General features: G+C 41.5%; 2 protein-coding genes across 5 annotated transcripts; both read left to right on the top strand.

Annotated features, from left to right (window-relative positions):
- The first annotated feature begins 33008 nt into the window (after window positions 1-33008).
- Window positions 33009-569218, top strand: pik3r3b (phosphoinositide-3-kinase, regulatory subunit 3b (gamma)). Of its 2 annotated transcripts, XM_048538883.2 has the most exons (16): window positions 33009-33321; window positions 33782-34435; window positions 194902-194994; window positions 200674-200751; window positions 325998-326129; window positions 347751-347952; window positions 351933-352018; window positions 544616-544727; window positions 545245-545343; window positions 553119-553299; window positions 554267-554392; window positions 556005-556147; window positions 557740-557916; window positions 558234-558308; window positions 560425-560595; window positions 562776-569218. In XM_048538883.2, exons 2-16 carry the CDS (start codon window positions 34111-34113, stop codon window positions 562972-562974), a joined length of 2199 nt encoding a protein of 732 aa, XP_048394840.1. In that variant the 5' UTR covers window positions 33009-33321; window positions 33782-34110; the 3' UTR covers window positions 562975-569218. The 2 variants fall into 2 exon arrangements, with proteins under 2 accessions (XP_048394840.1, XP_048394841.1); XM_048538884.2 differs by lacking the exons at window positions 33009-33321; window positions 33782-34435; window positions 194902-194994; ... (2 more) ...; window positions 347751-347952; window positions 351933-352018 and adding an exon at window positions 529878-530527.
- A 241500-nt stretch (window positions 569219-810718) lies between these two features.
- LOC132209920 (uncharacterized) lies at window positions 810719-824309 on the top strand. Of its 3 annotated transcripts, XM_059648255.1 has the most exons (3): window positions 810719-811725; window positions 820135-820214; window positions 824027-824309. In XM_059648255.1, the coding sequence occupies exons 1-3, from the start codon at window positions 810915-810917 to the stop codon at window positions 824033-824035; spliced, it is 900 nt and encodes a 299-aa protein (XP_059504238.1). In that variant the 5' UTR covers window positions 810719-810914; the 3' UTR covers window positions 824036-824309. The 3 variants fall into 3 exon arrangements, with proteins under 3 accessions (XP_059504238.1, XP_059504239.1, XP_059504241.1); XM_059648256.1 differs by lacking the exon at window positions 820135-820214 and having other exon boundaries at window positions 810719-811737; XM_059648258.1 differs by lacking the exon at window positions 820135-820214.
- The last annotated feature ends 306428 nt before the right edge of the window (window positions 824310-1130737 follow it).

Genomic DNA, 1130737 nt, shown 5'->3' on the forward strand with positions numbered 1-1130737 from the left:
GTGCAATTGCACTCAAGAGACTTGTGAAATTCTGCAGGATTAGAACTGAGGTGTAGATGGGGAGGAAAAGCACAAATTAATATGTTTTCTGTTAAGGCGTCCCAAAACCTTGCACATTGCAGAATATTTTCCACATACCTCTGCCTATATCTCGTGTTTTTGATGCTGACATACTGATGCTTACACATGCTTCTTAAAAGCTTGCTGTGTAACACATTTGTTGCCACCTCACATTGAGCTTAACACCTAATGAAAGATGTAAATACCAGGGTAAACGTGTTATTTCTTGATTACTGAAAAGTGTCTGTTCAGTGAGGACCTGATGCTGAAAATATATTGACATTTATTTTGCTCATTAAATTTTCCACATAACATTGAGTCCAAACATTAACAGTGTGCATTTTTTCATGAAGCATCAGTTCCCTTGACAGAGTTCAATGATTTATATGGCCATTAAATAAAATACCAAAACAAAGCCAAAATCCAGCTTTACAGAGCAAGGCCCATGCGAATACTTGGTTGTGCAGCCAATCTTTTGAAGAATTTTATCCTCAGTGGACTTATCATAGTACTTTTATTTGGAACTGACTGGAGCGTTGGCTCAAGTTCACATTATAAAGATAGAGATAATGTGGTTATCCCTGATAAGGACCACCTTTTCACAGCCCATATGAACATAAGGACTTTTTCAGGATGAATTTAGCCTTTACGCCTAATATGTGGATCTTCTTGCTCCAAAAAGGCACTTAGCTGCCTCTTGAATTCATCCATTCAAAATTCTCCCCAAATTCTTTCTCGTGTCAATTGAGTCAAAGTTATGATTTATCTCCCTCTTGCTCATGCTGATTTAGTTTGCAGTTTGTTTAAATATCTTTGAAACATAACTAAACCTTGCATCGGGCTTAGCTTGTAGATCAGCTATGTTTCAGAGCAAATTCAAAACTTCAAAAATATATTCTTCCAAGAGAGTTAGGCATGAAATTCTGAGGAAGACACCAATTCATATTGTAATAAAAGAAGGTGTTGGAAATCTGAAATAAAAACAGACAGGGCAGGAAAGCAATAGCAGATCTGGCAGCATCCATGGAGAAAGATATAGAGTTAACAATTTTAGACCAATATGACTCTTCTTGAGAGCAGAAAATTTATATTGTGACTAGAATGTAGAACAATGCCTAGCAGGATTCATGGAAGTGTGATCAAAATGAATGCCAAGCCAAGAAAGGATTAATAAAGGGGGTCACCAAAAGCTTGGTCAGATAAAAGTTTTTAAGGACTTTCTCAAGAGGATGCTGGAGGGGCTGAGAGAATTAGAGATAAAATTCTACAGAGTGAGCTATGATCCATGGGAGTGACACAGGAGACTGTTGTTAGAGGAACGGAGAGTATGGAAGATGTGGAGCTTATATAACTGGAATTACAGATGGGAAGCGGTAAGATAAAAGAGTAATTAAAATCCAAAGTTGAGAATTTTAAAGTTGATTCACTGAGAAAATAGTAGCAAATGAAGGTTAATGAGATGATGGGTATAAGCAGGATTTAGTACGGATGTTGGCGACAGTATGGAAAAACATTCCTGTTTTTGTATTTATGTAAATATACCTTCATAATACAGCCAGTGGTCAGACCGAATGCTAGGAAACCAAAACGTCAATGTGCATTAAGGCAGTGAACACAGTAAAACAGTGAAATAAAGCATTCCACACAAACTGGAGCTATAAGCTATGCAAGCGACAGGTCCAGAAATAACTATTGAGATATACGAGTCACGCCTTATCCAAAGGAACAAAACTCTTTGTTAAAACAAAACTGAATTGTTAAGAGGTGGGTGGGCGTGGGGGGGTGGGGGGGGGGGGAGCAGTGCAGGGGGAGTGGCGTAAGATGATAGTGCCACCTGGCTTGTCTGGATTATGATGCACATTAATGGGAGATCATTATACACAGCAGTTACAATAGAGGAACAAACCATTTACTAGTCTCTGCTGGTGCCTGTCCTGAGCAAATAGTACTAATCATAGTTATCTCGATCCCTTTCGCTACATTCACTTGGCTCACCTCATTTTGAATATCTGCCTCATTAACGAATCTGGTTTCAATTCTCTCAAAACTCACTGTGCAAAGACCCCTTTCTAATTCTGTTTTAAATCTCTTAGAGTTAATTTTGTATCTACGGCCTTTCATCTCTCACCGTCAACTACTAGAAAATCCTCTTTCCACCAACCCTGCATGCTTCATTCAGAATTGTAACAGCTTGTATTGGATCCTCTCTGTACAAATCTGGCTGTATTTTCACTCCTCCTTGTGAAAGTGCTTTATCTTTAAAAGGTATTTAAAACCCTTACTCCAAGTCTTGGTCATGAATTCTTAAGAACCCAGATGGAATATTTGCCTTTTTTGTGTCTGTACTGTACTTTTTTTTCGTAAATTAACCTGGTTTGTGGTCGAACAGGCAGACTGATCAAACCCATAACAATGGCATTAATAATACCATGCTGTATCCAAGCAGTTAATCTGGTATGCCTCATTGCTCAGCCCTTCCAGCCCACGTAGCATCCTAGAAAATCTCCTCTGCAATCTCTAGTGCAATCACATTCTTTCAGTAATGTGGTGACCAGAACTACATGGTGTACTCCAGTTGTGGCCTTGTGTTTTCTACAGTTTCGGCATAACCTCCTTGCTGTTGTATTCTATGCTTTTAGCTAATGAAGGCAAGTCTCCCATCTGCCTTCTTAATGACTTTACCTTCCACATACAGAGGTAATTGCAAGGCAAGGTCCCACTGATTTTCAGTACTTTCCAGGGTCCTACCATTCATAGTACAATCCCATGGCTTGTTAGCCCTCTGCATGAATGTTCCTTTACATTTTTTCCAGGTTGAATTCTATTTGTCACTGCTCTGCCAAGCTGACCAGGCCATTGCTATTCTCCTGCCGTTTATGTCAATCATAGGAATAGCAGTAGGCCATTCAACCCATCGAGCTGCCCAGCATTCAGTATAATCATGGCTGGTCAAAAGTGCCTTTAAGTCACCCATCCCCATAACCTTGTGCAGTATTGGAAATCAGAAATCTATCAATCTCTACCTTTTGAACAGACTCATAAACAGAGCTTTCGCAACCCTCTGAGCAAAAATAACTCATCTTAATTGGCACCCCACTTATTTTTAAATTGTGCCTCGTGGTTCTAGATTCTGCAACTAGGGGAAACATCATACCCTAATGTACAAAAGCAAAGTTTCTGGTCTGGCAACATCTGTGGAGAAGAAAATAGGGTTAACGTTTTGGGACCGGTGACCCTTCCTCAGAACTTCCCAAAACGTTACCTCTGTTTTCTCCTCCGCAGATGCTGCCAGATCTGCTGAGCTTTTAGAGCAACTTTGTTTTTGTTCCTGATTTATAGCATCCGCAGTTCTTTTGGTTTTTATATCTTTATGTACCCTATCTATCCCTTTTCAGCAATTTGTAAGTTTCACTGAGATCACCTCTCATTCTCTGAAGTGTGAGAGAATACAGATCCAATTTGACTAATTTTTCTTCATAGGGCAGTCCCAGTACCCTGGGAAGGAATTTGCAGAATCTTAATATCTTTCCAAAGATAGAGGCCAAAACTGCAATCATGCGTCGTGAGCAGCAGCGGAGGTAAGATGAGCCCGGAAGACTGCAGCGAAGGTAAGGCAGCTTTTTAAAATTACTTACCGGTAGTGGGCAGCGGTGTTTTCTCTTTCACAGAAGGAGCGGGAGCAGCGGAGGAAGTGACGAGGATCAGAGGGGCAGCCGGGAAGGAAAGCAGTGACCATATATATCAGCAAGGCGGCTAAACCCGAGACTGTACAACCGTAGTGTCTCACACCCGCCCTCCTCCTCTAACCTAGTTAATAAGGGAAGGCTCATTCTAAACTTTCTCTATTGAATATAAGTTTGTTATTAATTTTATAGCAACTTGAACTAAGCTTTCTACTTTAGTGGGTGTTCAGATAAGTGGGGTATGGATGCTAGGGCAGTTGCTTGCTCCTCCTGCAGAATGTGGCAGGTGGGAGACATGGCACACCTCTTCGCTGGCTACATCTGCGGGAAGTGCACCCAACTCCAGCTCCTTGAAAACTGTGTTAGGGAAATGGAGCTGGAGCTGGATGAACTACGGATCATTCGGGAGGCAGAGGGGGTAATTGAGAGGAGTTACCGGGAGTTGGTCACTCCTAAGGCTCAGGACAAGGATAGATGGGTTACAGTTAGAGGGAGGAAAGGGGACAGACAGACAGTGCAGAGATCCCCTGTGGGCATTCCCCTCAGCAATAAGTATACCGTTTTGGATACTGCTGGGGGGGATGACCTACCAGAGGAAAGCCATAGTAGTCAGTTCTCTGGCACTGAGCCTGGCACTGTGGCAAAGAAGGGAAGGGGGCAGAATAGAAATGTACTCGTGGTAGGGGACTCGACAGGAAATCGACAGGAGATTTTGTGGTCAGGATCGGGATTCCCGGAAGGTATGTTGCCTCCCTGGTGCCAGGGTCCGGGACGTCTCCGATCGGGTGTATAAGGTTCTAAAAGGGGAGGGCGAACAGCCAGAAATTGTGTTACATATTGGCACTAATGATATAGCCAGAAAAAGGATTGAGGATATAAAAAGTGATTTCAGGGAGTTACGATGGAAGCTGCAAAGCAGGACGAACAGAGTGGTGTTCTCTAGTTTACTACCGGTGCCACGAGATAGCGAGGCGAGGAATAGGGAGCGGGCACAGCTTAACACGTGGCTGCGCAGCTGGTGTAGGAGGGAGGGCTTCAGATATGTAGACAATTGGGATGCCTTCTGGGGAAGGTGGGACCTGTACAAGAAGGACGGGTTGCATCTGAACTGGAAGGGGACCAATGTCCTGGGTGGAAGGTTTGCTCGAGTAGTTTGAGAGGGTTTAAACTAGTATGGCAGGGGGGTGGGAACCTGAGCTGTATACCGGAGGTGAGAGTTGATGCAGGTGAGGCAATAGCAAGAGGTAGACCAGCTAGTGGGAAGGATTTTCCTGGGAAGGAACCAAGGGATCAGTTAAAGTGTGTTTGCTTTAACGCAAGGAGTATCAGGAATAAAAGTGATGAACTTAGAGCATGGATCAGTACCTGGTGCTATGATGTTGTGGCCATAACAGAGACATGGGTTTCTCAGGGGCAGGAATGGTTGCTGGATGTTCCAGGGTTTAGAGCATTGAAAAAGAATAGGGAGGGGGGAAAAAGAGGAGGGGGTGTAGCACTACTAATCAGAGAGGGTATCACAGCTACAGAGGCTTCCATTGTCGAGGAAGATCTGCCTACTGAGTCAGTATGGGTGGAAATTAGGAACAGCAAGGGAGTAGTCACCTCGTTAGGGGTTTACTACAGGACCCCCCAATAGCAGCAGGGAGATTGAAGAAAGCATAGGGCGGCAGATTTTGGAAAAGTGTGCACGCAGTAGGGTTGTTGTAATGGGTGACTTTAACTTTCCTAATATTGATTGGAACCTCCTTCGAGCAGAAGATTTGAATGGAGCTGTTTTTGTAAGGTGTGTTCAGGAGGGTTTCCTAACTCAGTACGTTGACAGGCCGACAAGGGGAGAGGCCATTCTAGACTTGGTGCTCAGAAACGAGCCGGGGCAGGTATCAGATCTTGTGGTGGGAAAGCATTTTGGTGATAGTGACCATAACTGCCTCACATTCTACATAGCTATGGAGAAGGAGAGGATTAGGCAAAATGGGAGGATATTTAATTGGGGAAGAGGAAACTATGATGCGATTAGACATGAGTTAGGAAGCATGGACTGGGAGCAATTGTTCCATGGTAAAGGCACTATAGACATGTGGAGACTGTTTAAGGAACAGTTGTTGTGGGTGATGAATAAATATGTCCCTCTGAGACAGGCAAGAACGGGTAAGATAAAGGAACCTTGGATGACGAGAGCGGTGGAGCTTCTCGTCAAAAGGAAGAAGGTAGCTTACATAAGGTGGAGGAAGCTAGGGTCAAGCTCAGCTCTAGAGGATTACAGGCAGGCAAGGAAGGAGCTCAAAAATGGTCTGAGGAGAGCCAGGAGGGGGCACGAGAAAGGCTTCGCAGAACGGATTAGGAAGAACACAAAGGCATTTTACACTTATGTGTGGAATAAGAGAATGGTCAAAGAAAGAGTAGGGCCGATCAGGGATAGCATAGGGAACTTGTGTGTGGAGTCTGAGGAGGTAGGGGAAGCCCTAAATGAGTTTTTTGCTTCTGTCTTTATGAAAGAAACAAACTTTGTAGTGAATGAAACCTTTGTTGAGCAGGTGTGCATGCTGGAATGGATAGAGATAGAGGAAGCTGATGTGCTGAAAATCTTGTCAAACATTAAGATTGACAAGTCACCAGGCCCGGACCAGATTTGTCCTCGGCTGCTTTGGGAAACGAGAAATGCAATTGCTTTGCCACTTGCGAAGATCTTTGCATCCTCGCTCTCCACTGGAGTCGTACCTGAGGACTGGAGAGAGGCAAATGTAATTCCTCTCTTCAAGAAAGGAAATAGGGAAATCCCCAGCAATTACAGACCAGTAAGTCTCACGTCTGTCGTCTGCAAGGTGTTAGAAAGGATTCTGAGGGATAGGATTTATGACCATCTGGAAGAGCATGGCTTGATTAAATGCAGTCAACACGGCTTTGTGAGGGGCAGGTCATGCCTCACAAACCTTATCGAGTTCTTTGACGATGTGACTAGAAAAGTTGATGAGGGTCGAGCTGTGGATGTGGTGTATATGGACTTCAGCAAGGCATTTGATAAGGTTCCCCATGGTAGGCTCATTCAGAAGGTCAGGAGGAATGGGATACAGGGGAACTTAGCTGTCTGGATACAGAATTGGCTGGCCAACAGAAGACAGCGAGTGGTAGTAGAAGGAAAATATTCTGCCTGGAAGTCAGTGGTGAGTGGTGTTCCACAGGGCTCTGTCCTTGGGCCTCTACTGTTTGTAATTTTTATTAATGACTTGGATGAGGGGATTGAAGGATGGGTCAGCAAGTTTGCAGATGACATGAAAGTTGGAGGTGTCGTTGACAGTATAGAGGACTGTTGTAGGCTGCTGCGGGACATTGACAGGATGCAGAGATGGGCTGAGAGGTGGTAGATGGAGTTCAACCTAGATAAATGCGAGGTGATGCATTTTGGAAGGTCGAATTTGAAAGCTGAGTACAGGATTAAGGATAGGATCCTTGACAGTGTGGGGGAACAGAGGGATCTTGGTGTGCAGATACATAGATCCCTTAAAATGGCCACCCAAATGGACAGGGTTGTTAAGAAAGCATATTGTTTTGGCTTTCATTAGCAGGGGGATTGAGTTTAAGAGTCGTGAGATCTTGTTGCAGCTCTACAAAACTTTGGTTAGACCGCACTTGGAATACTGTGTCCAGTTCTGGTCACCCTATTATAGGAAAGATGTGGATGCTTTGGAGAGGGTTCAGAGGAGGTTTATCAGGATGCTGCCTGGACTGGAGGGCTTATCTTATGAAGAGAGGTTGACTGAGCTCGGACTCTTTTCATTGGAGAAAAGGAGGAGGAGAAGGGACCTAATTGAGGTATACAAGATAATGAGAGGCATAGATAGAGTTGATAGCCAGAGACTATTTCCCAGGGCAGAAAAGGCTAACACGAGGGGTCATAGTTTTAAGCTGGTTGGAGGAAAGTATAGAGGGGATGTCAGCGGTGGGTTCTTTACACAGAGAGTTGTGAGAGCATGGAATGTGTTGCCAGCAGCAGTTGTAGAAGCAAGGTCATTGGGGACATTTAAGAGACTGCTGGACATGCATATGGTCACAGAAATTTGAGGGTGCATACATGAGGGTCAATGGTTGGCACAACATCGTAGGCTGAAGGGCCTGTTCTGTGCTGTACTGTTCTATGTTCTATGTTGTATGTTCTATGTTCTATGTTCTACTCCAGACGCGGTCTAACCAAGCTCGTACACAATTGAAGCAAAACTTCACTGCTCCTGAACTCAAATCTTCTTGCTGTTATCCCCTGCATCTGTAGTCTTCAGTGACTTATTGACAAGATGATCTAGATCCCTTTTATATGCCAACAATTTCCAACTCTTAACCATTTGACCACACATTTTCCACAGTATATTTCAATATTTATGTTCACGACGTTTGTCCAAATCCTGCTGAAGTTGCTTTATATCTTCCTCACAACAGACATTCCTATTTATTTTTGTATTATCTGCAAATTTGAAGTTTATATTTGATCCTAACTCCAAATCATTGATATATTATCATGAAGAGCTGGCCCCAAGCCCCGAACCTTTGGTATCTCACTAGCCACAGCCTGCCAATGCAAGACTGACTCATTTATTCTTGCTGTCTGTTTTTTCTGCCTATTAGCTAATCCTTAATCTATACTACTAAATTATTTCCGATACCATGTGCTTTAATCTTTCTAAGCAGCCTCCTGTGGGAAACTTTAGAAAGAGCTTTCTGAAAATTTAAGTATGCTTCATCCAGTTTTCAATTCTGTTAGTAACATCTTCAAAAAAAGTCCAAAAAGCTCATCAAACATCATTTCCCATTCATAAATCCATGCTGACTTTGCCCAAACAGATCATTATCAAACGGATACTGGCAGCATCTGTGAAGAAAAAAAATCAGAATTAATGTTTTGGGTCTAGTGTCCCTTCCTCTATTTATCACATTCTTTATAATAGGTTTTCACATTTGCCCTACTACTGATGGCGGGCTAGCCGATCTGTACTTCCCTGTTTACTCTCTCACTCCCTTCATTTGCTACCTTCCAATTTGCAGGAATTATCCGAAAATTAATAGAGCTTTGGAACATAGTCACCATTGTGTCAAGTATCTCTATGGCTCCCTCTTTCAGTACTCTGGGATGTGGAATATCAGGTATTGGAGATTTAGCAACTTTTCAGCTCCTTACTAAGGCTAGTTTCCCTCAACTCCTCATTTGTCCTAGTCACTTAGATATCTAGTTCTGCCAACATCACTTTCTCTTAATAAATCCATGCAGATTGTCTCTGATTAATGCATGGTATTCCAAGTACAGATACATTTTGTTCCTCAGAATTCTTTCTCTTAACTTTCTCACTATTGAGCTGAGATGAACTGGCCTGTAATAGTGTGGCCCATCCCTTCCACTGTTTATAATAATAGGACACTGTTAGCTGTCTTCCAGTCCTCTGGCACCTCATCTGTAGACACAGAATTTGAAAATTACTGCCCTGGCCCCAGTATCTCTTCACTTGCCTCCCTCAATGGCCAGGGATACAGCTCATCCTGGCCTGTGAAGCTGTGTATCTTCAAAGCTGTTAAACCTGTTAGCACCTCCACTCTTCCAGCTCTCCTCAGTCCTCCCGTCACTATCTGTGTCATACTTTTGCATTTTGAAGACCAACTCAAAATATTCATTGAGAACTCTGTCCATGTTTTCTGAGTCCACACACAAATTATCTCTATGCTTCCTAATGGGCCCTACACTTTCCCTAGATCAAGGGTCAAGACTACTCTGGAGTTAGTGATGCTCCCTGACCAGACCTACATTTTCCTGTGTAGGATACAGGGAGGTAGACACCTGCCTCAGCAGCCCAAACTAGGGAGAAGGACTTGGACAGATATCACACACCCTACCTGATGCATGTGGTCCAAAATGAGATTTGGAGAAGGAACCCACAATTGGATCAAATTCTGTGCAGAAATATCAGCAGTGCAGTTTCAAAAGATTTCCGATGAAATCTGGATTCAGTTTTGTCCATCCAGTTCATGTGTTGTACGGAACAATTTGTTGAGTCCATCAGGATGTTTGCAGGGCATAAGAAGGTAATGATCCTGGGTAGCAGTGACAATCCATTCGAAGCTACATGGATGATGTCACTGTTTTCTGCTTAAATCTGCCGTCAGTGCGGAGACTGATGAGCATCTGTGGTAAGTTTAAATGAACCTGGGGAGCTAAAGCAAATCAAGACAAAAGCAAGGCTATGTTTCTTAGGAAATGATTCATTGTGTACTTCACTGTCTAATTAACTAAAAGTCCTGGGGATATGGTACAGATAGTCTTGGGCATGTACTAAAAACTGGAGGAGAGAACAGTGATGGTAAAGACCAATGTGGAGGTTGTGGGAAGCATGGCACTCCCACTCCATTGTGTGTAAGAACCTGATATGATGCCCCCTGAATGTTGCTCCACATGGCACAAGTCTAACCCAGTCCTCATTCCTACAACATGGTGAACAACCAAACCACTTTCCTCCTTTATCTGGAGGTTGAAATGGGCAGCATAGACAGGGATATAATGTGGAAAATTCAAAGGGAGGAAATCATATTCAATTTTCCTTATCCTAAGAGTCAAATTTGTGTGCTAGAAGCCCTACGGGAGAAGGAGATGGCAGATTATGTCTGATTATTTCCGGACCAGGCTATCAAAGTATTACGTCAGAATAACTCATTTCTAGAACTTAGAAACAAACACTAGATAAAGATAATAAAATGTGAGGCTGGATGAACACAGCAGGCCCAGCAGCATCCTCAGCACTAGATAAAGATAGGCAGGTCATGAGAAAGTCCCTTCCTATCAGAATTTCTACACACATGAAGTCCCACCCTCTCTTAACACCTCCCTTAAAGTAGCTGTGGTGAGGAAGAGAGTGTTATTTACCTCCTTGTGAAATGTAACTTTGCAAAGATGGCCCGGCCAGGGATTTTTATACAACTTCACCCTTTACAGCTCTGTGATGCAGGATTCTGTGCTCTAAGATGCTTTTTCCATGTATGCACAACAAGACAAACATCAACTGCACTTGGAGGACCATCAACTCAGTGAAAGAATCTTTCTGGTTTGCCCAAAACCTGTTGGTATTCCAGTGCAGAGCTGGTTTTGACTAAGTCGTGTGCACTGTCATATTCCAAGGTCCTGGGCTATGTGCTGACGGGTGTGCTAAAATCCGGAGCAGCCACTGAGAAGCACAGTGACAAAAAGCCAAAACCTTTCATCTATTAGTACACCAATAGCAGGCAGAACCCTGCAGGGTGTGTGCGTAACAAGGAACTTGAACACCAAGAATGTTGGGATTGTATTGAGGCAACCCTTAAGGATGGAAAATGCTGCTTCGAGACAAATTTAATTTTAATTTATTTTAATTCGTTCATGGGATGTGGGTGCCGCTGGCTGTGCCAACATTTATTGCCAATCCTTAATTGTCCAATAGGGCAGTTGAAATTCAACCATATTGCTGTGGGTCTGGAGTCACATGTAGACCAGACCAGGTAAAGATGGCAATTTACGTCCCTCAAGGACGTGAGTGAACCAGGTGGAATTTTCCGACAATCGAAAATGGATTCATAGTCATCATTAGACACTTAATTCCAGAATTTTTTTGTAATTGAATTCAAATTCCACCATCTGCTATGGTGGGATTTGAACCTGGGTCCCCAGAACATTACTTGGGTCTCTGGATTAACAATCCAGTGATAATAACACTAGTTCACCTCCCCTTTTAATGAGCTTCTTAAAACTTTTAGGTTGAAATATTTTGTAATGTACTTTCACAAATGTTATGAATAAGGTACACTTTTGGAGAAATGACAGCCAAATGCTTTAGTCAATTCCTGTTAGTACAAAGCATATCCATCAAAAAACCCTCAGCTGAGCCTCCTTTTAGCAAAGCACAAAAGTGCTTTTTTTTTGCGGATCTTTACCAGGCTAAAGTTTCAGAGGAACTTTGACAAGGCTTGGCTCCCAGGCGTGCAACATGGAGGCCATGTGGATACATCATGGCACTCAGGAACCAAATTCCCAGCTTTGCATAAATTGCCTGTGGATTACTCAGAAGAGTTGAAGGATAAGGGAGGAAATCCTAACAAAACATCTAAAGTAGAGCCCAAAGGTGGACTGATGTCCAAATATATCATCTTTGTGGTAGCATCTACAACCAAGCCACAGCCAAACATTTTGCATTCAGCAGGAGGATCAATCAAGCCTATTGGTCAGCCAGCACTTACCTCAATCCAGGCTGCCCCTGACCCATAAGATGCTGGCTCATCTCAGTCCATCTGCATTAATAGCTGCTTGGAGTTTAGAGTCCCTGCTCAACAAATGGATGGAACCCCTTGCACCAGGCAAGTAAGCAGAACGGTAAAAATGACACTGACATTTTGAGCTGGAATGCCATTAGCATTTGGAAAGGGTTGATGGATACCTTGCAGCTGATATATTAATTTGTGCAAGAGAGCAGTAATTAACATGGAATTTGACAGACTGAACATCGACATAACTTTGAGACTGAAAGGACTGCAGATGCTGGAACCTAGGGTAAATAAATGTGGAGCTGGAAAAGCACAGCTGGTCAGGCTGCATCCAAAGAGCAGGAAAGTCATTATTTCGGCCAACCCCTTTGTCCAGTCCTGATGAGGGATTTTGACCCAAAACATTGACTTTCCCATTCCTCGGATACTGTCTGACTGGTTGTGCTTTTCCAGCTCCACATTCATCAAAGTCACTTCCCTGCAAGAGACAAAGTTCAGTGAGAATGGGTTACCAGAAGAAAAACGTTATATGTTCATCTGGCTGGGAAAGAATTCAAAGGGAGCTTGTGAGCATGGCGTAGGCTTCGCTGTAAGGAACTCACTATTCTCATTGTCTCCTCCATTTGTCTCTCAACTCAAACAGGAACAGTAAACCTTATGGGAAATATCTGTGATTCAATACTGTGACTCACTATGGTGGTGAATGACCAGTTCTTTGAGGAGCTTGATGCTGCTATCGGCAGAATTTCTAAATCAGAACATTGTTAACTATTTGGGGATTTCAATGCAAGATCGGGCATGAATCATGACCCTCCTACCTCAGATTTCATGACCTAGGAAAGATAAATGAGATGAACAGAGACTACTTGAACTTTGCATGACTAATACTTGGCCTGTCTAGTGATTAGAAGTAGAAGATGCAGCACCAGAGAGTACCTAAGGAGGGAGATACTGTTCTCAGATGATAAGAAGGTTTAGTGTATGATGGCAAAAATTACATGTGGTCAGGCATAATTTCTCAGATCTTAGGAAGCTGGTACAAATGTATCTGCTCCCTCTGAAAGCCAAAGTAAAGCTTCTTGCCTTGACCTGCACCAGTTTCAAAATCTCCCCTTCCCCTACTGCATCCCTAAACCAGCCCAGTTCATCCCCTCCCCCCACTGCACCACACAACCAGCCCAGCTCTTCCCCCCCACCCACTGCATCCCAAAACCAGTCCAACCTGTCTCTGCCTCCCTAACCGGTTCTTCCTCTCACCCATCCCTTCCTCCCACCCCAAGCCGCACCCCCATCTACCTACTAACCTCATCCCACCTCCTTGACCTGTCCGTCTTCCCTGGACTGACCTATCCCCTCCCTACCTCCCCACCTATACTCTCTCCACCTATCTTCTTTACTCTCCATCTTCGGTCCGCCTCCCCCTCTCTCCCTATTTATTCCAGTTCTCTCTCCCCATCCCCCTCTCTGGTGAAGGGTCTAGGCCCGAAACATCAGCTTTTGTGCTCCTGAGATGCTGCTTGGCCTGCTGTGTTCATCCAGCCTCACATTTTATTGCCTTGATCTGCATTCTGTGCGTGACATCTGTAGACTGGATGAAACCAAAATAATGTGCACATTAACTCCAGCAGAACCGATACATCTCATCAACCTCCACCCCTCACCCTGATCAAGCTTTATTCCCCACAGTTAACTCATTGTACAATCATTATATATAATCACATTGACATTTAACTATACCTCATCTCCCACAAATCTCAGATTTCAGAAATGCATACAAAAAACCCTCAGTTGAGCCTCCTTTTAGCAAAGCACAAAAGCGCTTTTTTTTTGCAGATCTTTGCCAGGCTCTTTTATACATTTCTCAGATTCCCTCTCTTCCTGAAGAATGGGAATTCTTGAAGAATGGTAGGTCTCTTCCTTGAGGCTGGTACACCCCGGTTCTGACCCTCATTCATCTGCTGAAGGAATTTTATTTTGTGGATATCCTTCTTGGACGGCATTGTTCTTTACAGACCTTGTTGTTTATTTATAATTATCTAGAAATCCCACAACCTTCTGAATTTCCTTTGCACAGAATGTTTTCTCTGCCAACTCAAGTTGTTGTTCCATGTCTAGGAAACGTTAACTTTTTGAATATCTATCATGGGACTTCTGTTGAAACTAACACTTCCTTTTATGTTAGATTCTAGATTTCGGGACCATTCAAATTTCTGTCTAATTGGAAAATTGGCCCCTGTTTCACTGTGTCTGGGTGCAATTTTTGTTTCGTAAGCACGTCCTGGATCTGGGGATGTTAGTGGTCTGGATCGCCTGGAGTCATATGTAAGTCTTCTTCCCCGAATTGTTGAACAAACCGGACGCCTTCAGCCACTCATTGGGTTACTTGACTGACTGAAGTAAACATTTTTCAGAAACTCAGTCATGTTACTGAAAGATTGCTGCTGACTTTGCACCATCTCTGTCACTGGCACTGACAATTCTGCCATCTGAAAATGATCAAGAGCAGTTTCCTAAATATGCTCAAGTGGGTTGTGCTGCTCGTACTTGATCTCAGTATTCACTTCACCTTGCAGGTTTTGTTTGGTTTTAGCAACTGATCTGTCCATATTGATTCCAGGAATGCTTCCCAGCACTTACAATCCTGCACAATTTCCGATTTTGCAATGTGATATGAGGTTCTCAATCTCTTTATGCAAAAACACAAGGGAGGTAAATGAAATCTTTGCACCAGGTCTTCATGGTAGCAATAGCATTCTAAAATTAGTACATGTTTGGCAGGCAAAAGGAGGACGGGAAATAAATACAATAACTATCACTGGAGAAAAGAATGCTAGGGAAACTAATGGGGTTAAATATCGATAAGTCCACCAGGCCTGACGGAATGCATCCTAGGATGTTAAAGGGAGATAATGGATGCACTGGTAGTAAACTTGCAAGAGAATTCCTAGTGGATTGGAAAGCTGCCAATGTAACCTTTATTTAAAAAGTCAAAGTGGCAATAAAAAGGTAACTATAGGCCAGTTGGATTAACATGTGCTATTGTGGAAATTTTAGAGTCTATTGTAAAGGATGCAGTAATAGAGCACTTAGAAATACATAATAAAATCAGAGTCAGCATGGTTTCATGAAGAGGAATTCATTGAGGAGGTAACAAGCAAGATGGATAACGAGGAAGCAGTAGATTTACTATATTTGGATTTTTAGCAAGCTTTTGATAAGGTACCACACATTTGGCTACTTAATAAACATAAGAGCCCATGGTGTTGGAGGTGGTTTATGAACATAGATAGAAGATTGGCTAACTAATTGAAGACAGAGAGGTGAGATAATGAGGGCATTTTCAAGTTGGCAACCTGTAACTAGTGGAGGGCCACAGGGACCAGTGTTGGGGCCACAATTGTGTACAATATATTTTGATGACTTGGATAAGGAAAAAGGATGCAGTACTGCTAAACTGGCAGATTACACAAAAATAGGTGTGAAGGCAATTGGCAAGGATGAGAAAGAAACTGCAGAGGGTTATAGACGGGTTAAACATATATGACACAACAATTACAGAAAGCCAGAACAGAACTCCTTGTCTTGACCCACACATTGGTTTCACCCATTCGACAGATATCACACATAATCTAACATGAACATATGGATGAAATATTTCTTCTGAAAATCTCCTCTAAACCTCTTGCCTTTGGCTTTAAAATTTTACCTCCTTGTTATTGACTCCTTAACTAAGAGCAACAGCTGCTTTCTATTCTCCCTCTCCAGACCCCTCTTAATGTTATACACCACAGTCAAGCTCCCCTCTCAGCCTTCTTTGTTCTGAAGAAAACTACACATACTTATCAATATCCTGACATCCTGGTGAATCTCCGCTGCAATCCCTCTGGTGCAATCACATCATTCCTTGTAGTGTGGTCTCCAGAAATATATACAGTACTCCAGCTGTGACCTAATCAAAGTCCTGTACGGCTCCAACATAACCTGCCTCCTCTTATAATCAATGCCACAATTGTTAAACACAAGTGTTACATATGCTTTCTGAATTACTTTAACTTGACCTGCTGCCTTCAGGGATATCTGGACAAGTACCCCAAGGTTCCCTGCTCCTCTGAGGTTCCTGGTGTTCTGCCAATCATTGACTGCTCACTTGTCTTGTTACATTTTCTAAAGTGCATCACATCAGACTTACCAAGGTTAAATTCCGTCTGTTACTGATCTGCCCCTTTGACCAATCAATCTACATGCTCTTGTAATCTAGGATCTTCCTAACTCTCAACCAATTAGTCAATCTTTATTTCATCTGTAAACTTATTTAACATCACCTGGCATTTTCTTCTATATTATTTACATCTAATGTGAACAGTATGAGGCTCAGCACTGATCCATATGGTATGCCATAGGACACCAGCCTCCAGTCACACAAACAGCCTTCTACCACCATCCTCTGTCTCCTACCATTAAGTTAATTTTGGATTCAACTTGTCAGGCTTCTCTGGATCCTATATTCTTTTACCTTCTCTGTCAGTCTCCCATGTGGAACTTTGTCAAATGCTTTGCTGAAATCCATATAAACTGTATAAACCGTACCACCATTGGCTACCTGGTCACATCCTCAAAAGGTTCAATCAAATTTGTTAGGCATGACCAACCTCTAGCAAGGCAATGCTGACTATCCTGTGCAAACTTTGCCTCTCCAAGTGAATATTAATTTTTTCGTCAGAATTTTCTCCAACATTTTTCCTTCCACTGATGTGAGACTCACTGGCCTGTAATTCCCTCATTTATCTCTACTGGTTTCACCATTTGCTTGGTTTCACTAGTTAGGCCAGTACTTACCGTCCATCCCTAATGGCCATGCAGATGATAGTGATGATTTGCATTCTTGAATCCCTGCAGTAAATGAGGTTGTTGGACACCCACGGTGCTGTTAGGAAGGGAGTTCCAAGATTTCCCCTCAGCAACGATGAAGGAACGGTGGATATACTTCCAAGTCAGGGTCGTGTGTGACTTGGAGGGGAACTTGCAGGTGGTGGTGTTCCCATATATGTCTGCTGCTCTTGTTTGTCTATGTGGTGGATAGTATGTGTTTGAATGGTGTTGTCAAAGGAGCCTTAGTTTCAAATGGAGCCTTTTTTATAGCGAACCCTTTGTTTCAAATAAAGCCTTTGTTTCTGAAAGATCTGTTGTATCTTGTAGTCTCTGATTCCTAAAATTCCTTATTTAGAAGGATATCTGGATGTTCTGCAAAAGCTATAATGAATAGTCACTTTGAAACTGCTGAGCAATTTGTAGGACTATGACCACTGTAGGCTGACAGTTTAAGAGGCTTCGGAAGAGACCAACAGCAATAAAAGCTCAGCTGGTTGAAAACACAACCCCGAAAATGCCATGGGCAGCAAATCCTCCACTCTTTTAGACAACTGTCCTCTCCTGTAGCAAATGTGGCAAAGACTGCTATGCCAGAATGGGGCTCTTGTGATGCTTAACTCAGAGTTGACTATCCTAGCACAGATGAAGGCTGTCAATGACTGGTTTTAAATCATACAAAATAATTATTTTTGTGCTTCCCGACATTTGTCTAAGAGGATTTGTGATTGATTGGTATCACTCTCTTAGGGTAGAAACTAAAGGGTCAAGTCTTACATCAGGAATTGATGATTGCTGAAGGTATGTCATAATGTGGCCAAAATATTGATATCTATCTGTAATTCCTTGCAATACACCCTTGGAAAGCTAACTAGGATGTTACAGTTTATTGTGAGACGAAATATATACAAACACAGGAAGATTATAATTCATTACACAGGGAGTACTGTGTACAATATTGGTCTTATTATTTAAGGATATTTAAGCATTGGAGAAGATTTACGACACTAATAAGTGGAATGGGCAGGGCTTTTACGAGGAAGGGTTGGACAGGCTAGAGGTTTCTGCTGAGATTTACAATCGTAAGAAGCATTTTGATTGAAAGGAATAAGATTCTGAGGTGCCATGGCAGAATAGATATGAGAAAGGATATTTCCAGTAATAGCAAAATCTACAAATGGCCTCACTGTTTAAACATAAGTGGTGCCCATTGAAAGCAAACATAAGGTGAAACATTTTCATACAGGGGGTCATGGGCTTTTTGAACTCTCTTCCTGAATATGTAGTACAAGCATAATCTTTGGATATTTTCAAGGTAGAAATTGATAGATTCTTGGTAAACAAGGAGTGAAAGGTTATCTGGGCAAAGTGGGAATATAGATTTGATGTTAACTTCAGATTAGCCATGATCTCATTAAATGATGGAGCAGACTCAGGGGCTGAATGACCTACTTCTGCTCCTTATTCATACGTTTGTATGTATGCTCAAGGGTTTTCTAGTTAGCCCTGCATGGGAGTTGCAGTTCAACTCTCTTCCAAATTAAAAGACTCCACACATGGGCTCTTGACATAAGTGACATCTTTCTTTCGGGGATTACCACACACACACTGTCTGCAGGTTTACCCATTAACACTTCTACCAGCATTATGATTAATTAATTTTTAAAAATGTCTTACCTAATTTAAACACTTCTTTAACTTTCCATTTTATTTCAAACCTAACATGAAATTAAGTAATGTTTTGGTCACTATTTGCAACATATTTCCTAGCTATCAGATTGATAACAAATTCACTTTTGTTGGTCATCACTAAATCTAATATAGTCCATTTCCCTGTTTGTTGTAAAAAGTTTAACTTTAGGAAACTGTTCTGAAGGTCATAGAAACACAGGCTTGTTACAGTGCAGAAGGGGGATGCTCAGCTCATCATGTCAGCACTGGTTCTCCAATCAATTATTTATCTGGAGCCATACTTTTGGCTCCTATATAAAGATCTGCATGTTCTTCCTTACAGATAGCAATCTAACTAGTTTTCGAATACTTTGCTTGGATCTGCCAATCTCAAGCAAAACATTTCAGATATATCCTAGAATTAGAAATGCGCTAGCCACCTAATGGGAGTGATGCAACACAGAAACAGGTCCTTCAACCCACCATATCTATGCTGGCCAACAAACATCAAAGTATGCTAATACCATTTACCTGCAGTTGTTCTACAGCCTACTATACCCTGGCATTTGAAGACCTTGCTAATGTTCTTTAGGGAAGGAAACTGCCATCCTTACCTGGTCTGCCCTACATGTGACTCCAGACCCACAGCAATGTGGTTGACTCTTGACTGCCTTCTGGGCAATTAGGGATGGGCAATAAATGCTGCCTAGCCAGTGATGCCCTCATCCCATGAATGAATAAAGAAAAAAAATGTTCATCCAATGCTTTTTTGAATGTTGTGAGATCTTCTCCCTCCACTGCCCCCTTGGGCAGCATGTTCCATATTTCTACCGCTCTCTGGGTGAAAAAAGATTCTTCCTCAGATCTCCTCTAAGCCACTTGCTCCTCACCTTAAACTTATGCCCTCAAGTCTTAGATACATCTGCTATGGAGAAGAAATTCTCTTGATCTACTCTGTCTATGCCTCACTAAATTTTGTACACTTCAATCAGATCTCCCATCTGCCTCCTCCTCGTCCAATGAAAATGAACCCAGCAAATGCAGTCCTCCTGCAGAATTGAGACTTTTCATCCTAAGCAATATTCTATTGCATGTCTTCTGCGCCAGTGCAATTGCATCGTTCTGATAGTGTGGCAACCAGAACAGCACACAGTATTCCATCTACAGCCTAGCCAATGTTTTGCAAAGTTGTAACAAGTCTTCCTTACTCCTATATTCTATACCTTAGCTATGAAGGCAAGCAAACAGTTGGCCTTCTTCACTACCCTAGTTACCTGAGCTGACACACTCGGGGATCTACGGACTTGTACACTTAAGGTCCCTTTGTTCCTCAGTATGACCTGGGGTGTATATCCTTCCCGTATTAGACCTCCCAAAATGTATCACCTCACAGTTATCAGGATTAACTTCCATCTGTCATTAATCTGCCTAATTTACCAACCAATCAATGTCAGGCTGCAGCCTCAGACCATCTTCCTCAGTGTCAGCAACACCACCAATTTTTGTGCCTTCTGTGAACTTAGTAATTACAACTTCTACATTCATACTCAGATCATTAATGCACACAACAAACAGCAAGAATTCCATAACCAGTTGCTGTGGAACACCAGAGGTCACAGCCTTCCAATTAGAGAAACATACTTCTACCATTGCTCCTTGCCTTCTCTTTGTAAGCCATTTTTGGATCCAATTTACCAACTTGCCTGGGTCTTATGGGCTCTTACCTTTTGGACTAGCCTTCCATGTAGGACTTTGTCAAGGGCCTTACTGAAGTACATGTAAACCACATCAACTATATTACTGTCATCAGTATATTTAGTCTTTTTAGTCATCTTTTCAAAAAAACTCAAATAAATTAACCAGATAGGATCTCCCACTGGGGAGGCAATGGCCTAGTGGTGTTATCACTGGACTGTTAATCCAGAGACCCAGAGAATGTTCTGGGGACCCGGGTTTAAATCCCATCAAGGTGGATGGTAGAATTTGAATTCAATAAAAATATCTGGAATTAAGAATCTGATGATGACTAAGAACCCATTGTCGATTGTTGGAAAAACCCATTTGGTTCACTAATGTCCATTAGGGAAGGAAACTGCCATCCTTACCTGGTCCAGCCTACATGTGACTCCAGACCCACGTCAATGCGATTAACTCTGAACTGCCCTCTGGGCAATTATGGATAGGCAATAAATGCTGCCTAGCCAATAATGCCCTCATCCTGTTAATGAAAAAAAATGAATAAATGTGTGCTGACCAACCCTGATCAACCGCTGCCTTTCGAAATATTGATTAATCCTATCTGTCGGAATTTTTTCCAGTGACTTCCCGACCACTGGCATCCAACTAACTGGTATGCAATTATCTGCCTTGTCTCTGCTGCACTTCTTGAACAAAAGGAACCACATTAGCCATGCTCCAGTAATCTGGCACTTCACATGTGGCCAGTAAAGAATTAAATATCCCTGCCAGGGCCTTAGTAATCTCCCCTTTTGCCTCGCAGAATAGCCTGGGATACATATCATCAGGCCCTTGAGATTTATGCACTTTTATGCCCACCAAACATCTAAAATCTCCTCCTTAGTAGTTTCAGCATGTTCTAGAACATCACTATCCCAATTGAAATCACTGGTGACAATGACTTACTCTACTGTGAATACAGATGAGAAGTATTTTTTTAAGACCTCACCCATATCTACTGACTCAATGCACAGTTTGCCCCTCTCATCTCTAATAGATCATACCCTTTCCCTGGTAATCCTCTTGCTCTTAATATGCACATAAAAAGCTTTGAATACTTTTCTTGATCCAATCTGCTAAAGATATTTTGTGGTGCCTCTTTGACCTCTAAATTTATAAACAGTCTCCAGCACTCACTCTATATTGGAAGGGCCTCCCCTGCTTTTCATACACTGTACCTGACATATGCATCCTTCTTTATCTTTACCAAACCCATGATATTCCTTGATTTCCAAGGTTGTATAGACATGCTGGCCCTGAATTCTCACTATACTACTTTTAGACAATTCCCACTTTCCAAATGTAGAATTACCTGCAAGTAGTTGCTCCCAGTTTATGCTTTCCAGCTCCTATTTAATATTAAAATTGGCCTTCCCTCAGTTTAGACACTCAGTTAGGGTGGAAGTGACTTAAATAAAAAAGATAGATTTCACCTGAATTGGGAGGGGACTAATATCCTGGCGGAGAGATTTGCTAGTGCTACTCTGGAATGCTACTGGGTTCTGAGGAAGGATCACTGGACCTGAAATGTGAACTCTGATTTCTGTCCACAGATGCTGCCACACCTGCTGAGCTTTTCCAGCAATTTCTGTTTTTGTTCCTATTCCTAAACTCACTCGTGAATGGCACTAGAAGTAATTCAGAGATTAGAACCTTAGTGGTTGTAGTGATTGGAACAAGGCTGGTCAGATGGATCTCATTGAGTATGTATTCTCTGATTGAGGTGGTTAACCTGGGCCAATTGAGGAGTCTTGGCGGACAGATATAAACTTGATTGGTGACCAGAGTTGGGAATGTGCTGGGTGGCAGGGGCATGGGCTGGATGCCACTGCAGGAATTGACATGCAGCGCGGTGGTAGACATTTGGCACATGACCACTGCCATCCAATCCCTTAAAATACCAGTGTTCAGACTTGATATTGTGCACCAGTTGGAGAATACTCATTTGCAGTGGAGTCTTGTCTGTACATGCCCCAGACAAAATTTCACATTCGCCTTAGGATCCTGACCTTGCCCTGGGCGCATGGGCGCCGCATCTTGTCTCTGAGATATGTGTTGTATGAAGTTGTTGACTTGCTCGCCAAACTGGCTTGTCCTCATTCAGATGTTTCGTCACCATACTAAGTGACATCATCAGTGGAGTCTCCAATGAAATGATGTTATTTTATTCCGCTTAGAATTTATATTGTATGGTCCGTTATGGAGAGTCATGTCATAGAACATAGAACATTACAGTACAGTACAGGCCCTTCGGCCCTTGATGTTGTGCCGACCTGTCATACCGATCTCAAGCCCATCTAACCTACACTATTCCATGTACGTCCATATGCTTATCCAATGACGACTTAAATGTACCTAAAGTTGGCGAATCTACTACCGTTGCAGGCAAAGCATTCCATTCCCTTACTGCTCTCTGAGTAAAGAAACTACCTCTGACATCTGTCCTATATCTTTCACCCCTCAATTTAAAGCTATGCCCCCTCATGCTCGCCGTCACCATCCTAGGAAAAAGGCTCTCCCTATCCATCCTATCTAACCCTCTGATTATTTTATATGTTTCAATTAAGTGTCATTTCTGATTTTGTTCTGAATGGGTTTGTATATGGTGTCTAGTTCTATATGTTTGTTGATTGCATTAAGGGTGGAGAACCATGTCTCTAGGAATTCCGTGCATGCCTATGTTTCACTTGCACTATGATGGTTACCTTGTCCAAATTAAACTGATGGCCTTCATTTTCTGAGTGTACTGATATAAAGGAAAGTTCATCGTGCGGTTTTGTTGCTAGCTGATGTTTGTGTATTCTGATGCCCGCTTTCCTTCCTGTCTGTCCGACCAATGAAACAACAACCTGATCTACAGATCTTTGTCAAAACATTAGACATACGTTGTATGTCCTTGAAGGAAGCAAAACGGCAGGCCATGTTTAGACTGATAGACAAGCAGGAGGCTGGAAGAACACAGTAATCCAGGCAGCATCTAGAGGAAAGGAGAAGTCAATGTTTCCAGTATTAACCTTCTTTAGTCCATGGTGCCAGATGCTACGCGGCTTTTTGTGTTCTTCTAGCCTCCTGCTCGTCCACTTTGGATTCCAACATCTGCAGTGTTTTTGTGTCTATGTATAGACCAGACCTTGGCATGCCTATTTACCTCCAAGCAGTGGGGATCACCAGTGAAGGGCTCTCTCTGCATGAGTACTCCCTCTTTCCCTCAGGGATCTGGGGTGGAGGATGTTGCATGCAGCAGTGCCCTGCAACCACCGATTGCAGTAATGCATACATTCCCAGCCCAACTGTTTGTTTTACGTGCTGTGAAGTCTGTGGTCCCTGTGTACATTGGTTGTGGGCATTTGCAGTCCCTTTTTAGTTATCTGAGGGACCTTTGGCTCTGCTTTGGTTGTACTTCAGTTCCACATTCCTCACCTTTGGGCACCTGATGTGGGCAGGATCTTCTTGTGGGCCTGCTCCTGGATCTGGCCAGACTGGCTATAAACTGGTCCAGGCAGCAGGCCTTGGAGGGGATCACTTCAGCTGACTGTTTGACCCTGTTCTGCGGCTATGTTTGAGCCTGGGTGTCCTTGGAGAGGGAGCGCACAGTGTCCACCAATGCTCTCAATGCAGTTAGGGAGAGGTGGGCAACGTGTGGGTGGAGTGCTATATTTCCCCCTCCAATTCTACTTTGATTTAATCCCTATCCTCCCCGTTCACTTTTCTCACATTAGCATTGCCCCTATTGGGCTTTGCTTGTTTACTGGTTCCCTGGCCACAGGAGTGTTCTTTCTGGTGATGGAAGTACTGAATAAAATTATTTGCACAATAGTGTCTTCACTGAATCCTTGCACTTACACACAACATGGAGTGCTATGGGAAAAAATAAGCACTATTGCTGAGTAGTGGTAATGTGGGGGTAAGGCAAAACAGGAAAAAGGGAAAAAAACGTATTAACAGGGAATTTAGAATCCCCCTCAGTTCTCAGGATTGACTTGAAAAAAATAATAATTTTGATGGAGTGGAATTGGTTGAGAGAGATTCGGCTTGATTGGCTCGATATCATTCAATTAGAAAATAGTTGTACGAATGAAGTCCTAATTAAATAGAACATAGAACAGTGCAGCACAGTACAGGCCCTTCGGCCCATGATATTGTGCCGAACTTTTACCCTAATCCTAAGGTCTATCTGACCTCCAACCCTACCTTATACTATCATCCATATGCTTATCCAATAGCCGTTTAAATGCCCCTAATGAGGCCGACTCCACTACCCTCTCTGGCAATGCATTCCACAGCCCTACCACTCTCTGAATAAACAGCCTACCTCTGACATCTCCCCTATATCTACCTCCACTCACTTTAAAACTATGTCCCTTCTTAATAGCTACCTCCACCCTAGGATGTTTTTTCAGGAAGACTTGAGGACTACCAAAGGAGTCAAGGCCACCTTACATATTGACCAGGAAGCAATTCCATGATTCTGCAATGCCCACCCAGTGCCATTTGCCTTTTATGCAGAAGTAAAGGGAGAAATCAGGAGCTGGAGAGTGAAGAAATTATCAAACCTGTCCAGTTTGTGGAATGGGCAGCACCAGTCATACCTTTTGTGAACCCCAATCTGTCGGGCCAACTTTGTGTGATTTTAAGGAAATGGTAAACTGCTTCTTGCAGCTGGATAAATACCCAATCCCTCACATAGAGGACTTGTTTGCAAGTCTGTCCTTCATGAAACTGAACGTGAACCGTCTGTACCTGAGATTGTGACTAGATAAGGAGTCCCAGCAGTATGCCACAATTAATAAGGGTTTACACCCATGTAGAAGACTGACATTTGGGGCATCATCAGCCTATCCCCTTTTCTAGTAGACAATAGAGAACATTTTACAAGGCCAGGTTGCCGTTTATTTGGATGATGTGCTAATAACAGGAAATACCAATAAAGAGAGCTTGGACATAATGTTTAAACATTTCTCCTAGGTTGGTGTATGCCTTAGAAGGGAAAAATGTGTATTCCAGGGCTAGAGAGTCAACAAGGCTGGGCTACACCCCATGGAAGATAAAGTAAGGATGATCAAAGGTGCCATATTTGTACCGGAACTTAGGTTTTTCCTTAGGTTAATGAGTTATTATGGAAAATTCATAGGTGACCTGGTCTCCATCTTGGCAGCTTGTTGCCTGCTATTGAAAAAAAGTCATCCTCGAAAATGGTCACATCCTATATTTATTCATGGGATGAGGGTGTCACTGGCCAGGCAGCATTTATTGCCCATCCCTAATTGCCCAGAGGGCAGTTAAGAGTCAACCACATTACTGTGGGTTTGGAATCACACGTAGGCCAGACTAAGTAAGTTTTCTAATGGCAGTTTCCTTCCCTAAAGAACATTGGTGAACCAGATGGGATTTTCCTGGCAATCGACAATGGATTCACAGTCATCATTTCATTCCAAATTCCAGATGTTTGTTGAATTGAAATTCCACCATCTGCCATAGCAGGATTTGAACTCAGGCCCCCAGGATATTATCTGGGTCTCTGGATTAACAGTCTGGAGCTGATACCACTAGGCTCCCGCTATTGCTAAGAAGTAAACTTTAGGGAAGTGAAAAAGCAGCTAGTGTTGTGTAAAATTTTGGCCCACTACAATCCCAAGTGAAATGTGGTGCTGATATGGAATGCCTCCCACTGTGGTATCTGGATAGTGTTGGTCACCAGTGGCCCAGTTGGGAGGAATGCCTGATAATGTATGATGCCAAACGCAATATGCCCAGAGAGAGGAGGAGTGCTTGGTGGTCATCTTTGGAGTGAGAAAGTTCCACCAACACCTTTACAGACGTAAATTTGAAATAGTAACGGACCACAAACCCCTGCTAGGGCTACTTCAAGAGGACAAGGGTGAGTCACCCATAGTTTTATTATGAATTTGCTGGTGGGCCCTTTTACGCAGTGCCAACAATTACAAGTTGGAACATAGTCTGGCAGGCCATGTGGCACATTCAGATGCCTTGAGCTGCCTCTTGCTGGCAGATGCACCCCTGGTGGTGCCACTTCTGGAAGATTCTGATCTAGTTTTAAACTTTCTGGGCACCCTTCCAGTCACCGATGACAATACTCCACTGCGGACACGAAAATATTTAGTCCCGGTAAAACTTAAAAAGGCCATCCCAACCAGAATTGAAACCTTTCTGGACCAGACGAGACTCTATCACTATAGAGGTGGCATAATATCATGGTGAGCAAGAGTGATTGTCCTGAGTAAAGATTGCCACCAGGTATGAGCTGAACTCTACCAGGGTCATTAAGGGTTTCCAGAATGAAGATATTGGCAAGAAGTTATGGCCAGGGTTGGATGCCAACATATTCGCATTGGTGGGTCAGTGTACAGAGTGCCAACAAGGACAAAATTTACTGCCAGCAGCTCCCCCACATTTGTGGGAGTGGCCAGGTAAACCCTGGACTTGGTTATACATCGACCATGCCACTCCTTTCATGGGCTCAATCTTCTTGGTCATTGTGGATGCCGATTAAAATTGGTTGGATGTGCATAGAGCTCATTCATCAAACTCAGGGATAACAATTGAAAAGCTGCGAGCACCAATTGCACTTCACAGACTTCCAGAAATATTGGTCACAGATAATCGAACATCATTTTCCAGCAGGGATTTCGAGTATTTCCAAAAGTTGAATGGCATTTGCCATGTTTGGGCAGCTCCATACAATCCATCATTCAATGGTTTAGCAGTAAGAGCAGCCCAAACATTGAAGGCAGGCTTAGAGAAATAGCCCACCGCTTCATTCAATACCAAACTGTCCTAGCTCCTGTTTGATTATAGGATTACCGTTCTAGCAAATATAGGGCTAGCTCCAACAGAGTAGCTAATGGGGAGAAGACTCCACATTAGGTTAAAGCTGGTATCTCTGAACCTGGGGATGGTGGGGGGGAGGGTGGGAGAAACAGCATCAGGAAAACCATTGCCAGCCACATCCCTTCCCCAAAGAGAGAGAGACGGTTTACTTCAGGGAACAAAGTTTGGTATCAAAACCACAGAAATGGCCCTGTATGGGTATGAGGCAAGGTCAACATGAGGTCAGATCCCGGGACATACAAAATTCTGGTAGGTGACGTGGTCTTGAACAAACATATGGATCACCTGAAAACTACGACCTCTCAAACAGCGCCGAACCAAAACATACCCGACCCCTCAGAACACAAGAAAGGTTGTTAGGACCTGTGGATTCACCGCCTTCATCTTGCGTAAAAGAAACCTCATAGTCTGAATTAGATGCAGCCTCTCCATACTGAAACCACATGAAGAAGAGGAAGAATTTCTTCTGAGACCCTCTGGGTGCAACAGATGGGCTAAAGTCCAGTACATGCCTCCCATGTCCGAGTCAGACTTGGAGGAACTAGGCCTGGGGTGAAAATGTCCCAGGAGTAGCTACAAGAAAAAGGACAGGCCTACATCCCTGGCTTTGGGTGGAGGGGGAGGGATGTAGTGGTTGGAAAGAGGTCGGCCCATTGGACCTCATTGAGTATGAGTTCCCTGATTGGGGTTGTTAACTTGAGCCAACAGGGAGCCCTAGCTGATAGATATAAACAGGAGTCTCAGAGATTCTCTTCATTTTAGAGACTGGCTCTGAGCTAGCCAATCAGTGCCCATGTATTGTGTGTGTGTGAATAAAGGTCCGCTTTGCAGAACACCTCCGCTCGGCTCGCAATAAACAACTGCACCTCCCAGTTGCAAACCATTTCCACTCCCCCTCCCATTCTTTAGATGACATGTCCATCATGGGCCTCCTGCAGTGCCACAATGATGCTACCCGAAGGTTGCAGGAACAGCAACTCATATTCCGCTTGGAAACCCTGCAGCCCAATGGTATCAATGTGGACTTCACCAGCTTCAAAATCTCCCCTTCCCTCACTGCATCCCAAAACCAGCCCAGTTCGTCCCCTCCCTCCACTGCACCACACAACCAGCCTAGCTCATCCCCTCCCCCCACTGCATCCCAAAACCAGCCCAACCTGTCTCTGCCTCCCTAACCTGTTCTTCCTCTCACCCATCCCTTCCTCCCACCCCAAGCCACACCTCCATTTCCTACCTACTAACCTCATCCCACCTCCTTGACCTGTCCATCTTCCCTGGACTGACCTATCCCCTCCCCACCTATACTCTCCTCTCCACCTATCTTCTTTTCTCTCCATCTTTGGTCCGCCTCCCCCTCTCTCCCTATTTATTCCAGAACCCTCACCCCATCCCCCTGTCTGATGAAGGGTCTAGGCCCGAAACGTCAGCTTTTGTGCTTCTGAGATGCGGCTTGGCCTGCTGTGTTCATCCAGCTTCACACTTTATTATCTTTGATTCTCCAGCATCTGCAGTTCCCATTATCTCAGTTATCTCCCAATCATGCGTGGCAAACCTAATCTTATTTCTGGCTACCACAGCAACACTTTACATCACGTTTTTACCTCTTGCAGCTTGTTTTATTTCTCGTGGTATGTGTATTTTTGTACAAAACCCATCTAGTTCACTGATGTCCTTTAGGGAAGGCAACTACATCCTTACCTGCTCTAGCCTACATGTGACTCTAGGCCCACAGCAAAGTGGTTGACACTTAAACTGATGAGTACTAAATGCAAGTCTAGTCAGTGACATGGATAAATTAAAATCAAAATTAAAAATAAATTGTATGTACTATTCCCACCCAATAAATAACCGCTTGCTTTTCAGTGATGAATTATTTGTCATGGTAAGTCCTCCTCCATGTTGTATATATCATTGGTATCTAAACGGACAGACCTATTAAACAAATCTAGCTTCAAAGTTCATCCCATTTCTACTTTCAGTTGCTACTTGCTGACTTGTCTGCCAACAGTCATCAAGATCCCCTCCAACTTCTCTATTCAAGAATCCTCTAGAGTCACCACTTCCTAGAATTTCTGTCCTTCATGAATGTTGCTGATTGCATCCGGTCGACGCTCACGTTGTGCAACTTTCTGTCAGTTGAGTGCAACTTTCTACAATTCAACATTTGAATTCACCCTGCACACTACATTAATACAGGCAGGGCCACACCACAAATCCCACACCATCAATCCAGAATCTGATCCTGCCTTTTCTCTTTAGTGACACAAACTCTACAAGTTATCATTCATTGCATTATTTCTATTTACTCTCAAAATCATTATATTTTCATAACATGTTTTCCAAATATCTCTCTGTAGCAAATTCAAAGCACAGTGGCTCAGTGGTTAGCATTGCTGCCTCATAGATCAGGGACCTGTGTTCAATTCCATCCTTGGTTGGCTGTTGTGTGGAATTTGCATATTCCCCCCGTGTCTGCATGGGTTTCCGTGGGGGACCTCCAGTTTCCTTCCACAATGCAAAGATGTGTGGGTTGGGTGGATTGGCCATGCTAAATTGCCCCTAGTGCCCAGGGGGAATGCACATGAGTTGGATTAGCCTTGGGAAATGCAGGGATTGTAGGGATGGAATAGGTCTGGGCAGTATGCTCTTCAGCGGGCCACTGTGGACTCAATGGGCCAAATGGCCTGCTTCCAAACTGTAGGGATTCTATGATTACATTGCAGAAACTAGCAGTTTAGACCAACAAATGATTATATAAATATTTTGCATTTTCTGGCTGCCATCCATTGACACATATAAATAGTTTATTTTGGTGCATGAGATGTGGGGTACACAATAAAAGGCAGGTAACTTATCCATTGATTCTCGTGACTAGTGATGACAGCACTGAATCATGCAGTGTACTATCAGCAATTTTGAGTGTTAGGGAAATCCTAGCATTTGCACGTTCTGAAATGTGTAAATCCGTTAATTTATCCAATAATCTGATGATCTATAACCGGTAACTTGTCTTCTGCCATTGACATTTAAGCTTAATTTACTCTCAGTAATCTTATATCAATCTCCAACATTGATCTTAACTACCAAATTACAACTAGCAAATTAAAGAATATTGAATCAACATGACATAACCGAATTATCTTTGCAATCTGTTATTCCGTCTATCAGTTCATCCTGTTTATTAGATCATCTAGTCAACGTTTAATTTTAAATTAAGCTGTAATCATGAGGATAATTCATGACTTTATTGCCTGGCTTCTTTGTTCATGATTCAGCAAAAGAGAGTAAAGTGAAAGAGTTCAAAAAAGATTCACAAGGATGTTGCCAGGGTTGGAGGGTTTGAGCTATAGGGAGAGTTTGAATAGTCTGGGGCCACTTTCCCTATACCGTTGGAGGCTGAGGCGTGACCTTGTAGAAGTTTATAAAATCATGAGGGGCATGGATAGCGTGAATAGTCGAGCTCTTTCCTCCAAGGTAGGGAACTCCAAAACAAGCAGGCATGAGTTTAAGGTGAGAAGGGAAAGATTTAAAAGGGACCAGAAGGGCAACTTTTTCATGCAGAGGGTGATGCATGTATGGAATGAGCTGGAGGCTGGTACAATTAGAACATTTAAAAGGCATCTAGATGGTGTTACAGAAAAGGGGAGTCTAAATGACAGAAAATCCCAGATATGTATTTTACATGTAACAAGTAACAATTTATTTATTTAAATGTAACAGTGATCAAATTAACAATTCCCCCCTAGCTCCGTATGCTATTCCAATAAACACAAGTCCCACTTATATAAGCCAAGTAGTAAGAAAAAACATTAGTCTCCCAAAGTCCAGCCAGAATGTGTCTTCCTGAATGCCCTGCCTTCTCCACTGTCTCTCCAATCATAAATGCCTTACTTCTGCTGATCCTGGTGTCAGAGATGTCTTCTTTGTGAAGGCTCTTAGCTGGAAGTGTTGTGGTACCTTTTATGGATAGATAGTGCTTTCTTAGCAAGCGTAGCTATTTCTTGTGAGAGCTGTGTGCTTAATTCTCAGCTGGTGGTTCACTCTCACACCGATTTTCAAAAACCCTCTCCTTATATACGTTGGATGACATATCAAGTTTTTTTCACAATTGCATTAGTCCAAGTTGTTAAAACCATCAGATTTAAATTCAGTTGACTTTCAATCACTAAGTGCTTGGTTTAAATTAATTGGCTAATTCCAGTTCATTGCCAAGATGTCAAAATAAGCCTAGGGTTTCCAATCACCTGACCAATTGATTCAAGTTTACATTTTAGAACTGGTTGTACATCTTCAGCTACTTACAGAGACATTTTTTCTATATAAATCTCTAATCTTATAAAAGCACTTTATCTCTCAAAGGAACCACACAGTATTCTCCCTTTCTAAAATAAAACAAATTCTAGCTTCTTGCCTCCCAATTCATGATTACACTACACACACCTCATAATAATGGGTACATGGTTAGGAAGAGTTTAGAGGAATATGGGGCAACTGCTAGCAAATGGAACTAGATTAATTTGAGATATCTGGTTAGCATGGACAAGTTGGACTAAAGGGTCTGTTTCCATGCTGTATATCCCTATGGGTCTATGACTCTATGAATTAACTTACTCACCAGTTTATGCATAACCTTATGGGAAGCTGGTGTAAACATGCAAACATAAACTGTATTGGTTGATATAGATCATTAGGTTAGTCAAATCTGGACATCATTATGTCCATTATGCAGGGTGTCACAGTGGTGCAGTGGTTAGCACTGCTGCCTCACAGTGCCAGGAACCTGGGTTTGATTCCAACCTCAGGCAACTGTCTGTGTGGAGTATGCGTATCCTCTCTGTGTCTGCATGGGTTTCCTCTAGGTGTTCTGGTTTCCTCCCACAGTTTAAAGATGTGCAGGCTAGGTGGATTGGCCATGCTAAATTGCCCGTAGTGTTCAGGGATGTGTAGATTAGGTGGGCTATGGGGGGATGGGTCTGGGTGGGATGCTGTGAGGGTCAGTGTGGACTTGCTGGGCTTAAGGGCCTGTTCCAATACTGTAGGGATTCTATGATCTACGATTATCTCCTTGAAAGAGGGTGGTAAAGTCCAGAGCATTTTTCAGGGGAAGGTATGGAAAGGATATTTATGCATTCAAATTGAGCCGTGGTAAAACTTTCAGAGTGTATCAATCACAGTGCTGTTATGATATGAGCAACAAAATTTAGAATGAGCTGAATTTAAAGAAAGTTAAGAGATTGTGGGGCCAAGCTGGAGATCATTGGAAAATTCAGTGTAGAAGCAGAATTCAATGGTAGATGGCATGAGATAGGGCAGATGTCAGTGTTATTATAGCAATAGAAATGGGTGAGCTTAGTGATTGAGCGGGCGTAGAATTGGAAACTGTTTACCCTCGCATAGGCTGAAGAGTTTGGAAACAACCTGCTTTAGTCTGAGACAATGGTTCAGTAAGGTGTGGAGTGAGTCTTGAGAGCATCGAGTACATGGTGGATAATTAAGATGAAGGCTTCAGGATGTTCAATTTAAGGAAGTAGTGGGATTAACGGAGCTGCTGAGGGAAAGCAGTTAAAGTACAATGTTATTCAGGGAACTTTAAGAATTTAGCAGGTAAAATGTTTAGTTTTTTATGTTGTAACATTTATCGGAGCATCATCAGTAGACTGCCATTGCATATCCGTTAAAATATTTTTTTGTAATTCGGAAACCTTTTCCAAAACGAAAACGTTTGCTGTTGCTGGGCTTCTTCCACAGTTCTTGAAAATGTCCATCGTTCCCTGCAGTCCTCCTCTACCTTCCCATATCCTCCATGCTTCAATGCAACACGTTGCGGATCCAACCCAGCCAGTGAACCAGATTCTGCTCCTTCCAAAGGAGGCATCTTGGATCTGCACATAATCTGCAATGCCATGACCGACTTTCACTTGCAATTTATCATAGACGGGAGGTGTGGTCACATACGTCACACTATAAAGAATAAAGATCTGACTGGGGGCAAGTGACTGCAATGAACAGTCCAGAGTGCGCAGTCCGGGAGTCCTCAGCAGATGTACATCTGAAATAAAGCGTCTGCAATTTCACCAAATCATGCAGAGAGAAGGCGCGTGCCCCTCAGCAAACAGTGTGGGCAGACCTGTTCCCTGAATCCTCTGTAGCAGGCGTGGGCATCTTACCGAGGAATCGCCTCGCATTTCGAGAGGTAATTTTATTTTATATACCCTACTGCTGAAAACATGCAGGCGCCTAGTGCACGCTTCGAGTGTTCTTTTATAAAGATCCGGTATTTCTACTTTTTTTTAATCCCTGCTTCAGTCAATGACACTAGCATTTTAATTTTTTTGACCGTTTTTGCTGAACTTTTTTTTGCATTTCACTATGAAAAGCTGTGAAATGTTGCAGCAGGTTATTGGTCTCCGCAGATCCGAATGGCCGGAGACGGGTGTGTGTTTGGAGATAATTGCAGTGGGGAGGGGGCGGCGGTTCAATTTTTGTCCTGTGGACTTACATGGTAAACCACATATTGACAATGTGTTTCATGTACTTCCGTATAAACACTCCTAGTATCTTCTACAAATAATGCGCATGTATTGGTGAGGGGTAACGGAGTGCCTTTGATTTGGATAACAAATCTCTCTGTCTGTCTCTCTCTCTCTGGACAGTTCGGTTGCAAGGCAGAAGGACTTGAGCTGAGAACGTCCAGCGGATTCCGCTTGACTCGGGTTTGACTGAGGCAAAGGGGAGGGAGGGGAAAAAAAAACAAATAAGCAAGTAGCAGATGTTGTAAAGTTTAACGGTGGCACACAACTTGGGCCCCGAGCAGCATTGGAGCGAATGGAGACTGCAGCAAGTGGAAAAGCTGGCGTTTCAGCCTGCTGGAGAAATTAACCAGCCTAGAGACTGACCTTGAATTCTCAGGAACCCGCAAGCTTTAAATCCACAGCCCACGCCCCTTTTTAAACTAAAATCAAATTCCTGGAATAGACGAGCAATGTGTACCGAGGGTTTCCAATACCGAGCTCTGTTTGAATACAAGAAGGAGAGAGAAGAAGATATCAATTTATTGCCGGGGGACGTTCTGACCGTGAGCAAGTCAGTGCTGTTAACGGCCAGTTATCAAGAGGGGGACGAGAAGAACCCCAAAGGGTGGCTAAATGGTATTAACGAAAGAAACAAAGACAAGGGTGACTTCCCTGGAACCTATGTTGAGTTTGTGGGGCCGGTTCGCATTGTGCCTCCGACTCCCAAAGCGAGACCAAGACCTGTCCCTCCCACACCTGGCGGTGCTGCGGCGGCCAGCCCAGCTCTCACTTCTGGTAGGTCTCTCTGCAAACACCTCGCACGACCATTTATTAAACTTTCCAACGTGGATTCCGATTCCTAATGCTATCGGTACAAGAGCTTTAACCCACTAGCCATGAATGTATGACACTTTGTTCAGAATGAAATATATGCTCTTTTATATTTTGTATATTTTCAAGTATTGGGGGGGAAAGTGTCACGAGCTATAACGGTGAAAGGTGGCATGAAATACAAAGATGGAACTAATCTAGTTAATTCACCCTTTGACTTTGAAAATGGGGTTGAAATTCAGTTCTGTTCAACCAACGCTTGAATTCAAGTTTTAAACCAACCAATTCATTGGTTTAACATTTGAAAAGTTTAAGATCAAACATGGTAAGTGATTTTAATAAAGAGTTGAAAAGGCTGGATTCACTTTCAGTATTCTGCCATCAAATTATTCTACTTTGATAGCTTCCTATCCATTTCAGTTCCAGTGTATAGGCAGTATGTAATAATCTTAATATATGCTTTCAAATAGACATGCAAATACAGTTTACTGGTGGTAAGGCAGCTGAATCGATTCAATCTCTGGTTGCTTTCCGGAGGAAAGCACCATTTAGACAATGCAAAGAAAGCCCCATTAATTGCATTGATATTGGGCTACGATAATATAATTTGGAAGACGACTTAGGTTATTGTATGCTATGTAAAAGGAGCACTGTTTACTCCTCGCATTTGGTGTTCTTTAAGAGAATGCAAGATTCAAATTTCCACTGCATTTCCGATCAAGCATTTGTCATTTTAGGTGAAGCATTAGCAATGACAACTTTTTACAAAGCCCAGAGAACGTTGCATGGATGGAACCATTAAATAATGAGGGTGTCAGTTGAGTGTCCTATAGTTTATCTCAGAACAGCCTTATTTTGTGTTCCACAGTTGCACACTTGTGGGAAGTTCCATAAATCATAAAGTTGCAGTTTCTGTTCTAATATACAACCCGGTCAAAGCATAAAGCTTTGGTAAGATGTTTTTGGTTTTTTTCTACAACAGGACAACACAATACTTTTGAATATGCATCAGTGTTAAAATCCAGTGTTAATTTTATTTTAAAAAGTGTTTTATTATAGAAAGCAATTGCATATTTCATATTTAAACCGTCAGAAGACGACAACAACAGATGCAAGACTAAATAGGTCCTTACAAGCAAAAGATGCAATGAAGTACTAAAACAAATTGGATGGCTTTTTTTTAATATACCTGTGATAATCTGCCCTCATTGAAGGACATCATCCTGAGTTTGAAAAAAAACTTGCACAAAAGCAATTTTTGATTTACAAGTCCAACTTTTTTTTGAAATAGCCCCTCCAATAATTATTACCTGTGGGACATGTTAAATCAATCAGTGATAATCCCCACCCTGCTGCCAACATCAACTTATGGTAAAAGCTGCCATTTCAATGGGTATAAGGCATTAAGAAAACTTTACTAATTTTATTCTCTATCTGTTATAAATGTTAAGTTGTATCTCGGGTATAAACTGTGTGTTTAAATGTCCAATAAAATAGTTGATTGATCGTAAATGGAAAGGTGCAGTTTCAGGGAATTGGGTCAGAAACGAAGGCGAGTTGAATAGCCCATTGGGAGAAAGTGCTGCGTTGGGTGAGCAGGCTAGCATGGTGGAGCTGAGTTTTGGTAATACTTTCATGTGAAACTAATTAAAGGCAAGCTTTTGATGGCTATTCATCATAATGGATCTATCTAAAATTAAGCCGTTGTGAAAACTTATACCAGCTTTTTATACCATAGTTACCATGTCATGGTTGCAATTACTGCTGTGTATTCGCAATAAAGGTAAGGCTTTACATTGGCAACAGAAAATTGCAGTAGCAGCTTTTTTAGGAAATTTATTTCTCCAATTTACGATACAAATTTCAAATTTGTTTGAACACTAATAGAAGCACCTCATTTTCTATATGAGGACAGTAAGAACTTGTGAATGAAACAAATTCCAGATGCTTTTCAATTTCGGAGGGTTGCTGGTAACTTGAAGTGATTAAGTGAGATTTGTAGAGGATATTTTGATCAATGTTATTCAAAAGAAAGCATTATTTGATTCAATTGCTATGAATCTGGACTTATTTAAAAATTTGGAAGTATGCTGAAAATTCAGCAATCGTGAGTATGATTAGCTTAGACTTGTACTAAAGATAGTGCTTCGCATTGCATTGCGATTAAAAGCCTGCATAAGTAACAGCCATTACACATGAAAGTGGAGATGCTCACATTTCAAACATGGCATTTTAGCAAGGTTTAATTTTTTTCACATGGTGTCAAGATTTTTCCTAATCATTTATAAATGCTCTTGTTACAATTGGAAGAAGAAAGACTTAATATGTCGCACTGCTTTTGTTCCTCTTATCTATAAAATGGAAATCCTTTCTGGCTTAACATTTTGAAGAAAAACTCTGAAACTAAGATTTTAAATGCCAGATGAGAGAACTTTCCTCATTTATAAATAATTGTTTGTGAATTGAATGAATTGCTCAAAGGTTTTCGCTTAAATCAAAGCTGACCTTTTGCATACATTTAATTTTAGAATGTAAATTTATAAAAATATAATATATTTTAATATATAATAACTGCATTTTTAGAGTTTTCATCTGTTGAAACTCTGACCTTCCTTCATAACCATGTCTCCTTTCTTCAAAAAGAAATTACCTTATTTTCAGTTTTTTTTGTTTCTAATTAGAAATATAATGTTGTACGAACTATCTGTTCAACATTTCTTCGTTTGCATGTTTTCATTCTGAAGCATAAATGCCTTGTTGAGAGGTGTTTGTACAACGGTCAATAAAGCAGAGCAGACCACTATGCAAATGTCTTTTTATTTAGCAACAGTGTAAGAATCAAATAAGGAACAGAACAGTTTTTAAATTGTGACAGTGTGCCATTATCAAAAGAGAATTACATTTACCTATTGATTACGGAGTGGAAATGTTACCATTTTGAGTGCTGTGCGTGAAGGTTTCATATTCTACATTCAATCAATTTAAGAAGATTACCATTTCACGCAATTTGAATCACTTTCCTTATTTTTCAGTAATTATGCAGAAACGATGTATCTTCTGCAGATTTTTTTTCAATTTTAAAGTTGCAGATTCATTTTCATCTGGGACATGTGTATTGGAAGTAAGTTTTTAAAATCTATTGTTAATCAAAACGATGCTTACAGTTATGCTTTCTTGTAGTACTTATATTTGAAGGCTTCTAATTTATTCACATTTCTTGTAGACTAATTCCTGTTGCCGCCTTGTGAATTCAAACAGTGGAATGATTTTAATAATTGTGGTGACTTATCTGAAGGAAAATATTATTTTCAGGTTCATATTATAGGGAACAAGATTTGAAATAACTTTGGAGTTGAAACCATTCAAATCAAATAAATCAAAATATAACAAGTTCAGCTTAATTTGAATTTTGTTTACTCTAGCTAAAGTTTAAACAATCAATATAAAACTTATTTTTGTAAAACATGATCTGTAAAACACAATATTTCTGAATTATTTGTCTTTGATAAACTCTCATGTACTTTATGAATGCCTTCTGAGGTTTATATTAATGTTTTTGTGAAAATAAAGCTCAAGCCACTTATCTGATGCACCCTAATTTCCTTCAGCAATCAGAAGGACTGCATGTTGTCCTATAAAAATTACTACAATGGTGTAAGTATCATAAATGCTAGCAGAATATGGGTTTTAATAAATTGAGAAACAATTGCCAAAATCCACGTCTACCTTTTTCCCTTGCAAGTTTATCTGGGTGAGACTTAAACCCACTCAAAAGCAATTGAATCGCACAGAATTAAAATTAGACCCATTTAAAAGCATCAACAATTGCAATGGAATAAAACAAAACTGCAGATGCTGGAGATCTGAACCAAATAAAAACACAAACTGCTGTTGTAACTCAGCAAGTCTAGTAGCATTTGTAGGAAGAAAGCAGAGTTAAAATTTTGAGTCTCGTGCCTCTTCATCAGAGCTGTTAGCAGCTAGGAAAATGTTGTATTTATGCTGAAGATTATGTTGATGGGTGGAGATGTTGAAGAAGAAGTGAATGGACAGGTGGAGATGTAGCCCATAGAGAGATATATGAAAGGGGTAGGTGAATAAAGAAATAATGGATAGCAGGCCAGGACAGAAGAGCAGCTGAATAAGTGATAATAAGAGCATACTGACCTTGGTGTTGAGTGCTAGAGGCTGCAGGATCCCCGAGCAGAAAATTAGATTTTGTTCTTTGAGTGGGAACATTGCAGCAGGCCCGAGAGAAAAACTTTGGTGTTGGAACATGATGGTGTGTTGAAGTGACAGTCAGCTTCCAGTAGCCTGTCATTTTTTTTAACAGACAGAGCACAGGTGTTCTGCAAAGTGGTCACCCAATCTGTGTTTTGGTGACTCATTGTGGAGGAGACCATTCTGTGAACAGCAAGCACACAACTTTGTGGCAATAATAGATACATCCCATGACTGTGTCTTTCACAAGACCACTTACTCAGCTTAGCTTTTAACTTCCAATCATGTTTGGTCCTTTAGTAGTCTTTTTCCCAAGATAAAAATGTCTATTACTAAGGGACATGGTTTTAAGGTAAAAAGGGGATGAGTTTGAAGGAGATACAAAAGGCACTTTTTTTAAGAGTGTTAAGAGCGTGGGATGTGCTGCCAGAGAAGGTGGTGGAGGTGGTATGAATAGCAATGTTTAAGAGGCATTTTGACAGATATGTGAATAGGCAGGGAATTGAGATCTACAGACCACGTAGAGGCAAAAGGTATTTAGTTTAGAAAGACATCATGTCTTAGTGGGCTAGAGTGCCTGCCCCTGTGCTGTACTGTTTTTTGTTCTTTAATAAAGCATTTTAGTGTTAAAATCACAAAAGACTTCACTCAAGGGCCATTTAAAATTGCTGCAATATAATGTGCTGCCGGGTAACTATTTGCCAATGTTGCCTTGATTTGGCTGCCATGAGACAAAAGACCACAAATCTTAGGGGGAGGAAGGGCTCAAATGATCTAGTAAAGTGGCAGATTACCATGTTAACTGGGCTGATAATGGAATAAAGTGCCAGGTGAATCAATGGGGAAGAAGGACTTGGGGGTGGGGGCTAGAGGGGTGGTTGAGTATCACTGTCGGGGAGTGAAGTTAGATTTTTCAATCTGAAGTTGGTCCCCTGATTTTAGGATGATTTACCCCCAAAGTCTGTACATGTGTCTAGCACAGTTTTGAAGAAAATGGTCAATGTATAGCCAGATGGAATGCACCCGCATGGGCCCCAGCTATGCCTGCCTCTTTGTAGGTTATGTAGAACAGTCCCTCTTCCGCACCTACACAGGCCCCAAACCCCACCTCTTCCTCTGTTACATTGATGACTGTATCGGCGCCGCCTCTTGCTCCCCAGAGGAGCTCGAACAGTTCATCCACTTCACCAACACCTTCCACCCCAATCTTCAGTTCACCTGGGCCATCTCCAGCACATCCCTCACTTTCCTGGACACCTCAGTCTCCATCTCAGTCAACCAGCTTGTAACTGATGTCCATTTCAAGCCCACCGACTCCCACAGCTACCTAGAATACACCTCCTCCCACCCACCCCCCTGCAAAAATTCCATCCCCTATTCCCAATTCCTCCGCCGCATCTGCTCCCACGATGAGGCATTCCACTCCTGCACATCCCAGATGTCCAAGTTCTTCAAGGACCGCAACTTTCCCCCCGCGGTGGTCGAGAACACCCTTGACCGCGTCTCCCGCATTTCCCGCAACACATCCCTCACACCCCGGCCCCACCACAGCCGCCCAAAGAGGATCCCCCTTGTTCTCACACACCACCCCACCAACCTCCGGATACAACACATCATCCTCCGACACTTCCGCCATCTACAATCCGACCCCACCACCCAAGACATTTTTCCATCCCCACCCCTGTCTGCTTTCTGGAGAGACCACTCTCTCCGTGACTCCCTTGTTCGCTCCACACTGCCCTCCAACCCCACCACACCCGGCACCTTCCCCTGCAACCGCAGGGAATGCTACACTTGCCCCCACGCCACCTCCCTCACCCCTATCCCAGGCCCCAAGATGACTTTTCATATTAAGCAGATGTTCACCTGCACATCTGCCAATGTGGTATACTGCATTCATTGTACCTGGTGTGGCTACCTCTACATTGGGGAAACCAAGCGGAGGTTTGGGGACCGCTTTGCAGAACACCTCCGCTCGGCTCGCAATAAACAACTGCACCTCCCAGTCGCAAACCATTTCCACTCCCCCTCCCATTCTTTAGATGACATGTCCATCATGGGCCTCCTGCAGTGCCACAATGATGCCACCCGAAGGTTGCAGGAACAGCAACTCATATTCTGTTTGGCAACCCTGCAGCCTAATGGTATCAATGTGGACTTCACCAGCTTCAAAATCTCCCCTTCCCCCACCGCATCCCAAAACCAGCCCAGTTCGTCCCCTCCCCCCACTGCACCACACAACCAGCCCAGCTCTTCCCCTCCACCCACTGCATCCCAAAACCAATCCAACCTGTCTCTGCCTCCCTAACCTGTTCTTCCTCTCACCCATCCCTTCCTCCCACCCCAAGCCGCCCCTCCATCTCCTACCTACTAACCTCATCCCACCTCCTTGACCTGTCCGTCTTCCCTGGACTGACCTATCCCCTCCCTACCTCCCCACCTATACTCTCCTCTCCACCTATCTTCTTTTCTCTCCATCTTTGGTCCGCCTCCCCCTCTCTCTCCCTATTTATTCCAGAACCCTGACCCCATCCCCCTCTCTGATGAAGAGTCTAGGCCCGAAATGTCAGCTTTTGTGCTCCTGAGATGCTGCTTGGCCTGCTGTGTTCATCCAGCCCCACATTTTATTATTTTGGAATACTTGCCTTCCACTTAACAATGGCAGATAGTAGGAGGTCCTCATGCATTGAAATATCGTCTCTAATGGTTGACAATGATGTCGGTAAGGTTAAGGAGAGTGGGAACCTTTCAAAGCCATGTCCAGTTCCATCTAGAATGACAGGGGCAGGAGATACAAGGGACCATCACTGCCAAATTTCTCTTCAAACCACACTCCATCCTGACTTGGAAATATATTGCTGATAGTTCAGTGTCACTGTAACAGAATCCTGGAACTCCCTCCCTATTGGCCTTGAGTCTACCTACATCAAATGGATTGTAGCATTTCACTACCATGTTCTCAAGGGCCACTAGGAATGGGTAATAAATGCTGGCCAGCCAGTGATGCCAACATCTCTTGAATTGGAGAACAAAGGGTAAACAATCTTGAAGTGCAAGCAGTTGTCTGACTCCTATTTTGAAGGAGAATCCTTTTCAGAGGGTGACGGTGTAGCTGCTGTGTAGTTGGGGCCTAACCTGCATAAGTGCTGCCTGCCCACCATCTACCAACAGCAGTCTGCATCTGTCATTGGCTAGGGTTCAATTTCAGCAGGAGCCCACACGCTGCCTGCAAAGTGCTAGTTGGTGCCAGCAGAGAAGTCCATTAATTAGCATAAAAATTTTCCGACCAAGTGGGTATTGGCGCCTGCTATTCCCATGCCACTGTCAGCAAAGCAGTGCATTTCAAAATGGCCTAGAGATGGGAGCATGATGGCAACCCAGCACAGGAGCTGCCAATACAAATTGCCAATTTCCCACCGGTGCAAAGAGATGAAAATCTGGCAGAAGATCCTATCTTGTTTATTGTTGAGTGCCTTTTTGAGCAGGAGTGTACAGGGAAGAAGTAGGATTTGAGAAGAGGGCTGTTGAAATTCCAAATGCTCCTTTAATTTGCCATTTTAAGAGGAAAAATCTCCTAATTGTTAAGTCAAATGCTTAAAGTGAAGACATTTATCCAATTTTCATCTATGAATAAATCAAAGTTTTAAATGACCATACCAGAGAAGCGGCCTGTTAACTTAATGCCTACACCATATGGCTTTTCTCTGCAGGATTTTGTGTATTTATAATTTTAATCCCTCCAATACAACCTGTAAGAAGGTTGTGTGCACCCACTGCTTAAATTACGCATTCTGTGAGGATGCTTGTTTTTCAGCCAGATCTGGTCTGAAGTTGTGAGCCCTTCAGAAAATGTGGCAACTTTTTGTTTTCTTGAAACTAGAAGATCAAAAATACTTGAGTGAGTTATGCATGTCAGGTGAATACGTCAAATGGAACACAGGCCAAATACAGTAACTTAAGAGAAGTGAAGAGGAAAATGAGATTGACTGAGACAATATCGGAATGGCAGTTAGCATAAGAGAACACAAAACTTACTTTAGCATGCAAGTAGTGAGAGAAGGTGACATCTGAAAAAAGGTGATCTCTGCTTAGGAGTGCAGGGCAAGGCAAACATACTTAAGGAGCACTCTTGCATCCATGTTTATAGCTTGGCATTCTAGATTTGTAAATGAGCTTGAGTGAAATATTGGATATATATCTCCTCAAGACACTGGAGACTGCAAAAGGATCAGGGAGGATTGACATTATTCAAAGTGCATTTAAAACACTCCTGGTAAGTACAGACCTGTCAGTTCAACATCAGTGATGGTTAAGGTTTTACAAACAATCATCAGGTTAAAATAAATCCTTTGAGATTTTGAGTTAATTAAGGAGAACTAGACAGATTTGTTAGAGGTTGATTGTGCTTGGCCAACTGAATTTTTTTTTGATGTAAGAGAATGCTGATGGAAGGTGTATGTAATGGATGTTGATAAAGATTTTTAGGAAAATGTTTGTCATAGTAACAAATAAATGAATTGATGAAAATGGTGCAGTTAGTGGGATAGAAGGATCAGTGTTAGATCGGATTAAAATATTGACAAAACAGCCTGTGATAATTTTTGTGTTCAGACTGGAGGATGTTGGATAATAGAGTTCATCAGGGTCAGTGCTTGGATTGATGCTTTATTGCTTAGATACGAGACTAAAATTGGAGTAAAATATTAACACTTTGCAATGATATCAATGTTTCAGATTTGACTAGCATCAAGAATAATATTAACTGACTGCAATGGAAATAGACAAGTGGAATGGGCAGATAAGAGGCAGATGGAATTTAATACAGAGAAGTGTGAGGTGATGTATTTTGGCAGACGGGTTAGGGAAAAGCAATATAGTCTTAATGGTGTGAATATATTTTGTATACAGGAGCAGTTGGACCTGTGATTTGGATTGCAGCCTCAGGAATATGAGTGCAACCTTTAATTAGACAGCCAATCCAAAGACAGTAAGTTAGGAGCCTATCTCCCAGAAGTAAAACACCGGTGGGCATGTTGCCAGGTCACGAAGCAGAAATGGTCCAGCCCCTCCATTATTATCAAACAACCTGGGGTACCAGCCTCTGTTGTTTAGTTTTCTGTTTTATGTCCCCACAGCCAGGCACCAGTGAAACACAAAGATATAATTGAAAATAATTACCATGCACACTACACATGTGAAATAAAAAAGGTTCCATTTTTATTTAATTAATTCTGAGCATGATTGCAAGGTGCCATTTCTCTCTTGGAGATGGGTCTAACTAGATTCAGAACAGAAATGTTTTAACAGATTATGGGAATTTCTATTTGGGAATTGGGTCCAACATTGACAATGAGGGAAAAAAAAGAGACAAAATTGCAAGTCTGGTGTAACACTTTTTTATATTGAGTTAAATGACAGTTGCAATGTGCTTGCAGAATGTAAAATAATGTTGAGTATTGTGTATTTTACCCACAGTGTAAATTAGATGTCAGAGCAAGCTTAATAGATTGCACATTGAATTTTTTTCACTCTCCTTTGACTAACATCTGCAGTACATTTCTGCATCTGACTTATAAAATATTCTAATTTCAAAGCTACTGTCCTTGCTGTAGATTTTCTTGAATCTTTTCCTGCAAACACATCAGGCAGTAACCATAAGCATTAAAAAAACAAACTGCTATTAGGCAAAGATAAAGTCTGATCTCAAGGCTGGGAGGACAATAATCAATGGAAATCAAGAGTTATAACGGCATGTTGAAAGGAGGTTAATTTTTTGGTTCATTTGGAGTAGAAGTGCTGAAGCTACAAATTGGGGTAGGTAATTGTTATTGTTCAGTTTCACTCTTTATCTCTGACATCTTGCAGCTTTTCAAGCCTAAGCCCAAGTTGGACAGGTAAGTGACAGCCACTGTGTTAGCTGGATGGCCTGGAATCCAATGGGAAATTTTCATCGGCCACATTTATTCACCGTGTGGTGAATAGATCTGATTTGGCTGGCCACAAGCACAGACAAGGCTGTCCTTGAAATTCCTCTTGTGGAGAAGATCTAAAGTCCTTGCATGGAGAGTTGTCAAGGAACGTCAAATCGCAGAAACTCTAGTCTTGGACGCTTACTTGGTCTTTATTATTCATGCTCAGATTCTCTCAAAAGTCAACACTGTTTTACACAATAGTGGTATTTGGATAGCTGATCACATCACACCATACAGGTGAATCTTGTGAATCTTTTGTACTTTATTATAGAATGTAACAACATGCTAAATTTGTTACTTTGCTTGTAATAAACTCAAATGGCTCTCGTGTCTTAGCTCACTAAATTAAACCTTATTTTAACATTTTACAGAGCGAAGGTATTACTTTCCTCCTATAATTAACAGCTGGTAGAAGACCAACAAAACTCTTTGCACTGCAGCAATTGTTGGTTACAGTTTGATTTTTTTTTTCCATTCTGCAAGGACTAATTTTGACTAATGCCATTCAATGTTTTCACTGCTGTGCATAAGGAGCTTGATTAAGTAACAGTACTGGTAATCTTTTCAGTGCAGAATTTGATTAATGAGACTATTCCTCCTTAGAAATCTTTCTTCTTGATTTCAGATTTAGAGCATTCTGTGGAAAGCATTGGAGATGTTTTGATTTGTCTCGTTGTAAAATCTGACTCTAGTAAACATTATGAAACTTAACCCCAACTATCTTATGTAAGTAATGCAGGCAGTTAACACGCTATAACGCCATCAAGGGACTCGAGTTACATTATAAACAGCATGATGTATTTTAAAAAACAAATTGGTCACTGAGTTGTTACTTTTCTACAGAGACAGGGAATTGGAATGATGACAATTTGAATTCAAATTAGAAACTGCTGCTGAAATGTTTTATTTTCAAGATACACAATGTATCAACTTTTTACATTTGTAACTTGCAATGCCTCATAACTGGTTTGGCAGTGTGTCCAAGTAGGTTTTTGTCAGGGTCTTAACTATCCTGGCATATTGATGCTGCTCTGGGGAACTGTGTATGCAACATGGATGATAACAACAATAACAATTTGCCTGTGTATTTCTTAGTAGAAGCAATCTACATTTGTTTGCTAGGTATCAATCAAAATTCTAACTTTCTCATCACAGAAGAAGTGTAAAGAATCATTCTAATTCCGCAGATTTTTCACATTTATAATTAATAACATAATGTTTTCCCCGTCTGTGTGTTTGTTGTACCAGTTGGAATCTGCTCAGTTTTCTAAAAAAAATCGTTGTTGGTTTGTCGCTGCAATCCACTTTATTAGCAGATTCATGTGTTTTGAATTAAAGGTATGTGTTATACTTACCGTAGACAAAAGCATTACCAGTAAAGAATTTGAAGTATGCCCTTGTTATGTAGCTATGTAATTGTTTTGAACTCTCTTCTATTTATTATAAAACACAGACATCAAATTCAAACAAGCAGTAATCTAATTGACTGCTACATTTTACCCATACTGCAGCTAGAAATGTTATGATCAAAGGCATTGCTTCAGTAAAATTCCTTTACTATTTGTTATTTTAGGACTTGCAGAATTTTAAGAGAATTAAAGCAAAATCTTTCGAGTGTTATTTGGCCCTTTGAAATTCATGGTTTTTGTCTTTTTTGGTAAAGAAATAAAAACAAGAAACCAAGTGGCTTACTGCTGACCTGGTTTGTATTCATGTTGGGGAATTATGAGTGTGAGATTTTTTTTTCTTCACACACTAATTTTAAAATTAATAATTCATATCTCAATAAATGTTGAGACACTAGGGAGTTGTGACAATTCTGAGTTAAATTGTCTGATATTCTTGACTGACCACAAATAATTATTTCACACTCATGGTCATTGACTTCTAATGAATGGTAAACAACAAACACCTCCAGGACGTGGTTGAGCTGAGGCAGAAACCAGTAAAAGTTCAACAGATAGCGGAGGAGAAATGCCTGATTTTGTATTTATTTGCTCAAACGTACAAACCAAGCAGCATCCCCATCAATAAAAACTAAACAAAGACACTCTCTTGAGTGCATTCAGAACACTTTGAGCTTAGAAGATTCTCAAAAGTTCAGCAATTAAGAATTTAATTGTGCTATGGTGAATGGAGGTCATGTAAGGTTGTTTCTTACTGATTAAAACACTATTCCAAAGTGACAAACGTTACATCATTATTAACTAGAATTGATTTTGTATTTGGAATAAATATATGGTCATAATCACTTGATAATTTTATTTAAATATTCTAACTAGCTTGATAAAACACCTAACTGAATATGATTTTTGTGAAATGGAGAGCTTTTAATGCATTTTAAATTCAGGGTTTTGAATTTCCAAAACTGTTCAGTTTGGTTCCATTGTACCTGTCCCAGACTCTGAGATGGATTTTATGTTTCCTGAACTGCAAGGGTAGGAAAGACATGTAACAACCTGCCTGTCCTTGATCCTTTTGAGCTCTTTAAATAGTGAATTAATAACCACTTTAGTGTCTAATTCCGTACCCAGTCCCATCCTGGTCCTGCTAACATATCCAGGGCCAGAGGATGTTCAGCCCAGGTGAAAAGCCTGCATCTTTAACTACACAGGCTGGTGCTGGGGAAGGAGAGGGCCTCTTCCTTTGAGTATACCATAAGTAAATTGGATCCACCCACTCCTAGGTCTGCATTCCTGAACCTGGCTTTGATCTTGCTCCACTATCCCTGTATCCTGTCTGGCTGCAACCCTTGGCGCAGCACTTACCTGGGCACCTTGGTGTCGTGGGATTGCCTGTGGTTCCAACAGTGACCTCAGTAGCCCTGTTGGAACTACAAAGGTGCCAAATGATTAGTCAGCAGCCATTTAAAATGGAACAGCCTCCTGAGAAAGAGGGAGATTCCTTGATGTTTTCTTAGTGTAGACAGCCTCGCCATTTCTCTTTGCATTTTTTCTCATTATTTTGGTGGAAGTCAGTTGAGGTTAGGGGTAGTTAAACTTTGAACAGCACACAGAAGAAAACAGACATGGATGATTGCTGTTGGGAGTGGCCTGGAAGATAGTTCAATGTAATTAATCTAAGAAACACTGGATGATTCAACACCATATTGGATGTTGAGTTGGTCAATCAAGGGAGGATTGATGCTATCAAGCCAACCACAGAGAATGTTTATTAAACAAAAGAAGGGAAGACATGGGTTCTGACCGGTTTTAGTAGGTACAGAGTGACTTTGAAAGATTCAGGACTGACTGCATTTTTTTTACACTTGTACTCAATTAAAGAATTGTTGAATGTTCTGAGAAAAGAATCCCTGTTTGTAAGAAATAAGCAAACAATTCTGGAAGTTCAGTGAAATTGTTTGTATTCATTAATTACTTTGAAAAATAGACTTACAGTCGTGTGCCTAGAAATAGTCCATTGTCTAAGGATTGCATGATGTTTTGGCATCAATTGTTTGAAACTAGCTTACTTGGCAAATTATAATTCTTTTCTTGTAAATTTGTCCCTTAACTCAGTCTGTCTGTGTGTCACCGGGGCATGATCAAAGAAGATTGAGTTTAAATCTTTAGATATTAAGTTGATCACTTTATTTATTTAGCTCTGTCCTACAAAGATGACAGCAGTAATGATAAACTATTAATTTTTAAGTTATAAACTTGGTACCCATGATCTGTTATTTGTGGAATCTGGTCAGGAACAAATGGGCAATTTTGAGGGTCATTCAATGTCTTAATTTTACTGTTGCAAAACTGGTGCCAGTAAGTGTGATTTGGTTTAGCTTGCTGTTTCTGTGTCTTAACACTAGCATGGAAATGCTGTGGAGCAACCATCAGGATTAGAGAGGCAGGTGGGCTGGTGTGCATGTGGACCATGGTGTCCTGTAAAATTGCTGATTTTTGTCATAAACTGTTTCATGGCTGTACCAAGCTCTTGTCCACAAAGTACTATATTTACACAATTTTATTACAGCTGAGTATTGTAGTGAGATGTTTGATTTGCCTGTTTGGTGAAGAATTTATCTCCTTGTTTAACAAGTAAGTGCATGTGACTGATGACTAGTACCTTCCATATTGTTAAACCTCTTTGTTAAACTTCCCTTATACTGAATGTGTGAAAGGACAGGGAATGTAGGGAAGGTGGCATTCTTTAATAAGCAAATATGTCTAAATTCTGTTGTTATATTTGACTAACAAAGTTAGCATTTTTATAAAGTTCTTAAATATGTGAAAGTGCAGTGTTTGTATTGGCATTGTCGTATCTGTCTGAACCTTTTGTTCCTACAGTGCTATCTGTGAGCTGTTTCTTCATCCATCAGCACGACTTTCATCTTATACCAATCCAGACATTTGTGTACTAGGTATCTGGAAAGTATTTTAATTAGTGATGGTTTCTTCTAATTCATAGCATAGTACACTGGAGAAATCGACTAGGCAGCCTTAATGCCCTCTCTTAAATTCATAATTAACGTAATTATAAAGATTTAATGGGTTGTATATTGGTTCTTAATCAGGACAGTAAGTGAATACATAACTGCAACTGTGCCTTTAGTTTCCTCTTCACTGATATCAAATCAAATAAAATACTGTCCTTAAGGAAAATTAATATTGCAATTCCAATAAGCTGAATTTTCCCTACATTTTGGGTAGGTGTTTAACTTTGTAGAGACTCATTTGAGGATTTCCCCTCAATTCTTCACTGCCGACCTTTATTTCAGTCCTCACCCTGTCTCCACAGTGTTGAACGGTGGCAGAAGTGTTTTCTGTTGCTGGGACCATATGGCATTCACCCTGCATATTTAAACATCAGCTGTGCGTCATGTCACATTGTGCCAGCCTGATTTGAAGCAGCATATCCATGGTCTGAAGGAACATGCGGCAATGCAACAAGAAGATTAATCATTGCTACACTCCACAGCGGCATGTGTCAACATCTTCTTTCTACAAACTCACACTCATTCTGACTCCTCCATTGCACCCACCTGCCACCAAGGTTCAAGCTGTGTCACTCTCAATGTTGTGAGCAGCATCTTCCCTTTAATAACTCTCATTCCACCCCAGCTTCCCAAACATGTAAAACTTCCTGGGCCTGGTGTTCCTACTCACTCATTCAGATGCTTCATCAAATTTGTAGGCAGAATTTCTGAGGGCAGATGAGCCTCCTGACTGACCACACTCTCTCTTGGATTAAGGACTGCTCCTCTGACGTTCAGTCATGACCATCTGATTGAAGCACTTCCAGTGTACTTGTCACATAAACCGGTGCTGCGTCTTGTGGGGTTGTAGTATAGTGTTGTACACCATGCTCAAGCACTTAACTAATCATTTCTGGTAAACAGGACATGCTGTCTAACTCTTGTGTGCACTAAAAAAGCAAGGCAAAGCAAGGAAGAGGTGCAGTGAGCGCAAAGTGAACCAGTGTTAAGAAAGCAAGACGTGCCCTAACATGTACCTCTGATATGATATGGGTTAACATGAATATTTTAAAATGCTTAAATATTTAGGTAAAATATTACCGGAGAAATTGATGGGACACATGTTTGATCATCCAGATCCCAGAAGGTGAAGGTAACAGATGCCCAACCATCCTCAGCTACTACATCAATGACCATCCATCATCGTGAGGTCAGATGTTTGTGCAGTTGACACCAGCATTCAGCACTGTTCATGACTTCCCAGATACTGAAGCAGCCAGTGTCCAAGTGCAACATGAGGTGGAGAATATCCAGGCTTGGGCCAACAAGTAGCAAATAAGAACCGTGCCACACAAATGCCAGGCAATGACTATCTCCAATTAGAGAATTTATCCATCTTTCCTTGACATTAAATGACATGACCATTGCTGAATTCCCACTATTAACATCCTGGGGGTTACCATTTGCCAGAAACTGAATTGGACTAGCCATTTAAACACAGTGGCTACTAAAGCAAGCCAGAGGCTAAAAATGCTGAAGCCTCCTGAGTCCCAAAACCTGTCCACCATCTACTAGGCATGAATCAGCTCTGAAATGAAAGACTTCCTGCATGCCTCGACAGGTGCAGGTCCAACACAAAGTTGACACCATTCCAGGACAAATCAATGGAGTTTGATGATTTGAATGGCCTCCTTTTGTACTGTCTGATTCTAGGATAACTACATTTCCTAAAATCATCTTTTGTTATCTAATTTGCTGTGTTGTCCTAGAGGAGTTTCTCATTTGTTTCTGGTCAGCCAGTCAAGAGTATCCCTATTTATCTTATTGGGCCATATATTCATGACGTAGTTTCACAGTAAAGAATGGCACAAATTACTAAAGTCCCTAAATTTGCTATTTAAAGACCCCTGCCGTTGACATCCTCCCTATAAAAGTCTTAGACTTCAGGGAGAATTTCCACCAGGTTATTACTGGAAATATCTTTTGAGTCCATGGCAATTCAATCACTGAACAGGTGAGCATGGGCCAGACTGCTGTGCAGTACAAGGTGCGGCTGAAAAATGTGTTTAACAGTTGGATTGGAAGGTGAGCCAGAAATGCAAAAAGTTACTCCCTTTCCTATTTATTTCAATAGAACTTTAAATTATTTCACCAATTATTTTACCTGTTTTGAGTGATTGCAATCCATAATTGGTGGAAGAATTTAATCTCTACTTCAATCGAGCGCATTCCAAACTCACCTGATTTCTGGAAACCTATTAACAATCTTGAACAAGTACTTTATTTTGATTTTTGCCTTTCACCGATATGCTTGTTTGAAGTTGTCTGCAGCATCACTTAACACTGTCATGGTGAGGCAATGGTGGTCGGCTGCTGAATACTGCCTTTGTGCAGCTTTGTAAAGCCAAAGTATGTTTTGGCACAATTCATTGCTGTCTGAGATACTACTGAAGCCAGCTGAGGATTGATAGCTACAACATTCACAGCAGTGAAAAAAGGGCTTGTGTTTTTGCTTAAATAAAATCTTCTGCTGGAGCAAAGTTAGTCTTTGTTTTCTGCTCAAGGATAAAAACACGAAAGGCAAGAAATTGGACCTGTTTGTTTTCTATGCAGTATGAGGTCTCTTAGAGCCATAAAATGGGCAAGTGGTGCATTGGCATATCATGTTTAACTCAGCAGATTGAGGGTGTTAATGATAGAAGTGATCGTCTCAGATTAGCATGTCCATCAGCATGTCACACTGACAGAGTTATCAACTAGCGCGACTTTGGATCTTGATGCCCAGCTGAAGCTCTGACATTTCACAAAGCTTTATGTGTATTCAGCAATATAAAGAAACCCCTATCAGTGCTATTTAGATGTATCATAAGCAGCTTACAGGTTAGTTGCTACTTTGTAGAAGCCAAAGGTGTGGTATTGCAGGGGCTTTTCTGACCTTAAGGTTTCTGGGAGGTGCTGCCAGATGAGGAGATACAGGATAGAATTCTGCTTGAAATACAGCTTTTGGAAAATGGAAGAAGCCATGCCGAACAGGACAAGCGGAGGAGACAAACTTTGAGCAAGAGGCCTTTTCACATCAGGGTGCCTGTTGTAGCCACAACCAAAACCTCAAAACAGGACACAGGCTGCACCACTAACAGCTGCGAAGGTGGCAGCAGGAATGAACCATTGTGTCTGCTTGCCTCCAGGCTGGAATATTTTTAGCATCTTGCAACTTGTCATCCACTATTGTATAACAAGCTTGCACAATCTCTCTACTTAATGGAAGCTAATTACAGTTCATCCATTCATGTCAGGGAGAATCAGACAGTGAGCATATGGTTTTGCTAACAATGCAGACTTCCCTGTGGCACACACACATCACGTTGTATGCTCTAGATCAACTCTTCCCTAAATCAGAAGCAAAAGGGATTCCGTTCCTTAAACATCTAACTGGACTGTGAGCAAACACAGCACATTGTATGCAAGCCCAGTGCTATGGCAGTAGCCATGATACCTCCTTTTGTCAGCTCAGCAAATCGAAGTGTGGCTACTCGTCAGCTTTTGTGCTCCTGAGATGCTGCTGGGCCTGCTGTGTTCATCCAGCCTCACATTTTATTATCACAAGGACTACCCTTGGACTACCACACTTATGATTCCAGTACATCATGTTTGCAAATGTGCACAGCATGCATAACCTGAAAATTTATGCTGGTGTGTGAAATGAAATGGGACAGGCTATTGGCATGTTAAACCTGAGGTTTAGATTTCAAGGTCAATGGTAAAGCAATGTAGCTATGCAGTGGTCTTAAAGAGAACTATCCACAGATTTGAGTTGTGGATTTTCTCACTAGGTCCATTTGAACCTGCCATCATGTCATTGGGTTGCCTGAGGTTCAGCAACAGTGATGTCATTAAGCAAGATATGCAGCCAATCACATCGAACTGTTCTCACAGACGGCAAACCAGCAACCATGAAACATTGAATTAGTCATGTTTAATAAAATGTTTCTGAAATAATTCTACAGAGGCCGATAACCCGTTACCAAGTCGTGCTTTATTTACACAAGCAGAGTACTTGACACTGGTTTGGCTTCCTAAGAGCCAGCTCTCAGAGTGAACGGAACCACTGATATTGCTGTTTATATTTTGTTTTTGTAAATAACTTCATTAATAGAACACCGCAGAAAAGACACCCAGGTGACCAAAGATCCAGAAGTAAGCCGAACCCCCTGGGGGCGATGCTTATGTGAATAAAAAGGTGAAGATGAGGGTAGGGATCAAATCAAAGTGGAATTGATGGGGAAATAAAGCACTCCACACCCCTGCAGTGCCTACCTCTCCCGAAAGGTAGCAAGAGTGTTGGTGGACAGCGCATGCTCCGTCTCCAGGGACCCCTGGGCACAAATGTAGCCATAATGACCCCCCTCCACGGCTCGCTGCCTGAACCTGTTAATGCCCAGCTTTGCCAGGCCCAGGAGCAGACCCACAAGGAGATCCACCTACCTGCCCACTCCCTTCCCCACTGGGTTCCCAAAGATCAGGGGCGTGGGGCTGAAGTGTAACCAGAAACACAAAAGGTGGTCTTTAAGATAACTTAAGGGATTGCAAGCACCCACACCCAATTTTTACATGGCCCACGGATTCCACAGCACCACAAAACAGATAGTCAGGCTGAGAGTTTGTGAATGACCACAATTTGTGGCTGCAGGAGATCGCTGTGTGTCACCCTTGTTTATGTTTTTTTAAATTCTTTCTTTTCTCTTTGTTTTTGAAACCCCTACACTACTGCCATACAGCAGTAGAACTTATCATCCCCAGCACTCTTGTTGTGCATGTGCACGTGTGAGACACAGTTTAAAAAAAATGACAGGTATACAAATAACTTTATTAATGTACCACCAGGAAAGACACCCATGTGACCAAACAATAAGTATCAAGCAGAGCCCCTGGGGGCAAAGCCTACATGAGAAAAAATAGTGAGGGGAGGGTAGGGATCAAGCCAAAATGGAATTTGAGGGGGGAAGATAAGGTACTCTGCGCCCTACGGTGCTCACCTCTCCCAAAGATATCAACTGGTGGATACCATGTACTCCTTCTCCAGGGACAGCCGGGTGTGAATTTATCAAAGGAAACGACTCCTCTTTATGTCTGACAGCCAGAGCTCCCTGATTGGATGAGGCTAACAGTCCCACTTGGAGCTCTGATGTTCTATGAAACCCACCTGGCTGACCTCTTTACAATTACTACAGTGAACAGACAGTGAAATAAATGACTTGGATAATATACTTACATTAGGAGCTGAATTTTTTTAATTAAAATCAGTTTTAAAATAATGTTTAATTTAAGTGAAGACATTTTTGGTTTCACGAACATGAATTAAGCTTTACAGCGCAGTAGCTATGAACTTAGCCCATCAGTAAAACCTTGAGGTGAACCTCATTCAGCAACATATAATTTTTCCAAGATTTTTACGGTAGCACTAGCAGAATAAAAGGGCAGATTTCTATATGATCCCAGTTTGGGGGATCTGCAACCTGCTCCCAAGTGGGGAAGCTTATAATCACTGACAGCAGCCTCTGGCTATCCACAGTTATCTGCCGAAATGTGGGTTGCTATTTTGAAGCAAGGTCATTGACTTGTACCTTAGTTTCTGTCTGTAAAGTTGCTTCAAGCTCCACTGAGTACTTTTAGCATTTTCAGTTTATATTCGAGAAGTTGGCATTTTGACAAGAGGGTGGGGAGGAAGAGTAAGGGAAGAGAATACCTAGATAGCCACTCTCAAGTTAGGGCTGTGAACACACCCAAATGCAAAATTAACAATTGCAAACACACTCTCCCTTTCACCAACAGTACTACACCTTACCTTTCTTTTTTCATTGATAATCACAAAGCTTGGCTACAAATCAAAATATAAAATATCACAAAATAAATATTCCAGATTAAATTTTAAATGAAACCATTGCACATGAGATATAACAGTCAAATAAACAGCCTTGTGCATTCCTTCACATCTGTCAATGACCTTTATATGGCTGTTGATTTTCAATGGAGGAGGCTGCATTTGGCCTTGTAAGTGATTTTGAGCAGCTCTGGATTTAAGGTCGTCAGAGCTGGGCCTGCTACCTCAACATGGATGGCAACAAGGAAAGGATGGGCAGGGGTGGGGACAGAATGAATGCTGCCATCCTGAGAGACAGCAAGTTTGTGCTCCATTGAGCCATTTGTGGGAAATGGGGCAGGTGCACAAAGGGGTATGTGGGAAAGGGGGAGTTGGGGGTGGTTGGCACCTCAGCAGTCCTCAATCTGCTAAAACGCCCTACAAGTCACTTTGCATATTGTAATCCACAACTATGACACAGCAGTCTGAACTTGCTTGGCTATAAACTGACTTTACAAGGTAACATTTGCATCTTGAGTGGGTGCTGTCTGTGATGCAATGCATGTTCCAACACTTGCCATCAGATCCTGTCTCATGACTAAGTGCACAGATATACAAATGGAGTTGACCACCGCATGCACGATGTAGATGATGGGCACCATGTTTCACTAAAAGTCCTGTGTCTGGTTGCTGTGCATTGCATGACATTGGCTACAGATTTTCTGACATTCCTGTTGCTGCACAAAACATTCCACCAGACATACCCATCCACATACTGCCTCGCACTTCCATGCACTTTCCCAGTGAGAGATGGGTTAACTTTAAAAAATGTTGGCTAGCTTTAATTGTTGCAAGGCACTCAAGATGACCCCTGTTATTGCCTTCTGCCGACCAGAAATACTGTCAACGCTGCCAACATTGAAGTCAGTAAAGTGGGTATACTGTTGGTATTGCAATCAATGGCCAAGGTTTAATCCCATATTGCAATAACCAGGACCTCTTTTGGGGATTATCAAATTAGTTCCTAAACTCTGCCTAACATATAGTATTACAGTTCCTTAAATGTGGACATTGGGTGGAATTTTCCTCACTCTTGGGCAAGGACAAGAATTATGGGAAAATACAACGCGACTGAAAAAGTTCTGAAACTCTGTCGAGGAAAGCAAGTTCTGATCTTCTACTGAAGCTTACAACGGATATTTCTGAAACTGGCAGATGCAGTTTGCCACTTGCTTTCCTAAACATCCTTTCTAATTTTGCTTGAAAATGTGTTTGAATGCAAGTGGCGCTTTTGACACCTTTGATCACCTGCAAAAACTTGTTATTCAGCCTGTTGACACTCCACTCACACCATTTGTACAATCTTTTGACACTCTTAATTACCTAGAATTATCCTGCAGGGATCACTCCGTCTATAAATTCTATGCCTGTATGCTTCCCTTCACTATACCTGATGAAGGAGCAGCATTCCAAAGGTTTGTGATTTCACATAAACCTGTGTGTTATGTGACTTCTGAACTCATACGGACCCCCAGCCTTGTCATGCATCAACACAGCTTGCGTCTTATGGCTCTTGGTGGTATTTCTTAGCAGTAACTTACTTTGTAGTTATTCAATGCTGCCAGTCTCTTTAGCTTGGCTATTTTTCAGAGGGCAGGAAGGGTTAGTAGTTGTTGAGAACCACTGAGTGGAGATGGAGCATGCATTAGTTAGGTTAGTAGGGCCGATGAAGTTCATGTGTAGTGACAATGTGAGGTAGCAGGGAGTTGATGCTACTTTCAGAGTACAGAAGATTAATTATCTTTGTCTGGTATATCCTATCAGACTCTGCAGACCTCACTGACCTGGGCCACTGTTTGTGACTGGGCTTGCTGTTTGGTGTCTTGGCCTCACGTGCTGGTCTGTTGTGTAGAGGAAGGCCTGTTCTTGATCACTCCGTCCTTCCAAATCTGTGTCTGGGATGTAGCTTACCAGCTTCCCTTTGAGATTTTGGTTTGCTAAAAGGACAGTGTGTAAGAAAGTTCCATGGCTTGCAGCATCTGGGCTGCGAATATGGTACGAGTGTCTTGTAATCTGGAGGTTCAAGCAGTGTCAGGAACGCTGCCTCTCCTGTTACATGGTTGCATGAGAAGGGCACCAAAAAGGCCAGTTATATAATTAATGGGGTGAGAAGTGGAAGAGCGTGAGAAAGGTCAGTTTGAGCCATGACATGGACCAGTAAAACTCCCTGAAGGTATTACTTTGCATAAACATGGGAAAATCCAGCCCATAAAGTGGTTTAAGAGAAAATTGATTATACTTTGCAGTATTAATGAAAACTACTGGCAGAAGACTGCACAGTATCATCTTGGAGGGTAGAATATGATTGAACACTTGATCAAAATTATTTTGCTCTTTGCTAACGCACACAATGGTCAAGAGAATATTCAGTGACTCAAAGAAATCGATGATGCCTTGTGGTTCATGACTCAATGCTTCATAGCATTTAACAAAACCACATGTAGGGGCAAAGAAGAGGTGTTGAGAGGACTGATGGTAGAAGCTGGCTAGTCTTAATGTCATCATTTAGTGTGTCATAGTGAGATAGTGTATGCAACATTTAACATAATGGTTATAACACTGACCTTACACTCTAAAAAGCAGTACATGGTCAGGGTTTTTTAGTTGAGACAGTGGACTCTAAAGCAAGCTCTGATGTAACCAAACTCTTATTGCTATTTGTGTTCTCCGATGGCATCAAAAACTGTTGGCACTGCGTTTTTCTTTAGTATTTAAAGCCTTTTGTCTCAAAAGTAGAAATATTAGTTTGGGAATTGGCTTCCCCAGTTCTGAGGAAGTGTGGTTGGACCTGAAACATTAACTCTGATTTTTTTCTTCACAGATTCTGCCAGATCTGCTGAGGTTTTCTAGCAACTTGTGGTTTTTTTTTCCTGATTTACAACATCTGCAGTGCTTTCAGTTTTTTACGAAGATTATAGAGTAGTTTGTAACCTTGTGACCACCTGCAATTCAGAAGTTGCATTAACCATGCACCAGCCTCACCTCACCCCCATGGCTCAACTCTGACTCATTTAGAATGCAGTTCCCCACTCTGGTACACAGGGATACCTTGGGTTGGAAAGCAGCTGCCAGGGCTTTGTCCACAGGGACAGGCAGCGAACTCATGGATTGCAACAGAGGGCATCTCCAGGTCATCACTTGCTCTCTTAACACTAAAGCACTTTGCACCTCTTTGAATGCTCAAGAATCTCTATCAAGCGTGCCATGCCTTTATGCACTTTGCAACATCATTCAGAATTTACAGACTCAACCAATACTTCTGTCTTGAATAACCTCTTAACAAAGATACAAAGCCCAGGCAGCTTGTTATGCTTATTGGCGGTGACCTGACATAGAGGGTGGACATATTGCAGTGTGACACTGTACCATGTCATTGTCACTTACGTGGCATAAACATGTGTATGCCTCGATTAAATGGCCACGTCTCAAAGTCTAAAGGGGGGAATCATCCTTACTTCATACTATAGGGCATCTGTTCACTGAGAGGATACCAGTACAATACGTCAAGCATACTGTTCAATCACACTCCAGGAGATTGGACATGGTCACTTGGCCACTTGAGGCATTTGTAATCAGGGGTCCTTGTTAGTACAATCTGCGGAGTAGGTCATGGTCAGTCCTGCAGCCCAGTCTAGTGTTTAGTAGTAAGTCTGTTGGGGAACTGCGCAGTAATCAATTAGGCATCTGATCCTTCACCAGCTAGGCTGACTTTCCAAATCAGTGATGGTGCAAAATACCATAATCAGTCCAGAGTTCTGTTCACTGAAGGTCAAGCCAGAGTTATCAGGGGACACAGTTATGGTGATGGTGTTGGGGAAGTCAGTTGTGGCAAGCGGTGGCAGCATACTGAGATGCAGAGAGAATATTAATAATGAAAGGGGGAACCTAATGTGGGAAGAGGATAGGCCATGTCACACCTACCCAGCTTTGTGGGGACAGTGCATGATGATGTTTAGCACGATTATGCTGCATACTTGGGATTCAAGGGATAAAGTGAAGAGACGATCATTTAAGTAAATTGATTGGCTGCGAACATGAGGAAGATCAAAGCCGAGGCCGTTGACCAGAAGGACAGGGCAGAAAGGAACATGAAATTTTGGAAATCATCTAGACCAAGAGGCTGTGACTTTCTCTGTGAAGTGTGAAGTGTGTTGCCTTCCATCATCCTCCAAATTGAAAGTGCACAAATTAAAATGGCTGCCATCACATCTGGGGTGAAGAGTGTGGTTCTTCTCTCAGAGAGGGGCGTCCAACTTGGTGTGATGTGAAGTCCTTCAAAGTGCAGACACATTAAATAGACATCTAGGACAAAAATGCTTGTCAGTCCTGTGTCTATTTGTACATTTAAATAATGCTATTCATGGCTGACGCATTGGGGAACTTCTGCCAGAGGCTGAGCAATGCTTGGCCTTCCGTAGTGCTCGGAGTGCCAGTGACCTGAAGCTTTTCTTCATCAACCAGCTGCATAGAGGTGACAGTGAAATGCTCACCAGAATGTCCTCCAGGTTCTGTACCCACTGAGGGGTCAACATCTGAGCTGGTAGTTTGGAAGACACACTCACTGGTGCGGCCTGAGGAATTTGTGGTTTCTTCCTCAGAGGGAGAGGAGGGAATGATGTCTTGAGGGGTGGGTATCTTTGCGACACTGACCATCTAGCTGCCACCAGTGCTGGCAGGATACGAGAGATGATGGATTGTGCAATGTTGGTGGAAGTTTTAAGAGTTGCATTTTTTAATACCATTTTAAGAATATGTTCACAATGTTCACATTAGGAGGGCAGCACGATAAATCATGGAGCCTTAACTTGGTTACTAGGACATGGAGGTCTCAGCAGAATGATCTTAGTCCTCTCCTATTACGGTGAAGATTCTCTGATCTCCACTTGGAGCAGACTGACATCAAGCTCCCTCATTCCCCTGTTATGGGATGTTTCCTTTGGAATGAGAGAATAAAGGGAGGAGTTGGGAGAGATAAATGTGGGTGGTGTAGCTGTTAGTGGGGGAAAAGTGTTGAGGTGTTCTGGGTAGGTGAATGTTGAGGCTGAACTGAAGCAAGGCAGCGTTAATAGTCTGAGGGATTGGGATGGGTAAGAGGGAGTGAGAGATGATACTGAATACAGAGGTCAGAGTGGTAGACCATGAGCTCGGGTGGGTGACAGGTGCAGCAGTGGATTTAGTTTGAATGTGAGGCAGCAGAGAGAAGCTAGTGGCATGTACCCTTACTCAGCACAGAAGCTTACTAAAATTTATTTCTGCCCTACTCCGCAATTTTCTGGGCTGTTGGATACTGCACTTTGAACTATGGGTGGCAACTTTGAACAAGGCTGGCAGGGTCTAGTGCTGTGGTCACTTCTGGTGGGTCCTGCAGAGAAGGCAAAAGATCTCCTCTCCACTGTCACATTCACCAGGATCTCCTGGTCCCTGTCAGTGATGCAGGAACCCCACTCCGATTGTCCTTGTCTAGGGCACTTCTTTTGACACTGTATCTGTGCAGGGCAGCTCCTGTCCGGTAATGACTAACCTGGTGCAGAGCTGGTATTTAGTTATGGTGCCAGCAGTGAGAACATTGGAAGGTCCCAGCAATGCCAAGTATTATCTCTGTCAGTGATCGTATAACAGTGCAGTACTATGGAGGCCTGGTGTATGCATGGAGAGATAAGTGTTGTGAAATTGGATGTGAGAACCCTGTAAGGACTCAAAGGGAATCCTCCATGCAATATCTCAAAATTGACACATTGCTGATTTTTGATACAATTTTTAACCCCTAGTTGTGTAAATCTAAAGTGGGTACCACATGACCCACCTAAAATTTAATTTTCAGGTTAAAAAAAACTTATGGTACTTTTTTAAAAATTCTATATCAGTGTTCAACTTTTGTTTTCCAGTTTGGAGTCTAAAGGGGAAAAATATATTAACTCTTACACTTCCATTAAGGTCATTACGTTTATCTTGTGTAAAAATGGAAAATAAGCGATCAAACTATCTGGACCATTTGATGTGCACATGTGAAGATTGATGACTCTCTAATCATTTAAAGGAATTGCAAAGTATTATTTCCAGAGAAAATCATGTAAATTCATAAAGCCAATTTATTTTGGAGTAAACCGTTATTTAATGCTTTGAAACATTATTTGAAGTTTTAATTCCGATTTACATGTCAAATATGTTACAATATGAATCAGAACCCGGATTGTAAGCAGAACTACTAGCATGATCCTTTCTCCAGGTGATGGACAGTTTTGAAAACATCTGAGTAAATTTACTGCTTTTATGCTGTTTGTGGCAAAATAACAAAAATGCCTATAAAGTATGGGTTCATGCTTTCACTACAAGTGATAAACAAAAGAAATATCTTTGCATTCTTTTTATATTTCAGCCGAACAAGATAGTTGCCTAATAAAACTTAATAAATCACTTGAATAAGGAATTTATTCCTCCCCTATAATTACTGTGAGAATTCTTCAGATAAAATCAGCTAAGCTGTTTTCTTAATTTGCATTCCAGCCACAGATTAGAGATACAGAATGCACTAAAGCTGAGCTGTTGGAGATCTGACCAAACATTTCATTTGTGTTTTTGAACAAATGATCTATTTAAAACTATTTAGTTGTAGATGCTCACCTGAAATTAAATTTCATAAAACTTGATGTTTTCTTATTTTATTTGAGAAGTGATTACGGTTGACACCAATTCACCTATCACTCCTATGCATGTTGATCTATGCTGGTTCCAGATTAAGAATTCCTCAGATTTGAGAACACAGGAATGAGTAGACCCTACAGGTCCTTGAGCATGTGCTGCCATTCAAGCAGATTATGATTATTCTGAAGTATAACTTGACAAACTAGGATTTGCCTCATATCCCTTAATATCTTAGCTTTGTTAATCAATATTATGCTTAGATTTAGAATTAGCAGTTGAGGTAGATTCAGTTTGCAGATGAGAATGCTAAACTCCGCCTCCCTTTTCGTATGGCAAAGTTTCCTGCTTTCATTCCTGAGAGACCTGGCTCTAATGTTCAGATGTAGCTCCCTCATCTTACGCTTGCGAGCAGTGCAAGTAGTTTATTTCCATCTACCCCTTAGTATCTTGAGCACACAGAACAAATCACCCCCTTAGCAATCTAAATGCCAAGGAATGTAACCTTAGTTTGTGCAATCTCTCTGTGTAATTTTAAATGTTTCTGGCAAATCTACATTGTACTTTCTCCAAGGTTAGTATATCTTTTCTAATGTATGATGCTCAGAACTATTCATAGCATTTCAAGTCTGGTCTGAACAGGACCTTGCATAGCTGTAACTTTACATCTACCCCCTTCATATTCAAGTTATTTGGATAGGTAGGCCAGCATTCCATCAGTCTGTCTTTGAATATTTTCTATATCTGTTCATTTTAATGATTTGAGTAACTGGACCTCCAAATCACCACCATTGCTCACTTTAATATAAAGTACCCTCTACAATCCCTTTAGGACCAAAATGGATAGTTTCATATTTTGCTAAATTGAATCCAATTGCTGTAGTTTTGTCCTATGCTTAACCTGCTAACATTGCTTTAATTTTATCAATGGTGTCTTACACCATTTACAGTGGTGTCAATTTTTACCTTTGTGTCAATGGCAAATTTGGATCTGTGATTTTCTAACTCATCATCCAAGACGTTACTAATTAGGATGAATAGTTGATATGTCCTTTTGGGACACAACTTGTCACAGTTTGCCAGTTAGATTCCCTGCCCGTTATCCCTTCTCACTGTCTCTGCCACGTCAGACAATTTCTAAAGTCATATCAGTAATTTACCTTCAATTCCGTAACGTTATTTTTATCCAGGTCTTACCCAAATGTCTTATGGAAAAAAAAAAGTCAGCTAATAATTATTGCTTTAATCAGCTCTCCAAAATACTTACTCAATTTCATAAGCTATAACTTCCCCTTCACAAATTCATGCTGCTTCTGTCTGAGCAACTAAGAACATACAAGGAATTTAACTTCTCCAACATTTTAGATCCTACTAATTTCCCAGCAATGCACATTAGGCTGTATAGTTTTCAAATTCCTCAATTACAATTTTATTGAAAAAATGTGCACAAATTTTCAATCTTAAAAAAAATCAGAATTTTTGGAAGGTCGTTGTTAGGGCATTCGTACCGTTCTCTGATTATTTGTGGGTCCCAATGATGGAAGCCGTCTGATCCTGGGAAATGATCAGTGTTGTGTCATTATTTTATTCATTCCTGCTATTCTGCTCATGTTATTTTGGGAATTTAAAATAAAAAGTATTCTGTTTTCAAATCCTCCATGGCACGGTATGTGTAATCTTCTTTGAATGGATATAGAATGGATAGAGTCTTTGCCGAGGGTGGAAATGTCAGATACTAGGGGGCAGGGGTTTGAGGTAAAAAGAGGTCAATTTAAAGAAGATGTGAGAGGCAGGTTTTTTTTATACACAGGGTGGTAAGTGCATGGAATGTACTGCCAGAGGAGATGATAGAAGCAGATGCAACAGTGACGTTTCAGACGTATCCTGACAAAGACATGGATAGGCAGGGAATAGAGGGATACAGACCACATGGAGGCAAAAGGCTTTTAGCCTACAAAACCATCATGTGTCAGTGCAGATGGTAGGCTGAAGGATCTGTTCCTGGGCTGTAAGCTGTGCTGTTTTTTGTTCTTCAGCCCCACAGTGCATACTAGCATTTGTGCAATTCTAGCTTCTTGACCGTCCTCAAATTTTTAATTGATGGCGAATAAGTTGTCTATGCCTCAAGCTCTGGAATTCATTCTCTGAACCATTGCTCCTCTTTTGACTTTTAAGCTATTCCAATGAATCTTCTATGATCAAGCCTTTGGTTATTTGATATATATATTTCTTTCTGTTGCTCAGTATCAAATCTTGTTTGATAAAATGACACATGAATTTATATAATGACATATTTAGATGTATAATTTTAAATAATAGTGCCTTAGCCTAGTGATTAGGTACAACATTGTATATTGTCATTTATTTTCTCAAATTTAACTACACAGATGAAGGTTAGCTTTCCTCTATGTCCTTAACAGTTATTTGTAAAATGGTTTTAAATAATCTCTAAATTTGTTTTTAAGAACAAATTCTTAACATTGACTTATTCATATGTTAGCTATTTTCCTGAAGGTGCCAAGGATGAAAATCAGAAATGTCACATTATTGTAAATATTTATTGTCTTGTATTTGATGTGGGATGCTTACTTTAAAAATAGGGAAATATTCCTTATAAGATTTCTGATATTTCCCAAAGATAATGCAGGCAAAATTATTAGTTCAACTAAAGTTATTGAATAAGTTAAAAGTTGACTCCGTGAATACCTTTTTGAAGCAATGTTTTATTCAAATATTGTTCCTAAGATTAAATGTATCTTTCCTTTGGACTGAAACCAGCTCCGAATGAGCATGTTTCACAATGTGACACACTTTAAATTATCATCTTTTCTATCTCTGCATTGGCCAAGAAGCTGTAGCAAGTTGACATGTATTTCTTAAAGCTTTTGTGACATGATGCGATTTACACTTCTCGTAAAATTACTAAAATGTGTGCCTCCTCTTGCATTATTAATTTACCTCCCACTACATTTTTCTGAAATCTGTGCTTCAGTTTTACACATTTATAGTCCAGAAATTACTGTTAGCAACATATATGGACATATGCTTAGTGCTTTTGAATGAAGTTTGTATATTTGTTATTTTACTGGAGATATAAATCCTTTTAAAATAAATGAGATACTGCCAACATTTTAGGAACAAAGAGAGGAATGTTGCATTAAAGACTGCGGGAGGCAGTTTTAACTTGTTTTTGACAGTAATGTAATTTGGTTTTGGGTCAGCAGCATTTTATATATGTGGTCTGATTTTCTTGCTGACTAATTTCAGGTGGGATGTACAAAGGACTGCTGATCTGATATTACCCCTTTTTATCTGTTTAGCAAAACATCACTGAATATTTTCAAGGGCACAGATCTTGGACTTCTCTTGCCTAATGGTGCCTTTGCTTTTAAATATGAATTAAAGTCAGTACTAATCATCATTTTGTGTTAAGAGTTTAGCTACTTTTGTTGGTCATTCATGATTGATTTTTATGATTGTCATAATCCTCCTGGAAAAATGTGCTTCATATTATTTTAGAAAGCTCATTAGAAATGCAAGTCATGGAGGATTGGTGAACCATTGACAATTTCCTTAAGATTTAATTGGACCACTGCTTTAGGATATTTCTAAATGGTAAGTAAACTGGATGATGTTAAAGGATCATGGGAGATAAACCAAATTTTGGTGCAAAATGGATGCAAGAAAACTAGCAGCCTGGTTTGCATTCTGTCTAATAGAAAAGGAAATTGGATTGCCTACAAAATACAACAATGGTCAGTTATCACTTATTTCACAGTATAGCCCAATAAATCAATCAAACCCCAAATGAAAATGTAAAGTCACCACAGTCCCATTCAACCCCAAATATGCTTTATCCAGCCACAATATTTAGCTGCCTGAGAAATAGTTTGGAATGAATTGCATCTATTGCACATTTTTGATGCTCAGAATTGTTTCCAGGCATTGACCAAAAAGTCAAAAGCCTCAGTTTTTGATCTGAGTTAGAAGTGCTCAAGGCTGGACAGTCCGTGCAACCCACCTTAATAGGCCTCAGCAAATTTGGACAAGGAGGTAGAAAGATCAGCCAAAGTCCATGCACTTTAAAGGAATCCTGTGCACTGAGCTGCAAAGTATTGATGTGTGGCTGAGTACAGCAGGCCCAGATTGGTTTTCACAATCGACTATACACTGAAGCTGAATGTCATCTTGTGAGAAAAATTGGTATGTGAGATAAGAGGGAGGCCCTACAGATAAAAAGAATTGGGGTAGCTGGGTGACTGCATTTTTTTGCTGACTTCAGGTATTCAATTTGTGAATGACACCATGCCTGCTTTAATTGTATCAGAGATAATGCGAACTGCAGATGCTGGAGAATCCGAGATAACAAAGTGTGGAGCTGGATGAACACAGTAGGCCACGCTGCATCTTACGAGCAGGAAAGCTGACGTTTCTGGCCTAGACCCTTCCGAAACATCAGCTTTTGTGCTCCTAAGATGCTGCTTGGCCTGTTGTGTTCATCCAGCTCCACACTTTGTCATCTCCATGCCAGCTTTAATGTTAGGTACGCTTGATCATTTCTGAACATTGCCTTTAAATTCAGGGTTTTCTTGATAGTAGCAACTAAATCTGCAACTGACAGTGCAGTCTTCTAATTGTGAAAGTAAGCAAATGTGTTTCATTGTATCCTGAAATTCAAACTCATATTTATAATTTAAAACTCATCACAAAATACTGCAAAAAGATGGCCAAGTGAGGATTATCTGAATCCTTGTGTGCATAGAGCCATTCCCTGTCTTGAGTGAACAAAGAAATTCCAAACAAATGACAATGGAAGGGGTCTTTCAAATGCAAGAATACTGTCTGACATTTACAAGGTATGAAATCCATGGTATTGAATATATAATAGACCGAACCGTCCCTATGATTTGGGAAGACCTTTGGACTGTTAACAAGTGTCATGATGAGACAGCCATTTTGTTGACCTGTTTTAAAAAGTGCAAGTTCCATCAGAAAGAAACTGAACTTGTGCAAGTTATCTAAGCAACCAATGCAATAAATAATAAGATCTTGGAAGTGGAAGGAGGACCCTACCCCATTTTTTTTTCAATTCAAATTCACCTGAGAAGCAAACTCCCAGAACTTTAACTACACCACGTCTCACAGATTACTGAGAATTCTCTACTTTACAAAACTTTCACTTCGACTAACGCATCAACTTAGCACAGGCCTGCTGCAAAATGGTTGAAATAATCTCTATAAAACTGTAAATCTTTTTATTTCCCTGCATCTGATCTATCTTTGTGTGTGAGATACATGTGAATGAGATTGATTTAAAATATAACATTGCAAATTTAAAAAGATACTTATTGTAGTAGATATTATGTAGTATAGCAACAAACTTATGAAGACACAGATAATTGGCGTGTTACAGCATAGAAGGAAGTCATTCAGGTCATCAGGACCATGACAGTCAACAACGATCTGCCTACACTTATCCTGTTTTCCAGCTCTTGGCCTATAACCTATAGGCTATGATAATGCACATGACAATCTAAATGCTGCTTAAGTGTAATGAGAGTTTCAGATTCAACCTGCATTTCAGGCACTAAGTTCCATCTTCTCACTACCCTCTCAGTGAAAATAAAATCCACTGATCTCTCTTTCACCATACTATCTCTAGCCTTAAATCTGTGCCCCCTATTTTGTGTCTTCCATGAATTTATAATCATATATCCTTTGTTTAAATCCAAATCATTAATGCACACCATGAGCAGCAAGGGGTCCAGTGCTCAGGCCAGCAGAATGCCGCTGGAAACAGACTTCAGTCACAGGAACATTGCTCTGCCATCATCGCTGCTTCCTGCCTCTTGGCCAGTTTTGGATGCTACATTTCAGTTCACCTCAATTCCCTGGGCTCAACCTTTCTTGATCAGCCTGCCTTATTAAAGGCCTTGCTGAAGTCCATGTAGACCATATCAATTGTATTGCTCTCACCAACCCTCAATCCTACTTAAGTCCTTTAAAAAATTGAACCAATCCTTCAAACATGACCTTAACAAACATCATGATGAGCACATAAGCCAACTAGTGACATGGGAAGATGTAAGGTACCCACTACTGTACCTTTCACAAGACCACTATTCAGCGTAGCTTTTAGGTTCCTTTCATATTTAGTCCTTTGATTGTCAGAGGCGGCTTCCCCGGATAGAAATGTCAATTACTAGGGGACATAGGTTTAAGGTTAAAGGGGGTAAGTTCAAAGGAGATGAAAGGCAAGTTTTTTTTTACGCAGACAGTGGTACATGCCTGGAATATGCTGCCAGAGGAAGTGGTAGAAGCAGATACAACAGTCATGTTTAGGAGACACCTTGACAGATACATGAATAGGCAAGGACTGGAGGGATTCAGACTGCATGGAGGCAAAAGGTCTTCAATTTAGAGTGGCATCATTTTGGCACAAGGCTTGGTGGGTCAAAGGGTCTGTTCTTGTGCTGTACTGATAGAGTTACAATCAAATGTGAAGGGATGAATTTTTTAAGATATAACAGAGAGGCTGTGAAATCTAAACGGCACTATATTGTGTGGCCTGTATACAACAGAGGGATTGGGCATTTATATTTACAAATTTGCAAAAGGGTAGGACACGTTTTTAAAATATTCAAAAACATATTCTGGGCAGTTGCATTGGACTTGAAAGGTTTACTTTGTTTCTTCCTCTACAGATGCTGCCAGACCTGCTGAGTTTCTCCAGCTGTTGAGTTTTTATTCAAATATATGGGCTACTTGCTTTGTAAGCAGAGACATTCAATGCCAGATGGAAGTAATTATGCTAAAGCTTTCCAAATCTCTGAATAAACCTCTGTTGAAGTATAGTATACAATTCTGGGCACCTCTTTTCAGGGAGCATGTCAAGACACAGAGCAGACTTATCAGAACAACACTAAAGAAAAGGGAATTCACTTCTGTGGCGAGACAGGAGAAGCGTTTTCTTTCTTCCCAGAGAGCTTGTTCAAAGCAAACCTGAGAGATATTCACATAATGACATGTTTTCATTGAGCACGTTCCCTGTCAGTAAACAAAGATCATTGACTTAAAATAATTGGCACAAATTTAGAAGGGAGATGTAGAGACTATTTTCATATGCTTATTAAGAACCATAACATAAAATGTTACTGGAATCTGATTGCATCAGATGTTGGAGATTATATTAACATGACTCATTTGCAAAAATATCAGGGGAAAAAGCTAGAGTATCGGTAGAATTTGGATAGCTTTGTTCAGACACTTGGCCTGAATGGCTTCCTCCCAGACTAGTAAGATTTTGTCTAAATATACACCTTCCGTGGTTTTGCATTGCTGATATGAAATCTTAATGATTTAAGAGAGCCACAAAAATATTATGGCTTCTTACACATTACTTTTAAGGTTTTTAAAAAATAAAACAAATTTTGAGTTTCAAACTAAGCCCTCAATCTATCCAATCTGATGAGTACTCTCAAATTTTGGCAATGCCTGGCTCTGGGATATTGCCTGACTTCTGTTATTGCAACATTTGTGCAAATTTCCAGCAAGGGACACTTAGATGAGAACCAGCGGCCTGAGCCCTGGCCTATTTTATCATTCTTAAATCAAGGAAGATGTGAAATTTCTTTACAACAGCTTTGTCTGAAACCAGTTTGTTCAGCAGTAACCGACGATCTCACTTAAGGTCCCCCATGTAAGCATGGTTCACCTCAGACAAAATTAACAACACACAGAAAATGTGGGAAAAATGTGGCAGAACCACTCCACTTTCAACATTGATGTTTTTCTCTCTTTTTAGCTCCCTGGCTAAACTTTCTAATTCATCTAGTGTTTTCCCTTAGTTCTATAAGAAGACACGACGTAGAAAGGTCATTGTCATTTCTGCGCGTGAGGGTTTTGCAGTCATTCTGTAAGCATTTTTTCTTTGAAATGAGTATACTTGAAAACCTGAATTCAAATTCCAGTCCTCCACAGGGGTTACACTTGCAGGTTTGTCTATCTGTATCTGGTTAGTTCCGGCTGTCTCTGGTTATGTACCAGCATGGTACATATACTGAAGGAAGCATGTCACTCAGCATTGTGCAATATGCTTGCGGGATGCGGTAGTCATATTTGAGTAGCTGACAAAGTGTGCAAGATATGAGGATTGCAGCTTTGCGCTGTATGTGAGGGTACAGTGAAGTATTTAAACGCTAAGTATGAGTTGTTAGATGAGTGATACAGGTGTAGTGAATTAAGCAGTTTTGATGCTCATAATGCAGTTGGTAAGCTGTTACCTTCAGAAGGGTCTAGGCCTGAAATGTCAGCCTTCCTGCTCCTCTGATGCTGCTTGGCCTGCTGTGTTCATCCAGCAATACACCTTGTTATCACATATGAAGAGGTATTTTCTGATCATAACTTACTCCAGTGAGGTCAATAAACATTAGGCAAACTGCATTCAGATTTTCAGGAAAACTTCTTGACATTGACTTATGTGGCTATTAGTGTATTCCCATTGCTTCTCATGATGTGCCTGGTCACCTTCTACCCTCCCATGCCTCTGCAGATACAGAACATTTCCGCACTTTTCAACCTCCTCCATCATGACATCCAATACAATGTCAGAAAATATTTAAACATGCACTGCCCCAATTACTGTGCAATGACTGAACAGTCTGGCCAATGCTTACTCTGAGCAGCAATCATAATGAGCAGGTAGTAATCAATTGCCTTGGCATTTATATCACGTTGAATGTGTGCACTCTAATTGTTCATCACAATTTTAGCACTTCGTTTCGGTCTGTACAATTTAACTCCTAGAGTTTATTCATTAAATATATTCAGAATTACATAAATTGTAATAATGTGTTTGTGCACAGAATTTTCAAATTGGAATGAAAATGATGTATGTCTTCCCTGTGATGATCCTGTCACCATAAAAATAAGCTACATCACCTTAGAAGCAAGGGAAGGCAACCATCAGCAAATGATTATTAACTGAGTTTAAATGCCTGGAACTGAACTTGAGGCCTGCCAGGCTATAAACCAGTACAATTATCTACTGTTTAATGGGAGATAACTTGTGCCAAGTTTCTGCTCCTGGTTATTTCCTCCATTAAATAAAATTGTTTATCTCTCAATGACTTTCCTGCAAAATAGATTTCATGCAGTTCCAACAGAAAAGATGGAACAATTTGGTGGTCACTCAAACGTGACAATAATCCTGGTTGGGCAAAAAAAAGTTTTAGCCACAAAAGTTTAACTTACCATCTGCTGATCATAGAATCCCTACAGCTTGGAAATAAGGCCATTCGGCCCAACAAGTCCACACCACCCCTTCGAAGAGCATCCCAACCAGATCCATTATCCTACCCCTAATTTCCCCATGTCTAACCCACCTAATCTAAACATTCCTGGGCACTATGGGCAATTTAGCATGGCCAATCCACCTACCCTGCACGTTTGGATTGTGGCAGGATGGAATTGAACCCAGGTCCGTGGTGCTGTGAGACAGCAGTGCTAACGCTGAGCCACTGTACCACATTCTGATGTTGCAGAACCTTACAGAATGTTGATGGTCTGTATAGAGTGGACATGGAGAGGATATTTCCACGAGTTGGAGAGACTAAGGCAGGAGAACACAGCCTCAAAGTGAACGGATGACCCTTTAGAACTGAGATGAGGCAGACTTCCTTCTGCCAGAGGGTGGTCATATGGAGACCAAGTCATTCTGTTTATTTAAGGCAGAGATATCTAAGTTCTTGATTAGTAAGGGGATCAAGGGCAGAGACAAAACAAGAGATTGGGGTTGAGGAACGTATCAGTCATGGTTGAATGGTTGAATTGGCTGAGTGGCCTAATTCTGCACTACGTCCTAGTGAATTTAAAATTTACAGGCTATACATGAAACAATCCATTGTAGGTTTAAAAAAATACCTTGCTGCCATTTAAATCCCCAGTGTGGGTAAATATGGGAATATGGGAAAAGCATGAAGCTCTTCAGTCATTTTGCCAATGCATAATTATCATAATTTCTTTAAGTATGGTTGCTATAACATTCTATGATTACTCTTGCTGCTCCAAAATGTGTGTGTAAAATTTTTATCATGTTTACATGTAATGAGATATTCCATGTATGTAATGCAGACAGACTAATAATCCAGGTTCACAGGCTAACCTTCTGGTCCATGGATTTGATTGCTACTGTGGTAGCTAGTGAATGTAAAAGAAAATCTCATATTCAAAGCGAGTTTATTGGCTTTCATACAGCCGTTTTCTTTGTTCTAAATACCCATATGTCCTTTAGGGAAGGAAATTTGCCATCCTTACCTGGTTTGGCCTACCTGTAACTCCAGATCCACTGGAACTGGTTGATTATTAACTGCTGCCTAAAATGGTGCATCACACTGTTCAGTTTAAAGGCAACTGAAAATGAGTAATAAATGCTAATTCATCCAGTAAAGCCCCTATCCCAGAACCAAATTTTAAGAAAGTATTTTCTTGTTGTTTTAACCTATTTCCTGATGATCAGACAAAAGAAATTTTGAGGGAGCTGAAAAGGCACAAAAGATAAGTGTATAAAGCCATGAATTATTTTTAGTCTAAGCCATACTTAACTACACATTCTTGATCATGGAAGTTGCAATATAACTATATCTCAAGTTCGATGAGCCAACTTAGAACTGGGCCATTGCAGGGGACGGTTAAGAGTGAGCCACATCACTGCGAGTCCAGAGTCACATGTAGGCATCACCAGGCAAGGATGACACATCTCCTGCCCTAGAGGACGTAAGTGAACCATTTTTATGACAACCAATGATAGTTGTTGATGGATATCCATTTTCGGTTCTAGACTTAATAATTGTCTTTAAAATTTTAACTATCTGCTATTATGTTATTAGAATCTGAGAACACTAGCCTGGGCCTCTGGATTGCTATTCTAGTGAAATTACCACTGCACCACCATCCCGTCTGTTCCTGTACACTTTAAAACCTACTTCTTTGAGTCCAATAGCTCCTTCTGTAGCTCAGTGTAATAACTTAACTTGTTTTTGAATGCTATTGTGAAGCACCTTGGGATATTTCCTTATATTGAAGGTGCTGTCTGGATGTGGTATTCTTGCTGTTGTTGTTTCTGGTCTTTGAGACTTCCACTTGGACAATTATATAATGATGTGTTGGTGGAGGATGATGTGGTCAATTGTGTCAGAGACAGTTGACAGGTCAAGAAGGGCCAGAAGGGATAGCTTACCGTGGTTACAGTCACTTAAAGTATGAATAAACATTTATTCAAGAATTTCTGAAGCTATAAAGCAATTTGATATCTTTGGTGTGTTCACAATTTCCTGATATCAGACAACTTGTCCATGAGTTGTTGAATGGTGGATAGGTCCCTCTCCACAATGCACTCTGAAACACGAAGGGCATATTATTCCAGATCATTACCATGTGCTTCTGATGTGCAGCAATTTTAAAAATTTGAGAACCAAACATTGTTGCAGTACAGTTTCTCAGCTTGTATTGGAATGTATTCATATTAACTTTCACCACTAAGCTGTGATACTTAAGACCACCAAGTCTTTGGGGGGAAACAAAACAATTGTACTGTTGCTGTTAGAGAAAGCATGCCACTCTCCATATGCTAACTGCAATTCTAACCTTTCAACATATTGCCAATTAGAAGTTGCAATGTATTGTTTGCTAGTCGACGTATGTAAATGGTGGTCAAACTAAGAATTAAAAAAAATTAAAATTAAGGTGATAAGATTGTGGATAAAGTTTGTAAAAATCCACCACTGTTGAATCCTGGCTTGTTCAATTTGTATTTTACTCATTTAATAATAATAAAAAGTAAGTAAAATTGTGGTACATCATCAAAGTTTAGGTTTTTTTAGAAAATCAACCACTAAATTCCACCTTATTTTGGATTTTACTTTTTAATTGATATTGCTTGATAAATATTTTTAAAATCTTGTAGACTTGTAGAAGTAAATACTTTAAAGGTTAGAATGGTAACTTTATCAAATGTCTGAAATTTGACTTAAATAACACTTGTCAATAATTCAGTTGGTAAAGTTTTAATTGCGTAAGAGTCAATACATAGCAGTGATTTAGGGAAAGCCATGACTGATGTAGGAAGAAATTTAATTTTTCATAGCATTAAGTTATTTATTATATTTTACTACAAAATATTTCTGTGCAGGGTCCTTTGGCATGTTGAAATAATATTTTTATGCATTAATGAAGATTAGCAAAGACCGTGCTGAGGAATCAGGAAAATTGTTGAAAAAAAGCTTCAATCCTATGTGGCTTAGAAATTTCAACAGTTGCAGGTTATCTTCATCTGCCCACCACCACCTCATTGCACTCATCTGCTGTTTCTTTTTACCACATTCTGGTAGATTGATCAATATGGCTAAATTACTACTAAATCATAATAATATCTGGTGCCACCCCAGCATCATCAATGCAAGCTAATTATTCAAATGAATTCTAAAGCAATTAAGGCATAGCTCAAACAATGACAAAATTTGCAGGCAAGTTTATATAACATATGTTGGTATCATTCCCTTTCAATGCAATCTGAGGAACTGGAAATCTGAGCAAGGCAAGTACATTATTTTGCAAATGGATCTGGGTAAGTAGTGTTTATTAGAAGTGCTTTCTCAATATGATGTTTTGGCCTTTATTGCATTCAATAAAATACATATGTACATCTGAATTAAAACTTGTCTGCATGAAATAAAATGTAGAATGGAAAGTTTTAAGTTATCATGCTAGGCTTGAACCAGGATGCCAGAGGTGCAAGTCCAATAGTTATTTTCAATTATTTGGTTTTAGATTTAAGAGAGTACTACTTATATAGATAACTACATTAAATCTACAAATATTTTTGTTCTTTGAAAGCGTTAGGACCTAGAGCAACCTTGGTGATGACGCTGAGCTGCTCTAAATGGGGAACAATAGTGTGCATAAGTGAACTTAGTTAGATGGGAGCAGAGAAATGCATGTGGAGAAATATGTTGAGTAGACCAACTAGCACCAAGCATTAGAATCAATAATGTGTTAGTGAGATTAGAGGAGGGTATATCTCCAATTACCATATTATACTATTTAGTCTTCATATGATGCAACAGACAGTGTAACAAAGAAGACTAAGCCAGAATAATAAAATGTGAGGCTGGATGAACACAGCAGGCCAAGCAGCATCTCAGGAGCACAAAAGCTGACGTTTCGGGCCTAGACCCTTCTAGGCCCGAAACGTCAGCTTTTGTGCTCCTGAGATGCTGCTTGGCCTGCTGTGTTCATCCAGCCTCACATTTTATTATCTTGGAATCTCCAGCATCTGCAGTTCCCATTATCTCTGAGACTAAGCCAGAAGATGGTTCTTGACCCTGCCTTCTCCTCGATCGGTTTGTCTTAAATCTAAACTCCTCGATGTGGGAGTAAAACCATGCGACAAAATAATTTTTATCACACTTGTCATCTTGTATTTTAAGGCATTTTAGAATTTTTCTTTCATTTATCTAATAAACAGAATGTTATAACTGATCATTGTTTTCCGTTTACAGTATGTCACATTTTATTAAAGTTGGCATGTTTATATTCTCTGTTCACCTCACAGGCTGGATAATTGTGCAAGCTAGTTACTCGTTGGTAAAGCTATCGTCTATAAATAAACATTATTTTAATCCTTGCTATTGAGAAAACATCTATGGCAGGCATTATTTTTAGGAGGAGCAGAAGGACAAGTTGGGACAGATGCCTGAATACTAGAGTTTTCCCAACATACTGAGGGCTTAACCAGGTACAAGAAGTCTGTATCACATGAGATGTCTGAGCTGAATATCTGTAGCTGACACGTGTTAGATTACCATAGCCAAAACAAGTTCTATTATATGTAGAGCCCCAGCTGGAATGTATTACAAGTAGTTTCACACTAAAGGAATATGATGGCATTAACTATGAAGTCGATACTCATTTTATTTGAAAAGATTATACTTGATTAAACAAAACATTCTCTATTGGGTTCTGACATGATAGTTAAAAGAGGCTGTCTCATACTTATCCATATAATTATGCTAGTATTACATGTTTTTCTGCCTTTTAATATTCAGTTTTGATGTAGAATGTAATCAGGTGTATGCATTGTGCAATCGAGTTTGCTCCTTCATAATAAATCGTGTGGTCTGCTACATGGAGGCAAAATAAACTTATTTAAAATTGTTCATGTCTGAAGTGCAAGTGGTATCATTTTACATCAAAATGTTGAGTGTGTTACCTCCATGGAAACCTGGGAACGCATGAAAGATCAAAGTGCCAGCACCATGCCTAACCTGTGTGTGCATGACATGGTGGCATTCAAACAATGTCATCGAGAAACCTCTGGTCGAAAGTAAAAACTTTCTGAGCCCAGAAATTACTCTTCTAGCATGTAAGAGTCTTCTGATATGATGTTAGTCTTCTTGAAATCACCCTGTCTAGGCTTTTAATTTAACACAGTCTTTATTTACAACATTTTTTTCTTCTGTGATTAGCCGATCAGTAATCAATGATGAGGCCGAGTTAAAAATGTTTGAGTTCCTAGTCCGGCATTTATTCATCCCAAATTGCCTTTGTGAATGTGGTGTTGAGTTACATTGAGCTGCTACAGATCATGAGGTGATTGATTCAAGCTAAGTCCAAAAACATAACTTTCTAGAGTCCAGTGTCCAATTAGTTAATTGGATGAAGAGTTGATTTTTATTAACTGACAAAGACAAAATTTATTTTCACCTTTTAATTTTTGTATTCCTTGTTTCAAATGTTTCATGTCACAAATGGCTGCCTGGCCAGGAATATTATTTTGTTATTCACTTATGTGATGTGGCGTCATTGGTTGCACTGGCACTTAGTGCCGTCTTGGAGTGCCCTTGAGAAGGTGGTGGTGAGCTCTTTCTTGAAACACTGCAGCCATGTGCTGTGGGTTGACCCACAATGCCCTTAGGGAGGGAATTCCAGGATTTTGACTCAGCAACAGTAAAGGAACAGTGATATATTTTCAAGTCAAGTCAGGATGGTGTATGGTTTGAGGTGGAGGTGGGGAGGTTGAAGGTGATGGTGTTCCCACATACATGCTGCCCTTGACTTTCAAGGTGGAAGTGGTGTGGGTTTGGAAGGTGCTGCCTGAGGATCTTTGGTGAATTTCTGCAGTGCATCTTGTAGTACACACTGCTGCTACTGAGTGTTGGTGGTGAAGGGAGTGGATGCTTGTGGCTGTGATGTGTGTCAAGCAGGCTGCTTTAGCCTTGATGGTGTCAAGCTTCTTGAGCGTTGTTAATGCCGCACACATCCAGGCAAGAAGGAATATTAAATCTCATTCCTGACTCTTGCCTCGTTGATGGTGGATAGACTTCAGGGAGTCATGAGATGAATTACTCACTTCAGGATTCCTAGCTCCTGACCTGACATCGCTGTATATTGTGTCTCTAATACAAATTTTTGAGTTAACTTACGCAGAGTCTGACAACACTAATGAGCTGGATTTACTCTTTCACCTTTCTCTCACCCTGTGTAAAATTCCAGTTTTGTCCTTGTACCCTTTTATAATAGTTTGTTGTAATAACAAAATCCCGTGTTACAAGAACTTGGTCAAATTCTACAAATATGTTCAAAAGTTAGGGCTTTCTTTGTTGTACTTGGCTTTTGAAATACCAGCCATTCCAATATGTTTGAAATCTCATGGCAATGGAAACAAGCTTCAAAATATATTCACTTTCATAGAGAGAACTTAGCTGCAAAGAATCAAGAGAAAATTGCAGTTTTCTGGATGAGAGTATCATGACAACAGCATTTATTTTGATAACACAGTGTGGAGCTGGAGGAACACAGCAGCGCAGGCAGCATCAGAGGAGCAGGAGTTTACAGTCCATTGGGGATGATCCAGTTTCATAGGCGGGTACTGAGAAAGGCAACGTGGCTGTAGTACCTGGTTTGCTTCAATATATGGTCGAGCAGTTTCAGGGACGAAGAGATTACCAGAGGATCACAGAGGGAGAGGGATCTTGAAAAAGTTGTCCTCCTCCCTCCGGAAAGACCTCAGTGGATCTCTCTCCCACTGCGACCCTCTGGTAATCTCTTTGGCCCTGAAACTGCTCGACCATATATTGAAGCAAACCAGGTACTACAGCCACGTTGCCTTTCTCAGTACCCGCCTATGAAACTGGATCATCCCCAATGGACTGTAAACTCCTGCTCCTCTGATGGTGCCTGGCCTGCTGTGTTCCTCTAGCTCCACGTTGTGTTATCTCTGACGCCAGTGTTGGCAATTCTTACTATCTCTGAGTGAGCATTTCTCTTGAATTTGTTGCACAATAAATCCCATATCTCAGTAAAACTTTCCTAGGGAGCTCTGATCCTAAGGCAGGTGTGTTCTCACAGCAAAGGAGGGCAATCAGAAGTGTGACCATCATGCATGCCTTGAAACAGTTGGTATATTGGTCAATGATCAGGAGGAGCTGTTCTGCTTGATTGCTTTCTCTGCTTGGTCTGGTGAATGGGCTAAGTTACCAGGAGTGATTGCTGACCGAAACCAAGAAATTTACTTAATTTTTCTGAAGATTCACTGTAGCAGCAATCTGGACTCCTTCACAAAATGTGTTCTGAACAGGTGAAGGAACATGACTGAATCCTCTGACTGAAATTCCACTGTCGATTTATTTGTTGCATAAATGGTTACTTGTAGTCTTGAATTTTCTCAACTGTCAAAAATGGTAATGCTTCAGTTTTATATGCTTTGACTTCAGATTACTACCGGTACTGTATCAGCATGGAATGTTGTATGCACGTTTGAAAGGTTTGCACTGATTCGATGTAAAAAGCATGGCTGCTCATTAAAGTACGAGCCAAGGTGGAACACAGATCTCGCATTCACGGCTGGAATTCTACAGCTGTATTACTTAAAACACATTCACTCAGTTTGATTAAGGAAATGTACAAGTTTTAGCTGGCGCCAGTGTCCATTCCTTTTACCTGATTCATGGACTTCTGGAGTTTAGATTGATTCTCTTTATTGCATAGACCTACAGTGACAAGCAAGCTCAGGGAGCTAATATGATGTATTAGTTTGTTCCTATTTGCAAGTTTGTATCTTTGTGCAAAGTCGTTACGTTGACCAAATTACCCAACTCGATTAATGGATGCCATTTGCTTGATAAAGTGCTGCAAAGGGGCAGTGTGGACTTGTTGGGCCGAAGGGCCTGTTTCCACACTGTGGGGAATCTAATAAATAAAATCTAATAATCCACCTGGTTAGTCATTTCTTGTGGTGCCCACTAGGAAACTGCAGAGACTTCAGGCACCATATAGATATTAGATCAGGCAGATACCTTTTTAAGATTTTAGCTTATTACAGGGTCGTTCAATTTAAGTATAAAATAATGTTTTTTATAAATCGTCGAAATGTTTAAGATTTATGAATTATGATGAAGCAAGGTGAGCTACTTATCTTAAATTTTTAAAATGTTTCTGATTTCTAGACTGAGCCAATAATTTTGAGAGATACTTGAGGCCGTATCTACCTCTCAAGTTGGGAAAACACAACCTGTGTTCTTTGGAGATGGGAGGATCTGCAGATGCTGGAAAATCTGAGGTAACAAGGTGTGAGCTGGATGAACACAGCAGGCCAAGCAGCATCAGAGGAGCAGGAAAGCTGATGTTTCGGGCCTAGACCACCTTCAGAAAGTCTTCTGAAGAAGGGTCTATGTCCGAAATGTCAGCCTTCCCGCTCCTCTGATGCTGCTTGGCCTGCCGTGTTCATCCAGCTCTACACCTTGTTACCTGTGTACTTTTGCAGCTCACAAGGTGTAAACCTGACACATGTGACATAACCCCAGTGCATAAAGCCAAAAGTAATGCATTGAGTTTGCAGTGCAGTTTGTAAATGGGAAAGTGTGCAGCTGTGAGGGACTGTGGACTTGAGGTGGCCTGATTAAAATGCCCAATTCAGTTCTCACATACAGTACCCCAGCTCCCATGTGTATATTAAAGCCCCTTAAACTGCTTTCCACATTCCCCACTCACGATGTAACCTGTTTACTCTTAATGCACCGTCCACACCCCATGCAATTCCTTTTACTCCCAGTGGATGTATCCTGCACAGTCGTTCACCAAAAATGTGCAAAGTACAAACTTTAGATTTCGTGTCATATTAATAGAAAATATTTTGTATTTGTTATGGGAAAAGAAAACCTCTCACCATCTAATAAAAGCCTCCACGTCATTGATACAAAGAGAAATAAATGGTTTCTGGCATATGAAGCAAAAACTTTTTCATGCTTGCAATCTGATTGGCTGTCAACAAACCAAAAGCCACATTAAACTATCATTCCTTCCCCCCTACATTGTACCAATTTTACTTAACCCCTTTAGTATTTGAAATTAAGTACTGATCATGACCACAGCTATCCAAACTGTAGGCTGATATCTGGGCAGGAAAGAACAAGTGGTTATTTCATTTGCAGAGCATTATTCTTGACAATTAATGAGAGGAAGCAGATAAATAGTGTGTGTAAACAAGTCTGTCTTTTTTAAATCAGCTACAGTGCTTTAAACCACTGTAGAAAAGGTGAAAGCACAAGTAGACAGGGCATTTTGACATTTTCCCCTAAAGGAGGAATACAGTGCATGTGACCAAATACACAAGACTGGTCATGAAACATCTAGTATAAGGGACATCCTCATGGTAAACTGCTGCATTAAAAAACAGATCCACCTTGTAAGACAGCACCTAATGGTGATATTTGAAGGCCTGAAAACACTTAACACATACCTTTCAGAATATTTCTGACTCTTCAGCAGGCTTCCCATTTTCTTCATACACTTTCGATCCTGATATTCTTTCGATGGCTTCCAATCTCCCTCATCATCAGATTAAAACAGAGGAAATCCAATCTGCAACCTCCATTTCAAAATGGAAAACCTGCCCTCAGCCGGGAAAGATCTGTACTCTCGGTATTCCCAACCCATGAAAACATCAGCCAGAAATCATTGTATTGGAAAGGGGGAGGGAAATTTGGAAATGTGCCACTACAGCCAGACAAAGCAAAAGGGTCAATCCTTAGATTGTGAACTGTGGAGCCCTTTTAGTATGATGTCCTATACTGGATTTACTGTATAATATATTTCTAGTAAAATTCTCAAGTTTGGACTCACAACATTATATTCCTAAGAAGTAAAATAACTGCTCAAAACTCACACACTTTATAATTGTCATGTGTAAATGGATCATTGGTTTGTTTCATTCAGTTAAAAGGGCAGAATAGTAGAAGCAGTTATTCTTCTTGCATCTCGATATCCAATATTTCCAGCTGTGTACATTACTAATTAGAAGCAGTTCTCTACATCACGAGTGTGAGAAATTGAGATGCAGAACACACTGAACTCAACAACTGAAAAGGCAGTCTCATGAGCTTGGAGTCAGCACTAAAGATGCACACTAGATTTATTAAAGACTGATTCTTATACGAATGTGTGGTGTCCCTATAGTTTGAAGGCAACCCTTCAACAAAGTCCTTTTCATAGGCAAACATCCTCCCTGCAGCTGCTTTATGTGATTGAGGAGTGGCAATTTTGGAATTTGCCTGTGTTGCCCAGGATGACTATTTATTATTTTATAATTTTGATGTTAAGTAACTGCATAATTTCATTGATAGTAGTAAAATAATGTTTTGGTACTAGACTCAGCAATAATGGTTTAGAGTATAAATTGGTTCAAAAGTGGCGTTTCTTCGTATAAACTCAAATATTTTTATTATTGAGAGTAGATAATTCCTTGAGTCATGGACAAGAGCGGGGAGGTAAATTTAGGTATTTTTAATGTTGTCATTTTCAATCTGTTGCAGAGTTGGTTTTTAATTCCTTTTTCTTATTTTTCTTTTCTCTTTTAAAAATAAGTAATGGTATTTCCACAAACCCTAATTGTGAAGTGCAATTTAAGGAAGACCTTCAGCACATATATTTAGGTTAAACCGATGTAAGTTTAATAATCCACTGAAAAATCTGGGGAATTGTTTACAACACACATGCATACATGTATTCCAGAAAGGAAGAGATGGAAAGCTAGAAATTACAAATTATTTAGAATGATAGTTATTGGTATAAGTCTAATTGAAATCTTGCAATAGTTGTACGTTTGGTGTCAATTCACTTTGCTGGAGAATTCTGCTTCTTTCCAGAAATCAAACTTTTAGGCATCGGTACAGACTGCAGGTCCTGGAAGCCAAAGTCTATCAGTGTGAAACTGGGAAAGTGTAGCAAGTTAGTCAGCTTCTGAGAGCAAGAAAGTCAACATTTCAAGACTGAAGAGGGGTTTCAGTCTGAATGTTGACTTACCTACTCCTCGGATGCTGTCTAACCTTACTGTGCCTTTCTAGCCTCACACCTACAAACTTTTGAGAGAAATTGTTCTTTCTTCATGTTACAAGCAGACTGAGAAGACAAGGTAAAGGCTGTAAAATGAACGGTAGTTAAGACAAGCCAGTAGATTCATTCACCTGACAAGGGTTTTGTGTTCTGTCACCTTAATTAACAAAAGTGACTTTATTACCCCTTGTCCAACCCCATTGTGTGTTTTAGAAAATAACTGAAGTGGTTAACTCCATTTCCAACATAATGAGTATCAAACATTTCTTTCCAACCACCCCGGGATAAATGCGTTGTGGGTTGTTCCTGGTGATGGCTTGACTGAATAGCTATGTGATGCAGAGTGTGAAATTCCAGGAAGATAGGAGAAGATTTCCTATCCTGGTCATAACTGACCATAACTTTCAAAAATTGTGGCCAGTTGGCATCATCATCAGGGACACCCATTTAGTCAGCTGGCAAAGTGTCCACTTTTAAGAAAATAAAATAAATTAAACAATTATAGGAGCTTTATTCAAGTCTTATGGGCAAGACATTTGCAACATCTGATGGTATGGAGTATCACACTCTTTCATTTTTTTACATGTTGGGTAAACTTTGTGTCTTCTGCTCACACATCAACACTGGGGTCTCTTCTCAAAATAGCAATTGATTAATGGGTCAAACCTTCATGTAACCATTTTGCATCTAGCTTCCCAACCTTCCTCAGTGAATTCGCCAAATTGCTGAGATAACTTGGATCTTAATGGTCACTAAACAGATGTGCAATTGATTCCCAACTTTGAAATCTGTGGATTGAGACTTTAATCCATGACTCCAGTGAAATGACGGCAGTATTGTTATGTATTTTAGATGCAGATTTTAGAACAGAGGAAAACAAAAATTACCAACAGTGCTCAGCACTAGCAGTAGAATCTGAAACTGTTTAGACAGTTTTTGTTCGCTCATGGTATAAATTCTGCTTTCATTCACAGCAACATGTCTTCAGTTGCCTGTCAGCCAAATAATTGATAATACAGCTTCCATTTCATTGATATTAGCTTTTTGAGGGAAAGTATTTGTATTGATTTAAAAAAGGAATGAAAGTGGTGTGAGGTCAATGTGTTTTTTGTTTGCTGAGAGTATATAATAGGAGTGATAATGGGAACTGCAGATGCTGGAGAATCCAAGATAATAAAGTGTGAAGCTGGATGAACACAGCAGGCCAAGCAGCATCTCAGGAGCACAAAAGCTGACGTTTCGGGCCTAGACCCTTCATCAGAGAGGGGGATGGGGTGACGGTTCTGGAATAAATAGGTAGAGAGGGGGAGGCAGACCGAAGATGGAGAGAAAAGAAGATAGGTGGAGAGGAGAGTATAGGTGGGGAGGTAGGGAGGGGATAGGTCAGTCCAGGGAAGACGGACAGGTCAAGGAGGTGGGATGAGGTTAGTAGGTAGGAAATGGAGGTGCGGCTTGGGGTGGGAGGAAGGGATGGGTGAGAGGAAGAACAGGTTAGGGAGGCAGAGACTGGCTGGGCTGGTTTTGGGATACAGTGGGGGGAGGGGAAGAGCTGGGCTGGTATAATATAATAGGAGATTGGGGCTAATTGGAAAGTTATTTCACTGTCCTAATTTTTACTTAAATCTTTAAAATTCATTTTATAATTTTAGGCTAATGTCACTAAAGTCACTAAATTACCAACAGTTATGTGTCACCACTTTGCATGTAAATTACATCCAATAATTACAATAGAAGGGAATGTAAAAATTGTGGAATTGAAGCTTCTCTGTAGAGCAATTTCAGTAAGCATTATTGTTTTTTTTTCATTTGTGATGCAAAAGGACCTTCACAGAGTGGTATCTCTTTAAGACAACAAAGTGAAAAACAAATTTTGAGAAATTGTTTCAATTCAAGCATGAGTCAGCAAATTCACTGGTCATCACTGTCAGCAGTTAGTTATTGTTTCTGTAAATGGTCTGTTACACCTGTTTATTCATCATATAAAATGGTGATTCTTCTATAGAAATTCCACTATGCCATACAGATTGAGTATTGTACTTTATCTTAGGCTGACCCCTCTTGATTCCATGGTTTGGACTCCAGAATAATAATTCTGAAACTGATCTTAGCTAAAGGCAGGTTTTCTTGCTTCTTTATACCTGAGAGCACATTTCCTTGTGTAAAATATAAAAAGTGGTGTAGACCTGCAATGTTGAATCTCCTCCTGAATATCCAGGCTTGACATTTCCATGGGTTCCTCCAGTTCATGTGCAACTGGTGTGAGCCAAGGGCTGCAATGTTAATAACTCAAGCCCTCTCACCTCGACTTCCTTCTTTCTCCCAAAACGTGGGGCTTATATCGTATGCCAAGTCCCACTGCAGTTGGAGGATTGATGAGATGCATGAGGACAAGATACAGAACCTGGAAGTAAATCATCATGGATATTGCATCAGAAATCAGCACAGAAGGCATTCGTTTTTTTACCATTGTCTCTTGTGGTGGCAGTGGATTGGTCCAGCTGTACTAATAACTCGATCCCAGGGACTTAGGTTGGCTCAGGTCAGCAGTGCTGCATCCACTTGACAGGAAGGAGGAAAAATCAACTCTTAGATTTTGTATTGAGGACTGGTAATATTCGAATTTAATGTTTCTCTAATGTACAGTTTATTTGTGAATATCCCAATTATGCATGTATTGCTGTTGTCCTTGAAAACATTGTAATGAGACACCTCCTTAAACTGCTGCAAATCATGTTGGTACACACTCACAATTTGTTAGGAATAGAGATCTAGGTTTTCTGATCCAATGACCATGTGGTTACAGCAGGTAATATATTTTCACATCAGGATTGTGTGTATCTTGGAGGGGAACTTGCAGATTATAGTGTTCTCATGTACTTGTTGCCTTTGTCCTTTTATGCTCATGGAGGTTCTGAGTTTCAAAAGTGCTGTTGAAGATGCCTTGGTGAGTTGCTAGATAGTAGTCATCTGCACCCACAATGTATTGCTAGAAAATGAAGGAGTGAATGTTTAAAGTGATAGATGAGGTGCCAATCAAGTGAGCTGTTGCTCTGATTCAAGCAAGTGGAATATGGAGTTTATTCGACCACATTCTTGATATGTGCGCTAAAGTTGGTGGCAATAATTTGTGGAGGCAGGAATTGAGTTACTGATCTCAGAATTACCAGCCTCTGATCTGCTATTGCAACTCCAGTATTTATATGGATGGTCTAAATCTGGTCAGTAATGGCTTCCTGAATGTTGATGTCAGGAAGCAGCAGTGATAATGTCAAGGGAAGGTGTTTGGATTCTCTGTTGGAGATGGCCATTGCACAAATGTTATTTGCCATGTAGCTGCCAGAACCTGAATATTATTCAGATTTTGCTGCAGTATTTGAAGAGTTGTAAATGGAATTGAGAAACGGAGAGTATAATTTTCCACAGGAAATTGGATTTTAAACAGTTGCAGAGATTCACTTTAATTTAGGGAGGTTATGATGTCCGTCTTTTAGGACATTAAGCTGTTAAATGAAAAGGTATAACATTTAAATCTTTGTCATATTATAATAATGCTGAAGCAATGCGTAATCAAGTGTTTAAATTTTTTTGCAGGTACAAGTACCATTTGAATGTCTTGAACAATGTTGAATCATCCCAAAGTGTGCTGTGTTGCCACAGTTAGTGATTCCGAGTGCAGCTGGGATAGAAGGTTCTTTTGTTTAGTTTACTTATGTGAGGGTTTGCTGACAGGAACACACAGCTCAGCTTAGGTTTCATGAAGGAAAAGTGGAACATTTGCTCATTTGCAGCTGGTAGAAGAAATCTACAGTAGCAGTTACAGAGCCTTGTGACAAAAAGTAGCCAGCTTGGATAGTTAGCTTGGGAAGACCTGTACAGATGCTATCGGAGCAGATTGTGGGTTCGGAATATCTATGTGTTTCCAAACTCGTGGTAAGGAGCCTGAGATTGCCCAGACACAAGGTCCTTAAAGAAGTTTGGAGGCTTACTTCCCCAAAAATTAATGGAAGGTATAGTGACAGAAACCTGTTGGATCTTGTTGACTATGATGTCATTGATTGGGGTTGTTAACCTTGGCCAATCAGGAAAGCCCGGGCTGACCAATATAACCAGGAGGTTCCACCAGTATTCTTGATATGTTTCAGGAGAGGCAGGCACCATGGGGTGTGTAGTGTTTTATCTCCCCCTCCAGTTCTATTGTTATTTGACCTCGACCTCGACCTCTACCCTACCCTTCACCTTTTTTGTTCAGATGGACATTGCCCCCAGGGGCTCTGCTTGCCACTGGCTGCTTACAAAAAGAACATATAACCAGGAGGTTTGAATCTCCTTAGAGGAGCACTGAATCTGAGCTCAGTACAGAGCGGAGCTGGAGGAACACAGCAGGTCAGGCACCATCAGAGGAGCAGGAAAGTTGACATCTCCTCCTCTGCTGCCTCCCTGCTGTGTTCCTCCAGCTCCACACAGTATTGACTTTGACTCCAGCATCTGCAGTTCTTGCTATCTCCCTGACTCGAAGCTGGCTGGCCACAGCTAGTGTTCCTGTGGAAATAAAAATATAACTTCAGGGGACTGATGTCTGAGCTGGCTGGCCACAGCTGATGTACTAATAAATAAAGGGTGACTCAGGAACAGGACACTGGCCTCTGCGCAGTTATTGCAGAAGGATTCTCATGTGGTTTGTACCTTGAGGAATAGATGAGATACTGAGGAAAATTAAAGCAAATTACAGATGTCCATGGCATACTTTTGCATTGGTCCCAAGCAAAGTGCATGAACCTTCAGAATTTTGAAGATGAGGTTGCAGGCTTGCTCACCGAGCTGGTGTTTTTGGTCACAGACATTTCATCACCCTGCTTGAGAACATTGTCAGTGCACCTCCGGTGAAGTGTCGGTGTTCTGCCCCACTTGTTATTTATATGCCTCGGTTTGCTGGGGTGGTTGGCATCACTTCCGGTTCTGTTTTTCAGTGGTTTATATATCAGGTCCAGTTCAGTGTGCCTGTTGGTGGGGTTCAGGTTGGAATACCAGGCCTCCAGGATTTCCCTGGCGTGTCTCTGTTTGACTTGTCCTATTATGGATGCGTTGTCCCAGTCGAATTTGAGTCTCACCAAGAGACATGACCGATTCTCACTGGTCTCAATACACACGCACAAAGAAGGACACGAATTCTACTGGGACAATACATCCATAATAGCACGAGCCAAATAGAGACATACCCGGGAATTCCTGGAAGCTTGGCATTCCAACCAGAACTCCATCAGCAGACGTATTGGACTGGACCCAATATATAAACCACTGAAAAACAGAACCGGAAGTCATACCAGCCACCCCAGCAAACCGAGACATATAAATAATAAACGGGACGGAATAACAGTGCTTCACCGGAGGCACACTGACGGACGATGTTACTGAGAGGGGTGACAAAACGTCTGAAACCAAACACACTGGCTCAGCAAGCAAGTCTACAACCTCATTCACCATGTGAGCTACAAATCTTCTCAAAATCTTTTGAAGATAAGAGAACTTTTAGGGGGTTGTGAGCACTGAATTTATAACGTAAGGCTTTCTAAGCTCGAGTGAGACGCTAATGGACTTCCTTTGTTGAATTTCTTCTCGTGCACATAATGAATTTTTTTTGTTTCGTGAAATCGTGCGGTATAGCTCTGTCTGTTAAGTGCTGGGCACTTGGTTTCTCCGTTAAACATTAACTGTCTGTAACAGGATTGTAACAGTATTGATTGGTTTAAAAAAATTCTCTAGTTTAATGATTGACAAAATTGGAGCTGCAACCTATTTAACTGATTCAGCGCGTTAAAAAGCTCTTCTATATCATCTAAGGTCAATTTTAGGTCAGTACAGTACTTGATATTTAATTTGGAGAATTATTCAAAGTTGGAAAAATTTACATTTCATTAAGACTTAGATGAAAATAAAGCCATAGACAATTGCTGCGGCACAATTATTGAAGAAGAAAGGAAAGGAGTGGTCATGGTAGGAGCGCCAGCCACTCTTGACAATGACTATGAAGCAACAATTACAGCACAGGCTGGATACGTACAACTCTGTGACCATGCCCGCCTCAGGGAACCTTCCTAATGCAATAGGGTGAAATTTCCGCATCTCGGACAGTCTGCAGCAGCAGAGACTCATAAGCTGTTCGCTTAAACACACTGAGTAAAATCTTACGGAGCCTGAATGACATTGGTTATGGTCAACTAGGGCGGCTCAGTGGTTAGCACTGCAGCCTCACAGCACCAGGGACCCGGGTTTGATTCCAGCCTCGGATGACTGTCTGTGTGGAGTTTGCACATTCTCCCCAGTCCTGTGTGGGTTTCCTCTGGGTGCTCCACTTTCCTCCCATGGTCAAAAGATGTGCAGGCTAGGTGGATTGGCCATGCTGAGTTGCCTGTAGTGTTTGCGGATGTGTAGGTTAGGTAGGTTATGGGGGAATGGGTCTGGGTGGGATGCTCTTAAGTTCGGTGTGGACTTGTTGGGCCGAAGGGCCTGTTTCCACACTGTAGGGATTCTATGAACTTTGTGGCAGAATTGTGTGAGAAGTCTGGTGAAGTATACCTCAAGATCAAGATGTGTGGTTGGCTGCCTGACATTCAGTTAGTCACCCCCTTACCACGTCTGGATGAGAGGACAAAGCTCAAAAAAAGGAAGGCAAAGTAATTCAAAAGATAGGGATGCTGTGAACATCCAGGTAGGCTCAGAATGAGAGAGGGCTATGGCAAGAAGCAAACAGGCCAAAGACACAGCCTCAGGAACAATTTGCTGCATTTGTTTTGTGCATTTATTCAGTGGAGAGGTGAGTTTCTCATTGGGCAGTGGCACATTGCCAATTAAGAGGGGTTAAAGATGGCTAACAGCCTTGTTAATGCTTCAGCTCACTTCAATTACAGTACCCTTCTAATTCTCAGTGCTACCCATTGAGCTGCACTGCCAATTCTCATTGTAATATTACAGCAAGGTTATTGGTCAGGGACACATGCTAATCTCATGGACTGGTTCAGGCTGTGTGTTTGTCCTGTTCGCTCCTGCCAGAGCGCTATCTCCTTCTGATTCTACCTGGATGTTCTCAGCAAACTTATCTTTTGAATTGCATTTCCTTGTTGTTTTGCGCTTTGCCCTCTCACACAGAGGTAGGAGGCCATCAGCACTGCTGCATTGCTGTCCTATTTATTGCAGGCACAAAATTAGGAAACCTGTCATGGTTGTCAGCAGCACTCCATCAAATGAGACAGATAGTCTTTGGTCAGGGGATCCCAGAACCATAAGCGAAGAGCAGCTCCACAGGTTCATCAGAGTAAGGATCCTTCCCATCTGGGGGGTAACTAATTCGATGTTGGGCAGCCCACCGCCTATCTTGATGCTTTCTGCCCTGCTGTGAGGGGGTTGTTCGAGGACCTCTGAGAGGATTCTACAAAGGTAGGCTCTTATTACATGACGTGTGTGTGTGTGTGTGTGTGTGTGTGTGTGTGTGTGTGTGTGTGTATACATGTAAGAATCAAAGGCAATCTGAAATGGAAGCTAAGGAAATTTAATTATGAACGTTCACTGAATAAATTTTTGACTCAAGTTGAAAATGCTGTTAACCAAGAGTCACATCTTCAGTAGCTGAGAGATAAATCACTGAATGTCAAGTATTGTTGTTGTGCCAGCCTACAGCAATGGCTGTATAAATCTCCAGATTCTTCTTTGGAAAACACATCATGTGATTTCATTACAGCAAAGCAATGTTGTTTTGAATGAGAAAATCAAAAATAAATTGATGAATGCCTTGAAGCTGCAAACCTGTTTAACTGCGTCTTATTATGTAGGATTTCATTTGCATTCATGCACAGTTATTTTATAAACAAAGCACTTCAACTGTAAATGGGGCTCCCTGTTAAATATGCAGGCTTCTTTCAACATACCTTATAGGTGTTTTAATTCTCTGCAGTGGCGTCTATCATCAGTGCATACAAAATAAAAGCTTTCTTTTGCTGCACATCTGAAAGAGCAAACTTATCAGCTCCATTTTTGCACACTGTCAGAAGAAAATGGTACATTTGTTTCTGTATTTTTAAAGCTGATGAGAATGTGCTGCATGCTGTCTACATGATGATTGAAGGTAAAATGCAAACTGCCTTTTCGTGAACATTGATCTCTAAAAGTCTACCATAGCTACTCGCTGCAGATGAAGAATCTAAGTGAACTTATTCAGCTGAAGAATAAAAGACTTTGTTTCCAATTTGTGCACTATTTTACAGTAAAATGCCAAGAACTTTGGATATCATATACTCTCAGAAGGAATACCATTCATCAAGAGCAAACTTAATGCAACATGCTGGACTCATTATGGCTTGTGGGATACAAATCATTTTTGCAAGCTTTAATGATAAATGAATAGTAATTTCTTACTATGTTAGCTGGGCCAACTTAATGTAACTTAATGTTCCATTAACTGTTGCTCTTCCATTTTTACTGTGGCCAATTTAACGCATTCAGGCCAGGCTAGGAACGTAGAAATAAGAAAACAGAAATAGGAAATGCCAATCGGCCCATCAAATGGCAGATCTTTCTTCTACTTTCATTGCCACTTTCCCTCACTGTCCTCATGTCCTTGGCAATAACTAATAGCTATGATGTGCAATAGCTGCAAAATACTGTGTCACCCAATCTGCCCTGGAAGTATAGTTGCCCAGACTGCTTTGCTCTCTGCTGGCTAGGTTGACCCATTAGAAATACAGGTCAGCATGTTTTTAGAGAGGCAGCATTTCCTGCCAGTAGCCAGAGGGCCAGTACTACATTCTGAAGCAGCAAACTCTGTCAAAGCACTGGTGATGCTGTTTCTTTTTGTTTGTCTGGGATTGTGCTAGCTTTCTACTGTGGTTACCAGTAAACAAGCAAACGAGTCCCCTCATAAGTTGTCTATCCAAATGAGTTGCTTGCCTCAGTTGTAGGACTTCTTCAAGGTGTAAGCTGCTTAATCTTTCTCAGCCCAGCAGAGTTTGTAAATTCACTGCCAGAAAGGGAAAATCAGATTGAGTGATTGTAAACTCATGAGGGAAAAGGAATTGTGCAGTTTTGCTGAACTATCAGTATTTTCACTTGATAGTCAAGGACAAAAACTGTTTGGTTACAACAAAATTCAGTCTTACAGGACAGTCTTTATTTCTATAAGCAACCTACTTGTCATCCATTAAGCATGTTGCCTTCATCAGTCGCAGCTAACTCCCGCCTCTGGCTTCTTCACACCTCTCGGTTTGGCACACAGAGAACATATGGGTGAAATCCAGAGACTCATTAAAATTCCAACTGGCGTCTCATTGCATACACCCTTTTTTTGGCAACTCCACTAGTGCCAGCTCTCAAATTTAAACCTCAGGGACTGCGGGAATTCAGTAAGCTTCTTCGTATCATCACAGACTGGTCTCGGAAATCATTTCACCAGCTGTGTCAGGATTTCAGTTCAGAGAGAAAAATTTTAGAAAACTGTCTTTAAAATATTTTCAGTATAGTTACCGCATTTTGATTTCTGTAAAAGCCCCTTGCTGAATTAATTTGAGCTTACGTAAAGAAATACATATGAGTTTGAGAAGTTGCAAGGTATTCTAGGTGTTCTGGTCCTGATCTTTGAGTGGGCTAAGGACCTTGTTTGCACCTTCCAAAATACTCTCATATATCTGCCCAGCATTTTGTCTTTTAGAGATTGGAGGAACTGCAGATGCTGGAGAATCTGAGATAACAAGACGTAGAGCTGGATGAACACAGCAGGCCAAGCAGCATCAGAGGAACAAGAAGGCTGACGTTTCGGGCCTAGACACGGGTCTAGACCCAAAACATCAGCTTTCCTGTTCCTCTGATGCTGCTTGGCCTGCTGTGTTCATCCAATTCTACACTTTTGTCTTTTACACTGTGCATCTTGCAAGTCATGATGGCGTATGTGAGTAAGTTGGATTTGAGGATGGGGAAGTTGTAAGGCCCAGCTTCGATTCTCCAGCACAGCTCCCAACATAATTTAAGTGTCCCTTAAACCTCACCCCACACCCCCCCTCATTTGGCCTCCATGTTCCCCAGCTATCCTCCATATCCACCCCCACATTACACACAATGTATAACTTTTAGGATTCCTTAATATGAATTATGTACAGGGGTAGGTCCTTTGGTGGAGCAGGCTTTAGGGACTATTTAATAAAATTTTGGCTAATCTGCTTGCTCCAGATTCTTGTTAAACCTTGTAACCTTTCACCCCCTTGCTTATCAACAATCTCTGAAAAAAAAATTCAGGCTCCACTGCCATCAATTTCAATAAAGTAGAAACACAGGCGAGTATCTCTTGGAGGACGCACTGTTGGGACGTAAAACCCAACAAAATGTTAAATTCCTTGAAAGCATCGTCTCCAACGGGGACAGTATTTGGTGACAAATGTTTTCTTTTGGAGGTTCTGTTAGTTTTTTTTATACTCATTTGTGGAATGTGGGTGTCACTGGCTGGCCAGCATTTGTTTCTTTCCATGCCTAGTTGCCCTTGAGAAGGTGGTGGCAAGCTGCCTTCTTGAACCACTGCAGTCCACCTGCTGTAGGTTGACCCACAATGCATTAGGGAAAGAATTCCAGGATTGTGACCCGGTGACCATGAAGGAACAGCGATATATTTCCCAGCCAGGATGGTGAGTGGCTTGCAGGGGAGGGAAACTTGAAGATGGTGGTGGTGTTCCCATAAATCTGCTGCCCTTGTCTTTCTCGTGGTTGTGTGTTTGGAAGGTGCTATGTGAGGGTCTTTGGTGAATTTCTGCAGTGTATCTTGTAGATAGTGATTAAAGACAGACAATAAATCATCCATGGAAATGGAATTTCCTGATTACAAAATGATCGATGTAGTGCAACGTTTATATTACAGAGTGTGCTAACACAAATGTGGTAGGCAAAGATGGCTGTACCATCAATGCTACACATAAGTACCAGTTATGTCATACCGCTGCGACAGAGTCTCCTTAGCCAACATGCATGTGTGAGCATGTGCAGGTGAAATCAGGAAAAAAAAATCTCTCCTACTTCAAATAAGCTGTCTGTTCCAGCTACTATCAAAAGTTAGTAATTGCATTGGGTTATGTGATTTGAATTAGCTCGAAGCACAGAAGATAGAGAGTTGGGCACCTCAAATTATAAAGTGGGATTAAGTCCATCATGAAGAAATTGATGAGTTATAGACATTAAATTTACGAAGAAAAGAATTTAATTCAATAAGGAACAAAGCAAAGTGCGAGAAGTGCACAACATGACAGACAAAAGAAAGGATGAGCTCTTCTAGATTTTTCTATTTTCCAGCTTCATAGTTTTTTTTCTTTTTATTGTCAACAGAAAATGAAATGATCATGTTTGTATGATTGAAAGTGTTCACGTGCAGACTACATCACCACAGAGTAATGGAATGACCCTGTTTGCATTTTAAATAGAAGCTTGTGTGCTCTCCACTAAGAGTATTGTAATTATCTTCATTAATTTTGTTGTTTTCACAGAGTTGATTTTATATACCCCTGGCTAGTTGTTCTAAGAGGGGGCATTTTGTTCTGCCACAGTATAACGATCTGCCAAAAAGTTGACTTCAGTCAGTTGAAATTCAAGAAAAAAGATCATTTTAAAAAAAAGGAGCATATTTAGGCCATTCAGCCCATCAAGACTGATCTCCTTACTAATCAAGGACATATCTCTGTCTTAAACACAGTCAATGACATGGCCTCTATAGCCTTCCGCAGCAATGAGTTCCATAGATTCACCACTCATGGGCAGTAAGAAATTCCTCCTCAACACAGTTCTAAAGCATCATTGACACTCTTATTAGAGGAAATATCTTCTGCTCGTCCACTCTTTTCAGGCCTCTCAAAAGGCTCAATGAGATCCCCATCATCCTTTAAACTCCATTGAGTGCAGACCCAGGATCTTCTACTGCTCCTCATATGACAAGTTCTTTATTCCCAGGATCATTCTTATAAACTTCCTTTACATCCCCTCCAAGGCCATCATATCTTTCTTAGACAGAAGGCCCAAAACTGCTCATAATTTTCCATATGCTGTCTGACCAGGGCCTTATACAGCCTCATAAACACATCTCTGCTTTTGTATTCTAACCCTCTTGCAATGATTGCCAACATTACATTTGCCTTCCCAAATGAAACTGCATATTAACCTTAAAAGGATTCTCAACAAGGACTCGCAAGTCAAATTTGTGAAGTCTTTCCACCTTAGAAAATAATCTATGCCTCTATTCTTCCAACCAAAGTGCATAGCCACACACTTTCCCATATTGCATTCCAACTGCCACTTCTCAGCCCACATTCCTCGCCTAAGTCTTTCTGCAACCTCCCCACTTCCTCAACACCACTTGTCCCTCCACATATTTTTGTGTCATCTGCAAACTTAGCAACAATATCCTCAGTTCCTTCACCCAGATCGTTAATGTATAACTTGAATGGTTGTGGTCCCAACACTGATCCCTTTGGAACTCTACAAATCACTGGCTGCCATTCTAGGATTAAAAAAAAAACCTTGATCCCCACCCTCTACCTTTTGAGGAGTTTGACTCTGCCCTGCAGTGTGATTATCTGGGCAGTGCCATCATTGTTCTTGGCAGCTACTGCTGCATCTTTTTATCCATACATCAAGTGCTGAACAGATTTTTGTTTATGCATTTTTAATGCATTTTGGCACCTTTGACAACAGCAAAATAGGCCATCACAGCAATTACACAGTGCTGATGAATGTAACGGTCATAGAGTCATACAGCATGGAAACTGACCCTTCAGACCAACTAGTCCATGCCGAACATAATCCCAAGCTAAACTGGTCCCACCTGCTTTCCTTTGGCCCATATTCCTCCAATCCTTATTCATGAACTTATCCAAATGTCTTTTAAATATTGTAATTGTATCTATAATCCACCACTTCTTCAAGAGGTTCGTCCCACATGTGAACCACCCTCTGTGTAAAAGATTTGCCTGTCATGTCTTTATTATGTATTATCATATTACTTATGATTAAACAATACATTAAAAGCATTTCTGCATTTCATTACAGCATTAAACCATGACTTTTGAAAGTATTCCTTAAAAAGTTACAAGTTTAGAATGTTTCTGACACTTAGTGGTCACAAACTCTCAAGGTAGGTCCATCGAGATAACCACAGCCCCTTGACATTCTAAGGTTTTACCATCACTGAATCCCCCAGTAACTTCCTGGGGGTCACCATTGGCCAGAAATTCAACAGGACTCACCATCTAAGCATGGTGGCTACCAGAGCAGGTCAGAGGCAAGGAACAACTATGGCGAGTAACTCACTTCCAACCACCCCAGAGCCTGTCCACTACCATCAAGGTAGAAGTCAGAAGTGTGATGGACTATTTCACACTGGCCTGGATGGATGCTGCTCCAACAACACATAAGAAGCTTAACATCATCCAGGACAAAGCATTCAAAACATTCACTCTCTCCACCACTGACGGTCAGTAGCAGCAGTGTTTACTATCTGCAAGATACATTGCGGAAATTTACTAAAGATGCTCAGACAACACCTTCCAAACCCATGACCACTTCCATCTAGGAGCACAAGGATGGCAGATACATAGGAACGTCACCACCCGCAAATTCTCGTCCAAGCCACTCACCATCCTAACTTGGAATATATTGCCATTCCTTCGCTGTTGCTCAGTCAAAATGCTGGAACTCCCTCTCTAAGGGCATTGTGGGCCAACCTACAACATGTCGACTGCAGCAGTTCAAGAAGGCAACTCATCATGATCTTCTCAAGGTAACTAGGGATGGGCAAGAAACGTTGGCCCAACCAACAATGCTTACATCCCAAAAGATTTAAGTTAACCACATGTACAAATGCTTATCACAATCCTGTGTTTATTGCCACCACCCATCCAAATAGAAAATAACTGCAGCTTTTGAGTATTCCTGGTATACAATACACACTGCTATTCCTAATTTGTAATGATACAGCATATTTTCCTTTCGAACTTCTATGCATCCAACAGTCTTGAAGGAAGAACTATGGTCTTTTGTGTAAGCCTGCTATTGGCTTATTTTTCTCCTGTTGACCCTCTGGGAGAGTGGCCCAGCACAGATGTTCATACAGTTTTATGTACAATTTAGACCATGGGCAGTTTCATCTGATATTTAATGAGAGGTTAGCAGTTGTGGGGTGGGGGGGTGTAGTGAATGATACCTTCACTCAACGGCAGGATGGTTCTCTGGCAGGATAGCACAAGATCACACACAATCAAAATTGTATGAGGACTGTGGAAACCATGTTGCTAGGACGTGCAGGAAGTCAAACCTTTATGAAGTCAAAGTCCGGCTGCCATATTTAAAGGGCATCAAGCAAGGTATTCATTCACAGCAAACCAGGAGTGTCACAGTCCGGTCTAGCACTGATCTTCTGAATGTTCCACCACTTGTTACCTCCCCCACAGCTCAACTTCCTCTCCACCCTCTGCCTCTTACTATTCAGGCTTAGAGCAATCCAGTGACCCCCTCACTCAGCCTGTCTGGGAAAGGGGGTCCCTTTCCCAGAGATGGCCACAGAATCCTTTTTCCTTGGACCGGCTTCCTCTTGGACAGAGACAGCTGTGGTGACGAGTCCCAGTGGGACGGACAGAAAAACTTGGGTCGAGAACAAAAAGAGGATGCATGATCTGCTAAGCTCAACCAGGCTAACACTGAAAAATGCAATTGCACCATAGCTAGCAGGAGGCAGGGTTACCTACAGGGTTGTATTGACCCAACATCGTATATGCGTGAAGTGATCTGTGACAAAGTTGTTGTGATCGATATTATGTGAAGCTGTCCTTCTCTCCTTGGGTAGAACCCCTATATGTAGCATTTCCATGAAGCCCATCCTGGAGTATGATACAGGAGTTCATCTCTCAATGATCCAGCCACGTGTATGGATCTGGAGCATTGGCTCACTAGGTGGATGCCATGCCTGTGCATGTCCTCTCAGTTACTCACAATTGAAATTCCCTCCATCACACTTCCAAAAAAACACTCAAGAAGCAGATGTTTCACGAGTACAGATATCCAATATTAAAGTAGAAGTAGCCATTTGGCCCCTCAAACCTGCTCTCCCATTCAACAAGATCGATGGCTGATCCATTTGCGTTTGAATTTCACTTTCTGATCTGCCCCCAGTTAACCTTACATTTTGGTTAGCCAAGAGAAACTGTCTACCTCTGACTTCAAGATGTTTAATGACTATGCCTCCATTGCTTTCCAAGGCAAATTATGTGTAAATGTATTCTCTACGATATGTTGAGATACACAATTTTCCGTCTCTCTGGAATATTTGTAGCAGCATGTGATTTTTAAAAAAATTTGCTATTTTAAAAATTGGAGTAAATCAATGTTGCACATGCTAAGAGGGTTCTGTTAAATAGAGGCTCATGTTTCGAAAAGTGCTCTGACTTTAAAGCAGAGGTGTAAAAAAACCCTGCAGCAGTCATTCTGCTTGGAGCAATATCTGCTTTTCTTGCCTTCCCTTATTAGTTAAGGGAAGCATGACCTTTCTCAGAGATTACACTCTGTAAATCCCCCTAGAATTGTCGGCACTTCAGAAATACTACATAAAATATTTGACTTATCTGATCTTTCTTTGAAAAATGCCTGTTACATTCATTCACACAAATTAAGCACCATGTCTCTACAAGAATGATAACTTACTTTTGTCTTATTCAGAAATATGATGTGGAGGTGGCAGTGTTGACTGGAGCGGGCAAGGTCAAAAATCACATGACACTTGGTTATAGTCCAACGGGTTTTTTTGAAAACATAAGCTTTTGGAACCTCAGTCCTTCTAACACCTAAAGAAGGAGTGAGGCTCCGAAAGCTTGTGTTTTCAAATCAACCCGTTGGACTATAGAGATAATGGGAACTGCAGATGCTGGAGAATTCAAGGATCTCGGCCCGAAACGTCAGCTTTTGTGCTCCTGAGATGCTGCTTGGCCTGCTGTGTTCATCCAGCTCTACACTTTGTCCGTTGGACTATAAGCTGATGTTGTGTGATTTCTGACCTTATTCAGAAGTAGCTGTAGCAGTTATTTTAGAGAACAAACCAACATTCTCTCACTTTCCTGAACACTAATGGTAGGCTATTAACGCTCTTCTGAAAAGGCAGCTTATCTTGTATGAAGTAAGAATTTTGTGAATAGAAGTTTACCTTTGCCTTTAACATTTCTGATAGTCCTGGAGCAACAATGATCAAGTCATGGACACACAGTTGATGAAATATCTGTTTTACCTTGAGCTCTATTGGAATATTAGCTGGTCAACAATATTATTTGTTTAACAAAATGCATCAGCGATTTACCAGATCCCTATATAGCTTGGTATAAATATGTTTTACAGCTTCTAGAAATAGAGTCGTTTCCAGACATTGGAAATATATCCCTTTTCTGCACACATATCATGTTTAGCATTCGCTAAGCCAGGGTCAGCTGAGGGTTGATTCATTACTTTCAAGCAAATTCCATCTGCATATATATCAGCAGACTGCAGAATTTTTCAAATTTGTCTTTTTGACTAAAAACAGACAGTTGTTGCAAAATGCTGTGTAATGGGAATGAAAACAGACGTATTTCACAGTCATCAACTTTCATTAAAACGATTAGTTAATGTTGATCTTGACAACTAAATGGCAGATGGAATAACCCCTGACCTTCGCTAATGGTAGAAACTTATTCTGAGCAGAATTAAACTATCCTAAAAATCTCCTCAATATTCATATTTTGTAAAAGAATACCTGCAGAAGTGCCAGTCATCAGTTGATAAATTAATTTTGCTGATCCAGCATTTGTAAAGACACTTTTGCTACGTTAGAATAATGATTTGTTGCATTGACATGATTCTGACAGTGATCTCAAACTAATGGTAAGGCTGAAGCTGTTTTCAGGCAAAACAAAATTGCAGCCTTGAGATCAAATCAACGTCATCTGTGGTGATGAGGTGTCACCGGACTCTACCCCTAGATGCTGCTGGACCTGCACAGTTTCTCCAGCAGTTTCTGTTTTTGTTTCAAATCTGCAGCATCCGCAGTTCTTCATTTTGACTTACTTAACTGACTTTCGTAGAAAACTGAACATAATCCGAAAATAGCAGTAAAAATCTAGGAGTCATTTTATAATAAAGTAACTGATTTATTCAGAACCCATAATTCCTATCAGCAGAACATCAAGACTGTTTTTCTGCTTTTAGTTCTCTGATTTGTCAGTGGTCTTTATCTGAATTTACTTACATCAGAGTCAGTTCTTATACTAATAATTTATCAGAATAGAAATATTGCAAAGGCAAAGGTGCTGAGAGTTCCTTTTTTATTACAACATTAAGATAGCATCCTTTGGCATCAGACATTGTTTTTAAATTTCACAACTGGCAAGTACTGCTGGACATGGCCAACATGGAACTTAATCTCTTGCGTTGTTTGGTCAGTCATGGATTGTTTGTTGAAAAAAATCCTATACACTGCTGACCTCTGTTTTAAACAATAATATGGGTGTTTATTTTGTGTACACCGGACACTTAATCTCCTGGGATTGCATTAGAGCTGACAGCCCAATGTTAATCGATTATTATTACAAGTTGTCAGCAAGATTAGGAAAAAATGTTGATTTGCTAATGAGATTAACATAGGGTCAGGAGATGATCTTGTTTGCCGAGCATGAAATATTAACTATATTAGATATTGCTTTGGGTGGGTGGGTGACAACTATTACTGTGTGAATCTCATTTCATTTTCTTTTCCTTCCTGTCTAACTTTAATTCTTTTCGTTATGATTTGTCCTCCTTCCCATCCATAGAAGAATGTGTGGGCTGCTCGTGTTTTACCTTTAACTGATGGAAAGGTTGGCCTTTTGAGGGAATGTTTCCTTGCCAGTGTTCTGAGACCTGCATTTACCAGTAGCACATAGGGAAACTCCAGGGTCTGGGTTCCTCACATGCTGTGGCACTCTTGATTGTTTGAGAGGTACGGGAGGACTGGGAGGAAGTATTTCTACTTTTCCTGATCCACCAAGTGATGTAAAGGCCTTCACCCTGATACCATTTGTGTGTCACGGCATCTGCTATATTTCTAAAGGCTTGGACAAACCAAGCCGGCCACAGATAAACCTACAAAGCCGATTAAGTTTGAGGTTGCCAGACTCATTATTGTATTTAAAGTTTCAATCCATCCCCAGAGAGCAAATTAGCTGTCTGACCTTTCTCCCAGCTGCATAAAAGTCTGGAAGACAGCAGATTGCTACTGGCTTCCCAATATGCTCAGAATCTTTACCCATTTAAGACTCTCCCTGCAACCAATCCCATCTTTACCCATGTTAAAAATCACACCATTATTATTCTGTAACATCTGGAGAAGATCTATCGCAAAGAACAGGAGGCACAGTGTGCTGCAGTCAGTAAATGATCTGAAACGCCATGAATTATGAAGAGAAATTATAAACATATTTGGGCAACTGCAGCGAAGTTGTAAAATTGTACTGCTGTTCAGCGATCACCATATCAGTTTTAACGCATGGACATAGTAAAAGGCTTCATTCCTCTGGCCCTCAGCACAACAGTGGACATCAAAGCTTTGCCATCAGCCCTGGTACAGCACTGTCTTATCTGCTGCAGTTCAGGTGGTGTTCCACCCTTCCACCCTCCATAAGTGTACTTTGTCAGGTCTTGTTTGACTGGGATGCATTCAGGAAGTACAATATTTGATACACGCCCTCTCAGTCTCAATCTCCTCTCTGTCATGATGCCCTGTACACACCTCTGACCACTCAGTGCAAAGAATCTTGCATTGGCACTAGTGGTGATAGATGACAACTTTCTTTGTTTCTTTTTCCATATCTCACTGCACATATTTCAGCTGGTACTGTAATGGACTTGCAGAGTTGGACCCTCACGGTTGAGTTGATGGTGTCGGAACTATCGGAATACCTTTGTTGTTGTGCTGATTCTTGTGTGGCCATCCATCACTACTTTGCCGTACCTGGAGAAGTGCTTCCTCAGTAAGGGAAGAAGTTGCCATTTTCAATATTCTGTTGCCCGAGGGTGATGAGGGTGCCTGTGAGATGCCTTGTTGTCACCCAGACATCAACGGCTTGATCTTCTTAGTTAGTGCGTAGACCAACTTTGGCACTGTTACTTAATGCAGCAGCTGGACTCACAGTGTAACACTTTGAAGATGTTTACGCAGTTCTCAGGAGTGCCATACTGACTTGTAAAGTACCAGAGTGACTGCAGGCTTCATCGTCATGAGCTTTATCCATTTTTTGAGAAGGCTTTCAATATCATCCATCGGCAGAAAAATACAGTCATACAGGTACTTAAAACTTGAAATGCTAGCTGTTAATCGGGTTTGAATCAGGTTTGCAAGACAGCCAAAATGTTGACTTAATTCGGCATCTTCATCGAAGGAACGTGATATCCCAATCAGTATTTGTTGAGGGAGAAAAGTATATTGATATTTTGGCAGACCTTCTTTCTTCTTCAGAACCTAATTATGTTCAAAACGTAAACCAAATTTTTCTGTACAGCTGCTGTGGTGCAAACAGCTGTGTATTTCCAGCACATTTGCTTTTATCAATTTTGATTTGAATCACTTGACAGATGGTGGGCAAATTCTCAATGTCAGATTCTTAGCGTTTAAGTTTACTTTTATAAGTATATACAGAATCATATTCATATGAACAATATTTGTTCTGCTTCACAGCATTTCACCTTATCAGTAATTAGTTTATTAAACCATCATAATTTAGGATGTCATTAGTTATACTCTATATTTCTAATACCATTATACTTTTCTTGGCAATGTAATGAATTTGTGCTTGTTAATTTGGAGAATTGTAATGTTGTAAAACTCTACCATGATGCAGATTGATACTGTGTCACCGAATGGGAAAGAAAGCAAGTCATAATACATTATTCATTGAAACTGTAAGATGGAAGTATTTATACTCCTATCACACTTAGCTTGAACCAACTGTAGTTTTATATTTTATTTCCTATTTCCATGTTGTGCTTTCACAAAACACTAATTTATTTTCAGGTTCTGTTTTAAAAGAAATGGTATAAGGCTGCCATATCATAGAGCAGGAGTAAAATTAAAACCTCTCATCTTTCAAGGGTATGGCATGCTCTGAAATTTAACACATATACTTTTGCATGAATGTGTTTATTCCATCTCAATCATTGTATTTATATTCTCCTCTTAAAGCATGATGATGAGGATTTAATTACTTTGGACTTGGAAGTGCCTTTTGTTAACAGAGATGGATCATGTTAAAATTTGAAATTCATTTTGTTTTCCATATTGTTTCAAGAGACTGGGAAGCTGGGTGGAGCCAGTCACATTGTGCGCACTGTGTTGAATTGGCTGGCCATTGCAGTCACCGTCCATTGGAGCATTTTTCTTACAGAAGCTGAGATTGGGAGAAGAGGCTGCTTCCCCAACCCCAAACAAGGTGTGCTGCCATTTTTCACACCTTTTCCACATTGAAGCCCCAATTGTCCAATGACTTTGCCATTTTGAAAATTGGCTGAGTGCCCCCTTCTACCTCATTAGCAGGCCATCAGCTAACTGCAGGTGGCTTCCCAGCAGTGGCCCTGATGAGAATTTTAATATAATAGATGTAGAGCTGCAATTTAAGGTGATTGGAGGAAGGTATAGGGGAAATGTCAGAGGTAGGTTCTTCACGCAGAGAGTGGTGCTCGGAATGCGCTGCTGGCAGTGGTAGTGGAGTCAGATACTTTAGAGAAGTTTAAGCGACTCTTGGATAGGCATATGAAAGATAGTGAAATGTAGGGTATGCAGGGTAGATTGATCTTAGTAGGATAATAGGTCAGTGCAACATTGTGGGCCAAAGGGCCTGGACTGTGCTGTGCTGTTCTATAGAGATAGTAGGAACTGCCAATGCTGGAGAACTTGAGACAACAAGGTATTGAGTTGGAGGAACACAGCAGGCCAAGCAGCATCAGAGGAGCAGGAAAGCTGACGTTTCATGTCTGGACCCTTATTCAGAAAAGTTTTATGTTCTATGTAACAAAGAGGAGGCTGTGGGCTGGAAAGGCAGATCCCGCAGTTGTGACAGTTACCCTGATGCGGGTTCCTCTCTGGCTCTTTTACAAATTTTACTAATGTTCTTACTTCCTGCATTCTTAAGTGAGGCAGCCGAGATTTCAGAACCTTCAGGTTTGCGGTATCAGGAGCCTGCTGGTGAGTCCACTTGCAGTAAAATTGCCAAAGGAAGGCTTTGGAACAGCTTGTTATTCCTGATATCAGGTTATCCCCACTCACCTCAAAATTTAACCCTGTGTCATTTTGAAAGCCATTTAAGAATCTCAGATATGATTATATTTTCAAACCATAGATGTCGAACTGCAATTTCTCAAAAAGTTGCACTGAAGCTCTGCAAGCTGACTGAGTTCCTTGTGTCAAATTCTTGGAATGGGGCTATTATTGGTAAGGCTAAAATATATTGCTCACCTCTAAGGCTACTATTGGAGCTAGACCGTTGACCACATTAGCATGGGAATGTCAGTCTGATGGATTTGCTTCCATAAAGTAGGCTCCTACGATACACCAGTCATTAAAAAAAAACTAGTGTTATATTTAAAGAGTGAATTTACGTAATGAAGCAACCATTTTGGATTTGATACTCTCAGCCTTTTTGGTGATTATTCCAGGTCTCTGGTTATAAGTCCCTAAAGCAACCACTTCATTACTATGGTGTTTGTTTACAATGTTTACAAATGATTTCAATGCTTGAATACTTAGATCAGAACATTTCACTTTCGGGATGTAAAACCATGGAAGCAGATGGAAAGGAAAGTAGGCACTTAATCTGATGGTGTCCATTTATACTCCTATTAAATTGACACACCTGCCCTTAGATTCTAAGAATGTTGACTTGTTTGTAGATTTACAGTTGACCTTTGCATTTCGTGTGCAGTCAGCAGTGGTTGTCAGTTGGATTTATAAATCTTTTCCATGTGTAAATGATTGGAAGTTTGATCCTTACCACCTGTTGTCAGTCTGTAGAAACACGTGGCTTTCAGCCTGGCTCTAATATGATACAGCACCAAAGGGAGTGAATGCTCAAGATGATAGATGGTGTAAATCAAGTGGGCTGCTTTGTCCTGTATAGTGCTGAGATTCTTGAGTGTTGTTGGAACTGCACTCATCCAGCTAACTAGAGAATTCCACCACATCCAGACTTGTGCCTTATAGATGCTGGAACAGGCTTTGAGGAGTCAGGAGGTGACTTATTACTGCAGAGTTCTGAATGTCATACTGTATTTTGCATACACGTCATAAGGTCGGCCCCTTTCAATTTCTGGTCAACAGTAACTCTTAAGGTTTGGTGGTGCGAGATTCACTGATGGTAATGTCATTGAATGTCAAGGGAAGATTGTCATTGCCCAGCATTTGTGTGATGCAAATGTTACTTGCCATTCACTTGTCAGCCCAATCCTGAATATTGTCCAGGACTTGCTGTATTTGCCTATGGACTGGTTGAGTATCTGAACAGTCATGAGTGGAATCATAGGTAAGTATTCCTTCTTGTGACTTTTAGAATGGAGGCAAGGAATCAATGAAGGAGCTGAAAATGGTTGGGCCTATGACACTAACCTGAGGAACAAGAGCTGTTTGGTGCACTGGTATAGTCCTACCTCTGAGCCAAGATACCTGGGTTCTGGTCCCCCTTTCTCCAGGGGCACATAATAACGTCTGTGAACAATTGATTAGAGCAAAGAAATACCCTGAGAGTCACAGGAACAGGAGTAAGTCGTTCGGGCAAACTTTAATGTGATGAGTAGGAAGTTTACATGGAATTTGGACGAAACATTTTTCACCCAGGGGATGGTAGGAATCTGGAATGCACTGTTTGGGAGCCCAGGAGAGGCAGGAAACCTCACCTTAAAAAAAAAACTTACATGGAGGATCAGTTGAAATATCGTAACATTCAAGATTATGGGCCCAATACTGGAAAGTGGGGTTGATGTAGGTGGGTTGGCACGTACTCAATGGGCTGAAAGGCCTATTCTGTGATGTCTGACTCCAACTCTTTCAGTTCAGTCTATTAAGCCTGCCCTAACTTTTGAAGCAATCCTGGCTGATCAAACACTTCAGTGTTTGCTATTGATAGTCAAAAATCTATCAATTTTTACCTTAAATGTACTTAAATACTCAACTTCCACAGTCTTCTGTGTTAGAGAATTCCAAAGGTTCAAAATCCTCTGAATTAAACAAAATTATACTCATCTCAGAGCTGCGTGGCATCCTCTTTATTTTTAAACTAGGTCCCTGGTTCTAGAAATCCTAGCCTTGTAGTGTTGGCTGTTGATTTCCCATTGCCTCCAGTTTTGCTAGGACCCCTTCAATCCCACTATATTAAATATTGCCTGAACAAAATTGCTGCCTTCATGCTGCCTGAATTCCCTCTTGAATTCTGTTCTTTTGTCCATGTTTGGACTGCTATTTATGGGCAGGACATAACCGGGCAATTTTCTATATTGCCAGGTAGATGCCAGTTTATTCATTGTGTTGGTACAGCTTGGCTTGGGTGCGGCTAGATCTGGAGCATGTCTCTAGTACTGTTGCTGAAGTGTTGTCTCGGCCCATGGCCTTTGTGGTATGCAGTGACTTCAGCCATTTGTTTGTTGTCATGTTGAGTGAATTGGCTGAAGGCTGGATTCTGAGATGTTGGGCACCTCAGAGGAGACCAAGATGAATCACCTACTTGAAATACCTGGCTGAAGCAGCCTGCAAATGCTTCAACCTGCCTTTTGGACTCCTTCTTCATTGAGGGGGTGGATATTTATGGAGCCTTCTCCTCTACTGAGTTGTTTAATTATCCAATTCTACTCAGACAGGACTGGAGAAGCTTAGATCTGGTCCATTGGCTGTGGGATCACTAAGCTCTGTCTACGGCATGCTACTCATACTGTTTCCATTGTAGCTAGTTCAGTGGTATCGCTTCACCAGGTTGAACCTCATTTTTAGGTGTCCCTGGTGCTGATCCTGGCATGTCATCCTGCACTCTTCATTGAACTATGGTTAATTACCTGGCTCGATGGTAATGGTAGAGTGAGGAATATACCAGTCCATAAGGTTGCAGATTGTGGTTGAATGTTATTTTGCAGCTGCTGATGGCCCATAGTACCTCATAGATACCTAGAGTTGGTAAATCGGTTCCATATTTATCCTATATGCACACTGATAGTACCATAATATCCTCAGTCCAAAGGTAGGATTTTTACCTCCACAAGGATTGTAAAGTGGCCACTTGCAGAAATACTGTCATGGATAGACGTATCTGGTACATGCAGATTTATGAAGATGAGGTTAAGTACATTGGTTCTTACTCCATCTACTGAAGACCCAGTCTAGCAGATATAACCTTTAGGACTCATCAGTAAAGATACTACCATGTGTCACTCTTGATGATGAGCATTGAAGTTCCCTACCACATTTTATTGTACTATTTATTCTTGTCATCCTCAGTGTCACCTGCACATCATGTTCATCTTTGAGGAAAATTGATTCATCATTTGAAAAGTGTGGCTATGTGGGTGAGGGGAGAGAATAGCATTAGATAGTGATCAGCAGGAGGGTCCTATGTTTGTCCTGATACCGTGAGACCTCATGGAGTCCTAAGTCAATACTGAGGACTCCCACAGCAACTCTTACCCATATGTGTACCACTATGCTGTCACCTCTGGTGGGTGTGTCGTGACAGGAGATGTAGGATAATGATGCTGGTGTCTGGGACATTGTTGGTAGGGTATGAGTTTGTGAGAATGATTGTGTGAACTGTAGTTTGATTCGTCTGTGTGACTGCCCACCTAATTTTGACAAACCCCAACTGTGTAAGATCAGGAGAGCAGTGTATGCCAGTGTCTTTTCCAGTCCCTTGTTAATGTTAGGTGGTCCATCTGGTGTCATTCCTTTTATCAGACTTTGTTGTAGTTTGATTCAACTATGTCACTTTTTTGACTATTTCAGAGGGAAACATCTTTGCTCAGGATTTGGAGTCACAGATCAATTCAGCCAGGTGAGGACAGCAGATTCACCTTGCCTGAAGGACATTAGTGAATCAGATGGAGTCTTATGACAATAAGCAAAAGCTACACGGTTACCTAACCAGCTTTTAATTCCAGATTTAATCATTAAAATTAAATTAATTTCACTATCGATGACAATACTGTAATGCCAACATCTCAAAAAAAAAACAGTGCATTTGGGAGCAACACCGTTTGCTTTGCTCTAGTCTGAAAGATAAGCATTCACCAGTAATTTTCAAATTTTATCCTTTAGATAATTTTGTGGACATGCTATGATTGTACCTCTTTAATCCTGTAGATTTTAATTGTGTTGGCATGTCTATGATGTTGTACTTTGTTGAATGCCTTTTGAAAATCCACATGCACCATATCAACTGCATCAAAACTCCTAATTACTTCATCAAAGAACTCAATTATGACCATTCAAATTGTCACATCATGAAAGCAGGAGAACTACACTTCCAATCCTGAATCATTTTTCCGATGAATATTTCACGTAAAATCAGTCAGATGATTGATAGCCTGGCTGAGAAAGCAAATGGTTTTAAAGGTTCTCATCTGTCCTCAGTTTAACTGATTGATGCTCATTGTTTTGTAAAATATGTAATTTGATTTCATTTTTTGGGTCTCAAAGAGCTGCATTTGCAACTAACTGAATCTCAGCACTGTCTTCTTTATTGAATTTGAGAAAGATCTTTGTCTTATTAATGATTCAAATGGTGAAAAATTCACATTTCTCACTTCTCAAGATGAACCTTGGCAAAAATAAAACCAACTGTTTGAAATCATTTGGTCAAATTTTCCACTCTCAAGCAGCAATTGAAATATATTTGTGAATTCGTATAATTGTTGTTTCATCAGCTAATGATCCCTGACAAGTGTAGTACTGACATGTTTTATGCTTTTTAATATTTAACCTTTGTTTTAATATTTATGCTCAGCATTCAATTTACATTTATGCTTATTACAGGAAAGAGTGACAGCTCTGGAGAATGGAAATGTTTCCACATTCTGATCTAAGATATAGCCTCTTGTCAAATGATGTACAGTTTGAAGCATTTAAAGGGAATATACTCTCTTTTAGCTGCATTTTGAAAGAATGAAGATAAAATAGAATGGAAGCAGAATGCATCTAATTTGGCCTAATGCAGTCTTAAATCTGTTTGAATAATTAGAATCCAACCTTACACACTAGAAAATTGAAATGTCCTGGATAGCTTTAACATGCCCGTTTAAAAGGAACAATAGTGGGTTGAGTCCACTGTCCTCTGCCTCTTCCTCCTCCACAATCACTACCTTTCCTTTTATTAAATTTGCTTAATAAAAATATAACTATGTTATCACTGTGGGGTAGTGGTGGCCTTGTAGTATTATCTCTGGATGGTTAATCTAGAGATCCAGGTAATGTTCTGCCACCCTGAGTTCCAGTCCCACCACAGCAGATGATGGAATTTGATCTCAGTAAAATCTAGAATTACGAGTCCAACGGTAACCATGAATCGATTGTGGATGAACTCATCTGGTTCACTAATGCCCTTTAGGGAAGGAAACTGTCATCCTTACCTGGCCTAGCATATATGTAATTCTGTGCCAACTCATTCTCATCCATCCCAATGGCACTATGTATCCTCCATGTCAGCTCCTTCCCTCCATTCTTCACCAGTAGTCCCTCATAACCTCCAGGTTAACACATGCCCCTCCATATATCCCTTGAGCTCCTTAGAGACCTATGCCCAAGTTAGTGCCAAGTTCTCACAACCCATGTCCACATCACTCTTTCCTCTCCGGTAAACTCACCCAATATTCAATGGCGGTATCTCAGGAACCATACCAAGATGTAACATTTTTCTACATACCTTTTGTAGATTTCACTAATCAAAAAAGAAACACTCATTGATAAAAGCTTATTCAATATATTTAAATCCACTTGATTACTTAATCCCTTTAAACAAATTTATACGAATAATCTCACATTAAAAGATGCTCATTCTTCAGTGAATGTGTATGCTGACAATCAAACTATAAACTTAAATACCCCCTCTGTGCTAATGGTAGATTGTTGAAGCAGCCAAATAATATGAGTAAAAGCTCCTCTGGTTATGTCAATGAACAGCTATGGAAACTGCAAGCATCATATTGTTTCAACTCAGAGACACAAACAGACTCGTTTTGTTTACAATTTAAGGGGGACAGCAGAATGAAACAGCTTGGCAGTTCCATGGTTTTAAACTGCCACTTATGAGCATTTTGTCTAGTGTAAACTAAATCCTATCAACCACACTCTGCTGTAAGACTCTTCTGTGAAAATTGTGTCAGTTTGAGCTCAGTAAAGAATTCAAACGGCCCTGCTGAATTTAGGTTTCTCCCATGTTGTAGACAAGTCCTGTTGTTGTTTTCCTGCCAGCAAAAGTAGAATCTCTTGAGAATAGGGAAGGAACCTCTAGACCCAGGATTTGGTTAAGCCATATTTCTGTTAAAATCAAAGTCACGGTCTGTGAATTAAGGTGGCCTGAATAGCTTTTCTTCATGTGCGAATTTTACAACTGTAAAATAGTTATTGTCTTTCTTGGAACCAAGTAAAAAGAAAGATCCTAATTAAGTATGGGTTTACTGGGAAATTAACATTTTCCCACTTTTGGCAGCTAGTGCCAATGAGAAATCGAGTCTAACTGGAGCAGATGGAGAATAAAAGCCTCTGTTTGTCCCACCGAGGATTAGTGCATTAATGTATTCTACCATTAGTACCATCACTAATTATGTTTCCTAATAAAATATTTAGTAAACTAACTGGGAAATGCTTTCTGTTACGTTTGCTGAACCGCAGAATGCAATATACGATTTCTGCTATTGATCTTTATATTGCTAATTTGGTGGAGTTATTGTTGTGAGAACAGATTTTATCGTAGCTATTAACAGAGAACAAACAGGGAAATTGGATAAACGGGTATGTCACAAATTATTGCTCTGATACAGAAACTTTAATTAAAATATTGGCACGTTGCAACAGTGGCAATTGCCTGTCGAGCCGTGACCCTGGATTGCTGTTGCCAAATATGTCATTTTAGAATTTCAATGGCTGCTTTGCTATCACCTCAACAGGGATTGAAACCTTCTGGTTTATCACTGCGCAGCTGTAACATAAGTGATGAAACCTCATATTGTATCAGCAAAGCACTGAAGTGGACCTGGAGTCTCTTTAGATAGGGATAGAATTGAAATTGCTTTGATTTGTACAGCTTGACATTGAAAGTACATTCAGCGGCCACATGTTATAGAAATCCTGCATGAAACAGAAAAAAAACACGTCATTTTCCTTTATTTCCACTGATTTTGTTTTACAGTGAAAGACAATTTTTATATCACCGTTATGGCCATCACTTGAGATGTTTAAAATAATTTTCAGTCAGTAACATTGAACTTAATGAGAGAAGTTGAATAGAAAGTTCCTGCAGTGATGCCATTCTGTCCCTTGGTGTCTTTCTCATGCTTTATTACGCTGCAACTTGTACACATTATTCCTGTGAAACAATTGGCAGAGCATTAGATACTCTAAGTCTTTACATTGAGTTGCCTATTCAACGTTGCTTCATTTTAGTCAGTTCTTTTCAAAGTTTTGTTTTATTCATTCATTGGATGTTGGCATCACTAGCTAGGCCAGCATTTATTGCCCAGCCTTAATTGCCCAGAGGGCGGTTAAAATTCAAACATGTTGTTGTGGTTTTGGAGTCAAATGTAAGCCATGCTGCGTAAGGACATTGGATTTCATTTCCCAGTGGTCCTTAGTGAACCAGATGGGTTTTTGAGAACAATTGATAGGGTGTACATAAGTGCCATTAGGTTATTTTTTAACTCTAGATTTTTATTGAACTTGAAGGTCATGATTTGCCATGGTGGAATTTTTACACATTTCCCCAAAGCTTTAGCCTGGATTACAAGTTTGATGATAATACCACAACACAACTGCCTCATCTTTATGTCACAATTTCTGTTTTATAAGTCATAGCAGGCCATCATGTGTCAGTTAATGTTGATGTGATGTTGTGTCCAGTGACCCAGTCGCCACCTTCCATTCCCTGAGATTCTCTTACATTTGCTGTTCCCTGCCTGACCCTCCCTCTCGCCCCTTCCCTACCCGACTCTCCATCTCGCTATTTCTCTGCCCTTATGAACTTGCCGTTGTTTTGCGTGAAGATCCGCTTGCTCACAATTCCCCTTTTTTAAATCGAGTTCCAAAGGATGTGAGATTCCCGAGTGGGAAATGAGGTGCTGTTCTTCTAGCTTGTGCTGAGCTTCATTGGAGCACTGCAGCAAGCCCAAGACAGAAATGTTGACCAGGGAACACAGTGGCAGGCAACCTGAAGCTGAGTCATTTTCATAGTACAGGTATGTGTTCGACAAAGCAGTCATCCAGTCTGTGTTTTGTCTCATCAAACTAGAGGAGACCACACTTCGACCAGCGAAAGCAGTAGGTTACGTTGAGTAAAATGCAAGTAAATCAATGCTTCACCAGGAAGGTGTGTCTCGGGCTTGGAAAGTGAGGAGGGAGCAGAAAAACAATGTTACACCTACAGAGATTGCAAGGGAAATTGCCATGGGCCTGTTGGGGGTGAGGGGTTGGTGGGGTGTGGGTGTTGGGAATGGAGGAGCGGTCAAAGGTGTTCTGGAAGGCCGACAAGGGAGGGGAGGGGAATAAGTGTCTGGTGGTGGTATTTTGGTGGACGTGGTGGAAATAGCAGCTAATGATCTTTTAGATATAGGTGCAGGTGGGGCGGTAAGTATGAGGGAAGGGACGGGGTGACAGCAGAAAGGGTTGGGAATGGCTGAGAATCCTCTTGATCATGGTAGTGGGGAATTTTTATTTGAGGAAATATCTGCAAGTTTCTGAGGGCTCCCTGCAGAAGATGGCATCATTAGAACAGATGTGAAAGAAATAGAGGAACGGGGAGAACGGAATAGAGTCTTTACAGAAAGCAGAATGTGCAGATGTACAATCCAGGTAACTGCAGGACTTGGTGAGTTTGTCATGGATATCGGTGGCCAGCCTATTCCCCAGAATGGAAACAGAGATTTTGAGGAAGGGAAGGGAAGAGTCAGAGATGGACAAGATTAAGGTGAGAGCCGAGTGGGAATTCAAAGTAAAACTGAACCTTACTGTGATTTTAACTTTAGTTTTAATTGGGAAATGTCATTCACTTCAGGTCATTTTATTTATAGTTGCAATATTTAGGAACACGACTACAACTTTACCTGAGGATTATTTAAATACTTAGTGTAAAAGTGATTGACATTTCTTTTGGGTGGTGAACCAATACTATTCCTTGCTCCTCTGGAGCCTAGCATTCACTCCGGACCACCCTTGTAAGTGACGTGAAGATTAGCCTTCTGTTGCCAATGCTGTGACACAGAATCTGTTTTGGCAGACTTCATTTGGTTCCTGATGAATATAAGCCTCCAGTATAATTCTGTGTTGGCATTGAGCCTGGCGGCCTCACACACTTCAGGAATAGCTGGTGTGGAAATTTGAAATGTCACATGGCTGCAGTATAAGCATCTCTTCCTGGAAAGGATTAGTGTGAGTTATGCTCCAAACCATGTTGTTCTACATGTGACCTAGAAAATCTTCATGCTGACAGTCAAGTGTTCTGGTTTACTTCGTATTTCCCAAATCTCAAAAACAATCAGTGCCTGATCAAGAATCCTGGCATCACAAAGCATGCCCACTGGAAGCTCCCTTTCCCCTGCTTCCAACCCCTATTAACTGCCCATCCTTTGCAATCTCAACTCCATGACCCTCCCTCCCCTCTTTCATCAATGTCACTCACCTGCACCTAGACCCTTCCCTGTTCCTTGGTTTCAGGTGAATGTAGTACTGGCAGCCACCACTATTACCCTGATAATGAAATGTGAGGCTGGATGAACACAGCAGGCCCAGCAGCATCTCAGGAGCACAAAATCTGACGTTTCGGGCCTAGACCCTTCATCAGAGAGGGGGATGGGGTGAGGGTTCTGGAATAAATAGGGAGAGAGGGGGAGGCGGACCGAAGATGGAGAGAAAAGAAGATAGGTGGAGAGGAGAGTATAGGTGGGGAGGTAGGGAGGGGATAGGTCAGTCCAGGGAAGACAGACAGGTCAAGGAGGTGGGATGAGGTTAGTAGGTAGGAGATGGAGGTGCGGCTTGGGGTGGGAGGAAGGGATGGGTGAGAGGAAGAACCGGTTAGGGAGGCAGAGACAGGTTGGACTGGTTTTGGGATGCAGTGGGTGGAGGGGAAGAGCTGGGCTGGTTGTGTGGTGCAGTGGGGGGAGGGGATGAACTGGGCTGATTTTGGGATGCGGTGGGGGAAGGGGAGATTTTGAAGCTGGTGAAGTCCACATTGATACCATATGGCTGCAGGGTTCCCAGGCGGAATATGAGTTGCTGTTCCTGCAACCTTCGGGTGGCATCATTGTGGCACTGCAGGAGGCCCATGATGGACATGTCATCTAAAGAATGGGAGGGGGAGTGGAAATGGTTTGCGACTGGGAGGTGCAGTTGTTTATTGCGAACCGAGCGGAGGTGTTCTGCAAAGCGGTCTCCAAGTCTCCGCTTGGTTTCCCCAATGTAGAGGAAGCCGCACCGGGTACAGTGGATGCAGTATACCACATTGGCAGATGTGCAGGTGAACCTCTGCTTAATGTGGAAAGTCATCTTGGGGCCTGGGATAGGGGTGAGGGAGGAGGTGTGGGTTGCCACCCGAAGGTTGCAGGAACAGCAACTCTTATTCCGCTTGGGAACCCTGCAGCCATATGGTATCAATGTGGACTTCACCAGCTTCAAAATCTCCCCTTCCCCCACCGCATCCCAAAAGCAGTACGTCTGTCTCTGGGGTCCTGCATGCTGGGGCAAGGCTGCTTGTTGGCCTGCTAAGTGCCTGAGTGGCACAAGATGTTACAGGTCTTCCCATAAAGTGACAATGTGGGATTCTTGTCGGTGGTTTGGGCAGGGGCTAAGACTCCATTTGCTGCTATTTGAAACTGGTCCTGCCTATGAGATGATTTGTCATCGTGCGCCATCCTCACACATTCATTTTAGCTCGTCTGAAACCACTCTGTAATATCCATTGCCTCCAAATGATTCTGTCCAATATATCTTTTGTCAGCTCTCTTAGTAGCATGTTCAAAACATCAGTGGATATCACCTCAAGTAGATAAGAGTTATTTTGCATTTGTCAATCAACATGAGTGATCATATCAATTAATCTGCTCTAATGTCATAGAGGCTTTTGCTCCTAAGTTAAAATCAAATATTTTCTTTGTAAGGTATCCTCACATACCCTTAGCCTTCCTCTAATAATAGGTCATAGACATTTTACTGAAATGAAGTTATAAATATGTTGAAGTTCACATGAATTTAAGCATTTTCTATTAAGCAGGTTCTGTTTTATTGTCTGGTGATAATAATGTGAAATAATTCTCAATTGTGACTGAACTTTGACAGATTTTTTCTGACTTTACCAGGCAACTTACAAGTATGGTGACAAGCAACACGTTTCTAATTATTATTTTCCTTGAATCTAAATTTACCTAAAAATTGTGATAGATTTCAGGCATTGCTCATTGTCTTTTGCAGTCACACCACAACAGGAAGGAGTGATTTGTGTCTCACCATTTAAATCTTTAAAGTCTATTTTCATTTTGCTTTTGCTTTTAATTGTGCACAATGCAATATCTCTTGTTCTCTTTGCCCTTTAAAAATCATTAGAACCTTTCCAGCATTCCAGACACCACGAAAACTTGACTGAATGTTCTGTGCATTTTTTACTCCATCACACTGATGCACACTCTGTTAAATTGGTTTTCAAATAAGTGCAGCCTCTGATTTAGCAAGCTACAGTATTCATTGTGTGAGCCACCTATACATTGGGCAGTGAAATTGATATTTAAAGATAAGAAACAGATTCTCAAAGTGATCTTCACTGCACCAAGGTTGCTCTGGTCAAACCCAAAAACGTACTTAGTATTTGTGATGTTAACCACCTCCCAACTCACAACCACCCTTGTCCTTTTCAGCACATCTGCAGAAAGTGTCAGCAGCTCAAGCAACTTTGGCTCCAAGTTCATGAAATCTGACTTTAAAACACTGTGATTTATTTGGGAGTGGCTGGTTTCTTTAGTACTTTACTGGGGGAAGCAGTCAAGCCTCATAGACTAGGTCCCTCAGATTTGGTTTGTAATCAGGCAAAGGAGACGGTGACTGCAAATGACATGGATGTGGGGGAGCCATAGCCCCTGGAGGAGGTAGGAGGGGAAAAGTAAAAGGCTAAGGGAGGAAAAACATTCTGATAAATGGTCAGTCTGAAATTCACATTAGGCATCAGTAATGAGTCAATTGGTCAGTCCGTACACTGCCTTGAATTCTGTTCTTGCTCTCTGATTTTCAACCTTCATCATTATTCCTGCTCCAGTGCCAGCTACAGCTTGATGAAGCCGAGCTCAGCATCTTCAGTGGCGTGGTGCACACTTTGACTTTGACCTCAGTAGCTGGGGCAATCTTCTTCAACAGGCTTTCAGGAGATCTTTGAAACAATTCCACTGATCCTCCTGTGATCTTTGACTAGTCACAGGCATGGAGGAACGAGTGTACTTCAGAAGCTGAGTGTTTTAAGAATGGTCACCTCATTGCTCAGGGTGCCTGATTCCTACGGTATACTCATTTCTGTCTGGGAATCCTTCCAGGCTACATGTAGGATCTTCTGTAGGGAGGGTTGAGTGTGTGCTTTGAAGTTTCTCAGGTGTTCCCAGCACGTCGCTCATGTTTCACAGCCATTAGATGTGTCAGGATGCTAGCTACCTTGCAGACTCTGAACTTTGTCATCCGTCTGGATGTGATGGTCAATGAAAATTCATCTGAGCAGCTTCCCAAAGGAGGAGTTTGCAAACAGACCCTGTGCAGAAACTTCAAGACTGTGGATGCTTACAGTGACTCATGGCTCTCAGGATAGGCAAAGTGCTCTCTTTTGGTGAGCCTGGCCATCCATTGCTATGGAAGAGCAAATTACTGCAGATGCTGGAATCGATACTGAAAACAAAGAAAAAATGCGGGAGATCACAGTGGGTTAGGCAGTATCCTCATGGTGATCTCAAGCATTTATTTGTTTTCACCCTCAGTTATAGTGCTGGCAGAAAACAATAAATGCTGCAGATTACAGCGGTTCAGACAGTATCCATGGAGAGACAGCAAGCTAACATTTCGAGTCTAGATGACTCTTCATTTCAGCTCTGATGAAGAGTCATCTAAACTGGAAACATTAGCTTACTCTCACTCCATGGATGCTGCCTGACCCACTGTGATATCCAGCATTTGTTGTTTTTAATGCAGATTCCAGCATCTGTAGTAATTTACTCCCATATGATGCTGGCAGATCTGTTTCAAGCTCTCGGTTTGGCTGGAGGAGGAGCTTTACCATACTAGCATTCGTTGTAGTCCTAGGGCTTGAGGCATTTCTTTGAGCAGGTGGCCCGGAGGTACCACAATAACACAGGCATCTGCACTTTAGAAGTCTGTTATGGCAGTCCACAGTGAAGTACAGATCAGTTTGTGTGACACTGAAGTGCTGGAATCTATTACTAAGGAAGTGATAATGTACTTCAAAAAGTGTACCCTGGTGTTTGACCAAGTTGGTTGAATGTTTTCAAGAGTTAACAAGAGGGATGCAGTTAATGTGGTGTGCCTGAGTTTTAGCAGGACTATTGACAACCCACATGGCAAACTTTAGAAATATAAAACCCCATGGGATCCAGGGCAATGTAGCAAGCTTGCTACAAATTGGCTTCATGGCAGAAAACAGAGGGCAATAGTTGGCATGTGTCTTTTTAAGTAGGAGGCTATTTCCAGTGAAGTTCCGCAGGATTCAGTATTAGGTTTTGTGCTTTTTGTAATCTATTTCAATGATTTGGATGATCATTGCAGCAATCCACTAGTCATAGCAAGCAATTTGAAAATGTTCCATTTATCTGTACTCTTTGCTTCGAAAATGTCATGTTGGACTCAAAGTCCATTTTAAAAAGTTTACAGAGGACACAAATATGGCTATGTGGTTGGTAGTGAGGAGGATAGCTCAAGACTGAAGGATGACATCAATGGTCAGGTGGACAGAAATGTAGTGAATGGAATTGAACCTGTAGAAGTGTATGATGAAGCATTTAGGAGGTCAAACAAGGCAAATGAACATGCGATAAATAGGAGGAGACTGAGATTAGTAAAAGAAGTGAGGGACTATGGACCAACATGTCAACAGATCCATGAAGTTATAAGGATCATTCTATAAGGTGGTTAAGCAGGCATGTGGAATACTTCCCTTTCGTAGCTGACACAAATAATACAAGAACAGGGAGGTTATACTATAGCTAAGCAAAACCAATAACTGGAGCTCAATAGTAGTATTGTATGCATTTATGATCATTGCATTCCTGAAAGGATGTAATTACACTAGAAAGGATACAGAGATTTGAAAGGATGTTGCCAAGACTGGAAAACTGCAGCAATGTGAATGGATTGTGATTTTTCTTTTGCTCAGAGGAAGATGAGGAGAGAAATAATTTGTGAGTATAAGATTTTGATAGACTTGGATAGAACAAATGGTATGGGTATATTTCCCTTAGCAGAGGGGCCTGTGTTAGGGGACACAGATGTGAAGGGAACTAAGAAATATTCAGTAGGACTGGCTACTGTGGGGCAGCATGGTGGCTCAGTGGTTAGCACTGTAGCCACACAGCGCCAGGGACCCAGGCTCGACTCCAGCCTCAGGCAACTGTCTGTGTAAAGTTTGCATGTTCTCACTGTGTCTGCGTGGGTTTCCTCCAGGTGCTCCAGTTTTTTCCCACAGTCCAAAAATGTGCATGCTAGGTGGATCGGTCATGCTAAATTGCTCGTAGTGTTCAGGGGTGTGTGGGTTATAGGGGAATGGGTATGGGTGCAATGTTCCAAGGGGCGGTGTGGACTTGTTGGGCTGAAGGTCCTGTTTCCACACTGTAGGGAATCTAATCTAAAAAAAATTTACATTACTTTGAGTCCAACATGACATTTTCGAAGCAAAGAGTACAGATAAATGGAACATTTTCAAATTGCTTGCTATGACTAGTGGATTGCTGCAATGATCATTGCTGGGGACTCAGCTATTACAACAGGGCCTGAGATCTAGGGGTCTGCAGTGCTCAGGTTGGGGTTGGAGCTGCTCTCCTTATTGCATGGGTGAGGGGCCTAAGCCAGTAACAATACTGAAGCCCGTGATTTCTGCCTCTAGTCCTGATTTACTATCTGCAATGACATCAATGCAGTGTAAAATGTACCTGCAAAAACTGAAAGAACTGTGGATGCTGCAAATTAGAAATAAAATTAAAAGTTGCTGGAAAAGCTCAGCAGGTGTGGCAGCATCGGTGAAAAGAAATCAAAGCTAATGTTTTGGGTCCGGTGATGTAATGTGCCAAACTTTAGCAATAATATAAAGGTACACAGGAATGCAAGCTTTGGGAAGGACATCAAGAGACTGCCAAGAGATAGGATTAGTGAATAGTCAACAAGGTGACAAATGAAGTATAATGTGGAGATGCATGAGGTTATTACTTGATTGCAAGAACAGAAAAAAAAATTGTTTTTACAAAAGGTGTGAACCTTGTACATGTTGACATTTAGGGAGACTTGGGTCTGTATAACAAGAACACAAGACATTAACATGAAGTTTCAACAAGCAACTGGAAAAGCTAATGGCATGTTGGTCCTTATTGTAGGAGGATCAGAGCACAAGAATAAATAATTCTTGCTTCTTTTTTAGAGGTCTTTCTATAAGATTATTTCTGAAGTACAACATGTAGTTTTGGTCTCCAGGATGAAGGAAGGATGTGCTTACATTGGCTGCTAATAAACAAAGTTTCACGAGATTTAATCCTGGGAAAAGAGAGCGAATAACTTGGGGTTTGGAGCTTAGAAGAATGAGACCGGACACTAACCAACTGATGGTTTCAAGATTATAAAAAGGTTTGACATGCTCAAAACTTAGATGTATCCCTCTGGTCAGGGAATGAAGAACAAGCTGACACAATCTCAGGATAAGGATTAGAACGGAGACGAGGAGAAATTCTTCACTGAACGAGTTGCCAGTCTTTGAAATTATTAGGCCAAATGACTATGTATGGACAACATTTGCACATACAAGTAGATAAGACTGAAATAGATGGGCTATTGTCTCAGATACAAAGGTAACTGCGGAGCAGACAAGAAATTGAAGTTGGTGCCCAATATCAACCATGATCATTTTAGGCAAGCTGGATGCTCTCCACTTCAAATTTTATTTTAAACATACTCTTTTGTTCTAAACATAGAGAAAACCTTTTGGAAATTCTACTGTTTGACTAAATGTTTGACGTAAAACATTATAACTAGATGTCTTGGAATTATAGTTTGGCTTCTCCCTACTGATACCATTCTATCAGCACTTCTGCAATAATATTGTCTTCTGAGGATTAGAAACTTCAGTGAACCTGCTTCCAAAATGGTACCAGTAAATAAGTTAAAGTAAATGATTAAATCTAGGTCCATCACCTGGACCTAATCGTGAGACACAGCTGGACGTGACTGAGCTGCTTTTTCTCTGAGGGCACTTGAGCTTTATGAAAACTGTACAGATATTAAAGGAACATTTTGATGTGTTAGATTTCACAAGGACACGATGAACGTTTGGTGTTTGAAAAAAAAGTGTTTTTCCTCGCTTGGCGTAGCATTTTATGCCTGTGAAACAGGCTAAACAAGCTCATAAGATACAAAAAAACCCATTAAGGTCAGAGTCAGTGGAGGACTCAAAAATAGCTACAACTGCCTGGTACAGTCAAACAAAGTTCAGGGTGATCATCCTGAGAGACTATAAGATATGGGAAATGAGCATAGCAACGACGTGAATTTAAATAGTAGCTTTAATGCAGAAAAATCCCCACAAGAAGCACCGCAGAAACATAAGCAGAGAAAAATGAAAGGCAAGCTGCCAGTAAGGTATTTGCATGGAGGGCAGTTTAAAACTTATTAAAAGTGATGGATTTTAAGGAGGAGAAAGGTGGTGGGAGGGTTCAGGGAAGGATTTTCAGAGTTTATAGCCATAATTGGTAAAGGACTGGCTCAGTGGTGGAGTGAAGGAAACGGAGTGATGCAAAAGAGCCAGGAATAGAGAAAATAATTCTGTTAAAACATTATAAAGTTGCTGAAATGTAACTAACTGGTCTGAATTCTCATTCTGCTATTAACTCATTGCCAAGTGAAGTTATGGAAAACAATTGATATTAACCTTTTCTGAAGAAGGGTCTCAACCTGAAACGTCAGCTTTCCTGCTCCTCTGATGCTGCTTGGCCTGCTGTGTTCATCCAGCTCTACACCATGTTATCTCTGATATTAACCTTCAACAGTTTTATTCAATAGCTTGAAATAAAGCAAAATGTGATGGGTGAAACTAATTGTCATTAAATTTCCATGCCAGAATACAAACTATAATTGTTTGGGAATTCCAGATCTAAAATGCATTTGGCTTTTCTACAAAACAGCTGGAGAATAGCTTTTGCAGAGCTCAGTGCTGTCAAATCAAAATTTACAGTTCATGGTTAGAGCCAAATTTGCTGCACCATAATCCTCATGGTGCTCCCAAGGACATAGTTCAAATTGATAAATTGAGTTAAGCATTATTTTCAGTGCCTGGTGTAGGTTTTGTGCAGTATTGATATATTAGTATCTTTCAGTTGGTCATCTTCAGTTAGGTAATATATCCTTCCATTGTACTGTCTTCCATATTATGATCAGCAAAAGCAGAAGACTGCTTCGCTGGCAGATTCAATTGATGTGTGTTTATGGATATGGATAACCAATCAGCTATAGACAACACAACTTAATTTTTTTCAAACTATTCCATGTGTTGAACAATCTTGAGGCTTAAATTAAACTTGATGATGTAACTTAAAGCTAATAATGCCATTGGCTGACAGGAACTTTTATTTTAAAGTTAGAAAAACTGAAAAAGACTGCGATGGCAGCTTTTGAAGGTTTGCAGGAACATACATGTGAGGTCTGGTCAACATTTATCCCTCAAACAGTATCATTAGGTCAGATGATCTGGTGATTTGTGGAAACTTTTTTTATGCAAATTTGCAGCAATGAAAACACTTTATAGTTTTCACTTTTTTTATTAACTGTGAATGTTCTTTCGAGATATCTCAAATTCACGTATCTTTTTTAAAAATTAAACTTCATATGTTCAACAGCGGCCAACTTTGATAATTTAGTGCTAATGTTTACGCACATGACGATGGACCTTGGTTTTTTTGGATGGTTGTGTAAACATGAGATAGCTGATTGGCAGCCCATTTTACAGCTCTCCTCATGTTTATTTCCATTGCGTTTGTGTTGTCCAAGTAAAAGACATAAAACAGTGGCTGATTCCCTAGCTTTTAGTTTACAATATTTCACAAAGTCAGAATCTACCCCACGATCTATGATCAGTTGTATTTTCAAAGCAAGTTGAGGAAATCGATAACTTAGTTTTACCTTCAGTGATCCATGTTTCAAACAACTGGGAGTGTATCGTATGCATTAGTAAAGGAAATCAGACATGTTCCATGCAACTGTCCAACAGGAAAATGAGTGACAAAGTGCAATTCAGCTTCCAGTTTTATATCATTTTCTGAGGGAAAGAGGTAGAGATACCCAGAATATTCAAAGCTCAGCTGAAACTAGTATCCAGCGTGTGTACAAATTTGGGACCATTTTGTCTCCAAACAACTTTTTTCCCCCCACTTTTGGAGATCACTGGGTAAGTGTTAGAAGGATCAGATTGATCATTGACTTGTTGAACCATGATATGAACACACCCTTCATGGCCTGGAGTAGGACTTGAACCCTCCAACTCTGAGCAGGGGCATTACTGATTGAATCATGGGACCTTAATATTGCAGTAGTTAGCTACATGCCTACTTAGAGTCATAGAAACAGACTCTTTGGTCCAACTCATCCATGCTGACCCGATATCCTGAACTGACCTAGCCCGATTAGCCACCGTTTGGCCCATATCCCTGTAAACCCTTCCTATTTATGTACCCATCCAGATGCCTTTTAATGTTTTACTTGTATCTTTTACTCCACCACTTCCTCTGACAGCTTGTTGCATACATGCACTACCCACTGTGTGAAAAATTTGCCCCTTTAGTTCCTTCAAGGGCCTATGTTTTAACCTCCTGCCTAATTTCCTTTCTTCTCTTTGCAGAACCTGGTCTCTTTCTCTTCCAGTGTCATTGATACCAACATGTACAATAACCTCCTGCTGGTCACTCTTCTCTTTGAGAATGTTCTGCAGCCTCTCCGAGACATCTTTGACATCGGACCAGGGAGGCAACACGCCATTCCAATGTCTCGCTGTTGGCTACAGAAATGCCTGTCTCTGCCCCTGACTAGATATCCCCCTATTACAACTGATCATTTGGAATCTGACATACCCCTCATTACAGTAAAGCCTGTCTTGACATCAGAAGCCTGGCTGTCAGTGCTATATTGCCCTGAGAGATCATCACCCCCGACATTATCCAAGACAGCGTACTTGTTTGAGATGGGGATAGCCACAGGATAATCCTGCTCTATCTGCCTACCTCTCCTACCTTTCCTAATGGTAACTCATCTACCTGACTGTATTAGAAATAATGGGAACTGCAGATGCTGGAGAATCCAAGATAACAAAGTGTGAAGCTGGATGAACACAGCAGGCCAAGCAGCATCTCAGGAGCACAAAAGCTGATGTTTCGGGCCTAGACCCTTCATCAGAGAGGGGGATGGGGAGAGGGTTCTGGAATAAATAGGGAGAGAGGGGGAGGCGGACCAAAGATGGAGAGAAAAGAAGATAGGTGGAGAGGAGAGTATAAATGGGGAGTTAGGGAGGGGATAGGTCAGTCCAGGGAAGATGGACAGGTCGAGGAGGCCGGATGAGGTTAGTAGGTAGGAGATGGAGGTGCGGCTTGGAGTGGGAGGAAGGGATAGGTGAGAGGAAGAACAGGTCAGGGATGCGGGGACAGGCTGGGCTGGTTTTGTGATGTAGTGCCCAGCCTGTCCCTGCCTCCCTAACCTCCATTTCCTACCTACTAACCTCATCCCGCCTCCTTGACCTGTCCATCTTCCCTGGACTGACCTATCCCCTCCCTACCTCCCCACGTATACTCTCCTCTCCACCTATCTTCTTTTCTCTCCATCTTCGGTCCGCCTCCCCCTCTCTCCCTATTTATTCCAGAATCCTCTCCCCATCCCCCTCTCTGATGAAGGGTCTAGGCCCAAAACGTCAGCTTTTGTGCTCCTGAGATGCTGCTGGGCCTGCTGTGTTCATCCAGCTTCACACTTTGTTACCTGACTGTATTTGCAATTTTTCTACCTTCCTGAAACTGCCATCCATCACACCCTCTGGCTCTTGTAAAATTCTCATTGCCTCTAATTGCCACTCCAACCAATCTATTTGATCCTGTTGGATTCGCACTGAAACACACTTCCATCTGACGTAATCTCCAGGAGCATCAAAATTTTCCCCAATCTCCCACATCCAACAGGAAGAGCATATCATTCCACTAAAAGCCATCTCCGTACCTTAAACAATCTATGGACCCAGAATATATCCAAGATTTGCAGTCACAACACACTTTCTCAAACACTCAGCATTAGCACAGTGCCACTGCTCAAAGACACCGCTCTAGGACAACTTAATACCTCTTTTTTATATTAAACGTTTAAGCAAGAGATAGATCTCTGTAAAATATTTTTAAAAAACTCACCCTACTCACTACTTTAATTTTGTTTTGAAACCACGTTAAGATTTTACAAGTTTTATAAGTCTTAAAATCAAACACTTAGCTGATCAGGCTCTGAAATTGCCATTGATCACTCCCAGCTACTTGGTCATACTAATGTACATTCTGTTGCCCCTCGCTTTGCAACTGCCAACATATTCTGTAATCCGCTTGCAGAATAAGTTTTTTGAACTCAGTGAGTTATCAACAGTGCCTTTTGAAGGGTTGAAGTAACAACAAAAGGCAAAGGAGCTAGCACCTTACACTGTCTGTGCAGTAGAATCAATGTTTTGTCATTGATTTTCTTCCCAGCAGCTTTGCTAACAAATGAATGGCTACTTAAATAAAGAATGAAGCAAGCACAATTTGTAATTTCCTAGAAATGCTACATTTATGCTGTGAGCTGCATCTTATTGCTAGCATTTTGCATGAGTTGAATCGCACTGGACAAACCAGCCATCCATTTCCTCGGTTGGATCTTACCCAAACCTTAGGGAAAGGGTCAAGTGTGTATGTTATGTCTCAAATGCCCTGACCTTGAATTTATAGTGTACTCCCAATCTATGTGCAGTTGCTTAAATTAATAAGTAATACAACAGAAGGCTGGTGATTCTTTCTCAGTTGTATATTAGTTTCTTTGGATTATGTGAAAATAAGTATAAACAGTGAAAACTGAAGCAAATTAAAGTCGAATTTATATTGACATGGGAAATGAGACAAAACATTTGAGTGAAATGTCAATGAGCAGAGATTTGGCCATTTGCTCCAGGGAAGGATTGAAAGATGTATCAGTAATTGATGCTGACAAAGGGGCACTCAGACAGCCACTGCATTTAAACTAATTTTTAACTGCAAACATAAAGTGTTTTGCCTAATGGCAAAGAAAATCTCAAAATATATTTTTCAATCAATGTTGTTGTGGTGCTCATACTTCATACCTTTTAGCAAATAAACTGTTTCCATCACATAAGCAAAAGATGAAAGAAAATTAGCAAACATGCTTTGTGTTCCAGTGACCCCACCACAGCTTGTAAGCAGTACCACAATGTTCATTTCCTTACTTTTTTTTCTTTAACGGATCATTAAATGGTACAGTTTTGAATGATGTACGTTGACTAAATGTTATCTTGCTAGTGCTGGCTCTCTGCATTATATCTGAGATTTGGTGTTGATGGCTTTTTCTCTTTTTAAACAAATTTGCAATTAGGTGCGTTGAGTTAGGATCACCATCCAAATCCCTTTCTTAGTGCTTCTGGATAGAAGAGAAAAAAGAAAATTACTTTTCTTACGGGGGATTTAGTGGCTCTTGACTACCTCTCTACTGAACCAAAATTTGTCACGTCTCCAACATAAGGATGCATGGGTGATCTGGTCTCAAATCTTTGCTAACACTTCAGTACCATCCAGAATGTCATTCCGTTTCAGTTTTGCCTTTATTCTCCTCCAGAAATGATTATGATGTTTTTATTTTTATTTTCTCACAAGATAGTTCACAAACATTTATTACTTATTTCAGCTTTCTGTGACTCTTCTGCTAGAACAGTGTGTGCTGTGATTGTGTGCTATATCAATGTTAAATAGGGAATTCCTGGGTTTTGACAGACTGGTAATAAACAAATAGCATTGTGTGTCGAAGTCAAGTTGGCGTTGAAGGATTTGATGGAGAATTGAAGTTGAAGCTGTCTTCATTGTACAGTTGTTTATCTGTCTTGGTGGTTTATGTCACATGCTGGGAGGTTCTGATGAGGTGAGTCAGTGAGTTAGTACAAGCTAAATCCATTGTGTATCAGTAGTGTAGTTAGTGAATATTTGGTTAAATTTTAGTAGCCTCTGAGTGACAGGAATGGAAAAGGTGTGGCTGGTAAAATAGCGGGTATGGCCACATCACGATGGCTCATCTTCACTGTCTCCTTAGCAGACATGCTTCCTGGTGGTGAGCTGGGAGGCAGATTGTCTGCTGCTCTACCAATGGGGAAGCCTTGTTGCATTATTAGGTCTGAAGATGAGTTCTCTGTTTGTCTGTCCACAGATGCTGTCAGACCTGCTGAGTTTCTCTAGTATTCTCTATCTTTGTATCAAATTTCCAGCATCTGCAGTATTTTGCTTTTAGCTCTGTATGTGAGGCATCATTAAAGGCTGTCTTACAGAAATGCTGTCAATTTGCCAGTAACAACTGCCATCGCAACCTCCCACCAAATGGTGAGGCTACTGGCTTCATCAAGTATGGCAGCACAAGTGAATGAGGTCAGACACTCCATGACCCAGGGAGGGCACTGAAGGCAAGAAAGCACCCCGGCCCCAACATCCTCCTTGAGATGCTTCTCCTTCATTTTATGGGACCCTTGGCACCCGAATTTTAAACATTTTAAACATTTTACAGACTTGTCCTAGGATGCCCCTGTTTTGAGGCACCCTGAGGTCTCTTTGCTGTCTCAGCCCATTTCTCCTTATCAGGGCTGCTGAGTCTAAGAGCTGTTCACCCTCTAATTGGACCAATAGCCTGGGAAGCCTATCCACCAAACCTACAAGAAGCTAGCCAGTTAGGAGGCCACCTTTGGCAAAATCATCGACTGAGCAGTGCTTCTGCAGGCAAGGGCATATATGGGAGCCACTCTTTGATCCAAGGCTGTGGTGCTGAAACCCATGCTAGGTTTACCTCTTTGGTTTCGATAGTGGCAGTTCTAATTAAAGAAACTTCTTTGTCTGATCATTTTGGGCTCCTTGAAGGTTATTGTATTCATTCAGGTTAGTATTCAGTTGCTTCCTTTATCAGAGTCTTTCAGATGCTGTTGGAGCTTTGGGGTGAGGGGTTAATGGACCCATTGTTGAGTATCTTTTTTTATTTTATTACCATGATGCAACAAGTCTAGTTGTGGTGACTCCGTATGGGGGTTTCGCAATCAAAGGAATTGTGAATAAAGCTGAACAATGTAAAATTATCCATAAATGGTTTCATTCCTGATTTAGGATGAGTGGGAGTTTAGAGCTGAAGACAATTGAATCAAGGACACATCCTGAGTAACCTCTGTAGTGAAATCGTGAGGCTGCAATTTTTGACTCTAGCAACTACATTGTCTTCCTTTGTGACTTTGTTTGTGCAGACTTAATACTTAGCTGTATGCTGAGGCAATTGTGGTCATCTTCTATTTTACATTTATCATTTGCATGCATATCACATTCAAGGTTGTGTAAGTTCTGGAGCTATGTGTTTTTAGTGGCAGCCAAACCACCCAACATGAAGCAGATTATTTATGCATGGGTATCACTTGCTTTGTGGTTACATTTTTACATTTATTATGAGGAGGAGAAAGAATAGTAAATAGCAGGGTTATGACTTGAGTTGCAAAAAGAAATACTCAAAGTTGTACTTCCACTCCTTCCGGTGATTGCTGCAGTATATATCATTTTTGTTTCATCATCAGAAATGTTGGAATTAAAAGAAATGTTTTAAAGATAGGAATTTTTCATAACCATTTGCTTTTTGCAAAATAAAAATTCTGGTAATGACACTCCCCCCTTGTATTTAAGATAACAAAGTGTGGAGCTGGATGAACACAGCAGGCCAAGCAGCATCTCAGGAGCAGGAAAGCTGACGTTTCGGGCCTAGACCCTTCATCAGTGAGCTCTCTGATGAAGGGTCTAGGCCCGAAACGTCAGCTTTCCTGCTCCTGAGATGCTGCTTGGCCTGCTGTGTTCATCCAGCTCCACACTTTGTTATCTCGGATTCTCCAGCATCTGCAGTTCCCATTACCTCTGATCACAATTTTAACCCCCTTGTATTTAGTTGGTTTATACTGGTTTTGGGCATACAGGGCCTTCTGATCATGTTCAGAAATAACACATATGGAATTGCAATTACTCAGCATCTTTCAGAATGCTTTTTGATACCTGGCCTCCGGTATTTAACTGCAGTCTCAGGAAGCCTAAATCCTGCCATAGGGAGTAATGTTAGCAGTCATACTTCAGAGGCAAGGAACTGTGCTGTAGGGGCTTCAGTGACAGTTTATACATTACACTGCAACTCAAATGTACTTTGCAGTCCTCTCACATTGTAACTTTAGAAAACGATTAAAGATCAGTGATGCATTATGTCTAGATAGGGCACTGATAGAAGGGTGTAAATCAGTGACTGCATGAAAGGTTTGGCACCAACTTGTCCTGTGGCCAATTGAAAATCAGTAAATTGTATTGAATCAAGTGCTTGGCCAAAATGCAAACCAACTTCCTGGTTGCATTTAAATGGCCTTTTAACCAACAGACAGCTCTTTAATTGGGGTTATTATCTATCAGTAAGACTTGGAAGATAATCAGATTTCTGTAAAGTATCTTAGATTTAAAGAATAGCAAGTAAGTTTAATATAAGTAGAACATAAGAAAACCCTGCAGGTAGTAAATGGTTAAAGATAGCGAGAAGCCTGAAAGAAACCAGGATGATTTGATTGCTAAGAAGTGTTCTATTTTGCTTCGGATTCCTCTAAATTAGGAAAACCGAAAGTATAAGTATTTTGTATAAATGTGTTGATTATTGATTGTTATGAAGCCTTTTAGATGTTTCAGAGGGTTCTGATAAGCACTTTACAAAAGCAAGGCTTTCATTTGATGCAGAAGGTGATGCACAGCAAGGCTGAAGCTTGCAAGGTGATCTGCGATTGGTCTGTTCTCGAGGTACCAGAGTGATGAAAGGAAAACTAGGAGGAACGTCGTCGTTTTTCATTCAGCAAGCCCTTAGTCCTATGTTTAAAATGAAGTTCAGCAAAAGCAAAACAAGGCTAGGAATTGAAGTTAGATTTCTTTTCCAGCAGCCTGACCTCTGACAACTTTTAGCATCACACAAGGTAGGTAATCTATTACAAGTGGGAAAGTCATAACATCTTGGAGTAATACAATAACATACACGTACTCCGTAATGTACCTTCCCCACAATCATCATTTCAAAATCTAAGAATATTTATGCCAGACTGTATAAACATTTAGGTCAAAAGGGAGCATCTTGCGACTGGCAAAGGCAATACTAGGTAAAATAAAGACTATTTGAAACAAGCCTTGATGATATAATGACAGGGGAATGAAGATAGCAATAGTTATTTCTTATTTGAAAAGTCAAGCATCTGACCAATGCATGTAATATTGTAAATTGACCTGTGTGGTATTTCTACCTTGTAATAGTAACAATATTCCATATTGAATTAATTAAAAAATTTGAATTCATCTGAAATGTATATCAATTTTGACCGTCTGTCGTGAAGGATTTCCTGTTGCGGCCTTGAAGTCCTGAGAGTTTCAATGAATTCAGTTTCTCAAGAGATTGCGAGAGGTTCTTGGATATTATTACTGCATCTCCCCCTGTAAGTAGGTCGCTCGCCTTAGGAATTGAACGGTGGTTTTAATTATCTGAGGTTACGGATATTATTAATTTTCCTTCCAGCTATAATCAACTAATTAGTTTTGTACTGCTCTTACCATCCACTGAATTGAAAAAGTTTTAAACATTGAGGTGCATTAAAAAAATGGGCAGAAGATAGAATTGTGATCTGATGTCTCAGGCTGGTATGCGAAGTCATGAGTGATGCTGTGCTAAGTTTATTGAAGCTTTGTTTTTTCACAAGTTAGCTAGCTGTGCAACTTAAAGTTTTCGGGTGTGATTAATTTTAGATTGATTTGGACTTCTGTTCCAAAATGTAAACATTTGCCATTGTTGTACACACTTTCTTTGGAAACTCTTTTCTCACTAAATATGCTAAGGGTATGGAATACACGGGGCAGCATCCCAGCTGACAAATGGTGCCTGGTACAAGCCCAGCTTCACTTTTAAAAGAAAGAGAAAGGAAAGCCTGAGGGCACTGAGGGACCACTGAGGGCAGTTTTTCACATTTGCTATCCACCCATTAAAATTGGCATTGCTGATCAGCTGCGCAAAAAAAAATCCATGAAATCAACTTGCAACTTTGGCGTGGTAGATCAGTGGTATGCACTGCTGCCTTACAGCACCAAGGAATTGGGTTTGATTCTATCCTCATGCAACCATCTGTGTGGAGTTTGTATGTTTGCCTCACGCTTGTGTGGGTTTCCTCCGAATGCACTGGTTTCCTCCCACAGTCCAAAGATACGCAGGTTAGGTGGGTTGGCTATGCTAATTTGCCCATTGTGCCCAGGGATGTGTAGGTTAGGATATTAGTCAGAGAAATGCAGGATTACAAGGACTAAGCTTTGTGGAGGATGGGTCTGGGTGGGATGCTTTTTGGAAAGCCAATGTAGACTGGATGGACCAAATGGTCTGCTTCCACACTGTGGGGATCCTGTGATTCTAATTAAACTGAATGAAGCCCCAACTTTACGAATGGGTACTAGATGGAAATTCTCCCCCAAGAACTTTTAATTCTGGGAAAGAATGTGATCAAATAACAGGTGGCATGCTTAGCCTTGATTAGAGAAGATTCAGAAGAAGTAGTAAGCATACTAATATGTGATAAGAATAGTTTGGTTGAAGGTTAGTGATGAATGATAGTTCCTCAGTTCTGAGGAAAGATCAGCAGACCCAAAATGTTAACTCTAATGTTTTCTTCACAGATACAATCAGACTGCTGAGCTTTTCCAGCAACTTCTGTTTTTGTGCAAACTTTGGACAGGCTTGGGCTTCATAAAGAACTTGCCAGTTGTTAAAGCACAGAAAATGTTTGGAGCCAAATTGACATCTGAAGCATTCACATGTAAATGAGACCTCAAATTAATGTTGCAGAGGATTACAAGAGACAAATTCAGGAAGATTCCTTTCCTGGAAATGTATTTTGCAGCAGCTATATTGGTCTCTGTCAAAGATATTGGTCTCTGTCAAAGATTGCACTAAAACAGATGTGATTTCTGTTACGGCACAAACTATTGTAAAATCGATTCCAGTGGGACATTTTTAATTTCATTACACATTTTCAGTGTAACGTTTTAACAGACATAGTTGGATCATTGGGTACATCATTTTGCTAAGTTGAAAATAAAGATACAAATCGTTGCCACTTTGTATAGGCATCAACACTCACTGCATTCCAAAAAGTAATTAATTAGTTGTGAAGGCCTTTGGCAAAACTTAAGGATTTGATAAAGCACTGTGTGAATATAAGCTATTTGCTTATTTGTTACAAAGCTGATTTATCGTAGGACAGGCTTCCAATTGATATAGGAAATTGCAAAAACATTGTTAGAGCGCAGAAAACTTCAAAACAGAAGATCAAAATATGAACAATTCTGTTTTTAAGGGTGTCGGAAAATGCCACTGTCTGATTATTAGTTGCCAGCCCTGTCATTAAAATAGTCACCTTTCTCTGTGACCAATGACCCTAGGGATAGAAATCCTATCCACTGATGGGTGATGTGCAATCTGAGATCGACAGCTCTCTTTTATGTTCAGCCACCCCACTGGGAATGTGGTGGCTGCTGCAAGAGAGACAACCAGATTTATATTGGATCCTGGATTTAAGTGAGTGGCAAAGTAAAGGGTTTTTACATAGTGAGGGGTTGTGGGGAATGGGGCTGAAACAAATGACAGCATGTTGTAAATCACTCAGTACATCTGTGGTCATGCCTGTTAATCCTTTGCCTTCCAGGCCAACTTGCAGATAATGGGACTGGATTCTAATGTGCCGTTACTGTTACAGTGAAATCCAACCCAGCGTTTTAGGTGCTGACCTTTTATCAGTTTTAACGGAGGATTAGATATGTAACATTTTGAGCTGTCCGCAGATGCCGTTTGACCTTGTGACTGTTTCTGCATTTGTTTCAGATTTTTGGCACTGGCATGTTTTATTATTTCATAGACACTAGATCTGCCAATATTTGTTGATTTATGAAGTTCATTGTACCTAATATTATAGGTTGTTAATTCTATTTCTCCCCAGCATTTTTTCTAAGCATAATGCTCAGGTAAACAGATCACACTAATAGCGATTTATGCTAGTTTACAGATTAGAGAATAGATTTCTCTTAGTAGGTCTCCAGTAACACATGATAGAACTGCTGATTTTTTTTCTTTGAAATTGTCCTGGGTGGCAAGAATAAATAACAGAACTAAGACCTTTTCTATGTACCACATCATTTCCTGCAGACTTCACCAACTTTTAATAACAGTTCAAATCTCAACACTTTCACAAACTCAACAGCAACTGGCAGGAATAAACCAGCAACTATCCTGGAAGTGGTTGATACTAATTAAATAGCACTGGTGGAAATGTTTGTCTGCTGTTTAACACATCGTGCTTTTCAAAGTTGAGAGGGGTATCAGCTGCTGCGTTCGGTTCAAAACTGGCACTGACCCTGTCAATCAGCATTGTACACAGATAGATCTCACAGTCTGTGCACTCTCTATGCATCTGATTCACATTCTGAGTGCCTGCCCTACTGACCTGCTCAAAATACCATTCTGTGCAGGCTACACCAGATCTGTGCAAAGCTTTGAGGACACCATTTTAGACACAAAATGACACCTGCAACACTGAAAATATGGAACTCAATTTTTCAGAAATCTTCTATTGGCAAGCTCCTTTCACTACCATTTATATAACTGGTAGTTGAGCTTAGAAGGCAAATCTTGTCAAGTTTAATTTGAAGGTGGGGAGGCAGTGTCCCAGCAACTGACAGTCCCATTATACAAATTCTAACATGTTGTCAAGATGCCATGTCTGATAAAATTCTTCATGAAGCAAAAATACCACTTTCATAACATAAGGCTTTCTCAGGTACTGAAGGAAATAAAAAGAGTTCTAAAAAATTTAGAGAAATCTTATCATTTATGGGTATGTGAATAAATTCTGGCAGTAGGCATTCTTACCGTCTATATAGTAAATGCTACCCGTTCCTGTTCTGTATGTTTTGTCCATGAACTAACACAGTGTGTTTTCCAAAACCTACATTATCCATATGTTACACATTGAGGGTGTATTATTTCACTAAGCAACTATCCTCTATCTTTAATAAAACACAAAACACAATTTGTTTTATTACACCTCAAAGTGTTTTTTCAAACATAAGGACATTATTGTTAACCAGGAGTAGTGCTAGCCCAGTGGTATTATTGCTAGACTATTAATCCAGAGACCCAGGTAATGTTCTGGGGGACCACAGCTCAAATCCTGCTTTGCCAGAAGGCGGAATTTAAATTTAATAAAAGTCGTCTGGAATTAACAATCAGATGATGTTCATGAAACCCTTGTCAATTGTCAAAATAAACCTACCTGGTTCACTCGCCTCTCTGACCTGTCTGACTTCCCTCACACCTATCTGCCCCTCCCTCCTCACTGACCAACCCCCATCCCAACTTCCTACCTACAGTCACCTTTACGAGCTTCATCCCCTCCTCCTCAACGTGTCCGTCTTCTCTCCCACCTATCTGCTCCACTATCCACCTTCTATCACCGCCACCACCCCCCCCATTTATTTCAGAGTTCCCTTCCCCTCGACCACTTCTGAAGGAGGGTCCAGACCCAAAACATCAGCTTTCCTGCTCCTCTGATGCTGCCTTGCCTGCTGTGTTCATCCAGCTCTACACTATGTTACCATCTGGTTCACTAATGTCCCTTAAACAAGGAAACTGCAATCCTTACCTGATATAACCTATGTGTGACTCCAGAACCCACAGCAACGTGGTTGATTCTTACTGCCCTCCGGGCAGTTAGGGCTGGGCAATAAATGCTGGCCTGACCAGTAACACTTACATCTTGTAAATGAATATGGAAAAGAAATACTGAACTCATGCAGTAAGCACAGACTGGAATAAATAATGAAATATAGCTAGAAGTCTCAGTGTTTGGATGTCATTCCAAACTGACAAGCCCTTTGTCTTCTGTCAATTTATGTATTTATACTTTTCAACATAAACTAGTGAATCAACTCAAATATGACCAGGACATTATTGTCATCTGGTACATAATATCCAGATATTAACAGATCAAAGCCACAGATCAAAGATCAAGGAAATGACATCACCAATGCAGGAAATGACATCACCAACCCAAGGAAACCTAACCAGATAAATAGAAAGCGGGACATAACACCAGCACTTCGTCAGAGGCTCGCTGATGATGTTACCTAGAATGGTAACGAAACGTCTGAAAACGAACCTTCCAGCTCAGCGAGCAAACTCACATCCAGATCAAAGCCACTCTTGTGAAGAATTTCACAGTTACTCCATTATGTGTTAGATCCCAATACCTTGGCTGTCAGTCAGACATAGGAAAAACTGTTCCATGTGCGCAGTTATATTTCATGTGTCATTCGCAAATTATTTCTCCAACAAATTGTGACGCTAGTGTTCTACGGGATGATTGGAGAATATAAAGGTCTAATTTATTGTTGTGTATCAGCCTTGCTGCTGCTATGAATTCCAATCTATAGTTTTGTGATCTAAAATGTAATTCTGATCATGTGCTTCTCCTCAGTTATAATTTCAAGCATTTAAAACAAGTCATTATATTGAAGCCATGAAACAACAAAGAGCTCTGTGGGAAGACAATTTTACTATCCCTGCTAAGAACTGCGTTAATTGAATAGAGTGCTCAATGAATCACTTCAATGATCGAAACAGGTATCAGTATAATCAGTGAGATGTAGCCCTCCAGCGATTTAGTGAGGTGCACACAGTACAGTACAAACCAATGTTTTTATGTCTAGATTGAAAATCCCTCCTGCATCATACTGTTGTGAATCTTCAACAACCTAATTAAGTGCCGAAGGATTTATAGATTGTTGGAAAAGTTCCTGGAGGATTTATTTAACAACCCTCCAAGAATCTTTCTTAGTGAGTTGATTATGTCTGTAATTTTCTGCAGCAAAATTGTGAAGCAATAATATAATCTGAACCTAGATCCTTATGTGCTTAACTCAGTCATATTAAATATATTATTTGTCTTTTTGCACACATTGTTAAATTACAAAAACCACACTATCATGGACAAGATAGACTGTTTTTAAGGGAGTTCCAGGGTTTTGACCCAGTAAATGTAAAAGAATTGTGATACAGGTTCTTTTTTAAACAGCTTCGGATTTGCAATCGCACAACTATTACGGACATACGATATATTGGACTTTGTCAGGTCAGGTGACCTCTAAGAAGACAGTGAACATGATTTCAGGATGTCCTCAAACATCCTTAAAGAGGTCATATGCACCCAATGACCCAAGGGCGAACCTGTATTATGGACAGTCGAAATGGCGAAGGCTCATTTGGGAAGGCGCCAAACACATTGAGAGACTTATTTGGGATCACGCAGAACCAAAGTCAAAGGAACAGAGGACTTTGGAGCAGCAGCCTACTATTTCATTCTTTCTGTTGGCTCCACCTTCAATCAGACCCTGGCTGTGGCCTCAACTTCACTTTTAATGTCTGCTTTCCATAACTCTTCACTTAGTCTATTGAAAATCTAAATAAAAACTGAAAGAACTGTGGATGCTGTAAATCAGAAACAAAAACAGGTTGCTAGAAAAGCTCAGCGGGTCTGGCAGCACCTGTGAGAAAAGATCCAAGTTAATGTTTCGGGTTTGGTGGCCCTTCCTCAGAAGAAACAACTGAAGGAACATTCTTAGATAACAAGGTGTAGAGCTGGATGAACACAGCAGGCCAAGCAGCATCAGAGGAGCAGGAAAGCTGACGTTTCTGGCCTAGACTGTGTGCTAGCTCTGTTCTCTGCTACAAAGTATCATTCTTTCAGAATTAACCTTGTCAAGCCACGTCAACAGCTATGGTCACCTCTCGTTCTTCTAAACTCCAGTAGGTAAAGGCTCAACCTGTTCAACCTTTCTGCATAAAATAAGCCCTTCATTCCAGTCAAGTAGACCTCCCCTGAATGGCTTTTAACATTTCTTACCATTGGCCGATTGATCCCAATAGTATGTTCGTTTACACGTTTGTAATAGGCGGAATATAGATTGTACGCAGCCAATACATACTTCTAAAATGAAATGCTCACTGTTAGGTATGATTCCACATTGGAAAGTGCTAGCTGAGCTATTCTTAGGGAGTTAATAGCTACACTGACAAACAATAAATAATTGAGCTTGTATCCTGGCTCATTTTATGTTCATTAGAAGGGACAGCCATTCATACACAAGGACCCATTCTCTGCAACTAAAAAGACTATGTTCAAGTATTGTAACAAAATGTGAGGCTGGATGAACACAGCAGGCCAAGCAGCATCTCAGGAGCACAAAAGCTGACGTTTCGGGCCTAGACCCTTCATCAGAGAGGGGGATGGGGGGAGGGAACTGGAATAAATAGGGAGAGAGGGGGAGGCGGACCGAAGATGGAGAGTAAAGAAGATAGGTGGAGAGAGTGTAGGTGGGGAGGTAGGGAGGGGATAGGTCAGTCCAGGGAAGACGGACAGGTCAAGGAGGTGGGATGAGGTTAGTAGGTAGCTGGGGGTGCGGCTTGGGGTGGGAGGAAGTGATGGGTGAGAGGAAGAACCGGTTAGGGAGGCAGAGACAGGTTGGACTGGTTTTGGGATGCAGTGGGTGGGGGGGAAGAGCTGGGCTGGTTGTGTGGTGCAGTGGGGGGAGGGGATGAACTGGGCTGGTTTAGGGATGCAGTGGGGGAAGGGGAGATTTTGAAACTGGTGAAGTCCACATTGATACCATATGGCTGCAGGGTTCCCAGGCGGAATATGAGTTGCTGTTCCTGCAACCTTCGGGTGGCATCATTGTGGCCATCCCCTCCCCTGTCTGCTTTCCGGAGAGACCACTCTCTCCGTGACTCCCTTGTTCGATCCACACTGCCCTCCAACCCCACCACACCCGGCACCTTCCCCTGCAACCGCAGGAAATGCTACACTTGTCCCCACACCTCCTCCCTCACCCCCATCCCAGGCCCCAAGATGACATTCCACATTAAGCAGAGGTTCACCTGCACATCTGCCAATGTGGTATACTGCATCCACTGTACCCGGTGCGGCTTCCTCTACATTGGGGAAACCAAGCGGAGGCTTGGGGACCGCTTTGCAGAACACCTCCGCTCAGTTCGCAACAAACAACTGCACCTCCCAGTCGCAAACCATTTCCACTCCCCCTCCCATTCTCTTGACGACATGTCCATCATGGGCCTCCTGCACTGCCACAATGATGCCACCCGAAGGTTGCAGGAACAGCAACTCATATTCCGCCTGGGAACCCTGCAGCCATATGGTATCAATGTGGGCTTCACCAGTTTCAAAATCTCCCCTTCCCCTACTGCATCCCTAAACCAGCCCAGTTCATCCCCTCCCCCCACTGCACCACACAACCAGCCCAGCTCTTCCCCCCCCCACCCACTGCATCCCAAAACCAGTCCAACCTGTCTCTGCCTCCCTAACCGGTTCTTCCTCTCACCCATCACTTCCTCCCACCCCAAGCCGCACCCCCAGCTACCTACTAACCTCATCCCACCTCCTTGACCTGTCCGTCTTCCCTGGACTGACCTATCCCCTCCCTACCTCCCCACCTACACTCTCTCCACCTATCTTCTTTACTCTCCATCTTCGGTCCGCCTCCCCCTCTCCCTATTTATTCCAGTTCCCTCCCCCCATCCCCCTCTCTGATGAAGGGTCTAGGCCCGAAACGTCAGCTTTTGTGCTCCTGAGATGCTGCTTGGCCTGCTGTGTTCATCCAGCCTCACATTTTATTATCTTGGAATCTCCAGCATTTGCAGTTCCCATTATCTCATGTTCAAGTATTGTGCCTTTTTTAAAATTTCATGTCATTTCACTTCAGCAGTGCGTACTGTCTACAAGATGCACTGCAGAAATTCACCAAAGATCCTCAGACAGCACCTTCCAAACCCACGACCACTTCCATCCAGAAGGACAAGGACATCAGACATATGGGAACACCACCACCTCCAAGTTCCCCTCCATGTCACACACCATCCTGACTTGGAAACATATAGCTGTTCCTTCACTGTCGCTGTGTCAAAGTCCTGGAATTCCCTCCCTAATGGCATTGTGAGACAACCCATAGAAGGAGGACTGCAGCGGTTCAAGAAGGCAGCTCACCACCACCTTCTCAAGAGCACCTAGAGATGGGCAAGAAATGCTGGCCAGCCAGCGATGCCCACATCCCACAAATGAATAGAAAAAAAATGTAACCCCTATCACTGCATTGGCACAGGAGGTCAGTGACACTCAAGATTGTTGATGTGCGCTTAGAATGAGAATCAGTGCTAACTTCACCTATGTGAGTCTGTATGGTAACACTGATGCTCATGGAGCTCTTCCCACTGTCACTACACTTGCAAATCCACTCAGTGCCGCTCTCTCTCTCTCGTTCTCTCTCCGTCTTCTCTCAGTGTCTAACTTCCCTCCCAGTTTCACTGGTATCCAACTCCCCTGCTCACTACTTCACTTGTACTCTGCTTGCTACTTTTTGAGTCGTCCCCCTCCCAACTACTTACTATCTCCCCCTTGCTGGCCACATGGCTGCTAGGGATAGTGCGCAGTGAGGGCACACAGCTCTGAGCAAGATGGAGATAGCGAGTTCTGAGTGGATTAAGGCAATTAGTGTGGGAGAGTACTTGTGTGGAGTCAGAACTCCAGCATACACCCAGCCTCTTCCTGGGTTCTATATTCTATGGAAAATCTCTGGCTGACTTTTGGTGTGTCTTTTCCCTGGAGAAAGCTCAATTATAGGCAGCCAGTGATATTAATTAATTCACAACAAATCAAGAAAGGAAATGTTTCAGGGAAATAAATGTTTGTATATAGAGGTATAGGATGTTTTCATTTTGATTTCAGCATTAGAAAGGGTAGAAAGCTTTTATGCCATTTTGTCATGGACCACACGAACATTGTGCGAATCAATCGCACTGTGCCAGAGGCACTTGAATTAATTAGTTTAATCTATTGAAAAGCCATATTGTACTTTGTTTGTTACTCTTTCTACAGCTATGTAATGAGGTTAGTTGGGACATGGAGTGCTGTTGTGTATTGAACTAAAACATGTTCAGTATCCAGAAACCTAATATTGAAGGAGAAATGCAATTTCTTTGAGCAAGGTGCTGCAATGTGCAGGCTTATTAAGTCTCAGGCTGGCCAAATGGAGAGGAGAGAACAAACACTGAAACAGCCAAATCAAATAAGTTGGAAAAAGACATACTGTCTAAAATTAAATAGAAAAGTGTTGCAATCTTGTGTATAGATTTAAGCATTTAGCATGGCTTTGAAATCCTGTGTACTTGCAATAGCTGGGAATGAGGTTTAAATAGTTCTACAAATCATTCGCAAACATTCTAAATGCCAGTATTTTCCTACAGATAGTTTAGGAAAGAGCTTTCACTGTACAAGTTTCCCACACATTTACAGCAGCAAAAATTCACATGAACAAGGGAGCATTTTGACCATCCTGCTGCTTAGTCACAATTGTTATGAGGTGCAGGAAAATTAGGAATTGAAATACCTATGGTAAGTTTTCACCTACACAAAAGATTAAACAAGACGAAGGAAAAGTCAGTCTTACCCAAATAAGTTCAAGCTGGCAACTTATAAAAGCTATTGATTTAATGTTCATCAAAGAACTATTTGGTTGGTCTAGTTGGCATGTTGTAGGAACAAAACTATTTGACACTCTTCATTGGCAGGGGCTCAAACCTGATAGTGATTAACAATGCAGTTCTCTGATTTAGAAATGCAGGATAATCGCAGAAACACTGACTCAGGTGTTGCAGTCTCTGGATAGTCTCTCTCAAGATGTATCTCTCAAGATATGCATCAGCACTACTCAGAAGTCCTGACATAGTGACCAAGACTGTCCAAGAAATTTCCCTACTCTGAGTTAGAGTTGAAGACTTTGGAGATTCGAACTTGTTTACCATAACATGTTAGACAGATAGAAGCCAGTTTTAACTCCTCAAGTCTGTACACATTTAATCAATTGGTCTGTTCCCACTTTGTGAACCTACTAGATCTAGGTTAACCAGAGCAAGCTGGATCCAGTTCTCCCTTCTGCCATAATTGCCCATTACTCAAAGGTCACATGCTGAATTGATGACATGTGGTAAATTGATTTGATTCACCTATAGAGCTATGCAATAGTAAGTTGTGTTAAAAATTTCGTTACGGGGTGTGAGCTACTCTCTAAAACTTCTCAAGGTCTGAGCAGCAACACCCACTACAAAAGAAACTGGACTTTTTTTTACCTACCCCAACTGCAGCTAACTGTCAGGAATCCCATGTCAATCAGCCTTCCTGCTCCTCGGCCTGCTGTGTTCATTCAGCTCTACACCTTGTTGTCTCTATACTTAACAGGATACTGCTTAGTTATTGGGCTACTCGTGACTTGCAAGTTGAATGGCCACTTGCTCAATAAAACAAAAGAAGCAGGCTGCCGTTTGTTATCTTCCCCATTTGCTGGTGTCTGGGAATTACACTTTGACTCCAGGAGCATCTGTGAAGTATTGTGAAAGCAGGACAAACCTCCAGGAGGACCGTGCACTGTCAGCTGTCAATCTTTTGTGGGCTCTCTCGTAGCCCACGAATGCTATCTGAAGAACTTGGTTTTGTTTAGCTGGTGGCTGGCTGCATTCACAAAACAATTGAGTTGCATCAGGAGCAAAGAGGGCTGCCTAGCTGCCAAGTGTTGAAATGTGCTTTTTTAGCAAGCTGGTGTGATGTAGCAGCATTCAAAAATGATTCTGCTTTCACTTTTATAACTCTGTTGAAACACATTTGAAAGGACTAGGATACTGTTGGTGTAAAAAGAGAGATTACTGAAGATCCGTTCTGATCTAAAGGTGTATTAAATATCTGGACTCTATTTGAGAATGGTCGGCAGGCAATAGAGCATAAAGGAGGTAAGAATAAGAGTCCAGAAGCCAATAGATGGAGGTATAGCGATCCTTTTCTCCCCTGAGCCTCCTAAATTATTAATTCTAATAAAATGAGAACTTGCTTTTGAAAAAGGTTGAGGATTTACAGGGAGAGAGCTTGTTTAGTGGAGTTGTTGGATTACAAATGCCTGTCCTGGCTTTGGCACTGAACGTATCAATCCTGATCACTGTTAGTTTAAAACCTCATAGCTGCATTTCCAAGATTGTACATTTCTTTGATATTGACCTGTACCACTAGAAGAATTACACCACCAAAGCAACAATGGAATGATGCTGAAGAAGGCTCCGAGATTTAAACTTTTTTCTCTAATTCTGATTGGTTTCCCTCTCTTAGAAAATTAATGTCTTTTTATTAGGTTGTGGGTAAGGACCATCTGGTATCACCTCACACCTAATGAGAATCATGGAGGCTAAGCTAAATGTCCATCTCTGATTTCCTTCAGAGCCCAGGCGTTATATTCTATTGCGAACAAATGACACGTTCTTTTAGATTATAGATTACTGCTAAACAAACCAATTCATATCCTCTCATCAATAATACAAGCTGCTGTAAAAATTCACATGAACATGCTTACCCATTACCATAAATAGTAAGGCAATTAAGAGCTAATACTAATAGATCTTCTTAGCAAAACCTCAGGAAAGCATTTTTTGTGTTCTGTCTGACGTAGCCAATAGATCAAGGCATTTAAAAAATCAAGTCCAATCCAAAGACGGTTCTTGCTTAACAAATATCAAGATAAAGAAGGCACATTCATTTCAAACCATTCATCTTAAAATGCTTGTTTATTTCTTAACATCGACAAAGAGGTATTGAATAGTATAATATGTCATAAAACTGATGAGGTTTAGGGAGGCGAACTGATATCTATACAGCTGCATTGGCTAGTTACAGCCTGCTTTTAATTATCTTTGTCTTAATTAGAGGACAGAAAATCAATCTGGGCCGTTTTATGGCTGATGCAAAATCCTAAAACATAGTATTTCAAACTAATGTAAAACATTAAAAACATGCAGCATTATCCAAATCTTACATGTGGTCTAGGATATTCCAGAAGGGTGATGAAAGTACCAAGCACCTTATTTTTCTACAATGAATGACTTTATAAAACCACACTCCATTTTCAAAATGGACAAGAAGAGCTTGGATATCTTTGACACCAACATAAAAGGAATGTGCATCTGTTTTAGCTGTCTTTGATGCTTGTTTGTCTCAATCCACTTAACAGGGCATTGTAACCTGCTTCACCTAAGACCTTTCCTCCACTTCTAAGCCTCAGGGTGTCTCCAAGCTTATCAGATCTAATTTAAATCTCCAAAATAAAAAGAAAGAGCTACAAACCCAGGAACAAAACAGAAACAAAAACAGTAATTGCTGGAAAAACTCAGCAGGGCTGGCAGTATCGAAAAAGAAAAAGTACAGTCTCTGAAGAAGGGCCGCTGGGCCCAAAACATTAACTCTGCTTTCTCTCCACAGATGTCGCTAAACCTGCTCAATTTTACCAGCAATTTCTTTCATCGTTTCTAAATGAAATCTCCTGAACCTTCAATCCCATTCAGGCTAGATTTCTGATACAGCTTCTCTCAGTTGTCCCACAGCAGGTAATATTGTAAACAGCTTCTTTTCCTCAGGAACATTTTCCTTTCAGAACCGGAAGTCGTGGACTGGTGATAAAGGAACTGGGCAAGTAATTCAGACCCCCAGGCAAGAGTTGTGGAGACATGGATTCGAATCCCACCATGGCAGATAGTGAAACTTACATTCAATAAAAATAAAACTAGCCTAACATCAACTGTGTAATTACTGTCAATTGTCATAAAAACCAACCTGATTTATTAATGTCCTTTTAAGGAGAGAAGTCTTTTTTTTCTCTCTTGCTCTCACCTACATGTTACTCCAGATTGTCCGTTGTGTTGTTGACTTTTAACTGACCATTTGAGGATGAGCAATACCTGCTGGCCCTCCTCAGAATCTTGCTCGCCGGCCCTCTGGCCTTGTTAACTATCATATCAATTCATACTTTCTCCATCTGAGTGGCGTTGCCTCCTAGTTCTGAGCACATCTCCTGCAATGCCCTATCCCCTTTGAAATATTCCAAATAGACTTTTGCTCCTACCACAATATCTGAATGGACCTAAACAAAGTCGCATTTTGGATTTGCTGTGACTATGAGCACAGCCTCTCATTTTCCTTCTCAGTCTCTTTGCACTATCAAACCTGTTTGATTATCTCCACGACACTCTAACAATGAATTGTTTTCCTAATGCTTTGATGTTAGATTGGACCCACCCTAAGAATGTATCCTTAACCCTATTCCTCTTCTTTAGGCACAGACTGTTCTTTGACAGTGTCACTTACAAGTTTGGAGTCAAATTCCGCACGCATGCAGATGACATCCAGCTCCATGTTTCCAACTGCAACTTTTGCACTATCACATTTCTTGTCCACATTTTAGTCCTTGATAAGCCATTCCTTCCTTAAACTAGATGTTGAGAAGGCCAAAGCATCTTCGATTCATGGCAGCAGCTCAATTCCCTTGCCAGTGACTCTATCCCACTGTCTCAGGGTGAGCTACCAACCTGACATTGTGATTCAACCCTGAACCCAGTGCTGACTTTGTGGTTTTAATGGTCCTGATTTGTGAATATATTTTCCAGTAAAATGATCAGTAGCCAGAACCCTGGGTGATTAATCATTTCCTCTGTACATAGGAAACATTTGAACCAGCTATATCACTGCTAGCATTTCCGAGCCTTACCAGCTTAAGCATAGAACAGGATTTGAAAATAAGACACTCAGTTATTTTGCATTATTCAGATAGACGCTTGATAATTTTGCTGAATCATTGAAAACTCTGGATTATTCATTAGACATTGTCATAGTTTCTTCAGCTACTGATTTTTATCACATTTAATGACGTAATCAGATTTTATTTGTGAAATCTGCTGATTGTATTTGGGAAACAATTGCTGCCATGGATCTTTATTTCTTTGTATTCCATTCCTACTTCTATGATGTATAGATAAGTCCTTTAGCTGAAAAGAATTTATTATAAGACTTGAATAGAATATCATCCATTTATACTTAAAATCATATTGCATGCCATCCACTGTTGTACCCACATACAATATAAATTCTGAAAGATATTATCTTTCTCTCTTCCATGAGATCTGATGTAGTTTGTATGGATTTTGCCATAGCTTTTGGCAAGTTCCCATATGGGAGACTGATTGAGAAAATGAAAGCACATGAAATTGAAGGAAATTTGATGAGATGGATCAGAAACTGACTTTAGTATTAGGACGGAGAGAGTAGTGCTAGAAGGCTGTTGGACTGGAGACCGGAGTTCAGTGGTATATCACAAGGATTGGTTCGAGGATCCTTATTGTTTGTTATATATGTAATGGATATAAGTGAAAATGTGGGGCGAATGGTAAGCAAATTTTCAAATGACTCCAAATTGGTCGAGTGGTTAATAGGTTACAGGAAGATTTGATGGATTGGTTGGTCTGATGGGTAGAACAGTGGCAGCTGGTATTTAACTCTGATAAGTGCAAAGTCATGCACTTTGGAAGAAGAAGCAAGTTGAGGGAGTGTTTAATGAAGGACATGATAGCTTAGAGGAACAGAGGGATCTAGCGGTAATTATTCACAGATCGCTGAGGTTTGCAGAGCATGTGAACAGGATGGTTAAGGAGGCATATGGGACACTTGCTTTCATCAGTTGTGGCATATAATATAAGAGCAAGGCAGTAATATTGGAGTTGCATGGAGCGTTGGTTCGGTCATAGCTGGAGTACTGTGTGCAGTTCTGGTCACCTCACTACAGGAAGGATGTGTTAGCACTGGAGGAGGTACAAAGGTGGTTCACCAGGATATTGCCTGAGGTGGAGAAATTGGGCTACAAGGAGAGACTAGATAAACTTGGATTGTTTTCTTTAGAGCAGAGAAGACTGATGTGGGACATGATTGAAGTGTATAAGATTATAAGGGGTATGGACAGGGTGAATAGAGACCAGTTGTTCCCTTTGATTGAGGGGTCAATCATGAGAGGGCATAGTTTTAGGATAAGGGACAGGCAATTCAGAGAGGATTTGAGGGAAAAAAACCTTTTTTTTCACTCAACAGATGGTGAGAATCTGGAATGCATTACCTGGGATGGAAGTGGAGGTTGTAAACCTTACAAAATTTGAAAGCTATTTGGATGACCACTTCAAGGATGTGGGACAAGTGCAGGAAATTGGGAATTGCACATTTTTAGTGATAGTTGTTAGTGCAGGCTCGATGGACTGAAGGACCTTTTCTGCACTGCATGAGCGTATGAATCTGTGTAGTGCACATTTTGATGTGCCGAGGCTTACATTCACACAATGCTACCGGTTAAAGAATTCTTTAGAACCACAATCACCGAAGTGTGACATCTGATGTATTTCTGTACATTTCTTCATTTTCAAGCGAAAACAGACTGCTTGAGTCGGCCTGTCATTTTCCTCCAGCCTATCGGTGTACCCTAAAGACTGTTGTGTCTATGACCTCCTTCAATAGAAGCATTTTCTAGCAATGGAGTCAGTAGAAAATTAACAGTTAAAATATATTTGCCCTTCAGTAATGAATGACTGGAAGGTTTCGGTTTCTGCCTGTGAGGTGGGGCTTGATAATTTCAGAACAGTTTGCAATTGTTCTTGGCATGCCTGTCATCTTTGAACAAGATTGGCGCCCACAGGACTTAATGCAATACCTGAGCCTTGGGGGAGAGGAAAAAGTTGACTTCGGCTTCAGTATTGCATCAATAGAAGTATATATCTTTCCTATTTTAACAGTGTTTATTCCAAACCAAATCTACGTCAAATACAATTTGCTCCACAAATCTCCATGACTATTTGCTCTATGAGTTCCAACCAGTAGGCCTTCATTATCGGGTGCAGTTGCTTCATTGAATGTGACTCCTGGTCTGTTGAAAGTCTTTGGAAATTGGCAGCACTGTGCCTGTATCGTTGGACTGACACTTTCCAACCCCATTTTAGTCCGGGCACGTCACGTATGTGCCACATGCTGGCGGAGAGGACTGTCTGTCCATTTTGGAACCCATCTGATTTGTTCCTGTAAACTCACTCCCATGAAAGTTTCTTAGTATAATGACCAATATTTATCCCTCAATCGACATCACAAGCACACAGATGATCTAGTCTTTATCTGACTGCTATTTGTGAGATGAGGCTAAACATAAATTGGCTGCCACATGTTTGCTGTACCTAGCACATGTACAATAATAAATCAAATCAACATTTCGTAGAATAGTGACTACACTTTAGAAAAGAAAATTGTTGACTTAAGAAAGGCACCTCTTAGACACAGGTTCTTCTTTATATGGGTGTTAATGGGATGCAATGATATCTCCGTTTCTTCAATGTGTGAGTGATCCACTTTGTAGGGTTCCTACCCATGCTGCCAATTTGAAAATAATTTTCTTTGAAAGTTGCTAGTTACAACAGAAACAATGCTGCAGACAATCCAAAAGGCCAGGAGAACATCTTCTGACCAAACCAGCAAATAAAATTGCAGGAGCTTTCATTTTCTAAATGCTCAATTTGTGAGAAGAGAAATTTATTAGTGTGGAATGAAAATGTAGCAGTGTCTGCAATAATGAATTTTTAATCCACACCCTTGGCATCTAACAGGCATTTACGCAGTATAAATGTGCAAACTCATTAAATTCAGATGTGTGGTCAGTTATTTGCAGAAAATATCTGAACACCAAGGGAGTAAAAGCTGATTTATTGTCAAAACCCTGCACTTATTATGGAGATTATTAATGGATCAATCTAAGTGAGAACGGAAATAATTCAAAATGCTTTCAATTATGGAAATGTATGTCAGGCCAGATGAACTCCAGGATTTCATGTAACTAGCTAAGGTTCTGCTGAAATGTACAAGTTAAAAAGAGGGTGACCCCTGAATATTTTTCAAAGGTACTGCCATTAGACATATGTGCAGGTAGAGAAGAGTCGTAACTGTGAAAAACACATGCAAAACTTATAGCACCCCTCAAAGAATCAGACCATGGGTGGAATCAAAGAGGGGTCTGAGCGACATGGGTTATAATGGGATGTATGATAAATCTGGAGATGCATTTCCCATTTTCTAGACAATCCCGCTTCATCGTTTACACTTTTCACAAGGGGTGTGGTGAGATTTTTCCTGATAAGCAGCAAGTTGCCAATTGATGAGGTTAATGTTTGTTAAAGTCCTTGTTTTCAGCTAAACTTGCCTTATTAATTGTGATCTTATTAAATGCAACCAACAAGCTAGTCATCAAGAATGCTTGACATGGAAACCAATGTGGGGTTCTTGTGGGCTTAGCTTGTGAACTCCTCCAGTTACCTCCAGCTTGCCCATAGCCAAACTGCAGAATTGGACATGATCCACCAGCACCTGTACCCCTCCACCACCAACACTAACACCCAACTTTCTGGAAGCCATCACCGTGATCTTGGCATCTCTCCAATGCACTGGCAATGCATCCTTCCACAGCAGGCTTGTCTAACATGGCACATCCACAACCACCAGTATATGACCGCATTGGGCACAGTCTTTGCACAGCGAGAAGCACCCAGCCCATGGCATGCTCCCTTGCTCTCTCTTGGAGCATCCACCTGCTGCTTACTAGCATGCCCACAGCTTGCGTGGTCTGGCTTACCCTTCTTTATCTTGAATTTGCAATCAGTGCAGTCACACACGCAGGCCGGTGGCCTTTCTATGTGGCAGTCTTCATTTAGGAGTGTGTATTCCATCTTGTATGTCAATCTGTAAAGAAAACAATTTACATAAGCTGGCCAGCCATGGCCTCTGCAGGCCCTCAGTATAATTTGTTTCTCCTCTCCCTACCATTGTGTTACATTGCGCTACCCTGTTCCGCAGATGAGGCAGCAGGAACCTCCTCCTTAGTGGATCCCATTGGCACTTGACTTTTGGTCAGCCACTTTTAGGGGTGTTTAGGTCTGGATAGACCAGGCATACTAAGGGTCTTCTTATCAGAGGCAAGTTGCTGTTACTGGCCATTTCTGCAGAGGCACCTGTGTGTGGCCTCTCCTGCAGCTGGGTCCTACTTGGCACTGGTGATAATGGGAACTGCAGATGCTGGGAATCCAAGATAACAAAGTGTGGAGCTGGATGAACACAGCAGGCCAAGCAGCATCTCAGGAGTACAAAAGCTGAAGTTTTGGGCCTAGACCCTTCATCAGGGGCTGATGAGGGGCCTAGGCCCAAAATGTCAGCTTTTGTACTCCTGAGATGCTGCTTGGCCTGCTGTGTTCATCCAGCTCCACACTTTGTTATCCTATTTGGCATTGCTCTGCCTCCTTTATGAGGAAGAGACATTTGGATTGGGGTCAAGGGTTCCCGCTCCACACTGAGGATAGGCCCATGGAGTGCAAGTTCATGTCACCCTTCGTGTCCAATGAAGGTGCTGGACTGGCCTTATTGGTCAGCTATCAGCCTATCCAGAGAGGCAGGCATGAGACAGGGTTGTCCCTGTCATCACAGGCAGTCCTCCTGGCACATCCCCAGGGGAGGTGATGGCCTAGTGGTGTTATTGGTGGACTGTTAATCCAGAGATCCAGATAATGTTCTGCCAAGGCAGATGGTGGAATTTGAGTTAAATATCTGGAATTAAGAGTCGAATGATGATGATGAATCATTGCCAATTGTTGGGGAAGACACCCATCAATTTCAGCAATGCCATTCTTACCTGTTCTGGCCTACAAGTGACTCCAGACCCACAGCAATGTGGTTGCCTCTGGGCAATTACAGATCGGCAATAAATGCTACCTAGCCATTGATGACCTCATCATGTGAGTGAATAAAAAAAAGATGTGGCTGGGTCTTCACCGAAGTGCTATGGCCAATTTGTGCCTCTGCAATAGAGAAAATAATGGTTTTCTCTGGTGGGTGATGACAACCTGGTTAATCAAAATAAAGCTGTAGACTCAGCCTCACAGGACGATAATATACCGGAGCCAAAGGAGGCCATTTGGCCCATCGGGTCTGCTCCATGATTCAGTGAGATCATTCCTGATCTGATTAATAATCAACTCTACTTACCTACCCTTTTCCCTCAATGTTTGATTCCATTACTGATTGAACATACATCTTTCTCAGCCTTGAATATAATTAATGAGCCAACCTTAATAGTTGCTTGCAGTAAAGAATTCCATATGTACACTATTTTCTGAGAGAAGAAATTCCTCCTCGTCTCTGTCTTAAATGGGCAACCGCTTACTCTGAGATTGTGCATCTGGTCCTAGTCTCTCCCACAAGGATCCACCCTGTCAAGTTCTCTAAGAAAATTCAGTGTTTCAATAAGGTCGCCTCTCATTCTTCTAAATTCCAAGTGAGTACCAATCTACTCAACCTCTCCTCATAAGACCTACTGTAAACTGCCTCCAAAGTCAGAATATTCTTCCTTATATAAGGGGTGCAACGCTTATCATTTTGTCCTACATGTGGTATGACTAGTGTTTTGTGTTGTTTTCACAAGACTTCATTGTTTTTAAAATTCATTTCCTTTGAAAGAAAAGGCCATCAGTCAATTTGTCTTTCTTATTGCTTATTAAACTTGAATGCTAGGATTTTGCAATCACCAAACTCCCATGTGCTGCAGAGACAACAAGGGTAGAGCCGAGTGAACACAGCAGGCCAAGCCGCATCATGGGAGCAGGAAAGCTGATGTTTCGGGCCTATCTGTGCTGCAGCTTTCTGCAACCTATTCCCATCTAAATACTATTGAGCTTCTTGATTCTTTGTGCGAAAGTGAACATATGCTCATTTTCCCATATTATATTCTATCTGCCAAGTGTTTGGCTGCTCACTCAATCTATCGCACAGTGATATCTTTGTTCATATTTGCCTTTTGGGAATCAAAATGTATCAACTGGTTCCCTTTTATCTATCTGCTTATTACCCCCTCAAAGAATCCCTGCAGTGTGAAAAGAGGTCATTCAACCCATCCAGTCTGCACTGACTCTCTGGAGAGCATCCCATCCAGACTCTATCCCCATAAGCCACATTTACCTTGGATAATCCTAGCCAGCACACCATAGGCAATTTAGCATGGCCAATCCAACTGACCTGCACATCTTTGGACTGTGGAGGAAACCAGAGCACTCAGAGGAAAACCCACACAGCTGCAAGGGGAATGTGCAAACTTAACACAGGCAGTCACTAAGGGTAGAATCAAACCCAGGTCCCTGATGCTGAGGCAGCAATGCTAAACACTGAGCCACTATGTGTCAATGGCTGCCAGTTTTGTTTTGAATGCTTCCCTTTTCAAATAAGGGTAATATGGCAGTTTTCAATCATCTGGGATTTTCCCAGCATCTCAGGATTTTTGGAAGATTACTACCAGTGCATTCACTATCTCTTTGTAACAGCTTCCCTCAAAATCCAAGGATACGACCTGTCAGGCCCAGGGGACTGATCAGCTTTCAGCCCCATTAGTTTCCCTAGAACTCGGTGATTGATATTGTGTTTATATGCCGCTTCCCCTTCATTCCCTACCCCTCCACCATTTTAAACATTTGGTTATTTGATATTTTTTGGAATGCTTGAAGTGCCCTCTACCATGAAAACTGATGTAAACTACTTATTCGCTCCTCTGCTATTTCTTGGTTGCTTATTAATGTTTTGCTGGCCTCCTCCTCTAAGGGATTTATGTGCACTTTGGACTCTCCTCCTTTCAAGTTTTTAAATCATTTGCTAATTTGGCCTCATGGTTTACTTTTTTTTCCTCTTTATTTATTATAAGGTCATTATTTGTTGGCTTTTGAAAATATTAAGTGTTTACAATTTTCCCAACCATTCAGTTTATCATGAATCCTTGCCAGTTGTAAGTTTTGAGTTTCAGTTTGACATTGTCCTTAATTTCCTTGCTTAACAACGGTCAGTTTGTCTTCTTCCTAGGATCTTTCTTCCTCACTGGGATATATCTTTGTTGTGAGTCGTGAACTATTTTCACAAATATCTGCCATTGTTCAGCAGCCGTCTTTCCTGCTAAACTGCTTTCTACATTCACTGCAGTCAACTCTGCCCCTTCCCCTATGTAATTATCTTTATTAAGATTTAGCAGTGGTTTCCAACCCAAGTTTCTCAGAATTATACTAAATGCTATATTTTACCATGTTATGGTCACTGTTTTCTAGGGTGTCATTTACACTGAGATCATTTATTAAACCTGCTTCATTGCACATCACGAGAACTCTGGTTAGATCCACAACATATTTTTCAAGGAAAATTTCTAAAATACATTTTCTGAATTATTCCTCACGGCTACTTTTGCAAATTTGAATTTTTTTCAATCTAAGTGATGATTAAAGTCACCCATGATTATTGTGCTGCTTTTATACAAACCTCCATGATTTCATTTACTCCCTGACCCTCAGAACAGCTACTGTTAAGAGGGTAATTGACAATTTCCACTAATATCTTCTTCCCCTTGTTATTTGGATATGGATTCTGTACCATCTGATCATAGATCATTCCTTGCTGTGATAGTTATTACATCCCATACCTTCAAAGATAAACTACAATACTAAGCTAAACCCACCATTTCACATTTCCTAAAGCCTGTCCTTTCAAAATGTCATATACCCCTAAATACATAGTTCCAAGCTTTGATCTCCTTGTGAGCATGTCTCCACAATAGCTTCAAGATTATACCTAGTAAATTCTATTTATGCTGTTAATTATTTGTTTTAATTGGAATAATGTACACATTTAAGTAAAGAATTATTAATTTTGCTGTTTACTATTCCTCCACCCCCCCGCCCACCTTGATCGTATTTGCAGCTGTTTGTTTCTGCTCGTACTCTTCCCATCCTGTTCCATATTGAAGATGAAAATGTTGCTAAGTAAGAAATTAGATGTCAAAAAGCCAGGGTTATATTGAGAATACAGTGGTGGATTTGAATGCTATACTGATACATTGCATGACAGTACAACATTGAAATGGTTAAATGTGTCTATGTATTCGGAGCTTGCTGTCTCAACTCTGCAGTGAACAAAGAAAACTGCTTCAAACATTATCAGCCCCTCTTGAAAGTTGGAAGTGGTGTTTAATGAAAGGTTATCTGATGCAGAGTGAAAGCTGTAGGCCAAATTCAGCATTTTGAGCTGAATGGACATATCAACATTAGTGAGTTTCTTTCAGATGCAGAATGGATATTTAAATTGATTTTTTTTCTAATCAAGGTTGGAGCTAATTAGCTTCTGCACTTGGGGAATGAAACAATTCACACTGCACCATTAAGATTTGACCTTCTGTACTTGGCTCCCCCTCACACAGTATGTTAAGATTTAAAATTCCCATCTTTTAGAAGATACATAAACACTAATTGACATAGTTGTGTGTACAAATTGACTGCATCCGGACACTTGTCAATAACCCATAAGTCAAAGTGCATTTTAGCTTTCCTGTTGCTGGCTAAGATATATTGGCATTTGTTGTGTGCTCTGTGCTGGATTTTAAAAGAAAACAAATTTTGTGTACATGTTTGAAGTATCTGCCAAGCTTCAAATTCTTTTTAGATAGGGCTTGTTTTTCTAGGTATGTGTTTCATTTTCCTACAGTCAGTGTTCATACTGTCATCACATTAACATGGAACACATTGTCTGCAGTTGCAATTGATTCATTTACATGATTCTTTATAATTAGCTGGTAACTAAAAAGCACTTACTGTAAATGACTTGATTGGAATTTGTGTTCATGAAATATAATTTTGCTGAGCCATAGAATTCTGCACAAAGAATTTATTAGCTTTTAACAATTAATCATTTACCATATTCTATACCAATATCATGGTGACCTTTCGTAATATAAATAAGATTGTGTCTACAACAGAAAAAGCAATTTTACAGAAAAATTGCATGATGTGATCATTGGTTTGTCACGTCTGAGACATGGGTTCAGTTCAGCTCTGAATGATGGGAAGAAAATGTTTCATCTCATTTCTGACTGTAAGAGCTATGCACAAAATATGTTTGGGGAGTTTCAGTGCAGTTTCAGGAAAACTGGGCATAGACTCCACTGTACAAAACTGTATCTAGTAAGTTTGACCAGAAATTCAGAAAGAAATGACACAACCAGCTTTATGGACACAATGGTGGCATTGATGTAATCATTGGCCTGGATGATGGGACTGAGGCATTTCACCTTCTTTATTTCCCATTGCAACTGTTATTCATACTTTTGGATACTTTAATCATTTTATATTAAAGACATATTTTCCAAGTGTTTTTGACAGTGAAATGGACAAAGGGGCACAGAATTCAGTTTGCACTTCAACACAATTTTATTAACAAAATATTCCTTCTTAACAGCACTGAAAATTTCTCCAAAATCCACAACATTCACTCTTTATCTAGCTCTATCCACCTGAGAATGCATATTACCTGCAGTAATCCATGTGTTTGAGCTAGACCATTGGATTCTCCTTCGTCTCTAACATAGGGCTAGCTCTCTTGCACAAAGCGTGGTCTTCCACGTAAGAGTGGGTTGTCTCCTGGGTGGTCTTGGGTTGCCAAAGGGTCTTTTGTCATGAGCCTTGTAGTGAGTCTTCGCTGCATCATCACTGAATCTTCCCTGCTAGTCTTCGCTGTGACTTCACTGAAGATCTTCTTTGAGGGTCTGGCTTCCAGGTGTGGGTGTTTTCACCACCCCCCCATTCCCTGCTCCCTTCACTGAAATTTATAGAGTGTTGTGTGGCCTTTGGCCAATGCATTCATGAGCTGTGTTTGCATCAACACTATCCATGCCAAGAAGTGTAAAGTGCACGTACTCAGGCAGTGAAGATGCCTGAACATCTGGTCAATGCTTAGCTAACACACAAACCTTGGGCTGGTTATATCTACTTTGCCCCGAATCTTAATAACCTCTTTGATCTGAGTTTCCACTGTTCTCTGTCAACAATATCTGCTGGCTGCTGTTTAGTTTGGACAATTTCCGGATAAGCCTCATTTCTCCAGCTGTGGGCCAATTTAGAACATCCAATTTTGGGTCTGTTGTTGCTTGACTATACAACAAATTAAGTTAGAGAGTAATAGCGTCATACAACAGAAACCAACGCTTCAGTCCAACCCATCCACGCTGATCAGGTCTCCCAATCTGACCCAGTCCCATTTCTCAGCATTTGGCCAATATCCCTCTAACTGCTTCCAACTCATATACCCACCCAGATGCCTTTTAAATGCCCATTTGGTGGATAAGGCGTTCCACTGCTCAGTACTGATTTCCAACATTGACATTATCTCCACAGAAACTTTGCACTCAGTATATTTTGTGGATGAAATGTGAAACGTATTAATAGGATGCTGACTCTAGCTGTAAAGCTCAAAAGATAAGGAAACAAAGACTCAAAAGCAATATGCATTATAAAGAAAAAGTTTATTTGAGGATCTAATAAACACTCTGTTACTCTCAGTTTGTGACACTTGGAGGTGCTGGTTCTAATTCAGATACTTTTAATCAATTTGTCCATGGATGTTGTGAAATACTTCTGGAGGAGGTGAGGCTCAGAACCTGGGATTACCTAGTTGAGAGGAATGGAGACTACCATTGCACCACAAGAACCTTCCTTCTCTTTCATAGCATTGTGACAGCTTAAAATTGCCAGCTGGTGATTTCAGAGGCCAAATACTTCTCCTGTTATTTTAACATAAATGTTAAGCATCTTGTTTAAGTGTGGCATACAGTGTATTAGATATTGGTGCACTTTTAATGACAGTAGTCATTGCAAAGTTTTAAGAAGTTCAAGTTGGCTATCTCAAAAGCGTAACAGTGTGGATGCTGAAGATCTGAAGTTTAAAAAAAACAGCACTAAAAGCATAGATTGGTAGAGAAACTCACTGGGTTTGTCAGCATCTGCAGTGAAATAAACAAAGGTAATGTTTCAAGTACAATGTCACTCCTTTGGCCCTCATTGTTTCAGGTTCCTGTTGTTTCCCAGTTCCAAAGAAAAGCCATTTCAGACTCCAATGCATTTTCTCTACAGATGCTGCCAGACCTGCTGAGTTTCCCCAGCATTTTCAGCCTTTATTCAAGTTGGGTAACTAGTCTATCAGAGATAGTAGGAACTGCAGATGCTGGAGAATCTGAGATAACAAGGTGTAGAGCTGGATGAACACAGCAGGCCAAACAGCATCAGAGGAGCAGGAAGGCTGACGTTTCGGGCGTTTCTGAAGAAGGATCTTGGTGCAAAACGTCAGCCTTCCTGCTCTTCTGATGCTGCTTGGCCTGTGGTGTTCATCCAGCTCTACACCTTGTTATGCAGGCTGGCAGAGTGACAGTATAGTTATATGAGTAGGGCAAGATGAATAATGCTGCATCACTGTTTGCCTGGTGTCAAGTCCTCGTCTTATAGCTGGTTTCACAGCACCCTAGCCATTGACTCTCATTCTTCAAATAACCTGGACAGAACTGATCTTTGAATAGAGGCCTGCTGAACTCCACAGTGAAAGGATTTATTCCACCGAGGTTCAGTCCAGAACAGCCAGCAGGGTTTTTTTGTATTGTACAAAATTTGTGGCCCTTAAATCAGCTTAGAAGACTTTGAATTAAGTAGCTGATGAGAAGGTATGTAGGTAGTTTAAGGTCATGTCACTGAAACAGGCAGGAATTGTAAATAATAAAGAGTGATTAATACTTTCAAGTCTTGGAAATTGGGGTCACATATGTCAGAGAAATGCATTTTTAAAGCCTGTTTGGAGTTTGATTCTTTAAAGCTGTGTTAAATGACAGTATTGATATGGAAACAATTTCTAACGAGTGGGAGACATTTTCCTAGACTCTGTCCCTACTGCCATAATGTGTAAGTAAGATGGGATTTGGCTGCCGTTACAGTAAAGTTATAGCATAGAAGTGAAAATATTCTGAAGCACTTCTTGGCCTTAGGTTAGAGTTTGACACTGCAATGGTGGAAGAGTTTGGAAAAAAAATACACAACTAGAATACACACATCGCTAATAACAGCTCTGCCCTTCCTGCAGCATAAAAAAGCAGAAGCAATGAGAGGGTATTAATATGGGTGAGTTACTAAGACTCTGTGTAAATTGAGAGTTGTTAAATGGACAAAGATTTGGTAGAATGTGGGCAAGTTGGCTCCAAGCTACTGACCCCTGGGTATAATGCAGATAGGACAAGGGTCGATGTACTACCCAGAGTTGGCTTGATGTCTTAAACGTGCGCAAGATGCTGAAATCTATTGGCCTGGACCTCAGGGAACCTGTAGCCTCAATGAGGCAGGGAGAGCTTCAGGAGAAGCCAGGTGCCTTTGCAGCACTGCTTTGGACCAAAAAGAGCAGGAGAGCTTCTTCCCATACCCTAAAGATCCACAATCATCAAAGCCACCATGTGCATTCTCCTACACAACCCTTCCCCCATCCAATTTGGAACCCCTCCCAGGATTGCAGATTAAACTGTCCTTGAAATTGAATGCCCTGGAGTCTGGGGCCAGGCATACTAGATTGTACTACAAAAAATCAGAGATTAGAGAAATAAAAACTCCTAGCCTACAGGAAAATTTGGATGCTTCTCCTCATTTTCTGCTTATTGGGATGGTTTGCTACAATTTTTTTTTCTTCTGTCTCCTTTCCCAAAGCTGAGTAGAATTGTTAAAGTGATAAACTTGAGTCTGAATGCTTTCCCATTACTTCATCCTTGATGATCCCTCTAAATCTAACATGCTGCTGGCTGCATTTAATTCTAATATTTGTAAAACAGCCAACAGTAAAAAAGATTTGCAAGATTCGTTATTGATATGTAAGTTTGTGGTGCTGATGTGTTAACTATGGAGTGCTAAGATATTGATTCACAATTTCCAATATCTGTCATGGACAAACTCTAACCCTGGGGAAAATGCAAAGTAAAGCTGAGTTTGGAGAGAATAAGCAGGGAAGGCAACTCCTGTCAAGAGAACATTAAGTGCTATTGACAGTGCTTTGGCACCAGTCAGAGCTCCCACCTTCTCTAAGTGGCATGAGAGGAAATCCAGGGAGAAGGAGGCAATGAATTGCAAAATACAGCAAGTCATTAAGCAGTAATTTGGCACAAGAAAGAAAAATTATTCCTATTAATTTGGAAGGTGGGGGTAAGTGAGCTGAAAAGCATTTCCCACCATGTTAAGCAAAAATATTTTACTGCTTTGTTACACTAAGTTTCTGTTTTGAAGAAAATTTTAAGAAGTACAGTAGTGCCTAGCTTTTTTTGGATCTCCATGTACATGGTACAACAATAAATTAAGTTAAATCAAATCAAATCAATTTGACAGGAAACTATTCTTGCAAAAGCACCTGACTGCAGTTGGACCGAGGAAAAAGGAGACTGTCTCTTTAAGAAACTCAGCATGAATTCTGCAGCTTTCTACAGTTAATAACTGGTGGCACACTGTAATATCCTGGCGCCCAATAACAGTCTAAGAGTATGGATTATGTTCTTATTAAAGTGCCAGGCCAAGTTCTTCTGTATATAGAATCTACAAATGGCTTTGCTTCTAAATTGAAACCACATACTCTGAAGATTTTTTTTGGTACAGAGTGGCATTCAGCAGAAATTGTTTAGGTATAACACACTTTATTTACAGAATGCACTTAATCTGCTTGCAGAATGTTAAGATCACTAAGCTCCCTGAAAACCCCACCCCCAAACTGAAAACTAGTTACTTTGCTCAGGCTAGCTATTTTTCTACCTGTGGTGAGAATGAAGAATGCTGGCTACCCTGGATAATCTTATAACCCCATGTTTATCAAGCATTTACCCACCTCTACCAGCTTTTTGAGGAAGAGAGTTCCAAAGACTCTTGGCACTTTGAGAGGGAAAATAAAATTCTCTTCCTCTCTGTCTTCAATAGCAACCTCTTATTTTTAAACAGTGACTGCTAGTTCTGGATTCCACACCCATTCTGTCAAGTTCCCTCAGGATCTTGTATGTTTCAGTCATATTTTCTCTTACTCTTTCAAAGCACAGAGGATACAGCCCGAACTTGTTTGACCTTACCTCATAAGACAACTGTCTTATTCCATATTTGTCTGGTAAACTTTCTCTGAACTGCTTCCAAGACATTTAATTCCTTCCTTAAATAAGATACCATACGCTGTATTCCCGTGATGTGGTTTCACCAATACCCTGCATAACTGAAGCATAACTTCCCTACATTTATATTCAGTTCCCTGCAAAACCAACAACAATATTTTATTAGCTTTTTTAGTTATTTGATTTACCTGCCTGTTAACCATTTACAGTTCATGTGCTAGGACACCCAGATCCCTCTACAGCTCAGATTTCTGCAATTGCTCACTTAAAGATAATCTTTTTTATTGTTCAAATTTTTGGTCATATATCATATGATGTTATATTGCTTTTCTATTTAGATTAGTATATTGTACTAGCTAAATTAATATTATATGTTCTATATGACACGTTTTTCCCATCCACTTACCCTATGTATATCCCTATGTAACTCCCTGACGTCCACTTCAAAACTTATTCTCCTGTATGTTTTTATGCCATCGACGAATTTAGTTACCATACCTATGGTCCCTTCATCGAAATAATTTACATACATTACGGACCCATCTAACACATGTCAATGCATTGTGCCAACCACAAAATGAATGCTTTATGCTTATTCCTTGTTGTCCGTTCACCAGCCCATTTTCTATTATTGCTAACATATTAACCCTTCCACTACAGGTTTCTATTTGTTCAAAAGTCTTTAATATAGCCCCTTAAGAAATGTATTCCTAAACTCTATGTTCAGTGTATCCACTGTTTCCCTTTTATCCACAGCACATGTTACTTCCTTAAATAAGTTCAATAAATTAGTTAAGCATGATTTCCCATCCACAACACAGCCTGATTACCTTGAATTTATCCTAGTGGCCTGCCACAATGTCTTTAATAATAGCTTCCAACGCCCTCCCTTTGTGAGATAAAGCACAGTGACCATTGCACCTTGAAGAACAAAGGCAGCAGATTCATGCGAATATTACCACCCTCACGTTCCTCTCCAAGGCACATACCATCCTGATTTGGAACTATTATCACTGATCCTTTGTTGCCGTTGGGTCAAAGTCCTGGATCTCCTTTCCTAACGGCACTGTGGGTCTGCCTACATACTATGCATTGCAGTGGCCCAAAAAGGCAGCTCAGCATCATCTTGTCCAGGGCCATGGTCCAGCCAATGACACCCATACACTGGGAAAGAATATGAAAGACATTTCAGACATTTTAGTGTCTAAATAATGGGCATAATCTTGAATTATGTGAGAGGATAAACCAAGTAGTGGGTGGGAGATCAATTTACGTCTCTCCCAATTTTTACTTCTGCTGAAGGTAAAAAAAAGTCACTCATTTTACATTATCACATGGAGTCACCATTGCTTCTGTTAAGCGAATTGTATTCAGTTGACAGCGCCATATATATCAACTGACTCCTCTGTCATGAGTTATATCGACTTCTGACTTTTTTTTTACCCACTTTCCAATTGGCCAGGATCTTCTCATTTTTAGATTAAGCCTGAAAGTGGGAGAGTTTCTAGGTGAGTAACCCATGACCTGTGGAAATGAGAAGGCAGATCCGCTGGGAATCAGGCAGCTGATTGGTTGCCATGAAGTTTTCTACTAGCCATAGGGATAATTGGGATAGGGAAACCACAAGAGCTTAATCGAGCTCTGGAATGGACAGTGGCTGCTGCCAGGGAATTCCCCAAAGGGTGGGAAGCTGGGTGGGGATGGGGAGGTTTGGCTGACCACTGTCCCACCAAACAGATTCACTTCACACCTCGCAGATTCTGCCTCTAGTTGCTGCACATTTATTAACGCAGTTGCTTGTTGAGCGAGAAGGTGTTTTCATGTTTCAAAATTCAGCTGGATTGTTTGGGCATCCATCGTATGCACTTGTATACAAGAAATTGGTGACTTTACAACTATTAATACATAGTCATTGATTTCTACAAGAGCTGGCTCATAGGATATTGACTTGGCGGCTAACAAAATGCATTGAAATAAAAATGAATCTAGAATGTATGTGATAGAGGTGTCACAATGTGATTGTATGATTTTTCTTGAAAATCCTTTTATCCACTAGTAAGCAGAGTCAGTTACAGGGGATCCACATTTTATAACGAACCTGCTCAGAAACATTATTATACACCTGTCGGGCCAGTGGGACTTGAAGCCAGGGCTCCGAACACAAAGAAAGGGACATTACCACTGTGCCACAAGAGCACTTTTCATACAAGATTTGCAGGTATTTTTACTCAGCTTGTTCAGAACTATTGGGATTTGAATCCAGCACCCCCCCCCACCCGACCCTGACTCCGAGGCAGCAGCACCACCACTAAATCAATAGAACTTACCATGCAGTTTTATAAATATTTTCTAATTAACGTCTTAGTGAACATTTGTAGCTCGGGTTATGGATGCAGTTGTTTGTTAGCTCATTGAGCCAGGGGCTCTATGGTGTGCAGATGTTTCATTACCTTTCTAGGCAACATCATCTGTGCGACCTGTAATCAAAGCATTGCTGTTCGACCACACTCCTAAGACCACTCACACAAACATACAGCAACACTGCACCAAATGTTATCAAAGACTAAAGACCCCATACCATCAAAACAAGACCAATGTGATATACAGAATCCCATGCAGTGAGTGCAATAAACATTACATTGGATGAACAGGGAGGAAACTGACAACCAGGATAGGCAAACATCATCTGGCAGTAAAAAGACGTGACCAATATTCACTTGTCTAAATAGACACAGACAATGAGGACCATCAGTGACCATTATGGGACAAGCGAACAATAGACATGTAAGCGAATTTCTGGAAGCCTGGTTCTCAATGTGGGATTCCTTTAACAAACACATAGAAATAGACCCTGTATACAGACCGCTGCTAAAGCAACAGGAAGTGACAAGACCATTACACCAGAGGATCGTATAAATCCGGAAGGAAGCAGAACACCAACACTTCAATTAGAGGTCGCAGTGATGATGTTGCCTAGAAAGGTAATGCAGTATATGCACACCACAGAACAAATGGCTCAGCGAGCTAATAAAAATTTGCATTTTCTAATTAATCTGTACAGAGATGTTATTACATGCCTTTGGAGCAGTTCAACTTTACCCTGGTCCTTCCGGCTAAGAGGTGGAGACACTACCTTGTGCCACGGATCTCTAACACAAAGATTTTATCGATTTTTTTTTTTTTCCTAATCAACCTGGCCAAATATGACACACACATTTTGTATATTTCTTTTAAATCACAGATAAGGTAAGTGTGATAACATGTCACCTGTTGGTAAACATCAGAAGATCAAACACCATGTGATCATTTTGCTCAAAATACATCAAGAGTTGGGAATTGCAATGTGCATAAGATGTTGATTGAGCAAAGAGTTGAGATTGACTGTTAACATCCACAATTTATTCCCTTCTGTTACCCTCTGCTGAGATGTACTCATTGATATTGGGAAATTGGATGATGCAGTGGGTAACACTTGGCATCAATCGAACAAAGCCCTGGAAATTAGTCAATGCTTTCAAAGGTATGAAAAGAAAGCTGGTGAGGAAACTCTACTCAATCCTGTTTTAAAGGAAACTTCAAGATAACTCACCATATATTTGGCTATCTGCTGTAAATTCATATTGTTTCTGCAATGCACCATCCCCATAGTTTGCTGGTATTAATGTTGTACCAATATATACTTGATGTGTTGTTAACTGAATATTCTTTCTGTTTCTAAAGTAGGTGAAACAAGACAGTATTGCAAACCGTTTTTTATTTGCCTAGTTTTGATCTGAATTTGATAGAATTTGCATTTTACTGAGTGCTGGGGCAACCTGCAATCATTCTGCATTTTGATGAATGCAGCCAACTGCTTTTCTTTTCCCCTATGAAATGAGGTTGACAGTTAAACTGTCATAATACATACAATATACCTGTACATGCCTCACACCCCACGTACGAAGCACACACTTCACTCAGGTAAATTATCAGCATTCCCCCAGTGTATAGTTAGAGTTACACCAAAGAATTTGGCATTTTGATATTGCAATAAGCAACTTCTGCCCAATATCAGTTAGAGGACAACATTTTTTAAATTTAAATTCCTGACTATGTTCAAATGATATGAGTTGTAGCCATTATAAGCCTCACCTCCTTCTGTCTCCAGACACGCTGCTCATGTTTAAAGACGGAAAGTACTGGTGAAACTCAGCAGGTCTGACAGCATCTGTAGAGAGAAAAGTGGAGTTAACATTTTGAACATTTGGAGGGTCACTGGACATGAATGTTAACTGTCTTTTTCTCTTATATAATGCTTCCAGACCTACTGAGTTTCTGTAGCACGTTCTGTCTCTGTTTCAGATTTCCAGCGCCCACAGTTCTTTGTTTTATATTTCACATCCAGCAATATTCTGGGCATGATTTGTGACTCAGAACTGAGCTGGAACTGCCAATGGAAATATTTCTAAATTATGGATATGTATGCCTTTCATTGATCGTTATAAAAACTTATGCTTTTGCCGAGATTTGGCCCCAGAGAAATGTTACGGCTGCAGTCATAGAGGATGCACTGATGATAAACAATCAAATACAAATCTACAGGTTTTAACGCTTAAACCATTGAAATCAATTCCTCGAATTTCTTTTGTAGTGGCCAATTGGGAGAAAGCCAGTGTTAGTGTAAGATTGGTGTAAAAAGCCATTTATTTGTCTAAGCAGGGTTATCATTAATCTTTGCCAAAATCATGGTGGCTGATCAGGAGTGATGTTACTCATTTTTATATTCAAACATTTTAATTTGCCATTGGTACGTGCGTCTGTTTGACTGTCAGTTTTCTAAATCCATTTGTCTGTTACACTGAGCATTTCTGGCATGCTAGTTGGATGGTCAGTAGAAGATCCAGCTAAGCATTCTTCAAGTTGCAGTTGGTGATCAGTTGGCAGACATCTGGCAAGCTTTTAAGAATTGGATTCTTCCAGAACACTGCATACTTGTTGGGGTTGATTTTTGCAATATCAAGAAATGAGTTGGACTTTTGATGCTTGAAAGAGAAATATCCTACATCATTTTCTTTCCCTTGATCCAACACAAATCGGTGTAAGCTGAGGTAGACTTTTGTCATGGCCTCTCACATTGGCACCCCTTTAGCAGATAGGGTACCACCTACCCCTGGCTGGATAGCACAACTGTAGTAGGCTCTTGGCAGCATTCCGTCTGGCTGAGCTGTCTACCTTGACCGGTCCAGTGGAGAGTGCCCGACCTACTTGATGTGGTGTAACCCAGCTGATGGCTCTGCCAGAGGATAAAATGAATTTGATTTTGTAATAAAAAGTCAACTGTTTGGCCTAGTATAATCAATCCATATGATTATTTATGCTAAGCAAAAGGAAATTAAGAAACTAACTTCCTTGCACCATAAGATTTCCTTGAGTTCAATGTTACTAATTTGCAAATACCAACTATTAAAATGATGGACAGGAAATGACCAGTTGCTCCAACAAGCCTGGCCCACACTCATGACTTAACACGTCCTGCAACCATTGACTCTTTGCAGGTACTTTCTTGGAGAGGCAAACAAAGACAGGAAAAGATGCCATGGGCCAAAGGAGGCCAAAAACATTTGAAAAACCCATCTCAGCCCTCCACAAGCTACTGCACTCACTTCAGGAGGTCATTTTCACCATGTTTATATGAACTATTAAATCACTTAAGAGTTGACCACTGCCTCAGTAAGAATGGAAGGAAGCATTCTTTTGAAGATGTACAGAGATTCCATACTTAATAGCTTTAAATTGAAGAGTGAAAGATATCGGACAGATGTCAGAGATAGTTTCTTTACTCAGAGTAGTAAGGGAATGGAACGCTTTGCCTGCAACGGTAGTAGATTCAGAGATAATGGGAACTGCAGATGCTGGAGAATCCAAGATAATAAAGTGTGAAGCTGGAAGAACACAGCAGGCCAAGCAGCATCTCAGGAGCACAAAAGCTGACGTTTCGGGCCTAGACCCTTCATCAGAGAGGGGGATGGGTTGAGGGTTCTGGAATAAATAGGGAGAGAGGAGGATGCAGACCGAAGATGGAGAGAAAAGAAGATAGGTGGAGAGGAGAGTATATGTGGGGAGGTAGGGAGGGGAGAGGTCAGTCCAGGGAAGACAGACAGGTCAAGGAGGTGGGATGAGGTTAGTAGGTAGGAAATGGAGGCGCGGCTTGGGGTGGGAGGAAGGGATGGGTGAGAGGAAGAACAGGTTAGGGAGGCAGAGACAGGCTGGGCTGGTTTTGGGATGCAGTGGGGGGAGGGGACAAACTGGTGAAGTCCACATTGATACCATTGGGCTGCAGGGTTCCCAAGCGGAATATGAGTTGCTGTTCCTGCAACCTTCGGGTGGCATCATTGTGGCACTGCAGGAGGCCCATGATGGACATGTCATCTAAAGAATGGGAGGGGGAGTTGAAATGGTTCACGACTGGGAGGTGCAGTTGTTTATTGTGAACTGAGCGGAGGTGTTCTGCAAAGCGGCCCCCAAGCCCCCACTTGGTTTCCCCAATGTAGAGGAAGCCACACTGGGTACAATGGATACAGTATACCACATTGGCAGATGTGCAGGTGAACCTCTGCTTAATATGGAAAGTCATCTTGGGGCTTGGGATAGGGGTGAGGGAGGAGGTGTGGGGGCAAGTGTAGCACTTCCTGCGGTCTTTCTGTTTCTCTTGCTTTCTATCTCTTCACACATGCCACTTCTCATTGCAATATTATAATTTCTATTTCAACGTGATAGTATCTTTAACTTCCTGTGTCCTTCCTTTGGGATCTTTCACTGGAATGTACCATTTCTGAGGTTTCTGAAAGACGTCTTTAAAAGTTGGCCATTGCATCTCTACTGGTGGATCCCGTAGTTGGAATTTCTTCGGCCAGAGAGTGGTTAATCGGTGTAACTCATTGATGCAGAAAGCTGCAGAGGCCAAGTCATTGAGTGTATTTAAGATAGAGATATATAGCTTGTTGATTCATAATGGGATCCAGGGTTACAAGGAGAAGATAGGAGAAAGGGGGTTGAACAACATTTCAGCCATGATTGAATGGTGGAGTAGACATGATGGGCTGAATGGCCCAATTCTACTCATTATACATTATGGTCTTCAGTGGAGGACACATTTTCAATGACAGCTGATGAAAATAAACAATGCATTCGAAAGCAGACCCCATAACCAGAACTTTTATTGTAAAGTAACTATAATTTAAAGGACTTTAAGGCTGCAAAGCCACTACAACCACGACTTCCAAAAACGGATGAGAATTAAATAAATATTTAAGAAATCAAGGTTCAAATAATTTGGTAGGACTTCAAAAAAGGTAGACTATGAAAAAAATGAGCACAGTTTTCAGAAATGTGGTGATTTAAAGCATTTGAATCTATCTTTACCTAAAGTGAAACTAAAGTACAGGGGTTGCACTTTTTTATGATTAAAACAATAGTGTCAATGCCTCTGAGGAAGTGTCACCGGGCCCAAAAACGTGAATTCTGTTTCATCCTTCACAGATGCTGCCACACCTGCTGAGCTTTTGCAGCAATTTCTGTTTTGTGTGTCTAAATCTCTGTGGGGCTCCCTTCTGTTGTCTCCAATTTGACACACAGCTCCTTCACTTCTTGAACTGGTGACTACAATATGATCATCTTTATTTTGCAGTGAAAAGAGTGGATTTAAGGCTGGTGTTTTGAATATAAATAAGACAAATTATGAGGGCATGAATACAGAGCAAAAGCGAACTGGGAAATTTACAAACCCCTATAAGGTCACAGCTCAGCCTTCAGTGCTCCAGGGAAAATACAGCCTGTTCAGCCTCTCCCTATAGCTCACCAAACGCAGTCGTCAAAAATGAGTTTCCAGGCAGAAATATCTAATTATCATTGATATCATGCTGTGTTGAGTAATCTTTGAGTCTGTGTAGTTCCATATAGCCATGGTTTCAAGTATCATGTGATTTTGAAAACTTTGTTCAGAAAATTACTGATTGATTTTCGGGCTTTTTCGTTATATATCTGGAACAGCTGGGGAGTACTGTAATTAAAAAAAGGAATTTCAACAATTTTGAATAGTCTAGGCATTTCGAAAAATAAAATTTACCGCAATATATATTCCATCATGCAGATTGAGCCTTGGGCATGTAACGCAGAAGGAGAGTTCTTTGAGAATTTTTTTTGAAGGATTTATGAAGAAGCAATTTATGTGGAACAGTTTGATTTTTAGTGGGTTCCTTCATCTGTAAATGTAACCTGTAAATTTTAAGCAGTAGGAATAATATAGATTATGGCTCATGTCATCTTCACAAAATCATGGCAGCAAGTTAATTCGTTTAGTTTTTACTTAAAGGTGTTTCCCCTGTTGATTTAGTGGTTTATGTTCTCAATTCTACTTGCTGATTGGAGAGTTTCTTATCTCATTGGTTGTGATCTGTTTCTGCTTTATAAAAGTGAAAGTAAATCCAATAGCGAACCAGTGTAACACATTGATTTGCATCTTTTAGAGATAGAGACAAAAAAAAAGACTGGATATGTTTTTCAAGATGCTTTTGCCTAAACCAAGAAAAATCATTTTCATTACTCAACAAGCATGTTTTTAAAATATCATTATCAGAAATGTGAGTGGTGATATGAGAAATATGTAAGTGCTAGCTAGACTTGTTATGTAACAGATGACTGATGACCTTTTCTTCGAAACTGAGAGCAAATTGCAGCCAATTTAACTGTAATTTATTTAACCAATGCATGGAAACCAGATCAATAATTGGAACAATTACAAGATTTCTTTTAAGTTGTGCTAATCTTTTTTGTTGTAACCTGCTGTTGCAAACATTTCTGTCTATCTCCATATGCACAAAACAGCAAAATTAATACCATCAAAGACCCTCAAGATTGACCCCAATGGTTCCTCATCAGACTTTTTTGAAGAACTAAGCCCAGAGTCTATGACTAATCAATTCTCATCTTTGGTTTGTACTTTAAATTACAGACTTAACAATTTGTTAACAATACAATAACTTCAGCAGAGCAAAATTAATAAGTAATCTAATTGTCTGTGATTAAATAACCTCTGTTTTCAGCCCAGTCACACAAAAGACAGACAATAAAACACTGTAAGGAATAAAGAAAATTACAAAACTGATTAGATTACCTATGTGGTTTTCACAATGTATTGTCCACAGGCATAGATGATTGTGTCTTGGTTGATTTTCTGAAGATGTTCAGCTCAGTCAGAGGACATCAATAAGTTCCTACTGTCTGAACTTCCAATAACTGATAACAAGAGGTTAGGCATTTTGCAAAATGCATTTCACGACAAGGTTAGTAACACTTGTTCAAAACTAAAAGTAGAAGGTATAGATGAGCTGTTGGTAGATAAGATGCAGGTAGATAAGTTTCCAGAACCAGATGAGATTTATCTGAGGATATTGAATGAACTGAGAGTGAAAATTGCATAGACACAAGCCATAATTTTTCAATCTTCCCTGGACATAACAATGGTGCCAGAGAACTGGAGTAATGCAAGCATTTTATCATTTTTTAAAAAAATGTTGTGAGGCCAAACCCAACAATTACAGATCAGTCAGTTTAACTTCAGTAAGGAGAAAGCTTACGGAAACAGTAATTTGAAGTAGAATTCACAGTCGCATGGAAAAATCTAGATTGATGAGCCAGCATGGATCTTTAAGGGGAAAATCATTTAATTAATTTGTTGGAGTTTATTGACAGGTAACAGAAAGATATGATGAGGGTAAAGCTGTTGAAGTGGTATACATGGATTTTTAAAATGTGTTTAATACAGTGCCACACAACAGACTTAAGGAAGATTGTAGCTCTTGGGGACAAAGGGGCAGTAGCAATTTGGCTAAAAATTGGGTGAGTGATAGGAGCCAGGAAAATGGTTAGTAGATATTTTTTCAAGCTGGAGAACAGTTTTTAGCAGAGCTTTCCAGGAGTCAGTATTGGGAGCCTTGACTTCCTGATTAGTATTAATTACCTAGTCCTTGGATTACAAGCGGCACTTTCAAAGTTTGCAAGTAGTACAAAACTTAGAAGCATTGTAAACTTTATGGAGGACAATGTAGAATTTCAAAAGAATATTAACAAAAGGGTAAAGTTGGCAGAGTGGTTGCAGGTGAAGTTCAATGCAGAGAAGTGTAGGTGTTACATTTTGGTGGAAAGAACATGAACAGACAATTTAAAGTAAGGGGTACAATTCTAAAGGGCATACAGGAACAGAGACCTAACTCTGTAAGGTACTGAAGATGGGAGGACAGGTGGAGAGAACACTTAATGCACCATGCAATATCCTAGACGTCATGTGTTGGGGCACAATGTACTGCAGCTGGAGTATTGTGTACAGTTCTGGATATCAGACTTGGATGCGAACACATTGGAGTAAGGAAGGGTTTCCAAGATTGATTGCACGGATGAGAAGTTCCGGATATGAAGACAGATTGGAGAAGTTGTGATTGTTTTACTTGGAGAGTGGAAGGTGAAGAAATACGATAGAAGTTTTCGCATTCGTGAGAGGTCATGACAGAGCAGGTAGGAAGAAACAGTTCCCATTCATTGAAGAATCAAGATGTGAGATTTCAAATTTTAGATTGTTTTCATAAAAAAAACTGCAGTGTCACTTCTCAGACGACAGGTGGCTCTAGTCTGGAATCCACTGCTGGCAGTGTGTCGGAGGTACACTCCAATTGAAGTATTCACAAAGTTGCTCATGATTATTTAATTTAGAAGTAATTGCAGTGTATGAGGACATGGCAGGAAAATGGCACAGTGTGACGGTGTGCTGCTCGTTTAGATAGTGGATGCAGACATGCCTGCTTCAGCACTGTTACAGTTCTGTGATAGACTGAACCCCTGAAGAATAGATGTAAATGACCATAAAAACTATAATTTACTTAATTTCTGTAAATCTATCACAAATGTTTCTTTAAAGGTGATACTGATTATTGTAGTTATTGAACTGTGGACCTGCTTAAGCCAGGCGGCTCTTCAACTTCAATCGTTCACATAGATAAATCATCATCCAACTGTTTTAAATTTCTTTTTCATGTAGACCTAGGTAAGCATGGTGATTGAGTAACTGCTGAGCAGAGTTCTATGCTGGTGCAAAGCCTGTACAAACAATCAAAGAAACTAGGCAGACCAATGGAAAAATCACTAGGAAGGAAGTTTTAAAAATGACGACTGAAAGAACTAATAGATGCTGGAAATCAGAAACTAAAGCATAAATTGCTGGAAAAGCTCAGCAGGCCTGGCAGCATCTGAGGAGAGAAATCAGAGTTAACGTTTTGAGTCCACTGACCCTTTCTCAGAAGTGATGGTAGCTAGGAAAATGTCGTTTTATATAGCAGAAGAAAGGACGTTAGGAGTGTTTAAAGAGTTAATGATAGGTGGAGCTGGAGCCCAAAAAGAGAGAATCAGTTGGACACACAACGGAGGGGTCAACGATCAGCCTGAGAGAATGAATATCTACTAATGAGGACAATTATGGCTAACAGTTGGTTGTGTGTAATAGCAGACCAATGATATTGAGGCCTGGTGTGTGGGATTTGGCATTAGGATAGGGGAGAAGGTGCCTTAAGCCCTCTAACTGTTGAACTTGATATTGATCCCAGAAGGCTGTAGAGTTTCCAAGCGGAACATGAGATGCTATTCTTCCACCTTGTATTGAGATGCTTTGGAACACTGCAGCAAGCTGAGACAGAGATGTTGGCCAGGGAACTGGAAGCTCAGGGGCTTTTTTGCGGAGAGAGCATAGGTGTTCTGCAAAGTGGTCACCCAGTTAATGCTTTGTTTCCCCAGTGTGGAGAAGACTGTATTGTGAACAGCAAATGCAGTAGACTAGATTGAGTGAAGTGCAAGCAGTTCCCATTATCACTGATACAATTTTAAACTCACTGCGCTCCCTATTTATTCCAGAACCCTCACCCCATCCCCCTCTCTGATGAAGGGTCTAGGCCCGAAACGTCAGCTTTTGTGCTCCTGAGATGCTGCTTGGCCTGCTGTGTTCATCCAGCCTCACATTTTATTATCTTGGATTCTCCAGCATCTGCAGTTCCCATTATCACTGCAAGTAAAAGTGCTGCTTTACCTGGAAGGTAAAGGTGTTTAGGTCCTCAGATACTGAGGATACTGAATGGGCAGGTGTTACATCTTCGGCAGTTGCAGGGGAAGTGCTGTGGGGCTGCGAGGGGTGTGTTGGCAGTGAAGAAAAAATGGACCAGGGTGTCCCAGAGGGAACGGTCCCTGCAGAAGGTAGATATGGGATGGGCAGGAAATATGTGTCTGGTGGTGGCACCCTGCTGGAGCTGGCAGAAATGGCAGCTAATGATTCTCTGGAGATGATGCTGGTGGGACGGTGGGTGAGATCAAAGGGAACCCTATCGCTGTTAAGGGAGGGAAGAGACAGGGGTGAGGACTGAAGAGCAGGAGATGGGGGTCAGACCTAGCTGTGGGCCCTGTCAACTACAGCGCTGGGGAAACCTTGGCTGTTTCTGTTGTTGCTGTAAAAATGATATCAGATGGAGGATTCTGCTTCTGGCTAATGCAGTAACTTTTAAACAGGTCAAATTGAATCTGACTTCACTAAATATTCTATTGGAGACTTCAGAGAATAAACTGTTGCAAGTTCTAGATAAGATGACAATTTTAAACCACTAAGTGGATGTTGAAATGCAATTTCTTTTAAAGCCAAACTTGGCAGACCTGATGTATCCGCCCAATGTACTTGTGAATCTGATTGGTTGGAACACAACTCTCACCAGCAGAAAGGGGAAAAAAAACTAATTATAGCTTCCACCAAGTAATGGCTTAGCCGCCCAAATGACTATGTCTAGTAGGTTAACTTTGATGGTGATATGTAAGTAAAACTGGAGTGCCTAGTTTATGGCTTCCAGGAATGTATTCTGAAGAAATGTGTATTTTTCCTGCATAGGTTGTCAGAGTATTCAGGTTCCAGAACGATTTATCTTGTTGCGAATCTCCCATGGATTGAATGCCAAACTGCATTTATCATACAAATATTGTGCTGGCAAAGAGATTTTGTTTTACTGGAACTTTGTGACCATCTTTGGTTTGAGTCTATTTTGCGAAGTGTTCATTTACTTTACTCTTCTAAAGAATCAAGGTCAAATAAACATTAACTTATACTGTAAAGTAAAAACGAAATACTGCAGATGCTGGGAAACTGAAACAAAGGTTGATATGGTGCAGTACATGCAGCCTGTTTTGGCTAAGATTTTCCCTTTTATTTCCCCAAAGTGTGGGAGTGTGCTCCGTAAGTTGTGGTTAACTTTCCCCTGAGAGAACTCACTAAGAGTTCATTAGGAGCAGGATACACAGCACAACTGGGAGTTTCTCACCCCGTTCAGGTGCCTCAACAACACAGGCGTACCAGGTTGCCAGAAACTGACGTCCACTCAGAGGCTGACAATTTCAGGGGTCCTAAAGGCTGCCTGTTAAAACTACTCTGGAGGAGATCCAGCAGTGAAAAGGTAAGTGCCATCATAGAATCCCTTTGGCCCAACAAGTCCACACTGAACCTTGGAGCACCCCACCCAGACTCAGCCCCCTATAACCCACCTAATCTACAACTCCCTGAACACTACAGGCAACTCGCATGGCCAATCCACCTAACGTGCACATCTTTGGACTGTGGGAGGAAACTGGAGCACAGAGGAAACCCACACAGACACAGGGAGAGGGAGAGGGAGAGGGAGAATGTGCAAACTCCACGCAGACAGTCACCTGAGGCTGGAATTGATCCCAGGTCCCTGGCACTGTGAGGCAGTGGTGCTATTCGCCATGCTGCCCCTTTCTTTCTGTGTTCTTGTAATTAGATGAGGATTGTGGGGAGGGATTAGGACTAAGCAAGGGATTAATTTTCACAAGGCACCACCTTGCCCTTCATCTGTAACTCTGATCACCTCAGAGATTAGGGCTATTGGATTGAAGCCTCTCAACTCCCGCACAAACTCAGCAGTCTGGTTTCTCAGTCAGGAATCTAGTCACCATTATAGCGTGGATAACTGGCAGGGCCTGCATCCACCAGAACCATAAACCTTAGGAATAGAAGTTGACTATTGAGTCTGCTCCACTGTCCAATTAATTTATGGCTGATCTGATAAGCCTCACCTCCATTTTCCTGCCTTATCCTCTTAATTCCCTTGCGTACAATCATAAAATTATTTATAATGTAAAATCTGTCCATCTCAGCTCTGAATATACAATAACTGTCTGTCTCAGTCTGGAATATACTGACTGTAACATCAGTTATTTAATTTTGCCAGAAAATATTTTCTGGCTCTTTGCGATAATAGGTGATCAGGAAAATGGCTGGATCAGACTCCTTAAAGCAGCCATTACTTGACCTCTTAAAGACGTTCATTGCCGGTGAGTCGAAAAAATCAGCATCGACCCAGCATTTCTTTTACAAGTTGACCAGAAGCGAGCAAGTTTCCCTCCAAGGCAAATTTAGCCAAGTCACTCCTAGGGATTGGGATATCACTAGTCTCAAATTAAACCCTCGGACAGGATGATGTCAAAATTAAAGTATTCACATTCGTGGAAGCAGATTATCATCAGCACTCAGGGTCAATATCCAACAAAACCAGAAGATCATGAAGATAGTGCAAAATATACTACTTTATATTAACACTAGAATTCAAACATGAAAATTTTTGATCCCATTCTCCAACAGAAAATTGGCCTACATCCACTTTCTGCTCCTTTATATCTCCAAGATAATGATTCAGTGAAGGGCGAAACTTTTTCACTAGGTAGTGTAGTGTGCTTTCGCGTGAAAAAAAACTGCTCAGCATCAGTTTTCAATGATTTATTGTGGCAATTGGCAGGAATTTTACATTCTTCATGATGAATGACTTTTCTTTTTATTGTGCTAAAGTGCATTTTATTTTATCAGCACTGCTTCACAAAGTAAAAACAGATGACACATAAAATACAGGCACAATGGCTCACTGTCCAATGTAGTCAGTATTCATACAAAAAGCCTCTCGTAGCAAACAATTTTTTAATTTATAGCTGCACAAATCACCTCCTGATTTAATGTTGCAGAGTTACACCTCAATCATTAAACAGGTCACACATTTGTCTACCTTGCCATGTTTTGGGTGGTCACAGCTGGGGAATGAGAGAGAACAATGGAGTTTTGATTTATAAAGAAGCAGTTTGCCTGCTGCGTTTGTAAGACTTCCTGGTCTTGATCTTGCCATGAAAGAGAACTGTTGACTGGAAGTTGGGAATTTTCCTGGATGCTTACAAAGCAGCACTAGATGATTCCCAGACATGAATTATCTGTTCAAAGTCATACGCTGGGATTTTTGCTTGGCGTAGAGAGAGCTGTATGAACAGGACATGAAAGTACTGCATAATTACGGCTTGATTTTCAAGTTTAAAATATTCTGGATCCAAAAATCCATTCAAATTCTACACAGTCAAAATGGTCCTGATACGACTTGGATTTTTTTTCTCATAACTTGTCTTTTTGTTACTCTCTGCTTCATTACTGAATCACACTCAGCTCTGTCTATGTATAGAACACATCCCTCCCTTTCTGCATAAGTTAATGTGAGAATTAATGTGAATTGCAGGACAAAATAAAAAACAACAAGGGACAGCACGGTGGCTCAGGGGTGAGCGCCACTTCCTTACAGAGCCAGGGGCCCAGGTTTGATTCCACCCTCAGGCAATTGTCTGTGTGGAGTTTGCACATTCTCCCTGTGGCTGCGTGAGTTTCCTCCGGGTGCTCCAGCTTTCTCCCACAGTCCAAAGATGTCTGTGCTAGGTGGTTTGGCCATGCTAGAACATAGAACATTACAGCACAGTACAGGCCCTTCGGCCCTCAATGTTGTGCCGACCTGTCATACTGATCTCAAGCCCATCTCACCTACAGTATTCCATGTACGTCCATATGCTTGTCCAATGACGACTTAAATGTACCTAAAGTTGCTAAATTGCCCTTAGTGTCTAGGGATGTTTAGGTTAGGTGGCTTATAGCAGGGTGGGTCTGGGTGGGCTGCTTTGAGGCTCAGTGTGGACTGGTTGGGCCGAAGGGCCTGTTTCCACACTGTAGGGGGTTCTATGATAAAATCCCCTGTTTTTGCCTTCAACTCAATTTCTTTTTACCCCCTGGCACACTCTTTCACACTTGCGTTTTTTACAACAAATTCAAGTGTTTTCTCACCTCAACGTTCACATTCCACTGAACAGATAGCATTGGTTGGGATTTGTGCTCGAGGAATTTCTAACTATTTTTAGTGTCGATGAGAGAAGAATTTATTTCTGTCCCTATCACCACAGCAACAACAGAAGAGAAATGCAAATGACGTGTTCATGAAACCTTTGACTCAAACCAGTAGGCTATTGCATAACGAGTTATCGCCTATAGTCAGCGTTAGTATCCACCAAGAATGTAAGACTTGGAAATAGAAGTAGGCTATTCCGTCCACTCTCCGCAGTCATGGCCGATCTATTAATCCTCAACTTCAAATATCCATGATTCCCTTGCATAAAAGCATAAAAAATATTCATGCTTAAAAATCTGTCTCAGCTTCGAATATACCAACTGTAACATCTGTTATTTAATTTTGCCAGAAAATACTTTCATGAGCAGGCATTTAAGACAGCCAAAGACCCCCGATTCTACCCTTAAATTGTGGGAGAGTATTTACCATTTGTTTGCTGGCTCTTTCTTCACTTGACAACATAATGCACTAATGATAAGGAACAGGGTGAGACAGTCAGCGCAGCACCGAAATAATTAAGAATGCAAGACATAAAGTACTTGTTTGTCATTTCTGAGCTACTGAATATTCTGTCTGCAGTCTCTTGCTTTCACAACACACCTATGTCTCTGCCTGATTTAAATACACAAAAACAACTTGCTTGGTTTTCACACGTGCCTAGGACAGTCAATCATTCGATGACATGGGCAAAATTTTATCAAAAGATTAGTTAATGGTCATTTTCAGAGCTTTGTGGAAGATTTTTCTCCATGAGCTGTAGTGAGTCATCTCATACATTCACTGCTGTTCACCTCATTATATATGCACCATGCCCCTAGAATGCTGTGCCACGCTACAGAGGACTCACCAGGGGAAGATTGAAATTTGTCCCTCAACATTGAGAATCTCTGTTCTGAATGAATGATGATTTATTTATTGTCATGTTATATTTAACAGATAACTATAGAGAAAAGTTAAAATGTTGCCACGTTCTGTTGTCATTTTGAGCTCCAGAAGATGTAAAGATAGAACTAAAATATAACCAGCAACAGAGTTCTTCCTTCCCTCTCGTGCTCTGCTCAACGTCAGTCGAGGGTGGTCTCCACAATGGGCTACAGGCCCACCGATACCCCCACATCCAGGAGTTCCATTCTGGACCACTATGATGAGCACTGCATTCCTGGAGCATCACACTGGGCCAATGCAACAGCTGTTCCTGTTGATCCTCCCAGAGTACCAATTCGGAGTTACCGCATTGCTGCAGCTGAAGCCCAAGCTCCTGATGCTGTTGCTGCCATCTTGAAATCCCGTGCCACTGTTGACACCACGAGTCATATGCTGGTGGGCTCATCAGCGTCGAAGTCGTCACACTCTGGGACCATGTCTTTGCTGCTGGGCCCACACTCGCTGCTGTCGCAGGCTCCCTAAGGGCTCCCTCTCTTCCATCCTGTCCCCGAGGAACCAACGCTTGACGCTGTGCCGCACATGCATGGGAGTCCAGAAATGCTCTCATCCTGCCAAAGATGCCAAAAAAGGCTTTTAAAGAGGAAAATAAAAGAAGAAAGAAAGAGAACAAAAGACCAGACGTAAAAAGTAAAAGTAAATAAGAAAAGAAATCAAGAAAGCAGACAAACCCTGGGCCAGGTGCTTGGACACAGTGCTGCTACTCTGCTGCTATTTTGGAAAACCTTAATATGTTGTGATGGGTGTTTATAAAATTATAACAGACGTGGACAGAATATAATTTTTTTTTCCTTTCTTTATTCTTTCATGTGATGGTTAGATAGCATTCATTGCCCTTTGAGCAGTTAAGGGTCAACTACATTGCTGTGGGTCTGGAGTTACATGTAGATCAAACCAGCTAAGGACGGCAGCTTTCTTCCCTGAAGGGCATTAGTGAACCAGGTGGGTTTTTCCTGGCAATTGGCAATGGATTCATCGTCATTATTCAATTGCTAATTCCAGATAATTTTTATTGAATTCAGATTCTACCATGGCAGGATTTGAACCTGGGTCCCCAGAACATTATCTGGGTTTCTGGATTAACAGTCCAACAATAATACCACTAGGCTATCGCCTCACCTTCCTATCCCAAAATAGTTGGAGCCCTTTTCCCTGGGTAGAAATGTCAATTATGAGGGGTCATTAGTTTAAGGTAAAAGAAAGAAAGCCTAAAGGAGATGTGTTTTTTTTATGGAGGGTGGTAAGTACCTTCCAGAGATGGTGCTGGAGGCAGATACAAGACCGACATTTATGATGCATTTTAATAGATACATGAAAAGGCAGGAAATAGAGGGATACAGAGCACCTAGAGGCAATGGATTTTTAGTTCGGAAAAGCATCATGTATGGAATCAGTCTTGGGAGTCGAAGGGCCTATTCCTGTGCTGTACTTCTTTATTAATGAATGGAGTCCGGTAGGGACCAATCAATGGTATCAGCTTCTTACAAGTTATACCAAGGACTTAGTTGAGGGGAATAAAGGTATGCGAGGAAATTTGTCAGACAGCGCAAAGATGGAAAGTGAAGTATGTTGTGAAGAAGATGTAAAGAATTTGCAGATGGATATAGGTCAGTTGAGTGAGTGGGCAAAAGTTAGGCAGATGGAGTATAATGTGAGGTTTAATCACAGATGCAGAGGGATTTAAGCGTTTTGCTACATTAGTCAACGATTAGTATGCAAGTACAGTACATAAGCAGGAAGGCTGGTGGGATGTTATTATTTATTACGAGCGGAATTGAACTAAAAGTAAAGACGTTGTATTTTAGTTCTACTGGGAAATGGTGTGATCGTCTTGAATACCCAGTGCATTTTTGACCTCTTTATTTAGACAAGGATGTAAATTCATTCGAGACAGCTCAGAAGAGGCTTGTTATATTGATACCTGGAACAAGTGGGTTGTCTTATGAACACAGATCAGAGAAGTCTGGGCTTAATTCCACTGGGGTTGAAAAGAGTGAGAGGTGGTTTGAAGAGTGATCTTGACAAGGTGGACGTGAAAAGGATGTATCTTCTGAGTCAGTCCAGAACAAAGAGAACTGTTTGTAAATTATGGGTCACCCTTTTCTGACAGGGACGAGAAATGTTTCCTCTCAGATTTCTGTGTACGTTCCAAACTCTCTGCCTCAGTAACCAATCGAAGTAGGGCAATTGAATATTGTTGAGACTGTGGTGGAAAGATTATTGTTAGGCACGGGAATTGAGGATTATCATGGGTCTATAGGAATGCAGAATTCAAAACAAAAATAGATCAACTAAGACCTTACAGAATGGGCAAAGCGTGTTCAAAAGGCTAAATGGCCTACATTTTGTCCCATATTGAAAATTTTACACGGTATATCTTATTCATATGCTATCTGACAACAAATTTGTTTTAATCTTGTGAAGATTGCAGTTTGAAGTTGTACTCTGGTACTTTAGCACAGAGCCCAGGGACTGAGTGAATGCTACACAGTCAGAGCTACCATGTTTCATATTAGGCGTTAACTTCAGAATCATCATGCCTGTTTAGGGAAGTGTTAAAGATCACATTGCACTATTCCAAAGAGCAGGCTGTTGTTCTGATGTTCTGGATAACATTGACCTTCCAGTATTTCTTTATTTGCTATTTCTGTTACCTCATTAGGACAGGTTGGTGGCCACAATTGCCTACCCAACAGCAATAATAACATTTCCAAAAAGTAGCCAATAGCTGTGTACCAGAGTGAAATATTTCCTTAAAAACAACTTCACAATAGTGATTATAATCCTTGACATGGCCAGAATTGTGATAAGTATTAGCCGTAGCAAAGCTACTAATATTTAGTGTCCATCACATTTACCATTATCAGAGCATAATTAAAATATTTAGCAGCGCAAATATGATTTCCCTGTATTTTAAGTTTTCCATTATGTGGTTTCAGTTCCTTTTTATTTGTTTATGGGCTGTGGCCGTTGCTGGCAAGGCACCATTTATCTCCCATCCTTAGTTACTGTGGAGAAGCTGATGCGCTCTGTGGGAACAGAGGTCCCTCAAGAATGTTCCACCAGTTGATATAATCGTGGCTGATGTCATCACAGCTCTACTTTCCTATCCATTCACCATAATCCTTGAACCCATACTGATTTAAAAACCTGCCTATTGCATCCTTAAATTTACTCAATGTCCCAGCACCCACTGCATTCTGGGTAGTGAATTCCTCAGATTCACAATTCTGTGAGAGAGGTAATTTCTCCTCATCTCAGTCTTTTACCCCTTATCCTAAAACTATGACCTCAAACAATTCCCTTTATCATCTTCTGCACAGCAATTATTTTGGGATTTGAACTCTCAACTTATGAGCTACTTGTGCAATACCTTACCTGGTTTATTACTGTGCAGTGTATTGTACTACCCTGAGGTGTAGCCAAAAAGAAATCACATTGTTGAATGGAGTCGAATTAACATCTTATCAATCAAGTAGAACCCTGGAGCATTCATTCTTAACAATTTCTAGATGCAGAATCTTGATTTACATTCCCGCCTTGGTAAGCTTGTACTTTTTTTTGCAATAGCTAAGCATAACTCCATGTGAATTTACTGTTCATGGTTATTTGGAGACACTGTGGCTCAGTGGTTAGCTGTGCTGCCTCATAGCTCTAGAGAACTGGCTTAATTCCACCCCCAGGGTGTGGAGTTGCATATTCTGGATGATGACGGGATAGTGTAGGGGGAGGGGCTTAGATTAGTTCACAGGTCGGCACAACATCGAGGGCCGAAGGGCTTGTTCTGCGCTGGATTGTTTTATGTTCTATATGTTCTCTGCATGTTTCTGTGGGCTTCTTCAAGGTGCTTTGGTTTTCTTCCACAGTCCAAAAATTGGGTGGGTTGGCCATGCTAAGTTGCCCGTAGTGTCCAAGTTTGTGCAGGCGAAATGGATTGGCCAGGGGAAATGCAGGGTCACAGCAGTGGGGTGGGTCTGGGTGGGATGCTGTTTTGAGGGTTGGTGTGGATTCAATGAGCTGAACAGCCAGCTTCCAAACTATAGTGATTCTACGCTGATCAATGCATTGGCTTATCACCAAAAGGACAAGATGTAATTCATTTTCTTTTTCATAAATCCTTACAAATGCAAAATATTAAATCAGTAAACAGCTGAAATTACAGTAACTTTTGAATTCTAATGATCTTGCTTAGCTCCTGTCAGACGGCTGAGCATTTGTAAATTTAGGGGAAAGAAAAGATTGCTGAGAACAGCAGAAGAGAGTTGTGATGGAAAATTTTTTTTCAAAGGACCAGCACTTTTGGCGTTTTTCCATAACAAGGGAGAAAGGCCCCTAGCTGAATCCTGTTAGCATATGTTTGCGTGCTAGGACCACTTTAATTTGCTGCTGAAAGCCAGTTAAAAATTTTTTTTCCTCTGAACCTAATGGTGACTGGGTGTCCTTGGCACTGCAGGGCAGTGAATGCTGGCATTAATATTTAGAAAGCGTAGCACGCAGTGGAGTGTGAGAAAAATGTTTTCTGGCTGAACCAGCTGAAAAAAGAAAACGGTGCAGAGACTATCTCTTGCATGTTTTGACCAGAGTTTTTGAAATATAGCTTTATCAAGAATATGTGTTCTATCAGATTTCTTTTTTAATCAGTTCTTAACTGCAAAATGTTGGTTAATGTTTTTCGTTAACTGCCAGTTTTTTTTTAATTTTCAGGGCACCTTGCAAACTAATAGCAGATCTTAACGTTGCGACTGAATACCAAAGTCTGCACTCTCCTCATCAATATTTTTGGTATCTTCACAAAGCACTTGTATTTCTTTTCTCCTCTTGTCTGTTTAATACACCGCAGATGGTTCAGTTCTCATAGTACACATCATTTATTTGTGTATCTCACTCCTATTAACACCAGCCATTGTCACGGGATGGCTAAAGTAACCGTTTCTTTAACGATGTACACACCTGTAATAGCGTGCTCCCGATGTCTGATATGTGCGCACACAATCTACAGAAACAGTTAGTAAGTTTGTGAATTGTAAAAGCATCAGAAATCTGCCTGGGAATCCACGACAAATTTAAACACCTTCATTTGCCCAAATCAGCAGTAACTTCAGACTTGTCAGTGATGAGATTGTGGGAGTGCGTCTGTTTTACACCAGCGCTAATCCAAAACAGATGGTTTAGTTTATGCTGACCTTCCTGTGCCATTATTGTTAACAGCATTAAGTTCAGTTAGCTTGTCTTTTCAGTGCGCTGGAACTGATCTGGAAGGCAGTGACCGAGAAGGCTGTCAATAATGGCACATTGAGTGCTAATAAAGAGTAAAGTGTAGTAGCACAATTGATCATGCACTTGATTATAAAGTTAATACAGAGAGTTTTTTTTATTATTTGAAATTGTAAAATGGAGGACCACAGCACAGCAACTGCCATAAGTGGAAACCTTTCTCTTTTTGTGTTCAAATCCCATCATTGGCATGCTGTGAAACCAAATTCCATAAATCCAGCCAACATATATCACTCAACTAACGCCGAAAACAGATGATCTAGTTTTTTTTACCTCATTTCATTCAGTGGGGCCTTATTGTGTGCAAATTGGCTGCCACAATTTCTTTATATTAAAACAGTGACTATTATTCCAGGTCAAACGTGCTTCAGAAGCAAAAACAGAAGTTGCTGGAAAAGCTCAGCAGGTCTGGCAGCACCTGTGAAAAGAAACCAAAGTTAATGCTCTGCAGGTCTTTTGGTTTTTGTCAAAAATAGTTCATTGGATGTTAAATGAATTAACAGAAGTCAAGACTTTCAGCTGTGGTGATAGCAGATTGTTCCTCCACTACATACCCTGTGCAATTTTGCACTTTAATTGTATAATGAGCAGTAAACCAGATATTACCAGTGAAATGCCCCTGTTGAAGTTGAAAGCTGTGCCAATGTTGTCTAGATTTTAGATCAACTTATAATGTGTTATTAGAATGGGAAGGTCAGAATATCTTCCTGACTTCTTGCAGGCCCCATGCTGTAGCTGGATCCTACCGCCAACAAACCCATCATGTGGTGATGGAGGGAGAAAACAACAGGCAGAGAATTTTCTGGCTACCCTTCGATTTCTTTTGGGGAGGGGCACTATTTCATTGGCAGGCCCGTATGGGTGGAGCCAGAGAACGGAACGGCTGAAGCTTGGGTGGAAAGAGCAGGAGCCAAAGAGAATGGCCTGAGATCTGTGTTGGTGCCTACAGAGCTGGTGAGTGGAACAGATGTGAACATTGAGCTGCCAGGGGTCAAGGAGAAGGTTAACATGGAATCTCCCCAAGTCAAAGGAGCCCTGAGATGCTGGTCCTAATGGCATGGTAGCCTACCTCATGTTTTTGAGGGGAACTAACAACAGATTTCATTTGCGTTTCTTTACATTTCCAGTTTTGAACCTTTACTGCTGCTAAATTTAAAAACATTCCTGGTCCTACTGTTGAAAATGCAAGTCTGCAAACACTGCTGACTAGGGGCAAGAAGTTGAGCTGTCATTTTCTTCTGTGTTTTGGAGTGTCAGCCAATGGTCTTTCACCATAAGGAGTCTTTCTTCAGGGTGAACGTTTTCCTTGAATCTATTTATAGGCTTGATCCCAGTGGAACAATGGATCACTGAACTGCATCTTCATGACCTTATTGTGTTGCGTATTTTTTTTCTTGCAGAAGATGTCTGGCTTGAATCAAATCCTGTCCCAAATTTCCATTATCCTACAGGAGTGATTGTTTTTCTAATCTCTTGCCTGTTTGTTGCTTGTTAATTTTTAATTTATACCTGTTAGTTGTCCAAAATAAATACTGGCTTTACTTCAACAGCAGTGACTTACATTAACATTTTACTTCTGTCTGTCGTCTGTATTTTTCGTAAATCTGAATGGGCTGCAAGAGGAAGTGATGGAGACACATACAGTTACAACATTTAAAAGACATTTGGATAGATACATGGATAGGGAAGGTTTAGAGGGATAGGGGCCAAGCACAGGCAAATCAGCCTCATACAGTTTAGGAAGCCTGGAGGGGCATGGACCTGCTGGGCCAAAGTCTCTGTTTCCATGCTGTTTGAATCTTTGACACTAAAGATCTGTTACAAATTCTTTCAAACTTACCTCGAATGATATTTTGCACTGAAGCTTTCTGTCATCATTTAGCGCCCTTATTCTTGGGTATGTCTTGGTCCCTTTCCTAAGAGCCGTTCTAATACATCCAAAAGCCTCTTGAGGGAGGACAAGGAGAATTGCCTGCTTCCCTGCAAAATTAGATCATTGACATTTTCAAGACCAAGCATCGTCTGATGGTTCCTGGAGCTTAATTTGCCTTATCGGTGACACCAATCACTGCTGGGAGATAGAGTGATTGATAGATTGAATTCTGTCACATGAGCCATGTACTTACAATTGTGCAGTGCTGAGAAGTGGTAGTGTCTTTTGATTCTAGTAATGTACAAGTGATAGCTATAATATTGAATCTCAACAGAATGGCTGTATGTTTCTGTCAGTTTCATTTCAGTCCAACAGCTACTGTCAAGTAGCTCATAAGGTCAGGCTGGTGTACATCTTCAGAATCACTTAAATTTGGGTGGTTTTAAAAATTGCAAAAAAAAGCCTTTGCCTAATTTGAGGGCAAATGTAGATTTTGTGGCAAAAATAAGTCTTGTGCCGGTGAGCTTAAAACAAACCTGTTTGACAAAAACAGAGTTCATTGAGATTCAGAGAATTATTTTCTTCCTCAATTTTCTTGCATGAGTTGTTTAAACAGAAATAAATAGACCACAAGACATCGGAGCAAAAGTAGGCCATTCGGCCCATTGTGTCTATTCTACCATTCAATGAGAACATGGCTGATCTGATAATCCTCAGCTCCACTTTCGTACCTTTTCCGCATCGATCACCTTACTGATTAAAAACCTGACCCGCTCAGCCTTGAATATATTTACCAGCAAGATATAAGCAGAGGTGGTTGACAACTAACACATGTCAATTGGAATTGACAGGAATCGATACAATAAGTTGTCGGTTTTGCATGTGGACAGCCAGCTGCAGTGGTGGCAGCAAAAAATGGTGTGAGCCACAATTTTAGCCAAAATTCACAGATGTTATGAGGGTCCTCGAGTCTCCCTCTGTATTCCATGCCTTAGATGGAATGTTTCAGTATTAAATGATTTTGCCTGCAGTCTTGCTTCCTAAATTCAGAATAATCAGCATGTTATTGATGGTTTATTGCTGCTGTTTTTTCTGCCTCTCCCGAAAATAGTGCAGATTTATTTTGTGCTCGTACTCTTGTGGCGCCACTGTGTGCACATTGCCAGTACTGCAAGTGTATTTCTTTTTCCCAATGTTGTTACCTATTCAGCTCGTTGAAGTGCCTGGGTATTGCTTGATTGCAATGATATTGCTCTCACCTTTGAGCCAGGAGCCTGAGGTTCAAGCCCTACCTCTTATGCAGGTGTATAATAGCAATTCTGAACAAGTTGGCTTTAAAAAAAAAGCGTTTCGAACTAGTTACCGAAATCCCATTTTATGCAGATTGTAAACATATTGGACACTTATTGATTGTACAGGTAATCTGAGCTAATTACAATAAGTAGCCTAGCCAACCATCTCCAATGTAGATATTTCACTGATATTTATTGAGCAATTTGGGCAGTTTCTCAGGCTTGTGCAATTCCACAATGAATAAATGTAACTGAGAGACTTAAGGCCATAACAACATTCTCCCAATGATGAAGAGAAGTCATCAGTTGACACTATTTTATTAATAACTTGTTAAGGACGACCAGTTTGAGATCTTCTGGAACATCTGTGATCTAAACCTCAGCCTCAATCCGGATAAAAATGCAAGACCTAAATGGCAAAGGGGGTCTTTTCAGAGGCATTTCATTCAACATCATTGTAGGGTTCAACCCCATTCAGCATCATGGAACCTCAGCAGAACTGAGGACAACAGGAGTCAAGGAATAAACCCTAAAGTGCTGTGTCATGCTCACTGCAAAAGAAGATGGTTGTGGTTGTCTGGATAGTCAGAGGATATTAGTGCAGGAATTCCTCAGGGATGTGTCTCCACCTGCTTCATCATGAACGTTCACTCCAGGAGTGAGGCCATTTGCTGATAACTTCACAGCCTCCAAATTCAATTATAAATTCCATAATAATGAAGCAATTTATGCCTGCCCACCAAAGGGTGTGGATTAGATCCAGGCTTGGTAGTTAGATAGGCACCATATTATGAGCTTTTAAACGAAAATGTAAATTGCTGGAGAAACCCAGTAGGCTGCAGAGAGAAAATGGAGTTAACATTTCAAGCCCAGTGACATTTCTTCAGAACTAGAAGCAGCTAGGGAAAGCTGGTGTTTAAGCCAATGACAGGGATGAGACGAGAAAAGGAGTGAATGGACAGGTGGAAGCAGATCACAGAAACAGATTTTTAAAAAAAAATAGGTAGGCAGACAGACTGACAGTAAGCGGGAAGGAAGAGGAGCTACCTGCACAGATTTACCTACACTTCAGTCAATCTAGTCTACTATATTTGCTGCTCCGAATATGGCCCCCTCCACACAGGGGCAGAAATAACACAGACTGGATGGCCGCTTTGCAGAACACCTACATACTGAATTAAAAAAAACCTTAAGCATCCAGTTGCCTGCCACTTCAATACACCACCATGTCTCCTTGCCAGTGTTTCTATCTCGGGCTTGCTACAGTGCTGCAGTAAAGCTCAGTGCAAGCTGGAAGAACAGCATCTCATTATCCGCTTGGGGATTCTGCGGCCTTTGGGACTCAGTGTAGAGTTCAATAATTTTAGGGCCTGAGCACCTCTCCCATGTCCTTCCTCCAACCCCAACACACCAGGCCTTGTCGTGACATGGGCCATCATCAGCACAGCCAACCCATTTTCACCTACATATGGCCCCTCTTATCGGCTCTTCTTTCTCCCTGGCATACGATCATTCACCATCACCACCACCATATATACTACCTTTTTCCTAGGTACTATCAATTCTGAAGAGATGTCACTGCACCCTAGGCATTACCTCTGCCTTCTCCCCACCACTGATGCCAGACGTGCTGAGTTTCTCCAGCATCGTCTGTTTTTGTGTCAGATCTTTAGCATCTGCTGTTCTTTGTTTCATTAGAGAAGCTAGAAAGCTGATAACGGGGTCTGTGAGCAGTTGGAAATGGTCAATTGTGCTGAATACGCCACAATTCGTGGCAGCGCTGACTAGGGCGGAGGTGTTCTTGCTCTGAAATTGTCAAACACAATGTTTAGCACTGATGGCCAGAAAGTACTGAGGCGGAAGATGAGGTGTTGGTCCTCCAGCTCGCATTGAGCTTCACTGGGGCATGGCAGTAGGCCTGACACAGAAATGTTGGCCTGGGAACATGCTATGGTGTTGAAGACACTGACAGTTAGACATTTGGGTTCATTTTATTGGCAGAGTGCAGTTTGCTCTGAAAATTGATTACCCAGTCTGCATTTTATCTCCCCAAGGTAGAGGAGACCACATTATGAGCAGCAAATGTAATAGACTAGACTAGATTGGGTAAAGTGGAGGTAAGTTGCTCCTTCACCTGGAACATGCATCAGGGACATTGAATAATGAGGAGGCACGAAGTAAACGGTAGGTGTTACAGCTTCTGCAGTTGCATGGCAACGTGCCGTGGGAGTGTGAGGTGGTATTGGGAATGGAGGACGGATGGACCATCGTGTCCCAGAGGGAACAGACCCCACAGAATGCTGACGTGGGAGGAAAAAGGAATATGTGTCTGCTGCTGACCTCCCAGTGGAGGTGATGGAAATGGCAACTTATTACCCTTTGGAAGTGGAGGCTGCCAGATTGGAAAGTGAGGATGGTGGGGTGCCTGTCATTGTCTCAAGGAAGGGAGGACGTGAGGGCAGAAGTGCAGGAAATGGTTTGGATACAGCTAAGGGCTTGGTCAACCATAGTTGTGCGGGAAAGAAATGGGAATGTCTGATGCCCCCTTTTGGAAACTTGGCATCATCAGAACAGATGGGACAATGACAGAGAGAGTTGGAGAATGGAATGGAGTCTTTACAGGATGCAGGGTGTGAGGCTGTACAGCCTGGGTAACTGTGGGGGTCAGTGGGTTTGTATTGGATATCAGTGGCCAGCCTATCCCTAGGAATGAACACAAGGATGTTGAGGAAGGGAAGGGAGAATTCAGAGGTGGACCAGATGAAGATGATGGAAGGTTGGAAATTGGAAGCAAAATTAAATAAGAGAGGGAAACAGCATCAATGATTTCATGAATTTACCAGAGGAAGGACTAGAGTAGGACTGGAACAAGAAATTATCCATGTACCTCACAAAGAGACAGGTATAACTGGGGCCCATGTGGATACATATGACCACACCTTTGTTCTGAAGAAAGTGGGAGAGGTTTGCAGAACACCTATGCTCAGTTCGCAACTAAAAACTGCACCTCCCAGTCGCAAACCATTTCACCTCCTCCCATTCCTCAGACGACATGTCCATCCTGGGCCTCCTGCAGTGCCACAACAATGCTACCTGAAGGTTGCAGGAAAAGCACCTCATATTTCGCTTGGGAACCCTGCAGCCCAATGTTCAGTGTGGACTTAACAAGCTTCAAAATCTCCCCTCCCCCTACCACATCCCAAAACCAGCCCAGTTTGTCCCCACCTCCCTAATCTGTCCTTCCTCCCACCTATCCCCTCCCCCCACTTCAAGCCCCTCCCATCTCTTACCTACCAGCCTCATCCTGCCCTTTGATCTGTCTGTCCTCCCTGGAATGACCTATCCCCTCCCTAACTCCCTACCTACATCACCTTTACTGGCTCCATCCCTGCCTCTTATCCATCTTCTACCCTCCTCACCCACTCTCCCTATTTATTTCAGAATCTCCTTCCCCTCCCTCATTTCTGAAGAAGAGTCTAGGCCCAAAATGTCAGCCTTCCTGCTCTACCGATGCTCCTTGGCCTGCTGTGTTCATCCAGCTCTACACCTTGTTATCTCAGATTCTCCAGCATTGGCAGTTCCTACTATCTCTGAAACGGGCGTAAAAGAGAAATTGTTCAGAGTGAGGATGAGCTCAGCGAGGTGGAGGAGGGTGGTGATGGATGAGGACAGTTCAGGCTTTTGTTCAGGAAGAAGTAGAGAACCCTGAGAATATCCTGATGGTGGCTGGACGTGTTGAGGGATTGCACATACATGGTAAAGAGGAGGTTGCTGTTGCCCACAAACAGGACAATTTGAAACCAATGTAAAACCTAAGAAGAATTGAGGGTGTAAGTGGGGAGGGACTGGACAGGGAGAGGAAAAGACAGAATCTAGGTAGGAAGGCAAAAATAATGGGTCTTCCCAAGCAAACTTCTTTGTGGATACTTGGGAAGAAGGCAAGCAGACTGGATGAAGTTGGGATCTATAAGCTGGAAGACTGTTGCAGCGAGATCCCGAGATGAGATGAGGTTAGTTAAATTTGTGAACACAATGACCTGATGTTTGATCGTGGGATCATAGTCTAGGGGAGATTGGAGGAGGTGCCCAAGAGCTGGCACTCAGCCTCCATAATGTAGACCCAGTACGCTCGATAAATACCAGCACAGTGCAGAAGAGCTTGCTCTGTTGAAATATGTACCAGTGGAGACTGAAGACTTAATTCAGTTAAGACATGATTGGAACAATCAATCAAGCCCAGTGGAAAACATAGCAGTGCACTAGTGACCTTTGATAGTGATGTTATATCTAGTGGCGTAGATATACTGGTACAAATGGACCTTCAGACACACTTTGTCTGTCTGGTGTAATTGCAAAATGAATTAAAGGTTATAGTTCATAACATTAAATCAAGCTTATTGTATCATTTTGTAAATAAGCTCCAAAATTGCTGCTGATGATCCGATAAGAAGGGAGTAGATTGTTTCTTCAGGGTCAAATATTTCTAAATATCACTAGCACTATAGTATCCCAACACAGCAGCTTGCTATGAAACAGTTTGCATGTGAAAACCATTACTCAGAAAGCTGGTTCTTTCCTGTAATTTCCCTTCCTATGGTCATCGATGTCCATGTGTGGGTTAAGCCTCGCTATCATATCTTAACAGGTTACATGCATCCTGGCACAGATCATCTACCCTGCACCACCACAATATTCTAGTGCTCAGGCCTAAAATGAGGCATTCACAATGCAGTAGGTAGGGAGTCAATTCATTCTCGGGCATGAAGGATTCAGGGCAGCAAGAGCCCAGTTCGTATTTGTGGAACTTTGATCAGCTGCATATTAAAAGACTTTAAAAGAACCAAGCACTTGGTAAAGGCTGTCTCTTTCACTGCCAAAAGATGGACATTGTGTATCTTGGGGAAAATTTGCCCTCATTGATGGGCCCTTAATGGGTGGCATCGAATCACCTCTATTATACATACCGTCCAATTTTCCATGCCATTATAATAACGTGTGAAATCTGACTCTTAATCAAGATTATTGCTTCTTCTGTCAAAACATACTTATTGTGGTTTGGTTCATAATCAAGGTCTCTGTCAGCCCAATAGAAACACCAGACACATGTATCAGTGATAATGGGAACTGCAGATGCTGGAGAATCCAAGATAACAAAGTATGAAGCTGGATGAACAAAGCAGACCAAGCAGCATCTCAGGAGCACAAAAGCTGACGTTTTAGGCTAGACCCTTTTTATTCATTTGCATATTCACCTTAGTGATTTTTAATAAAGTTGCGCTGAGCTAGATACCATGCAAACTCAGTCATTGAGATTCACAGACTAGACACATAACCTAGGTTCCTTTTATTGTCCTCTATTTTCTTTCAGTTTAGCAATGTTTTAATAATGAGGCGTTTTTCTACATTTATAAGCAGCATTTTGGATAGAATTGCAAGTCCACTGCTGGGGTTTTGGATTTATGTGACTTTAGAAACCAGTGACTCTGAAATGTAATTAATATTACCTTGAGGGAACTGGTGGTATATGTTCTGAACATGTTGAGAAATGGAAGATTGTTGGAAAATTGCATGTATCACTGAAAATACCTCACATTTACTTAATTGGTCATTTGAGTGGGTTTTAGTTGTTGGCTATTGATATCCAGCTTTCTTGTGTGGAAGTTCTTTTGCCATTTAGCTCAGTTCTCTCTGCCTGCAATGGGATTGAAGATGATATCCAATTCAAAAAGGTGTTGCTTTTCAGTTGAAGGCTACTTTAGTGTAGACCATCAGCATGTGCTTAAGTGTGTGGTATAATTGTATACCTGTATGTTCATGTGTCTGTGCAAATATATGGGGACGCTGTACCTACAAACATACAGGTGTGTACTTTGAGGTGTACATGTATACCTGTCCATGTGAATGTTTTTACCAGCATATGTATGTGTATGTCGGTGTATCTGTGTGAAGGTGTATGTGGTTGTGGTACATACACATATGTGCGTATGAACACTGTACATAATAGAGACCACAGATGCTGGAAATCAGAAACAAGAACAGAAATTGCTGGAGAACCTCAGCTGGTCTGGCAGCATCTGTGGAGAGAAATCAGAATTAATGTTTCAGGTCCAGTGACCCTTCCTCGTTCCAAGGAAGATTCACTGGACTCAAAACGTTAACTCTGATTTCTTCCTACAGATGCTGCCAGACCTGCTGAGCTTTTCCAGCAATTTCTGTTTTGACCCCTCATTTGCATGCTTGTCTGTTTGCCATGCTACTGTTTTATTCATTTAGAAAGCAGTATGAGGATTGACTGCTGGTGTAAATACTAATTTCTTATTTTCATTCAGCGATTTTCCTGGTTCAATAAATGGTTGGTAAGAGTTTAAAATGGTGGTTTTTTGGTGAGTCCCCATATTTGAGGTGTGCGGTTCCTCGGTGTAATGGTGCAAAGAACCTAGAGATAAGGCATACAATTTTATGGCTTTATTTTCACATTATTGCTGCTGCCATTATTCAACAAGGAGAGGTGGGGCAGAACATTGTCGATACATGACCCACAGACACTGGAAAGTGACATTAACAGAGCCTTGAGCACAATTCATTTACTCATAATCATCATCTCTAAAAAGAATGTAGATCAGGAAAATGGAAGTGCTTGAAAAAGGAGGAATGGGAAAATAAAGCTTGTGGAAAACACATTATCTAAGCCTAAAGCTGGAAAGCGACTGTAATTTTAATGGAAAGGATAGTGAAATTAAATTTAGGAAATGCATTATGACAAGGACAGATTTGTTCTCACAGTGCCTTGTGAAAACATATTCAGCCCCAGAAAATGTATTTAATTCACACAACTAAATGACGACAGCTGAAATTCTATCCATCACCGCCAGCTTCAGTCCAAATTTTTGTTCACAGATTGCCTGAAGGAATGATTCAGCAATGCTTTTTCTTGCCAGAGACAGCTCCTTTTGTGTTGCTTATTCTTTACATTTTTCTCTCAAGCTTTGCAATTGGGTTCATTAAAAATACAAAGAAAATACCATCTGTTTAGCATAATTCAGCCTTGCCATTAACAAGGTTTTAATCGATAAATAATACATGTCAATAGTTTAACCAAGTCTGCGCTGTCTTATGTCAATATCTAGTAAAATATTGCTTTCCATGTGTTTGAAATATCCTTTCTTCCTCATTCATGAGTAAAAAGATAATATTAAATATCAAAAGCAATAGAATGGCTGTAGTTATTTAAATCGTGTATTTGTTAACTAAGTGTTGCCAGTCTCAGTTAACTTGCTGTCTTTTGGACACATGTTCCATATACATGTTCAAAAAGATTAAGCAGCTGAGCAAAGAGCATAATCTGTCCTTTTTAATAATAGGAGGAGAAGCAGAAACAGAGGCAAGTGACTCTGAGAAGGAGACACCATGACAGGAGGCCATATCATTACCCTTATAGGGTACCCACTGCATTAATGCTTACGTTACATCAGTAAAGCACTTGCGGCACCTTTAGCCTCTCCTGCCATTCAATAACATCACAGCAGAACTGATAGTAACCTCAAATTTATTTTTGTCTCTACCTCTGATAAACTGACTCGCTCACTAGTCCAGAATATACCTTTCTCTGCCTTAAAAGTATGCAGTGATCTCACCTCCACCATTCTTCAGGGAAGAGAGTTCTGAAGACTCCTGGCCCTTAGGGAGAAGAAATTCCTCCTCACTTTTGTCCAAAGGGAGAGACTTCTTATTTTTAAACTATGTCCCCTAGTTTTCATGTCACCCACAAGATGAAACATCCTTTCAGCTTACATTGTAAGCTAATAGATTTTTCAAAGAAGTTTGGATACACATTTTAAATGGCAATTGGTGGAGAATATGGTGAAAATGTATCTTCCATGCGATTGAAGAACTTCCAGACCAATATCTTTATTATTCCCTGCATGAATGGACATCAGGGTAGGCCCTACAGCCAGATTAGTAAATTAGCAAACAAGAGATAACAAGGTGCACAGCTGGATGAACACAGCAGGCCAAGCAGCATCAGGGGAGCAGGAAAGCTGATGTTTCGGGCCTAGGCCCTTCTTCAAAAATGGCCATTTCTGAAGAAGGGCCTAGGTCTGAAACGTCAGCTTTCCTGCTCCTCTGATGCTACTTGGCCTGCTGTGTTCATCCAGCTCTACACCTTATTATCTCTATTATAGCAAACAAGATTTGGTTTTTAAAGCCACATTTTCAATTTTGGAACAATTTTGCATACAAGTAACTTGTAAATGTGTGGTTTTTGCAGAATCTGGCCCACAGTATAAACTTTTCTGATGAAGGGTCTAGGCCCAAAACATCAGCTTTCGTGCTCCTAAGATGCTGCTTGGCCTGTTGTGTTCATCTAGCTCCACACTTTGTTATCTCGACAGTATAAACTGCTCAATTTGACACCAGCAAGAACTGGCTAATTATAAAATGGTTCCAGTGTAATAGACCCGAATAGTAGAAAATTACCAAAGAAATCCGTCTGTCTTTGTTCCACATGTCATATGAGCCTGAACAAATTCTTCTTACAGCAGAAGTAGCAGTTATCAGTTTGGAATGAAAAGTGTTTTTTGGCTCAGGATTTACTTTGCAGTTAAGTTTTGCATGACTGGGTAAAACGGTTGATATCTGGATCTAAGGTTAACAATTACAGTGTGGTTCTGTAATTTAGGAATGTTGCAGATAACAAATTGTATAAAAGACAGCATTTCAACTCAGAAAATCAAGTGAGGTCATGATGCATGAGAAGAAACCTTTCTGATGTGTGAAAATAAGGCATAGCCTGACATTAGGTTCGTGGCTTCAAACCATTTAAGGACTTGTTTCCAACTGAATGTTCCCCCCAACTTAGAACTCGGACTCACTGGACATGATGTATTGATGGCAGATGTGGGCCCCACTTGAGAAAAGGCCATATGATGAGAGGGAGAAATTTCATTTACATTTTCAGCCAGCTCCACAAGACCATGGCGGTGGGATTGAAGAAGGCTGGGTGAGAGGGGTTGCAGTGGCAGGGGAGAGTGATACCCAACCACTTCTGACCCCTCTCCTAAAGCCCTAAACCTCAGCAGGGTGGCAGCCAAGTCTAGAGTTCCCATGGCAGGATGTTAAATCAGCTTAATAAAATGTGAGGCTGGATGAACACAGCAGGCCAAGCAGCATCTCAGGAGCACAAAAGCTGACGTTTCGGGCCTAGACCCTTCATCAGAGAGGGGGATGGGGGGAGGGAACTGGAATAAATAGGGAGAGAGGGGGAGGCGGACCGAAGATGGAGAGTAAAGAAGATAGGTGGAGAGAGTGTAGGTGGGGAGGTAGGGAGGGGATAGGTCAGTCCAGGGAAGACGGACAGGTCAAGGAGGTGGGATGAGGTTAGTAGGTAGCTGGGGGTGCGGCTTGGGGTGGGAGGAAGGGATGGGTGAGAGGAAGAACCGGTTAGGGAGGCAGAGACAGGTTGGACTGGTTTTGGGATGCAGTGGGTGGGGGGGAAGAGCTGGGCTGGTTGTGTGGTGCAGTGGGGGGAGGGGATGAACTGGGCTGGTTTAGGGATGCAGTAGGGGAAGGGGAGATTTTGAAACTGGTGAAGTCCACATTGATACCATATGGCTGCAGGGTTCCCAGGCGGAATATGAGTTGCTGTTCCTGCAACCTTCGGGTGGCATCATTGTGGCAGTGCAGGAGGCCCATGATGGACATGTCATCAAGAGAATGGGAGGGGGAGTGGAAATGGTTTGCGACTGGGAGGTGCAATTGTTTGTTGCGAACTGAGCGGAGGTGTTCTGCAAAGCGGTCCCCAAGCCTCCGCTTGGTTTCCCCAATGTAGAGGAAGCCACACCGGGTACAGTGGATGCAGTATACCACATTGGCAGATGTGCAGGTGAACCTCTGCTTAATGTGGAATGTCATCTTGGGGCCTGGGATGGGGGTGAAGGAGGAGGTGTGGGGACAAGTGTAGCATTTCCTGCGGTTGCAGGGGAAGGTGCCGGGTGTGGTGGGGTTGGAGGGCAGTGTGGAGCGAACAAGGGAGTCACGGAGAGAGTGGTCTCTCCGGTTCACCTGCACATCTGCCAATGTGGTATACTGCATCCACTGTACCCGGTGCGGCTTCCTCTACATTGGGGAAACCAAGCGGAGGCTTGGGGACCGCTTTGCAGAACACCTCCGCTCAGTTCGCAACAAACAACTGCACCTCCCAGTCGCAAACCATTTCCACTCCCCCTCCCATTCTCTTGATGACATGTCCATCATGGGCCTCCTGCACTGCCACAATGATGCCACCCGAAGGTTGCAGGAACAGCAACTCATATTCCGCCTGGGAACCCTGCAGCCATATGGTATCAATGTGGACTTCACCAGTTTCAAAATCTCCCCTTCCCCTACTGCATCCCTAAACCAGCCCAGTTCATCCCCTCCCCCCACTGCACCACACAACCAGCCCAGCTCTTCCCCCCCACCCACTGCATCCCAAAACCAGTCCAACCTGTCTCTGCCTCCCTAACCGGTTCTTCCTCTCACCCATCCCTTCCTCCCAACCCAAGCCACACCCCCAGCTACCTACTAACCTCATCCCACCTCCTTGACCTGTCCGTCTTCCCTGGACTGACCTATCCCCTCCCTACCTCCCCACCTACACTCTCTCCACCTATCTTCTTTACTCTCCATCTTCGGTCCGCCTCCCCCTCTCTCCCTATTTATTCCAGTTCCCTCCCCCCATCCCCCTCTTTGATGAAGGGTCTAGGCCCGAAACGTCAGCTTTTGTGCTCCTGAGATGCTGCTTGGCCTGCTGTGTTCATCCAGCCTCACATTTTATTATCTTGGAATCTCCAGCATCTGCAGTTCCCATTATCTCTGTTTAATCAGCTTCTTCGTTTGCTGGCTCCCCATTATGGATTAGTGAAAGTCAGTGTGTGAAACAATGAGAATGAACCCCTCCATGATCATTCTGTGTGACAGAAAGGGCCAGTTGCCTGAACTTGTTGTATCCAAGAGGTTGAAATAACATTATTTCAGAGTAAAAGACACCTTTCTTGAACCATTGAAAGTCCTTTAATTGTGGAATCTTCTATTTTAAGAGCTTATGGAAATATGTACTCCAGATTGATCTAGTTTTGAAAAGAGCAGCCACATAATGAGATAGGACAGCTCTTAAATTGTCTTGCACGCAGTAAATAGTAATTACAGTGGTTGAAATGCACCATGCAAAGCCATCTATCTGATGGAATAGCCAACTGGACTACTTGTCGAAAATAGTAAAAATAAGTGTCAAAATAGAGAATGTTTTGCAGCTTGTTACATAAGGTCCATGATTAAAAATCCAGTTCAGTTGATGCTAAGAGGAGGCTGCATGCTGACATAATAAATAATCATTCTGTGTTCTACATTGACAGTTCCCTCGGGGCAGGAGCTAACTGAACTGTTAACTTTGCCGGATCAAGCACCACAGATTGTGATGAAGCTGATTGAAGCCTTGGAGAAGAAAGGTACTGTATTTACAATTCTCCCAGTTGACCTTCCTTGAACACACATGCAGGCATACACCAACGTGCACACCCAGAGGCACACACAGGCCATCATCAAAGTCTGGGCTGGCCAGTTGTTGCCTCAGAGTCAAGTTGTAGTCCAAGACCTGAGCATGTAAAGTAAGGATTTAGTACTGAAGGAGAGCTATGTAAACGTACCTGTTCAGCTAGAATTGGAAGATTTTCTCACGTTATTCACAGGAAAGTCAAAGCTTCTCCTGATGCTACATAAATTACATTATTCATCTTGTGAAAATGCGTCCTGATGTAGCCTTTGAGATCTCACTGTTGTACTCAGTTGCATAACAGTAATTTCGCTAAAATTAATTCATTAATTCAGTGGCAGCCAAGTCTAGAGTTCCCATGGCAGGATGTTAAATCAGCTTCTTCGTTTGCTGGCTCCCCATTATGGATTAGTGAAAGTCAGTGTGTGAGACAATGAGAATGAACCCCTCCATGATCATTCTGTGTGACAGAAAGGGCCAGTAACCTGAACTTGTTTTACCCAAGAGGTTTAAATAACATTATTTCAGAGTAAAAGACGCCTTTCTTGAACCATTGAAAGTCTTTTAAATGTGGAATCTTCTATTTTAAGAGCTTATGGAAATATGTACTCCAGATTGATCTAGTTTTGAAAAGAGCAGCCACATAAAGAGAGATGTTACTAAGAGATGTGGTAAACTATAATAAAAACAAAACCAAAACTCTGGAAGTATTCAGCAGGTCAGGCAGCATCTGGGAAGAGAAACAGAGTTGATACAGTGTGGAGCTGGAGGAACACAGCAGGTCAGGCAGCATCAGAGGAGCAGGAAGATCGACGTTTTGGGTTCACACCCTTCATCAGGACTCAGAGAAACTTAATTACCATTTAAGGATGATAAGATTGAAAGATGATACTTGCTCAGGAGGCTAAGGAAATTCAGCATGTCCACACAGACTTCTCTTAATTTTTATAGATGCATCCTAGAAAGCATCCTATCTGGTTGCAACACAGTGTGGTATGGCAAACGCTCTTCCCATGACCGCAAGAAACTATAGAGAGTTGTGAACACAGCCCAATCCATCAAGCAAACCAGCCTTCTATCCATTGACTCCATCAATATTTCTCTCAGAAAAGCAACCAACATAATCAAAGACCACTCCCACCCTTGTTGTACTCTGTTCTACCTTCTTCCATCAGGCAGGAGATATACCATTTTGAATACAATTATGAACAGATTCAAGAACAGCTTCTTCCCCACTGCTAGTAGACTTTGAATGGACCTCTTGAATGTTAATTTTGATCTGTCTGTCTGCACGTTCTCTGTAGCTGTAACAATGTATTCTCCATTCTGTTCTGCTCCCATGGTGCACTTTGTATGGTACAATCTGCCTGTACAACACACAAAGCAACACTTTTCACTGGATCTTAGTACATCTGACAGTAATACATCAAACAAATGCAAAGTAGGGGAAATGTATAGAAGGGACCACCATACTGTAAACTGAAACCGCAGTATACTAAACGGAAAGAAAAACAAGCAAATTATTTTCACTTGGAAGGAGTATTTGGTGCCTAGGATGATGAGAAGGGGGAAGTGAAAGGGGAGCTGTTGCATCTACACTTGCACAGAAGGATGATGTAGGGAAGGGAGAGGGAATTGGGGTGACTGAGGAGTGGACCAGGGTGTCATGCAGGGAATAGCCCCTTGGGAATACTGAAAAGGGAGGGCAAGGCAAGATGTGTTTGATAGTGGCGTCACGGTGGAGTCAGCGTAAAATGGCAGAAGACAATTTGTTGAATACAGAAGCTAGTAAGGTGAAGGTGAGGAGGAGGGGAACCCTAGTGTGGTTTAAGGAAGGAGGGGAAGAGGTGAGAGCAGAAATATGTAAAGTGGATCGTAGGGCCCTCAAAACCATACTGGGTGGGACATCCATGGTTAAGTGGAAGAAAAGAGATATCAAATGCACTGTTATGGAAGATTGCAACACTTGATGCAAAAGAAATGGGAGAACTGAGGGAATGTTAGCAATTAGAGACTATGTAGCAGGGGCTTGCTGGGTCATGACTGAGCTTACCACAGCAGATCATGCTATAAGACCCATTTGATGCTCTTGCTACCAGTCTGCTGCCTTCCGGTAGGGACCTACATGCTTTATCTAATGTGGTAGAAGAAAGCTAGAATAAATGGCAATAGTAAGGGAAGGCAACTGGAGTAATCAAACAGACCGTCCCTGGGTAACCTTTGGGGGAAAGGAGGCCTTATGGTAGGAGGATCAGGCAGATAAAGGATTTCTTCAACTAGATGTAAACCACAGGCTTAATTTCATGTGAATACTGTGTCTTCCTTGTTAAACCTCCCTTCTTGCTTGTGATGATATGGTGCCAGCATGTAAAGAATCCCCGCTTCATGATCTTTGGGCAATCTGTGTATTCAAATCTTATGTTACACTGTAAATGCCTTTGTATGCCAATGCGAAAACTGCATGGACTTTCTAGCTCACACTCAACGCTGCATGTCTCCTACCAGGTCTGAAATACATTTTACTATTGACCATAGACTCTGCCTTGTGGAATACTGGCTTGAGGTCCTCTGCTGCAGGGTCATTGAATGTTCACCTCTTCCGGCTGCTTTTTAAAGCTATGCCTAAAGAAACTTCAGACATCTCCAGTTGTCAGCATTTCATACACGAGAACTAAATGAAGTCTCCACTGCTTGCCGCAATATTGTAAAAGGAATCCTCACCATAGGGCAACCACAGTAAGGTCCACCTGGTAGATTTGCTGCCATTTTCCTGGTCAAGTAGACAGGTAGAGAAAAGTGGCATCTAAAAGTTTTGTGAGAAGAACCCTCTGTCTTAAACAAGGTGCAGTTGCATGATAGCAACCAAGTATGGGTTACATTGATATGATAGACATTGTCGCTGAGACTTAGGGAAAGAACTTGATGTTAAGTCTTAATCTTACAAAATCCAAGGCTGTTCACCTGCTGAAGTCCACGTGACATCATATTGAGCTTAATGCTCGCTTCAATATTAATCCTTTTACACCCTTACAGCCTGATACAAGAATACTACAGGAACACTGGCATGTTGTTTCCACTCTTATTAGCTTCATTGTCCCCTGTGAAGTAAATATAAAATTAGATCATTGGTGAGCTGCCTTCTTGAACCTCAAAATTTGGAGTGTAGGGACAGTCGTAGCACAGATCTAAAGGGAGATCCAGGAAATTGACTCAGTTACAGTAAAAGATTGGCAATACAGATCCGATTCAGGACTTGAAGAGGCACTTAAGTTCATGGTGTTCCCATGCATCTGCAACCCATGTTCTGTTGTGGTTTAGGGCTTGGAAGTTGCTGTCAGATGACTCTTAGTGAGTCACTGTAGTGTATTTTGTAGATGATACACACTGCTGCCATTGTATGTTGGCGTGGAAGGGAGTATTAAAGTTGTTGGATAAGGTGCTAATCTATCTGGCACCCTAGATTGTGAACTAATTTGTCCTGGAATGGTTTCACGTTTGTTCAGTGTTGTTGGAGCTGTGCCCATCTAAGCAAGTGGAGAATATTCCATTACACCTCTGGGTTGTCTTGTAGATGTGAATCAAGCATTGGCGAGACTGGAGGTGCGTCACTGATTACAGAATTCCTAACTTCTTGCTTGATCTAACAGCCACAGTGTTCATAATACTATTGAAGTTCAGTTTCTAGTTGATGCTTACTCCCAGTATGTTGATAATGGTGGCTATAGCGATGGCGATACCATAGTACCTCGAAGGGAAGTGATTAGATTCACTTATGTTGCAATGGTCATTGCCTGGTATTTGTTTGGCTGGAATATTACTTGCCACTTTATCATCCCAAGCCTGGATATTTTCCAGTCTTGCTGCTTTGGGACACGGACTGCCCCAGTATTGGAAATGTTGTTGAACAGTGCTGAGCATTGTGAAATCATCAGCAAACATCCCCAGTTCAGACCTTAAGTTAGAAGAAAGTTCATCGGTGAAGCAGCTAAATATAGTTGAGCCTAAGAAACTAAACTGAAGAATTGCAGCACTGACTTACTGCGTCTGAGATGTTTGACTTCCGGCAACCATAACATATCTTTCTTTGTGCCAGATATGACTCCAGCCAATACCTATTTTTCCCCTGATTTCTGTTAACTCTAGTCAAATACTGCCTTGATATCAAGGTTAGGCACTCCCACCTCACTTATGCAGTTCAGTTATTTTGTCCTTGCTTAGACCAAGGCTGTTTGGAACTGAGTGAACCTGGCAGAACCCAAACTGAGCATCAGTAAGCATGTTATTCCTGTGCAAATGCTGCTTGGAGCACTGTTGATGACCCTGTGCATCACTTAGCTGATGCTGCGGAGCAGACTGATTGACACCCATTGCCTTTAAGGAGGTGGCTTGATTTCCACATGTGGCCCAAGTCCAAGATCATTTACATGCTACTTTTTTTTAAAATCAGGACAAGTTTCAAAACTCCTGAAGGGAAATGGCAATATTCAAAATCACAGCAGCACCCAGTCACTACAATAGCTTCCTGTATATCATGTAGTATTAGACAATAATTCAGATGAATAGTTCTTTTTTAACTCTATACAGCAGAGGGTGCTCTTTAAATTTGTTGTATATCTAATTTTCAGTTTGTAACATGCCCCCAGAGGTCGTTCCTTTGATTCATTATGAAATACAACTGTCTCCAAGGCAATAAATGTGACTGCAGATTTCAAATTAAGTGGCATAATCATTGTGTTACTGAGAACTCTTAAAATTGATTCATTCTACTGCTTTTGTCTGTAGCTTTATCAATGTTTTCTGCACAGTTAATTGTTTGCCGAGTGACTTTATTTCACAAGCAGAATCAAAAGTATGAATGAAAGATTTGTGACAAATTTTGGAGGTGCAAGTGATATTAATGCAATGTGTCTGCACCTACGGGTTTTAGAAAAAGGATCCAGAGGAGGCCTTGAGCCTGTTCGGCTCTTGCTGATGTGATTGGTCTTTTACTCCATTTTTCTGCCTATCCTCAATAACCCTTGACTCCCTCCAGCTTTTAGGAACATTAATTGCCGTGAGAGAGCAAATACTGTGTACCACAGCATTGATTGCAATTTTGGTGCCTTTACTCAGGATGAGCTGTACTTGGGCATAAAGCCCAAAAGTTATTGATGGTTTCTATTGACATTGAAAATCAATAGCTTGTTTTGACCTTCCTCAACTGTGATCATTCAGCAATAAAGAGAGTGATGCCAGGGTAGGAACACACTGCATGAACAGATCCTGATTTCCTGGAGTTCAGTGGGACTGTCATAAAAGTATACTGGAAAGTATTTTCATTGTTTTTGTGGTGTCATGAGACTGCTAACCTCGCTGCATAGCAGCTTTCAGGTAGGCTTTTTGGCTTCTTCATTGTCAGGTGCCCTGGATACACTGCTGGGAATGTAGATCAGCAACCTAGCATTCATCTGATCTGGGAATGCAGTCTAAAGTCAGTGGCTGAGGATTCTAGTACTCCCCTTTGGTACAGATACCAGGATATAACTCACTATCATAGGTTTTTGTGGTAGGTAGTTCTGTTGTTGCATTCTAAGTTTGTATAATGTAATGATATATATTCCCAACTGAATTGAAGTTTGTTCTTTGTCTCTGAAAGGTGCAGAAAGTGATGCCCTCTATAGGCCTCCTCCTGGCTCACCAAGTGGTTTGGAACTCAAGGAAGCACTCGAAACTGGTAAGAAACTAAGAATTGAAAACCAGACTTCTTTACTGCCTTTTCTGCTGGGACAGTGGGGGTGCTGGGCTTCTTTTGTTAACTCGGAATCCAATCAGCCTTTAGTCACGTTAGAAATTGTGTTTCAAGCTGGTATTTGCACTTGCCTGTTTTATAGAGAGGTCACGTAATGGCAATCAGAACAAAAATAAAGAGTTTCTCCTCCTGAAGCCCTCCTGCAACCAACTGTAGCATCTAAATTTCTGCAGTTCTGAGGAAGGGTCGCCGGACCTGAAATGTTAACTCTGGCTTTTTCTTCACAGATGCTGCCAGTCCTGCTGAGTTTTTACAGTAGCATCTGTTTTTGTTCCTGATTTACAGCATCTGCGGTTCTTTTGGTTTTTATGCAGCATCTAAAGTATCAACCTTGTTTAAACCATAATGTATACAGAATGGGAATCAAAACGGAAATCTTCCAGGTTTGAATTGATGTTTGCTTTGAAACTGGGCCTTTAGTAGGCTACTGGATGAATTTTATTAAACTATCATTTTGTGCTCCAATTATTGTTTCTCCATTACAGAAACAATAAAGGTCATAGTTATTGTTGTCATGATGAAAGGCAATGTCTTAATTAACTATAATCAAAAGAATCTCTTTTATTTCTTGATAAGGTGGTATAGAATTTCCATTGGGATGTCTGCTGATCTCCCACTGTGGCATGAGCAGACTTTCAAGAGAAAAAGTGTAGAGCATTATTTGGGTTTCTGCCACAGTTATTCTGGAGAGCAGGAAAACTGCCATGGAAATTCAAAATTGCTGTGTTTAATTAAACACTGTTATACTCTTATTATTTATCACTGCCTTTGCAATTGTGGTAAATACTAATTTATTCCCACCATTACTTATTTTGCAAGGAATTTGACAGCTTGCTTTTGTGCTGTATGCTTTTTTGGTAGATGTAGAAGAGTCACTTGCATTGACTGCCATTGTCTGTATTGAATCTGAGCAAAGGGAACAGACTGTTAGCTGTGCTTTCAGCCAACTCACTCCTGCTGATCTGCAAAGAGTTGAGGACCAGCTGGGTGATGAATGCAATTTTAAAAAAAACTGGTCCCATACTAAATGTTCCAAGGGCCATTTGTAAACTGGAAATCCCTTTGAACTGGCAGAGAATTAGAAGTGCGTCCACGACAGAGTAAATCCTGTTGAAGTGTTGGGCAACGGCTTTCGGGTACATCACTGTGCCCATTAATTAAATGTTTTTTCCACTTTAAAACTCATTGCCAAAGAGAGCAGAAGATTCGACCCAACTTCAGGGATACAATCCCATAAATCAGTTTGGCATTTTATTTCAGGACTCACAAGTGCCACCTTGTTAGAATTACTGTCCCTGTAATGTGTTAAACTGACTATGAGCAGCTTGTTCTGCTGGCTTACATAAACTTTAAAGATCCCACTTTACTGTTGGAAGAGGATTTGGGAACCATTTGGTGTCTTAGCAGAAAGGAGCACTCATTCTGCCAGTGGCAGGCATGTGTTAATATCACATTTAGCGTTTGATTTTGATATTCATGCTGTTTCTCCTTTTTCCCTGAGAATCATTTGAAAGGTACACTTTGACAGCACCTCCATTGGTCAAGGTGGAAGCGCTGTGTTTTACAGCTGCAGGATGAGTCTCTAAATTGTTTTCTTCCATTACATTTCTAGTCAGAAATTCTTTACATTAATTTCACAATTTTATTCTCAGCCATGAATATGGTTTTGTTTGCCTTGTGCCAAGAATGCTTGGCTGTTAAGCTTAAATGCAGGCGGGTCCAACACCAACCCCCCACCCCTCCCCCACCCCACACTCCCCTGTTATGTATCAAAAGTTCAGAACATTGCCCTGGGAATTCCAACTTGCAGAGGAAATAAGTCAGTGATTAGGTCTTTGTGGATCTAGGAATTTCTGTCAGGCATAATTTCACTGGCAATGCACATCAACATGAATTCTATTTTAGGAAAGCAGAAAGGAGCATCTACTCTCCCAGTGGTAAATGCGTGTTCGTGTCAAAAACAGCATGAAGTGATGTTACTCATCCTGACTCCTGGCACTTTCTCCTTCTCACCTGACAGCAGGTGGCATTGTTTGAAAAGTACAGTTTTCCACGATCCCCCATTTGTCAAGGTGAATGTATTTGGTGAATAAAATGCTACTCCAGTGAGATTGCACATATTGGAAGCTCCAAACACAAATGCTCCTCATTGACATGACAGACAACAGTTCTCAGCCCCTGAATCTTCAGCTGATTTATGATGACAGGCAAAACGCTTTGCATGAGAATGTACAACATGCTGGTAACATCAGTAGTGCAGAGAAGAGTTAATATGTACAATGTGAATTGAATATGCCAATTATGTTCTATGAAAGTTATGCCTGGATAAATTGTATGCCTTGAAACCTGGGGTTTAGTTCAATCTCACAATATTTCACAGAATTACATTGAATCTTATCCCTGCATAGAAATTGACCATTCCATCCAAAAGATCCGTGTTCTGTTAATGCTTCATAATTGCCTTGTGTCAATAATGCCTTGATGCGATACTTAGAAGCAGGCAGATTGACTGTTTCAAGTTGCTTGGAAATAAAGTCACTTTAATGCTCTCAGAAACCAAGAGTCTGACATAACATTTCCTGATGTTGAAAGCGGGACCTTTAGAAATTAGATGTCAAGTTGTGTGCTTAAAATTCCATATATGGACAATAAGATGAATGAAGACGTGCTGAAAAATTGCAGCAGCACAGAAAATTCCAAATAATGACATGTGGAAAAAAAAATTTCAGCCTTTCGGCCATTTGATCAGAACTGAAAAGTTACATTGTTCTCTCCAAGCTGGGCAAGTGGAGGAGAGCAGAAAGGTGTATCTGTGGTTGGTAGATGTCACAGAGCAGTTGCAGATGAGCTACAATGGGAGTGGTGAGATGGTGCCTGATGGACCAGCGTAACATACCATGCCACCAGATCTCCTGGCAGGAGTAGCTCTCGGCAACAGCAGGAAAATGCTTAGTACATGATGAACAGGCAGCAGGTTCAATACAGCTGCTGACTAACAGCCGAGAGACGAATCACATTTGGCACAATATTGTGGATCAATACAGTGCAATTGTTTTGAAGTGCTGGTTGATTAAAGATTTGTCTCCCATTAGAACCACTCCCAGATCTTAAAATCCTTGGTTTATATAGATGTCCACCACGCCTTAATGCTAAGCTTCAATATTAGGTTATAACTTGATTACCGAATTATACAAAAGAAACAAACACCAAAGAGCACTTACCTCAAGCACAAAATATGTTTGAATAACTGCGGCAACATACAACTTGTTGTTTTATTCGTTCATGCAATGTGGGCATAGCTGGTAAGGTCAATATTTGTTACCTATCCATAATGCACTTGAGAAGGTGTTGGCGAGGCAAGTTCTTGAACTGCTGCACTCCATCTGGTGTCACTACATCCACAGTGCTGTTAGGGTGGGAGTTCCAGGATTCTGATTAATGAAGGAACAATGATATAGTTTCAAGTCTGGATATTGCATGGGTTGGCGGCGAACTTGCTTCTGGTGGTATTCTCAGCATTTTCTGCCCTATCTTTCTATATGGTAAAAAACACAGGCTTGGAAGGTGCAATCAAAACAGCTGCTCATAGATTATGCAATCTGTCGCCATGATTCAATGATGATGAAGGGAATGAATACTTGAGATGGTAGACCGGATACCAATCGGTGGGGTTCCTTTGTCCTGTATGATTGCAAATTTTGTTGAGTGGCATGAGAGCTGCACTGATCCAAGTAAGTGGAGAGCATTCCATCTCACTCCTCACTTGGGCTTTGTAGATGAAGGAAAGTCTTTAGGGAGTCAGGAAGTAATTAAATTGTGGCAGAATTCCCAAACCCTGACGTGCTCCTGTTTATGGTCACTCATTGTTCTGTTTACAGGTGGGGGAACCTGTAGAAAGTCTTAGTTTATTCTGCTTCCCGCCCCCAGCTCCTGACCTGTCTGCAATTTTATAGGGAGGGATAATTGTAACTCCCACCATTTTGTCCCCTCGCTCTTGTGCCTTCATTCCACTATGATACCTTGCATCTACCTAGTTCTGTGGGACCTAGGACTTGGAGTCTGGAAACAGCCTGTGGTTCTAGCAGTAGCCATTGCTTTGGGTGGGAATCGCTGTCATTTGGAAATCCTGCCCAGTATTTATGTGACTGGTCCAGTTATGTTTCTGGTCAATGATAACTCCTAGTACGTTGATAATAGAGGTTTCAGTGATGGAAATTCCATTGAATCTCAAGGCAAGATGATTAGGTTCTCCTGTTAAAGATCACCATTGCCTCGTATTTGTGGGGTGCAACTGTTATTTGCCACGTCGAATTATTAACAGGTAGGCCATACAGTCATAGAGTTACACAGCATGGAAAAGACCCTTCGGTTCAACTTGTCCATGCTGACCAAGTTCCCCAAATGAAACTAGTCCTAATTGCCTGTGTTTGGCTTGTATTCCTCTAAATCTTTATGACTTATATACCTTCTAATTGTCTTTTCAATGCTATAACTATGCCCGTACCTATCGCTTCCTCTGGCAGTTCATTCCACATACAAAACCACCCTCTGTATGGACAAACTGCTCCTCAGGTTCATTTAAATCTTTCCCCTCTTACCTTAAAAATATGCCCTCCAGTTTAGAACTCCAAAAGTGTCTTCACCAATGTCCTGTACAACCGCAACATGACATTCCAACCCCTATACCCAGTTGTCTGAGCAATGAAAACAAGCATGCTAGATGCCACCTTTATCACTCTGTGATGCGACTTTCAAAGAAATTTGTACCTGAACCCCAAGATTTCTCTATTAGACAACTTCTCAGGGCCCTACCGTTAACTGTGTAAGTCTTTCCCATCGTTTGCTGTATTTGGGCATTCAGAGCTTCAGTGTCTCAGGAGTTGTGAATGATCCTGAACGCTGTGCAATCGTCAGTGAACATTTTCACTTTTGACCTTATGATGAAGGGGAGGTCGTGCATGAAAATAATTGATCCAGGACACTGCTCTGAGGATCCTCTGTTGTGATGCCCTGGGATTGGAATGATTGTTGAAGGTCAATCACAACTATGTTCATCTGTACTCGGTGTTATTTCAAAGACTAGTGAGTTTTCCTACTGATTCCCATTGACTGCAATTGTGCTCGGGCTCCATGATGCGACGCATGGTTGAATGTTGCCTTGATATTGAGGGTGGCTCACTCTTACCTCACTGCTGCAGTTCAATTCCTTTTGTCCATGTTTGAACGCATGCAGAAAGGAGACCTAAACCTGAGGTCTAAACCTGGCATTAAGCAAACCGAGTGTCAGTGAACAGGTTATTGCTGAGTAAGTATAGCACTGTTGAGGACACATTACATCAAGTTTGCTGATGATCAAGATTGGCCTGGTAGGCTGGCAATAAGCCAGCCATAATTTTTATGGACGGGGAATATTTGGGAAATCTTTCACAGCTGTATGTAGATGCCATTTTTAGCTGCACAGAAAACCACCAGGATAAGGGCAGCAAATGCATGGGAACACCACCACCTACAAGTTCCCTTCCAATCCTCTCATCAGCCTGACTTGAAACAATTTCACCATTTGTACATTGTCACTGGTTCAAAATTCGGAAGCATCTTAGCATTGTGGGTGTCTGTACACTCCAAAGACTGATAAACAAATAAACGAAATAACTGTTCGCAAGGAGGATCTTTAATGTACCCTTCTCAGTGCTGGTGCCTGAGTCTGGGCCTGAAACGTCAGCTTTTGTGCTCCTAAGGTGCCGCTTGGCCTGCTGTGTTCATCCAGCTCCACACTTTGTTATCACCTGGTTATCAAGCAGCTTTTCTGTTGTAGTACAGTAAAACAGAGCTTTTCTCTGTGTTTCAACGCCTCTTTGTGATATTGGAGAACCTGAAGTCTGAAGTGCTGCAGTCTTTTATTCACTTCTTGGAATGCAAGTAATGCTTTTTAAGTTCTTAGTGAAAATTTGTAGCTCAGGTTGTGGATACAGTTGTTCGTTTGCTCACTGAGCCAGTTGTTTCATGGTGTGCAGATGTTCCCTTACCATTCTAGACAATATCATCAGTGTGATTTCTAATCAAAGCTTTGTTTTGCTCTGTTCCAAAATTATGCAATCCTCCGGTGTGACGGGTCATGTCACTTCCGGCTCAGTTTATTTGGCAATGGTCTGTATACAGGGCCTGTTTCTATGAGTTTGCTCATGGAGTCCTGTGTTGAGAACCATTCCTCCAGAAATTCCCTTGCATGTCTGGTGTTCTCTTGTCCCAGTGTGGTCATTTTGACCCAGTTGAAATGATAGCCTTCATTATCTGTGCGTATCAAGTGAATATTGTCATTCTACTGCCAGCAGGCATTAGTGTATCCTGGTCATCAGTTTCCTCCCTGTTTGACTCACTTGCTGCATCGGATTCTGTGTACCACGTTAGTCCTGTTTACTGTCGGTATGGGGTCTTTAGTCTTTGACAGCTTTTGAGGCTGTAGTGATGTAGGTTTGTGTGCAGTGATGATCCTATGCGGTCTAAGGAGTCTGGCTGTCATTTCTGACATTGTTTTTTGTTCTATATATTCAAAAATATATCTGAAATGACAACCAGACTCCTTAGACAGCATAGGATCATGATTGCATGCAAACCTACATCAACACTGTGCTAAATGTTAGTCTTTGACAGCTTTTGAGGCTGTAGTGATGTAGGTTTGTGTGCAGTGATGATCCTATGCGGTCTAAGGAGTCTGGTTGTCATTTCTGACATTGTTTTTTGTTCTATATATTCAAAAATATATCTGAAATGACAACCAGACTCTTTAGACAGCATAGGATCATGATTGCATGCAAACCTACATCAACACTGTGCTAAATGTTATTAAAGACTAAAGACCCCATGCTGACGGTAAACAGGACTAATGTGATATACAGAATCCCATGCAGCGAGTGCAATAAACATTACATTGGAAAAGTGAAGTGGAAACTGACAACCAGGATACATGAACGCCAGCTGGCAGTAAAAAGACATGACCAATGTTCACTTGTCTCGATACATGCAGACAATGAAGACTATCATTTCAACTGGATCAAGAGACTATACTTGGGCAAGTGAACAACAGACATGCAAGGGAATTATTGGAGGCCTGGTTCTCAACACAGGACTCCATTAACAAACATATAGAAATAGACCTATTTTGCAGACTGCTGCTAAAAAAAGACTGGAAGTGACAAGACCCACCTCACTAGAGCGTCACATAATTTTAGAACAGAGCAGAACACCAATGCTTTGATTAGAGGCGGCACTGATGATGTTGCCTAGAATGGTAACAAAACATCCAAACACCATGGAACAACAGGCTTGGTGAGCTAACAAACAACCGGAAGTATTGCTTTCCTCAGGCTTCCCAAAACCAGGGACAGAAAAATGATAGATTGCTTCATAGTTATCATGCATAAAATAAAGGAATCTAAAGGGGACCGGATGTAATTCTTTACTGCAGTGTTGTCTTGTGATTAGGTGGCTTTTTTTTCTCACAGTTAGTAGGGGTAAGATTCTTGTTTCTAATGACCGTGTAGCTGGGTAGACCTCTCAGGATCAGAGTGATCCCGAGTTGTCATTTTGATGAGGCTGCCTTGCAATTGATCGAGCCCCTCTCAGATGTTGCTGTCCAGTGGGACAATGGACTCAAAGTGTTTCAGTCATTTATCAGGTACTATATGTTGGGAATGATGATTCAGAACTACCTTTGTGTCTGACAAGGTGAAGAGCTTTAAGGTTTCATGAAAGAAGAAAAAGCACGGACCTTTATACCCATTGAAATCACTTTGCTTCTCATATTCTATTCCCATCTGTTGGTCTCAAGATGAATGTAATCATTCACTATCTCTCCTTACCAAGCATTCAAATATACCAACAATCTTTCCAAGCTCTCCTTAAGTCACCTGACCTTCCTTGTCAATCTGTATTCCCTTCTGTTGTAATAACAAAAGTATTATTTGGCTCTTGACATTCTTAATTTAGCATTTGTGAAATGAATGGTGGTAATGGTATGTGTAAGATATCAATGTGCTAAGTTGTGAAAGGTCAATAAGCTCTGTAGGTACCAATACTTGACAAAGCAAGTGTTCTGGTTCCAAGGACAAAGTAAATGGTGACATCCTAAGAAGCATTTGAGACCGTTGTAATGGGGGATACTGGATTGGTTCAGTTTGATTTAGTTACCTGTCTTGTCACACCTCTAAAAATGTATAAACCTTGCAGGATTAGCAAACTTCTCTTGACACGGCAAGAGGACCATTGGGATGAAAGAGATGAGACCTCCTTCCTCCAGGTGGTTTTTTTTCTGCTAAATGTGACAGCCTTTCTATTGATACTTCATTAATGCCATCCCTCCATCTTGTGCTTTGAATCTGCCGCATTTTCACGTCAGCCTCAGGAAAGTTTGCTTTGCATCGTTAGCCATTTCAAGACTTTTTTCCAATAGTTTGCTTGGCCTTAAGACCACATGGGGCAAATTAATTATGGAAATTATGCTGTTCCCACTAACTTTCCCAAGCTTCGACAACACAGCTGACTCCTTTCTGATGAAATTTCTCCCTTTATGTTACCAATATAACTTAAATGAAATGAGTGCAGGGGTGGGAGGTTGTAAGACAATCATAGCATTGGGACGGAAGGAGTAGGGAGGAGAGCCTGCCTCCAGTTCAGTTAATGACAAAGAAATTCTTCTCACTCACAGGCCAGGCAAAATCTTTAGGGGTTAGTTAAAGAACGCCTTTCTATTACCGTGATGTTTCATTGGTGAGAAAGTTAAATGCCTGATGGGCACAGAGCCAAATACAGGCTCTCAGAAATGGGCAAGGCAGTGTTGCCCTGGCTTTCTGATTTACTCAGGACAGCTGCGGTGTACATTAAATTCAACTGTACAACCTGCTCTAGAGTTATGTAATGACATCCCTAAGCAAGTTGATTAAAAATTTTTAAGTGTTCACAGTGGCCATGCCCCTACCTCTAAGCCAGGAGGCCTAGGTTCAACTCCCAATTGTTCTAAAAGTGTGTAATAGCACCATTGAATGGTTGAATAGAAAAACAGTCCTACAACGTAGAACTCCCTAGCTATAGGATAAAGCACAAACTGTTTTACCAAGGAGCATGGAAGTTTTTACTGTTAACATTTACTGAAGTCTTTCTTGTTAGTGCAGAACTCTTCTTGTAAATGCTGAAGCAGGAATGATGAGAGCTGTGATGAACTATTCATTACATATCACAGTATTTTGTTACATGCCTGATTTGGTGAATAATGAACTTGATTTGAGATAATGGGAACTGCAGATGCTGGAGATTCCAAGATAATAAAATGTGAGGCTGGATGAACACAGCAGGCCAAGCAGCATCTCAGGAGCACAAAAGCTGACGTTTCGGGCCTAGACCCTTCATCAGAGAGGGGGATGGGGGGAGGGAACTGGAATAAATAGGGAGAGAGGGGGAGGGGGACCGAAGATGGAGAGTAAAGAAGATAGGTGGAGAGGGTGTAGGTGGGGAGGTAGGGAGGGGATAGGTCAGTCCAGGGAAGACGGACAGGTCAAGGAGGTGGGATGAGGTTAGTAGGTAGCTGGGGGTGCGGCTTGGGGTGGGAGGAAGGGATGGGTGAGAGGAAGAACCGGTTAGGGAGGCAGAGACAGGTTGGACTGGTTTTGGGATGCAGTGGGTGGGGGGGAAGAGCTGGGCTGGTTGTGTGGTGCAGTGGGGGGAGGGGATGAACTGGGCTGGTTTAGGGATGCAGTAGGGGAAGGGGAGATTTTGAAACTGGTGAAGTCCACATTGATACCATATGGCTGCAGGGTTCCCAGGCGGAATATGAGTTGCTGTTCCTGCAACCTTCGGGTGGCATCATTGTGGCAGTGCAGGAGGCCCATGATGGACATGTCATCAAGAGAATGGGAGGGGGAGTGGAAATGGTTTGCGACTGGGAGGTGCAGTTGTTTGTTGCGAACTGAGCGGAGGTGTTCTGCAAAGCGGTCCCCAAGCCTCCGCTTGGTTTCCCCAATGTAGTGGAAGCCGCACCGGGTACAGTGGATGCAGTATACCACATTGGCAGATGTGCAGGTGAACCTCTGCTTAATGTGGAATGTCATCTTGGGGCCTGGGATGGGGGTGAGGGAGGAGGTGTGGGGACAAGTGTAGCATTTCCTGCGGTTGCAGGGGAAGGTGCCGGGTGTGGTGGGGTTGGAGGGCAGTGTGGAGCGAACAAGGGAGTCACGGAGAGAGTGGTCTCTCCGGAAAGCAGACAGGGGAGGGGATGGAAAAATGTCTTGGGTGGTGGGGTCGGATTGTAAATGGCGGAAGTGTCGGAGGATAATGCGTTGTATCCGGAGGTTGGTAGGGTGGTGTGTGAGAACGAGGGGGATCCTCTTGGGGCGGTTGTGGCGGGGGCGGGGTGTGAGGGATGTGCCGCGACACATCCCTCACACCCCGCCCCCGCCACAACCGCCCCAAGAGGATCCCCCTCGTTCTCACACACCACCCTACCAACCTCCGGATACAACGCATTATCCTCCGACACTTCCGCCATTTACAATCCGACCCCACCACCCAAGACATTTTTCCATCCCCTCCCCTGTCTGCTTTCCGGAGAGACCACTCTCTCCGTGACTCCCTTGTTCGCTCCACACTGCCCTCCAACCCCACCACACCCGGCACCTTCCCCTGCAACCGCAGGAAATGCTACACTTGTCCCCACACCTCCTCCCTCACCCCCATCCCAGGCCCCAAGATGACATTCCACATTAAGCAGAGGTTCACCTGCACATCTGCCAATGTGGTATACTGCATCCACTGTACCCGGTGCGGCTTCCACTACATTGGGGAAACCAAGCGGAGGCTTGGGGACCGCTTTGCAGAACACCTCCGCTCAGTTCGCAACAAACAACTGCACCTCCCAGTCGCAAACCATTTCCACTCCCCCTCCCATTCTCTTGATGACATGTCCATCATGGGCCTCCTGCACTGCCACAATGATGCCACCCGAAGGTTGCAGGAACAGCAACTCATATTCCGCCTGGGAACCCTGCAGCCATATGGTATCAATGTGGACTTCACCAGTTTCAAAATCTCCCCTTCCCCTACTGCATCCCTAAACCAGCCCAGTTCATCCCCTCCCCCCACTGCACCACACAACCAGCCCAGCTCTTCCCCCCCACCCACTGCATCCCAAAACCAGTCCAACCTGTCTCTGCCTCCCTAACCGGTTCTTCCTCTCACCCATCCCTTCCTCCCACCCCAAGCCGCACCCCCAGCTACCTACTAACCTCATCCCACCTCCTTGACCTGTCCGTCTTCCCTGGACTGACCTATCCCCTCCCTACCTCCCCACCTACACCCTCTCCACCTATCTTCTTTACTCTCCATCTTCGGTCCCCCTCCCCCTCTCTCCCTATTTATTCCAGTTCCCTCCCCCCATCCCCCTCTCTGATGAAGGGTCTAGGCCCGGAACGTCAGCTTTTGTGCTCCTGAGATGCTGCTTGGCCTGCTGTGTTCATCCAGCCTCACATTTTATTATCAATGAACTTGATTTGTTGCTTTAGTCTGTCAAATCTCTGCCTTGTATGCAATATCTATTTGAACAGACTAAAGATACAGTGAGATACCTACGCAAATTCTAATCTGCAGTTTATCACAATTCAGGTAATTATCGATCCCTCAATCCATTTCCTCTGCAAGGAAGCGAACAAAAAGATGTGATTTTCAGATTAAAAAGAGATGCCTTTCCGTAGAAAGGATTAACGCACCCTATAATTAGAAAGTGATCCAAAGAAAATTCCAAGCCCTAGCAAATTGACACCTGAGAGCAATAGTAGATCAGTACCAAAGAGTGTAAAAATGCAAGTGGCAGTAGGATTTCACTGCCTGATATTCCAAAAGGGTCTACTATGTTGTGACAGATCACAGTGCCAAGTCAGGGAACTTGGCCTTCTCTGTAATGTTGTGAGGTGCAGCACTGAGTGGAGGCCAGGAGCATGAGTGAAGGTGTGAAATAATTCTCCCCTCAGTACAGGATTTTGACACTAGATTTAGTGCAATGTATCAGAGATAATGGGAACTGCAGATGCTGGAGAATCCAAGATAATAAAGTGTGAGAGAGAGATAATGGGAACTGCAGATGCTGGAGAATCCAAGATAATAAAGTGTGAGAGAGAGATAATGGGAACTGCAGATGCTGGAGAATTCCAAGATAATAAAATGTGAAGCTGGATGAACACAGCAGGCCAAGCAGCATCTCAGGAGCACAAAAGCTGACGTTTCGGGCCTAGACCCTTCATCAGAGAGGGGGATGGGGAGAGGGAACTGGAATAAATAGGGAGAGAGGGGGAGGCGGACCGAAGATGGAGAGTAAAGAAGATAGGTGGAGAGAGTATAGGTGGGGAGGTAGGGAGGGGATAGGTCAGTCCAGGGAAGACGGACAGGTCAAGGAGGTGGGATGAGGTTAGTAGGTAGATGGGGGTGCGGCTTGGGGTGGGAGGAAGGGATGGGTGAGAGGAAGAACCGGTTAGGGAGGCAGAGACAGGTTGGACTGGTTTTGGGATGCAGTGGGTGGGGGGGAAGAGCTGGGCTGGTTGTGTGGTGCAGTGGGGGGAGGGGACGAACTGGGCTGGTTTAGGGATGCAGTAGGGGAAGGGGAGATTTTGAAGAGAGCTCTCCGATGAAGGGTCTAGGCCCGAAACGTCAGCTTTTGTGCTCCTGAGATGCTGCTTGGCCTGCTGTGTTCATCCAGCTTCACACTTTATTATCTTAGTGCAATGTATGTTGTATTTCTTTCATAAGAAAGAATGAAGAACTGCAGAAGGAGAGATGGCTAGAGCGAAATAGCTATAAATATTGTATTCTTTCTTTCGAGATTAATGTAAATGCAGCTGAAGGGCAAACAAAGAGTTTGAATACAGTTTTAATGGAGGCTGGGTGTTTCTCTATCTTGCACATGCTAACTGACTGCGAGAGAACTGAAACATGTGATATCACATCACTTCCTGTGATGACATGCATACATACATTGAATAGATTATTTTTAACATAACCACAAATGCACTATCATAACAAATAACTTCTCTGTTTTTCTTTGGATTTATAAGGGGTGGGGAAAGCAAATTGAAATTCAGTAAATTTGGAGACACTGAACCAGTGGCCTGAAAATTGGATGGTGCCCATTGCAGTGCTTGCAACTGAGTTTAGTTGTAGGATCATGGGTAATTAGTCCACTGCTCCACGATAGCACAGTTGAGATGTGAGCATCAAATATCATTCAAGAGGCAGCTTGCTAACAGCAAGTGGGAGCTGGGATGCTGGCTGAAGGCCCTGTGCTAAAGTTAGGGGCAGCCAGACACTTGGAAGGGAACTGAGTAGTGAATTTACAGCAACTCCTAACTTCATAAATCCTAAATTGTTTTTTGCAAGTTTTCTTTTGATGGCAGTCTGCTGTGATCCTGAAGGACCATTATTTAGCTACATATAGATATTTATCAAGATCTAATGATAAATAAGGGAGGCAATGGCCGAGTGGTATTATTGCTGGGCTGTTAACCCAGAGACCTAGATAACACTCTGGGGACCTGGGTTCGAATCCTGCTATGGCAGATGGTGGAATTTGAATTCAATTAAATGTCTGGAATCTAATGATGACTATGAACCCATTGTCGTTTGTCAGGAAAAACCCATCTGGTTCACTAATGTCCTTTAGGAAAGGAAACTGCCATCCTTAACTGGTCTGGCCTACATGTGACTCTAGACCCACAGCAATGTGGTTGACTCTGAACTGCCCTCAGGCCAATAAGGAATGGGCAATAAATGCTGCCTGGCCAATGACACCCTCATCCTGTCAATGAATTTAAAAAATGTATCATTCGTGATGTAAAGTGACAGGATAACTAAGCCTATTGTGAGATGGTTTTATGTGAAGCGTGCACTGAGCCTTGGTTAAAAGACAATGTTTAATAAAAGGTAAATGGCATGTCACTGTATCTATCAACACAACAACTTAATAGACACTCCAAGACCTACAACAATGGTACCAGATGTTGATGGTGGGAAAATCTATGGTATAGTAAATAGACAAAGCAATAAATGAAAATGCCAGCAAGGGAAAAGCAGTAAGAGAAAATGCAGTGACTGGAAAAGCAGCAAGAAAAAGACTCTGTGAGGAACGGACAGAATGGAAAACAACAAGTCAGGGGCACCCTTGGTGGATTGCTTCCAGGACCTGGATGGCCATAATGAAGCTAAGAATTGGTGACCTAGTGCCAGATTTCTACAAGGTATAGAACAGCTAAAGGATGAGCAGAAAAGTGGAACAATGAATGGGTAATTTCCTTGCTCTATGCTATAGGCAGTTGTGCAAGTGCTGTATTGGTCAGACAGGGCATTAATGAAAAAAGCAGCAAAGCACAAAAGGTGTTATCAAAGCTTTGGTACATATCTCAGTCCTAGAAGAGACATAATTATAGAAAAAGCAAAATTCAATAGATGCTTTCAACGACCAGGAGAGAGCGCAGATTCCTTCATTAACAACGTATATTGACTTTTTGAGAATTGTGAATACGGAACACTGAACGATAAATTAATTTGTGATTCTGTTGTTATAGGAGTCTTCGAAGAGACATTATTATATTTTCTACAGTCAGGGGAGGATTTAATGTTATCAAAGGCTGTGCAGTTAACAAGGCAGGCAAAAGCGAGAAAGCAGAATTGGCTATTTATTTGAGGCGACAGGGAGGTTTTGTGGAGAAAAATTACTGAGACAGTGTGGTTTATGGGGCACTAAAGTGGAAGCACATCTCCACAGAGTCTGGGAAACAGCATAGGAGCTGTACTAGCTGTTATTATGCAGCATGCCTGATGTGGTAGGAAAATATTGCATTCGTGTGAAATCATCCCACTAAAAATCCAGTGTGCCATTCCTGTAAGAAGAGGGACATTTTAAAACTGTATGCTATATTAACAAAGAAACTCCCAGTTTAGAAATTGAAAATTAAAATATATTGAAGCAAGTAACATTCAAGAAACTGAAGATGTTGAGGACAATGAAGTGCCTTTCCTGGTCAAAATTAGCTGATCGATTGGAGTGTGAAACCATCTATATAGTCAGTAGACTTATGGGGGTGAAAAAGAAAAAAATAGACACTGGGGAGGGAGTTTCTGTTCTTTTAGATAAAAACAGTGGCTAAAGCAAAACTTCCTCCAGCTTTCAACTATGCAGGTCCATGGAATCTGGGCATTCAAATCAAGGCATAGTTGTCTGCTATATTTCTGTATTAAAGAAAATAAATAACAGGAATTGTATGTCCAAAACCAAGAGTGTTCACTGTTGAGCTGAACTGCTTTGCACAGATCTGCAACTCACCCATAAGGTAGAAGAATTGAAAATTGAATTAATTCAGAAGAGAATTTGTGAAAGCAGAAGACAACTTATCGCAACACATTGAGATCAGATGTAAACCAGTGTATTTGTTCACATCAAGAACATTTCTACATCTGCTTTTACATAAGGTGAAGCAGGAACTTGAATCAGTGCTGTATCAAGGAGTAATTTCACCGATAACAAAATCTACAAGTTAATCTTTCAGCATGGTTCCAGCGCTGAAACCAAATGTGTCACTGCAAATGTGAGTTAACTTCACAGTTGAACAAAGTAGTGGGAAGGGAGTTGAATCTAACTGCAATGTCTGAATGTCAGTCTGGCAAAAATATCAAAATGCACCGTGTTTACCAAACTGGATGCAAATAAATTTGACAATTATCTTTGGACAAGAAATTGTAATTACTGACTCCATTCATCACAAAGTCAGAAGTCACATGATACCAGGTTATAGACCAACATGTTTATTTGAAATCACAAGCTTTCAGAGCACTGCTCTTTCATCACCTGTTGGACTATAATCTGGTGTTGTGTGACCTCTGACTTTGTCCACCATAGTCCAACACCAGCACCGCCATATCATGACCATTCATCACGCCATTTTGAGAGATACTGCTTGAATTGACTATCCTTTTATATTAATTCAAGAACAGATACTTTTCAAGAACAGTATTGAGTATACTAGATGCACCAGAAATATTAGCTGCCATATGGATTATTTTTGATGCATTCATATGATGTGTGCGTCACTGGCTAGGCTACAATTTATTGCCTATTCCTAATTGTCCTGGAGGCGATGATGGTGAGCCACCTTCATAAACTGGTGCAGTCCTTGTGATGTAGGCATGCCCCACGATAGTATTAGGAAAGGAGTTTCTGGATTTTGATCTTGTGACAATAAAGGAATGTGTTTAAGTTTCCAAGTCAGGATGATGAATGGCTTGAAGGGGAGCTTGCTGTTGATAGCATCCCCATGCATCTACTGCCTTGTCATTCCAGATCCTAAGTATCAGTCTGACATTGGAAAGTATTGTTGCTGAAGCCTCGGTGAGTTACTGCAGGGCATCTTGTAAAGGTACACTGCTACCACTGTGTGTCAGTGTTGAAGGGACTAAATGGTGAAGGTAATGCACAAAATGCCAATAAAATGGCTACCTTAACCATGACATCAAGCTTAATGAGACTTTTTGGAGCTGCACTCATCCAAATATACAGAGAGTATTCCATTACTTTCTTGACTTGTGCCTTGTAGATAGTGGACATGGAATATGGAGATGGGTATTGAGTGAAGTATCTCAGAATTCCAAGCATGCATACATAAGGCGAGTCAGGTTCAGTTTCTGATCAGTGGTTATCCTCAGATTGTTGATAGTATGGGAATCAGCAGTGGTGATACCATTGAATGTCGAGGGGTGAAAGCTATATTTTCTTTTGCTGGAAATGGTCACTGTTTGGAATTTGTATGGTGCAAATGTTACTTGCCACGTATTAGGCTAAGCCTGGATATTGTTCAGGCTTTTCTGCATATGAACACGGACTGCTTTAGCATCTGATGTGTCACAAATTGTGCTGAACATTGTACATTGTTCAGCTCACCTCCTGCTTCTGACCTTACGGATCAGCAAGGTCATTGATGAAGCAACTGAAAATGGCTGGGACTAGGATACTCCCCTGGGGAAGATCTATCTAGAAGCCCTGGACCTCCTACAACCACAGTTACCTTCCTTTGTGCTACGTATGATTCCAACCATTGGGGTAATTTTCTTCCTGATTCCCATTGACTCCAGTTTTGCTGGAGCTCCTCAAAGCCATAGTCAGTCAAATGCTGCCTTTATATTAAGGGTGGTCACCCTCACCTTGCCTCTGGAGTTCAGTTATTTCACCATGCTTCAATGACGGCTGTAATGAAATTAGGATCCTGGTGACTGTGGTGGAAGCCAAGCTGCATCTCAGTAATCTGGTTATTGTTGCACAGGTGCTGCTTGATAGCATTGCGATACCTCTTCTATCACTTTACCAATGATCAAGTGTTGGCTTAAAGACCCGTAACTGGCTGAGTTTGATCCTGCTTCTTATGCACAACACATACCTAGGCAGCTTTCCACGTGGTCAGGTAGATGCCAATATTGTAATTGTACTAGAACAACTTGGCTGGGGACAGGGATACTTCTGGAGCACAAGCATTCAGTACTTTGCTGGAATGTTGTATGGGCTTTGCAGTATCCAGTGCCTTTGGCCACTTCTTGATATCACATGAACTGAACTGAGCTGAATTGGCTGGAGTCTGGCCTCTGTGATGCTGAGGACCTGAGGAGAAAATCAAGACAGATCATCCACTCAGCACTTCTGACTGAAGGTGAATCCAAATAATTCACCCTTTTCCCTTACATTGATGTTCAGACCTGGCCCATTGTTGAGGCTGGGGTATTTGTGGAGCTTCTACCTCCATTATTCATGGCTGGATATGACAGGATTGTAGAGCCTAGCTCTGATCTGTTGGTTGTGGAATCACTCAGTTCTGTTTAATGAATTCTGCTTCTGCTGGTTAATCTGCAAGTTGGCGTATGTTGTAGCTTCACCAAGTTGACACCTCATTTTTAAGTATGTGTGCTGTTGCTCCTGACATGCCTTCTTGCATTCTTCATTGAACCAACATTGATCATCTGTCCTGACAATAATGGTGGAATGGAGGATATGCCAGGCTATGAGGTTACAGCTTGTGTTTGAGTACAATTATGCTGCTTCTGAAGGCCCACTGCCCCTCATAAAGGCCTGAGTTTGTGCAGATAGCTCTATTTGAAGCCTGTGCTATTTAACACAGTAGTTGTGTGACACCACACAATGGAGGATATCCTCAATCTGAAGAGACGATAACAATCAGATTTGCAATTTCACTACGTCAGAGTAGGATGAAGAGTGAGAACAGTGACAGGTCACAAGAAGCAGGATTTACCCTCAATGATAAATGTAAGTCCTCACAACCGACCATTATATTTCTCGTACATATTGTTTCCACGTCAAAAAAATACTAAAGCTACCAAAGATTGTCACACCTCACAATGTACTTCAGTGATTTCAGGTGATAGTGAATCAACTGGGAAATGTCTTGCTCAATTTGGCACATGGAAATGAGCCACTGCAGCAAATCCTTGACAAGGCAAGACAGCAAGAGAAAATCAACAAATTCTCCTCAAAAGATTAAAAGAGATGCACATTTCATTAGATCAGTTGTCTCATTATATAGCTCACAGAACTGCTTACAATAGTGCACTAGATGCATCATTGATTGGACTAGGAGCAGTACTCTTTCAAATATAGAAGGATGCAAAATGTACACAAGTGTACAACACATCCAGGTCTGTGGCTGAAGCAGGAAAAAGATGCACAGCAATTCAAATTGAAATATTGGCAATTATGAAGGCTTATGAGAGGTTTGTAAACAGTGCCTTATGTCTAAGACAGATCAAGATCCATTACCTTATTTTGTTCAATGCTAAGGAATTCATCACCAAGGGTGCAGGGATTTTGTTTGAGATTGATGAAATTTGATGCTGCAATTGAGTATGTCCGAGAAAAAACATCAAACCACATTGGATGAACTGTCACGTGTTCCTGTTCAGAAATCTGAACAAAACAAGATAAATTTTGTTGAAGGTGTGGAGTTCTATTCGTCATTGACTACAAAGTATCTATTTGGCACGAGAAAGAAGTTACATGAAATTTGGAAGGCTTGAAAAGCAAGTGGAAAATGCACTCAAATATGTAAGTGCTACAACAAGGATGGTAATGAAACATTCCCCATAAGCATATTCCCAGCTAATACTTCGATGGATACAGTCTTCTTGGTGTCAGGCATGACTTGCCGGCTTCTGATGAGAGATTACCCAAAATTCTTTGGAAGTTGTACAAGCGTTACTTTGGTATTATGAAGCATTGTGATGGAGCACAAAATTCTATCTAGTGGCTAGAAATCTCAATATCCCTGGAAGCAATGGTGTCAAACTGTTCACATCACCCATGCTATCCATTGTCAGACTGCGCTTCAGAGAGAAGGGGATCGGGGACAAAGAGGAAGATCAAGTTCTGGAAAAATCCACTGCGTCCATGATCTTATCTTGATGAGACTGAAAATGGAATATTGATAAGAAACTAGAACACACTGGTTTCTGCAGAAGAGAACTTGAGTGGAAAGGACCAGCTATCCAGGAGGCCATGAAGACAGCCTGAATAATGAGCTGGTATTCTCTAATGCATCTCATACTACTTCACTGAGTTCAAGAAAAAGAACTTGAATCGTATACCTTCTCGAAGAGAGCTGAGAACAAGATCAGGGAGATGAGTGAAACCTCCACATTGTCTTCAGCTCTGACTCACACAGAACACAGACACTTGAGGAGAAATGGAGGATGAAGTTAATAATGCAGTAAATACAGTCAGAAATTAGGAGGCAGATGTGTGTAATGGATTATGTTAAATATGTAATTAGCCTACATCACACTTGATGTAAAACAACATGACAACTGAGTCTGTTAAGACATGGCTTTATGTGAAGCCTCATTCTAAGCCCTCCCCTGTATGGTTAGAAGGCAATGGGCTAAAACTCATACGGGTGACTTGGGCTGTGGTGAGATTTATTACAGAATCAGGTAAGAAATTCAATGATGTCCATCTCGTTATCAGGAGCATCTTGCTGCCTCTTTTATACTTCTGCCAAGTGGTGGGGTGAGTTTCTCACCAGATAGCGGCAAGTTGCCACTTAGCGTGGATTTTAATTTGTTAAACACCTTAGAAACCTGGGACAATGGTGTGATGTGGTGACCTCCACTGCAGGATCTAGAGGAAGAGGAAATCCTGTATTTGCACCTCCCCTTCTAGTGGGACTTCCAGATCCCTAGCCACAAACAGGGCATTGTTTTCCTCTGCCTGCCACATCTGGGGCAAACATCAGGAATCATGCAGGGTAGCTTTGGACTGATAGCCCTTGTCTGGGTGCACTGTTGTGTTGATGCAAGGGGTGCTGATCTGTCAGTAGATATCCATTGAGTGATGAGTTGTTCCAGGAATGGTGAGTGGTAAGATCAGGATAGAATCAGAGGTGTAGGCAGTTAATGAAGTGAGTTTGTTAAATACAATGAGAAATTCCATTGGGCCTCATGGCGAGAATCCTTCTAAAAATCCGAGTAATTTATGCTTAGCCAATCAAAAGAAAGATTCAGCACAATATTTTAGAAAAGTTAAAGTTTGCTGATAGCCGAGCCTATGTCTCTGTTGATACAAAGGCACAACTTCCTCCGTAATCCATGATAAAAAAAATGTAGATGTGATAATCCTGAATGTATGCTGTTTCGTGCATAAAATAATTTATGTTTTGCATTTTACATAAGTGATTGATTCACGTGTTACATTTGTCTTTGAGGGTAAATCCTGCTTCTTGTGACCTGTCACTGTTCTCACTCTTCATCCTACTCTGACGTAGTGAAATTGCAAATCTGATTGTTATCCTCTCTTCAGATTGAGGATATCCTCCATTGTGTGGTGTCACACAACTACTGTGTTAATTTTTAGATGATTAGCATGAATACAGTACCCAAACAACTGTGGCACTGAATGTGGTTAGCCCCTAATTTGGAGCTGTCTTGCCCCCATTTTTTACAGCCTATTCCAGTATGTAGATCTTCACCTTTTGCACAAAGAAATGTGGAGATGTTGGTTTTCAGTACAGTAACATTTCTGCTTCAATCTTAAAAAATTAATTTCCATTAAATTAGGAATGCCTTTGTGAACTTGTACATGTTTCGTGATTAACATTCCCTAAAAAGTGGCTTTGTGGATGTTGTATTGATGTTTGAAAATGCTGTGAGGAATAGACTCTACTCCAGTGTTAAAAAGCGATAAATCACTTGCAGAGACTTAAGAGGGGAGTGGAGGTCAGTGAAAGGGAATGCAGTGTCATTTTATTTTGAAATGACAGCTTTTGTTGGCCCACAGTGAGTGATAGTTTGTTCTGTTTTCAAGTTGTATAGCTTTTTGTTCAATTGGCTCTGTCAGTGCTGGTTCGGTTTCATAAACTCACAATCAGCAAAGTACTGATTCACATACCTCAAGAATAAACAGGAGCAAAATTGTTGGTAACAAAAATGGCTGCAATAAAATATAGACTGCTTCTGAAGAGAAAATGGCCTTAATTACTTCATCGTGACATCGTTACTGAATAAATTAAACTAATTTTAAATTAGATTCACTATATCGCTATTATCATTTTTTAAAAAAATTACATCCAACCTAGTATTCATTTTTGTGTAGAACTCTGCAGTATTTATTTTTACGTGCAGCTGGTAACTCAATTTTTACAGTCTACCACTAGGGGGTGGTGTTTTATCAGGGTCATGCTTGCTTTTGATCACTGTTGACCATCAGTCATGTTGTAATCTCAGTTTCCCAGTAAAGCCTGATTGTATGATAATTAAAATGCATTCTGTTTGCATCAGTGATATAATAACAATTTCCCTTACAGGAACACTTTGAAAGGCTTTAACTTTTGATGTAAAAAGGCTCGTTGCCTTGGGTGAAGTAGTGGTAAGAAAGAGACTAATACCTTTGGGAACAGATTATTATTTCCAATGTGAGTTGGCATGTTCGGGAGAGGAGAGCAGAACATCTGGGAATTTTTGATAAACAATACTTCTTATTGAAATTTTAAATATCTTTTCTAATATGAATTTGTTTATTTATTTAGCGTTATGAACGTAACCAAATTGGGATTGCTTAGGCACTGAATCCATTTTTCTCAAGCATATTATGAACACACACATTACTACAATTTTATGACATACCAGATGTATATGAACTCCTGACAGATAGTAAGAGCTGCTGATATTGCAGTCAGAGATAACGCGGTGTGGATGTGGAGGAACGCAGCAGGCCAGGCAGCATCAGAGCAGCAGGGAAGCTGACAGTTTGGGTTGTGACTCTTCTTCAGAAATCTGAATTCTGAAGAAGGGTCCCGACCTGAAACGTCAGCTTTCCTGCTCCTCTGATGTTGCCTGGACTGCTCTGTTCCTCCACATCCACACCGCGTTATCCCTTATATATGAACTCCTGGTTGCAGTCCAACTGGCAATGCAGGACTAGGGCGAGGTATGTTTTTAAAGCTTCTAAACTGAGAATTTTTAGGCAGAATCTAGAAATCAAATTAATTAAGGTGGGTGTTTTAGTAAATTTTATTGTAACTTACAACCTAAAGACCTGTAGGTAATCTGCAGGACTTGAAACAAAAAGAGAAAGTTCTGGAGAAACTCAGCAAGTCTGGCAGCATCTGAAGAGAGAACAACAGCATTGATGCTTCTCAGAACTAAATGCAGCCAGGAACACTTATACTGATGACTGGGCCAGGGTAAAGAAAGAGAGAGACAAATAGATGGAAACTGTGTCCAAATCGACAGAGGATTAAAAAGCAGACACAGGGATTGCTGGTACCAACCTGGGGAATAAGTAAATTCTGAATAGGTGATCACAGAAACTGTGAACAGTTGAAAATGGTTTGTCTGGCTGGAAGCAACCCATACACAGCAGGACCTAGGGGTGTGGGGATGGGTAACAAGCAGGGCGGAGGGTGTTCATATGCGGAAATTGTTAAACTCAATGTTGACTCCTGAGGGCTGAAGGTACTTAAGCAGAGACTAAGGTATTGTTTCTGAACTTTTTCTGAAGAAGGGTCTAGACCTGAAGTGTTGGCCTTCTTGCTCCTATGATGCTGCTTGGCCTGCTGTGTTCATCCAGCTGCTCACCATGTTATCTAGGGCATTGTTCCTCCAGATTGCATCGAGCAAGCTCTGTTTTACTGTTTTTATTCCCACAGATGATGCCAGACCTGCTGAGTTTCTCCGGGGCTTTCTGTTTTTAGTTCAGATTTCCAGCATCCACAGTTCTTTGTTTTGTATTACTTTGTAAGGCCTGGTTGACTGATATTCAGAACACTTTACAGCACAAATCTTCTCCGTAGCTCACTGTGACAGGTTGCCAAACTTCAGCCAGTTAGTCATTGAAGGGATGATGCATGGATTCTACTGCGTAAAGGAATGGGTTCTGAAAGTAGGCCTTGATCCTGAAAATCATTGTAAATCATCTTCTCCTGGTTTATGCCTAAATAGCAATGCATCAGAATTCTATATCACAGGAACATCGGCGCAGGAGAGGTCAATCAGCTCCTCAAACCAATTCCACCATTCTAGATCAGGGCTGATCATCTGCTTCAACAGCATATTGTTGCATTTCCCTTTGATGCCATTAATAACTAGAAATCTGTCAATCTCTGAATCTATCAATATCTGTCTTGAACTTAATATATGAACTTCCATCGCGCTCTAGAGTAGAGAATTTCAAATATTCATGGCCTTTCAATTCTTTATCCTCATCCCAGTCCTAAATGGCTTGACTTTTGTTCTGAGATTGTGTCACCTGTTTCTGGACCCTTTCCAACAACTTTTCTGCATTCATTCCATCTAGTCCTTTCAACATTTTAAAAGTGCTTTGAGGTTGCTGTTTATTCGTCCGATTCCAGACAATTCAGGACAAGTCTTCACATAGGACAGCCCTACCATCCCAGGAGCCAGCCTGGTGACCCTCCCCTGTATTTCCTCAGTAGCAAATATATGTATCCTTAGACAAGGGGACAAAACCTGCACATTGTGTTCTCAGTGTTGTGTAGACCTATTTTTTGTGTCTTGAATGGCTTATTGAGGAGCTGCACTTGAACTGCCTTTAAAGGGATGTACCGCACTTTAATTCTCAAATTAACCAGGTACCATTGTTTCCAGACATGCCATGTTGAGGATGTCTGTTTCAAAAGGCAGTCTGCTTTTGTCTGGCGTATTTTTTATTCTGAAATTAAAATGTTTTCAAGTTAGACACAGTTGCCAAGTTGCACTCTGCAACATCCTGCAAACAGCGATGATTTGAAAAGCTGGTCGATTTTTTTTCTGAGTCTTGACTAAGAGGCAGATGTTGAACAGGATGTTAAGAGAGTTTCCCATTGTCCTACCAGTACTTCCACTCTAATGTGTGCTAATTCAATGCACGTTATTGCTTTCTATTTAAGAACAGGAAATGTAGACAATGCATTTTGTTTGCTGCTAAGGAGCCACAAAACTTTATTCTTTTAAAGTGAATGAAGGTTTTGGTCAGTCAAAATTTTAACTGATGGTTCACTCATAGAATCCATATGGTGTCGAAGCAGGTCATTCAGCCCATTACATCCACACCAACCCTCCGAAGAGCGTCCCAACCAGATTCACCCAATCCCCACCCTATCACCCCCCATTTCCCATGGCTAATCCACTAAATCTACACATCCCTGGACACAGTGTGCAAATTAGCACAGCTAATCCACCTAGCCTGCACATCTCTGGACTGTGGGAGGAAACCAGAGCGCCCTAATGCACACAGACGCAGAGAGAATGTGTAAACTCCAAACTGACAGTCACACGTCGGTGGAATCAAGCCCGGGTCCCCGACACTGTGAGGCTGCAGTGATAACCACCGAGCCACTGTGCCGCCGACAAATGACAGAGGAACTTTGCGGTTTCTTGGTACAGATCAGAACTGCACAGTACTTTAAGCTTTTTTTTAACACATAGCAAAATGTGACATTTACAGTGTATATGAAACTACAATATAGATATAAAAATGTTAGCCATCCTGATTTTAATTACAAATCTAAGTTAACAACATAAACTAAATTAGGATTTAATGATTAACAGGTAAAACGCAAACTTTTTTTGAACTCTCAAAAGCCAAAAATTGTTTACAATTGATACTATTACATTTTCTAGCCAATACATTTGAGAACTATATAAAGCTTGAGGTTATACAGATTCTACAGTTCAGCAATAGGCCATTCAGCCCAACCAGTCTGTGCCAGCATTCGAGCTCCATTAGTGGTGGAGATTTGCATCATTTAATTCAGATGTTTTGAAATCATGAGGAGTCCTTCAAGGGCGAATATCTTTTTTCTGGTGCCAGCAACGTTGCATGCAATAAAGTGAAGTGCTAGATCTAAAAGGATTCCAGATATTTTTCTGAATCAGTCTTAGTCCAATTGAAGCCATAGTTCAGATTGTATGTTGCATTGTCTCACATCCTCCCAAAGTAATCTGGATGATGACCGATTTAGTCGGTGAGAATTCAGATGGGCAACTTGTGCTGCAGTGCCTCTAGCTGCTAGCTGATGGTGCTATTGTGTATTAGGATCTCCATCTTACTTAACATGTGATTGGTAGAATTGTCTTATTTAGTACTTACTGCACCATTTTCACTTACAGTACTAGAACTATTGAAATTGAGCGTTTTAAGAGTAGGGAGAAGAAGCATGGTGGAAACTAGGACTAATCAGAAAGTCAGCAGTTGAAGCACATTAAGATAATAATATTTAGTTTCCTGCTTGACAAGAATTAAACATTGAAGGTCTGGATGCAGAATAACAATTTTAAGAAAACAACATTGATGAATTCATGCTTTAATGTCACTGCAAGTGAAAATGCTAAGCAAATATAAATTCATATTACTTCTGGTCTGTGAGGCTTTTTCTACACTTAAGATTGGCATGGCAAATTCTGGCTGTATATTTTCCTTTTAAAATTAATAGTTTGTATCTGTGGGCTCTGTCATTCTGTGTTTTTCTGCTCTGTGTCTACAAATCAAGGCATGAGGTTAGGGGCTGAGCTGAGAGATGAAATGGAGATGGAATTGTATTGGTCTCACCCACCAGCCTGGAAATGCAGTCAGGCTGTGAGTGGGTGGGAGTGCATGGCTGCAATTCTTTAACCACCCACATTATAAATGATTAACTGAGCACGATTTCAGAAGCAGTGTTCCACTTTTTTTTCACTTATGCCAAAAATATCACTTACTGACGTAGCTTTATTGCAGCTTGACAGATTGCGGAATGCCATTAGGGGACCCAGTAGAAAATGTTTAAACATTGACGTGACGTAGTGATTTCTATCCATCAGGCTGTTTGTGAATGCAATTAAGTTTTTCGTGGAATAACAACTGTGATGAGATGAAGCTATGAACTGTAACTTTTTTTAGGGTGAAGGGAGCGACTACATGGCCGTATAGTTGGATATCAAGCAGGAAGTTGTGGATCAAAAAGAAAAATAACATCTTTGTGTTCTCAGTAATGTCAGAGATAGGACCTCAGAACCAGTTGCATTAAACTCAGCCCATTAAAGACAATGGTTAGAAGTCTGTACACGGAGGTAGACAGAGGCCCTGAAATGATACTTTGTGATAGAAATTGATGAATAAAATGTAATTCTTTTAATCGCTATTTTAAAGGAAGTAGCATCCTATTTATGGCAAATGGGTTAGTTCCCTGCTTCGACATAGGGTAGAAGAGATTTCAGATGAATACATTTAATGGGCAGATGGACAAACTTTCACAGTATGGAGATGGGAGGAACTTCTGCTCAGATTGGGAGGTGTTTCTTATGTTCTTTCAGGTCATTGCTTATACATGCCTGTGTAAAATGTCGGCTTTTATGGGCGGGAGGTGCTGATACTACTTGGGACTTTCTGAGCTCCAATATCAGGCACTAAATTTAAAAGGTATCCGGACAACATATCACTCTGTGCAACCCAACAGCATTGTTCACTCTCTGCTCAACATTCCCTGCCAACCCCACGGAGGTGAGAGATCAGAAAATAACAGCACCATGCCTTAATGATACCTCCCTAGACTTTCCTCTGAAGGCTGTTCAGGAGGGAAGAGAAATTCTTTTCCCTATGGATGGTAACAAGGTGCCAGCCTGACTGATAGAGGTAGCCTGGAAAGAGGAGGCTGTGAAAGTCAATGTCCATGGATGCCTCTAAAACCTGGCAGTAGCACTGGAAGAATGATCTGCTGCACTGTGCCAGGTATGTACTAATGTCTACTCAAATGTTTCACGCCCATATGAGTATGGGTTAGCATTGTAAGGGTGCCATTCCAGAGGATTGTCACATCAGAGTTTGGTGTAGGGCATCTCAATCATCTCAAAAGTCTTCCAAGGTTCATGATTATTCTACCAAATAAGCGACAAAACTCAGCAGTTATAGAGTCATACAGTCAACAGACCCTTCGGTCCAAACAGTCCACGCTGAACATAATTCCAAACTAAACTAGTCCCACCTATTTGCTCCTGGCCCAGATCCCTCCAAACCTTTCCTACTCATGCGCTTTTCAAAATATCTTTTAAATGTTGTAATTGTACTACATCCACCACTTCCTCAGGAAGTTCATTCCACACCCAAAATAGCCTCTATTTAAAAAAACTTGCCTCTTATGTCTTTTTAAAATCTGTCTTCTCTCACCTTAAAAATGTGCCCCCTAGTCTTGAAATCTCCTATCATAGGGAAAAGACAATTACCATTAGCTCTATCTGTACCTCTTGTTATTTTATAAACTTCTATCAGGTTGCCTGTCAACCTCCTACACTCCAGTGAAAAAAGTCCCAGCCTATCCATCGTTTCTTTATAACTCAAACCCTTCCATAACCGGCAACACCCTGGTAAGTCTCTTCCGAACCCTCTCCAGCTTGCAATCCTTCCAATAATAGAGCTACCAGAACGGGACACAGTATTCCAGAAGAGGCCTCACCAATGTCCTGTATAACCTCAATATGACTTCCCAATTTCTATACTCAAAGGACTGACCAACTAAGTCAAGCATGCTAAATGCCTTTTTAACCACCCTGCCTATATGTGATGCAAACTTCAAAGCATTATGTACCTGCACCTCTGGGTCCCTCTGCTCTACAACACTATCCAAGGCCCTAACATTAATTGTATAAACCCTACCCTTGTTTGTTGTACCAAAATGCAATATCTCACATTTATCTAGCTTGAACTCCATCTGCCATTTCTCAGCCTATTGACTCATTTCATCAAGATTCCTCTGTAATTTTACAAAAACCTTCTTCACTGTCTACTATGCCACTAATTTTGGTGTCATCCACAAACTTATTAAGTGTGCCTTCCATATTCTAATCCAAATCATTTATATAAATGTCAAGCAAAAGAGGACCCGGAACGTCAATCCTTGTGGAACACTCTTGGTCACAGGCCCAGCCTGAAAAACAACCCTCCGCCATGACTCTCTGTCTCCTGCTGTTAAGCCAATTCTGTATCCAACTGGCAAGCTCACCCCGAATCCCATGTAACCTGCCTTTACTAATTAGTCTACCACGCAGAACCTTATGGAACGCTTTACGAAATTCCAAATAAACAACATCTACTACTCCACCATCATCAATCTTTTTGGTAACTTCCTCAAAAATCTCAGTCAAGTTTGCGAGACATGATTTTCCTCGCACAAAACCACACTGAACATCTCTGATCAGTTTTTGCCTCTCTAAATGACCATAAATCCTATCTTTTATAATCACATCCAACAAATTACTTCCAACCAAAGCCAGACTCACAGGCCCATAGTTCCCTGTTTTCTTCTTACAACCTTGCTCAAACAAAGGTACAACATTAGCCACCCTCCAGTTATCAGGCACCTCACCTATAGTTATAGATGATGCAAATATTTCTGCAAGGGGTCTTGTAATTTCCTCAGTTTCTTTCCACAGTTTTTTAGGGTACATGAGATCAGGTCTCAGTGATTTATCTACATTTGTATTCTCTAAGACCTCCCAAACTTTCTCTTCGGTAGTGTGAACTGTTTTTAAAACATAAAAGTTTATTTCTCTGCATTCTCTAGACTCCATTTCTTCCTCCACAATAAAAACTGGGATTCAACACAAAGACGACCTCCTTGACCTCTCTCTAGTTTACCACTTGTTCTTAATGTATTTGTAGAATCTGTTTAACCTTATCCGCCAATGCTGTCTACTATCTCTTCTTTGGCTTCCTGACTTCTCACTTAAGAATGCCCTTACACTCTTTGTATTGATTAAGAGATTCAAATGAACCAAGTTGTCTATATCTAAAATAAGATTTTCTTTTATTCTTGACTCGCGCCTCAATATCCATTGTCCCTTAATGATACCAACCTTATCCTTCACTCTCACAGGAACAAACTCTCATCATCACCCTTTTGAACACCTTTCACCTGTCAGATGCCCTTTACCTGTGAACAGTCTACTCCAATCAACTTTTGAAAATTCTTATCTCATAACATTAAAATTTGCCTTCACTTCAGTTAAAAACTTTAAACTTATGAAAGGCTTATCCCCTTCCATCACCATTTTGAATTATAATTGCTAGACCCAAAATGTTCCCCGACTTTTACATTAGTTTCCTGCCCTGCCTCATTGCCCAAGAGAAGGTCCAGTTTTGCTCCTTCTCTAATAGGAGCATCCACGTATTGATAATTAACATTTTCTTGAATACATTTGTCAAGTTCTTCACCATCCAAACCTTTAAAACTATGGTAGCCCCAGTCAATGTTTGGAAAATTGAAATCCCGCATCATTACAAACTTATTATGCTTCCATATATCTGAGATCTCCCTATATATTTGTTTCTCAAGTTCACTCTTACTATTGGGAGGCCTGTAGTACAGCCCTATCAAAGTGATCTTTCCTTCCTTATTTGTAATTATTTATCCACATATTTTCACGGGACAATTTTTCAGAAATATCTTCCCTAGTTAACAGCTGTAATGTATTCCATACTCCAAAATTCACCACGCTCTTGCCTCCTTTCCTATCCTTTCCATCGCATCTAAAACCCAGAAGACTGAGCTGCTAGTCTTGTCACCTCTCAGCCAAGTTTCTGTAATAGCATGTCGCAATCCCATGTTCTTAAACATGCACCGTCAGCTCACTGACCTTTCATCACAACTAGAACATGACCATCTAAGAACTTATCATCAAGGCGTCAATGAGACAGGGACACAGGCACAAAGAAATTTTTTTTTGAGTTGAACCCTCTTCTGCATGTCCCAGTCAGGCTTCCTGCTGTTAGCTTGTGTGAATACCTTGTTTGGAAGGACTTGTCAACTCAGTCAGGCTTCACCCTAACACTATGAAAGTTTAATTCCAACAAGCCAGACTGCATGTAGCTGCAACTTCTGATGAACTGATCAACATGGGAGAGGATTAGCCTGTGATACTGTAAACATATATGCAACAAAATGTCATAGTTAAGAAGGAGCCAAATAACTGAAGACATTTGCACTCACTGGAGCCTGAAGAAAACAGTCTACCCACGGATACAGGCCTCACATTTATTCAAATTTGTGAACAAGTTATTTCCTGGTTTTTACCAAATAAGATTGCCCCCATGAGTGGTTCCATCAGTCGGCTGTGGTGTTAATGAGTATTCGTGACATGCTAATGAATAAAAAAAAGGTTCCCTACAGTAAAGATCAGGAAAACTAACTCACCTGAAAGACTCTGAGAGCACAATAGTAAAAACTTTAACCCACTGACAGAAAACAGAATTTTAGTTATCTTGTGCCCAATTAAGTCCCCCCTCACCCTTCTAAAAGTTCAGGGTGAGGGGGTCCACAATATTCTACCCATTGCTTTGCCACTAATTTCAGCATATTGAAATTAATGTATCACTTTTTAACTTAAATAAAAATCCATTTAACATTTAATTGTTTGTCCATGGCGAAATATAAGGATGAGGCCAAATTCGGCATCTGTCTGCTAGCCTTTAAATATAACAGGCCCCCTTAGGTCAGATAGCCATTAGCAATGGTAGGTGCTTGACTTTTTAAAATTCTAACTAAATTTCAGGGCCTGTCAATCAGGATTGATTTTTGGGGAAAATCTGGAATGTCCACAGATGCATGTGCATTCAACCTTCTAACCAGATGACAAGTGTAAAATCAGAATAATTGGTGTCTAATTTTTGTGCCACAAACATTAGTTGTTCTGTTTGTTAAGGGAATCTATTGTATAATGTGTATTGTGAGGGCTGCGACCTCCCTCTCATTCCTTTCACAACCTACATGCTTCTGGAATGCAAAGCAAAGCTTTGTTACTGAGGCATTGATACATTGAGATGATTCTTCTAATAGAACCAGATTGGCAGAGGATTTTGCTGGAAAATTCACATTCCACAGTAGCATCTGATGCTCCTTTTCTGTTGTAGTATCGTCTCAAAAGCAGCCATGATTTAAGTGAGTGCACTGTAATGTCATCAAAGCAGTGCCAAGATTTCTGACAACACAGAGGCTGACCTAGAGAGAGGTTTCATTTTGTCTGTCTGGCTGGAGACAAATGCGAAAAGCTACTGTGCTACATTTATTTTTCTTCCCTTAGACCTAAGTCAGACTGGTCGCTCTGACAGGACCTCAAATAACCAGCAATGGCCCCACAGTCATGATTAGGAGACATTTATACTTTGAAACTAGTCTCAATGACAGTAACAGAATACAAAGATTCAATCTTACACAGTCTGTTACTGCCAGTGTTTTGTCATTTCCCCACAGAAACAATTGCACTGTTATGATGTTGTCGAACAATAGAGAAATACTGCTGGAGAAACACCTCCACAGTATACATGCCTTCACACAGAGAGTGGTAGGTGCGTGGAATGCACTGCCAGTAGTGGTAGTGGAATCAGATACTTCAAAGACTTTTAAGCGACTGTTGGATAGGCACATGAATGATAGTAAAATGTAGGGTAGATTGATCTTAGTAAGATAATAGGTTGGCACAACATTGTGGGCTGAAAGGCCTGTACTGTGCTACATCTCATGAATTATGTGATTGAACCATCTTTGAGCTTAACTGATGATCCCTATGGGTATTTTGTACCTTCATTTCTCCTTGGAAAGGGAGCCTTGTATTTATATTCTTAGTCAATCTGTTCAAATGTGTTATTTGTACACCTCTGGAGTACTGGGACTTCAACCTGGGTCTTCTGGCATAAAGGTAGGAACACTAACACTGTGCCATAAGAGCCCTTCGCCTTCCATAAGCACAGGGCATCTGAACTTCCCTAGCTTCATCGCTGCCTTGATGACATCAGGAGCCAATGGTGCCATCTTGAAGAGCCCGCTGCCATCGCCGCTGCCACCTCGATTGGTGGAGGAGCATTGCTGCCAGCCCACATGGCCTGGAAGAATGACCTCGCTGCCGCTTTCGCCATCTCCAGTGCCCGAGAGGAAAGGCATCCGCTGCTTCCGACCACTAGGGGGCTGCCGCCCCTCTGCATGTAGCCCGCTTTCACTGCCGCGCTGATGCTGCTGACCAACTGATTGAAGAAAAGAAAAACAAAAGAAAAAAATGAAACAAAAAGAGAAGTAAAAAGAAAGGAAGCAGATGGAAGTGGATGAGCTTGCATGCAGCCCTGCTACTCCACAGCCATTTTGGAAAGCATCTTAGTGACAATGTTTCCACTAGTAAGAGAGACTAGGACCTGAGGGCACAGTCTTGGTGAGAAGGGTCAACCCTTTAGAACTGAAATGAGTGTCCTCCCAGAACTTCAGCTAATCTGTGGAACTCATTGCTGCAGAAAGCTGCGGAGGCCAAGTCATTGCGTTTAGGGCAGAGGGAGGTTCTTATTACTAAGGGTTATGGAGAGAAGGCAGGAGAATAGGGTTGAGAATCATGTAGTGGAGCAGACTTGATGGGCTGAATGGCCTAATTCTGCTGCAATATCTTATGTTCTTATATTCTTATCGTCTTTACTACATTGAAGTTTGGCTTACCTTGCAATTTCCTATTGTCCTTTGTTTGCATCTGCCATTCACAAATTATAATTCTGAGAACTCCCCAGATTTCTATCACTGTCATCCTTGTTAAACTGCAATAACTCCCCACACTGACTTCAGTAAATCAGTGTTGGGATCCTGACATGTACATGTTATGAACTAGCTCACTGATTCCTTCTGCCTGTCATTGCAGTATCTATTTCCCTATATCATTCCGTTCACTATGGCATTTCGTCATTCTGCCAAATACCCTCAGGAATTCCCTTCCAAAATCCTGCAATCAGCCACCTTTCAAAAGATTTTCCAAACCTTTCATCAATGACCATCCTTCTGGATCAACTTATAATTTCTTTTCTGCTTTTTTTAGCTCTGGCTTTTCTCCTCCACTTCCCCAGTTTTCAGTTCATTCTTTAGTGTGTTATCAGCTATTCTTTTATTTGAAGAAGTTTTTAAAAGTCTACAATGTTGTGTAAAAATTAGAGAAATCTCTCTGCTCTGCATGTAAAGTGATAGAAATACAAAGCAAGATTCTAGCCAAACCATATCAGAACTGCAGTCATGTGGTCAAGTAAACTCGGCTATCACTGTGACAGGAAAGCAATGAGAAATAAGTCCACTGATTGGGTAATTCTCAGTTAATTCTACAGAACCATATTTTTGCATATCATGCATACAGTTCAGTAGAAGCAATAGGGCATTACTGAATATTTAATGTCACAAACATTTTTAAGTTGTACAATAAAGATATGGCACAAACCTCTTAGCCTCTTTTCTGCCATGAACTTATTGTCTTATACCCTCTATCACAAACACCTGTCAGTAGAACTGGTGTAGTTATGAAAGATAAATGTACCTCATTCGTGCAAACTGCTTTCAGCCATGAAGTATCGCATACGGTAGATTCTCTCAAGAGACAAATAGTGAACAGACAATTTAGAAATCTTGTGTAAATTGTGGGTGAACCATGAGTAACTTGAGGTCTCCTGGTGCTGCAAGACAGGTGCTTAAAATTCAAGCCCTGGGGGCAGCAACTTCCAGACACAACATCCCGTTGTCTACGTATTTTCTTTTAAAGATCTTGTATGTTTCAATGGTGTTCTATTAAAAAGAACTGTCTACATAGTTTACAGTGCTTCAAATTACATGAGTGCCCAAAAAAATTGATTGATTCAAATAATAGCGGATGAATAGGCGTTCAGGTATGCCTTCTCATTATATATTGCACGCAATCATGAGCCTACATGAACAGCTTCAAGTTTCCCATGAAGCAGGAGGTCATGGCTGAATGTTGGTGATCCATTGCTGAGCAAGAACAGTATTTTCACCTGCTTGAGTAATAACCAGTTGTTCCAAACCTTGCTCATGAGTTCAGTTAGTTATGAGGCAAGTGGGGTGCAGCAGGGTGTTGTATATTTTTAACATCATCCCAGTATATAAAAGTAATCTATACTGTTTAATAGCAAAAATGCAACTTGAGTTTCATCCTTATGTTCAGGAGCAATCAAACTTATTTGTTGTTTAGTCGTATGTGTTGTGTTTTCTGCTTCAATCACCACTAGTATAAGTTTGCGATAACACAGAGTGGAGCTGGACGAACACAGCAGACCAGGCAGCATCAGAGGAGCAGAAAAGCTGATGTTTTGGATTGGGACCCTTCTTCAGAAGGGTCCCGACCCAAAACATCAGCTTTCCTGCTCTTCTGATGCCGCCTGGTCTGCTGTGTTCGTCCAGCTCCACTCTGTGTTATCTCTGACTCCAGCATTGGCAGTTCTTAACATCTCCGAGGACAAGTTCAAAATGCTTTCAAAGGCTGACTTTTCAGTGAATGCAACGAATGCACGAAGCATGTTCCTGGTGAGCGTTAACTCCAGAACCAGGGGTCACAGCTTGAGGATACAGGGTAGGCTGTTTGGGAGTGAGATGAGGAGAAATTTCTTCAACTAGAGAGTGGTGAGCCTTTGGAATTCTCTGCCACAGAAGGTAATTTAGGCCAAAACGTTGAATATTTTTGTGAAGGAGTTGGATGTAGCTCTTACAGCTAAAGGGATCGAAGGGTATGGGGAGAAATTTGGAACAGGGTGCTGAGTTGGATGATCAGCTATGATTATGTAGAATGGTGGAGCAGGCTTGAAGAGCTGACTAGCCCTATATGACATCTGCTCCTATTTTCTATGTTTCTATGAATATTTTACTTTGTCACCATCAAAAAGAGCATAATGGCAAATGTTAACAGATGCTTTTTGAGTCAGTTGATACAATTCCACACACTGATGCATGAACTATCACAACAGTACTGTTTTATGAAGCAGTCAGGCCTCACTGCCATCTGGCTTTGTACCAGGTTACACAAACAAAAATTGCTGGAAAAGCTCAGCAGGTCTGGCAGCATCTGTGTAGAGAGAAAGCAGGGTTGACATTTCAGGTCCAGTGAAAAGGGTCACTGGAAAGGTTAACTCTGTTTTCTCTCTACAGACACTGCCAGATCGGCTGAGCTTTTCCAATAACTTATGCTTATGTTTCTGATTTCCAGTATCCACAGTTATTTGGTTTTTTAGAACTAGTTTACTTTATTAACGCACTGACTCATCTATGAGAGACATGCTATAATAAAGGACATTTACTACAGCATCATAGAATTGTACAACCAGGGTGGAACAGGAATGATGAAGCATTAAACAAATGGAGACATATCACTGTGAAAACACAAACTTGTATTTTTGGCAGGAGATCAATTGAGTTCATTCAGGTTAGCAGCAGAAACTTTCCACACTGACTTAAACACTTGCTAAATACAGACATTCAAAGTTTATGTTGGCTAAATAATGACACATGATGCTGTTTTAAGACCATGATTCAGTAACAGATTACATCCATGTCATTATTTAAACTGTGTGATTAATATATCTCATTATGAAATACCGACCTTTCCTTTCCTGATCATAGAAGATCAGTGTCTTTACAGCAAAGTTGGTGGAACTAAATTTAGTGACGACATAACTTGCACAATGCAACTCCGTTTACACATTACTTTACAGCAAAGCAACACAATCTGTCTATCTGGATCAGTTATTTGTTGCATAACAGAAGATGTTTTAATTTAACACACAGAAAACCCACAGAAATGTATCCTTTATATTTTAAAGATGAATGTTGAAATGAGGAAAATTGCCCTTCCTTCTACCACAGTTATTTGAATTAAATGGACGATTGTGATTCCTTTCTCTCAGTTTTTCCTCCCGTTCTTCTTTCTCTCCATGGCCTCCCTGATTCTTGCTGAGGTTCAGTTCCACTGATCTATAATGAAGAGTCACCTCTACTTGAAACATCAGCTTGCTGTCTCTTCACAGATGCTATCTGACCTGCTGCGATTTCCAGCAGTCTTTGTTTTCAGTTCAATTCCAATGTTATTGTGCATCTCCTAAACCTTTGTATCAGCCTAGTAGGCAGTGCTGAGAAGCCAGTACAGGCTTTTTTGGGAGCACCAGCTGAAGATTTCACTGTAGGTAGAGGGCAGTGAGAGCTACAGCTGATCCATCTTTCCTGAATCATTACATAGAGGTCATTTCTGATGTCCTTTGAGGTTTGCAGCCCGAGGTCAGCCAATTCTGCATATTCTGATGACAACACTTGTGATCAAGTTTGCTCAGTCCAACTGAAGCTTTTGCTGTTGGGGAACCAATTGTTACTTTTGTTCCATAAAAACTAGCCAATGGACCAAATTCCACTTACACAGAGATGTCAGTGAGGGATGAGAAAATCAATTTGAATGAATTTGATTAAGGAAGAATAAGAATTTCTCTTTGTTGCAAAGGATGTGCTTGGGCCGCAACATAATTGGGAGGAGATAGTGGCATAGTAGAGAGTTTATAATCTCAATATGGGTTCAAAACCCACCATGATAGCTGTTGGAATTTCAAGTTAATCAGTAAAATCTGTAAATGAAAGTTGTCTCTGTTGTGGTGACCACAATGATTGTTATTAAAAACCATCCACCATCTTTAACCAGTCTGGTCTACATGTGACTCCAGACTCAAAGCAATGTGTCTTCCTCTTGCGTGCTCCCTGAACTAGTCTACTAAGCCATTCCATTCAAGCATGTTTAGAGATGAGTCATTAATGCTGGTCTTGCCAATAATGGCCATAATCCTATAAAAGAAGAAAGAAAAACGAAATGACTTGTTGAATGGTTTATTTCTTGTAATTTGCACAGAAAAGGAACAACATCAATGTGAATTTTGTTGCTGTTCATACCAGCTGACTTTGTGGTTTATTTATATGGTCAGTTTAATATAAATCTGAAAGAAATTATTGGTTAGTAAATCATGTCCATTAGGGTTTTAGTTGGCCCTTTCATAAATACTAGAGTTTTGGACCAAATTATATTTACAGCTAAGCAGTAAAGGTGGAAGATTGGTGTGCCACTCCACAGGTGAATTAATTATTTAGTTACACATTATTTTAGCCCATTAGACCGTTAAATCATACGGGTGCATCAAGCATCATTTGTAGAACAAATAGAAAGAAAATAAACAGACTGAACTGTGAGCTAATTTGAAGAGTAAACTGGCACAAAGGGAACATTAGATTGGAGCATGATGAGCATTGCAAGGAAATTATTCTCCCAAAGGAAGTACTGTCTGGTGATTCTAAGAAGCTCCTGACACTTTATAGGTTCTTGTATAGTAGACATACAAGGTTAAGGTGTTGATTATACATGATAATTAAACTCACAGTAATGGTGTCAATGTAATAGAGGTAACAATAGGTGTGGTGTTCAGTTTTATTAGTCTAGGGTACAGAACAACAGCTAGTTTTCAGCGAATACTGAACAACCAGGGCTCAATGTTATTACTCCAAATGTATAGTAAAACTGGCTGTATCTCAATTATAGGGAAGATCCATTTTCGCACTAAATTAGACAATGTTTCAAAAGAATGGAATATGGGTGATGGCAAGTTGAATAAAGCAATAATTTGTCCTCTTATTGTGATGCTGCTCCAAGAATTCAATGTATTATTTAGAGACCCTTAATTCAATAGCATTATCAATTGAAAGGAGAATAATCCTGTAAAAGCAGCCCGGGAGCAGAGAAGAAAGCACTCGGTCTTGAAAATGAATAGGAAGAGGAGAAAAGAGTCAAAAGATCACTGACTGAATAGGGCTCTATTTAAGATGTTGATGAATGCGTGAGGCAGTGGCTGGAACCATCTTCTGTCTCGGGTAGAGGTGAAAAGGGCATTTAGTGAGGCAGGATGGTAGAAGTACTTGAACCCCACAACCTTCCAACTTCCACATCAACCAAGTCTCTGCAAGTCACCCTTCCACCCCGCCATTAATTGTGGTCCTTAGGAGGCCAATCAATGACAGTGAAGTGCTGTATCCTCCCACCACTGGATTAACCCAGTTGCCGGTGGATCTGTTACGTGTGGCGTGCATGGCGGTCAGAACCATACAGCTATCCTGGGGAACCTCAATCAGAGGTACTTACTACTTGATTTACAGGTCTGGGCATTGGGAAATGGGGGAGTGGTGTACAAATCAACCACCCCAGGACGAAGCCCCCTCTTTTCCCTGGCTCATTCTATAATCTTGGGACCCCTGTGTGTGTTTTCTGTAAGAATCACAGCCTCCCGCTGCACAGTACAAGACCCACTGACCTTTCACCATCTGGCTGTGAAAATTTGCACCTCCATCAAGCTGGCAGGCCTGTTCCCCACCCTAGTTCATCTACGGGGCCACTTTCCTAGAGGTGAGTTCAGCTTCATGCCCACTAGTGGCTTGTTAGCCTCCAGGTTAGAGTGAAGGTACTTTCATTTTGGGAACTTCTATTCCACTTTCCTGCCATCCTTATTTTACTCATTGGTCAAGTTGTCACTAGATGCTCTCTGGAGAGCATCTGGTGACAACTTGACCAATGAGTAAAATTACATTGAGTGCCTGTTCCCCACATGGATGCAAGCTTCTGGTCCCATTCTGGGTCCGATAGTTGGATTGTGAAGTGCAGACGGAAATCCTGCCTAGGTTACTAAACGAACAGTCAGATCTGACAGAAATGCAACATAATTCTGAATCATCACATTTTGGCAGTGCCTGGATTGACGTTCTTCTAAGTTCTACTAAACAGGATTGAAACCTAAGAACATGTTGTTTATCTCTGATCATGAGTTGTTAAGATTATTTAAAAGAATGAAGACAATAAAAATTCATAATCCAGTGACTAAATTACACTGAAAGTACATCACAGTGGAATTTATTATTGCATAGGGCAGATGACCAAATCTCCCAGCATCGGGCAAACCTATATTCATCTAATTTTACTATTTGTTCTAGATTGAGGCCAACTGTGATAGACAATGTACGACGTGTGTTGTAAAACAAGCTAGCTTTGCGTTAGCTATTAAAAGTTGAGAAATAGGCAAAGATGCACAACTAGTAATACTTCACCATGAGTGTTTTGTTTTCCTGTTAAAGTAGTTGGGTGAGTTGAAAACACATTCCCAGAGATTACTGTGCAACACAGACTAGTTTCTGATAGGATACTGGGCACATCATGCTGGATGAATAACAGGTTGTATTGACAAATACCAGTATTAATGCACAATTTGACCCACAATTCAGAAAGTTGATTGTCACATGGTAAGAGTAGAACTTTGAGGTTGATTAACGCCACTCTGCTGTTTGCCTGGCACAAACACTATCATGCAATGTACAACCCTTATCCTCCTTTATTTTCTAACAGTCCAATAACATGTTAGTTGCTGTTTACATACCTTGCAGAAAGCTAGGATTGGAACTTGCCAACATTGTTTGTTTCTTTTTCAAAAATGTGATCATTGTCAACATTTCTGACCCTGAACCTGCAAGTAGTAAATTGTTTTTAGAGATTTAAAGTAAGTCAATTTTTTTTCTTTTCCTTCTGCAATTTGGTAGGAATAATAAAGCATAGGCTATTTTCTAAATGTGGAAAGGCTTTGGAAATTTGAAGGACAAAGGAGTTAGGATTTCTAGTTCAGGATTCTCTGAAGGTAGACATATAGATTCACTTGGCAGTGAGGACGGCAAATGTCATGTTGGCTTTTATTTCAAGAGGGCTAGAATACAAGAGCAGGGATTTAATGCTGAGGCTGTATAAGGCTCTGGTCAGAAAGAATTTGGAATATTGTGAGCAATTTTGGGCTCCATATCTGAGGAAGGACATGCTGGCCTTGGAGTGAGTCCAGAGGAGGTTCACAAGAATGATCCCAGGAATGGAAGGGATCATCATATGAAGAGCGATTGAGCCCTCTGGATCTGTACTTGATGGAGTTTAGAAGGATGGGGTCTCTGACTGAAACTTAGAGTACTGAGAGGCTTGGATTGAATGATGTGGAGAAGATCTTTCCACTAGTAGGAGAGACTAGGAGCCAAGGGCACACACTCAGCGTGAAGGGATGACCTTTTAGAACTGAGATAAAGAGGAATTTCTTTTGCTAGATGGTAATCTGTGGAACTCATTGCTGTAGAAGACTCTGGAAGCTAAATCATTGAGGGTGCGTAAGACGGAGATAGATAGGTTCTTGATTAGTAAGGAGATCAAAGTTTACAGGAGAAGGCCCCATTTGGCTCCAATTCACCTTTCTTTTCAGTTGCTCCTTTATTTATTGTTAGATCTTTAAGTGATACATTATTGGTCATACATTCAGTCAGGTTCCAGATACTTCATTACCTTTGCCACACTTTTATTAACTCATATGCCAAAAATTTGCAGATGTTAAAAATTGTCAGAAATATACAGTTTATCCCAAGAATCCCAGCAAAAGCTGGTCTTTATTTGTAATAATTGTAGCTTGAGCGCTAGTGAAACTTAATCGACATGAAAGCAAAACAAAACTTCATGGTACTTCTGTTGAGTATTTTGTCTGGTAGTGGTGAGTAGAAGGCAGGCCTTGGTGATGTTTACCTGATGTTTATATTGCAGTTTTGTTTTTGGTTTCACTCTTGATATTGCAGGTCAGGAAGAGCTGATGAACAGACAAACAGGTCTCAGAGGGTATTTTCTGTTTTCTGCACCCCCCCTGTGATATACATTGTTCCTCATTGTCTTCTAAGGCCCAGCTGAGATTAAAAACTAGCCCACAGATAAAAATGACTAACTGCTATTTAAATGCATTTGCAACAAAATCCAATACACGAACAATGTCACTACTTTGTAATTTCAAATGAATTAATTTGCTAAAATAGCACACTCTGGAATTGCAATCCTGTGATTGCAAAGGAGAAGATTTTTGTCTGAAAATAAGCATAGACTACTGCAGCGCGATAGGAGATGAGCAATTAAATGTACAGAGGGAGAAATGTTTGGAAGGAACAGGCAGGCATATATTTGAAGAGAGGTATAGATCACTGTGCTTAATATCTTAAAATGACATAATAGAAGCTGAATAAGTCCACGCTTTCATAAGGGATGCTCAGAGTATCTCCTTGAAGTAACGATAGCACAAATTTCCCTGCACCCTTCTAAACTCCAGTGGAAACATATCCAGTCTTTTCAACCTTTCTTCATAAGACTCAGTCCAGGCGTAGATCTAGTAAACCATTTGTGAACTGCAGGCAATGCAGTTACAATCTTCCTCGAATAAGGAAGCCAAAATTGCGCACACAGTATTTGAGATGTGGTTCTCACCAGAGCCACATATGACTGAAACATAACATCCAGACTTTTATTGTTCAAATCCTTTCAGGGAAGAAGGGTATTATCCCATAAGCCTTCTTGATTACTTGCCATATCTGCATACTAACCTATTGTGACTCATTGCACCAGAACTTCTCAATCCCTCTGCACCTCTGATCTTCACAGATGTTCATTACTGTTTATTACAGTAATTCTGTGTTTTCATTCTTCCTGCTGAAGGGAACAAATTCACATTTACCACATTACACTCCAACTGCTAGGTTTTTGCACACTCTGTACTTTTGCAAATTCCTAATGTTTTTGTCTACCTACCTTGTGACGTCAGAGGGTTTACCTACAATGCATTTGTTCCTGCCATCTAAGTCATTGTAAATTTTACAAGATTGATACTCCAGCACAGATCCCTGTGGGAGCAGACAAAGGCAGTTTTTATGCATATTGTCTGTTTTTTGCCACCAAACCAATTTTCTATTAATGCAAATATGTTAATCCCTACACCATGAGCTCTTATTTTATTCAATGACTTTTATTCTGGCATCTTATCAAATGCATTTTACAAATCCATGTACAGAGCATCCACTAGCTCCCCTTTATCCACACTGCACTGTATCAACTCAAATACGTCTAATATATTGGTTAAATGTGATTTTACTCTTCATGAAACAATGCTTATCTTCCCAATTACCTTGGTTTTTCTATAGTCTCTTTAATGATCAATTCTAACACCTTCCCCACAACAGACAACAAACTAAGTAGCCTGTAGTTTCTTGATTTCTGCTACCATCCGTATTGAATAGAGGTATTACTTTCTAGTCTGATAGAATAGTTCCTGAATCTAGGGAAGTTTGGAACATTAACACCAATGGGTGGAATCTTATAGGAGTCTGAGTGAAATGGACTGTAGTGAGATTTGCGGCAGAATCAGACACAAGTTCTGATCCCATCGTGATCCTGGGAGCATCTCACTGTGTCTTTCTTCGGCTAGTAGTGGGGTAAGTTTCGTACTGGCCAATGCCAACCAAATTGCCAGTTTAGGAAGATTATAGCTGGCTAAATGCTCTATTAATGTTGCAACTCACCTCATTAACATTTGGCTTCCAATCTTACCAAATATACTGACCAAGCTAGACTACAGCTTGCCCCCACTGGCTACAAGGAATCTCCATGTCGCACAGCACCAAACAGCATCTTGGGATGATCCATGAGCACCAGCAGCATGTTCACTCATCCATAGACATTGGTATCTGATACTTCCCAAACTGTCATGACCACCAGGGCACCTCTTCAGTCCCTTTGCAGGATGCTTAGGATGCACAGACTCACATTCTGGGGCACACTGCCAACTAGTATTGAAAAGCTGCAGCAGGAACATTTAGTGCTTAGGGACAGCCACCAGTTTGTGGACTGGACAATGCTTGCTTGTTCTCTGTGACGCTCGCTCAGTACCTACCTGCACACTCTCAGCATCCATGCCCTGTCTTGCCTCATAGCACATTGTTGTTTGAGCCGGATCCTAAATGTATTCAGCGATGCCATAATGACATGATTTTTAGTGTGGCCGCTTGGACAGCTGCTTCTCAGTGGAAACCTGTCCAGGAGTGTAGAAGAATGTCTTGCTGCACAGCACACTGAGATGTCACCTACTCCAGTATGTGCCAGCTGCCTGAACACCAAACACACTGCCCATTTATGCTGCCAAATGCCCATGTTGGAAACTGGGTGTGGAACCAGGCCACAGTCCAATCAAGATGGAGTGCCAGTCACAGGCACAGAATGCAATCAGCCCAGGAGTTTGGCAACAGTGAGTAATCTACCTGGATTGCTCATGGTTAGGGATATTTATGACTACAGTCCAGAAAGTGAACAATAGCCAGTCTTGAAGGACCTGAAGAAGAAGCCAAGGGAACAGTGCATCATCAGCAGTCAGGGCCTGCAACACAGCAGTCAGAAGTCTGGTCATCATGTCTAGGGGCTGTTAGCTGAAGTCATTTGGAGATCTGGAGTGAATACGGTCCGAGAGGGACTAGAGGTCTGTTGATCGTTCAGGAGGCTGAAAAGGAGGGTCTGCAGTGGTGGTATGGGATCATTACAGAAATGGGTTATGCAGTCAAAGCTGAAAGGCAGAAGAGGCTTTTGTACAGTTGGGGAGAAAGACGATGAGGTTGATGGAGGATATGCGAAATAGCATTAGAGGGCCTGGTGGTCTCTGAGAGTGTGTGTTGATAGGGACCACCATCATGTCCTCCACATTGTGAGTGTTGAGGACAACAATGGGCATCGATAAGGTGTGATGTTGGAGTTAATGGGACAGGGAGGACAGCTGGAGGTGAAGTTCAATATAATGTGTGTTCACACCAGGGTGGGGTGGGACAGTGATGGTGATGGATGGAAATGGGCTGTCAGGATGGAGCATGAGGACCAAGGGAACATGGGGACTCTGTGCGGTTACCTGGTGACCAGCTAGAATCCAGTGCTGATGATATCCACTGGATACTGTATTCCCTGCCATTTTTTGATGTGCAATTTGACCAGAAAATGGCTGGAACATCATCCAGAATGGGCTGAGTCAGCGTCACTTCACTGGATAAAAATGCACAATACTCTTTTTCTGGACACTGAGGAACAAACGCACAAAGCAGCCATTTAAATCGCTGCAATTTAACTGTTCACTTGCAATATATGTAAAGTGGAGGTGCTTAGACATCAGATGCTGATCGAAAGCCATTTGCACCAGACCATCAGTCTGCTTGCAGATTGAACACTGGCTTCCCGATGATGCTGATGTTAACAGCAAAGACTTTGATAAGAGGTGAATGCTGGCAAAGGTGACCCACAATTCATGCATCTTCCCAAGGTTGCTGTTTGAGGTACAGACCAGCACTTGATTATCTGTCATGTAAGCTAACAAAGGTCTGTACTGAATGCAATGAAAATTTGAATAATTGATGTAGGTTTGGGATGAGAAACTTATCAGAGCACAGCAGAACTTTGATTTTGATATCATGTGCTGCTTACTCAGTTGGCATAGCACATACACTGTGTTGGTCCACATGTTGAAACTGAATAAATGACATGGCCCTCATTGTCTGGGTCTAGCGTGTTTCGTTGTATGGACGGAATGTTGTTCAGTCCTAAACAGTAGGATGTGCCACCAAGGGCTCTTCTGAGACCTAAGAATCTGTTTTGGGACTGTTTGTTTCAGGCTCTAAAACAGACAATAATCACCATCAATTGGCAACTCTCCAGCAAGTGTCTGCTTAGTGAACCATACCACTTGTAGAAAGCATAAAAGATGGAATGAGATTACCTCAACATCAAGATGAACCTTGTCATGCTAGTTACCTGATTCTGTCACATGCCTCCCCATAGTTCATATTGCTCAGACACCTGTAACACCAATAAATATCTAATAAATGTAGCCAGCAAAACTCTAGGAAGATCCATGCAAGGACAGAGGGAAATTCCACATGCAAATCATGGATTTCCTATCCCTCCATCCTCGCCCTTCCCAGGGATCTGTCACAGATGCTCTACCACTGCTGTCAACAGTCATGGAATAGCAACAATGAATGTGATCATAAAGAACACAAAATCTTATAAACTTATTTTTCCCCCAGGTGCTCTGTTTTGTTTCAGAGGGATGTGTATAATGTCATTTAGTTTTCATGATCTTCATGAATGATTCACCCTGAATGAATTATGCGTGCTGGGTGTACCTATGGCAATGGGTATATGTGTCTGGTGTCCCTCTTATTAGCAGCCTTGGCAGAAATCATAAGCAGATTGCCTTCCTCACCTTCTCAAACACAGAAATTGAGTGTAATAGGCAAAGCCGAGCAGTGGAGGAGAGTGTGTGGTTTTTTTTAAATTTTCACAGTTTGCATCACACAAAGGATTGCAGTGCTGTTTTTGAGGAAGGAAATAACTTGGTACAGCACAGCTGTCCTTGAGACTGGAAATAGTCACTGGGCCAATCCTGAATCCAGCTGAAGTTTTGCCAAGTGCACAGGCACACAGTATCGACTCACTAAAAGAAACCTTGGGTTTTCCAAACCACGTTAATTATGTTGATCCCTGCTCCAGTCCAGTAGTCTTTTAACTATGTTATTTTGTATTACCATCTTATTAACGGCTCTGCAACTTTTTTTTCAATTAAAATCTTGGCATGGAAATATTGATGTGGAATTTGAAGTAATGGAAGTCATAGAGTCCATCACCATTTGGTACTGAGCCTTTAAATAGTGCCAAGAATCTGACTGAATGATGAAACAGGTCAAGGGACAGAGCACTCTACTTCTGTTGATTGCTGTAGACTTAAGGGAAAATTTCATTTTATGTTGCTTACGCTAGACTTGGTCTCTCTCCAAGGTGGTCAATTCAATGAAATAAAGTTGCTGAAAGATTAAAGTAGTTATTTATCTATGGCACTGCCAGCGATTTGCTTTTTATACACCAACAGACAAATGGACATTTAACATGAAATTCCGCCCATCCACCCCTTCAGCTTTCTTTTATTCCTCTCCTGATGGCACACAGTTCTAGAAAGAATTTTCATAAGCCATAAATGTGTATAGGTAAGATGACTTCACATTGACCTTGTGTAAGGATCATCACAATGCTCTGCTTAGCTGATGTACAGGCACATAGCTACCTCAGGGATCAATGGACTGCAAGTAAGGAGTGCAAACCATGGATAATCTATCTTTTGTCCAGTCCATATTCCAGTTGTAGTACCTGTACCCTGACTCCACTTAGATCAGCTAATTCTCAATATTTAGCCAGTGAGCCCCCAGGAGGACCATTTCAAATCATATGTGTCTGCAATTTGCTGCATTCAGCCTGTATATAATTCTGTCTAAAGGAATTGTTTTCCAAATTTTTGTGAAGCAGCAACATTGCACTTGAATTGACATACTCTCATCAGGATAGAGATAGGTTTTGTACAAGGTGATTTATTTTGTATATATTCACCCTTGACCTGGCACTGTTCTCCGCTCCACATGATTCATGGAAAGCAGTATCAGTTATTATATATGGGATCAATAATTCAACATTTGTTGCCTGATATTATATCATATTTTTCTTCATCATTTAGCCATTTGTCACACCAGTGATCTCCTGAGATTTGAGCTCCTCTCATAATAGTAATAAAATTTCGGCATTTTTAGAATACTTCATACAATATCAATGGGGACAGTGAGCACTGAACACTGCAGTATTCAATTATTCATTCCATTCAACTGCATTTGAATTTGTTGGAAGCATGATTTGGATCATGCTAAATGTAAACAGCCTAAATTGAAGTGGATATGGATTAGAATATTATTTTTCATGCGATCATTGTTTTGTGGACAGGAGCTCTATACTTTTACTTGATCATTTTACAAAACCGAGCATCTCATAACTCATTATATCTAAAACGTTCCAATTGTAAATTAGGACACTTGGAACTAATTTCATTTTATAATGTATTATGATGAAACATTAAGCATGCATCCTCAGGGGGCATGATCTCCTGTTTCATGTCAGGCATGAGAATACCCACATTTATAGCATTTCGAATGAAAGGTTAGTTTGCGATATAAAGGTTTCCTGCTCACAGAGGGGAAAGAGAACATCTCTTCTCTTGCCCAGTAACTACCTCAGAACTCCAAGGCTGAATGCAAGAGTCTTGATGCTGTCTGGGCACTTGTTTCAGCCACTCCAGTCCTACTTTCTCCACTGCCTACATTCGTACTTTGATTTCAAGAGATGTTAACTGTTATAAATTGACAAGTTCCAATATCTGCACTCACCACTGTTTCATCCATTCCTGGCCAACTATGCCAGCCAGTAAATAGTTTGGGATTACTGGCTGTATGACAGCAAGATTAAAATGGTCAGGCAGTCCGAATATTGCATGAAACCTGAGATAGTATTGACTAGCGTCTGCAATGTGTGTTTCACACCCTATAAGACCATAAGACCAAAATACATAGGAGTAGAAGTAAGGCCATTCGACCCATCAAGTCCACTCCACCATTTAAATCATGGCTGATGGGCATTTCAATTCCACTTCCCTGCACTCTCCCCTTAGCCCTTGATTCCTTGTGAGATATGAGTCTATAATTGGATTTCTGTGTAACTGCTTAACCTCACTAAATGGTAGGTTCAGGAAAATTCAGATCTCCATAGGTTCTTTGTTAAAAATGTTAAGCCATTTTAATTTTGAAATAATTTTAGCTTGAGTAATAACATCAGTCATAAGTGAGGAACGGGTTTATGACTGTAATACTAACCACACAAAACCTAAAAACAAACATTTTATACAATTGGAGGTATTTTTAATATTTTACTATCTTCCCTTTTTTTAACATATTCTTTCATCTTCTAAATTCACCTTTTCATTCCACATGATACTGTCCCAGTTCTCAGTACTTGATATTTGTATACAGTTATGGCAGTGTGTTTAAAATATTCTCTCTTTATTTCTGGAATGTGGATAAGAAGCTGTCTCAAGCTGATGAAATGAAAGTTTCCTATCATTGTTGATTGCAGGAATCTCTCAAGAACTATGTTTTGTTGAAGTTCTTGGTGAGTTGGTGTACGCATTACAAAATTCCTCACAATTTGGCGCAAGATTGATGATCTCATTCAGAGGTGATGAACACAGACAGTGTTAAGAGAGAAAAAGGATTTAGAAGGGGATCTTTTTATGAGCTATGTTCAGAGTGCATTATTCTGTATTATACCAGTTAAAAAAAGATTGATTAGATTCCCTACAGTGTGGAAACAGGCCCTTTGACCCAACAGGTTCACAGTGCCCCTTGGAGCATCCCACCCAGACCCATCCCCCTATAACCCACACACCCCTGAACACTACAGACAATTTAGCGTGGCCAGTCCACCTAGCCTATACGTCTTTGGACTGTGGGAGGAAACCGGAGCACCCGGAGGAAACCCATGCAGACACTGGGAGAATGTGCAAACTTCAGACAGACAGTTACCTGAGGCTGGAATTGAATGTGGGTCCCTGGTGCTGTGAAGCTGCAGTGCTAACCACTGAGCCACCATGCCACCCATTGGCTGTGAAATTCTTTAAATGGAAAGGCATTATGTAAAGGTAGTTCTTAGTTGTCCTGTGCACGTAAGCCATAGCTCAGTTGGTTCCAGTTTCTCCACAGAATCAAAAGGTGTGTGTTCACATCCTTCTCTAGAAACTGAGCACCAAGAATCAAAGACGGCACTACTGGGGAGTACCAAATGAGCTGCACTGTCAGAGATGCTCACGATCCAACGAGGTGGGATTATAGGTTGAAGGTTCCGTTGGAGAAGCTGCAGTTGATCTACTGGAATTGGGATTTTGACAGACGTTGTACATTTGAGGTTAGAGGAGTGCACTGTCTCTTTCTGGTCCCACTGTTCCACCAGGCAATACAGCAACTTAAATGTTTCATCCAGTTACCAATATGGCCAATGGTAGACTGTATTAGGTTTAGAATAAAAAGATACATCAACCAGGTTTCTTTAATAAACCACAAAATTATTGATGTATTTGTGAAAACAGAATATGTCAAAGATGTTAGGTTAATTACAAGCAATTTGATATAGACCCTATAAACATTTACCCTTCAACATAAACCTGATAGATGCCTCAGCTAAAAGAAAGGAAGAATAATAAAGAACTTGCTCTGCATTGAGGTTAATTTTGAAACAAAACACTTTGATCAATGATTGTAGGTTCTTAAAGGAGAAGTATAATTTATAAAATGTTCAAGATGGCTTTTCAGTTGATATCTTGGCAGATGTTGATAGGTATCCCTGGGGCTTTTGCAGACAAATTTTATTCAGAAATTGTTTGGAATTCAGAGACATTTTAGCAGAACAATTGCATCAGTTATAGTTATCAAGCTGGACCCTCCAGATAGATTTTCTCAGAAAGGATGAGGGTGAGCTGGATAGCCTGTCTCTCTTAGCACACTGTAAGTCAACTGAAACCCAAACAATATCAAAAATAAAGCCATAACATAAACCTAGGCATATGATTACCAGTAAACAAAGCCAAATAATGGATAGTGAATTGGTTTGTGGGCAGGAAACAGCAAGTGGGGATAAGGGATTATTTTTCTGGTTGACAATCCATGATGAGTGGGATGCCACAGGGATTAATGCTGGGAGCAGAACTGTTTACAATACACATTGATGACTGGAGGAAGGAATGTACTATAGCCCAATTTGCAAACAATACAAAAATACGTGGAATAGCAGTTTGTGGGAGGGATACAAACTGTCTGCAGAGAGATATGGATAGGTTAAGTAAGTGGGCAAAATGTTTGCAAATGTAGTGTAATTTGGGATAAAGTGAAGTACAGAAAATTTCTACAGAAGGGACTTTGAAGGGACTTTTTTTTCCTTTATTCATTTAATGGATGAGGGTGTCACTGACTGGGCAGCATTTATTACCCATCCCTAATTGCCCAGTGAGCAATTAAGAGTCAACAACATTGCTGTGGATCTAGAATCACATGCAGGCCAAACCAGGTAAGGATGGCAGTTTCCTTCCCTAAAGTACATTAGTGAACAGATAGGTGTGTCCTGACAGTCAGCAATGAATTTTTCAATTAGATTCTTAATTCCAAATATTTATTGAATTCAAATTCCACTGTCTGTCATGGTGGGATTTGAACATGGGTCTCCAGATTGTTGTCTGGGTCTCTGAGTTAATAGTCCAGCGATAATACTACTTGGCCATCGCCTTCCCCTGAATACAAGTTCATGAAACACAAAGCTAGCATACAGGTGCAGCAGATAATTTGGAAGACTAATGGAATGTTCGTCCTTATTTTGAGGGAGTTGGCGTACAAAAGTAGGGAAGTCCTATTGTAACAATGCAAGGTGCTGGTGAGACCACGTGGAGAATACAGTGAGCAGCTTATGGAAAAATATCATTTCATTGGAGGTAGTTTAGAAAAGGTTCACTAGGATGATCCCTGGTGTGGAAGAATTGTCTTATGAGAAATGGCAAAACAAATTGGGATTCTATCCAGTGGAGTTTGGAAGAGGTGATCTCATTGAAACATATAGGATTCTTAAGGGGCTTGGCAGGTAGATGTAGGGAGGATGTTTCCCCTCATTAGAGAGCCTAGGACCAGAAGGCATCGCATCAGAATAAAGGGATGCCAATTTATGGGCGAGATAAGGAGGAATTTCTTCTTGCAGAAATTTGTGTGCCTTTGAAAAAACCTTGCCACAGAGAGCTGTGGGGGCAGAGTCCTTGTTATATTTGAGGGTAAGATAGATACAAAAATTCTTGATCAGTCAGAGAATCAAGGGGCTACGGTAAAAAAGGAGGGAAGTGAACATGAGCAATGTCAGATTAGCCATGATCCAGCTGAATGGTGGAGCAGACTCGAGGGGCCAAATGGCCTACACCTGTTTGGATTTGTTATTGTCTAATTAGCTCAAGTGATGTGACTTCCAAAGAGATAATGGGAACTGCAGATGCTGGAGAATTCCAGGATAATAAAATGTGAGGCTGGATGAACGCAGCAGGCCAAGCAGCATCTCAGGAGCACAAAAGCTGACGTTTCGGGCCTCGACCCTTCATCAGAGAGGGGGATGGGGTGAGGGTTCTGGAATAAATAGGGAGAGAGGGGGAGGCGGACCGAAGACGGAGAGAAAAGAAGATAGGTGGGGAGAGTATAGGTGGGGAGGTAGGGAGGGGATAGGTCAGTCCAGGGAAGACGGACAGGTCAAGGAGGTGGGATGAGGTTAGTAGGTAGATGGGGGTGTGGCTTGGGGTGGGAGGAAGGGATGGGTGGGAGGAAGAACAGGTTAGGGAGGCAGAGACAGATTGGACTGGTTTTGGGATGCAGTGAGTGGAGGGGAAGAGCTGGGCTGGTTGTGTGGTGCAGTGGGGGGAGGGGACGAACTGGGCTGGTTTAGGGATGCAGTTGGGGAAGGGGAGATTTTGAAACTGGTGAAGTCCACATTGATACCATTAGGCTGCAGGGTTCCCAGGCGGAATCGAGTTACTGTTCCTGCAACCTTCGGGTGGCATCATTGTGGCACTGCAGGAGGCCCATGATGGACATGTCATCTAATAAATGGGAGGGGGAGTGGAAATGGTTTGCGACTGGGAGGTGCAGTTGTTTGTTGCGAACTGAGCGGAGGTGTTCTGCAAAGCGGTCACCAAGCCTCCGCTTGGTTTCCCCAATGTAGAGGAGGCCACACCGGGTACAGTGGATGCAGTATACCACATTGGCAGATGTGCAGGTGAACCTCTGTTTAATGTGGAATGTCATCTTGGGGCCTGGGATAGGGGTGAGGGAGGAGGTGTGGGGGCAAGTGTAGCATTTCCTGCGGTTGCAGGGGAAGGTGCCGGGTGTGGTGGGGTTGGAGGGCAGTGTGGAGCGAACAAGGGAGTCATGAAGAGAGTGGTCTCTCCGGAAAGCAGACAGGGGTGGGGATGGGAAAATGTCTTGGGTGGTGGGGTCGGATTGTAGATGACGGAAGTGTCGGAGGATGATGCGTTGTATCCGGAGGTTGGTAGGGTGGTGTGTGAGAACGAGGGGGATCCTCTTGGGGGGGTCGTGGCGGGGGCGGGGTGTGAGGGATGTGTTGCGGGAAATACGGGAGACGTGGTCAAGGGTGTTCTCGATCACTGTGGGGGGAAAGTTGCGGTCCATGAAGAACTTGGACATCTGGGATGTGCGGGAGTGGAATGTCTTATCGTGGGAGCAGATGCGGCGGAGGTGGAGGAATTGGGAATAGGGGATGGAATTTTTGCAGGAGGGTGGGTGGGAGGAGGCATATTCTAGGTAGCTGTGGGAGTCGGTGGGCTTGAAATGGACATCAGTTACAAGCTGGTTGCCTGAGATGGAGACTGAGAGGTCCAGGAAGGTGAGGGATGTGCTGGAGATGGCCCAGGTGAACTGAAGGTTGGGGTGGAAGGTGTTGGTGAAGTGGATGAACTGTTCGAGCTCCTCTGGGGAGCAAGAGGCGGCGCCGATACAGTCATCAATGTACCGGAGGAAGAGGTGGGGTTTGGAGCCTGTGTAGATGCGGAAGAGGGACTGTTCCACGTAACCTACAAAGAGGCAGGCATAGCTGGGGCCCATGCGGGTACCCATGGCCACCCCCTTAGGCTGTAGGAAGTGGGAGGAGTCAAAAGAAAAGTTGTTGAGGGTGAGGACGAGTTCAGCTTGGCGGATGAGGGTGTCGGTGGAGGGGGACTGGTCTGGCCTGTGGGACAGGAAGAAGCGGAGGGCATTGAGGCCATCTGCATGCGGAATGCAGGTGTATAGGGACTGGACGTCCATGGTGAAGATGAGGTGTTGGGGGCCAGGGAATTGGAAGTCCTGGAGGAGGTGGAGGGCGTGGGTGGTGTCACGGACGTAGGTGGGGAGTTCCTGGACCAAAGGGGAGAAAATGGAGTCCAGATAGGTGGAGATGAGTTCGGTGGGGCAGGAGCACTCTTGCTCCCCGGAGGAGCTCGAGCAGTTCATCCACTTCACCAACACCTTCCACCCCAACCTTCAGTTCACCTGGGCCATCTCCAGCACATCCCTCACCTTCCTGGACCTCTCAGTCTCCATCTCAGGCAACCAGCTAGTTACTGATGTCCATTTCAAGCCCACCGACTCCCACAGCTACCTAGAATATGCCTCCTCCCACCCACCCTCCTGCAAAAATTCCATCCCCTATTCCCAATTCCTCCGCCTCCGCCGAATCTGCTCCCACGATAAGACATTCCACTCCCGCACATCCCAGATGTCCAAGTTCTTCAAGGACCGCAACTTTCCCCCCACAGTGATCGAGAACGCCCTTGACCGCGTCTCCCGTATTTCCCGCAACACATCCCTCACACCCCGCCCCCGCCACGACCGCCCCAAGAGGATCCCCCTCGTTCTCACACACCACCCCACCAACCTCCGGATACAACGCATCATCCTCCGACACTTCCGCCATCTACAATCCGACCCCACCACCCAAGACATTTTCCCATCCCCACCCCTGTCTGCTTTCCGGAGAGACCACTCTCCATGACTCCCTTGTTCGCTCCACACTGCCCTCCAACCCCACCACACCCGGCACCTTCCCCTGCAACCGCAGGAAATGCTACACTTGCCCCCACACCTCCTCCCTCACCCCTATCCCAGGCCCCAAGATGACATTCCACATTAAGCAGAGGTTCACCTGCACATCTGCCAATGTGGTATACTGCATCCACTGTACCCGGTGTGGCTTCCTCTACATTGGGGAAACCAAGCGGAGGCTTGGAGACCGCTTTGCAGAACACCTCCGCTCAGTTCACAACAAACAACTGCACCTCTCAGTCGCAAACCATTTCCACTCCCCCTCCCATTCTTTAGATGACATGTCCATCATGGGCCTCCTGCAGTGCCACAATGATGCCACCCGAAGGTTGCAGGAACAGCAACTCATATTCCGCCTGGGAACCCTGCAGCCTAATGGTATCAATGTGGACTTCACCAGTTTCAAAATCTCCCCTTCCCCAACTGCATCCCTAAACCAGCCCAGTTCGTCCCCTCCCCCCACTGCACCACACAACCAGCCCAGCTCTTCCCCTCCACTCACTGCATCCCAAAACCAGTCCAACCTGTCTCTGCCTCCCTAACCTGTTCTTCCTCCCACCCATCCATTCCTCCCACCCCAAGCCGCACCCCCATCTACCTACTCACCTCATCCCACCTCCTTGACTTGTCCGTCTTCCCTGGACTGACCTATCCCCTCCCTACTTCCCCACCTATACTCTCCCCACCTATCTTCTTTTCTCTCCATCTTTGGTCCGCCTCCCCCTCTCTCCCTATTTATTCCAGAACCCTCACCCCAGCCCCCTCTCTGATGAAGGGTCTAGGCCCGAAACGTCAGCTTTTGTGCTCCTGAGATGCTGCTTGGCCTGCTGTGCTCATCCAGCCTCACATTTTATTATCCTGACTTCCAAAGAGAGTCTTTTTTAATGAAAAGACCCAAGATACATTTTTTTCAATAAAAGACTCCGGTTCAGTGTCCAAATTAACCACTATCCCAGGGTCCTTTAACATGATTTAAAAAACATACTAATAATGAACTGTCTCATCGCAAAGTGTTACAGGATCGCAACAGGCTTGGATAAGGCATGTAAGTAAAATCTGTTCCTGTTAGCTGGTGGAGCCAGAACTGGAGGACACCAATTTAAAAGTTCTGGGTGAGATATGCAGAGGAGATGTTGGAAATAGTATTTTTCACCGTGAGATTAGAAACTCCCAGGTAAAGCCCTTGGAGTAGGTATTCATGAGCATGATTGAAGCAGAGATGACTGATGATTTCAAAAGAAAGTTGGGTGGGCACTTGAAAGAAACAAACTCACAGAGATGCTGGGATAGAGCAATCTCGACCTGATGGGATTACTCTTCGAAAAGTGCCATATATGACTCTCCAACTTTGATTGTTAGGCCAAGGCCCCGTTTGTGCTCTTAGGAGAAGATAAAAGATCCCATGGCACTAATTCAAAGAAGAATATGGTATTCATTCCTGGCATCTTGGCTTATATTTATCATTATCCAAAATTAAAAAAGAAAAGCAGATGATCACATTGCTGTTTGGAGGATCTTCTCGTGTATATATTAGCCATTCACTTTTCTAATATTAGAACAGTGCCAACATTTCAGGAGTATTTTATTGGCTATTTACACTTTGGGATGTCTGGCTGTTGTGGAAAAGTTCCATTTAAATGTAAGATTTTCTCTTTCTCTATTTCTAATCAGTTCAAACTTAAGACATTGGCCCTGAAACAGCGTAATGGATTATAGTTTCCAAATGTTTACAGTTTTCCCTTATAGTTCCTGTCTTCTTACCAGCATCAAGAACCCTTTCATTTTAAACTCTTTTAACATTGCTTTTGCAATTTAAGAGAGAGAAATTTCAGGCAAATGTTTAAATGTTCACATTTTAATAATCCAAATGACATTGTTTCAGGCCTATTCATTTTCTAGTTTTTCAATACTGCAATTTAAAATGTCCCATGAGCACAATTGTATACAAAAGAGAAAGGATCAATTCATAGTATGATGCTTGTGTTTCTGTGTTAAGGATTTATGATGAAATTTTGCACTTAAATGAATCGCTATCAGTGATGATCCTGTTGAACATTACAGTGCCAGCTAACAAGACCACTTTGAGGGATTAAGTGTCTTTTGAGCCATATTAATGTCAGCTGCCTTTATATTGAATTAGATCCAAATTGAAAGTGGACAGAGGCACCATGTTTTAGGAGAGGCAGGGAGAGTCTGAAAGACACTGAAGAAGCTGAGGAACCAGACGAAGCCAGGAACGTGAAGATCCTCCTCAATGTACTGACAGGATCACACTGATTTTAGTTTTGAATTTCCTGACCAATTTCTGCTTGGAAAAACCATATCTCGAGAGGTCAGGACCTGCTGGACCTGTCCCTGGTCAGCAGTATATTTTCCTTTCTTTCAATTTTAGACCCCCTCCCTATCTTTTTGCAAGGGGTGTATTATCCAGGGCTCCAAAAGAAACCTGTTTGAATTGAATTGGAGATAACAAAGTGTGGAGCTGGATGAACACAGCAGGCCAAGCAGCATCTCAGGAGCACAAAAGCTGACGTTTCAGGCCTAGACCCTTCATCAGAGAGGGGGATGGGGAGAGGGAACTGGAATAAATAGGGAGAGGGGGGAGGCGGACCAAAGATGGAGACAAAACAAGATAGGTAGAGAGGAGAGTATATGTGGGGAGGTAGGGAGGGGATAGGTGAGTCCAGGGAAAATGGACAGGTCAAGGAGGCGGGATGAGGTGGTAGGTAGGAAATGGAGGTGCGGCTTGAGGTGGGAGGAAGGGATGGGTGAGAGGAAGAACAGGTTAGGGAAGCAGAGACAGGCTGGGCTTTTGTGCTCCTGAGCTGCTGCTTGGCCTGCTGTGTTCATCCAGCTCCACACTTTGTTATCTTGGATTCTCCAGCATCTGCAGTCCCCATTATCACTGAATTGAATTGGATATGTTTATCTCCCCCAAGTACGAGTATATATGTAGAAATTCAGCACCAGAAGTGGCCAATGAAGACTTTGCCCTGGCAGAAGTCAAAATTTCAGTTAACTTTTTTTCTGAGCCAAGAGGACATGCCCATTTGGAGAGAGCTTTTCAGTAGGAAAAGAGATTTTCTGATGATTGGTTAAGCTGCCACAGACTATCCATCTTCTCAATACAGATGTTGCTACTTGGAGCACAATATTTACACGTTTCAGTCATGTAAGCAAACTCCACTGGGCATTCTGAATTGAAGTGACTGAGCCATACATAACTTCTGCAAGTTTTTGAACAACCCACTTTGTTAATAAGGGTCCTAACTTCCAGATACAAAGGAACAATGAAACATTTGTGGCGAATATAAATGAATGGTCATTCACTTGTTGACACATGGCTTATCTCTTTAATGCTTTCACCAAACTTGTGTTTTTCCCACTTTTCACTAATTTCATTTACAAAATTATGGGAATATTTTTGTGTACTGTACTCATTCCAGAAAACAGGAATGACCTAAATTCAACATTGCTGTGTTCATTTTATTGCAAAATATGTGCATGCCTGTGACTAGCTTAGCTGTAAGATAGCCTGCCTCCGCCTGCTCACGTCTCACCGAATTTATCTCCACTTACCTCGACCCCATTCCCCCCCCAGTCCAGGAGCTGCCCATCAATGACCGTGTCACCACCCACGCCCTCCATCTCCTCCAATATTTCCGATTCCCTGGCCCCCAATACCTCATCTTCCATGAACGTCCAGTCCCTATATACTTACATTCCCCATGCAGATGACCTAAAGGCCCTCCACTTCTTCCTGTCCCGCAAGCCCGACTAGTTCCCCTCCACTGACACCCTTGACAACTTAGCTGAACACGTCCTCACCCTTAACAATTTCTCTTTCAATTCCTCCTAATTCCCACAGATGAAAGGGGGTGGCCTTGGGTACCCGCATGGGCCCAAACTATGCCTCCCTCTCTGTAGGATATGTGGAACAATGCCTCTTCCGAAGCTACACTGGCCCTAATACCCATCGCTTCCTCTATTATATCAATGACTATATCGGCGCCCCCTTGTGCTCCCACGAGGAGCTCGAACAGTTCATCCACTTCACCAACACTTTCAATCCCAACCTTAAGTTCACCTGGGCCATCTCCGATACCTCTCTCTCTCTTCCTGGACCTCTCTGTCTCCATCTCTGGCAACCACCTGGAAACTGACATCCATTTCAAGCCTACCAACTCCCACAGCTACCTGGAATACACCACCTTCCACCCACCTTCCTACAAAAAGGCCATCCCCGATCCCAATTCCTTCGCCTCCACTGCATCTGCTCCCGAGATGAGGCATTCTTCTCCCAGACATCCCAGATGTCCTTGTTTTTCAAGAACCACAACTTCCCCTCCATAGTGGTCGAAAATGCCCTCGACCGTGTCTCTCACGGTTCCTGCAACTCGTCCCTCACACCCCCTTCCCGCAATAACAACCAAAACAGAATCCCCCTCATTCTCACATACCAGCCCACCAACCTTCAGATCCAATGCATCTTCCTCCGGCATTTCTGCCATCTGCAATCTGCCCCCACGACCAAAGACATTTTCCGTCCCCACCCTTATCTGCCTTCTGGAGGGACCACTCTCTCCATGACTCCCTTGTCCGCTCCACACTCCCCACCAGCCCCACCACCCCCACGACTTTTTCCTGCAACCACAGGAAGTGCTACACCTGCCCCTACACCTCCCCCCTCACCACCATCCCAGGCCCCAAGAAAACCTTCCACATCAAACAGATGTTCACCTGCACATCTGCTAACGTGGTATACTGTATCCGCTGTTCCCAATGTGGCCTCCTGTACTTTGGGGAAACTAAGCAGAGGCTTAGAGATCGCTTTGTGGAACACTTACGCTCAGTTCGTGACAAGTGATGACTGCGCCTCCCAGTCGGGAACCACTTGAACTCCCCCTCCCTCTCCTTGGACAACATGTCAGTCCTGGGCCGCCTCTGATGCCACAATGATGCCATCCGAAGGTTACAGGAATGGCACTTCATATTTTGCTTGGGAACCCATCAACCCAATGGTATCAATGTGGACTTCATAAGCTTCAAAATCTCCCCTCCTTCATCTGCATCTCAAAACCTGCCAAGCTTGTCCCCGCTCCCTAACCTGTCCGTCCTTTCTCCCACCTATCCACTACTCCCATCTCAACTCCCACCCCCACTTCCTACCTACTAGCCTCATCCTGCCTCCTTGACCTGTCTGTCCTCCCTGATCTGACCTATCCCCTCCCTAACTTCCTTCCTACACTCATCTTTACTGGCTCCATCCCCATCTCTTTGACCTGTCTGTCTCCTCTCAACCTATCTTCTCCTGTATACATCTTCTATCCTCCTCCCCCTCTCTCCCTATTTATTTCTGAACCCCCTTCCCCTTCACAATTTCTGAAGAAGGGTCTAGGCCCGAACCGTCAGCCTTCCTGCTCCTATGATGCTGCTTGGCATGCTGTGTTCATCCAGCTCTACACCTTGTTATCTCAGATTTTCCAGCATCAACAGTTCCTACTATCTCTGTAAGATCGCCTGTAGTGATTGTAATGAGGCCAGCCATGTGGACCTTGTAATCTGAATTTGCTGATACGGGCTGTTAATTTATTCCAATCAGGGAGCCCTGGCTGACTGATATAAACCAGAGTGTCAGAGGTTCTGCTCACTCTGAGAGCTTGCTGCAAAAGAGCTGGATCAATGTAAGGGATTTACCATGTGCAAGTAAAGGGTGGCAGGATACTGGCCTGTGTGGAATTATTGCATAAGCCCATCCCAATTCAACATGTCTCTGTGCTATGCCTAAATGGTTTTTGGGCGTGTTTTTTCATTTGCAAGTCATGCCATGTTAGACTGTTGAGTTCCAGTTTGCGCTCTCATGCCAGTGAGATTATGGGTACATCTCAGATGACAGATGTTTTCTATCAGGTGAGTATGTTTTAATATCTGAATTCATAAAGTTGTCAACTGGAGCAAAAATCTGTTCTCACTTATGACATCTAATGAGTCCCCTTCCCCTGATCTTCCCTTTAGCCCTGCAGTTTCTTTCCATTTGAGAAGGAAGGTGATTCAAGATTTGATCCAGTGACAGTGAATAAACAGCTCCATGCTTCCAAGGCAAGATGGTGGGTGAGGTAGAGTGGGTCTTACAGTTGGTGGTGTTCCCATGCATCTGCTGCCCAGGTCCTCCTTTTTGCTAGAAGTCATAAGTTTGGAAGGTACTGTTTGAGAAGCCTTCATGGGTTGCTGTGCTGTGTTGTGTAAATGGTACACAGTGCTGCCACTGTATGTCAGTGAGCAGCCCAGTGATTGCCTAACTACATCTTATACAGCTCCATTGTAACCTGCTTGCACTTGTACTCAATGCCTTGACTATTCAAGGCAGACGTCAAGTAAGACAAAAGCAGCCTTTGAGACTGGTGCACGAGCATGGAAAAGGTCAGTCAGCAACACAAGGAAGTCCAAATCACGATGCACTGAATATAACGGGTGAGGAGCTCAATGAACAGCAGTCCACCACCTGCCCCTAGTGGGGGCTGTTTTCCTCATGGCTATCCTGTGCAAAACAGCAAATCAAGACTGGTCAGACAAAGCACTGAAAGGTGGGGGTAGGTCGGGATTCCATGAACAGCTTGAGACTAAATGAGTGAGTGCTAAGAATGTAAGTGAGCAACCCTGAGACGCAGCCTGGACCAATCCACGAGCAGGGTACCTGCCCCTGCATGCAAAGTGTCCTTGCATTGCCATGATCGGTACACTAAGTTTAGCATGGCACTGCAGAAACATAATGTAAGTAGATGGCAAATGTGCCACAATGGTGAGGCTGTGCCAGCATCTGATGATGTCTGGTGTGTGTGGCTGCTACCAATGGAGTGTACCTTGGGATGTTTGTGTCCAAAGTAAAGGAGGGGCAAACAGCAAGCTGCAGTTACCAGGTATCCACTCATATTCTCTTGCTGGCAATTCTCAGTATACAGTTTCCATCAGCAAGTAGCAGAATAGAAGACTGCCTATTACTGAGGTGAGATGAAGTCATAATGAGAGAGTTAATGAGTGACAGTCCCAGTTAACTACTGCTCACTAGTGAGAATCTTGCAATGACACCTGGAAATTAAGGGCTTATTTGATTTCTGTTATGATTGTCTCAAATTTCTCACAACAGCCCACATGGTTCAGACTTGGGAAAATTCCGTCTTGTGTTTCTTTGCCCGTGGATGCTGCCAGACCTGCTGAGTTTTCCCACCACTTCCTATTTTTCTGTCAGCCCTTCAATATGCGTGGCATTTTGTTTCTATTATGTGGTAACACCTTTGAAAGTTACAACAGCAAATGCTTTTCCAATCTTCCTCATTACATCAAAGAATTCTAGCAAACTAGCCAAACACATCACTTTCATTATATTATCCAAATGCCAATTAATTTCGTTCCAGGTTATTAACAGTAAAAGTTTCTACTGCTGATATTAGGCTGACTGGTCTGTAATAGCTAGTTCAATTCTCTCTTCCTTTTAAAACCAGGACATAATATTTGCCATTCTCTGCTTCATGCCACACCCCCGTATCCCAACAGAGCTCAAAGATTATGGCCATAACCTCTTAGATTTCTATGTTTTCTTCCCACGTTTGTCATTTTCAGAAAATCAAACAATCGTGATTGTTGTGCAATACTCTTCTTTAGCAAAGCAGTTGTTCTTAAATGTTTGACTACCGCTGGTGAGCATGGAGATGCATTCAGTCAATCCTATTACTCCATTTTTATACATAACATTAATAATCATTGTGATTTTCTTCTCAACGTGCTCGTGCCTCCTCCCCCATCCCCGTCCCTGCCATCCATCAGTTTTCCCCTTTTCAGAGTGCAGTGTGTGGACACCTCATTTAATTGGCAATTCCTCATTGATATAGATAGACATTGAGCATTGACAGTTTGCTTGGTATTAGAGGGCATCAGGGTCAACTTCATTCCTGTCCTTTGTGGCATCTACACATATAGCTTTTGGCAATAAATGTTGGAGAGTGATCAAGGAAAGGAACATGCGCTGAATCCCCCAGCCCCAACCTTACTCAAAGGTGTTGAAACCAAAACTGCAGCTCCTCAAAAGTGCTCAGGTTGGGATTAACTAACAGAACAGGGATTAAAATAATAACTTTGCAAAATGACTGACAGGAAAAGAGCAGCTGGTGTAACAAAGCCCATTCCACACAGGCATGGTGCAACCTTCGCACACTGTGACCCTGACAGCTTGTGAATTTACACATCTTAGCGCTGAAACTGTATTCTTAAAGTAGAACGCAGTCATTTGCATATTGCTATTGGGTTTCAAAAACTGAGTAGTCAGTCTTTCCTCTTTCTCCACTTTCTTATGATCTTCAAAACTTTTAGTTTTTTTTTCCTTAATGCTTTTGGAGTTCTAATTGAAAATATTAAATTATTGTGACAAGAATCGAAATGTTCTGTCAGCATCATATAATTTACTTTTGGGAACTTTTGAACAAAGTTTATTTCAATGCATTTTATGTACCAAGTTTGTTTTGTGTTTCTGCTCTGTGTCTGTAGCACATCTCTAATCCTGTTTTTTTTGTTATGTCTGTGATTTGCAGTGTGAAAACAACTCGATAATCTGTTTCTTGTATTGTTGATTTGAGGGATAAATATTGGCTAAGAAACCAAGGATAACTCCTCTGCTCTTCCCCAGAGTGGTGCGATGAGATCTTTTAAATCCACCTGAATACACATGATTCTTCAGCTTTTCCCATCCAAAGGAAAGCAGTACTCCCTCTGTACTGCACTGGTGTGCAACAGCTTTGTTTTTCATGTGCCCAAGCCCTAGAATGGAACTTGAACTTAGGATTTAGTAGAGACCTGAGGCTAGAAAAGGTTTTCAGAGATACTTGGAAATTGGGAAAAAACTTGGCAATTGAGCTATTATGTGAGCAAACTCTCAGTTTAAAAAAAATTCAATAGCAGGTTGTTTTGAAAAAAAGCCTTACAGGCTTATTGTATTTGAGTACTTTAAAATGATCTAAATGTTGAGTACAAGTGACAGATCTTTCTGCGCTTTGCCTGAGTATGTTCTCAGCTGCCTTCAGATGGAAAGGCGGATGGATGGCTGAAGTGGTTTATAAAAAGAAAAAGCAAGAATAGGGTCAATCCAGACAAGGATTATTACTGTGCTGATTTTTTTTTTGTCAATTTTCTTACACAGTGCATGTAATGTGAGAGTTTATCTGGTCTGTGGTTTGCACAGAGTTGGCGCCAAATACTGGGTGGAGAAGAGTAAAAGGTTTTAAATAGGGTGGAACAAAGGACTGTTGTGGTTCCATGAGTGGTGACATCAAATCTTTATTTGGGTGATGATCTGTACTCTGAGTTGTAAAGCTTTATCTGTTTATGCTGCAATCCTACAGTTGCATCATTGAAGATCACTGGCTAAAAACCTCGGTTGTATAGTGTATATATTCTCAGAATTACAGGTATCATTTTGCATCGGTAAGGGCATCCATGTACATACACTTACTGGCCACATCGGATACCATTTTGATCATGTCTTTTGCATGGATATATGAAAAGGAGGCTAATGATGTCAGTCAGTGACTGATGCTAATTTGACTCTAACAGTGCCATTTTCCAACTCAATGCTTCAGCTAATGACATTTCTTAAGGTCCCATTTCTGAAGAAGCATTCACTGGCAGGAGATATATCACCTCTAATCAGAACACACGACTTTGATAGAATTGTCAACTATCTGGAGATTAGTTGCTTAATGATTTCTATCGGCTGTTCATGAGTTAATTGAAGTATGTGGTTACTTACTTTAATTTACAGTAGGCTACATTTGCAGATGTTGTGACATGTAGTGAGGACTTGGGTTCTCACTTTGAAGGTCATGCCCAGATCATTCACTCCTTGTCATGGATCTTGCAGTTTCCAACCTCCTTGGACAGCAGCATGATGGGGAGATTGAGGGGAGGCAACCAGAAAGAAGACAAGCTGCTTGATCTTGGGTGAGGCCTTCCACCAGCACCTTAGCGGGCTTAGTATCAGTAGGCTTTTTCCAAAGGAGGTGATGTGGGTGTGTCTGCAGTTCTCCAGTCACTTGCATCAAATTCTGCAGATAGTGTGACAAATTGGTTTCACTGAGGAGGTCCTTGTTGAAATCTGTAAAATGTTGGCACAGACTTATCTCCTGAGAGGAGGGCAAGGCCAGCATTGCTAATAGCTTTAATGGTGACTGCAGTTTCAAATTTCTTTGTGTCAAGCTCCTCCCAGACCAGAGCAAGTAACACCTTCATCATTTCATAGCTCAACATCCATTGCTGTATTAGGGAGGTCACTGGTGGGAAGCAAATGCACCTTTGTGCTTTGGTTACATTGGAAGCATCAAGCATGGGTTAAGCGATGGCCGATTTCAGTCTTTATCGAATTGTGCATTGATTTTTGTGTTTATCTTGAGAACCAACCAGCCAAGGAATGAAATCAGAAAGCAGGACCTTAAGAGCAAGAAACTCAGAATTACTCCCTTACCACATGCTAGTGAGCATAAGAATAGGAAGATTGATCAATTGAATATATGGCTGGAGAACTGGTGCAGGAGGGAGGGCATTAGATGTTTGAAGAGTTAGACTTAGCTCTGGGTCAGATGGGACCTATAGAAGCTGAATAGGTTACACTAGAGATAATGGGAACTGCAGATGCTGGAGAATTCCAAGACAACAAAATGTGAGGCTGGATGAACACAGCAGGCCAAGCAGCATCCCAGGAGCACAAAAGCCGACGCCCCGGGCCCAGGCCCCCCACCAGAGAGCAGACTCAGACTGAGACTCCTATCCATGCATGGAAATTTGCTGAGCTGTTGGTGGGATTAAATAGTTTGTCAGGTAGATGGGAAGCTGAGGGGTAGCTGAAGTGGGAAGGGAGTAGAGTTGGTAAGATGAAAAGATTTGAAGGAGACTGAAAGCATGCTACAAAGCAGAATTTTGTCTAACAGATAAAGCACAAGCCACCCTACATGAATGCATGCAGCATTCGCAACAAGGTAGATGATCTAAAGCACAAATTAAGATATTTAAGTAAGGTTTAATTGCTAACACAGAAATATGGCTGCATGGTGACAGGACTGGGAACTTAAGAATATTTGAAAATTTAGGATGGAAAAGAAGAAAAAGTGGAACTAAGAAACAACAAGGGGCAGCAAACATTATGTAAATAAGCCATGAAATAGTAGTGGTAGTGTGGGGCATGGTATTAATCAGATGAGATTGGCATATAGATTGGGCAGAAAATAAATCTTGGGTGACTCCAATCTGTATATAGACTGGGTAAACCAATTCACTGCTAATGCTGTGGAGGGCAAATTTCTGGATTGTATTAGGGGTGGTTTTCTAGAGTAGTATGTTGAGGAGCCGGCTAATTAACAATCTTGTTGTAAAGTAACCTTCAGGAATGAGGGACCACAATATGTTAGAATTTTACATTTTTGAAAGAGAGGTGGGTTATTCTGAAGCAAGTGTGTTAAATTTGAATAAGGGATATTTTGAAGACATGAAGCACAATTTGGCTGAGATGAATTGGAAAAATACATTAAAAGATATGACTGTACATAGGCAATGGATGGTCTTTAAAGAAATATTATATGACTTACAGCAACTATACTTTCATTCAAGGTGCAGAAACTCAAAAAGTCAATTAGCCTTAGCTTACACAGGAGCTCAGGAGTGTATAAGATTTAAAAGATCAGGTTTATTAAGTTTACAGAAATAGCTGTAATTCTCAGGATTAATTCAGATACTATAGAATACAAAAAAGCTGACCAGAAAAGAGAATAGAAAATGAAAGCATAAAAAACATAAGTCAGACCTTATAATTTTACCATTACATTGGAAGAAGAGTCACTGGACCCGAAACGTTAACTCTGATTTCTCTCCACAGATGCTACCAGACCTGCTGAGATTTTCCAGTGATTTCCGTTTTTGCTTCTTACAAGTTTCTTTCAGCATGTGAAAAAGAAATGTCTGGATAAATTAAGTGTGGGGCTATTACAGGCAGAATTAGAAGAATTTCTATTGGGGAATAGAGAACTGAGAGATGCAAAATGATGACTTTGTGCCTGTTTTCACTGAGGAGGATATCAGAAATCTCCCAGAAAAAGTGATTCAAGTAGCTGGCAAGAAAGAGGAATTGAAAGAAATTCATGTTGGTTAGAAGATTGTGGTGGAGAAATTATGGGGTTTAATATTTAGTCCCCAGAACTTGATGGTCTATATCCCAGAGTGTTGAAGGAAGTGGCTAAGGAGATAACGGCTGTATTGGTAATTATCTTTCAAAATTCCATAGATTCGGGCTTGTTTCCTGTGGGTTGGAAGCTAGCAAATGTGACTCTACTATTTAAGAAGGGAATGAGAGAGAAAGCATGGAACTACAAACCTGTTAACGTCACATCAGTAGTAGGGAAATACTAGAATCTATTATAAAGAAAGGATAAATAAATACCTAGCTGATAGGGATCTGATTGAACATAATATAAATTTACAAATGGAAAATTGTCGCTGACAAAACTGTTGAACATTTTATGAACAAAAGTGATGAAAGGGAACCCGTGGATATAGAGTTCTTTGATTTTTCAGAAGGCTTTTGGTAAAATTCTCCACACTAGGCTGTTTAGAAAAAATTAAAGCAATATACAGGCATGAACTAATATTGGCTAATATTGAAAAAACAAATTAGGAATTAATAGGTCATTCTCACGTTGACAAGCTGTGCTGAGTGGGGTAACATAAGGATTAGTACTTGGGTCCCTGATGTTTAAAATATATCTCAATGATTTGTACTTAGGGATCAATTGTAAAATTTCCAGATTGGTAATTTATACAGAGCTATGTGTGAGGTGAGACAGATGTTAAGGAGGGCTTGGACAAGTTTAGTGAATGGCTAGAAAATAATAGATGGAATATAATGTGCAAAAATGTAAGGTGTATCCATTTTGGTGGGAGGAACAGATGTGCAGAATATTTCTTAAATGATAAGAGGTTGGGAAGTATAGATGTACAAAGCAACCTAGATGTTTTTCTTAATTCACTGAAGTCTGACATTTAGCTGTAGAAAACTATAAGCAAGTATATGGAATGTTAGCCTTTATCACAAAAGATATTCAGGAGTAGTGAAGCCTTGCTTCAATTTTATAGGAGCTTGTTTAGATTGTCCTGAACTACTGTTGCAGTTTTGGTTTCCTTAACTCAGGAAAGATATAATTACCATAGAGGAAGCGCAATGAGGGTTCACCAGGTTTGTTCCCAGGACAGCAGGACTGTCCTATGAGGAGAAAGTGGGCAAACTGGGTCTGTATTCTCTAGCAGTTCAAAGAATGACATGCGATTGTATTGAAACTTACAAAATGCTTGAAGGGATAGATAGGGTAGGTGCAAGCAAGATGCTTTCCCTGGCTGGGGAATTTAGAGGCAGGGGGCACAACTGGAAAAGCATGGAAAATGCCACCTAGGTCCATCACAAAGAGAACTTGTTTCTTATTCAGCGAGTATTGAACCTTTGGAATTCCTTACCACAGAGGCATGTGGAAGCTCAGCTCAGTCTTTGATTATGTCTAAGGTAGTGTTTGATAGATTTCTGATTACCAGTGGCAACAGGGCTATGGAGATTGGGTAGGTAAAAGACATTGAAGTGTTCGAACAGCCATGATTGAATTTGGGGCAGGCTTTTTGGGCTGAATGGCCTATTTCTATATTTAGCAATTGGTGGAAATGCTTTGTACAGCCTCTAAAACACTGGCCAATTTATCATTAACTTTTTAACTGGATTTCGTAAAATGGTTTGTATTGAGTTTACCAATTAACTATCATTAAAAGCAACCCAATAATGATGTGTTTGTTGTCCTGCTCCCAGTCATCTTATGTCCCCTGGAACTATTAAATGGGAGATGGCTTGATGCTTAGGCACATGTTTCTGATTATTCTTCACTCTGAGCCTTACTGGTGAGTTTGACAGGATATTCAACAAATGGAGTCAAACAAGCCAGGTTTATTTTTGTTCAAAGATCAAGAAACGCAGACTTTCAAGTGCTGGTCATCAGACCGCAATCACAATGTTTTGTTTTCCATTCTTCTTCCAGCCTTGGCTGAGATGAACTAAATCAGCCCACTTAGGGATGTTGTCTCTGTTCTTCTGTTTCACACAGGTCATTTAACAGCTGAGACACTGGTAGGTCAAGCCTTGCAATATTCTGGAGTTAAATAGAGGCTGCAGGCTCTAAATTCTAAGATTTGAGCATAATTTCTAGTGTTGAAGTAAGAAACAATGTCAATTGGAACCAAATTTTATTTTGCTTATGCTGTGTGAAGCTGAGGGAAGGAAAGGATGGTGAATGTACCTGATGAAGAGTTTGGAATGGAGGACAATCCCAAACATGGAGAATTGGCATAGGGAAGCTGTAGGCTTCGAGTAAGAGACAGTGAATGACAAGGAAGACATCAAGTAGACTGGACTCTGTTCTCAATTTTGCAGATGGTCAAGAACCTGAAACTCATTTGCAAGCTGGGAAATTATTTAATGACCCATTGTAAAACATGTTAAGTCTTAATACAAGTATAAGAGATCTATCCAGATAAACTGATAATGATGTTCAAACAAACCAAAGCAAAATGTACATATGTTGCTACACTTGATGTGTTTCACAGGTTTATTCTGGGTAACTGGGGGTGTGATGTTTGAACTACCTGTGATGGCAAATCTTTAATATAAACCAACATGTACCAGCAGGGGAAATGATGTGCTCAGAAAATGGGTTGGCTGGAAAGTTAGTTTTTAAAATATGAATCAGGATCCCAGCCTTCTACAACTTTCCAACTGCCAATTTGGCATTTGGAATACTGAGTAGTTTTGTGCCTTGCATCTAAGTAAGGGTGTGCTTTCTTTGGAGGGGATCCTGATGAGGTTTACAAGAATGATGAAGGCCTTGTCATATGAGAAGTGGGTCTAAGCTCATTGGTGTCTAGAATGATTGGGAAGGGATCGCATTGAAACTCTCAGAATACTGAGAGGCCTGGATAGAGTGGACATGGAGACTATGTTTCCACTAGTAGGAGAAACTAGGACCTGAGGGCACAGTCTGAATGAAGGGACAGACCTTCAGAACTGAGTTGAGGAGGAATTTCTTCAGCCAGAGGGTAGTTAATCGATAAAACTCATTGCCACAGAACACTGTCGAGGCCAAGTTATTGACTGTATTTAAGACAGAGGTAGGTTCTAGATGAGTAAAGGGATCAAGGGTTACAGGGAGAAGGCAGGAGAGTAAGTTTAAGAAACATATCTGCCATGATTGGTGAAGCAGACTTGATGGGCTGAATGGCCTAATTCTGCTCCTATATCTCATGATCTTATGAATGAAATTTGATACACAAACCGATTAACCATGATCTCATTGAATGGTGGACAAGACTTAAGGAGCAGAATGACCTGCTTTGGCTCTTAAATCATACATTCATATGTTAACAAGAGAGGGAAATTGCCAACCAATGTGCTCTTAGGAAACCAGTTTACAATTTCTGTTATCATGAACCTTGCTGCCTCGGGTTGTTCTGTAGTTTCAAATTTAACTCTGCTCAGCTAAGTTTCTACATAGCTTCTCAGCAATTGGAGACCTTCCTTTTTCCACTTGGAAGCACTGGGGGTGGCAAGCATGTAGAACATACTTTGGATGGGAGACATCAATTTCCTGCACTGAGTGGCTCAGAAGAACCATTACCGACTGTGCTAAGTGAATCCAAAGAACATAACTGCTGGACTAGGTCTACAGAGATAATGGTGGGAATAACGTAGCTGACCTCATTCTCACCAATTTGCCAGCTGCAAATGCATCCAACCAGGAATATTTCAATTGGAGTGACCACTGTACAGTTCTTATGGAGATGAAGTCCCATCCTCCTATTGAGGATACCCTCCATCATGCTGTGTGGCAGTTCCACGGTGCTGAGTGGGATAGGCTTCAAGCAGATCAAGCATCTCAGGACTGGATATCTCTGGGGTTCTGTCAGCCATCAGCAGAATTGTACTCCAGCACATTCTGCAACCTTATGGCTTGTCATAATCCCCTTCTCACTATTGCCATCAAAACTGGTTCATTGAAGAGTATAGGACAGCAGTATGAGGAGCAACATTAGACAGACCTAAAAATTAGGTGTTAACCTGGTTTAGCTACAACCTTTACCTCTGATGAAGGGTCTAGGCCCGAAACGTCAGTTTTTGTGCTCCTGAGATGCTGCTTGGCCTGCTGTGTTCATCCAGCTTCACACTTTGTTATCTTAGCTATAACATAGGACTAGTTCAATGCCAATCAGCAAGTGAATGGAAGCTGAAGCAGAGTACTGTAATCTTACTTTGTAATTCTAGTTCAAGACACTAATAGCTAATTACTGTTTAGAAACTATTCACATCAAACAAATTTGCATACGTGCATCCTTGACATTCAGCTTATATTTGGCAGGAAATTAAAGCATTTAAGGTTGAGAATTTTGAAATGTACAGTTTTGCTTGGTGATCAGAGATAACATTTGGCCATGTATTTATGATTAGCCACTCCACTATTTCTGTGGAGTTCCATTTTGACAAGAAACTGGCTCATGGCACCTCAGATGAATTTTGAATTCTACAAAAGCCTCATAGACAGTTAGGGATCCATTTGACAGGTAAGGACGAATATAACAATGTAATTTTTCATAATAGGATAGTTTACCTTAAATTAAGTATCCTTTGAATAATAGGACTTTGTAAACAGTAAGTCAGCATTAAATTGACCAGCATTGAGAAAGTGTTTAGATTATTTTGTGCAGTGGACAAGATGGTTCACTGCTTTCAACACCATTGTTATTAAGATTTTAATGTGTCTCTCTCCTTCTGTGATTTAGCCATTTCTTTGAATAACAGTTCAGTCATCTGTTCAACCTTTGAAGCAATGCTACGGATGAGCGATGGTGTGGCTGAGTGTGGAGCAAGGGCTAAGGTATTTAATGATTATATAGAAAACATGGCTCAATGTTCCAGTGAACACATGCAAGCTTCTTAACCTGCTGGTCATGGTATCTGTGTGCCTGCATTCCTACCTTTGGACTACTTTGGGAAGCTTAATTCCAGCCATTCCCTGTCAACCCCCCATGAAAATAGCTTAGCTAGGCACTACCACTCAGGAAATTGGATCACAAATGTCAGGAAGTGACCTGATCTGCAATTTCTACCTCAAATTAAATTCCAGGCCAATGCTTTGGATCTGTGGCCTTTTTACCAGAACCTAGTAGTCCAAGAACGTAAGCAGTATAATATCATGCCACGATAGTGACACCAGTTTCAGCTCTAATATGTGAGTGCTTTCCAAGTACATGAATTACATTGGAAATCTATAATTATTTCTAACCAAGAAGAAAAATGCCATTATCTTCAGAAGTTTTTCTCCCTATTTACACAAGTTACATAAAGCTAATGGTCAGGTATAACAGATAATCAAAATGGTTATTTGAACATTGGCCTTTATCTTAAGTGGATTGCAAACCTAAGAATTGGAAGCTATGCTACTGTTGTATAGAATCTTGGTCAGACTGCATTTGGAGTATTATGTTTAGTGCTCAGCATGACAGTTCAGAAAGGATACATTAGCTGTGGACCATAGATTCTTCAGAATGATGCTGAGGCCCTTTCCTCCTGTAGAAGAATCCATGGGACATAACCTTAAAGTAATAGCTAGACCTTTCAGCTGATAAGATGAACAGGTGTCTTCGTACAGTGCACAATCGTAATCTGAAAATATTCCCCACTCCCCCAAACTCACCAAAAGATTGTGGATCCTGATTCAACCACAACTGTAAAGACAAAGCTGTGAGGATCATGATTGATACATTTTGGTGGGTCAAGGTATAAGGCATCTGGAACAAAGACATGTGAATAGGCTTGAAGTATAGAATGGCAGAACAGGTTTAAGGTGTTGGGATGTCCAACTCCTATCTATATTCTTAGTACTTAAATCACCTATCATTCCTCTCTTGTTGAACAATAGAATGAGAGAATTCTTTTCATACTTCACCAGGTCCTGTCCCTCATACTTGGGCTGCAGGGTTCCCAAGCGGAATATGAGTTGCTGTTCCCGCAACCTTCGGGTGGCATCATTGTGGTACTGTAGGAGGCCCAGGATGGACATGTCGCCTAAGGAATGGGAGGGGGAGTTAGAATGGTTTGCGACTGGGAGGTGCAGTTGTTTATTGCGAACCACGCAGAGGTGTTCTGCAAAGTGGTCCCCAAGCCTCCGCTTGGTTTCCCCAATGTAGAGGAATCCAGCAACCCATTGGTATCGATGTGGACTTCACAAGCTTCAAAATCTCCACCCCCCCCCACTGCATCCCAAAACCAGCCCAGCTCGTCCCCGCCTACCTAACCTGTTCTCCCCCTCACCTATCCCCTCCTCCCATCTCAAGCTGCACCTCCATTTCCTGCCTACTAACCTCATCCCGCCCCCCTTGACCTGTCCATCTTCCCCGGACTGACCTATCCCCTCCCTACCTGCCCACCTATACTCTCCTCTTCACCTATCTTCTCCTCTATCCATCTTCGGTCCGCCTCCCCCTCTCTCCCTATTTATTTCAGAACCCTCTCCTCATCCCCCTCTCTGATGAAGGGTCTAGGCCTGAAACGTCAGCTTTTGTGCTCCTAAGATGCTGCTTGGCCTGCTGTGTTCATCCAGCTCCACACTTTGTAAAGCTGGAAATCACATTATTTGCATAGCAAATGCCTTGGATGTGACACAGGTGCATAACGTTACAGATTTAAGTCTGAGAACTTGAACACAAATATCAAGATATCACACCAGCTCCGACATGGGCCGCTTTTGAGATAAGTCGTTAAACCAACGTCCTCTCTTCCTGCTCCAAGAATGTAAAAGATCCCATTGCACTCATTCGTAGAAGAATGGGGAGTTACCCCAGTGTCCTGATCAATGTTTGTCTCTCGATTGACAGTACACGAAGCAGATGATTTGCTCAGTGTCACATTGTTTGTGAGTTTGCTGAGCATAAATGAGCTACTTTGTTTCCCACATCACAACAGAGACTACACTTCAAAAAGTACTTCATTGACTGTGAAGAGATGTTCAGCGATCATGAAACATGTTACATAAATGCGAGTCTTTCTTTGCTTGAATCATTGTTGCAATCCTGGTTCAAATGTATTGCATCTATACAGGGTGTACTTAGCAAACAGTAACTCATCAAAGTGAAAACAGTGCTGCTAGATTTGTAACACACTTCCAACAAAAATATGTTAAATTGCAATTTTATTCAACTAAATAAGCAGACCTGATCTGTTACGGATGTAGGACCTTATTTGTTCGTGTCTGCCTTTTAGACTGGAAAACACGTGGTGTCTCTTATGACAAGGCCTATAGTCAAGGGACATGTTTAAGATGCCTATGACTAAAAGCTGCATGGATAGCAACTGCTTTTAATACCAAGCATGCAAATCATCAAACTTTGTTGACCTACTGGGTCATGTTGTCTTGCAGTCAAATGTTTGCTTGAAGTCTTTAGGAGGATTGAAAACACACTCAGACAGGTTTTTATGAATTCGGATGAACTGCGTCAAGCATTAGCTGCAAAAAAAATGGCTTTTTGTAACAACATATCACCAAACAGCAGAATTTAATAAGCAAAAGGCCATGCTCATAAGTCAACCATCTGCAACATGTACATTTTCATGTATGCTATAAGCCCTTGTTAACTGAGATGTACGACAGAACTCCCAAAAATTCAAAAAATAGCAAATGTGCTGACTGATCTATTCCCTCATTAAGGTCAAGTAATGTGAGCACCACTGGATAAATGCACCCTGTGTACAGTGTAAGCAGAAGACCAGACAAGCCCATACAGGTCTTAAAGGTTCATCCAGAATAGCTGAAACAAAAATATTTCTTTTTGTATTTAGCTCATTAGGGTGGCAGCTTTTATTTGTCTTCCGATAAGCTTTGCAGATATTTTTGAGTGATTGGCTTTAACCCATTGCTTTTTTCCTCTATCAGATGAAAAGTTTTAGTGTGTGACTATTTAATCTGAGAACGGGTGATTGCACACCCACATTTTGAGTACTTCAACAAAAAAGCATGCTTTAGCAAAGGATGTCAACTGTAAATGCCAGATGTTTTGTGATCCTACTGTCTTGCTCAGTTTTCCAACATTCCAGGGTCTATAATTGTAGTATGTGGGTCTGGATTTTCACCGCAGTGGAGTATGTCCCTGGTGAGGTGAAAACGGAAAGAGTGACTGACAATGACACAGTGAAACCAGAACTTCCTCATGCTGTAGGGACGGGATTGGTGTCAGCTAGAGGTTTATATGTATGTAGTTCCTGGAGGGAGCTGACCATTTAAATATCCAGGTGCTTCCACTGAAATCAGATTTGACCCTGGAGTGTGTGAATTAGACCTTGAAACAGCCTGCTCTTACTATGTATTCCTTTCAGATAGCCAGCTCACTCCTCTTTAGAGCTAAGGTGCTCCTGTGGCTATGGGTTCAGGACATTTTCAGCAAAGGTCAGGAGTTCTTTGTAGGTGGATGTCAGGGATCCTTTTGGAATGAGGTTCAGAGTCCTTTGTGGAAATTAGGTGCTGTTTTAGGATTGTTAACAGTGGAGAGAAGAATTAAGCATATAAAGTAGACAAACCCCGTTCAACTGTCTATCTTGCCAAAGCCTGTAAAGAAGCATCAATAAGTATAAAAATGTATATTTATGAATTAGTGTTTTTGCAGTAATCTGCAGTGTAGAAATTAATTAATAGAATAAATGTAGAAATATTTTTCTCCTCCACTATGAATCCTTAAGTTGGCATGTTTGTGAAGGTACAAAGGTCGATTATTGAATGTAGGCACCACATTGGAATGGGAGTGTGAGGTACCCAAGGGGGATGGGTTTTAGTTTTCATGGCTAGGACTGAGTGCGAATGGGGAAAGAGGGCAAATGAAGTAAGCATCAGCAGCAAAGACCAGAAAGGTAGTAGAGGTGAGATACCCTTTGGTGAAAGCAAAACATGCTTTAGGATTGTAAACCATCATGTTTGTGCATAAAATTGCATGAACTTGTTGAAACTGGCAAAGTTTTCTAGAAACTATCCAAGAAAAGTACAGTTAAAATGTGTGATAACAATGTGTGGAACTGGATGAACACAGCAGGCCAAGCAGCATCAGAGGAGCAAGAAGGCTGACGTTTCAGGCCTAGACCCTTCTTCAGAGGTGGGTGGAGAAGAAGGGTCTAAGCCCAAAACGTCAGCCTTCCTGCTGTTCTGATGCTGCTTGGCCTGCTGTGTTCATCTGGTTCTATACCTTGTTGTCTCAGATTCTCCAGGATCTGCAGTTCCTACTATTCCTGAAACAAATAAAATGTATGATAGCTATTTCAGAATACCATTGTGGGATTTGTCCTGCATGACTGATTTCTCAAACTTTCATTTTCTCAATGATGTGTCTCTTGATGGACAACTTCAATGTGTGTCAACATTAAGCATTCTGCATTTAATGTGTGTTGTCTTTAGGGATTAGTTGAAGCAATTAAAGTGTAAAGAAAGCTCCTGTATCAATGAGAGCATGTTTTATTCATTATGATATTATCTATAGACTGGTAACTTTTTTCTGTCATGATACCTCCTGATTAATACCTATGCTAGATAATAAATGAGTTGGCATGAAGTGGGAAGGGCAAAAAATAGTGGTTGGCAGTTATGCCATGGGACTGTTGGCATGATACTTATAAAGGGGCATGGAGACATAGATTAAGAGCAACCACTAGACTTGGGCAGTTTATCACTGAGATATCAAAAGCCATTGGGATGGGCAATAGGTTGGCATGGATGAGGCACGGTGAGTAGGACGTGAGAAAAGAAGAATTTGTTTCAAAATTCAAACATAACGATTAAAAAGGCAAAGTGCTGAACCCCTAAGGCAGACTTCTTGGCCAGTCTGAACAAGTAACAAGCAACCCTTTAGGCTCTTCCTGAATTCCCTGACTTAACTCCCTATCTAGCCACCGAGCGGCTTCCTACCTCAACCAAAAATCAGGAATTGCAGGCTACCCTTTTTAAAGGGTGCCTTCATGGAGTTGGGATTTCTCCTGCTTCTGCACTCTTGACCAAAGAATGAAAATCTGGCCATGGTTATCTGTACCACTTCTAAGAGCTGAATATGTAAAAGTGTCATGAATTTAAACTAGAAGATTGCTTCTGTGAGAATTTGGAAATGCCTACAATATGGAGAAAATTTTCATTCTGTAATTCTTTAACATTCAGCAAAATGAGATTCCCAAACTTTTTGTTGGATATATGTGAGGTAGCATACAGGAAGATGATTTAAAGTGCACTGGAATCTCCAGATTGTGATAGAGTTCTGAAATAGTTCCCATGCAAATCACAATGTTTTAAACATCCAACATTTTAGACACTAACCTGGAAATTCTTTTAAGGCATTTTGAAGTGAGTTCTGTGCAAGAAAGGCTGATACCAGCTGGAGAAGTATTTGGATGCGGTGTAAGGAATGCTGCCCTTTTGTCATTATTGCCGTTGTGCTATGGGTCATACATGAATGCTAGTTGGTTGATGTACAGTTTTGAAGGATCTGAAAGATAAAATACTGGAACCATCAGCGTGATGCGATGTAGTTTTAATGCCATGTACTATTGTGGAAGAAAGTAAAGAAAATCAGAAATCTGCTACAGAATTACCTCTCAAGGACTTTGCGCCATCTGTCAAAGTTCATAGAGAGTAGCACTGGAAGATACTCTGAGACAGGCAGTTGGAGTATTTTCTTCTTCAACTGCCAGGAAGTGCCTTAGGCGTCAAACAAGAATGATAAAAATGAATGTTAGTGATGGAGGAGAAGAGAAAGAAGTTTGAGAGCCTGTGCTCCATATAAACATTTAGGTGCATCACAAAGGGATGAATCTTATGGTTTCTGGCTATGAGAGTCACTTCAAGTTTGGTCTAATTCTGACCATAAGATCTCATGAGTTTTCTCTTACCATCAACTGAGTATTATCAACTCATCACTTTAATTGGTGCTTCAGTCTTTATGGTGAGTTTCACACCCAATTTCCTGGCTGTCTTATCACGTACCATTCCCACAGCAACCTGTCACTGACTGGAAATCCCAGAATTGACTGGCATCCCTGGAGCTGGCATGATATTTAAAAAGCTGTTGTGCGCCAAGACAAGGTTTGTCAGTCTAGAGCTGCCTTACATGGGTTGCGACCTTTGTCCCGGTACGTGGCAGACAGGGAGAAATTGGTATCCTGCTGTGAGGGTGGAGGTCCTACTGACCAGGGTGGTGCATAGTCAGGACTTTGACATTGCTCGGGTCTAGCTGCGACCACAACTCCAGATCCTGCCAGCCTGGGCCAAGGTTGGTACCCAGGTTGAAGTGGTCTGAATGACTTGGCAATGTAGGGTAAAGATCAATGCCCTTCTCCATTCTGCCAGGGTAGGGTACTTCATCAAAGCTTGCACATGTAGGATGCCACTGTCAGTAGACATGGGGTGTGTGGGATCAGTGCACATGGAGCATGCCTGAGATGCTGGCACCCAGTGTCTAACATGGAGGTCTTTCTCAGTATGCAGTGAGTTGAACCTGCTGTGGCTTCTGTGTTGAGTTCTCCTGATGGCAAGTTTTGTAAAATTATAAACTGTGGAGAGTTGAGCTATGAACAAGTAATGAGCAATAATTTTGGGACTTGCCACTGCCCAGTGAGACTTGTCTCACACAGCTTGAAAACAGTGTAGATTCCCTCGAGATGGGCCTCACTGAATATTGCACCTGATTCTGTCACACACCTCACCATATCCCACGTCGCTCAGAACCTGATAAGATTCTGTTGCAAGTGTTCAGGAAGATATTCATCATTTGGACAGCCGACACTTCTGTCAACCTAATTCACAATGACTTAAACCAGAACCAAGCAAAAGGCTTTACTCTGCAGTTAAGATACATCAACTTTCCATTAACATCAGCATTTACTGCAGATGTGAACATCTTGATAGACAACCAGCTAGAGAAAGAAACAAAACAACATTGAAAGGGCAATCTATCAAAAAATAGGACCTTGGATTTTCACGTTTTCCTGCAGCTTTTGAATGTCAAACCTAATAGCTGCAGTTTCCTCTTTACACCTCATGAAAATCCCACAGTGACAGTGAGGGCAAATGCCTTGCCTGCCCTATCACTTCTTTCTCTTGTTTTTTTTGAGTGATGTCACAAGCATTTGTCTGCAGTCTGAAAGCACAAAGCTCAAAAAGATCCCTAAATTTCTCCCAACTCCATTTTGTCCCTGATTGCAGTCCCGCATTGTACAAGAAAAATCAAAATTTACATAAGTTATTTTGCCCTCGATTCAGACAAATCTTGACTGTAAATCCAGGTACACCTGCAATTGCATTGTAGAAAAGGTACATTTGCAAACATATTTAAGTATTTTCCGTCTGAACACAGGCAATGTTAATGAGTGCTTAGTACAGCTTTAAAGCTCTATTATATCAACTTGTCCTAACTTTCTACTCTACATCTAGATCAGTTTATTCTGTAAAGAGGCTGCTGTATAAATACAATATAAGCGATGTAGTACATTTGCAGTGTTATAATAACCATTCTGTTTTTGTGGTAAGGGCAGCATCATGTTTTTAAAAAATTAACTTGTGGAATGTGGGTTTGACTGCCTAGGGCAGCATTAATTACCTCCCCCGGTAGTTGTTCCAAAAGGTGGTGATGAGCTCCCTCTTGAGTTGCTGGACTCTCTTTGGCGTCGGTACACCCATAACACTATTGGGGAGAAAGTTTCAGGATTTTTACCCAGTGACATTGAAGGAATGATACAATTCCAGGTTACAGGTTGGAAGGGAAACTGAGGGTGATGGTGTTCCCATGTAGCTGCTGCTCTTGTCCTTCTAGATGGAAGTAGTTGAGGGTTTGGAAGGTGTTGCCTGAGGAGCCTTGGTGAATTTCTGCAGTACATCTGGTAAGTGGTACTTTGCTGCCACAGAGCATTGGCGTGGAGTGACTGAATGGCACCACATCCATAACCAGTCAAGCAGGCTGCTTTGTCCTGGATAGTACCATGTTTCTAGTGTTGTTGCAACTGCACTCATCCAGGCAAGTGGAGAGCATTCCGTCACATTCCTAACATTTGTCTTGTAGATAATGGATGAGTTTGGGAGCCAGAAGGTGAGTTACTCACTACCGGATTCCTAGCCTCTGGCCTGCTTTTGTAACCATTGTATTCATGTGGCTGTACAATTCAGTTTTTGGTTAATGATAACACCCAGGATGTTAGCCAGGGAATCTGTGATCACAACTTTATTGAATGCCAAGGAGTAATGGGTAAATACACTCTTGCTGGAGATGGTAATTGCCTGGCAGTTTTGACATGAAAATAACTTGCACCGCTCAGCCCAAGCCAGATATTGCCCAGATCCTAATATATTTGGGCATGGACTGTTTTAATGTCCATGGATTCATGAATGTTCGCTGAACATTGTAGAATCATCAGCGAACATTCCCACTTTTGACCTTCTGGAAGGAAAATTGCTGATGAAACAGCTGAAGATGGTTGGGCCTAGAACACCAGAACAGAGAATTAAATTTACTAATTCTTTTTATTTGGGCTTAATGTAGGAATAGCAATAACTCAATAATTGTGTGACTGTGAATGACATTTAAACGTCATCAACATTCAATCCTAATTTTTACCTAGCAAAGATGTGAAAAGGACCAAAGAATTATTTTCATTAATGTTTGTTCAGAGCAGGAGATTGGCTTGATATATTTAACCTACTTGCACAAGAAAATAATCTAGTGTTGCCATAGTTACCCAGATATTAAGGACAGTCAGGTGGATAGACAATCTCAGTTTGTTATGCTATCTAACCCATAATATGCACTATGTTAGCAACCTTTGGGTTTAGGAACCTGCTATTTCTTGAAAATATTTCTAACCTCAATTTCCAGTATCACATTAGAGAAATATGACACTGAATCTCCCAAATATTGATAATGTGTTCTTTATTTGTCATATTCACATTTACTTCATTATTACTCCAGTAAATGAAGTTTCTGCAGGAAATAGAACTTCTGAGAAAAAAAACATTTCATTGCTATGGCAATTTTTCACCCCTCAGGCACATGCTTTTAGAACCATTTATCCCATCAAACACAACGTCCAAGCTTCGTGTCATCGGCCAAGTAAGTAGGTAAACCTGAGTGCTGCCTATCCTTCTTGTTTGGTGATGAAGGGTCTAGGCTTTCCTGCTCCTAAGATGCTGCTTGGCCTGCTGTGTTCATCCAGCTCTACACCTTGTTGTCTCAACTTCCTTGCCCTGATTTTTTTAAAATACTATTTTTGCTTCAAAGTCACAAACACTTTGAACCCAGGTAGTCTGATTGGATAAGATATTCTGATTTCTTTAGCTTTATGGAGTTCCACATTGTGTCTGGGAACAAACTACAGCCTAGACAGTGTTCAGAACCAAGGAATGATGGATCTAACCTCACTGTACATTCTGTTAATATGAGAACTGCCAGCACTAAAGAGCAAGGAGCAAGGCCATTATAGATTATGCGTCACCGCTGAGTACACGTTGAACCTCTGTAAGAACGGACAGACATGTTCTATTAAATATTGAAGCTAAAACAATCTGTACAAGAACAAATTGCTTGTTAGTTTTTATCTTTCCTACTTTTGAGTTGAAGTCAACTTCTTGAATGAGTTTTTTTTTAATGAGATCACTGTAATTAATGCCAAGAATTTTAGCTTGAGTTCTTGATCTTCTCTCCTGCATTGCTAGTGGCTTTTCTAAGCCAGAATGGAGGGATTAGGAATTGTAACCTGGCAGGACTGTGAGCTAGCACTCCTTAGACCATTGCAGAGTCTCAATGCTGTCAGCACTTAAATGTGAATCTTAAGATAAGGTGTTTCACCCCACTTTATCCAGACTGACTTTGCAGAAGAAATCCAAAACAAATTCCGTTGCATTTCTCACTTTTTGTAGCTGTATATTACGTTCCTTCAACTGTTTTTGTCATGTTTTCCATAAAGGACATGAGAATTTATGTCTGACATACTTGCATAGAGCATAGAACAGTACAGCACAGTGCAGGCCCTTTGACCCACAATGTTGTGCCAAACTTTTACCCTAATCCTAGGGTCTATCTAACCTCCACCCTGACCTTATACTATCATCCATATGCCTATCTAATAGCCACTTAAATGCCCCTAATGAGGCCGACTCCACATCTTTGATATAATGAGGCGACCAGAACTGGACACCACTCCTGATGTGGCCGAACCAGCATTTTGTATAGCTGGAGCATAACTTCACAACTCTTGAACTCAATCCCTCTATTAATGAAAGCTAACACCATACACCTTAACAACTCTATCCTCCTGCGTTGTAGCTTTCGGGGAACTGTGGACATGAACCCAGAGATCCCTCTGCACCTCCATACTGCCAGGCATCTTTCCATTAACCCTGTATTCTGCTTCCAAATTTGTCCTTCCAAAATGAATCACCTCTCTCTTTTCAGGGTTAAACTCTATCTGCCACTTCTTAGTCCAGCTCTGCATCCTATCAATGACCCTTTGTAACCTAGAACAGCCCTCCGCACTGTCCACAACGTGACCCACCTTCATATCGTCCACGAACTTGCTAATCCACCCATCCACTCCTTCATCCAAATCATTTACAAATATCACAAATAGAAGAGGACCCAGAACAGATCCTTGTGGTACGCCACTCGTAACTGAGCACCATGCTGAATATTTTCCATCCACTACCACCCTTCCTTTCTAAGGATCAGCCATGAAGAGAGGCCCTTTGAAGACTTGTTTGTGATGTAAAAAGTTAACTTAATCCAGCTCAATGCTGCGGGAAACACTGTAGCCAGAGGCCACATGTCAGCCTCCTGAAGGCAGGAAAGACATTGTGATTAATGGCCAATCCCTGAGCCCACTGATATTGAACAGCTGCTGGGGATTAAATGGGAGTCACATATTTCCCGTTGTTGCTAAAGGTCGTTTAATTTGGTTTGATAGAGGCATACTTGGAGTCCCACACTGTCAAATCTTCAGTGCCTGATTGGGGGACTGTGGTGAAGAGAAGTTGAGAGTGATCTTCAAATCAATATTTTACTTTGCTTCTGACCCAGTTACACCCGACCCCGTCCCCTACTTCTCATTCTCACTAGTCCCATGGGCATTGTTCACAATGAGGTTGTCGGCTCTTGACAGCTGGAATTTCCTCTGCCGGGGCCCTAAACCCCAAGAGATGCTAGCGTGGGCCTGTAAAATGCTTTATGGGTGCTTAGTCCAGTTGGGGCTTCCCAGATACTGGTTCCCCAACCAGTTGGTGGGACGTATGGCAGGAACAATAAATTCTTCCCAAAGTTTCTGATAGCAGTTTTAGTAATAAGTTTCACCACCCTCAGCACCCAAAAGACTAATTACATATTAATAACTTTGGTTCAAGTCAGCAGCTTCATCTTTAAGACATCGTCCATGAAGCTTTCTTTTTTATGTGGTTCATCTCAGGATATATACCTGCATTGTAAAAGTCTTTTGCTGGGGAATAAAAACTTATCAGCTTAGTTATAGTATTGAAAGAAAGATTTTTCAAAAGTCAGGAAATTCAAAATGCTCCTGAAGCCATTGTGGTTTCTCATTAAAATGGGTGGAACTGCCAACAGATGAATGCAGGGTGTCTGTGATCTGTATCCACAACTATAACTCAGTAAGGTAACACAGAACTGAACTTCCAGTCTCAATGAGACTACCACTTCCTTGTAAAAGCTGGAAAAACCTGTAACCATACTTTGCACATTATCTTTTGTTCTCACTGATGACACACGTGCCATTGTATCAGTGGCATGCTTTTGGGCATCTCATGGTGATTACTCAATTAGCTATCCATTAAAACCTTACAGTTTATTTTGAGAAAGCATTTATTCTTTCTGAAAAAATGCAAACAAACAAAATAAGCAGGAACATTGACTGCCTTTTCCCACAGTAACTGGGATGTAAATCCAGGCAAATTTTGATTTGATTTATTTTTATCACATGTACTGAGTGAAAAGTATTGCTTTGCAGAAGACTACAAACAGCAGAACAAAGACCTGAGTGCTGAAGTCTTCCATGTACTGCTGCCATACCCCCTGAGCAGCTCGGGAATTAGCAAAAATATGACCGTGTAAAGCTAGTATACGTTGAATTAAAAAAAACTCTGCTGGACATCTGTGCACGAGGTTGGTCTTTATGGAAAATTGGTTCCTCCAAGTATGCCCCTGAAGTGGGTATTGGGAAGGTAAAGATGTCTGTGAAAAATAAAAAGTTGAATCCACTGAGGGGCAGATTTGAAACCAAGTTAGCATAACCAGATTTTCAGATAGAAGAGCATGAACATGCAGGAATTAAATCCTCACTCCTTGTTCTGTAGAGTTGATGGTAATCAGCAGAACTGACATAAAGTGCTGACACCAGACCAGAACTTGTGGCGAACTTAAGTGCTTCGGGACATTAATCGATAGTACAAGTTACACTTCCCTATATGCTGTGACATCCGCTAAGGCATTTGGTGTTGCTATTGGTATTGTGTGTATATATATTTGTAAAAACAGAACACATTAATTAAAAACAAAGGCATGCAAGGTGCATAGTTAGAATATAGAACACAGAACTATACAGCACAGGAGTGGGATCTTCGGCCCATCATGTTGTGCCATGCATGATGCCAAATTAAACTAATTCCATCTGCCTGCCCTTGGCCCATATCCCTCCATTCCCTGAATTTTCATGTGTTTATCTGAAAGCCTCTCAAAACCCCCTATTGTATCTGCCTCCACCACCACCCCCGGCAGTGGATTCCCCACACCTACCATTCTCTGTGTAAAAAAAAAACTTGCCCCTCACATCTCCTTTGAACTTTTCCCCCTCACCTTAAATGCATGTCCCCTAGTTTTAGACATTTCAATTCTGGGGAAAAGATTCTGACCATCAACCCTATTTATGCATCTCATAATTTTATACCTTCTATCAAGTCTCCCCTCAGACTCTGCCCCTCCAGAGAAAACAACCCAAGTTGTTCTAGCCTCTCCTTATAGCCTCTATATCCAGGCTACTTCCTGGTAAACTTCTCCTGCACCCTCCACATCCTTCCTGTAATGTGGCGACCAGAAGTCTGGTCTAAACAAAATCTTACAAAGCTGCGACATGACATTCTGACTCTTGTACTCGGTTCCTCGACCGACACAGGCAAGCATGCCATATCCCTTCTTTACCACCCTATCTACTTGCGGGCCACTTTTAGGAAGCTGTGAACTTGAACCCCAAGATCCCACTGTATGTCAATGCTGTTCAGGGCCCAGCCATTACCTGTACACTTTTCCTTAACATTTGATCTCTCAAAGTGCAACACCTCACACTTACATTGATTAAACCCCATCTGCCATTTCTCCACTCGTATCTGCAACTGATCTAAATCTGCTGTATCCTTTGACAACCTTCTACACTATCTACAACTCCACTGATCTTTGTATCGTCTGGAAACTTACTAAACCACCCATGTACACTTTCATCCAAGTCATTTATATATATCACAAACAGCAGAGATCCAGTATGGATCCCTTCTGAGCACCACTAGTCACTGATCTCCAGCCTGAAAAACAACCTTCCATCACTACACTCGCTTGCCACAAAGTCCTGACTTACCCTTATTTATAGCTTTCTCAAAACTTGAGGAGGTGTGATCGCTGTTTCCAAAATGGTGTCCCACTGAAAGGTCAGTCACCTGGCCAAACTCACTAGCCAGTGCAAGGTCCAGTATGGCCCCTTGGATTATCCACATACTGTTTCAAGAAACCCTGTTGGATTCACTTAACAAATTCTGTCCTTTCTAAGCCCTTTGCTGTAATGGAATACCAGTCAATATTTGGAAAGTTAAAGTCACACACAATAACGACTGTTTTTATTGCATCTTTCCATAATCTATCTACATATTTGTTTCTCAGTGGCTACTGGAAGTCTATTGTATAATTCCAGCAGAGTGATCACACCCATCTTGTTTTTGAGCTCTATCCATATTGCTTGTGTTGAAGAAACATAGTCAATTCTGGTTTTGTTGAAGACAGTGAGCAACTCAAAGCCAATTAAACAATATTGTTTGTTGTCAACAGTCTCAAGTTAATCTAGTTTTAAAAAAAGTCACAATATGAACTCAGGAAGAACAGCCCGAGAAATGCAGAAATTTGCAGTGAGGATCTGGATCTGTTCTGAGATTTGTGGCAGAATCAGACAATAACTCAGGTGAGGCTAACCTCAACAGGAGGAGCATCCCAAGCAGAGAAACAAGTTTCTCGCTAGCCAGTTGAGTTGCCATTTGAGAAAGATTATAGTTTGTTAAATGCATTATTGACAAGACAATTCACCTCATCAATATTCACTTCTGACTTCACCAAACACACCAAGTGTGTGGTACATGGTGAGAATTCACAATATTATAATCAGAGTGAGGACATGACATCATCAGCTCATCACTGACTGCAAGGAGGCTTCATGTTTCTCGGGGCATGACCCACGGGCACCAGCCACATGCATCGCTTGTCAGAGGATTGGCATCTTACATTTGCCAACACTTCACTACCATCATGGCACTTTCTGATTCACTTGCACACCACTCAGGAAGCACAGCTGTGCATTGCAGGGCTCACCAGTAACCAGGACTGAAAGGTTGCAGCAGGGACTGACACCCAGCTCACAGGCTGTAGGTCATGGCTACTGTTAGTGGTCACTCTGTTAGTGCTTATCTACCTGATCAAAGCATCCATATCTTGCTTTACTATTTCTTGATATTCTGTACCCACTAGCCTGTTGGCATTTTATCCAGAGCCAAATGCCGTAAGTATTGACATGCTTCCGAGCACGCATATGCATATGGTTGTTGTCGCACTTGTCCGTGTGGATCTGTCCAGGGCTGTGGAGGAGAGTCGTCCTTATTAACAGAACACTGAGCTATCAATGTAACACCCACAGCATGTGCTAGCTGCCTGCCTGACTGACAAACTGCAAGTTCAACAAAATAGCCACATTGGAAAAACAGTGGAGGCCAGTTCTCAATCAGTCAAGAAGGGAGGGATCACTGTCAGTCAAAGGGGCTTGATACTCTCTGTGGATAATCACACTTAGTCCAAGAGCTTGTCCATAGGTAGCCATCTTCTTGGACCACTCTCACAGTCAGAAGACAGATCTGACCACAGTCTGAGGAATGGGAAACAGTCAGTTCAGTAGAGCCAAAACCAGCAGCAGGGGATTTGCATATCATCAGGGTAGGCTATGAGAAGGAGGATTATCAGCAATAACCACCACTGTGACCCACACAGAGAGAGCATTGGTGAGCAAGGTGGGTATCAAGGCTGGTTACTGGGGGAGCAAAGGAAACTATGGATCTTGCACAAACCCACTAACTCATGCAGTGCACAGATACAATGCCACCAGTGCTTTAGCTTAGGTTATGCTGTATGCTGAAAATGTGATTCCACTGTTTGGACCAGTATGGTGCTGCCCTGCAGTATGGCCCACAAAGTCCACATAGAGTGAGTTGCATTGTTGTGGTATACAGTCTCAAATACACAATTTGAGCAGGCACTGAATTGATGTGCCAGATGCTCAGAAATGAGGGAAACAGGAGTCATCTTCCAAGAAGGGTGAGGATATGAGGGAGAAGGAAATATTCCTTGTGTGACAGCGCTCAGCTGTGTCAGGCACTACCAGCCTGGCAGGACCTGATTGACAATGGGTTCCTGTAGATGGGAGCTGGGTGCAACTGACCATCACGGGCTGTAGGCCATAACATATAGGAGCACAATTAGGCCATTCAGCCCCTCAGGTCTGCTCCACCTTTGATCATGACTGATCTGTTTCTCAACCCCATTCTCCTGTCTTCTCCCGTAACCCTTGACCCCCTTACTAATCAAGACCCAATCTATCTCTGTCTTAAATACACTCAGTGACTTGACCTACACAGCCTTCTATAGCAATGAGTTCCTCAGAGCCACCAATCTCTGAGTGAAGAAATCCTCTTCATCCCCGTTCTAAAGGGTCATCCCTTCACTCTGAGGTTGTGTCCTTGGTCCTAGTTTCCCCTACTAGTGGAAACATGTTCTCCTTGTCCATCTATTCAGACCTCTCAGAATTCTGTAAGTTTCTGTGGCTCATTGGTTTCCACTGCTGCCTCTCAGCGCCAGGGACCGGGTTTGCTTCCACCCTCTGGCAACTGTCTGTATGGAGTTTGCGTGTTCTCCCTGTGTCTGTGTGGGCTTTGCCTGGGTGCTCCAGTTTCTTATTACAGTCCACAGATGTGCAGGGTAGGTGGATGGGCCATACTAAATTACCCATAGTGCCAGGGATGTTTGGGTTAGACATGGGAAATCAGTGGTAGGTTAATGGGTCTGGGTGGGGATGCTCTTCAGAGGGGCGGTGTGGAGTTGTTTGTCCGGATGGTCTGTTTCCACACTATAGGGATTCTACGATCTCTCCTATCATTCTAAACTCCATGAGTGCAGACCCAGAGTCTTCAACTGCTCTCCATATGACCAGGTGTTGGTCATGATGCCAGCACTGTGGGTGTGAACTACAGCCTCTATTCATTTTGTTTCAGTTCCCTAATGGGGGATGGCACAAATAAAAGCTCATATTTGGAACTGTCTAAATGCCTCCCTGTATCTGATGTTCTCCTACTGGCCAATGAGACGTTGCAGGTCTCCAGTGGTGCTGGGTACAGAGTAGTGGTGACAATAGAGAGGGTGTTTAGGTGGAATGTGGCTTGGGACAGGAAAACTGTGACCCGGTGGTTAAACAACGACTCGAGTGAGGGAGTGCCAACCATGATGGCTGTGTGCCATGAGCCGTGTGACTTTGTGGCTGCTTTGCGATTTACGTTGCCACTGTGGGTAATGCCAGAGTTTCAATGTTTGCCCAAGGTGCACAGTGGCCTTTCAGAAGTGGTGCAGGCACAAGAGATGCCAGTCTTTCAGCAAGGGGCAAGTGGTTCCAGGAATTGCATGTAATAAGTTAGAGACAGAATCGAATGAGAAGGATGGCATGTGGCAAGGTAAGTAGTTAATGAGGTGAGTTTAGTAAGATACAGCAAAAAATCTCACGAGGCCTCATGTTGAGAATCTGACAAAAAATCTCAACACAACTCACAATTAATAAAAAAAAGCCTTCATTTCTTTGAAATCAGCAACAAATGTTTAGTGTAATCTATGAACTACTAAAAGCATTCCTGCTACATTTGAGAAAAATATTTTCATGCTTTAAGTTAATGATTGTCATTAGGTCTTATTTAGAAGGAAAATCAATTGCTGTTTGAAAATTCAAGTTTAAAATGTTGTGCACCTTCCAATAAACAATGAAATTAGAGTTTAGTAATTAACTACAGCACCTTTGGAGGGCAGCTTTAACATTTTAAAATCAGTATTTTGAATGAGCATATCAAGAGACTCAGATTGATGTTGATGCTGCTGTGATAGACGAGGTTAAATTGTTTAAGATGCGTATTTTCAAATCTGGAGATTTTCCCTGTAGGTCTTTAATAAGGTTCAGCATTTACATGGGTTTATAAATTTCTCCTTCAAGCAGTTTGCAAGGAAGATTGAAAAGTCTTATAAAATCAGTTTTTATGAAGATCAGAACAATCCAAATATTCTTTCTCCCTAGAGATCTGGTTCCAATCCAGCCAGATTAATAGAGCAGAATACTGTATGCTGCTTTTAAGAATGATCAATTAAATAGGTTTAGGCTTTCACAACTCAATTCCAAGTTCCTGGCATATATCCAGAGTACAGAGTTCCATACATTGAGATTTTTCTGTATTACAAGATCATTTGGAGATTTCCATGCTGTGGGAAAAAGCTCCATTTGCATTATGAGATGTATTCCTCAGCATTAATGATTATGGGCACCTAGCTGCAGTATGGCAAACTTGTTCACATGCCATCATTTAGTAGGTTAAAAATTGCATCTCCGATCAATGACCTTGCCTAGCAACTAACTGTCCTCCTGCTCCCATCTGTATGGATTGAAAATGCAGCCCATGCACAACCAGAAGAAATGTGGGGAATGTTTGCTGTGCTGATGTTTATTCTTGTTGCCACATTGCACCTATCCCCAAAATGATCTGGGGAGAACTCTTGCTGTTAGTACTTCTGTAACTGACCTACTCTTTGTCTTGAGACTGTGTTCCCTCATTAGTCAAGGATCTTATCTACATCCACCATGTCGTTCTCCGCATGAATTTTGTAAGTTATATCAACAAGATTGCTTCTCATTCTTTGAAATTCTGGAAAATACAGACCCTGTTTCTTGAATCTGTCTTAATACCACAATCCCAGGGATAAATCTGGTGAACCTCTGTTGCTCTCCTTTAAGAATGAACTGTTTATTCTTACACTCAGCTTTCTAACTGTTAATCAATTGTCAACCTAAACATCACATTTCCCCCAATCTCATATACTTCATACTTATCTCCTGTGCCGGACCTTATCAAGACACTTTCGGAAAAACCAATACACCACATCCACCGGTTCTTCTTTTTATCAATATGACAAGTAATATTCTCAAACACCAAGAAGTTTGTCAAATATGAACCACCCCCCTTTATAAACCCATGCTAACTCCATTCTTTACTAACTACACATTTATACACCTCCTACAGTAGATTTTGACAATTTCCTGACCAGTGATGTCAATCTAATAGAGTCCAGACCCGAAACATCAGCTTTCTTGCCCCTCTGATGCTGCCTGGCCTGCTGTGTTCCTCCAGCTTAACACCTTGTTATCTAAGACTCCAGCACTGGTAGTTCCTACTATCTCTAATAGTTCTGCCGTTCTCTTATTAAAATAGTGTTACTTTTTCATCTGCAGGAACCTTTCCAGAATCTTGAAAGACAGCCATCAGTCCATCTTCTATCAGATTAGGGATTGGTTAGCTCAGTTGGCTGGACAGCTGGTTTGAAAAAATAGAATGATGCCGACAGCTTGGGTTCAGTTTCTACACCAGCTGTGGTTCCCACCTTCTTAGCCTTATGCTTCATCCTAAGACACAATGACACTCAGGTTAAACTCCCACAAGTCATTTCTCCCTAATGAGAGAGTTGCCCTATTACTCTGTGAGGAAATGGTGACTTTATCTGTCCATCATCAAATATTCCTTTCTCTAGCCGCCACCATCAACAGTTTGGGATGTACTTCATCTGGTCCAGGTATTTGCTAGTCTTCAATCCTGTTAAGTTTTCAAGTACTTCCGCTTTATTAATTCTAATTTCATTTAGTTCCTCAGTTTCACAAGACCCTTGATTGCCTGGTATTTCTGGGAGCTTTTCTGTCTCTTCTTTCATGAAGACCAACACAAAATAACTGTTCAGCTTCCTTGCCTTTTCCTTGACTGTAGATTCTTCTATCCATATCTATAATGGGCCTATGTTAGTCCTAGCCAATCTATCCCTTTCACATACCTACAGGCTTTTAGAGCCTGCCTTTATGTTCCTGACTTGTTTGTATTCATATACTCTTTCCCTTATCTTAATCGGTTTCTTAAACCTCCAATGTTGGATTCTGAATTGCTTCTACGCAGCTTACCACTTTTTCTGGCATGCTTATAAGCCGTGTTCTTCAATCTCGTGTAATCTTTCATTCATTACTGGGATTAATTCACTATTCCCTTTGGGCGTTTGTGATATAGAGGAATATAAAGCAGTTATAGACTGCATACTATTTCTTTAAATATTGCTTGTCTATCATCAGCTATCTTACTGTAGTTTCCCAATCTACCATTGTTAACTTGCCTCTTATATGTCATAATTTTCTTTCTTCAGATCTAAAATTCTAGTTGCAAAATGAACTGTATCACATTCAAAATTAATCCAAGTTGCTGTCATATTATGATCACTATTCCCCAAAGGCTCCTTTATAGCAAGATTATTAATTATTTCTTTCTCATTCTACATTGAATTCAAAACAGCCCAGTCCCTAGTTGACTCCTTGCAGTGCTGCTCCAGAAACTCATCTCACATACAGTCCGGAATTCATCTGCATTTCACTAGTGATAATGGGAACTGCAGATGCTGGAGAATCCAAGATAATAAAATGTGAGGTTAGATGAACACAGCAGGCCCAGCAGCATCTCAGGACCACAAAAGCTTTTGTGCTCCTGAGATGCTGCTGGGCCTGCTGTGTTCATCCAGCCTCACATTTTATTATCTTGCATTTCACTAGTGCTGACTTGGTGAACCAAGCCTAAATGATAAATGAAGACAGCCACTATTACTGTGTTGCTCACATTTCTAATTTCCTGACTTATAATGTGTCAAACATCACCACGGTAGGTTGGTGGTCAATAAATGACTCCCATCAACGTATACTATCCCTTGCTGTTTCTCAAATGCATCCAAACTGATCTTACATTTTGATCCTTTGACCCAGCTCCTCTCTCAGTAACGTCCTGATGCTGTCCCTTATTAAAAGTGCCACCCCACTTTTCTTTCCTTTTTGCCTGTCCTTCTCAAATGCCAAATATCCTTAGTTATTCAGTTCCCAGACTCAAATACTGTTTGGCTGTGTCATCCTGGCCTTGTACTCATATTAACCTCTGAATCCTGAAGCTTGGGATACCTGTGATCCTCCAGGGCTTAAACACAGAATTTCAGCTGACAATTGCAATCACTTGGTAACCGACTGTGAACTACTGTGGAATGAAATGAAGAACATGAGAAGTGCTATTTAAATGCAAGTTATTTACTTTATGTACTGGACCACATACCTACATTTACAAAATTAGAGCATTCACTTTTCAACCCTTTTAAACTCAATCCCAAATTTGAACTGACCTGAAATATTTAAACCGGCTTAGTTTAAGCATTGCTATTTTATTAATTTCTGGTTTTCCCTATGTTCTAGATGATATTATTCAGCACTGCTTGCCAGCAAACAGTCATTTCATTTCATAGTAATTTATTCTGTATGAACCGCTTTGAAATGTTTGAGATGTGGTGAGGTATGCTATCTAGGGCAAGTCTTTTTTTTTCATTCTGCATACAATGTAGAAATATAATTCAGTGGATTCTGTGTGGCTTGAGGGCTTCACTAAAGTAATGCAGGAGCTGAAACATTTGAAACATTTCAAGTGATGAAATGAGATTTATCTCACTGCAATATTAAAAGTCTGCTTTGATTGAATATCAAATCTAGTATTGATATTCAAGTCTCAACAAACTCTCTGGGAGCACTCATTTAAATACAGTTTACAGGATAAGTGGTTAATTTGACATCTTTTTATGTGTTTTCTAGCATTTTGAATGCCTTTGGTTTCTTTTCAGAGATTGTCATTCTGGAGTGCTATCAGGGAAATTCTGTTTGATGCTTTTCACTTCAAGAATTGTGGTCATTTTTTGATATTGAGCTGTTTCAGTGGTCATGTCCAAAAGGCACAACTGAATCATGGGAAATAGGCTGCAGTTCCCACTCTGATGCTGCTTTGGGAGAGATGCATTACCAAAGTGTCTCATGCCAACTCAGTTCATGTAACAAGATAGTCCCATTGTACTGTGTAATATTGTATTTTCTCAGAGAAATTGAATTACTGAGAGAAGCTTGACTGGTCTTGACGATTGTAGAGCCAAGAAACATATCATTGTGAAAATCAGGCATTAGCTCATAGTTCAGGCTCATGTTCAATAAAATATGATGTCTTCAGCATCTCACTTCAATTTAACCCTGCATGGAAAAATAAACTGATGAATATGTGAGACATAACAATATGAAAATATAATTTGTAAAATAAAGATCAAAATCTATTTCTGTAAACATTAAATAAAATTATAAAACTTATAGCCAAGGATCTCTACTTTGAATGTTGTTGTTGATTCTGGTGCCAACTGGACTGAAAATTGCTCTGGTTTTGACAAGTTTGTAGTGGTTTTTTTTCCAATATATTTCCATTTATCACAAAAGCATACAATTTGTCAAGAACTAACACCATTGTACAGCTTTTCAATGTAGTTTTCTTAACTGAATTTCAAATATACTTTGATACATTAAATCTGGTGTGACTATATTAATAGAGTTAGAAATGAGTTTTTTGGTTTCTCTAAAAAGCATTGCAGATCAGGTTGTCTAGTCAATCACTTACAGTACACCGACACCTACCCCCTCCCTTGCTAAGCTGCCATCAGTCATCGCTTTCTAATGAGAGAGCACCTATGGTCTGGTAGGACTATGGAGATTTTACCTTTGGTCTTTAGTGTGCCAATTTTAAATAGATCAAAATCACTTTAAAATAACATACAGAATCATCTTCGATTACATTGGTGCACTGTGGTGAACTTCTGCATTAATGTCTTTAAAAAAAAGTTGTCAAATATGTTTGGTAGTGCCTCAGCAGCTAACACAAATCGACTTTGAAGGCACATAGATAGATACAATTACCAGAATGGGTGGTGTAGAATTCAATCTGCAGGCACCCTCATGTAAATAGTGGGAACTGACTTCAAACATTATTTAGAGGCACAGAAAAGTTTGTGAAAACTTCCATTTTGCTGAGTGTAATTTGCAGTTGAAGTTCTGGACATTTTTCAGTCATTTAGTTGATTTAGATGGGTTGCACTGTAAACCTTGTGGGAACCATCTCCCCTTTATCTTTAAATTCCTCTTCATGTGTTTCTGCATTGCACTCTCCACTGCCTTCCATCATAATGATCCTGACATTGAAGTCAGATATCATGGGCAGTGCAGGAAATGCTTGCTCTGACACAATGTTGGGCAAAGACCCAGGCCTCGAAAGACATACTTCATAATTTTTTACTTGCCAATAACTGTTTGCAAACTGCTGCTTCAGAGCTGGACATGCAGTGTGGAGTTGTTCTCCAATGCAAGTGACAACTTTGCTCCAATAATCAATACAAGGAAAATTGATGTAATGATCCAAGAAAACCATATCTCACGTTCAACTAATCAGTTAGTGACCAGAACCTGTCAGCATGCATAACTTCACTTATCTCTAGCTTCACAATCACTTGAAACATCTGCTTTGATGATGAAACATGTGAGAAGTTCCATAGCATATGTAGCCTTTAGCAGACTTCAAACCCACTCTAAAAATGAAGAAGAGTAAGTCTGCCTACCAAACCGAATGCCAATAGAGTAACAGTCCTGTTCATTTTGCTGCAGTAATGCAGGTCTTGGCCTGGTACCAGCAAGGAAAGGAGCAGGTTAGATGAAGACCTCAGGGGGACAATCAGAGGCAGAGCTAGATTCATTGGAGCTTATTGGAGTTGGTTCTTGCTCTATTGAATAGAAGAGTGAGATTGATGTCTTTGATCAGTACATAGAACATAGAACGCAGAACAATACAGCGCAGAACAGGCCCTTTGGCCCTCGACATTGTGCTGACCTGTGAACTAATCTAAGCCCCTCCCCCTACACTACCCCATAATTATCCATATGCTTATCCAAGGACTGTTTAAATGCTCCTAATGTGGTTTAGTTAACTACATTGGCAGGCAGGGTGTTCCACGCCCTTACCACTCTCTGCGTAAAGAACCTGCCTCTGACACTTGTCTTAAATCTATCACCTCTCAATTTGTAGCTATGCCCCCTCGTACAAGCTGACGTCATCATCCTCAGAAAAAGACCCTCACTGTCCACCCTATCTAATCCTCTGATCGTCTTGTATGTCTCTATTAAATCCCCTCTTAGTCTCCTTCTCTCCAATGACAGCAGACCCAAGTCCCTCAGCCTTTCTTCATAGGGCCTGCGCTCCAGACCAGGCAACATCCTGGTAAATCTCCTCTCCTCTGTACCTTTTCCAATGCTTCCACATCCTTCCTGTAATGGGGCGAACAGAACTGCACGCAATATTCCAAATGAGGCCGCACTAGCGCTTTGTAGAGTTACAGTTTTGTACAGTAGTTACGATCTTTTCCGTTCTTAAATTTTAATATAGTACACAACTCTGTGGTAAGCTTAATAAATCACATAAAAGGCAAGGTATTAGGAATATCATATAATCAAAGTTGGCAGTTCAGTAATGTGTGAAGGCTGCAGCATACAGGAGCACCTGGATACCATTTGCAGAAGGTGTTTAAAGTTCAAGGAGCTCTGACTCAGAGTTCACGTGCTGGATTCTGTACAGACATGGCAACAAGTCATGGAGGGGTAAGTTACCTGAATTATTTACCTGAAGGCAGTCACACCACTGAGGATGAGGTCCTTTGATTTAGAGGCCAGGAACAGAAGGGTGTGTCTGAGAGTGAGGCTGGTAATAGGACCCAGAGGGCAGGCATGCAGCCTGTTTATTGTTCTCCCAACTTGTTTGAATGAGAGTGGGAGCTGCAGTACAGATATGTAAATGGACAATGGCACCATAGTACATGAACCTTTCAAGCTGGGGGTGGGAGTGTTTGCCTGGCAACAAGGCATGCAGTCGCAGTAGGGTGATGGTATAATTAAGTGGATTAACACTGTTCTCTGCAAGAACAAATGAGACTCCAGACAGAGCAGCGTTGCTTGTGCAATGTTATGACTTGGGATATCTGTTCAGGACTGGAAAGCAACTTGCAATGGGAGGGGGAGGACCCAATGGTTGATCTATATATACATACTTACGACATGTTAGACACTAAATTAGAGAGCAGAACCTCAAAATATTACCTGAGATGTGTGCAAATTGGCACAGGTTACGTAAAATTAGATGAATATATTGCTCAAAGGCTGGCATGGGGGAAGTAGATTCTGGTTTGTAGCACCATTGAAACCAATACTGGGGAAAGTGGGCACTGTACCAGTGGGATGGTCTGCACCTGAGTTTTACTAGGGTCTGTATTCTTGCAAACTGCTTCAATAGGAAAGTAGAAAGGGCTTTAAACTAAATAGTGGGGGCAAAGGATCCTATGTGGAAGGCTGTGATACATGAAAGAGTAGAGATGAGGTAAGGGAGGAAGATAGTAATGTGGGAAATGAAGGTCAAAGAATCGGTAAAGGGCAGAGAGAAAAGACTAATGTAAGTTCCAGCTGTTCTTCCCCCCCATATTGCATGGCCTAGCACTTTAGATCTTGGAGGTCCTCACAGAAGGAAGAATAATGAGATGGATCATGGTCATAGCTGAGTTAGGCTATACATGTGGCTTGATGCTGTAGCATCTGGAGTGTGCTGTCACAGAGCTCAAAGTGTACGTTACTCAGACATTCTCTGAAGGCTTCACTTAGGAGTCTGCCCTGGGAGAAATTCATCCAGAATCACTGCACCTGATGGAACAAGTTTTAAAAAATGGTGCGACATCCTTCAAAATAAAGCGCATATCCAAGAAAAAACTCAAGGAGTAAAATCCTGAGCCAGCAGCTCGTCCAACACTCAACAGCACATGGTATCTTCTTATCTGCTGCAGAAGCTTCTGCTCACAGATTGGCCTCAGCCGTCATCTACATACCCACTGGAATCTGACCACAGCCAAGAGCATAAACAAGTTCCACCCATGTCATGCTGTGCAGATGTATCAGCTGCTTGAGCACAAGACTGACAAGCTGGTCAGTGCAGGTTTCACTCGGGATAAACAGTAAAGGCAAAATCACCGTACTCTTACCAGTCTATCGGGCTGTCCTGTCATTAGAGAGTTGGCTGGTTGGTGGGTGGCACGGTGGTTAACACTGCTGTCTCACAGTGCCTGGGACCCAGGTTTGATTCCACCCTTGAGCAATGGTCAGTGTGGAGTTTGCACATTCTCCCTGTGTCTGTATAGGTGTGCTCTAGTTTCCTCCTATAGTCCAAGAACGTGCAGGTCAGATGGATTAGCCATGGAAAATGCAATGTGATAGGGTGGGATAGAGGAATCGGCTTGGTGGGATGCTCTTTGGAGGGTTGTTTTGAATGCAGTGAGCCAAATGACCTGCTTCTACACAATCAGGAATTTTATGACTTGCATTTACATGTCACTACTCTTGACCACAAGCTAAACAAACGCACTTTAAAGCCAACATGGTGTGCATTTGTACAAATATAATAGGTATTGGAATATCAGAATTATGTACCAACTGCATATATTGAGGTGGATTTTGAATGGGGTCTTCTGCAAAGTGAATAACCTGATGGTGAGCATACTTCAGGCAAAGGAGGAGGCTGAGAAGCAGAGTTCTTCGTGGTAACCTCAGCAAAAATTGAACCCATGCTGTTGGCGTTACTCTGTCTTGCAAACCAGTTGCTCAGCTGACTGAGCTGAATGACCCACATGAACAAACAGTAGTGCTGCTTTGGTAATGTGTAATGGAGTTGAAATACCACAAATGTACAGCTATTTCCTAATACCAATGACCAGTAATGTTCAAAAATCTTGTGTTGTATTCTAACAATTTCCTATCTTCATTCACAACATGGGTCTGCAAGTCAGGGCTTTCCTCCCATTCAATTTCTCCTTTATTAGCTTTTATTACATTCCAGTTGCACTTAGGCCTAGTTTGCTCACTTCATTGCACAGATATGGCAATGTTAAGATCAGTAGACTTACAAAATGAATAAATTGCAATCTGGAAGGCCATAAGCATTTCTTTTAAACTTTTTGAATATACTTAAGAAAGAAGGACCATAGGTATTGAACCCTAGAGCCTGTCCATTACTATATTAGTTCATGTCTGATCTGTACCTAAATTCCATTTGTCTTCATTGCTCCATTTCCCCTGGGACCATTACACAACAAAATCCCATCAATTTGAGTCTCGACATTTTCAATTGCCTTGACTTCTGTTGCCTCTGGGGGAGATTCAGATTTTTGCTTACATTTACCACCCGAATAAAACTCCCTTTGATCCCTACTTCCAGAGCACTGACACCAGCAGTGTTCCTTTCCTGGACTGGGTGGTGAGGCCTGATTGCAGTCTCCAGGCTTTGAAGAAAATGTCAGATCCAAAAAAGCTGAACATGGTTTGCCCATTGCCTTTTGTAGGCATGGACTATCTCAATGTCTCAAGTCATCATATTGCTGATACCCAAAGATATTCTTGGAAACTAACAGATGACTGTGGGTGGCGCGGTGGTTAACACTGCTGTCTCACAGTGCCTGGGACCCAGGTTTGATTCCACCCTTGAGCAATGGTCAGTGTGGAGTTTGCACATTTTCCCTGTGTCTGTATAGGTGTGCTCTAGTTTCCTCCTATAGTCCAAGAACGTGCAGGTCAGATGGATTAGCCATGGAAAATGCAATGTGATAGGGTAGGATAGAGGAATGGGCTTGGCGGGATGCCCTTTGGAGGGTTGTTTTGGATGCAGTGAGCCAAATGACCTTCTTCTACATAATCAGGAATTTTATGACTTGCATTTACGTGTCACTACTCTTGACCACAAGCTAAACAAACGCACTTTAAAGCCAACATGGTGTGCATTTGTACAAATATAATAGATATTGGAATATCAGAATTATGTACCAACTGCATATATTGAGGTGGATTTTGAATGGGGTGTTCTGCATAGTGAATAAATTTGCAGATCAGAATGGAACGGTATTACTTGTACACATCAGGAAAGTGAGCACTAGGTGAATCATTGGTATGTACTGAGCTACCCAGTAAAAACTTAGATAACAGTCAGGAGCAATCTGTTTCAATGCATAAAAAAGTAACTAAACAAATCAAAAAAAAGTGAGAGCCTGTGCACCTGAAAAGTATTCAATGCTCGAATATACGCAAGTCAAGACAAGGTCCGTCTGGGGCGTGTATTTTCCTCTCCCAGGCTGACTTGATTAGACTCCGAACAGCTTCATTGTCAGTGTAAAGCACCAAGAGTCTCACTGTGGCTGTAATTTACTCACTCAGCCTTTGTGGATGTGTTTCAGTGACAGTCTCACTGCCTGTTTGATTACAGACTGAATCATACTGGCAATGAGTCACTGAAGGTCTTACTGTCTGTGTGATTACAGACTGAATCACATTGACAATAAGTCACTGACAGACTTATTGTTGGTGTAATTATCGACATGGGTGACACTGATAAGGAGTCACTGACGGTGTGACTGTCACGTGATTACAGACTGAATCACACTGACAAAGAGTCACTGACAGTCTCACTGCCTATGTGATTACAGGCTGACCTATTGTCAGTGTGATTGTTGTTAGTGTGATTCATTGATGACCTCATAGCAAGTGTAATTGTGTGATTTAGTGGCAGACTTGGCGTCCATATGATTTGACGGACTGACTTTGCTGTCAGGGTAATTCCACCGACTGACCCGAGCTGTGTTCACGTGAACATCAATCAAGCACAAACGGAGGCTATTTGCTGTGGAACCTTTTTGAAATAATTTACTGTCTCCGAATGGAAACAAAAGAGGAACACTGGCAACAGGAAAAAAAATCCTCCTGATGTACCACCTAATTATACTGTGGCAGTCCTGAACACTGATATCCAAAAAAAAGATATTGTGATAAGATATATTTATATGACCTTGCATTAGTATAATCTGTACAAAATACACACTATTCTGTCATGACAGATTGAACTGACCTGCAGTTGCTTTTACCTTTCATCAAGCATGCTGCCCTTCCTGTTTATATTCAGTGAGATAGTAATCAGATTCCCTGCAGTCCAATTTTTTTTACTGCATGGTTCACATCTCTCAGTGCTTTAGAAATAGCATTTTTTTTTCAGTGAGAGATGTTAGCTCAGCAGTGGAAACAGCAATCGCACATCTCCACATGGCTGGTTTAATTTTTCATCACTCCACATCTCCTCAGTAATGACAAACATGACCATTGTGTGTGTGTTGTTTTGTGTGAAAGATCTGTCATCACAATAGGAGGCTCTGCAGCTGAGCACGGCAGGCCAAGGTCAAAGTTCACTTGCGTACAGCACAGTAAAACATCCTACCCACAGTTTCAGATGAAAAATGATGTGTACATTGACTGCCAGTTTACAACATTGTTCCAGTTATCAGTTAATGCAATAGTAGCAACAATCTTAAGGCATATGTTTGTCATTTCAAAGCTAACAAATTCAAGATTATCTGTAATTTACAATCATTATTTGAAAGTGTGCATTCCTTTTCTTTACATTGATCTCAAACCTGGAACTTTGTAAATCTGCCCCATTTTTGCAGCAGGACAAACTCATCCATGACCTGGCCTTGGCCATCAGCTTTCAATGTGTTCCTTGACCTTCCCTCTTCCCAACCCCCATCCTAACCCTGTTCCCTCACTTTCAATGTTTTTATAAAAATGCTTAAAGCTTTCGTTTAAAGCGTTTTACAAATGCTGCTCTGGTCTTCACCTGCTTTGCTGTCTGCAGAGTCCAGGCAATGGATCTGGGATTCTTGAAGTTTTTGCACGACAACCCAGGACGTTTGACAACCCTAACCCATCGCCACACTGCAAGCCCCTGCTCTTTGCCCATGTTTGTGCCAGGCTCTGCTAAGCCATTTTGCTGAAAGAGTGAAGCAGCAGGCTACCTCCCCACCTGGCTCAGAATGCCATGGTTGGCGGTCTTCAGAGCAGCCAGAGAGGGACTATATTTTGGAAGGAGAAGGACCTGTCCAGATGGGATTTGAAATCCAGGTTCTCCTATTTGGTCTGACATCTTTAACAAAAGTAACACTTAATTCTTTTTTTGCTGTCCAGAGCAGCACTGGAGGCCAAAGATCAAAACTGGCAAACAGTATCTAGTGTTGCTGAGGTCCAACGGACAGAAAGTTATTGTTTCCACATGCTTTTTGTTATTTTAGATGCATTTTAGAACCAAAATCACACCTGGCAGAGCAAAAAAGACAGAAGTGGCAGAGTAAATACTGCTAATATTTCCCAATTCTAGCCCAGGGACCGTGAGAGGCACCATAGTAGCCATTGTAAGTGACACCAGCTAACAGTGCACAGCGAGAATTGAACCTTGGAGCATCAGTGATATGTCTGCCTCAGCTTTAACCCAGGCAATGCATTTACCAAATAAATCATGGAGCAGCTAATCTGATAACTGGGTGAACTATATAAAAGCTACTTGTGATTTATTAGTGGAACTACTAAAGGACTCAGAATAAAGTGTCTTATTTTTCTTGCTGCAGTTGTTTGCACTCCAGTTGAATTTGCAGCATTCCCTTTCAATACCTTGAGATTCAACTACTATTAACAGATCCCATCCTTTTGATTCGTATTTAAAGTTTTAAAAACTTATCAATAACATTATAACATCTCATCATGGGTGACATTTACATTGATATAGATTATATCTGGAAAAGTGATACAACTCACTGTTCCTTTCAAATACTCTGCTTACCTTTTGTATGAGTGGATAGTGAAGCTTATGTGGCTTAACTCAAAGAAATGCTGAGTTTATAACTTACGATCATTAAACATTCGAACTGAACCTTCAGCGTTGCCAGTTCTTTTATGCATTTTAAATTTCAGGAATTACAATCTTATTATCTTTCTTATGGCATAGTGCAGCAAACATTTTCTAAGATAGGGGTTTAGAGGGTTATCAGCCAAATGCTGCCAAATGGGACTAGATCATTTTGGGATATCTGGATGGCATGGATGAGTTGGACTGTAGTGCTTGTTCCATGCTGTGTAATTCTCTGACTTTATGTACCGTAAATTATACCGTCACAATGTGCAAACCAGAAAAAAATTCAAAGGTGGTTCTTTCCAATAAAGAAAAGAAGATAGAGGGGGTATTTTCACCTTATGAGTAAAGGGCTGAAAAAGCCTTTCTACATCAGGACACATTGTAAAATTGTCATAAGCCATGTTTAAATGTGCATGGCTTTACCATTGTAACCGGCATATCGTCCAGCAGCAATATCACCTATCAGAATGCACTCACTCTGTCTTTTAAAAGCCAGAAAAGGAACTTTCCATCAGGAAGGCTTAATGCATCATAACCAAAAAAAAAATGAATTGCCCACCCAATTTATTTTTTATTACTGAAAAAGAAGGATGTGATACTGAAGCTTTTCGTCTTGTATTCATCAGGAAAACTGCAACACTGCCAAACTTTTAGCAACCGCAACATTTTATGTTACAGGTGCAAACTCTCAAATCAACTCTCAGTAGCCAAGGTGTTGCTATGGACAAAGCAGGGAATCATAAGCTCTGCAAGCTCCCAGGTAATTTAATAAAGGTGCATAGCTTGAATATATTCCTTTTGTTTTCAGAGAACAGTTCCCTGTGTATGAATATATATTACTTCCAGAAAGTATGAAGGGCCCTGTGTAGAAAGCTCCATTGCTATTGTTATATTTATTAACGTAGCTGTTAGCACAATCAGGATAATAAAATGTGAGGCTGGATGAACACAGCAGGCCAAGCAGCATCTCAGGAGCACAAAAGCTGACGTTTCGGGCCTAGACCCTTCATCAGCACAATCAGGATTGTTTAGTCCGTGTTGCCCATATGTGGAATCCTATCTTACAACAGACATTTGTTTTGGACTTTGCGAGGGTGTGCTGGCTAACTGCAGTCTGTTCACTGCACCTTTATCTCTTGATGTGCAGATTGTTGTGATTGATTGAACTTTTGGCATTCTTGAATTCTTAACGATGATTGCAAGGCAAGAGTCTTGTGCAACATTGTCTTTTTTCAGTGATGTTTGAATTGAATACCGTCAAGCTACATTTTTTTGTAATTTGATTCAATTGCCAAATTGGAAACAAGTAATTTAGAACTGTCCAAGGTAGCTGCCTGAAATGGGCGTTAGCTATCTTGAACATGCAAACAAGGATCTTCACAATGTTTGAAGATCCTATTACAAATGTTAGCATTAATTGAGGTGAAGTTGAGCCCATCTAGAATGCTGAGTTCAGACTCTTTTAGTTCTGTTCCAGCCTTACAGCAATACTCAGCAGGAATGCTGAAGGCCACACACAGTAATGTATTTCTTTAAAAATATTGATGTCTGTGTAGACCTGGGAGAATGAGTTGTGCTCCTCTGGACCTTGTGAAATTCCTGGAGAGCACTGATACCAACCAATGCAACCCGCCCTCCACCCGCACCCTTTCCAGTCTCTACACCTCCCCTCATTTCAGTTTGACTCCCACCTCCACCCAGGACTTAGCAGTGAATCAACATGGCATTGCATCTGACAGAGCCATCCATAGCACTAACCACCGAGTTATATCAAGCCAGCCAATTGCATGTTGCTCATGGTCACCATTAAGCTTGCTGGCTTTATGGATACAATGTCTTTGAGCGTTCATTCCAGTCATGATATACATTTTGTGCCTATTTATGGCGTTGTGCAAACTCTCAGTCAATGTGTTTACCGCTTAAAGAAAACAAAAAAGGAAAATGTGCATAAAAATGAACCTGAACCACCTCAACTTTAGTTAGAATATTTGTTTTTCGTAACATTTTCATTTCCATTCTCACGTTTAAGAAAAAAAACAATCAATACATAAGTTAAATGGGTAGTTTTCAGCCTGTTTGGGTAACACAGAAAGGCCTGTGAGACAAGCAGAAATGAGATGACAACCACATTTAATATTTAAAATTGCATTGAGTTTATGAACATTGGAAGGAATACTGTTTTGATATTCCATCCTTTTTAAGTTGTGAACAAAATATTGCACTCTTGAAATGGGAAGCTTGGAGCCTAAATGCTTTCATATTTAATGTATCCCACAGCTATGAGTATGTCAAGGTGCTCAACAACATTTGGAACCACCACCCCCTCCCCAGACCATCATTTACTACTGATGTAATCTAATAGCAAGGTTTAGATGAGATCATAAACTACAAAAGCGAAGCCTGAGTGGTTTATATCCATCATCTGAAGCTTGAGATAAGATTACAGACTTGAAATTAGTCCCTTGCCTGTTGTATAATTTATGTATTATTTAGGTACTTGGTGGGTATTGTATATGTTGAGCATTGTTTATAGTTTTCTAGATTCATGTTTTCAGATCAGATGCTGAAGCTGCTGGCAATTTTAAAAAAAATTAAAGACATTTTGTATCTTTGCGAAAGCTATCTCTGCTCCTTTGTAACAGGGAGACTTCAGAATAGATAGTTACTGAACTGAGTTCATTTACCACCAATCAGCAAATGAGAGCCCAATCACAATCCCTCAGTGGAACAGTTATGCTAGTGCCTCAAGATAGAGGTGAGCACTTGTGGTGGAGAGGGGAGTTGGGCAGAAGATAAACCTCTGGTTGTACTGTTATCAAACCACTGGGCAGGTTCCACGAAAGAGTGGGTTTTATGGTTATGTCTCTAGGTAAGACTTGACCTCGTCTGGCATTTCCTCAATGGATGGAAATCCCACTGTGAACTCTCATTTCACCCCTACTCCAGTATTTGGAGGCAGAAGGAAGGTCGTGATTTTATGATTCTTGAATCATTGAGAAAAACTGAGGCCATCTTTGGGGAAAAAATCTCAGAATAGAATCTTCTTCAACATATTTTAGAATTATTTGTTGTTGAGTTTGCACCATAAGCTCAGTAGCTACAACTTGTGAGAATGGTTTTGGAAGTGGGATGAAATCTATTTTAAATGTTAGCCTTTTATAGTCTAATTTTTTTTGCATCTTTCTACATGTTTGCTTTTTCTTTCCTCTTGCAGAGAGGCCAGATGGACAGAAAGTATTGCCAAACCATTAGGGGGATTCCAAGAACATCCTTATTCTCCTTAACTTACCTTACTTTCTAGAGTGAGGTTGGAGTGCTTCCATTGAGCCACTTTGTGTAGCTCAGTGGAATACCAACCACACCTGCTATTCCATAAAATTTCAACAGGCTTCATCAATTTGCAACTCAGCAGTAGTCTTGTCTCAAGTGAATGGAGTGGTCAAATAATATTCTATTCAGATTGATAAAATTATTACGTGTGAACTGGCCAAAATTGACAGTTACATTAAGTTTCAAGCCCTTATAAGGAACTGCTATGAATTATTTTTCACATCTTAGTTAGATCATAGCACTGGCAGACAGTGAATCAATGAGGAATATAAGTCTTATGTTAATGATTATGGTCCAAAGATCAATTGTTCATCAGGGATTAGCTCAGTGGGTTAGTTTATTTAAACAGTAAAACACATAATAAGTCATGAAACGGTCATTATAGCAAACTATAGCAAACTAACTAGTTTGTAGGTGCAACTTGCAAACTCAAAGCAGATTGGTTGCTGCTATTGTATACATACACCACATGGAGTTCTTAATGGTTAATTATCTTAAAGGCAAGGTACACACACAACAAAGAGTGTCTATAGAAGTGAGAAATCAATTTTAAATGACTTTTTAAACCTATAAAAAGAGACCACTAAGTGAAGAGAGGCAAAACAATCTGAAAACTTTGGAGAAATGCAAATTTCTTCTACAGAGTCAGAATTATACCATATCTGAAAATGTAATGTTGTCAGAGTGAACATAGCTACTGCAAAGAAACAGGCTTTTCAGCGTTTGCCAGTATTTCTCATCATGTGAGTGTTAGTCTTGCATTCAGGTATATTAAAAAGTTTGGACTCAGCCCTGCCAGTTTAAGATCACGGTTGCTCTTTAGTTGGTTTTTTGGGAGTATCTTATCAGGTACTAAAGCTTCGAAGAAACTTATTGAAAACCTAAAGAGTGGAAAACTTTGTAAAAATCAGCCTATACCGCATGGAATAATTAGCTGCTTCTGTATGGGTTCAAACTATCACAATCAAAGGAACAGCGCCAGAAAGTTCTTCTGTGAAATGTGTGATCATTTTTACTTAAAGAGAATTCCAGGAGGGGCCCTGGACTCACTGGTGCCTAGCTTAGAATTTATAACTTGAAACTATGTTACACCAGGAAAGGTAGCTATAGAAGAAATAAAACTATAATTAGCTACATATAAATTTTGTGTGTCTGGCTGTGTGCACACGATGTATATTGCTCATGTACATCAGCCTATATTTCCTCAGCTCAAAATAGTCTTGGTGCATGCTCATTGATGATCACTTGTAGATTCATTGGCTATAGTTTTTGCTGAATTTTCTACTTTTATTTGCTGCTTTGTTTTATTGACCTGTCAACTCTCAATTATTCACAGACAAAAGCAGTTCTTTGTGATGAAATATAAACCAGAATGTTCTAACTATGCGCTGGCTGCGAGCATGTTTGCTGCCACCCGTAAATATTATAATCGCACGAATAGCCTTTCTGGGATTTACCAACATAGTGGCAGCCAAAGTGACTCACTATCCATAGGTACTTGGAACACTTACTCTAAAAGCTCCAAGCAGTAGGGGAAAATTGATCTATGTCTACTGCATTAATGCTAGACAAACAGCAGAGGGATTTGAAGACACAAACAAGGATTTTAAAGTTTATTCACTGAAGGAGAGCACATCTGTGGACTTCCAGATTGGATTCTGCATTGGATGTTGGGCACAAAGGAATGTGGGACCCAGAGTTATAGAGGAGTTCAGGCTTAAGTAAGGTCAGGGTTTGGAGGCCATTGAGAACAACATAAATGTTGGATTCTCCAGCATCTGCAGTTCCCATTATCACTGATACAACATAGATGTTGTGCCTAGAGTGACAAAGGTATGAAATGTGGCTTGAGCAGTTGAGTTCAGGTAAGAGCAACAAGAAAATAAACTGTTTACAGAAAATTGTATCTCTTCTATTATGTTAACTATTTTGTCCTTTTTCCAACTCAGCGCAAAATCTACCACTTTTTTCATTGGCAGGCAACAAGTTCTGCCTATGCAACTAAAATATGTAAAAAAGTACTTTGTGTTTTGAATGAACCTGCTTCTTAAAATGGATATATGGTCAAAATGATGCTTTTTTCTTATGCACACATGGATGTATTTTAAGCTCCCTTTTTTTATAAATGCATAGAGAGGCAAATATTAAACTGACGGAGCTTTACCTATAATCAATTATCTTTTCCTCATGGGCTGGGAAAGGGGTATATGCAGTCATACACAGTCCAGTGGAGAGTATCAGAATCACAGGAGTATAATCCAGAATGGCAGTATTTTTTGCAGTCTGGGGAGAAGAATTCCTACCGTCTGTTGTCAGGTCTGCTCCACTTTAAATGAGGCAGAGGCAGTGACATTGACTGCATTTTCCATGAACAAATGTGAGGAAAGATTTTTCCTACTGAGATATGCAAAAAAGGTATAATTTTATGACAGACATTAAATGAGATTTTGCTATCTATGTTCATTTCTCAGAATGTTTAAAGGAGTTGACAATATTAAGAGAATCTCTGGACTGAAATTTAAAATGCAGAGTGTGACACATTAGAATCTGGTTGAAGGAAAAAGACCCATATATATATATTTTAACAATTTTTTGAGGGAAATGTCCAAAAGCCTAAATAATAGAGAACTGATGGGCTTAATAACCAAAGGATTCCTTCCAAAGTGTCCATTGCAGTGATCAAGGATCTTTCTTTCAATCGATTGTACTGATGGCAAAGCAGCTGGCCTCTTACAATTATTGGTTGTGACTCAATGTTACCATCTCCCTCCAGGTTTCTTCTGCGTATTAGCTAATACCTGTCCGTGTGCTCACTTATTCATAATTTATCTTCCCTTTGTGGAATTGAGGTTGCCCCTTTGAGCCACAAACTAAATCAGTTTGTTCTTCTTGAGGAGTCATTTCTGTACTTTGGACAACTGTTATGCTAACTTATTCCACACTGATATGGTACACAGATATGCATAATGCTACATAATGACTTGACAACATAGTTCAACCTGCAGTCCCTCACTGACAATGTTCAAGGCAGACAGAAGGCCTTGATGTCTAAAGGGCTCACATATATTCTTAGAAGTAATCAACCTTTTCTCTTATTGCACTGTGCAGCAACTAAAGCTGTGACACTGATGTAGATGCTCATTTTTCCATCTGTTCAGAGACTGTTAATTACATCGATCGTCGACTGATGAATTGTTTAATAAACTGCCAGTACTCCGAATGCCAATGTGCTGCAGTGATCAGCTGCTCATTATACTTTATTTATCACTGTATCTGCCATTAACATCCAATAAAAGAAATATGTGGAGATGGCTGCCTTTAAAAAGGTACAGCTGACTAATAGACTCTCATGACCTTTCTGTGGAAGGATATTTCTAGCATAAAGCCAAAAGGCCAATACCATTTTATAGTGCTTTGCAATTGCTTTGGTCTCAGTATTTATTTATGCAAACCAGTGAAATGCTATTTTAAACAAAACTCCTTCCCTCATATCTCTGTGATCCATACAATTTTTCAATGATGCAGCAATTTATATGTAGGACAATCACCGAATAATCATAATAAGCATAAAGTCGAATTATATTTTTTTTAAAAATTCATTTCTTGGGATTCAGACATCACTGGCTGGCCAGCATTTCTTGCCCATCCCTAGTTGCCCTTGAGAAGGTGGTGGTGAGGTGCCTCATAGAAACGCTGCAGTCCACCTGCTGTGGGTTGCCCACAATGCCCTCAGGGAGGGAATCCCAGGATTTTGACCCAGTGACAGGAAAGAAACAGGGATATGACATCCCAATGATAATGGGAACTGCAGATGCTGGAGAATCCAAGATAATAAAGTGTGAAGCTGGATGAACACAGCAGGCCAAGCAGCATCTCAGGAGCACAAAAGCTGATGTTTCGGGCCTAGACCCTTCATCAGAGAGGGGGATAGGGTGAGGGTTCTGGCATAAATAGGGAGAGAGGGGGACGTGGACCGCACATGGAGAGAAAAGAAGATAGGTGGAGAGGAGAGTATAGGTGGGGAGGTAGGGAGGGAATAGGTCAGTCCAGGGAAGACAGACAGGTCAAGGAGTTGGGATGAGGTTAGTAGGTAGGAGATGGAGGTGCGGCTTGGGGTGGGAGGAAGGGATGGGTGAGAGGAAGAACAGGTTAGGGAGGCAGAGACAGGCTGGGCTGGTTTTGGGATGCAGTGGGTGGAGGGGAAGAGCTGGGCTGGTTGTGTGGTGCAGTGGTGGGAGGGGACGAACTGGGCTGGTTTTGGGATGCGGTGGGGGAAGGGGAGATTTTGAAGCTGGTGAAGGTCCAGGAACTCCCTACCTATGTCTGTGACACCAGCCACACCCTCCTCCTCCTCCAGAACTTCCAATTCCCTGGCCCCCAACACCTAATTTGCACCATGGATGTCCAGTCCCTATAGAGCTGTATTCCGCATGCAGATGGCCTCAAGGCCCTCCGCTTCTTCCTGCCCCACAGGCCCAACCAGTCCCCCTCCACCGACACCCTCATCCACCTAGCCGAACTCGTCCTCACCCTCAACAACTTCTCTTTCGATTCCTCCCACTTCCTACAGACAAAGGGGGTAGCCATGGGCACCCGCATGGGCCCCAGCTGTGCCTGCCTTTTTGTAGGTTACGTGGAACAGTCCCTCTTCCGCACCTACACAGGCCCCAAACCCCACCTCTTCCTCTGTTACATTGATGACTGTATTGGCGCCGCCTCTTGCTCCCCAGAGGAGCTCGAACAGTTCATCCACTTCACCCACACCTTCCACCCCAACCTTCAGTTCACCTGGACCATCTCCAGCGCATCCCTCACGTTCCTGGACCTCTCAGTCTCCATCTCAGGAAATCAGCTTGTAACTGATGTCCATTTCAAGCCCACCGACTCCCACAGCTACCTAGAATACACCTCCTCCCACCCACCCTCCTGCAAACATTCCATCCCCTATTCCCAATTCCTCTGCCTCCGCCGCATCTGCTCCCACGATGAGCCATTCCGCTCCTGCACATCCCAGATGTCCAAGTTCTTCAAGGACCGCAACTTTCCCCCCACAGTGGTCGAGTACGCCCTTGCCCGTGTCTCCCGAAATTCCTGCAACACATCCCTCACATCCCGCCCCCGCCACAACCGCCCAAAAGGATCCCCCTCGTTCTCACACACCACCCCACCAACCTCCGGATACAACGCATCATCCTCCGACACTTCCGCCATCTACAATCCGACCCCACCACCCAAGACATTTTTCCATCTCCACCCTTGTCTGCTTTCCGGAGAGACCACTCTCTCCATGACTCCCTTGTCCGCTCCACACTGCCCTCCAACCCCACCACACCCGGCACCTTCCCCTGCAACCGCAGGAAATGCTACACTTGCCCCCACACCTCCTCCCTCACCCCTATCCCAGGCCGCAAGATGACTTTCCATATTAAGCAGAGTTTCACCTGCACATCTGCCAATGTGGTATACTGTATCCATTGTACCCGGTGTGGCTCCCTCTACATTAGGGAAACCAAGCGGAGGCTTGGGGACTGATTTGCAGAACACCTCCGCTCGGTTTGCAATAAACAACTACACCTCCCAGTTGTGAACCATTTCAAATCCCCCTCCCATTCTTTAGATGACATGTCCATCACGGGCCTTCTGCAGTGCCACAATGATGCCACCCGAAGGTTGCAGGAACAGCAACTCATATTCCGCTTGGAAACCCTGCAGCCCAATGGTATCAATGTGGACTTCACCAGCTTCAAAATCTCCCCTTCCCCCACCGCATCCCAAAACGAGCCCAGTTCGTCCCCTCCCCCCACTGCACCACACAACCAGCCCAGCTCTTCCCCTCCCCCCACTGCATCCCAAAACCAGCCCAGCCTGTCTCTGCCTCCCTAACCTGTTCTTCCTCTCGCCCATCCCTTCCTCCCACCTCAAGCCGCACCTCCATTTCCTACCTATTACCTCATCCCACCTCCTTGACCTGTCCGTCTTCCCTGGGCTGACCTATCCCCTCCCTACCTCCCCACCTATACTCTCCTCTCCACCTATCTTCTTTTCTCTCCATCTTTGGTCCGCCTCCCCCTCTCTCCCTATTTATTCCAGAACCCTCACCCCATCCCCCTCTCTGATGAAGGGTCTAGGCCCGAAACATCAGCTTTTGTGTTCCTGAGATGCTGCTTGGCCTGCTGTGTTCATCCAGCTCCACACTGTATTATCTTGGATTCTCCAGCATCTGCAGTTCCCATTATCTCTGTTTATTACTTGCTGCTTTTGCAGTTTGGTGTGCAAGTAGCCCTGATGGTAACTTTACCAGATTGATACCTTATTTTCAGGTAAACCTGGTGCTGCTACGAACATGCCCTCCTGCAGTCTGACCCCCATGTTTGAACGTAATGGTTGAGTGGAGGATATGCTGGGCCATGAAGTTGCAGATTGGAGTCTTGAGTTGCTAGATCTGTTTGAAATCTATCCTATTTAGCACGGTTTTGGTGCTACAGAGTTCAGATCTAAAACAGAAAATGTTAAGCAACACATCATAAATACATTGATGATTTTGACTTCCAAAACTATCTTGTGTGAATCTTCATTCGGCAAACCTAGCACATTTATACTGAGGTCAGGAACAAAAACAGAACAAAATCCATTTTGCACAGCAAAAAAGAAACTGCAGTAGATTTTGGAAAATAATATTAAATAGGCCCGTTCTGTCAATGACAATTTAATGTTATAAAGAGTAAATTAAACAAAGGTGTGTTGAAGAATCAGTTGAAAAACTATTTTGCTGTACTGTACTTCACAAATAACACAACAGGACAATTACCCACACTAAGGCTGTCATTTGTAATTCCGATTTGGAGCTGGGGTTATTAGAAATAATGAGGAGTTGTGGAATTGGTGGTTGATCTTAACTTTTCAGTGAAGTTCAAAACCTTTACCAATTATTGGAAACTCAAGTTGGGCAAAATGTCTTTCAGTATAGTATTGAATGACAGTTATTTGAGCAAAATGCAAACTGGATATTCCACTTGGAAAGAAAGACTTGCATTTGTATAGTGATCAGAGATAATGGGAACTGCAGATGCTGGAGAATCCGAGATGTCAAAGTGTGGGATAACAAAATGTGGAGCTGGATGAACACAGCAGACCAAGCAGCATCTTAGGAGCACAAAAGCTGATGTTCGGGCCTAGACCCTTCATCATGCATTTGTATAGTGCTTTTCACAACCACTGTCTCAAAGTACTTTACAGCTAATGATGTGATTTTGTTGAAGTGCTGTGACTACTGTCATCTCGGAGAAGTAGTACCAGTATGTGCACAGAATCAGGAATATGACAATGAACAGATCATCATTTGTTTTTGTGGATGTCAATTGTTGCATATATACTTAGCAGGATTTCAAAGGTTCTCTAATCTTTTTAAAAATAGTGCCATATTACCTCTTAGTTACACTCAAACCACACGGGCCTACAGTCTACCATCTCATTCAAAAGAGGGCTGCTGTCCCTCAGTCCCGCACTCAAGTGTCTGCAGTGGGACATGAACCCAAATCACCCAAACTGAGTAATGAGAATGCTAGGAACCAAGCCTGCAGCCAACTACTGTACTGGGTATTCTCAACTGGTCTCCCCTCCAAGTAATAACCAGGTTTGAATCTGCTTTGTTTGCAATATCAGGCAGGATTTCTAGGTTAGTGCGGCTGCAGGTGAATTGCATATTCCTGACTTGGGGGGCAGTAGGGGGTATGGCGGGAGAGAGTTGGAGAGTTGGGGTTGAAGGTGGTGGCAGGAGGCACCGACTGAAAGTGAGATAGTTTTCCATGAAGGTGAAGGGTAAGTTGTGGAAGATGTGAGCTTGGGACTCTCATTAGTTTTGCTGCTGCTCCATTAAAGTGTTATTGACAGGCATCTGGAAAATAACATGTGGAAAGGATGTCAACAGGGACGAAAACAAACCACAGTAAAAAAGAAAGTCAAATTGAAAACAGAATTCATTTTCACTTTTATTGAGCAAGTTTTATGCGTGGGGCTCATTTATGGAACTGTAGTATTAATTTATATGACTCAGGAAGCGATATCCATTTTGAAACTTTCGCTTGGCTTTAATGGGTTTTCTGAATGTGACAATGGACAAGCGACCTATTTGCAAACTCCTACAACTAAGAGATGTGTAAATATAAGATAACAAGGTGTAGAGCTGGAAGAACACAGCAGGCCAAGCAGCATCAGAGGAGTAGGAAAGCTGATGTTTCAGGCCTAGACCCTTCTTTAGTGTTTGAATATGACTTATATTCCTTTAAAATGGGTTTGTGGTCAAAAGTATGACTTTTCTTTCTTGCACAATGAAATGTTTTTGAATTCCTTCTGTTGTGGATGAAACAACATGTCATAGATGAAGTAAATCTTGAATAAGCTAATTTGCCATGCCCAGGGAAATGTGGCTGACTCTTAACTGCCCTCTGAAATGGCCTAGCAAGCTCTTCAGTTGATTCAACTGCTGATGAATGAAATGTGACAGTCTATCTAGCATCGAGTACGACATCAGGAGCGACAACGGGAAACTCATCCATGCCAACCCTGCAAGAATCCTCTTTACTAACATCTAGGAGCTTGTACCAAAGGTGGGAGAGCTGTCTCACAGACCTATCAGTCAACTGCCTGATATAGTCATTCTATTGGGATCAACCTTACGCACAATGTCCCGGACCCCACCATTAGCATTCTTGCAAATGTTCTGTTCCAGCAGCTGGACAGACTTGGCAGTGGTATACAGTCAGGAAGTAGTTGCCCTGGAAGTCTTTAACATTGACTGCAGACCCTAAGAAATCTTGTAGCATCAGGGCAAACATAGATAAGAAAACCTCCTGCTGATGACCATGTATTGATCCCCTGAGCTGATAAACAGTGATTCTTCATATCGAGCAGCATTTGGACATAGCACTGAGAGTGCTCAGTAATTAGAATGTACGCTGAGTGAGTGATTCAATGTATACCAAACAAGAGCAGCAGCACTACTGATCAAGCTGGTTGGGCCCTAAAGGACATCACTCCTGGACTGAGATAACAAGATGTCGAGCTGGATGAACACAGCAGGCCGAGCAGCATCAGAGGAGCAGGAAAGCTGACATTTTGGGCCGAGACCCTTAACATCAGCTTTCCTGCTCCTCTGATGCTGCTTGACCTGCTGTGTTCATCCAGCTCTACGCCTTATTGTCTCAGATTCTCCAGCACCTGCAGTTTCTATTATCACTGCTAGACTGGGTCTGTGGCAAGTAGTGAGGGAACCAACAAGAGGGAAAAGCATACTTGACCTAACCCTTACTAATTCTGCCAACTGGAGATGCATCTGTGCATAACGGTATCAGTAAAAGTGACTACTGCATGACTGCATTGTCCTTGTGGAGATGAAGATTTGCCTTCACATTGAGAATAACCTCCATCCCCATCCTCCTGTGTCACACTATCACCATGCTAAATGGGACAGATTTTGCACACATCTAGCAACTCAAGACTGGGCATCTATGATGCACTGTGAGCCATCAACAGCAGCAGAATTGTACTTCAGCACATTTGTAACCTCATCCCCTACTCTATCATTACCATCAAGTGAAACAATTATGAGAGTGCAAGACTGCATGACAGGAGCAGCATTAGACAGACCTCAAATGAGGTGAAGCTACAAAAACCAGACGAATTGCGTAACAAACAGCATAAGCAGCAACTGAGGGACAGTGCTAAGTGATTCCACAAAGAGTAGATCAGCTCTAAGCTCAGCAGTCCAGCCACATCTGGTTGTGAATTTAATGGAAGAGGAAGCATAACAGAAAGTCCCCATCCTCAATGATGGGGTGCCCAGAAAATCAGTGCATAAGCTAAGGATGAAGCTTTTGCAGCAATCTTCAGCCAAAAGTGCCAAACAGATGATCTTTCTCTGCCTCCTCTACAGAGCACCAACATTAAAGGTGCCAGACTTGGGCATTGATTCACACCACATGGCATCAAAAAACACCAAGAAGCTCTGGATACTACAAAGCTATTGGATTTGGTCACATTCTCGCAATATTCCTGAAGATAATTGCTTGCAAATTTGCCTTGCCTCTAGCCTAGATGTTCCAGCACAGATATAACACCAGCATTTTCCTGACAATGCGGAAAAGCTGCCTAGATGAGTCCTGTAAAAACGGGACAAATCCAACCTGGCCAATTACTACACCATCAGTGTACTTGTGATCATCAGCAATTTGATGGAAGGTACCAACAACAGCACTTGTCAAACAGCACCTATTGGCAATAACCTACTTAGTGGAGTTCAATTTGGATTCCACCAGGGCTTTCAAACCCAAACCCATTACAGTCAAGAACTGAATTTCAAAGGCAAGTTGAGAGTGACCGCCCTTGATAGCAAGACTTTATTTGACTGAGCCTAGCATCAAGGAGCCCCAGACGAACTGGGATCAAGGTGAATTAAGGACAGTGAGTGACCCAGGAAAGTGGGATGTCCCACAATAGTGTCAATTCAGCACCCCCTGGAAAAAGGTGAGTACTGCTAGCAGAAAGGAAGACCTTGGGCCACTTCAAGATCTCTCTTTAATGCCAAAAAGGTGAAAATGTACTGTGAGGGACTTTAGGATGGAGGGTGGACTCCTGTAGAAGAGTGCTTGTAGCCTTTCCCAAGGCCCTGTAGCACTATGGCTCCCAATTAATTCAATCATTCATGACACCCCAAACCTTGGTTGGGTGGCTCTATTCATCATGTTGATACACTCCTGACACAGTAGGATTAATGTTGGCAAAGTTGTTGAGCTGGGGGAAATGAATATTGATTGTGATTTAATTGGTTTCATTGTCCTGTGTACGTCCTTCTGTGGTATAAGCACTCTCCTCTTGTGGTAGCCTTTTGCGCAGCAAGCTGCTTAAAATTGGGATAGCATTGGGGAGCAGTTGTTGGATTTCCCAACACTTTCTAAAACTAACTTTCATGGGACAGGGAGACTGCAGCTCTCTATATCATCATTCAGTAACCCAAACTGAACAAAGCATGGTTAGGTACAAAATAATCATTCCTTTTTCTCGGCACTGCACAGTCTCAGAACAGCACTCATTGCTCCAATTTAACATGTTTTTCATTTCCATTCCAAGCATCATGCTCCTTCCTAGAATTGCCCACTTGATATTAATTAGTCATAAAGTCAGTGCAGTTTTGTATGCGACCACGGACTGTCTTGGTATTGTGTAAGCACATATGTTATGGCCTGCTTATGCCAATGTCTCATCCATCCTATCCAAACATAGTACACATTTTCATCACCAACATTTTTGAATGTTTTATTGATTTTTCAGGTATTTTTGGAGGTACAATAGAAAATTCTAAACCAAATCAAGAATCAGTCATACATTGGCGATGTCTTGAGGCACTGCTTTACCTCTAGTATTTGGAGGCACATTGAACATTTCACACAAGGTTAACTGCTATTGAGTGTATTTAAATAAATGTCTGCCTCACTTTTGCCCCCATTGATGAAGTTTTCAAGGATGTGTTCAGTCAGATTTTTCTGAACAATAATGTGCTTCATATTAGAGAAATATAGCTTTCATTTATGAGGAAGTACGATGGATATTTAGAAAAAATGACATGTTAAGAAAGCCATTAACAGGCTCCCATGTATCAAAAACTATATGCAAATCTCAAATGTTTTATAATTGTTTTCTGCCTCAGATGAGATTGCAACTTTGAAGTCACTTCTACATCTCTATTTCCTCCATAATATAGCCAGTAAAATTAGCATTATATTGCTGGTTACCAGAGAATTTTAAGAGAATTTTGCCAGAGAATTATCACGTTTTAAGTGAAAGTGCTGAGCTCAATTATTAGTGTGCTGTATGCCCCTTAAGTTGGAGATGTCCTACCTCTTACTCACTCATAGTAACACAGCTTCACCCTTGCTTCTTCTCCAGCCCCTCTGTCATAGGTGTGTTTGAATTGACATAGGTTCACTGACATGTACTCATGTGAATACAGTGAGAAGTAGCAGGCACCAGGCCCTAAACTTAATCCTATTGTATTCCTTCTTGCTGGAATACAGAGTGAAACTAGCAAGGAAACACAAATAGTTCTTTGTTTTGCATTTTGCTTTCCCTGAACATCCATTAATTGCAGTTCTATTCTGAATGCCCTTATACAAAATCTCTGTGTTAATACAGTCTCTGAATAGAAGGAGGGTTTGTTTATATCGGAGGCAGTTCAGAGAAAGTTTATTGCTGGGGTGGTTGTAATGTGAGAAAAGATTGTTGCCTATACAGCTGGGCCTATAACATGAACATTTAGAAGCATGAGAGGTGACCTTATCGATGTATAATGTATAAAATTCTGAGGGATCTTGTGATGATAGATGCTTTGGGGATGTTCTCTGTCATGTGGAATAACTAGAGGGGCATGGTTTCAGCATAAGGGAACATTTTTATTAAGACAGAAATGAATCATTTCTTCGCTTTAAGGGTTCTGAATTCTTTACCTTGGAGTGGATCGACAACCAGGTTTTCATCCACACATACCAAACAGCCTTGGGGACCAGATTTGGTCCCCAGTATGCCAGCATTTTCAAGCGCTGGTTTGAACAAGACTCCTTTGCGGCACAGGACCTCCAACCAATGCTATACCCCTGATATATTGACCACATTTTCTTCCTTTGGACTTACAGTGAGGAATCACTGAAACAAGTACATAGCGATATCAACAAGTTTCATCCCATCTTCAGACTTACCATGGTCTACTCTTTAGAATCAGTCTCATTCTTGGATACACCCATCTCCATCAGGGAAGCACACTTCAGTACCTCACTCTGCTGCAAGCACGCGGATAACTTCACAATGCTGCACTTTTCTAGCTCCCACCCTAAAAATATTGAAACAGCCATCCCCTATGGACAAGCCCTACGTATACACAGGATCTGTTTGGATGAGGAGGAACGAGACAGGTACCTGAAGGTGTTGAAGGATGCCCTCATAGGAACAAGGTACGATGCGCAGCTCATCAGTCATCAGTTCTGATGTGCCACAGCAAAAAGCCATAATGAACTCCTCAGAAGACAGACATAGATTATGTCTGATAGAGTATCCTTCATTACCCAGTACTTCCCGGGAGTGGAGAAACTACGCCATGTTCTCCACAGCCTTAACACATTATCGATGAGGATGAGCACCTAGCCAAAATCTTCCTCACACCCCCACTTCTCACTTTCAAACAACTGCCAACCCTTAAAGAAACCATTATTTGCAACACACTACCCAGCCTCGGGAGAACATCAACTACGACACTGTACAGCCCTGTCGTGGCAACCTCTGCAAGACGTGTCAGATCTTCAACACGGACACAACCATCGCAGTGGGAACACCACCCACCATTTACACAGCAAATACCCAAGAGAATTGGCCAATGTTGACTCTCTCATACGCTGCAGGTAAGGATGCTCCAGGGCATGGTATATTGGCAATACCAGGCAGACAGTACAACAACGGATGAATGGACACCATGCAACAATTGCCAGACAGGAATGTTCCCTCCCAGTGAGGGAGTACTTCTACAGTCAAGGGCATTTGGCCTCTGATCTTTGGGTAAATGTCTTCCAAGGTGAACTTCAAGATATGCAACTACGCAGAGTCACTGAGCAGAGGCAGATAGCCAAGTTCCATACCTATGGGGATGGCCTGAACTAGGACCTTGGGTTTATGTCGCACTGTGGGTGACCCCACAACACTATACACTCTGCATGCAGACGCACATGCACATGCACTCACACATACACACACAGACACGCACACACACATGGGAATCTATAGGGTGACTATGTATTTGCAGATACATTCTATTTTGGTCAAAAAGCACACAATTTATAGACAGTCAATCAATATGGTGTTTTATAAATTCCTGCTTTAGAAATAAAACCAGCCTGACTCCAAACTAAAACACAAACAGATTCTAAACAAGGCCTCACACCTAACATACACTGTCTAACCTAAATGTCAACTCTTCTTTGCACTGACAAAATCTTTAGTCCTGTCAGGGCAGTGACTTGAAAGGAATTTGGGATTTATGTATACACATATAAATCAATTAAAATCTCTGAACTGATTATTAGATTTAACAGTATCTTAGGTTTTTTTTAGCACATCCTCATCAGTGGTGTGACCCTTTGATCTTTTACTTATAAATACTCTGTCTGATACTGCCTCTCTCACTAACACCTGAAGAAGGGGTAAGACTCCAAAAGCTTGCGTTTTCAAATAAATGTTTCCAGGCTATAACCTGGTGTTGTGTGATTTCTGACTTTACCCTGGAGAGTTGTGGAGACTAAGTCATTGAATGTATTCAAGATCTAGAGAGACAGATTATTGAATTGCAGCAGTGTCTAAAGGTTATGAGAAGCAGGCAGCAAATTGGAGTTGAGAGCAAGATTAGGTCAGCATTAATGAATAGCAGAGTAGGCGTGAGGAATCAGATGGCTTCTTCCTCATCCTATTTATCTTGCTCACAGTTGTAAGCCTTACCCTAGTCCTAACAAGATCTTCCATGAAAAAAGATGCTCAAACTTGGCTGTGATCCAGTGGGGGTCGATTAACTCAGTTGGCTGGATGGTTGGCAGTGCTGCCTTCTTGGCTGTTCTGACCTTTGAAACTGAGATTTACCAACAATTACCAGCAATTCACATGTAAATGATCGGAATTCCAATAGAGCACAGCTGAACAGTAATCAAATAAAACAGATTAGCAGCTAAGGAACTCAGTTATATTCCAGACCCTGGTGTAGCTGTAAGCAATGCCACTGGATATCTGCAAGTATCATAAAGACTTAATATTCTTTTCACAGTTTCAAATACAATCTCCAACAAGGATAGCAGCTCCACAGTTTACAGTTGAATGTGTGGCTGATATGATACATACATTTGCTCTGTGTCACCATCACACACTGAAGCAGAGATTTTCTCACTGGAAAGATGTATGTATTATTGTTCAGTTACAGTGTAGTTTAGCATTGTAAAAGGAAGGGAGAAACATGAAGACATACTTTTGCTTGCAGTATTCTCAATATGATCTCTAATTCGGTTATATACTTAGACTTATTTGTATTCAATGTAAACAGACATCAGAAAAAGGAGCTCCATTAATTGAGATTATTTTGATTTTTCATGATCATGAAAAATGGATGATGGGGATAGGCAGTCTGTAATATAAAAGGACAGCCAATTTGACATTATTACTTTTATACTGGCACAAATTCGAAGCTCTCTGTCCTGTGTGGAAAATCAGTATAAATATATTTCAATCAGTTACTTTTTCATGGTCTGTGTGCCAAAACTCACCAGTCAGCCTTTGTATTTGTTTTTATCATGGGGTTCCACAAGAGGGTTAGGTGTTGAAATGGGAAAATAAACCATTGACAATGATATGCAGTGCTAGGTGGAACATGAGTAAAAAGTAATTGTGGGATGGACAGGACAGAAAAAGCAACAAATTAATCCATGCGTAATGGAATAAGGCATTAATAGATGTAGCGGAAGATGTTCCAATCTTGTATGACCAGGATTGACTGTTCCGTTCTCATTTTGATGCAAAAATTACATTGCTGTGCTTACAGTAGTAATGCATAATCAGAGTGTACCAGGTACCAATTTTGTAGTTCTGTGCTGCAGGTTCAGATTTAGATTGTATGTTTGGGAACAGTGTTGTGAACAAAATGGCGATAATGTTGATCTGACTTTCTTGTACTTCTGTTGCGGAGTATATCTCAAAAGGGTGTAATTTATTTATACAAGATCAATCTGCTCTGTTATAAATAATTTTACAATGACCGCAACTCGGTCAGAATCCAGCTCACGTTTCTGAGGGAAGCGACTGAAATGATGTTTTGCCTTTGGATATCTAGAACAAACTTTAAAAATCTGACAGTGAGATTGTGGCCCTGACTTTCCACATAGGTGCCATTATTCTTCTCAGTACCTTTTGTCAGTACACTACTGAGCAGCAGAGCATGCCAGACAAATCACAGTGAGCTGCATTAAGTTAGCTCACCATTGTGGTTCCATTGGCACCAGGGCATTTTCTCAGTGGAAGAACCAGAGGTAGAGAGGCTGTGCCCATTTCAAGGAGATGGCCAGTGAACTGCCATTGCACAAAAGTCTAATTAAAGTCTAATGGGGTGCTGCCAGTATAATGGAAGTAGCTGCTGGGTTGGGAGTAAGCGCCAGGCTGAATAGTCCAAAGAGACTACCATGAGAAGGAAAGGCAGTCTCACATCTTCATCTGTTTCCCTAGAGGGTTTTTCCTTTCGACATGCAACCCTGGCATTTTATTTTTGAATAATTCAAAACAATCTGCTTGGCCCAGCTTCTGAGGTCTGCAGTGTCTTTCTGCAGCTCCCACCTTGCCTGGGCACCCTGCTATGGTTTCAGAGCCACTGGCCTTCAGGTTGGGCTGTCAGCAGCAACAGTAGCTCACCCACCTTCCTGAATTAGACAGTGGGCCGACAGGCAGTCAGGGAGCATTCTGCTTGTGGTAAAGACAACACAGCTGCCAGCAAGTTCAACACAAGATTTGCTGTTGTGATGTTGGAGACACAAGGCCTATGTAAAATTCAAGCCTTGTTTCAATGGCAACTTGGATTAACTAAACACGAGTGACAGGTCATCGTGCCAGGCTATCAATTTGAATGCGTTTTGTTCTTTTCCTGCATTTCCTAATGCAATGATGATGTCTTTCCAGTGTGCACTTAGGCATATTAACAATGCTAACAGAATACATTGAGCATCAGGATAAAAGATATAATTACCTTGCAGTGGTAATTGGCATCAAGTTCTAATTCACAAGGTTATAGCTGACGTTAGAAAATAGGCTTTGAAAGGAAGACTTACATTACCTAAGTATCTTATCAAATCTCAAATTTTTTTAAATAAAATGATTCCGTTGAGGGTCACTATTACATTTTGTTTAACAGATTTTCACCAGTAATCGCATGCATTTTGGGAAAACAATATTGTTACAGATTCATTGTTTAGTAAGATCAGGTCAACACTCAGGTGCATGAAGATTTACATGTTTTATAGAAAACAACTCAGCTCACTAGAAAGTGTAGGGGAGAGTCTGACAAAGACATGACATACACGGGGCCCCGTTCATCTTGTTCTGGCCTCCTCGAAATGTAGCTCCTTATGCAAACACTCAGTTACATCAATTCCAGGAAAGTCGTTTACTCCACAGGCAGAAGGTTTTTGAGTGAAGCAGTAATTGTGAGGTAGCAAGGAGGAAAGGATATGAGACACGATGTTGAGTTTAAATAAAATAAAATTGTCACAGTAATACAGGGAGCCACTTTCCCCTCCGAGGGTACATGCGTACCAACTGGAATGCTCCTGCAAGGCCGATGCATTTACTTGCCGTTTCTTCCCCCAAGCATAGACCTCACAGGTCCACACAGAGGCTGGAGAAATTAGAGTACTTTTGGCAGGGAGTAACTCTGCCGTTCCGTCTGAAATCACACAACACCAGGTTATCGCCCAACAGGTTTGTTTGAAAGCACAAGCTTTCGGAGCCTCACATCTTCTTCAGGTGTTAGCGAGGGAGATGGCATCAGACACAGAATGTATAAGGAAAAGATTAAAGGGTCACACCACTGATAAGGATGTATTAAGTAAACCTAAGATGCTGTTAAATCTTTAATCAGTTAGACGGTTTTAATTAATTAATGTGTATATGTAAACGCCAAATTCCTTTCAAGTCACGGTCCTGAGAGAACTAAAGGTTTTATCAGTGTAACAAAGAAGTGACGTTTTAGGTCAGACAATGTATGTTAGGTGCAAGGCCTTGTTTAGAGTCTGCTTATGTTTTGGTTTGGAGCCAGACTGGTTTTATTTCTGATAAAATCCTTATTTCTCTCAGGGCAGTGACTTGGAAGACATTTGGGGATTTACATATACATATCAATTAATTTAAACCTTCTAACTGATTAAATATTTAACAACATCTTAGGTTTGTTTCGAATATCAGTGGTGTGGCCCTTTGATCTTTTCCTTATAACTTCTATGTTTGATACTATCCCTCTCACTAACACCTGAAGAAGGAGTGAGGCTCAGAAAGCTTGTGGTTTCAAATAAACCTGTTGGATATAACCTGTATTGTGTGATTTCAGACTTTGTCTACCCACATCCTACACCAGTACCTCCACATCATGGTTCCAGTGTCTGACGAATGTCACTTAAGCTGTTTCATGTGGGTCAGATAACATTCCATTCAGTAGCTATATAGAAGGAAATTATTGAGAGTTAATAATACAGCGTAGCTTCGCTGAATAATTTGAAGTTTTAACAGTTTTATCAGTCATTTGAATACTACAAGTGAAAGATGCAATCTTGTCTGCTTAATTTAATTCATAATGAACAGTGCAAGAAGCAAACTAATTTACAGACAGAACAGCATACAAGCTCTCAGCAATTAATCTTGTATCAAGACTGATAACTAAAAAAATGTCCATATTCCCACACAAGCAATCTTGAAGATGAATTTTAAATTAATGATGTTGAAGCCCTTGCACCAGAACATTGTGATCATTTTCAAACATTCTGTATATTCTGGAGTGATTCCTGTCGATTGGGTGCGAGCACTGTCACCGCTGTATTGAAAAGGTGACTGAGAGAAGGAGGGGGAGAGCAGGAAGCTGTGGACCTGTAAGCCATACATCAGTAGTGGGGACAATGCTAGACTTTATTATCATGAGAGATGTGATATATAGACACATTTGGATAATAATAATCTGATTGGGCATAGTCATCATGGATTTGTGAATGGTGAATGAAAAATCAAGTTTGACAAAGTTGTTGGGTCCTTTTTTAAATTGTTGCTGTTCTTGGGTTTTCAGAAGGCTTTTGATAATGTACCTGATAGGATATTGGTTAGCAAAGTAAAGGCACATGAAAAAGGAATTTAATGTGCTGGCATGGATTAAGGGTTGATAAAGGCAGAAACAAAATATGACAGAATACAATTCTTGGGGCTACCAGGGGTACCGCAAGAATCAATATTTTTCCCTTTGCTGTGCACAATATATACGAATGATTTGGATGTGGTGTCCAAATTAATATCTCTAAATTTGAAGATGATACTAAGTTAGGATTAGATTAGATTCCCTACAGTGTGGAAACAGGCCCTTCGGCCCAACAAGTCCACACTGCCCCTTGAAGCATCCCACCCAGACCCATCCCCCTATAACTCACAAACCCCTGAACACTGCGGGCAATCTAGCATGGCCAATCCACCTAGCCTGCACATCTTTGGACTGTGGGAGGAAACCGGAGCACCCGGAGGAAACCCACGCAGATACAGGGAGAATGTGCAAACTCCACACCGACAGTCGCCTGACGCTGGAATCGTACCTGGGTCCCTGGCACTGTGAGGTTGTAGTGCTAACCACTGAGCCACCGTGCCACCCAAAGTGGGAATCTGCATTGTGAGAAGGCATAAAGTGTAAGATTGAAGGCTGTAAAGATGAACAGGCATAATGAATACATTAGAATATGACAGAGGATGATAATATGTCAAAATATGAGGTAATCTATCTATTTTGATAAGAAGACCAGATGTGCAGTGTATTTCTCAATAGTAAGAGGTAGCATGGTAGGAGGTAGATATACAAAGAGAAATATGTGCTGTTGTCAGTAAGACACTGAATGTTAATGTTCAAATGCAGGAAGTTGTTGGGAAGGCCAATGGATTGGCCTTTATTGCAGGAGGATATGAGTTCAGGACTAAAATAGTTTTGATAATGTGCTATCGCACACTTATGATGGCAAAGAACTTGTTTCACTAGCACATTACATCAAATGCTGTTCTCTGGAATGTGCTGTTGGAATCTTGTAACTTTATTCCTCTTTATTCTGTCATTGGGGATGGTTAATGTATGACACGTCGCTTTCCATTCTTTTTTGTTTGACTTTTTCAACTCAAAGTATCTCTCCCATATGTCATTTTGCCCTCCTTCCCCTATTGTCTTCCAACTCATTTATCCCTACTAACTTCTTGATCAGTACCTTGTTGGATTTTTAATGATGTGACTATGATTACCGTTTATTCAACAATTATCTTAAAACTAGAATTGCGCTCAGGATGTAATTACAGAATTTTCATTCCTGCCTTGAGGGAACCTTTTTGAATTCATCCACTTGTGATGCTCCAAACATAGACTTGACCAAGAATAGCCGAGATAAATCAAGTAACTATTGGATATGAGTCTCCAATTCTCTGATAAAAAGTATTCATGCGATTGCATTTCTGAACTATCTTGTGCATTTACACTTGGTGAGGGAACCAAAATCTATCCCCTTAAAAATAAAAACAAAACTATCTTTTGTAAATTGTTCTTCCAAAGAGATTACCTGACAAAAAGAAAAGTAATTTGACGAGAGGTGCGACGGGCAGATTCGAGTACCTGGCAGTTCTAATATAATAAATCATGTCTACATTTTAACTTGGACGATGAGAAAACTAATGTAATCTTACCCCAAGCTGGACAATCAAAATTATAGCAGCAGACAAAACTATGTAATCAACAACATAAATGCAGTAAGAAAGAGTATGAAATATGCTCATAAAGTCACGCTGGTTTCTAATCCTGTTCCTTATGTTGCAGATATGGCAGCTGTTGATATCGATCAGTATGACATCCACATCATTGCAGGTGCACTGAAGCATTACTTAAGAGAGTTGCCTTCACCTGTGATTCCACCAGCTATTTACAGTGAGCTAGTCTACACTGCCCAAGGTAAAATACTGCCGATTTGAAGATTTATACCATTCCTTAAACACGAATGCATTATATTTTGCACAATGCCTGATAAGTTTAAAATGCTTTTGTGTTCTGGCTTTGAAAATATTCAACCATTTTCTTGTCTTTTTAAAAGTAATATCAGAAAATCAGTATTTCACGTGTTGACAGACACTATACTCTGTCTCAAAAACGTGAACATGTAATGCATTAAGGTTTAGATTATTTGAATTTTTTATAACTTTGTTTAGCCAAAAATGTTATACCCCTACTCTTCACCTGACCTTTCAGACTAACCCAATCTTTCAATATTGGGCTAAAGTATTTTGTTTCTTTCTGGATATGCTACCTAAATCAAGATAGTCATGAATGTGCATTGTTTCAGCAAATAAGGATCAAGTTTGTTCACTATTCCCAACATTGTCTAAATTGTTTTTCATATTGGAAGCCTTGGCTATATACAGGCTGAGTGAATAAATATACTTCAGGGATAGTAGGAACTGCAGATGCTGGAGAATCTGAGATAACGTGTAGGGGTGGATGAACACTGCAGGCCAAGCAGCATCATTGGAGCAAGAAAGCTGATGTTTCGGGCCGAGACCCTTGTTCAGAATTTCTGAAGAAGGGTCCAGGCCTGAAACGTCAGCTTTCCTGTTCCTATGATGCTGCTTGGCCTGCAGTGTTCATCCAGCTCTATACCTTGTTATCTCTGAATAAATATGCTACCCTGCATTTTACTGAACTGTTTCAATCAGGAGTTCTGGGTATATTCATTGTTATTAGTTAGGTTATTTATTCAGGGAAGCAGAAACTAAAATTAGCATTGACAATACTTTGTCTCAGCAAGAGTTACTTTTACCCAATGATAACTCAATGATTATACCTGTAAAATGTGAAGTGAGAGCAGGATCAATCATACCCATTACTACTCATGTCACAATTCGCGCAAAAGATAGATATTTCAACAATACGCATTAGAATTTGAAATTTTCGAGAAGATTTGTAGCTGAGGTTGTGGAAGAGGTTGCAGACTTGCTCACCAAGCCAGTGTGTTTGGTTGCAGACATTTTGTCACCCTGCTCAGTAACATCATCAGTGCGTCCCCGGTGAAGCGTTGTTATTCCATCCCACTTGTTATTTATATGTCTCGGTTTGCTGGGATGGTTGGCATTACTTCTGGTTTTGTTCTTCACTGGTTTTTATATTGGGCCTAGTTCAGTGTGTTTGTTGACGGAGTTCCAGTTGGAATGCCAGGCCTCCAGGAATTACCTGGCATGTCTCTGTACTATAGTGGATGTGTTGTTCCAATCGAATTCGTATCCTCCTTTGTCCGTGTGTATTGAGACTAGTTAGAATTGGTCGTGTCTCTTGGTGGCTAGTTGCTGTTCGTGTGTCCTTATTGTTTGGCCCATGTGATGTTTCTCACAGCCCTTGCATGGTATTTTGTATATTATGTTAGTTTTATTGGTTGTAGATATGGGATTCTTTACGTTCATCAGTAGCTGTTGCTGGGTGGTTGTTTGTTTGTGAGAAGCCCTGATACCTAGGAGTCTGAGCAGTCTTGTGGTCATCTCTGATATATCCCTGATGTACGGTAGGGTGACTAGTGTGTCTTGCCGCATTGTGTCTTTTTGTTGTGGTCTGTCATTGTTATCTCCATGACAGACCACAACACATCCATAATGGCATGAGTCAAACAGAGACACTCCAGGGAACTCCAGGAGGCCTGGCATTCCAACCAGAACTTCATCAACAAACACATTGAACTGGACCCAATATACAAACCACTGAGGAACAGAACCGGAAGTAATTCCACCACCCCAGAAAACTGAGGCATATAAATAACAAGCGGAACCGAACACCAACACGTCACTGGAGGCACTGACGATGTTACCGAGCAGGGTGACAAAACGTCTAAACTAAACACACAGGCTCAGCGAGTAAGCCTACAACCTCGCGTTAGGATTTCTGGTGTCTGTGGAACTCTATACTAGTGTGCAGTAGGGAGCTAACAGATGCAAGGAAACGTAATTGAAAACAAAATTGGCAGCAGTGTCAACATTAAATAGCTGCACAACTTTGACTTGCCTTTAAGTATATGGCGGCACTACAATGTAGACACTATTGACAGATATAGTCAAGTGGTTGATAAACACACCAGTGTCTAAAAAACACGGAGAGCAATGGAAAACAACAAAAGATAACTGTGCGATGGCTACCTGTTTACAACTGGCTGGATGCAACTAGATGCTATCTTCAGTGCTAACATTCACAGTCATTCACTGATTAAATTCAAATATAATCTCAATATTGATGCTAACAATTTCTTTCAGCAAATAAATTAATCTACATGGGATTTATTTATCGTTCCAGTTCAATGCACAAAGTCTTTATGGTATTATTATTTTTCTGGTCTTAAAGCCAAAGTCTGGGCTAATCATTTGAGAGCTGACATGCACCACCTCCATCTTCATAAAATATTACTGAAGTAATAAAGCTATCAAGCAACTCATAAGGATATTATAGAGAGTGTACGTGTAATTGGAGTAGGTCAAAGTGTTCCACATTGATCCAAAAAATATCATTGTCAAGTCTGATGTAATAAAACTAAGAGGCAATTTTTGTTCAAGTTGACAAAGATTTCCAAGCTTTGAAAGGATATTAGAAATCCAACAACTAGCACTGTGGAAAGGTCACTTCTCCACATGGGAAGGGATTACTTGAAGGTGACTCTGCACAAAGCCAGTCTAACAGTTTGCTTTAATTTCTTTCAGCGAAAGATTGAAGGTATTGTGTAATCAGATCAAGTGCCAACCCACTGTTCATATGTGGTACAGGTGAATCAGGTCATCTCTGGAGAAAGTGCAGGGAACATTCCAAAATGGTGCTAAAATATGTTCTGACATTAAGAGTTGATAACGTTAAGCAAGCTTCACATTGTGATTCAGTTTGCGTTTTAATAGCCCTGAATGATTCAGATGGGGTTTATTCCTGAGCTCTAAAGTTTGACCCAGTTTTGAGTTTCGAAATGCCTTTCCTCTTGATTGCCTGACAATGTTGAAATGCACAAATTATGATTGCAATTCTGTCAGGCCAAGGGAGGTCTAAACCACCAATCAGAGCACCACTGGGTATCTACATCATTTCTGTGGGGTCAAGGGAGATGGGTGAAGAGGGATGAAGGTATCAAGCATTTTGCAGGCACTTAAAGTGGCCACCATCAGGCCTTCCCCCTGGGTATGGTACCAGGCGGCAGAAGTCTTTCCACTAGCAGGAGCAGTGGCAGCTTATAGCAATGTACCCACCAGAGGATAGGCCTGAGGTCAAATCCAACTGCTCCAGAGTTGTCTAATACTTCTGAAAAGGTAAGTTAGAAAATATCTTCAGAATTTGTGAGGGAGCCCAGACTAAAGGTGAGTGAATGTAGGACAGAAATCGTGGATTAAGAATCATAGGAGGGGAAGGGGCAGCGAGTTGGAGGCAAGAGCAGGGTTTGATTTCAATGGGTAGGGGATTGCACCAAAAGCCAAACCCTGCACCACATCACAGTGTCAGGTCCTTTGATCGTTTACAGAGTCTGACAGTGATGGAACCTACCCCCATAACCCCCTACCCCACCCGTCCAGGACATTCCTGGAAAATCCAGTCTCTTTTGCTGCATGGTCGCCAAGCCAACATGGAAGCAATGCAGCCCCCATGTAACCTTCAAGCCATCAGTAAACTGTGGTAGACTTGGACTGATGGGTGTCACTCGCCTCATTATTGAACCTCATTGACATCTCACCTGGAGCAGCCAGGAATCCCAGTCTGCCACCCTCAGCCCACTGAACTAATTAACAATGTTCACTGCCACCACCAAGAAGGGAACATGAGCTCTTCCCTCCATTAAATCCAGCCCTTTGTTTCAGTGAGATGTTCTCAAATCTTCTATTCCATCATCTCTATCTGGTATTTATAATTGAAACCAAGAGCCTAAAGCAGTTTGATTTATAGGAAGTATCATGTATGGTAGCATATCAGATATATAGACGTTTACTCAAAAAATGTATCCATAATTTATGCTAATAATGGGCATAATAGCACACAATTAATTAAATAAGGTGACCTTTTTAGTGTTGTCAGGTTGCACAAAACAACAAAAAGGCAATTGTGGATTTAGAGATCAAGCATTCTGTATAACTATTGCCAATGACTGTTGGATCCACAAGTTGATCATGGAGTTAAGCTCCAATATAGAACAGGCTCATTTTTATTGAAATTCTACTACAGTGCATGCAATACAGTAAGGAACAAGTTTACTTGTTGGAAAGTAATTTTTCAATGTTGGGAAAGAAATATTCAAGTCCTGTGTGTCTGTTTGGGTAGATTCATGGTCATATTTGCAGAAGATGGATGTCCTTAACATAGCTGGAAATGTTTCCACACATCAGGAAAGGAAACAAGAAACTAAATCACAGAAGTGTTATCACACAGAAGGAGGCCATTTGACTGACCAGTGTGCACCAAATCTCCAAATGAGCAGCTTGACTTAGTGCTATTCTGCTGCCTTTTCTCCACAGCGTTGTGCTTTGGATGATTATTTGAACAGAAAAAAATGCCTCAATTGCATCAGTTGAATGCTTCCAATGCACTTCCAAGCAGTGCAGTCTAGACCAAAACCACAGTTATTGGGAAATTTTTATTCCCACATAATGTTTGCTTCTTTTGTAAATCATTTTAAATCTGTGCCCTGCCATTCTCAATTTGTTTGTGAGCAGGAACAGATTCTCCCTATCTACTCTATTCAATCTCCTTGCAATTTTGGAAATTTCTAGCAAATCTCTTCTTAGCTTTCTTCTCTCCAAGGATACCAGTCTTCAACCTCTCCAATTTACCCTCTTAACTGGTTGCTCATCCTTGGATCCTTTGTGGTAAAGCATTCATATCCTTTCTACAGTGTGGCACTCAGAACTATGCTTAATACTCTAGGTGAGGTCAAACAGGCAATACGTACAGGTTCACCATAACCTCCCTGCTGTTACACTCTTATGACCCTATTAATAAAGCCCAGGATACTGCATGTTTTATTAACTGACCGCTCCACCTTCCTGTTGCATTCAATTTTCTTTGCACGCACACCAATACACATCCAGGCCCCTCTGTTTCTGCACATTTTTAGCACAGCACCCTTTAATTTGTATTGTCAGTCCATGTTTTTCTTACCAATATGCATCACCTCATGCTTCTTGGCATTGCATTTCAGCTGCCATACATCTGTCTACCCCATCAACTTGTTTGTCCTTTTGATGTTCTACAGTGCCCTCCTCATAGTTTACAATGCCTCCAAGTTTTTGCATCATCTGCACACTGAGATTGTCTACTACGCACCAAGATCTATATCATTAATATCTATCCGTTGACCGTTAGACTGTGTTTCCTATCACTCAGACTAATTTGTATCCATGTTACTACTGTCCTTTTCATCCCATGTGTTACAATTTATCTCACAAGCCTGTTGTCTGGCACTGTGTCAGATGTGTTCTCAAGGTGTGAACACAACGTCAACAGCTTTACCTTAGTCTACTCCTTCTGTTACCTCCTCAGAAATCTCCAGCAATTTAGTTAGCCGTGATTTCCCTTTAAGGAATCTGTACTGACTCTTCCTAATAAACCCACCTTTTTCCAATTTCTTTGTCTTTCGCACACACTCACACATGTGCACACACAGACAAATAGGAAAAATCATTTATTGATGAAGGTAGAAAAACTGGAAAGCCAGTTCAATTGACTTTACTTCCTGGTTCCAATATGGAAACGATTCTTACAATACAACAAAGAGCTATGGGTGCTGGAATCTGAAACAAAAACAGAAATTGCTGGCAAAACTCAACAGATCTGGCAGCATCTGTGGGAAGCAGAGTTATTGTTTTGAGTCCAGTGACTTTTCATTAGAAATTATGTATTTAATGTTCTCTAAACCTTTTCTACTGACATAGATGTGTTTTAAGACTAGGATGACTTAAGTTGCAGTGCTTACTCCAGTAGTACACTGTGCAATGTCAGTATATTTCATTCTGACTTGTAGTCTTATGTTGTCCAGGTGCTCCTGAGTAACTGATGAAGAGTCACCGGATTTGAAATAGTAACTCTGCTTTCTTCCCACAGATGCTCCCAGAATTTTACCTGAGTTTTACCCGCAATTTCTATTTTTGTTTGAGATGATTCTTCTTTGGCTGATGGACCCCTTGCTGTTCAGACATCTTTCTCTGGAGGCTTCCACTCATTTCCCAGAAGTACAAACTGACTGATTTTCCACACTTTTTCTTCATGTCTCTCTCTCTCTCCCTCTCTGTCTGTCACTCTGTAACTGATTTCCAGCTCTAAGCTACTTAGCCATCCAGGAGCTAATCCCTCTGTTGTTGGCAAGCAAATTTTTTTTTGTCATCGGTTTATTCACTGGTGACTGCTATCAATCAGCTTCTTGTTGCCAATAAGAGCTGTATCAGTACACACCCTTGGCTCCAGATCTTCTCCAATCTGAACTTCAATTACTACTTTTTTTTGTTGACAATGCCTGCCATTGATATCAGATTTATTGCAGAACTGAAGCACTGGTTTTTCAAACAGTTTTTCTCATTTCAGTCCCTTAGTTTTTGAAAATACAGAAATAAAAAGATTAGTCTGCTTCACTATGATATAGATCTCTTAACATGCATGTGTACAGTCTGCAGCATCTTATACCCGAGGAAGCCAGCTCTTGACTATATATTTGTTTCTATTTGATTGATGTAAAACTGATTGCCCGTCTCCCTTCTTCATCAGTGAGTCTTCCTTCATAAGTTAGTGTCCTTAAATTGTGGAACTCTACTGCGCATTTATGCTTTTTGAGAGTACGTGACCTAAACTGCAACGCTTACTCCAGAAATACACCACCAATCATCTGCACAATGTCAATATATTTCATTCTGACTTGTAGTCCTATGTTGTCCAGATGCTCCTAAGTAACTGATTTGTCTTATTAATAGCTGCCTCACACTGACCAGATGCTGTCAGCAAAGTATAATATAGCAGCACATTAAGTTCTGTCTTTCAGAAAGAGCCATGGTTATCGACTCTCAGTAAGATTTACTTTGCAGGATTTTCTAGCTGAAGCAAGTAATGAAATTATGAAATAATATCTCCTCTGAGAAAGGCTTTTTGGATTTATATAGCTATTATAGCAAAAAACCAGTAGTGCATCTACCTTAACAAGAATTTTCCCTTAAATTTTGGAAGATAAGAAACTTGTCAGCTCACGAATAAAAGTAGCTTTATCCGATGTTCTCTAATCTATCATTGATCATTTTCATGCATCAATAATAATTTTGTTGCTCAGTGCAAATTCGAGCAGGCAAGCTAATTCAGAGTTCTGCATATTGTGAACAACTGATGAAAAATGCTGTGTATTCTAATAGAGGGAAGAGGATGACCAGTCCGTCCTAAGCAATACCTCAGGCCACAACGTATTAGCCTGGACAATATGCGAACATATTCAGAGAAATAATAGGCCAACTGGAACCTCCAACATAATCTGCCGTTTAACAATTTCATGGTTGATCTGATTGTGGCCTCAACTCCACAGTGCAGCTTATCCCCTCAGTAACTATTGGCTTGCTTATTAGTCAAAAATCTTATCTACCTCTGCCCTAAAATATTCAATGTTTGACACCACCACTGTCTGAAAATAAGAATTCTAAGCAGTTACATCCTCTAAGAGGAAAAGCCATCCTTGACGCCATCTTAAATGAGAGATCCTTGATTTTTAAACGGTGTCTCCTAGTTCTAGTTTCTCTCACAAGGGTAAACATTGTGTCAGAAACCACCCTGCTAAGCCCCCTCAGGATCTTATCTTCCCCAATAAAACCACCCCTCATTCTTCTAGTTCAAATGGCTATGGGCCTGGCTTGTACAAACTTTCCATGTAAGGTAGCAATCACCTCATCCCAATTATCAGCCGTGAAAGTCTTCTCTGAACCTTTTCTGATGTATTTGCAATCTTTCTTAAATAATGAGTGCAAAACTGTACACCGTACTTCAAATGTGGGCTCAGGAATGCATTAGACTGCAGTCTCAAGTGGTCCCTAGTTTTATATTCCATATGATAGTTATTCATGTACCAGGACATCCATATCATTCTGCACCTCAGAGTTTTGCACTCGTTTCCCACTTAAGTAAAATGCTGTTTTTCTGTCCCTCCTGCAGCGGACCACATATCATATCCTGCCATTTATGCCCACCTCCGGCTTCCTGCTAGTCGGCCAATCTTCTAACTGCAATATTAGCCAAGCTGATATATTATACCTTACAACACACGTTAATATTTTTGAATAATAATCATTGATGTGACACTTTGTCAAATTATTTCTGGCAATCTAAGTATCATGTATTCACCAGAATCTCTTAATCTTTGCTGCATGTTATTTCCTCAAAGTACTTCAGTAAATTAATCAAACGTGATTTCCCTTTCACAAAATGTTTTACATGTTGAACCTGCCTGATTGCATGAAGATTTCATAAGTTCCTCCTATAATCTTCTTACTATAACCACCTGAGAGCTGGTTGCTCATGAGGTATCTTAGAGGAGTAGAAGAAACTATCTAGTTGTTTTGAAGAATGGTGTAACTGACCAGTAGAAATTACAGAAATGCTAGAGGCACAACTATCGCATCCTACCAGTGACTGGGACCATATTTAGGATGAATGTCAGCTCCGTTGACAACTTTATACAGAATTTGTATCATTTTTTCCCATTACTTCTATTATATGGAGGCATGTTGCAGAGATAACTTGCTGGGAATTGCAGCTGTATGTTCTGTTTGGCTTGAAATAACTTTACATGGCAAATGGACTTTGATCCTAAAGTGCACATTGCAGGAAGCTCATGCTGCACAATATCTCTGAATGAGGAGTCAGAGCTGAAACAGTTAAATAATGCAACTCTAGCAGCAAGGTTTAAATGTCAGTGCTCGAATACACATCTGCTCTTGTCTGATGTTGCAGTGGTGTTTGGACCTAAATTAGAGTGAGTGACTAACATACTTGTCAGTAGACAACAATGTTTGTTCCTTTGATAATTTGTTCTTTGGTTCAAGTGAAGATGAGGCTAATTACTTAAAGTAAGCAATCAAGTTAATATTTCAATTATAATTGTCTTTGTAACAGTGAGACCTTATGAGATTGAACTTGTGGTAGGTGGTGCCAGAGTGGGAGAGAGGGAAAAGTCCAACATGACCTATCCTTTTTGAAACTCTTCAATCAGTTGTCTTTATCCTAAGACAGTAGATATATTACCGATCCCAATTATTTGAGGCTGCTGCTTCATTCCAGGAACAATCTCAGTGCTCCCTGTGGAAAATCCTGGTTTTATGATCAATCGGAAATCGTTGCCCACACAATAGAGTTTGAGCCTGGAATGAGCTCCCAATATTAGGTAGAAGTTCAACCAGAATCTGTAAGAAAATAAAATTCCCTTACTTTTCGTAACTTTTTAAGACTGAATGTGTACTAATTGAGAGACGCTATGAAGATTTTCCATTTCCAGCATAATTGTGAAGTAATTAAGTGATTTTTGGCTGTATCCTCCCAGACGCTTGAGGAGAAGTTGGCTTTATTTGTAAGCAAGATAGTTTTATTTTTGCTGCATTTGTTGTTGTTCTGTGTAGCTTATTGCCAATGCCACATTCACCCACTAAGCCAAAATTTTTATTTTTATCCCATTTGCTGTTTTGAACTAAAGTAGAAGTTGTGTTTGCATAGATTAACTAAAATTTTAATCAGTGATTGATTCAGTGACAAATCTTGAAACATCTAGATCATCATTTAATTCAGAAATTTTCTGCTGTGTGTGTCTGAATCACTTGACTAGTAACTACTTGTTCTGTGTAGACTGAGGTAAGAAAGTGCATTTGGAATGTATTTTTTATCCTCTACGTGTTTGAGCATTTCAATATGGCATGTGGAAATCCCAGCCCTAATTCCGATGTATCTATTCTTTGGCAGTAGACGAAATAGAGTAGGCTGTGATTCTCACAGACAGAAAATCCAAACTCAACAGGGCCATTTGAATATAGTGCTCAATTTCATCAGATCCCTTTCTTTGTTGTTGCAAAGACCCCAGTATGGGAGTCAGAAATTCATGCAGCAGACATAAATGTAATTGAAGGATGGATAAGGCCTGTATAACTATTACAATCTGATTGTTCTTAAAAGCCTCAACTCAATAAGCTTCAATAAAGAAGATTGCAGCTATTAGTAAGAGAATACAATACCTCAGCTGGACTGCTCTGATTGATAAACATGGATTTAAAAAATGGAGTATCTGGACCTGCAGATTTCTAAGAGTTGTTTGTTGACATTACTCAGGAGCTATTATTATATCATTCTGAATGCTGAGCTGAGTTTCAAATGCTATCATTTTCACTGTAGGGGGTCTCAGTTCATCATTTGTTTAACAATATGCAGATGCTTTGAAAGGATTGGTTGTCTTTGATGTCGGTCTGAAGAGAAGTCTGTTTGTTCTTCTAAAAGATTAGCTATATGATATTTGAAGCTTGAGTTAATTTCATGAATGGGTGATTTTTTTTCCCCGTATAGTTATTAGCAATGAGAGTTGCATTATAATGTTAGAAGTTTTTGTTTCATTTCTACATGGCTCCTGGGCTCTGCTCATCGGGAGCATTGAGTAAGTGACTAAGACAGTGGCATGATTGTTAGGATCTATGGGAGTGGATAGGAGTGTATGAGTTGACATTGAATTAACATGAAAGATATATGGGCCATCAGGGATGGATGTGAGGATTGAGGATTAGAAAGTTTAACCATTTTTAAAACAACTGCATCAAACTCCCTAAGAATCCAGGCAGGCTTTCTAATCAGCTTGCCTTGGCACCTACCCTCCACCATGGCTGCCCACATTCTTCTTCTAGGGCTGATGAGGCATTTTCTGATTCATCCTACCTTGATTTGATTTATTTATTGCCATGTGTATCGTCTTACAAATACTGCGAAAAGTGTTGTACAGTGTTGCCACTCTCCAGCACCAGCTTAAAACTCAAAAAAGTAAACTAAAACATAGAATGTAAAGGCAGAAAATGAAGAAACAAGAAGGTACAGTCCTTCTTGTTAGGTGCTGTGCTATGGAAAATAGGCCTAGTAGTTCCCTTCACCGCACTGCTGCCACTGGAATGAATGTTGCCACTCTTTGGCAGCATCTCGGCTCCACCAAAGCCCTCACAACTATGAGTCCTCACTGGACCTCGCCGATGCACCAGGTACCAAACAGGCCCAAACTCGACTCTGCTTCGAGCTCACCTCACTGACACACCCGCTGCTGATGCCACTGGGTCTTGCGCTGGGCCCAAACCTGCCTCTACCGCCAGCTCCACAAATCTGTACCAGCCGCAGATGCCATCGGGATCCCAAACTTGCATCTACCAGCGCTGCCACTAGTCCGTGCTGCTGAACCTACTCAAGTCTACACTTCTGGGCCTATTCGTTGCTGCCAATGCCATAGCTACAATCAAGTTCTTCATCAAGAGGAAATAAAATGGAAGAAGGAAGAAAAGAGGAGAGAGAAACAAAAGAAAAAAAACAAAAAGTGGATGAGTGGACAACCCTCAGGCTCAGAAGCCCTACCCCACCGCTATCTGACCTGTAATGTCAATAACTCTTTGTGCCAATATATAATGTACATATCTGGAGTTCTATTTTTACTGCATTGTCATGTGCACTGAGGATAATTTCTCTGTTTAATGTGTTGTATGTGCATATCTAATTTTAACAGGTATGGCACTGCACTGTATCATCTTTCCATATAAAAGCATCTCAGTAGTATATTTTCCAATTAAAGCTATAAGTAAGTAGGCTGTAAAAACAATCAGATTGTTTTTCCATCCATGGCATGTCACCAAATAAATTGCAATTGTTTATTTTGTTTACCAAAAATGGTCATTTGTTGTTCACTTAGGATGCTTCGGTTAAAAGTAATAAATACCGCCTAATCATTCTAAATAGGCTTTTAAAAAATATACAGCTTGCTAAGAAGAATGAGCGGAGGTCCATCTGGGCCTGAAATTGTATGGACAGGTTTAACCTCCTGAAGGATAAGGTCATTTGCAACAGCAGCTGGCTGAGTTTAAAGTTCATTTTGAGTTTCCATTGTGGGGCACACATCATTGCTAATCACTGCCAGCAAAGCAGCAGGGAGTAAGTAATGTTCCAACCATGTTGGATCTAGGGCACCTCTTTGAGTTCTAATTAATCCATACTTAACAGAGATAGACATTAAGCACATTCATCATTCACCAGTTTACCAATGAGCTCAGAGTGACCTATGAACTTGAAGTGCTTGGATTATTATAAATACTTCAATAAGATATAGATCAATCAATGGCTTTTGTCAGCACAGATATCATAAACCCTTTCTGTATATCCAAACAAACCGGTATACACAGCATATGGCAAGTATTATGGTCTTCTTTGCAATGGCTCAATTTTTTTCCCGATGATAATTTGTCTCAAAAATCTCCAATGATGTAAAATAAGCCTGTGCACTTCTTAAGTATAATATCTCTTGAAATACCTGCAAAAGTAAGCTTGAGGTTGAGTCGAATATAACGTTTATATAGGTATTAGCAAGCAACAATGAGACATAAAGACTTTTGTTGCCTACTTTTCCAGCCAGAGATCTATTTTATGCCTTTGATATGCTGACCAGATTTTTCCACTGAGTTAAGTTTCACTGTGGATCACTCCATACTCTGTCTCTCAGTGAGGGGAATTTTCCTTGACTCCACCCCCCTCCTCCACCCTTGCTGGCAACAATTTTGTTAAAAATGTTCAGAGTACATGAGATATTTTCTTGAATTCAAGTCATGTAGTACTCCTGTAATTGGACCCAAATCCTTCACAATTAGAGGTTTACCTCAGTGTCTGGTATATGGGCCATGAATGATTATTTCAATATGGACATGATATTATCTTTTGGCCATGCTATCATTAGCATTTATCATATATCTTATGGCAAGTGGGCTGATGAATGCTTAATGTTTTATTTTATGAATGAGCTCCCTGAAACCAACTGATAGCCACCTCATTTACATCGAAACATTAATGATAGGAGCAGGCCATTCGACCCCTCCAGTCTGCTCTGCCATTCAATATGATTATGGTTGATCATCAAGCTAAATACATCATTCCCACCCTCCCCCATCCCATGATTCTTCTCACCAGAAGATCTACATCTGCCTTCATCTTGAAAACACATAATGTTTTAGTTTCAACCATTTTCTGTAGGAGCGAATTCCACAAGCTCACTGCTGTCTGAGTGATTTTTTTTCTCATATCAGCCCTAAAACATTTGCTCCTTTACCTTTAAGCTATGATCCTGGTTCTGGACCCTGGACTGATGCATGTAGACACCCAGTCTTGGTGAATATTCTCCTCTCTCAGTTTACAGCCATTCAAATAATAATCAACTTTTCTATATTTGCCATCAGATTGGATAACCTCACATCTATCCACAATATGTGCCTACAATTCACACTGCATCTCCTCACAGCTAAACTTTCCACCCAGCCTTATCTCATCTACAGTTTTTGAGACATTACATTCATTCCATCATTTACATTATTAACATATTTTGAAATAGCTGGTGTCCTGGTACTGATCCCAACACTACCCACTAGTTACTGCCTACCATTCAGAAAAAGACCCATTTATTCCTCCTGTTGTTTCTTATCTCCTAACCAATTTTCTGCCCATCATAATAATTACCCCCAATAGAAAGTGCTTTCAGTTTACACATTAATCTCTTACTTCGGACTTCGTCAAAAGCACTCTGAAAATCCAAATAAACCACATCCATGGGATCCCCTGATCAACACCATCAGTTATACTCTCAAAGAATTCCAGCCAGACATGATTTCCCTCTTTTAAATCCATGCTGACTGTATCTAGACCTGGGTCTAGGCCCGAAACATCAGCTTTTGCACTCCTAAGATGCTGCTTGACCTGCTGTGTTCATCCAGCTCCACACTTTGGTATCTGATCCTACCACTGTTTTCTAAGTGCTCAGCAATAAAATTCTTGAAAATTGACTCTAACATCTTCCCCACCACTGATGTCAGACTCCCTGGCCTATAGTTCCCTGCTTTCTCTCTACCTCCCTTTTTAAATAGTGGGGTTGTATTAGCTGCCCTCCAATCTATAGGACCTGTTCCAGAGTCTAAAGAATCTTGGAAGATGACCGCCAATGTTTCTACTATCCTGTAAGTACTCTGGGATGTGGATTATTAGGCCCTGCAGATTTATTGTCTATCAATGTCTTCAATTTCTCTACTAATACAGATTTCCTTCAATTCCTCCCTCCTCACTAAACCCTGTGTTCACCATCATTTCTGGTACATTATTCACGTCCTTCTTTGTGAAGACAGAAGTGATGACAGATGTGTGAAGGGGATATCCTGCTTTGTTCTTCATTTTCTCCATAGTTGCCGGCACTCCTTTGGAATTGAGGATGGTGTGTGTCAGGCTGGGTGAGTCCTCAGGTGGCAGAAGGGCAGAATTTTAAGTCCACAAGTTTTTCTGCAGTGGGGCCACATTGTTATGTGGGAGAATGACATTCACATTACCTTCCTCATCTCTCCTCTGCTGCCACTGTTCCAATGCTGCCGAGTTGCTGAGCCTCAAAATGTCTTGTGTCTTGATGGATCAGGGGTACCATATCTCCCAGCCAGTGGTATCAATGTCTCCATGCTTTAGGATGGCTTGGAGCATATCTTCAAACCTTCTCCTTTAGCTGCCCTTTGTCCATGAGCTAAAGAAAAGAGTCGACTGAGGGCATCCAGATGCAAGAGCCCATCCTTCACGTTACTGGTGGACTTTATTGGAGAATTCTTACAATGGTGAGGAGTGCTGTATAGACAGCAAGTCATCCAGTCAAATCATTGTCTATAATTGTACTTTTATCATGTTCTTCTCGAATCAGCAACTTGACCTTGCTGTTGAGGTATATGGATTGCTTGAATTAATTACCTGAGAGGATGCCTTCGAGTTTCTTAATTCAGTATCAGAAAGGAGTTCAGCTTTGAAATGAGTATGACAATCATCTTAGTTGTAAAGCACCTTATAAATCTTAAGGTGCATTTATAGAATTTCTGAACTGGAACTGAAAATTTCCAAAGAGATGTGCATCCAATATCTTATTTTAAATGTACAGCCTTTGTAATTGTGTCGGCAAGGTATGACGTATGGTATGTGACTTCCGTATATTTTAATATTATTTAATTTTGAGTTTGTATTTTTTTAAAATTTGCGTTGATGGTATTTGGGTTTCCTGAGTATTGGAAAGGGCTCAATGATTAACTTGTGTTTCCGGAGCCATTGTGATTTCTTTAAAACCCTTTGGAAGAAAGACTTACTTGAGGGTAATAAGTTTTTGTTTACATTGGGAGAAATTTACTCGTGAATGAGAATTAGAATTAGAATTAGCTTTCTTGTCACATGTACTGACATGAGTATATTGAAAAACTTACAAGCTACCACTTACGGTGCCATCTTGGGTACGAATGTGCCTTGATGCAGATTCTTAGGAACAAATTCTTAGGTGAAAAAAATAGAAAAATAAAGAAATGAAAGGTCCAACAATAAATTAGAAAAAATAGAGAAATGCAATAAACAGTAATGCATTAGCCTCCAGTTTGGAAGGTCAGGGATTGATATTTTTTCTTTTGAAAGTGGAAACACAGCTTGTAAAAAGTTTGCGTTCGTTTCATTTTGGCAGATCTGCAGGGTCCTTGTCTGAAGCTGCATGTGTAAAGCTATTGCTCCTGAGAAAGAGAAAATATATTACAGAATTATTAAAATTTGGGTTACCTCAGTGTAAGGAGATCAGTGAAGGCTCCAGACAAGAAATGTTTGGTTGAGGAAGTCTAAGCTCAGTTGTGTGAAGATTACAGTAAAAGACTACCAGATTGAAAAGGAGTTGATGCCACACTTCAGTTAAGTCGTTTCGAGTGGCTCATGAATGGAATTCTGGCCAATGTGAGTTCTATTAAGGCGTGCATTTGGGATTAATGGGATTATATTTTTACCATGTTACGTTTTGAAATATTTAAATCTGTTAAAAATAAGTAACTTGTTTTGTTCTATGTTATATTCTTTTATTTTGTAATAGACTTCCTTTTTTTGTTAAACCCAAGTCAGCAGCATTGTGTGTGCATGTTTCAGTGAGAGATCATCTCATTAAAACCAAAAAATGGACAAAATATGGACTTTATTTCATCAATGATAGTTCCTTTAAAATACTGAATAAATTTATAAATACTTAAGAACTTTCTTTTATTTTGTTACAGCATGGTTCAGAGGTCTGCCCATGGAGGCATGGGACGAGTTGGATTGAAGAGTGAAAGGGCAAAAAGTGGTGTGCGGAGGGCATGGGTTGGCATGAGTCAGCACTGGAGTGGAATTAGAGCTATAAAGTATCCTGGGTTTGGTTTGGGGTCATAGGTTAGGAGGAAGGTCTAATAGGTCATGTGAGTAGAGAGCGGAACACAGGAGTGACCCTTTCCTACAACATGCCTCCACACCTGGCAGCCCTGTGTTTGCCTCTGAACTGTTTCTGGATGTGACAGGTGGAAAATCTTATACTGACAATTGCCCACTCACCCCAGAGCTACAGGGAGACCACGCAGTACATTTCCTTCCAAGCTGGTTTTGCTTAAAGGAGAATTATCTCAACAGTTATTTTTTCAGGTATTAGTAGTGAAGCCTGAAGCCAGAATCTTCTCACTCAAAAGCAAGAGTGCTGTCGTGAGCCATGGTTAACATTACAATTCAGGATTCAGACTTCAATTCTCATTTTAATATTATACGTTTCTACCTTAAAAGAAAGATGCATTATTTGTCCTTAATGTTTCTGTAATTAGGACTCCCAAACCTTTTCAGCCTAATGTATATACCTGGTATTGCTTTGCCAAATTTGAATGCAGTACCAGACATAGTTGTGAATTTTTATGCATAATTTAAAACTGTTTCAGGAAGTATTTCTATAATACCAGCTCAGGTCCTGGTACTTGAAATTCTCTGCGTTCTAATGCGGTGTAGATTCCACAACAGTCAGAGCAACACAAAGACAGCTGCTCTTGCACAAGCTCGCACATGTGCAATTATTTTTAGCTATGCATCTGGTCACCAAACCTTCCCAAATGGCAATGTGAAACAGGGCTGAGAAAGCAACTGTCTCACAGCTTAATTTTCAATTATTTGACGTTGGGGATGGGGACATTGGGGAAGTTTATGTTAAAGCAAATGAACTGTAGGAACAGCAGAATCATCTTGTTTGTTTTACAACATTACACAAGTAGTTTATTAAAATGCAGGAGTATGTTAAGTCTCATTCTTTGCATTAAACATTTAATTTAGAATATCTTTCATTCAATAAGTCAGTTAAAGCCAAACCAGTGCTGATTTTCTGCAAAATAATTATAATGTCAACTGTATAATATTAACACCTGGTATCAATTATTACATTTTTCCCCCAGATACAAAATGTAGCATAAGGTGTGGAAGAGAGAGTGAGATAAACCCTGATCCTATACACTATGGGTCTTCAGTTAGGGAGTTGTCATTACAAATGTCAATAAAAGTGACCTAGAACAGAAAGCAGGAGAAACTTCTTTTCTTCACCCAGAGAGTTGTGAGCGCATGGAATAGTAGTCGTGGAAGCTGAGTCATTAAGGACATGTAAGCGACTGCTGGACATGCACATGGACAGCAGTGAATTGAGGGGAATGTAGGTTAAGTTATTTTATTTTTGAATTAGGAATATTCCACGGCACAACATCGTGGGCCGAAGGACCTGTACTGTGCTGTACTTTTCTATGTTCTATGTTCTATGTTCTTTACACAAAGTAGTGATATGTGCTCCTAAGATGCTGCTCGGCCTGCTGTGTCCATCCAGCTCCACACTTTGTTATCAGTGATATTGCGGAATTCACTTCCAGTGTTTATGACTGAGGGAAATACCATATTGACATTAAAGTTTAAATTGGGATAGGTAGATGGAGGGGTGAGTTTGAAGTGAGCCAGGAATAAGGTGGGTAAATATCATTGTAGCTATTTGTTTGTGTGGGGTATTTCTGTGTATGTGTTTATAGGAATTCTGCTAATGTCCAGAGTGTCAACGGAGATTACCCTGTAGTGTGGAGTGGCACAAATCAACAGATTTCCAATGGGAAATAATGAAGTCCTCTTCAGGTGTCCTTGGGTAACTCCAATGAAAACTGCTATTGAAAACAAAGCTAAACAGTTTGGCTCTTGATGTTTAGTTTAGAGTTGCCATCTCAGTCTGTCCATGATCTGTTCAACCATCATATGTGTGACAGCAGTTTGTAAACTGGCCTGTGAAGAATTTTGGCCTGAGTCAGAGACACCCTGACCGAGTTGAACATCATGCATACGGCTGAACACTAAAGGCAATGTGGAAGCAATTTGGCATTTGTAAATCTCATGTATGCTTACTTTGTATTTTACCAAATCTATTCTAGAATGTGAACGGGGCATCATCGCACACATTTTATTCACATGGCTGGGGAAGCTGTTACAGTTCAATGTTTAAATTAGCAGTCTTTTCTATGGCTTCAGCTGATGCAATCAGACTAGTTGTGATGCCACATGGAATCACTAATGGGAGATGACTGGCCTACATTGTCACTTCAAGTGAAGGAAGGAATCTGGTAATTTCCATGCCAACAATTAGAAAGGCTGAATTATACATTGTATTCTGACTAACTCATACAGGCGGTGCCCTCCCTCCAGTTGTTCAACATTAACTATAGATTTAATGAAGTTTCATTTTATTTCTGAATCTTGATAAACACTACAGGCTTGTGTGCTGAGGTTTTCCATGAAGAATATTCATACTTTCATAGCCTTTTCTCGTGTTGCTTCCCTTATATTCTTAACTGTTCCACTCTGCCTAGTTTGCTTATTACAGTCATTTACACATCATCCAGTCTAAGGAAAATTTATTAATGTGACAAGAATGTATCTTTGTCTGTAATATCATTAATTTAATTTCATTATTATTAGGAACAGTTCTCACAAGGTTAATTCATAGAAACAGTCTCATCACCTCAGTAACATAGCCCCTGCTTTAATCATGATTTCATTACGTCCCACTCGACCATTCATTGCTTCCCTGGCTATCTTCTTATCCTGTACAAACCTCTGGTCATTCAAATGCTATCTGCTACATCCTATCCTGCTCCAAATCAAACCTCAAAATCCCTGTCTCTGCTAATCAGTATGGGCCTACGATCCATCTATTCACAAATATGAAATTATTACCTAATGTATTAAACCCTTCATGATCTTGACTCATCCTTTTCCTTTATTTTGCTCCAGCCCAACAACCATTAGCCCAAGTCCCAACCTGAGAGGGCTTCATCATTCTGAATCTGACCTCATTTCTTTCTCCATGCCAACCGTGGATTCAGCTGCTCAGGCCCCTCATTCTGGAATCCCATGCTTAAAGCCCTTCACATCTACACCTTTTTCTGTTCTTTCACAAGCTACTTGAGGTCAACTTGACTTTTTCAAAAATCACCAACCTAATATCTCTGTTTTATTCATTCAGGAGATGTAGATATCACTAGTTAGGCCGACATGTATTGCCCATTCCCCGTTTTTTCAGAAGACGGTACTGAGCTGCCACCTTGAACTGCTGCTCCCCTGATTGTAGGGAGATCCACACTGCCATTAGGTTGAGAGACCCAGGCTTTAGAGCCAGCAGGATAAAGGGACAGTGACATGTTTCCAAGTTATGATGGTGTGTGGTTTGGAGGGGAGCTCTGGAAGGGGTGGTTCTCCCATGTATCTGCTGTTCTTGACCTTTCAGATGGTACTGATTTAGGGTTGAAAGACGATGTTGAAAGAGACTGGATGAGATCCTGGAGTTCATTCCTGATGGGAATGAGTGTTGAATGTGGTGGAGGAGGTGTCAGTAAGGCAAGCTGTTTTGCCTGGATGGTGTCAAATGTCTTGAAAGCTATTGGAGTTGCAGCCATCCAGGCAAGTGAAGATTATTCTATCATGTCACATTTGTAATACATGAGATGAATTAGTCACGAAAGTGGATGTAAATGGTTGTGATATGGTTAGGATTTCAGAGACATGTCTGCAGGATGACCAGGGCATTTATTTTTTAGAAAGGACAGACAAAGAGGAAAATGAGGTGGGTTAGCAATGCTGGATATAGAGGACATCAATGTAATCCTGAAGTGGAATTTGTATGTGTGGAGCATAGCAACACCAAAGAGCAGAAAAGAAAAGTTAGAGTTGGAAATAGGCCCCTGAAGTGTAGTGGTAATGTTGAGGAAATCATCAAAGAGGAAAGTAGAGACGCAAACAATGAAAGGACGGCTGCATTTATGGACAACTTTAATTTGTGTATAGATTGAGCAAATCAAATCAGCAACAATGCTACAGAGGAGGAATTCCTGGAGTGTGAATGCGATGGTTTTCTGGATCAATACGGTGAGGAACCAGTGAGAGAATATGACATCCTAGGTTGGGTATTGTGTAATGAGAAAGTAATACTCAGCAATATATCTGTGCCAAGCCCCTTGGGGAAGAGTGAGCATAAGATGATAGATTTCTTCATTAAGGTAGAGATTGACTGAGTTGGAACTGAATCTTCTTTGAACCATTTAGGTGACTCATGGCAGAAAGGAATTTCTTTTCAGTGGGATGTGCAGCATCTTGTTCAAAACTTTATCCTTTGTCTTCAGACAAATAATGGAAGCACAATTAGTGGAGGTTGCATTATTTTGTTGATTTCTGTGTTTTGCCCTTCCTAGACAATGCATCATTTTACTCAATTGAAATGTGATATCCATTCTGTCTTTGTCAATGTCAACAAAATATCAAAAACAAAAATGTTCCTGTGTGATCCACTGTCTGAGGTTATTTTTTTGCCGTCCTTGGATTTCTTTGTTAAACTTCTACCCAAAGCACTGTTTATATTCAAAATTCCATGGTCTGGATTTTCCAGAGGGTGGGAAATGGAAAGAAGTGTTATTAGCCCTCCCACGTTCATTAGAAAAGCAAAGACTGCCCTGCAGCATTAATATTGTAGGGGCGTCCACAGTGAAATGAGAGTGAGCTATCCTCTCTTTGGACAGATTGATTGGCTAGAAGCTCAGTGATACCAGCAGTGTAATAATATAAAAATGGCTGCTGCTGGGACAGTCTCTGGGAAGAAATGACGTGATTACTAGATGAAGGTAAGTTTGGGATTTTTGGGCTTGGAAAAACAGGAAGCTCAGGCAGGGGCAAGGAGCAAGTTACAGAAATAGGTTTTGGAGTTTGGGAGGTGAGGGAAGTTTGTTAACTAGCCAGCCATACAATTTTACATGTTTGTCCACTACCCTAACCACCACAAATGTACCTGGAGGATATCTGTAAAATTTCTTCCTGTATTTGGGGAAATTACTGGTTCTTATGCCCTACTAAGTTAGGGGATGTTACAGAATCTGTATACCACACAATGCATGCCATATTGAGGGTGAGACTTAATAAAATCTCATTTATGTTATTCAGAAATCCAGAACCTCGATGAGTGTGTCCAACAAATCAGAAGAATTGTGGAATCTCCCAGCCTGCCCCAGCAACACTGCCTTGTTCTGAGATATCTGGTGAAGCACTTCTGTAAAGTGTGTCAGAGTGAAGCTGCAAACAATCTCACCCCAAGGCTACTTGGTGAAGCCTTCAGTGATGTCTTCTTCAGGCATTCATTATCAAGGTAAATGACTTTGAAAACAAATAATGTGCAAACATGAATGGAACCTTTATCTAAGGCATATTTATGAATAGAAAGTTTTGGAAAAGTGCAGAAGGATTGCTGTAACATATCCTGAGGATGGTTTTTGTTTTGCTGCGCAGCTTGAATCGTGATAAGCCTTTGCCAAGAAATGCTCAGGTCGACGTTACGAAAACGTGGTCTCACGATTGACTTTTGTGCAGTGGTCATGCATTTTAGGAATTCAGGCTCGAAGATCAGAATACCTTGTCTGAAATCCATTCCTTCGGCTTTTGATCAGGATTATGTTTAAGGCCAAGCTTTGTATAAATTCCATGAGACCCATTTCTAATTTGAGTGCACATCAAGATAAGATGGTGGGTGGAACAATTGCGTCATCTGCCCAAGGAAACCAGTAGAAACCTTTCACAGCTGCGGCTTTCATGTGATTGTTGAGCTGCCAGTGTCGAATGAATGGAGGGGTTGGGGGTGATGTAGTAAACCCATTGGTTGTGTTGCAACAATGGAAGTGAATCTTTAAAACCCAGAGAAGAGGTGATCCAAAGAATGATCACAGAATGACTGATGGTGTAGATGACAACATTTCTGCTGGGGTCAGGAAAAGCACCCTGTAATTTAGTGATTTTTCTAAACAATCTGAGATTGGACTTTTAAGGTTGGTTGGTTTTACTGTGGAACAAGCAGCTTCACTATGCAAAAAAATCTAGCCAGCCAGGCCTTGACTGACAAATCAGAAGTAATTTTGTTTTAATATTTAAATCTGCCTACTGTTTAGTTGACTGTTAGAAAACAAGCAGCAGACAAGACAAAATTTCTCACCCTCCTACATAACTACAAACAAAAATATTCTTCTATGTCCATGAGACCGATCCATTGATTTACTGTACTTTTCAAACTCATAAAAGCCTGTGGGAAACATCACTGCTGCACTTTTTTATTTCAAAATACACTTTATTCATTAAAAATATCTTAGTCACACCCGAGTTCAGTTCTGTACAATAGCAGAAGAAAACAAACGTTGGAGTTTGACTCTAGCCAACAAACAAACTAAAAGCATCTCTTCCTTGTACAAGACTATATTTGCGTGCATTTGAGACACTAGGAATGTCCGATAACTGAATGGCCCCCTGTTTAACTCCAGCAGGAAGACCTCAGACAGTGATCCTTCCCCACTGCACCTTGGCAGCATCTGCCCCAACTCTACTGCGGCTTTTAGCACGTAGTCCTGGATTTTGGAATGTGCCAGTCTGTAACACTTGGTCAACTCCTTGTTTTGGAAGACCAACAAGTTTTGGACAGGCCCTAATGGCCAAGCCTTGTTAAACAAGGCCACAGCAATTACTCACTGCCAACGGCTTTCAGCAGGTGAGAGTGTGATTTCCACTTCTCAATGGGAGGAAGTTGCATTGTCAAGAGCTGCAGGCAAATCAGATTGGCCAGCGGCATTAGCAATCTCAGCAGTATCAGGCACTGTTCATACTGCAAATGTCGCGGAATCATGAATGCCAAGGAGATATGTGGTTGGTTGTCTTCTGCACTTTTGTTTAAGTCTAACGAGCAAGGCATTGCACTTAAGTTTATAGGTGGCATGGTGGCTCAATGGTTAGCACTGCTGCCTCACAGCAGTAGGGAACTGCCTGGGTTCCCTCCAGGTGCTCTGGTTTCCTCCCACTGTCCAAAGGTGTGCAGGCTAGGTGCATTAGCCATGCTAAATTGCCCGGAATGTTCAGGGATTTGTAGATTAGGTGGTTTATAGGCGGGGATGGGTCTGGGCGGGATGCTCTGATGTTTGGTGTGGGCTGGTTGGGCTAAAGAGCCTGTTTCACACTGCAGGGATTCTGTGATCTACGAAATTGATCTTTTTATGGGTAGAGATAGCGGACTTGGTCAAACTGCAGATTTGTGACAACAGTAGATTAATTCATTAATAGTGGGCTAACATTAGGTGCAAGAGTGGCAAATGTTCAGTCTTCTAGCAGAGTATAATAATTCAGGAACAAACAGTGTTAGTTTTGAGCTAACAAGGTGTAGAGCTGGATGAACACAGCAGGCCAAGCAGCATCCGAGGAGCAGGAAGGCTGACGTTTCAGGCCTAAACCCTTCTTCAGAAATGCCCAAAACGTCAGCCTGCCTGCTCCTCTGATGCTGCTTGGCCAGCTCTACACCTTGTTATCTCAGATTCTGCAGCATCTGCAGTTCCTACTGTCTCTGAAACAATTAGTTTTGAGCTCTTAATTTAGTTACTTTTTATTGGCAAGCCACTGAAATAAAATGGTTTTAATTCTGCTGAATTTGAAATAATTTATGCCAACAGCAGGACCTGACATTGGCATAGTTCCTCTCACATGGTTAGATGTCAGGGAAGAACTGGGGACAGACCTGAAAAATGCTGATCAGTTGTGTAAAGCATTGGAAAAGAACAAGGTGTTAGTCACAAAATTTTTTTCTGAGATTGCACATTATAATTACATCTGGTTACTGCATTTTCACTTTGTTCAAACTGTGTGGAAAGTGCCAACCTTTCTTTGATTTACACACCTGATTCCATGATGCTTCTGAGTTGTTATATCGAGGATTCTCATTATAAGACTGTTATTGAGTGTTGTAAATATGCCATAGTCAGAGAAAAGTTGCAGGGAAGAAATGTTATGGGTGGTCTGTGTTAATTAAGAAACTGCAAATAAAAGTGTTGATGTATCACTGTCATCCATCAACAGTGTTTGTGTATTACGCAGTGATAGACGTGTGAATTGATAATAAGCCACTATGTAAAACAAGTTTTCTGAGTAGTTCTTTTGAAATTAGTGCTTCATATTTTGTACTTTTGGATGTTCATTTTGTTTGGAGCCATCAGGCAAGGTAAGTAGCAAATAATCTCTTCTTTTAACAGATCCAGGTAGTTCTTTTATTAATTGCAAGAGATTGTACACAGTACATATATATGTGCAGCAATGATAATGGGACCATGTTGAATGCTAGGAGACCATGTCACTATCAAAAAAAGATAAATGTGTTTGGGTTAACTCCTGCCTTATAGCAGAGGGACAGAGGATTGACAGCGGTGATCTTATCGGCCATAGGCATTTGCAAAAAGAAAAAAGCTGCAGCCAGGGCATGAGATATTTCCCTGCAGCTAACTGAAGCGTGAGAATTTCAGTTTATCTCCTGAAAAAAATCTCTGTGTTAGTTCATTGCAGTGCTGTTATGTTCCAGGCTGTCAGCAACTTTCATGAGCTGTAAAAAAAAATTCTATGGATGGGTTTGTGTGGGGGTTAAACTGAGAAACATTGTTCAGGGGGCAGCACCCAGAGTTTGAAACTTCTTGAAGTGTAGAAAGAGTAGGAGAGAGTACAAGGTAAATCAAGATGCCCTGCAAAGAATAGCTTTGAAAGCTTTTAGTCTACAGGAGGAATGGAAGACTTGTAGAAGGGGAGGGAGAATGATGGCTGGTGGGTGTGGTGTAAGTGGTCATGAGTTAACCAAAGTTAAGTTTGATACATTTCTGTTTCTAATCACTTTGGTTGAAATAGTAACAGGGGTAAATTTGCTGCAGAAATTAGGTGGCAAGTAAATGTTCTACATTTGAGGACTAGCTACCTCCATGCAGCTTTCAGTGGTTTGCTTGGTACACCACAAAGCACAGCATAGATTAATGAAACATGCTCGCTGCACATTTCTGTGCTGGCGTGAGATTATAAACCTTTGTCAGCAGTTCTGAAATAGCAAAGGAAGCTGTGGAAAGAATGGGTTTATTTGAATTTCTATCCATGAGTTGCAGTGTTTCCACATCTAATTCTTGATGGCTATTTATTAAACACATCGTTGTTTGGGAGATTGGAGTCAGTGGCAAGAATTTTCAGAATGCTTATGTCAAGCCAAATGTTGTAAATTGTCTCCCAACCAGACATTCTACCAAGATGAATTATGCAGAAATGTTAAATGCTGCTTATATTTGTTTTCAGTGCTGATGTGAATCCAGAACACCACATTAAGATCATTGAGGCACTTATTATGACTGGAGGCTTGGCTGAAATGCAAGCTGCACCAGGTAGGAAGCCAATATTCTTTTTCTGTATTATGAAACTTTCTTAGTAGGTTCATTTTTTTCATAATCCAGTGATTTGAGTCATTTCTGTAACTGTCTTAGATAGCAGATGGTTACAAAGACTCTTTGTTGGTCTTTGCACAGGTTCCATTTAGATACAGAACTATTTTCAATACATCAGCCTTTTTTTAGATTTCCAGAAGTATACATGAGTCATAGAGGATTTGTGTAAGATGGTACCTGCTGATGTGGTATTCAATCTATTTAAGATATGCTGCTTTTAAGGGAAAATGTTCAACAATCCTTTTTTTTATTTGGAGGGAACAAATTTATCAAGAAAACTTCACATAGAAGTGGCATTTGAATGTGTTTGATATGTAAATATTCGCCATTGTACCAAGTTTGGGCATTCTGATTTGTGTTGAAGTACTTATTTGTCAAAGTAGTACATTTTAAATCACCAAATCTATATCATCACGTTTTACATAATTAAGCTGAATCCAGGCAAAGAATGACCACATTGTTTCTTTCCTTTGCTAACTGGTGAAACACAGATGGGGGAATTGAATGTGAAGCAGGTGTTAGTACTTCTGGCAAAGGAAAGGAAGAAAGGGTGAATTGGTTGAATAAAAAGTCTCTTTCTTAGCAAGACTGTGGAATCTTCTGATCGTGATTTGAGTCCGTGCCCATTGTTTTTTGTCTGTGAGCATTTCTATGAAGAATATTGGAATGGCTTTTTCTCTAGGAAAGGTAGCATGTGCATGCAAGATATTGTGGCAGCAAATTTTCAAAATGAATTGCTTTAGGAACTGTTTAAAAATGAAACATTTCTGATTGACTCAGGACGCATTCCAGAAAAAAAAATGCTCTGCAGCTCTCCTGTATTATTAGGGTGGCATGAAATGTGCCAGTCTTGTATTGTTTATATAAGGTAGCTTGTGGGAAAATGAGTTGAATTGTATATCTGAACTGAATAAAACATAACCTGGCTAATGACAATGCTGTGCCAAAATTGAATACTTTGTCCACGGTGTATTTCCATTCCATCATTTTGTTTTTGTAGTGGAACTTTAAAGCTAGACTTGTTTCCAGAAATAACGCAAATCTCAGAGCTGCATATCTCAGTCTTCTGTTGCATACATATTCAGGGACAAAACAGGATTGTACCCATTCATTGTTATACAATAATTTTTAGTTCAGTAATCATTTAACATATGATTACCAGCTGGCTTTAGGCTTTGTTCTGTGACCAAATTATAGAGAGCACATTGTCAAAACTTGTAGATGGCATAAAACCTGGAAGTACTGTGAACCATGAGGAAGTTGGTGTGGAATTTCATGAGGACATTGACAGGCTATTGGAATGGGTTGACAAATGACAGATGGATTTTAATGCAGAGAAGTGTGAACTTATTCATTTTGACAGAATAATTGAGCTTATATACTAAAGGGTACAATTTGAAAGGAAGAACAGGAGCAGTGAGGCTTGGATGCATATGTGCATAAATCATTGAAGGTAGTGAGATTTTAATGAGAAGGCTGTTAATAAAGCTTATTAAGCTTTATTTCTGTTCTTTATCAATAGGGTATAGACTACAAAGCCATGGAAGTTATGTCAAACCATATAAAATACTGGCTTCAACAGGCATGTTGCACCCTATTCTGGGCTTCACATGTGAGAAAGGATGTAAAAGCATTAGACAGAATGAAGAGAATATTCATGACAATTCTTCCAGGGATGAGGAACTTCAATTGTATGGAAACTTTGGAGAATTTGGGACAATTCTTCGTGAAGAAGAGAAAATGGAAAGTTGATTAACTAGGAGTAATTAAACTCATGAAGGGCCACGACAGAGTACATAGGGAGAAATTAATTTGTGGAAGGATTGAAACCAGAGAGCACAGACTGAAGTAGAGTCACCAAACTCAAAACATTAACTGTGCTTTCTCTCCACAGATGCCGCCATACTTGCTGAGTTTCTTCAACAAGTTTTTTTTCTATTTCAGATCTCCAGTATCTGCAGTTCTTTACCTTGTTATATAGATTTGAAGAAAAGATTGATTGTTCCATAATGTTACTTAAACAGGCATTATTGCACAGAGGTGGATCTGAACTTTGTGCAGTCATAGAATTGAGTGTCATTAGTATACAATTGGGAGCTGAATATGCCAATTGAAACAGCATGTAAATGAGGAAGAGATGAGAGATACAGATAAATTCTTTGTGATGGTACAAGTGACTGGAGGAGGTAGGAATGCAAACTAAATAAGCTAAATACTCTGAGTCAAATGAAGGGTGGCTCAATAGAGCTGAACATCAGAGCATTATAATTACCTGTAATTGATTCTTTTCAAAAGCTATATGCCTTCTTGCATGCCAGTTTTTGATGTTTTATTTCTAATTATTCAGAGCAGCTTTCAATTTCATTTGGGCAAAGTATTTTAGCACATGGTCATGACTAAAGCAAAAACTTGTGTGAAAGAGAGAGCACTGTTAAATTTTGCAACATCCCGCGGAGCATGATAAAACAAAGCATACCACCATGCCAAAGACCTATTAGACCAAATGACCAAGAAGATCAATCACAATGCCATGTTTAAGAACTGCCTGAAAAGAAGGAAGTGAGGTAGAGAAGTGGAGAAGTTCAGGTAGGAAATGCCCGAGCTTCGTGCCTGGATAACTGCAGGCTCCAGTTATGCTTGCCTCATTGTGGGGTATGTGGAACATTCCTTGTCCCAGTCCTGTTCTGGCCCCCACCACAACCCTTTCTCCAATATATTGATGATATCATTGGTGCTGTATCCCTACCTCATCCAGAATTCGAAAAGTTTATGGATTTTTCTTCCAATTTCCACCCCGCTCTCACGGTCTATCTCTGACTCCCACCTCCCCTTTCTCAACATCACTGTTTCTGTTTCTGGGGCTAGACTGACCATTAATATACAATATAACCCCCCCCCCCCCCCCCGATTCCCACAGCGATCTGGTCGATACACCCTCGCCCCCTGCTTCCTGTAAAGACTCCATTCCATTCACCCTGCTCCTTCATCTCCTTCGCATATGTTCCAATAAGGCCTATTCTGACAAGACAGCCTCCAAAATGTCCACCTTCTTCCTCAACTGAGGATTCCCCAGCGCTGATGTCAACAGGGTCCTCAACTGAGTCCGACCCATTTTCCACATTTCTGCCGTCACCCCCTCTCTTCTTTCCTGCAACAGTGGTAGAGTTCCCCTTGTCCTTACCTACCATGCCATCACATTCAGAAGATTGTCAGCTGCCATTTCCATCACCTCCAGTGAGATGCACCCACCAGACACACATTCCCATTCTCTCCCTTGTCCAGCTTTTGCAGATACTGTTCCTTCCAGGACACGTGGTCTACTCTTCCTTCACCCCAACATGACCACCACAGAACCTTCCCCTGTAACCGGCGAAGGTTCAACACCTGCCCATTTACCTTCCCCCTCCCCAATATCCAAGGGCCCAAACGTACCTTCCTACTGAAGCAACACTTCACCTGCACTTCCCAGAATCTAGTCTACTGCGTTCGCTGCCCACAGTGTGGTCTACTCTACATTGGGGAAACAAAGCGTAGACTGGTTGACCGCTTCACAGAACATCTACGTTCTGCCCACAGAAAAAGACCCTGAGCTTCCAGTTATAGAGGTAATAGGAACTGCAGATGCTGGAGAATCTGAGATAACAAGGTGTAGAGCTGGATGAACACAGCAGGTCAAGCAGCATCTTAGGAGCAGGAAGGCTGACATTTCGGGCCTAGACCCTTCATCAGAAATGGGGGAGGGGAAGGGGTTTCTGAAATAAATAGGGAGACAGCGGGAGGCCAATTGAAGATGGATAGAGGAGAAGATAGGTGGAGAAGAGACAGACAGACAGGCGGGGATTGAGCCAGTAAAGATGAGTGTAGGTGGGGAGGTAGGGAGGAGATAGGTCAGTTCAGGGAGGATGGACAGGTCAAGGGGGCGGGATGAGGTTAGTGGGTAGGAAATAGGGGTATGGCTTGAGGTGGGAGGAGGGGATAGGTGAGAGGAGGAACAGGTTTGGGAGGCAGACATGAGCTGGGATGGTTTTGCGATGTGGTGGGGGGAGGAGAGATTTTGAAGCTTGTGAAATCCACATTGATACCATTGGGCTGCAGGGTTCCCAAGCTGAATATGAGTTGCTGTTCCTGCAACCTTCAGTCATCATTGTGGCACTGCAGGAGGCCCAGGATGGACATGTTGTCTGAGGAATGGGAGGGGGAGTTGAAATGGTTCACAACTGTGAGGTGCAGTTGTTTCGTGCAAACCGAGCGGAGGTGTTTGGCAAAGTGGTCCCCAAGCCTCCGCTTGGTTTCCCCGCTGTAGAGGAAGCCACAACGGGAACAGCAGATGCAGTACACCACATTGGCAGATGTGCAGGTAAACATCTGCTTGATGTGGAAAGTCTTCTTGGGGCCTGGGATGGGGGTGAGGGAGGAGGTGTGGGGGCAAGTGTAGCACTTCCTGCGGTTGCAGGGGAAGGTGCCGGGGGAGTGTGGAGCGGACAAGTTGCCTCCCACTAAAACGGACCCACTGCTCCCTGGCCAACATCTCTGTCTCTGGCTTGCTGCAGTGTCCCATCAAAGCTGAAAAAAAAAGCACCTCATTTTCTGCTTGCGGACCCTGTAGCCCTCTGGAATCAATATCGAGTTCAATAATTTTAGGGTCTGAACTCTCCCATGTCCTCGCCCCTTACCCCACACACCAATCCTTGTTATCACATAGTCTGCCATTATACACTACCTTTCATTAGCCACTAACTGTCTCCATTAACAGCTATTCACCCTCCTAGCCAGATTGTTATTCACTTCCTTGTCTGTCCAAATGTTCTTCTCTCCCTATGGTCTCTATCCTTACCTATCATTTACCTCTTAACCCCTCCCACAACCCTATCTTCTGCACATAAACCGACATTTTCCTACCTACAGTCAATTCTGAGGAAGGGTCACTAGACCTGAAATGTTAACTTTGATTTTCTCTTCACAGATGCTGCCAGACCTGCTGAGTTTTTCTAGCAACTTCCAATTTTGTTTCTGATTTACAGCCTCTACAGTTCTCTCAGTTTTTATGAAAACAGCCTTGATCTTATTGAATGGGAGAGTAATCTCAAGGGATCAGATAGCCCATTCCTGCTCTTAAGTCCTGCGTCATGGAATATCAAAATCAAGACTTTGCTTGGCAAGGTACCAGTGTAGGTCTGTGAGCGCAGAAGAATGGATCTTATTACAAGTAATGACACAAGAAGATGAGTTGCTATGGAGTGCTGGGGATCGAATGTGGGACACCAGGCCATTGAAATGGTACAGTCCAGAGGTAACAATGGCACGAATGTGGACTAAAGCAACAGGAGTCGCCCTATTAAAGGAAAGATGTGGATGCTTTGGAGAGGGCTCAGAGGAGGTTTACCAGGATGCTGCCTGGACTGGAGGGCTTATCTTATGAAGAGAGGTTGACTGAGCTTGGACTTTTTTCATTGGAGAAAAGGAGGAGGAAAAGGGACCTAATTGAAGTAACAAGATAATGAGAGGCATAGATAGAGTTGATAGCCAGAGACTATTTCCCAGGGCAGAAATGGCTAACACGAGGGGTCATAGTTTTAAGCTGGTTGGAGGAAAGTATAGAGGGGATGTCAGAGGCGGGTTTTTTACACAGAGAGTTGTGAGAGCATGGAATGTGTTGCCAGCAGCAGTTGTAGAAGCAAGGTCATTGGGGTCATTTAAGAGACTGCTGGACATGCATATGGTCACAGAAATTTGAGGGTGCATACATGAGGATCAATGGTCGGCACAACATCATGGGCTGAAGGGCCTGTTCTGTGCTGTACTGTTCTATGTTCTATGTCCTATGTTCTAGGAGAGGGGTTACAGAGGCAAAGTCATTCTTAGAATCTAAGATTCTTAAGGGGCTTGATAACTTAAGTGCTGAGAGGATATCTCACCTCATGGTAGAGTCTAGGACAAGAGACCATAGTTTCAGAATAAAGGGGTGCCAATTTAAGAGTGAGATAAGGAGGAATGCCACCTCACAAAGGGTTGAGAGTGTTTGGAACTCCTTGCCACCAAGAGCTGTGTGGGCAAAGTCTTTGTATTTGTCAAAGGCTGAGATGAATAAATTCTTGATCAATAGGGGAATCGGGGTAACAGGGAAAGGGCAGGAAAGTAGACACAAGGAATGTCAGATCAACCATGATCCTGTTGAATGGCCGAATAGGCTTGAGAGGCTGAACAGCCTACTCCTATTCCTATTTCTTCCTGTCTTGTGTTATAGAGGTGGAGCTGGCGATCTTCACAATGGCACAGAAATGAGACAGGGGCTCCTCTTCAAATTAAATATGACAACAAGTTAGTGAACAAGCTGGTTTAAATGCAGACTCCTACTAGGGTGAGGGATGGTGTCGTTAGTTCAGGAATGGATTTCAGAGTGAGGACCAAAAGCAATTATTTCAGTCTTCTCAAAATTTAAGGGGAAGATAATTCTGCACAAATGTTGGTTAAGTAGCCTGACAGTTTAGCATCAATTAAGGAGTTAAGAGGGTTGGTGATGAAGTACAGCCAGAGACAGTGCCATGGGAAGTGTTGTTGATGTCACCAGTGGGCCAAGAACAGATCCCTGAAGGACACCAAAAAGAAGATGCTGGAACAGGAAGAGAAGCCATTGTGAGGGATTCCCTACAAAATCAGTTATCATCCTCAAATTAATTTTGATTGCCGACTGTGATCAGAATATTGACCAGACATCCTGCCACAGTTATGAAATACTCATTGTCAGGAAGAGCAAACTTTGCATACTTGTTTATTTTAAAGCAGTTTATTCTTAAATTAATTTACATTGTATATAAATATAATGTAGATTGTTTCATAAATTTATCAAAGCAGTAGTTATGAGTGACAGTTCATACTTTTTATTCTCCGAAGAAAGAAGTGCCCACACCTTTTTAATTTGCTAAATGCCAACATGATGGTTTCACTTGCACTGTTCACTTTCCTGGTCCAGGGATAAATAAAACAATGTTAAATAATAATTTTTAAGTGATCACCATGTTGTTTTATTTGAACAGCTGTTTCTTTTCAGTCAGCATAAGTAGCTCTCTGTTAGACCTTTGCTTGCACAGTAGATCATTAAATTTGTGTATTTGATGGTCCATCAACTGTACAAAATGATATTTTGTTGGACAGGCCTACACCAGTGGTGGGGGGGGGGGGTGCGGTAAATGTTCCTCACTCTTCCCTTTGAATTAAATTGGCATTCTACTTGAAGAGCATAATAATGTAGATATATCTGTGCTCCCAGGTACTTTCACAGAGCAGCCATCCAGGATACATCAGTATACAAAGTATTCCTGGTTGAAGCTGAAGAACATATTGTCAGTGGCTCGAGTTAAGTGAAACTTCAGGTTTATCGCGGATTGCAAAATTGTTTCCAGCCTTTTGAAATTCTTACTTAATGTTACCCCATAATCTTCTTTCAGCAGGAATACATTCTCTGAATTTTGCTGCTAGATCCTTTGTGCTGTACTTAGGTTTTTGTTGTGTAGAGTGACTTAAAAACCCTTTGACTCATGATACAGTTCCATGATTGTTGATAATATGCAGTTAAGCAACCATCTGGACTTTCTTCCATGACAAACAGATTATTTTTGACTTGACTGTTGTGCTGTGTGACAAAGGAAACTTAAAAAGAAACAAAGCAGTTTCTATGTTATTACATAACAAAGTGCTAGTTTGGATGATTAAATGACAAACACAGACCATGCTGTGTTGTTGCAGCATTTTCACGACACACCTCACAAAGAAGGGATAGTAGCTGTTGCTGTGTCTACAAAAAATCTAGCCCATGTTTTGCATGCAGTTGTCCTTTTGCAAATGTTAAGTAGCGTTATTGCTTGTGAATATTCAAACCAGGCCAACTGATTTTCTTTGAAACTGTTTGCCAATGGATGTTTGAGTTTTTTGAGTAAGTGAGCTATTCGATCATGGACTCTTCCAGAACTGACCCTCAATTTTTACTGCATTAGCTTATCTTCATTGGAGCGTTGTTCGGTTGTTTCAGTGTCACCGGGTTAGATAGGGCTTGCAACTTGGGTTCCAGCTCCTGATTGCAATCCTGCTGTAAAGTGTGCGCTTATAGATGTCAGGTGAAAGTATGATCAGCCCTATGTTAAATAATGTGACATTCGTTGCCAAAGCTCACAGCATTAATGAACCTGCAGAGGGTTTTGGCAGCATGCCTAATTATAATTTTTTTTAGCAAAGTGTAAAAGTTGTCTGAAGAAAAATGGCAAGGAAATGATCAAAAATGAATCTTCTGTAAGTCTTTCCCACCTCCTAACCCCTAATTTCCGGGATCCAAATAATATGATTGGGAAAGTGAATAGCTGGCTTACTGCTAGTGTTACTCAGTGCCAAGCATGCAGATACGCCTGAAGCAGAATTTCAATCATTTTCCCTTCCAGATATATAAAAGATTCCTGATCTTGGCTCATGGCTTTCCAAAGTGATGTCACATGTTTCAGAAATTTAGTAGAAAACATTAATGCAACTGGAGTGTCACGACACTATAGATATTTCAATCTACTGAGAAAAATTAAGCCCTTTATTTTCCATTGACCTTATAGCTAGAAACACAAAATTAGACCTTGGCTTCAGAGAGATGCAAAACTAATCATTTTAGTGTAAAAATAATGCATAATAGAGAACAGATTTAAATCCCACTCTAATTCAGTCTTGTTAGTTCAGATGGCATGAGACCATAAGACCCTAAAAGATAGGAACAGGAGTAGGCCCCTGGGGTGTGCTCTGCCATTCCGTAGGATCGTGGCTGATTCGACATTCCTCACATCCATTTTCCTGCCTTTTCCCTGTAACCCTTGATTCCCCTCCTGATCAAGAATCTACCTATCTCAGCTTTAAATATGCACAAAGAATGTGACCCCGCAGATGTCTGTGGCAAGGAGATCCAAAGACTCCCAACCCTCAGAGAAGAAATTCCTTCTTGTCTCAGTCTTAAATTGGCTCCATTTTATTCTGAGACTAGTCTTGGGCCCTCCCGTGAGGCGATATATCCTCTTAACATTTGGACATGGGGAGGCCATCTTTAGAATACTCCATACAATTCTGGTCGCCCTTCTGTAGGAAAGATATTGTTAAAACTTGAGAGAGTACAGAAAAGATTTACAAGGATTTTGCTGGGACTGAAGAGTTTGAGTGATAAGAAGACGCTGGGGCATTTTTTTCCTGGCGCTTTAGAGGCTGAGAGATGACCTTGTAGACATTTATAAGGGGCATGGATAGGGTGAGTAACCAAAATCTTTTTCTTACGGTGGGGGAATCCAAAACTAGAGCCATAGGTTTAAGGTGAGAGGGGAAAGATTTTAAAAGGACCTGACTGGTAGCATTTTCGTGCAGAGGATGGTGCATGTATGGAACAAGCTGCCAGAGGAAGTAATGGAGGTGAGTACAATTACAACATTTAAAAGACATCTTGAATAGGAAGGGTTTAGAGGGACATGGGCAATTGCTAGCAAATGGAACTAGATCACATTGGTATGTCGGGCCAGCGTAGATGAGTTGGATCAGAGGGTCTATTTCTGTGCCGCATGACTTTATGACCCTGCTAAGACCTTTAAGAATCCTATATGCTTCAATGAGATCATCTCTCATGCTTCTAAACTCAAGTAAATGGAGTCCCAACCTGTTTAGCCTTTGCTCATAAGTCAATCCCTCCTTACTGGATAACATCCCTATGAGCCTTTATTGAACTTGCTGTTTCCTTAAATAAGGGGACCAACACTGCTCACAGTACTTTCCAGATGCTTATACAGTTGAAGTAAAAATTCCTGACTCTTATATTCTAACCCTTCTGAAATAGGAGGCAACATTCCATTAACCTTCCTGATTACCTGCTGCACCTCTGTACTCGTTTTCTGTTTTGTGCATAAGTCCCCCCAAGTTTCACTGTGCCACAGCTTTCTGCAATTTCACTCCATTTAAGTAATATTCTGTACTTTCATTCTCCCTTCCGAAATGAGCAAATTCACATTTTCCCACATTTATACTCCATTTGCCAACTTCTTGCCCACTTGCTTAACCTATCAATATCTCTCTATAAACTGTTTATATCCCTATTACAGCCTGTATTTCCAGGTATTTTTATGTGGTCTACACATTTAGCTACAGTACATTTATACTTTTTTCTTCCACATTGATATACATTATAAACTGTTGTGGTCCTGGCACTGATGCCTGTAGAACCTCACTGCTCACAGGTCACCAATGTGAAAAAGACATCCCTACCTCCCCACCTATACTCTCCTCTCCACCTATCTTCTCCTCTATCCATCTTCGGTCCGCCTCCCCCTCTCTCCCTATTTATTTCAGAACCCTCTCCCCATCCCCCTCTCTGATGAAGGGTCTAGGCCCGAAACGTCAGCTTTTGTGCTCCTGAGATGCTGTTTGGCCTGCTGTGTTCATCCAGCTTCACGCTTTGTTATCCTTATTCCCACTTGCTGTTTCCTGCCCATGAGCCAATTCTCTATCCAGGCCAATGTACAACCTCTGACATTGTGAGTTAATGTGTTATGACTTAGTATTTTATGGAGTACCTTGTTGAACGCCGCCTGGATATCTTAAATATAACACATTTTCTGGTCCCCCTCTAATCAACCTGGTAGAGACTTCCTTAAAGCATCTTTTAAAAAGTTGGTCAGACACGATTTCCCCTTCATGAAGCCATTTTGACTCTGCTTGATTACATTGTGATTTCCAAATGTTCTACTACTATTTCCTTTATATTTTATTCAACTAATCAGCCTACAGTCATCTGTTTTTGCCTCCCTCCCTTTTTGAATGGGCTGTCAGGTTAGTAGTTGTCTCATCCTCCAGAACTTCTCTAGAATCCGAGGATTTTTGGCAAATTACAACCAATGCATCCACTATCTCTGTAGCTACTTCTTTTAGGATCCTAAGAGGCAAGCCATCGGGCCAAGGGACTTATCTGCTTTTAGCCCCATTAGTTTGACTAATAGTACCCATTTAGTTATGGTGATGGTACTTAATTCCTCCCCTATATTCTTTAGTATTTGTGTAATGTTTGAAGAATCTTCCGCCATGAAGACTGATGCAAAATATCTATCTAACACCGTTGCCAGTTTATCCCTCTCTTAGAATCTTCTCTCCTTACTGAGCATTATTTTTGCTGTGAGTCATGAATTACCTCCTTAAACATCTGGCACTGTTTGCCTACTGTTATTCTTGCCAATCTATCCGCCCAGTTCTTCCTTAACTAACTCGATCCTCATTTCACTGTAATTCCCTTTATTTAAGTTAAACATGGTTGTTTCTGACTCAAGGCTCTCTCTCTTAAGCTGAATATTAAATTCTATCATGTTATGATCAGTACTACCAGGGGATCTTTTACTCAGAGGTCATTCATTAAATCTGCCCCATTGGATCCATGACAGATTGCTCCAGGAAACTATCTCTAATGCACTGTATGAATTCATTGTTGTAGCTACCCTTTACAATTTGTGTGATTCAATCAACAGAAGATTAAAGACACCCATAGTTATGCTCTGTTCTTTTTAACATGCTCCTATTATGCGTTGATTTATAGCCTTTCCCACAGAGTGGCTACTGTTTTGGGGTCTGTACACTCTTCTTACTAATGTCCTCTTTCCATTACTGTTATTATCTACTCAAGTGGACTGTACATTATCCGAGCTAAGAACATCTCTCACAGTCATCCTTATTTCATTTCTTATTAACAGTGCTACCCTAGCACCTTATCTGAAAGTCAAATATCCCTGTTTTGATGCCCTTATAACCATGTTTCAGTCATGAGACATGACTCAGCTATGAGATCCTATATATTTATCTTGATTTGCACCATCAGTTAATCTACCTGATTCTGAATGCTTCATGCATGAAGATACAAAGCCTTTAGGTTGTTGTGTTATCAAGTCTGTATACAATTTTACAGTTCAATGGTACAATATGGCATTCACATGTTCTATATCAAGCCAAAACATCTGCTTTTGTGCTCCTAAGATGCTGCTTGGCCTGCTGTGTTCATCCAGCCCTACACTTTGTTATCTTCTATGTCAACCCCATTTATTTTCTGCTCACAATCAACCCCGTCACTAAACTACAAACCTACCCGAGAGGTAGTAGGAACTGCCGATGCTGGAGTAAGAGATAACACAGTGTGGAGCTGGAGATAGACAGCAGGCCAGGCAGCATCAGAGGAGCAGGAAAATTGACATTTCAGAAGAAGGTCCTGACCTGAAACGTCAACTTCCCTGCTCCTCTGATGCTGTCTGGCCTGCTGTGTTCCTCCAGCTCCACACTGCGTTACAACTGCAAAATTACCTTCTCTTTTATGTTTAATTATTCAATTTTCCTTGCAACTGAACCTATCCCGCCCCCATTATGAAGCTTAAAGCCCTATCTACAGCCTTAGTTATGCAAGTCACCAGGATTTGGTCTCTCCATGATTCAAGTGGAACCTGTCCCATCAGAACAGCTCCCTCCTTCCCCTGTACTGGTACCGATGTCCCATGAATTTGAACCTGTTTCTCCCATACCAATGTTTGAGCCATTCGTTTATCTCTTTAATCTCATCGACCTTGTGCAAATTAGCCTGTGACTCAGATAGTAATCCAGAAGTTATTACCTTTTTGGCTCTACTTTTTAATTTAGCCCCTAGCTGCTTATTTTCACTCAAGAGAACCTCTTTCCTCTTTCTACCTAAATCATTGATACCGATGTGAACCAACAACTGGATCTTTCACTCCCACTCCAAGTTCCTTTGCAAACCAGATGTGATCTCCTGAACCTGTGCACCATGAAGGCAAAAGAGTTTTTGGGATTCGCAATCCTGGCCACAGAGATCAATGTCTATTCCTCTGACTGTACTAGCCCTTTTATAACTGCATTTCTTTTCTTCTCACCCCTCACCCTACCCCACCCACCACTCTTGAATGGCTTCCTGTAACATGGCACTATGATCAGTTTGCTCATCCTCCCTTCAGCATCCAGTCTCACCTACAAAAACAGGAAGAATTTTGAACCTGTTGGACATGCTCAAGGACTGTGGCTCCATCAGCATTACCATTGGGATCCCTCTACCCGCCTCATTTGTAGTCACACCTTCTGCCCCGACCACTGATTGAACTTGAGGCAGTTAATCTAAGGGTTGTGACTGCCCCCTGAAGTATAGCATCCAAGTAACTCTCCCCCTTTTTAATGTGTTGCAGTGGTTGAAGCTCAGATTTCAGCTCATCAGCTCTGAGCGGGAGTTTTTCAAACAACCGATAGTTGCTACACGTGATCAGTATGAACCACAATGGGATCCACCAGCTTTCACATCATGTCAGTGCACACATTGCCTGCTCCTCCATCCCTATTTTATTTACTTAGTTTTTAATTTGTTTTAAAATGTTTCCCACCGGTCTTTTAGTTTGTAACCTGTAAATAGTTCTCACATTTACCTTCAGTCTGAAAGTAACCTATAAAAGATTAACAAATTAGTAGCAATTACTAACTAGACTTACTGTTATCCTGTGATGTTACTCTGTTTTACCCTGGGCTCCTGATCAATATATCCTGTTAAAACAATTTACAAATTATAAGCCAAAAATCCTAGTAACAAGCCTTGCTTCCCCTCTGCACTGAATTCTCATACTGCCCCCAAATTCCCCAAACAATATGTTCTTTCAGACTGTGTCTGACTGAATTGAGTCAGCTACTTTGTTAACCTTTAAACTAAATTACTGAATTTGAAACTATCAAAATGGAGAAAGAAATGGAAGGTTTACCAGTTCTGTTCCCACCCTGCCTGCAAAGTTCCCGAAATATACTGACTTGGGCTGTCTCTCACTCCAGGTGTGATTTCCCTTTTCCGACATTAGGAACCACATCAGGCAGAAACAGTTTTCTGAACCATGGAGTTGATTTAAACTCTTCCTCGGGATTTGCTATTTTGTGTAATTTTCTTTTATTCATTAGTGGGATGAGGCCATCACTGGCTAGGCCAGCATTTAATGCCCATCTCTAAATAGTGAAGAGTCAATTTATTTCTACTGTTGAAATCCCACCTATCCAAATCCACCCATTAAACTGTGTTGTTTTTCTTTCACTGTCAATGGGTTGAAGGCCATGAGCTTTCTTTGTCTCAGTACAAAGGGTGTACCTACATAAAGTGGGCTGCTCCAATGTAAAAAGGCAGCTCAGTATGACCTTCTCAAGTGCAATTGGAGATGGGCACCAAAAGCTCACAGCCCATGAATTTTTTGTTGCATTTGCAGCAGTTACTTCATGCTCACTGTACAGAGGGCAGCAGCTGCCATCATCTGTGTTAATGATTAAGCAAACTCCTAAAAACTGAACATTTCTGCAGAAACATGACATTCAGGTGACAATGATAAACTGCAGCAGTGTACCTCAAAATCTCTTAGTAACACTGAGGCCTTTGTATATGCTGCTGACAAGACATTGTTTTGTTCCATCGTAATTGTTATGATCTTACAAAAGCAATTAAAACATTTTCTTTTCTCTGTGAATCAAACGCACGTGCCTAATAAACTTTCTTTTTTTCAATTACATTGTTATCGGACAGGAAAAAAAATAGTCCTGAAAATTTGGGAAGGGAAGTCAAATTCTTGAACTGAAGAAGAAAATGGAGAGATTCACTAGAAGAATTTGCATCATCTATTTGCTTTGGCAAATAATATTGCAACAACAGACTTTTGATTCAAACACAGTTATAACATGTTTTAGTCAACACAGTGCAGAGCTGGAGGAATACATAAAGTCAGGCAGCATCAGAGGAACAGGAAAGTCGACGTGGATTGGGACCCTTCTTCATTACTGGGGAGGGGGAAGAGAGCTGGAAAATAAATAGAGATGATGGGGCTGGGAGAAGGTAGGTGGGATGGTGATAGGTGGATGCATGTAGGAGGTGATGGAGATTGGTCAGTGGGAATGGTGGGATGGTTAGTTAGGAGAATAGATGGACAGGTTATGTAAGGTCAAGGAGGCGAGATGGAGGATGGTTGGGGCTGGGGAAAGGTAGGTGGGGTGGTGATAAATGGATGCAGGCAGGTTGTAGTGGGGATTGGTCAGTGGGAAGAGTGGGGCGGGTAGGTAAGGAAGAAGATGGACAGGTTGTATCAGGTCAAAGAGTTGGGGATGAGAGGGAGAGTTGGATGTGGGATGAGGCTGGGGCTGGGGAGATTTTAAAACTGTTGAATTCCATGTTTAGGCCATCAGGCTCTGAGCTCCCGAGGCGGAATATGAGGTCCTGATCCTCCAGTTTGCGTGTAGCGTCATTGTCGCGCTGGAGGAGATCCAGGATGGTCATGTCATCAAGGGAGTGGGAGGAGGAGTTAAAATGATTAGTGACAGCAAGATGTTGTCAGTTATCGCGTACAGAAAGCAGATGCTTCACAAAACGGTTCCTGGATCTGCGCTTGGTCTCACCAATGTAGAGGAGGCCACATCGAGAGCAATGGATACGGTCAACCAGGTTGGAGGATGTACAGGTGAATCCCTGTCGGATACGGAAAGTTTGCTTTGGGCCTTGGACGGAGGTGACGGGGGAGGTGTAGGGGTGGGTCCAGCACTTCCTCTGGTTGCAGGGAAAGGTGCCGGGGCTGGTGGAGTTAATGGGGAGTGTGGAGCGGGTGAGGGAGTTGCGGAAAGAGCGGTCCCTATGAAAGGCAGATAAGGGTGGGGAGGGAAATATATCTTTGGTTGTGGGGTCAGATTGCAGGTGGTGGAAGTGGTGGAGGATGATGTGCTGGATGTGGAGGTTAGAGGGGTGGTATGTTGGGACCAGGGGGACTCTGTCCTTATTTTTGTTGTGGGTAAGGGTTTGAGGGCAGAAGTGTGGTAAATACAAGAGATGCATTGAGGGCATTTTTGATCACTGGAGGGGGGACGTTGCAGTCCTTGATAGAGGAGGACATCTGGGATGTCTGGGAGTCGAACGTTCCATCTTGAGAGCAGATGCAGCGAAGGCAGAGGAGTGGGAGTGAGGGATTGCATTCTTGCAGGAGGGTGGGTGAGAGGAGGTTTAGTCCAGGTAGCTGTGGGAGTTGGTGGGTTTGAAATCGATGTCAGTGTTGAGGCGGTTACCAGAGATGGAGACAGAGTGGTCCAGGAAAGGGAAGGCGGTATTAGAGATAGCCCAGGTGGATTTGAGGTTGGGGGGAAAGTGTTAGTAAAGTCGATGAACTGTTAAAACTTCTCATGGGAGCAGGAGGCAGCACCGATACAGTCATCAATATTATGGAGGAAAAGGTGGGAGATAGTGCTGGTGTAACAGCGGAAAAGGGACTGTTCCATGTATCCTACGAAGAGGCAGGCATAGCTCGGAGCTCAGATCCACACTGAAAACATGTTTTACACAGAATGGCCATACTTATTTTGTTGTTTCTAATGTGTCCACAGCAATTCGCCACCAATTGCCACCAGCATATTGTAATGTGTAACATACAGTTCTTGGATAAAAGGCCATTCACAATTAGGTTTTCAACAAGCTACCATTAGCCAGGGTAATTGTCAGTACAAATACCTCAGATGCAAAGTTTAACTCTTCAGAGTGTCACAGTTAAAAGATTTAGAAATTAACTCATAGCTCAATGCAGGGTCATTGATGCATTTTCTACAGAGACCAAATCCAGGCAGCCAGTCAGCCCCTATCCTATATCAGCTATAATTTGGAATGACACTTCAGTTGCTGGATTTGACTTATGAGGCTTTGCTCTGAAAGGACTGCAGGAAATTTAATCTTTGCCCGGATTCCACATTGCTCAGGTGAGGGGATATTGGAAAGAAATAGTTTAAGGGCAATGTGTTGAACTGGCCTTGATTTTGTGCAAGTTTATCAAAAGGCCTTTATCTGATCCAAGATCATTCACAAGCGTCTGGAGACCAAGACATATCATTGGTATATTGGATGACAAATAAAACAGCGACAGGGCTAGACATTAAACGTCCCCATGGACTCAAAACTAGCACAAAGCCAACACCAAGTCTGAACAATTAGGGGCCTCCTTAATTTCTTCCTTATCTTTACTGCTGCGAAAAGTTAAGCTTTATTTTTATGCTAATTCATCTGATTTCAACACACTGAAGAAAACTTTTTGGATGAATTCATTCAATTAACTCCACTTTCAGTGCTTTTATAGCCTTAAGGCCAAATGTTAAAAGCATTAAAATTCAAACCGGTGCACATTCACTCCTACATACACAATTCTTGTAATGTCTGGCATTTCCACCCCACTCCCAGTTTATTATTTTTCCTCCCTTTAGATTCTTCCATCTGTTCCACCCCCGTACCACAGATCATTTTCTAACTGAAAGGATGCTCAGGCCTCTAAAAATGTTGCTTTATGATAGTGTAATGGAACTCCCAATAGCTTCACAATATGACTGTCTCAAGGCACGGACTGAGCCCATTTCAATGACAAGTTTGAATGGTACTGAGTAGGATTGTGTAAAACAATGCCATTTATTTAGAGATAGAAAAAAGCCTTCAGGACAAAGTATACAACCTAATGTTTAGGAAAACAACAAAGCAGCTTAAATGAGTTAACGAAAACCATTTTTTTGTAGATCACATTTCACACAGCCTACTATGAATAATAACTACATATTATTGCATTTGATAGATACACATTTTATCTGAAGAAATAAGTAGTCTTTAGCAAGCACCTTGCAACCATATCCCAAAATATTCCATTAAAATGTTGTATATTTATCTCTATTGTTGCGAAGACAAGGAGAGTAGCTATTTTCATCACAGCAAGATTCCAGAAAGAGCAACAAAATGAAAATAAAATCAAGTTTTAAAAATATTTTCAGGTAAGGGAGGAGAGCTGGCCAAGAGATCTCTCTATAATTCTACAGATCATGATGCAATGTTTGGTGTCCGATTAAACTAGAAGGACAAACACAGTATAATTCTGAAGAAGAGGTTCACAAAAGTTTCATAAGGACGTTGCCAGGGTTGGAGGGTTTGAGCTGTAAGGAGAGCTTCATCTCCACCTATCTGGACTCCATTTTCTCCCCTTTGGTCCAGGAACTCCCCACCTATGTCCGTGACACCACCCACGCCCTCCACCTCCTCCAGAACTTCCAATTCCCTGGCCCCCAACACCTCATATTCACCATGGACGTCCAGTCCCTGTACACCTGCATTCCGCATGGAGATGGCCTCAAGGCCCTCCGCTTCTTCCTGTCCCGCAGGCCCGACCAGGCCCCCTCCACCGACACTCTCATCCGCCTAGCGGAACTCGTCCTCACACTCAACAACTTCTCTTTTGACTCCTCCCACTTCCTACAGACTAAGGGGGTGGCCATGGGCACCCGCATGGGCCCCAGCTATGCCTGCCTCTTTGTAGGTTACGTGGAACAGTCCATCTTTCGCACCTACACAGGCCCCAAACCCCACCTCTTCCTCCGGTACATTGATGACTGTATCGGCGCTGCCTCTTGCTCCCCAGAGGAGCTCGAACAGTTCATCCACTTCACCAACACCTTCCACCCCAACCTTCAGTTCACCTGGGCCATCTCCAGCACATCCCTCACCTTCCTGGACCTCTCAGTCTCCATCTCAGGCAACCAGCTTGTAACTGATGTCCATTTCAAGCCCACCGACTCCCACAGCTACCTAGAATACACCTCCTCCCACCCACCCTCCTGCAAAAATTCCATCCCCTATTCCCAATTCCTCCGCCTCCGCCGCATCTGCTCCCACGATAAGACATTCCACTCCCGCACATCCCAGATGTCCAAGTTCTTTAAGGACCGCAACTTCCCCCCCACGGTGATTGAGAACGCCCTTGACCGCGTCTCCCGCATTTCCCGCGACACATCCCTCACACCCCGCCCCCGCCACAACCGCCCCAAGAGGATCCCCCTCGTTCTCACACACCACCCTACCAACCTCCGGATACAACGCATTATCCTCCGACACTTCCGCCATTTACAATCCGACCCCACCACCCAAGACATTTTTCCATCCCCACCCCTGTCTGCTTTCCGGAGAGACCACTCTCTCCGTGACTCCCTTGTTCGCTCCACACTGCCCTCCAACCCCACCACACCCGGCACCTTCCCCTGCAACCGCAGGAAATGCTACACTTGTCCCCACACCTCCTCCCTCACCCCCATCCCAGGCCCCAAGATGACATTCCACATTAAGCAGAGGTTCACCTGCACATCTGCCAATGTGGTATACTGCATCCACTGTACCCGGTGCGGCTTCCTCTACATTGGGGAAACCAAGCGGAGGCTTGGGGACCGCTTTGCAGAACACCTCCGCTCAGTTCGCAACAAACAACTGCACCTCCCAGTCGCAAACCATTTCCACTCCCCCTCCCATTCTCTTGATGACATGTCCATCATGGGCCTCCTGCACTGCCACAATGATGCCACCCGAAGGTTGCAGGAACAGCAACTCATATTCCGCCTGGGAACCCTGCAGCCATATGGTATCAATGTGGACTTCACCAGTTTCAAAATCTCCCCTCCCCCCACTGCACCACACAACCAGCCCAGCTCTTCCCCCCCACCCACTGCATCCCAAAACCAGTCCAACCTGTCTCTGCCTCCCTAACCGGTTCTTCCTCTCACCCATCCCTTCCTCCCACCCCAAGCCGCACCCCCAGCTACCTACTAACCTCATCCCACCTCCTTGACCTGTCCGTCTTCCCTGGACTGACCTATCCCCTCCCTACCTCCCCACCCACACCTTCTCCACCTATCTTCTTTACTCTCCATCTTCGGTCCGCCTCCCCCTCTCTCCCTATTTATTCCAGTTCCCTCCCCCCATCCCCCTCTCTGATGAAGGGTCTAGGCCCGAAACGTCAGCTTTTGTGCTCCTGAGATGCTGCTTGGCCTGCTGTGTTCATCCAGCCTCACATTTTATTATCTTGGAATCTCCAGCATCTGCAGTTCCCATTATCTCTAAATAGACTGGGGCTGTTTTTCCCTGGGGCTTCAGAGGCTGAGGGGTGATCTTATAGGGGTTTATAAAATCACATGGGACATGGATAGGGTGAATAGACAAGATCTTTGCCCCTGGTTAGGGGAACCTAAAACTAGACAGCATAGGTTTAAGGTGAGCAGGAAAGGATATAAAAGGGACCTAAGGGGCAATGTTTTCACACAGAAGGTGACGACTGTATGGAATGAGCCGCCAGTGGATGTGGTGGAGGCTGGTACAATTCCAACATTCAAAAAGGCACCTGGATAGGTACATGAGATAATGGGAACTGCAGATGCTGGAGAATCCAAGATAACAAAGTGTAGAGCTGGATGAACACAGCAGGCCAAGCAGCATCTTAGGAGCACAAATGACAGGAAGGGTTGAGAGGGATATGGCCAAATGCTGGCAAATGGGACTAAATTAATTCAGAATTTCTGGACAGCAAGGACAAGTTGGGTCGAAGGGTCAGTTTCCATATTGGAAATCTCTATGACTCTATCATTCAAAATGGTAACTCTGTTTCTCTCTCCACAAATGCAGATCTCCTGAGTTTCTCCAGCATTCTGTGTTTGTTTCAGACTTCCAGAACCCACAGTATATTTGCTGTTAACTATTAGGACATTCAAACTAAGCTCTCACTTAAGGGCTTATCAGAAAGATGACATTCCTAACCGTGCAGTATTCCCTCATTACACTGAATAAAAAAAAGGCTAATTTGTGATCTGAATGCTTGGGCTGAGTAGACTTCATATTTATTCATTAGGTTGGTGATATATTCCAGATTCTACCAAGATAACAACAACGTGGACTAATACAGTGCCTTTATCATAAGAAGTGATTCCAAAGCATTTGACCGAGACAGACTTGGACAAAAACAGATGCTGAGTGGGGTTGGGTGGTTGGGGCAGGGTGTGCGGTGGCTACATTATCAGCACTGCTGCAGCTGGTATAATCTAACTCAACAAAAATAACAAAGATTTAACTTTGGAAAGAGGGGTCTGTATAGTTCAGTACCATATTATGCCACTGGGAATGCAAGGAAGTTTTAAGTGAAGAAACGCAGAGCAAACTCTGCAAGTATATTGCTCTTAGCTCACAGGCACAAGTTTAAAACATATCCACATTGTTTATTCTGAGCTTCAGTAAAATATTTTAACTACAAGGTCGAAATAAATCACTTGATTTTGATTGTGTTGTGTATAAAGCAAATGACATTTCGAAATATTGTTATAGTTTCTCATTGTGATAGTGATTCTTTTTTAAAAATATATTTTTGTTAAACTAAATTGTGCTCAACTGAAGAAATGTTCACAGCATAATTTAAAAGCACTTTCCAAAATAAAATTCTGTGTAAACTTATCTTCCAATTTTATTAAAATACAAATAAAATTAGCTGCTGGACTTTGATTACAATTGAATACCAATGATAAATTAACTTTATCGGCATGAATTTTCATTCCTTCATCTAACCTGTTTCACTTTGTACTGACAAGTATTACAAAATCCTCTCACAAAGTTCCACTTAAAATGTATCAAGCCCATTCACCAGCTGATCTGACCAGCTGATAAATACAACGGAAACTAATTTTGATATTATCAGAATTCATCCTGCTGGTTCAATGAAGCTACCACAGGCACTAAGGCAAGGGTCTGCAACTTGCGGATCCAGAACCATATATGGACGCTTGTTAACCCATTTGTGGTTCCCAGCATACAGTTGGCTTGCATAAACATGAAAAAGCCAAAACAACGTTAAATTAAGAAAATTAGAGCTGTGTTTTTTTTGTGATAATAAAATCTCATCATCATGCTGTGCTTTATGGTTTCAAATGATTACTTTCACCAAGAAAATCATCATACCCCATACAAATCTATTTGAGGTACAGCTATACTATGGTTATCGAGAAACAGATTTTATGATTGTGGATATTGTGGTTTCAAATGAAGCTGAGATATACATTGTTCTGAATGTGCAATTAGAATATTTTTCATGAGGAGAATCAGTAATGAAGAAAATTCTATGCACCTTGTTATGATCCCAGTGATGAGAGTAGTGGACAGACTGGAACTTTGTCATGATCCAGCTTAATAAACAACATTGTCCTGAAGAACAGAGTGATGGGAAGAACTAGAATATAGAACATAGAACATAGAAAAGTACAGCACAGTACAGGCCCTTCGGCCCATGATGTTGTGCTGTGAAATAATCCTAATCCAAAACTAAAATAACCTAACCTACATTCCCCTCAATTCACTGCTGTCCATGTGCATGTCCAGCAGTCGCTTAAGTGTCACTAATGACTCTGCTTCCACGACTACCACTGGCAAAGTATTCCATGCGCTCACAACTCTCTGGGTGAAGAACCTCCCTCTGACGTCTCCTCTATACCTTCCTCCTAATACCTTAAAACTATGACCCCTTGTGGCAGTCAATCCTGCCCTGGGGAAAAGTCTCTGGCTATCGACTCTATCCATGCCTCTCATTACCTTGCACACCTCGATCAGGTCACCTCGCTTTCTCCTTCTCTCCAGAGAGAAAAGTCCAAGCTCAGTCAACCTGTTCTCGTAAGACAAGCCCTCCAGTCTAGGCAGCATCCTGGTAAACCTCCTTTGCACCCTCTCCAAAGCCTTCACATATTTCCTATAACAGGACGACCAGAACTGGACACAATATTCCAAGTGTGGTCTAACCAGGGTTTTGTAGAGCTGCAGCATAACCTCGAGGCTCTTAAGCTTGATCCCCCTGTTAATGAAAGCCAAAACACCATATGCTTTCTTAACAATCTTATCCACCTGGGTGGCAACTTTGAGGGAGCTATGCACTTGAACACCAAGATCCCGCTGTTCCTCCACTCTGCCGAAAATCCTGCATTTAATCCTATATTCAGCATTTAAGTTCGACCTTCCAAAATGCATCACTTCGCTTTTATCCAGGTTGAACTCCATCTGCCCTTTCTCAGCCCAGGTCTGCATTCTGTAAATGTCTCGCTGAATCCTGCAATAGCCCTCGATACTATCAACGGCACCTCCAACCTTTGTGTCATCAGCAAACATACTAACCCACCCCTCAACGTCCTCATCCAAGTCATTTATAAAAACTACAGAGAGCAGAGGCCCAAGAACAGAGCCCTGCGGGGCACCACTCAGCACTGACCTCCAGGCAGAATACTTACCATCTACAACCACTCTCTGCCTCCTGTCAGCCAACCAATTCTGAATCCAAGATAATAAAATGTGAGGCTGGATGAACACAGCAGGCCAAGCAGCATCTCAGGAGCACAAAAGCTGACGTTTCGGGCCTAGACCCTTCATCAGAGAGGGGGATGGGGGGAGGGAACTGGAATAAATAGGGAGAGAGGGGGAGGCGGACCGAAGATGGAGAGTAAAGAAGATAGGTGGAGAAGGTGTGGGTGGGGAGGTAGGGAGGGGATAGGTCAGTCCAGGGAAGACGGACAGGTCAAGGAGGTGGGATGAGGTTAGTAGGTAGCTGGGGGTGCGGCTTGGGGTGGGAGGAAGGGATGGGTGAGAGGAAGAACCGGTTAGGGAGGCAGAGACAGGTTGGACTGGTTTTGGGATGCAGTGGGTGGGGGGGAAGAGCTGGGCTGGTTGTGTGGTGCAGTGGGGGGAGGGGATGAACTGGGCTGGTTTAGGGATGCAGTGGGGGAAGGGGAGATTTTGAAACTGGTGAAGTCCACATTGATACCATATGGCTGCAGGGTTCCAGTTCCCTCCCCCCATCCCCCTCTCTGATGAAGGGTCTAGGCCCGAAACGTCAGCTTTTGTGCTCCTGAGATGCTGCTTGGCCTGCTGTGTTCATCCAGCCTCACATTTTATTATCTTGGAATCTCCAGCATCTGCAGTTCCCATTATCTCCAATTCTGAATCCAGACAGCCAAATCACCCTGTATCCCATACCTCCTGACTTTATGAATGAGCCTGCCGTGGGGAGCCTTATCAAATGCCTTGTTGAAGTCCTTGTACACCACATCCACTGCTCGACCCTCGTCAACCTGTCTCGTGACTTCCTCAAAGAACTCAATAAGATTTGTAAGGCATGACCTGCCCCTCACAAAGCCATGCTGACTCCCTTTAATCACACTATGCTTTTCCAAATAGTCATAAATCCTATCCCTCAGAATTCTTTCCAAAACCTTGCTGACCACAGACATAAGACTGACTGGTCTGTAATTTCCAGGGATTTCCCTATTCCCTTTCTTGAAAAGAGGAACAACATTTGCCTCCCTCCAATCTTCTGGTACGACTCCCGTGGAGAGTGAGGAAGCAAAGATCTTCACCACTTAATTTAAGAAAATATGTGGCAAGATTTCATTATTGAATTGAAGCATTAAAAATACCTTTGTTATCCAAATCTGAAAAGAAGAAACAGAAGCATTGATGATTAATTAGGTAAACTGAATAAATAAGATAATGATTTCAAACCCATAACTCGAGAGTGCAACGTAGACTCTAATATTCACGATTCAGACTTGGACTGCCTCACATACTGCTCACATATTCAGAATTCAATCTTTTCCCCTGACATCAATTCCTGAGAACTTCTGAGACTGCTCCCAAGTGTATAGTTACTAGCATAGTTTCAAATTTTAATAAACACTAAACTGCCACTCACTTTCTATAAGCTCCGACCCTTCTTAGCTGAACCAAGCAAATACTGCTTGTGGACTTCCTTCATCCCACATTCAGCTGCATGGAACTCTCACTGGCTCTGGGCATCTTTACACCCATAACATTTTTTCCATTGCATGGAGTCAGCACTCAATACAACTTCTCCTGAGCCCTAATTGCATGGAGTCAGCTAACAGAAGTAAATGCTCTGCTGGAACCCAATTCTGCATTCTTCCAACTCCAAAATGCAATTAACTTATTGCAACAGATATACCCTTCTTTTAAACAAAACTAAGTTTTACTCACCTCCAGTGACGATGTGGCCTGTTCAAAGAATTCCTTGGCCTGTCATTATAGGTTAAGCATCACTCTTCTACAATTCTGCTTTAGTCTGATGAAGTAATTGGGTTTTACAGCCATTGAATGTTTTCCTCCTTTTGTTATACCTCCTAAGTTAAAAATTCTTTGGAGGGTCATCACTACAAGCAAGGCAGATGCCATGTTTCCGGCTCAGCAAGCCTGACTGCTCTTTCTGATCCAACCTTACTAGCTATAAATTTCTTAACATGAGGCTGGTATCACCCGACATGACTCCAAACACTTATGTGCACTAAACTGGCATCCATTTCAATTTGTTACATTTTCAATAGTTAAGTTTTAGTTCCTAAACCTAAAGGTTGTATTCTAACTGAAATACATGGACCATGAATAGTATATTTGCAACAACATATTCTGTATATTTGGTGTAGAATTTCCTCATTTTGATCCCGTTCCCTGTTACTTTTGTTTTAGGCTTTTTTTTAATAGAAGGTTCTTCAGGTTAAGCAAAGTTGCTAATTACTGCACTAAACCATACAGATCAGAATGTCCCAGTATATTCTGAGTCACACAGGGCAGCAGTTCTGAAGCTTTCATTTGATAGGACACTTACCATTTACTGCACTTCCTTTAGCTAGGAGAGGGAAAATTGTGGATAGATTTTGCATTCTGATTGCTATTCTGCAGTTCTTGCAGGCAGTGCACATATGCAGATGTTGGGTGAAAATGAGGTCAGATTTGACAGTTGTGATTGATGCTGTTCAGTGTCTAAGTCCTCACATGGTCACTTTGGTGGGATACTGCATGGCTGTTGGAACTGGAATCATTGGAACTCTGTCTCAGCAGGATCCAAAACCATCAAAAGAAAATTCGGTAGAAGAAGTATTCAAACTACAAACACTCTGGAAATACCTCTTAATTGGCATTAAAATTCTTTTGAATCAATCTGGGAAGTGCATTTGTAAAAGAATTTGTATGCTCTGAAACCTGTAAAGAGTGGCAGAATAACAGGAAATGACTAGGAATTGTACAGTTATCCAAAACAGTTCAGATTCAAAATGCACTGTGCATCGAGCCCAATAAAATGAAGTTACCCAATTAATATTCAATTGTGTATTTATGTTCCTGATTTGTTATAACAGCATCTTCAGACTGTGTTGTGTACATGTAAGCCAGAGGTTGTAGCTGTAGCACAGACCACAGATGTTCATGGCGTTTTGAGTAGCAGAAATGTAAAGAATTGGGCCATTGGGGAAAGCTGCTTTACGTGGTCTATGCTGGATTAAATAACAACAGCACTCATATCTTGCTAACACATGTTAGCCAAGAGTTATTGCCTTTGCTGGCCTCTATCAACCTCCGACTGTTATCGAGAAATAAAGTAAACCCCAGTCTGTCTACAGTGCTTCTTGTTGTTGCAAAAAGCAGCTCCTCAATGCAAATTCTACAGTAATGGGAATGGCAACAAGAATAATAAAGACTGCAGTTCTATAACATCAATACGTTGAGAAATTGGCAGCTTGAAAAGTAAATCCCGCAGAAATCCACTGATTCAATAAAGAGGAAGTGAGATAGATTGAGTAGTGACTTGAGTTAGAATACTATACTGTGCTGGCTATGAAGAAAAAATAGCTACTATGATTCAGCCAAGTCTTACCCATATTTGCTTTAGAAGCAAAATCCCATACCTTACACTCTGATGTGAGTGTCCTGCCTTCAGGAAAGCCCCACATCTCCAGTATGTTGTTGCTGCCATGTGAGATTTCAGAACATACTTTCCCATCATCTGAACTCTGTCTGTACTAATTGGCACAAAATTAAGATTTCAATCAAAGAAGCCATATCGATGCTATCCATAAAGGATCGGAAACATTAGGCATAATAAAATGTGAGGCTGGATGAACACAGCAGGCCAAGCAGCATCTCAGGAGCACAAAAGCTGACGTTTCGGGCCTAGACCCTTCATCAGAGAGCTCTCTGATGAAGGGTCTAGGCCCGAAACGTCAGCTTTTGTGCTCCTGAGATGCTGCTTGGCCTGCTGTGTTCATCCAGCCTCACATTTTATTATCTTGGAATTCTCCAGCATCTGCAGTTCCCATTATCTCGGAAACATTAGGCAGTAATGTTGTTTGCAGTTAGTGCTGTATGATGCATTCTGTTGGTGTCGATTAGAACCTACTCTTGCCTCTGCTGCGCTTGACCTCAAGTTCTTTGCATTGACGCTGAATCCCAAACATACAAAAATATTTAATTCTGACATTCCTCACTTCGGTGAATGCAAAATTGCACTGAGGAATAGATATTGCATGGGCCCGGGCTTTGCATTTAATGTTCTTTTTTTAAAAAAGGCACAAATAATTCCAATTAACCTTAGGATTGTTTAGGCTTATTGCTCTGTTTTATTGGAATGAATTTATAACTTACAAAGCTTGACTGTGCAAGGAAGCTTAATGAGAGTATGTTCTGAAATCTCAAATGGCAGAAACAACATACTATGACCAGCTTAGCTTTCATGTACGTATTCTGTCACAGCTTAAATGTATTTTTAGAAAGTTGACCCACTTTGATGATGTCTGAAAGGGAAGTGATCAGCTTCTGAGGCAGGAGTCAGTGTTCTTGCAGTAAGGTGCAAAAAAGTAATGGGAAAGCTCTTTATCTCACTGGAGACATGGGGCTCTCCTGAAGGCAGGACGTTGACATCAGAGTGTAAGATCTGGAATTTTGCTGCAAAGTCAAGGATCCAGTGTTGGAAAATTTCCCTATAAATGAGTGAAAATCTTTGTTCTGGGATAGGGTGTGTAAGATGGATTCAGTTCCATTTCTCCAGCACAGATTGGAAGCGAAGACAGGACTAAAGAGTCCTGAAGTGATTCACCTAAACCACCTCAGGCTTCTGGGACTTCGTCATTTCACATTGTTCACAGCTCCACAGCTGCCCCCCCCAAATCGCCATGCCCATACGTACCACCTTATGACCCAGACCAGGCCTCATTACCCGTATATCCACCGTTCCAACTTAATGCCAAATCAAGCCCCACCTAATCTTCATAGCCCCTAGGTCAACTTGTCAAGTGTCCACCACGGGCAGCCCTAGGGAGCTAGACTGAGATAAAGCAAAGTTCTAAATGTCTTTGGCAGACTTCACTTTAAAAATAAACTCTTATTCATGCAAGCCTATTCAGTACATTCAAATCTTCACAATTAACTATTCATTTACAAAAACAAACATTTTTACTCAAGAGCCTTATATCAAAAACAATTAATCTTGTAATCCCTCTTTGAGCTGTCAATCAAACTGTAAATTTATAGCCTCACTGTGATAATGTTACATTGTGTTAAAAAGTCAGATGGGATATTATGCTACTTTGATAACATTTAGGATTATATCAAACAGTTATTGAAACTTTTAGAACTGATTGTTTTTACTCAGAGGAACAAACAGGCAAAATTTTTCAATTTGTAATGGGGATTTAAATAACTTGACATCCTTATCTGCCTTTCAATAGCAATTACATCTGGTCTGAAAATTTGTAATTTAGGATCGGGAAAGTGGGTCTGTTTGAATTTAGTGCGGTGATCAAAAAACCCCGCTGAGTTCAGGTTTTCCTCATGTGGGATTCACATCCAGACCCCAACTTCACCTGCCTTTAACCTAATATAGGACCCAAAAGTCCAGGTTAAACCACGATTTTGGATATGTCACTGAGTCTCTGTGACTGTGAGATAATTCAAGGCCTAACAGTTTTAGTGTTGCTCCTAATTTATCTAACTCACTATAGCAGGAAGGATGATTCAATCTATTCTACAAGCGGATGGAAGGTAGAAAACAACCAGCCCAGCCTGTCTCTGCTTCCCTAACCTGTTCTTCCTCTCACCCATCCCTTCCTCCCACCTCAAGCCGCACCTCCATTTCCGACCTACCACCTCATCCCGCCTCCTTGACCTGTCCGTCTTCCCTGGACCTATCCCCTCCCTACCTCCTCACCTATACTCTCCACCTATCTTCTTTTCTCTCCATCTTTGGTCCGCCTCCCCCTCTCTCCCTATTTATTCCAGTTCCCTCTCCCCATCCCCCTCTCTGATGAAGGGTCTAGGCCCAAAACATCAGCTTTTGTGCTCCTGAGATGCTGCTTGGCCTACTGTATTCATCCACCTCCACACTTTGTTATCTTGGATTCTCCAGCATCTGCAGTTCCCATTATCACCATAATTCATCATTCCAGTTTATAACAAAGCCTCTCATTGCAACAGTTCTGGGGAACTGTGGGCTCACAACTGTGTCCCAATACTCTGAGAGATATATCACAGCATTGCATTGAAATACTGTGGTGCTGCTGTGAAGTTTTCACACGGAATTTCTTTGAGTACACTTTTGTTCCATTGGTTCAGATGTGTTTTAATTATAGTTTCATTATTCTATTGTTTTACTCTGCTGCTGGGATGCAGGTTATAGATTGCAGTTTGCACATGTTGGAAAATATCTGTTGACAGTACTCAATGCTGACTGCTTCAATCTGTAATGAATCCTCGGGGCGGCTTTTGTTAGTTCACTCTTCAGATGCCAGAAAGAAAGCTGTAAAATCCATTCCAGCTAATCCCTTGTGCAAGCATTCTCTGAAAGAAATGTGCTTTGATAACACGACTGTGACACTGAAAGATGGGCTTACTGAATCAGGCCTCAGCCACCACTTGTCGATTGAGTTGCTAAATGCATAAAATAAAGATCGCAAAAATTAAGGATGAGTACATTGAAATGATTATAAATACTGCAAGATAAAGAATGATGTAACCTCATTTGCATGAGCTGTAATTTCAGACGAGTTGGTTTTGAGTCTCATGTTGTTCAGCAGAGGGGAGAAAGATCAATAAACTCAGTCAATGTGTAGAAACATTGACAAAAGATTACAATAACCGCTTTATCTGATATAGCTCAGAGCAAAAATCAAAACGGGGCAAGTGGTGCTTCGGCTAAGCACAGGCAGCTAAAAAATTACACTGCTCTTCTTTCTCCTTGCTGTGTTTTTATTTGTATAACTCTAAACTATTTGAATCATGGGGATAGTACCACCAGATTGTGTCGTGCTTTGGAATGTTTTGAAAGAAGTATAAATTAGGGAAAATAATACCTTGGATTGTGATAAACATTTAGATGCAAATTTTCCTGTTCCGTTGTGCGGACTGACAGAGCACAGCAGATATGAGGAAACGAGATAACAAAGACTGCATGGCCTCTTACAGAGCCATATTAATGACTGGAAAATCAGTGAGCGCTGATATGGGCCTGTACAGACCCCCACCCACTTTTCCTCAGTTCACATAACCAAGTAACCTCTGTTTACTAGCTATGTACAACAATGTTAGCTCACAACAATCTTCAGCAAGAAATGCCAAGTGGATGATCCATGTCGGCCCCCTCCTGTCGTCCCCAGCATTATAGATACCAACCTTCTGCCAATTTGATTCACTCCACGTGATATCAAGAAACGACTGGAGGCACTGGCTACTGCCAAGGCTATGGGCCCTGACAACATTCTGGCAGCAGTACTAAAGACTTGTGCTCCAGAACTTCCTACTCTCCTAGCCAAGCTGTTCCATTACACTTACAAGACTAGCATTAAGCTGACAGTGTGGAAAATTGCCTAGGTATGTTCTGTACACAAAAAGCAGAATAAATCCAAATCAGCCAGTTATTGCCCCACCAGCCTACTTTCAGTCATCATTAAAGTGATGGAAGGTGTCACCAGCAGTGCTATCAAATAGCTCCTGCTCAGCAATAACCTGCTCAGTGACGCCCAGTTTGAGTTCTGCCAAGGCCACTCAGCTCCTGATCTCATTACAGCCTTGGTTCAAGCATAGATATAAAAGCTCAACTTCAGAGATGAGGTGAGATTGATAGCCCTTGACATCAAGGCTATATGAGTGTGGCATCAAGAAACCCTAGAAAAACTGAAATTGTTGGATATCGGTGTCGGGGATGTGCAAACCCTCTGTTTGTTGGAGTCATACCTGATGCAAGGAAGATGGTTGTGGTTGTTGGAGGTCAGTCACCTCAGTTCCAGACATCTCTGCAGGGGTTCCTCAGGGTGGTGTACTAGGCTCAACGGTCTTCAGTGGCTGCATTAACAACTTTCCTTCCATCATAAGGTCAGACGTGGGGATGCTCGTTGATGATTGCATATACAGATACAGGCACGGTAAATGTCAAATGCAACAAGATCTGGACAATATCCAGGCTTGGGCTGACACGTGACAAGTAATATTCATGCCCCACAAATGCCAGACAATGACCATCTCCAATAAGAGATGATCCAACTACTGCCCTTAGATATTCGATGGGGTTACCATCACTGAAACCCCCACTATCAACATCCTGGGGTTTATCATTGACTAGAAACTCAACTGGACTCAGCACATAAACACATTAATGACAACAACAGGTCAGAGGCTAGGAATACCACAGCAAGTAACATAGCTCCTGATTCCTATAAATCTTGCCCACCATCTTACAAGGCACAAGTCAAGAGTGTGTTAGAATACTCCCCACTTGCCTGGATGGGTGCAGCTCATAAGGCTTGACACATCCATCAAAATGCAGCTCGCTCATTTAGCACTACAAAAATCCTCTCTGTCCAACACTGACACTCAGTAGCAACAGTGTGTACTATTTACAGGATGCCCTGCAGAAATTCACTACTGATCCTTAAACTGTACCTTCCAAATCCATGACCACTTACATCTAGAAGGACAAGGACAGCAGATGCACCAACATCTGCATGCTCCCCTCCAAGTTATGCACCATCCTGACTTAGGAATATTTCACCATTCTTTCACTGTCACTGGACCATAGTCCTGGAATTCACTCCCTGAGGAAATTTTGGGAGAACCCACAGCACATAGACTGCAGCAGTTCGAGAAGACAGCTCACCACTACCTTCTCAAGGGCAGCTAGGGACAGGCAATATTTGGTGGCCCAGCCAGCACTGCTCGTTTCTCACACAAAAAAATACACATGCAAACTGCACACGCATTTTTCAGGTTGAAGAGCTGTGCCACTTGCAGCGTGTGGATGCTCTGAGACACTCCGTTGAAGATTGGCAAAAGCTGAACCCAGTCAGCTTTACCAATCTGTAAATTCCCCACCTCAGCTGTGCTTTCATGGAATATAGTTATGAAGATTCACATTCCTGAGGAAAAATAGGGCAGTCCATCATTCTGTCACAGTCTGCGATAAGTTCCAGGGATGCATTGGTGGAACAGACCACATGCACACTTCCTCAGTCAGCATATATCACACATATGTAACAGCCCAGGAGAAAATAAAATTCAGTTCTAATCTGCTATTTTAATATTGATAAAATGTATTTCGTTTATGTTTGAATAGTGAACATTGCAATATGGAGAATTAAATGTACAAAACAAAGATGTGTTTTACTTTAATGTCCCCCTTTGATTTTTCTCCTCATGAGACAAAGTGGCTCCTCCAAACAGTTCCCAATGATAGGTTAATAGAAGACATGTGTGTAGCAGTATACATTTCCCACACTTCCATGTGTAGAACGAGGTCTCTTAGCTTCAGTCAGATCAGACCTCAGTCAGTGTCCTATTTTTCTTGTTACTCACAAACTGTCCCAGTTTGTCCCTTATCTGATGATGTGTGCCTTCATGAATTATCTCGAAATAAAACGAATCAGTTAGCGATACCCTCCCCTAAAAGTGGCAATTCATATTCAGCCAACCGCATAGTAATCATATTAGCCCATGTAAAAAGCTGATTATGTTTAAAGCATATATACGTAAAACAATGACACTCCATCATATTTTCATATAACTTGATGAATCTATTCATTCTAAGTCAATACAAATCCTCCTTGTTTGCATATGTAGCAGCCACCACAAATGTGCAAATCTATCAGTTCGCTAAGAAAAGTAGCATAGTCAACTACGATGCAGTACGCCAGAAACTCCCACACAAACATCACTGCAAATTTCAACTCGAAATTGGAATAATGTGGATTTTTATAAATAAGAAAAGAATATATAACGAATGGCACAGCGTCCTGTGAAGATTTCCTCTGTGGCATTATGACTAACTATCTGAAACCATTTTGCCTGAGTTTTAAGATGTGGAAGACAGAACGCAGAAACCTGAAATCTTGAAATCTTATGGATGGTATCCAAATAATACTGAATACAGAAATAAGACTGAAAGACAAATAACAATCCTCAGTAAACTGCTCTTAAATGGGAAACATAACACTCTGACCTTAACATTAGGATTTTGCAGTTCAGTCATGTCCAAAAGTTGCAAAAGCTAATACATATAGACTATAATACTTTTTAATGTGAAAGTCTTGCTAAAGGTTTGCTTATATCAATTTAGACATGTCAATGTCTCAATAGTCCAAAAATGTCCCAATTAAATTGTAGTGCTACTATTGCATCAAATTCTTTGTTGCCCTGTTAAATACGATATTAGTTTAACCATTTTGTCACACCAGTTGCCAATAGATCCATATTATTTCTTGAATATCAATTCATCCTTTCTCTGATTCTCTGTAACACCTCAGCTTGAATAACCACATCTTTGGCTGTTTCAATGACAAGGTCATAGACCTTGGCTTGAATTTCAAGATTTTAAAAAATGGCAAAACTGTCAGTAACCACTGCCATTTTCTTTCTTTGTCCTTGTGTGGCATCCTCTTTACCTCGTGTTGCTAGTCATTGGTCAGTGTCATCATGATATCGCCATGGTGGTAAATAGAAAGAGGCACGCCCCAAGAACCTTCTCAGCCAATATTAGGATTAAACTCAACATTAAACACCATTTTTTAAAATTACCTGAGGTTACTGGTCCTACTGACTGTCATTACCTCTGTAAAACTGACAGCAGCTTCTTGCATTAGGTACATCTACAGTTAAATATGGAAGCCCAGATATTGCTGTCACCTGTTTACTGCTCTACAGAGGGTGTGTGGCTAAACATTCCTGCTGATGGAATTCTGAAATCATTTGGATTCAATGAACTTTTATTTTTATATTATTAATCTTTTATATCAGTATACTATGAAACTGTAAAATCCCCTGAAAAACTTGTTAAATGAGGTAAGATTGAATATTTTATTGCTTGCTAAGTTTGTAATTACTGTATAGGCCTGGCAGACTAAATATATACGTGGAATGTTACGTTTCTCTATTATAATAAAATGAACCCTGAGCTTCAAAATATTTAAACATTCTTTGTTTATTAATGACATTTCAGCTTTTGCTCAGATTCCATATGTGAACCCCTCATCTATATTTTGATTTCTGTAAACCCATTAAAAAGTGAAGTATAAGCCAGGGGTCTTTTACTTCTTAGTTTGCTGTCTGATAATTTCTCAGTTTGATTTGCATGCTTAGCTTGCTGATGACGTCACTGTTGCTGGCTGCCAAAGATCCCTTTGAGCTGACATGGGAATCAAGGCAGCATTGGGAAAGCAGAAACCTATGTGAGAGAAAACGCTTAAAACATGCTTTTCTCAAGATCAGCAATGAGTGTTATAGCTTTGCTGTTGACCGAAAAATATAAGCCAGTAGATTGTTGAATAGTTTAACACTTATTTTCACTGTGAGAGTGAAGTTTCTATTTAATTGTTTTGCTGTCAGTAAAATTCTGCTGATAGTAACACTGAGTGGAAGCATTGTGAAATAATATCTCCATCCATTCTCACAAAAGAATAATGACAACAGTTTCATGTTTCTCAATGCAGCCATTGTAGAAATACAAATGGGACATTGACCTGTATTTCTAATCTCCAGAGTCATGGAATGTCTCTTGTTTTGAACACCCACCTCGCTGGAGGTTTGTGTCAATAAAAATTCAATTACGTTAATTTTATTGAAAGGTGCAATCTCCAGAAAATTAGATTTTATGCAGTTCTTGATGAATCATGGTGCACATTAAAGAAAATACTCTTTTCCTAAATATAATTGGATGACTAACTAAATCCACTGTAATAGGAAGAGGACTCTATTTCTCCATGAGAGATGTTACAAATTTTCTCCAATGCAACTACTAATGTGAAATAATAGCAACCAAAAAACAATATACATATTATATATATTTGAGTGTCCATCATAAATATCTCAGTGTTATGGGTGAATGGACATTTTTTATCCCTTTTACAAATCATCTTGTCTCCTATCAGCAACACAGTACTGTTCTTGAGGAGGTCATCATGTGCATATTCACAGCAGTTTTATCGTTTTGTGGAGCAGCACTCCTAGAACGAAGGCTGTCTCAAGTATATATTCCCTCAGCTATGATAAGGAAGGGAGGTTGCTTCATGAATGCACAAGAGAATCCAAGTTGAATCTGCCTGTGTTAATCAATTAAGGAAAGTTGATTGAAGATGGAACATTCGTGTCAAACATTGGTGAATGATAGAGGAGTTTAAAGACATAAACAATCATAATAAAAGAGCCAGCATTGTGTGTAGGCCAAAAAAGACACTAAACTCTAAAGCACGTGATAAATCAACTTCATTGATACTCTCTAGAAAAAGAGTCGAGTCAGGCTTTAATGTGCTGTTCTGAGCTGAGTCAGATCTCACTGTCAGGTTTGTACACTGGATAGTTCTTTAAATGCTAACATCCATTCGCGAGTTTGGTTTAGTGTGGAGTTTATTCAACATGGAATCCTACAAAGTAAACTTGTTCTGGTATTATTCACACATTGCTTGACTCACTGAATAAATGGGCAGGAGGAAAGATCCAATAAACCTCAAATTTGTCTTTATTTTAATGGCAACCGGTTAACTTGCAAGCTATTGATTTTCTAAGAGGGTTCTCTATTAAAAGCTTTGGAACAGTTGCAGAGACAGCATGTGTATTTTTTTTATTGTTTGTTTATATTTTGGGGTGTGTTAACCCTCCTAAAGTATAACTTGGAATAGTTGAAAGTTACCTGGCAAGTTCCCACTGAATGCCCTTCAGTAGAACTATTATGTTGATGAGAAAATGTTTGAATTAAAGTGCAAAGATGTGATTATTTGAAGTAATGGTTGATGTTGTTTTTGGTTTGGTGTTCTTTTCAATGCAAACTCTCATAAAACCTAATTTAACCAGAGCCAACAAACAGGGAGATATTTAACCTAACTGTCATAAAGGTAAGACCCATGAATATCCACTACCCAACTGATGGCCCAGTTGTAGTATCTCACTTCACGAGTGAAGCTCATTAATCTGTGAGATTAATGGAAAAATGTTCAGTAAATAGGTTGAGAATTTCAACTGAAATGATAAATTAATCATTTGTGTGACATCACTAGTCTACAGCTCTTTATGTTAAAAGAATCCTTGGTTTCATTGGAGTTTTCTTACAATGCTGCACAATCGCCACTTTAAAACGATTGTTGATATCAATGGGCAACGTTGTATATTCTATGTGTTTTTACTTGAATTTGTGTTGACATGACTTGAAAATGAATTTTATGTCTTTAAAAATAACCTGCGGTTTACAGAGGAACAAATATTTCATGGAAAAACCTTGGCCTATAAAAATGTTCACAGGCTAGAGAAAGCTGAAAGAATTTGTAAAAACTAATGGGCAAAAGAACTTTCACGTATATTATGACTTGTGCAGCCTTTTCTTTCTCTCCTTTACTCTCCCCCATGGGAAACCGTTTAAGCAAATGCTTACAACCTATCCCTTCCATATAAACATAAAACAACAGTCAAAGTGCTCTTGTGGTGCATTTGTATTGATTCTGTCTCTGGCCTTGGTAAGTCCAGATTCAAGTCCCACCTCCTTCAAATGTGCCATAATTTCAATTCATGTTGATCACTCAGTTGTGAAGCTAACACAGAGAAACTGCCAGATAGCAATGCAACTGAGTCACATAGTTCCTCGTTAGACAACAGAAACTTAAATTTCAGGTGAAGCAAAGAGCACACCAAGCTTGCTTTTGAGCAAGTCTCTTTCTCTATCTCTGGGAAGTAAGATTAGCACTGCTGAGAGACAGGTGTTTATGAAGGAAGTGTGGACAACTCCAAACCAAGCAAAAATTGTGCTGGTCTGTTAGAAAAGCTGGAAATGTTTTTGAACATATGTTTAAGCCTTTCCAAGAGCTTTTCAGGCCAGAAAGTGGCTGGCACTGTCCAATGTCTGGCAAAACATGGAAGCAGGAAAGAGAGGCTGTGAGCTGGTGGTAAGTCGGTGTTACTTTGACCACCTGAGATGCACCAGGCGAAGTGGAGGTATTGCTATGAGAGCTTTGTTGGAGGATGATTGCACTGTTTGGCATTTTTCAGCGTAGCCTTGACAAAGGATCACCTGTTGTGCGGCAGGTCTTGGTGACATTCAATGCCGCATGGATCAGCTGAGAACTGATATACCTTAAGGACGATCAGATTAAAATTCACCACTGCACATTTTACAAAGCTCATGGTCAGACTGGAATTTTTTGGCGTCTGAGCGATATGAGCTGTGGTGAAATTTGTGGGAGTATCAGTGAGAAGTCCCGTAAGGTCCATCTCAACATCAGAGTCATTTTACTTCATTTTTTATGCTTCGACAAGCAGTGAGATAGGTTTCTCACTAGGCAACCACAAATTACTAAATGGGGGGGTGTTATTCCTTCTAAATGCCTTGGTGATGAACCACATCACCTCATGAATGCTCAGTTGTCTAGCTAACCAAGTGCACTAAACAAGTTAGAGATGAAGAAACTGAAAGCCGAAACCAGCATGCGTATCTGATGGCAATAAAATGTGAAGCTGGATGAACACAGCAGGCCCAGCAGCATCTCAGGAGCACAAAAGCTGACATTTTGGGCCTAGACCCTTCATCAGAGATGGGGATGGGTTGAGGGTTCTGGAATAAATAGGGAGAGAGGGGGAGGCGGACCGAAGATGGAGAGAAAAGAAGATAGGTGGAGAGGAGAGTATAGGTGGGGAGGTGGGGAGGGGATAGGTCAGTCCAGGGAAGACGGACAGGTCAAGGAGGTGGGATGAGGTTAGTAGGTAGGAGATGGAGGTGCGGCTTGGGGTGGGAGGAAGGGATGGGTGAGAGGAAGAACAGGTTAGGGAGGCAGAGACAGGTTGGACTGGTTTTGGGATGCAGTGGGTAGAGGGGAAGAGCTGGGCTGGTTGTGTGGTGCAGTGGGGGGAGGGGACGAACTGGACTGGTTTTGGGATGCAGTGGGTAGAGGGGAAGAGCTGGGCTGGTTGTGTGGTGCAGTGGGGGGAGGGGACGAACTGGGCTGGTTTTGGGATGCGGTGGGGGAAGGGGAGATACCTATCTTCTTTTCTCTCCATCTTCGGTCCGCCTCCCCCTCTCTCCCTATTTATTCCAGAACCCTCACCCCATCCCCATCTCTGATGAAGGGTCTAGGCCCGAAACGTCAATTTTTGTGCTCCTGAGATGCTGCTGGGCCTGCTGTGTTCATCCAGCCTCACATTTTATTATCTTGGATTCTCCAGCATCTGCAGCTCCCATTATCACTGAGTATCTGATGGATTCAGTTTGTCATTTGCACCAAAGTGAATACAACTAAACTGCATGGCAGAACATGATCCCCAGGCACCCCTCCTCTGTGGACATTAATATCCAGCATTCCCCAATCTCTTATGATCATTGCTCCTGATGTTCCGGCAGACTGCTCTGAAAGCACAGACTTGGATGTGCAGGCAACTAGTATTGGAAAGTTACAAATTGAGTGAACATCACTCTTAATTCTACTGAAACACTTAAATTAACCCCGTTGTTAGTCTCACTTATTATACACGGTGTCTGACCATTGGTTGTAATGCCACCAGGTGGTCATGCTGGCTGTAAGTGCATTACTAAAAGGAAAAGCAGGAGTCACGGCCAGTGGTTAGGTGTTGTGTGTAATGAATGACACTGGCAGCAGGATCACTATGAGAGCTGCAATGAAATGAAGAGGTGTATGCTTGGTGGGGCATGGATGTTTTGGCAGTCCTGTGGTATCAGTAGTCCTGCAAAGGTGAAGATTCTCAGGGGGTAAGGAGAAACCTCACCTCCATCCACCATAGGGACAGGTTAGGCCGTTAATGGGACATGTGTGCTAAGATACAGTAAGAAGCCCATTTGGCTTTGCAGTAGAAATCCTTCCAAAAATCTTGACTCAATTCAGGCTTGGCCTTGGAAAAGCAAAGTCCAGCCTTTTATGAGAAATAATGGGAACTGCAGATGCTGGAGAATCCAAGATAACAAAGTGTGGAGCTGGATGAACACAGCAGGCCAAGCAGCATAAGATGGCCTGCCCTGTTCATCCAGCTCCACACTTTGTTATTTCAACCTTTTATGTACATGGTGCAACGTATTTCATAATTATTTCTGGTACTCAATTAGTGTGTATAATGTAAGTAGTGTTGTAGGATCTATCTTAGTGGCATCGTTATGAAATGAGTCCAAGTTTCTTTCAGTGTCACCTTGTCAACATTATTGTTTGATTTGGATAATCAAAATATTCTGTGACTTTCTCACCATTCTCTGCAAACAGTGGCAGTTTAATTTTGGAAAGCACCAATATGACAATATTTGGCAACTGCGTTTTGCTCCTACTGAACTTCAGCAGGAAATCAGATGAAAAGCTTACCAATCCTCACTGATAAGTCAGCCTATTGTGCCATATATTGCATGGCTGAGCCCATTAGTCAGAAAGGAGTGGAAGCCAAAAGCGCTGAACGCTGGTGACTTTGCCACTGCCTTTGATGGATGTTGACTGTAGACGTCCTTGCAGCATGTGACATAATTCTTGTCATGGTCTCCGTGGTTATTCTTGCCACCTGCAGACACTATTCGTTGGACTGGCCCAGGTAAGCCCAATCTGTGCACTCATCCTTTGGTGCTGTTTCACATGACAAGCTTTCTTCCATTCCCTTGCCTTCCTTTTGTAGAAACAACAATCCAGCCAGTTCCAGGAAAAAATCCAATCCAAATCCTGCAGTGCCAGATCCAGTGATGCAATCTAGTGATTTCTGACCAAGAAACTCCGCTCAATTATGAAGGCTGGGAAATATATCAGTTATCCTGACACCACACCCTTATAACACTCAAAGGAAACAATATTTAAATAATAATATTTAATATATTTAACACCTGGCAGAAATGCACATCCTGCACAACTGATTGCTGTCCAGTGTCGTATTCTGTTACTACTCAAACATGGTCATTTACAAGTTCAATAGATCCAAATGTATCTGGTAAAAAATGTGGTGACATGCAGGAAGAGGGTTTTCTTAAGTCGAAAAAGACATGCCATCAACACTTTTTGTCATGTGTTCATTAAGACAGATTGCAAGAATAGTGGATTTCCAGGATATTTCCAATTTATACAGCATTTGAAAAAGAAGCTGTTTGGTTTGCAATTTGACTCTGATTAGACAAGGCAATGGTTAATACAACAAGGAACAGTTGCCCCCAAAGCGTTTATATTTGTTGATAATGATGGAATACCTGGACATGTTCTTTCTGTTTGTAAAGGATGAGCATACTTAGCTTTCAGCAAGACTAAGTGAACCATGTTGTGAACCCAAGTTTTACATTGGTTGTTGGTGTAATTCTAAGTATATTCAGGATTGTTTAATAACTATTATTCATTCACAGAATATTGTCTAATGTTAGACTCTGTGTTCTGACTATCAGACCCTATTTGGAAAGTTGCTGATTAAACTAATTTAGTTAACAGGGTAGAAATCCTGAACATGTTTATGGAAAAGTGAAGGTCGGCTTCTATTATGGAACTCATTAGCAGAGTTCTCAGTCAATTTGCTGCGAAAAGGTTGTTCATCAGATTTTAAAACTGAATTTGGGGTGTGTAAGGAAATTTGTACATGGAACTGCAGATTAAATACAACCAATATATTATCCATGTATCCTAAATACGCAAGTGGTAGAAGCTTAGGGGTCATTTCATCAAAGACATAGTTCTTCTGTAGACAGACAAATTGAAAGCTGGGACATGACAACAACATTTATTTTAGCTGAACATAACTGTATGTGTTGCTGAGTTCATAAACTACTGGTCCATTATATATACAGATTTAGACAATGGTGATACCTCTAGATTTCCATGATATAATGACACATACAAATGTCAATGACTTCTTTAAACCATATATCACTGAATGGACTGAGAACATCTAAGGTCAACACAGACCTGGCTTTGTTATTGATATGTGGGTTCTGTATAGCCTTCATGAAGATGAAAAAATCCTTTACTATGTGTGTGTGGAAAACACACTCAAAACTGGTTGTAGTAACTCACTGAACCATTTGGCCAGTTCTTATAATGGAGAACCAGTCATACATGGACACTGTGACCTATGAGCATGTATCCTGTCATATATACTCCAAGAAAGTTTGTGATTCTTACACAAATAAAACAAATGTTTTTGTAACTTCTATCAAGCAGGGCTGTCCAGTCTTATTAGAGATAAGTCCAATGGAGAAAAAAGTTGCACCTGCCATGAAGAATGGCATGCTTTGTGTCCAATAGTTGTGCTGTTGTGGATATCAGTTCTAGTACCTTGGTCAAGCTGGTAGTTATGTATGTCTGAGTTGGTCTTGAGGCCTCATAACTCCACCTGACATTTGCAGTATATGTGATGTCCTGCAATGTGTGTGGACTAGATCATCTGACATACTTTCAAGGACTCAACATCTTCATTGGATTTTGGCTTCTGGAAGCATTAGCCTAAATGCCAGGTGTCTGAAAAATATAATGTTTTTATATAATCATAACTGTACTGAATATCTGTGGATTCTTCAATAACATCATCCATGGCTAGTTTTTTATATTACAAGTGATAAAATGAGCATTGATTGCTGCATCATATAACATACCCTGACAGGCAAATTCCAGACCACTTACATTTGTTTAATCTGACCTTGTGTGAATGCTCACCCAATCTTGTGACTGTGTCCCACGATAGCATCATCAATACAGTTGAAAATGAATGACCATAGCTGTGAAAATAGCCATAAATATCCATAATTATTGTTCAAAGATTCAAAATGTGGTAGAGGGTTTTACCCATTGCCTGTTGGTGCTAGTTTTCCGCCATGACCCAGCAGCAGACCAGTAGATCTGTTTCCTGTCATGAACAGTCATTTTCAGGTCCTTGTGCTCTTTCTCCTGGGAGGAATTCCACCCATTTCCTCAGTAGAGTTGCAGATAGTTCTTAATTGAGGCTACCTAGTCTGCTGTCACCTTTCAGTGTCTCCCTGCTAGACTCTGTGAAGCAGGACAAGGTCACCCAGTTTGCATTCCTCCCACAAATACCGGCATCATTTCTCGGACATTAGTTTGAAAAGAATTGAAACATAGCAGGCCAGCCCCACTGAAAATCTACTGACTCTGCTCCCAGTGAAGGTAGTTGTCAGTTGTCAATGATGCAGTCCTTCAAACAAGCTAAACCCTAAAATGGGTAGGGCAGTAGCACTGGGTCAGCCAATTCATAAGCATATCACCCAGATCCCTTTGCAAGTCAAACTCCTGATGTGGAAAGACCTGCAAAAACCACAAGCATCTGTATATTGACCACCTTTAGTGGCTTTTCCAATCACCCATTAGATTTCTGTAATGAAGGGAATCCTGTCAATGTGTCCTTTTTGCCTCTTGAACATCCAAACTTCAAATTGCTGCATAATTGATAACCATGCCTTCAGTCATGTAGCCCTTAAATTCTGAAATTTCCTCACTTAATGAATTCTATATAACTCTGTATTTCATTCCTCCTTTAAAATATTCCTTAAATATTCTCACTTTGATCAACCTTTTGGTTATCTGTCCTCACATCTTGTTACAGTCACTCATTGTCAGTCACTCATCTTCTTTTACTCAGTTCCTGTGAAGCACTTTGGGATATTTTTATTCTTTTAATGCCGTTATTATAAATTACCTGATTTTTTTTTCCACCAGATAACATTTGTAGATGAATAGATGGACTCGCATCAAATTAAGACACCAAATGTTCAAATATGCAAAAATAGTTCTGTACCGTCAGATTATTTTTTGACAAAAGCAAAATTAATACAGTCAGTACATTTAGGTCATTAAGATTGTGTTTTTAAGGCTTAAGATTCACAGCTGACTGCTGGTAAATCAATAACCCACAGAGCTAGGCTGTACTCCAAGGAGATCCCCATTTTCTCTACTCATTAGTCTGACCTAAATAACCTTTGTAAGATTAACTCCACTATTCATTGTTTGTGATGCATAGCTTACCATGTAGACTTATCATGAGACATACATGCTGATTATTATTTAGGGCATACGTGAATGATTTACAGCTTTGCTTTTCTCATTTTTGAATTTTTTTTAATCCAACATAATTACAGGGCCGAATTAATTAAAAACCTTACAGATGCATCAGGCATTAATAATTTGCACACTGTCAATAATTACTGTTGTAAGTAGAAATGATAAACATGTTTATCTCAGTAATGAACAATTTTTAATTGAGCAAAAAATACATTTTTCATTCCGTTTCATGTTCCTTTGTTATATATGATCAACAACTAAGAAGACAGATAGGACAGATGTTAAATCTTTATAACAGTATAGTAGGGATTTCTCCCTGTCTTTTCTCAAATCCTCTGTCCTTCATTCTCCAAAGCATCTTGCCTTGATCAACCTTGTCACACAAAGAATCAAATGATTGAGCTAAGTTCATGTTTTACCACTTCGTGGCATTATGTTTTGAGATCTAAAGAAATGCATCAATGAAGGGAAAGTTTTCTTCATAAAAGAAAGACTGTAAAACCATTCCCGTTCATTTGTTTCTATTGTTGTTTTCTTTCTTTCATTTGCTTTACAATAATTCTCAAATTGCAAACCAAAGCTTACAAATTAAAAACAAATGTTAAAAACTGTTTAAATGCTTCTTCAACCTACGTTTCAATGAAATATTTTGTGTAATGGCAGAGAAAAGTATATCTGCTTTGGTAGTATCTTCCTGAAAAGGTATCAAAAATTGTCCATACCAATAAAAATGCTTTGTTTCAATGAGTCCCAGCATCCCATCACATTCAATATGTTAAAATCCACTTTGATGCTGGTAATACATACAGCAGGAGCATTTGAGATTATTTTTGTGTGAAGGAGAAATGGGGGAAATCGAGAAATTCTAATATTGGACAATGGGCCTAATTCTGGAATCACTATTTCAAATGACTTTGCTGTACAGATGCTAAATTAATGACCTTGTACTACCTCACATCATTCAGCTGGTGGCTGTCTGTTAATGTTCAGTTTTCATGTAGCTGCCCACTTTCACTTCAGCACCAACAAGGCACTCGTTGTCAAATATTTCACCATCATTCAGAAGCCTGTACTTTTCTATTTCTTGAGTATGCCTAGAGTGAGCCTGCTAGGCAATGACTAACAAACCACCTCCAGTGGAGGTGAACTCACCATATCGCACATCTAGGCAAAAAAAAACCTTATCAAGTATCTTGACACTGACTTGTGGGGTCACCAACAGCTGTTGTCTACCAATGGCCAGAAGCTTCTGGATGTTAAGTCCTGCCAGTGAAGCTACTCCAGAAAAGATTCAGCAGCAAGAAGGCAAGTTTTTAAAACCCTCATCCTGCAGAGTGGGCATTATTGGGTTTAGAGGCAGGGGAAGGAAAGGTGGCTTTTAGATGCCACAACATGCCCATCATCCATGCCTCTGAATGCCCTGAGATTATTTGCCCAGTTATTTGCTCTTCTTGCCACTTCTCACAGCATCACCAGGAAAGGGAAAACTTTGCCTAGAGAGAACTCTGAATTCCTTCCTGATGTTAAAACAAAAGCTCATTCTTGTTTGGAATGTTAGTTTTGATAAATTTAAATGGTTATTTTGGTTATATCCATCAACTATCCAGCCAGATACAGACATGTTTAGCTTCCGGTCTGAGGGTAATTTGCATGAACTTATTTATAAAGCGAATCACACAACAGCAGAGTGGCATGGTTCATCAGACTGATAATCAGCTTCTCACTCTTTTCAACACTCGTCTGTTATACCCTCAATTGTTTGTGAAGATACAAAGCAAACAAACCTCTGGGACTTAGGCTTTGATACCTCTGATATTTCTGTGCTGGAAACCTTCTCCCTCTGACCATTTGCTTCCCATTGAAGAGGCAGTGCATCAGAAGTTCACCCCAGCTAGAATCAATTTTGCTGATAATCTCCATGGCCCAGGTCCTATTCAGGGTTAGCCTGAGAGAATCACCACACCTCTGTTATAAACAAGCCACAGGCAAGTTTCCCCTTTTGTGATGGTTCCATATGGGATTCCCCCAAATTATCGAGCTGTCGGCTGAGGAGGGATGAACTGGCCCCCTTCTTTATTCATTCACATCTTTAGTTTATGACTACAAGGTTAATTTAGAAAGGATCCTTCCCCCTTGAATGCCTTTCTCCTAGACCAAATGAGTTATTGCTTTAAAAGGTGCCAATTCAATGAGGTTTTTTTTGTGTTAGTGAAGGAGTGAGCTTATTAGTAATTACCCACAAGAAAAAAACAATAATGCAACATAATTTCAATAAGGTGACATCAAAATGAAGCTTTTCAACATCAGAACTAAGAAACAAACATGAAAAAGGGACATCGATTTATATAGCTCCAGAAGTATGCAATGTTTGGTTGGCCTATCATTGGTACAGAGATGCAATAAGAACAGTTAACTGTCAGTCTTAATTTTCAGAATAGGCAGACTGATTCTGTTTGATCAGTGTTGTTATAGAGATTGGCATTTCTGATTTGTGATGTGTCCGTATGTGCTAGAAGCAGCATATAATAACACACAGGTGCCTGTTTCATGTGGGCTAAAGGAATTTGTACATACATTTCACATTATTCATGAAAGGCAAAGAGTTTTGGGGAATCTTTTTGTCTCCTTCTAGCAATGTTTAAGTTCTGTACTACCAAGCTTTAATTGGTGATTTTTATTCTTAATTCACTCATGGGATATTGGCATCTCCAGTCTCTAGGTGCTTCTGAGGAGGTGATGGTGAGCTGCCTTCTTGAACTGCTGTAGTCCATGTGCTATGCATAGGTAGGGAGACTGCTGATACCATTAGAGGGATTTCCAGAATTTTGACCCAGCAACATTGAAGGAGCAGCGATATATTTCCAAGTCAAGATGATGATTGGCTTGGAGGGAAACTTGCAGATGTTCCCATGTACCTGCTGCCTTTGTCCTTCTGGATGGAAGTGGTCATGAGTTTGAAAGATGCTGTCTAAAGATCTTTGATGAAATTCAGGCAAATGGGGAATATGCCACCACAATCCTGACTTATGCCTAGTAGAGGATGGACAGGATGTGGGGAGTCAGGAAGTGAGTTAGTCGCCACAGCATCCCTAGCATCTGACCTGATCTTAAAGCTGTTGTGTTTATGTGGGGAGTCCAGTTGAGTTTCTGGTCAATGATAACTCCCAGGATGTTAATTGTGGAGGATTCAGTGATAGTAATACCACTGAATGTCAAAGGGCAGTGGCCAGACTGTCTCTTCTTGGAGATGGTCATTGCAGTGGCATTTGTGTTGTGCAAATGTTACTTGCCACTTGTTAAACCAAGCCTGGATATTGTCCAGATCCTGTTGCATTTGAACTTGGGCTGATTCAGTATCTGAGAAGTCATGGATGGTGCTGAATATTGTGCGACTATCGGCAAAACATCTCCACTTATGACCCTATGATGGAGAAAGGTCATTGATGAAGCAGCTAAAGATGGTTGGGCCAAGAACACTACCCTGAAGAACGAAGTGGAGATATCCTGGAACTGAGATGACTGATCTCCAACAATCACAACCATCTTCATATGTACCAGGTATGACTCCAACCTGGAGAATTCTCCCTCTGATACTCATTGATTCTAGTTTTGCTTGGACTCCTTGGTGCCACCCTGTTGAATGTGGCCTTGATGTCAAGTAATAAAGCACAATATACACAGATTAAAAATAAGAAGTGAAACCAAAAAAGAGAAAAAGTTACAAGATAAAGGGATCAGTCCCTTGATTGTTGATGAAATAGTGTGTCATTGCGACTGTTCTGCTGTAACGCTGATGTTTGTAGGTTGCAGATGATATTGAAATGGTTGGCTTTCCAGGCTAGCTGAAAGTCCTTTGTCCTGTTCCTTTGACTGATATTTACTTGTGTTCTCACTTCAATAACGAGAGACACAACTTTTCTTTTTACCTGAAGTGCAGAGATGACTAGCAGTTTTCTTAGCTCACAGTGTATATCTTCTCCCACTGGCACACACAGATCAGTCTAGAAACTGGCTTTTACACTCCTGGATAATAAAATGTGAGGCTGGATGAACACAGCAGGCCAAGATGCTGCTTGGCCTGCTGTGTTCATCCAGCCTCACATTTTATTATCTTGGAATTCTCCAGCATCTGCAGTTCCCATTATCTCTTTTACACTCCTGGTTTGGCTTTTCTTTCTTCAAAGTGAAAACTCAAATCTGTCTACAATTTGGAATATAATCTACAGGAATGGCTTTTTGCTGAGATGAGGTGTTGGGGTGTGGAGGCAGGTAATCTCTTCTCCGTTATCTGTGTAGACCAGGAGATCATATTTCAGTTTGTGCTGACTTGCCTTTGTCCTTTGAAAGGCTGTTGTTTCTTGTTCCCTCAGCAGCCTTAGGTGTGGCTTTGACTCCACACACGCACTAAGTTCACATCTTTTCACTCTACAAACTTCTTCTGTCAAAGAGAATGCAATTAAAAATTTGATACATTCATAACCACGCAAAGGTTGCAATCTGTCATCGCGAGACTTGTTACATAGATTCTCCACAATATCATATGTCTAAGCATCTGAGAAAAGAGGTGAGAGGTTCAGATATTGATTTGAGATCTGTTGCAGAAATATTCAAACCATGTGCAATCATTTTGAAGAATTTTCAATCAAAATTGACTGAAACAGGATTGCTTAGTACCGAATGGCTATGGGATAAACTTGAAATCCTAAGGGGAGCTGTGACTTCTGGGATTTTTATGCAGAGGTGGCAGAAAAATGATTTGGGGTTCATGTGAAAGCCATTGGGTCCTCATGTATTTTTTTTGGTTGAGTGTCAATTGATTGAACTTTTTGGAGAGGCGTTCTCACTGTATTTTCCCAAGCTCTCCTCATGAACTATGTACCCAGCCCTATGTTGTTTGGTATTCCCTGTTGGTTGATTCTAACAATGTCTTACCACATGCAGTTCCCAGACAACTCACCACAGCTGGGATATTGTAGTACTCACCAGTGTCCATCAAGCCAGCACCATCTATAGTAGGCCATTATTCACCCACAAGGTTGGTGACATCTGCCCCACCCATAGCAGAGAAGGCAATTTGTTGCCATACTGTGAAGGCAAGAACCTGGTAATCCTGGTCAACAGGGCAGTGCACAGGCTGGGCATCCTCTTCTCTTAGGACCGGTCTCAGAGGCCGTGATGACAGACCATCACAGCCTGTCCTCAGGTAGCCAGCTGGATCGGTGCAGTCTCAACTATCTTTGGCCAGCACAGCAATGTAAGAAGGTCAATGAACTTCTCCACTCCACCAGCATTAGTGGCCCAAGCTTCTCTCCAATACCTCACGCTCACGGTTTTGCTGCTACTGTACCACCTCCCAATAAGGTTCATGCTACATCATTCTCACTATTGCCTGCAACATCATTCTCCCCTCAGTTTCATCTACTGCAAACCTCCGACACCCTCACTTGCCCTGCAAGCCCTCTGCTCCATCTACTCACTTGTTTGTGACACGTCCCCACCTGCACCAACAATTACAGCCACTTATTTTCATTTCCCTTAATACCTACGTCTCTCTCATTCCAGGAGGAAATCAGCCAAGAAGAGAGTGGAAAGATTCACGACAAGTAAGGGTTTCCCTACATTCAGCTACATACCATGTATATGGAGAGCATCATGACTCTGACTACCCCAATCAGATGAATAACTGTGCCCAAGCCCCTTGGCTGGTATCAGAGGCTACTCCTGGCCCACTGTACCAGGATCCCTGATGTTCCTTGATGTCACTGATAGATACCAACCATGACAGCATTCCAGGCTTTGTGTCTGCACTGAGCAGTAAAGCAATAGAGCAGTTTGTGAGATAACAAAGTGTGGAGCTGGATGAACACAGCAGGCCAAGCAGCATCTCAGGAGCACAAAAGCTGACGTTTCGGGCCTAGACCCTTCATCAGTGCAGTTTTTGAGTATGGAATCTCTGGCTGAGGGGAGTGCAAAGTGCAAAATGGCAAGGCAAGGCAATATCAGGTAGGAATGCTGAGCTATCAGACTGAGTTAGCAGTATGACAGCACGCAAACATGCTGGGGACGCAGCCTGGTCCAGTCTTTGAGCTGGGTGTATGTCCTTATGCACCACACCGCTACATCACAATGGCAGTTGCCACTGGCAGTCGAGATACAGCATTAAAGTGTAGAACTGCACTGTAATTTGATTGGAGATATGCCAAGATGGTCTTAAAGGCTGGCACATGTTAGATGCAGGGTATGTGCGGCCAGTGTTCATGGAGTGTGCTGAGATGCATAGAATCTCTGTAGTGTGGAAATTCAGCCCAACGAGTTCGCACTGACTCTCCCACCCCCTACCCTATCCGCTGTAACCCTGCATTTCCTGTGACTAATCCACCTAACCTACACATCCATGAGCACTATAGGTAATATAGCATGGCCAATCTACCTAATCTGCATTATGTTTGGACTGTGGGAGGAAACCAGAGCACCCAGCAGAAACGCACATAGACACAGGGAGAATATGCAAATTCTACACGGTCAGTTACCTGAGGCTGGGATTGAACCTTGGTTCCTAGCGCTGTGAGGCAGCAGTGCTAACCACTGAGCCACCATGCTGTCCCATGTTGATATCCTGTGGAGCAAGTTGTAAGTGAAGTCACCAGAGCCAGATGCTGTGAAATATACAGCAGCAAAGGTGTAGCTGAAGATGTGTGACTGTTAAGCGCTGTAAGAGAGCCAGCCACTGATAGAAACAGCAAGGAAGAAGTAAACTAAATGACAGTCTCCAATTGTGAATTCCTGGGTGAGTCAAAATGGCTATGCATTTGCCACTCCATGCTGCTGTGAAAATCAAATTCTTTTCTACTCTGGGGCAAAGCTATCAAACAGAATTAATTAGAGACTGAGCAAATAAAAACTATCAGTGCGATGTGATAGGCAACATGAAATTTCATCCAAGAAGATGAGAAAAGAAGTGCTGAAGTCTGCCACCGATTGAGCCTGGTCTGAGGAGGGCAAGAGCAATGAGAGCACAGCCCACATCAGTCAGTGTACTACTGGTCACAAGGAGCACAATGACAACACACATGTACACCATTAAGAAACCTGCTCAATTTAAAGCTGTAGGTGTATGCAGTGAAGGTGTAGAGACAGACGAAAGTGTAACTGTCTTGAGTTAGCACTCTATTATGTGGAAGAAGAATAATTCTTATTGTAACTGTATGGCTTGTAACCTTAAAGAATAGTGCATGTATTTTTTTTAGGCAATGGGGGATGTTTGGAAAAATGCATCAGAGCCTTATTGCACTCGCTGACCATACTAATGTGATCGCTACCTCTGCAGCAAGTATCTTTGTGTGCAGTCCCCGGTGCCATTAAACACACATCACTGGAACCAGCTGGCAAATGTCTTTGTTGAAGCGGCAATAGCTAATTCTAACAATGTTTGATTGGTGAAAAATGGGCTTTTTTTGGTATGTTATTCGAGCAGCACATTTACCAAGCGTGAAAGAGTCTGGGCCATATATCGTTGTTGCATTGTTTAGCTGTTGAAAGAAACTGTTGTCAGCAAAAGCTGCACGTCCAATCAGGAGCAGAAGCCAAGATTGTTTTATTGTAGCATGCATGAACAGGGCAGAAAAGCAGCTGAGATCTTCATGGAGACAGCTATGAAAAGGCCAATAAATGTGTTTTCCTATCCTCATACTCTGCAAAAGATTTGATACAATTAAAAGCAGAGTGAGATACAAACCAGTACTGGACTTGTTGTTCACTTGTACCAGAACTGCATCTTATCCTACTGTTAAAATGTGTTCATGGATGGAAGAAAAGGGAAATCTATTTCCAGAAACTGTTAAAACTTTCTTCAAGGCGTTTGAAAATCTCAAATTGATGACTTTTTTTTCAGACCAAACATTAAAGTTACATTTTAATGTGCATTGTGTGTGACTGTTGCTGTAGAATCCCAGACATTGGTATTATTAATTCAGGAATTCACTTTGACTGCTCAGTAATCCTTAATCAGAACTGATTTACTTGACAACTAAAGATTTGTATTAATACATGCATTGATTGATACAAGTTGTTGAGTGCCATCTATTTTGCATTTATCTAGTTTTACATCTTTTGCTGTGACTTGTAGAACTCTTAAAGAAATATTTCTCGGTAAGATATAGACTTACGTTTCATATGTATACTGAAGGTGGAATTGAAGCCCTCCCATGTGCTGGATTTGATGGATGATTGTGCATTAAATCAGATAGCAGAGCATCACATGGGGACTCTGTTACCCTTCTTGCCCCTCCATCCCAATGTTTGGAAAGAAGGGAAGGCCCCTGGAGCTGAAGTGTTTAAGTGGGCAATTAATGCTGACACTACCCCAGTGACAAGAAGACAGCTTGTCATGTGAGATACACAACAAGCAAACTGATGAAGGATTGCATGTGGGTTCACGGGATCTGTTGTCAGAGGGAGGTGAGGCTGTCTCGTTCAAAGGCATCATTCCCTGGCATTGGAATGGTGGGCCGGCTGAGAAATGAACTCCACTTCTCCCCGCAAAAACCCATCCCCGCTCTTGCTGCAGGAGCCCTTGTGAGGCCCCCAACTCGGTCAGATGTCCTGAATGAATCAGTGTCTGTGTTGAGGTTCAGCACATTTCCATCATCTGGCTTTATTGAGACAAACAAAGGAAAGACAATGAATGTACAGCCATCCCATTCTAGCGTGCATTGTCTTGACTTGCAGCACTTTGCCTTGAAGAGCCTCACCTCCTAATCATTTCTTTGTTCCCTGTTAGCTGCAGAATGTGAAAGTGCTGATGAATGCCAGTGCTGATGGCAGCTCAATCCTATCTAATGTTTACACTGCGTCACTTGAGAGGGGCTGGGTATTTTTCTTGCAGCACCTGACATTCTATCAACAAATTGTGCAGGGGGAGCAATCTGGCTCCTGCGATGAAAGCTGCTGTCACGTGGAACAAAATGAGTTGAAGTGAGCAACATGAGTCACTGTGAAACCTTCAGCACTGCAGGCAAACCATTTTCCCAGTCAAAGCAACTGATAAATAAATTAGTTTAGCTGCAAATTTCCAGCAGTTTGAGGAATTTGGGTTTATAAAGGTACCTTTTCGACGGTCTCTCTGAATTTTATACAGATCAAACGTCGTTCCTGTGGCATTTCAAGCAGGATACTTTTGCGGAGGTGGGGGCCCCATCTGATGCCTCGAGAGCCAGCAAGAACGCCAATTGCCTCCTTTTGGAAAGGCCCACTGATCCACATGCCAGTTAGACAGGCTAAGCCAAGGGCAGGTGTTTTCCCCCTGGAATAAAGATCTCACTTTGACATAGCAGCGCCACTCGGATTTTGTGGCTGCTGCAGGCAGGACAAACACTGGAGTCCCCAGGTCATGTACTGACCCAGGCGCAAGGTAAATAATGAGATAGTCAGAACTGCTGGAGTCTGAGATTACAAGGTGTGGAGCTGGACGAATACAGCAGGCCAGGCAGCATCAGAGGAGCAGGAAAGTTGATGTTTCGGAAGAAGAAGGGTCCAAAACCGAAACGTCAGCTTTAGGTAAATAATGAGGTTGTGGGAGGGGAGTCATGGGGTGGCTGTCGTAAAATGAAGAGATAGGGAGAATGGAAATAAGCGCAGGGCATAGCTCTGATTTGGCCCACACTTCCCATTGGCAGGTCCATCAATTAGACATCGATTGCCTTTGATCAAGGGATACACCCCTGACCCCTAACTTCTTGAGTTGTCAGGGTTGTACACAGTTAAGCATCTCATACATATTGCGTGTCAACAGGACTGACCACCGTTCCATTGATCCCAGCTCCATTAGGAAGTGTCAATAATTAAACACTTTAAGGGCCTCAACTGGCAGTCAGGCGCGCAGGTCAACCATGGAGCTTCCCACCCAGAACCTAATTCTGGTGGAGGCAGGACATTGGTGGATTCAGAGATTGCCTTTCCAACTTCCAGGCTGGCCACAAGTGAGAGCAGAAGGTTCTGCCTTTCGGTCAAGGGACAGACCAAAATGTGACAGCAAATGTGTGCTCTGTGCATCAATATTAACATTATTTGCAGAAAATTGAGAATGCATCTATGTTGAATCGCAGCAGTAGCCTACTGTGGAATGCAATTTTACACACCAGAAAGATCTCAGTTTGGAATGTTTGTTAATCAAAAAAGCAGAAGTGCTGAAAATGGCCTTAATGTCATAGATGTAAAAGAGATAAAGATCAGCTGATGGCTGTCTAAACAGTACATGTATGCACATTGACTGAGGACAGAATTATTGTTGTGTTCCCAGTTGAATAGACCATTGTGAAATTACTCAGCACGCTCACGTATGATAAATGGATACTTGAGCAAGGTAACAGCAGCAGCATGACCAACTTGTAGTGAATTATAACTGTTCTATCCCAGGAGAGATCTGTGCCTTTAGGGATGAAGGAAGCAAAACTGGAACATTTTCACAGACTAAAAGATGCTCCTTTCAGATGTATGACACATCAATATTGTAGAAACAAAGGATATTTTTGTTACGGAAGTTTAGATTTAGAGAGTAATGCCACCAGCTAGGAATGTGGTTCCATCTTTTCTTCTAGATAACAAGGTGTAGAGCTGGATGAACACAGCAGGCCAAGCAGCATCAGAGGAGCAGGAAAGCTAACGTTTCGGGTCTGGACCCTTCTTCAGAAATGGGAAAGGGGTTCTGAAATAAATAGAGAGAGAGGTGGAGGTGGACAGAAGATGGATAATGGAGTAGATAGGTGAAGAGGTGACGAACAGGTCAAGGAGGTGGGGATGGGGGTCACTAAAGGTGAGTGTAGGTGGGGAGTTAGGATGGGGGTTGGTCAGTCAAGGGAAGACAGACAGATCAAGGAGGCAGGGATGAGGCCGGCAGGTAGGAGGTGGGGGTGGGGAATGAGGTGAGAGAGTCAGATAGGTGGGAGAGAAGACGGGGATGAGCTGGGCTGGTTTTGGGGTGAGGACAAGCTGGGCTAGTTCTGGGATGCGGTCAGGGCCGGGGAGATTTTGAGGCTTGCGAAGTCCACATTGAGACCATTGGGCTGCAGCATTCCCAAGTGAAATATGAGATGCTTTGTTTTTCCATCTGTAAATCAAAACTACTTGAGGCTGATGGTGTGAATTGCAACTGTTTAAAGTCAGCTAACTCAGCATAATCCAGGGAACCTCCCTGATTGCACACGAGTTGTCACTTTGCACACAAGTTACTAAAAAATGTTTGCACCGCTGGGATGACCAGGATTGAAGTGATAATTTGTCTCTAATTACCAACTGCGTGCTTCAATGTTTTAATGGTTAAACATGGGCATTACTGGGGAGGTGATGGTCTAGTGGCATTATCAGTGGAATTTGAATTGAATAACTTTCTGGAATTTGGAATCGAATAATGACCATGAATCCATTGTTAGAAAAGCCCATGTAGTTCACTAATGGCCTTCAGGGAAGGACATTGGTGGGAGACTTCCTTACATCCTTACATGATCTGGACAACTTGTGACTCCAGACCCGCAGCAATGTGGTTGACTGTTACCTGCCCGCTGGGCAATTAGGGATGGGCAATAAATGCTGCCTGGCCAGTGGTACCCTCATCCTGTAAATGAATAAAGAAAAAAAATTGTATCTTAGGTTAAAATTGTGATCAGAGATAATGGGAACTGCAGATGCTGGATGCTTTTTCTGATGAAGGATCGAGGCCTGAAACGTCAGCTTTTGTGCTCCTAAGATGCTGCTTGGCCTGCTGTGTTCATCCAGCTCCACACTTTGTTATCTTGTATCTTAGGTTAGATCAGATTATGCAACAAATTGGTTGCTATGACTTAAATGTTGCTACTTCTAAATATTTATCAATACTTGATAAAGCAAAATAAATTATTTTCTGAGGTTAAATAATTAATTATGATAACATTAATCCATTTCAGTGTTTGGGATTTTCAATAAAATAATGAATTATTCATTTTATTCAAGGCGCAATGAGGCCCAGGATTACAGGCCAGTCTCTGTATGTACAATAAATTTATGCCAAAATTAAGAGGAAGTCCGGAAAATGCAGAGATGTACATATTGATAGGCATTTTGTTCTTGAACAACACAGTTCAAACAAACTTCAAAAATAATCTAAAAACAACAAATGCTGGAGATCACAGAGGGTCAGAAAGCATCCATGGAGAGAGCAAAGTAGTGTTTTGAATTTAGGTGACTCTTCATCAAAACTGATATGCAGTATGGAAGGTACAGCATTTATGCTATAGTTTATGCTATAGGTTGGGGGAGGTTTGTAGAGGGATAGGGGGATCAAAGGATCATCCTCCACCATTTCAGACAAATCCAACAGGACATCACCATCAAACACATCTTCATCTCAGATAATAAAATGTGCGGCTGGATGAACACAGCAGGCCCAGCAGCATCTCAAGAGCACAAAAGCTTTTGTGTTCCTGAGATGCTGCTGGGCCTGCTGTGTTCATCCAGCCTCACATTTTATTATCTTGGATTCTCCAGCATCTGCAGTTCCCATTATCACATCTTCATCTCACTCCCCTTGTCTGCATTTTGCAGGGATCATTCCCTCTGGGAGACCATGGCCCATTCCACTACTACCAACACTACCTCCCCCTTTCCATGGCACCTTCCCATGTAACCACAGAAGGGTGCAACACCTGCCCCTTCACCTCCTCCCTGCTCACCGTCCAAGGGCCTAAACAGCCTTTGCAGGTGAAGCAGCATTCTACCTGTACCGCCTCCAAACTTGTGTATTGTATTCGCTGCACCCAGTGTGGCCTACTCTACATTGGAGAAACCAGACACAGACTGGTGTTTGCGGAACACCTCCAGACTGTGCACAAACAGGCCCCGACCTTCCCATAGCCAGTCACTTTAACACAGCGTCCTGCTCACATGCCCAGATGTCCGTCCTCAGCACGCTGAAGTGTTTCAGTGATCGCAGCGCAAACTGGAGAAACAACATCACACCTTCAGACTAGGCGCTCTACAGCTTCTGCACTTAATAGTGAGTTCAACACCTTTAAATTGTGAACCAGCTCCTCTTTATTCCCTTTCTTTCAGCTTGTAAGCATGTCCTCTCTCCCCTCCCCCCATCCCAATGGAGAGTGTCTATCTTTTCAAGTCAGGCTGGAGACACTCTACCATTCTCACATTCTGATCGCGTGATCTGAACTATCAACATCTTCTCTACATCAGCACCCTGTACCCCCTAACCCAGCACCCCCCGCAACGCCACCCAAACTATCGCATAAATGCTGTCCCTCTCCACACTTCACTTCAGCTCTGATGAAGAGTCATCTAAACTCGAAACATTAGCTTGCTCTCTCTCCTTGGATGCTGTCTGACTCACTGTGATTGCCAACATTTTTTGTTCTCAGTACAGATTCCAGCATTTGCAGTAATTTGCTCCTTCAAACATAACCTGTTATACAGAGCAAGGAGGGAGAGGCTTTGAATGCTGATTCAAATCCATAGCACTTGACATTTTTATTCACCCAGCTTGGATAAAAGTTTATGATTGGTTGGAGTGTAATTTCTGGTTCCTGTGTATCTTTGAGGACTTTGGTGCTTTTCTTTTAACATTTGGATCACACATGAGGCCTGCAAAATAAAGCTAAACTGATGATGAACTAAGTCACTCCTCCTCAGTCTTCCTTTTACATTTGGTTTTAGTATTTGCTGTTCTTCTTGGAAGGAGAAAGAGTTGAAAGCATAGGGAGTCAAGGACATTTGGGCCAGAGTATGACTGATGAGCAGAGGGTACAGCTAAGCTGCAACAGAATAACCGGATGCGAGGTGCAGAGCATATGTGATCAAGAACTAACTGTCGAGATAAAAAGGCCTGGGGAGGAAGGCCACATTGTGGTTCTTGGCTGGGCTAGACTGGAGAAAGCAGGGCTTTGGTGGGGTACAGGAACGTGAGTGACTCCTGCAGTGAGAAAAAGTCAACATCAAGCTGGTCCAACTCTTTATCATGGCCAGACATGTTAAATTATTCTTTCACTCAGAGTTTGGAGGCATAGTGGATGCAGTGAGAAAATTTCAGGAATATAAAGTTTGGCTAAACAGTAAATGTAAATTTTAGAAGGATGATATCCACAGAACGGCTCAGTGGTTAGCACTGCAGCCTCACAGCACCAGGAACCTTTGTTTGATTCCAGCCTCAGGCAACTGTCTGTGTGGAGTTTGCACATTCTCCCCATGTCTGCATGGGTTTCCTCCAGTTTCCTCCCACTGTCCAGAAAATATGCGGGTTAGGTAGATTAGCCATGGGAAATGCAGAGTTACAGGGATAGGGTTGGGGTGTGGGTCTGAGTAGATGCTGTTCGGAGGATTAGTGTGACTCAATGGGCCATATGCCTGGCTTCCCCACTGTAGGGATTCTATGATTCTAAAGCAGTAAAATTTTATTTTAATTAAGTGGATAAGTAATAAAGTTGGTCGTTAAAATATGGCAAGCATCAGAGCCAGTTATGAAATCTATTTTTCACCTTTCTCCCTCGCTCTCTCTCACACTATCTCTTGCTCTCTCTCTCTCTCTCTGTCTGTCCCCCCACCCCCCCCCCCCGCACCCCCCACCCCCGTCATGCTCCCAAACATACACATACCAAACCATTTCCATATACATGCAATAACAGTCAACCACATGGCCACTCCACGATCTTCAGTCCTTCAGGGTCCAGTGCCAGACTGATAATAATCTTGCCTGACTCCACAATATGTTTTTCACTTCACTCTCTCTGTCCTACCTCTGCAGTGTCTCTCCAAACTCTCACAGCTCTCTCTCCCTCTGTCTCCCCAGTGTCTTTCCACACTGACAGGGCCCTCTCTCTATGTCCGATCTCCCCAGTGTTTCTTCACAGCCTCACAGCCCTTTCTCCATGCCAGTCTGGGAGGTGAATACCACTACCTATCCCCCACTGTGTGCTGCTCATCCAATCACAGACTGTTTTCTCCCCAAGTTTCCAACTAATAAGCTGAAACAGATGCATGTGAGAAATAGCCTGTGGTCAGACACGTGGACTTACAACATTTGCCAAAAATCCACGAACCTGTTGTTTCATGTATCTTGGATAATGTTTGGTGGACCACAGAACTACCTTCCACAGGCCATAGACAGGCTGTGGCCGTCTATTGAAGCAGCTTGGCTGATTTCGAATACAAACATATTAATATTTGCAATTTCTTGAGGCTGGATGTTTAATTACCATGTTGGACCTTGCATCTCTCTCATGCGTGTCGATGTAAATTCAAGATCAAATATGTAACTAATTTAGTTAAGTCTGAAAACAGTAACTGAGTTCATTCATCCATGACCATATTACTTGTAATCAGCAAGGACCTACAGCTAGTCTTAGCAAAGTCTGTTTCCCTACAAGCAATAAAACGGGTCTGGATTTTAAAAAGCTAAATGTAGTGTTCCTCTCGGTCACTTCACTGATAACACACTTTTGATTTTGACAACCTCAGTGCTTGCCAAATGGTCTCTGTTTTAAAGTTCACAGCTTCACTAGGTGTTACTGTTACAGAAGCCTGCATGCTGATTTTTACAAACACACTGCTCTTCTTCATTTTTGAGTGGATTGTATTTAATAGTCTATTGTCTATGCAGGAGATCCATGGGTTTGCTGATCTTGTTGGAAATTATGTTGTTAATAGAAATAGGGTGGAAGTTACTTTGTAAAATCCTTAACGAGTTAGTTGGGTTCAAGTAATGCTGATTACTCTTCTGCATTTGAGGCATCTTATATTATTTCATTTTTATTTTTCTCCAGTTTTGTGATCTGTCTATAATGCTATTATTAAAAGTTGCAAAAGCATAACAATTGTCGTAACATTTGCACTGTGAAGAGCTGGATTCACTGAAAGGTACTTTTTGGGTAACTCAGTCATGAAAGTATTGCACATAATAATGAAGATTGTATTTCTTCATTGTGAGCTATCACTTTTGATTAGAACAGTTTAATATAGAGTTTTCTCTAACTTTCCCCAGGCCTTAGTAGATCTAAATGCTAACCAATATAGCACTAAATCAAATTAAGAAAAAGGAGATGTCCAAGGAGATTCTACACCTATGAGAAATGAGGTGATCTCAAAAGGTGTCATTTGAAATGTTATAACTGCTTCTGGAAAGTGGGAAGTTATTGAATGGATTCCTGCTGCTGGTTTAGTACCACCTCCGGATGAGAATGATTCGTTAAACTAGTTGCAGTGCCCTTTAAAATTGAGTAACATTCCTTCATGATAAGTTGATTCAAATGGGTTAGCGAAAATCAATTGTGAAAAGCAAATCCGTCCTATAATTGTCATGGTCCATTTTGGTTTTAGAAAAAGCTTCTTTGAGGCATGGGGTAGATAGGAAGCTAAGCATAAGAATATTATGTAAAATCTATCACATCTCTTCTGATCAATGTGGAGCAATATCTAAAAATGTATGGTGATGGTTTTGAATCATTGGAGTGCCTTGTAGTTTGTACCAGCCTCTTTTAAGAACCAGGATGGCTCGTTACAGAACATAGAAATCTGAAAACAAAGATATGCTTAGAATAATCTGACAAGTATAAAACGACAAGCAAAATATTAAGAATCTTCAGAATACAGTTGCGTGTCATTGTGCCAAACATGAACGATTTTTGGTTAAATTTGTTTTTGTGGCTGTTGTCTAAAACTGAATGATTATATATAAGGGGAGAAAAATTGGATAAGGCCCATTGACAGGCTTAGCAGTACAATGTGCCATTGCCAAGCGTCAAATGAAAGTGATGTAGATAGCTTCATTCTGTCTCCTCATCTCCATGCTGGAAGGATACATTAAGCCAACAGCTCTTGTCAGAAGTATCAAGTCCTCTTTAAAGCCTCAGAAATTGACAGAACCTTCCGTGGTTGGCAAACATTGCCAATTCTGGTTAAATCATTCACCACTGTGTTGAAAAATAAATATATCAAACTGAGTTGCCAAGCTGGAATTTGATCAATGAAACCTCATCCAACATAAAAGTGAATGAAACGTAACTAACTTTGAACTCGATACCAAATAGTTGTTAGTTCTATTAAAGCAATTTTTGTTTAAAAAAAACAATAAATTCTGAATGACCCAGTAGCAGAGATGGAGAAGATGTGAGCTAAGGGGCTGGAATTTCATGTCAGAGATGGGAATCAGGAGAAGAGAGTAATCTTTTCATTATGACCGAGCCACTGCCTTGAAAATGCCTCCAGGTGGGATCTTCTGGGAATCTCAGAGGACTTACTGTTGGAGACAGGAGTGGTGATAGGCCAAGAGCAGAGTGGGCAGGTTTTAGTTCCAAAACAACCTTGGCCTGCTGCTGGAAAAGTACTCCATGGTCATTAACGTACAGATAAACCTTGTGGCCACTTTGAATCTTATCTTCAAGCCCTCATTCCTTCACCCTTACCTCCATCTTCCACATAACATCACCTCACCCTTTATCCTTATTCCCTCACTCATCAACTACTTAATTAAGGGGGATCACAAAGTCTTGGAAACTGTAGCATAACCCGTGATACTCCCTGAGTAAACAGACTTTTCAAAGTAGCTGTATAAACATTGTGAAACAGCATTTTGACAAGGCTCCATAGACAGCATTTTCCAAACCTGCAACGTCTAAATACCAGCAGCAGACAGAGGACTTGCCGTCTTGGGAGGTTGCCTGGCAAAAGCTTGTCAGGTTTCTCTACAACCTCATATTTGGAGTGCGCTTTTAAAGGCACATGCCCAATTGAGGTGTATCCAAACATCAGGAGCCATGATATAGGCTATTCAGCCCCTCAAAACATTTCACCATTTGATAAGATCATGGCTGATTTGATTGTAACCTCAAATCCACATTCCTACCTTCCCCAATAAACTTGCAATCCCATGCTTCACAAAAATCAATCCACCTTCAAAATATTCAAGGACTCCTTTCAGGAAGAGAATTCCACAGGCTTAAGAGAGAAAGCATCTTGCCTAATCTCTGTTTTGAAAGGGCAACCCTGATTTTGAAGCAGCAATCCCTAGTTTTAGATTCTCCCATACAAGGACATTCTGCTCTGTCAAGACCCTTCAGGATCGAATGTTTCCGTCAAGACACCTCTTACCCTCCTAAACCCTCCAGATACAGGCCCAGCCTGTTCAACCTTTCCACACAGGACAAACTCATTTCAGACATTAGTTTCTTAAACCTTAGAAAGGCATCCAGTGCATTTACATTCTTTCTTAAATAAGGTGACCATACTGTACAACTTACTCCAGATATGGTCTCACCAAAGTCTTGTACAACTGAAGCATAACCTCCCTACTTACATGTCTTTCTTGATATGATAATGTTCATTAGCTTTCCTAATTACATGCTGTATCTGAATACAAACCTTTTGTGGTTCATGCATAAGGTCACCCAGATCCCTTTGCATCTCAGAGCTCTGCAATCTCTCACCATTTAAGTAAGAAGTATCTTTTCATTCTTCCTGCCAAAATGGACAATTTCACATTTTCCAACTTTGTGATCCATTTGCCACATCCTTGTTAAGTGAATTCATTAACCTATCAATATCTTCATGAATCATCCTGGTGTCCTTTTTACAGTTTAATTTCCTACCTGTCTTTGTGTCATTAGTGACTTTGGAAACCATACTGTCTACCCTTCCACACAAGTCAGTTCAATGAATGGTAAGCAGTTGAGGTCCCAGCACTTATGACACACCATACATTACATCTTGCCACCCTGAAAAAGATCTATTTCTGCCTTCTCTCCGCTTCTTGTTAGCCAGCCAATTTTCTAACTATCCCAATATGCTACCTCCTACACTATGAGTTTCTATTTTCCATAGTGCTTGGAGGTGCCTTCTGATAATCAGTGTATCGGATATCACCAGTTGCTCTTTATCTATGCATGTCACATCAAAAGAATTCCAATAAATGGGCCAAACCTGACTTTCCTTTCATCAAACCATAATGACCCTTGAATTTATCCAAGTATCCTGTTCTAGCTGGTCTGCAGGGATCAGTCAGAGGGTAGAGTAGAAACACAAAGTGAATATAAAACTAACTGAGCTCAGGGATCATGGCCTAGTTTGCTTGGAGGGCAGAGCAGTAGCAGAGAGTGAATACAAAACTAACTGAGCTCAGGACACATTGTAACTGTGAAAAGAAGAGTGGAGTGGTGTCACAGGGAATCTGTGACCTGATTGGCTGTTATGAAATCTGCACTAAATTTGAAAATGAACACAGCAAAGAAGTATTAATAAATTAATTAACTCATTAACAAATTTAGATAAATAATTAACTAAGTTGAAATGGCAGGACAGGTGATGTGCTGTAGCTGTATGATGTGGGAGCTAGCCGATCTCATTCTGAGCTGCAGTGACCACATCTGCAGCAAGTGTTGGCCGCTCGAGGAACTTTGACTCAGAGTTGAAGAGCTGGAATCTGAGCTTCAAACACTGCGGCACACCTGGGAGGGGGAGAAGTACCTAGATGCTTTGTTTCAGGAAGTGGTCACACCTGGTAGATTAAGTACTTCGAATTCAGTCATTGATCAGGAATGACAGGGTCTGATTGCGAGTGAGGCAGGTAGGCAGATACTGAATTCAGGAACAGAGGAGCCTCAGCTCTTGACCTCATCCATCAGGTATGAGGTACTTGCTCCCTGTGAGGATGAAGAAAAGGCCTGTAGGAAGGATGAGCCAGCTGACCACTACACTATGGTACAGGCGGCCATTCAAGAGGGGAGAGCAATTAGACAAGTGGTAGTTGTAGGGGATTCTATAATTAGGAGCATTGATAGCATCCTTTGTAAACAGGATCAAGAGTCTGACATGGTGTGTTGCCCACCTAGAGGCAGAGCGAGGGATATCACGGACCGGGCTTGAAAGGATATTGGAGTGGGAGAGTGAGGATCTAATTGTGGTCCACTCCGGAACAAACAGCATAGGTACGGCTCGGAAGGAGGACCTGTTTGGGAATTATCAAGTACTTGGAACAAAATTAAGGAACAGGTCCTCAAATTTTATAATCTCCGGATTACCAACTGAGCCATGTGCAAATTGGTTTCGGGAGAAGAAGTAAGGGAAGTAAACGCATGGCTAAAGGAGTGGTTTGGGACGGAGAAGTTCCTTATCATAAGGCATTACCATCAGTTTTGGAGCAGGAGGGATCTGTACTTTGGGGTGGTCTCCTCATGAACTGAGCTGGAACCAGTGTGCTAGTGAAAAGGATAAATAGGGTTGTCATTACGACATTTACTGGTGAATTGGGGGAAGGGAAAGGGAAAATGACAGGAAGTATCATGGTAAATAGAAAAGAACGCAGCAGGTTAACAAGTGTAGGCGGGTTTAACTACATCGAACACTATGAAAGAAGTTAAAGGGAAGGAAAACTCAGGAGATATTATTAATGGAGATGTTAGTATTCAAAAAGAAGGCATAAAAATTAGAATAAAGGTACTTTAGCTGAATGCTTGTAGCATTCGAAACAAGGTCGATGAGTTAATGGTACAGACCATTGCAAATGAGTATGATTTAGTAGCCATTACAGAGACATGATTACAGGATGGTTATGACTGGGAAATTAAATATCCAGGGTATCAGACTATTTGTAAGGACAAACAGAGAGGTAAGGGGAGTGGCGTAGCTCTGATATTTAAGGATTACATCAGGGTGGCAGCGAGAGATGATATAGGTTCTATGGGAAATAAGGTTAGATCCATTTGGGTGGAAATTAGAAATTCTAAGAAGAAAAAGTCATTGTTAGGTTAAGTCTACAGGCCACCAAATAATAACATCACCTTGAGACAAGTGATAAACAAAGAAATAACTAATGCCTGTAAAAATGGTACAGCAATTATTGTGGGGGATTTTAATCTACATGTCAATTGGTCAAACCAGGTTGGGCTTGGCAGCCTTGAGGAGGAGTTCATTTGCGAGTGTATTTGCGATAGTTTTCTTGAACTTTATGTCATGGAACCAACAAGGGAGCAAGCTATACTAGATCTGGTAATGAGAAGGGAATAATTAATTATCTCATAGTTAGGGATCCTCTTGGAAGAAGCGATCATGGTATAGTTGAATTTAGAGTACAGGTGGAGAGCGAGAAGATAAAGCCCAAAACCACGGTGCTGTTCTTACACAAAGGAGACTACAATAGGATGAGGGAGGAGTTAGCTAAAGTAGACTGGAGGCAAAGACTTTATAGTGGGACAATTGGGGAATAGTAGTGGACTTTCAAAGCAATTTTTCACAGTGCTCAGCAAAAGTATATACCAGTGAAAAGGAAGGACTGTAGGAAAAGGGGTAAACAGTCATGGATGCCGAAGGAAATAAGGGAGGCTAACAAATTGAAAGATAATGCACAAAGTGGCAGAGACTGGTGGGAAACTAGAAGATTGGGAAAACTTTAAATGTCAACAGAAAGCCACACGAAAAAAGCTATAAAGAAAATTAAGCTAGATTAAGAGAGTAAACCAGCTCAGAACATGCAAGCAGATAGTAAAAGTTTCTACCAAGATATAAAACAAAAAAGGAGTGGCGAAGGGTAAACATTGGTCCTTTAGAGGATGAGATGGGAGATTTAATAACGGGAGATGAGGAAATAGCGGAGGCATTGAACAGGTATCTTGTGTTAGTCTTCACAGTAGAGGACACGAATAACATGCCAATAAATTGATGACAATGAGACCAAGCTGAGGACATTGAAACCATCATTATCATGAAAGAGGTAATGTTAGTAAAGCTAATAGAGCTAAAGGTAGGCAAATCTTCCGGCCCTGATGGAATGCATCCCAGGGTACTAAAAGAGATAGAGGGAAAAATAGCAAACAGGCTTGTGGTAATTTTCCAAAATTCACTGGACTCTGAGACAGTTCCAGCAGATTGGAAAACAGCAAATGTGACAAAAGATGGGGAATTACAGGCCAGTCAGCTTAACTTCTATTGTGAGGAAAATGCTTGAATCTATCATCAAGGAAGACATAGCAAGACATCTAGGTAGAAATTGTCCCATTGGACAGAATCAGTGTGAGTTCACGAAGCTCACATTTAACTAACTCTCTGGAATTCAATGTAGACATTACGAGTGCAGCGTACAACGGGGACTTATTAGCTATGGTGGATCTAGACTTCCAAAGATCATGTGAAAAGGCTGCTACACAAAATAAAGATGCATAGCGTTATAGGCAATGTATTAGCAGGGATAAAGGATTGGTTAACTAACAGGAAGCAAAGAGTGGAGATAAATGAGTGTTTTTCTGCTTGACAATCAGTGACTAGGGGTGTGCCTCAGGGATCAGAGTTGGGACAGCATTTGTTCAAAATCTACATAGATGATTTGGAGTTTGGAATCACGTGTCCTGTGTCAAAGTTTGCGATGACACTGAGATGAGTGGTAGGGCAAAGTGTGCAGAGGACTCTGAAAGTTTGCAGAGGGATACAGATAGTTTAAGTGAACGAGCAAAGGTCTGGCAAATGGAGTACGATATTGATAAATGTTAAGTCATCCATTTTGATGGGAATAACAGTAAAAAGGACTACTTTTTGAACAGTAAAAAATTGTAGCATGCTGCCGTGCAGAGGGACCTGGGTGTCCTTGTGCATGAATCACAGAAGGTGAGTTTGCTGGTTCAACAGGTAATCAAGAAGGCAAATGGAATTTTGTCCTTCACTGCTAGAGGGATTGAGGTTCAAAGCAGAGAGATTACATTCCAGTTTTATAGGGTGCTGGTGAGGCCACACCTAGAGTACTGTATGCAGTTTTGATCTCCTTACTTGAGAAAAGATATACTGGCACTGGAGGGGGTGCAGAGGAGATTCACTCAGTTGATTCTGGAGTTGAGAGGGTTTGCTTATGAGAGGAGACTGAGTAGACTGGGATTATATCCATTGGAATTTAAAAGAACAAGAGCGGTCTTGTAGAAACATTTAAAATTATAAAATTATATAAGATAGAAGCAGGGAAGTTGTTTCTACTAGCAGGTGAAACTTGAACAAAAGGGCGCCACATTAAAATTAGAGGGATCAGATTTAGGACTGAATTGAGGAAGAATTTCTTCACTCTAAGGGTTGTGGCTCTGTGAAATTCCCTGCCAGTGAAGTAGTTGAGGCTTCCTCATTGAATGGTTTTAAAGCTAAGATAAATAATTTTTTGAACAGTAAAGGAATTACGGGTTATGATGAGAAGATAGGGAAGTGGGGCTGAGGCCACAAAAAAAGCTCAGCCATGATCTTACCGAATGGCAGAGCAGGCTCATAGGGCCAGATGGCCCACTCCTGCTACTGGTTCTTATAACTTCTTTAATCATAGTTTCTATCATTTTCACTACCAGGTGTTAAGCTGGCTGGCCTGTAGTTGCCTGCTTTCCGTCTCCCTCTAGTAAAGGGGTTACCTTCACTATCTTTAAATTTCATGAGACCACCCCCAAATCAATAGAGTTTTAGATAATGAAAGCCAATTCATCAACTAACTCATTGGCCGGTTCTTTTAAGATCCCAGAATGAAGCCTATCAGGACCTGAAGACTAATCAGCCTGTAGCTCCAGCAACTTTCTCATTACAACTTTTCTCTGGTGATTTTCCTGAGTTCTTGCCTCCATCCAATTTCCCGAATTATCACTGCTTCTGGCCTGTTACTTATATCCTCTGTCGTGATGACTGATGAAAAATCTATATTCTGTGTTCAATTTATCTATTATTTCATTATTTTCTCTTATTAATTCTCCAGTCCAATTTCTGATAGAAATAATGCTCACTTTTTTGAAAACAAAAACCCTTCCTCAGAATCTCACTTTATTAAGCTTCCTCATCATTTATTTTTAGTAACTCATACTATCTGATTTCATATTTCTGGCTGGCTTTCTCTGGCATTCTAAAATTTTGTTGCTTTATTAATGTGTTGGCCATTCTTTGCTGCTTTTTAATGTTCTGTCCAAACCTCTGACCTGTCACCTGTCTTTGTAAATTATATGTTTATTCTTTAAGTTTGATACTACATTTAACATTTCTAATTGACCACAGATTGTAAGCTCACCCTTGGAATTTTAATTACTCATTGCAAAGTATCTGTTCTGCATATTCTTAAATATTCCCTTAAATGTCTACTGCCACATCGCTCATGTCCTCATCGTTGCCTTTATTTAACTTATTAAAGTTGGACCAATTCCTTTCTTTCTGAAATTGAATATAAAGTTCAATTTTATTACGGCTATTGCTACCATAGGGTGCCTAGCTATAAAATCATTACCTAATTCTATCTCATTGCACAATACCAGATTTAGAATAGATTACCCTCTGCCAGACTAGAGGCTTTACTTGTAATCTTCTACTCTCTTTGCAAATTCCAATCTTATCTTTTGATTGACACTTAGATTCATGCTCCCTATCCCTTCTTGGTGCAGTCTCTTCATCATTTTCCACATTAATATCTTGTCTTTGGCCTTGACTCTTAATCCTAGATTTAGCACATCATCAGGCCAGGCTTCTGAAAGAAGGATACTTTAATTGGGAGGAGCTGTGCCCTAATTGTCAAACAGCCACCTTGTACCCACCCAAATGGCAAATGCCTCCCTGTGACCCCAATCGTGCCAACACTCACCTGCATCCATTGATCTGCAGTACTGGCAGTGGTCACCCCTCCTGGTGGCTCTGCCAAACTGGAGACTGCTAGTCTTTGATTGGGAGGCAGAATTTTGTTCATGCGCTCTCCTAGTGAGTTCTAGATTGTGCAGTAATTGCTCTGTGCCTCATAGAGAAAAACAACATTGGGCTTGCACCAGTTTGCACATGAAAAAAATCTTTGCGTTTAGTGGAAGGTCATCAACCTGAAATATGAACTTGCTTCCCTCCCACTTATCCTGCCATATTTTTATCATTTGAGCATTCTGTTTTTATTTTCAAATTTCCAACATCCATGTATTTTGCCTTTGTGGATAATGGAAGTTTCAGAATCAATTTCCAAAAATGTTGGTGGATATTCTCGAGGCAGTAATTTATCAGTGTGATGGAAAGAAGAAACAAGAATGTTTATCAGACAGAGAAAGCATTGGGAAGATACGTACCCCAGGCCTCAAGTAGGTCCACTTGTGTTCTCCATCTCCACAGTTTTAAACATTCCCATAAAAGGAAAGTGTTTGTCCAGTATTAGCCAGAGGAAAGGAAAGCTTGCTGCCACTTCATAGGCAGGGACCCGGAAGTCTGCAGGGCAGTATGGCTGACTGCCACCAAAAACCCAGAGGGCTCCCCTTCTTTATTCACCCACCCCCTTGGTTGTTCACAACAAGATTAATTTAGAAAGGATCCCCCTCCCTTCAGAACGCCTTTCTCCCAGGCCTTCCTTTTTTACAAGGAGCCAATTTACTCAGCTTTCTTGAGCTAAAAAAAAAGTGAATTTACTTGTTACAAAACACCAGAAAAAATAATAACACAGCACCGACAGATTAAGAGTCAGAGCTGAGTCCAAATAACAACAAAAATTGAGGAAAGGTATGTATAAGTCTCTGAGTCCTTTGTGGAGAGTAGATAGATAATTGCACATTTACACTGGATGGCCCTCTAGCATTGACATTGAGGTTTCGGCTGTCAAATTCAAAACCCTTTGCTTATTTACAGTGTGATCCAGTTTCTTTTGACAGTGGCTGGCTGACAGCACTCACAGAGAGCCTCTCTTACCTTCCTTTACTTACAGTCTTGGGGTGCTTCATGGCTGTTCCCAAGCTGTGACCTATACAGAACACTGGCCCATCTGCTACGAGAACAAGCCACTACTGCAACAGCATTTTTGTATGTAACTGAAGTGGTAAAACATAAACATGTCTGCAGACAACGGCATCTTGCTGGGGTCGGGGCTGGATTTCGGCGTTTGGTTTCTGCCTATAAGCCGTCTCTCCCTTTTTATTCTTTCAGTTGATTTTTCCCAAACTGTTTGAGACGATATACTGTGGGCCCACAGATGACTCTACCAGACAGTCACTGAATTTACATCCACAGTTATCTTTTACTGCCTGAGTCCTCTTTTTAAAAGAAGGCCAATGGGAAGTTAATTGGTAATCCTTGAAATTTTGAAGTGCTTTAATAAGATGAATAGCAACATTCCCTCAGTATTGGGGAGAACTACACATTCACAACACATTCATATTATTTAAAACAATCACTACGTCAGAGGAGAAAGACTAAGAGAAACTATTTATACAGAGTTATTTTAAACTGGAATATCTTCCCAGAGTGAGCAATTGATGCAGAAAGTGTGGCATCATTTAAAGAAACAGTAGTCAAACATATTAAGCAGTAGAAAGAAGCAGAATACATGTATTAATTTTGGGTTTTTAAGCAAGACCTTGAAACAGACTTAGTGAGCCAAGTGTCTTCTATCAGTACTGTAAATATTTGTGGATTTATAAAGTGGACTGGAATTTTAAATTCAGTTCTGCTCCAGAGGCTTCGCCACTTCTACCAATTGACATGTGCAAACCGCTAATGTTAAGGCAGCATTCAGAGAGGTCAAAGATGCTGAGACACCAGCACAATCTTTAGAGCTTCATCAGTCTCCAGCACTCGGGCCTAATGAAATGGCTGTCATAAGAGACGGACAGCAGTACAATGTACTACGTGTTAAGATTAAATGGGTCTAGATAATTGAGAGAGCCTGACACCACTGTGATGGCTCCAGCAGCTCTACGAGCAATTTTATTTTCATCCACTGCATCAATGTAGCACTTTTGTTGCTGAGAAGGTACACTTAATCCAAAAGAGTTTCTGATGATGTTCCTGTCTGGGTTTTGAGGTGTACTATTTATCTATTCTGTCTCTCCGTATTAAATGAGCATTATACACGTTGACGAGGGTGAGATGTTGGCATGTGTTTTTTTTTCTAACTGTTCAGGACATGTCATGTAACAAGGTTGGATTTTATGCCCAATTGTGCCTGCCCATTGCTACCTTCACAATTTTGCCAGCCTTGGGGCCTCCCCCGTAATGCTGCTGGGAACAGAGAGCAGCAAGCAGCTTTAAGAGGCTGGACTTACAGAGGCAGATCTCTTGCTTTGAACCACTTTACACCCCTCCAAATGTTAGATTTCTGCAGAGTGAACTGCCAGACAAGGGCAGACAGGAGTTGGTGAGGGGACTCCAAGGCCCAGTTAAATCCAGGGCAGTGCTGTGTGTTGCTGGTTCACTTACAACTGGGTCATTGCTCCAAAGAGTGTTGCCAAACATTACCATCAAACTTTTCACTGTTCACTTCCCATTGCTGAAGAACTAATTCCGTAGAGCACAGATCACTGGCTGCTTCTGCATGTTTCCAGCACCTAGACATACTGAGGCTCATTGCAGCACCATTGGTTGAAAGCTGAGACTTCCTCTGATCTATACTTGCCGACTAAATTTGCTGTGTGAATCAGGAAAAAGCCGTTAGCCTTTCAGGGTTTTGTGTGCTCTTGTATATTATTTATTGTAGTCCTCTCAAACACCTCGTTTTCAATTTTCAACAAACATCTGCATTTAAAAGAAAGACCTTTCATGACATCAGATTGCTCAATGTGCTTCACAGCCAAAGAAGTATTTCTGAGATGTTGTAACTGTTGTAACTTGGGGAAATGCTGCATTCAATTTACTCAGTAAACTCCCACAAGCAATTGAAGAATAGTAATCAGGTAATCTGCTTTCAAGCTATTGACTGAAGAACAAATATTGACCTGAAGGCTGGTAATAATTTCCCTGTTCCTTTTCAAAGCAATGCCATTGGATCTTTTAGAGCCACCTGAAGAAGCAGGTAGAGCCTTGGTTTAATACCTCTGGTAGTGTAACAGTCTGTCAGTAGTGCTTTGGAGTGGAAACGTTGATTTTCACATATAAAATTTGAACTTACATGGGCTGTCTTAGATGAAAGAATGTATTGTACTGAACACTAGAGAAGGACATTGTTTGATGAAACAAAAACAGAAATTGCTGGTGAAACTCAGCAGATCTGATAGCGTGTCTGTGGAGAAAGCAGAGTTAACATTTCGAGCCCAATGATTCTTCATCAGAGGACTTTTCATCGAGAGTGCTTTTCTCCACTGATGCTAGCAGACCTGCTGAGTCTCGCCAGCAGTTTTTGTTTATGTTTCAAATCTCAAGCATTTTCTGTTCTTTGTTTTATTTTAGTGTTTGATGTATATTCTTAGAAGCTAATGACACAGAGGTGCTGCACAGCTCTCCAACTATTTGACTGTAGCTGGGACATTCCTATTTTATTTTGTTCACTGCCACATCAAATGAGGATGAACAATGGAAGACATTACCAAATATTTCATACAGTTTACAGCGCACTTTACTGCAGAGTTGCAGGGAAATCTGTTTGATGGTTAATGTGATTGTTGCTAGTCATCTTTCTGGTATCTAAGAGGCATTGAATTGCTTTTTTTAGAGATACAGACTGATTATTTACAATATTCCACAACACAAGTTCAAAGCATTTTCTAAGGCTTAAAGGAGAAAACTTGCTACCAAACCATTTCTAAAAATAATTAAAATAACCCCTGATAGACTTCAAATCAGTTCCTTTCTTTGTTTCTCCTCAATTTATGCATCTTTTTGAATTTATTTGCAAGACAAATCAATAGTCCCTATAGATATCTTGGTGAGTGTCACATAGAGTCTGGCGAGTTTCCAGGTTTGCGCTGAATTAGCTGATCTTGGGCAAAATGTTGCTACAGTTCACTTCAGTGCCCCTGGGCCAGGGAAAGAAAATAATCTGCAGGGTTCCTGCTCCTGATTGTTGCCTAGCTATAAGATACAAAGCTGTGCACATTTGTCCTTTTAACATTAATCTTTTCTTTTAAACTATGCCAATTTTAAACAGTCATAATAATCGCACTTTGGCTGATCTGGGGTTATTTGGTATACAAAGCTTCTGGGCAAAAGTGGATTCTGAAGAAGAATCAATTTATATGTAACACACAAACTAAATACAAGGAATGCATAAAGGTTCCAGCATTGTGACCTATTCGCATCAAACCGATATGTATATTCAGGAAAAGGCTTCACTTACAAAAAAAAAGCTTTTTATCATGGGCAACCTTGATCTGACACTCCAGACGCACATGAAAACCATTGAGGACTCAACTCAGGTTTGGATTCTGCCCACACAGCAGAGCTGGTTATAGATCAGGATGGCTTATGCCCAGCAGAAGAAATGGCCAGTGATCACAGGAATGCAACAATGTTGGAAGCCAGCACTCTGTTCATAATTCGTCTTGACTGCATGAGCCAGATTGCTTCTTTGTCAAAACAATGTAGGGTATCTCGTGAACTTCATAGCTTCCAGGAGTCACAGCTGTGGGGTGTTCAGCTGGTCCATTAGCAGTATGGCCCCTCTAATCCTCCTCAGAAGTTCTGTAGACACTGAAACAAGCTTCAGGCTTCTCTGTGAATGTCTCATGTGGTTTACTTTTGGCTGCTCTCCTGCTTCTGTTTGCTGCTCTCCCTGTCCTGGCGATTTCTCCCCTACCCCCTCATCAGCTGGCATTCAGGACCTTGTGTCGGTCCCCAGCAGAAGTTGCTCCCCAACATCGCCACCCAGAGGCTGAGATCCAGCCAGTGGAATTTGCAGCAGCTGCAGGGAGCACCACATAGAAAATGCCCCTCAGGTGGCTGAGTTCAGAGTACAGCCCACTACCACACTCCACAGTTGGACATTGAGACTCTGTTCAACTTTCCTGCTACGTGTAATGGGGTCTTCTCAAAAGTACCCAAGTGTCCAAAATTGGGTACTTCCTGTTTCCATCTACTTTTGATTGGACACTTTGCTACAAGGTATCGCCTGAAATTCCTGCATGCCCCAGCTCTGGTGTCTCCATTATACTGTACATCCAAAAGAGGCAGGCGAGCAGTACCTTTGAAGGAGACGGAAGTGAGATTTGAAAAGGCCATTTTCCTGACAGCACCAATGGACTGCTGTGAGGATTGCACTGTTTCAAGGATCAGTACTATCGCTCTGATAGCCTTTGCTGTTTCTTCTTTCCTTCCCTGTTTGCTGTGTACATCTCTCCTGTTCCTCATAGATCCTCTTTTGTCTCTCTATCGCTTCCTCATTCTTGAGGAATCAGAATCAGAATCAGCCATTTTGATGTTGAAACAGTTTTTTTGATACTGAACCTAAATTGTTTAGTTGGTTATACTGATACTTGTGGATGCACAGCCAAAACAGGCATTTGCTCACTACAGTACAACACTCCCATCAAACTTTGGGATCGTCTTTCTCTTTAATGAAGCAGATCGCTCCCTAATGCATCAGGACCCTTTTACTGTTTTAAGCTATGACAGGAAGTAAGGATCTCTCACTGAGCAAAGCCAGCTAAGGACAGCAGACAGAACTGCAAAAGATTTTTTTTCAATTGAAGTGATGGGCAGAATGTTTGGTCCCACTGAGGCTGGAAAAGAACATGGTTGGGGCCTGATGATGTCTGCCCTGCCAGTGCACTACTTTCCCATTTCTGGTATTGACCATTTTGGGGAAGGCTAGTTTGGGGCGCATGAGGTGGGCAACTAATTAGCCTCATAAAGACATTGTTTATGAGAAGTAAAGCAGGCCGGTGGGACTTTCTACATGGTCTGCAGTTTATCCAACATGATGGGGCACTGTTGGGAGTGTTTTGGAGGCAGGCACTCACTGGCAGACTGGGAATCCAGTGTTTCAGGAACTCTCTTGCTGCCAACCTAAATGGGAGCATGACCAGAGACTGCCCTGTAATGGCATTCATAATGGCACAGTGATTAGTACTGCTGCCTGACTGTGGCAGGGACCTGGGTTCGAATTCCATGCTTGAGCGGCTGTCTGTGTGGAGTTTACACATTTTCCCCATGTGTGTTTCCTCTGGGTGCTCCGGTTTCTTCCCACAGTCCAAAGATTTGCAGGCTGGGTGGTTTGGGCATGTTAAATTGCCCATAGTGTCCAGGATGTCCAGGTTACATGGGTTAGCCATGGGAAATGCAGGGCCACAGGGATAGGGTAGGGTTGGTGAGTCTGTGTGGGATGAGGGTTGGTGTGGACTTGATGAGCTGAATGGCATGCTTCCACACTGTGGGGATTCTACGGTTGTACACACAGCTGCCTACCCAGCATAGTGGTGACCTGGCTGCTTTACTTCTGTTTTCAGTTGTTTTGACATAAAAGTTTCCGAGAGGAGATCTGTTTGTTGATGCACCATCTCAATTGTCTACTCTATGCTGTAGCTGGATGCTCCTTTGAAACTGGATTGGTCCTTCAGCTTCCCAGTATGAACCCACCATCCTTATTTGGGCACAGCAGCTGTGTTCCTGTCAGTTATTCTAAGTCAAAATGTCACTGTGACTGCTCCCCATCCCCCTGCCCCATCACTTCTACTAACCCGGCATTGGTTTCTGGAGCTGGAAGTAGTCCTGACTCTTTTTTCCCACCTCTCAAATCTTAATGCTCCAATGAAAATTCTGCCATATGCATTTCATTTTGGGCTAAGATGAAACTGGGTTCCACAAGGGGACCTTTAATTTCCGCTGTCCTGGGCTTTCTCCACCCTCTCCTGACCTGGATTGCCCTCCTGCCAAACTGTGGACAGTTTCTCAGAGTCTGGCCTGCCACCTGATTTTAATGGCTGTGCAGTCACTTCCCCCTTATTTCCCAGCTGTTTTGTTCAGGATGCCAGCAGGCAACTGGCAACAGTAGTCAAACTACACACTCACTGAGACCCATTCCAATTCAAAAGTTAAAATGCTGTCCACATTTATTTGTTTCAGAATCCAGAATTTCTCCATTTTGTATCAGAAGCTGTTTAATTTGGATGCCTTTTATGTTTTTGAAGGGGCTGGAAGTAATCTATTTCATCCATCTGTCCCTGGCTGTACCTTCTAAATCTTGCAGTAAATCTCAAAATCCTCTCTTTATAAAACAATAGCTCGAATTTCTGTTACTTTTGCCCATTTCCTAAGAAACGTTGGCTCTTCGAAAGACCAACTCGAGTGTTTTTCTTTTCTTTATATGCCACAGGCAAACACCTTCAGAAGAATAAGTCTTTGGACAGTTAAACTTGGGTTCTTTTTTACTCTGTTTATATTGATATGTTTTTTGTGGAGAACTGCCTACTTTTTTTTAGAACTTTGGGAATAAGATTCCTGTGTAAATGTTCCTTTTTTTTATTTTCCTTGGGTTGAGTTATGAATTCAGTGTCACATGAATATAGCATTATGTGACTGTAGGCCATGCTTTACTTCTTTAACCCACAATTTTCCTTTCTTCTAACACTTTGTTACTTGCAAGGTTACATGTATGAATAACTTGCATGCTAAATTCAGTCAGTCATGAATTGCAATCTGTAGCAACATGAGGACTTCACAGGAAAATTGCAGTTCAATAAAATATTAGATCCTAGTAATACAGACGTTCGTATGGAATTGGGCTTGCTCTTTCTTCAAACATTTTAAAAATAATGACCTGTAATACTTTTCCCACATTGGGCACAGATAAAACAGATATGCCCTTTGCACTTAAATTCTACCCCCAAATCACCAGTAAGTACCCTCAAGGTCAAGCCAACCTCATACATGCCTCATTGTGGCCTGGCAGAGGTCCACTCTTTCTGTTATAAATTTGCAGATGATGTTCAAAATATCCAATACAACATACTTTTATCGTTTTCTAGTATTGAATTGTTGGAACTTTGAGTGTGATATTTCTTGATTTTTGTTTTGTTTCCCTATTGTAGGCAGTATTCCTGTTAGTGGACAGTTCCTTAAGTAAAAGTCAATTCTTACCACCTCGGTCTCTTCATACCTGGGTCGCATTAATGACGCTGGCCTCACTAGTCATTGTAGGGACTACAGCTAAGCTATGTTAACATTGACTGGTCACTGATTTCCTATTTCCTCTTCCTAGTACACTAGAAGTCCCCTTGATCTGATGTCCTCTTGGGGAACTGTGGAAATAAACCTATCTCAGACAATCTATATTGTAGCATTCTTACTCATATTATGCCTCAACAATATTAAATAGCATTCTTTGGTCTAATATGTCACAATACTTAAAAACAAAGATATCTTTCTTTGTTGTTAAAAAGCAGTGTAAGTCTGCAAAAAGCAAGACTTTTCATTAAACATCAAACAGAAGATAGATTTCTGAACCAAATCCTTTATTCAGCTGTGTGCAACAGCATCACATTTTAATGATTAATTGAGTTTTTACTGCACCATGTTATCATCATGTGGGTAATGATCAGTCTGGCTTTATCAGGATTGTCTGAAAATGTATAATAGACCATCTGTGCTTGATCAAAGGGGGTTACTGGCAACTCCACTGCTCTTAATGACTTGGCCACCAGTAGCCTGATCTTGTGCAATCGCTATTTGGAGTGGTCAGACTATGTTAACTCTTTGATTAAAATGATCACCAATAATATCTTCATTTTAGTGCATAATTTACATTATGTATACAAGCTAACAGATAACAGATCTTCAATGCTGTTATTCGTGATGGACTAAAGTGTATGCATCTAATCATGTAGAGAGATTTATACTGGGGATATTAAATAAGATTTGTGCAGCACATTTAGAAAAACAGACAAAACAGAAGATTTCAAGTATATTGTGTGCTGACGTTGAAGTATCAGTTGTGGTGTTTCTCTGCCTCTGCAACCTTTATTCCGGATGTGTGCATGTCTGGTGTTCTTTTACTCTTTTTTTGTTCATTTTGCCTTTGTGTAATTTGTGTCTGTGAGTTTTTACTATTTTCTTCTTTATGTGTTGTGTTATTTTCTTTCTATCCTTTCTTCTATGCTGTATCTATGCTGATCACCATCAGACTGCTATTTCATTTTGGCACTTCTGTCAGTTGTTCCCTGCCAAAGCTTCCTGTGGCACCTTTGTACATTGCAGTTTCCCTTCCCTATTTCCACCCTCCCTCTTTTTCCCCTCCTGTCTCCTCCCCTCTTCCTTACACTTATGTTTGTCCATTTCTTCACCTTCTCATCTCAGTTAAGCCCCTTTGCTTTATTTTCTTTTAATTCATTAATGAGATGAGGGCATCGCTGGCTAGGTGGTATTTATTGTCCATTCTTAATTGGCCAGAGGACAGCTAAGAGTCAACCACATTGCTGTGGGTCTGGAGTCACATGTTGGCCAGACCAGGCAAGGATGGCAGTTTCCCTCCCTAAAGGACATCAGTGAACCAGATGGATTTTTCCGACAATCAGCAATGGGTTCATGGTCATCATTAGACTCTTAATTCCAGATATTTTAGTGAATTCAAATCCTACAATGTTTCAAACCCACGTCCTCAGAACAATAGAGGTAACATGGTGTGAAGCTGGATGAACACAGCAGGCCAAGCAGCATCGGAACGTTATCTGGGTCTGTGGATTAATAGTCCAGCAGTACTGTCACTAGGCTATCGCACCACCCCCCACCCCCCTCCCACCCCATATCTGCAGATGCCAAAATATATATTTCAGTCATCCATTCGCACTTTGCAAAATAAAACAATCCCATTCAGTGCAGAAACCAGCAATGAATGCAGTAGAGAGGCCATATTGGTGAACTGTAGAGGGAGAAGGAGAAGCACATCTGAGATGTGCTGACAGGTTATGGGGAGAAGGAGCTATGTTGGAAAAAAAAAGAACAAGACCAAGGATCAAAAGCAGTTAGGAGACCCATAAATGACCAGGGTCAGGTCTACAAAGCAAAGGAAAAAGCATAACATACCACAATGTTGGGATGTATGTGTGGTAACCTTTCCTTTCTACACTCATACAAATGAAATTCACCCACCACGTCTATAGTTTCTTAAATATTTCATTGCTAGTCCAACATCTTTTATTGCATGAGCAGAATTTTCCAACTGAGTACAGAAAGATTAAACCATAGTTCTTCATCATTCTCATGAACTCAGTTCCCTGCATGATACATCAAGCTACATGATATCTCAACATATGGCCAGTATAAAGGTACCCATCACACCTTCAGGTTCTCAGCGCAGTGGAGTCATGGTAATAGTAAACACAAAGCCAGTCTATATATGAGTCAGAGATATCATAGTGCAAATGGTGTTGTTAATGAGCTTCAATAATTTGTCTCAGCAAGTCTGGATCTGGAGGAACACAGCAGGCCAGGCAGCATCAAAGCAGCAGGAAAGTTGATGTTTCAGGTCGGGACCCTTCTTCAGAAATGGGGGGTGGGGGGGGGGTTGGGGAAAGGAGCTGAGAAGTAAATAGAGAGGAGAGGAGGGACTGGGGGAAGGTAGGTGGGATGGTGATAGGTGAGTGCAGGTAGGGAGCGGTGGAGATTGGTCAGTGGGATGGGTGGGGTGGAAAGGCAGGAGAGAAGATGGCCAGGTTGTGTCAGATCAACGAGACAGGGATGAGAGGGAGGGTTGGACACGGGATGCGGCCGGAGTTGGGGAGATTTTCAAACCGGTGAATTCTATGTTGAGGCCATCGGGCTGTAGGCTCCCCGAGGCGAAATATGAGGTGCTGTTCCTTCAGTTTGCGGGTAGTGTCATTGTGACACTGGAGGAGGCTCACGATGAATATGTCACCCAGGGAGTGAGAGGGGCATTTAAAATGGTTGGCGACTGGAAGCTGTTGTTGTTTATCACGAACAGAGCATAGATGCTCTGGGTCTACACTTTGTCTGACTGGATACAGGATAGACAGCTGAATCTCTGTCTGGTATAAAAGGTTTGATTTGGGCCTTGAATGGAGGTGAGGGGGTAGGTGTAGGGACAGATGTAGCCCTTCCTGTGGTTGCAGAGCAAGGTGCCAGGTGTGGCAGAGTGAGGACTATGGAGCAGATGAGGGAGTCATGGAGAGAGTGGTCCATACAAAATGCAGATAGGGGTGGGGAAGGAAATATCGGTTTGGTTGTGGGGTTGGATTGTAGGTAATGGAAATGGTGGAGAATAATATGTTGGATGCGGAGGATGATGGGATGGTATGTGAGGACCAGGGGGATTCTGTCTTTATTTTTGTTGGGGGGAGGGGATATGAGGGCAGAAGTGTGGGAAGTGCAAGAGATGCGGTTGAAGGTGTATTTGACGACCGAAGGTGGGGTGTTGTGGTCCTTGAATCAGGAGGACATCCAGGATGTCCAGGAGTGGAACGCTCCATCTTGGGAGCAGATGTGGCGGAGACGGAGGAATTGGGAGTAAGGGCTTGCATTCTTGCAGGAGGGTGGGTGAGAGGAGGTATAGTCCAGGTAGCTGTGGGAGTTGGTGGGTTTGAAATAGATGTCAGTGTTGAGGAAGTTACCAGAGATGGAAATAGAGAGGTTCAGGAAGGGACGGCGTTATTGGAGATGGTTCAGGTGAATTTGAGGTCGGAGTGAAACGTTTTAGTAAAGATGATGAACTTCCCTCCCCTTCCCCAGCCCCACGCCTCCTCTCTATTTATTTCCCAGCTTCCTACCCCCTCCCCATTTCTGAAGAAGGGTCCTGACCCAAACCTTTTCTGATCCTTTGATGCTGGCCTGCTCCACATTGTATTGTCTCTGACTCCAGAATCTGTAGTTCTTGCTATCTTTTTGTGACATGTGCTATGTGAGCTAACATATAGGGCAGCATTTGGGCCATATCTCACTGTCGATGATATTCAATCCATGTCTCTAATTTGCATTAAGTACCATCTACCCATCACCCACACTTGCTGACCCATATTGGCTTTCAGTTAAGGTTAGATTTTAATTTTTTTTCTCCTTATTTTTAATCCCTCTCTGGCTTTACACCTTTTTACCTCTATAACTTCGGCGAAACCCACCGAAATACTTTATCATAGAAAAGGCTGATGGGAGGTTTGAGCAGATGTAATACTCCTAACACATTATAGATGTGATCCACTGAGCAGAATGCTCCTCAGACTGAAAAAGCAACAAGCCTTTCTCATTAGAAAATCCTTTAGCTATTATGTGTTAATTAATATAAGGACTTTGCCTTCCAAATTTTTAAGCTACATTTTGTGCTGTGTTCACATTTACTGTTAAGATGTATTGCATGCATTTTTTTGGCAATACAGTGGATCAGAATGTAAAGTTGGAACATGCCTCAAAAATGTTCTTTTAAACGAATGGAAATAACACATTGAAGACAAATGGAAAAGACAGAATGCTATTTTAGGCAGAATTTGGACACCTAGACAACCTTAACTGAACAGCTGTATTTTAGCAATTAGGTCCCAAAGTGCACAATAATATTAACCAGTTATTACTGAAATGTAGTGTAAATGTGCTGCCCATATGTATATTTGTAGCAAATTGTTCAATGTTTACGTGAACTCAGACTGTTTTAAAATAAATTCAGTGCTGGACAATGAACTTCGGTTTCTTCCTGCATGTAAAATAATAGGGCTGTTATGGTTATAGTTATCACACCATCAGTTCACTCCCCTTAGGTCCCGTTAGGGGTTGCCAGTAGTTTTGTTTGTTGAAGTTATTTTCTGCTACACCAGCAGTTTAAAAATCCATCGTTATTGTAGCTGTTTAACCAAAACTTGATATACCAACTTTGTAATTTAATAGCTGTGATGAAGTTGAAGCATGTATTGTTTGGGTTTTTATTATAACAGTGATTCATTTAATACTGTTTCAGCATTGGGATATGCTATCTGATTACTGGTCATTTGACATAAGCAAGTAAATCATTCATTATTGAATAACTGTAGGCGATTCTATGGATGTATATTCCAGTCTCTACTCTTTTGTTTTAGAATTACATACTTTAGTTTGATATTTTGTACTCATCAGGGAGCTACGACGATGAATATCAGTTCTGAGGAATGGAACCCGATTGGAATTTGGGCTTGCAGCTGATAGCACCATTTCACTCACACCCCAAAAAGACACTTTAATATCTGTATGATAGCTCTGATTCCTGCACAAGCTATTCCTATCACCTCTTTGAAAGAGATTTCCAATTTCATATAAATTAGTGCTGATTTGGGGACAGGTTTATATGCATTGTACCCCTTGACAAAAGTTCACACTTTTTTTATTATAAACTTACGGTCTGAAGTGGGCAGAACCATGTATAACTTCAAATTTGACTTATATTTCTATATTGTATATATTAAGAAGGATGTTTCAATTTCATTTTAAGTTCTGTGAATGGTGCATGAAATAACTCCACAGAGGCTATAATCCCATCACCAAGTCACCTTTTAATTTATACATGGAGAGTCCTTGACACTGATCAAACTCCTTCAGAGTCAGCTGTCAGGGTAAACAGGCTGTCTGACAATTCAAACAGATTAACAGCCCCAATCAGGAAACTCACATTCTATGAGGTCCACCAGGCTGACCTCATTATAATCACCACAGTGGAAAAGCACAAAAAAATTGTTTGCAGTCCTCTAAATAGGTTTTAAAAGCCATTGACCTGATTACTTCAGTGCCTTAGCAACAAGAGTGAAAGAGTGAATAAAAAGGGGCTTTCACCTTCCAAGAAGGTCACCTATAAGACAGGGAAATGGAGGCAGAAACAGATTCTCTCCGGAAAGAGAGAGGGACAGCTCAAAGCAAAATCCATCCAGACAGACAAAAAAGATCTGTACCACCAGCACTGTAGTTTAGCAGTCTCCAGAACAGTCAGGACAATATAAAGAGGCCCTGTGAAGATCCAGAAGCAAAAGCTGTGGAAGAGTATTTAAAGAATTCATCATAAGAAATAATTGAGCTATGTCAGTAACTTGTGCAAGATTCTCATGAAGAGTTGTCAACTAAAGAAGCTGGCATTGAGTGAATATAACATTTTGCTGGAAAGAAACCAAGTACATCTGTGCCAACTGAACAGGGAACTTTAAAGTGGAAACAGAGTGATCCTTCACTCAGATTTGAGTATCTGTAAACTTGTTGTGGGGAATAAAAGTTGAAACTTCATTGTTGATATTTGGGATGAAATTGTTTCAAATAATTATTTTATAGCATAATGTAGTTTATGTTTCTTTTCCTTCTATGTATATTAAACTTTGATGTTCCTTTGTTAAAAATATATTAGTAATCTTTTATTAATATGATCAGAGATTGATCACCACTGTAACCAAATTTTAAAAAGTAGAGATTATAGTCTACCAAGCTAGTTTTCTTTCTAAGATCTAACTTGCGCAGTATTATTATCAACTGGAATGATACTGCTACAATATACTACATTGACATAATTCAAACTCACTTCACTTCTGCAGTGGGGAAAACATTGCTCCCAGTGGCCTCAAGTAATCAATATTTGGCGCATAGTTTCTGGTCAATGACTGTTCAATAGTATGGCTGAGATACCAGTTTGCATCAGTTTGTGCAATTCATATACCTTCATCGTGATGTCAGAAAACTTCAGTCATCAATTTTTTTTCCATTTTGGGTTATTATCATTTCAATACATTGCTTTAAAACATGTTACAGAATTGTTTGGACCCCCAATCTTATGAAATATATGTAATAACAAATGTAGTAACAAATGCTTTCGATGTATTCTGGAAAGAGATTGGGGAATTGGCTATTAGAAGTCATGAAAAGTCATGAAGAAGACAAAAAATCAATCTCTTATTTCTCCTTTCAGTTAGGGATCACATATATACGTCAAACAGTTCAGAACAAACGCAAAGTTAGTTTTGTTTCTAGTGTGATAGCAAACTCATACCTGCTTGTACAACATAACTTGAACCATGACCTGGGAAAAGTGGTGAGTTTGATCAAATAAAACCATCGTTGTATAGGCAAGTTAGTCACTGAATGACCCCTTTCACCTCTGTGCAACATAATTAGAAAGTTTTCTGCAAAAGAATCCTTTGTTTTGCATATTATACTAAGGCCTCAATGCGTATAAAATGAATGATTCAAATCTGTAAAAGATGAAATAGTCTCTTTGATAAACTATATTGATGCTAAGAGATCATGTCAGCATGAATAATTACCTTTGGTTGGATATAAAATTGAAGCCTGTTCTTCCTATAGTAAATGCAATAAGGTTTGAATTTATTTTTAAAGCAACAGCAATCAGTCTGAACTACTTGTCATTTTCAGGTCAATTTGATTGTGCGCAAAGTAGGTCAATACTTTGTTTAATTAAAAAATGGCTTGATTGTCAAAAATGAGATAGAGAACAATATTTACTTAATTGCTACTCTTAATAGAAGCTCAGTATAAGAAAAGAAGATGCTCAAAATAATTTTTAATCGTTACTTTCAAAACAGAAAGATATAAATTCAGAGTAATGGGATTAGTACCAATCTAGGTGAAATGAGTTCTTACAGATACAAGGAGTGAAATTGTTTTAGGCTGTTGAGCAACACAAGTAACTTAGCAGTTATGGAAATCAACAGAAAGGGAAATGATGAGGAATAAGTGTTGGAGTTGGTGTGGGGCAGTAAGCTGTCAAATTTTGATTGCCTATTTCGGGTTTTGTGAAAAAACAGCCCAGATTTTCTGGTGGCCACGTAATTGCTTCTGCAGCATAGATAGGAGGTGCTCATGGAATCACTGCAGAATCTCCAATGTAACAGACTGAAGGAATCGTTCAGGAAATTTAAGATCCTGATTGGCAATTACCATATAGCCTGGAGCCTTCCGAAAATATCCATTTAAATCAGAGGGTTTTGTCTTTGGCTAAGTAAACAGTTACTCAGGAGAAATTAGACAATTAAAACCTTAGTCTACTTCCTAAATAACTATTAAACTGGAACCCAAACTTTACACACTGTCCAATTACATCTCCCCTGGACCCTGGCCTAACATGTCTCTGTGCCCCTGCCCCTTGCATGGGACCGGGGAACTGCTGACCCCAGACTCAATACTCCCTCCAAACTCAGGAACCAACACTATCCCTTTATGCCCGGGACCAAACACCCCTACCTCAATTTATTTCTGCATTTGGTCATGATTACAGTTGTTGTAAGTAACTGTATTTGTCTGGAAGGCAACAGAATATAAGCATTGTTTCACAGACACAAAAGTAACATGGCTTAGATACTTAACTTCATTAGTTCTCCGGCTAGCAGAAGCATTAACACCTCCACACCAAGGACCTGATACTCTTTTCGCTGCCCCTTCCCCTCTTCATCTCTGTCAGCACTGATATCTCCAGTCCAGCCTGACTGACAATAAATACTCCATTTACCAGTCCCTTTGCCACCTTTTGCCCCGACACCCTACCCACCTGGCACCCTAATCCTACCACCCTGACACCTGACTTTGCTGTCACTGAACCACCTAACCACGAGACAGCCTACCCCACTGTCATCTTAACCTCATCCTTATGTGCTTAGCCTTTCACAGGAGCTGTTAAAATAGCTGTCTATGATGCTGAACCTTAAATCACAGAATCTGACAAATGACACTGTGAGAAAAGCAACCTTTTTGCTTCTCTTACTGTTCTGTACTACAGGGGACGTGTCAGAATGAAAGTACAACTTCATATTTCTGAAGGAGTGTAAAAAAAAATGGAGCAGCAATTTTAAAGTTAATAACTGCAGATGCTGGAGCCAGAGACAACACAGTGTGGGAGCTGGATGAATACAGCAGGCCAGGCAGCATCAGAGGAGCAAGAAAGTTGACATTTCAGCTGTCAATTCTCAGAAAATCCAGTCCAACATTCCCATTCTCACTGTTCATTCATATGAATCAGTGAAATTAAAGTTTCTCCCCAACGTTTTTCTGTCAGTTTCCAAATATCAATCATCAGAAGAGAAGAGTCTTTTTGTGGGGAAAGGACAATTCTTAGAGCTTTGAAACTCACTGAGAACCCCAAATTTGTAAAAGCAATGTTACACTTGTGTCTGTAAAACAATGCTTGTATTCATTTGCCTTGCAGATGAACGTAGTGATTTACAACAACTTTAGTCATGACTAAATGCAGAAATAAAATGAGTTGGTGTGTTACAGATGAATGTAAAGATGGTCTGGCAACAAAGGTTGAATAACATCTTATTAACCCATAATGCAAACTAGTGTGATTAAAGAAGATAATACATTTCAACATCATTGGGCAATACTGCCCAATTGACAGGACTGCAGAATTGCCCCCAGCAATATCTGAAATTAAGAGCCATGTAAGAATGGGTATGCCAGGCAAAAGAAGGAAGCAAAGCAATGCTATTCATCGGTTGCATTAGTGTTACTGAAAGCTAACATCATTCAGTTCTTTGGAATAAAAGAAGCATTTTTAGAGTTGTATAAGGCTGTAAGATTATTCAGATTAAAATATTAGATACCTGTCTCTACATACAAAGAAGTTGCTTGATGGACACATTTTAGAAACGTCATTGATATGTGTTTTTATCCCTTCTAAAGGTTTAGCTGATTGTTGAGCAAGAGATCTTTTGTGTCTTAGGGTAGTTAAGTCTTATCCATTCTGAAACATGATCATGATTTCTTTCCCTGTCAATTAGACAAGACAAAATGGAATACAGTTGATATTTCTAACCATTTGCAGGCACTGCTGTAATGTTCTGCATGTCATAGCTTGAGTGCCAACATTAAACTTGTTCACAAGTACTGACCATTTGATAACAGAGCAGCTGCAGAGGACCAGACACACTGACCAGTATGTTATGCTTCACTTGAGATGCTCAACAAAAGCCTTGTGTTTCAAAGTGTACTGAGGGTGGATACATAATCACTCAGGAAACACAGCACATGGATTTGGAAGTGGTCTGCTTATTGACATTGGAGTTGACCTGAATTATAGGTCAACAAATGACATGTTATATCTTGTTAAGAACGTGAGCTTTGACTCCACCTACAAATTCATCAGTGCCCCTACCCATGACAACAACATCCCCACACCCTTCCCAACCCTTGGTTCAGCATTATCTATTGAGCTATGTAGAATGGTTAGGCAAATAAGGGTGAGAAAAGTAATTCAGACAACCTCACATCATCTATCTTGAAAATAAACAGCTGACCTATTAAAGCACACAGTGCATTGGCAGTTCAACACCACTTTCTTGCGGGTAATTAGGAACAGGTCATAAATGCTGGCCCAGTTTGTGACACCCACTTTCCCTGAATAAATATTTTTAAAATGTCGGTTAAATAATTGAAAGGTTTTGCTTCTACTCTTCCACCTGAAAGTCCTTTTGGAGGTTGGTCACTCTTTATATGAAGAAAATCTTCTTATCTGAATGTCAAATCTAAAATTCCTGAGTTTGAAATATTACTTGCACATCTTAGTACATCAGTTTTTTAAAAAATTTATTGAGATTCTCAATTTAACCCCCTGAATTTCTCTCTCACTTTGTCTCAAGGCTGAGTTACTACTGACGATACTGACATTTATTGTAATACTTCAGTGCAGGAATGCCCAGATTTAAATCTCAGTTTAAATAGGATGAGGTCTTTAGAAGAAGAGCCATATCAGACTTGAAACACTAACTTTGTTCCTTTCTCCACAAATGCTGCAAGGCCTACTAAGTTTCTGCAGCACTTTCTAGTTTTTATTTCAGATCTCCAATATCTGCTATATGTTGCTTTTAATTTAATGTCTCTCTGTCTTTTTGATCATCAAAATGCAGACAAGGCAGAGTATTTTGCATAACAATTTCTAATTTGCATTCTGCTGATTTTTTTTCAATGTTCTTCAGCATTCAGTTTATTTTCATTGTGACCATATTCTTTGCATATTAGGTCCTGTTCACCCATCATACCTATCCTCACAACATGCAAAGACGTTGCTTTCTGCTACCTTCTGTCACTTCTAAAAAAATATTTTGGTTCCATGTACATGATCTACCTATTATCATGCTGGCACTCCTTAACTAGCTGAAGGTTTTGAAGGTGTTCAGGCACTCTATCCTTCACTCTGCATTTTAAAGATTTCTCAACTGAAGATGGTCGACTAGCTAGTCCATAAAACTCTTTTCCGCTTTGTTAACTTTTCTGTTTAAATAGCAAAGTGACATACAATTTTCTAGTCTGATGGAAAGTTCCTGAATTAAGAGAGCTTTGAAGATTATAGTTTGAGAATTGGCAATGATCAAATCAATGTGCTGTAAAATTCTGGAATGCAAGTTATTTGGTTCTGGGGGTTTGTCACTTTTTAATTCTATTATTTTCTTCATTACTCTTAGGGAATAATTACAGTTTATGTAAGTAAACTGTTTCTGATCTATTATTAGATTCCTTTCGGATGCTCAGATTGTTGTCCACTATTGTCGGTGCTAACACAAAATAATTATTTTCCATGTTGTCGGTTTCCATATTTTCATTGACAGTATTATGTTTTTCAATTTTGGAGATGCCCACATTACACTTGGTCAAGATCTTATTTTATAGGCACTGTTTTAAGTTTCTTCCTTTCAAAGAATGTGTTGAACGAACTCATATTATGTTCACAGTTTGATAAACAAAAAAGGGTACCGTCTTTGCTTTTTGACTCAGGAGCACCAACAAGCAGATCAGGTTTATGTGGGCCTCTCAATAAAGTAGGATTGGGAATTTTCATTTCCACAGTTTGTCACTGCACTTTATCAGGCTTCATCAAAGAAAGCTTGAATCATGCATAAGACTTTGATTTTGGAAAAGTGTGTTGCTGTTTTTTTTCCAAGTGATTGCAATGTTTGGAGACTTCCTGACATGTCCTTGGTTGTCATCAGATCAACTTCACACCGCAATTATTGTGAATATTTTCCATTGCTGTGAAAAAATTCAATTGTAATAATTCCTTGGTCCTAACAAGGATCAATTGGATATGTGGAGAAATATGAAGCAGATATTGAAACTGTATGTTCTATGAATGACATAGAAGGCAATTGCTGTTGACTGTTCGACAATGATTCATAGTAAAGAAGAGGTACAAGCCATTTTACCATCAAAGTTAGGCTGTAGGGATCTACCATTTACCATTTCTTTTCACAGTCATCAATGTTTTCAAATGTTTGAAGCCCTCTGACAAATCACAATGAAGAACAGAATTCTTAGGTGATGACTATTAGTACAGGACCTGAAGTGGATGAGTTGAGTAGCTAAGAATGTAATCGATTGCATACAGAGCTTCAGACACAATCTCATGCAATAGCCTGGGTTTCCAAATCTGTATAATCAATTTGGCACTGATATGACAATGTCCTTTCCTCAAATGGTAAGTTTGTTCAGCAGCTGTCATTGTCTTATCTGCCATCGATCTCCAAATTGTTCAGAGAAGTAAGTTAAGTGAGGAAATCAAACAGGACTGTTAACCTATTACAATTGAAAGTGATTGAATCTTCGGCACTGTGGGCAGAAAACAGATAATAAACGAGTTGGATCTGCTTAGGACCAATCAGAAGTGGCTGTACTGAGGGAACTGTGTAAGATAGTAACAATGGTCATCAACGATCTAGCTGTAGATATTGGGGATGATCTGCAAGATGACACCAAGTGTGAGAATCAAGACAATAGAGGATGCTTCACAACTACAATTAGATCGAGATGTACTGAGGTTTGAGCCTGTGACTTACAAATCATGTTTAATCAGATAAAGGAAAGGTATGTATGTTACTAAATTCAATGCTGAATATGCATAACATTCTTGAAGTAAAGAACTAAAGCTGGTGCACAGGTTTCTCAAGGTCCATGACCAATGTTCTGAAGAAATAACTGGAGTGTTCACATTGTCAGGATATGGTTACGGCATGATTAGCTATGCAACATAACATACTGTTTTGTCTAAGTGCAAGACTTTTAGAACACCTCTTTTAGGATTTTAAGAAAACAAACAACGGCGGATGCTGGAAATCAGAAACAAAAACAAATTGCTGGAAAAGCCTGGCAGCTTCTCTGGCAAGAAAATAGAGTTAATGCTTCAAATCCAGTGACTCTTATTCAGAACTCTTCAGTACAAGGTAGAACTATTCGGATGACCTTGTGTTCCTGGACCATATTGGTACAAAGGAACAGATTACCAACTCGTACGGTGAATATTAGTTCACTAAACTCCTTCAAATGAGAGCTGAATTTAATTATGCCTCATATTATGAACACTACGTACAAGCTGTAGGTGCCTAGTAAAGTCAATTGTGGTCAGAATGGTCTTGATTGCCTCAATGGGTGGAGGATTTCAAATATTCTTTCTACTAATTGACACTGGTTTTTATTTCTTTTCATTAACCCAGGGAACGAAGTGGCTTTCAGGTGGGATTGGGAGTGATGGCTCCACAAGGCACTGTATGGATAGGCTGAAAGGAAAAATTAACATTTTTCTGTCTGCAATCTCAAATATGCTAATTTCTCTGTCTTGGAAATTCCACATATAAAATGTCAGTAGGGTCTGCAGCACACATATCTTTTGACCTTTTTTATGGCATTACCCATTCTTCTAATTGCTTGAATATCCCCCTTTTCACCTTCAATAAAAAGGTACCAAAGTAATTTTTGTTTGAAATGACTTTTTAGGTTTTAGATATAAAATAAGCTGTCTTCACCTCTCTGGTGTTACTTTTTTTGTCTGTATCTTGGCTGGCTGTAAAGCTCACTAAGCTGAAAATACCTTGAAGTAATTTCGAGGCATTAGCTTGATTTAGTTCAATGTGTAATTGTACAAAATGTGTGTTAGAATAGCGCTGTTAACCTCAGTAGTCTGTTAGCCTCCTGTCTGCATGTTAGCACCTCCTTTAGAAATTGAAGAAAATTCTGGTAATTCAAGTGTCAGATCCAGCTGTCAGAGTTCCCATCTTTATGAGAACATAAGAACAAAAGAGACAGGAGCAGGAAGGAACCATTTGAGCTTTCTAGCCAGCTCTGCCATTCCACAAGATCAGAACTGATCATCTATCTAAATTCTAGCTCCCTATACTGTTGCTATGTTTCTTAACTCCCAAGAATTTATTGACCACTGTTTTGAATCTACTCAATGGCTTAACATCCACAGCTGAATGACATAGAGAATTCTAAAGATTCAAGAACCCTTACAAGGAAGAATTTTCATCTCATTTCAGTGCCAAATGGTCAATCATGTCTTCTGAGGCTGTGTTCTAAGAAGAAAAATGCTTTCTCAACATCTATAATTGTCAAGTCTTTTACAAATATTTAATGTCTGAATTTAACACTTTTCAGTCTTCCAAACTTCAGAGAATATGCACGTAGTCTAACCAATCATCTGCGTAGATCAATCACCTTATCCAGGAACTGGTCGCATTAACCTTTGTTGCATCCACCCCCTCTGTCCTGTCTTAGGGATCAAGATCAAAATGATACACTGTACTTTAGGTGTAGCTTCACCAACGATTTGTAGAATTGTAACAAAGCTCATTTGCTCCTGTATTCCAATCACCTTGGGAAAAGAAATACATTTTGCCTTCCTAATTATTCAGCATGTCTGGACACTAACTTTATATGATATAATCATTGAATCATATTGCATGATTTATATGAGTCCAAGATCTCCTGATTGTAAACAGCTCACATCCTTGATAAATGGGGAAGTTTAATGACAGAAAAGCATCTGGTTAAAAATCATCTACCAGATGTGAAAATGATGGTTGCTGTGGAGGTGGTCAACCGTGTATGGCACAGCACTGTACGGATAGGCTGAAAGGAAAAATCGACATTTTTATGTCTGCAATCTCAAATATGCTCATTTCTCTGACTTGGAAATAGAACATAGAAAAGTACAGCACAGTACAGGCCCTTCGGCCCACGATGTTGTGCTGTGGAATAATCCTAATCCAAAAATAAAATAACCTAACTTACATTCCCCTCAATTCACTGCTGTCCATGTGCATGTCCAGCAGTCGCTTAAATGTCACTAATGACTCTGCTTCCACGACTACCACCGGCAAAGTATTCCATGCGCTCACAACTCTCTGGGCGAAGAACCTCCCTCTGACGTCTCCTCTATACCTTCCTCCTAACACCTTAAAACTATGACCCCTTGTGGCAGTCAATCCTGCCCTGGAGAAAAGTCTCTGGCTATCGACTCTATCCATGCCTCTCATTACCTTGTACACCTTAATCAGGTCACCTCTCTTCCTCCTTCTCTCCAGAGAGAAAAGTATGAGCTTAGTCAACTTCTCCTCATAAGACAAGCCCTCTAGCCCAGGCAGCATCCTGGTAAACCTCCTTTGCACCCTCTCCAAAGCCTCCACATCTTTCCTATAATAGGGCAACCAGAACTGGACACAATATTCCAAGCGTGGTCTCACTAGAGTTTTGTAGAGCTGCAGCAAAACCTCGCGGCTCTTAAACTCAATCCCCCAGTTAATGAAAGCCAAATTTAATGAAAGCCAAATACTACATATAAAACATCAGTAGGGCCTGCAGCACACACGTCCTATGACCTTTTTTTGGCATTCTCCATTCTTCCAATTGCTTCTTCCATTCTTCCCAACCAAGCTTGGGAAGAGCCAAAAGAGAAACCGTTGAGAAGTTTTTGATCTATCAGAGAATGTTAGAAAATGGAGAACTGGCAGGAAAGTAGCATTATATTGAATGGCAGAGCAGGCTTGAGGGGCTACATGGTCCACTCCTGCTCCAATTATGATCTCATTTAAATATCCCATACCTTGCTTGATTATAATAGATTATGTTATTTATTGATTGGAAGATGTGCAGTATCCTCGTATCTCAATCATTTTATTTTTCCAGTGATACACTTATAATAATGTCAGTAATTACATTTCTGTTCATGTATTTACCTAGAATTCTTTCTGATTCAGCAACATTTTTCTGAATAATTTCATAATGAATGCGCCAATTCTAAATAATTAACAGAAAAAAGGCAATGATCATAGTTAACAACAGACTCACAATAAGATCTGTTAGTGACTCTGTAATCAGAACTAATAAATGATGGATATTAGTTAAATCTTCACCTCATCCTTCCGTTATCTCTTTCCTCAGCTGAAGATTATGGATTAATTTAAGACGTGGTTCATGGCCACTAACAGCATCCTAACTTGACTCATGAAACATTTCTTTATACATTCCAACAATGAGTAGCATACAATCATAAAGGTATATAGCTTAGCTTTACCTGATATCCTTACAGGTATCTGTTCCTGGCTATACATTTTTTTCACTTTCAGCTCAAGAACAGCCAAACTAATGATAGATACCCTACTGAAGTTCCAGTAGAAACCTGCTAACTTAGGACAGGCTGAAGATCAAATTGGGATACTTCTACACTTTACGACTCAGTTCCACATTCATTTACCAACTGGGTTAATGGTTATTTTTAAGCAAAGATCTACTGATGTAATTAGTTGAAGGTGTGTAGTGACCCACATGTGCAACTTCAAAAAGCTACACTGCTTAAACACTGAGATACATTTTGCATTCCAATCTCAAATAAGAAGCACTTAAAGAGGTACAATTTTATTTTAGCTTTCAAGATGCTTTTTCTGTTGTATGTAGACAAGTGAAAGTTAAATTCTGTAAATATAATACAATTCAACACTTGTGTTCAGGAAAGAGAAAAAGGTTAATTCAACCAATTGATTTTCCTTAATAATGAGTTTGCCTCAAATTACTTTTGTATTCAGAGGACAGTGTAACGAGGGGTTCACATCAAGACAGGCCGTGTTCTTTAAACAAAGAACACAGAGAAGCTCAATGTAGCATCTGCCAAGAATGGATACTTTCACAATTTGCCACTAATACCCTGTTCGCCACATCCTTGCACACCTAGTGAATCTGTCAATATCTGTTTGTAGCATCCTTGTGTCCTCTTCACGACTTACTTTCCTACCTATCTTTGTGATTTCAGTAAAATTTTGCGACCATACCTTTCAACCCTTCGGCTCAATCATTTATATAAATTGGAAAGAGTTGAGGCCCCAGCACCAAGCAATTTGGCACACAACCCATTAGATCTTACCAACCAGAAAATTACCCATTTATCTCTACTTTGTTTCCTGTCAGCTTGCCAATCTTCCATCTATGCTAATAAATTAACTCCTGAACCATGAGCTTTTAATTTCTTCAACAGACTTTGATGTGGTCATTTTTTTCCCCTTTATTTGTTAATGGGATGATGGCATTTCTGGCTAGGCAGTATTTATTGCCCGTCCTTAATTGCCCAACAGACAGTTCAGAATCAACCACATTGCTGTGAGTCTGGAGTCACATGTAGACCAGACCAGGTAAGGATGGCAGTTTCCTTCCCTAATGGGCATTAGTGAACCAAATGGTTTTTTTCCCCCGACAATTGACAATGGAATCACAGTCATCATTAGATTCTTAATGCCAGATATTTTATTGAATTCAAATTCCACCGTCTGCCGTGGGGGAGATTTGAACCCACCGTCCTCAGAATGTTATCTGAGTCTTTAGATTAACAATCCAGCAATAATACCACCGGTCCATCACTTCCCCCATTTATCAAATGCCTTCTGGAAATCTAAGTACAAAATATCCATCCCTTTTAGCTACAGTTTATGTTATTTCCCAAGAGAACTCCAAAAATTAGTTCAATATGATTTGCCTTTCACAAAAACAAGTTGATTCTCCCTATTTACCTTGAATATTTCTATGCACCTTGATGTGATATTGTTAATAATTTTGTTGAAATTTTCCCTCCTACAGCTGTTACGCTAAGTATCTTGTAATTTCCTACTTTTGGCCTCTTTTCATCTCAAAAAAAGGACTTACATTTATTACTTCACAATCTAATAAAATCTTCCCTGAATCTAGGTATTTTTGAAAAATTAAAAGTATTGCATCGACTATCTCACTAACTAGCCGCTAGTTTTATAACCTTAGGATGAAATTCATCAGGACCAGGGAATTGTCAGCCCACAGCTCCAACAATTTTGTTTAGAACCACTTCCCTGGTAATTTTAATTTTCTTGAGTTCCTCTCTTCGTTCCATTTCCTGAATGACAGCTATAAGAAGCTAAACATGCTAGGTAAGTCGTGAGAGAATTGTGTGGTGAGTGAGCAGGGATTGGGTGGCGACTGAGTAAAGTGGGTGAAGTGGTAGGGTGACAGGCGAATGGGGATGTAGGGTGGCAGATGTGAGAGAGCATAGGATGGCAGGTGGAAGAAGGATAGAGTGTCAGATGTGTAATGCAGTTGGTGCCAGGTGGATGAAAGGGTGGGGTGGCAGGTGGGTATGGGCAGAGGATGGAGGATAAGTAAGTTGACTAATTGTTTAGGGTGCCAGGTGGGCATTGGAGGAGCATGACTGGTGATTGAGGAAGTACATGTGCCAAGTGAGTGACTGAGATGGTAGGGTGTGTCAATTGTTTGGTTTATGCCAGCTTGGGAGAGTGGGGGTGCCATTAGGTGAGGATCAGTCAGGGGAGTGGAAGAGGGTGGGTGTTTCTGGGGTATTGGTCATCAGTAATTGGGGTTGTGGTGGGAGATTATGGTGTTGGGAGTGGGTGAAGAGGAAGGGTGGGTAATGAAGATTTTGGATCATGTGTTCAGAGTATTGATGTGATTGATTAGGGCCTTGGTGGGAGTGTTTGGGAGTCAGGTTTACAGTACCTCAGAAGTTGGAGGAGGTTTTAATTCTTCTAACTTTTTTATACTAACTATTAAAGTAAGTGATTTGGAACCCTCAAAGTCTCCAGTTCTAACTCAGAGTTGGGAGACTCTTTTAGTGGGCTCTGTAGTTGCTCATCAGAAGTTTAAACACCAGCATTTCTAAAAAAAAAATCAACATTTAAACAGTGAATGAGGACACAGAGTGATACAGCATGGAAACCAACCCTTTGGTCCAACTCATCCGCAAATCTGACTGAGTCCAATTTTCCAGCATTTGGCCCATATCCCTCTAAATCCTTTCTATTCGTGAAGCATCCAGATCCCTTTTAAATTTTGTAATTGTACTAGCCTCTACCCTTCATCTAGTAGCTCATTCCGTATATGCACTACCCTCTGCATGAAAAAATTACCCCTCAGGTCCTTGTTAAATCTTTCCCCTCTCACCTTAAACCTATGCCTCTAGTTTTGGATTCCACCACCCTAGGAAAAAGACCTCAGCTGTTCACCCTGTTCATTCCCCTTGTGATTTTATGGAACTGTAAAAGGTCACTCCGCAGCATCTGCCACTCTCAGGAAAAATGCCCCAGCCTATTCATTCCCTCACTATAACCGAAACCCTCCAATCGCAGCAACATCTTGGCAAGTCTTTTCTCCACCCTCTCATCAGCAGGTTTGTGGAGTGGTGTGGGGGGTGTCTCCACCTTCCCCATTTCCAACACACCCCCCCACTTGTCAAATTGTTCATTTTATGAAGAGGCTGGGAATGGTTAGAGAACCCTTCCCAGTGATGTGGCCTTCTGGTTTTTCCACAGAAACTGAAGGTTGACATAAAATACATGTGCCTGTATGTACACAAGCATGTTGTTATATGGCTTAAATGGCCCAGAAATGTTACTTAATTTAGTTCTCCTTATTTATGCCATTGTAATTCTAAAGACCTGAGAGGCTGGTTTATGCCTGACATCTTTAAAGCTTGAAGTAACAATTGATGACACAGGTGCAAATTTTGGACATTTTTTTCTTAAGGGATTTCAACCAAAATCAATACAAGAGTCATGTCATAGCCAAACTCTGTCTCCCCTCATGTAGATCCCAAACTTATTTAATGTACCCTAACCTGGAAAATTGGCAAAAGTCTGAAGTCTGTCTGTATTGCAGACACACAGCTTACTACGCCAAAGACTCCGCAATAGTTGAATATCTGGCCCCAGTGATTAAAGAACTGTTTACAATATGATAGCTTTACTGAAATCCAGTGAGAGGCTAAGGAGATAATAAAGTAACAAATGCACATTTCTAAACAGGACTCCATGTAGGAATAGGGCAACATATTTCATTATATATTACTGCAGTTGCCAAGGAAATACGAATTAACAAATATCATTTGTCCAGTAATTGAATAGATAATTGTAACCAAGTCTTTGCTGTTAACTGGGATTCACTTATGCTTCTTTTGTATAGGAACAGAGTGAGACTTAATTGTACAGTTAGGAGGTACATACTTGCAATGTGTATCTCTTCAAAATAAAATCTTATGAAAGCCTTAAAGATTAAGCTTCATTAGCTGGCTCTCTGGGATAAAACAACAAATACACAATTGTTCCAGCCTCTGCCTTCTAAAAACTGTTTTCACACTTTTACTGATTCTTTCTGAAATCATCAATGAGTCTTCATAAAACAATTGCATTCACATCACAAGTTGTTTCTTCTGTTCTTGCAGTTTTTTCGCATTATTTTTTCTGGGGCTGAATGTCTTTTGGAGCTGAAAATGTATTTGAATGGCTAGATCAAAACTGCATCTTGCTTTTTATCAGGAATTCAGGACATGGTGAATGATTATTGGGATTTTACAGACAGTAAAAACTTCAGTTCCCAAATAGGTCGTAACTGTTTCAATCTTGTTCACAAGACCCCAGGACAGGAAAATAGAATTATGATATAATTGAGGAATTAATCAGAAGGCTTAAATAGCAGCCACAGAAAACTTCATCAGAAGGTAACTTACCATCACCCCATGAGAAAAAAAGCTCATTTCCCCCTTGCCGCAGACAGGAAGGCACATTTATTCACCTCAAATTTATTTTGGTCATTTCTGTTGAATGATTCAATTGAGTTCACACCCAGTCCTAACTGCACAAAAAGCAACTCACCAAACTGTGGCTTCAGTGTCAATGAATTGCTCGTAAAGAATATTTTGTTAAGAATAGGTCTCCATTTGGAGTCACTGTTCATTATGCGTTATGTAAAACAAGATACAATAAGACCTGGCCAATGTGTTTTACAAGTTGAGGTTTTGCAAGCCTACGTGTATGTTATAAAAATATTAGTCTCTTCTAATCCCCTTATGCACCCAGCAACCAATTTAGAACTTCACTGTCAACATGTGTTAGTAAATACCTGCATTCACACAAACTGAATGTATCCAATATGAATGACCCTGGCTATTGATGCCTCTTTTTTTATATTTCCCCTACTTACTCATCCTCCATTTTTAATTTGACCTGGCTGTTTCACAGAAGAATTTCGAGTTATCTGCAATGAAACAAGGTAATCAGAAATATTAAACAGATGACATTAACTCAATGAAAGAGCAGAGTATTGTGGATGCTGGAAATCTGAAAGAAGAACAAAAAATGCTGAAAATACTAAGATGGTGATAAAATACTAAGATTAGTGGTAAAAGAGAGAAAATTAAGATTTCAGTCCAGTGATCTTGCAGAAAAAAATTAAGAATTAAGCAAGGGGTGAGTGGGATAAGATCTTAGTTTTAGTTCTTAGTTCAAGCATGAGTACTAATGTTCCAAATTTCCCTCAAATCAGGAATTTTCTGTTTTATTTGGAAAATTGGCAATGTCACACCATTATTTATAAATGCCAGAAACGAGGAACTAGGACATTCTAGACCGCTTACCATAACTTGTGAAGAAGTTAGTGGGACCTGTTATTCAGGACAGATCAATTAAGCACTGGACAAATAAGGGCTGAGAGAGCCAGCATGGATTTGTAAAAGGGTAGCTATGTCTGATTAACCCAGTTGAATCCTTCAAAGAAGAAATTACACATTTTCCTGAAACAGACAAACTTATGGATTTTTTTCCCTATGGGCCTCCAGAAAGCATTCAACAAAGTTCCACATAAGAGGGTGTTAACAAAACTGAAAGGATTTGGGGGCAACCTTTAGGCTTAGGTCAGCGAGTGAATGAGAGGTGTTAGCCAGAGAATAAGGCTAGTGGATATGAACTCAAATTGACAGGATGTGACCTGTAGTGACCTGTAATCTTCCATGTGGACCTGTCAAACTCCTTGCTAAAATTCGTGTGGATTAAGTCAAATGTACTCTTTATCACATGCTCAAAAAATTCAATTAAATTAATCAGACATAAACCTCACACAAAACTGGAAGTGCACTATCCTGACCTAATCTATTCCTTTTGAAATGAAGATTTAAATTTCTCTAAGAAATTTTCCAAGAAATTGCCTATCACCATGGTTAGATTGACAGGTCTGTGATTGCTCAGATAATCCCTTGCTCCCTAAGCCATTTATTTTCCTTGCATGGGATGTGGATGCCAGTGACAGGACCAGTATTTATTGTTCATCCCTCAAAGTGTGTGGACAGTCTGTTCTAGTGACAGAGCTGTTGTACCTTTCATTTTGTACTTTTTGACCCCTAAAACATATTAATTGTATGTAGGGAGAAAATAGGGAACAAAAAGTTCATCATTTTGAAGTCAAATAACGAAATCACATTTGCTTTCTGAAATTACTGTTAAGCCATTCTTTATAAAAGAAATTACTCTAAATGTACTGGATCAAAACCAGTGACAGAATGTTAAAAAAAATTGAGGCAACATTGCACTGACTTGAAGCCGTAATTTTTAAGATGGCCACATATTTGCAGTACTCTACCTTGTAAATTCCAAAGCTATGAAGTGGAACCAATCTGTCTACAAGAGCCCATAAAAGTTAATAACATTGAAGGAGGCGAAGGAATGCCATCGCCTGTCCACATTTGCTGGACATTCAGACTCAAAGGGCTCTGGTTGAGAAAAGAATTCACCTAGCCATAATCTAATCAAATTGCAACTGGAATCTGTAGGCCCTGACCATAATTTGGTGAAACAGAAAAACAAAGGACTGCAACTGAAAGTCTGAAACAAAAAGCAGAATTTGCTGGAAAAGCTCTGGCAACATCCAAAGATAGAAAGCAGAGTTAATGTTTCAGGGGCAGAGACTCTTTTTCAGAATAGAGCCCTTCTTGTTGATGTTTCCTGCAGCTTCTGTCCCTCATAACAGTAAATCATCCATCCAATTCTTCAAACTGCTTTGGCATCAAAACCTAAAGGGCCTAAAGTTTAGCCTAGATCCAGCCAAATTATCAACCTACGAAAGCAATACTATATTTTCCTTCGTGAACTTCACAATATCACTTGACCTGTCCTCCACTTTATAACTTATTGCATAGTGTATGGATGTAAAAATTGGAGAATTTTTAAATTGTTTTTATTTACACTGGGTTAAGTACAAAAAACACAATCCTCTTCCTATTTACAAAACTCAGGTAAACCCTATTTGTCTATTTTATGATTACAGCAGGTCAATTGTAAACACTCACTAAATCAGCAAGCATGCTGTTTAAAGAGAATATTTTGTGGTGAAACAAGGGGTAGGAAAATAAGGGATCCCTTTGAACCCTGCTTACTGGATAGTAACAAAACATGAACAGCCTAAAATTATGAGGGACCTAGGTAGAATGGATGGCCACAGAGAGGCTTGTAACTAGATGACATTGATTTAAAATAATTGCCAGAAGGATTAGAGGGGAATTGAGAAATTCTTCATCAAGGATGTGGAAAGGGTCTGGAAACCATTGCCTACAATGATAATGTGGCAGAAACCTTCACTGCATTTAAAAATCTACCTGAAGTGCTACAAGCTACAGGGCTATGGCCCTGGGGATTACAATGGATAACTCTAAAACAGTTGCACTGCCGTAATGGGTTGAAGGGCCTCCCTTTGTGCTATAAAGTTCCATTGTTGTTGTAGTCAGTCTTGTTTAGGGAAGAAAAAGTATTTGAAGGAAACTTCTAGCATAGAAAATGCTATCTTCTTGTCTCCGTATCAATTAGATACTGTTACATGCTCAAACTGCACAATCCAAATTCAGCTCTGAATCTAGCTCCAAGCAAACATATCTAGTCCAAGGCATTTGAGAAGCAGAGGCCTTCAAATTAAAAGTTTTAATGGAGGGATTAAAAGGTAATGATTGCAACACGAATGTGTGCTTTTCATTGTGAATAGTATTATTAGTATTTTTATGAAAAACGGTTTGGACAAGATCGTTGGACCTCAGAAATTTCCATTTCCTAAGAAATATTGTGTATTGTAAGAAACTTGCAGCTTACTCAGTCACTGGAGTGTTGCTGCACAGGTGCTGTATACAGGAAGTACTGTCAGCAAATTACTACAAACAATGTAGTTTATGAGGGATAATCCTGGACCATCTGAAAATAACTAGAGGCAGGGAACATTAATGTTCCTTCAATATTTTAAATCTTAGCGGCTGGAAGGGTGTATTTTGCTCATCCAGCAAGCAAGAATGACAAACAAGATCTTAAAAACTATGGAGGGTAAAAGCATTGTAATACAGGAGAAAAACAGCTGACTTTAGGATATGAGATCAGCGAGGCAAGCTATTTAATCAAGAATATGATGGTTAACACTTTCAGATCTCCCTCTGATTTAGATGCATTGGCAATAGAGATGTATCACACAAAGAAACCCTTATTCTGCTCAATAAAGAAAGGCAGATTGTTATTTAACAATTACTGTGACCAGGAACCAAAGGGCTATTATCATTTGCATGATATGCTGAGCTTCTAAACTGCTTCTAAAAGTATTCTAGGAAATTCATATGACTGATAGCCTGACTTTAATGTTTGATTAAACATTTAAATGTCCATTCTTTTACTATTTTTAATTTAATAATTTAATATATAAAATCTCTGATGATGAAATAAGATTTTTTATATTATTTACTTAAAACAATTGCTTGAGAGCAAAGCAGTTCCAGTTCTAGGAATCAAAATAATACAGTCAGTATATAAATCCTTTCACTAACAACTAACCATTTGTGCAACTGGGCATGTGAATAAAGTTCTGAGAAGCAACAAACATTTGCTTTAGTACATTATCCCTTTTTTTCATGTGATGTATTAGTCATATGCTTGACTGACCTCAGGATTCTGTGAAGCCTAAACTCCAAGCTAAATCATCTAACAAACCTTCAAAGCTGACTTTTTTTGTCCTTTTTCTGGTAATTAGTCAATTTTGGGTTTCAGCCTAGTATATCAATGGTGAGAATATTTTGCCATTTATGGCATCCTCTGTCAGTTAGCATTAATTGTAATTGCAGTGGTTGAATCCAGAGCATAACCACTTTTATTCCTAACAAAAGTTTCACCTTAACCACATTCTCATAACTGTATCGCTGCTTACTTCACTAGTATGAAAACTTGCAGTGTTATAATTAGCCTTTATTTGGATAGGATCTTCTATTGTCTCCCCATAATTTTGAAAATGAGGTAACAAACAACAAATAACAATGATGTAAATTACACCGCCCAATCTCCCGAAATATCTTTCTTTACGATTATTGTCTCTTTTGTGTTGCCTTATTTAAGTTTTTGGAAGATGTTTTTCTGGCAGACATCTTTTAATAGAGCACCTGTCTCATTCCTCAGAACATTGCAAATTTTAATCGTTGCATTATAGGCAACTGCGGTGGCAAATTTGACTATTGCAAGGTCTCACAGACAGCAAATGAAATAAATGATGAGTTGATCTCTTTTTGGGTGATGCTTTTTGAGGAATCAATATGGACTAGTGCATTGTGAGAGCTCACTGCTCTTCAGTGAATAGTGTCATGAAACCTTTTACATGCATGTTGCTGTAGGCTTTGGTTTAATTGTTTATTGAAAGACAGAACCCCCATCAATTAGGCATTCTGTGTTAAGAGATTAAGTCCTCAAATGGGGCTTGAGCCCATAACCTTTAACTCCAAGTGTTCAATTACTGAAAGAATGCATTTCGGAACTTGCCCAATAGCTCTGTGGATAAATACAAGTGCTGAATACGATAGTATGCCATGTAATCGAGAGTGTCTCTGATTGTTCCTGAGTTAACATATCTTAGCACAGTGATAGTCACTAAAAGTACTGAGGGAAAATTGGAATGTTAAAAAAAAATTAATAGGGTTGCAATGAGAGCTCGAGATTCCCTGTGATTTATTTAATAAAAAATGTAACTTTGTGTGTAAAAGACAAAAAATGATTAAATGAAAAAAATAGAGTAGAAACTTTACACAGGAAACCAAGTGTGATCTGACTAAGTTTCAATATACATTGAGTATAGTTTCTCTATCATAATCTAACATAAATCCTCATTTACTATTGCAAATGTCTTTTCATAAAAAGCATGGTAGAGAAAAACCGAAACAAAATCACTTCCCCATTAGAAATGTACAATAATTGTTAAGGTCTGACCTGGAATTTTTGCATTCTTTTTATGGGCATTCCATCAGGATCATGGATGACTTGCTTCCACCCCAATTCCAAAGGATCTTGACTAGCTGATCAGTCCAATGCATTATTTATGGATTCTCTCACATACAGGCCAAGTGGTGAGTGGGTTGTTTGGAACACTCCTTTTGACATCTCAACTTCATCTCTTCACTATTTCAGTGAAGCCTGTCAATATATTTGATGCCTTCCTCAGTGACCCCTTTCTATTTTGGTCAATCAAAGGCCAGGCCCTCCCACGAGATGATGGGTATATTCAACCTCTTCAGGGATGTTTTGAGGAGAATCCTAAAGCATTTCCACTATGCTCCTGAATACTCGTGCCACAACCAAGTTCAGAGTAGAGTAACTGCTTTGAAAGTCAGGCATTTGAATTGTATGAACCATTCTTCTGTTAAAAACCTATTGGTTGCCTTGACCCTAACTGGGCTAAAAATCCTCTTAATAACTTAAGAACTCTTAATAACTTGCTCACTCTTAAAGTATTAATTCTTTCAACTTATCTCATGTTTACTGCTTCCAGCCTGAGGCTTGCTGCCTTTCCCCTTACTGTTTGCTTCTGAATCTCCCATTCACTGCCTCTATCGTACTCAACAACCTTCCTACTCTGCCTCACGCCTTTCTTTCACCACTCCTATCCCTGATCCTCAAACCCCTACCTCTCTCTGGCTGTCTGAACATTTTGACTTCATGCCAATCTCCTACCTTTTCTCTGTAACCCTGTGTAAGCCTTTCCAAATTAACCCATATTTTTCCATGTCATCATTAATCCTGTCACAAATAATTTAAAGTTGAACTGACGGGTCTGTAATTTCTGGGCCAATCCTAGAAACCTTTATTGTAAATGCTTTCAGTTCTCCAGCCCTTCACCAACACCACTGTATCCAGCAAAGGCTGGAAGATTGTTGCCAGTGCCTCTGCCATTTCTACTCTCACTTCCTTCACTAATCTTGTATACATCTCATCTGGTCCAAGGGTCTCATCAACTTTAAGTAATGACAGCTCATTCATTGACTCCGCCTTTTAAATTTTAAACCCTCCTCGCGCCCAAATTTCCTCCTTGGAAAGATCTATTCATCTAAAACCTCCTCCATGTTTTTCTTGCACAAATTTTGGGCCTTATTGCATTTCCCATTTTACTTCCTCTTTATAGCTGATCTTTATCACTGTACTATTTCTCACATTGTTTGGATCTCAAAGGTCATTACCAATAATCCACCCCTGAAGAAAATTGTCATCTGTCGTCAGTGTTAGCCTAAATAGTGTGCTGCCAACAGAAACTGGGTATGTAATGAATTATGGAGCAAAGCTGTGCCTTTGTAGTTGATAGCTCAATGCATGACATGTATTGGACAAGGAAACATATTTAGATTTTCTAAAATCTTCAGTGCTACCGCAGTTAATTAAGAATGGTTTTGAATTGAAGGCTGAAATTATACATTCACATTCTATGAGTCACTTCGCCCCCTGATATGGATGTGAGTGGCTTCCCAATGAAGCAGCAATTAATTCAGACTGAATCTGAATAAAAATGGTTCTTTAAATAGTCTGCTATCCAGCAACCAAGCTGAGAACTATGAATCTGTTTCATGCTCACTACTGGAATCAGGATCCAGTCGCCAGTGAAGTGTACTTCATCAGCAAGAGTCATTTTATCTGTTTACCAAGTACAGCAAACTGTTACAGTTTGAAAGGGACATAGATTGAATTGTGTTATTTACCAATGAACCTGATCAATGCGCTCACAAAGAAAAAGTATATTCAAACTCTGGAGTTAGTCATACATCTAATATGATGTTTTTTCACCTTTCTAGTACAGTGCAGTCAGCAGACACACATACACTGGCCTGTTCACAAGCCATTCTCTAGAGAAAGTGGGCTGTGTTACAATGGTAATCATGTCATTATCAGTAATGTAAGCACAGAAGGCCTCAAAGTGTGGTTATTCCAGTTGACATAGGGATGTTAGTTACTTGATTTCTGCCTTCATCTAAAGTGCCATTCCTCACTACCTTCCCACTACTCCCACTCTTACCAAATAACTTCATTTCTTGTTACCAGCTCAATCTGTCAGGTCCAGTATTAAAAAAGATCTTTCCTACACACATATATCAACATGTCCACCCCCAGTGACCCCATCACTGCTGGCAAGCGTGATGATCAGCATGCCTTTGTAGTTGTGCTAAATAGCAAGTCAATTCACAAGTACTGAGAGTACTGGCTGAAGAGATAAAGTACTAAAAGGCAAGGCAGGGTTAGGTAAGCCATGAACATCAAAGTAGGCAGAAAGTGATTGGTGCTAAAAGCAAGTAAGGAGTCCTGAGATGCACCCTGGTGTAATCCATAAGACTCGTACATGTCCATGTGAGCAAAGTGTCCTGGCAGCAGCATTGCAAAGAAAAGTGCAGGTGTGAACTAAACAGCAATGCTGAACCATACTGGAAGAAAATCGGAGATGTTCCATGAAGGTGCAGTAAATCCATATTGTATATCACAGCCCATGGAGTATGCTTGAGATGTTGGGGATGCTGTCCAAGATAGAGGTCTGGAGGTGCAAGAGGTGAGCTCGAGTCTCCAGGTTAATTCTAACATTCATGTCAGGATTTGACACCATCTAGTTTCTTTCTGCAGTTGGGAAAGGCTCTGCCTCCTGAAATATAAATGACTGTCATTGGCAGGAACTAGTCTGTTCTGTATTCTATGTTCTACTGTCTACAACCTAACCCTAACCCTATCGCAGGTGGCACGGTGGCTCAGTGGTTAGCACTACTGTCTCACAGTGCTAGGGACCCAGGTTCAATTGGATGACTGTCTGTGTAGAGGTTACATATTTGGCTGCATCTCCCAGTCACGAACCATTTCAACTCCCCCTCCCATTCCTTGGACGATATGTCCATCCTGGGCCTCCTGCAGTGCCATAATGATGCCACCCGAAGATTGCAGAAACAGCAACTCGTATTCTGCTTGGGAACCCTGCAGCCCAATGGTATCAATGTGGATTTCACAAGCTTCAAAATCTCCCCTCTCCCCACTGCATCCCAAAACGAGCCCAGCTCGTCCCCGCCTCCCTAATTGGTTCTTCCTCTCACCTATCCCCTCCTCCCACCTCAAGCTGCACCTCATTTCCTACCTACTAGCCTCATCCTGCCCCCTTGACCTGTCCAACCTCCCTGGACTGACCTATCCCCTCCCTACCTCCACGCCTATACTCTCCTCTCCACCTATCTTCTCCTCTATCCATCTTCGGTCCGCCTCCCCCTCTCTCCCTATTTATTTCAGAATCCTCCCCCCATCCCCCTTATCTGATGAAGGGTCTAGGCCTGAAACGTCAGCTTTTGTGCTCCTAAGATGCTGTTTGGCCTGCTGTGTTAATCCTGCTCCACATTTTGTTACCTCTATGTGGGTGTGCTCTGGTTTCCTCCCACAGTCCAAAGATGTGCAGGCTAGGCGGATTGGCCAAGCTAAATTGCCCATAGTGTTCAGGGATGTGTAAGTTAGGTGGATTAGCCATAGGAAATGTAGGGTTACAGGTTGACGGATATGTGTCTGAGTGGGATGCTCTTTGGAGGTGCAGTGGGGACTTGTTGGGAAGATTGGCCTGTTTCCACACTGTAGGAATTCTATGATCCGAGGTAGCATAGATCTAGTCAGTTATCATTATGAACCTAATTGCTGGTGTTATTGGGCAATTCAGATCCCAGAGTGAAAACAAGCTTGACAGGAAATAAGATTTATCTTTCTTTTTGTTTACTTAGAGGTTTAATCATTGAACATAGTCAAAAGAGGCTGCCAATGTATTTTTAACAAAATGTAAAAGTTTATTACACAAAAGAAAAGCATAAACTATATCATGCTGTACAACAACCGTTGGGAAAAAAAGTCTCAATATAATAGCAGAAAGGTTCATCTCTTTTTACCCGGGCAATACCCGCGCAGACACTGAAATGTCAGCAAATTGTCATTCCTATCTGCATGCAAAATCTTCTTGCAGAGCTGGCACAGCTGTAGTCGGTTTTCTTTCAGCAAATTGCTGTGCACTCAATGCTGTTCTCTTCAGTCAGGGTCTGCCTAGTTTTATGGACCTCTTCTCTCTGCATATACCTCCTACTGATTGCCTCTCTCTATTGGTCATAAAACTCAGGTCAGGAATCACCTTAGTGTTGACTCTGCAGGGGTAGTCAATGTTGGCTGCATTGGCGGGATCAAGCAAGGACTCGCAGTGGTGACAGCGTCAGTGGAAGTGAGATGGCAACAGAGAGTGGTGACACTATGCAATACCTTCCACTGTATTTTGTAACAAAACACACGCGGCAATAAATAAATCAAATCAAATAACAGTCATTCGATTGAAATTACGTGGCACCCTGTAAATGCTGTTGTTTTGAACTCGATATTCAAACAACATACTTAACTTTAAAAAGAACAGATTGGACCTTCACTGATCTGAAAAACTAAATCAATCTCTCCCACTTCTTACACCAAACAAAAATAATATTATAACTTTCATAATACCATCTTTCAGGAGATAAAAACGTTTAACTGTGTGCTGTTGTGGTTAACCAGGCTGAAGATAACATAACCAGCAAAGATCAAGGTTGTGGAGAAACATCTCTGGAGAGGAAACCGAGTTAACATTTTGAGTTCAGTGATCCTCTTCAAACCTTTTCAGACTCCTCTTCATTTTTGTGTTTCAAATCTCCAGCATCCAGATTTCTTTGTTTTATTTAAACTGACGTAACCTGATAAAATACTATCAGGTAATAAAGTATTCTGGTTACTCAAGTACAAGGTCTTTTATTGAAGACATATTAGTGGCTACTCCTTACCAATCAATACTAGTAAGCGACAGAGACTAGTATAACAAAGAGTTGCTAGCAGCAATCTATCCAGAGAGGATCCTGGCAGAATTATGTGCCAGCTGCAGACATCTCTTACAATATGGTGGCAGCATTGCACACTGCTCTCTAAAAGAAAGCATCAACAGTGCAAAGATTCCACAGAAGTCCAAAGAGAAAAGAGAGCATTCTACTAAAAGAGTGAACTTCTCTTTTTAAGATTCGGCAGATTTTAACAATAAGCGCGCACTCAGCTCCTACAGCATTTTGTGAAAAGTAGCAGTGAGCAAGTCAGTGCTGGACAGGCTTTAGTGACAGTCTTCTTTCTTTACAAATGTAAATCAGCCAGAACAAGGGGGAGGGAAAACAAAGCATTAAAAATGAGAACGAGAAAGAGTCTTGCAAAACTACAAAGGGAAAAAGTCAGAATCAAGCTCCAGAAAAAAAGGTGGTCAAAATCAGGCTCCAAAAGTAAGTTTGTTCCCTTAGAGGAAGAGTGAAAATGCATATTTTTATGGAAAATATTCAAACCTGAGGGGCTGAAAGAAGGTTTAAATCATTATATTTACTAAACATTATTTTGCAACATTAAACATCATCATTAGAAGCTGGAGAGCATCATGTTATTGAAAGGACTCATTCATTAATGCCAGGATGATATAATCCTGACACAAAACTACCAGATATTATTTTTAACACCCAAACAGCTTCAATCCTAGCCCTAACATTCCCATAAAAGCAAGTCTCATCTCTTTCTGGGGAACTTTGCAATGATTTTCAATCTGTTATCCAAAAACAGATACCATGAGTACAATATTGTTTGGAAATGTTTCTTAGTTTACAAAGCATTAAAACCTCTTGCAAACCATCAGCCCACACAACAAACCTTCTGTGTTTATATCTTTCCCTCTATGTGCCGAAGGCATCAATTTAGTTTGAGATTCATTAGTCTCTCAGCATTTCTTGCTGCTTGATTTCAATGGCTATCTTTTTGGGTGGGTGATTAAAGATGTTAAGCCACTTGTTGGGAAAAATGCTATATCTGCACTTCCCAGCAGAGTTAGTGAAACGCTCTCAGCAATGCAAGTCTGGCTGTAGTCATTTGTTTTTGTTTTCTCAGCTGTGAATGGTGAGCCCAAGCTCATTTATAGCATTCCTATTACAACCTTGCCTGAGCCTGAAATTAGCCAGGCTATTATAAGTATGAAATTGACCCATGATGATCCTAGTCTCTATAGGCTCAGTCCCATATTGGACATGGTGAAGTTATCAAATCACCTGCACCTATGATCTTTGCTGTGGACATAGCAGTTTCATTTGTGTTTGGGATTATATCCGAGGCTATCAAGGCCCTTGGTGGAAAGTGCTATTTCACACAATGGTGTGAAACATTTATTTGAAGCCCTTTGTATGCAGTTATTTAAATTAACCTGTTGGGGCATGTTGTGGCAGACCTGTTGGCAGCTGAAACTTAAACCTGGAGCGTCTTGCCCAGAGACGATACTGCTCCACCCCAGGAGCCTTGACCCCACTTTGTATGTATTCTGGCTGAATGGCCATTCCTCGTGTAAATTAACTGTGTCTGAAATTAGTCACCTGAACATGTAGTGTCTGAAGCTTTGATGGTACTTTTCCTTCCCCCACCAATCCATGCTATTGTTTAGTCTTGATCACATGGTGCAGATGGAAACCACACTTCAGAGGATCTCTTTGGCACCTGCTACTGGTGATCTTGGAGTATGACCATGTAATGTTCATCTGTTCACCATAAACATTCTGCAAACAAAGGGCAGTGCAGGTATCCAATCCGTACAAACAGGAATTTTCAAATTCTTATTTAATTTGCTAATGTGCATTTTTAGTCTCAGCATTATTTTTCTTATTTAATAATATCTTCCTCTCTGGTAGGAGAAAGGCAAAATAATTGTAGTATACAATTTTATGTGCAGGGAATGAAGTAGTTAATGTCAGAAGCAGCTAAAAATATAAGCCTTTTGTTAACTAATTGGTAATAATTTGAACTTGTATAGTGTATTCATACAGAAAGTGCTTCATTTATCTAAACTGTATTCATAACATCTGCAATATACAGACTGCCAGGTGTTAAGAGATATCAGGGATTCATTAAGCTAGGATTAAGTTAAATAGATAGAGACCTAATAATCCAATCAGAAGCTGCCTAACACTAGAATGAACAATGCTTAGAGATTTATCCAAAAGCAACTCTGGGCAATGATGTCATCATAAGATACTTTTGAAGGAATAATCTTTAAAGGGGATTAAATAATTGTGGACTGTTACCATGATAAACTGCCCTCCCTGTTGTACTTCATTACTGTTTAGTCTGGAGATGCCAAGTGGGATCTGGGATCAGAGGCAATGGAGCAGAAAACATGTACAGGTCATCAGTATTTCTTGAGTTCCTGTTTCCAGTTTAAATGCACTGTATAGCAATGCTGTTGTTCACTGAGACTAAATCATGTTGAGTTTCAACAACATCAAAACAATTTCTTAACTGCTTTGGACAAGAGCAGTAAAACTCATGAACATCCATTCCAGTAATATGCTGATCCATTTTTCAAATGATGTGTTTACAACGTTGTCCTCTATTTCGAATGATTTAAGAATTTCCCTTTCAGTTACTATCATTGTCTTTGTAGTCGTGATAATAAACTGTGCAGTTACAGTTTAATGACTGCATTCAACAGCCCTTACCTTTAATATGATTGTGTCATTCCTTAAACTCCCTCCCAACCTCCGTAAAAACAAAGCATTAGCTATGCAGTTTTCACAATAGGGAAACTGTCCAAAGAAGGTAAACTCTCCTGAGTGTCTTATAACACGCTTAGAAATTAGGCCAGAGAACACAAAGTAATGCTACCATGGGAACTGCATTACAGCTGTCTGAGAACAATTACTACGTGCCTTCTCTTATGATTGTATAAACTGGAGACTGTAAAGGGTGCACATAGTTAATTATGTGGACTGTGCAATTTATAAACATGTTTACTCAACTTGTGAATACAATTAAAAATTTAAAGGTGGTTTTACTATCAGGGCAAGTATTTGTCCCGAGACAAGCCACATGTAATCAGTTCTTTTGAAGAAAATCAATTCGTTTAAATAATGCCTTTTGCAAGCATTCACCTGTGTAGACAGGCAGATTTAATGGAGTGACGTAGACCATGGCGGTTTTCCTCAGCATATGTTAGATTTGATTCTGATTGTACAGATTTAGGGCTGTCATGCTGTTTCAGTAACACCTTTGTCAATGGTTAACACTACAATCATATCTGTGAAATCTGATTGAGAGAATAATCCAGCATTAAATCAATTTTATCTAAACCAGTGATACATACAAATGACATGGATACTTATTAAAAGCTGGCTAGCTCTAGACAGATAAAGACTGTGTAAATATTGCTGGTAGGGTGTCAGCATTTGCTTGATGCTACTCTTTCTGCCTTTGACACAATGGGTGGTAGAGTCAAGCCTTATTCCAATTTCCACCAACATGACCCCTCAGTGTGCAGTATTGATGGAATGCTGCACTGTCCAAGGTGCTGCCTTTCGTGTTAAACTGAGACCCTCCTACTTTGGACGTAAAAGACCAAGCATCCTTTTTGAGGAAAAGCAAGCAAGTTCTTTATTGATTATTGCAATAGTTATCCCTCAACCTATTACATATCGAAAGCGAATAATTTGATCATTTATTTCATTGTATTTAAGCAACCTTGCTGTGTAAAGTTGGTTGCCATGTTTCTCACATTCATCCAGTAGTTTGGGGTCTCCAGAAGTCATGACATATAAATGTAATTTATTTAGTTACAATTTTATTTTCTAAAAGTATGTTTTGCACTTTAATTTTTCTAGCTGTAGATTTGATATGATTGCCATGTGAAGGATCTCAAATAGTCAAAGGAAGTTTAAGCTGATAATCAAAAAGATGTAAATAACCCAATGATGAAAACCATAATCCAGTGCTGATGACTGTGTCACCAGAATTGGCTTGAAGTCTTGCTAAATTCAGCAGTGTAATGGAACAAAATTAATATGAACAATTCAAGTTAAACCAGCACTATATTCATGGATATATTTCAATGGACTTAATTTATTTTCTCCATTGTGTATGTAGACTACAGAACTGTAGGCATAAATGGCATTTGCTCAATCACCATGGGGTTAGGGCTGAAGAGAAGATTGCTTTTTTGTGCTAGGTATATGCTATTACAACACATCGAGTTACAACTGACTCTGAGATATGCTAATAAGATACAAGATAACAAAGTGTGGAGCTGGATGAACACAGCAGGCCAAGCAGCATCTCAGGAGCAAAAAAGCTGACGTTTCGGGCCCAGACCCTTCAGTAGAGAGGGGGATGGGGAGAGGGAACTGGAATAAATAGGAAAAGAGGGGAGGCAGAAGATGGAGAGAAAACAAGATAGGTAGATAGGAGAGTATAGGTGAGGAGGTAGGGAGGGGATAGGTCAGTCCGGGGAAGATGGACAGGTCAAGGAGGCAGTATGAGGTGGTAGGTAGGAAATGGAGGTGTGGCTTGAGGTGGGAGGAAGGGATGGGTGAGAGGAAGAACAGGTTAGGGAAGCAGAGACAGGCTGGGTTGGTTTTGGGATGCAGTGGGGGGAGGCGACGAGTTGGGCTGGTTTTGTGATGCAGTGGAGGGAGGGGAAGAACTGGGCTGGTTTTGGGACGCGGTGGGGGAAGGGGAGATTTTGAAGCTTGTGAAGTCCACATTGATACCATTGGGCTGCAGGGTTCCCAAGCAGAATATGAGTTGCTGTTCCTGCAACCTTCGGGTAGCATCATTGTGGCACAGCAGGAGGCCCATGATGGACAAGTCGTCTGAGGAATGGGAGGGGGAGTTGAAATGGTTCACGACTGGGAGGTGCAGTTGTTTGTTGCGAATCGAGCCCACCACCCAAGCTATTTTTCCATCCCCACCCTTGTCTGCCTTCCGGAGAGACCACTCTCTCCGCACTCCCTTGTCTGCTCCACACTCCCCTCCAACGACACCACACCCGGCACCTTCCCCTGCAACCGCAGGAAGTGCTACACTTGCCCCCACACCTCCTCCCTCACCCCTATCCCAGGCCCCAAGATGACCTTCCATATCAAGCAGATGTTCACCTGCACATCTGCCAATGTGGTATATTGTATCCATTGCACCCGGTGTGGCTTCCTCTACATTGTGGAAACCAAGCGGAGGTGTGGGGACTGCTTTGCAGAACACCTCCGCTCGGTTCGCAATACACAACTGCACCACCCAGTCGCAAACCATTACCACTCCCCCTCCCATTCCTTGGAACACATGTCCATGCTGGCCTCCTGCAGTGCCACAATGATGCCACCCGTAGGTTGCAGGAACAGCAACTCATATTCCACTTGGGAACCCTGCAGCCTAATGGTATCAATGTGGACTTCACAAGCTTCAAAATCTCCCCTCCCCCCACTGCATCCCAAAACCAGCCCAGCCTGTCTCTGCTTCCCTAACCTCTCACCCATCCCTTCCTCCCACCTCAAGCCGCACCTCCATTCCCTACCTACCACCTCATCCCGCCTCCTTGACCTGTCCATCTTCCCTGGACTCACCTATCCCCTCCCTACCTCCTCACTGATACTGTCCTCTCCACCTATCTTCTTTTCTCTCCATCTTCAGTCCGCCTCCCCCTCTCCCTATTTATTCCAGAACCCTCTCCCCATCCCCCTCTCTGATGAAGGGTCTAGGCCCGAAACGTCAGTTTTTGTGCTCCTGAGATGCTGCTTGGCCTGCTGTGTTCATCCAGCTCCACACTTTGTTATCTTGGATTCTCCAGCATCTGCAGTTCCCATTATCACTCATAAGATATAATTAGGCTTAACTTCCCACCCTGTTTTTCATTCTACCCATTATATTGCAACTACTTACAGAATTTTTAAGCAATCATTTGCAGGTATGATTTTACAATAAACTTGTAGAACTGAAATAATATTTAATTATTTAATGCAAGTATGCTCATGTATTAATTAATTGAAATGTATTCTCTTATGACTGCTACGATGCCAACCTTTGGTCAGCAGGAAAAATGAGTCTAAAATTTTGAACTAAAACTACTACATAATGATGACCCAGGATCATGGCTTCTGAACCGATGAGATTTCTCTGACCTGATGTATGGTGCCATCTGTACCCCTCAATGTGAGGCTGAGCATTGATAAAGACTCACAAGTCACTAATAGTCTTCATGTAAGCCATTTGAAACCCTCAATGAGACCCAATACTGTAATGTCTCCCAGGTGTCCACTCTTTGCAAAATAACAAGTTTAGAAAACATGATTCTCTGTCACGTGAAGCAGCAGTGGATTATGACAGAATAGATTGTTTGTTTGTTGCATTTCCTCTGACTATTGTGTTTGTTACCCTTAAAGAACAGTTTCATAAAGATAGTGCCCTTAAAATGATTCGTGTTACTATATCTTGGGACATTAACTTCTGTATTTCAGACCCTATTAAGTATATCACGAAGAAATTAGATAAGCCTGTACTGTTTACCAGTGGATTTATATGTCTGGGAAAGTCATCACTGAATACATCCAAGTACTGGAAACAATTAACATGAGGCACCAGTCTGTTAAGCAAAGGCATAATCTAATCAAGACAGCCTGAGCCATAGACAGTACTTGTTAGTGGACATTAAAGTGGCTCATCAAAACCTTTGACCCAAATAGCTTCTGTAGAAATTTTTTAATCAACCTGATTCAGAGATGTTATTACAAACCTCTGGAGTAGGCAGGACTTGAACTGAGGCCTCCATGTCCAGAGATATTAAACACTATTGTTATACCACAAGGACCATCAAATAGTTTATGTGCACATTATGAAGCTTACTCAAATTGTGTGTTTCTCTAAGTAAGTTCTCGAGGTCTCGCAAAGGATTTTTATGATTGGAAGGATATTGACCTCCTTTTCTTTTTATTAGGCACAACACATGGCTGGCACCATGGTATGAAAGGTTACAGGATTTCAAGAAAGCTTTACCAGTAGGACTGTAGCAGTTATTCCCTTGTGTATCTTTAGGTTGAAAAGCCTGCATGGAAACCTTTTCAAAGAAATGGAGCTGATGGGATTGTCTGATTAACCTTTTCATGAGTTGGTTTAAAGCTGCTGTGTTATTTGAACTGACTTCAGTAAGTCATGGAATCAGAGTCGTATAGCACAGAAACAGACCCTTCAATCCACCTCATCTGTGCCAACCAGACATCCCAATTTGATCTATCCTGTTTGCCATCATTTGGTCCAAATCTCTCTAAACCCTTCCTGTTTATATATCCATCCAGATACCTTTTAATTGTAATTGTAACCACTTTGTCTGGCAGCTTGTTCCACACACACACCACCCTCTATGTGAAAAAGTTACCGCTCAGGTCATTTTTAAACCTCCCCCCTCTAAACTTAAATGCATACTTTCTAGTTTTAGACTGCTCTACCCCTGGGAAAAAACCTAGGCTCTTCACCCTATCCATGCCCCTCATGATTTTATAAACCTCTGTAAGATCATCCCTCAGTCTTCAACGCTTCAGGGATAAATCCCCAGCCTATTCATCCTCTCCCTGTAGACCTGGCAACATCTAATAAATCTTTTCTGCACCCTCTCAAGTTTAGTAACATCCTTCCTATAGAAGGGTGACCAGAATTGTATGCAGTATTCTGAAAATGGCCTCATCAATGTCCTGTACAGCCATAACATAATGTCTCAACTCCTGTACTCAATGCACTGACAAATGAAGGCAAGCATGCTAAGTGCCTTCTTCATAACCCGTCTCCCTACAACTCCACTTCCAAGGATCTATGCATCTGAACCCCCAGGTCACATTAGTCAGCAGCTCTCTCCGGGGCCTTACTATTAACTATATAAGACCTGCTCTGATTTACCTTGCCAAAATGCGACACCTCACGCTTAACTTAATTAAACTCCATCTGCCACGCCTCAACCCATTGGCCCATCTGATCAAAATCTCATTTTACTGTGAGATAATTTTCTTCACTGTCTACCACACCACCTGTTTTAGTATCATGTGCAAACCTACTAGTCATACCTCCTACATTCACATCCAAATCATTTATATAAAATGATGAAAAGCAGTGGATCCAGCACCAATTCCTCTGGCACACCGCTAGTCACAGGCCTCCAGGCTGAAAAGAAACTCTCGACCACCACCTTCTGTCCCCTACCTTCAAGGCAATTTTGTATCCAATTGAGATAACAAGATGTAGAGCTGGATGAACACAGCAGGCCAAGCAGCATCATAGGAGCAGGAAGGCTGACGTTTCAGACCTAGACCCTTCAGCAGAAAGACCCTTCATTTTTTTCTGTTGAAGGGCCTAGGCCCAAAACATAAGCCTTCCTGCTCCTATGATGCTGCTTGGCCTGCTGTGTTCATCCAGCTCTACATCTTGTTATCTCAGATTCTCCAGCATCTGCAGTTCCTTATATCTTTGTATCCAGTTGACTAGATCTCTGGATCCCCTGTGATCTAACCTTACAAACCAGTCTACCATGCAGAGCCTCGCTGAATCATTTACTGAAGTCCATACCAACGTCTACCACTCTGCCTTCATCAGTCTTCTTTGTCACCTCTTCAAAAACTCAAGTTAGTGAGACATGATTTCCCATGCACAAAGCCAAATCCTGTTTCTGCTTGCTGCTGTAAATAGTTCAACCTGTGAATCTGCTTGTTCATTCATATCATACATTTTGTAATGATAATTCCTCATTGTCTTTTTATGTGATGAACCTATTACAGAAATTGTAACCTGAAACAAGACCTTGCTGTTGTTCACCCAGGGCAGACTCACCCTGACTATTTTGTAGATATGGCCTTGGTTACACATAGCTACTTATGCAAACTAACTTCAGTGACAGCCACATGAGAAATACCTGAAATCGAATCACAATAATAACACTGCAGTTCAGGTCACATGGTGCAGTGGAATACTAGATTGAATTACATGATTCTACTGTGCTTATAATATTTGGATCCACCACAATATAATGATAAACTTCAGAACAAGAAAATATATATTGAAGGAAGAAAGTTAAAGTACATCCGTGCCCCTCAACTTCAAATGTGTAAATTCTACAATAAAAGGATCTGATACATGCTACATGTATACATCTGATACATGTTGAGAAACTTCTCAAAATTCACTCTCAGTTTATAACATCATGGATGCCTGTATGTTTAGTGACTTTCTCCTTTATTTTGGCACCAAAATATTTGATAGTTGTCAGTAAATAATTCCAAATTTCCAGTCTAGGTGATCAATGTCAGTCGGATCTGTGAGTTGGAATGCTAGTTTATATTTCCCTGACTGTCATCCAGTATCGACAGTGTAATATTCTCCAACCGATGTGCTACAGCATGCTTCTGAGTATGTACCAAAATGAGCTACATTTGTGTTCCAGAGATGGCCCGTCCGAAACATTAATTGTTCTCTTTTAAATGCAATCTCAACTGTCATAACCAAATTTGAAGATGGCAAAGTCAACCAGAATCTCAAATAAAAAACTTAATCTTTTAAGTGGGAAGCATCTCCAGGACTGATTTCAAGTTAGTCATTGTTTACTGTCAACTGAGTTAACAGTAATGATTGTAATTGGGGCCCCTAACCCTGACCCAGATCTTTTAATACTATTGATGTAATTTTAAATTGTTGGGAATGGAGCCACAAAGAAGCTATCAGCCAGTACATTATGGAAAGCTTGATTATATGAAATTTGAACCATAAATGAAGAAAACTGCTTAATTTGAGCAAAATATGTACTCATTTAGCCGGGAAAAGCGTTTGGTTAATAGGAATGCCAGTTGATGGAAACAGCAAATGGCTTGATTTTTCCCTTTCCTTCCCGTACACTTGAAAGAGTTATTCATTCATCAGTTCATTCAAATGGAACTGGTTAACAGAGGAAAAAATGCATTGAAGTTCATTGTGTGAAAAATAAATAAATGTTTAGCTGATTCATCTTGAAGCACTGCCAAGGGTTGCACTCCCAGAAGAAAAGTACATAGAATTGCTCTGAACATGTGTGCACACATTCACACACCCTCGTCACATATTAGTGTCAATCCCCAGCAGTGTATTTTGAGTGTGTGATCTGAATCTTCAGATTAACAACAAACAATCAATCATTACATAATTTAGTTATTCACGGAAGTATTTTTGGATTGTGGTACCTCTAAATTCAAAGCTGTTATGTTACTCAAGTTTCTTCTCTGTGAAATGTGAATGGATTTGGTTTAGAATGACAATGGTTGTTAAAGTTAGTACCCCATTTATGTTGCCCACATTCCAATGATGTACCTGTTGAAGTCAACAACAGTGCATGAGGGAAGGCAATGACTTAGTGGTATAATCTCTGGACTGTTAATCCAGAGACCCAGGTAATGTTCTGGGGACCTGGGTTTGAATCCCTCCATAGTGGAAACTGAATTCAGTAAAAATAAACTGGAATCAAGAGTCTAATGATGATCATGAATCCATTGCTGGAAAAACGCACCTGGTTTACTGATATCCTTCAGGGAAGAAAACTGCCATCTTTACTTGATGCGGGCTACATGCGACTTCAAACTGACAGCAATTGTTGACGTTTAACTGCCCTCTGGGCAATCAGGGATGGGTAACAAATGCAGGGCTAGCCAGAAATGCCCTCGACCTGTGAGTGAATTAACTTAAAAAGTGTAAAATTCCTAATATACTAAGTTTATTGGTGATGGTGTTATGACCCGACTGGAGTAGCATGATGTACATCACACCCCGCTATTCTCAGAGTTCTAACAAAAAGAGTTGTAGAGATGTACAGCATGGAAACAAAACCCTTTGATCCAACTACAATGGAGGAACGCAGCAGAAGAGTCTGAAGGAGGGTCCTGACCCGAAATGTCAGCTTTCCTGCAGCCTGGCCTGCTGTGGTCCTCAAGCTCCACGCTGTGTTATCCAGTTCTACTATCTGTTTGGTCCAACTCGTTCACATAGACCACAGATCCCAATCTGATCCAATCTATTCATAAACCCATCTAGATGCTGTTTAAATGTTGTAATTATACCAGCCTCCACTACTTCCGCTGGCAGCTTGTTCCAAACATGTGCCGTTCTCCGCATGAAAAAGTTAGCTCTCAGGTCCTTTTCAAGTCTTTCCCCTCTTGCTTTAAACCTATGGTTCACTTCAGCTCTGATGAATAGTCATCTAGACTTGAAATGTTAGGTTGCTGTCTCTCCATGGATGCCTCCTGACCCGCTGTAATGTCCAGCATTTTTGTTGTTTACAGAAGCTGTTTTTGACTTTCTTGGGATGTGTGTTTAAGCTTTTGTGTCTTCTGGCCAACAGAAGAGGTTGGAAGAGATTATAACCAGGGAGGGGATGGCTCATTTATTATGTTGGCTGTCTTCCCAAGGCAGCAAGAAGAATAGATGGAATCAATGGATAGTAGGTTGGCTTGTGTGATACACTGGGTTGTGTTCATAACTCTTTGTAGTTTCTAGTACTGTAGTATTCTGGCCTCAGAGATCTAGTATATTCATTCCTAGTATATTTCTTATTCATTTGTTTGTATTTCCACCTCAAAACTTAGTTTACCCTGCGCTGATAATCCATCTGATCCAAACTGAAACATGATACAACAAGCTGCCAAAGCCTGTTTCTCTAACCGTGTGACTTCTGGAAGTAGCTGTCATGCAGTGGCAGCATGATGATTGATGTGTGTGCAACAAGCAAACCTGTGCGGCTGGTGAGATTGACCGTCAGAGACTCTGCAATCAGCAAGTCTGTTGCAATCTACGTGATGGAGAGTGAATGGACCTAAATAAACTGCTGTATTGCCCGGCCAAAGCTGGGCCTCAAAATTTTCTGTTCAAAACCTGATTGTCTCTGTGTCTGTGGTCTTATACACACAATACAATAGAAGGGTCAATGCCAGACTCCCTGCAGATTGCCTGAGCTTTGGCATCTACTTGCCCAATGCAAGTGAGGAATTTAGCCAAATCAGGCTAACAAATTGGTTCTTATTTACAGTCTCTGAGAAAACAACACATATTAAAATATTAGCTACCTATTGTTCAAGGTCATTTTAAAAAAAAATTGTAGAAATTAAAACTCAAATATTTTCTTGATAAAAGTGGTTTAAAAATCTGGATATATAATATGCATTATGTTTCAATTCACTCAGATTTAATACATATGCAACGCTGATTTGTTTCAAATCAGCCTATATTACTGTCTTACTCACGTTTATTCTCTCCACTACCTGAAACATATTCCTCTTGGGAATTTAGTAGCCCCTTGGTACAAGAAAATGCAGCTTTAAGCTGCACCTTTGTCCAATGAGTCTTTTTCTCCCTCAATAATATTGGCGCAGGTCACAATAAAGTTTGCAATGTTGGCTCACAAGACCTGTACTCCAATTATGGTTAGTTGTGGTTTTTCTCATCTGTTAGTCTCATTATCCCAGGAGCTGATTCTTATCAGTGTTCCTCTCTTTAAATAAACAAATTACATTCAGCTTCAATGGGATATAACACCAAGGCAGACAAAAAAGTCTGATTAGAAACTAGCCCAAGGCTTGTCATAAAGTCTGATGCATTGCAATGTTTGCTGTCTCTTAAAGGAGAAGTGTTGCCTGTTTAGAAGTTATAAGGCAGAAAGGAATGGAAGCAGCCTGCTTGTTACTTTTTCTTTGCAACAGTAGAGTGGCAGTTTCAAAAACGTATTGGCACTCTAGCAGAAATTATCGTCCTGAGTTTGCAAATCCCCATTTTCCAAATGGCATTTTAAGCAATTTCTTGAGGCCAACGGCTATGTGCAGTGGTGTCATGTGTAAATTCAGAAAATTGGGTCCAACTTTAATGAGTTCTGTTGGAGCCTAGCCCACAGTCTAATCCTTACCCATAACTGGCAATTTGAAGCCAGAATGTAGCTATTTGAAGTTGTATGCCGTGTTTGTTTCTTATTTCACTCACATCACATTTTGCTCCATTTTGGCCTTTATTCGTAGGGAGATCTGCCACTGCTTTCTTTCACTGTTCTTGATAGCTGCAGGTATTCAGATCATGCCATATAAAGAAATGGACTTGAATGCCCCTTAGTGATCCTGAACATTTTGTAAATCTGGGGTGACACAAGGAATTTATTAAGAGGGTCAACATGCCTGAGGCAGTTTAACTAAACCCGTAATTCCAGGTCCCATTAAACCTACGGATTCCTGTATTGTATAATTATTGTACATGTATTTTACAAATAACAACTGATCAATTTTGCAAGGGACAGCTTCTTAATCACTTGCTGTGTAGAAGAGGGACGCCAGCTGGGAAGGAGACACTGTTTTCAGAGGTTGGGTGTTTAGATATTTTTACATGAGCCTGTTCAGTGACTTTATTACACACTTATAGAGCAGATAGGACTCAAACCACTTGGCTGAAAGGTAGGGACATTGTACCACAACAGTTTACTCGGAGTTTCTCACAGCTCCTTTATTGTCTCCTCCATCTGCAAACAAAGCCTGCTGCATAATTCAAACATACAGAAAGAGCCAGTACAAAAGGATGATTCAACAGTGCTTCATATGTGTATTGTAGAGCAGGATAGTAGCACCACATTTAATTTCATCTCAACTCACTGGACCCTAAAAGAAATTTGCATGACAGTGAGGACAACATAAATTTTCACCTTTATCCTGAGAGCACAAACTTCTCATCTTGAGCCAGGTACAAGAGATGGGGTTGACTGAGTTAACGTATAACTGATAAGGGATAGTTAACAGAGATAATGGAAACTGCAGATGCTGGAGAACCCAAGATAATAAAATGTGAGGCTGGATGAACACAGCAGGCCAAGCAGCATCTCAGGAGCACAAAAGCTGACGTTTCGGGCCTAGACCCTTCATCAGAGAGGGGGATGGGGTGAGGGTTCTGGAATAAATAGGGAGAGAGGGGGAGGCGGACCGAAGATGGATAGAAAAGAAGATAAGTGGAGAGAGTATAGGTGGGGAGGTAGGGAGGGGATAGGTCAGTCCAGGGAAGACGGACAGGTCAAGGAGGTGGGATGAGGTTAGTAGGTAGGTGGGGGTGCGGCTAGGGGTGCGGGGAAGGGATGGGTGAGACGAAGAACAGGTTAGGGAGGCAGAGACAGGTTGGACTGGCTTTGGGATGCAGTGCGTGGAGGGGAAGAGCTGGGCTGGTTGTGTGGTGCAGTGGGGGGAGGGGACAAACTGGGTTGCTTTAGGGATGCAGTTGGGGAAGGGGAGATTTTGAAACTGGTGAAGTCCACATTGATACCATTAGGCTGCAGGGTTCCCAGGCGGAATATGAGTTGCTGTTCCTGCAACCTTCGGGTGGCATCATTGTGGCAGTGCAGGAGGCCCATGATGGACATGTCATCTAAAGAATGGGAGGGGGAGCTGCATCCCAAAACCAGTCCAACTGCTGTGTTCATCCAGCTTCACATTTTATTATAACAAAGTGTGTAGCTGGATGAACACAGCAGGCCCAGCAGCATCTCAGGAGCACAAAAGCTGACTTTTCGGGCCTAGACCCTTCATCAGAGAGGGAGATGGAGAGAGGGTTCTGAAATTAATAGGGAGAGAGGGGGATGCGGACTGAAGATGGATAAAGGAGAAGATAGGTGGAGAGGAGAGTATAGGTGGGGAGGTGGGGAGGAGATAGGACAGTCCAGGGAAGATGGACAGGTCAAGGAGGTGGGATGAGGTTGGTAGGTGGGAAATGGAGTTGTGGCTTGAGGTGGGAGGAGGGGATAGGTGAGAGGAAGAACACGTTAGGGAGGCGGGGACGAGCTGGGCTGGTTTGATGATGCAGTGGGGGGAGGGGACGAGCTGGGCTGGTTTTGGGATGCAGTGGGGGAGGGGGAGATTTTGAAGCTTGTGAAGTCCACATTGATACCATTGGGTTGCAGGGTTCCCAAGCAGAATATGAGTTGCTGTTCCTGCAACCTTCTAGTGGCATCATTGTGGCACTGCAGGAGGTCCAGGATGGACATGTGGTCTAAGGAATGGGAGGGGGAGTTAAAATGGCTCGTAACTGGGAGGTGCAGTTGTTTGTTGCGAACCGAGTGGAGGTGTTCTGCAAAGCAGTCCCCAAGCCTCCGCTTGGTTTCCCCAATGTAGAGGAAGCCACACCGGGTACAGTGGATACAGTATACTACATTGGCAGATAGTTAACATGGCCTTTTGCATAGGAAATCATGTATCGCAAACTTAATTGAGTCTTTTGAGGACATGATTAAGAAGATAGAAAGGGCAGAGCGGTAGACATCAATATGGACTGCAGCAAAGCTTTAGACAAGGTTTTGCATGGTAGACTGGCTACTCAGGCTAGACGACATGGAATCCAGGGCAGGCTAGCCAATTGGATACAAAATTGCCTTGAAGGTAGGAGACAGAGGGTAGGGGTGGTGGAGGGTTGTTTTCCATTCCGAAGACCTGTGACCAGTAGTATCCTGCAAGGATCGGTGCTGGGTCCAATGCTTTTCATCATTTATATAAGTAATTTGGATGTGACTATAGGAAGCATTGGTTAATAAGTTTGCAGATCTCACCAAAATTAGTGGTGTAGTGGATCATGAAGAAGGTTATCTCATAGTAAAACAGGACCTTGATCAGATGGGCCAATGGGCCAAGGAGTGGTGGATAGAGTTTATTTTGGATAAATGTGAGTTGATGCATTTTGGTAAGGTAAACCAGGGCAGGACTAATACAGTAAATGGTAGGGCCCTGATTATTGTTGCTGAACAAAGAGACCGAGGCGTACAGGCGCATAGTTCCTTGAAAGTGAAGTTGCAAGTAGACAGGGTGATGAAGAATGCATTTGGTACACTTGCCTTCATTGATCAGATCATTGAGAATAAGAAATTAGGATGTCATGTTATGGATGTACAGGACATTGGTGAGGCCACTTTTAAAATACTGTGTACAATTCTGGTTGCCCTTCTTATAGGAAGGTTCTTGTGAAACTTGACAGGGTGTAGAAATGCCGAACAAGGATGTTGCTGGAATGGGGGGAATGAGCTGTAGCGAGAGGCTGAATAGGATGAGGCTTTTTTCCCTGCGGCATCTGAGACTGAGGGTTCTCCTTATTTTGGATTGTAAAATCATGAGGGGCGTGGACAGGATGAATAGCCAAAGTTGTTTTTTTCGGGTGGAGGAGTCCAAAACTAGAGGCCAAAGGGCTAAAGTGAGAGGGGAAAGATTTAAAAAGGACCTAAAGGGCAGGTTTGTCACACAGAGGGTGGTGTGTGTGTGGAATGAGCTGTTGAATGAAGTAGTGGAGGCTGGTACAATTACAATATTTAAAAGGCATCTGGATAGGTATATGGATAGGAAGGGTTTAGAGGGTTATTGGCCAAATGCTGGAAAAAGGGGCTGTGTCCAATTTTGATGTTTGGTCGAAGTAGATGAGTTGGACCACAGAGTCTGCGTTTGTGCTGTATGACTGTAAGGTTCATTTCTGCAATTTGTTTGCTGTGGTAGTCAGGATGTGGAAGAAGGCAAAGGATGGTAGTGGACGGAAAATATTCAACATGGTGCTCAGTTACAAGTGGCGTACCACAAGGATCTGTTCTGGGTCCTCTTCTATTTGTGATTTTTGTAAGTGATTTGGATGATGGAGTGGAAGGGTGAATTAGCAAGTTCGTGGATAATACTAAGGTGGTTCTTGTTGTGGACAGTGTGGAGGGCTGTTCTAGATTACAAAGGCACATTGACAGGATGCAGAGTTGGGCTGAGAAGTGGCAGATGGAGTTTAACCCTGAAAAGTGTGAGATGATTCAATTTGGAAGGACAAACTTGAAAGCAGAATACAGGGTTAATGGAAAGATTCTTGGCTGTGTGGAGGAGCAGAGGGATCTTGGGGTTCATGTTCACAGTTCCCTGAAAGCTACCACCCAGGTGGATAGAGTTGTTAAGAAGGTGTGTGGTGTGTTAGGTTTCATTAATAGAGGGATAGAGTTCAAGAGCCGTGAAGATATGCTCCAGTTATACAAAAGCCTGGTTCGGCCACATCTGGAGTATTGTGTCCAGTTCTGATCACCTCCAGAAGGAAGGATGTGGAAGCATTGGAAAAGGTGCAGAGGAGATTTACCAGGATGTTGCCTGGGATGGAGGGAAGGTCTTTCGAGGAAAAGTTGAAAGAGCTAGACCTTTTCTGTTTAGAACGATGAAGGATGAGAGGTGACCTGGTAGAGGTGTACAAAATGATCAGCGGTATAGATAGAGTAGACAGCCAGAGACTTTTTCCTAGGGTGGAGGTAGCTTTTATGAGAGGACATAGTTTTAAAGTGAAAGGAGGTAGATTGAGGAGGGAGATGCCAGAGGTAGGTTCTTTACTCAGAGAGTGAGAGGGGCTTGGAATGAGTTGCCGGAGACGGTAGTGGAGTCAGCCTCATGAGGTGCATTTAAGTGGCTATTAGGTAGGCATATGGATGATGGTATAAGGTAGCAGTGGAGGTTAGATAGACCTTAGGTTTTGGTTACAAGTTCGGCACAGCATTGTGGGCTGAAGGGCCAGTACTGTGTTATACTGTTCTATGTTCTATGTTCTAGATGTTTAAGAAAATAACATCAAAATTGGTTGTGCACAGAAGAAAACTATGTGTATACATCCAACAGTTTGGAAAGATCTTCTCATAAACAGCAAAAAGAGAGTTTTAACTTTTTCTCAGCAACGTACTTTCAGATACTCAACCTCAGTGAAGTTTCACTCAAACATTTCATACTCAGTTGATGAGATTGCAAGTACTTCCTTTTGTTTAATTTCTGCACATGCACCAGAGGTGATTATTTTTATCACTCTCTCTCTTTATGACACATACATACACAGGCTGACTCCTTGATTTTCTCACTGAATTGCAAGAACATTTTTAAGTTGCTTTGAGGCTGTTGAACAGCACACCTGCCAGTCTGAGTATTTTCTTCTAAACTGAACCTGCTCCTGGTATTGGAACTCTCCACCTATCTCTCCTTGGACTGTAAATCGTACCTTAGTAAACACTTCAGCCATTCCCTCATCAAATAGAATCCCTACCATGTGGAAACAGGCCATTCAGCCCAGCTAGTCCACACTGACCCTCCGAAGAACATCCCACCCAGACTCAATCCCCTACCCTATCCCTTATTTCTCATGGCTAATCCACTAAGCCTATCCATCCCTGGACACTAAGGGCAATTTAGCATGGCCAATCCACCTAACCTGCAATATCTTTGAACTGTGGAAGGAAACTGGCATACCTGGAAGAAACCCATGCAGACACGGGGAGAATGTGCAAACTCCACATTGCCAATCACCCAAAACAGGAATTGAACCTGGATCCCTGGCACCGGGGAGGGACCAAAGCTAACCACTCAGCCACCATGTCACCTTAGCTTGTCTAGTCATTGGAGCTTTTGTCTCATGATCTGTTGGAAATGCATTTTTGACCTACTCACTGCTTAAAAAAAAAGTTTTTAACACATAAAAACTACTCACCTTCATGGAACTGAAAACCATGAATCCATGTACCTCTACTTTATACCAGTAGTCCCAAATACTGGTAAAATGTTACACACTGTCCTCACAGTCTGCGTATGAAAATTGAAACAAAAGCCAAATATTGCAGATGTAGGAAATCTAAAGTTAAAAATGCCAGAAATACTCAGCAGGCCAGGAAACATCTATGCAAGAGAGAAATGGAGCTCATGTTTCATGTTGATCATCTCAACTCAGTCAAAGGAAACATCAACCAGAATTCTCTGGAGGTGACTGAGGTCTCAGCCACCAGCATGAGAGCCAGCTCTATTTGTGGAGAGGTCAGGCACTTGATAGTCCAGCATTGATCCTCCTTTAGGGATCAGGTACCACAGGGGAGGAGGATTTTCACATTGAGGGCTACCAATCAGGTTAGAGGCCAGCAGTTCTATTGTCCAGCAAACTTGCACATGGGTCTGGGTGGGAGGATTCAAGGGGTGGTGTGGACTTGTTGGGCCAAAGGGCCTGTTTCCACACTGTAGGGAAACTAATCTAATCTAATCCAAAAAAAGCAGCAACTGCTTTTCGTATGGCACCAACTGAACCTTATGATTGTTTCTGGATCCCAAGCCATGGTTGAATCTTGGCGAGATCATGGGCTGGATTGAGCAGGGAGGGTCACTCAATTAGGCTCTGAATGCATTAAGCAAACAAACCCAACACCCAGAAAGACCCCAACAATTATGCCCAATTATGCTTGTACTTCTTGCATGGGAAGTCCCCCATCTGCCATTGGGTTAGTACTGCAGTGGCAAGCGAAGGTTGCTAAGTGCATATTAAGTGCCTCAAATGGTAGAAGGAAGCATCCCCATCTATTTCCCTCCTGCCTGATTCAATGCCATTAACTCCGTTTTACTCAAATTGAGTTTGAGACTAAACTCTGAAGACACAAACTGATTGCTTACTGTGTAGGAGAAGAAGCTAAGGATTAAGGGTAATCATCCAAGCATTCTGTTGAAAACCAATGATGTTGATCCACTGGTCAGGTGACTCAAAACTGCTCACTGCCTAAAGTCATGTCACACACTCCACTGCAGGGTCAGTTTCAAATTGGGTCACCCTGACATGATCACACTTCGTACAAAGTGTGGATTACAATATAAACTGGATACTTAGTTTTGTAAATTAATCTGTCAAGTGCTGAGGATTCTGCTGGCAAAAACATCATATTATGAAGCAAAAACACACTAATAAATTGTTCAACACCAGAACTGGAGTCCAACCATCCATCTTTATTGTTATTTATTGTCATGGATTATCTGTCCATCTGTTAAAGATTTTTGTTGCATTCATCAAATGTCATACTTAGTTGTATAAATAGTTGAAAGGGATTTGATACATGTGGAGATTAGTCCTCGCTTCACTACTACTGAAAGGATGTCATAATCCAACCTTGGAAGTCAAATGCATTTTCAACATTTAAGTGCAGTTGACCTGTTTTAAGTATTAAGAGGTCAGCTTAAAAAGAATCATTTTCTTTGCACGTGTCACTTGAATGTTCATTTTAATTCTCTGCTAATGAGCGGACAATGAGGAAGGAGAGCCAAGGGATTCAGGAGATAGTTGGGTTGAATTATAGCAATCAAATCAGGAACTCATTATTTAATCTACTGTTCCTGAATTGAGTCTGACATATAATCTATTCCAGTAACAGCAATTTTTTGGAGTTAGGAGCAATTTGGTTGGGTTCATATTGGCACAGAATGGTTTAAGTACAATTGAATAAGGAGATGAGTTCTTGGGATCACTTTTATAGTTGTAAGGACTGTGTCTTTTATAACTATGTTTTATTCAAATTCACTCATGAGATAAGAGTGTCACTGGGGTAGGCCAGCATTTATTGTCCATCCCTAGTTGCCCTTGAGAAGGTGGTGGTAGACTGTTTTCTTGTACTGCTGCCTTGGATGCACCGTAGGGACACCCACAAGGCTGTGAGTGCAAAATTCCGGGATTTTTACCTAATTCAAGGAATCATAACATATTTTGAAGTCAGGACAGTATGTTGTTTGAAGAGGAACTTGAGGTGATTGTGTTCCCAATATGTCTGCTGCACTTGTCCTTCAAGATAGAAGTGGTTGTGGATTTGGAAGGTGCTGTCTAAGGAACTTTAGTGAATTTCTGAAAAGTCTTTTGAAGATGGTACCCACTGCTGCTACAGAGCATCGGTGGTGGAGGCAGTAAATGTTGTGCCAATCAAATAGGCTCCTTTATCCTGGCTGGTGACAAGTTTTTTGAGTGTTGTTGGAGATGCACTCGTCCAGGCACTTGTGGAGTTAAAAGCAAATTACTGCAGATGCTGGAATCTGTACTGAAAACATTAAATGCTGGGGATCACAGCGGGTCAAGCAGCGTCCACAGAGAGAGAGCAGACGAACGTTTTGAGTCTCAATGACCCTTCAGCAAAGCTCCGTCATACTCCTGATTTGTGCCTGTAGATGATGGACAGGCTTTGGACAGTCAGGAAATGAGTTACTCACTGCAGTATTCCTACTCTCTGACTTGCTGTTGTAGCTACTATAGTTATATGGCTAGTCCAGTTCACTTTCTGATCAATGATAGTGTGGGATTCAGTTATGGTAATGCCACTGATAGCCAAGGGGCGATTGTCAGATTATCCCTTATTGGGAGTGGTCATTGACTGATATTTGTGTGGTATGAATGTTACTTGTCACTTTTTAACCCACACTGGGTATTGTCCAGGTCTTGTTGCACTTGGACATGTATGGCTTCAGTATCCAAGGCATTATTAATAGTCATGAATATTGTGCAATCATCAACAAACATCCCCACTTTTGACAGTATAATTGAGAGAAGGCCGTTAATGAGGAACTCCTCCTAGATCTGAGATGACTGACCTCCAGCAACCACAACTGTCTTCCTTTCTGCCAGGTATGACTCTATCCAGTGTACAGTTTTCCCACTGATTCCCCTTAACACCAATTTTATTAAGCTGGAGTCATTAAAAACTGTGGATTATGAGGAGAAAGAGCAGTTATTAAAACAGGAATTTACCAGGATGGCTGTAGAATTTCACAGCAAGGAATTTGATACCTATTCTAAACTCTGGTTGTGTGGCAATGTGTTCATGCAACCAGCAGACAACCTGTAGCTAAGGTAACAAAGTGTGAAGCTGGATGAATACAGCAGGCCAGCAGCATCTCAGGAGCACAAAAGCTGACGTTTCGGGCCTAGACCCTTCATCAGAGAACCTGTAGCTAAGGAATTGTTTACAAGTGAAGATGATTGCTTCTCATCTAACTGAGTAGTTTGGAACTGGAAACAAATTACACAGACACAGGCGTAGAGACAGAAAGACACAGAAGGGTGTGCTGCTGTTCTCCCCAGCAGAAGCTGCCTGTTCTTTGTAGTATGGAAGATTGAGTTTCAACTTACCTTTCCTGCAGCTTTTGCTGTCACCTGTGACTTTTGAATTGAAAAATTGGAGACATTTTCTAAGTGAGTCAGTTACCCTGCTCTTCGTACAAGCCAATGGAAGCTTCCAGAAGAAAGATGTCAGGAACATCTAGAGTCTGGCTTGCCAAAGTTGGAACATCTCAAAATCGGAGTCAGGAAACGAAGATTAATTAACTGACTTACCAGTTTTTCTAAATTGCCAATAATTTATTTTTTCCTATTTGTGTGTATATGCGCATGTGTAAAAGGGGAATTTAATAAGGGGTTTAGAATTTTAGTTAGTATTATGTGATAATGGTTCGTATCTTTTTATTTGTCACTATGATCTAATTACTTATGATAAATAATGATTCTTATTGAGTACGGAAACCTGGCCCATGCCATCTATCAACCTGGTCTGAAGGTCAGGTAAATTAAGATGCTTTGTATATTTACTTCCTTCAATAAAAAATCTCTAACTTCTGGTTTGAGCAGGGCTGTATTTACGATGCACTGTCCCAGTGGGTCCTAATATAATCTATTAAAAATCTTAGCCCAGAAGTGCCTGGAGACTTTATGCCATTGTAATGTTCTATCTACAATATTAGGTTAGTTCTCCTGCATACATACCATGAAATTATGGATGAACTAAATGACATCATTATTCCTACCACACTGTAATTTCTGGGACTTTTTACACTGCTCCACAAAAACAATGGAAAGTTAATTACCATAGCTGCACTGCTCCTCAGGCAAGTCAATACTGATTGTAAATTTCCTGATTGCAAGCTAGCTCTCTTCTCCCAAGCTGAAAAAAGAATGATTTTAATGGTTTTTAGAAGAATGTAACATGAATTGTTCTTGAGTGCTGCAGCTGACTGCATCTATGACTCAAACAATTACATACTGCTGTTCAAAGTCAACGTTGTACAGAACTCTATGACTTTGATCACACTAATATTGAGCTGCTTAATTGATACAAATGGGCCAAACCATTAACTGTATAACCTGAGGACCCTGACCATTGTATTTGCTCTAGTGTATTCACATTATTTTCACAAGAAAGTTTGTACATTTATAAAAGGAAGATTGAGGCACAAAGCTGCACAATTCATTCAGTACTTGATGTTTGTACCCTTCCATGAAAGAAAATGAATTTGATTCAAAAGTTAAGTGACGAAAAATAAAATTTAGGAAAGGGATGCATTTGGACATGTGAGAGGGAGTGGATGGGTCAGGAGCTGGAAATCACCATTATAATCATTTCAAGGATTGTTGAATGAGCTTTGACTTAAAATGATTCATTCAAATCCAGAGCCATAACTGGATTTTCTGCATTGTTGCAAACTCCAAATTTAAATAGGAAAATTAGTAATCAGCAAGAGTAAAGTATCTTGTCTAGAGTGATCATATGAAACTAGTTGCTAAGGGTTCATTTAAAGTATATTGAACTTCTGGGGTTAATTAGTTGGTAAATCTATTCCAGCAATGTTGACCGCTCATCAAATTTCATAGCCCTTCAACACAGTCATTGATCTAACACCCCCTTCATTTTCCTCTGGCTGAGATGAGCACATTTCTCTCCTAATATGATTGATGCCAAATCAATACAGATCAATTTTAGGTCCTGTGAGTGTTACACCCAGTATAATAATGTTCCGGATAATCAATTAACTGGGCATCTGTACCTTGCAATGTGAACTTTGGAGTTTTATGAATACAGTTGACACAGTGCTTTCTTCGTATTCTACTGGCTAAAACAAGATGATAATGTATCTGAAAGAAGTGTAATGCATTTATGTAACAGTGGTGCCTCATAAAAAAAAGGCTACTATTGTAAAAAAAAGCAGGTCCCTGATATTAATGAACAAAAGAAGGCAGGAAAAGAAAAAAAATGTCCTTCTCTGTTTCAAACTGCCCTATCATCAAGTTTCTGCTTTGGAGCTATTTAATTATCCTGATATTTTTATTTCCAACTGTATAAGAAATAATCTAGGTTCCTTTATAAGGCTTCAGCTTAATGATTACTATTATTTAGCTTAGCAGCTATTCATCTAAGAACATGTCTGTTAATTTTAAATCTGAAGAAATATAATCTGAACATTATTCAGCCTATTTATCCTTGTTCAATTATCCTGACTTTATGTAAAACTGTTGGATATCCATTTTCATGATTTCTTCCCGTATTTTCAGAGTTTGAGTTCTCAGTTCCCTAGTGGTTTAGGGAGAGAAAGTATTGCCCAAAGCACTGTCACTACATTCCAGGATGCATTCTGTTTGATTTTCAGTCTGTGCTGACTTGGCAAATCTTTGCCTTGGGAGTAATAGGTGCACTATAATTAATATGATAGAACAGCTTGCCAGCACTCACATGTAGATTCAACATGAAGAATGGCCACAGGGGTAAGTTACCATAAGGCTGATGGTACACTTTAGTATTTTCGCCTTAAGATAAGTTAGCAGTTTGAGGAGAGAAAATGAGGGAAATAAGGATAAGTATTGATTTGCATTAAACTTCTAATAAGAATACACTCAGTTCATGCATTCTGTATTTACACCTCAATAATCTAAAGTAATCCTTTGCTGGCCTGTTGTGAATCCCTCCTAATCCTTTAATTTCAGTGCTGCACCATACCTATACATTGTACTTTGTGTGTATTCATTTTCCCTGCTTCATGCACTGTAATCTCATCAATTTAATCCAAATATTTTTAAATGTGCTGCTTTTGGTGCATAAAAACTATTTCTTGGTGAGTTGAAAGTTCTTGACTATATCAAAGCACTAGAGGATACCATGAGACCAGTAGAATCCATAGAATCCCTGCAGTGTGGAAATAGATCATTTGGCCCAACAAGTACACACAGACCCTCCGAAGAGTATTCCCATCCAGACTCCTCCCACTACCCTTTCCCAATAACCCTAAGGTTCCCATGGCTAACACATCTAACCTACATATTGCTGAACACTACGGGCAAGTTAGCATGGCCAGTCCACCAAACTTGCACATTTTTGGTCTGCGGGAGGAAACCAGAGCACCCGGAGAGAACCCACCCAGACACAGGGACAATGTGCAAACTCCATGCAGACAGTTGCCTGGGGAATCTATAAGCATTTTGCTTCAACTCATTCATTTATAAAATAAGTATATTTAAAACATACGTCCAGTGGCTTAAGACAGAAACTGTGGGTAGAAACTTCTCTCTCTGGCACAGTGTGGACAATGGTTGAGAAAGCTGGGAAAATACAGTAAGAATTTAACAATCAGAATCTGCTAGTGAAGTGGAAAGGACTGAAAAGTCAGAGGTGAGTGGATGTATCATTTGACTGCAATGGGTTGCACCAGTGTCAAACCTGCAGCATGTACCAATAGCTTATGCAGCGTGGGTTGCAGCAATTAAGCATGGCTGAAAGTCAAACAGGAGCCATTCTTAGTGGGATTGAAGGGTTTACAGTCTGTCATGTGGTCCACTGCAGTCAGCTGAGGGCATTGGGAGATCTGGGAGTTAGAAATCTGACAGGTCACAGTCACTCTGTGCTGCAAATAGGGAGAGTGTAGAATTTAGAGAGGTAGTGGTGTGGTGGTAATGTCACCACATGAGTCATCCTTCAGATCACATCAGGTTACATCCTTCCCCATAATGTGGAGAGTCAAGCGCCCAGGTAATATGATCCTGCACCATCACTGGCTTCCCCCATGGGAAAGGCACTGTAAATGCATCCAAGATGCTTTGTCAGTGCCCTAACATCAATATGCAGAGTTCATTAACAAAATAGCCTTCCTCTCCATGAATGTTTAAATTATTTGTGACCCTCAAAGCTAAATTCTGGAGGCCTGTGTGAGATATCATGTGAGCTGCCATAACTAACAGGGCCCTGGGTCCTTCCAAGATTCTTACGGCATGTGCGGTTGGCTGCTGGGAGAAGGGGGTATGTCCATCAAACTTGGCTCACAACACCTTTGCGAAATCTCAGACAGATTCAGGGTGAAAATACATGCTGCTCATACTTCACCCAGAAAAGGAGCCCCCGCATCATTATGCCATCCTGTGCCTTTCACAACTAAAGCCAACAAAGGTGGAATGTCCTGGATGCAAAGAAAATGGAAAATCAACAGAAAACCTCTGAGGATGAAGGTTAGGGTATTGACAAAGTGGGTTAGCCAAGAACGGCTGACAAAGCAGTGCATTATCACGCACAAGAAGCCGAAGAGAACTGGATTGAAAACTTCTTCCAGAATGAATGTGCTGGTCTTGGAGTTTACTAACAGAATCTTAAACAATTAACTAATATGGCAAGCCAATGCTTAGTGTAAAGGGCACATGAATCTTATTGTTTTTGCTGTTCTTGGACTTTTATGGTGACATTTAAGTGTCTAATTATCCATCTGATTGGCTGATCTCACTTTCAAGTATTTAGACCTTGTGTCCTACTGACCATTAAGGAAGAAGCAGCAGCCTCTGAGACAGTGCATAGCACTAAAGGTAAAGGCTGTCATTGGGATAACATATCTTTTATGATAACCAAGAGGTTGAGAGGAATCTTGAGGAATTTCCTTTTGACCCTTCCATCATCAGTAACTCATAACTATTTCATTGTCTGCATCTACAAAGTTCCCCTGAATCTGCTGAATTTTCAAAAGGTAGCATAATGTGCAGCTTTGCTTGTCGGACTACTACTAAATGAAGGAAAATTAACAGCGTATTGACAGTGTGTATCTCCCAACCTTGAATGACAACACACTCCCTTGCAAAGCTCGTAGAGTCATAAAGTCATTGAGCTGTACTGCTTGGAAACAGGCCCCTTAGCCTAACTCATCCATGCTGACCATATGTCCTAAATTAATCTAGTCCCATTTTCTAGCATTTGGCCAACATCCCTCTCAACCCTTCCTATTCATATACCCATCCATATGCCAGTTAAATTTTGTAATTATACCAGCTTCCACCACTTCCCCTGGCAGCTCATTCCATATATGCATCACCCTCTAAGTGAAATGTTGCCCCATTGGTCCCTTTTAAATCTTTCCCCTCTTGCTTTAAAACTATGGTCTCTAGTTTTGGACTCCCTACCCTGGGGAAAAGACCTTGGCTGTTTACTCTATCAATGCCTCTCATGACCTTATAAATGTATATAAGGTCATCCCTCAGCATCCAATGCTCTAGGGAAAATAGCCCCAGTCCATTCAGCCTCTCCCTATAGCACAAATCCTCCAACCCTGGCAACATCCTTGTAAACTTTCAAGTTTCACATAATTCTTCCGAAAGCAGAGAGATCAGAATTGTACACTGTGTTCCAAAAGTGTCCTACCAATGTTCTGTACAGTCACAATATCACCTGCCAACTCCTATTCTCAATGCACTGACCAGTAAAACCAAGCATACCAAATCAAATGCCTTCTTCCTGTCTATCTGTGGCCCTACTTTCAAGGAACTATGAACATGCATCATGTATAGAATGAGCCCTTCTCTCCAGTGATGTGTGAAATAGTCACTGATTCTGCACAGTTGTTTGATGTAAATGTGGAATAACATACACAGGCCATGCCCTGGCACACTCCCCGCTTGCTGTATTTGGCCTCAGTGTTCTCCACTTCAAAAGGCCTTAGATGCAATTCTTGATGCCTCAGTTCAAGAATCCCTGAAGCTATCTGCAGTCAAGGAGTCATTTGTTTCTGACAAATGAGCAATGCTTGGACATTACATCTTTTTGGGATATCTGAAACGGCTGCTGGTCTTGCACATGGGATGCCCTTAACCAAGTCCCACAGCAAAAATGACACTTGAGCAGACATCTCCTGAATCTAAGTGAGAATGTATTTACAAAATGCAAGGTTATTTCCAATAATGTATCACTTGTGCTACCTCTGTGCCCTAAGTAGATTTTTCTGCTTCCTCTATCCGACACACTATGTCTAAGTACAGTCCTGAATTCCATCGGGGTTGGCCCTATTAACCTGGCAGACTAGTGCAGTCGTCCACAGGGCAGTCTGGGCTAAAAGGGCCCAGCACTGGCTCACCCTCTTCGGCTTAGACATCAGCAGATTTCAGCATGACAAGCACAGCAGGAAGATGTGGAGGATGTAGGCATCTCTGAAATATCTTGGGAGGAAGCTTTGGGATGGCTGTTATCACTGTCTCTAGATGCCTGCCTGCTGACACCACCTTCTCTCCCTGAGAGGAAGGGGCACCTGGAGTAAAGTACCTCGCTGCCCTGCACTATTGATGCTGAACATTTATGGCTAAAGGGATGGAATGCAGGCCTATGCTGCAATCTGATTGACACTGCATGTGTTGGACCTGGCTTTCATGGCATTTGCCCATGGCCTAGCTCTCATAGCACTTGTCCCTAGAGATGACCAGATGCATGCTGGCATCAGTACGGTACTGAAAACATTGGTGGTTTCTTCCATTACCAAGCCTCAGACAAAGCTGTCTGCTGCTTCTTAGACTGTCTTGATGAAGTAAGTCTTGGCCAAACCATTGGATTGTATTCTGCTAATGGCTGAACAGCTGTCCGATCTCTAGCAGTTCTCTGAATACCAGAAACCTTGGGCATTTGTTCTTCAAAATGCAACAGAGATATGTCAGTGAAATGTTCACCAGATTGTGCTCCTGACTCCAATCTGGATGGAGAGCCTGACAAAGTGAACGTCTCTGAGCTGGTGGAGGGTGCAAGTGAGAACATTTCTAATGTATCTTGGAGGCTTCCTCCTCAGATGCAAAGGTACAGCTAAAGGTCTCCAATTCTGCCATTTTCTTCGCAGTTGTTTGCTGGTTCTCACAAGAGCCTGTATAAGTGGAGAGAGGGTCTTGTTTGTGCAAGAGAGTTAAAACTTTGACAGATAGGAATAATCTGGCACTAGTAAAAATGGGAGAGCAGTTCGACTCAGCACAATGAATTTTACTGGTTTAGTTTGCAACGGGCTCACTCCATCACCACAAGAGCAGTCAAGTTCATCTCTGACCAAATTGAATGTATTCATCTCAAAAGGAGCCTGTGGCTGATGTCACCAGTATTGGTGACATCCAGTACTGGTGGGCCAATGTTTGCTGCAGTGAGACAAAGGGAGAGATTGAGTATGCCTGATGTGGATGGGAGAGTGTTAGTGATGATGCTGGTGTGGGAGAGTCAATGAGGTATCCCCAGTAGGAAATGCAAAGAGCAAGAAGGATTGGAGGGATGATTTAGGTGAGACTCACTGGCTTGGTGTGCAGCACACAGTAGAGAGAGTTATAGCCCATGACCCCTGCTGAGCGTTGTGTGCAATGGTAGAGTATGTGTTACCCCTTTGAGAAGAAAAATGAGCTTTGAGCAATGTTGTTTGTTCTGTTTAACTTAGAAATCAGCACTGACTTGGGTTGTTATCTGTGTCCGAGCTGGCTGGGTCCACTGGCATGATTTTGGTCATCTGCAGAGAAAATGACCCTCCTTTCCGACACCCCATCTGCCATCACTTCCACATCTTTGCCCGCAAAACAGAGAGCATAGTGTTTGAAAACAAAAAAATGCTGAAGATCACAGTGGGTTAGATTTCAAGTCTAGATGACTCCACATCAGAGCTGAAGTGAAGCATGGAGGGGGCAGCATTTATGCAGTTGTCGTGGAGGGATTGTTAGTTGGAGTGTTGGGAGAGAAAGGATGTTGATTGTTCAGATTAAATGATTGGAATGTGAGAACAGCAGATTAACAGTCTGTCTAACTGGCAGACTGAAAAAAGAAGACAGTCTCATTGGAGTGGGGAGAGGGGACATGTGGCAGAGAATGTAACAAGAAAAGCTAAAGGAAAGGAAGGATGTATTCACAATTTGAAGGTGTTGAACTCAATGTTAAGCCCAGATGGTTGTAAACTGCCTAGTTTGAAGATGAGATGTTGCTCCTCCAGTTTGCACTGTGATTTGCTGGAATATTGCAGCATGCGGAGGATTGGCTATGGGAAGATTGGGGTCAGTCTTGCACACAGAATGGAGGCGTTCTGCAAAGTGGTCACACAGCCCGTGTTTGGTTCCTCCAGTGATGAGTAGGACTCTGGCTTGTAGCATCTGAAGTGGTGTGGAGCTGGGCTTTAAATATGGCACTAGCAGCATGTAAGCAGAAGTGGTGAGCTCTACCACCTCTCCTGCTGCATAATTCCATGAGAAGGGTATCATAGAGTCTAACTGCACAATTGATGAGGTGAGGAGTGGAAGATCGCATGAGAAAAGGTGTTCCGAGCAGACCCGGTGCTGTGGATCTCACTTAACAAAACAATTTAACTTTGAATGGCAAATGTGCTTAAAAGAGAAAGCATCATATGCCTGATTTGAGATGGAGACAGATACTGTGGTTGGTAACAATTTTGTGCAGCATTCCAAGCTATTACCATTATACTCACCTCCCAACTTTCCTTGATGACATGCTAATACCATTTGAAAAAGCTTTTTGAAAGAATATCATCTATGCTTCACTTCAGAAATGTCAAGTAGTTTATCTATGCTACACATTACTTTCTGTCTTTGTGCATTCAGTGTGGTAGAATCACACTCCCACCTTTAAACAATATCAGTTGAAGCTATTGCTGAAGATTTTATTAAAGCACCTCAAAGATGTGGCATAACCTAAGCACTTTTTAATTTTATTTATACAATGCAATAACATGAAGGTTATAAACCAAAGAGTTTTAATCTAATTTCTTTCAGAAATAGCTGTGGTTGCATAGATGCTGTGCAAGTTAGTACTTTGGGGAAAAAAACTCGTGTTCATTCCAGAAAATATTATTTTTATCACTTAATAAATTGGATGTAACTAAAATGAAGAGCTGCGTGTTTACATTGGTAGCTCTTTACCTAAAACAGAAGTAAAGATATTAAAAGCTAATATGCTGGGTCACCCTATTAAAGCAGTTAAACGGTGATCTTTGGCAGACAGCCAAGATTCAACATAGCTGTTGGAACTGGAGCCCATGTCAGCCCCAGATAATAAAATGTGAGGCTGGATGAACACAGCAGGCCCAGCAGCATCTCAGGAGCACAAAAGCTGACGTTTCGGGCCTAGACCCTTCATCAGAGAGGGGGATGGAGTGAGGGTTCTGGAATAAATAGGGAGAGAGGGGGAGGCGGACCGAAGACGAAGGGAAAAGAAGATAGGTGGAGAGGAGAGTATAGGTGGGGAGGTAGGGAAGGGATAGGTCAGTCCAGGGAAGACGGACAGGTCAAGGAGGTGGGATGAGGTTAGTAGGTACGAGATGGAGGTGCGGCTTGGCGTGGCAGGAAGGGATGGGTGAGAGGAAGAACACGTTAGGGAGGCAGAGACAGGTTGGACTGGTTTTGGGATGCAGTGGGTGGAGGGGAAGAGCTGGGCTGGTTGTGTGGTGCAGTGGGGGGAGGGGACGAGCTGGGCTGGATTTGGGATGCGGTGGGCGTAGGGGAGATTTTGAAGCTGGTGAAGCCCACATTGATACCATTGGGCTGCAGGGTTCCCAAGCGGAATATGAGTTGCTGTTCCTGCAACCTTCGGGTGGCCTCATTGTGGCACTGCAGGAGGCCCATGATGGACATGTCATCTAAAGAATGGGAGGGGGAGTGGAAATGGTTTGTGACTGGGAGGTGCAGTTGTTTATTGCGAACCGAGCGGAGGTGTTCTGCAAAGCGGTCCCCAAGCCTCTGCTTGGTTTCCCCAATGTAGAGGAAGCCACACCGGGTACAGTGGATGCAGTATACCACATTGGCAGATGTGCAGGTGAACCTCTGCTTAATGTGGAAAGTCATCTTGGGGCCTGGGATAGGGGTGAGGGAGGAGGTGTGGGGGCATGTGTAGCATTTCCTGCGGTTGCAGGGGAAGGTGCCGGGTGTGGTGGGGTTGGAGGGCAATGTGGAGCAAACAAGGGAGTCACGGAGAGAGTGGTCTCTCTGGAAGGTGGTCTGTCTTCTGGAACCCTGCAGCCCAATGGTATCAATGTGGACTTCACCAGCTTCAAAATCTCCCCTTCCCCCACCGCATCCCAAAATCAGTCCAGTTCGTCCCCTCCCCCCACTGCACCACACAACCACCCCAGCTCTTCCCCTCCACCCACTGCATCCCATAACCAGTCCAACCTGTCTCTGCCTCCCTAACCTGTTCTTCCTCTCACCCATCCCTTCCTCCCACCCCAAGCCACACCTCCATCTCCTACCTACTAACCTCATCCCACCTCCTTGACCTGTCAGTCTTTCCTTGACTGACCTATCCCCTCCCTACCTCCCGAACTATACTCTCCTCTCCACCTATCTTCTTTTCTCTCCATCTTCGGTCCGCCTCCCCCTCTCTCCCTATTTATTCCAGAACCCTCACCCCATCCCCCTCTCTGATGAAGGGTCGAGGCCCGAAACATCAGCTTTTGTGCTCCTGAGATGCTGCTGGGCCTGCTGTGTTCATCCAGCCTCACATTTTATTATCTTGGATTCTCCAGCATCTGCAGTTCCCATTATCACCCATGTCAGCCCCTTTTGTTTTGAAAAAACAGTCCCACATGAAGTTAGCATTTACACAGAGTGGTTTACAGCTTGAAAAGCAGTATGATGTGTTTTCATGTGCTGGGCAATGGCCCTATTATTTTTTAAATGCTAACGTGGCCCTTACAACGAAAAAGATAAGGTGAATAAAAGCAATGTCATTAGTAAGACTGTAGGTGATCTGAGCAATGAAAGCATGCTCTCATAGTCTTACCAGACCATAGGACAGCATTCTCATTTGAGAGGGATGACTGGTAGTGGTTTAGCCTCTGGGCTGCCATACCTCAGGGCAAGGGAGTGGTTGAACGCATGCTGCCAGCATCACACTGCTTTGCAAACCAACTTTGTCCAGCCAACTGAACTAAACTGTCCCCCAAGAAAATAAGTAACCAAACACAATTACATTTTCAGTGGAGGAGAATATCTGTTGCCTTGGCAAGGTTATCGCCAGTGTACACAATACCGATTGATGGATTGATTGATTTATTGTCACATGTACTGAAGGACAGTGAACAGTTTTGTTTATGAGCAGAACAAGCAGATCACAGCAAGCAAAGGATGTACAGATCAAAAAGACTTAGACAGAGGCATACAGGTTACATGCACAGGGCGTGCACTAAGCAAGATCAACGTTAGCAAGATCAGCATTATTTGAGGCTAGAGAGTCCATTTATCCGTCTAATAACGGCCAGGAAGAAGCCATTCCTAAATCTGCTGTGCAAGTGTTCAGGCTTCTGTATCTTCTGTCTAATGGAAGAGGTTGTAGGAAGTCATTACGAGGGTGCTATTGGTCTTTGATGGTCATGTAAATGGAGCCCATGGATTGAAGATTGGCTTCCATGATGGTCTGGGCTGTGCACACCACCTTCTGTAGTTTCTTACAGTCCTGGGCAGAGCAGTTGCCATACCAGGCAGCTATGCACCCAGACAGTACGTTTTCAATGCTGCATCTGTAGAAGTTGGTGAGGGACCCTTACGGACATGACAAATTTCCTGAGCTGCCTGAGGAAGAAGAGGCATTGTTCTGCCTTCTTGACTGTCAAATCTAAGTGACAAGTCCAGGACGGATTGTTGGTTATCATCATTCCTGGGAACTTGACGTTCTCCTCCCTCTCAACCTCAGTTCCATTGATGTAGATGGGGGCGTGATAGCCACAGACAACAGAAAAAATGCGTTATAAAGACAAGAGGGAAATAAGATTTGTTTGGTCAGTAAGTTTGACGATGGTCATAAATCCAGGTGACAAATGGGATGCCCTAACTTGCACTAATTTTATTGAGCGAGGGCAACATTCTGACTGGTTTGAGGAATAAAAATGACTTATTGATGCAGTATGATTTTTATTCTAAGTTGGAAACTTATGGTCAGGCTTCCTGACTTTCCTGCACTCAGTGGTTTCTCTTTAAATATTTGTTCTAAGGATGTGGGCAACACTGAGATGCTTCATTTATTGGCCATACCAGATTGCTCTGAGCAAGTGGTAGTAAGCCTGTTTGAACTACTGCAGTCCCTGTGATGATGATGTTCTTCACATATAAGATCACCAGCTACCGCTGTGGTACCAGAGGACTATGACTGCATGCATCTCTATTTCCCTGCTTCTCACAGTGCAAGAGAACACAGAAAAGGTTCTGCTGGTAATAATCATCTTTCAGTCCTATGAAAACTCAACTTTACACTCAGGCATGGCTTTCATTTGTACATATTGGAGGTCATTTTAAAATCCACTAATGCTGACTTTGGCTCAGGCAGGATTTTAAAATGGTCAACATCTGAAACAGGAACTTGCCCCACTTTGGCATTTGGCTGGGGTTGGGGTTCAGCAAGGGAGGTTAATCCACCCTGACAATGTTGGTCAGTTACTGAAGCTTTTTAAGGAGACTGCTTGCTTCAATTTACTGAATTTCTATTTTTTTTAACCTTTATGAACTCAGTTTCCCAGAAATGAGGAAACTGAGCAGAATAAAGAAGGAAAATGCACTAGATCAATGTGATTTAATGTGTTTTACAAAACCACTTGTAGGCCAAGAGGAGCAGGAGTGTGTTCATTTACCCCACTCTCTCCACCTCAACAATATCCCTATTTCCAAAGCACTGTATCTTCAAACACTTTGTACTCCCCCCCAACCCTTTAAAATAACCTCTACCCACCCCCAGCAATATCTGCTCCCAACCACCACAAAAATCTGCTTGTTGAAGGGCTACCATTTGTATCAAGAGACTTCTCCATCCAAATTGCAGCCGAACCAGTCAACCAACTGCTCACTGGTAATTTTCCATCAAGTTCAATATATCCGTTGACAGATGATGGACCTACAATTCAGTATTGCATTGAATACATCTGCCTAGATTATCTACTCAAACTCTGGGGCTTAAAACCAATTGAAATGCTATCACTGAGCTAGGTCGTCTAAATGAAGACAATAGTAGCAATAAGGAATTTTAATTCAAAAAAAGTACCACTTCGATTTATGTGTTGATGCTTTGGAGGGAATAGTGTTCAGATCTAAAATTCTTCAAACTTTATGAAACTTTTTCAATTCTACTGAAACAATTATCTTACTTTGGTGTTTTTTTCAGTGGATATTAAATCTAGGTATTTTGTGAAGTTTTCCTTTTCCCACTTAAATGCTTGCCTTAGTCTGTGGCTTTTGAAGTCTCTTTAAAAAGATAATTTTGCCAAAATCAATGTTTTATAAAATCTCAATGAAAAAAACCCTTCCTGTATTTCTTGATTGCAGAATATGTGATTGTCATATTAGGGGAAAAACAATGGACCTGAAACAGGGTAATACTCGAAACTTTGAGATCATAAGAACTGCCAATACTGGAGCCAGAGATAACACGGTGTGGAGCTGGAGGAACACAGCAGGCCAGGCAGCATCACAGGAGTAGGAAAGTTGACGTTTCGCGTCAGGACCCTTCTTTAGAAATTTCCTTGATGCTGCCTGGCCTGCTGTGTTCCTTCAGCTCCACACTGTGTCATACCCGAAATGTTGACTTCTCCTTTCCTCCAGATGCTGCCTGGCTTGTTGTGTTCATCCAGCCTCCTGTAGCTCATAATATGTCACTTGGGAGATGATTTGACAGAGGTGTTCAAAATTAAAAGGGATTTTGGCAGAGTAAATAGTGAGTTAGAATTCTGATTGGGGGAAGAATTGAGAGCCTGAGGACACCAATTTAAGGTGATTGGTAAAAGCATAGCAAGATGAGGAGAAACATTTTTATCCAGAGAATGGTTAGGAACTGGAATGTACAACCTACAAGTGTTGGTGGAGGCAAAAACTAATTGGATAAGCAATTGAAAAGACAATGCACTGATACAAGGAAAGGATAGGCGGTGGTACTTGCTGAATTGTACCTGCAGAGAACCAACACGTGTGTGCGCAGAGAACCAACACGTGTGTGCACACACATACTCACATACACCCGTAAATGGCCTTCTGCTCTGCTGTGACTGCATTATGCTTCTGTAGAGATAGGAGAGGCGCTAAATGAATATTTTTTGTCAGTATTCACACAGGAAAACGACAATGTTGTTGAGGAGAATACGGAAATACAGGCTACTAGACTAGGTGGGATTGAGGTTCACAAGGAAGACGTATTAGAAATCCTTCAGAGGGTGAAGATAGATAAGTCCCCTGGGGCGGATGAAATTTATCCTAGGATCCTCTGGGAAGCCAGGGAGGAGATTGCCGAGCCTTTGGCATTGATCTTTAACTCGTCATTGTCTACAGGAATAGTGCCAGACGACTGGACAACAGCAAATGTGGTTCCCCTGTTCAAGAAGGGGAGTAGAGACAACCCTGGTAATTATAGACCAGTGAGCCTTACCTCAGTTGTTGGTAAAGTGTTGGAAAAGGTTATAAGGGATAGGATTTATAATCATCTAGAAAAGAATAAATTGATTAGGGATAGTCAGCACGGTTTTTTGAAGGGAAGGTCGTGCCTCACAAACCTTATTGAGTTCTTTGACAAGGTGACCAAAAAGGTAGATGAGAGTAAACCGGTTGATGTGGTGTATATGGATTTCAGCAAGGTGTTCGATAAGGTTCCCCACAATAGGCTATTGTACAAAATGCGGAGGAATGGGATTGTGGGAGATATAGCAGTTTGGATTGGAAATTGGCTTGCTGAAAGAAGACAGAGGGTGGTAGTTGATGGGAAATGTTCATCCTGGAGACCAGTTACTAGTGGTGTACCGCAAGGGTCGGTGTTGGGTCCACTGCTGTTTGTCATTTTTATAAATTACCTGGATGAGGGCGTAGAAGGATGGGTTAGTAAATTTTCAGACGACACTAAGGTCGGTGGAGTTGTGGATAGTGACGAAGGATGCTATAGGTTGCAGAGAGACATAGGTAAGCTGCAGAGCTGGGCTGAGAGGTGGAAAATAGAGTTTAATGCAGACAAGTGTGAGGTGATGCACTTTGGTAGGAGTAACCGGAAGGCAAAGTACTGGGCTAATGGTAAGATTCTTAATAGTGTAGATGAGCAGAGAAATCTCGGTGTCCATGTACACAGATACTTGAAAGTTGCCACCTAGGTTGACAGGGCTGGTAAGAAGGCATACAGTGTTTTAGCTTTGATTAATAGAGAGATCGAGTTCCGGAACCAAGAGGTTACGCTGCAGCTGTACAAAACTCTGGTGCGGCCGCACTTGGAGTATTGTGTATAGTTCTGGTCACTGTATTATAAGAAGGATGTGGAAGCTTCGGAAAGGGTGCAGAGGAGATTTACTAGGATGTTGCCTGGTATGGAGGGAAGGTCTTACGAGGAAAGGCTGAGGGACTTGAGGCTGTTTTCATTAGAGAGAAGGTTGAGAGATGGCTTAATTGAAACATATAAAATAATCAGAGGGTTAGATCGGATGGATAGGGAGAGCCTTTTTCCTAGGATGGTGACGGCGAGCACGAGGGGGCATAGCTTTAAATTGAGGGGCGAAAGATATAGGACAGATGTCAGAGGTAGTTTCTTTACTCAGACAGTAGTAAGGGAATGAAACGTTTTGCCTGCAACAGTAGTAGATTTGCCAACTTTAGGTACATTTAAGTCGTCATTGGCTAACCATATGGACGTACATGGAATAGTGTAGGTTAGATGGGCTTCAGATCAGTATGAAAGGTCGGCACAACATCGAGGGCCGAAGGGCCTGTACTGTGTTGTAATGTTCTGTATTATATGTTCTAAATGAGTCTCCTTCTTTAATGGCTTTACAGAAAGAGATTCAGAACTTCCAGGCCATTGTACAAATTGGCTTCCTTTAGAATCCCAAAACAGCAATAATGTCTTTGTTAAATCAATCAATCAATATCACAGTAACTTGAGCCTGTAGTTCTGATTTTAACATAGGTGAATACTGGTCTTGGCTGGATAAAATCTGATTCTTATTATTTGGCCTCATCCGCAATCAGTTTCCTACCAATTAAAAATTGGCAAGAAAAGTCACTTGGCTGTTGGTCAGAAACAAGCTGTGAGAAGGCAGGCGGCTGCCAGCAATGGGAACAGGAAAGAGCAATCTCTGATACTCAGGTAAATTGCTGACGTAGGTTTTCAGTAGAGCCTCATTGTGGAAGGAAGCGTCTTGAGTGGGGAAGGCTGAAATGTTCCCTTTTGGAGCCAGGGGCCCATTGTGCTCTTGCTGGTTCCAGGACAAAGATTTTAATAGAAATTTAAAATCACACCTAACTGAATATTTTCTGGCCCTTCTTCTTCCCATTGGCCTCATTTGGCAGGAAAGCTCCAATCCCAATTCTGCACAGGACATTGGTGACAATAACAATCACACATCATAATTAAAGCTTGACTTATTTGGTTAAGAGCAATCTGACCAGATTTTGATGGGTTTCTTCAACCTCCCCTCAGAACAGCAGGTTAAAATGGAATACTGTGGGAATATACAAACTTACAAATATACAAGTTAGGAGATAGCAAGAACTGCAGATGCTAAAGTCAGAGTCAATACAGTGTGGAGCTGGAGGAACACAGCAGGCCAGGCAGCATCAGAGGAGCAGGAATGTCGACTGGTGGCGTCCTGATGTAAGTTCTAGGCCTGAAGTGTTGACTCTCCTGCTCCTCTGATACAAAATAGGAGCAGATTTGGGCCACCCTGTCCTTGGAGATTGCCCTGTTATTCAAAAAGATCATGGCTAGTCTGATTACGCCCATGCTCAGCTACCCTGAGAGCATTTTACCCCCTTGCTTATCAAGAAAATATCTACCTCTACCTTAAAAATATTCAAGGTTCTGCCAGCACCATAGTTTGAAGAAGAGAGTTCTAAAGACTCGTGACCCTCAAAAATAAATTCTCCTCATCTCTGAGATAGTAAGAACTGCCGATGCTGGAGTCAGAGATAACACATTGTGGAGCTGCCAGCAGGCCAGGCAGCATCAGAAATTTCTGAAGAAGGTTCCTGGTCCCAAGATGTCAGCTTTCCTGCTCCTCTGATGCTGTCTGGCCTGCTGTGTTATCTCCTCATCTCTGTCTGAGTGGGTGACCCCTTAATTTTAAACAATGACTCCTAGTTGTAAATTTTCCCACAAGATGAAGCATCTTTTCGCATTCACCCTTTCAAGATACTAGAGGATCTTATATAAATCATCACGTTGCTTGTTACTCTTTCAAATATGGATACAACTTTCCCTCATCTTCCCTCATTAGACAACCTGCCTATTCCAGATATTGGTGTAGCCTTCTTCTTTGAACTACTTCCAATTTATTTACATTCTTCCTGAAATATGGATACCAATACTCTAAGAAGTACTCCAGATGTAGGCTCACTAATTCGCTGTATAATTGAAGAATCACCTCCCTACTCTTGTATTCAATTCCCCTCACTAAAAGATAGCATTCTATTAGCTTTCCAAATTACTACTGTACCTGCAAACAAACACTTTGCAATTTATGCACTAGGGCAGCCAGATCTATCTCCAGTTCAGAGCTTTACAATCTCTCATAATTCAGATAATATGCTTTTCTTTGGCAAGCCCCATGAAAATGAACAATTTCACACTTTTCCACATAATAATCCCTTTGACAGATCTTTGCCCATTCAGTTAACCTATCTATATCCCTCTGCAGCTTCCTTATGTGAATCACAGCCTACTTTCCTATCTGTCATTGTGTCAACTTTAACAATCACACCATCAGTTCCTTCATCTAAGTCATTTATATCAATTGTAAACCATTGAATCCCAGCCACTGTTGCCAGCCTGAAAAATGACCATTTATTCCCACTCTCTGTTTCTTGTTATCTAGCTAATCTTCGATCCATGCCAGTTTGTTACACCCCACACCACCAAGTTTTTATTTTCAACAGTAACCTCCAGTGTGGCAACTCATCAAATGCCTTCTGGAAATCAAAATACAATGTATCCACTAGTTCTCCTTTATCTACAGCACACCTTACTTCTTCAAAGATCTTCAATAAATTAAAAGTGGTTTCCTTTTGACAAAACCATGTTAGCTTTGCCCAAGTACCTTGCACCGATTGAAGTGCCCTGTTCTAACACCTTTAACAATAGATTCTAACATTTTTGTTTTCTTTATTCATTAACAGGATGAGGACAGCACTGGCTAGGTACCATTTATTGCCCATCCCTAATTGTCCAGAGGTCAGTTGAGGGTCAACCACATTTCTGTGGGTCTGGAGTCACATGTAGGCCAGACCAGGCAAGGATGGCAGTTTCCTTCCCTAAAGGACATTTGTAAACCAGATGGATTTTTCCAACAATCGATAATGGATTCATGATTATCATTAGATTCCCATGGCATTTGTGAAGCAAATTGATCCATACTGTCCTGCTTTTGATATTTCTTCCTTTTTGTATTAAGGAGTTACATTTGTTATTTTCCAAAGCTATGTATCCTTCCCTGAATCTGAGGAGTTAACAAAAATTAAAACAAGAGTATTAAATATCTCATTAGTCCCTATTTTAAGCCCCTCATATGAAGTTCATCAGGCCCAGCAACTTATAAACTCGAAGAATTTGGAGCTCCATTCACTATTTTCCAAGTGCTGAAACCGTCCTCAAACCTAGGGAAATTGCAAGTTAAAATTTAATCTCTCCACTCAATTGCCCCAGTTACCTGTGTTGTTGGCACATGGGAGCTAGTAAAAATGAAGGAGCCTTCATTTTAAGATATTTTAAGGTTTATACATATTCAACATTCTATGAAGTATTTACTCTCTTAGGCCAGGACTTTGCAATTTTTGTTCAAAGTGTTGGCTTGGTGCCATAATGCATGGGACACCCCTCACTACTACCAAAGAGAAAGCCCAAGATCAAGTGCCTGGCATGAACCCAAGAGGTGGAGTGTGTCTTGATTTGCTCTAATCTGGGGGTGATCAGAGACACAGATGGGAGCTAGAGAAGTGCCTCTTGAAAGCCACCCTTATCCAAAACCACCTCCGTTGCCTGTTGCTATAAGACTTTAGTCTCATCATACAGCCTTGGCCTCAGCCTCTGAAGCAGTGCTCAGTTCACAGTGGCTGCTGGATTCTTATTGACTGGCAGCTTCAGGCATGTCTGACCCAGGAGTGGTGGGCCCAGAAGGTGACCTCATGGATTCGTGACAGGCACTTGATCCTGGACTTTCTCTTTGGTAGTAGTGAGGGGTGTCCCATGCATCATGGCACCAGGCCCACACTTTGAATACAAATCAAAAAATCCCAACCTGAGAGAGTAAATATTTCATAGAATGGTGAATACATATCAACCTTAAAATATCTTTAAGACACTTACAACCACTCTCAAGCAAGCACCCAACCTCTCCAAAGTGTACCACAATAATTATGTGTACTGGCACATTTCCTGTACAACCTTAGTTTTCTGGCCGACTAGCCTGAACTGCACAGCAAGTATTGTGAATGTCCCATAGTTTTATTTTGGGGAAAGAGGGAAGAAGAAACTGATCCTGCATTGACACCCACCTTTACACAATATGGCTGCCATTATTAATCAGGATAGACCATAACATTTGTAGATTGAGAAGGGAGGATTTGAAAATATGCTGTGCCTTGGTCAAGCTAAATTGCTTGACTATTAAATGTACTCTAATCTTGGAATTCTAATGGACCAACCCACTTTCCAGTTACACCTCTATATGAAATAGTCTTGCATTTATCTCGCTCCTTTCATGATCATCAGACATCTCAAAGCACTTTATTGCCAATGAAGCACTGCTGAACTGTGGTCATTTTTGTCACGTAAGTAACAGGGCAGTTAATTTGTCCATAGCAAATTCACACAATGATCAGACAATTTTTTTTAGACTGATTTGAGGGATAAATATTGGTCTGGAAACCAGGAATCCCTCTAAGAAGGTAGACAGATGGTTCAAATTAATCCTATCCCCTATCCTCTCCATACCTCCCCACCCATACTCTCCTCTCCACCTATCTTCTCCTCTACCCCTCCTCAAGCTGCCTCCGCCCCTCTCCCTATTTATTTCAGAATCCTCTCCCCATCCCCCTTTTCTGATGAAGGGTCGAGGCCCAAAACATCAGCGTTTGTGCTCCTGAGATGCTGCTTGGCCTGCTGTGTTCATTCAGCCCCACACTTTGTTATCTTGGCTCAAACTAACGTCTGCTCTGAAAGATGACTCCTCCTCCTGCAATCCCGGCTGTATTGTATTGGATTGTCAGTCTTGATTTTTAGTGCTAAAACTTCAGTCAATTGTTAGAATTCTTCTTCCCCAAAGCTATTCAAAGTGTAAAATTCCAGTCATAGTCATTCCCACTTTAGACTGTACAATTTCAGTTCATGGTCTTGTTTCAATACATCAACACCCTTCCTATTCACTTCCACAGGTTGCAATTCCAGTGGATCAATTCACTTCCCATTTGGTGTTACACTATACATTTCCTAATTAGAAGACCAAAATGTTCTTAATTAACAAATTTTTAATGTTCAGCAAGAAGTATGGTCTGTCTGTCTTCAAATTAAACCTGAGACAGCAGGAAACCTCTGAAGTCTGTTCAATTATAGCTTTTAGTTCAGTATGCACCATTGTACCATCAGACGAAAATGCTGAGTGACTGATTGAGTAAATAGGCTTCAGTTCAGAGATTTTCCAATTGACTGGTTTATTGAAGTGTATGGTTTCTTGGCAAACCAATTATATGTTTATCAGAATTAGACTGGATAAAGGATACTCTGCTGTGTAGTTTAAAACCTGAATGAACTTCTGTGTTGGGACTTAAAGCAATGTTGACCCTGATTAGTTTGCCAAAGGAAACAGCCATGGTATAACTATAGTGCAGGCATTTGGGGATTTGTGAATGCATAAAGGTGCCATGACTGTCTCAACAATCTTGTTTACAAGCACCAGTTTTTTTTTAAACTGAGTGGTTTGTGCCAAAATTCCTTTTGCTGACAAACACAATCATTTTTGATCATCAAATTTGGAGGTCACTCCCTCAGCTTCAAGTGGTGGATTTGGAACCAGAGCTTTGCATTTAAATCTCATTTAAATATCTTCCAAAATGGCACCACATAAGATCTGTAATCACACTTAAGTCAACACTGAATCACTTTGGGTATTAAAGCATGGTATTTGCATTGAGGCAATCTTGCTAGAAAGAAACACTGCCATGTGAGGCACATTTTCACTTTTGCTGGCATTGTATAAGTCATTTTAGCCTCTCTGCTTCACAATTAAATTATTGTAAAGCAAAATTGGGTAGAAAATAAAACAATTCACCAATCCAATCAAATTAATTCAAATTTAGCTGCTTAGATTAGAATGGCCACATATCTAATGTCTCATGAAATCATGACTTTTTTTAAAGATTTTCTTTCACCAACATTCCTTCTCCTCCTTATAGAACATTGAACATAGAACAGTACAGCACAGAACAGGCCCTTCAGCTTGGCAGCATGGAGGAACAGAGGGATCTTGGTGTGCAGATACATAGATCCCTTAAAATGGCCACCCAAGTGGACAGGGTTGTTAAGAAAGCATATGGTGTTTTGGCTTTCATTAACAGGGGGATTGAGTTTAAGAGTCGTGAGATCTTGTTGCAGCTCTATAAAACTTTGGTTAGACCGCACTTGGAATACTGCGTCCAGTTCTGGGCGCCCTATTATAGGAAAGATGTGGATGCTTTGGAGAGGGTTCAGAGGAGGTTTACCAGGATGCTGCCTGGACTGGAGGGCTTATCTTATGAAGAGAGGTTGACTGAGCTCGGTCTCTTTTCATTGGAGAAAAGGAGGAGGAGAGGGGACCTAATTGAGGTATACAAGATAATGAGAGGCATAGATAGAGTTGATAGCCAGAGACTATTTCCCAGGGCAGAAATGGCTAGCACGAGGGGTCATAGTTTTAAGCTGGTTGGTGGAAAGTATAGAGGGGATGTCAGAGGCAGGTTCTTTACGCAGAGAGTTGTGAGAGCATGGAATGCGTTGCCAGCAGCAGTTGTGGAAGCAAGGTCATTGGGGTCATTTAAGAGACTGCTGGACATGTATATGGTCACAGAAATTTGAGGGTGCATACATGAGGATCAATGGTCGGCACAACATTGTGTCCTTGTTCAAGACTTTCCCAAAAAGTAGTTGGGACACACATCTTTTCCTTCCCACAAGCCCACCAGTAATCAAGGGGTCATGACAATTTTCAAGCCATGAAATGGGTGTGGAAGTGGGAAGAGATTTGAGAAGCACTTGACCTAATGAGGCTACCGTAGTTCACCGAAGTGGCTATTCTTATATTAGTCTACAGAGTAAATATCAATGGACTACTTTATTAAGTACATTAACTAACTCTTCACATTACTCTGTAATAAGAATCAATTGGAGCCCATTCAGTAATACAGTTGACTGCTGACATAACTGTCATTCCAACTGATACATTACTTAGAACTGGACCTGTTATTTATCCCATTGTTGCCTGTGTTACAATATTTATGCAAGTGAGGTGACTGAATGTGCAACATTGTTACTGGTGCTCTGCATTCCTTGTTTAAATGTAACTGCTTTAATGCATCATTAGGACCTCTCTAATGTACATTCTATGAATGTCTGACATAGATAAACACTGTATCAAGCTGAACTGGAGAAAGGGTCAAAAAAGAACTTTCCTGTAGTCAGAGAGATAGTAGGAACTGCTATCTCTTGACTTATCTCGACTCCATTTTCTCCTCCTTGGTCCAGGAACTCCCCCCTCTATGTCCGTGACACCACCCATGCCCTCCACCTCCTCCAAAACTTCCGATTCCCTGGTCCCCAACATCTCATCTTTAGCATGGATGGCCAGTCCCTATATGCCTGCATTCCCCATTCACATGTCCTAAAGGCCCTCTGCTTCTTCCTGTCCTGCAGGCCCGACCAGTCCCTCACCGCTGACACCGTCATCCGCCTAGCTGAACTCATCCTCATCCTCAACAACTGTTCCTTCAATTCCTCCCTCTTCCTGCAGACAAAAGGGGGTGGCCATGGGTACCCGCATAGGCCCAAGCTATGCCTGACTCTTTGTAGGTTACATGGAACAATCCCTCTTCCGAAGCTACACTGGCCCTATCTCCCACGCCTTCCTCTGTTACATCGATGACTGTGTCAGCGCCACCTCGTGCTCCCATGAGGAGCTCAAACAGTTCATCCACTTAACTAACACCTTCCACCTGAACCTTAAGTTCAGTGGACCATCTCTGATACCTGTCTCCTTCCTGAACCTCTCTGATTCCATCTCTGGTAACCACCTGGAAACTGATATTCATTTCAAGCCCATCAACTCCCACAGCGACCTAGAATAAACCTCCTCCCACCCACCTTCCTGCATAAAAGCCATCCCCTATTCCCAATTCCTCCGCCTAGGCCACATCTGAATCCGAGATGAGGCATTCCTGTCCCGGACATCCCAGATGCCGTTTTTCAAGGACCGCAACTTCCCTCCACAGTGATCGAAAATGCCCTCAACCATGTCTCTCACATTTCCCGCAACTCATCCCTCACATCCCCCTAACTCGCAATAACAAACAAAACAGAATCCCCCTTGTCCTCACATACCACCCCATCAACCTCCGAATCCAAAGCATCATCCTTTGACACTTCTGCCATCTGCAATTCACGCCACCACCAAAGACAGTTTTCCCTCCCCACCCTTATCTGCTTTACAGAGGGACCACTCTCTCCGTGACTCCTTTGTCTGCTCTACACTCCCCTCCAGCCCCACCACCGCTGGCAGTTTACCCTGCAACCACAGAAAGTGCGACACGTGCCCCTACACCTCCCTCCTCACCCCCATCCCAGGCCCTAAGAAGATCTTCCACATCAAATAGATGTTCACCTGCACATCTGCTAATGTGGTATAGTGTATCCGCTGTTCCCATTGTGGCCTCCTCTATATTGGGGAAACCAAATGGAGGCTTGGGGACCGCTTTGTGGAACACCTACGCTCAGTTCGCAACAAACAACTGCACCTCCCAGTCACAAACCATTTCAACTCCCCCTCCCATTCCTTAGATGACATGTCTATCCTGGGCCTCCTGCAGGGCCAAATGATGCCACCCAGAGGTTGTAGGAACAGCAACTCATATTTTGCTTGGGAACCCTGCAGCCCAGTGGTATTGATGTGGACTTCACAAGCTTCAAAATCTCCCCTCCCCCCACTGCATCCCAAAAGCAGCCCAGCTTGTCCAAACCTCCCTAACCTGTCCTCCCACCTATCCCCTCCTTCCACCTCAAGCCCCACCCCCATCTCCTACCTACTAGCCTCATCCCGCCCCCTTGACCTGTCCATCCTCCCTGGACTGACCTATAGCCCCCTAACTCCCCACCTACACTCACCTTTACTGGCTCCATCCCCGCCTCTTTGACCTGTCTGTTTTCTTTCCACCTATCTTCACCTCTATCCATTTTCTATCTGCCTCCCCCTTTCTCCCTATTTATTTCAGAACCCCCTTCCCCTCCTCCATTTCTGAAGAAGGGTCTAGACCGGAAATGTCAGCCTTCCTGCTCCTCAGATGCTGCTTGACCTGCTGTGTTCATCCAGCTCTACACCTTGTTATTTCTATAGTTACATCTTTTTCAATGACCTTTTAACCAATCCATTGAAACCTTCTTTTGGAGTTTTCAACTGATACAGCAGTATTGTATATTTAAATAAACTCACATAACTTGATAAATTCAGTCAAGAATAGCAATTCTTATTTGTTGCTTGTGTTATCATTGACCTTGATCTAAACTTATTGGGTAGGAGGTATATTCATTTAAACACATTCTCAACTCTTCAAAATGAATAAGTCATAAGCTCCAAAACCACGACCACTTCCATCTAGAAGGACAAGGGCAGCATATATATGGGAAGACCATCACCTCCAAGTTTGCCTCTCAGCCTTCACCATCCTGACTTGGAAATATATTGCTGTTCCTTCCCTGTTGCTGGGTCAATATCCTGGAATTCCGTCCCTAATGGCATTGTGGGTCAACCCACAGCAGGTGGACTGCAGCAGTTCAAGAAGGCAACTCACCATCACCTTCTCAAGGGCAACTAGGGGTGGGCAAGAAATGCTGGCCTGCCAGTGATGTCCAGATCCCATAAATGAATAGAAAAAAAATAAGGTTGCTTGGCAACCAATTACATATTTAACTTGAATCTAACCTTTAAATCCAACAAGTGTTTAAGCACCACCCTTAATATTGACAGAATTACCATGGCCTACATGTCATGGTTGAATAATACAAGAATATTCTTAAAGTGTGGGCTGTTACTGTTCTGCTTTCGTGAGCTGACTATTGTGGCTCAGTGGTTAGCACTGCTGTCTCACAGCGCCAGAAACCTGGGTTCAGTTCCACCCTTGAGTGACTGTCTGTGTGGAGTTTTCACATTCTCCCTTTATCTGCGTGGATTTCCTCTGGGTGCTGTGGTTTCCTCCCACAGTCAAAGATGTGCAGCTTAGGTGGATCAACCGTGCGAAATTGCCCATAGTGTTCAAGGATGTGTAGATGGGTTATAGGGGGATGGATCTGGGTGGGATTTCTAAGGGTTGGTGTGGACTTGTTAGGCTGCAGGGCCTGTTTCCATACTGTAGGGGTTCCATGATCTATTAGTTATGATTCACATCAACTTGGAGCAGTATGTGAAAACATATAACGTTTCAAAGGATATTTTGGCTGGTAGACTTTGAGTTAGAATTTTGAAAGTTCCAGTCCAAAGCATCAGGGTTGTTAACAATGTTCTTAAGCAAAGCAGGTACATGCTCTCAAAGAGCTATTATTGCCAGAGGTTTATATCCATGCTGAATGAACAGCCATTACATGCTAAGAATCTTTTGAGAGGCCTATCTTTCAATATCTCTGTTTTAATCCAACCTGAAAATAAACTAAAGAATTGGTTGTATTTATGTAGCTTTTTATGGAGTTGGTACAGTTCAGTTGGCTGAGCGGCTGCTGTGCCATCAGTGCAGGTTCAATTCCCACACCCACTATGGTTACCATTGAAGGATTCTCCCTCTCAATCCTTCCCCCCACCTGAGGTGTCGTGACCCTCAGGTTAAACCACTACCAGTTGTCTCTTTGTAATGAGAGAGCAGCCCTAAGGTCTGGTGAGATGGGGGCAATTTTACCTTTATTTATGCCATTTCTTTGATCAGTATGGGACATTCCAAAGCACTTCACAAGCCAGTGAGTACTTTTGAATTGTAGTAGTCACAGTTGTAAAGTAGGAAATGCCACAGCGAATTTACACACAGCAAACTCCCACAAATAGCAATGTGATAATGGTTAGGTAATCTATCGTGATCAAGGGATGATTATTGGCCTGGACATCAAGAACAGCTCCACTGCTGTTCTCTAACATGATGCTATTGGATACTTTATAATCACATGAAAGGGCAGTTAAGGTCCAGCTTTTAAAGCCAGCACTTTTGACACAGGAACACTACTTCAGTACTGTACTGACTTGTCAGCATTGATTATTGTGATGAAGTCCTGGAGTGCATTACCCCAATTAAGAATACTGACAAGCCAGTTATTTGTTAGAATTTGATTTGATCAAACATAACCATTTAAGAATATAGTACCTAAAGAACTAAGGGTAAGGAAATAAGCAGCAGGACAAGGTTCCGCATGGTTGACTGGTTAGCAAGGTTAGATCACATGGGATCGAGGGGGAACTAGCCAATTCGATACAAAATTGGCTTCAAGATAGGAGATTGAGGGTGGTGGTGGAATATTAGTTTTTGGGCTGGAAACCTGCGACCAGCAATTGTGCCACAAGGATTGGCGCTAGGCCCATAGGGGCGGCATGGTGGCTCAGTGGTTAGCACTGCTGCCTCACGGCTCCAGGAGCCCAGGTTCAGTTCCACCCTCAGATGACTTCTGTGTGTGGAGTTTGTGCATTCTCAATGTGTCTGCATGGGTTTCCTCCAGGTGCTCCGGTTTCCTCCTATGGTCCAAAGATATGCAGACTAGGTGGATAGGCCATGCTAAACTGCCCGTAGTGCTCGGGGATGTGTAGATTAGTGTTATAGGGGAATGGGTATAGGTGGTATGTCTGAGGGTTGGTGTAGACTTGTTGGGCCAAAGGGCCTGTTCCCACACTGTAGGGATTCTATGACTACTTTTTGTCATTTATATAAATAATTTTGATGTGAATATAGAAGGTATGTTTAGCAGGTTTGCAGATGAGGCAAAAATTGGTGGTGTAGAGCACAGTCAAGAAGGTTATCTCAGGGTATAACGCGATCTTGATCAGATGGGCCAATGGGCAGAGGACTGGCAGATGGAGTTTCATTTAGATAAATGTAAGGTGTTGCATTTTGGTAAGGCAGTTCAGGGCAGTACTTATACAGTTAGTGGTCGAGCCCTGGGGAATGTTGCTGAACAAAAGGACCTAGGAGTGCAGGTGCATAGTTCCTTGAAAGTGGTGCCGCAGGTAGATATGGTGGTGAAGAAGGCATTTAGCACAATTGCCTTCATTGGTCAGTGCTTTGAGTATAGGAGTTGCAGCCATACAGGACATTGGTTAGGCAACTTTTGGAATACTGCATTCAGTTCTGGTCTCCCTGCTACAGGAAAAACATTGTTAAACTTGAAAGAGTTCAGAAAAGATTTACAAGAATGTTTGTGGGTTTGAGCTATATGGAGAGGTTTAAAAGGCTGGGGCTTTTCTCCCTGGAGCTTTGGAGACTGAGTGGTGACCTTATCGAGGTTTTTTAAATCATGAGGGACACGGATAGGGTGAATGCTCAAGGCCATTTTCCCAGCTTATGGGAGTCCAAACTAAAGGGTATTGATTTAAGGTGAGAGGGGTTGATTTAAAAGGGATCTGAGGGGCAATGTTTTCACATAGAGTGTGTGCATGTATCGAATGAGCCATCAGAGGAAGTGGTGGAGGTGGCTAAAATTACAACATTTAAAAGGAATTTGGATGGGTACATGATCAGGAAGGTTTCAGAGGATCACGTGCCAAATACTGGCAAATGGAACAAGATCAGTTCAGGATATTCAGTCGGCGTGGATGAGTTGGACTGAAGGTCTGTTTCCATGCTGTATAACTTTATAACTTTATGACTCCAGGATTAAATTAAAACATCAAAAGAGTCTTCACATTACCAACTTGAACAAAATGTACACAAGCAATACTGACTAAATCCGTGCACGGAAATGAAAGATAATGGTTTTAAATGGTTAAAAACTTCTGCCGAAAACTCTATCCAATAAAATCAGTCTAGCTACTTTTTTCCCTGCAACTTTAATTCCAGTAGACTTTTAAACATATTTTCATGTTGTGGAAAGGAGTTTTTTTTGACGTTAGGTTTGGCTATCCTAGCACAAGACCGTGGTATATCCCTTTAAGTCCAAGTTCCTGGTCCAAGTATAGGTATTACTGATAGTTACATGGCACAACCCATCAGGCATACTTAGACACTCTTGACTTCAATTCTTTAGATGAATCTCTCCTATTACAGAGGTAGGTGGCTGTACCCTATTCTATAGAATTCCTTTTTCCTCATTGGAAAACTCCCCTAGACTTAGTGTTCATCTGCTTACTGTTTTTGTTTAAAGCAAAAACAAGCTTCTGTTCAGATCATAGCTCTGTACTCAAATAATTACCCTCATAGCAACCTCTGAGGTCTCTTGCTTCTAAGATCCTTCAATATGGGCTAAAAGTTCAAGCATTTTTTGGAGAGACACTGCCATAATGAAACCAAAACTCGACATTTTCAAATTTCAATATAACCCACTACAGATCTCTTTGTAATAAATTACAACAATAATCTGCAGCCTTCTGACTCAGAGGTAACAGTTCAATCAACTGAACTGCAGCTGACACAGCAGTTTGAGATATTGTAAGTATGCCTGACCCACACACCCCCACAACCTTTCCATCTGCTTCTCCCGACCCACTTCTGTTTCTATTTGTGGCTCTCTAGCTTCAGCCTGAATAGATTTGAATTCTACTCTTTGTATATCCTGTTCTGTAATGATGTCAGATTTACATATCCATTATAGCTGAAGAATTTTCCTTGCAGGGTAATGAAGAGCGAAACCGCAGCTCTTGCGAAACCAAGATTAAACATAATAATTCAGTTACTTGCAAATAACACCAGCATATCTGTTCCTCCATTGCCAGCCATGATAATTGTTTTTATTTAAATATGTTCCTGCTTAATGTGACCTGTGGCATGTTCCAGTTTCAAATAACTCTGTTCTCTGCCAATTGTCCATTACATTTGTTTTGGCCTAATAATTTCCTATTATAAAAATTCTACAATTGTAGTGAAAATGGACTGTCAATATTTAACTTTCATCATTTGACTTGAATGCCTGAGTCTTTCACAGACTAATAATAGTTTTATAAAGGACACTATTGACTGAAGGTGGTTGCTGTGAACATCTGACAAATACAGGCAACCCATATGGAATATATAAATACAATTGCTTCAGAATTACCCATTTTAATCAAGAGGCACTAAAACTTACTGAACCGTCATGAAATTTGCATAAGTTCACATATTGAAAGAAAGAAAGATGGCCTACAACTATCCAGCTGCAAATCAGACTCTGCAAAGGAACAGTATATTAGCAGCAACCTTTGAGCAACAAAGGAGAGAAAAAGCAACCTATACTGATAGCAGCAAGGATATAGAAATCTCTTCTCTCCACCTCTCTGCCAATCTCTCTCAAATTCAGAAACTTACTGATCAAAAGCAACTTGAAACAACAACACCTTTCACCAAGAGCCCTAAGTTACCTGCAGCTTTGCCATTATTGATGAAAGAAGATAGCAGCTAAACAGTTTTTCTCAGGTCTTTTCATTCTTGCAAATGAAAGGACACTCATTGCTGCAGTTGCTTTTATTACCCATGTCTGTACAAGACATGCCTCCCTCCACCCTTTTCACCAAAACTATTTGTGTGTATGTGAATGACATTGCATTTTCTTATTTTTCTTGGGTTTATTAGGTCATAAAACTCCACTTTCTTTCAGTCAAAAACCCTTAGAATTGGCCCTCCTTCATTCTTAACCAACTACAATTCAAGTGTTGTTTTTTACTCATTCATGGGATGAGGGTGCCACTGGCTAGACAACATTTATTGCTCATCCCTAATTGCCCAGAGGGCATTTAAGAGTCAACTACATTTACTGTGACCAACCTCAGGGAATCTCTCTCCCACTGCAACTCTCTTGTCCATCTTCGGTCCGCCTCCCCCTCTCTCCCTATTTATTCCAGAACCCTCACCCCATACCCCTCTCTGATGAAGGGTCTAGGCCCGAAACGTCAGCTTTTGTGCTCCTGAGATGCTGTTTGGCCTGCTGTGTTCATCCAGCTTCACACTTTATTATCTCACATTTACTGTGGGCCCGGAGTCACATGTAGGCCAGACCAGGTAAGGTTGGCAGTTTCCTTCCCTAAAGAACATTAGTGAACCAGATGGGTTTTTTCCCCAATGATCGACAGTGGATTCATTGTCATCATTAGACTCTTAAATCCAGATGTTTATTGAATTCAAATTCCACCATCTGCCATGGCAGGATTCTGGGTCCCTGGAACATTATCTGGGTCTCTGGATTAGCAGTACAGTGATAATACCACTAAGCCATTGCCTCCCTCTGAAAAAGTGTGATAACAATGTGCAAAAACTGAAATAAAATATTTTTCACAACTGACCGAATGGGGTTCAAAAATAAGGGAGCCAATCACCTTTCACTACAGATTGTAATACATGTTTGCTGGGGTGAACTCAGAGAAACTCCTACTGACCTAGTACTAAGTAGATTTGAAAACATTTTTCTTCCTGGCTTTGTGCTCATTTTCTTTTGTTGATTTATATCATTAAAGCTCACGAACTGACTGCTCATTTTTTTGGGTAAATATGATAACGTTCCAGTTCAACAACCGTCAGCGGATTCAGGCCTGTCATTCAGTATCTCCAAATATTTAGTGCAGATGTAGCAGCAAAAGTGTCAAATACTAATTTTTGTTCATTCCTCAATCTCACTCCCAAGGCTTCAAGTGCATTTTTTTTGGCAATGCAGCAAATTACTGTTAACATCGCTTTTTGTTTCCTGTAAAAGAAGCATCATATTTTGTTGCCTTATACTTTAACTCAAAGATGTAAAATTCTAACAGGAGGTTTTAGATCCTGCTTAAAATGGACATCATTGAATAAGCGTTCAATCATCCTTCCAATATCCTCCTTTGGCTCAGTGTCCAATTTTGCCTGATTTACATTCCTTTGGATATTGTCCTATGTAAACTGCTCTGTAAATGCAAGTTGCTGCAACTTTCCGTACTTGCGCATCAATTGTGAGAAGTACGGAGTGGATTTTATGAGGCCTCTGGATACGTTCTAAGGTGGGCGAAGCTCATAAAATGGTGGTTGTACAAGGGAAAGAAGCTCTTTGTGACCCATGTGAAAAATGCTATTTTGGAAAAGCAGTCGGTGCAGGCTGGTATTGGAGTCCAAGTTTTCTCAGTCTTACACTTGTTCACAAAGTGAGACATTATCAGTGTACAGCTCTTAACTCAACCAACTGCAGTTTCATTAAGTGTAGTTTTACATGTGCACATGTAGAAACCCAATTACTGCCCTCCATTTGCATGTAATTAAACATACTTGATACACTGTTCTCATGATATTGTCAACAGCAGACCACACCCTGAATAGAGCTAGATGGACAATCAATACAATTAATAGTCACTTCACCGGCATTTCTTGTCCCTGTGAGTAATTTACTGGATCTGGATAAGCCCCCGCTGTATAAGGAGGCAACCAGATGTAGCAAGTATGCCTGCAAGGCTGTTCTGAAGAGGGCTGAGCCTTCTTTAATGGTAATTCCAAGGCTCAGAGAGGGATCTGCTGCCAATGGAAGCAAACCTTGGAGCTCCAGTTCTGCTACTCATGGGTTACCTGGCTAATCATTGAAGCTTAACTTTCTCTCTCCAGAGCTCTGCTACTCATGGGTTACCTGGATAATCATTGAAGCTTAACTTTCTCTATTCGGAGCTCTGCTACTCATGGGTTACCTGGATAATCATTGAAGCTTAACTTTCTCTCTCCATCACATCTTTTAAAAAAAAATACCTTCCCTTCAATGGTGCCCTTCTAATTGCAGCTACCTGTATTGATGATGTTGCCAAGCTGCCAGTCCTCTGGTTGGACAGTTGGGTCTGAGAGATGAGCCGCTTGGAGTCTTGCTGTCCTCCATGTGGGCTTGGGAACTGCAGCTGCAGGACCTCAGGCTTTTCTGTGAAATTCTGGCCTATGCTTCTGCTATATTCATGTTCATTTATCTGTATCACAGCCTGTAACAGCCAATCCTTCACACAATGTATGGGGTCATATCTACGGTTTGGGGATGATTCAAGAAAGATGTGAATAATGCATATAATGAAGCTTGTGCACCAAATCATTTGCATGCAAAAGAAACTTGTCCTATGATGACAGGCAACTTTTGTATCACACAGATATTCTTGCAGTGCACATCACTGAGAGAACAGGAACATTTTAAAAACTGAAATGATGAGCATTTGATACTCAGTTAAAATATATTTTAAGATATTGAAGTATGGAAACAGTTAAGTTTTAAAAATGCAGAAACAGCAAGTCTGACTCAACAAGAAGAAAAAACTTGGCAGAACTGATATTCCAGAAGGAAAAATAGGCTTTGGACCTGGACTGTATGTTAGTAACGGTGTTGATAAATGAGATATCAGCATTTACACTTTCAGACCAGTGGGACTAACAGTGTACTTAATTCTCATTATCAGGGCTTAATTATTACATCAGTTCCACAAAGCAGATATTAAACACTGTTCAATCAGTGTTTCACGATTGTAGGCCTATTTCCAAGAATACTCAAGCATTCGTTTGTTCTTGAGAAGGCACTGTAAATAGTATCTTGCTTCATCAGCTCATTTTTCCCTTTCTCCTCTCCCCTCCACCCCAAACCCCCTACACTCCCTACCAAACTGTTTATGCTAAAATGGCAAGATTTAAGAATCTTTCTGTGATCTGTCCTCTTCTGTCCTTTCTACTATCACTACTTTTCCCCCTCCCCTAACAAATCTAATTAAATTTGGGAAATTGTGAAATATCTTGCTGAAGTGATCTTTTCTCATTATGATCTTAAATGTCGACCTCTTCTTGGCTGTATGGCTGTGAAAGATGTCAGTGCTGAGCAAGTTGAACATGTTCATCGCACAATGTCCACTTTCCAACATGGCCACTGGATAATGATCAGGAGGTGAAGCCCTGGTTATGCTTTATTTCCCTTTCTCCGTAGCCCAGGGGTATTGAGGAGAATTTTAATTATCCAGTTAAGTTTATAGAACATAACACAAACTGTGAATTGAACTGGGGTCCTTCCTGGAATGTGTGCTTGTTACATGCAGGTATAATTAGCAAGTAAGCCATTAACCAACCTGAGGCTTTCAAAAATAATGACTATACCTTCTTAGTATCTGTGCTGTGATGTGCCTTCTTTTTAGGTACAGTCTTTTTCTGTTAGTTGAGTGCTCTTCGTTGTATGGTAGTTGGGAACATTTGGCATTTCTTCTGAGGATTTCCAGAACAAAATTAAAGTTTTTTTAAAATGCAGTGGTCAATTTATGTAACAGTGTTATAATAGACAGAAGATTGCTGCCCTTTTATGACACAGTGTGGTCAGGAATAAATACAAAATTGTTGGAATTATTCTTTTTCTCTGTCATCTTACAATTATAACCCCACTAAACTGTCTGTTTATATATTGGTTTGCCTTAGTATTATTATTATTGCCTTTGAATCGGAATACTGCAGGACTTATCCTTACTCCAGGGCAACAGCATCTAATCTAGGCTATTGCTTCTGTTCAATATTGTCTTATTAGCATTGACTTACAGCACTGCATATTAAACAGGGGCCCTGTTCAATGAGTATAAAAAATCCTATGGAATTTTTTGATGAAAGTGTATGGAATTGTCCAGATGCTGTGCTGTATATTTGTCCCGCAACCAATGCCACCAGAAAGATAAATTAACTGCTCATTTTGTGCGCTGTTGTTTCCAAGATTTTTGCTGTATACAGATTGTCTGCAATATTTCCCTGATGACTTTACCAAAGTATTCCAACAATTCAAAGTAATCCAAGACATATTGAGGATGTGAAATAGGCTATTTAAACAAAAGTAAGAATTTCACCAAATAACCCCCATCCTGTCTCAGGTCATCATATGGAAAAATCATTAACTACATGGCAATGCCTGGCAATAATGTAAGACATAAATGCTCAAAAAATGTATCGCTAGAGGAAAAATGAAAGGATACTACCTGTATGATAGAATTTTTAACTAATCATAGTTTAAGAAGTCACGCAAACATGCTGTTCAATTAAGGAGATGTATCAATAGGATTGACAGCAGTGTAGGTATAGCTTGCTGTTTGAATCACCTGGTGGTTTGCTAAATACGTTCCATTTACAAAAGAGTGAAACATATGAGAACATTTGTAGAGTCATTTGTAAATGCATCAGTTACATTTAATTCATTGAATTACTGACCATAGACTCATAGTGTGGAAGCAGGCAATTTCAGACCATTGGGTCCACAGTAAACCCCTGAAGATCATTGCACCCAGACCCACCCCACTATCTTATCCCTGTATTTCCCAGAGCTAATACAGCTAGAGGGCACATCCCTGCACACTGTAGGCAATTTAGCCAGGCCAATCGACCTAACGTGCACGACATCAGACTGTGGGATGAAACCTATGCAGACATAGGAAAAATGTGCAAACTCCACACAGATAGACACCCAAGGGTGGAATTGAACCCAGGTCCCTGGTGGTATGAAGCAGCATTGCCAACCATTGAGCCACTGTCCTGCCCCAGCAGCTAGTCAAACATTGCTATGTAGAAGATGCTTGAGTCTGTTATATAACACTTGATAACAGAACACTTGGAAAGCATTGATGGGATGGGACAAAGCTAGCATGGGTTTTTGAAAGGCAAATCAGGCTTAACACATGTACTTTTTTTAAAGGATGTAACAAGTAGAAAAGATAAGGCAAAAATAGTGGGTATGATGTATTTGGCTTTTTAGAAAGCTTTTTAACAAGGCCCACAGAGGTTAGTGGGAAAATTAAAATACGTGAGATTGGGAATAATATATTGGCATGGATGATTAGGAATTGGATTTCAGATGGGGATCAGAGAATTAGCATAAATGGGTCTTTTTTTGGGGTGGTAGGCAGTGACTGATGAGGTATTGCAAGGATCAGTACTTGGATATAGCTAAATGACATTCACCGGTGTTATCATTACTGAATTCCCCATTATCAACATACTTGGAGTTACCATTGACCAGAAACTCAACTAGATTCACCACATAAATATAGTGGCTATAAGAACAGGTCAAAGGCTGGGAATATTGTGGCAAGTGACTCATCTCCTGACTCTCCAAAGCCTGACCATCATCTACAAAGGCACAAGTCAGTAATGTGATGGAATACTGCCCACTTGTCTGGATGAGTCCAGCTCCAAGTCAGGAAGCTTGACACCATCCAAGACAAAGCAGCCCACTTGATTGGCACCACATCTACAAACATCCACACCCTCCACCACCAATGCTCAGTAGCAGCCATGTGTACTATGTACAAATGCACTGTAGACATTCACTAAGGATCCTTGGACAGCACCTTCCAAATCCACAACCACACTTACATCCAGAAGGCCAAGGGCAGGACATACATGTGAAGACTACTGCCTGCAATTTCCCCTCCAAACCAGCTGTTCCTTCACTGTGGCTGGGTCAGAATCTTTAAACTTGCTCCCTAATGGCATTGAGAGTCAAACCACATTGGGTAGACTGCAATGGGAAAGAAAGCAGCTCATTGCTATCTTCTCGAGGGCACCTAGGGATAGGCAATAAATATTGGCCAGCAACAGTGATGCTCACATCCCCAAATGAATAAAGAAATGAGCTGGATGAGGGATCGAAATGCAGCATTTCCAAGTTTGTTAATGACATGAAACTAGATGGAATTGTGACAGTGATAATGGGACCTGCAGATGCTGGAGAATCCAAGATAATAAAATGTGAGGTTGGATGAACACAGCAGGCCCAGCAGCATCTCAGGAGCACAGGTGCTCCTGAGATGCTGCTGGGCCTGCTGTGTTCGTCCAGCCTCACATTTTATTATCTTAGGTGGAATTGTGAGTTGTGAGGAAGATGTGATGAGGCTTCAGCAAAATAGCTGTAGGTGTGACATTGATACAGCATGGTGCTGCACGGCAATATGTCTCTTCCCCTTGTCTGATGAATGCTAACAACTATGAAGAGCTGCCTGGCTTTGTGACTGCTCAAAGCAACACACCAAGACAGGAGTTTTCAAACCCTTTAAGGTGCAGCCAACGGACCAACATACAACAAAACAAGGCAGAGAATGACAGGGATGTTGTGAGCACAAAGCAGGCACAATGTGAGGGAGCGTTAAGTGACCAAATGAGGATCCCTCTGATGCTTCCTTGTCCAGTTCAGGAAATGGGGATCTGTCCCTGCAAACAAAACGGCCTTGCACCAAAATGCAGAACTGTTCAGTACAGAAGGTGGATCTGAGATATTCCATGACGATGCAATGGAGCTGGTCAATGTTGGAGGCCAAAGCCATTGGATGTGGTCATTTCCCATGGAGTGTGCCCTGAAATCTTGGGACACAGTGTCGAAAATGGTGGTCTGGAAGAGTGAAAGTTGCCAGGAAACCATCCCGACCTTCATGTCAGAAATTGCTGCCATCTAGCCATAATCATAGAGTCCTACAGCATGAAAAAGGACCCTTCAGTCCAACCAGTCGATGCCGAACATAATCGTAAATTAGACTAGTCCCACTTGCCTGCCCCGGCCCATATCTGTCCAAATCTTTCCTATTCATGTACTTATCTAAGTGTCTTTTAAATATTCTAATTGCACCCAAACCACAACTTCCTCAAGAAGCTCATTCCACATGTGAACCATCTCCATGTATAGTTTCTATCTGACATATGGGAGAATGGGAAACTGCATAATCCTTGGTTGTCTTTAACGAAAAATGAGATTCTAATGCTTAACTTGGCTTCTCACCACTCACTGGCGAGAATCTCGTCTCACCATTCAATATGTGGTTGCAAAATGAGACTTATTGCTCTCAGTGTCTGTAGGTTCCTTGCTGGCCATCTCATGCAATATTCTGAACTTTCTAGCTCATCATTCTCGGGCTCAGAAAGTTCTGTCCTCGATCTCGATTTTAACCTTGGATCCATAAATCAATATACGCATCTGTCGAGTTCCCAGTGCGCAAGCCTGTGCTGATTACAAATCATAGACCTCATATATGCTGTCTCTCACCTGAAGCCAGTGAGATTGGTATCCACTGCAGTGGACAAGAGGAGCAGGAACTGAGCTAGAAATGAAACCTGTCAGGGACCCAATGGAACAGTGCCCTGCTATCAAGTTTGAGTAGTGATGAGTTGGGATGGGGGGCACTGGAATTGTTTCCAAAAGATATATCTGTTGGGAAAGAGGAAGAAGCTAAAAGTTGAGAGGGTCAAAATTTCTTATGGGCTCTAGAAGAGCACTCCTGGCCTTTCTTGTCTCTAAGGAATGCTGACAGAAATTATAAATACTACTTATCTTAGTGCCTGTTGATAACTCTGTTGCTTTGTTGACAGTTTTGACATCTTGTGAGCCTCCCTACTTCTGGAGTCAAAGTTGTGTCATGACACTGATGACCTCATCAGACTACAACTTCAACATATCAAATAGATGCCTCTCATTTCAGAATTATGCAGGGTTAAAATGCCATATGGAAACAGAGCTAGCTGCCTCATCACCAATATGACAACCAACATGATTAAAATTGCTCGGGGAGCTTATTATAGTGAAGCACACTGTTCCTTTAAGATGGAAGTAGCTATTTACAATATTTGCTATTATACATTGTAATGGTTTATTTGGCACCTGAACACACCAAATGCAAATAATAAACATGTTATTTTTAATAGTGTATGTATGATTCTTGTGAATAACAGCTTTGAAAATCATAGCATGATCCAACATGCCTCTAGCATTGAGTCCAGAAATCCATCTCTCTGTAATTTCCTTTGAATCCGTAGGCATTGGGGGCTGGGATTTTCTATAATGTTCAATGCTATTCTCTGCCTGACAAATTATATGCAGGTCATTTTAGATTTCTAACAGACCCTCCCTGTCCCCCAGCTCTGTTTTTGCTGTATTTTGTGTCAGATAGAACAAAGTGGAAGAGGAAACCTTGAATGAGTCCACTTGTGACAGTAAACCTTCAGATTTTAGGAATAAGAGAATGAGGGGGAGGAGCAGAAAGAAAGACATGAAACATAGTAATTGCTGAACAAGCTTTCTTTCACACAATACTGGAAACCTCAATTGTAGTCTAGTGAACCATCTTTGCTCTTGAAGAAAAAATACCCCTTATGATTAATAGAAAATAGATTTTTTTTAATGGATCCCAGGTTAAGGCCATTACAAGATGCTACATTTTCATTTTTCTCATTTAGCTTTAAAAAAAGTGGATAAATTTAGATGATGTAAGTATTTATTTTCTGTTCTCTCGTAAAATATTTGTTTGCCATACCCTTCTTATTTGCATTTTATTTAAATTGCATACAAAGACTTTTTAAGACACCAGACAGGATCATTTTAGAGCCTTAAGGTGGAGTATTCTGTTAAAATTGGAAGAATGAAGAACATAACTGAAATAGAAGATATAAATGAAAAATAACAATGTTAACTTTAAACAAAAGAAGTAGCAGTACTTTTCAGTATGCTGAAAGTGTTAAATTTAAATGAGAAAGCATTTAAAAAATGCACTGTAAATAAGCATGGCTTCCAACTGCTTCTAGAAGTCAAAGGTCATGAATTATGCTCATTTTGGTAGTGTTTTCTGTTCTTTTGTAGTCCAACTTGTTGAAACAAATTTGAAAAGGTGATGCCTTTTTTCACCATTCAACCTTCGCCTTTATGGCTGCACTCCTGCTCACTCTGAGCCAGTCAGCCAAGGAAAGCCCGTCAGAGCCAGACTTACATGGGCTGACAGAGGCAGAGAATGAGATAGAAACCCTATTTACAGAGGCTGAACTTTGGCACAAGGTGGCTTCTGTTTAATCAATCTTATGTCGCCTTGTGGCAATCATTTAGCAGGCACTGCTGAAGGGGGAAAAGGCACAAGGTAATTTTGAAAAAGTGTCAGCAGTTTATCATAGGATTTGACATTTCCCATCGCATCTTGCCAGCAGTAATTGTAGTATTTTTCTGATAAATTATGGTGATATAAACCAGTTGACTTTCCAAGAAAATATTCCTTTTTTTAGTCCTTCATTATTGTTGGACATGTCAAAATGGCTAAATGTACATGAAACAGGAGTTTAAACTGTTAATCATGGAGATTCCACGGAAATCATTCCAGATTTCAAATTATTCTCTACAAACCTGGGAAATAAATGCTCATTAGTTTCTCGGTACTTCTTTTTACATCCTTGCTATTAACTGCACAGTGTTGAATGAGAATAATTACATAATTACATGCTGAGTCAGGATGGCTTTGTGAGGGAGAGATCATGTCTAAAAAAATCTATTAGAACTCTTTGAGGAGATAATGAGCAAGTTAGACAAAGGAGAGCCAGTGGACATGATTGAATTAGACTTCCAGAAGGCCTTTGACAAGGCGCTGCACGGGAGGATGCAAAATAAGACAAGACCCCATGGTGTTAAGGGTAAATACTGGCATAGATAGAAGATTGGCTCACTGGCAGAAGGCAGAGAGGAGGGATATAGGGGACATTTTCAGGATGGCAGTCAGTGACTAGTGGAGTTCCACAGGGGTTAGTGTGAGGACCACAGCTACTCACATTGTACGTTAATGATCTAGAGGTTGGAACTGGTATTGTTGCTAAGTTTGCAGATGACACAAATAGGTGGAGGGGCAGACAGTGTTTAGGAGGTGGGGAGGTTACAGAAGAAATTGAACAGGCGAGGAAAGTGGGAAAAGAAGTGGCTGATGTAATAAATTGTGGGGCAGCATGGTGGCTCAGTGGTTAGCACTGCAGCTTCACAGCGCCAGGGACCTGGGTTCGATTCCAGCCTCAGGCAACTGTCTGTGTGGAGTTTCCAGATTCTCCCCGTGTCTGTGTGGGTTTCCTCTGGGTGCTCCGGTTTCCTCCCACAATCCAAAGATGTGCAGGTTAGGTGGATCGGCCATTCTAAATTGCCCATAGTGTTTAGGGGTGTGTGGGTTATAGGGGGATGGGTCTGGGTGGGATGGTCCAAGGGGCGGTGTGGATCTGTTGGGCTGAAGGGCCTGTTTCCACACTGTAGGGAATCTAATCTAATCCTAAAAAAAAGTGAGGTTTTGCACTTCGGTGAGAAGAATTTTCTAAATGGAGAAAAACTTTGGTAACCTGAAGTAAAAAGTGACTTAGGGGTCCTAGTTCAAGAGTCTCTTAAGGTTAATGTAGTGATTAAATGGGGTCAGCCAGGTGAACTTCATAGAATATGAATTCCCTGATTGGGGCTGTTAATCTGGTCCCATCAGGGAGCCCTGGCTGACAGATAAAAACAGGAGGGTCAGACAGCCTGTTCATAAAGTCATAAAGTCATACAGCCCTAGAGAATGGAGTCCCTTTTTCCCCAACTGTTCCATGCTGACCAAAATGTCCATCCATGCTAACCCCATTTCCGTGCGCTTGGCCCTTATTCTTCTAAGACTTTCCTATCGATGTATTTGTCCAAATGCCTTTTAAATGTTGTTAATGTACCTGCCTTAAACACTTCAGTTGGCAGCTCATTCCATATGTACATCACCCTCTATAAAAAGGTTACCTCTTAGGTTCCCATGTATTCTTCCCCCTCTTACCTTAAACTGATGTCCTCTAGTCCTTGATTCCCCAAACCTGGGTAAAAGACTGAGTGCATTCACCCTATTCATCCTTTTCATGATCTTATATATTTCTATCAGATTCCCCCTCAGTCTCCTCCACTCTAAAGAAAAATGTCTTAGCTTGTCCTATCTCTCTGTATAACTCAGTCCCTTGACTCCTGGCAACATTCGAAAATTGGCTTGCTGAAAGATTGGATCGGAAATTGGATTGCTGAAAGGTGGTAGTTGATGGGAAATGTTCATCCTGGAGACCAGTTACTAGTGGTGTACCGCAAGGGTCGGTGTTGGGTCCACTGCTGTTTGTCATTTTTATAAATGACCTGGATGAGGGCGTAGAAGGATGGGTTAGTAAATTTGCAGATGACACTAAGGTCGGTGGAGTTGTGGATAGTGACAAAGGATGCTGTAGGTTGCAGAGAGACATAGATAAGCTGCAGAGCTGGGCTGAGAGGTGGCAAATGGAGTTTAATGCAGACAAGTGTGAGGTGATGCACTTTGGTAGGAGTAACCAGAAGTCAAAGTACTGGGCTAATGGTAAGATTCTTGGTAGTATAGATGAGCAGAGAGATCTCGGTGTCCATGTACACAGATCCTTGAAAGTTGCCACCCAGGTTGACAGGGCTGTTAAGAAGGCATACAGTGTTTTAGCTTTTATTAATACAGGGATCGAGTTCCGGAACCAAGAGGTTATGGTGAAGCTGTACAAAACTCTGGTGCGGCCGCACTTGGAGTATTGTGTACAGTTCTGGTCACCGCATTATAAGAAGGATGTGGAAGCTTAGTATGTTGCCTGATATGGAGGGAAGGTCTTACGAGGAAAGGCTGAGGGACTTGAGGCTGTTTTCATTAGAGAGAAGAAGGTTGAGAGGTGACTTAATTGAGACATATAAAATAATCAGAGCATTAGATAGGGTGGATAGGGAGAGCCTTTTTCCTAGGATGGTGACGGCGAGCATGAGGGGGCATAGCTTTAAATTGAGGGGTGAAAGATATAGGACAGATGTCAGAGGTAGTTTCTTTACTCAGAGAGCAGTAAGGGAATGGAACGCTTTGCCTGCAACGGTAGTAGATTCGCCAAATTTAGGTACATTTAAGTCATCATTGGACAAGCATATGGACGTACATGGAATAGTTAGGTTAGATGGGCTTGAGTTCGGTATGACAGGTCGGCAAAACATCGAGGGCCAAAGGGCCTGTACTGTGCTGTAATGTTCTATGTTCTATTCCTGTAAATTTTTTCTGCACTTTCTAGTTTAATAATATCCTTCCCATACTAAAACTGAACACTATACTCCAGTGCAGCCTCATCAACATCCTGCGCAATTGAAACATAACTTCCCAACTTCTGTACCCAAGGCCCTGACTAATTAAGGCAGGTGTGCCAAATGCCTTCTTCTACACTGCCCTGTCAACCTGTGACCCCTCTGAACTCCAAGGTTCCTCTTTTCCACTACACTCCTTAAGGTCCTACCATTCATCGTGAAACTCCTACCTTGATTTGACTTTCCAAAATGCAACGCATCATACTCATCTGGATTACACTTCCATTTGTCATTTCTTGGCCCACTTCCCCAGCTGTTCAAAATCCTGCTGCAATTTGTGATCATCTTTCTCACTGTCCACGATACCACCTAATTTAGTGTCATCCACAAACTTTCTAATGATGCCTTGTACAGTCTCATCCAAATTATTGATATAGATAACAAACAGCAATGGGCCCAGCACCGACATCTGAGGCACACCACTGATCACAGGCTTGCAGTCTGATAAGCATCCTTCCGATATTACTCCCTGCTTCCTACCATCAAGCCAATTGTGTATCCAATCTGCCAGCTCTCCTGGATTCCATGCGATCTAACCTTTTAGAGCAGCCTACCATGTGGAACCTTATCAATGGCCTTACTGAAATCCATATAGATTACATCTACCACCCTGCCCTCATCAACCTTCCTGGTCACTTCATCAAATAACGCTAACGAATTTGTGAGGCATGATCTCCCATGCACGAAGCTTTGCTGACTACTCCTAATCAAACACTGACTTTCCAAATGCATGTCTATCTTATCCTGCAGAATCTTCTCGAGGAACTTACCTACCATAGATGTTAGGCTCACTTGGTCTGTAATTGTCAGGTTTTTCTTTAACACTCCTACTTGAATGAGGCCACAACATTCACTATCCTCCAGTCTTCCAGGACCTCATGCGTGGCTAACAATGATGCAAATATATCAGTCAGGGACCCTGCAACTTCTTCCCTAGCCTCTTATAGAGTTCTTCGATATATCTGGTCAGAACCAGGAAATTTAACCACCTTCATATATTCTAATACCTCTTCTACTGTGATATGGACTGTCCCCAAGATATTGCCACTAACTTCTCCAAGACTTCATGTCTCCCTCCACAGTAAACACAGGAGAAATATTCATTGAGGACTTTGCCCATCTCCTGTTGTTCCACACATACATGTCCACTTTGATCCTTGAGGGGTCTTCATCTCTCTCTAGTTATTATTTTTTTCTTTAATATACTTAAAGAATCTCTTTGGATTCACCCTAATCTTCTCAGCCAAAGCTATCTCATGTCCCCTTTTTTCCCTCCCGATTTCCTTTTTCAGTAAACTCCTGTATCCACTGTATGCCTCCAGGGATTCCCTTGATCCCAGCTGCCTGTACCTGAGCTATACCTCCTCCTTTTTCTGGTCGAAGCCTCAATATCTCTTGTCATCCAGGATTTCCTACTCCTGCAAAACTTGCCCTTCACCCTCATAGGAACAGAAAGACCTTGAACTCCAGCCATCACACTTGTAAAGGCGTCCCACTTGCCAGAGGTCCCTTTGCCTGCAAACAAGCCACTCTAATCAACCCCTGCAAGCTCCTATCTAATTCCATTAATGTTTGCCTTGGCCCTATTTAGAACTTGAACCTGTGGATCATTTTTGTCCTTCTCCATAACTATTTTAAAATTAAGAGAACTATAGCCCCTGGTCCTGAAGTATCCCCACAGACACCTATTCTACTCTATTTCCCAACAATGGGTGAAGTTTTGCCCCTTCCAAGTAGGACGCTGTATATACTGTTCGCTCTAAGAGCTGGCTCTGAGGGAGCTGGATTGGTGTCAAAGATTTTCCACATGTAAATAAAAGGTGATTTGGTTCTGGGAAACCAGCCTTTGTGTTAGCATGCAGACTCAGTTGACAGTTAGGAAGGCAAATACAATGTTAACATTCATTTTGAAAGGACCAGAATACAAGAACAGCGATGTACTGCAAAGGCTGTGTAAGGCCCTGTTTAGACCGCATTTGGAATATTGTGTGCAGTTTTGGGCACCATGCCAAAGGAAGGATATGATAGCATTGGAGGAGGTCCAGAGGAGGTTTACAAGAATGATCCAACAGATGGGGGTCTTGTCACGTGAAGCGCGGTTGAAGATACTGGGTCTGTATTCAATGGAATTTGGGAGGATGAGGAGAAATCTCATTGAAACATACAGCATACTGAGGCCTGGATAAAGTGGACGTGGAGAAGATGTTTCCACTAGGAGGAATTTCTTCAGCCAGAGGGTGGTGAATCTGTGCACATCATTGCCTCAGAGGGCTATGGAAGCCAAGTCATTGAGTGTGTTTAAGACAGAGGTAGATTTGTGAGCGAATCAGAGGTTGTGGGGAGAAGCAAGACAATTTGAGTGACATACTAATTATGATAAAATGGCCTAATTCTGCTCCGAATGCTTACAGTTGTATGAGTTAGTTGGATGGACAGCTGGTTTGCAGTGCAGTGATGCCAAGAGTGCAGGTTCACTTCCTGTACCAGCTGAGGTCAAAATCTTGATCTTGCATTCTCGACCTCACCCTCCCCTGAGGTGTGGTGACCCTCAGATTAGATTCACCAACAGTTGTCTCTCTCGCTCTCTCTGAGAAGAGAGTAGGCCTACAGTTTACCAATGTGCAAACTCAAACAAAATATGTTACAAATAAATTTGTTATACTGTTACTGGTGTCATCAGGGTCGTCTGATAAACTTAATCAATAATGTACGGATGAAAGACTCATTTTAGGATTTCTGAATTGCTTTTGCATTGCAGCAAAAATATTTTGCAAGCTATTACGTTGTCATTGCCTTGCTTAAGTAAACTGAGATAGAGATTGCCGTGCAGAATTTCTGTATCCGTCTTCTGATGAAAGATGTTACCTCAGGGTTCCTGATGACTCATCAGGAAAGGGCATTGCGAATGTATGAATGGACTGTGAAATAAGGAAGATCCCAATTTTATTTGGAATAGCTAATCTCATCAATGCTGGCAGTGTGGCACTTCATCTGGTCTTACCCTCAAAGTATTGGGAAAGGAATATCTGCCAAGTCAGTAACCACAAGCTTACGTTGAAAAGTGTGCCTACTTTAAGACAGGATCAGGGTTGAGTATGATGCTCCATGGATGGAGAATAATTGCTTGCTTAAAATATGGGAAGGCAGGCTACACCAGAAGCTAACAGCAACATACAATTGATTGTGTATATCTTCATGGCAGAACTTCATTAACTATGTTTTAACCCAGAGACAGGGCTTGGGGATGGAAAATTTTGCTGTTTCTTTTCTATCTATTCATTTTGCTGTGATTAGATTTATCAGCATAGATTAAACCCACAACCTTCTGGCTTTCTAACTCATGGCAACATGATGCATTAAACTACTAGACCAACAAGGGCATTCCATTAACTGAATTTCTGCATAGCTTTTGTTGAATGAAATGAGATTAGATTTGGAACTAATCCTGAATCCCAGGCTTCTTAGCCAATTTTGGCATTTTCGGAACTGTGAAAATAAGGCATCATAGTCCAGCAAACCACTAAGGTTAGCAATTTTGTACTGGGAAAACAAGACTCCTAGATCAGAAATAAATGGGATGGTATTAAGGCCAACTGGAATTAAAACTATTAGAAGACTAAATCTGTAAGAGAAACTGGTATATAAATAAAACAGAAAAAAATACTGAAACCTGTCAGAAGTATACATCTTGTATTGAAACCAGCACTGTTAAGGAAAACAAAAGAATTAAACTATATATTACAATTTTTTTCTTCGGTCCAGAAGAACAAAACATAATTCATTCCTCCTAGTGGAGGCAGGGTAGTTCTTGCAGCTAGCTGATAATAGCTTGGAATAATGACTTGCTAGAAACGGTTGGTAGAATGTTGTATCAGGCCAGCAGAGCAGGTCACATTGCAACTAGGCATGACATCACTATGCTGGTTAAAGCTGGTGTGAAACTAAGTACGCAGTGGCTAGAATCAGGGATTTCTATAACTCCCTGAAGCAATTCAGGGCTAATGTAATGAGTATATCAGAGAAATCTCATCGATCCCAGCTATTAACTGTACAATGCAGTATTTCTGTACATCCTGTACACATAAAATTAGTTTTCTTCATTGTCTCATAGAATCTGCAGACAGATTTAAAAAAATATATTGAAGTCTTGTGCTTTGTTTAGGCAATAGTATCTAATTAGGTCTTTCGAGTTCACCGTTGTGCTTACAATGAATTGTCCTCATCACTTCTAATATATATATTTTTTAAAATTACATTTTGTATTATTTACTAACTGTCCCACTTCTAAATTATCAAATGTTGGTTTTGATTTGAACCTATGAAATTGACGTGTATAGCTAGAATTGGATGTTGCTGCTCAGATAGTTTTCACTGGAGGTTTGTTTTGGGTCCGGAATGAGATGTACTTTAGAGCTCACACAAACATATTTGTTTTAAGCTACACTGTAAACTTTAATATATCATACCACTTATCGCAGAGAATCAAAATTAAAAGAAACTAGAAAAGTCTAAGCTGTTGTACAGCACAGTCAGAACATTTCTGGCAGGGTTGGGGGGGGGAGAGAGAAGCATTTCACATTGAATAACTTAGTGGGTCAGTGATCTTTTACGAATGGTTGTGTTGGAAGCAGATATGCTTGTCAACAGAGTTGAAGGTTTCTAAAATGGCAGAAAATTGTCAATGCTGTATTCATTCAAGAAATAATTGGAGGAATTTAAGCATTTCAGGATTAAGCAAACTATTTTCAACAATGTTGTCCAAAAAATCGTGATCCTGTTTCAATTTGTTACAAATTGTACCATACCTATTCTTCATTCAAGTTGCAGGAGAGGGATCTGTAAATTTGTTCTCAGGAACCACTGTGCATAATTTTTGAGCCACAATGGATAGTGATCAGATACCCCACCTAGTGGATACAGTGAGGAACATAAAACGTTAATTGTAATTACCACTGTTGTTAGTTGAGTTAACCTGTAATGTTACTCAGAGCACAAAAAATATGCAGGAAAGTCTAACCTAAGTTTAAAATGTTTTTTTTTAACCAGCGTCAGATTTAAGCAATTGAGTTTGATTCATTACAATCAATTTCTTAAGGTATGATCAAGAATGATCGTTAAGTCCCACTTGAAACTCAATTAGTTAAATCCAAAGTTTAGAATGTGTAAAATCATAAATATCACGTATAAATTTCTTTCTAGACTTTAAGAACTCCATATTTGTTACAACTTTGGCTAAAAGGGAATTTCACCTTTAACAATCCTGAAGTCCAAATTAAATGCACAACATAGTCTGGGTGTGTGAGCCAAGGGACATACAATTCAAAGGCGAAGTTCTCTCTTTGCAAGCAACTTTTAGTACACAGTCCTGAGAATCGTTGCTGTGAACGTTAATGGGGTTGTTATTTCACTAGCTTGTAAAGAAAATAGTTAAAACATTTGCTGAACTGCAGTTGCTTTCTGTGGATTTTATTCCCGATTTCGAATTTTGGCTTCACAACGCAAAGAATGACAGCAATACAAATCTAAATATAAATTAACAATGAACTGAATGTTTTTAATTGAAGTACGCCTATTGTAGAACATTATAACAAGAGAAATATTAGTCCTTCTGTATAAACAATTCTTTTCACAAGAACTATTTATTTAAGAGAAACGGTAAAATGAGTTGCCTCTTTTGTGTAGGCGGAATGGGAAGGAAGGACGAGAGTTGGACCAATAATTAGAGTGAAAAGACTCCTTTTTGGATACTATGAGTACATAATGATTTTCTTTTTATGTGACAAAGTACCAACTTCAAGGGTTGTCAACGAAATGGTTAATATTCTATACATTTGCAGTGCAGTAAATGATATGGCAGGCTTCTCTGTTTCGGCTGAAGTCCGTGATTTGTTGGAAGTGGTGAAGCGGCCAGCTGTGTTTAAAATCTGTCAGATCTACTCAGCAGTGAAACCGGGTTCTCTGAGAGAGAGAGAAGGAATGCTTGCACAGTAATGCTAGCCTAGAAGAAAATGATTTTAGCGTTTTCTGTGGAGACTTAATTGTCGCTCAGTGGAACAAAGGGTTAAACGATGGTTGGATTCCCTGGGGATTTAAGGTCATGTTGCTCATTTCTGCGGCCAAGCCTGTAGACAAACAACAAATATTCTTTTAAAGTAAGAGAACAAAAATGTGGGGGTTGGTTTTTTTGGTGTTGCTGAACGCAGTCTGCAGTTTCATTGATTTCTGGGTCTGTTTGAGGTGCTAGTTCCCCTTTAAAAGATTGTATCCTTTTGGAGCGTTCCACACAATGGCAGGAAACACAATTGAATGAGCAGCGAAGGAAGGCCCGCCTGGGGGGGGGATGGGGAACTGAGTGGCCAGCTCGGCTTCTCGGCCATCAGCTACTCATGCCTTTGTCGCAGCAGCCCGCAGTTCTGTTGTTGGCGTAGCCCTCCCGGCCCCCAGTCCCCCTTTGTCCCCGCTTGGTAACGGCGCAGCCAATCAGCGCGGCCTGCTGGAGCTGCCGGGACAGGATTGGCTCGGAGTGGTGTCTTGGTGGTTGCGGTGGGGGGGAGGGGAGCTGGTTTTTTTTGGTCAGGAGCCTGTGGAAAAAAAGCGGAGACAAAGCCGCAGCGAAACCGCTGGCCGTTTGCGGGCGGGCGGGCGGCAACGGAACGGTGTGTAGGCCCGGTCTGGCCCATACCACCATTACCTTGGGGTGGGGGGAAATAGAGGGAGAGAATGGTAAAACGGGTCAGCGATCCAAGCACACCTGCATCAAAACTTTCCTCTTTTATTACACTAATAAAATCACGTTGGATTAGAGTAATGTTGCCGTACGGAACGACTCCTGTCGTTTTCGTTTCTATTAGGTCTTTTCTTCCCCCCCTCCTTTGTTTGTGGTTGGTATTTCCCGTTGATGTGAAAGGTTACGGGTCGGCCTCGGCCCCGCCCCCTCCCATTGTCCCCTCCCCTTTTCTCCCTCCCCCCTTCCTTACCACCCCCCCTCCTCCTCCAGCTGGAACATGAAGCCCAGGCTTTGCTTCCACTGAGCCCACAATCGTAGAGCTGGTTTCTACATTCATTCATCCCATGACTTACTGCTTTTATTTCTTCTCTTCTTCAACCAGAAGCCTTTAAACTCAGTACCAACAGCAACAAAAGGTTTTAAGAGCACATCTGAAGCAGGGATTCAGAAATACTGTTAAAGTGTAAAAGCTGTATGATAGCGTTTTTTATATTAAAAAGAAAATATTAATACTGCGTAGACAATGTACAACACAGTTTGGAATATGGACAAATCGGATGCAGACTGGCGAGAAGTGATGATGCCCTACTCAACAGAGCTAATATTCTACATTGAAATGGACCCTCCAGGTAACACAATTCTTAATATTTAACCGTGGGCTTTTTAAAAATTCTTTCATTCTTTTGCTACTTTAAACCAGTGTTGCTCCCACCTTTTGTCCTTTTGTGTTTTCATGATCTGTGCAGAGATTTGCAGCTTCTGTCATTATTGATGGTCGGGCCTGTACCCCATTTACTTGACAGTATCACATTGATTTTTATCTTTATTCCTTTAAAGTCTTTTACATGCTGGGCATTGACATCATGTTATTGCTGATACTTTTTGTATGAAAGCCACAAAATGCTTTATGTGTATGGGAATTCATATTTATTTGAACTTTATAAAGAAGAACTTCAGTGTAAAATTAATCTTGACTATCTAAATAAAATGATCTTTGTCAAAGAAATATTTTGGTTGCATTCTTACATTTTAATTTTTTTCAAATTTTAAAACAAACTTTTGAACAGTAAAAGTGAGTCACTGTAGCATGTCAGAAAGTCTGTTCTCATAATGAGAAGAGGATAAGTTTACATATAAAGGAGTTAATATGAACAGCAAAGGCAATAAGAGAATTTCTTTGTAGGCCATATTAGCCTTGCTGGGAAAAAAAGTAACTGCTTCCTCAGAAGCAATATTCCTAAAGTCAAGTATTGTCTTAGATTTTTTTTCGGAGAGAAAGGTAAATGGGGGAATTGAGAGGATATTATTTTGCAGAGGTCTGAAGAATTTCAGGAAATGAAGAATGCTAACTCTAGTGATTGCATTCTCAGGGCATATTTGGAAAACTGCAAAATAATCATTAACTCTTTGAATGCTGTGATTTACATTTGTTGGGGCTACATTTCTATTCACCAAGTTTTTGAACGAAATAGGTTTTAACTTGCTTTGTCTCAATTCTGCTTTTCAAATAATCAATTTTGTAGGTGGTTTGGGCTGGAATGGCTAATTGTGGAAGTTTCCAAGGAAATCTGGACCTCTTTGAGTTAATAACAAAAAGCTAAAAATTCAATAATGTTCCATTTTAAAAACAAAGAATCCCATCAGATTAAGGGACAATAGACAGTGTGAGGATCTAACCATTTTCAGATCTGGGTATGGGGGATTGGGGGTGGGAGAAGAGTGTGATGATGGGGGGTGGAGCTTATGCAGATGTTTCATTTTAATACTTATTGAAGAGAAGCATGATTCTGCTTGAACTTGGCATCATTTCTGTTGGAAGCTGAAGTGTGCTTTGTGAGCTTTGAATACCTAATCGGTGTGTGAACTCAGCACTGCCCTGATCCGTTGACCAGTCTCTTCCCAGCAGAGTGCTGTACACAAACCATGAAATCCTGGTAGCCTGGTGACTTTCTGGATGTGATTGTAATGATAAGAGTTTGGCCAGACTTCCCCTTTTCTGGCTGCTACTTCTTTTGGATCACTGCAGATCGAGTTGCAGTGTCTAGGGATTCTTAGGTGAGATTGCAGAGGCAACAGCTATTTCTATAATCAGCCATTTTAACTTTTTTTTTATTTTGAACTTGGTGAGTTAATGCAGTGGATGTGTTGAGTGATTTTTAAAAATAGTTGAGGTACACTTTCAAAGGAACGTATTGCTTAGCAACTCTTTCAGTGCCAACTGGCTCTATCTTGACCCTAAACGTTTTGCATCGACTAAAGGTATTTGTTAAAGCTGGAAAATAAATCTCAGCAAATGAAAATCAGGAATGTTTCTTTTTAAAGAATAAAACTAATTTAAGGCACAGTACAGTTTAGGTACCTATGCTATAATGCTGGCAGGAATTTCATTTGTATTCTGAGGATGTGCAGCCATTGCAGATGATGTCACTTGGATTTGAGAAGACAATAGCATGCTGAACAGAACTCTGCAAAAGTCAAAAATATTTGGTCTTTCTCCAAAGCCCCTCTTCAAAATTGAAAAGTAACTCTGCAGTTGCAACAGAGCAATGACATTTTTTTTACCCACTATTTTTATTTGCATGCAGTTACTAAAAGCGGAGTGGTAGGAACTAACACTACCTATATTTGAATTCATTTTCCCAGCCTTCACGTTATGATGGGACTCGGCCATGTATGCTATTCAGCTAAGAGTATACCACTACAAGAAATAATGGAGAGGTGGTCATGTCTCAACGCACGCCCCCCCCCCCCCCCCCCCCCAAATAGTGTCACAGCATCAAGCTTCTTAAAGAGGCTGAGCTTTGTGCTAATGTTCTGTCAGGGTATTGCTTAACCATAATGCTGCACTTGAATTAGCAGTTTGACAATGGATTCCTATATGCAAGACCAGGCTAAGAAAATATAATATGGAATACATTGCAGGCACCCTGGAAAATTTCTCAGTCATATTTTGAAATAAATAAGGTGAACTTTTTTTGTTTTTGGATAAATACATCATTGTAAATACTAAAATATAATACATTTTGCTAGTAAGTACAATGATAGCGCAGATTTTTATTTTAAGATTTGAGTTTGAATGTAAGAGGATTATTTTAGCAGCACTTACTAATTATTGAAAAAAAAGTACAAAAGCATCCTATATTTCATCTTTGGGTATCAATAGTGATATAATAGTGTATATCAGCAATGTCACATTACCAGTCCTGGTCATGCACTGACTTCTGTCAGAACGGTTCAGTGTCTCCCAAGAATTAATTAATTGTTCAATTTCAGCTTTGTTTCTGTGTGAGTGTTCATCTATATACAAGGATGCTTTACATAATTGCAGAGGTAGTATTGTCACACATCCTTTCCAAACAGAAGCTGTTCTATTCCTGCGAAGGCCTCAGCAGGGTTTGGGCTCCTGTAAACTAAACAGTCAGCTGCTTGTCTTATACATATTTTGGCAAAATCTTATCTGTACACAAATAAATCGCTTAGGATTCAATACAGATGTCTATTGGAAGCACTTTGCCCACAAATTGAGCTTAGCTATTGCCTGGCTATAAATTAATTTGTTTAAAATTTTATATTATCCAAATATTCCTTGGCTCTGCAAATTTGTGCTGCGTCCTGCCTTTGCCTCTACTTTTCCTCCCTCACTTCTGCATTTTCCCAAACTTTCAAAATATGATCCAAAACATAATTAACCATATAATTCAAACAGCGCAATGTCAGCTTGGTGGGTGGTGAGGACTCTGCTTCACTATATGACAGCTGCAGCTTAATAGGCCTGCCACTTTTCATGCTTAGAGGGTGTAACTAAAAAGCAAGAAGCTGTGTGCCAGGAAAGACCTAACCTCAGAACAGCTGGTCACAAGGGCTCTGTTTGATTAAGTCAAGCAAATAGCTAACATGAGTAGGTATAAACTATCTTGGACTATATGACTGGTAGTCACCCCATCGTCAGTCAGCTCCTTTAAATCTTGAGTCGTATATTACAAGATTCTTTGTACGTTTCAGATTTCTGTGTTAGTTTTGTAACAATTCTATAACTGACAACTTGTTCCTGTTGTAAATGCAATAAATATCCAGCAATTCTGAATTAGAGGTAAAAGTGGAAGATACTGAGGAGTTTTATTGTATTTAAACAAGTGCAATTATCTTGTGTGAAAAATTAAAGTTCACATTTAAGAAGTGACAGTTATTCTGAAGAGAAATAATGAAAAATGCTGGAGATCTAACTGTTTATTCTGTGATTCAGACACTGGAGAGTAGAGTATCTTCTGTATTGTTTTACAAGAATTCTTCTCGGTTACCAAGAACTAAAACAGCAAACCAAGCTTGGAGCAGCTACTCGGATCCAACTTAATTTGTTACAGATGAACATAATTTTATTGGTGGATGCAGCACTGTCAAAGAATGTACGGGTTTCTGGAAAAATTGGAGTGATTTTGTATTCTGTTGATGCATCTTTGAAGCAATGGCTATACTAGAGCATGTAATGGGAGTTAAGGCAAACTGGATTTAGTTTATGAACAATACAGCCCCATGACTCAACATTTTATATAAATCAATTTAGGAACTTAAACTGTGTAAACACGTCAAGTCCTGAAAATGCTAATGGTTTTACATTTGAAGTCAATCTTTTTAAACGTTTTTTCGTCTTGACTGCTAATCTTCACGGTTTTATTGACCTCTGAGTAGAACATAATGTCAACTAATAAGATAGTTACAGGAAAACGAATAAATTCAGGATGGGCAACCAGTCTTACATTATCTTTTACAGAATACAAATGCCAACTTGGTTTACAGTGTTTTCTCCATGCCAGTGTTCCTGCATTATTTAGAAAAGTATTGTTAAAAACCCAGAGTACTTAAAATCTGCTTTTCCTTCAACTGTGTGGATTAAGTAATTGTAAAAGTGCTTTGTATTTTAAATGTTTACTTTTATGCATAACATTTCAACTTTGTGCACTCTACAAATTTGAGTTTAGATGAAAATGACTCAAATGGTTTCCTTCTGTCCTGTGCAATACCGGTTCTATGCTATTTTGAACTCCTGTCCTATCTGTGCTACATTTCCAAAAAAGCTGTGACTTAATTACAAATTTTGAAAGAATAAACATCAGCTGAAACTCCAGCATAAATGTGTGGTTGGGTTTGCTTTGCATTTTAGTGACTTATGCCATACACTTTTCTATACCAAGTGATAACAAATGTAGATGTGTAGCTGTTTTCCTTTGTTACAGTAACAATCTACACTTACTCTAAAACCTTGATCCAGTGGGAAAAAATCGATAAATCAGTACATTTGAATACTATTCCAAGACAATTTGACAGTAATGCTGAGGGATTTTTTTTCATTGCCAGTGTTAGTTGTGGAGAAGGGAAGGGGGAATGTAATTATTGGGGCATGTAAAATTGATCTCAGCAATTTTTTTTGAAACATAATGATAATTCAAATTCAACAGCACATGGTATGTCTGAATGGTCATTGTCATGTTTTCATCTGTTAATAAAACCCTCAGTGAGAGGTTTCAAGGAAAATAGCTGTGATAAATCAGGCAGTAAGCAAATGTTGGTGAATAGATCCTGAATAAAACAAAACCTCTGTTAAATGAATGACTGTTGAAGTTTATAAATGTATTGCAGAGAAAATGATATGTTTGCAAACATTAGCTTTGTATGGAATGAAGGACAGCTTAGATCTCCATATGTGTGTGGGGATTTATAGACAGAAAGAGAGAGAGAGAGAGATTATGGTATGGTGTCTTTAATATCTGCTGCTTGCTGTAGTGTACTTGCACTTTATTGCTATCCTCCATAACGTCAGAAACATACGATCCTCATGCAGCACTCTGATTGGTCAGAACACTGTCTCCATTTAAAAGGTAAATACTAGCAGGAGCTTCTGATATAGGGTTTTAAGTTCAGCAAATGCCAAGTTCAACCTCATTAGCTAGCATGCTACCAAGGTTTGAATCTGGCGCACATGAAAGAATCGACAATGCCCGAAGTAGACCTGCTGTATTTAGTAATGCGTGCCAGCCTCCTTTCAGAAACATTTGCTATACATGGTAAGGCAATAAAGATGCAACATTCTTAATTATATTGGAAAGGAGAATTATCAATTGGAGTGCAGATTATAAGAAGATGGAGACTAAAACCTTAAAATTGGCTATTGTTGAGGATAGTTTAGATTTTCTCTGCTACAATTATATAAATGATGAAATCCATTCATTTTTAATGAAACTTTTTCTTTCCCCTTTACTATTTACCAGTTCTCTGAAACTGCTTTCCCCAGAAACCAATGATTCTTGCTCTCTTTAGGTAAGAGTGCTACTAAATCAGTTACTACTTCTGGTGGGTCTTCCTTGTATTAAAAACAAATAGCACTCAATGTTGTAGGCAACCTTTTAAAAGCTGCTTTGTGAGTGATCTTCCTAATTTTTCCAAAAAAAAGCTTTGTCTTCTCAGTGATGCACTAAACTCAGGGTAGTTTCAGATACGTGAGTTCGGCAAGAGACTTCCCAGTTTTTGAGCCAGTGTTGTAAGAACTACATTAAAATTAGGTAATAGTGAAATGACATGATTTGTTGGGTTTAGCCTCAATTACAGTTTATGTGAAATGGCTTTTGGATACCATCTCTGTAGAACATTCTGTATTCTGTAGAAACCTGACGCTATTTCAGATATTGGGTTTTGTCACTCATTTTCCTTCTGAGGTATTTAAACTTTTTTTGTTTCTGTTACTACAGATGGGCTGTTGGAGCATATTTATTTTAAAAGGGCATTGCTGGTTCAAATTGAACCAATGTTAATATTTGGTGTATTTTTAAAGGTTTGCTGGTATATTTTGACTGACAAACCATCAAGAACCTCGACCAGAAATTCCGTGAAATACATAAACGTGTTTTGTAATAAACTCTAGGGTACCTTAAATTTAAATGCTAACATGTATTACTCAAAATATTTTGTACAGTTTCATTCAACATAGCCAGTTTGCGTTTTGGGGCCAAAGTTTTAGAGGCTGTAATGTGGGTAGTTGGAGTAGCTGGAAATGGATGAAATGTGAATCAAACTAATATACAACTTCATTTTATTTAATGACCATCAAAATTGGAAAGAAAATCTCTACTAAAAAGATTTCAACAAGGGCCAGAACAGACTGTCCATTCATTAAAAAATTGACTTTACTATGTCAGCTTTGATCAATATTCACATTTTAAAAAACTCACAGAATATAGCCATTATAGTAATGACTTAGCCAGTAAAAATGCCCATGATCCTTTATTTGGAAAGAATTAGTGGACTATTTATGAACCATTTTTGTCTCTTCCAAATACAGTACATAACAGTAATAGCCCAGGATGTGTTCGCCGTAACCAAATTATGACTGTACCATGCTGACACCATTGACCTTGAAACTGTGAAAAGGTCTCTGTGGAATTCAGCACAAAGACGTTTACCCATTCCTGAAGTAATCCTCAAAAGGAATGTGGAAGCTTGTATGAAGTGTTACCACATACAAACACATGGTTCTTGACTGTGTGATCAGTCTGGACAGAGTTTATTCGTCGCAGTTGTTTCAGGGTGAAATGTATGTTGTGTTTTGTTTTGTCAGTCATGGAAGTAAACTCTATGTAATGAAAGACTTGGAACTAAAGCGAATTAGTTCAACCCACCGACAGCCACAATACAATTTACTCACTTGGTGTTTCCTGTGCTTGCAATTGTATATGCATTCAGTAGTTTTGGACTGGTTGACTTGTGAATCCAGACTGATAGTTGCCAGTTTTGTTGTATCTGCATAATAATGAGTACAGTTCTTCCAATTCAAATTCTTACTTGAATCAGACTATCATAGTAGATTTTTTTTTCTATTTAATTTGTACGCTATCATTCACAGTTAAAAAAATGATTGAAGGTAGGTCCAGTTAAAGCAGGTGTCATAAATAAGCCTTGTTTCAGTAGAGTAATTTGAGAGACTTATGCCCACCTGCAGATGTTTGCGAAGCTTCTACCCGCTTTTGCAGCAAATTCAGTGATGCAAATTAAAAGTCTTCAAAGTTCAGATATCTAAAATTGTTGAAAAACTGTCCATCAGTAGCATTCGTTGGAACTAAATAGTGCATCTGCCACTTAAGCTCATGGTTGTTAGGAGCACTTTTCAAACATTTGAACTGGTGAGCTTGTCAAGAGGATGTATTTTCCTGTTGTTCGCTGATTCAAAATATTGAGCAAAGAATAGTATTGACCACTCTCGTCTTGCGCACACACTTTCTTTTATGTTTGTAGCAATATTTTAGAAGCTTTGTTTCCATTGCCACTTTGTCGTCATCGCAAGAAAATAAATCGAAAAGCTATAATAAAGTCATTTGAATCTTAAATGTCCTCATGCTCCATTTAATCATTGGATAGGCAAGAAATTGTTGCTTTCTAGCAAACTGACTGAATTTTCTTGCTATTGAACTGAATTTAAGGATGCAGTCAATACAATATCCTCAAACTGCTTATTCTGGGTCCGTAAATACTCTGACTTTAGGATTCATCACCCTGTTTATTTTTGTGCCTAATTTATATGATCATCCCTTGCAATGTTTATCTTGATTTCTTACAAAGTAGTTATACCAAAAGGCTTTGGCTGCAATCTTAAATAATTAGCCAAGTATTTTTCAAGTATCAAGAGTTGGGTTTGTGCGTCATCTGATTAAGATTAAAAGGAATCTGCATTGGCTACTTCAAAGTAAGGCATTTATTTAAATAAGCATGAGCAAGGTGTTTTGACATATTTTTGTATGAAATTTGGTGAAATATTGCAATGATTTTCTTATTTTGGAAGGATTGGATTGAAATGTATCATACAAATGCCAGACATTACTTTGTGGTGTGCAGTATAATGAATAGGTTAAGCCTGAAGTATGTCATGGAAAACACATTTCTACATTTGTGTTGCATCAGCAAGAATGATTGTAGGTTAAGAATATGTAACCATAGCAATTGCCAAACTAAACTAACAGTTAAGAGTTCTATTGGACAACAGAGCCAGAGAGTAATTATAGCTTTTAGATCCAATTATCAAAAGACTTGGTAATTAGACATTTTTTGAAAAGAATTATCATAAAATTTTCATAAGTGGCAAGTTTTTAATTGAATTGTATGAATGCAGTGTACAGTTTCAGGATCTGTTTGATTAGTTGTGAATATTGCAAAGGTTTAATGTGCTTAATGTTTAAGGAATGTTAAATGAGCTTCTGTGAGATTGAGAGACACAGCCCAGGATGGAAAGTTCACAGTTCTAACTTTGCAAGATTGTCTTGGACTACACTAAAGTTTTGATCTGAATTTGTGATCTTTTCTTTGTCCTGAATAACTTGTGTTGATGTTTGAACAAATGCTAAAGTTTAGATATTGAAAACAGTAGAATGATTAGTAGTATTGATAGGCACTTGAAATTGTAATTGCTTTGGGTTAATTCTATTTTCAAATGAAGGACAAGGGACAAAACATTAATCATATTTCTAATTTGGGATAATGAGCTTTTTAGCTACATTGACTTGAAGTTAGTTTTCCTTTTTTTTTCCCTGGAAGAATTATAGGCTAGCAAACTATAAATCCAAAATTGGCCATTTTAATTCTATTTTCATTGTCTTGCCCTAAACCTGATGTGAAGTTTCTTTTATTTAGAAGGTAAGGTTCACAATGGACTGTAACTTTGAAGGCTTTGTGGTGAGATGGAACGAATTTAATGTCCCATGGGAATATTTATCATTTGCACAAGGAAAAGTTAATGTGAAGGGAGGGGGGAGAACCTTTTAATGGATTTGCCCATGCAATGGATATATTTGAAGAATAGGCTAGTTTCAAATCCATTCCAGACTGGCAATGTAAGACTAACTGAACACAATAAATTCAGGTAGAGAAGGAAGGACCTAGATATGATCATCTGTCTGTTGTAACAAACTTAACTGGCGCAGTAATAAAGGTTAGACTTGGATCTGTAAGTTACTGAACAGAAATGTAATCAAGGTGACCATAGCTGTCCTGTGATCTGTGATTTCTGAGGATTCATTTAGCTGTAATAATTCTCATTGAATAGAGGATATTAATTACCAACACAGCCAAATGAATGATGGCAGTTTTGAGTAAGAACCAACATATGAGCTGATGCCATCTAATGCTGGATACAAAGAAAATTAAGGGGTTGGGGGTGAACAACATGCCAGAACTAAATTAATGTGGTTTAATTTTTGCCTTCAAATTTGTCTCACATGCAAATATGTTTGAGAACATTAAAACCTCTTCCAGCAATTCCTACTTTCAAAGGGGAATAAAACTCCTCAGAGTCAGTTATACAGCATAGAAACAGACCCATCAGTCCAACTCATCAGCACTGACCAGGTATCTTGAACTGATCTTGTCCTATTTGCCAGCATTTGGCCCATATCCTTTTAAACTCTTCTTATTTATGTACCCATCCTGATGGCTTTTAAAATTTGTAATTGTACCAGCCAACACCACCTCCCTAGACAGCTTGTTTCCCCCATGCACCACCCTCTGCGTGAAAACGTTGCCCCTCGGGTCCCTTTTAAATCTTTCCTCTCTCACCTTAAACCTATACCCTCAAGTTTTGGACTCCCTCACCCCGGGGAAAAGACCTTGGCTATTCACCCCATCCATATACCCCTTGCGATTTTATAAACGTCTATAAATTTTATACCTCATTTAAATCTTTTCAGAACCCTTTTCAAGTTTAATAATCTCTTTCCTATAGCTGGGAGACCAGACTTGAATGTTGTATTCCAAAAGTGAACCCGCCAATGTCCTTTACAGCTGCAACGTGACATCGCAACTCCTATAAAAGTACTGATCTGTTATTTGAATTACCGCACCAGATATCCGTACTGCAGTTCATGTTAAAATTGACATTTAAAACCAAATTTTGATTAGTTTGTTCTATGGATTGGCATACTGTTTACCATATTTAATATTTGGAAGAACTGCATATTCAATCAACATAAATCAGATTTGAACCTGAATATTTCAGTTTAAAGTTAAACCTGCTGGATCACTATGCCAGTTCCTGAGGTATACAGTGTGTAGATCCCCCCTCCCCCCGCCCCGTCAGTTAGCTCAGATATTACTAACGTCTATAATGATGATATGTTTCTTACGTGCCCCATTTTGTTTTTGGATGAATTTGCTGTGTTCTTGGATTGTTTGCTAAATAGTATTAAATGTCTTGGCCCTTTGTGCGAATAAATTTGAGATCACAAATATTGCGGGAAAGATGCACAGTGAGGGATTGGAGAGATTTAATGTTACAATTTCTTTCTCAATACGAGTTTCATTTGGGCAGGAAGCTCCAGAATAAACGGAAGCTTATTTCCCCTGGTGGGGGTCCATATTAAATCAAAATAAGATAGAAAAAATGGATGGAAGGGAAACCCAAAACGAAAATCATCATGTCCTTTTGTATTCTTTTTAGTTTTACCATGCAAAAGCAAGATTCAAGCCACTCATTTTTCATTTCTTTTTCCCAGTGGGAATTCTGTATCAGTTGTGAGTAATGTCCAACAATGTAGTGAAACTGAAACTGTGGAACAGTACAGACTACTTGTGACTGTACAGCTTTATGAGGCTAACAATAAAGAGATGATGGTTATCACGCGCAAGACAATCCAGCACATTATTTGAATGAGGGCAAACCCTTTAGGGAACCTCAACATGTTTAAGCTGGCTTATGAAACTTGATATCAAGTAGTTGACTGTATCTAAGACTTGTATTTTTAAAGAGTTAGAATATAACTGCGACTCCTACATCAGTAATTCTGCACCGTTGTGATCTTATTGTCTGTGAAGTTTAATCAGTTCTTCACCAGTTTAACTTCATCTGTGCAGGTAGGGTAAGTCATCTTTGCTGTTTTAAACACCCAGTTCTGTGAAATTCTTCTGGATCTAAAAACTCAGGTGCCAAAATTTGGATCACTTAGATTAGAAACTTTGTTCAGTTTAACCATGGAACTTCAGAATTGTATCTGACTTAATTTATCTACATTAAAACGTTTTCATTGCAGACACTCTTCCAATCAACTGGAAACTCCTTTTCACGGCACCATGTGTAGGACATTCAGATCCTTGAGTCTGCTCAGTTATTCAGTTAATCAGTTCATGGATGACCTGTATATCCACCTGCCTTGATCAATTACTTCTTGATAACCCTGCCAAAGCAGAAGAAATCTTGTTCTCTGCTTTATGGCAAGTCCTTATTTGGTCGACTGCAGCAATGTGCCATAATTTTTATTTAAACCATGGATAGTCCAGGAGTTAGGCCCCAAGTAGACTTCAGCCAGAACAGGAATCAAACCCTAGATCTTTTAATCAGCCTGTTCAGAAATGTTATTACACCCTTCTGGAACAGGACAAACTTGAAACCAGGCTTGCTCATCCAGAGATAGGGACAGTACTGCTTTCCCACAAAATTCCTAGCAATCGACCCCTATGCTGTTAGCATTAGTCTGATTTCACATATTGGCTGTATAGGTAACTGAAGTAACCAAACCCCCCCCCGCCAAAAAATGGATCCTTGTTTTGTGATTAGGAATGAGTTCTAGATTTCCACTAACTCTCACATGAAAGGGTTTTCGACTTTACTCCTGAGCAACCTATTCTGGCCTCTGCCATCAGAGGAAATTATTTTTCTTAGACTCCTCAGTCAATTTGATCATGTACAGTTTTTAGATTCTTGGCATTTAGAAAATACTTTGATCTTTCTTTGGTTTCCAAGTCAGTGACCTCTCAATTTCCCTACATTGACCTCCACCTGAGTTTTTTCCCCACTCACATCACTTCTTCTTTGCAATTATTTTCTCCCATTTACACCATTTTTGTTTTGCTGACAGTGCTAAATTAGGTGGTACACTTAAATGTCTGATTCTCTGTATCTTCTTCAAAGCCATTGGTAAACATGGTTTAAAATTTGTAAACCAGTACAGATGCCCAGAGAATACCAGTAGTCATGCTGCCAATTTGGGTGCCTACCCATTATTCCTGTTTGATTGGTTTATTGTCAGGTGTACCAAAGTACAGGATAAAGCATTGTTTATGGATCGTACAGGCAGATCATTGTAAGCAGGGGATGTACAGATCAAAAAGACATAGAAGCATACAGGTTACATTGCAGGTTACGTTATTTGAGGCTAGAGTCCATTCAACAGCCTGATAATGGCCCGAAAGAAGCTATTCCTGAACATGCTCATCTGTGTGTCCAGGCTTCTGTATCTTCTGCCTGACGGAAAATGCTGTAGGAGATCATTACCGAAGTGCTGTGGATCTTTGATTTCGGCTTCCTTTCCCTGGCAGCGAGCTGTGTAAATAGAGTCCATGGATGGAAGGTTGTCTTCCATGATGGTCTGGGCTGTGCACACCACCTTCTGTAGTTTCTTGGTATTCTACTCATGACCAATTTCTTATCCAAGCTAGTAGGTAGCACCCCAATTCCATGCACTACCATTTTGCACCTGATACAAGACAAAGATTTAAGTCATATCAAGTGATTTCTGGAAGTCTTATAAATAGCATCCATAGATGCTCTTTTACTAATTTCATTAGTTACTCCTTTTAAATTCAATTAATGAAACAATATTAGGTTTGAAACTAATGGTGACCATTTAAACACTGAAGGTTATTAAAAACCCAGCACATTCATAGATGGTGTTTAGGGATAAAAATCTCTTCTTACCTAGTCTAACCTGTGTGTGACCCCTGACACACAACAATGTGCTTGATTCTTAACTATCCTCTGAAATGGCCTAGAAACTCAAGAAAACAGCTCACCACTGCCTTCAAAATCGATGAGGAACAGACAGTATATTTTGTTTTGCCAGAAATGCCTATGTCCAGATGCGAGATGGATTTGTAAGTCCATGCTGACTCTTTCTGGTCGACTCCTGCTTGCACAAAAGCTCAATATCACTCCTCTTAATAAATCTGCAACTGATATTAGGCTAACAGTCCTAAACATCCTGTTTATTTGTCATGTCTTTCTTGAATAATGGTGTGCTATTAACAATCTTCTGTTCCGAGGGGATAATCCCACAATCAATGAATTTCCTCACTTTGTTTCAGTAGTCTCTGGTAGAAAGTATGTAGTTGTAGGGGTTTAACTCTGTTTCAATCTTGTGGAACAATGCTAGTGTCATTACCTTTGACTTGAAGGTCACCTACCCCTCTATGTTGTAACATGTCCACACAAGTTGACTTTAACCTTTTTTTCCCCCATTGGGTAGTTCATCACTTTAAGTTTGTTTCAAATTAATGACCCTTCATTAAAACTGAAAAAAAGACTTTATTCCTTCTCCACAGATGCTATTGGACCTGTTGAATGTTTCTGATATTTTCAGTTTTTATCTTTTTTTTTGATTCATTCTTCCCCTAGTTTGTTAACATGTACTGTCTTGGGTCATTGTTCTTGTTCATCTGTAGCATTTGTCAAGTGGCTCATGGGCTTTTATCCAAAATTTCTTACCTACCTTGTAGATTGCTACTTAGAGAAATTAATAAAATAAGAGCATAGCAAATCAAAATGAAAAATCAGTAAATTTACAGTCAGAATCGGCACACATTTGTGTGTCACCATTTTGTTTAAGCACAGGTATTTTACAGTGATGAAGAAATATGGAGGACTCCTGGATTTCTGTGATATTAATGTTTTGTCTCTTTTTATTTGCTTGCAGCTCTTCCTCCGAAGCCGCCTAAACCCATGACATCAATAACTGCCAATGGAATGAAAGATAGTGGAAGCATCTCTCTACAGGATGCTGAATGGTACTGGGGAGATATCTCTAGGTCGGTATATCATTTGTACCTGGTGCATCCTAATGCCTGCTGAGATGTAGCTGCCAGTTTTACTTAACAAACCCTATTGACTTGGTAATGAAGAGTGTCAAACTAATTCTGCTAGATCAAACTGAAACAATAACTTGAAGTCAATTTTGTGAGTCAAATAAAGTTTCTATCAAATTGTATTATGCAATGCAGTTTTAAACAAAATCTTGCCTGGCAAGCAGCAAGTTTTTTAAAGGGCCGACCCATGCAAGATCAAGCAGGAAAGCAAAGCTAGTTCCCAATAATAGTCCTGTTAAATAGGAGATGCAGAAGGTGAGGAATAAAACAGTAAAGTAATGAGATATAGCATAGGCAATGGGAGTTACAACAATGTATAGTTAATATTTTAAAAAAATTACTGGTCCTATCAATCCAGAAGACCCAGGTTTAAGAGGAGCAGCTTTGCCAAGATAAAATGGTTTGTTTGTGATAAATGTCTATTGACCCAGTCTGATCTCCACTTTTATTTTATCTATAGGGAAGAAGTGAATGACAAGTTGCGAGACATGCCAGATGGCACGTTCCTCGTGCGGGATGCTTCTACTAAGATGCAGGGAGATTATACTTTGACCCTCAGGTAAACAATAAGTTGGAATATGGAAATTTTCATGTCAAAATGCTATTTTCTGTTTTTCTTAATTTGAGGAGGGAAGGCATTGCTAATTTGATAAGTTATTTGGTGGATTCTCAAGTTTCCACATTGATATTTAATAATGACACACAGCCCTCGTTCACTCTTGGAGCCATATGTATATAAACATCTTTGCAGCATCCTTTACTGAAACTCAATTGACAGAAAACAAATGGAAGGCAACCACTGGGTTCGTTAACATATAGCAAGAACTGCAGATACTGGAGTCAGATTCAATACTGTGTGGGGCTAGAGAAATGCAGCAGGTCAGGCAGCATTGGAGGAACAGGAAAGCCATTGTTTCAGGTCGGGTCCCTCAATTAGGACTGATGAATGGCTCCAACGAAAAACGTCAGCTTTCCTGCTCCTCTGCTGCTTTACCTGCTGTATTCGTCCAGATCCACATTTTATTGACACTGAGTTCATTAAGCCTAGTGTGTTGTGGCGTCTTGTGTGTCAGATTGCACTTTTGTAATCTCCTGGAGAAGGCTAGAAAAAAAGCCTAGGCATGTTTGAGGAAGGAAGAAAACACAACAAAAGTTCTCGATAATAAAATGAGGCTGGATGAACACAGCAGGCCAAGCAGCATCTCAGAGCACAAAAGCACTTGCACAAGGAAAAGTTAATGTGAAGGGAGGGGGGAGAACCTTTTAATGGATTTGCCCATGCAATGGATATATTTGAAGAATAGGCTAGTTTCAAATCCATTCCAGACTGGCAATGTAAGACTAACTGAACACAATAAATTCAGGTAGAGAAGGAAGGACCTAGATATGATCATCTGTCTGTTGTAACAAACTTAACTGGCGCAGTAATAAAGGTTAGACTTGGATCCGTAAGTTACTGAACAGAAATGTAATCAAGGTGACCATAGCTGTCCTGTGATCTGTGATTTCTGAGGATTCATTTAGCTGTAATAATTCTCATTGAATAGAGGATATTAATTACCAACACAGCCAAATGAATGATGGCAGTTTTGAGTAAGAACCAACATATGAGCTGATGCCATCTAATGCTGGATACAAAGAAAATTAAGGGGTTGGGGGTGAACAACATGCCAGAACTAAATTAATGTGGTTTAATTTTTGCCTTCAAATTTGTCTCACATGCAAATATGTTTGAGAACATTAAAACCTCTTCCAGCAATTCCTACTTTCAAAGGGGAATAAAACTCCTCAGAGTCAGTTATACAGCATAGAAACAGACCCATCAGCACTGACCAGGTATCTTGAACTGATCTTGTCCTATTTGCCAGCATTTGGCCCATATCCTTTTAAACTCTTCTTATTTATGTACCCATCCTGATGGCTTTTAAAATTTGTAATTGTACCAGCCTCCACCACCTCCCTAGACAGCTTGTTTCCCCCATGCACCACCCTCTGCATGAAAACGTTGCCCCTCAGGTCCCTTTTAAATCTTTCCTCTCTCACCTTAAACCTATACCCTCAAGTTTTGGACTCCCTCACCCCGGGGAAAAGACCTTGGCTATTCACCCCATCCATATACCCCTTGCGATTTTATAAACGTCTATAAATTTTATACCTCATTTAAATCTTTTCAGAACCCTTTTCAAGTTTAATAATCTCTTTCCTATAGCTGGGAGACCAGACTTGAATGTTGTATTCCAAAAGTGAACCCGCCAATGTCCTTTACAGCTGCAACGTGACATCGCAACTCCTATAAAAGTACTGATCTGTTATTTGAATTACCGCACCAGATATCCGTACTGCAGTTCATGTTAAAATTGACATTTAAAACCAAATTTTGATTAGTTTGTTCTATGGATTGGCATACTGTTTACCATATTTAATATTTGGAAGAACTGCATATTCAATCAACATAAATCAGATTTGAACCTGAATATTTCAGTTTAAAGTTAAACCTGCTGGATCACTATGCCAGTTCCTGAGGTATACAGTGTGTAGATCCCCCCTCCCCCCGCCCCGTCAGTTAGCTCAGATATTACTAACGTCTATAATGATGATATGTTTCTTACGTGCCCCATTTTGTTTTTGGATGAATTTGCTGTGTTCTTGGATTGTTTGCTAAATAGTATTAAATGTTTTGGCCCTTTGTGCGAATAAATTTGAGATCACAAATATTGCGGGAAAGACGCACAGTGAGGGATTGGAGAGATTTAATGTTACAATTTCTTTCTCAATACGAGTTTCATTTGGGCAGGAAGCTCCAGAATAAACAGAAGCTTATTTCCCCTGGTGGGGGTCCATATTAAATCAAAATAAGATAGAAAAAATAGTTGGAAGGGAAACCCACAACGCAAGAGTTTAAGCTTTGAGAAACCAAATTGATGACTCTCATCTCAGTGACCCATACCCTTGTCACTCACTCACATGAGTTCACCCAACTCTCCTTTGAATGTCTGCATTATATCGAAACTCATACTACATCCCAACAACTTATTTGAACAATTGGGAAATCCTAGTAAAAAGAAACACCTCCTGGGTTCTAACTTAATTCTACATTTTTTAGCAATGTATATGTATGCCCCCTGTTCCTGTCTTGTTCAATAGCAGATCAATGTGGACTGAGTGTTATCTTTACAATGTAAAGGTCTCAATTATAATCTTCCAAGGCTAAATATTTTTGAGTCTGCCCAAAACTAGACACTTGTTTTTGGGCCTCACTCATCGGTAATGAGTATTCAGTTTTGTACCACACTTTGCTCGAAATCTAGTCTCAACCGGAGTTTTGTTCAAAGAAGGAATAGTATTTTTTGCCCTTAATTATCAATGTAATGATTCTCACTGGTTTTATTTTGTTAGTGGGCATTTATCTTTAATAAATTATTTGGTTAAGCATCTTATTTTTATCTTTACTAAGCTCATGCATTCAACTGTCTATGCTTAAAATTGTTCCATCTGCTACATGTTGCAATTTCATGGCAGGTGTATTCCTCCATTACATCTCAATCTCATTTTGACTTGGTCATTGCATATGTTCACATCTTCATAAAGTTGCAAGTAATTTTGCTGATGCCATCATTTAAATCGGTGATAAAGATGTGGTCGTACAACTGCCCCGTGCCAATTTCTTTGGACATTCAGTGTTAACCAGTTCTTACACAGTACTTCTATCACTAATAGCTACTTCCTGCCTATAAGACAGCCTGTCTGATTTAAAAATCTTCCTATTAACCCCATAAATTTAATGGATTTGGTAGTCCTTTTCTGCAGAACTTCATCTAAAGCATTTTGGAAGTTTAGTTGCACCGTGGTAACCAGGTTGTTGAGTAGTTTTACGTAGTCCTGTGAGATTTTCTTAGAATTGGCAATTGTGCTCAATCAACAATGAATTTCGTTCCTCCTTCGCAAAACAAGGAGGTTGCTTTTCAGCTAATGCTTTGGTCACACTGACAGTAAATACGCTACTGGATGAGAAGATGATTCTTGTTCTCTATGTATGAACTGAATTTTTTGTATGCTTGTGCTTGATTTTCATTTTTTAAACATGCATTTTTAACAAATAAAAATACATTGCCGGGTGGATTCTGTTGATATCCATTCTTGGTGTTAGGAACATTGATCATATCCTGAAATGATGTTCTATGTTGTAAACATGTTAGGCTAGCCTTATTACGTGTAGAGAAGGATTGCTTTACGTAGACCATGTCAACACTATTTGTCACCCTCTTCGATGTGGATATTATAATGATGTGGACTTGCGAGTGCACACCGTTAATGTCTCATTGAACGATTTCCTTCACTGTTCAACGATAGCTGTGGTCGTATTTGACTTCCTCCCGCTACATTTTAAAAGGTTATATTTAGTTAGTCATAATGTGTTTTATTTCTGCTGTGATCAAGTAATAAAAATTAGGAAATGATCGGTACAGATAAGGAAACAGTATCTCTTTTACTTATAATCTTATTGTACTGGTTTGACTACCATAAATGTATTACTTAGCACTGGTATACTTGCTTGGAAAGCTGCACAAATCACTGTTTGAATTGTTAATGCAGCCAATTATCCTTTTAGCACTGCATTGTTCCCCCTTAATTCAGCCTCAGTATTAGCTTATTAAAAAGTTTAGTGAAGTAATGCTAAGAACTCTTGCACAACTTCTAAGCTTTTTAATTGCAGTGAAAGGTTTTCTGAAAGGCTTTACTTTAATATATTTGCTCTGCTTTTTCTATAAAGGGAGATTAGTTGTTGTCTGCTAATGCATTTTCGTTTCTATTTTCTCCACATACAGCCTTATCTCCTCTTCTAACAGCATTAACTTCATATTGTCTCCAAAGGCACTGACACCCCTCTGATTTCCGTCCAAATTGGTTTTCATTGTGTATGAGGCTATACAATGAACATCAACAGTTTTTTGCAGGGAGGGTATCACTGCAATCTCCAGTCTTGCTTTCACTGATCTCCTGTACAACTGCATTGTTCACTAAATGCATGGGGAGGTAATAGGAGCTTTTTCAACCCCTCCTCCCAACACCCATTTTATATCTGACAATAGTCTAGGGCTGCTGGTGCCAATCGTAATCATGCAGTTGCTACCTGGTAGTAAGAAATAACTATAAATGAGTGACTCAACCTGGTATGCACTTGATCTGTAGAGTTCAACATCAGGCTAAAGAGCACCATAACACATTAGGTGATCAGTGAAGACAAAAGTGGTTTTTTTTTGGTATGCAGAAGAGGAGGTAGATTGTATGTAGTACCTGACCAAACTCTGCAGCAGTTAAAACAGGTATTACTGTAATATTAGTGAAGTGAAGTCAGTTATAAATAGGAAAAAGTTGTTAGGGTCGATTATGATACATGGCCCTCGATTCCATGTCAGTGCCTCATTCAATGCAGTCAGACCCATTTTCCTGTCCTATGCCTGCATGTTTATTTCCTTCGTGTCCTTTCAATTTACGTTTGAAATGATAGTCTGTGTTTCCACTGTTCACATGGGCATAGAGTTCTAGGTAATTATGATTATCCATGCAAAAAAATTTCTTCCAACATTCTCCCTACATTTCTTGCCCAGAATGCTAAATCTGTGTTTCTCTGATCCAACAGTTCATGGAAACGAATTATCCTCGCCTATCTATGGATATTAACTTTGCCTGTCTTTTGAAACCTGTCATAATCTTGTTTACTTTCATCAAGATAGCAATTGCTATGTCCAGCTTGTAAAGTGCAGGAAAAAGTGCTGGCAAGGATCATATTTACAAAATTGCTAATAAGGCCAAGGTAGGCAAACGGGAGGCTGGAAGAACCCAGCAAGCCAGGTGGCATCTGGAGGAAAGGAGCAGTCAGTGTTTCAGGTATAAACCTTCTGTCTGCTAATAAGGTCAGTCTTCATAGAGCTTTATAAAACACATCATATATGCTGTCTTGAAGTTAGGCTTTCTGTTGACTAGTGGAGGATCCATTAGATTTCTCAACTAACACATTGAAAGGGAACACATTAGATTGCTCTATCATACAAGTGAATTTGAATGTGGATGGAATGTTTTAAGGCATGTAAGAAGATCTTTTCCTATGGCAGTAGATTCAAAAATTTCTCTGGTCTTGCTCCTTGCTCCTGTTTGGTTCCTGACTCATCTTTTATTACACACTGATGCTCAGTCCCCTGTCAGTTTAGTTTAATCCTTAGAAAAATTTCTCATTTATTACAGTGGTGCCTTTTGCACATCAGAGCATCCCAAAATGCTTTGTGCCCAATTAATGCTGTTGAGGTATAGCCACTTTTGTAAAAAACATGACAGCCAATGTCATACTGTAATCCTTTGTAAACAGCAATGCATTTGTAATGAGATAATCAGTATTTAGTGATTTCAACTGAATGGTAACTATTGGCCAGAAATCTGGGATAAGTTTCCTGCCATTCTTCAAAATAGTGTGCCATGAGATTGTTTAGCAGTACCTGATAGGATACACAAGGATTCACTTTAATGTTGTATCTAAAAGTCAGTGTTTCCTTTGTAATGTACTGGAGTTTTAATGTGGATTATGTGCTCACGTTTGTGGAGTGGGACTTGAACCTATAATAGGCTACTATTATTTTCATTTGTCTCTATCATCTTTATAGCTCCAGCAGCAACTTTGTGGGACTTTTAACTTTTAGCTCATAGTTATAGTGACTCAAGGTTCAGCATAAGAGAAGAAAAAGCATTTGCTCTGAAGATGTTAGGAGAAATTTTTTGTTTTTGTTTAGCTTGTGTTGATGTCCTAAGCTAGAGCCCTCAACTGAGGGGTTAGGCTTTCAACCTGGTCCCAAGCTTCTGCCATAAGCAATCTTTTGCTGTATACTTGAATGCGTACAAAAACACCACTAAATGATTTTGGCTTTTTTCTGTAGTTTTTGTCTGATGGTACCATTGAGAGCTTAACTGATCGTTGTTATGAGGCAATAAGCCAGTTGGTGATCAAGCCTTACTTAGTTTGGATTAAAGCTTTTTAATTTGGCGCCAGTGATGCTAGTCAACCATGATTTTTTTGAAGTCAACATTTGTTAGCTTTCTCAGTGTGTGCAACCCGCAACCAGTGTAAGAACATGAAAGAAAGATCAATAAAAAAAATCTGATTTGAATAAGAATGAAACTCTGACTAAGTAGACACAGGTATATACCATTCTGAAAAATTCGAAGTTGAAAGGAATCAAATGTGAATTATTTGTATTTACCATACTGTTAGTCTGTCTTGAGTTGTAATTGTGAATGGAAAAATCTTGTTTTCAATTGGTTATTACAGGTATGAAAGCACCTCTCTTTTAGCATGGAGTCATTTTATTTTTTCAAGTTGTGATTTTATTGTCAGGATGATTGGATTCCCAGTTGAAATCAATATCAAGTGAAAAGTCATTGAGTATTTGGATGGATCAAGTTTTAAATCCTGAACTTGAGTTTGAATACACTTGTGAATGATGGAATGGAAGTTGTCTATACTTAGTTGGCTGCACAGTTGGCTTGCATTACAAAGATGTTCTATTCCTACATCACCTGAGGTTGCCACCCCCTTTGCAATCTCTCCCCTCACCTGAGGCAAGATGTCTCTCCGGCCTCCCCTGCCTCCTGGTTAATCCAACACCAATCATGTTTCTTTGAGAGAGCAGCCGTATGGCCCAGTCGAACTATGGCAACTTTACCCTTTTATGTACACGATATGTAAACTGCTCATTAAATAGATGTGCATTAAAGGACTGATAATAAGTGAAAGAGTTCCATTTTCATAATGCCTTCATGAACACGGGAATTCACAAAGTGCCTTGAAGTAAATGTAATTTTGATGTGTAGTTAGTGTGGACTAAACATGGCAACCCAGTTTGCACACAGCAAATTCCACGAACAGCCGTGTCTATTTTAGTGATGCTAGTTGAGGGAGGTGAGTCCTTACCTTTAAAAGAATGCCTTGGGGTATATTACACTCTCCTGAGAGGCACTTGGGGTTTGGTTTAGCGTATTATTTAAAAGATGGTGCCTCTGATAGCGCAGCACCTCTTCCATTGCTGCAGTGGAACATCAGCTGGATTGCTATGCTCAAGTCTAGAGTGGGACTTTAACCAAGAACTAACACTGATTTGGAGGTTTTACCAAATGAACTGCAGCTCTCACTCAATTCTTCATGCCATTGTCAGGTACTCCAAGGGCTGGGGCTATTTTGCTAAGTTCAGTTTGTTGCTGTAGTTTGCTTTAATACAGTCCCTTTTGGTATATTTTTGCATGTTAGCTGCTAAACTTACGACTGCCTTTATATTTGTCCTTTTATAGGAAAGGAGGCAATAACAAGCTAATCAAAATATACCATCGAGATGGAAAATATGGCTTCTCTGACCCACTCACTTTCAGTTCTGTGGTGGAACTTATTAACCATTACAGGCATGAGTCCCTTGCCCAGTACAACCCAAAATTGGATGTAAAATTAATGTATCCAGTCTCTAAGTTCCAGCAGGTAAGATAACGCTTTTCAATTCCTGCATTTGATAGTTGAGCCTCTGTCTAATCATGTGGTTTGTGGGTGCCATTATTAATATAGGAGTTCTGAATGAGGTGTGGTTGCTATAGGAAGGCTGACTGACTACACATTTTAAGTAGTCAAAGAATAATTAATGTGGTGGATTAATCAGTCATATCAAACACAATTTACAATTTACAATTAATCACGAATGAGCCAGAAGCCTCAGGTGTTGGATGTATTTCACCATATTCTTAATGCAGGTATGAACTTGACTGATAGCTTGGTGCCAGAATTGCAATCTGTGAGTAGACTGTGTTGCATCTTGTGCGGAGAAATCTCCACACTTACTTTTTACAAAGGATCATATTTAGGGAAGCATTGTAATAATGCTGCGGAGACACAGGTTCAAATCCCGCCGCAGCATTAATCGGTAATGTAGAGCTAGTCTCAGTAATGGTGACCATAGCAGCTGTGACCAGTTACTTTTTAAAAAACCATCGGTTTCACTAAGTTCTTTCGGGAAGGAAATTGCCGTCCTTGCCCGGATTGTCATACTTCTCTGACATGAGATTTGCAATCCACAGTGGTATGGTTGACTCTGATTTGCACTCTGAAATAGTCTAGCAAACAATATTCTTCAAACCTGCATAACTGTGCAGCTGCTCAAACGTTCTGCACATTAAAGTTGGGCTGATCACTGTGCTGCCCATTGATGTCTGGGTTCAGAAGTTGTTGCTGCACACAGACATCAAAGGTCTGCACATTGAATTAAAAGGCATTAGAGGGAATGCTGCAAACCACTCAATTCAAAGGCACTTGGGGATGGGCAGTAAATGTTAGTCTTGATAGCAAAGCCTATCTTTCATGAAAGAATAAAAAAAAGAAATATCTGTCTTTGCACTATAGCTAATCTTATGAGAACCTAGGTACTGTATGATGTACTGTTCATTTTGTTAAACAGGATCAAGTGGTGAAAGAAGACAATATTGATGCTGTTGGCAAAAAACTACAGGAATACCATAACCAATATCAGGATAAGAGTAAAGAATATGATCGGCTTTATGAAGAATACACACGGACATCGCAGGTACAGCTAACCTACCAAAATACAAATTCAATTGAGAGTAATGTCTTTTTAACAATGATTGTAAAGCAGTGATTTAATCCAACCAGTGGAACTTGGATGTTTGCAACGCTGCTGCTGGGGCAAGAGAAGAAATTTGTTAATAAGCCAGGGCTGGATAATTGATATTGATTATGGGAAAAGGTGAATATATTTCCAGCTTTATGCTTTATAATACATGGTATAAATTACGTACACTGCAGTAGGAGTGAGGCTGTTGGCTTAAATGACCTTTCCACATTCCATTCCATTCCTTTCTGATGGCGTTCCAACTTGCAAGATGGCTTCGTTTAGTTTTGGGTCCTGTATGTTGTTGTTGGCAGAGTTGGCACTGATGCATGACGGTATTTCCACTAACTGTTTACAGGGAGGTTTCCACAATTCTCAATTTTGTTTAAAAACATATGACCTGTGCACCACCACCACTGGTGTGCTTTCTTCGGGCTTTGTGTTTCAAGTATCACTACTTTATAATATATTCAGTGATGTCAGCTATATTTTTCAAGTGTTATGAAACTGGCATATCACCTTCAAGTCTCCTATATTTTGTGGTTTGGGTCAGATTTGTATGTCAGAGGTCTCAAAAATATATTCTTTGCAGAAATGTCAATGCCTCAGTACATTTTAATAATGCTCTTGAATGCAGTTGCCTTAATTTTATTTTTCTCATGAAGTAGCTACCCAAGTTTTCAAAAACTTTGATCATTATCATACTGACCTTGAAATCCCATTCCTTTTGTTTTAATGGAACATTGTAACCTCTGTTATATTAATCTGTGATTATGTTGACATCAGCAACAGGCATGGAAGATTTTGGTGCACAGTGTTATCTTTGTCCTAAAGCTATTGCACTATTATACAACTTTCCTATCAAGTGGTAGAGTATAGATGACTTTATAGAAACCAGTGCATTAGGGTGCAACTATTCCCTTTATATAATGCCTATTATTTGAGCCCTGTACGCTATTATTAAAAATTTGCAATATTATGAAATCTATACCTGTTTATATTGTAAGATTGAATTTCAAAAGTATTAGAATGTGCCAACTAAATTTCCTTTCTCAAACATGGGTTTTAATGTCTTAATTTGTGGCATTTAATGCTATCAATTCAATATAACTTTGAAAAGAGGCAGATCAGGAACCAGGCTATCACCGATCTGAGATGGATTGAGCTGCTTGGTTCTAGAACATGTTGATTTCATTTTAGCTGAGGTGTTTACGTTGCTATGGAGGTGATGACCCATGCAGAAATTAACCATTAGATACATGATTCAATGACTATTAGGTTCTAAATCGCTTCATTTTGAGAAAGAGTTGCGAAATTGAATTTTGCAATGCATTTGTGTACTGCAGGGCCACCAATGAGTGCCAAATAACATTCATAAAAGGATATTGTATCCATTTCTGATTTTGTTGATTCTAAACTGTAGTTTACGATAGAACACGAAAATTCCATGTTTTGCATATTGCAATTAAAAAAAATAGCAGTTTTAGTGCAAAATCTTATTGAACTGTCTATGAAATATAGCTTGTAAACCTGTCACTGAAAGGTAACATCAATCTGTCTCCAACAGGAAATACAAATGAAGAGAACTGCAATTGAAGCTTTTAATGAAACAATAAAAATATTTGAAGAGCAGTGTCACACTCAAGAACGTTACAGCAAAGAATACATTGAGAGATTTCGGAGGGAAGGGAATGAGAAGGAAATAGAACGGTACAATTGCTTTATATGTTTTTCTTCAAGTCTTAAATATATGGAGTTGCCTTGTGAATAAAAGAAGCCATCCTCTCCTCTATTCTAATGCAGGATGTTATCCTAATCAGGAATTTCATTTGAAACCGACAACATCAAAATAGGTTGAGGTTGTCGATTTGCTCGCCGAGCTGGCCTGTTTTTTGTTCAGACGTTTCGTCACCATGCTGGGTGACATAATCAGTGGAGCCATCGGAGGTTCCAGTGATGATGTCACCTAGCATGGTGATGAAATGTCTGAACAAAAACAAGCCAACTTGGCGAGCGAGTCAACAACCTTATCCATGATCCAAGCTACAGATCTTTGCCACTAATTGAACCAAAATTGGTTATTTGGCCTAACTGGTCCAGACCATTGTGCCACGCACTTGCCTCTTGCCATCTTATTCCACCCTATCGTACTACCTTTTGTTCCATGTTTCCTGTTAGTTAATTCGCTCTTCCTTAAATGTGCACCTACTGTTTTCCTCGGTTTACTTCGTGTGATGGTGCTCTCCATGATGTCACCTCTCTGTCTTTTCTTTTCTCTCAAAAAGACCCCCAAGATCATCTCTGTTCTGGTGTCATCATTGTCAATTTATTTTGCAGTTTGTCCAATATTTCCAAATTTTTTTCACATGGAGATCATTTTACACAGCAATTCAAATGTTGTACACCTAACATTCTACAGGTTTAATATACCTTCACCAGTTTTTCATTCTGTATCTCTTGAAATGAACCCCAGTAACTGATTTGCATTTTTAATGGCTTTCTTAATTTTGTTGATTTTGGTTGAGCCATTAATCCATTTCTCCTCTGCCCTGGAATGTGAGCATTGGCCAGCATTTGTTGCCCATTCCTAGTTCTCTTGAACTGGCTGGGTTGTTAAACCATTTCAGGGTGGTTAAGAGTCACCCTTATTGATGTGGGTCTGAAGTCATGTGAAGCCCAGACTGGATAAGGATGGCACGTTTCCATCCCTAATGAATATTAGTGAACCAGGTGGGGTTTTGCATTGTTTGAGTTTTATGGTCACCATCACTGAGAGTAGCTTTACATTTCAGATGTATTAATTGAGTTGAAATTCCATCAGTTACTGTGGTGGGATTTGAACTCATCTCCAGAATACTTGCTTGAACGTCTGGATTACAGTGACATTAAAACCAAGGCATTGTTTTCATCCCCTCCTATTTTACTGTCATTTTCCATCATTTTTCAAAAAGTAGACAGGCTTCCTTTATTTTTTTCCATCAAAAAGTATTGCCTGACGCTTGTATTGAAATTAATTTGCTATTTACATGTCAGGCCGGTCAGTTTGGCAATGTCTTATATGTTGTTAACACTAGAGAAAACAATGACAATACCCCAAATGTAATATTTCAGCGCTTTTATATATAATCATATGTTTACGAGTAAGAAGAGTGCTTTTGGCTGTTGCTTAATTATATTAATCTTCTCTGTCAAAATCTACTAAAATCAATACATTGATCAGTTTTGTTTAATTGAATTGTTGGTAGATGGGGTGACTTGAGTTTTTTTACTAGTAATTGAAAACTAATTTTCTTATGTGATAGGATAATGATGAACTATGAAAAACTGAAGTCTCGTCTTGGAGAGATCCACGACAGCAAGATACGCCTGGAGCAGGATCTGAAAAAACAAGCGTCTGATAACCGGGAAATTGACAAGAAAATGAACAGCATTAAGCCTGACCTAATTCAACTACGTAAAATTAGGGATCAGTACCTGGTGTAAGTGCAAGTGGAAAATAATGTTGGATTTAATTATCTGAGGGACAAAGTATGATCAAACATTGGCAATTTTTAAACAAATTAAAATTAATGTCTCTCTCTCTCTCTCTTTCTCTCTCTCACTCACTCACTCACTCACACTCTCTCTCTCTCTCTCTCTCTCTCTCTCTCTCTCTCTCTCTCTCTCTCTCTCTCTCTCTCTCTCTCTCTCTCTTGCTCGCCCCCCCCCCCCCGTCTGTCTGTCTCTCTCTTGCGCTTGCCCCCCTCCTCGCGTGCGCACACCCCCTACCCTGACCACCACTACCTCTGTCTTGCAGATGGCTCAATCACAAAGGAGTGCGTCAAAAGCGAATAAATGACTGGCTTGGAATCAAAAATGAAAATGTAGATGAGTGAGTATAATTGTCCTCATCAATGACTGTGCTGAAAAATACTTGTTCTTTTCCCTCTTACCTGGAACTAAACCAGCAATATAGTTGTATGAACCATATGAAGGTTGCCTGTGAAGGTTTGCTGAAATTTAAAAATGGCTGGGAATCTGTGTAAAAGTGGGCCACCCTGAGTCTAGCTTGGAAAAGTTTTGCCACGAAGAGACTTCTTAAAAAAAAAAAATTGAGCTAAAATAAGAAGAAATTATTGGTGAGCTATAGAATGAACATATTTTTGGACCTAGCCATTGTGTTGAATATGGTGAAGGAATAGAGCCCTCTAAATCCATCCCTCATTGTTTGCATGCAATTTTTCCTTTCATTGGTCATCAAAACTAGAATAACACATTTTATCTACAGTTAAAGGTTTTATTTCCTTGAAAGCAAGTTCTGCCTTGTAAGGAATGTAAGTTGAATCTTGATATCTTAACATAGGATCGTTTTCAGTATTTTGTTATAATTTTGATCAGAAAAACTTATATAAATGTCAGTGAGAAATAGAAACAGGTGATAAATTTATTGTCAGTATCAAGAAAAAAAAAGTTTTATTAGAGATGCTTCATCAAAATATCATAGTGTAACCTCTTGTTCCGACACTTTCAGATTTACAGAATTCTGTTTTTATCTTGGAATTCTATTTCGTAAAGTATGAGATTTTTAAAAAATGTGTTCCTGTTAGAGACTTTAGTAAATCTGAGTTCATATCTAATTTTCAAGAGTTCAAAAATGAGTGCAAAGAGTTGGTGCACTTTTTTCTTGATCACATTTATAAATTCTAGAAAAGAATTTTCATTGAGTGTGCTTGTGCTAATTAACAGTATAACATCAGTTATGCAGTTGTTGACAATGTCCAATTTTGATGTCCCTTACATGATACTTAGCAGGAATGTCCATGAATGGACAAACCCAGAGTCATATAAAGCACTGAGAACCCAATATCTTTTACGTTCCTCAGTTTCTCAGTGATCAAACCAAAGGTAGCCCTGAAAAGCAGGATCATCTATTTCCATGGACTTCTATTCAATTTTGCAGGCAACCAGATTCAGTTCAGCAGATGGCTGATTGGCACTGCAAAGGAGGAGGGACCTTATTTGCAACAATCTTATTTAACATATGTTTTTGAATTTTATGTTATCTCTTTTTTTTAAACCTTGTATTTATGTAACACCCTCAAGGTAATGAAGAGTCCTAAGATGCTTCACAGGAGCATTAAACAAGAAAAGAGCTATTAGGTCTGATAATAAAAGCTTGGCAAAAGAGTTGGATTTTAAGGAGCGTACTAATGGAGGAAAGTGAGATCAAGAGCCGGAGAGATCTACGGAGGGAATTCTTGGGCTCAGAGCCTGGGCAGCCGAAGGCATGGCGCCTGTGGTGGAAAATTAAAATTAAGGAAGCCCAAGAGACCAGAATTAGAAGACTTGCAGATATTTGAGAGGGTTGGGAACACCAGAGAAGATAGCAAAGACAGGGAGGCCATTGAAGCATTTGCAAACAAGGACGGGCATCTTAAAATGAAGTTGTTACTTGACTAGAAGCCAACATAGGCACTGTCAGTGAGCATGGGGTTTCAAAGGAATGGGTCCTGCTGCAAGTTAACTCAAGGGCAGCAGACCTCTGGATGGCCTTAGTGCAGGAGACCTGCCAGGAGTGCATTAAAATAGTGCAAATTTAGGAGTAGTTAAGGCACAATGAGTGTTTCAGCAACAAATATGCTGAGATAAGGTGAAGTCCAGCATTGTTCTAGATGTGAAGGTAGGCAGCCTTATTGAAGAATATGAGATGAGAAGCTAATCTCAACATGAAACCAGTGTGACCTCAGGCAGAGGGATAGAATAGATAATTGTGGAACAAATGATTAGTAGAAATTTAGAGCTATAACATTGGTCACACAATTCAGAGTAAATTATGAATGCATCGTAAAGTTGGAATTCTGAAACGAGACGGCAAGCTTTTTAATACTGCTCCTTGAGAAAATGCTGTCCAAGACTCAAGAATTACATTGTGTATTTGTTACAGATAAAACATACAGCACCTAAACAGATTCATATTTGATATAGAAATGTCTTTATTTTCATCTCAGCACATACTTTATCACTGAAGAAGATGAAAACCTTCCTCACTACGATGAAAAGACCTGGTTTGTAGGAGCTATTAATCGAACACAAGCTGAAGATTTACTGCGAGGAAAGTCAGATGGTGCCTTCCTAATCAGGGAAAGCAGTAAAAAGGGCTGCTATGCCTGCTCTGTGGTGTAAGTGTCATACTTTTATTTTATAAATTTATTAGTTTTATTTTAGTTGTGACTTGAGAGAATTCCTTTGATGCCATATTGAGACCGGTTTCTCATGTAACCATGTATTCAGTTTGTAACTTTACTTGAAGGGAGTTTTATGAAGGAATTTGTCAGGAATGTCTGACATATCATTTATAAATGTAAATTCTAGGAATTAATGCAAATTTCACTTGCAATGATACGTCATTTTTTGTGTACCTTTTCTTGCCCTTTTCTCTCTATTCCCTTGCCAGTAACCGTGATACGTTACACTGAATTATTCTCCTATTATTTGGGCCGATTGTAAGGGAAAAGCAAGAGACTGGAGTGCAGGGTTGGATATAAGCTGTTGGTTGAAGGGAGGGAGCAAGTTTCTCACTCAGCGAAACGAATATGGGATGAGATCTGAATAAACTATTCAGTTTTGTAGACAGTGTTGGGAGGAGTTATCACAAAACAAGGTATGAGTTATTGGTTGAAACGTGAGTGATAGGAGCATTAGTTAAAAGATGTAAGGGAATTCTCTAGAGTCAAACCCTTATATTGGCATATTGCCTTTTCTAGATCAGATACATAGAAAGTTTGTGCATGACCGATGCCTTAAAAATGTTGTAGACACATTAATGTAATTTTCCATTCTGCGTTGTCCCTAGAAATCCTTACCCTTTTAGCTAGGCATTTTTCTAATTTTATCTTCACTCATCCAATTTCTACAGCTTGAGGGCCAGACCTAGGGCAGACCTCATCCTATAGGAAGCTAGCACTCCAGAACTGGTACCAAGGGATACATTAAGGTTTCTTTGTCTACATGGCCTGGCACATGACCAGTACTCTGCGGGACAGACTGAGCAGTTCGATATGCTTCAGAAGGGATGATTGTGTTGAAAAAGAATGTCTTTCTGCTGTATTCACAGTAAAGTACAGTAAAAATCCAAAATCCGCCTGCCTCAAAGAATAAAAGCAGTCTTTCTTCAGGGAGGAGAGACCTTGGTGGCATTTTGACCAGCTGCATGGATACACTTCTATTTATAGTTGCCAAATCTCCAAATAGGCATTACCTTATGGGAGATATTTTCCTTCAATCAGAGGCTATCCAAATTAAACCACCACATGAAGAAGACATGGTGGAAAACAACTGATAAATGGTATCTAGACCCTTTTTTAATAATTAAACTCACCTTTGCAAAATATTCAAAAGTACAGGAAAATCTTGATGAAAATTTTAGTTTCATAATAATAAATTTTGATTAGAATCTATATAAACAATCAATTTTTAAAAAAAAAGTTTTTCTAAGTAGTTTGTTGGAGGGAAATCTCACGGTATTTAAAGTTCAGATATCTAAGTGCTAGAGCTTGGAAGCAATTGTAAGGATATAAAGGCTAAACCCGTTCATGGGAAATATAAATGAGATGAAGTTTCGTTGCAATATTGGTTGCATTGCTTATCTGATTCTGAATAATAAACAAGAACAATTCAAAGTTATCAAACGTCTGATCTATAAATCTACGCAAGAATTAAACCTGGATTTATTAAAAGTGATAATAGGTATTGTCTAAATATTTGAAGTCGAAGGAAGGGAATCTGGAAGTGATTTTGTCCCTGTTCTTTTGAGTTTGGCACAGAACTGCTATTGCATTTTGAAGAGGTCACATTTTAACTTAATATTTTCGGGAAAGTTGTTCTCTGCGTCAATTTGATATTGATACCTGTCTGATCTTAATACTGGCTTGGAAAGGAATTAGAAAGGAGTAGTTTTTAGTGAAAAGGAGTAAACTTTCCTTGCTCTGCACTGGGCATTTTCAAGTTAAGTAGTAGGGTTTACTTGCTGAAAAAATGTTTTGTCCCCAGTGGAATGCTGTTTGGAACAAGGATGAGGTATAATCTTATTAAAGCAGGGGACAGTGATAAATTTAGAAAAGTAAACACTGATTTCTGTATCACAGGATTACCTCCAGTTTTGTTTGCACTTAAGTAAATATTTCTTGTAATATTTGAGATACCCAGTGACTAAATTTACATTTTAAATCTCCTGCTATAAATTTTACAACTATTGTGTTGACTGGCTTTGGCCCTGAATCAATGAAACAAATTGCTTCCTTAATATGTGCCATCATAGAATTTATCTCTCGCTAATGATTTCTTGCTTTGTCTCCTGCAGCGCTGACGGAGAAGTGAAGCACTGCGTCATTTACAGCACGCCAAGGGGTTATGGATTTGCCGAACCATACAACTTGTACAGCACTCTTAAAGACCTGGTGCTGCATTACCAACAAACTTCACTGGTCCAGCACAATGACTCTCTGAATGTGAGACTGGCTTACCCCGTCTACAGCCAGCTGCCCTCTCTGCGTAGATGAATGTTTGAGTTGGCAATGACAGATTACAGAACACTGAGGGCATTGTACTTGGCTGCTTTTGCACAGTGAGTACAGAATATGAACAGGACAGGGGCGTACTCAAGAGTTCAGGTGACCTGGTGCTACCTAAACTCCAACTGTGACTTTGTTTTTTGCTTTTATTTCAGTCACAGAGAAACACAAAAATAAACTGGAAATGTATCTTTTTCTTTGGTTTTTGTTTTGATGTCATTCGTGTGGAGCTGAAACTTAAGTCCAAACAGTCTGGTGCTGACGGCTCTAGGCTACTTATCATGAGAATTTAAAAATCTCCAACTTTTAGACGTTCTTTTTCATGGAGCAGACATTGAGAACTCTAGTCTTAACTTCAGATCTCTACAACATCTAGTGCAACTCTGATGAGAGCACCCATGTATGGAGAAGACCTCTTTGCATTTTTAGTTTAGTCGATGTATCCTTCTTGAACTAGACTATGTTATCTGAATTCTTTCACTTGTCGGAGGACACTGAACTCTGTGTGAAAGAAGACCAAAGGCATTCAGGAGAGCTTCTGACAAAAAAAAGTTTAAAACTGGCAAAATTTGAAAACAAAAAGTTGCACAAGGGTCGTTTTCAATGTACTGGAGTACAAATTGAAAAAAAAGAAATACAAATAAAGAACATTTTATGGCTTCTGTGACTCTGGAGCTCTTCACAAAACTAAAATGAATAGACCAGGGCATCTTTGAATGTTGGTTTTAGCGTTTAAATGTTCAGTCAGATGTCTGCAGCCGCACATATTTACACCAAAACTTGTGCTTTTAAAAAACAAAAACATTATGCATAATGTTATTAACGTAGAACTGAATTTTTGCAATTTTACTTGAACCAGTCATATTTAACCCAGAAGGTGAGCATCAATACATTGTTCTAATGGATAAGTAATTTAAAGCTATTTAGATTTAGGATAAGGGGGAAAGAAACAGAATAATCTTGTTTTACTGTTCATTCTTCTGGATGGCAGAGAAAGATCTTGTAGTCTGAAGAACCGATGGGGATTTGGCTGAGAGAGGATGAATTGGTGGTTGCTACCTATTCCCATTCCTGTATAAAACGAAAACCCATTAACTTAACCTTTCATAATTTTTTTTTAAACAAGCTGATTCAACATGACTTCTATTGTGTTGCCAGTTTATTTTTGGATGTTGTGATGATCATAGTTGGATCTTATGTGAATAGCTTAATTATGAATAGAGTAAGAAATTTCTTTCAGAATCCATTGAGCATGTTTCCTGGTATGTCAGACCTTAAGAACATGGCTCATCCAGGAAAAAAGAGCCCCATGATGCACCGGGCATGTTTTTTGTGCAATTCAAAAGAAATTTTACAGATGTTTATGTAGGAAACATAAAAGATGGCAGCTAATTTTGGCAATACTAATCTCACTTCATTAAATTTGATTTTGTTTTAAATACTTTTTTCCAAATCTGGAGTAATGTGTTTTCATAATGTTAAGTGTGCAAAGTGATTTGTCATCTTTTCTTCTGCTAACTACTTACAAAGCCCAGTACTGATTAGTTCTGCTTTCTAATAAGCACAGCATGGTGTGCTCTGTGCCTTTTTTTCCACTTCCCTTGGAGCAGTGGTCCATTTTACTAGCTTTTGCCACTGTTCAAATTTCTCTGCCCTTTTATTGTTCCATATATGCAAAGAGTAATGGACTCTGTGAAGAATGCAGTTCAAGTGAACAGGATGTATTCTGTGTTTCTATTTCTATACCCAGGAAATTTAGGATTTTAAAAAGTATGGTCTGTTTAAAAAGTTATGTTTTTTGTGCCATCCAGATGCAGTTGAGTTTAGAAGTATGTCGCGGTTATGATATTACTGCAGACATCTGATGTAATGTATGCTAACTTTGTACTAGACAAATGTAAGTCCATCCCAAGGTCTTGAGGGCAGCTGGAGTTAAATGTTGCCATTGGGCTTTGTGAGGGTCCCTGTTCAACTGCAGATCACAGGGAAAATTGAAACACCTTTTTAATTCTTCACTGTGCACAAGTTGGTGCTGGTGCTTCTCCACTGCTATTATTGGTGCAGCTGTATCTGTGGCCCACTCACTAAAAGCTCTTTTGTCCGTACTTGAGCAGTCCTATTTTGTTGATGAATGGTTTTTTTTGTACTAGTGAAGTGAATCAGACCCTGGAATGGAGTTGAACATTGTATGTTTCCTGCACCCACAGGAAGTGGGTGGTGAGGGGAGAGGTGGATGGGTAAGCATACTGAAAAGGATTGAAATGCAAATACTGGAAGCACTGGAAAGGATTCCGAAGAAAACTTGAGTGTTTCTGCCAATATTTAGAAGAACTTTTTTTAGGAAAAGTACTTTAACCTTCCCCAAGAGCCTTGTTTTATTTAAATACTAAGGCTGGGTATTTAGGTCAAACTTTTATTAAATGTTTAATATTCAAGTACAAAATGTGCCCTATTTGGGAAGTTGTAAGACTATTGATTCTTCATAGCATTGCTATGGATGTTACCTTGTAGTCTAATCCCCTTCTTTGAAAGTTCTCCCCTGCCAGCCTTTGGCCCAACACCCCTGCATTGTACCACCAATGAACCTTGTGCCAAGTCTTTTTGTGGCTATAAATTTTATCAAACAGAAGATACAGCCCATTACCACATTTACTAGTGAGTGCCATTCTGCTCTGTCGTGGAACATACAGCTGCTGATCCCTGAATGCATAAGCGACTTATATATCTGAAACACTTCATGGTGGTGTAACACTTCCATTAGATGCCTGAGAGGAGTAAGTGAAATAATAGAAAAAGGCAAACCTCCTCATTAACTGTACTTTGGAGTCTGGCAATGCGAGCATTATTCTGCACACTGTCCTGCCCTTGCAGCTAAAATTCAGCTGAAAGACTTAAACTGTGAGGAAGAAATGTGGCTAGGGAGAGGGGAATAGCTTTGAGTTTAAAAATTCAGTTTAATAGGTTTCTTTTTGTGAAGTAAATTGGTTGCATACTGACCTCTATACACTTAAATTTTGTCTGCTGTTTAAGTGGGGTGAATTAGAAGAGTTGAACTGAACTTTTTTTTATTATTCATTCATGGGATGAGGACATCACTGGCCAGGCCAGCATTAATTGCCCGTCCCTAATTGCCCAGGGGGCAGTTAAGAGTCAACTACATTTCTGTGGGCCTGGAGTCAAATGTCGGCTAAACCAGGTAGAGATGCAGTTTCCTTCCCTAAAGGACATTGGTGAACCAGATGGGTTTTTCCAACAATTGGCAGTGGATTTGTGTTCGTTATTTAAATCAACAGTTTTGAACCTGATGCTTCAGGTCAGCATTTTTTTTTATTATTTAACTAAATTTAATTTTCAAATGTAGCTATCAATTAAAGATTATTTCAATTTTGAGTGAAATGCTGAAGTGTCTCAGACTGGAGTTGGTGAATACTTTTTTTTAATCCTGTCTGCCCTTTCCTCATTTTCCCCCATAACGTGATCTGACCTCTCAGTGAAAGAACAGGTCAGTTTCTTTAGTGATTTTTGTGGCTGTAGTTTATAGCATTTGTGGAGGCAACAAGAGGAGTGTATGTGAAATAGGATGCTTGTCAGCACTACATCTCCATACAATTTGCATTGTTGTGATTATTTTTGAGCAAAGAGAAGTCTTGCACCTGACAGCTTAGTGCAGGAGAATCTTTTGCAAGATATCTTGAATCTATTTATAAATGATGTTTGTAATTGATTACCGTATTTTTTTTTAAGAACTGGAATATCCTGGTGATTCAGTCCTGGCTGGGATTAAAGTTCTAACTTGATGAAATTTCTCCTGTATTAACCTGAGTGGGGTTGGGATTGGAAGTAGAGCTGTAATCAAACCCTTTGTTTTGAATTATTATTTTACTTGAAACGTCCAAGGAGATTCATCACTGCAACAAACATTTATGAAGTTCCCATTCAGTTCCTTGACACATTGTAATTTACCTGTGTGCAGTTGAAATTGCCTTGAGTTTAGATTTTTCCAGAACTGTTGAGAATTGTTCAATTTGTGGTGTTATTTGTAGCAGTATGGTCTGGGGAAAAAAAAGTCTATTCATCCACAGATTGGGTTTTTCAGCTTTGTTTTAAAAATTGTTTTCTTTATAAAGGGATTTTTCCAGCTCTAACACCATACGCTGAATAACACAATACTTCTTTAATTAAAAACAAAAGGGGAAGAAACCAATATTTCACACTCTTACTTCTGGGATCTTGGTTTGAAAATGGTGTCATTGTTGAGTAAGCATTCCTCTGTCTGTAAAGGCCCTCAGTAAAATGATGCTTAATGATTAGTACCTAAAGATCAGAGGACTGCAATATATAATTGACTGCTAGCTGACACTAAATTGATTTATAACTTGGGCCTTGGAGATAGCTGTGGTAACTGGTAAATGAGATAAAGTAAAATTTCAAACTACTATGTAGGAAATTGATGACAAACAAATATGATGGCAGAACAAAGAAGCTCTATTCCTCGCCTGGCTTAGGACTGCTTGTTGCTGACAGGAACAGCATGGGAAGTGGTCTTCATTCTCTATTGGTGTCCGTCCTCTTGATGAGTTCAAAAAGTATAATTGTAAAAAAGAAAGTTACAAGCAATCCTATATAACAGGTGGAGGTGCTGAGTTTTTTAAATTTTACCGCGTACGACTATTGCATATTGCAAGGCCTGATAATCTAAAGGGTCCTAAACAGCATGGAAGTGATCAGTTTGAGTCATTACATAATCCATAGCCAATCGAGAACAGCGATGCTGTAATATCTAAAGCACTAAACAATCTTGAAAATTTAATTAAAAATGAATAATTCTACCTGGTCAGCAGCTGGTTTTCTCACTTTCATGATAAGTACATCAGGCTTCCCAAACTGATTTTAAATTTGAAGTATTTATAAATTGGAAGTGCCTCTGAATTCAATTTGCTGCAGCCTTTCTAGGTTGCTAATTCAGCATTGAATGTAAAAGTACTCTTAAATTCAACATTCATGTCCCATTCCAAAATTGCACTTTCAGCTGTTAGACTCTGAACCCTGACTCCAGATTTGTTTTTAAATTTACATATTTTGCTGTATTATCGTCTAACTAAGCTTTTGTAGAACATTTGTTTTTCCAACACTTGCGGAGAAAACACATTATCCATAATAAGCTGATGACAAATAATCCCCAGCCTTAGTAGAAATTCTTTATTATTGAGCAATACAAATGTTCCAATACCACAGTCTGCAATTGTTAACTTACTATCCCAGACTTTTTTTAATGCTTTTTAGTCAGTATTCTGTTTGTACCTAGGTGTAAAGTATGCTTTCAAGTTCTTTTCATGAATGCATTTTTCTTTTACAAAGAGAAGTTCTATCCTGATAATACTTGTTTTATTTGAATGATTATATTCTTTGATTGTTTTAATTTTTTATTATAAATTGGATTGTTTTGGTTCTCTGCAGGACAGAAGGCTTTACATGATTTGTTCCAGACGGTGGGGTCAAAAATCATTTCTGTGCATTTTCCTTTTTCATTCTTTGTTTGCTCTGTAGCTCTCACATTTGTCTCTCGGTCATCCCTCGTGTTCTAGCTCACTCTTGCCTCTTGCTCTGTGGGGGCTAACCCTCTTTCTCACAAAAACCCTCACACCTGCCCCCCCTCCCCACACCCTGCTTGCTTGCTCTGTCTGTCTTGCTTGTTCTGTCTTTTGCTCTTCTCTTTCAAAAAAAAATCATGCACTTTTCAAAGACAAAAACCCAGCATGTAACTTAAATATGTTGACTGTTGTATCTGTGTAATTCAGCTTTGTTCAGTCTGTAAATCGTGTAGTTTAATATGAACTTATGTAGCTTACAAGAAAAGGTCACATCGTGCATTGCAGTCAATAGAGTAGCATCTGCTCCCAGTCCTGGTATATTATACTTTACAGATAACTGTATACTGCACCAGGTTGTATCAGTTGTACAGATCTCTGTTCCTAGTCTGCAGCTGAGACTTTTGTGACACCAGTAACTGGTCACAGCATGTATGGGATTTTCTGCATTATAAGCATTAATTCTGTGTTTCACTCTCCACACAGTAACAGCTACTGTGTTCAGAAATTTTGTGATTTTTTTCCTTTTTGTCAAGTTGCCATAATTTCATATTCGTCTATCTTGCGGAATAAAAATGTATTTTGTTCAGAATCAGTGTGAAGGGTTTAACTTTCAACAAAAATAAAACCAATACCACCTGTCACTTTCTTCTTTGCATAGCTGATTATATTCCTAGTCCATATTGGAAGGACATGTATAAGGATACTCCTTTACAATCTGCATCAAGCGAAATATTGAGATATTTTAGTGTAAAGGGTTTGTATCGATACAATTCATTATTCAGTTGTTGAACATATGATTTACAGTTTCCATAATTTCTTTCCACAGTGCCTCTGTCACATCAGTTGTGATATGGTTACCGCAAATCAATTTTTCCAGTTGCTTTCAAAGATGTAAGAGTCATGAATGAATCTAATTTCAAACTATTTATATGTATCCCATTACGAAATGGAGAATACAAGGGGACAGTGTAATGCTATGTTAACTTCACTTGTGATGATATTTGTTGATAGTTTGAAGCTACTTCTCAGTAATGAGAGATACTTGGCCTATATTACAATAGTGACTGTATTCAAAAGTACTTAATTGGTGTTAGAGAGCTTTGGGACAACTTAATATCATGAAAGGCATATTATAAAAAATAATAAAAGGAATCATGCATCCTTTGATTACAAATTGTGCTTTGAAGCTACTATATTTATCCATGTTTTAAGTTCTGGTTGCCACTTTTTTTGTCTAAAACTGAATAGAATTACACGTGTGTGTAATTTGTGTTTTGCAGTTGTGCAAAACATAAGCTAGTTCTTCGTAAGTTTATTTTCAAAGACCTGCTTTCAAAGCTGGTGATGTCTGCTTCCTGAGAGTGATTGCTTGCAGCCAAAAAAAATCATTTGTTTGGATGGGCACTAGTGTTTTTCCCTATGCAGAATAAATTCTAATATGCATAACTTACAGCATGACAACACTTTCTGGTGTTAATGGTTCACCCCTGTAAGGGCCGTGATGACTGATGAAATGCAATCCTGCAGTTAACAAGGAATATTGCAATTCTAATTGTCCAATCATTCAGAATGATTGAAGCAGAACCAGATGAGCTGAGTAGTGCATTGACAATGGGAATGATTCATGAGACCAGATGTTAACATCACTTTGCACAAGTAAAGTAATGATCCTTTCGAACTGAGGTGGGGAGGAATTTCTTCAACTAAAGTGGTGAATCTGTGCAACTTGTTGCCATTGAAGGCTCAGGATACCACAGCCCTTATCAAATGGCAAAGCAAATTTGACTGACTAAATGACTTACATAGTACATTACTGCACAGTACAGGCCCTTCGGCCCTCGATGTTGTGCTGACCTGTCATACCGATCTGAAGCCCATCTAACCTACACTGTTCCATGTACGTCCATATGCTCATCCAATGATGACTTAAATGTACCTAAAGTTGGTGAATCTACAACCGTTGCAGGCAAACCGTTCCATTCCCTTACTACTCTGAGTAAAGAAACCACCTCTGACATCTATCCTATATCTTTCACCCCTTAATTTAAAGCTATGCCCCCTCGTGCTCGCCATCACCATCCTAGGAAAAAGGCTCTCCCTATCCACCCTATCTAACCCTCTGATTATTTTATATGTTTCAATTAAGTCACTCTCAGCTGCCTTCTCTCTAACGAAAACAGCCTCAAGTCCCTCAGCCTTTCCTCGTAAGACCTTCCCTCCATACCAGGCAACATCCTAGTAAATCTCCTCTGCACCCTTTCCAAAGCTTCCACATCCTTCTTATAATGCGGTGACCAGAACTGTACACAATACTCCAAGTGCGGCCGCACCAGAGTTTTGTACAGCTTCACCATAACCTCTTGGTTCCGGAACTCGATCCCTGTATTAATAAAAGCTAAAACACTGTACACCTTCTTAACAGCCCTATCAACCTGGGTGGCAACTTTCAAGGATCTGTGTACATGGACATCGAGATTTCTCTGCTCATCTACACTAAGAATCTTACCATTAGCCCAGTACTTTGCCTTCCGGTTACTCCTACCAAAGTGCATCACCTCACACTTGTCTGCATTAAACTCCATTTGCCACCTCTCAGCCCAGCTCTGCATCTTATCTATGTCTCTCTGCAACCTACAGCATCCTTCGTCACTATCCACAACTCCACCGACCTTAGTGTCGTCTGCAAATTCACTAACCCATCCTTCTACGCCCTCATCCAGGTCATTTATAAAAATGACAAACAGCAGTGGACCCAACGCCGACCCTTGCGGTACACCACTAGTAACTGGACTCCAGGATGAACATTTCCCATCAACTTCCACCCTCTGCCTTCTTTCAGCAAGCCAATTTCCAATCCAAACTGCTATGCCTCCCACAATCCCATTCCTCGGCATTTTGTACAATAGCCTACTGTGGGGAACCTTATCGAACGCCTTGCTGAAATCCATATACACCACATCAACCGGTTTACTCTCATCTACCTGTTTGGTTACCTTCTCAACTCAATAAGGTTTGTGAGGCACGACCCTACCCTTCGAAAAACCGTGCTGACTATCCCTAATCAATTTATTCTTTTCTAGATGAGTATAAATCCTATCCCTTATAACCTTTTCCAACACTTTACCAACAACTGAGGTAAGGCTCACTGGTCTATAATTGCCAGGATTGTCTCTACTCCCCTTCTTGAACAGGGGAACCACATTTGCTATCGTCCAGTCATCTGGCACTATTCCTGTAGACAATGACGAGTTAAAGATCAATGCCAAAGGCTCGGCAATCTCCTCCCTGGCTTCCCAGAGGATCCTAGGATAAATCTCATCCGGCCCAGAGGACTTATCTATCTTCACTCTCTGTAGGATTTCTAATACCTCTTGTGGACCTCAATCCCACCTAGTCTAGTAGCCTGTATCTCAGTATTCTCCTCAACAACATTGTCGTTTATAAAGTATAGAGTGAATAAATTCTGCTTCTATATCTTGTGGTCTTACACAGCAAGTAAATTCTATAAGCGCAGCATACAGTTAAAAATTTGGACTTGTGGTTTAGATGGAATTTGAATCAAATGTGCTGTTCACAAGTAAAGGTCTGCTGGATGAAAGATGCATCATTTGCACCTGGGTTTTGACAAACATTGAATCAGTTTTAATCTTCATTCCACCCTTGGCATATGATTGAAATGCAACGTTTTTCTTGCCAGCTTCTTGTTTTTCTCCCCATCCGTCTCCCTTCGTTAACTGGAATTAGTTGTATTCAAAATCTATATTCCATCCCTCCCATATACTCATCACGTTTTCACTGATTTATGTTGGCAGTTTCCTGCACCTTAAATTTTCGTCCTCTGGTTGAACAGCCATTTACTTTTCAGACCCTGTGTAAAACTCAGTTCTTTGGCCGAGTCCATCTAGTGTCTCTTATTTTGATTCAGCATCCAATATTTTTTGATTAAGCCTTCGTGCTTTGAAATGTTTTTCCACGTTGTAGTGTAATGTAAACCAAGTTGTTTCCAATTCTGTCAAATTATGGAGATGTCATAACTGAAAGAGGCTGCTGTATGATTGCCAAATTGGCTTCAGAGCCAAATGACTGATATATATTTTTCTAAGTCTTAAATCTAAGAAATATAGTTCTTTCCATACTCAGCATGGATATGGAGTACATTCTTTTTCTAGGCTTCTGAAGCACTATGGCATTCTAGTTTCATTGAAGAAATGAGTTGTAGTGGAGTTTGAGGAGATACTGAATTGGAACTGCCAACTTTTGAAATGGTTGTAAATGTGATGTTGCAAATGAATTTTTGACTTCTTTTATAAGGAAATGTTTATGGCAATGTTAGCACCTGTGATACAATTGATTCTGGGGTTTAAGCTCACTCCAGGACTCGAGCAATGAAACCAAGGCTAACACTCTAGCGATTGATAATGTAGCACTTCCTCAGAACAATGACGTGCTGTTTGGATAACGCTCTAATTTGGAGATCCTCACAGGTAGGTGTAAAAGATTACATGGCCCTATTCTGAAAAAGTAATCTCATTTTTCAAAGGTGATATTGCTGGTGTTCTGTCCAATATTTATTCATACATAAACTTATTGCACAATTATCTGGCCACTTTGCAAATTGTGAGGATTTAATTTGTGAAGATTGGATCATTATCTGGAAATTGAATTTGTCACGAGAGGAATTTTTCCTTTAGCAGGGCAGCACAGAATGACAGACCAAATGGCTGTCTCCTGTGCTGTAACCATTCGAGGATTCTTACTACTGCAATTCGTACTCTGTAACACTTCGTAGAAACTAGGGGTGGGAGTGGGCCGTTTGGCCTTTGAGCTTGGTCTACTAATCAGTACAATGATAGCTGATTTTTCTATCTCAACACCATATTCCTACTTTCTGCCCATACATCTTAGTACCTTAAATATCTAAAAACTTATCTCTTTCTTGAATATATTGTGTCCCAATCTCCACAGCGTTGTGTGGAAGATTTCATATGTTCACTCCTTTTGAGTGAAGAAATCTTTCCTCATTTTAGTCCTAAATGGTTTACCCTGTATCTGGAGCCAGTGTTCACTTGGTCTATACTGTCCAACCAGGAAAAATATCCTTCTTACGTACAGTCTATCTGGCCCCCTTAAAAGTTTATGCGCTTCAATCAAATTCCCTTTCATTATGCTAATTCTAGTAAATACAGGCTTCAAAAGTACTTCAGTAGCTATAAGACATTTTAAGCCACAGAGGAGTAAAGACAGACACTACACAAATGAGTACAGTTTTTTTTTAATAATTCTGGTTTTGGATGTAAATGAAAGAACTTTTGATCTCGAGATAGTAGGAACTGCTGAAGCTGGAGAATCTGAAGTAACACGGCGTAGAGCTGGTTGAACACAGCAGGCCGAGCAGCATCAGAGGAGCAGGAAAGCTGACGTTTTGGGTCACCCGAAACATCAGTTTTCCTGCTCCTCTGATGCTGCTTGGCCTGCTGTGTTCATCCAGCTCTAGATCTTTTGATACAGTTCTCTGCAGTGAGGACAAATGTTGTGTTAACTTAAGTAATATGAAGATGAGTGTAATGCTTTCAAATGTATGCTGCAACGTTGTCTACATATAGCAACAATGAGTGGAATGCTGTCTTCTGTTATAACCTTCATGCTTTTTGAATAGTTTAACCCAGCATCAGTTATATGTAATTATCAAGTGATGAAGGTGCTGGGAATGTAACTTTTATCTTGATTTCGGTTGTATGATTGTGGGAAAATGGCGAGAGGAAAAGACCAGCTGATGTATCTAGCCTACAGTCTTTCACGTGCGATAAAGTCAGAAGATTTAGTGCTCCGTAGGCTGACTTCTGGAACAAGTGAGAAATTGTTTTGGAAAAACCTACAAGCAGTTGCGGAAAACATTCTAGAAAACTCCCCTAGGTGACTGAATTATTCAAAGAATATGACATTCACAATGACTTTGTATTAATTGGAATTATGTTTCCTATGAGCCAATCTTCTCTAAGAAACCAGTTGAGCTGTCTCATGAAGATGTACTGTAAATCCGCATTTTCTGAAAACCTGTCTCCTGCATCTGCTATTTTTTATGGCAAAAGAAGCTTAATATTTAATCTATTTGTCCTTTGTACAATTTACTGTCATAAATCATCACCCCATCATCAGATATTGGGAAACTGATTTGCCCATTGGTAATATGGCAGAGTTCTTCAGTGTTTGGGTGAAAGTTTTGTTGCAATGGTCACTATTGTTACTGTTCTACTCTGTCACTGTTTGCAGAGCAGATAATATTGAAAAAACTTGCTGCACTTAAGGGTTTACCAGTATTGAATGAGGTGGATTGAAGTGGAACTGTTAAGGCAAAAGTCTTTTTTTGGATGGCATTCAACCAAAGTGTTTCAGCTAAACCCTCTACTAAGTGATGGGTATTCCTTCACATTGCTGACTTCAGACATAGAGGGGTTTTCATTTGTCAAAGTTTGAGTTACTTCCTGTAGAACATATAGACTCTGTGCCCATGTGTTGACATGATTGATCCAGTTAAATTTCTAGTCAGTGGTAACCACCAAATGTTGGTGGTAAGCTTGGTGATGATGGTGCCATCAAAGATTAAAGTCTAAAAGAGTTGAACTTCTCTATATTTTTGTTTGAAAAATGGAAATCTTGAATAAGTGCTTGGGTTTTCTGGCTACCAATAATCCCAGATATGTACAAAAACAGCAAAGAATCTTAATTTGTCCCATTAGTGGAATTTTCTTTCTTTCAGTGTCAACAACAGTTGTGTGCAGTTAACACTCGTTTGTTGAACTGGACTTGCTGAGTTAAACATTAGGTTTGGAAAATCTCATTTGCTTATTGATAATATTACTCAAATATCTTAATGTTCCAGCAATACTCAAATTTGATCCAAGTTTTGTTTTGAGAAACATGATGATGGAAGCAAATTACATATTTGTTCGCGCCCCCACCCCCATTTCTATTATGAAGGGAATTGAATGCATAAAATTATTGCTGAAGAAAAACAGGATTGATTAATGGGAAAGAATATAAGAATTCCTTAATTATGCATGACTTGAGTATTACTTCATGAGTGTAGATGCAAGAACACCAGATTTTATACTGCAGGAGGAGAGGGTATTGTTTGGTTGGTGAGTCAAATTTGGTCAAGGTGTGCCAGCAAGGTTTGATCCCTGGCAGCTGTTGCTAAATCCAAAAAAGGTGAAACTTATGGGCATGTTTCTTTTGTTTGTAGAATATGAGTCCCTGCATATGAATATACATAAGTTTCTAGCAAGCATACGTGTGCCACATAGCAAGGCCAACATAACCTCTTAAATGAGTTTTTTTAATAATTCTTGGTACCTTTTGAGGTTGATAAATAACTAGAATTTCTTTTAATGGTGTCTTAATCGTATAATTTACATTACATTAACATTACATTTCAGCACCAACTGAAAACATAAGCAACTCGCTTTGGTCACTTTTTAGGTCACATGAATAATGATGACAGACCTGATGGAGAAACAGCCTGAGGTGGGAATGAAAAATGTTTCAGCAAATCTCTGTGTAATGGCCTTTCAGTTATTTAAATTTCCTGCTCTTAAACTCTAAACCTATCCATTTATTAGATTTATAAATTATATTTTAAACAGTGTTAGATTTTTAAAAATTCATTCAATCACAGGATGAGGGCATCACTGGTTAGGCCAGCATTTATTACCCATTCCTAATTTTCCAGAGAGCAGGTAAGAGTCGACCACATTGCTGTAGTTCTGGAGTCACATGTAGGCCAGACCCGGTAAGGATGGCAGTATCTTTTCCTAAAGGACATCAGTGAGCCAGATGATTTTTTTTCAGATTTTTATTGAATTCAAATTCCATGATTTGCCCTGGCTGGATCTGAACCCTGAATCCTTAGAACATTACCTTGGTCTGTGGATCAACATTCCAGTGATAATGTCACTAGGCCATTGTCTTCTCAAAGTATTCTTATTCACGCTCTGCTTCAGATCACCGTGATCTAAACATACAAACAAGAGCTGAATTCCAAAGGTGAGGTAAAAATAATTTCCACCTGTGGAATCTGGAACTATCTGAGCCCTTGGAATATCTGCAAGCCAATATTCTGATGTAAAGAACGATAGGCCCCAATGGTGTTGTATGCTGACAAGTTGCAGGTTTGGAAAATATCACAGTGTCTCTGTGTACTAAGGTGTCCATAATTCTTCACACATACCAACCTATTCCTTCGGTGCACCATGTTCAGAAAAGTAGTTCAATTGGTTTAAACAAAACCTGCCTGCTGATATTTTGAAGACACAGGTGAATGCGTTTGAGTGTGTATGTACTCACCTTGATGAAGGAAAAATCATCTTTACAAAGATCTTCAGATCTGTCTGTTCCCCCCTCACTTATCACTGTTGCCTTAAAATAATATCCCACAGGTAGAAGTGGTAGTTCCATAAGCAAGAATGTTATATAGGTGGTTAAAATTACAATGAATGGATCAAAATTACATTAATATTATAAATGCATGTTCTATTAGCTCAATTCTGGCTTTCCACATGACATGTTGCTTTGAATTTGGATTATTTTCTTTATTCGTGGGATGAGGAATTCACTGGGTAGGCCTGCATTTAATACCCATGCCTAATTGCCCAGAGGGCTGATAAAAGTCAACTATTGTTAGGCTGAAGTTAGTGCTTCTGTATTTAACACTCACACCCCAGTTGCAACAGGCTGCATTTGAGTTACAATTTCACTTTGGACTCTGTCTTATTGCAGCACATGGAGAGATTGAGAAGAAGGTAGAGGTTAAATCAAGCAACTCCAATAGGAAGGTCAGGCAGAGACAGGGTAATGAACTTAGCCGAACTAGCAATCTGAATCTATTTTACTGCAAGAAGTGTAAGGCAGATGAGCTCAGAGCCTGTGTATGTACATTACAGAAACTCGGTTGAGGTAAGGGTAGGACTGGCAGCTCAACATTCCAGGCATGATACAGGGATGCAAGGAACTGGAGAACTGCATTACTGCGTGAAGACAATGTCAGCCTCACTTAGAGAGGGCATCAAGCATGTGTGTAGTAATAAGGAAGATGCAATCACTATGATGGGGTTATATTGTATGCCTGCAAATAGCCAGCAGGCAATAGAAGAACGGATATGTCGGCAGATCAAGGGAAGATGTAACAACAGCAGGGTTGCTGTAATGGGTGATTTTGCCTTTTCCCCAGTATTGACTGAGACTCCTTTAGTGTCAGGAGCTGAGATCGAGCAGATTTTGTTAGGTGCAACCAGGAAGGTTTCTTAAAATAACATGTAGTCAGTCCAACTAGGGAAGGAGCTGTTCTAAACCTTGAATTCGGGAATAAGCCTGACCAGCTGATCAAAGTTTCAGTGAGGAGTATTTTTGGGAACAGTGATCATAATTCCCTAGGTTTTAAGATAGTTATGGAGCATGACAAGACAGCTCCTTGAGTGTAAGTACTAAATTGGGTATAGGCTAATTACAATAGTATTAAGCAGGAACTGGAGAAATTAGGTTGGGGGCAGCTGTTTGATGGTAAACCCACACTGACAAGTGGAAGTCTTTTAAAGGCCAATTGATTAGTGTTCAAGACCATCATGTTCCTGTGAGGATTAAAGATAAGGATGGCAAGATTCAAGAACCCTGGATGACAGGAGATATTCAAAAAGTTAAAGGAAGCAAATTTAGGAAACTGAAGTTAGACAAGGACCTTTTAAGGGATATGAAAGAAGAAGGAAAGAAGTTGAACAAGAAATTAAAATGGCTAAAAGTGGCCATGAAACGTCCTTGGCAAGTAGGATCAAGAAGAATCTGAAGGCATTTTTTTTCCATAAATTAGGAGCAAGAGGGTAGTTCGGGAAAGGAGTAGTCATCTCAAGGACAAAGAGTATTTGTCTCAAGCCAGAAGAAAGTGGTGAGGCCCTTAAATGAATATTTGCATCAGTGTTCACCATGGAGAAGACCTTGGATGCTGCTAGGGTATGTTAGAGCATGACGATATTAAGAAGAAGGTAGAGTTGGGTGTCGTTTTAAAAAGAAGGCCTGAAGGGACATATCCAGGATACTAAGTGGGGGGTGGGGGGATATTCTTGGGGCTTTAACAGAGATCTTTGTACCCTCTTTAGCCTGGGCAAAGTCCTAGAAAACTGGGAGAAAAGGCAATGGTTTTCCTTTTTGTTTAAGAAGGGCAACAGGGATAATCTAGGAAGTTATAGACCAATGGGACTTACAGCTGCAGTGGGAAATCATTGGAGAAGACTCATAGTGAAAGGATTTACCAGATTTAAAAGTGATAGTCAACGTGGCTTTTTGCAGGTGAGGTCTTGTCTCAAGTTTGACTGAGTTTTTTGAGGAAGTGACTGAGATGATTGTCGATAGGGCAGTGGATGGTGTCTACATGCACTTAACTGAAGCATTTAACAAGGCCCTTCTTGGTACATTGGTCCACAAGATTAAGTCAAATGGGATCCATGGTGAGTTAGTAAGTTTGAAATAAAATTGTCTTAGTCATAGGCAACAGAGGCTAGCTGTTGGGGTTTTTCTGATTTGGAGGTCTGTGACCAGTGGTGTTCTGCAAGGATCAGTGCTAGAACCTTTGTCTTTATGTAAACGATTTGGATGAAAATGTAGGTGGTTTGATTAAATTTGCAGATGTCACACAAATTGATGAAGTTATGGATAGTGAGGAAGCATGTTAAAGGAGGATATAGATCAGTTGGGAATTTGGGTGAAGAAATGGCAGCTGGAGTTTAAGCTAGACAGGCATGAAGTGAGAGTGAACAGTGTGGAGCTGGAAGAACACAGCAGGTCAGAGGAGTAGGAAAGTCGACATTTCCGGTTGGGACCCTTTTGGGGCGTCAAATGCAAGAGGAAAGTATACAGTTAATGGAGGGAGCATTGATATACAGAGGGATCTTGGGGTCCAAGTCCATAGTTCACTAAAAGTGGCAACACAAGTGGATAAGGTTGTAAAGAAGGTGTATGGCATGCTTGCCTTCATTGGTGGGCATTAGATGCAAAAGTTGGCAAGTCATGTGCAGCTGTATAAAGCTTTAGGCAATATTTGGAATGTTGCATGTAGTCCTGGTCACCCCACTATGGGAAGGTGTAGAGGTTTTGGAGAGGATGCAAAAGATGTTTACCAAGATGGTGCCTGGCTTGGAGTGTATTAGCTTTAAGAAGAGTTTAGACAAACTTGGATTGTTTTCACTGAAGGCTTGGAGGTTGAAGTGGTTTGACAGAAGTATATCACAGTACCTAGAGACCAATGACATGGTAGATAGCTGGAGCCTTTATCCCAGGGTAGAAATGCCAAATACTAAGGGGCACAGGGTTAAGAGAGATGGTGAAAGTTTAATGGAAAAGAACAAGATAGGTTTTTTTTCCACATTGAGGGTGGTAGGTGCCTGGAAAGTACTGCCGGGGAAATGTGAGAGCATGGAATGCGTTGCCAGCAGCAGTTGTGGAAGCAAGGTCATTGGGGTCATTTAAGAGACTGCTGGACATGCATATGGTCACAGAAATTTGAGGGTGCATCCATGAGGATCAATGGTCGGCACAACATTGTGGGCTGAAGGGCCTGTTCTGTGCTGTACTGTTCTATGTTCTATGTTCTAAATGGTCGAAGCAGGTTCAATAGCAACATTTGTGGGCCTGCTCCTGTGCTATACAGTTTGATATTCTAAACCAAATAGACTTTCCAGCTACAGTTGAACAATTGTGAACTGGTTCTGCACAGCTTGACTAGATAAAACACTAATCCCCATATAAATTTTCCCTATACACTCCCAAGCAAATGAGCAGGAAAGGAAAACAAGGTTGTTATGGACAGAGGGTAACACGAGGAAAGGGTGCCGTTGTCTCTGGTGTGGTGGTTTTTCTGCTGATTAGCATGTTATTTCTTAGTCATCCTTCTCAAGATGCTTCCATTGGGTTGTAGGAGATGGTTTGTTCACACATTAAATGTCTCTAGCTTACAGCAACTGCTAAAGCACAAATAAACTCATTTGGATAGGCTGAAAGGGGCTTTTACAGCAGAGAACAGAGACTACTTATGAGTTTGTAAAGACCTGATGACTTCTCACTATCTTGTCCACAACCTCAAGCGGTACCTGGGAACCAAAGATGTAGTTGTTGGCAGGTGGAAGCCCTTTGTCATTGATAATTGGTTGTCAGTCTATGAACCAAACAACTGCTTGTTGCTAGCTGAACTCTATTTGTATACGCCCTTGGTTCCAGCTCATCTACACCACCTCCTACTGCTTGAAACAGCAACTTTGTAAACTATGCTGAGAATGTGTTTTGGGTTACTTGCTTTCAAACCATGCAGTAACCCTTCAGCAATCCTTGTTTTTGTTTGAAAACTGGTCTTTTCATTTCAGTTCATAATCAGAATTAGAGAAAACAGAAAAAGACAGAGTCTTTAAATTGTGGAGAGAGAAATCATTATCAAAGGCAGTTGATGCATGAGGACACCACTGCATGCAAATTCCCCTTGCAAGTTGACACCACGCTGACTTGGAATTACATTCCCATTTCTATAATATCACTGTGACAAAATCCTGTACATGATTCCCAAACAGCACACTGGACTGCAGTGCTTCAAGGAGGTTATGCACCACCACCCTTCAGGGCAATTGGGGATGGGCAAGCGATACTGATCTTACTCATAATCTATGCACTTTTAGAATGGAACTTTGCATATTGCTGGAGGCTGAAGGTATAAAATTTAAAATAGAGGCCAGAATAAATGTAAGTACTGAAGTGAATCTTAATTAATACTATCATGGTTTCTACCTTTCCAGAATAATTTCAGTTTAAAGATCAAAATGCTATATTCATTTTGACAGAACTTTGCCATCTTGATAGTCAACAGCACTTCAATCATTTGATTAGTCTAGAGTAATATTATGTCCCCATATAAAGACCAATGCATAACTCTTTTTTTTCTTAGGAATTCATTGCATGATGAACTCTCCACTACTTTGCTGTTCAAAAATCCAATTATGGCTTTTGAAAAAAATTAATGTTTGAGTGATAACTGATGCATCTAGCCAGGTTTCTCGGAGTGGGAGTGAAAGATGGTGCAATTTATAAACTAGAAAGCAATATTTTTTGATAAAGCAATGAGGCACATATTGTTATACTTTGTGATCTGAAATAAGATGAACTACTTGACCAGAGTTGCACTTTGGCAGCAACATAATACAATTTGTGTCAAATGTGATATCTATTTATCAAAGGACAGTGTATTAGGCAACTCGGAGCAGGAAGGACCGATCCAATGTTTATCTCTCTCAAATAAAAAGTTTTCAAGGTTTAAGCTTTCCAGAAAGAACCAAAAATTACTTTGAACCCTGAAGACTTTTGAAAGAGTTGAATAGAAATTTTAAAATCATCCCATTATATCACCACACCTCTTACAAGTATAAACGGATGACAGTAAAATTGTGAGAAGTCGAGTCACAGCCTACGAACTTAAGTGGAACTTCAAGATAATTGAGAAGATCCAATGTAACCCATTTGCTTACAAGCATACAACTGTCAAGGGAAAACAAACTGAAAATGCAGTGACACACAGCATGTCTGTGAAAACGTTTGTTTTATTTTTCAATTTGTTCACTATCTTGCAATGGCCAGACTTGTACAGTAAAAGTCATGTAAGCATAAGGAGTTGGCTTTGGAAAAATATATCTGCTTAACATGCTGTCTTTGCAATACCCTTCCACGATGTTTGTCTTGTGCTTCAGAATGGTTTACAAACCTTCCATTTCATTGTGCTTTCCACCTCATAACTGTTTCCCACTTGCTGTACAAACTTGACTTTGTTTCCAACACTTTTAGCTTTCTAAACTACGGTTTAGCCGTAGCTGGGGACATTTCACACTACAGCATGGCCTTGCTCTGCTCTGATTGGTTTCATCATGAAACTTCAGCTCAACATTGATGTACTTCCATTCAATTTACGATTGGCAAGTGGAAGCAACTTCTTCCTGACTGATCAGGGAGAAGGTAGGGCTGATCAGGGATAGCGTAGGAAACTTGTGTGTGGAGTCTGAGCAGATAGGGGAAGCCCTGGATGAGTTTTTTGCTTCGGTTTTCACTAAGGAAAGGGACCTTGTTGTGAATGAGAACTTTGAGGAGCAGGAAAACAGGCTTGAACAGATAAAGATTGAGCAAGTTGATGTGCTAGAAATTTTGGCAAACATTAAGATTGATAAGTCCCCAGGGCCAGACCAGATTTATCCTAGGTTGCTCCAGGAAGCAAGAAAGAAGGTTGCTAAGCCACTGGCAAAGATCTTTGCTTTCTCACTCTCCACGGGAGTCGTACTGGAAGATTGGAGGGAGGCAAATGTTGTTCCTCTTTTCAAGAAAGGGAATAGGGAAATCCCTGGAAATTACAGACCACTCAGTCTTACGTCTGTGGTCAGCAAGGTTTTGGAAAGAATTCTGGGGGATAGGATTTATGACTATTTGGAAAAGCATAGAGTGATTAAAGGGAGTCAGCATGGCTTTGTGAGGGGCAGGTCATGCCTTACAAATCTTATTGAGTTCTTTGAAGAGGTCATGAGACAGGTTGATGAGGGTCGAGCAGTGATGTGGTGTACGTGGACTTCAACAAGGCATTTGATAAGGTTCCCCACGGCAGGCTCATTCATAAAGTCAGGAGGTATGGGATACAGGGTGATTTGGCTGTCTGGATTCAGAATTGGTTGGCTTACAGGAGGCAGAGAGTGGTTGTAGATGGTAAGTATTCTGCCTGGAGGTCAGTGCTGAGTGGTGTCCCGCAGGGCTCTGTTCTTGGGCCTCTGCTCTTTGTAGTTTTTATAAATGACTTGGAGGTTGAGGGGTGGGTTAGTATGTTTGCTGATGACACAAAGGTTGGAGGTGCCGTTGATAGTATCGAGGGCTATTGCAGGCTTCAGCGAGTCATTGACAGAATGCAGACCTGGGCTGAGAAATGGCAGATGGAGTTCAACCTGGATAAATGCAAAGTGATGCATTTTGGAAGGTCGAACTTAAATGCTGAATATAGGATTGAAGGCAGGATTCTTGGCAGTGTGGAGGAACAGCGGGATCTTTGTGTTCAAGTGCATAGCTCCCTCAAAGTTGCCACCCAGGTGGTTAAGGTTGTTAAGAAAGCATATGGTGTTTTGGCTTTCATTAACAGGGGGATCGAGTTTAAGAGCTGCGAGGTTATGCTGCAGCTCAACAAAACCCTGGTGAGACCACACTTGGAATATTGTGTCCAGTTCTGGTCACCCTATTATAGGAAAGATGTGGAGGCCTTGGAAAGAGTGCAAAGGAGGTTTACCAGGATGCTGTCTGGACTGGAGGGCTTGTCTTACGAGGAGAGGTTGCCTGAGCTTGGACTTTTCTCTCCGGAGAGAAGGAGGAAGAGAGGTGACCTGATCGAGGTGTACAAGGTAATGAGAGGCATGGATAGAATCGATAGCCAGAGACTTTTCTCCAGGGCAGGATTGACTGCCACAAGGGGTCATAGTTTTAAGGTGTTAGGAGGAAGGTATAGAGGAGACGTCAGAGGGAGGTTCTTCACCCAGAGAGTTGTGAGCGCATGGAATAGTTTGCCAGTGGTAGTCGTGGAAGCAGAGTCATTAGTGCCATTTAAGCGACTGCTGGACATGCACATGGACAGCAGTGAATTGAGGGGAATGTAGGTTAGGTTATTTTATTTTTGGATGAGGATTATTCCACGGCACAACATCGTGGGCCGAAGGGCCTGTACTGTGCTGTACTTTTCTATGTTCTATGTTTTATAACTGGAGGTTCAGACATCCAAATTTGACTCACCACAATTTCAGTCAGTTCTGAAAAATGCCACATTTTGTTCAGGAGGCGAAAGGAAAGACATACATATCTCTGTACAAAAGCTAATCTGTTAGTCCCATTGTGCAGAGCTGCTTGGTGAAGACCAGTCACAATCATAAAACTTGAGAGCTTTTCTGATACACACACATTATTATTTGAAGAATTATTTAGCTAGGTATCCTGTGATGAGATCTCAATGAGCAAACCTTCAATAGTTGGCCAGGAAGCTGGTTTGTGAAGCAGAGTGACATCATCATCATCATCATCATCATCATCATCATCATCATCATCATCATGGATTCAATTCCAGCACCAGCAGAGGTTACCATGAAGATCCTGCCTTCATAACTTCACCCTCTGAGATGTGGTGACCCTCTGTTTCGAGTCACCACAAAGAGAGAGAACAGTCTTATGGTCCTCTGGGACGATGGTGTCTTTACCCTTTTATCCCAGGAAGGATGTGATGTTGTTCACTTGAAAGGTGTTTTAAAGGTCCTATTGGCCTTGGGGTGTCAAGACCATAACCCCGGATCACCTATGAATAAGTTGAATTTTTAGTTGCGACATTTGTTTTAAACGAAAATTCAGTTTAAAAAAATAGTGACTGTTGTTCTGCCCAGACCTTTGGCAAAGTTCCCCAGTTTGTTAGATCCCAGAATGGATGCCCCACATTATTGACCTGGTGTATGAGAGGCGAACTGGATCCCCTTCTTTATTCTTCTACCTGCTGAGTTGGTTGCAACAAAGTTTTAGTTTCAACCAGTGGATCCCCTTCTCCTGTGGATATATTTCCCTTTGATCTAAGTGAATGTATATTCAAAAGGAACCAATTTCATCAAGCTGACTTCAGCTGACAAAGAGGGATTTTGTTAACTTTAAACGTGAGAAAAACTAGGTGAGTCCAAAAAGATCAAGGAAAACTATAGGGATCAGTCTCTGAATTTTTCATGATGAGCTTAAATTTGAAGGTATGGCTGTCTTGTGGAGGTTGCTAGTAGCATTGACGTTAGCAGTGGAAAAGTTGATTCCAAGATTTAGTTTTGCAGGTTGTTTGAGACTTTTTTCTGACTTTTTTTCTGGATGAACACAGCAGGCCAAGCAGCATCTTAGGAGCACAAAAGCTGACATTTCGGGCCTAGACCCTTCATCAGAGAGTCTATTTTTCTCCACTTTCCTACTCTGAACAGTTGTTGTTCAAAGTTCACTTTGCATCTTTAGGTATGACATCAGGTGTTTCGGTCTCTTTCTCTCTCCAGACTGTCACTGAACTTACTATTGCAGCTATTTTTAGCTATGTTTTGGAATTGTGTTACAATTTTCTACAGTGCTTTGGGGTTTTGACCTGTGGCCATGACAAGGTCGATGCAAATTCTGTGGCTGTCTGGAAAAGAGCCTGAAATGTCACATGTGAAGGTACAAAGGTAGCTTCCAAGTGAAAATGCAATACAAACTGAACTGTAATTTCTTGTGAGCATCTCAGACAGTGAACGTGATGATAGAAAACAGTCTGGGTGAGAGACATGTTGATGTTTTCTTCCTTCAATAATTCATATGAACAGGGACGTAAACACCAGCTTTCAGCCTTGGTATGTGTGCACTACTGAGCTGCAGTGCACGTGTTTGCCAGTGGGCCGAGGTATTTGTGTGTTCGTGTGCTGTGAAAGTCACAATTGATGAACCGTCCCATGGTCACTCCCATCAAGCAGGTAAAGAACTCTCTCACTCTGAGAGCTGAAAGTCAGTTAGCAAGCCAATTCAAAAAGAAACAGAACAAAAAAATTTTAGCTAATGTGTGAAGCCAAAACACTCAAAACAGCTTGTTCAACTATCAGCGTTCCACTAACTACTCTTCATGAAATGACCTAGAGATTAACTCATAAAACTTTTACATGTTCTTTTTTGTGCGCTCATTTCTCATCCTTGTGTATGTGTCTAATAAACTCATTATTTTGTTAATTCAAAAAAGCCTAGTTAAATGGCTGTAAATAAAACACATTATTGGATCTGGGAGATAGGTATCAACAAAGCATGGAATCCTTTTAATTAATCCTGTTGTGACCAACCGATAATGAAAGAAAGCCAAGTTCATCCTCTTTACCGACAAGCTCAACAGATTGGACCAACCTATTTTCAATTGGAATCATTGAATCCCACTTTGGGAGAATTGTAATAAATGAAAACATCTCACCCAGAGTCTGTTCATAACAAGGGACGCTCTGATATTGCCTAGAAAGGTTTTTATTCCAACATTATGATGAAATATTTCATTAGCTGTAAAGTTCTTTTGGATTTCCCATGCACAGAACAGGAACTATATAAATGCAGAGATAGTAGGAACTGCCGATGCTGGAGAATCTGAGATAACACAATGTGAAGCTGGTTGCACACAGTAGGCCAAGCAGCATCAGAGGAGCAGGAAAGTTGACGTTTTGGGTTGCGACCCTTCTTCGGAAATGGGGGAAGGGAAGGGGATTCTGAAATAAATAGGGAGAGAGGGGGAGGCGGATAGAAGATGGATAAAGGAGAGATATTGAAATGGTTCGCAACTGGCAGCTGTAGTTGTTTGCTCGCAACAAACAACTACACCTCCCAGTCGTGAACTGTTTCAACTCCTTTCTACCCCCCCCACCCCCCCCCAACCCCCAACTCCTTGGACAACATGGCCATCCTAGGCCTCCTGCAGTGCCACAATGATGCCACCCGACAGCTGCAGGAACAGCATCTCATGTTTCACTTGGGAACACTGCAGGCCAAGGGTATCAATGCGGACTTCACAAGCTTCAAAATCTCCCCTCCCCCAACCACATCCCAAAACCAGCCCAGCTCGTCCCCGCTTCCCTAACCATTCCTCCCACCTCAAGCCCCACCCCCATCTCCTACCCACTAACCTCGCCCCGCCTCCTTGACCATCCTCCCTAACTCCCCACCTACATTCACCTTCACTGGCTCTAAACCCGCCTCTTTGACCTGTCTGTCTCCTCTCACCCTATCTTCTCCTTAATCCATCTTCTATCTGCCTTCCCCCCCCCTCCCTATTTATTTCAGAATCCCCATCCCCTCCCCCATTTCTGAAGAAGGGTCTCGACTCGAAACGTCAACTTTCCTGCTTCTCTGATGCTGCTTGGCCTGCTGTGTTCATCCAGCTTCACATTGTGTTAGCTCACTGTATAAATGCTGTTTTTTTTTCCCTTTTATCTCTACTCAAATGGTGGGGAAAAACCAAGTGATACTGCCTTTTTATTTCCCCTGTCTATCCATTTGTCTCTCTGAGAAGCCATCATCTAGACACATCAGTGAACACATGCTACAATCAAAATCTTAATTTGAATGCAAACATTCCAATTAAAAATCAAATTAAACCATTCATCTATATAAAGGTTTGTTGTGTTTTACGCAGTCATTCATGAGTTAATATGGCATTCTGTTAAGCAACTGAAGCAGTCCTTGGCTTTATGCTGTGCCCTAGATAGGTACAGGGTATTGACTTTGACATATCAGACAATGTAATCTTCAGTGTCATGTGTCCACTTCATTCTGCTTGGGCCACGCGACTGAGATCTGAGAATCTCTCTGAATATCATAATACTCTCTCAATAGAGGTGTGGAGATGTGGAATAAGATGTACAATTGGGAGCACCTATTCCAACATCTTAAAAGTAAGCCAAATTCGCACAAGTGTAATTGTACCCACTGCATGACTCCATTCAAAATCTGTCCAATTCAGCAGAATTTTGTGGAGTAAAGGATTGGTTATACCTTTCCTCAGACTATCTGCTGAGTATGTGCAAAAGGAGCTATGTCATTGTGATATGATCGTGATCACATGAACCAGAGCCTGAGTCTTTGAGGTATCCGCAGGATTTCCTCTCTTAGCATGCCCTGTAAATAATGTTGTTTGGAAAAGCCTGTGAAGTGCAGACCTCGTCTTACTACATTAAAGGTAGTGGCGACTGGACCCATAGAACATGTCTGTACTGACCAGTAGTAGTAAGAGAAGCCCAGTGACGGTTGAAGCACAAGGCAACCTAGCACTCTGACCCTAGAAGTGGGGACCGTACTCGAAGAGGGATTTCAGCAGCTACACGAAGAACCGAGTGGCAGATTTCAAAGCCCATCTAGGCACTGAACCACACAATGGAAAATCCGATGTGAAAACTGAAAAATATAGGAGAAAGCCCATAGCAGCAAACATAGCAAGCAACATGGGGAAAGAAGTCAATTGGCCACAATGAGTAAGGAAGATCAGAAAGCTTTCTGGATAGGTGATGTTCTAAGACTTTCACCCATTTCTTGGTCTCACGTGGAATGAATTGAATCAGTTGCAAACCAGTATCTGTGATGCCCAGTCCTAATGCTAACGCTCTCCATTTCTGGCTGAAATAACTTGTACCTGCATCAGGCTTGTCTTTTGCAGTGATATGATGGGCTCCCCATCTTTGAAGATGCAGATATTGTTGCAGCTACAGCTTCCTGTTCATTGTTTAATTGTCCAACACCATTCACAACTGGATTCTGGATTTTGGAAGGCCTCAAAGCTTTGATCTGATTTGTTAGATATGGGAATTCTTAACTTTGTCTGCCACATGCTGTTTCCATTGTCTGGCACGCGAGAAGTCCTGAGTTGTAGCTTCACCAGGTTGATGCCTCATATTTTTGGTATGCCTGGAGTTTCTTCTGATGTGCCCTCCTGCACTCGTCTATGTGGAGGTGTCGGTGTTGGACTGGGTAGTCAAGGTGAAAAGTCACTTGCCACTGGGTTATAGTCAACAGGTTTATTTGAAAGCAAAGTTTTTGGAGCACTGCTCCTTTGTCACCTGACGAAGGAGCAGTGCTCTGAAAGCTTGTGATTTCAAGGAAACCTGTCAGACTATAACTTGGTGTCGTGGCACTCCTCATTATCCCAGGGTTGATCTTCTGGTTAGTGGTAATGGTAGAGTGAGGGATATGCCAGGCCATGAAATTACAGATCACAGAACCTCAACAGTGTGGAAGCAGGCCATTCAGCCCATTGAGTCCACACCAACCCTCCAAAGAGCATCACATCTCCCTACCCTATCCCTGTAATACTGCATTTCCCCTGGCTAACCCACCTAGAATGCATATCACTGGACACTACAGGCAATTTAGCATGGCCAACCCACCTAACCTGCACATCTTTGGACTGAGGGTGGAAACTGGTGTACCTGGAGGAAATCCACACAGACACGGGGAGAATATGCAAACTCCACACACAGGTGCTTGGGGATGGAATTGAACCCGGGTCCCAGGAGCTGTGAAGCAACAATACTAACTACCAGAACTGTGGTTAAGTACAATTCTGCTGCTCCTAATGGCCCACAGCATCTCATTGTTGCCCAGTCTTGAGTTGTTAGACCTGTCCCACATCAATGTTAACCTGTCCTATTGAATACAGTTGTTGTGTGACAGTCTGCAAAGATCTCATCCTGCCTCTCTGCTTTGATTTGATGCCTTTCTGTACCACCTGTTTCATGGATAAAGAAGACAATGCTGATTTAGAAGACCAAATTGCAAGTCTCATTTTAAATGTGGTTTTCATTCTGTACTGAACAGACCTTCAAAGCAGGTGCTGTTTGGGGGAGACTAATGCACAAGGTATTCGCTAGAAACTTTAGTGCACATTATCACCATAATATGCAAACGTTATAATATTAAAATGAAGTGTTTGCCTCTTTGCAAGAAGAGCTCTGACCACTCACCAATTCCTTTCATAGAATGCACACAAAATACAATGACGGGAGACCTGATCATCAGAATTTCTGCCCGATCTCGTACCCATTCAGCACCACCAATATTGATATAATTTCCTGCATTTATCGTTCTTGCTTCTTACCAAAATTTCAGCTTGTTGTGGTCTCATAGTCAGTTTTTCCTTTAAGAGCCCCAGTAACCAGTAAGAAAATTACTTTTGCTTCTCATGAAATATTTCAAATGTAATGAAATATAATGCTTCCATTTCAGGAACTCACTACCTGTTGTCTAGAAATCCTAGATTTGATACCCTGCTATGTAAGTGCATTGCTCAGACCTGACACTCGATGGTCTTAGTAAGGTTCCTCGTTTAATGACAAATTAAAGGCCTATTTTATGACCCATTCCTCTGAACTGGAAGTATACTGAGATTCCTCTAATTGAGACAGAGCAAGGTGATTGTGTTGCAATATGCTACTTGAGTGGGGAAGCAAAAAGAAATATAGTAGTGGGGATTGACACTGTTCTCTGCAGTGAATACCAAGAGTCCAGAAGACTGTGTTGCCTGCCTGGTGATGGTGTGTATGATTCCTGCTCAGTGCTAGCGAGGAACCTAGTGGAAGGGGGAGGATATAGTTGTTTTGGTCCATACTGGTACAGCTGACATAGCTAGAACAAGGAAAGACATTCTGCGTAGACAGTATGAGGAGTGTGGCACCAAATTAAAAATCCAATGGAAAATGCTGTCTGGATTATTACTCGAGCCATGAGCAAATTGACATTCCAAGAATGAATGTGTGACTCAAAGACTGGTGGGGGAGAAGTGGGTTCTAGTTTGTGGCACACTGGCACCAGTGCTGGGGATAAAGGGATTTATACCATTAGAACAATCTATTCTTAAGCCATGTTGGGACTGGTGTACCAGCAAGCTGCATTACTAAGGATGTAAATGTAAACTAATAAGTTGGGGCAAGGGATCACATTCAGAAAACTTTGTTAAATCAAAGAGTTAGAGACAAGGCAAAGAGAAAGAAATTAACAATGAACAAAATGTCATGGGATCCCTTCCTTTGACACTTTTTTCTCCTAAACCCAAAAGCTGTGAAAGGTGTCAATTTAATCAGGCTTTATGGAATTAACAAAAGCTGTCTGACATTTCTCAATGCACATGACCTTTGTTTTCCTTTATAGTAGGTCTGTCAGTTGCATGCGCTAATGTTTGGGATGAACATGTGGTGGAACCCACACACTTGCAAAAACCTCATCATTTCCACTGCATCCGCTGTACCAGTGTGGCATCCTCTACATTGGGGAAACCAAGCGGAGGCTTGGGGACCACTTTGCAGAACACCTCCGCTCGGTTCACAATAAACAACTGCACCTCCCAGCCGCAAACCATTTCAACTCCCCCTCCCATTCCTTAGATGACATGTCCATCATGGGCTTCCTGCAGTGCTACAATGATGCCACCATTAGATTGCAGGAACAGCAACTCATATTCCACTTGGGAACCCTGCAGTCCAATGGTATCAATGTGGATTTCACCAGCTTCAAAATCTCCCCTCCCCCTACTGCATCCCAAAACCAGCCCAGTTCGTCCCCGCCTGCCTAACCTATTCTTCTTCTCACCTATCCCCTCCTCCCACCTCAAGCCGCACGTCCATTTCCTACCTACTAACCTCATCCCATCCCCTTGAACTGTCCATCCTCCCCGGATGGACATTTCCCCTCCCTACCTCCCCACTTATACTCTCCTCTCCACCTATCTTCTCCTCAATCCGTCTTCAGTCCACCTCCCCCTCTCTCCCTATTTATTTCAGAATCCACTCCACATCCCCCTTTCTGATGAAGGGTCTAGGCCCGAAACGTCAGCTTTTGTGCTCCTGAGATGCTGCTTGGCCTGCTGTGTTCATCCAGCCTCACACTTTGTTATCATTTCCTGCTTTTCTTGATGTAGAACAGGGAAATGCGCTTATGTTTCTTCTGCTGCAGGCCTGGGCAATTCTTGTCCATGACCCACTTTGTGTTCTAGATTGAGCCTTAATGAACTCACTTTTTTTTGTGATGTACTGTCAGCTGACTGAACTTTCTAGAAGAGGATTCAGTGCATTTCCCAGTGTTGCTGTATGCTGACGGGTGGTCCAGAGACAATATGTAATTAAATAAACCTGCCACTATCTGGTTCATCAGCCTTTGAAAGGTGGCAGTGACGTTCTGGATCTGACACTGGTATATCACAAATACAGTTACAAAGGCAGAGATTTCCTTCACATGACAGTCAAGGGAACATACCTCTAGCCCCTCCCAGTAAATCTGTCTTTGTAACATAGACTGCTTTACCTTTGTGATCAATGCTATTTTCCAGCCTGGTTATTGAATAAGAGTTGTCTCTGGTCTTATATTCGCTGCAATACCTTTTTGGTAATCAGTGCAGAACCTCATGGATTCATCAGATTTGGCTACAAGCTCGAACAAGGAGCTACTGCTCAGTTGATGCTCCAGCAAGTAGTTAACCTCTTCCTGAACTTGGGCCAGTTTTTCTGTGTCTGGCATGTGGAGGTATTGCCATAAGGGAAGGGCCACTCCCACATCCACATCCTGTCAAGCTAAGGTGCTAGTGTCTGGCTTGTCTTTGCATGAGCTCTTCAATGCATTGAGCAGCCTCATTTAGTCTGCTCACTGTTCCACCACTAGGTGAGTGAATAAGAAGTCGAAGTTTTCTGGTATTTCTAGTTAGCCAGGTAGTAGGAGATTCATTGTAGGACTCAGCTACACCTCTTTCCAACCCATCCCTACTGCTACTCTATTCTTTCTAGATTAGTGACAGTGGAACACAGCATTATCTACTTGTTGCCTCACGGCAGAAGAATAACTTTACCACATTGACACAAAATAGTCTGTGTTTTTTCCCCCGACCTGGTCTCAATAAGATAAATAATTTCTTTGAGTTTCTTGACTATTGTTCAACTTTTAAATGTTCAAAAAGTAGTTTCCCTAATTCTGCCAGGAAAATGCTGATATCAAATGCAGATATCTCTATAGAGTAGCTATGTATACTTGAGAGAGATTTTCATACAGTTTTTGTTTTAACAAATTATTTCAAAACAATAATGTAACCACTCTAACGTTTTTGTTTCACTATTGGTTTTAAGCCTCAGACAGGATTCCAGTTTATGACGAGACCTGAGTGAACTCACCAATGTATTTCAATTCCAGATAAGATATCCCAAATTGTCGAGCTCCCAGGTAAGGGTGATGGACAGGTTCCCTGACTTTATTCACTTGCCCCCTCAGTTGGTTGCAGTAAGATTCATTTATAAAATATTTATTCCATTCTGGATCATTTTCTCCCAGACCCAAATGAATTTGTGCTTTAAAAGGAACCAATTTGACTAGGCTTTCTTAATTACAAATGAGAGAGTAACCAAAGAACTCAATGTGAGAAGAAGTAATTACAAATCATGTATGCCTCTCATTGGTAATTTGTCTGTCAGTCCAAAGCAAAAATATGTGGATCAGTCTCTTTGGGTCATGAGTGAGGACTAGATTATACAATGTTGCTATCAATTTCAGGATGGTTGGCTTTGCAGGCTAATTGAAAACATTTTTCCTGTTTCCTTTTGTTTAGTTGGCTAGCTGGCTTCCAGCACTGAAAGCAAGAGAATTATTTACCTTCTGTACATGGGCGACTGGCGAATGATTCTTCAGTTGTAATCTTTACTAACTCTGGAGTGCAGGCTGGTATGCTTCGGTACATACGATTGTACCAACCCATTGGCACATTGGCCTCTGCAGCTCACTAGCACAGCTTCTTCCATTAGCACATGCTGACCAGGTTTGAATTGGATTTTAGCCCCTGTTCTTATGCATTTTTGAAAGGGGAAAGTACAAAACATGTCTTTCACCCAGACTGCTGACTTTCTTCCTTCATGCTCACATTCTTAGATAACTTGGAAGAGATTTATAGTTCAATTCTTCTTTCAAACTCCATCCTTTTGAAGCCTCCTTGACATATTGTCATATGTGACACTCTAGGGTGCCTTCTCCAGGCAGCTATTGAATTTATACCTGCAGTCATTTGTCTGACAGTAGCAGGCTTCTTTAAAAAGCACATACAGTGGGAATTAAAAGTGCAATATGTCCATAAGTGATTCTAGATTATGATCTGTGGTCATGATAGAATTGATGAACAGACCATGACAGGAAAGTGTAGAGAGTGCATACTTAAGAGTAAATGACAGGTAAGGCTAGAGGTTACAAAAATAATAAAAGGACAAAACTAAAGGCTCCATATCCGATTTGAATGTAATGTTCAGAACAGAACAGGTGAACTGACAGCATAGATATAAATAAGTATGATCTGATAGCCATCACAGATTAGATTAGATTCCCTACAGTGTGGAAATAAATATAGGGCTGCATGATAACGGATATTGGGACCTGAATATTTGAATAGTACAGGACATTTCAGAAGGACAGCAAACAAGAAAAAGGTGGAAGAGTATTGTTAACTAATAATGGTATTAGCTTAATAGCAAAGGATGAGCTAAGTTTATGAACCTAGGAGGTAGAAGCTGTTTAGGTCAAGATGAGAAATGATCAAGGTAAGAAGTCTTTTGTAGGAATGGTTATGGCCATCCAAACTGCAACCACAAGGTAGAATAGAGTACAAAAGAAGAAAAAATAGGAGCTCCTCAGAAAGGTATGTCAATAATTATGAGGGATTTTAATTCATATGTACAATGGAAAAAAACAGATGGCTAAAACTAGCCAAGATGAATTCATTGAATATTCTTGTTAAAATTTCCAAGAACAGCACATTCTAAGGCTGACCAGAGAGCAGGCAATACCAGACCTGGTATTGTGCAGTCAGATAGGTTTAGTTAAAAACCTCACATGAAGATATCCCATGGCCATGTAGACTATATGATGATTTAAATTTACAGTCAGGTTGAGGGACAGAGGAGCGGGTCCAAGACTGGAATTTTAAACTTAAATAAGAATAATTAGAATGGCATGAAAGCAGAGCTGGCTAAAGTGAAATGGAAAATTAGCTTAGGTATACATCAATAGAGACACAGTGGTAGACAGTCAAGGGGATATCTCTGAAAGTTCACAATAGTTGCGTTCCAACAAGAAATAAAAATTCAAAGAAGAGTACCAGCCATCTGTGGTTAACTAATAAACTTAAAGGTCATTCCAACTTAATGGAAACGCATATAATTGCACAAAGACAGATGGCAGGTAAGAGGACTGGTTACAAAATAAACAACAATAATGAAGACTCTAAAATTAATAAGGAGGGAGAAATTGGCTAGCATTTTCTTGTACTCTAGAAAAATGAAAACAGACAGCAAGACTTTCTGCAAATATTTTAAAAAGATGAGGAGTTAATAAAATGAATGTTAATCCAATAAAAGTTGATCAAGGGTAATGAGTAATGGAAACTAAGGAGGTGGCAGATGAACAGATGTTTTGCATTCTTTTTCACTTTTGACAATACAGGTAACATTCCAGAAATAGCTGTAATTCATGAAATGGAAGGCAAGGAGGACATAGAATATAGAACATAGAACATAGAACAGTGCAACACAGTGTAGGCCCTTGGCCCACGATCTTGTGCCGACCTATTATCCTACGAAGATCAAACTACCCTGTGTACCCTTCATTATACTATCATCCATGCGCCTATCCAAGAGTCACTTAAAAGTCTTTGAAGTATCTGATTCCACTACCACTGCCGACAGCGCATTCCACATGCCCATCACTCTGTGTAAAGAACCCACCTCTGACATCTCCCCTATGTCTTCCTCCAATCACCTTAAAATTATGTCCCCTCATAATATTCATTGGGAAAAGTCTCTGGCTATCCACTCTATTTATGCCTCGTCGTCTTGTGCACCTCTATCAAGTCACCTCTCATCCTTCTTCCTTCCAATGGAAAAATCCCCAGCTCCCTCAACCTTTCCTCATAAGACCTGCCTTCCAATTTAGGCAGCATCCTGGTAAATGTCCTCTGCAACCTCAAGCTTCCACACGCTTCCTATAATGAGGCGATCAGAACTGAACATAATATTCCAAGTGTGGTCTAACCAGGGTTTATACAGCTGCAGCACAACCTCACATTTCTTAACCTCAATCCCCTGCCAATGCAAGCCAACACACCATGCTCCTTCTTTACAATCCTATCAACTTGGGTAGCAACTTTGAGGGACCTAAGGATGTGAACCCCAAGATCCCTCTGTTCCTCCTCATTGCCAAGAATCCTGTCATTAACCCTGTATTTTGCATTCAAATTTGACCTTCCAAAATGAATCACTTCACACTTTTCTGGGTTGAATTCCATCTGCCACTACTTTGCCAGCTCTGCATCCTGCCAATGTCCCGTTGCAACCTACAACAGCCCTCCAGGCTGTCCACAACTCCACCATCCTTCATGTCATCAGCAAACTTACTAACCCACTCTTCCACTTGGTCATCCAAGTCATTTATAAAGATCACAAAGAGCAGAGGTCCCAGAACAGATTCCTGTGGAACAGGGAAAATGTGTAATTGTCCATTTTGGAAGGAGCAATTAAAAAAAAACAAGTGTTTTATTCATATAGTGAGCTCCAGGCTGAATACTTTCCATCTATTACCATCCTCTGTCTTCTATAGGTCAGCCAGTTTTGTATCCAGACAGACAAATTTCCCTGAATCCCATGCCTCCTTACTTTCTGAATGAGCCTACCATGGGGTACCTAATCAAATGCCTCACTAAAATCCATATATACCACATCCGCTGCTCCATCTTCATCAATGTGTTTTGTCACATACTCAAGGAATTCAATAAGGCTTGTGAGGCATGACCTGCCCGTCACAAAGCCATGCTGACTATTTCTAATCAAACTGCGCTTTTCCAAATAATTATAAATACTATACCTCAGTACTGTCTCCAATAATTTGCCCACCACAGAAGTAAGACTGACTGGTCTGTAATTCCCAGGATCATCCCTGTTCCCTTTCTTGAACAAGGGAATGACATTTGTCACTCTCAACATCTGGTACTACTCCAGTGGACAGTGAGGATGCAAAGATCATCACCAAAGGGGCAGGAATCTCTTCCCTTGCTTCCCGTTGTAACTTTGGGTATATCTTGTCTCATGAAAGTTAAAATCACCAGGGAAGTGGTCATGAGTAAATAGCTGGAACTGCAGCCTTCTAAGACCCCAGCTCCTGTTAGACTTCATTTAAAGGCCCTAAAACAAGTAGCCAGTGAGAGAGTGGAAGCGTTGGTTTAATTGTCCAAATTTCCCTCATTTCAGCTAAGGTTCCATTAGATTGAAAGATAGTGAATGTAACTTTTATATTCAAAAAGGGAGAGTGACAGAAAGCGGGAAGTGAGAGACCACGTACCTTATTATCTGAGATAGAGAAAATGGTCGAAGCTATTATTAAAGATATTAAACCAGGGCACTTAACTCAAGCAATCGTGTACTGTTAACATGGATTTGTGAAAGGAAAATCATGAAAAACAGTATGTGTTGTGGATATAAACAACTGTTGAATTTACTTTACTTTAGATTTCCAGAAGGTATATGATAAGCTGTCATCTCTTAGGCATTGCCAAAAATAATCAATGATGGTATATAGTAATTTTGGCATGGTGAGAAGATTGCACAGTTAACAGGAAGCAGAGTAGTTTAAGTATGTCTGTTTCTGGTTGGTGAGATATAATTGGTATGTCACAGGGATTAGTGCTGAAACCTCAACTTTTATATATACAACTTGAATAAAGGAATCAGAGGTACGATTGCTAAATTTGCTCATGATACAAAAATAGATAGAAAAACAAGTTATTAGGATGACATGAGGCTACAAAGGAATATTTCAGTGGACAAAGGACTATAAATGATGCATGATGTGGGAAAATGTGTAATTGTCCGTTTTGGAAGGAGCAATTTTAAAAAAAACAAGTGTTTTATTCATATAGTGAGAGATTGCAGAGCTGTAAGGTGCAAAGGGATCTGGGATAGTCAAATGCATGAATCACAGAAGGTTAGACTGTACAGCAGGTACAGCATGTAATAAGAAAGGCTAGTAGAATGTTGTCATTAATGATGAGGGGAATTCAGTACAAAAATAGTGCGATAATGCTTCTGTTATGCAGGACATTGGTGCACAAAGAACAATACAGCACAGGAACAGGCCCTCTGCTGACACATTTTACCCTTCCATGCTAAAACTGGCCTCACTTGTAGCATCCATATCCTTCTATTCATGTATTCATCCAGGTGTTTCTTGAGTGCTGCTATTGTGTCTACTTCCATGACTTCCTTTGGCAGTGTAAAAAACATGCCTCACACATCTCTTTTCAACATACCTTCCATCCCCCAACCCCTAAAATTGAACCTGTGTCCATTAGTAATTGACCCCTCCACCCTGGGGAAAAAAACACCATGCTTTCCACTTTGTCCATGCCATTCACAATCCTATAAACCTCTATCCTATCGCTCCTCAACCTTTTGCAGTCCAGTGAAAACAAACCCAGTCTACCCAACATTTCCTCACACAGCTAAAATCCCCCACACCAGGCAACATTCTGGTAAACCTTTTGAGACCATGCATCTGGAGTACCACATCTAATATTGGTCTCATTTTTAAGGAATGATGGAAATGCATTGAAAACAATTCAAGGAAGGTTTATTAGACTAATGCCTGAAATGAATGGAATCTCTTAAAAGGAAAATTTGGACAGATTACGCTTGTATCTGCTGAAATTTAGAACATTAAGAGGCAACTTAATTGAATCATGAAAGATCTTGAGGGATTTTGACAATATGGAAGTGGAAAGGATATTTCCTCCTGTGGAATCTAGAATGAAGGGTCACTGTTTAAAAATGTTTAAGATTGAGGTGAGGAAACATATTTTCTGTGTATCGTGAGTTTTTGGAACGCTTGTTCAAACGGCAATGGATGCAATCTTAGAATATTTTTAAGGTAACTGTGGGTAGATTCCTGATGATCAAGGGGGTTTGAAAGGTTGTTGAGGCTAGGTGGGAACGTAGATTGAGGTTACAAACAGCTCAGCCTCAATCTTATTAAATGGCAGAGCAGACTCAAGGGCTAAATGGCCTCGTCCTGCTCCTAATGTGTATGTTTATACTGGGTTTGTTCAAATTCTGCTAACTTCTTTAAAATTGTTACAGACTGGGAGGTAGATTCACCATCATACTGGTGGTGCTTGTAGGATCTGAACCTTTCAGCAATCACCAATCATTTTGATGAAAAATGGTTCCATAGGATTTCTACTAGTTCTTCATAACTTTTATAATCCAGCTTCATTCGCTATCCTAGGCTCGTTAAGAGTTTAATACACTGGAACACAGGGAAGACAATTTCTGCTTGAATTTGGTTACATTGAATGAAATAAAAGTATCTCCCTGTGCAGGATTTCCATCTGTCTGTATTTTCATCATATGATCCTACAGTGCTAAAATTTCCCACCCTTGTGCTGTGCATGCCTCTCGCATTTTAAATTATTGTACCACAGAAGTGTTAGCACCAACATGCTGTTTCTTGCTTAAAATGAAGTATTCCTGAGGCTGCCTGTTTCTTCCCAAATCCTTAGCCTGAGATCAAGGCATTTTCTTCTGTGTAGGATCCTCATTAATCCAATGTTGCTCTGTGCTGGAGCATGTGTAAGCTTCTCCTATGTAGACAACACAGTGTGGAGCTGGAGGAGCACAGCAGGCCAGGCAGCATCAGAGGAGCAGGAAAGTTGACGTTTTGGGTCAGGAGCCCATACCCCAGCTGGTAAGCTTCTCCTGCACTGTTACCTCTTCTCTGAGGTAGATTCTTTTTGTTTTTGCTAACTGTACCTGCTTCAGTACAGCAATGGCATCTTTTGATTTCTTGTTTTTACTTAAGTGCCTCCAGGTTCTGCAGTGAGGACCACAATTATTGTTTTTTTTTGACAAGTCAGTAGATTGACCCAGTAGATCACGGAAGCCATTTTTATCCTTATCGCCAGTTTTCTTGTGTTATGTTCTGAGAAGGATGAGGAGGATGAAGTGTTAAACAGTGTGAATTTTATGATGAAAATGCTCACTCTACAGGCAGCCAGTTAGACTAATTGGCCAACGATGTCAACAATACATCACAAAGTTGAACTCTTAAAGTGACAGTCCACCATACTTTTACAAATTCACAATGATTGACGTAAATTTCACGACAGTGAATTGTTATTGGTTGTTTACATTAGGAGACTTATTTAAAAAAGCTATGGTTTCCAACAATAATGCTCCTGAGATGCTGCTGGGCCTGCTGTGTTCATCCAGCCTCACATTTCATTATCAGAGATAATGGGAACTGCAGATGCTGGAGATTCCAAGATAATAAAATGTGAGGCTGGATGAACACAGCAGGCCCAGCAGCATCTCAGGAGCATTATTGTTGGAAACCATAGCTTTTTTAAATAAGTCTCCTAATGTAAACAACCAATAACAATTCACTGTCGTGAAATTTACGTCAATCATTGTGAATTTGTAAAAGTATGGTGGACTGTCACTTTAAGAGTTCAACTTTGTGATGTATTGTTGACATCGTTGGCCAATTAGTCTAACTGGCTGCCTGTAGAGTGAGCATTTTCATCATAAAATTCACACTGTTTAACACTTCAGCCTCCTCATCCTTCTCAGAACATAACACAAGAAAACTGGCGATAAGGATAAAAATGGCTTCCGTGATCTACTGGGTCAATCTACTGACTTGTCAGCTTTTGTGCTCCTGAAATGCTGCTGGGCCTGCTGTGTTCATCCAGCCTCACATTTTATTATCTCACATTTCATTATCTTGGATTCTCCAGCATCTGCAGTTCCCATTATCAATGGTTTCCAACAGTAACCAGATTGTTGAGTTACTCAAAAATATTGCTGAAGGATTGTTGAATATTTGTTATGATAATTTCTAATAATCCTTCTCGTCACTAATAATGTATATTAAACATTTATGTTTCTGGCATTTGATAAACTAAATGTTTGTGTGCAACGGATTCTGATTAGGAAACATTTCTTGGACATATGTGCATGGGAGTTACCATCTTCTGGCCATAACGAGATTAAAATTTTGTTCCATATAGTCATTAGCATTAAAAAAGACACCAAATTTTTCATCTTATAAATTTAAACTTTCTCCTCTGTCGTACTTCACATTACTCCCCCAAGGCACAGACCTCAATGAATACTGATCTGTAATTATGTGTTCAAGGTCCATTATAAAAGGCCAAGCTGATAACTTCCACCTCTCTTCTATTTATAGTATAAATTGCCATGTTTTTAATGAATGATTTGAATGGTTTTAGTTTTATTGTCACCGTTTTTTACGGTAAGAATATAACAAAATACAGTGAAAAACTTTCATTTGTTGCCACAATTTGGTGCCATTTTGAATAACTTAAAGATAAGAAAATAAATATTGATTAAAATGTGTCTATCAATCTTGACCCAGCTTTTCACCATCAATGACAGCTGAGCCATCATCCCTCATTCCATGGATCCACGACTTTGCTGCCATCTACACTGGACGCAACCAACATTGAAGTTGCCAATCCTCAGATACCACCTTTTACCACTGGACCGATACTCCTCCACCACTGTCATAGATCATAGAATCCCTACAGTGTGGAACTGCCCCTTCAGCCCAACAAGTCCACACCAATCTTTAGAATATCCCACCCAGACCCATCCCCCTAATCTAAACATCCCTGAACAATACAGGCAATTTAGCATGGCCAATCCACCTAGCCTGCACATCTTTGAACTGTGGGAGGAAACTGAAGCACCCAGAGGAAACCCACACAGACACAGGGAGAATGTGCAAACAGTACATAGACAGCCGCCCAAGGGTGGATCGAACCCAGGTCTCTGGCACTGTGTGGCGGCAGTGCTAACCACTGTGCCATCTCCACCAGATCAACCAACATTAGAGTCACGTCCCTCGCTGCTGGACCCACCTCTTCAATGTTGCGGTGATGCCCTCTGCCACCCCTTCACAAGTATGTGTGGAGGTGGGGTGCAGTGAGGAGACTGTGAGATCTGAGAGCTGGACGAATGTTTTATATTTCTTCCCTTTTGGAGAGGTAAGGTACCATTTTACTCGGGTCAGAGTAGACCTTTATGTATAAGGAGTGCATTCACTGGGACTCGTAAGGTCATGAGCAAAATGTGTGGAGTGAAAAAGAAGTGCAAGGTATTTTCACGTAAGACAGCATGGGATTTGTACTGCACTATAGATGTCCCAAACTCACTTTCTCAAAAGGGTGCCTGTCAAGTGAGCAATTAGCTGGATAACTGCGTCTAGAATGGAAATGTTTGTTTATATAAGACATTGGGGACATTTCTATATAATTCAAGAGTGCTTTTCTCAATAGGGACATCAGTAAAGATGCAGCTGGAGTTACGCCCAGGCTGTATGGTTTATGAGTTATTCAGTGTCACATACATCTGGAAAGATACTGTTGAAAGTGTTTAGTCGACACAATCCAACACCACGTTGTGTTACAACTGGAATAAACAGAAATTACATCTTCTGTACAATGGGTCTTCAAACACAGCTCCAGCAATTCTGCAAATTGTTCCGGGCCTCAAAAAGTCCCTGCACTTAAGGCACACTATAGTCAGACATCACACACCAGGCACCATCACCAGCACAATGACTCGCTGCCAATAGTCCCCACTCTGGGCATCATCACCGACACAGTGGCACACCACCAACAGGCACCAACACAGTGTCTCACCGCCAACAGTCCGCACTCTGGGCACCATCACCGACAGTGACCTATCGCCAACAGTCCCCACACCGGGCGCCATCACCGACACAGTGACCCATCGCCAACAGTCCCCACACCGGGCACCACCAACAGTCCACACATCGAGCACCATCACTGACACAGTGACCGACCACAAACAACCCCCACACCAGGCACAACACAGTGACCCACTGCCAACAGCCCCCAAACCGGGCATCATCACTGACATAGTGGCCCATCACCAACAGTCCCCACATCGAGCACCATCACTGACACAGTGAACCACCACTAACAACCCCCACATTGGGCACCATCACCGACACGGTGACCCACCATTAACGGTCCCCACATGGAGCACAATCACTGACATGGTGACCCACCACCAACAGTCCCCACACCACGCACCAATACAGTGTCTCACCGCCAACAGTCCCCACATTGGGCACCATCACCGACACGGTGACCCACTGCCAACAGTCCCCACAGCGGGCACCATTACTGCTGGGAGATGATGACCCACCAAGTCGATGGTTCAGGCTTATTGTAGCCAGAAGTCCTCGTTCCGGGCGCCAGTAAAAACAGCAACCGACAAGCCATGGAACACCACTCTGGAGAGAAAGACAACAATGCAGCCAGCTTTGAGTGGATAGGCTCAGGAGCCCAAAGTTGGCCTACTATGCCAATGCCACCATCTTGGAGAATTCCAAGGTATATTGCACTAAGTGGGAAGTGGGTAGTGGGTGGATGGCATGAGATAGCACTGAGTTGGCATACAGACTATAAAAGACCATGGGGAAGATTGGAGGCCTATAGGATGTAAAGAGTCATGGGAGATAGTTAGTTAGGCATGGGGTGTGGCAATCTGAGGAACCATGGGTATGGATAGATAAACTTTGGTTGGCAAAGGGATCATGAGGGCGTGTATAGGGACACAGGTCGGCATGCAGGATGAGAAGTTAGGGTTCAGAAACAGGTGGGATGTTTAATGTATCAATCTTTATTTTAAAACTTGGAACACATGCTCTCCCCTCAGTCTGCCTTTACAATTTGTCGTGCCTTTACCAATCTTGCTGTGTTACACAGCCTGACTCCCAATCCAGCTTGCACACCAACCTCACCTCAACTGAGGCTGAATTTTTAAAGGTTGGATTTGTGAAACTGGCCTTTCTCCCACCTCTGCACCCAACCCAGTAACAAAAATTAGGAACAGAGTCTAACTGACAGAATCACAACTTTTAAAAAGAGATAAATTTAATGCCCAGTCCACATTAATGGTCACACACGTTTTTCTGTGGGTGGCATGCAGAAAACATTGTGTGTGTTGCATTGTGGTATAATTTATTTCTTATTTGGAAAAGTAAATGAAATTGATTTGTTTAATTAAAGGGGGTGGAAAAAGCACAGCCAAGAGCTAAAATAGCAAATATTTTGACAGAAATTCACAGAATTGAACAGTGACCATTTGAATGTTAAATTTCTGAGACCAGTTTCTTGGAGCAAACCATTGTGTTCTAGACTCATGTATCTTAGAAGAGGCCTTTTTAGCTCATTTGATCCTGTGCTAACCTGTCTAACCAATTATGATTTACAGCACTTGGCCCATATCCTTGCATATTACAACATTTCAAGCTTTCCTCCACGTACTTTTTAAAAGTGCCTCTACTACTGTCCAAGGCAGAGCATTCTAGATTCCAGGAACCCACATATACATGCGGTAATATTTTGAAGGACTTTCTTTCAACTAAACCATACCCACCTAACACACCTAAAATAGTTCTCACGAGATTTCAGAAGGGAATGGGGGGACGAAAAACCCAACACCAGTCATTTATTTCCTCTCTCACTGTGCACCATAGAGCATCCTTACTGGCCTCATCCCCTCACCCTGCTACCATCCCCTAGATGCAGTGGCAGTGTCAACTGGGCCTGCTCATTCAATCTGATGCCAAACAAGAGCAAGGAAGAAGAAGGGCCAAACCATTGCAAATCTCTTGCTAATGGGTTACAGACCTCGACCTAGGATTCTGAGCAGGGAAATTAGACTGAATTGGTGCTTGCAAGGGCCCTGACAGGCAAGGCCAAAGCTCCAGCACAAAGAGGGAGAATGGTTGAGGATACAATGGCCTACTGTTTCTCTAATTAACATTTATCCTAGAAATTGTCTCCCGAATCCTGTCTTCAAGTGTATTAATTCACTACTGACGTCGGTCATTTTGTTCTCCCATCCCACAAAAAAATCAAAATTGATGTGTACTAGTCCTTTTTGAAGAGAAATTGGAGGAATTGTGGTAAAGCTTATTTACTTAATGATATTTTGGAAGTGATTTCAGAGATTATGCTGAAAATTTTGGACTTTGATCACTGAAAAGCTGGCATTCAGCATTGTATGAGGTACGTGGAAAATTATGTTTTATAAGCCAAAATTCATGGGGGCTGACTTTTACATGAGATTAACTTTTACCCAAGTATATGGTATTTAGTTTCACAATTATGGAAGAATATTGAAAAGAAAATCATGAGTATCCCTATAGGTATTTGCACTCTACCTTTCTTAATGAATGATAAAGCCCTATCTATGGATGCTTGTGCTAATAACTAATCTCAATTACCATATGCAATTTGGGCCTGACAGGCATGTATTAAGTAGATTCCAGCCATAGCTCCCTGAAGAGATGTCTTAGTTACATAAATTTCCATATGTTTAACGCATATCATGCAAATCCAACAGAACCCTATTTGCTTATGTTTATTGGAGTCAATCAGCATTTATCTATTGTCTCTGAACATCATATTTAGCTCATCTATATAGCTAGCTATGCTAATATCCTATCCATTAGCCAAAGTAATGAGTTGATGTGTGTATCTCGAATACATTTCACACACAGATTCAGAAAGCATCACAAAACATATAGATATCTTAAATCAACCTGTTTAGACATGTCATGACATACCTCTGGAGCTTGTAGGGTTTAAACTGAGGCCCAGCAGGTTCAGAGCAAGGGGCTCTGACACTGCACCTCAAGAGCCTTTATGAGACATATATACATTTTAAAAATAGTACTGATGTATGTTAAGAAATTGCATAACACATTTTGTTGGAATTTTGAACTTTAAACACAGAGGTGCCTATGTCAGCATTGATTTATAGCCCTGCAGCTGAAATGCCATTAAGGCAAGAAAGAGCAACCAGGCAACCATTTTATGACCAAGCTCAAACAGAATCAGCAGTTTTCTAATGGAAGAGACAGAAAGCATAATCAAATAAAGGTGAAGTTTTGTTTGATCTAAGAAAGCATACTTTCTAAATTTACTGCATCTCGATAATGGGATGCAAATAAAGTTTAACTGTTTAATTTGGACAGAAGTAATTGTTAAACCAGCTAATTGCCACCAATTTGGTAGAACTAATCGTGCAATCGAAGGAATTATTACAGTATTTCCCTGCAGCACCTTACAACAGAAACATTTCCATTTGAGTAACTATTACACGGAAATATTCAATTTAAATCTACTACCATGTTATTGCACACAATGTTAGCTGATGTGCCTGATCTGTTACAATGGAACACAGCAATGGCTTCCAAATGAAGCTTAAAAAAATTAAGATGAATAGGCAACAGTAAATAAAAAAAAAACGTAAAAATAAAGTTCGAGAAGGAAATACCATAGATAAAAACCCATGCAAGGGTGGCAAGGAGGAGGTTTGAGGTGTAATTGTACACCATTCACTGAAAGTAATAGCTATTCATTGATTAAATGTCAAGAAGCTGCTGAAGTATTACAATGGATTTCAATGGCATTTAGTTATAAATTGAAGCATGTTACTTTATTCATCGGCGAGATCAAAGTTAATTTGTTTGTGTCTCGTTAGGAGCAACATTGCTAAGTGCCTGATTTGTTCCCCTTCTCCAAACCGTTCATATAGACCCAACTTGAGAATATGGCCCCGATATCTTGTTTAATCTGACTGAGCATCTGCTCCCACGATAAGACATTCCACTCCCGCACATCCCAGATGTCCAAGTTCTTTAAGGACCGCAACTTTCCCCCCACGGTGATCGAGAACGCCCTTGACCGCGTCTCCCGCATTTCCCGCGACACATCACTCACACCCCGCCCCCGCCACAACCGCCCCAAGAGGATCCCCCTCGTTCTCACACACCACCCTACCAACCTCCGGATACAACGCATTATCCTCCGACACTTCCGCCATTTACAATCCGACCCCACCACCCAAGACATTTTTCCATCCCCTCCCCTGTCTGCTTTCCGGAGAGACCACTCTCTCCATGACTCCCTTGTTCGCTCCACACTGCCCTCCAACCCCACCACACCCGGCACCTTCCCCTGCAACCGCAGGAAATGCCACACTTGTCCCCACACCTCCTCCCTCACCCCCATCCCAGGCCCCAAGATGACATTCCACATTGGCAGATGTGCAGGTGAACCTCTGCTTAATGTGGTATACTGCATCCACTGTACCCGGTGCGGCTTCCTCTACATTGGGGAAACCAAGCGGAGGCTTGGGGACCGCTTTGCAGAACACCTCCGCTCAGTTCGCAACAAACAACTGCACCTCCCAGTCGCAAACCATTTCCACTCCCCCTCCTATTCTCTTGATGACATGTCCATCATGGGCCTCCTGCACTGCCACAATGATGCCACCCGAAGGTTGCAGGAACAGCAACTCATATTCCGCCTGGGAACCCTGCAGCCATATGGTATCAATGTGGACTTCACCAGTTTCAAAATCTCCCCTTCCCCTACTGCATCCCTAAACCAGCCCAGTTCATCCCCTCCCCCCACTGCACCACACAACCAGCCCAGCTCTTCCCCCCCCACCCACTGCATCCCAAAACCAGTCCAACCTGTCTCTGCCTCCCTAACCGGTTCTTCCTCTCACCCATCCCTTCCTCCCACCCCAAGCCGCACCCCCAGCTACCTACTAACCTCATCCCACCTCCTTGACCTGTCCGTCTTCCCTGGACTGACCTATCCCCTCCCTACCTCCCCACCTACACCCTCTCCACCTATCTTCTTTACTCTCCATCTTCGGTCCGCCTCCCCCTCTCTCCCTATTTATTCCAGTTCCCTCCCCCCATCCCCCTCTCTGATGAAGGGTCTAGGCCCGAAACGTCAGCTTTTGTGCTCCTGAGATGCTGCTTGGCCTGCTGTGTTCATCCAGCCTCGCATTTTATTATCTTGGAATCTCCAGCATCTGCAGTTCCCATTATCTCTGAGCATTGAACCTGTTTACTAAATGTTAAAAAATCTGACTGTCTCCAACCCGGTCCTTTCTTCATACCGCTGCCACTCAAATGCTCATTCACTGTTAAACATTCTCTCAAACATCATCATATAAAGGTCCAATTCAATCAGAACTCTCGCGTGTGCACTCTAATCCTCTTGTATCCTGGCAATAAATGTGACAATATTGATTCAAAATCCTCATTATTTAAACCCCATCACTGGTATCACCTTCCCCCAACTTTATTACACAGCTTAGATTGCACTCTCCTGAGTTTGGACAACAGTGTGTCACCTCTCAGCTGCATCAGTGTTGACAATGCCTTCAGTCAGCCTCTGCAATTTTGTTTTAAACCTCGCCACTTTGTTACATCTCCACCCTTCTTTAAACTCTTCTCTCAATTCTACATTGGTGTCCAGTCAGTTATGCATGAGATTATTTTGTCTTTGCTAAAAGTTATGCACCCTGCTTTTGATAAGAAGTTAAGGGATGTTGGAAAAACTACAAAAGACCATAGTTCCAGTACTGAGTGTTCTCCCTCGAAGGCAATTAAGCTTATTTTAATTGAAGTAAAGCAGATTGACAAGGAACATGTTTCTGAGTATAATGCATGCATTATTGCATAAAGAGCAGGATGCCTTTGGAAGCCTTTTTTCTCTTACGGGGTTGAGTGATACATTGTCCAACATAACTCATACTAATGTCACCCTATAATCAGTTAACCAACACGAACTGGCGATCCTGTTTGGGTAATTACAGATATGGTTCTGTTCCAAACTTGAAAATGCATTTACCCACTGAGCCACAGGGTTTATTTAAATGAATGTTTGAACTGAACTTGTAATAGCCACACATTATACAGATTGTCAAGGCAGGATCAGGAGATTTTAAGCACAATATTTATTTTCTAAATATTCTCAAATTTTACTTCTATGCATAATTATTTCAAAGATCATAATTTTCTCATTATGATTCATTCCTACACTCAGTTTTCTGTTCTTGAAACCAAGTCTGTGAAAATTCAAGTCAGTTAAATGGAGCGCTTGTGAAATGAAGTGTCATGGTTCCTGCTTGTTTTTTTTCATTTGTTCTGCCTTGGATCTGTCACATGACAACTATTGGCACAATATCCCGAAAAGAAACGCTCAACACCAAGTGGGCGTGACCTTTGTTAGATGTCATGAGTCAGTGTTCACATAGTCAGTTGCCATATGTTTGATCCTGTAGTATTTCAGTCCTCCGGTACTGCGTTCAAACTGCATGGGAGTCAGGTACATCTGCTGATAACTGAAATAATTCCATTGAGGCTGGTATCCTGTCACCAAGTCACCCTTTATTTACACATAGAAACACCTTGAAACTGATACAGCTTCCTTAAAGCCGTCTCTCAGACTCTCTGACACTCCTGTTTATATCTGTCAGCCAGGGTTCCTTGATTGGAGCAGATTAACAGGTCCAATCAGGGAACTCATATTCTATGAGATATGCCTGGTTGTTATCATTACTGCAATTAACCTCCAACAATGCACTGGAGAACCTGGCTGAGACCTTTCACATGTTTCATAATGCTTCCTACCATTTTCAGGCACCGTGTACCTCTGCGTGGGTTATCTTTTGGGATTGGTGACACTCAGTTCCACCACACTCATCACCCACACAAACTCGTCTCATTACAATGAGATCCCAGCATCTAATTCCAATTTTTCCCCGCAGCCACTTGATATGCAGCATGTGTCCATAGCCCTCACAGTTACACCCACCCACATCCAAGTGTAATTGATTTTCTCATGTTCTTGCTGTACTTCAGAAATACTTAAGCCAAATCTATTATGCTTATTCAGAGATAAGTGAGATAACCTGAAATTTTAGTTTCAAATCTCCAGTTGAATTACTGTGCTTGCACTCGACTGAACTATAAACAAAACTACTCCAGAATGTACAAATGATTTCATTCCGCTCCCAGGCTGTGTGCACATCGCTTGGCACTTGGCTGCTGGTCATTTTGACCTATTTTTGCAAATTAACACGAACTCTAGTTTAATGAATATATTTATTATTAGAATACATTTTACACCTTAACTCCTGGGGTGGGGGGAGGCTGATAAATAGTCAAAGATGAATTGATTATAAATAATTCACAATATTTTTATGTAGGAAGATTTTAATTTATCTTTGAATTGCAATATCCATAGAATCATGGAATTATTGAACAAAATAGCACAGAAATATGCTCTTCAGAGATTGAATCTCTTTCAAAGCACAGTCCAGTTATTCTCCTTACCCATATCCATATAGTGTTTTCACCTTCAAGTACACCATTTTTGATTAAAAAAATCTACTTTTGAATTCATATGCACCATCCTGTATTTTTTCCTTTATTTTTCTGAAGACAGTTTGAGACAGAAGTACCAAGTGGACTGCTCCAAGCCAATAAAGTAAACACCTTGTTGTTATTGTTGTTGTGAAGCCTTTTTTTAAAAAAAAAGTTAGAACAATAGAAGCAGCATGAATGAGTGGAGTCGGGCTCGCAGAGAACCAGGATTTTTAGTTTAGCGTGCAGCAGTTGCCGGGATTTTTGTGGAAGCGGCTATATCTCTCTCTCTTTACTACAGCTAAAAGCTGGCGTTCTTTCTGTTGCCAGAATTGCATGTGAGACAATCTGGTTTACTGACTTTGCCTTTGCCAAGGAGATTTTTATGGGATGTTATTATTTTGGAATAGTTTAATAGTCAAATAATCTATTATTCAATTTTGTTTTCCAGTAGATACATCAATTCTTCATTTTTTTTCTTGTATTTTAACTGCAAAAGGTATGAATAAAGTGTTATTTTCCTTAAAGCCAAATAGTGTAACCAATTGAACTACACCTTATACATGTCTTTAACTAAGGAAATGATAGGGCCCAGCCTGTCTACATGATATATCTGAAGAGGGTTAGGTCTGGTCCATAGCACTATAAGACAGTGCATTTCAAATCTTAACCATTTGTTGCAAACCTATTGATCCTTGTGCTGCCTCTTCTTTTATCGATGAATTTAAAGCTGTGCCCTTGGGTTTTCAAGTCTTCATTCATTGGAAACTGTTCTCCTTTATTTCCTGCATCTAAATAAAGTTGTCATGATTTTGAACCCTCCAGCAAATCTCCTCTGAGCTTTCTTTACTCTAAGGAGCCAAGCAACCCATGCAACTGAAATCCTTCATCCTTGGGATCATTTTAATAAGTTGACAGTAAGACGTGTTGATGAACCATATTAATTCATAACTATTTAAATAGAATATATAAGAGGTGAACTTTTAAAATATTTTCTACCTGTAATTTTCCCTTGAATGACTTCTGTCTATTTTTTTTTGTTTATGGATTAAGTCCAGAATTTATAATCTACCAAAAGTTAGTTTTGTGACAGTAAATTGTTCTTAATCATTTCAGAAGCATTAACCATCTGTACAACTGGAAACTACAATAAATGTATTCAGCTGACATATTACAGCAAAGTGCCCTACACAAGTGCACATACACTGAAGTATGTTGGTAAGATGTCATCTTACACTCCATTTTGTGAAGATACGATTAACGTATCCTGTAGTTTGTACCATGTGATAAATGAGAGAGTAGCAGAAGGCGAGAGGATAATTTTGGATCTGTGGATCAGACTACTACATCAAGTATGTATATGATCTAGATGTTACTGCATTGAACAAGAGGCAACATGTGTTATGATTACAAGGGTAAACTATAGAACAAAGCATCACCAACTTTCATCGAGGCTCCCAGCTGAACCACAGCAAAGTAAATGAAACATTGCTATCTGTGAAATGGACTGTAGGTAGTGTCAGGAGGTCACAGCAGGCATGTAGATTAGGCAGAAGGATGTCAAATAAAATTGACTTTTGTTAGAAAGAATAAAGAAAGGACATACACACAAAATAAAAGCACTTGTTTTTAAAGAGAAGTCAAAGCAGAGACCCTAACAGGGCCAGATGCATTCATTCTTTTAAAAAGGGAAGACAAGTTGATAAAGCTATTTTTGGAAGAAAAGTTATGGTTTTATAAGTACGAGTACAGAAATAAAGAACTAATCCTTAAACTGCATCAATCATTGGTGGTGAGGAAGACCTTCATTCAGAGCTTTGCTGACCACAGCATTAAAGCCTGGGAGTCAGCAAAATAAAGCACAATGCATATTTCTGTTATTGCACTGTATTCCAACACTTACCTCTTCTTTACTTGCTTATCTCCACAATGCAACAACTGTCATCTTGGTCTTTTAAATAGCAGTGTTGAAATTGATTCTTAAGCATCATTGTAGCCACACACACTACTCATTGAGGAAACTCAGATTTCAGATGAAAATGTAATGGATGGGATAAAAAGACATTGAAAAACAGGCTGCACTTACTTTTGCTTTTCCCAAAATGTGCCTGAAAATCAATTCCCCCCCCCCCCCCCCCCCCCACCCCCCCACCCCCGACATCCCCACTACCAACCTCACCAGGTGGAAATTCACCACAGGTACAGAATTATAAAAAAGATTTGAATTACGTACAGGCACAGAAGTTTGGAAAGTAAGTAAAGAATAAAGAAAGAAAGAGGAAAATAAATGTAAAATGCTAGTGAGACTGTTTGACAATACTTTGGCTCATTGCAGTAATATAAATTGACTTGCTGCAGGTTACGCAGTGAGGTTATAATTGTATCAGTGATAATGGGAACTGCAGATGCTGGAGAATCCAAGACAACAAAATGTGAGGCTGGATGAATTCCCTGAGGTTGGTCCGGAGGGAGGAGGGTAACTTCTTCAGCCCTGAGGTTGGTCCGGAGGGAGGAGGGTAACTTCTTCAGCCCTGAGGCTGAACCATCATCTCCAACACCATTCATGACCTCATCACCTCAGGGGACGTCCCACCCACAGCGTCCAACCTCATTGTTCCTCAACCCCGCACAGCCCGTTTCTATCTCCTTCCCAAAATCCACAAACCTGCCTGCCCTGGTCGACTTATCGTCTCAGCCTGCTCCTGCCCCACCGAACTCATCTCCACCTATCTGGACTCCATTTTCTCCCCTTTGGTCCAGGAACTCCCCACCTACGTCCATGACACCACCCACGCCCTCCACCTCCTCCAGGACTTCCAATTCCCTGGCCCCCAACACCTCATCTTCACCATGGACATCCAGTCCCTATACACCTGCATTCTGCATGCAGATGGCCTCAAGGCCCTCCGCTTCTTCCTGTACCGCAGGCCCGACCAGTCCCCCTCCACCGACACCCTCATCCGCCTAGCCGAACTCGTCCTCACCCTCAACAACTTCTCTTTTGACTCCTCCCACTTCCTACAGACTAAGGGGGTGGCCATGGGCACCCGCATGGGCCCCAGCTATGCCTGCCTCTTTGTAGGTTACGTGGAACAGTCCCTCTTCCGCACCTACACAGGCCCCAAACCCCACCTCTTCCTCCGGTACATTGATGACTGTATCGGCGCCGTCTCTTGCTCCCCAGAGGAGCTCGAACAGTTCATCCACTTCACCAACACCTTCCACCCCAACCTTCAGTTCATCTGGGCCATCTCCAGCGCATCCCTCACCTTCCTGGACCTCTCGGTCTCCATCTCAGGCAACCAGCTTGTAACTGATGTCCATTTCAAGCCCACCGACTCCCACAGCTACCTAGAATACACCTCCTCCCACCCACCCTCCTGCAAAAATTCCATCCCCTATTCCCAATTCCTCCGCCTCCGCCGCATCTGCTCCCACGACAAGACATTCCACTTCCGCACATCCCAGATGTCCAAGTTCTTCAAGGACCGCAACTTTCCCCCCACAGTGATCGAGAACGCCCTCGGCCGCGTCTCCCGTATTTCCCGCAACACGTCCCTCACACCCCGCCCCCGCCACAACCGCCCCAAGAGGATACCCCTCGTTCTCACACACCACCCCACCAACCTCCGGATACAACACATCATTCTCCGACACTTCCGCCATCTACAATCCGACCACACCACCCAAGACATTTTTCCATCCCCGCCCCTGTCTGCTTTCCGGAGAGACCACTCTCTCCGTGACTCCCTTGTTCGCTCCACACTGCCCTCCAACCCCACCACACCCGGCACCTTCCCCTGCAACCGCAGGAAATGCTACACTCGCCCCCACACCTGCCCCCTCACCCCTATCCCAGGCCCCAAGATGACATTCCACATTAAGCAGAGGTTCACCTGCACATCTGACAATGTGGTATACTGCATCCACTGTACCCGGTGTGGCTTCCTCTACATTGGGGAAACCAAGCGGAGGCTTGGAGACCACTTTGCAGAACACCTCCGCTCAGTTCGCAACAAACTACTGCACCTCCCAGTCGCAAACCATTTCCACTTCCCCTCCCATTCTTTCGATGACATGTCCATCATGGGCCTCCTGCAGTGCCACAATGATGCCACCCGAAGGTTGCAGGAACAGCAACTCATATTCCGCCTGGGAACCCTGCAGCCTAATGGTATCATTGTGGACTTCACCAGTTTCAAAATCTCCCCTTCCCCAACTGCATCCCTAAACCAGCCCAGTTCGTCCCCTCCCCCCACTGCACCACACAACCAGCCCTGCTCTTCCCCTCCACCCACTGCATCCCAAAACCAGTCCCACCTGTCTCCGCCTCCCTAACCTGTTCTTCCTCTCACCCATCCCTTCCTCCCACCCCAAGCCGCACCCCCATCTACCTACTAACCTCATCCCACTGCCTTGACCTGTCCATCTTCCCTGGACTGACCTATCCCCTCCCTACCTCCCCACCTATACTCTCTCCACCTATCTTCTTTTCTCTCCATCTTCGGTCCGCCTCCCCCTCTCTCCCTATTTATTCCAGAACCCTCACCCCATCCCCCTCTCTGATGAAGGGTCTAAGCCCGAAACGTCAGCTTTTGTGCTCCTGAGATGCTGCTGGGCCTGCTGTGTTCATCCAGCCTCACATTTTGTTGTCTTGCTGCAGGTTATTTTTTTTTCTGGCATTTTCAGGTGTCCAGTGCACAGCTGATGGACAAACACAGTTAATTCCAATGCCAGCTCTACCAGTGAGGTACTGCTTATAGTGTAGGCCGTGTAGAAACAGATTGAGGGGATTGTGAATATCCTAGTGCTGAGTCACTGAAAGCTAGCATGCAGGTGTATCAACTAGAGTGGCAAATAACATCTTCACATTCATCACAAGGGGATTTGAGTACAATTGTAAAGGTGCCTTACTGCAATTATATGAGGCGTTAGAGAACCTGCAACTCAGATATTACATACAATTTTGGTCCCCTTACTGAAGGAAGGATATACTTCTCATATAGGCAGTTCAGTGACAGGTCATCAGACTGATTTCTGGATATCCCGGGAGAGGCAAGGTTGTGGAAATTTTGGTCTGTATTCCCTAGTATGTCAAAGAGTTAAATGGTATGACAGGGTGGATGTAGATAAAATACTTTCCCTGACTGATTACTCTAAAACTAGGGGAGGTGATCTCAGAATATGGTGTCAGCTATTTAAAACCATTAAGTGAAAGCAATTTCTTCCCTCAGATGCTGATGAGCTTTTGGTCAGCCATGATCGATTTGACTAGCGGGATCCTGTGATTGGCTGAAAGGCCCATTGTCCTAAGATATCGTCAGTGCAAAAATATAGATGATATTAGTGTTCATCTTTTTCATTCTGTTTCTTATAACCTTGTAGCCTTTCTGATGCTGAATCAGGAGCAGTCTGTCCTTTATAGGACACAGAAAAGAGTTCTGTGGTCAGTTAGTAACTGTATTCACTTTGAGAAATGAGATAAATTGTGGGGTTGGTTAGCTTGGTTGACTAGACAACTAATGTGAACCAAATTAGTGCCACTAGGATATGATATGACCTCTGTCTGACTGAGGTAAATTTGGAGCCTCCCTGCCTATACGCCCAGTGTCAAAACTCATAGCACTGTGCTTTGGTTCAACAAATAGTGAAAGAGTAGCCCAATGCAGGGCTATGACAACTTTACTTTAGTCACAAAGTACCAGTATTTGGGCAAGGATCTGAAAATTATAAATAATAATGCAATGTCAATGTTTATATGTAGCTTGACAATTATTGGGAAGCCAACTGGGCCTTTGCCCAGGGGAAACTTGTTTTTTTCTGAACCTGAGCCAGCTTTCCTCACTTCAGTTCTCTGAGATTTATCCCACTTGAGGTGGATTTAGTTTGCTATCTTTCCTTTTCGTTCATTAACGGGATGAGGGTGTCGCTGCTTAGGCCAGCATTTATTGCCCATCCTTAATTGCCTGGAGTGCAGTTAAGAGTCAGCAACACTGATTTGGGTCTGGGGTCACATGTAGGCCAAACTGGTGACTATGGGCAGAGCTGGGCAGTTTCCTTCTCTGAAGGGTATTAGTGAATCAGGGAGGTTTTTCCAACAATTGACAATGGATTCATGGTCATCGTTAGGCCCTTAATTCCAGATTTTTATTGAATTCAAAAATCTATCAAATGGCGTGACAGGATTCAAAACCAGGTGCCCAGAACATCACCTGGGTCTCTGGAATAACTGTCTAGTGATTATACCACTAGGTCATCACCTCCTGCTGTGTGACAGCATGCTAGGGAACTTGGATGCTCAATGTTGTAACACCTAAGAAGAGGGAAAGTGCCACCACTGAGCTGACATATGGCTGCTGGTCTATGGGAACTTTTACGTCAGCAATTTCGTAAGTGCAAAGGATAGAGAAAAAAGTGGCTAACTGATAAAGTAAAAATGTTAAACATGGATCATAGCTTCTGCTTTTCTTTAGGTCAGTGCTGCAGTTGGAGGGCATATTTCTTGGATGTAGTCAGAGGTCAAAATGGGTTCAGACTTCTCCTATAAGCATCTTTCTTTTGCTATGTGCCGACGACTACTTTGGTGATTGCTGGCTGTAGAAAAGCATCTTAAACCCACATGTCAGGGTGCTGCCCATTTTGTTCTGTGATGTCATGCTATCTGTGAAATAATGGGAAAATAGATGGAGCTCAAGCCTTCACTACTAATCCTGGGAAATTGCAATTGTTCACATGTTGTCTGATGTCCATATAGTACATAATTTTAAGTGAGTGGGAATTTACTGAGGACCCACTTATAAACTGTTATGTTGAGGAAACCAATATTGTACTTGTGCTAATGAATGAGAGGGCAACATTAAATGGTGTAGAAGTAAATGGTTACAGGTGCCTTGAACTTCCTTTGATATATTTGTCGGGAGCTAGTGGTGTAGATGTAATGTTGCTGGATGTGTATTCCACAATTCCAGTCTAATGTTCTGAAGATATGGGTTTTAATCCCAGCCTGGCAGATGGTGACATTAGAATTCAATTAACAAAATAATCTACCAAAAAAAATTAGTCTTACGCTAACCATGTAACCACTGCCGATTATTATAAAGAGGAATGTGGTTCGCGAATGTCCTTTTACAGTAGGAAATCTGCCTCATTACTTAGTCTGGCCTACATGTGATTACCGACCCAAAGCAATGTGATTGACTGTTAACTGCCCTTGAACAAGTGATACGCACGCTCCATGATCAAACTTTTTAAAAGAAGTCTTCAAAAAGCATTCAACAGCCTAAAATGGAGAATTATGTCGAAATGTCATTCTAGCCCGTGTTTAGCACAAGCTGCCATCTTGGTAAAGGAGCTGAAGCACATGCTAGAATAGATGCCTAAACTGTCTGCCAGGACTAATTAAGGAGTGAGCACAGCATTTTGATGAACTCCTAAAATTAGCTATCTGATTATCTGAGTAAATAATTTGTTGTAGAGGAGTTTGAGTTCTACTTGTACATGCATCACCTTTTAATGTTCACCAACTGTTGGAGGCTTAAAGATCAGGAAACCTTCTGGAAAATTTTGAAATGATTCCACAAACAAGAAATCGATATAAATTACAGAAGTACTCTGAATATTTGAGATAATAAAGAATAAATGCTGCATTGTTCATTAATGAGTAGTACAAAGAGAGTGCTTGACCAGGTAAAGCTTTCTAATTCTGTTTCAAGTGTTTAATGGCTGCTCCAAACTAAAGTGAAAACTATTTACAGTAGAAATAGTTATCACATGACCATAGCAAACTAGCTAGTATCCTACGTGCAAGTGCATTTCCCCAAATGCACAATCTTTTTTGTTAAGGGAAACATTCACCAACATTTGCAGCGACACATTAATCATTCAGGTTAATCTAGTCTGTCCCAATTTCCTCAGTCTCTCCACATGCATTTCATCCATTACCTATGAAGTAGTTAGTTCTTTTAATTACATTTGTGTGAGATGTTGTTAGTTTGCCCGGTAGTTGCGAATTCCTGTATGATGTTTTGTCCCTGAGGAATATCACTCTCAAGTGAGCTTTCGATCAGAGCAAGAATCTTGTCTTTCATAGTCAATGTCTATGATTTCCAGATCATGACAAGCTCCTGCGGCTGCGAACTACAACAAATTGCCATGGTACATATGAAGTTACCAGTTGAAACTTTAGACTTGCTTCACCTTAGATGGGTTTTACAGAATGTCTACTACCTGAAGCTCCAGATCTTTATTCTTTCCACTGCGTTGGGTTCTTAACTAATTTTTCTTCTTGGGATGAATATTGTTCTATTTATATAGCATCAACTTTACCCTTGAGCTTTTGAGCCACCACCTCGAGTGAGTTTGACTAGTCTGGGAAATTCATGATGTTACATAAAGGATCAGTGTTCGGCTGACACTTCACATTCACTTGATGCATTCATAGAACATAGAACAGTACAGCACAGAACAGGCCCTTCAGCCCACGATGTTGTGCCAACCATTGACCCTCATGTATGCACCCTCAAATTTCTGTGACCAAATGCATGTCCAGCAGTCTCTTAAATGTCCCCAATGACCTTGCTTCCCCAACTGCTGCTGGCAACGCATTCCATGTTCTCACAACTCTCTGTGTAAAGAACCCGCCTCTGACATCCCCTCTATACTTTCCTCCAACCAGCTTAAAACTATGACCCAAGATAATAAAATGTGAGGCTGGACGAACACAGCAGGCCAAGCAGCATCTCAGGAGCACAAAAGCTGACGTTTCGGGCCTAGACCCTTCATCAGAGAGGGGGATGGGGGGAGGGAACTGGAATAAATAGGGAGAGAGGGGGAGGCGGACCGAAGATGGAGAGTAAAGAAGATAGGTGGAGAGAGTGTAGGTGGGGAGGTAGGGAGGGGATAGGTCAGTCCAGGGAAGACGGACAGGTCAAGGAGGTGGGATGAGGTTAGTAGGTAGCGGGGGGTGCGGCTTGGGGTGGGAGGAAGGGATGGGTGAGAGGAAGAACCGGTTAGGGAGGCAGAGACAGGTTGGACTGGTTTTGGGATGCAGTGGGTGGGGGGGAAGAGCTGAACTCGTCCTCACACTCAACAACTTCTCTTTTGACTCCTCCCACTTCCTACAGACTAAGGGGGTGGCCATGGGCACCCGCATGGGCCCCAGCTATGCCTGCCTCTTTGTAGGTTACGTGGAACAGTCCCTCTTCCGCACCTACACAGGCCCCAAACCCCACCTCTTCCTCCGGTACATTGATGACTGTATCGGCGCCGCCTCTTGCTCCCCAGAGGAGCTCGAACAGTTCATCCACTTCACCAACACCTTCCACCCCAACCTTCAGTTCACCTGGGCCATCTCCAGCACATCCCTCACCTTCCTGGACCTCTCAGTCTCCATCTCAGGCAACCAGCTTGTAACTGATGTCCATTTCAAGCCCACCGACTCCCACAGCTACCTAGAATACACCTCCTCCCACCCACCCTCCTGCAAAAATTCCATCCCCTATTCCCAATTCCTCCGCCTCCGCCGCGTCTGCTCCCACGACAAGACATTCCACTCCCGCACATCCCAGATGTCCAAGTTCTTTAAGGGCCGCAACTTTCCCCCCACGGTGATCGAGAACGCCCTTGACCGCGTCTCCCGCATTTCCCACGACACATCCCTCACACTCCGCCCCCGCCACAACCGCCCCAAGAGGATCCCCCTCGTTCTCACACACCACCCTACCAACCTCCGGATACAACGCATTATCCTCCGACACTTCCGCCATTTACAATCCGACCCCACCACCCAAGACATTTTTCCATCCCCTCCCCTGTCTGCTTTCCGGAGAGACCACTCTCTCCGTGACTCCCTTGTTCGCTCCACACTGCCCTCCAACCCCACCACACCCGGCACCTTCCCCTGCAACCGCAGGAAATGCTACACTTGTCCCCACACCTCCTCCCTCACCCCCATCCCAGGCCCCAAGATGACATTCCACATCAAGCAGAGGTTCACCTGAACATCTGCCAATGTGGTATACTGCATCCACTGTACCCGGTGCGGCTTCCTCTACATTGGGGAAACCAAGCGGAGGCTTGGGGACCGCTTTGCAGAACACCTCCGCTCAGTTCGCAAAAAACAACTGCACCTCCCAGTCGCCAACCATTTCCACTCCCCCTCCCATTCTCTTGATGACATGTCCATCATGGGCTTCCTGCACTGCCACAATGATGCCACCCGAAGGTTGCAGGAACAGCAACTCATATTCCGCCTGGGAACCCTGCAGCCATATGGTATCAATGTGGACTTCACCAGTTTCAAAATCTCCCCTTCCCCTACTGCATCCCTCAACCAGCCCAGTTCGTCCCCTTCCCCCACTGCACCACACAACCAGCCCAGCTCTTCCCCCCCACCCACTGCATCCCAAAACCAGTCCAACCTGTCTCTGCCTCCCTAACCGGTTCTTCCTCTCACCCATCCCTTCCTCCCACCCCAAGCCGCACCCCCCGCTACCTACTAACCTCATCCCACCTCCTTGACCTGTCCGTCTTCCCTGGACTGACCTATCCCCTCCCTACCTCCCCACCTACACTCTCTCCACCTATCTTCTTTACTCTCCATCTTCGGTCCGCCTCCCCCTCTCTCCCTATTTATTCCAGTTCCCTCCCCCCATCCCCCTCTCTGATGAAGGGTCTAGGCCCAAAACGTCAGCTTTTGTGCTCCTGAGATGCTGCTTGGCCTGCTGTGTTCGTCCAGCCTCACATTTTATTATCTTGGAATCTCCAGCATCTGCAGTTCCCATTATCTCTAAAACTATGACCCCTCGTGTTAGCCTTTTCTGCCCTGGGAAATAGTCTCTGGCTATCAACTCTATCTATGCCTCTCATTATCTTGTATACCTCAATTAGGTCCCCTCTCCTCCTCCTTTTCTCCAATGAAAAAAGTCCGAGCTCAGTCAACCTCTCTTCATAAGATAAGCCCTCCAGTCCAGGCAGCATCCTGGTAAACCTCCTCTGAACCCTCTCCAAAGCATCCACATCTTTCCTATAATAGGGCGACCAGAACTGGACACAGTATTCTAAGTGTGGTCTAACCAAAGTTTTATAGAGCTGCAACAAGATCTCACGACTCATAAACTCAATCCCCCTGCTAATGAGAGCCAAAACACCATATGCTTTCTTAACAACCCTGTCCACTTGGGTGGACATTTTAAGGGATCTATGTATCTGCACACCAAGATCCCTCTGTTCCTCCACACTGCCAAGAATCCTATCCTTAATCCTGTACTCAGCTTTCAAATTCGACCTTCCAAAATGCATCACCTCACATTTATCCAGGTTGAACTCCATCTGCCACCTCTCAGCCCATCTCTGCATCCTGTCAATGTCCCGCTGCAGCCTACAACAGTCCTCTATACTGTCAACGACACCTCCAACCGTGTCGTCTGCAAACTTGCTGACCCATCCTTCAATCCCCTCATCCAAGTCATTAATAAAAATTACAAACAGTAGAGGCCCAAGGACAGAGCCCTGTGGAACACCACTCACCACTGACTTCCAGGCAGAATATTTTCCTTCTACTACCACTCGCTGTCTTCTGTTGGCCAGCCAATTCTGTATCCAGACAGCTAAGTTCCCCTGTATCCCATTCCTCCTGACCTTCTGAATGAACCTACCATGGGGAACCTTATCAAATGCCTTGCTGAAGTCCATATACACCACATCCACAGCTCGACTGTCATCAACTTTTCTAGTCACATCCTCAAAGAACTCGATAAGGTTTGTGAGGCATGACCTGCCCCTCTCAAAGCCGTGTTGACTGCATTTAATCAAGCCATGCTCTTCCAGATGGTCATAAATCCTATCCCTCAGAATCCTTTCTAACGCCTTGCAGACAACAGACGTGAGACTTACTGGTCTGTAATTGCCGGGGATTTCCCTATTTCCTTTCTTGAAGAGATGAATTACATTTGCCTCTCTCCAGTCCTCAGGTATGACTCCAGTGGAGAGCGAGGATGCAAAGATCTTCGCAAGTGGCAAAGCAATTGCATTTCTCGTTTCCCAAAGCAGCCGAGGACAAATCTGGTCCGGGTCTGGCAACTTGTCAATCTTACTGTTTGACAAAATTTTCAGCACATCAGCTTCCTCTATCTCTATCCATTCCAGCATGCACACCTGCTCTTCAAAGGTTCCATTCACTACAAAGTTCGTTTCTTTCGTAAAGACAGAAGCAAAAAACTCATTTAGGGCTTCCCCTACCTCCTCAGGCTCCACACACAAGTTCCCTATGCTATCCCTGATCAGCCCTACTCTTTCTTTGACCATTCTCTTATTCCTCACATAAGTGTAAAATGCCTTTGTGTTCTCCCTAATCCGTTCTGCCAAGCCTTTCTCGTGCCCCCTCCTGGCTCTCCTCAGACCATTTTTGAGCTCCTTCCTCGCCTGCCTGTAATCCTCTAGAGCTGAGCTTGACCCTAGCTTCCTCCACCTTATGTAAGCTACCTTCTTCTTTTTGACGAGAAGCTCCACCGCTCTCGTCATCCAAGGTTCCTTTATCTTACCCGTTCTTGCCTGTCTCAGAGGGACATATTTATTCATCACTCACAACAACTGTTCCTTAAACAGGGAAGGAAAGCAGTGAGTATAAATACTCACCCTTCGACGCCAACGGCCTTTTTGAGTGCGAGCAGCAGCGGAGGCAAGACGGACCCGGAAGACTGCAGCTAAGGTAAAGCAGTTTATTTTTAAAATTACTTACCGATAGCGGGCAGCGGTGTTTTTTTTTTCCTCTTTCAGAGAAGGAGCGGGAGCACCAGAGGAAGTGACGAGGACCAGAGGGGCAGCCGGGAAGGAAAGCAGTGACCATATATATCAGCAAGGCGGCTATTGAGTGGGTGTTCAGATAAGTGGGGTATGGATGCTAGGGCAGTTGCTTGCTCCTCCTGCAGAATGTGGCAGTTGGGAGATGTGGCACACGTCTCCGCTGGCTACATCTGTGGGAAGTGCACCCAGCTACAGCTCCTTGAAAACCGTGTTAGGGAAATGGAGCTGGAGCTGGATGAACTACGGATCATTCGGGAGGCAGAGGGGGTAATTGAGAGGAGTTATCGGGAGTCGGTCACTCCTAAGGCTCAGGATGAGGATAGATGGGTTACAGTTAGGGGGAGGAAAGGGGACAGACAGACAGTGCAGAGATCCCCTGTGGGCATTCCCCTCAGCAATAAGTATACCGTTTTGGATACTGCTGGGGGGGATGACCTACCAGAGGAAAGCCATAGTAGTCAGTTCTCTGGCACTGAGCCTGACACTGTGGCAAAGAAGGGAAGGGGGCAGAATAGAAAAGTACTCGTGGTAGGGGACTCGATAGTTAGGGGAATCGACAGGAGATTTTGTGGGCAAGATCGGGATTCCCGGAAGGTATGTTGCCTCCCTGGTGCCAGGGTCCGGGACGTCTCCGATCGGGTGTATAAAGTTCTGAAAGGGGAGGGCGAACAGCCAGAAATCGTGTTACATATTGGCACAAATGATATAGCCAGAAATAGGTTTGAGGATATAAAAAGTGATTTCAGGGAGTTAGGATGGAAGCTGCAGAGCAGGACGAACAGAGTAGTGTTCTCTGGTTTACTACCGGTGCCACGAGATAGCGAGGTGAGGAACAGGGAGCGGGCGCAGCTGAACACGTGGCTACGCAGCTGGTGTAGGAGGGAGGGCTTCAGATATGTTGATAATTGGGATGCCTTCTGGGGAAGGTGGGACCTGTACAAGAAGGACGGGTTGCATCTGAACTGGAAGGGGACCAATGTCCTGGGTGGAAGGTTTGCTCGAGTAGTTCGAGAGGGTTTAAACTAGTATGGCAGGGGGGTGGGAACCTGAGCTGTATACCAGAGGTGAGAGTTGATGCAGGTGAGGCAATAGCAAGATGTAGACCAGCTAGTGGGAAGGATTTTCCTGGGAAGGAACCAAGGGATCGGTTAAAGTGTGTTTGCTTTAATGCAAGGAGTATCAGGAATAAAAGTGATGAACTTAGAGCATGGATCAGTACCTGGTGCTATGATGTTGTGGCCATAACAGAGACATGGGTTTCTCATGGGCAGGAATGGTTGCTGGATGTTCCAGGGTTTAGAACATTTAAAAAGAATAGGGAGGGGGGAAAAAGAGGAGGGGGTGTAGCACTACTAATCAGAGAGGGTATCACAGCTACAGAGGCTTCCTTTGTCGAGGAAGATCTGCCTACTGAGTCAGTATGGGTGGAAATTAGGAACAGCAAGGGAGTAGTCACCTCGTTAGGGGTTTACTACAGGCCCCCCAATAGCAGCAGGGAGATTGAAGAAAGCATAGGTCGACAGATTTTGGAAAAGTGTGGACGCAGTAGGGTTGTTGTAATGGGTGACTTTAACTTTCCTAATATTGATTGGAACCTCCTTCGAGCAGAAGATTTGAATGGAGCTGTTTTTGTAAGGTGTGTTCAGGAGGGTTTCCTAACGCAGTACGTTGACAGGCCGACGAGGGAAGAGGCCATTCTAGACTTGGTGCTCGGAAACGAGCCGGGGCAGGTATCAGATCTTGTGGTGGGGGAGCATTTTGGTGATAGTGACCATAACTGCCTCACATTTTACATAGCTATGGAGAAGGAGAGGATTAGGCAGAATGGGAGGATATTTAATTGGGGAAGAGGAAACTATGATGCGATTAGACATGAGTTAGGAAGCATGGACTGGGAGCAGTTGTTCCATGGTAAGGGAACTATAGACATGTGGAGACGGTTTAAGGAACAGTTGTTGGGAGTGATGAGTAAATATGTCCCTCTGAGACAGGCAAGAAGGGGTAAGATTAAGGAACCTTGGATGACGAGAGCGGTGGAGCTTCTAGTGAAAAGGAAGAAGGTAGCTTACATAAGGTGGAGGAAGCTAGGGTCAAGTTCAGCTAGAGAGGATTACAGGCAGGCAAGGAAGGAGCTCAAAAATGGTCTGAGGAGAGCCAGGAGGGGGCACGAGAAAGGCTTGGCAGAAGGAATCCGGGAAAACACAAAGGCATTTTACACTTACGTGAGGAATAAGAGAATGGTCAAAGAAAGAGTAGGGCCGATCAGGGATAGCATAGGGAACTTATGTGTGGAGCCTGAGGAGGTAGGGGAAGCCCTAAATGAGTTTTTTGCTTCTGTCTTTACGAAAGAAACCAACTTTGTAGTGAATGAAACCTTTGAAGAGCAGGTGTGCATGCTGGAATGGATAGAGATAGAGGAAGCTGATGTGCTGAAAATTTTGTCAAACATTAAGATTGACAAGTCGCCAGATTTGTCCTCGGCTGCTTTGGGAAGCGAGAAATGCAATTGCTTTGCCACTTGCGAAGATCTTTGCATCCTCGCTCTCCACTGGAGTCATACCTGAGGACTGGAGAGAGGCAAATGTAATTCCTCTCTTCAAGAAAGGAAATAGGGAAATCCCCGGCAATTATAGACCGGTAAGTCTCACGTCTGTCGTCTGCAAGGTGTTAGAAAGGATTCTGAGGGATAAGATTTATGACCATCTGGAAGAGCATGGCTTGATCAAATACAGTCAACACGGCTTTGTGAGGGGTAGGTCATGCCTTACAAACCTTATCGAGTTTTTTGAGGATGTGACTAGAAAGGTTGATGAGGGTCGAGCTGTGGATGTGGTGTATATGGACTTCAGTAAGGCATTTGATAAGGTTCCCCATGGAAGGCTCATTCAGAAGGTCAGGAGGAATGGGATACAGGGGAACTTAGCTGCTTGGATACAGAATTGGCTGGCCAACAGAAGACAGCGAGTGGTAGTAGAAGGAAAATATTCTGCCTGGAAGTCAGTGGTGAGTGGGGTTCCACAGGGCTCTGTCCTTGGGCCTCTACTGTTTGTAATTTTTATTAATGACTTGGACGAGGGAATTGAAGGATGGGTCAGCAAGTTTGCAGACGACACAAAGGTCGGAGGTGTCGTTGACAGTGTAGAGGGCTGTTGTAGGCTGCAGCGGGACATTGACAGGATGCAGAGATGGGCTGAGAGGTGGCAGATGGAGTTCAACCTGGATAAATGCGAGGTGATGCATTTTGGAAGGTCGAATTTGAAAGCTGAGTACAGGATTAAGGATAGGATTCTTGGCAGCGTGGAGGAACAGAGGGATCTTGGTGTGCAGATACATAGATCCCTTAAAATGGCCACCCAAGTGGACAGGGTTGTTAAGAAAGCATCTGGTGTTTTGGCTTTCATTAACAGGGGGATTGAGTTTAAGAGTCGTGAGATCTTGTTGCAGCTCTATAAAACTTTGGTTAGACCGCACTTGGAATACTGCGTCCAGTTCTGGGCGCCCTATTATAGGAAAGATGTGGATGCTTTGGAGAGGGTTCAGAGGAGGTTTACCAGGATGCTGCCTGGACTGGAGGGCTTATCTTATGAAGAGAGGTTGACTGAGCTCGGTCTCTTTTCATTGGAGAAAAGGAGGAGGAGAGGTGACCTAATTGAGGTATACAAGATAATGAGAGGCATAGATAGAGTTGATAGCCAGAGACTATTTCCCAGGGCAGAAATGGCTAGCACGAGGGGTCATAGTTTTAAGCTGGTTGGTGGAAAGTATAGAGGGGATGTCAGAGGCGGGTTCTTTACGCAGAGAGTTGTGAGAGCATGGAATGCGTTGCCAGCAGCAGTTGTGGAAGCAAGGTCATTGGGGTCATTTAAGAGACTGCTGGACATGCATATGGTCACAGAAATTTGAGGGTGCATACATGAGGATCAATGGTCGGCACAACATTGTGGGCTGAAGGGCCTGTTCTGTGCTGTACTGTTCTATGTTCTATGTTCTATGTTCTATGTTCTATGTTCTATGTTCTATGTAAACAGTCTCCACATGTCTATAGTGCCTTTACCATGGAACAATTGCTCCCAGTCCATGCTTTCTAACTCATGTCTAATCGCATCATAATTTCCTCTTCCCCAATTAAATATCCTCCCATTTTGCCTAATCCTCTCCTTCTCCACAGCTATGTAGAATGTGAGGCAGTTATGGTCACTATCACCAAAATGCTTTCCCACCACAAGATCTGATACCTGCCCCGGATCGTTTCCGAGCACCAAGTCTAGAATGGCCTCTCCCCTTGTCGGCCTGTCAACGTACTGAGTTAGGAAACCCTCCTGAACACACCTTACAAAAACAGCTCCATTCAAATCTTCTGCTCGAAGGAGGTTCCAATCAATATTGGGAAAGTTAAAGTCACCCATTACAACAACCCTACTACATCCGCACTTTTCCAAAATCTGCCGACCTATGCTTTCTTCAATCTCCCTGCTGCTATTGGGGGGCCTGTAGTAAACCCCTAACGAGGTGACTACTCCCTTGCTGTTCCTAATTTCCACCCATACTGACTCAGTAGGCAGATCTTCCTCGACAATGGAAGCCTCTGTAGCTGTGATACCCTCTCTGATTAGTAGTGCTACACCCCCTCCTCTTTTTCCCCCCTCCCTATTCTTTTTAAATGTTCTAAACCCTGGAACATCCAGCAACCATTCCTGCCCCTGAGAAACCCATGTCTCTGTTATGGCCACAACATCATAGCACCAGGTACTGATCCATGCTCTAAGTTCATCACCTTTATTCCTGATACTCCTTGCGTTAAAGCAAACACACTTTAACTGATCCCTTGGTTCTTTCCCAGGAAAATCCTTCCCACTAGCTGGTCTACCTCTTGCTATTGCCTCACCTGCATCAACTCTCACCTCCGGTATACAGCTCAGGTTCCCAACCCCCTGCCATACTAGTTTAAACCCTCTCAAACTACTCGAGCAAACCTTCCACCCAGGACATTGGTCCCCTTCCAGTTCAGATGCAACCCGTCCTTCTTGTACAGGTCCCACCTTCCCCAGAAGGCATCCCAATTGTCTACATATCTGAAGCCCTCCCTCCTACACCAGCTGCGCAGCCACGTGTTAAGCTGTGCCCGCTCCCTATTCCTCGCCTCGCTATCTCGTGGCACTAGTAGTAAACTAGAGAACACCACTCTGTTCGTCCTGCTTTGCAGCTTCCATCGTAACTCCCTGAAATCACTTTTTATATCCTCAATCCTTTTTCTGGCTATATCATTAGTGCCAATATGTAACACGATTTCTGGCTGTTCGCCCTCCCCTTTTAGAACCTTATACACCCGATCGGAGACGTCCCGGACCCTGGCACCAGGGAGGCAACATACCTTCCGGGAATCCCGATCCTGACCACAAAATCTCCTGTCGATTTCCTTAACTATCGAGTCCCCTACCACGAGTACATTTCTATTCTGCCCCCTTCCCTTCTTTGCCACAGTATCAGGCTCAGTGCCAGAGAACTGACTACTATGGCTTTCCTCTGGTAGGTCATCCCCCACAGCAGTATCCAAAACGGTATACTTATTGCTGAGGGGAATGCCCACAGGGGATCTCTGCACTGTCTGTCTGTCTCCTTTCCTCCCACTAACTGTAACCCATCTATCCTTGTCCTGAGCCTCAGGAGTTACCAACTCCCGGTAACTCCTCTCAATTACCCCCTCTGCCTCCCGAATGATCCGTAGTTCATCCAGCTCCAGCTCCATTTCCCTAACATGGTTTTCAAGGAGCTGGAGTTGGGTGCACTTCCCGCAGATGTAGCCAGCGGAGACGTGTGCCATGTCTCCCACCTGCCACATTCTGCAGGAGGAGCAAGCAACGTGCCCTAGCATCCATACCCCACTTATCTGAACACCCACTCAGTACTAAAGTAGAAAGCTTAGTTCAAGTTGCTTTAAAATTAATAACAAACTTATATTCAATAGAGAAAGCTTAGAATGAACCTTCCCTTATTAACTAGGTTAGAGGAGGAGGGCGGGTGTGAGACACTACAGTTGTAGAGTCTCGGGTTTAGCCGCCTTGCTGATATATAGGCCACTGCTTTCCTTCCCGGCTGCCCCTCTGATCCTCGTCACTTCCTCCGCTGCTCCCGCTCCTTCTGTGAAAGAGAAAACACCGCTGCCCGCTACCGGTAAGTAATTTTAAAAAACTGCCTTACCTTCGCTGCAGTCTTCCGGGTTCATCTTACCTCCGCTGCTGCTCGCACTCAAAATTCACACGGATGATCCCTGGGATGGTAGGTTTAGCGTATGATGAACGGCTAAGGATCCTGGGATTGTACTCATTAGAGTTTAGAAGGTTGAGGGGAGATCTAATAGAAACTTACAAGATAATGTATGGCTTAGAAGGGGTGGACGCTAGGAAGTTGTTTCCGTTAGGTGGGGAGACTAGGACCTGTGGGCACAGCCTTAAAATTAGAGGGGGTAAATTTAAAACTGAACTGGGACGACAGTTCTTCAGCCAGAGAGTGGTGGGCTGGTGGATTTCATTGCCACAGAGTGCAGTGGAGGCCGGGACGTTGGATGCCTTCAAGGCAGAGATCGACAAATTCTTGATCTCACAAGGAATCAAGGGCTACAGGGAGAGTGCGGGGAAGAGGAGTTGAAATGCCCATCAGCCATGATTTAAATGGCAGAATGGACTCGATGAGCCAAATGGCCTTACTTCCACTGCTATGTCTTATGGTCTTATGGATGCTCTCCTTTTAATTAGTAATTACTAAATGGGAGAAGAAGTAGTAACTCAACAAAGATGTTAGAAATAGGGAATGGGTCTAAGATGCATGTTAAAAAAATGAGCTAGTCGATGAATTACCCATGAAGAGTTGATAAGTTAAATGTTACAACTATCACAGTAGATAATACAAGCCAGGAGCATTGATACTGATAGTTGAAATGTCATTTCTGAAGTTCTTGCTTTTGTAGGTTGATTGAAATTCTTCTGATTTGGTTTGTTTTGGCAGTGGCTGCAGGCTAGCAGGCTTCTAACACTCAGAACTAGAGAATCCTTCTGTTAACCCAAGAGATCTCGAGGTGCAGATACATGACTCCTTGAAAATGGAATCACAGGTAGACAGGGTGGCAAAAGAGACAATTGGTATACTTGCCTTCATTGGTCAGAACATTGAATAAAGCAGTTGGTATGTTATGTTGGAGCTGTACAAGACATTGATAATGCTGCATTTGGAGCACTGCATACAATTCTGGTCACTCTGATATAGGAAAGAAGTTATTAAACTGGAAAAGGTGCAAAAAAGATTTACAAGGATGTTACTGAGACTGGAGGGTTTGAGTTATAAGGAGAGGCTGGATAGGCTGGGACTTGTCTCTCTGGAGCACAGGAGGCTGAGGGATGACTTCATTGAGGTTTATTAAAAGATGAGCGGTATAGATAAGGTGAATAGGCAAAGTCTTTTCCCTGGGTAGGGGAGCGTAAAGCTGGATTACATAGATTTAAGGTAAGGGGGAAAGATATAAAAGGGATCTGAGGGACAATTTTTTCATACAGAGACTGGCACATATACAGAAAGAGCTGCCAGAGGAATTAGTAGAGGTGAGTAAAATTACAACATTTAAAAGACATTGGGCAGGTGTAGAAGGATATGGACCAAAAGCAGGTGAATGGGACTAGTTGAGTTTAAGAAACCTGGTTGGCTTTGATGAATTGGGCAGGAGAGTCTGTTTCCATGCTGCATGTCTCCCTGACTCTGCAGCACTAATTTAGTGCATTTTCCATCATTGATTAAAATTATACCCGAAAGGTTTACCCAACTTAAATATTCTGATATTCAAGGATAGAAAGTCACAGACAGTTGAAAAAAACTAAGTAAGAAATTACCCTTGATTTCAAAGAAAGAATGCATGGGAGTAGTAAAATGGAAACAGATACTGTAAGCAAAAGATAAGTTCTACAATAGTTACAAAAAGAGAGCTTTTGTATTGCACGAGCAATTTATCCTCGAATTAGATCAGAGACAGGAAAGAATGAGACCAATTTGATGAAGTAACAAATTTGTGAAAGTCATCAGGGAGAAAGACAAATCAAATATTAAATAAAAATATAATATGCTGAAACGTCTGGAAGTCTGAAATAAAATCTAAAAATCAATTAACATTTCAGATCGAGGACCTTGCTGTTCTGACAAAAGATCATTGACCTAAAATGTTAACTTTGTTTCTCTCTCTACAGAAGTTGCCTGTCCTGCTGAATATTTCCAGCATCTTCTGATTTTGTTTTAAAATGTTTACATGTAGCAAAGAAACAGCATGTAGAGAACAATATGAATACGCTGAGGATCCATACAATAATCCTCCCAGCTATGCATGCAGCAAATTTAAAACAAAACTTCCTTGCTTTTTGTTGATCATGAAATCACAAAATTATTACAGTGCAGAAGGAGGCCATCATACCTGCAACACCTCTATTATCTAAGATAATAAAATGTGAGGCTGGATGGACACAGCAGGCCCAGCAGCATCTCAGGAGCACAAAAGCTGACGTTTCGGGCCTAGACCCTTCATCAGAGAGGGGGATGGGGTGAGGGTTCTGGAATAAATAGGGAGAGGGGGGAGGCGGACCGAAGATGGAGAGAAAAGACGATAGGTGGAGAGGAGAGTATAGGTGGGGAAGTAGGGAGGGTATAGGTCAGTCCAGGGAAGACGGACAGGTCAAGGAGGTGGGATGAGGTTAATAGGTAGGAGATGGAGGTGCGGCTTGGGGTGGGAGGAAGGGATGGGTGAGAGGAAGAACAGGTTAGGGAGGCAGAGACAGGTTGGACTGGTTGGACAGTGCAGAAGGAGGCCATCATACCTGCAACACCTCTATTATCTAAGATAATAAAATGTGAGGCTGGATGAACACAGCAGGCCCAGCAGCATCTCAGGAGCAGTGGGTGGAGGGGAAGAGCTGGGCTGGTTGTGTGGTGCAGTGGGGGGAGGGGACGAACTGGGCTGGTTTTGGGATGCGATGGGGGAAGGGGAGATTTTGAAGCTGGTGAAGTCCGCATTGATACCATTGGGCTGCAGGGTTCCCAAGCGGAATATGAGTTGCTGTTCCTGCAACCTTCGGGTGGCATCATTGTGGCACTGCAGGAGGCCCATGATGGACATGTCATCTAAAGAGTGGGAGGGGGAGTGGAAATGGTTTGCGACTGGGAGGTGCAGTTGTTTATTGCAAACCGAGCGGAGGTGTTCTGCAAAGCGGTCCCAAACCTCCGCTTGGTTTCCCAGGAACAGCAACTCATTTTCCGCTTGGGAACCCTGCAGCCCAATGGTATCAATGTGGACTTCACCAGCTTCAAAATCTCCCCTTCCCCCACCGCATCCCAAAACCAGCCCAGTTCGTCCCCTCCCCCCACTGTACCACACAACCAGCCCAGTTCTTCCCCTCCACCCACTGCATCCCAAAACCAGTCCAACCTGTCTCTGCCTCCCTAACCTGTTCTTCCTCTCACCCATCCCTTCCTCCCACCCCAAGCTGCGCCTCCATCTCCTACCTACTAACCTCATCCCACCTCCTTGACTTGTCCGTCTTCCCTGGACTGACCTATCTCCTCCCTACATCCCCACCTATACTCTCCGCTCCACCTATCTTCTTTTCTCTCCATCTTCGGTCCGCCTCCCCCTCTCTCCCTATTTATTCCAGTTCCCTCTCCCCATCCCACTCTCTGATGAACGGTCTAGGCCTGAAACGTCAGCTTTTGTGCTCCTGAGATACTGCTGGGCCTGCTGTGTTCATCCAGCCTCACATTTTATTATCTTGGATTCTCCAGCATCTGCAGTTCCCATTATCACCTCTATTATCTAGTCTGATTTTATCATCTCCTGCTAATTCCTGTTTTTTACCTACATTCCTGTATGCCATTACTATCCAAAAAAATCCAATATTTGCACAGCAGTCCCGAAAGGGACTATTAGCTAGCTTACACGTACGTGTGGTTTTCCTGACCATGGCATGCAGACTTCCTTCAAGCTGACTCAGTTGTGCATAGAGGCCCTCAAACGGATGTTAGGAACCCTACCTGCACAAGCAAAGGGTTTAATGCCTGGTTTAGGTGCAGGAAGTGGGTGTCTATTTATCTACTTGTCTCAGTGTCGTGGAGGATTTGCAATTCCTTCCTTTCTGGCTATCACATAGAGCCTATGGAGTTATTTAGTACTTGATAAACTGGTGTACTGCATCAAATCTCGAAGTCCAGAATCCTTTCCTTCTTCATTCATTTCATAGTGTTACCATTTTCCATGGTATATAGTTCGGTAATGAGCAGTTGCCGGCCAGTGATTAAGATGTTACTGTGAATGCAACGGAAGTGCTTTTCTCAGTTCAGGTTGCCTCACTCACCTGTACAACTATAGCATAGAACCAGCTGAATTGGACTTAATTGTACTTGTTGTTTGATTACAACATTGCATATAGTTTATCATTGACTTCTTAGAATCATAGAATCCCTGTAGCATGGAAATAGGCCATTTGGCCCATTGAGTCACACTACCCTTCAGAAGTGCACACACTGACCCCATCCCCGGAATCTTGCATTCCCAATGGCTTGTCCACCTAATCCACAAATCCCTGGATACTATGGGCAATTGAGCACAATCAACGCACCTAACCTGCACATCTTTGGACTGTGGAGAGAATCAAAACACTCGGAAGAAGCCCATGCATTCATGGGGAGAATGTGCAAACTCCTCACAGACTGTCTCTCGAGGCCAGAATTAAACCTGGGTCCCTTGCGCTGGGACGTAGCAGTGCTAACCACTGAGCCACTATGCTGGCCTTGAAACAATTTTCCTGTATTTCAATAACCTGCTTTTGTACTGCTGGCAAAGCCCATTATGTTAAATCTTTTCATTTTACACTCATCAGGACAATTTGATAGAAATTCCAAAGTAAACAGAGGACATGCTTATGCTGCATGAAAGAAGAGTGGCGATTGGTTGGTAAGTGGTTTCTGATGGAGAGACATTGCCATTGAGAATGCACCAGGATAATGATGACAATATTCAGGTTGTGCATTACAAAATGACAATTTGTAAATGGTTTCTGCTCCAACTTGAGGATCATGCTGTGCAAAAAACCATGGTTACATTTGTCTAACAATGGTCGCTGACCTTCCAAATAAATTATATTTAAACTTTTCTGAAAGATTCACTAAATGAGTTTTGTGGTAATGTAAACCCTATCTTGCAAGTCAGAAGATAAATTCTTAAAAATAAAGATTTTGGCATAAGTTTCTATATTTTTGAAAAAAAAGTCATTTAATAAACCTGATTAATGATTTTCTAAATCTTTTTTGATTGGATCAGAATTGTTTACTGTTACAATCTCAGCTGATGTTTCAACTGGACAAGTCAGATTGTCATCTAGCCTAAATGCATCATAATTATTTTGTGGTGGCCAATTACCGAAACATCAACAGACAAGGCTACAAATTTTATTTGTCTGCAAAACACAAGTTTATTACATAAAAGACAGAACAAAATCAATTTTGAGCTTTCTGTTCCGGAACATTTGTATCAGTCCCACATGATTTGTACAAATATTGCATTCATTAAGGGGACATAGTAATGTTACAGAACCAGCCAAATGTGGCAGTTTTGAGAATTATTACATATTCAATAATATGAAGAGCCATGATTTACCTTGTGTTTGATTAATATTTTTTATATTCACCAGTTTTAATGACAATATTTGTTTCTTAAATATGTTGTCAATGTTAACTGCCTGCTGTATTTATAACGGCTTCTGAAATCTTGAAATCATTTTAACCCACAAGCATCATGATCATCTTTAACAAATTTGATAGGACATGGGCCAAGCAAATAGGTTGAGGAGAGAGGAGGTGGATGAGCTTTAATGCCGAAAAAAAACTGAAGAAATGCATTTTGGATTACAGGGAAACAAAATACCCCTTTAACTGAGAAGATTATATGTCTTCTTGCACTCACTATTGATTAGCAACTGAGGAGCAGATTAACCTTACTGTGCAAATACACAGATCATTAAAGATGGCAACATCAATTGATAAAGCAGTTAATAAGGTGGACAGAATCATTGGCTTCATGTCTAGAGACATAAAATACAAAGGAAAGAAAATAATATTGAATTTATACAATCTCTTCTCTGGTTAGCCATAGTTTTAGCAGTCAATTACTGAAAGGATGTAATATTGGAAAGTTGCAGCATACATTCACTGAGACAGTGCCAAGGTCGAGCTTATTGTGATGAAAAACTTGAGAAGTCAAGGAGCCATTTACTAAAGGGTCCAAATGAATTCAAGTTTATAAAAAGTTACAGTAAGGTAAATGGACAAAGATTATTTCACCTAGTTGTTGTAGATTCTAATGAGAAATCACAAATTTCAGATAATTGCAAATGGAATCAAGAAAGGTTTGAAACAAAAACTCTCTGCATGGAAGATAGTTATAATGTAAATATTTTGCCACAAGGTAGTTTTAAAACATAGACATGAGGAACAAGAAAATGTCGTTCAGCTCCTAGACTTTGCTCAATTATATCATTGTTGATAAGACCTCTGTTTCAATTACTCAGATTTTTTTACACGATGTAACAAAAACTGATTTTTGCAATGAAATTTCTGACTGACCCAGAATCAAAAGTCTTTTGTGGGAAAACAAAGTGTGGAGCTGGATGAACGCAGCAGGCCAAGCTTCATCTTTGGGGCACAAAAGCTGACGTTTTGGCCTAGACCCTTTTCTGATGAAGGGTCTAGGCCCGAAACATCAGCTTTTGTGCTCCCAAGATGCTGCTTGGCCTGCTGTGTTCATCCAGCTCCACACTTTGTTATCTTGGATTCTCCAGCTTCTGCAGTTCCCATTATCTCTTTTGTGGGAAAGCAAGCTCCATTTTTATATAATTTATTGTGTGAGTAAATGGTTCCTCAGTTTGTTCCCAATTGTTCTTGCTGTTATTTTAGGATTAAAGCCTTTTTCTAGATATGCCCACAATCATTCAAAAATTCTTTTTAAATAGAATCCAATAATTTCTCAGAGAGGAGGGATATTAATCATACTGTTAAGTGCGTAGGAAAGTGAGATTAGACCACAAGTTAAAAATATGGGATGAACAACTATTGCCTATTCTTAGTTGCCCTTGATGAAGTGGTAGGATGAGCTATCTTTTTGTTCTGCTGTAATCCATTTGTTGCAGGTAGACCCATAATGCTGTTCGGGAGGGAGTCTGAGGACTTTGAAGGAGGTGAGATGTATTTCCAAGTCAGGGTGATGAGTGATTTGGAGAGAAATTTGTAAGTAGTGGTGTTCCCATATATTTGCTACCCTTGTCCTTCTCAATGGTAGTGGCTGTGGATTTGGAAAGTACTCTCTAAGGAGCCTTAACGAATTTTCACAGTCAATGTTGTAGGTAGTGCACACTGAACATTTGGTGTTGGATGGAATGACTATTAATGGATGTGGTGTCAGTCAAGTGGGCTACTTTGACCTGGATAGTGTCAAGCTTCTTGAGTATTTTTGAAGCTGCACCCATCAAGGCAAGTGAGAACACTCCTGACTTGTGCCTTGTAGATATTGGACAGGCTCTTGGAAGTTGGAGGTGAGTTACTTGCTTCAGTATTTGTCACTCTGCTTTGGTCTTGTAGCAACTGTATTTATTTGGTGAGTTCAGTTGAGTTTAGGTCAATGGTTAAGGCCCCAGGATGCTGAAAGCAGGAGACCGTGATGGTAATGTGAAGAAATCATAGCTAGAATTTCTCTTATTGGAGATGGTAATTTCATGGCACTTGTGAGATGTAAATGTTACTTGCCACTTGTTAATTCAAGCCTGGATATTATCTAGATCTTGATGCATTTGAACATGGACTGTTTCAGTATCTGAGGACTCACAAATGGTGCTGAACATTGTTCAATCATCAGTGAACATCCCCTCTTCTAACCTTATGATGGAAGGAAGATCAATGATAAAGCAGCTAATGACAGTTGGGTGAGGATACTAGCCAGGCGAACACTTGTTGTGATATCCTGGGGCTGAGATGGCTGACTTAAAACAACCATAACACTTTCCTATGTGCCAGATATGAGTCTAACCAGTGAACAGTTTTCTTCTGATTCACCTTGACTTGAATTTTGCTTGGACTCCTAATGCCACACTCAGTCAAATGCAATGTTAATATCAAAAGCAGACACTTCATCTCACCTCTGAAGTTCAGCTCTTTTGGACATGTTTAAATCAAGGCTGTACTGAGGGGAGGAGCTGAGTAACCCTGACAGAACCCAAACTAAGCATCTGTGAGTAGTTTATGATAGCACCATTGATGACCTATTCCATCACTTTATTGCTGGCAATTAGCCATGATTGAATGGTGGAGCAGACTCGATGGGCTGAAAGGTCTAATTTCTGCTTCTATGTCTTTTACATAGAACAACATAGAACAACACAGCGCAGAACAGGCCCTTCGGCCCTCAATGTTGCGCCAACCTGGAAACTAATCTAAGCCCCTCCCCTTACACTATCCCTGTCATCATCCATATGCTTATCCAAGGGCTGTTTAAGTGCCCCTAATGTGGCTGAGTTAACTACATTGGCAGGCAGGGCGTTCCACGCCCTTACCACTCTCTGAGTAAAGAACCTGCCTCTGACATCTGTCTTAAATCTATCATCCTCAATTTGTAGCTATGCCCCCTTGTACAAGCTGAAGTCAATTTGATCTTATTGTCAGTAGGCTGCTGAGTTGTCAATTAACCATGTTAGGTTTGCCCTGCATTTTGTGCACAGGACATACCTGGGCTTTTTTCCACTTTATCAGGTATATGCCAGATTGTAGCCATACTGGAACTTGGGATCTGGCAAGTTCTGGAGGTCATGTTAGGTGGAATGAAACCTCTACAGGAGGCTGAGATGGATGATCCGCTTGACACCTCTGGCTGAACATTTCTACAAATGCTTCAGACTTACCTTTTCTGCTGAACTGGGGTTAATTCCCTAACTTGATGGTAGTAGTGGAGTGGGGGATATACCAGGTCATGAGGCTGCCGATTGTCTTGGAGTACAATTCCCCCACTTCCAGTGACCCACAGAAACTCATGAATGCCCAGTTTTGAGTTGAAAGAACTGTTCAAAGTCCATTCCATTTCAACTGTGGAAAGTCCTAGGTTAAATTAAATTTTCCAATTGCACTGCATGTGTCCAAACAGATTTGGATGAATCCCTCCCTGCAAAGTCAGTTGTGGAAGTGGTAAGGAGTGGCAGTATTGAGGGGTTGTGAGATTAGAAATATGGTGTCGTGATTACAGATGTTAGTGGTCTTAGGACAATTGCAGATTAGATTACTTTTGTAGCTCCCATAACTGCATTCCTTTTCTTTTACCCGGCAAAGAATTCAACATTCAATTTTATCAGATCTCATTTGTTCACTTTCTATGGCATGGGTTCTGAGCTATGGTGTCATTTAGTTCCTGTTTACATCATAGCAGCCTGATATTCATGTTAAATGTAGCATAATACCTGAAACAAGCAGGCACTTTGAGCGCCTGACAGTAAAGCTCTTTGCAAATAGTGTAAATAGTTAATAAATGGTCATTAGTTATAGTTGTACGGTTTGCTGTATGCATGTTTCAAAAGAGTCCAAATTATAATCATGAATTCTTTACAGCAAACAACTCCTTTTTGAGGCCACTATTACTTGGCTAATAAAGTAGGGCCGCAGTGAAAATCAACCCTGATGATTCTATGTTGCTTGTAAATGACTGGATTTCAGTTTATCATTTCATGTTATTTTTAGGATTGGTATATTTAGTTAGATATTGCTTGCATGTGATGAAGCTGAAAGCCTCTCTACAACTTAGCAGTTCTCTAACTGACTAAGTCTTCTTTATGTGCCATTTGAGGCTATTTCAAATTGCCCATCAGTTAGCAATTCTTGTAATCTCAACTGAGTGAAAATGTTAAAGTATAGCCTGTCTTAGTTTGTGGATTTCTGATGGATAGGAACTGAGTGAACTCCACTGTGTAAAGTCCATTTATAAGTCTCTTACAGGCAACAGACAGAAGGGTTTTTCATTCCACTGGTCAGATTTGGAATGTAACTCAGATCCCAGGGATGAAAAGGACAAAAATATCCTTCATTAAAACATTGTGTTAACACAGATTTCAATAAATGTTATGAATGGAAAATAGTTTCTGCTCGTTTAATTCCTCTTCACAAAAAAGTCTAGGTATCGAGTACTATCAGGGAATGACCGCCTTTTATAAATATTAATCCTTCACATTAAGCAACAATTTCATTTCATTTGGTTACAGTGATACTTGCAACAAAATAAAACCATGGTAAGGAAATAAATATCGATTCCAGGCATGGGCTATCAGTGTGACAATGTAGAATCAATGTTAACACTGTATGTGATGATCACTTTTTAAATCTCTGGCAGCTCGGAACTTGATTTTAGAGTTTTACTTTTACGGCCTTCAAAATCGAAAAAAAAAATGGCACACAAGGCAACTTAATTAAGCAGGATGTGAAGTTTTAAATTCCTGACAATGGATTGAAGTACAGAGATAAATTCAGTGATGTATTGAGTCTCACACTGATCTATGATGGGTTTGTACCTGGAATATATTTGCATGCCATGAACACTCATTAATATAAAACATTTTAGAAGTGACACCTTATGTACAGATAAAGTTACCTGCCCCAAGAGAATTAACATTTGGTACACAATAACCTCTGTGCACACAGTTTACTTTTGTTTATAACTGGCAAACACCAGTTGGTTTGTGAAATTGTGTAAAAGTTAGCAGTTTTCCTTGTTTCACTCTACCGCACAAGTGATTTGAGAAAGAGAATGGCAGCTTGCACAGAGACCCAGAGCCAGCAAGGGGTTGATTATGTGGTGTGGAGGTATAGCGTAGAATTGGGGGAATGGAACTGTGTAGTAAGAAATCAAGGGAGACAAAGAATGAAATCAGGATATAAGGAGTGGAAAAGGGGTCCAAGGGAAGATAGAAGATGGGTTTGGAGGCTTGGAGGAGAGTCAGAACAGCCTGGTGTTCTGTGTATGGTGTGGAGGTGATAGAAATAGTCAAGATAAGAAAATGAGGAGCCCAAAGGCCAGTGACAACAATGTTTGAATACCTATCGGTCTCAGTGTATTAACTGACAAAGGCCATATAGAGCTTTGATTTTGTCTACAACTTTTCAGTTCTCTCTGCTGAGAATGATCTGAGAAGACCTCCTTTCCAACTCATAGAAGAGAGGGCAAGCTGGGCCTGCTAGTTCAGTTATGTCCCATACTGTGGCAAGTACAATACTGGACACTACTGTGAGTATTCAACAAAAAGTGATCAAAAATACATTATCTCTTCCATAATAAAGTAAGTGTTCCAAGTAATCCTGTAGCTATCAATGCCAGTCAACCATTTGGTGTACTAATACACTTAACTCTCTTACTAAGCTAGTCTCAACAAATAATGATGATACATACAGAAAGAAAGTAAAAATAATCTAATATTTAAAGTGAAATTTAATTTGGAAAAACATCTCTGCTACATTGGTGACTTGAAGTCTTGCCGATGGAGATGGGCAGAAAATTTGTGGATGTAATACAGAGATTCCCAGTTGAACAGGAAGTTCACAAATAGCCCTCTCATAGCCATAGCATAATCAGGTGAGTTTTCATCACCAAATAACCTCATCTTTCGCAGAATTGCCTTTGTTTACTCTATACACTTAACATTAATACTTAATCATTTGAAGGCCAGGAAAAGCAAGACAGCCAAAAGTAGCTCATCTTCCAGTTACAATGCCAGAAGTGGCATGCTCTTGACAACTTGCTCCATGATGGGTATGTTAGCCTTTTACTGTGGAGGTAATCCCTTGATATTTTGTCAGAGAGACTTAAGATAGCCAATGGTAGGCTTTTGAAAAGAAGCTTTCAACTGCTGGCCATCCCATTTTCATCGTAAATAGAATGGGAGTCACAATTGCTTCCACTATGACTTTATGTGAAATCTCTGATTGAGACTTACATTGCCTTTCTTAAAATGATCGTATTTTGTCATTTCCTCCAATCCATTCACTCCTTCAACTGCGGATCAATAATTTGCCTGAGCCTATTGCTTTTCTCTAATATCTAATGCATTTATGTCATGTCTAAAGTTTGTGACTCTATAATACTGTTTGTCAGTTCAATGTCAGTTTTATTAAGTAAGTGCCCCGCTCCAATGATCTATGTGCAGTAAACAGCCAGATTTAATGGTCAAATTGAAGGCCACCCAAATCAGTCAGGCTAGGCATGTTTCACTATATGTGTATATGCCTCTACTAATGTCCCTCTGCCAATCTTCTACATATGATACTCATTTTCACATTACATGGATCAATGCCTAGCATGTTTAAACAAAGTGAAAACCTCTCACATTTCTACATTTCCTTGGAATCAGTGCTCATGGCTGTGTTCCCAACCCCAGTTCCCTCCCCCCAACACCCCATTCTCAACGTTCAGAGATACTCAGAGCTCCGAAGGGGCAGCACCAGAGATTAGATTTCCCAATTGGGCCTGGATAATTTTCAAGTATAAATTCATCAAACTCAACTGGAAATTTGGACAGAGAACCCATGCTGGATTTCTGCCCACTTTTAGCTGTGTCCAATTTAACACTGCAACTTCTCATGTGCGCAGGAAGCACCTGTCAATTTGTGGACGGATACATGCAAGTGAGACAAAAAATATGCAACTTTCTGCAATATTCCCCCAGTCGACACTGTTTTCAATGCTCTCATTGAAACCGGGTAAATATGATTGCTGGAGTAGAGGTGAATTTCCTTGGGGCTTCTGCCTGTTCTGCTGCCATAACTTCAGCAGAAGTTCAGTAAAGTTTCAAGCTTGCTTTGAGTTACGGCAGCAAAGCCTTGAGAAAATTAATTGCCTGGAGTTTGAACTCCTCTGCTCCTTGCCCATAGCTGTGCAATTATTTTTCTCATCAACTATTTAGCCAGGTCCATTTGAAAGTTATTATTGAATCTGCTTTCAGGTTTTTTTTTAATGCAGTGCATTCCAGATCATAACTTGCTACATATTTTATTTCCACTTGGACTTTTGCCAATTAATTAAACCTATGCCCTTTGGTTACCAACTCCTCTATTGCTGGAAACAGTTTCTCTTTATTTACTCTTTCAAAACCCTTTATGGTTTTGAACACCTCTGTAAAACCTTCTTTGCTGCCCCAAGAAGAACAGCTGATTTTCTTTAGCCTCCCCACATAACTGTACTTTCATTCCTGAAATCATTTCAGTAAATTCTCTCAGCACCCTGTTCAAAGTCTTCTTAGCATCTTTTTAAAATGACTGTGTGGAGCCATAATACTCTGGCTAACCAGTGATTTATTAAAGTTTAGGTTTTTTTTAAATGCATGTCTCGTGCAATTGTAACAGTCCTCTCAAATTGTTCTGTCATCTTCCAAAAATGCGTAATTGATTCAGTTGTACACGGTTGTTAGGGTCTGAAAGAATTAATTCTGAAGAATGCTTGAAGCACCACCCATTATGATGATGATTTCGATTCAATGAGAGAACAGCCTTGAATCTTCTTAGACCTACTATCCTAGTCCTCCTCAAAGATTTGGTGACAATGTCTATCATTTCAGTGTAACTTGTGCTTACTTGGTAAATGGAAAAAAACAAAGCTTGTTTAAGACTTGTGGCTCATCTCATTAGACTAGCCAGTGTTTACCCTTGACCACATTGGATCGAGAGGTTCCTGTAGATCCTGTGTAAAATAAGTTTATGGTAGCACACCTACCCTATATTCAACAATGATGCAGATAGCCTCCCGCATCATGGTGGTCTGCAGTATGAATTGCAAACCCTCTAAAATCACATAATTTTGATTGTGTTGCTTTTTTAATATTCATTTTACCAAAAAGTAATTGCACCTCACCTCTTTGGGTTAAATTTCACATGCTGTTTACCTGTTGAATTAGCATGTCTTCTTGAACTATGTTATTGTCCCCATGAAAATGTTCCATCACAAAAGAAGGTTATTCACCTCATCATATCGATGTCAGCTGAATAAAATAGCCACTCATTCTCATGCCACCTTCTGTTGCCCTCCTGATTACAGCACTTTAAGTGGGGATCTGGGTTCTTTGTAACTGAGTGGGAAGTTTTTGCCTCAACCACCAAATTGGACAATGAAATCCAGGCACTCGGCATTGTCTGAGTCAAAAGGTTTCATGTAACCTACCAATGTTTTAAATTATTACCCAAGTGGCCAAGTCAAGGTTATTAATATATATCAAGTGTTTCTATCACCAGCTCCTGGGGATACCATTGGACACATCTCTGCAGTCTGAAAAATGATGTTCACCACTGATCTCACTTATGCTGCCACTGTCAATTTAACCCCTTGCTTTTAGTTTTGTTAAATTGTCTATTCTATGATACTTTATCAAATACCCCTTAAAAATCCATTATCATCAAGAACCATGCGACCCTCACCATTCTTTCTGTTACTCCACCAAAGAACTCAAATAAATTGGACAAGCATTTCCATGTTGCGAATTGTTTCTTGGATCATACATTCAAATGAGCCAATTAATTTTGTCCTGGAGTAATGTCTCTGAAAGACTTCCCACTACTGGTATTGGGTGGACAGACCTGAGTTAGCTGGATTTGCCCCAATCCCATTGTTTGGAATGGGGGTGTAAATTGTCCAGTCTTCTGACATTATTCTCATATCTCAGAAAGATGGGAAGATAAATAGCTCGGACTTTTGCAGTTACTACAGCTCCTTTCCTCAGTAATCAAAGATAGATCTGGGTGACTTCATTATTTCAAGCACAGCTAACATTTTAAATATCTCCTTTTTATCCATTTTTATCCTATCCAGTCTCTCTGCTACCTCCTTCCTTATTGAGATTACTTCTTTATGGATGACTTGCCCTTGTGCCACAGTGTGGCCCATGCAAGTTATTTTTGCTCAGGCAAATTCATTTTTTGCCAGGTTCATGACCAAATTAGCTTTTTGTAACTGGTCAAACAAATTGTTCAAGTGTTGTCAATATTTTCCCTAGCTTAGTTCAACGCAACCAAAATATGAATGAAGACTGCAGCTACATGATCATTCAGTGATTTTTTTGTTACCCTTAAAAGATGAATGTTTTTTTCCAAAGGGCATGACTTTAAAATTACATAGTTAAGGCTATGAAAACTGACATTTCTTTAATTGTATCAGTCAATGGGACTTGCCAATATCCATTTAGGCTTTGTAATTAACCTTGCTTGCCCAATCCTCTCATTACAATCCACCAGTCATAGAATTGGTTGTGAATCCACCTTTCTCACTGCATTGATTTTATGATAATCTATGCAGAATTGTTGTTCCCCTTCTGTTTTGGCACTATTATAATAGATTAACTCCAGCTACTGCGGCTGAGTTCATATACAATTTTACATCATGAATTTGATCTCTTTCTTCACTTCACGAGTGTATTTATGTACATTTTATAGGTTGTGATGTTTTGCACCTCATCTACCATCCCAGGCAGTGCATTCCAGACCCCACCACTCTCTACAATTTCTTCAAATCTCCTCTATATCTTCTGTCTTTCACTTTAAAATTATATCCCCTTGTTATAACCCTCTGGCTAAGGAGAACAGCTGCTTTTCATTCACTCTGTTCATTCTCCTCATAGTCTTATATGCCTCTGTAAGGTCCTCCCCTTAATCTTCTCTACACCAAAGAAAACAACCCAAGCTTATCCAATACCTCTTACAGCTGAAATGCTCCACCCCAGGCAACGAACTGGTGAATTTGGAGCAAAAACAAAGTTGCTGGAAAAGCTTATCAGGTCTGGCGGCATCTGTGGAGGAGAAAACAGAGTTAACATTTCGGGTCCAGTGACCCTTCCTCGGAACGGTTCTGAGGAAGGGTCACTGAACCCGAAATGTTAACTCTGTTTTCTCCTCCACAGATGCTGCCAGACCTGCTGAGCTTTTCCAGCAACTTTGTTTTTGTTCCTGATTTACAGCATCCACAGTTCTTTTGGTTTTCATCCTGGTGAATTTCCTTGCTCCCCTTCCAGTGTAATCAAATCCTTCCTATAATGTGGTGACCAGAACTGCACAGAGTATTCCAGCTCAGGCCTACCCAAAGTTCTGTACTCCAATGTGACCTCCCTGCTCTTGAAATCTATGCCTTAACTGATAAAGAGAAATATCTGTAAACTTTCTTAACTACCCTATTAACCCATCCTGCTGTCTTCTGGGAACAGTGGACAAGCACCCCCAGACCCCACTGTTCCTCTGAGCTTCCTGGTGTCTTGTCATTCATTGATTAATCCTTTGATTTGTTCCATCATCCAAAGTGTGTCACCTCACATTTATTAGATTAAATTCCATCTGTCACTGATCTGTCGAAATGACCAAACCATTATATTTTTGTGTAACCTAAAATCTTCCTCTCATTGTCAACCAACCAGCCAATCTTTATGTCATTTGCAAACTTATCATCAGCCCTATATTCTCATCATTTATGAAAATCACAAACAATAAAGGGTACACAACTGTCCTCTGGGCTGTCGTCATACAAATCGCCTTCTACCACCAACCTCTTTCTCCTGTCACTAAGCCAATTACAGAAACAATTTGCCAAGTTTCCTGGATCCTATGAGTTTTTAACCCTCTCAATCAGTTTTCTATGTGGGATCTTACTAAAGGCCTTGCTGAAATAACTTCCTAAGCATTTCTGTTTTATCTAATTTGATTACTGCAAGGTTGACTTTAGAATTTTCAATTTCTGATTAATCCTTTAATTTCACTGATATTTTTATTTCACTTCCTTTTTTTTCACCGGTGTAAATACACTTCTTGCCTGACTATCCTCTCTATTGTTGTATTGCTTTAACAGATTAATTTTAATTTGATAAGTTTCAATGAATCTCGTTTTAATAGTTCTCCAGATACATTTAACAATGCTTGCATTTTATCTCTGGTGTCTCAAACCTTGGTATTTCTATGCATTCCAGTTTATGTTGTATATTGAATGATTTTCAAATACTGAAAACCTGGGTGGAATTTTTTGCTTTCTTGAGCAGCATTGGGAAAATATAGTAAGAGTGAAAAGCATTGGATTCTGAAACTGGAGAAGAAGTCCCTAATTTTCCACTAAACAGTGACTCCATAATCTCCCTGTTAAGTGGTGATTACCCTATTTCGGTGTCTTCACATCTCATTTATAGTCCAGATTTTTTCTGAAGAAAGGGCCAGACCCAAAACATTAGCTTTCCTGCTCCTCTGATGCTGCCTGCCCTGCTGTGTTCATCCAGTTCCACACCTTGTAATCTCATTTATAGTCCAACTGTTCTCATTTGCATAGATCTTCCAAATCTCCTCTCAATCCCATTGCATGAGAAAAGGTGCTGTGAGTGATGGCAGAGAGGGCACCAGGAATATCATTCAAGAGACATTTCACTGAAAATGGGACAAAGTGGCTCTTTGCCTTAGAAATTTAATACAAACATCACACATATAGTTTCTAAGCTTTGTATTTTGTTTTACTTTCATTAAACTCATACTCTTACTTCATTCCACATATCAGTTCAAAAGGACTGAATCTTGTGGACTCATTAGGGCTTCCCTAATTGCAAACAGTAACAATGGAATTTTTTAACCCAATTATTGGAACGTTCTTAACAATAGATTTTAATCATGGTATTTAAAACTTGATCTTTCTAAAGCCTCTTGTAATTATGGATAATAAATTGAAAATGTAAATTGTTTTATTCCCAGGCTATTTATTATTCTGCAAAATTCTTAATAGAAAATCTAAGTCCTGATCTTACTGCATTTTCTCAGGTAGTCTAAATATTTAGAAAAAAACTGCAACCAACTTTGCCATACCATTAATGCCATAATTTTTCCCCAAAGACTCAGCCTCAGAAAAAACTTGTTGAAACATCAAAAATTTTTAAGTGATACTGATTTCCATTTATGATTTTACAAACATTTGACTCAATCTGTTATGGCCATGTTAAACAGCTATTTGAAAGCTGCTATCATAATTTTGGGTACAGATTTGTTTGATGGTTGCATTTGCCCATTACGTGATATGTATGGCATTTCTAGGAAAATTTGTTGATATCTTTACGCAATCCTGACCAATAAAAAATATTTTAATGTTTTAGCTTGTGTTTTTCCAATAACTAAGTGACCTGTCACTGGAATTTCAGGAGCTACTCAAAATTTTGTAGAGTGACCATCTGATGGACAACTAATTCCATACTGCTTGATATTTCAGGTGGTTTCCATTCCCTTGTTAGTTCTCAGTCTTTCAGATATTGATTCAGATTCAGTTTCTGACTGGAGAGTTTGATACAGCTCTCTTAACACGGGATCCATTTGTTGCATTTCTATTGGAGACAAAGAGTAAAACAGGTTAGCTTCATTCTCTGTACCTTCGTTTTTTTTATCTTTCAAAAATATGTCACTGCCCTTTGTGCAGATTCTTCCATTTCTTGTTTAATTCCATCTGCCTGAAAACTATGCATAACCCAGTGTGTAAACAATCCAGGATATTCCCTTGAAGCACTTGGTTTCTTTCACCGATTGTCCTGACATCTTTGGTGAGGTGAATATCTTTGAACTGGCCAGGACATTCCTCAAGATGAAACGAGTTTCTCCTCTAGCATTTGATTGTTATTCTAATAGCATCTCTCCTCTTACTATACCATTCCTAAATTCAACAGAACATAATTGATATGGTTTAAGACCTCTGTGTGTATGTTCAATTACTATAATTTCTTTCATTAGCCCTTCTTGAAGACAAAATGCAGCCTTATATAACATCAGAGATTAACTTGCCCCAATATCTTTATTGGTTTGTCTCTTTTATTCAAAGGAAATCAATGTACCTCTCTATAAAGAAAGTCTTTAAAGCTTTCTATAATTGGTTTACTTATTTTGTTGGAGCAGTAAGGGAACACTTCTCCGTTTGATATAAAATAAACAGAACCTCCAGTTGTCAGACTCTCTTTAGCAATAATAGAAGAATTCTTGTTGCTGATCTTAGCCATCTCCCCGTTTCTTGTAGATTCTGAGGAAATATTCTGCTTTACGTATACCATTTCAATTGTTTTAATCCCCATTTCCTTTCATGACACAGCCTTTATGAGAATTCCTTAGGCATTCTCATTATTGCAATAGCTGTCCCAGTTAATTCACAAAAATTATTTCTAGATTGGGCAGTCTTATTACAATGGAAGGACATTAATTTCCTTTTAGGTTCTGACGTTTCTCCTTTACTACTTTGGTGTCTTTCTGTTTATTGCGTAAAACCTGTATCTTTTACATCCCCTGATTTACTTTTCCCATAATTTCCATGTTGATTTCCAAATCCTTACATGAAACTGCCTGTATGAGATATCATAGGCATCTGGTAGAGCTGCTGCTTCTTGAATCTTTGATCCATGACACTCGTTTAAATAAATCTTAAACGTACCAGAATATTACTTGAAATATTTCCATAATCATAATGTTCCTCGCGTTGTCAAATTTGAATCCACGGCATTTCTTTTTATTTAAACAAATTCTATAAATGGCTGATTAAACTTCTTTGTTAAAGTACTAAACTTTAACTGATAAGTTTGTAACCATGGAGTATTGCCATTTTAATAGCTTCATGTTCTGCACTCAGCTTTTCTGTAAAACTGCTGCAATCATTCATAGCTGTACTTATCAGGACACTGGCTAACATTAAGGTCCAAGCTACTTCAAATCTCAGCTACTTTTTTTTAAAATCTATTTTCTAATCAACTTATTCAGAGATGTAATTATACACTTCTGGATCAGCGGGACTTGAACCCAGGCCTCCTGGCTCAGAGGTAGGAATACTACCAAAAGAGTCCTCAAGCAGCTACCTTTTAAAACATTTAACTATTTTTCCGAATCAACCTGTTCGGAGATGTTATTAAACACCTCTGGAGCAGGTGGGACTTGAACCCCAGGGGTAGAGACACCACCTCTGCACCACCAGAGCCTCTCGAAGCAGCTACCTTTCCACATGGTGTGAAATATCTTTCACCTTCATCCTTAAACTTAAGAATTAAACTAATATTTTTAAAGAACTGACATTCCACAGCGGAAACGCAATCATCTTCTAAGCCATTGTCTCTTTGTTCCCTTTTAAGCCTTATTCATAACCAAGCCACATTGCCCTAGATTTCTGTCTCTCCTTAGTCCAAGCTTTCTTAATTCCATTTCCCTTTCCATTTATTTCTCCTATCTTATCAATTCAAGCTTTTTTTCTCTCCTTTTCTTTCTTTGTGCTTTTCATTTCTATTTTTTCCTTCCTCTTATCTTTCCATTTCTCTGTTATTCTCCAGTTCAATTTTTTTTACATCTGTTCCTCTTTCTTTTTCTTCAAATTTAAGCTTTTGCTTACTTGTAAATGAACTTTTACCAGTTCCAGCTAAAATACATAAATTTCAGATCCCTCTGCTTATAAGTCTAAAACCATAAGATCTAGGATCAGAATGAGGCCATTCAGCCCACCAAGTGTGCTTTGCACTTAATCATGACTGATGTCTTCTCCCCATAACTTTTAATAAACTCAGTATCACTGTCTCAAATATACTCAATGACTTGGCCTCTACTGCCTCCTGCAGCAATGAGTTCCACAGATTAACCACCCTCTGGTTGAAGAAATTCCCCTTCATCTCAGTTTGAAATTGTCACCTCTTCACTCGGAGGTTGTGCTGGCAGATCCTCATCTCTCCTTGTAGTGGAAAAATATTCTGAACGTCCACTCTATCCAGGTCTCTCAGAATGCTGAAAGTTTCAGTGCAATTTACTCTCATCCTTCCAAACTCCATCGAGTACACACACAGAGTCCTCAAATGCATCTCATGTGACAAGGCCTTCATCCCTGGGATCATTTTTGTAAACTACATCTGGGCCTCTTACAAGGCCAACACATCTTTCCTTAGATACAGAGCCCAAAACAGCTCACCATATTCTAAATATAAACTGACCAGAGCCTTGTACAGCCTCAACAGCATATCTCTGCTCTTGTATTCTAGCCCTGTCAAAATGCATGCTAAAATTGCATTTGCCTTCCTAACTCCCAACTGCATGTTAAGCTTAAGACAATCCTAAACTAGGACTTCTAAGTCCTTTTGTGCTTCATATTTCCAAACCCTTTCCCCATTTAGAAAATAGGCAGTGCCTCTTATTCTTCCCACCAAAATGCATAACCTCACACCTTCCCAGTTCGTACTTCCATTTACCAGTTCTGTTCCCTCCCCGCTTCCTCAACACTACCCATCTCACCACCTCCTTTGTGTCATCTGCAAACTTAGCAAAAATAATCTCAGTTCCTTCATCTATATTATTAATGTGTGACATGAATAGTTGCGGTCCCAGCACTGACCCTGTGAAACTCCACTAGACACCAGCTGCCACTGCCTGTCTTCTGCCTCCCTCCCTTTTTAAACAGGAGTGTTCAATTATCCATTTACTAGTTCTCTGGGATCTTCCTTGATTCCTGAAAGATTACCACCAATGCCTCTACAACCTCCTCAGTTGTCTCCTTGAGATCGTTGGAGTGTAATCCATCTGGTCCAGGTAGTTTAGCCACCTTTGAAACTTTCAGTTTTGCCAGCACCTCCTCCTCAATGATGGCCGCTACACTCACCTCCGATCTTGATTCTGTTGAAGTTCTAGTATGTTGCATGTCTTCCAACATGTTACAAAGTGCCTATTCAGTTTCTCTGCCATTTCTTTATTTCCCATCACTATATCTCCAGTCTCACTTTCTAGTGATCTAATATCCATTTGTATCTCACTCTCTTACCTTGCATATATCTAAAAACACTCTTGCAATCTTCTTTTATATTGCTGGCTAGCTTACTCACTTCTTTTATCTTCTCCACCCTTATTGCTTTTTTAGTTTTCCTCTGCTGGTTTTTAAAGGCTTTCCAAACCTTGAGCTTCTCATTAATATTCACCGCATTGTATGCCTTTAGAAATTACCTCTACTCAATTGTTATACTGTTACATCTGATTCCAGTTTCGCCCTCTCAAACTGTGGGGTGAATTCTATCTTATTTTGGTCATCGCCCCCTACGAGCTCCTTCACCTTAGTCTCCCTAATCCTATTTGTTTCATTACACATCACAAAATCCAGAATTGCCTGTCCTCCAGCAGGCTGTACTACAAGCTGCTCCAAAAAAAACCATATACAAATTCCTTTTCTTGGGATTTGCTACCACCCTGATTTTCCTAGTCCACCTTTAGATTGAGTCATCCATGATTATCATAATAGTTCATTTTTTACATGCTTTTTCTAATTCCTGATTTATTTTCTTCCTCACATTCTTATTCTTGCTAAGAGGCCTGTACACAACTCCTGTCAGGGTTTTTATTTCCTTTGCGGTTCCTCAACTCTTCTCATACAGATTCTATGCCTTCTAACTCTATATCACATCTTGCTATGAACTTAATTTCATATTATACAAACAGATCAATCCCACCATCTCTGTCCATCTGCCTATCCTTTTGCTAGGAAGTGTATCCTTGGTTATTTATTTCCCAGTCCTGATTCCCTGCGGCCACATCTCTGATACCAACAGCATTGTACCTGCCAATTTCTAATGATCGATTATCACTTTAATAATATTTCTGTTACACGATCCTTCCTTTATCTCTATTTTTGGTTTATTCGCTAAGCCCTCCAGTTTAGCATTTGTCAAAATTTATAATAATCCATAGTTATACCTCATACACATAGAACAATATTAGCAGCAATTAAAGCTGTTTTTACAATTCGAATTCATGAAATATACTTTACACCAAATCCTATTTCTGCAGTTAATAAGTGCTCATCTTTGTCTCATTCAGATGACCAGATTCCTCTCAAGTTTAAAGACCTTGAATCCAGCAAGAGCCCCAATTTTGTTATGATCCCCACTGATGATCATACTGGACAAGTCAGACCCTAGGCTGAGACCTAGTTTGTTAAGAGCCTAACTTTGTCATCCAGTTCTTGAACATATTCACCAGAGGCTACTGGTGTACTTTAAACAGGAAGAGTAAAGTGGTGATCATTATCATATTTTGGCTAAGTGTAAATTTAGTCACATATCATGAATGATTTCTCTCTTCAAGTCCTAGTGAGTTATTTTGCACTTTCATCCAAACTCATCCGAATGACTACCTATCCTGTCCCAGACTGCAATTCATGTCCTATGTCAGCTTGATTTTATAATTTACTTTTGCAAGAAGAACCGACCAAATTTTGGGTGTCCTGGAATAAGCTGATATCTCTGACACCCATGACATTTTAAAAGACATTTGAACCAGCATTGTCCATCTAGAGATCCCTGTATAGATCATGACATTTGCCCCACATGTGGCAGATAAGGTGAAACTGACGTCCTACTTTCCAGATGGGGATTTAGAGACCCTAATGGATAGGATGGCGCAGAAGAGGGATATCGTCTTCTCATAGGCTCGAAATTGGAGGCCACAACGTCAGACCCTGCCAGCTTTGTCCAAGTTTGCCATGTGGGCTATTTTAGTGCCAGCTGTTGAGAGAAATCCCTAGCAGTGAAGGAAGAAAGTGAATGACTGACTCTACCCAGCTGTTTGTCCCCATCTTTTCTTCATAACTTACACTCTCTATCTCAGCCACTGCACACACTTTCTACCAAGGCTCACACTCTGCCACTCTCACTATTCCTGCAACATCTTCACTCACTTACTGTCATGCATCCCCCTAATCCTGCATGTCCTTATTCCGTTTGGAAAGCTCGATAACTTTCCCCCTCCAGCACCAGCACTAATATCAGTGCTACCCTCCTTCATCTGATTCGATTCGTCCTTTTCTCTCATCCTAGGTAAACACAGCCCATTATAGGGGCCAAATAAAGCCAGGACAGGTGGTAGGCTGCCTGACATTCAGCTCTACACCCGCGATGAGTGGAGGATCTTGACCCTGAGAGTGCCAAGGGGCTGATTGATAGTGCCAGGGCTCTGGACTCCTACTGGAGGCTAACTTTCACTTATTGTGCCAAGGCTCCCTGAGTGTACGATGTCTTCCTTCACATGACTGGATCACTGTTAGCAACTTCGATGAGCTTCCTGGCTTTGTCTCTGCACTCAATGTCAGAGGAAGCTGGAAGTGCTGTGTGCCTGGGTGGGAAAGCGCTAAAAGGCAAGGCAAGGTAAGGATAGGCGAGGAAAGGTGAGTCAGAGGTGCTGTGAGCTTCTAAAGAGATTCAAAGTGCGCAAGCAATAAGAGTGTGATTGGTGCCATGGGGTGTTTCTGGGTACCCTAGATGGGATCCCTGTGGAACGAGTGCCACACTGGAGTTGCCAAGCACCTGCTTAGACTTTCTTGTTGGGAAATCTGGGCATCCTCATAGTGGCTGATAGGATAGGAGGCTGCATAATAACGAGGTGAGATGTGCAACCAATAAGTTCAACAACAAGCAGTGTTGGCCCTGTTGGCCTTGTGAGAATCGAATCCTCACACCCTCAAGTCTGTTAGGAACTGCAGCTAGCTGTTTCCAGTGTTAAGATGGGTCTCACTGGGCTTCTTCTAGTAATTCAGACTTCCCACCACAGCCCGCACTGATTGGAACCTGGTAAGATTCTGCCCAAAACATGCACTTCAAGGGTTCTAAACAAAACAAATCTTCCGACCTCTCAGTACCAAAGCATGAGAACATTAAAATATCTAATTGAGCTCTGCATCTCACTTCTTAACATAAAAAATACACAATTTTAATTCAGTGTAAAGATTATATTGTTCTTAACAGAGCCAAGGTGCATACAGAAGTGAGTTGGAATCTGTTTTATAGGTGTGAAAAGGTATGGGGGAGATAGCAAGTTGGGTGTGAAGGAGGTCATGGGGGACCATCATAGAATTTATAAAGGAGAACGGATACAAAAGAGTGGAGTGAAGCCTCCAGGTGAGGTTAAGGAGTCAGGAGGAGGATACAGGAGAGCCATGAGGAGAGCATGAGGGAGACTGCAAGTGAGTGCAGAGGAGTGTGGAGGACAGAGTTTCACAGAAATCATTGGAGAATATCAACAAATAAAGATCTTTGGAGGACCAGTACAAATAGACTCACGCTCATAATGCCATAGCAAAGGCAGATAATCCTTGGACAAACTCTGTGACCTGTCAGTCAAACTACAGACTTAGGGCTCCTGGTTAGGTATTTGTTGGTTGTGGAAAGTAGCCAAGCATTGATAATGACATTGGAGAAATGCCAACAAACAGCTATTTTAATTGCTAGAACATTTTTTTTCAAAGTGCCCAGCATCAATTATTTTAAATTTAATTAAATAAGGGCTAAGGATTTAAAGAACTCACAGCTTGACATTGTACAGACCTTATCCACTGTTCATGTGCCTTTACAACAATTCTAAATAATTGTAATTCTTACACTGCGGGTTAAAGCCCTTGCCTCAACAAAATGTGGCATCTGTTTGAACTCAAGACTGAAATGTCAGGGCCATCCAATCCATGAAATTCACTGATTAAATTGAATAGTCTGAAATCCACAAACGTCCTATAGTTTTCCATGATGTACCTGCTGAGATGTGGACGTGACCTTGATCATAACATTTAAAAGGGAATTGAAAAATATTTGAGAAGGAGTATAAAAAGATGTCTGAGGAAAGGGAGCAGCAATAGGCATAAGATGCATAAACAAGGAGCTCCCCTGCACTCATTCAGGACAAATAGCTTTTTTTGTTTCAGATTTCCAACATCTGCAATTCTTTGCTTTACTTTAGGGACAAATCGCTGTTCTCTGTAATAATATCTGTTCTTTGCTACAATCTCTGAAATCCTAGGAGCTCCACTAATATGTTATATTCCAAAGAAGGCTGCCTTAAGGATTTCTTGGCAAACTTTCTGTTGTTGAAAGGGAGATAGTAATGGATGCTAATGAAATATTTATTCACTTTTAAAAACAGTGTCAACATAGAGCATGGTCACATCAGGTTTGAAGCCTTCCTTAATGCCTGCCTGAATAAAAATAATTTTCAGAAATTTGATTTATTTATGCAAGAGAAAGCTCACACAGCTTAAAGTACTTAGTTTATCCTAAGCTTTTGAAAGTCACTTTTATCACTGCATGTCTTCCTTCTCAAAAAATAACAGCTGATGAGAGTACTCCACCAACTGTGAAATCGATGCCAGATTCTTGTTCAGAAATTATATTACATTGGCTGGTACTAAAACTTTACTGAATTTATCAGGGCTCCGTATTGCATCAAAGTAAAAAAATACACCAGAACAAGAGCTGCCTTCATTTCAGAAGCTGCTCAAATAAACGGAAAAAAAAAACTTTTTAAGCATGGTGCAAGGATGTTTTCTTTGATTCTGCCCAAACGTTGGTTACTTTCAGCTTCTTCGCTTTCATTCTGAGCTGTACATGGTACCAAGTCATTTTTATAAAGCTACATTCTGTTTTTTCAGATGCAAGTGGTTTATTATTTCCATAGTAGAGAGCTGGCAAGCACTCAATGAAAACTCCAGATAAATATTCTAACGACGCAGAATCACAACATCAGTAAAACGCCTGTAAATACTTGCATTATTATTTTGGAGAATTTGAAACAGCTGCTTGAATGAGTACAGCACCACTTATTGGCATTGAACCCTCTGATTCCTCACCATCCTCCTTTCTCAAGAAATAAAAACATTATGAACTCAGCCTGATGGAAAGAAACTTTTATTTTATGAAGTGATTGGCCTTCCTGTGGGTCTAGCTAGTGCTTTTGGCTGCCACCTGTGGTGAGTGGCTGTGATATTTTTGTACAAAAGAGCACAAGATGTCCTTAATGCAGATTATAACAGGTCCTAACCTGTAGTAGAAGGGAGTTTAGCAGCTATTCTCCTTGTATATTTAGGATTTAATATTTTCACACAACAATTTGCAAAATGCAAACTGTTAAAATCACATTGAGGAAAAGAGGGAGCCTGGTACCTGGGAAAAGGGAACCATTGTTTCTCTCCAGGGCTGAAAGAGAAATAAAGTGAGTGAAAGATTGTATTGAGAGAGAGAGAAAAAAAAAGGACAGGAAATAAAAATAAAAGCACATTTTACATTTTTCAAAACTCTAAAAACTTAAAAGCTGGAGGAAATAGACACCACCTCTGTCATAGCTAATTTTCAGAGTTATACAGGTTGATTGGAGGTACTTAAATTAACATATTATTGTAATGGTACTTATAGCACAAGACCACACTGTGTTGATAGATTAGTTTGTGTCTAACGTGCAAATATAGCAACCTCAACAACTATTGGATTTTTGAATGAACCCAAACATCTGTCCCATGCCTGAATTTGAGGTACTATTCATATATTAACATCAGCGATCACTAAAAGCTTCTATGCTACTTTGATAGGAAAATTTATGTCAATGACCTGGGAAATATATTACATCACACCGTTTACTTCTATAGTGAAACACTAATCATGGTAATCACGCTTGATTCTAAGCGCTAATTATGAAAGCTAGCCAAAAGAAGTTAAGTAGGTGTGTGTGTAAAACAGTGTGGCTAAGATAAATTGGGAAATTAAATTAAGAATTACAATGATATTTATTTAAATATTTGCCATTGCTTATTTCATACTTTGAAACAAATCCACAATCCTTTGAGAATAAAAACTCCATAAGAGAAGTGATACAATAATGGGTAAGTAGGTAAAATTGTTTTAAGATATAAGGCACATAAGAACAAAAGTAAAAAGATATGGGAGCAGTAGGCCATTTTGCTGCTCAAGCCTATTCTATCATTTGATACTATCTTGACTGATCTGCTGCAATGCCACTTTTCAACTCAATCCCTATATCCCTTGATTTCCTGATGGACCAAAATGTAACTGTTGCAGAATTATCCAATGGAGGAGCACCAACAATGCTCTGGGGTAGCAAATTTTAAGAATTCACCGTCTTCTAAGTAAGGACATTTCTTCTCACCCCAGTCCTAACTGATGAAACCTTATGCTGGGACTGTGCCCCCTGTACTGTAGATTCCACAGCCAAAGCCAACAACTTCTCAGGGCTGAATTTTTAAGTCCCTCTGGGATGTGGGAATGGAAGTCAACTGGTGAGGAAAATGGTTTTGTGGATTTCTTTTTGCCATACTACTGCCAGTGTGTTTCATTGGTGCAGACTGGTCCTGGGGACCCATTTGATTCATGAATAAGGTCAAATCACCCAGTTAATGAGCTAATTGATAGCTCATAGAGACCCAGCTTGAGATTTTGATGCATGCTGAATCAGGGACAGACCAGGCACAGAGTGGAAGCAATACAATGGAGAGCCAATCATGTTCACCAAAAGAAATTAGGTTGATCATTCAGGGAGCAGAACTGAGAAGGACATCTAGAGTTTGGCATTTGTCATATTTATAATAATGGCCTAATAATCAATTGTTCATTGGGGAATGATTAACTCATGGTTTGTTTATTTAAGAGTGTAAAATGCATTACATGTGATGAGCAGACCTGACAGAAAATCAATGTCTTTCTGTACGTGCATCTTGCAGTCGGACAGCAGACAAATTGCCAGGAAGAATCAGCATGCTGTATACACACAGCACAAGGAGTCCACAAATGTAAGTACCCTTAAAGCCAAAGTTTAGACACAATATCCTCATCATTTTCAAAAAAAATGCTAAACCATTTACGATTACAAATGGACATCTGAGTCTCTATAATGTACAGGTAATTTATTGATACATCAAGTCATGATGTTGATTTTCTGGAAGTGCCATTGATTTCTCATGATGTAACATGTGATTTTAATATTATTTATTTTAGAGCTTGTATTTACAAATAGTGTTATGTAGGTTTTGGTGTCTGTGTATGAGGGGATTTATTAATTAACATGTCAGTATTTCTAGAGCAATGTTTTATTTTTAGAGGGAGATAATCCCTGGCAATCAGTTGTTGGGAGAGTTTTATAAGCAGATTGAGTAAACATTGAAGTGCGCTGGACTGATTTCAATTAGAAGGTTCAGAGTGTTGGATTTTTTTGGCTTAGAAGAAAGACCCAGAGCTTGAAAGGCATAAGTTTACAATTTTTAGAAATTTGGTTAAAATCAAATCAATGAAATAGTTCCTCCTGAAGATAAGAGAGAACTTAGAATACTTAGGAAACAGGTTACCCCTCTCAAGGAGTTTTGTTAGAAAGCTTTAGACCAGAAGAGTTTGGTTAGAATGATTAAAGTATAATTTGAAGCTCAGAAAGTCTAAGCTCAGTTGTGTGAAACACAAGGCTGTGAGTCTCTCAAGAAAAGGCATTGAGAGCAATAGGTAGTATCTACAGATGTGGTAGACTTGGGAATTCTCTCTGGTGTTTGTGTATTACAAATGATGTTGCTGGGATAGATAGATAGAATATTATATTTTTACTGTGTTTCAAAAATCTTCCAAATTGTCCCATGTAAGTAGATTTATTCTATTTATTTTATTTCCATCTATTTTACATAATTTTTTTTATTGTTAGAAGAAAATTACATGGCTTGCATTGCATGGCTTACATTTCAGTCAAAGAAGTAAAACCACAATAAATAAAAATAAAAACAAAATATAATTAATCAAGCCAGATTTTCATCTGAGATCTGACTAGTTCAATAATAATGTCAGCAGTGACTTAACATCTCTGATCACTGTTAGTAGGCAGAATCTTAGAGGAGGTTCTGAGTGACATAGGCTATGACAGGATTTATGGCAGAATTTTGAAGCCAGTCTTGATGTTGGGAACATCTCACGGCAGCCTTGATGCTTTAGCTGAGCACTGTCATAAGTTTATCCTCAGGCAGTAGAGAGTTCCAGTTGGTGGGCATTACAGCTTGTTAAAAGCTTTACTAATGCTGCACTAATACCTCATTAATATTTAGCTTCATACCTTACCAAGTACACCGAACAAGCTGGAAGTCTCACCATGGAAGGCAGAGCAGCTACCCCTTGACTTTAGCTTGCAGCTGCCTGTAAACAGCTTCCCTGTTGGGTGCAAGACACCACCATCGCTTGGCACATTCCATTCCTTGGGCACCAGACACAGAAACACACACACACACACACACACACACACACACACACTAAGAATTCTCTTGGCACATCTCTGATTCACTTACAGGAGGCTTCTGCCCTTCAATGATACACTTTTGGCCACACCATGATCTCTCATTATTGTGCTGGAGTAAGGACGCTGTACATGCAGGGACACACACCCTGCTCATGGACTTGTCCAGCTGTTTCTCCAAGCTGACCACTTGATGTTACAGCACGTATTCCATTGAGCCAACCTGACTGCACTTACCATCCGTGCCTTGCCTTGACTTTTGTTTAGCATGGATATAAAGGCAAGAAGCTTGTCAGGATTGTCAGTAGTCCTCCGTCAAATCAAGGGACTGCAATCAGGTCATGATCAGATCAGACAAAGACAGCGACCGATGATTCTTATCCCAATCAGAGTGGTCAGAGTTAGGATCCTCTCTGCTTAGACAGTGAGGAGCTGAATATTAGGTAGCTCCCCTCCAACCCCAGCCCCCACCCCCAAACTGTCTTGATTCCTTCTACCTATTGTGGGCTCTTATTCTGCAGAATGAGACAGGGCAAGTTAAGGATAAAGGTAGATGGTACAACTGTTACTTTTGATGCAATTGGGGAAGCATTCTGAACAAATGACAGGTAAGTACAGAGGACATGCAGTGTAAGTGTTGTGGGGTGGGTCAGGTAAGATACTGCAGGCAACAGTGAGAGCGATAGGTACAAAAACGAAGTTGCTGGAAAAGCTCCAGCAGCTGTGGAGGAGAAAACAGAGTTAACGTTTCGGGTCCGGTGACCCTTCCCCACAGCACCCAAAATGTTACCTCTGTTTTCTCCTCCACAGCTGCTGCCAGACCTGCTGAGCTTTTTCAGCAACTTTGTTTTAGTTGTTGATTTACAGCATCCGCAGTTCTTTTTGAATTTATTTAGTGAGAGTGGTAGGTTTGAGTTTGAACTTTGATAGGAAGTGTGCACAGTAGTAGAGATAGTGATTGATAGGTGTCAGGGAGAAGATGGTAGCACTTACCCTGGTGCAGCGGAATAGGTCATTAACTTCCGTCCTGGATTGTTGGGTATTCTTTAAGGTGGTTGAAGCCGCACTGGCCTGGGAGGCAGCAACAAACCAGGTTGATAAGGTTTGGTATTGTAACCTCCTTTGCTGGTCCTGGGAGAAGAGAACAACTCACCTCTTCACCACACCGTCCACGAGGATCTCAAGATCCCAGACCACCGATACATCTGCCATGTCTGGAGCAAATGTTGGCAATGTGGAAGGTAGTTCTAATCTCACAATGCTTGTCTAATGCATAATGGCCTTTTAAAGGTGGCACCAACATTTGGGACATTGGTCAATTCTGGGCAATGGCCTGTTGTTCCAGAAATAATGCTTGGTAATACGGGGCATGGAATGGTAATGAGGTAGGTAGATAATTAATGAGGACAGTTTGGTAGGTTTGGAGAGTTAGGAATAATAAGAGATTCTGTAGTTAAATAGCCTCAAAGGGGCAACAGTCACAAGATGATGGAATTTAAAGTTCAGTTTGAGGGGGAGCAAAACAAGTCTCAAACCATTGACTTCAACTTAATAAGGGCAATTACAGAGGAATGAAGAAAAGATCTAGAGCGGGCTGGGAATATTCACTAAGTGGAAGGCCTGTAGATGAGTAGCAGCTGACACTGAAGCAGATATTTCATAATGGTCAGCAAAATTTATTCTGGTCAAGAAGAAAGATTCAATGATAAGGCTCAATCATGGTGATTACTGAAAAGCAGATTACTGAAGATCTAATGAAGAAGGAGAAAATTAATTTTGAATGTAAATTATCAACAAATATACAAACAAACAGCAAGAGCCTCTATTGGTATGTGAAGACATTGTGTAATGCGGGACCCTTCGAGGGTGTGATTGGGGAGCTGATAATGAAGAGTAGAGAAATGGCAAACAATTTAAACTATTATTTTGAATCCACTGTCTCTGTGGAGGACTCTATAACTATCCCAAGGATATCAGATAGATAAAATACAAATAAGATGAAAGGCCTTGTAACAGTCTGTATTATGTTCTATGTACTTGACAAACCCGAGTGTTTTTGACAAGCTAGATGTTTAGAAAATGTTTTCCCTAGTGGGACAGTCTCAAATTTAGTTGATATAGCTACACCAGAAGGGGATACTCATTTTAAACTGAGATGCAAAGGAAATTCTTCTCTCAGATGGTAGTATGAAATTTTCTACCCCAAACTGTGGTGGATGCTAAATTACTGATAGGCTTTTGCAATGTCAAGGATTGGAGGGCTGTGAGCAGCCATGATTTTATAAATAGTGGTACAAGCTTGAGGGGTGAATGGCCTACCACACTCCTCCTTCTCATGATCTGATATTACAATGATGGATCAGAACCCAATTTTTCTTTGAATTTTTTTATATGAGAAAGGTCTGCTGCAGAGAGGAATAAAAAATAAACTGCAGACGTAAATTCAGTGACTGCCAGGCAAAACTCTGAGTGAAGCCAATAGAATGTCACACCTGTAAAATGATGAGGAATTCAACTGAGTGGATGAGAGAACATTGACACCATATTTGACTGATAGTAGGGTCCAATGGTACAGTAGTCAGCAGTGCTGCCTCACACTGCAGGGACCTGGGTTTGAACCCAGTTTTGACTCACTGTCTATGTGCAATTTTGCACATTCTGCCCATGTCTGCCCAAGCGTGGGCTTCCTCTGGGTGTTCCAGTTTCCCCCCCATGGTGCAAAGATTGTGCAGGTTAGGTAGATTGGCCATGTTAAATTGTCCCACAGAGCCTATGGATGTATATGCTAGATGGTTTAGGCATGGTAAATGCAGGTTTATGGGTCTGGGTGAGATGCTTTTTAGAGGGTTGCTATAGACTCAATGAGCCTCTGGTTGCACTGGAGAGAGCTGATCAACATGGAGAGGCTTTAAACCTAACACTATAAGTGTTTGCAGCTGAATTCCCAAGTGTGTGAAGATGTTTGGACTCACTGAACCTTGAAGGAAAGTATTTACTCTGCCAGGTTCACAGCTCGTATTATCTATCTATTGGAGTTTGAAGAGACTTATTTTCCATTTCTGGCTAATAAGATTGCACCCATTAATGTAATTTCAGCTATCTTGTGTAGGTGAGTAGTCGTGACTTGCTAATGAATACAAAGCAGGTTCCCACCAATTACAGTCAGGAAACCTGGCCTGCTTGGAGCTTGATAGCAAATTAATCCATCATTGGGAACCTGAAATTTTGCCAGTCTCACAATCTTTTACCACACTCTCTTCTAAAGGCTCCAGACAGGCCTGTCAATTTCCACTCCACATTGTTTGCAGTAACTATAATCTGAATAGTAATTTTCAAGATCCACAAATGCACAAATCACTGCAGGCAGATCATTAATAGCATGTTCTATTAAAGGTATTGATTATAATCTGATTCATATTAGACTGTCTGAACATCATATGTCTGCACTTTACAAGACTCCAAATAACAGAAAAATTGTTTGAACTCAGTTGTGTTTATAGTGATTGCAATAACATCAACCTTTTAGATCATAGAATATAAATTTCCTGATTGGGGCTGTTAATCTTGTCTAATTAGGAGCCCTGGCTGACAGATATAAACAGGAGTGTCAGAGGCCATGTTCACTCTGAGAGCTGGCTCTGAGAAAGCCAGAATAGTGTCAAATCCTAAACACATGCAAATAAAGACTGACTTAGTGATGGAATATGGCCTCTGTGGGATCATTTCAGTGATGGCGAGAGTGGGGTTAATGACTTAACTATGTAAAACACCTACTAGTTGAAGCTGAGTTGGACTTCAAGCAACAAACTGGCTTTGTCATTATACAATGTGTTAAGTGGAGCATACAGAGTGTGCTGATGGAAGTAGACATCCTCACCAGGCCAGCTTATCTTGGGGGACACCGCTTGGTTGAAGGAATTTGCAAAAATTCGTACAGGACATATTCTGAGCAGAGGTACTCCAGGTGAGCCCGCAGCAAAACCCCACAACAAAGCCAAGCCTCAGCCAAACCGATAATGTTTTCTTTAGTATTTGGACTGGTAAGCCATTGTAATTGCTGTCAGTATGTGGACTCGAGAGACCAAAAGAGTCCCACTAAACCTGAACGGAATGACCGAACTCATAGGCCAGTATCCAGAAGTGCGCACAACCTGGAAACCCCACCTGGTTTGGAACAGTTAAATTACTTAGCAACATCCAAATCGGAACCAATCAAAATAAATATCTGGTTAAATGGTTACCTGTTTCTAATGAAGTTTGATACTGCTGTGGCCGATTGCAGAACCAGTTTTTAACAAAATTTGCTCTCGACTCCAACCTTTAACTTTGAGTAAGACCTTGGCTAGGCTGAAAACCTACACTGGGGAACCTTTACAGATTAAGGGCTCAACTTCCATCCCAGTCTCATATGAGAATCAGTCAATTACTTCCCACAGTTTGTAGTAAAAGGTTCAGGCCCAAGCCTGATGAGGCGAAACTGGTTGAGAAAGATTTACCTTGATGGGATTGACATTTTTCAATTAGAAAATGTGTGCCTAATTGAAGTCCTAATTAAATATCTGCAATTTTTCAAGGATGTCTAGGAACTATCAAAACAGCCAAGGTCATCTTGCATGTTGACTAGGAAACTCTTCCATAATTCCACAATCCAATGCCATTGGCCTTGCGGACAACAGCAGAGGCAGAACTCAGAAGCTTGGAAAGCAATGATCAAACATCCGATTGCTGAATGGGTGGCACTGGTTGTACCAATTGTGAAGCCCAATGGATTGGTTTTCCTTTGTGTCGATTTTAATCAAATGGAAAACTGCTTCTCGCAGCTGGCTATTACCCACTCTCTTACATTGAGGACTTGTATACAAAACTGCAGTGGGGGGGGGGGGGGTGCGGTGCTGTCCTTCATGAGGCTGGACATAACCCATGCCTACCTGCAAATGCAATTAGATGATGATTCCACAGAAGTATGCAGCAATGAATACCCATAAGTTTTTGTACCATTATGTGAGATTACCATTTGAGGTATCATCAGCTTGTTCCCTTTTTCAGCACATGATGGAGAACATTTTACAAGGTCTATCCCAGGTCATTGTTTATCTGGATGGTGTGCTAATAACAGGGAAGACCAACAAACAGCACTAACAGAACTTGACATTGTCATTAGATGTTTCTCCACAGTGGGCATATTCCCTAGAGGGTAAAATGTGTGTTCCAGGCACCCCAAGTGACCTATTTTGGGCTACAGAGTTGGGAAGACCAGGTTATACCTGTCGGAAGGTAAAGTGAGGGCTATCAAAGGTCTCTTGGCTCCCATGTTTTTACCAGAGCTTAGGTCTTTGCTTGGATTGGTGAATTATTATGGAAAGTTCATTCTGTAGTACTGGAAGAGGAGAGGCTACAAGTAAAAGAAAAGGTCAACGTCCCCGTCTTAGTCAGGGGAGGATGTAATGATTGTAATGAGGTCAGCCAGATGGACCTCACAGAATATGAGATCCCTGATTGAGGCCATTAACCTGGTTCAAACAGACAGCCCTGGCTGACAGATGTAAACAGGAGTGTCAGATGTTCTGTTCACCCTGAGAGCTGTCTCTGAGGAAGTTGGATCAGTGCCAAGTATTTGTACACATAAATAATGGTGACGTGGTAATGGGATACTGGCCTCTATGGAGTAGTTTCAATGTTGTTATTAGGCTATTTGATTAAATGGAATTATTTACCACATTCAAAGCTTTTGCAGAACTGACCTCTGACTGATTAAATCCATTATATATTTTGTATCTTAGAACAAAATTCAAGAATAGCCATTCCCCAGATCTGTAAATACTGAAACAAACTACATTCCATGAAAGACTATTAAAAATTCCTCAAACTTTATAAGTTAGTGCTTTTTGTTCCTTAGCTGGTTGATCAGAATTTCTAACAGTGGTTAGAAGTGGATATGCTTCAAAGAGACATCATATCCTAATATTTCCACTGTAACTGGACAGAGGAAATGATGTACAGCCTGTCAACCTCAAATGATGCCGAGCTGTTAAAATTACATGGTCTCATGATGGGAAATTAGCAGAAGTTTACTAATTGCCTCACACCTCCCCCAATAGCGCACTTCCTACTGATGACAGGACTAAGATTTTCAATTGCCATGAGGCCAAAAACAAGAGTGGGCACAATTTGAAAGTAGCACTTCCAGATGGCATAGCTGTGTCAGGAGTTCCAAATCAAGGTTTGAGTCAGAAGCACATTAGCCTCCAATTAATAGTCTATTGAAGAGCTTGTTATCAGGACAGGAAGACCCAGAAGGCAATTTTTAACCTGCTAATTGTCAAATTCAAACATCCTTGTGCATGTGGCCACACAACCACAGGTTCAATTCAGTGAACAATGATCTCAGTTTTGATTATGAAGTTTACGCCATCAGGGCCAATTGTGTAAGTTTGGTTGCAGCGTAGTGTGTAGAAGAGGCAACTTCCCCTTCTTTTCTACAAGGTAGCATCATGGTAGCCATCTGCAGGTGACTCCTGGCAGATCCTAGCCCTGCATTCTGCCCACTTAGCTCACCAGTGAACCAGTTGGGCACTCTTTGTTTGAGATTTATGTTGTGGCATTGTCAGAGTCATGGATATGATACAGGGTCAGGATCCTGAAATTATCCAGGGTGGCTGGTTCCTGCTTTCAGCCTCAGGGAATTGTGTTCGTTTAAAAAAATTCTTGCTGGAAGACATCTGTAAGTTCTGACAGTAACTTTACCCTTAACTACAATTCATATGATCCTGTTGATGGCTGATTCACAATATTGGTATTTGCCTGTTTGAGCCAATAATCCTTCGGTTAGTCAAATAACCATCGATGTCAGAGTTAAAATTTGAACATTGGGCAGTGAGTTGGCATATTTATCATCATGTCACAGACCAACAATGTGGATTTCCATTTGAAATTATCCAGCTGGGGTAATTCGAGGATGCTGTAAAGGTGTTTGGAGAAGATCACTGAAAATAAAACCCGTGTTTCCTTGCAGAGGGATATGTGAAAGGGAAAATTGATTAATGGTTGATGGGATAAATGGCTGGTTGCTATGGGTTAACATTTTGTTTTGGCTACACATGTGCTGTGCCTTGTTACTGCTGGTGTTCGTCAATAATCTGCTTTCAGTATTTTTTTCCTTTATTCATTCATGGGATGAGGGTGTTGCTGGTCAGGCAGCATTCATTGCCCATCTCTATTTGCTCAGAGGGCAGTTAAGAGTCAACCACATTGCTGTGGGTCTGGAGTCACATGTAGGCCAGACCAGGTAAGGATGGCAGCTTCCTTCCCTAAAGGGCATTAGCGAACCAGACGGGTTATTCCCCCTGAAAATTGACAATGGGTTCATGGTCATCATTAGATTCCTAATTCCAGATATTTTATTGAATACAAATTCCACGATCTGCCAAGGTGGGATTCGAACCTGGATCCCCAGAACATTATCTGAGTCTCTGGATTAACAGTTCAGCGATAATACCACTAGATCATTGCCTCCCCAGATTACACGGACCTTGCACCAGTATTGAGTTGAAGTGATTGTAAATAAAACATAGTAATGAGTGTAGTAAGTTCACTTCTTCCATCTACCATGTCCCAGGGATGTAAACTGCGGGAGAAAAAATAGTTTAGCAGCATTTCAGATGTTGTTATATGTGAAAGTTAATTGCCTTGATCTGAATCAAATTTGACTCGTAAATGCAGTGAGGCTCAAAATTAATTTTAAAATGTGATTTTGTATCCTCGTGGTTTGTTTTTGTCAGTTAATTTAGCTCTTGCATCTACATGTTCAAGTAATCTAAATGCCTCTGATCCCAGAAAGGATTGTACTTACAAATCAGTGTTCCTCCCCTGCAAAATAATTGCTCCATATTAAATTTATGCATTTGGCTCCTTTTACGGTAATAAAAAGATACTGATAAAGGTAAGACTGGCTTCAGTAGACTGCCCCAAAGAAAAAAATGTGTAGAAGTAAACTTGTAGGGAAGAAGTTCAGCTGTTGAGAATGCAAATTTCTGTTACCATCAGAGCTTCAGATTTCCAGGATTCTGTCATCCATGAAGTGGTATTTAAGAAGAGACCTCTAATAACAGGATTGTTGATCCATCCACCCCAGGGTTTGAGTTTGAGTCAAGATGTATTATGAAACTGGGCCAGTTTCTATGTGGTAAAATATTGACTTTAATAAAATAAAAGGTTTTAGCCTGAAAAACTGTTGGCTAAGTTTCAAAGCTGTTGCATAACCAGTATATTGGTTTCTCCTCACAATCACAGCAGTCAGGAAAACTATAGTTCTAGTTAAATGGGAATGAGACATAAACAGAAATTGCTGGAGAAAGTCAGCAGCTCTGGCAGCATCTGTGGAGAGAAAGTAATGTTAATGTTTCGAGTCCAGTGACCTTATTCAGAACTGACAGTAGCTAGGGGATTGTGGTGTATATATGCATAAGGTAGGGCATGAGGAGGGGAAAGGAGTGAGCAGATAGGTGGAGATGGAGTCCAGAGAGACAAAATGACCATTAGGCAAACAAAAGGGTGGATAATAGTAAGCCTGGGAAAAGAAAGGTTAATAATAGGGATCATAAGTAGGTGAAAATGCATTGGTTGCGCTGATAACAGCCGATGTGATGACAGGGTCGGGGTATGGAGGTAGGTAAAAGACACAGAAGAAATTGCTCAAGTTCTAAAATTATTGAATTAGATATCATGTTCTGAAGGTTGCAGGGTCCCCAAGTGGAAAATGATATGTTGAACTTCCAGCTTGCACTGAGATTCGCTGGAGCACTGCAGCAGGCCTGAGATAGAAATGTTGGCACAGCAGTATATTCAAGTGGCAGGCAGCAGGAAGGAATGAGACTCTTCATCGGAACTGCTGTTAAACTTTTTCTACCAGTCTGAGTAAAGCAAATTGTGATGCAGCATCTAAGTGCAGTTCTTTCGTGCACACAATCTAAAGAATGAGGTAAGTGTGCATATAAGACCATCTGCAACCTTTATCCTGGCACTTTGCACATGCATGATCTGATACTCTCTGACAGCGTGGATACGCACATGGCTCCATAGTGATGAATGTTGTTAAGATGTTCACGATATCCAATGACTCATTCATCACTGAATTCGCAACAGTATTAGTGGAGGAATGTACACTAAGTGCAGATCAGCGCTTCATCTGAAGATTGGACAATTCAGGAAACCTGATTTTTAAAAAATAGTTTTCACTGAATCCAATCTCAGTATATCCAAAATTTTGGTCAGCTGTCAGCTATGTAAACCAATGCATAGTTGTTGGGTTAGATCAATGTAAAAATGATTCAAATGAAGAAGCTTTCACATCCTTTCACAAGGATGGTACAGTGGCTAGCACTGCCATCTCACAGCTCTGGGACCAAGGTTCAATTCCAGCATCAGGTGGTTCTCTCTGTGGATTCCGCACATTCTCCCAATATCTGTGTGGGTTTCCTTCGGGTGCTCCAATTTCCTCCCACAGTCCAAAGATGAGCAGGTTAGGTGGATTGGCTGTGCTAAATAGCCAATAGAGTCCAGGGATTGTGCAGACTAGGTGGATTATCCATGAGAAATGCAGCGTTTCAGGGTTAGAGTTGGGGCACTGTGGGTAGAATGCTCTTCATAAGGTTGGTATGGATTCAATGAGCCAAATGGCCTGCTTCCACACTGTAGAGATTCTGTGATTTAAATTATTCATAGAGCAGCATTATTCCCTCCAGTGTCTATTTAATTTGTTTTACCCAATTATTTCTGTTTCAGGCAATGAATTCTGGTGACATCACCTGGCTGCCTGACGCGCTGATTAATTAGTCATAGAGTATTAATTTTTGAAGGCGTTTGCCATGGATACAGCAGTCCAATAGAAACTTGAACACACAACTTTAGTGCTGGTGAGGGGTTTTTCTTAGGCATTTTGGAGTCTCCTGAATTTAGACACACTAGTTGTAAGGATTTCACATGTGAGTCTTGCATGTGTCATCGAAGACCAAACTTCATCATAAAAATTGTCTGCACTGAGAATACCTGGAGCTTGCTAACTCTTGAGAAATTTCTTAAAATGAGATCATTAATATGTTTTCAAATAAATTTATTTACTGACATTTTCATGTTTCTTTTGCTGCATTTGGATCCTGCATACCTGATTTGGACAATATTAATGTTTGTCAATCTGGCCAAATTGGCCAGTTCGTATATTTAGACAGTCAAACTGCAAGCATCATGTAACACTATTGGCAAATATTAAAATTGTTGTTTTTTTAACATCTTTGTTCATTTTTATTTATTGTATTTATCTATTTTGGTATGAATGACATGACAAAATAGATCACCGATGTTAGGGTGCATAAGGAAACCATTCAGTCTATCATGTCTGCACTAGCACTCCAAATGAGCATTATGACTTAGAGCTATTCTCTTACCTCTTCCTCATAACCTTTTAAAATAATCATCTAATGCACTCTTGAATGCCTCAGGTGAACCTCCCTTGATGATAACAAAGTGTGGAGCTGGGTGAACACAGCAGGACAAGCAGCATCTTAGGAGCAGAAAAACTGACGTTTCAGGCCTAGACCCTTCATCATAAAAGGGGGATGGGGAGAAAGTTCTGAAATAAATAGGGAGAGAGGGGGAGGCAGATCGAAGATGGATAGAGGAGAAGATAGGTGGAGAGGAGACAGACAGGCCAAAGAGGCGGGGATGGGGCCAGTAGAGGTGAGTGTAGGTGGGGAGGTAGGGAGGGGACAGATCAGTCCGGGGAGGACAGGCAGGTCAACGGGGCGGGATGAGATTAGTAGGAAGGAAATGGGGGTGCAGCTTGAGGTAGGAGGAGACAGGGGAGAGGAAGAACAGGTTAGGGAGGCGGGGATGAGCTGGGCTGGTTTTGGCATGCAGTGGGGGGAGGGAAGATTTTGAAGCTGGTGAAATCCACATTGATCCCATTGGGCTGCAGGGTTCCCAAGCGGAATATGAGTTGCTGTTCCTGCTGTTCGGGTGGCATCATTGTGGCACTGCAGGAGGCCCATGATGGACATGTCGTCTAAGGAATGGGAGGGGGAGTTGAAATGGTTTGCAACTGGGAAGTCCAGTTGTTTATTGGGAACTGAGTGTAGGTTTCCCCAACATAGAGGAAGCCACACCGGGTACAGCGGATGCAATATACCGCATCGGCAGATGTGCAGGTGAACATCTGCTTGATGTGGAAATTCATCTTGGGGCCTGGGATGTGGGTGAGGGAGGAGGTGTGTGGGCAAGTGTAGCACTTCCTGCAGTAGCAGGGGAAAGTGCCGCAAGTGGTGAGGTTGGAGGGGAGTGTGGAGCGGACAAGGGAGTCCTGGAGAGAGGCAGACAAGGGTGGGGATGGAAAAATGTCCTTGATGATACTTTTATTCGCAATGTATACCAGACCCTAAATAATTGCTATATAAAAAAAGAACTTTTTATTGTTAAACCTCATTTGTTTCTTTTGAAAATTACCCTTTCTCTGTGGTCCCACATTCCAAATAGAATCATAGAATCATAGAGCCATAAGAGTCCAACAACACAGAGACAGCCCTTGGGCCCAAACTGTTTCATGCTGACTAAAACGTTCATCCATGCTCACCCCACTTCCCTGCACTTGGCCCATTTCCTTCTAAACCTTTCTGATCCATGTACTTGTCCAAATACCTTTTAAATGTTGTTAATGTGCCTGACTCAACCACTTCCACTGGCAGCTCATTCCATTTGCATACTACGCTCTGCGTAAAAAAAAATTGCCCCTCAGGTTCCTTTGTATTCTTTACCCTCTTAATTAAACTGATGCCCTCTAGTCCTCAATTCCCCAATCCTGGGTCAAAGACTGAGTGCATTCACCCTATCCATCCCTTTCATGGTCTTATACACTAATATAAGATCTCCCTTCAGTCTCCTACACTCTAAAGAAAAATGCCTTAGCTTGTCCAACTTTTCCCAATAACTCAATCCCTTGAGTCCAGCAATTCTTGTAAATTTCTTCTGCACTCTTTCTAGTTTAATAACATCCTTCCTATGGCAAGGTGGCCAAAACTGAACACAATGCTCCAAGTGGATAACCAGAGATTTTTTCTCAAGGCAGAAATAGCTATCACGAGGGACATAATTTTAAGGTGATTGGAGGAAGTTATGGGAAGATGCCAGAGGTAGGTTCTTCACACAGAGAATGCTGGGTGCGTGGAATGTGGCGGTGGTAGTGGAGTCAGATACATTGCAGACATTTAAGCAACTCTTGGATAGGCACATGGATGATAGTAAAATGAAGGGTATGCAGGTGCAGGAGTTCAGGAGTCGCAGGGAGAAATACTTCTGAAGGGTCTTAACATTCTGATTGTAGAAGGGTCTCTGTGTTCTGAATGTAGGTGCAGGTTAGTTGGATCTTAGAGTAGAAAAATAGGGGTTGACACAACATCATGGGCTGAAGGGTCTGTGCTGTTCTATGCTCTATGTTCTATGCTACCCTCAGTAGTGTGATGCATGGAAGTAATCTGGAGATTATCACCATTGAGGTCATGGTTTTTAGCTTTTTCCTTGCTCTATAATCACTCTGCAGGACCTCTTATGTCTATCTATATCATTTGTGCCAATGTGCACATTGACTTCTGGCTGCTCACCCTCCACCTTAAAAATCCTTTATCCTTCTGATCTATGGTCTCCAGACCCCTCATGATTTTGAAAACTTCTATGAAATCTCCTCTCAGTCTTTCCTCTCCAATTAAGATAGTTTCAATTTCTCCAATGTGTCTTAATTACTGAAGTTTCTCCAGAACAATTCCCGTCGATCTCTTCTGAACTTTCCCCAATGCATCCACAAGTTTTCTAAAGTTAATATACACTGACACAATCCTCCAGGTGAGATCTAACTAGTGTATTACATAAATTCATCATAAGCTTCTTGCTCCTGTCTTCTATGCCTCTGTTAATAAAGCCTGGAATACATCTATAGTTTCTCAGCTCTTTGGTCTCTCTGTCTTGCTACATGTAATGATGAATGCACACATACACTCAGGTTTCTCTGTTCCTGCACACCATTATGTCAGCAGCATTTATTTTATTCTGTATCTCCATATTCTTTCAACCAAAATATATTACCACATTACTCTACCAGCTTCATTTGCCACCTATCTGCCCACTTCTGCAACTTATCATTGTCCTTTTGTAGTTCCTTACCGCCCTCCTTATACTTAACAATGCTTCCTAGTTTTGTACCATCTGCTAACTTGGAAATTGTCCCCTGTACACCAAGATCTAGGTGATTAATATATATCAGGAAAAGCAAGAGTCCCAAAACTAACCTTTCAGGAACTCCATTACAAACCTCCTATCAGGCTAAAAAATATTCATTAACTATTATGCTTTGTTTCCTATCCACCAACCAATTTTCCAACCATTTGTTCCTGTTCCATTTATTCCAAAAGCAATAACTCATCTTAGGTCTGCTGTGTGGCACCATATCGAACGCCTTTTGGGATTCCATGTACACCACATCAACAGCATTACCCTCATCAACCATCTCTGTGACTACTTCAAAACACTCCAATCAGATAGTTAACCATGATTCTTCCTTAAGAAATTCATCGTAGTTCTTCCTACTTAAACCACAAGTTTTCATGTGACTATTAATTCCATCATGAATAATTGTTACACGATGTTTTCCTACTTTTGAAGTTAAACTGAATTTGGTAGGCTTATCCTTGCAAGTGTTATTGTACCCGTGTGTTACATTGATGATTCTTTAGTTCTCTGACGCCACCTTTTAGTCTAGGGAAGACTCAAAGATTAATGTCAGTATCTGCAATTTCCACTCTCATGTCGTTCAATATCTTTTATCAACTTTAAGTACTGACAGTCTATACAATAAATTCTCATTAGTGCCATAATCAAAGGTCAGAATTTGATTGAAGTTTTTAATGATCTCACCAAACAAATTGATGCGACCACAGTGGTAGACGTTATTTACTCGGACTTTAGTAAAGCCTTTGACAAAGTTCTGCACAATGGACTAATTAGTAGTGTTAGATCTCATGGTATTCAGGGTGAGCTTGCCATTAGGTACAAAAATGGCTTAACAGCAGGAGACAGAGTAGTGGTAGAGGATTGTGTTTTGGCCTGGAGGCCTTTGACCAGTAGTGTTCCATAAGGATTGGTAATGGGTCCAATTTTATTTGTCATTTATATCTGTGTTTTAGATGAGATTACAGGTGAATATAACATAGTTAGTAGATTTTCAGTAGATACCAAACTTGGTGGTGTAGTTGACAGTGAAGAAGTTTATCTAACAATAAAAAGAGATCTTGATCAATTGGGCTTCCGAGAGCTCTTCGGTATGCACCCTTGATCAATTGGGTTGTTTCTTGGACTGGAGGCCTATGACTACTGGGGTGTCATAGAGGTCAGTGCCGGGGCATTTGTTATTTGTTATTTACATGAAATGTAATATTATTTACATAAAAGATCTGGATGTGAATGTACAAGGCATGATTAGTAAGTTTGCAGGTGATGCAAAATTAAGAGGTATCATTGATAGTGAAGATGTGGGCTGAGGGACAACTTCTTCAGACAGAGAGTGGTGCATATATGGAATTGGCTGTCACAGAAAATGATTGAGGCAGGTACATTAACAACATTTAAAAAACATTTGGATAGGTACATGAATGAGAAGGGTTAAATGAATATGGACCAAATGCAGGCTATTGGAACTAGCTGAGTGGACACCATGGTTAGCATGGACCAGTTTGGGCCGAGGGGCCTGTTTCCATGCTATATTACTCTATGCCTCTGTGACTGCGGACATTTTAAACTTATAATTCAAAAATTTGCTGTTTTAGAGGAGGTCTAATACATCAAAAGTGACTTTAGATGACAACTTAGTGGCTGTCTAAAGAAAAAGGCCGATAAAAAATCACACCAATAGTTATGAAGGTAACTTCAAACAAGGGGAAGAGGCAAGAGAAAACAATCTGACTGTGGCTTCTTGTGACTGCAAATGTAACAAATGGCTGATGGCCTTCTGCTCAACAGCAAGCCACCCTCTGCAGACAAGGTACAAAACAGCACATAATTTGTTTTCTTTTTGCCTTTGAAGAGTATAACAAGGGTTAAAATACAGATTAAATTCTACTGTAGTGTGCAGTTTTGAATTATTTGCCTCGTTGTACCAGTCTGAATTTGGGAATTATTGTGCTGTAAAGATCATAGTCAAAAAACTATCTGCTGGTCAACCTGGCATTGCAGGTAAAGGTATTTTCATGCTCTGAGTGCTAGGAGTGAGCCAGCTCGAGGCCAGATGAAACGGAACAAACATAACCAAAAGACTTTCCCTCATGCAGAATGCTGGAATTCAGTCATGGTCAAAAGGAGTCACAACAACAGAATCTCAATGAATGTGCAAAACCAAGGATCATGGAACTAATTTCAACCACCAACACTAATTCTACCAGTAACCTCCATCGTAATGGCTAGAACATTTAACTATCAGCTGTTTACAAACAATTCAGTTTTCTTTTACTTTTCTCTTTGTAAACTCCCCTTCATTTTAATATGTGTGTATATGTACAGCTTTAATTTTTCTCCCTGAAGGAGGCCCAGAATTAAGCTACAGTTTTTCCAGCCAATCTTTGGTTTCAGTCTATCTGGCCTCACTCCTTTCTTGCATCCATTGTACTCAGCTTTCCACCTGTTAATTATTCTCTGGATTATCTTTCATTCTTATCCACCATAATCTTAAACCCCATGATACAATGATTACTATTCCTATTTGCTCCCCTACTGACACTTACTCTACTTGATCCAACTTATTCCAAAAAAGCAGATCTAGTAGTGTATCTATTCTTGTTGGACTGAACACAGACTGCTGCAGAAAATTCTTCTGAACACAATCTTTGATTACTGGCTCTTCATGGCTTTCCACACTGCCACAAATCCTTATTCTTTATTCACATAATTCCCATCCCTCATCGTAACTACTCTGATGTTTATACCTCTCTGTAAATTCCTTGCAGTTTTATTCCCCTGCTTCTGGGACTTGACAGGTATCTAGAACTTTAACTGCCTTCAACTGTTTAGTCATCATCCAGTCTCTATTTTCCTGCTTGCCCCTAACTGGTGGTGTAAAGACCTCTCTGAATGTTGGTTACTGTCTTGCAACACATCTAGAGGCAATCCAGCACACCCATTGTTACCTCAGTACTCGTTCACACTGTTCCATCTTGCCAAGCTAACGTTGGAGGCATGGGGCACATCAAGAGATTTGTAGTAGACCATGCATCAGGATATGCGAAGTTTGCAAGTTCGAAAAAGGTATCTTTACTCATAATCCTGAAGACAATAGCTGGCGCTTTCACCCAGTGAAAGGGTCCCATTGAGGTTGGGGCTCTTCAATGTTCCCATGGCCATCTTAAAGGGAAATCTTTACAGTCAATCAATATTCCATTCTGAGAATTGATGTTTTTGTTTCAATAAATGCTTCTTGTGACATTATCAGTGATACTATTTTATTTTAGGCATTCATATTTTAACACATTATCCCAGAGAATGATTGATCTGCTCTTCAATTTATTTACCTATCCTGCAACATAACTTTTCCATTTCATGGTTGTGACAATAAGAATCACATGATTAAGTAAGTCAGCACAAAAGTGCCCACTTCCCTGCGCGGCACTGTATTGGAAATGAATATCCTGGGTGTGCTAGATGTGGGTTTCCATTTTGAAACATATATATATAGTGTATCCAATCCCCATCATTCACAAGTTTTACTGATTTCTTTTTCCTTCTGCATTGTCCCACATTTCTAGCATGTGGTGCCTTATGCACCCTATAGGCTATAATCTACTCCTTGTAGTCTTCCAGTGCGTTGGGTTTGACTATTTCCATTGCATACTGGAATGAGAAATATAATCAGAATGAAATAATTATTTTCTATTTTCACAGGAAAGTAACTGAGCTAGTGTCAAAGATTGTTGGATGTTCATTTTGACAAGTTGTAATTTTAATTCAAAAGAGGCAAAAGTATCTTAAAAGTTGATGAGTGAGAAGTTGCCAAATATTCTGTGGCAAAAGGTTGCCATGACACCAATGTGAATACTCTGATGTTGATGGAGTTTTGTGGCCTGCAGGCCTGTCTGTAGCTATGGAAATTAACTAACTAGGGTAAATGAATATTATGTTTTGCACATTTAAGAGCATTGTTTGGGAATAAAGAAAATAATATAAGCTTATATCAAGGATTACTTAGTGAGTTGGTCTATTTAAATGTTGTACCTGGAATGTGGATGGATTCCACAGGTCAAGAAGACATGCTCAGTATATTTTTCACAAACACCTACCTATAGTTCAGAATCTATCCATCTCAACCCAAAAACTATCATTGTGAAAGAGGAACTGATGGGATTTATTTCAACCCTCCACAATTGCCATCATGAGTTACTAAGTAGTTTTGCTGAAATGAACTTCAACTTACTGATCAATAGGAATTACTTATTAACAGGGAGAGAGAAAAAGTGCAGGCCTTAAAGAAGAATTAATGCAGTACCATAAATGTTATCAGTATATTTCACAGTTTAAAACACCTCATTTCTGGCTTCTGTAATAAGATAATGGGACAGGGTCCTTTGGCAGAAAAGTGGGGAAGCAATAGGTATTCTAGAAATAACTTGCAACTTTTGCAATGCCAGGGTTACTCAATAAGTGAGATATGTGGGATTTGGCTCAGGACAGGTTTCAAGTTTTCAATGTGCTGAATTTTATAGGGTGCAGTGAATATTGGAATAGTGTGTTCTGAAGGTAACAGCGGTGAGAATGGATGAAGGTTTTGGTAACTAACAGGCTGAGACAGAAATAGGGATAAGCAGTATTACAGAGGTGAATGTAGGCACTCTTCTAGAGTCAGAAATAAAATTTAAGAGAATTTAACCTTATCCAAAGCTGGATGTTGGGCAAACCATCAGATAGCCCAAAGGCTGAGAGGCTTGAGGCAGTCAATGGAGAGTTGAGTGTTGTTAATTTACAAACTGAACCTGTTTCTGTGTCTTTTGCTGCTTATGTCAATGGGTGGCAGAAAAGGAGCGAAGTGAATAGTTAAGAGGCATCCTCAGCAAAGGAGGTTTACCAGGATGCTGCCTGGACTGGAGGGCTTGTCTTACGAGGGGAGGTTGACTGAGCTCGGACTTTTCTCTCTGAAGAGAAGGAGGAAGAGAGGTGACCTGATCGAGGTGTACAAGGTAATGAGAGGCATGGATAGAGTCGATAGCCAGAGACATTTCCCCAGGGCAGGATTGACTGCCACGAAGGGTCATAGTTTTAAGGTGTTAGGAGGAAGGTATAAAGGAGATGTCAGAGGGAGGTTCTTCACCCAGAGAGTTGTGAGCGCATGGAATAGTTCACCAGTGGTAGTCGTGGAAGCGGAGTCATTAGTGACATTTAAGCGACTGCTGGACATGCACATGGACAGCAGTGAATTGAGGGGAATGTAGGTTAGGTTATTTTATTTTTGGATTAGGAATATTCCATGGCACAACATTGTGGGCCGAAGGGCCTGTACTGTGCTATACTTTTCTATGTCCTATGTTCCAAACTCCATAATCACATTGAAAGGTGGAGCAGGCTGAATGGACAGTATGATATATTCCTGCTCCAGTTTCATAAGCTTTTAAGGTCAGACAGATGTGCTGCAAACAAATTAATTAATGACCACGCTGGAGTGATCACAGCCAGTAAATACATTTTCTAGCGCCATCTCCTAATTTCTCAAGCTCCTTTAGTTTTTAGACTTGTAACACAAGCATCATTATTGTAGAAAAAGATGGGGTAAGACTCTTTCTTGAGGCTCTCCTGACTGGGTGTAAGTAGAGGATTGGTGGAATTTCTATATTGTCTGTCTAACTAGGATTTGTGCCAACCTCCTGGCAGAATTGTAGAGTCATACAGTACAGACACAGACCCTTTGGTCCAACCAGTCCAGGCCAATCAAGTTCCCAATCTGAACTAGACCCATCCAGCTGCACTTGGACCAAATCCCTTCAAACCTTTCCTATTTAATGACCTCATCCAAATGTCTTTTAAACATTGTAGCTGTACCTACATCCTCCACTTTCTGCGACAGTTTATTCCGCATACAAACCACTCTCTGTACAAAAAAATTTGCTTCTCATGTTCTTTATAAATCTTTCTCCCCTCAGCTTAAAAAATATGCTCCCTTGTTTTAAACACACCCATCCTGGCGATAAGACCCTTGTCATTCACTATATCTATGCCGCTCATGATTTTGTGAACCTCTATATGGTCACCCCTCAACCTCTCATGTTCCAGTGAAAAACATCCCAGCAGTAATGGCCAAAGATGATATCACAGCCACACTGAAGGAGGGTCCCATGGAGGACTCAAGCAGTGAGGCAATATGGGTAGAACTCAGAAATAGGAAGGATGCAGTAACAATGCTGGGGCTGTACTACAGGCCTCCCAACAGCAAGTGTGAGATAGAGGTACAAATATGTAAACAGATAATGGAAAGATGTAGGAGAAACAGGATGGTGGTGATGGGAGATTTTAATTTTCCCAACATTGACTGGGATTCACTTAGTGTTAGGGGTCAAGACGGAGCAGAATTTGTAAGGTGTGTCCAGGAGGGTTTTCTAGAGCAGTATGTATGTAGTCCAACTCTGGAAAGGGCCATACTGGACCTGGTGCTGGGGAATGAACCCGGCCAGGTGGTTGATATTACAGTAGGGGACTACTTTGGAAATAGCGACCACAATTCCGTAAGTTTTACAATACTCATGGACAAGGATAGGAGTGGTCCTAAAGGAAGAGTACTAAACTGGGGGAAGGCCGATTATACCAAGATTTGGCAGGATCTGAGGAATGTAGATTGGGAGAAACTGTTTGAAGGTAAATCCACATTTGATATGTGGGAGGCTTTTAAGGAGAGGTTGATTAGCGTGCAGGAGAGACATGTTCCTGTGAAAATGAGGAATAGAAAAGGCAAGATTAGGGAGCCATGGATGACAGGTGAAATTGTGAGACTAGCCAAGAGAAAAAAGGAAGCATACATGAGGTCCAGGCGACTGAAGACAGACAAAGCTTTGCAAGAATATCGGGAATGTAGAGCGAATCTGAAAAAAGGGATTAAGAGGGCTAAGAGAGGACATGAGATATTGCTGGCAAACATGGTTAAGGAAAATCCCAAAGCCTTTTATTCATATATAAAGAGCAAGAGGGTAACTAGAGAAAGGATTGGCCTACTTAAGGACAAAGAAGGAAAGTTATGCGCTGAGTCAGAGAAAATGAGTGACATTCTTAACGAGTACTTTGCGTCGGTATTCACCAAGGAGAGGGACATGACGGATGTTGAGGTTAGGGATAGATGTTTGCTCAGTCTAGGTCAAGTTGACATAAGGAAGGAGGAAGTGTTAAGTATCCTAAAAGACATTAAGGTGGACAAGTCCCCAGATCCGGATGAGATCTATCCCAGGTTACTGAGGGAAGTGAGAGAGGAAATAGCCGGGGCCCTAACAGATATCTTTGCAGTGTCCTTAGACAAGGGTGAGGTCCCAGAGGACTGGAGACTTGCTGATGTTGTCCCCTTGTTTAAAAAGGGCAGCAAGGATAATCCAGGTAATTATCGACTGGTGAGCCTGACGTCAGTGGTGGGGAAGCTACTGGAGAAGATACTGAGGGATCGGACCTATTCCTGTTTGGAAGAAAATGGGCTTATCAGTGATAGGTAACATGGTTTTGTACAGGGAAGGTCATGTCTTACCAACTTAATAGAATTCTTTGAGGACGTGACAAAGTTGATTGATGAGGGAAAGGCTGTAGATGTCATATACATGGACTTCAGTAAGGTGTTTGATAAGGTTCCCCATGGCAGGCTGATGGAGAAAGTGAAGTCACATGGCGCCTAGGTTGTGCTAGCTAGATGGATAAAAAAACTGGCTGGGCAACAGGAGACAGAGGGTAGTAGTAGAAGGGAGTTTCTCAAATTGGAGACCTGTGACCAGTGGTGTTCCACAGGGATCTGTGCTGGGACCACTGTTGTATGTGATATATGTAAATGATCTGGAGGAAGGTGTAGGTGGTCTGATCAGCAAGTTTGCTGATGACACTAAGATTGGTGGAGTAGCTGATAGTGAAGGGGACTGTCAGAAATTACAGCAGAATATAAATAGACTGGAGAGTTGGGCAGATAAATGGCAGATGGAGTTCAATCCGAGCAAATGTGAGGTGATGCATTTTGGAAGATCAAATTCAAGGGCGAACTATACAGCAAATGGAAAAGTCCTAGGGAAAATTGATGTACAAAAGAGATCTGGGTGTTCAGGTCCATTGTTCCCTGAAAGTGACAATGCAGGTCAATAGGGTGGTCGAGAAGGCATATGGCATGCTTTTCTTCATTGGGAGGGGTATTGAGTACAAGAGTTGGCAGGTCATGTTGCAGTTGTATAGGACTTTGGTTCGGCCACATTTGGAGTAATGTGTACAGTCTGGTCGCCACATTACCAAAAGGATGTGGATGCTTTGGAGAGGGTGCAGAGGAGGTTCACCCGGATGTTGCCTGGTATGGAGGGTGCTAGCTATGAAGAGAGGTTGAATAGATTAAGATTATTTTAATTAGAAAGACGGAGATTGAGGGGGGACCTGATTGAGGTCTACAAAATCATGAGGGGTATAGACAGGGTGGATAGCAAAAATCTTTTTCCCAGAGTGGGGGACTCAATTACTAGGGGTCATGAGTTCAAAGTGAGAGGAGGAAAGTTTAAGGGAGATATGCGTGGAAAGTTCTTTACACAGAGGGTGGTGGGCGCCTGGAACGCGTTGCCAGCGGAGGTGGCAGACGCAGACACGTTATAGTGTCTTTTAAGATGTATTTGGACAGGTACATGGATGGGCAGGGAGCAAATGGACATAGACCGTTTGAAAATAGATGACAGGTTAGACAGAGGATCTTGATCGGCGCAGGCTTGGAGAGCCGAAGGGCCGGTTCCTGTGCTGTGGGTTTCTTTGTTCTTTGGTTTCTTTGTTCTTTCCAGCATATTTTTATATCTCAAACCCTCCATTCCTGGCAATACCCTGGATTATATTTTCTGAATGCTCTCCAGTTTAAGAATATTCATCCAAAAACAGGGCGACCAGAACTGCACCCAGTACTCCAGAAGAGGCTGCACCAATGTACAGTACAACCTCAACATGACGCCCCAGCTCCTATGCTCAAAGGTCTGAGGGAGAATCCTGAAGATATTCTCAGTAGTTAATCAATGGGAGTATTTTCAGTAAAGACCAAGCCATTAGATTGATGTACGGAGGGGTTATGGACACACACACAACCAGCATTGTTGGAAATTTCATGAGCTTTTCTTCCTGGCACAGCATTTGGAAGAATCACCATATGATCTCCAGCCCGATCTCTGTTGGAGACATTTGCTGCTAACCCAGAGTCAGGTCAGCGATCCTTCTGTTCATACCCTTGCCACATTTCTGAGCCACTGGAAAACACCTCATTCTGTTGGTCCAGGAAAGCCACAAAATGCAGGTGGTTTTGAGTGAGTTGGAGAGTGCTAATCTATCCATGACGAACAAGCCATTGTGCTGTCTTTTATAAATGAGCTAGTAGAAGTTAGCAGACAAAAAATGTACTTTTTAAATAGATTTGTGGGTTATGTGTACTACCATCAAGGCCAGCTTTTATTGCCCACGACTAATTTCCTTTGAGAAGGTGGCAGTGAGACCTTTTTTTTGAACCACTGCAGTCCCATCTGGGATGAGTGAATTAAGAATTCTGTTTTAGATTCTTGGGTCCAAATGTAAGTTATGTGCAGAAATTTCATTTCCTCTGTGTTACAGCCTGGTGCTGCAGCCTCTGCACATTTGCTAACCGACAGAACTAGTTTGCTAAATGAGCACAAGACTTGTGTAAGGTCAGAAAAAGTAATAGAAGGATTCTGAAGAATAGACGCTAGACATGAAGCATTAACTCTGCTATCTCACCACAGATGCTGCCAAGCCTGCTGAGTTTCTGCAGCAATTTCTATTTTTGTAACAGAGGGATGCCATTCAGCTTCAAGCCTATTTCTCCATTTACTAAGGTCATGGGTAGTCAAGTCCATTTTCCTGCCTTTCTCACATAACTCTTGACTTCCTTGTCAATCAATAATTGATCTCATTTAGCCTTGAGTATATTCCATAGTGCAGCTTCCACTGATCTTTCAGGTAGACATTCCAAAGCCTAATGATGTTCTAAAAGCAAAAAATATTCCCTTTTCATTGGAAAATCTTTATTGTGAATCATATCTTATATTCTAGATTCCCCCACAAGGAGAAATCATTAAAGGAGAGTCTCTATTTTACCTGAGCATTATTTGGTTAGTATCTGTCTTTCCATTTACTTTAAACAGTGAATTCTGATGCTATCACTTGGGAAACTGGGTTGGATGAGTCATTTAGCCCAGCAGGGTGAGAAAGCAGTGGAGATACAGCACTGCCCATTAATATTGAATGCTGCTACAACTGAGTTGTTTCAACAGCAGGGGTTAATTCATCCCAATACACTCCTAAAAATTTCATGAAGTGAACTCCCTCAACAATATCAACACTTTACATAAAAATGGGAAAATAAGAGACAAATAGGTATAAGCTTTCCCCTCCTCCTGATAGTAGGCCTCCTCCCAATGCCTTCAGCCATAACTTGGAACACTGGTCACACAACTTTCTCTCACCTGAAAACACTGGCAACATTCTCCAAAGCCTCCTGCTACCAAGTGTTTCCTTGTGGCTAATGATCAGGTTGCCTGCTCGGAGATGAAACTATATAATATGAATAAATTCCTGCTGTTATAATCATCACCTCCTCCATGACTTCTTGCTGGTTTTTTTTGGCCTCTTTCAGCCTCACTCTCCTTCCTCTCATGAATATCAGGGTTCTTGTATTATTTTCAACTGGGTTTCATTCCAGTCTCATTTCAGAGGAGATTCAATTGATTTGTATATAACACCCTCTGTTGCTGAAAGAACAACTTGCATTCATAAACTACCTCATCAGATGTCCTAAATAAGACATTGCTTCACCACTTAATTGTATGCCTTTCAGTTTTCAACCACTGTCATTATGTGGCCAAATGCAGTGAAAACCGATATCACCAGAACATAAGTTAATTATGGAATGAGGAAGCACAGTTGACTAATCTGATCTTTCATCCTAAATGACATTAAAATTCACCCATTGATTCTTAAATGATTCACATTTTCACTGCTGTATATTAAAGTTCTTTTCAAGTGTTAATCCACCCTTTTGTGAAGGAGAGCAGCTTTAGGTCCTAAATTTGCCTTTTTTGCCATAGTTTAAACCTGGGATGGCTTGTTTCAGTTTTGTGATTTAATTTAAACTAATTTCCTGGAATCATTTTTGCAATTCTATATATTTTTATAAAATCACCCTCCGATGTCATCTTTCAATGTTTCTCTCCACTGACACATCTGAGGTTGGAGAATATCTTCGCAGAATGTTGGCCTTTAGTTCAAAGAGAATTGCATATAAAAGTAGGGAGGTTTTCCTAAGACTGTCCAAGGCACTTGTCAGACCACAGCTGGAATACTGTGAACAGTTTTGGGCCCCTTATCTAAAGAAAGATATACTGGCATTGGACATAGTGCAATGTTTGCTAGCTCACATCAGGTATGGACAGGCTCTCTTATAAAGCAAGGTTGAGCACATTGGTTCTGTGCCGATTAGAACATTAAACAATTAGAGGTGACCTGATTGAAACATTCAAGATTCTTAGGCAACTTGACAGGTTAGATGTGGAAATGTTCATTCCCCTTTATAGATTTTCTCTGTGTAATTTTCCTAGACAGTGTTTTACGCCCAACCAGAAAAGACAAAAATGTGCCTCAAAGCAACACAGGCTCAAACTCAGCTTTTTGGTGTCATCATTTTTATTCATGTGTTTTCTACATAAAGAAGAAATACAAAGAAAAGGATTCAGACCACCTTTAAATAACTCTATGCCTGCTTTATTACTTCTGCTTGGTACATGATAGGGTGAGCCATGACCCTACACTCCTAACTGCCCCACCTCATGTCCCACTGGCACACTGAAAATATTTAGTCTCCGCACAGTGAGCAGTTGTCCCTCTTAGTGATTGTGCTGAATTATAGCAGCTCTAATAGAGCTACAGAAAGATTATTAAAACAATTCAGCAAATATTCAATAATTCTGCTTTTAACTTTGATGATACATAATTACCTCTTTTATGTCTTGTAATGGTGGTCCCTGGGTACTTATTCTGACAGCTTCACAAACTTAAATCAAGTTACATCAAGCTGTCTGACCTTTGAACTATGTTACCATGGTTACCATTTCATTTCCCATTACTGCTGCACAATGCTTTTCTATTTCTTTGAAGTTTTTGCATCTTTAGTGTTTGAAACTCAATTGCTGAATAAAATAAGACAATTTGTAATACTGGACACAAAGGAAGGAAATTACATGAAGATCTGTATTTGGACATCTGGAGCTGCAAAATCTTGGCTTACCAGCATGCTGTGTCACTAAGTGGAGGGGCAATAATGTGCATTATGATTTTGAGTCTTGGCCAAGCAATTTCAACAATGGCAAATTGCTTCTACAGCAGAAAAAAAATGCCTGGTAATGGACTCTATAAGTGAATAAATCAGGAAAATGGATAAAGTAGCAGATTTGTTTGTGTTGGATCTCATATTTGAATAGAGAATTCAGGAAGTGCTCACAAAGTATCTCACATTGGACTCTGTTCTTAACTCACTGTGAGCTAGTGAAGCAGAACAGCACAGTGGCCTGAACTGAGTTCCCACAGGTTTTGCCCCTTACTGTACATGCGGATAGAATGTAGGAGCATAGGATGGAATTTAATCAGTGACATGCCATTCCCAAAGGAAGAACTGGAAAAGGCCTCCACTTACTGTTTTGTTTTGGGATCTAGTGTCCATGTGATTCATGCAAAAACTTAAAGGGCTGTTGCCAGGCAAGTGAAGGGCATGCAAATGTTTAATCAGCGGCAGGTTTCTATTGGAACTTCCTGTTAATTCTGTGGGTCTGGACAGCAATTGAAGAGGTCATCTCTGTTTATTCTATAGCACGTCAATTTATTCTTGCAACACTTAATCCTCTTAGGACTCTTGAAAACTATCGCCCATCAACATTTCTTCCCACTCCCAATAAAGCCTGTAATGAACCTTCAGAACATTATGTTGTATGGCATGACCACTGCACTAAATGGGACTGATTGCGAGCACACCTAGAAACTCAAAACTGGGCATTGATGAAGAACGTGGGCTTTCAGCACCAGCAAAACTGTATTCTACCACAATTTGTAACCTCATGGGCCACCATATTCCACCATCACCATCAGACTGGGAGATCAACCCTAGTTCACCGAAGAGAGTAAGAGTGCATGTTAGGAATAAAATAAGACATACTTAAAAATGAGGTGTTAACCTGATGAAGTTAATACATAGGACTACATAAATGCCAAAAAGCAGCAGCAGCATGCAATAGATAGTGCTAAGTGATCTCACAAATAATGCATCAGATCTAAGATTGCAATCCTGCCACATGATTGATAGTAGACAGAGAATCAACTAACAGGAGATGTAATCTTCTCGTCCTCAATGATGGGGAAGCTAAGGAAATCAGTTTTAAAAGATAAGACTGAAGCATTTGTGTCCATCTTGAGCCAGAAGACTCATGTGGATGATAATTCTAGGTGTCCTCCTGATAAAAAGTGTCAGCAATGACCTTCTCACTGATACTCAATGTGTATGCTGTCATGGTCATTCAATTCCTAAGCTCATTCAAGCCTCTGTCAAAACATGGCCAAAAAAGGTGAACTTCAAAGGTGACGCAGCAGTCATTGCCTTGGCATTGAGACAACAATGAACCAAGTATAGCATTGAAGAGTTCCAACAAAACTACAGTCAAAGGGAATCAGGGAACAAACTGTCAATTAAAATGTGGCACAAAGGAAAATGGTTTTAGTTGTTGGAGGTCAGTTATCTGAGCTTCTGTATAACTTTGTAGGAGTTCCCCGGCAGAGTGCCCTTGAGACAACCATCTTTAATTGCTTCATCAAGTCCCTTCCAGCATAAGGTCAGAAATAGGGATGTTTACTAATGGTTACACAAAATCCAATGCCGTTGATAAAGTCCAGGTACTGATGCAGTTTGTGTGAAGAATCTGAACAATATTCAGGCTTGGACTGAGCATGTGTCAAATAACATTCACATCACACAAGTGGTGCTTTTATCAGCCATATAAACACTGCAACTACAAGAACTGGTCAGAAGTAAAGGATTATGAGGCAAATAACTCACCTTTTGTCTTCCTAATGTTGGTCCACTGCTTACAAAACACAGGTTAAGAGTATGGTGGAATAATCAAAGGGCAAGCCCAAAACTAGGGGACATTGTTTCAAAATAAAAGATTGCTCGAATAGAACAGCAAAGAGATTTCTGGGACTTAGGACAATGGCCTCAAATGTGGGAGGGTCCCACAAAATCCTGGACATTTGGTAAACCTGAGATCACCTGCTGTAGTGAAAGCTAGAAACCTAGTAGAGTATTGGTGAACTTGATGCTGGGGATTTCCCTCGGACCTTGAAGCTTTAAATCCACATGTGCATGATATCACCAACAGATTTCATACCCTGAAGGCATCCAGTCCAAAAAGCCTAATACAGGAAAGTAAGAGCAGTGGAAGCCACAGATCAATGTAGGTTGGGAGATAGTAATTGGGCAACATGACCAACAATGAAAAGAGCCTCTTGCATGGGTCAGAGGCTACTTGGATTGCTACCATAAAGTGGCATCTCAATCACAGTAGATGCAAGAGCATCATTTCAGATGAACTAGAGATTTCATCTGCTGATAGAACCTGTAATCTGCCTTTGAATACTAATGTATTGGGGAACACTTGACGCGTAACATAGATGCTTAATTTACAGCAATAAAACTTGCAAAAAAAACAAAGTAGATCAGTGAAAGAAGGAAACAGACTGTGCAATTGTAGGGAGATTACAAATGGCTTTTGATTCAATGCTACAAAAACTAAATTAGCCATTTGTTAACACATTCAGGATAATGAATTACCTCAGACAATAAATAAGATATAAGTAAGTTATGCTTATAAGTGAGAGCTGGCGCAGACCTGATGAACCAAATACCCTCTTTCTGCATTGTAATATTCCTTGATTCTAGATTTCTCTGTTGGATTGACATCTCATAAATTGTCGTGATTGCTCATTAAATAATTGAATAGACATATCTCGGATAGGTTATAAATATAAGGATTTTAAGCATTTGTTTTATGGGGCATGTAATATGGTTTATGCTTTATTTTAATGCAAGAGGAACACCAAAGATAGTAATAACACAACATTCCTGCTTATTTTTTCAGCCATGTCATATCTAGCTGGAAGTGGTGGTGTTCCACTTTTGAAAATTCTTTGCAAGTGTTATAACACTAGAAAAAACCTGGCATGATCTATCTTGATGTATAATAATAAAAAAAGCAGTGTTTTGAGAATAGTGAGCATGCATTTTAACGCATACAAACAAACTCAGCTTTTCTTTAACAGAACAAGTGCAAAATCAATTGTGTGACTCCACATTCTGATCACTCTGCCCTGAAATGGTAGCTGTATCAATTCATAATCTGGAACAGATGCACTATCCATTAAATGTTGATAATTTTGCTTTTTAATTTGTTATTAACATATGTATATTATCATGATGATTGATCAGAGCTCTGAAGTACTTATGAACATATTGATCTTTAATTCCAATGATCTTTAAATCCAAAATGACTGTGGGAACAAAATTCAATGCCTGTTTGGCAAAGTCCTGTATGAACAATATCACATCTGTACAGAGTCATGGAAACTTCAAAAAGAAAGATTATAAAAGAAGACATAGCAAGAATCTGGCTAATATGCCCCCTTCTGCCACCTTCCCTAAGCAGGAAACCACCTCCTCCAGACATGTTTATGTTTTTACTCTTCCAGGAATCTACAAAACTCAGGTTAAAATGGCTACAACTCCTGGTCTATCTGTTAGTGGCCTAATATACTAGCACATGTACTAGTCTGCTGTGAAGTTGACAGTTTCTGAACAGCCGATACATACCCATTCACTGCAGGTAAGGAAGGGAGAAAGACTCACACTCACTCTGACTGAAAACAGCCAGCTATGACTGCAAGGGACCAGGACAAAAGAATTTCTATTAACTTTCAAAGCTGACAATCCTAAAATCAACTGCCTACCTACTGATGTCAATGTTATGGATACCATTCAATGTAACAGTCACAATGCTGTATTCTCAGTTCTTCACAAACAACACAGGGATGGTGCAGGAGGGAGGGCTTCAGGTACATGGACAATTGGGGCTCATTCTGGGGAAGGTGGGGCCTCTACAAACAAGACGGTCTCCATTTGAACCAGAGGGGCACTAATATCCTGGGTGGGAAATTTGCTAGTGCTAATCGGGTGGGAAATTTGCTAGTGCTATTCAGGTGGATTTAAACTAGCTCAGAAGGGGGATGGGAAACAGGTGTAGTCCTAGTACACAGGAGGATGAGCATAGGGAGGACATGGAAGGACCTCACTGTCACAGGAGTGTGCTGGCAGACAGCAAGCTGGGTTGAAGTGTGTCTACTTTAACACCAGGAGTATCCGGAATAAAGTAGGTGAGCTTGCAGCTTGGATAGGTACCTGGGACTTCGATGTTGTGGCCATTTCGGAGACATGGATAGAGCAGGGTCAGGAATGGATGTTGCAGGGTCCAGGGTTTAGATCTTTCATTAAGGTCAGGGAAGGTGGTAAAAGAGGAGGAAGTGTGGCTTTGTTAGTCAAAGACAGTATAACGGCGGCTGAAAGAACTTTTGATGAGGACCCGTCTACTGAGGTGGTATGGGCTGAGGTTGCCGAGGAAGGTTTGTCGACTGAGTCAGTATGGGTGGAAGTTAGGAACAGCAAGGGAGCAGTCACCTCACTTGGGGTTTTCTACAGACCCCCAAATAGCAGCAGGAAGATCGAAGAACTCATAGGCCGGCAGATTGTTGAAAAGTGCAAACGTAGCAGGGTTGTTGTTATGGGTGACTTCAACTTTCCCAATATTGATTGGTGCCTCCTTAGTGCAGATGGTTTGGATGGAGCCGTTTTTGTCAGGCGTGTCCAGGAGGGCTTCCTTACTCAATATGTGGACAGGCCGACGAGGGGGGAGGCCATTTTGGATTTGGTGCTCGGCAATGAGCCAGGACAGGTGTCAGATCTCGTGGTGGGAGAACACTTTGGCGACAGTGACCACAACAGCCTCACATTTACCGTAGCCATGGAGAGGGAAAGGAGCAGTTACCAGGGGAAGATATTTAACTGGGGAAAAGGAAACTATGACGCTATCAGGCAGGAGTTGGGAAGTACAGATTGGGAGCAATTGTTCCACAGAAAGGGCACAACAGACATTTAGAGACTGTTTAAGGAGCAGTTGTTGTGAGTTTGTTCCTTTGAGACAGGTAAGAAGGGGTAAGATTAAGGACCTTGGATGATGAGAACAGAGGTACTTCTCATCAAGAAGAAAAAGGCAGCTTACCTAAAGTGGAGGAAGCAAGGGTCCAGCACAGCTCTAGAGGATTACAGGCTTGCTCAGAAGGAGCTCAAAAGTGGACTGAGGAGGGCCAGGAGGGGGCACGAAAAAGGCTTGGCAGGAAGGATTAGGGAGAACCCGAAAGCATTTTACACATACGTGAGGAATAAGAGAATGATCAGGGAGAAGGTAGGGCCGATCAGGGATAGCGTAGGGAACTTGTGCATGGAGTCTGAGCAGATGGGAGAAGCCCTAAATGAGTTTTCTGCTTCGGTTTTCACTAAGGAAAGGGACATTGTTGTGAATGAGAAATTTGAGGAGCAGGAAAGCAGGCTTGAACAGATCAAGATTGAGGAAGTTGATGTGCTGGAAATTTTGGCAAACATTAAGATTGATAAGTCCCCAGGGCCAGGCCAGATTTATCCTAGGTTGCTCCAGAAAGCGAGAAAGAAGGTTGCTAAGCTGCTGACGAAGATCTTTGCTTTCTCACTCTCAACGGGAGTCGTACCAGAAGATTGGAGGGAGGCAAATGTTGTTCCTCTTTTCAAGAAAGGGAATAGAGAAATCCCTGGAAATTACAGAGCAGTCAGTCTTACGTCTGTGGTCAGCAAGGTTTTGGAAAGAATTCTGAGGGATAGGATTTATGACCATTTGGAAAAGTATAGCGTGATTAAAGAGAGTCAGCATGGCTTTGTGAGGGGTAGGTCATGCCTTACAAATCTTATTGAGTTCTTAGAGGAAGTCACGAGACAGGTTGACGAGGGTCAAGCAGTGGATGTGGTGTACATGGACTTCAACAAGGCATTTGATAAGGTTCCCCATGGTAGGGTCATTCATAAAGCCAGGAGGTATGGGATACAGGGTGATTTGGACTTCTGGATTTAGAATTGGTTGGCTGACAGGAGGCAGAGAGTGGTTGTAGATGGTAAATATTCTGCCTGGAGGTCAGTGCTGAGTGGTGTCCTGCAGGGGTCTGTTCTTGGGCCTCTGCTCTTTGTACATTTTATAAATGACTTGGATGAGGACGTTGAGGGGTGAGTTAGTATGTTTGCTGATGACACAAAGGTTGGAGGTGCCGTTGATAGTATCGAGGGCTATTGCAGGCTTCAGCGAGACATTGACAGTATGCAGAGCTGGGCTGAGAAATGGCAGATGGAGTTCAACCTGGATAAATGCGAAGTGATGCATTTTGGAAGGTCGAACTTAAATGCTGAATATAGGATTAAAGGCAGGATTCTCAGCAGTGTGAGGAACAGCGGGATCTTTGTGTTCAAGTGCAGATCTCCCTCAAAGTTGCCACCCAGGTGGATAAGGTTGTTAAGAAAGCATATGGTGTTTTGGCTTTCATTAACAGGGGGATCGAGTTTAAGAGCTGCAAGGTTATGCTGCAGCTCAACAAAACCCTGGTGAGACCACACTTGGAATATTGTGTCCAGTTCTGGTCACCCTATTATAGGAAAGATGTGGAGGCTTGGGAGAGGGTGCAAAGGAGGTTTACCAGGATGCTGCCTGGACTGGAGGGCTTGTCTTACGAGGGGAGGTTGCCTGAGCTTGGACTTTTCTCTCTGGAGAGAAGGAGGAAGAGAGGTGACCAGATCGATGTGTACAAGGTAATGAGAGGCATGGATAGAGTCGATAGCCAGAGACTTTTCCCCAGGGCAGGATTGACTGCCACGAGGGGTCATAGTTTTAAGGTGTTAGGAGGAAGGTATAGAGGAGATGTCTGAGGGACGTTCATCACCCAGAGAGTTGTGAGCGCATGGAATAGTTTGCCAGTGGTAGTCGTGGAAACAGAGTCATTAGTGACTTTTAAGCGACTGCTGGACATGTACATGGACAGCAGTGAATTGAGGGGAATGTAGGTTAGGTTATGTTATTTTTGGATGAGGATTATTCCACAGCACAACATCATGGGCCGAAGGGCCTGTACTGTGCTGTACTTTTCGATGTTCTATGTTCTGTAACGCAGAGACTGATCCGCACAGTTTTGTCTTTATAATAAAACATGTCCATCTTTTTAAATTCACTTCTCGTTCTTAATCTTTGTGTTGAACTATTAGTTTTTCTTGAATTTTGTAAATAATAAACTCATTCTTTTGCTAGTTTAAGAAAACCTGTCTGAAGTATTTCCTTTCGAAACGTAAATTCATTTGATCTGGGGGAAAAGTATTCACTCAGAGAAGGGATCCTTTTTAAATTAATTCTGTTGTGACTTAGTTTGGAAAGGCAAACTCCCGCACATCCCAGATGTCCAAGTTCTTCAAGGGCCGCAACTTTCCCCCACAGTGGTCAAGAATGCCCTTGACCGCGTCTCCCGCATTTCCCGCAACACATCCCTCACACCCCGCCCCCACCACAACCGCCCAAAGAGGATCCCCCTCGTTCTGACACACCACCCCACCAACCTCCGGATACAACGCATCATCCTCCAACACTTCCGCCATCTACAATCCGACCCCAGCACCCAAGACATTTTTCCATCCCCACCCTTGTCTGCCTTCCAGAGAGACCACTCTCTCTGTGACTCCCTTTTTCACTCCACACTGCCCTCCAACCCCACCACATCCGGCACCTTCCCCTGCAACCACAGGAAGTGCTACACTTGTCCCCACACCATCTCCCTCACCCCCATCCCAGGTCCCAAGATGACTTTCCACATTAAGCAGAGGTTCACCTGCACATGTGGTATACTGTATCCGTTGTACCCGGTGTGGCTTCCTCTACATCGGGGAAACCAAGTAGAGGCTTGGGGATTGCTTTGCAGAGCACCTCCGCTCGGTTCGCAATAAACAACTGCACCTCCCAGTGGCAAACCATTTTAACTCCCCCTCCCATTCTTTCGACGACGTGTCCGTCATGGGCCTCCTGCAGTGCCACAAGGATGCCACCCGAAGGTTGCAGGAACAGCAACTCATATTCCGCTTGGGAACCCTGCAGCCCAATGGTATCAATGTGGACTTCACCAGCTTCAAAATCTCCCCTTCCCTCACCGCATCCCAAAATCAGCCCAGTTCGTCCCCTCCCGCCACTGCATCACACAACCAGCCCAGCTCATCCCCATCCCGCACTGCATCCCAAAACCAGCCCAGCCTGTCTCTGCCTCCCTAACCTGTTCTTTCTCTCACCCATCCCTTCCTCTCACCCCAAGCCGCACCTCCATTTCCTACCTACCACCTCATCCCGCCTCCTTGACCTGTCCATCTTCCCTGGACTGACCTATCCCCTTCCTACCTTCCCACCTATACTCTCCTCTTCACCTATCTTGTTTTCTCTCCATCTTCGGTCCGGCTCCCCCTCTCTCCCTATTTATTCCAGAACCCTCTCCCCATCCCCCTCTCTGATGAAGGGTCGAGGCCTGAAACGTCTGCTTTTGTGCTCCTGAGATGCTGCTTGGCCTGCTGTGCTCATCCAGCTTCACACTTTATTATCTTGGTGCAGGACTGATACACTTAATAGTAAGATCCTGGGCCAGAGGCTCTTGGGTCTTACTTTAAATGTTCTCTTGGGTCCAGTAACATAAGTCAATCATACAAGTGGCCTGAGCATCTTTTGGGGAGAGTTTTCATTGACTTTTACCGTTTACCTCAGCACATTTCACCTGTAAATCAATATAGCCCATGCAAAAGAATGTGAATTTTATGAGCATGTTATATTTGCCGCAAATTAAGTTCCATGATTTTCTGCATTGATTTAAAACTGAACTCAAAGCCGGTAAGTTGACTTAGTCAACACTGGAAGATTCCACGAATTAAACTCACTTAAAGCTTTCAAAGTGAATTAAAAAATTAAACTGGTTCTTTTGGGTGCAAGAACACTGTTTTAAAAGCTTTCTTTCCCTTATTCTCCTAATTTATCCTGAAACTGGCTACTACACTTCAGCATAATTATAAATTATAAAACAATGTCCCAGTGTATTTTTTAAAATAGTCATTGCATAAGTCAGCTCCTAGCTTCTCCGTGCTTTCTGTGCCAGTTTGCCTCCACAATGACATCAGTGACACACACAGGCCAAGAACAACACTGTCTCTTGCTGTAAAGTCGATCACGTCAATAAATGTTATCTGTAGATTTATACATCATGTCCCTGCAGAAATCATTCATTTTTGATCTCCAGATAATGTGGAAGAGTGCTCAGATGTTGACTGTAGAACTGTTGCAGGAAAGTGGTTTGATTAAACCTGCACCACATGCAGAAACAGCAGTAACACCTTACGCCCAACATCTTCTGGCTTGCCTTTTTCCAACTTCTTCATGCAAGCACAGCTTGGAGATCAGGTGTTGATCCCAGCCACACTGAAACTCAAGTCACTAGGGAACTGATGTTAGGAGTGAGCCGGAGTAAATGTTCACCAATTACTGTGAAGCTCAACAGGACATTAGGTGTTAGACTGAAATCAGGAGCAAGGTCTATTCAAAAACAAAAAAAAACTTGAAGACTCAAATTGGACAAATGTATGCTGCACCTAATCTTAGCCTCAAAGATGAGAAACCCTGTTGCTCCAGCATTCAGTGTTCTCTTTGCTCACTCTCCCTACGGCAACTAGTTCTAGTATCTACCATAAACAGAATGCATTTCTACTTTAAAAGATGCAGGCTAATTGGAAGTAATTCTAATGTTGGACAGAACTGAGACTCCTACTGAAGCATGAGAGTAAACCGGTTGATGTGGTGTATATGGATTTCAGCAAGGCGTTCGATAAGGTTCCCCACAATAGGCTATTGTACAAAATGCTGAGGAATGGGATTGTGGGAGATATAGCAGTTTGGATTGGAAATTGGCTTGCTGAAAGAAGACAGAGGGTGGTAGTTGATGGGAAATGTTCATCCTGGAGACCAGTTACTAGTGGTGTACCGCAAGGGTCGGTGTTGGGTCCACTGCTGTTTGTCATTTTTATCAATGACCTGGATGAGGGCGTAGAAGGATGGGTTAGTAAATTTGCAGACAACACTAAGGTCGGTCGAGTTGTGGATAGTGACGAAGGATGCTATAGGTTGCAGAGACACATAGATAAGCTGCAGAGCTGGGCTGAGAGGTGGCAAATGGAGTTTCATGCAGACAAGAGTGAGGTGATGTACTTTGGTAGGAGTAACCAGAAGGCAAAGTACAGGACTAATGGTAAGATTCTTAGCAGTGCAGATGAGCAGAGAGATCTCGGTGTCCATGTACGCAGATCCTTGAAAGTTGCCACCCAGGTTGACAGGGCTGTTAAGAAGGCATACAGTGTTTTAGCTTTTATTAATACAGGGATCGAGTTCCGGAACCAAGAGGTTATGGTGAAGCTGTACAAAACTCTGGTGCGGCCGCACTTGTATTGTGTACAGTTCTGGTCACCGCATTCTCAGAAGGATGTGGAAGCTTTGGAAAGGGTGCAGAGGAGATTTACTAGGATGTTGCCTGGTATGGAGGGAAGATCTTACGAGGAAAGGCTGAGGGACTTGAGGCTGTTTTCATTAGAGAGAAGAAGGTTGAGAGGTGACTTAATTGAAGCATATAAAATAATCAGAGGGTTAGACAGGGTGGATAGGGAGAGCCTTTTTCCTAGGATGGTGACAGCGAGCACGAGGGAGCATAGCTTTAAATTGAGGGGTGAAAGATATAGGATAGATATCAGAGGTAGTTTCTTTACTCAGAGAGTAGTAAGGGAATGGAACGCTTCGCCTGCAACGGTAGTAGATTCGTCAACTTTAGGTACATTTAAGTCGTCATTGGACAAGCATATGGACGTACATGGAATAGTGTAGGTTAAATGGGCTTCAGATCGGTATGACAGGTCGGCATACCATCGAGGGCCGAAAGGCCTGTACTGTGCTGTAATATTCTATGATCATGTGGCTATTCAGCAGCCATGTTTTACCAATTGTGCATATCAGCAGGCAGCCTGAGGTCTGTATATAGTCTGAATGTGATGCAAAGGAAGAGGGTTAAATGCACATTGCAGTTTTCGGACCCTGTCCAATGCCAAGGCTAATCTCTTTCAATGACTCACTTTTATTTATTGGTAATAGCTTTCTCCACCAAGTTATTGCTTAAAAAACCGACTGCCAGTTTGTATGTTTGTCTTATTTTTAATCTCCTTCAGAGGAGCTTATTCAAAACACCTCCTGATGCACACCCAGAACCAGATCTCTCCCTGAACAATTAGTGTGAGATGTATTATTGATTATCAAGATAGGCAGATAAATGGGTTGGTGTTTTAGTCTTCAGGGAAACAGCTTCAATGATTTCCCCATTAGCATTTTGATCACCTTTCATGTAAATGTTTTCTTAAAGCTTGAGTGGAAAAATAATCAAAGCAATCCCGAGCCCTGCCACTAATCCTGAACATCACAATTTCAGTGCACATGCCCACAAAAGAAAACCACACAGATATTGTTCCTGGTAAAGCTGTGGGTTTAATGCAATTGTATACAATTCATCAATGTTTTGATTACTAGTTGATAAAGTGGTGCAGAGGATTAAAGAAAATGGCTGAAAAACGGCAGTTGAATACCAGTGTAAAGACGCTTACACAGCAAAATGTTGCAGGTACTGGAAATCCGAAAATGCCAGAAATGTCAGGTAACATCAATGGCAAGAAACAATGTTAATGTTTCAGAAGAGTGCAGAAGACTGAGGAGGCCAAGTCATGGAGTGACTTTAAGTTGGAGATAGATAGGCTATTGATTAATAAGGGGATCTGAGGTTACAGGAAGACGGCAGAGAATGGGATTGAGAAACATGTCAGCTATGATCGAATGGCAGAGCAGACGCAATGGGCCAAATGGCCTAACTCTGGTTTGTATCTTATGGTCTTATCACAATGGAGGTGAAAGTTGACATAATCAAAAGATCTGAAAAAGGCAAAATGCCAATGAACTTTGAAAAAGAAATAGGCCTTAGCTGTTCCACAGTTGGAGCCATTTTAAAGGACAATGCACACATTCTGAGAAAATGAAGGCCTTTGAGCTGATGAAGGCTACAGTAGCTATTTAGCGAAGGAGTGGATTTGTGAGAAAAATGAAAAAGCTGTTATTTGTTTGTCCTGAGGATCAGCTTCAACGCTTGTTCAACGAAAAACAAAGAGCTTGTACACGGTCTAAGTTTGGTGGTGAAAGTGATCATGAATGTTTCATTGCTAGTTGAGGTAGGTTGAATAGATTTAACCACAAGGGGTAGTTGCTAGTGCTGATCTTGATGCAGCAAGTGAATTTCCTGATGCTTTGGCTGAAATAATTCAAGAATGTACTGAATATTTATTCAACATTGATAAGATGTTGATGTTTTGGAAGAAGATACCCTGGCAAATAAATCTGCTAAAGATAGGTTGATCATATTGCTTGCTACTCATGCTGTTGGTGATTTCCAGTTTAAGACTATGCTTGTGCTTCATGCTGAAAATCCGAGGGCTTTCAAGGGAATCTGGAAAGCATCACTTTCAATCATGGAAACAATTTGGATGAGAATCTCGGAGGCATGGTTAGTAGTTTGCGGTTGACACCAAAATTGGTGGAATAGTAGACAGTGAAGAAGGTTATCCAAGAGTACAATGAGATCTTGGTCAGCTGGGCTAATGGTCCAAACAGTGGCAGATGGAGTTTAATTTAGATAAATGCGAGGTGTTGCATTTTGTAAGGAAAACCAGGGCAGGACTTACGAAGTTAGTTGTAGGGCCCTAGGGAATGTTGTCGAGCATGCAGGTACATAGTTCCTTGGAAGTGCACGGCATGTAGACAAGATTGTGAAGAAAGCATTTGGCAGGCTTGCCTTGATTTTTCAATGCATTGAGTATAGGAGTCGGGATGCCATGTTACCACTGCACAAAACATTGGTGAGGTTACTTTTGGAGTACTGTTGTATGCAGATTAAACAAATGTTTACAAATTAGGGAGTATGAATTCTTGAAAGTATTGAGAACTGTGAGAATAATGAATGACTTCAAGTTGACTCAGACAGATTTGAAGAAAAGGGTGGGCAAGAATCAGATAAAAATCAATGTAGAGAGGTTGAAGTGATAGGCTTTTGTGGGATGAATGAGGTAGGCTTGAGCTGTAAAGTAAAGAACACAATTCCCAAGAGTGTGCAGGTGCAAAGGGACCTTAGAATGTATGTGCACAAATAATTGGAGATGACAGGGAAGGTTGAGAACACAGCTAATAAGTGGGGCATATCCCCCACCCAACCATTTTCATTAAGCCATGGGGTAGACCGTGATTCAAAGGACAGTGCAGGAGGGCATGCCAGGAGCAGCGCCAGCCATACTTGAAGCTGAGATATCAAACTGGTGAAGCTACCAAACAGGATTACTTGCATGCTAAACACCAAAAACAACAAATGATAGGCAGACCTAAGTGATCCCACAACCATTGGATCAGATCTAAGCTCTGCAGTCCTGCCACATCCAGTCGTGAATGGTTGCAGACAATTAAACAACTCACTGGAGGAGGAAGCTCCACAAATATCCCCATCCTCAATGATGGAAGAGCCCCCCACACCAGTGCATACGCTAAGGCTGAAGCATTAGCAGAAATCTTCGGCCAAAAGTTTCTAGTGGATGATCCATCTCAGCCTCCTCCAGTGGTCCCCGGCAGTACAGATACCAGTCTTTGGCCAATTCAATTCACTCCATGTGAAATCAAGAAATGACTGGAGACACTGGATACTGGAAAGGCTATGGGCCCTGACAACAATCTGGCAGTAGTGCTGAAGACATGTGCTCCAGAACTTGCTGCTCCCCTGGCCAAGATATTCTAGTACAGTTACAATGATGTTACAGTTACATTGATGTCAACCTGACAATGTGGAAAATTGCCCAAGCATGTCCTGTATACACAAAGCAGGACAAATTCAATCCAGCCAATTACCGTCCCATCAGTCCACACTCGATCATCAGTAAAGTGATGGAAGGTGTCAACAACAGTGCTTTCAAGCAGCACCTGCTTGGCAATAACCTGCTCAGTGACACCCAGTTTGGGTTCCACCAGGGCCACTCAGCTCCTGACCTCATTACAACCTTGGTTCAAACATGGACAGAAGAGGTGAGGTGAGAGTGACAGCCCTTGATACCAAGGCTGCATTTGACAGAGTGTGGCATCAAGGAGCCCTAGCAAACCTAGCACCAATGGGGAATAGGGGGGAACCTGTCTGCTGGTTGAAGTCATACCTGACACAAAGGAAGATGTTCATGGTTGTTGGACATGTCAGCTCCAGAATATCGCTGCTAGAGTTCCTTAGGGTAGTGTTCCAGGCCCAACCATCTTCAACTGCTTCAACAATGATCATCCCTCCATCATAACGGAAGAAATGGAAATGTTCACCAATGATTACACAACGTTCAGCACCATTCGTGACTCCTCAGATACTGAAGCAGCCCATGTTAAAATGCAACAAGATATGAACAGTATCCAGGCTTGGGCTAACAAGTGGCAAGTGACATTCACACCACACAAATGTCAGGTTATGACCATCACCAGTAAGAGACAATCTAACCACCGTCTCTTGACATTCAAAGATAATAAAATGTGAGGCTGGATGAACACAGCAGGCCAAGCAGCATCTCAGGAGCATCCTGAGATGCTGCTTGGCCTGCTGTGTTCATCCAGCCTCACATTTTATTATCTTGGAATCTCCAGCATCTGCAGTTCCCATTATCTCTCTCTTGACATTCAAATGTGTTACCATCACTGAATTCTCCCACTATCAACATCCTGGGTGTTATCACTGACCAGAAACTAAACTGGACTTACCACATAAACACAGTGGCTACAAGAGCAGGCCAGAAGCTAGGAATACTGTGGCAGCTAACTGACCTCCTGACTCCTCAAAGCCTGCCCACCATCTGCAATGCACAAGTCAGGAGTGTGATGGAATACTCTCCATCTGCCTGGATAGGTATAATCCCAGCAACATTCAAGAAGCTTGACACCATCAAGGACAAAGCAGCCCACTTGATTGGCTGTACACCCACAAGCATCCACTCCTTCCACCACTGATGATCAGTAGCAGCAGCGTGCACTCTATGCAAGATGCACTGCAGAAATCGACCAAAGAAAATCTCACAGCACCTTCTAAACCCATGTGCACTTCCATTGAGAAGGACAAAGGCAGCAGATAAATGAAAACACCTCCACCTGCAAGTTCCCCTTCAAGCCACTCATTGTTCTGGCTTAGAAATATATCGCTGTTCCTTCACTTTCGCTGGCTGAAAATTCTGGAATTCCCTACCTAATAGCATTTTGGGTCAACCCACAGCAGATGGACTGCAGCAGTTTTAGAAGGCAGCTCACCACCCCCTTTTAAAAGGCATCTAGGGATGGATCAGAAATGCTGGCCAGACAGCAACACCCACATCCCACAAAATGAATAAAGAAGACAGGACATTCAGAATCCTGGGCTTTATGAATGGAGGCATATAGCAACTAAGAAAGGAAGTTATGATAAAATCTTTAAAGGGCTCCCCACTTATTTCTACACCAATAAGTTAACATCTTGCCTATGTTGACCAGATCCACTTTTCTTGTGCCCATGCAATTTGAACCTTTTTATCCTAACATCAGCATAGAGTGATAACCTGCTGAGTTGACAAGCTGTCTTTGTTTCAACCCTAATATCTTCCGCTTGAAAGAACAACATTGAAGTTTAACATTTCAACTAAAATAATACAATAATAAAAAAATTAAAAGGTGACACTTCCTATTAAGACAGAAGTACACAGTACTGCTAAAAGAAGCACATACTTTGGTTATTTGCTGTCAAACAATCACAGCTCAATGTGCCTTAAAAAGAACATTTAACTTTCAAGCACTTGAAACCAAGTACAGGACATTGAACAAAAACAGAAGTTGCTGGAAAAGCTAACAGGTCTGGTAGCAGCTGCGGAAAAAAAAATCAGAGTTAATGTTTCGGGCGAACCATTCTGAGGTGGGGGTCACTGGACACGAAACATTAACTCTAATTTATTTCTCCGCAGATGCTGCCAGACCTGCTGAGCTTTTCCAGCAACTTCTGTTTTTGCTCCTGATTTAGAGCATCCACAGTTCTTTCGGTTCTTACTGGGTGTTGTAGACACTTGAAGAAAGAAGACAAAGCAAATAAATTCAAATTGAATTGATTGTCAGGAACAATACATTAAGTGATGGGATACAGATTGCAGAGAAAATTAAAGAAGATGAGAATAGAATATTAACACCTAAAGGATGTGAGTCATAAAAATAGTCTGGACTTAAAGAATATGGTCTTCATTTGGTACAATGACGCCGTTAAAAGTAAACCAAGCAGCACTTGAACTAAAGATGTTGCGGAGGAAGTTTTAAAGAAACTTGTTGGACTAAAATCTGTTATTGTCTGACTTATGAACTTGTCCACCCCAATCCCACACCGGCACATCCACGTCATGGAGGAAGTTGAAAGCTTTGCAAAGACGTTGGATTCCAGGCTACTTTACTCCTGACAGCAGTTGGTTTTTGTGGTTTAAATTGTGAAAGAAATGGATTTGTGAGGTAGGTTCATCTGCGGAATCTGAATGACTGGCATTAGCATATTAAAGAACTTATTCAAAACAAAATGTCAGAAATATCCTTAATGAAGCTGAAATTGCCCTCTTCTACAAGTGCAGGTTGGATAAACTTACTGTGCTCTGGGCCAAGCTGCAACTGGGAGTAACCAAGTAATGGCTTGTTACCCATCGGCAGGTTCAAAAAGCCAAGGTACATGAATTGTGTCAACTATTTGTCAGTCAGTTATGAAGCGAACCAAAAGGCCTATAACATTAATAATTTTTCTTCATGGATTCAGCCACATTATCACTATCAGCAGTTCCAGAAACACAATGTCCTATTTCTTGTGGATCATTGCTTAGTTCATCCTAGTGTTTAAGGATTAAAAGTCATACTGTGGGTTTTTCTCCCACCCAATTTAACTTCAGTTACTCAGCCAATGGACCAAGGCATCATTAGAATTTAAAATGGTTTTACCACAAGATGTTTGTCCAGAAGAAAATCGTCTGAGTGGAATTTGGTGCAAACTTCAACATAATGTTGCTTCCAGCAATGAGCACCCGTAAGTAAACCTGGGATGCGTCAAAGCGGGAAATAATTCAATTTTGCCTCATGTATACAACTTAGTTTAAAACTATTAATAAAAGCTTCAATGGATTTTAACCATGGAATTCATAGAAGATAATGCCAGCCCTGCACCCTTCTCAAAATTCAGACTGGTAAAAGGAGATTTTTTAATGGCTGCAACTTCTCCTGATGATGATAGTGAATGTCGTGTCACACTAATAGACAACAATGCCATTGTGGAAATGATTAGAAAGACAGAAACTTCCCAGGAGGCAGCAGACATAAGCTGAACAGCCATACATTACCAGGCTTGAAGTATCTAAGAAGTTAGATTCAATGCACTACTATTTTTAACAGCCCACCTGTATAATAAAAATACCAGTGAAGTTACTGGACCAGCTTTCCAGTCTTGGAGGGAAGGAGCAATTATCCAGTATAAAGCAACTACTATTGAAATCAGAGATAGTAGGAACTGCAGATGCTGGAGAATCTGAGATAACAAGATGTAGAGCTGGATGAACACAACAGGCCAAGCAGCATCTTAGGAGCACAAAAGCTGACGTTTCAGGCCTAGACCCTTTCATTTTCAAAATTATCGGACGATCATAAAAACCGAAAGAACTGTGGATGCTGTAAATCAGGAATGAAAACAAAGTTCCTGGAAAAGCTCAGCAGGTCCAGCAGCAGCTGTGAAGGAAAAAATAGAATTAACATTTCGGGTCCAGTTCTGAGGAAAGGTCACCAGAGCTGAAATGTTAACTCTGTTCTCTCCTTCACAGATGCTGCCAGACCTGCTGAGCTTTTCCAGCAACTTTGTTTTTTTTAATCTGATGATCATATTTACTGACCAGTGTTTTATACTGTATATTCTATCGCTTGTATTTCAATTGTACACAGTTCTACAAATGAAAATAAGGTTTAGGATTTTGCGATTGTGTTTTGTGCTGTTTTAATATATTGGTAATCAGTGATACATATGGTCACAAAGCGTTTGATAATACAATCTATTGTCAAGCAGTACACAATATGTGATCATACATGTACTGAGATATATATCATGTGGCCCACCATTTCCTTGGATCAGTAATATCAACAACCTGTTGTGTGAACAAAGATTATATGGGCCCAAGACTATTAATATAAATGTGTTGCAGTTTATAAAATGCTGATTCAATCTTAACTAGGATATTGTGTCCAAATCTGGAAGTTTTGTAGGCATTAGAGAGGGTGCAGAAAAATATTGTAGCATAGTTTTTGGAGATGAAAGACTTCAGTAATGTGAATAGGTTGGAGAAGATGTAACTGTTCATTTTAGTGAAAGTTAAGAGGCAGTTTGATAAAAATGTTTAAAATCATGTGCGTTCTGAACGGTGTTGATTTGGAGAAACTGTTATTATTGACAGAGGTGTGGAAATCTAGAGAACTCCATTTATGGTGAATGGCAAAGAACTAAATGCATTACGTGGAAAATATATTTTTCTGCTGCAAGTGGTTAGGATTTAGAATGCAGTGCCAGTGTGTTATGGAAGCAGATTTCAGTCATGGCTTTCAAATGGAAATGGAGAACTGTCTGAAGAGAAAACATGTGCGGGGATAAGAGCTAGGGAGTGAAATTAGTTGAGTGTTCCTGCAGAGAGTCAGCAGGAATGCAATGGGTCAAATAGCCTCCTTCTGTGATGTAGTCTTTCTTTGATTTTATAAAGAAAAGATTTTTGCAAGAATTCTATAAACACAATGTAACAGATCCTTGAACATTCTAAAAAGACTTGAGGTACTTTTATGTAAAAGGTACAATAGCCACAAATATCGCAATGAAATATTTTCTTCCGAACATGTGGCTCGAATGTGCAGAAACATATTGTTAAAGAGCTGCTTTTCCTATAAAACAAAGTTGTAAATTGAAAAACATAAGAAAGTAGGAACAAAAAAAGCCTGTTTACAATTTGCAGAATCTGCTCAAACATTATTTGTAACTGACGTTGGCTTCACGCCCAATTTCCTTTGGGACCAATTTTCTCTACTGATTAAATCAAAAATCTGTCCATCATTTATTGAATGTTCAAACACATTCTCTTTCATTAAAAGAGACAAGTGCTTGATCGTAAAATACCTATGAATTAGGAGGACCATTGGGCTCATCTTATTTAATTCACACAGGAAGAAGCTGAAGCTTCCCCCTTCCATTGCAGTGCCCAGTTGTTTCTTAATTGATTTTTGTGCTCCTCCCAGTAAAATCTGTTATGTTTTATGCCTCGCAGCAGATATGCAATATACCTTTAAGGGACATGATGACATCATTCTATCATGGCACATGACCTAGTGATGTAAAGGTCTCAGTTGCCATCACACTGCACAATGTTGCCATCCTCTTGCAGTATGATGTGCTGAGGAAGGCACACTACACTATGTTGAACTGTAAAGCTAAACACAGCCATGGAAGTGCTTGTGGTTGTAGTATGCATAAGTAGATGCAAGTTGCGGAAGAAAACTGAATACACATTTCATTCACATGTTACAGAAACTAACATAAGCACCTCTTCACAGCAGTTGCAGATTGTCAACCGGACGTGTCATACCACGTCCAGAATCATGAACCAACCCTTGAACCTGACTGTGTCCTTTTTGTCTCAATGAGAAGATATGCACAGAGATATGGTCTGATCTAAGCATATCCAGTTTCCCTGTATTTTACTGTACTAGTTTTATAGTTCAATATTCTCTTGACTTTCTCATGTGTTGATTTGCTCTCATTTGACACATTGAATGCTGAATCTAACTATGCCAAACATTTATCCCTCAAAACCTAACCGCCATTGTTCAAAGCATCTGTTTTGCACATACTGATGTGAAGGCCCCCATATCAGTGGGGCACAGATACAATGATTTTTAATGTTGTTCCTGGCACTGAGTAACATTAAATTGTGTTGAGTCCGTCACACCTATTGGCCGTTAGTAGCTGTCACAGGGCATCAGGGGTGATTCTTGGTGCATTCAATTGAGTGTGATACGTATCCAGTATACTTTTCAGAGTAGACCTCTGGAAACTGAGTTCACAAGTTCTGGAACTAGAGATCGACTCCAATGCTTAGTAAAGAGCATGGTAAGTGCAACACCCTGGGACATTCAGTATTTAGGAAGGACAGGAAAAAAGGAAAAGGTGGCGGAGCAACATTATTGGTTAAACAGGAAATTAACACAATATTGATGAAGCATATTAGCTCTGATAATGTGAAGTCTGTGTGGGTAAAGTTGAGAAATACCAAGAGACAAAAAAGCATTTGTGGCTGTCATATATAGACCCCCAAACTGCAGCGATGATGGTGGGAATGGCATTAAACAAGAAATTAGAGATGCACGTGTTAAGGGAATGTCAATGATCATGGATAAGTTTAATCTGCACATAGATTAGGCAAATAAAATTAGCCACAATGCCATAGGGGAGGAATTGGGGAAGGTTTTCTTGACCAATATGCGGAGGATACACTTACGTCATCTTAGACTGGGTACTGTATAATTTTTGCCAATCTAGCTGTGTGAGACCCCTTAGGGATGAGCAACCATAATATGACAGAATTTTTTTTATCAAAATGGAGAGTGAGAAGTTGAATTTGAGACTAGGTGCTTAATCTTCATAAAGAAAACCATGAAGATATGAGACATATGTTGGCCTTGATAGATGGGGGAGCATTACTTACAGGGATGACAGTGGATGGGCAATGGCAAACATTCAGGAACGCATGGGGAAATTGCAACAACTGTTTATTCCTGTCTGACACAGAAGCAAAATGGGTAAGAGAGCCAATCAATGGCTTACAATGGAAATAAGGGATAGTGTCCAATCCAAGGAAGAAGAATACAGATTGGCCAAGAAAAATAATATGTCTGAGGATTGGGAGCAGTGTAGAACTCAGCAAAGAAGGACCAGGGGTTGATTAAGAAGGGGAAAATACAGTACAAAAGTAAGTTTGCAGAAAACATAAAGACTGATGCTAAGAATTTCTATAGATATGTGAAAACAAAGAGATTAATGAAGACAAATGTAGATCTCCTATAGACGGAAACGGGCGAATCTTTAATAGGGGACAAAGAAATGGCTGAGCAACTGAAAACATACTTTGGTTCTGTCTTCACAAAAGAAGACACAAATCAGATACCAAAAATGCTGAAGAATGCGAGATTTACTAAGAGGGAAGAATTGAAGTAGATCAATATTAGTAAAGAAATCGTGCTGGGAAAATTGTGGGGATTGAAGGCCAAAATCCCAGAGTACCTAAGGAAGTAGCATGGGAAATGGTGGATGCATTAGTGGTCATCCTCCAGGATTCTATCTACTCTGGAACAGCTTGGAGCGTAGCTAATGTTACTCCAACATTCAGAAAAGGAGGTCGAGAGAAAACAGGGAAACACAGACTAGTAACCCTAACATCTGTAGTGGGGAAATTCTTGGATCCATTATCAAGAATTTTATAGCAGAACGTTTAGAAAACAGTGGCAGGATCAGACAGTCAGCATTGATTTACGAAGGGGAAGTCATGCTTGATGAGTCTGTTGGAATTCTATGAAGATGTAACTAGTAGAGTTGACAAGGGGGAGCCAGTCAATGTGGTATATTTGGACTTTCAGAAAACATTTAATGAATTCCAAAATGGCCTGTGACCCTGGTTTTGGACTCCCCAGTCATTGGGAACATGCTTCCTGCATTTACCCTATCTAGTCCTGACGGAATTTTATAGGTTTCTATGAAATCACTCCCACCCTGATCCTATGATCTAGAACCCAAATATGCCAATAAACAGGGCCCCACTGGGTTCCAGGAAGACAGCATTCCTCTTCTATGAAAACAATTCGGGCTGTTGTGCCTGCAGAATCTCCTCCCTCAGAGATGCCGAGGGGTTTGAGTGTTCAATGTTGTTTCTTCTAGAAAAAGCTGACAGCCCCAATCATTTCTGTCTAGCTTTTCTGTTTGATTCCAGACTGTATCTGTAGACGTTCTATATTTTCAGCTTCCTTTGTTAATCAGTTTACTTTTAGTTTATTTGCATCCCCTTATTTCTTTCACAAATTCAAAATTCTATTGCCTGGTTGTATATCTTTTATATTATTTAAGCAACCTCCTGCTTTCCTTTAACAGTTACAATTCATTATTATTCTCTGTATTCTAGGAGTTGTGTCCCCCTTTGTTTATAATTCATTTCAAAGGCTTTAATTTTCCATTTTTGCATCTTGAAGAAAGGCACCCGTCGTGAACATTATTTCCATAGCCACCAGTTGGCCTGTTGCGTGTTTCCAGTATATTTTTGTCTTTTAGGTTTCTATTGCTCATGTTTTTTGATTTTTCTATTTCGCTCTGCATCAATTTGACAATATTTAGCACAGAGAACGGCAAGTGCAGTTCAAACATGGGAAAACATTTTTTCTTTGTTTTCATTTGAGTGGATTTTCTTTCCTCATCAAGCAGTAGGAAATGAAACAGTTTTAAAATATTTATTACACTTAGCATTAACATAAAATATTCCAAGATCAAATGTGCACGCGTGGGTTTGATGTCGAGTAATATTCCCCATCTTCTTAATTACAACCTCAAAAGCGTACCTGTATTTCATTGTAGTAATGCTTCTGATGTGAACCACAACTGCGACCTTTCTCATCGAGACCACACATCTTCTGGGAACTGGTGCTAATTATGAACAACTTTGCACTGTGGATCCTGCTAAGAACATGATCAAAACTAACCATTGTCATTTCACTCAGGCATCTCACAGCATAGAAAATCGAAAGATTTTAATGGATCTGAACTCAATGCCCAGAGGGGCACACAGTTTTGCAACACAAACTACCCACGGTATGGCATTCAGAGCAAATGGCAGTCTGACTCAGAGTGAGGTAGAATGGCCAGAGAAGGAGATGGAATTAACTAATTTGATGTTGTTTGTGCTATCTTCCAGGGTTGTAGGAAAGGGACATCATTAGTAGACTTACAGCAAGCTTTTTTCTGCATTACATCACTCATGAGCACTTGATTTAAGGAAGACAAAGGAGATTTGTGCTTCAACCTTAGATTCACTCATTTTGATAAGAAATTTAGTAAAAGTATCTGCTGATCAGGAAGTTACACTGAAATATTAGTTTGAGTTTTTGCTGCATGTAAAGTTTTTAAAAGTCATGGGGGTTTTGCACGCATGTAAAGTGACTTTGGTGTTTGCCAAACTGTTGAAATCAGCAGGAAAAGGTGAATAAATGAAATTTGCATGAAAATGTATTGCTTTCTAAGTACATATATTGCAAACGTAGAAAACAATATTCATTCAAATTAAGCCAGAAATGAGAAAAGCTTATGGAGGAAAATTCACTGAGTGTGTTTAAGATAGAGATAAATAGGTTCTTGTTTAGTAAGGGGATGAAGGGCTAAGGGAAAAAGGCAGGAAAATGGGAGTAGAGAAACATGTCAGCCATGAACAAATAGCATACCAGACTTGATAACTAAATGGCCTAATTCTGCTCCTATATCTTATGGTCTCATGGTCTTTTTATTCTCTCCCTACAGTTGAATTTAGAGGAAGACAGGCATTCAATTCAGTAGCAGAGTAATGGATGGGTACCTTCCCGGCTCTGTCCTGATTTGTTCTGGACTAGCTTCTGGATGGCCTTTCCAGCTTGGTCCTATTGAGACCTTTAAATGAGTAATTAATGCCCCTTAGGGGTCTCATTCTGCCGTGACTATTATTCAATCAGTGACATGTGGGACAGTTACGATGAGAAGGCCTAGGCACTGTGCTCCCAAAAGGATTCCTTCTCATCAGGCACTCAGTCCTGATGAAGGGAGCTGACCTAAAAAGTTCAGTAAAAGATGACTCATTGAGATGGATGGATTATTTATGAACACAGGCTAAACAGGTTGGGACTCTACTTATTGGAATTCAGAAGAATGAAAAAATCATCACATTGTAACATGTAGGATTCTTAACGGTCTTAATGGAATGAATGTTGAGACATGTTTCCGTTCAGGGGTGAGTCTAGGACCAGAGGCCATATCTCAAAATAACAGGCACAATTTAAGACTGGGATGAAGAAGAATTTCTCCTCTGGGAAGGTTGTGAGTTTTTAGACCTTTTTGCCATAGAGAGCTTTGGGGGCAGTGTTCTTGGGCATAATTAAGTCTGAGATAGGTAGATTCTTGATCAGTCAGGGAATCAAGGGTTATTGGGAATCTGTAGGAAAGTGGGGGGTGGGAACTCCAGCTCCTATTCCTCATGGCATCAGGAACAGGGAGAAACACATGGGAAAGTTAGCCCCTGCCTTCCCTCTTATCGACAACCCATGGCTTCCAGCTTGCCCTCATTTACCTGTATCTTTGATCCCTTGGTGACCTTTAGCTCTCCTCTGAGGGAATTACTGGGAGAAACCACTACTTCCATTGGCACTACCTATAATGGTCAGCACTGCCAAGCTCTGATGGGCTGGAAGCCATTGTAAGGAATTGGAATTTTAACCCAAACGTCTTTGATCATGGAAAACAGCACTGCGGGTGACATAAATATCTGAGTTGCTCATAATTACAGCGGGCATTCCTGAAAGAGGTAACACAGGGATAGCATTGGCTCTCCAGCTGGTGGATAAAATCCTTGTTGCCGGTATTGAAGCAATTATATTTTAGCCTAGCACTGATTCTGTCTTTACAGGGAAGTTAGCTTACTCCAGATAGTGAAACAGCAAAAGTAAAATCACAACCAGAATATTATAACTAACAGCAGTGAGTGCAATGGGTGTAGAATGTACAATCACTTAACAGAAATGTGGATTTATTAGCTTAGATATGTCAATGTGTGAAACAGTTTAAGTACTGGAAAACAGTGTTCCAGCAAAAAATTCAATTTAAAAATGAAGAAATTGACTAAAAAGCAGAGGATAAGCAGTTTGCACTTTCAAAATAATATTAGCTTTGTTCGACAGAGCACAAAAGCTGACGTTTTGGGCCTCGGCTCCTTTCTGATGAAGGGCCTAGGCCCGAAATGTCAGCTTTTGTGCTCCTAAGATGCTGCTTGGCCTGCTGTGTTCATCCAGCTCCACACTTTGTTATCTCGGACTCTCCAGCATCTGCAGTTCCCATTATCTCTGTAATAGGGTGCAAGGTGGGAGAGATTAACTGGCTAAAGGGATAATCAGGGGAATTGGTTGATGGGAGAAGAGTAGCAACAAAATATAATCTAGAACAGTAAACGGCATAATGAAACTAATCCAGAACAGAATCATTAACAATGGTAACAATAACTTACATAGTTATTTTATATAGCCCCTTTAAGGTAATACACAATTCAAGGCATGTCCTCGAAGCACCACAAATCAAAGTATGATACAGAGCCATATTATGATATATTAGGTCAGTTGAGCAAAAGCTTGGTTAAAGAGAGACATTTTAAGGGGTGACTTAAAAGAGGAAAGTGAAGGGGGAGGTGGAAAAATGAGAGTAGGAATTCCAAGTCTTGAGACCTAAACATCTGAACACCTAAACAACACCAGTTATAGAGCACATAAAATTGAGGTTACAAAAGAAGGCAGAATTAGAAAACTACCAACATCTTGGAGGTTGTAGCAGTGGAGGAGATGTGGGCTAGGGCTAATGTGTTTGTACAGCTGCAACATAACTGGCCAATTTTTATACTCTATGCCCCAGCTGATGATGGCTGGTTTGCCATATGCTTTATTGACCACCTTATCCACTTGTGTTGGCACTTTCAGAAAACTATGGAGCTGTACACTAAATCCCTCTGTATGTTAATGTTTCTCAGAGTTCTGCCATTAACTGTATATTAGACTGTCCAAAGTGCATCACCTCACATTCGTCCAGATTAAATTTCACGTGCAATTTCTCTGCTCATGTCTCCAGCCTATCTATATCCTACTATCTATATCCTACTGTATCCTCTGGCAATCATCCTCATTATCTGCAGTGAGGATAGTGCAGATAAGGGTGGTAGAAATCCCTGAAAGAGGTTTAGGAAATACATTGAGTTATTACAAAGATTTGTGTTGATGTTTCATGATACAAACTTTATTTATAAGTGTAGATTTTTGTTTAGAATTGAAATGAACTTTCGAGCCAGCCTGGTGGAAATTAAAGCTTGGTTGATACAGCACAATATAGCGAATCCATGATCAGATGCATGGCTTGAGCAAGGTGATTAGGACAGATAGGAATCAGTTTGAATTTAACATTGCCTATATTGTCTCAGATTCCGATAAGCCTGTCACAATGTATGACTGCCAGCAGCTGTAGAGAAGGTTTCACGCAAACTGTCCTGCAGTCTTGTCTGGGGAAGGATGAATGGTGTTTACATTAATGCTAGTTTGTGCAGGACGGAACATGCATTATATCTCACTCCAAGGTTGGACTCTTGTTTCTTTTGACAGCAACTGCAGATTGGTACAGGCACATGACTCCCACACCAGCAGCCCTGATTTATTCAAGGTCAAGTCAAAATAGATGAAATTGCTGATTTCTGTTTAAATTCCCTGTCACAAAGCTTGGAAGTGGCTCCCTCTCTGAACAGGTTTTGCAGAAAATGCTTAGATACAGTGTGCTATAGTTCTGGTTGTAGATTTTGCAGATATTTACAGTGAAAGTCAGTGAGGGCCATTTAATGATTGGACAGTTAATTATTTTAAATATTTTCAATTAGATAGAAACTAGGAGCAGGAGTGGGCCATAGGGCTCTTTGAGATTGCTCTTCTATTCATTATGATTCTGACCTATCCTCTTTCTCAATATCAGGATTTCACTTTCTCCCCATATCCTTGGTTTTTTAAAATCTCTTGCTTTCTTGAATATATTCGGCGACTTCACCATGCTGGAGAATTCACAGGAGAATTATCCCTTGTGTGAATAAATATCTGCGTACTAACATCCTCCCTGCATCTAATCAGTCTAGCCTTGTTAGAATTTTATGTTTCAACCAGATCTCCTTTCAACGTTCTAGAATCTAGAGAATACTGGCCCAGTTGAACCAATTTATCCTCACAGGGCACTCCTGCCATCCCTAGTATCAGCTAAGTTAACCTCTGCTGCACTCACTCTATGGCAAGTATATCCCTCCTTAGGTCGAGAGACTATAATTGTAGTCTGTATAGTTTATTGTGAAATTGAGGGACAGTCAATTGGAAGTGCTCAACATTAACATGCAGTAATGCTGGCAGGTCAAGTAGAAAAATAAATTGCATCAACTATCTGTGTCTGACAGGAAATGTATGTTTTTTTTCAAGATTTGCACAAAGAGAGCTATAATTGAGACTGCAATCCTCTTGAATTCAAATCTGCTTGCAATGAAGACAAATATACCATATTCCTTCCTAACTGCCTGTTGCATCTACCTGTTTGCATTCATTGACTGGTGTGCAAGGACACTTGGATTCCTTTGTGCATCCACACATCCCAACCTTTCATAATTCAAGTAATATTATTCATTTCTGTTTTTCACACTAAATTCATATTTAGTCTCGCTGCAATTCATCTGCCTCACATTTACCCACTCACCGAGCTTGAAGTCTAATACAATTTGAAGTTTCCTTACATCCTGTTCATAGCTCAACTCCAGCCAGTTTTATACCATTAGCAAAGTTGGAAATGCTGCCTTTTGTTCCATCATTAAGGCCATTTCTATATTTGATTAGTTGAAGACCAAGCATTCACCTTGCAGTACCCCACTAGTCACTCAGAAAAAGACCCATTGATTCCCACTTTCTGTTTCCTGGATGAAAATCAATTCTCAATCCATGCCAATATATTATTCACTATCCCGTGTGCTTTAATTTTAGCCATTAACCTCTTATGAGGGCTCTGATCAAAGGATTTCTGAAAATCCAAGTTCAGTATATCCACTGGTGCTTCCCTACCTATTCTACAAGTTACATCCTCAAAAAAACTGCTGATTGTTAAGCATGATTCGTAAATCCACACTTTGTCCACTCTGTTAATATCTTCCACATGTTCTGTATCAAATCTTTTCTAATAGACCCCAACATTTTCTCCAACACTAATCGAGCTGGTCTGCAATTTGTTTTGTCACCCTCTTTCATTTTAAATAGTAGGTTCAAAATGAAAAGTCCAATTTGATTAGAGAGCTTTACATTTTTAAAAAAATGTTATTGAAACATTTTCCCAGTTTTAATTCATCCCAGGAATGTCAGATTTACTAGCTGAATGAGTGTTTATTGCTCCTATCTAATTGTCTTGGAGGAAATGGTACAGTTCTACCTTCTTGAACAGCTGCAGTCCTCTTGGATTAGGCACACCCACAATACTGAGAAATGCCAGGATTCTGACCAACATTCAGGGTGGATGTTGAAATCCCCAACTGAACTACATACTGAAACCTTGCCACCCTCGGAGCACAGAGGGGACATTTGGTACAACTACTATCTTCCAACAATGAAAAATTTCATTAGTGTAGCTTTCTGTGCAAATCTTGGAAAAAAAAGCATGCATCTCCCATCAGACACAGATAGTTGGTGCAATTATTTCCCTACTTGACCTGCCAGCATTACTGCATGTTAATTTTAAGCACTTGCAATTGACTGTCCCTCAATTTCATTACAAACTAATTACTTTAAGTAATAAATTTGGAAATTTTCAGGGAAGATGTCTTTCCTGCACTGCATTTCAGACATGAGGCACTCCTTCACCTATTAATGTGCAATTCCTAGCTCCCTTCATTGATAAGAGGTTTTAAAGGGAGCTTTACCTAATCATAAACTCACAGTAATCCTTACTAAATTACAAAATACCCTTGAAATATGCACTATATCCTACATGCAGCAATGCTATCTTCATTATATTAATATAACATTGGTCTCCACAAAAACAAGAACAGGACTGATAAATATTTTACAAACTTTTATTCATGAAGGTTAAGGAAACAACAGAATATTTTGCAATTGAAGACGTCTTAGCAGGAACATACTTTTAAAAAATACTGACATATCATGCTTCTATACTCAAGATATACATCGATAGGGCACTGACTGGATTACTTCTGGTGTTGTCTTGCTGAGTTACCATGAGCTTGCAAGTGGCTCTGGAGCATTTCATACCATCACATCACATCACATTGTAGCTACATGCGTAGTTGTGCAGCCAAACTCAGTTCCACCATCAGTCAGTAACGTTGTACAGTACGGTTTTAAAGATCAATGCAGTTGCCTCTGAAAATCCATCATCTTCCAGTCTTACACTTCCATAACTCTCCTGGAGCTGAGGCAGAGCCTCACCAAAACATTAGAACATGTACTGCTTGTTTTCTGTTGGTGAAGCTTTGAGGTGAAGCTTCTGTCAGCCTTCATATTTTAACAGGTTTTCCTGAATCCCAGCCTCAGCTTCTCCTTTTAACATTGGCGACAGTCAGCAGACCAAGATGGAAGAGATGTACAAACTTCAAGAGCAATGTGTGGGCTCAACATGAGATCAGGCCCTGAGCACAAACCGTTGGCTGAGGTACAAATTAACTTTGCACTGATTCAGCATATCTCAACTACAGTGATGAGAGGCAAACAAATCTAATGTTGAAATAGTGTCTTATTACAAATCACACAAATAAAATGTTGTCGCTATTGTTATGTAACAATGTAACAGCCAGTAAGATTCCTTCAATTAGCACTGAATAAATGACAGGTTTATATATTTTGGTATAGGTTGAGTGAAAATTTTGGCCAGAAGACAAGGGAAATCCATATGTATCATGTGAATTGCTGACAGTGCAACAATCTCAGATATACACTAAAATTCCAGCTTGTTGGGTGGAATATCAACCCACGACCTTCCGACTGAGATAACAGTATTAGAAGCAAGTGAAAATACTGGGGGAAAAAAAACTCGTGACAACTTTTGGAACAAGCACTGACATTGCCTGAGGACAGCTCCAGGCTCGGTTCTGATGTAGACAAACAGGAGGCTGGAAGAACGCAGCAGGCTTGGCTGCATCTGGAGGAAAGAAGTAGTCAACATTTCGAGTTTTACCCTTCTTCAGGATTGGATGTTGGGTTAGGTGGAGCTGCAAATAAAGCTAGAGAGGGAGGGAGTGCTGGAGGTGGAATGGTGGTGATGGGTGGACAGTGGTAATAGGTACGACCTGGTTGGTTGATAAGATGGATGAATCCATTTGGTGGCTGGAAGGGAGGGTCAAAAGGTGGAATAGAAGGGTGGAGGTGGGGCTGGAAAGTGAGCCAGGGGATGTGTGGGAAGTTTATTTGAAATTGGAAAGCTCAATGTTGAGTCCTCCGGGCTGTAGGTTGCCCAGGCAGGTGATAAGGTGGTGTTCCTCAAATATGTATTCCGAGACACTGTGACACTGGAGGAGGCTGAGGACAGACATGTCGGAGGGGGAGTTTAAATGGGCGGTGATCAGGAGGTCAGGCTGGCGTTATGGGCCAGTCAAAGCTGCTCAATGAAATGCCCACCTAGTCTACGTTTGGTCTCACCAATTTACAGAAGACCATATCAGGAACTTTGGATGCAGGGGACTAGGTTGGGGGAGATGGACGTGAAGCTCTGTTGCACTTGGGAAGGGCTTTTTCAGGCCCCGAATGGAGGTGAGGGAGGAGGTGTCTGGGCAGGTGGTACATCTTTTTGCAGTTACAGGGGAAGTTACCAGGTTGGTGGGGAGTGTGTGGCACCAACTGAAGAATGTGCCGTGAACTAACAAGTGACAAAGGGAATGGTCCTTGAAAAGGCAGAGATGGGTGGGAGTGGAAGATGTTCTGGGTGTTGGGGTTGAATTGTAGTTGGTCTGGGTGGACCTCTGACCAGCGCTGATGCTCCACTGATCAAGTAATTCACTTATTCCTGGTATCAAAGCTCACAAAAAAATTGACCACTTACTCATGGTAGCAGAGGATGGCTGGGGTCAATGGTAATGAGTCCCAGCAAAAAATCAAGTTTGCCATCAGCAAGGAAAATTAACGGGGGAAAGGAAAAGTCCAAAACTGTGCAGATTAACTGGGATTGGCCGTATTGATGCTGCGCCATTTTGTCTGGGGATGTGCAGGTCAGGTGGATTAGCCATGTTAAATGCAAGGTTTCAAGGATGGAGCGGGAGGGTGAAATGCTGTTCAGAGAATCAGTACAGACTTGATGGGTCGAATGACATCTTTGTGCACAGCAGGCATTCTGTGATTCTGTGAAAAGATTCCACAAGATAGTTGGTAATTTATTGTGCAATTAAGAATTATGTAATGAAGTAGGAGGTACTGTGCTCTTGCTATGCTCATAAGTTTGTAATGCTGTAATGATGTTTATAATATAAACACTATCCAAAGTAGACATTACAGAGACAGACTAAAAAGACAAGGGTACAGTATCATTTGGAAACATGTGATTATCGAGTACAATTATTGCGTCCCTTCATACTTTTGGCTCGAAAATGTCAATCCCTCGAGGTTCTTTATGTTCTTTAAGGGGACATCATCTGCTGTGTAGAATGTAAATATCCAAATGAAGAATGCAAATGTTTGTCAAGTCAAAAACAGTGACCATCCTCCTGGTTTCTGTTTGTTGGGAAAGGATAGACAGCAGATATCATTGCTGAACGGCAACTTCACAAGTCAATAAAAAGTGGTGTATGCACATTTAAAAAAGATATATTTTAATGTCTACATTTCTCATTTTGTTTTGCAGTTTCAAATCAAAAATTTAACATTTTTTCAAAAATGCATTTTACAGACCATCTCAACCCTATCTCCTCTCCTACTCAGTCCACTATGCTCATTTATGACATTTGTGTTTCAACTATTTCAATTATGAATTATAAACAGAGATTCCGAGGTTCAGAATGAGATTCAAGTTGGATTGAGACTAAATTAAAAATCTGGTGAAACACGCCTCGGGTGACTGTACTGTGTGGAGTTTGCACATTCTCCCTGTATCTGCGTGGGTTTCCTCTGGGTGCTCCGGTTTCCTCCCACAGTCCAAAGATGTGCAGGTTAGGTGGATGGGCCATACTAAATTGCCCGTAGTGTTCAGGGGTGTGTGGGTTATAGGGGGATGGGTCTGGGTGGGGTGCTTCAAGGGGCGGTGTGGACTTGTTGGGCTGATGGGCCTGTTTCCACACTGTAGAGAATCTAATCTAATCAGAACTGTTCTACTGAAAGTTTGAACAGATTGCTGCTCTGCATGGACTTTACAATCGTATACTCGTCCACTCCCTTTATAATAGGGCAAGTAACTTCCTGCAATTCATATGCAAGATCAGCCAAATCCTCTGAATACAGAAACTTCCCACTCTACGTTTGATGCATACACAACATATTTGAGGAAACTTAACATTCAGCTGCAACAATTTTTATTTGATGTTGAATGTAAGCCTTGCTTCCTGTCGGAGGTGCAGCACAGTTCACACTCCAGTGTCAAATTCTGTCTGAGTGGGATCCATAGATCAGGATATCATCTGTGTGGCACAAAATTCCATCCAATCTTCTAAGATACTTCGCATTGTCTGGAAGAGTTGTGGTGATTCTGTGGAATAATCTGTTGAAACGAAAGCTTTCCAAATGGTTTAATGAAAGTTAAGGCTAAAACAGTTGATTGAGGGGAATGAATAAGTAGAATTCATAGAGATAGTGCAGAGAGCAAGACAGGACATAGTGAAAGTCAGAGAGAAAACTCTGGGAGGGAGAGAAGTGCTAATGGGAACTGTGAATAGTTGAAAATAGGTTGATTGTGTCGGTGAGCAATCCATCTAAATCGGGATCTAGGGTTGGGGGATTAGGTAATGAACATGGAGTAGAGTGTTCACCTTCTAACTTGTTAAACTCCATGTTGGACGCTGAGAGATACTCAATGGAAGATGACATGTTCTTGCTCCAGTTCGCATTGAACCTCACTGGAGTACTGTTGCAGGCCTGAAACAGAAATGTTGGCCAAGGAATACAGCAATGTGTTGAAGCAGCAGGCAACTGGAAGATTGGGGCCATTTTCATGGACAGAGCATAGTTATTGCACAAAGCGTTACCCAGTCTACATTTTGTCTCTCCAGTGTACAGTAGGCTACATTGTGAGCAATAAATATAGTAGACCGGATTGAATGAGGTGCAGTTAAATCACTGCTTAATGTGGAAAGTGTGTCTGGGCTTTGAATAGTGAGGAGGGAGGAGATAAATGGGCAAATGCTACACATTGTGTAATTGCATGGGAGGTGATGTGGCAACTTATGGAAGTGTTGGGAGTGGAGGAAGTATCAGACCTACTGAGCTTCTTCAGCACTTCGTTTTTATTCCAGATTTCCAGTGTCCCCAGTTCTTTAGTGACATAGTGAACGGGATACTGAGTTTGTCAGGTTCCAGAAGATGGTTCTGTAACAACTCCATGTATGCAATATGCCTAATAAAAGTGTATATTTACTTGCAAGAGTGTAGAGCTGAACTTACTACATGATGGCAATGATGACATACCCTTGGAGCTAGACACAAACAGCACAGATAGTCTGAAGTGAAGCTCAGTGATAATACAGCACAGCAGGTAAAGGACTTTGAGATTAACACAGTCAATGGATCTGTGTGCCGAGCAACACAGCAGACTGGCTACCACTTGGGTGAGCAAGGAGTTTTGTCATAACCAGTCTACAGTCTTTCTGAGAAAGGAAAGAATTACCATAATGTGTGCAGATCTGAAAGCATGCAGCAGCAAGTAAGCCACGATTTAAAAAGGTGCCAAAGGCAGTGTTTCCATCTCTCCAGGATTGGCCTGGAGTCTCCAGGAATTGAATAACAATTTCCAGGATGCTGCTGTTTGCAACCCTGGAGAAAAAAAGCTGTTATTTTGTCATTTGCTTTGAACGTTTCTCTTCAAGAAATATAGAAATATTGAAAATGGGGAAAAAAAGCAATCTGGCTGAGAATGAAGCATCATGCAAAAGGGGTTACAATTCTTCTTGTTTTCCAATTTGTGTAGAAAAGCAGTATATCATAAGGATAATGTCAGATGGCGAGAGCATAGGGTCAAGTTTTATGAGGAAACAAATCTGTTTCAGGAATAGTTTTAATCATAGTTGACAACCTTTTAATCATAGGTGACAACCTTGATTTTACAAGCTTCAAAAATGGCATGCAGAAGGTCTACAGGCAGGAAGAAGGCCTGCCCACATTACAGAACATCAGAGTTTCTGTCACAGCATTCCCCTTTCGTTATAGAAGACTGAATCAAGAAAAAAATTGAGGCAAACTCTTTTAGACCTTGTGAGTTTATTCTTCTAATAAAGATCTAGGATTTTGAATTCCTTCTTCAAAAAGAAAGACTGTTTTTGATTGAGATTATACCAACATGAAGTTGGTGTGTGACCATGCCCAGAGAATTGTCTTGGTGAATGTCCTTTACCTTGGCATAGCCATAGTGCCTCCCTGGTGCAGTCTGTCATTCCTGCAAACTTTGAACAAAATTGGAAACCAGAGGTTGGCAGCTTGGTGATAAGGGATACCCCATGCATAAGACTGATGTCTCCCTTCCACCACTCAAGCATACAACAACAAAGGGCCTACTAAGAGACCCAAGTTGTCACCAGAAATATTATGGAGAAGACACTCTATATTCCAAAGTGATATCCTGTATCTTGAACTACTTAGAGAAAGTCCTACCATGCTCAGAATGTGCCTCTAAATTTTGTAATGGTCAGTTGCATCTTCACAACATTGCAATATTGGGGATGTAGCTCTTATCTTCAGGCATGTCATCATGGGAGGAGGAGAAAGAAGAGGTTTCCATGCCACCCCACTTCTTTATCCTTCCTCTTCTGAATTACACCTTTCAGATATCCAACAACTACACTGTGGTCAGACTGCACCATCAGAAAATGAATGCATGGAAGGGCATACCTCTGACAAGCTAAGACAGAAGGTTTGTGCGCTACAGTTACCACTATATAGAACCAGGCGGTCCTTCTGCAATCCTAGCAACCTACCTGCATACACGTTTGGCATTGAGATTCAGAACCACAATGATAGCAGCCAGAGCTGAGAAGCATGCCTCTCAAATCCTCAGCTTGAGTTTGCCATTACTGCACTCAGGGAATATTCAGGCAGTGCTCAGCAGATGCTATATTAAGGACAATTATGCAAGTGCTGTTGTGGAGGTGGGCACTGATTCCATCCTGGAAGGTAGTTGCAAACTCTGTGTGAATCCTTGAGCCGAGTTAAAGATGGATTTCTCTAGGCTCCTTACCAAGGCAACAGCACCTCCTGGGCCTGAGAAGACAACAATATTATACGTGTTGATAAGCAATCTGCTGTGGCAACCCTGTTCACGTTTCAATGATCTCTGACGCAGAACTCATATTTTCCAAATAGACGTGAGTGTGTGCAGCAATAGGTTTTACACAGAGATGTTCAGGGATGGTCTTGTCAGCTGCTGTGGTTTCTGTGGCATATGACATCATAACATGGATCACCCTGCCTTCTAGGGAGCTTGAGTGGCGTAGGATACCCATTCTCCTCCGGATCTGCCCCAAACCCTATGGTGGAGCCACCTCATTCAGTAAAATAAGGGGAAGAGCATCAGGAGATGTGCATGTCATGGCTGATTAGCTGAAGTTTTATGGAAGCAGTGATTTGGGTATGTGGTTGCCTCATAAGAAGGCGCGTGAATGAAAACATCGGGGTGTTAATTCTGAATCCAGAGTGCCAGGGGTGGGTGCTGGCAGCCAGTAGTCTGACAGTTTGATGATACGAAGAGGGATTCACTGACTATGGCCAATCATCGGAAGTCATTGAACTTTTTGCAGCCATATTGCCAGGCAGCCTGTGCGTGGGCCTGCTAGGTTATCTGTTCCTGCACTATTCTAACAGTGTCCCGGTCACCTGTCAAAACATAGTATCCCTATCCTGAACAGAAACCTCGAGCCTTGCACCCATTGCACTCGCTCCTGGGTGTTGTTCCATTTGGTGTCTTCTTCTGCACAACCACTTGCAGAACAGGCAATCAGCAGCATCAGCTTTCTTATAAGGAATGAAAACCCTCTTTAAGAGGCGCAAGAAGCAACATGAAGTTTGACCCAGAGATAATGGGAACTGCAGATGCTGGAGAATCCAAGATAATAAAATGTGAGGCTGGATGAACACAGCAGGCCAAGCAGCATCTCAGGAGCACAAAAGCTGATGTTTCGGGCCTAGACCCTTCATCAGAGAGGGGGATGGGGTGAGGGTTCTGGAATAAATAGGGAGAGAGGGGGAGGCGGACTGAAGATGGAGAGAAAAGAAGATAAGTGGAGAGAGTATAGGTGGGGAGGTAGGGAGGGGATAGGTCAGTCCAGGGAAGACAGACAGGTCAAGGAGGTGGGATGAGGTTAGTAGGTAGCTGGGGGTGCGGCTTGGGGTGGGAGGAAGGGATGGGTGAGAGGAAGAACAGGTTAGGGAGGCAGAGACAGATTGGACTGGTTTTGGGATGCAGTGGGTGGAGGGGAAGAGCTGGGCTGGTTGTGTGGTGCAGTGGGACCCTCACCCCATCCCCCTCTCTGATGAAGGGTCTAGGCCCGAAACGTCAGCTTTTGTGCTCCTGAGATGCTGCTTGGCCTGCTGTATTCATCCAGCCTCACATTTTATTATCTTGAAGTTTGACCCAAGTCTGTTGTGACAGTCTCTTAAAGTTTTGTTTGAAGTGAGGCTGCGACAGAGCAATGGGCTCGATATGAGAGCTGCAACTACTGTTGCATGAAATGAGTTAAAGGAAGGTTGCAATATTCAACATTTGAGGAAATAAGTGCACACAGTGGCTGAGGGGATGGCAGTTATTATACATGTTGACAATATTACACTTAGAAGCAGATGCGGAAAATTGTTTCAGGCATCAAAAAAGCCCATCAAGAAGATGTTATTTCATATTTCCATATATCAAGTAGTTGGGTGAAGTATGGATCTCACAAAAAGTTTCCTTGCAAACTGTTCTGCATTGACTGATGGTTTATGCAAAATATCTAAATGATATCAATCTTTGTTTGTTCCATGTACTTCTGCAACAGACCACTTTCTAGTAGGAATTTGCAGCTAGAAATCATGTCACATTTACTTTTCAAACAATAACTCCTGCAAAGGTCTCCCAACAAGCATAGATTGAATAATATGATTGAATTCAACAGTGTTTGCAATGGAGAAATGTAAAACAACATCTGATGTTTTAGATTCGAATAAGATTGATTTCAATGGAATGAGGCGGGGACTATCCAGAGTAAATTGGACAAATTTGCTGTCAGGTTAACAGATAGGAAATCAGTGGGATGTGTTTTAAAAAATAATTTAACTTAATATGAAACAGTTTCTATTCCCAAGGGACAAGAATTCAGTGATAATGGGAACTGCAGATGCTGGAGAATCCGAGACAATAAAGTGTGAAGCTGGATGAACACAGCAGGCCAAGTAGCATCTCAGGAGCACAAAAGCTGATGTTTCGGGCCTAGACCCTTCATCAGAGCTTATCAGACGAGAATTCAACTTGCCAGAAAAGCTGCTCTGGACCACTGAAAAAGTAACAGACAACAGACAAAAAAAGTAAAAATAAGCCCAATTCTAGGCAGATGGGTAATATATAAACAGTAATACAATATTGCTAAACAAATAGCAAGACTGCAAAAGGGGAGTACAAAAGTAACTTTGCAAAGTATCTTAAACTTAAAACAAACTTTTTTATGATTACATTATGAACAAGGGTTGTTTTCAGCGCTGTGGGCTTCGTAAAAACCAATAACGACAGAACAAATGTAATTAAGAAAATGGCACATTTGTTAAATAATTATTTTCCATCAGTACTTACATTAGAGGGAAGAGACAGGATGCCGGATGCACAATACAAAACTCAGAATTAACGGCATCAAAGTAACAGTAATAATGAAAATACTGATATAAGGAGTGTCAAATTCCCAAAGTCAAATGGCTTTCTTTCCAAGGTTTTCTATGATCTAGGTGGGATCATTGTAGACGACCTTACTATGATCTTCCAATCTTCTTTCAATACAGAAAACGTTTCTTTTGATTGGAAAGTTGTGCGTATTATTCTGTTAATTAAGAAAAATAAACGAGGGATACCAGGGACGTATTGACCTGGAAGCCTAAAATTTGTTTTCAGGAAGTTACTGGAGTTTATAATTAAAGCTGGAGTGAAAGACAATGAAACTTTGCAGCTGTTTTGAGACAACTGATGTATATTTGTGAAAGGGAAGTCATTCTTGATGGAACTGGTTGAATATTTTGGACAAATGACTAAAACAGCAGACAGCAGAATATCTTTGGATTTTATTTAAATGGACTTCCAGAAGGCATTTGATAAAAGCTTTCATAAGATGTTGTACTTTAAAGTTGAAATTTATGGAATGGAGGGAAAAACATTGACCTGGTCGGGACATTCACTGAACAGCAGGAGAGTAAAAAGTACTAATTAGCAGGAAGGAGCTTATGGAATCTCATATAGATTTGTGTTGGAGCCTCAATTACTTGCCATATTCATTCACAACTGAAATGATGAGATAGAGTTTCAAATATCCAAGAACTGTAATAGGTGATATTGTAAATAGTATAGATAGAAGCACAAAATGCAAACAAAAATGAATAGAGTGAATGGATAATGCTGTGGTAAATTGATTTCAATATTGATAAGATAGAAATAATCTATGGAACTAAAAGTACTGCATTTCAGTGAAAAATGGTGTAAAGTTGGAAGTACCAAATAGATTGAACTAGATGTGTGCACAATGTGACAAGCAGATGCATAAACAAATCAAAAATTCGCAAGGAATGCTCACCATTATATCCAATAGATTAGAATATTCAGGGGTACACGTCAGGCCACAGGCTTATAGAGCCCTGGTTGGATCACACCTCCAGTACTGACAGCAGTTCTGGACCTCATTTTGGAGGAGTGTTTTAGGAACGCAAATATTTTATAAGATTGTTATGCTTTGGACTCGTCTTTGGATAAAATAGGACATCATGGAAGAAAGGAACGGTATGTAGCTGCATACAACACCACTCCATAACAGGTAAGATGTTGGTTGCCATGGGGACAGGGAATCAGGTCAATGCCTACTGAAGCAGTCATGTCATAATTCAGATCCAAACTCAGTAAGACAGCTGTTTTGCTTCATGTGAACCGATATCGAAAGGAAATAGTGAACAGAGAGAGAGAGAGAGAGAATTGCAGAGAGGAAACTTGGGAAAAACAGCTGCTGCTGACAGGAGAGGGAAAAGACTGCTTTTCCCGATTAACTACTAAGCAAATGATGACGAGAATACTTTCTCTGAGCAAAGAGAACAAACTCATCAAAGTTTAAGGAGAATGGAAAATTTGCACTGGCTTAGTCAGGAGAAAGAATCAATGGAGTGAGCTGTGCTGATAGAATTTCGTTTGGGATGGCGTGGAAGACTAAGGGATAAGGTATTCTCTGGTTATTATATGTTTAGACCGTGAATTGGGTGGAAATGAACCTGTTGGAAACTGGTAGTAACTTCAGACTGTTTCCTGAAAAGACTGCAATTCTGTGCAGAGTATGCTGTAAAGTATAAATAAGGCATGGGATTTGGAATTGTGTTCTAAAAAAAATGCAAACAAGGCATAACTTTTCTGTGGAAAATTGCACGTTATCCCTCGAGTAATGTTTACTCAATATTGATTTTAGTTTATTTGTCGCAATAAAAATCTTAAAACTTGTCACATGAATTTTCTAAGGTAGACAGATGTTTGTAACCCTTGTCTTCATGGCTCAGACCATTGAGTTGGGATGTCATTGTTGTTGTTACAGAAGACACTGGTGAGCCACTTTTGGAGAACTGTGTACAGTTCTGGTTGCCCTGCAACCATAGGATATTATTAAATTGGAGAGAATGCAGAAAAGATTTGCAAGAATGCTACTGGGATTGGAGGGCCTGGGTTATAATAAGGAGAGGCTGGATCAGCTAGGACTTTCTGTTGCTGGAGCATAGGATGTTGAGAGGTGAACTTATGTTGGTTTATAAAATCATGAAGGGGCATAAATTAAGTATAAAGAGGCATTGATAGATGGAGACAAACCACTTATGCTCGCGGGGACAGAGCCTAAAAAACTAAGAGCCACACTGTCCAGGAGTGACATTAGGAAGTATGGAAAAATATGGAAAAATTCTCCTTGATGTATGATTCTAGTTCATGTTTTCTTATTAGATTAGATTAGATTCCCTACAGTGTGGGAACAGGCCCTTCGGCCCAACAAGTCCACACCGCCCCTTGGAGCATCCCACCCAGACCCAACCCCATCCCCCTATAAGCCACACACCCCTGAACACTACGGGCAATTTCGCATGGCTGATCCAACTAGCCTGCACATCTTTAGACCGCGGGAGGAAACCGGAGAACCCGGAAGAAAACCACGCAGACACAGGGAGAATGTGCAAACTCCACACAGACAGTCACCCAAGGCTGGAATCGAACCCGGGTCCTGGGTGCTGTAAGACTGCAGTGCCAACCACTGAGCCACCGTGCTGCTCAATTCATTCCTGGGTTGTGAGAATTACATGCTGGCCAGCATTTATTGTCCATTTCTAGTTGCCCATGAGAAAGTGGTTGCTATGTTAGTTTTGGTTTAAAATTTTAGTTTTAGTTTTAGCTTTGAAACTGAGAATGATAAGATTCTGTTAATCCTGGGTGTTGAGAAATATCGCCTTGCATTAGGCCATGAACATATTGAATGCAGAAGAACAGGCTCAAGATGCTAAACAGCACACTCCTTGTCAAATGGGCATGAGAGTTGCTGACAAATCATATGAAATTTTAAATCCCCTTCCCTATTTCCTGTAGAAGTTTGCAAAAACTATGTGGAGCAATGGTTAACTCTTCAATCTGTGTCTACTTTTGAAGAGCCAATTTTGGAAATGTTTGATGAAAACAAAGTGAATGGCAGATCGTGACCATGGATTGTCTCCCACAGACTGAAGTCCATCATCAGCTTTTGGTATTATTTCATATTTCTATATTCACTCACCCAACAGGAATCATTGTGACTTAAATGATAGTGCCATACGGATGACAATAAATTAGCGGCAGATGACAGAATTCCCAATTGTAATACCTGAATTTTCTGACCACTGCTCTTAAAAAACTTAAGTAGCACACTTGTCTGACTTCAATACAATGGGAATTAGTTTAAGAATGCTATAATGCAAAGCTTCATTGCACTCATTGTTGCCCAAATAATTGTTGCTATTCAGCCCAAAGAAACATTGAAATTAGGAACAAGAGGAGGCCCATTGCACCCATTCGGCAATTGAACATGGTCATGGCTAATTTTCTTTTTAAGCCATACTTCTGCTCTGCTACTTGATAGCTTTTAGCCTCTAAAAATGTATCTTTTTCGTTGTTAAATATATTCAGGAACTTGGCCTTCCCTAGGTTCACCACTGAAGAAACTTCTCCTCATCGCAGTCCAAAATGGCCTACCTGTATCTTCAGAGAGTGACATCTTCTTCTGGATCCCCAGACAAGGGAAACATCATCCCCGAAACCACTGGGCCCTGGCAAAGTGTTATACATTTCAATGAGGTCCCTTCTCATCCTTCTAAACTCCAGTGAATACAGGCCCAGTTGGCCCAATCTCTCTTCATGCAACAAACCTACCATCATAAGAATCAATCTGGTGAAACTCCACAGCACTCCCTCTCTGAATTTTTTTTCCTCTTTGGTAAGAGAGCAAGATGAACCATAATATTCCAGGCGTAGTCTCACCAAAGACTTGTACAACTGAAATACTATGTCCTCATTCCTATACTCAAACCCTCCTACCATGAAATATATGTACCATTTGTCTCTCTAAATGCTTGCTTTCTCTGACCAGTGAACAAAGACATGCAGATCCAGCATTACATTTCCCAATCTATCACCATTTAACTAATTCTCTGCCATTGTGTTTTTCTGACCAAAGTGGACTTATCCACTTAATAGTGCATCTACAATTCATTTGCCCACTCACTCAACTTGTATAAATCACCTTAAAGCCTCTTTATATCCTCCACAATTTTTTTGTTATCTGAAGCTGGAGCACATTAGACATGATTCACTCATCAAATAGTTGATACATATTATGAATAGTGGGGACCCTAAGCACAGATCCCTGCAGTGCATCACTTGTCATTACCTTCCACTCTGAAACACACTTGTTTCTGTTTCTTTCTGCTGGCCCCTTCTCAGTCCATGCCAGTACATTACCATCAATCCTATCTGCTTTTATTTTGTACATTAAAAACTTTTATGTGACTTATTCAAATGCTCTCTGAAAATCTAAGCGTGCCACTTCTACTCATGAGATTCTCCCTCTTCTGATCTATTAGTTACACCTCAAAAAAACTGCAGTAGGTTTGCCAATCAATTTCCCTTTCATAAATCCGTACTAACTTTCTGTGATCCCACTGGTATTTTCCAAGTGTCCTGTTATTCCATCTTTTATAATGGATTTCAGTTTTTTTCCTTACAACTGATATTAGGCCAACTGATTTGTAATTCTGTAACTCTCTTCACTTCCTTTCTTTTAAAAAAGGTTGGTTATACAGCCACATCCCATGAGTGAATAAAAAAATTGTCAACCTCCAATCTTCGGGGAGTGAGTCACAATGTGCAGATTTTTGAAAGATGACAATCAACACATATAGTACTTCCATAGCCATCTCATTTATTCCCCTGAGATGTCACTTGTTTCTAGTCCCATTAATTTCTTCAGAAATTCTTTTTGTTTTTACTCATATTTATTTCCTTCAGTTCTTCATCCTTAATAGATCGTTGTTTAGTTAGTTGCTAGGAATTTATTCATGTCACCGCCTATGAAAATAGAACTATTGTATATATTTAATCACTCCGCTATTTCTTTGCTATCCATTATCAATTCCCCATTTCAGATCCTGAGGGGTCGATATTTACTTTCATTAATTTTTTGCTTTTTACATAATTAACTAAGCACTTGCAGTTTGTTTTCATCTTCCATGTATATTTGCTTTTGTACTGTAATTTTCCCTTCTTATATCAAATGTTTAGTCTTCCATTGCCCCTTCTAAAGTGTTCCCAGTACTCAAGCTTGCTACTTTTTCTAGAAACTTTAGATATAATATTATCCTTGATTTCTTCTGTTAGCCACAGTTGGGGCACTTTTCCTGCTGTGTTCTTTTGCCTGAAAAGGATGTATAACTGTAACAATGCATGCATCAGATCCCAAAATATTAGCCATTGACTGTCATGCCTTTTAACGGAGTTAACCAATCTATTGTACCCAATGCACTCCTCATAATTTCTTTTTTTTAGGTTTGGGACCCTAATTTCAAATTGTTCTACTTCACTTTTTATCCCAATGAAGGCTTCAATCAAAATACGGTGACTGTTTTTTCCTACATGGCCTCTCACAATAGAAATATTTATCGCTTATTATTGCATAAAACCAAATCTAAAACAACAACTAACATGTTCCTTCATTGGTTCTTCAATGTGCTAGGTCTAAATAACAATCTTGTATACCCTACAGGAAATCACCCACTCCAATATTATTACTCATGTGGTTAGTCCAGTCTATATGCAAATTAAACTCACCCATGACTACTATTGCTCTCTTGTTGCATACATTGCTAATTTCATTTTAACTGCCATCCCCTGCCACACCACTATCATTTGGAACATGTAGATAACTCCCACTAATTTTTTTTATGCCTTGTTACTATTTAGCTGCACCCAGGCTGATTCTGCATATAGATTTTCTGTATTATATCCTTTTTCACTCTTATACTGATTTCGTTTTTCATTAATAATGACATCCGACCTCATTTTCTTTCTTGATTTTCTTTTGTAAAGATTGAGTGCTCTTGCATGTTAGCAAAATGGGTTTAAAATAGGAAATTGTGAGGTTATGCACTCTTAAAGAACACTCAAAAGACAGGTTATTATTTAAATGAGAAGAGGCCTCAAAATATTCACACAGAGTGATCTGAATGTTCTTGTGCATGAAACAAAGGTTGCATCCAGGTGCAGCAAGTCATCAAGATGATAAATGCAATTTTGGCTTTTTTTGCTAGGGGTTTTGAAGTCTAGAAACAGGTAAGTCCTATTACAATTGTTTAGGGTTTTCGTGAGGCTGCACCAGAAGTACTGTCTACAGGTTCAGTTTCTGTATTTAAGAGAGGATATACTGGCATCAGAAGCAGTTCTAAACAGACCCACTAGGCTGATTGCCGGGATAATGGGATTGAATTATCAAGAATAGTTAATCTGCTTCTCACCGAACTGCCATTTTGAACAAACTTGTAGTAATGTCACACAGCACACAAGCAACAAAACCTTTTGCCTCTCTTATTTATACTTCTGTGATTCAGATCACTCTACTTTTAAAGAGGTTCATAAAACCAGTTAAACTAGTCAATGGATTGGTTGATCTCACCTAAATTGTAGCAAAAAGTTTGATTTGTTTATTTAACCTTGCCACCAAGACTCTAAGTGACTGTAGATTTATTAAAGTAACTTAAAGTGAGATGCTAAATTACAGGCAAGCAGCCATAGCTTTTATGTGAAATCACGCTTTACATTTTAAAACTCTTACCTTTCCTCTCAGCAATTTACTTTCATATTCCTCTGCCAGTCTCTTAGTTGTCAGATTTGTGTGGTATATAGCAAACATTGATGATTTGGGTATCCATTCCATCTGCTTCATAAACTTCTCTGATGTGTCCGGGAACCTGAAATGCAGCTTCAAAATGCAAACTTGCTTCAATTGCAAAATGATAAGGGGAGGCTGTGATCTCCTTGAAGCTGTTGTCAAGTCTTTATTTTCTCTCACATAAATCAAGCACAGAACATGATATCAAAATAAATGTATGAATACCTTGTTACAATGGGGAACAAGGACTGAGCAGCATTGATGGCGCACAAACCTGTTAAGGTGATGAACACCTTGGCAGTGTTTTTCGGGGATTAGATAGAACAATACACTTTAGGACTGGGGGAAATTGCATAGAGTGGGAGAATTGCAGTGTACAGTGATTTTGCAGTTGTTTTTATTTTGGGAAAGCAATGAAGGTGTTTGCTTTGGAGAAAAAAACCATCAACCGTCTCCTTGATAGATCTGAGCAGTGTGTATCGATTGAAATTGTACACCACTTGGCAGAAAGGTTCACAGATTGGCAGTGACTTTGATAGTTTCTGGCAATGCATGACAGTGGTAGGGATTATGTATAACACAGATTGATAAATTCTGTTTGTATTAACCGTCAGATTTCATGCTAGAATCAAAGTCAGAGAGCTAATTAGAACATGAAAGAAGAGCCAAGGCGTTTAATTAATCAGCCACATTGTTCTCTTCATCATTTGGCTCAGACTGAGTCGTGTTAACATTTATATTTGATGCAAAACAATGGTTTGCTTTTTGCTGTTTATGTTAAAACAGTTAAGAATTTCCTAAACCAAAACCTGTTTTCATGCTTTCTGTTGTGATTTAGAAATCTAAAATCAATATTGAAATTCTTTTCCTGCTTTTCTTGGCTCTTAGTTATTTGTGTTAAATTAGTAGGATTGTCCCCAAAGACACTTATCAGAAGTGAATGATCTTTGGCCAGCTATTACTAAAACATGCATGAATAAATAGTAGAACTTTTTTAGTGCTTGTTAGATCCATGGGGCATTGGATTGTAAAACTATTGCTTCAGTGGAACACAGAGCATTCCCATTAAGATGATTCCACACCCTTAAAGAGCCTGACATTTTTTTTAACTGCTTTGAACTTCAATGATGGAAAATGAGATGAGTTCTGTAACTGATAGGCAATACTGTCAGCCTGGTTTTCCTTTCGACTTTTCTCCAAAGGAATTTAATATACACAGAAAGTAAGGATAAAATATCCTGTCCAGCTCACTGTAGTGTGAAATGTTTCTGCAGCTAAGATCTAGTTTGCTGTTTCTGTTATTGTAGACTTGTGAGGGGAAATTCCTAGTGGCGTTAGTAGCTCAGAGGAAGGTAACATTTTATAACAACTTGCCTTCAAACTTTTCAATCACCATAATAACTATGCATCCCTAGTAAATACTCGCAGTGCAACAGCAAGATAAAATGCTGCAGGTGATAGAAAACTGAAGAAAGATCAAAAACCTGTGAAATGTTCAACAAGTCAAGTAGCATCTGTAGAGAGAAATAGGATTAATATTTTAAATCTATGACGTTGCATTGGAACTGAAGAGAATTAGAGATTGAAGAGAGCTTTAAGGGTCCGATCATGTGTCATACTGATGATGACATTGGCCACTTTAGGTGGGAAGCAGCTTAATCTAACCAGCGTGAGCACCTCCTTAATAAAGCCGACAAAGTGTGGAGCTGGAGGAATGCAGTAGGCCGGGCAGCATTAGAGGAACAGGAAAGCTGACGTTTCGGGTTAGGACCCTTCTTCAGAGAAAGGGTCCAGACCCGAAATGTCAGCCTTCCTGTTGCTCTGATGCTACCTGGCCTGCTTTGTTCCTCCCAGATCCACACTGTGTTATCTCAGGCTCCAGCAACTGCAGTTCTTGCTATCTCCTTAATAAAGCCCCTGCTTTGTTAAACATTTCCACCTTTCTGGTCCTTCTTGAAATGTAAAAGTGATAGAAATAATTATGTAATGAAGAAGGAAAATTTTGCTGAAATGTGGCATGATGGCTACGTGAAAAAACTGACCAATACATTATGAAGGGATAAAGAGAAAAATATGAAAGATCAACCCAGCAAAAAACTAAGGGGAAGAGAAAAGACAAAGAAACTGAAGAACAGAACAGATCTAAATGGAGCCAGGGGTTATTATCTAAAGCTGTTGAACTTGATTACGAGTCCTGCGATCTGTAGGGTGAACCAGGAGCAAAACAACCCCGAAGAAATTACACAACTCAGGGGATATCAGCAAGACAGACGACCAAGAACTGAAGCCAGAAGGATCCAACACACCACGCTTCTATGGACTCTCCAAGGTACACAAGCCGGGGTCCCCCTCAGACCCAATCTCTCTTAACAAGGCACACCAACATATAGGCTACCAAAGAATTACAACGGAAACTGAAATACTTAGTTGACAACACTACCCACTCCATCCATGCCTCCTAAGAATTCCTCAACATCAAGAACACCAGAATAGAAGAGGATGAGATAATGATATCCTTCGACATAACAGCACTATTTACGTCCATAAACATTGACCTAGCCAAAGAGACAATTGCCACACTGCTGGATGAATGAAGTAAGCAGACAACCCAGGACACCAACAACATCAACAATGATAGCACCATGAAACTACTGGATCTGTGCCTCACAACCCACTTCATATTCAATAACCATATATTCAAACAAATCAACAGAACACCGATAGGATCCCCAATATCAGGACTGACTGCAGAAGCATTAATGCACATATTGGAATAAACAGCACTCTCCACCATACAACCCAAACTCTGGATCTGCCATGTAGATGACAACTTCGTAATTATCAAATGCACAAGAATTGATGAAACCCACCAACACATAAGCTACATCCTTACCAGAATAAAATTCACAAAAGAAGAAGAGAATAATAGCTGACTACCCTTCCTAGACATAATCGTAGAACATAGGAACAACGGGGAACTCCAGACAAGCGTATATGGAAGGACCACACATACGGACAGATATTTAATTACACCAGCAACCACGCCAACACCCATAAAAAGAGCTGTGTTAGGACATTATTCAAATGAGCCACACCACACTCCAGCCAGCCAGAATTGCTAAAAGCAGAACAGGAGCTCTTATACAGAGCTTTTAAAATGAATAGATATCCAAAAAAAGCACAATCCGCCATTACCTCTGTGACAGACACCAACAAAAAGACACAACATGGCTAGACACACTAGTCACCCTACTGTACATCAGGGACATATCAGAGATGACCGGAAGACTACTCCGACCCCTTGGTATCAGGATATCCCACAAACCAACAACCACCCTGCAACAGCTACTGACAAACATAAATGATCCCATACCTACAACCATTAAAACTAATGTAATATAGAAAATACCACAGGACAAATAGGAAGAAAACTGACAATAAGGATACACAAACACCAAATAGCCACCAAGAGACAAGACCAGTCCTCACTAGTCTCAATACACAAAGACAAAGAAGGACATGAATTCAATGGTGATTACACATCCATAATAGCACGAGTCTAACAGAGATATGCCAGGGAATCCCTGGAGGCCTGGTATTCCAACCAGAACTCCAACAACAGGCACACTGAACTGGAACTGACATACAAACCACTGAAAAACAGAACGAGGTGTGATGCCAACCACCCCAGCAAACCGAGGCATATAAATAACAAGTGGGATAGAACACGGACACCTCACTGGAGGCGCAGTGACGATGTTACCGAGCAGAGTGTCAAAACGTTTGCAATCAAACACACAGGCTCGGCAAATAAGTTTACAACTTCATTCACAACTCAAGCTACAAAACCTCTCCAAAATTCTAGGGTATCTGTTCAGCATGGACGAGTTGGACCGAAGATTTCCATGCTGTACATCTCTATGACATCTCTCTTATGGTCTTATGGTCTTATGGACTCTGTGACTCTATAAGTACAAGTAATATGCCGTTTCATGTGCGTTGTTTTTGGGGCCTTGGATAGTGAGAAGGGAGATGTGAAAAGGCAAGTGTTTCATCGACTACATTTGCATGAAAATGTGCTATCAGGATGGGGGTGTGTCAAGGGATGATTGAAGAGTGGACCAGATTGCCATGGAGGGAATCATCCCTTTGGAATGCTACCAGAGGAGCAGAAGTTTTTTCTAGATTTGCATCATGCTAGAAGTTGTGGAAGTGATGGGGGATAATTTGTTAAATATAAATATCGATGGGATGGAACTGAGCATAACAGGAACCTTATCTTTAGTTTGGGGGGAGTGGACAGAGTGTGAGAAATGGATTGGATGCATTGGAGGGTCCTGTCAATATGCTGGATGGAAATATTTGTTTGTGTGTGATCAGGAGTGTGATAAGTTGAGGTTCATAAGGAATCACTAATTAATCTCCTTGTTGAGCTCATTTAATGTGAGTTCCCTTGGTAACAAGCAATGGCCTGCCTAGCTGGAATCTTACCTGAACCTTTTATAAAGCAGGCCCAGGGATGGTTCTACAAAATTATTTATCTCGGGCTGGGACTAGCTTTTGTATGCCATGAGTAGTAGCTCTGTTTTGGTGTTTAACAACAAGTAATATTCCTTGCGAGACTTCCTGACTTATTACAATGAAGAGAGAGGAACACACGTTAAAAGAGCCATGTGGCATTGTGATAACATCAAAACAGAAACAATTGAGGTGGAAAAACAGGAAGAGTCAGGTGAAGGCTTTAAAGAAAAAATGGCTGTGAGGGATTGTAGCTCTAAGGAGCTGTGAAACTCTGTAGTTTTGTAATAGATATTAGTCAATAGCCTATGGTCAGAGATGGAGTCAGTGAAGTCAAGGAAGGGAAGGGATGAATCAAAATGAATCAGGTGAAGGTGATTATGTAAGGCAACACTTTTTAAAATTTCATTCATGGGATAAGAATATCACTGGCTAGTCAGCATTTGTTGTCCATTCCTAATTGCCCAGATGGCAGTTAAGAGTCAACAACATATAGACCAGACCAGGTAAGGATGGCCGATTTCCTTCCCTGAAGGACATTATTGGACTAAATGGGTTCTCTGACAATTGAGAATGGATTCATTGTCATTATCAAAGTCTGAATTCCAGATTTAATTCTAGACTAATACAGATGTCAATGTTCCAGGAAAAGAAATGAATGATGGGCACCTGAGTGGATTGGAATAATAAATGTCTCACATATCATAATTAACACAAAGAATTATGGATGGTGGAAAACGTAAACAAAAACAGAGAGTCTTTGAGGAACACTGTAGGTGTTTCACACTCAAAAACACTCAAACAAGGGCCTAGACCCGAAACATCAGCTTTTGTGCTCCTAAGATGCTGCTTGGCCTGCTGTGTTCATCCAGCTCCACACTTTGTTATCTCAAACACAGCATCTGTTGGGAGAAAAACTGAGTGAACATTTTGAGTCCAGTGACCCTTCATGAGAACTGACAATAGCTGGGAAAGTTGCATTTATGTTTATGACAAGGTTTGGGGGTGGGGGGTGTGGGGGAAGAGTGAATAGAGTACATGGAGATGCAGCCTGCAGAGAGAAAGAGATAGGGCATAGACAAACAAAGAGATAGCTGATGATAAGCTGAGAGAGGGATAAATACTAGCTCGGGAGCTAACAAAAAGTGTACATTGTTGAAAATGGGTTGGCCGTACAGGGAGAAATCTATATAATGCTGGCTCTAGGGGTATGGGTGAGATATTACACGTATTGCACTCAGTGACTTGAAAATTCACAGATTGGAAATGTAGTGGTGGCAGAATAGGAGGTGGGATAAAATACCATTCAGCAAGTTTAGGCCTAACCTTCTATCTCAGGTCCACCTTTTTGCATTACCCTTTGATTCCTCAATAGCTAAAAATCAATCTCTGTCTTAATTGTTTCATCAGCTTAGCATCCATGACTCCCTGTCCAAAGAATTCCAAAGGCTCTCAATCCTTTGCATAGAGAAATTTGTGCTCATCTCATTCCTAAATGGCTGACCCCCTTAATCTAAAGATGATAAAAAGTTGAATGGTTCAGACTTCATTTTATTTTCACGATTACTATCTAAAAAGCAAAGGTGGACACAAAATTCATAGGAGGTGCAGCAGTAATCAGATAAGGTGAAGGTTTCATTGCTTCCATGATGAACTTTATTTTCTACAAAAGACAATGATCTTATGGTAGTCTCAAGTAGTTGTGTCACAGTTTGTAAATACTGATCCATGAGTAAGAACAAACACAAGGAAACTCCCCACTTTACCTGCATCCAGGAACACAAGAATAGAGCATTGTCCAAGATTAGTTCCAATTTCATAAATAAAATTCTAAAACTTCAACTTTAAATATGCTTTTCAAAAAGAATGAACATTTTTTGGATTTCAACAGGCAGGCAATACTTATAATGCTATATTAATGGAACTCCGACACATTTTGTGATGTAGCACTTTATGCCAACAGAGAACACCACCCAGGAAAAGATGTGCACGTAAAATAACATTGTGTAGCTCCCACTGCGTGTGCAACCAAATTGAATCAATAAAATCAATCTCACTAAATGGGAAATGCCCCTTATATCTCCACTTCAGAACATCTAAGTAGCCTTATCTCAGTGAAGTTGGTTAGGGACCGCTCTGGCCTCACTTGTCCTCAACTAGGCACTTTCCTCTATACATACCATAAGACCATACGATGTGGGAGCACATTAGACCACTTGGCTCTGTTATTTGATCATGGCTGATATATTGCTCCATCCCATTATTCACCCTTCTCCCTGTAACCTTTGATCATCTTACTAATCAAGAACCTAATAAGACAACAGAACCTAATAAGATGATAAGACCATCTTAAGTGTGTTACTATTTTGATACCCATGGAATTTTATATCCATCCTAACAGGATTAAAAGGAAGACTAGATAACAAAGTATGGAGCTGGATGAACACAGCAGGCCAAGCAGCATCTCAGGAGCACAAAAGCTGACGTTTCGGGCCTAGACCCTTCATCAGAGAGGGGGATGGGGACAGGGAACTGGAATAATTAGGGAGAGAGGGGGAGGCGGACCTTTCAATTCCTCCCACTTCCTACAGACAAAGGGAGTGGCCATGGGTACCAGCATGGGCCCAAGCTATGCCTGCCTCTTTGTAGGTTACGTGGAACAGTCCCTCTTCTGCACCTACACAGGCCTCAAACCTCACCTCTTCCTCCGTTACATTGATGACTATATTGTCGCCGCCTCTTGCTCCCCAGAAGAGCTCGAACAGTTCATCCACTTTACCAACAACTTCCACCCCAACTTCAAGATCACCTGGGCCATCTCCAACACATCCCTCACCTTCCCGGACATCGCAGCCTCCATCTCAGGTCACCAGCTAGAAACTGATGTCCATTTCAAGCCCACTGACTCCCACAGCTACCTAGGATACACCTCCTCCCACCCACCCTCCTGCAAAAATTCCATCCCCTATTCCCAATTCCTCCGCCTCTGCCGCATCTGCTCCCAGGATGAGGCATTCCACTCCTGCACATCCCAGATGTCCAAGTTCTTTAAGGACCGCAACTTTCCCCCCGCAGTGGTCAAGAACGCCCTTGACCACGTCTCCCATATTTCCCGCAACACATCCCTCACACCTCACCCCCGCCACAACCGCCCCCAGAGGATCCCCCTCGTCCTCACATACCACCCCACCAACTCCGGATACAACATATCATCCTCCAACACTTTCGCCATCCACAATCCGACCCCACCACCCAAGACATTTTTCCATCCCCACCCTTGTCTGCCTTCCGGAGAGACCACTCTCTCCGCGACTCCCTTGTCCGCTCCACACTCCCCTCCAACCCCACCACACCCAACACCTTCCCCTGCAACCGCAGGAAGTGCTACACTTGTACCCACACCTCCTCCCTCACCCCCATCCCAGGCCCCAGGATGACCTTCCATATCAAACAGATGTTCACCTGCACATCTGCTGATGTGGTATATTGTATCCATTGCACCCGGTGTGGCTTCCTCTACATTGGGGAAACCAAGCGGAGGCTTGGGGACCGCTTTGCAGAACACCTCCGCTCGGTTCACAACAAACAACTGCACCTCACAGTCTTGGACCATTTTAACTCCCCCTCCCATTCCTCAGACGACATGTCCATCCTGGGCCTCCTGCAGTGCCACAATGATGCCACCCAAAGGTTGCAAGAACAGCAAGTCATATTCCGCTTGGGAACCCTGCGGCCCAATGGTATCAATGTGGACTTCACAAGCTTCAAAATCTCCCCTTCCCCCCACTGCATCCCAAAACCAGCCCAGTTCTTCCCTTCCCCCCACTGCATCACAAAACCAGCCCAGCCTGTCTCTGCTTCCCTCACCTGTCCTTCCTCTCACCCATCCCTTCCTCCCACCTCAAGCCGCACCTCCATTTCCTACCGACCACCTCATCCCGCCTACTTGACCTGTCCATCTGCCGTGGACTGACCTATCCCCTTCCTACCTCCCCACCTATACTCTCCTCTTCACCTATCTTGTTTTCTCTCCATCTTCGGTCCGCCTCCCCCTCTCTCCCTATTTATTCCAGTCCCCTCTCCCCATCCCCCTCTCTGATGAAGGGTCTAGGCCCGAAACGTCAGCTTTTGTGCTCCTGAGATGCTGCTTGGCCTGCTGTGTTCATCCAGCTCCACACTTTGTTATCCGATTGGTAATTCATGTGTTACCCACAGCACCTCCTTTCTATAACCCACTGGTAACACAACTTGATGAATTTCTGCGCATTTCATATCCACCTGAATGTGTGATGGTCTCCATTTCCTCATTGAGATATCGGTTTTAATATTGTAACATTCTGGGATACACTCAGATTCTTCTTCTGTGTATGCTTTTTTATACAATTGCTTTACATTTTCATCTTTCTGTTGTAATTCAGTTAATTGCTCTGATCTAAAAATAGCCACTTTGTCCTCCACCTGTTCTTGTTTATTTTTCTCAACGCATCATCCTCCGACACTTCCGCCATCTACAATCCACCCCCACCACCCAAGACATTTTTCCATCCCCACTCTTGTCTGCCTTCCGGAGAGACCACTCTCTCCGTGACTCCCTCGTTCGCTCCACACTCCCCCCCAACCCCACCACACCCGGCACTTTCCCCTGCAACCGCAAGAAGTGCTACACTTGCCCCCACACCTCCTCCCTCACCCCCATCGCAGGCCCCAAGATGACTTTCCACATTAAGTAGAGGTTCACCTGCACATCTGCCAATGTGGTATACTGTATCCATTGTACCCGGTGTGGCTTCCTCTACATCGGGAAAACCAAGCTGAGGCTTGGGCACCGCTTTGCAGAACACCTCCGCTCGGTTCGCAATAAACAACTGCACCTCCCAGTCGCGAACCATTTTAACTCCCCCTCCCATTCTTTCGACAACATGTCTGTCATGGGCCTCCTGCAGTGCCACAAGGATGCCACCCGAAGGTTGCAGGAACAGCAACTGATATTCCGCTTGGGAACTCTGCAGCCCAATCATATCAATGTGGACTTCACCAGCTTCAAAATCTCCCCTTCCCCCACTGCATCCCAAAACCAGCCCAGTTCGCCCCCTCCCCCCACTGCATCCCAAAACCAGCCCAGCCTGTCTCTGCCTCCCTAACCTGTTCTTCCTCTCACCCATCCCCTCCTCCCACCTCAAGCCGCTCCTCCAACTACTCCCTACTAACCTCATCCCACCTCCTTGACCTGTCCGTCTTCTCTGGACTGACCTATTCCCTCCCTACCTCCCCAACTATACTCTCCTCCCCACCAATCTTCTTTTCTCTCTGTCTTTGGTCCGCCTCCCCCTCTCTCCCTATTTATTCCAGAACCCTCTCCCCATCCCCCTCTCTGATGAAGGGTCTAGGCCTGAAATGTCAGCTTTTGTGCTCCTGAGATGCTGCTTGGCCTGCTGTGTTCATCCAGCTTCACACTTTATTAGCTTCATTGGCCACTTTATTACAGTGAAAAAACATGAGCTTTTTCACTTCTCTTTCCCTGTCATGGGTGTCCTTTTTACCCTGTGGTAAACTATTATCTTCAATTAGATCTCCTTTTCCCTTACATCTCGAGGATTTCTCTTTTCCCCAAATTCTACCCCTCACGGATTGAAATTGATGTCGGAAGCCAAACTTTGTTTTCTGAACCAACTCATCATTATCGGCCATTTCAGCTGCTAATCTTGCACTTTTAACTCTCTGCTCTTCCACATAAGTTCTCACTACTTCAGGAAGTGAATTTTTGAACTCCTCCAAAATACTTGACTCTCTAAGAGCATCATATGTTAGATAATAAAATGTGAGGCTGGATGAACACAGCAGGCCCAGCAGCATCTCAGGAGCACAATAGATGCTGCTGGGCCTGCTGTGTACATCCAGCCTCACATTTTATTATCTTGGATTCTCCAGCATCTGCAATTCCCATTATCACTGACACAGCATCATATGTTTGATCTCTTTTCAACACATTTACCCCCTAATCAAAATTACTTTGTTTGATCCTTTCAAACTCAATGTATGTTTGACCAGGGTTCCTCCTTAGATGAGATTAGTCTTTAGTAGTTAGTTTGGCACTTCAGCCTTACAACCTCTCTTCAAACAAAAACCAGGACAAAATAATCTCTTAAAGTGACAGTGTCACCTCTCAACCTACTAACCACGACAGAGAAAAAGTCTAGCACATCTATCTGACTGAATGAACACCTTTAGAAGGCTAGGTGCACAGAACTGAACACAATGCTTAGATTGAAGTCAAACCAAAATTTTATTAAAACCTCATCGTACATTAATTGTTTTTTTTATTCTGATGTGTGAAGTACCATTTCTGAAAGGGTTAATGTTGGAGTCCACATTCAACTTTACCTACTCATGATGACACAGTGGTTAGCACTGCTGCATCACAGAGTCATAGAGTCATACAACACACTGAAACAGATCCTTTGGTCCAACCAGTCCATTGCTGAACACAATGCCAAGCTAAACTAGACCCACCTGCCTGCTCCTGGCCCAAACCCCTCCAAACTTTTCTTATTCATATATTTATTCAAATGTCCTTTAAATATTACAATTATACCCACATCTCTCATTTCCTCAGGAAGTTCATTCCACATGTGAAAAATCATCTGTCAAAAATATTTGCCCCTCATGTCTTTTTCGAATTTTTCTCCTCTCACCGTAAAAATGCTCTCCTTAGGCTTGAAATCTCCCATCCTAGGGAAAAAAAACAACCATCATTAAGCCTGGTTATGTCCATCATTATTTTAAAACTTTTATCAGGTCGCCTCTCAAACCTTACATCCCAGCCTGTCCAGCCTTTTTTTCTAATTCAAACCTTCCATCCCTGGCAACATTCTGATAAATCTCTTCTGAACCCTTTCCGCCTTAATAATATCCTTCCTTTCAGTGGGCAACCAGCACTGTGCACAATATTCCTTCCAGTAGAGGCCTCACCAATGTCCTGATCAACCTCAACATGACTTTCCAACTAGCGCCAGGGACCCGAATTTGATTCCAGCCTTGAATGACTTTGTGGAGTTTGCACATTCTCCCCAGGTGCTCCAGTTTCCTCCTCCAGTCCAAAGACATGTAGGTTTGGTGGATTGGCCATGGTGGCACGGTGGCTCAGTGGTTAGCACTGCAGCCTCACAGCACCAGGGATGTGGGTTTGATTCCAGTCCTCGGGTGACTGTTTGTGTGGAGTTTGCACTTTCTCCCCGTGTCTGCATGGGTTTCCTCTGCGTGCTCTGGTTTCCTCTCACAGTCCAAAGATGTGTAGATTAGGTGGATTGGCCATGCTAAATCATCTGCAGTGTTCAGGCCAGGTGGATTAGCCATGGGAAATGCAAAGTTACAGGGATAGTGGTTTGAGTGGGACACCCTTCACAAAGTCAGTGCTGATTCGATGGGCCAAATGGCCTCTTTCCGCACTATTATGATTCTACGATAAATACCTGGATGGAGAAAGACAGAACATGTTATGATTTTGGACAACATGACTAATTTTCTAAGTCTCATTGTAGTCTTAGTAACAATGTCTAACTTAATAATGGAACAACCCTCATTGCTATAATCCAATAAACTACACCTTCTTATTTGGATTCATTTGTGGTTTTTTACTAACAATATAAACAAGTCGACCCTTGTACCTAGAAAAATAATGAGGTTAGTGGCAGAAAACTACAAGTGATAATAAAAAAATGTAATGCAATATCTGTTAAATTACTTTTGGAGAATGAGTAAAACTGAGCAGTTTACAGTGAAGCAAAAAGTCAAATGACTATTCATTGAAAGATGTTAATGCAGTAAAGCCACCAAATTAGAGAAGATATGCAATGTGTTTCCAGAGAAAATTGGTGATCCAACTAACTTAAGTCTCACTGAACTGTGGAGAACTGTGTTCTTACATCTCATTTCTGCAAACTGAAGCCAAAATCTTTCTGAGCGATGGCTGTTTCTCCTTAGTACATAAATATCAAGTCATGATCCTTCTAACTGAAAGCAAACTAATGCTCTTCAAATATTATCTCAGTTCAGTAAAAAAATCTCCAAAAGCAAACAAATTCATGTTAGTACTCCAGAAGCTATGTCTGAACTGATTTCAGAAAGCCATGCCTCCATAAATACTAACATGCTAATCTCAAACACTCTCATCCACACAGACCAAAACCCATATGCTACTAGTTTAAAATCCAAACCATAAAATGAATGAAAGATATTACATACTCGAAATTGCAATGTAGAAAACCATGTCATATCATGGCTTTAGAAAAGACTACCTTTTCCCGTACCTAAGGATTCCCACCACAGTGGTTCTCAGGGCCTCAGCTGATTTATCTCCTGCACTTCAGCCCTCACCCCTTTTCTTCCCTCCCACAAAATCAATGGGGCTCCACAGACCTCACCTATTACTCCACCAGCATCCACATCCAAAAGATTATTTATCGCCATTCCCACCACCACCACGCACATATTACCCTGCCCTCCTTTGTCATCTTTCCACAGGGACATGTTGGTGCACTCATCCTCCACTCCCAACATCTCCCCACACCTCAATGGCACCTTCCCACACATCTGCAAAAGGTGTAGCACTGCCTGTCATTATAGACACACCTTCTAGTACTATACCAGCACTTCACTCAATCAAGTCTACTAGATTGCTCAAAATGTGGTCTCTTCTAAACTGGGGAGACGAAGTGCAGGCTGGGTGACCACTTTGCAATACACCATCATGTTCCCTGGCCAATATCTTTGTCTGAGCCTGTTGCAGTGTTCGTGGTCCCCATTAGCAGCTTTTGGTTTGCCCAGGCTGGCTTTTACCCTTCGTCTGCCCAACTGCTGTTTTCTCTCTCTCTGGGCTCCTTCCCTACTTATCATTTATTCTTCCCACCCCTTCTTCAGCATATGCAACACCATTTTCCTAGCTGCAGTCGGTTCTAAAGAAAGATCACTGGACTCAAAATGGTAACTCTGATTTCTCTCCATAGATGTTGCCAGATGTGCTGAGTTTTTCCATCAATTTCTGTTAAAAATTGTGAGAAGTTGCAGGCAAAGAGTAAAAGAAAGCAGTATAATCCACTTGAACTAATTATCATTTTTAGCTGAAATTGGTCAGGCACCAACACAGCCTCAAGAGCTTTGATCTAATCCAGGACAAAAAGCCTGTTTGATTGGAACCACATTCACAAACCTACACTCCTTTGGACTCCGATGCACAGCAGCAACAGTGTCTATCCTCTACAAGATTCAACATACACCAAGGCTCTTTACAAAGCACCTTCCAAACCCACAGCTTCTATGAGCTAGAATGACAAAGGCAGCTGATATAGGAAATTCACCAACTACAAGTTACACTCCAGGCTGCTCATCATCTTGGCATAGAAATATATCCTCCACTGTCTCAAGGTCAAAATGCTGGAAGTCCTTCCCTACCAGCATTTTGGTAGCGCCAACTCCAGATGGACTACATTTAAGCTGAACACCACTTTCCTAAGGGCAACTCGGAATGGGTATTAAATGCTGGCCAACCAAAACATGACCTGAATGCATGATGACTGAATGAATAAAAAGAAAACTTGGTGAACGAATGTCTAGCTTGCTCATGTAACTGCACCAGATCACTATCACAGAGTAAGCTGCATTTTATTTAAGACATGAGCCTGTTTAAGACTCAGTAGTGGTTTTCTTCTACCAAGGCAAACCGAGTTAGCCCCTAGACACACGCAAATAAAAAAGATGGTGGCAGCAATCTATCCCAGCTGCCAGCTGGTAGTGGTTGGCATACACTGCATACAAAATTCCCTTCCTCTATTTGCAAGGTCTAGAATTCTATTTCCCTTTCAAACCACTCTCTCCACCTATCTGGCATCTTGAAATAAAACTATAATAAATAGTAGTTTCTTTTCAAAAATGTCAAAAAGGAATTATTTACTTCTATTAATTTATAATTAATTGGGGAAAGAAACTAACACATCTGTGTGGAAAGTATTTCAATGTGGCAAAGGAGGATACAATATGCTCTTTGAAAGTTACTGAAATAGTATAAATGTTGGGCATTTTTACAAACTACCAATTTGACATATTATATTAAGATCTAATCTGTGCTAAAATGCTTCTTTAGTGTTTTAGGTCACCCATTGCGTTAGAATGCAAAAATTGCTGCATAGCATTAATTATGGTGCATATCAGCAGATTTCGTAGGCAAATACTTAACACATTCATAATGCATTCCTGTGTCTATGAAAAGAACACAAGCACAGCACACAAAACTGTAGCTTTGCATCTATAATGTAAGAGATGCCTAAGGAGGCAACTTCAGTTCATTGTCTCTCCCTTGAATTCAGTTCTGTCCTCTAATTATGGTTATGGTTAGGGTTAGAAGTATAGAGTTGTAAAAGTATGTCAGTAATTTGTGGCCTCTTGTGCAGTAATAGTGTCCCACCTCTAGGCCAGAAGATCTGGGTTCAAGTCCTACCTGCCCAGCAATAGGTTGATTAAAAAGGTCTGTAAAAGTTTGTCCCAGAAAGTTGACCATCAGAATTTCTACCCTTGTAAATTTCGGTAGGAGAGCAATGCAACACAAAATATAATACGGCAGAAGGGTGAAAAGTTCACATTTTTCAACATCTCTCATCTGTGAGCTAACAGTACATGTGTAAATGTCAAAAATATGAAAATCTCAGAGTTGAATTTTAAGCTATAAATGAAAAGAAAGAAAATATCTATCAGTGATAACAATTGCATGTGTATAAACTTGTCCTGCTTACATCTGTTCTGCACATAACTCGAAAATGCATCAAGCTGTATGTTTGGACTCTAACTCCAAACACTGGAGTTGAAAACACCTCTTGGAAGTCAGCAATGTATTTTGAGAGAGTTGGTGGAAAAGCCTAATTCCATTTGTAGAAAGCAGAGACAAGGAATGTCTGTCAGTGACTTCGTAATCCAATCACTATATTTACTTATTATTTTTCAATTGATTGGTTTGGGAGGCTGTGATGATGACTTCCAAACAGTGTTTTCAACTCCAGAGTTACAGTCCAAACATACAACTGGATGCATTTTTGAGTTACAGAACAGCTGTAATCAGGATAAGTTTATACACATGCAATTATTATCACTGATAGATATTTTCTTTCTCTTATTGCATTAGAGGAAAGAACTGAATTCAAGGGAGAGACAATGAACTGGCAGTTGCCTCCTTAGGCATCTCTTACATTATAGATGCAAAGCAGAATGCATTGGACATAAGTGGAATCACAGGTTAATAGTCAGAGATGGGGAGTTGGGAGTCTTCCAGCTACCTTTTTAATGATGTTAAATGGCATACTACACTAAGTTGATTTGCCATCACAAGCATACAGCAATGTTTGCTGACAAAATTTTAGTTGACGGTTCTAGTTCATGTTCATAATCTTTGACAGAAATTTCAGGAATTTCACAGGAGATGATTCAGGAAGGGAAAGTTTACTGTGAGAGGAGGTCACTCTCTGAAGACACACAATCATAAGACTCGATAGACCAGGCATCTGCAAGGATGCACAAATATTTTGGTGGCACTGGTATGTCAGATATATGTTTAAGAGCTGATGGTAGAGACTATCTCCAACAAGGATGGAAAATCCAAGCAATGGTCACCTTGTGGGAAGTTAACAAAGAAGACGCTATTGTATCAGTGGTAAATGATGCATGAAGAATCAAATGGACATGTCACACAGGTCATCATTAATACTTTTCTTAGTGTGAATGCCACTTTAAAAAGAATTGATGAAATCTGAGTTATGCTCTTTCAACAACTCACCAACTTGCAATGCCCTCCAACTCATTGCTATCACAGAAGTGTATGCACAGGAGCAATGATTTAACGTCATTCAGCTGGAAGGCTCCCGTCTCCCCATCTCTGACTATTAACCTGTGATTCCATTTATGTCCAATGCATTCTGCTTTGCATCTATAATGTAAGAGATGCCTAAGGAGGCAACCGCAGTTCATTGTCTCTCCCTTGAATGCAATTCTCTCCTCTAAAGCAAGATAGTAGTTGATGGTAAAAGGGAAGTGGGTTCTTGGCTCAAGCACTCTCAAGTGTTGACACTCTCCATCTCTTGGATGGACGACCAAAACAATCTTTAAAATGCCTCCAGCAGAGGCCTGGAATAACCTGAAGGCAAAGAACCTGAGGACCATGGTGATTTTAATAGCCACTTGTAAAATGTCAGGTCAGGGAGGTCAGCCACTAGTAGTGTGACACACTAAAACTGTTAAAACACTGATGTTCAGATATGTTGAGTAAACTAGTCCTATGCTTGTATACGGCGCATGGTGGGTAAGATAAGATCAGACACACAAACCTTACTAATTGTCAAAATAACCACTCAACATAAATGCTGTGAGCAAGTCCATTTCACAAGCAGGCCAGCAAGCAACTGTGCCTTTTTAGAACTTATTGGCATATTTCCCTGTCACAGCTCCCTCAATCGCTGGATTGTTCTCATCTTGCTTTCACTGGCAAGTTCCCGGAAGAGCAGGAAACCTGTGAGCCCACATTTAAAATGCAAAATCTATGTTGATCTTGAATTAATTTAGTGATTAATTCATTGAAACTGTCAATTTGCTTCTTTCATGGGGGTGGCTCGCATGTAGGAATTTGTGCTGTTGTGAGATTTGGATGTCGGCAGATTTCCATTCTCTTGTGAGCTTCACCAAATTTCAACTCCCCACATGGTCCTGCACTTTAGATTTCAGTCCATTGACTCTAGAATTAGGAGGTCTTTTTTTGGATTGGTGAGGCAGATGAAAGAGTATAGATTTGAAAAAATAAGTGTAAATGTTATGAGAATCATTAAGTTACATGGCGATTAAACCTCAATGTGGCCTGTTTGGACCAAATAGTCTATTTTCACATTATAATGTTTACATAGTTATGGGAATTAATATGGAGAAAAGGTAGTGTAACACCTTTAAAAAAATCACGTAAAATAAAAAAAGTTTGGCCTTTGAGTAATCAACTAAAAACGGATTTCTACAGCAAGTGTTTCAAAAAAGAACATTGAAAGCGTTTGAAATTTCTGCTAATGAACTAATCAATTTGGCTGGTTCTATGTTCCTATATTATCAGTCTTTAATAGCTGATCAAACTGTCAATCTTTAGCACGTGCAAATCCTTGGAAGGATAAAATGCCTGCCTGAGTAGTTCGTTTTTACTTTAAAAGCAAATTTAGACTAGCTTGTTATAAGTCAGCAGGTATAGAACAGAGCACTGTCAATTGATTTTTATTTTATTTTCATTGGCCTAGCCTGACGAGACCTTACAGTTTAATCTTTAAATCAGCTAATCCCATTTACTTTGCATCATTTCCTCAGATTAAATATTGGCAAATGCATCTGAGTATTTTGATAGACATCCATCTATTTTTGAGAGGTTTTGTAGCAAATAGTCTGCGATTTTTGATTTAAATCTAAGGAAGCCAACTTTTACACATAGCTGTCAACCTTACAAAGTCAGAGACAGCTACTTATTACTCATATTTGGGCCAGTTTAGTATTTCTGATACTGGTGCTGTCACTACACCATTGTTTACACTGGATATTATCAGCGTATCCAACAATAAGAACTTAATTGGATTCTTATTTTTCATTTTTACTTCACCATCCTGATTGTTTCCCACCAACACATAGGTGTAGTTCGTCAGATCCATTGATTTAACACAAAACATCCAAAATACATAGTAATATATATTGTCATTTACATAACCTTCCAATTGGAAAATTAAGCATTCAATCAGGGGGAGGCAATGGCCTAATGGTATTAGCATTGGACTATTAATTCAGAGATACCAGTAATGTTCTGGGTATCTGGGATTAAATCCTGCCAAGACAAATAGTGAAATTTGGATTCAATAGAAATCTGGAATTAAGAGTCTAATGATGACCGTGAATCCATTCTTCATTGTTGGAAAAACCCATTTGGTTCACAAACAGTCTTTAGGGAAGGAAACTGCCACCCTTACCTGGTCCAGTCTAAACATGACTCCAGCTCCACAGCAATGTGGTTGGCTTTTAACTGTTCTCTAGCAAATGGGGATTAGCAGTGAATGTTGGCCTAGCCAATGATACCCACATCCCATGAATGAATAAAAACAAGATTTCCGTAATAGGTTTTCAATGAAAATGATCCTAAAATTACGGCTACCATAATTGAGGAATGTGGCGAAGCAACGTCATCAAGTTTGACTTGTGCCTGGCTCTAGTGTGTTGCTTATATCTCAAATCTCATACAATCTCTTCATTTTCAAGACAGTAACAAGATTTGTATTTTTAATATGCGCTGATGTAACGGTGAACAAAAATTTCCATCCTCATATTTTCTGGTTTGGAGACAACAAAACATGTCTCCAGTGGAAATTGTTGTCAAAGGAAGTGCTGCTCACAATAAATACCTTGAATGTGATTTGTTTTTGAAGCTTTGAAGAAATATAAAGGATCCAATTCATGAGCAGACATTTCACAATAAAACAGTGACAGGTTCATTGATAGTTTCAGGCATGGCAAATTAATCTGATGTCATTCTTCATTCTCAACCATATTTCATGCACCTGTGATTATCACTACAGGACAGGGCGGAAAATTTATAATCTGTCATCAAAATGTGCATTGGCTTAACCGCCTGGGCAGACAGGAAATGAGAACAGCTTTTCTTCAATAGCTAAGGTTGAAGTCTTTCATAGAACTGGTGCCATGCTAACAGTGGGCCAAGCAAATGAAGTGAAAAGAAAAGAGCGGATGTTGTATTTGGCTCTACTCATATTTAACTGCAGCTGTTAAAAAATGTGGTGGAGCTAGGAAATGCATGCCAGACATCTGGGTCTAATTAGATGAGTATGCAAGGTAGAAAAGATTTTTTTAAACTACTTCACAAAGCATGAAAATCTGCCAGCTTCAATCCTTTTTGCTAAGTAAAAAGGTGAACATGAACAACGTTAGCAGGCTGGAGACCAATGTACAGCGGCAATCATTGCATTGATTCCTCCGTTCCCCCCGGCACCGCTCCCCCTACCCAGGCTGACCTCTTCAGCAAAGATGCACTGTGTATGGTGCTGCTAATTGTCTGAAGTATTAAATAAAGCTATTTCATTGCAGGTAAGCACAAAATGAAATGGCAATACTGTATACAAATGCACATCAAACATTTAAATACATGATAATGTCCATCTTAAGATAGCTGTAAAAAAAAACACTCAATTTTACAAGTCTTTTATTCGATTAAACCACTTTCAATGCACGCATACCCAAGCCCAGTTTCATTATTCTCACACGCAAAAATGATCTAAGTTTAAATAAAAGGCTTGTCCAGATTCCCTTCCCCCATCCTCGGAAGGGGTTACATTATGGTACTGATATTTTGGCACATGGTGAAAGACAGACAATAGATAACAAATGCACAGTTTGGCTCTCAGTAATATTCCACTTGGTGTGCTTAGTTGATGAAGCAGAATATGTTTCCCGTATTTTATGCAGTTTCAAACAAATGTTTGTCTAATTTCTGTCACCTGGTTTGCAGTCAAATTGTATAGAAGGTAGGAACCAAACTTTTAAAAATGCATAACTTAAAAATTAATACGTGGTTGTCTAAATGTCTATATTCTCAACCTTGGCAGCAGTGACTTACTCATGACTGGAAACACTAATTGGTTGCTGTTTGCATTAAGTTAATAAAAAGGAAGTCACTTCAGGCTAATTTAACTGATTTTGTTTGTGCAGCAGTATATGATGTATGACGGTGCAGCGAAATGTAATTGTCCCTTAAAACCTTGGAGAAATTTTAAGGTGGTTTTTACATGTAGACAGTCACTGAATTGGTCAATGGTCACTTCTATTGATTTATCATTAAGATCTAATTTGTAGTGAGCAGTAGAGATGGGTTGCTTTACTTGCAGGACCCTGTAATGTTTCATTAACGTTTCTTTCATCTTGGCCTGCAGGTTGGGATAGCATTGATCCTTTTGTTAAATATTCAGACTTATTTTCATTTCTGAAAAAATGGTCTTCATTATTCAGTTGATTTGCATCAAACAGATGTGGTATATTAAAAGTGTAAGGAACGTAGGTAGGTATATTTAATATAGAAACAGGAATGATTGGTTGGAACATTTCTGCCATTCAATGAGCTCATGGTCAACTGAACATACCAAAGTAGCTTTGCCTGCATCCCTTAATATATTTGAATAATAAAAATATTTCATGTGTTACATTTTTGTCCACTCATTTAATCTATCTAATGTAATCAATTTAATGTAATATGCAAATTTAATAATCAGGCCTTCACTCTGCTCACCTGAAATGTGGATATAAATTGTTAAAATTTAAGGCCCCAGCAAAAACCTCAAAAGGACTGCTGTCAATCAGGAAAAGACCCATTTATGCATGGTCTCTACTATCCATGTTAATATGTTATCCCCTACATCCTGTGCTTCTGTTTTGTGTAAAAATCTTTGATGTTGCACCTTTTCAAATCTCTTATGGAAATCCAAGTACTGTGTGTTAATGGACTTCCTTTTATCCACAGTATATGTTAATACTTCAAAGAATTTCAACAAATTGGTTAAATGTGATTTCCCTTTCATAAAACCATGCTTACTCTTCTCGATTACCTTGAACTTTTCTAAGTGTACAGCTCTAACCTCCTTAATGAGTGATTTAACACCTTCCCATGATCAATATCAAGCCAACTGGCCTGTAGTTTCCAATTTTATGCCTCCCTTCTGTATGTTTGGTTATGTTTGCTACATCCCAGTCTTGGGGTACTTTTATGGATCTCGCAAATTTTGGAAAATTAACATCAATGAATCAACTACCTCATTAGCCACCTCTTTTAAGATCCTAGGATGAAGTCCATCAGGACCCAGGAGCCCAAAGCTGCCTTAGTTTTTTCAGTGCTACATCCTTCGCGACTGTAATTACAGCAAGTTCCACTCTTCCTTCTATGTTCTGATTGAACAGCAATTAATATTTTATTTTTATCCTCTATAGTGAAGACAGAAGCAAAATATTTATTTATTTCATAGAACAAAGAAAATTACAGCACAGAACAGGCCCTTTGGCCCTCCTAGCCTGCACCGATCCAGATCCCCTATCTAAACCTATAGCCTAATTTACAAGGATCTGTATCCCTCTGCTCCCTGTCCATTCATGTATCTGTCTAGATACAACTTAAATGACGCTATCGTGCCCGCCTCTACCACTTCCACTGACAATGCATTCCAGGCACCCACCACCCTCTGCGTAAAGAGCTTTCCACACATATCTCCCTTAAACTTTTCCCCTTTCACCTTGAAATTGTGACCCCTAGTAATTGAGTCCCCCACTCTGGGAAAAAGCTTCTTGCTATTCACCACGTCTGTACCTCTCATGATCTTGTAGACCTCAATCAGGTCTCCCCTCAACCTCTGTCTTTCTAATGAAAATAATCCTAATCTACTCAACCTCTCTTCATAGCTAGCGCCCTCCATACCAGGCAACATCCTGGTGAACCTCCTCTGCACCCTCTCCAAAGCATCCACATCCTTTTGGTAATGTGGCAACCAGAACTGTACGCAGTATTCCAAATGTGGATGAGCCAAAGTCCTATACAACTGTAACATGACCTGCCAACTCTTGTACTCAATACCCTGTCCGATAAATGAAAGCATGCCGTAGGCTCTCTTGTCCACTCTATTGACCTGCGTTGCCATGTTCAGGGTACAATGAGCCTGAACACCCAGATCTCTTTTGTACATCAATTTTCCCTGGGGCTTTTCCATTTACCGTATAGTGCGCTATTGGATTGGATCTTCCAAAATGCATCACCTCGCATCTGCCTGGATTGATCTCCATCAGCCATTTCTCCACCAACTCTCTAATCTATCTATATTCTGCTGCATTCTCCGACAACCCCATTCACTGTCTGCCCCTTCACTATCTGCTACTCCACCAATATTAGTGTCATCTGCAAACTTGCTAATCTATACCTTCCTCCAGATCATTTATGTCTATCACAAACAACAGTGGTCCAAACACTGATCCCAGTGGAACACCACTGGTCACAGTTCTCCATTTTGAGAAACTCCCTTCCACTACAACTCTCTGTCTCCTGTTGCCCAGCCAGTTCTCTATCCATCTAGCGAGTATACCCTGGACCCCATGCGACTTCACTTTCTCCATCAGCCTACCATGGAGAACCTTATCAAATGCCTTATTGAAATCCATGTATGTGACATCCGCAGCCCTTCCCTCATCAATGAACTTTGTCACTTCCTCAAAGAATTCTATCAATTTGGTAAGACATGACCTTCCATGCACAAAACAATTCTGCCTATCACTAATAAGCCCATTCTCTTTCTAATGTGAATCTATTATTTCTTTCTTATCTACTACTAACTTCCCATTTTCACTCTCTGAAGGACCAATACACACTTCACTTAATTATTTCCTTTCTAGACACTGTTAGAAACTTTTATTATTTCTTTTAACATTTCTGGTTAGCTTCCTCTCGTGTGCATTTTTTCCCCTCTTTACTAACCTTTTAGTCATTCTTTGCTTCATTGCAGTGTGGAGCTGAAGGAACACAGCAGGTCAGGCAGCATTCAGAGAAGCAGGAGAGTTGACGATTCAGGTCAGGACCCATCAATCAGACCCGTCATGAATCCTATGAAGTGTCCTAACCTGAAATGTTGACTCTCCTGTTCCTCTGATGCTGCCTGGACTGATGTGTTCCTCCAGTTCCACACTGTGTTGTCTCTGACTCCAGCATCTTGCTATTTCCAACTCATTCTCTGCTAATACTTACATTCTGTAAATCATCTAACCTGTCACTCACTTTTGCACAAGTATGAGCTTTTTCCTTTAGTTTGATATTTTGCATAATGTCTTTAGTTAACTCAACAATGAAGGGTCGTTCCTTTGGAATTTATTTTAATAGTAAGAACGTATTTATTGTGAGTCATAAAATATCCTGTTGAATGTCTAACACTTTTTTTTTAGTGAATTATCTCCTAGCTTAGTATTCCAGTTCACTTCAGCTTTCATGCCTGTATACTTGCCCTTTATTTAAGTGAAAATTACTCGTCTTAGATTCATGATTCTTCAATTTGTGTAAATGCTTAAAATGGGCTTTGGTGAATCACCACCAAACTTACCTTTGCTCTTAATTTTTCTATCCACTGAAGTAATTTCACACAATCATAAGAAGTCAAAGTCTGCTAAAGGTCATCTCATTTAATGTCATGTAACCAGCTTAAGGGTAGTGCCCAAGAGCATTGGAATATGTTTTGTAACAGCCCAACCAGAACGGTGAATTGTACCAAAGTAGCAGGTACATACTTACTCCATTGAGCAGTCAGATACAACTAGTGAAAACCTTTTCACATTGCTTATCTGTACCATTGATGATAATAGTATTACTTTACTTGCAAACATGTCCAACAGAGTTCTTCCTGCCAGAAGTAAGCAAGTAATGTTGACAGGGTCTGAGTACTATACAGATAGTTCTGCTATAACGAGTTTTTTGTTAATGCAAATTGGCTATAGCGCGAAAGATGAATAGTGGATGCTGTTTAGATAACGCAAACTTTCCACCGCACAGATATAGTGATTTTTCTCTAACGATTTCCCTATACCATGATTTTCTAAGGCGGCTTTCTATAGCATGATTTTCAGTAGCACGAGGTCTCGCAAGAATGCAACTATCGCGTTATAGGAGAACTACCTTTAGATAACAATTAGTACATACAGGAGGATGTTACAAAGCACAAACGTACTTTGAAGTCCATAAGGCGTTGGTAAATCATTCAGACACGCTGTTTTTTTTTACACCTTTCCAACTTTCTCGTGTGCTGTTCATAACATTCTCTTGATTATGTTTATTCCAAGAGTGGTGTGCACTATTGAGTTACAGTAATGTATGAAGAGAGACATGTAGTGTGGAGTGATGATAAACAGGATTGGCAGTCAAAATTAAATTAATACTGCAGGACTAATTCTGCAGCCGGCACTGACTTTGCAAAATGACTGCTTTAAAATTGTTTTTCATTGCTGAATAGCTTATTCAGCAGGTTTCAACCCGTAAAGCAAGGTTAAAAGATTGAATTTGTTACAGTTGGTTTCATTAACAAATCAGCATTTTAAAAAAAAACTCATAAATGGTGCTTTAGTCCTAAACAACATGCAATGAGTTTTTTTAAACTGTGTGTTCTTCACAGGGTTGCTGCGCAAATTGAGGGCTGCAGAGGGTCAGATCTGAATTTTCTTTTTTGGTGCAGCAATAATCCAGGCACTGCAGGTCTAGTTGCTATAGTTCTAGGCTGTACAATTCTCCATATAGATCTCCATTGCAATGAAATTCTATGAACCCTGTGGATTAAAAATGCAGGTGATCTGTTTCTTTTGTGGCCTGTGTGGCTGTCCCTGTTAGGAAGGCAAGCGTGTAGGTATTCCAAGTTTGTTTGAAAAGCATGACGGATGGCGAGAATATGATGTCAATCCGCAGCTCCAGTTGATTTGACACACAGTTTGAAATCTTAGATTGCACTGGTTCACGTTGTATATTCTGAAGGGATGAATGTGGAAACTGGACAGAACTGCACTCAGTCATATCACAAGGATTTAGGTGGGTTGAAAGCAGAACATATAATGATCTTGGAGAGGCCAGGCGTTCTTCTGAGGCCTCATCGTAGTCTTTATAACAATGTCCCTCTTAAAAAATGTAACTTGTGTCATAGAACAAACCAAGTCCTGCTTAATATTGGGGGCTGTTCTTGTTAAGACACATTGATGGTTTTCCTCTACCACTGTAAATCACATGGGGCCTTAGACACAGTCAAAGAAAAGGAAACTTGGCAACTTCAAGCTGGTCGTGATAGGAATCACAACATACACAACAGCCTATTGTATGTATTGGCCGATCACTCTCAACTGAGCATACATTCATCTGCGCACATGATCAGCTATCCAACTGTAGTTTAGTTTTGGGGGTATTGTATAAAGTTGGTATGTGGAAGAGGATTTTGTCATCTGTCCATACCAAGCCTACAAAAGGAATAGTGACTCTAATTCAGGTGGCTCTGGCTCTGCAGCATGACAATGAAATAGGGGAAAGGTTATAAAGTACTAACCTAAGTTCTAAATATCTATTGTAGAGACAGTTGGTCGTGTCGTTTTGTTGTGAGTTGGTGTTCAATTCTCCCTCATTTCAATATGCTCTGGCATAGAAGGACGTCAGTTTAACTGGGACAAAGTTACAGCACTAGGACAAATAACACAAAGACATGCATGAAAATTCCTGGAGGCCTGGTTTCCAACCAACAATGCAATAAACAAACATGTTGAAATAGACCCCATCTACATACCACTACGGTACAAAACTGGGAACAAGAGTGCCCTGACCGACAGACCAGACCGTGTAAATTCTGAGTGGGACAGAACAACAGCGCTTCAGCAGAGGCTGCACAGCACTAAAGATGTCACCTAGAAGCGAGACGAAATATTTGCATGAAAACCGGTCAGCTCGGCGAACCAACCAACAACTTCTATGCTGCCTAGTTTTGTACTCCCCCACCATTGGAAAAAGACTTTGGCTATTCATTCTACCCATTCTCCTCATGATTTTGTAAACTTCTATAAGGTCACCCCTCAGTTTCATACACTCCTGGAAAAAAACCCAGCCTATTCAGCATAACAAAGTGTTATGAGAGGCTCTCTGATGAAGGGCCTAGGTCCAAAATGTCAGCTTCTGTGCTCCTGTGCTCCTGAGATGCTGCTTGGCCTGCTGTGTTCATCCAGCTTCACACTTTGTTATCAGAGATAATGGGAACTGCAGATGCTGGAGAATCCAAGATAAAAAAGTGTGGAGCTGGATGAACACAGCAGGCCAGGCAGCATCTCAGCAGCACAAAAGCTGACGTTTCGGGCCTAGGCCCTTCATCAGAGAGGGTGATGGGGAGAGGGTTCTGAAATAAATAGGGAGAGAGGGGGAGGTGGACCGAAGATGGATAGAGGAAAAGATAGTTGGAGAGGAGAGTATAGGTGGGGAGGTAGGGAACGGATAGGTCAGTCCAGGGAGGACGGACAGGTCAAGGAGGTGGGATGGGGTTGGTAGGTGGGAAATAGAGGAGCGGCTTGAGGTGGGAGGAGGGGATAGGTGAGAGGAAGAGCTGGTTAGGGAGGCGGGGATGAGCTGGGCTGGTTTTGTGATGCAGTGGGTGGAGGGGAAGAGCTGGGCTGGTTATGTGGTGCAGTGGGGGGAGGGGGCGAACTGGGCTGGCTTTGGGATGCAGTGGGGGAGGGGAGATTTTGAAACTTGTGCAGTCCACATTGATACCATTGGGCTGCAGGGTTCCCAAGCGGAATATGAGTTGCTGTTCCTGCAACCTTCGGGTGGCATCATTGTGGCACCGCAGGAGGCCCATGATGGACATGTCATCTGAGGAATGGGAGGGGGAGTTAAAATGGTTTGCGACTGGGAGGTGCAGTTGTTTATTGCGAACCGAGCGGAGGTGTTCTGCAAAGTGGTCCCCAAGCCTCCGTTCAGTTTCCCCAATGTAGAGGAGGCCGCACCGGGTACAGCGGATGCAGTATACCACATTGGCGGATGTGCAGGTGAAAATCTGCTTGATGTGGAAAGTCATCTTGGGGCCTGGGATGGGGGTGAGGGAGGAGGTGTGGGGGCAAGTTTAGCACTTCCTGCGGTTGCAGGGCAAGGTGCTGGGTGTGGTGGGGTTGGAGGGGAGTGTGGAGCGGACAAGGGAGTCACGGAGAGAGTGGTCCCTCCGGAAGGAGGACAAGGGTGGAGATGGAAAAATGTCTTGGGTGGTGGGGTCGGATTGTAGATGGCAGAAGTGTCGGAGGATGATGTGTTGTATCCAGAAGTTGGTGGGTTGGTATGTGAGGACGAGGGGGATTCTTCTAGGGCGGTGGTTGCGGGGGTGGGATTTGAGGGATGTGTTGCGGGAAATGCGGGAGATGCGGTCAAGGGCATTCTGGGCCACAGCCGGGGGGAAGTTGTGGTCCTTGAAGAACGCGGACATCTGGGATGTGCGGGAGTGGAATGCCTCATCCTGGGAGCAGATGCAGCGGAGGCGAAGCAATTAGGAATAGGGGATGGAATTTTTGCAGGAGGCAGGGTGGGAGGATGTGTATTCTAGGTAGCTGTGGGAATTGGTGGGCTTGAAGTGGATATCAGTTTCTTCTGGTTGCCTGAGATGGAGACAGAGAGGTCCAGGAAGGTGAGGGATGTGTTGGAGATGGCCCAGGTAAACTTGAGGTTGGGGTGGAAGGCGTTGGTAAAGTGGATGAACTGTTCCAGCTCCTCTTGGGAACAAGAGGCGGCGCTGATACAGTAATCAATGTAATGGTGGAAATTCTCCAGCATCTGCAGTTCCCATTATCTCTGATCACAATTTCACTGCGCACCCCCCCCCCCCCAGCCTATTCAGCCTCTCCTTGCAATTCCAACCATCTAGTCCTGACAACATTCTTGTAAATCTTCTCTGCATCCTCTCAAGTTTAACAACATCTTTCCTGAGGAAGGGATACCAGAATTATATGCAGCACTCTAAAGGTGGCCTCACCAATGTCCTCTACAGCCACAACATGACATCCCAACTCCAATACTCAGTGTTCTGATCAATGAAGGGAAATGTCCCTAACACCTTCTTCACTACCTTGTCTACCCATGACTCCACTTTCAAGGAATCTAATCTTATTAACCATCTACCATTCCGAACCTTGTTGAATGCTTTGCTAAGTCCATATAAACAACATCTACCACTCTGCCTTCCTGGGTCATTTTTGTCACCTCTTAAAAAAATTCAATCAAGTTACTGAGATTGGATTTTCCACGCACAAAGCCATGTTGAATATTCCTAGTCAGTTCTTGTCTTTCCAAATGCATGTAAATCTTGTTCTCAGAGTCTCCTCCAATAATTTACCCGTCACTGACACAAGGCTCATTCGCCTATAGTTTTATTGCCTTTCCTTACCACTTTTCTGAAATAATGGCACAACATTAGCCAACCTCCAGTCTTCTGGCACCCCACCCATGGTTGTCAATGATGTAAATATCTCAGCAACGGAGCTAGCAATCTCTACCTTAGCTTCCCACAAAGTTCTGGGAAACACCGGAAGAGGCCCCCGGGATTTACCTACCTTTAAGTGTTCCTTGATTCTAGAATGGAGGTAAAATAGTTCTTTATTAGAATACAAAATGGGGTGAAGGATGGAGTGGAATTGTAAGACTGGGCAACTTCAAGATATCACAAATTGTTAGAACTAAAATGTGACTCGTATGAATGTAGCAACACATAGTAGTAAGGGGGTTAAGACAGTCAGCATGGCTTTATAAAAAGAAAATCATGTTTGAAAGATGCATTAACGATTTCTAATGATGTAATTAGTGGCATTGATATGTAAGAATCAGTAGATGTACTATACTTGAACTCCAAAAGGCATTTGATAAGGTACCACACAAAAAAAGTTTCTATGCATGCTAAGAGCTTGTGTCATTTGGAGGCAAATATATTAACATGGATGGAGAATAATTTCTGAACAGGAAACAGGCTGTTGGGATAAATGGAGTTTTTTCAAATTAGTATTCTGTAACTGGTAGAGCTCTGCAAAGATAAGTAGTGGAACAAAACATAACATAACCAAACTTGTTGATATAAAGTTAAGTGGGAACATAAGCTGGGAGCTTAATGCAACGCGGCTGCAAAGAATATATTTGGCTGAGCAACAAGTGCAACAAAGTGATAAATGTGGCAAAATGGAGCATCAGATTATTCACTTCAGAACCAGAATAGAAAATCAAATTATAGAAAGTCAACAGGACTGAAGGAGGCCACTCAACCCCATTCTACCCACTTTCCTCCTCTGTCCTAAGTTCCTCCTTTTTTTTCTCTTTTTCTCTTGCCACCCAGGTTGACAGGGATGTTAAGAAGGCATACAGTGTTTTAGCTTTTATTAATAGAGGGATCGAAGAGGTTATGGTGAAGCTGTACAAAACTCTGGTGTGGCCGCACTTGGAGTATTGTGTACAGTTCTGGTCACCGCATTATAAGAAGGATGTGGAAGCTTTGGAAAGGGTGCAGAGGAGATTTACTAGAATGTTGCCTGGTATGGAGGGAAGGTCTTACGAGGAAAGGCTGAGGGACTCGAGGCTGTTTTCGTTAGAGAGAAGAAGGTTGAGAGGTGACTTAATTGAAACATATAAAATAATCAGAGGGTTAGATAGGGTGGATAGGGAGAGCCTTTTTCCTAGGATGGTGATGGCGAGCATGAGGGAGCATAGCTTTAAATTGAGGGGTGAAAAATATAGGACAGATGTCAGAGGTAGTTTCTTTACTCAGAGAGTAGTAAGGGAATGGAACGCTTTGCCTGCAACAGTAGTAGATTCGTCAACTTTAGGTACATTTAAGTTGTCATTGGATAAGCATATGGACGTACATGGAATAGTGTAGGTTAGATGGGCTTGAGATCGGTATGACAGGTCGGCACAACATCGAGGGCCGAAGGGCCTGTACTGTGCTATAATGTCTATGTTCTATGTTCTAAGATAACTATCCAATTTTGTTCTGATGGCCAAAATTGAATCTGCCTCCACCTCACTCTCAGGCTGAGCATTCCAGATTCTCATCACTCATTTCATAAAATTTGTTTCTCATGTTGCCTTTGTTTCTTTGTTCAAATATCTTGAATTGGTGTCCTATATTTCTTTGTCGCTCTGCCAATGGGAACAGGTCTTCAGTATTTATCCTTCATGATTTTGAATCGGTCTATCAAATTTCCTTTCAATTTTCATTTTTCCAGGGAAGTCATCCCAAATTCATGAATAAATATGCACAACTGAAGTATCCTCCTTGGAACTATTCTCATGAATCTTTTCTGTACCTTCACTAATGGCTTCATACCTTTCACAAAATGTGGCAGCCAGAACTGGACACTATCCTCCAGCTGAGTCTGAACAGACGTTTTTACATATTTTATCTTAACTTCCTTTCTTTTGTAGAAAAGTACTTTATATTTTTAAAGGCTTGAAACTTTTAAATGTTGACATTCAGGGACTCTTAGACATATAGAACAAGAGTCACAGCAAGTAAGCATAGATCTGCAGCCAATAATTAGTTGGATGAATGTTACATTAACCTTTACTCCAAGGGCATCAGTGTAGAAGATCAATAAAGTCCTACTATATTAGCATAGAGATTTAGTGAATCCACATCTGGAGGATATGCAAAGTTTTGGTCTCCATATCCAAAAGGGGATGTATGCAACTTGGAAGTAGTGCAGTTCACTAGACTAATTGCTGGAATGAAGAGTTGTGTGATGAAAAACTGTGCAAATAGGCGCAAAGCTAATTGGCATTTGGAATAATAGATAACCTCATTAAATGATACAAGTTTCTGAAGGGGATTGATGGGACAGACATTTTATTTCACCCAACAAGGGAATTAAGGACATAAGGGCAAAGCTTTAGGATAAGAGTTTGATCGTTTGGGACTGAGTTGAGAAGAAATTGCTTCACTCCAAAGATTGCAATTCTTTGAGAGATTCTGTGACCAGAGGATTATGGATGCTCTATCGTTGAGTCTATTTAAGACTGAACTCAACACATTTTTGACTGATCAGCAAACTAAAAGAGATGAGGATGGGACAAGAAAGTGAAGTTGAGGTTAGGATTACATTGAATGGTGGTGTAGGGGCTGAAGGGTCTATTTTAGCTACAGTGTCATAGATGCTTATGTGTTTCAGGATATGGTGCAAACAGTGGTTCATGAAACATGAAACATTGGAGATATTTGTAATTGTGGGTGGATTGAAAACATGAGGGTGGGTTCTCAATTGGTATGCATGTGGAATAAGTTGAAGCCAGAAATTGTTTGCTGAGGAAAGACTGTGGAAATATTTTTAGTAGGTAACTGATCAAGCACAATACTCCATTTTCTCATACAGAGAAATTTAAAATCATGATAATATTATATTGCCCAGTCAAATATACCATTATTTTCCTGGATTGCAAGGGTCTAAAGATCCTCAATACTTTTCTTAAAATCTCTGACATTTATATACAGAATATTCTAGTCTGTTCAGATATTTTTCACTTTGTTCATAATGTTATCCTCAGCATATTTTCTTCCTGTATCACAGCCTGCACTTAACTTACCATTTAATTCTCTCTCCCTTCTCTATGTAATGTGTCTGCTGTTGTTCATTTTCAGAATTACACTTGAGATATATGGACAATAAGGGATTTGGTTTCAAACGTGATGAATCTTTTATATTCCCAGTTATTTACTTCTATTTTTAGTCATCTCTGTTTGCCTCTTTCCATGCCTTCCTGACTGAGCTGTGCACACATTCAGCAAGACCATCTGTTGTAACCTGAAGACAGGTAATGATTGCAGAAACCTGTTTAAACACACTGGTTTTCACACCTATGTGCCATTAGCAGTGTTCACAGCTGTTTAAACTAGCCATGCTTCTCCATTCTACCCTAATACAGCCATGATGTGTACACTCTCTGACCCTTGCTGCTGACCAAGGTTTTAACCCTTTGGAAAAAAGCTCGTGCGTAAGCAGTTTGTATATATTGTATGTTTTACCATTTATATGGTGACGTATATCATGTGGAGAGTGCTAATTTTTAACTATTTTGTTTGTATCATGGTTAGAGAGATTAGGAATTGTTGAGCACAGTGGCATTTTCCTGTCTCTAATGCTGCCGATGTTCTAGCTTTCTCATTTCTTTGTTCCACTCAGTGCTGCCAAACTCTACTCCCTTTCAAGTTGACGGAAAATTCTAATTTCATGATTGCGTGTAGACACTTTGTGGAGTGTTAGTAATAAAGCTGTCTTTCAAAAACATTTCTTGCTGATTCTGTTAATCTGTGTTTAAACCAACATTGATGATTTTCAGAGATAATGGGAACTGCAGATGCTGGAGATTCCAAGATAATAAAATGTGAGGCTGGACGAACACAGCAGGCCAAGCAGCATCTCAGGAGCACAAAAGCTGACGTTTCGGGCCTAGACCCTTCATCAGAGAGCATTTTATTTTAAATGAAGACTACTGTAAATCCTGGAAAATATGGTATTTCTCTGTTCATCTTCCAGAAGGCATCAGTTGTCTCATCAACTAACTAATTATTTATACATTCCAATTCTGACAACTTACCTGCTTAATAGCTCTAATTGCAAATACGCTGATGTGTTGTCAATACTAGCACAAGGTACTTGTTACACAGTGAAAGAAAGATCATTTAAATTTATAAGGGTCAGTGACGGAATGACTTCAAATATCAGACACCAATAAAGTAGGCTGAAGATGCATCATTATTGGATCAAAGCCCACAGGCCAGATGAAAAGGAATATCACTTAAGAACTAAATCTAAATTCCCAGGCAGGTAGAGGATCATGAGTGTGAATATCCGTCAAAATTAATAAGTTTCTTAAGATCTATCCATTCATCTATGCAGTATATACCTAAGGAAATGTACAAAGAGACCTCAGTTTGTACTCAAGTGTTTTTGAAGATACATTGAGTGCTTGATCCCTTTCACAGAACAAAATTTTGTTATTTTGTTTCCCAACATAAAGGAGGAAGAGAGAATTAAATGGTAATCTAAATGCAGGCTGTGATATAGGAAGAAACTATAGATTTTTATGAAATTGTCAGGGATGAGCACACATACAAAATGTATGTGCACATAAAGATTAATATGTTGAAACTAAATCCAATCCAGCTTTATTTAAGAGCATAGTTTTCAACTTTCCATATTATAGATGCAGTTGGGTCATCTTGGGAGATTAAGGCAAGGTGCTTCCAAATCTAATTGAAGAATCGTTCCCATTTATTTGCCAAGTGTCATCTCAAGGTCAGTTGGAAGCTAGCATGGATTGATGCCAAAAGGTTATTTTCCCACTGTAACAAGAGAATGAAAGAGTGATGATAAGACCTAAAGAGGTTATTTTGACCAAAGGGTAAAATCAGGTGCTAAATGGGTACAGAGCAGCTAAGACTAGCCCGTCTGAAAGGCTGATTTAGCAGACATAGTTTGTTATCCTAATCACTGATTATCATAGTTTGAACTAGTTTAGAGGTAGTATACAGACACTTGAAGTGTTCACTTTCAACTGCTGATTAGACGCTGTATTTGTGGAAAAGTGTACATGGGCTTCTTATGCTGACTTCACTTGAACATATAGAGTGCTCTGGCTGCCATGCAGCACAACATATCAGAATAAAAATTATCAGTGATAAAAATTATCCCTGTCCAACCTGTCAATTTTCTCACATGAGCAGATGGAAAAATAACCATGAGGCAAGCTGGTGTGCCATTATTATTAGTTAAAATGAACACAGACTACTGCATCTTTTATTCTCACAGCTATTTTCAATCAACCTGTTCAGACAGATTATTAACACACCTCTAGTATAGGTGGGTATTGAACCTAGGCCTTCTGAATCAGAGTTATGTTCATTACCACTGAGCCACAGATTGGTGCTGGTGCAGTTACATTAATCAGTACCTAAACTTCTATAGGGCCTTAGCTATTTCCAATCCACATCATTAGGAAACAGATGAAAGATGGATATGTGGTGCTGCCTCTTCCTCTAGATAAGGAGATTTGAGCTCAAGTCCCACCTGCTTCAGAGGTATATTGTAACATTCTGAACAAACTGATTGAGCTACTTTTTACAGGGTGAATCTGTTGGGACCTTTCCCATGGCACGTTCATCCACCTCTTAGCCAACTCTTAGCCAATAGCATAACAATTTGGAATTACTAATTGCTTGATTCTGGTGCCATTCATTTACTTTTATTATATCATCACTTGTGCCCATTCTATGAGCCTTCCCTTTACTATACTGTGTTGCAAAAGCTGTGAGGTGGCAAGCCTCTGAAGTTGCAAATCTAACACCATCTCATACTAGAACAGAAAGGTACAAAAATGGGCATCCAGCAAGTATTACAGTATTGCCTCAGAGACTGAGGGAAGGGTGTAAAGCTTGCTGATTGTGGAGGTCTTAGTAGAAGAGGTCCAGAGCAGGAATGTTGTCCTATTTTCATAGGGGTGAAAGGATCATCTTACTCTTTCATTGTCTCTCCCTAGGGCAGCTGGTGCTGCCTGCCTGGCCTCACACCCTCCATTTCCAGATCAAAGGAGGCTGTCTAACAAGATTGTGACAATATACTCTTTTTCATCTAGTGGTTCCTAAAAAGGTGGAATATTTCAACACTTAATATTTTATAGGTGCAACTCTCAGCGAATTTCCAAAATAAATGTTTCCCTAATATTGATGGAGACTTGACAAAGTGCCTCAGAAGTTTTCCCAACATGATTCAGGGTCATCTTCAAGGATCCTGCAGCATTGACAATAAGACCAGCAAAAGTGATGGTATCCCTTTAATAAGGGCTTGAAATCCACACCTTGCTTATACCCAAACATTTCCTTTTTTGAGTGACAGTGCTTGTCGCAACATTAGCCATCAAAATGCCATGTTGCCCTTTTAATAAGCACTAGCAGGCAGCTTAAATAGCAATTGTTTAACAAGCCTCAATGTTCCTAGAGATGGTATTGAATCCGTTATCAAGATGACATTTTGCCATAAACGTGGGTTAAACTGACATTTTAGTTTAAGACTCCATTGTTGTCATCTGTTTTGCACCTCAAGTATTCAGTCAACAATGTCCTTTAAAAATTTAAAATGGAGTCAGCCTTACAAAGAAAAGAAAAGTATTGTCTTTCAAATAAATCTTCTGTTTGAAACTAAATTCCTGGTCTCACATGTGACTCCCTGGACATAAGACCAATCTGTTCTCTGAATTAAAAGCTTGTTTTACCTAGACATTCCTTTTGGTTGCCTCATTTCCTGTGCTCAAGATCAGCTCAAAAGCATTCCTTTGATAGGTTGAATTAAAGTACAATCTTAAATCAGTGCTAGTGTTATGTTGTTAAGCAGATCATATTAAGACACAAATGTTTTGAAAAATTAGCTCAATATGTGAAGGAGATTTGAGATTGGGAGGCCCTTATTAATGCACTCATGGAGAATTACCACCAAATAGTTTTGTCAGAATGTTTAGACTCTTAAATTAGTTGTGGTTTGCCTTGTGTACAGGGTAAATGTCTCTTCACTCTGTCCCGACAATATGCCAATTAAAACCCAATCTAAAACAGCCCAAATATCTTGCATACAATTTTCATAGACAAGAGAGATTTTCCCATTAACTTGCCCTGCATTGAAACCTTGTTCTCAGAAATAAACGGACATTAAGCAAACACTCTCATCAACCAGGCCCTGATTTGTTCTTTTTAAATAATTTTAAATAGTAGTAACATTCAGCAAGATGAATCTGACCAACATTGCTATGGGTGTTTCACTCCACTTTTTTTTTAAATGTATTATTCTCCTTAGGCTTGCGTCTACATCATTAATTAGGCAACTTGGCCAGGGAACCCATCTTTAATTTTACTGTAAACTACCTCGATTTTTCTGTGACAGCAAAAACAATGTTTTTCTTTCAGCGTTGAATGACTAGAAAATTTATCTTTTGAAAACGCACTTATAGATTGGTTTTGAACTTTATCTATCTCCTATCTAAAGTTTGGATTTTCCTTTGGAAAGTTTATGAGGAATGCTGGCACATCTGAAGATCTGGAAATATTGATGTAAAACTTTTTCACAGTAGATTAAATAAATGCAATAAAGTCTCAGGTTTGGTCATGGTGGCATATTTGATTTTATTGGAACAGAATTCTCAACCTCAGGACCATTATGATTCTTTATTGTGTTTTAACCTCAACCTTCATTTATATCTTACTCAAGCAAAATGTGCCTTCTTGACAATTAATATGAGCAAAAGTTATCTTGATCCTAACTGAGTAGAGAGTGAGGCATAAAGAAATATTGAAAATATAGATTTCCATTGAATGAAACCAACTGTGACTTTATGTTATGCAGGTTTACATGGCTCAGTAATAAAGAAGATTAACCATGCTTTTCAAACTGAGCAGTGAGAATACTGCAATGGGTGTGAGCCAGACAATGGAATTGTAGCTCTTGCGGAGAAAATAATTGCACAACTGGATTGGTCAAATCACCTATAATTGTACTGTACAAGTGCACAATATTAAATGGACCAGAGGAAATAGTTTCAAGCCATAAAAAGCATATTTACAGTTGCTATCAGAAAGTTTTTCATGCAATGAATGACAAACATATGACTTCAAGGTAAGGCAGTGGAAGCAAAAACCCCAGATTAATTTATACTACAGTTGGATTTTAAAGGCAGGCAATTGTGGGAACTCAATGGATAAATATCTTCACTCAGCTGTATTTATCTTGGAACAGTCACATTTAATTTTATCCCCTTCCTTCTCAGTGGCAAATAAGAATGCGCACAAATGCTAGTAACATTCACATCCACGAATGAATATAAAAAATGGTATAGTCCATGGAGATTGACATAAACATTTCTTGTTAATCAAATTAATTAAATTTTACTGCAACACATTGAAAATTTCTATTTCAAATGTGATGTCAGGTATGTGATTTATATAAATTGCAATACCACTGATTACAAAAACTTATTTTTGAGTTTGGGTTTTTGAATTTGAACTAGTGGCAGATGGGTTTGAAAAGGTGTAATTAAAAATAATTGCCTCCATCTACAGAGTTTAGTTTAAAACTTCCTGACCTGAGTACTTGGTGAAAACCCTGAAGGGGCTATTGGAAGCTGAGAAATTTTATGCTCAGTTAAATAACAGATCAAGGAAGAGGTTATCAGATTCTTATGACTCTGAATTGAAGCCAAGTCAAACCCTATGTAATAAATCACATGACTCCAGGTTGTAGTCCAACAGTTTTATTTGAAAACATTAGCTTTCAGAGCATTGCTCCTTCATCAGGTCTAGTGAGAGAGGCATCAAAACACAGAAATTCACAAGTAAAAGATCAAAAGATCATACATTTGGTGGGAAATATATTGAAATGTATTGAATAAACCTGAAACGGCTGGCTGATTTCCTCCTGTGAAATTTTTAATCAGTTAGAAAGGAGATGCAGGTTGTAATTAATTAAAATGCAAATCCTAGAATTTCTTTCAAGTCACTGCCTCAAGATAACTAAAGGTTTTACTAGTGTATACAAGAGGTGAGATCTCAGGTCAAGCAATGTATTCGAGGTGTGAGACATTGTTTAGAATTTGTCTGTGTTTTAACCTGGAGTCAGACAGGTTTTATTCCCAAAGCAGGAATTTATAAAATGCTCTATTGACTGGCTGTGTCTACAAATTGTGTATTTTTTGAACCAAATAGAATGTATCTGCAATTACAAGTCTGCAAATACAAACTCACCCCAAGGGATTTATGTGTGTGTGTGTGTGTGTGTGTGTGTGTGTGTGTGTGTGTGTGTGTGTGTGTGTGTATACATGTTTACATGCATGTGTGCATGTGTGTTTGACAGAGTGTGTGTGTGTGTGGGAGTATATGTATGTGAGAGTGTGAGTGTGTGTGGGACAGAGAGTGTATATATGAGAGAGAGTCTATGTGAGTGTGTGTGTCTCAGTACATGTGTGTGATGGAATGTGTGTGTGTGAGTGCATGTGTGAGAGTATATAGTGTGGTGGGGTCACCTGTAGTGCAACATGAACCCTAGATCCTGGTTGAGGCCATCCTCATGGGTACAGAACCTGGCTGTCAGCATCTGCTTGGCGACTCTGTGTTGTTCTGTATCCAGAAGTATGCCTTGGAGGGCATTTACCCAAAGATCTGAGGCTGAATGCCCTTGACTGCTGCATTGTTACCCTCACTGAGAGGGAACACCCCTGCCTGGCAATTGTTGTGTGGTGTCCATTCATCTGTTGTTGTAGTGTCTGCATGGTTTCTCCAATATACCATGCCCCGGGGCATCCTTGCCTGCAGCGTATAAGAGAGACAATGTTAGCCAGGTCACATGCGTATCTACCATGTACATGGTGAGTGGTGTTCGCACGTGTGATGATAGTATCTATATTTATAATCTGACATGTTTTATAGAGATTGCCATGACAAGATTGAGCGGTGTTGTTGTCTTTTGATCATTTACTTATTAATTCTGTGTCTTGATGCCTCTTTCACAACACCTGATGAAGGAGCAATGCTCTGTAAGCTTGTAATCACAAATAAATCTGTTGGACTATAACCTGGTGTTGTGTGATATTTAATCTTGTCCAATCTGGTTTAATGCCAGCACATCCACATCACTATGTGAGACAGAGAATTGCATTCTGTCCAGTGTTTGCGTTCATTGCTGATAAAATTAATTGGATTTTATTTTTACCATCTATTTCAACATCTTTAGATGTCTGTTATATGCAAATTGTTTGATTGATTCTATATATTATCTTCATTTCTTTTGAGTAATCAACTTCTATTTCATTGTTAACACCAAATCTGCATTGTTGTAGTCTATTTTTTAAATTCAACAAATTCCAAAAAATACTTAGAGTTTCCAGATGCTTACTTCATCTCTTTCATTCCCGACCTGGAGGCAGGGATTGTTTGAGTTTTTCGGCCTTATCTTTGTTCATGATGACTAATATATGTAGGTTACTGCTGTACCATGCACTGAATTTTATGTTGTCCTTATTCTTCTTAATTTTCGCAGATTTTGCCTCCTTTTCTCTTGCTGTTAGCAGAAGATTCCAGAAATAATTTGAGACATGGCTGTCCAAGAGTCAGGCAGAGTGGAGAAGAACCACATTTTGCAAACGCTGCAACATTGTATCCTTTTGTTTCAGTGAAATGTCACTTTGTTACAGCCAAAAGAAAGAAAATATAATCCATGAAGCCAGATTTCAACCTGGGAATGACTTGTCTACTAATGACATCAGTTGAGGTCATAAGCATGCATTTTAAACAACTAGAAGTTAGTTTATTATGTAAAAGCTGATTTAGAAACAGTTCCTTAGGTGTGAGAGATAATGGGAACTGCAGATGCTGGAGAATCCAAGATAATAAAATGTGAGGCTGGATGAACACAGCAGGCCAAGCAGCATCTCAGGAGCACAAAAGCTGACGTTTCGGGCCTAGACCCCTCACCCCATCCCCATCTCTGATGAAGGGTCTAGGCCCGAAACGTCAGCTTTTGTGCTCCTGAGATGCTGCTTGGCCTGCTGTGTTCATCCAGCCTCACATTTTATTATCCTTAGGTGTGAAGTCATTTTCAGCAACTTGCAGCAGAAATTATTCATATTAACGATAATTAAAGCATCAGAGACAAACCCCGGGCATGGTCTGAAAATAAATACTAAACAATGACTACAATATTATCCCTCAACTGGAAGCATATTGAGGAAAATCAACTTGTTCAGGCCTTTCGTATTAATTTATTCTCTTCACTTTCAAGCTTCCTTTTATTTGTGTTTGTGAAAAAGAGAAAAGAAAACTTGCTACTTTAAGTAGCTGAACGTTCCATGATAGTGCCAACTTGTGGCAGTGAAAGAAGCATCACGGAGAATGGCAGGTAGAAAGTTGATTTGGGTGAGTTTTCCACTTGAAACCTCTGAAAATAAATCATTTTGCTTTTGTTAGAATTCACGCCTTTTTACCCTCCGTCATATTCTCATATTTACAAAAACAAAGCATCCTTATCCACCCCCAGGCTAATTACTGCAAATTTAATCAGATCAGTGCTTATTGGGTTCCAGGGTTAGTGTGGGGACCGGAGTTCTTGTTTCTGTTAGCTAGTAGGAGCTCTTACTGGGTGCGTACAGAAGTGGACACTGGGGAGGACCAAATCGATCACAACCGTAAGTATTCTGTCAGAACTAATTGTGAAGGAATACATATTAATGATGATTACTTTATTATAGAATCCCTACAGCAGGCCATTCAGCCCATCAAGTCCACACTGACCCTCTGAAGAGCATCCCACCCTCTTACCCAATTCCCATAACCCAGCATTTCCTATGGCTATTCCACCCAGGCTGCACATCCCTGGACGCTATGGGCAATTTAGCATGACCAATCCACCTGACCACATTTTTGGACTGTGGGAAGAAAGAGGAGCATAAGGAGGAAACCCACGCAGACACGGGGAGAAGGTGCAAACTCCACAGCCACCCAAGAGTGGAATCAAACCCAGGTCCCGTGCTCTGTGAGGCAGCAATGCTAACCACTGAGCCACCATGCTGTTTTTAATTGACGACAAACAGTTTATGGAGCCAAAGGAAGAGTATTAGTAAAGGCAGGCTGCTTACATTTTCTTACTCAATTTACACTATTACTCAAAATCAAATATACCCTGTTCACCTCTTTATTTTCTGTTATTCTTATTTGACGTTTAATCATTTCAGAACAGCGTCAGAAGTTGGCTAGGACTGTAAATTGGCATTGATTTTTACATTCCAAAGATTCTCCTTGCTCCCTTTTACCATAATTCTGAGACCAGTTTGAAAGACTGCCCAGTTCTTGAAAAAGAAAGGACTCATTCTTTATTTCTGATTTTCCATGGGCTCAAATCGTGAAGGGACTGGGAACTAAAAACCTTGTTTTTAGTTTCTTAAAAGCCTTGTGATTTAAATTTCCAACATATATCATGTTTTTAATGAGCTTGCTAAAGCTGTGTTTCAGCATTCAAGTGTTTGATCCAATTCCCAATGTCCAGCTAATCAATCTTGAAAATTAATCATTCACTCTCTAGTTCTCTTGCCTCCATGGAGAAAAGCTATTCCAATCGTGTAGAATGAGAGATGAATTTTACGAACTATACTTGAGAGAACAGAAAATTATTCATATTGCTAATAATTTTAAAGTTGCACCAGACCCACTGAAAGGATTTTATGAAACATGGTTAACATTTTTTGTCATGATCTGCATCAAATGGTGTATCTTTTGTTCTCCAGTTTTTTGTGTGCAACCTGGCAGAGGCAAGTGAAGCATTCAAAATATGTAGAGATAGAAACCCTGCCAGCCCTGCTCCCTTTCCCGTACTAACCAATCTTTTGAACAGGATAGAAATGTGATTCATGTCTAGTGCATGCAAGTTGAGCTGTTGATGTCAGTAAAACCTGATGTGTAATTTCAGATTGACACCTAAATGATGGGTGAGGTCAGTGTTGGCTGCTCCATCTGGGTAAACCTCCTGTGACCTTTCTTTAAGCCCAACAGAAGCAGAAGGTAAATTTTAAATTTGTTGGAGTACCTTGTGAGCCAGAAATCAGAGTACTTTGTGTTCCTTTGGGCCTCATAAGGAAGCCTTGGGTTTCAGCTAGACAGGGCATAACCCATTATCCTGTTCACTCCAAAGCTCAGTAACAGCTACAGACTCCCTTAACTGCCAGAGGCCCATCGGTACTGCAACTGCTCAGTGAGGTCTCTTGTTCAATAGCCTTTCCTGTGCTGACACTATTTTTGTTCACCATCCTTGACATTGCTTCACACCTTCCTGGCAGCCATTGATATCAAACCGGGTATCATGTGAACTGAGGGTTTTTCTGATAACATCAATTTATAATTATCATTAATATCACTTATTAAATTACCCCCAAGCTGGATTGTTCAGTACAATTTACAATGCCAATATTTCATTTAAATATAAGTTACAATGTTTTCAGCTCCAAGATTTGAGAAAATGATAAGATTAGTGTAAAATAATTGGGCAACTGAATTGGCACTCACCTTTGAGTAATTTTTAAGTGTGTTGATGCTATGGTCTAATTGCTAAGGTAACTGACTCTGGTGTATTGCTGGTTTGAGTTCCTCTGTATTTATTTAGGGCTCTTATTGTGCAGTGGTATTGTGCTACCTGTGGGCCTTAAGATTTAAGTCCCATTTGCCCTGAAGTTACATCACAAGAAATCCACATAGGTTGACTGAAAAATAATTTACATTTTTGAGCTGTCAAATGCTGTATTAGATTCTATGTAAAGCATTATACATGTACTGGTCAGAAAAATTAAGTTAAGTGGGCAAAGCATAATTATTTATTTCAATGGGTGAATTTATAATGCCACTGTGGTGTTGGTGCAAAACAACCTTTCTCCTTCTGACAGTACTGTTACAGTATAACTGATCAACAATTTGCACTTACAATGTAATCTTAAGGAAGCCTCTGCCATCCATTTCAAATTTGATAAAATTTCTGCATGCAAAATGTTTAGAAAAGGTTTTCACTGCAGGTCTTAAAAAATGAAAGAGAAGTCAAAGAGCAGAGGGGCTTTAGGGAAAGAATTCCAAGTTTTAGGCAGCTGTAGGCGGAATCATCAGTGGAGAATGAAGGGATAGGAGGAATGCACCAGAGGTCAGAATCAAAGCAATGAAGAGTTCGAAAGCTGAAGGAGGGATAGGGTGAAGTTGGAAATGATCACACACAAGGTTTAAATTTAAAAGTTAAGTGCAAAACAATTTATATTAGAAGCATTGAGGGATTTGCAGTGATAAAAATGGACTAGATAGGCTGGTACTTTTTTCACTGGCGCATAGAAGGTTGAGGGGTGACCTTATAAAAGTTTATGAAGTATTAAGAGGTGTAGATAAGGTGAATAACAAAGGTCTTTTCCCTCCACTAGGGGAGTTCAAAACTAGGGGCATATTTTTAATGTGAGGAGGAATATTTAAAAAGGACATGAGGGGCAAATTTTTTACACAGAGGGTAGTTTGAATGTGAAATGAAATGCCAGTGATGGATGCAGCTATATTTACAACATTTAAAAGATGTTTGGATAAGTACATAAATCAGAAAGTTTTGGAGGGATGTGGGCCAAACATAGGCAGGTGGGACTAGTTTAATTTACGAACATGGCCGGTGTGGACTGGTTGGTCCAAAAGGTCTATTTCCATGCTGTATGACTCTGACTGTAGTACAAGCCTTCATCCAATTTGCACTATCCATGTTTAGTTTCATTACAAAACTTAAACCATTTCCCACTGATGTTGAATTTCCTATGTGAGTACATCCTAAGCTGCACCATCTGCTGAAAGTGCAAAATTTTCAGTGCTGTAAATTGAATAGATACTTGTTTCTTTCCTTTTAGAAACCCTACAGTGTAGAAGTAGACCATTCAGCCCAACAAGTCCACACCAACTCTCTGAAGAGCATCCCAACCAGACTCACAACCCCTGTCCTATTACTGTAATGCTACATTGTCAATGACTAATCCACTAATCTACACTTCCCTGGACAATTTAGCAGGTCCAAACCCCATAACCTACACATCTTTGGTCTCTAGGAGGAGCACCTGAAGGAAACCCTCACAGACATGGCAAGAATGTGCAAACCCTGTTAGGTACCTGAGGCTGGAATTGAACCTGGATCCCTGGTACTGTGAGGCAGCAGTGGTCACCACTAAGCCACCATACCAGCCTAAATTTTGTATTTGAACTGAAATCAAAAATCTCATTTATTTTGTGTTATTTAACAATAAGTACACTGTAACGGGTGTGTATTCATTTAAATTAACAGGCTTTTATTCTGTTTATCAATGTTTATTTTAAATATGTGTTTGTTTTAAACGTGCATATATCATGTAAATTGACAACTTAAATTGCAACCTGCTGTTCAGTCTATTGCAATACAGTTTCAACTTGGGCTTTTAGTTAAAACATAAAACTATAAAATCTTCTGCATGCCTTTGTGTTATTGAGTATCAAAGAGAATGTTTAAAATCCAAAGGGGATGAATATCCATTCTTTTTGCAGATGAACTTGAGTTTTGTATCAATCATAGAATAGAAATCAAAGGTCACTATTTCTTCCTTTGAAAAACCAAGATACTGTTTCTCTTTCATTTAATCATCAAAGTGATGGATCCTTTATACAAATTGACTACAGGGGTAACATAAATATATCCACAATGACTGAATGTTGTACGTTACTTTGATTTTTAATAAGTATTTTTTTCTACTATACAATAGTATAGCTGTCTGTTCATTGCTGTCCCTGAAACATGATATAGAGCTCCCAGCTGGTGGTTAGTCTGCATAGTTCATTGTATCTTGTCATGCACTGGTCTTTGATGGATGGTTACTCGAACATTTTGGTGATTAAACTAGCTTGAAATTTCTGTGAAAACCAAAGGATTTTCAATGGCACTCAGTTTAAAACCAGTATATAAAATTAAACCTTTTGCAATGGTGTTTTTTTCTTATATTAGTGTTTACACAAATTAATAACTCCTCCAAATTTCTGATAGTTGCAGAGATGCTTTGTAGCCCCTTAATAGTTTGAAGATGTCAGTCATAGACTTGATTCTGAGTCAAAAAATTGTGGGTTCAAATCTCACTACAGAGAATGTGGTAAATCAAAGAGTAGAGTCAGGGCAACAGGAAAAGGTAATTATATAGGAAATGATAAACTGACCATGACAGGAAGGAAAAGAAATTGAAGAGTAAATCAACAGATAAGGCGTGAGATTACAAAAATAATAAAAAGAACAAAACCGAAGCCTCTGTAGCTCAATTCATATAGTATTTGAAACAAAACATATCAACTGATAGCCCAAATAGAAAAAAAATGAGCAAAATCTGATAGCCATTGATAAAGATATGACTGTACATGACATAAAATAGGAACTAAATATTGAAGGGTTCATTATTGTTTGGAAGGGCAAGAAGTTAGGAATAGTGGAAAGTTGGCCTTGTTAATTCATGATGGTATTAGTAGAATAGACAGGACTCAACTTCAGAAAACCTGGATGTAGAAGTGGTTTAAGTAGAGATGAGAAATTACATAGGAAAGAGGTCACTGGGAGTGATTTTGGATTGAGATAGAGGTGGAATTTCTATTTAACAAGAAATGAACTAATCATTTGTATACATTTGTCAATGCAAATTTGGAGTTACCTACCACAGAGATATATAGATAGACACACATAGTTATTTTTTGACAGATTCCATTAGCTTGTATAGAGATGGCAGATTAGAATGAAAATGAGTGACACAGTGAGCGATCTTGTAAGCTTTCTGTGCTTGAGACAAAAAATAATTCTCATCTCGGGAATTTGTAGATACATTCTGGATCAAGTTGCCCCTAGTCAGACATACAGACATAATTTGTGCTAAAGCCGACGACTCCCAGCCACATCAATGAACAATTGCTTCAGTTTAAAACAATGTCTCTTAATGGAAATACGAGCACCAGTACTTTTGCAGCTACGTCTAGTATTTGTATTTAAGACGTAGTATGTTTTACATTTCTTTCTGCTTGCTACCCTTTGTGAGATTAAATGCTTAAGGCTAAATTTTTGTACAGCAGGGTTGACACCAAGGTCAGACACAATCTCTCATTCCTAGTACTTGTAAATTTTGCTGGTATTGGGTCTGCACCTTTACATAATCTGTTTCATTGCAAAGTAGGTATCTCACACACCCCTGCAATTTTCAGAGAGCTGAGGCCAGCTTCTCGAGGGTAAGTGGTTCACAGCCACCTAAACGAGTGACCAACCCTAACCTTCATCCGTAAACTTTTTGAAGTGTGTGTTTAAAACATTAAACACATGCCTCCATCCTCTCCATAACCCCTCCCTTCCCCTCCACATCTTCCATGTCAATACACAATGTAGAGCCATTGAACCATACAATAACAACACTTAAAACACAACTATTGATAAATATGTTTAAATTAAAACTGCTGATTTTATAACTGCATAAAAATGTAATCAGATAAAGCTCAGCTGAGCTCATCCGTTAATTAATCTTGCAGCTCAACCAAGCATTATGTATAATATTACTGTCTCTTTCTATGAATACAGAGTCCAGTTTGATTGATAGCTTATCAGGATGTAGCTTCTTCTGGTGGAACAAGAGAGCATTCTTTGATTGATAGGCATTTTTAAGGTTTTTCTTTCTAATTTAATATTTATTGCCCATCCCTAGTTGCTCTCAAGGAGCTGGTGATGAGCTGTCTTCTTGAACTGTTGCGGTCCATGTATGTAAATTGACATATAATGCCCTTAGGGAATTCCAGGATTTTGACCGTGACAATGAAGGAATGGTGATACATTTCCAAGTCAGAATGGTGAGTGTTTTGAGGGTGAACTTGAAGGTGGCAGTGTCCCTATTGCAGTTGCTGCACATATCCTTTTATGTGAAGTGGCATGGGTTTGAAAGTCTAGTTTGGGCTGTCTAAGGATCTTTGGTGAATTTCTACAGCATATCTTGTAGATAGTGCCCACTACTGCTCCTGAGTGTCAATGGTGGAGGAAGTGGATGTTTGTGGATGTGGTGCCAATCAAGCTTTGTCCTGGATGGCGTCAAGCTTCTTGAGTGTTGTTGGAGCTAAACCATCCAAGTAGGGAATATTCTATCACACTCCTGACTTGTGCCTGGCAGATGGTGAACAAACTCTGGGGAGTCAGGAGATGAGTTCCTCACTGCAGCATTCCTAACCTCTGACCTGCTCTTGTAGCCACTGAGTTTCTGTGGTGAGTCCAGCTGAGTTTCAAGTCAATGGTAATCCTCAGGATAAAAACCAAAAGAACAGAATGTTCTGAGGAAGGGTCACCGGACCCGAAATGTTAACTCTGTTTTCTCCTTCACAGATGCTGCCGGACCTGCTGAGCTTTTCCAGCAACTTTGTTTTTGTAATCCTCAGGACATTGAATATGGGGGATTTATTAGTGGAAATAAGTTATAGGCTTATGATTGTTTCATTCAAAGTTTGAAGTCACACGATGCCAGGTGATAGTCCAACAGGTTTATTTGAAATGACAAGCTTTCAGAGCATAGACCCTTGGTCAGGTGAAGTGAGAAAGAAGCACACAGAACACAGAATTTATGGGCAGAGAAAAATCAACGGCAGAGAGATTAAATAACCGTACAAATGGTGTGAGTGGATTGCTGAATAAGAAGTCCCTGCTGGTGATCTGAAGTGTTAGATGGCGTGAGTAAAGTGTCAACAGCTGAATAACAAGCAAAGGGATGAAAACGGCCTCAACCATGATCCTGGCTTCATGCAGTGCTACATGTGACTCCACCACACTGTTCCGTATCTGTAATATCTTCCTTACTGCCCTGTTTTGTCATCATCACCTGAACAAATTGTTATGATCTCTCTACCTTAATGAGTTTGTACAGTTTTGGATTACTTATTACTTTGTTTAGAACCTTGGCATGCAACTCTTTTAATAGCAACTTATTTTAACCATTTGGTTTGTCTCCAGCACCACTTTATTTTTAATTGTTTGTAATTAACTCTCTGCCTCATTTAATCAGATTATAGCTCATCCCTTCGCTTGTTATTCAGATTTGACACCTTACTCACACCATCTAACACTTCAGCTCACATGCAGGGATTTATTATTCAGCACTCCACTCACACCATTTGTATGGTCTTTTGATCTCTCTGTCCTTGATCTCTCTCTCTGCCCATAAATTCTGTGTTCCGTGTGCTTCTCTCTCATTTCACCTGACGAACGGACTACACTCTGAAAGGTTGTCATTTCAAATAAACCTGTTGGTCTATAGCCTGGTGTCATTTGATTTCTGACTTTTTCGTAGAGATAGGAGAGGCGCTTCCGAAGAGATAGGAGAGGCGCTAAATGAATATTTTTTGTCAGTATTCACACAGGAAAAAGACAATGTTGTTGAGGAGAATACTGAGATACAGGCTATTAGACTAGATGGGATTGAAATTCACAAGGAGGAGATGTTAGCAATTAGCAATTCTGGAAGGTGTGAAAATAGATAATTCCCCTGGGTCAGATGGGATTTATTCTAGGATTCTCTGGGAAGCTAGGGAGGAGATTTCAGAGCCTTTGGCTTTGATCTTTACGTTGTCATTATCTTCAGGAAAAGTGCCAGAAGACTGGAGGGTAGCAAATGTTGTCCCCTTGTTCAAGAAGGGGAGGAGGGACAATCCTGGTTATTACAGACCAGTGAGCCTTACTTCAGTTGTCAGTAAAGTGTTGGAAAGGATTATAAGAGATAGGATTTATAATCATCTAAAAAGGAATATTTTGGTTAGGAATAGTCAACATGATTTTGTGAAGGGTAGGTCATGCATCACAAACCTCATTGAGTTCTTTGAGAAGGTGACCAAACAGGTGGATGAGGGTAAAGCAGTTGATGTGGTGTACATGGATTCCAGTAAAGCATTTGATAAGGTTCCCCACGGCAGGCTATTGCAGAAAATACGGAGGCATGGGATTGAGGGTGATTTAGCGGTTTGGATCAAAAGTTGGCTAGTTGGAAGAAGACAGAGGGTGGTGGTTGATGGGAAATATTCATCCTGGAGTTCAGTTACTAGTGGTGTACCGCAAGGATCTGTTTTGGGGCTACTGCTGTTTGTCATTTTTATAAATGACCTGGATGAGGACATAAAAGGATGGGTTAGTAAATTTGTGGATGACACTAAAATCGGTGGAGCTGTGGATAGTGCGGAAGGATGTTGCAGGTTACAGAGGGACATACATGAGCTGCAGAGATAGGCTGAGAGATGGCAAATGGAGTTTAATGTGGAAAAGTGTAAGGTGATTCATTTTGGAAGGGGTAACCGGAATACAGAGTACTGGGCTAACGGTAGTGTTCTTGGTAGTGTGGTTGAGCAGAAAGATCTTGGTGCCCATGTACATAGACCCTGAAAGTTGCCACCCAGGTTGATAAGGTTGTTAAGAAGGCATTCGGTGTGTTAGGTTTTTTTGGTAGAGGGATTGAGTTTCGGAGCCAGGAGGTCATGTTGCAGCTGTACAAAACGCTGGTGCAGCCACACTTGGAGTATCATGTACAGTTCTGGTCACCACATTATAGGAAGGATGTGGAAGCATTGGAAAGGGTGCAGAGGAGATTTACCAGGATGCTGCCTGGTATGGAGGGAAGGTTTTATGAGGAAAGGCTGTGGGACTTGAGGCTGTTTTTGTTAGAGAGAAGAAGGTTAAGAGGTAACCTAATAGAGACATACAAGATGATCAGAGGATTAGATAGGGTGAACGGTGAGAGCCTTTTGCCTTATATGGAGATGGCTAGCATGAGGGGTTATAGTTTTAAACTGAGGGGTGATAGATATAGGATAGATGTCAGAGGTAGGTTCTTTACTCAGAGAGTAGTAAGGACGTGGAATGCTCTGCCTGCAACAGTAGTAGACTCGCCCACTTTAAGGGCATTTAAATGGTCATTGGATGAACATATGGATGATAATGGAACAGTGTAGGTTAGACGGGCTTCAGTTTGGTTTCACAGGTCGGCGCAACGTCGAGGACCGAAGGTCCTGTACTGTGCTGTAGCGTGCTATGTTCTATGTTCTGTTTTTCCACCCCAGTCCAACACTGGCACCTCCACGTCTTTCAAAGTTTGTATAATTATTTGGGCATGATTAAGAAGTGTAAACTGAAACAAAGCTTCCATTATGGCTATGATAATGGCTCTGTCTAATTGCATTGGGTTGTCAGAGCAGCAGATTTTTTTCCAAAGGAGATTTTTGAATGAGATTTTTTTAAGTGCCTTTCAAGATTTGCCATTGCCATTAATTGACTCATTAGTTCTACTGCACAGGATGAGTGGCCACAGAAGATTGAGTAACGCCATGGAAAGGGCATGGAGATGTCCTGGGGAGTGAATGAGGTGTGAGGGATAAGGACTCCTTACTAGTCCAACTTGGTACTTGTTGAGAGATGTTCTCATCTCCAGACTACCTCAGAAGGTAGTAGGTCTGATTCTATTCCTCCTCCTCAGGTCTAAAATATGGCAGAGCTTTCAGTTCTGAGAAAGGGTCACTGGACCCGAGATGTTAACTCTGTTTTCTCCTTCACAGATGCTGCCAAACCCGCTGAGCTTTTCCAGCAACTTTGTTTTTGTTCCTGATTTACAGCAATTTTACAAAATATGATAGGCTGGATACTGCCAGAGGAAACCAATCTGCTGAGTCAGAAAATTTGTTGACTCAAGCTTCCCAGCTTAATGGCAAAGAATTTTCTTTCACTGTCCCTGATGATGTCTAATGTAGTGCTCCTTTGAAGTGCTAATGCAATGGGAGAAGAAAGGTTGGGGACTTGCACTGTGTATCCTTAAGAGATTCCTGGTACTGGGAATCGTTCGTTAGCTTTTCCAAGAAGGAAAGCCACTGAAGGTCCCTCAGCATTTGGACATTTTCAGGGCCCTTATAGTAATCATACTTTTATGCTGCAGACTTACTATCAGAAGATGTGGATTTTCTATTGTTTGCTGCAATAATGGTAAAATGTATGAAAGTAAGTTGAATAGTCTCAATATCTTTGATGTAGCATTCTGGAATCAGAGGGTGGAAAACATATTCCTGGTGGTCTGGCAGGAGGATCACTGCTCTTTAGATGCTAAGCTCTCATTTCAAATAAGGCCAGCGTATTTAAACAAATATGAGATTATTTTTTGCCAGTAAGTTTTAAAGGTCTGCTTGTCACCCTGAGGTTGGAATACTATTGAAGAGTGGAGATGGTTACAATGAGTTGAATGGTTGCAGTTTTGGATTCTCTGCTGCAGCAGGAACAAAGAACAAAGAATTGTAGTACACAGGAACAGACCCCTCAGCCCACCAAGACTGTGTTGACACATGATGCCCTTCTAAACAAAAAAGCCTTTTGCCACTGCATGATCTGCATCCTTCACTTCCCTACCTTTTCATGTATCTTTCAAAATGCCTCTTAAATGTTTCTAATGTATCCATCATCTCTTCTGGCAGCACATTTCCAGGCATTTACCACCCTCTGTGTACAAAACATGCTCTCTTGTCTCCTGCAAGCTTACCCCCTTTTACGTTAAAATTATATTCCCTAATAATTGACATTTATAACCTGGGAAAGAGACTCGAACTATCCATTCTATCCATAACCTTATAATAATTCTGGAAACTTCTATCAGATCATCCCTCATCTTTGATGTTCAATTGAAAACAAACCAAGTTTGTCCAATCTCTCCTCATAGCGAGTAATCTCCAAACCAGGTGATATCTTAGTAAACTCTTTCTCTACAAAGCCTCCTTATTCTTCTAGTAGTGTGGCGACCAGAACTGTATGCATATTCCAAACGTAACCTATCTAATGTTCAATGCTGTTGCAACATGGCTTGACAATTTTTATATTCTATGTCCCAACTGATAAAGGCATGCTTGCCACACATGCTTTCTTGACCATCTTATCAACTAGTGTTGCCACTTTCAGGAAACAGTGGGCCTGTATGCCTACATTCCTCTGCATGTTAAAGCTTTTAAGGGTTTGGCCATTTACTCTATATTTCCCTGCATTAGACCTTCCGAAGCACATCACCTCGCATTTGGTTGGATTTAACTCCATCTGCCATTTCTTTGCCCAAGCCTTCAGCTTATCTACATCCTGCTGTATCTTCTGGCAATCTTCCTCATTATCTGCAGCACCACCCGCTCCCCCGCCCCCCCACGATATTTGTGTCATCTGCAAATTTACTAATCAGGTCACCTGCATTCTCTTCCAAATCTTTGACATATATTACAAATGACAAGAGTCCCAGCACTGATCCCTAGAGAACACCATTTGTCAGAGATCTCTGTTCAGAGAAAATACCCTCCCACCGCCAATCTATATTCTATGATTAAGCTAGTTTTGTATCCATCTTACCAGCTCACTGTGAATCCCATGTGACCTCACCTTGTGTATCAGTCTGCCATGAGGGGCCTTGTCAAAGGCCTTGTTAAAGTCCACATAGACAACATCCATTGCCCTGTCCTCATTAATCATCTTTGTCACATCCTCAAAAAACTCAATCAGGTTTGTGAAACATGACTTTCCCCATACAGAACCATGCCACGTATCCCCAATAAATCGATACTTTTTTCCAAATGTAAGTCAATCTTGTTCTCCAATAATTTCCCTAACACTGATGGAAGGCTCACTGATGTCATTTCCAGGATTATCCCTTTTGCCCTTCTTAAATGTAGAAACAACATTGACTATTATCTAGTCCTCTGGAATTTCTCCGGTGACTGAACAGGATACAAATATTTTGTACAAGGCCTCAGCAATTTCCTCAACTGCCTACATCAGCAATCTGAGATAGGTCCCATCAGATCCTGGGGTCTTGTCTACCTTAATACTTTTACAAAACACTCAACACTTCTTCCAGTGTTATATTGACACTTCCTAGAATATCAACACTACTGTCCCAAGACTGACCATCCACCATGTTCTTTTCATTTGTGAATAGCAAGCAAAATATTCATTAAAGACCTCACCCACATTGTCTGCTTCAAGCATAAATTCCCTCCTCTGTCCCTGAGTGGATCTATGTTTCCCTAGATACCCTCTTGCTCCTTATATATGTATAAAATGCTTTGGGACTTTCTTTAATCCTGTCTGCCAAATTTTGTGGCCCCTTTAAGCCCTCATAAGTCCTTGTTTGAGTTCTATTGTGCTTTTTTTTTGTATTCTTTGAGGGATATTCTTCAGTTTCCTAAACCTTACTTGTGTCTCCATTTCCTTTTTGACTAAGCTCTCAATTTCTCTTATCATTCAAAGTTCCACAATCTTGCCATCCTTCATTTTCATAGGAACATGCTTGTCCTGAACTCTAATCAATTGGCTTTTAAAAGATTACCATTTGACTGTTGTGGATTTACTTTCCAACAGCGCCCCCCCCCCCAATCTGTTTTCCCATGTTCCTGCCATTTAGTGTGGCAGTTAGCCTTCCCTCAGTTTAGTAATTTCACCTGAGGACTACTCTCATCCTTATACATAAGTAGTTTAAAATTTACAAAATCATAGTCACTGTTCCCAAAATACCCTCCCACCAAAACTTTCATCACTCGGCCAAGCTCATTCCCCAATACCTGGTCCAGTATGATCTCTCCCTAGTTGGACCATTTATATATTGTCTCAAAAATGCGTCCTAGACACACCTAACAAAATCCACATTGCTCTTCCCTCTCCATCCCCCCATCAATCCATGTAATTGGGTCTATGGGAACCCCAGTCAATACAGGGGAAGTTAAAATCACCCTGTTGCTTTTACATTTTTCCATAATTTGTCGGTAAATCTGTTACTCTATTACCTGTTGGCTGATGAGAGGATTGTTGTACATTACCATCCAAATATTTGCACCCTTCCTATTCCTGAGCTGTACCCAAATGGCCCTGCTGGATGAGCCCTTCAAGGTGTCATCCCTCAGTACAGCTTTGATATCCTCCGCTATCAGTAACACCACTCCTCCATAGATAACAAAGTGTGGAGCTGGATGAACACAGCAGGCCAAGCAGCATCTTAGGAGTACAAAAGCTGACATTTCGGGCCTAGACCCTTCTCCTCCACCTCTTTTACATCCCTCTCTATCTCACCTGAAACATTTATATCCTGGAACATTGGACAGGAGGCTGGCAGTCTTCTGAGGAGTGGCATGAGAACAGTCTGAGAGTAACAAAAAGCAAGATTTTGCTGGAACCTGAAAATCAGTCCACGATGCAGAAGGAATTTGTTTAAAGCCAACACGTTGTCAAAGTAAGCTGGCTCACAAGTTAATGTTACACTTCTGTATTCACAACATCATAACAGGCAACAATATGGCTCTCTTAGAGTGAGAATGGGCAGCACTCCCAAACTTACTACCCAAATTCACACCATGCACCTACTTCAACACCGTGCTCTGTACTTCATAAAATACACAGCAACCATGTAGCCAACACAAAATGCTTACTTTAGGTTGACTAGTTCAAATCAAGTAGCTGATGGCTACTGTTCTCTTATATCTTTAGATGGAGAAGGATCCTTTTTCCATCTGCTGCACAGTCATTTTTTAAAATAATGAACTTGTATTACGCACATCACCTCAACATTATCCTGGATACATAAGCCATCTTCTGCTAAATTGCTACACTTATCTGTTTTTCTTCTTTCAAAACCAGCAGATAGAGAGGTGTGTGTGGTAGATAACCAATATGTTGTGCTTAATCAGAGAGTCCAGTTTGCTGGCATTCAGCTAACTCAGCTGTAGTTGGCAGATGAGATGCAGTTTGAAGGTAGGTTGAATAACTAATGCAGCAAAATCTGAAGTCACCACAGCTTAAATATTAAAATCCATGAACCAATGTGTGGTAATTAATCAACCAAAAAGCAGATTCCAATGTGAAAGAAGAATAACTTGTCTAAATCAGCCAATCATTTCAGTTCTAAGTGAAACCGGTGATGAAGTCCTGTAAGATAGTTCAAGCAGTGAAGTGACATATGGAACCATGATCATATCTGTAATTTTGCTCGCCTTAATGAGATGAGCTCAGAGTTCAATGTCTGAAGATGTTGTCACCTACATTGAACTGCAGTGTTACTATGGATAATAACCACCACATTTAAAAATTTAGGGGGCAGCATTTAATGGTGCCTGTCAGAATAGGACATAGAGCAGTTTTTCTGCCGTCTTCGCCTGCATGCCTACTTCTTCCACCGGGAACCCAACCCTCCTTCCACTGACCCCTTCACCCGCTTCCAACACAAGTCCTCCTCCTGGACACCACCCCCAGGCCTCCTACCCTCCCTCGACCTCTTCATCTCCAACTGCCGTCGAGACATCAACCGCCTCAACCTCTCCACCCCTCTCACCCTCTCCCCCGCAGAACGGGCAGCCCTCCGCTCCCTCCGCTCCAACCCCAACCTCACCATCAAACCCGCAGACAAGGGTGGCGCGGTGGTAGTATGGCGCACTGACCTCTACATCGCCGAGGCCAGACGCCAACTCTCCGACACCACCTCCTACCGCCTCCTCGATCATGACCCCACACCCGAGCACCAAACCATCATCTCCAACACCATTCATGACCTCATCACCTCAGGGGACCTCCCACCCACAGCCTCCAACCTCATTGTTCCTCAACCCCGCATGGCCTGTTTCTATCTCCTTCCCAAAATCCACAAACCTGCCTGCCCTGGTCGACCCATCGTCTCAGCCTGCTCCTGCCCCACCGAACTCATCTCCACCTATCTGGACTCCATTTTCTCCCCTTTGGTCCAGGAACTCCCCACCTACGTCCGTGACACCACACACGCCCTCCACCTCCTCCAGGACTTCCAATTCCCTGGCCCCCAACACCTCATATTCACCATGGACGTCCAGTCCCTGTACACCTGCATTCCGCATGGAGATGGCCTCAAGGCCCTCCGCTTCTTCCTGTCCCGCAGGCCCGACCAGGCCCCCTCCACCGACACTCTCATCCGCCTAGCTGAACTCGTCCTCACACTCAACAACTTCTCTTTTGACTCCTCCCACTTCCTACAGACTAAAGGGGTGGCCATGGGCACCCGCATGGGCCCCAGCTATGCCTGCCTCTTTGTAGGTTACGTGGAACAGTCCCTCTTCCGCACCTACACAGGCCCCAAACCCCACCTCTTCCTCCGGTACATTGATGACTGTATCGGCGCCGCCTCTTGCTCCCCAGAGGAGCTCGAACAGTTCATCCACTTCACCAACACCTTCCACCCCAACCTTCAGTTCACCTGGGCCATCTCCAGCACATCCCTCACCTTCCTGGACCTCTCAGTCTCCATCTCAGGCAACCAGCTTGTAACTGATGTCCATTTCAAGCCCACCGACTCCCACAGCTACCTAGAATACACCTCCTCCCACCCACCCTCCTGCAAAAATTCCATCCCCTATTCCCAATTCCTCCGCCTCCGCCGCATCTGCTCCCACGACAAGACATTCCACTCCCGCACATCCCAGATGTCCAAGTTCTTTCAGGACCGCAACTTTCCCCCCACGGTGATCGAGAACGCCCTTGACCGCGTCTCCCGCATTTCCCGCGACACATCCCTCACACCCTGCCCCCGCCACAACCGCCCCAAGAGGATCCCCCTCGTTCTCACACACCACCCTACCAACCTCCGGATACAACGCATTATCCTCCGACACTTCCGCCATTTACAATCCGACCCCACCACCCAAGACATTTTTCCATCCCCTCCCCTGTCTGCTTTCCGGAGAGACCACTCTCTCCGTGACTCCCTTGTTCGCTCCACACTGCCCTCCAACCCCACCACACCCGGCACCTTCCCCTGCAACCGCAGGAAATGCTACACTTGTCCCCACACCTCCTCCCTCACCCCCATCCCAGGCCCCAAGATGACATTCCACATCAAGCAGAGGTTCACCTGCACATCTGCCAATGTGGTATACTGCATCCACTGTACCCGATGCGGCTTCCTCTACATTGGGGAAACCAAGCGGAGGCTTGGGGACCGCTTTGCAGAACACCTCCGCTCAGTTCGCAAAAAACAACTGCACCTCCCAGTCGCCAACCATTTCCACTCCCCCTCCCATTCTCTTGATGACATGTCCATCATGGGCCTCCTGCACTGCCACAATGATGCCACCCGAAGGTTGCAGGAACAGCAACTCATATTCCGCCTGGGAACCCTGCAGCCATATGGTATCAATGTGGACTTCACCAGTTTCAAAATCTCCCCTTCCCCTACTGCATCCCTCAACCAGCCCAGTTCGTCCCCTCCCCCCACTGCACCACACAACCAGCCCAGCTCTTCCCCCCCACCCACTGCATCCCAAAACCAGTCCAACCTGTCTCTGCCTCCCTAACCGGTTCTTCCTCTCACCCATCCCTTCCTCCCACCCCAAGCCGCACCCCCCGCTACCTACTAACCTCATCCCACCTCCTTGACCTGTCTGTCTTCCCTGGACTGACCTATCCCCTCCCTACCTCCCCACCTACACTCTCTCCACCTATCTTCTTTACTCTCCATCTTCGGTCCGCCTCCCCCTCTCTCCCTATTTATTCCAGTTCCCTCCCCCCATCCCCCTCTCTGATGAAGGGTCTAGGCCCGAAACGTCAGCTTTTGTGCTCCTGAGATGCTGCTTGGCCTGCTGTGTTCATCCAGCCTCACATTTTATTATCTAGGAAATGAGATGGGTGGGTGGACTTAATGAAGTTAAAGCAGAAATCTCGGTTTCCCTATGTTGAATTTGAGAAGCTTGTTAGCAGTGCTTTATGAAGCAGCCATCTCTAGTGGCACAAATTTAGTTGTCAATTATGTGAATATCATGAATATTCATTAAATAGAAACCACCAAATTATATCCTACCTTGAAGATTAAGTCAAAGACACACAGGAAACTCATGATTCCTGTTTCCTGACAGTTTAAAAGTGGACTGAACTTGGAGAGATTGTTCAAACTTTGAAAAAGGTTTTAATAAAGTTTTGTTCTTTGTCTAAATCAGCAGCAAAGGGAAATGAAGCTGGATGGTCTGTCGCAGCAAGAAATTGGATCATCACACAGCAGTGCATGAACATGCTGCTAAGTGTGGGGGTGGGTGAATGGGATTAGTGGTAGGAAAAAATTTCTGAAGGGAGTCAGGTCCCAGCTGATAGGGTAGAGTCCATTATTACAAATGTTTGGCATGGTGTGTCTCACTGAGGCAGCCATATTGTATATGGCAGGTCAACAGTCAGAAAAGGATGTCCAGCTTGAAGTGGAGCAGATTGAGCAAGAGTGAGGGTAGTTCAAGGGTCACTGAGAGAGGATCAAAGGAGAGCAAGCACAGGGAGGGAGGCCCCAGGATGATAATAGGTAGGTCAAGGATAAGTGGAGAAGTATGGAGTGGCTGTGCTGAAACAACGGGGTTACACTCTGCATGGCCTTCCTCTTGATCACCTTCACCTGGCTGGTGACCTTGAAGCCTATGCTGTTGTGCAGACATAGTGCTGCTCAGTGTGAATCCTGTCTTCCACTGTATGAGTTTGCAAAACTTTTGAATGTATGATGCCAATAAGAATTCCACAACATGAACTGTGTGACGACAACAGGCAAAGTTATGAATACCTGTTCATATGGAATTTGTTGCAGGAGCAGCTGAACTGCCCCAATGGGAATGCATGACCCTCACATGGGCCACCCCCAGAACTTCTCCCATCCCACAGTTGCCTGCCCTGCTCCAATAACAATCGGATTCTCTGAGAGCTCTCACAGCTCAATAAGATAGGCGAAAAGCTCCACTAGGATGTTTTAAGTAGTGAAGTGGCACATGAAACCATATGAGCGTGCTCATTAGGAGCAAGTACAGGAAATTTCCCACATTAAGCCTGCTGCACTACTCAATAAGATCAAGATTTGATTGTGTCATCAGCTCCACACTGCTGCCAATCCTGATAACCTTTGGCTCCTTTGTTAGAGGCAAGAATCCATCTATCTCTGTCTTAAAAATAGGCAGTGGCTCTGTCTCCACAGCTCTCTGGAGAAGACTTATGGCCCTCTGCTAGAAAGAGTTTCACTCCTTTAACATTCAACTTGTTTGTTACCCCAAGAGTCAAAAGAAATGCTATGTTCTTGTTTCCTATGAAGTTCTCTAATACCTCAAACATTTTACGCAATTCCTAGATACCACACCTACCTGCGGCCCCTGTACAGATTGGATCCTGGGTGGCAAGTACTGTCCCCTCAGGACAAGGCCCATGACATAGACTATAATGTGCCAGGGATATGTAGGTGGCATAGATTGGTGTGGAGAGCATGTGGCAGAATGTGGATAGAGGGACATAGGTTGTGTGGGAGGATATAGAGGCCATGGGACTCAATATAGAGAATATTTTGGCGTGGAGGTTAGGAGAGACCATGGGTGGCTGGATAGAAGGCACGAGGTAGTTTGAGTTGGCTGGAGGGACATGGGAATGTGTGAGGGATGATGAGAGGTTAGGAGAGAGTGGGGGCCAGACTGCCATTTTTTGTTTTTCTTCAGACTGTTGACAACTGGAACTAAGGGCTGAGTTTTCACAGCTCCTGAATAACGTAGGCAATAGCAAGTTGGTTAGGTGAAAATGATAAGATCAGAAAAATGAGATTTCCATCAAGAAATACGAGACTTGCATGCATTAGCATCTCAATTGTAATGATCCTGACCTCATTCATACATAGTTTCCTTTTCTCCCATACTGTAAAGACAAATTGATGGAGAATTTCCCAACCACCTGGCAATTTCAGCTCATCGCCTGCTTTTCCAGTCCTCCACTTTGGACATCAGTGTCTAACATCTCAGGTTACATTCCAAGAGCAATGATTCTCCTCCAGCATTCCTATCCATAGACTTAGGCACTGGACACACACCAGCTTCACCCTATCCTCATGGAATGTCTTTGACCCAAGAAGAATACAGGCCTCTACTGCACTTTGGAGTGCATTGACACCTTTCATTGTAATGGGAATGCCAGACCATTTTGCATGCAGAGACAAGCACCCAGCTCATGGAATAGACCAGGCAAAATTTCAGAGCTCCTCACTTGCTCCCTTTGTGCTAATTAATTTTGTGTCTACTTGGATGCTCACAGCATCTATGTAATGTCTTATTTTGCCTTGTTAGCGCTTAAACACCTGAGCTTGGATTTAAAGCCTTCTGACTTCCCTTGCTGATTAACACAGAGACAATGCAGGCAGCATGTTGTGGTATTGATCAGTTAATGTGCAGGTGGAAATATTGATATGTTGCATTGTGCTACATCAATGTCACACCAACACCATGTGTGGCAGTTTCTGCACAAATACACTTCATGTGCTTCAGCCAAGGTCACAATGTCCAAGGGGAGTAGACCTCAAATACATTGAGGTAAACTCTTGTCAGTCAGGGCTTCCTGACACAGTCAGTTAACAGCAGTATCCAATCTGACTGGGGGCTTGGACATGGTCTGTCAGCCACTTGGCACAGTTAGCAGAGATAATGGGAACTGCAGATGCTGGAGATTCCAAGATAATAAAATGTGAGGCTGGATGAACACAGCAGGCCAAGCAGCATCTCAGGAGCACAAAAGCTGACGTTTCGGGCCTAGACCCTTCATCAGAGAGGGGGATGGGGGGAGGGAACTGGAATAAATAGGGAGAGAGGGGGAGGCGGACCGAAGATGGAGAGTAAAGAAGATAGGTGGAGAGAGTGTAGGTGGGGAGGTAGGGAGGGGATAGGTCAGTCCAGGGAAGACGGACAGGTCAAGGAGGTGGGATGAGGTTAGTAGGTAGCGGGGGGTGCGGCTTGGGGTGGGAGGAAGGGATGGGTGAGAGGAAGAACCGGTTAGGGAGGCAGAGACAGGTTGGACTGGTTTTGGGATGCAGTGGGTGGGGGGGAAGAGCTGGGCTGGTTGTGTGGTGCAGTGGGGGGAGGGGACGAACTGGGCTGGTTGAGGGATGCAGTAGGGGAAGGGGAGATTTTGAAACTGGTGAAGTCCACATTGATACCATATGGCTGCAGGGTTCCCAGGCGGAATATGAGTTGCTGTTCCTGCCAGGCGGAATATGAGTTGCTGTTCCTGCATGTTTCTACATCGCCGAGGCCAGACGCCAACTCTCCGACACCACCTCCTACCGTCTCCTCGATCATGACCCCACACCCGAGCACCAAACCATCATCTCCAACACCATTCATGACCTCATCACCTCAGGGGACCTCCCACCCACAGCCTCCAACCTCATTGTTCCCCAACCCCGCACGGCCTGTTTCTATCTCCTTCCCAAAATCCACAAACCTGCCTGCCCTGGTCGACCCATCGTCTCAGCCTGCTCCTGCCCCACCGAACTCATCTCCACCTATCTGGACTCCATTTTCTCCCCTTTGGTCCAGGAACTCCCCACCTACGTCCGTGACACCACCCACGCCCTCCACCTCCTCCAGGACTTCCAATTCCCTGGCCCCCAACACCTCATATTCACCTTGGACGTCCAGTCCCTGTACACCTGCATTCCGCATGGAGATGGCCTCAAGGCCCTCCGCTTCTTCCTGTCCCGCAGGCCCGACCAGTCCCCCTCCACCGACACTCTCATCCGCCTAGCTGAACTCGTCCTCACACTCAACAACTTCTCTTTTGACTCCTCCCACTTCCTACAGACTAAGGGGGTGGCCATGGGCACCCGCATGGGCCCCAGCTATGCCTGCCTCTTTGTAGGTTACGTGGAACAGTCCCTCTTCCGCACCTACACAGGCCCCAAACCCCACCTCTTCCTCCGGTACATTGATGACTGTATCGGCGCCGCCTCTTGCTCCCCAGAGGAGCTCGAACAGTTCATCCACTTCACCAACACCTTCCACCCCAACCTTCAGTTCACCTGGGCCATCTCCAGCACATCCCTCACCTTCCTGGACCTCTCAGTCTCCATCTCAGGCAACCAGCTTGTAACTGATGTCCACTTCAAGCCCACCGACTCCCACAGCCACCTAGAATACACCTCCTCCCACCCACCCTCCTGCAAAAATTCCATCCCCTATTCCCAATTCCTCCGCCTCCGCCGCATCTGCTCCCACGACAAGACATTCCACTCCCGCACATCCCAGATGTCCAAGTTCTTTAAGGACCGCAACTTTCCCCCCACGGTGATCGAGAACGCCCTTGACCGCGTCTCCCGCATTTCCCGCGACACATCCCTCACACCCCGCCCCCGCCACAACCGCCCCAAGAGGATCCCCCTCGTTCTCACACACCACCCTACCAACCTCCGGATACAACGCATTATCCTCCGACACTTCCGCCATTTACAATCCGACCCCACCACCCAAGACATTTTTCCATCCCCTCCCCTGTCTGCTTTCCGGAGAGACCACTCTCTCCGTGACTCCCTTGTTCGCTCCACACTGCCCTCCAACCCCACCACACCCGGCACCTTCCCCTGCAACCGCAGGAAATGCTACACTTGTCCCCACACCTCCTCCCTCACCCCCATCCCAGGCCCCAAGATGACATTCCACATCAAGCAGAGGTTCACCTGCACATCTACCAATGTGGTATACTGCATCCACTGTGCCCGGTGCGGCTTCCTCTACATTGGGGAAACCAAGCGGAGGCTTGGGGACCGCTTTGCAGAACACCTCCGCTCAGTTCGCAAAAAACAACTGCACCTCCCAGTCGCAAACCATTTCCACTCCCCCTCCCATTCTCTTGATGACATGTCCATCATGGGCCTCCTGCACTGCCACAATGATGCCACCCGAAGGTTGCAGGAACAGCAACTCATATTCCGCCTGGGAACCCTGCAGCCATATGGTATCAATGTGGACTTCACCAGTTTCAAAATCTCCCCTTCCCCTACTGCATCCCTCAACCAGCCCAGTTCGTCCCCTCCCCCCACTGCACCACACAACCAGCCCAGCTCTTCCCCCCCACCCACTGCATCCCAAAACCAGTCCAACCTGTCTCTGCCTCCCTAACCGGTTCTTCCTCTCACCCATCCCTTCCTCCCACCCCAAGCCGCACCCCCCGCTACCTACTAACCTCATCCCACCTCCTTGACCTGTCCGTCTTCCCTGGACTGACCTATCCCCTCCCTACCTCCCCACCTACACTCTCTCCACCTATCTTCTTTACTCTCCATCTTCGGTCCGCCTCCCCCTCTCTCCCTATTTATTCCAGTTCCCTCCCCCCATCCCCCTCTCTGATGAAGGGTCTAGGCCCGAAACGTCAGCTTTTGTGCTCCTGAGATGCTGCTTGGCCTGCTGTGTTCATCCAGCCTCACATTTTATTATCTTGGCACAGTTAGCAGCTGGGATTCCGTATGACTATAGTCAGAGGAGTGGGTCATGGATAGTCCTGCAGGCCCAGCCCAAAGGATTCTCAGTAAGTCGGTTGATAAGGTATTCAGTCAGGGACCCAGTCACTGACCAATCAAGATGACCATCCTAGTTGGTTAAGTGGGAGGAAACTTGTCAGTCCTAGGGTGTCAGTTCACTAAACTTAAGGGGGCTTATCAGGAGCCAATGCTGTGGTGAGAATTGGAGGCAGCAAGCTAAGCTGCAGAGGGGATAATAATTCTCAATGGTCATCTCTGTGAAGTAGAATTAATCACAGACAACCTTAAAGTGTAACTCATAGGTCATGATTCACAAAGACAATCATACAATTGTGCAGTACACAAGAGGCCCATCAGTCTACCAAGTCTGTACCATGAAAAATATACCACTGCCTATGCTAATCCCACTTTCCTGCACTAGGCCCATAACCTTAAGTGTTATGACACTTCAAGTGCTCAGCCAAGTACCTTTTTAAGGTTGTGAAGTTTCCTGCCTCAACTATATTCCCAGCTGGGCATTCCATACCTGCACAAAACCTCTAGGTGAAAAGGCTTTTCCTAAAATCTCCTCTCAGCCTCGTACCTTTCACTTTAAAATTATGCCCCTTATTCTTGACAATCCAAGATCTCATCAGCAGCACAAAGGCACAGAGCTGGGTACTCTCAACTTGAACTGTTTTGACAGTATGCACTTTTAAGCAAGCTGCCTTTCTTGGGTGATATGTGAGGTGGGGTGGAGGGTGATCAGGTTTTCAGTAAAACTTACAGTATGCAACATGGCTTGTGCTGTCTACAATGGAATAAAGTTCACTTTGTCAAAGGTCCAAGTACAGGCTCACGTTAATACCTGTCCTTCCAAAATTAAAATGAGAACAACTGAGTCAGACTTGCAGCATCAGGAAAGTTTCTGACAATGAGCTTCTGACTTGAGAGACAACATTCAGGCCATGATATCAAAAGATGTTTTTACAATTACAAGTACCAGTTCCTGTTGCCCTATCATTTGTAAAAACAACTTACTCATTGCATTAGTAGCACCAACTGTATTTTCACTTTAGATTAACACACTGTTCTATGCCACATTTCTGATCTTTCCCTACTGGAAATAAAGTTTCTGTCTGAGTTTGCATCCAATCTATTTCTTTGTTCTCAGTGACAGCAGCACACTGAATCAATCCTCAGCAGAAAAACTTTCGAAAGCTATGCGTGTGCCAAAATGCCGCGTGTAGTGTGCCGATGTGTAATGGTTAACATATGCTGCATTTATAGACGAGAAAAATTATTTTTTAATGATCCCATTTTAAAGTATGGTATAGAAAAGCCACAAGAGCAGCAAATGCTCCAGCAATGTTTCAGCTGTGGTACAATTACCAGCACGAAGGTCTGGACCCATGACTTTTACTTGCTGCTTTGTCAGTCTTGTTGGAAGCTTCATCTGCGGATGTAAACAAGACGCTCTTACTAATAGATGAGAGAAACAAGCCAGAATTTTACAGATCCAAAATGGATAGCAATGAAGGCCAAGGTAGCTGTACAATTGTATGGAGCAATACAAGGAAGAGTCTGATATAATCATGCTCACGCAGCATATAACCAGTGGTAGACAGGAGCCAATGTGAGAACAGTGCTTGCTGTATTGAAGTAGGAAGTTTAGTGGAATTCACCACGATTAAAGATCCAATAGCATGCAGTTTTATGCTCAGGTTTTGTGATATGGGGTGATGGAGCCTTGGCAGGTCTTTAAGTGCAGCAATGAGTCAGCAGCTAGTGTCATATGCCATCAGCTGGACTAGGGTGAGGCAGTTTGTCTTTTGAGAGCCACATAGTGACAGCGGTTAGCATGGAGCAGCGAAAGGCAAAGATTTATGTGGGATTGAAGCTGCATTGTGATGATACGTTTTTGGCATAGGGCTCAATTTAGAAGGATCAGAGTGGCAATGGGCTGTGCCTAGTATTTGGCAAGCTGGCCCTTCAGCCCATTGAGGTGGAGAACCTGAGAGGGAGGGAGGGATAGTGATTAGGACAGTTGCAGCATTATGACCACTTGGAGGGAAAACTTGAGCAGGGTAAGAGATAAAAACCAAGAGGGGAAGAGACAGGGAACAGACTCCAACTCAGAGATAATGGTAATTATGACCTGGTTAGGGACTGGTAATATTTTTAAAGTATCTCAGTACTTCCTTTAAACTATTAGAACTAAGCCACAAGATCCTAATTATTTTTAACAAACGCATTTTATTACATATAAAAGAATTAAGCAACACTTTTAACTTATCAACATGGTTTATAACTATGTGTGTTATGAATTCTGGTTTAATTCCTACTTTTCCCAAGCATTCTCTTACAACACATCAATCATACTTTTGGAGGGACCACCCACAAGTTTTCCACAGTCCTCTAGGGAATTCTTCTCTTCCAGTCATTCTCAGAGATAAAAATTTCATTTACCCTTCTTTGAATGCGTGCCTCGGTCATTTGTTCTAGTTCCAATTCTTCTAAACTATTCTGCTGCTTATTATATTTTCCAATAAGACATTGTGAGGTCTATAGGAGATTCTCCCACTAGTTTTAAGCTAGGGAATCTGCTAGCTTTTGCTCCCTCACAAAAGAAACTGAGATTAAGCCTCACCTAACTTCCATACCACCAATAACGAATGTTGGGGTTTTTCTAGCAGTCCAGGTGAGTCTAACTGTTACTTGTTTCATTTAACTTCTCTTGGTGAGCTACAAATTATATGAAGTCCAAACAAAAACTGAAAAACCTCTTCCAGAAAACACCTAGATAAACCGAAACCTGACAGCCTTCCTAAGCTCCACTTATTTTCATGATGGCATAACCAGATTTGGAGTATACCATGACAACTTGTGAACTAATTATCCTTTTTTTCCCCAGCTAAATAAACCCTACTGCAGTTTCATAGCTCGATCTCTTCTGTTCTGACTTTATTAAAGAAAAAGCACCTCCTGCATTGTCTTGTTTTTTAAATGATTTGGTAATCACCAAAGCTGATCACTTTAATTGCCTAAACTAGATAGTTGTAAATGAATGTACTGATAAGATGTCAGAGAGGCCATAATTTATCTTTGTGCCACCCTGGTGGAGCAGGTGAGCTCTGGTTATATTAGTGATTGCCCAATGCCTCATTGGCCTTGGATTTCTACATCTCAAGTTGTATCTAAGGCCCCAATGGAGACACACAACATCTCCAGTCAGTCATACATCGCTACATTCAAGGTGATGATCAGTGTCCTCATGACAAAGTCCAACCAATACGTACAAGATTGGACCAATATGGATGGCGAGAAAGCAGAGCTTTAGGTGCCATCATTGGATTTCCCAGGTGCAAGGTGCAATACACTGCATAAATGTAGCCATCAGTGATCTCCATTTACTGAAAAGGATGCCATTCCATTAACATACAAATGGTCTATGACCACTACCTATGGATGGTGGATCCTTTAGACCTGTAGGCATTACTCTGAGAGCAGCCATAATACTTAACCACCCTAGTACTCAGGTAGCACAGCTTTTCACTAATCCCACTTATTTGAAGGTAGATACTTGCTGACACGAGTTGAAGAGATGGAAGCTGACACAATTGAGGAATCCTAGCATAGAGGCAGAGGAGTAACACCACAGATGCCTTATGATGACTTGATCCACAAATGATGATTCTAGGTGTCTGTATCATTGAACTGTTGCATTTAGTCTGAGTAATGTTGTCCAGGAAAGGGGTGGCCTGCTATAATTTACACATTACTGGCTCTGCAGTAATGGGGAAGTTCTGGTTGCTAAAGAATTAGTTATCCTCAGACAAGAAAAAAAGACAGGGAAGCTGATGGCCAGTCACAGCAACATGATAATCACCCATCACTCAGTGGAGTTGTCCACAATATCGAGACTGAATGTTCTTCTCCACTGGCTGAACCAGAGTGCAGATGCCATTCTGAAGCTTTACATTTGGAGAGTGATGCTAGTCACCTCAGGAGCAGATAGTACAGATGATCAGTCGGCACCACATCTGCTGGTTTTGTGGCTACTGGCAGGCAATGAGGCATTGGGCCATATGAGAGGATGTCGCCTTGCGAGAGTAGGCCCGCATGCCTTTTCAGAGCCACACCTTACCAAGGTAATGCTGCTAGTGTGCTGTCCCTCCCCAGCAGCTGCACCATCACACATGCCTGGTGGCTGTCCCACAAATGGGAATACAACCTTCAGAGAATGAAGATGATCATTGAGTCACTTGCAGGTTTGCAGCCTTGTTTCCCAGGTGACCCCACAGCTATTGGCCAGCTCCTTCACATCAATCCTGCCTTGCTGAGATTCCCTCCTTCTGTCCCTGGGGAAGAGAGGACCTTCCATTTTATACATAGCCTGCAAGAGAACATGGAGGGTGCTATCAATAAAACATGAGACCGTCTTAGACCTTCCTTCTGCCCTAACAACAAATGCACCATTCCTCAGGAGTTCCTCTCAAGCTGATGGGGTGAATAGTTAGAGGCCTTTTGCAGGACACAGTGATGAAACACAGTTGGCCTGGAGTTATTTGCTGGTGCTATCTTTGAAATGTAGTGCAGGCACATCCTAATATTTTAGCTGACAACATGATGCGTCCCTCAAACTCCACCTCTGGCTAATAAAAGATTGGATATACCCATATGCCAGCTGTTAATTGGCTAGCCAGCACAAGATTACTATGGAAACAGGAGCCAGAGGGGGCCATTGCAATTCACTTCCAGTCTGCTTTTCCATTTCTAACCAAGTTTGGTTAAATTATGATCTGTGATTTTTGAGATATTATTCTCTTCAATGCATTAAAATCAGGGCCAAACTGAGCACAACCTGACCCTCCACCAAGACGTTTAACTCTCAATTGCAAAAATGATCCCACAACTGGCCATTTTCTCCCAGTATTCCCAATCACCTGACTAGGCCTTCTCTCACAGTGGCCCACCTCAACCCAAGGTCTTCACCCTGATTGCTTTGTTCCTTAACACAAGTACCTGTGGGCAGCTACTGGCTATGCCACAGCTCATTAATTTGAAAACATTTGGCCAGAAATCAAAGTTGGGTGTTAAATAATGACTGACACAAATAAAGGTCCTCAGGCATATCCACAGAGTCTTGAAATCAGTTATGATTCAGTTGACAAACAGTTTTGTCTCTGAATTAGAAGCCCCAACTCAAGACTTAGACACAAAAATCAAAGCAGATAGCTCAGTGTGGTGTTGAGGGAGTGCCACACTGTTGGAGGTAAGCCTTTAAAGTGAAACTCACTCTATGCCCCCGGAAGATTAAAATCCTGCACAAAAACAAAATTGCTGGAAAAGCTCAGCAGGCCTGGTGGCATCTGCGAAGGAGAAAACAGAGTTAACATTTCGGATCCGGTGACCCTTCTCAGAACTAAGGAAGTTCTGAGGAAGGGTCACCGGACCCGAAATGTTAACTCTGTTTTCTCCTTCGCAGATGCCGCCAGACCTGCTGAGCTTTTCCAGCAATTTTGTTTTTGTTCCTGATTTACAGCATCTGCAGTTCTTTCGGTGTTTATTCTATTAAAATCCTGTGATGCGATGAGCAAGTGAATTATACCCTGGTGTCTGAGCCAATATTTATCTCTTAATCAATTTCACAAAAGCAGATTACTTTGTCATGATCAAACTGCAGATTGTAGAAGCTTGCTGTGGGCAGAAATTGTTTGTTGTATTTCAATATATTAGTGACCACACTCTAAAAGTACTTAAGTGGCTATAAGGTATTTTTGAGACACCATGTCTTTCCGAAATGAGTATGTAAATGCAGCTTTTGTTTTCTCTCACACAGAGTAAAACAAGAGTTGTCTCGGCCTAAGAAGTAGCACACACAAAGGGTGCTCTTCCCAGTTATATAGCACTGTTGAATTCCTGATCCCTCCTGTTCTTCACTTCCCTCCCAGCACTTAAATGAATTCCACTTCCTGTGCTGATCTAAATTCCTTACTTCCACTCCTATGACTTATGGTCTTATAGATGCCTTCAAGGCAGAGATCGATAAATTCTTGATCTCACAAGGAATCAAGGGCTACGGGGAGAGTGCAGGGAAGTGGTGTTGAAATGCCCATCAGCCATGATTTAAATGGCAGAGTGGACTTGATGGGCCGAATGGCCTTACTTCCACTCCTACGTCTTATGGTCTTACGGTCTTAAATTTTATCTCCAGCTTCAGGGAATCTGTCTCTGGAATCATGACAAACAGGTAGGTTAGAACATAATAACCACGAGCAGTAGTAGGCCATCTGGCCCCACAAGCCTGTCCTGCCATTCAGTAAGATCATGGCTGATCTTTGAGACTCAGCTCCACTTACCTCCCACTCACCATAACCCTTAATTCCTTTACTGTTCAAAAATTTATCTAGCCTTGCCTTAAAAACATTCAGTGAGGTAGCTTCAACCACTTCACTGAGCAGGGAATTCCACAGATTCACAACCCTTTGGGTGAAGAAGTTCCTCCTGACCTCAGTCCTACATCTACTTCCCTTTATTTTGAGGCGAGGTTGACCGAGCCAATTTGAAATGAACCTCAGACCTCCAGCATCTGCTTTGTGCTTGTAACATGTTGCTTCTTTTCAGTCCAAAATGAGCATAGACCAAATTCAAGCGGAGATCAACTTGTAATTACACTTACCTGCCTGTGGAGGGTCTGTAGCACCACTTCCAACATATAATTAAAGCAAGACAGGTTCGGGTCAGCTCTTTGCATTATAAATATGGTCGCATAAGTTCAAAACAGAAACAAAAGTCAGAACAGATTGTGTGACTATAACATAGGGATTGAATTACAGCTGTATACCTTGATCCTATTAACCTCTATCCTCTCAACCCCAGTCCATCTGAAGTCTACAAGTGATCACAATTTCCCCATATACAACACCAAGGTAGATTGACTAGTAGACGATTTTACTATTGAATTATTCAATTTCATTTTGAGGAGTAAAGCAAGCAATAAATGTTGCTTCAATAATTAATTCTCATCTAAAAATAGTTGAGACAAAGGTTTTTACTTCATTGAGCAGCATCACGATGGAGCCTCCTATTGCCACTTCACATATTTACTTCTCTCAATAGATGCATGTTTTGGATTAGTCCTAAATCAAGCTTAAATGATTGAGTTTTAGATGAAAGAATTAGCTGGCTCACAGAGGCTGGAAAATATACGTCGTTAAAAATAGTGCAAAATGAAATTATTTCTTTCTTGCATGTTTTTATGATGAGATGAATTTGCGATGGACTGGCCCAGTCATCTGTATTAGGCCCATTGCCTGTCTTATTAAACATAAAAGAGTTGGATTTAAGAATAGAGGGTGTAGAATTTCGAGGTTTGCAGATGACACGAAACTTGGTAAACGATAAGAATGATTGTGACAGATTACAAGATGACAGAGACAGACTGATGAATTGGGCAGACCGAGGCAGATGCAATTTAATGTAGGCATAAGTGAATTAATGCCCTTAACAATGTGGTGAGGCAGTATGATCTAATTTAAAGACTATTTTAAGAGGGTGAAAGAAGGAGAGACATTGAGAACTTATTCAGGAATTTTTGAAGGAGACGAGCAAATTTATAACGCTGTTACGTAAGCTTATAGAATATTTTTGTAAATAGCTTATTGAATATAAAAACAAGGAAACCACTCTAAGCTTTCATCCCTGGTTAGGCCTCACTTGGAGTATTGTATCCAATTTTGGGCAACAGACATTAACAAGGCTGACAAAGCACTGGAGAATGTAAAAGGAAATGTTCCCAGGGCAAAGTTCATTCAGAGAAGTTGGGTCGTTCTCCTTGGAGCAGACACGGCTAAAGTGAAACTTAATGAGAGGTATTCAAAATTATGAGCAGTTTTGGTAGAAGAAGTAGGAAGTGGTTTGTAACTAGAGGCCATAGATTAAAATTATCAGCAAACAAGCTAAGAAAAATGAGAAATTTCTGACACGGTGGTTATTAAAATATGGAATGCACTGTGATTTCACAACAACATTCAAAAGGCAATTAAACATGTACTTGAAGAAGATTCATTTGCTAGGTTATAGGGAAAAAGCTGAGGTGTGAGCCTATTTGGAGATCAAGGACACGAAGGGCAGATTAACTGGTCATCTTCTGTACTATAAAATACTTTGACTTTATGACTCCCTGAACATCTAACTTATGTGATCTTGACTTGCAGATCAGCAGGTATACTTCCTGTCAAATCTTTCCCCAAGAAAAATTCACTTGGTAAAAATCTTTTAAGATCCATGCTGAGCTTTGAAATAGTACGATATTGCAGTGGGATTGGATTATCATGAAAGAGCTTGGATATGTGTGTTACCAGTTTCAGAAAAATTCAAAATTTACATATCCAGTACTGTAGTTAGACTTGAACCAAACTGTATTTATCATTTCCTTTTACTCTCTCTGTCCTGTCTCCACCAACTCCCACAACATTTTCGGAGAAAGTGAGTAACAACTCAAGAGATTACAAACTCTGTCTTTTAACAATACCCCAATCTGATCAAAATATAAGCACACATGGACTAACTTACAGGCCTTGAAAGCTGCTGGGGAAAATGCAGGTTGTACAGATTCTGCTTACTAATGTTAACATTGATCTGGGGAACAATCCCTTGGTGTGTTTCAATCATGATGTTACAAAAATCATACTTTTATGAAATGATAAATATAACTTGCTTGACTTATTCTATGTAAGACATGAAGTAATTTCTAACTGAACAGATGTCTATCTCTTTCAGTTTCAGGGTGTACTGTAATTTGTTAAGATCTGTTTCTTTTTGATGCCTGAATTGTCTGAGATTTCTCATTCAGAAATGAGAGCTGCTTTCAGTTTTGTCCCAATAAATCATTTTAGTCGGCAAGTGTAGGTGACAAGAGAGGACAGGACCTCAAAAGAGAGCTTGCTCTTTGAAATCAAACTGCTGTCTTTTGTAGTGCTCACAGATCTGACATTTTACTTTCTGTTAGTTAGAGAGGAGATCAAGGATATCAGAAAACAATTAGTAACTCAAATTGTCTGGCATTATTAGGAACATATGATCATCTATTTAGGTAACTGAACTCTGATGTGGAAATTTTGGCGGAAAATAATTGTGCATAACTGTATTAAACATGCTTTCCTCACTAAGATCATTTGACAATTATTTGTTCTTAGTGTTAACAGCTCATGACCTCAGTTCACACGGAATACAGTATCAGGAAATATGCATCTACAGTTGTTATTTTTTATTTAGAACATGCGCACTCCAGGAAAGAAGTAGACCGCTTTCAAACTGTCAGTCACCTATGGAAAAAAAACTCCTGAGCTGTAGGAAACAAGGCAAGCTGTGATTGCAGATGTATTTTAAAGCTAAGTTCTTCAGGAAAGCTAGATGAGTGAAATGCATTCCCCTTGGTGCAGCACTGTGGCTCAGTGGTTAACATTGCTGCCTCACAGAGCCAGGGACCTGTGTTTGAATTCACCCTTGGGTGACTGTGTGTGTGGAGTTTGTGCATTCTCCTGTGTCTATATGGGTTTCCTCCAGGTGTCCTGGTTTTCCATGCTAAATTGTTCATAGTGTCCATTGATGCACAGGCTAGGTAGATTAGCCATGAAGAGATCCAGGATTACAGGGATGGGATGAAGGTTGTGTCTGGGTGGGATGCTCTTTGGGGGTTCAGTATGGATTTGATGGGCTGAATGGCCCGTGTCCACACTGTAGGAGTTTCATGATTTTCACCTGTAACCTTTTCGTGGAAACAATTTCAATTTTATGCTTTAACACTGCAGCTAGAGTACTTCACTATCTTTTATCCTATGCTACCATTGGTAGCTAACTGTTACAGCACATTAACAAGCAGTGGTCCTTGTCCGGACATGTCTCAAAGTACTTCCATCAAAATCATGCAGAAGAGAAAATCATTGTTTGTTCTCGTTTAGTTCATAATACTGAACACCAAAATTCCCTACAACAAACTGAACAATGGAAGAAGCAATGTGACTGCAATTTTGAGAACCACATGGAGAAACTTAGATTAAGACTATGGTGAGCAATGGTTACACCATTCGTCTTTCATTTTTTTTATCTTTAACGCATGCTACTAGCCATTCCTACAACCAACTAATGTGGTTTTGATGCAATTTTTTTAACAGCAGTTAATTTTAATGAATTATGGCTTTTTATTACTTCACACAATATCATTGAAAACAGCAAATGATCCATAAATAGTGTCTTCTATTCCCAAGCCATACCTATTAACTAAAATTGCTCTTTAAAAAGACGCTAAATTAACCCTTTTTCCATTTTTGGCAAGCAGTACTGTTATGGGTGATATTGTTTGCTTCAAATACATTTCATTGCAGGAAATTAAAAAGGCCTATGTGGAATATTGACTTCCAAAAATAATTCTCCAGCACAGGTTATACAAACCAGTCTTGTGAAAAGACTCCTGTCACACTGCATATTGGTTTCATTTATCATGAAAAAGGTAGTCATCCAATTTTGTCATGCAGATGAAGACTGCTGTGGACAGCTACCATAGTTAAGAGATCACAGCTATAGTTCTGTGTTGTGTTCGCTCTGCTCTTTACCTTCAGCTCTGAAAGAATCCAGACCAATTTTCTCCAAACACCACCTTACATTAGAAACTATTTACACCAGCTGGTGAGAGGTGATAAATGTTGAGTTAGGTGAGATTGGTGCCGTGATAAAATGCACTACAATTCAAATATCCCATTGTAAATGTATGTACAGCAGAACTGATTCAATGCAGACATTATTGAACTTACAGATCCATTTTTCCATTTTAAATTTGTGATAAAGCCAAGTTTCTACATTCTTTATACAAAGTATTTTAAAACGATTAATTTCATATTTAGGCCCAATCCTCCTCACTAATGTCACATATTCAAAATAACTTTATTACCTTGCAAGATTTTGCCAGGTGGAATCTTCCCAGGCTCTTCATACATGCTATGCTGACCTATGCTCTTGTACCATTCCCATGATCTCTTATGGTTCATGTGCCAAATTAGAGCCAACATATGCCAACCTATGCTTCACACCCAATGCACCTATTGTGTCAACTTGCCTAGCTTTCACTGTGCGCAGATATGAGACAAAACTATATTAAACAATGTTCTATGTTCTAAGAATATACTGTAGACCATTATATTAAAAATCACATTTTCATTCATGAAAAGATCCTACATGTACGTTCCTTTAACTAGATAATGTCTTATAAGAACAAATATTACATTCAAGTGGACAACGGTAAAAAGGAATTCAAATTCATCTATAGTCCCATGTCAAAGAAGCTATAACTGCCTCCAACTTTCAATCAAACTGCAAATTGGCAAGGACCGACTATAATAATGGATAGCTGTGAAATTAGTCCTGCAGCAGTAATCCAATAATAGAAATCTTCAGGCTTATGTCAACAGGTAAAGTGAAAGGGCAAACAATTTTTAAAAAAAAATGTTAGGCATTCGCTCACTCATGACAATCTACCACCTGTATCAACTGTAACAATTGAGCCACCCACTTTCAACTCCCTTACTACCTTTCTCTCACTCATTCATGAAAGAAACTGCCCACAACAGTTCAGAAAGAGTCAAGATAGATGATGGTCTGCCTGATATTAGGTTGCTTACTGCTGAAGAGGAAACCATATTGGCTCTAACTGCCCCAAGCAGCTAATTGACTGTGTCTAAGCCCTTGCATCATATTTAAGACTGTCCTTGACTAACTATGCTGGGAACCCCTGACTGTAAGCTATTTCATTTGCCTTGACCAAGGACTATTGACAATTGTGGCATGTTTACTGGGTTTGTGTCTATAATTCATGACAAGACAATATAACTCCTGTAAGCCTGGCATCTCTAGCTGATGGGGCAAAGTGCAAAAAAGCAAGGCATGGCAATGGAAGGCAGGGATGCTGTGAGCAACTAGATGGGCTAAGAATGAGTGAGTGCCATGAGAATAAGTGAACAGGCCAGAGTTATAATCTGGCTCAGGCTACGAGCTGGGTGCATAACCCTGAATGCACACTGTTCTTGTTGGTGTATTACGTTGGTATTTACTAGTGCAACCTGAAGTACAGCAATGAAGCGCAGAAGCTTCATCTAAGTGGATGAGAGGGCTCTTAGAAAATAGCACTTATTGGATTTCAATGTCTGTGAATCAGAATTGTGAGTGGCCAGTACGTATAGATTATCCCCTGACATCTCAGTACCTAGTGTCTACATAGGGTTCCTTTGGAGCATGCAGTGAGATGAAGTTGCCAAGTACCCACTCTGGCTTTTATATTGAAGCTTCTTTGCATTTAACGTGTGCAGCATATTTGGTAAGATAGGAAACTGACCATTAATGATGTAAGTTGTGCCACTAATTAAGCTTTCAGCAAGCTATAATTCCCCTTAATTAGCAACTCATTGTTGCCTAGTGGGAAACTCATCTTGCCGCTGGTGAAAAGAATAAGAAATGCAGCAAGTCACTGCTGAAGCCAAGGTAGGATTTGACAGATTTCTTGTGTGATTCTACCACAAATCATAGCCCATGTCATTTAAGGCCCAATACAGTTCCCATGCAAGAAAGCATACTTAGGCCACTTTTTAAGCAGATGTTAGGCTTAATCTCAAAGACCAATAAACAGTTTTATTATATATTACTTTTGAGATGCGTGATTGATTCTCCTGTGGCATCAGGCCCAACCTAAGAGTAATTTCACATTCCTGCAACAGAATCATTCTTACACAGCTTTGGTAACAAGAATAGAACCTTGTTAGCTCTTCCAAAGGAATATCTTTATTACTCTGATCGGCAGAGTGAGAGTTAATCCTTTCAAATACTAACTTGCACAATGGAACCAAGCAGGTAGGCACCTTGGAGAGAAGCGGAAAACCATTTAGAGGAATTGTTTTGTCCTCTGTCTCCAGTGAACCCCTGACTTTCTGCAGAAAGGCCGCCTCCATTGAAGTGGCTTCCTCTGCACCAATTACGTCACCCACAAAATGTCAGCAAAGCTGAAAAATTGCCCTCAATAATTTTAAGTGGTTGCCTGCCTCCATGGCACATATTGTACGGGTTAATGATTCTGAACGCTTTAATATTGCATTAAGTTGCACTCAACTTGATAATACACAGACTTGAATGTGGGAAAGGCAGAAAGCCTAGGGCTTTGCACAATGATGATTTACACCCTTAGACTCATTATAGCCTTTGCTGCAATGATTCATTGGTTAATGTAACTTGTATATAGTTATTATTGTGCGATAAACTACATCTTTTAAATGACACGAGCCTCTTCTTGATAAGACTCATTCATGGTTTTCCTCTACTAATGTAAATTAAGGAGGACCTTTGACTCAGTCAAGGAAAGAAGATGGTAGCAGCAAACTATCCCACCATAAGCTGGTAGTGTTTGTATTCGCACCAGTTCTGGTCTCCCTGCTATAGGAAAGGTGTTGTTAAACTTGAAAGGGTTCAGAAAAGATTTTTCACAAGGATGTTGCTAGGACTACAGAGTTTGAGATACAGGGTGAGTTTGAATAGGCTGGATTTTTTTTTTCCTGGAATGTCAGAGGTTTTTATAAAGAGGTTTAGAAAATCATGAGGGGCCTGGATTGGGTGAAGAGCCTTTCCCCAGAGTAGGGAAGCCCACAACTAGAGGGAAAGGGTTTAAGGGGAGAGGGAGAAGATTTAAAAGGAACTTTTTTCACCCATAAAGTGCAGCTGCTACAGGAGGTTGTAGAATCAGGTACAATTTAAATATTTAAAAAGCATCTAGATGGGGGCATGAATAGGAAGGGTTTAGAGGGATACGGGCTAAATGCTGGCAAATGGGACTAGATCAGTTTTGGATATCTGATCAGCATGGACAAGTTGGACCGGTAGGTCTGTTTCCACGCTGGAGAACTCGATAACTCTATTAGTCTATATGCAACAGTTTGAACATCCCACCCGCCTACTCCAGGAAAGCTTCCCAGCAACTAAATCTAAAACTAAAGCTTCCTGTATCGGGAAGATATCCTGAGTCAGCTTTTCTCTATTTTCCAAACCCCAACCCCCTTCCTCCTCCAAAACATTTTTACAGTGCTGCAAAATCCAATAAAATCACAATTATTTTTTCTTTATTCATACATGGGATGAAGAGTATTGCTGCCTAGGCAGCATTTATTGCCCAGAAGGCAGTTAAGAGTCAACCACATTGCTGTGGGCATTGAGTCACATGTAGATCAGACCAGGTAAGGATAGCAGTTTCCTTCCCTGGACAACATTAGTGAACCAGATGGGATTATCCCCAACAGTCGGCAGTGAATTCATGGTCATTGTTAGATCCTTAATTCTAGATATTTATTGAATTCAAATTCCACCATGGCAGGATTGGAATCCAGGTATTAGAACATTATCTGGGTCTCTGGATTAACAGATAATACCACTAGGCCATTGCCTCCCCTGGATAATTTGAAGATGTCAGTACTGGTGGAGAGTTGTCAGTTTGAAAAATGTAAAATAATTGACAAAATGGGAATGATCATCCTGCAGATGAGCACAAGAGTGATGGCTGGAAAGTGTGAGAAGTAAGAACAAAACCTGAAAAATGTCAGCAGGTCAGGCAGTATCTGTGGAAAGAAACAATGTTGTTTCAGGTCATTGATCTTTCAACAAACCTGAAGAGAAGTAACGCCAGTGGAAGTGAGCAAGTGACTAAAAAGAAGAAAGGAAAAGATCTGTTGTAGTGTGGAGGCCAGGAGCAATGAAACAACAGACCACATGTAGTACAAAAGCCAAACAAGGGTTGTTGTGGATTTGGTAAAGAGACAAAGGTATAGCAGATTTGGTCCTCACAGATTATATTCCATTTGACCAAGAAATATTTTACACTTACATCAATATGAGAAATTATTCCAATGCCAAAATCTCACATTTTTTTCTTTATTCTTTCCAAAATAAAACATGAGACACAAAATGAAGAATTAACGTCGATAGGTTTTCTTTCCTGTCAAAAAGAAAGTGCAGGACCTCAAGGCATAAATCAAATAAGTGGATGGACTGTTGTCCTGGCTAATGTTGTCCATCACCAAATAGCTGCTTTTCAGATTATTTATCTCCTTGCTGTTCATGGGGCCTTGCTGCATGCAAACTTGTTGCTCCTTTTCCCTCTACTTGTGGTTTTCTTTGACTTTTCTGGAACAATATATGTATTCATGATTTTTGTTTCCTACAAATGTTTAATGATTGAGTGATAGGGCTGTGGTTTATGTTTGCATCTGAAAGATAAGTTCTTTAAGTCTCTCTGTACTGGACAGATGTGTGAATCTAACTATGTGCTCAAGTCACTGAATCAGTCTTGAATTCACAACCACTTTCTTTGAGGTGACAGTGAATCAAGACTGTTACCTCTGTAGAGGAAAATACAACAAAAATGAAAGAGTGGAGGTCATAAGGAAAGTAGACTCAAAGGAAAGCAAAGCTAGGCAAGCAGAGAAATTGCAAGCAGTGTTGTTAAATTAAGTGAAGTCAAATTTTATTCTTAAGATGTGGAATTTTGACATTTTAAAGTTTGAATTTTACAACACGATCCATGTTTCTAGGGAAAATCTTCTAAGTGCCAAGCTATTCCATTCAGCATAATATTTCAAGAAGTTAGCCCAATTACCTGAAAATTTGCATTAATTTGGATGTAAAACAAAACATATTTAACCTATCAGTACTAAACACAGCTCGGTTAATTTTTTGTCCATTTTTATGACTGACTTGACATGTTTTACTCCTTTTGAGTTTGTAAAGGGCATTTATTCACACTGATCCTGATCCTGCAACTGATCAACAAAATTGACAAATTCTTAAAAAAATGCTCCCTCAGGCAGAAGAGCAAACACAGTGCACAAAGGGCAGCCTGGCCTTCACATACAAAGCGGCCAATTGTAAAAGTGGAATCTGCTGAATAAGCAGTTTTCAATAGCAACAGCATGTATAAAGACCCTGAAGGGAACTCCACTCCACTTACTGCTATGCACGAAGGGGAACTTTGCTTAGAGCTATCATTACTGATTAGAGCCAACTGGGTTATTCTGGGTTTTAATAAATGAAAATAAATACATGATTATTTCGTAAGTCTCCCAAGATTTTTTTTACAAAATGCAGTATAAATCTATGGGCCCAACTGAACTGGGCTTCCAGCAGTGAGCACGTCTACATTTGCTATGTTCGCTGTTGCCTATTAATTAGTTCAATCATAGGCCATTTCATTAAATGCAAAGGAGTGACACCAATCTTCATCTTTATGGATAACTAAAGTGATTGCAAACTGTCTCACTATTCACTGTCTATTAAGTAGAAATGTTTAGTGAGCAACCTGTATTTTTTTTAAAAATACGCTGCCCGACATCAACTTCCACTAATCTGAGGAAAATACATTTTCATGCTAAAAGTAAATTTGACAATGAGTTGGACCTAGAAAGGATGAGAAGAGCAGAGTCCTTAATACCCCAAAAGAATGTATGAACTGTCCTGAAACCCAGAACAAATGACAATGTAGCAAGCTGTCTCAGAAAAGCAAAAATGTTGCAACTTAATAACAGTTCATTTGCAGGGTAATTTTGCTCGTTTTATCAACGCTTTCACCAAACCTGTATCATGTATGAAATGAGTGTAGTCACAATTAGAAAATCATTAAAATAATTCTGATCATTCAGTTTTAATCCTGATACTGGCTCAAAAGTTCCTCTGAAAGGAGGCACTTTCCTTCCCAATCCACCACTCCATTTTTGACCATGATGTTTCCTTTTATTACTTCTTGTTTTATTGGTTTGCCTGTTTCATTTTCTGTATTGTAAATGTCAGCGTTTTCAAACAGACTATGTCCACTTCAAGTAAAACCCAGGCAGTTGCAAAGTTAGTACTTTAAATCATTTAATCAAAACCTCGTTACTGGAAGCCGTTGTTATTTTTTAAAATTTAACAATTAATATTTGTTGCAGATATTTATGTATTATTTAACTCAGGGCCGATCCTGCTTTCAGGTTTGTAGTGGTAAAAATTTTATCCATAACCCTAAACTCCAGTCCAGATTTTCCACTTGCTTCTGGAGGTGTAACATTTTTCTCCAACAGAACTGCTTCTGAGAAACAGAATCTGCTGATTGAACAATTCTAACGCTGAAGAAATGTAACCCTCATTTACCACTGATGAAGCTCATAGCCAAAATTCTGTTAAACATGACATAGCAAGTGCAACCCACTTAAAATTTGCAATGCTTAACATTTAAGGAGCTAAACTGGTTACAACACATATAGCAAAAACAGGAAAAGGACAAGCAAAATGTCAGAGAGACCAGGGCTATTCTTTTTTTTTCAACTTCCAAATGAGAATCAAACTGTAAAACTCAAAGTCACTTAATTTTTCTGACAGCCTTATTTCCATTTCAAGTCCAGCTACCTCACTGTTACTCGTGTGCTCTCTAGAGAAGTTACAGAAAACAGGCAGGAGATCTTTGCAGTTATTGCACACGACAGCTTTTGAGCGCAAGCAAAAGTGTAAGGAAAATCTGTAATTCCTTTAAATGTCTGTGGAACATGTCATTGTTAATAAGAATGTTTGAAAAGAACTTTTATAAGTTTGCATCAGTTATAAATCTAAAATTGAATTCTCTAGATTTTTAATTGACAATTAATCCAACTTTTGCCATTTTCAGCAACTGGAAGTTGTACAAAAGGATTGAAAAAGATAACTTCTTTCTTTCTCTGTACCAAATTCCTACTGAAACCAAGTTCCCAACTATTTATTCTGTCTACATCTCCCTCTGACCTAGTCTCCACTCTGTGGATTCCCTGACTAAAATAATTTGCCGGTTAATTCATGTTTAGTTTCCATTGGGTTTAATGCAGCGGAGAGCGGTGCAAGCCAGGCGGACGTGAGGTCAAGGCAGAGAGGCAGTTGGGAAGGTCAGTGAGTGCTATTTAAGTACTTACCTCGAAGCCAGCGGGTCCTTTTTGCAGCGGAGTGCTATTTAAGTAGGTGTATTCTCAGCCCCAGGTCCTAGGCGGTAGGGCCTCCCTCCCACCCTCCTCCTCTAACCTAATTAAGAGTCCACAGACTCACAGCAAACACACAAGGGCTGAGGGAAGTGCCTGGTGAGTAAAGTGCGAGTTTTCGGTGAAGAGGCTCAGTGAGGAGATTACGCCACTGTTGAAGAGGGTGAGACATGACTGCCAAGCTGATTCAGTGTGCTGCATGCATGATGTGGGAGGTCAGGGACACTGATGATGTTTCTGGCTCCTATAGCTGTGGTAAGTGTGTACACATTCAGCTTCTGAAGGAGGTTGTTGCAACACTGAAGAAAGAACTAGAAGACCTCAGGCTCATCCGAGAGAATGAGAATTTTCTGGACAGGACCTTCAGCAAGGTCACGATACCGAGGATACCTGAAGAGAGAAGGGGAATATCGATGACAAAGGAAGACGTGAATGAAGTACAAGAGACCCCAGGGGAAGCACCTATTGTAAACAGGCTGACTGTCTTGGAAACTGCCAAGACAGACAACACTGCCAGTCCGCGAGGTGGACAGGTCTGCAAGTCAAAAATTGTTGTAGAGGCAGAGCCGAGAAGTCAGACATCACGGAGAGGTGTGGTAATAGGGGACTCCACTGTGAGAGGGACTGACAGGGGTTTCTGCGGCAACAGGCGAGATTTGAGGATGGTGTGTTGCCTTCCTGGTGCCAGGATTCAGGACGTCACTGATAGAGTGCAGAGAATCCTCGAGGGTGAAGGTGAAGATCCAGAGGTGCTGGTGCATGTCGGCACAAATGACTTTGGGAAGAAAAGGAGGAGCATTCTACAGCGGGACTTCAGAGAACTCGGAAGAAGGCTGAAAAGCAGGACTTCCAGGGTGGTTATCTCTGGTTTCCTTCCAGTTCCTCGGGTTGGAGAGGGCAGGAACAGAGAGATAATGGACCTGAACGTGTGGCTGAGGGACTGGTGTCGGAAGCAAGGATTTAAATTCTTGGATCACTGGGGTATGTTTTGGGGTAAGAATAAATTGTACAGGAGGGACAGTTTGCATCTTAATAATCGGGGGACCAGCTTTCTGGCAGGCAGGTTTGCCACTGCAACACAGTGTGTTTAAACTAATTAATGGAGGGGAGGGGCCAAACTGGAAATTTAAGAATGAAGTTAAAGGGAAAGTGAGAATAAGAGAGGTTAAGAAGGACAACAGAATCAACAGAGCAGAAAACTCAAGAAGGGATCGTACAGTATGGCCAAGTGAAATAAGGATTGATAGGAAGGGTGAGGGGAGAAGCAAATTAAAAATATTGTATATGAATGCACGAAGCATAAGAAATAAGGTGGATGAGCTTGAGGCTCAGTTGGGAGTTGGCTAGTATGATGTTGTGGGGATAACTGAGACGTGGCTTCAAGTGGACAGGGCCTGGCAAATGAATATTCAAGGGTATACGTGCTATCGAAAGGACAGACTGGTGGGCGGAGGGGGTGGGGTAGCCCTGTTGGTGAGGAATGATATTCGGTCCCTTGCGAGGGGGAACATAGAGTCAGGAGATGAAGAGTCAGTATGGATAGAGCTGAGAAATTCTAAGGGTAGAAAAACCCTAATGGGAGTTATCTACAGGCCCCCAAACAGTAGTCAGGAGGTAGGGTGCAGGTTGAATCAAGAGTTGAAATTGGCCTGTCACAAAGGTATCACTACAGTTGTTACGGGAGATTTCAACATACGGGTAGACTGGGAGAATCAGGATGGTACTGGACCCCAAGAAAGGGAGTTTGTAGAGTGCCTCTGAGATAGATTCTTAGAACAGCTTGTACTGGAGCCTACTAGAGAGGAGGCAATTCTGGATCTGGTGTTGTGCAATGAACCGGATTTGATCAGGGCCCTCAAAGTAAAGGAGCCATTAGGAGATAGTGACCATAATATGATAAGTTTTAATCTGCAGTTTGAGGGGGAGAGGGAGAATCGGAAGTGTCAGTATTGCAGTTGAATAAAGGGAACTGTGGAGCTATGAGGGAGGAGCTGGCCAAAGTTCAATGGTACAAGACCCTCGCAGGGATGGCAGTGGAACAACAATGGCAGGTATTTCTGGATATAATGCAGAAGGTGCAGGATCAGTTCATACCAAAGAGGAAGAAAGATCCTAATGGGAGGCAGGGGCGGCCATGGCTGACGAGGGAAGCTAAGGACTGTATAAAGATAAAAGAGAAGAAGTATAACATAGCAAAGATGAGTGGGAAGCTGGAGGACTGGGCAGCTTTTAAAGAGCAACAGCGGATAACTAAAAAGGCAATACACAGAGAAAAAATGAGCTATGAAGGAAAACTGGCCAAAAATATAAAGGAGGATAGTAAAAGCTTTTTTAGGTATGTGAAAAGAAAAAAAATGATTACGACTAAAATTGGGCCCTTGAAGTCAGAAACGGGTGAATTTATTACAGGGAACAAGGAAATGGCAGATGAGTTGAATAGGTACTTTGGATCTGTCTTCACTAGGGAAGACACAAGCAATCTCCCAGATGCAGTAGTGGCTGGAGGACCGAGGGTAATGGACGAACTGAAGGATATTTATATTAGGCAGGAAATGGTGTTGGATAGACTGTTAAGTCTGAAGGCTGATAAGTTCCCGGGACCAGATGGTCGGCATCCCAGGGCACTTAAGGAGGTGGCTCTAGAAATTGTGGACGTGTTGGTAATTATTTTCCAAGGTTCTATAGATTCAGGATCAGTTCCTGCGGATTGGAGGGTGGCAAATGTTGTCCCACTTTTCAAGAAAGGAGGGAGAGAGAAAACAGGAAATTACAGACCGGTTAGCCTGATGTCAATGGTGGGAAAGATGCTGGAGTCAATTATAAAAGATGAAATTACGATTCATTTGGATAGCAGTAACAGAATAGGTCAGAGTCAGCATGGATTTACAAAGGGGAAATCGTGTTTGACAAATCTTCTGGAATTTTTTGAGGATGTATCTATGAAGATGGATAAGGGAGAGCCAGTGGATGTAGTGTACCTGGGCTTTCAGAAAGCCTTTGATAAAGTCCCGCATAGGAGATTGGTGAACAAAATTAGGGCACATGGTATCGGGGGAAAAATACTGAGTTGGATTGAAAATTGGCTGGCTGACAGGAAGCAAAGAGTAGTGATAAACGGGTCCCTTTCGGAATGGCAGGCAGTGACCAGTGGGGTACCACAAGGTTCGGTGCTGGGACCGCAGCTGTTTACGATATATATTAATGATATAGACGAAGGCATTAGAAGTAATATTAGCAAATTTGCTGATGACACAAAGTTGGGTGGCAGTGTGAAATGTGAAGAGGATGTTATTAGAATACAGGGTGACTTGGACAGGCTAGGTGAGTGGACGGATGCATGGCATATGTAGTTAAATGTGGATTAATGTGTGGTTATACACTTTGGTGGCAAGAACAGGAAGGCAGATTACTATCTCAATGGAGTCAAGTTAGGTAAAGGGGAAGCACGAGATCTAGGTGTTCTTGTACATCAGTCAATGAAAGCAAGCATGCAGGTACAGCAGGTAGTGAAGAAAGCTAATAGCATGCTGGCCTTCATAACAAGAGGAATTGAGAATAGGAGCAAAGAAGTCCTTCTGCAGCTGTACAGGGCCCTGGTGAGACCGCACCTGGAGTATTATGTGCAGTTTTGGTCTCCCAATTTGAGGAAGGACATACTTGCTATTGAGGGAGTGCAGTGTAGGTTCAGAAGGTCAATTCCCGGAATGGCGGGACTATCATATGTTGAAAGATTGGAGCGACTGGGCTTGTATACTCTTGAGTTTAGAAGGATGAGAGGGGATCTGATTGAGGCGTATAAGATTTCTAAGGGATTGGACACTGTGGAGGCAGTAAGCATGTTTCCGCTGATGGGTGAGTCCAGGACCGGAGGACACAGTTTAAAAATAAGGGGTAGGCCATTTAGAACAGAGTTGAGGAAAAACTTCTTCACCCAGAGAATGGTGGATGTATGGAATGCTCTGCCCAAGAAGGCAGTGGAGGCCAACTCTCTGGATGCTTTCAAGAAAGAGATAGACAGAGCTCTTAAAGATAGTGGAATCAAGGGTTATGGGGATAAGGCAGGAACAGGATACTGATTGTGGACGATCAGCCATGATCATAATGAATGGTGGTGCTGGCTCGAAGGGCCGAATGGCCTACTCCAGCACCTATTGTCTATTGTCTTAATCTGTATGAAACTAAAAGTTATGAAACATGAACTCTTCCAATTTTTTTTGGGAGTCTTCAGCAATTTTGGTTTACAGTTGCCCCTTGGGGATTGTAATACATGATTACAACGCCAATGCCATTTTTGGTCTAATTAGCAAGAGGAATGAATGTCATTTCCAACACTTTTAAAGAGGAACTCAATTACAACTATTCAGAACAGTGGGATCTGTCTGAGGAAAAACTTGGATCAGCAACCCTATCAGAAACTCGAACAATGTGATTGAGGACAAATAAGGCCAAGCTCAATGTGCCATGGTGGGGTATGTCCAACAACTGTGAAGCAGAGTGCAGCATGAGGGAAGAGACTGACCAAACCCCTAAGCAAGATACTGACAGAAAATTTGATAATGGTTGACTGCTCCTTTGTTAGTTACGCCTGGCATAACTTGCCAAATTTTATACTCACTGTAGGACAAGTCTGTAATTCGTGCGTGGAACTGAAAGACTTAGGTAAGTTTCTAAATGAATATTTTGCATCAGTGTTCATCAGCGAGAGGGACAAAGTAGATATGGAAATCAGGGAGAAGGATACTTAAGTAAATTAGCATTGACAGAGAGGAGGTTCTGAGTGGTCTGGCAGGCTTAAAAATAGATAAGTCTCTAGGACCAGATAAAATGTACTCCAGGCTGTGGAGTGAGGCAGTGGTGGGACTATCAGGGATGTTGGGAATAATTTTTGATTTCTTTCTGGGCCAGAGGAGGGGTGTCAGGGGATCAGGGGACATCAAATGTGGCTCCATTATTCAAGAAGGGAGTAAGGGATAAACCAAGAATCTAAAGGCCAGTCAGTCTAACCTTAGTGATAGAGAAACTATTGAAAGCAATTCTCATGGACAAAATTAATCTGCACTTGGAGAGGCAGGGATCAATCAAAAACATGGCTTTGTAAAGGGGAAGTCATGTCTGACTAACTTGATTGAATTTTTTTAAAGATGTAACCAGGTGTGTAGATGAGGGCAATACATTTGATGTAGTCTACTTGAATTTCAGCAAATAAACAGAAATAAATGTTTTTTTTCACATATTCGCTCTTTAAGTGTTTGCCATTGCCTAACCACCGTCATTCGTTTCAATAACATTTCCCAAGCAATCATAGCCAACTCATGCCTCATACAATCATAGTTTCTGTTATTAAGATTCAGGACACTAAGCTCTGAATCAACCACCTCATTCTCTATCTTGATGAAGAATTCTTTCTTATTATGGTCACTTATCCCAAAGGGTACACTCACATAAATTCACCATTCTCATTGCATAATACCCAGTCTAAATTGGCTGTTCTCTAGTTGATTCCTCAACATGTTGGTCCAAAGAACCATCCCTGCACACTCTGAGATTGCCTCCTCTGTGGTATTGTGACTAATTTGATTTGCCCAATCTACATGAAGATTAAAGTTACACATGTCTACAGATGTTCCTTTACAGGGTACATCTATGACTTCCTGTTAATGCCATTCCCATCATCACAACTATAGTCTGGTAATCTACATATCACTCCCAATAATATTTTTGCCCCTTGGTATTTCTCAATTCTATCCACATAGATTCTATATCGGCCGAGCTAATACCTCAAGAATGTGTTTATATCCTCTTTAAACAGTATTGCAATTCCATCCACTTTTCCTTTTCTTCTGTTTTTCTTAAATACCAAAGACATGACAGATGTTCAGTTCCCATGTCTGGTCACCAGGAATGTCTCTGTAATCTAATCATACCATACCCATTTCGATCTATTTGTGATATTATTTAATCCACTTTATTGTGAATACCCCATGTGTTCAGACACAAGGCATTTAGGCTTGTCTTTTTTACTTTTCTTGTCCCATTCTCACTTTTTGTAGTATGGCCTTGTTTGATTCTGTCTCTTGAATCCTTTGCCTATCACTCTTCTTATTTTTCCTGCTGCTTTTTCGTTCTTGACATGATTCCCTTTCCTGTGACCCCTTGGATAGATTTCCATGCCCTATCAATTTTGGTTAAGCGAATATTCCGCCTAAGATATCAGTCCCAGTCCTGACCAGGTGTAATCCATTCAGCTTGTACTGGGCTAACTTCCCCCAGATCCACTCACAATGTCCCATTATCTGAAACTGTCTCCCACACATCATCTTCTTAGTCATGCGCTCACCTTTTTATCCTGCTATTTCTATTCTGACTAGACCAATGCTTTGTTATTCCCTATATTCTGCATTTCAGATCTTATCCCTATTTTGATGTATGCCTTTGGTACTAATGTGCATCGCGACCATCGGTTTTTCACTCTTCCCCTGCAAGATGTCCTGTAGCTGCTCTGAGACATCCTTGAATCTAGCACTAGAAAAGCAACATATCATCCTGGAATCCCAACTGCCTCCTCAGCAACACCTACCTATTCCCTTTAGATTTGAATCCCCTCTGGCTATTGCATTTCAACACTTTTTTTCTTCTTCTGTGCAGCAGAGTCAATTGTGGTGCCATGAATTTGCCTGCTGCTGTTTTCCCCTGATAAGTCATTCCCCACAAGGGTATCCAAAGCATTAAGAAAAAACAAATGCTGGGAATCCGACACAAAACCAGAAATTACTGGAATAACTCAAGCAGATCTGTCAGCATGTGCGAAGACGAAACCGCGTCAACTTTTCAGGCCCAGTGATCCTTCTTCAGAACTAATTGTACCTAGGAAAAGGTTGGTATACATGCCTCAGAACTGAGGGAAAGAGTAACTGATAGGTAGAGAAGGGTCACCTTTTCCGAGCTACAATCAGTTGTGAAGAACAGTCACTGAACCTGAAACATTACTCTCTTTTCACAGATGCTGGGAGACACACGGAGTTTTTCCAGCGATTTCCAAAGTGGTATATCTGTTTCTAAATCACCCTGGCAGCAATACATAGCGCACAGTATCATTTGCTGAGCACAATTAGTGATTTCAATTGCACCACGATGCTCAGAATGTTCAGGTCCACATCAGTAGCAGCAATCTCCCTTGCATCACTGATTTGAACAAATGGTAAGTGTTGTAGTGAGGCCCTGTAGCAGAGCCACATTGAGCTTAATGTTGGTCAGGTCTCAATCAGATGTAAATCGTAAGCTTCTGCTTGAGAGAACAAAAGGATTCTTCACAAGTCTTGAACATACATTCCAAACAATTCCTTCAGGATTCTCTGATTTCCTCAGCAAATTGGAGAATTGGGTGACCAACTGTGCCTAATATAGGCAACAACATGCTGGCGTAACCCAGTGGACCCAGAAGCCCCCACAGTTCTTGCTCCAACTTAGACTGGGACCACTCCCTTACTGCTCAGATTTTCTCATCATCAGAAGTAATACCTTCCTTGGTAATGAGGTGCCTGAGGTACCATATCTTTGTCCAGAAAAGTTGGCACTTCTCCGATTTAACTTTCTAATTAAACTATGACAAGCAAGCCAAGACTTTCAGTATTAGAATTAGGTTTATTGCCACGTGCACTCAAATACAGGGGTTCATGAGTACAGCAAAAAATGTACAAAGTTGCCATTTCTGGAGCTATCTTAGGTACGCAATCTTAGGTATAAATAAGAAAAATGACAAAATAAAGGTAAAAGCTCAGCATTACAGTCCTTATAAAGTGAAGTACAAAGATACCTAGGTACAACACCTGAGGCATAAATTATAAAATTTAAGAAGTAAGGATAAATGTTCAGCGTGACAGTGTTTCTAAAGCAGGGAGTCTACACTGGGCTACCCCGAGGCCGGGAGTCCATCAAGTCCATCCTCACTGGGTTTCCTGGAGACTGGGAGTACCTGGCTCTGATCACACTGACGCCTGGAGTCCCACTCCAAGAAAACCACAACACTGCCTCCTTAAAGGGTCTTCTTGAATATCAAACTAGAGATGAATATGTCGTACATATACAGATTACTAGACAATAAGGTCACCAAAAGCTTTATTTATCCCACATGTTTGAACCCAAATGACATTCTCCCTGTCAGAACATGGGAACAAAAGTAGGCCATTCAGCTCCTTGTGCCTGTTTTTTTCCCCTCTATTCATTTGCAGGATGTGGGCGTCGCTGGCTGGCCAGCATTTCTTGCTCATCCCTATTTGACCTTGAGAAGGTGGTGGCAAGCTGCCTTCTTGAACCGCTGCAGTCCTCCTTCCGTAGGTTGACCCACAATGCTATTCAGGAGGGAATTCCAGGATTTTGACCCAGCAACAGTAAAGGAACGACAATAAATTTCCAAGTCAGGATGGTGATTGGTTTGGAGGGGACTTTGGAGATGGTGGTGTTCTCAAATGTCTGCTGCCCTTGTCCTTCTAGATGGGAGTGGTCATGTGTTTGGAAAGTGCTGCCTGAGGATCTTTGGTGAATTTCTGCAGCGCATCTTGTAGATAGTACTTACTGCTGCTACTGATTGTCAGTGGTGGAGGGAGAGGATGCTTCTGGATATAGTGTCCATCAAGCAGGTTGCTTTGTCCTGGATGGTGTCAAGTTTCTTGAGTATTGTTGGGGCTGCACTCATCCAGGCAAGTGGGGAGTATTCCATCCCACTCCTGACTTGTGCCTTGCAGATGGCGGACAGGCTTTGAGGAGTCAGAAAGTGAGTTACTCACAGCAGTATTCTAAGCAATTCCACCATTCAATGAGACATTGGCTGATCTGTGACCTAACTCCATTTACCTGCCTTTGGCTCAATCCCTTAATTCCTTTGCTTAATATAAAAAAAATCCTTGGCAGATTTGAAATTAACAACTAATGTGGCATCAACAGCCATTTGTGGATGAGAATTCCAAACCTCTACTACCCTTTATTTGTAGAAGTGCTTTGACATCTCTCCTGAATGACCTGCCTCTAATTCTCAGACTATGGCCCCAATTCAAAAATCCTCAACCAGTGGAAATGATACGTCTATCCTGCCTTTTACTGTTAAAAGCTTTAAAATTATAATCAGATCACCACTTAGCCTTCTAAATTCCAGTGAAAACAGGCCAAATTTGTATAATCTCTCCTCACGACTTGAAGTATTTGCAACGTTTCCCTGTCTGGAATGGCATCTTTTCAATGTCGTGTTCAACAATGGGTAGCTGGTCATATTAGCAGGTCAAATCAAGACCACAGTAATACTTTGCAACTTTGAGCACTTGCAAGACTTCTTCAGTCCTAGACAGAGGATAAGCATTGTTATGACTCTTTGCATTTCATGCCTATTTATCAAAACAGATCCTTGGTTTTCTATCTTTCTTTCCGATGAGACCTGTGAGGAGGCATATGGAAGACACCTCATTCAAAGACGTCTGCAGGTAAACCTGGATTTTCTCCCAGCAATAGAGTGAGTTCCGCCAGTACAAAACCTTTCCTGGAAAGTCGTCTTTCGTCACAGTCCTGGGGTTACCAGGTCACAATATCAAATGTCATCATCATATTTATTGTAAGTTATTCATTACACAGAAAAAGTAGAAACAAGCTGCTTCCTTTGGATCTCCTTCAATTTGCAATGTCCATTTTGAAATAGAGAGAAATGTCTTCCCTCAGTCAATCCCCTGTCCATGACTATGGAAGGTTTAAGAAAATCAGAGATCTGCATGGCTACTCTACCTTTTTCTCCCATGGTGAAAAGGATGATTCTCAGAGTTATACCAAGTAGGATCCCTGCAATATTATGCTTGATATTATACCAAGGCCTGGTGCCAACCAGTTGGAGACAGCTGGCATGAACCTTCAAAAATAGTGATGGCACGGGTGGATAAAGAAAATAGCCTGATCTCCTCCTAATTGCACTGTTCTATGTCCCATACCAGCTGATAGACCTCGAGACCATGTGTAAGGTCAGATTCCCGAGCCCCAACTACTGAGGGCCAAACACAGATAAGAGGGACTGGTTTAAATTCTAAAAGAACTATGCATGCTGTAAATCAGAGACAAAAGTAGAAATTGCTAGAAAAGCTCCACAGGCCTGGCAGCATCTGTGGACAGAAATCAGAGTGAACGTTCTGGGTCAAGTGACCATTTCTCAGAAGTAGTTTAGTTTGAGAAACTTGGTTAGCATGGATGAATTGGACCGAAGGGCCTGTGTCTGTGCTCCATGACTTGATGATTCTATACTGCTCACAGCTTACACTGCTGGAAGTCATGGCACAACTGTTTGAGCTATCTCTGGGCCACACTTGCCCATCATCACCATGTGCTGCTTGCAATCCATTCAATTGCAACTGAGATAACCGATCTCCAACAACCACAACTATCATTTTTGGTGTCAGGTATAACTCCAATCAGTGGAGAGCCTTCCCCCCAATTCCCATTCAGTCCTGTTTTGTCAGGGCTTCTTGATGCAGTACTTGGTCAAATATGGCCAAAATATCAAGGCCAGTCAGTCTTATCTCACCTCCTGAGTTCAGCTCTTTTGTCCCTGCTTATACCAAGGCTGAAATGAGGTCAGGAATTAAGCATTAGCTTAAACTGAGCAATATCAAACACGCTATTATTGAACAAGTGCTGCTTGATAGCATTGTCAACAACACCTTCCATCACTTTCCATCCCTTTGCTGATGACCAAGAGGAGAGTGATGGAACATTGATTGTTTGAATTTGTCCTTCTTCCTATCAGCAGGACTTAGATCTGATCCATTCTTTCTGGGATTACCTAGTTCTCTATGTCAGATGCTGCTTATGTTGTAGATTTACAAGTTTGTCACCTCATTCATGCAGACCATAGCTAGCCTTCCCTATTTTTTAATTGAACCAGACTTATTTTAGGCTTCAATGTAATGGTAGATTGTGAGATATGCTGTGCTATGAGGTTATAGATTATGGTTGAATACAATTCTGCTGCTGATAGCCGCCAGTGCTTCATGTATGCCTGGCGTTGAGTTGTTAATAGCCTGAAGTTGATCCCATTCAGCATGATGACAGAGGCACAAAATACAATGGATGGTATCTTCACTGTGAAAACCAGACTGTGCCTCCACAAGGACTGTGTAGTAGTTGCTGTTGCTGATATTGTTATTGACAAATGCTTCTCCAACAGGACAACTAGTGAGGATGAGATCAAGTGGCTTCTTCTCCCTTGTAGACCATCTCACTACCTGCTTCAGGGTCCGTTTTGTCCTTTAGGACTCAACCAGCTCAGTCAGTATTTAGTGTTACCAAACCATTCTTGGTGATGGATATTGCCATCTCCCATACAGAGTACATTCTAAGCCTTTCAACCTCAGTGCTTCCAAGTGGTGTTCAATGTGAGGAGTATTGATTTATCAACTGAGAGAGGAAAGGTGATAACCTGCAGATGGTTTTTGTGCTCATACTTGGCCTGATAGTATGAGACTTCATGACGTGTGGAGTATAGTCATGGGCAGAGTTACAGAGTCCAAATACCAATACAACAAATATTCAAGTGTCTTCTTTTGTAGTTTTGCTCGTAACTTCTGGCTGTGATCTCATTCATATTTGAGGTGGACACTTGGTAGTTGCATTGCTTGGATGAAATGCACATGTTCTTGAGTTGCCTCTGAAATGAATGTTTAAGAAATCATAAGCTGCTGTGGATTTCACCAGTAATGGGGGTGGCTAGTGGTATCCCATCCTTGAAGCATAATTTCCTATGTCATTAGGCAGCCTTTGTGAAGGAGCAGAGGAATCTTGAAAGCATTTTCCTAATGCTTGACAGTGTAGGTGATTGACCAGCCAGTCCTTCAGGTGGGGCATTGGCCATGCTTTCTTAATGGTCTAGGTCATATTCAGAATGAGCTGACCTAATACTATTTGAAAGGCTCTGCAGAGCTTCCCAAAGAAGGCTATGATGTAGCATATCTGGCTGCTAGCCTAATCCACAACCTGTCTGCCATATTCCCATCAGAAAGATTGCAGATATCCACTGTCAAGCATCTCAGTGCTTACTCCTGCAGGAAGTTCACTGATTTAGGTAGAATCTATTATTCAATACACTGAACATGTCTGATGGATAGAGGAGGTATGGTGATCCAATTGGTCTTTTCATCATCTGAGTTTCTCAGGGTTTTTCAATAGCAGGAACCACGAAGGAAGACAAAATAGTTCAAGTGGCACACTACATTGACCTACCAACAGCATTACAGACGCATAACAGGAATTCCAAAGTCAAAAAATTATGCAGAGAAATATTTGAAGACAAAGCATTAAATTTACCAGTGTATGAAAGACAGTCTTTTCAAATGGTATTTGGAAAATAATGCATACGTACAATATCATTATACCAGGGTAATGACCTTGACAAGACTTTTTAGAGCTTCATTAAAACACAGCAAGACCCATAAAATTCTCTCCTAAAATAAAAACACAACAGCCAAAGCAATCAATAATCTAACATCATGTCAGTTCATGCCAGTAACAAATGTTTCCCAGATCTCTTGAGCATCGGTACAATTTAAAGCTACGAAAAAAGTGACGAACAGAATATGTTTTAGAAGTTTCAAAGAGACTGTAATGCTGATTCAAAAGAAACTTTCTGATCTTTGGGGCTGAACAGAAAGCAACATATTTACCATTTAAAAAATGACAAGTAAGCGTTTTCTTAAAATGGGTTAAACCTTAAAACAAATGAATTTACTAAACTGGAGAGTGAAGACAGAAGCTCACACACCACAAGACCTTGAAGAGAGTTAATCATTCATCCTTTCAAGATAAAAATGCAACATTTATGCATCTCCCAACAGTTTATTGATGATTCCCAGCACACCCTCCTTCTTCTTATCCCATTGGGTGGCAAGAGGAGACCTTTCCATCTGACAAATGACTAGATGAAGATGGCAGAGGTGGTCACTACTTATGGGGTCAGCTTTTACATTCTGCAAAGGTGTGTCAGGATGTTAGTTGTCAATTTGCTTACAGAACTATTAGAGAGTTTTCATGTGGTCTGCCTGGGAGAAAAAGAAGTGGATTATGGATTTAGCCATTTATAATGTAACTAAAGGAGTTGGAGCACCCTCTAAAGCTCTTGGGGATTGTGACATGATGGATGGGAACGTTACCTGGAGGGGAGCAATGTTGCGATGTGTGATACAGAGCGCCAGAGATAATGGCTAATCATCTTAGGGGTTAATCCATCCAAGAACACTCCATTCTCTCATTGTCTTCACAGGAGAAGTGAGCCTATAGTGCCCAAAAAATGCTGAGGAAAGGGGAACTGTGGTGAACTTAGCAGATGAAGATGGAGGAGGTCATCCTGGCCCTGACCAATCAACAAGAAGATGGTAGAGGAGAGATTGGTGTGTGTGTGTGTGTGTGTGTGTGTATGCATGGCATAATGGATGAAGATTACCACATCTGTGTCATTTGTCATATGTTTCATGCCTGCCCTTTCTTGGTATTGGTCTTCATTGTTGAATTGTTGAGTTACATTCATCCACCTTAATCCTTCAGTACTTGGCAGGTCCAAGAGACATGGTTTGAGGAATTTCCATTAACACCTGAGAAAGTGGAAATAAACACAATTCTAATTCAGAACAATGCCCAATTCTGCTTTAGTTTCAGCTCTATTTTTTATTTGTTCTTCACCTCACCCACTTCAATAGTTGTGCTGTGTCTGACCAGGAACTTTTTCTCTGCTGACCCAGACACACATCTGTAGCAGCAAAGCATTATTTAAAGTGAAAATCTTAATCATCTAAACTAGTCAAATATAATCATATTAGATTTATTGCAGGTGCACTTTTCCATGTCAAATTTATAAAATACAAAAAGAATAAACTAATCTGCACAACTATGCTTTCATGGGTTTTCTGTGATGTTTGGAACTACAAAAATACTCCAAAATATTTGTATCATTCATTCCTAAGATTGATTCATGTTTAAAAATGAACCGATTGAAATTAGAACATAAGATGTCAAAAGACAAAGGAGCAGAAGTAAGCCATTCAGCCCATTGAGCTCACTCTGTTATTTAATGAGGTCAGGGCTGATGTGATAATTAACTCCACTAACCTACCTTTTCTCCAGATCCCTGATTCCCATATTGATTTAAAATATGTCTATCTCAGCCTTGGAAATAATTAATGGCCCAACCTCTACAGCCCTTTGCTGTAAAGAATTCCATACATTCATTATTGTCTGAGAGAAGAAAATCCTCCTGATCTCTACTGTATCAGATGTCCCTTGCTCTGAAGTTAATCTCTCTGGCCCTAGACTCTCCCATGTGGGAAACAACTTCTCTACATTACAGGTTTCAGCAAAGGCTTGTAGCTTGGGTTGTGGGTGAGGTTGTTGACTTGCTTTCTGAGCTGGCTTGTTTCCATTCAGAAGTTTTGGCACCTTACTAGGTAACATCATCAGTGGATCCTCCGATGAAGCGATGTTATTCTACTCTGCTTGGAATTTATACTGTCTGGTCCGTTATGGTGAATACTGTCATTTCCGGTTTTGATCTGTATGTATTTGTATAGGGGGCCCAATTCTATGTGTTTGTCGATTGCATTACGCGTGGCAAACCATGCCTTTAGGAATTCCCGTGCGTGTCTATGTTTGGTTTGTGCTACGGAAGTTACCTTGTCCCAGTTAATCTGATGGCCTTCGTTGTCTGCATGTACCGATATTAAGGAAAGTTCATTGCGTCGTTTTGCTGCTAGCCGACGTCCGTGAATTCTGATGGCTAGTTTCCTTCCTGTCTGTCCGTTGTAATGCTTGTGACAGTCATTGCATGGTATTTTGTAAACTATGTTGGTGCTACATTTGTGGGAATGGGTGCTTTAATGCTGTTTTCTAAAACCAAGACACAGGCTACAGGAGACACTCACCAAACTAGTCCACCACAAAGTCAAGGACAACAACAAACTGATGAACGTAAAGTTGGGGTGAAAGATGTTGGGATGTGGATGAACTGTTCGAGTTCCTCGTGGAAGCACAAGGCAGTCATAAATGTAACCTGGACCACCTGTTCACCTGGACCATCTCTGATACCTCCCTTTCCTTCCTGGACCTCTCTGTCTCCATCTCTGGCAACCAGCTGGAAACGAATATTCATTTCAAGCCCATGGACTCCCACAGCTACCAAGAATACACGTTCTCCCACCCACCGTCCTGCAAAAGTGCCATCCCCGTTCCCAATTCTTTCGCCTCCGCTGCATCTGCTCCCAGGATGAGGTATTCCACTCCCGCACATCTCCGATGTCCTTGTTTTTCAAGGACCGCAACCTCCCCCCTCAGTGGTCGAGAACGCCCTCGACCGTGTCTCACGCATTTCCCGGAACTCATCCCTCACACCCACTACCCGCAATAACAACCAACACAGAATCCGCCTCATCCTCACGTACCACCCCACCAACCTCCGGATCCAATGCATCATCCTCTGACACTTCTGCCATCTGCAATCTGACCCACCACCAAAGACAATTTTCCCTCCACACCCTTGTCTGCTTTCTGGAGGAAACAATCTCTCCGTGACTCCCCTGTCTGCTCCACACTCTCCTCCAGCCCCACCTCCCCCGGCACTTTTCCTTGCAACCGCAGGAAGTGCTACACTTGCCCCCACACTTCCCCCCTCACCCCCATCCCAGGCCCCAAGAAGACTTTCCACATCAAGCAGGTGTTCACCTGCACATCTAGTAATGTGGTATATTGTATCCGCTGTTCCCGTTGTGGCCTCCTCTACATTGGGGAAACCAAACGGAGGCTGGGGGACTGCTTTGCAGAACACCTACACTCGGTTCGCAATAAACAACTGCACCTCCCAGTCATGAACCATTTCAACACCCCCTCCCATTCCCCAAATGACAGGAAAATCCTGGGCCTCCTGCCACCCAAAGGTTGCAGGAACAGCACCTCATATTTTGCTTGGGAACCCTGCAGCCCAATGCTATCAATGTAGACTACACAAGCTTCAAAATCTCCCCTCCCCCAGCCACATCCCGAAACCAGCCCAGCGTGCCCTGCCTCCCTAACCTGTCCTTCCTCCTAACCTGTTCTTCCTCCCACCTAAACCCTCCTCCCACCTCAAGCCCCACCCCCATCTGTTTCGAACGAGCCTCATCTCACCCCCTTGACCTATTCATCCTCCCTGGACAGACCTATCCCGTCCCTAACTCCCCACCTACACTCACCTTCACTGGCTCTAACCCCACCTCTTTGACCTGTCTGTCTCCTCTCACCCTATCTTCTTGTCTATCCATCTTCGATCCGCCTCCCCCCTCTCCCTACTTATTTCAGAACCCCCTTCCCCTCCCGCATTTCTGAAAAAGGGTCGAGGCCCGAAACGTCAGCTTCCCTACGCCTCTGATGCTGCTTGGCCTGTTGTGTTCATCCAGCTCTACACCTTGTTATCTCAGATTCTCCAGCATTTGCAGTTCCTACTATCTCTGAAACATCCCCCTCAGGCCCATTGTCTCCCTACCGGGCACACCTACACATAAACTGGTCAATGACCTACAACAGAGACTGAAACACCTGGTTGATGGATCACCTCATTCCATCCACTCAGCCCAAGAATTCCTCAATACCGTAAAGAACATAAAAATCAGCAATGATGAGATTATGGTATCCTTTGATGCCACAGCATTATTCATATCAATTGACATCCCACTAGCCAAAGAAACACTCTACATTACTAGAGGAAGCAGGAACGCAGACCAGCAGCTCCACTAGCGATGACAACATACTCAAACTACTAGACTTGTTCCTCACCACACTCTTTTCCTTTAATAGTCAAGTATACAAACAGATCAATGGCACACACATGGGGTTACCCATCTCAAGACTCATCGCAGAGGCTGTCTTGCAAAGACTAGGACACAATACCCTCCCCTGCATCAACTTAACTATGGATCCAGTATGCGGACAACACGTTTGTCATCACTAACTGCACCAAACTAGAAGAGACCCACCACCTTATCAACAACGTTTTCACTGGGATTAAATTCACGAGAAGAGAAGAAGACAACAATTAGCTTCCATTTCTGGACATCAGAGCTGAGCGTCTGACCAACGGGAAGTTCCAAACCTCAGTGTATATGAAAGCAACACACATAGACCGAAACCTCAACTTCCACAGCAACCACCCCAATATCCACAAGGATGTACTAGAAATCTATTTAAACTGGCCACCACTCACTGCAACACTCCAGAACTACACCGGAAAGGGGAAGCACACCTGTACAAAATCTTTGCTATGAATGCATATCCCCACAACTTCATCCACAGGTGCCTACTAAATAGCCAACAACAAGATGACACAGTATGCCCTAAAACACTGGCCATACTGTCTTACTTGAAGAACATATCAGGACTGACAATGAGAATCCTAAGACCATTAGGAATCACAATAGCACACAAGCCCACAGCCACTCTATGACAAACGCTCACAAGGATTATTTACCCCATTCCTACAATATACAGAACCAACGCAGTTTACAAAATACATGCAACAACTGCCACAAACATTACATTGGACAGACAGGAAGGAAACTAGCCATCAGAATACACGAACATCATCTCGCTACAAAACAGCACAATGAGCTTTCCTTGATATCTGTACACTCAGACAATGGATGCTATCAATTTAACTGGCACAAGGTAACTATAGTAGCCCAAGCCAAACATACACACGCACAGAAATTTCAACAGGCATGGTTCTCAACCCATAATGCAAGAACAAACAGATAGAATTGGACCCTGTATACAAACCCATACAGATCAAAACCGGAGATGACACAACTCACCATAACAGACTGGACAGTATAAATTCCAAGTGGTGTAGAATAACATCGCTTCATCAGAGGGCTCACTGATGATGTTACCTGGCATGGTGATGAAACGTTTGAATGAAAAAAAGCCAGTTTGGTGAGCATGTCAACAACCTTGTATTATGTTTTCTCATTCTAAATGCTCTGCTCTTACATCCTTCATAAAATACTCTAACATTTTCCGAACAATGAAAGTTAAGCTATCTAGTCTACACTGACCTGTTTTTGATTCTTTCCCTTTTTGAATAATGCTGTCACATTGACAGCTTTTCAGTTTTACAGAATCGCTGGAAGATTACGACCAGTGCATCCATTATCTTTGTAGCTACTTCTTTTAATATCCCATCAGATCCCAAGGACTTAGCAATCCTTAATCTCTTTAATTGGTCTAGTATGGTTTCTCTCGTAGAATTTATTGTACTTATTCCTCTCCCCTTTTTAACCCTTAATTATGTAGTATTTCTGGAATTCTATTGGTGCCCTATACTGTAAAGACTGACGGAATGTATTTGTTCAAGTTGTCTGCCATTTCCTTGTTCCCAATAATTTCTTTCTCAGCTTTGTTCTCTAAGTAGCCAGAGTTGACTTTAGCTTCTTTCTTATTTCACATTGTTTACCTTCAAAGTTAATTTTCTCCCTCTTCAATTTTTTTGATATCTTTTGATGGTTTGTAAAACTTTCCCAATCCTCTGGCTAATCACCAATCTTTGCCACATTGTATATCTTCCTATTTGAATTTTATGCTATTCTTAATTGCCTGGTTACCCAAAAGTGTTGCATCCCCTTTCAAGCATCCTTCTTCTACGTGAGCCATGAATTAACTGTTTAAATAAATGCTACTTTTGTCAACCATCTTTACTGTTAAACTACTTTCCCAGTCTACTCCAGCTAGCTCTGTCCTTTATAATTATCTTGATTTAAATTTATCACAGTAGTTTCTGACCTACGTTCATCCTACTCAAACTGAATGCTAAGTTCTACCATGTTATGATGACTATTTTCTTGGGGATCTTTTACTCTAAAATTATTTGTTAAACCTGCCTCATTGCATATTGCCAGATAGTTATGAGCATCAGAATTATGAGTAGAAGTAAACTATGTTTAATAGGAACACAGATTTTGACAGGCCTAATACACACAGTGATAATTTTACTACTTGTGGATCAGTTCACTCATTTGGATAGCGTCAATTCTAAAATTAAATACTGGCAAAGCGCATAAGGCAGTTTAACTTCCAGGCCCTAGTTTGAATTCTGGTAGAATTTTGTCTGGATGGATTATGGGACAAATGTGAACTTCACTCACTGTCCCAGAAATGAGACATAGAAACATAGAAAAACTAGTAAGGAGTTCTTGTGAAAGAATTTCAGCAGTTAGGAGATAGGTTTAAAAACAGGGCCTCTACGTTAATAATTTCTGAACTGCTACCTGTGTCAGTGGCAAACTGACTGAAATAGCTCCATAGATGCCAGTATCCTGCCACCAAGTCACCATTTAGTTACATTTGAACAGCCCTTGACATTGATCCAGATCTCTCAGAGCCAATACTTGGAGTGAACAGAACCCCTCACACACCTGTTTATATCTATCAGCCAGGGCTCCCTCATTGGACCAGGTTAACAGCCCCAATCAGGGAACTCATATTCTATGAGATCCACCTGGCTGACTTTGTTACGATCATTATATCCCTTCCCTCCGAGGGCATAAGCTGGTTCTTTTTTTTTTGGAGGTCCTCCGGGGACATTTTGGCACTGGGTCAGGTTACTCCAACTCTGCCTGATATGGGCTGCATGTAATGCAGCTGCTCACCTCTTACGCCCGGAGCATCTCAGAAGAAATTCATTCTCCTCTTCAGGCAGCAAAGGCAGCAATATCCGCTGTGTCCATCTCAGCTTTCAAGCTATCTTCACCGGAACAATCAGAAAGGTAGTCACGGAGCCAGGCATGTTTTGTTCCTGCACCGTTAGTGAGTTTGCAGGTTTCACATGGTCCACATGCTTGTTCAGGACCATCACACCTAATCAATTTTTATACATCACTGGATCTGACCTCACTTCAACCATCCCTCTTACACGTGCAGCGCAATTCCTGTGGTTCCTACACCAAATTTAGCCTCTTGAAGTAAACTGTCTCTCTTGCTTAGCAGAGCCTAGTGTCCAGTATTGGCATTCTTGATGCCATTTCATCCTCAAACCCCCAGGTGAGGGAAGATCAAACATAGCCTGGTGCAGTCTTTTCTCCATTAGCAACTCGGTAGTTGCATGAGGAGTGGTCCGATAGTCAAATAAGAACTGGGACAGTTTGGTATTGAGTGAAGCTTTAAGCTGCCTTCAAAGTTTGGTCTGCTTTTTCTGCCAAACCATGGAATGATGGATGACATGGACTTTTCCTTATATGACAAATGCCATTAGACTTTATAAAATACTCAGATTCCCTGCTGGCAAACAATGGACCATTATCTGTGATCATTTAGCCAAATGTTTATTTTGGTTGGTTCTGATTTGCACGTTGCTATGCAATGTAACTGTTCCAAACCAGATGTAGGTGGACTTTCCAGGATGTGCACTCTCCTGCATTCTGGCCTATGAGTTCTCTTATTCACTTTAGGTCCAGTAGGACTCATTTGCTGTCTCAAGTCCACATTCTGGTAGCAAATGCAATGGCTTGCTGTCTTGGATCCTGAAGAAAATTTTAACCGTTTGGCCAAAACCTGGCTCTCTTTTGGGACTTTGCTATGGGCTGACCAATAGTCCCTCTGTTCAGGATATGTCCTGAGTGAGGCCATGCAATTACCTTCACTCAAGTGTTTGCTTCACGTGTAGACAGGATGGTTAAAAAGGCATTTGGCACACTTGTCTTCATTGCTCAGTCCTTTGGGTATTGGAGTTGGAAAATCCTGTTGAGGTTAACCAAGACATTGTTGAGGTCTCTTTTGGAATACTGTGTCCAGTTATAATTGCCCAGTTATAGGAGGATGTTATTAAGATGGGGTGGGTAAAGAAGAGATTGACCAGGCTATTGCCGGTATTTAGAAGGCTTGAGTTATAAAGGAAGGCTGGGTAGGCTGGGATTTTTTCCACTGGAGTTTAGTAGGTTGAGAAGTGACTGTATAGAAGTTTATAAAATAATGAGGGGTATACATAGAGTTAATGGCATTTGTCTTTTCCCTAGAATGGGGTCTTTCAAAACTTGGGGGCTTATTTTTAAGGTGAGAGGAAAAAGATTTGAAAAAGATATGAGGGACAAATGTTTTTACACAGAGGGTGGTTTGCATGTGGAATGATCTTTCTGAGGAAGTGGTAGATTTGGGTACAAATATCATGTTTAAAAAACATTTGGTTAAGCATATGAAAAGGAAATGTTTATGGGGATTTTACTGGGAGTAGGACAAGTTTGGTTTGGGATTATGTTTGGCATAGACTGGTTGGACTGAAGGGTCTGTGCTGTTTGACTGTATGACTCACCAATGTTCCCTGAACACAGCCAGACTGACAAGGATGTCCACTTCTATCAGAATACCCTGCAACTCATATGTTCCACTTGTCACATTTTCCAAGGATATCGCCTGTCGGGCTTCAGCTAGCAGGTACTTTTGCATGGTAACATAATTTATCCCACATACCAGACAGTGTCTCAGCATCTCATTAAGAGTTATACAAAGACACATGCCTCTGACAGTCATCTTGACCGAGTCAAACATCCTGATAGGGATTCCCCGGTTCTCAAATTACCAATTAAAACTCAGACCAGAATTAGAGGAAGCTGAAGGTCAAAATATCCATTAACTAAATCAATCAACTCTTGAGAGGTTTTGGTATCTGGTGTCTCAGGCAGCAAAACGGTCCTCATAACCAAAAAAGCTGTGGGTCCACAAGCTGTCAGGAGAATTACTCACCGCTTTCCTTCTGCCCTAATGTCATTTGCCCAGAAAAAATAACACATTCCTTCCACATGCTGTGCCCGGTCTTTGACGGCAGAATCAAAGAGTCAATCTTCCGAAATTAATAGCATGATGTCAGAAATGTTTACCCTAACCCAAAGGTGAAATGGAAAAATTTAAAGGATTTTTATTTGAATGCAGATAGTGTTTGTAACAAAATAAATTAAATAGTAGTAAAAGGACAAGTTATTGGGTATGATCTTCTAGCCATTACAGAAGCATGGTTGCAAGGAAATCAAAACTGGAAATTCAACATTCAGGGGTTTGTGACATTTTGTAAGTACAGGTGGGTAGTAAAGGTGTAGGTTTGGCTTTATTAGTATGAAATGGAATAAGCATGATCACAGGAAACAATCTCAGATTAGAAGATGTCAAATCTATATAGTTGGAGGTAGGAAATAGCATGGGTAATAAGACACTAGTTGGAGTAAGTCGAGAGGTCTCTTCACAGCAACTATAAGGTAGGACAGAGAATAAATCAGATATTCAGGGCATGTAAAAAAGGTGTGCGACATTTATAAGAAACTTTAATTTTCATGCAGATTGAGAAAGTCAAATTGGCAGAGGTAATTCTGAAGAAGAATTCTTCATGTATTTGGGGCAGAATTCGCCAAACAATAGGAATGGCCAATAAATGCTGGTCTAGCCAGCAACGTTTGCATCCCATAAAGACTTTTTTAAATATGTGTTGGCTGCCTTCCAAGTCAGTCTGAGCAAAGGCCAGACATGTGGGCTGAAAGGCCTTCACAGTTTGTCAAAACATTGTCAACAGGGAGATTTGGTTCCTACAGTGCACTTCTCAAGAAATGAGAATCAGGAAAAATGTTACTAGAAAAAAAGAAATTATTGTTTGTCTGAAATTTCATGTTATATTTTATCTTATTTATATAAACAATTGAGTTCTTTGGAAAATTCACCACTTTAGAATCATGAGGTATTGACATTTTTAAATATCTTCATGAAAATAGTCTACTAATCTGCTTTTAATTAAGTCAAAGTAAGACTGAAATTATCACAGAGATTCAGAGAAATATCACAGAGAATCAGTGAATATGTGAAAGCATGACTTTGAGGAAAAATGGTCGGTGCTTTTGACCACTACAAGACTTCACATGCAAAGTGGAAATAGTTTGCTTACATGAATATTAAACAAAATGAAATATCAGTATTCTGAGCAGTTATTTACTGTGAACTTTCTTGACAACACTCAAAGTAAGATATTCCCAACTGCCAATATTTGAACAAGACAAAAAAAGACATATTTTTGAAGGTTAAATAACGTTCCTGCAGTGGAAACTTGCTATATATGAACTCTGCTTAGCTCGCCCCCACATTTACATCGAATCTCTCCTCCTCCATTCCCCATCCCTGGAGTGATGCTCCTGTAAGTGTTCCATGTGGGATTTGTTAAAGTTCCATACAAAGCAGTGACTAATGTCCAAATCTGACCAGCTTGCTAGAACTAAACTCAAATCGTGCTTCCTGAGGTTATCCATGAGCTTTATTTTCCTCATTCAACTAGATTTTGAAATGAAACTCTGTTTCAGTGCCAAGATGTCATTTCCTATTCATGTTTTGTGACAGGAATAGCAATTTTAGTGGTTGAGATTCATCCCGATTTCTGTGAAGCACCAATCACTTAATTCCTTGAAGCTTAGTCAAACATTTGGCTGAAGCCTTTGAGGAAACAAAACTGAGTTGGTATTTATGTTCAGGAAACAATATATGGAGAGGTAGCTAATACTTGTGACTAATAAGTTATGAACACTTCTACTAATTGCTTAGACACGCAGGCATATCAGCCAGGAATTCTGGTTTTAAAAAGAAACAGAAATCCTTCAATCATATGGAAGTCAAGTTAAAGGCAGTCAGAAATGCAAGTCTACCTGAAATGTGACAAAACATTTTTAAATGGGAATCATAAAAAGTGCACAGACTACTCACTGTAAAATTAAAGATGCATTCACCATCCTTTTCCAGACTTCACATATTCCCAATTATTGTCACTTACGTTTATAAGAATAAAAAGTAGTAGCTGATCAATAAGTGTGGAATTGCGTGTTTTGACGTTCAAGGTAACCAAGATGTCTCAAGGTCGCCAACTTTGGTTTCTATCATCTCGGAAATAATTGATGCTTGCAACAAAACTGCTGAAGGTTGAGTATCTGAGCAAATTGTCAAGGAGAAACAGAAAGCTTAGCAGTGTTTTCTGCTGGAAAAACTGTTAAGTCTTGGTGGCAAGTATCAACAGGCCATTCCACCATCAGCATCAGAATTGAACTCAAACCTGATGTCAATATTTATGTTTGCTGTTTGCAGTGAGATTCACCAAATATAAACAATACCTTTGTGAAGGTTTTTGAGATGTCTGCATCTTGAGAATACACATCTACATTCAGGAATTGTGAGGAGAACTGGAAGATGTTGAACTATTTGGACACTTTCAGAATTAATAAGGGTTTTGTCAAGAGTTTAAAGGGAACACAAGTTTCTTTGGAAATTAGGTTAACAGTTTAATATGGATTGTGATTCATCTGTTGATTGCAAAAAGCAAAATAATTTTGGAAAATAGCCAAGCAAAGCTTATAGTGAGATGAGAGACGGGGTTTACTTCCCTTATTTTCAGTAAAACCTGACTTTCAAAGACATTGTGAGGGCCCCTGTACTAATGATTGCTTAGCAATTCTTTTGTATTTGATTTTTGGTTTCCCAAACATAGGGATTCTATGGAAAAGGAATAAACTTCAAAAACAACAGTACATGTTGAAGCCTATTTCTTTCCCTCTTTTGACCAAGGTACTTGAGAACCTCAGTATGTCAATTACTTTGTAAACTCTGAACAGTTGATCTGTTACCATATCCAAAGGCTTGGACAAACTTCAGTTTTTTCTATTTTTCTTTATTGCCTTTTATGTTTTGTGTGTATGTGCCTGTTTTGGAATTAAAAGAGATTAAGTCTGGATTATCGCTTAGATGTTAAAATTTGGCAATCATTTTTAAGCATGAGTTTTGATTCACATTAAGCAAATTATTTGAGTTCATTAAAGAAGCCTCATGAAAGAAGCCTATTCTACATAATAATACAGAAAATGAGCAATTAGCCATTTTGATGATTGAATCAAAACATTTATACGAATATAGGTCATGTGGAGTAGAGCGATTGGTTGCCAATGCATCCCCATCATAGGCATAGATTTATTTTAATCAGTCTGACTAGAGAGGTTATTACATGACTCTGGAGGAGGTGAGACCTGAACCCAGGCTGCTTGGCTCAGAAGTAAGGACACTATCACTGCACCATGAGCGACATCACCGGTAGTGTAACACATCAGAAGTAAGCTGATACAAGTGCAAGTTGTTATTATTGAGTCCTAACTAATTTCTGCCAACCCTGATCCCTGGAGTAATGAATTCTACTGTAAAGTATCTTAGTCTTGCTTGAGAATGAAAGGAAATTCTGCATGTATATTTGTTAAAGAAAAGGAAATATATTGATTCCTAAGTTCATCACTGTATTATTAACAGTTTAATTTGTAGTTGAATACTAACATGTACTATGTAATGTTAGTCATATTATTAGATATAAACATTACATATGAATCTTGTTAATGTTTGGCTAGATACATACATGTAGGACTAAATTTATATTCAACATCTTAAATTTATAATTCATGGTCTGGTAGCCAATAACAATTTAAAAATAACATTTGTGGAAGCATGTCTTAATTTCTGACCATGGTAAAACAACGACAATGGTTAGAATCTTGTTGATGTGTTGGGGCCCTGCCTGTAGGCTGGAGAGCCAGTGAGAGACATGTACTGCCTGTTAATGAGAAGGCCCATTAAAACATAACTCAATGGAGCAGTGTGAGTTCAGCAGCAGACTTTCCCTTAGAATTAAGATCCCAGGACAGAGGGTTCACTGACTGAGTTGCTGGCTAATGAGATACCATAGCTCTTGTGATTGTAACACACAGAGAAGCCAGTGGCTGCAGGAATGGCACGAACTGAACTTCTTCGATCATAGAGTGATTCAGGCCACAGATCAGTGATATCAGTGGGGGTACGATGGGAGGAAGGCAGGAGGGTCGCGTGGAATGGGGAAAGAGGGTGGCGGAGCCCTTAGTAGTAGGAGCATGATGTGGCTCTTAGCAAGACCCTCATCTCTCCCAAAGTCAACATTTCAATGTCTGGTATCTGCACTATCATTGCTCTTGCCCTCACCATAGCTACAAACCATTCAGGCATAGTGTGCTAACTGTGGGCAGATTGTGTTTCTTATCTCTCCTTTATGGTACATACAATGTCGATATTTGAGCTAATGGCTACCAATGAGGAATGAAGTGTAAATGCTGAATCTTCGACAGTACTTTTTTTTTCTACTGCCTGGTCAGTTGCAATTCTTGGATAAAAAAGTTAAAGGCTCAAGTGTAAGGATGAGCTGGGAAATGAGGGTGCAGAGGCAGCAAGATCTGCAAACTTAACATCATTTGTATTGTGTGAATCAAACAAGAATGTGGGACAAGGAAGAGGTAGGATTTGGGAGCTGGCTTGGTACGTGGATACCATCACCCTTGATGATTTGAGTGCTGCTGCTGCAAGTGGCCTCAACAATGGATGGCCCAGTCAGCACTAACAGCATCTCATCCATGGAAGTCAGAGTGTGAAGGTGCACTCAGTACCCTCTCCCCACTTTCAGCTTACTCCTGAAAGAAATAACGAAGTGTGTTAGTGAATTTCTGCAATCTGTCTACAGAATGTACTACTCATGGTTGACTGTGTAGGAATGGTGTACAAGCTAAGATGGTGGGTTTGTGACTTGAAACTGTTTTAATTGACAGAGATTGTTGGTTGGTGATTGACAGAGTACATTAAGAAGAATCTGATGATACGTTCACTCATCAAAGGCTGAGCGTTCCATGCACTTTTATTGAGATGATTCCTTAGGATTTGAACATTTTTCTTTCTTTTAGATCTTGATGTTTTTCTTTCCTTTTGGCTCAGTTTCTTTTATTTCTGTTGTTTTTTCTTTAATTTTTGGTTTTTAACCAAGATGGGATTAAAGAATGGTGAATTTGTGCACTTTCCTGTACTTGAATACACGTGATCATAAAATCTATTTTAGTTCTAATTCTCATTCATTGGTCTTGCTCCCTTGTGTGAGATAATTGAACTTTTTTGTGGACTGCAGCAGAGTCTGGCATATCCTTTTTAGCTAGATGGACCTGCTGCCTTATGACTGTGTATCTGTCAGGTTGGGGCTTAATAAAGGGACAGATTGAGCATCTCTCCCACTTTACACTTCTTCAACCAATACCTCTAGTGCCCACTCTCACCTCTGTTTCATTCTTCATTGTTTTCCAGGTTAGGTTAACTTCCTCCATGACTGTTGGGTACCTGATTCACTACATTGCATCCCTTCATTCATGGCTTGTCTAGCTTCACAGATAGTGGGCTAGCTCTAACTATTGCAAGGAAGTTATTGTTTTGGTATATGAAGCCAATGAATGGCACAGTTAGAACTCGTTACATGCGGTGACCATTCAGTTTAAAAGGCAGCACTGACATGGCTTGACCAAACATATAATTCTTGGGTTTTCAGGCTATTAAACTCACAATAAGTTACCTTTATGTTAAACATGCCGTTCTTCAAGTGAATTCCAGTTGACATTGTACTTTTTCCAAAATATGTTTCTATCATGGAATAAGTTGTAATATTTAAACCAAATGTCACTTGATTCCCTTGTATGTGCTACTCTCTATCATTAAAAAGAACAACGATTATTACACATCCTGTGATAGATTTTTAGATTCATCTCAAGGTATTTCACTTGGAATGAATTAATTTGAAGTGTGGTGATTATGTAAACATTTTTATACATTCTCTGAAGACTTCCATCTAAACCCAGTGGCTACAATAGCTCTCAAATAATTTCTGGGAAACTAGCCAAAAGTACAATGTTATTTACCCTTTTAAGACATTAAATTAAGCTTTCTGCAGATAGAAGCAAAATTAAACCACTTTTAACTTTTTCTTCATTTTAATTATTAGAGTTTTGTGAGCAGCAACCATCTACTTTTCTTCTTTTCTAAATTTTACTGTTTGAGAATCGGCTGTAAGGACAGTTTCAATGAGAATTGTTTATGGTTACATATCTCTGGCCTAGAGTGTCCTTGAAGAACTCTTAAGTCTAAACTATTTTTTGCAGCAGCATTTTCTATTTCCTGTAAGCACCATTGAAGCATGTGGCAGGTTTATTGCATTTGCAGCAGATTCCCAGCTGAAAAACAAAGGGAGTAGGCAGTGCCTTCATCTCTACTGGAGCGTAAACTGCAGTTCTGGGGGCACTAGAGTTCACATGAATCACAGTATGAATTGCAGCTTCTATACCATTGCATTTAGAATGTCTAGGAGCATTTGAAATCAGATCACAGCCATTAGGTTAGCCACGTCACTGATTACTGGGGACACACTGGCCTAGTGGCAGTGGGCAACTGGAGTTGGCCTGCTCGGTACCACCACCATTCAGGACAACTGCAACAATGCGAGACCTCTAACTTCCTGCTTGTGAGCTCTCTGCAGTGCCATGTGATGCACTGTAGGCCTCTCCAGCAGAGAAGTAGTCAGCATTCGCTTTGTGCAAGGACTAGGAACCATGAGAAGAGGCCATCTGAATCTCATTATCCTTCAGCAAAGTAAAGGCAACAAATGTCATTACATAATACAGGTCCTCAAGTATCATGTTGAAGGAATGCTATATAGATATGTGTAGGCATCCAAGAGAAGTGTTTTGTTAGGTACAAGTTGTACAGAGTTTGCAACTATTGTGTTAAGTAGGAAGTGGACTAAGAAGTATTTTGTTACACATAGAGATTATAGTCATATTGGAAAAACTGCACACATTTGATCTGGATTTATTCAACCAGACGATGACATAGCTATATTGGATTATGTCATAATGTGGCAAGAAGAATAAGGAAGAATTGAGGAAATGCCTCATCAAGTGGCAGAGGAAGAAATTATGCTGTGATGGCAAAAATAAATTGTACTCTGTTCCTAACTTCTTTACACGTATTCACAAGCCACAAGACACAGGATTGATAGACTATAATTAGGTTTAATTTATTTGAAGATCACAATTAATGCATATATGTGTTACAGGATAACTCAACAGACCTATTCTCGGGATTCAACAATCATCATTACCAACAGAAACAGCTGCAACTGTTATAACTCAGCTAGAATCTGCTGAAAACATGCTGCTTTACATCTTCAATTACAATGTATATGATTTCTATTAGATATTAGAGCATCCTCTTTTTACTCCAAGATAGCATTCTCTATACTAAGAGAAAATAAGCACACACATGGTGCTTACAAATTAGATCTCTATTCATCAATTAAGTGTTTTAGAGTCCATATGATGTATAACAAGATTACTAATTTTGTTGTAATGCAGTAACATTCCTGAGATCCAGACTTCTTATTTTTCTGGCCTTAACTTGTATGTGCATTTGCACCCTGAGCATTACTGGAGTGAAAATTACTTTCATCATTGCCTTATAAAATTTCACTTGTTAAGTTCATCTTTGGATATGTTCCAGAGGTAATTGGCATGCTGGATATCATACCGTTGTAGCTGGTTTCTATTTCTCCTAAACTGTTGGCACCCCGCACATGTAAGATACTTCCATCGTAACCAGGTTCCTTGAATAGAAGTTTTATCGTAGTTCTCTCCAAGTTTTATAAAGTTTTTTACTCCTACAAGCAAACTAGGCAGTTCTGCCATCTCAGAGATAATAGGAACTGCAGATGCTGGAGAATCCGAGATAACAAAGTGTGGAGCTGGATGAACACAGCAGGCCAAGCAGCATCTGATGAAGGGTCTAAGCCCCAAACGTCAGCTTTCCTGCTCCTAAGATGCTGCTTGGCCTGCTGTGCTCATCAGTTCTGCCATTTCCTTTGTTTTTCAAGACATTTCCCCTATGTTCCTGAGAATTTGGAAGGTCATCATTTAGCATGGTTGTCTGAACCTGCCTTACATTTTAAGTCCTTCATGGGATGTGAATGTCACTGAAACAGCCAATGCCTATGCTTGTTGCCTTTCGATAATTGCCTTTCAACTGATTGGCTTGCTAAGTCATTTTCAGAATCAGCCCCAATGCTGTGGATCTGGAGTCACACGTAACCCATCAGGAAAAACAGCAAAGAGCTGATAATGGTGAATCTGGAGAGAGCCAGCTTCACTTAACCTTGAGGTTGTACAGGCTTTAGACAAGTGCAAATGCAGCTTGGAGTGGGAGGATGCAAATTGTGGGGTGGGTCCCAAGGTTTACATCATTTATGTGAGAGTGAAATAAGCCCACCATTCAGCTACTCTGAATCAGCACACATTGAGGTAGAAAGGAGAGTGAAAGAAACAATGGTGACATCACAGAAAGTCTGAAACATCATTACCCAGTATGAAACTTCGATAAGGGATATCTTAAAATTGCTGTAAATTAGAAAAATGTACTATTTTTTAAAAGTAGCTAAAGTGGATTTAATTGAGAAATATCAGGAATAGTGAAATTCAGAGACAATAACATTAAAACAATATAAGTAAACCAAAGCAGAGCAAAGTACACATCAGGGAAATAGTTTGAAGTTGTGGCAAATTAGCTCAGTCAAGTGGAATATACGGCCTGTAATATGTGTAAAGTCCACAATATTGAGCTTGGATCTCAGACATTGAGCAATGACTAGAGTCATCGTGCACATCTGACAGACTAACAGTAGCATATCAGAGAAGGGTCATATCATAACTTCTGGGTGTGAAAGCAGACAGTGAATGAGTGACTGCCAGGCAGTCCAGGAAAGACAAGCAGGTAGCGCCTGAAATCCTTGGTGCCTGACTGACAAATCAGTTTTCCATTTTGGAAGCTGCTGAGGGTGCTGGATCCTCAAGGGACCAGTCAGAGCCAGGCTTGTTGCCCAAAAACAGTTGGACTGTACAAGAGGAAATGACAAGGTAACAAGGAGCTGTAGTGACAGGGCATTCATTACTTTGGGGAACAGATGAGTGTTTCTGTGGTCATAGCGCCATAGACATGACTCCAAGGTGGTATGAGATAATGGTAACTGCAGATGCTGGAGAATCCAAGATAACAAAGTGTGGAGCTGGATGAACACAGCAGGTCAAGCAGCATCTTAGGAGCATAAAAGCTGATGTTTCGGGCCTAGACCCTTCATCAGAAAAGGGGGATGGGGAGAGGATTCTGAAATAAATAGAGAGGGGGGGGGAGGCGGATCGAAGATGGATAGAGGAGAAGACAGGTGGAGAGGACAGTATGGGTGGGGAGGTAGGGAGGGGATAGGTCAGTCCGAGGAGGACGGACAGGTCAAGGGGGTGGAATGAGGTTAGTAGGTAGGAAATTGAAGTGCGGCTTGAGGTGGGAGGAGGGGACGGGAAGAGGAAGAAGAGGTTAGGGAGGTTGGGACGAGCAGGGCTGGTTTTGGGATGCAGTAGGGAGAGGGGAGATTTTGAAGCTGGTGAAATCCACATTGATACCATTGGGCTGCAAGGTTCCCAAGTGGAATATGAGTTGCTTTCAGAGACAATGGGAACTGCAGATGCTGGAGAATCCAAAATAACAAAGTGTGAACCTGGATGAACACAGCAGCCCAACAGCATCTTAGGAGCACAAAAGCTGACTTGATGAAGGGTCTTGGCCCGAAACATCAGCTTTTGTGCTACTAAGATGCTGCTTGGCCTGCTGTGTTCATCCAGCTCCACACTTTGTTATCTTGGAATATGAGTTGCTGTTCCTGCAACCTTCAGGTGGCATCATTATGGCACTGCAGGAGGCCCAGGATGGACATGTCATCTAAGGAATGGAAGGGGGAGTTAAAATGGTTCGCGACTGGGATGTGCAGTTGTTTATTGCGAACCGAGCATAGGTGTTCTGCAAAGTGGTCCCCAAGCCTCTGCTTGGTTTCCCCAATGTAGACGAAGCCACAACGGGTACAGTGGATACAGTATACCACATTAGCGGATGTACAGGTGAACATCTGCTTGATGTATTTTATGTTCATTTAGTTGGTGACTCCGGCATGCTTCAACTGTCCTCACTACTTTGTCAAAATCACCATTGCTCCCTGGCTCATACAATTTCCCATGCTAAACATTCTATTCACATTCTATGACCATATAACCCTACTATAGCTGTGGCAATATGTTCTGGTGAAAAGCTTCAGCGACAACCGCCTGCTTTCCTTTGAAAATCATGTCTCTTGAAATAGTCACTTTGTCTCTGTATGGTCAAAAATATCTGAGAGTATCTGACAATTCTTATTTTACATAAGGCCAAATTTCCACAATAAATCTCCATCACGTCTTTGATTGTAGATCATTCTCCGTTTCCTAAGAAGTAGTTCTGTTGACCAGAAGTCATCAGATCAATATCAGTGTCAAAGTAGAAGATGCACCTTAAGCTGTTTGGGACAGCACATAGCTCAGTGGTTAGCACAACTGCCTTACAGCTCCGGGGACCCAGGTTTGATTCCACGTTAGGGTGACCTTCTGTGGAGAGTTTGCACATTTTTCCCATGTCTATGTGGGTTTCCTCCAGGTGCTTCAATTTCCTCTCACAGTCCAAGGACATGTAGGTGAAATTGTCTATAGTGTCCAGGCACGTACAGGCTTGGTATCATAGGCATAGGAAATAGAGAGATAGGGTAGAGGAGTGGGTCTGGGAGGGATGGTCTTCGGAGGGTTGATGTAAACTCGATGGGCCAAATGGCCTGCTTCCACTCTGTAGGGATTCTATGATTCTGTCTACTTGTAGGTCTAGCAAAATGTCCTGGTCCTTTTTTTTGAATTTCGTCATTCTGCTCAGTGTATCTAAAGTAATCATTATGTCAGCAGGTTTGTACAATTTTGAAGGTGTATCTTTGTATTTTTATTAGACATTGCTGTAGTCTGGGTCGTGCATTTGCCAGATATTTATGCCAAAATCATTTCAAATGGTTTTTTTCTCAGTTTCCATGATGAAGCATTTATCAAAAAAGTATGTGTGGAAACTTGTACCAGAGCAGAATGTCTCAACCTTAATGCTCATATAATTGGATTACCTTGCAATAGAATTTAGGAGCCAAATGCAATTGGTTTGGCATATTGAATAATTCCCACTTCTAACCCTGTTTTGAAATGCTACCACCTCTAAATCATGTCTTTGCTTGAATAAAAACATTGCAGAACATTTCTCTTTTGGTAATGCCTATTTAAGTGACTTGAGCATGTTATGACGGTTCTGCTGCCAAATATATTGATCATTCTTCCTTGTCAGCACTTAAAATAATGGTATTCTAACGGCAAAGATAGCAATGCATGGAACTAAGGAATTAAAAAATCAACGACATCTCTCCAAGTGCTTCATTCTCCAGATTAGGCACATGACATACTTCTTCACATTTGCTCAGGTCAGAACAGATTGTATAATCTGATTCACGTTCACCTGCTACTCATTGCTGTTATGATGACTCCCTCACAATGAGGGCCATTAGTGAGTTGTAAATTTCAGTCATGCTTTTCTCTGGTTTTACCCATTCCTGTATTTCCACTGGCTATTCATATTATTCAGTCTAAGTGCTAGTGGAACAGATAAACTAATAGATCTGACTAAGGTAAATCAAAATGTAATCTCGGGAGCAGTATCTTCCAAGTGGTGTCCTGAAAGTGGTGATTTATTGGGAACCCTCTGCCAAATGAATGAACCACTATTTGTGTTTGGCATCTAACTTGGAGAAATTAGAAGATTCAATTCCTCTAATGTCCAAATCTTGCAAAGGTATCCCTTTAGACCAAGAGTTGGATGCCCTGGGTCCAAGTATTTCTGGATTGTGCCAACTATTTTCAGTGTGCACAAGATTGTGATACAACAATTGGTGTGCTGATGCACATAATGTATAGTTCCATTATGCTCCATTTCATCCGACTCACTGTTACTTTCTCCTATATGTGTTCAATACACTTTCCAGGAAGGTTGTTTACTGGGATTACATCTTTCCAGAACTGCAGTACATCACTTCCGAAGTTTACTTGAGTGTTGAATCTGTCTGCCCATTTCTAATGTATGTCATTGACAAAACTCAGTTCAATTATTTTGTCTTCTACTGCCATGCTTTGTTTATTGTATACACTGGTAGCCCTGCTACTGCTGGTCTGCAGGTAAATACTTGTTTTGATGCAGACTAGCCATTGCTGCATTTCACTGTCAATGTACTAATGCAATAAATGGCTGCCTCATTGTACACAGTCAGTTTGGCTGCCATAGATCATAATCATTTACCCCAGTTGTCCAAATATATCAAGATTCTGGTCGGTGAGATGTTCGCACTCACCTCCTGTGCCAACAATGACTGGGAGGCTGCATTTGTTGCTTTTCTTTGTGCATATGATTCTGATAAAGCTTTTAACTGTTTGACTTCATCCTCAGTTGAGCCACATTCATGATATAGAATGTCGTTTTGCTTTCTAGCCGATTTTTTTCTCCACCCTCAATCTTCACCCCAGTGTATCTTACCACTAAACTCATATATAGGTGTACTTTTACATGATTGCTGGCACATTTGGTATCGTTGTGGCCAGAATGCTACACGTGCTTTTTGTTTAGCTGTATCTTAGTGTAACCTCTGACTGCACCACCGGAACCAGGTTTCTGCATTGGCGAATCCAATGTTGTTTTATAGTGTATACCCTGTAAAGATCTTGAAACTTGGGACTGCTTTGCGATGGGTGCAGAAAAGAGCATTTGCCATGTGGATTGCTTACTTTCCATATCCTGCTCACTACACCTGTATTGGTAGCTGCAATCAATGCTTCATGTATTCTTCACACTCACAATTATTTCATATTTTCTACCACCTTTTAGCAGATTGTCAATATTGTGACTTTTTTTCTCTAACAGGGCTTTTAAGAAGGCTTTGATTAGTGTTGAAGCTATAATGAGCTCTATTATCCCTTCACACAGCTCAACCTCTGAAAGGTTACAATCCTTACCTTTACCATATTACCTGCTGACAAACTGATCAGCAGATTCTTGTCTGAAAGCCATTAGCTCCAAACAGTGTATTCAAAGGTTTGTCTTTACACAAAGCTGTTTCTCCATTCATCCCGTTTCAAAGAGGTGTCTTGTTTCAATGGTTATCATTATTTTTATTACTTGTTTACCAGATTCTGTGATGGGTAAATCTAAAACACATAATTCATAATGCATGATTTTAATTGTTAAAAGCATCAAACAGCCAAAATTCAGATCAGCCATGGCCTTCTAATACATGCTGGGAAATTGGGTGATCATCTTCCTGATGTTCACCTCTCATGTCATCTGATGAGAAATATAAGTTTAATTGAAAAATTAATATAACTAATTAGGTAGGGTACAAATAGATATTGAAAACATTTAAAGATAAAATTTCAGATAGGAGCTAACCATTAAATACATCCTGTCAGTTCTCAGGAAAAGTCAAGTTCCACTTTAAAATTAGGACATAAATAGAAGGGCAAATGGAGAAGACATGCATATGCTGTTATTTAAGTTAATAAACTAGAATTCAGCACAGAGAACACAACAGTATTTACAATTGTTTAGTCACAGAAAAGATGGCCCAGATAGAATCAAGGCAACTTCACACCTCAGCATTAAAATAAATGTCAACTACAGGGGAAATACTAGAACTGTCCAACTAATAAGCAGTGGCAAAGATCATAATCACACAAATACAATTAGATACCAGGATCAAACAACACTCATAAATTATGAGAAATCAAACTCCTTCTTTACATGTAAACCTTCTTTCAAGATCCATTAAAGATTGAGGGAATAAGGGAGAAATGAAAGGAATATTCGTAAACAAGCATAAAACATCACAAATTGACTGAATAAAAGCTCGCAACTTCATTAAAGAATCTTCACTGAATAATTAAGGAATAATTTTAAATGTTACAGCTTCACATAAAATTGGGAAGAACCCATAAAGAAAGTTGACAAACACATTTGCAAAGCAGGAAGGAACCATATAACAAAAAAATATACACTTGCACTAGAACTTCTGAAATATTGGGGTCCTCAGTTAACACTTGTCAAAAGATATTTCCTCCCACTGGGAGAAAATATCTTTGGCGTTGGGCTTGAGCTTAAAGCTGTAGTTTAATTGTTGATGGATATTGCATTCTTAGAAGCCCCACAGGTTGGAAAGAGGCCATTCAGCCAATGGACCCAGTTGCTATCCCTATAACCCTGCAATTACCAATCCACCTAACATATACATCTTTGGACTATGGGAGGAAACCGGACAGCCCCACGGAAACCCACGTAGACACAGGAGAACATGCAAACTCCACACAGACAGTCACCTGAGGGTGGAAACAAACCCAGGCCCAAGGCACTGTGAAGTAGCAATGCTAACCACTGAGCCACCGTGCCACTCAAAACCAACCTACAAATCAGGTACGCATTGTTCTGTAAAGTACTGTCTCAATCCATACCCTTGGGCTTCAAGGCATGTAGTGTCTCTGTACTACACCAATCTTGTCTGGAACTTTTACTGTGGTCATCAAGCTCACAACATTGCCACCACACTATATTTCTGGTTTCTTCACCATTCACAAATAAGAGGTAGCTACATGTCTCAAGATAGTTTAACAATCAGGTTTGGGCCAAGAAAGCAGCAATCACAATCACCCACTGCAACAGCTGCATATTCTGCACTCAACTCTGCACTCAACTATAGGCTGCTGGCTACATGTTACTTTTCATCCCAGTTCCTTGAAGACACGTGTACATTGTTGGAATATTTTCTTAAAGTGGTTTTACAACAGACTCAATTGAACAAAGAAAAGATTTTCAGGGCGTTGTGTCCTTGTGTGAATGCATTAGTTCTTGTAATGTAATCAGTTCCTCAGACAAATAAGCATGCCTAGAGATGTTTAGATCAAAAGAGTTTCTTTATCAAAAATATCCACTTGATCTGGAGAAGAGGTGTGTTGTGGTGGAATATCCTCTTGACTTCAGTTTGTTCTCAATTATTAGCTCAGCCATTTTCTAACTAAGTTTGCTAAACCCATGAATGGTTATTTCTGCTCAAGGATACCTTTGAGTGATTTCTCAATTTACCCATTATCTCAGTTTAGTTACAATTCAGCTACTATAGTCTTCAACAAAGAACATCTGTTTACATGAGTTTTCTTGTTATTGCAACTCAGCTATAATTTTCCCACAAAGAACACTTGTATCACATCCCATCTCCAGACAATTAGCAATTAGATTACACAGGCGCAAACCAATTAAGAATGTTGGCGCCTACGCAATTAAGGCATGTCCTGAATTAAGTGATTAGCTCACACAAGCATAACCTAATGAAAATAGTCATCTTAATCACCAACCTGCTCACAGCGTGTGCTGCTCTCCAGCACTCTTCTGTTATAGAGAACAGTTTGGGAGCATGAGTATTGCTGTATGAAGACATGTAGCAAGTTACAGAGAGATGCACCATTTGGTAGGGTGAACTTTGACGAAATAGCAAAGAGATCACTGGTGTTGATGAAGCCAATGCAATGAATGTTGTCCACATAAACTTTTGTTGCATCTTGTGTATTTGATAAAGCAATCACGAGCATTCATAAACTAGAAATGCATGGGATTAAAGGGATAGCAGTACATTTGATATGTAATTGATTATGGCATAGGAAGCGGAAAATAATGGTGAATGGATGCTCTATAACCTAGACAGTAATATATAGTAGGATACCCAAGGGCTTGGTATTGGGGATATTGCTTTTCTTGTTTTCTTACTAGGTATTACAACAACAAATTTGAATTTGTGAATGATGCAAGCTTTGAAAAAAGTTGTTAATAGTGAGCATGATTGTATCAGGCTTCCAGAATGGTGGAAAGTAAAGCCACATAGAAGTTGCAATTTAATGTGTGTAAGTGTGAAATGATGCAAGAGGAAAAACACAAGGAGAAAATAGTGGCACACATTCAGAGGAAATTCAAGAAAAAAGAAACATAGGGGGATATTCAGTGAGCAGTCATGGTGCCACGGAAAGTCCATATAGCAATTAATAAAATGAATGGGATACTTAACTTTGTAAATGTATGCATTAGTACGAAATACACTGTTCAAACAAACTATTCTCTTGGTTTATGTCTTTGCAGCACTTTCCATTGCATTTTATTTCCATTTCCATTCCTGATTGAAAGGATGATGGAGAAGATTCAAAAACAACTTCCAAATGAGAATTGGATAAATACTTGAAAGGAAAAATATTGCAGGGTGATGGCAAAGGAAGATGAGGTATACCTAATTGTATATCTTTTGTGTGGAGGCTGCAAAGACATGACTATCCATATGATCTATGTCTGTATTATAAAAGCCTATGATTCTATGATTCCTTTTCATTATGGATGATCTTCTAAATGATGTTATTGAGCAAACACTGCTTTTCATAATAAGATAGATATATCTACTTGTTAACATTTAACATATCATTTTAATCCCAGTTTTGAATTATGGAGCCTTATAATAGGTCACAATTGTAATTCACTGGACATTTGCACTACACATCTGAGAAAACACTGGAATAGCATATTAATGAACAGAAGAATAAGATACAAATATTTGTACTGTTGATATCTCAGGCCACTTGCTCTGTTGAACATTCTGATTTTTAAAAATTAATATTTTACTGAGCATGAATTAAATGTATTTATCTCATTCATAGCTTGAGTTATATATTCAGATAGCAATGTTGTTCAGAAGGATGAGATAACATTCTTAGTAATAGCTCTTCTGTCAGAAAATTCAACCTCTATGCTTTACTCAAGTACTTACAGAGAAAATATCAATTTGTATTATCAGTGCTAAATTTCATTTGCTATGTCATAGAGTCATACAGCATGGAAACAGACTCTTCATTTCAACTCATCTGTACCAACCAGGTTTCCCAAAGTAAACTAATCCCATTTGCTTGATTTGATCCATATCCCTCTAAATCCTTCCTATTCATGTACCTGCCCAAATACCTTTTAAATGTAGCCATCCCTGCATCCATCATTTTGTTTTTCTGGCAGTTCATTCCACATACGAACCACTTTCTGTGTGAAAAGGTTGCCACTAAGGCCCTTTTTATGTCTTTCTCCTCTCACCTTAAAACTATGCCCACAGGTTTTGAACTTCCCTATCCTACGGAAACACCCCTTACTATTCAACTTATGTGTGCCAATCAAATCTTTTGCTACTCCTTTATTCTCGCTTTTCCATCCTCATGAGATTTGACTTGTCTGGGTTGGTTTTGCAATCATTTATGTAAAGGGAAGTAAAAAAGTGAAATGTGGCCTTGTGGTTGGGTTTGGGGGAAATGGTCAGAGGCCATTGCGCTCCACTTGATTCTAGGCTCCTTATTTCCTTCACCCACTCATTTCTTTCAGGAATCCAGAATTGGGTACCATTGTCAGAGGGGGTCAAACAGATTTATACAAGTTTAGCAAAGCTTCTAAGCTGTTGTACTTTATGGCCCAGATCTTCCACCAGCTAGACTGTTGTTCTTCCAACATAAATTGAAGTTGAGCATGAGGAAACTACAAAATTGCCATGGGCACAGACACTGAAGAAGTTGCCCAGGAAATTGAAATTTTCCCTGGGCAATTTTGTCTACATCTGGAGATGTAGACATTTAAATCAGAATTCTGAAGAAACTAAATAAAGTAAATAAAAAGGAACAGTTAAATGTTTAAATACACAGCGTTAGTCTTGAATAACTATAAACAGACCCAGCAGTTCCTTCACACACCCCTAAATACCATCCTCCACCCTTCCCACTGATACCATGTATACACCACAGACCCTGTCAGACTTGATCTGACCTCAAAACACAGGCCCCAACTCCCCTATAGATTAGAACCATGACTCTCCACATGGTGCTGGACCCCAATCTGACCAGAGTCCCCCACTCCATTCGCTGCCACTGGAAATGACCACTTACACTATACCTCCTGCAGGAGTGATTGCTCGCACTTTACTGACTGTAAACAACACATCACTACCTAGCCATCTTGCAACCCAGCTCCCTTATCGATCTGACTTCTGACTCCCTTCTCAAACAGCATCTTACCCGGCTGTCACCCTTTCCCCTTTCCAGCAGGCACCCTACATACCTGACGTCCTCCCCTTTACTCATCTGGGATCCTATTCCTGACACCTTACCCCTCCCCACCTCGCATCCTACTTACCTGGCCTCCTAGTGCCACTCATCTGGCATCCTAGCCCTGGTATCCAATCACCTCCTTAGCTGGCCCCTTTTCAGCTGGAACCCTACATACCTAGCATACTAGCACCTGACTCAGCTGGCAAGCTCCTTATGAGGTGCCCTACCTCCTTAACCATCTGACGCCCTGCCCCTCCTACGTGCATGTGATACCAATTAAGCAGGGTGCTTTGTCCTGGATGGTTTAAAATTCCTCGAGTGTTATTAGAGCTGCACCCATTCAGTCAAGTGTGGAGTATTCCATCACATTCCTGACTTGTATCTTCCAGATGGTGGCTTGGCTTCAGGAAATGAGTTACTCGCTGCAGTGCTCCAAGCTTCTGACCTGCTCTTACAGCCAATGTATTTGTATTGTAAGTCCAGTTGAGTTTCTGGTCAATGGTAAACCCAGGATGTTGACAGTGGCAGATTCAGTGATGGTAATGTATTGGTTGCTGGTTGATGGTTACTATGGCTTTAAAAGGTGCATTTTGTCCCTTTTTTTGTGTAGATTGAGGCAGGTATGGCAAGCAGTCTGCTCAAAACCGATAAACAATTTGTGAGGCTTTGAGAATGTTTCTAAAGTCAGAACAATGGAAGTAACCTGAATGGATGGGGTCAGGCTCCTATAGAACCAGAACTTTGTAGTTTTAGTATTTCAGGAGCAGTTACTGCTTGGGATCTTGAAGCTGGATGTGGAAGCTGTTTTTCCTCTCTCAGTTACAGCTAAAAGCTAAAGGTTTTCTTTCTGTTGCTAGAATTGCATGTGAGACAATCTGTTTCACTGAATTTGCCTTTGCCAAAGGTGAGTTTATGGGAAGCAACTTTATTGGAACAGTTACTGTTTAAAAGTTAAGTAGTATATAGGAAATGTGTTCTGCCTCAAGACTGGTGATGTGACCAATCAAACTGCCTTTAAAATAAGAAAACATTAGGGTTTAGGCTATCTTCTTAAAATATTTTGAGTGATTTGGTATTGCCCATAACAGTGTAGTGCCACTGAATGTCAAAGGGCAGTGATCAGATTGTTTCTTATTGGTGATGATCATTGCCTGGCATTTATGTGGCACAAATATTGCAAACCACTAGTTCACCCAATCCCTGGGTATCATGTTACATTTGAACATGGACTGCTTCAGTATCTGAGGAATCATGAATGGTGCTGAACATTATGCAATCATCAGCGAACATCCCCACTTTTGACCGTATGATGGAGGGAAAGTCATTGATGAAGCAGCTGAAGAAGATGTTTGGGCCGAGGACAATATCATGAGGAGCGTTTGCAGAGATGTCCTGGAGCTGAGATATCTGACCTCCAACAACTACAACTATCTTCCTCTCAGCCAAGTCTGGCTCCAATCACTGGAAAATTTACCCTGATTCCCTTTGATTTTAGTTTTGCCGGGGCTCCTTGACACCACACTCAGTCAAATGTAGCCTTGATGTCAAAGTCAGTCACTCTCGCCTCACCTCTGGAATTCAGCCCTTTTGTCCATTTTTTTTAGCCGAGATCAGGAGCTGAGTGGCCCTGGTGGGACCCAAACTGTGTGTCACTGAGCAGGTTATTGCTGACCAGGTACTGCTTGAAAGCACTGCTGATGACACCTTCCATCACTTTACTGATGACTGGGAGGAGACTGATGAGGCAGTCATTGACTGGGCTGGATTTGTCTTGCTTTTTATGTACAGGACATACTTGAAACTTTTTTCACATTGGCAGGTAGATGCATGCGTTGTAACTGCACTGGATGTACATGGTTAGTGCAGTACACACCTTCAGCACTATTTCTGGAATGTTGTCGGGGCCCATGGCCCTCGTAGTATCCTGTGCTTCCAACTGTACCTTGATATCACGCACGGTGAAGTGAATTGGCTAAAGATTGTTATCTGTAATGATGGAGACCACTGGAGGAGATCATCCACTTGGCATTTCTGGCTGAAGATTGCTGCAAATGCTTCAAGCTTGTCAGCATTGGGTTCTTCCATCATTGACGTTGGGGTACTTCCAGAGCCTCCTCTTATGGTAAGTTGTGTAATTGTTCAGCACTATTCGCAACCAGATGTGGCAGGACTTCAGAGCTCAGACCTGATCTGTTGGTTATTCAATTGTTTACCTCTGTCTATCACTTGCTGCTTATGACATTTGGCATGCAAGTTGTACAGTTTGGTAGCTTCACCAGGTTGACGGCTGATTTTTAGGTATGCCTAGTGCTGCTTCTGGCATGCTCTCCTGCACTCTCCATCAAAGTGAGGTTTACCCCTAGTTTGATGGTAATTATTGGGTGGGGCTATACTGTGACATGAGGTTGTAGGATGCGCTGAAGTACAATTTTGCTACTGTTGATGACCCACAGCACATCATGGATGTCCAGTCTTGAGTTGCTTGATGTGGGCAAAGTCTGACCTATTTAGCTCAATGAAAGTGTCACACAACATGAGGGAAGGTATGCTCAATATAAAAGCTGGTCTTCATCTCCACAAAGAATGCACTCTTAGTGATACTGTCAAAGACAGATGCATCTGCAGCCAACAGATTGGTGTGGATGAAGTTAAGTATGTTTTCCCTCTTGTTGGTTCCCTCACCAACTGACGTAGACCTATCCTATCAGCTATGTCCTTTATGACTGACTGATTTATTGTTGCCACATTTATTGTTGTTTTGTGTGCTACACAGGCAAGTCATACTATACAAAGTACATCAGGGTAACCGAACAGAGTGCAGAATACAGTTTTACAGCTGCAGAGAAGGTGCAGAGAAAGAGAGAGAGATCAATAGTAACATCTGAGAAGTCCATTCAACAGTCTGATTACAACAAGGAAGAAGCTGCTCTTGAATCTGCTCACACACATCTTCAAATTTTTATACCTTTAGCCTGACAGATGAAGCTAGAAGAGATGGCATGGGATGGGTCTTTTATTATGTTAGTTGCTTTCCCAAGGCAGCGGGAAGTATAGATGGAGTCAATGGATAAAAGGCTAGTTTGCATGATGGACTGGGCTGTGTTCACAACTTTCTGTAGTTTCTTGCAATCTAGAGAAGAGTGGTTGCCATACGAAGTTGTGACGCATCCAGATACGATGCTTCCTATGCTGTACCTATAAAAATTCATACCAGTCCTTGTGGGCATGTCAAATTTCCTTAGCCTCCAGAGGAAGTAGAGCTATTGTTGTGCTTCCTTGCCCCTCGTGTTGATGTGGGTAGACCAGGACAGATTGTTGGTGATCAACACTCCCAGGAACTTGGCACACTTGATGATCTCCACCTCAGCACTATTGATACAAACAGGAATATGCTCTCTACTCTACTTCTTAAAGGCAATGACTAGCTTTTTCGTTTTGATGACGTTGATGGAGAGATTGTTGTCTTTGCACCATACTGCTAACCATGCAATCTCTTTCCTGTTTTCTGTATCGCCACTGTTTGAGATCCTACCTACAATGTTGGTGTCTTCAGGAAACTTGTAAATGGAGTTGGGGTGGAATTTGGCTGCATACTTGTGAGTGTATAAGGAGTATAGTAAGTGTCTGTGTATGTAGCCTTGCATGCAGCAAAGTTGAGGATTATGGTGGAGTAGGTATTGTTGCCTATCCTTACTACAGAGCTAACCAGCTCAATCAGTAGTGCTACTGCCAAGCCTCTTCTGGTGATGGACATTGTGTTCTTGCCAACCTCAGTGCTTGTCCAAGTGTTCAACACGAACAAGTGCAGATTCATCAAGTGAAGGAGGACATTGCATGGTAATCAGCAGGAGGTTTCCTTGCCCACATTTAGCCAGAAGGCATGAGACTTCATGGGGTTTGGAATCAGGATTCCCAGGGCAACTCCCTCCCAGCTGTAATACACTCATACTGTCTTGCATTCTCAGTCATTCTCACATTCTTGCTCACTTCACACATTCTCATTCGCTGACTTTCAGTCTCATTCTTGCTTCTCACTCTCTGTGGTTCTCTCACTTGCTTTTACTCATTCTCTCTAAATCGTAATCTCTCTTGCTCTCTCATCTTTCATCTGTATTTCATCTGTCTCTCTTCTGCTCTCTCACTGATAGTTTCAGCCTCTCAATCTCTTTCACCCATCTCTCTGGCATTCCCAATATCAGGAGGGGGGAGGTTAAATCAGAAAATAGGACCCAAAGATTTGGGAAGAAGGGAAGGAGCTGAGTATCATTTGGATGTTGGGACAATAGGCAGGGACACTCTCTACCAGTGTTCATACTGGCCACGTTCAGTGTCTTCATGACCATAAAGTATGTTGTTTAAGGGGATAGTTTAATTTGGGTTGATCTCCAGAACCAAGTCCCAGAGATCTGTCATTCACCAGTTCCAAGAAAAAGCTGAACATCAACTTATGCTGATCAGCAAATGGCCCAATAAGACAAAAGGTAGATTTTAGAATTGGAATTAGAATTAGGTTTAGTTTCACCCTTATTCAAGTACTGCAGTACATGTGTACGGTGAAAAGTGTGCAAAGTCGTCATTTCTAGTGCTATCTTTAGAACAAACACACCCAGGCACAAATCTTAGGTATACATAAAAAAAATTGAATAAAAAGGTAAAACATCGGAATTACAGTTCTCATAAAGCAAGGTAAATCTGCTCATTCCTCCAGTGAACAAAACCAGCAAATCGACTTGTGAGACCAGTAATGACATCCCAGATGATTGCCCAGGATGGCTTGGTATGGGAATATGATCAGAATACCTGGAGAAAGGTAACCATTTCTCGTATATGGTCTGCCTGAATTGTCCAGAATTTATTCATTGCCATTCCTGCACTGTTACCATTACTTCATTGGCTATGCAAAGAATCGGGGATTTCATTGCGTTAAGGACAGGATGAGAGAGAATTGCTGAAATCTCTATAGCCTTCTCCATTGTCTGCAACAGTAAGCTTTTGGGAGGAAGATGTGTGCGCTTTTGAACTCCTTGGTGTATGGATAAGTTGTTGACATGGCAGCAAGCTTTTCATGACTGTAAATAAAAAGAACGCTCACTTACATGGTCAACATAATGGGACAGCGGAATGAGAAAACAAGCTGACATTTTTCTGAGATAATGGGAACTGCAGATGCTGGAGAATTCCAAGATAATAAAATGTGAGGCTAGATGAACACAGCAGGCCAAGCAGCATTTCAGGAGCACAAAAGCTGACGTTTCAGGCCTAGACCCTTCATCAGAGAGGGGGATGGGGAGAGGGAACTGGAATAAATAGGGAGAGAGGGGGAGGCGGACCGAAGACGGAGAGTAAAGAAGATAGGTGGAGAGAGTGTAGGTGGGGAGGTAGGGAGGGGATAGGTCAGTCCAGGGAAGACGGACAGGTCAAGGAGGTGGGATGAGGTTAGTAGGTAGCTGGGGGTGCGGCTTGGGGTGGGAGGAAGGGATGGGTGAGAGGAAGAACCGGTTAGGGAGGCAGAGACAGGTTGGACTGGTTTTGGGATGCAGTGGGTGGGGGGGAAGAGCTGGGCTGGTTGTGTGGTGCAGTGGGGGGAGGGGACAAACTGGGCTGGTTTAGGGATGCAGTAGGGGAAGGGGAGATTTTGAAACTGGTGAAGTCCACATTGATACCATATGGCTGCAGGGTTCCCAGGCGGAATATGAGTTGCTGTTCCTGCAACCTTCGAGTGGCATCATTGTGGCAGTGCAGGAGGCCCATGATGGACATGTCATCTAGAGAATGGGAGGGGGAGTGGAAATGGTTTGCGACTGGGAGGTGCAGTTGTTTGTTGCGAACTGAGCGGAGGTGTTCTGCAAAGCGGTCCCCAAGCCTCCGCTTGGTTTCCCCAATGTAGAGGAAGCCGCACCGGGTACAGTGGATGCAGTATACCACATTGGCAGATGTGCAGGTGAACCTCTGCTTAATGTGGAATGTCATCTTGGGGCCTGGGATGGGGGTGAGGGAGGAGGTGTGGGGACAAGTGTAGCATTTCCTGCGGTTGCAGGGGCAGGTGCCGGGTGTGGTGGGGTTGGAGGGCAGTGTGGAGCGAACAAGGGAGTCACGGAGAGAGTGGTCTCTCCGGAAAGCAGACAGGGGAGGGGATGGAAAAATGTCTTGGGTAGTGGGGTCGGATTGTAAATGGCGGAAGTGTCGGAGGATAATGCGTTGTATCCGGAGGTTGGTAGGGTGGTGTGTGAGAACGAGGGGGATCCTCTTGGGGCGGTTGTGGTGGGGGCGGGGTGTGAGGGATGTGGGGTGATTCTCCTGAAAAGAGACAGTGGAATCTTAATGAACAGAGCTGCCCAAATCCATTGGTATCAGAAGGCCCTCTCCTTCCAAGAACTGCAAGTGTGAATGATAGCTGCATTGTGTACCATCTGAAAGAACAAACTAAGGTCTAGAATGCCCTCTTGTGGCTAATTACATCCACCTTTGGCACGTTTCATCCTGCCATTTGCGGATACTGTTTTGAAGGAAATGAAAGGCTTTGTAATATCTTTCAATGGTGCTATGGGTGAAAATTCTGTAATGGTGAGTGCTCCAGGGCTGACTGAGTCAACTTCAGTGTCTTCAACGTCTGTTAAATGAAGGATGTTTAAAGATAGACAGACAATTCCAGCTCAATAAAGAAGCATTCAGGTCAGGAACGGTGTACAATGTTTCTGTGATTTGTCATCCATTGTTGCAAAGTACAACCTGTATCTGCCCTCTGACTCTGATTTTGATAGCTCCTACATCTCAAAGTTGAGCGCAGGACAGTCGAAGAGCTACCAATCATGACCATGTAGTTATATGTGAAGGAATGGATCTATCCCTGTATCCAATCTAAATTCACCCAACTTTCCATTAACCATAATGTCCACATATCAGAATTCACCCAATACGTCAGTCCAACAGGAGACCTGAAATGTTGCAGTGGGTCTGCTTCGTTCTCCGGGAAGAATTCCTCTGTGTTTTGATTGCTGGGAACTTGCAGGCTGTTAGGGTCTTCATTTAGAATTACAATTAGGTTTATTGTCACATGTACTCACATGAGCACAGTGAAAAGTTTACAAATCACCACTTATGGTACCATCTTAGGTAGAAATGTACCTAGGTCCACATTCTTAGGGACAAATCCTTAGGGAAAAAAATTAGAAAAATAAGGAATTTTCTGTGTTGTTGCTACAGCTCTTACAAGGTCTCTCTTGACCGAATTTCTGGGTTCCTTAACAACACTGACCACATCATGTTGCTTCTTTGCCGCTGGTGAAAGTTCAGATGTTCATTCCTTTCCACATTCTATAAGTCCTTTTATCCACAGCTCTATTATTGTCACTGAGGCCTATTACATTTTTTCACTGCTGTCTCTCCCATTCGTTCCTCTGGACTTTCTTCAGCTTTAGCATATGTTAACCTTAGCATGGACTTTCCTCTTCTGCTGTCCAGTGCCTATGTGGACTTTGATGTCAGTCTCACTATTTCCTGTTTCCACTGAGCTTCACTTAAAAGTATTTCCATATTTCTTTGTTTGGAATACTGGGTTGCCCTGATCCTTCAATCAATGAGTTTCATTTCAGGTCTTATTGCTGCTTGTCTCTGGGTCCTCAAGCCTGGTCACTGTCTGTTGTCATTGGTAAGATGAAGTTTACAATCAGGTGGGAATGAGAGGGGGACAAAGGAAGCATTTCAAAGACTCACTGAATGCTTCGCTCAAGAAATGAAACATGAATGTCAATGTGTAGGAGACCCTCATTCAGATGAAATCAACTTTGAGGAAGCTGCTGTATGAAGGCAATTCTATAGGAACAGCCATAGTGAGGGAGGTTTGATTAGGGAGCTTCAGGTTAAGGAAACCCTGGAGGCAGTTACCATAATATGACAGAATTCACCCTGCAGTTTTAGAGGGAGAAGCTGGAATCAGATGTACCAGTATTACAATTGAGTAAAGGTAACTATAAAGACATGAAGGAAGAGCTGACCAGAGATGATTGGAAGAGGAACCTAGCAGGGAAGATGGTGCAGCAGCAATGGCAGGGGTTTCTGGGTATACTTTGGGAGGCATAGCAGAAATTCTAAGTCAGGGTGGTGAGTGGCTTGGAGGGGAAATTTCAGGTGGTGGTGTTCCCATATGTCTGCTGCCCTTGTCCTTCTAGATGGAAGTGGTTGTGGTTTTGGGAGGTGCTGTCAGAGGATCTTTGGTGAATTTCTGCAGTGCATCTTGTAGATAGCACACACTGCTGTTACTGAGCATTGGTGGTGAAGGGAGTGAATGCTTGTGGTTGTAGAGCCAACCAAGTGGGCTGCTTTGTCCTGGATGATATCAAAGCCTCTTGAGTGTTGTTGGGGCTGCACTCATCCAGGAAAGTGGGGAGTGTTCCACCAGACTACTGACTTGTACCTTGTAGATGGTGGACAGGCTTTGAGGAGTCAGGAGGTAAGTTACTTGCCGCAGTATTCCTAGCCTCTGGCCAGCTCTGTAGCTGACTTTGTATAAATTTTCATAGTAGAAGACATTAGCAGCACACTAGTGCTTCAAGAGAGTTAAGAGGCAGAAGTGAGCATAGTGGCCATTTCTAAGGAGAAGGTGCTAAGGGAACTGAAATGTCTAAAGTTGGATAAATCATTCAGACCAGATGGACTACACCCCAGGGTTCTGAAGCAGATGGCTGAGGAGATTGTGGAGGCATTGGTGGTGATCCCTTTTATTCATTCACGGGATGAGGGCAGCACTGGCCAGGCAGAATTTATTGCCCATCCCTAATTGCCCAGGGGATAGTTATGAGTCAATCACATTGCTGTGGATCTGGAGTCACAAGTAGGTCAGACCAGGTAAGGATGGCAATTTCCTTCCCTAAGGGACATTATTGAACCACATGGGGTTTTCCCGACAATCAATGGTGTGTTCTTAGTCATCATTGAATTCAAATTCCACTGTCCGCCATGGTGGGATTCAAACCCAATGATGAGTGGAGTTTCACAGGCGTCAGCATTGGGACTACAACTATTCATGCTATGCATTAATGGTTTGATGTGGAGCTGCTGGTATGGGACTGGGATGGATAAGCTCAGAGGTTACACGACACCAGGATATATTCCAAGACACTTATTTGAAAACACATGCTTTCAAACGCTCAGTAACACCTGAAGAAGGACTGAGTCTCCGAAAGAGCAAAGTGTGGAGCTGGATGAACACAGCAGGCCAAGCTGCATCTTAGGAGCACAAAAGCTGATGTTTCAGGCCTAGACCCTTCATCAGAGTGGATGAGATCATCAGAGATGGAGGAGAAGATAGGTGGAGAGGCGAGTATAGGTGGGGAGGTAGGGAGGGGATAGGTCAGTCCAGGAAGGAGGGACAGGTCAAGGGGGCGGGATGAGGTTAGTAAGTAGGAAATGGGGGTGCGGCTTGAGGTGGGAGGAGGGATAGGTGGGAGGAAGGACAGGTTAGGGAGGCGGGGATAAGCTAGGCTGGTTTTGGGATGTGGTGGAGGGAGGGGAGATTTTGAAGCTGGTGAAATCCACATTTATACCATTGGGCTACAGGGTTCCCAAGCGGAATATGAGTTGCTGTCCCTGCAACCTACGGGTGGCATCATTATGGCACTGCAGGAGGCCCAGGATGGACATGTCGTCCGAGGAATGGGAGGGGGAGTTAAAATGGTTTGCGACCGGGAGGTGCCGTTGTTTACTGCGAACCAAGCTTAGGTGTTCTGCGAAGTGGTCCCCAAGCCTCCACTAGGTTTCCGCAGTGTAGAGAAGCTAAAACAGGTACAGCGGATGCAGTACATTTGCAGTTCCCACTATCTCTGAGGCTCTGAAAGCTTGTGATTTCAAATAAACCTGTTGGTTTGAACAAAGGAGCCGGGGGTTAAGCTGTTGATAAGTTTGCAAATGAAACAAAGATAGGTGGAAGAGCAGATAGTCTTGAAGAAGCAGGGAGGCTGCAGAAGGACTTGGGCAAGCTAGGAGAGTGGGCAAAGAAGTATAAGACGAAATACAGTAGGGAATATGTGCATTAATGTACTTTGTTCGGAAGAATAGAGATATAGATTATTTTATAAACGGGGAAACACTTTGGAAATCTGAAGCACAAAGGGTCTTGGGAGTTCAAGTTTAGAATTCCACTAAGGTTAACACGCAAGTTCAGTTGCCAGTTAGGAAGACAAATGCAATGTTAGCATTTGTTTCGAGAGGGCTAGATTACAACAACAGGAAAGGAATGCTGAGGCTGTATAAGGCTCTGATAAGAGCGCATTTGGAATACTGTGAGCAGTTTTGGGCCCCATAATTAATGAAGGATGTGCTGGCCTTGGAAGGGGTGCACAGACAGTTCACAAGCATGAAACTGGGAATGAAGAGTTTGTCATATGTGTAGTTGTTGAGGACTCTGGGTTTGTACTCAATGGAGTTTAGAACGATGAATGGGGGTCTGATTAAACTGACAGAATACTGAGAGGTCTGGATAGAGTGGATGTGGAGAAGATGTTTCCACTGGCCGGGAAGTCGAGGACCCAACGGCACAGCCTCAGGATGAAGGGATATACTCTTTAGAACTGACATGAGGAGGAATTTCTTTAGCCAGAAAGTCTTTACTCTCTGGAACATATTGCTGCAGGAGGCTGTGGAAGCCAAGTCATTTCAGTGTATTTAAGACAGAGCCAGGTAGGTTCTTGACTGGTAAGGAGATCAAGGATTATGGAGAGAAGGCAGCACGTAGGGTTGGTAAACATCTCAGCCATGATAGAATGGTGCAGAAGACCCATTGGGCCAAATGGCCTAATTTTGCTCTTCCGTTTTATGGTCTTCTGGTCTGCAAGAGGAAGTACAGAAAATGAACTGAAGAAAGGACTGCCAGCAATTTCAAGGCCAATCTCACGTCCTTGAAACACCTGCCAAATGTGTGGTTGCAGATGTGACTCTAGGACCTGATTCATCAGTTGCACAAGGACTCACAGAACCTATGACGAATGTCATGGACATTCCTCGGTCAAAAAACATACTCATTGGTGAATGATTGCTGACAATGGCACAGTGTGAACATTGAGAAGTTTTGTTAAATATAACTATTTAAAAAGCATAGTCAGAGAGGACATGTTTGTAAACTCTACAGCCTCAAGTTTCAGTTCCATGTGAGCTGACTTCTCTATGACATAGCTCCTTAAGTGCATGCTCAGTGTCCACTGCTCAAGTTAAGGCACAATTACTGACAGATCAGCTTGCTCTATTGGAGACCTCAAAAAGAATTGACTTGGAGACATTATGATTCAAAGCCTCCTCATTTTTCTTCTCTGTCTTCAGGCATTTAAAGTCCATTTGTAATCTCTGATTTGTAGATAGGAACTTAGAACATAGAACATAGAACTTTACAGCACAGTACAGGCCCTTCGGCCCTCGATGTTATGTCGACCTGTCAGACCAATCTCAGGCCCATCTAACCTACACTATTCCATGTACGTCCATATGCTTGTCCAATGACGACTTAAATGTACCTAAAGTTGGCGAATCTACTACCATTGCAGGCAAGCATTCCATTCCCTCACTACTCTCTGAGTAAAGAAACTACCTCTGACATCTGTCCTATATCTTTCACCCCTCAATTTAAAGCTTTTCCCCCTCATGCTCGCCGTCACCAGCTTAGGAAAAAGGGTCTCCCTATCTACCCTATCTAACCCTCTGATTATTTTATATGTTTCAATTAAGTCACCTCTCAACTTGGAATATGACTGGCAAGGCTGAGGAACTGGGTGCTGATTTCAGGCAGCATTTGAAATAGATCAAGTAGCTGAGGGAAAATCTCCATTTGTATCAGAGATAATTGGAACTGCAGATGCTGGACAATCCAAGATAACAAAGTGTGAAGCTGGATGAACACAGCAGGCCAAGCAGCATCTTAGGAGCACAAAAGCTGATGTTTCGGGCCTAGAAGGGACTAGACCCAAAACGTCAGTCTTTGTGGTCCTAAGATGCTGCTTGGCCTGCTGTTCATCCAGCTCTACACTTTGTTGTCCCCATTTGTATTGTGTTTATCAAATTCAATGGTAATATGGTTAGTTATTAAGTTTCACCATTTTTAAACAATTCTCAATCCCATAATCTAGGAAACGTTTCTGTGTTTTGTTAGTCTAATTACAAGTGTTTCATCTGGAACATTGTTCCAAACTTTCTATGAGTCTAAAAAACTTACCTCACTGGGAGTGTCACTTCCTACATTATTATTAACGTCCTAATTATGTCAAAGGAGTTTTCAGGCCCTTTGAAATCTTTGTTAGCTTGATTTTTTTAAGTCTCTAATTTACAAGTACTCCAAACTACCACCAGATTTTGTTATTTTAACACATTAAAGATTTTAGTGTAACACCTCTCTCATTGTGATGATCCAAAGGATAGTGATCATAGGAATCTCCCTTCACACAACTAACTTTACTTCAGTACTGCTTTGAAACCTGCCCTGTGTTGGGCCAGTAAATTTCTGGCCTGCAAAAGCAACATCAAGAATCATTCTCCCCAGACTTTTCCACTGAGCTCTACAATGTCTTCCCCTTCAGGGTCTTTTAAAAACCACAATCAAGTCTGCCTCAACCACCATCTCAGGTAGTATGCTCCAGATCCTTACCAAATAATTCTTTTAAAAAAATCTCTTCACGTTGTCTTCAGTTCTTTTGTTGATTACATTAAATCAGTGTCCTCCGATTCTGCCAATCAATGGGAGCAATTTCTCTCAATCAGCTCTGTTTGTACCACGCATGATTTTGGCCACTTCTATCAAATTGCTTCTCATCCTTGCCCTCTCTAAAGTGGGCAATTTCAGCTCCTTTAATGTGTCCACATGCTGAAAGAATGATATCAGTTCAATAGAATTAGTGGTTGCTTGTGAATATCAGCACTGGTGTCTACTAGCTGGGCTGAATGGCCTGTTTTGGTGCTTAACATTCTCAGTAATTCCATGTATTGTAACCATTGTTTCTCTATTTTGAAAGCTTGCATTTTCATTTTTCAAATCTAGTTTATTGAATCATCAATTTTTCTGCCTGTTTTTCTAGCCTCTGGACATTCAAATTCTTGGCTATTAACCTTACAGTTCGATCCAATTTTCCATCAGCACATCTGCTGCTGAGTCCCCCTTTACCTTTGCTGTTTTGCTCACATTTGTCCGTAATCTATAAGGTGCACTGAGATATCTCTCTATGTGAATTGAAGTCGTGGCTACTGTGGGCAGCAATCTCAAAGACCACTATTTGCAACCTTAGAAAGTTCAAATCTATGCCTGTCAGACCTGGACACTGCAGAGTGAATGTTGCATCCAAGAAAAGAATTAGCACGACTGGGAATGTTAATTGCAACTTGCATTTCCCACTAGACCAGCCCACCTGCCCTCAGCTTTGGCAGAGCACAGTCCAACTTAAAACAGATGGATCAGGGAGTGATATATGGACTCTGCCTACAAAGAAGGAACAATCAGGGAGTTTCAAATCCATTAAACACGGCCCAGGCTCTCTTGCAAAGATCAACGATTGAAGCCACAGCAATAATAGCCCTGGCAGTTTTCAGGTATGATATGGAGGCCCCGGGTTGGACTGGGGTAGACAATGTCAGAAATCACACGACACTGTAGTCCAACATGTTTGTTTGCAAGCACACACTTTCGGAGTATAGCCCCTTCATCAGGTAAAGTGAAAAAGAAGCACGCAGAACACAGAATTTATAAGTAAAAGATCAAAGGGTCAACCCGCTGATGAGGATGTAGTAAACAAACCTAAGATGCTGTTAAATCTTTAATCAGTTAGAAGATTTTACTTCATTACTATGTATATGTAGATCCCTAAATTTCTTTCCAGTCACAGTCCTGAGAGAACTAAAGGTTTTATCAGTGTAAAGAAGAAGTGACATTTTAGGTCAGACCATGCATGTTAGGTGTGAGGCCTGGTTTAGAATCTGTTTGTGTTTTAGTTTGGCATCAGATTGATTTTTTTTCCAAAGTAGGAATTTATAAAATGCCACATTTACTCACTGTCTATAAATTGAGCACTTTTTGAACAAAATGGAATGTATCTGTGAAATCAAATTCACCTAACTGACTAATGTGTGTGTGTGTGTGTGTGTGTGTGTGTGTGTGTGTGTAAGTGTATAGTGGGGTGAGGTCACCTGTAGTGCGACATGAATCCAAGATCCTGACTGCCGCCGTCCTCACGGGTACTGAACTTAGCTATCAGCCTCTGCTCGGCGACTCTATGTTTTTGTGTATCCTGAAGTCTGCCTTGGAGGAAGCTTACTCAAAGATCGGCGGCCAAATGCCCCTGACTGCTGAAGTGCTCCCCCACTAGGAGGGAACAATCCTGCCTGACGATTGTCGCATTGTGTCCATTCATCCGTTGTTGTAGGTCTGCCTGGTATTGCCAATATACCATACCCCGGGACACCCTTGCCTGCAGCGTATGAGAGAGACAAGAGACCATCCTCAGTTCTGAGGAAGGGCCACTGGACCCAAAATGTTAACTCTGTTTTCTCCATCACAGATGCTGCCAGACCTGCTGAGCTTTTCCAGCAACTTTGTTTTTGTTTACAGAATCCGCAATTCTTTTGGTTTTTATTGTGAATGACAGTGACAACGTTGGCCAAGTCACATGAGTATCTGCTGTGCACATGGTGGGTGATGTTCCCACGTGTGATGCTAGCGCCCATATCGATGATCTGACACATCTTGCAGTGGTTACCATGGCAGGGTTGTGTGACGTTGTAGTCGATATTGTCCTGAAGGCTGGGTAGTTTGCTGCGAACAACTGTCTGTTTAAGGTTTGGCAGTTGTTTGAAAGAGAGAACTGGAGATGTGGGGAAGATCTTGGCGAGGTGCTCATTGTCATCGATAATGTATTGAAGGCTGCGGAGAACATGACATAGTTTCTCCACTCCCAGGAAGTACTAAGCAATGAGGGTACTCTATCGGACACACCCCATGCCTGTCTTCTGAGGAGTTCATTATGGTTTTTCACTGTGGCATGCCGAAACTGGCGATTGATGAGTTGAGCATCGTATCCTGTTCCTATGAGGTTGTCATTCAAAACCTTCAGGTGTCTGCCTCATTCCTCCTCATCCAAACAAATCCTGTGTATGCATAGGGCATGTCTATAACTGTTTTAATACGTTTAGGGTGGAAGCTAGAGAAATGCAGCATTGTGAGGTTATCCATGGGCTTGCAGCAGAATGAAGTACTGAGGTGTCTGTCCCCTATAGAGATGCATGTGTCCAAAAATGAGACTGATTCTAAAGAGCAGGCCATGGTAAGTCTGATGATGGGATAAAACTTGTTGATATCGCTGTGTAGCAGCTTCAGTGATTTGTCACTATGAGTCCGAAAGAAGAAAATGTCATCAATGTATCTGGTGTATAGCGTTGGTCGGAGGTTCTGTGCAGGAAAGGAGTTTTCTTTGAAGCTGTGCATGAAATTGATGGCATATTGGGGAGCAAATCTGATGGCCATGGCTGTTCTGTGTGTCTACATGAAGAGCTGATTGTTGAAGGTGAAGGCGTGCTTGAGAATGAAGTGGATGAGTGGTAGGATGGTGTCTGGAAATTAGCAGTTGGTACTGAGTACTGAGGCTATAGCAGTGATGCAGTTGTTGTGAGGGATGCTGGTGTAGAGTGCTGAAATGTCCATTGTGATGAGGAATGTTTCTAGTTCGATTGGTCCATGAGTGCTGAGTTTCTGTAAGGAATCTGTTGTGTCGCGACAGATGCTGGGATGTTGGTGAGGCCTCTTCTGGAGTACTGTGTCCAGTTCTGGTCATCCTGTAATAGGAAGGATATTATTAAACTGAAGAGGGCTCAGAAGAGATTTATCAGGATGTTGCCGGGAATGGAGGGTTTGAGTTATAAAAATAGGCTGGGACTTCTTTCACTGGAGCTGGGAGGTTGAGGGGGGTGACCTGACAGAAGTTTATAAACTCATGAGGGACATAGATAAGGTGAATGCTAGATGTCTTTTCCCTACAGTGGGGGAATTCAAAACTAAGGACCCTATGTTTAAGGTGAGAGGAGAAAGATTTAAAAATGACATGAGGGGCAACTCTTCTTTACGCAGAAAGTGGTTCAAGTGTGGAATGAACTTCCAGAGGAAGTGGTGGATATGGGTACAGTTACAATGTTTAAAAGATATTTGGATAAGTACATGAACAGGAAATATTTGGAGGGATATAGGCCAAGCCCAAGCAGGGTGGGCCAAATTTAGTTTGAGATCATATTCAGCGTTGACTGGTTGTACCAAAGGGTCTGTTTCTGTGCTGTATGACTCGATGACTGTATAGCTCCCTATGAGTAAAGCAGCAGATGGAAGGCTTGGTGTTTTTTACAGTGTAAGAAAATTCACTCCACTCAGGTGCTGGCACTGAAAACTGCTCACTCTCTGATTGCTCCTCAGTTTGTCACCTTCACTGTACCTTGTTCTGACCAAACATAGGGAGATTGCTCAATCACCTTTTCTTTCCTCCCAATAACACAGGCAAGCTCCAGAAATGGTTGCCAAAATACTGCTAGGAATGCAGTTTAAAGATTCAACATAAGGTCAAGAAAAAATCTTCTATTTGCATTGCCTCCAACCCAAACTTCCACCCTTATGTTTGCTTCCACAATACAGGCGGCCAGGGGCCTTGTCTATGTATCCTGCCTTTAGTTGCTTTGTGCTGCTGTGGTGCAGAATATCCAAACTCATACTTGTCCTAAAGTAGCGTGTGCAGTTGTTGAGGAAGGACTTGTTGGATAGCAATCAGGAAATGGGCACTAGCTGACTTTTGCTCACTCATCTCTGGTTTAGGAATGCTGAATCCAGTTATATCACCCAAATTGCCATCCCAGCTGAGATCACTGTATTCTGCAGGGATTAGGATCAAGTGTGGTCCATATTCAACACACTGCTTTACAGCAGAGAGGAGGATGCTCCTCAGTTACCTGTTGTGAGCAGTCCAGCAGCAGATAGTTGAGAATGAATAGATTAGTCCTTTTACTTGGAAAGTAATATTCATGAAGATAAAGGAACAGTATTTATTGAGTTAAACAGTATCACAATACATTTTCGAACAAATAGACACAAGATGGTGATGGAGTAGGACGCTTCAGTAGAAGCTCATCTACTCTGTCCATTTCTTTTTCTTTTCTCTTTTGTTCTCTTTGGTGTTTTATTTCTCTCTTGTTTCTTCTCAACAGTGTCCTGAACTCCCAGCCTCAGCATGAGCTCGGGCTCAGTGCAAACCCAGCATGGCGGTCTTCTGGCCCAGCATGGTGGTCTCCCGCCTCAGCATGGCTGTCCCTAGGCCCGGCATGACAGTGCCTCAGGGGCACACGGTAAACTCTTGCCCCACGGTGGCAGTTTCCCGGCAGCACGTGACAAACTCACAGCCCTGTGTGATGGTCTCTCGGGGCATACAGCGAGCTGTTGCCCCAATGTGGCAGTTTCCTAGCAGCATGTAGTGAATTCACGGCCCCATGTGATGGTCTTCCAGTGACCCATGGCAGTCTTTTAGTCCAGCATGGACTTTCAGCCTTGAGGTGATTCCAAAGTCTCGCGGTGAAGCCAGATGCGGTCTGGGGTCAAGGCCCAGCCCAGGCTGGAGGGTTGGTACAGCATGGACTAGTTTGAAGGACTGTTGTCCTGAACTTGTTATTTCTCTATTTTCTAATTTATTCCTACGATCTATAATACTGGACTTTTTGTTTCATTACTTTTCTAACATGTTTTCTGAAGAATTTGCACTGAAGAATCTGTAGGTAGGTATCTCATACCTAAGATAGTGTAAGCAGTGACTTGTAAACTTTTCACTGTCGTCATTTGTGTACATGTGACAATAAAGCCAATTCAATTCAATTCAACTCAGTTCAAATACGTTCATATATTTTAGGTGGCTTTATGTAATAGCAGACAGCAGAACTTCCATTATATACATAAAAAAAACTTTGTCTATATGCATAGGCACAAATGCAGTTTAGTTCTGTAGTAGCATATCAAGGAAATAAACATTGGAGTTTGATTCTAGTCAAACAAACGAAAGGCATCTCTTACTTGTACCAGATTACATTTCATGCATTTGAGGCACTAGAAGGGTCCGCAGACAAGCAGGCCTTCAGCCCAAATGTAGACATCTACATTTCACAAAAACCTCATCACCCCACATCTATCCCTATCAGCATATCTTACTGACTCCTTCTCACTGATGCTTCTCTTGTTTTCCTTTAGTTTTATCCATGCTGTGTGCCTCAAATACTTGTATTTCAGCAAAATAATCACTACAAGAAAATACATTTCTCCACAGAAATAATTTTAGTAAAAGATCAACCAAGAACCTGGGAACCTTATAATCATCCTGCAGATACACATCTGGCAATTGCTGCTTATTGGCATAAGTGCGTTCACCTTACAATTCATCATTATTAGCTGCTTTCTGGTCTATGGAGAACGTGACCTTTTTCACTTATTCATGTCCTTGCTTTCTCTTTCTTCAGTGCTAAACTTGCCCTCTTCCTGACCTCTCAACAATGTTCTTTTCCTGTTTTTTTTTAAATAGCCCCTGACAATATATATCCAGTTAGATGATATATGACTTCTATAAAACTTTAACTATTACTTAGGCTTTCCATTTTGTGTCTTTCTGTTTATAAGTGGATGATGATTTTAAAGTTAATAAACCCCAATGCAAAATTAAAAGCCTTTATATGTATTTCCACATTTATAAACAGTCCCGTCTTAAATTATCTATTGCATGGCCATTAAGATGATCCACCAACCCCTTCAAAAACTTTGTCATCTTAGCCGAATGCACAACCTTGAACTCACATTCATTTATTACAGAGCACTGGCTTCCACTAAGAGTACAGCCTTTTTTAAAGTAGCTAAACCTAATGCTAGCTTAAACAAAAAATAGAAGCAGAACCAGATTGTTCATCTATTTATTCTTTTCATGTATTTTATCTTGTTGGAAGGAATGCAGTCTTTGTCAGCCATCCTTGTTATGAGGCTTTGTTGGCAAACATTTTAATTGTAATGCCACTTTTGTGAAATCATATTATCAACACAGAGCAGAAGACCATTCATGTTACATTTCACCTCAGTTTTCAGAAGAGTATTGTCTATTTAGTGTAAATTAATTATGAATTCATACAACTGTTTGCTTCATTATATAAACAACAATTGAATCTGTGTTTAAGTTTATGCATCACATTATTTGACTTGTTTAAGTTGGTAAATCTTGGTAGAGGCCAGTAACAGGTTTTAATAAGTAATCTGAAATCTGTGTTATGTACTGAAAGAATGAATCCACAAGATTCTATTATTTAAACAGAACAATTTCCACTAAATAGGAGAGAAACAGAGCGCACATAGTAAATGCTATTTTCAGTAATCTGTACGCTAACATCCAAAATAAATATAAATTAAACATAAATTGACAGGTACATTGCAATCAGTTCTAAATTTAATGTTAAATGGCAAATACAATATTTACACTATCCACAAAATACATAGATTATCTAGCTCCTTCACAAACTCCTTTGAAACTTTGGCTTCCTCAGCAAAAACATTTAATTCCTTTCCATTCAGGAGTTAGCCTGTTCCCAATCCTGAGTTCTGGAAGTAGAATCATCATCAAAACTGGCAAAAATCTGCAGAACTATGCCAACTTGGGCTGGGTGGCATAGGTCCAGCATTGTTAGTTTCAAGTAACTAACATAGCTGCAACAAAGTCTTCCCAGTTTCCAGTCTGGCCTTTGTCTTCTTCAGCTTGCCTGTACTTCACCAGTGGACCCATCAGTTACAACTTCTGAGCTTGAATGGCTCTGTTTCTGTTTGTATAGCTGCTGTATTAGAATAATGAGCTTGTTCGGGGAGCCTTCGACAGATGAGGGCCAGACGCAATCCTAGTAGAACTGATGAACATTTACTAGTATTTAGACTATGTACAGAGTCCTGATAAAGCAAGGCTTTCACTAGATCCTTCTTCACTCAGAGCCTCGTTGTATGTGATCTGACATTACTGATAATGTAGTCTGGCAGTTAGAATATGCCAATTTTCCACTGCTGCATCTCCCCTCAAGTCTTTCACTCTATCCCATGAACTGTTTATATAATTCACTCCATTGAAGTCACTGAGGGAATCCCTGAGTCATAGAGATAGGTGCTGCAGTAGTTTGTCTATTCATCCTAATTGTGTTCCTATCTCCTTTGGAGGAGAGCTAGGATTAGTATCTTCCTGCAGACCAGCGTACAGACCATCCAGTGGGTAGGGCAGGCAGTTGTCATGGTCACCTGAGTAATTAGCCTAGTCCTGTAAAGGCCTTCAGCTGGTGGATACCAGTTTGAATGTATTTTTTCTAAGAACTCCTAATATTTCATTTTTAGCCCTTTTTTCACTCCTGGCTATTTGATTCCTGCTGGTCCCAGCATACTTCAAGTGAAGGCAGTCTGAACATTACAACTCCCTCTTTCGTCAGTGCCCCATAAGGTGAAATCAATTTCTCCTGCACCACTCTTTGAATCATATATTCATTCTTTGATCATATTACCTGTCTTTCTTTTAGCCTTTTGCTGCTCATATTCCTTTAGCAGGACCCACTGTTTAGTCATACTATGCCATTGGTGCCCATGTGGACTATGACAACTAGATCCTTCCCTTACTGCTCCAAATTCCTCTCCAGCCCTGGGATGTCCTTAACCCTGAAACTGGACAAGCAGTACAGCCTTTGGGACTCACATGCTCAGCTACAGAGAACGCTATTCATCCCCCTAAACATCATGTTCACTGCTACCACTACATTATTTTTTAAAGCTTCCACCTGAATACCACCAGTACTGCGGTACTGTGGGGTGCTTCCTCATCCTTCATTCATTGTCATCTCCTCTAGTGCTCACTTTCACACCTGAAAGCAGCAGTAGGTAGCATGGAGCCCATTTCACTGAAAAATGGCTTCAATAGTCCACCAAATGAGGTTGTTTTATGAGTGAGGGAATTTTATTTGTTTCAGGAAGACACAAAACGCAATGAGGGACTTTGTCTGGCAAAGTGGCAGACAAGGTATCAGTGAGAATGCAAACTTATGAACAGCCCATCTACTCAACTTTTCTCACCCCACCTATTGTACATGTGACAGAACCTGAAGGTCACACATTGGACTTACTAGGCATTTCAGAATCCATTGAACCAGAGGAATGTTTCCAATCTCAGTGCCCTAAGAAAAATAAGGAGGTGCTCCTTGGAGCAGTCAGTGAGAATACGAGTTTAGACCAAGAATATGACCATGTGACGAAGCATTAACTGACCTTGACTATGTGCTTAAAGTCTTTGAATCTTACTGCATTATATTTAGGTCCTTGGGGTATCATGTCTGCATTAACAATGATGGCTATTTACCATCACTGACTTTTCACCCTCTGTCTTAAAGTCCTCAGCCCCATGGAGACAGAACATCTTTTCTCTGTCCACCTGAAGCAATCCATGTTCAAATACAACAAGATCTGGACAGATCTGAGCTGACAACTGGCATGTAACGGTTGCATCACACAAATGCCAGGCAAGACCATCTCCAATAAGGGACAATCAAGTAACTCACTTCCTGACTCCCCAGAGCCTATCTACTATTTAAAAGGCACAAGTCCAGACTGTAATGGAATACTCTCCACTTGCCTGGATGGGTGCAACTTCAACAACACTAAAGAAACTTGACACTATCCAGGAAAAAGCTGCCTGCTTGACTGGTATCACATCAACATACATCCACTCCCTCCATCACCGACAGTCATTAGCAGCAGTGTGCATAATCTTCAAGATGCACTACAGAAATTCACCAAAGATCCTCAGGCAGCAGCTTCCAAACCCAAAAGTGTTTTAATTTAGAAGGGCAAGGGCAGCAGATACATTGGAACACCACCACCTCCAAGTTCCCCTCCAAACCACTCACCATCCGGGCCTAGAAATATATCACAGTTTCTCAGCATTGCTGGATCAAAATCCTGCAATTCCCTCCGTAACAGCATTGTGAGTCAACCCACAGCACATGGACAGCAGTGGTTCAAGAAAGCAGCTCACCACCATTTTCCCATGGGCATTTAGTGATAGGCAACAAATGTTGGCCAGCCAGTGACACCAACATCCCACAAATTAATTTTTAAAAAAACCCACCAGCACCAAAACCTCAAGCAGTGTATATGACAATCTTGGGGCATTCTATCTGACTTGTTGCACATTTTATTCTTGCTCTGAAACTCTCCATAGCTCCTTGCAGCACCCGCTGCAGCTAAACTGTATCTTCACTTTGTGTCGTTATTAGTGAGCTCTAGTTTTCAAGTTCTGCTTAAATTCACATGAATTGAGGCCAGTTGCTTAAATGTGCAGCCACTCAGCTTTGCGCTTGGCATTGGGATGCATACTATTAACACTCAAATAATCAGGCAACATGAAGTTTACATGCTGCCTCCGTTATGCTAAATAGATGCAGTTTAACCATGCTACATGATCTTCACATCAATTTTCAAGCCTAATCCAATTTTCCTCAAATGTAAGTCATATATTAGGAACAATGCAAAGATATTGCACTAAGTTAGTGTCACATTGATGATCGTTATTGGGTTAAATATCTCATATTTAGGCCAAGGGAAATTTCTGTCTCCAATTTGCACTGTGACACTGCTGCTTTTGAAAATGCAAAGGCGTCCTTGATCCCACTCACTGAGACTAAAGTGAATCATAGGATACATTAGTCATCCATTCATCAGTGATTCTTCCATTACAATTTGGGTGAAAATTAGACATAAAACACATATGGTAATGGTTTTTAATTTTGTCTCTAGCTTCCTGCCTCGACCTTCCCCCCCTCCACTGTTTCCACTGTCGTCAAAAGTCCAAAGTAAATCAAAGTGTTGCTCCTCTAAATTTCCTGTACGATCTTCCAAGGTGGTGACAAAATCAAAATCCCAGTGAAAGAAATCAAATTTCGAAATGCACTAACTTCTTTTGACTTTTACATCTGTTTTACTGGAATCCCAATTACTAAGTAAATTGCTCATCCATACAAACAAGAATATTTCCCATGTTTTATCCTGGGTCAGAAATAAGCTTGTCAATCTGAAATACGACAGCAGTGTTACAGTTGGCAGACCGAGGGCTGGATTTTAAAGGGGACAGGGAATCTCACGCCGTCCCCTTCTAGTGAGAGCAAAGTCAGTCGGCAGAGGATGTATCTGAAAGAAGCCCACACATAGCCATAATGCACAGCAGCCTAGACAGGTAAAGAGGCCAACTTTCACTTTTCAGTGAAACTCCTTTCCCGTGAGTTGCTGGCCAAGCTGTTAGCCAGCAGATCGAGAAATCCTAGCAGAAAAAGAACTGAATAGTGGGCTCTGTTACAACTACAAAGTGTGTCCATCCAGAAGAAAAGTTGGACTCTGGAAGCACATAAGTGAGATCTTTTTGCGAGGTGAAAGATTGGGCAGCCCAGGGAGGAGGGTCAGGTAAGGTCTTGGCTTTTGGATGGAAAGTGGGAAGGAATGAAGCAAGTTAACATTTTTGGTGGGGATGCCCCCAAAGAACTCAGGATGTAATCCCCCAACAGCAGTGTAGCATGGCCTTCTTTTAACTTGGCCTCAAATAATGGAACACCCATCTGTTGTAGCCAAGTTCGTTGTAGCATCAGCAGCAAAATGTCCATGGCCTTCTTTTAACTTGGCCTCAAACAATGGAACACCCATCTGTTGTAGCCAAGTTCGTTGTAGCATCAGCAGCAAAATGTCCATGTCAAACAGCTTGGTAACAATGTTAGTGACCTTTAAAATGATCAGAGCTGCTGATCTCAGTGCTTTAGTAAGGAATGAACTGTCATGTGCCTCTCCATTTCAGGAAAACATCACGCAAACCCAGTGGCGTTGAATCCATTGGTGAAAGCAATGAAAGAAGGTTATAATATCATTAACCCAAATGGATTGATGCTGTAGCAAGACATCAAAACTGGTCAATATTTGTACAGCCAGCATCGACCTTATTCACACCTGCATCAGCAAACATTATGAAACAGGGTGGGCCATGTTCTGGGGCTGAACACAGGACCACTCCACAAAAAGCAGCTGAAGTGCTTTCTGATTTACTAGTTAAGGGGAAGTTTAAAGCTGCTGTGGTGAGTTGTTGGAGCAACTTGGAGTTATTTGCTGACCATAGGATTACAGAAAACAATATGACCTTGGATTCCTATGGGGACTGTGATACAATATCCCCTGCTCTGCAACATTACAGAATCAAAAAGGAATTATGACATAGAAGGAGGTACTTTGGTCCATTGTGTCTGTATGCTTCATGAATAATATTAATTCAACTTACACTTCATGCCGCACATCTTGTGTGCGTTCAGAGGTAGTACAGGTGGGCTGCTTAAATCCCTGCTGGAATTTCTGGGATGTTTTTGGCCCATGATGTCTGGATTTTTAAGCCCATGGGGAGCAATGGTTGAAAAATGTAAGTCTGCGCAGTGTTTCCGTGACCTGCATGGACTCATTTGAAAGACTTGCTTGAAGTTTCATGGAGGTGACCACTGTCTGTATGATTGTCATATGCACAAAGTTGGTGCAAGCTATCACTGTTGAAACTGGCCTCCTCCATTGCCCCTGCGATTGTGGAGAGTGTGTGCAGTGCACACCATCAATACCTGGCCACAATGCTGTTGTATCTCTAGCAGCCTCCCTTACAACAATGAACACTGGGGTTTAAGAATGGTAACCATTTGTGTACATCTTGGAGGATCATGCTGCTCCCCACCACCTTCATCTTTTTACATCTTTCCCTGCCATCAGCGTGTACCTGCGCTCATTGTGTGAATCATCAATGAGAAACTTCTCTAATTGCACCTACCAAACACTGATGCATGGCTGTAGGTCCTGTGAAGGTGCACCCACAGAAAACTCTGAGGAATCCTCTTCATGAATGTTTTGTGACACTTGTATGTGTGAAGGCTCTGAAAGACAAAAGGCGGAAATCTACTTTACTGGTGAATAAGTCACAATCTTGATTATCACTAGTTCAGTCTCTCATAGTTCAGTGTGAATGGAATCTTGTATCCTCCTCCCAGTTTGGTGATGGGAGGCCATTTTTATCAGAAGTGAGGTTGGGCCCTGGGAAACCCACCATCAGCCTGTTCAACTCCATGGTGGGGTGGCCTCTGGATGGCCTCCACACACCATTACCAACTGAGGCCCCTACGTGCACAATTAATATAATTAAGCAAGCAATGGGTGGTAGGATTGCCATTCCGTGAGCAGAACTCGCAAACAGTGGTGTGTTTGCTTATGGAAATAGGGAGTGGGCAAATCGTCCCCAAATTAAAGATACTCAGTGCCTGATCAAGGGACCCCACATGAGGAAGTTGCTGTTGATTGAGAGACACCCTTTACCCTTGCTGCAGAAACCATATCCCCATTCCCCCACCCCACCCCGACTCACTTTCTCCAAAACCTCTTCCCACCATCGTTCAACTGTGCATGTCTCCTGGATCGAATCAAAACCTCTGGTGTGTACCGTACCCTGATAGCAGCCACTGCTTTCTTGACGGTGCTTCTGCGTATAGAGGAGCTACTAGCCTCTGGTTTAGATGGGTTATCCACCCCATCACCCAATAATTCCAGGGGTTGGCCCATCACTGGCCTATCAAAAGCCTGAATGGGGTGAGATATAGTGAGCTTTCCAGAAAAGAGGTGATATGAGGTCTCACCTGCTTTTGAACCAAAACACATGACCCCATCGACACTACAACTCTACTGTATGTGCCAGAAATAGTTGGAATTCCGCCATAAACAATTTGCAACCTCTTTCTTTCTTCGTCTATTACTGAAAGGGTTGTAGATGTGTCCCTTATCTTCAAGGCATTCTCCTCTGCATCTGTGAACTGCATTAAATGTGATGCCTCATCTCCATTCCTCTCTCCTCTTTTTGTTTGCAATGGATACAATACACTTGGTGAGGCTGAGCAACTTCTTTCACATTACCAACAGAACTGGGGATGCTGTAATTCAGAAAAAGAAATAACAACAGCTGGCAAAGCTGAGCAGGCTTGGCAGCATCTGTGGGGAGAAATAAGAGTTAATATTATGGGTCAAGAAAATCTTCCTCAGAAGTTCTGAGGAAGCGCCACTTGATCTGAAGCAATTTCTTGCCACAGATGCTGCCAGGCCTGCTCAGCTTTGTCAGCAATTGTTACTTCTGTTTTAAATCACATTACATAAGGACTGGTTGAATATCAATGATGGATGGATAATTGTGGAGTTGATGATGTCCACGGAAAGTGAAAACTGGTAAAAGTTGAATGGATGTGAGGAGTGAAATGATAGAGAAGACTTAGCAGTATCCAGTGAGAAGTTGTGGTGGGAATCAAAGCTGGCAATGTAGATGAACCTTTCCTGGCCCAGTTTGGTCAGTAAACTGCTTCCTACATGACCAGGATACAATGACCTAGCTACCTTCAGTGGACTACTTTATTTTGAACAGCAGGTTTCTTCTTATTGCTGGGGAAATAAGTATATTCCTCCTCCTCCTGACAGCATCAAACAGTGTCCCAATAACCTGTCAGGAATTTAAGTGCTGGCCTTGCTCCACATCTATCATTTTCCCAACACATCCATTTTGCATTGTGTATTGTCCCTTCAGATACAGCAAAGATCACTTCACATAGGGATGCACTATGCCTGCAATACAGCTTGGAGACATAAAACCCAGAAGCTTAAATTGATTGGCACATTTGAGTTGAGAGTATAGATCACACATGCTTATTTGGAGATAGCAAGACCTTCAGATGCTGGAGTCAGAGGTAACACAGTGTGGAGCTGGAAGAACAAAGCAGGCCAGGCAGCATCAAAGAAGCAGGAAAGTTGATGTTTCGGATCAGGACCCTTCTTCAGAAATGGGGAGGGGGTCGGGAGCTGGGAAATAATTAGGGAGAAGAAGTGTGAGGCTGGGGAAGGTAGGTGGGATGGTGATAGGTGAGTGCAGGTCGGGAGTTTTGGGGTTTGGTCAGTGAGGTAGGAGGGGCGGATCGGTGGGAGAGAAGATGGACAGGTTGTGTCAAGTCAAGGAGGCGGGGATGAGAGGGAGAGTTGGACATGGGATGAGGTCGGGGCAGGGAGATTATAAAACAGGTGAAATCCATGTTCAGGCCATCAGCTGTGAGCTCCCGAGGTGGAATATGAGGTGTTGCTCCTCCAGTTTGCTGGTGGTGTTACTGCAACACTGGAGGAGGCCTAGGATGGACATGTCACCCAGGGAGTGGGACGGAGGAGTTAAAACAGTTAGCGACCAGAAGTTATTGTTGTTTGTGCATACAGAGCACAGATACTCTATGAAACAATCACAAAGTCTATGTTTGGTCCCATCGATCCAGAGAGGCCACATTGGGAACAACGGACACAGTAGACCAAGTTGACGGATGTGCAGGTGAACCCATGTCTAATATGAAAGGTCTGTTTTGTGCCTGAATGGAGGTGGAGGGGAGGTGTAGGGGCAGGTGCAGCACTTCCTGCAGTTGCAGGGAAAAGTGCCGGGGTGCTGGGGTTAATGGGGAATGTGGAGCAGACAAGGCAGTCACAGAATGAGTGGTGCCTACAAAAGGCAGATAAGGGTGGGGAGAGAAATATCTCTTTAGTTGTGGGGTCAGATTGTAGTTGGCGGAATGGTGGAGGATGATGCACTGAATGTGGTGGTTAGTGGGGTGTTATGTGAGAACCAATAGTATTCTGTCCTTACTTTTTGGGTGAAGGTGATTTGAGGGCAGAAGTGTGGGAAATGCAAGAGATGTGGTCGGCATGCTTTCTCTCAGCCCCAACACGAAATCCAACTTCATCCACTATCACCGCACTTATACCCTTCCTGCATGCGAGGAGGAGCAGTGAACGACAAGTGCATTGTGATAGCTTCCAGAATAGCATTAACATGAAGCACCTTCAATGTGCATTAACACAAAGCATCCTCAATGTGACATTGTGGACAATTAGCTTATTGAGGAATAGTACTTACTATTGATCAGATCTTTCAATTTGAGACTCCAGCTGCATGTAATTCTCATCAAGAGTTCCTTGCACACTGGGGAAGACAGCAACGCCTTGGAAATTAATGGATCTGCCTGTTTATCTGCTTTAATCAAGTTGAGCACTCTGAGTAAAAAAGGCCACATCTGTCACTTGCAGGCCCTCACAGTGCTTTAGATGATGTCACAAGGGTCTCCAGTGACTGACTGATGAGCCAGAGCTGTAGAAATTGGGGTCTTCATAACCACTGACAAGGTCCACCGGGAGGTAGACCATGACAGTACTTACAAGGCTTCTCACAGCAATGGCCAATCACTTCTATGCATATTTCACTCACTTAGCTGCACAGACAGTCCCTCAAATGACATCTGCTTCCTGTACACTTTCTAAGGGGCTTGGGGCTACAAGAAAATCAACCTCTAGTCAGGGTGCCTTAAACAATATGTTTGTACCTCTACTCCTCCTCCAAGCTGTCCATACCAATCATAAACAGGGATTTCCCGATGGATAGATCATTACTATGTTTTCACATTCATCACATGCAGAAAAAAATGAGGGTTCTGAAATTAATTGCCTTCAGACAGTAATGGGATTGTCGATGTCAAAAACTGGCCAAAGGTAACTGTCAAAACTGAGAGAATTAGAAAAGGAACGATTTCCAGACTTTTGGAGCGAAGCTCCACGGCTTTAATGGCCTCCCAGGTTGAGAGTCATTTTAGGGCTATAAATCATATCAGTATCAGATCAGTCACACCATTATTTTTCAACCTTAACAGAGATTTTGGTGCAAATCCAGCAAAATCCTCATGGCTATTGCCTGTAACAATGCGGTCAACAACAAGAAGCAGTTGCAGCAATATGAGCATTGGTTCATATATCCCAGCAAGCTCTGGTACGGCATAAATAATTACTTTGTGAAAATGTAATTGTTAATAATGATTCACTCTATTAATATGTGACTGTGAGGAACAGGTTTGCAGCAATTCCAGGCTCATTATCGTGCCGAGTTCATTGACCTTTTATCAAATGCTTTCTACCAACAGGACAGCTGCAACTGTTATGGTTCACCCCCAACTTAATAAAATGAAAGAATCTGATGACAGGCAAATAACAGAGAAAATATACAGTTTGGAATGAGGAATGCATGAACCTAACTCTTTGTGAATGTTGTACAGTGTTCATGTTTGCTGCAGGTTTTGATTTTGTAAACTCGTTGCAAGCGTATTGAATAAAACTCTCCAATGAAGACTTTAGTTCACCCTTCCCCCATCCTCTAATGAAAGATGTCACTTAGCAACTCTGCTGTGAAGCAGGCAAAACTATTCCACTTCTTAACAAGGTTGTCACTTATTCTCAGGAAAATTTATCATCAGCATCCTATGCAGTCATGGCCCAAGATAATTATATTTCATCACCATCACTGACCTACTTTACATTACAGTCAAATGTAGTAACTGATTGTCTGCTACTCAGCACACTATGTCTTGAGTGTTGTTCTCTTTTGTTTGGCTGCTGTAGTTGCTAGCAGGCCATGATCAATTGATTATTGCACTGAGTACAGGTAGTTATTATCCTTTGTTCGGCTGCGCTCACTGCTTGTACACCATGTTAAGTCTATTACTTTGTGAATTTAATTGCATGCATTTCACCATTTTGAATAGTTATTCTCTTGTACAATCAACAATTTTCGGTCACCAAGCATGTGTGAAATGTAAGTCTTACCAGTTTAAACTGGAACTTAGAAGGATATTGTTAATGTCACAAATCCTTCAGAATTGACATCCTTTACAAAGTAATTTCTATGTTGGGTTGTCATTACTCTGTTTAACTGCATTCTAAATGGTACTCTTCCTTGACAATGCAGAAGGCAATTACTGTGAAACCTGCTTTCTTCTTTCCCTGATGGAACCATTGGTTAAAGCACCTACAACCCCACACCACCACCGCTAACCACCCCCCCCCCCCCCCCACCCCACCCCACCCCAGCCTCTGTGAAATGACTCGGGATGCTTTTCTCTGTTAAAGCTGTGATAAAAGCAGAAATAGTGCAAAATATGTTGATAAGGCAATTAGAAAAGTAAATTGAGCCTTATGTAAAAGCATAATCTCTAACCTAAGCACAATAGTAAAATATTCTTTCAATATTAGGATGGCTTTTTAAAAATAGGTGAAATTGTTTTCAATGGAAATCTAACATACTTATTAATACGACTATAATAATGTTTGACACAGAGTTGGAAAAATTGAAAGTAACATCAACATATTAAAAGTAACAATAAAAATCCTGTCATTGTTGCGAGCATTGTCTCAAGTTACAGTGAAGGCGAGAGGGAGTCAACAAAGATCCAGGACTCCGTTTTCATATGAGCCCACATACAAGATTCACCTGCATACTGGAGCTAAATAACTGAGGATGGAGTGATGTTGACTTTGCACTGAAGGCAACAAAGAGTTCTTTTTCTATTCTGTTCATGATCTTCATGCCTTTGGGTAAGTTTCTGGAGGTAAAGTTCAGTATTGCAGTGAGGAAAATGGAAAAAAAGGTTTGATGTAAGGACAAAGCCTTGCTTGACCCTTGCTTCAACAATAGAGTCTGTGGAGGTTCTGTTGCTGAGGATCATGGCTTGCATATCATCATTGTAATAGAGTGGTGGACATCCTGCAAACATGCTCCTCAAACATATGGAAATAGCAACAACTCTAAAGCGTATGCTTTCATCGACTTCGACAATCAGTATTTGGGGCTAGGCTATCTTGATGGCCAGGTACAAATTGAGTGGCCTCCTCCTTGCCTCTGTTGTGAGGATTCTTTCTGAAATGTCTTCCCACAGAGTGTAGGTTTACAATGTAAATTCCTTAACTCTGTGGGGATAAGGACTGCTGAAATACTAAAGTACTTTAGTTAAAGACAACTATACAGGATAATGTTCACCAGGAGCTAAGAATAAAACATTTGATTTCGACTAGAATTTCTTCAGTCTGACTACCAATGTCGATTTGAGGGATTTTCTGACCACAGTTACCTAATTAAGACAGCCAAAATTTGTCACAATTTTCTGCTAGTTTACTGAGTTTGTTAAAAAGCAGCTGTTTAAATATAAAGCAGCAGTTAACTGGCAAAAGGCAGATTAGAATGCTTCGATGATCCCAAAGCCATCTATAGAATGGAGTAGAGTCAACACTCTCCCACATCCCAACGTCTTGCAGTCTTTCATGGTACTCTTTGATGGCAGCCATCTTTGCACTTCCCCCAGGCTGATGTCAGGTCCTTGGTCTTCCTTCAAGAAGATGGCTTGTCCCCCATTCTTGCTCAAATCCCTACTTTCCAACTTATACCTATTGATACAGATTAATTTGTGACTGGGCAACTCCACTGTGTGGATGACCTGTCCATACCCTCTAGGCCAGTGACCATGGGCTGCTACTCATAATGTCAGGATGACCATTGTCCCCTTGCTAACTCCATTTGATGGTTGGTTTTCATTCCTTCTAAGAATAAAACCTTCTTATCTTCCAATGCACTGTGTGAATAATTAAATAAGGTGGTGCCTGACAAATCTTTGATATGAGTCCTGATCTCAGTGATTCTCTTTTCTGTTTTCATATTCTAGAGATTTGTTTATATCTGCAGAAGACTAGTTGCTAATGTGACACAGTTAAATGAGGTTTTATTCTAAATATAGAATGGTAAGTGAACACAGATTTAAGGGCAACCCCAATTTTCAACATCAGTCTTGTGACATATACAGCACATTCTGCCGAGGTGACGGAAAGCTAAAATGCATTACTTTAAAGATTAATGTACATTATATTGCAACACATTTGGCACTATTGATTATTCAGACAAACCTAAATATAATTGATAAGGGAAATGGAAAAAGTGTTAAACTACTAAATGAAAATATTACCTCTAAGATTGTTGAGTTGAAGCACATTTTTGGGGAATGAAGAAAACTTTTTTCTGTACCTGGTGACAGGACAACACCTAACTAGTATGCTCTTGTTGTAATATTAAGTCTGGAAATGAAAACCATTCTACTCCCTAGAGTGACATCCCTCACCCTGATGAGCATAAACTGTAAAGTCATTTTTAAAAAAAAATCTGAAATGACAGCTGAAAAGAAGCTTTTAACCATCAAAATAAATCTTTCTGTTTTGTACGAAGGGTTGAGCATTAAGGACTGTTGACTGGACCCTCATGGGGGAATACATCAAAATATCTCTACATCAAATAACATTTCAAACTATAATTACTAAGGCTTAGACATGGTAGTTTTCAGTTAAATTGCTGTTCATTGCTGTCAGTTTTCTGAGTACTGACAGTGGGATTCAATCATTATACAGATTAAATTGAAATAAGTGGCAAACAGTCATAGATGTGATGCATTCAAAATCTAAATTACAGCGAATTTCAGCACCTTTAATAACATTTTAAATGACTATATTCTTAACAGCTCAGCGAGCTAATTGCAGAAAAAAACAGATGGAAAGAAGGAGAAAGTTATTTAGGGGAGAAATAGAGGCAACCAGGAAAATTGAAAGAGAGAGTAAAAATTAGAAGGTTGAAAAAAGATATTAAAGGATAGGTAAACACTAACATTTCCAAAAGAAAACTGAAAGAAATTTAGAAAGAAAAGCAAAGCAGAGCACAGCAGGAAGTTACTGGCCAAATACGGCTGAGGACCCTGCGATTGTATTCATTGGAGTTTAGAAGGTTGAGGGGAGATCTGATAGAAACTTACAAGATAATGTATGGCTTAGAAATGGTGGACGCTGGGAAGTTGTTTCCGTTAGGCGGGGAGACTAGAACCCGTGGGCACAGCTTTAGAATTAGAGGGGGTAAATTTAAAATGGAAATGAGGAGACACTTCTTCAGCCAGAGAGTGGTGGGCCTGTGGAATTCATTGCTGCGGAGTGCAGTGGAGGCCGGGACGTTAAATGCCTTCAAGGCAGAGATCGACAAATTCTTGATCTCATAAGGAATCAAGGGCTACGGGGAAAGTGCAGGGAAGTGCAATTGTAATGCCCATCAGCCATGATTAAATGGCGGAGTGGGCTCGATGGGCCAAATGGCCTTACTTCCACTCCTATGTCTTACGGTCTTATGATCTAAACCAGATCTGGATCTCAAGAAAGCCATTTAACTGGATCTTTCCTGCAAAAACACCAAAAAAGGAGCTCAGGAATTTTAGGGATCCATAGACAGTACCATCCTCAGCCTTGGGCTATCCCCACACCACAAAGCCAAGTCCCCTGTGGACATGGTGGCCAAGGAAGGGCAATTGGACCACAAGGTTCCAGAACCGGACATGAAGCTCCTCCACAATGCAATGAGGGGCAACAATGTCCATTCTGCACTTGTAGTCATAGGGTTCACCACAGACAAGGCTACTGAAACAGGAAAAAATATACACTGCCCAAGCATTAGGGTGAAACAACCTCAAGACAGGGCTTTGAAAACAAATCAGCCCAAGGATGAGAAATAGATCTTTCTGAACTACACCATTACTCGCAAGTGACTCCAGATGAAACTCCAGGTAAATGGCCATCCCCAGACATGGAGATAGACACAGGTTCTGCTGTATCTGTTGTTGGGGAACAAACTTTCAGAAAAATCCAGTGGGGAATTCTGCCTTTAAGCCTGTGAGATGCCATGGCTAAATTGACCACAAGCCGTGAAGAGCCCTTACATATTATTGGAACCACAGAAACACCAGTTACACAGGAGGTGCAGACAGTCTGATGCCTGTCAATAGTGGTTCAAGGACCAGGTCCTAGCCTTCTGTGAAGAGACTGGCTGCAGAAGATTCACCTGGATTGGCAACAGATCTATGAAATGTATACTGGCAATCTATATGAAGCCACTGGGAAGTATCCCAAAATGCTTCAAGAGGGTCTTAAGCAAATAAAAGATGGCAAGCCAAGGTTTACGTACAGTTAGAAGCCCAACCTAAATACGTGAAAGATCCCCTATGCCTATGGTCCGGGGCAGAGGCCATATTGGAACATCTGGAGGAGCTGAGCACCGTACGTCCAATGCAACCTGCTAAATGGGGCTGTGCCAGTAGTCCCAGTTATAAAACCTGTCAACTCAATCTGTCTCTGTGAAGATTAGGAGTTGACAGTGGACAGATGAGCCCGCTTAGAAGATATCTTATGACATGTAGGGGACTTGTATAACAAGCTGGCTGGGGGTCATATTTTCTGAATTGAATATGAGCAACGCTTATATCCTACTGGGGTTTGAGGTGTTATCCTGAAATAATGTCCCTATAAACATTTACAAATGACTGTCTGTGGACACTCACTTGCACTTTGGGTACCTTTGCTTGTGCCGTCTTTCAAAAGGTAGTGGTATGGGTCCCCAGACTAGCAGTAATGGCAGGGGTGCCCAGAGTGGCAGTAGTGGTATGGGCCCCCAGGGTGGCAGTAATGGCAGGGGTGCCCAGAGTGGCAGTAGTGGTATGGGCCCCCAGGGTGGCAGTAATGATAGGGGTGCCCAGAGTGGTAGTAGTGGTATGGGCCCCCAGAGTGGCAGTAGTGGCAGGGGTGCCCAGAGCAGCAGTCTATCTCGATGATGTTTAATCTCAGGAGTTACTGCGAAGGGATGTACAGATAGGTCAGAGGAGGTCTTATGACTTTTTTTTCCTGAGAATTGCTTCCAGCCAAAAAGAGAAAAATATGTGCTCCAAATAAATGAGGGAATGCGCCTCAGGCACAGGGCAAACAAGGATGGATTATACCCAAAAGAAGAGAAGGTGAAAGCCATAAAAAGGGGCCCCAAATCCCAGGAACACAACTGGGTTGAAGTTTTCCTAGGTGCCAGGAATTACTACATGAATTCAAGAAGTTAACCTGAAAATAATGGTAACAGTATCGTATATGGTTAAATCCAGGGAAAACACTGAACACCTCCAGAGAGGTGATTGCTTCACTGGACTTGCCACTGAGGGAAAGCCCCCTGTAGTGACCCTTCGACAGTCTTCATGGAAGTGACATTCACCTACTTATTACGTGGCTCTGACACAAAAAGCAACAGGAATGGGGTCATGGGCAAAACAATCCCTAACATTATAGGAGTGAGAGGAAATCCTTGGGCTGAGAGGGTGAGGGATATGATAACTCTGTCAAGGCTTATTGTGAATTGATCATTGATGTCCCCATGGATCTTGTTGAATATGAGCTTTCTCAAAAAAAAGCACTCATCAACTGACCCCATTATTAAACAGACCCAGAAAAGGGCTCTTGTGGTGCAGTGACAATGTTCCTAACTCTGGAGCTGGAGACCTGCATTCAAGTCCTACCTCCTCCTGAAGTGTGCAACAACATCTATGACCAGGTTGATTGGTTTAAAAAATAAAGCAGACCCAGCTTTTACTTGTTGTCTTTCATTTTCTCCATCAGGTTTTCTGCCCCATCCTCAGCTGAGAAGATGGGACTATTTTTAACCCTGATCCTCAGTCAGATGTGCCACCTTTCACTAGAGTGGCTGAGATCAACTTCTCACTGCATAGGGGATTTCAGGCATAATCTGGCTCAAGGTCCAATAGTCTCTGGAGCATGTCACCCAATTACAGATAGAGTTAACTCATCTTCCTCATTTGTAATGCTACTTCAGTAAAATGTACTGTGTAATGAATATAGTGAAATTCTACAGAAGAATGGCAATATTCAATTAACAATTTTTAAAATTTTCACTTCAACAAAAATGTTAACATTGAAGTGCTTTTGAGTGTTAAAATTGACAGCTTAGAGTAGAATTGCACCACAAGATAATTATATTGTTGCTATTTTGAACATCCATTATAAAGAAGCAGGGACAACAAAAATGCTCCTGGGACAGCAGACACAATTTAGATTAATTGTTCTATCTAGGTTAATTTAATGAGGAATTTTGCACTTTATCTCAAATACTCATTAGATGTCTCATTAGATCTGAAAATCCGAACATTTCACCTATACTGTTACTTGAATGTCAAAGTAAAATAGTATGATGGCTATTAGAAATAAGTAGTGACAGTAATTTCAACTCTCTTACTGCTGAATTTGGCCGATAACCTGGGTTGACCAAAATGTTCCCTAGCAACAGCACCATAACATTCATTAACATATAATCAATACAATGTACACTGGTCTTATTTACACTGAGATTTGTACTGTCCCTGTTGCTTACACCTTGTCCAGAGGTTATCCATGAAGATAAGGTGCGACTGCAAAAGGAAGAATCTCAGACACAAATGCAGACAGGATTTTGCTATCCCACTACTAGATCCATTTACTGGATAATTCATTTGCTGCAGAAACGACTTGGTCACTAGACTAGACCAATTAGGTTGGACCATGAGTTTACATTGTGAGGGCAAAAATCTAAATCTTAAGAAAAGAATCAGATAAATGTATATTAGTTTACAATATAGAAATATTGCTTATTTTCCCATTCACCAAATACCTCTGGACAAGCATTTAATATTACCCTCAACAGTATTACTGCTTATTTAACAATGTCTTTTGTCCTGAAGGTCACCTCCATAAGGATACAATTCTTTCAGGTTTCTCTGCTTGACAGTAACCCAGTTCTGCTCATTGTTTCTATGTTGTCCCACAGATTAAAACAGCTAAAAGCAGCTTGCATCCCACACACTATAGAATAAGTAATTTCAAAATTTCCACAAAGTTTGTCAAGCGATTGGATAGCCGAGGAAAGAATGTAACCTGAAATGTTCCATTACATGGTTGAAACTGGAGAATTAAAATTAAGTATTGGGTTTCTCCATATAAGAAACTTGCCCTATCAAAATGTGTTTTGATTAACAGCAATTTAAGGGTATCACAAATTTAGATTATTCCCTTGCCATTTATATGCACTAAATTACTGATAAAAGCAAGCTATCTCTCTATAATCAAATTGCTTCGTAAAAAAGATGCAAAGCACCTTCCTCCATAAATGCACTTTGTACACAATGCAATTAATCTTCCTGTCCTTTCATTAAAATCCTATGGGCTTAATGTTATTGAGCAACTGACTGATGATTCACCATGAATACTGATAGTCAGACTTTTTAATTATGCTCTAATGTAGGATAGCATATGGACTGGATTATCTGTTCTGTGTGTCACCAGACCTGTCACATCAATGGAATCTTTCCTTCTGCAGTCCAATGGTCTGCTTGATTAGGATTCTTGTAGGGGTACAGGCCACTTTGTACCATTTCCTGTGACTGAGCGCAGGTGTCTCAGAGGATGTGTGAACCAGGTGTGCAGAAAGAACAGCACTCTGATTTGATCTGGGAAGCCAAAGACTACAGGTGTGGATGACTGCCATTGTGCAAAGATATCATGACAAGGGCCAGGATCGCAGATGCAGACATGCATGTTGCGCTGCTAGCCAGCACACATCCAATACAAATTCACAGCATGGAAGCTCTTTAGATTCGGGTAGGTTCCAAGGTCATGTGTGCAGTTGGCGATGTTCCAGACCTGGGGGAAACCTGCAATTTGTACAAACATTGCAAACGTATCTTGCTGTATATGGTTGTTCAGAAAGAAGGTAAAAAATGTACTTGTTCAGAAAAGGTGAGGACTAAAAACCATCTGCTGTTACCGATGTTCTGTTTGGCAGCTTGTAAAGAGCTGGATAAAAAGCCTTTCCAGGCAGGGTCATGTTACCTGACACAGGGTCACGTTACCTAGTAATTGCGATAGTTCTGCCTATTGGCTGCAAAATATTGTTGTGAAGTGCACAATTCAGGCACTGGAGAGGTGATGTGTCCTTATGCAATGTCCCTCTGAGAACTAAAGATGTGATGTCCCAGGAGGGAAAACTTCAGGGCAATAATAATTCATATTAGCTCTCTTTCTTCTGCTTGCTCTCCCTGTAGCTGCAGCCTCTCCTCTTCCACGCATCGTGGAATGGATCCCAATGTTCACAAAATGGATGGGGAAATGCCCCTTATTAATGTCTCTTTGTTGTATGAAGAAGGCTGTGTCGTTTGTTTTCAATGGTGAGCATTGGCTTCTCATAAAAGTTGTGAAACACATAAGCAGGATGTATTAAGGTAGTTGACAGCATGTCAACCTTTCTTAAAGATAATATATTCAAGAAATAGTAAGAGATGGCATCCCTGGAACCACACAGACTTGAGTTCTATTTCTATGTGATCTTATATTATCACAATATAGTTCTTTAAATTCATGATCAGTAGTTTTTGAGAGTAGAAGTATAGCGCACACTTTCCTCCATATCTCCCCCAAATTTGCATCTCACAAATTGTTAACCACATGAACTAAGTTCTCATCCAACTCATTCTTCCAAAGCCCCCATGGTAACCTTGGAAGGTGGAATTGAATGACAACTTTTCAAGGCAGACAGTTCTTGCGACAAGACACTTCAAAAGACCTGAATAAAGACCAACAAAGAAAAATCTGCTTCAGGAAGCAAACCTCAAGCCCCAAAACATCATATTCCTTTGAAGAGGAAGCTGACAAAGGGAAATGCAGAATTTCCTCTTCTACTGTATCACACTCTGGAGACAGGTTAAAGTGTGGGCTTGAAAGTAAATGGAAGAATGAAATAAAGTGCTCCAATCAAGAACTCCACTTCTGTGTTGTCCAAGACTACTACAATAAAAGAATCATTCAGCACTGTCTCTAGAGAAAAACCTGTGAGATAAAATGAAAAATGCAGAGTATTGTGAAGGCAATTCAGGAGATGAGGAAACAAAGAATTTCTATGACAATGATATGTCAGAGTCTCCATCAAGTGGTAGGACAACACCATCATTAAAAATGGTATGAACACTGAGGTTTCAAGGGAATGAGATGTTCTCAGACATTTTTATCTGTATTGGGATCTATAGGAAGCTCCTCAAGTACTTTGATCTATAGACTTGATACAAGATTATATAATAGCAGGATGCTTAAAGTTTGTCACATAGACACATAGAAAATAGATGCAGGAGTAGGACATTTGGCTTTAATATGCTCATGGCTGATCAAGCAATTTCAGTATCCCACTCCCTCTTTCTCTCCATTCCCCTTGATCCCTTAAGCCACAAGGGCCATTTCCAGCTCCCTCTTGAATATATCAAATGAATTGGCCCCAATAGCTTTCGATGGTAGAGAATTCCACAGGTTCACAACTCTCTGAGTAAAGAAATTCTTCCTCATCTCTATCCTGAATAGCTTACTTCGTATTCTTAGACTGCGACCCCTAGTTCTGGATTTCCCCAATATCAGGAACATTCTTTCCACACCTACCCTGTCTAGACTCATCAGAATTTTATGTGTTTCTACAAGATCTCACTCATTCTTCCAATTTCCAGCAAATACAAGCCCAGTTGACACAGTCTTTCCTCGTGTCAGTCCTGCCATCCCAGGAATCAGTCTGGTGAACACTTGCTGGACTCCCTCAAAAGCAAGAATGTCCTTCCTCAGACTAGGAGACCAAAGCTGCACACAATACTCAATGTGTGGCCTCACTAAGGCCCTGTATAACTGTAGTAAAACATCCTTACTTCTACACTCAAATTGTCTCATTACGAAGGCCTGCATGCCATTAGCTTTCCTCACTGCCTGCTGCACCTGCATACCAACCTTCAGTGACTGTTCCACCATGACATTTACGTTTCATTGCACTTCACCCTTTCCTAAACTACCACTGTTCAGATAATATTCTGCCTTCCTGTTTTTGCCACTAAAGTAGATAACCTCATATTTATCCTCATTTTATTGCACTTGGTAGTTGGTAATTACCCACATAGCTAGTCTGTCCAAGTCGCCCTGCGGCCTCTTAGCATCCTCGTCACAGTGCACACTGCTACCCAGTTTAGTGTCATCTGCAGATTTGGAGATATTGCATTCAACTCCTTCATCCAAATTGTTAATGTATATTGTGAACAGCTGGAGCCCCAGCACTGAACCCTGCGATACCCCACTTGCCACTGCCTGCCACTCTGAAAAGGATCTGCTTGTTCCAACTCTCTGCTTCCTATCTGCCGACTCATTCTCTATCCATGTCAATACATTACTTCTGATACCATCAGCTTTAATCTTCCTTACTAATCTCTTGTGTGGGACCTTGTCAAAAGCTTTTTGAAAGTCCAAGTACACAACATCTACTGATTCACCATTGTCCACTCTATTGGTCACATCCTCAAAAAAATTCCAAAAGATTTCTCAATCATGATTTTCCTTTAGTGAATCCATGCTGACTAGGGCCAATTCTGTCACCACTTTCCAAATGGTCAATTATTGCATCCTTAATAATTGCCTCCAACTTTTTGTAATACCATTCATTGTCATTTTAAATTTTCATTTTAAAAAACTCACCTGGTTTATTAACGCTCTATAGGGAAGGAAGTCTGTCATTTTTGCCTGGTATGGCCTAAGAGGGACTCCAAACCAACTGCAATATACTTGCCTCTTTGTGGCCCCCTGAAACGACCTATAAAGCCACTTAGTTCCCAGGGGAAATTAGGAATAGCCTATAAATTCTGCCTATCTAGAGTTATCCACACCCCAATTTAAAAACTCAAATTCAAGAGTTTAGACTGTCTTGCTGTTGGAAGGTTAATTTTTTATCTTTACCTTCCTTTCTTCCTTAATTTCTTCTTCAAAAAGCCATCGTCATTCTATAGTTGATAACTTCCATTAGTGAGAGTGCACTTTTCCGGAATAGACTTCTACAGTGAATATTTTCCTCAGTGAGCAATTCACAGTCATCTTTGAGCTCTGAATATTTTAGTAAAAGACAGCCTTATTCCACCCTTACAATATCTCTCTATTTGGTCCATTTCTCCAACAGGACTTACAGAAACTTTCTCTGTGTGTTTCTTTTCAGTCTCTGAAGCTTGATAGTGCTGTGTGCCTGATTTTAGTTTAACAGCCGCTCTTAGGAAGCTGGGCTTCTGCACCTGTTGCTCAATTTTAATATGTTCCTGTTCTATTTCATGTTCAACTTTAAGCTTTTCTAAGATACTCTTCAGTTCTATAAAACTGTAGCTTGGACTGTTGTTCTTTTACTGAGAAAGAAACTTGGGTAATTCTGTGATAACAAGGTGTAGAGCTGGATGAACACAGTAGGCCAAGCAGCATCAGAGGAGCAGGAAGGCTGACATTTTGGATCTAGGCTCTAGTTTTGAGGAAGGGTCACCAGACCTGAAACATTAATTCTATTTTCCTTCACAGATGCTGCCAGACCTGCTGAGCTTTTCCAGCAACTTCGTTTTTGTTCCTGATTTACAGCATCCACTGTTCTTGTTTTTAATAATCTCAGAAATTTGATATTGGCTTGATTTAATTTGAACTTAGGTATTTTCTCTGAATAACATTTTGCCAACTGTTTGCTGTTGTTGAATTATCTCTAGATGGACTTTTTCAAGATTTGAACATTTTCCTCTGAATTCATTAAGGACGTGCCACACATGGTTGATATCTGCTAGTGGAAGTGAGGTGAAATCCAGCCTGTCTAAATGATGTTAAAGTGTTGGTGATCTCCCTCCAGTTACAGCTAAGCGTGGTCTGCATTGGCTCTCTCATTTTGATTTGAATACCTCCTATGCCCCAAAGTTGAATGGAAGACAGTTGGAGAAATCTTGACTTTAACTGCAGAGTTGAATCTAAAGAGTGTATCTGCCTGTGTCCAACTTAAACTTAGTTTCTTGCCCTGAACCATGACAATTGCATACCAGAATTCATTTTGTATATCTGCATTATCAGCAGAGTTTAAAACATGCAATGAATCTCTTACATTGTCCTAAGAAGAATTAATCCTTTTTTTCTCAGTATCTTTAAACCCTTGTGCACTCACAGGCAGCTGTGATCTGTTTTAAAATTTGTGCTCTGCTGATCCTGTATTGGTTCCTCTGCCAGTACTCATGACCTCCGTATTATTTGTGCCCAAGGTTCCCATCAATGGCTGGCACGGTGGCTCAGCGGTTAGCACTGCTGCCTCACAGCACCAGGGACCCAGGTTCAATTCCAGCGTCAGGCAGCTATCTGTGTGGAGTTTGCACATTGTTCCTGTGTCTGTGTGGGTTTTCTCCCACAGTCCAAAGATGTGCGGGTTAGGTGGATTAGCCATGCTAAATTGCCTGTAGTGGTCAGGGAGGTGTAGATTAGGTGGGTTATATAGGGATGGGTCTGGGTGGGATGCTCCAAGGTTCAATGTGGACCCGCTGGGCCAAAGGGCCTGTTTCCACACTGTAGGGATTCTACATTCTATTCATTGGCCATGACTTGTTCTTACCATGCTTTCTGCTAACAGACTTTTTTGTGTATCCTTTCATTTCTCATTTTTGTAAGGACTTCTCTTCTGCTGTAATCTGTTACTCACCATAGCCAACTGATTTTTCAACTGCAGTGTTCTGATGCTGGCTTTTCTGTGCTTTGTGAGAATTGTACAAGGTACTTCCCTTTGCAATCTGATGACTGGGTTCACCTCAAAGTTCTTCACCCGCTGCTTTACATTGTTTCTGGGTGCCTCTTCAGCTTTTTCTGCCCCTGTTGCAGTCAGGTTCCTGCTTGTCCTTCACCCTTTGCACTACAACAAGGCTTCAATCTGGTACACCATTGCTGCTTACCCCTGGTTCTATGGGTCTGCTCGCCACCATGTAATAAGATCAGGTCTACGCTGTTATTAGAAAATGGTCCACAGTCGTGTCACCGACCAACAACAAGCATTATTGAGTATAACCACATATAAGAGATGGTTTGTGAGGACATTCCTGGACCCTCCAGACTTGGATACCCTAATCAAACGCCATCGTGACATAGATCCTCATGCATTCCCTCAGTAGCTAATTTTAGAGTAAAGGGATAGTTAACTTTCCACTCACACAGGATCACAAAATTGTCACTGTATACAAGGAGGCCATTCTGTTCATGGTGCCTGCACCAGCTCTCTGAGCATTTTGACTTAATGCAAAACTTCTACCTTTCCCCATAACTATGTACGTTTTTCTATTTAAATAATCATCCATTGCTCCCTATATACTACTTCAACTGAGCCTCCTCCATCACATTTCCATGCAGTCCATTCCAAACCAGACCGCTCACTGGTCAATCTCACATTTGCTTCTTTTTTCACAACCCTGCTAAACAACGTCAGTCTCGAATGTTGAAGTGAGGAAATGGAGAAGAGCTTTGATGTAATGACACAACTTTATTTTACCTGAATTTTCACCCACGTTGGACCAATTGGTGGTGATCACAGTTTGAGTAAATAGTGGATAATTTCTGTAGGCAGTCAAATTTGAGAAGGATGTTTCAAAATCACTCCTGGTTCCCATTTGAAGGCCTTTCTGAAGTCGAAAATGGCCATGTACAAAGTTTGCTGCTGCTCTCTGCGCACTTCTTAGACTTGACTTGCTGTGAAGGTCTTGTCCACAGGACATCTATGAAGTTGAAGGCATCACAACAGCTGCCAGGAAAGCAAATGCACACATGCCAGGGTCCAAAAAGTACTACAGTCGAGGAATGTCAAGAAAACTGTGAACAATTTCCAGTTAATTATCTGGAACCTGTTAAGGACCTCTTTTTATAAATCGAGTTGAGTTTCCCTAAATTTGTATCATCCACTCTATGTGGGCAGGTTGTAGTGCTGGTAATAACAAAATGCCAACGAAATAGTTTTTGTGTCCTGGATACAGAACCCTTGAACATATTTACTTATTGTTTCCGGTGATGCACAGGCCGCCTAAATCAAAGCCTGCTTGAAAATTTCCATTGCACATGCCCCTAGCAAGCAGAGGCCTTACAATATCACAGTCAATCATGACAAGAGGGGATTTTCATTGACTCTAAAAGTAATTGTACAAAAACTTGTTCCAGTCCACAGGCACAAAAAATTATACTTTGGAAAGATCCTTTGGGAACACAACCTTAAGTATCTCTAAATGACCTTTTATCACGTGTTGGAAAACAAGTTTGCATCTTGCAATTTGACTGATAGAACTTCAGATCTGAAAGGATTAAGCAAATTATAGAAACAGCCAGGTCCCCTGACAACTGCTGTGAGATGATTGATTATAACACAATGCAGCTATTTTATTTTTGTTTTGTTTCTGTTAGAATTTACATGTCAGTTCGAAGATGAAACTGTGCTCTGCAAACAAGCACAGGAAAAGTAACATTAGAGAAGTTCAAAGTTCAGGCAGCTGCCTAGCGACACCACAGGCCATGGCTCTTTGTGGTTATAGAGATAGATCCTTCAGCTTTCATCACATTTTGACAGATATGGTATTCTGCATTCCTATCCACCATTGCCTGGAGATATGGCCCACCGCACGAGTAACCTTTGCCCTATTCCACAGCAGTCTGGTCACCAGAATCCCCAGTTGCCCGCCATATCATTCAATAAGAGTGCAAGGATTCTTCAAATAATTGCTTGATAATCAATAACATAAAAAAGGGGCAAGGTCACACATCTGCAAATGACTTAGAGCTTTGGTCAGCAGTAGGTCGCAATTGCTAGGGCAACATTATCTTCCATTAAAAGACTTCAATGCATTTGTTCCCCTGGATAGTGTATAATCACTGTTTAGTTTCTATCAGTTCAGAGAGATTTATGGTTGGGGGAAACACTGCAGTTGCAACTTAGAGTACAGTATTTTGGATGTCTGGATCTCTGTAAAAACAGTTTGTGCCACAGAGCTTTAAATGCCACTGTTCTTGTGGAATACATGAGGGAATTTATTTTATATTACATTTGGGGTTATATCAATCTATAAAGTACAAGTAATCTGGAACCATACTAAAGATAATTGATTAACAACTGTAGTCTATTTCTTTGTCCACTGGTCATACTTCAAGAAGGCCAAAGGGTCAAGACATTGCCTCTAAACATTTTTAATCTTTTACGTTATTTTTCACCATGTGGTGTCAACCAACCTATCTCATTTCCATTTGGATTGAAAGCTAATTCGGATGTCTGAAATTGTTCAGTTCATGGTCTAAAATTGTAGAACTCAATGTCTATAAGGCTGTAAAGTGCCCAACTGGAAGATAAAATCCTGTACTTCAAGATTGCATTGAGGTTCACTGGAACAGTGCAGAAGGCTGAGGACAGATATGTGAGTGTAGATAGAACAAGTATAGCAGAGGAACAGGCCCTTTAGCCCATAATGTCTGTACCGACAATAATGCCATTCTAACCTAATCCCATCTGCCTGCATGTGGTCCATATTGCTGTGTTCCCTGTTTGTTCATGCACCTGTCTAAATGCCTCTAAAACATTGCTACCATATCTGCTTCTTCCACCTCCCTTGGCAGTGCATTCCAGGTACCTGCCATCCTCTGCACAAAATACCTGCCTCGTACATCTCTATTAAACTTTCTTCCTCTCACTTTAAGCATATGCTTCTAGTATACGTCATTTCCCTGGGAAAAATGTTCTGACTATCCGCTCTGTCCATGCCTCTCCCAGTTTAATATTCTTCTATCAGGTCAACCCTCAGGTTCATATGCTCTGGTGAAACTATCCAAGTTTGTCCAACCTTTCCTTGTAGCTAATACACTTTAATCCAGACAACATCCTAGTAAATTTCCTTTGCACTCTCTCCAAACCCTCCACATCCTTCCTGTACTGTGGCAACCAGAACTGTACACAATACTCCAAATATGGCCTAACTGAATTTTATACAGCTGAAATATGTCTTGTCAACATTTCTACTCAATGCCCCAGCTGACGAAGGCAAGCATGTCATACATTTTCTTGACCTTATTAACCACCTGTGTTGCCACTTTCAAAGAGTGATGGATTTGCGCCCAAGATATCTCTGATATAAATGTTAAAAAGTTTGTGGTAAATTAAAATAACAAGCAACAAGAAATCATCAGCATGCTTGCAGACTGAGTGCAATTGTTCCATTAAGTGATCACTCAATTGGTGTTTAATTTCCCAAAGTAAGAAAACCACATTGCAAGCAGCAATCCAGTATACACCATTGAAGGAAATAAATTGCTGCTTCACCTGGAAGTGGGTTTGGGGCCTGGACACTGAGAAAAGAGGAGATAAAATGGATAGTGTTGCATCTCATGTGATTGCATAACAAGGTGCTGTTTGAAGGGAATACGATTTGGAAATATTTGAGGTGTGAACACCTCAAATAGTATGAGGATGTCATGGAAGGAATGGTCCCTTTTGAATGCTGACTGGGGAAGGGAATGGACAGGAGGAATAGGTGGTATCATGATGGAGAAGACTAAATAATTGTAACTGTAATTTGTAACTCTCAGAAAATATCAGCTCATTTGAAGGATTTTTACTTCAATCCTTTCACTGAAGTGAACAATAGAAGAATGTGTAATTTCACTGATAAGCTGCCTTCTTTCAACATGAAAAACTAATCAATCTGATTGTTTGACACTAACGATCTTCTATGGCAGTAAAAAAGTTGATTGTTAATTTTATGAAATGCAAAATTTTTTTATCATAAGGTTACTGATTGTCAGTTTAAACAGCTGACATACATGCAACATGATGTCATAGAAATTAGGAATGTTCTTGTGGTACAGTGATAGCGTCCCTACTTTTCAGTAAGTGCAGGACTGAGTTCAAATCCCAACTGTATCAAACATATATTACAATATCTAGGTTGATTCAAAAAATATCTAGAAACGAGTAGATATCAGGGGCTCTTGAGATGCAGTGGAAGTGTCCCTACCTCTAAGCCAGAGAAATATGTTGGCAATGTTGTAACCAATCTCTGTCTTTTTGAGATTTGCCTTCACGTCCATTGTAGCAAGCAACATGATACAGCATGTGAATTGCAACATGTAATTCTCTTTTGAGATATGAAACATTGAGTGCAATTGTTTCCTGGGGGAATTACTCACCAGCACAAACACATAATGCTAATGTGGGAGTGAATTCACACAAAGGGTGCAAATTGAACCAGGTAGGACTTTTCACCAAGCTGGATCCCAACAGATGATTCTGCAACTTTCAACACTGCTAGCCTCCTTCATTACACCCATTGGACAATATTAATCGTCTACCCTTTGATATTGGACCTACACCCAAGCCTTTGCCACGCCCCAACAGTGAGCACTCATCACCCCCATACCCCAACAATGAGCACTCCCCCCCACAACACTCCAACACTGAGCCTCCCCCACCACACGCACCTATATTGGGCACTTTCACTCCCACACCCAGACAGTGAGTACTAATCCCCACACCCTGACAGTGAGCACAACTCTTTTACTCCAACTACTGACAATGAACAGCCTTCCTTTTCCATTGCATTCCATCCCTGCACTGCAATCAACTCCCCCAACTTACACCCACACTCCCCCACAACCCCACGTGCATACATATCCACACACTCACACAGACACACACACGGAGTGGGTGCGGGTCTGAGGAAACGTTTATGCTTTGGGTTGGGGGTAAGCAGATTATATTCTGAAAGGGTGGGTTCAGCAGGGTCAGATCGTGGGTAGCAGCACAATTGGGTCAGAACATTGGAGATTCTGGTCACAGGGCTGTCGTCAGGGGTCTGAGGGTGTAACAGATCAGGAATGGATCAGGGTATAGTTATGCAGTCCGAGGTGCATTGTGGGAGCGCCAGCTCAGCTTAATAGTTTTTTAAAAAATAGACTTTGTTTTTAATTCTCTGACATTTCCTGGGTAACACTTAGTTTAAGTGAGGTGCAACCCTCTCACTTCAATAGACTTGTTTGGAGGATTCCGGACATAAAGAAATTGCCTTTCTGAAATTTCAATTTCCTCAGCAGTTCTATGCAGTCAGCCTCATTGGGGACTCCACATGGTCCTGATGCACAACTCCAGGTAGTACTGCTCCAATAACAGTCTGGTCATTGGAATGTCCATGTCACTGCTGATTGTGCTGTTCTGCCATATTTATCAATTGTCAATTACAGCACAAATTTCAGGATTGGATAAGACATCTACCTTTCCAGGATAGCAGAGTTTAACTGTGTTGTCTATTCCCTGTGGCTTTTGTGAACAATGGGCCACCCATTACCTCATGTCACAACCAGTCATGGTCTCATTTGTATCTTTATTATCTTTTTGCCGTTGTTATAAATATTCCAGCTGTCCCTGCAATCAGACAAATTGGTTAAGCTCAAACACTGGCTTAAACAGTACATGACATTCTTAAATACAACTGGAAATCAGAGAAATGTCATTTGCATCATTAAGTTGCAACCTCATGCAACTTTGCTAGCTTGAACTTACTTCTACTCCACTAACTAATATCCTGGATTGGATTTTGCAGGCAACAGAGCAGCAGCACTCACTGCTGACCACAAAGGCAGCTACCATAAAACTTCTACATCCTCTGTGGATTCTGTAGTCCTCAAAGCCAGTTTCACTTTGGCATCAAGTCAGGGGCATTTCCAGTCATTAAGCAACGATGCTGTCAACAAATAGGGTAAGAAGCAAATCACATTAAAATTTTGTTACCAACAGCAAACCAAGGAGTAAATGTACTTTAAAAGAAGTACTGAATTCCTTTGCTTTTAAATTAAATGTTCGAATACTGCAATAAGTGATTACGATTGGATTTAGAGAGAAGTTAAAAGATCCACAATTTAATTCACCCATAGGGTGTACACACAAGTGTTCATTGCCTATCTGTAGTTGCCCTTGAGGAGGTGCAGGTGATCTGCCTTCTTCAATCAGTGCAGTCCATTGCTGTTCAAAAAATTTCAAAAAATATATTATTTCATAAATGTATGGAGTTTTGTTATCATAATGATATATAAATAGTGTCCTTTTACTTAGGCACTAATTAAAATTGTGGACTGGAATAAGAAAGAACTGTTTTAAACCAAGATAATAAAATGTGAGGCTGGATGAACACAGCAGGCCCAGCAGCATCTCAGGAGCACAAAAGCTGACGTTTCGGGCCTAGACCCTTCATCAGAGAGGGGGATGGGGAGAGGGAACTGGAATAAATATGGAGAGAGGGGGAGGCGGACCGAAGATGGAGAGTAAAGAAGATAGGTGGAGAGAGTATAGGTGGGGAGGTAGGGAGGGGGGATAGGTCAGTCCAGGGAAGACGGACAGGTCAAGGAGGTGGGATGAGGTTAGTAGGTAGCTGGGGGTGCGGCTTGGGGTGGGAGGAAGGGATGGGTGAGAGGAAGAACCGGTTAGGGAGGCAGAGACAGGTTGGACTGGTTTTGGGATGCAGTGGGTGGGGGGGAAGAGCAGGGCTGGTTGTGTGGTGCAGTGGGGGGAGGGGACGAACTGGGCTGGTTTAGGGATGCAGTAGGGGAAGGGGAGATTTTGAAACTGGTGAAGTCCACATTGATACCATATGGCTGCAGGGTTCCCAGGTGGAATATGAGTTGCTGTTCCTGCAACCTTCGGGTGGCATCATTGTGGCAGTGCAGGAGGCCCATGATGGACATGTCATCTAGAGAATGGGAGGGGGAGTGGAAATGGTTTGCGACTGGGAGGTGCAGTTGTTTGTTGCGAACTGAGCGGAGGTGTTCTGCAAAGCGGTCCCCAAGCCTCCGCTTGGTTTCCCCAATGTAGAGGAAGCCGCACCGGGTACAGTGGATGCAGTATACCACATTGGCAGATGTGCAGGTGAACCTCTGCTTGATGTGGAATGTCATCTTGGGGCCTGGGATAGGGGTGAGGGAGGAGGTGTGGGGACAAGTGTAGCATTTCCTGCGGTTGCAGGGGAAGGTGCCGGGTGTGGTGGGGTTGGAGGGCAGTGTGGAGCGAACAAGGGAGTCATGGAGAGAGTGGTTTCTCCGGAAAGCAGACAGGGGTGGGGATGGAAAAATGTATTGGGTGGTGGGGTCGGACGTGCTTGGCCTGCTGTGTTCATCCAGCCTCACATTTTATTATCTTGGAATTCTCCAGCATCTGCAGTTCCCATTATCTCTGACACTGTTTTAAACCATTGGTTTTCAATGATTTACTACAAGGTTTGAAAAATACATAACCTGACATTCGTGGCAAGCATTGTTTACACAATCCAGTGAACAAGCAGTTGTTGAAGTTTAAGTTGCAATCAAACTGGAGCCAAGTGTCTAGGGCCAAAATGTCAGCTTTTGTGCTCCTAAGATGCTGCTTGGCCTGCTGTGTTCATCCATCTCCACACTTTGTTACCAAGGGCTAGTGTATTCAATAGGAGCTTTGGTTGATAACAAGATGTTGATGGGCTCATGGACTAGTGAACAGTTATCAATAATGAAGGTCTTTTGTCTACCAACAACTGTGTGATTATTTCTCAGAGAAGTTAACAACTTGGAACTGAGAACAAGATACAGGGAAACGATCAGATCTCAGGAGCTGTCTCCCTGTTCTATCCCATTTAAACCCACTTCAAACCTGGAAAAAGCAAGGTGTAAAGCTGGATGAACACAGCAAGCCAAACGGCTTCAGAGGAGCAGGAAAGCTGACAATTCTTCAGAAAGGGTCTCGGCCCGAAACGTCAGCTTTCCTGCTCCTCTGATGCTGCTCGGTCTGCTGTGTTTATCCAACTCTACACCTTGTTGTCTCAGCTTCCCCAGCATCTGCATTTCCTACTATCTCTCAAACCTGGAGAAAGCCAGTTTATCTTTCCTCCAGCAGGAAGAAAATTGAGATTTTAACTGTTAAGTCTTTATAAGCGAACCAGTCTTTTTTAACCTTTTATAAGTGAACCAGCCATCGTGTATCTCTTGCAAAACAGCAGAAGCATTCCAAAAAGAAAAGCCAAGAAGAAACCCTCTTATCAGACAGAACCAACACAATAGCTCTTATGAACAAAGACTATTGAGACACATTCCCAGTTTCCTCTGACCTATTTCTCCCTGTGTGTGTGTGTGGAAGGGAAATTTATAAGGAGATTGGAGTTGTAATTAGCAGTGTCAAATGTCAAAGGTTTAACACTGTTTATCTGTAGTTATTGTTTAATTACTTCTAGTTCCACTATTGTGCAATGGCAGTTAAAAACAAATTCTGATTGTAAAATGAAACTAATGATAAGTTCTTAAAAACACAATAATGAATGCCTTCATAATGAGTCCTCCTCATAATCACATATCGCTCGTTTATATAACCTTGTTATTGCTGTTGTGAGATTACAAGGATGCAGAGGTGTGCTGTTTCATCTTGCTTGATTTACCACAATTGTTTTTTGCATTCGGTAAACTGGACATTGTAAAGAAAAGCTAAATGTGCTTTCAGCCTAAATTAGCCACCATTTTGTAGAATGCACTGGAAAAGTTATGAGTTAAAGGGAAACTAGCATTTGATAAGATCTCATATAAAAGAAGTTAAGAATTAAAGGTTAGTTCAATGTAAACATTATAAATCTAATCACTCTGACCAGGTCCTACATATTTGTCTTTCTTTCTACCAGCTTCAGACGATATCAAAAGATGAGCAATGCCAACTTAAAACCAACTGCCACTATTTGTGTTCATTTCAAAATAGTACTGTTATACAGAAATGCCATTTTCAATTTATATTCTTTTGACTTTTTTTGTTTCTTAAGCTAGGTTTGCGTGTGGAATGAACTTCCCGAGGAAGTGATGGATGCTGGTACAATTACAATGTTTAAAAGACATTTGGATAAGTACATGAACAGGAAAGGTTTAGGGGGATATGGGCCAGGAGCAAGCAGGTGGAACTAGTTTAGTTTGAGATTATGCTCGGCTTGTTGACCCAAAGGATCTGTTTCTGCACTGCATGGCTCTATGGCTATATGACAACGTTTATGAAGGATATTTATTTTCAATGCTTCAAAAAGGAAGGGAGCTCCATATAGATAAGAAGGTGTGCGTTCTTAATTGGGCCACCTGTGAACAAAGAGAGCTCTTTGCTTTTCCTCTATCCATACCAAATGGGAAAAAGTTCTTTAAGTAGATCCCACCCTGTCTGTTAATCCTGCAGTCCAGTCCTATTGCACTGCTGTCTTACAGTGTCAAGGACCTGGGTTCGATTCCTGGGTGACTTTCTGTGTGGAGCTAGCTCAATCTCCCAGAGTCTGCATGAGTTTCCTCCAGGTACTCTGATTTCCTCTAAAAATCCAAAGATGTGTAGGTTAGGTTTATTGGCCATGCTAAATTGTTCATAGTGTGCAGGGATGTGAAGGCTTAGTCTCATAGCCAGGGGAAATGCAATGTTATAAGGACACGACATGAGGTTCAGTTTGGGGGGAATGCTCTTCAGAGGGTTGATGTGGACTCAATGAGCCAAATGACCTGTGTTTGCACAGTAGGGATTCTGTTTCCTGCTCCAGCCTGAGGTGGATATTGCACTTGTGTCATTAATGGGGAAAGCACCCCTTCCATCTGTGTAAATAGCCGTGATCCTGGAGTATGGGATCGGGGCAGACAGCATGTCGACGGTGCAGGCACAAGGTTCAGACTCATCCGAAATCCACCCTGTAAGGTCTTCCACAGAAATCGGATCATGTGGCATCTTATTTATTCAATGCACATTGAGTAATCAATCATGTCTGATGTATGACAATACAGCAAACTTTACTTTAACTGGCACCTTATGAACCGGCGCTCTTGATAAACTGGCAAAAATTGTGTACCTTGAAATTTACTGTATTATCACAATCTCCACGGTGCCTATGTAGTCAGTTGAGAGTGTGAGTGAGAAGGCTCTCTGCTATTAAGTTTTATTTAAGTCAAAGTTGTATTAGTATTTAAGTGCTTTATGCTGCAGATAAAATATAACAGTGATGTGGAAACCGCTGGGTTACTTAGATCGAGTGTGTTTTATTTTGATTATGTGGACCTCTTAATCATCCGGAATATTTGATCAACCAATTCACTCCTGATCCCATACATGCTGGTTAATAAAGCATTTGCTGTACATACATTTCACAGCTGTTTTAGCTATAGTTATATCTTAGTTGATGTCTGCTTACAGTAGTGCAAGTATACAGCATTGTGTTTCATTCTCAAACCGCTGGAGAGTAAAATGTATTTTATACTTTTGTACAGCTTTGATCACAAATATCTTATGTTCAGTGAAATTTCTAACATTAAAACAAGCCAACAGCAAACTTAAGGATTTTCTGAAGAAGGGTCTACGCCTGAAACGTCAGCTTTCCTGCTCCTCTGATGCTGCTTGGTCTGCTGTGTTCATCCAGCTCCACACCTTGTTATAGCAAACTTAACATTGGAATTCAACAAATTACCTGAAATAATACTTCTTCAAATTTCAAAGTTGAACTGATTGAAAACTATATCGTTGCCGGAGTCAAATATATGATGAGAGATTAGTGAGCAGTGTTGGAAAGCTTCCCAGGAAGCTGGAGTAATGGCCTAGTGGTATCATTAGAATATTAGAATTCAAATATCCTTTATTGTCTCTGTACTCAAGTACAGAAGTGCAGGAGTACAGTGAATGGTTTATAATGTCGCTCCATTTAATGCCTTCTTGGTACAGAAATCCTAGGTACAGATCTTAGATACAGAATAGTGAAATAAAGGGAAAAAGAAAGGAGAAGAAATGTTACCTTATTTATTGTTGTTCATTGTATAAGCTGGAAAAAATGAGAATAAAGTTAAAAACATAAGCGCTATAGAGTTCCACAAAGGGCATGCAGTAGATCAGTGCAGGGGACTTCCACACGTGGTCTGACTGAGCTCACAAGCTGCTGGCTACCATATAGGTCCCATTTCCAACAACTGCCCTGCTCCGTGTGAAACTCCAGGACAATGGTCATCCCCGCTCTATGTGAGCCTCAAGCCATTGGTCGTCCCCACTCCGTGTGAGCCTCCAGGACAATAGTCATACCCGCTCCATGTGAGCCTCCAGCCGTTGGTCATCCCTGCTCCATGTGAGCCTCCAGCCATTGGTTAACCCTGCTACGCCCAGGCCTCTAGTCTGCTCTGCTCCATGCCTCCAGCAGACTCTACCTCAGGGAGAGAACACCGAAAAAAAAGGAATAAAACAGAAAATAAACAGAAGGAGCAAAACAGCTTCGGCTGGAGGATCCTACTCCAGTGCCATCTTGACCGGAAGCTATCAATATTATTACAATTACCATCATTGTTAATCTAGAAGCCCAGATAATGTTCTGGTAGCCCTGGATTCAAATCTTACTGTGGAATATAGTGAAAACTGAATTTGATAGAAACGTGGAATTAACAGTCTAATGATGACTGTGAAACCATTTAGAATATAACAAGGTGTGGAGGTGGATGAACACAGCAGGCCAAGCAGCATTTTAGGAGCAGGAAAGCTGACGTTTTGGGCCTAGATCCTTCATGAAGGGTCTAGGCCCGAAACATCAGCTTTCCTGCTCGGCCCGCTGTGTTCATCCAACTCCACACCTTGTTATATCAGATTCTCCAGCATCTGCAGTTCCTATTATCACCATGAAATCATTGTTGACTTTCCAGAAGAACCTGGTTCACTAATGACCTTTATAGAAGGAAATTACTGGTCTGCCCTACATATACCTCCAGAGCCACAAAATGTAGTTGGCTCTTAAATGCCCTTTGCACAATTAAGGATGGACCATAAAACTGGCCTAGCCGGTGACACCTATGTCTTGTGAAGTAAGTTAATAAAACACAATTGGTTGGGAAAAATTATAAATAGAATTTAGATATAACACAGTGTGGAGCTGGAGGAATACAGTAAGCCAGGCAGCATCAGAGGAGCAGGAAAGCTGGGATTTCAGGTCGGGACCCTTGTTGTTGTGTTTGATACATACTTAAAAATTGGTTTTATAAAGTCAAAAAGGATTGAAAAGGGTTTCTGAACACTGTATAGTGTATAACTGGGGGACGGTTCATCAACTGGAGTTGGTACCTTTGAGTTTTTTATTCCTAATACTCTAAATGAAAGCTAGATTTGATATTTTCTGACCAACCATGCACTGTTTTGGCATGAAGAGAAAACCCATGTAAAACAGGTCTTCAGAATTCACCAATTCCTTTATATTCAACAGAGGTTTCTTTTCATTTTACCAGAGGCTACATACTGTATAAAAGCAATTGATTCAGCTGAATCCAAACATAAACGACACAACTACCTAAAGGTCATGGCACACTGTCAACATCAAGTCAACAGATACATTATGATATAAAACTACATTTTCGTAATTGTTTCATTAAATAGAAGATATTGTGACTGAAGACTTGTTGTAAGCTGGGACATTATTTAACAAATGAGGCCCAATTCAGTACAAAATAACTAACTGATCATTATTTCTGCAGACTATTTGTTTCAGAAATAACAAAATCTGACATACTACTGATTCATTCTAAGACATTAAATGGATTACACATCTTATAATTATATAACATAATGTTCTTGGCAGCAGTCCAACTCTGTCCTGGTATTTTTCCAACTGTCTCCCAATATATACAAATGTGAAGGACTATTAATTACAACTTACATCCATTACAACTTTTAGAATGGAATATTTTAATTACAACGGACCCTTTCATAGATCTGTGAGTCAGTACCTGTGTTGTTGATCACCATCATTGTGTACTATGAACAATTCACCTCAATGGGGTAAAACCTTTCTGAGGAAGGGTCACCGGACCCAAAACGTTAACTCTGTTTTCTCCTCCACAGATGCTGCCAGACCTGCTGAACTTTTCCAGCAACTTCGTTTTAGTTCCTGATTTACAGTATCCGCAGTTCTTTCGGTTCTTAAAACTTTTGGTAATGTTTTCCTAACTGCTTAGCCTAAGTCCCTCACTATAAAGAAGATTTTCATTAGAGTACAAATGGCTGGAAGCTATGCTAATATCCCGTACTTTTGACCGTTCAATGGGCAAGGAATTGAATCACCTGGTCAAAACCCATGCCAGATAATTTACAAGCCTATTTTGAACCCTACCTGCATCGCTGAAATTATGGGGGACTAATAAATGTTTAAACAATAATAAAATTTGGATTTTTACACTATGATAAGAATGAAATGAGAAAATTGGATAGAGGCTTGGAGTTGCCAGCAAATACTAAAGACAAACAAGATCTTTGGCCACAAGAGGTGCAGATATATATTTTTTTAAGTTTCCTTGTGGGCCACCCAGAAAGCATGGGAGTTCCAGCACTACAGAGAATTGGGCTCTAACTGCCTCAGGCTGAATGCCTCCCAAAGCTCATAATCAGCAGGAATTCCCTGCTCATTAAATTTGCTACATATAGCTTCCATGAATCCCCAGTAGCAGCCCAGAAAAATGCAGTTTTCTGATACAGCCCTCTAGCTTTACGCAGGAATCATTAGTATGATATTTAAAATTAGAACAGTGAGTGACAGTACTTCAATCCTCTTGGTGGCATTATCGATGATGCTTCTCTCTTCCTCCAAACCCACAAGTCACAAGCCCACCCTGGGTTAACTTCATGACTTTAGCATGAGTACTAGATTTTAAGAAAACTTAATTAAAAAGTATAAGGGAAAATACAGTGAAAATGGAATTAATGATACAGAAGGAATGGGGAGATTATTTAAATTTGTATATAAATACGGGGATGTCTTGTAAGTTCTTCAGCTAAAAATGGTGGATATATGGTAGAGCAAAATCAAAATGGTGAAAAAGGATATCTGTTGGAAAATTAAACTCTAAAAGAAATATTTCATGAGATATTATGTGATCAGAGATATGCATCAATAACAGTTTATGATAAATGAAGCAAATGTTGGAAATGCCGAAAATAATCTAGAAAAATGATTGACCATTTTCCTGGTGATGGGATAGCCTTTTTCACTTATGCCAGAAACAAGAAAACAACTTATGACTAAATAGATGCTTTAAGAGATTTAACAGGCCAAGATAAGTAAGAGTAATACAGTTTTTGTTATCCTGTTGAAAAACACACAACAAATTGCTGAAGTACTAAAAGGTTACTTTGCGTATGTTTCCATTATTGAAAGTGATGCTAACGTGTTGATGGGTCCTGTTGAATAGAGGTACTGTTAAATCCACTCCTTTATCTAGACTTAAAACACACAAGGTTAACCCAGTGTCATTTACTCATTTAGTTCATGGTGAAAGAGGAAACAGCTCAGGTACAAGAAGCGTTTAAAACTGATAGAGGGCAAACGTTGAATGCGCTGTTTGTATTTAATAATAATAAAGTATCAAGTCCAGATGGGAGAAGGAAGTGAGAGTGGAAAATCCAGATATTCCAAAATTTTTCATCTGAAAATTGGTTCCAGAAGACGAGGGACTTGCAAATTTTATGATTTTATTGAGAAAAGTGTGTAAGGATAAGCGAAGAAACTACAGGCCAGTCAGTTTAACATCAGCAGCAGGAAGGCTTATAGAAATAAAATTTCAGGACAAAATTAGTCATTACTTAAGCAAATGTGAGTTACTTAAAGAAAACCATTGTGGAATTGTTAAGGACAAATAATATTTAATTAACATGCTGCAGTCTTTTGACAATGTACCTGAGAGGGTTGATGAGGGTATTGCTGATAACATAGTTGTCACCAAACCCCAGATTAGGTTCCCCAGGTTATATGGTTCCAGACGTGATGCCTCAAATTGTTAAGCTCCCAGGTGAGGAGGTTTGAGCTAACTCTGAGATAGTAGGAGCTGCCAATGCTGGAGTCTGGGATAACAAGGTGTGGAGCCAGATGAACACAGCAGGTCAGGCAACATCAGAGGAGCAGGAAAGCTGACATTTTGGGCCAGGACCTTTCTTCAGAAATGCGCTAGCTCCCCTTCTTTGTAAATCAATCGCTTCACTTCCAATGCATTTCCTTCAGAGCCTGCTCTGATGGAGATTCTGTAGGTGTCCAACATGCAACTCCTATCTCTGAATATCTGGCCATCTGAAACTGATTCAACAGACATACAAACAGTTTAGAAATGAGAAAAGTGTTCAAAAATGAAAGTTAAAAGGTTTACACAGCAGTCTCTGGCTAATGAAGAGTAGATAATATAAAATCAAAATTGAATAACCAATTTGAGGATTGTTGGCTTTTAGTTCAGTTGAACTCCTTTTATCTTGTTTTCTTCGATGGTTGCTGGCTAGCAATATTTAGGGCTAAAGAGGGCTTCTTGTCCTGTTTCCTGTTGGGTGGCTCATCACTCAGAGTGAGGGATTCCTTTTACCTACTACATGGAGGTGCATAGTTGGCTGGTTCTGTGACCTTGACAGCAAAGTGGCAAACAACTCGAGGCTAGTAGGTGCAATTATTCTAGCCCACATGTACATATGAGAACCCTTCTTCCGTGAGCCCACACAGGCCCCGGTTGAACTGGCATTTAACCCTTGTTCTTATATATTTGTGAAAGACGATAACACAGAACTAATTACTCACTTAGACTCATCATGTTCACTGTCTGACAATTCATGAGGAATTTAAGATTTCAGAAGACTACAAAATGAGCATCACAGCGTCTCCCAGGGAACCTGCCACAACATGGCCAATGTGATCCCAGTGATCACAGATGCCTTGAAGATTGATGGAATAGGACCATTTTCTAATGATGAACTCAGCCCAATTATGTTAAGGTGTTGTCAATGTGACATGTGTACAGCAACCTGTACCTGGGGGAATACAGTACTGTTGACAATGTTACTTATTAGGCTGCATTGCCGACCTTGTCACAGGCAAACAAGGTGAAAACATTGCGATCTGACACAAATTCTATCAGTAACAGCCTTAGTGAGTCAATGAGTTAGGGATCCCACACAAGGCCATTGTGACTCCTTCAAAGCAGCAAGTTGTATAACTGTAAGCTTCATGGTCACCAGGAGAGGATGGCCACCATTCCCTCAGGTGACAGGTCCTGTTCCAGCAGCTGGCAAAGTTCTATGACAAGGTTCTGGACATGCTCAGTCTGCAGCGACACATGTACCTCACTCATATGGAGAAAATTCCATTAAGGGCAATTGAGTTTGGCACTCATGTACTTCCTCTGCATTCTGAGGGGACCTTCATCTGTGACTTCCTGCTGAACAACAATGCTCTTGGCTTAATGTTCCCGAATCCCCGAACAGAAGTCTGATTCCCTTTGGCCTGACTAAGAATTATTCCACTTAGATTTAGAGACCTTGCCATTTGGTTGAATCATATGCAATGTATTTGTACATATGCTGCAGGTGTGAGATTGACATCACACAGTGCCATGTAGCAAGATATCCATCCCCTTTGACTGCTGAGTACTAGCAACATTGACAAGCTGCCTGGCTTTGTATCTGCATGAAAAGGCAAGGCAAGAAGTTCTGTGAGCCTTTATGGTCTCACTGAGGGAGTGAAATACAAATAAAGACAAGGCAAGGGAAAGATGGTGTGAGCATCCAGTAGCAAAGTGAGTAAGCATTATGAAAGCAAAAGAAAAGTTTCATGTGGCACACCATGCTCTGATATATGAGATGGGTGTCTGTGCTGTCTGCAAAATATCCTAACAGCAGTGTTACAATTCTAAGTGCCAGTGCTCTCCAAAATGCAGCGTAAGTGGAGAGCTGTATTAAGTGATTCAAAGTATAACATGATGATATAATGTTGCTGGTGCCTGCCTGATACCAACTTTTGTGAACTGCGTTTGCAGGGGGTCATTGTCCACGAAATGTGACTTGATATGTTGGGGACTGCTGGAGAAGCAGTGAATTGGAGCAGATGCCCACTTTAACTTCCATGTTGGGAATTGTCGCTGTCTCGTTTCTCTCTTCACGCGGGAGAATAGCAGACAGCAAATGAAAGAAGCAGGGATAGATAAAAATGAGTTGTTAACGGATGCAAATGAGTATCTTGTGACTCATTAGCAAGGCTCTTACGTTCAAACCTTTGGAGGACAATTGGACATATTTTTCTCTAGGCTAAGAATCTCATATTCCAATCTTGCAACATTTTCCCAATAGACTCACCATTGCCCATGCTATTTAGCGGCTAGGAGAATTCCAATACATAATACTATGAGCAGTGCTATATTGCACAGAAATTTGTTGGTAGCATGTTGGTAGTGGATTTTTATAAGAATAGATCCACCTGGTAGCAGACGGTGCATGGCATATTGTAGAGCTATGCATGGCAACTGTTGTTGAACATTGTTGTGTTTTAAAATTCTTTACATAGAATGAGTACATTATAAGCAGGTTCTATCCTCCTGAAGACTTGAACCACTGCATCTGCAGTGGCTGTGGGAGAAGTCAGTAAACAGGTGTTCTCTGGGTTTTCAGCATGTTCAACAGCAAGCTCCAGTAATTCTGACAGCAACAGCTGGCTGGTCACATTTTGCTTTGCATCTCACTTTTGCAGTGTCATGTTCACCATTTGAAAATTCTCTTAAAGTGATATTGCAGCATACAACATCTTTTAAAAAATCCACATATAGTCATGAATGGAGCTTTTCAATATAATACAGAAATGCAACATGACATATGATTTTAGAGAATTCCTGAATCTTCAATGGGGATGAATGTAGTAAGATGCCATTCGGTCTTTGAAACTGCAGCTATACATGTTTATGCAGTGTGAAGATTCATATTGAACATTAGTCAGCATGATGAGGACCCGATAGCTACACTTGAAAGACCATTTGTGTCTCCTAGAGGTCTGGTTCTCCACCCATAATGCAATCAATAAATATGTAGAATTAGACCTCATATGCAAAAATGAACCAGAAATGACACAGAACACCTCACAGACCGGATCATATAAATGCCAAGTGGAATAGAATAACATCGCTGCAATGGAGGCAACACTGACAATATCACCTAGTATGGTGACAAAATGTCTGAACTGTAATCAGCCAGTTCAGTGAGCAAATCAATAACCTCACCCACAACCCGAATTACAAATCTTCGCAAGAGCCTTAGTGGTTTTTAAGTTGTACTGCCAGGCTTGGACAAGACAGAACTAAAGTCTTAGAAACAGTGAGGCATCATGAAAACTGCATTTGATATATTAGGTCTGAACTTATGCTTCTGAATCAGGTAGGGATAGAAAATTTTCCACTGCCTTTATAGCAATTCACATGAAGAATGGAATCTTCAGTTCAGAGGGTTCAGATGTTGGTTGGAGTTAGACTTACTGCTCAAGGCATAAATTGGCATCAACCAAGTGAAAGCCAAATACCAAGGTGTGTTAGTTAAAAGCTCCACTGTGAGTTTCTGGGAGTCACAGTTAGCTGTTTAGGGTTGGTTATCTCAGTTGGCTGGATGGCTAATTTGTGATTCAGAGTGATGTCAACAGCATGTGTTCAATTCATGTACCAGCTGCAGTTACCTTGAAGAATTCCCCTTCTCAGCCTCTCCTGTCTCCTGAGGCGCGACGACCCTGAGGTTAAATGACCACTAATTTTCTCTCTCTAATGAAAGAGTGTCGCTATGTTCTGGAAGCATTATTCTGACTTTATCTTCAGCTTTTTATCAAATATTGATCCCTCTAGTCCTGACTCTCACACCTCCTCAGCCACATCAATGCAAATACATGAGAACAAATGACCGCCCATCTCCTAATCACATCTCCTACCTTCCATTCCTTCTTATGATATGTCCTACCCAACTCTATGGACCATTTTCACCCACATGTCAATTTAATATCAATTTAAAATGACAAATCCCCATGTTTTGCTTTACACATTGCATGCCACTCACCCATTAACTACTATGGGTTGACCTCAGAAGTCATGTTGAGATGAAATAACTTAAACTTCCAAATATTTATTTTAGTCTCCACAATACTAAAAGAAGCCCATTCATTAATATCTATTCAACAGATTTAACATACAAACACTAAATTCCTTATAAAAAACAGACTTATATCCATACCTCTATATTAAAGCCAGCTAATATTTTAATAACCTCTTTCAGCAGTCAACCAAACTGTGAACTTAGAATCCCTTACTGAGATAATGATAGGTTGTGGCAAACAAACAAGAATTAATAATGTGACAATGATAATGTTTGCAGCAATGTCATCAAAAGTCTATTACAATGCTGGAACTGTTATTTCTCATCTCTCACTGATACTGGCAGCCAAACTTTTTAACTTTAAAGGACTGTAAATGTAGATAATTTTACAGACTGACACATCGATAAACTTTGTCGGCACTCAAAGAGCATTTACACCTATGACAAAAGTTCATAATTCCCATGTGAGAGTTAAAGTTCTTGCTGCAGTAAACCAGGAGTCAGTTTGAACTCCAACACTGAGTTTCCCTTGTGTGTCTACCTCCTTTCCCCTACAGGCTAAAATTAGCTCCTGTGGACTATGGGATTTCAGGAATTGGATTCTGTCCATTATTTTCAAAGTTTTTAAAAAATTTATTCAAGGTATCTGAGTGTCACAGGCCAGGCCAGCATTTATTACCCATCACTAATTGCATTAAGTGTCAACTGCATGGCTGTGGGTCTGGAGTCAGATGTAGGCTAGATAAAGTGAGGATGGCAGTTTCTTTCCCCAAAGGACACAAGTGAAGCAGATAGGTTTTTCTTCCATCGATCAATAATAGTTTCATGGTCATCATCAGACTCCTAATTCCAGATATTTATTGAATTCAAATTCTACTGTGGCAGGATTCAAACCCAGATCCCCAGAATATTACTAGGGTCTGCTGGGTTAATAGTCTAGCGACAATAACATAAGGCCACTAAGTATTCATGATTGGATGAAAATCTGGATCTTAATCTTCACATACAACAGAGGATTTGAAAATAAATGATTAAATTTTCAAGTTAATGAGAGAATTAGTTTCTGTCCAGGTCGACGAAATAATTGAAATTGAAGGGATAGAAGAATTAGAATAGTTATAACAAGTCAGCCTGAGTGATAAGGATATTTCTCTTTAGTGATATGTTATTCTGAACAACAATTGTGCTGTCTACAAATTTTTTCACTCTATTACGGCACCAATTGAGAATAACTAACACAGGATTCAGAATAACAACCACAAATTGTATTTTAATTTATTTTAGCAATAGATTGTGGTTATTTTAACATTCCTTCCTTTTTGGTTCCATTTTAGAGCAATTTTGTACAATATAAAATTGCTTCAAATATCAGCAAGTTTGAATACAATATTTTTTCTCCAGCAGTTTTCTCAGTGTGCTTTATTATTTCTCTAAATTAACAGCCAGGTGGGTTAAAATATTATTTCCTTTTTTCAGAAGAAAACCAGTTATTGACACCATACACATTGCTGCTACAATAAACAATTTTTGCGCATAATTTAAAATATCATGCAATATTTTCCAAGCGTAATCATTCAATTATATAAAACTCACTACTCTCATAGTTTGATTTATAGTCTTCATGCACTCAAATATTTCCATAACATTTGTTCTGCACACTGCTTCATTGCTGGTTTTAACATGTCTTTATGAGTTCATGTCAGCAAATCATCAGCAAACGTCCTTTATTTGTCTGATATGACTGATATGATCCAATCTGTCAGATAAGGCAGATCACATTTCAAAATTATACAGAAGTTCAGGTCTTCCTAAATTCTTGAAAGCGTTCAAATTAAAGTCATACTGAGAAGAGATTTGGAGGCACACTTAATAGGTAATTTACTTTGGAAGCAATCATCATTTTATCAAGTCAACTTTAGCCTACAGAGACTGTGGTAAATTAGTTCATATTTCTACATCTGCCTGTAGTTGAGAGATTAATATTTTAAATAGCAATTACTTCAAGGTCATTTGAATTTGAGTATCTAAATACCTCAATCTCTTCAGAAATGGCAAAGTGATATCTGAATAAAGCCAAGTTTTATACAGAATTTAGATACAGGAATTTTTCCCAATGAATTGCTTAGCCAGCTGTGATGGTTCCGGAACAGGTTGCCACACCTCAATTACAGATATTGCCATCCAGATTCCTGGGTGTGGGGTACAGGTGTCAATGTGTAAACCAGATGTGCAGGCCAAAATTTAACCCAAGATCTAGTTTGTCGGATCTCGTGAAATTCTGACAAAGGTAGGAGCAGAATCATTTTGCACTCAGTTCCGTTGATGTGGAGATGATGAGACATGAACCTATGTCATCCTCTAACAATCTTTTTAACTCCAATCCCACACTGGATTGAATATTTCTCCTTAATTTTTCTTAAGGCATGGGCATCAGTGGCAAGGCTAGCATTTTTTGTCCAGCCCTAATAGCCCATAAAACAAGTGGGTCTAAAGTCACAGCAAATTTGCTTCCACATTAGTAATCCAAATGAGTTTTTACAAAAGTCAATTATGGTTTCATGGTCACCCTTAGATTAATATTTAATTCCAGAGATATTAATTAAATTCAGTTTTCAACACCTGCTGAGTTGGGATTCAATTCCATGTCCACAAAGCAGTCAGATCTTTGGCTGACTAATTAGGAAGCACTACATAACCACACATCAGCTAACTTTCTCAAGATGGAAACAAAACTACAAATAATGGAAGCATTTAGTAGGACAGTCATCATTTCAAAAATAATACATTAAGTAACTATAATTATAAATTAATATTTTTGGAAGGAAACTTCATCATAATTGCTATATATACAGTTTTCATGAGAAACAATATGATGCTTAACCTCAGGAAAAAAGAACTTTTTTCCCCAGAAACATGAGCTGGATTTAATTATAAATCCATAAAAATAGGTCAGTCTCTCAAACCTCTGTACCCGTAGTTTCTTGTAAACATTTCTTAAAGGCTAGGAGGCAGGTTTTCTTGTTCCTGTTTCTAGGTGCACTGAATCATTTGTGAGCAATGCCGAATGATGTTCAGGTTTTTGTAAAACTGTGAGGGCATCCAAGGCTTTAGCACCATTGGATGTAAGGAGTTTCTGGGTTTGATTTTGCTAAACGAGGAGCATGAATGTGGTAAAACTTGTTTCTCTGCCTTATTTTTCTGTGTACTGTCTAGCATTCCGTCTCTAATAGTTTCTCTGAATCTAAAATTAAGCAAGTAATAACATGCATTAAAAGCTTTACCAAGGCAGGTGGAAAAGAGCAGCATTTTATATCAAAAAGTATTTTGAATGATTTGATTACCTTTTACTTGGTTTAAATCCTTTTGAAGAAATTTGAACTTACCAAAATACATACATATTAGGTGGAAGAAATTCAAAGTGAAGTTCAATCTCAATTATACATGCAACTATATAGAATAAATGATACAGTTGTATGTAATTGGATATTTGCACATCAGAAAATTAAATTGAGACAATTGAAATTGAAAGGACGTCACAGAAATTTGCAGTAGGCAGGAGCATAGAAAGATAAAGATCATGAATCAGCCAATCAGAACTATGAAGCTCATAAACTCATAGCGCTGAATCCTATGTCCTTTTTAGGACATAGGATTCAGCGCTATGAGTTTATGAGCTTCATAGCATCTCTGAAGGGGGGAAGAGATAAGGTTTGTGTTGATGACCTTTTGTATTTCCAATATTATTGTGGTTACAATCAGGCCTGAAATTATAATTATGGTTTTGAACTAAATTAGTGAGTTAAGTGGTGCTTCAGAATGGACAAAATGTTTTCTCTTGATGTGGAGGTGCGAGTAGGGAAGGAGATGTTGCGTAGGATGTGCAAGTATGGGGGAGAAATAGAAGCCTGACATCATTTTAGATTTTGTATTTTGTCTGAGTTGCATTGTTTTTTGGAGGGTTAATTGCAGCGAGGCCCAGCTGGTTTTTACCAAACTTGCCATATTAAATATCTACCGTACCCTTATGGTGTTTCTCATGTCTGATTTCCACCCTATTTTACAATACATCAACTCATCACTCAGCAGACAGACACTGATACACTGGCATTGCTTGCACATACACCATCTCTTGAAAGGCTGCTCTTCCCCTGGTTGACAGTCAAGCAGGCATACAAGCCCATTTTCTCACCCTCATTGCATGTTACAGTCAATGTGGCTGCTGTATCCACCCTTCTTCTACTAAAGTGGATATCAATGAGGTTCTGTCTTGACTTGTGGTATCTATCACAGCTGAGCTCTATCATGGAAACATCAGCTTCCTCCACTTTAATGTCTTCCTCCTCCTCCACAGAAAACTATTCATATTACCCAAGTTCCTTTGCATCCAGCCCCATCACCTGTTCCAACTGTGCAGAGGACAGCCCAGTGCTCTAGGACTATGCAGCATATTCTCTCTAGATTTTAAAAAAATTATTCACAGGAAGGGGGTGTCTCTGGCTAGGCAGTATTTATTGCCGACCCCTAATTGCCCAAAGGGCAGTTAAGAGTCACCCACATTGCTGTGGGTCTGGAGCCACATGTAGGCCAGATCAGGTGAGGTTGGCACTTTCCTTCCTTAAAGGACATTGTTTTATTTCCCCTGACAATCAGCAGTAGATTCATGGTCATCATGAGACCCTTAATTGCAGATATTTTTTGAATTCAAATTCCACCATCTGCCATGGCAGGATTTGAACTCAGGTCCTCAGAACATTATCTAGACCCCTGGATTAACACTTGCACTCTATGCCAGTCGGAGTGTTAATCAATGATTTCATGAGTTGGCAAGAAGGTTATAGCGGGTGAGGACCTAGAAACTATCAGTATCACTAAGGAGGCAGGGCTGGGCAAGCAAATGGGGCTAAAGGTAGACTAGTCGCCTGGCCCTGATGAAATGCATCCCAGGGTACTAAAAGTGGTGATGGGGGAAATAGCAAATGCACTAGTAATTATTTACCAAAATTCACTGGATTCTGGGGTGGTTTCCACAGATTGGAAAACAGCCAATGTGATGCCACTGTATATAAAAGGAAGTAGACAAAAAGCAGGTAACTACAGGCCAGTTAGCTTAACTTCGGCAGTGGGGAAAATGCTTGAATCTATCATTAAGGAAGAAATAGCAAGACATCTGGGTATAAATTCTCCCATTGGGAACACCCAGCATGGGTTCATGAAGGGTAGGTCATGTTTAACCTGTTTGGTGGAATTCTTTGAGGACATTACTTGCATGGAGGACAATGAGGAAACTGTGGACGTGGTGTATCTGGATTTCCAGAAGGCAGTTGACAAGATGCCACAACAAAGGCTGCTACATTAGATAAAGTTGCACGGTATTACAGGTAATGTATTGGCATGGATAGAGGATTGATTGACTAGTAGAAAGCAAAGACTAGGGGTAAATAGGTGTTTTTGTGGCTTGAGGTCAGTGGCTAGTGGTGTGTCTCAGGGATCAGTGTTGGGACCTCAATTATTTACAATTTACATTGATGATTTGGAGTTGGGGACTAAGTGTGGTGAGTCAAAATTTGCAGATGACACTAAGATGAGTGGTAGAGCAAAGTGTTCGGAAGACACTGAAAGTCTGCAGAGGGATATAGATAGTCTCAGTGAGTGGGCAAAGGTCTGGCAGATGGAGTACAATGTTGATAAGTGTGAGGTCATCCATTTTGGTAGGAATAACAGCAAAATGGACTATGTTTTAACTGATAAAAAATTGCAGCATGCTGCTGTGCAGAGAGACTTGGGTGTCCTTGTGCATGAATTGCTGGAAGTAGGGTTGCAGGTGCAGCACGTAATTAAAAAGGCAAATGGAATTTTGACTGCCATTGCTCGAGGGATGGAGTTTAAAAACAGGGAGACTATGCTGCAGCTGGATAGGGTTCTGGTGAGGCCACACCTGGAGTACAGTGAGCAGCTTTGGTCTCCTTACATGAGAAGAGATACACTAGCACTGGAGGGGGTGCAGAGGCGAGTCACTCAGTTGATTCCAGAGATGAGAGGGTTGGATTATGAGAAGAGACTGAGTAGGCTGGGGTTATACTCATTGGAATTCAGAAGGATGAGGGGAGATCTTATAGGAGCATATAAGATTATGAAGGGAATAGATAAGGTGGAGGCAGAGAGGTTGTTTCCGCTAGCAGGTGAAACTAGGACTAAGGGGCATAGCCTCAAAATAAAGGGAAGCAGATGTAGGACTGAGTTCAGGAGGAACTTCTTCACCCAAAGGGTTGTGAATCTGTGGAATTCCTGCCCAGTGAAGCGGTTGAAGCTACCTCATTGAATATGTTTGAGGCAGGGCTAGATAAATTTTTGAACAGTAAAGGAATTAAGGGTTATGGTGAGCAGGCGGCTAAGTGGAGCTGAGTCTCAAAGATATCAGCCATGATCTTAATGAATGGCAGGACAGGCTTGAGGGGCCAGATGGCCTTCTCCTACTCCTAGTTCTTATGTTCTTATATTATGTTTAAAATGGATAATCCTTTTCCCCCAGTAACCAGCCATGAGGACCCCTGACTTGCAAATACCTCCTCTCTCTTTCTCTCTCTGCTAATTTCTTCTCATATTTTGCAACCCTCCACCCTGATGTCCATACCTGTGTGGCATTTCCCATTGTGAAGACTGAAGCAAAGTATTCATAGAGGATCTGATCTTCCGAAATCCTCATACACATTATCTCTTGTAATGAAACAGTCCAAAAGCCCTCAAAATATATTAAGAAGTGGGCGTAGAGCCTAACTTTTTCTGATTTTAAAATAAGTTTAAGGTGTTGTGTTCCAGATGTAATTTGATTTGTCAAACTACTCAACTTTAAGCAAAACAAACTTTACTTTTAAACTACAGTTAAAATACAGACAAAATAAAAGTAAAAGAAAAATTGGCTTAACTGTAACTCTGTCAAAGTGCATATATATATATGAACTACAACTAATTAACTGTTCCAACATAGTTAGTTACTTCCCATAACCATAACCTTGGCAAAGGCAAATTCAGTAAATTAGATTGTCTCACATGCAATCTAGCAGCATGAAGACAGCCTCAGCTTTTTAGCTGTAACAGAGAGAGGAATAAGAGTTTCCACATCCAGCTTCAAGACCCCGGCAACCGATGAAAGCTAAATCTAAAAATCCTGGAAGCTTGACCCCACCCATTCACACTGCTTCTATTGTTCCAACTTAAAAAAAAGCCGAGGGATCACAAGCTGTTAACTTTATTGGATTTGGAGCAGACTGTTTTCTACCTCCGTCTCACCCTTTCATCATAAAAGAAAGCCAGGACAAAACACAACTCTGAAAGCCATAGTATTGTCACACTCTATCATCCCCAACTAGCCCCATCTTTCCTTAGTTTTTCTCTTGCACTTGACATATTTTTAAAAAGCCCTTATGTTTTCCTTTATTCTACATCCTAATGCTTTTCCATGCACTCTCTTTGCGTTCCTAATTTCCTTTTAAGTACCCCCTCCCCAAGTTTTTATACTATTCCAGGGATTTTGTCATATCGAGCCTTTGGAATCTCATAGAAGCGTAGAACTGTACAGTACGGAAACAGGCCCTTAGGTCCAACTCTTCCATGCCAACCAGATATCCTAAGTAAATGTAATCACATTTTCCAGCATTTGGCCCATAGCCCTCTAAACCCTTCTTATTCATATACCCATTCAGATTGATGCCTTTTAAATGTTGTAAGTGTGTCAGCCTCCACCACTTCCTCTGGCAGCTCACTACCCTCTGCGTGAAAATGTTGTCCCTTAGGTCCCTTTTGCATCTTTCCCCTCTCACCTTAAACCTATAGTTTTAGACTCCCCACTCCAGGGCCAGGACCTTGTCTATTTATCTTACCCATGATTTTATAAACCTCTACAAAGTCACCCCTCAGCCTTCAACACTCCAGAGAAAATAGCCCCAGCCTATTCAGCGTCTCTCATAGCTCAAACCCTCGAACCATGACGACATCCTTGTAAACTTTTTTCAAAGTTCACGACATCCTTTCTTTTGCAGGGAAACCAGAATTGCACACTGTATTCCAAAATTGGCCTAACCAATGCCCTGTACGGCTACAACATGACCTCCCAAATGCTAAATCCAATGCACTGACCAGTAAAGGCAAGCATTCCAAAAGGTTTCCTCACTTTCCTATCTACCTGTAATTCCACTTTCAAGGAACTATGAACATGCACTTCAAGGTGCCTTTGTTCAGCAACATTCCCTGGGACCTTACCATTAAATATGTAAGTCCTACTCTGATTTGCCTTTCCAACTCCATCTGCCACTCCTTGGCCCATTAGCGTATCTGATCAAGATTCCGGTGTACTCTGAGGTAACCTTCTTTGCTGTCCACTACACCTCCAATTTTAGTGCCATCTGCACACTTACTAACTATACCTCCTATGTTCACAGCCAAATCATTTATATAAATGATAAAAAGCAGCGGACCCAGCACCGAACCTTGTGGCACATCACTGGTCACAGGCCTCCAGTCTGAAAAGCAACCCTCCACCACCACACTCTGCCATCTACCTTTGAGCCAGTTCTGCATCCAAGTAGGTAGTTCTCCCTGTTTTCCATGTGATCTCACCTTGCTAACCAGTCTACCATGAGGAAACTTCTCAAACAACTTACTGAAGTCTATATTGATCATCCATAAGATACCTTTTTGTCTTAATCCTAACTTTTTTGTCCCTTGATCCCAAGGTTTCTCCAGCCTTGGTCACACCCTTTGCCTTTAGCGGAACATACTTACTCTCTCTATTTTTCTCTATCTCCTGTGTGAATGCCCCCCCCCCATTGCTCTAACGTAATTTTAACTGCAAGTAGCTACTTTCAGTCCACTTGGGTCAAATTGTTGTGGCATTAGCCTGTCCCCAGTTTAAAACTTTTGTTAGAGACTAAAAAACTGCAGATGCTGCATGACTTGCTACGTTTTTCCAGCCTCCCGCTTGTTCAACTTTTATCATGGACTCATTCTTATACTTTTCCATAACTATCCCAAATCTAACTGAGTTATGGTTACTATCCCCTAATTCCTCCCCTACTGATACACCTTCACCTGCCTGGGCACATATCCGAATATTAGGTGCAGAACTACCCCCTCTCTCGCTGGCATTCCTACGTAATGGGTCAAAATATTCTGAACGCAATTTGAGAGTTTCATTCCCTCATACCTTGCACACTAGATCTATCCCAGTTAATATTTGGGTAGTTGAAATCTCATACTATTACTGCCCTCACTTATTCATCACTTGCTGAACTTTGATTTTATATTTGATCCTCACCTCATTTTTCCTCTCAAATTTGCTCCTTCATTTAGTTAAATCATATTTAATCTGCACCTTGACCCTACCTACCCAGCGAAAAAATAGTCTGTTATCCTTTAATATCTTCATTGTAAAAAGAGAACACAGCAGGGTATGTGCTTTGGATAGAGTACTTAAATTATACCAGTTTTTAGAAATATAATAGTTCATATTTTACAGAATAGTACAGTGTGCTGTTTTACCTCCCTCTGCATACTTCAACATAGTCTATCTTCTAACCCCTAAATATGCTAGCTCTTTTTTGCATCTTTCCAGCCACACACTGCAGTAACTCTTTTCTGATTCATCGAGGCTGTTTCCTAGTGTTCCATATCATGCTGTTCTTTACGTTTTACTTGGCAAAGATCTTCCCATTTTCTCCAACCCTGAATTGTTGTTGAACCAGACTACTCTTTGAGGCTCTGACAGACAGCATATAGCATTGGAAATGCTCTGCCTTCAACCTACTATCCTTTCCTGTGACCAGAGAAATTGTTGTAAATGCCTTCATGTATAATATATGATATTTATTAATTTTAATTATTATTTGTGATCGTTTATTTCTAAGATGCAATTAATAGCATGAGATTCGATTGCTGTTTTTGGTTAATTTCTTTATTTGGTAAAGAGATATAATCACTTTCGTTAACAAATAATCATTTGACATTACGACAACAGCAGTCACTGTTAAATATCCCTTTAACCATTGTCAAATTCCTCACCTCCAGAGTTTAAGTTTAACTAAGTTTATGGCTATTGCCTTTAGAATTAAAAATGCAGTTAAGCCCTTAAATAATTTGGAATCACTTTTAAAATAAAATCTTAGATTGCTGTTCTGATCAGACATTATACAAAATAAATTAATTCAGTATGGTGATGTCACAAAATTAATGTAGTAATGAATTATTAATCAATTTTATGCCATCCATCTGTTCCCCAGAGCATCAGAATTAACATCTGTGATATAACAAGATGTTCACAACTGTTTCTGAAACCGTGATGAATGAGCTTCTGAATTCCAGTGACATGATATTGGAAAGGAGATTTACATGCACACATGTAAAATAAGGTGCATGCCTGTGCATTTGTGCATAGAAGTGCATGTGTACATGTGTTTTGCCTTAGGAATACTGTCAATGTTAAGAAGAGAAATCTACATCATACATGCATTTTTTTAATTAAAATTTTCACTGCCGTAATATATTTTTTTCTGTAATGGAGATAAGCAGGCATATATCCAGTCAAGATAACAAAGTGTGGAGCTGGATGAACACAGCAGGCCAAGCAGCATCTCAGGAGCACAAAAGCTGCTTGGCCTGCTGTGTTCATCCAGCTCCACACTTTGTTATCTTGGATTCTACAGCATCTGCAGTTCCCATTATCACTGATACAATATATCCAGTCATTTCAGTCCAGCGGTCTTGATGAAAATGCAACTGATTGGACATTAATGAGATCAGACATAGCTTTTGTAATGATTCTTCTTATAATCAAATAACAAATTAACACTTCATGTTGTGTTTTGTACATTAAGAATGGACATTTACAAAGAGACAGTGAGATCCTGGTGTAGAGCCAGCAGGAATAATGTCATTGTTCTCAGGGAAGGAGGAAAAGCTGAAATAAAAGCTTAAATCCTTCAACAAGTGGGGTGGAAATTGCTAGTCAATGGTTCAGCTAACAGAATTATGGCTCACAGTGGATTTTTGCTGCTCAAACTTGATTTTAATTTCATTTTTCTTCTCTAGCCTCAATGACAGTCATTTCCAGAGCAGGTGACAAGTTCCATTATGCAGCTAGAGTTGTAAAAAATCAATAATATTAAAACCGTCAATACCATACTTAGAGTCATACAGCGTGGAAACAAACCCTTCGGTCAAGCCAGCCCACACCAAACATAATCCCAAACTAAACGAGTCCCATCTGCCTGCTCCTGGCTCGTATCCCTCCAAACCTTTCCTATTCACATACTTATCCAAATGTCTCTTAAACATTGTAATTGTGCCCACATCCACCACTTCCCTTGGAAGTTCATTCCACAAAGAAACCACCCTCTGTACTACATTGATAGGTTCAAACTGCCACACATTTTCTTAATCAAATGCCAATTTATCATACCATTTATCATTTATCAGCTCATCTAAATATATCTGGAAACCATTTCTAGCCAATACAGTACCAATTGTGTTCCACTGGTGATGAATCCCATGCTGCCTACAGAATGTGCAGTTCATTATCTTAGCTAGCTGTAACTTTCTCTTTCCAATCTCTTAATGTATTACAGTTTAGTTTCCTGGAATCACTACTATCAGAACAAACCTATTTCACTATCTCATCAATCCCCAATTTTCTTTTTACCTATTTACAAAAAACATGGTGTAATTTTAGGCCCAAGATCTTTTCATTAAGAAGTCAAGCTGAAGAACTGTTACTGAGACATCTGAAGTCGCATGCAGGCCAAACCAGCTAAGGATGGTAGTTTCCTTCCCTAAAGGACATTAATGAACCAGAAGGGTTTCCAACAACTGATGATGGATTCATGGTCATCCTTAGACCTTTAATTCCAGATATTTATTGAATTCAAATCCCACCATCTGCCATGGTGGGATTTGAACCCAGGTGCCGAGACATATTGGATCTCTGAATTAACAGTCCAGCAATAATGCCACTAAGCCATTGCCTCCCTTTGCACTGATTGGAATGCAGAGGCCAGCTATAACTAAATTTGAATTTCAAAAGAATAAACATTGTAAGAGGAGGGAAAGACCATGGAATGGATTTTCATTATGGACGTGAAACTTGGGAGCTGGGGCATTTCCCGATGTTGCAATCTTACCTCACGCCCAGGACTGCACACTCATGCGAAATAATGCAATGCTTGGTGTAGGCTGTACTTTGGAGTTGCAATCTGCAAAAACAGGCTCATGTTGGAAATAAGGCAGACAGATGCTGAGGCTTCATGCGCAGGGACATCGGAGCCACTTCCCAGCAATTGATAAATTCTTGATAGGCAAAGAGATAACATATTATAGGCTGTAAATAGGAATGCTCAATTTAGGTTAAAATCAGATCCGTGATGATCTTATTGAAAGGTGGACCAGGCTTGAAGGCCCAAGTGGTCCACCCCAGCTTTGCTAATGTGTGGCAACCAGAATTAGATACAATATTCTAATTATGGCCTAACTAAATCTTTATAAAAGTCCATTGTAATTTCCCTACTTCTGCGCTCAGTGACGAACAGTTTGCTTCCAGTAGGGTATTTGTTTGATGCAGCAATGCTTACATTATCCATTGTAACACAGAAACTAGATGTGGGTAATGTGTCAATGAAGAATCCAACAGAATGTTTATTGATGTATACAAACTATGTATTTTGGCCGACATAGATTGCTCAATTACAGGGTGTAGTATGTTTCTATCAATGTGCCTTGCATCAAATTGCACAAGATGAAGTCTTAAACTTTTACTCTCAGATCACATGTTATAATGCAGTAATAATATTATATGTCTATTAAAAATATGCTGATGTATTAACTGTAACAAGTAACATACATTCAATCCTTCTCCATGAAGTCCATGCTCCCACAAACTTCTCAGACTAGTCTCTTAGTATGTTTTTCCACCTTTGATGTTCAATGCATATGCATTTTGGAAAGGCAAATCAGGACAGGACTTACACACTTGATGATAAGGTCCTAGGGAGTGTTTCTGAACAAAGAAACCTTGAAGTCCATGTTCATAGTTCCTTAAAAATGTAGTCATAGGTAGACAGGATAGTAAGGAAAGCTTTTGATATGCTTGCCTTTACTAGCCAGTGCATTGAGTAAAGGAGTTGGGAGGTCATGTTATAGCTGTACAGGGCATTGATCAGGCCACTTTTGGAATACAGTGTCCCGTTCTGGTCTCCCTGCTATAGAACGGATGTTGTGAAACTTGAAAGGGTTCAGAAAAATTTGCAAGAATATTGGCAGGGTTGGAGTGTTTGAGCTACAGAGAGAGGCTGAATAGGCTTGGGCGATTTTCCCTGGAGCATCAGATTTGGGGGAGGTGACTTTGCAGAGGTTTATAAAATCGTGAGAGGCATGGATAGGGTAAATAGGCAGGATCTTTCCTCAGGTAGAGGAGTTGAAAACTAGAGGACATAGATTTAAGGTGAGAGAGGAACGATTTGAAAGGGACCTAAGCAATAACATTTTCTTGTAGAGGTTGGAGAGTATGTGGAATGAGCTGCCAGGGAAGTGGTGGAGGCTGGTACAATTGCAACATTTAAAAGGCATCTAGATGGGTATATGCATAGAAAGGGTTTACAGGGATATGGGCCAAATGCTGGCAATTGAGAACTAGATATATTTGGGATATCTGGTCAGTATAGGCAAGTTGCACCAAAGGGTCTGTTTCCATGCTGTACGCCTCTATGACTCTATGTCACGTAATCTGTAGTCTGCCTATTTAGAACTGTGCCATTAAATCTACATTGCCTTTCTCTATCCTTTATGCCAAATTGCTTCAGCCCACAATTCTTTATGCTCTGTCGCTTGTATGTCCATTCTGCCACCTTCTCTTATAACCAGTTGCAGTCAATTATCTTCATCCTCTTTAGTTCAAAATCCTGGGATTTCCACCGCACATCACTATAAGTGCGCCTACAGTACATGGACTGTAATGATTCACAAAGGCAATTTGCCATCATTTTCTTGAGTACAGTAAGCATGAACAGTAAATTCTGGTCTTGCCGGTGAATCGCATTTCCTAGGATCAAGAAAAATCAATTCTGTTTTTGTCTTGCAATGTTATCTTTTTTGTTATTCATAACATGGAATGTAGGTTTCTCTGAAGGGTCAACGTCTACAGCCTGCCTAGTTGTCCTTGAGAAGCTGGTGGTGAGCTTCCTTCTTGAACCAATCCACATGCTTTAGGTTGACCCACAATGCTGTTAGAATGGGAATTCCAGGATTATAACCCAACTTTCATAATGGAACAGCGATATATTTCCAAGTCAGGATTGTGAATAATTTGGAGGGTAACTTGCAAGTGGTGGAGTTCCCATGTATCTGCTGCCCTTGTCCTTCTAAATGTAATTGATCATGGATTTTGAAGGTGTTCTCTAAGGATTTTTAGTGAATTTTTGTAGTGCAACTTGCTACTCTGCTGCTGTTGAGCATCAGTGGTGGAGGGAGTAGATACTCATCAATCAAACGGCTGCTTTGACCTGGACGGTATCAGGTTTCTTAAGCGTTTTTGGATCTGCACCCATTCAGGCATGTGGGGAGTATTCCATCATACTCTGAACATGTGCCTTCTAGTAGATGGCAAACAGGTTGTGGGCAGTCATGATGTGAGATATTCACCCCAATATTCCTAGCATTTGATCTGCTCTTGTAACCACTACATGCTTTTGGCTAACAAAAACAAATTTGCTGGAAAAGCTCAGCAGAAGTGGCAGCATCTGTGGAGGAGAAAAAAGAATTAACGTTTCAGGTCTGGTGACCCTTCCTTAGGTATGTTTTTGGCAAATCCAGCTGACTTTCTGGTTAATGGTAACCACAAGGATGTTGATAGTGGGGGATTCAGTGATGGCAACAACATGGAATATCAAGGGACAGAGGTAGAATTGGCTGTTATTGGAGATGTTCATTGCCTGGCACTTTTGTGGTACAAATGTTACTTGCCACTTGTCAGGCCAAACCTGACCATTCACCTGATCTTATTGTATTTGAATATTGTACAATCATCAGCAAACATCCCCACTTCTAACTATAGTGATTGTAACAATGTCAGCCAGGTGGACCTCATAGAATATGAGTTCCCTGATTGGGGCTGTTAACCTGGTCCAATCAAGGAGCCCTGCTGACAGATAAGAACAGGAGTGGCAGAGAACCTGGTGACTCTGAGAGCTGGATCAGTGTCAGTGATTCCCCACATGTAAATAAAGTGACTTGGTGATGGGATACTGACCTCCGTGGAGCTATTTCATTGATCTTATGAGTCACCTTTCATTGATGAAGCAGCTGAAGATGGTTGGGCCGAGGACATCACCCTGAGAAACTTCTCCAGAAATGTCCTGCAGCTGCGACAGCTGGCCTCCAACAACCACAGACATCTTTCTATGTGCCTCTAACACCGACCAGCAGAGAATTTTCCCCCCGATTCCTAATGACTCCAGTTTTGCTCAGGCTCCTTAATACCACACTCAGCCTAGAACAGCCTTGATGTCAAGGGCTGTCACTTTCACCTCACCTCTGGAATTCAGCTGTTTTGTCCGTGTTTGAACCAAGGCTGTAATGATGTCAGGAGCTGAGTGGCCTGAGTAGAATCCAATTTGAGCAACAGTGGACATGCTGTTGTTAAGCAGTTGCTGCTTGAGACCACTATTGGTAACACCTTCCATCTCTTTTCTGATGATCAAGAGTAAATTGAAAGGGTGTATATGGCCCAGTTGGATTAATCCTGCTTTTTGTGTTCAAGACATACCTGGGCAATTTTCCACATTGTCAGTGGATGCCAATATATTTTTACTTTTAATCTTTTTGTTATTTAATCTCTTCTGATTTTACCTGAATTATATACTTCTCTGTTTGCTGATCCTCCTTTTTCTGCCTCTTTAACTTAAAATAAATTATGTCATTAACTTGTTCCTGCTTTGATAAAATGTGACTGACATGAAATGCTAACTCTGTTTCTCTCTCCACACATGCTGCCAGTCTTGTTGAGTATTTGCAGCATTTTAAATGTTTTGTCAAATTCTGAGCAGAGACTCAGAATATGAAGCAACATTTTGCCCAAGATTACGAACTGTTCACATTTTGAAAATTATGCAATTGTCCATAAATTCCAGTTGCTGAACAAAAAACTGAAAGAACTGTGGATGCTAGAAAACAGAAACACAAACAGAAATTGCTGGAAAAATTCAGCCGGTCTGACCGCAGCTATGGAGAGAAAATAGAGTTAAACTTTTGGCTCCAGTGACCCTTCTTAGCACTGATGGTGGCTAGGAAAAGTTTGATATTTATGCAGAAGATGGGCCGATGGTGGGGTTGTGCAGGGAGGGAGGCAGGAGTAACGGATGTGTGGAGATAGAGCTCAAAGGGAGAGAAAACCAGTTCGACAGATGAAGGTGTAGAGCTGGATGAACGCAGCAGGCCAAGCAGCATCAGAGGAGCAGGAAAGCTGCCGTTTCGGGCCTAGACCCTTCTTCAGAAATGATTTTCTGGAGAAGGGTCTCGACCTGAAACGTCAGCTTTCTTGCTTCTCTGATGCTGCCTGGCCTGCTGTGTTCATCCAGCTCAACACCATGTTACCTCAGATTCTCCAGCATTGGCAGTTCCTACTATCTTGACAGATGAAGGACTGGGTAAACACCAGTCTGGAAGAATGAATAGCTGCTAATGTGGCCTAACAATTGCTTACCATCGTTTTGCAATTTTAGATTCAAATCAGAGGGACAATGACTGAACATATATAGCCAGCATATTCATGAAAAAGGTGTTCATTGTTTGAAGAATAATCCAAACATGCAACTATTTTAAGTTCCACTGCTGCCATAATGTGTTGGAGTGCATTGTATGTCTATTGTATAATTGCAAGCAGATGAGAAAAGGTTGGAAAAGCACTTTTACAAAGAAGTCATTTTGCTTTAACATCAGTTAAGAATAGTTTTAAATTTACATTCCTTGATATATTTCTGGCCATTTTTAGATGAAATTGCTATTGACATAATCTAACTTCAACTTTGAAACCACTTTACGTGCAAAACCTGTAATTTGACTACATAAACCTATGGGTTAGTGGCATACAGAATTAGAGATCTGACTGTTAAATGTTGAGTGAATGCCATCCACAGAACACATATTGTGCTGATATAACATTTATCTTTCTTAGTTTTTAAATGATCATGACTTTTCAGCTAAACTTTCAAACTCCTGTAACTTCATTTAGTGCTGACTGTGAAGGGTTTTTTTTGCTATAAATCCATACGGACCCTACAGTAGAGAAGCTCGCCAAATATCGTTTTGCTTTGAATCTTGTGAAGGGGACTGTGTCATCTGAGATTGTTGGTTGCTGGCACTAGGCCAGGAACAAACAACAAAATATATATCTGAGCACAGCAGTTCAAGGCTCTTGTATTCAACTCATATTCACCCAGCAGATAGCAGGGCAAAACATTTCCTGCACTGAAAAGAAACAGGAGAAATGTTTCAATGTACTTTTCTGCACACAGTTCAAATCCTTGGCTAACAAGGTGTAATTCCAAACCGCAGGAAAATAACATTTTAAAATAAAACATTTTTCAAATGTCAAAATGTAGGCAATACAATGAACTTTTCCACTCATCAGTCTTTCCTCTGTGTTCCTTTCACAGTTTGTAACAGGATACGATCATATTCAGATTTTGAAAATAAAAATTACTGTACATTTTAAGAAAGAAAAAGGTTTAAATCATGCTTTATTGCATGTTGTTAATTCACTTAAGCTTGAAGAATACATCTGGTGTTAGTTAATGGGTATTTCTTGGGGCAGTTCCATGAAGACACTTTATGCATACAATGTTGACATTTAGATATTAGCACTACCAGATCCAGCAAGCTTTACAAAAACAATAGCAAATCCTTCCAATTTCATTGTGGCCTGTTAGAACAGTAATATATTTTGTTTATAGCGGCAGATAACTGGAGAGGTGGGCATTTGTATGCATGCACACACACATAGGAGAGAACTTTCACATTCATATGTCAGTATAAACAGCAAACATTGAAATACTTTTTTAAAAATGATAGCCATCTGTTTAGGGTTTCCTTCATTCAAAGTTTTCTGAATACAATGATTCTACAGGTACAACTTTAGCATGATCTATCCTTCAGTTGGAACTAATACTTCGGTGTGGTCTTCATCAACTGACCTCTCACTTCTACAACAGGATACTTGGATCCCAAATTGAAGACCTTTCTATGAATGGAAGCTACCTTACTGCCAATATTAGCGTTGAAATAATAGGGGATTTTGACTTTCCTAACATTGATTGGACTGCCATAGTGTTAGGGGCTTGGATGGAGAGAAATTTGTTAATTATGCACAGAAAGAATTTCTCATGCAGTATGTAGAAAACCATTCTAGAAAAGGGGCAAAACCTGTCCTCCTCTTGGGAAATAAGGCAGGGCAATTGGTGGAAGTGTCAGTGGGGGAGCATTTGGGGACCAGTGACCATAATTCCATTAGTTTTAAAATAGCTATGGAAAAGGATAGGTCTGGTCTACAAGTTAAAGTTCTAAATTAGGGCAATGCCAATTTTGGTCGTGTTGAACAGAAACTTTCAAAAGTTGATTAGGAGAGGCTGTTTGCAGGCAAAGGGACAGCTGGCAGTTGGGAGGCTTTCAAAAGTGAGTTAATGAAGGTTCAGGGCCAGCTTGTGCCTTTTCGAGTGAAGGGTGATACTGGTGGGAGTAAAGAACCCTGGATAGCTAGATGCCCTGATCAAGAAAATGAAGGAGGCATATGACATTTATAGATAGCTGGGATCAGGTAAATTCCTTGAGGCATACAGAGGGTGTTGGAGTACACATAAGAGAGCAATCAGGAGGGCTAAAATGGGATGGCTTTGGCAGACAAGGTAATCAAAAGGGATTCTACAAGGACATGAAGGCAAAAGAGTAAAGGTCCATTTATAGATCAACAAAGTTGTCTATGTGTGAAGCCATAAGAGATGGGTGAATGAATATTTCTCGTCAATATTTACTGTTGAGAAAGGCATGGATGCTAGGGAATTTGGGGAAATACAGTTTTGAAAAGGGTTCACATTATAGTGGAGGAGGTGCTGTAAGTCTTAAAATGCATTAAAGTAGATAAATCCCCAGTACCTGATAAACGATATTGCACAGCTTTGTGGAAGGCTAGGGAGGAAATTGTGGAGTAGCTAGTGGAGATATTTGTATCATCAACAGCTGCAGGTGAAGTGCCTGAAAATTGGAGGGTGGCTAATGTTGTGTCATTGTTTCAGGAAGGCTGCAGGGAAATGCCTGGGAACTAGAGACTGGTGAGCCTAATGTCTGTGTTGGGCAAGTTGTTAGGGGGAATTCTGACAGACAGGATCTACAGGCATTTGGAAAGACGAGGACTTATCTGGGATAGTCAGCACGACTTTGTGCATGGGAAATTGTGTCTCATGAATTTTTTGAAGGAGACCAAGAAAGTAGATGAGGGCAGTGTGGTAGACATTGTCTACATGGACTTTAGCAAGGCCTTTGACAAGGGACTACCTGGTGTGTGAGTAAGGTTAAATCTCACAGGATCCAGGGAGAGCTAGTCCAATGAATACAAAATTGGCTTGAAGCGAGAAGATAGCTGGTGGTGATAGATTTCTATCAGAGATAATGGGAACTGCAGATGCTGGAGAAATCAAGATAACAAAGTGTGGAGCTGGATGAACACAGCAGGCCAAGCAGCATCTCAGGAGCACAAAAGCTGACATTTCGGGCCTAGACCCTTCATCAGAGAGGGGGATGGGGTGAGGGTTCTGGAATAAATAGGGAAAGAGGGGGAGGCGGACTGAAGATGGAGAGAAAAGAAGATAGGTGGAGAGGAGAGTATAGGTGGGGAGGTAGGGAGGGGATAGGTCAGTCCAGGGAAGACGGACAGGTCAAGGAGGTGGGATGAGGTTAGTAGGTAGGAAATGGAGGTGCGGCTTGAGATGGGAGGAAGGGATGGGTGAGAGGAAGAACAGGTTAGGGAGGCAGAGACAGGCTGGGCTGGTTTTGGGATGCAGTGGGTGGGGGGGTGTGGAATGAGCTGGGCTGGTTGTGTGATGCAGTGGGGGGAGGGGATGAACTGGGCTGGTTTTGGGATGCGGTGGAGGAAGGGGGGATTTTGAAGCTGGTGAAGTCCACATTGATACCATTGGGCTGCAGGGTTCCCAGGCGGAATATGAGTTGCTGTTCCTGCAACCTTCGGGTGGCATCCTTGTGGCCCTGCAGGAGGCCCATGATGGACATATCATCTGAAGAATGACAGAGGGAGTTAAAATGGTTCGCGACTGGGAGGTGCAGTTGTTTATTGCGAACCGAGCGGAGGTGTTCTGCAAAGCGGTCCCCAAGCCTCCGCTTGGTTTCTCCAATGTAGAGGAAGCCACACCGGGTACAATGGATACAGTATACCACATTGGCGGATGTGCAGGTGAACCTTTGCTTAATATTGAAAGTCATCTTGGGGCCTGGGATGGGGGTGAGGGAGGAGGTGTGGGGACAAGTGTCCACTCTCTCCGTGACTCCCTTGTCCGCTCCACACTCCCCTCCAACCCCACCACACCCGGTACCTTCCCCTGCAACCACAGGAAATGCTACGCTTGGGACCTTTTAGCACTGGAGCATAGGAGATTGAGGGATGACCCTTTAGATGTCTATAAAATCATGACAGGCATAGATAAGGTGGAAAACCAACAGCTTTTCCTCATGGTATGGGAGTCTAAAACTGAAGGGCATAGGTTTAAGGTAAGAGGGAGAGGTTCAAAAGAGTCCAGTTGGGCATTTTTTTCCACAGACAGGATAGTAAGTGTCAGGAACAGGCTGCCATATGTGGTCGTGGAGGAGAGTACAATTTTGTCATTTAAGAATCATTTGGAGAAGTATATGGATGCAGTAGGCATGGAGGGATAAGGACCAAATGCATATTAATGGGACTAGATTAATTGTGAAAACTGGGCAGCGTGGACAAATTGGGCTGAAAGGCCTGTTTCCATGCTGTAAACCTGTATGACTCTCATTTCTTACACTTTAACAGCTACAATTATGAGTTTGTAAGATTATTGTACTTTTGGGATTGCAGCTTTAAATTCAGGGCAACAGTAGGGGATCATGCAACCAGCTCTGAGATCTGCCTGACAGTAAGGCTGGGGGTTTGATTGGGGTTGTCATTAGGTAGTCAGGGTTATCTGGTCAGGTTTCAGGGAATGAGGTGCTCAATGGAAAGGAGGGTAAAAGGTGTGGTATGAATGGTCTGGGTTTGTTCGCCCATGTCTGGGAGCAGAGTTGTCTACAATCTGTGTGGAGTGGAGATTACACACTCCAGAACTTTGAAAGAAAATTATGTTTTGTCAATACTGCTTTTAGCCATTTGTTACTGTAAAATGTTAAAATATAAAATCATGCCGTGTTATTCTTTCAACTAGTAACTGAAAGTTCCATCCTCTGCAGGAAAAAGAAAATTTCCAGGCATTGCATTTTTTAAAATTAAATGAAGAAATGAAGGCTGATGGTTCCCTGGTGCATTTTCCATTGCCCTGCATCAAACAATCAGTGTCAACTTGCTAATCAACAAGTACCTTTTTCTCATGCAGTATAAATTTTTGCTTTCTTTAAAACTTCAGAGTTTTTATGCCTTTTCTAATGAAGTAAGCCAAAAAAAAAGAAAAAGAGTGAACTGTCATTTTTCCTGTTAGGTGATAAATGTGTCATAGCAGATTAGCCATCTAGTTTATAGCTTAACTATTTTATATCCTGTTTATTTGATACCCCATCACTTTGTACCGTATTTCTATCCACTACCTGATTTTATATCCTGACTGTTTTATACTCCATCTATTTTGAATGCAGCCTGTTTATATGCGGTTTGTATTATTTCCCATCTGTTTCAAATCCAGTTGGTTTTATGACCCACCTATGTTCTACCCTGCACTGTTCTGGTTACCATTGGTTTTAGAAGTGAAGTGTGAAAACTGCAGTTCATCTGTCACCATCTGTCTTTTACCAGTCAACAACAGTGAAAATTCACTCTTTTTCAAGCCAACAAGCCTACTTTTTTTCCCCTGTATTTCTTCATAACTCAGCACTTTGACACTAGAGATCAGACATGTGGCTTTTTACTAAATACCTCAAAGACTGGACTATCTTCATTGTGCTCAGTGACTAGAAATGGGCATAGTGTGGAAAGTGTGGTCTGACTGGTGCTGTGTAGTTTGGTCACAATATCATTCACATTATATAAAATTTCTTGTGGTTCAATATGTATTGCCTTGCTGTTGATTGCTGCTCTGCATTAGTTGAAGTGTTTGACATTAAGTCCTCTAAGACTTTTGTATCTCCTTTAGATTCAGCCACAGCTTTTCAACACTTCACAGAATATGAATATTGCCCATTTTACCTTCCAAAGTGCAGTGCATTATATCCATATGTAATGAATTCCATCTGCCTTAATTCAGCTCAAATACACATTGCATCAAATCATTCTGTAATTTCTGAACGGCTACTAATTTCCACTATCCTTGCCAGTTTGGTATGAGCTACAAATTTTGACCAATTTGCTTCTAATTCCTTAATCTAAGTCACTGATATAAATTAGCAACAACAGTATTCTCAACATCTAGCACAGGGACGCTTCACTCAAGATGATGCTACTGAATAGTCCATACAAGCAGTGAAGAAATGACAAACCCATCATGCATTTACATTTTAAAGAATAATTAACAACCTGTTCTTTTCTACAAGTTCTGAATTTTATCAGTAAATGCCTGTTAGCTTTATTAATATTGGCCAGACAAATAGATGGAAGCAAGATAAAGCTTTTAATTAAAGCTCAAACATCATGTGGTCTAATGATAAATGCACCTAATCATGGTGAGATGGTTGAAAGACGTAAAGGAATCCTTGGCTTATTTATACATTCTGGGAGATGGATAGTGATAAGAAAAATAGAATAAAATCTGCATAAAACTGAAGGGACAATGAGCATACAAATATCAAATACAACAAAATAAACCAAAGAATAAACATTTTTGGTTTAAGGGGTAGAGTAATCCCCTTTTGCCTGCAAAGGGGAAAGTCCTTTTTGCAAAAGACAGCCATAAAGATGATTTTTTTAAGCACTGGGGCCAGAGGGCCTGGGACCTCCCAAGGTTCATTTGCTGGAGAAATGGTAATAGAGATGCAAAGGTTAAGGCCAGAAACCAGGTGAGGCTTCAAAGTTGTTATGATTCCAGTTATATGTCCCAATCCTTTAGCTCCTGGGAAAAGAGGAATGAACTGACTCCCCACCTTTATCGACCTGCACCTTTGATTTGTCACAACAAGGTTAATTTAAAAAACACCTCCTTTGTGGGTGCCTTTCTCCCAAACCAACTGAATTTATGTTTTAAAAAGAACAAATTTAACCAGGCTATTCAGAATTAATAAAAAAAAGTTATTAGTTTCTAAATTCAAAAAAGAATAATGCAACACACACAAACAGAGATTAGAAATAAGAATTGAGGCTTAAAGAAAATAAAAGTTATAGACTTATGGAACTGACTCTCTAGTCATTCATAAAGAGTTGAACAGTTGACTTTGGGACTCTCTTCTTTGGAGTTCTCCTTTTGTCCTGTTTCATTGATGGGCCGAATAGCCTAATTCTGCTTCTATGTATTACAATCTTCACAGAGCAAGAGAGTCATTCTTGTCCTGTTTCCTTCTAATTGGCATTTTGACTAGCTCTAGCAGTCAGACTGAGAGAGCCCTTTTACATATTTTTAATGAGATGTGGATTGTGGTGGGTGGATCTTTGTAATGAGCTTCAGAGCACACCACAATGAACAAAACTATTGAAACCTCAATAAGTTGAAGTGTTGCAACCTGGGCCATTAGCAGATTCTGAGAGTGAGCTCCGTTCAGTTAAATTCACACACACACATTAAATGTGAGGTTTCAAAACTCACCATTTTAATGACGATAGACCTCAAGAGCAACTTTTGTGCCTTGACATTTAATCTACAAATATAAATCACTTTGTGGTGCTATTATTTCTTAATTACCATGCAGATTCAGGTACATTAAATGACTGCTCATCCATGATGAATGTTTGATGGAAGTGATCTGGGGTTACTCACAATCATCTATTAATATATTTAAGTTTGCATTTTAATACTCATTAAAATTCCAGTTATTTACTGTACTGCATATAACTCATTAACTTGAAGGAAATGGCAAGTGGCATAATAACAGTGACACTGGTCCCAATCACAGCTGCTGCTTTCCCTTGCATTAACCCTCTCGATAACCAAAAAAGACAAACTTAGGCCTTAGAAATACAACAGCTACCCGTTATTCCCAGTGAGGAGTACAAAATATGTCCCAGGGTAGCAATTAGTCCGTGGTAAGTTCTTGATAATGTTTTAAAAATAAACTTACAAATATAACATGCCAAGAAATATTGTGATCAAATTTTGAGAATATTTATAAAATATCTTAATTGTATTGTGTACTTGTATTGGCATCTCTGCAATTTAATTTATTGTATTTATTTGATCTAATTGCCCAAAGCCTCTGTTCTTATAACCAATGGGGAACAGGTAACAAGGGAACTAAGTAAAGCACAGGAAAAGGCTCTCTAGCCCACCAAACCTGTGCCATCATATGACACCTTTCTAAACTAAAATCCCCTTACCTCGACACAATCTGTATCTCTCAATTCATGTGTTTATCTAGATGCTTCTTAAATGTTGCTATTTTATCTGCATCCTCTGGCAGCACATTCTAGGTACTTACCACCCTCTGCGTAAAAAGCTTGCCTCTCAAATATCTTTTAAACTTACACTCTTTTACTTTAAACCTATGTCCCCTGGTAATTAACATTTCCATCCTCGGAAAAAACACTCTGTCTAACCATTCTATTCAAGCCTCTCATAATTTTTTAAACTTCTAATAGGTAGTCCTTCAGCCTCTGACATTCAATCTCTCCTCATAACTAACATCTTCTAAACAAGGCAACATCCTGGTAAACCATTTCCATACCCTCTCCACATTCTTCTGGTGGTATGGTGACCAGAACTGGATGCAATAATAGTAATACAGTTTTGAGAAGCCAACCAGATACAATCCCTAAGACTATTGCCAATTGTATCAACAAACAAAGAAGAAGCAAAAACAGAAATTGCTGGAAATACTCAGCAGATCTGACAGCGTCTTTGGAGAGAAATCAGAGTTAAAATTTTGGGTCAGGTGACTCTTCAGAACCGATGGTGGGTAAGAAAAAGTTGTATTTTTTATGCAGAGAATAGGGAGGGGGCAGGGATTAAGGAGCAAACAATAGGTGGAGAAAGGATCCAAATAGAGAGAAGAACAGTGGGACAGAGAAAGAAGTGGATAGCAGTCAGTGTAGGTAAATGTATAACCACTTATTGGGATTATTAGTGGCTAGCAATGGGTTGTATGTAATAGCAGACCATGTGATAATAAGGCCTAGTCAGTAGGGATTGGGCTAAGGATATGGGAGAAGGGCCCTCAAGCTCTAATATTGTTGAGGCTGGTATTGGAGCCAGAAGATTGTAAATGAGTTGCTGTTCTTCCAGCTCGCGCTGAGCTTCACTACAGAATCAAGCCTGAGACAGAGATGTTGGCCAGGAAACAAGGCGGTGTGTTGAACTGTGTTGAAAAGAAGAAGGTTTAGAAGACTAATTTTGAAGAGTCTTGGGGTAATTAACCCTAAGAGAACAGAAAAAACATGTTAATTGATAGATCTATGGACCAACTACTTCTGGGCTATCACAAGGTCCCAGCTGCACAAACTCCACTTATGCTTAACATCGCCTTGCAGTGTTTTCTGAGATAAATACTGATTTTCCTCTAATGGCCATGAATGGAGCACTATACATCCAATTGTGCAGATGAATGTTTAATCAAAAGGCCTAGTAAATTGAGAAGCAAAAACATTGGAAAAAAGGGCATACTTAATTTTGGCAATCAAGCAAGAGGATGGGTGGTACAGTTTAATACAATAAAATGAAAATTAATAAGCATTTTTGAATGTAAGAATTCCAATTTAATTCAGAAAGCGCTGAGTGGGAGATTAATAGAAGTATACACAAGTGAGTGAATTATTGTTGCAAAATTGCCCACTATTCTGATCCATATTTTGCACAAATGTTTAGTTTCAACAAAATTAAATCTGGAAATACAAGAGGATTGAAACTCTGGAGTTTAAAATATATCAAATCATCTAAGACACATACACATCAATGTGTACTTACAAGGTCAGATTCACAAGAATGAAAGGCATAATATGACATGGTGGTCTGATTTAGCTTTAGAACTGAAGACAGTATGTCTGAGAAAACTGCATCGCTTTGTCAGAAATATAATTATTCATATAATTCTCCTGATCAAACAAAGATTTTATAAGCATATGGTGAACAAGAGAAGTGCTTTAAAGTTTGTGTATGGTTTTCAGATTAAAGAAAAAATTTGAAAATTGCGAATGATTCACTGACATCTCTATCTGGGACATTTCAGGTATGTCACATTCCCAGAGGAATGGATGGCACTATTTTATTTGCGGTTGCCTGAGTGTTTTGTCAGAGAAACGAGCAGCCAATTGGAATCCTTTAGTTGTGTGTCTGCCAGCTGTCAGAACAGGGAGCATGGGGCTTGATAGGAACTGAGGGTGCTCCTGAATCTGAGTCAATAAGCAGGAGCTGCAAGGATCCACTAGCTGCTGCAGTCCCAGTGACTCCTGCAGTCCCAGCAGCTCCCGCGGTCAAGGTAACTCCTGCAGTCCCAGCAGCTCCTGCAGGCCCAGCAGCTCCTGCAGTAACAGTAACTCCTACAGTCACAGCAGCTCCTGTGGTCAAGGTAACTCCTGCAGTCCCAGTAACTGCTGCAGTTCCGGTAAATCCTGCAGTCCCAGCAGCTCCTGCAGTCAAGGTAACTCCTGCAGTCCCAGCAGCTCCTGCAGTCAAGGTAACTCCTGCAGTCCCAGCAGCTCCTACAGTCACAGTAAATCCTGCAGTCCCAGCAGCTCCTGCAGTCAGGGTAACTCCTGCAGTCCCAGTAGCTCCCACAGTACTGGTAACTGCTGCAGTCCCAGTAACTCCTGCAGTCCCTGTAACTCCTGCAGACACAGCAGCTCCCACAGTCCCAGCAGCTCCTGCAGACACAGTAACTCCCGCAGTGTCAGCAGCTCCTGCAGTCCCAGTAGCTCCTACGGTCCCGATAACTCCTGCAGCCCCAGTAACTCCCGTAGACCCAGTAACGCCCGCAATCCCAGTAACTCCTGCAGTCCCCATAATACCTCCAGCCCCAGTAACTCCCGTAGTCCCAGTAACTCCTGCAGTCCCCATAATACCTGCTGTCCCAGTAACTCCCACAGTCCTGGTAACTCCTGCAGTCCCAGCAGCTACTCCTGCCCCGGTAACTCCCAAAGTCCCAGCAGCTCCTGCAGACCCAGCAGTTCCTGCGGCCAGGTTACTCTTTCAGTCCTTGTGACTCCCGCAGTCCCGGCAGCTCCCGCAGTCCCAGTAACTCCTGCAGTCCCAGCATCTCCTGCAGCCCTGGCAACTCCCGCAGTCCCGGCAGGTCCTGCAGTCCCAGTAAATCCTGCAGTCCCAGCAGCTCCTGCGGCCCCGGTAACTCCTTCAGCCCTTGTGATCCCGCAGAGCCAGCAGCACGTGCAGACCCAGCAGCTCCTGCAGTCCCGGTAACTGCTGCAGTCCCAGTAACTCCTGCAATCCCAGTAAATCCTGCAGTCCCAGCAGCTCCTGCCGTCCCAGTAACCCCTGCAGTCCTGGGAGCTCCTGCAGTCCTTGTAACTCCTGCAGTCCCAGAAACTCCCATAGTCCCTGTAACTCACAACAGTCCCAGCCGTTCCTGCAGTCCCTGTAACTCCTGCAGTCCCAGCAGCTCTTGCCGTCCCAACAGCTCCTGCAGTCCCAGTAACTCCTGCAGTCCCTGTAACTCCTGCAGTCCCTGTAACTCCTGCAGTCCTGCAGTCCCTGTAACTCCTGCCGTCCCTGTAATTCCTGCCGTCCCAGCAGCTCCTGCCGTCCCAGCAGCTCCTGCAGTCCTGGTAACTCCTCCAGCCTGGTTAAATTAAGCTAACTCTATCCAACTTGTCAACAAAAGTAGTACATTATTTTATAACTTGTAAACAGAAACTGACACAATGTACAGGTTGCATATGGGTAGGTTTAGCATTATTTAAAAATAATGGAATAATCAAGTCTGTCTGCTAGGTGCACTAAAACATGAATTTATCATAATTGGGCAGTTTACCTTCCTCTGTGTTCCCTCAACTTGTGTCAACCCTTGCATATAAGCCCTAGTTCAGTAATTTATTTGTGTAATAAAGAGTAACAGGGACAGCAAATTGTTTTAGGGTTTCAGCAGAATGGGTTTTACATATCCTCTTCCTCTGCTATTGTTTTCAATTCTGTAAAATGCACTGACAGAAAGTCTCCCTATTGCTCATTATTTTCCATGAAGCACATTAGTACACAAATATCAGATTCTCTTGTATACACGTTCCTATTTTAAACATAAATCTCACTCAATTAAAACAAAAGGAGTATGTCATGAAAACATGACTGAACTGTGCAGTGGTTTAGCCCTCACACACTCACGGAACAAGTTTCAATACTCTTGACCCTCTGGCCTATAATTCACATTCAGTTTTAAAATGCCAGATTGAGCAGTTTATATTTAATTTCAGTCAGGTAACACAGTATTTGGGAATCACTCTGAACTTCTCCACAATAAAATTTATCCACTGGAGTAGTTGATCTCGAAAGACGCCTTCCACGTTGATATAGTGCACTTATAATTTATTAAGAGGATTGTCTATGCAGATATGTTCAGTTCCTAGCTATATCCAGTCAAATCCAATGAATGCATGAGACATTTCCTAAATAAAACTAATTTATAGGGGGATGAGCTGTGCATCTGTCAACACAATCTAATTAAAACACTGCCACACTGCCCATGGCAAAGGGACTGTTCAGGCTATTCCAGAAAGCTGGTATAAATTGACAATTTTCAATATTACCTTCACCTTGTTTTGATACATATTTTAATAAAATTATCAATAGTTCAATTGAATGATGGAAACTATAGCCTTAATTTTAATCCTCAATGGGAATTAGCAGCGAGAGAGCAAAAGTGGTTTATACCTTAGTGCCAAACAACTGCACACCCAAACCCTGTGGAGTGGGAGGCCAGGGGTATTTTTTATCTTGTGTTCCTGTATCAAGGCTTTCTCTCCCAACCTGAAGCTAATAGGAATTACACTGGGGCAGTGGGGCTGTCGAAAGGGCGTGTGCATGGTAACAGGGTGAGGAGGGCACTGAAAACCCATAAGGGCCGAGTCACGCCACTATTGAAGTTCTCCCTCAACAGTATGCCCATTATTGAGGGGTGGATAAATTCATAGAAGGAGTTCCTGCTACACCGTCTTCCCTCACAAGAAACCATTAAAAAGTAAATTATCACTTCAATCTCCAGCAGCCTGGATCCAGCCTTCTTGATGCAAGGTTTAAGCCTGTGAAGGCCTGAATTTATATAGCTGTTTAAATGACATTCCTTATTCATAGCATTCGGGTATGACTTTAGGGTTTGATTTCATTCTGCAGGTCTTTGTGAATTTGAGATCGATTGACCCCTTCACGCAATTTCTCCCCTCATCTCTTGACTGAAAACAAGGCAAGAGCTTTGCCTACAACTAACAGGTTGTATTAATACAGGCCCTCTAATGTAGTACTGGGTGCTTTACAGCAGAAAAATTTAATGCCAACTCACAGAAAGAGATATTAGGCCCTGATCCTCTTGGTGGAAGGAGAAATAGGGGGAGTGAAGTGTTGCAACTGTAGGAACACCCATCTATGGCTGAATTCGAGCAGATTAAATTGGCAAAATGCAATGCAAAAGTTCCTGCCATCAAAGTCCCCACTTGCAATATATCGACCTGATCGGGGGCGGGGGTAAACCTCAACCATACAACACAGGCAGAGTCAAAAAGACACTGGCCATGATTTTAAGTTTGATTTTTGTGTCTATCTGGTTTTGTTGGCACAATCAATGGCAGCCTTCCTATGGTCTGAATATTTAAACAGACAGCGATGCATGTTTCTCAAGAAGTTACAGTGTAAAAGCGGTTAGGCAGAAAGTTCTGATTCCAAAGAATGGCATCAGTCCAACTGAGCTTGTAAAGGGTACTAAGGCTTTCAATTAATGTTTCTGAGTGAAATAAACAAGTTCTGGGCAGTGCGATTGCACTTTGGAAGTTCAACATACTGTGCCAATGATTGTTTGAACACAGATGCTTGATTATAATTTCCAACACTGATTATTTCCTGCCTCAGCTGCACCACAATGAAGCTTCAATCAGGGGACAAATGGATCTCCTGACAGAAAGACAGGCAGATAACTTGGGGCACCAAAATACATGGCAGCAGGACCAAAATCAATACTTTAACACTCCTTGCAGCTGGTTGAATGGCCTTGCTCTCAGCCGGTTGATGCATAGCACAACACAGCAAAGAATACACATCAAAAATAACCTCAATGTCTGCAAGCTCAAATTTGATTTCATTGTACAGGTCTTTGTGAATTTGAGATTGATTAACCCCTTCACTCAATTTCTCTCCTCATGTTGCCCAAAAACATGGCAAAAACTTACATTTATAACAGCAAGTTACGTGAATACAGGCCGTCTAATGTAGCACTGGGTGCTTTACGGGAGGAAAATTTAATGCCAAGTCACAGAACAAGATATTAAGTAGAATCTTGTGGCGCTGCTGGGAGCAGGAAGCAAGGCAGATGGGGGAGCTTAACTGTGTGATAGGCCAAAAACCAAGTTCCTGTTGATGGGATGAGAGTTTGCAACTAAATTCTCAGAAGATGGGCTAAGCTTTTCAACTGCGAGCTTCAGTATTCTTTTTGCATGTCATATATGTTCATTAGTAAGCCTGCTTGTCAAATGTAAGTTCCCCTTCTCAATTTAGTCAGATATGGGCTTTCAATATACAGCTTAAGATTCTACATGACACACAGGAGATACGCAGCAGGCTAAGTTAGTAACTTGCTGTACTTTGGAGGGAGCAGCTGCTGTTTTATCCCTTCTGGGCGTCATCTATTTCTGCCAGACAGGCCATGATTGTAATCAGATGGCAGTCACCCAAACTTTGTGGACACAGGAGATGACCAGTAGAAGAAGGGCGCGATGCAGTGGCGAAGCTGGCCAAGGACTCAAGTTTATGTGGCCAAGGGTGGATGTCTGTCTAAGGATGGAGGGCAGGCTCACCAGGAAAGGGGCAGAATGACCAGAATTCTCCAGCTTCAGGCATCTGCTTCAAAAGCCTGAGAGATGTCCTGGTCTTGCAGGAACTGAATGCCTCTCTGGGTGCCTTTTAAGCATGTGCAAGGACCTTTGATCCTATGAGGTAAAGGTGAGGTGTTAACTCCCTGCCTGCCCACCAAAATGGAAGAGCTGCTCACATCCATGCTTACCTCCAAATTTGTGCTGAAGAACAGGAGGTTCTGCACATAATTACAGGCAACCAAGAGCGTGTTGGATGAGTGCAGAGCTGTCAGAAGGTTGTCAAATGGAGGATGTAGAGACAGGAAGAAGTAACTCCACACAGTGATTTGAAAACGTGGAGGAAATGTTGAAAATGAGGTGTTCGTGAATCAAGAGCTACGATAAGCCGGTGAGTACAGAGCTGGAGGGAGAAGAGGGGCCAGTGAAATGAGAATAGATGCTGTAAAGTTTCAGATGAGATCAAACTTATGAAGGGCAGGAAATGAAAGATGGCCAAATGTTCATTAGAATTGTCAAGTCTGACATTTACAAAGATATTTGGACATCCATCTTATGCCATTTTCGTGACATTTTACATCCGAGAATAGTAGCTGTTTTATTATAGGAATTATGGCAGTCAATTTGTCCGCAAGCGAAGTTCCGATGTACACAATGACACATTCACCAGAATTCACAAGCATATTCTCCAATTGGTTATTCTTTATGTGTTAGTCGGACAATGAGCATCAATCTACTGTTTGGGAACAGTTAGCCAAGTCCAACTCTATCCCTATCTGTGTCTGCAGATGCACACCTCCCGATAAAAGTGCTGTGCGGTGATTCCGAGTGGAAATTTGGATGTTTTGTTGCTGCTCCAGCTTGGAATTCTCAGAACCACTTTCAAGGAGGAAAGGTAAGTGAAGAAGAATAGTAGCAGTATTAATTATAGTATAAAGAGCAGGTTTTCAGTGCTGAGAATGGAAATCTGTGAGTATAAAGTTAAGAGAGGGAAATGATAAGAAATTGTTGACCACACCATGAAACAGCTTCAACTCTTACCCATCCAGCCCCAGGTGAAGTTCACTGCAGAAGTCTGTGAACTACGTGTAATAATAATAAATAAATTGTACCATTACATACATGCATATGAAGTGAAAGCCAATTACGTGAATGTTCTATACTAACATAAAAAACTTACATTTTTACAAGATACTTATGTAGCAGATTTATGCTAACCTTAGAAGCTGAACAGCATAAAGATAGGTCAAGTAACTGTGAGATTGCTAAGAAGCTTAACAACACTCCAGTGAATGGCCAGAGTGAAAAGTGCATCTAAGTCAGTTATGTGTGAATTATGATGATGGATTAGGATCCTAAGATACCATGGGCATTGTTAACGTTTAACTCAAAAATATGTTTTATTTTAAGAAATCACCTCAAGGCTGAAGATCGTCAATTTATTTCACCTTATCAGTTGATATAAATTGTAACTCCTAATTAACAAGTCGAAGATCTTTCTAAATGTGAACTAGTCACCCTGTGTCTCTGGCAAACAGGTGAAAGTACCTGAAGAAGGAAGTTTGAAAAGCAACAAGTTCTGAAAAGGCAAAAGGATCATTTCATTGGACTGTGTGAACAGAGACCTCCCCAGGTCGTTCCCTGCACCAGTAACACCCTTTATTTCGTGTCTGTGTCTATAAGTGGGTGTAGGAGGTTTAGAAGGGTTTTAGAGTTTAACAAGTAAAGTTATATCTTGACAGTTCATTATTATTTATCTGCAGTTAAAATCTATATATTTGTAATAAATATTAAATCTTGTTAAGTAAACAAAGCCCTTCTATACTTTCTGCTAACCTAGGTGTAAAAGACAGCTATATTGGGAATTTTGTATGTCATAGAATCCCTACAGTGTGGAAAAAGGCCATAGGGCCGATCGCGTCTGCACCGACCCTTACCAAGCATCCCAACCTGACTCAGACACCAATCTATCTACATATTATCCATGGCTAATCCACTTAGCCTGCATATCCCCAGATACAACAGGGTAATTTAGCTTGGCAAATCCACCTAACCTGCATAGCTTTGTACTGTGGAAGGAAATCCATGCAGAGACAGGGAGCAGACTCCACACAGATAGTCACCCAAAGCTGGAATCAAACCCAGGACTCTGCTGCTGTGAGTCTGCAGTGCGAACCACTAAGCCACTGTATTGAGTACTTTTATATAGTCTTTAATTTTTGTGATAACTCTAGAAATACCAGGGCTCAATTTCTAGTGTGATACCCCAGTGAGGTGTAATACATCTGCCTGCTTTTCTCAGTAAGATGCTCAAAGAAAAGTAGTTAACACCTCTGTTCCTGTGTCAATTATGCATTAGGCTTCTACATTACTAAATTTCAAGCTCACTATAAAGCAAGCTCCTAGTGATCTACAGAAAGCTGAACATCTTCCTGAAAGAACTTTGCCCTCGGTGGGAGGTTGACTAACTAGGTCAGCACCTGGTAAGGAGGAAAGGTTTCTGCACTGAAATGGGATCTCTGAACCCAATGGCTCCAAATATTTACTTCTCCTGGTTGTTGAAGGCAATCTCATTGAAATGTCTAACCCTGTTGCACCTGTGTTGCGAATTTGGTATAGTACTTGTGGATTGGAAGGTAGGATGCTAGAATTTGTTAGTAAAATGATGAGGTGAGCAGAGCATTGTCCCTTGAAAAGAAGTGTTTTTTTTTGTTTGGCTTAGAAATTAACAAAATCGTCTGCAGGCAGCAGCAGATGCAGAGGGAGTTCTTGAAATTAAAACTTTGTATCAAAAGGCTACACTGTTATCAGGTACAACAGCATTTTTAACAAAACAACAGGTTTTTAAATTTAGCCAATTAATTTAAACCAGGCCCAATACACTAAAGCCCAATTAAATTTAAATCTGATGATTTTGACAACTTTGGACAACACTTACTATAAGAAATTAATAGGTCATCAAGGGTATAAAAGAAGAGGGCATTTGAAAATCAAGGTGAGAGCTAACTGCCATCTGTTAAGAGAAGAGCTCCCAATAGCCATCAGTCCAAGAGAAAGAGAAAATCACTGGCCCTCATAGAAGTCTCTAAGATCGCCGAATTAGCACCATCTAAATAAAAATACTATGGCACTCTTCGCTAATATTCCTGACGTAAAAATTTGATGGAGGAAGGCATTCCTGACTGGAGAACAGTGAAGAAGACAAAGAAATACCATTAGAATTTTGTTTTATTTGGGAATAGTTAGTAGTTAAGGGTGAATTGTTTGGTTTGTTAGTAGTTCTGTTAATTTGTTTACTGTTAAAGTAAGTTAAATGAATTGTTACTTGTTGATTATAAAGTGACTATCAGGGATTTCTTTCATTTGTCCACTCCTTTATAAGAGACTGGGAGGTGAGTGGCAGATATACCATTTTTCACATTTCCTTTAACAGATTACGAGATGAGCCTCTTTGTATGTTTCGGTTTCAGTTATCCGAGGAGGGTTAACCACTCCTTTGTTACACCTCTTCAAAGTGTCTTTTGGGTGGGATTGGCTGTGAGGCCTAATGTGGAAAAAGGATTGGATCTCCAGTTGTTGCTCAGCAATCTGTTCCCCAAGCTTCTTCAGCTTCAGGTTTTCACCCCTGCCAGGGCTGATAGTCACATCCCTGAGGGTAACATCTTTCCTGGCCTTAGGACCCCAATCATTCATAACGATCTAGGTGCTGTCTTCCCCATCACTGAAGAGACACAATTGCGGTTTGTCGCTATCAAGCATCTTTAATTCAGTATCCTATTACACATTCAATGGGTCATTCTCCCACATGTCCATCACATCCAGCATGATATAATCACCAAACACAGGCCTCACCCCTGTTGCCACTGCATTGGGACATTCCCTCTTTGACACCCTGGTCCACTCCTCGATCATCTCTAAGACCTCATCTCCCTTCATGCAATCACAAACAGTGTTACACTTGTTCATTTACCTTCTCACTCCTCATTGTTAAAACCCTGAACACTCCTCCCAGGTGAAGCAGCAATTTACCTGAGCTTCTTTCAACCTTGTCTTCTGCATCTGCTGCTCACAATGCCTTCTCATCTACATTAAGGAGACCAAATGCAGATTGGATGACTGCTTCGAGAACACCTCAGCTCAGTCTGTGGACAACACACCAGCCTTCTGGCCACTTGCCATCTCAATACATTATTCTGTTCTCATGTTCACATTTCTGTCCTAGGCCTGCTGCAATGTTGTAGTAAATCGCAGTGTAAGTGAGAAGAATTACAACTTAATTTCTGTTTAGGCATTCTGCCATCTTCTGAACTCAACATTGATTTCAACAACTTCAAGCCATGAACCTTATCCTCAATTTTGATGCTTCTCTGATCTGGGATTTATAACTTGTTTGTCATAGTTTTACTTTCAACCAGAGTCCACTTTATTTTGTCATTAGCACCTACTCTGGGTTTATGTCATGCTTCTCCACAACAATTATCATTCCCTTTGCCTTTAGTTCTTTGATGTTTTTGATCTCCAATCTCCCATAACATTTTGCTGACCCATCCTTTTGTCTCACCTACCCCTTCCCCTTTCCAACAGCATAAAACCCACAAATTTTCCACCTCTCTTTCCCTCCTTTCTGATTAGGGGTCTTTGAACTTGAAAATTTAATTCTGCATTTCTCACCACAGATGCTACCAAACTGTTACATCTCTCCAGCAAATTGTGTTTTCCTTTTGGATCTACAGAATCTGTTGAATTTAGCTTTTAATACCACTGTCTGTAGTTACTTTGTACATATGTGGACTGAAGACAAACCATTGGTTGGGTTTATCAAGTTCACCACACGGGTTATTTTCAAAATTGTGGCTTTTATTTTCATAGGTCTGGTATTAGTAAAAGTCAGCCCTTGAATCGAAATGGCCATTTCTTTTTAATGGGAAGCCATGGTAAAAGATAACAATCCCCAGATTTTCCTAGTAGAATACCTGGGAAGGTGATGTATTGGAGTTGTCGAAAGGCGGTTAATCCAGGGAATTTTCTGGGGATCGGGTTTGAATTTGTAGATAGTGGTGCTCCCATCTATCTGCTGCCCTTGTCTTTCTAGATGATAGTGGTCACTAGCTTGCAAGCTACTGCCTAAGGAACTTAGATGGTTTTCTGCAGGGCTTCTTGTAGATGGTACACCCTATTTTAAGACTAAAAAAAGAATGACAGGAAATAGAATACCTTGCGTTACTTGTTCAGCATGAAAGAGGAGGAAGTACAACATTACAAAGAACGGAAGGTATTCCTTAAAACTTGAAAGAACAAAGTGCTATAATGAAGATCTAAATCTTAAAGTGGGCTAAGTCATTTGAATGACTTTTCTGTATAATTTTATTATATTCATTTCCAACCGACCATATAAAGACACATTTCAAGTAGTGGTAAACTTTGTGTTGGAGTAGGAATGATTTGGGATGAATATCAATTTCTCCAGTAAATAGATGTATTATTCAGCATTCATAATTCATCAACTCATTGATCCAGGAAATAGAGATATTGGATTCATCAATTAGAGGAAATATAAGAGCATTACTAAAAACTTCCCAAAGCAAACCTATTATCAAATTAAATAGTTCTGCATCAAATTCAATGCACACTTATTGTAAACCAAGAATCAGCTGGCAAGTGTCCCACATAGATTAGAATTCTAGTCTGCATTCATAAATGAAATACAGTCAGTTCTGCTATAACGTGTTCCAGCAACGCAAATTAGCTATAGCATGACTGATGAACAAGGGAACGTTATTTTCCAAAACGTGAACTTGTGTTGGCTAACATGATGCCATCAGTGCACAGAGGCATATGCATCGACATCATATGATTGTTTTGTGGGCTTTGTCCTGAATATGCGCAATATTAGCACCAAAAGAGTCTCCTCACCCAGCATCATGTGATCATTTCACAGACTTTGTTATGAAGTACACTACTCTATGATTTTCATTTTGTTTTTGCAAATTGTGCCACAAAATGTAAGGACAAAGTAAGAAGAATGTTAGCAAGAAGCATGCTGGTGGTGAATGGAAAAAGAAAGGCTCAAACACTGGAAGAGAAGGTAGATGTAAAAAAAAAGTGTTTTGAGTGTAATGAAAAAACACGTGATATAGTCTGTGTAACAGGAATAAAGGAGCATACCTTGCGCACCATTAGAGACAATGCAGAAAAGATTAAAGCAGGCTCTATTGCTGGAACAAGTTGGAGTGCTAGCAAATCTGTGAGGTCATGGACAAAGGAACTTGAGGAGATGGTGGGGCTTCTACGTTTGCGGATAGAAGAGCAAATGAAAAAGCGACCTGGGACCACCTTTGTCATCATAAAAGAGAAAGTTTTATCAATTTATGAAGATCTAACAAAAAAAAAGCTGAAAAACCCTCCTCTGATACTTCTTGGCCTGCTGTGTTCATCCAGTTCTATACCGCGTTACCTCAGATTCTCCAGCATCGCCAGTTCCTACTGTCTCTGAAAATCCCTCAGATGTGTCTGCCTTTAGTATCGGCTGGTTTGCTGGTTTTTAAGAACGGCTATGCTTTTTATAACACTATGTGGCTAAGCTGCCAGTGCATCCGGGGAGCATGTAAGGGCATTTACTCCCATAGTAAAAAAATTAAATGACGAAGCAAGCTACAACTTAGATCAAATTTTCCATTTGGATGAGACAGGTGTACCTTGAAAGCAAATGCCATCAAGAGCCTACATTCCTATGAATGAAGCACACACTCCGGGCTTTAAGGTGGCAACAGATCATATGACACTGCTGTTGGGTGCCAATGCCAGTGGAAACTTAAAGCTTAAACTTGTGGTGGTGTCCCACTCTGCCAAACCGTGAGCCCTGCAAGGGTTACCTTAAGTCTATTCTAGGTGTTCACTTAAGGTCAAGCAAAAGAGGTTGGATGACGGGGCAATTTTTACTGACTTCATTGTTGATGTTTGGAGGAAAGAAAATTTGGATTTCAAGATTCTCCTCATCCTGGATAATGTGCCAAGCCATCGTCCCACAATCGGTGAGCTTTCTGAAAACATCAAAATGCTATTTCTACCCCCAACCACAACCTCTCTCCTTCAACCTATGGAACAGACTGCAATGGCAGCTTTTAAAGCTTATTATTTAACGTGCACATTTAAGAGGTTGATTGCAGCCACAGAGGAGGATAATAACAGCGTTTCCTTCAATTTTGAAAGAGCTTAAACATCTAGAATGCAATTGACACTATCGTGGAAACCTGGGGTGATGTAATTAAGGACTGCTGGCAGGCAGTCTGGCAGAAGCTTCTCCCACATTTTTTCCAAGATTTTAAAGGCTTTGATCCATAAGAGGAGATCCCAAGAATAAAAGAAAATGGTGTTGCTTGCAAAGTGAATTTTTGAAGAGGTAGAGAGTGAGGATGTTGAAGAGCTGCTTGTATCGCACTATGAAGACCACTCCATAGCTAATCTACAAAAACCTGTCACTAAGGGGGAAGTGGAAGTAGGAGATGAAGAAGATGAAGTCCAGGATGCAGCACCATGAGAGTTTTGCACTCCTGTTTTTTTTTTCTATCTTGAGGGAAATTGAGAACCAGTTGCAGCTCTTAGAAGTCAACGACTACAATGCCGAATGCAGCAGGGCAGCAGTTCGTGGAATAAGATCTTATTTGACATGCTATCAACATCTTCTTCATGAAAGAAGAAAAATGGCAAAGCAGCAAAAACTGGATGTCTTTTTTAAGCCAACCCCCAAGAAACGGTCAGTAGACAATGAACTCAGCCACCCACCTCTGGATTAACTATTTATCGCCCTAACCCTGCAACCACAATTGCACCTGAAGGTGACGATGATGATAACAACCCTCAGACCCTGCATTAACAACACAGTAACCTCAAAACCTCCTCCCCGATCAAGTCATCTTTCATTTTTTTCAACGTAAAGTGTTAAATTTAGTTTTATTTCATTATTAGGTATGAATTAAACATTTATTCAAATAGCACTATCCTTTGTGTTAGGCTTTTGAGTGATTTTAAAAGTGATATTTTTTGGTGGTCTGCCCCAACCCCGTTTTTCCTATTGGCCCTATTATTTCTGTAGCGCAGTTTTGTATGAGGTATTATTTTGCAGGAACACAACTATCACGTTATAGTAGAACCAACTGTAGATGTATTCTAAGCTTCAAGGAAGTTCTCAATTATTTATTTGTGTGACTATTTCTGCAATGTCACTTTCTAAATAACAAAATATCTAGGCACGTTATTAGTTCTGACAGCCTTCCAAATGGTAAGACAATAGTTTCCACTTTGGTGATCAACCATGTCAAACATCAGCTGGTATGCCACCCTGACATAATGGTTTCTACCACATTTGCTGCAGATGACGTCAATGTGCTAAGAAGGCTCAGGAGAAGATGCCACCTCTCTAATTTCTGGCTCCTGTTCTCAATCAGCTGAGCTTTCTATTTTTCCTCATTTATTCCAATGTGCTGTGAACCATCAGCCTCCAGAGGTCCCAACCATTTCACCTGTTTGTGTTAGTACCCATCACCTCCATATGTAGATGTATGGGCACAACAGAGGTTGCGACCCAACGGCCAGTTCATCATTTGAAGTTCAATGGATACACTATCATCATCCATCAATGAGCTTGGCATTGATTTAAAAATGCTTCAGGGCCTCGGAGTTGGTGATCTTGATCTCTAAGACTCACTGAGTATATATCCTAGCCAGTGACAATGGGAAATGTTTAACCTTTTGGTTTGCTTACCGTAAGTTGGCTAGGTTTCATACTGACAAGGAGTGCACTAAGGACATAGGTTTGGTGGACCTGTAGTTGAGTGTCCTCTGTCAGGTTGCTGTTGCTCAAAACTCTTTTAACTGGGAACAAATTTGCCCTATTTAGGATATGTCAATTATAAGCAAGAATTAGAAGCTAGAAGGGTCTCGGCCTGAAACGTCAGCTTTTGTGCTCCTGCTTCACCTGCTGTGTTCATCCAGCTCCAGACTTTGTTGTCTCGGATTCCCCAGCATCTGCAGTTCCCGTTGTCTCAGCTTATCCAAATATATCTTTTCGAGAGTGATTCACAGATCTAAAGCAATGTTTCCAAATCCAGGGAGACTGCAGTATTGCTGATCAGTGATCCTTGATTACCATAACAAAACTAAACAAAGACTCAGGTGGATTCTAACCAGCTAGGGGATGCACTTGCATAGCGCTAATGACACTGGGATGTTAATCCAGAGACCCAGATAATGCTCAGGGGACCCATGTTCGATTGCTGCCATGGAAGATGGGGGAATTTAAATTCAATTAAAAGAAATCTAGAATTAAGAGTCTACTGTTGACCAAGAATAAATTGTAAAGGAAAATAACAATCGGGTTCACTACTGTCCTTTAGGGAAGGAAACTATCATCCTTACCTTGTCTAGCCTACATGTGACTCCAGACCCGCAGCAGTGTGGTTGACTCTGAACTGACCTCTGGGCAATTAAGGATAGCTTAGCCAGTGAAGTCTGCATCCCATGATTGAATAAAAAATATCTATAAATTACCTCTCAAACATAATTACCTATTCTAATATCATGAGAAAAAATAAATTACAGAAGAGACCACGTTAAAATATATCTCACACATCACAGAAAATGTGCTGTAATGTAATGAAAACCATTTGAGCAATAAATATTTTTCTTAAATTGGCACCTATTGTAGTTTTTCAGATATCTGAAAACTACTTGTCTATCGTGTAAATATTTACTCTTTTGTGAATCATTAAGAAAATAGTTTCCCTCAGATGAACATAGAATTGTTTCTTCATATTGCTGGTCAAAAGAAAATCCCAGGCAGTATCATGCTAGGCAGCTGACATAACTGTATTATTCACTAATGAGCTCCAATTGTCAGTATCAACATATTTAGTGAGTGGCAACTCAGAGATATAAGATAAATGTGTAAGATCAATAGAATATTTGTATCCTTCAAATGGTCAAGATATAATTTAATAGGCCATAGAGTACAATAGCTTCGCTGGTGAAAACAAACAATGCAAGCTAAATAATCTTTTTTTCATTTTAATTGCCAATAAAACAGGTCAAATTAATCATTTATTTGTTGGAACAGGGAAGTGATGTGAACGACAATTGAACAAAACTCTTTAAGACTACTGCTCCCTTATCTCTTTTCCCAGTAGAGATGTTGTCAATTTCAAGTCACTTTCAGGAACTCAGAATGAGTTGACTGTTTCAACTATTTCGGAATGATTTAGAAGTACTATCTTCAGCAAATGGATTATTGCAATAAAACCAGCAGCAATTTATTTTAAGCCCCACGAATAAAAATGCAATTAGAAAGTTATTAATGTGTAATTTCATTAATGTCATGCATCTGCAATGCAAGATCTGATAATGACAAAAATATTAGCATGTAGTGGTTTCATTTATATTGCTATTATTTACTAATTTATAACACATTGGTAATTGCAGAACTACAAAAAAACTACAAGTTAGTACTGTAATTTATATACGTTACTTGTTAATTGCATTGTAATTTATGGCAAATAAAAATAAAGTATTAGTATATAACGTAATAGATTCTGTAAAGACAGAGCTTTAGAAAGGGCTTTTTTGTATTGATTGTAACTTTAACATACCATGCAGAATCCTGAAATAGGAATTGGATTTAAGGACAGTTCCTTTATCTCTGGCATGAATATTCAAGCTCACACTGATAGCATTAAAGTTTCACTCCCTGATAGATATATTGATTGAAAATAAGTCAAAATAATTTGGGATGTGTCAACTGGCAACATAAAAACAAACTACTTAAAGTCCAGTGCAAGTCTAGTCAGTTTCTAACACTTTCATGAAGTGATGTTGAATCCTAATTACCTGGAAGGAAATTTTCTCCAATGTTCCAATGCTCTCCATAGCATAGATTTTCTATTCTCAACATCAGTTTAACTCAAGATCTCTGACCATCCAGCAGCAGTGATGTCATCAAATAAATTGAGCATCCAATAACATTGAAGTATTCTCACAGACAGCAAAACAAGGACTGAAACCAGTGATTATAATTTATTCTATTTTAAATTTTCAGACTTCAGTTGTATTACAACAATCCTAAAATATCCTGAGCAGAACATAATTTTTGAAAGAAATGTGGATTTTGTAATAATAGAGAAATTTGAGATTCCACAAATAGAATGAGCTTTTCAGAGTTAGTGAGATTGTGTAGGAATGATTATAAAGTTAAAGAAAGTGCATCAACGTTCAAAGTACATGGTCGGGGGGGAGGGTTAGAAGTGGAAAAATTCATCCCCAAAAGTCACCAAACCAGGGGATGACCAATCAGAAAAAAACCACACACACTGGTACAATGGATAGAATCTGTGAGGAGTTGATCCCTCCATCAGAGACTAATGTATTTAAACTAATTTATAATGGATCTATCAGCAACAAATGCAGGAGAGAAGTAACCTATGACTAGAGCAGCAGCGAGGCCAGAAATAATGCAGGTTGTGGGGGATCAAAAAGCAAGGCTTGCAATTTTAGACTCCCAGGCAGGGAGGAGCAAAGCTGAACATTAGAAGGAGAATAAGAAGTAAAACTGATGAGGTTAGGACAGGGGAACCAGGTGCTCAAACTCCAAGGAAGCAAGGATGAAGAGATCAAGACTGGGGGGACGTGAAGCTGTAAAGTTGGGGTGCATTAGAGAAAATCTGTTTCAATACTTTCAACAAAGGAATATTCAGCTGACTGGAGCCAAGAAGAATGAATTCCTTGCAAATGCATGTAGAGTCTCTATATTAAGGCTACACGAGTTCGGAACCTACTGAGTGTACAATAAATGTTGTGGATGACATTGTGCTGAATACTGTTTCATATTGAAGATTTTTTAATAAATATTTGAATTTATGTGCTATATACTAATGTATCTCATATACTGTAGATAATTTGAGGTGCAGTGACTATGTTAGGCATAAAAATGAAACATTCTCTCTGTGACTTCACCAGAGCTTGGAAGCCATATTTCAGCACATGGCTTTTTCTGTATCAATTTCTATGTCAGTTATATCTTTGTTTTCAAGGAATTAGTTGTTAACCTATGCCAGTTTTTAATGCCAATTTAAATACTGCAGTGTGAAGGAAATTAACACTGTGGCTATACATTTAATGGAATGGTGGTGATTATTGAAGTTATTGATCAATTATGTGAAGCTTCAAATCCCTCATAGATTGACACAATACAGAAGGTATTGTCATTATATGATTGCATCATCTAAAGAAGGCGTTAGTGAAAATTTTAAAGGAGCTCCTGAAAACCTAAAAGTAGAGCCCAAACATCAAAAATTATCCATCAAGAAAATCTCAGCAGGAACTCTACAAACAAAGTGACTCCTGTAACACGTCACTCAAAATGCAATCGTGCTTTATTCAACAAGATGTAATTATTTGAAGGATTTTCACAACAGGTCAAGTGCCACAGAAGTGACAGAGTCATCAATTTACTGAATGCTTAGGGGTCCTCAACATTAAATGTGCTGGTAAGGTGTAGAACCACTGATAATAGCTGTTGATTTCTAAAGTGTTTTGCATGTATGCAATCTCTGGATGTTGGTCTCAGTTTCAGAGGAGTAATGGTGAGCAATGCTGACAATTTTCACTGTTATTAGTACAGTAAAATCTACATCAATCTGATGTGACACCTCGGTACAGTACTGGGACACCACTATATTGTGGTCACTGCCAACATTTTGGATCGAACTGAGAGATTAACTGCCTTTGGAGTGGATGTAAGATCCCTTAAAAATGTAATGCCCTGTTAAATAAGATTAATTAGGTTTTTAACAGTGTGCTAATGTCATAATTACCCCTGGACAGTCTAACTGGCCCGGTAAATCTGACCTCATATTTATACAATGTTAATTTTTCCACCATAAAACCAGTAACACTTATCTGATGAAGGGTCCAGGCCCGAAACGTCAGCTTTTGTGCTCCTGAGATGCTGCTTGGCCTGCTGTGTTCATCCAGCCTCACATTTTATTATCTTGGAATCTCCAGCATCTGCAGTTCCCATTATCTCTGACACTTATCAATTATTTTTGTTTGTTTATGATATTTCATCTACTTTAACCATATTTGTATGTTCAAAACAATATTTCATCTACTTTAATCATATCTGTATGTTCAAAACATTTGTATGTTTTCTGGTTGGACAAGTCAGATCAGACTGCACCTCCCAGTCGCAAACCATTTCCACTCCCCCTCCCATTCTCTAGATGACATGTCCATCATGGGCCTCCTGCACTGCCACAATGATGCCACCCGAAGGTTGCAGGAACAGCAACTCATATTCCGCCTGGGAACCCTGCAGCCATATGGTATCAATGTGGACTTCACCAGTTTCAAAATCTCCCCTTCCCCTACTGCATCCCTAAACCAGCCCAGTTCGTCCCCTCCCCCCACTGCACCACACAACCAGCCCAGCTCTTCCCCTCCACCCACTGCATCCCAAAACCAGTCCAACCTGTCTCCGCCTCCCTAACCTGTTCTTCCTCTCACCCATCCCTTTCTCCCACCCCAAGCCGCACCCCCAGCTACCTACTAACCTCATCCCACCTCCTTGACCTGTCCGTCTTCTCTGGACTGACCTATCCCCTCCCTACCTCCCCACCTATACTCTCTCCACCTATCTTCTTTACTCTCCATCTTCGGTCCGCCTCCCCCTCTCTCCCTATTTATTCCAGTTCCCTCTCCCCATCCCCCTCTCTGATGAAGGGTCTAGGCCTGAAACGTCAGCTTTTGTGCTCCCGAGATGCTGCTTGGCCTGCTGTGTGCATCCAGCCTCACATTTTATTATCTTGGAATTCTCCAGCATCTGCAGTTCCCATTATCTCAGACTAAAACCTGGCTGGATTCATCGTACATTCATTTACTGCAATTCTTTAACATGATGGTTAATCACTGAAATACATTTTAAAAAACTGCAAAATGTTTGTTAACAACAAAACATATGCTTATTTCACAAAAAAGCTCTCCATATACATGCATATTTATATAAATATATAGATGCATATTTTATATATATATAATAGTTAGAAAGGTCTTTACACAAATATAAAACAATGTTTCAATCTGCTTCTCAATACTATTCATTATAGAGGCTCAAGTCCATAGAAATTATAATTATATCTTCGTGCTTTAAGTTTCTACCCACCTGATACCTTCTAGTTTCTTTTTCAAAGACTGCTGCAATAATTTCTTGATTCCATTCTGAGTCTGCTGACATTATTCTTTCATAGTTCTGGAGGTCTAAACAGTCTCTGTTCTAACTACTGAAAGATTTCTATACAAACTCTCCTGTCTCAGAAACTCCACAGACTAGAAAACACACCTGCTGTGATGTCTGTCTTCTCTGACCTGTACTACACTCGTTCTTTTTTTCTGAAGTGAACTGAAAATTGATTCATCTGCTCTGAAGTCAAAATAAACCTAATGACCTTATTCATTATTTGCTGACTATCATAAACCAAACAATTTAAACATCTTCATGTTTCAGGTCAGGTGACCCTTCCTCAGAACTGTTTTTTCCTTCACACATGCTGCCAGACCTGCTGAGCTTTTTCAGTAACTTTGTTTTTGTTCCTGATTTACAGCATCCACTGTTCCTTTGGTTTTTATTTAAGCACCTTATCTATTAACATCACAAGAGTCTGCTGGGCAACTGGTTGACGTCATATGCTTTCTTAGAAATAATACACTTGGGCCACTGTTCCAGAATAACTTTCTGACCTTTTTTAAAAAGCACTTTCACATAAATGGCCAAAATCCCTCTTCCTCTAATTTAAATTACAACTTCTAAAAATAATAATAATCTATATTGGACACCTTTAATCATATTTCATTGTGTAAACTATTAATTAAAACAGAAAAAAAATCAATGCATTGTTACTTTCGAGTTTGTTTCTCTGAGTTTATTTCAATGTAATTAGTTGCTTACTTAGCTGGATACGTGGAGATCTCCTCTGCTTAGTGCTGAATTCAAAATGACATCACATAGTTTGCTGCATCTGTTTGGGCAGATTTCTCAGAGGCCTTGGAATGCAAAATGTTATGCACTTAGACGAGTTTGGGCACAGCAAGTAAAAGAATTAATCAAGTCTTAACAGCAATTTCACAAAAGTTGACAATTCAGAAACTGTCCTATTATATGAAAATAGTTAGTTTAAATATGCTCTGAAACACATTTTCTTCATTTGAATTGAGGGAAAAATATAATGAAGACCTGGATACCTGAAGAGAAAATCCAAATAATGAATTACAAATCGGTGATACATTTATAAATGATGATCTGGGGAAATTATAATATTTCTATGACAATAATGCATTCAAGTTAAATTTAAGTTTCTATTTAATAATCAATAACTCTGATCTAAAAATGGAAGAAAACAAAATGCCTTTTTAATTAAGAACATAAATTCCCTAATTGTTTTCTCAAATTCATTGGTCCTATATTTAACTCCCCCATCTCTTGCCACCGCACTTCAGAGGTTTACATTTGTAGCGCACAGTGATGCAGTCACTGCTTCCTGCTGCAGATGTACACAGTGTCTCTAACATAATAAAATGGCCCAAGGCACTTCACAGGAACATTACATAAGACAAAGCATGGTACCTAGTCACTGAAGGAGATATTGAGAAAGTGAACCCTACAGATTAAATCCAAAATGATGCAAGGGTCAGGATCTGAGCAGGTAAATAACTATTCATTTTTAGCTGTCCATCAGCCTGCCTCCACCAGACAGGTAGGGTTAAAAATCGATCCCCATCATGTCGAATTAAATTAAAACTGCAATGACTTACAAAGAACACAAATTATTCTGGATGTCAAAGACTATTAACTTCAGGCAGCCATTTCCCTGGGTAGCATGGAGTGACAATTCATAGTTTGGAACGACCCAGAAGGCAGAGATGCACATCAAAACAGCTTTACACATGCTGCGGGAATAATATATATTTATAAAACTTTCTCATTCTAATCAAACAGTAATTCAAAACTTTGATCAATACTTTGATACTAAGCGTAACTTATCTATGAAAGGAAATTATTCTACTAGCTCATCCAGAAAATGAGAAAATGTGCTGAATTATATTTCCAAAATATCCTAGCTGAATGTGGTGAATTTGGATCACCTTAAAATGAACATACTCAGACCAGAATTGTGATTGAATTTCTGTCAAAAGTCTGTCACAGAAACTGCAAATTAATTTGAGCCTGTGCTTGATGCCATAGTCTGAATAATCTGTCACTCAGAACTGACAAAATGCCAAGTAGCAGGTCAGAAGCCAACCAAAGAGTTGGAAGAGGTTGCATTGAAGTCTTGTTTTAAAATTGGAGAAGAAAGGAAATTGAATACTCTGCAGAACGAGAAGCTTCCACTAAAGCAGTGTGTACCTGAACTTGTGCATATTGTAATCACAGGCACAGGCGAGAACAAAACTTGAAAGTGCACAACTGAAGGTGCAGGAAATGTAATAAACTGACACATTTTTAAATGGTCTGTCACACAAAGGTTGTTAAAGTAGTTATGTATAATAACATCATCAGAAATAATTCTGAACTGAATCCGCTTGTGTGATGACAACAGATAAATAGTGGTGGATCACAGATGGCAAGACTACAAATTTTGAGATGGATAATTGTACACACATCATTGTAGTACTTCAGCAAGTGGACTGCTATCCAGTCTAGCTGCTCAATGTTTAAACCCAGGAGGAACATTGGATTGCATAAGACAGATTACTGCATTACATTCAAAAATGGAAACTGGATGCAAATTTTCAGAAGAAGAGTAAAATCAGTAAAATATACTGGCACAATTGAGGAAAATAATTTATGGATTAGCACAGGCCAATTGTACATTGAAAAACCTGTCAATTCTCTTGAGAAGGAGATCATTGTGCATCAGTTTAGTGCAACTCAAAACGCTCTTGCTCTTAAGTTAAAATGTTAAAGGTTATAGTCAACGACGAGATTGAAGCAGAGATAATGGGAACTGCAGATGCTGGAGAATTCCAAGATAATAAAATGTGAGGCTGGATGAACACAGCAGGCCAAGCAGCATCTCAGGAGCACAAAAGCTGACGTTTCGGGCCTAGACCCTTCATCAGAGAGCCTCTCTGATGAAGGGTCTAGGCCCGAAATGTCAGCTTTTGTGCTCCTGAGATGCTGCTTGGCCTGCTGTGTTCATCCAGCCTCACATTTTATTATACTAGATTGAAGCATCTAGGTTGACAGTACTAAATGCTATTGCATTGACAGAGATGCCGTTTATCATAAAAAGAGTTAAAGTGAGCTTTAGTAAATAGATACAGAAAAAAAACCTATTGCATAATTTGAAAAGAGCAATTATCTATATCCCAACCAACAATCCTTGCTCCTCAAACTAGTAAAATGAATTATATTCATCCGCTGTCTGTGTACAAGTTAATTACTGTATTTGTATACATAACTAAAGTCATTGCACTTCAAACCAAAGTTACTGTTGGATTTAAAGCATGAAACTGAGGATTTCATTTCTTTTGATGGTAATAGAAATAACATTCTTTTCCATTCTTGTAATTAAAAAAAAATTAATAATGACAGTACATAAGTGGAAATTTCACATCTCAAGAGGAGAAATTTGTAGAGCAATAGAGAAAGAGCTAGACAGTTAGGCTAACTGATGGGCTCTTTCATGACCACAGTTTGTGAAAGCTTCTATACGCATAAAAAATTGGCAAAAGTAGATAGAAATATAGTAGGAAATAATGAAATAACTGATATCAAACAAATACTTGGTTTGGAGTTACAATGGGTGACTAAGAACAGGGTCAGAGGCAGTGATGGTGTAGAGGGTTGTAGCAGTCATAAATACAGTAGGGATGAATTCAGCTGGAATCCCATTTCCAGATTATTTGAGCAGCATGAAATTTGAATGGCAAACATTTGATAGGGACATCATGGGTTCTTAGTTAAAGTAGCCACGTGGCAATTTTACCACACTTTTCTAAATTTATTAACGGCACATGAAATCCTTAGGACTGCAAATCTCGGGCTGGTTAATGGAAGTACATGAAAAGCCCAGTTCTATCCCAGCTTGCCAAGCATCCTGAGGGTCTGTGAATGGAATAGGAATGACTGAGAGTGTGTGTGACACCGGTACAAAGGGACAGTGGCACTTGTTCTCAGGAACTAGCCAGGCCTACCTGTTTGTGGAGGTTGGCTGAGCAAGCAGGGCAGAACTTGGAGAAAACCCTGCTGGTGTCAATCCTCACAGCATCAGTCATCCTGAGAAACCCCTGTGGAAATGAACCAGTGCAGAATGCAAAAGGTACTGACACCAGCAGGGCACATCAGGTTCATCAGGAGCAGGAGCATAACCAGCTGAAGTCTTGTGCAAGGAAATACCTATTTCCAAAGACAGTCTTCAAATGTCTGAGTAACATCTCTGCTGTCCTAAGATGTCCTGGAGAAGACTTTGCTTTGATCCCCTATTCACTTTTCACAACTGCATAGAGTTCCTGGACAAGCTAAGGGATTGCAGGCTTTTGAGAATCTCCAGCATGCATTGTCAAATCTGCTGGAGATTCTCTAGTGAAGGAGGTGGGTCAAGAAAGCATTTGGCATGCCTTGGACAAATTTGATTTGTTTTCACTTGAACATCAAAGGGTTAGGGGTGATCTGATAGAAGTTTACAGAATTATGAGAGGTATGGATAGAACAGATACTCAGAATGTTTTTCCCAGGGTAGACTGTCAATTAATAGGGGCATAAGTTTAAAGTAAAATGGAGTAAGTTTGAAGGAGAAGTGAGATGCAAGTCTTTTTACACATACGGCATAAAGTGTTTGGATTGCACTGTCAGAGGAAGTCATACAATACCAATGTTTAAGAGGCATCTTGACAGATGTATGAATAGGCAGAAAATTTAGGGATATGGAATGCATAGAGGCAAAAGTATTTTCATCTAGTAAGGCATCATGTGCCAGTACAGTCTTGATAGGCCAAAGGGACTGGTCCTATGATGTACTGTTCTTAGTATTTGTGAGAGGGTGAGAGAGACCATTCCTTCAGCAAGAACAATAGGCTCTTGCCTGAACAACCAAGGAACCCAGGCACAGAAACAGAGAGCGAGAGGCTGCGTTGTCTTCACCCAGCAAAAGGCACCCCCTAATGAAGCCTACTAACGACTTTATCAGGAAACCTAAAGTCTTCGAGCTCCATTCATCCAAGGAACAAGACGGAATCCATCCAAGCATGCAACACATGCATCTTTAAAGGACTGTATTTTAGACATATGATTTACTTGTATTTCTGCTAATGACCAAGCACTTGCTTCTGTCTCTAGAATCCACCGTTGTATGTGACTCTGTGCATGAGGCAACGACTCCAGTTCTTACTCATTAGTACAACACATTTTTCTTATGCCTCCCTCCCTCTCTCAGAAGACCACTTTAACATACCTCTAGTAATAATATGATTTTGTAGACAGCATTGTGCAATGGATCTGTTACTTTTTCCATTCATCTTGATTCTAATTGTGCTGATGTGAAACAACAGTCCTTTTATTTCATCTGATTGTTTTCTCTGGCACACTGGAGTACAATGCAGCTTAAAAACATCAGTTAAATTGACTGGTTTTACAACTGTTGCAATCACAATGAAATGTACTGCAGTAATAAAAGAGCAATATCCTTTTAACAATTTTAACAGCCTATTATTCAAAGCTATCAAAATATATGTAATGTTACAAAATATATCAATGTAGAAGATTTCAAGAATATTACAAGTTTCCTCAGAATTGAAAGCCAGTTATCATGCTGAGTAGGTTACTTGCTGTAAAACTCCATTTGCGTAAAAAGAAACCCTGGAACCCCTATCAGTGACTGAAGACAAACAAAGAGAACTTAAAACAAAAACAGAATGATGGAGAAACTCAGCAGGTCTGACAGCATCAGTGGAGAGAGAAACGGAGTTAAAAGTTCGAGTCTGATATGAATTTATTTCAGAAGTCCTGTCAGCCTATCAGTTGTTGAAACAGAAAAGACACATTAATGTAACAGGCTAAAAAAAATTGATCACAGTTTTGCACATTTGCACAGTAGGCACTGAATAGGCTTGCCAGAATGTAATATTTAGAGATAAGGAATACAAATATTCTAATCAGTTTCACGAACAGATTTTAAATTGCTGGGAATGCTCACTTCAATTAATAAGGCCAGCGCAGGGGTAATCCTGCTGTGCATGGTTGATATGTGGCATGTTGAGGACTCACCATCAGGAGTATAGGAATTCTACAGTGACCAGATCACCTCCTGTCACTGCAGTGTCCATCAGCTACAAAGCACAAGTCAGTAGTGTAACAGAATACTCTCCACTTGCCAGGGAAGGTGCAGCTCCAACAACACTCAAGAAGCTTTACACTATCCAGATGAAAGCATCCCACTTTTTTGGCACACCCACCATCCCCAAAATTCCCTCCCTCAACACCAATGTAAAATGACCACAACTCACATCATCCGCAAGACTCACTACTGTAATTTACCAAGGATCCTTCAGAAACCATTTTCTAAATCCATGACCCCAACCAAATAGAAGGACCAGGGCAACAGGTGCATGAGAACACTACCACCCCCACCAAGCCATGCACCATCCTGACTTGTGATTATCTTCACATTCCTTCTCTGTCACTTGGTTAATGACCTGAAACTTTCTTCCTTATTAGCACTGTGGCATCCCTATACCCCAAGGATTGCAGTAGTTCGAGGAAACAGTTCAGCACCACCTTTTCTAGGATAATTAAGAATGGGGAATAACTGCTGCCCTAATGAGAGACACGACAAAATCCCATAAATAAATTATTTACAAAGCTAATTAACATTTGTACCTGGATAGAAGGCCTTTATGATTCAAATTGCTGTTGCCATGGAGATTGACCTTGATGGGAAAAGTCCAAGATACCTTGAAAATTTACTGATGAGTCCACCATCTAAGAGAACAGCATCCTGGAGAAAGGAAACAACTGGGGACTGAAAATCCCTGTGTCTCACCATGTAGGAATGCAGATGAGAAAAGTCAGATTGGAAAGACCAAATTCATGAATAGGTAAAATAGCTAAAAGGTCACCTAACTTGCAACGGAGGAAGAACTTCTGCAGAAACTATCTCACTGTTCAAAGGTTAAAAACTCCCCACTGAGAAAGAAAAAGAACAGAACACTTAGGTGTTAAGAATCACCTTTCTCTGAGAGAATTGAACACCTCCTTAAAAGGTATATTCCTGAAGCATGATTTCAGTTGTGTTAAAATGAAGTAGGAATGTCCTATTGTGTTGTTTATATATTGCTTACAAAGATTGTGACAAAGATTATAGTTGTGCTATAACGTGTGTTTCGTTAACACGAAGTGGCTGTAACATGATTGACGAATAATGGGCACTGTTTGGATAATGCAAACTTCCTGCTGTACAGCTATAGCGATTTCCCTATAACATAATTTTCAATGACTTTCAATAACAAGGTTGCAGCAGGGTAAGACACTCCAGTTGGAGCTCCTCTGCTCACCAGTTTCATTTTCCTTCCTCTTCTCCTTTCTGGCTCCCTCTTCCCTTTACATGTTTTCTGCCTTAACCTCCATAACTATTTTTAACTTCACCTATTTAACTCTTACCTGAAGAAAGGAGCTGCCTCCGGTGATCGAGTGCAAGTTGAACATGCGGGCTGTGTCCTGCAGCGGCAGCAGAGCGAGTGCGAACTGGAGAGACGGTGGTGGATCGGACCTGGGTTGGAGTGAATCCCAGAGGGGCCCTGACCCAGAGTGGCAGAAGGGCTGCGTACTTGGGGCATCATGGCAGCCTAGTCCCGGAGCGACAGGTGGCTGAGAGACCTTTTTCAACAGTGCAGCGGCTTCATTGGGCTCCAGAGCAGCGGCAGCATTTTCAGAGGCAGTGGCTATGAGGCCTGGAGCCATCATTTTTCATGTGGAGTAGGCCCCCGAAAGGGACATGGCATGTACTGTTGTAGCCCGGAGCAGGACACTCTCTCGCCTGCGTAGCGTGGGCTGGAATGCCTGGAACAAGACTCTGGTGTTGGTACAGCAGTAGAAAGGAATGTTGGGAACCAGCTCCAAAGATGTTGCTTGGCCTGCTGTGTTCATCCAGCTCCACACCTTGTTATCTTGGACTGTCTTTAAGTTATTTTTCTTTATTTTATTCTGTGAATGGCACTTATGTACAAGCGATGGTGCACATTTTTCACTGCATTTTATTTTGAAAGTACATGACAATAAAGTATACTCAATAGTCCTACAGCACAAGTTTCTATAGCATGAGGTCATGCAAGAACGCAACTACCGCATTAAAGGAGAACTGCTTGTAATGTGTCAGAGATAATGGGAACTGCAGATGCTGGAGAATCCAAGATAATAAAGTGTGAAGCTGGATGAACACAGCAGGCCAAGCAGCATCAGAACCCTCTGATGAAGGGTCTAGGCCCGAAACGTCAGCTTTTGTGCTCCTGAGATGCTGCTTGGCCTGCTGTGTTCATCCAGCTTCACAATTTATTATCTTATACTGCTTGTAATGTTTTTAGTTTATTGTTACAGAACAAAATCTGCAAATGTGAAACTTTGTGTCATAAGACACAGAAGCAGAATTAGGTCATTCAGCCCATTTATTCTGCTCCACTATTCGCTTGTGGCAGATATGCTTCTGAACCACATTTTTCTGCCTTCTCCCTGTAACCCATGATCCCTTTTCCAGTCAAGAGCCTATTTATCTCAGGCTTAAATTACTCTCAATGACTTGGCCTCCACAGCCGTCTTTGGCAATGAGTTTTGCAAAGTAACCACCCCCTGGCTGAAGAAATTCTTTCTCATTTCAATTATGAAGAGTCGTCCCTTTGCTTGGAAGCTGTGCCCTCAAAATCATATAGGATTGTAAACAATGTGGTTTACAGCCTGGAAGTCTGGGAAAATCTAATGGGAAGGTGAGGCTTTTCTCAACATCAGGAGCAACTTATTGCACTTCCAGAGTTATGGGTGTTGAGACAAATTCTTGACTGATGAGATATTGAGTAATGAGGATTATTGGCTTTAAAAACAGAAATTGCTTTGAAAATCTCAGCAGGTCTGGCACCAGTTGTGAAAAGAAATCAGAATTAACATTTGGGTCCAGTGATCCTCCTACAGAACTGATGGTAACTAGGAAAGTGCTGGAAAAAAGGATTATTTGCTTGTTGGAGCAAATTACTGCAAATGCTGGAATCTGAACTGAAAATAAAAAGTGCTGGAGATCACAAAGGGTCAGACAGCATCCATGGAGAGGAAGCAAGCTAACGTTTTGAGTTCAGATGAAGAGTCTGATGAAGAGTCACCTAGACTTGAAACGTTAGCTTGCTTTCTCTCCATGGATGCTGCCTGACCCTCTGTGATCTCCAGAAATTTCTGTTTGTCATTCATTATTTGCTTGTTGTCAGCCTCATTAACTGCAAACCTCATCTCTCTAATATACAACTTCCCATCCTACTATCTGCTGCATGGAAATTCATTACCAATAATTCCTGAAGTGAAAATCAGACTGGTTACCTGTCAACCTCAGGTCACCATTTGGCGAGCCTCCGGGTTGCCATCGTCAATACCCAGAAACAATGTCTCAGGGCAAATTCCAGGGCCCCTGTTGTACTCATTGCCACATCCTCACATGCTGGCACCTGACACCTGCCAGCCTCTCACGACACTCATGGTACCTTCCTGGTCAATTCTCAGGACGCTTCTGTGCTTCAAACCTGCACTTTGGAGCACACCAACAAATAGCACTGAAATGCTGCAGTAAGGATACTTTGCATGTGGACACACACAACCAGCTTGTGGATTGAACCAGGCTGTACATCATTGTTCACTTGCTCTCTTAAGGCTCACTCACCTTGAGCCGATCTGGATGTTCACAGCATCCTTACCTTTGGATCAAACGAATGCAGTATTTTTGTTTTGCCCACAGACTTAGAATCCCTACAGTGTGCAAATTTGGTTCATTGAGTCCACACTGCCCATCCCAAGAGCATTCCACACAGACCCTGCCCCCTACCTTATCCCTGTAACGCTGCATATCCCATGGCTAACCCACCTAGCCTGCACATCCCTGGACACTATGGGCTATTTAGCACGACCAATCCACCTAACCTGCATATCTTTGGATTGTGGGAAGAAACCAGAGCACCCAGAGGAATCCCACACAGACATGGGGAGAATGTGCAAACTCCGCACCGACACAGACTCTGCACAGCCCAAGGTTGCAACCGAACCTGGGTCCCTGGCTTTGTGAAGCAGCAGTGCTAACCACTGAGCCACCAAGCTGCCCATGTTAATTGGCTCATCCTACTTCTGACTTGCTTTGCTACTTGATGTAGGATGCTTGTCATGATGGTCAACAATCCTCAGGCAAGTTAAAGAAGACAGCCTTCAGTCAGTGTGCCCCAGTACAATATGTTAAGGCCAGCCTCTGATGTAAGTCCAGAGGCTTAGCAACAGTCATTCAGCCACTCATGGAGATCAGAGTCAGAATCATGTCAGCATAGAGGGAGAGGAGCCAAATGTCAGGAAGCCCACCAACCATCTTGCCTCTGTCTGCCCTCCTCTGGGCTGTTTTCTTTTGGAATTAGAGGAAGGTAAAAATTGTGTGAGATGAAAGTGAATGGCACAGTTGTTCATGCTAGTGCAGGTGTGGGTAAGTGACTGTTGGTCTTAGTGAATGAGTAGGCAGCACAGAGACCATGAAGAGTTAAGGGAGTGGGACTGTTGGGATGGATGGAAGAAAATGGAGGTGAATGTACATGTAAGAATGAGAGGGGTACTTAGAAGCTGGAAGGCTAAGCCAAGTGGAAAAGGAGGTGGGAAATATTCTAAATAAGGTGCAAGATCAGTGACAAAGGATTTAAATCAAAGGATCAAGATGTGGAATCAGTTTGGGTAAAGCTAACAAACAGCAGGGGACACTAAACATTCATGGGTTTTGTTTATGGGCCATCAAACTATTATAGCAATACTGGGTACAGTATAAGCTGGGAAATAATTAAAGTTGCTTGCAATAATGTGTGAGTTCAATTTACATATTACATTACAGAAAACTGAATCAGCTTTAATCCTATAAAGGATAAATTCCTAGAATGAGTACAAGATGGTTTTCTGGAACAATACTTTGAAGAACCAATTGGATGGTCTATTTTTAAATTTGCTATTATGTAGCCAGAAAGGTCTAATTAATAGTCTTGCTGCAAAGGGGCTATGAAGAAATAGTGGACACAACATGATAAGAATTTTACATTAAGTTGAAGGTTCAATAGTTCATTTTGAAACTAGTGTCCTAAATGTAAACTAAGAAAAATATGAAGATATGAAGGACAAGGTGGCTATGGAAGATTGGGTAAATATATTCAAAAGATTTGACAGCAGACAGGCAATGACTATTATTTAAAGAAGTATTACATCATTTATAATGACTATACATTCTGCTCAGACACAAAAATGAACAGTGAAAGGTGATTCAACTGGGTTAACCATACCTGCTAAAGATTACATTAGATCAAAGTAGTGACTAATTAGGTTTCAATGAAAAGTGGTAATCCTGAAGATGAGAAGAAAATTAGAATTCAGCAAAGGATGACCGAGAAACTGACGAAGAAATGGAAAAGCTGATACAAATGCAAGCTAGTGAGGAACAGAAATGCAGATTGTAAAAGTTTCTTCAGGTATGTTGTTGAGACTTTATTTTATACTATTTTTCTTTTAGTCTTCTCCATTTTTAGTTTGGAAATGTGAGCTGTTGTTTAATAATAGAACTTTGAACAACAGCCTGGAAAGTTAATGTAGGTTAATTATTGCTGTAAGGACATTGTAGGTGCTGAAATATTTCTGTGTGTGGAATGGCAGCTGGTTGGATGTTGAGCTGGTCAATAGAGGGAGGGCCAGTGCTGGCCAGCCAACCACAGAAAGCAGTGAGAGGGGAAAAAAAGAGAAAGCAAAGAGTGAACTGATTCTGACTGGGTTTTGGGCAAGAGGCAGATTTGATTAGGAGCTTCTAGACTGGCTTTTTTTTAGTTTTGCTATCTTAAATTATTCTTCAGTTATCGATTTGTTAAAAGTTCTGAGAAAAGAAGTGGTTTGTAAGAAGTAAGTAATAAATACAATCCCTTGTGCCTGCATTAGAACCCATCATCCAGGGATTTCGTGAAGGCCTGGTATTCATTGGTACAATAGATATTGAAATGGGAACACATGATTATTTTATTTTATTTTTTAAAGTTATTCCTCAGCCATATCTGTCTGTGGAATATGATTCAGGATTTATGACCAAAGATAATCATGCTTAGACAATGGAATTAATTAGATTGCCTGATAACAAAGTGTGGAGCTGGAGGAACACAGCAGGCCAAGCAGCATCTCAATTAGATTGCCTTGTTGTTTATTTGTGTTCTGCTAAAGTTACATTCTTAATAATTGGTTTCTTATATGCTGTGAACATGACATCCAAGTGCTGTCTTTTTTAAGTCTAATCAGGAACAATTGTGCAATATTGAGGATCACTGAATGTCTGAATTTCACTGTGTTATGAATCCAGTGGTAGTGAAGCTGATTTGGGTTGACTTGCTATTCCTGTGTGAGAAGGAAAAAAGTTGGAAGAACAAATGACATCATAAGTGGTGACAAGAAAATTTAGAATGGAGAATATGGCTTATGAGGTGAAATCAAAGAAACTTGTTCTGGAGTTTGAAAAATGAGTGGTCTCATTAAAACTTACAAATTTCTTAGAAGGGTAACATGCTTCCTTGGCTGGTGAATCTAGAACCAGGGGATATAATCTCAAAATAGTGTCAAACCTCTTAGGTCTGAGATCATGAGAAATTTCTTTACTCAGAGGGTGGTAAATCTTTGGAATCCTCTACTCCAAGAGGCTCCAAAAGCTCACCCACCGAGCATATTGAAGACAGGATTCAATAGGTTATGATTAGTAATAACATCAAGGTATTCGGGGATAACGGGGAGAATTGACATGGAGCAGACAATCAGTCTGATAAGTTTACATAGCCAACCAGACTAAATTGACCAAATGTCCTACTCCTGCTCCTATTTCCTGTGTTCCTGTGTGTCATTACAATAGGGGGAGGCGCGCTTCATGAGCCTGCGTAGCTATGCCTGGTCTTGATCATTCCATAGCAACTGATGAACCAGCACACTACCAAGGACCTGGTAAAACATTGACACCAGAAGGTGGTTGTTACAGATTCAATTTATGTCAGCCATATACGTGCCCAGCTTGCAAGCAATTATCCTATTTGATGCGCCTCTGCACTGGCAGTGTCAGCTCTCAGTGACGCATGACATTACTTACCCTTACAGATTGCACGTGAGCATTAATCCCCTTCCTGCACTTGATCCAGATTCTTCTGTGAAGGTACCAGGTATGGCTGTATTGAGACATCCATTAGAGTCGTCACTGTCAGATAGGAGCACCTCCTACTGCGACCCCTGGAAAGAGCACGTCTCGCCTTTCCTGAATGGCCTACAATAGAATCACGAGGGTAGCTTCTACTTGTTGCAAGGCTCCCCCCTAGGTGAGGGTTGAGGGTAAGAAGCAAATACAGGCTGATGGAACTCCCTGGCTTGCAATGAGCAAATGCATGTCTCAGTGGCTTCTACAATAAGCAACTGGGCCTTTGAAATATGGAATCGCCAAAGGTGCAGGACATTTCTGTTCAGCCCTACCCAATACAGGGAAAACTTGCACATATATGGGAAAACCCTTTGACCCTGCAAGAAATTTCAACTCTTAGGAAAGGGACACCTACTTCTAGATCTAAACTCCATGATGGAAAATTCCAGTTGTGTTCTTCGTGTGAGTTGTCAGCTACTCAGCACAAGGATGAAGAGGACTTCTTCACTCAAACAGTTAAGAATCTTCAGAATTTTTATTTTGTCTAGAGAAGAGTGTACATCCACCCATCGAGTACATTCAAGAGAGAGGTTCATAGATTTTTAGGTACAATGGAAATGAAGGATATTGCAAGAAGGTGAAATTGAGGTAGAAAATCAGCCATGATCTTGTTGATACTGGAGAACGCTCAAAAAGGTGTCAAATTGCCTACTCCAAATCTTCTGCTTATTTTCTTAAAAGGTGATAGAAGTGGGTAATGTATTGGAAATGTAATTTTGATAAATCTCAAATATTATCATGTGGCCTTTCATGTGTGGCACAGCCATTTTAGATTCCAATGCAACAGCTATAATTCTGGAACATTGTTCAGTTGCCACTTTGTATTTGAATAGAAAATAATAGATACACAAATTCATTGATTCCATCACATTCCTGTTAAAATTCCATTCAGATACAAGGATATGGCACTCAGCTCCATTGATAATCAATTTACATTACACATCCATTTACTGAGGGACAGACAAGTTAATGGGTGAAATTCCTGATCTCATAATAACGGAAGGCGCTACCTCAGGATGACAGAAGCCTAGCGTGAAGACCAGTGACATCCAGAACAACATACCCTTCCATTAATTAGCAGCAAGCGGCATTGATAGTGGGAGTGGGGAAGACAGGGGCCTAACTGATAGAGCAGAGAAATGCACACCTCTTTTAAAGAAAAGCAGTAGTGACATTGAAAGAGATCCTCTTTAAGTGCATTCATTTTTCTCCTTATTAAAGATAAATTAACTTTCAAGGGCACCAGAGCATATTTTTCCCCACATTCTTTCAGAACGTTCATCTCATAAACTACACTCTAAGGTCAATTAAAATTTGACTTGCAAAAAAAACTGAATATTTACACAATTAGACTGATTTTTCATGTTTAATTTTATTTAGCCTATCCCTGGTGGATATTTGAGTTTGAATATAAGACAGTGGTGCTTATTCATGAGATCATGTTCACTTGCAACATAATAATTTGAACTGCATCAAGAATTTAGTTGCTGAGCAGCAGTAAAGTCTTAATTTAACCTTTGGAGTTTAACATATCCCAGCTTGCTGACCTGGGCCATTCTTCTTAATTTGTTTTTAACTTGAATATTATGCATGCTTCAGCAACAGTAGAAGTGGAAAACTGAATATAACACAAGGGTAAATGAAGAAAAGGTGCGGCAGTTATACAACTGTGGGGTGTAGAGGGTGCAAAGTCATAGTGTTGTTGTTGCTGGACTAGTCATCCAGAGACCCAGGTAATGTTCTGTGAATATGACTATGTCAGTTGTCACTTGACTAGTCTGTGAGATATGGAAGTAACAGCCAGATGTTGGTAAGGAAGACTTCACCCGAGGATGTTGGTAAGAAGGCCACCCCACAGTTTCAAATCCCATCGTTGCAGGTAATGGCATAGGAGTTCAACAAAAATTTTGACCTCAAAGTTTAACCATGACTATGAAACTATTGTTGTGACCCTTCTGGTTCACTAATGCCCATTGTCATGTCTCAGTGGCATCGTGCACTGGAAACCAAGCCCTGCCATTCCTGGAGTAATTACGAAACTTAATGTTTTTAAGTTGCTCAGTTACTTGAGAACCAATCACATGGCTGTTGGCAGAAAAAAAAATGTAATTGTCACTCATATGAGAGATAATGGGAACTGCAGATGCTGAAGAATCCGAAATAACAAGGTGTGAAGCTGGGTGAACACAGCAGGCCAAGCAGCATCTTAGGAGCACAAAAGCTGACGTTTCGGGCCTAGACCCTTCATCAGAAAAATTATCAAAAAAATAATGTTTGCCATGAGTGTCAGGTTAACATGCAGCAATCCTTCTACAGTGTTAGCTTTAAAGCAGTTCTCCCTTATTTCAGTCCACAATTTTAAAAAGGACAAAAATAAAAATACATGGTTTTTACACCTTTTGGGAAGTAAAACTGGCATCTTTACCTAGTCTGGCCTACATGTGGCTCTAGACTCCAGTCATGTCGTTGGCTCTTAACTGTCCTCTGAAAAGACTTAACAAGCTATCCAGTGTGTTGACAACATAAATGTCTGTCATCAACTATGGCATCAGAAACAACAAAAACAAACTAAGCCTGTTGATCCTGCAAAGTCTTCCTTACCGACATTTGGGAGATATGCCCAAAATTGGCAGAACTTTCTCATAGATTGGTCAAGCAACAGCCAATATGGTCATGCTCATAGAATCATACCCTTCACTGAATGTTTTAGACAACACAATCCCTATCCTTGGTATGTCCAGTCACAGTGATATCACAGACGCTTCAGAGGTGGAGGCACAGTGGTTTACACACAAGAGACAATGGCCCTGGATGTGCTCCACATTGACCCTGGATGTGATACTTGACCCCTTTAAGGTTAAGCTCTGAGGGAAGAGTCATGTGACCTATGAATCCAATCAGGGACAGAGTGGGAAATGTGCACAAGTTGCGTGGGGACCCGCCCTGCAGTTTTATTGGAGAGCTGGGCATCTAGGGGTCATGTAATGTACTCTGTAAATAAATATTGTCGTACTAAATCATTCTGTTTTATAAGTTAAGTGGCAGAGCCAAGCTTTGCAGTTATTACTGTGATGAGGAGGTAAGGGCAAGACCTCATATTGTAAATAAAAATGCCAGACAAGTCCAATCTGTGGAGAAATCAAATGTTTCTTTTCAGAAAATTGGAGCTGTTCAATCTGACTCCAGAAAATTGGTTACAGTGTGTAGAACATAAAAAGCTCTTTTTCTGTGCAATTGAAATAGAGGGGGAGGAGAAAACAGGAAATGATTTTGTTCACTAGATGTGGGACTCAGACGTGCAGTGTGATTCAAAGCTTAACACCCCTGGAAGTCCCTGATAGCAGAACATTTGCAGAGAACGTTAAGTCTCTCAACGGACTCTACCAGCTCAAATGCCCCAGTAAATCTTACGGTATTACAAGTTTAATTCAACCAAGAGAGCCCCAGGGAAGACCATCACACACTCAGTGATGACACTCAAGGAGACAGCAGAATATTGCACTTTTGGGTCTACGTTAAATGACATGCTAACAGGTCATCGAGTATGTGGCCTTAATAGTAAAGCCAATCAAAAGAAGATTTTTTAGGCAAAATCAGAGTTAGATTCAAACAGGTTGCTAGAGATGGTTTTAGCTATGGATGGTGTAGAGAAGGGTGCCCAGGAGTAGAAAAGTATTTGGAGCAAATGGTTGGGAAACCATAAACAGCAGGTGGTGGTTTGAGCAAGGAGTCTACCCACAGAAGTTGAAGTTGAAGAGCACTGAGTCCAGGCTGACAACATATACGGGCAGCCATGAAGATAATAGGTACCGCTGGTGTTCCTGTGAGCTACTGACAGTAAACCACTCAGCTGCCTTTACTCATGGGGGTCTGGCCCGGGACCTGGTTCAATGAGGCATGACTGGCTCCAAGACATCAAATTAAACTGATTGGAAATTTTCAGCTTCAAAGACGAGAGGTTACACAAGATCATTAATAAGCACCGTGATGCTTTCCAGGAAGAACTGGGAAAAATATAAGGAATGAAGGCAAAAGTTCACATGAATCTGGAAGACATCCACACCTTTCTCAGAGCTAGGCCTGTGCTCTATGCGTGAATGGCGAAAGTTGAAATGGAATTGAAAAGCCTGGAAGACCTAAGCATCAATCAAGTGGTGCAATTTTCAGAGTGGGCAGCACCCATTGTGCTAGTAATGAAACTGGATAAAACCATTCATATCTGAGGGGCAATCAAGCTGATGGTGAACCAGTTCTCAAAGTTGAATAACCACCCCTTCATCAATTGAAAATAAATATGCTCAAAAGTTTAAACCTCCATTAAGTTAGACATGAGTCTCGTCTACTGGCAGCTGGAACTGAACGGCAGCTTGGAGGGTGTAATACCTGCTTCCCCTGTGGAGCTTCATCAGCAAGTGTTATATTCAAAGTACACTAATAAACATGGTTAAATGCATCTTTTTGTGGTGCTTTCCAAACCTATCTCCTGCATTTCTTTCATAATCTATGCAGCGGAGATAACATTGTTGACAGGTTTGGGAGGAATCACCCAGAATTGATAACCATCCCCAGAAAATATTTGAGTTCAGAGACTTTCCAAGGGGCCCATACTGTGGAGTACAGTGCAAGCTTTGTTGGGCATTGTTGTGTACTTGGATGATGTTTTAGTAACAGGACTCACTGAAGAACACTTGTCAGACTTGAAGGAAGTGTTAAGGAGATTCCAGGAGGCAGGAGTGCTCCTCAAAAGAGAGAAGGGCACTTCTCAGGCACATGAGGTGGTTTACACAGTTTATCAGGTAGATGTATAGGGATTACATCCCATTGGAGGATGAGCTGAAAGTAATTAAGGCATTATGGGCCCCTAGGAATGTCTCTGAACTGAAATATTTTCTGGGGATGGTTATCAATTCTGGGTGATGCCTCCCAAGCCTGTCAACAATGTTAACTCCACTGCATAGGTTGTTAAAGAAATGCAGGAGATAGGTTTGGAAAACACCACAAAAAGATGCATTTAACCATGTTTACTCGTGCACTTTGACCCCACCAAAAAGATAATACTAAGACCTGAGATAATAAAATGTGAGGCTGGATGAACACAGCAGGCCAAGCAGCATCTCAGGAGCACAAAAGCTGACGTTTCGGGCCTAGACCCTTCATCAGAGAGGGGGATGGGGAGAGGGAACTGGAATAAATAGGGAGAGAGGGGGAGGCGGACCGAAGATGGAGAGTAAAGAAGATAGGTGGAGGGAGTGTAGGTGGGGAGGTAGGGAGGGGATAGGTCAGTCCAGGGAAGACGGACAGGTCAAGGAGGTGGGATGAGGTTAGTAGGTAGCTGGGGGTGCGGCTTGGGGTGGGAGGAAGGGATGGGTGAGAGGAAGAACCGGTTAGGGAGGCAGAGACAGGTTGGACTGGTTTTGGGATGCAGTGGGTGGGGGGGAAGAGCTGGGCTGGTTGTGTGGTGCAGTGGGGGGAGGGGACGAACTGGGCTGGTTTAGGGATGCAGTGGGGGAAGGGGAGATTTTGAAACTGGTGAAGTCCACATTGATACCATATGGCTGCAGGGTTCCCAGGCGGAATATGAGTTGCTGTTCCTGCAACCTTCGGGTGGCATCATTGTGGCAGTGCAGGAGGCCCATGATGGACATGTCATCTAGAGAATGGGAGGGGGAGTGGAAATGGTTTGCGACTGGGAGGTGCAGTTGTTTGTTGCGAACCGAGCGGAGGTGTTCTGCGAAGCGGTCCCCAAGCCTCCGCTTGGTTTCCCCAATGTAGAGGAAGCCGCACCGGGTACAGTGGATGCAGTATACCACATTGGCAGATGTGCAGGTGAACCTCTGCTTAATGTGGAATGTCATCTTGGGGCCTGGGATGGGGGTGAGGGAGGAGGTGTGGGGACAGGTGTAGCATTTCCTGCGGTTGCAGGGGAAGGTGTGGTGGGGTTGGAGGGCAGTGTGGAGCGAACAAGGGAGTCACGGAGAGAGTGGTCTCTCCAGAAAGCAGACAGGGGAGGGGATAGAAAAATGTCTTGGGTGGTGGGGTCGGATTGTAAATGGCGGAAGTGTCAGAGGATAATGCGTTGTATCCGGAGGTTGGTAGGGTGGTGTGTGAGAACGAGGGGATCCTCTTGGGGCGGTTGTGGAGGGGGCGGGGTGTGAGGGATGTGTTGCGGGAAATATTGGAGACGCGGTCAAGGGCGTTCTCGATCACTGTGGGGGGAAAGTTGCGGTCCTTAAAGAACGTGGATATCTGGGATGTGCGGGAGTGGAATGTCTTATCGTGGGAGCAGATGCGGCGGAGGCGGAGGAATTGGGAATAGGGGATGGAATTTTTGCAGGAGGGTGGGTGGGAGGAGGTGTATTCTAGGTAGCTGTGGGAGTCGGTGGGCTTGAAATGGACATCAGTTACAAGCTGGTTGCCTGAGATGGAGACTGAGAGGCCCAGGAAGGTGAGGGATGTGCTGGAGATGGCCCAGGTGAACTGAAGGTTGGGGTGGAAGGTGTTGGTGAAGTGGATGAACTGTTCGAGCTCCTCTGGGGAGCAAGAGGCAGCGCCGATACAGTCATCAATGTACCGGAGGAAGGGGTGGGGTTTGGGGCCTGTGTAGGTGCGGAAGAGGGACTGTTCCACGTAACCTACAAAGAGGCAGGCATAGCTGGGGCCCATGCGGGTGCCCATGGGTGACCACCCAAACTAAGACCTGATGCATCCCTATCTGTTGTTTGGGGCAGTTTTATCCCAGATGGGTTTTAGAAACCTGTGGGATATGCATCAAGAATCCTTGCAGAGATTTGTAATTCTTGTGACTCCACCCTAATGAGTGGGTAAGCCTCACTCACAATTCTAACTACCTGCTGATCCAGTTCCCACTGAGCAGCAATGGGCCTTCAAGGACTGCAACTGGCTGAAGTTGGCCTTAAAGAACCAGCAACTCGCAAACCACTCCCCACCCCACACTGAGCTGTATGTGTCTCTGGAGAGAACGACCCAAAGGGGACATCAAATCCATTTTCAATACGCAGATTGGGATCATCCTTCTGGCTTTCCTCAGTTGTACCTCAGTAGGTCTGTGGGTGAAAGCACACTCCAGCGCTCGAGCTGGAAAAGAAATATAAACACTCCATGGCAGGACTGAGGGTGTGGTGTGCTATCAGAATTGCTGGTTTCTGGATGTAGTTTTAAACCAAGCCTTTTTCAGCCCCTTCAGTTAAGCATTAAAACATTCCCTGGTGTTATTTTGAAGAGGGACGTGGGAATTATCCTGAGCGGCCTCAAACAACCTAATACATTCAGATCATCACATTACTGTTTGGGGAAGCATTCTGTGTGCAGATGGTGGTCACATTTCCTACATTACACAAGTGACTAAAGTTCAAAAGGAATTGTTTCTCCGACACCACCTCCTACCGCCCCCTTGATCATGACCCCACCCCTGACCACCAAACCATCATCTCCCAAACCACCCACAAGTTCATCACCTCAGATGACCTCCCACCCACAGCCTCCAACCTCATCGCTCACCAACTCCACACCGCTCACTTCTATCTCCTTCCCAAAATCCACGAACCTGACTGCCATGGTCGACTCATTGTCTCCACCCGCTCCTGCCACACCAAACCTATCTCCACCTATCTCACCTCCATTTCCTCCCCCTTGGTCCAGGAACTCACCACCTACGTCCGTGACACCACCCACACCCTCCATCTCCTCCAGAACTTCCAATTCCCTGGTTTCCAAAACCTCATATTTACCATGGACATCCAGTCTCTATATACTTGCATTCCCCATGCAGATGGCCTAAATGCCCTCCGCTTCTTCCCGTCTCGCAGACCCGACCACATCCCTCCACTGACACCTTCATCTGCTTAGCCGAACTCGTCCTCACCCTCAACAACTTCTCTCTCAATTCCTCCCACTTCCCATAGACAAAGGAGGTGGCCAAGGGTACCCACATGGGCCCCAGCTATGCCTGCCTTTTTGTCGGTTCCATGGAACAATCTCTCTTCCATACCTACACTGGCCCTAAACCCCACCTCTTCCTCCGTTATATTCATGACTGCATCAGCCCCACCTTGTGCTCCCACGAGGAAATTGAACAGTTCATCCACTTCACCAACACCATCCACCCGAACCTTAAGTTCACCTGAACCATCTCTAACACCTCTGTCATGTTCCTGGGCCTCTCTGTCTCCATCTCCGGCAACCATCTAGAAACCAATATCGATTTCAAGCCCAATGACTCCCACAGCTACCCAGAATACAACTCCTCCCACCCACCTTCCAGTAAAAATGCTATCCCCTATTCCCAATTCCTTCATCTCCACTGCATCTGCTCCCAGGATGAGGCATTCCACTCTCGAACATCTCAGATGTCCTCGTTTGTCAAGGACCGCAACAGCTCCCCCCGTCAGTGGTCAACAACACCCTCAACCGTGTCTCCCGTATTTCCCACAACTCATCCCTCACACCCCCCTCTCCGCAATAACAACCAAAACAGAATCCCCCTAGTCCTCATGTACCACCCCACCAACCTCCAGGCCCAACGCATCATCCTCTGACACTTCCGCCGTCAGCAATCTGACCCCTCCACCAAAGACATTTTTCCCTCCCCACCCTTATCTGCTTTCCGGAGGGACCACTCTCTCTATGACTCCCTTGTCCACTCCACACTCCCCTCCAACCCCACTACACCTGGCACCTTTCCCTGCATCCACAGGAAGTGCTACACCTACCCCCACACCTCCTCCCTCAACCCCATCCCTGGCCCCAAGAAGACTTACCAGATCAAGCAGATGTTCATTTGTACATCTGCTAAAGTGCTATACTGCATCCGCTGTACCCGTTGTGGCTTCCTGTACATTGGGGAAACCAAGCAGATGCTTGGGGACCACTTTGCAGAACACCTACGCTCGGTTCACATGAAACAACTGCACCTCCCAGCCACGAACCATTTTAACTCCCCCTCTCATTCTTCAGATGACATGTCCATCATGGGCCTCCTGCAGTGCCACAAGGATGCCACCCGAAGGTTGCAGGAACAGCAACTCATATTCCGCTTGGGAACCCTGCAACCCAATGGTATCAATGTGGACTTCACAAGCTTCAAAATCTCCCCTCCCCCAACTGTATCCCAAAACCAGCCCAGCTTGTCCCCGCCTCCCTAACCTGTCCTTCCTCCTACCTATCCCCTCCTCCCACCTCAAGTCCCATCCCCATCTCCTACCTACTAGCCTCATCCCGCCCCCTTGATCTGTCTGTCCTCCCTGGATTGGCCTATCCCCTCCCTATCTCCCCACCTGCACTCACCTTTACTGGCTCCTTCCCCACCTCTTTGACCTGTCGGCCTCCTCTCCACCTATCTTCTTCTTTATCCATCTTCCATCCACATCCCTCTCTCTCCCTCTTTATGTCAGAACCCCCCTTCTCCTGCCCCATTTCTGAAGAAGGGTCTAGGCCCGAACGTCAGCTTTCCTGCTCCTCTGATGCTGCTTGTCCTGCTGTGTTCATCCAGCTCTACATCTTGTTATTTCAAAAGGAATTGTTTGGCTTTAGAGAGCTTTGAGATGTCTACTAATCATAAAGGCACCAGATATATGGTCAGAACCATGGAATATAACCTTGGATTACCTGGAAATATTTTTAATTACAATATGGCTGTGTTGTTTCAAATGACATTACTTGGTAATTGTCTGGAAGGCCTGTGTCAATAGTCATATGAGAGAATGGAGAGAAATCCAACATTGGCATTGGTTAGGATATGGATAGGGCAGGAGTGTAACAACAATACCTAGGATGAGAAGTGGGAGAAGGGGGAAAGGATCGCAAGATGGCAGAGCAAAGAGTGTCATTATAGTTACAGGATTAAGATGGGAAAAACCCAGGAAGAGTAGATTGCTTGAGATGGGTGAAAAAGGCAGTCTGATTGATTGGGGGGAAAAGGAGGCAGATGGGTGGAGCAGGGATTTGGAAGGGTTCAAGCTACTTTTGATCTGGGCTTAATGGAGGCCACATAGGTTCATCTGGTAGCATAACTTTCACTGAAACAAAGGAACAAAGAAAATAGTAACAGGATTAAGCCCTTTTGAAATCATGCAATGTTCTGCCCTTAATTAATTCCATTGGTAGTAACTTCCACAGGCTCACCACTCTCTGGGTAAAGGAATTTCTTCTTATCTTTGTCCTAACTAGTTTACCCTGTATCCTTGGACTGTGACCCCTGGCTCTGAACTTTCCTGCCATCACAAACATCTGTCTTTTATCTACCCTGTCTAGTCCACATTCCTCTGCAGAATCTCTCTGGCTTGCTTTAAAGAACAATTTATTTCATTTGATCTACTTGGTAAAATTATTCTGCAGTCACACCACCATCTTGTTGTGCAACTGTACTCAAGCAAATTCATGTTTTTCAGGATAACTGTCCTGATGAAAGTTCATTAACCTGAAACATAAGTTCTGTTTCTCTCTCCATGTATGCTGCCAGATCTCTTGAGTATATCCAGCATTCTCTGTTTCTACATCATTTTTCCAGCTATTGTATATGTTTTAGTTATGTTGTTCAGGATGCCTGTAATAAGCATTGCTATCTTGCTGCTGGAAAATCTGGAGGAGCTGACCTTATTCTGAGGGGCAAATTTATCACCAAGCTTATTCCTCCAGGCAGGCTAGTTAGAGACACGTGTGTTGCATCATTATCTTTCTGAGAAACAGCACACAGCAGATGTATGTGAAGCCTTTCAGGGGAAATCTTGAGAGCAGCAAAGTCAGGAGCCATAGTACAATGGTTATGACCCACTAACGCCCACCTTTTGACTACGTAAAGTCTTTTCAGACACTGACTGATGATATCTCTAAAATTAGTTTGTCCTCCACTTTCAAAACCACCTATTTAGGTACAACAGTATTAGTAGTCTGGTGAACAGATCGATATTTCCTTTGGGCATCCAGCTGTGATAACAAGTGAAGCACAACGTTCATGCTATTGTTGGGTTTCAAAATACAAGTATCTTGAAATCTGTAAGCATCCGCTTTCATAATTGAAAAGAGAAATTTGCAGGGCTTTGGAGAAGGTGAAACTAATTGGATAGCTCTCCAAAGAGCCAGCATAGCTGTGATGGACCTAACTTTCTTCTGTACTGTATGATTCTGTGAATCTCTCAGATTCACAAACCAAGTGTAAATTGGTTATGATTCCATACACAGATTAGCACAGCAAAACACCTCAGCAATAAGGGAAAGATACACATTTATATTGCACTACATGGCAATGATCTGCCGGTAAAGCACATAAGACAACTCTTTTCACTGTACCTCAGTGTGTATGACAGTAATAAATTAAATCAAATCAAATTAATGCTCTAGTTTTAGCTGTGATGTCAGCAACAGATTTAGACAGTGGCTCATAGTTCTTCTAATAACTGGAGGAATGCCAGTAGAAGAATTAACTGCCCCCTCACCCTAACTCTCACAAATGAGTGAATAGACAATAGTATTATTTTAAAACAGGCTCTCTATAGTCTACTGCTCAGCAAAATTTCAGGGAAGACTCAAAGTTTAACATTTTACTTCCAAAATAAAACAAATGTGGTTTTGTTTCATGAACAGCTCAAGGGTGTAGTTTGGTTACATCAATTCTACCTGGGTTTTGATTCTTACTTTGATTGCCTTTTGAAGACAAATATGCTGAGACATTACTAGATTATCGGTAGCAAAGCTTATTCTTCTGCATGTACATTGTTAACATTTAATCTAACCCTTTTTTAAATTGCAGGTATCTATATAACAATAGTTGAAGCCAAACCAACAAAAACAATCACTGTGTATTGTTGCAAAATTGCCCATTTTTGTTATTATGTGATAACCTCCCAAGCAAGACATATCCTTTATCAATTACAATGTGTCAGAGGGTACATTGTGAAATATATCCGCATTCACAGGCAGACCACCAGTTAGGAGAAGGTTTACCCACTCTTTCATACTTCCTCAAGCTAAGTATGCTCGTAAACAGATCCATAATGATCAACACTTCTCTGGAATTTCTTCGAGATCAAATTTTCTCACAAAAGTCCAGACAATGATTGCCAGCAGAGACACAGGCCAGTGCAATTAAACTTGTACATGTGTCTTACTTAACTATGTTGACATATTTCTGGAAGGATGATATGTTTGAACTTTAAACGTTAAGTTCAATGTGAAAATCTCTGGTAAATATTAAAAAAACTGGCAAACTACACAGACTTAGGGTAATTACAATTCAAAAGCTAACTTCTATATATTGGGTAAGGTCACAACTGAAAAGGTGGCATGATAAAATGAGATAACAAGGTCTAGAACTGGATGAACGCAGCAGACCAGGCAGCATCAGAGGAGCAGGAAAGCTGACGTTTCGGGTCTGGGCCCTTCTTCATCCAGTTGTGTTCATTCAGCTCTACACCTTGTTATCTCAGATGCTCCAGCATCGGCAGTTCCTACCATCTCATGATAAAATGAGAGTTGTGCTTACTTAACTGAAGAAGTAGAGACATGATGTCTAGAGCAAAAGATACATGATTTTCATGTGTTTTCACAGAATGAAAGAAATCTTTGGAATACAAAGTCAATTAATTTTCAGTTCTACCTGGCAACAGGCCAGGTTTGTTACAGTGCCATGAAGATGGGTGAAGCTTAATACAATTCTTTTTCCTGAGATTATCTCCATCAATTCAGTAAGGCAATAGCCAAAAGGCAAGACTGGTTGAGAGAAGCAGATAAGGAGACTGTGTCAGATATCATTACGATGAATCATAACTGTGGATTGCCTGTTGAACCTTAATTGTAACATTAGTTTTCTAAAAGAAGACTGAAATGACAGCAAATATAAATTCAGTGGCTATCTGGACAGAACGACCCTGGATTGGCACATGACAAGGCATTAAGGAAGCTTCAAATGGATGTACTTAAAAGGGAGGAATGCACAACAAATTGAACAATAAATTCATGGAGGTATCTCAGACTGTGAACACGGGAGAAAAGCCAGCAGGCTGGACAAGAAACATATATTTTGTGTCACAGAGACACAAGACATGAGTTTAAAGACAGCTCAGCCCTGGCCTGTGTGTCCTAATGGAGAAAACTGTGCTCACGAGCTGAGATACTCACAAATTGGGTTTAAGTGCAAAGGTGCTGTAAAGGTCACAGTCGAAGAACCGTCCACCAGTCACCCCTGCAGTGTACCCCCTCACTCTGATTATTAGGAGCCAGCTAGCTAATCGAAAGGAAACAGGATCCTCTTCCTATGTGATACCAGCCAACTGCTGTCAAAAAGAAACAGGGCAAAGGATTTCAATTAAGCTGAAAACCAAGAATCCTGAAAGTAACTGTTCAACTATAACGATCCACAATCTATTCTTCACGAATGCCGAAGAGATACTGATCCTTAAAACTCTGAACTGTTTGGACTGTCCCAGCCATGAGATACAACAATACATTGCCTCAGAACAAGGTAAGTAAGGTTAGGGACAATGTTCTTTCTAATCTGCCCTGTTAAACTCTAAGCTGATTCAAGAAGTTAGCTCCCACCACATTCTCAATGGCAACTAGGGATGTAATAAATCTGAGCCTACCACCAATATCTACATCTTGTGAGTGAATAAGAAAACTAAAATTGACCACTGAGGAAAAGGGCTATCCTCCAATGTCTGATGTCCCCTACATTCCTATTTTTCAGCTATCGAAACCCTCACCAACCTGTTGTTGAAGGCCAAATAAAATGTACCTAATTGGTAATAGTTGGTAACACTCCCAAACTCTCCGTCAGAAGATTGTGCATTCAAGTCCCACTCTGCAACACATCAATGAAAAGTAGCCACTCCAGTGCAGTACTGATGGAGATTTGCACTGTTGGAAGTGCATCTTTGAGATGAAATGATAAACTAATGCCCACTCTTGTCCTCTCAATTGGATGTAAAAGATCCCACGGCTGTGCTTCAAAGAAGAAAAGAGAAGTTATCCCCATTGTGTCAGTCAATGTTTATTCCTCAATTGACATCACAAAAATAGTTTAATCTGGGTGTATCACAGTGTTGCTTGCTACGCAAATTGACTGTTGCTTTGTTACACAACAACAGGGACTACGGTTGAGAAAGTGTTTCACTCATAAGCATTTTGAGATGACTGATAATTGTCAAAAGATGCTGTACAAATGCAACTCTTAATTTCACATGGGCAACCATACTTAATGTGCACATGCTTTAAGACCTCAGAGTACTATTGTGATGATGTAACGGAGCTGTTCCTCAATGGGATTAAATGGCAGTGTGAATGGAGTTAAGAAAGGAGGGCAAAGGAAAAGTGTGAAACACACAGAGCTGGGTAGAAGCCTGAAGTCCAGCCATATGAGCTTTACAAACAGATGCAGAGAAGCAAGTGGAGCAGACCAATGAGAATAATATGGTAGAGTTCACAGAATAGTCTTGCAATATTGTAACAATCAGATTAGAACCTGGTGTAGCTCTGAATACCATGTATTTTAGTATTTAGTTTTAATATGTAATAAACAGCATTATGAAGCAGCCTAAGCCTAAAGACAGTTCTCTTCTCCTTGACCAGTCTGCCTTGAGTCATGGATGGGGTCATAAAAGTATACAACAAGCAAGTGCTCACTAGAGATATTACACTTCTAAGTCATTCACTGAATGAAGTGCTTTAGATTACTTCATGTAAGCGAGTATCCATGCTATTTATTTTGACGACTCGTCATATCTGTAGCATCTACTGTTACATAATTGAGACCAGCTAGCTCAGGACAGAAAACTGGTGTGAGATCTTTCTGATCTGTGTTACGAAGAACTGCAATGGAGAATGTATTTACTTGTGAAGCCAATGTGACAGCTAACAACTTGTCTACTTGAGAGAATACTCCACTTAATATTCACTAGTTTCTAAGGTGGAACTAGACAGTGAACTGGAGCTGATTTGAACTACATAGTGTTATGATAATCAGAGGCAATAATATGTACATTTAAAGCAATGAGCAACCATTTATCACCATGAGGTTATCACTCAGAAATATCTCCAAATGCTGGTGTGAGAGAAATTGGAATGGCAGATTCATTAGAGGGCAATAAATTAATTTCACTACAGCTCATTGATGTTCATTTTACCTTTTTCAGTGCAATGGTTCATTTTCATTATCTGCCTGATGACACATTAACTATTTACTTCCCCCAATTGTGTACAGTCTCTTCCATTCTGCTGAGACACCTTTACATCTATTCTAGTACAAAGAAAATGACCATTATACAATTATGATCCCAGCTGATGTTATTACTGACCAAGTCAGATTCCAAACTGAAGTCTGGCTTGATAGGTCATATTTTGGTTTTGTTTTTGCTTAACAAAATGGTCTTTCTCTGAAACGCAAGCATCCAATGCTGCAGATTTGTTTGAACAGTAAAACAGAAGTTTGTCTCACAGAAGAAGTGAAAATAAAATACAATACCCAAGTTATTTTCATATAGCACATCTTGAAAAATTTCATAGAATCAAGAGTATTACAGCACAGAAAGAGGCTGTTCAGATCCATTGTGCTAGTCATCATTCACTTATCTACTCTAGTTCTAATTTCCAGAATTTGGTCTATATCCTTGTAATAGTGTTCCAGATGTTCATCTAAAACTTAATAAACACTCAATAGTCCCGCCTTTTTTTTCAGCCAGTGAGTTCCAGACATCAATGGTGAAAAAAAAACCTTAAATCATTTCTAAATTTCCTGCCCTTTAAATCTATAACCCTTGATTACAGACTACTCCACCAGGGATTTTTAAAAAACTTCCTATCTACCTTACCTATGTCCCTTATAAAGATGTATACTTCAGGCAGGTTCCCCCTCAGCTTACTCTATTCCAAGGAAAGCTTCCCAGCCTATCCAATCTTTCTTCATACCTGAAACACTCCAGCACAGGCACTATCCTGGCGAATCTCCTCTGTACATTTTCAAGTGCAGTTACATTCTTCCTGCAGTGTGGCAATTGGAACCACACACAGTATTCCAGGTGTGGCCTTCAGCTCCATTATAACCTCCCTTATCCTGACTAATAAAGGCAAATATCTTATAGGCCTTCTTAACCACCCTGTTCACATGTAGTGTTCGCTTCAAGGATTTATGAACACGCAAAGGATCCAAAGTCCTTCTGATCACATTACAGTCCTTCCATGCACATAATCCTTCAGCATGATGGACCTCCTAAAATTCATCCCCGCATATTTTTCCAGATTGCCACGGTTCTGTCCATCTGAATCATCCTGTAGGCTAAGGCTTTCCTCCTTGCTATTTGTAATACCACAAATTTTTATGGCATTTGCAAACTTACTGATCAGCATTCCACGTTCATGTCTCGATCAGTAATTTAAATTACAAGCAGCAAGGGGCACAGCATCATATACTGCTGTGGGTGAATGAATGCAGGTTCCCACCCTGTGGTCAAGCGACCTCAGACCCAACATTTTAAATTGACCCACAGCCTGAAAAATCAAGCCTGACAGAAAATTAGCCAAACTAAGTAAAACAGCATTTAGCACCTAATGGCTGCAGAGAATGTGAAAACCAAAAAGATCGCAAAAGTTCAGGGGCGACCAATTATAACCAGCCTGAGGGTTGTGTACTGGAGGAGTATCAACCAGACTTCCAACCAGTGTCTGAGAATGTGCACTTTATACCTCCCAGAGTAGCAACAGTGAAGGATGTTGGCACAATTCCGTTGGAGGATTTGAACTCAGAGCATAACCCCATTGTCCAAAGGCTACATGACATTCAGGAAGGTCTGTGGTAAGGGAAGGTTAAGTCAAACACCTGGAAGCATCCATTCAGCAAAGACTCGCAGCCAGACTGCAGCAAGCCAAGAAGACCCAGGAGGAGATCCGACTCACCTTCGTGAAAGAAAGCTAGCCCTACATCGAAGAGGAGGAGAATCCAATAGCCCAGCTCAAATGCATGGCTAGTTGTGGGTGATGTCCTTTCCAAGACAGACACACCTAGGTAGAGAGTAAATATTGTGGGAATTTGAAAAATGCTTACGTGGTGTTCAATACAAAATATTTTGTTAACAAAATTGAGTTGAACTGCAAACTGAATTCTGCATCTTTTCATCCATCTCACCAGCTTAGATGAAGTGTTTTTAATATGTAAACTGGTATAAGTGTCCAAAACATGGACAACAGCTCACAAAAACAACTGAATGGCCCTGGATCCCATAAACTCTTACCTACTTGACCAGTCTCACGTGGACAGTTTGTTGGAAGCCTTTCTAAGGTCTACATGGACTAAATCAACAACATTACCGTCATCTACACACCTAATCACTTTCTCACAAAACTCGAACATGTCAGACTTGACCTTTCCCTGGTGAAGCCATGCTTACTATCCATGATTAATCGTTGATTTTTCAAGTGGAAATGAATTCTGCTCTTCGGAACTTTATTTCCAAAAGCCTCTCGATCATTGCTGTTAAACTCACTGTCTTATAGTTCTCTGGTTTATATCATCCAACAATTTTGAAAAATAACATTTTCTGTTCTCCGGTCAACTGGCACCTCTCCTGCGGACAGAGAGGATTTGAAAATTAATATCAGGTCCCTACAATCTCCTCCCTCAGCTCTTATATCAGCCTGGGTTACACCTCATCAAGGCCAAACATTGTCCTTCTTTGTAGTGAATATCAATGCAAAGTGCTCTTTTATAACCCCAACTTCATCGGTCACTTCCACACATAGATTGGCACTCTGGGCCCTACTGCTTCCCTCGTTTTCTTCTTGCTCCTACTTTACATATAAACTGCCTTTGGATTTTCTTTTATTTTACTTGCAGGTGATTTTTTTCATGCCCTTTCTTTGCTTTCCTAATTTCTCTTTAAGTAACCTTCAGCATTTTCTATACATCTTTAGGGTTTCTGGTATTTTGAGCCCTTCGCATCAAGCAGAAGCTTCCTTTTTCTCCCCCATATCTAATCCTGTACCTTCCTTAACATCTAAGGTTCTCACCACTAGTGGTTTCGACCCTTCACTCTTCAGGGAACATGTTGGGCCTGAAGTCTCATTATTTCCCTTTTGAAATGTTCCCAATGCTCCGACATAGATTTTCCTGCAAATAGTTGCCACCAGTCCACCTTGGTAGATCCTTTCTTATCATTTCCAAATTGGCCTTCCCCCAGATCAGACAATTTCTTTCTGATTCATCTTTTTCCTTTCCCATGATGACCTTAAATCTTTCTGAGTTATGGTCACTATCACCAGACGTTTCTCGCTGACACTGCCACCACTCTCAAGACTTTGTTCTCGAAAATTAGTTCCAGCACCATCTTTTTGGAACTGGAGCTAACCTTTGGGGGAAAAAAAAGCCAAGGGTGTGGTGTAAATGTGCCGGTTTAAAGAAACACAACTTGACATATTTTAAGAATACCACCTACTCTTGACCTTTCATACTTTGTCTATGCAAGTTGCTAGGAACGGAAGGTTTGAGTAATAAGCAAAGGCTGGATAGGCCGGGATGTTTTCTGCTGGAGTGTAGGAGGTTGAGGTGTGACCTGATAGAGGTTTTTTTTAAATCATGAGGGTTATAGACAAGATGAATAGCGGGTGCCCTTTCCCTAGGGTGGTGAATTTCACAACAAGGCAGTATATTTTTAAAGGGAGAGGAGAAAGATTTATAAAGGACATGAGGGGCAATGTTTTTACAGAGTGGTTTGTGTGTGGAATGAATTTCTAGAAGAATTGGTGGATGCAGGTACAGTTACAACATTTAAAAGACATTTGGATTAAGTGCATGAATAAAAAAGGTTTGGTGGGATATGAGCCAAGTACAGGCAGGTGGGACTAGTTCGGCTTAGGACAATGGTCAGCATGGACTGATCGAACCAAAAAGGACTTTTTTATGCTTTTGTAACATTTGTCTCTAAGTTCGAATCCCACCCTATTAGTATTCTCTTTAAAAAAAATTCTGAGGTTTGCCTGCATATCTGTTCTTCTTTCTCTCACTGACTGTGTGAAGATTCATCTTACTTTCCAGACAATGTCCTGGCCTCATTTTTATTCTTTTCTTCCACCCATATGGTCTCAATTGAAGAATCCACTCAGATATCATTGCCCCATTGCAGTAATTCATTTCGTAATCAATATCATGACACTTCCTCAATTTTCACACCCCTCTCTGTCCTACCTGAAGATTCTATATCTCAGAATATTGAGCTGCCAAACATGAAATATAGAACATAGGACCTGCCCCTCGTTAACTGTGTCTCAATGATATCATATGCAATGTGTTAATCAATGCCCTCAACTCATCTGCCATACTCACAAGATTCCTTTTATTAAACTACAGGCCCTCCAGCTTTGTCATGCTCCCTTGTTGTATAATTTGACTTTGCAGACTCTGCCTTCCAAACTGATTTGACTTCTCTTCTACATTTGTCTGAGCACCACCTCCTACTATACCTCACTCTGCATTCCATTCTGCTGCCAAACTAGTTTAAACTCTCAACAAACCTCTTCCTGCCACCTTCCCCTCCCCCACCCTCATACAAATGATGTTGGCCGTAGTATTGGGAGTTTGATAGCCTTTTCCAATAATGACACACTGGCCTTAGACTTTCTAGGTTCAACTTATCCCCTTTTGGTTCTAAATCAAACACGTCTCGTATGAAACTTTCAGACGAAAACTCTCACCCTGAGAGGACCCATTCCTTAACTGTTCTAAACTATCCTCTTTCTACAGCTGAAACTGTTTCATACATCTAACTACCATGAGGGTCTCTGCAAACTGACTGCAAAAGCTATGTGTTTTCCCCCGAAGCTGAGAAGAAGTGCTTGATCCTTCAAATTGAAAACATCATCAGTGTTTACACAGAGATAATGGGAACTGCAGATGCTGGAGAATCTGAGATAAAAGTGTGGAGCTGGATGAACACAGCAGGCCAAGCAGCATCTTAGGAGCACAAAAGCTGACGTTTCGGGCCTAGGCCCTTCATCAGACTTGTGAAATGCTCGCAAACCAAATAAATTATGAGGGACCCCTTTCTCATACAACCTTTTTTAAAAAATTGGCTCCCAAACTACTGACAAGCCAATTATCAGAGCACCTTCCCATTCACAAAGATCAAAATACACATGTCACTCGCTCAAATTTCAAACTCTAAAGGAAATCATATTTATATATATAAATATATATATATAATATATATATATTATATATATATACATATATATCCTTAAATAACATACTTTGCTTAGCAATAAGTGCTTTAAAATTATACATTATCATCCTCACTGTAGTGTGTTTTTGGTAGTTAACTTTGTTTTTAGCTAGCTTCTCAATTTTCCTATGAATAATTCTTTTGTGGCAATAACTGTCTCTCTTTAGGAATGAAGAATGATGCATGGAAACCAAAGGAAAGCCAATGACGTAACAGAATCATTTTATAAAATTCAAAATAGTTTGGTGGAGGAGGGAACAGCAAGAAAATAGAATAATAAACAACAGCCTGGTCAAACTATTTACTACTCATGGATCCTTCCAGCATGGCTGCATGCAGGAGAAGCAGGGTTAATTGATGTTTCTCACAATCCTGCTCTGTCAAATACTTCAGACTTCAGGATCATTACACAAGAATTTATTACAAGACCAGGAGATCCATGCCATTGAAAGGGAGCCAAATTTGTGAGAGAGAAGGACTTTAAGTTCTGTTTTTTTTCCTTTCCCCCAGTAAGAAGTTTGGGTGAAATCGTAAAAGGACACAGTCAAGTTAAAAAGAGAAAGGTGGAAAATGAGGTGAATCGATCAGCAGGAATTAGACATTGCAGGGTATGGAAAGAGCCGAGGGGCCTGATCAAACAGAAATATGAACAGCTGGGTTATAAGAACCAGTAGCCTTGCTATTGGTCGTCTATTCTGTCTGCAAGATGACTTTGTTTGCTTCCAGAAAACTCAGCAATTGATGGCAAAATATCAAAATGGTTTTATATTTCATTCAGCAATGATTGTATCTCTCTACTGGAGTTCTTGTTGAAAATTCTTTGTCGAAGTCATCAGGACAAATGAATTCAGATATATAAATAACTCTAATGCTCTCATGTCATTACATACTTTAAATACATATATTGCTTTGTATTATTCTGTTAACGTGTGCTAAAATATTAAAAGAGCTATCACTACTACAGACACATAGGAAATCAATATTGTGTCTTATCTTTTTAATACCTTAACGCACCAAATACGGGCTAAAAATATTCAAGACCTTGAAACCAATTTACAGAAAGCGTACTTAGTCGCCAGAGTAAGGGAAATCCCCACATTGTCAGACTCAGGGCACTGCCGAGAAGGATTCTGGTAGGAATTGTCTCTGTCACTGCCCAGGAACAAATAAAAGAAAGACAAGCTATGGCAGCACAGCCATTTTTGGAGCGGCCATTTTGAGAAGGGCAGCTTTGTGGAGGAAGAGCTGCTGAGGGTTTAAGTGTAGGCAGAAGGGAATACTGAGCTTCCGTGAGGAGGGCAAACAGAAGTGAGGTAAAACAATCAGAGGAGGAGTGAACTATTGCAGCTGTGAAGACACAAGAGTAAAGGAGAAGTAGAAGGGAGTTTAACTGTGAAGCCACAGGCAATTGGTGAGTGACTGGCTGGCGACCGGTGCGTAGCTTTTCTTCTCTCTTATTTTCTCTTTGCTTTGCTATTGCTGTTAACTACAGGGTTAGGTCATAGCTGGAGATCCCAGACTTGTGTACGTTCCTCCTGTGCAAAGTAAAAATTCAGGGATCATTCTGATGTCCCTGACTTCTTCCTGTTCAGGAAGTGTATCCAGATTTAGCTCCTGTGCAACCACAACTGGATTCACTTTGGATCGTCTGCAAGGCTGAGGAAATCGTGGATAGCAAATTCAGTAAGTTGGTCACACCTCAGATGAAAATGACTGAGGAACATGGGGAATGGGTGACCAACAGACAGAAGAAGAGTAGAAAGGCAGAGTAGGGTCACCTGCGGTCATCTCGCTTCAAAAGAAGTATACCATTTTTGAGATAGTAGGAACTGCAGATGCTGGAGAATCTGAGATAACAAAGTGTAGAGCTGGATGAACACAGCAGGCCAAGCAGCATCATAGGAGCAGGAAGGCTGATGTTTCAGGCCTAGACCTTCTTCAGAAATGGGGGACGGGAAGGGGGTTCTGAAATAAATAGGGAGAGAGGGGGAGGCGGATAGAAGATGGATAGAGGAGAAGATACGATAGAGGAGAAGATAGGAGGAGAGAAGACAGACAGGTCAAAGAAGCGGGGATAGAGCCAATAAAGGTGAGTGTAGGTGGGTAGGTAGGGAGGAGATAGGTCATTCCAGGGAGGATGGACAGGTCATTTCTTCAGCCAGAGAGTGGTGGGCTTGTGGAATTCATTGCCGCAGAGTGCAGTGGAGGCTGGGACATTGGATGCCTTCAAGGCAGAGATTGACAAATTCTTGATCTCAAAAGGAATCAAGGGCTACGGGGAGAGTGCAGGGAAGTGGTGTTGAAATGCCCATCAGCCATAATTTAAATGGCGGAGTTGACTTGATGGGCCGAATGGCCTTACTTCCACTCCTATGTCTTATGGTCTTATGGTCAAGGGGGCGGGATGAGGTTAATAGGAAGGATATGGGTGTGGGACTTGAGGTGGGAGGAGGGAATAGGTTAAAAAAATGGGATGAGGTCCTACAAGCTGAATGTAGGAAATTAGGAGTCAACTAAAAAGTAGGACCTCAAAAGCAGTAATCTCAGGATTGCAAGCAATGCCACAATGCTAGTTAGAGGAGGAATAGCAGGATACCTAAAATGAATATGTGGCTTGATGCATGGTGCAAGAGGGAGGAATTCAAATTCCTGGGGCATTGGAACTGGTTCTGGGGGAGGTGGGACCAGTGAAATCTGGACAGTCTGCACCTGGGCAGGACTGGAACAAATGTCCTCGGGGGAACGTTTGCTAGTGTTGTTGGGGAGGGCTTAAGCTAATATGGTGGGGAAATGGGAACCAATGTAGGAAGTCAGAGGGAAGTAAAGTGGGGACAGAAAGGACAGCAAGGGGGAAAAGTGGAAGACAGAGAAACCAAAGACAAAAATCAAAAACGGCGACATAAAATGAACCTGAAGGCCTGTGTCTTAATGTGACGAGTATTTGTAATAAGTTGGATGAATTAACTGTGCAAACAGTTATTAATGGATATGCTGTATTGTGATCACAGAGACCTGGCTCCAGGGTGACCAAGGATGGGAACTCAATGTCCAGGGTCATTCAATTTTCAGGGAAGATAGATGGAATGGATATGGAAGTGGGGTAGCATTGCTGGCTAAGGAGGAGATTAGCGCAATAGGAAGGGAGGCATTAGCCTGGACAATGAGGCATCAGTGTGGTGGAGTTGCAGAATACCAAAGGGATAAAGACATTAGTGGGAGTTGTATACAGACTTCCAAACAATAATTATGATGTTGGGGATAATATCAAACAGGAAATTAGAGATGCATGCAGTAAGGTTACAACAGTCATTATGGGTGACTTCAATCTACATTTTGTTTGGACTAACCAAACTGGTAGCAATGAGATGGAGAAGGATTTCCTGGAATGTATGAGGGATGGTTTCCTCAACCAATATGTCAGGGAACCAACTGGAGAGCAAGCCATCCTAGACTGGGTATTGTGTAATGAGAGGAGATGAATTAGCAACACTGTGTTGTGAGATCTTTTGGGGAAGAGTGATCATTATATGGTAGAATTCTTCATTAAGATGGAGACGGACACAATTAAACCTGAAAATATGGCCCTGAACTTTAAAGAAGGCAATTTTGATGGTATCAGGCTCCCATTGGCTAGGATAAACTGGCTAAGGATATTTTCCAAGGGGGCCTACCATTTATCGTGCAATCACTTGTTTTGTTAGCCTTGCCCAAATGATTTACCTCACTTCCCCCCCACCTCCACCAAGTTGAATTCTATTTGCCATTGCCCTACTCAGCTGACTGATCTATTGAAACCTTCCTGAATTTACTGCTATATTCCTCACTATGCACAACTCTAACAATGTTTAAGTCATCTGTGAACTTCTTCATCATACTCCCTACATTTGAATCCAAACCATTAATGTACAAGACAAACAGCAAGGGCTGCAAACATGACCTTCCCTTTACAGATCGATGGTGACTATCCCTGATTAATCTCATTCTCTCGAAGTTCAGATATATTCTGTCCCTCAGGATTCTTTCTAATAATTCCCCCACCGCTGAGAATATACTGACTGGTCTACACCTTTTTCCTTCTTTTTAAAAATGGGAAATTAGCAGTCCTCCTGTCCTCTTGCATCTCACCTGTAGTCAGAGACGTTTTTAAAATTATTGCCAGGACTCCTGATAGCTGTTTTCTTGCTCCCTGAACAGCTTGGGATAATCTCAGAGATATTAGGAACTGCAGATGCTGGAGAATCCAAGATAACAAGGTGTGGAACTGGATGAACACAGCAGGCCAAGCAGCATCTTAGGAGCAGGAAAGCTGACATTTCGGGCCTAGACCCTTCTTCAGAAATGGGGGTGAGAAAGAGGGTACTGAAATAAATAGGGAGAGAGGGGGAGGCGGATAGAAAATTGATAGAGAAGATAGGTGGAGAGGAGACGGACAGGTCAAAGAGGCGGGGATGGAGCGTTAATGGAGTGTTAATAACTTACCATTTAACCACTGAGTTGGACCAAAGACAGTTGGTTATGAACCATAGAACCCCTACAGAGTGGAAACAGGCCATTCAGCCCAACAATGCACAGACCCAGTCCCCTACCCCTCCATTTCCCATGTCTAACCCAACTAACCTAAGCACCCCTGATCACTGTGGGCAATTTAGTATAGCCAATCCACCTGCCCTGCACATCTTTGGACTGTAGGAGGAAACCAGAGCAAATCCATGCAGACATGGGGAGAATGTGCAAACCCCACACAGTCACCCGAGGCTGGAATCGAGCCCTGGGTCCCTGGCACTGTGAGGGCAGCAGTGCTAACCATTGAGTCACTGTGCCACCTGCAAGCCTATGTCCCCTTCCTTCCCCCAACCATTCTCAAAGATTTCACCACATGTCTCCCAGAATACTGAATCATGCTGCACTTTAACCACATAATTATGAAATATTAGTCATTTCAGTGTTCAATCACTGCTCCTTACAACATTAACTGATGATGTTAAAACATTCAACTAAAGTTAATAAAGGAAAAACCTCCGGACTTAAAAAAGCAGCCAACAACTTGTGCTCTCAACATGAACTCATCTCCACAGCCCCCCACTCCCCAGCTGTCAAATAGAAGCCATATTCCTTAAAAGACATTGATAGAAATTCCTAAAGAAAATAAATTGTGTAAATCTCCTGAATTGTTGCCTAACCAGTCAGCCACTCTCCCTCACAATGGAATTTAAGACTGCTAACTCCGACTTTGGAATTTTAGACTCTACGTTATGAGCAAGGACATTGATAAACTGGTACCCGTTGCTTAAGTACTTAAATAACTATTTTATGCTTCCCAACCTTCTCTCACATGGGCTGTGTTAATTATCACGTTTGCCGACCCCCATGTTTAAACTTCATTTTTCTTTTGCGTTTTTAAGGTCTCTAGCATAATTCACTACTCATGAACATTTGGGAGACAGCACATCTTGAGTGAGACACAGCCAGAGTGCATGTGTGTTACTAGGAATTTGGAGAACACTTGGAACTCAATACAGAGGTGAAGAGATGTTTTTCGCGTTTTGTTTTTATTTTGTAGTTTATAGTTTGTCAGGACTACATTCTATAGCAATGAGGATGAGGGAACAAGGACTCTAGGGTCTTTGTACCTTAATGTGTGGAACATTTGTATTAAAGGGGATGGATTAATCACACAAATAAATGAAAATAGCAATGATATTTTCACGAATACTGAGACATGGCTGCAGGGTGACAAGGGATGGGGCAGGGGCAGAACATCCAGGAGCATTCATTATTTAGGAAGGACAGACAGAAAGGCAGAGAATGGTGGAATTGCATTGCTGGTTAAGGAGGAAGTTAACACAATAGTGAGGAAGGAAATTAGGTCCAATTATATCAAATCTGTACAGGTAGAGCTGAGAAACACCAAGAGGCCATAAAAGAGTGGGGTTAATATGTAGAACCCAAACTGCAGGGATGATTTTAGGAAAGGCATTAAATTAACAGAAAATTACAGATGCACACAATAAAGGAACATTTATAATTATGAGTGACTTTAATCTGTACATAGATCGGGCAAACCTAATTAGCAATAATATCACACAGGAGGAATTCCTGGATTGCGTATGGGATGATTTTCTGGCCGGATACATTGAGGATCCAACTCGGAAACATGTCATACTAACTGGGTATTGTGTAATGAGAGAGAATTAATTGGCAGTCTAGCTGTGCAAATCTCCTCGAGGGTGAGAGACTATAATACAATTGGACTCATCAAGATGAAGTGTGACGTAAGTGATTCTGTGACTAGGGTCCTGAGTCTAAATAGAGGAATGTATGATAGTATGAGGCACAAGTTGGCTATGATAGACTGGGAATGTTGCTTTAAGGAATGAATGTGGGAAGGCAACAACAAACATTTAAAGAGCACATGGGTGAACAATTGTTCATTCCTGTCTGATGCAAAAAAAAATTGGAAAGATGGTCAGACCATGTTTGCAAGCAAAATTAGAGATAGTGTTAGAGCCAGAGAAGAGGCATACAAATTGACAGAAAAAGCAACAGGCCAGAGGAGTGGGAGCAATTTAGAATTCAGCAAAGGAGGACAAAGGAATTGATTAAGAAAGGGAGTAGGAGTCAGAAGATCCAAGAAAGCATTCAGGCCATGGTCTAAAAAAAATTGTCACTGCCAATTTTAAAATATGTCTGTCAAATACTTATGTGACTATGTGAATGCTAGTTCATTGGAACATCATGCATCAGTGATGGGTTACAGTTGATCAGAGCAATGTGTATTCTCCTGGGTAAGCCTAAGCCCTTTATGAATTATGTTCAGGAGAAGACTCCTAGACTTCCTGGTGCAGAGGCAAACACATGGCATTGGCATGAAACAGACAGCGATATCTAAGTATCCACTGCCTGTGTGATTCCTTTTCAGAGTCAGCACTCTGCAACTATACTCACAATCATTTAAATTGTATTTTACTTTTAAACAATTAAACGCATTGAATAATTATTAACAAATCTACCCACACTGAAGATGGAAGATATAAGCAGTGGTCACTATGGCTCCAAATATAATGTGGAGTGGCGACTAGAATGAGAAGAATAGCGCAGATGAAGCAGAATCTGCCAATTAACTGCATATTTCACTGCTTCTAAACTAGTCAGGGTACAAGGCCAAGTCATTACACTCTGATGTTATTATAAATGAATCTAAATGATAAATAGTGGCTGTTCTGTGCCTAATGTAATCTGTTCCAAGTCCATTGTGCACAGTAGCAAGGCCAGCAGAGTTAAGGGAAGCAATAAACTTCACTTAAGAACAAAAACAGATTCATAGAGCCATATAGTATGGAAACGGACCCTTCAGTCTAACTTATCCATGCTGACTAAGTTTCCCAAACTAAACTAGTCCCATTTGCCTGTATTTGGCCCATATCCCTCCAAACCTTTCTTATTCATGTGCTTGTCCAAATGTCCTTTAAATGTTATAATTGCACCTGTATCCACCACCTCCTTAGTCAGTTCATTCCACATATGAACTACCCTATGTGTGAAAAAGTTGTCCATCACGTCCCTTTTAAATATTTTTCTTCTTATCTTAAAAGTATGCCGTCTACTTTTTGAACTCCCCTCAGTTGGGAAAAGACTTTTGCTAATCACCTTATTATGCACCTCATGATTTTACAAACACTATAATGTCACTCCCTGTGTCTCCTATACTCTAACGAAAAAAATTCCCAGTCTACTTTGCCTTTCCCTACAATTCAAACACTCCAGTCCCAGTAACATCCCTGTTAGCCTTTTCTGCACTCCCTCCAATAATAATGTTCTTATAGTAGGGTGATGAGAACTGTACACAGTACTCCAGAAGTGGTCTCACCAACATCCTGTGCAATTGCAACATGACATACCAACTCAATGTTCTGAGCAGTGAAGGTAAGCATGTCAAACAGCTTCTTTACCTCCCTATCTTCCTGTGACACAACTTTCAAAGAACTATGTACTTGAACCCAGAGGTCTCTCTGTTCAACAAAGCCACACTTACCAATTGAGAGAGGCAATGACCATGTGGTACTATCAGTAGACTATTAAGCCAGGGAGCCAGATAATGTTCTGGGGACCTGGACCCAAATTCTGCCATGGAAGATGGTGGAATCTGAATTTTAAAAAACCCTGGAATTAAGAGTCTAATGGTGACTAGGAAACAACTCCCAGTTATCAGGAAAAATCCAACTGGTTCACCAGTGTCCTTTAAGGAAGTCTATACTCAATAGAGTTTAGAAGGATGAGGGGGGGATCCAACTGAAACTTACATAATACTGAATGGTGTTGACAGAGTGGATGTTGGGAAGACATTTCCATTGGTAGGAGAGACTAGGACCTGAGGGCACACCTTAGAGTAAAGTGAAGATCTTTTAGAACGGAGAAAAGGTAAAACTTCTTCAGCCAGAGAGTGATGAATCTATGGAATTCATTGCCACAGAAGGCTGTGGAGACCAGGTCATTGAGTATATTTAAGATTGAGATAGACAGGTTCTTGATTATCAAGGGGATCAAGGGTTAAGGGGAGAAAGCGGGAGAATGGGGTTGAGAAAATTAACAGCCCTGATTGAATGGCAGAGCAGACTCAATGGGATGAATGGCCTAATTTCAGCTCTTATGTCTTATGGTCCTAAGGAAGGAAACTGCTATCTTTACCTGGTTGGCCTACATGTGACTCCAGATGCACAACACTGTGGTTGACTCTTAACTCCCCTCCGAGCAATTAGGGATTGGCAATAAATGCTGGCCTGGCCAGTGACACCCACATCAAATGAATGATTATGAAAAAAGTAGTGTTTCAAATGATGGATCTTTAATGGTTGCCACACACTGAATTTAAACAGAGGTGAATTCACATGGCTTTGGCAAACCAGTAAATATAAAAAGCACAGTTGCATTTAGAACATAGAACGTAGAACGTAGAACGTAGAACATAGAACAATACAGCGCAGAACAGGCCGTTCAGCCCTCGATGTTGCGCCGACCTGTGAACTAATCTATGCCCCTCTCCCTACACTATCCCATCATTATCCCGGGGCGTCGGCTTTTGTGCTCCTGGGATGCTGCTTGGCCTGCTGTGTTTGTCCGGCCTCACATTTTATTATCTTAGGACAGATGTCAGAGGTAGTTTCTTTACTCAGAGTAGTAAGGGAATGGAACGTTTTGCCTGCAACGGTATTAGATTCACCAACTTTAGGTACATTTAAGTCGTCATTGGACAAGCATATGGACGTACATGGAGTAGTGTAGGTTAGATGGGCTTGAGATCGGTATGACAGGTCGGCACAACTTCGAGGGCCGAAGGGCCTGTACTGTGCTGTTATGTTCTGTGTATTATCCATATGCTTATCCAAGGACTGTTTAAATGCCCCTAATGTGGCTGAGTTAACTACACCGGCAGGCAGGGCGTTCCACGCCCTTACCACTCTCTGAGTAAAGAACCTGCCTCTGACATCTGTCTTAAATCTATCACCCCTCAAATTGTAGCTATGCCCCCTTGTACAAGCTGAAGACATCATCCTAGGAAAAAGACTCTCACTGTCCACCCTATCTAATCATCTTGTATATCTCTATTAAATCCCCTCTTAGCCTCCTTCTCTCCAATGAGAACAGACCCAAGTCCCTCAGCCTTTCTTCATAGAGCCTGCGCTCCAGACCAGGGAACATCCTGGTAAATCTCCTCTGCACCCTCTCCAATGCTTCCACATCCTTCCTGTAATGGGGCGACCAGAGCTGCACGCAATATTCCAAATGAGGCCGCACTAGCGTTTTGTACAGTTGCAGCATGATATCACAGCTCCGGAACTCAATCCCTCCACCAACAAAACCTAACACACCGTAGGCCTTCTTAACAGCACTATCAAGCTGGGTGGCAACTTGCAGGGATCTATGTACATGAACACCAAGATTCCTCTGCACATCCACACTACCAAGAATCTTTCCATTGACCCGGTATTCTGCCTTCCTGTTATTCCTCCCAAAGTGAATTACCTCACATTTATCCATATTAAACTCCATTTGCCACCTTTCGGCCCAATTCTGCAGTTTATCCAAGTCTCCCTGCAACCTGCAACATTCTTCCACACTGTCCACCACTCCACCGACTTTAGTGTCATCTGCAAACTTACTAGCCCATCCACCAATGCCTGCGTCCAAGTCATTTATAAAAATGACAAACAGCAGTGGTCCAAAAACAGATCCTTGAGGCACACCACTAGTGACCTGACTCCAGGCTGAATATCTTCCATCAACCACCACTCGTTGACTTCTTACAGAAAGCCAGTTCCTAATCCAAACTGCTAAATCTCCCTCAATCCTGTGCCTCTGTATTTTCTCCAATAGCCTACCATGTGCAACCTTATCAAAGGCTTTACTGAAGTTCATGTACACCACATCAACTGCCCTACCCTCAGCCACATGCATGGCCACCTTCTCAAAAAATTCAATGAGGTTTGTGAGACAAGACCTGCCCCTGACAAATCCATGCTGACTATCTCCAATCAAATTGTTGCTTGCTAGATTATTATAAATCCTATCTCTTATAATCCTTCCCAAAATTTTTCCTACAACAGACATAAGGCTCACTGGTCTATAATTACCTGGTTCATCCCTACTGCCCTTCTTGAACAAGGGCACAACATGTGTAATCCTCCAGTCCTCTGGTACTACACCTGTAGACAATGAGGACTCAAAGATCAAGGCCAAAGGCTCCACCATCTCCTCCCTATCTTCCCAGACAATCTTCGGAAAAATCCCATCTGGCCCAGGGGATTTATCTACCTTCAGACCTTCTAGGATTGATAACACCTCCTCCTTACTAACCTTAATCCTTTCAATTCTAGTAGCCCGTAACTCAGTCATCGCCTCTGCAATATTCTCCTGTTCCTGAGTGAAAGCAGATAAGAAATAATCATTTAGCACCTCTCCAATCTCCACAGGATCCCCACACAACTTCCCACTTCTGTCTTTGACTGGCCCTATTCCTACCCTAATCATCCTCTTATTCCTCACATACGTATAGAAAGCTTTAGGGTTCTCCTTTATTCTACCTGCTAATTCTGCTCATGTCCCCTCCTTGCTGTTCTTAACTTTCTCTTTAAATCCTTCCTAGCTAATCTGTAACTCTCCATCACCTCATCTGAACCATCTCGTCTCATCGTCACACAAGCCTCCTTCTTCCGCTTAACAAGAGATACAATTTCTTTAGTAAACCACAGTTTCCTTACCTTATCGCTTCCTCCCTGCCTGACAGGGACATACCTATCAAGGACACACAATATCTGTTCCTTAAACCAGCTCCACATTTCGATTGTCCCCATCCCCTGCATTTTGCTAACCCATTTAATGCCTCCTAAGTCTTGCCTAATTGCATTATAATTGCCCTTCCCCCATCTAAAACTCTTGCCCTGTGGCATGTTCCTATCCCTTTCCATTGCTAAAGTAAACATAACCCAATTATGGTCACTCTCTCCAAAGTGCTCACCTATCACTAACTCAAACACCTGGCCTGGTTCATTACCAAGTGCCAGATCCAGTGTGGCCTCTCCTCTTGTCGGCCCTTCGACATACTGAGTAAGGAAACCCTCCTGCACGCATTGGACAAAAACTGATCCATCCGACCTACTAGAGTTATAGCATTTCCAGTCAATGTTATGAAAGTTAAAAGTCTCCCATAATGACCACCCTGTTCTTTTCACTCCTGCCCAGAATAGTTTTGCTGATCCTCTCCTCCACGTCCCTGGAACTTTGCAGGGGCCTATAAAAAACTCCCAGCAGTGTTACCTCTCCTCTCCTGTTTCTGACCTCAGCCCATTTCTCCAATCAGCATTCTCCTCAAAACAAATAGCTTGCATAATCATTTCCAATTACAATCTGCTCAAAAAGCATGGTGCCCAAGGAACTTATCATTCATTCTTCAATAAGACTGTGTTAGCTCTAGTCAATTTCACACTTTCAGTCTCTGTGTATGCATTTATACATAGTATTTAAATAATGCACATCCTAATGGTACGTATTGACATTGTTCTTTGCGTCTGTTCATTCTTGGGGTGATGTTCGCAGGAAATATGTTCCCATGACAAATGCTGTTGACATGGTAACTGTTCCTGCAGATCCATTTCCTTTGCAGGGGAACAGCAGATAGCTGGCAATGATGGTGGCTCTGTATTCTGTGCAGGTGGTGCAATCATTTCTCCCTGATCAGTGAGCAGTGTTTCTTCAGTTGTACCTAGGTACCTGCTGTTGGAATTATATATCTGATCATTCACATTGACCTGGACAATCAAGATTTGTCACTTATGTCAGAGACTACTTCTAGCCTTTCTGACTATGGGAAGAGTAGCTTGGGAGATTTATGACATTAGACTTTAGATTGGACAAATTTTCATGGCTTTATTCAGTGTATTTCTTCACTCAACAATGGTCTTACAGTAGTATGTGATGGATTTACTCAATTTTTTTATGATCCCTTTGGCAATTTTTACTGCCACCACTGCCTTTCCAGTTGACTAGGGGTAGTGTGGAGAATTTCCCAAACCTTTAGAAATGGCTAATTTTATCTTTCATGAATTGAATATCATTGCTCCTCAACACAATCTCTGGAATGGCCAAACAACTGGAGTGTGCTTCCAGCCACTCTACACTCTGACCGGTAGTCCATGAAATAAAACAGTTTAATGTCCATGAGTCAGACTAGTATTTAACGGAGATGAGACAGTCAGTTGCCATGAGTGAGAACAGGTCTTCTCAAAGTTGCATTGATGGCCTGTTTGGGATATCATGTAGCACTAATGACTCTTCAGCTAACTTAGCTTAGTGTATATTATAAGCACTTTACTTGTTAATGTTGTCCTTAATCTCATTGTTCGTGTTTGCTAGTGTAGCATTTCTCTTGGCTTCTTCAGGCTACATTCAACTCCTTGATGATTTGCATGGGTGCACTTCAGCATATCCTTTCCAATCATCTTTGGGATATTGATTCAATTTATTTTGTACAAAATGTCATGTTAGGCGATCACATCATCACTGTCTAATGCATGTTTTGAGCAACTTGTGTATGCTTAGTGCCCTCAGGCTATCCTTTGATTGCTAATTCCTGCAGCATTTTCAGAGTTGTTTCTTGTTCTTAAGGTTGCTTGATTTGAGCAAGCCACTTTTCCTTTAAATTCAATGTCTCCACTGGGTTGATGACTTCCATAGCATGTCAAGCTGTTGCTTCTCATTGGCTTAGTACACTTTCACAAGCTGTCTTAGTATCCTCTACTTTCTTATTAGGGATTCCCTTGCTGTTTCCCATGCTTATGCATCAGGTCCAGATGAAATCTCTGCAAATGAAGCTACTTTCTTTGCAGAGATAGTCGGAACTGTAGATGCTGGAGAATCTCAGATAACAAGGTATAGAGCTGGATGAACACAGCAGGCCAAGCAGCACCATAGGAGCAGGAAAGCTGACGTTTTGGGCCTGGACCCTTCTTCAGATAAGACTGTGTTAGCTCTAGTCAATTCTGAAGAAGGGTCTAGGCCCAAAACGTCAGCTTTCCTGCCTCTACTTTCTTTGCAGATGCTTTGGAGCAGATAGAAATATTTGAGGAAAATCTTTTAAGTGACTTTAAAAGTAGCTGTGGTCAGACTGAACAGTCATTTTGTCACTTCTAAACAAATATTGATTAAAATGATCAGAAGTAAACACAGTATGGAGCACACTTTCTGTATCTGAGCATAGGATAGTTCAATTTGCATTATAGACCTGAAAGCAACATTACTGAATGTCTTTGCTACATAAGCATCGTTATCTTCCTTGCATCATTGTGCAAGATGACTTCATTTTTGATATCTTAGGACCTCAGCTTTGATGCTTACATTCGAACGAAAGCTGTTTCCTATTCTGTACTCCAAACGAATGCACATTCTTAACAATGAGCTTGATTAGAGGTTCACATGCTGTTACCAAGTTAAGCAAGAACTTTTCACAATAGTTCAAAAATTCAACAAATTGTACTTCTCTCAGATACATTGATTGCTGCCTCTCTGACCTATTCTCAGCAAGTCTGGATTCAGGCATTATGTTTCATTATCAGGGCATGTTCCTTGTATATCATTTCAGCCATCTTTAATTGGATCTTTTTCTTGTTAATCAGTAAGTTCATCTGATGAACTTTCCCTAGCAGTGACACTAGGTGCTGATTGTCAGCCATGATAGCTTCTTCCATCAAGTCTCCACATGCATTGACCAACAGATCATGCATCAGAGTTTCCACTCTGAGAAGACCATTGATTATCTCATATTATTGGAATTGATTTCTTCTGGAGCTGTGTAAATGCGAAATGAGATGTGGAACATCAATCTCCGAATGGGGTCCAGGATTTAAGTGGAAAACTATCACTTTCATCCATCTCTCCAGCCAGCAAACACCCTTCAGGTCAAGGGTAGTAAAGAATTTTGCCTTGGAAAATTGTGGCAAAATATCTTCATTTGTTGCCATGAGAACACACCAAACTTTTATTACGACACTCTGGAGCTATGAGTTCTGTTGGGATTTTGTTTTGTCATTGTTAACCCATTCTGTAGAACTTTCTTGTCCTTTCTTTTGCTGTTGTTCTAGTTTGTCTTTCCACATGGAATAAAGGCAGCTGGAACTCCCCAAACCAAATGCTGAGGTGGTAAAAAAAAATTTTGTAATCTTCTAGGATCTTTTCGACAAACATTTTCAGGGTTTCTCATCCAAGATTTAGACCTGCCTCATCTGAGATGGATTTTAACTTCTACTATTCGGAACTTCACTTGTTCTTGTTAGATGATTATCCTTTCACCATGTGATTTCTTACTTTAAAGCCGACACTTTTGTGTCACTTTCTTCTGTCACCTCACACAGATCTGCAAAGTTTATGATATTGCACAAAGCACTTTTGTCAATCCTGACAATTCTCATTAATTTGACACTATCCTTCTGCAGTCATCATTCTAACAGTCACGAACCATTTATTACATTTAGACCTCGTGACACAAGCCTGTGATATGGTGTAAACAAAAGCCAAAGCACTGTGGATACTGGAAACAAAAACAGAAATTGCTGGAAAAGTTGAACAGATCTGGCAGCATCTGCGGACTGAAAGCAGAATTAACGTTTTTGGTCCAGTGACCTTTTATCAGAACAGATATGTGTTATATGATATAACGTGACTTGTTAGAATCATTGGCTGACATCTCTCCAGGAGCCACCCTTAATAATGTGTTTTTTTCTTCTTTTCAGCTAAATATGTGCATGCAAAGTGATTCAGTTTCTATCACTGCTTCTTCCATGCTGGAAAGGTTTTCCATCGTGTGATGTCCTTCACAATACTTACCTTCTGACCTCTGGTCTTGATCTTGGTCTTTCTGCATGTATTTCTCTCCTTTTTCCATTACGTTGTTCTTGTTCAGCCTGAAATGACTCAGATTAATTGAAAGCCTTGTCTGTTTTCCGATTAATATCCTCCAACCAACATCAGTGCTGCTGTAAGTGTTAATAACTTTCTCAAGAGTAAGTTTCAACTTCTTCAGCAGATCTGCTCTCACAGCAAGACCTCTTACATTTAAGACAATGTTATTCCTGATGAGATCATCTTTCAGTTTTCAAAACAGACCAGATTCAGGTACACATACCAGTACGCTCACACACTCTGCAATAATTTGTCTCTCCCCACCCTGAACTCTAATGCTCATCATATACTATTCAGAACTAATATTAAAATGGAGTGAAATGTGTCTTCAAAGCCTCCAAAATCTCTGTAGTCTGGCTTTTCTGCTCTTCCATTAGATCTAGACTGCAATACAGCTTGTAGTCTTCTTTCCCAGGCACTAAGAACAATGCTGCTCCCTTATTTGCAGAGTTTTATTAATTAATTCTGTACCTATTTCATAATTTCACCACTCAAATTGGGAAAAATCCACTTATGCCTGAGATTTACTTTCATTTCACATATGCAGAGACTGGAAAAGTACAGCCATTTTGACTCACATAAAAACAAAGTTATAGATTGTTGTTTTTTAACAATTATTTCTTCCTTGCTTTTTTTTCCTGGTAGCTGGCTCTCTGAAAACCCATATGTTTTCAGATGCACCAGTCCTAACACCATGTATCAAGTAATGCATCTTTCATGGCTGCCACAGATTGCACACAAAGGGACTCCCAACAGAGGTAGAAGTCAGAGATACAAAGGGGCAGAGCTGGATGAACACAGCAGGCCATGCAGCATCAGAGGAGCAGGAAGGCTGACGTTTTGGGCCTAGGCCCTTCTTTAGAAATCCCGTGAAGTCACACGATGACAGCAAGCAAGTCAGTCACTGAGAACAATTACATTTTCCCAACAACTAGTACTTGGAATAGTTTTAATACCAAATTTCCATTATAGTCTGATCAAAAGCCTTCAAACTGTGAAACAGTGTGTACTGACACATTGAATCAAAGACTCAAAGCTGGCATAGGAAATAAAAAGGTTTTAATATAGATATAAGTTCAAGTATACCTGCCAACCTTTTTACTACCACTTTGACTCTGGATAGGAGTATGTACTTAACAGATGTAATAACAAACAACAAAGATTGGCAGGAAAGCAACTAAGCTGTAAATTTTGCTTGCCATTAGTCATCTGGTAACTTGATACCTCAACACTTAGTTCTCTGTTTTGAAAATCTGCTTTTGCTTCAAAAATCTCTGTTCCATCCCCCTTCCTAATGTGAGGCCAATTTATCATCAAACTATAGCTAGAAAGCCAGGCCAAATTGCCAATTTGTGGCCAAGCTTGAATTACAATTGCACAGTTCACAAATTTTCAAAATATAACTCCCCCCAAAACAGCATAACTCAGTAGCTACCATCAGCTTCTGGAATGAGTGCATGCTTTAAAAAGTGAGAGGGCACAAAAATATATCAGGTGTGCTGTTTTCCAAAGAGTGAAAATAACAAACAAAATCAGTATTTTTTTCCTTATTTTCCTTTAACCTAAATGTGTAAATTCAATTCAATTTGGTTTGCCTTGGCAGACTTCACTGAGGCATTGGGCAACAAGCCTTAGCTATATAGAGATCAAAGGTTTCAACCTCAAAAGAACATAATGTGGCAATTTGGATTGATTAGAGAATGTGACAAACAAAAACCTATGGTTCATTGCAGTCAAGTTTATATAACATTATAAATTAATTCCAATCCAAATATAATGTTGTACACTAAATTTCTCTTAAAAGGGTAACAACACATTTATAATAAAATGAAAATATAAAGATTGCACACTCGGAGATGATGCAAGAGCTTATTTAATAAATGCTATACAACAAATTCACTGGGGCATCAAATACAATGCCACTGCCAGAGCAAACCATCACAGATACTGAACTAGATCTTAAACATTTCCACTGAGGTAATAAAATCTCTTTAAGTGAATGATTTCATGTTCCAGTTGTACTTTTATTGACACCATATGCACCATAATCAGCTATACAACATAGAAATGGCAGATCTTTCTCCCTAGTCTTAGGTCTTACACTGGCCTAGTTGGTAATAGATGATTTTAGTAATTGAGGGAGAGTTATCTTAGGCAAAGCAGATATCAAAATTTCCCAAAATTTTCCAGCAACATAAATCAGAATTGTTTTTAAGTATTAGTATTAAATAATCCTTCTCAACATTGTGTCAGTACAAAAATGCCTAATCAACCTTTTCAGAATTGCTATCACACACCTCTGGAGCAGTTGGGACTTGAACTCAGATATCCTGACTCAGAGATAGGGACATTGCCACCGTACCACAACAGCCCTCTTTAGCGGGTACATAGAAACATTTTGTAATCTACCTGTTCAGAGATGTTATTTCATTTCTCTGGGGCAGAGAGAACTTGAATCATGGCTTCCTGGCACAGAGATAGGGACATTACCACTGTTCCACAATACAGTGACCGTCCCAAATCTAGTTACTCCTTTACTAAACGTAGTCCTTGCATTATTTTCTCAAACAAAGAATATGTTTCATTATTTTATCAAAACACAGGACCCATATTCAAGATCATATATTATGCGTATAAAATCATGCAATAAAATGCTCCCGAAAGTCAAATCTCAAGAGGTCTGGTCTTTGTATTCCTTTAAATTGTTATTGTGTGCAAGCTATCGTTATTGGGGTTGTGAAGCAGTAAAACAATTAGCAACAACTCATCTGAAAGGTCATAAACCACGTGCTCTTGAAAAGCTGCCTCAACCCCACCAAAATTGTAGAGCGTGTGGGGATAGGAGATACTAGTCCTCCAATGGAATTGGCCAAGTTGAAAGTGTGGGCTCACTACCCACTCCCTTACCATGCGCTAGCAAAAATTGTCATCTCTGGGAATGAAGGTGGGAGTCCCATAGTCATATTCTGCGCCCAACCCATTTTTAAGGTTTCTACAATCAGTCCAACTCTGTGAAAAGCACACTGGAGAAAGGGGATTGAGGAACAGGGCCTGGAGAGAACCAAGGAATGAGAATGTAGGGGTATGTAAGTTCCATGAGGAGTGGGTAGAAAGTGAAGGGTATGAAGGGTCAGGATTAGCAAGTTTAATAGCCTTTATCACAATGTCCCTGGCTTATTGGCCCAAAGGACTGAGACAGGTTTTCTAACTCAGCCTCTATACACATCTGTCACTGTGGCTACTTCTAAACTGCTCCTGGGATTAACAGGCCAGACACATTCTGATAGTACACACTTGGAACCATTTACATGATGGCTGCTCTGCAGTGTTGGAAAATTTATCACCTGAAGCTTCTCATCTCAATGATGAACATTCAGCCATTAATTCTGTTTCTCTCCACAGATTCTGCCTGACCTGCTGAATATTTACAGAACTTTTTGGTTTCATTTCAAGTTTTCACGTTCCACAGAAGTTCTATATCCAGATTCCCAGAAAGAGTAGAATTTTCTCTTTGTTCTGTCCTTTTCACAGAAAATTATTTAAAGATACACGAGCTCTGGACATCCGTGCCAGCGTGTCCAGCCAGGAATATAATTTTTGCCACTTGGAGAGAGATGGAACTAGCATGGGGTACTAACTCTCTCATCTCCAGGACTGTCAACAAGGCTCACAAGAAGTTCAATGATTACACAAGGGAAAATAAGATAATGTTAGCATTGTATAAATAACCCTTTCCGAATATCAAAGTTATACAGGCCACAACAGTCTGTAATTATTTGTGAATTGCTGTTTGAAAGTTTTGCATCATCCTCCAAGCTTGCCTGTGAAGCAAAAAGATACCTTTAGAAATCTTAAGTTCCTCTCTTGATAGCCATTTTTGCACAGACATGCACTTCAAAGTGGTACAGTTCGACTGCTATTCCTATGCTAGGATTCACGAGTAATCAAGGAACATTAAGGAGCAGAGCTTTGAATGCTTATGATTTCAAATAAACCTGTTGGACTTTAACCTGGTGTCACGTGACTCCTGATTTGTCCATCTCAGTCCAACATCAGCATCTCCACATCAGAATTCATGGGAGTACATGAATAACTTTGTAACCCAGAACCTATTCAGTAATCTAATTTTATTCCATGAAGAAGTCAGAAAGGCCTGAATTTTGCAGTCTAAAGGAATATTACCACTTCTAGCATTTTGGATGTTGAGGAAAATGATACCTGCAAGCTTGCCAACAAAATTTATACCTTAGTGAGCAAGTCCCTGACTTTAAAAATAGTTAGGGGATTGTTCCAAAGGTCCACAAAACAGCAATGACACCATCAATTCTGCTTTAGAGCTTGATAAAGTTAGAAACTTCATAGAGAATGTACGCTTTATTTCTGCATTTTGGATGGTGACGTTTGCTGCATAATAAAACAGAAATGGCCAGAGAAACTGAGCAGGTCTGGCAGCATTTGTGGAGCAAAAACAGAATTAACGTTTCAATTTCCTTCTGAAAAAAGATCACGGGACTGGAAACGTATTTTTTTCTCTGCACCAATGCTACCAGACCTGCTGAGTTTCTCCAGTGCTTGTTTCAGATTTCTAATATCTGTAGTGTTTTGTAGACAGTAAGGACTCCAGATACTGGAAGCCAGAGTCAATAGACCTGAAGCTGGAAAAGCACAGCAGGTCAGACAGCATTCAAGGAGCAGGAAAATCTACATGTCAGGATGAAACCCTTCGTCAGGACTGGGGATTTTGAGGGGAACCCAGAAAAAAAAAGAGGAAGGGTGGGGTAGTGCTGGGGAATGGTAGTTGAGAAGGTGATAGGTGGATGCAGATAGGGGGTTATTTTGATTGGTCAGTGGTAAGAGTGGAGTGGATAGGTGGGTAGGAAGACGGACAGGTTACATCAGGTCAGGGAGGCAGGGAGAAAGGGGAGGATTGGACACTGGATAAGGTGGGGCTGGAGGGATTTTGAAGTTGGTGAAGTCAATTATGAGGCCATTGAGCTCTAAGCACCCAAGACGAAATATTAGGTCTTATTCCTGCAGTTTATGTTTGGCTTCACTCTGACAATGGACGAGGCCAAGTAGGGACATGTCATCAGGGGAATAGCAGGAGAATTAAAATGGATGGCAACCAAAAGGTCATACTGGTTGATGTGTACAGAGCACAGATGCTCTGTGAACCAGTCTGCGTTTGGTCTCCCCAATATCGAGAGGAGCGACGGACACAGTAGATCAGATTGGATGAAGTGCAGGTGAATCCCTGCCAGATCTGGAAGGATTGTTTGGGGCCTTGAACAGAGGTGAGAGAGGATGTGTAGGAGCAGGTGTTGCATTTGCAGGGAAAGGTACCGGGTGTGGTGGAGAAATTGGTGGGGAGCATAGAGCTGACGAAGGAGTCGCGGAATGAGCAGTCCTTGCGGAAAGCGGACAGGAGCGGGGAGGGAAATATCTTTTTGGTGATGGGGTCTGATCGTAGGTGGCATAAATGTTGGACGATGATGCGTTGGACTCAGAGGTGGGGTGGTACATGACGAGTAGAGGCACTGTATCCTTATTGTTGTTGAGGGGAGGGGGTTTGAGGGCAGAAGTGCAGGGAAAGGAGGAGATGCAGTTGAGGTCATCTTTAATTACAGAGGAGGGGAAATTACTGTCCCTAAAGTAGGAAGATATCGGGCATGTCCTGGTGTAGAACGCCCTGTCCTGGGAGCAAATGTAGCGGAAGAATTGGGAGTATGGGATAGCATTTTTGCAGGATGGTGGGTGAGAGGAGGTGTAGTCGAGGTAGCTGTGGGAGTTAGTGGGTTTGAAATGGATATCAGTGGTGAGTCGGTTTCTGGACATGGAAACGGAGAGTTTGGGAAGGGTAGGGAGGTGTCAGAAATGGCCCAGGTGAATTTAAGGGCAGGGTGGAAGATGTTGGCAAAGTTGATGAACTCATGGAAGCACTAGGACGCACCGATGCAATCATCAATATAGAAGAGAAGGAGGTGAGGGATCGTGCCACAGTCATTGTGGAACAGGGACTGTTCCACAGATCTCACAAAGAGGCAGGCATAGCTTGGGCCCATGTGGGTGCCTTTGACCACCTCTTTGGTTTGTAGGAAGTTGGAGGAATCGAAGGAAAAGTTGTTGAGAGTGAGGACAGGTTTAGCCAAGCAAATGAGAATGTCAGTGAAGGGGGACTGGTTGGGCCGACAGGAGAGGAAGCTGAGGGCTTTAAGACCCTCCGTATGGGATTACAGGTGTAAAGGGACTATATTTCGATTGTGAAGATGAGGTGTTGGGGGCGGGGGAATTGAAAGTTTTGGAAATGATGGAGGGCATGAGTTGTGTCATAAATGTAGGTTGCAAGTTCCTGGACCAAAGGGGAAAGATAGGAATCAAGGTAGGAGGACATGAGCTTGGTTGGGCAGGAGCAGGCAGAGACAATGGGTTGACTGGGGTAGTCAGGTTTTTGGATTTTGCGTAGGAGATAGAAGCAAGCAGTAAGGCATTGAGGAACTATCAGATAGGAGGCTGTGGACAGGAGATATCCCGAAGTGATGAGGTTGTTGATGGTCTGGGAGATGGTGGTTTGGTGATCAGAGGTGGGATCGTGTTTGAGGGTACGGCAGGAGGAGGTATCAGAGATTTGGCGTCTGGTCTCAATAATGTAGAGGTCAGTTCACCAAATTACCACAGCACCCCACTTATCGGTGGGTTTAACAGTGAGGTTGGGGTTGGAGCGAAGGGACCAGAAGGCTGTGCGTTCCGGTGGGGAGAGATTGGAATAAGTGACAGGGGGAGAGATCCAAGTGATTGATACTGTGGTGGCAGTTTGAGATGAAGGAGTTGAGGGGGAGTGGGAGGTCAGGAGCGGGTATTCAGAAGACTGGAATTTGCTGAAAGCAAGAGAAGGGGTCTTTGGAGGGTGGGTTGGATTTCCATTCAAAGAAATAGGTGCAGAAGCGGAGGCAGCTGAAAAAGAGCTCAATATCATGACGTGCACAGAATTTGTTTCCGTGTGGGTGCAGGGGAATGAATGCGATCCCTTTGCTATTTTGTTTTTTTTTGTTAGGCATTTGTTTAGCCACAGCTGGAGCTTTATGTACAGTTCCTGTCATCACATAACAGGAAAGACATAATTGTTCTAGAGACGGTACAGAGGATATTTAAAGAATATCCAGGTTTTGAAAATTGCAGCTGAGGAAAGGTTGGATAATCTCAGTCATTTTATTTAAAACAGAGGAGGCTGACCGGTTTCTAACTGAAGTATACAAAATAACAAGTGCTTTAAATAGAGTTGACAGGGCAGGCACATTTCATACAGTGAAGAAGTTAATTATGGGGAGACAGATTGAAGGTGATCTGTAGAAGGATTAGAGGGAACACAAAACTTTTTTTTGCACTCAGAGAGTGGTAAGTATCTAGAGGGTAGGAATTCATTGCTTGATTTGATGGTTGAGGTGGAAACCCTGGGCTCATTTCAAAGGAAACTGGATCTTCACCTGAACCTGTAAAGGTACAATCAGGTACAGGAGTGTGGAAATAAAATGGACAGCTAAGCTTATTCAGTTGGAGCAGACACAATGGGCTGAATGGCCTTTTTCTGTGGCTGTCTTCATTATTGCTTACATTGGGATAGGTTTGCTATCACCACTCTCTCTTAGGGCAGGAATCTGCAGTACACCCTTAATCTGATGTGGTAGAGGAAAACTACTTGTTAATCTATCGAGAAGAACTTCTTGTCTTAAACAAAATGTTGTTTATAGCATGTTAGCAAACTAAGTACAAGTGGCACTGATATGATAGACATTGATGAGATTATGAGGCTGATCTGGTTTGTAAGTTTTACTAATCAGAGATCTTAATCGGTTCTCCCACCAAGTCTGCATGACATTGTCGTTGTGGGTGGTGCTTAAATCAGACCTCAGTATCGACCCTTTCGCTCTTGTACAACTCTTGCTTACTTGGCCCATCGAATTTTTAATTCAATACTTAACTGTCCGAGACATCTCCATGTTATGGCATCATATCATACCCTGAGTTGTCTCCGCAGCACCCACCACTCCCAGTACCGCTGACAGTCTCTGATTGGGTTGGAAGAACCTTGGGTTGGAACTACTATCCTTAATTGGATAAAGTGACCAGAGGCAGCCAGTACAGATTGGAAATCCTATTTCATCCCAGCGTCAGGATCCCTAAAGCCTATGTTTAAATCCAGCTCGACATTGTCTCCCTGATTATCAATATTATTAAAGTCAACATGCAAAAGAGATACAATTCAGGCTGGCAATGTCACATTGTCAGACAGAGTCAAAAACTATCCCTTTATATTTTTATTCCAAACTTTCAATATTGAAGGGCTTTCCTTTTCTGCCAATATAGAAACTCATTATTCAGTTGTCATTAACTTACTGAACTGTCCACTGAGCAGGTATTCACTACAGTGTCACCATTTCGTATTTGCACTTTGTTAATGCCAGAACAGATAGTCAGCATTCAGAAAGTTAAATACAGTCAGAATATGGAAAAGAACAGAGCTACACATAGTGTCAGAGAACATGATATAGAATGGGTAATACCTTGCCAAAACCAGAATATTGTGTTATCCCTCTGCTATTATGAATTAATTCTCCACAGTATTGCCAAAACCAGAATATTGTGTTATCCCTCTGCTATTATGAATTAATTCTCCACAGTATTGGAAGATGCAGCTGCTGTCAGGTGCTGTAATGAAATTGTGGCCACTTGGGTTTTCATACAGTTGATTCCTTAATGAGGTTTACCTCACCTACATTTTTGCTGAGCTACTAATGTCCCAAGGGTACTTATGAATAAGTTATACCCTACTGTAATGCATATTCACTATAATTTAGTAAAAGATTTGCACAGCACTTAGCAACCACAAAGCCTCTACTTTTTTTTTCCTCCTGCTACTGATTTAATAACATCAATAAAACTATATTTAGGAGCTAAGGAAATCTGCCTGGGCACTCAAAAACCAATGGCACCATTAAATTCTTTCATGGCCCTGTTCAGTTATTGATTTTTGCTTATTGAAAAATCATTCCACATGTATCAGCACGCTGTGATAACGCAACCATATTTACTAATTATATCATTACAGCCAGTCTAAGATTGGATAGTCTCAATTGCCCAGCTTCCAAGTGGGGTGGGGAGAGGGAGGAGCGGAGATGAACTGTCACCCCTTTCTATTTAATTCCTCCCACAATGTTAATTTCCCAGGCGAAATGAATTTAAAGGAGCCAATTTAAAGCAGGGCTCTCTTCAGGTCACTATGAATGGTTGTGGCTACAGCCATTTTCTTCCCCATTGTATATTTTCGATTTTCAGCATAATGGAAAGTGACAGCGAAGGCTCTTCGACAAGTGGCTTCCAGCTCTGCCTCAGCATGTTAGCGTCCATTCATTTGGAAATTGGAGGAAATACACTGTTTTAATCATGGTGCAGTTTGGTGTGCCAAAGATCAGGGAGGTGAAATCGACAAGAAAAGGGATGCAAAAAGGTACTCAAATCCATGTATCTTGTTTTATGTGATTCAGATAATTCTTTGATGTGGCATTGCAGCACATAGCCAAATGCATTTTAAATAAACAATTGAAAACTCACTCCTTACAACTGCATCCGTATTTCCACAGCTGCTTCTCCAACAGGAGCTCCAAAACATATCTTTTATTTTAACTGCTGACTCAGGTGGAACAGGAGTGTTGCTCTAGGCCTTGCAAGGATAAATACGGACCCCTCATACACCAACTCCCTCCCCGCAGCACCATCTACCTGACTCCAGGGTCTGCCTAAACTCAGCTGCAATGGGACTTCACAAGTTTCAGGTGAAATCAGCAGCAACTGATTCATTCACTTCAGTCTCCAATGTGTAAATATTCTCAATCTGTTGTGAAGCACTTGCCTGAAGGCTGAAACAGTAATTTATGATTTCCTGTAGCTTACGTTGTTAACAGTTAGATGTAACACACTTCTAATCATTTAGAACACTGTGGAACATATCCGCAAACTGAAGATGTCATTTTAGTGACAACATATGGGAATTATTGGTAGTGGCTACCAGGTCTGTATTTCACATTTAATATGTCTTTTCATTATTTTTGTGGCATAAAAATGTAATTTTGTTCAATGGGAAATTAATATTCAAGGAAATACACACACACACACGCACACACACACACATATCACTGCCTCTCAGTTACCTTTCATTGCCATGTTTTACACTTTGGAAGGATTAGCTTGAAAACATTGGCCTATACATTCCACCTGGTTTTCCTCAGAATTTCATTTTATAATTTGGACATTAAATTTTCTTTGACAGTTAAATGAGACGGCAGCAATTTCTTCTCCAAAACTGATTCTCTCAAATCCCTCTCTACCTGTTGGCCTTTCCAAATCCACCAAGATCAAAACAGGCTCATGTTTTAATGACGGCAAGTGACAATGCAGCTCCAAATTTCTTTAATTTGCACCAGCAGGACAAGCTGCAATGATATTTAGGAAGTATAGCTGGTACCAGGTTTGGCCAAGACAGGCTGGACAAAGTGGAAACTTTCAATAATGATTTCTGCCTCTTTGAATGATTTTTTTGCAGATGTGGCTTGGCAGTTGACCTATAAAGACCTACAGTTTACTTAATTCTAATGCGTCTAACTATGTGAAGCCATTGGTGGAGATTTTCAGTCAGCCACTCCATTGGTGGAGATTTTCACAGTGGAAACTTTTCAGGAGCTGGTATACATGTAAACTGATGAGTGTTGGCAGCCTGTTGAGAATGTAACATTTAAGTATAAGATCTTCCCATGCTTAAAACGTTTGTTCCTTCTGGATTCTTTTGGAGAGCTTTGATAGGTTATCTAGATTAGTTCAAGGGTCACTGAACAGTAGTTCAAAGGTCAGGGTGTGTTTAGTTTATGAAAGAAGAACTTAGAGATGATCATTTATTCTTTCAGTTTTACTATTATGTTCACTTAATATGAATGCTGAGAATTGGTTCTTACTGCGAACCAGTATCAGATGTACAATGCAAGAAATATTTTACAGACATTGGTATAGTCTGGGCTCAAGCTTGTTGACTGACTGACTTTGCTGATGAATTAGAAAGGACAGTATAGAATTGATACTTTTATACAAGAATATCACATGGCATATTATAGCATTAATATCATCACTTACCTCAGTTTAGAACATTTATTCCAGCCTATCCTTAACGTTTTCAAATCCTGTCCAAAGACCCACTCAGTTATGGTCACTATCTCCAAAATCCTCCTCACTTAATAAATCCTCAACACACATCTGTTCTGAGGGAGGGTCGCTGGACCCAAAACATTAACTCTGTTTTCTCCTCCACAGATGCTGCCAGACCTGCTGAGCTTTTCCAGCAACTTTGTTTTTGCTCCTGATTTACAGCATCCGCAATTCTTTTGGTTTTTAATAAATCCTCAATCTGTCCAGGCTAATTTCTAAATGTTAGGTACAGAAATGCCTATTGAGTTTTCTACATACTTGGATGAAAAAAGTTCTCCTGGAAGCAATTTAAGAATTTTGATCCCTTCCTACCTTGCAGATGAAAACTGTTTCAGTTAATACCTGGATAGTTAAAATTCTCTAATATTACTACCTTATTATTTTTAGACTCAATCATATTTACAATTTTGACTTCCATCTCAGCTTTTCCCTTCTCTGAACTACTTTTTAGGATCGCATCCCTCTGCTAACCTGCCCCAACAGCATTAGCAAATCTCCCTATGAAGGAGTTGGTCCCATTTCTATTCAGATACAACTCAGCCAACTTGAATATGTCAACACCTCCCCCTGAATTGGTTCCAACACCTCAGGAATCTAAGGCCCTCTGCTTGCACCATCTTTCCAGCCACACATTCATCTACTCTATGCTTCTATTCCTATATTCACTAATGTATGTCACCAGCAGTAATCCTGAGGTTACTGTCTTTTCAATTCCCTACCTAACTTCCTAGAGTTTACTTGTGAGACCTCATGCCTTTTTCATCCTATGTTATTGGTCACAAAATGGGCCACAACCTTTGGCTTTTCACCCTCTTCCTTCGGAATGCCGTGCAGCTGTTCCATGACCTCCTGTACTCTGGAACCTGGGAGGCAACATACCATCTTGAAGTCATGTCTACAGCTACAAAAGTGCTTCTGTCTACTCCATCACTAATGAATGCCCAACCACTGTTACTCTTTCATACTTCTTCCTTCAACTTTGAACAGCTGGACTAGGCACAGTGCCACAACCTTTGTTCTGGCTGGCCTCCACCCATAAATCGTTATCCATGCCATTATCCAGGGCCAGTGTGGGAAATGGGAGAGTGCCTGTGGAATGTGGAATGGGGCTGACTCGTTTTGCAGAACTTGGGTTTCTCTGCATTCCACAAAATTTCCAGTCTTCTCCTGTGAAGACAGGATTCTCTCCTCACAGTGGGGAGGAGCCAAATTTGGGAAACTGTCCAGCCCTGCCCTGCACTGTTGTGGACCGTCTCCTTATGCAATGAGAGGAGGAATGAGTGAGTTAACAGTGGGTAGCACGGTTGTTAGTGCTGGTGCATGTGGGGAGAAAAGTGTTGAGATGTTCTGAGGTACCGAGGAAGCAGCAGGGGTGAGTGGTTTGAGAGTCTGGGGATGATCAAAGGTAAGTGAGAGAAGATGTTACATGCAGTTGTGATAGTGGCCGAGGGTGAGCTTTGGTGGGAGCTGGTTACACTGCAACCTCACACTCAGTATGTCTCTGCCACAGCAATGTGTGGCACTCCTTTGGCAGGTCATTTATCTTCTTACTGCATTGCTAGTCATTCCTCCACATCCTGGAGAAGCATTAACACAGCTGACAACCTTGGACTGGCCTGCCATGCTCTGGTGGCAGAAACCCCTTGCAGTCTTCCAGGAAGAGGATCTCCCTCCTCTGCAATACTCCATTCACCAGGACCTACAGGTCTCTGTTGGAGAATCATGTTGTTATCATCCTCTTCTCAGCATTCCCTTGAACTAGCAGGACAACTTTAGAATGCTAGTGTTCATCCAAGTGCACAGAGGCCTTTTACAATGGCATAAATGCAAGGGATTCGAGTTATTCTGGGAATGAGTAGTGTGCCAACAATTAGGGAGAGCCAGGGGCAGAGTTGAGTACAGTAGGCATTACAAAAGAGAAAGTGCCAGAAAAGCTAAAGGGTCTAAAAATTGATAAATCTCCTGGCCCCGATGGGCTACATCCTAGAGTTCTGAGGGAGGTGGCTGAGGAAATAGCGGAGGCTTTGGTCGTGATCTTTCAAAAGTCACTGGAGTCAGGGAAAGTCCCAGATGATTGGAAAATTGCTGTTGTAACTCCCTTGTTTAAGAAAGGATCAAGGCAAAAGAAGGAAAATTATAGGCCGATTAGCCTAACCTCGGTAGTTGGTAAAATTCTAGAATCCATTGTCAAGGATAAGATTTCCAAATTCCTGGAAGTGCAGGGTCAGATTAAAACAAGTAAGCATGGTTTTAGTAAGGGGAGGTCGTGCCTGACAAACCTGTTAGAATTCTTTGAAGAGGTGACAAGTATGTTAGACCAGGGAAACCCAGTAGATGTTATAGAACATAGAACATAGAACATAGAACAGTACAGCACAGAACAGGCCCTTCAGCCCACGATGTTGTGCCAACCATTGATCCTCATGTATGCACCCTCAAATTTCTTTGACCATATGCATGCCCAGCAGTCTCTTAAATGTCCCCAATGACCTTGCTTCCACAACTGCTGCTGGCAACGCATTCCATGCTCTCACAACTCTCTGTGTAAAGAACCCGCCTCTAATATCCCCTCTATACTTTCCTCCAACCAGCTTAAAACTATGACCCCTCATGTTAGCCATTTCTGCCCTGGGAAATAGTCTCTGGCTATCAACTCTATCTATGCCTCTCTTTATCTTGTATACCTCAATTAGGTCCCCTCTCCTCCTCCTCCTTTTCTCCAATGAAAAAAGTCCGAGCTCAGTCAACCTCTCTTCATAAGATAAGCCCTCCAGTCCAGGCAGCATCCTGGTAAACCTCGTCTGAACCCTCTCCAAAGCATCCACATCTTTCCTATAATAGGGCAACCAGAACTGGACGCAGTATTCCAAGTGCAGTCTAACCAAAGTTTTATAGAGCTGCAACAAGATCTCACGGCTCTTAAACTCAATCCCCCTGTTAATGAAAGCCAAAACACCATATGCTTTCTTAACAACCCTGTCCACTTGGGTGGCCATTTTAAGGGATCTATGTATCTGCACACCACTATCCCTCTGTTCCTCCACACTGCCAAGCATCCTATCCTTAATCCTGTACTCAGCTTTCAAATTCGACCTTCCAAAATGCATCACCTCACATTTATCCAGGTTGAACTCCATCTGCCACCTCTCAGCCCATCTCTGCATCCTGTCAATGTCCCGCTGCAGCCTACAACAGCCCGCTACACTGTCAACAGCACCTCCAACCTTTGTGTCGTCTGCAAACTTGCTGACCCATCCTTCAATCCCCTCATCCAAGTCATTAATAAAAATTACAAACAGTAGAGGCCCAAGGACAGAGCCCTGTGGAACACCACTCACCACTGACTTCCAGGCAGAATATTTTCCTTCTACTACCACTCGCTGCCTTCTGTTGGCCAGCCAATTCGGTATCCAGGCAGCTAAGTTCCCCCGTATCCCATTCCTCCTGATCTTCTGAATGTGCCTACCATGGGGAACCTTATCAAATGCCTTACTGAAGTCCATATACACCACATCAACAGCTCGACCCTCATCAACTTTTCTAGTCACAGACTAGACTTCTATCTAGACTTCCAAAAGGCCTTTGATTAAGTGTCTCACGGAAGGCTGCTGAGCAAGGTGAGGGCCCATGGTGTTCGAGGTGAGCTACTGGCTTGGATTGAGAATTGGCTGTCTGACAGAAGGCAGAGAGTTGGGATAAAAGGCTCTTTTTTGGAATGGCAACTGGTGACGAGCAGTGTCCTGCAGGGTTCAGTTTTGGGGCCACAGCTGTTCACGTTATATATTAATGATCTGGATGAAGGGGCTGGGGGCATTCTGGCGAAGTTTGCTGATGATATGAAGATAGGTGGACAGGCAGGTCGTACTGAGGAGGTGGGGAAGCTGCAGAAAGATTTAGACAGTTTAGCAGAGTGGTCCAGGAAATGGCTGATGAAATTCAATGTGAGCAAATGCGAGGTTTTGCACTTTGGAAAAAGGAATACAGGCATGGACTATTTTCTAAACGGTGAGAAAATTCGCAAAGCAGAAGTGCAAAGGGATCTGGGTGTGTTGGTCCAGGATTTTCTAAAGGTTAACTTGCAGGCAGAGTCCGTAATTAAGAAATAGAATGTAATGTTGTTGTTTATCTCAAGAGGGTTGGAATATCAAAGCAGCGAAGTGCTTCTGAGGCTTTATAAGGCTCTAGTTAGGCCCCATTTAGAATACTGTGTCCAATTTTGGGCCCCACACCTCAGGAAGGACATACTAGCCCTGGACATTGTCCAGCGGAGATTCACACGGATGATCCCTGGAATGGTAGCTTTAACATATGATGAACGGCTAAGGATCCTGGGATTGTACTCATTAGAGTTTAGAAGGTTGAGGGGAGATCTAATAGAAACTTACAAGATAATGTATGGTTTAGAAGGGGTGGACACTAGGAAGTTGTTTCCGTTAGGCGGGGAGACTAGGACCCATGGGCACAGCCTTAAAATTAAAGGGGGTAAATTTAAAACTGAACTGGGACGACATTTCTTCAGCCAGAGAGTGGTGGGCTTGTGGAATTCATTGCCACAAAGTGCAGTGGAGGCCGGGACGTTGGGTGCCTTCAAGGCAGAGATCAACAAATTCTTGATCTCAAAAGGAATCAAGGGCTACGGGGAGAGTGCAGGGAAGTGGTGTTGAAATGCCCATCAGCCATGATTTAAATCTGTCGTCTGCAAGGTGTTAGAAAGGATTCTGAGGGATAAGATTTATGACCATCTGGAAGAGCATGGCTTGATCAAATACAGTCAACACGGCTTTGTGAGGGGTAGGTCATGCCTTACAAACCTTATCGAGTTTTTTGAGGATGTGACTAGAAAGGTTGATGAGGGTCGAGCTGTGGATGTGGTGTATATGGACTTCAGTAAGGCATTTGATAAGGTTCCCCATGGTAGGCTCATTCAGAAGGTCAGGAGGAATGGGATACAGGGGAACTTAGCTGCTTGGATACAGAATTGGCTGGCCAACAGAAGACAGCGAGTGGTAGTAGAAGGAAAATATTCTGCCTGGAAGTCAGTGGTGAGTGGAGTTCCACAGGGCTCTGTCCTTGTAGAGGACTATTACAAGAACTGATTAAAGCTAATGTCCTTGTCCTCTGTCCCTCTACTGTTTGTAATTTTTATTAATGACTTGGACGAGGGAATTGAAGGATGGGTCAGCAAGTTTGCAGACGACACAAAGGTCGGAGGTGTCGTTGACAGTGTAGAGGGCTTTTGTAGGCTGCAGCGGGACATTGACAGGATGCAGAGATGGGCTGAGAGGTGGCAGATGGAGTTCAACCTGGATAAATGCGAGGTGATGCATTTTGGAAGGTCAAATTTGAAAGCTGAGTACAGGATTAAGGATAGGATTCTTGGCAGCGTGGAGGAACAGAGGGATCTTGGTGTGCAGATACATAGATCCCTTAAAATGGCCACCCAAGTGGACAGGGTTGTTAAGAAAGCATATGGTGTTTTGGCTTTCATTAACAGGGGGATTGAGTTTAAGAGTCGTGAGATCTTGTTGCAGCTCTATAAAACTTTGGTTAGACCGCACTTGGAATACTGCGTCCAGTTCTGGGCGCCCTATTATAGGAAAGATGTGGATGCTTTGGAGAGGGTTCAGACGAGGTTTACCAGGATGCTGCCTGGACTGGAGGGCTTATCTTATGAAGAGAGGTTGACTGAGCTCGGTCTCTTTTCATTGGAGAAAAGGAGGAGGAGAGGGGACCTAATTGAGGTATACAAGATAATGAGAGGCATAGATAGAGTTGATAGCCAGAGACTATTTCCCAGGGCAGAAATGGCTAGCACGAGGGGTCATAGTTTTAAGCTGGTTGGTGGAAAGTATAGAGGGGATGTCAGAGGCAGGTTCTTTACGCAGAGAGTTGTGAGAGCATGGAATGCGTTGCCAGCAGCAGTTGTGGAAGCAAGGTCATTGGGGTCATTTAAGAGACTGCTGGACATGTATATGGTCACAGAAATTTGAGGGTGCATACATGAGGATCAATGGTCGGCACAACATTGTGGGCTGAAGGGCCTGTTCTGTGCTGTACTGTTCTATGTTCTATGTTCTATGTTCTAAATGGCGGAGTGGACTTGATGGGCTGAATGGCCTTATTTCCACTCCTATGTCTTATGGTCTTACGGTCTTATGGTGCATGGAAAGAAGGGCTGCTAGTCAAATGTGACAGAGGCCAAGGGGCAGGGTAGGAAATTCATTTGACAATTTTGGCAAGGTACAGGTGGCACAGTGACACAGTGGGTAGCACTGCTGCTGACAGTTCCAGGGATCTGGGTTGGATTCCAGCCTTGGGTGACTGCCTGTGTAGAATTTGCACATTCTCCTTCTGTCTGTGTGGGTTTCCTCCGAGTGCTTCGGTTTCCTCCCACAGTCCAAGGACATGTACATTAGGTGGATTTGCCACGGTACAAAAAAATCCAATGCAGGGTTACAGGGATGGAGTCGGATGTGGGGTCTGGGTGGAATACTCTTTGGAGGGCTGGTGCAGACCCAATGGGCCAAATAGCTTCTCTCTGCACTGCCACTGCTGCAATAAACAAACATGTTGAAATAGACCTCATCTACATACCGCTACGGTACAAAACCAGAAACAAGACTGGCCACCACAACAGACTAGACCATATAAATTCAGAGCAGGACAGAACAACAGCGTTTCAGCAGAGGCTACACAGCACTGAAGATGTCACCTAGAAGGGAGACGAAACATTTGCGTGAAAACAACTCAATTCGGCGAACCAACGAACTGCAATCCTCCGAAAACCTCAAAGCAACTTGGACTTGTCCAAAATAAAAGTAAGATACAGCTAAGTTGAACTGATTAAAGCTAATGTCTGGGTGGTTTAGTGAGAAGCTCATTCTTTTTATTTACTTGTTTATTTGAGGGATATGGGCATCACTCGCTTGGCCAGCTCTTTGTCGCTCATTCCAAACTGCCCTTGAGAAGGTAGTGGTAAGCTGCCATTTTGACTCAGTTCAACCCATGTGGCGTAGCTACACCCACAGTTCTGTTAGGTAATCTGGAAGAATGAACAAGCAAATGTTAACTGCAGCTGCTGTCAGGTATCAAGATAGCTGGTCCATTGTCTTTACACTGTCTGCTGGGAGAGCTGGCCTCCTTCCACCTGCATCTCAGTTCCTATCCCCTCGGCCGTATGAAGGGACATTTGGCAAAGGAGAAAGCAGCTGGTGCTACTGTTAGTACTGTTCCATCTGCAGCTGGTGCATGTTGTAATGGGAAGTCCCCTGCCCTAGGTCCTCAACAAAGAGGGATTTTACAGATACATGAGCTGATCCCATGCCACTCTGAAGGCTGGCAGCAGAGAAGTGCAGCTGAGAGATGTTAAAGTGCCTTCCAGACAGGTGGCACTCATCTGTCAAGCTCTAATACTCTCTGGTAGAATCAATGCTGAACAGCACATGCTCACCTAGTCCATTTCTGGTTGTTCTGTGCCACCCACCTAATCTTTCACTGCTTGTTGTTTTCACTGCGGCAGTCCCTCTTTTCGTATTCTTGCCTTTATTGCCTTCTTATGAAATTTACCCTAACACAGAAATAGCATTCTCATATCAGATTAGTCAGTCATGTAGATGCAATTTACTTTAAAATCTCAAACAGGTTTACTGAACAGTCACTGCAGTTACAGACCAAGTTACGTACACATCCTTATTCTAACATGTTGCTGCTTTGAGTCCTCAGAGCTACTGATCATGTGGTGTCACCCTGGCCCTTGGTTCATGAACACAATCAGCTCTTAAAGCAGTAATATGTTAGCCCTGTATCCCTCCAAAATGAAATTATACGCACTCAAATGAAAATATATACAGGGATCCCTGATTTATGACGGTCCAACTCACAAATACACATATTTATAAGGGCATTCCCATACAGGGGTGTAACTTTAAAAATCTGGCAGATAAATGTTTCCTCATACTTACAATCGGCTCTTATATATTGTTCCAACATGTGTGACAATCAAGTGGCAAACGGGCTCAAGAATGGAACCTGTTTGCACCCTGAGAACTGCCTGTAATTGGTAGATATAAATTTTATAAAATTTTGTGTAAATAACTTTTTAAGTTTAACAATCTAAGAATCTGTATCATGTTTTAGTAGCTTGAAAATATTTGCAGATCTTCTGGAGATTTTGATTTCACACTTCGATGTCCTTGGTTACAAGTGTCTTGGAAACTGTCATTAGCATGTTGGTTGCCTCTGTGACAATCTGCCCCACACATATTGCCCTGCACATTCTCGATGTCAATGCTGATCCCTGGCCAACGCACAGCATCCCATTGCCAGGTGTCTTGTTCACTCTATGTCCCTTTGTCCCTGATATAACTGTTACAACATGTCTTGATTCAAATGTACATTCCGTCCAAGGCTCAGTCACAGCAGAATGTATCTTCTACCGGAAAATTCACCGAGCACCTTCCAAATCCATGATCACTCCCATCTAGAAGGACAAGAGCAGCAGAGACATGTGAACACCATCACCTGCAAATTCCTCCCCAAATCTATCGTCATCCAGATTTCAAAATATATTACCATTCTTCTGTCGTCGGTGGATCAAAACGCTCGATCTCCATTCCAAGCAGCACAGGGTGGGTGCCACATGAAATGGATGGTTGCAGTTCAAGGAGGCACCTTCTCCAGGGCAGTTGGGGATGGGTAAAAAATACTGCACCATCCAGTGACTCAAACATCCAGTGAATTCATTTTAAATAATACCGGAGAATCGGCTTCCTGGTGAATGTGAACTTTAGAATTCACCAACTACAGTTGGCATCTTACAAGTAACAACCACAAGAATCAGTCAAGCAGATATCAGTAGGTGTTGTGATTTAATTTCCAGAGGCTGAGCTGCCTGAGCAGATAATGAAGCTGGTTATAACTTCAACTCTCATTTTAGTTTTTGAAAAATATCTCTTGGAGAAAAGCAAAAATCACAATTAACACAGTGACAAAAGAAGGTGTAAAATAAGAAGACATTATAAACAAATAATGGGCTTCTACAAACATTGGGTGCAGTTACCAATAAAGGCATGCTAGTCAGAACGCAGAAAGCAAGCAAGCTGTATGTGAAGTGTGGCCTGTTACATTATACAAAGTTGCTCTGTGATCCCAGATCTTTGTGAGTCATGTGGTCCAAAAGGATGTTGGTTTCATCCATGCAAGAAATTAGAATTATCAGTCCAGCAATAATTAGTGTTCCCTTCAATTTTCTTGCTGGCTGCACAGGATTCCAAGGTCTGTGTATAGCAGCAACTTCTGGAAAAGGAAGTCCAAGCCATGATAGGCATGTTGATGCCCATTTTATGTCTGCAAACTAGCAGCAGCTGTGCATGTGCAGCTTAGATGGAACATTGGCGTCACTACCACCACATCACGCTTGTGGATGTGGTGTCAATCTAGCGGGTTGCTTTGTCCTGGATTGTGTTAAGATTCTTAAGTATTGTTGGAGTTGGACTCCTACAGGCAAGTGGGAATATGCCATTACCTTCCTGACTTGTGCATTGCAAACGGTGGACAGACATTTTCAGAGTCAGGAGGTGAGTTGCTCACTGCAGGAACCTGAGCCCCTGACTTGCATTTCAAGCCACAGTATTTATGGAGATTTCTAAAATTTTAGCAGGATATCTCTGGCCCTCTTCAGATAGGCCTGATTTGCTTGACTTTCTACAAAGTCTCATTTGTAATGTCTATCTTTATTTTTGCTGTGTGCTTATCCGGTTTTGCAATGGATAAATCCAAAAGTCCTAGTTCCACCTGTTGTTTAAAATGCTTAAATTTAAATAAGCTTTCTAATGCAAGCTAGGAAACCTGATGGCCACCCTTTGATTTGATTTGTTACTCTGTGTACCGAGATACAGTGAAATGTGTTGCCTTACATGATACTCCTTGTCTATTGCAAATTTTATCAATGTGCAGGGGATTTATTGTAAAAAGACTGCAAGCCTATCCTGTGTAGAGATCCACAAAAGCAGCTGTTGTGCTTATTATCATTTTTTAAAAAATTTTAAGTTCTTCCCTGTGTTGTTTCGGCATTGGCTTGTGTTTTGGTTTTGTTTTGTGTGCTTTTTTCTCTCTGTGTGGGAATAGCATGGAGGTTGTCTTGACAGCCTTGCAGTGTCTACAGCCTGATTCATAGCCAACTCACCGCCCGCAAGGATCACCAGTCTGGCAAGCTGACAAATCAAGTACGCACTTTAAAGCCAATGCCATTTGTGCAGTGACTTCTATTTTGCTCTGGGATCCAAATGTAAATGTAACATCTGCACTGTTTCAAATATTGTCTGAGGCTTTTTCCTGGAGTTTTCTAGTTTGCATCACTGCCTTCTTTTCTCTTAGGAAAAGTTCCAGCTGATCACCATGTTGCATTCTTGTGTTACTTCCCTTAACACACAATTGCCATCTTATCAGATGGGTAAGTAACATTGATGATGTTTACTTGAAAATTGTTGGATTGGAAATTGGCTTGCTGAAAGAAGACAGAGGGTGGTAGTTGATGGGAAATGTTCATCCTGGAGACCAGTTACTAGTGGTGTACCGCAAGGGTCGGTGTTGGGTCCACTGCTGTTTGTCATTTTTATAAATGACCTGGATGAGGGCGTAGAAGGATGGGTTAGTAAATTTGCAGACGACACTAAGGTCGGTGGAGTTGTGGATAGTGACAAAGGATGCTGTAGGTTGCAGAGAGACATAGATAAGCTGCAGAGCTGGACTGAGAGGTGGCAAATGGAGTTTAATGCAGACAAGTGTGAGGTGATGCACTTTGGTAGGAGTAACCAGAAGTCAAAGTACAGGGCTAATGGTAAGATTCTTAGTAGTGTAGATGAGCAGAGAGATCTCGGTGTCCATGTACACAGATCCTTGAAAGTTGCCACCCAGGTTGACAGGGCTGTTAAGAAGGCATACAGTGTTTTAGCTTTTATTAATAGAGGGATCGAGTTACGGAACCAAGAGGTTATGTACAGCTGTACAAAACTCTGGTGCATCCGCACTTGGAGTATAGCATACAGTTCTGGTCACCGCATTCTCAGAAGGATGTGGAAGCTTTGGAAAGGGTGCAGAAGAGATTTACTAGGATGTTGCCTGGTATGGAGGGAAGGTCTTACGAGGAAAGGCTGAGGGACTTAAGGCTGTTTTCATTAGAGAGAAGAAGGTTGAGAGGTGACTTAATTGAAACATAAAATAATCAGAGGGTTAGATAGGGTGGATAGGGAGAGCCTTTTTCCTAGGATGGTGACGGCGAGCACGAGGGAGCATAGCTTTAAATTGAGGGGTGAAAGATATAGGACAGATGTCAGAGGTAGTTTCTTTACTCAGAGAGTAGTAAGGGAATGGAATGCTTTGCCTGCAACGGTAGTAGATTCGCCAACTTTAGGTACATTTAAGTCATCATTGGACAAGCATATGGACGTACATGGAATAGTGTAGGGGGCTTGAGATCGGTATGACAGGTCGGCACAACATCGAGGGCCGAAGGGCCTGTACTGTGCTGTAATGTTCTATGTATGTTCATAACAATAAACTGAAAACTTGGGTTTACAGGCCAAGTAATGCATAGAGCCTTAGACTAAAGTGTTGTTGATTGGAGTCCTCATAGTTGTTGGTTATGTGTGGTCATCCTGGTCCTTAGTTCATTAGTGTATTCAGTTCATAAAGCAGTAACTTTGTCAGTGCAAGCAATACATTCCCAGGAAAATTATGGGGAGGCAGGAATGTGTCCAGTCACCAGCTCACTGGCCTTTCTTATCATTTTCTCACGTCCAAGAACCTGAAAGAAAAATACTCCCTTGAGTCAAGCAGTGTCCCTGAGTAACATGCTTTTCCCCAGCTTACAAGCTACAGCTAGAACATTTTTACACTGCTTCAATTTAATATCCATGCAGCGCAGAACATTACTGTCACCGAAACAGGTTTTACAGAAATCACAAAAGGATCTGCAATTGAATTGGCCTTGAAAGTTCTGATGTGATTAACTGGCTAGACCAACAGTGGGTGGAACTCATTTCCATTGGCACAACTCAGCATGTGGAATTTCAAAGTCTTTGTACAGAATTCACTGGAGATGGAGGTGATAGCCACAGGCATTGGATTATTACTGTAGCTATTCAAGCCTCAAATTTCCTTACTAATGATCCAGCAATTAAAGTAGAAAGATGAAAAATGTTCAGATTAGGTGCTGAAACGGAACTTGAATAATTTAGTTGCCTGATGAACCACATTCTCATGCTCTTACGTTCTTAAACCAGCATTGGCTGAATGATTACACTCTCATTTCAAAATCAATAGGTTGTTGATTTTAAATGTAAAATCTTGAGTATATAATGTATACTGACATTTCAGAGCTAGTATTAAAAAAGACAACTATTTGCATAGATTTTTATAACTTAAGCTGTCAGTGATCAAATAGCACAGCTTGAAGATTAGGGAGTATTCTGAAAATCAATATTTATGTTTGAATAAGTTCCACAAACACATTATTGTGCAATCATTTATCTTTTCTGGCACCTTTCCTTGCACAAATTTGCTGAGTCCTTACTTGCAGAACAGTGAGTACACTTCAAAGAGCGTTTTGTTTTCTGTGAGGCATTCTGTGATGTTGTGACAACGTGAAAGGCTTTATGTAAAAAGAAAATCCTTTCTTTTCAAATAACATTGTGGATTTTCTCTTGCAAGTGAATGCACAAACACTCAAGAATCCATGTTGATATAACTGGGATGTCATTTATGTAGGAAACAGAATAGATAGGTCAAAACTTTCCTTCTTACGCCACAGATTTTAATAATGGGAGACCCTCAACTGGATCCTCTCTCAAACTCAAGTCTAATTTTAGATATTACTAGTTATTAAAGGATCACCACTTTCATAAATTCAAGAACTGTACTATCAATTTCTTCTTAAGGGATAACTTTGAGCAGAATTCTAAACTCAAACTTTCAGTTCTTGTCACTTGACAAGAATTAAAGATCATATTTACTGGGTTGCTCATAAAAAAATGTTTTTTCTTAAATCATTTAGTGGAAAAAAAAATTCAAGCAGGTATTTCAGACTGCAGTACTGAGGAAGTGCAATACAGTCAGAGGTGTTGCCTTTTGGGTGAGATCTCCAGCCTTCAGGTTAGGCAGAGATAAGAATCACCAGGGTACTTTACAAGAATAGGAATGCAGTTTCCACAGTGCATAGAGACTCATGCTATTCCCAGGAGAAAGGCATGTGAGGGATTTTAAAGAGATAATGGGAACTGCAGATGCTGGAGAATCCAAGATAACAAAGTGTGGAGCTGAATGAGCACAGCAGGCCAAGCAGCATCTCAGGAGCACAAAAGCTGACATTTCGGGCCTAGACCGTTGCAAGTTAAGGCCTTCACTACGCTTATCACTATATTTTACTGGTTTTCTCACTGAAAAATACATGTGCTAATAAATCATTCATTCCACGTAATGGTCTTGATTGGCATCAAGACAGAAAGGCACTGAGTTTTATTCAGAACAGAGATGGGAAGGTGGTACTATCCCCAGCCTACACTTTCTAGTCCACCTAAATCATCCCCGTGCATCCAAACTCACCTGAGGACAGTGCATTGAATACCACACACTGTATTTGCATCCATACATACTGCCTGACCTGCTGACTATTGCAGCACTTCCCACTTATATTTCAAAAGCAAGCACTGGGTGTAAGCGCTTTGAGATGTTCTGAGGTGATGAAAGCCACTACATAAATGCAAATCTTTCCTTTTCCTTTTGGGGCAACATTTTAAAATATTCTTTCTGTAACTTGCGCCCATACTTCAACTTGGAGGGGAGTTCTGAAAGGGCTCAGGGGTTGCGAATGTGAACTTGGGAAATCCAAATGTCTAGCAGGCTTCTTTAAGTGAGATTTCCATTTCCATTTACAGGCAGCTTGCTTCACAGTTCTGAAAGCGACGACAACATGCAGGTGTATTGGTGAAGTGAGAGAATCTGAGAGTGAAGTCTCAATTTCAGGGAATTGGCTTAATCCAGATCAAAAGCATGGTTTCCCAAAAAGTGGTCTGATTGGACACAATCCCATGGTGTTAGGGATCAGTCCAGATCGTGGAAGAGGATAGGAGAGACCACACTCAGTGGTCCAAGATCCAGACTGTGGCATAATGGACAGTGGCTAGGTGTTGGGAAAATAGTTGACACAGGGAGCAGAGAGGTCACAGGAGGGCTGATTTATTGAGTTGCTGTTTGATCTGAAAGAAACAGGCCTGCAGCTCTTGGCCCACGAGCGCTGCTATAAATGCACTTGTTAATTCCATCTTTCTTGCCTCCATTAAACTATCTGGTTTCCTGCGGTGTGTCATTAAAAATGGAGCAACTGTTAAAATGAAAGCATTCTAAATATTAGATGTTTCAGTATCTAAATGGACAAATTACTCCTCACAAATGGGTTGATCTACATCCCCTTCATTCCACTTCCATATAAACCAGGAATGAAGCGTTACAGGATAGGATAAATTCCTATTTCAGATTTTTTTAAATAACCTGATCTGATTCCAAACACTTTTTTTAGCTATTAAAATTCAGCCCTTGCATGCTCGATGTATCCAGCGGGACAACTGTTGAAAATGAACTTTACCCAGCAGATGTACCTATAATTCTTATGTACTTATGTGGTAAATGGAAAAGCCCTGGAGAAAATTGATGCACAGAGAAATCTGGGTGTTCAGGTCCTTTGTGCTCTGAAGGTGGCAACACAGGTTGATAGAGTGGTCAGGAAGGCATACAGCATCCTTTCATTCATCAGACGGGGCATTGAGTACAAGAGTTGGCAGGTCATGTTACAGTTGTATAGGACATTGGTTTGACCACATTTGGAATACTTGCCTGGTATTGAGGGCACTAGCTGTGAAGAGAGGTTGAGTAGATTAGGATTATTTACATTAGAAAGATGGAGGTTGAGGGGGGACCTGATTGAGGTCTGCAAAATCATGAGGACCATAGACAAGGTAAATAGCAAGAAGCTTTTTCCTAGACTGGGGGACTCAATTACTAGGGGTCACGATTTCAAGGTGAGAGGGGAAAAGTTTAAGGGAGGTATGCGTGGAAAGTTCTTTACGCAGAGGGTGGTGGGTGCCTGGAACACATTGCCAGCGGAGGTGGTGGAGGTGGGTACGATAGCGTCATTTAAGATGTATCTAGACAGATACATGAATGGAGAGGGAGCAGAGGGATACAGACTGTTGGAAAATAGGCGACAGGTTTAGATACGGGATCTGGATCATCTTGAAGGGACAAAGGGTCTGCTCCTGTGCTGTAATTTTCTTTGTTCTTTATTCTACTAATTTTTTCTGGTTATCCAGGAATACAAATCTAGGGAAAAATAAGGCACACATTTCAAACATCTAGCATTACAACAGTAATGATCAAGGAAATGTTTTCTCAACTGTACTGATAAAGAAAAGTCTGGCTCAACAACATCATTTAAATTTTAGGCTTACATCAGTGTGACATTTTCCACCCTACACATAACCCATCGCGAGGCCCCAAACTGAGACTCCACATCACATTTTATGAAAAAAATAATGATTTTCATATGCTTGAGAGTATATATCAGGTGTGCAAGTTTTTTTTTAACGTAAACATCTATTAAATTGATCTATGTTGAGACTGTGCAGGGGCAAAGGTGATTTGCGTCTATTGCTACAAATGCCAAGATTATGAATACTACCAATAAACCTTCGAACAAAATATTAAAGGAAAACATGACGTAGCACTTTGCAATGGAAACACTTTTGTATAAGATTGCTGGTAGGTAACAGGTTTATACCTTCAAAAATAGTGAACAAAAAGGCATGTGTATATTGCATTTGTACGACGCCAAAGATTATTTCAGCGCTCAGCTTCGCTTTGTGCCAAGACAAACACCTGCATGGTAAAAATCCCAATGAACATACACCTTCTCATTCATTACTTCCATTAAGATCTTTTGCCTTGTTCAGTGGTCTGTCAGCAGAGATCAATTAAAATGACTCTTGCCAAGGAACAAAACAATTTTCAGCTGGGGTTTAAATTTTGAGCTGAAAGACAGTCACACCACCAAGGCTGAAATATTTGCACAACTGCGCTTGTAAATCTGGGTTTGGTAGGAATATGCAACTGACAGTTGATTTTAGCAATGGTATGGTAGTCAGCCACAGTGGGTAGCGTCCCTAGCTCTGAGCCAGAAGCTTCAGGTTCAAGTTCTACCCCAAAACTTCATCGCCTGGGAAGGTGGATTCGAGGTGCATCGGATTACAACCCTTTGAGAGGCTGTAAAATGGGAATTGCTGGCCACCCATGCTAAATATGAATTGTCCTCCCTCAACTCCAATAGCATCCTGTCCCAGAACAGAAAGATGTGAGTTATCTGTTTCCTGCACCTTTAAGGGTGGGGAGTTAATTGACAGAGAGAAAGAGAGAGAGAGAGACGTTTGATTGGATTGATCTTTTTTCCATGGATGAAATCATTACCATTACAGCATCTGCCATGAAAAGTCAATCGTGTGCTATTGCTAATAACAGGCACTTAAAGGTAAAAAATTTGCTTTGCCTCCTCCTGGTTGTGACTTAAACTTTGGTAGGAAAAGGTTAATTAAGGCTCTGAAGTCAAGTCTCTAAAGCCAACGCCTAGCTGCCTCAGAACACTACTTCTGTGTTAAAATGTACACATGAAAATATAACCTCGCTCAGAAAAATCAAAACATTATTTTTAAAATAGCCTTCAAAGAATGACTGTTAAAGTTCAAGTAACGGTTGTTGGTGAGTGAGAAGTTAAGCTTAGACAACTTCCAAAATAGTCTTGCTCACCATGAGGTGAATAACTTAGTATTTTTTCAAGCAATTTCTCTGATCAAGTTCCAGGGCTCCCTGCCACTTCTGCTGTGCCAGGACACGTGATCATTTCCAGTCATTCTCAATCAACTTTCCTGCTGAGTAGCGGTAAGGTTTGGATGTGCATGTGCCACATCTATTGGGAAAGATATATAAACCTTGGTCTTTTGAAAAGTCGCTAAATCAATAAAGAAAATGATAAATTGATAGTTAACACACCATAACATTTTCTGCAAACAAGTAAAGAGCAAAGGTAAAATATTGCATAACAAGAGTTCTCTTAATCACTCCATGCGGATGCAAAGAATGCTATAGACATGATTTACACCGCCATAAAAACTGCAGAGACAAAATTCCCTGAGGCCCTATTCATTGTGACCAGTGACTTCAACCAAGCCCACCTCAAGAAGGTGCTGCCAAAGTGCCACCAACGCATCTCCTGCCCCACTGGAGGACTGAACATCCTGGACCATAAATGACACTACTGCTCAATCCCCCTCCCACATTCCAGAAAATTCAGGACATTTCGGGACGTTGGATGCCTTCAAGGCAGAGATCGACAAATTCTTGATCTCAGAAGGAATCAAGGGCTACGGGGAGAGTGCTGGGAAGTGGTGTAGAAACGCCCATCAGCCATGATTTAAATGGCGAAGTGGACTTGATGGGCCAAATGGCCTTACTTCCACTCCTATGTCTTATGGTCTTATGGTCTAAAATCAGATCACAATGTTGTGTTCCTCCTCCCAGCTTACAAGCAGAAGCTGAAACGGCAGAACCCTTCACAAAAGGAAGTATAATGCTGGTCCGAGCCTGTGGAAGGCTGTCCTGGGACTGCTCAGAATCAGTGGACTGGACCGTGTTCAAGTACTCAGCAGAACGTCTAGGTGAGTACACCTGCACCATCACAGACTTCATGCGCAAATGCGTGGATGACCATGCACCAACGAAGTCAATCTGAGTATTCCCCAACTGTAGCCCTTGGACGAACTGGGAAATCTGCTCTCTGCTGAAGGCCAGATGTGCAGCATCAGACTCAGACCAATACAGGAAATTCAGATACGACCTCCATAAAGCTATCAGAGATGCCAAGAAGCAGTACTGCAGAAGATTAAAGGCCCAAACCTACCAAATTGGTTCCCAAAGGCCTAAACGACAAAACAGAACAAAGCAAGATACCAGACAAAGACCCATTCCTCCCTGATGCGCTCAGTGTTTTCTATGCTCGGTTCGAGCAGAATGCCAGCTGTGCAGTGAGCCCTGCCCTGATAGCCCTGAACATATGTGTTCCCTCCACCACAGCTGCAGATGTCAGATCGGTCTTCCTGGGAGTCAACCTAAGGAAAGTGAGGAGCCTGGATACTGTCCTCAACCAAGCACTCAACCTTGTGGGGACTAACTGGCGGAGGCATTCACCGAAACCTTCAACCTCTCTCTTCTACAAGTTGAAGTCCCCACCTGCTTCAAAACACCATAATGCCTTAATGACTGCTGCCCAGTGGCTCCAACCTCAATAGTCAGGATGTCCTTTGAGAGGCTGGTCATGGCCCACTCCAGTCTCCCAGCCTTCCTCGGCATCCTGCAATTTACTTACTAACGTAATAAGTTCATACTGGATGCCATATCCCTAATCCTGCATTCATCCTGGAACAACAAGGACACCTACGTCAGACTCTTGCTCATCAGCTGCAGCTCTGTCTTCAACACTGTTATCCCCTCTAGACCGATCTCAAAATTCTGTGTCCTTGGTCTCAGCTTCACCCTCTGAAAGTGGATCCTTAGCTTTCTGACCCGTCAGCTGCAATCAGTGAAGATTGACAACTGCACCTCCTCCACAAAAACACGAATCACTGGAGTCCCCCAAGGAGGTGTTCTCAGCCCCCTTCTGTACTCCCTATACACCCAAATTCTGAATGAACACCATCTACAAGTTTGCTGATAACACCACTGTAGTAGAGCGGATATCTAACAACAATGAGGCAAAACACAGAAGGAGACGAAGGTTTGGTGACATGTTGCAAAGAGAATAACCTCTCTCTTAAAGTCGGCAAAACTAAAGAAATGATCACTGACTTCAGAAAGACAGGAGGAGAACATGCCTTCATCAGGCTGAGCAGTATCAAGTTCCTCAGACCTGTCCTGGACTTCCCACATAGATGCGGTAGTCAAGAAGGCACAACAATGCCTCTTCTTCCTCAGGTGGCTCAGAAAATTCGGCATGTCCATAAGGATCCTCACCAACTTCTCCAGATGCACCAATGAAAGCATACTGTCTGCATACATCACGTCCTGGCATGGCAACTGCTCTAAGAAGTGACAGAAGGTGGTGTGCATAGCCCAAACTAAAACAGAAGCAAATCTTCCATTTGTCGACTCCATTTGCATGGCTTGCTGCTGCAGAAAGGCCGCAAAAGTCATCAAAGACCCACCACACACCAATATTGATGTCCTACAGCCTCTTCTGTCAGGTAGAAGAAACAGAAGCCTAAAAACATGTATCAGCAGGTTCAGGAACAGCATCTTCCCAGCCATTATTAGACTAATGACTGGAACCTCTAGCCTCGAATTACGCTGATCTTGTTAAGATTGATCTTGCCTAGCTCATGCCCTGTATAATGTAACCTGAATGCCTCAAACTCTTTTTGATCTGTACATCCTTGCTCAATATGATCTGCCTAGAATGCTCGGAAACAAAGTCTTTCACTGTGCTTCAGTACATATCACAATAAATTAATCAATCAATCATGGCACTTCTTTTCCAAAATAGAAAGCTCAGCTGAAAAGGATATTAAATCAATTAAAGATGAGAACTGTTGAGTCATAAGGTGATTGATAATCAAATTTAAAACTGTATTCCATTTGGTAAAGCTTCTTAGTTCATCCAGAAAAACACAGTCTTCCAACTGCCCCATTATAAATGTAATTTGCTCCATTAGATGGCAACACACACAATTATTGTGGATTATGATGAAGCATTAAAACTCAGGTGCCCCAACAAAGTACTGCATGTCTGTGCTCTCAGATAAGAATTAATGAGTGCTGGCTGAAAGTCTAGGCATCCAGTACTTTGTTGAAGCACCTGAGCTCTCGCTTGCCAACACTGACTGAGTGATCTCTGCTATCAGTTTCAGAATATTTATTTGTACAAGGTTAAGAGGGATCAAATGCCTTCAGTTTCAGATTTTGGGACCTTAAAAGAGTCCTGGATGACTGCCACCTTTATTTCCCTCTAGGGGAAAATGTTATTTTAAACATTGTGGAATGTTTTCAAAGATTGAATTTTTCTTTAACCTTTTCTTTGCACATACTTATGACACAATAGGGATCAGAGATAATGGACACTGCAGATGCTGGAGAATCCGAGATAACAAGGTGTGAAGCTGGATGAACACAGCAGGCCCAGCAGCATCTCAGGAGCACAAAAGCTGACGTTTCGGGCCTAGAGCCTTCATCAGAGAGGGGGATGGGGAGAGGGTGCTGAAATAAATAGGGAGAGAGGGGGAGGCGGACCAAAGATGGAGAGAGGAGAACATAGGTGGAGAGGACAGTATAGGTGGGGAGGTAGGGAGGGGCTGCTTAGCCTGCTGGGTTCATCCAGCTTCACACTTTGTTAACGCGATAGGGATCCTTGCATCTATCGAGATTCAGTGGGTGGATCAACGTGGAAATACTACAGCCTGACGCGGGGTCTATGAGAGATAATGGGAACTGCAGATACTGGAGAATCTGAGATAACAAGATGTAGAGCTGGATGAACACAGCAGGCCAAGCAGCATCATAGGGGCAGGAAGGCTGACATTTTGGGCCCAGACCCTTCATCATACCACAGTCTCTTTGCTTTATTCTTACTACCCATGCTACAAATGGTCAGGCCTCTCATCAACTTAACCAGAAGTGTAAATTGCTATATTCTGAGGAACAGGCAAAATTGGAACTCGGGCATTGTAAATAAGACTGGATGGATGAAGTCACAATGCTTGCATTTAGTTTTGAACAGAAACAACTTCTACAACTTTGACAAATTCCCTAAGCCATCTCTGAATAAAAGGGACAGCCCCATAAAATATATTGAAGCAAACATTGGATTTATATCAATGTACCTGTCACACGATGCTATAGTCCTTCAGGCCAACCCTCAAAATTGTTTGTAATTCTCTTTGTTCTACATCATTCAACATGATTTTGAAGTTTCCCTGCAGGTCCTATGGCTGTCAAAAAATTAACATGTCAAAGCAGCTGATCGTCACAGATCAAAGGGTCAGGTTATGAGGTTGAATGTTTACAGCTTCCACTCAGTTTTTTTTTATTCAGCACTGTTCCATATTTCATATTCCCCAGTAAGGAACTGAATAATTAAATGACTTTCATCTTCATTCTCTACAGAGAGCAACCACAGCCAGCAGCAAAAACTCCAATTCTGACAAGAAGAAAATGCATTTGAATTTAATTAGTTGCTGAAGTTATTTGGGTGGATTTTATGTTCATCAGGTTAAGAGAAGCTAATGAATAAAGACTGGAACATTTGTCACGGCAGAAACACAACATCATTTTGAACAACCCCACCACCACACCACCCCGCACCTCCCACCACGCCCCCCCCCCCCCCCCCCCCAACCCAACCATCAGGTATGTTGTAAAGACCACTTCTATTTTTTCTGGACTCTGGACCAAAAAAAGGGAAAAAATGCTCATTTGACCCAAGGAAACCATGGAAGATGATGTTCACAGTTCAAAAATGTAGTTACCATAATGGTTGGATCTACAATGTTGCTTTATTCGCACTGTGGGGAGGGATTTTCAGCATTTTCTGAAGAAGGGTCTAGGCCCAAAACGTCAGCTTTCCTGCTCCTCTGATGCTGCTTGGCCTGTTGTGTTCATCCAGCTCTACACCTTGTTATCTCAGATTCTCCAGCATCTGCAGCTCCTACTACCTCTGAATATAAGTTATAGATAGTTTAAGTTAGCAACTTCGGTTTCTTTTATGCCATTGGTTAAAAACAATGCACTTGCAATAAATAGCCGGTTTCTTGCGAAGGACAGAGACCTAGTGAGACACATACAGCATGGAAACAGACTCTTTGGTCCAACTCGTCCATGCCAACCAGATAACCAAATAAATAAATCTAGTTCCATTTGCCAGCATTTGGCCCATATCCCTCTCAACCCTTCCTGTTCATGTGCTCATCCAGATGCCTTTTAAATGTTTTAATTATACCGGCGTCCACCACTTCCTCTGGCAGCTTCGTCCATACAGGCATCACCCTCTGTGTGAAAAAAATTGCCCCTTAGGTTCCTTTTAAATCTTTCCCCTCTCACCTTAAAACCATATCTTCTAGTTTGGGACTCCCCCCACCAGGGAAGATACTTTGTCTATTTACCATATCCATTCCCCTCATGATTTTATAAACTTCTACAAAGTCAAACCTCAACATCTGATGCTCCAGAGAAAATAGCCCCAGCCTATTCAGCATCTCCCTCTCAATCAAACCCTCCAGCCCTGGCAACATCTTTGCAAATCCTGAATCCTTTCAAGTTTCACAACATCGTTCCTATAGCAGGGTGAGTGTTTTCTTTTAACCTAGATTCATCAGTGAGGTAACGTGCGGATTTTGGATAACTTGATTGAACCTTTTCACATGTTATAGAACAATCTAAGGATAGTTGGGCTCAGTTTCCAGTCTGCTACCCCAGTAAGACATGACAATAGCATCTAGGAATAAGGTTAAACTCCTTTACTAAGCAACCCCAAAAAATTACATTTTTTGTGAAACAATGTTCCCATTTCTACTTCCTGCACCAATTGTTGCAGTGAGTTTTAAGCAGTTGAAAAACATGATGGACATAACATCATGCCTGCTGAAGTACAACTTTCTAATATCTGTGGGGATAGGGCAGCAAAAACTGTTAAGATTGAGCAGTAGTGCAGGAACCTCCTTCTCACTGCAGATTAGATGGGATTTTACCTGCACTAAGGTGAAAGATGGCAGTCTGGAAACTGGGTATATCCTTTATGGGCACCCTGACGTAAGGTAAAGGTGGGGTCTTGCTGGAGCTTATGGGTCTGGTCCCAGCAAGACCCCAGACTTATCTTTAAATTTGGGCTCCATCGATGTCCCCTTTTGAGGAATTCTTGCAGTACCAGCAGGGCCATTGGTTCTGTTGGAGCAAGAGGACTGCAAGCCTTTTGCACGGCCGACCACTATTGGAGGCAAGATGTCCACTCCAATGGGAGTGGAAAGCCCACCTTAAACCAATTAGCTGTCCAACAACAATTAAATGGTGTGGAGTGAACCAGCCACACAGAGGTGGGCTCAACACTGACTTATATGTCGGGAGGTGTTGCAGGGATTTCACATCCAGCGTGAAATTCTTCCTGTTGACCCTAATTGCAAAGCCTAGTCACTTTCCATTATCATTCTTTCTAAGTTTGAGCAAATTGCATTCTTTCACATTTGCAACTTTTAAAATAGTGCTATTTCCAGGCTGATCAAGCACAGTACAAACGCTCACCAAACTTTTAATGCTCAGGAACAGAGGAGATTGTCAGTCCAGGTGAAGTATTGGTGAATATTGTTTCAATTTGTATGATTGTGATTTACAGCAATGAAAAGAAAGAAAAATCTATTCCAACCCCTCTAACAATTATATCACCAGTATCTTGAATTTATATAGTACCTATAATTTAGTGAAATGTCACAAGGTTTTTCAACAAGTGCATTGTTGAGCAAGGAAATGTTTTGAAAAGGTTAATGTCTGTGTTGTGTTGGCTGGAGATGAGGAGCTGTACTCCAATTTTTGGAGAGGATAGATGGGTATTCCTAGTATTTATGCCTGAGCACAAGGAGGTGTATTTATTGCTCTTATATAATAAACCTTCCTGATATCAAAGAATGGTAACTCCTCTTTCAATTCTCTATTGATGATGTGTCCTCTACCACTAGATATGCTCAAAAGCAAGCAAAGTCAAAGGAGGATTGGTGGCATAAAACTACCTCAAATAACCTTTATTCAGCACCACATACAGATTGAGGTAGAAAACACCATAAAGTAGCAGGAGTGCTCATCTGAAAAATGCCACGTGTTTGCAGCATCATCTGACTCTGCCACTTTAAGGAGAAATCCAGATCAAAATAGAAAAAGTCAAGAAATTGCATTTACCACTTTAACAGCATTGATACTTCAAGAAGACACAGGCTATCAAAAGTTGAAATGTGCTCACCAGCAGAGAGAATTCTGTGGCACTAATTCCATTGCTTTTTGGGGATCAGAATTTCACAGACTCCCTCATCCCTAATCCTATGAGAGAGAAAAAAAATCTTAAAGACTTCTTATTTGTAAATAGTGTTTCCCATCCTAATATCTCCCATAAGGGAAAGCATATTCTTATTCCCTCACCCCATCGAGTCCTCTCTGGATATTGTATTGCTATAACATTATCCATCATTCCTTTAAACTCCAGTGGATACAGACCCAAACTGTCCAAGTTTTTCTCATAAGATAACCCCTTCATTCTAGGAATCCATTGAATGAAACTTCTATCAACTGGCTCAACTAATTATATCCTATCTTCACTAAGGAAACCACGACAGTAATCCAAATGCGATTTCACCAAAATTGTAACAAAACTTCCTTACAAGTATATTCCACTCTTCTTACAGTAAAGGCTGACATTCTATTTGCCTTCCTGTTCAATTACTGTACCTGTGTACCAATGTTTTATGATTTCCTGTGCAAGGACACACCATTCTTCTGTATCTCAAAATGGTGGAAGCTGGTACACTAACAACATTTAAAGGCACCTGGGTGGGTGTGCAAATAAGAAGGGCTTCGAGGGATATTGGGCAAATGCTGGCAAAAGGGACTAGATTAGTTTCGGATATCTAGTCAGATATCTAGAGTCTGTTTCTGTACTGTAAAACTCTACGTCACTCACCCCATTACATCATACTCTGCTTTTCAGTTCTTCTGCCATGGTGGGCAAGTTCATGTTTATCCACATTATAGCAGCAGACGTAGAAGCAACAAAAAGACAAGCAGTTCAGAGACAAAATTTCATTCAGGAGCTGATACAAATGTGTTGGGCAACAAGGTAAATTAGGAAGAGAGTGGGAGAGAGACAAGCAACATGGTGGCTCAGAGGTTAGCTCTGCTGCCTCACAGCAATAGGGCCTCAGATTCAATTCCAACCTTGGGTGACTGTCTATGTGGAGTTTGCACATTCTCCCTGAGTCTGCATGGGTTTCCTCTGCGTCCCCCAGCTCCTACTGTCCAAAGATGTGTATGCTAGGTGGATTGGCCATGGTGAATTGTCCATAGTGCTCAGGCTAGGTAATTAGCCACCAGAAATGCAGGGTTACAGGGATAGGGTAGATGGTCAGTCTGGGTGAGATGCTCTTTGCAGGATGTGCATAGATTCAATGGGCTGAATAGCCTGCTTCCATATTGTAGGGATTCTATGATTCTACCTACACTTTGAAAATACTTAGTGAAGGTGGCTCTTTAAGGAGCAACTGAAGGCTTCAAATAGTGAATTTAGACTTATTGAAGTGGAAATGGAATAGCTCTATAAAAATGGTACAAAGGCTAGAAAAGGAATGTAAGGGACTGTAAAAGAAGCTTCTCATCTCTGACAATGAGCATTACTCTCATCAACGTTAGGTCTCACAATCTCAGTTGCGCAAAGCAGCAAAAACACCAGAAATGAAGTTTAGACCAGAGCTCAGAATTCCGAAGGCTCTAGAGTATATTTAAGCCAAAAACAAGCAAATTGAAAGAAATTTAGAGAAAAATCTCAAAGGAAGATGAATAAATCCTGAACATTAAAGATATAAAATGACAAGGGCTCAATAATTAAGCTGCAATTTTGATGGGAAGATTTATAAAGGCTGGTATCCAGACATTTTTTTTAAAATTTGTGTAGGAGAAAGTGCTTGGGATTTTTGACAATGAAAGGCAGGAAGATTTCCAATTTACTCAGGTAAAGATGAGAAAACTCTACCTTGGCTACACACATGGAAAAAAAAATCCTAAAAGAAGCAGGTAGCCAGCATTCTGTTCATTAAAAATGTAGTGAAATCCTGAAAGAGGCAGGAAACCCCAGCAAGCAGTACAGAAATCAGTATTACGGAGAAACAATTAAAATGCTACAAAGCAGTAAATTACAAAAAAAACACTCAGCCAGCAATACAATTTAAAGCTTCATTCCAGAATTCAATACAGAAATACAGAATTAAAAAAAACAAATTAAAAAGATTGGTAAAAAATGCTGCACAAAGCCTAGCAAGATCTATAATGATTGAATTTAAAACAGCACTCATATATACTAGAATAGAAGCTCAAGGAATAGACTATAAACAATATTTCAAATGATACGGATTTAAAACAGCTATTTGGCTTTATTGAGTTTAATGAACACATTGAGAAGGATTGTAAAGATCGAATACTTTCCAGCAAATTCAAGGTCAGAGAAACACCATCCAGAACATTACACTGGACTTCATGGGTGTGATAGTTCTGAAGACACAGCATTGTTTCAAATTCAAACACAAAGTGCAGAAGTAGGATACAGCTAACATTTCAAGTTACCAAGGCTGAAAAAAACAGCAGCTATTGCCAACAGAGATGAAATTCTGTGACATCGATGGAATAACTGTCAGTAACATAAGAATCCTACAAGTTACACTACAATGCAACACATTTAAAAGAGCTAAATATTTACACATTGTTCACAATCAACCAAGTTCATTTTGGCCTGGCATATATGTCACAACTTCAAGAGTAGATGGAGCTTTCCTGCCTTCCGGAGAACAACCAGTCCAGAAACAAACTGTTGTTGACCTGGGAGCCTAATCAATTGAAGGCACACCAGAAATGGTACAGCAATTTAATTAAGGTCTTGAGAGTTGTTAGGTTTGGGCAAGTTACGAAGATAACAGTGGCTGAGGCCTTGAATGGATGCATGGTGACTGAATGCAATTTGTTGCAGGTTAAACAATGGGTAGCAGATTTACAGGTGATCTCAAGTTTATGCAGCAAAGAAAATGGAACGCTAGCCAAGCCATTGGTCGCCATCAATTTAACATACATGTAGAACTTTGCTAAAACTCTTTTAATTTGTTTATTTCCATATATTGAATAACAAAATGACTTAAACATAGTGAAATTATTCTACAAAGGCTGGTATCCCAAAATCAAGTCACCCTTTGTTTACATGTGGAGAGTTCTTGACACTGATCCAGCTTCCTCAGAGCCAGGTCTCAAAGTGAACAGGATGTCTGACACTTCTGTTCTTAACTGCCTGACAGGGCTCCCTGATTGGACCAGATTAACAGCCCCAATCAGGGAGCTCATATTCTGAGGTCCACCTGCTGACCTTGTTATAATCACTACACATATTTCCATAGCAAGAACACAATAAGAAGTTCAGAAGACGCTTCAAGCGTAACAGAATGGCTTGTATTCTTTGCTGTAATATCTCAGACCCATGCCACAAAATTTATAAACAAATATCTTTACAGTGGCAGATACTTTGCCAGATGAAAATAAATAATATGTAATGGCAGAATGTTGTTTGAATTATAATTCCATTCCACAATCCAATTTCAACTTGAATAGCATGCGTAAAGACAGTGGCATCCGATAGAAGTTCACATATTTGTATTTATGTACAAAAATGAAAATAAAGTGCTGAGGTTCAGTATTATATATCAGTCCCAATGAGAACAGGTTGCGGTGGGGGGAATCAAAAGAGAAATGAATTTTTCCACTTTGAATTCGCACCCATTGTTAACCTCCCTAGAATGTTTTGAGTGTCCTATGAGACGTTATCACAAATGCTGTTCTGGAGTTGATATTTAAAGCAGTGAGGTAGTGTCATAGTCAGCCATAACAGTTAAACAGGTTGAGTTTCAAAAGGCACTTCAATCCACTAAAAAAGAGGAAAGGGAATTAAGTCAAAGAGATTCTTAAATTCTTGCATGGGTCCTCAGTCCATTTTAACTTAACCAAACATAATTGTTAACTTTTATTCAAAATTCTTTATTTTTTGTGTTGTGGTGAGAGGTGATGTGGAAGTGCACGTGTTGGATTGGATTGGACAAGGTCAAAAATCTCACGAGTCTAAGTTATAGTCCAACATGTCTACTTGAAAACACTAGCTTTCAGAGCCTCTCTCCTTCTTCAGGTGCAGTGAGAGAGGCATCCAGACCCAGAATTTATAAGTAAAAGGTCAAGGGATCATACAATTGATGCAAATGTAAAATGGCTAGCTGACTCCCTCCTGTAAAATCTTCAATCAGTTAGAAAGAGGATGCGGGTTTAGTTTGATTGAAATGCAAATCCCAGAATTTCTTTCAAGTCACTGCCCCAAGATAACTAAAGGTTTTAATCAGTGTGTACAGGAGGTGAGATCTCAGGTCAGACAATGCATTTTAGGTGTGAGGCCTTGTTCACAATCTGTCTGTGTTTAACCTGGAGTCATACTGGTTTTATTTCTAAAGCAGGAATTTATAAAACACCACATTGACGGACTGTGTCTACAAATTGTGTGCTTTTTGAACACAATACAATGCATCTGCAAGTACTTGTGTGTGTGTGTGTGTGTGTGTGTGTGTGTGTGTGTGTGTGTGTGTGTGTGTGTGTGTGTGTGTGAGAGAGAGAGAGTGCATGTGAGAGAGTGCGTGTGTGTGAGTGCGTGTGTGTGAGTACGTGTGTGTGAGTGCATGTGTGTGTGTGGTGGAGTGTATAGTGTGGAGGGGTCACCTGTCGTGCAACATGAACCTAAGATCACAGTTGAGGCAAACATCTTAGGTATTTAGCTTGGCTATCAGCCTCTGCTCGGCGAATCTCTGTTGTGTGTCCCAAAGTCTGCCTTGGAGGATGTTTACTTGAAGATCCAAGGCACAATTCCCTCGACCGCTGAAGTGTTTCCCCACTGGGACGGAACACCCCTGTCAGGCAATTGTCGCACGGTGCCCATTCAGCCAACGTTGTCTATCTCTAGCTGTAGGCAAGGATCCTCTGCACATGCACAGCACTGCACAACTAGTAGCAGACAGGATCACTTGCGGGGTGAAAGTGGAGAATATATAATCAAATGATGGGAGGGATCCTGTTGAGGAACCAATTATTTAGAGAAAACAAAACCAAGTGTAAATATCCCTCATAGACTACACTTATGGATAAAGGAATGGATGGAAAACTGGTATAACCCTGGAGATCACTATGTAACTGAGGGTCAGCTAACATGAAAGACTAGTCCAATGTGTAAAATTACACACCATGGTCCATTCAGAAACAGAAGATCCACATCAGGCAGGCAGGAACAGGACAAGTTATAGAGTAACACCCACAATGCAGAAACAAGAGGAGGAAAAGCCAAAGACAGTTCTCTCAGGGGTCAAAGGAATTTTGGTTTTTCTGGAAACGTCAGACACATTGCCCTAGATTGCTGAGCACCCTAAATGGAGGTCAATGTTAGACAAATGTCAAACCTAAGGAGGAACAGCAGTGGCACTGTGGAAGACAAACTGAGTTGGGGACCTAAGTGAGCATGAGATAGTTAAAGTGCTGCATGTAGCCATGCAACATAAGAATTCCACCTCAAAGTCTGGAGAAGCTGTACCCCAGCCTGAGTAACTCAAGTGCAAACTGTGGAGTAGACCACATGTAGACTTGAGCATTAGCCAGATAAGTTTTAGACTTTTATAGCAAAGCATTCATTGATGTTATGGTAATACTGGATAGGTTGGATCCCAGACAGAAACTTGCCTTAATAGAATATAATCTTTATTTTTCTTTTTGTTTCTCCCTGAGACTTAAAACAAATTGCGAACTCAGCTCACTATTGTTGCTGAACACAGGTTCCTGAAATTCATATAATTCTGGTGAATCAGCTCGAGCATTGGTGCAGGGAACTCTGAATGGGGAAAATATTTCCCTTCAGTGTTCCGGTGGTTCTGGAGAAGGTATCCTGGTATCCTCTAGTATTCCCAAGGCCTTTTGAAACCATTAGATACCAGAGGGATAGAACCCAGCACATAGAATAGTACAACAGAAGACTGGCCCTTCAACCCACTGTGTCTATGCCAACTGTGATGCTATTGTAAACTAATCCAGCTGCTTGGACATGGCCCATATCACACAGTTCTCTGCCTGTTGATTTATCTGTCTAAATAACTCTTACCTTTGCTATCCTATTTGCTTCTACCACCTCTCCTGGCAATATGTTCCCGGCACCAACCACTGTCTGAGTAAAAACCTTTCCTCACACATCTCCTTTAGACTTTAACCCTCTCACCTTAAATCTATGTTCCCTAATATTTCCACCCTGGGAAAAAGACCCTGATTATCCACCCTATCCATGTGTCTCATAATTTTATGTACTTCCGACAGGTTGACCCACAACGTGCTTCAATGAGTACCAGCCAGTGGCTCTGACCATTATAATCATGAAATGCTTAGACAGTTTAGTCATGGCTAATATTAACCCTAGCCTCCCAGCCTGCCTAGATACCCTGCTTACTGGTAAACCAAGTCCACAGCATGTGTTGTTTCTCTAGCCCTACACTCATCCCTAGAACATCTGGATAACAAAGACACCTACATCAGACTCCTAGATAATAAAGTGTGAAGCTGGATGAACACAGCAGGCCAAGCAGCATCTCAGGAGCACAAAAGCTGACGTTTCGGGCCTGGACCCTTCTCTGATGGCCTGCTGTGTTCATCCAGCTTCACACTTTATTATCTTGGATTCTCCAGCATCCACAGTTCCCACTATCACTGTTACATCAGGCTCCTACTTATCAATTACATCTCAGCCTTCAACAATATAATCTCAATCAAACCAATCTGAAAAGTACGAGGACCATGTCTCAGCTCCAGCCTCTGCAACTGGGTCCTCAGCTTCCTGACCCATCGACCGTAATCAGAAGATAGACAGCAGCGTGTCCTCCAAGATAGTCCTCAACACGGGCGCCCCACAAGGATGCGTACTCAGGCCCCTACTGTACTCCCTGTAAGCCTACGAATGTGTGGCCAAATATCATATAAAGCCCATCTACAAGGTCGCTGATAACATCACCATTGTAGGCTGGATATCAAACAATGATGAGACAGAATACAGAAAGGAGAGAGCATGCTTCATTCTGTTGTAATGATGACATTTTCTCTCAATGTCAACAAAAGAACTGACCATTGACTTTGGGAGGGATGGAGGAGGAGGTATAACCTTATCTACATCAACGAGCTAAGGGTCAAAAGCGTTAAGTTCCTTGGAGTGATGGTAATCAACAATCTGTCCTTGACCTCCCACGAAGATGTGATGGTCAAGAAGGCACAAAAACACCTCTTCTTCCTCAGGACGCTTAGGAAATTCAAGAAGTCCATAAGGACCTTACCAACTTTTACAGATGCACAATAGAAAGCATTCTATCTGGGTGCAAAACAGCTTGGTGCAGTAACTGCTCTGCCCAAGACCATAAAAAACCATACAAAGTTGTGTGCACACAGTCCAGGCCATCACAGAAGCCAACCTCCCATCCATGGACTTTATTTAAACTTCTCATTGCTATGGAAAGGCTGTCAACATCATCAAAGATCCCTCCCACACTCAGTAATACTCTCCTCCAACCTCTTCCATCAGATAGAAGATACAGAAGCTTGGACACATGCACCAACAAGAACAGCTTCTTCCCTGCTGAATGGACATCTCTAATTTCAAATCTAATGTTGACATTGCTGTAGTGCACCTCCTGTGCAGTTGTAACCTTGCATGTCTTGCTTTTTCTAAGTATCCTATGATCCGTATTCCTTGCTTGTTATGTTCTGCATGTACTGCTCACAAAACAGAACTTTTCATTGTACTTAGGTGAGTGTGACAACAATAAATCAAATCAAATCAAAATAAATCAAATCATAGCCTCTGAAGCTCTAGCAATAACAAGCCATGTTTATCCAACCTCTCGCATTGTAGGATGGGAGTATTTGTAGGCCTCAGGAACTAGTTTCATTCACTGTTTTGGTAGATCGAGACAGAAATAAACTTAACATTTCAGATTGCGATGTATAAACTGAAACATCAACGGTATTTTGTTGCTCTCTCTACAGTTTCTGCCTGCTATGCTTTCATTTCAGATTTCCACCACCTATTTTTCGATGACTGGTTTTGATGTAAAGTACCATGTACAAGTCCTGGTGAGACTACATTTCACCCGTATCTTATACAATTTCATATGCACAGTCACAATCACATATAAAGTGCCTTATCTGGCCCTAAACCATAACAAGCAACAAAGAAAAGGAAGTGAGGAACCAAGTGGCAATGATGACAGACGATTAAAAATGGAAATATTCTGAGTAACAATTGAGAAAGAAATGGTGTGTTTTTTATGTATAAGCATTTTGATGTATAACTTCAATAATATGGAAAAAAGTGAATGCTCTCCCTTCAACATTTCTGTGGAACCACATAATTAAACAAGCAGTCTGTATAACAGTTTATTATAGCTGAGACTTTTAACTATAAAATTTTAATGCAGGGTCACCCTGAATTAATTTACCTGCCCATCGTATATCGAGATTGTATTCCACATCATTAATCTGTTGCTGAGGTCCACATCTATTGCAATCTGCAGTTCAGTCGCTTTATCCAAGGGAAATGAGTTATCAATCACATATGTTCCTTTAATGCATGGATGCTGTTTTAAATATAGCTGTTTTGTACGTAGCAGAAACACTGAAAACTTTCTGGATTGACCTCAGTTAGACCTGAAATGGTGTTTGCTGTTTACCCATTCATTATGATAAAGGTAACATTTTCCTTTCGAAATTACAGACAGATTTCTTGAAATCTTTTGTTCTAGGTAGGTATACATAGGATTTACCTATTGGTTACATCAAGAGGCATCAGAGGTAGGATCCTTACTCCGAGTGTGGTCGGGGCGTAGAATCCATTGCCGGAGAGGGCAGTGGAGTCGGCCTCATTAGGGGCAATTAAGTGACTATTAGATAAGCATATGAATGATAGTATAAGGTAGGGGTGGAGGTTAGATAGACCTTAAGATTAGGGTAAAAGTTCGGCACAACATTGTGGGCCGAAGGGCCTGTGCTGTGCTGTACTGTTCTATGTTCTATGTTCTGTCAAACTGGACACTGGGATCTCTCGACATGGAAGTCTGAGAAGGTACTAGATCGCCATTTGTTCCTCTGGAATGCCACCTTAGACATCTGGCCCCAGTGCCTCAGAGCATACTCCCGGTCATGGCTTCACACATCCCACATCTAAGATGCAGACACCTGGCACATGCCTACCTCTCCATGCCAACATGGCATATCTCCAAAGCATGTGCACAGTGCTGTTACACTTTATTGCTGCACTATGGAGCGCACTAGGAATTATCATTGAGATGCCACTGTAAGGACAATGTGTGCGCAGGGACAGGATCTAAAACTGCAGATTGGATCGGGGGCATCTCAGGGCTGCAGGTTTGCACTCACTCACAAAGTACCTGTCTTGATGTTGGTAACTTTCCTACTTTGCCTTGGCTTTCCTTTTTGCACTTTGCTCCCTCAGTCAAAGCTTAAAGGCTTGAAACCCCACTCTCTTGCCTTGTTATTTACAGCTGAAACAAAGGCAGATAGCTTGTTGCAGCTGGAACCCTTTAGCAGTCAAGGTGATGGACATGTTGCTGTACAGCACCTTGCTATGGAAATCACACACCACACCATGCGCCAACTATTCTTGTTGGAAACACATTGCATCAGCTTCAAGAAAAGGCCAGGTCTCAAATTCTTAGGGCCATAGTCATCACTGATGTCCTGACACAGTAATTCAAAAGCAGGTTCCAACATGAGTCCGAGATAATGGGAACTGCAGGTACTGGAGAATCCAAGATAACAAAGTGTGGAGCTGGACGAACACAGCAGGCCAAGCAGCATCTCAGGAGCACAAAAGCTACTGAGATGCTGCTTGGCCTGCTGTGTTCGTCCAGCTCCACACTTTGTTATCCAACACGAGTCCAGGGGCTTTGGCACAGACAGGTACCTGTTCAGGAGTCCGTACCTCTTTAGCAGGGAGTCGGACTCAGTCTGCCCTACAGCTCTAGTACAACCCGCCTGCAACCAGAGAGTTGCAGGAACACAGTGGGGGAGCTGTACAGATACCAGTCAGGGGACTTGTCACTCATCATTCGGGCTTAAATGGATAGGACACGGTCAGTCCAGAAGTAAGGAACGTGCGGAACTTCAAGGGAGAAAGGGTTGCCTCCAAATGCAGCTGTCTCTTCCTGTAAGTAGGATGCAGAGTAAAGCCATCCCCCTTGCTACTAATGGCTGGTGTAGAATTTGCGTACAAGATGTATCTGGGAAATTCTCCACATTGTTGGGTAGATGCCAGCATTATAACTGTACTGGAACATCTTGACTAGGGGTGCGGCAAGTTCTGAAGCACAAATCTTCAATACTATGGCCAGAAAGTAGGAAAGATCCCGATTACATTGGAGAAATATTGTGCCTTCTCCATGCTCTTCCTTAGAGCAATAAATGAAGCCATTTACCTTTTAAACAAATTCTCAGTATCCTGACAGATGTGGCACTGCACATCTGATGAAGATCCATCTCTCGATATTGACTGAAGTAGATGCTCATGTCCTTGGAGGGAACACAAATCACAAACTCGTTTGAGATTAGAAGCTGAAGCACAACCATGAGCCAAGGCACTCGGTATAAAGCAACATAATTTGAACCTTGTTGCTAAAAAGAATTAGGAAATTGGAAGTATTCAACTTTAAATTATGAGAAGCCAGAGAACTATTTTGTAGCAGTTTTCAACAGGTGACCCCAGAATAGAATTTGTTCTTTGAGGCTAATAGACCAGACTTTAACTCTGTTGGTGAATTGGTTTTAAATGAGCTAAAACCAGGCCTAATATATGAACAAAATATTTCATTTTATTTTTACAGTCATGGTTTAACTGTTACTTATGCAAGTAAATGAATAAACCATAAAAGTAACAGCGGCTACAAGAGAGAAAGACAATTTGCTCCACTGCAGCTGATTGAAATTGAATGAGTTATCATCAAATGCCTTCATGCTCTCTACCACTGGACTGCGAAGCTTAGGTTCAAGTCCCACCTGCTCCAAAAATGTGTAACAACATCTCTGAACAGGCGAATAGGAAAAATAGGTTAAATAAAAATTTAAAATTCAAATGACTTCAAAAAACAGCCCCTCAGGTTTTTTTCTCTCTGTCTGTCTATGTAGCACCTTTTGTCTCAACCCATCAACTTCCATCCAGAGCCTTTCATAAGTCTGGGTAAATTCAGGAACACAGAGCTGGGTTTGATAAATTGACAATGTGGTGCCCAAGATATACAAGGCATTTCTACACTATTGGTCTCCAAAGCAACTCCAATGTATGTTTTTAACACACAAAGAATAGTTTCTTGTGTATATAAATAATAGTTTCTGGTTCTGGATGCTAGCAAGTTTTGAGAAGATTTGTAGCTCAGGCTGAGGTTCTGGATGTGAGTTTGCTCGCTGAACTGGAAAGTTCATTTTCAGACATTTCATCACCATTCTAGGTTACATCATCAGTGAGCCTCCGGTGAAGCGCTGGTGTTATGTCCCACTTTCTATTTATCTGTTTAGGTTTCCTTGGGTTGGTGATGTCATTTCCAGCATTGGTGATGTCATTTCCTGTTCTTTTTCTCAAAGGATGGTAGATAGGCTCCAAGTCAATGTGTTTGTTGATGGAGTTCCGGTTGGAATGCCATGCTTCTAGGAATTCTCGTGCGTGTCTCTGTTTGGCTTGTCCTAGGATGGATGTGTTGTCCCAATCAAAGTGGTGTCCTTCCACATCTGTACGTAATGGTACTAGTGATAGTTGCTCATGTCTTTTTGTGGCTAGTTGATGTTCGTGTATCCTGGTGGCTAGCTTTCTGCCAGTTTGTCCAATGTAGTGTTTGTCACAGTTCTTGCAAGGTATTTTGTAAATGACGCTCATTTTGCTTGTTGTCTGTATAGAGTCTTTTAAGTTCATTAGCTGCTGTTTTAGTGTGTTGGTGGGTTTGTGGGCTACCGTGATGCCAAGAGGCCTGAGTAGTCTGGCAGTCATTTCCGAAATGTCTTTGTTTCTGGTACTGTGGAATCTATTCATTCTGCATTGCAGTGTGCCTAATTAATATTTGTGCTTTTGATTTCCTGTACACAGACCTTCCCCAATGGATTGCTGCTGTACATGATTCCAGTTCCTTGCCTTTTTATCCCCCAAAAAGGCCTTATCTCTATTTAACATTCAGTGGTAAATTATTTTCCACTCCCAAAAAAAATGTCATTCTTGTCCTGTGTACGTTGTTCACATTAACATGTTCATACTGAATATTTTAAAGAATTTTGCTTGTTGAAAGGTGATACAAGAAATCTGAGGACTATTAATGTCAACAAAAATAATTCAATTTTGGCACTATCTTAAAAATGTAAATGTAAACTGTTTGCTTCCAAAAAGAAAATTTGAGTGCTGGATTAGATAGAAAATCTTAACAAAGTTGTGATAAATGTCCTGTTACTTGCCTGATGGTAAATAGTACTGTTGAACTCACTGAATCCAGTTTGTTATTCAAAAGAGCCTTGGCCCTATGCTGGTTACATATTTCTCATTCTCTCGTGGATGTGAGGGCTGCTGGCCAGCCAATATTTATTGCCCATCCCCAGTTGCCCTTGGAAAGGTGGTGATGAGCTGCCTTCTTCAACCACTGCAGTCCATACGCTGTTGGTAAGCCCACAAAGTGGTTAGGGAGGAAATTCAATGCAACATTGTTGTTTCCAGTTCTTCTGAATAAATAGTCAGTTCAATATTTCTTTTACTCATGCTAAAGGGTTTCGGGAACTGCATTTGGGTAGGAATAGATGGAAAAAGAGGCAGCTCTCCAATGCCAACTTGCACTGGAGCTGAGACTGACTAGATATGTGCTGCACAGCTCCATTGTAAGTGACCAGTAAGCATAAAGTTAATGGTGTGGTTGATTTGCATAAATCACAAAAGCGGTATTTTATGGCTGAGTATTATGAATGAAAGTATACCACAGAGATCAATAGGCACCTGAGCCACTCTGGTCACAGCTGCCATTATGCCACCAACCATAACTAAAATTCCTGGCAAGCCTACCTGCCAAAGTCTTAAGGACAATTGCATCTGTAGACTCCGGATTGTCAGACATCTAGTTGTAGAGTTTTTTTTTGTTTGCCATCTGCTGCAAGAATGCCAACAGCAAATCTGTGTCATTGAAATAGCACTCAATGACAAGCAAAGTTACCATCGATATCCTCAATTTCTTTTTGCCACTGGCATACTGCAGACATATATTGACCGATGTGCTTTCACACATATATCAAACAACTGAGTGAAGCATTTTCATTTTTCCTTCTGCATAAACGGGAACAAATTATTTCTATCAAATGGTTTCACAGAAATGAGATTGCACAGAATTGGAGGCAATCTATTGGAATGGATTGTGAATTGGATGGAAAGTAGGAGACAGAGGGTAGGGATAATAGGCATGTACTCAAACTGGCAGGCTGTGATTAGTGGTATCCCCTGGGATCCTATATCCATGTTACAGCTTATATTTATAAATGAGTTGGATGAAGGAACAGGGAGCCACCATATATTTAAGTTTGCTGATGGCTCTTATGCAGCAGAGTCATTAGTGTAAATGAGAACAAAATGTTGCACAAAAGGCACATTGACAGATTAAGCAAGTGGGTAGAACTATGGCAGATGGAGCTCAGTTTGCGAAATTATGAGATCATCTACTACGGACTTCAGAAAAATAGATGAGACTATTATATAAACATTGAGCTCGGAATTGTGGACAAGCAGAGATATTTAGTGGGAGAAATGCAAAAATCACGATAGGAGACCAGTACAATCAAAAATGTGGATTGAATGTTTCCTTTGATCTCAAAAGGGCAAGAATATAATAAAAAGCAATTATGCTATAGCTATTCACGATTCTAGTTAACTCCCATCTGGAGTGCTAGTTTAGGGCACCAGACAGCAGGGAGGGTTTTGGCCTTTGGAGTGAGTGTAATGCAGATTCACTAAAATGATTTCAGCACGAAAAAGACTTAAATGATGAAGGCAGACTAGGCTCAAATTTCCTGGAATATAGAAGAATGAGAAATGATCTGAACAAGGTAAAAATTTATTTTGATGAAAGAAATTGATAGGGTAGACAGTGAGAAACTATTCCCTCTGATGGGGAGGCCAGAACAAGGAGGAATACCCTTCAAATGAGAGTTATGTTGTTCAGAGTTGATTTCAGGAATAAGTTATCCACACAAAGGGTATTGGAAACTTTGAACTCTCAACCTTCAAAAATCTGTTGCGGCTAGAGATCAAATAAATATTAAAAACATGAGATTGATAGATTTTTGTTCAGGCAGGAGTTCAGACTCATGGAATAAGGACAGGTTGATTGAGTTAAGCTCTAAATCAGCCTAGATATGAATGAATGGAGTATGGGTTCATTAAACTGAATGACCTGCTCATGAGAACAGGAAATACAAAAATATATTAAAAGGACGAAAGCAGACAGACCACCAAGTATCAACACCACTACTGGAAACCACCTGGGCAAACCAAGCCCTGTCAATCCTGCATAACAGAAAGATCCACAAATATCCTTATCTTCAATGATGGGGGTGCCAAGCACTTCAGTGCAAAAGAAATGGTTGAAACAGGTGTTGCCACCTTCCATCAGAGGTGCCAAGACAATGATTCATCTCGTCCCAGCGTGACAGATGCCAGTTCCTCAGACAAACCCATTCACTCTACATGATATAAAGAAATGGCTGAATACGCAGTATTGGCAATGACAACCTTCTAACAATGTTACTGAAGACTGAAGCACCCGTGGCCAAGTTGCTTGACCATAGCTAAAACACTGGCATCTAGCCACAAAGTAGAAAAATGTCCAGGTATGTCCAGTCTACAAAAAGCAGAAGAAATCTAACCCAGGCAATTACTGCCCCAACAGTCTTCGCTACCACTTAGCAAAGTGACAGAAGGAGTCATCAGTAAGTCTATCAAGTGGCAATTATTTAGCAATAACTGACCTACTGATACTCAGTTTGTATCCCATCAGGACCACTCGGCTCCTGACCTGATTTCTAGCCAACCATGAATAAAAGAACTGAACCCAAGAAGTGACATGAGAGTGAATAACCTTGACATCAAGGCCGCATTTTTCAAAACTAAAAGTCAATGAGCATCGGAGGGGCAGAATTTCTGTGTTGGTTACAGTACTATCTGGCACAAATGAAAATGGTGCCATTGCTTGAGGTCAATTGTCTCAGATCCAAGAATCAGTTCAACAGTTCGTCAGTGTAGCGCCAAAGGCTCAACCATCTTCAGTTGTTTCATTAACGGACTTGCTTTGGTTTTGTTATTACCACTTTATCCCACCAATACAATCTCTGGAAAGGCTAAACAAGGGCAGCACTGTGAGTCAGTGGTTAGCACTGCTGCTTCACAGTGCCAGGGACCTAGGTGCGATACTACCCTCGGGCAACTGTCTGTGTGGAGTTTACATATTCTCCCTGTGTCTGCATGGGTTTCCTCCACTTTCCCCCCACAGCCCAAAAATATGCAGGCTAGTTGGATTGGCCATGCTAAATTGTGCGCAGTGTTCACGGATATGTAGATTAGGTGGGTTATAGGGGAATGGTTCTGGGTGGGATGCTCTGAAGGTTGGTGTGGACTTGTTGGGCTGAAGGGCCTGTTTCCACACTGCAGGGATTCTGTGAATCTATGAAAACTATCTTAAATACAAATATGAACAAAGAACAAATATTAGCCACTTGGCCCTTATAGTCTACTCTGCCATGCAATAAGATCATGGCTGATCTGATTTTAACCCCAGTTGTATGTTCCTGCATATCCCTGATTATTTTTTTCCCCTTGATAATCAAGAATCGATCTACTTCTGCCTTAATAATATTTAAAGATTTACATCATCCACTGTCTGTTGAGGACATGATTCTTTCTAAAGGATCTAGGGATGCAATAGCCTCTCTGTGTCTGACTTCTAGAATCATAGAGCTTTTACAGCACTTAGAAATGCCTTTCAGTTATTGCATCCATGCTGGTCACCAAACATCCATCTCTTCTAACCCCATATTCCGATACTTGGTCTGTAGCTTTAATGCTTTGTCTCATTAAATTGTTCTCGAATGTCTTGAAGGTTCCTACCTCTACCATCCTTTTAGGCGGTAAGTTCCAAATACCATCACACTTTGGGTGAAAGAGAAAACAAAGTGTGAAGCTGGATGAACACAGCAGGCCAAGCAGCATCTCAGGAGCACAAAAGCTGACGTTTTGGGCTTGGGCCCTAGAAGGGTCTAGGCCCGAAACATCAGCTTTTGTGCTCCTGAGAAGCTGCTTGGCCTGCTGTGTTCATTCACCTTCACACTTTGTTATCTTGGATTCTCCAGCATCTGCAGTTCCCATTATCTCTGATCACACTTTGGGTGAAAAAAGGTTTTCCTCAAAACCAGTCTAAACTCCTGCCCCTTAATTTTAAACTGCGTCCCTTGGTTTTTGATCACTCTACTAAGGGGAAAAGTTTCTCTCTATCTATTCTGTCCATATCCCCCAGAAATACGTACACTTCAATCAGGTGCCCTTTCAGCCTTCTCTGCTCTAAGGGGAATATATACAACTTATCAATTCTGTCTTCAGAGCTGTATCACCCCAATTCAGCCAATATCCTGCCGAATCTCTTCTTTACCCTCTCTAGTGCACTCCCATCCTTCCTTTATATTCCTTTTACTCAGGGAAGATGGCATCATAGTCCAAAATAAACTATTTTGAGACTTCTAGTACAATGGCAGAGTGCTGATGTTTGCAAAAGAACTCCTTGTACTCAAAACATAATCCAGCAAAAAGAAATGCAACAGTGAACAAGCAAAATATTAGCAGGGTCACGGAACAAACATACCACCATAAAAAAAACGAAGAAAGTAAAAGTAGAAGAGCGTGTAAATTGTAACCCAGCAGATACTAACTATAGATGATGTGATCAAGATCTCACTTTTGTTTTATGGGACTTGCTTAGCGCAAATTGCATTTTCTCAAAAGTAATTTATTGGTTGTTAATGTTGTATTATGACACAAATCCACAGCGACAAGTCTGTACCTTTAATTCAGTTACATAGCATCATAATCATGAGACTTTCTGATATAAAGGTACTCTCCCTAATTTCAGCAACTCTGTGTAAGAATCAGTGTGATCAGTTTGCTGTGTGTGCGTGTAACGCACAGTAACATCAGTAAGAACAGAACACAGACTATGCGTGTAAGCCTGTGATATTGCAACCACATAAGTAGCGTTGTAAATAAACTTCAGATAGCCCAATGTTATGGTTAAGCACTCATTTTCCTAAAGTTCCTCTCACGACAAGATTTTTAATGAACTCGTTCTGATTGCATAAAGCCAAATTTAGGATAATCTGTTCCCTAGTTGATACCTCAACTTACTGGTCCAAAACATTCTACGAACTGCACTGCCACAGTTTTGTTGCTAATGTGATTTGCCCAGTCTCCGTGCACATTAAAATCATCCATTATTACTGCAGCACCTTTTTTGCATGTATTACCAACTTTCTATTTAATGCCATAAATTGGCACACTGGCCAGACGGCTGGATTTTGATGCAGAGTGAGGCCAACAGCATGGGTTCTATTCCCACACTGGCTGAGGTTACAGTGAAGACATCCTTTCTCAACCTTACCCCTCACCTGAAGTGTAGTGACGGCCAGGTTAAACCACCGCCGGTTGTCTCTTTCTAATGAGAGAATAACCCTACAGTCCAGTAGGACAATGGTGACTTTACTTTTTGAACTTACCACTGTAAGAATTCTGTTAGAAATTTTGTTATTCAAAGAAAAGAAAGTCAATCTTTATTATGTAAGCCAGCAGATAACTGTTGAGAGACAACAGACAGTAAAACCTCTATTTCATTTTGGGCACCAAAGGATTACAAAGAATAAAACCCTCTGGTATTTCTGATGATGACTACAAAGATCATGACAACATTTTTCATAATTTTGGAATATCAACTTGAAGTCTGAGTCAATTTCAGGATTCGCAAACTTGAGTTCATGTCTTACTGCCAAACAATTAGGTGAATAGATCATACAAGTTTGTTTGCACACTGATGCGTTTTTTCAATCACTGATTGAAAATTTCCCCTTTCACTATCTTTAAAGACATTTTAGTTTTTCTTCAGCAGGGGATTTACAGAGAAAGGTGAGTCAAAGACTCAGTGTCCAGGATCAATATCTGATTCCTCTACGTAAGAGAAAGCAAGAAAAAGAATTTTTTAATGCTTCATCTTTGCATGCTAGGCAGCATTCTACTAACTTCATACAAGCCATGGCCACCTGCTCAGGAACCAATCAAAATGCTGAAGCCAAACAATTATCCCTTTAGTTTAGAACCCATTGGCTTCAGGTGTCTGTTCTGCTCTTACTGTTCCAGAAAATTGCAACATTGCATACAACTCACAACTTGCTACAGTAACATAATTTGTAATACTGTGGCCATCTTTTTGAACAGTGTCCTTGGTTTAAAGCAGTCTCTTCCAATTTTAGTCCACAGTCAAAAAAAAGGGAATAAAATGAGGTGGTCTTTACACTATTATAATTACTGATTCAGAACAAACTCCTTATATTTCTTTCCCATCGATTTAACCCTGCTGATAAGATTAGAAATCTAGACAACAATGCACAAAAGAAAGATAAACAACCGTTCTGAGGAAGGGTCACCGGACCCGAATTGTTAATTCTGTTTTCTACTTCACAGATGCAACCACAACTGCTGAGCTTTTGTAACAACTTTGTTTTTGTTCCTGATTTACAGCATCTGCAGTTCTTTTGGTTTTCACAAAAGAAACATGTTCTATTAAACACCAAGGGAACAGAGTGCCACTCTCATGTGTTGAAACCCTGCGTAGGTGCAGGACTGAACACTTCCAAGGTCATTAGAGCCTGTGACTAACCTACTATATCAAGACCAGGATGCAATGACCTCAACAACAGGACTTGTTACAAAATCAGCTGCATCCAATATGCATGAAGGAGAGCAGGAAAAGACCATCCAAACCAAACACCATGTTCCTGCCCACCTCCTGCAGTCAGATAATTTTCCAGGAGATGTGAAAAAAAGGGGAAAAAATAGACTTAAACCTATTTGAAAACTAGCCTGATGTATTCCTTTCCAATCTCTGCGGGCAGTCTAGCAGACAACAGGAGGGTTTGATAAATAATGAATTATCATTAATGCCACACATCCTACACTTGGCTTCTGTAATTCTAGATATTATCCCTAGGTATCAAAGCATTTTCCAAGTCTACTCTTCATTTCCCCAGTGTAGAGGAGACCACACTGTGAGCAGCAAATGCAGTAGACTAGATTCTTGGAAGTGCAGGTGAAGTGTTGCTTCACCTGAAAGGTATGTTTCAATGTGGTCTCATCTACATTGGGGAAATGAAGTGTGGACTTGGCTACCTCTTCACAGAACATCTACGTTCTGTTCGCAGAAAAGACCCTGAACTACCCGTTGCCTGCCACTTCAATGCACCACCCTGCTCCCTGGCCAACATCTCTGTCTCTGGCTTGCTACAGTGTTCCAGTTAAGCCCAACACATGCTGGAGGAACAACACCTCATTTTCCGTTTGGGGGCCCTACAGATCTCTGGACTCAATATTGAGTTCAATACTTTAGGGCCTAAACTCACCCATGTCCCAGCCCCCCACCCCAAACACTAGGCCTTGTTACCATATAGCCCGCCATTACACACCCTCTGTTAGTCACTAACAGTCCCCATTAACAACTATTCACCCTCCCAGCCTGTTCGTTGGCAACTCCTTTGTCTGTCCAACTCCTTGTCTCTCTCTTTGGGCTCTATCCTATCGTTTACTCCCTACCCCATCCACCCCCCTATGTTCTGCATATAAGTTGACATTTTCCTCGTCATCATCAGTTCTGAGGAAGGGTCACCGGACCCAAAACATTAACGCTGTTTTCTCCTTCACAGATGCTGCCAGACCTGCTGAGCTTTTCCAGCAACTTTGTTTTTGTTCTTGATTCACAGCATCTGCTGTTCTTTTGGTTTTTAAATGTTCTGGGGATCTGGGTTCAAATCCCACCACAGCAGATGGAGAAATTTGAATTTGATAAATGCCTGGAATTAAGAATCCACAGATGACCGTGAATCCATTGTTGATTATTGGGGGGAAAAAAATCACTCAGTTTACTCCTGTCCCTTAGGGAAGCAAACTGCCATCCTTACCTGGTCTGGCCTACGTGTGACTCCAGACCCACAACAATATGGGTGACTCTTAACTGCTTTCTGGGCAATTAGGGATGGATAATAAATGCTGCCTAGCCAGCAATGCCTTCATCCTGTGAATGAATAAAAAAGCATAATGAAAGGTATGTTTTAAGGGCCACTTTGTCTATCCTGGTGAAATTATTACTTTCTTTTCTCTATATTGCAGCCACGAGATGGAGGCAACACATCTCATGCTGTCATATTTTGTCATGTTTGCCAAATCCTGTTGTCCCAGTAAGTTGAGTTTGCTTGGCGGATTGAAGATATGAGTCTTCCTGTGAACATTTTCATGCAAAACCCCTAATGCATTATCTGAAAATAAGAGTGCCAGTTGGGTGATGCTTGCTGCTTCTTGCCATTGTCCAAAAGTTTACTTACAACTTCTTACAACAAAAGCAAATCTCACATTCCATCTTCCAAATTCATGAGATCTACCACTCTCAGGACAAGACAGCAGATGTTTGGGAACACCACCAAATTGCCCTCTTAGTCCACCATGTCCTGACTAGAACCTACATTGCCATTCCTTCACAATGCCGACATCCAGCAACCCCAGAGAAGACAGCCACACTGAGCCCTGACGAATTTTCACCATTCCCCCAGACCTCCCACGACGGAAGACGAACGGTCGGTCCTAAGCAAGGGGCTCACCTTTGTCCCCTTCCACCCACACATCAACAAATACCAGTCACGTTTGGACATCGAGTAGTTATTCTGCCACCTTCGCCTCCACGCTTACTTCTCTAACCGTGAGCCTAACCCTCCCTCCACTGACACCTTCCCCCACCTCCAACACAAGTCCTCCTCCTGGACACCATCCCCAGGCCTCCTACCCTCCCTAGACCTCTTCATCTCCAACTGCCATCGAGACATTAACCGCCTCAACCTCTCCACCCCTCTCACCCACTCCAATCTCTCTCCCCCGCAGAACGGGCAGCCCTCCACTCCATCTACTCCAACCCCAACCTCACCATCAAACCCACAGACAAGGGAGGCGCAGTTGTAGTATGGCGCACTGACCTCTACATCACCAAGGCCAAACGCCAACTCTCCGACACCACCTCCTACCACCCCCTTGATCATGACTCAACCCCCGAGCACCAAACCATCATCTCCGATACCATCCACGACCTCATCACCTCAGGTGACCTCCCACCCACAGCCTCCAACCTTATTGTTCCCCAACCGTGCACGGCCCATTTCTATCTCCTTCCCAAAATCCACAAACCTGCCTGCCCTGGCCGACCTATTGTCTCTGCCTGCTCCTGTCCCACCGAACTCATCTCCACCCATCTGGACTCCATTTTCTCCCCCTTGGTCCAGGAACTCCCCACCTATGTCCGTGATACCACCCACACCCTCCACCTCCTCCAGAACTTCCAATTCCCTGGTCCCCATCACCTCAATTTCAGTTCCTATACACCTGCATTCCTCATGCAAATGGCCTAAAGGTCCTCCGCTTCTGCCTGTCCCGCAGACCTGACCAGACCCCTCCACCAACACCATCATCCGCCTAGCCGAACTCGTCCTCACCCTCAACAACTTCTCTTTCGATTCCTCCCACTTCCTACAGACAAAGGGGGTGGCCATGAACACCCGAATGGGCCCAAGCTGTGCCTGCCTCTTTGTAGGTTACGTGGAACAGTACCTCTTCTGCACCTACACAGGCCCCAAACCCCATTTCTTCCTCCGTTACATTGATGACTGTATCGGCGCCGTCTCTTGCTCCCAAGAGGAGCTCTAACAGTTCATCCATTTCACCAACACCTTCCACCCCAACTTCAAGTTCACCTGGGCCATCTCCAACACATGCCTCAACTTCCTGGATCTCTCTGTTTCCATCTCAGGCAACTAGCTAGAAACTGATGTCCATTTCAAGTCCACCGACTCCCACAGCTACCTAGAATACACCTCCTCCCACCCACCCTCCTGCAAAAATTCCATCCCCATTCCCAATTCCTTCCCGGCCACCGTATCTGCTCCCAGGATGAGGCATTCCACTTCCGCACATCCCAGATGTCCAAGTTCTTCAAGGACCGCAACTTCCCCCCCCTGCTTTTGGGATGCAGTGGATGGAGGGGAAGAGCTGTGCTGGTTTCTCGCTCAGTTCCTCTGTCTCCATCGCATATGTTCAGATGAGGCCAACTTCGAAAAGGGAGCCTCCAAAATGTCCACCTTCTTCCTCAACCGAGCAAGCCAGAGACAGAGATGTTGGCAACGTTCCCCCCCTGGTGATGCGTTGAAGTGGCAGGCAATGGGTAGTTCGGGGCCTTTTTTGCAAATAGAAAGTAGATTTTCTGCAAAGCGGTCACACAGTCTACGCTTCGTTTCCCCAATGTAGAGGAGACCACACTGTGAGCAGTGGATGCAGTAGACTAGGTGCTGGGAAGTATAGGTGAAGTGTTGTTTCACCGGGAAGGTATGTTTGGGCCCTGGATACTGGGAAGGGAGGAGGTAAATGGGCAGGCGTTGCATCTTCGCCGGTTACAGGAGAAGGTGCCGTAGGGCTGTGGGGAGGTGTTGGAGATGAAGGAAGTGTCCACCCTCTTCCTCAGCCAAGGTTTTCCCAGCTCCGTGGTTGACAGGGCCCTCAACCAGGTCCAACCCATCTCCCTCACCCCTTCTCTTCCCTCACGCCACAGCAATAGGGTTCCCCTTATCCTTGTCGAGAACGCCCTTGACCGCGTCTCCCGCATTTCCCACAACACATCCCTCACACCCCGCCCCCGCCACAACCGCCCAAAGAGGATTCCCCTCGTTCTCACACACCACCCCACCAACCTCCGGATACAACGCATCATCCTCCGACACTTCCGCCATCTACAATCCGACCCCACCACCCAAGACATTTTTCCATCCCCACCCTTGTCTGCCTTCCGGACAGACCACTCTCTCCATGACTCCCTTGTCCGCTCCACACTCCCCTCCAACCCCACCACACTGGGCACCTTCCCCTGCAACCACAGGAAGTGCTACACTTGTCCCCACACCTCCTCCCTCACCCCCATCCCAGGCCCCAAGATGTCTTTCCATATTAAACAGATGTTCACGTGCACATCTGCCAATGTGGTATACTGTGTCCACTGTACCCGTTGTGGCTTCCTCTACATTGGGGAACCCAAGTGGAGGCTTGGGGACCGCTTTGCAGAACACCTCCGCTCAATTTGCAACAAACAACTGCACCTCCCAGTCGCAAGCCATTTCAACTCCCCCTCCCATTCCTCAGATGACGCGTCCATCCTGGGCCTCCTGCAGTGCCACAATGATGCCACCCGAAGGTTGCAGGAACAGCAACTCATATTCCGCTTGGGAACCCTGCAGCCCAATGGTATCAATGTGGACTTCACAAGCTTCAAAATCTCCCCTTCCCCCACTGCATCCCAAAACCAGCCCAGCTCGTCCCCTCCCCCCACTGCACCACACAACCAGCCCAGCTCTTCCCCTCCACCCACTGCATCCCAAAACCAGCCCAGCTCTTCCCCTCCATTCACTGCATCCCAAAACCAGCCCAGCTCGTCTTCTCCCCCCACTGCATCCCAAAACCAGCCTAGCTCTTCCTGCCTCCCTAATCTGTTCTTCCTCTAACCTATCCCCTCCTCCCAACTCAAGCTGCACCTCCATTTCCCACCTACTCACCTCATCCTGCCTCTTTGGCCTGTCCACCCTCCCCGGACTGACCTATCCCCTCCCCACCTCTCCACCTATCGTCTCCTCTATCCACCTTCGGTCCACCTCCCCCTCTCTCCCTATTTATCTCAGAACCCTCTCCGCATCGCCTTCTCTGATGAAGGGTCTAGGCCCGAAACGTCAGCTTTTGTGCTCCTGAGATGCTGCTTGGCCTGCTGTGTTCATCCAGCCTCACATTTTTATTATCTTGGATTCTCCAGCATCTGCCGTTCCCCTTATCTCTCTTGCCATTCCTTCACTGTTGCTCAGTCAAAATCCTGGCTTTCCCATCCCAACAGCACTGTGTACGTACTGACACCTAAGAACACACTCACTTTCTCCAAGGTAATTGGGACAATAATGCTGGCCTAGTCAGGACACCCATGCACCATGAGTAAAAGGTTTTAAAAAACATTCCTTGTTCCAGTCCTATTCCAGCCTCCACCCACAAATCTTTCTCCAATACATCGATGATATTGTTGGTGCTGCTTCCCTCTCTTGTCTGGAATTGGAAAACTTAATCAATTACGCCTCCAATTTCAACCCTGTACTCGCTATCACCTGGCCTATCTCTGACTACTCCCTTTCCTTTCTCAACATTTTGTTTCCATTTCTGGGAATAGACTGACCACTAATATCCGTCACAAACCCACTGACTCCCACAGCTCCCTGGACTATATATCTTCACACCCCATTTCCTGTAAAGACTCCATCCCATTCTCTCAGTTCCTCTGTCTCCATCGCATATGTTCAGATGAGGCCAACTTCGAAAAGGGAGCCTCCAAAATGTCCACCTTCTTCCTCAACCGAGCAAGCCAGAGACAGAGATGTTGGCAACTTTCCCCCCTTGGTGGTGCGTTGAAGTGGCAGGCAATGGGTAGTTCGGGGCCTTTTTTGCAAATAGAAAGTAGATTTTCTGCAAAGCGGTCACACAGTCTACGCTTCGTTTCCCCAATGTAGAGGAGACCACACTGTGAGCAGTGGATGCAGTAGACTAGGTGCTGGGAAGTATAGGTGAAGTGTTGTTTCACCGGGAAGGTATGTTTGGGCCCTGGATACTGGGAAGGGAGGAGGTAAATGGGCAGGCGTTGCATCTTCGCCGGTTACAGGAGAAGGTGCCGTAGGGCTGTGGGGAGGTGTTGGAGATGAAGGAAGTGTCCACCCTCTTCCTCAACCAAGGTTTTCCCAGCTCCGTGGTTGACAGGGCCCTCAACCAGGTCCAACCCATCTCCCTCACCCCTTCTCTTCCCTCACGCCACAGCAATAGGGTTCCCCTTATCCTTACCTACCATCCCAGCAGCATCCACATCCAGAAGATCATCAGACACCATTTCCGCAACCTCCAGAAAGACGCCACATATTCCCCTCCCCTCCCTTGTCCGCCTTCCTCAGGGACCATTCCCTCCGACACACCCTGGTCCACACTTCCTTCACCCCCAACACCTCCCCACAGCTCTATGGCGCCTTCCCCTGTAACTGGCGAAGGTGCAACTCCTGCCCATTTACCTCCTCCCTTCCCAGTATCCAAGGGCCCAAACATACCCTCCCGGTGAAACAACACTTCACCTGCACTTCCCAGAACCTAGTCTACTGCATTTGCTGCTCACAGTGTGGTCCCCTCTACTCTGGGGAAACAAAGCATAGACTTGGTGGCCGCTCCGCAGAAGATCTACGTTCTGCTCGCTAAAAAGGCCCCAAACTACCCGTTGCCTGCCACTTCAATGCACCACCCTGTCCCCTGGCCAACATCTCTGTCTCTGGCTTGCTACAGTGTTCCAGTGAAGCCCAGCACAAGCTGAAGGAACAACACCTCATTTTCCATTTGGGGACCCAACAGCTCTCCGGACTCAATATTGAGTTAAATAATGTTAGGGCCTGAGCTCTCCCATGTCCCAGCCTCCCACCCCACACACCAGAACTTGTTATCACATAGCCTGCCATTACACACCCCTGCTGTTAGTCACTAACAGTCCCTATTAACTACTATTCACTGTCCCAGCCTGATCATTAGCAACTCCTTTGTCTGTCCAACTGTCTTTCTCTCTCTTCGGGCTCCATCCTATCGGTTACTCCCCACCCCACCCATCTCCCTATGTTCTGTACATATACTGATGTTTTCCCAGCCAGCATCAGTTCTGAGGAAGGGTCACCGGACCCGATATAGAACATAGAACATAGAACATTACAGCACAGTACAGGCCCTTCGGCCCTCGATGTTGTGCCGACCTGTCATATCGATCTCAAGCTGCCAGACCTGCTAAGCTTTTCCAGCAACTTTGTTTTTGTTCTTGTTTTAAAAACTCCATTTAAACCAGCTGCCAATGAACAGTGCAAACAGACCATCTATTACATTTAAATGTGGGTCCCTACTTATTTTCCGTAATTGCGCCCAATTTCTGCCTCATGTTATATTAGGATTCAACTCCAACTTGCAGCCATTAAACAGCACAGCATCAAGCTCTATTTGTGCTCCAGTTCTTAGCTTTGACAATATAATTTTTTACTTATTAAACTGTCATTTATTTTCAAAAATACTTTGATGATGTGTCAAGGTAAACAAACCCCTGTTTCCTGTGTGACAAGTTTTCATAATAAACTATCTTGACCGTGATGTAACGTCGCATTTACCGCGAACAAGTCAAATGGACATTGGGACTGTCTGACAGGAAGTTGTACCAATCCACTAATAGCTATTACAGATTAATACTGACCTCTACTGGAAAATTATTTAACAAACAGTGCTTCTCACAGGACAACCACTGCCTTCATTGTCGACAACATCTTAATGAGATTTATGCTTAGTGTAAAATTAATGCCATTCCTTGAGTTGTCAGATTAAATCAACATGATTTCAATATAAGCTGTAGTAAGATTTTTTTAAAAGATAGGTTTGAAATGTAATGTTTATTATGTTGCAATATATAACATTTTTTTAAATTGCCTGGAGAACAAAATCATACACTAAACTAAGAGTGATGTTTACCATTTGACATCCCAGTGGGAATAATTAGGCACAGATTCTCGCTTTTTGCAGCTTAACCTCAGATGACATTTCCTATGTACAGAAGAATTTGCATTGCTGCATAAGGAGTTGTTTGCTATAGAAAAGCACAGCCAAACATATTGCCCATGATCATGTAAGTGACATGCAAGTTCATTTCTTTATCCTCGAACATTAAGCAGTACAAGACTAGGGACACCATCTGCTGCATTATTGCTTATAATAACATTATCTGTTCATGATTTTCATTTTGAATCTCCTCTGGAAACTTATGAATTCCTGGGGGAGCAGGATTTTCTTGAAACGGACATTAAATTGACAGATAGGATAACCATTGGTGTAGTATCGACAGCTTTAATAATTGTGTTCATGCATTGTGAAATACCTTTTACATTGGAAGCTTTTACTTTCTTCTTTCATAGGAACAGGAGTAGGCCGTTCAAACCCCAAGGGGAATGACCCACCATTCAATTAGATTGTGGTTTTCAGACAGGTACTTACCTCAGGGAACAGCCAAGGAACTATTTACAGTTATTCTGAATATCATTCTTATGGGCTAAAGATCTATTTTAATTACTAGACCCAATACTACACATTGACAGCAATAGACATTGGAATTCTGTTGCTTTCAACTCATGAAATTCCACCCTACCACTTGCCCTGTAATGTAGTTAATTAAAGCATCTGCTTTTAGCACTCCATCTTTTAGAAGTACTTTAAATTTTCACTTTCCAACATTTTCTCCCTCTTTCTGTTCATTTTTAGCAGGCATTTCTATTTTAGTAAGCTCTTGGTTAAAGAGAAAATCTGTCCTTTAGAATTCGAAATTCCAATTTATGGAGTTAATAAAACTGAGGAGCCCATTTCCTTTAAGCTCGGAATCCCCTATCTAGATAGCCAATGGATTTCTGCACTTTGTGGCCTGCTACCAGACTACAAAAAGCAGGAAAGTCCCAGGGTCAATTTGTTTTGAATAACTTTTTTCCAATATGATAAAGTTATGATGGCTTCAGAGTTCCCTTGCTGTAATCACATCCTCAAATTACCTCAAAACAATTGATTCATTTCTACAACATTTTGCAAAAAAAAGGGCAGCAGTGATACAAAGAGGTTTATACAAAATTATTAAATCTATCTCTCATTAAAATAACTTGGTTATAGTACTGAGGATGATGAAAATACCAATCCTTTTATTTAGATGACATGTCCATAAATTCCAAACAATTTGGTGCACATTTATTCAGGAATGTGCCTAAACACAGAAAATATTACTATTGGCAGTTTTTTTTCCCCTTTGGGGCAGACTGGAAAAGGTTCAAACTCATGTTCAATTTAACTAGAAATTTTCTATTCAACCTTCTGGCTACAGGACAAAGTCTTCAGTTTTTTCTCTTCTGGCATTTTTAAATCACATTAATCACTTAGGGCTGATGGCCTGATGCCAAATAAGAGCAAACTGGAAAAATAAATGTTCCCTTAAAAATAGCAAGCAAACATCAAACGCTAAACTAAAAATCAGGATAAATACCTGTGCATTGTGAATTGCACCTCACAAAAATCAGTGTCTAGAATAATTATTCCTTGAGGTACAATTGTAAATGGATTCATGCAAATTGAAAATGACACAAAATTAACTTCCAGTGGTAACTTATTAATGATGAACAATCTTTCAAAATCTGAATTTCCTAATTAGTTCCCAGGGTAACCTTTATGGAGAATAGAGCTCTGTGTTCAAAATCAGGTCTATAAAAATTTTTGGGCATGCATATTGAGGCAGACATCTACACCAAAACAGACACACATGTGGCACGTATGTTACTGAGGATTTACTCATGTACTACTTTGAAACCATAATTTCTCTTCCTGATTTAATCTTTTATAAGAATTTCACAACCACAGCAACACAATCACGTAATACTGAAGAGCACAGCAGGCCAGGCAGCAGCAAAGGAGCAGGAAAGTTGACGTTTTGGGTCAGGACTGAAGAAGGGTGAAGAAGGGTCTAGGCCTGAAACGTCAGCACTTGTGCTCCTGAGATGCTGTTTGGCCTGCTGTGTTCATCCAGCTCCACACTTTGTTATCAAAGGTCCCAAAATGTCAACTTTCCTGCTCCTCTGATGCTGCCTGGCCTGCTGTGCTCCTCCAGCTCCACACTGTGTTATCTCTGACTCCAGCATTGGCAGTTCCTACTATCTTTACGTAATACTGAACAAGTGTTTACCCAGGACAAATGCTCAATTCAAATTCATACCTTACTATGTGCACTAAGAGACTATTACTGTAACTATGCAGAGTTAAGATAGTTGTCACACTGATGATTCTTGCACTTAGTATTCAACTAATATTTGTTCCAGCCACCTAAGGCAATGACTTTACATTCCTGTCAAATATGACCATAATGAGTACAATAATGTAGCAGTTTTGGTACTAAATTTGAGCCCAGAGTGTGTTCAGATTCTTCCATGGAAAATGGTGACATTGAATTCAACTAATGTAGTGGTCTGGCACAGGAAAATCTGACCATGTAACCACAATAAGAAGCCAAATGGTGCACTGGTGTCCTTGAACAACATCTGGTCTCTATGTGATACTAATTCTAAATTCTACAGTTGACACTTGATGCTGTCTGTGGTGAGGTGGCAGTCCTGTCAGTTGTAAGCATCTCCACTAAGATCTCTGATAAACATGGCATATTAGGGCAAGGTGTAGACAATCTCAGCTCAGTGAAATCTAAAAACAGTCCTACTCACTGATAATTACTTAGACATTAGGACAGTTGAACAACAACTAGTCAAACTACACTCTGAAAGAATCATATATAATCAGGATTCAGACTCCCCTCACTGTTACAAATAGAAGAGGCCTAACGATATGACAGCACAGATGGAAGAGGGGCAGAGTATCATTTTCATTGACTTTAGGTTCCATATGTTCCAAAGCTTTAGGTTAAACAAAGCTATTGATTCCTTAATAAAAACCAAAAGAACCATGGATGCTGTAAATCAGGAACAAAAACAAAGTTGCTGGAAAAGCTCAGCAGGTCTGGCAGCATCTGTGGAGGAGAAAACAGAGTTAATGTTTCGGGCCCTGTGACCCTTCCTCAGAACTGGGAACTCAGAGCCAATTCAGAGGAAGAGTCACCAGACCCGAAACGTTACCTCTGTCTTCTCCTCCACAGATGCTGCCAGACCTGCTGAGCTTTTCCAGCAACTTTGTTTTTGTTGCTATTGATTGTTTATTGCCTTTTCTCTTCAACTAATGAATCAGAATCCTTCTGTCGATGGAAGCTAATATATAGAATGGGCTTGAAGTAGAATGCTTCATGTGCACTGCCAACATTGACATATGAACCATTGCTGGAAGACTCCTGCAAAACATTTATGTTGGATTGGTATGTGAATAGATTTGGGAACAGATCCTGCAGATTCAAAATAGAAAATGTAACCCTACTGTTTAAGAAAGGAGAGATGTATCAATCTGATAAGCAGGTTCTGGGAACAGCAGACAGATGACCAACAGACACGTTAATAGTTAATTAGTGTTTGCACTAGTAAACTACAAACAGAAGCATGGTAGAACAGGACTTTGTCAGAAACGTTTTCCCTCAGATCCCAATTCTACGTGACCTGACATCACTGATGATCCAGGCTGGTTACTAGGACATAGCCATGTATCCATATACTATGCCTTTGCTCAAATTATCTCTACCCGTTAGAGACAAAAAAAATCTGCAGTTTCTGGAATCCAAGGTAGACAAACAGGAGGCTGGAAGAACACAGCAGACCAAGCAGCATCTGAATGAAAAGAGAAGTTAATGTTTCGGGTATTACCCTTCTTCAGGACTGGACGTGGGTGTAGGGGCAGCTGCAGATAAAGAGACGGGGTGGGGGGTAGCAGAATGGTGGTGATAGGTGGACACTGCTAGTAGGTATGATCCAGTCAGTTGCATGCAGTATACGAAACAAGGTGAATGAGTTTATACAGCAGATTGAAACTGGCAGGTACGATGTTATTGGTATCACAGAGATATGGCTGCAAAACGATAAGGACTGGGAATTAAATGTCCAAGGATACATGGCCTATTGAAAGGAGAGGTAGATGGGCAGAGAGAGTGGGCCTTATTTGTAAGAAATTAAATTAAATTGATAATTAGCTAACAAAGCTAATGGAATCCTAAGTTTTATAAATATAAATATAAAGTACAAAAGCAAAATTATGGTGAACATGTACAAAATACTGGTCTGGTGTCAAGTGAAGTATTGGAGTGTGGAGGAAGCAGGTTAAATCACAGCTTTCAAAAGAATATTAAATAATTTATCAATGATTCTAATATACTATAATTTTGATTTATTAACAATAAAATAAATATTTGCAGGCTTATGGGGGAAAGTCAGGGGAATGTAACTGTAGGAAACCTGTAGGGACAGGTCAAGGCAAATATTCTCCTTCCTGTATTGCATCCATTCTACAACTCCAGAAGTGCTGACAAATTCAACTAAAAATGTCAAATGCACCATTTACCTCAAAATTGGCTGTGTCCAGGAAAAATGCAACTAAGTTACACTAGATACAGAGAAAATCTGAAAGTCCTGACAACATCCTGGTTATAATAAAACAAAGGATTATAGATGCTGGAGATCTGAAACAATCAAAGACAGAAATAGTTGGAGAAGTTCAACAGATGTGGCAGCATCAGTAGACAGAAAGCAGAGTTAAAGTTTTGAGTCCGGTGATTCTTCTTCAGAACATTCTAAACCAGAACGTTCCATTACAAATCATCTAGTAATTTATACTCACAGGATATTTCTTCATTAACATTTGGTGCTGGATAATTTATTCATTAATAAAGGCATTGATATTAAGCATGCTGTTATTTTGCAAACAATGTCTGGGCTGTCGAACTTGACAAAGTAGAACGAATAAACTTTGAAAATAAACCTAGAAACTCTGTTTCTCCTGACCAACCTCCAGAGGCTCCTCAGTGGCTACCATTTAGGCTACTGGATACTGGACACTAACTACGACCAGCAGAGAAAACAGTCCAACATGCAGAAAGTACGCTCCACACATACAAAGAACATAGAACATAGAACAATACAGCACAGAACAGGCCCTTCAGCCCTCAATGTTGCGCTGACCTGTGAACTAATCTAAGCCCCTCCCCCTACACTATCCCATCATACAAACATTACAGTTGCATACAAAATCCAATAACTAGCCTCAAGGTCTCAATTTGCCTATTTAGAAGGGATTGTTGATCATCTTAATTTACCAATAGACACCAAAATGTCTACCAGACTGGTTTCCACAAGCTGTCTATTTTTCAAGGCAGAAACAAGCCAATTCACCTCGTGCATCTTATAAACCTCTTCACTACCCATAAGGTTCAAGTCAGAAGTATATTTCAATAGTCAGTTATCACCTGAATAGGTGAAACTATAACGCTCAAGTTCAACTTCTACCAAGGTAAATCTGTGACCTTGATTGGTATCTCTGACACATTATATATTCACCACAGGGGACACGCAGGTTATGTTCTTACATCAACAGCATCCATTAGCCCTGTCTCTGACCTCTACCACAAACAAGAAGAATGAATAATATCAATACAACAGAATGTTATGACCTCCAAATCACAAACCATGGTGGCTTTTACATACGTCATATTTCCTTAATTCCCACAGAATCAAAATCCTGGAATTTCCTAACATCCTTGTGGGAGCTACACCATTCCAAGAATGGCAACAGTTCAAGAAGGTCTGACATCAATTTTCTAGGCATTTAGAGTTGGGTAATAAATAAGCCACAATCTCATAAACATATTTTTAAAACTGTTAGGAAGGAACTATGCTTTCACATACTTGGATTCTTTGACACATATCAGAATTGTATTATGGTTTTCAATGCTGTCCAATATTATGTCCTAATGTGATACTTTTTAATATATACAAACTTCAATTACAGAATGAATCACAAATGAACTGCTGCTGCAAGGGACACAGAAAAGCAAAACACCCTGTTCACTGTTAAGTGTTGCTACCTTTAGAGCGACTGAACTAAGCAGAGCACATCCCCACCCTGATGTCTGCACTCTCTTCAAATACAAGTACCTTGTGTTAAAAAATTAATTTACAGTTTATTTATTTGAGTGACTGTATTAATGTAACATGGGTTCCCAGCTAAAACTAATGCAATGGACAATTTTTATCTTGTTTCTGACAAGGAAATATAGAATAATGCATTAGGGTCATTTTGCTTTAACTGAAGAATTAATGCCTAAAGCTCTTGAAGCAAGATAATATCTTTCTACATGAGTATTTAGATGCAAGTATTGTCATCTCATTTGAAACAAAGTAATTTGAAGACATGCCTTTAGATTTAAACACAGTATCAATGTTTCAATTTTACACTTGAGGTTGGAGAAATGCACTTTAGTCCCACCACTCTATAACTCAAATGTAAGGTGTAGATACTTTTCCCAATCGACTTGTGGTATTTCTGTAGCCATGGTGATTTTGTTTTTGAATTAAATCTGTCAGAGATAGGTGAGGGAGGCTAATGGGAACTTGTTTACACTGGGAAATGTTCAAGAGCAAAATATGTGAACAGTTTTCCATCGAGTCATCCATGCTAAAAACGGTTTCCCAAATTAAACTGGTCCCACTTGCCTGTGTTTGGCCCATACCCCTCTTAAACTTTCCTATTCATGTATCTGTCCAAATTTCTGTTAAATGTTGAAGGTGTACTACATCTACCATTTCCTCTGGAAGCTCATTCCACATATGAATCACCTGTGTGAAAAAGTTGACTGAGGATCCCTTTTAAATCTTTCTCCTCTCACCTTAAAAATATGCCCCCTAGTTTTGAACTCACCTTACCAATGCCCCTCATGATTTTATAAACTTTATGACCCCTCAACCTCCTCCGTCCCAGTGAAAAAAGTCTTAGCCTATCCAGCCTCACCTTAATACTCAAACCATTCAGTCTCAGCAGTAAGTCTTTTCTGAACCCTCTCCAATTTAATAAAAGCCTGCCCGTAACAGGGCAACCAGAGCTGTACTCAACACCCCAAAACTGGCCACACCAACGTCCCGTACAAACGCAATATGAGGTCCCAACTCCTACACTCAGAGGTCTGAGCAATGAAGGCAAGCATGCTAAACCCCTTTATTAACTACCCTGTCTGCATGTGATGCAACTTTCAAAGAACAATGTACGTGACCATAGGTCTGTCTGTTTGACAACACTGCCCAGGACCCTACCATTAACTGTATAAGTCCTGCCTTTGTTTGTTTCACCAAAATCCAACTTGGCATTTATCCAAATTAAACTCCATCTGCCACTTGTCAGCCCATTGGCCCAGTTGATGAAGATCTCTTTGTAATCTTAGATAACCTTCTTAACTGTCCACTATACCACCAATTTTGGTATTATTCGCAAACTTTCCCAACATGCCTCCTAAATTCTCATCCACATCATTAATATAGATTACAAACAGAAGTGATCCAATCACTGGTTCTTGTGGAACACTGCTGATAGCAGGCTTCCAGTCTGAAAAACAATCCTCCATCACCAATCTCCATCTCCTACCATTAAGCCAATTTTGAGTCCAATTGGCAAGCTCACCCTGAATCCCATGTGATCTACCTTTACTAATTAGTCTACCATGCAGAATTTGTCAAAGGCTTTACTTAGTCCACGTAGACAACATCTGTTTGCTCTGCCCTCAATCTTTGGGGTTACATCCTCAAAAAACTCAATTAAGTTTATCCATAATGATTTCCCACATACCAAGCCATGCTGGCTATGTTTGCTTGTAAATTTTATCTCTCAGAATCCTCTCCAACAACTTACCGACCGTTGACATCAGACTCATAGGTCCATAGTTCCAAGGATTCTCCTTACACCACTCCTTAAATAAAGGCGCAACATTAACCACCCTCCAGACTTCAGGCATCTCATCCGTAGCTGTAGCTGATACAAATATCTCTGCTAGGCACCCCGCAAATTCTTCCCTAACTTCCCATAATGTCCTGGGATGTCCATTAGCTTTTCAGGTTCGGAGGTCAGGAATTGATTTTAAGAGAAACACCCATTGTTTGGGAGTAAAAGCTTCTTCGCTCCTGACTGTAGGCATTTTACAGACATTTTGACTGGAACAAGGTATGTAAAACTGTACTTTTTTAAAAAAATATTCATGGGATGTAGAAGTAGCTGGCAGGCTAGTATTTATTACTTATCTCTAATTCCCCAGTGGGCAGTTGAGAGTTGACCAAATTGGTCCGCATCTGGAGTTATATGTCAGCCAGACTAGATTAAAATGGCTGATTTCCTTCCTGAAAAGACATTAGTGAACCAGATGGGATTTTCCTGACAATCAGCAATGGTTTCATGGTCATGATCATATTCTTAGTCCCAGATTTTTATTGAACTAAAATTCCACTAGCTGCTATAACAGGATTTGAACCGAGGTGCCCAGAACTTTACTAGAATCTCTGAATTAATAATTTAGTCATAATACCACTATGCCCCAACTACCACTAGGCCACCATCTCCCCTTTGAGAGAGGGAGAAACAGTAATCGTTTGGGACAATTAAGAAAGAGGTTTATGCGGTGTGAGGAGTTTAGTTTAAAATTTCTAGACTAGAAGTGCTTGGCTAAAACCCTGATGGAGCGTTTTGCTGACAAAATGTAACCTCAGTTGTATGAAGGCTCCAGGTGGAGGCTGCCAGATTGTCAAGACAGGGAATTGAGGCCACAGCTAAATCAAGCCTGATAGATGTGAACAGGAAGGGAATTTTCTGTGTTGTAGGAATTGAGAAGGAGTCTTTTGGAATTAATAGTTTTAAAGCAAAAGTAGATTACCACGTGATTCAAAATTTTTGAACTTCTGTTATACATAAAAAGTTTGGTTTATTCTATTTTATCTTAATTTCTTTTGCATAATAAACACTTATTTTATTCTTAAATCCAAATCCACAGCATTGTGTCTTGGTGTTTCAGTGTAAGTCTACTTTGTTAAAACAAAAATGAACAAAATATGATCTATCAAGACAGACTTTAGATTAGAACCTGACTTGACTTTTAGGATTAGATTATAACATGTCACCATGTATAAAAGATGGCAAAAATAGTCTTGAAGAAGTTCCAACAGCTTTTGACAAGCATTTTACTCAGAGAAAATGTAAAATTCTTTTATAAGCAAGATATGAAAGAAGAGTTCCACAGCTAGGGGAATCCATAGACAATTTTGTTGGTGACCTGTACAAGTTAAATGTAAAATTGTGACAATGGAGCTTTGAAATCTGAACTCAAAAAGTAGCATCGGTTTTACAACTATTGATGAGTCTTTGTCAGATCTGTTAAAGTCTAAAGAAAATGGAAGTTTGCGAAAGCCATTCCACTTATGCTGGAGATAGATTCCGAAAGGCTCTCGGATGAATCCAGAGAGAAGAGGGACAACCTTATCACAGGATGGTGACAAAAACCAAAATAAAAGGTATCAATGTTCTAAAGACACACATGACAAGCCAATACAAAAAGTAGCCCAAACAGTGAACATGGAGAATCAGTGCCACTGCTGTGAATGAGAAACAAAAGCCCCATAAGCAAATAATATCCAGCCATAACAAAAGAATGCTATATCTGTAAAACTGTCAGGAGAGGAGAGACAAAATTTTGGACCATCAAAAAGCCAAATGCTTAGTCATACAATGGTTTTAATGTAAAAGAATCACCACTGTTAGGTAAGATACCCATGGCTTACTTAGACAAAATTAATAATTCAAACAACTTATGCTTGACAGAACCTGTTTAACTTAATGGGCATCTCTCATAATTTTATACTGATAAAGGCAAGTGTCACCAAGTGTCAGTTCGAAGAGCCTAGCTGAAGAAGCCTTCAGAATGAGACAATATGATCTATGTGGAAAAACTCAACGTGACTAAAAGTAAAATGTGAACTTTAAAGGTCCCAGAGGACTATAACACTGCTCTCTCATTAGAGACAGACAACTAGTGGCGACATTAACCTGAGGATCACCATGTCTTAAACTAGCGGCAAGGCTGAGAAGGCAGGGCCTTCATTCAGGTATTGAACCCATGCAGTTTGCATCATTCTGCAAGGCAAGACAGCTGTCCAGCCAACTAAGTAAACTGACTCCCAAGCCTATAAATAACATGGCAGCAAAAACAGCATCAGAGAGTTGAAAATGTTTATGTATTTGCAATCAACAGTTCACACTTTTGAGTATGCCTGCATAACTTGACCTCAGTATCCTTGAAGTAGCAGAAGGATTTCAATTGGTTCCAAGGGAGCAACTGATCCAAGAACAAAATATTCTCATCCACACAGTCAACTGGTACAAATTTCATCAAGCTTCCAAGTAGAAAGAATCTTTTGAGACTACCCATAAAAGAAGTGTTCTATGTGACCTAGAAGAATAAATAGCTGGCAAGTTATAAGAGGCTCAAACAAATTCAACAAGAACAAAAGTGTGACCAAGGATTTGCTATCATACCAAGAAGATTTCTCAGTACCACTGAGAGATCATGCTAAGTAATGAGAAATCCTCCAGTAACACAAATGAGAATACAGAAGCATCTAGTTCACCAGGAAGACATCCACAGAAGAAAAAAGAAAATGCAAAATCTACGCCACAAGATGAAGTGAAAAGCTTTCATACGCTAAATGACAGAGCAGCCTATGGTCCTCTGGGACTATGGCAACTTTCACTTTTGTCTGCAGAGTGAGAATGAAAATTTGTTTGCACAAAATCAAACTCCATGGAAGTCAGACTTATGTCCGCATGGTTTATGATATGGTTGTAAAGAAATCAGCTGGCTCATAAATTCAGGATACTTATAAATAATGTAAATGCTTTGTTAGGATCAAGGTTGGAAAGTGCACTGCTCATTCCCAGGTCCAATCACTCCAGTGGTCAGAAATTAAATTTAAGTATCTTTTCCAATTAACCAAAGGGGCAATTATACTTGATCTGCATAAAGTTTAGAATAAAAAAATCCATCTTTAATGAGAAAAACTATTGATTTGTTGCGAAAAGGACACATTCAGCAAAGATGCAAATCAAACAAATACATAACATGACTTCTCTCACAGGTATTTTACATGAGGTAATGAACAAATAACAGTTCTCAACAGATTTCTTTACACATAAAATCATGTTGGCCAAATAATGGTTAATTCCAGAAGGAAATAGGATAAGGTATGTTGAGATGGCTTTCAGTTGGCATCTTGACACACACGCATACAGAGATATCATTAGAAACAGGCAGTTGTCATCGGGCCCTTTACTAATGCAATTCGTTCAGGAAATGCCAAGAAGAATTCTTTCAGAGGCTTTTGAGAATAACAGCTAGTTCAATGTTTCAGTTTTCACACTAGACCGTCAGGAGGATTTTCTTGGAGGCGCAAAGGATGAGGTGGGTAACCCCTCCCTCTCAGCAGGCTGTAGCTCAAATGAACAACAAACAATATCCAAACAAAAACTGACATCTAACAACCATGAACCAGGGATGTGATTTCTGGTAAGTAAGATCAAGCAATTCGCTTTAGGCATCTGACTTCCAAGAAGTGACTTTAAAAAGATGACCAATGTGCCCTTAAGTGAACCTTTATAACAAACTTTCCAGTACCCAATTCCAACATCTTCTCAGCCTTTTCAACTAAACCACTTTCACAATCTTTTAACATAAACCCTCAAACATAAAATGAAGACTCGTCATGACAATTTGTTTCCACTGAGCAGCCTTCTTCCATTGGGAACATTCATGAGAGTAAAAGGTCCCCTAGATTACATATGGGACGACTATTTGAGTTAATAGGAAAGAATTCCTCTGTGAAGGAAATTGAGGAGATTAAATTTCCTCCAGATAAGCGTTCAATCAAGTATTATTTGAAAAGATTCTAAATAAACACAACAAAGCCTAAAATGGAATTTGATGACGAGCTGGTTGTAACATAGAAGAGAGCAAAATAATGCAGGGTTCATGCTGTTTCTACTCAGGATAAATGAACTTACCATTAAAATTAAATGTAAACATTTAAAATTTGCTGATGGTAGCAAAATAAGGAGGCAAAATAGATATACAGAAGCTAAATTTACTGAACCATTATGGTGAACTTTGCCATAATGCCTGAAAGCAAGAATTTTACAGTCAATGAAGTACATTCATTGCTGTAAGATAAGAAATGGGACAATCAATTTTCACACACTAAGTCCTTACAAGCAGTAATGTGACAATGAATAGTTTATTTAAACTTCACTCATAGGATGGAGGGGCTTGGCCAGCTTTTATTGTCCGTCCCTAATTGCCCAGGAGTCAGTTAAGAGTCAACCAAATTTCTATGGGTCTGGAGTAACATGTAGGTCAGAAAAGGTAAGGATGACAGATTTCCTTCCATAAAGGAGATTAGTGAACCTAATGGATTTTTCTGACAATAGTTTTATGGTCATCATTAGACACTTGATTCCAGTTGATTATTGAATTTAAATGCCACCATCTGCCATGGTGTGATTTGAACCTGGATCCGCAGAATACTACCTGAGTTTCTGGGTTAATAGTTTTGTAATAATAGCACTAGGCCATTGCCTCCCCAGTTTCATGGCATTGATCAGGGATAAATATTGGTTGCAAAAAACATTTAATACTCTGCAATTCTTTGAAATCGTAACATGGGATTGTTTACTTCCACCTGAGAGGGGTATAGAAGGCCATGTTTTAGCAGCTCATCCAAATGACAACACCTCAACTAGTGCAGCACTCCCTCGGCATTGTGCTGGAGTGCCAGCCTTGATCTGTGAGCTCAGCTCCTGGAGTGGGTCTTGAACCAGGAACTTGGTTTAACTGGAATGATAGTACTAGAACAGCAATGGCCTTAGCCTGGGAGCTAGCTATGCCCAGTCCTGAAATATGGCAATAGCTGTCAAGTTTGTTGCACTCACTCTTTCCCCCAGTCATTGAGACATTCAATGCACAGCTGGGGCCATGATATACTGCCCAGGAAGTACCTTTTCCCTGGATGAAGTGAGAATTGCCATGTGTTTGGAACCTAGCACAGCTCTTGTTGTTCTGTATTTACTGATACGTAAAGTATGCTCATTTAAATATATTGTTATGTTCATGGTTATGCCATGAGCTGGAAAGATAGAATACAACATGATGCAGCAGCCATCTTTCTTTGCCTGCACAGTGAGTAACATGTGTAACTGCAGTTGGACAAGCCTTCCATTAAAGATCTGCATCTAACCTTCCACTTCACGTGAATTAATTTGCAAAGAGAAAATACAAAATGGTAGCAGCAGCTGGAAACAATGATTTCAATCAGAAGATCTCCCTGAAATGTTGTGTTTGCATTTTCACATTAGATAAATGGTGTCCCAGAACTCGCAGTTGATTTCCCCTCAGCTGGTAAAGCAAGTAATGCAAATTTCAGCACTGGGCCTGTTTGGGTACAGTCCTTCCCACTATCACTGCATTTGTCCAGCTAGGGGCACATGAACATATGAATTAGGAGCAGGAGTAAGCTACTCAGCCCTTTAAGCATGCTCCATCATTTAATTAGTTCACACCGATCTGATTACTCCGATGTTCTTGCTTCTCCTGATAGCCTTTCTCACACTTTCTTGTTGGGAATTTACCTCACTCTGTCTTAAAAATATTCAAAAGCTCTGTTTCCAATAGCTTTTGATGAAGAACATTTCAAGTTTTCACAAACCTGTTTGGGAAAAAAATTCTCTATTGCTCAGTTTTAATTGGTTGATCTCATACTTTTAAAGTGGGCCCTAATACTAGGTTCTTCCTCGAGCTGCCTAATCTTACCTCATAAGACAACCCATTCAATCTAGGTATTTGTCTCATAAACTTCCAAGCTGTTTCTATTGCATTTATTTCCTTCCCTAAACAAACAGAACACTACCATACGCAGTACTCTAGATGTGTTCTAATTAATGCCTTGTATAACTAAAGCATAACACCTCGACTTCAATATTTAATTCTCCTCATGATAATGATAGCATTCTATTATTTTTTCTAATTACTTGCTGTGCCTGCAACTACTATAACCTATTCACACACTAGAATACCCAGAGCCCTATGAATCTCAGAGCTCTGCAATCTCTACTATTCAGATAATATGCTTCTTTTTTATTCTCCCCACTAAAATGAAGAATTACACATTTCCCCACCTTATATTCCATTTGTCAAAACTTCACTCACTAATTTGACCAATTCATATGCTTTTATGGACTCCTGTGGTCTTTCTCAAAACTTACTCTTTCACCTACCTTTGTTTCATCAGCAAACTTGGCTACCACATCTTCCATCCCTACGTCCAAGTCATTTATATGAAATGTAAAACCGCAAAGTCCCTGGTCTAATCCCTGTTAATCCCAACTGTTAATCCTTGCCAACCAGAAAACGTGACTTCTGGTGATATTCGTGACTTCTTTCTTTTTTCTCGTAGCTAGCTAATCTTCCATCCAAACTTACACGTTACTCTCTACATTGTGAGCAATTTTCTCTGGAATAATAATTGATATAACTACTTGCCATGTGCCTTCTAGAATTCTAAGTATTCTAAATTCACACCCATCAGATCTCCTTTTAATCACAGCAGGGCAAAAGAGAGAAATCACGAGTCCCAATGTTTTGTTTACTTCCAGACCCCTTATTCCAACCTATACCCACTTTAATTATTCTCCTCACATCCTTCGGATGTCCCGAATATGGATCCAGAGTCATAGTAGAGTTGGAATGATTTATAAATGTTCAGCAAAACTTCTTGGCACTTGTACTCTATGCCTCTATTTATAAAATATATCAAAAGCTCAGGCTTCAGTATGACATCTTTTATGTCTACCACACTGAAAGACCCATACTCCCTACCATGGTCATTCAGATGCAGCCAGTTTGCCGTCTTTTAACCTGGGACTATGCAATTATTATAAACATCACTGACTTTACAGTGGAACGAATCAGATCCCAGACTGAAATCAGGTTTGATGTCTCATTGTTTCAATTCAATCTGATAGTTTTTCAATGAAAAACTAAGTGAGAAATACAGCAGTTTTAGCTTTAACAGTAAAACAGAACTTTAGACACAAAACAAAAGTTACGATAAAACAAACTATCTATATACATGCAACATAAACAACATATAATCTATATATATGCAACAGTTTCCCTGTTAAAAACTTACCTTGTGCCGTCAGCGGCCTCCTTTTTTTGCAGCAGCAGCAGCAGCGGGAGCAGTGAGAGCGAGGACTAGGTGCCTGCTGGGAGGTAAATTCTTCATTTCGGGAGTGGAGCTGAGTGGGAGCAGTCGAATTGCGCTCTCGAAAGGTAAGTGCATTGACATATTTAGGCAGGAGATCCCAGACCCTGTTATGCTCCTCCTGCTCAATATGGGAGCTCAGGGACGCAGCTGATGTTCCTGACTCCTACACGTGTAAGAAGTGTGTCCAGCTGCAGCTGTTGATAGACAGCATGACGGCTCTGGAGTTGCGGACGGACACACTTTGGAACCTCCGTGATGCTGAGGGAATCGTGGATAGCACGTTTAGCGAATTGATCACACTGCAGATTAGGATTGCTGAGGGAAAAAGGGAATGGGTGACCAAAAGGCAGAGAAAAAGCAGGAAGGCAGTGCAGGTGTTCCCTGCGGTCATCTCCCTCCAGAACAAGTATACCATTTTGGATACTGTTGGGGGAGATGGCTCACCAGGGGAAAGCAGCAGTAGCCAGGTTCATGGCACCGTGGCTGGCTCTGCTGTACAGAAGGGCGGGAAAAAGAGTGGAAGGGCTATAGTCAGAGGGGATTCAATTGTAAGCGGAATAGGTAGGCAGTTCTGTGGTCGAAAACGAGTGGTCAAATAACATCCCGAATGTTATATTGCCTCCCTGGTGCACAGGTCAGGGATGTCTCAGATTGACTGCAGGGCATTCTGAAGGGGTAGGGTGAACTGCCAGTTGGCGTGGTGCATATAGGTGCCAATGATATAGGTAATAAATGGGATGAGGGCGTACAAGCAGAATTTAGGGAGTTAGGAGCCAAGTTAAAAAGTAGGACCTCAGAGGTAGTAATCTCAGGATTGCTATCAGTGCCAAATTGCTAGTCAGAGTAGAAATGAAAGAATAGACAGAATAAATGAGTGGCTTGAGAGATGGTGCAGGAGGGTGTGGTTCAGATTTTTAGGACATTGGAACCAGTTCTGGGAGTGGCAGGACTATTACAAATCGGACAGTCTACACCTGGGCAGGACCGGAACCAATGTCCTAGAGGCTGCTTTTGCTAATGCTGCTGGGGAGGGTTTAAACTAACGTGACAGGAGGATAGGAACCAAATGAGGAGGTTAGTGGACAGTAAGGAGGCAGCAACTAAAGCCTGTAGGGAACTAGATAATGAAGTCAGTGCGACTAAGGGGAAGCAGAGGCAGAGAGCAGATGATGAATGTAAAGGGATGGGTGGTCTGAAGTGTATTTGTTTTAATCCGCGAAGTGTAGTAGGTAAGGCAGATGAACTTAGGGCTTGGGTTAGTTCCTGGGAGTATGATGTTATTGCTATTACTGAGACTTGGTTGAGGGAGGGGCAAGATTGGCAACTAAATATCCCAGGATACAGATGCTTCAGGCGGGATAGAGAGGGAGGTAAAAGGGATGGAGGAGTTGCATTTCTGGCCAAAGAGGATATTACAGCTGTGCTGAAGGAGGGTAGAATGGAGGATTCGAGCAGTGAAGCAATATGGGCAGAGCTCAGAAATAGGAAGGGTGCGGTAACAATGTTGGAGCTGTACTACAGACCTCCCAACAGCGAGCGTGAGATGGAGGCACAAATATGTGGACAGATTATGGAAAGGTGTAGGAGCAACAGGGTGGTGGTGATGGGAAATTTTAATTTTCCCAACATTGACTGGAATTCACTTAGTGTTAGGGGTTTAGATGGAGCAGGATTTGTAAGGAGCATCCAGGAGGGTTTTCTAGAGCAGTTGTTAATAGTCTAAGTCAGGAAGGGGCCATACTGGACCTGGTGTTGGGGAATGAGCCTGGCCGGGTGATTGAACTTTCAGTAGGGGATTACTTTGGGAATAGCGATCACAATTCCGTCAGTTTTAGAATTCTCATGGACAAAGATGAGAGTGGTCCTAAAGGAAGAGAGCTAAACTGGGAAAAAGCCAACTATAGCAAAATTCAGCAGGAGCTGGGGAATATGGATTGGGAGCAACTGTTTGAGGGTAAATCCACATTTGATATGTGGGAAGCTTTGAAAGAGAGGTTGATTAGAGTGCAGGACAGACATGTCCCTGTGAAACTGAGGAATAGAAAGGGCAGGATTAGGGAAACATGGATGACAAGTGAAATTGTGAGACTAGCAAAGAGGAAGAGGGAAGCATACATAAGGTCTAGGCAACTGAAAACAGACAAAGCTTTGGAAGAATATCAGGAAAGTAGGACCAATCTGAGACAAAGAATTAAGAGAGCTTAAAGGGGTCATGAAATATCTTTGGTAAACAGAGTTAGGGAAAATCCCAAAGCCTTTCATTTGTACAAAAGGAGAAAGAGGGTAAATAGAGAAACAGTTGGCCCACTCAAGGACAAAGGAGGGAAGTTATGTGAGGAGTCAGAGAAAATGAGTGAGATTCGTAATGGGTACTTGCGTCGGTATGACATACAACATAGAACATAGATCATTGTAGTGCAGTACAGCCCTTCGGCCCTTGATGTTACGCCGACTGTGAAACCAAGGTGGAAGGAGTAACAGGAATACAGAATACTGGGCTAATCATAAGATTCTTGGTAGTGTGGATGAGCAGAGAGATCTCGGTGTCCTGTGCATAGATCCCTGAAAGTTGCCACCCAGGTTGATAGGGTTGTTTGGAGGGCATATGGTGTGTTAGGTTTTATTGGTAGAGGGATTGAGTTTCGGAGCCATGAGGTCATGTTGGAGCTTTACAAAACTCTGGTGCGGCCACACTTGGAGTGTTGCATACAGTTCTGGTCGCCGCATTACAGGAAGGATGCAGAAGCATTGGAAAGTGTGTAAAGGAGATTTAAAAGGATGTTGCCTGGTATGTAGAGAAAGTCTTATGAGGAAACGCTGAGAGACTTGAGGCTATTTTCGTTAGAGGGAAGAAAGTTAAGATGTGACCTAATAGAAGCATACAAGATGATCAGAGGATTAGATAGGGTGGATAGTGGGGGCCTTTTTTCTCGGATGGTGATGGCTAGCATGAGGGACATAGCTTTAAATTGAGTGGTGATAGATATAAGACAGAAGTCAGAAGTAGGTTCTATACTCAGAGAGTAGTAAGGGAATGGAATGTCCTGCCTGCAACAGTAATAGATTTGCCAACTTTAAGGGCATTTAAATGGTCATTGGATAAACATATGGATGATAATGGAATAGTGCAGGTTAGATGGGCCTCAGATTGGTTTCACAGGTCGGTGCAACATCGAGGGCTGAAGGGCCTGCACTGTGCTGTAGTGTTCTATGTTCTATGTTCTATGATCTCATCCTCTCCAATAGTTTACCCGCAACCAAAGTAAGGTTGCCTCTACTCCCCTTCTTGAGCTATCCTCCAGTCTTCTGGCACCATTCCTGTAGACAATGACGACATAAAGATCAAAGCTAAAGGCTCTGCAATCCCTCCCTAGCTTCCCAGAGAATCTAGGATAAATCCCATCTGGCCCAGGGGACTTACCTATTTTCACATTTTCCAGAATTGCTAACACTTCCTCCTTCTGAACTTCAATCCCATCTAGTCTAATAGCCTGTATTTCAGTACTCTCCTCGACAACATTGTCTTTTTCCTGTGCGAATACTGACTAAAAATATTCATTTAGCACCTCCATTATCTCCTCGGACTCCACGCACAACATCCCACTACTGTCCTTGACTGGCCCTAAACTTACTCTAGTCATTCTTTTATTCCTGACATAGTTATAGAAAGCTTTAGGGTTTTCCTTGATCCTACCTGCCAAAGCCTTCTCTTGCACCTCCTGTCTCTTCTTCACTCTCTCTTCAGGCCCTTCCTGGCTAACTTGTATCTCTCAAACGCCCTAACTCAGCCTTCACAACTCATCTTTTCATAAGCCTCCTTCTTTCTCTTGACAAGAGATTCAACTTCTTTAGTAAACCACGGTTCCCTCGCTCAACTATTTCCTCCCTGCCCGACAGGTACATACTTATCAACATCACACAATAGCTATGCCTTGAACAAGTTCCACATTTCAATTGTGCCCCACCCCTGCAGTTTCCTTCCCCATCCTCTGCATCTTAAGTCTTTCCTAATTGCCTCATAATTGCCTTTTCCCCAGCTATAACTCCTGCCTTGCAGTACATACCTATCCCTTTCCATCGCTAAAGTAAACATAACCGAATTGCGGTCACCATCACCAAAGTGCTCACCTACCTCCAAATCTAACACCTGGCCTGGTTCATTACCCAGTACCAAATCCAATGTGGCCTTGCCTTTTGTTGGCGTATCTACATACTGTGTCAGGAAGCCCTCCTGTACATATTTGACAAAAACTGACCCGTCTAAAGTACTCGAACTATCGTGTTTCCAGTCACTATTTGGAAAGTTAAAGTCCCCCATATCAACTACCCTGTTACTTTCGCTCCTATCCAGAATCATCTTTGCAATCCTTTCCTCTACATCTCTGGAAATTTTTGGAGGTCTATAGTAAACTCCCAACAGGGTGACCTCTCCTTTCCTGTTTCTAAACTCAGCCCATACTACCTCAGTACATGAGCCCTCATCAAACATCTTTTCTGCCATTATAATACTGTCCTTGACTAACAATTCCACATCCCCCCCCCCCCCCCCCCCCCCACTTTTACCACCTTCCCTGATCTTACTGGAACATCTAAACCCCAGAACAACCATTCCTGTCCCTGCTCTATCCATGTCTCCGAAATGGCCACAAAATCGAAGTCCCCCGTGCCAACTCATGCCGCAAGTTCACCCACCTTATTCCGGATGCTCCTGGCATTGAAGTAGACACACTTCAAACCACCTTCCTGCCTGCCAGTACACTCCCTCAACCTTGCAACCTTATTCATGATATCACTATTCTCAACCTCCTGTACACTGGCAATACAATTCAGGTTCCCATCCCCCTGCTGAATTAGTTTAAACCCTGCTGAAGAGCATGAGCAAATTTCACCCCCACCCCCAGGATATTGGTTCCCCTCTGGTTCAGATATAAACCATCCCGTTTGTAGAAGTCCCACCTACCTCAGAATGAGCCCCAATTATCCAGGTACCTGAAACCCTCCCTCCTGCACCATCCCTGTACCCACGTGTTCAACTGCTCTCTCTCCCTATTCCTCACCTCGCAACCACGTGGCACAGGTAACAAACCAGAGATAACAACTCTGTTTGTTCTAGCTCTAAGCTTCCACGCTAGATCCTTGAATCTCTGCCTTACACCCCATCCCTTTTCCTACCTATGTCGTTTGTGCCTATGTGGACCACGATTTGGGGCTGCTCCCCCTCCCCCTTAAGGATCCCGAAAACATGTTCAGAGACATCACGGGACCTGGCACCTGGGAGGCAACACGCCAACCGCGAGTCTCTCTCATTCCCGCAGAATCTCCTATGTGTCTCCCTAACTATGGAGTCCCCAATGACTAATGCTCTCCTCCTTTCCCCCTTCTCTTCTCAGCAACAGGGACAGACTCTGTGTCAGAGATCTGTACTCCATGGTTTACCCCTGGTAAGTCATTCCTGCAACAGAATCCAAATTGTTATTGAGGGCAATGGCCACAGGGGATCCCTGCACTGTCTGCCAATTCCCTTTCCCCTTCCTGATAGTTACCCAGCTATCTTTTTCCTGTGCCTTGGGTGTGACCAGCTCCTTATAACTCCTCTCTATCACCCCCTCAGCTTCCCGAATGACCCAAAGTTCATCTAGATCCAGCTCCAGTTCCCTAACACAGTTTTTGAGGAGCTGGAGTTGGGTGCACTTCCTGCAGATGAAGTCAGTGGGGACACTAGTGGTTCTGAATTCCCAAACAGACTATTGAAAGAAAAAAAAAGTGTATCCTTACCAAATTGGCACTCAGAACCTTTTTTCTTCGGTTATAGATGTTGTTTCAGGTAAAGCAATCACCCAAATATACATACTGGAGAGAGAAAAAAATCCTTACCTTCTTGTCGACGCTCTGGCTCGCGCTGCTGCTGGTGAAAAACAAATATTCACTGAGGAGAGGGACATGACGGATGTTGAGGTTAGGGATAGATGGTTGATTACTCTAGGTCAAGTCAGCATGGGGGGGGTGTGGAGTGTTGGGTATTCTAAAAGGCATTAGGGTGGATTAGTCCCCAGGTCCAGATAGGATCTGTCCCAGGTTACTGAGGGAAGCGAGAGAGGAAATAGTTGGGGCCTTAACAGTTATCTTTGCAGCATCCTTAAGCACGGGTGAGGTCCCAAGGGAATTGTTAATGTTGTCCCCTTGTTTAAGGAGGGCAGCAAGGATAATCCAGGTAATTATAGACTGGTGAGACTGACGTCAGTGGTAGGGAAGCTGCTGGAGAAGATACTGAGGGATAGGATCTATTTACATTTGGAAGAAAATGGGCTTATTAGTGAAAGGCAGCATGCTTTTGTGCAGGGCAGGTCATGTTTTACCAACATAATAGAATTCTTTCAGAAAGTGACAAAGTTCATAGATGAGGGAAGGGCTGTAGATGTTATATACATGGACTTCAGTAAGGCGTTTGATAAGGTCCCCCATGGTAGGCTAATGGAGAAAGTGAGGTCACATGAGGTCCAGGGTATGCTAGCTAGATGGATAGGGAACTGGCTGGGCAACAGGAGACAGAGAGTTGTAGTGGAAGGGAGGTTCTCAAAATGGAGAACTATGACCAGTGGTGTTCCACAGAGTTTCGTGTTGGGACCACTGTTGTTTGTGATATACATAAATGATCTGGAGGAAGGTATAGATGGCCTGATTAGCAAGTTTTCCAGATGACACTAAGATTGGTGGAGTAGCAGATAGTGAAGGGAATTGCCAGAGAATGCAGCAGAATATAGATAGATTGGAGAGTTGGGTAGAGAAATGGCAGATGGAGTTCAATCCAGGCAAATGTGAGGTGAAGCATTTTGGAAGATCCAATTCAAGAGCAAACTATATTGTAAATGGAAAAGCCAAAGGGAAAATTGATGCGCCAAGAGATCTGGATGTTCAGGTCCATTGTGCCCTGAAGGTGGCAACGCAGGTCAATAGAGTGGTCAAGAAGCCATACGACATGCTTTCATTCATCAGACGGGGTATTGAGTACAAGAGTTGGCAGGTCATGTTACAGTTGTATAGGACTTTGGTTTGGCCACATTTGGAGCACTGCGTACAGTTCTGATCACCACATTACCAAAAGGATGTGGATGCTTTGGACAGGGTGCAGAAGAGATTGACCAGGATGTTGCCTGGTATGGAGGGCGCTAGCTATGAAGAGAGGTTGAGTAGATTAGGATCATTTTCATTAGAAAGACAAAGGTTGAGGGGGGACCTGATTGAGGTCTACAAAATCACGAGAGGTATAGATGGGGTGGATAGCAAGAAGCTTTTTCCTGGAGTGGGGGACCCGATTACTAGGGGTCACGATTTCAAGGTGAGAGGGGAAAAGTTTAAGGGAGATGTGCGTGGAAAGTTCTTTACACAGATGGTGGTGGGTGCCTGGAACACGTTGCCACCAGAGGTGGTAGAGGTGGGTACGATAGCATCATTTAAGAAGAATCTAGACAGATACATGAATGGGCAGGGAGCAGGGGGATACAGATCCTTGGAAATTAGGTGACAGGTTTAGATAGAGGATATGGATCGGCACAGGCTTGGAGGGCTGAAGAGACTATTCCTGTGCTGTAATTTTCTTTGTTCTTTGTTCTTCTAAACAAAGATTACTTAAAACAATTCAATATGTCCAGAAGCATCTGTGGAAAGAAATCAGAGTTAACATTTTGGGTCCAGTCACCCCTTTTCAGAACAGACCTTCCTCAGTGTTCTGTGGAGGGTTCACTGGGCCCAAAACATTATTTCCGATTTCTCTCTACAGGTGCTGCCAGACCAGCTGAACTTTTCCAGCAATTTCTGTTATTGTTCCTGGTTTCCAGCATCCATGGTTTATTCAGTTTCTATTTATATGCAACATAATTTGAAAGATTTTGAAATGCGCAACAGAACTAAATCCTGTCAATCCTTTACTGTGCTCAATTATCTGAATGACCCCTCTTCTACCACATCTATCATTTGACTCTTTCTTTCAATTCCTGCCTTGAGAGCTTGATAGCCTCTTTCTTGATTGTTCACACTTGTCTTCTTAAATTTTCTTCACTTCAAATAATCTTTATACAGTCTCTTGGTCTGGAATTTTCAGGCTAACACCCTTATGCTGAGGTAACCTATTTCCTAACTGTCTAACATAGCTCCTTTTTCCAGGTGAAACAGTTCATATATTTGACCCCAGTCAGGTCTTCTGCAAACTGATCACCTTCTACGCTAAGATATATCTGAGCAAAAATCAATTCCTAAATCCTGTAATTGAAAAGTTAGCTGATATTATTCAAGGTTTGCTCTAATACAATATAAATCCCATTTATGATTTCAGCATTTTGCTGGGTCAGCTGCTCTCTGAAACACATTGGCTTAAAATCACAGCTCCACGAACACTGATGTGGGAATTACTAAATCCCCTTATGCACACAGACCAAAACACATATGCCACTACTTCAAAATCCAAACCCTAAAATAAATGATATGAATATATATAAATTATACACTTTACATCATAGAACATCCAAAAGGAATCTCCAAAAGACTTAGGCTTTGTTGACAGAAAAATTTCACTTTACATTGAGTTCTAATTTTATATCAAAATTAACCAATCTTACAAATGCATAGCATCGTGTATATAATACAATAGCAAAATAGCGCACATGGCGAAAATCTGAAATATAGACAGAAATCCTGGAAACAATCAGCAGGAGTGGTAGCATATGTGGCTAGAGAAATAGAGTTAATGTTTGCGGACAACAATCTGTACTAGTTCTTACGAAAAGTCACTGACCTTTGTCTCTCTATGCACAGATGTTGCCTAACTTCAGAAGTCAGACCTCTTTTGAGCTTTTCATTTCCCTTCAGTAACAGACCCAGCAGCAGCTGTTGGAGATTTGGTTTGGCACAACATAAAACACAACTTTCAAAACAAAACAAAACAACTTGCTAAACAACATACCAAATGTCAAAGAAACAGATTGATAGTTTTCAAAAAGAGGGCAAAATAATAAAAATGACCATTAAAAGGTTCCTAGCAGCAGAGTTAACCAATAAAAACATTTTTGTTTTGCCTTTTCACTTAAGAAGCAAAGCAAAAATGAGAAAGACAAGACCTCTATATCCTGGTCACTAATGAAGGAGCTGGAACTAGGGCAAAGTGATGGGGTTCGATTTAACATACATGCACTAGCACAAGACATTCTAACCTGGCTCCTGGGAAAGTCATATGAAAATGGATGGCCTTTCAGCCTATGCATTCCTCCTAATGGATTGACAGGATTTAGTTCTGTTTAAATGACTGTTCATTGGGTCTTTCTTTCAGTTTGCTGTGTTTTATCATGACTCATATGTTTGGAATGGCTACTTTACCTTTAAAACCAGATTGCAAAGTTATTCTTTACTCTTAAAAATACTGAAATGTGGCTTATAACTTAAAGAAAGAACCAGGGGTGTGTAAGTTAGGTGGATTAGCCATTGAAAATGCAAGGTTATCGGCAAAGGGGAGGGGAATGGGTCTGGTTGGGATGATCTTCGGAGGGGCAGTGTGGACCTGATGGGCCAATTGGCCTGTTTCCACGCTGTAGGGATCCTAGGATTCTATGATATGAAATATCAAACTAATATAGAGAATCAATTATACTGTGAGTAATACTAAAGTCAGTGCGACCGAAGCATATAGCAATCATTGGTAATTACAAGGCCAGGTAGATAAAATATACTTAACAATTCAGTTGGTACAATCACAAGTATAAAAGTAAAAATAACTTGTATACTTAGAAAACTCATCAACAACTAATAGAAGTTCAACTAATAGAAGTTAAGCCTAACAGAAAAGCACACTTAGATAATTTGGTTCTGAATAGTAATTTGGTTCCGAATAATAATGGAACTCTGTACTTGCACTTTCCCATCTTGACATTGAAAATGCCTGTGCATTTGATGTGTCACACAATAATTTGATCATTACCCCATACAGATTTAAAACAGTCGACTAGTTAATCATAACCCACAGTTCTTTCAGTTTTTATCTCCAATATTCGAGTTGGCGTCGCACTTGGCAGAGAGGAGTATCTCAAAAATGTAACACCATCGGTATTATTTCAAACCTCGCAACATTGTACAAATATTGGTTAGCCTGGTGTCTAACTTTAGGCACTCTCTTCGAGAAGTAGCATCAGGTTTAGTTCAATATATTAATGATCAATCTGTTCAGATGTTACGACACACCTTTGGAGCAAGTGAACTTGCACTTGAATATGTAACTGTGAAGTGAACAAGGCACTTGAACTTGAAACTTCTGACCCAAAAGTTGGCTCTTGTTGCTCGACCCTCTGTTGTTCATAGCCTTCTCATTTTCCTCTACATCAAGAATTTGTAGCAGTGTAGTTATGTCACATTAAACTATTCTAAATCCCTCAAAGGCAAATGATATCATTAAGTATCTTATTATCATTTTGTGCCAGTTTAAAGTTCTGAAATCTGATCTAAAATATGGAATCTCTGCATCTTTTGGGCAAATTTCAACATTTAATAATCTAAAATGATAATCTATAGCATTCGGAGTACTCTTTCCAAATTCAAACCTAGTTGTTATTTCAATAACCTTCTGAAACAATTACATTTCATCTTCAGTCTTTACTCTTTTCAAATCAATTGTACTGGTTCTTCATCGTTAATGAGGGATGGATCTCATTTGCAATAGTTACCCTAAATATTCATGTCACAGTAATTCATACAATCCATGTATCTCTTATTGTGGTTGCACTTATGATGCTTATCTAAAGACATCCAGATGATCAAACAGAAATACTTGTTACTGAGACACCATTGATGAATATCAGCAAATCCATCAGTCTATACATCTTTCTAATTGATCTGAAACCGAAAGAAGTGAAATATTTATGCTTCCACAGTTTTCAATTGGTAAATGTGGAACTGTATCAATTTTCATTCTTCTTTGTGCCAAACACAACACTGAGCAGATAAGTAGCAGTATTCAATTTTCACATGATTGCATACTGTCCTTTCCACTTCAAATGTTTCTTAGATGCAAAACTCCTCAACATCACAAGATCTCCAACATTATACTTTAATGTTTTAACCTCTTTGATACAAAAGTCTTAATTTCATCCCATACATTGTCTATATAAACTTGCTCCTAATTTATTTATGTTTTGTTTATCAATTAGGGATATGGGCTTTTGATTGCTGAATCAGCATTTATTTCCCATCCCTGGTGGCTCTTGAAATTTCTATCACACTCCTGATTTTGCCTTGAAAGATGGTAGGCACACTTTAGGGAGGCAGGAGGTGCAGAATTTCTAACCTTGGATTTACTCTTGTAGCCACAGTATTTACATGGTAAGTCCTGTTCAGTTTCTGATAAGTGATGAGTGGTGAATGGTGACTCCTACCCACAGATGTTTTTAGGGGATTGAGTGGCGGTAATGCCATTGAATATCAAGGAGCGATGTTTAGATTCTTGTATGTTGGGCATAGGCATTGCCTGGTGCTTTTGTGGGGTAAAAATTACTTGCCATTTTTAAGCCCGTACTTGGATATTGCTCAGGACTTGCTACGTTAGGACATGGGCTGTTTCAGTAGAGGAGTTGTGGCTGATGCTGAATGTTGTGGGAAGATTTGCTGATGATTGCACATCAAACCTAATAATGGAGGGACAGTAATCGATAAAGCAGTTGATGATGATTAAGACAACCCTGAGGAACTCCAGCCGAGATGTCCTGGAGTAGAGAAGACTGTCTTCGACAATTACAAACATCTTCCTTTGCACCAAGTAAGACTCCTACTAGGGAAGAGTGTTCCATCTGATTTCCATTGACTCTAGTCTTGCACCTTGATGCCCCAGTCAAAATATGGCCTTGATATCAAGGATAGTCGCCCTTATCTCAATTACATGTTCAATAAAAATCTATAGCCAGCTCTGATTACATGGGATATTCACTCCAAAGGTCTAAAGTACTGCAATTCTCATTTGCTGCCCTAACGAAGTTTGATATTGACTTATACCAAAGTTGTCTGTGGGATTGAGCCAAATGCCAGTAAATAGTGTGAAGCATATCTATCCATTGAAAGGGGTATCGGGTAAATAACATATTCAACGTAAACCTTGCAGTTCTATTTCCTCTTTCCATAATTCCTCAAGATTATGCACAATGGCCTATATACAATTTATGTTGAATCTGCAATAACATTGTAAAATTGTGAAATTCACTCTAAAACTTGGCTCCTACCCACTTGGAGTGATATTCCCACATATGGAACAAAATACTTGCCACAATTCATTCCTTATTATCTCAGGTAGGAAATGCTCCATCCATTTACTAAATTGATCAATAACCACCAAAGATTCTGCAAAATTCACCTGAACTTTAATCTGACCATTCAACTGAATAGTCCTGTCCAATCAGTTTGTAGTACATCGAACGACCAGCAAAGGGCGGTTGAGGCCTAAGTGATCTGTGATCAGTCTGAGACAGAGGAGTGATCTAGAAATTCATTTACATTGGTTCACATATTGCTCCATCCCTGGCCACCAGCAAATATGTGACAATTTCTGTGGCACTGAATAGTGTCCTACTGTTGGGATGGGGATGAAACATCTCTTCCTTTAACAGTGGAGGTAAAGAGAGAAGCAGGTTATGGTTCTCTATTAAAAATGACCAGAAGAGCGAGGATACCTCCCTGAGTGTGGGCATTCATCAGGTAAGCCTATGGTGTAGGTTGTGTAAGTGAATGCTCCATTGTGCCAGGTTGCGCCTTTGAATGGAAACTGGTTGCAAATGATAATCTTTTCCAGTTTCAGATGAGAGAGGGAAGCAGCATCAATTGTACCAAAGATGTGCAGGAGAAAGAATTGTGGGTACAGACCCGGGCTAAGACTGGAACAAATAATGTTCTATTTTTCCCAAAGACAGACAGGTATGACTAGGTGACAGGTGTAATTAGATCTGAAATACCTATATCCACACCTTTGACCTGAAGAAATTGAGAGGAGTAAAAGGAGAAGTTATTCAAAGTGAGGATGTTCCCAGCCAAGCACAGGAGGATGGTGGTGGATGAAGAAGGTTCAGGTCTTCTTTCTATTCTATTCATTTGTGGGATGTGGGTGTCGCTGGATGGCCAGCGTTTCTTGCCCATCCCTCGTTGCCTTTGAGAAGGTGGTGGTGAGCTGCATTCTTGAACTGCTGTATTCCTCCTGCTTTAGGTTAACTCAATGCTATTAGGGAGAGAATTCCAGAATTTTGATCCAGTGACAATGAAGGGATGGTAATACATTTCCAAGTCAGTAAGTGGCTTGGAGGGGAACTTGGAGGTGTGGTATTCCCATATATCTGATGCCCTTGTCCTTCTAGATGGAAGTTGTTGTGTGTTTGGAAGTTATTGTCTGAGGATCTCTGGTGAATTTCTGTAGTGCATCTTGTAGATAGTACACACTGCTGCTACTGAGTGTCAGTGGTGGAGGGAGTAAATGCTAGTGGATGTACTGCTAATCAAATGGGCTGCTGTCTCCTGCATGGTGTCAAGCTTCTTGAGTGTTGTTGGGGCTGCAGTCATCCACGCTAGTGGGGAGTATTCCATTACACTCCTGACTTGTGCCTTGTAGATGGTGCACAGGCTTTAGAGAGTCAGGAGGTGAGTTACCTGCCACAGTATTCCTAGCCTCTGGTCTGCTCTTGTAGCCATTGTATTTATGTAGTGAGTCCAGCTGAGTTTCTGGCCTGTGATAACACCCAGGATGTGGATAGTGGGGGAATTCAGTGATGGTAACACCTTTGAATGTCAAGAGACAGTGGTTAGATTGTCTCTTACTGGTGATGGTCATAACCTAGCATTTATGTAGCGCGAATGTCACTTGCCACTTGTCAGCCCAAGCCTGGATATTGTCCAGATCTTGTTTCATTTGAACATAGACTGCATCAGTATCTGAGGAGTCACGAATGGTGCTGAACATTGGGCAATCATCAGCAAACATCCCCACTTCTGCCCTTGTGATGGAGGGAAGGTCATTACTGAAGCAGCTGAAGATGCTTGGGCCAAGGACGCTACCCTGAGGAATTCCTGCAGAGATGTCCTGGAGCTGAAACAACTGACCTCCAACAACCACGATCATCTTCCTTTGTGTCAGGTATGACTCCAACCACTGAAGACTTTGCCCCCGATACCCATTGATTCCAGTTTTTCTAGGACTCCTTGATGCCACACTCAATCGAATGCAGCCTTGATATCAAGGGCTGTCACTCTCACCTCACCTCACCTCACCTCTGGAATTCAACTCTTCTGTCCATGTTTGACCCAAAACTATAATGAGGTCAGGAGCTGAGCGGCCCTGGTGGAACCCAAACTGGGCATCACTGAGCAGGTGTTGCTTGATAGCAATATTGATGAAACCTTCCATCACTTTACTGATGATTGATAGTAGACTATTGGGGCGGTAACTAGCTGCGTTGGATTTGTCCTGCTTTTTGTGTACAGGATATACTTGGACAATTTTCCACATTGTTGGTTAGATACCAGTGTTGTAACAGTACTGGAAGAGCTTGGCTAGGGGAGTGGCAAGTTCTGGAGCACAAGTCTTCAGTACTATTGCCAGAATGTTGTCAGGGCCCATAGCCTTTACAATACCCAGAGTCTCCAACCGTTTCTTGATATCACGTGGAGTGAACCGAATTGACTGAAGAGTGGTATCTGTAACACTGGGGACCCCTGGAGGAGGCTGAGATGGATCATCCACTCGGCAATTCTGGCTGAAGATCGCTGCGAATTCTTCAGCCTTATCTTTTGCACTGATGTGATAGGCTCTTCCATCATTGAGATGGGAATACTTGTGTAGCCTCCTCCTCCAGTGAGTTGTTTAATTGCCCACCACTATTATGACCGGATGTGGCAGCACTGCAGAGATTTCAAAGAAGGATAAGTGAGCACAAAGAGTCAGGCATAACTGGGTGACAGGTACCTTCAGGATAATCGAAGATATGCTACCTATTGGTGGAGGACAAGGTGGGGGCAGGATGTCTAAATCACACTGACAAAGGAGCAGAGCTACAAAAGCTTATGATTTCAAATAAACCCGTTGGACCATAACCTGGTGCCATGTGTCTTCTGAACTTGTCCACCCCAGCCCAACACCAGCACCTCCACATCATTAACCACACTGTGACAGTTCTAATGTCCATTTACTAAATCACTAAGAGGCCACTTCTGTATCTCTTAGCCTGAGTTTGAGTGGAGTGTGTGGTGGATGGAGAATAATCTTTTGTAAATTGTCTCCATGAGTGAGATGCCTAACTGCCCAAAATATAACTAGAAGACATCATTCACAAGCTGTGTAAGTATTCTCTACCGTCCGAAGGAACATGAGGCAGATGAAATCAGCCATAGTGAGTTTCTCTTTCTTTGGCTTAGAGCAGCTATGGATGCAATGGGGCCGGCCTCTGGTAACTGTCAATGTGCTAAAAGATATTTCAATGCATCACAGTTGATCGTGAACACATCCTAGATGGCAGCTGTATTCACAAGGTTAGGATGATGTCCAGAAGGACACCATCTTGAAACAGATGAGAATCCAAAAAGAATCCAGTATCTACAAAGAAAGCCTAGCGAGTTTTGAGAAGATTTGTAGCTCAGGTTGAGTTTCTGGATGTGAGTTTGCTCGCTGAACTGGAAGGTTCGTTTTCAGACATTTCGTCACCTTTTTTTTATTTGAAAAAATATACTTTATTCATAAGATGTACAAAAAATAAAACATATTTATGCACCTACCCAGTCATGCAAGCTGCTCCGGGTTACCCAGAGGGTGCGTACACCAACTAAAGGAAAAAAAACAAACAAAGAAGAAAAAAAAACAAAGCAAAGAAAATACCCCGGCAGTCGTCTCCCCGCACAGTCCCAGTTGGCCCCCTGACCAGTTGGGGAAGGCGCCAGTTGGGCCCAGTTACCAGATAGGGCCCTTTTTCCTATTCTGGACGAGGGGTTTCATACCGTGGTCTTTCCCCACCGCGCCTTGGCGGCGGCTGCCCCAAGCTTTAGCACGTCCCTCAGCACGTAGTCCTGGACCTTGGAGTGCGCCAGTCTGCAACATTCGGCCGGGGTCAGTTCTTTCAGCTGGCAGACCAGCAAGTTGCGGGCAGACCAAAGAGCGTCTTTCACTGCATTGATGGTCCTCCAGGCGCGGTTGATGTTGGTCTTGGTGTGCGTCCTGGGAAACAGCCCGTAGAGCATGGAGTCCCGCGTCACGGAGCTGCTCGGGACGAACCTCGACAAATACCACTGCATGCCCCTCCAGACCTCCTGCGCATAGGCACACTCCAGAAGGAGGTGATCAACAGTCTCTTCCCTGCCGCAGCCATCTCGTGGGCAGCGTGCGGTGGCACAGAGATTCCGGGCATGCATAAAGGATCTCACTGGCAGAGCCCCTCTCACCGCCAGCCAAGCAATGTCCTTGTGCTTGTTTGAAAGTTCTGGCGATGAGGCATTCTGCCAAACAACTTTGGCAGTCTGCGTGGGGAACCACACGATGGGATCCACCCGCTCCTTTTCCCGAAGGGTCTCGAGGATACTACGTGCTGACCACTGCCTGCGGCCTTGTGGTCAAAGGTGTTTCCTTTCAAAAATTTCTCCACAAAGGACAGGTGGTATGGAACGGTCCAACTACTCAGAGCGTTCCGCGGCAAGGCGGCCAGGCCAATCCTTTGCAACACTGGGGACAGGTAGAACCTCAGTAAGTAGTGACACTTGGTGTTTGCGTGCTGAGGATCTAACGCACAGCTTGATGCAGCCGCACACAAAGGTAGCCATCAGGGCAAGGGTGGCGTTCAGTACGCCCTTTCCCCCATTTTCCAGGTCTTTGTACATGGTGTCCCTGTGGACCTGGTCCATCCCTGACTCCCAAATGAAGTGGAAGATGGCCCGGGTGACCGCAGCAGCGCAGGTCCAGGGAATAGGCCAGGCCTGCGCCTCATACAACAGTACTGAAAGCCCCTTGCACCTGACAACCAGGTTCTTACCCGCGATGGAGAGGGACAGGAGCGTCCACCTGCCCAGCTTCTGCTTCAGTTTGGTGATATGCTCCTCCCAAGTCTTAGTGCATGCCCCCGCTCCACCGAACCAAACACCCAGCACCTTCAGGTAGTTTGTCCTGACGGTGAAGGGGATGAAGGAGCGGTCGTCCCAGTTCCCGAAGAACATGACCTCGCTCTTACCCCTATTGACTTTGGCACCAGAGGCCAGTTCAAACTGGCCGCAGATGTCCAACAGCCTACTCACCGACTGACGATCGGCGCAGAAGACGGCGATGTCGTCCATGTACAGGGAGGTCTTGACCTGAAGGCCTCAGCTGCCTGGGATAGTCATGCCCTTCAGGCTCACGTCCTTCCAGATGGATGCGGCGAAGGGCTCCACACAGCACACGAACAAGGCAGGAGAGGGCGGGCAGCCCTGCCTGACTCCAGATCTGACGGGAAAACTGTCCAATTCCCACCCATTGATCGAGACTGCGCTAACGATGTTGGTGTAGAGCAGCCGGATCCAATTGCGGATGCCCTCCCCGAACCCCAATTTGGAGAGGATGTCCCTCATGTAAGCACGAGAGACCCTGTTGAAGGCCTTCTCCTGGTCCAGGCTGATGAGGCAGGTGTCCACCCGCCTGTCCTGTGCGTAGGTGATCGTATCCCTGATGAGTGTGAGGCTCTCAGCGATCTTCCTGCCCGGCACAGCACAGGTTTGGTCAGGGTGAATCACCGACTCCAGGACAGACCTGACCCGGTTGTCTATGACCTTGGCCAGGATTTTGTAGTCCACGTTCAATAGTGAAATGGGACGCCAATTCTTAATTTCTTCCCTCTCCTCCTTCCTCTTGTAAATGAGGGTGATGATGCCCTCCCTCATGGACTTGCACATTTCCCCTGCCCGAAGTGCACTATCGTACACCTCCAGCAGGTCCTGACCGACCAGGTCCCACAGAGCAGAATACAGCTCGACCGGTAAGCCGTCGCTCCCGGGAGTCTTATTCCTCTCCAAGGACTTGAGGGCTCTGGTCAGCTCGTCCAGGGATACGGCCGGTCCAGCCACTCCCTCGTGCCGTCGTCTAAGACCTCTGTGATAGACGACAGGAACGACTCGGAGGCCGTGCTGTCCGTGGGCTTCGTGTCGTACAGTCCGGCATAGAAGGATCTGCTGATCCTCAAAATGTCGGGCCGAGACGACTTCACCGAGCCGTCATCCTCCTTCAGCTGGCTAAGCACAGAGCTCTCTTTGTGCACATTCTGAAAGAAGAAACGCGAGCACATCTCGTCCTGCTCCACGGAGCGGACCCTGAACCAGAAGATTATCCTGGAGGCCTCCGTGGCGAAGAGCGAGGCTTGCTGGCCCCTCACCTCGCGGAGGTCCTCCGTGATATCGACCCCCATCAACTGCAGAAGGAGCAGGTTCTGCACCCTTTTCTGGAGTCGGGACAGCTTTCCCCGCCTCTCTCTCGCCTTCCAAACACCCTTGAGGACAAAGAACCTCTTGATGTTCTCCTTCACCGTCTCCCACCAGTCGCCCGGAGACTCAAAGAGGGGTTTCACGGTTCTCCAACCGGCGCACTCCCTCTTAAGCTCCTCGACGTTCTCTGGGGTCAACAGAGTCGCGTTGAGCTTCCACATCCCCTTGCCGGCCGGCTGGTCATCGTGTAAGTGACAGTCGGCCAGCATGAGGCAGTGGTCAGAGAAGAACACCGGCTTGACGCCAGTGGATCTGACCGAGAATGCCCGTGACACAAACAGGAAGTCTATCCTTGAGCGAATAGACCCGTCTGGCCGCGACCAGGTGTACCTCCACTGCGCTCCGTCTGCAGGGGTGCTGAAGACCTTGAGCAGCTTGGCATCCTTCACCGTGCCCATCAGGAATCTGGACGTGATGTCCAGTTGACTCACCCCACCCGCTGTCCCCACGCCGGATCTTCCATCTGCATCGATGATGCAGTTGAAGTCTCCGCCTAGGATGACCGGCCTTGACGTAGCCAGCAGGGGTGGAAGCCGCTGCAGGATGGCCAACCGCTCACTCTGTACCGCTGGGGCGTACACGTTGATCAGCCTCAGGGAAGCGTTACTGTAGGTGACGTCAGCCACTAGGAGGCGCCCCCTACACCACCTCCTGAACTTGAGAGATGGTGAAGTTGCGCCCCCGCAGCAGAATAGCCAGGCCCGAGGACCGACAGTCATTACCCCCCAACCAGATTGAAGGCCCACAGGTCCATGCGCCGGACCATTTCCCGTACCTGCTCAGGTACGGTATCCCGCACTCCTGCAGAAACAGGAGGTCCAACTTGATGGTGGTCAGGTAGGCCAACGTGGACACACATCTTGCGGTGGACTTGACACTGTGCACATTAATGCTCGCAACTCGTACCCCCATCGTGGGCAGTGGCCGCAGTACCCTCCCCAAGTCCAAGGTCCAGCCCCTCCATCTGTCCCTTCATGCCCATTGACCGGGCTAACTGCTGGACACTCTCCAGGCTCAGGAAACCATCCGTGCTGCCTTCCGGGTGGCATCCCCCCGACGGGGGTACGGAGGCAGGAGAGTTTGGCTCTGGGTCAGGCTGGGGACGCGCTGTTTCCTCCTTCCCGCCTGGAAGTTCCGGGGGGCCCTCCAGGGCCCCAGCGGCACATGACTGGGTGTCGGAGGGAGCCTCAGGACGCCTCCCATCACCTGGAAGTGGGGTGCTGCTTTCCTTCTCCCTTGAGATCTTTAGCTTCTGCTTTGGGTGGGCCCTCTCCGAATCTCCCTCGTCAGAGGAGCTCTTATAGCCCCCCTGTAGCTGCCTCTTCCCGCCTGATGGTTGCAGTTCCTGGGCCCGCCGACGCACCTTCGTCCTCGCTTTCTGGACCGTCGTCCACTCCCCTGGGTCGCCTGTCACCGCTTCCATCGACTCCGGGTTGTCGGGGGGAATCGGAGCCTGGAGGGGCACTTTGCTGGCCTCGGGCCCATCCTGCGGGGCTGGGCCCTCCTGCACGACCTGGCCCTCTTGCACATTAGTGGGGTCCTTGCAGGGCCCTGATGCCTTCCTCTCCTCCAGGGGGGCTGGTCCCACATTGCCCCTGCCGGCGACCTGGGCGTAGGTGGTCCCCCGCTGCGGGCATGCCCTATAGAGGTGGCCCACTTCCCCGCAAAGGTTGCAGCTTTTCTCTTGTGGGCAATCCTTTGCAAGGTGTCCCTCCTCCCTGCAGATGTTGGCTTTGCAGTCGGCCGCCACGTGACCTGACCTACCACAGGCATGGCAGACTTTAGGTTGCCCTGCATAGGTCAGGTAGCCCTTGCTCCCGCCAATCGCGAAGCTGGACGGTGGGTGTACAATGTTCCCGTCCGCGCCCATCCTCAGCGTCACCGTGACCTGCCTCTTACTGATCCAGATGCCAAAGGGGTCCATGATGTCAGCTAGGTCCCCTTCCACCTTCACATACCTTCCAAGGAAGGTCAGGACATCAACTGCTGGCACATGCAGGTTGTACATGTGTGCAGTCACCATACGGCTCCTCTACACCAGCATCACGAACAGCGGGACAGCAGTCAGTACAGAGAGGGGGCTCTCACCTTCTTTCTCCTTGAAAACCTCCAGGAAGCGCTCGCAAAGCTTGGCACTCCTGAAGGTCACATCGTAAAAACCTCCTCCGGGGAAATCCTGCAGGCAGTAAATGTCCGCAGCAGTGAACCCACAACAGTCCAACAGGACCCTCTTCACGAAGAAGGTGCAGTCCACAGGTGCACCTTCATCCACCTTCTTCACGGAAATGCAGATGGTGTTCTGGACCCCCTGACCTGGGGCACGAGCACTTGCCGCAGCCATCGTTGCAGGTTGGCTGCTCCCCTGAACCAGCGTTAGGCCGAAGCCAGCATTAAGATCCACCGGTTGCACGGGTGCACAGCCAACCCGACGTCTTCCTTCCACCTCCAACACAGCGCCCTCCTCCTCACGGTCCACAAAAGAGTGGGTCTTTATTTTGTTCCAGATGTAAGCTGGTTCACTGAGCTGGAAGGTTTGTTCCAAGACATTTCGTCACCATTCTAGGTAGCATCATCAGTGAGCCTCCCATGAAGCGCTGGTGTTATGTCCCGCTTTCTATTTATCTGGTTAGGTTTCCTTGGGTTGGTGATGTCATTCCCTGTGTTGGTGATGTCATTTCCTGTTCAGATCTCAATTCCCCATGCTAACCATTGAAGGAATTTTGGCAAAAACTTGCAAAGGCAAAATTCTTCCTCACTCCAGATACAACGGATGGTTAGTTTCAAGTGAAGCTGGATGGAAGCAATAACTTTCTTACTACATCCTGGATGCCCTAAGGAAATACAGACGATTGCAAATGCATTTGGCACTTCTGCTACTCTAGAAGAATATTAACTCAGACACAAGATATTTAGTAATCTTCTGGAGTGAAAGCTATAGCGGATGAGCTGCTAATTAATGAATGCAGAGGCACAACGGAAAAGCCGTTGCTGATCATGATAAAAATCTAGTATGTCTGCTCAAAAGAGCTCACTGGTGAAACTAAAGCTGAACAGAATATGTTACTGTTAAAAATGCCCAAAGTCAGGTACATAAGCCATGTACCGACAGCAAAGGTTCCTTGCTTGGATCCCAAAAAGGTGACAGCTGTAGCAGTGATCCAGAGAACAAAAGATGTAAAAGCAATGCAAAATTTAGTTGGATTCATTTGGCAAAATTCTTGCCTAATTTGTCATCAGTCTGCAAACCATTATGCCAATGCACAGCTAAAGGCATGCACTGCTTTTGGGGCATGAAACAAGCTGCAACAATCATTAATATCAAGCAACTAGTAATGCCAACAGAAATGCTGGAATGTCACAACATAAATGATGGATTCAACCTGCAGTGAGATAGGACTTGGAACAAATCTAATCTGGGAAGGTCGAACAGGATATCAACACAAACAGTAAGATGTTATGATCAGATGAAGTGAGCCTGGTCATTATCTTTGCTTGTGAATATTTTCATCATTACCTTCTTGGAAGAGATACAGGGACAGCCCAGTCCAACCACAAACTACTTTAAAACAAACATTCTCCTTAAAGCATGTCTGTTCCATAACATTGGTACAGAATGTTACTTTAGTTACAGATATATTATCTGAATGTGATTTACACGTGAGGGAAGCAGATGCACGTTGCAGAAATGCTGCCAAGAGCAGCCCTTCCAATGTAAAAGTTGAGGATTTTGTGAAAATTTCTGTGCTCAGCATGAAGCAGCAGCTTACCATGATCTCAGTTAAGCAGGTACACTTAATTTGACAAGCAAATCCCATGCTTAAATCAAGTAATCTATCCAACAAGATACAAATCTACTACGGTCACAAAAAGTACAGATACAAGAATAGACAGAAAGCATCAAGGACACGCCTGGTTCTGTAAAGTACACTGAGCCTGTAGAGATGAACTGACAGTCCAAGGCAGCATGCTATACAAAGGAAAAAGCATAATTACCCTGGAGGGAGCTGATTGGACAGATGCTAAAGCATATCCATGCATGCCACCAGACATTGAATCAAGTCTGAGAAAGGCAAGAGATGCGCTCCACAGTCCAAACATGAGCAATGAAACCAAGGGCCACATTGGCCTGCACTGCTTGTAATGAGCATGAAGTTCATAAGTTAGACAGTCACCAATGACACACAACATCCCAGACAGATCGATAAATGAGGCTGGAAGTAGATGTCTTCACTCTTGCAAGAACTGATCATCTTGTCACAGTAAATGTCCATTTTCATCACTGGGAGGTGGGCCAGTTCACTTCAAATGACTACAGCTTAGGCTGTTAAATGCCTAAAAGTTCTTTCAGCTGTTATGGCGTTGTGACATTGTCATGAGTGACAATAACCCTCATTTCATGAAAGAAGAATTCAGTCACTTCCTGAAAGAGTGGGAAATTTACTACCACACCTCATCTCCAGACTATCCTCAGTCAAATGGCAGAGCTGAGCTGAGAGTGAACATCACTGAAAGAGTCACAAAGGAATCAAGCAAATCCTGTTGGTGCATGAAAGGCATTGCTTGAGTGGAGAAAAAAAGTCTGTGGAAGGCATGGGGAGCAGACCAGTGCTAAAACTGATGTAACGGTCTTCACAAACTAGTCTTCCAGTCAGAAACTGAAGCTGGAAAAAGTCACAGATGCACATGACAAAATCAAGGTGAAATGGCAGAAAGCTAAATTTTAGTTAGAGAAGACTGGTAAACCATTGTTAGAGACAAGTTTGCAGAGCCAACCTAGAACATAGAACATTACAGCACAGTACAGGCCCTTCAGACCTCGATGTTGTGCCGACCTGTCATACCGATTTGAAGCCCATCTAACCTACACTATTCCATATACGTCCATATGCTTATCCAATGTCGACTTAAATGTGCCTAAAGTTGGCGAATCTACTACCGTTGCAGGCAAAGCGTTCCATTCCCTTACTACTCTCTGAGAAAAGAAACTACCTCTGACATCTGTCCTATATCTTTCACCCCTCAATTTAAAGCTATGCCCCCTCGTGCTCACCGTCACCATCCTAGGAAAAAGGCTCTCCCTATCCATCCTATCTAACCCTCTGATTATTTTATATGTTTCAATTAAGTCACCTCTCAACCTTCTTCTCTCTAACGAAAACAGCCTCAAATCCCTCAGCCTTTCCTCGTAAGACCTTCCCCCCATACCAGGCAACATCCTAGTAAATCTCCTCTGCACCCTTTCCAAAGCTTCCACATCCTTCTTATAAAGCGGTGACCAGAACTGTACACAATACTCCAAGTGCGGCCGCACCAGAGTTTTGTACAGCTGCAGCATAACCTCTTGGTTCCGAAACTCGATCCCTCTATTAATAAAAGCCAGTCAGGGAACAAAAATTTAATGATCTCACTGAAGGCCAGCCCAAATAGTAACTGGAGACCTGCATGGAGCTGCTGTCACTTCAATCATGTGTGGGATGGAAGTGAACAACTAGACACGCTGTCACATCACAGGCACATACGACCAATTGTCCCCCAACAGCAGGTGACTATCTGCGTGGAGCTTGCACACGTTCACACACATTGTATGGGTTTCCTCCGGGTACTCTGATTTTCTTCCACAGTCCAAAGATGTGCAGGTTAGGTGGAGTGGCCATGCTAAATTACCTGTAGTATTCAGGGATGTGTAGCTTCAGTGGGTTATAGGAGTTTGGGTCTGGGTGGGATCCGCCAAGGATTGGTGTGGGCTTGTTGAGCCAAAGGGCCTGTTTCCACACTGTAGGGATTCTATGATTTTATGAATAGCTATCACAGCAATGACAAATGACACAGAAATGGTACAGCCTGGTGAAACATCACTCAAATGAACAGCCAACAACAAGTACACATACAATTAAGAAACCAATGTGATTTAAAGTACTGTGTGCTATGCATATGCAAAGACTGATGGAAATCACAGTCTCCTAAAGCATAAGAGCAGTGTTGTATATAATTGGTGATGTGGGTAAATGAAAATGTACATGATAATGCATGCCATTTTCTTTTTATTTTTATGAAAAGGGTTGTATTTCAATCCAAAGATAATCATGTAAAAGCCCTAGTAATGTGGCTTCTGCCTTGAGGCCCATATCCTGTGGGCAAGAAGCTTAAACGTCATTTCAATAAAACACACTGCAGTGATGCACACTCCGAATAGTGAGGGTTCTTCATAGTAACTCACCCTCGTACGAGAATCAGGAGACAAGAACAGTAATTCAGCCCTGATTGTCTCTGATAAGTTCAACAGTCAAATGTTACATTCTGGTACATCTCTAACATAAACAGTACATTTCCGTCATTGAGTTGGCATAATATTGCTCATGAAGAAAACATGCTTCTTCTTTAAAAAGGAACTTGTTAGTCAATGCCAAGTGAATTTTCTGTCATTGTTTGTGTCTGTGACAGGGTCACCTTCTCCATTGCTTTTGCAAACAACTGCACTGTAAAAAACAAAGTTAAAAATACCCTGCAGGATTTCTGTGAACTTCTTTTCCCTGGATATCTACTAATAGGATGTTTGCTCTCAATGTGGAAGTTATGGCACCACCATTAAAGATGACCATTGTAAAACACCTGCATGAGTGATTTTGGGATATGTTGCCAGTCCTTATAAGCCTTTTGTTTTCAGCAATCTCAGTGAGTAAATTATTGAGGTGTTTTTTTAAACTCTAATGAAGCTTGAAAAATGCAACCAGCAGAATATATTGCACAAATCATTTAAAAAGTTGTAGGATAATGCAATATCATTGTTATTCAGTGAACGAAGAAGCAGAAGTGAAGGAGTAACTGGTTGAATTTAACTACATGTTACGGTACAGTCATTGAATACTAAAAAACAGATTTCGTAACCATCACAGCCTTAAATATACATTTACATTGATTTGATTTATATATGACTGGGGACTTATTGGCCTTCAGAAATTCCAGTAATGAGCATCTCCACACTTGGAGTATCAATACCCCATTAAATCAAGTCTATAAACATGATAGAATGCCAATGCAAGGTCTTCCTTGGCGTACACCAACAGGTCTTTTCTCTATTTAATTACCATAGACATAGATTATCGGATGTTGTTCTTGTAGTGAACTTTAATGCAATATCTAGACACTGGGAATGTTAGTGAACACATTCCACACATGCACCTAGTAAGTATTTTCCACCATCATTTGTCCCAGTGGAAGTTAAACCAAATTTCTGTGCGGCTTCTATCAAGCTTTCAGATGCCAAATCCATTCCCATTCATTACCTCAGACATTCCCTCCCTTTCATGGCAAAGTGCCATCAGTGAGCACCATACACAAGGTGCACTGCAACAACTCACTGTTTAATATCCTTTAACAGCAACTTCCTAACCCACAAACTCTACCACCTAGAAGGAAAAAGGCAGCAGATGCTTAGGAACACCACCACCCTCAAGCTCCCTCCAAACCAAACACCACCCTGACTTTGAGCTTTACCATTGATCCTTTGCTGTTACTGGGACAAAATCTTGGAAGTCCCAGACTAAAGGTACTCTGAGTGTATTTACAAATTCAGACTGTAACAGTTCAAAAATGGTGTATAGCCAAATGGCCACATCTTAATTCCTAAGCAGATAGGTTAACAGCTAAGTCTCTACAAGGATGATGGGAAAAAGTGGTCAACCTCATTGAAACAATGTCCCACTGTGCAAGGCTGAAGCGGGCACTGCTCATGAAACAAGAATCTGGTGATAAGGGCTGCTAAAATGTTGCTTGACCTGTCTGGTTATACAGTCATAGAGTTAGAGTGTCATTCAGCATGGAAATAGACCCTTCGGTCCAACTAGTCCCTGCTGACCATAATCCCAAACTAAACATCCCAACTACATGTTTGGTTCATAACCCTCCAAACACTTCTTATTCATGTATGTATCCAAATGTCTTTTAAACATTGTAAGTGTAAAAATATGACCCCTAGTTTGAAATCCACTCCCCCCGCCATTCACCATATCAATTCCCTTCAAGATTTTATAAACATCTGAATAGTCACACCCCCAACCTCCCATTGAACTAAATCCCAGGCAATCCAACCTCTCCTCACTACTCAAACCCTCCACTCCCAGCAACATTCTGGTAAATCTCTTCCAAACCATTGTCAGCTTAATAATATCTTTTCTACAACAGGGCAACCAGAACTGCACACAGTACTCCAAGACAGGCTTCAATGTCCTGTACAATCCCATCATTAGCATCCGAACTCCTTTTTTCAAAGGTCTGAGCAATGAAGGTCAGCGTGTTGAATGCCTTTTTAACCACCTTATCTATGTGCAATGCAAACTTCAAAGAATTATGTACCTGGACCCTAAGGTTATAGAAGCTACTAACTTTAAGACAGAAGAGAGGACAATGAAACAGCTTCTTGCTTTCAGCATCGAGCGTGGTGAGAGCATGAGCCAGAGGGCAGCTGGAAAGGTAAGATTTTCTATATAGAAACCTACCTTGTGAAAAGGCGGCCTTCTTGCTTTCAGCATCAGGAGTGGAGAGAACGCGAGCCAGGAAGTGAACTATTATAATCAGGCAGTGGCTAAACCCGAAACACTACAGGTGTAGTGTCTCCCACCCATCCTCCTCCCCAACCAAAAAAAACTGTGTGGAGGGCTGGTGAGGTATGGCATTTTTTTCTTTATTCTTCTGGAAATCTCAAGTAGAGGGAATGGAAGCTAGGGCAGTTACATGCTCCTCTTGCAGGATGTGGGAGGTAAGGGTCAATGCTGGTGTCCCTCTGACTTCACCTGCGAGAAGCGCACACAACCCCAGGTCCTAAAAAACCATGTGAGGGAACTGGAGCTGGAGCTGGATGAGCTCCAGATCATTCAGGAATTTGAGGGGGTGATAGAGAGGAGTTATAAGGAGGTGGTCACACCCAAAGTCCAGGACAAAGGTAGCTGGGTGACCGTCAGGAAAGGGAGAGGGAATAGGCCATTCCCTTCAATAACAAGTATACTGTTTTGGAGATAATGGGAACTGTAGATGCTGGAGAATCTGAGACAACAAAGCATGGAGCTGGATGAACACAGCAGGCCAAGCAGCATCTTAAGAGCAGAAAAACTGCTGTTTCAGGCCTAGACCCTTTGTCAGAAAAGGGGCATGGGGAGAGGATTCTGAAACAAATAGGGAGAAAAGGGGAGGCGGACCAAAGATGGATAGAGGAGAAGATAGGTGGAGAGGACGACAAGAGAGTTGCAGAGGGAGAGAGATCCCCTGAGGTTTGTCCAGAGGGAGGAGGGTAACTTCTTCAGGTTAGGCATCCTGGAAGAGACTTTGCAGTGAGGTTAAAATTGGATCAGAGATAATTTTTTTTTATGTATTAGATTCCCTACAGTGTGGAAACTGGCCCTTCGGCCCAACAAGTCCACAACCGCCCGTTGGACCATCCCACCCAGGCCCATCCCCCTATAACCCACACACCCCTGGACACTATGGGCAATTTAGCATGGCCGATCCACCTAACCTGCACATCTTTGGACTGTGGGAGGAAACTGGAGCACCCGGAGGAAACTCACACAGACATGGGGAGAATGTGCAAACTCCGCACAAACAGTTACCTGAGGCTGGAATTGAACCCAGGTCCCTGGTGCTGAGAGGCTGCAGTGCTAACCACTGAGCCACCATGCTGTCCCTGGGAGTGGGAACTGCAGACACTGGGGAATCCGAGACGACATAGCGTGGAGGTGGATGAACACGGCAGGCCAAGCAGCATCTTAGGAGCACAAAAGCTGACGTTTCGGGCCTAGACCCTTCATCAGAAAAGGGCCTAGACCCTTCATCAGGCTGTGTTCATCCAGCTCCACACTTTGTTGTCTGGGATTCTCCAGCATCTGCAGTTCCCATTATCTCTGATCACAATTTTAACCTCACTGCGAAGCATCTTCCAGGATGCCCAACCCGAAGAAGTTACCCCCCTCCTCCGGAGCAACCTCAGGGGGTCTCTCTACCACTGCAACTCTCTTGTCGTCCTCTCCACCTATCTTCTCCTCTATCCATCTTCAGTCCACGTTCCCCTCTCTCCCTATTTATTTCACAATCCTCTCCCCATCCCCCTTTTCTGATGAAGGGTCTAAGTCCGAAACATCAGCTTTTATGGTCCTAAAATGCTGCTTGGCCTGCTGTGTTCATCCGGCTCCACACTTTGTGATACCGTTTTGGATACTGTTGAGGGGACCACCTACCGGGGAAAGCCAAAGCGGCCAGGTCTCTGGCACTGAGCCTGGCTCTGTGGCTCTGAAGGGAAGGGGGCAGAATAGAAGACCAATAGTGATAGGAGATTCACTGGTTCGGGGAACAGACAGGAAATTCTGTGAGATTCCTGGATAGTATGTTGCCTCCCGGGTGCCAGGGTCAGTGATATATTGGATCGAGTCTTCAGGATTCTTAAGGGGTAAGGAGAGCAGCCAGAAGTTGTGATACACACCACCGACATAGCTCGGAAGCCGGATGAGGACCTGAAAAGTGAATAGAGCAAGTTAGGATGCAAGCTGAAAGGTGGGATGAGTAGAGTAGTAATCTCAGGATTACTACCATTGTCACAAGCTAGTGAGGCTAGAGAAAGAGAGAAAGTGCAGCTGAACGTGTGACTACAGTCCTGGTATAGGAGGGAGGGCTTTAGGTTTGTGGATTATAGGGATACCTTCTGGGGAAGGTGGGACCTGTACAATAAGGATGGGTTGTAAATGAACTGGAGCGGCACCAATATCATGGACAGGAAGTTTGCTAGAGCTCATCAGAGGAGTTTAAGCTAATTTGCTAAGGGGATAGGAACCGGAGCTACGGATCAGAGGATGGGGTAGCCAGTGTACAGGCAGATAGAGCAAGCAGAGAGTCTATGAGGAAGGATAAGCAGTTGATAGGGCAAAGTGGCAGTCAGTGTGACAGGTTGCGGTGGGTCTACTTCAATGCAAGAAGTGTCAGGAATAAGGATGACGAACTTAGAGCATGGATCAGTACTTGGAGCTTTGATGTTGTGGCCATTACGGAGATTTGGATATCACAGGGCAGGAAAGGCTGTTGGATGTTCCGGGGTTGAAATGTTTCAAAAGGAATAGGGAGGGAGGTAAAAGAGGTTGGGGAGTGGCATTGCTAATCAGGGATGGTATCACAGCTGCAGAAAGGGAGGTCGTGGAAGAGGATTTCTCCACTGAGTCAGCAAGGGTGGAAGTCAGAACCAGGAAAGGAGCAGTCACTTTATTAGAAGTTTTCTGTTGACCCCCCAACAAAAACAGAGGCACCGAGGTACAGATTGGGAGACAGGTTTTGGAGAGGTGCAGAAGTAACAGGGTTGTTGTCATGGGGGACTTCAACTTCCCTAATATCGACTGGAACCTCCTCAGTGCAAATCGTTTGGATGGAGCAGACTTTGTCAGGTGTGTCATTATGTAGATAGGCCGACTAGAGGGGAGGCCATATTGGATTTGGTGCGTGGCAATGAACCAGGCCAGGTGTCAGATCTCTTGGTGGGAGAGCATTTTGGTGATAGTGATCACACCTCCCTGACCTTTATTATAGTCATGGGAAAGGATAGATGGTAAGGGAAAGTATTTAATTGGGGGAGAGGGGGTGACAATAATATTAGGCACGAACTACAGAGTACCAGTTGGAATCAGATGTTCTCAGGGAAATGCACGATAGAAATGTGGAGGTTGTTTAAGGAGCAGTTGCTACTAATGCTGGATTGGTTTGTTCCACTGAGGCAAGGAAGGGGTGGTAAGGTGAAGGAACCTTGGATGACAAGATGTGTATTTTTTTTATTAGAATCCCTACAGTGTGGAAACAGGCCCTTCAGCCCAACAAGCCCACACCGAACCTCAGAGCATCCCACCCAGACTCATCCCCCTATAATCCACCTAATCTACACATCTCTATGGGCAATTTGGCATGGCCAATCCACTTAGCCTGCACATCTTTGGACTATGGGAGGAAACCAGAGCACCCAGAGGAAACGCACGCAGATAAGGGGAGAATGTGCAAACTCCAAACAGACAGTCACCCGAGGCTGGAATCAAACCCGGTCCCTGGCGCTGTGAGACAGCAGTGCGAACCAATGAGCCACCGTGCCACCCTTGTTTGAGCACCTAATCAAGAGGAATAAGGAAGCTTACTTAAGGTTGAGGAAGCAAGGATCAGACAGGGCTCTAGAGGTCTACAGGGTAAAAGGAAAGAACTGAAGAATGGACTTAGGAGAGCGAGAAGGTGGTATGAGAAAACCTTGGCAGGTAGGATCAAGGAAAACTGCAAGGCTTTTATACTTATATGAGGAACAAGAGAATGGCCAGAGTGAGGGTAGGGCCAATCAGGGATAGTGGAAGGAACTTGTGTCAGAGGAGGTAGGGGAGGTCCTTAATGAATACTTTGCTACAGTATTCACCAGTGAGTGGGATGTTGACATTTGTGAGAACAGAATGAAACAGGCAGATATGCTCAAACAGGTTGATGTTAGGAATGAGTATGTGCTAGAAATTTTGAAAAACATGAAGGATAGATAAGTTCCCTAGCCCAGACGGGATATACCCAAGGTTATTACGGACAGCAAGGGAAGAGATTGTTGCCCCTTTGGCAATGGTCTTTGCATCTTCACTGTCCACTGGAGTAGTGCCAGAAGATTGGAGGGTAGCAAATGTCATTCTCTTGTTCAAGAAAGGGAATAGGGATAATCCTGGAAATCACAGACCTATCAGTCTTACTTCTGTGGTGGGCAAATTATTGGAGAGGATTCTGAGAGATAGTATCTATGATTATTTGGAAAAGCACAAATTGATTAGAAATAGTCAGCATGGTTTTGTGAGGGGCAGGCCATGCCTCACAAGCCTGACTGAATTCTTTGAGATGTAACAAAACACATCAATGAAAGTAAAGCAGCAGATGTGGTTTATATGGATTTTAGCAAGGCATTCAATAAGGTTCCATATGTTAGGCTCATTCAGAAAGTAAAGAGGCATAGGATCCAGGGAAATTTGTCTGTCTGGATACAAAACTGACCGCCCAACAGAAGACAGAGGATGGTAGTAGCTGGAAAGTATTCAGCCCGGAGTTCGGTGATAAGTGGTGTTCCGCAGGGATCAGTTCTGGGACCTCTGCTCTTTTGGATCTTTATAAATGACTTGGATGAGAAAGTAGAAGGGTGGGTTACTAAGTCTGCCAATGACATGAACGTTGGTGGAGATAATGGGAACTGCAGATGCTGGAGAATCCAAGATAACAAAGTGTGGAGCTGGATGAACACAGCAGGCCAAGCAGCATCTCAGAAGCACAAAAGCTGACGTTTCAGGCCTAGACGCTTCATCAGAGAGGGGGATGGGGAGAGGGTTCAGGAATAAATAGGGAGAGAGGGGGAGGCGGACCGAAGATGGAGAGAAAAGAAGATAGGTGGAGAGGAGAGTTTAGGTGGGGAGGTAGGGAGGGGATAGGTCAGTCCAGGGAAGATGGACAGGTCAAGGGGGTGGGATGAGGTTAGTAGGTAGGAAATGGAGGTGCAGCTTGAGGTGGGAGGAAGGGATGGGTAAGAGGAAGAAAAGGTTAGGGAGGCAGAGACAGGCTGGGCTAGTTTTGGGATGCAGTGGGGGGAGGGGATGAGCTGGGCTGGTTGTGTGATGCAGTGGGGTGAGGGGACAAACTGGGCTGGTTTTAGGATGCAGTGGAGGAAGGGGAGATTTTGAAGCTGGTGAAGTCCACATTGATACCATTGGGCTGCAGGGTTCCCAAGCGGAATATGAGTTGCTGTTCCTGCAACCTTCGGGTGGCATCATTGTGGCAGTGCAGGAGGCCCATGATGGACATGTCATCTGAAGAATGGGAGGGGGAGTTAAAATGGCTCGCGACTGGGAGGTGCAGTTGTTTATTGCGAACCGAGCGGAGGTGTTCTGCAAAGCGGTCCTCAAGCCTCCGCTTGGTTTCCGCAATGTAGAGGAAGCCACACCGGGTACAATGGATACAGTATACCACATTGGCAGATGTGCAGGCGAACCTCTGCTTAATATGGAATGTCATCTTGGGGCCTGGGATAGGGGTGAGGGAGGAGGTGTGGGGGCAAGTGTGGCACTTCCTGCGGTTGCAGGGGAAGGTGCCGGGTGTGGTGGGGTTGGAGGGCAGTGTGGAGCGAACAAGGGAGTCACGGAGAGAGTGGTCTCTCTGGAAGGCAGACAAGGGTGGGGATGGAAAAATGTCTTGGGTGGTGGGGTCGGATTGTAGATGGCTCCACACTGCCCTCCAACCCCACCACACCCGGCACCTTCCCCTGCAACCGCAGGAAGTGCCACACGTGCCCCCACACCTCCTCCCTCACCCCTATCCCAGGCCCCAAGATGACTTTCCATATTAAGCAGAGGTTCACCTGCACATGTGCCAATGTGGTATACTGTACCAATGTACCTGGTGTGGCTTCCTCTACATTGCGGAAACCAAGAGGAGGCTTGGGGACCGCTTTGCAGAACATCTCCGCTCGGTTCGCAATAAACAACTGCACCTCTCAGTCGCGAGCCATTTTAACTCCCCCTCCCATTCTTCAGATGACATGTCCATCATGGGCCTCCTGCAGTGCCACAATGATGCCACCCGAAGGTTGCAGGAACAGCAACTCATATTCCGCTTGGGAACCCTGCAGCCCAATGGTATCAATGTGGACTTCACCAGCTTCAAAATCTCCCCTTCGCCCACTGCATCCCAAAACCAGCCCAGTTCGTCCTCTCCCCCCACTGCATCACACAACCAGCCCAGCTCATCCCCTCCACCCACTGCATCCCAAAACCAGCCCAGCCTGTCTCTGCCTCCCTAACCTGTTCTTCCTCTCACCCATCCCTTCCTCCCATCTCAAGCTGCACCTCCATTTCCTACCTACTAACCTCATCCCACCTCCTTGGATTGTCCATCTTCCCTGGACTGACCTATCCCCTCCCTAACTCCCCACCTATACTCTCCTCTCCACCTATCTTCTTTTCGCTCCATCTTCGGTCCACCTCCCCCTCTCTCCCTATTTATTCCAGAACCCTCTCCCCAACCTCCTCTCTGAAGGAGGGTCTAGGCCCGAAACGTCAGCTTTTGTGCTTCTGAGATGCTGCTTGGCCTGCTGTGTTCATCCAGCTCCACACTTTGTTATCTTGAAAGTTGGTGGAGTTGTGGACAGCGTGGAGGGCTGTCGTAGGTTGCAATGGGACATTGACAGGATGCAGAGCTGGGCAAAGAAGTGACAGATGGAATTCAACCCAGAAAAGTGTGAAGTGATTCATTTTGGAAGGTCAAATTTTATTGCAGAATACAGGTTGATTTAAGGATTCTCGACAGTGTGGTGGAACAGAGGGATCTTGGGCTCCACGTCCAAAGATCCATCAAATCTGTGACCCAATTTGATGGGTTGTAAAGAAGGTGTATGGTGTGTTGGCTTTCATTGGCAGGGGAGTTGAGTTTATGAGCAGTGAGGTTATGCTGCAGTTCTATAAAAACCCTGGTTCGACCACACTTGGAACACGTGTTCGGTTCTGGTCACCTCATTACAGGAAATATGTGGAAGCTTTGGAGGGTGCAGAGGAGATTTACCAGGATCTTCCTGGAGTGGAGGGCAGGTCTTATGAGGAAAGGTTGATGGAGCTAAGTCTTTATTCATTGGAGCGAAAATGGATGAGAGGTGACTTGACAGAGGTTTACATGAAAATGAGAGGCAAAGATAGAGTGGATAGTCAGATATATTTTCCAAGGGCGGAAATGATTACTACGAGGGGACCATAATTTTAAGGAGATTGGAGGAAGGTATAGGGGCGATGTCAGAGGTAGATTCTTCACACAGAGAGTGGTGGGTGTGTGGAATGCGCTGCCAGCCGTGGCAGTGGAGTCAGATAATTCAGGGACTTTTCAGTGACCCTCTGATAGGCACATGGAGGACAGTAAAATGTAGGGTATGCAGGGTAGATTGATGTTAGTAGGATAATAGGTCGGCACAACATCATGGGCTGAAGGGCCTGTACTGAGCTATACTGTTCTACGTTCTATGATCCTTGGATTAATGATCTTAGAGTCACAGAGTTGAACTTTCTGGAACTTTCAAGAGAAAACGCAAAGATAAGTGTTTTGAAGGCATTGGCAGTTTAATCCAGAAACAACCATTGCAGAGTAAGTACCAGTTACATTGAAAAGCCGTCCAAGAAATTCATCGCAATTTATTGCCATATTTTACCAAATTCATTTTGTTATTTGAGGAAAGATAGTATTTCATTAGAGACAGTTCAGAGAAAGTGCACTAGGATGATCCTTAGTATGAAGGGATAGTATGGATGGACATATATAGAGTTCCATCATGGACATATAGCATTCTTAAGGGGCTTGACTTGGTAAACACTGACAGGTTGCTTTCCCTCTTGGGAATAAAGGGGTGTCAATTTAAGACTGAGATGAGAAGAAATTTCTTTTCTCAGATGTTTGTGATTCTTTGGAATTCCTTGTCACAGAGTTGTGGGGCAGGGTCTTTGTATATATTTAAGGTTGAGACAGATAGATTCTTCATCAGTAAGGGAATCAAGGATCAAGGGTTATGCAGAAATGCAGGAAAATCGACATGAGAAATGTTAGAGCAGCCTGTTGGCTCGAGGGGCTGAACAGTCCACTGCTGTTCCTTTTCTTTTATGGTCTTATTAACTACCTTCCATGAATCTATGGCATCCGTCTCACCTGATTCTAACCCCAATATACCACAGGGCATTTCCGGATTGTCTCATTACTCAGCAGTTATTTGCCAAAAGACCAGGATCGCTGATACTCAGGCCATCTTTAAAAGGTCACTGTGCACCCAACCTGGTATTGGCAATCCTCACAGCAATATAATGACACAGCAGCACAAAGCCACATTGCTCATGGCTGTCAGCTGGCATGACATTGCTTCACACATACAACTGCATTCTCTCAGTTTAGCCAGGTGCTTTGGTGACGGCATGAGAGGCCCAGTATAGAGACTCCTGGAATGGACTGAACTGGGAAGTACATGGCTAAGAGGAGGGTGCCTAGTCCTTGTAGGAAGCGCAGTCCCAGTTTGGTTAAACAACGTCACAAGATTGTAATGTTTAGCTTTTAACTTTGTTTATTCTTTCTGCCTTGTTTCTATGATTCTGTACCTGGATGGCACCTTGTTATAGAATCATAGAATCCCTGCAGTGTGGAAACAGGCTCTTCGACCCAACATGTCCACACCCTCCAACAGAACATCCCACCCAGAACCGTCCCCCTATAGCCCTCCTAATCTACACATCCCTGAACACTACGGGCAATTTAGCATGGCCAATCCACCTAGCCTGCACATCCTTGGACTGTGGGAGGAAACCCACGCAGACACGGGGAGAAGTTTCACACAGACAGTCACGTAAGGGTGGCATTGAACCTAGGTCCTTGGCGCTGTGAGGCAGCAGTGCTAACCACTGTGGCCCCGTAACACACCATGTGTGGTGAGATCATACAATTTTCATTATAAGCCTGTACTTTTGTACTTGAGTACATGTGATGCTAAAATTTAAATCTGAATCTAGTTACTGTTTAACGACCAGGTCATATGGTTTAGGCACATCCCATCTGAACACTCTGTCTAAAACACCACTACTCTATTCCCAATGTCAACTGGACAGCCATTACTTGTCATTCTCCAGTAGGGGGCCTCACAGACAGGCACGCAATTAGGCAGTTCCAAATATGAGCTTTCATTTAGGGCAAGCAAAAAGGAACACAAACAAAACAAGTTGGGGCTACAGTTTGCTCACACGATACAAACCAAACATTGACATGATGACCAACAACTAATTCAATAGTCCATGACTAGCTGCAGCACCCAGTTCTCATCTGTGGAACTGGTTGTCAATTAGACTCTGTCCATCTTGTAACACCAAACAAAGCTGAGTAAAAGGAATGTTTCCTTCCCTCTGGTGCCCTCATCCATTTTCTTGGAAGACTATTCCCATTTCTCCAGTTCCTTAACACCCAACACATTACCTCATAGCTTGCTCCAATTGTATAAAGCACAGCATGCCAGGATGATGCAGTGTACTCTGTCCAGATTTAATGGTGCAAAGGCTGGTAGAAATGTTAGATTTACAAACACTGAGGGCATGGTGCAAAGCATGTCTGCAGATTAGCATTTGAAGCCTAAGCATGTTCACTCCACGTGCATTGCAAATGCATGGAGAAATAATTGTAAATGAAATCTGTTGGGAAGAGATTTAGAAGAGCAGCCTTGAGATTGGTGTTCAGAAGTATAATCGATTTTCGAGCTCTTTACCACACATATGAGGCCAGCCAGACACCACTCTGAATCTGGCCTATACATGGTGTTCAATATACAGGAGTCTTTCTCGAAATCAGGTTTTGAAAAAGCTTGACCTTCAGGCAGACCTCAATGGTGGCCTGGGGAGTCTATTGCTTACTGGACTAGAGAAATCGCATCGATTCAGGAATTCTGACAAAGCACAATTAGATCCTTCAAAATGCAGAAGAGGTTTGGTCATGTGACACAACCCAGTGTTGAGTAATTTAGGTTCACAAGCTTGTGGTTATTTCCCTCGTCAAAATCTATCAAACGTTTATCTTAAATGGTGCCTGCCAGCACTTTAGCAGGAATAATGATTTTCAATGTATCTTCTTAGTTATCAGTTCAGCTTCAAGAACGGTAGATCTGTGCTCTCATTGTCTCACTGTATTCACAGTGTCCATAAAATTACTGCGTCTCAAATTTTGAGGAAATGCACTTAATATTAGAAAACAATGCAGTGGGCATTGATCATAAACCCGCATTACCTTTATACATGCAGCATTGTAAATACAAGGTGTGTTTTTCTTTATAAAAATCACAGCAGATATAAATTCAGTGGCTACCTGGAGACAGATACTCTTGAATGTCATACTTGATAAGGCATTAAAGAAATTTCAAAGGGAAAAAAAATACAATACAAATTGAATTTGTAATCCCCAATGGCATCTCAAACTGAGAATGTGATGTTAAAAGATAGACAGCAATCTGAGCAAGACAATTATTTGCCTTTTCCCCCGTCCAAAATATACCAGGACAAAAATAAATAGTGAGATTTGACCCCGGTCTAAATATGTTAATGTTCTGATATCAAGTAGGTAGATGAATGGGCAATGAGAGTAACAGCTGTAAGAGTGCAGTACTGGTTGCCATACTATAGAAAGGATATTGTTAAACTAGGAGTGCAGAAAGGAATCACTGGGATGCTACCTGGACTGTAAGGTTTGAGTTATAAGGAGAGGCTGGATAGGCTAGGACCTTATTCCCCTGTAACATAGGACACCAAGGGGTGATCTTGTAGGGGTCTATCAAATCATGAGAGGCACAGATAAGTTAGATAGCCAACAGCTTTTCCCCATGGCAGGGGAGGCTAAAGCAAGGGGCTATAATTTTAAGGTGAGAGAAGAGAGATACAGATGGGTTCAGAGGAGTAACTTTTTTCACATAGATGGTGGTGAGTGTCTGGAATAGTCTGCTAGAGGTAGTCCTGGATGCAAGTACAATTTTGTGATTTAAGAAACATTTGGATGAGTACATGGATGGGATAAGTATGGAGCGATATGGACCAAATGCAGGCAAGTGGGACGAGATTAATTGTGAAAAGTGGACGGTATGGACAAGTTGGGACAAAGAGCTTGTTTCCATGTTGTAAATCTCTGTGACTTTATAAAAATCATTTAAATACTCTTGCATTGCAGGTAAAGAGAAAGGAAAGCATTCAATTCTGCTCTGAATACTACAAGTCAGGGCTCAGAAAAAGCTTTGGAAAAGAAGAGTTTCAGTCAAACTACAAAGCCAAGAATCTCACTCAACTGTTCAACTACCAACATCAAAGCGATCAGTAACATCTACCATAACGGCTTCAACATGTTACTATCCAGTGTTCATGGTCAACTCAGTGACTGAACTGTGTATTCTTGAATTTTTATCTTTTGTTGGATTCACTTCTTATTTATAATGTGTGTGTGCATTATATTAGTTACTAAACACAGGAAGAAAAAATAATACACATTTTTTTAACCTGAGAAAACCTGGTTAAAATAGTTTATTTTAAATATTAGTGTGCTTGGATCTGGAAGAAATGTAAAGACAAGGTAAGACAAGGGAATATCCCCTAATCAACCTTGTTGTGTCCAAGGGAGAAGGTGCCTAGTCAAAGAGAACAAATTTACCCATTTTCATCTGAGAGTTTAAGATTCAGGAACCCCATTTGGAACAGTAACAAACTAGGGATAGCCCCCACCCCCAGGGACTGGCTATAACACAACATATCAAAGATCCTTTTATTGTTTAGGAGTGAAGAAAAACCTATGTATGTCATTATAAACTGTGAATCCTTTCTTATTTAACACTGCTAATAATCATTTCAAACAGAAAAGCAGCGCTGGTGTTATGACTGTTATATTTATTTTATGCTTTATACAGAATGATACATAAATAGCAAATAACAATGGAGGGAAATGCATCTGTTAGAAAAGGAGAGATAAGTGGTATGGCAAGCATGTAATAATTGACAGAATACCACCAAAGCAAAGAAACAGAATAAAGGAGAGACTTGTTAATCATTGACAAAAGAAAAAGAGACAATGAAATGGGATGTGCTGCAGAAAAACAAAGATGCCAGTTGATGATGCGTGAATCTTTTTCATAAGGTTTGAAGTGCAACCTGCTTATTATCAAATCTAAGGAAAATTAAAGCACTTAGCAAATGAATAACAGAATTTGCTGAACCAATAGCCTCCTCAATTTTAAATGGAAGACAATTAAGGTGATGGAATTTACTTTGCAGTATTTACCCCATGAGTCCATATTAGCAAAATGTTATGAAAAGTAAATTTGAAACATCTAACATACCTTTAACCCGGTCACTCAGAATTACTGAATTAATGAAAAACTGAAGATAGCCTCTACACAAGCAAATGTTATATTACTTGATTTCCTGAGATATTGCACATTAGATTTGAACACAAACATAGTCTTCAGTAGAAAAGATGTCCAGCCGTCTCTTGCCAGCTTCAAATTCTCTGTGATGAAAATCCACATCCACTAATTCTCCCTCATTGATTCCACCAGTTACAACACGATTTCTTTTGCAAAAAATTCATACCCTTGGAGTCCTTGCTTCAAAGGATAATTTGAATCCTTCACTCCCTAAAAGGCACCTGTTTCCCTACATAATCCACACCAATCCATCAATGGTCTAGTTGCACCATTACCTTCAACCTCATACCTGGCTCTCCAATGTTGTAACCTACTAAAAGAAACCATTTTGGAAGTAATATTCCCTTCTTGGTTCAGAGTTTTACTCTGGTTATCAATAATTACAATATTTACTCTTATATGACTAATTGCATGCCATATCTAATTGACAAAAATAAATTTATACTCAAGAAAACTCGTGTTCACATGTCTGCATGTGCAAAGGATGCCTGGCCATGTCCACCAGCTAGAACAGAGGGAATGATCAGTTCATTCCTTCAGGTGTCCGAGTAGTCTCAGCCCAATTTATCACAAGCTAGCTAGCTATCAACTCAGGGTACAATTCCTTCTAACCTGCTTACTGCTTGCTACCCACATGATCAGCTTCAGTGAGGCTGAACCTGACTTCTTGAGATTCAGCAATTGGCCAGTTGTATCTTAAGAGGATCATTCTTTTTTTACATAGCTAGTTCTCTTTATTCCAGCCTTCCTGGGACAATCAAGCCAATAATCTCCAATCTATTTATTGCATTTGTTACAAATTTTATGATAACTTTAACTTATCAGTTTATTATTTAATCTTATCTAGAGCACCATCTTACAGGTTTTCATCCATTCAGTGCCTTTATTAAAAATACAGTTACATCATGTTAAATCATGATGTCAGCTTGGAATCAAGATCACCAGTTCTTATATATTAAAGATCACTTAAGCTTTGATTACTACAATCAACCTTCATGCCAATTTTTAAAAATTAATTGCATCAACGAACTCCACTTTACAAATTCAGCATCTTTTTGCTTCCCATTTTTTTTCAGACCCTTGTTTCTTTGTCTCAACTATTTATTATTTATGTAACCCACATGCCCTTCAGAGGGTAATGAGAGAAAGTGGCGTTGGATACTTTACAAAATTAACTTTGAGTCCAACATGACTCAATATTGGATTAAAAGTGTTAACTCTGTATCTCTCACCACAAATGCTGCCAGACCTGCTGAGGTTCTCTAGCACATAGTTTCTGTTATGATAAGTAAACTCAGGTCAAATACACAACAGCACACATCAAATAGCAAATAGCAATTTTAAAAAATTCCATGGAATTCCTAGCCATTCCCCTAGACATTAATGACAAGATGGTGCAAGAGATTACAATTTTTCTCTTTTGCTGATCTAGTCTTGAAAGTCCGTCTCAAGCCATCACAGCATGTCTTAACAACTCAAAGATAGTAAGAACTGCTGATGCTGGACTCTGAGATAACACAGTATGGAGCTGGAGGAACACAGCAGGTCAGGCAGCATCAGAGGAGCGGGAAAGCTGACGTTTTGGATCGGGTTCAGGTCTGAAGAAGGGCCCCAACCTGAAACGTCAGCTTTCCTGCTCCTCTGATGCTGCCTGGCCTGCTGTGTTCCTCCAGCTCCACACTGTGTTATGCCTTAACAACTATTCCCTATTCTTGTGTCTACACTCCCCTGGTCTCTGATACTGCACTTCAGTACACACTCACAATTATAACTCCAGTCTTCCCTAACAACTAGCTTCACCAAGCTAATACTGCATCAAAGCTCTAATCATGCTCAGTCAATCAAACAAACATTGCTTTTCAATGCCCACTCTCAGGTATGCTGATTATTAATTGTGCATGGACTTCTTTTGAGCTCTTGACATCTCTTAGGATGTCCCTGAGCTTTAAGTCCAACATTTGACTGCCTACTAATCCCTACAATTCATTCCTAAACTCTTTGCACAGAGTCATTCAATTGCTCTTGACTTCTCAATTAGTACTCCACACAGTTTATGTGCAGTTTATCTGCCTTCACAGCAGTGTAGTAATAATAGCATGGTCTAACACGAGTCGATTTTGTCTCTTTCTCTGAGATAACAGGATGTAGAGCTGGATGAACACAGCAGGCCAAGCAGCATCATAGGAGCAGGAATTGGCCTGCTGTGTTCATCCTGCTCTACACCTTGTTATCTCGGATTCTCCAGCATCTGCAGTTCCCATTATCTCTTGTCCCTTTCTCCAACAGATTATAGCCTTTGACTGTCATTCACCAAACCCTGATCTGTCCTGACTAGGTCACAGGACAGTGAATCTGTCCTGCAGAAAGCCTTGCAATAGGCCTATTAATTGATAACCCTGTTGCTGGATAGAACTGAATGTTATCACCTAGTACCGATTGGAACTGAGTGTATCCTGGAGGTTGTATTCTTTCAGAATGCCAGAATGGAAGTTCATCAAATGACTGTCAAAACCTATAAAGGAATATTTTTAAACAGAAACAAAATAATTATGACAAAAGATAAATCGATCAGAACCAAAATTTAAACACTAAGAGCAATGTGAGTGTACAGAAAGGAAAATAAAAGACAAGTGAGAAACATAATCGGGACTATCACTGACATGTTCATCAACAAGCTGAGCTAACGATCCACAAAGAAACAGAACTCATTTCAAATTGCTGTAGTCCCCAGCTTTGATGAATGATGCTGTTTGAATTTACCAAAGTTGGCCATTTGTATGTCACAGTAGTGATGTTGACAAAACTGCTCTCGTCCCATTAAGGTAAGGCTCTATGGGAGTAGATAGCACCATCTATCAATGCTGGACAAAGATTGAAATAAAAAGCATTTCTTCCCCTGAAAGCACAATCATTCGTACAAAGATGGATGTGGCTTATGGAATGGCCACCGGGCCTGAGCATGTTTGTTGCAATCAATTTATTTTTTATTACCCTTTGATCACTGAGTTACATCTTAACACTTATTCAACATATTTCTCTACCACTGTTGTAACTATAAATGGCCTAACTTTATTGATTGTTGATGTAGTTATCACTAAGAAATCTGAGTTGGAATCCAATCTTTTGGCCTTCGCCCAAATTCGCTGAAATATGAAATGTAGTTCAGAATATTATGGGCTACAGTGAGGTTAGATTAATCTGAACACCGATGAAATTGAAAAACGGACAGAAATTTGAGGTTTTGTAAGTAATTCTACACCTTGCTAAATGTGTTCAGCAAAATATCAGTGATGACAATACCGCTGAATGTCAAGGGCCTGTGGTTAGATTGTCTCTTATTGGAGATGGATGTTGCCTTGCATTTGTGTGGCACAAATGTTAGTTGCTACTTGTCAACCCAAGCTTAGATATTGATGCAGAGATAATAAGAACTGCCAATGTTGGAGTCAGAGATAACACAGAATGGAGCCGGAGGAACACAGCAGGTCAGGCAGCACCAGAGAAGTAGGAAAGTTGATGTTTTGGTTCGGGGCCTTCTCCAGAAATGGGCTTAGATATTATCCAGATCTTGTTTCAGTTGAACATGGGCTGCTTCAGTATCTAAGGAATAGTGACTGGTGCTGAACATTGTGCAATCATTGGCAACGATCCCCACTTCTGGCCTTATGATAGAGGATACGTCATTGATGAAGCAACTGATGATGAACGGGTCTGGGACACTACCTAAAGAAATCCTGCAGAGATGTCTGGGAGCAGAGATGACTGACCTTCAACAACCACAACCTTTTTTTATGTAATATCCAAAAGAACTGCAGAAGCTATAAGTCAGATACAAAAACGGAAATTGCTAGAAAATCTCAGCAGTTCTGGCAGCATCTGTAGACAGAAATAATAGTAACCATTTTGGGTTGAGTGACCTTTCCTCAGTACTCTTGATTTCTCTCCACAGATGCTGCTAGACCGGCTGAACTTTTCCAGCAATTTCAGTTTTAGTGCACCATTTTCTATGTACCAGTTATGACTCAAACCAGTGGTGGGTTTGCCCCCGATAACCAATGATTCCAGTTTTGCTAGGCTCCTTGATGCCATACTTGATCGAATGTAGCCTTGACGTCAAGGTCTGTCACTCTCACCTCACCCCTGGAGTTCAGTTCTTTATGTTTGAACAATGGTTGTAATGACGTCAGGAGCTGAGTGGCCCTGGTGGAACCTTAACTGGGTGACACTGAGCAGGTTATTGCTGAGCAGGTGCTGCTTCAAAGCACTGTTGATGACACCTTCCATCACTTTACTCATAATCGAAAGTAGACTGACAGGGCAAAAATCGACCGGGTTGTATTTATCCGGCTTTTTGTGTACAGGACATACATGGGCAATTTTTCACATTGGCAGGTAGATACCACAATTGTAACATTTTCCAAATCCTTTCCAAGTCCAGGAAGGGAGTCATTGCTGTCCTGAATATATATCAGCAATCCCACCGGAAAGAACATTTCAAACAATACCCATGTAATTTTCTGCTAAATACAGGCAAGGGCTTCGAATGTCCACTCTCTAGCAAGTGGACAATTGAAAGGACAAATGATCAATCATAGAATCACACATACAGAAAAGGGCTATTCACGTCCATTACCTCACTGCCTTGACACTCTTCAAGAGATATCCATTTTTCACAATCAATGACTTTGCTAATGTATCTGATTTCCTTTCAAAGGTTACTATTGAACCTGCCTCCACCATCCATTCATGGAGTACATTCAGCTCATATTTACTCACTGGATAAAGAAAATCCACATTTCTCGCCTTGGTTTTTGGCAGATATCTGCATTTTCTTGTTACTGACCCTCCTGTCAGCACAAACAGTTTATTCCAAATTAGTCTACCAAAACCTCTCAACTGCAGGCACTTCTACCAAATTTCTCCTTAACCGGAATTTGCTTTTCTAAGGAAAACATTTTCATCTTCTCCAATCTCTGCACGTAATTGAAACTGTTCAGCTCTGTTACCATATTAGTCGACCTTTTCAGGTCCTCTCCAAGGCTTTTGACATCCTAACCTAAATTGTGATGTCCAGAATCAGACTCAGTACTCTAGCCGAGGTCCGATAACTTTTAGATATTTACCATTTAGTACTTTACTTTTTTTATATATATAAAGCCTAGTTTAATCCCACATTCTCCCAACTTCACCAAGCTATCACCTTGCAAACCTTTGTGTATATAAATCTCCAGGCTTTTCTGTTCCGGCACTTCTTCTGAAAATGTACTATTTTAAATAACATTTTCCCCATTTCCTTTCAAAATGCATGACTTCACATTTCTCTGCATTAAATTTCAGCTGCTGTGCAATTTGACATCAGGTTTTGCACCTGAAAAAGGACTTTCATGACACCATTTGTTCTGAACAGGGCGCCAGGCCCTTTTTACAACTCGAAGCATTTTGAATAAAATGTGATGTGTCAGGAAAATTGAACAGCATCAATACAAGAGCATGTAAGGTTAGAAAAAAAACAGTACATGTGGCCAGCACCAAAGATCAAAAACGAAAAAAGTTCACATCCCTCAATCAATTTTGTCATCCAATATCTATCACTCTCCTTTAAGATTCATGATATATTCAGCCCAATCACCTTTCTGAAATATCTGTTCCAAACATTTATCTCAGCAGCTTCCATCTCCCTGGAGATGTCCTTTCATTACTCTGCTTGGGGTCATAGTAAACAGTTTCTCAGTGAAATCTTCCAGTATTGTTAATAGCCTTGATTTATTTCAACAAACTTGCATTTATCCACATCTTTCACAGCCTTTTATCCCCTCAACAACTGTTGAAGCACTTTTGAAATGTAGTAATTATAACAATATAGGAAATGCACAGCTAATTTGCACAAAGTTAAAGGCCACAAACTGCAATAAGAAAATGACCATATAATCTGTTTCTAGTAGCATTGATTGGGAGATAAATACTAACCAAGGGAATATCTCAGAGAGGATAGGAACTGCAGATGATGGAGAATCCGAGATAACAAAGTGTAGAGTTAAATGGATACAGCAGGCCAAGCAGCATCTTAGGCTTTTGTGCTCCTGAGATGCTGCTTGGCCTGCTATGTTCATCCAGCTCCACACTTTGTTATCAAGGGAATGTCTCATCTCATTTGACCTAATTCTTCCCTTTACTGCAAATAGGTTTATCTTGTCCATTTTTATAGCTGAGGTGTCCAATTCTAGGAGTGAGAATGACAGCCTTTTGCTTTGTCACCATGATATCCCATGATGCAGTAAGCAAATTCTAAGTGGTAGAAATGATACAGTAAAAGGCAAAAAATATACAGCATGGTTTCCTACAAATCTCATAGTGCATGCTAAAGTTTGGGGCATGGATATGAGATAATATGACTGGTTACGGGATCATGTTTATTAGCTTAAATAGGTTTAGATAATATCATCACATGTATTGGTTAATCAAACATGTTTGTGTACAGCTATGGGTGAATAAATATGCAATACTTGAATTGGAAATGATTACATTTAATCAGTTTAAAGTTTGTTATCTGTAAATATTGTTTGAAACTTTGTTCTTGTAATAAAGATTTGAGCTCTATGAAATTTTCTGAGGTATACATCTCTCATGCATGCATGAATAAATGTCTAAACAAAGGAGCCTAAGTCTCAGTTGGGCTAAGAGGAAAGAAAAGGGTTATACTTAGCTGCAGTGTATACTATCTACAAGACATACTTTTGAAGGCTTCTTGGCCAGTATCTTCCAAACTCACAACCACTATCATGTAGAAGGACAATGGCAGCAGATACATGGACACACCACTACTTGCGAGTTCCCCTCCAAATCACTCATCATTGTGACCTGGAAATATATCACCTGCCATTCCTTCTGTCACTGGATCAA

Source organism: Stegostoma tigrinum, chromosome 8 (assembly GCF_030684315.1).
Source record: "Stegostoma tigrinum isolate sSteTig4 chromosome 8, sSteTig4.hap1, whole genome shotgun sequence".
In the NCBI taxonomy this organism is placed as follows: domain Eukaryota; kingdom Metazoa; phylum Chordata; class Chondrichthyes; order Orectolobiformes; family Stegostomatidae; genus Stegostoma; species Stegostoma tigrinum.

Coding starts and splice junctions, on each gene's coding strand:
- pik3r3b (XM_048538883.2), top strand. CDS start 34,111: ATGTGTACCGAGGGTTTCCAATACCGAGCTCTGTTTGAATACAAGAAG. Junction 194,995..200,673: donor TGAAGCCTTGGAGAAGAAAG/GTACTGTATTTA, acceptor TGTCTCTGAAAG/GTGCAGAAAGTGATGCCCTC. Junction 352,019..544,615: donor TGAAATGCAAGCTGCACCAG/GTAGGAAGCCAA, acceptor ATTTGCTTGCAG/CTCTTCCTCCGAAGCCGCCT.
- LOC132209920 (XM_059648255.1), top strand. CDS start 810,915: ATGACTGCCAAGCTGATTCAGTGTGCTGCATGCATGATGTGGGAGGTC. Junction 811,726..820,134: donor TAAATTCTTGGATCACTGGG/GTATGTTTTGGG, acceptor TTATCAAAACAG/ATCCTTGGTTTTCTATCTTT.